This window comes from Periplaneta americana, chromosome 13, assembly GCF_040183065.1.
Source record: "Periplaneta americana isolate PAMFEO1 chromosome 13, P.americana_PAMFEO1_priV1, whole genome shotgun sequence".
Lineage (NCBI taxonomy): Eukaryota > Metazoa > Arthropoda > Insecta > Blattodea > Blattidae > Periplaneta > Periplaneta americana.
In genome coordinates, this window is record NC_091129.1 from 127,088,958 (window position 1) to 128,213,168 (window position 1,124,211).

General features: G+C 35.3%; 8 protein-coding genes, 1 long non-coding RNA gene and 1 other non-coding gene across 34 annotated transcripts; 9 read left to right on the forward strand and 1 right to left on the reverse strand.

The window, feature by feature from the left end:
- The first annotated feature begins 71,790 nt into the window (after positions 1–71,790).
- Positions 71,791–78,339, forward strand: LOC138711610 (uncharacterized). The gene is made up of 3 exons (XR_011335412.1): positions 71,791–71,994; positions 72,748–72,851; positions 77,548–78,339. It is a non-coding gene; the product is annotated as an uncharacterized lncRNA (long non-coding RNA).
- Positions 78,340–137,719: 59,380 nt separating this feature from the next.
- On the forward strand, positions 137,720–195,071 carry LOC138712410 (F-box/WD repeat-containing protein 9-like). 6 transcript variants are annotated; one of them, XM_069844181.1, is made up of 9 exons: positions 137,720–137,752; positions 173,029–173,115; positions 174,316–174,469; positions 177,191–177,336; positions 182,169–182,398; positions 183,888–184,143; positions 186,958–187,077; positions 188,084–188,242; positions 189,346–195,071. In XM_069844181.1, exons 1-9 carry the CDS (start codon positions 137,735–137,737, stop codon positions 189,439–189,441), a joined length of 1,266 nt encoding a protein of 421 aa, XP_069700282.1. In that variant the 5' UTR covers positions 137,720–137,734; the 3' UTR covers positions 189,442–195,071. The 6 variants fall into 6 exon arrangements, with proteins under 6 accessions (XP_069700282.1, XP_069700285.1, XP_069700281.1 ...); XM_069844184.1 differs by lacking the exon at positions 137,720–137,752 and adding an exon at positions 171,579–172,053; XM_069844180.1 differs by lacking the exon at positions 137,720–137,752 and adding an exon at positions 172,413–172,866.
- A 3,774-nt stretch (positions 195,072–198,845) lies between these two features.
- Positions 198,846–267,480, forward strand: Tnpo (transportin 1). The gene is made up of 20 exons (XM_069844186.1): positions 198,846–198,960; positions 205,468–205,543; positions 206,443–206,699; positions 206,864–206,997; positions 208,337–208,418; positions 208,509–208,631; positions 210,352–210,531; positions 227,394–227,562; positions 228,352–228,504; positions 228,799–228,971; positions 231,342–231,491; positions 232,501–232,662; positions 233,146–233,253; positions 234,215–234,461; positions 237,980–238,078; positions 242,468–242,563; positions 259,739–259,814; positions 263,017–263,191; positions 266,344–266,464; positions 267,348–267,480. Exons 1-19 carry the CDS (start codon positions 198,856–198,858, stop codon positions 266,449–266,451), a joined length of 2,673 nt encoding a protein of 890 aa, XP_069700287.1. The 5' UTR covers positions 198,846–198,855; the 3' UTR covers positions 266,452–266,464; positions 267,348–267,480.
- A 24,293-nt stretch (positions 267,481–291,773) lies between these two features.
- On the forward strand, positions 291,774–887,681 carry LOC138712412 (SLIT-ROBO Rho GTPase-activating protein 1-like). Of its 3 annotated transcripts, XM_069844189.1 has the most exons (16): positions 613,900–614,056; positions 631,992–632,121; positions 812,737–812,920; positions 825,097–825,262; positions 830,364–830,585; positions 832,546–832,674; positions 833,567–833,785; positions 834,902–835,177; positions 838,964–839,258; positions 841,241–841,453; positions 842,888–842,993; positions 843,389–843,607; positions 843,750–843,820; positions 845,194–845,374; positions 847,033–847,261; positions 872,600–887,681. In XM_069844189.1, the coding sequence occupies exons 2-16, from the start codon at positions 632,061–632,063 to the stop codon at positions 873,866–873,868; spliced, it is 3,840 nt and encodes a 1,279-aa protein (XP_069700290.1). In that variant the 5' UTR covers positions 613,900–614,056; positions 631,992–632,060; the 3' UTR covers positions 873,869–887,681. The 3 variants fall into 3 exon arrangements, with proteins under 3 accessions (XP_069700288.1, XP_069700289.1, XP_069700290.1); XM_069844187.1 differs by lacking the exons at positions 613,900–614,056; positions 631,992–632,121 and adding an exon at positions 291,774–292,077; XM_069844188.1 differs by lacking the exons at positions 613,900–614,056; positions 631,992–632,121 and adding an exon at positions 429,871–430,097.
- Positions 631,094–631,166, forward strand: TRNAH-GUG (transfer RNA histidin (anticodon GUG)). The gene has a single exon. It is a non-coding gene; the product is annotated as a tRNA-His (tRNA).
- On the forward strand, positions 739,878–759,907 carry LOC138712634 (uncharacterized). Its single transcript, XM_069844601.1, has 4 exons — positions 739,878–740,244; positions 740,353–741,379; positions 755,873–755,978; positions 759,688–759,907. The coding sequence occupies exons 1-4, from the start codon at positions 740,236–740,238 to the stop codon at positions 759,905–759,907; spliced, it is 1,362 nt and encodes a 453-aa protein (XP_069700702.1). The 5' UTR covers positions 739,878–740,235.
- A 24,854-nt stretch (positions 887,682–912,535) lies between the features above and the next one.
- Nrg (Neuroglian) lies at positions 912,536–988,014 on the forward strand. 4 transcript variants are annotated; one of them, XM_069844192.1, is made up of 23 exons: positions 912,536–912,626; positions 913,166–913,251; positions 927,012–927,141; positions 927,348–927,463; positions 931,350–931,543; positions 931,632–931,771; positions 934,575–934,736; positions 935,026–935,216; positions 937,420–937,695; positions 937,808–937,985; positions 941,863–941,954; positions 943,480–943,761; positions 944,831–945,018; positions 949,840–950,019; positions 952,916–953,150; positions 956,444–956,562; positions 958,932–959,118; positions 962,077–962,518; positions 966,637–966,803; positions 968,997–969,207; positions 973,965–974,068; positions 975,116–975,247; positions 978,806–988,014. In XM_069844192.1, the coding sequence occupies exons 2-22, from the start codon at positions 913,179–913,181 to the stop codon at positions 975,208–975,210; spliced, it is 3,762 nt and encodes a 1,253-aa protein (XP_069700293.1). In that variant the 5' UTR covers positions 912,536–912,626; positions 913,166–913,178; the 3' UTR covers positions 975,211–975,247; positions 978,806–988,014. The 4 variants fall into 4 exon arrangements, with proteins under 4 accessions (XP_069700293.1, XP_069700294.1, XP_069700291.1 ...); XM_069844193.1 differs by having other exon boundaries at positions 975,116–975,243; XM_069844190.1 differs by lacking the exon at positions 975,116–975,247.
- A 5,048-nt stretch (positions 988,015–993,062) lies between these two features.
- On the forward strand, positions 993,063–1,024,164 carry LOC138712417 (protein shifted-like). 2 transcript variants are annotated; one of them, XM_069844210.1, is made up of 9 exons: positions 993,063–993,720; positions 994,114–994,256; positions 994,431–994,528; positions 994,776–994,920; positions 998,533–998,676; positions 1,003,947–1,004,147; positions 1,018,798–1,018,893; positions 1,021,568–1,021,777; positions 1,022,631–1,024,164. In XM_069844210.1, exons 2-9 carry the CDS (start codon positions 994,115–994,117, stop codon positions 1,022,681–1,022,683), a joined length of 1,089 nt encoding a protein of 362 aa, XP_069700311.1. In that variant the 5' UTR covers positions 993,063–993,720; position 994,114; the 3' UTR covers positions 1,022,684–1,024,164. The 2 variants fall into 2 exon arrangements, with proteins under 2 accessions (XP_069700311.1, XP_069700312.1); XM_069844211.1 differs by lacking the exon at positions 993,063–993,720 and adding an exon at positions 993,774–993,844.
- On the reverse strand, positions 1,012,972–1,031,254 carry Coq7 (ubiquinone biosynthesis protein COQ7, mitochondrial). Of its 2 annotated transcripts, none has more exons than XM_069844212.1 (4): positions 1,031,115–1,031,254; positions 1,017,550–1,017,703; positions 1,016,737–1,016,886; positions 1,012,972–1,013,618 (listed from the first exon to the last, which is right to left on the reverse strand). In XM_069844212.1, the coding sequence occupies exons 2-4, from the start codon at positions 1,017,698–1,017,700 to the stop codon at positions 1,013,341–1,013,343; spliced, it is 579 nt and encodes a 192-aa protein (XP_069700313.1). In that variant the 5' UTR covers positions 1,017,701–1,017,703; positions 1,031,115–1,031,254; the 3' UTR covers positions 1,012,972–1,013,340. The 2 variants fall into 2 exon arrangements, with proteins under 2 accessions (XP_069700313.1, XP_069700314.1); XM_069844213.1 differs by lacking the exon at positions 1,031,115–1,031,254 and adding an exon at positions 1,030,674–1,030,735.
- Positions 1,030,798–1,117,383, forward strand: ewg (DNA-binding protein Ewg). Of its 13 annotated transcripts, none has more exons than XM_069844195.1 (12): positions 1,030,798–1,030,863; positions 1,049,061–1,049,177; positions 1,053,303–1,053,396; positions 1,057,642–1,057,864; positions 1,066,182–1,066,306; positions 1,066,676–1,066,792; positions 1,068,930–1,069,238; positions 1,070,332–1,070,730; positions 1,082,405–1,082,545; positions 1,089,464–1,089,632; positions 1,090,695–1,090,807; positions 1,099,454–1,117,383. In XM_069844195.1, the coding sequence occupies exons 4-12, from the start codon at positions 1,057,648–1,057,650 to the stop codon at positions 1,099,709–1,099,711; spliced, it is 1,848 nt and encodes a 615-aa protein (XP_069700296.1). In that variant the 5' UTR covers positions 1,030,798–1,030,863; positions 1,049,061–1,049,177; positions 1,053,303–1,053,396; positions 1,057,642–1,057,647; the 3' UTR covers positions 1,099,712–1,117,383. The 13 variants fall into 13 exon arrangements, with proteins under 13 accessions (XP_069700296.1, XP_069700298.1, XP_069700295.1 ...); XM_069844194.1 differs by lacking the exon at positions 1,030,798–1,030,863 and adding an exon at positions 1,031,105–1,031,239; XM_069844200.1 differs by lacking the exon at positions 1,030,798–1,030,863 and adding an exon at positions 1,031,105–1,031,239 and having other exon boundaries at positions 1,099,475–1,117,383.
- The last annotated feature ends 6,828 nt before the right edge of the window (positions 1,117,384–1,124,211 follow it).

Here is a 1,124,211-nt window from a genome sequence, read left to right on the forward strand (position 1 = left end):
ATCGTATTTTAAACTTTCACGATATTATGAGAGTGGTGTACATTTTTAGTATTAGAAAGTGTGTCGTGAAGATTGTTTCCAACGTTTCGAATCTCCTTTCTGATTTCATCTCAGAGAAAATAGTTATTAGTCGCCACGAACGTTTTCTTATGCAGACGTCACTGAGCTGACTGAATGAGCTACTCTTCATGGGATGGTTGAAGTGGCGCTCTTCAGTCGTTGTTTTCACTAAATGTAAAATAATTGAGTTCCATATCGTTGAAAACAGTTTCTTCCAACAACTGATTTTAATATCCGAAACTTACACCGCTATTTAATCATTGTGAAAGTTTCAAATATTTTAGCTAATATAATTACCGCATTATCAAGAAAATTTGTATTTAACAGTTATCAAACTAAAATCGGACTTCAGGTCTCGTACTCAACGCTGGTCGCTCTGAAAGTAATGTCTCATATTTCTTCAATAGGCTACTACTGCTCTAGATAGGTTAAATTTACGTATGTCATAGCCTAAGTATTTGTTCACTTATTATTTTTACAGATCTTTTTTATCGGTATTCAATATCCATTTTTATTTTATTTTTTTGTTTTGTAATTACATTACCGATTGAATTATTCTCATAGTTTTTTTAGTTGGTTATTTAACGACGCTGTATAAACTACTACGTTATTTAGCGTCGATGAGATTGGTGATAGCGAGATGGTATTTGGCGAGATGAGGCCGAAGATTTGCCATAGATTACCTTGCATTCACATTACGGTTGGGGAAAACCTCGGAAAAAACCCAACCAGGTAATCAGCCCAAGCGGGGATCGAACCCGCGCGCGAACTCAACTTCAGACCGGCAGGCAAGCGCCTTATCCGACTGAGGCACTCCGGTGGCTCCATAGTTAAATATTTTCTTCCTAACAAACTAATTCATCATTTCGAAAAATTTCACAACAATAGCTATAATCTTAGTACTTTGTACTTAGTACTAAGTACTTAGTACTAAGTGTACCTGATATTAATAACTCGTATTACGATGTCTCCCGCAAGTGTTAATTAAAAAACCAAAAAGAACCATTAGAATAACATAATATGAAAAATATGTATAAGACTTAGGCCTGTCATTCGTTCAGAATCGAATGTTTGAAATAATTATACAGGGTGACCATAAGTAATGTCATGAATTTATTTTATTGGGTTATTTTACGTTGCTGTATCAACATCTAGGTTATTTAGCGTCTGAATGAAATAAAGGTGATAATGCCGGTGAAATGAGTCCAGGGTCCAGCACAATGTCATGAATTTGAGGGGGTTATTCTTGGAGATATTACAAACAAAGAAAGTGAAATACAATTTTGATCGTTTTTGCTTCCTTTTCGATATAAAAATTGTTCTGTATGAAACGCTTAATAGCGTGTTTTGGGAAAGTCATTGATTTAATTATTCCGATATGCTCAGTTATTTAAGAGAGCAGTGTATTATGATAATAAATTAATGAAGAAACTTCAGTTTTGTCCTTCAAATATTCAGAAATTTTATCCGAACAAATGTAACTTTTCGTTCTGCAAAGGAATTTTACAATGATACATTTGTTCGGATCAAATTTCTGCACATTTAAAGGGTTAGGTACAGCTTATAGCAGTAAAATTTTGGAAATATTCAACATTTTTTTCCTCCATTACCGTACCTTGTATAATAATGAAAATTAGTATGTGTAAAACACTGTCCTTCTGCTATATGAAAAAAAAAATATTTTTACGATTAAAAAAATTATTTACATTTTTTTTTTCAAAATATAGTTCACTGTGCAGTGAAGAAGCGTTTCCCACATAACTAAAAACTAAACAACATTCTATGATGAAATTTTTTGTGTGTATTTATGCATGTCACATCTACAATATGATGCAAGATCACTTCTCTACCTTTGATAGATTGTCTGATAAAAAAAATGAATTGATTTTAAAAATGGCCAAATATCAGTATTTTCTTCCACCACAAAATAAAAAATATATATTGTTTATTAAGAAATGTAGTTGAAAGAGTATGACATTGTAAACATGAGATTAAGCAATAAAATAAAAGATAGAGAACATAAAAAATTTAACAAGTTTATGAGTTATGAGGGAAACGCTTCATCACTGCACAGTAAACTGCTATCATTTTGAATTTTGAAGAAAAAAATATAAATAATTTTTTTTATCGTAAAAATACTTTTTTCATATAGCAAAAGGACAGTGTTTTACACATACCAATTTTCATTACTGTACAAGATAGAGTAATGGAGGAAAAAATGTTGAATATTTCCAAAAATTTTACTGCTGTAAGCTGTACCTAATCCCTTAAAGGACAAAACTAAAATTCTTTAATAATTCATTATCATAATATACTGCTCTCTTAAATTGACTGAGTATATTGGCAATTAAATCAATGGCTTTCACAAAACACGCTATGAAATGTTTCATATAAACTAATTTTTATCTCGAAAAGGAAGCAAAAACGGCAAAATTGTGTTTCACTTTTTGTTTAAATATTCCAAAGAATAAGGCCTAGAAATTAATGGCATTACTTAAGCTTCATGCTGTATAATTAAACAAATTTATCCTGGTGCGTTAAGCTAATCTCTGGTTCAAATGTTACTGTCAATCTCCTCTTGCATTTTGTTTTACTGCTACAGCTATGCTATCTAGTATGTGTGGAAATGACTGGCAGAATATGATCACAAATTTAGTATTCACATAGGACAGTCAAGATAAGGGGACGTACGGTAGTGTCGCGTCAAAAAATAACGCTGTAAGTAAGAAGATCGCGGGTTCGATTCCCGGTGGAGTCGTCGATTTTGTCCATTGATCCAATTCCTCTGGCCGCACTATGGCCGGAGAGTTTATTCAGTCAGAAATTAGTACCAAGGGCAATTACTTGTGGGAAAATACGGCAGACTATAGGATTGACATTTCTACTGTCTGCACAGGTGGGAGCCTTAACCTCCCACTGTAAAAGGGATGGGGAAAAAACATTCAAGATAAAGAGCAGGAGACATTACTTTCTGAGTGAACTCGTACATTGGAATTATAAACATATTCGTTGCTCCTATTACAATCTAAAGAACTAAAACTGATATAACTACGTCTCTTTTTTAATTGCATTTGAAACGAGTGCTTCAAAACAGAACCGTGACACTTTGTGTGGAGCTGCATTACAGTTAAACTATATAGGGAACTTTCAAATAGTTTTTTTACAACTCTGGGGAGTGACAGAGACGTAAAAAAGAACAAGTTTTGCTAATGAACCTATTCTCGGCAATGCTTGAGTATGAGCTTTAAAGAGTCACGTTATCCTGAAAGGTGGATTTGAAAAGGAGGTCCCATTGCTTGGCCATCACGCTCACCAGACCTTGACTCTTTCTTTTATAATCTTCTGAATCTAAAAATGTACGAAATAGCAGTGAACTACGTGATCACTCGTGAACGAAGAAGATAATTGTCTAATATCCAGTCAAGAAACGATGCTTCTAAGTACATATAGCGCTGTGCTGGAGCGCAGTCGATTAAGGGAATTATTATTAAAACTTATTATGTGTGATATCTACTATCACTTATCAAAGTCTGTACCATACTCAGTTCAATACTTGGTACATTCACAGGATAATTTTGAGATACGCGACAAATTCATTTATTGTAGAATAATCAAGGGAAAAACGAATAAAATAAAATGAAATCCGCATGTCTGGACTACATCCGTATTCGAGATATAAGGCACTAAATTTGATTTCATTAAGTGGTTAATAAATTGCATTGTTTTAAATCATACGAGTTGACCTTTCGAAGACACACTGATAGCAATGAAATAACTTACATAGTAAAATTCAATCGAGGTGAGTTGATGTTTATTCTTTACTCCTTACGTACCAGACCTGGCGAAGAACGCTATGACGGAAATGGTTATAGGCTGTATGAACAAGTTGGATTTTCTAGGACCGGATGAATCCATGCTGTCAGGCTCACGTTAGCCCGTTCTGCGTTTTCTATGCGATAACAGTTCTAGTCCAATCCAATCTAATCCAATGGCAAGTGACGGTCGATCATGCCTCAGACGTCACAGAGCCAGGGTCAAATCCCCTGGGCTCGGAGTCCCGAGTCCGTAAGTTCTATATCAGCTTGGAGACCCGTACTATCCCCAAGACTTCAACCCAAGCTATTTTTAACAATTGCAGATGATAAATGAAGTGAAATAGAGGTGGAATTAAAGAGAGAAACGTGTGTATCCCGAGGAAAATCCTCTTTAACGTCTGCCTTATCCAACATAAATTTATTCTATTATAATGAGGTCAGGGATCGAATTCAAACCTCTTGGACTAAACAAGCACTAGCGCTAAACCACAAACGTGACACAAACTGTTAATACAATCCTCGTCTGTATAGAAGAGTGGCAGCCTAAAATTACTTACGTAACGTAACTGTCAGTGGGAAATAGTCTAGTCAAAATTATTGTCACAACTGATGCATTTATGTAAATAAAAATTAATGAAGGCGAAATTCTATGTCATTACCCACGACAATGATTGTGGAAAGTATGTAAATTCCGATTTTCGCTGCTCACTCCTTCTACTTGTTGCAATACTTCTCAAAGTACCATATACGATGTACAAAGTGGTCAAAAAATGTAACAAATGTAACAAATAATTCGATAATTACTATATGTTCTGTGATGATGGATGAGTGGAACAGAGAAAAATTCTCTCCGGCACCGGGATTTGAACCCGGGTTTTCAGCTCTACGTGCTGACGCTCTATCCACTAAGCCACACCGGATTTCCATCCCGATGTAGGATTGAATCCTCTCAGTTTAAGTTTTACCTCTTGGGTTCTCTCTAGTGGTCTACCCTCATGCACTGCGTCATAGATGCATGACAGTGGCACATGTCCACACATGTGCAGAGGTGCACTCGTTATGAGTGACTAAATGGTCGGGATCCGACGGAATAAGCGCTGTCTTAAATCACGAAGTGATTATTTTTCGCATATCATATATTATTACGATGTACCGAAGTACATATTATTTCCGTGCAGAAATTCTGCGTGAGAGTAGGCCATTAGAGGGAACCCAAGAGTTGGAACATAAACTGAGAGGATTCAATCCGACATCGGGATGGGAATCCGACGTGGCTTAGTGGATAGAGTGTCAGCACGTAGAATTGAAAACCTGGGTTCAAATCCCGGTGCCGGAGACAATTTTTCTCCGTTCCACTCATCCATCATCATATGATGACGCAGAATTTCTGCACTGAAATATCATATGTACTTCGGTACATCGTAACAATATACTGTATGTTCTATTTTTCACCATTGCTTATGGTAAAGGTTGGTCCACAATAAACCGGGAACGGAAACGACAACGAGAACAGAAATATTGTTAAAATAAATGTATTTAAATGTGAGAATTCACAATAAATTAACTTTCAAGTTCCCGTTCCCGAGCTCCGGCATGCTTCTCGTTGATTGTGAATGTGCACATTTAAATACATTTATTTTTAACAAGTCTCGTTCTCGTTGTCGTTTCCGTTCTGGTTTATTGTGGATCAGCCTTAAGGCTGGTTCACAATAAACCGGGAACGGAAACGACAACGAGGACGAGAACGAAAATATTGTTAAAATAAATGTGTTTAAATGTGAGCGCTCACAACAGTTAATTGTGAGCGCTCACAACAGTTAATTGTGAATGCTCACATTTAAATACATTTATTTTAACAATATTTTCGTTCTCGTCCTCGTTGTCGTTTCCGTTCCCGATTAACTGTGAACCAGCCTTTAAGCTCCATAAGCTCGGAAAACCTAGTAACCATAGCATCACTCTGTTCCCTTGTTACATTCTAAAGAAATGCATCAATGTTCTCGCGAAAGTCTTGAAGACTATGTGTAAGAAGTCTGAAAAATTTTACTTTTACATTAATCCCCCAAAAACGCATCACATGCTTATAAGTCAGGACTTAACGCTGGATGCTGAAATTATGTGCATCTAGAAATTAGCCGACTGGGAAACATCTACAACAGTAGGTGTTCATGTTATTAATTAATTCTGTTACCTTTTCTTGGTCCACTCTATATAGTAATTACAATTGTGTGTCAAACTTGAGACCAGATGAGAAGATCCTATGGTTTAGTAAACAAATGCGTTATCGTAGGAAACAATAAGCATTACTTCATTAGTTTTGTACTGTTTCTGTTGGTTTCTAACTTTTCCACACAATTAATGATCTCTTTATCGATACTGATAAATAGAGATTTTTATTCAACTCTTTGTCAGATTCATTTTATATTTCTGTGTTGCATAAGTAATTCATCTTACCAATCCAGTAAACTGTATTAAACTGAATAATACTCCTAAACTGCTTTCCAAAATATATACTGAAATATTTCAAGCAATACTATAGTCCAGAAATGCTTTTTGTCTATTTTATCTACAATATTTGGGAATTTGTCTCATTTCATTATCACCTTGTGCATGTACTCTTCATAGTTTGCGCATTTAAATCCTTCAGACGAATTTTGAGTTTGAATTCAATCGCATTTTTCGATATGTGTAAGTTACTCATTTAGCATTTTTTTTTTTTAAGTTTTCGATCCGTTTTAATAATATCTTATAACTCGGTCGTTTAAAATGCAAAACGTAATAATTACTACACCATTAATATCTTACTTACGTCACGAATCTGATATGTTTAATTCATTCTTTTTCGGTATTTCCAGGAAAATAAAGATCTGAAGTACCAGGATGATCCATGAGGTGAAAATGAAAATGATTAGATCGATAGTATGTGTGAAGAAGATTCGACAGAACAGTAATAACATTAAACACGTGAATTATGTGACTGGCGCTTGTACAAGAGTCTCTCCAAATACTTTTAGTGATATGACGTACTCGTAACCAAGTTATGGTTGACGTTCAGTTGTGTAGGGAAGAAGAGTGACTGCAGAAACTACGATTGTGAAATTGCAATATGTGTGAAATAAACTCTAGTCATAATAATACAAATTTAACAAAATATATCTCTACACTTTCTGTATAAAGTCTTTCTGTTTGTCTCCATGTTGGTTACCATGGTGATCTTGAATGCCGTAGTCTTTTGTCTTGCGGTGTGATCGTTACCTGTTTCGTTTGTAATTTGGCATGGTTAATGTAAATTACTTTGTTTGTTCCCAAGAAACTGTAAATATGTGCAATACTATTATGGTAACAATAGCAAGTGATATGTTCGTAGAATTGTTTTTCATTCAGGAATCCGATTGCTGAAATAATGATCACTATTAAGCTTCATATTGTGTTGTCTATAACATTCATATTCAGTACAGTTCTGAGGTAAATTCTTTTGGTATATACTTCAAATATTATATCAGTCGTTTGATAAACGATTGCACTTTTTGAGGGGAGTATCAGCAGTGTGTTTCTATGGCGATCAAATGCCGTCATGTGGAGGAGTGGGTTAGTTCCAGATAGGTCCGTTGGCCGAAACTTCCACACATTGTTAATGCTGTGCTCCGTAGAAATAGTAGAGTTAAATCAAATGATAAATGAAATCAAAGAGGGGTGGCACCATAATGCGTGCATTTTAATGGCAGGCAGATTATTTAATTCTTGCCCCCATGTTAATTTGAAAGACCAGTGCACTCATTTAGCCAAGTAACGAGCTGCGAAGCCGTTAGTCCTGATTCATTTTCGAATTAACTGTTACTCTTTGCTTTAATTAACTTTTGATAGGCCTATAGAGAAGGAAATCTGTAATTTTGATATGGCTAAACTAAAATCAAGCTTGTGCAGAATAGTCCGCCCTTCTAATGCAATGTTATAATTATGAAAGGAATTACTGTAATGTTTATAATTTTGAATATAATTTATATTCGTATTGTGAGCAACTGCAAGAACCCGGATAGGGTTGACCGCTCGGCAGACAACAAGATTGGCGCTGAACAGCAAAGCCCTGAGAAGAAAGAACCCAATGGAGAATGTAAACGATGTTAATTTAGAAAAAGTTGTTAAAGAAAGTGGACGAAAAATTTTTGAAGGAAGGAATTGGGTCCATGCATTTCTTTTAGGTCTCATCTCGACATTTGTCAGCGCCCGAGGAAAATCACGGAAACAAAGGGCAGGATGAGTTATCGTACTGACAAATAAGCTTATTAGCTTGTAGTGTGACTGTTAAAATTTAGAGGAAAACCATCATTCCACATCTACGAGGCATTTACATCATTTAGAAAGGCAATTTACAATTAAGACAGGAAGATCCTTTCATGCAAGATATAATGAACATATTAAAGCTATAACCAAACCCTACATCACATCAAATTACGCAGAACACATTATCAGCAATAATCATGACTACAATAATATAGAAACAGATATAGAAATTTTACACATCACACCAAAAAGTTCACAGTTAAACATCTTAGAACAATACGAAATATATAAACATAAGATAACATTTCCACAACATATACTTAATATACAATTACAGTTCAATACCCACACATTATTCGATGTCATGATACGTCATAACACACAAACAACCAGCCCCGACCATAAGAGCAACACACCCCCACCCCTACAACTGACGAATGCACATCGCAGAATTCAAGATCACCAATAGTTCAGGAGACACTGATGAAGACGTAACTTCACGTCGAAACGGGCCGTCTGTCCAAGGTATATACCTTTTTTAAAACTTTTAACACTTTTTAACGTGTGGCTAAACAATTTTATGTTTTTAACAAACAAAGTGTTAACTTGAACCATAATCAATGAATTTACAATTGCTATTTAATTAATTCCGAAGATTGGTTATGAAACAGAAGAATTACAAAATTAATCACGAAATATATTTATGACTGGCCACTATGTGGTCCGTAATCCAGTGATATTATAGCATCACTTGGTTAAAAGGGAATCATTAATGCCTCGCTTGACAATGACATTTCATGTTTGCACGTTTATGGAGATTTTCGATCTTTTATTCAATATGGGTTTGTAATTGCCTAAATTTGATATTTGATTGTTTACATTGTTATGTTATATTTTTATACTGAGTGATTTACATAAAACTAACACATTTCTTCCTTTTTTCTTTCTTTCGTTTTCTTTCTTTCTTTCTTTCTTTCTTTCTTTCTTTCTTTCTTTCTTTCTTTCTTTCTTTCTTTCTTTCTTCCTTCCTTTCTCTAGCCACAATTTATTATACCTCAAATGTATAGTATCTTTGGAAGATTACTAACCTCTATAGCAAACGTTGAAAATTCTTTATTTATTCGGCTGGAAATTCACTTAATGACCAGTTTTTAACGTCAAATTAATCACGAGTTCTGATTCGCTGTCACGAGATGCGCAGATGTTTGTTCTTTATTCCTTGTTTTCGACATTTTGTTTTAGTCACTGAAAATGCAGTACACATTAAATCAACGGCTCTTCCTTGTGAAACAATACTGATTATGAATTCAATTACAGCTACTCAAAGGGCATACCAGAGAGAATTTTTTGTTCGTAATCGCCCCTAAAGAAACACAATGCTGGGACTGGTAAACAAATTGGAAACAACTGGATCTCTAAAAGAATAATAATTTTGATGACAATAAATATACAGAATAAAGAATAAACATCTGCGCATCTCGTGACAGGGAATCAAAACTCCTTAATTTGACGTTAAACCCTGGTCATTAAGTGAATTTCCAGCCGAATAAATGAAGAATTTTCAACATTTGCTATAGAGGTTAGTAATCTTCCAAAGATACTCTACATTTGAGGTATAACAAATTGCGGCTAGCATCATTCATTTTGAAAGAAAGAAAGATATGTGCTAGTTCTATATAAATCACTCTAGTTATATCCGAAATGCAAATATTACATTTGCACAAGTATTACATTACAGCAGAACAGAAGTATCTGCGAGCTCTGAGCTGACGATATAAAGGAATGCTCTCAAGCCGGGAGCTCGATTCCTCATGTGATGCTGCTACACATATTCATGAAAATTTTTTGGCAGCTTTTAACTTCCTTTTAGTTAGCTTAAGTCTTTTCGAAGTATAGTATGTTAACAACTCTTACCTTCCTTGATGGCATATTTTTACAAGTATTGCATACTGAAAAGTATTTCAATAAGGGCAAATTCCAAAAAAATAAATAAATAAAAGACTCGCCATTGAATAAGTCCAATTTAACATGTTCAACTGAACTCAACCCCGAAACTATAAAACAAATCAGATAAGTGAAGCAACAGACATTACAGAGTTGAAACAAAAAAGAAGACTGCAGGGTGAAAGAAAGTGTATGATATAGAATTAATTAATTAGGCCTAATAGATATTTTACTATAAGAATAAATTAGGCCTAAAATGAATGGTTGAAAATTTAATCTTAGATATATGTGTTAGAGCAGCTAAAAGAAGTGTGAGCCAATCTAGACAGTAATCGGACGACTTCAGGATGAAACAGACAAGTACAGAATTATGACCGTAGTTTCAATATGGTATAAATAGGCCTATCATAATGTAAGCATATCCCACCTCCCTCAAATCCATTTTAATATTATCCTCCCACCTACGTCTCGGCCTCCCTAAAGGTATTTTTCCCTCCGGTCTTCCAACTAACACTCTATATGCATTTCTGGATTCACCCATACGTGCTACATGATCTGCCCATCTCAAACGTCAGGATTTAATGTTTCTAATTATGTCAGGTGAAGAATACAATGCGTGCAGTTCTGCGCTGTGTAACTTTCTCCATCCCTCTTAGCCCCAGATATTTTCCTAAGCATCTTATTCTCAAACACCCTTAACCTCTGTTCCTCTCTTAAAATGAAAGTCTAAGTTTCACAACCATACAGAACAACCATCGTCTACTCACAGTAGTTACAATAAGTCAATAGCAGATATGTTCACCGCGAGCAATTCTAGTCTTTAAACGAGGTGCAACAGTGACGTAGGATTTCAGAATCGCATGCAGACACACGCTTAAAAGATATTCTACGTCACTATCGCACCTCGTTTAAAGGTTAGAAATGCCTGCGCTGAACATACTGTACCTGTAATAGGCCTATAGGAAGAAAAGCAACATAGCACAGTTGTGACTTATTCAGACAAAAGTGTTGAAATTGAAATAGTCATAAAATAAAACGAACCGTTTATATTATAGGATAGCCTACCTATCTTTCTACCTATTCGTCCTTCCATCCACCCATCTATCTAATAGGGATATCTAATGCGAAGTTTTACCGCTAGATGGCAGAAGCGTTCCATGCGGCGCAACATGTTGTAGGGCTATGTTATGTCATATGCTACAGTTGATTACGTTTTCCCTCTTGTTGGTTTTCTGTGCGTGTCAAAATTATATTTACAATTATTTTGTATAACCTAGTATAATTTAATATAATTCAGTATTTTCTTACCTCATAATTTAATTTCATTTACAATAAATAATAGCATAAGCCTAAACCTGTATAATATTGAGCGATTCCCCGAGATGGGTGGGGAAATCTGCAGTATGCAGAATATAGATACGAATACATTGAATGTTCATGAACCTAAACGAGAACTTTGAGAACGAGATGCACGAATAAAAAAATTGGAACTATGTCGAAGGTGAATATTGCCCTGTTTAATCATTAGTATTTAAGAACTGCACGCTAAAAACAGAATATGGTTTTTATAGGGAAGGGACTATCGAGATTGAATTCCTTGTATTTTGTTCTGTAGTTGCAGAAAGATCAAATGCAATTTTTAATAGGATGATATAATATGATCGCAGTAGTTTCACGATTAGTCGTGCGTTTTGTAGGTTAAGGACATGCAGTTTTGAATACTATGGAGGATGATTTTGAAAATTTGAAGTTAAAACATGGTTTTAATAATTAGGGTACAGTACATTAAAAACAATATTCACGAAATGGATTTCACTACGGATGGTCCTGGATAATAAACATCCCAGTTTATAGAGAGTTTACTGCAGGCGTGAACTTCGGTGACTCCCACAACTACTGCATATAGCCTAATCTAAGCTAACATAGCTCACTGTCGAGGTTGCATATGTTTTTATTAATTTTTCTTTTTCCTCTTCCAAAATGAAACTGTAATCAACAATTCCTTACCTACTTGAAGTAGTTACTTTTGTTTAATAGCACTTTCGAGGCGCAATTTAATTACTTATATTTTTTTAAGGTTTAAAGCATATATTCAGAATATTTCGGGACCTGATTAAAGACAAAAACCTTTCCCTGGTTTTTACATATAGAAACATAACAAAAATTTCCCATTTTTAGTTGTTTTTAAGAGTATTTAATATACTAATACACTACGTTTATCCTCAATGTTTGTATACCGAAAAACATATGCACACGCAAAGCGCATCCCTCAAAGTACACGTGCGCTATCTGTTGGTGCTAGTTCAGGATATCCCTATTGCTTGAACGCACGGCATCTTGCTCGTTTCCCATTCCCAGTGTAACTTACAACAAGTTGCACATTTCTCTCAACTCGGCTTTCACGTTAACAATGGCCGTGCGCAATCACAAATTGCGCTGATTATTTTGTTTGGCTTTGCGAGTGAAGAGGTTGATTAACATGTGTTGGATTCTGATACGTGTGCGAAATGAATCCAAACAAAGCTTCCTACTGCCTCAGGAAATCGATACCAAAGAAAGGGCTTCAGTCGACGAGACGGAATCAAATTAATGTGATCTGCTTGGCTGGAAGTGGTTGATTCAAGCATGGGCGAATTAACACGGTTAATTTTGAACGATCTGATTTTCATCCATCCAGCTAAATTCGTCTCATGGCAAACATCAGACCTGTTTTTACAAGAGGAAATGGCATTACCAAAGCATCCTTAACAGTCGAACCTCACGTGTAAGTTAATTATAGTGGGTTGTGGGGCACTGCGAATATCGAAATTGGAACTATAGGCCTACATAGAAAATCTCGACGTTTTATTTCGCCTTCATGAGATTGTTCTAACTAGATTATTCCCCACGTCATTTTTCGAAGAGACAAATTAATGGAAACAAATATTGTCCCATTTAAATACAGTACAGGGACATCATTTTATTTTTACTAACATTTTTAATATTAACTTGCCTATACCTCTGGATCAACGCCGTTTGCTACCCCATTCCACGACTGGAGTTCGATGATACTGGCGTAATATACAAACAAATCACTTTACTAGGTATAGGAGGGAAGAAAAGTAGTTCATCCATTTACGTAAACTAGGAAATACTGCGCATTTGAGTTTGATTATTTTCATTAGGTTTTTGTTTAATTAAAATACAGTACAGTATTAACAATGAGTGTTTTTACTCACGAACTGAGCTGTCCATGTGGACGTATTCATTATGCAGTGTATATTATACTGTCTACAGCACATTAGCGTACAATATAAAGAATGAAGTTAAATTGAAAAATAATCATAATATGGATATTTAAACACATTTTTTAAAATGATGGCCCTTCATTTCGATACAGGTTTCAGTTCTGATGTGCATATTATCGCACTATAGACTATTGTACCTAATCCCAATTACCAGTTTCGTTCTTCGTACCGGTAACTCATGTTGAAATAATTCTGTATCTACTCTATAAAAGAGAACTTTACGTACTGTAAATTCAATCTTCACTTCTGCCCAATCTGGAAAGATAAAATTACTCGGACATACTATCTACTGTCCGTCCAAGTGGTTATATCGTAGGGTCGTAGAAAGGGAGGAAATCACGTGACAGTTAATTACTTAACGAGGCCCTTTTATTTAAGTTATTTTAAGTAGTTGTATAATATTACGTAGACGTCCAATTCCTAACAGAAATTAATGTTCTCAGAAAAGAGCTAAGACAGCCCAGCCACTAGCTGGCGAATAAAAGCTCGTGGGGGAAACCGGGATACGACGTAGGCAAATGGACGACAGTACCTGTGCGAAAATGATTCAATATTGAAAGCTCTTTAGTCACTGGAAAACGCGAACATATTTTTGGAACGTACTGTTTATTATGACCGTAAGGCTACTATGACTGTATATGCGGTCTTGGATATGTGTGGAGGACGGTTGAATTTCATTAGTAGAAGGGGTGGGAGTGAAGTACATTCAAAAACTCAGATAAAATAAGAAATGAAGTAAAAATAAAATGATGTCCCTGCAGTAGTAAATGAAAATAATTCTGGCAGTGGTGTACAGGTCTATAGGCTAACGATGGAATGCATCTTTGCCGTTACGCGGAAATTACAATCCAGAGTTCTAATAGCCTATTTTTTTTTACAGATTTTTATTTTTTTTTTTTTTCAATATGTTGTCTTAGATGAACTCTCTATCATGTTCAAGTCACTTCAATTGAGAATTTTTTCAATATGTTGTCTTAGATGAATTCTCTTTCATGCAACCCCATAGACAATAATTACTCTTCGATTTGGTACCCTTCTGTTCGGAAAGCGTCATTCATATTCAGCGACGGCACGCAAGGAACTTCCATCGCACAGACCATAAACATACACAATTTCGGCGTATTCTGTAGTTGCAAATTTATAAGGTATCTTGAAAAACACTTCCGATAACTGTACCTGTATAACTACTGTAATGTAGGTAGCTGACTGAACTGCTGTGAACTGGTAAGTGATAGTGTATTTGTGTTATGTGCTGGTTCTGTATCATTATATCAGACAAGGGCAGGCTATTGGACATTTGTAATACCCCACCACCCCGTTTGTTTCTCTTATCTACATCGCTCACAATGCAGATTCCAATGTTACATCATTCATTGCGATCGGTGACCTTATCTCACATCTCACGTCAGCAGCATAGTATGGTAACATCTGATTCACATTGGGGCGAGAAGTTATACAAAAAGAAATGCATCTAGCTCTGCCATCGTTCGAAAACGGACCTATGTTCATATGAACTTTTTAACTCAAAATGGCCTAAGATATCGTATCCTAAATTTTTTACCTTTCCTCGTGAATCATCCTGTATATGATATGCCCAAAGTTCAGCAATTGCAAATCAGACGATTAACTTGAAGGACAACATAGCTGGAATCTAATTAATTTTGTCCCACTCAAAAGGTTAATGTCGACAACACTTTGATACTGAAGCTATGAACTCGCTATATTCTTCCACAAATGATTCACTTCATCATTCGTAAACATTCTTGAGCGAATACACTCGCGATAACAGCTCAGAGAGTGTTTTGTTTTCAGTATACTCGCAGTGCTAATCACTACAGTTGATATAAGACATGGCACCGGTATATCAACTCAATTCGCAGAAGAGCGGTAAACGTAAACATCTGTCGGCTCGTGATGAGAAACAATGATATTACACATGGTTTGTTGACATATAAGTAGATGACAGTGAAATTGATTTGTAGACGACTTGGAAATCTACAGACAGGAAACGGAGTCCCACAATCGCCAAGAATCATACGAACACAAAAATCACAGTGACAAAATCGCTATTATCTCAGTGATTTTTCCGGAGCTGTGACGGCAAAACGCTGTCACACCCCACCTCTATAAAGGACTACAACCCGGGGTGGGTTTTGGCCTCCTTAACAACAGCCTTCCATCTTACTCTGTCCTTCACCATGTTAGTCCATCCTCTCACTCCCATAATTTCAAGATCTTTGGATACCCCATCTATCCACCTTAACTTTGGTCTACCCTTTTTTCCTCCTGTTATTATAGTCTACCCTTTAACATTTTAATAGGAGTGCGTGTTTTAGGCATCCTGTTTATATGTCCTAGCCATCTCAGTCTTTGAGCTTTCATAAATTTTACAACATCTTGACCTCCTATCAGGTTAAGAAGTTCATTGTTGGAGCGTATCCTTCATCCTTGATGATCATTGACTGGGCCAAAGATTCTACGCAGAATCTTCCGTTCAAAACTTCTTAAGGAGTTCTCTTCTTTCTTTGTAAATGTCATTCTCTGAACCAAAGGTAACTACAGGACGAACTAATGTTTTATAAACTTTAATCTTTGTCATCCTCGATAACAACTGATTTTTAAACAGTGGAAGATTAGCGTAATAAGCCCGATTTCCAGCCTGTATTCTGTCGTTGACACAACCACTCACATCACAGTTATTATTAATAATAACTCCAAGATATCTGAATTGGGATACACCTTCAAATGTATACTCCTGGAATATACAACAGATTGCTCAACCTTATAGGCTTTGACGAAAACAATTTTTATCAATTTTACTATGCTGCCATCTAGTTACTGCACGTTACATTTCTCATTTGAATTGCATGGAGCACCTGTACTTCCATCTAGCGGTCGTTCCCAATTGACGGCGGCGATCCTGGTGGTTGTTCTCTTCCACATGTTACCGTTTTTAACATGGGGATTGCCAATCTGTTATATATGTGTTCTGAAATTAGTGATAACGTTTTATATGGATCACACTCTATTTCTGTAAAGTACGGCCCTGCTGCCATGATGAAAATGTTGGAAACCTCAAGGCAGAAGAGGACAACTTGTAAACAAGAACGGAACAGTACAGGCAACATGTATTTTCAAAACAATGTACGAAGTGTAGTGTTCTTAAGAAATGTGAACATTCCAAAATTGTGAAAACAGCTTATTTTCTTACTCAGAGAGAAGACTGACAGCTAGAGTGGTAAACGAATCTGTTCTTCCATGCAGTAGCTTGATATAGCTGGTGAATCAGTGAAACAGCAGTAATGTCACGGCCCCTTGAAACCCTCCCCTTCGAGTGGACGGACTAATCGGATCAAAGCCAATAAACTAGCGGGATCCGCCCCTAATTGTTTGTGACGTGAATGCGACTTCCCATTGCTGATTGTCGTTTGTTTCTATCTATCCAACATGCGGCCCTGTTTAGTTGAGCGCTTCTCCACCAGTGGACCGCGAATCACAGGCCGCGTTGCTCCGATTTGTAATGATATATTAAATATTACTTTAATCTGCCCATCTGATTAATTTTTCTCCTCTTTTACTTTCGTTTTCATTCACACTTACAAATGTACTTAAAATAAGGAAATTGGCCTACATATACACTTAACACAAATAAAATAAACCCGTCACGTGATAGCAGAATCTAACAGTCGACTTCTAGCCTCACATTCACGTACCTCAGCAAAGGCGAACGATCATCCAGCTAGTACGGGGGTACTAGCATGATGATTCCGCCCAGCCGTTATAGCTGACTTGCGAAACTCAAATTCATTTCGATACTGAGTGGACACCGGTCACATACACTGGCCGAAATTTTATGAGAAAAATTTCTTTCCTCATGAAGACTGGAACCAGCACTCGTTTCGTAACACTGGCCTGAAGCATGACGCTTTAGACCACGCAATAGGGCGCGAAACACATACACACTTGCAGGTACAAATAAAATATGAATTGAGACTGAGACTATCTTATGGATAGATAGATAGATAGATAGATAGATAGATAGATAGATAGATAGATAGATAGATAGATAGATAGATAGATAGATAGATAGATAGATGGATGGATGGATGGATGGATGGATGGATGGATGGATGGATGGATGGATGGATGGATGGATGGATGGATGGATGGATGGATGGATGGATGGATGGATGGATGGATGGATGGATGGATGGATGGATGGATGGATGGATGGATGGATGGATAGATAGATAGATAGATAGATAGATAGATAGATAGATAGATAGATAGATAGATAGATAGATAGATAGATAGATAGATAGATAGATAGATAGATAGATAGATAGATAGATAGATAGATAGATAGATAGATAGATAGATAGATAGATAGATAGATCTCGAAATTTCTGTACACCCGTTATCCCTCTAGTTGGGTGGACGAGAAGGCCTTGCGGCCTTAACTCTGCTAGAATAAATAAAACATTATTATTATTATTATTATTATTATTATTATTATTATTATACTTACTTACTTACTTATTTACAAATGGCTTTTAAGGAACCCGAAGGTTCATTGCCGCCCTCACATAAGCCCGCCATCGGTCCCTATCTTATTATTATTATTATTATTATTATTATTATTATTATTATTATTATTATTATTATTATTATTAACAAAACATTATTTTACACACGATTCTTATAATTATATACATGCAAACCTTCACATGTACGTCAGTATGTATCCTACATAGTCCTATAGGCCTATATTATAATGTGAAGCTACTCAGTATCATAATAAAACCGGGTGGAAAGCTGAAGTGTCAAATATGGAAGTTTTAGGAATGTAAATGAAAAATAAGTCCGCCGTTGTGGCTATGTGGATAGCGTGTTCGCTTTCCAATCGAGCGGTCCGTGCTTCGACTCCCAGTGAGAGTATTGGAAGAGATGTATCTTCCGTCCACGGGACTGGGTGTATGTCTCTTGTCATGTGCTGTCTTGTATTGTCTCAGCGATAGTACTGCACCATGCTGCCCACAGGACCAGCGAGCCTGCAATGTTTGTGTCTGTCAAGTGTTGGTCCATAGCTATGTTCTCTCCCCTACACAGATTGTAAGTTTGTAGGAAAGAAAGAGATTAGATAGGAGAAAAGTAAATGAAAATAGAATATTAAAGATGAAATAGAGAAAATAGAAATAACATTCACTGATCATAAATCAGACATAACATATTTTTTACTTAATATATTGGAGAAGAAAATACTTGGCTTTGAAAGAAGAAGGCCGAAAAGATATTAGCCTAAACGTCTTAACTTGAGAGACATTGGAGTTTGCTTGACGAGACAGTATTTAGCTGAGCAATGGAACACAAAGGGTCCCTTTGCGGTGTAACTGGCGGAACATATTGAGACTGTAAACAGTTTTGCACTGTATTCTCCAACAGACCATTTTAAGAACACGTACCTTATTTCTTAGGCATCTATCCTTGTCATGGTTTGGCAGCCTATACTGTAGGTACCTTTCCAGGTTATTTTTAACCTTAGTTCACGTTGACAATACAAATATAAATGATACTCGGGAGGAAATTAAACACAGAATAAATATGGGAAATGCCTGTTATTATTCCGTTGAGAAGCTTTTATCATCCAGTCTGCTATCAAAAAATGTGAAAGTTAGAATTTATAAAACAGTTATATTACCGGTTGTTCTGTATGGTTGTGAAACGTGGACTCTTACTTTGAGAGAAGAACAGAGATTAAGTGTGTTTGAAAATAAGGTGCTTAGGAAAATATTTGGGGCTAAGAGGGATGAAGTTACAGGAGAATGGAGAAAGTTACACAACACAGAACTACACGCATTGTATTCTTCACGTGACATAATTAGGAACATTAAATCCAGACGTTTGAGATGAGCAGGACATGTAGCACGTATGGGCGAATGCAGAAACGCATGTAGAGTGTTAGTTGGGAGGCCGGAGGGAAAAAGACCTTTAGGGAGGCCGAGACGTAGATGGGAAGATAATATTAAAATGGATTTGAGGGAGGTGGATATGATGATAGAGAATGGATTAATCTTGCTCAGGATAGGGACCAATGGCGGGCTTATGTGAGGGCGGCAATGAACCTCCGGGTTCCTTAAAAGCCAGTAAGTAAGTAAGTAATTCACTTTGACAGAAGCTCCGCGACATTGTATCAACATGACACCTAGTCTCTGCCTAAGACAAAATAGGTTATTTCATTGACAACAGAAAAGCGTCAATGCGCAAGATATGATTCAAACCCACATCAGTGACTTTCACGAAACATTAAATCTACGTGCCTTTGCTACAAAAACTCTACTAAAAGAAAGTACGTCTATCTTTTTTTTTTTATTTCACTGCAAAAGGAGACGAGTACTCCTTTCTTTACCGCCTTGTAAGCCTTCTTGTGTTCGTTAGAAATCTTCTACAGAACTTGTTTTGATATTTGGTGTAATATGCGGACATTCTCGACGTCAGAATGGCTGAGAACGCAGTCTTTCCCGCGAACACAAACAAGTAGTCCGCCCTTGACGGACGTGTCGGGGAAGATTAATAGGAGCACGGCTTGCCTGTCTTAACCTAACCCAATTACAAGGAGGGACCCACAAAGCAGTAATCACCCTCCCGAGTCTCCTCACTTCGATTTCCTGTCCCATCACATTTGACACGGTTCGTCACACACGGCAGAATTATGCAGACTTGAACCCTAGGAGATCGCCATACGAATATGGTACAGCAGTGTGGTGGTGAGTATGATGATTGTGATGGTGGTTGTCGCAGTGCTGGTATGATGATTATGATGGAATTCCAGTGTGGTTGTATGTCCTGACTGTGGTTGTAGACGTTGTGGTGCGATGGTTGTAATGAAGATTGCTATGATACTAATTGCTGGTTGCGTTAGTGGATAGGCCTATATTAGTGCTCCCATGATGGTGGGTAATGGAGATTGAAATGTGGTAATATAGTGCTGTGACTACGGTTGTAGCGATGCTGGTATGAATGCTATGTCGGGGGCTGCGCTCGGTCGTGGGTTCGAGTCCTGCTTGCTCTGATTACCTGGTTGAGCTTTTCCGGAGATTTTCCCAAACTGTAAGACAATGCCAGTCAGCCTAATCATTAACGAATTCTTGGTCTCTTACTTACTTACTTACTTACAAATGGTTCATTGCCGCCCTCACATAAGCCCGCCATTGGTCCCTATCCTGTTCAAGATCCAGTCTCTATCATCATATCCCACCTCCCTCAAATCCATTTTAATATTATCCTCTCATCTAAGTCTCGGTCTCCCCAAAGGTCTTTTTCCCTCCGGTCTCGCAACTAACACTCTATATGCGTTTCTGCATTCGCCCAAACGTGCTACATGCCCTGCCCATCTCAAACGTCTGGATTTAATGTTCCTAATTATGTCAGGTGAAGAATATAATGCGTGCAGTTTTGCGTTGTGTAACTTTCTCCATTCTCCTGTAACTTCATCCCTCTTAGCCCCAAATATTTTCCTAAGAACCTTATTCTCAAACACCCTTAATCTCTGTTCCTCTCTCAGAGTGAGAGTCCAAGTTTCACAACCATACAGAACAACCGGTTATATAACTGTTTTATGAATTCTAACTTTCCGATTTTTTGACAGCAGACTAGATGACAAAAGCTTCTCAACCGAATAATAACAGGCATTTCCCATATTTATTCCGTGTTTAATTTCCTCCCGAGTGTCATTTATATTTGTTACTGTTGCTCCAAGATATTTGAATTTTTCCACCTCTTCGAAGGATAAATCTCCAATTTTTATGTTTACATTTCGTACAATATTCTGGTCACGAGGCATAATCATATACTTTGTCTTTTCGGGATTCACTTCCAAACCTATCGCTTTACTTGCTTCAAGTAAAATTTCCGTGTTTTCCCTAATCGTTTGTGGATTTTCTCCTAACATATTCACGTCATCCGCATAGACAAGAAGCTGATGTAACCCGTTTAATTCCAAACCCTGTCTGTTATCTTGAACTTTCCTAATGGCATATTCTAAAGCGAAGTTAAAGAGTAAAGGTGATAGTGCATCTCCTTGCTTTAGCCTGCAGAGAATATGAAAAGCATCAGATAGAGAATTCTTGGTCTCATCTTGTAAAATATAATTACACTATCATCAATTCCATTGACGCTAAATAACCGAGTAGCTGATGCAGCGTCGTTAAATAACCGACAAAAAATTATAGTTGTGATGGAGATTTCAATGTGGTAATATAATGTCTGTGACGATGGTTGTAACTGTGCTGGTATAATGGTTGTGGTGGGAATTTCATTGTAGTGATATTACATTTGTGACGGTAGTTGTAGTGGTCCTGAGATGAGCCTAGGCAAATTTTTTTATTAGGTTATTTTACGACGCTTTATCAACAGCTTAGGTTATTTAGCGTCTGAATGAGATGAAGGTGATAATGCCGGTGAAATGATTCCGGGGTCCAGCACCGAAAGTTACCCAGCATTTGCTCATATTGGGTTGAGGGAAAACCCCGGAAAAAACCTCAACCAGGTAACTTGCCCCGACCGGGAATCGAACCCGGGCCACCTGGTTTCGCGGCCAGACGCGCTAACCGTTACTCCACAGGTGTGGACCTTAGGCAAGAAGCAGTTTTTTTATATACCGTATATAAACATGGTAAGCATTTCAAAGTTACATTTAATAAAACCAAAGAGATGAAACTGTATTGAATGCAGACAGGCTCTATGGATCACTGTTTTCCTGTTGTTAACTCTCGTCTATATAGGCCAGCCTTGGGAAGTATGGTATCATTTTTACTATCAAAATGGCCCTGAAATTTAATTAATTTGTCTCGCTTCTAAGTTTCTTCTGGAAAAGGTTGCGAATTTAATTATTGAACATACAAGAATTATCGGAGATTCAATAAAAATTCAGATTTCGTCGCATTTCTCGTTAGAAACCCAGCGGCGCATGATATTATTTTTTGTTTATGTTTCTTTGTTTCTTGATTACATTTTACATTACAAAGCCATTTTCAAGATAGTTTGCACGAGTAAGAAACAAGTGAATCCAGATTACAGCAAGACAGTTGAAGCGCGAAAAAGCGGCAAAGATATTAGAGAGTCAATGACCCGGATATAATTTGAAGATTTGGGTTGTCTCTCGGATAAAGAAAGGGAAGCTAAACCATTAAATGTGTGTTTGTGTATGTGTGGTTTTGTACTTGAAGGCGTGTGCCTGTGTGAGTGAATGAATAAAAAGAGAGAGAGGGAAAAATTGTAGCCCAAGACGCATGTCGCGAGAACATCCAGCGACTTACTTAATGTACCATAACGCCAGCGTACTCTGCACGCCCTTAGCAGCCCTTGACATTTAAAATCGTCTTCTTTGAGGGACTCCAAATAGGGGATGTTTTCTTATTTGATAGTAGTAGTAGTAGTAGTAGTAGTAGTAGTAGTAGTAGTAGTAGTAGTAGTAGTAGTAGTAGTAGTAGTAGTAGCAGCAGCAGCAGCAGTAGCAGCAGTGGTAATAGTAGTAGCAATATTTTATTTAACTTTCTTACAACTGCAGAGCTTGTTCATCGTCAAAATTCAGCATGGACGAGAATTTTGCCTAGAGCCTTCTATGAATAGAGATGTCATGTTACAGTATGTTCTGGAAAACTGGGTATTTTTTTTAATAACATAAGAAAATCATCTCGGCCGGATTGCTGAATCAGCTGAAAAATTCCTGATTATGTTAAATATCTTTAAAAATAGCTCAAATTTAGTAGAATAAAAGTGTTATTTAAAAAATACCACACGGTAGATTTATGAGAGTTTCCTTAAAATAAAACTAGAATTTTATTATATTTCAAAGATATACAAGGTGGTGCATAAGTAGGTATACAGTAATGCAATATAGTTTATGGATCACAATAGGAAGGCAAAAAATAGGAAATATAGGAGAATGCTGGATTTGCAGGGAAAGACCTGCCATTTGGCAGAACATTCTTTAAGTAGGCCTAAGTACAAATCAGGATTACAATCGATAATGGTTAGATCAGGCTGTTAAATTGATGTCGATTGATATCATGTAACTACAAGTGATGTCCACCGTTGTGGCTGAGGGGTTAGCGAGTCTAACTCCGAACCCAGCGGGCCCGGGTTCGATCCCCGGTCGGGACGAGTTGCCTGGGTGAGGTTTTTCCCTCACTGGATGAATATCAGGTAACTTCATCAGGCGATTGGAACCCCACTCATCATCCTTCCCTATCATCCTTTCATTCATCATCCCGTTATTTCTTTTGGTTTTCAGATCACTCTACAGGCGGCCCTCCGAAGCTGCTGGCTCTCTCGACCTGCTTCCGTGGATTGTATTCATGTGATGATGGATAGCTTCTGCAACGGAACCCGGGGCATACTTTCTCGAGGGAGGACTTCCGCCTCGGACCGTTAAGGGAGCCTTGGGGGGTTGCCGAAGCAGGAGTGGTACATGGACTCTGTTGGCTGTAGGCACCGGTCGTTAAGGAGATCAAGTGGTTAGGTCGGTGCGCGTAGAGGATCGGTGGGCACGCAACTCATCCCATATCGGGGGTGTACAATAGACCTCAGGTCGTAGTGCGTGGGATGTTCCCTCCCTCCCTCCCTCCCTTCTAACAAGAAAAAAAACTACAAGTGATATGCAATCCTCATTTGTAATATTTAATAAAACTATATTATATTACTGTATACCTACTTATGAACCCCTCCTCCGTATTGCAAGATTTTTATATAACTGAAACAATCTAGATTGTATGGTATACTATAATTATACCTCATGCTACGATGACGTAAACCGATTTATTTTCCTAAGATTCCGTGGCGCGACAGCCCATGAAGTGCCAAGGCGGACCAGCCGGCTGTTGGCCTTGCGTCCACATGCTCAGTAGAGATGAATTATCATCCAACCAGAACGGAGGTATTGTGTAGTCAGTACGATGATCCCCCCAGCTTGTTATAGCTGGTTTTCGTAACCAGATTTCGCTAATTCGCTACCTGTCTTAGCTCTCCAAATTCATCACGATGCTGGGTTGGCACCGGTCCCATACACTGCCCGAAATTTCATGAGAAAATTTCCGTGAGGATTCGAACCAGCTCGCATTCCATAACGCGGATCTAGACATGATACCTTAGACCACGACGCTGAGGCGCTGAACTTTCTAAGGTTATGACCAGGGAACGGATTTATATGGACTAAAAATATATGAAATATGTAAATATATATGTAGTTATTTTTACCAAAATATGGAATTAAATATGGATTTTTACCAAAATATGGAATTAAATATGGACTTAAAATTATAAAAAAAATGACTATGTACGTTAAATATTGGTACATTTTAATCAAACTAAACAAAAAATATAATGGACGTACCTTATCTTCCAATGTAGTTTCAACAAAACACAATTTTTATTGTCTGTTACCATAACAATAGGTTACAAACATTTCTTTCAAGTGCTGAAAAGTGAATCTTCTTCTATTGTCTCTGAGGATAGATTTATACTGACTAAAAGAGCGTTCGACGTCACAAGAAGTAACTGGTACATAATTCAATTTCACAATGTCTGCTGGGGATAAGTCCAAGTTAATCTTCACTGTTGATTCACCACTCATCACAGCAACAACCTTTTGTAGTTCTTCATATCCAGGGTTTTTTGAAAGTACAGTGTCCACCTTAGCTCTTACTGCATCTGCAACTTTACCTCTACCACGATTCAGTTGTTCCACAGTACTATTTATAATTTCAAAACTTTCAGATAGTGAAAGGTGCCTATTTTGGAGACTGTTGAGCGTTTTTATGATGCATGAAAATGTATGCTGAATGTGAGCTAAGTCATTCTTCACACTTATGTCACAGGTAACTGTTTTCGCAGTATCAATTGAGACTGCATCTTCAGAGTCCAATGCAAGGAGAACATTGTTAATAGAGTCTATATGTTCGGCATAATATTCAACTGCTTCTAGCCATGTACCCCATCTAGTTAAAATTGGCTTTGGTGGCAATGGAATTTCAGGGTACATTTCTTTCAACACGTTAACTCTACTGGGAGCTTTGAGAAATACTTTTTTCACTGATGAAATCAACAAATCTACTTTAGGGAAATTGTCTCTGACCACTTCTGCCACACGATGAAATGCATGCGCCACACAAGTAAAATGAGTCAACTTAGGATATACAACAGATAATGCTTGTCCAGCTTTGACCATATAAGGGGCAGCATCGCTAATAAAGAATAACACATTATCGTACATAATACCCTTTGGCCACAGGATACCCATAGCTTCGTTGAACAGTTTAACTATAGTTTTGTTATTGCACTTTTCTAGAACATCACAATGTAAAAGAATTCGTTCAGAATATTGTTCACTTAACAAACCGATAACTACATTACCAACAAGTCTACCTTCTTTGTCGGGAGTCTCATCAATGGAAACCCAAATTGAACTATCTTTAATTTCATCTCTTATCTTCTGTATTGTCTCATCGTAGATGGATGGAGCATACGTCTTCCTAAGTGTTGACTCATCCGGGATTGTATGTTGAGTATATTTTTCAAGGAATTCCCTGAAGACCTTATTCTTTAGTTTGTAGAGAGGAATATCAGCAGAGATGAGAGAACGGCACAGGTCGATGTTAAACTCAGATCTTACATTCGATGTTGTTGGTTGTGTTAAAAACAATTGTCTCTGCTTGGAATTTAGTTGTTTGTTGGCCTGATGTTTACTAGTTGTAATGTGTTGTTGCACCAGGAACTTTTGTGTAGATGATACTGCACACTGACACAAATTACAAAATAATATTTTATTGTCAGTTGATAAACCATCTTCTTTAAATTCTGAAATGTAACTTGTTAGTTTTGATTTTAAATTGACTGAATGACGTACTTTTGGCATATTTACCGTCTTTATAGTATGATTTACAAAACTGAACCTATGTGTACTCTGACTGGCATTTAACTGTTGAGCTGCACAACTGAAGTCTGTTAAAAATTTTAAATTAAATTAATACAGTTTTGTAACTTACTTTCCCATTGTTGATAGGACTGCTAATTTTCAAATAACTCTGATGTTAAAGGGATTACTGAACATGTGTTTAAATCTCTATTGTTGAAATGTATTTTTAAAAGTTAATGGAATTTTGTTTTGTTTTATTGTTAAACCTAATATAATATGGACTGTTTTATATGAAATATGGAAAATATATGGAAATTAACGAAAATATGTACTAAACTCTAAAATATGGAAAAATATGGAAAATAAAAGTAGGATTTTTCAACCCTACACATTGTGAAACATAAAGATAATGCAAAATATAAATTATATTAGCTTTATAAGTAAATATGTATTTACATATAAATCCTTTCCCTGGTTATGACAATGCAAACATGTAATGTGTGTTCCATGAATTCTCAGTAGACAGAAGAAAGACATATGCTCTCAGAACAATTACATAGTTTCTGTATAATGTGAGACATTTCAGCTTATTAGCCTCAGAAAATGATGAGCAAATATCTAGACTCTTTCTCATACCAATTGCACATTTTCCTCTGATCTGTAGCTCTTTTCAGCTGTGTCTTGCGTTGTGCCATTATGGGTCACTTTCTACAACTGTAAAGAAAACATCCTATAAGTTTCATGACAATACATTTTATATACAATATTTATTAACGATTTCCAGTAGAGAGTTACTTTCCGCCCACCTTGTAGTGTGTAATTTGTTTACAATTGAATTCTTCTTCCTTTAATAAAATTCGTAGCATCTTAGGAACGATCATATCTCCCTCATATAGTCCTACATTACAGATTCATTATTTGTCCCGGGTTTCTTCATTCAGGTCATGGCAACCCTATCTGTGAGGAACAAGCTACTTACATTATGTGTCTTAAAACTACGACACGGAACCTGCAACTTTACTTTGGTCCCAGGGAAAGTCATGCTAAGATTTTTAATTCCCTTTGAAGTCTATTGCTCTAGGCCGGGTTTTAACTTGCGGACCTTGACTCCAGGGTAATCGCATGACCTCCAATGACGACTTATTTGCTGGTGCTGCAATCTTCATTCAAACCTGGATATTTTCTAGACGTGACATTCTTTGCGGACACACAGTGGGACAGTGATGTGGACCCAACACGACAGCCAGGTTAGTTTGTATTTTAATATTACGTTCATTCAAGGCTCTTGTGGCAGTCATTTTTCATTGTGACCTATTCAATTAACTTACAAGCGGAAACAACATACTGTTACGTTTTGTGGGCTCACGCATGTGGTGAGTTCTGTATTGGTTATCATTTTAAAACTTCATATCCAATCAAGTCACTCTTTATTTTTGTCTTATTATAATTAGTAGCTTTACTCTTTGGATTCAAGATGTATAAGGAAGCGCATTACGTCCGAACGGGCATTAGGGATTTATAACATTCACTCGGACCGATAAAGTTTGCCATGGTTACAGGCTATTGCAAGAGAGTAATGTTTTCAATTTACACAACTTCTGAAATTGAGTTTGTTAATAACAAACTCCCTAGTTACCATTTCATTAGTAACTTCATTGTTGACTGCGTATATAAAATTGACAAACCTTCATCAGATTAAAGTGATATATTAATATTTATTTATGCTCGACCATGCCGAAATGTAGTAATTATACACCTGATAGCAGGTGTCCTGTAATGCATGTCATTAAAGTACACCTATTCATTAAAGTTCAGGTTTTCGATTATTCTCGGATATGCAATCGAAAGACGAGGGAAACGTCACGGAGGCTGGAAATCCAATACTGTCGCAGAAGGTTATGTTCTGTTACTATAACAATTAGCGTTAATTGTAAATAATATTCAAATAAATTCAATTTGTCATCTCGTTTTTCAATTCTAAATCAATTTCCAGGTTATATCAAAATTAGTTCATATTACATTGCATCAAGGACAATGACATTATTGTTCCTCGGAAAAAATCAATACTTTCGCGTCTGCGCACTTCTCACAATTCAAGAGCTATGAACAAGGTCACTTCCGATCTTGTCAGATACAAATAAAATGTATACTTCTGAATAATTTAAAGTTAGAAATATGGTCGAGCATAAAAAGTCGTATGAAACTTGCCTATAATGGTAATTAAGACGCTCGTACGAAAATTATGAAACTCGCTTGCGCTCGTTTCATAAACAAACATACTTGCGTCTTAATTACTATCATTATAGGCTCGTTGCATAATGTACTATTCTTTTACTAGTAAAGAAGTAAGACATAAATTATTGCATCCAACTCGGAAATTATTAATATCGTAATTAATACAACTCCGCAACTTACAAAACCTGCAAATCTGTTGTCCTCAGTGTTTAATTATCAACATAATATCCTTGATACATAAATAACATAAATACATTTTTCCAGCTTAAATTTCCCAACATTTAACAGTAATACATTTATAAAAAAAATAATGATAGACAATTTAAGCCTATAAAATCCCTGAAATTTCGTCAAAAGTTCTTAACGATTTCATAATTGCCAGCGTCGTATGAGCTTTCCTATTTGTATGAGCGGTAAGCGAGGTGATTCCAATCGTTCCGGCATTAAATCTAAAGGAAGAAGTTGATTCGGATATTCTAGATCAGGGGTCGTCAGCATAGAGCACGCTGGGGCTAGTCTCTCTTACCCGCAGAAAACGCAGTGCACTAGGGTGCACTCAGTAGCTGCTAGCGGGTATGCTCTCTATCTCTGCCTGTTGCACGACAGTGCACACGGGACAGCACCGCGTACCCTTTGCACATTTCAGCGAGTGCTGACGACCACTGTTCTAGATACTGCACATTTACAGTGGAAGTAGCTACATTAATTTATAGCTATTACAGCATGTGTCGATTATTTTCACGTTGTCTACACGCCTTTACACGTTTTTGGTATTTCATTTTTTTTTTCATTTCATTTATTATATTCCATAGATTTTACATTAGCAATGAAGCTTTAAGATGTGGAACAAGTCAACATTTTACAAAATTACAATTACAATTAGGCTACAACTTTTACAAATTTTTTTAAAATTTTTACAATTTTACAGTTTTGCAATTTTCTGTAATTTTTTTTACAATTGTTTTACAATATTTTGGCGAGATGTAGTGAGATGAGATGAGGCCCGAGGATTCGCCAAAAGATTACCTGGCATTCGCCTTATGGTTGCGGAAAACCTCGGAAAAAACCCTACCAGGTAATCAGACCAAAGGAGGTGAAATGAAGGGAGTCCGAGGACTCGCTATAGACCATCCGGCATCAGTCCCACTGCTGGGAAAAACCTCGGAAGGAACTAATCAATGAGACCAAACGGGAGATCAAACCCAAGCCCGAGCGCAGCTCCGGATCAGCAGGCTAGCGAGTCTGCAGTATATTTTTGTTTTACCGGTTCACCATTTTTTTATTTGAATTATTATCTTGTTTTCTTCTCTTGCGATAGTCACACATGTAGCCTACTCTGCCTGCGACTTTTTGCTTCCATAACAGACCAACTTTGAAAATTCTTGTAAAAGTTATCAATTTTATCCTTCACATAAAGACTACATAGATAAAAAATGGATTCTTCCACATTTTTTAATTTCTACCTAAACTCCCTTATGTAAGACTAGTTATCTGCACGGTCAACTGTTATCTTATAAACGTATGGCATCATCATTTGAAGAGTATACGGAAAAATTAGATGTCAATATCTAATTCAATAGATTACTACAGATATTAGTATTGTTCTTAACAAAAACTAGTAAAAAGAGAATTATCATCACGGATACAGTCATCCTTGCCTTCATTTTCAGTAGGAATAGCAATAAATTTTGCAGTAGGCCTATTATACTGAATTAGATCATTATCTCACCCTTAAAAGATCTGTGACATCCATTGCTTTTCCCCTTTACTCTTAATTTCCTTTCAAATACTTTTAATTTGGGAACTGCAATCTATCGACTGATGCAATAACGAAAGCGATGATGCTGTCCCTATAATCAACATTAGAAACATAACCTTACAAGAAAGGAAGAGACATCAGATGTTGACAATTCCATAACATTCTCTTCATTTGATCCTCCAGTTTCAAGTTAAAATACTGAATTATGTTGTAGAAAATCTCGAGATAAATAATTTCTCATTACCGTCTTTGTCTATAAAAAGTGTCTTGGATCTGTGAAGAAAAAGTTTGATCTTCGCAGAGAGATGCCAACACTTCAGTCATTTGAATAATGGTGCCAAATTTACTTTTAACCAAGTCCTGAAGTCTAGCTCTTCGTAACGAATCCATTCAATAGGTTTTTATTTCCTTTTACTGAACTTGGAGCTGATACATAACTTCGAAACTTTTAATGTTTCTGCAGCTATGATATGGTGCAAAAATCTCGCATCATATTGATCACCGTGAAAACATAAAATATTAAAATTTAGAATCCATAGTTTCAATAGATGTCAAGCAGACCGCAATAAAAACTACATTTTAGACTATAGTAACTACCGAGGGAATTTCATTTTAAGATTGTTTATTACTTTACGTTGCGTTACTGGGTGTATTGCCGTGGACCGAGCAGGTTACAAGCTAAGTTCTGCATTCAGTAAAATTACCTCCCATTTCCTCACAAACATGCAGAAAGCAGTTGCAACCCTCGGCTCAAAACGAGTAAAGTTTTAAAGATGAAGACAATGTTATATTCGAATCGGTGAGCGTAAATCTAGAAGTTGGAAAATATAATTTACAATCTATCTGCTGTGAGAGTTTATATTTCAGTTAACTGCTTTTTCACGGCTCGTTTTATTTACGATGATAAAATTGTTATATTTTATATGGCGTAAGTTTATTCTTCGGTGTTTGTGTGCAATATTACGTCATAAAGAGGATGTAGGGCGCGTTCTGGCGTGAACTGTAATTGCTCGGGATTGCAGATCCCATCATAACGAGAGTAGAAATACGCTGGTTATTGGATATTACGACCAATTTAAGACGGATCTGTAAGCACCGTGGAAACGTGAGTTGTCAAGAACTTTTCATTTAATAGACGAGCAGTAGTGTGAGATGGTTCAATAAAATTTAATAAGGACTCAGAAACGTTGGTGGTTAGGGGTGAAGAACTTTTTGTCTTTTGCAAGTTCGTTCAGGGCATTTATTTACACTTTGAATTAATTAATCTTACTGTTTTAATCCACTATTACTTTTTAAATTGTATTTATACTCGGTAATTTGGTAATAACAGGTTGATGCATAACTTCATACCATTTTCAATGGCAATAAGGCCTTTGAAAGAAATTTGTTCGAGATTTGTCATCTGCCATTTGAAGGTTATAGTATTCTGTTAATGAATACGTCTTGAATTTGTTCAATTTTAAGAAGGCCTGTAATAATTATGGACCAAAAAAATAGTGTCAAGTAAAATAAACCATGACATTTCCGACATACCGATATCCCTTTTGTTTGAATTTAACCGAGGATTTTGAAAGTCTGAGTTTCAAACAATAAGATAGTAATGCACACTGTATATTTTGTGGGAGTCTTTTTTTATATCAGTGGAGAAGTTTGGATAATATGTATTCAGTGTGAATTGTAAGCCCATGAAGAGTGTGCAGAATATGAATCATATCTATAAATTTTTATTTTTGTGAATAATGTTATTTTTAATGGTTTTGTCATGGATATTCCTTATATCCCTCCCTATTCCATAAATTCATCCTTTTTTCTGTCTTTAGTCTTTTAAAAATTTTGTTTATTGTACGCATCATGTGTTTTCAATATTTATGATGTACTCAAACCTAATAAATGTACTATGCATTACCACAAAATACTGTCTTTTTATACGAATATTTTAGGCGATAGGATTAAAAAACAAAATGGTATTCCATACGCACAATATACTTAACTGTATTTCAATCGGTAATTATGTATGGAATTATAGGACGAGGTAACTTATTTAAAATCAATTTTAATCCATTTTATTTATTACAGAAGAAAATAATTAAAATATGTCTTCATAAACCTATTGATTTTTCATCTCAAAAATTGTTTTTAGATTTTAATGTTCTTAAAATGAGACAAATTAATTACATTGTATTAATAAAATTCATACATAAAAATCTAAATAATTCGAATTGTATTCTCATAGTTATAAAACAAAAGGTATGAATTTTTTTAAGATTGTTTGAACCAAAATGCAACACTGCTACAGTATTTAATCATAGTAGTAATTTAGGCCCAAGAATATAAAGGCCTAACAAATTTATATTTAAATATCCTGATCTTGCCAATTCTAATAGTTCTAGTATTAAATTTAAAAAGTTATGTATGGATTTTATAAAAATTGAAAAATTGTAAATTTAAATTTATATATTCTTATTGCGTAGTAGACATAAGACAAATTGTATTATATAGTTCTTAATTTAAATTCAGGAATCCGCCCCTGAGCACGAGTTCTACTCTTTCAGGGGCGAGCTAAAGTTTTTCTGTATATGTTATATTTTATGTTACAGTTATTAGCAAAACAAATAAATAAATAAATAAATAAGTAAATAAATAAATAAATAAATAAGTAAGTAAGTAAATAAATAAAAAGTAAGTAAATAAGTAAATAAATAAAAAGTAAGTAAATAAGTAAATAAATAAATAAATAAGCAAATAAGTAAATAAATAAATAAATAAGTAAATAAGTAAATAAATATGTAAATAAGTAAATAAATAAATAAGTAAATAAATGATTAAATAAATAAATAAGTAAATAAATAAATAAATAAGTAAATAAATACGTAAGTAAATAAATAAGTAAATAAGTAAATAAATAAGTAGTAAATAAATAAATAAATAAATAAAGTATCCCCCTCCTTTCTTCTACTATTTTACCTCCTACACACTCATTTTCTAAGAATACTAAAATGTTTGCTAACCATTAAATCTGCTAATAGCAAATGCAGGGATGTAATTTCCACTCTAATACTAAAATTAACTGAAAGACATAATTACTTAATAAGAGAAACATGTGCACGTGTCGCAGAATAAACAAATAGTCGCTATGTTTCGCCTCGTATTTCTCAATTTGGTAACATCTCGTAAGCAACGCTCCTAAATACGCCACTTTTAACGAATGATTGAGGATTCACGACCTTCATTTGTTGCATTACGACATAGTCTGTACTGTAGTCATGGCAACATCTTTAATTCAATAGTGTGCCCGGGCGTTTAGCTGGTGCAGTAACCAGTGTTGGAGAGCGGGGGATAGCTGTTGGTTAGCTCGTCCGATAGGGGATCAATTCCGATAATTGTCTGCTCTTCCTCGCGCAACTCTTCCATCTGCTGATCGGCTCCATTAAGCTGAGCTTCCAGGCTACTTTTATGTCGGGCATACAAGCCAACGCTGTAATGCTCTTTACGAATGAAAGTCCTAGCAGCAATCGTTGCTCTCTAACAGCGAGCAAGCTTTGTCATACAAAAGCGTTAATCGAAGTTAAAGTTAGCAGCGGTCAGCGGTTCGAATTTTCCCTCTAAATGAAATCTACACTTAATTATCTTGTGCAATTCATTCGAGAATTGAACTCTATATCCCGTCCATATCAGTCATACAAATTTAGTGGGACTCCTTGCTTCTGTGGTCTTTATGGAGGAAGATCATCGTTGAGGAAAACACATGACAGATGCAATATGAAATGCACATACGCCTATCATTGTGGAGGAATCATACAACTCCACTTTTCTGTTCAAAATTTTAACTCAAGCCCTCTACATTTGTAGCCAGAAAAGCTAGCAATATAACTATCGGAGACTAAAATTGTCCTACGTGACTTTTGTGTATTCTATTACAACAACAACAACAATAATAATAATAATAATAATAATAATAATAACTAATAATAATAATAATAATAACAATTTCAAAAAGGCGTATGACTCGATTAGGAGAGAAGTATTATATGATATTCTTATTGAATTTGGTATTCCCAAGAAACTAGTTCGATTAATTAAAATGTGTCTCAGTGAAACGTACAGCAGAGTCCGTATAGGCCAATTTCTATCTGATGCTTTCCCAATTCACTGCGGGCTAAAGCAAGGAGATGCACTATCACCTTTACTTTTTAACTTCGCACTAGAATATGCCATTAGGAAAGTTCAGGATAACAGACAGGGTTTGGAATTGAACGGGTTACATCAGCTCCTTGTCTATGAGGATGGCGTGAATATGTTAGGAGAGAATCCACAAACGATTAGGGAAAACACGGAAATTTTACTTGAAGCAAGTAAAGCGATAGGTTTGGAAGTAAATCCCGAAAAGACAAAGTATATGATTATGTCTCCTGACCATAATATTGTACGAAATGGAAACATAAAAATTGGAGATTTATCTTTCGAAGAGGTGGAAAAATTCAAATATCTTGGAGCAACAGTAACAAATATAAATGATATTCGGGAGGAAATTAAACGCAGAATAAATATGGGAAATGCCTGTTATTATTCGGTTGAGAAGCTTTTGTCATCTAGTCTGCTGTCAAAAAATCTGAAAGTTAGAATTTATAAAACAGTTATATTACCGGTTGTTCTGTATGGTTGTGAAACGTGGACTCTTACTTTGAGAGAAGAACAGAGATTAAGGGTGTTTGAGAATAAGGTTCTTAGGAAAATATTTGGGGCTAAGAGGGATGAAGTTACAGGAGAATGGAGAAAGTTACACAACGCAGAACTGCACGCATTGTATTCTTCACCTGACATAATTAGGAACATTAAATCTAGACGTTTGAGATGGGCAGGGCATGTAGCACGTATGGGCGAATCCAGAAATGCATATAGAGTGTTAGTTGGGAGGCCGGTGGGAAAAAAACCTTTGGCGAGGCCGAGACGTAGATGGGAGGATAATATTAAAATGGATTTGAGGGAGATGGGATATGATGATAAAGAGTGGATTAATCTTGCACAGGATAAGGACCGATGACGGGCTTATGTGAGGGCGGCAATGAACCTGCGGGTTCCTTAAAAGCCATTTGTAAGTAGTAATAATAATAATAATAATAATAATAATAATAATAATAATAATAATCATAATAATAATAATAAATAAAATTTAAAATACCGATGATGTAAATTGTAAATAATTTTAATAATAACCCCCTTTTGAGAAAATCCTGCGTAAGCCACTGTCAATAATATTTATAAATGAAATTGTTCATTTATAATAAATAAGTAAATAAATAAATAAAATACTTGATTGATATACCTTGCTGTTAACTATAGAGAAAGATACATGACCAATTGTCATATCAATGTATCTGTCTGTGGAGGAAAATGAAGAAAGTGGAAGGATGAAGTCACATGCCCCAGTATTCAGTTCTGAGTCCTGAATCTCCTGAGACACGTGTTGTACAGTTAATATAAGAAACTTGTCCCATTAGGATACGCGTCATGTAAGAGGAAGACTTGCATCAAAGGGAAGTTATAAACGTTCAATTAGGGAAGAAGGTATCAGACAAATTATTTAAATTGCATCATCACGGAATAAAGAGCGTAGCCATTAATAGGAAACGCTGCAGAGTAGGTGAATGAATTGGAGAGAGAGAGAGGGGAGGGGGTTTATACCCTTTTTCAGTCAATTTCATTCCATTAGTCGGCGATTATGCTGGGCAGCGGAGTGTTGGCTGTGGGTGGGGGGAGTGAAGACCGTTGTCTGTGGGGTGAGATTCTCTCTGAGGAGAAATTTATCGCGAGTTGTTCCGGGTAATTGGAAGTGCTTGGCACTATTGAGTGGCAATCTGAAGCGTGCTACGCTGCTTGGAAACCAACGGTCAGTCCCAGTCTTGACCTGCAGAAAAAAAAATCGAGTTTTCAAACATTGCTCTATTTCCTACTTAAAGGGTTAGATACAGCTTGCAGCAGTAAAATTTTTGGAAATATTCAACTTTTTTTTCCTCCATTACTGTATCTTGTACAATAATGAAAATTGTTAAGTGTAAAAACACTGCTACATGAAAAAAAATTTTTACTATTAATTTTTTTTCAAACTTCAAAATGGTGGCAGTTTACTGTGCAGTGATGAAGCGTTTCCCTCATAACTCATAAACTTGTTAACTTTTTCATGTTCTCTCTCTTTTATTTTATTGTTGAAAGTCATGTTTACAATATCATGCTCTTTCAACTACATTTCTTAATAAATATATATTTTTTTTATTTTGTGTTAGAAGAAAATACTGATATTTGACCATTTTTAAATGAATTTATTTTTTATCAAACAATCTATAAAAGGTAAAGAAGTGATCTTGCATCATATTGTAAATATGACATGCATAAGTACACATAAAAAATTTCAGTACAGAATGTTGGATAGTTTTTTGAGTTATGTGGGAAACGCTTCATCACTGCACAGTGAAAAGAATAAAATTTTGAAAAAAAAAATGTAAATAGACTTTTTAAATTGTAAAAATATTGTTTTATATAGCAGAAGGACAGTGTTTTACACATACTAATTTTCATCGTTGTACAAGATACAGTAATGGAGGAAAAAAATTTTAAATATTTCCAAATTTTACTGCTGTAAGCTGTACCTAATCCCTTAATATAAAACGAAATGGAACTTATAAGTTACACAAATGCCACAGCAGTGGATTTAAATCCATATAGAACTTAGATTTAAGCATGGATTTAAGAGAAGAAAAGCCACAGAACCTAGACGCCACCCTATTTTGAATTTCCTCTTGGTTTTTTTAATTGGTTATTTTACGACAATTTGTCAACTGTTGTGGTTATCTAGCTTCTGAATGAGATGAAGGTGATTTTTTAGTTGGTTATTTAACGACACTATATCAACTACGAGGTTATTTATGATATCTTTCAAATCCAAGTTAGAAAATTATCTTATGACGACTTGCCAAACTAACTTACTATTATGACAAGTGTTGTATTGCATGTTTCCACGTATTCACATTTTTTTATGTTCTAGTGATATTTAACTTATTTTGTCTTTTTGTTTTCATATTTCCCGATAATGGTATATCTATAATGTGATAACTTGAGCTATATAGGCTATAATCATAATTTTCCTTACTGTGTGTACCTAAAAATATTGTATTCATTGTATGCTTTGAACTCACTGTTTTATTACTATTATTATTATTATTATTATTATTATTATTATTACTATTATCATTATCATTATCATTATTATTATTATTATTATTATTATTATTATTATTATTATTATTATTACTATTATCAATAATTGTTATTGACATTTACATAACGTTTTTTATTAACCATAGAATATAAATGTTTCACTTTAAAATCAGAATATTTTCTTTGTTTATGTATCTAATCATTTATATTTGTCCAATAAATGGAGTAGTTCTTAAGACTTTTGTATCAAGCACTTCTAAGTAAGTTACCTTTTCGCATTGGACTTAAAATGTGATACAACATGTGAAATTTAGGCGCACCGGTAGCTGAACGGCTAAAGTGTTTGCTTTCTACACTGGTAACCCAGGTTCGAATACCAGTGGGTCCAAGTGTAATTTTTGGTGGGAAAGACGTTGCTGGGTGGTAGGTTTTCGCAGAGTACTTACGTTTTCCATACTAGCATTCCACCTTTCATTCATTAATTGTTATCATCGCCTCCTTTGGTGCACCGAATGCGAGGCTCCCGTACAAAAAAGTATAGTTTCGGCGCGTCACTCCTAGGACGGATCGCTTGGGTGAATGACGCGAAGTCAAATACATATCGTCGTTGTTCCTGCAATAACTTTTATGTGACATATTTATCGATTTTCAGACTTTTGCTTTATTAAGTAACTTAAATAGTGATACAGCAAATAATAAAATCTCCTGTATGAATTATATTTCTTTGTTTCGAAAAAGTAAGAATTCACAATCTCCTATCTACGACTGCTATAGGTTGAATAAATGTGTTTTCTCTTCCTACTGAAAAACGTCCTCCCTAATTTACAATTTAAATAAAAAAAACATATGGATCAAAATAAGGAAACTGTATTAATATGAATGGTATCTAAACAGTGGGAAATTTAGGTTTACTTGCATGAATCATCAATATTTCCGATATTGGAGTGGACAGAACCCTCGTGAACTTCATGAAAAAACCTCTACATAATGATCGTGTTACTGTATGGTGCGTGGTTGCAAGAGTCGGGATACTTGGTCCTTACTTTTTTGAAGAGGATGGTGCTACTGTGACAGTGAACTCTCAGCGGTAATCTTCTATGATCAACAATTTTTTGGCATCAAGACTCAATGCGCTGCAGATTGACCAGGTATGGTTTCAGCAGAACGGAGCCACCTCTCACACAGCTCAGATTTCTCTCCAAGTCTTGAGACAGATGTTTCCCGGACGCTTACTTTCTTCACGTGGCGACGCCCCCTGGCCAGCACGATCACCAACCCTTGCACCCTGCGATTTTTTTCTATGGGGACAACTTAAGGCTGAGGTGTTCAAACATCGGCCGAAAGCTTTGCCAGACCTAAGAAATGTAATATAGGAAAAAATTGGCCTTATCATCAATAATTAGAGTGATGCAGAATTTCCGAAGTCGCATTCAACAATACATTGATAGTGAAGGACACCACTTGAGAGACACGTTTTTCAAAAAATGAAAAATTCCCCACTGTTAAGATACCATTCATATTAATAAAGTTTCCTATTCAATTCATGTTGTTTGGCGCATGTCATTTGATATCGCTATGGCAACGCATGTAAATCTAAATTTCCCACTGTTTAGATACCATTCATATTAATACAGTTTTCTTATTTTGATCCATCTGTTTTTTATTTAAACTTTAAATTAGGGAGGATGTTTTGCCGCATCTTTTATTTTGCACATAGGAGTTATTGCAGGGACAACGACGATATGCAAATTATGTAGCAAACACTCCACAGGAAACTGAGCAACGTATCTAATGAAAATAAAATGACATATGTACAAGTTCAAGATAGGTAAAAGCTGGGTAAAAATATGCACCAGCGCCTGCCTGCGGAATACAAAGCGTATAATCAGCTTGAGAGATCGGGGAGAAAGGTTCACTGCCCCCAACTGGCATTTTAAGAAAAAGAGATTAAATGTATTTTAAGAAGTTCGTTTGGTGCCTACATCGCTATGCCATGCGAACTTTTTTTTTTTTTTGGATTATCCCTCGATTCCACACACTTTACCACAGAAGTCAGAGCTTCGTGGCAAACAGACGAAGAGGAAAGAGATGCTGAAGTGCTATTCCTATTTGTATTGAATTTCCTCCCGTTCCCTTAGCAGCGTCACTAGTGCTAAATGGAACACATCTCCTTTTATTGTTATTGTGGATGTAGCGAATAGAGGTTTATATATATCTGTACATTTCCTCTAAACCTGTCTTCCTGTTTTTATTTACAAAAAACGAATAAATAATAAATAAAAGAAAGAGAATGGAAGAAATGAGTACTTAAACGCTGCGCGGGATCGAATGGGCGTTACTATTTAGATAATGAATTGGAACATAAAGTTCGGATAGATCAGAAATACGGATTACTGACGCCGGTAACATTCCAAGTGCAATAAACAGTCTTCAACTGTTTTGCCGTAATAAAGGAAGACGTGTAGGCCTACCAAGACTTTGCTTTGTTTTTCGGACATCAGAAATCGCATCTATGACTAAGTTTCATTTCAGTAATATATAGGGCTAGTTTCATAAAGCATTGTTAAAATAACGCTAACAACATGTTAACATGTCTATTTATGACCAATAAAAATAGAACAAGTACTGTTCAAATTGTCCACCATTGATTTTTATACACACCTTACATCTTAGCCTATACAAAGGATGCCAAAGAGACTTCAAATGCTCACCAAGGCGAAAGGAACGCATACAAAATATTAATATGTGTAATTTTATCGTAGATCAAGCATTATGTAACAGTACTCAATTTTAAATTCAAATACAAATTTATACAAATAATTTTATTAGCCTAATTAATTTAGCCATATCTGTACTTTCCATACGCACTGCTTTGCTGGTCGAGACTTCAATTATTAAATTTCCATAAGTCTTAACTAGGGCTCGGAAGTTGATGAAATATCATTTTTTTTTCTGAGACATCACAGAGAATGCATAATGCTATACAAACTCGTTTCACTTCAACACGAACCAAGATTCCTGCAAGACTCCTGTATTTCAGTGCCAAATAGCTATTACAATAGTGATTGTTTGTGGTAATATTGAATTTCTTTAACTTTTTCTTAACAAAAGATCAAAGATTCTCGATTGGGTTCACATCAGAACTGTTGTCTGGCCAATGAATTGTTTTTGTGTGGGAATCCTAAAGAAATTTTGAAATCTTCATGAGCACCATCTTGGATCAATAAATCAGTCTCTTAATATGGCAGGAGCGTTGTCTGTCACAGTAACTGAAACAGTAGTAGAATCAGTGTTGTGAGCATTACGTGCTCATTTACAAAACTACGGAATGATAAACTTTAAAAAAAAAATTGAAAAATAATACGTATGTTTAATCTAATAATTTGTCCACATCTATAGATGAGTTCGTCGTATATGCTCTGTCACTCTTGAATGGCCAGAAAACATTACTTGTATGTACGAAGTCGGCGATAACCTTTCCAGGGTGAGGAACGACCCCACGAAATTTTTGACAGCTATACGCCAATGGGCGACTCCCGCAAAATGAGCAGTCGGCGAACCCAAGCTCGCTGATTATGCTCATATCTCCAAACAGTGCAGTGTTAAATCGTATGAACGAAAAAGCCAATCTATAAGATCTCGACGACCAATCCAACTTTTGTCAGGTTTACTACGCAGCAATCCAGTTGTTATATAAGGAGTCATGTCATAATTTCCATTTGAATTTCATTAGCGACTGTACTGCCATTTCGTGTTCGTTTACGGCGGTTGTTCTCTTCAGAGTGCAAACGATTTTAACATAGCGATGACCTATGATACATATATGATCTAGGGCAGGCCTGCACAAGGTTTGTGCTCTCCGAGCCGGCTCACAGCTCAAGAGCGGAATGCAGGTATTAGCTGCGCTCTGTATAAGGGTGGACTGAAAGAAGGGGTGATCTCGTACAAAATGTACACAAATGGAAGTACTGTTACGAGTGTTCATGAAATGAATTCCCGTTCAGTGTTTGCAAAACTATCTTGGACTATTATTGATTAATAAAGAAATATTTATTTTACAGAAATAATATAAATCCTATAGCTACTTAAATGTACAATATCATTTTGTTATATTTTTATTTATCAGTACATCAAAACGAGGTTTTATGCTGTTGGCAGTTGAAAGGAACAGTAGCCTACTGATCGTAATGAAACATCAGTTACAGATGTTCGATGTCTGCCTTTATTAAAGTTGATTATAGAAAACAGTTGCTCACAAATATAAATGTTGAGCCAAACATAGCAATCATTTTCACAGACAGCCTGTGTAGTCGTGGATATTATTGCTAATGTTTAGTCTTGTAAAACTCAACCAGGCTAGTAGTATTATTCAAACGATCTTTAGCCCTTAGGTCACATTGAAGATCAGTAAGTTCGAGCTGTAAATCGTTAAATGTTATGTTCCGTCTTTTAGATTCCTCCATACTGTACTGTAGCAGTAGGTAAGCAACGTGAAACAGTTACTGGGAATAGGCCTACACACTGCACTCCAATAGATAGCTGAGTGGTCGTTTCCCTCTCCTCTACCTACAGCAAGTCTATGTCATTCTGACGTATCTTCCTCTCCGTTTCGGCGAGCGGTAAACACCGCTCTCCCGCTCCGAAGGAGCGCGCGCGCTCGTTGAGCGTTGTTTGTGCAGGTATGATCTAGGGAGACACCACTGATGTAGGACGTACAACTCAAACTTACTCAACAAACTAAGCGTTTTAAGAAGTCATTTAATGACATACCGCTTTTCTAAATAGTCATCCCATTTTATTTATATTTTTGTCAGTTGACTTCCCACGAAGTGATACGGAATTTGATCTCCGGCAGTTTCTTCGAGATTTGTGATGAACAGAACTGTTGTGGTTGAAGTTTACTTCGAAAAAGTTGAATTCCCCTGCCACTCTCATTCTACCTTTGCTTCAATACTGCCATAACATTCCCTGGATAGCCCATTTACTATAAACACAGATGTGCAATTTTATGTCTTCACATATGGATCGTTACGATTCCCCTTTGATTATCCAGACCGCTACAGTGCCCTTCCTATGCACAATCATCCACGCAGGCTTACCAATATTATTTCCACCCACATAAAACCCTCTTACAAACCGTACGTAAAATCGTGGAAAACAATCACAGCTAATTTTTCCTGACTCATCCCCCTTTCTACCCTTAACCAACCACCAAGCAGGAGCTAGCAAATGATATACAGTTAGTTGTTTAGAAATAGGGGAAGGGCATATTCTATTAGATAAAAAAATCATTGGATTCTGTTTTAACGGCACTTTAATTCAATCTTAGATAATCCAAAATTCATGACACCCATAATCCTGTCTCGCCGTATGATATATCGGCGGTACTACAGATTGCAGGCCGCTCTCGCCCCCTCCTCCGTGCAAAACTGTCACATCGGCACCATCCAGCTCTGCAGGAGGTACTGCGCACTGCACGACAGTCGTCTGTGTGAAGGCTCCGATATTTGTGTAACGACACTGTTTTAATATCCGAGCCAGTGTGAATAGAAGTCCGCTATTGCCTAATTGTAAATATATCTGAAATATTTGTGTGTCTCCGCTTCAGGTTACTTGTGATATTTTTGATCATGCGAAGTGTATTTATTTAAAACAGCTTATTTTCTTTATTATTTATTTATTTATTTATTTATTTATTTATTTATTTATTTATTTATTTATTTATTTATTTATTTATTTATTTAACCTGTTGGAGATTAGGCCATCAGACCTTCTCTTCCCTCTACCAGGGGATTACAACTACAATATTAAGAATACAATTACAGCAGCTGCATCTGCTGTTACAATTAAACGCAATAAGTATCTCGATCTTCTGGATAGATATAATTTTGTCGTTTTCGCCGTAGAATCTATGGGCCCATGGTGTTCCGAGGCGAAGTTGTTAACTTCTGATATCGGCAAGTATTTATCAGCACTTAACGGTGACTCTCGCTCTACGGCTTTCCTTCGCCAAAGAATTACTATTGCCATTCAACGAGGGAACGCTATAAGTGTTATGGGGACTTTTTCACAATCCAAATCGTTGGAAGAAATATTTTATTTCGTGTAGAGCTGTAGAGAAAATTTCGCATCCTTTAGTTTTGTTGCTAATTTCTCGTAATATAGTATATTAAAAACATATTCAGGTATCACATCCTCGAGAAATCTATGAGCAATGCATAAACGACCATAAATGATCTGCTGAATCATTACTGTGCCCCATTCTCACGCGTCCCTAAGTTTGTTCTTTACAGTTGTTTGTAACATTACAGCGACACTACAGGTTGTCAGTGTCTTGTGTTTATTATTAGGAACACTGGGGTGAAAATTGTTTATGATATAGTGCTTCAAATCACTTTGAAATAGTGATCGATAAGGTAATAGAAGGTCAGAAAACAGACAACTAGCACTGTAACTTTTCAATATTCTAATGTATATGTACTTATATTTATTGTCATAATAATTGTAAAATAAATTTGCATTTTCATATCATATATAATATCATATTACAATTATAATTACAATTAATATTAAATTTACAAATACAATAAAATTCAAAGTACTAAAAGATTAACTGATTAATAAAAGCTAGACAGTTTATTGTAAAAAGTTTATTGTAAAAGTTAAGAAGAGAGAAACATTTTTTTTTAATTAATTAAGTAAAAATTAAACCTACTCTACGCAGTAAGAAAATGTTTAATAAGTTTGCTTTTGAACGCTACTAAATTCCGACAGTCTCTGATGTCACTGGGTAGGGTATTCCACAAGCGCGAGAGCGAGATTGTGTATGATGATGAATACGATGATGTCTTATGTGTTGGTATGGCTAGTATACGGCTACTTTGTGTGCGTGTGAAGAGATTATGATATGATGACAGGTAACTGAAACGGGAACTTGACAAGTGCTTCCACTATAGCTTACTTGTTATACAGTGGACTCTTTTTGATCCTGAGTAATTACCACTTAAACCGAGCGAGTTGCCTCAGATGGTAGCGTTTGAGACTCGTATATTTGGGAGGTCCCGGGTTCAAACTCCGTGGCCGACCAATCTGTCTAGGGTTTTTCATTGTTTCCCTCAATCACAAAGGCAAATGCTGGTTTAGAAATTTGCATGCCAGGATTTATTACCGCCTCAATGACCAATATCATAAACAATAAAAATCTACAATCAGTCACATGAACACAGAGCCATCTACAGCACATAATAGAAACAGAACTCAACAGTGATAACGGCCTACTGTTAGTCGCATCCCTCTTAAAGTCAAAGTTTTATTATACACTTGTCTGATCCGTTCATATATGTTATATGCCTGTGAAATTTGGTCAAATACTCATATACGTCATATTAAAAGACTGGATGGAATACAAAGATCAGTATGTAGGACAATCACGGAAGCAGACTATATCAGTAACTCTCAACTATATGAGTCACTAAATATGATGTTATTTGGTGATTATATTCAAAATGCCAGAACCAAATTTATAAAATCTGTAAGAACACATCCAAATCTATTGCTCAATAGTTTAGTAATTTCTCGTGTTTAATGATTGAGTGATTTCTTGTAAAACACTTGACTCTTGGTGAAAGTGTTTGAATGTAAATTGTATTTTTATACTGAATCATGTACAATATTGCATACACATCTTGCAAAAGACATGGGTCCATTTGGCGACCTGGTACTTAAATATATATTTCTGGGGGAAAAACGGCCTACTAGTATACCCACAGATTCTAAACACGTGATATGACCAGCGTATAAATAATTATACAGTATGGACACTTCGCGTCGGTACCTTTGATGTAGCAGGACTGATTTAAATGACCTTCAAATCAGTTTGAGCGTGAGATTCTGATTTCTCCCAGGAGTTGGCACTGACATCACATCAGCTAGCAGTCGACACAGCGGAAATATAACTCATACAATTAACACATCTAGGTACATTATGTACTCCAGTAAAATAAATTGGACCGATGAAATAATAAATCCGTCATTAATTGTAATGTCTAGACTCTAGAGTTCCTTTATAATGAGAGTTGAGACATTGACCCCATCAACAATTAAAATATGTAATGATTTGATAACGCTGAAAATGGAAAAACAAGACTTCTGTGAGAAGTAAAAACCATATACCTATATTATATTGTATAGCAATATTAAACGATTTTGATACATAATTTTATAATGTATTATATTATTTTATAACATAATTTATTATTTATAAAATATAAGAAATTATTATTACAACTAGTTTGTCACTCAGAAATAAGGAAAAAATGTTAACTTGAATTTATTTGAAGCAAAGCATTACTGGGTTATGCAATGAGGTAGGCGATGTTTGGATCCTGTTTCTCAACTCTTATACTCAATTATTATCTTAGAGTGTGCTCGATTATACTAACCTCTAGCGCTTGAAAGTGGAACTAAACGCCGGCGCACAGAGAAACAAAACAGGAAAATTCGCTCAGTGTTCATTCTTTGTAATCCCTATTCGCTGATATGACCACTGTTGTTAAAAGCGTGTATAAATAAACTTAAAAAAATAGCACTTAATCATCTGCTCAGAAGACGATTAACAGAAGACTACATTTCAACTAAGTAATATTTTAAAAACTTATACTCTTAATATGAAGCAAACTAAATTTTTAGCTTTTAAAGGGCCACATACCTTACGAGCCAAAACAAAAAGTGCCCGCACTCATGAATAGTGAATATTTTCTAAGTTCACTTCGGATCATGGTGATGTTACATTTGTAGAAGCAGTTTCGAAACTATGGAGTTACTCGATATCTGCGTCTTGTAGAGCAGCGATAGAGAGCTCTCTTAATGATTCAAAGGTTGTGAGTTTGAGTTTTGCTCAAGTTATCATTTTATTTTGTTATCGTTCGTTAGCTATATAAATAATATTCAAGTTATCATTTATACTCTGTTCTCGTTCTTTAGCGTTATAAATAATATTCTAGTTATAATTTTATTTTGTTATCCTTCTTTAGCGATATAAATAATATTCAAGTTATTTGTATTCTGTTAACGTTCTTTAGTGATATAAATAATATTCAAGTTATCATTTATATTTCGTTATCGTTCTTTAGCGAGATAAGTAAAATAAATTTAATGTTACATTTGAAACAATATAGTTACATAATACTAGTGTTAGTTCTTTCTTCTTATATTATTACATTATACACAATAAAATGAAAAGGAATCACGAGGATTTGAACCTGGGACGTTAACATCTAAACTCCAACATTCTTCCAACTGAGCTACGAGGTCATAAGTAAAAAAACATATGCGGAAAAATTGGCCCAATCCCCTTCCAAGACGTCCTCATGATTTGTGGAAACTCGTCCAGGATGCCTGGAATGCCGAGGCTGAGAACTGAAAAGTCTAGTCGATTCCATGTCCACTCGACTGCAAGATGTGATCGAGATGGGAGGAAGATGGACTAAATATTGAATCGTGGGTTTTTTTTTTTTAATTGTTTGAATTTTCTAAATGAGACGCCAGTAAGTTTGTTTTGTTTATGTCACAAAATATATTTTTGTTGAAAATATAATCTTTCTTTCCGTTTGGAGCAATAATGCCATAATAAATAATAATTCTAAAGTCATGGCATAATACATTCATGAACCTGGTGTTAATTACTAAAAGAGTCATAAAAGAGACAAGAGCAATTATATTTTCTGTCTCTCTCTCTTAAGAACAAAAAAATTAATAAAATGCACTAGGCTATGTTTGAACGCACGACCTCACGAATACCAGCCCGAAACGCTACAACAGTAAGACGGGAAATACTTTAATTATAACTGTAGATATCAGGCAACGTGGTCCAACATGCAACATCGTCTGTCTCCGAATTGTAGCGGAGATACCCGAAGGGAACTTTGTTTCCAGAGAGCGGCCACTTTTTTTTTTTTTTTTTTTTTGCAGCTGTACATACATTAGGAGATATGCAACAAATAAGAAATAAGAACTGTACATCGTCCCCTTTTAGGTATAATACAAATTTAGTGACTGAAGAAGAAGTAGGTACTGTACTTACGGATTTCGATTAAAATAACAGATTTGTTATTACAATCCTAGGCACCATGAAGACTTGGCCCACCCAGACTTAGATGGGAAGAACGAACGCAAATATGGAGAAGGGATAGTTTATGAGAGTCTAATCTTTGATGATTTACAACGACGATAATGATGACGGTGATCCGCCGGCGTGGTATGGGAGTAACGACTCTCGTACTTCGTGACTGCTCTTGGGCGTGGGTTCGAATCCCGTGCTAGCTGGTTTGATTGCTCGGACTTTTCCCCAACTGTAAGATGAATGTTAAGTATCGCCTGACATTTTCTCGGTTTCATTTCGCCAAAACACAAACTTGCAAGCATCAATCCCATCTGTGTCCAATAAACGCGCAGTTGATATAGCGTTGATAAATAACCGATTTAAAAGAAAATGATAAAATTATGACCCGTTGAATTCTACCATGGCAGACGAAACTTTACATGCCAGAAGAATATGGATTGGAAGACGCCCGAGAAATAGAAGGAAATAGCAGTTCCAATAGTCATTATTTTATCTCAGATAGGGTAGACGAAAAACAATTTTGAAAGGGCAGAAGAAAAAGAAATGTTATGCAGATTCATTCATAGAAGCTAGTCCTTGTGCCGCTGCTGCAGGGAGTTAGGCGGGGGTGTGGGATCGGGAACATATAACATGTAGCACCACGAGCAGCCGCTCTGATTCATGGGAATTGCTCGCCTTCTGTTGCTGTGTCCAAGTGACTGTGAAACAAGCTGTGAGACAACCATACAGAAGAAGAATCGAAGACAGTTCACAGCTAACTTTAACTTACCCATCTGTAAACGCGACAGCAGAATTCTACTCTCAATAAATTTTAGATGTGTTCGAAAAGTGAAATTAAAATCTTAAATTTTACAATAATGGTAAGGTCGTTCTCGATGGTCGAATGTTTATTGAATTTTCTCGTTATACGTAACAGAGGTCCAAACCTGTCAGAAGATGGTGGATTTGGAAATAATATGTTACTTATACAAATGGTGAGTTGGAATTTTCATTGCCACGGTCCGTTTCCCTTCCTCTTCCCTGTATAAAAAGAATTTAGATTTGATATCATATCATTCATCTTTGTCATCTAATTTCATAGGCATATTCAGGCCATGACGTAGGTCTTCGTCCGCTTGCAAGAGGGGCGTTCTCTTCGAAACCGTCCAAACATTCCGCAATAACTCTGCCAGGATTCATTCCTTAAGAACACTTTCAAGGGTGCTTCGACACCTTGGAAGGGCCGTCGGAATGGATCCTGTGCTGTTTGGTCACCTTGGCGGTATGAAGTTAGAGCGTGGGGTCAGGGTACCCATTGGGTGAGCGATGAGGGGTCTCATGCGGCCGGTGGGCTGGTTCACCTCATCCTCATTCATCCCATAATTCGGGGTGCACAATAGGCCTCAGTCTGGCCGACGTGCTGAAGGGTCGTCCCTAACGCGTCCCTAGCCACCGTTCCCTAACTCTAACCCTAACCTTGGAAATAATACAGAGTGATTATAAAGTCTAGATCCGTTTTATAGAAATAATGGACATGCGGGCATGAAATCGACATGGGGTTATCTTGATGGTAGGTACATAAGAAATTCATCGTAACCCAAAATGTCCGCCATCCATTTCATAGCATTGTCCCCACCTTTCACCCGTAGCCCTGAAGACAATCGTCAGCATGTTGCCTGTAATCGCTGCACATTCTTCACGAATACGATTCCTCAGGTTCTTTAGATCTCGTACCTTCGTTTTGCACACTTTTGCCTTGATAAACCCCCAGGCGAAAAAGTCTAACGGCGTCAGGTCATGTGAACGTGATGGCCATGCTCGTGATGAACATCTGCCAATCCGTTAGGAAAGCGCTGGTTGAGGTACGCTTTAACAGTTAACGCAAAACACGGGAGTGTTGCGTCGTGCTGAAAGACAACACTGTCAACAATGCCATCCTGCTCTAGCTGTGGTCCCAGAAAGTCTGTCAGCATGTCTAGGTAAGCGTTGTCTGTAATGGTACCTTCTGCGAACATGAAAGGACAGTAAACAGTGGCTTTTGTAAGCCCAAGCCACACATTCACTTTTGGATGGTCCCTTTGCCATTCATAGATGCCGTGTAGTAGCTCGTTACCCCATATGCGACAGTTGTCTTTATTCACTTTACCACAAATGTGGAATGTGGCCTCTTTACTAAACAGGATATGTTGGAAAAAGTTTTTGTTGTTCACATCCTCCATTAAGTCACAACACATTGCCCTACGAGCTGCATAATCTTCTACGTCTAGTTTGTGTAACACCTGAATGTGATAAGCACGCTTCTTCAATGTAAACCTCAAAATCTTCAATACAGTTGCTCTGGACACATCTAGCTCGTTACTTAAACGACGAGTCGATGCTTGAGGACTTCTTTCGATGGCTTCTCGGATCTATTCAACAGTCTCCTCGGGCTCGGAAGGTCGACAGGAACGTGGAGCATCGGCGACATTACCTGTCTTCTGAAATTTGTTGACCAGGAGTCTGATATTTGCTCGTGTTGGCGCCGGTTTGTGGAATTTACGCCTAAACTCCTCTTGCACCTGCGCATTAGTTAAACGGTGCAATCGGCACCGACAACAGCCACCCGTTCTTCAATAGTCAACGTAATAGTATATTAGCCTGAAACGAAAACCAAATTCCAACGTTAACTCGAAATGGATCGAGACTTTATAATCACTCTGAATAAATCATTAAAATATCTCTCCCGCTCCAATGCTTCATGGTATAAGCCTATATAGTATGTGTATCTGATGTGTTTAATAAACTCATGAAAAAACGCTAGGAACTTATGCACCAACTCAATAATTTCAACTTCGTAGCCCTCTGACTATGACTGTGGCGTCCACTCATTCAGTTCTGCTTTTGTTCCTTCATTCCATTCCTACACGGAGTTGTGTGACAATATCGACCCTCTTTCGTTAGCTCCGTAGCGTGAAGTCAATATAACATTACTAAAATAAATGAAGGGCCATTTTTACAATTCTTTTCCGGTCAGTGGAATGACATTTTATTTGACCACATTAATTTTTCACAAGTCAAATTTACGTCAATATAAGATAGGCCATAAAAAAGGAGCGAGAACTAGAGCCTTTATAGTAACGTATGGGATGACATTACAGCGTGTGAGGGGGATTCCGATATACCGTGTCTACAAATTGACTTGTGTGGCGGTGCGTCCCTCCTCTTTTGATATACTTGTGGTGGGTGAACAGAGTAACTCATGAAATCTATGTTAAAACTCATCGAATAATAGTGCGCGTTCTTTTCACTTTATAGCACAATCAAAGTATGAGTAGTATACGCCGAAAATGGTTCTTTTTCACTGCAAATCAAATATTAAACTTTCTTTTTTATTATCAAATACATTTAAGGCACTCATCTTCGTTAACTTCACTATACAGGGTAATTCAGGAGGAGCTTATTTCTGAGACATTCTGAGCAAAAATTGTCATATAGGCTAAACATGTGTCCTGTTCTTAATATATTCAGAGTTACACTAATTTGAAGTTGTTTAAAAAATACATTTTTTATTTAGTTTTAAGAGTAAAAGAATGTTACAAATAGATAATGAACTATTCAGAAGTGTATTTTCTTTAATTGGCTAGTATTATGACGATGAAAGAGTAATGGAACGGAGAAAAATTCTCTCCGGCGCCGGGATTTGAACCCGGGTTTTCAGCTCTACGTGCTGATGCTTTATCCACTAAGCCACACCGGATACCACCCCGGCGTCGGACAGAATTGTCTCAGATTAAGCTCCAACTCTTGGGTTCCCTCTAGTGGCCGCCCTCTGCACTACGTCATAGATGTCTATGAACGTAGGACCGAAGTCCACACATGTGCTGAGGTGCACTCGTTATGAGTGACTAGTTGGCCGGGATCCGGGTTCAAATCCCGGCGCCGGAGAGAATTTTTCTCCGTTCCATTACTCTTTCATCGTATGATGACGCAGAATATCTGCATGGAAATATCATATATACTTCGGTACATTAAAATAATATATATGATATGCGTAAATCACTCGTGATTTAAGACGGCGCTTATTCCGTCGGATCCCGGCCAACTAGTCACTCATAAAGAGTGCACCTCAGCACATCTGTGGACTTCAGTCCTTCGTTCATAGACATCTATGACATAGTGCAGAGGGCGGCCACTAGAGGGAACCCAAGAGTTGGAGCTTAATCTGAGACAATTCTGTCCGAGGGCGGCCACTAGAGGGATATTGACGGCCGGGGTGGTATCCGGTGTGGCTTAGTGGATAAAGCATCAGTACGTAGAGCTGAAAACCCGGGTTCAAATCCCGGCGCCGGAGAGAATTTTTCTCCGTTCCATTACTCTTTCATCGTATGATGACGCAGAATATCTGCATGGAAATATCATATGTACTTCGGCACATTAAAATAATATATAGTATTATGACGCTAAAAATGTGTTGTTAATTCCTTAGTTGCTTTGTACAGAATTTTTTCCCCAATTTTTAACTAAAAATTACACTCTTATCACGACAATTATTGTTACAGATCGCACGACTTCTATCAATTTGATTCCTTACAGTTCAATTTTGCATCCTAATGTACAGTTTTAAAGGTCTTAAATAGTTTACAAGAATGACGTGATTTGTAACAATCGAAGGGTCCAGAGCCATAGCGGGCCAAGCACCATTTATTAAAAACGGAGAAAGCAAGAATTAAAGTTAATTAAATACCATAATTTAATGAAGATTAACATATCATTTAATTTTTATGTGCATACTTTATCTTACTTGCTATATGTTTCGTTAAATTATGGTAATCACTTAATTTTAACTCTTGTTTTCTCCGATTTTAATAAATGGCGCTTGGCCCACTATGGCTCTGAACCCTTCAATTACTGTGATAAATGCGTAAGAAAATGTGATTTTGTGGTTAAAAATAGAAAGAAAAAATTCTGTACGAAGCAACTAAGGAATTGACAACACATTTTTAGCGTCATAATACTAGCCAATTAAAGAACTTATACTTCTGAATAGTTTATTCTCTAATTGCAATGTTTTTTACCTTTTAAAACTAAAGAAAAAAGGTATTTTTAACAACTTCAAATTGGTGTAACTCTGAAAATACTGAGAATAGTACCCATTTTTAAATGACATTCTTTGCTCAAAATTTCTTCTGGAATATGCTCTTTAAGTGGCAGTAACTCGTGAGTCACCTGTATGACATACACGTGTAATTTTTGAGCTCCTTAGCTTCTTAATTCGACAAAGTTAATAGGAACATACTTGGAAATTAATATCTGAAAGAGACATTTCAGAACATCTGATTAGAGCGGTTCAAGGCCCTTACATAGAAAATAAAGTTATAACTAGGGACTGTCCCAGGGCGTACGGAGATAAAGTTAGTTGTTCATATACTATATTGGCGTGACGTCATTATTTGGTACGTGGCACAGGTACTACCAACACTCATATCTTACTGCAGTTGACGTACTATTCATGATTCAAAATTAGACCTCGAAGACTTTTGAAATTGCATTCTACTGATAAAGATTGATACTACGATGCCTTCCCTACAATTTAATTAATTAATTAATTAATTTATTTATTTATTTATTTCACTTATTTTTACTGGTTAAATAGCAAATACAATGGAGTAGTAGTAAGTAGTTGTAGTTAATAGTAATAATAATAATAATAATAATAATAATAATAATAATAATAATAATAATGGAGAAGTTTAATATAATAAAATATACATTTAGTCGAATGTGGAACTATTAAGCAACTCTTAAATATACTCGTCCTGAAACAAAATTTTAAAGAGAGGCCTATCTCCCTACGATTCTGATTGTTGGGCCCTAAAAACCAATAATTCAAGTATAAGCTGTGGATTCCATGACCTTACTTCACTGAACAATAAATGAAAACATTTAATACAAATTTAAAATCTTCAAATAAATGGAAACTTTGCCAAATATAGGTATAAGTGGTACTGCTTTTTAACCCGAATGAACGAAAATCGAGTACCTAAACGTTCAGTGAAATAGTAGAGAAAATAAACGTTAGATACCTACAGTACAGAGTATTTTCAGCGAACTATTTTAAATTTGATATCACTAATTTATTAACGTCTCACTTTGAGGGAGGAACAGAGATTAAGGTAGTTTGAGAGTAAGGTGCTTAGGAAAATATTTGGTGCTAAGATGGATTAAGTTACAGGAGGATGAAGAGAGTTACACAACGCATAACTGCACGCATTTCAGTACGTTTTTGTAGAAGATTTTTATGCCAGACTGTATATTATAGGCTTTTTCAGTAACATGAAGAACCGCAGTTGTACTGTAACGGTGGTGATAGATATGTACGAGGGTTGTAAATAAAGTAGTAGCAATATATACAGTACGAACATGTTATTGAACTCACATGGAAAATACATTTACATCCCTTCAAGATAATCATCAGCGTATTCCTGTATGTTTTGCCAAATCCGTGGTAACCGTTGAATGCCGTTAGCGAGGTTGTTTCTGTTGATCTCTCTGATGGACTGCCTTACTGCATGACGCACTGAAGCAATATCTGAAAATCCCTTGCCTCTAAGTGGTTCGTGGAACTTTCCGAATTGTGTAGGAGCAATGGATGTGAAAAACATAAATTTGCAGCTCCAATCAACAGTGGAACTGAATATTTTAATTATAAGGGTTTCTTCAGTATTGTCTTTTTGCAGTAATCGACGCAAGTTACAACTTCACATACGCAAGTGTAGGATGCCAGGGAAGAATAACGGATGGTGGCGTATTCAATGAGACGAAATTCAAGAAATGACTAGAAGTTAACAAAATGAATCTTCCACCAGCCTGCGCCCTTCCAGGGAGAACTGCTGCTACTCCGTTTGTTTTTCTTGCGGATGATGCATTCTCTTTATCCTGTAACATTATGAAACCATTTCGTGGAGTGCAACACAAAGGATCCAAGAACAGGATTTTTAACTATCGATTAAGTAGAGGACGTAGAGTTGCAGAAAACGCTTTCGAATGTAATCTTCATCTTACGATGTTTGGGTGACGTATATACGTCCGTTGATGTGACATATTAATGAATTAAATACAAATTTTTCTTTCATACCATGGCATGATTGTGACTATAATAGTATTTAATTCATAAACGCTTTCGGGTTAATATCGTCTGTCTTTCGAGTACTTCGAAAGCCAATGTTAATGGAACCGAACACAGCAACAAAAGTAACACTAACAATACTTTATTTGTACAATTTCCTCAGAAAGAGTTCGTCAAAGGCCATTTACAATCCGACTGGAACATTTCACACTAAATAAATGTTTGACTACTGGTGAAACTCTTCCGGGAGTATGGAGACAAGAAAATTCAAGTTCGCAAGGATTCATTAATATTCCCAGGATGCCTCGAAGAAGTACAGTGGATGCACAGACAGTGAGAAATGAATTTAAAGAGTACTTTATTTCTCCTGAAGGGAAGTTTCACATGATAAAACAGCCTATACTGTGTTAGAAAACTAGTGAAATTTGAATATAATTATACATACCTCTGTGTCTGTAACTCCTCTTGGTTTATTTCTGTCTTTCAGGAACAGCATACTATCGTAACAGAACCATTTGCTTTCATAGCAGGTATCAATATCGGAACCCGAAATGGCTTAGAAAATGTTTTATTTTTCTCTCAATTTCTTCTTTGCCAACACCGAAAGAGAATGAGTTCTATACGGGCATCGTGTCGTTTATTACGGTCTTTATATTCACAATCCCATAAAACAGGACGACTGCGATATAGATCAATCAAGTAACTTGTTCGTTCGACCACTCCATAGCGCAAACATGCTCACACTCACTGATTCATATTGCCGCCACGCGGCACGGGTCGGCACGTCCTCACTAGAGCCCGGACGAGAAGTTATGGCACCGGCGCGAGGGACGCATTTTAGTTCGTTTGTTTGGACTCGCCCTCACACTCAACTGGAGGGGTGTTGGGTTAGTTGGTTTCTAGCATTCCGAGTGTTCAGATCGTTCTGCTACTACCGCTATTGCTAATACTGAAAACATTGTCCTTCTGAGCGCCCTCATTATGGCATTGTCTAAGGTGTGAAATCATAGAGTAGTTCATACTCAAGGACATGAAATAGCATACAATGTATGGAAATTCATGTCCGAAGAGGCTGTAAACGGAATACCAATTCCATTGAAAAGCGTGTGTGCAAGAGTACTGGCTGCCACTGGTATTTCAAAGCGAACCTTGGCAAGAATCAGGAAAGAAGGGAAAAATATTGAGGCAGGAACAGCAGATCTTTCTCCAGTCCGGAAAAATCACAGCCGAAGAAGAAGATTGTTGCAGCGGTAGACAGGTTTGAATAGGAAGTCCTAAGAAGACTCCTCTGTAATTTCTACGCTACGCATAAGCAGAGGCCGACTCTGCAATCGCTTCTTCCAAAAATGGATATCAGTGTATGATTATGTGAAGAAAGTAGAGAACAATTACATTGAAAGTGAGCACGTGATGGACAGTATTTTTTAAAACATTTCCATAAACTTAGGGACATCTGATTCCAGCACAGATCAGTCGTCTGATTCGGACGGAGAATAAGAATATAAAGATGGAATAGCGGGCGTAATTCCATTAGGTACCTTCGGACTCTTGAGTAGGAAAGTGGTGATACTAAGGTAAGACGAATGTTTTTAGAAAGAGATGAAACGGATATGCCAGCCGCTCTGAGCTTGAGAACCGTAATCCAAACAACCCCCACTCCTCTACCCTGCTGGCCGGCAATTTAAAACTTCGCGCATGTTGGTGCCATAACATCTCGTCCCAGCTCTATCAGCGTATACCGGTCCGGTGGCATCAATGACGTCACGTTGCAGCGAAATAAGGAACAAAACTGCTGGAAGGATCGATGGTTGTCATGGCGACTGTACAAGTTGTTGTCTGTGCTATGCTAGCAAAATTTTTCGAAATTTCCCTACTGCCATCTCGTTCAAAGAAAAGAGATCATAAACAACTTATTTCTTGAACCGGTAGTAGTAACTGGTCCGTTGACAAGTTCGCTCATAAGCCATTAATATATTGTTTTTACGTTGTGCTCATTACAAACAATACAGCAGAACTAAAGCAGAACACACCGCCATGACACAACAGATTCGTCTGCTAATTCCCGCCCTATACAAGAACCAATCAGATTCACTGATGGCGGCTGATGGAGATTGCCACCATCTCTGCAAGCTGATGGCAACGGTGGAGCATCAATGACGTCATCGGTGGAATTCGGGACACCGTGATGCCATCGGATTGCTCACCGGTGAGAATCGGAATACGCTCTATGCAATTCGGCTCGGCTTCCTTTCATGGAGACCGACATCCGTCGGTTTGAATTCGGCAAGCCGCTCGGCACAAATCTGCCAGTCGGCACAGGCCGAACGATACGTCCATACCTATTTCATATTGCCGAGCGGCCTTTAGGTACGAATGCCCTCAAGCGGAACCCTTCTGTAGCGAGTCTTTTTCATTAAAGATAAGTTATGAACTTAGCTAAGTTGTGGCGAGGTAGACGACTACTTTATTCAACTCACCTCTGTACTTGGTAAATGTCTTTGATTGCCACGGGCTGAGCTTCCAGCTAAATGTAGTTTAATTTAGAATCGCTCGATCCATTCTTTCATTAAGGTGCATTCTTGTACATAATTCATGTGAATTGCAACCTTGACCACAATTTTGTACTATAATTTTATTATTGTTTATTGCTTATAAAATATATTTTGATGCCAACTATAACCCTAATATACCTCAGGGTGAAATAGGGCTTGTTAAATTGGATAATAAAAAAAAATTAGAATCGCTGCGGTGTGCACAAAGTAAGTTGCTCCAAGCAGCAACGTCGATCTATGGGAAGATGTCGCCCCTTTTATTACCAAGTTACATACAACTGCACAAAGACGAAAGTGTGCGTGTATGACGAAGACGACGATCAATAAAAGTAATTCAAGAAATTAATAATAACAATGTAGGTCTAGCATATAATGTAAGGAAAGGCTCATCACAATCAATGGAATCTGCAAAAGTTTTAAGAAGAGCATGCTGCCTCTGGCCTACATTATTCAATATATACAGGGTGTCTGATTTTTTTATATTGTAATAAATTTAATTAAACACAATAATGGAACATGGAACTCACCAAGGATGATAAATAAAACTGGCATGATGAAGGTATTGAAGGAGAGGAGACTGTGCCTCATCTCGCCAAATACCATCTCGCTATCACCAATCCCATAGACGCTAAATTACCTCGTAGTTAATACAGCGTCGTTAAATAACCAAGTAAAAAAATACATAGTCTAATAATAATAATAATAATAATAATAATAATAGCTTTATTTTCCCTGGCAGAGTTAAGGCCATCAGGCTTTCTATTCCACTCAACCAGGATCAAATCACATACAGAAAAACCACATACATACATACATACATACATACATACATATATATATAAATGGATCAATCAGTAACATGAAAAAGAGAGTGAATCAGAAAAATGATGTTAATAAAACAGGAAACAAAATAATATTGGGAAACCGTCATTAACGATATTTTAAATGGAGATTACAGTCCATTTCTAGAATTCCAGGTATGTTAGTATTTTTATTATGAAGCAGTTTTATATATATATATATATATATATATATATATATATATATATATATATCTGTAATTATTAATTATAATAAACAATAAAATCGAACATTATAATTTGATAGCCATTCATATTTTTGTACATCATGTTTTTTATGAAGAACAAATACATGTTTAACCATTCTGCAGTCAATTTTATGAGGTATTAAAGGCTTTTGAAATTTTTTAAATCCATATATTCACATCTTTTTGTATATGTTTCAATGAGGCACTACATCGTTAGTGAATACTGTCTTTGTTTAATTAACTTTAAACTGAACATAAATCAACAAAATAATAATATTCAGAACTGAGCCTACTACAAAACAATCAAAACAACATAAAAACAAACTTATAAAAATGAAAGTATGCTAGGTTCTATTCTTACCAAACATGAGTATATATTCTGTGCAAGATGATACCTGAGCATATTCTACTATGCTTCCAAGTTATGAGTATGTAATCTAAAATGAGTAGGTACTCAAATGTTTTTATTCTTACCAACAAGAGTATTTACTAAAAAAAAGTCCAGTATATACTACCCATACTTTAATTCTTATAACACAAGTAATTGATGAAACATCTTATGAACCAGAATGTTCCACAGCAATAACTATAATCATTCACGGTTCGAATCTCTGAAACTCGTGACAGTAAAAGTGAATGATAGCGATAGAATAATTTAATATAAGATATTTCAGCAAGCAGTATACGTCGACATGGTCCAGCTCCATGCGGGTTGTCATTGATTTCGTATGTCTTAGGGACTATTTGGTATATCATAATCCGAACCAACGTTTTTCATGGTCTACCAGGTTGTGACGTTCTCATGGTAGTGTCGCTAGAAATGTTATACTAAAAAATCTTTAAATAAATGAATAAATTGTGTTAAAATTGTACATTGTCTGTTCTTTACAGGTACCTTCTTATTATTTATTTATTACTACTACAGAACATGTGTTCCAATTACAGTAGGATATATGATTATAACTATAACTAGCATGCTACTAGAAGTTAACATATCGTGAAACTATTGCTGTATATATATGCATATATATATTTCTTTGTAACAAAAGATACACATTTAAATATTGAAGCATGATAAAGTACGAATCAGCTCTAATAATTCTTAACAGTACTTAAATCATTGACATCAAGTAATGCTTTACATAACTTTTGTGCGAGATCGTGCTATTTGCTTGGTTTCCGCACAAAACCAATCCGCGGAAAGTCTCAAATTCCACATTCAGTATTCCCAACCTAACACACATAACAATTTCCCTCTTCTTACCGCTTAAGTGACATATTGATTTTACTGTTTTAGGCAAAGACGTTTCATAGTTTAACCTAGACTCACTACGAGCGCTGTTCCTCGACCAAAAATTGAACACTTTCGCAAGAGAGCCATGTGACTACAATATGTTTACATCACAATTCCGCTTAATTTGAAACAACATAGAAGGTTATTCAGTATTATTGAATGTGTTAGGTGTAAGTGCGTATTAATTTAATCAATAATGTGTGTATATAGTGTTTATATAGTTTAAATGAATCGTTCTCCTGTGATATACGTGAAATCACAGTGTAGGCCTACTATTGTGCTACATATGAGGCCTATACATATAGTCTTTATATAGTATTTTAATCATGTTATAAGTGAAAACATCGTGTGCTCTTGTGCTGCATACAACTGTACAAATAGTGTTCTTTTATCATTTATTTTCATCGTACTCCTATATAAATTCCGTAAGTGGAATCATGGTGCATAGTTGTGCTGCATACAACTGTACGAATCAACGTAAGAAGGATTCGGAAATTTCATTTCACAAGTAAGTTAGTTACATATATTGTATTAGGATATTGTAAAATGACTGAGAACATTAGTACATATTTATTGTGTTAATAGAAGAGAATGTTTAATAGGAGTAAGCGCAAACTTTCTTTTTAGGTTTCCATTGCAAAAGCCTGAGCTTCTCAGTAAATGGTTATCTGCTGTTAAACGCGATAAATTTATACCATCAATTCACCACAGGCTTTGTTCAGTTCATTTCATAGAATCTTGTTTCTGGAAGACTAATGGTAATAAGTTACTGAAACCTGACGCAGATCCATCAGTTTTTAATTTTCCAGCCCATCTCACAAAGTAATCATAAAATAAGTTTAAAAGACCATAGCCTAGTTAGATTTTTGACCTTTAAAATAATGTTTTTTTATGTTCATTTATTTGTAACTTATATCTGAAGTACGGTACTGAAAGTTACTTATAACATAGATCCATGTCTATATTTTGCAAATCATAATTAAAATGCTCATAAGTTAATGTTTTTATGTGTTGGAACCAGTATGTCCACATTCAGAATTCTTACCACTTCTAAAATTTATTTCAGATTGAACAACCACCCCGTAGAGTATTAAAGAGATCATTAGAATCAGATAAACATGAAACAAATGAAGAAAGTAACAGTGGTACTATTTTAATAAATACTGATCAGGTCGTAACAGAGCACAACTATGCTCTTAACTATGCTCTTAGTCCCAGAAAAAAATGTAAATTAATGGAAAAAAAGCTGGAAAGAAAGAATGAACAAATTGAAAATTTAAGATTTCTAAATTCCACATACAGAAAGAAAACTCACAAACAAGAGGGTTCAGTCAACAAATTGAAAGTAGTAGTAAAAGAATTGAAAGAAAAAATCTTGCCACTGAGCACACACTATCAGTCATGCAGGATAATTTTTCGGATGTGATGTTAGATATCATTTCTAGAGCAGCTGGTGAACAGAAGGGTGAATATTCTGATATACTTAAGAAGTTCACCATAACAATGCACTTTTATTCACCAGCTGCATATGAATATCTCAGGCAGAATCTAAATAATTCTTTACCACATGTCAATACCTTACGCCAGCCGTGGCGAAAAGGCCATAGTGCACCGAGCCACTGTGTAAGCTGCAACGTGCATAGCACGTATGGAGGGAGACGGACAACCGAAGGGGAAGTTAATGTTTAGGACGTGTAACGAAGAAAGAAATGAACAAGAAAACATAGGACACATTATCACAACCTAAAATTAACTGTCTTCAGAATGTCTCTGCGACAAAGTTTCAAAATCAGGAATTATGTCACTTACTGCCAATCGTAGTTGATCACGAAGGTATTTGTCTGTCAGTCGTGATCTAAATTTGATTTTTACTATTTTCATTGTTGAAAATAATTTTTCACAAACGTAAGTTACAGTGAACATGGCTTCAACAGAGCAAGCGAAAGAACGAAGCTTCAAATATTTATTTTTTTCCAAAGATTTGAAAAGTTCAATATCTCTCAAGTCCTTACATCTAGCTTTCATTTAACGTCACATTGTAAATCTGTGAGTTTAAATTGAAAATCTAACCGCATTATTCGTACATCTGCTGTAAAAGAATCGACGTACAGAGATGATAATAATAATAATAATAATAATAATAATAATAATAATAATAATAATAATAATAATAATAATAATAATAATAATAACAATAATAATAACACTTAACCTTTTAATGTTTCATCAGTAACATGTAGTAACTTATAATGCCGTTTTATGTTATACAACCCTTTTCCTAGTAATATTTGTGAACAAATCATACATTTAATATTTTCATCATATTGTAAGCAAAAGAATGCATCCTCCCATCCTACTTGAAACTTTCGTTTTTTTATAGAGGTACATGGTTTCGAGAGAGATATTGCGACGATACGCCACTCGCAGGTCAGAGACAAATACAAATAGAACGGAGTTTGACTCCAGTGAGTGAGAGGGTGGGGGTTGTAGGTAGGAAGCGAGAGAAAAGCACTGCGAGCCACAATGTGCTCGTGAGTCGCATTTTCGCCGCGGCTGCCTTACGCACATAGTACAATACAGTAAGAGGGGATTCTGGTTTTACTCAGGAAGCTTTCCTTGCATTAGACCGATAGAGGAACGTGCTAAGCTTTCTTCTCATCAAATATGGGTTATTCTCATGTTTGATGAGATGTCAATTAAAAAGTGCATTGAATGGAATGGTAAGGAATTTGTTTTTTATGGTATAGTAATAAATCTTAGTGTCTTTTGTGGTTGCGTTCTATCAGCCTTACTTTTCGTCCGCTATTTTTCACGACCGCAAGATGCACACAATGTGCAAGATTAAGTTAATGTTCTCACTCGGTTATTGAAATATACTTCAGGAAGCCCATCCTACGGATATGATGAATTATGTGAATATAAATCAGTGGCGTAGCATGAAATTTTGAGCAGGGGACGCTAACTCAAGTTGTCTTTCATGCAATATGAGAAAACGTATTACAAATATACAGTCTTAAAATAAATAGTACTCAATGTCAAGTCAGCAGTCGAAGATTGGTTGAAACCTCGTAAGTAACACCAATAAGGCATGACCTCAAATGATACGTAGTAAAATATGATTTCACGGTTTACACATATCTCTAACAAATAGACACGTATACGTATAACATTAGCTCACTCCCTGTCATACTTTGAGAAATCACAATATTAGTATCATTACGTAAGTATGCGTCTGTCTTTTGGTTCTGCCCTTCATTGACAGCAAGGTAATCGGTCATTTCTTTTTTTAAATCACACTTTTGTTCGTAAGTCAGTCTTGATAATACAATTATCCTAAAAAATTCAATTAAACTAGTGTCAGGAACTGTTATTTCGCTCATTATTTATTATATCAGCCACAATGCACACTAACACTTCAACTGAACACAACTAACGAAAGGGATATAACTCGGAAACTACTTATTTTCAATGTCAAAGCTAGCTTCTTGCAAGCCTTGCGACCAGTGTAGTTTAATTACAAAGGGACGGAAAATCTGCGGGGTGGGTTACACAGAAGAATGAGTGTAAGAAACCAGTCTGCTTGGAAGCTGGTGTGTGCAGGCTTCTTCTTTACTGCTGCATCACAAATCATCCTGGGCTGCCGCATCACAATATTTAACGCGTAAATATAAAATCTATTAAAATTAATAAATAATTTTGTTCATAAACTGCAGGTTTGTTATGAAATTATTATTAACTGGGGAAGCTGAGCTTTTTAGCTTACATTGACGCTACGCCACTGATATAAATACCCCCAAGTCACAAAGACGACGAAGATTATTGACTGACAGATGCATCATTAATATCTTTGATTATTTGATGTTATACCACAAGAATGCAGGTAATTACGTTTTACTATTTATATTTGTCTTTATCCTTGTTACTCTTAGGCTCATGTTTGGTTGTTTTTATGTTGTATAGTAATAAATCTTAGTTTGTTTTACGATTGCGTTCTATCAACATTGCTTTCCGTCCGCCTCAAGATGGCGGCGAGCGATCGCTTCAATTTGGGTCGCATCTTCTGCGCAGCCGGCAGTGGTATTAGGCTTTTAACATATTATTTTTAGAGACGTTCAATATAGTAATAATTATAAATTGGAAACTTACCACTGCAATTTCACCTAAATTGCACTGTTAATTGTTGTTTTTAAATATTTGCAAAAATTAAGTAAATTCTACAACTCCACTAAAGTTACTGCATTCGTGATTCAAGTAACATTAAGGAAGCCGTGAAAAAATCAACAAGATTCCAGACTCATCATAGACTGGGGGAAAAAAAAATACAGACGTATAGTAAACACAGAAAACATTTTAAAGCAACAATGTTGAAGATAGATATTTTTGTTTTGCAAATTTGCCGTCATTGAACAGAAACCAAGATGGAGATTTCGTTGCAACTAATTAGAAATTCCTCTTTCAGGTATGTAATGAACGATCTTCGCACAAAATAATGTACGATACACGAGCGGTATGTTTTCTTTCAATTCTCGGAAATTAAAAAAGCTCAAGTACGTTTCGCTTTTTCAAACTTTTCCTCGAACATGAAAACTTCAACATATCGCTCTTGTAACGCATATTACTATTTCGTGTACATATTATATGATAATGAAAAATCTAAATCCTGTTTATTTGATAGATGATTGTATGTTCGAAGCATTAATAAATGTGGAGACATTTTATGAGATTGCGTTTTTGATGTCTGATCCGTCCCTGTCACTATTGTCTAATAGATATTTCAGAGCTCTCCCGTTTCGAATAATAATAATAATAATTATTATTATTATTATTATTATGATTATTATTATAACAATAATCATCATTATCAAATATTTACCTGAAATTTGTGTCATATAAATTGCTCTGAATTCTGTAGCCTACCACTAACATGTACAGTATATTTTGGATAAAATAGGGTTACATATATCATTGAAATATCAGTAGTCCCTACTTTCAAATGGCTTTTAAGGAACATATTGAAAAGTGATGAAGTGTTTATAGTCTTATTATACATATTCAATTAATAAAACAATTATTAAGGCTACTTTTTGAATAGACTACAGAATATGATCTTGTAGTATTTTTACGTGAACGTTAGGACGCTGTATTACTTAAAGTAAAAATCAAGGAATATATTGTTACATAGATTATAAAAGTAGGCCTAAACCTATCTGCAATATTTCTGTGGCCGGGAGGAAAAAGGTCTTAAGTAAAAATTTTATACTTTTCAGGAGAGCAGTAGAAAGACTGAAATTGGTGTCAATTATAGAGTTTTTCTAATTAAGAGGTTTTTCCTGGATATTATTTGTTTATATTTCTTCTAAAATAGGTAATGTTGCTCATTTAACAACTTACTTGATTATTTCCAAAATTAGCCGCACTTAAGCCCTTTTAAGACTAGAATCCAAACTGAGTAGAAGAGACTATTTAAACATAAGACTTTTTACATGTCAAAATAAATTAGAAAAATAAATTATCAGGAATGCAAAATGGGTCCTAAACAATTACAGGACTGTTTACCTGGTGCTTGAAGTTTTAAAAGGAAAAGCCATCCGTATGTGATAAAATGGCTAGCATACAAGTTAGACCTTTTTAATAGGGAAGCATGGAAAGTAAACATGTGATGGTCTGTAAGGAATAAAGTATTAAAAATTCTTAAGTCCTTTATTCTGTGTGTGCTCGATCTAACTTCTGATATTCTCTACGCCTACTTATATAACCCCAAAAGGTTTTACTTTCATATCAATAAAGCATTAATCTTATAATTAGTAACAAATACATCATGGCATTCACTATAAAAATATTTCATTTTTAATGGTAATAATGTCATATCCAATACACGGACAGCTGTACTCAGAAAATTACACACCAGAGAATCTTCTTCTTAAACCGGAAGTAGAAAAAACTAGTAGGTAATGGTAATACCACAGTCTAATACATATTAGACTGTGGTTTTACCATTATTGAGTTCTTAGTATATGGTTATCCCCACATACCAAGTTTCATGTCACTGAACCACATGCCTCAAAAGTTATTTAGTTGGTGCGGGACTTTTAACTAACTCTGTATATAAGATTAATTCGTACACATTTTGGAAACTTTATTTTCAAATTCCTATCATCGACCAGTTCTGTTTTCTCCATCGTTCGAATAGTCTTTCATCATAAATGAAAAAAAAAAATGTATCGGAGCTGACGAGACGTCTGGTCCCACCAGGGTTGTGATATTAGCTCAAACTCAAAGGAAAGCGCTCTTTGTGTAATTTGGTTGACCAAATCGGACTTGGCTTAGCTAAATCCAACACACGAGCCTCGACTAACAATCCAATCTCTTAATCACTACCCTGTGTATTAAGTAGTGTCGGTAACTTCTTAATACAAGCGGCAGACCGCTCCGTGCATGTGTGCTGCACAACTCGCGTTTATATAGTAATATTAGGCTACGCGTAACATTCGGAAGAGATAAAAATTGTGCACGTGTTGCAAATTTTTTGTTACATACACAGCATTTTCCTTTCATATGTAGCCTAACTTACATATTTTTCTACCAAATGAGACCTATTTAAATGATCTAACCGTATGTAGCTGAGTCATTTCATGTCAAGTCAACAAATTGGCTGTGGCGCACCTTTTTCGGATACTGGCCAAAATTGTTCCAGTTGTTGATTGATATTGACTATGAGTACAGGCGAAGTATTTTGTGCAAAGTTCTATTCATTTATTTTATATGCACGTGTTTGTACAGTACTTTATCCCTCGATATTGGTGTGTGCCAATTCGGAAAAAAATCCATAACTTACAAATGAATGGAAATTTCTCTGTCAAAGTTAGTGACAATATATTAGAGAACATTTTGTACCATTTAGTGACACAGTAGTACAAAATAATTTGTATTATAATGGAAATAAAATAAAATATATAAAAAATGGGTCAATACTTTTATGTTGTATTGAAGATAAAGGCAAGGTGAAATAATAACGAAATGTTAGTAGTAAAAACATTCAAGCATTCTGTATACACGGTAAAATTTTGAATTTGTATTTCCGCTCCCTTCCGTCTGGGCACGTGAGTACGTACATGCATGCTCAAACCTGCTCGGAGTTCGGAGCGTAACTAAGCACGTCTTGGAGGTGACGACACTCCACTGTCAGTCTCGGGATAACCAAACTACAGTATCTGCCATACCTGTTGTGTACAATAACGTTCAATTTCAGATATAATACATCAAACATGTGTCGGAATTAAGCGGTATCATCAGTAAATCTATCATTTGAGGAACTGTTGGGTTATAGGTAAGTGAATTAAAACTGTGCGCCGTTATTTATAGTCGTGCATACATTACAGTAGCTTGACGTTAAGACATTTCTATTTCAGTGTATTTCACGGGTGACGGTAGAAGTAGGATAGATAGTGCCCAAGAAAATGGAGTCTTGTTCTGTAGGACAACATTGACGGATGATAGTTGTCACAAACTAACATATACCCAATCTAATGCCTTGTTGGACGTGAAAACCTTGCCTGATGAAGATAGGCAATTAATGTGGTGCAGACTGAGAAAACCGAAGGACTAGAGACTATTTGTTATCATCATATGAAGATATACTGGAGTGACAAATATACACATGTCTTTGGACGAAAATGTTGTGATCCATATAGAAGATATAAGACGGTAATTAAGAAGGGTTTACGACAGGTAACAGAAGACCTCGTTGACAGAAAGAAAAAATTCTCTCTTATACCTGGCCAGTGTATATGTACAAATTGCTATACAAGATTACAAAATAATAGTGATGATCCAGATGAATTAATGGACGATTTTCAGTACCGCCAAACGAAGAGCGAGAGTCAATAAATTCATCATTTTCTTAAGTAGGAATATCACTCTTTAAGCAGAGGAAGCTCAACAATGAACAAAAATTTGCTCTTGGGAAGAGAAAGTTAGCACAAGCTTCATCAGCTATCTAAGGTAGATTGGAAAAAAAAAAAAAAAAAAAAAAAAAAACCTTCAGGTTACATTGGATTCGAGTTCAAAAAAATCAGAAAAAGATTTGGTTGCTCTTGGTAGGGACTATAAGGACCTTCTTGACTGTATTATAAGTTCCATACAAACGCCATTGACAGTTCAAGAGAAAATAAAACTAGTTTCAGTTGTGCCACGAAGCTGGTCATTAAAGAAAGTAGCTGAGGAATTTGGAGTATCAGAGTGTATTGTAAGAAAGGCGAAATCATGTGGTTTGTTCTTTGACATCACAAAGAAGACTGGCCATCCCGTGCCTGAGAACGTTAAGACAGCAGTAGCTGAATTTTATGAAGATGTTGATTACAGTCGCGTATGTCCTGGGAAAAAGGACTTCGTGTCTATAAAAAAGACTACAGCAGATTCTATTGTACGAGAGGTGCAAAAGCGTTTAATATTGTGTAACTTGAAAGAATTGTACACATTATTCTGCGAGAAAAACCCCTCACTTTCTATTGGGTTTTCAAAATTTGCCGAGTTGCGTCCAAAACACTGCATACTGGCAGTTAAAAAGGAACACATACAGTATGCGTGTGTGCAGTACACCAAAATGTAAAGTTTAAAGTATATACTGATAACTATCAGTGGAATGGATGAAAAAACTCTTCTTCAAATGATGGCTTGTTCTACACAAAATGAACCCTTATCAGTGTGTGAAAAATGTCCTGGCCCTGGAAAAACACATGAATTCTTACTGGAAAGTGAGGAAAGCATGCAGGACGTTGAATATTAGTAGTAGGTGACAGTAGACCGATCTACATTGAAAACACTTGTTGCACCATTTGAAGAATGTTCGTCGAAGACCTCATTGATAAGATATGGGTAATTTATCGTCCTCATGGCTTCACTGCTCATAATCAGGCCCAATATTTGAAGCAGTGCAAGGAAACACGAATGTGTAGTACTAGTTGATTTTTCCGAAAATTATATATTCATAGATCAAGATGTGGTTCAAGGCTACCACTGGACAAATGACCGGGTGACTCTCCACCCAGTAGTTATTTATATGCACCAGGATGAAAAACTAACTATTCCCAAGCCCGTTTCTCTATGTATGTTTGATGCATGTAACCAGTACTTTTTTACAATTTCCAGAAAGTTTTAATTCAACGCCTCAAAACATTAGACGAGAATATGAAGAAAATTTCTTACTTTAGTGAGGGAGCCGCATCTCAGTATAAAAACAGGAAGAATTTTGTTAATTTATTTCATCATAAAAATTATTTTGGAATAGATGCAGAATGGAATTTTTTGCCACAAGCCATGGGAAAACTCTTGTGATGCTATGGTGAAACAACGAAAAGACTAGCAACAAAAGCCAACTTTTAGAGTCCATATGGACCAAATTTTGACAGTCAGAAATCTATACAAATTTTCAAATGAACATAATACTGACGTGAAATATTTTTATGTCAATAAAGAAGACATTTGTCTCAAGGAAGTGGAACGATTTAATAATTCTGTACGAATTTCTGGTACAAGAGCAAACTACTCATATGTACCATTAGATAACAGACATTTGATAGTTTCCAAAGTTTTATTGCCATGTAAATTCCTTGGTATACCTAGAATAAAATAGGCATGAAGTACAATAAGGAAGTAAGCTTAAATATGCAATAAAAATGTAATGGATCAGAGTCGGTAAAATTCATTGTCAACTATGCATGTCAATGATAAAAATGTTGTATCTCTTCCAAGAATGGAAAATGCAAGACAGTTTTATTTGTACTGAAAGTACAGATAATGATTAGGCCTAATCTTCTGTAAAAATTGCATAATGTTTTCCTTGTGCCCTTTTACACAATAAATTTAAGAAAATATACTTGAAAAAATACCTTTTATTTTCATTTCAGCCAAGGTCAAACAGTAGATCAAGATGTCTCGCATGTCAGAATGAGGCACTATAACTGGAAGAAGTTTCGTGAATTTCCCTGCAGTAACCTATCTGTAATTAATTTTTTTCCTTTCAGACAGAGCGCCAAAAATATGTACATCCCCGCATACTCAATTGAACCTTTCTCGAAAACTACTATCGCACAGAACAAAATACTGTGTTTCCCTTCTTATGTTACATCAATAATTGTTCAGACTAAGTTTCACTCAAATCTGGAACTTGACCGCCACAGGTTCTCGGCGAAATTTGTTGATTTGAGATGGAATGACTCGTCTCCAAATAAAAGAGAGATCGCTTTCTCAAATTTGATTTACCAATATTGAAATTAATTAGCTGTAGAATATCAGGGTTGTCTGTTAAACCATTTATGGTTTTGAGCAAATACATTTGTTGTGCTGTTATCCTGCGATTAGTGAGAGATGGCACATTAAATTCAACAAGCATGGATTCATAAGATTGGAATATGTTGTAATATGAATGTTTATTCATATATAGGAGATTTTATTCTGTACTCTCTCTAGAATGACCGAGTGCGAGTGATAGTGAGGATTCCAAACTATAGATGCGTAGGCCTACTCTAATTTACTTCGTATTAACTATTGTATTATATTTTAAGACAGTTTCAACATTCCTGAAATCTTTTGAGTTTCAGTTTGAAGGCTCTATTCGAAATTGTTTTTATATGTGTTAAAAAAAGAATAGGTCATGAGAAATTATCACTCCTAAATCATTTACTGAAGTGATTATTGATAATTTTGTGTTATTTATGCTGTACGTGTAATTAATTTGAGGGATTGGAGATAATTTACCATATTAAGAAATGACATGAGATGAGCAAATGATTCGATAAAACACTTCTAATGAAAAACGTGACTATAAGAAATATAAATTTGTGAAAATTACTTTTGCGGTTGTGTAAGTACAGTTGGAGAGATCAGATCTGTCGCACATGTACAAGAACGGCTAGAGATGAAGAAAAACAGTGCTATTAAAAATTCCCTGTCCTGATGTCATAGTCAAATCTTACCTCTCCAAGCTATACGGCGACTTAATACCTTCGAGTTTGCCTCTTAGTCCGCAGAGACTGATATACTGTAGTTACTATTTGGCCCATTGGAAAAAAAGATTGCCGACCCCTGCTGTAGACTGTAGGGCTATCTTATTGCTACAGGGGACTAAATTTGCAACGCTGTAAATAGCAAGGTGGTGTTCCATTGAAGTCCTATAAGTATAAGTCTATGTATGTCCGTAGTACCACAGTCTAATACATACAGTCTCGCAACTTCAATAATTTTTTTGCCAACATTCGCGACACTAGCGCCCAAGCGGCAGGCAAGGCACTGGTCATAGGGTTGATACAGCCAGCACGTGCTTTAAAGGGATGCGAGATGTTATAATAACGTTTTAATCATGCGTCGGAATAAAGGCAATGTGTGCAATGACGAAAATTGCAGTAACAACAAGTTTAAATCTCCGAATTTGTCGTTCTTCAGATTCCCTAAAGACCAAGAGAAAATCATAACTCAGTCATAACCTATAACCCACGTTGTAGGTAGCCTACGTATTGTGTTCTATAAAACATTTATTACTTATCGGTTACCTATTTGTATGTCAGGAAGGACAGTTTAAATAAAAACAAAGTAAATACCTGTTACAGTATATTATTTTTTTTTGCAGAGATCATATGTGTAAATGTGTAATCATTCCGATTTTGGATAACATATCTACAGTTTTTAATGCAAGTAATTCCATAATTTTTGTATTCGTGTTTTTTATTTATATTTTTCAAAAGTTGAATGTTATATAGCATTCAAGTAGGTATCATGGTGTTAATTTTGCAAGAATGCATGGAGTATAGTAATCCTTTTGCAAAATATTCACTTCTTGAATAAATCCAGACTGTGTCGATAAATTTCTGATGTGTTGGTGTAGATTCATGTGGCGGACGTATTAAGTTCTCAAGAAATAAAAGAGCTTTTTTAAATTTAATATAAAAAGGAATATTTTCTGTAATAATTTGCATGACTATTATTGGTGTTGATTTTACATTCCCAGTGATTAATTACTACATTTCGGCTTGGTCGAGCATAAAATGGATATTATATAGCAACTAAATATGAAAATACATACTGCACAACCTATATGCATGGATTGCACAACCAATCAATGTATATAGGCCTCTGTCATGCAAGATCATTTCCCATGCAATCTACAGCAAATTAAATTCTTTCTTTCAGGGTCCACAACAATAGCATACATGGCATGTTACAATGCTGATTCCAATGAGTGGTACGATGCATCACCCATGAACTTAAATCGCAGTGCATTAAATGCTTGTGTGTACTCTTATCTCTCCAAAGCAGTGGCTGCTCGTGCCTTTCTTGGATGGGTGTTCACAAAAAAAAATATTGGTAATGAACACACTGATATAGGCTATTCTCGTATAGGTGAGTCACACGTCAGAGATAAACGAGTTCTAAAATGCATGTACCAAATCTACGCATATACACCAAAATTAAAACCATTAAACAAGAGTAGAGTAAAATTAATTCATAGGACCCACCTTCACTGCTGTTGTTGAAGATCTAGATTTATTTGTAGAGAAACTCCATGCGCCTAGTTTTGAGAGATGCAAATTTATCAATAACTCTAATGAGGTTAACAAGTTTTTTTTTTCCACGGCCAAATTAGCCAATGTACATAATCGCTCTTATGTCATTGTGCTAGGAGGAATATTTTAATCCTCTCTTAATTTAACACCCTCACAACTTTACACACGTATGTTACTTACTTTGCTGAACAAAATACAACAGAATCAGCACCCGCGCATAATGGTATTTTGAAAAGAAACAGTAAAGAGAGAAAACGAGGAAAGAGGGAGAAAGGAACAGGATGCCAGACTCAAGTGAGATGGAGCATCTCTCTCTCTCTTTCACTAGCACGTTAAGACTTCTGCGAGCCAGAGCTATTGTAACCATTGTAACAAACCAGAAAATATTCTCGCCTGAGGCTATTCCACCCTGCCACGGAAAAATTGTGCGAACTGCTGTCAATCTGTCCAATGCAGATTTAAAGACACATGACACACGAACGGGACATTCTCTCGAGACGAAATATGTAGGAACGTCATTACACATTGGAAAGTAATAGATGTAATAATATTAATACAGTAATATGTACGATTATTGTTGGTTTTTAAGGTGTTCACGTGCTCCTGTGCTCATATAGAGGAACCGCCACTGCTCCAAAGTACAAGAAATAGGGCAGGGAGCATCAAGTGATACCGCCAATCATTGATACAAAGGTATATTTTCCTCATTATGTCTTCAATTTCTTCTGTGTCATCCTGTATATTCTATTACATTGCAAATGTACAATCTTAGTGAAGTATTATCACCGCGCTCTCATGGTTAACATGTCGGTATCATACAATAACGTGCGGTGTGCTTTTAAAACATAATTTTGTCGACCGATTGTTGCTCTGTAGGTTTCACTCTCAGCGTCACGTTGTCACGTCTACTTCCTCGATAAGAATAAGCACTAGTTTGTTATATTGTTAAATGGCTTTTATTATTATAATTATTATTATAATTATTATTATTTCATATACGAGTACGTTGGCATTCTTAACTCTTAATAATAACTGTTTTATAATAATTTTAATCACATAGGCCTACCTTAATGTTCGTCCTCAGCACAAGACATTGCAACCTCGGTTTTAGTCCACGTGGATTAGACAAGTAGGTGTCATTTAATAATGGAAGCAGCTTATTGGTTGCAATATTGAAATTGAGGCGAGTGATTGGAGTGGCGACATAAGCAATTGAAAACAATAATACAATTAAATTTCAAAGACCTGCCGAATGTTAACCATGAGAGCGCGGCGATAATAACATGGACTCTAGGAATCCATCCCTTAATTTTGGTTATTACATTGGTTTGATTGTTATTTTACCTGATGTTTTAGTTTTTAGGATTATACAACAACAACTACTACTACTACAGAGTGAGTCAAACCTAAGTTACGGGCATTCTTACCAAGCACTGTGTTCAGTTTTCCTGGTTTGTTATTTTCCGTCATCCCAGTGCAGGACACAATGCATGGTTTTTCCTTGTTTGCACTCAGTCGATGACACAACTCTGCCAGCCCTTTGCATTCACATTCTCTATTAGTAAGATGTCTGAACTGTATTGAGGAAGATGTATTTTTTTCCATCATAGTTGGATACATGGCACAACAACGTATACTTATTGCAACATATCTACTGAAGTAGAAGTCGTATAAGTTGTGTTTATGCAAGTTTCTGCGGCGTTTTTCAAGGCTACACAACCACTGAAACAGTGTGTTAATTTATTAAATTAGTGACAAGAAACAGGTTCCATTCTCAGTAAGAAGAAACGTTATATGAAATGTAAACATAACTAGTAAGAATAATTTTAAAGGGAAAAATTGTTCTGGGATCGGAACATGAAACCACAATTTAAAGTCACACAGTATTAATGGTTTCTTCCGAGGTTTTCCCCAGCCATGGTCTATGGCGAGTCCTCGGCATCAACCCCTTTGATTTGATTACCTGGTTGGGTTTTTCCGAGGTTTTCCCCATTCAAAAGGCAAATGCCGGGTAATCTTTTGGCAAATACTCGGACCTCACCTCATCTCACTACATCTCGCCAAAATACTGTAAAAAATTGCACAAAATTGTAAAAATTGTAGAAAATTACTAAATTGTAAAACTGTAAAAATTTGTAAAAATTGTAATTGTAATATTGTACAATTTTGACTTGTTCCACATCTTAAAGCTTCATTGCTCATGTAAGATCTATGGAATAAAATAAATGAATGAATAGTATGTACTCTATGTTGGGTCTTTCAGATCTGTCAACCCACTTGAGGTATGTGGACATAAAGGGAAGCAGTGGTCCGGTATCTGGTGTAGTTCCTGGATAGCTCAGTGACAGAGCATTGGTGCACTTAGTCAAAGGTCCCGGGTTCGACACCTGGTCTGGAACAATTTTTCCCTTTAAAATTATTCAAATCAGCTTTACAGGAAGCTAAACCTGGAAGCCAGATTCACATAACTAGTAAGAACTTTTCTTCAGTAGATACATTTCAAAAATAAATTCGGTGTCGCACTGGGTATTGTGTGATTAAAAATACGCGTTTCTCAATACAGTTCAAACAACTTCCTACTGGTAACAGAGATTGATACAGTAGAACCTCAATTATCCGACACCCTATTAACCGATTGACGGATTAATTATTTTTTTTTTGCTACAGAAACATATGAAGTACTACTGTACGTTATAGTAGTACGTATTTTTTTTCCCTAGAGAGTGTTATTACAAGCCTTTACACTTCCCATTTTGGTCTACTGTTCGAGTTGTCATACTGTACAACTTCTATATAAAATGTATTCCATGAGTGTCATAGGAAAACGTTTGTGATAAGTATCGAAAAATGCATAATATAATTGAGTGATTTGGGGAAAGAGAAACTGTGGCTCATCTCGCATCAGAATACGAGACTGATGTTACAACTGTGCGCGATTTAATACAAATTAATGATAAAGTGTATAGAGTATGTAAATCTACAACATGAGATCTCTACAATTCCTATCTTTCCGCTTACAGCCATTACAAGGAGTTTCCTTGTCCCTTAAAAACTTGTCCTTGACAACCGAACCCAAATTAGTGAACTTCTGATCCACTACCTAGCGTGTTAAACCCAAGATTACGGAGAAAGTTACGAAATTTCAAGTATTATTCACTTACTTAGTCACTTTTCTCGATTTAAATGATGATAATACACATTGGCTACTTCATAGTAGTCGTGTAATATTCAATGAGGTAGGCGAGACCTCATATATAATGAATATGTGATGTATTAACTGTTGGCAGTTGTCACAAAATGAGATTGAATATGACCATAAAGCAGTGGCGGCTCCTGCATATTTCTTAAGAGGAGGAAAGAAATTATCAGCACTAAATTACACCTTCTTGAATGAAACATGCTACAAATTAGCCTACATGCATACATGTAAGACCAGGTAGTGTTGGGGTTGGCCTTCTCTTCTGTACAGTAATAATCTTTTCTTGTAAACTGAGTTTCCTAAATTGTCCAAAATGTATTATGATTTCACTTCCATTCATTGTTGAATAATTGCGCAAATTAACAATTACAAGGAAATTCACAACCTCGTAGCATTTTTCGAGCACACTACAGCATCACACGTGTTGGAAGAGACTAGCTACTAACTCGTAATCGGAACCGTTTTACGGAAATGGAAATGGGAATGGGAAATAATCTGAGGAAAGCGAGAACACTGCACCCACCCACGTGGTCTGTGTTGCCGCATGTACATTTTACAAGTTCAGTATCACATACTTTTGAAGAATGCCAGTTCTTGTAAAGTCATACTATCATTATTGTTCAAAGCTGCGGTGGCCGATTAATTTTTTATGATAAAAATGATGTAGTTTGGAGTACCTACTTTCAGTTTCAAATATATTTGTACAAAACTGACAACTTGGCGGTAACTTAGGTTTGACTTGCTAGGAATGAATGACTATGGCTTAACTCACTAGACATTCAGCTTTCAGAAAAACTTATGTTTAAATCTTATGCAATATCTGTAATCATTTTGGTGTCAAAAATCAATTTTATCCATGACCATAACAAAAAACATGCCTTTACTAAATACTTTTGCGTTTCTAAAGTAGGCTTTTATTCAACATTACTTTATTCCACTAGTGAGATAAAGACTTTACCTCACAGTTCATTAGTGTTTTCCTAGTACCCGGGCACGCACGTATACTTTTCCATTCAACTTATTGCTCAAGAAGTTAATATATTAGTTACTAGATGTCAGTAAAACGTTGGCGAGATCAATTTTAATGGAGGCGGAACAGGCCGAAAGGTCTAAACCTTGAAGAAGAAGAAGAAGAAGAAGAAGAAGAAGAAGAAGAAGAAGAAGAAGAAGAAGAAGAAGAAGAAGAAGAAGATGATGATGATGATAATGATGATGTCACTACCTCTACTTCTTTATTACCATTTCTTAAAATATATACATACACTCAATCTCCTTCTCTTTTCTCTATCTACTACGTCGTAATTTGTGCATTGCATCCATTATCTAATATGTATTTTTTTTTTCAGTTTTGTAATAATTTACCTTTTTGGAATTGCATCCATATCTAATATGTATTTTTTTTTTTAGTTTTGTAATAATTTACCTTTTGGAATGCGAGGAGACTTGAACCTTGAACCTGCGAAGTTGGGTTTATAGGATTTAATAACTTTAATATTAATAACAACACGCGTTAGCCAACTGAGGTAAACAGACACGATGATTATTTAAGTTCTGATATTCCTCTTAAGTTTACAGAAGTAAAATGTGAAATTATTTTAACCACATTAGTCCCGTGAACACTTCTAAATAATTCTTGAAACTTCAAAAAGACGAAAATACACGTTTAAAATGAAAAAAAAAAAAAATATTAAAATTATATAATTAATTATAATTTGTTATTTATCTAACACCTTAGATACCATTCTTCACTAATCATGGCCTCCTACATAATGACCTACCTACTACACGTATCGATTCTAAAATCCATGCCATGATATGTGATTATATGAGGACTTATTTTCAACATATTCTCTTTTATAAAACATAATTTTTCGTTATGGTCATGGATAAAATTACGTATGGTACTTGTGAGCGTGATCTTTATTGTACTCGTGTAATTTAAGCACTCAGCTGACGCCTCGTGCTTAAATCTTTCCACTCGCGCAATAAAGATGCACTTACCCCACAAGTACCATAAATAACTATTATATAAGGCATTGGTAGCAATATTATGTGAGTAGTAGTGGACTGCTAAGAAGTCACAGATTTCCGAAAAAAAATTCAATCACATAATACAGTAAGATACAGTTCAATGTCTTCATCATTTCTGTCTTCAATTAAGAAGTACTGATTCAAAATTTTATCTTTCAGGTTTTGAAGGATCAAATTTTCAAGAAATAAGCTGAAAAGAACAAAAAGAATGGCAAACAAAACTGAAGAGAAATTACTGATTTTCTGAAAACCAGTTTTAAAATCTAGTGTAACGATTAGATCACATATAATTTATCTAATTTTATAATAATAATAATAATAATAATAATAATAATAATAATAATAATAATAATAATAATGATTTATTTTAGCTGGCAGAGTTAAGGCCGCAAGGCCTTCTCTTCCACTCAACCAGCAAAAAGTGTATATACATATGCATGAACTTACAAAGAATTCAACAATTTGATTTAGATGAGAGTTACATGTATACAAGAGTTAATGAGTTAATTTTCGAGAAGATTTCAAAAGATTTGTATTTACTTTCGCTGAAATGTTAGACGTATGTGGTGTGGTGTCCTTCAGGAGTGAATTCCTCACCGTGTCTGTTTTGTTTTATTTTATAATTATCGATTTGTCAAGATTGTGATTATGACGTTTTATCGTTTGCATTTTAATTATATTTTTGGCATGCCGTATTTTAAAAGAGTATAAAAGTAAGAGATGTATTGAAATGTTGCAGTTTTTTAAGTACTGTTGTCCGTCCTTTTTGTAAATAGTGTGTAGAAATGTACCGGCAATTTTTCTAATGGCATAGTTAGATTTGTTTTAAAGCCAATTTTTCCTTTATGAAATTATTTACCATCGTGAAAGATGCTGGAGCGAAACAAAATCATATTTTTTAAACTGTTTTATTGGAGGATGGAAAATTGTATTTTATTAAATTCTTAGTAAAAATTGTCCTTTCTTTTTATTAATTTCTAATACAGGGTTGTTTGTTGGGTCTTGAGCTCTGGCTTTTGGTTGTGCAATGGACACAGCCATTGCAAAGAGAAGGGGAAGAAATTTGTTACTTGTGTCTCAATAGCGAACCAGTTAAGACCATAATGTATTCGCAATTTAAAAACATCGGTCAAGTATAATCACAGTTTCAGAATGGATGAGTAGGGCTCCAGTAAAACCAGTGAAGCAAGGAAAATAATTTTTAAGGTAAGAAAATAACTTAAGAATACAGTAGCACGTTTCCAAATCATGTAGTAGGGGAGTAGTGGGTACAGTGAGACACAAAATATTAAGACATAGCTATGTATGCAAGTGAAATTTCAAGTATTTTTAAAATCAAGTGCAACAGAAATATATATTAAAACATGGAGTACAATAATACATAAGCAGAAATGTTAATAGATAAAGGACTTAATATACAATGCGTGTTTGTAAAAAAAAATGCAAATGTCTCACTGTTCCCATTCAGGAGGGTGAAACACCAGTGTCTATTAACGGACATTGAAATGATTTCAAAAGAAAAGAAAGCTTGCTGTCTCTTTATCTTGCCATGTTCTGTAGACTTGTTTAGAATCATTTTGAAGTCTGACTTCGAAACCATTGAAACATCTGGAATATTTGGAAAAGTGATTTTTCCATGACTTTTCAAACTTTTGCTAAAAATAAAATGAATTTTTGGTGACAACAAAGCTTATAATTATAAGAATTTAATTTAATTCTTTATTATTTTAAATATTTTTTTAAATTTTGTGAATAATTTTTTATTTAAGAAACCATTAAAATGTAATGTATCCATTATTTTAAGCTATAGTTCCTAAATTGGTTACTAGTATTTATTTATTTATTTATTTATTTATTTATTTATTTATTTATTTATTTATTTATTTATTTATTTATTTATTTATTTATTCTGGTGTAGTTAAGGTCATCAGGCCTTCTCTTCCACAACACCAGGAATACAAATACAATAATATAGAAAAACAGAGAAAAAAATACACTATATACAAAATAAAGCTACACAAAAAATAAAGAGAGAGAGAAAAAAAACACTATAAACAAAGTAAAGCCACACAAAAATATACACAGGTTGCAGTCACACAAACTTTAAATGAGTGATTAAGTATCATAATTGATTGCATCCTAATTAACTAACATAAACAAGAAACTTACAATTTTAATCTAGATTAGAAAAGAAAAAGAAACACACAAATCAATACTTCTAGCAATACCTAAAAACATTAACTAAGACAAAATTTTCCAATTTAATTTTGAATTGTGATAAAGTCCGTGACATCATTAGGTAACGAATTCCAGAGGCGAGGTATTTCTACAGTATAGGAAGATGAGTATAAAGACGTTCTATGATGAGGGATAGAAAGAAGTGCTTGATGTCGGTTTCGAAGAGTTGTAAGAAATTGAAAGCGCGATAACAGGTAATTCGGAGTAGAAGTTTGCATGATTCTAAACAGAAGAGACAGTGAATGTATTGTTCTTCGTTCCTTCAGACGCACCCATGAAAGTAACTGGAGGGAAGGTGTTATATGGTCAAATTTACGAGTATTGCAGATGAATCGTATGCACACATTATGAACACGTTGTAGTCTCTCAGCTAAGAGTGAACTTACATTAGTTAGCAAGGAATCGCAATAATCAAAATGGGGCATTACAAGCGTCTGAATAAGATTCTTTTTTAGACTAAGTGGTAGAAATTCTTTCATATGGAACAAGGAGTGAAGTTGAGAAAATATTTTTTTGCAAATGTGTGTTACCTGAGTGTTCCAATTTAGATCGCTATCCATAAAAATGCCAAGATTTTTAACGGTTTCACTGTATTTAACAATAATCACATTCAATATTATATGTGGTATAGTAGTACTATCAAGAGTGCTTCGTAGACGATTATGTCCCATTACGATTACTTGCGATTTCTCTGGATTTAACCTTAATCCAAATTTGTGCGCTCACAGTGAAATCGAATTCAAGTCTTCGTTTATTTTGTTTACTGCGTCACTAGTCTCGTCGTGGTGGAAATGCAAATAAATTTGCAAGTCATCAGAATACATATGGTATCTGCAGTGTTTTATCATATTTTAATCACGTCATTAATATAAATCATGAAGAGTAAAGGTCCGAGAACTGATCCTTGTTGAATTCCAAATTTCACGACACACCATTTTATTTATTTATTTATTTATTTAATCCACTCAACAATGTAATTACAGAGGAGATAAAATGAAAATAACAGTAGTAATACATATAATAAGGGTATTTAAATTTAAACAGTTGCAATCCAATACTACTCAACAAAAGATATTAAGCAAATATTACATGTAAATCTCGGTTTTGAAGAATAATCGCATGCAATGACACATTGTTGACGTTCGCGAAGGTAGGATTCAAACCAAGTAACAGAACTTTCAGAAAGATTCAGACGTCTTAATTTACATAATAGAAGGTCCGTGTCAACTGTATCAAATGCCTTACTGAAGTCAAGTAATGTCAGTAATGTTAATTTTCGTTCATCCGTGGCTTCACGTATATCCTCATTCACTTTTAGTAGTGCTGTAGTCGTACTATGTCCATTTCTGAACCCGGATTGGTATTCGTCCATTAAGGCATGTTCGGTTAGATAGTTCATTAATTGTTTGTGAACAATACGTTCCAGAGCTTTTGATAGGGCAGGTAGGATACTAATTGGACGGAAATCATTTGCACATAATGGGGTTTTAATTTTGGGGACTGGACGGATAAAGGCTTTCTTCCAGAGGTTCGGGTAGGTAGAAGTTATGAGTGAGGCGTTGAATATATGCGTTAATGTCGGCAGTATTATGTCCAGTATTTTCTTCAATAATATTATACTAATATTATCCCCACCTTCAGCTTTAGAAGTAATACGTTTTATTGCCGCTCTTACTTCAGTTTCTGTGACATTTGTGAAGTAAAATACTGTATTTCTCTATTCTGAATTGGAGTCATTTGTAATTCGTTAACTGTCTGCTGTTTGTCGACCGTATCCAAGGTTATTGACTGTACAGTTGCAAAATGGTCATTTAGTTCGTCAAGAGAAACTGGCATACTGTCTACCTGAGTCCTGGGATTTCCTAAACCAATTGTCCGTAAGTTTCTCCACAGTTTGGAAGGGTCAGCTCCCCCCTTCAAGATATTATGAAAATGTCTCAGTTTTGCGTTTCTAATGGCTTGAGTAGTTCTGTTACGTAAGAGTTTATAATAATTATAAGAGATTTCTGTCTTGTCATGTTTAAACGTTTTGTATGCAGTGTTTCTGTCCATAATCATACTACGTATGTCAACAGTCATCCATGCTGCTGGTGTCCTTTTTACGCGTTTAGATTTGAGAGGAGCATGCTTGTCATATAAATTTATAATGTACTCATTTAGTTTATCAACTTTCTCGTCAACAGTATATAAGGTCCAAATTGAGTCCCAGGGAATCTTTATTGCGTCTTCAAGTAGTTGGGTTTCATCAACACGCTTCAAGTCACGGTACCTTATGAGTTTAGACGTGGGCTTGGGACACTTCAAAGAATACACTAAGTAAATAATATCATGGCACGAAATTCCCGAAGCCGCACATTGTCCATGTTTTTGTACTTTGTCTGCATTCTTCGTAATAATTAAGTCTAATAGGGATTCGGAAGATTGGGTATGGTGGGTGGGTTGAAGGGGAAGGACTGCTAGATCAAGAGCCTGGAACATGGTCAATAGATGTCTAGTGTAGTTCGAATCAGGGGCTAACAAATTTGTGTTAAGGTCACCCATTATTAAGACGTGTTCATAATCTGTGATGAATTCCATCAACGATCTCTCGATCTCTGCAATATCGTTAATCTTCGGGGGTTGGTAAATTACACAAATAAGACATTTCTGAAAGCTTGTCGAGACTTGTACAAATAACATTTCAGGTTTTCCGGCATACTCGCCAGGAGATGTGTGTATTATTCTGGGATTGAGATCAGATCTAACATATCCAGCAACGCCGCCCCCTTGTTTATTTAAACGATCATTTCTTAATAGCGTGTAACCATCTAGGTGTAATGTTGCTGAGGATAACGCAGGCTTTAGCCAAGATTCAGAGATGAGAACAGCATGCAAATTCTGATTCGAGAATATGGATTGAATTTCGTCAAAGTGTGCAACCAAATTCTGAGCGTTAATATGGGCTACGTGAAGGGATGAAGAGTTCTTGGAAAATGCTGTTGTTAAAACGTTGAATGCTTCTGGGTGAGAGAGAGGGTTCTGGTCAGCAGGTATAGAGGAATGGGGTGAGTAAAGGTAATTGTACAATGTTCTGTCAGAGACAACCAGATTATTACTGTCAAGAATCAGGGTATCTAATTTAAAAGAAAAAAAAAATGTTATATAATAGTAATATACGTTACAAGAGCGGTATGTTGACGTTTTCATGGTCGAGGAAAAGATTGAAAAAGCGAAACGTAGTTGAGCTTTTTTAATTTCCGAGAACATGAAAACAAACATACCGCTCGTGTATCGTACATTATTTTGCGTGAAGATCGTTTATTACATACCTGAAAGAGGAATTTCTAATTAGCTGCAATGGAATCTCCATGTTGGTTTCTGTTTAATGACGGCAACTTCGGAACACCAAAATATCTTTCTTCAACATTGTTGCTATAAAATGTTTTCTGTGTTTACTATACTCCAGCAGGCCGTGATATACGTCTGTCTTTTTTTTCCCCCAGTCTATAAATGCGAACTTAAAACAAACGGTAAGGTTATGTAATGATTTATTTTTCATTTTAATATTTTAACAATATTATTTATATAACATATTGCAGTAATAACATCGGCATCTGGAATCTTGTTGATTTTTTCACGGCTTCCTTAATGTTACTTGTATCAGGAATGCAATAAGTTTCGTGGAGTAGCAGATTTTACTTAATTTTTGCAAATATTTAAAAACAATAATTAACATTGCAATTTAAGTGAAATTGCAGTGGTAAGTTTCCAATTGATAATTATTACTATGTTAAACGTCTCTAAAATAATATGTTAAAAGCCTAAAGCAGTAAAATGAATGTCGCGCTTAAGCGGTAAGAAGAGGGAAATTGTTATGTGTGTTACGTTGGGAATACTGAATGTGGTATTTCACACTTACCGCGTATTGGTTCTGTGCGGAAAACAAGCAAATACGCACGATCTCGCACAAAAATATTAAGTTGCTACAAGTAAAGATTTCCTATTAATTAATAGCTCAGCTATAATTAAGTTGAAATAAATAAAGATGAATAAACACTACTGCCACTAACAGGTATTAATAAGTAGTTTAGACTTCAGTAATTTAGAATATCATATAACTTAGAAGAGGACAAAAAATATAAATTATTATTAATATTAATTATTAAATATTAAAAATGAAAGTAACTAAGAAATAAGTAGTGTCAATGGGGTTATGATATAATGAAAATAGTAAACCAAAAGTACAGTACGAATAACAATACTACTAATAGAATAAACTAAAATATTAATGGTTAGCTATAAAGTAATGACTAATCGTATCGCTTATGACCCTAGCTCCATTACATTATTTAGTCTTTTCTTTACATTGCCCTCCTTAACAATAACAGAACCATCTAATGTCCAAACATTAGTCACACCGTATTTACTAATAGCTTCACGCAACAGTTTGTCTGGTACTGATGAGATCCTCCCTCACAGTTATTTGACTGCCTTTCAATAGTAATATACGTTACAAGAGCGGTATGTTGACGTTTTCATGGTCGAGGAAAAGATTGAAAAAGCGAAACGTAGTTGAGCTTTTTTAATTTCCGAGAACATGAAAACAAACATACCGCTCGTGTATTGTACATTATTTTGTGCGAAGATCGTTTATTACATACATGAAAGACGAATTTCTAATTAGTTGCAATGAAATCTCCATGTTGGTTTCTGTTTAATGACGCCAACTTTCGAACACCAAAATATCTTTCTTTAACATTGTTGCTGTAAAATGTTTTCTGTGTTTACTATACTCCAGCCGGCCGTGATTTACGTCTGTCTTTTTTTTCTCCCAGTCTATAAATGCGAACTTAAAACAAACGGTAAGCTTATGTAATGATTTGTTTTTCATTTCAATATTTTAACAATATTATTTATATAATATATTGCAGTAATAACATCGGCATCTGGAATCTCGTTGATTTTTTCACGGCTTCCTTAATGTTACTTGTATCAGGAATGCAATAAGTTTCGTGGAGTAGTAGACTTTACTTAATTTTTGCAAATATTTAAAAACAATAAATAACATTGCAATTTAGGTGAAATTGCAGTGGTAAGTTTCCAATTGATAATTATTACTATGTTAAACGTCTCTAAAAATAATATGTTAAAAGCCTAAAGCAGTAAAATGAATGTCGCGCTTAAGCGGTAAGAAGAGGGAAATTGTTATGTGTGTTACGTTGGGAATACTGAATGTGGTATTTCACACTTACCGCGTATTGGTTCTGTGCGGAAAGCAAGCAAATACGCACGATCTCGCACAAAAGTCTTTTATTGCGGAAGACCTCACTTCTCTTTCTATAGGAAACAAATTTCACGATGATGGCCCTGGGACGATCATCCGTCTTTTTCCCCACACGGTGGCTCCTGTCTGTCACTGACCTGCAGAGATACAGCTGTTTTCTCTGCCACCTGGATGGCAATGACATCAGTGTCTTCATTTTCTACCTCCGGGACACCAAATATGCGGAGACACTGTCGTCGTTGATATTGTTCCATATAGTCTATCCTGCACTCGAGATGCCAAATCTTCTTATCCCGGTCGTCCAGTGCAAGTTTCAGCTCGTTCACTACGCCCCTACTTCCCTCTAGCGCCGTGCTGAGCTCCGCTACTGCTGCAGTCACCGATTCTTGTATTAAGTTGGCAAAAGTTGCCAACATGGTGGTGTCTTGAAGCGTCTGCTGCACTACACGTTTCACAACATCCTCAATCTCATCCTTAATTTCCTCTTTCGGGCTCATGTTACAACTTTATACACGATAATGTCAAGAAGATGATTGACTTATTACTTGCACACTATTAGCTACTTACACTACGAAAACAACTGGCTTGGTCACGAGCACGTCTATAGTCTGGATCAGCTTACTTCATACCCTAAGGGTGAAATCTAACCATTTTTCCCCCATTACTACATATAATAATAATAAGAGAGAAATGCGCACGAGTGTGCATTGTTAGAGATGCTAGTAAATATCACTTTTTCCTATCTCAGTTATTGATTTGTCTGCCCTCTGACACGTCAGTATGTGATATTGCCGACATAGTTCACCACATAATTTGCACATTCTGGGGAAATTCCACAGATAGTAACAATATATTTCTATTACAAAAAAGAGTAATTAGAATAATAGTAGGTGCCAAATCTAGGGAATCGTGTAGGACTATTTTCAAAAAACTACAAATAATGCCCATGGCTTGTCAGTATATCTTTTCATTAATAGTCTTCCTCGTATGTAATCGTGAAAACTTTGTAACTAATTCAACAGTTCATAGCATAAATACACGTAAAAAAATGACTTTCATACTCCATCGGCAAGTCTATCGTGCTATCAAAAAGGAGTGCGTTATATGGCAGTAAAAATTTTTAATAGCCTCCCTATCGATATAAAAAATGAAACTCAGAACATAAAATTATTTAGGGCCAAATTAAAGAAGTACCTAATTTCTCACGCCTTCTATTCTGTAGGTGAATTCATGACATTCAATAACACTTCATGAAATTGATACTAAAACTATGTGTTGTACTAGTAGACTATATTGTAAATCTCATCTATATATATTTCATCTAGACTGCGACTATGAATTAAGATTTTATAATAGTATTAAGTTTTTTGACTTGTTCCATATTCTAGCTGTAAGCATGTATGAATACCATGGAATGTTAATAAATACAATACAATACACACGTAATCTCCGTCAGCAGTATGGAACCCTGATCTGATGCACAGTCTGTGGTGGTAGCCATGAATTGATAGTCTCGTCACCACATGTCGCAACGGTTCGTTTGGTCCCATCCAGTTCCTGTCTATCACGGCTCCGGTGCTGTAGAACCCGTCCGGAATCTGGCGTCTTTTCTCGTCTCTTTCCATTAGAAGCTGCTCGTAGCCTCTGGTAGATGGCAGTAAGTAGTCCATTCTACCGAGCCCCTACCACGCCGTAGCGGAGAAGTGAGAAATATGTTCCCAAACTGAAGCAGCAGAAAGCCGCCATTTGTTAGGTAGAAAAGGCGCGGGATTTCGAAACCGCTATTTGAATACGTGTTGTATTGTGTATCCGAAAGCTGAATGTCTTTGTTTAAAGGAACAATGCTTCCTTTGCGATACCTTTAATACCCTGTCTCTACTGTCAGCAGAGTTGCTAGTTTTTCTGCGAGGGAAGTCGGGATATCTAAAGCTAACCTAAGACAGTGTTCACGTGCTTTCTAATGTAATAGGCCTATTCGCCTCCGTGAGAAACACAAAAATACGAAGGACACACAGTACAGTGAACACTACAATATTTTTTTTCTTTTACTAACCGCGAATAGCCTATGTTTTAACAATTTGCTAATAAATTAATTTTGGAACCGGTACCGCAACAGTTTCACTATCTGACGATGAATCTATGTTTAAACATAGTTCACTAACCTATAAAACTCAGCAATTGTATGTCTCTGTTATTAGTGTAAAGTACGATATCAAAACGCTTTCTTACCAATCAACGCACTTGAAATACACCATGTTTACTAATTGCGAGGACAGCGACTAGAGACCGAAACGGAATAATCAACAATGCGGTAGAACTAGAAGAAGTGTTATTTTGCGAGTTTAGTTGCCTTACGGCAATCAGCTGGGCTACCTCATAGACTTACTAAATATCCGCAGGTTGTCTCTGTGTTTACAATGTTACCATTTGAGTCAATATATAAATAAAAATATCGGATAATAGGAAATACAGACTAATTTGTTTAAATATGTTCAAGGCTAATATCTGTAAAATCGGGATTTTTGTCAATCCCGACTCCCTTTAATCGTGACTCAACCAGGAAATTGGGAGAATCCCGCCTAAATTGGGATACCGACAACCCTGGCCGTCAGATATAGGTACTGTGTTCAGACTTGCATCATTCTCATAGGAACTCTGAATGTGAACATTCATAACCACGGTTAATAAAAGAATTAATATGTCAAACTTTTAATTCAATCTGTAGGTTAAACTGCTGTATGAAGTCAAAAAAGTAGTAGCAGCAGTAGCAGGAATAGTAGTAGTAGTAGTAGTAGTAGTAGTAGTAGTAGTAGTAGTAGTAATAGCAGTAGCAGCAGCAATAGCATAAGAAAATGTTTAATTAATTCGTAACTAAGACAGGAATTACTTTCAATCAGTTATAGGCCTATTAAAAAAATATATTTTTATAATTTATGCAGTTTCTGTATGTTTAAGTTCGGTGAATAATTTTATTATTCATGTATGCACTGAAACAACAGCTGTTTGAAGAAAATGAATAATATGGAGTGAATGAAGGACAATAACAGTGTCTAATAACGTAGTTCGAAATGAGTTGAACACACTGAATGATTCAATGTAGGGTAGAAATTCTCTCTGCGGATTGCACCTATCCACTTTCGGTTAAGGGAATCTTTACTCTGAGGAAACTTGAAGCATAAAGAGTCACATGGCAAGTACAATAGTTTGTCTTCTGTAACATAATATGGAGAAAAAATCGTCGTAGAAATTAAGGATTAACTAACCAGTGAAATATAACATTCCTTCTTTCTTTGTCGTTACATTCGTGTGTATTGCTGCAATAAAAAGCACAACATGAAAGAACCATACTTATTCAGCTCCAACAAACAAATGGCCGCTCGTCGACTGTTCAATTTGGGAACCAACGAGTTAGAAAGAGAAGACTATAGAGTGGCCATGTTGTCCTGTACAGCGCTCTTTGCGGTGCCACCGCGAAACACGGCAGATCTGAGCTAAGCGCCCACCTTTGTAAAAATTCGTCTGCTTACAATGTTGTATAACGGAGGTAAGAAGTACAAAAAAAGGAAGAAAAAACATGCCTGTTGTGTGTGCTGCATATAACTGCAATGTCAAAAGGAAAAAGATAACTGATATATCATATTTCATGTAAATTTTATGAAGTTAAGTCCATAGTTTTGTTAATTAGCAGCATTTTTTTTCATGTATAAATATGTAACAACGCCCGGCATAAACAAAATAAATGGTTCACTGGTAATGTACTTAAACTAAATACGGATAAAACCAACACAATTCCGTTTCAGACCCAGTGAAAAACAAATAGCAATACAATATTAAAACTATTTCGACACCGGCAACCTTTATTTCTGCTCCTTCTGTCCTTACTGCTTATACAAGAAGACGATGAGCTGTAGCTTATAAGAAGTAGGCCTATTTCGAAGACAAACGATTAATCAAATAAATGGTTCACTAGTAATAAAGTTAAACTGAATACGGATAAAACCGCTACAATTCCGTTTCAAACCTAGTAATAGCAATCAAATATTAAAATTGTATTTCGACACTCGCATCCAAAATAACGCAAAACTTTGGGGTAGGTCGTATTGTTGTTAGTAACTTGACTGGAAGGACATGAAAGAACATAATTGAGCACCCACGTGCAATAATGGGGTAAGTATGAATATATTTCGTAACTACTTACCCCATTATTGTACGTGGGTGCTCAATTATACACTAATAATTATCTGTGGTGCCACAGCCCTTGAAAGGCTCAGACAGACCAGCCGGCTGTTGGCCTCTCGTTCACATTTCGATAATAATTATACTTTACTGTAACAAAAAAAATTGAAGGCATGTTTTGTCATGTTTCACCCACGTTACAAGTTGGAGGTAAAGGTTGTTTACTACAGATAGGGCCTACTTTCATTCTATATATTATGGCATAGTATATAGTTTTGCAACGTGTAGAGACTGGGAAAACAATTTAATAAAATCATCCGAATCATACTCGTTCATTTTATAGGCAATCTTGCAGGTCGCATTTAAAAGAACCTAGGAATATTAACATTTTCTTCAGTATATTTGCTAGGACTTCTTGTCATACTACATGACAATTTTGCTTAGGTTATTCTTTTAAGCATTCCTTCTAGGAATAGCTCAAGTGCTTTAAATTTGGCGTACATAAGTTTAGATTAAGTTCCTAGCACGTATTTGACGAAATACTAGGTTTTTCCACTTCAGTTTAACTGATTTATGCAAACGAAATTAAGACAGCTGACTATTCTAATGTCAGTTATCACCACGCCCACTTTGTTTTGGGCGCATAAGTTCATTACCGACGGTCGTTCAATTTTCTTCAAACATGGCGGCGCAATGACCACTCTATATCTTTCTCTTTCTAACTCTTTGTTGGGAACATTACACTAGCGCCAGTGAGCGGTCTAGCGGTTATTTAGTAAGTCTATGCATTCTACTTACTGCCATCTACCAGCGGCTACCACTACATATGCTAGTGGATTATGGTGATTTTCTAGTTTGAAGGTTGGATTTTCTTTTGCCAACTTCGTTTCGAATTTTGATACTGAGAAATTCTACAACTGGTAGTGATTTTGTAACTGTTATGTTGGCAACAGGAACAGCTGTTGTCCGTAATGGAAATTATGAAAATTCAAATTGTTCTAGATTTCTGAAAGCTCGTGAAATTCGAACATAATTAATTAATTAATATCAGAATTATATTAATACATAATAGTTATTTTGTGTGTTGTGTTGTGGTTATAATTCAAGATTATAGTGAGTTAAGTAAAAATAAATATAACATGTGGTGTGATCCATGCACTTGGGTGATCGATAGAAAATGCACATGGAGACAGAACTAAAATAGCAAAATTATTAGGAGTAAGTAAGTAAGTATTCTTAAACATACTATTTAATGTGGCATTCGGTTTTCGGATTTTGTATTAATCCATTCACTTGATGAAAGAAAGTACATTTTTACGTTACGTCTCGTGAATCGTAAACTGTTTAGTCAAAGCAATGAATTTCATGTTGTCAGACAAAATAGATTTTAATATTAGATCATATTAATCTACTAGTTTCCAACATAATGTGCGAGAGGTCCAGGTGTAAATTATAGGCCCACTCTTTCACAAATTATTGAACCAATTAGAAGATACTTCCCAACATAAAGATGAGATGTAGTTTAGCAAGACATCGATATTGTTATTATTATTATTATTATTATTATTATTATTATTATTATTATATATGTAATTGTGATTTTACTCTCTTTGGTGATATCTGGTATTAGTTGGCAACACTGAAGAGACTGCCAAATTAGCCTTTTAGGAACTGCTCTTACGTGATCCTCATTATAACTACTATCCGCCATTACTACTGCCATGTTCATTTTTTATGTTAGTTACTGGTAAATGTAATATAATTACAATTTGTTTTTGCAAATCATTGGTAAATGGGAACAGTGAGACGTATCAGTGAACCCTTCAATGGCATGTCTCACTGTTCCCTTTACGCATAGTTCGCTTAAAAATGACGACATCACTTCAAAATCAAAACATGAAAGACGAAACTTTGCAAAACATAACGTCAAATACCATAGTATTAGGTAACAAAACATCCATATTTCTATTTAATTTGTATATCCAATATAACCTTCATTAAAAACAAGCCAAAATTTCACTTCTAGAGTGAAAAATTACGAATTATTTTTTCATCACTCACCTTTATAACTAGAATCAAATCGAGTATGAAAATACTGTTACTTTACTCATGCAATATACAACTACACTGTTACAAACACTTCAACATCAAAATTTACCATCTAATAAAATATGTCTCACTGTTCTCCCTGTCTCATTGTACCCACTTCTCCTCTACAGTATTATAATTCAACTCTCTGCCTACAGGAAGAGCATTATCTAAGACAAGTCAGCTGACTCCAGCTTTCCTCTTTGTGCAAGTTATAGCTCAAGTCTAACCAAATGACCTATGCTTATAAACCTGCATTAATTTAGTTGCTTATTGTTATGTGATGGTAATAGTGACTTGGGAGACAGGATTTATATTTTCCGCAATTCTATGCAGGTGCTTGGCCAAACAGTCATGGCCTGTTGCCAATCTAAATGCAGCTACTATCATGTTTTTGTTTAGTCAACTGTCCGAAGATAGGTTGTACCTCATAAATGACACCAGTAAGGCATCACTCATGAGGTAACTAAGCCAGGAAAGAATGGATAAGGAAATGATGATAATGGTGGTGATGATGATGATAATAATAATAATAATAATAATAATAATAATAATAATAATAATAATAATAATAGTAATAATACCAGGTGGCCCGGGTTCGATTCCCGGTCGGGGCAATTTACCTGGTTGAGTTTTTTCTGGGGTTTTCCCTCAACCCAAAATGAGCAAATGCTGGGTAATTTTCGGTGCTGGACCCCGGACTCATTTCACCGGCATTATCACCTTCATCTCATTCATTATTTAAAAAAAATATATAAAATAATAATAGACTAATAATAATAATAATAATAATAATAATAATAATAATAATAATAATAATAAATTAATAAGACGACAATTATTGGGTGGGTTCAGGCCCCACGGGCCCATATAAGTTGGGGCCACTGTCCAAAGCCTAGTCATGAAGAATATCACTTCGAAACTAATCAGCCAGGTAAAATTCCTCATATTAACACAGTAAACAAGTTACAAAGTTAATCAGTGATTATACAACTGTTAAAAGTGTGTATAGAACAATGAAGAATATAGAATAATTTATATAAATAAACACTCTTTATTAATACACTAAATAACAAACATTAAATGCTTACTTAAAACATCAAATACAATAAAGAGTATGAAGTAGAATCAATACTGTAAAATGAGGTGAATAGGGATGTAGGGGATGAATAGGGACGAAGTTTTATTATTTTTTGTTTCTTTGTGTCAAAGATGAAATATAATAATAAGAGTGTTTATGTTTTCATTCATAATGAGTGAACAAATAAACACTATTATTATTATTATTATTATTATTATTATTATTATTATTATTATTATATTTACTATTCAACACAAAGAAATAAAAAATAATAAAACTTCGTCCCTATTCACCCCCTGCATCGCTATTCATCCCATTTTATGGTATTTTAAAATGAAGTGTCTTTTACAAAAATAATAGCCCCACATATGCTTCTTCAGTAGGGGAAAGAAGCCTGTGTCCAGAGTTGCCGTTGAATACTTTTTAATTGAACTTGATTTAAAGTTACATACATAATTAATTCTCTTGGAAATGAGATGGATGGTAGAAGGAATCATCAACTAACAGCAGTCGCTGTTTAAACATGCTATCTTTTGTTGTTTAATTGTAAAAGACGCCTCAATTTTTATCCTTGTGCATACTCACCAAAATAGAAGCAACACCTTATATGATCAGTAGTCATCCACATAAAACATTCTATTTACTAATTCCATTGGAAAATATCTAATGTTCACAAATTTGTACTTATATTTATTAGTAATTACCTCACAGGATCCAGTTGAGGAGAAGAGAGATAATTATTTCAATGAAAGACGGGAAGCAAGTCGTACACTTAGGAATAATAAGAGAGGTTACTTGAAGGAAAAACTGAATGAGGTAGAAACAAATAGTAAGAATAAAAACATTCGAGATTTATATAAGGGTATAAAAGAATTTAAGAACGGATATCAGTCAAGGGTAAACGTGATCAAGGATGAGAATGGTGACTTGCTTGCAGACTCTCCATCAATCCTAAACAGATGGAAAAACTGTTTTGCGCAACTACTAAATGTACATAGGCCAAATAGAAATGATCGGGACGAAATTGAAATACAAACTGCTGAGCCATTTATACCCGAACCCACGCTTTCAGAAATCGAAATTGCGATAGAAAATCTGAAAAAGTACAAGTCTCCAGGTATCGATCAAATTCCAGCAGAATTAATACAAGAGGGTGGAAGTGCATTATATAGCGAAATTTATAAACTTGTACTTGCTATTTGGGAAAAAGAAATTGTACCAGAACAATGGAAGGAGTCCATAATTGTACCTATTTTTAAAAAGGGGGACAAAACAAACTGTGGTAACTTTCGAGGAATATCACTTTTGTTGACGTCGTACAAAATTTTGTCCAATATTCTTTTGAGAAGATTAACTCCGTACGTAGATGAAATTATTGGGGATCATCAGTGCGGTTTTCGGCGTAATAGATCGACTATTGATCAGATTTTTTGTATTCGACAGATAATGGAGAAAAAATGGGAGTATAAGGGTACAGTACATCAGTTATTCATAGATTTCAAAAAGGCTTATGACTCGGTTAAGAGGGAAGTATTATATGATATTCTTATTGAATTTGGTATTCCCAAGAAACTAGTTCGATTAATTAAAATGTGTCTCAGTGAAACATACAGCAGAGTCCGTATAGGTCAGTTTCTATCTGATGCTTTTCTAATTCACTGCGGTCTAAAGCAGGGAGATGCACTATCACCTTTACTTTTTAACTTCGCTCTAGAATATGCCATTAGGAAAGTTCAGGATAACAGGCAGGGTTTGGAATTGAACGGGTTACATCAGCTTCTTGTCTATGCGGTTGACGTGAATATGTTAGGAGAAAATACACAAACGATTAGGGAAAACACGGAAATTTTACTTGAAGCAAGTAAAGCGATCGGTTTGGAAGTAAATCCCGAAAAGACAAAGTATATGATTATGTCTCGTGACCATAATATTGTACGAAATGGAAATATAAAAATTGGAGATTTATCCTTCGAAGAGGTGGAAAAATTAAAATGTCTTGGAGCAACAGTAACAAATATAAATGACACTCGGGAGGAAATTAAACGCAGAATAAATATGGGAAATGCGTGTTATTATTCGGTTGAGAAGCTCTTATCATCCAGTCTTCTGTCAAAAAATCTGAAAGTTAGAATTTATAAAACAGTTATATTACCGGTTCTTCTGTATGGTTGTGAAACTTGGACTCTCACTCTGAGAGAGGAACATAGGTTCAGGGTGTTTGAGAATAAGGTGCTTAGGAAAATATTTGGGGCTAAGCGGGATGAAGTTACAGGAGAATGGAGAAAGTTACACAACACAGAACTGCACGCATTGTATTCTTCACCTGACATAATTAGGAACATTAAATCCAGACGTTTGAGATGGGCAGGGCATGTAGCACGTATGGGCGAATCCAGAAATGCATATAGAGTGTTAGTTGGGAGACCGGAGGGAAAAAGACCTTTAGGGAGGCCGAGACGTAGATGGGAGGATAATATTAAAATGGATTTGAGGGAGGTGGGGTATGATGATAGAGACTGGATTAATCTTGCACTGGATAGGGACCGATGGCAGGCTTATGTGAGGGCGGCAATGAACCTTCGGGTTCCTTAAAAGCCATTTGTAAGTAAGTAAGTAAGTAAGTAAGTAAGTAAGTAATTACCTCAACCCATTCCCTGTAATAGTGTATCAAAAGTTTTATAACAAGTTATATTATTAAGGAGTTAAGTACAATTGCAATAAAAAGAAGTATTTGTATGTAGTAGTTTCTATACTTACGCATCATGAACAGGGAACGGATTTCTAGGTGCTAAAAAGAGAGATTTAGGACTTCATAAAATCCCATTTAGAACTTTTAGGAGTTTATATAAATTTAGTACAGTACCGGTAGCTAATATAATATTGTAATTTTAGTAAATATCCCATTTTAGGTGGAATTTATGTACAAAGAACTGGTGCTGACAATGAGTATTATGAAAACTCAAATTCTATCAGTGAAAGAGATTGATTGGTGATTGTTCAGTTTCATTTCGCATAACAGGGCATGCATTGACGTGAAAACTAATTTGTAAGCTCTCGCCTAATCTGAACAACCCACCATCCCTTTTATGCTAGGATGGAATTTTCCAAACGAATTTCGGTTCCATGAAATTACGTAAAATAGGCCTATTCTTTCTTCCCCTTCTAAGACCAATATGGAACGAACATGCCAGATCAGAATTTGTCTGCAATAGAATTTTTGTTACCTTTAAATAGCATTTTTGTAGTTTTTTTTTGGGTATTTTTGCATTTTTAGTAGCGGTTTTTCTATTGTCAATATACGCAAATACTAAAATGACACTTTTTAGACACAAACATGGTTTTCAGGCATTTAAAGAACTTTATGGTTCATTTAGGCATTTTAGGTAGGTACTACTACAGAATTTTAATGGAGGGATCCTGTGTACATGAAACATAGAGATATCTGAATAACATAGTCTAGGGCATAGTAAACAAAATAGGTACAGAACTAGAAATTCGTTCTCTAATCATGAACCCCCGAAAGTTACCCAGCCATAGACGAAAATAGAAAAAAAAATTAAGGAAATCAAGCCGAAACTAAGGTAAAATACCATAATAGTTTCAATTAACACAGGAAAGTTGTTTATATAATCAAGATATAAAGAAAAACGTATTAGGTGCTAAAAGAAGAAACTACTACTGTCTTGACTTGTAGAAAAGCCAAGTTTTGGGATTTTCTATTGTAATCTTGTCAGTTATCTCCTGTAATATTCCTTTCGTCAACATTTGTGGTAAGACAGTCTTGAGGATATGTGAATAGCCATGGCCACCAAACTGAATCTGTAAAATATAAGTTGGATTAAATTACAGAAAAAACGAACATATGCCGGTAGCCTACAGTAAAACTTCTTCTAACATGTCACACTTAAACTTTCTTTTTCTCGACAAAATTCCTATACTTTTCATGTCAATTTATTTCGATTATACGTGTTTTAAACTTATATACTCATATTTAAACCCCAATAGATATGAAATATCATTTATACATTCTAAATTAATTTTCCTCGAAATTAGGTTTGCCATGAAAATGTAAGAACGCGAAAATACAATACATGTTCATTATTAAGACGCAGCCCACTTTCGAATTCGTGGAAATTCGAAGCTGCCCATGCTTTCTCTCACCAATCTTGGGTCCTTTAATGATGCTGTTACCCATCTTGAATCTTCCGTACACTACTTTTAACACTTATATATAAATAATTGATTAAATGGCAAACTTACTAATGTTAATTATATAAGCATGTGTGGCTTACAGCTGTTTCGGTGTATACTTTACACCATTATCAGAACCTACTAGATCTCGGCGTCATCTCGCAGAACATACACACTATTTGACTCCACTTTTCAACATGCAAATGCACCCTTACAACAGGCAGCGATGTCGAGATGGCACCGAGATCTAGTAGGCTCTGATGATGGTGTACAGTATACACCGAAACAGCTGTGAGCCACACGCGCTTATATAATTAACACTAGTACGTTTGCATTTAATCAATCATTGATGCTGTTACTTTTAGAAACAGTGAAACATATCGTAACACACCATGATGTAAGTTAACTGAACAAATTATGGAACAGTTATCATATTTGAAGGGGTTATTTATTCCTTAGGAGCAAATAATCCAAAATAACTGACTTTTTGTAAAATAATCACGTGTTATTACATGAAGAATACACAGGAAGAACAAGGTAAGTTGCTATCGTAAAATTTTCTGGATTGGAGTTTTAAATGTAATATATCTGCTAAGCAGCTAAGATTTCTTAGATAATCTTACCTTCTTCAAGAATATGTGTTATAAATTTGAGTACTGTATTATACAGAGTGTCCCAAATGTCTGGAACCATAGGCCAAATCTCTGAAATGCTGTTTCTTTTTCTTTATAGGTACTTTTGAAGCCAGAGTTACGTCATTAAGTAAAGAGGAATGACATCAAGTGATGCTATTTGTTGGTAGCTGCTGATGTGTAATCGGCGCTTAAATTCCAGGCCATATTTCCTGTGACTGCAGCTACCAACAAACAGGATCACTTGAATGCGTCCCTCTTTACCAAAAAACATCACTTAGGCTTCAAAAGTACCTGAAAAGAAGAAGAAACAGCATTTCAGAGATTTGGCCTATGGTTCCAAACTTATGGGACACTCTGTAGATTCATAAATGGCTTAACTGTGAAGTTATAAACTTCTCTTGTGAAAATTTTACTAAATTGACTTAACTTGTTCTCCGCATATAGTTTTCAAATGTTATTAAATGTCATTTCAGTTGTACGTTTTTCTCACTCATACGATTTTTTTCTTCAAACTCCCTCCATAAAAACGTCTAAATGAAGTTTTATTATAGGCTATACATTAATGAAGAAGATATGAAATATATTTTATGTAAATACAGATTATGTTACTGAACAAAGACTAGAGAAGAGTAAAAACAAGTTCCGTATTTTTTTTTCAGTTAAAAATATTGGTGTTATTATTTCTAAGAGCATGTGTTTGTGTGTATTTTTAATTTAAATTTCTTGTACGATTGCACTCACCAATCTATGTTTGATATGGATGTCATGAGCCACGAATATTTTGTCTTCCTTGCCTGCCTCAATGAGACTAGAAATTTTATCTATTCTTTGTGCATCAGAAGGCATGTCTAGGGGAGAGTCGGGTAGTATCGGACATCGGGTAATATCGGACAGTGAGTTTCTTTCATCTACCACACGATGATAGTACCTGATTGACATGGTTACGTTTCTGTGATGTCGCATAGAGAAACGTAACCATGTCATTCAGGTACTACCATATGGTGGTAGATGAAAGAAACGCACTGTCCGATACTACCCGATGTCCGATACTACCCGACTCTCCCCTATAGTAAGGTGCATTTGATATAATGAACATTAAATTCCAAATAAATCAAACTGACAGTAGGTTCCCAAATTTGAGAATTCCAGCAAATCCTCATTTTTGGTTAATGTTCCTGAAAAAAAAAGATCATTATAAATTAAAATCAGCAAAAAAATTGATAGAACTGGTGATAGCGAGAAAGTATTTGGTGAGGTGAGTCCAAAGGCTGACAATGGTGTTGGGGAAAAATGAATAAATGGTTAAAAACAATTGAATATCGGTTAAAAATGAATACAGAAAAAGTGGTGACTATGCAAGTTGCAAGAAATAGATCTATAAACATGATTAGGAACATTAAATCCAGACATTTGAGATCGGCAGGGCATGTAGAACGTATGAGTGAATCCAGAAATGCATATATAGAGCGTTAGTTGGGAGGCCAAATGGAAAAATACCTTTGGGGAGGCCGAGACGTAGATGGAAGGATACTATTAAAATGGATTTGAGAGAGGTCGGATATGATGGTAGAGACTGGATTAATCTTGCTCAGGACAGGAGCTGATGGCGATCTTATGTGTAGGTGGCAATGAACTAAGTAAGTACTTATTTACACTAAATTCTTTTCCCTGGCACTTGTTCTAGCTATTTAAGGACGAGTATTATTACCTCAACTAGTGGTTCGTTTGTGAACCTGGTCGCTCATCCTCTGATCATGCACAGTGCCTCCTTTCTGGGACTTCGAAAATATCTGTGCGCCATCAATTAATTATTTCTAAGATTGTACATATTTCTCACTTTCATATTACATATAATTCGGATGGTGGTGATGTATGTATGTATGTATGTATGTATGTATGTATGTATGTATTTATTAACACTTCAATTGGGTATACACCCGGTGGCAGTGATATATAATATACAAAAATACCATTATACGTAATTCTACCTTAATTACAGCAATAAAATAAAAATAAAGTAAAATAAACCTAAATTTATTTCTAACTATAAATAAATAGATGCAATAAACCTAGGACTATAAATAAAAGCAAAAGTAAACCTAACTTATAAGTACTTCTATTTTACCCAACTATTACCAATTTAAGCAATTAAGTTACATGTCACCTTAATTAATTACGAATCAACTTAATTAAATATCATCTTAATTAATTACATATCACATTAATTTATTTACATATCAACTAAATTACATATCATCTTAATTAATTACATATCAACTTAATAAATTACATGACACAACTTAGATATTTACACTGCATCTACAATATATTACACATATGATGATGATGAAGATGATGATGATGATGATGATGATGACGACGACGACGACCTGACCACAGTATAAAGAAGATCTTTATACTGTGACCTGACATGATTCACTTTACAGTTGGAGAAAACTTCGGTTGCCTCAAAACTTGAATTAAAATCTTTTATCAAAGCTAGGTAAACAAGTAGCTGATAAAGTGTCGTTAATAACCAAAGAAAAAAATTATTTTTACAAGATACTGAGATACTATTTTCTAATAAATAGTTAAATTGGACGCTAATTAATATCATAAAGGAGCCACTGGCGTAGCTCAGTCGGCTGAGGCGCTTGCCGGAGTTGCGTTCAGACATGGGTTTTTATTCCCGTTTGGGCTGATTACCTGGATGGATATTTTTCGAGGTTTTCCTCAACTGTAAGGCGAATGTCAGATAATCTACGGCGAATCCTCGGCCTCATCTCACCAAATTAATTAATTAATATCTCAATTAATATCACTCAATAAAATAATTGTATTCCATGGATACCATCCCATTGTGGAATCCTGGGAAACGAGAATGCAGATGCATTAGCAAAGAAGGGCAGCACTGCTGGCGTTCGCCGTGTTACGTTTTTGCCGCTATAATAATCGAAAATATACAATATATAATCGAGGTTACTATGGAATACTCGGGGCGGGGGTCAATGTAGAGTATCCACCGCCCAATGAACGAATATTGGTTAAAGGAGCGTTGAGCAACTTCCGCCGATTTTGGATTAGGCACCGACGCGGTCAGGTTAGATTAGGTTAGGTTAGGTTAGGTTAGTTTAGGTTTTTATTATCCCGTCAAGATGTTTAGGATTAGTGTAAAACTGGCCTATGTCTCCTATAGTGGGCGGGACATAAGTAACATTCACCATCAATTTAAATACATATTCCTAATAGCTATTACTTTCGTTTTACCTTTTCAACGACTTACCTGTCAAGTTTGATAGTCAACAGAGCAGAAAAAGCAATAACCTAGCACCAGCTGCATCTACTCCCCTCCATCACTCTCCCTCGCCATGGTTGATGGTAAGTCCACAGTATGTCAACATGACATCGAAGACTGCCATTATTTGATACTTAGGCCGTGTCTCAAAGCTACATTTTCAGCTGAAGTGAACTAGATTGTTGACTAAATAGCCGGATGTGACGTCAAAAGTTATGATCCAAAGCTACATAGTGCATAGCAATCAAGTCCGTAGTAGCTAGTAAATGAAAATGCTTGCTTGATTGATGACTTGTTCACTAAACAAACATTGATAGCTCATCAGCAATTGGGATTATGAAATCTGAAAAAAGCTTTGGAAATGAAATAATGTAAATATAATGTAGAATAACACGTTAACTTTGAACACTGACATTGTTAGTACCTTCTGTACAATGTTTTAAACATTATTGTAATATATTAAGCCCTTATCTTTTCCACATAATTCGTAATGAAACCACAGTCTGCTATATATTAGATTAGATTAGATTAGATTTATTTATTTAACCTGGTAGAGATAAGGCCGTCAGGCCTTCTCTGCCCCTCTACCAGGGGATTACAACTATAACATGAACAATAAGATTACAATTAATATTAAATTTACAATTACAATTACAATAAAAATTAAAGTACGACAAGAATACCTGATTAATGAAAGCTAGACATTTTATCATAGAAGTTAAGAACAAAGAATATTTTTGTATTTACTAAATTACAAATTAAACCTACAATAACAAAATTCTATAGTGATATACAGTCGCGAAGCTCAATATGTAGTAAAAATGCAAACATGGGTAGTTGCCCACCACTAGGATCGCTACTATCTCCTCATCTTCGCAGATTTCTCTCCTAGCAGCCGACAAAATATGTTACACTTTCGTTGTCGTGTTCTTTTGGAAAAATTAACACCTTCCTTCCATTATTGAAATATTAAATGCATAAAGTTAATTTATTATTTTAATGAAGTATATTAAATTCCACCATAAACTCGAAGATACCTGCAAGAAATAAATTAATATAATTTTTGTTTGTGCAAAACGAACTAAAATTTACTATAATAGCTTCACTCATTCAAGATTATAGCGATAATTAACTATGAAACCAATAAATATTAATTTGTATTTCTCTTTACAACAATAATAATGGAAATATGAATTAATGGAGTAACTTACGTGTACCGGTACTTGTAGTGTAGACTTACGTCGTTAACAAAGTCGGATGAGGTTAAGCAATAATAATCACATCAGAATTGGAAATAAAACGTGATCAATAAATTTTATTATAACAGACTTTTTCTACGTCTCTAGTAAAGCAACAAATAAAAATAACAACAAAATTAACAGCTATAATTAAAAACATTCCTTTGAAGAAAAAAGTAGGCCTAAGCAATAATAATCCCACCAGAATTGAAAATAAAACGTGATCAATAAATGTCATTAAAACAAACTTAATTTTTCTACGTCTTTAGTAAAATAACACATAAAAATAATAACAAAATTAATAGCTACAATTAAAAATATATCCTCTGAAAAAAAAAAGTAGATCTAACCTTTATTTCTCTGGAAATTTAGAAGCCTAAGTGACAGAACTTTAACCGGTATCTAATGTCCTTTCGGTTAGACTGAAACATTTCATTGTGAAATTTAAGAATATAATGTATTCTAACAGTCACAAAGAACTTCAAATTAAGTTTTGTTTCTGCACAGCATTCTTGTGGAAACCCAGGAATCTTTCTGAATCTTTCGGAAATCGGAAAAGGGATAACTCTGGCCTCTTTCTCTTACTGTTGCTACAATTTATAGCACTACAAACATCTCCTCCTTGTCCCATATTATTATTCCAATTATTATATTTTAGCCATTAACATTTTCATTATAACCAATAACGAACATTTCACAAGCATCAATGTGAAATACGCAACGAGCTAGCACTCGATAGAAATACGACACAGTCCAAAGTCGACCATGGACAGTCTATTGTTTATAGTTGCTAACCGCTTGGAGCGCTTTATCACGAGATTTGCAAAAAAAACACCTCAAGCTTCGCGACTGTATATAGTAGACTGTGATGAAACTGCATTAGGACACTGCCTTCTTAATTCAGTGCTGCACCGTGATGTCATGCAGGGTTGCCAGATAAAGGAATCGAAACCGTCGTACTAACTTATGAAAATTGTCGTACTTCAGCATAAAATTGTCGTACATTTCTCAACTTCCTAATGCATTTCTAGTCCACAGCTGTGTACCTAGTAATGGTTAGCATGTCTAACTGTGAACGAGTGGGCCGGCGTTCAAACCCTGGATGAGACGAGTTATCTGGTTGACGTTGTTTCCAGGTTTTCCCTCAATCCATTAAGAGCAAATGTGGGTAATTTTCGGCGCTGGAGTCATTTCGCTGGCACTATCACCTTCATGCCATTACGCAATTGATAAAAATCTCAAAATAAACCTATATATAACCTATTTGTCGAACAAACAAGGAAGTTAATACAATTAAACTCGTATTATTTTGTTATAACCGCGCCGTATAAGTGAAATCTAGAGCTCAAGATGACAAATTATGATTTGCATGGCAAGCATAGTTACCAGATCGATTTCAAAGCATTTCCCCCCATCCTTAAAAGCATGTTTCTTTCGAATTTAGTCCAGGACATAATAACTGAAGAAAACTTGTCTTAAGGGAGGAATTAACCATCAATTTTATTTTAATTATAAAGCAACATTATAAGTTCTCAATTATTTTTTCCTTCAGTGAAACAGTCGTACAAAATTGCTTACGACTTACAGTGTGGTCGTACCTCGTACAATTAGTCAAAATAGTCGTATGCGTACGACTATAGTCGTACGTATGGCAACCCTGATGTCATGCTTTTTAGAAAAATAGTCTATGAAGAAGGCCATGTTTCAAGCCTACATTTCCAAAGCTCCATAGTGTGTAGTTTATAAGTCACCTAGTTGCTAGTCACTAGTGTGTAGTATGGACTTGAGCTTTGAGACACAGCCTTAGCTTACAAGGTCGCGAAATATATATAATACATAATATTAGAGTTCAGCGATGATTTATTTTAAGAATTTGAGCTACGACCGTAGTTATGAGAGTTTAAAACAATTTATTATGCGACTGTTTCCCACGAAACGTGACAAATTCAGTTAAAACCATGAAATAATTTGAGACGCTCTATCGAGTGGAGACACCTAGTGGAGAACAAATGAATTTAATGAAGCGTCATCTATATAGGAGACTATAAAAATAAACTACGTTTCCCCTGACTTTCTACATTAAAAAAACAAACGCATAAATTCTACTCCACTACAAGAGAAAATGATAATTATTTGATTTATTACCTTTGAAAATTACAACCCTACACTGTATTGTCGTCATAGAACACCAAAATCCATTTTAATTGAGTAGTTGTGATAATTCACTTCACTGTGAATTATCGCACTTTGATTCTCAGCAAGTATCGGTACCAACGAGTTAGAAGCGAGATTAGGTAGTCCGTGGTAGAAATGCACGTTAATGTCATCGAAGGTTATTTGAAGCTTGTGGCAACGATGTACTAGCGTATCGGACGGTTACAAGCTGGATCTCTGAATTTCGTACGGGTCGGAAAGAGACGGACATTTCTGAGAGACAATCCATCTTTCATATTGCATGATAATGCTCGTTGTCATGTCGCAGAAGCAGTTGCTGAATTGCTACAGAGATGGGATTGGGAAGTATTGGAACATCCTCCGTATTCTCCTGACATGAGTCCTTGTGATTACAACTTGTTTCCACGGCTGAAAGAACCACTTAGAGGCAAGGGGTTTTCAGATATTGCTTCAGTGTTTCATCTAGTAGGGCAGTCCATCAGAGAGATCAACAGAAATAACCTCGCTAAGGGCACTTAACGGTTACCACGGATTTGGCAAAACATACAGGAATACGCTGATGATTATCTTGAAGGGATGTAAACGTATTTTCCATGTAAGTCCAATAATATGTTCGTACTGTATATATTGCTACTACTTTATTTACAACCCTCGTATATATCTATCACCACCGTTACAGTACAACTGCGGTTCTTCATGTTACTGAAAAAGCCTATAATATACAGTCTGGCATAAAAATCTTCTACAAAAACGTACTGAAATGCGTGCAGTTATGCGTTGTGTAACTCTCTTTATTGTCTTGTAACTTCATCCTCTTAGCACCAAATATTTTCCTAAGCACCTTACTCTCAAACACCCTTAATCTCTGTTCCTCTCTCAAAGTGAGACGTTAATAAATTAGTGATATCAAATTTAAAATAGTTCGCTGAAAATACTCAGTCTGTACTGTAGGTAGTCTAACGTTTATTTTCTCTACTATTTCACTGAACGTTTAGGTACTCGATTTTCGTTCATTCGGGTTAAAAAGCAGTACCACTTATACCTATATTTGGCAATGTTTCCATTTATTTGAAGCTTTTAAATTTGTATTAAATGTTTTCATTTATTGTTCGGTTAAGTAAGGTCATGGAATCCACAGCAAAAATCTCACTTCTTATACTTGAATTATTGGTCTTTTTTTAGGGGCCAACAATCAGAATCGTAGGGAGATAGGCCTTTCTTTAAAATTTTGTTTCAGGACGAGTATATTTAAGAGTTGCTTAATAGTTCCACATTCGACTAAATGTATATATTTATTCTATTAAACTTCTCCATTATTATTATTATTATTATTATTATTATTATTATTATTACTATTAACTACTACTACTACTACTACTACTACTACTACTACTACTACTACTACTACTACTACTACTACTACTACTACCACTATTACTACTACTCCATTGTTTTCTGTACTTATGTTGTTAATATTTGCTATTTAACCAGTAAAAATAAATAAATAAATAAATAAATGAATAAATAAATAAATAAATAAATAATTTAAATTGTAGGGAAGGTCATCGTAGTATCAATCTTTATCAGTAGAATGCATTTCCAACAGTCTGTGAGGTCTAGTTTTGAATCATGAATAGAACGTCAACTGCAGTAAGATATAAGCACAGTCTAATAGATAGTCATGCAACTCATACGTATAAAATATGCCAACATTTGACAGCTGGCCCGACAGTAGCCCTCTAGCGGCAGGCAAGTTAAAAGTGTGCACACGACATGATAACACATCAGAAAATGGGTTTTGCGTCATTTATTTTATATTTTTATGCTATACAATAAGTGTATATGGTTCTTATTAATTCTACGTTAGAATCCTGGAAGAATTTCACACGCAGTTAATCTGCAAGCTTCAGAAGCTGGGAATAAACGTAATTCTTTCTGCTCCTTACAACTGAATCATGGCCCTGATCACGTATCATGGTTTGAAACAATATAATTGTTCGTGCGTGGTCGGTTAATTCAATTCATTCCTAAATATATTTATGAATCATTGGAACTTTGTATTTCATGTGAGAAGAGTAAAAATTGGTAGCTTCAAAATTGTAGGGCATATCTCGTAGGGTACATCGCGTGGTGAACTCCTCTCCCTATTTCCTGAGAAATTAACGATTTTGCATACCGCAAATTGGGGTAAACTCGGCCGCTGAGGTAAACTTGAAAATAAAGAAAAGGGGAGGATTTAAACATTAATATGAAGTTCATTATTTTTCGATTTCTTAAGAACCGGTATTTCCTTTATTATTTTGAGTCGCAAATAGTGCTGATGTATGGTTTAAATTTTTATGGCAAGTTTACCGCATTTTACATTACAGTTCCAGTTTTCACACATAATGGCTAATTTTAACTTATCCTACCTATATAATATGTAATTTACGTGCACTTACTGTTAATATGACGTAGGTGAGAACAAATACATGAACACACAATTTTGTTGAAAAAATTGTAACTTCAATTAACTCAGAAAGTGTAGGCCTAATTTTATTTTCAGAGCAGAAGTGGTGTAAGTCAAAAATGGGTAATGAGGGGTTAAAGTAAACATTCTGTAAAATACAGCGCAAAGTGCAGTTAATATTGAATTTATTTAAACTATTAATAGTCAGTGAATAGCACAAAGGATATATCAATTGCTACTTTGCGCTGTATTTTTACAGAATTTTTACTTTAAACCTCATTACCTGATTAAAGTACACCTATTCATTATAATTCAGTTGTTCAGCCAATGAGAAATCTCCATTGTACTGATTGTACCATTATAAAACCGCAAGTATCGATTATTCTCGGATATGCAATCGAAAGACAATTAGCGAAAAGTCACGGAGTGTGCAAAATCCAACACTGTTTCAGAAGGTTATGTTCTGTTACTATAATAATTAGCGTTAATTGTAAATAATATTCAAATAAATTCAATTTGTCATCTCGTTTTTCAATTCTAAATCAATTTCCAAGTTATATCAAGCCTAATGTTCATGTTATTCTCTAGATTATATCAAGGTCAATGACATTCGTGTTTCGGAAAAAATCAATACTTTCGCGTCTGCGCACATCTCACAATTCAGGTCAGTTCCGCTCCTCACTTACATAACCATAACATGAATACTTATGAATAATTTCAAGTTAGAAATATGGTCGAGCATAAAAAGTCGTATGAAACTTGCCTATAATGGTAATTAAGACGCTCGTATGAAAATTATGAAACTCGCTTGCGCTCGTTTCATAAACAAACATACTCGCGTCTTAATTACTACCATTATAGTCTCGTTGCATAATGTACCTACTATTATCACACAGACGCAAGCAAACTAGGACACACATACACATATTTCTATTTGGCCTATGTATATTTAGTACTTGCATAGTTTTTCCATCTGTTCAGGATTGAATAAGAGTCTGCAAGCAAATCACCATTTTCATCCTTAATCACGTTTATCCTTGCCTGATATTTTTTCTTAAATTCCTTTATGCCCTTATATAAATCTCTAATGTTTTTATTCTTACTATTTGTTTCTACCTCATTCAGTTTTTCCTTCAAGTAATCTCTCTTTTTTTCCTAAGTATACAACTTGCTTCTTGTCTTTCATTAGAATAATTATCTCTATTCACCTCAACTGGATCCTGTAAGAATTTCAGTTTTGCCTGTTTCCTTCTTTCTACTAGCATGGAACAATCATCAAACCATGGTTTCTTTTTCTTAGTTTCATGATAACCTATGCTCTGTTCAGCTGCAATTTTGATATTATCTCTAATATTTTCCCACACAGTATTAACATGTAACTTCTCTCCAACTTCGTCGGAACTTCCTAAAGTGGCAAACCTATTTGAAATTTCAACTTAATGTTGCTTCCTCGTCTTTTAATTTCGGAATATTGAATCTCGTAATTTTAACTTGTTGCTCTACTTGCTTGGCTACTAATAGTCTTTCTCTTAATTCTCCAATTACCAAATAATGGTCAGAATTACAGTCTGCCCTCCTGAAGTTTGGAATGTCTGCTATACTAGTATGTCTTCGTTGATCTATCAAGATGTGATCTACTTGGTTGTGTGTCAATCAGTGGCGGTCGGTTCATTGAAGCGAGGGAAGCTGAGCTTCCCTCCTCACCATGCACTTTTATGTGCACAATAGTATAATAATTGTAATCTATTAAAAACTGCAAAAGATTCTGTTGTTGAACGATTATGCTTTTGCGCTCGCTAAATCGCGCTCGATCCGCCGTACATGAAGTGTGCTGCTTGTGCCTTTATCCCAGCCTGCCGGCTGCCGCGCTTGCGCATTTGAGTAACTTGTGACAGTTGAGTGAACCCTCTACTCTCTTCCTCCGACGAGTTTAGTGCTGGGACCTGAGGTATTCTTGCCATCGGTGCGGGGCAGGTAGACTCTTTTGTTGCTACAGCCAAGCCGAGCCGAGCGGAGTGGGAAGTATTAATCGTCCAAAAACATGAAGTCTTCAGTTTGTAGTAGTGTGTGAATATTTCAATACATATTGTTTACCTAGGCCTATATGGTTTTGTTATTAATATATTAAATATATTGTTGCAGTTTTTGCTCAAACATCTCCCTGATGTTAGCTATGTTAATATTATATGAATTACTCATAGTAAATAAATAAATAAGTAAATAAATAAATAAATAATAAATAAGTAAATAATAAATAAGTAAATAAATAAATAACAATAAATAAATAAAAATAAGTAAATAATAAATAAATAAATAATATTTTCTATAATACTTTCCTTCTCTGAACACGTAAGTACGAATGGCTGTATCTCTATCTCGCCAAAAATGCGGTAGAAAACTAATAGGCATACTGCTCTCGTAAATTGGGCGCATGTTTTCAGTATGATTGTACTTCCTTCCAGACTGCCGGTGTCACTGTTTCCTCCCACTCCACTACCGCGCTACACTATTCGGAACCACATTCCTCTCAGCACTAAACTCCTCAGAGGATGACAGTGTTTTATTTGTCTATGGTGAAGCTACGTCAGGTTGAGATTCCGTATGATTTCGAGAGAAAGTTAAATATTGTGTATTTTTATGCGTTTCTTCCTAATTGGTGTGGGTTATTGAGTTGTGCAGTATGTTATTATGAATTGTAGATTGAATTGCAAAGTATATATTCCACCGATATTACTGTTATTTTGTTTTAAGTCCAAATAGTCTTCCATAATGAATGATTCACCTAGCACCTCAACTGCAAGTGATATGCGTGAAGCTATTCCTAACACGGGTTCCGTTCTTCCCGAGCATCCTTCGGAAACCTCCGGCGGTAGTCGTGATGAGGCAGATGACGTGAGTGTCTCTGCTGTTTCTTCAGCGAGTTCAAGTGCATGTTGCATTATTGATAGCTTAAGAAAAGTGTCGTTCGGATCACATAATGTTGAAGATGATAAACTAATAATTATAAATGGTAGGCCTATGCCGAAAATTGATGATTTGAAGACAAAGACGAAATCATGTTTCAAACATTTTAGAGCAGATGTTTATTATGATAAATTTAAATGGCTCACTGCTTGTGCAGATTCAAAGAAATTGTATTGCTGGCCATGTTTAATATTTAATACAGAGTCCACACCTGTGGAGTAACGGTCAGCGCGTCTGGCTGCGAAACCAGGTGGCCCGGGTTCGATTCCCGGTTGGGGCAAGTTACCTGGTTGAGGTTTTTTCCGGGGTTTTCCCTCAACCCAACACGAGCAAATGCTGGATAACTTTCGGTGCTGGACCCCGGACTCATTTCACTGGCATTATCACCTTCATATCATTCAGACGCTAAATAACCAGAGATGTTGATACAGCGTCGTAAAATAACCCAATAAAATTTAAAAAAAAAATTAATACAGACAAAAACGTTTGGAACTCTCAGGGATTTTCGGACATAAGCAATTTCCATACATCTGCACATCGCCATGAGATAACCCAAAGTCATTTTATTTCTATGATGAAACTTAAAACATTTGGGTTAACAAGAATTGATTTACAGATAGACGATCAATTGAGAGCTGACGTTTTAAGACACAAAGCCTTAGTGAGGCATAACAGAGAAATTCTTGCACGCCTAATTACAGTAACATGCTTCTTAGGAAAGAACGAATTGTCATTTAGGGCTCACGATGGATCAAAAGAATCGTGTAATAGAGGGAATTATGTTGATTGTTTGAATCTATTAAGTGAATATGATGAAAAATTGGCGCAACATATGAAAACCTCTATTTTTACAGGGCTGTCCAAACACACACAAAATGATTTGATAAATGCGATTGGAGAAGTTTTAATTAAACACATTAAATCAGAAATTAAAATTTCCCCTTTTATAGCAAGTATGCTGGACGAATCTACAGATATTGCATGCAAGTCACAACTAAGTACAGTTGTGCGCTATGTGACAGAATGTGGTAAAATCCAAGAAAGATTTTTAGGATTTACCGACGTCAGTGCAGACAGAACAGCAGAAGGGCTTGCTAAGATAATTTTCAAATATATTGATGAATATAATATCGGCAGTAAACTAATAGGGCAAACATACGATGGAGCGGCAGTTTTTGCAGGACATGTTAGGGGACTACAAGCAAAAGTAAAAGAAAAATATTCGGAAGCAAAGTTCGTGCACTGTTACGCCCATAGATTAAATCTTGTATTGTCGCAGGCAATGTGTGCAATCAAGGTTTGCAAAATATTTTTTCAAACGATCTCAGGATTTTCATCCTTCTTTTCTAAGTCAAGTAGAAGGACCAATGCCTTGGATGAAGAAGTAAAGAAAAAATTCCCAAAGGTAGCCCCAACCAGATGGAATTACAATTCTCGACTAGTTCATACCATATATGACAACAAGGAGGCCCTTAAAGATTTCTTCACTCACATTCGAGAAAATCCTGATAATTGGGATCAAGAAATATTCAATACCGCCCCCGGATTTCTGTCAGAACTAAATGATTTCAACTTTGATTTCATGCTATTAGTATTTGCACAGTTATTTCCATTTACAGACACATTATTCAACATTCTGTAGAAGAAATCCTTAGATATTGCTTACTGCTCATCAAAGGTGCAGCAAATAAAGGAATTAGTGAGAAATCAGAGAGATAAATTCAACGCACTTTGGGAACAAATTAAATCGAATGAAGAGCCACTCAAAAAAAAGAGCCCGCTCGTCTGCAACTGATGATGATCGCGACGTTTATAGACGCCTCTACTATGAAACTATTGATAACATTTCTGAACAAATGGAAAGTCGTTTTCTGGACCTAGAGGCATTATCTTTTTTTGGGCTCTTGGATGTAAGCAAACTCATCGCCAAATATTTCCTGAAAGAGCTTTCACTAGTTTGAAAGATGCCTAGCCCAGGCATTTTGAGTTTTCTCGCTTAAGAAGTGAACTGACTGCAATATTTAATATAGATGATTATGCAACCAAATCTGTCAGTGATCTCTTGAAATTTTTGAAGCAATTCCAATTAGACAGTGATACATTCCCGGAAGTTTATAAACTGTGCACACTTATTTCAACGCTTCCTGCTACTAGTGCTTCTGTAGAGAGATCATTTTCGGCAATGAAAAGGATCAAAACATACTGCAGGAATACTCAGAGGCAGGAACGACTGTCGGCACTTGGACTGATGTCGATTGAAAAGGAGCTTCTGGTGTCCTTGAAACAGACTTCAAACCTCATTGACAATGTAATAGACATTTTTGCCAAGAAAGGAAGGAGAATGGACCTTATATACAAAAAAGCAATAGAGGTGAGATTTTTGTTTTGCTAGCATGAAAATAATGTTGTAAATTGTTATATTAATGAATTTCTGCTCATAATTATAAAGTAAAAACGAATTTTGTTATTTACTAGTATTTTGATAGTATTGGAAAGATGTGAAGCAATTTACTCATCACTTGTCCGATAATTGTCTCATTTCGATACCTGTGATGTTTTTCTTCTCAAAACTGTGAATTATTGAATATAGGCGCTACACCAACATTTGCTTAAAGCAGTGGTTTCCAAACTTTTTGAAGCCGCGATCCATTTTTGGGCGATTTCAGTTTGCGATCCTCGTACCCTCACTACAGTACCAGTTCTTGACTCCATTTCAAAAATAGAAATCCCAGTAAAATTTGAACAACTGTAATAAAATTTTACACAAAACCAGTAGATAAGTTTCTACCAGAAGTACAATTTTAAGCAACATTTTCTTGCGTATTTTCCGAAAAAAAAAAACTCAAAACAATCACGACAGTCACGGATGGATACTAAATCCGTTGCGTTCAACTGGGTGTAATTCTAAAAAAAGAAAAAAATGTAGGATAAATATGATGGGATGTTGAAACTATAGCCTTTTTCGCAGAGCTTGACTAGTTTTGCATGAAAAGAATATCTCGAGCTTGCAAAAGAAGCTCTTATATTTTTGATAACATTTGCAACACCTCATAATTCATAGCAATTAAGTTTTTCGTCTATGATTGCCATCAAAACAAAAGCGAGAAACCTCAAATTTGAAAATGACGTCACTGTGTGTATCCAATACATAATCCAGATTTTGAGAGGCTACGTTCTGAAAAACAGGCACAGTTATCGAATTAATTATTTTTACTTTATTATTGTTGAGACTTTTTAAATGTTTATATTCAAAGTTGTTTAGGTTTATAAATGCAAAATAATTGTATGTTAATAAGGCGTTCTTTTTATTTTATAAATCATCTTGCGAGCCCCATCACTCTTTACACGACCTCCACTTTGGGAACCACTGGTGTGGAGGTCACCTTCTGTTTCTTAAAACAATGCCTTCTTAGTAACTTCCCTAGGTTCCACAGTCACCGACAGCCATTGGTGGGATGCAACGAGTTAGATGCAATATTACAACCGTTGCTTACGAGATTTCTCGTAAGCAACGATTACAACATACGAGTATTTCTCAGTTCTCCGCTACGGCGTGGTAGGGGCTCGGTTCCAACAAGCTTTTGACACGGGTTCGGAACGGTCAGAAATATTCCGCGGATCGAGGCATGTACTGATGAGTACGGACATGCGCAATGCGCATACGGTAAGCGTGCGTTTTTTTTAAAGCGCTCCATGCCTTTGCTGCAGCAAAATGAGGGTCGAAAAAAAACGTAAGTAGGTCAACTGACTGCAAAATGGTGGACAATTAATATTGGCTTCTATTTCTGCCGTAATAAATTTAACCCTAAAAGAACCAAACATGTTAAATAATTTCGACTTCCATGATAATGACATGGAATTATTATTACTCGACGATTTTGACAATAATAAACGTTGCAAAAGACCAAAACACACATTCCGCCATGATGGATCGTGCAGCAAACTCGTAAAGCGAAGAGCGTATTCCGAATCTCACCGGTGAGCAATCCGATGACATCACGGTGTTCCGAATTCCACCGATGACGTCATTGATGCTCCACCGGTGTCGCACCGGTGTCATCAACTTGCAGAGGTGGTGGCAGTCTCCATCAGCCGCCATCAGTGAATCTGATTGGTTCTTGTATAGGGCGGGAATTAGCAGATGAATAACATCGTGCACTGTTGTGTCATGGCGGTGTGTTCTGCTTTACTTCTGCTGTATTGTTTGTAATGAGCACAACGTAAAAACAATATGTTAATGGCTTATGAGCGAACATGTCAACGGACCAGTTATTACTACTGGTTCAAGAAATAAATTGTTTATGCTATCTTTTCTTTGAACGAGATGGGAGTACGAAAATTTCGCAAAATTTTGCTAGCGTAGCCAGACAACAACTTGTACAGTCGCCATGACAGCATCGATCCTTCCAGCAGTTTTGTTCCTCATTTCGCTGCAACGTGACGTCATTGATGCCACCGGACCGGTGAGATTCAGAATACGCTTGAAGTTTTGATTTGCTGCACGCGTGCTACAGCGCTGCTGCAGCGACGGTGAAGCAAATGTAATAAAAGAACGGTCTTGCAGCAACGCTTTACGTCTTGCTTTAAAAAAAAAACGATTATTTATACCAACGTCGACTGAAGAAAATCGATTGTTAACATCTTGTTTCTTTCACATAACGTTGAGGTTAAGGTACATTATTATATATATATATATATATATATATATATATATATATATATATATATATATATATATATATATATATAGGTATAATCACTGCCATCGTGATCTAATACAGGCCGTAAGGCAGACCACGTGACTCGCTTAACAGCTGATCGCGAAAGGCGGTCTTTCAACCATATGAATTAGTTGCAGTGCATGAAGAATAACATATATTTCTCTGAAATGCAGTGTAATTGCGTCAGTAAAATTTTAAACAGTGATTGTGAGACGCTTGAGACACAATTTACTTGCAATTTAAGGTATAATATTATTTTTGGTGTGAAAATTACGTTGTTGCAGGCAAAGTTCGTATGTGTAATACCTGCCTTTATTTCGATTAAATATTGCGCCCTTATGTGGTTAAGTGAAATTTTGGTCTTATAAACAGTAGGCTAAATATGTGTAATAATATATACGTGAAAGTGAAACATTGACTGGCATGTAAAGTAAGTTGTGATTAGGCCTAAGTGCAGCGTTACCAATGTTACTCTTGTCTAATCCATTATTGTTAGTTTACCGTATTTGTCTTATTAAATTTAAATTATTGCTCCCGTTTTATTTGTGAATAACCTACATTATACGAGTAAATAATACGACGTTTGATAATATACACAATTTGGACTAAAAACGAGATACATATAGTATATTACGAAAAATTATACCCTATAGTTTCCATTACTGTTACAGTATCTAGAATTGTAATTAGTTGAAATAAAGCACTCAATGTTCATTACGAAATTCTTGCACATTCATTTATGCACGTTTCAACAATTTCCAGTTGCATCGCACGCATATTTTAATGAGTTGAAGTTATAGGTTATGTTTATTCTATCAGTACTTGCCTTATTTCCATATTCGCAATTATGCATTATAATTAAGCATAACGCTACGTATAACTCATAAATGCAATTTGTCTACACTTCAATTGTATTTATTCGTTTCATACGGTACTCCAGTCTGAAGTCTGATTAGTGTAATATGTTACTAGGGTTAAACTAGCGCTGAGGTAGTTCCCTTCGTATTCATACATCTTGCATATACAAATTAGTTCGGTTCGTTCAGGATTTTAATATGCCTTGCTTATAGGATCAAATGCATCTCCACAAAAAATAAATTCAACTGTTTTCAGTTCAGAAATTACCGGAACTATACCTCAGCGCTACTAAGTAATATAACGTATGTACATTTCATAGGAGGGACTGTGGTGAATTTTCTGCCTATAAGTAAGGACGGTAACCGTGTTCTGAAGTTTACCCTAAAAAATATATTCTTCTTTCTTAAATCTCAAAACCGTTTTCGTTCTCAACTTAAGCCTAATATGTTGACGCAGATAGGTTATGTTAACATGGTAAATTCTCTTCACATAAAAATAACACAGTTTTATTTATTATTCCTGCCACATTATGCAACACATAAATGGAACTTATGCACATATTACATTGAATAAAAATTTAATTGTATTATTTATTTGTTCCCTACTATACTGGGTTGTAATGAATTGTATTTATCTAACCTACCAGATTAACACATAACTGTACATACACTAATTTCATAGGAGGGACTGTGGTAAATTTTGTACCTACAAGTAAGGAAGGTAGATGTGCTAAATTAAAATCACAATAAAAATAATTCTTCTTTATTAAATCTCAAAATAGCTTCCATTCCAAACTTAAAATGTTGATGCAACCAGGTTATGTTACCATGTAAAACTCCGTTCATATTAAAATAACACAGCTTTATAATTATTTCTGCAACATATTATGCGATAAGAACTGTGAAGGGGTCTTATACACACATTACACTAAATAAAATTGAGCGCCGACACGCATTAAAGTAATATATTTCACTCAGCTCCGTATACTCAAATAGAAAAGCCCGACTCATCGAGTGACGTCACTCAACCTGCATTACGGCCTGGTCTAGATCACGATGGCAGTGGTATAATCCAATAAACTGTTGCCAAGGCGAACTGTCATGGCGGACGCGCGCAAGGCTACTACGTAAATCAAATTAAGCATGTATGCATGGGAGCCAACACTACACTCCTTAGCGATAGCGATGAGAGAAAAGCTGCCATCATGTATTTGAAAAGGTAATAAGTTGTAACTGTATTAAATCGTGGACGTAGTTTACAGACAGAACACCAGAGTCGCAATGTCACTATGCTTTCAGCTCAAGATACCCGTACGGCAAAGAACTGTACACCAAACAAATTATTACCCGGGTTCGAAACCCGAATAAATGCAATTCCAAAAAAATATGTATGAGTATGACAGATATGCAAATTGTTGCAAAAACAGATCATATAATCCCCAATGACAGGAAAAGAAATACACTGAGAGCACATAGAGTGGACTGAGAGGACAGAGAATGGACTGAAAGAACAGAGCGTAGACTGAGAGGACATAAAGTGGACTAAGAATTCAGACAGGGGAATATGAGTACAGAGAGTGTACTGGTTTGACTGTGAGTGAACTGAGAGGACAGAGAGTGGACTGAGTGGACTGAGAGGACAGAGAGAGGACTCCAAGCTCAGAGAGGGGACTCAGTGGGCAAAAAATGGACTCAGAGGACAGAGAGTGGACTGAGAGGAACCACATTGGACTAAGATGAGAGAGAGTGGACGGAGAAGAAAGAGTAGACTGACAGGACATAGAGTGGACTCAGAGGACATAGAGTAGAGTGACAATTCAGAGAGTGAACAGGTGGGACTCTGAGCGGACAGAGAAGAACCAGATAGGACTGAGAGGAGAGAGAGAGTGGGCTCAGAGCACATAGAGTGGACTAAGAGCACATAGAGTGGACTGAGAGGACATAAAGTGGACTGAGAGCATATAGAGTGGATTTAGAGCACATAGAGTGGACTGAGAGGACATAGAATGGATTGAGAGGACATAGAGTGGACTAAGAGGACATAGAGAGGACTGAGAGGACAGAGAGTGGACTGAAAGGATATAGAATGGACTAAGAGTACATGGAGTGGCCTGAGACAACATTGAGTGGACTGAGAGAACATAGAGTGGACTCAGATGACAGAGAATGGACTGAGAGCTCATAGAATAGACAGAGAACAGAAAGTGGACTGAGAGCACATAGAGTGGACTGAGAGGACATAGAGTGGACTTAGAGCACATAGAGTGGACTAAGAGGACATAGAGTGGACTAAGAATTCAGACAGTGGATTAGCAGTACAGACAGTGCACTGGGAGAACAGAGAGAGGCTTGGTTGGACTGTGAGTGGACTGAGAGAACCAGATAGGACAGAGATGAGAGTCGACTGAGAGGACACAGAGTGGACTGAGAGCACATACAGTAGACTGAGAGGACAGAGAGTGGACTGAGAGGACATAGAGCGGACTTAGAGCACATATATAGGACTGAGAGGACAAAGAGTGGACTTAGAGCATATAGAGTGGACTTAGAGCACATAGAGTTGACTGAGAGGACATAGTGTGGACTGAGAGCACATAGAGTGGACTGAGAGAACAGAGAGTGGACTAAGAGCACTTAGAGTGTACTGAGAGGACATAGAGTGGACTTAGAGCACATAGTGTGGACAGAGAGGACATAGAGTGGACTAAGAGAACAGAGAGTAGACTTAGAGCACATAGAGTGGACTGAGAGGACAGAGAGTGGACTTAGAGCACATAGAGTGGACTGAGAGAACAGAGAGTGGACTGAAAAGATATAGAGTGTACAAAGACGACATGGAGTGGACTGAGAGTACATAGAGTGGACTGAGAGGAGAAAGAATGGAATGAGAGGATATAGAGTGATCTGAAAGGACAGATTGTGGACTGACTCATTGAGGGCAATCTTTCTAAACATAATGTTCCATGTCCACGTATTAGCAGGCCATAGTTAGTATACTCTCAAGACATTATTCCGCAAATTCAATCCGTGTAAACTTATGAATGACAGGTACAGCCGGTACAAGTATGAAGAAAATGCTAAAAAAAAAATTGTAGAATTTGTAAATATAAATCCCGTTACTGGAATGGTAACAGGCCGTACTTTGAAGTAAAGAATACCTTTCCTAAATCATGTCTTGTGTAAACATTGGATAATAGTATGGCTATTAACGAGATAGTATTCTAAAAAATGCAGAAATTGTCCTCTCAGTCCACTCTATGTCCTCTCAGTCCACTCCCTGTCTTCTCAGTCCACTCTATGTCCTCTTAGTCCACTCCGTCTTCTCAGTCCACTCTATGTCCTCTCAGTCCACTCTATGTCCCTTAGACCACTCAATCCACTCTCTGTTCTCTCAGTCCTCTCTATGTCCTCTTAGTCCACTCTATATCCTTTCAGCCCACTCTATGTGCTCTCAGTCCACTCTCTGTTCTGTCAGTCAACTCTCTGTCCCCTAAGTCCACTCTATGTCCTCTCAGAACACTCTATGTCCTCTCAGTCCACTCTGTCCTCTCAGTCCACTCTCTGTCCTCTCAGTCCACTCTCTGTCGTCTAAGTCCACTCTATGTGCTCTAAGTCCACTCTATGTCCTCTCAGTTCACTCCGTCTTCTCAGTCCATTCTATGTCCACTCAGTCCACGCCCTGTCTTCTCAGTCCACTCAGTGTCCTCTTAGTTTACTCCCTGTCCTCTCAGTCCACTCTATGGCCTCTCATTCCAATCTATGTCCTCTCACTCCACTCCCTGTCTTCTCAGTCGACTCTATGTCCTCTCAGTCCACTCCCTGTCTTCTCAGTCCACTCTATATCCTCTTAGTCCACTCCCTGTCTTCTCAGTCCACTCTATGTCCTCTCAGTCTACTTCGTGTCTTCTCAGTCCACTCTATGTCCTCTCAGTCCACTCCCTGTCTTCTCATTCCACTCTATGTCCTCTCAGTCCACTCCCTGTCTTCTCAATCCACACTATGTCCCCTTATTACACTCCCAGTCCTCTCACTCCTCTCACTGTATTTTCAGTCCACTATATGTCCTCTCACTTTACTCTGTGTCCTCTCAGTCCACTCCCAGTCTTCTCAGTCCACTCTATATCCTCTGAGTCCACCTCCTGTATTCTCGGTCCACTCTATGTCCTCTCAGTTCACTCCATGACTTCTCAGTCCACTCTATGTACTCTCAGTCCAATCTATGTCCTCTCAGACCACTCCCTGTCTTCTCAGTCCAAGCAATGTGCTCTCAGTCCACTCTATGCCCTCTCAGTCCACTCTATGTTCTTAGTCCACACCCTGTCTTCTCAGTCCATTCTATGACCTGTCATCCACTCTATGTCCTCTCAGTCCACTCCCTGTGTTCTCAGTCCACTCCATGTACTCTCAGTCCACTCCATGTACTCTCAGTCCACTCCCAGTCTTCTCAGTCCACGCTATGTCCTCTCAGTCCACTCCCTGACTTCTCAGTCCACTCTTTGTCCTCTTAGTCCACTCTGTCTTCTCAGTCCACTCTATGTCCCTTCAGTCGACTCTGTCCTCCCAGTCCACTCCCTGTCTTCTCAGTCCACTCTATGTCTCCACTCTATGTCCTCTCAATCCACTCCCTGTCTTCCCAGTCCACTCTATGTCCTATTAGTCCACTCCCTAATCTCTCTGTCCACTCTGTGTCCTCTCAGTCCACTCCCTGTCTTCTCAGGACACTCCATGTCTTCTCAGTCCACTCCCTGTCTTCTCAGTCCACTCTATGTCCTCTCAGTCAACTCTATGTCCTCTCAGTCCACTCCGTCTTCTCAGTCCACTCTATGTCCTCTCAGTCCACGCCCTGTCTTCTCAGTCTACTCAATGTTCTCTTAGTTTACTCCCTTCCTCTCAGTCCACTCTATGTCGTGTCAGTCCAGTCTATGTCCTCTCTGTCCAATCCCTGTCTTCTCAGTCGACTCTATGTCCTCTCAGTCCACTCCCTGTTTTCTCAGTCTACTCTATGTCCTCTCAGTCCACTCCCTGTCTTCTCAGTCCACTCTATGTCCTCTTAGTCCACTCCCTGTCTTCTCAGTCCACTCTATGTCCTCTCAGATCACTCCCTGTCTTCTCAGTCCACTCTATGTCCTCTCAGTCCACTCCCTGTCTTCTCAGTCCACTCTATGTCCTCTCAGTCCACTCTATGTCCTCTGAGTTCACTCCCTGTTTTCTCAGTCCACTCTATGTCCTCTCAGTCCTCGCCCTGTGTTCTCAGTCCAATCTATGTCCTCTCAGTCCACTCTATGTCCTCTCAGTCCACTCTATGTTTTCTCAGTCCACTCCCTGTCTTCTCAGTCCACTCTATGTCCTCTGAGTCCACTCCATGTCCTCTCAGTCCACTCCCCGTCTTCTCAGTCCACTCTAAGTCCTCTCAGTCCACTCAATGTCCTCTCAGTTTACTCCCTGACCTCTCAGCCCACTCTACGTCCATTCAGTCCACTCTATGTCCTCTCAGTCCACGCCCTGAATTCTCAGTCCACTCTATGTCCTCTGAGTCCACTCTCTGTCTTCTCAGTCCACTCTATGTGTTCTCAGTCCACTCTGTGTCCTCTCAGTCCACCCTATGTCCTCTCAGTCCACTCGCTGTCTTCTCAGCCCACTCTATGCCCTCTTAGTCCACTCCCTGTCTTCTCAGTCCACTCTATGTCCTCTTAGTCCACTCCCTGTCTTCTCAGTCCAATCTATGTCCCCTCAATCCACTCTATGTCCTCTCATTCCACTCCCTGTCTTCTCAGTCCACTCCCTGTCTTCTCAGTCCACTCTCTGTCCTATCAGTTCACTCTCTGTCTTCTGAGTCCACTCTGTTCTCTCAGTCCACTCCCTGTCTTCTCAGTCCACTCTATGTCCTCTGAGTCCACTCCCTTTCTTCTCAGTCCACTCTATGTTCTCTCAGTCCACTCCCTGTGTTCTCAGTCCGATCTATGTCCTCTCAGTGCACTCTATGTCCCCTCAGGCCACTCCCTGTTTTCTCAGTCCACTCTATGTCTTCTCCGTCCACTGCCTGTCTTCTCAGTCCACTCTATGTCCTATCAGTCCACTCTATGTCCTCTCAGTCTACTCCCTGTCTTCTCAGTCCACTCTAAATCCTCTCAGTCCACTCCCTGTTTTCTCAGTCCACTCAATGTCCTCTTAGTCTACTCCCTGACCTCTCAGTCCACTCTATGTCCTCTCAGTCCACTCTATGTCCTGTCAGTCCACGCCCTGTCTTCTCAGTCCACTCTATGTCCACTGAGTCATCTCCCTGTCTTCTCACTTCACTCCGTGTCCTCTCAGTCCACTCTATGTCCTCTCAGTGAACTTCCTGTCTTCTCAGTCCGCTCTATGTCCTATCAGTCCACTCCCTGTCTTCTGAGTCCACTCTTTGTCTTCTCAGTCCACTCCCTGTTCTCTCAGTCCACTCTGTGTCCTTTCAGTCCACTCCCTGTCTTCTCATTCCACTCTATGTCCTCTGAGTCCACTTCCTGTCTTCTCAATCCACTCTATGTCCTTTTAGTCCACTCCCTGTCCTCTCAGTCCACGCTATGTCCTCTCAGTCCACTCTATGTCCTCTCAGTTCACTCCCTGTTCTCTCAGTCCACTCTGTGTCCTCTCAGTCCACTCCCTGTCTTCTCAGTCCACTCTATGTCCTCTCAGTCCACTCTCTGTCCTCTCAGTCCATTCTCTGTCCTCTCAGTCCATTCTCTGTCCTCTCAGTCTACTCTCTGTCGTCTAAGTCCACTCTATGTGCTCTAACTCCACTCAATGTCCTCTCAGTCTACTCTCTGTGCTCTCTGTCCAATCTGGGTGCTTTAAGTCCATTCTATGTCCTCTCAGTCCACTCTCTGTGCTCTCAGTCTACTCTCTGTAATCTAAGTCCAATCTATGTCCTCTCAGTCCACTCTATGTGCTCTTTGTCCACTCTCTGTCCTCTCAGTCCACTCTATGTGCTCTCAGTCCATTCTGTCATCTCAGTCCACTCTATGTGCTCTCAGCCCACTCTATGTACTCTCAGTCCACTCCATGTCCTCATAGTGCACTCTATATCCTTTCAGTCCACTCTCTGTTCTCTCAGTTCACTCTTTGTGCTCGAAGTCCACTCTCTGTCCTCTCAGTCCACTCTATGTTCTCTAAATCCACTCTCTGTCCTCTCAGTCCACTCTATGTGCTCTAAGTCCACTCTATGTCTTCTCAGTTCACTCTATGTGCTCTCAGTCCACTCTCTGTTCTCTCAGTCCACTCTATGTTCTCTAAATCCACTCTCTGTCCTCTCAGTCCACTCTATGTCCTCTCAGTCCACTCTCTGTTCTCTCAGTCCACTCTCTGTCCTCTCGGTCCACTCTATGTCCGCTTAGTCCACTCTATGTCGTCTCAGTCCACTCTATGTCCTCTTAGTCCACTCTGTGTTCTCTCAGTCCACTCTATGTGCTCTAAATCCACTTTATGTGCTCTCAGTCCACTCTATGTCCTCTGAGTCAACTCTATGTTCTCAAAGTCGACTCTATGTGCTCTAAGTCCACTCTTTGTCCTCTCAGTCCTCTCCATGTGCTCTACGTCCGCTCTATGTCCTCTCAGTCCACTCTCTGTCCTCTCAGTCAACTGTATGTGCTCTCAGTCCACTCTGTGTCCTCTCAGTCGACTCTCTCTCATCTCTGTCCTATCTGGTTCTCTCAGTCCACTCACAGTCCAACCAGGCCTCTCTCTGTTCTCCCAGTCCACTGTCTGTACTGATATTTCACTGTCTGAATTCTTAGTCCACTCTATGTCCTCTTAGTCCACTCTATTTGCTCTCAGTCCACTCACTGTTCTCTCAGTCTATTGTATGAGCTCTCAGTTCATTCTCTGTCATCTGAGTCCACTCTATGTTCTCTCGGTCCACTCAATGTTGTCTCAGTCCACTCCATGTACTCTTAGTCCATTCTATATCCTTTCAGTCCACTCTCTGTCCTCTCAGTCGTCTCTATGTCCTCTTAGTCCACTCTATGTCCTCTCGGTCCACTCTATGTCCTCTTAGTCCACTCTATGTCCTCTCAGTCCACTCTATGTGCTCTAAATTCACTCTATATGCTCTCAGTCCACTCTATGTCCTCTCATTCCACTCTATGTCCTCTTAGTCCACTCTATGTCCTCTCGGTCCACTCTATGTCCTCTTAGTCCACTCTATGTCCTCTCGGTCCACTCTATGTCCTCTCGGTCCACTCTATGTCCTCTTAGTCCATTCTATATCCTTTCAGTCCACTCTCTGTCCTCTCAGTCGTCTCTATGTCCTCTTAGTCCACTCTATGTCCTCTCGGTCCACTCTATGTCCTCTTAGTCCACTCTATGTCCTCTCAGTCCACTCTATGTGCTCTAAATTCACTCTATATGCTCTCAGTCCACTCTATGTCCTCTCATTCCACTCTATGTCCTCTTAGTCCACTCTATGTCCTCTCGGTCCACTCTATGTCCTCTTAGTCCACTCTATGTCCTCTCGGTCCACTCTATGTCCTCTCGGTCCACTCTATGTCCTCTTAGTCCATTCTATATCCTTTCAGTCCACTCTCTGTCCTCTCAGTCGTCTCTATGTCCTCTTAGTCCACTCTATGTCCTCTCGGTCCACTCTATGTCCTCTTAGTCCACTCTATGTCCTCTCAGTCCACTCTATGTGCTCTAAATTCACTCTATATGCTCTCAGTCCACTCTATGTCCTCACATTACACTCTATGTGCTCTTAGTCCACTCTATGTGCTCTGAGCCCACTCTCTCTCTCTCCTCTCAGTCCTATCTGGTTCTTTTCTGTCCGCTCACAGTCCTACCAGTTCACTCTCTTAATTGTCACTCTACACTATGTCCTCTGAGTCCACTCTATGTCCTGTCAGTCTTCTCTATATGCTCTCAGTCCACTCTATGTGCTCTTAGTCCACTCTATGTGCTCTGAGCCTACTCTCTCTCTCCTCTCATTCCTATCTGGTTCTTCTCTGTCCGCTCACAGTCCCACCAGTTCACTCTCTGAATTTTCTCTCTACTCTATATCCTCTCAGTCCACTCTATGTCCTGTCAGTCTACTCTTTCTTCTCCGTCCACTCTCTCTCTCATCTTAGTCCAATGTGGTTCCTCTCAGTCCACTCTATGTGCTCTCAGTGTATTTCTTTTCCTGTCATTGGGGATTATATGATCTTGTTTTGCAACAATTTGCATATCTGTCATACTCATACATATTTTTTTGGAATTGCATTTATTCGGGTTTCGAACCCGGGTAATAATTTGTTTGTTGTACAGTTCTTTGCCGTACGAGTATCTTGAGCTGAAAGCATAGTGACATTGCGACTCTGGTGTTCTGTCTGTAAACTACGTCCACGATTAAATACAGTTACAACTTATTACCACAGTCTAAGACATACAGTCACGAAACTTCAACACTTTTTCTGCCAACATTCGCGACACTAGCGCCCAAGCGGCAGGCAAGGCACTGGCCATAGTCTCGTTCAGCCAGCACGTGCTTTAAAGGGATGCGAGATGTTATAATAACGTTTTAATCATACATCGGAATAAAGGCAATGTGTGGAATGACGAAAATTGCAGTAACAACAAGTTTAAATCTCCGAATTTGTCGTTCTTCAGATTCCCTAAAGACCATGAGAAAATCATAACTCAGGAATAACCAATAATCCACGTTGTAGGTAGCCTACGTATTGTGTTCTATAAAACATTATTATTACTTATCAGTTACCTATTTGTATGTCAGGAAGGAGAGTTTAAATAAAAACAAAGTAAATACCTGTTACAGTATATTATTTTTTTTTGTAGAAATCATATGTGTAAATGTGTAACCATTCCGATTTTGGATAATGTATCTACAGTTTTTAATGCAAGTAATTCCATACTTTTTGTATTCGTGTTTTTTTTCTATATATTTTTCAAAAGTTGAACGTTATATTGCATTCAAGTAGGGATCATGGTGTTAATTTTTCAAGAATTCATGGAGTATTGTAATCCTTTTGCAAAATATTCACTTCTTGAATAAATCCAGACTGTGTCGATAGATTTCTGATGTGTTGGTGTAGATTCATGTGGCAGACGTATTAAGTTCTCAAGAGCATTTTTAAATTTAATATAAAAAGCAATCTTTTCTGTAATAATTTGCATGACTGCTATTGGTGTTGATTTTACATTCCCAGTGATTATTTGAGCTGTTCAGAGCAGAAGTGGTGTAAGTCAAAATTAGGTAATGAGATTTAAAGTAAATATTCTGTAAAATACAGCGCAAAGTAGCAATTAATATATCCTTCGTGCTATTCACTGACTACTAATAGTTTAAATAAATTCAATATTAACTGCTACTTTGCGCTGTATTTTAAAGAATGTTTACTTTAACCCTCATTACCCATTTTGACTTACATCACTTCTGCTCTGAAAATAAAATTAGGCCTACATTTTCTGAGTTAATTGAAGTCACAATTTTTTCAACAAAATTGTGTGTTCATTTATTTGTTTTCACCTACGTCATATTAACAGTAAGGGCATGTAAATTACGTATTATATAGATAGGATAAGTTAAAATTAGGCATTATGTGTGAAAACTGGAAATGTAATGTAAAATGCGGTAAACTTGCCATAAACATTTAAACCATAATATCAGCACTATTTGTCACTCAAAATAATAAAGGAAATACCGGTTCTTAAGAAATGAAAAATAATAAACTTCATAAATCAATGTCTGTCATATTAAGGTTTAAATCTTCCCCTTTTTTATTTTCAAGTTTACCTCAGCGGCCGAGTTTACCCCAATTTGCGGTATGGAAAATAGTTAATTTCTCAGGAAATAGGGAGAGGAGTTCACCACGCAATGTATACTACAATTTTGAAGCTACTAATTTTGACTCTTCTCACAGGAAATATAGAGTTCTAATGATTCATAAATATATTCAGGAATGAATTTAATTAACCATCCACGTACGAACAATTATATTATTTCAAACCATGATACGTTCCATGATTCAGTTGTAAGGAGCAGAAAGAATTACGTTTATTCTCAGCTTCTGAAACTTGTACATTAACTGCGTGTGAAATTCTTCTAGGATTCTAAATTAAAATTAATAAGAATCATATACACTTACTGTATAGCATAAAAATATAAAACAAATTACGCAAAACCCGTTTTCTGATATGTTATCATATGTCGTGTGCACACTTTTAACTTGCCTGCCGCTAGAGGGCTACTGTCGCGCCAGCTGTCAAATGTTGGCATATTTTATACGTATGAGTTGCGTGACTGTATGTCTTAGACTGTGTTATTACCTTTTCAAATACATGATGGCAGCTTTTCTCTCATCGCTATCGCTAAGGAGTGTAGTGTTGGCTCTCATGCATACATGCTTAATTTGATTTACGTAGTAGCCTTGCGCGCGTCCGCCGTGACAGTTCACCTTGGCAACAGTTTATTGGATTATACTTAAATTTAAACAGTTACAATCCAATACTAAACGACAGATATTAAGCAAATAATACATGTAAATCTCGGTTAACAAAAACAAAAGTATTTACAGTATGAAGAAAACATGAAATGCAAATAACTAGTCACAGATTAGTAACAATAATACAACAACTGATGAGGGGCTAGACCTACGTTAAGTCAGAATTAGGAGCGAGTTCGTAATGATAATTGATATGAAATAATTTAAGAAGGAAGACCAAATATACAATATGCAAACCAGTTAAGACCTATTAATTAGTAAAATACTTATGGAGTGTTTTGAATGCTACCAGTATTTATTTCTCTCAAGAGTGTGGTTCTATCCTGAAAGATGTCAATATTGCTCAGTTTATTATAGAAGGAACAGATTCTAAGAAGTGGAGAGTACTTATAATAACATGTCCTAGCATAGTTTAAATTAAATGTTTTACTGGTCCTACAGTTCTCTCTTGGTACATGTATTGCTATCCTGGACAGTAGATGACTATTTACAGAACTTGTTAATAAATTATGGAGGCATTTTATATCAATATTATTTCTTCTGTGTTGCAAACTTTCAAAATTAAAGAGAGACAAAAGAGATGAGCACGAGATATTACTTTCATTATTCCAGGAGGGATAGTAACCAAATGATTTAAGAAACAAAAATCTGATGAATCTTTTTTGAACACTCTCAATTTTGTTAATATATTTAATTTGATAGGGGTTCCATACAGTACTGCAATATTCAAGTTTTGATCTAACTAGTGAAAAAAATAGAATTTTTAAACTATCTTGAGAGGAGAATTTTGTGGTATGTCTATAGATACATCCTAGAAGTTTCAGCGACTGAGACACAAGTTCAAGTATATGGCTGGAAAAATCCATATTATAAGTGAATACTATGCCTAAATCTTTTACCTTGTCAGTCATTTCCAGGAATTCCCCACCCATTGAGTATCTGTAAGCAAAATAAGTTTTTTTCCTAGTATATATCATATAATGACATTTATTTAATTTGAAATACAGTTTATTCTTCAGTGACCACTCGTATAACTCATTTAGATCTCTCTGAAGCAAGTGACAGTCATTAGCTGTAGGACAAGATTTAATAATTTTGACATCATCAGCATACATTAAACATAGTGAGTTTGATATCGAGTTCGGTAGGTCATTTATAAATAATAAAAATAAAAGTGGACCCAGATGTAGAAATGTATTGCGAAGGAACTTAGTGAAGTATTGAAAAAGAAAATTACAGACAACAATTGCGAAAACAGATGGAGAGTTCTGGATAGAAACTACAAGAAATATGTGGATGGGAAAATTTCAACAGGAAATGAGAGAAAGTTCTTTGCATATGCAGAAGAAATGGATGAACTATACGGACAGAAAAGGAATATACGGCCAGAAGTATTGTTATCGTCAGAAACAGTAGTGCCATTGGAAGAAGAATTAGCAGAAACACCAGAAGTAGCGACCGTAGAGAACAATACTGGGCGGGGCCACATGACAGCTAGGAAGAAAAGGAAGAGTAGTGTTGTGGAACAAATGAGGATTGATAGACTAGAATACCAAAGGAAGCGACTTGAACAAGAAGAAAGGAAAATTGCGTTGTTGGAAAGGCAATTGCTGAATGACAGTGTGGCCCAGAACGATGAATAACGTCTTCTCTGTTTCTTAGCTACCTGTTGATGAAAGGGATATATTTTAAAGTCAATTTGGTTTTTCTATAGCATGCAACACTGAAGTTTCTAACTTTAAATTTTTTCAATTCTTTGCAATTTTTTTTGCTATTTTCTGATACTGTTTCAAGTAAACTGACGTTGAATTCTTCACATTCCAAACTACTTTCCCTCTTTTTCCCATTTTTTTAGTTAAAACCTCCAGTGTCACGTGCCGTAGGAAACCTTCTGCTTTGTGAATGTGCAATTGAAGGGTGTAATCCCAAAAGTCGCCCAATAGATTGAGCCATTTTTATGATTTATAGATAATATGATTATATTTGAGACCTCATCATATTTTAAGCGTGTTTCTTCCAGTCATTGTCCTGTAGTTTGTGTTATTGTGCATGTTGCTTGAAAACTCGCTGAGACCAGTGGATTACATAAACAAGCCCAATCCTTCCTTAAAAATTTACTTACCGTGTTTTGGGATCACACTCTTCAATTAATAAAAAAAATAGGGTACCTATTAATGAAGTTAAGTTTCCATTTTGCATTTGTATATAGGCCTATTTCTTAAGGGTTTTTGTAATGTTAAAAGTTTAATTGTGGTAAACAGAGTCACAATTCTCCCAGGGGTGATATCTAATTCAATATATTACTGCAAAATTTATTGCTGTTCATAATGAAAAAATAGGAAAGGTTGACTGTATCCGTGGTGATAATTCTCCTTTACCAATTTTGATTCAACGTGAAGCACATAAATTTTGTAATAATATACTGAATTTGATAATAGGCCTATCACCCTTAAGAGAATTGTGACTTTGATTGTTTGATTGTTATTTAGGATAGTGATGTTCTTGTTCCTTGTTGTTGTTTTTTTTTTTTTTTTTTTGCATAAGTTAGTCACTTTTGTATGTATTTCTTTATTTTTTGTTATTTGCCTTTGTTGTTCACTGTTTACTTTGTGTTGCAGTTGACGAGTAACTTCATGGGCTTGAGACCACGGAATTTAACATTAATTTCGAAAAAAAAAAATTGTGATAAGTAGGCTATATAACATTTAGCATTTTATCGCTAATTACTTTTCAAATAATCGTAATACTTTCGTATAAGTTGGAAGCAATTTTTACGTGAATTAAAGCATAGTACAAGTGATATTATTTTCTTTCATTCTGCGCCTACGGTCACTAACATTTAAATTATACAGTGAGAAAAACCTTTCTGCGTCAACAGATCCATAAGGAACCCAGACACATTTCAGTACAGCAGATGTTAATTCAGGGTAATTCAACATGAGAGCTCGTAATGCCTCAATCACGACAACTTTAACATTGGAAGTGTTGGATGATTGTTCATAAGTATTTATTTCAAAGTAACAAATGTTACACTGCCATGAGTACTACTATTTATTTCAAAGTAACAAATGCTACACTGCCATGAGTACTTTTTATATGCTTGAGGTAACATTATCGTAATCATTCCTGTGAGTAACATTCATCTGTACAATATTTGCTGGGTTGAATAATTCATTTAGGCCGGTATTCATAGTCGAGATAAGTCTTACTTATATATAAGTCGAACTTAAATCGTGTCTCAATTGCAGATTTCGGTCCAAATAAGTCATACTTATTATAAGTCGTGATTATTTTATAAGCTTTACTTTACAAAGTCTGACTTCATGAAGTCGAACTTATTGCAATTCATAGTGACTCAAGTGCGACTTATGTTATGAAATAAGTTGAACTTTATCAAGTCAAGGGAACCTCTGACTTATGTCAGTTTTAACCTAAAAATGAATAACGTTTATAAAGAACTGGCCAAAGAAGTTATTGAAATGTAGGAAATTTGCACCCAAAAGCGTTACTTGCGAAACATCACGGGTCACTTTCAATTTTATAATGATCTTGAATTCAAAAGGAGGTTTGGTTTTTGCAAAAGGTTTTGGAATCAGTACTTTTGAAAGTGGAAAGAACTCTTGCAAAACCGAGATAGCGAGGTTTGCCAGTTCTTCTAATTACTATTTCTTGTTCGCTTGAGATTTTATGCCATGGAAAATTTTGAAATAAATGTAATGATTTTAAAATATAGCCATAACCGTAGTCTATAAGTATATGAGGTATTTGTCGGCCTAGGTAGCGTAGTTGGAATAGCGCTGGCCTTCTGTGCTCGAGGTTGCGGGTTCGATCCCGGCCTAGGTCGATGGCATTTAAGTGTGTTTAAATGCGACTGGTTCATGTCAGTAGATTTACTAGCATGTAAAAGAACTGCGGGACAAAATTCCGGTGACGCTGCAGTTGCAAGCGTCGTTAAATAAACCATAATTTAATTTATATGAGGTATTCAATATGTTGGTGAGGTTAGGTTTCTTTAATATTCATGAAATTTCAGTATTAGTAAGATTAAACACCTTTATCCAGTCAATTTAAATTAAAATATTATGTGTTAATAAAATGAATTTAAAACAAAGCCTTCTTGCTGTCATACTTACAATTGGCTTTAAGAAAATGCAGAAGTTCATTGCCGCCCTCACATAAGCCTGACATCGATCCTTATCCTGAGCAAGATTAATCCAGTCCCTAGCATCATATCCCAAACTCCCTCAAATCCATTTTAATATTATCCTCCCAACTAGGTCTTTTCCCCCCAGATCTCCCAACTAACACTCTATACGCATTTCTGCTTTCCATACATGTTACATGCCCTGCCCAAGCGACGCTGATATAACCTCTGCAGTTGCGAGCGTTGTTAACTAAACCATAATTTAAATATTTTTAATTTTTCTCTTTTTATGAATAAAGAATCCTGTTCCAAATTGGTGTTAGGCCATTCTCATCTAACCCCCTGTACTCCCAGAAAGTCTATTCTATATCTAGCTAGTTCTTTTGCTACTAATGTCCTGTTCTGTAAAGACTGGTGCCATTCCAAATACCAAATCTCATAATCTTATTCCTTTGCCAAAGAATCGATCCCATTTCGAGGCTTATGTTGGGGTTTCGTAACAAGCTCTTTTTTATTGTAATGGGTTGTTAGTCCTTCGCCCAACCCTCAAACTGGAGGACCACCCCTTATCAGCTGTCCACGACTGCTTATTCAATATATTTGCAGCTACCCTTCCCGGTGATTCATTGCTTCAAACGAGTGTAGAGCTCAAATTGTCAAATGTAAGCAGTTATGGAAATATTGGCTTGATACTTTAAAATTTATAGATACAATAGAGCCGACAAAAGGACGGGAATTAATGTAGTGGAAAGAATGTTTGAGGTAAGGCAGGTAAGATTTCCTTATCTGTTGGTTGGTTTAAAAAACAAACTCGACAATGTCTCAAATATAATTTATTGTTGCCTGTGCAGTGCTTGACAATTCGAGTTCGGAGAAAATGACAACTTACCAGTAGATGATCCAAACGTACCTAATGGCTCTTCCATATGAATCTGTGCCTGTTGCATCATCTGCACAGCAATCTTCGGTTTGGCTTTCAGAGAGAACTGATTAACATAGTGTTTAGGAGGCATGATGATAAAATGTAAATGAATTTCACAATTAGTTTTAATGTACTTCACTGAAGCAAAATATTTATTCTTTTATGTGATTTACCAAAAACATTTAAAATTTAGATGATTTGTAATATCAACAATGAATACTATGAAGTTTTAAACAATAACCGATTGAAGTAATTTATCTGGATTTCATTATGGACAAGTGGTATTTGTTTGTGAGCTTCCGATCTCAATTGCATTATTGACCTGTAAAAATAATAATAAATTCACTCTGTTCCTTCAAAACTACATTCCTGCACTTTCTTGTGTGATCCGCTTATGCTGCTGGAGTATCTTCGCTGTTTGAGCTGGACGGCCAGCAGTAGAGGGGGATACGTCATCGGAAGGATTTGGTGCAATACGTGCTCCCTCTATTTCCTCTGCAAACACAACTGCAAAGTAAAAAATATGTACACTATGTCAACTAGCTAATTATGTTGTGTAGAATTTATTCTTCCTAATTCTATCACTTGTTAGGTATAATTACCTATTACGGACTCGCTTCATGTAAATAAATATGATTTGATAATTTTCTTTATTAACAAATAATAGCTAATAAGTAAGAAACAAATTACATGTTCAAGAAAGAATGTCGAATGTAATACTGCTTACCTTCTAGTTCACTCGCAATCCTATCGGAGTCAACCGCTTCCGGAACTTGGACCATTGTGAGAGGGATTTACTAGAAGACCACCTCGTGTAGCCATCACTGTCTGCCGTTCATTGGTCAAAACATTCCGTTGGTGGCATTTGATGTTCGTCCATAGCTTATCCGTAGTTGTTTTCCAAATCGCTGTAATTATTATAACCAAATTACAATAAAATTTCGCATAAACGAACTTCATAATTTCTTTCTTTATGTTATAATATACACTTTTCAAAGAAAATATTGTATTAAGCTTATTTACATGTTCCACAATATGTATCAACGAATTGAATTCTTCTGCAATCATCTGTCTTCAAACAACTGCGTCGATCTTCTTATTCTCTACAATCTTTGAATATTTTAGAATAATCTCCTTCAATACAATCATCTTTCTGTACATAACTGAAATATTTTCTTTTCTTCTTTCGGTACATTACATCAATCATTTTATTGTGTCGTACAGAGGCTATGCATACAAATTTAGAGATAAAAGAAAATCGACTGTCTGATTTACATTGTCGTGACAATGGCCTTGCAATTTCTCATACCAATAAGTTCGACTTATTTGTATACACATAAGTTACACTTATTGAATGAAACTTAACAAAGTACGACTTATTAGCCGACTATGAATACCGTAATCATATAAGTTCAGATTTTCCAATATAACTTAACAAAGTCATACTTATTGAAAAAATAAGTCACCGACTATGAATACTATTGATACTACTGTCTTCGCGCTACAAGTTGGCGTGGGGAGTAGATAGGCAGGACGGGGGAACTTTGCGCTACACTCTGACCTGAAAACTTCCTCCACATACTTGGCTACAAGGGAACGGAGTCAGACATAAAAGATTCCGCATCTTCGGTGCTGTCGCTATGACTATCATTATCACATTTTTAAACATTTCTGGAGTATGATCTCTCCATGATAATCGTCTGTTCCACTCGTGTATATTAATTCGAATCTCTCAACAAAGCCATTAGCCCCACCGCCCCCATCCTGATGAACAACAATGAGTGTTCTGGACACATTTACGGTAGTCAAAACTCCCGTAACATTTTTATCGTGCCAGAACTTGGGAAACGTTAAATTGGTAGGCATATCTATCCGCATTTCGTCCAGATACAAAATCGGTTTTTCCACTTTCCTAAGCTTTCTTATTTGCTGTAGATATCTTCACGTATTCTAATTTACAGTGTTTTCCTCAATTTTTTTTTGCTGCACATTTCTTCCACCTGAAATCCTTTTTCTTCAGTATTCGTCTTAATGTTGTCTTTCATTTCAAATAAATTTTCTCTTGTAAAAGAGTAGACGTTTGTTGCAGCTTGGTATAATTTTTTTACTTGTTATTTAACGACACTGTAATAACTACTAGCTTCTTCAGTGTCGATTGAATTGATGATGGCGAGATGGTATTTGGCGAAATGAAACCAAGGATTCGCCATAGATTACCTGACATTCGCCTTCCGCTTGGTAAAACCTCGGAAAAAACCCAACCAGGTAGTCAGCGCAAACGGGAATCGAACTCACTCCCGAGCACAACTGCAGATCAGCATGCAAACACGCTACCTCCTGAGCTATGCCGGTGGCCCTCTTTCTTTTTCAAATAAAAATTCTCAATTATATCTTTTTTGTCAATCTCCCGTCGAAGTCATCTACATTTGCGTTTCGGTAGTCTGGACGTTTACATTTTTTTTTCTCCCTCAGGTGTCGACAACGCACTTTCTTCTGTGCAGTCTTTTATTTCATTCCTTATACGCTGTATTGTTCTTATGGATAGATTAGAGTACTTTTCTACCTTTGCTGTAGGTTTCGTAAGAGGAATGCAAAGGCACTGTTGTTCTTTTTCTTCATCACAGAATTATTTTGCAGTTCTAATAATATTCCTTTCTTCGCTATAGATTGTCAATCCTTGTTTCCTCTTTGTCGACATATTTACAAAAACAAAAAACTGCTATAAACCTAAATAACAGTATACAATAACATAAATTCTATTAACTATGTTATTATCAACACTATTAACACGAAAAGCAAAGGATAACTAAAGCAATACAAGATTTGTGGTATACTGAAAACAATTGTCTTGTTGAAACTAATAAAACACTACAGTAAAAACCCCACTATCATTTTCACAAAGTCGCTAAGACTCATAGACACGTGCAGTAGATGTTTGTGAAACAGGAATATTGCAGTGAACAGCGCGGTGAGCATGCGCAACTGTTTCCCCTCTGCCCCGTCTAAGTACTTCAGCCGCCTTCTCCTGGCGTGACAGCAGTACTTTGGTTACTGAATATTTCAACAATTGCCCAGTAATTGAAAACGAAGGAAGAACTTATCCAGTGCAGGAATATTTTCTTGAAGACTGTGTGCAGATGCTGGACTTCATGCCACTATATAACTGTCGAAATAAGGAGGAGGACGATAGTGAAGAAGATGAAAATCTGAACAAGGTAGTGTCTGAGCAGTATTCAGTAAAAACACGAAATGCAATAGCTCAGCTGAGTGAGAAAGTTGTCAGTTTTGAGCTGATAGAAGAGTTGCTGAAGTACATAAAATCACTGAACATTGCAGGTGCAATCCTGGTTTTCATACCAGGACGGCATCTTATCTTTGCACTGATGCAGCACCTTCAACAGTATCCATTTTTTAGGAAGGCTACATTTTTGTCCCACTTCATTCACAATTATTACTAGAAGATCAATGCCGTGTATTTGAGCCAGTGCCAGAAGGCGTAACAAAGATCATCCTGTGCACAAATATAGCAGAAACGTCTATCACAATTAATGATGTGGTGTTTGTGATAGATAGCTGTAAAGTCAATAATGTGACAAATGCAACTGTTTGGGCTTCGAAAACCAATCTCGAGCAACGAAAGGGCCGTGCAGGCCGAGTCAGGATTGGTTTCTGCTTCTACTTACTGAGCAGAGCACGTTGCGAGTGCCTAGATGAGCACATGACGCCAGAAATGTTTTGTACACCCCTTCATGAGTTAGCTCTCTCCATTAAGCTTCTGCGTCTTGGAACAATAGAACAGTTCCTTAGTAAAGCAATCCAACCGCCACCTATAGATGCCATTGTAGAAGCAGAGAGCTTGCTCAAAGAAATGAAATGTTTGGATAAAGACCGTGAACTTACTCCTCTGGGTCGTATATTAGCAAAACTGCCGATAGAACCAAGATTAGGCAAAATGATGATACTTGGCTGCATTTTCTTTTGTGGTGAGTCATTGGCAACAATGGTTGCCAACAGCTCGACATTCCCAGGAGTGTTTACAACAGGAATGTGCAACAAAGTATTGACCTATCAACAGAAGAGGTGAAGGAGAAAAGAAACTGGCCACTCTACCCCAGTATCTCCTGGCTTAGTTGCCTCATTAGTGATGCCTTATCAGTGTCACTTATAAATCCCAAGCTGTCTTCAGACAGTTGACTAAACATAACAAAATGTACCGTTCTACTTACTTCTTCTGTTTCACTAATAGAGCCACTATCACAGTATTAGGGAATTGTTTTCAATCCACTTCTTGTGCTTGGCTGTGCAGCGGCACAAACTGCTTCACCACCTCCTACCACACAGTCCTTGGTTTGCAAAGTCCTGAGTTATATCTCTAGAACAAATAAAAAAATTGGCTGAAAGTTGTATTCATTATTTTGTGTTTAATAAAGATTATATCAAAAGAAGTAGTATTTCTACTTACTTTTTCTTCTTCTTCCCAAATAGTTCCACTATCACATCATAAACGGATTGCCTCGGATATATTTCTTGTACTTATCCCTATACCAGATAGGCTGTAGACCTCGTTTCTTATCTGGTCCCATTGTCTATTCTCTGCTGTTCTTCATATCAACTTAATTTCCACCATATTGACTTTACTGATAGCATTCTTTGTTGCTGTCTGTCTCTTATTATCTTGGTCTCTTTATCTACCTCTTCTCTACCAAATAAGCATTGACTCAAGGCATAGCAGTCATTGGTGGTCTTCTGTGCTCACTTGCATGCCTCTCCTTGTATAGTCGTGTCGCTGTAGTTCTTGGGGGTAAAGGAACGTGATAGTTTGTACAGTTGGGGTACTTAAAACATTTTCATTTGTAACTCTTTCAGTTAGTTCTAAATTATATTTCATTTCTGGAATCTCCAAAAGTGATTGTGGATGTAAAGGTTTTTCTGGTATGGAGTAAGGGTTGTAATTGTCTCTCATTTCATTTACATATTGTAGCAAGCCATTTTGTATTTTCAGTTGCTTGTTGTAGCTTCTGTAACCTGCCCAATATTTGCTTGAAGATAATCTTATTAATTTTTCATACTTGATTAGGGCAAAATCTGTTAATTTCTTTTCTAATTGAGCAGTTGTTTGTGATAATTTTAAGGGCTATAATGGGGGTGGATTTTACAGTTCCTGTTATACACATGGCCTGTTCTGCACCTCTTAGGCCTGTGTTTTGGCTGTTATTAAGTGCTTCACATCCATATGAAGAGTTTGCGGGAAAAATGATGAATGTCACATTTCTGTTAAGGATTAGACAATGATCTAATTGAGTCTATAACTGCAAGGTGTAGTGCTGTTTCTATAGAAAATAAAGGAAAGGATTACTGTATTCGTGGTGATAATTCTCCTTTTTACCATTAGATAATGATCTAATTGAGTCTATAACTGCAAGGTGTAGTGCTGTTTCTATAGAAAATAAAGGAAAGGATTACTGTATTCGTGGTGATAATTCTCCTTTTTACCATTTTCATAAGAACAACATTAAATTTCGTAGTGATCCATTGAATTAGATAATGATATCAACCTTAACTGTGACATTCATCGTTTGAAGCTACCACTAATATGACCTTCATAAGCCACTCTCAAGTTGACTGAACTTATATTCTAGTTTCACCAATTTCAGTGGCAAAAACACACAAAACCATTATGTATTATTTTGAAAGAGCTGCGAGGGCAGCACATGAGCTGGCTAAACCCTACGCAGTCATACTAAATTGCAATAGTACCGGTAGTCACCCCATCCACTACTGCTACCACGCATTATTTTAGGAGGAGAAGGACCGCTGTTACCCAACATGTGGCCACAAGGTGCATGACGAGTGCTGAAGCCGTTTGATGACTTTAATCAGTTTCTTGTATTGTTCAGACATCTCTGTTACAGACTCGCCGTTTGATGACTTTAATCAGTTTCTTGTATTGTTCAGATATCTCTGTTACAGACTCGCCGTTTGATGACTTTAATCAGTTTCTTGTATTGTTCAGACATCTCTGTTACAGACTCGCCGTTTGATGACTTTAATCAGTTTCTTGTCCTGTTCAGACATCTCTGTTACAGACTCTGGTTCAGCGTACATTGCTGACTAGCTACATATTACAATAATCAGACTTCAGATGTATAGAAACGATTGTTCTTCCTCTGACACATATCATCAAGTGAGAGGTACTGCCTGAAAATAGATAATATACATATCAGTCAGAACCTCAATCAGAGGTAATCTGTTAAACACAAATATGTACAACTTTCAGTCATTTTTTTATTTGTTCCAAAGGCCTGGCTCGTGACATCGGAGAGTGGAATGATACTGATAATGGTGAGAGGAATTGAGAGAACCCCAAGAAAACCCCCTTGTGCCTGTTTTGTCCACCACAAATTCCTGCATCATCTAGATGGAGATTAAACCCAGGTTACCATGATGGAAGGCAGAGATGTAAGTTGCAATTTTTAATAATAGAAATATGTACAAAAATTCCTCGGTTAAAAAACAAGGTTGAATCTAGGTACTGGAGTAAAGTGTATCTAGTAACAAAGTGAATTGAGTATAAATTTCAATAAAAAGTGGTTCTATTTTTAAAGAATACAACACAACTACAAGAACACAAAAAATACATCACACTAACATACGAAAACAAAAACACAAGATTGCAACCTCATTCCAGAAATTAAATTACAACATCGCATACAGAACAAATAATACTCTACAAAAACATCTCAACACACAAACAACACAAACAAATACAACCACACAGGCTTATACAAACTCAAATGTAACACCTGCAACAACTTGTGCATAGGACAGACAGGCAGATAATTTCAAACACGTTACAAAGAACATATCACAGCCATAACAAAATTACAAAACACTTCCACATATGCAGAACACATCACAAATGCTAACCACACATACAGAGACATCAACACAGACATGGAAATTCTACATATCCAACCAAAAAGCCAGAAACTAAAAACACTAGAACAATACGAAATATACAAACACACAAAAACACATCCAAATGAAATTCTCAACACACAATTCAATTTCAGAACACACACACACTCTTCGACTCCACATTACACTACATAAACACCCCCCCCCCCCCCACAGGAAACAAAACAAAAGGCGCCAAGACCAGTAACAACCAGTTCTGATTATGGCCAATAGCAGCCCGAAACATATTAACAAGGTAACATAAAATTTAACCAGCAGCGGATTTTCAGGGGAAGCAAGGGAGGCCGTGCCTCTCCTAATATTTTACCAGAACACAATATGGCAGTAATAATTTCAGCTGAATTAAGATCACAGACAAGTTACAGCAAAGGACGAACATTTTTCCTCTTATATTAATTTTACTATTCGACTAAGATGTAAGTTACCGGTACGTAAAGTCGACCACATTCAGTTGGTGATGGCCGCTAACTATACTGTAGATAGTACAAATAATTCGTACTGAAAAATAACAGATAGCGCTGTAACCTGTATAGTCGACATCTAGAAGCCTGCAGTGTCTATGGGAGAACGGGAGAGAGGAGTCGGCTACATGACGCTACTCCCCGGTAACCATGACAACAGCAGTTCAACCAATAAGATAGCTGGTTAGAAGAGTGTTTAAACTTGACTAGAACGCGCGAGGGGAGCCGATTTGGAGACGTCCTACCCACCGCTGACAACTGTACTGCTTATAGTCACGACTGGTTTCGGCTGTATTGGGAAGTTCTCTCTCTTTCTCTCTTCGTAGTTTTAGAAAATTGAGTCACGTGGTGTTAGTTTTCTCTCCCTGTGTAAAAGTTTTCATTTATGTTGTTAGATTTCCTCTTGTTTGCGGGTGTTCTTGTTATTTTATTCTTTTGTGTTACGAGATGTATTTACTTATACAGTATTTTAAATATATCGAGAGTTTAGAAACAAATGCAGATTTGTCTTAAGCTTCTTCTAGTAGCAGTTATTCAGTATGTTGTGACCTACTTGATCGGTTTGTGAAGAAAGAGGAACGTCCACTTAAAGTGCTGTAAAATTAGACTGTGTAATAGTAATGAGCAAGACCCGGATTCTTAGGTTCGAATCAATTTTGTTGCTATCTCGTTACTCTCGAAATATTGCTTTTCTTGTTTGTTTTATGTAGCAAAGAGTAGCATTCTTAAATTCATTGTGACCTAAAAAGACCTAATTCGTAGGTTAGGACTTAGAGTGTCCCAAAGAGAGAAAATCTTTACGAAGCCGTTGTAATAATATTAACAGTATATTGTTTATTTTTATTTTTTTCCCCGTAAAATCATATAAATTCCTAAACATAAGATTTAAAATCCTAAAACATAAATTGGAAAACCTAATTTTAATTTCTTAAAACCTATAAATTCTGTGCTTGGTAATGAGATGCATCACAGGCCTTATATTTTTATATTCTCATCATTCACGTCTTGGCCTCCTCAACTTTCAAAGCCACCGTCCGCTACTGAATTTAACACGTGAAAGACACATAATACGTTTTCCAAAGTGATATAGTGTTAAAAGTTGTGTAATCAAGATGAAAAATAAAATTCATTCAGAGTCATAAATAAATAAGTAATGGAGAATATTAAACGAAATAGAAATGCCAAGTATGCTGTCCTAACAGATATCCTGCGAATGATAATATCAATGTGTACTTTTTGTCTTCTTGAAAAGTAGAACCTTCAGTTAGTTATCTAAAGATAATTTCCTCAGAAAATAAAGTAAAGTTTCGGAATTCACTGTTAAAAACATGTGAGATGTTTTTATTTAAGTAATATCACCTTGATTTGAGGATGGCATGTTAGTGAAAAATAATGAAATCGACATGCTGCACAGTAAGATTAAAGAAGTTATTACAAGACTTCAGCTCATAATGCTGATGTTAGAATTTTCACTTTCACTCTTTATGTCTTCATAAAGTGTCCTGTCTTCGTTAATACCATCAGCATTGCTTAAACCATGTTTCTGGAATTATATAACCACAATTTAATTTTTCACCGATTGCTAAGACATCTTCATCTACTTAAAAATTTATAAATTGTTGGTCTCTTTGAGCTAGCTACCACAATCATCTCTCACAAAAGTAGGAAGTGCTGGTTTTCTCTAAAAATAGTGAGTAACACCATCAATCTTCATGTTACATATTTTTTTCTAACAGGGTAGTAGTTTTGGTGGATGTGCTGCTTTCTGCTGAATATTTGTTTTCAGTAGTTTGATTACATGATGTCAACTACATGCGAATTTGCCAGTAGTTGTAATATCATAACTAGGGCCAGGATTTGTATGAAAATGCATACATTTACTGGCTAGTTGAAAGTCCTGCAGAAACATTTTATGCATCTTTTGAATGACTGTGATGATAAATATGCAAAGTTAATCATGCATATTTTTGCATATTTCAGGCATTCCTGCATATAATAGACTTTGTGCGTGTATTGTAGCATGTTTACAGGATTTTGTCCCATAAACCTCCAAATTTGCATATTTTGTAAAAAAAATTAGATTCTGAATTTTTATTAGCACAATATTTTTTGGTTAACTGTACTTGATGGCTGGACATTCTTTACATGTGAAGGATAGCTATGGAAAAACCAAAACAACCTGCTTTTATTGCATTAAACTACTGCACAACAAGAAGCATTTCCAAACACCCCTACCTACCTGATTCCAACACCCATTATCTCTGTTTCACTTATTTTCAGTTGGTGCACCAGCAGTTCAAGTGTCAAGTCATAGCCCTCTCTAGTCATGGCCTGGCCCACACTACGTGGCAACGTCGGACAGCACGTTAGTTGCCGTCCTATCCTGCTGCATAGCTGTTAAATGCGAGAAAAGCAGTAGGCTACATCGTTTTTCTATTTCAAAGGAAAAGTAATTACTTCCTGAATCTTTAGTGAGTTCACTAAACATTATGCGATTCACCTTATTATCAGTTATGACACACATTGTTTTCCAATCCACATGTATTTGTTGTAAGATATCTTTACATATTTCTGCTGAATCTGGCCCTGTAAGTTGTTTCACCGCAACAAGTCTTATCAATTTTCACTTTTTTTAAATTACCAAAATGCAGCAAATTAAACAATTTTCCAGTACAACACTTTTCGCGAGATCATCTGTTTTATTTGCAGCGATCCCAAACAATCGTCCATTTTTGTAGCCTACAGTTCCTTTTACTCGAATTTGATACACGTGAATCTTCACAATATTTTCACTCTCTGAATACTGCCTAACATGTTTCAAGAACTGTCTATTCTCAGATTTTGAAGGAGGAGATACTTTAAAGTTTAAACAATGAGGAAAATTTTCTTAGATAGGCTATCGAGGGTGCGGTAATGACAAGATGAAGTTCAGTCTAATCATATCCTAACACTTGGCATTCTGGATATAAATTAAAAAAGAGTTTATAATTATTGAGGATACATCGTACTGTCGCCCTGAGTGGCGCAGTCAGAATAGTGCTGGCCTTATGTGCCCGAGGTTGCGAGTTCGATCCCGGCCCAGGTAGATGGTATTTAAATGTGCTTAAATACGACAGGCTTATGTCACTAGACTTGCTGGCATGTTAAAGAAATCCTGCTGGACAAAATTCTGGCGATGCTGATATAACCTCGGCAGTTGCGAGCGTCGTTAAATAAAACTTAATTTAATTTACATCGTACTTAGGTTTTTCGTAAATATTATATCAAACTTATAACATAAAAGATCAAACTTTTTAAGCTGATTTCATCACAGTTCTCATCGTTTTCAACAACAATTTCAAACTTTGTAGCAAGGCAGTAATTTGAGATACAACAGTGCTTTTGTTATTTGTATCTGGTGAAACGCAACAATCACAAAAATCTATTAGAGATGGAAACTGACTTCATTCTGTGAGCAAAGAATTTCTACAGCTATTAGCAAGTTAAAGGCTCTCCATACTAAAACTTCATTCGATAGACGTTCACCATTCATGTGCATTTCCACACTAAAATCCCTGTTTATTCTAATGCTAACAGTTATTTTAGGAGCATTAGTTACATCTAGTTCATACACTGTTCAACAAGATTCGTTTTTAAATAGTGACCCATCTTTTTTAGATAGTTTCTTTGATACATTATCCAAAAAATAGGAAAACGCTACACACGGTTTTCCTTGTCTGCCTCTCTCTTTTCATCCTCATTTCGGTTTTTAAGGCGATTGTCAATTTCTTCTCTCCTCTGTTATGGATTTTTCCATTTGGTTCCACTCACACTGCTTAGATATGAAGGAAAATTTGGAAACACATTCGGAATTGGATGATCGTGTTTACGAAAATTCGTTTTTTCGTCCTTGTCGGTGTATTTCTCTACAAAGTTCAAGTCACTTTTCCTGAAAATGTTCCTTTCATACCACAGATCTGTTGGTTGGTGACCAGTCTGCACATGGAACCCAACGAATACATTTACTGCATAGTTTGGGATCTCTAGGAAACCGGAAACTACAATATTATCCTTCTGCTTTTATTGTTTTATCGTAGTTACGAGGGGGCTCCAGGAAATAACGACCGTTTGCGCATACCCGCCGCGCAGCTGACTCCCCTTCCTTGTTTGAAGGTCAACTGGCTTCCTTAACATGTGTTCTCATAATGTTGTGAGTTCTGGTTGCAACAAGTCGCCATTGTGCATTTTGTGTTACTTCAAAATGAACGACGTGATTGATAATCCCGCCGACTGTGAGGTGAGGAGTGTGATTCGATTTTTGAATGCCCGACATTTGAAACCTGTAGAAATTTACCGGCAATTGAAAGAAGTGTATGGTGATACTGTAATGAATGAAAGAAATGTGAGAAAATGATGCGAAATGTTCAACAATGGGCGAACAAATGTCCACGATGAAACTCGACTCGGACGCCCATCACTCATCACAGAAGACCTGAAGACTGAAGTGAACGATAGAATCTTGCAAGACAGGCGCACATCACTCGACGAATTGCTGAAAGACTTTCTGGGTGGTACGCGTTTTGGAAGTGATGAAGAGTTGAAGAAGACAGTGAACACCTGGCTTAATGAACTGGCGGCAGAGGAGTATAACACGGGAATTCTAAAGCTAGTGAACAGATACGACAAATGTTTAAATGTAGGTGGTGATTAGAGTCGGGCAAACAGCCTCTTACTCCCGCTCGTCTCGTAGGCGAGACTGGCTGGCCGATAACGCCAGTTCCGAGAATCGTATTCTCGAGATTGGCACTCTCGGGAACGAGGAATACCGGGTCCCGGCCTGTTATCGCACGGCCGACTTATCATTACGAAATGCGTACATTGACTGCCGACTTAATTGCCGCTCATCACTGAAATTCGTGACTCTTTCTGAAAAATATTAATGTTCATGAAGTAATTTAAGAAGACACAGCAGTGTGGTATGCAATAATACAGCACATTATGATTGTCGACATTCTTACAGAAGTCACACTATTTTAATGAACTATTTATTGCCTTTCTGGAGAAGCAAAATAATGCAGCACTTTCAGCCGTTACCTAATCCTAAGCTAGTCTAAAACAATAACAAGTTATGGTTGGAGCTATGATATACTTTCTCGCTATCAGCATTTCGTTGACATTGCATATTTAATCATTCGATAGTGTTTTGTATACGCTATAGTAATGGATAACACACGACTGTATTATTATATTGCGCGTTCACATCTGGATGTTTCGTTGTTATGCAACGGCATCTTCATCAGCATGGGTAATTATTGTGCTGTGTAAGGACGAAATAAAATAATTAATAGTTATTTATATTATTATAAAGGACCAAAGACTCTGACAAAAGATATTTTTGTTTCCCAACTGATAAAATGCTGCATGTGAAATGGAAACACTTTTGCAAGAGGAAGGACAGAATTACGAAACAGAGTAGATCCTTTCACAAATTGATCATAATTACTTACAAATGCATTTTAAGGAACCCGGAGGTTCATTGCCGCTCTCACATAAGCCCGCCATCGGTCTCTATCCTGAGCAAGATTAATTCAGTCTCTACCATCATATCCATTTTTATATTATCTTCCCATCTACGTCTCTGCCTCTCCAAACGTCCTTTCCCTCCGGCCATCCAACTAACACTCTATATCCATTTCTGGATTCGCCCATACATGCTAGATGTTCTGCCCATTTCAAACCTCTGAATTTAATATTCCTAATTATGTCAGGTGATAGTACAATGCGTGCAGTTCTGCGTTGTGCAACTTCCTCCATTCTCCATCCCTCTTAGCCCCAAATATCTTCTTAAGAATCTTATTCTCGAACACCCTTAACCTCTGTTCCTCAAAGTGAGAGTCCAAATTTCACAACCATACAGAACAACCGGTAATGTAACTGTTTTATAAATTCTAACTTTCAAGTTTTTTGAGAGCAGGCTGGGTGACAAAAGCTTCTCAACCGAATAATAACAGGCATTTCCCCTCATATTTATTCTGCGTTTCCTCCTAATTGTCATTTATATTTGCTTTATCATAACAACAGAGAATAAAAGAGGGTTATTATTATTATTATTATTAAATTAGTTACTTTACGACGCTTTATCAACTGCTATAGCTATCTAGCGTCTGAATGAGATGATAATGCCAGCGAAATGAGTCCAGGGTCCAGCGCCGAAAGTTACCCAGCATTTGCTCTCAATGGGTTGAGGCGAGAAACCTCAGCCAGGTAAAGGCTGGTTCACAATAAACCGGGAACGGAAACGACAACGAGAAATAATCTATACTAATAATAAATCTGTAAGCGAAATTTTTCTGGTAATTTTCGCTTTTCCAAAAATAATTGGTGTTAACATATATAATTAATTAATCATCCTGAAACCGAAAATCGCTTTTTTGAAATTTTTGTTTGTATGTCTGTCTGTCTGTCTGGATGTTTGTTACCTTTTCACGCGATAATGGCTGAACGGATTTCGATGAAAATTGGAACATAAATTAAGTTCGTTGTAACTTAGATTTTAGGCTATATTCAAAATACTTTATTTAAAAGGGGGGGGGGGTTATAAGGGGGCCTGAATTAAATAAACCGAAATATCTCGCTTATTATTGATTTTTGTGAAAAATGTTACATAACAAACATTTCTTTAAAAACGATTTCCGATAAGTTTTATTCCAGGCAAAATTTTGATAGGACTGATATTTAAGTCTGTCTGTCTGTCTGGATGTTTATCTTTTCAGGCGATAATGGCTGAACGGATTTCAGTGAAAATTGGAATATAAATTAAGTTCGTTGTAACTTAGATTTTAGGCTACGTGGCATTCAAAATACTTTATTTAAAAGGGCGGTTGTAAGGGGGCCTGAATTAAATAAACCGAAATATCTCGCTTATTATTGATTTTTGTGAAAAATGTTACATAACAGAAGGTTCTTCAAAAATGATTGTCGATAAGTTTTATTCCAGGCAAAATTTTGATAGGTCTGATATTTAAGGATATAAAAGAGTTTTAAAATAACAATACAATACATTTTCACCGCCGCCTCAGATTATAGCGTCGTTGTTCCGTAGCTGCTATGTGCAAACTATTAAATTTTTTAGTAGGAAGAAAAACAAATTTATTCGTTCTATGGCAGTAGTGCATAGGAGATCGTGAATTCTTACATTTTTACACAATCAACTCTATTAATTTGGAGTGATTTATTAAAGGATGCATTCAAGACTAATTTAGAAAAATGTTAAACGAGTTTTATTTGCACCAAATGAATGGTCTCTGGACCAAAATGATAGCATTTTAATTATTTAAATACAATTTAAATTAAGTAACATATTAAACGATTTATTCTTCTATCAAACACGAATGTTCCCTGGACCCAATGTTCTATTTTAATTATGTAATTACTTTATATTTATTTCTAACGAGTGCAGCGGAGCACACGGGTACGGCTAGTGTTAAAATAAATGTATTTAAATGTGAACATTCACAATTAACGAGAAGATTGCCGGAGCCCGGAAACGGGAACGTGAAAGTTAATTGTGAATGCTCACATTTAAATGTATTTATTTTAACAATATTTCCGTTATCGTTGTCGTTTCCGTTCTCGGTTTATTGTGAACCAGTCTTAACTTGTCCCAACCAAGATTCGAACCGGAAGCCGATCGTTTCACAGTCAGGTGTGCCAACCGTTACTCTACAGCGATTATTATTATTATTATTATTATTATTATTATTATTATTATTAGTATTATTATTATCATCATTATATCATTATTATTATTAGTATTACTGTTATCATCATTATCATAATCATTAGGATGATTAAGATTATGATTATCAGGATTATTATGATGGTTATTATTTATTACTGTCTTGTAAGTTATCATTAGGTACAAGTATTAGAAATCTGATTAATTCTTAATTTGTTATTCTTCGTTCCTATAACATAGGATAATTATTGTAAATCATATAGGCCTATATAATTTTATATTGTAACATGGTTAGAATACAATAATGATTGTTCTGTAACAATAATTTATAACGTGCACACCAATAGAAAGTGTAGTTTTCTATAGTATAGGCTGGTTCACAATAAACCGGAACGGAAACGAGAACGGAAATAATGTTAAAATAAATGTACAGTATTTAAATGTGAGCATTCAGAATAGTTAATTGTGAATGCTTACCTTTAAATACATTTATTTTAAAAATATTTCCGTTCTAGTTCTCGTTGCCGTTTCCGTTCTCGGTTTATTGTGAACCAGCTTTTAATATTTTCATGTTTCATATCATTGTGTTACAAACAATTTTTTTATTTAGTTGCTATAAAAGATAGCCTAATTACTATAAAGTGTAAACCATCTTGGACTATATAGCCTCATTTTCAACCACCTTTATTAAAATACCAATTAATACTATCCGTACAATAACGAGTTTTCATGCATTGAAGGGTTCCGTACAAATTTTACGGAACAAACGTTTGAGTCATGAGTCCTGCGCTAACAGGTTAACTCGCCGTTATTCGAGAACCAGTAAAAATTTTGAGTGGCCATCACTTTTAAAAGTAATTTCCATCCTTTCTCAACATTTCTCTCGCTTTGACCCCCCATCTAACGTGAAAAACAAAAAAGTTTTCAGCCTACAAAGGTGAAGTTGCAAATGTCTATTCTGAACACATCAATCTCCATCGAAGTTAATATTTTTTTTCTCACTTTCCAAAAAATATTTTCAGTTCGATTTTTTTCCTATGTTTTCCTTAGACATTGAGCTATCAATCCAAAAAATTACAGCGCGATTGATCAAGTATTATAGGAGCTACGACATGATATATATTTAAAGAACCGGGAAATGTATAAGCCAATGCTTCCTATAGGAGCGCGGCCCGAGCGATATCGCTTGCTTATCAGTACTACAGTCCCGTCTAGACCTCCGAGACTGTCGGGAGTGATCTAGTATCGGTAATCTCGGGACTAAGAGAATCTCGTGTTCTCTATCAATGAGTCATTTGGCTACATTCGGTACCCGCGCACTAAGCGAGACTGTGGAGATTACGCAACCGAGAACGAGCGATAATATGAGGCAGTCTGCCCGACTCTAGTGGTGATTATGTAGAGAAGTAAAGGAAGCTTCAGTTATGTAACAGACATTGTTTTTTCAAATAAATATATATTTTTTAATTATAACAACAAAACGGTCGTTATCTCCTGGATCCCCCTCGTACTTAAGCAGCTCGGCACTACACATACCTACATCTATCTGGCATGGTTATGAAAAATTTATGTTATCACAGACATCATAACAACGGAAATATAGGCTCAAATGCACAAGTGAGGAGAGTGTCTTACACTGAAACACATGGTACATTGCTGAGCTGATAGGACAGGCTGCGGCATTGCCACACTTACCAGGACCAGGCCATGACTAGAGAGGGCTATGGTCAAGTGCGTGATTTTGTTGTATTTTGTGTGCATTTCGTGTGAATGCATTCGTTCATGATGCCTCCGCAAAATTATTGAAAGTAGTATAATCCCTGAGAGAACACATTTTCCACACGCAAGAGCCCATTGGTGAGACTATCAAAATAAAACTAGATATGGTGCTATCAAAAAACCATGGTTACAGCACTGTGCTCAAAACTGAAGGTCTTGTACACTAAAATTTTGCAAAATTAGCCTCATGTGACATTGAACGTTCATTTTCAGCATTAAAAATATCCTTTTAGATAAGAGTAAAAATATAACAACAGAGAACTTTGAAAAGTTGTTAGTTATGTTTTGCTATCAGAAAAATTAAGGTAAATGAAGGTTTTTTCTTTGCTGCGGAAAAAAGTACAGTAGCCTATGTGGTGCTATACCTTATATTAGTACCTATTCCTTTCTAGAGTCTGTTATTATAAGCCTTTATCCTTATAATTTACTACTGCCGGTAATAGGAACAATTACCGATAGGCCTACTTGAAGATGTTTTTCCAAAATTGTAAAATAGTCACTACCTGCTTTCAAAGAAATGGTCCCAAGAACTTCCGCAAAATTTAGAGCAAACCCCTGCAGCATTCAGTCTTTGTTGTACTGTTCGTGTGCCTGTATTTCATAATTCCTATGCAAAATATCTTCCACAGGTGTCAGAAATGTTTTTCTAAGTATCGAAATAAGAATACAAATAATTGATCAGTTCGGGAAAAGAGGAACTGCAACACATCTCGCATCAGAATACGAGATTGGCGTTACAAATATGCGCGATTTAATTAAGAACAAGGATAAAGTGTATGAAGTCTGTAAATCTACAACAGGAAACCTCTATTATTTCTATCTTTCTGCAAAGAATCAACGCAAGGAATTTACCTGTCCCTTATAAACCCATTGTTGACAACCGTACCGGTACTTAGAGTGAACTTCTGATTCACTATGTAGCATGTTAAACACAAGACCACGGAGGAAATTATGAAACTGTGTTATTCGCTTAATTTATGAAAATATTTTATGATACGGATTATCCGATTTTCCGATTAACCGTTCAGTCCATCCCCTTCATTACCACGGATAATAGAGGTTCTACTGTATTTCTTTTTCTCCTCTTACCTTTTATTATGTTAATATTAATAAAATGTTTACCTTGTCGTAGGTAAATGTGTTTGGAACGACTGATATTTGTGTGTAGATTTTAGCAAAATGATAAAATTACTCTACTGACCTCTTCACCTGGGGTCTTGCAATCTTGTGCACTGGCTTGGAGCTGCAGGCAGGCGAGGAATGGAACATACCAGCCGAGCGACATGCCTGTGTCTGAACCACTGCTCGCTGTTCCGTGAGAGTTGAACGAGTGGCAGCCACTCAAGCTGTACGTACTAAGACACCAACACAGTCTCTACCATCACCACCATCGTGTACTAATACAGTATGTAGATACTGTGTACTGTAGTGCGATTGTTTTCCGAGAGAGGCAAGAGCTCGCTATTTCTCCCTTCAGTCTTCTCTCATCTCTGCCTAACATCGGAAAGCTGTATTTCGAATTCGTAAATTAAAAATATATTGGCATACTGTATACACATCTCTATGTTATACGGTAGTTGGGCCAACAATGATAATAGAGTTATCGACATTGTACATGGCACCACAGCTTAGCATCCAGTGGTTCCCAAAGTGTGGGTAGTGACCCCCGGGGAGGGGTCATGTGAAAGAGTTGGGAGAGATCACGATATCATTTGAAAAAAAAAAAAAAGGCCTTATTAATATAAATGTTTTATATTTAGAAACATGCATATATACTGTTCAAAATGATTTACCTTTCACTTTTTACAGGCTTTCCACTTTACAGCAGTTTGCCTTTAATCCCTGTTTTCCAGAAATTCTTCCTCCCATTGTCCTTCTTCCAAACCCCTCTTCATCATTGCTGTTCTTATTCCTTCATACCAAATCTTCCGAGCACTTTCACGCTTCCTCCTACCAGGAGCATCCCAACTGATGGTACATTTGGGCCATCTCTCCTCCAAAATTCGCTGCACATGTTCATACTGTTGAAGTATCTTTTCTATACTCTGTCATGCATTCATCTGAATCGTTGAACATAAAAATAAAAATAATGTCAGCAGTTATAAGGTAAAAAATAATTAATATGGTAAATTTGCTGGTTTTTGAAGAAGTATCTTCTCACTCTGTATCCGATACACACATTGATATCATTTACAAGTTCAAAGAAATTTCTCGCATTTGTTTTGATGACAATCATAGACGAAAAACTTATTTTGCATAAATATGAGATTGCAAATACTACGAAAAATGTAAGAGCTTCTTCTTTTGATCCAAAACTGGTTGACGCTCTGCGGAAAAAAAGTATGGTATAGTTTCAACAGTGGGAATATATTTCAACGAGTCTTTCCTTAATATTATCTGGAATTTCAGCCAGTTGAAAGCAACTGTCTAAGAACGGATTCAGTATTCATATCTGACTCATAATTATTTTTGAGTTTCTTCCGAAAAATGTTCGATAAGCTGTTGTTTAAAATTGTGGGAACTTACATGTCTGCAAAAACAAACTCAGTATTTGTCGTATCATAAGGAAGGCCTACGTAGCTATATGTTTCTTGAGTTCTTTAAAGCACTGGAATGAATCGAATTTATTTTTGTGATGTCGATTAGAAACCAAGTTTTCTTATAAATCCGTCCATTTCATCCCTGGCTGTTATTATGTTAACATCTTGGCCTTGCAAACTACTATTCAAAGTGTTTTAAGTGTTTGAAAAGTATTTCAGCAAGGAAGGCCAATCTAAGAAGCCAAAGGGAATTGGAAAATAGGTTATGGACCTGACGAACTGAAAGACAAACGTTACACTAGAGGACTAATGTACATTGTAAACAAAGCCTTGAATTACCATTTAGGGCATCATAGCTAAACTGACCGCAAGAAACCAGGGATGTACAGTTTTAGAAACAATTGATGGCGCATAAATATTTTCGAAGTCTCAGAAAGGAGACACTGCGCATGATCAGAGGACGAGCGACTAGATTCAAAAGCGAACCACATATCGAGATAACATTCGTTGTGTTTCGTTGTATATCGTCCCTATGTAGCTAGAACGACTGCCAGCGAAAAGAATTCAGCGTAAAATATATGCCGTGCAGTAAAGATTATAAATAAAACAAAAGAAAGAAGAAAGAAAAACAATTTCGAGGAATGCGTGACAGCCAAATGAAACATGTGACCGACTGCATGAGAAGCAGGTGTTCTCTTCGTGATAGAAATGGTCTGTATGAAGCAATACAATACTCAGGACTTACTTAAATCATGAAATTAGACATTAACTTGATTCAGTTTAAATTAATGAGACGCATTTTGCATTAGTTGTGGAAATAAAGCATCATGTTATGTCCTGTCACTTATAAATGAAGTAATGGAGTATGAATAAGCTATATAGGCTTATATATATATATATATATATATATATACAAAGGCTACACATTTTTCTTGTCCACATCTTTGGAGTAACGGTTAGCGCGTCTGGTCGCAAAACCAGGTGGCCCGGGTTCGATTTCCGGTAGGGGCAAGTTACCTGGTTGAGGTTTTTTCCAGGGTTTTCTCTCAACCCAAAATGAGCAAATGCTGGGTAACTTTCGGTGCTGGACTCCGGACTCATTTCACCGGCATTATCACCTTCATCTCATTCAGACGCTAAATAACCTAAGCTGTTAGTAAAGCGTCGTAAAATAACCTACTAAAATAAAAAAATACACATTTCTCCAAGTCGAGCTAAATATTAACCCCCAGATGTTGGGTAGGTTATAAATTGTTCCATTTTTTTTTTAATTGAATTCAGACAGATAACATATATAAAAATTAGTGACGTCATTTAAACAAATTAAAATCCCCACCTGACCGCAAAATGAACCTGTTCTCCCGACGTCGCAAAGTACTTCAGTTTTCCCAAGTTTCTACAACACCTTAAAAAATGGCATTATGAATTTCATACTTGAAGTGTCAACAACACTCATGCCAGATATATTTATTTTGTTTCTCCTGAAAATTTTTGTTTTTGGGCTATGGTTGTTTCTCCTCCTCCCCCCCCTCCAAAAACCCTTCAATTACAGGCGTAATAACACTCCATTAAGAAAGAAATTACAGTAAATCTAATCAAGTAGCTTATGTATACGGTACATATTTTTCACAGTAATACAGAAACAATATTTTCTTTATTAAAACAAAATATAAGAATAAAATCATTAACCTTTTGGAATTAAAATAAACATGTTTGTTTCAAGAAAGTGTGATATGTTAACATTAACACACCAAATAAACTTTATTGCGATAATTTCTAGGTGTATCCAAACCAAAATAAATGTTGTCGGGTCCTTTATTTCCATTCAGTCATGGTTAAATGTCGATTGAAATAACACAACTACTTGAAATAATTACCATATCGCCACGACGAGCACGAAGCCCAAGTGTCGGAATTCAATAGATGCAGAAAAATTGAACTCTCTTCACAGGGAGAGAATTCAATCCAGACGCAATTTCATCTCTGGGAACAGACAAGAAATAAACTGTTCGTGACGTTCATGTGTTGGAACTGGGACGATATTCACCACGGCTGGGTGGTCTATTTGTGCATGAGGCTAAGTTTTCAGCACGAGAGCGTGATTAGAAGTTTCTTACCTTGTTGAGTTATTTACCTCTAGGGACAAGTGATCAATATATCTGGCTGTGGAATTAATTTTCCGCGTTGAGACAAATTACGAAACTGAGGCTTAGGATGCTTTATCAATAAGCCTAACTGGAATATTATCGTGTTCTTATTTTGTAACAAGAAATCGCACCACGGAAAGCTTGTGCGTGAATTTTGGAAGATAGGTCGATATACACATCAGCTTTTGTCACTGAAGTTGATACCCTGTTCTACAGTTTCAATGGTGTCACAGTATATCCTCAACATGGTAAGGATCTGCGCTGTAGACTTAGCACTACCAGCAAACATTTAGAATATTGGAAAAAGGCTGCTCCTATGGTCAGAAACTGGGAATTTTTCAACGAGGAAACCAAACGTCGCCTCTCTCCACCACCTTCTCAAGATGGCTGGATCACAAGTATAAATGGTATCCAGCATATTTGGAAGAGGGTGAGTGAGAAGGAGAAGTTTGAATATCTCGAAACTCGAAGTCTGAATCAGGATCCCCTAGAAAACACATTTGGAGCTATTCGTTTGCACTGCGGTGCTAATGATAACCCAACTGTGGGGCAATTTGTAAATGTCCTAATGACTTGCATTTAGAGGCCTGCGTGGCAGTAATTGTGAGCAGGATGATGATAGCACTCTTTTGGACAATTTAAACTCCTTTCTAACTGAACCTGATGCTTCAGTCCCTGATCCATCTAGAAGTCAGGACATTGAGACAGCCACCTTCGAAATTCCAGATTATATCATTCACAATATACAGCAAGAGGTAGATGCTGCTGTAGAGAATAATAATGTGGGAATTTTTCCGGTGTCGTATGTCAGTGGCTTCATTGCCAAGAGGCTCCTTGGTTGGGAATGTGATGCATGCAAGCATTGTCTTGTATCTGAGGAGTTGTTACCATGCCATACATCCATATTTTTTAAAGAACACAGAGCTGGACAACAGTCTCTCGTCTACCCTTATGTTAAGTTGGTAAAGACTGTTGGATTTTGTGCAGTTCTTTTAGAGAATTGGATGAATGATCATGATTACTCAGATAGGATTGAAAGATGTATCACATCTGTTATCAGGGAGGCTACTGACTTTGAATGGATCAGGACCACTGGTTGTTCTCTTCACTACGAACAAATAGTCAATGGCATTGTGACAGGAGTCACAAAAATATCTATTCGTTGGTGGTGCAAGAAAAAAAACCAGTCTGAGACTAAAGTAGGGCAGATGTCGAAGAAAAAAGTCCAGAATCTGCAGCATAGGTAGGAATGAAAGTATTACCACTTCATTTATCATGTGAGGAGTAGCCTAGACTTTCAATGAACAGTATGCTCATTAACCGTGTAATCAACTGCAGGTCCTTAGTGCCAAAGCTAGGTTTCCTCAGGGTTGTTCGATTCCCTTGCCATCATTCCACTATTGCTTATCATCGTTAGTTAATTGGATGTAAGTGAATGTGAAGATTAGTTTGTGGATAAGTCCTGATTAACCTGTGTAGTTGAGTCTGTGAGAAACTAAAGTCAACAATGAATGAAATTCTGGCAAGTTATAAATGAAGCTAGAGATGTAAATGTACAAAATAAACAGCCAATCAAGGAGTTAAAAAACGATAAGGGTGAAATATTAAATTGCAGAAAAGAGATTGCAAACGAATTTAATAATTATTTTTCAGAGATAGGACACAAAGTTACTTCTAACATTAATAAGTCAAATTTTAAGTCTTCTCTACAAAATGAGACACAAGATGAACATTTAGCTTCCTCCATGTTTCTTTTCCCTGTAACTGAAGATGAAATTATTATTTTGGTTAAGAAGTTAAAAAATAATGTTGCTCCTGGTATAGATGGAATTAAGAATAATACTTTCAAAATTATTATCAAATATATATTAAAACCCATGGTTCATACTTTTAACTTATGTTTTGTGCAAGGTATATTCCCAGATGTTTTGAAATGTGCCATAGTAATTCCAATATACAAATCTGGAGATAAAAATAATTTAAATAACTATAGACCTATATCTTTACTTCCAACATTTTCCAAATTGCTTGAAAAATGTTTAAAGAATAGATTAATAAATTATTTAGAAAAACATAAAATCCTCTCTAAAAATCAGTTTGGTTTCCGCAATAATATTTCTACTGATGATGCTCTTATTAATGTTACTGGAAAAATTATCAATGAACTAGATATCGGAAACAAATGTTTGGGTATTTTCTTGGATCTACGGAAAGCTTTTGACACTATCAATCATAATTTACTTTTGGACAAACTACATACTATTGGAGTTAGAGGTATAGTTTTAAAATTATTCCAATCATATTTTAGTAACAGAAGGCAAATGACCAAAATTGAAGATCAATTTAGTGAATACAAATATATTGATATAGGTGTACCGCAAGGAACAATTTTGGGACCTATTTTATTTCTAATATATGTTAATGATCTGCTAAATATAAATTTATAAAAATTTAATGGATCTATATATTCATATGCGGATGATACAGTAGTTATTTTCAGTGGTTTTTCTTGGCAGGAAGCATATAGAAATGCTAATATAGGTGCTGACATTGTTAAAAAATGGCTTAATTCCAACTTCCTTTCTTTAAATATATCTAAATCAACTTTAGTTCCTTTTTCGTTAACAGCTGCCAGTGTTCAAAATTTAAAATTTAGCGATAAATATAGACTAATAATACACAGTGAAAATTGTTTAGATCCCAAAAGTTGTAAATGTCCACCTTTGAAAGAAGCCACGTATGTCAAATATCTGGGTATCATTATTGATCAGAATTTAAAATGGCCTCATCACATTACTTATCTTTGTAAGACGCTTTGTAAAACAATTTATAAATTCGTTAATCTTCGATGCTACTTACCTATTAGAGTTCTACGAAATGTTTATTTGGCCATTATTCAATCTATCATTCAATATGGTATAATTGTTTGGGGTGGAAGTACAAAAATTAATCTTAGTCCGTTAAATTTATTACAAAAACGAATAATTAAAATTTGTTTGAAGAAACGTTTCGATTATCCAACTAAATTAATTTATTCTGAATTTAATGTATTTAATATTGAACAAATTTATAAGTATACGCTGTTAAAATTTTATCATAAAAATCGTAATAAGTTTGTATTACAGACACACAATTATGACACAAGACGAAATATTAATTCAACATTAGTAGAACCTAAATGTCTCACATCTGCTGGTCTAAAGCATAGCATAAATTTTGGCCCTCGGTTGTACAATGCTTTAACTAAATTACACCCAGAACTTCTAACATGTAACCCACTAACATATAACAAGAAAATTAGAAACGTGTTAATATCTTAAATTTGATTAAATAAATTTATAGCCTATGTGTATGAATTAATCAACCTATATTATATTTGTATTCTATAATTTTGAAATACATATTAATCCTACTTTTCACGTGCGATGTTATTCTTCTCTAGTGTTAATATTATATTATATACTTAATTCCATTGCCGCTCTAATTATATTTTAGTTCCTATTTTATTTTACTTATTTATTTATATTATTATTTTTTATTTTTTTATTTTAATATTATATCTGAACTGCGACCGAGCACGAGCGCTGCTCATTCGGTCTCAAATTTTGTTAATACTACTGTATCTTCTTTTTATATTGCTTGTATTATTTTATTTGTATTTCTCTTTGTTTGTTTTTGTAATTATATTTCTTTATTCTGTATTCTGTATATTTGAATTGAGTCATTAGAGATGGCCATAAGTAATAGTTGTGAGTATAAATGCAAATGCTTGATGGCACCAGTCAACATAGGGTCTAGGAATCCGTTGTGGTGTGAATGAAGGTTTACACTTACTTCGGCCCTAAGAGGCATGGTCACTGGTCCTGCACACCGTTGTGGCACGAGTGAGGTTCGTACTAACTTCGGGCGCTAGGTGGCCTTTGGCCCAACATGGGAACTTTGCTGCCAATCTTTCTCTACCATTCCACCACCAATATCTTTCGACTATGCTATATGGCCATCCATATGACGTCTTATACAATTGGACAAAAAGAGCAGTGTTGCTTCTCTGAGCGAGTCTTCAAAGATTGAATTTACAACTTTTGCTTTATAGTATCACGTCCACATCGAACTCCTTACTTTTGCAAAACTTGAAGGTTAAGATAAGTGGTATTATTTTCGTACAGGCCTTCATTCCAGTTGAGATCAGTTCGCACAGCTCTGAATTGTGTTACAATTGAATAGTCGCCCAGAATAAGGTTGTAATCAGGACATGAAATTCTTAAAAATACTGTACTGTACATACTTTTAATTTTTGAGAGCAAGATTGAAAATCAGACATGTGTGCTGATTTTAATACGAGTACAAGCATTACACATAGTGCATCATTAACAACCATTATTCACGAAAAAGTCAACTTATGAGAAATGAGGGCTACAATGTTATTCTGGGTGACTATTTAATTTACTGACATACTGTTAGCAGTATTTTTTGTATGAATCTTGGTATGGGTACATTTACTTTCTGTCTGTAAGTTAAATAACTTACCTCGAAACTTATTTGTATGTTGAGAATCACATATATTTCACTTTATTAAAAACCCATTAAGTGATTAAATATGTAAATAGATTTGATACCTTTCTTTATATGTTTTATAAAAACAGGACACTAGATTTTACAATTTCATTAAACAATATTTCTATGCTGTTACTGCTGTATATATATTATCTATGTTACTTCACTGCTTTTACTGTAGAACTTCTGTTATGTATAATTTTCATCATATTTCTATTTTTCTTCATTTAATCTACATACGAGGCCTGTCTAAAAAGTATCCGACCTTTAGCCAGAAAAAATATTTCAAATATCTGACGGGGTTGGGACCCTAATCCCCTTCAAAGTAGGCCCCTTGTGCTTGCACACACTTAGCCCACCGATCCTTCCACTGCCGGAAACACCTCTGGAAGTCTTCCTTTGGAATGATGTTCAGCTCCGTCGTCGCGTTCCGCATTATCTCTTCTCTACTCTCAAAACGGGATCCTTTCAGTGGTGTCTTCACTTTTGGAAACAACCAGAAGTCGCAAGGAGCCAGGTCTGGAGAGTAGGGAGGTTGGCGAACGGTTGTAATTCCATGTTTGGCCAAGAAAGTGTGGATCAATTGGGATGAATGTGCGGGGGCGTTGTCGTGATGCAAGTGCCAGTTGTTCGCCGTCCACATGTCTGGTCTTTTACGCCGAACTGCATCACGGAGTCGCCGGAGAACATCGTGATAGTACTCCTTTGTCACCGTTTGTCCTTCCGGTGCGTATTCGTGATGCACAATTCCACGGACATCAAAGAAAACAGTCAGCATCACCTTGATTTTGCTTCGCACCTACCACACTTTCTTCGGCCTTGGAGACTCAGGATGCTTCCATTGCGACGACTGTCTTTTTGTTTCTGGGTCGTACCCGTACACCCATGACTCATCTCCAGAAACCCAGGATCAGTGTTGGCGGTGTCCAGAAGGTCCTGTGCAACGTCACGACGGAGGTCTTTTTGTTCTGTGGACAACAACTTGGGCACGAATTTCGCAGCCACTCAGTTCATGTTCAAATCATCACGCAAAATTGCATGTGCAGAATCTTTACTCACTCCAACCTCTTCGGCAATCTCCCGCACGGTCAAACGACGATCTGTCATCACCAAATTTCGCACCCTCTCAACAACAGCTGCACTCCGAGCAGTTTGGGACCTGCCACAACGCTGCTCACGCTCCGCTGATGTGCGGCCATCTTTGAATCGGTTGAACCACTCCTTAATTTGTGTTACACCCATCGCATCTTCCCCAAAAACCTGATGAATCTTACGAATTGTTTGACTTTGAGAATCACCAGGCTTTTGACAAAATTTGATGCAGTATCTTTGCTCAATTCGTTCAGTCATCTTGCGAGAAAACTAAATCCGACAAACACTTAGAACAGCACCTTACTTGGCGACCACCAGCCAGGGACTAGCACAAGCGAATGTGGTGAAAAAATTCAAGCATGCGCATTACGGTTCCTCCTTCCACCATGCACAGTGGAGCCGCCTTAGAATCACTACTTTGCGCGGGAAAATTAAAGGTCGGATACTTTTTAGACAGGCCTCGTATATTTTGTGAAGTAATAAGTATTACAGAGTGTATATGTATTTTGTCTTAATTGTACAACATGCCATATCATTTTCCTTAACATAAGGGTGGATTGGAAAGTAACGCACAATAATTAAAGAAAAACATTTAATAGGTAAACGAAAATAAAAAAAATGCACAAATGAACTCATCTTTTAGCTACTTTTCTACATAGGCGCCAACTTTCTCAACATATTTCTCCCATCGTGGTACCAGTTTCAGTATACTCTGTTCATAGAAGTCCATTCTGTTGGAGTATAGCCATCTGCGGACAGTAAATTGCACTTCTGCATCGGTTGCAAAGCGATGGCCAGCCAGAAATTTCTTCATGGGACGAAACAGATGAATGTCTGATGGTACAAGGCCTGAACTGTATGGTGGATGCTGGAGCACCTCCCAACCAAATATGTTGATTTTCTCAAGAACTGAAGCCACAACATGAGGGCAAGCATTATCATGAAGAAGTTTTACATCGTCAGCATTAATGTTACGGCGTTTATCACGAAGGGAACGATGCTACTTTACAGCATTTGTTTGTAGGCAGCATTCACAGTGGTCCTGTGTTTAGCAAAGTCCACCAACAAAGCACCATGCATATCCCAGAACACTGTCACAAGCACTTTCTTAGCAGATAGCATCACTTTGAATTTTTTTCATTACTGGGGAAGCAGCATGTTTCCACTCCATAGAGGCCTGCTTTGTTTCAGGCATATAGTGGTATGCCCAACAGTGACAATTCCTTTCAGAAAGTCATGCCCTTTTGAAGCGTAACACCTTAAGTAGTCCAAGCATGTCATCATTCACTGGCCCTTGTTCTTAGGCACCCAGTGGGCACTAACTTATGAAATTTCAATGTGTCATGCACGATATCATACACCGCACCATATGAAATGAATTGCTGAGAAAAGGTTCGCAGTTGGATCCGCCGGTTGTTCAAAATTGATGCCTCAATGCCTGTGACATTTCAACATTTCACTGGGTTGCAGCTGTTCCCGGCCACCTGGAATGTGGCGAATCACACAGGTTCTCGCGGCCGTCTATGAAGAATGAGCACTACCTGAAGATGTTGCTACGGTCCATACAGTCTTCCTGAACATGCCACACATGTCCCTATGAATTTCACACAGGTTATGTCCTTTAGCCCACAAAAATCTCACAACACTTCACTGCTCTTCACAAGTTGACAACAGTAACATGCGCGCCATCTTTGTTGCGTAGTTCATCTTCTCTTGCTAGAGCTGCACATGCAAAACAAATTGTGTCTGTAGCGAAACCTTCAAACAATATCTCGGTGAAATGTCAACATCCCAGCTGCAATACCAATGCAGAAAAAAATTATTGTGTGTTACTTTCCACTCTACCTTGTATATATAATTGTAAGAAAATACCAATTCATACATAGGTAAATCAATTTTCTAGCAATGTAATCCCTAATTGAACTGTGTAATCGACAATGTACTGTGTATTTCTGATATTAATAGAAGTATGTAAACGTAAAAGAATCACTACAGAGCTTACATAGTGTGCAGATGCTGTGATCCACATTTTAAGTATGTTCTATTCAAAAATGGCTCTATTAGTGCATGAATAAAGTGGCTTTTAAAAGCCAGACGAATGCATAATAATAGTAATAATGATCACTGAGAGTTGTTCCTTATTATTTTGATAATTTAGTAATAATACCTGTACAATATATTTTGTGTTCTTTGTGCTTCTTCCACATTCTTTTATGTTACTTTACAAATAAATATTTCTGGAACAGTATTGTGTCTATTGTATTCATTTGTAATTACGCTTGCTCAGATTGATACATATTGTGCTGTAGAGGAGGAGTCGACTTTGTGTAATATGAGGGTAGTATGGATCTGTGGAGGGAGATGAGTGAAATTTTGGTTAAATTTCGAGAAAAATACAATTTGCAGAATTAAAATTATCCGTGACTTTTCATTTTTATGCGGGGCAAAGTTTATAATCAACATCTTCCTCAAAATTCATGGTTTACTTTAGTGTCACAATTACAAACAGATTTTTGTGATGGTAGTCATTCTCGCATTTTACTTTTATTCCATTTTCTGATTCAAATAATACAGGCTTCAACAGATTTCATGCTAAAATGTTCACACTTTTACAGCATTCTGACAAGTATGGTTAACAACACTGCTGAGATTTCTTTGGGTAAAGTAAATATTTTCAAAATTAATGAGTCAAATATATAGTCAGACACAAAAATTGAATTAAAGATTTTTAACTCGCTGCATTCTGATCACCCATATATTCGAAATTCAAATTATGGATCTGCTGTTAAATTATAGACTTGTGCATGTCAATTTTTTGTCAGACCAGTAACTTCTATTTTGTGGGAATAGATATGTTTTAAAATAGGTGGAAATAAAATAATAATTAACTCTAAACTTTCCAACTGGTACTGATGGAACTTCGGGACATTAATACTAATAACAAGAGGTTCCTGTATACAGAAATTAAGTCGCTAGCTTAAAAATGTAGAAGAAGGAAATTTAAATCCCTAAAGGTTCCTTTCCATTCCTTCCCAAACTGAAATACCAAGCTGAGAACTATTGATTATTGTTACAGGCAGGTGGACTGGGAAAGGAGGATAAAATTATAATCAAAATGCAATATAAATAGTGCTGTAGCCTACATTGTTGTGATTTTTTTTTTCAAAGGTACCTCTGCCTTTTACAAGGTATATATGCAATATTGTATATTATACTTACTTACTTACAAATGGCTTTTAAGGAACCCGAAGGTTCATTGCCGCCCTCACATAAGCCCGCCATCAGTCCCTATCCTGTGCAAGATTAATCCAGTCTCTATCATCATATCCCACCTCCCTCAAATCCATTTTAATATTATCCTCCCATCTATGTCTCGGCCTCCCCAAAGGTCTTTTTCCCTCCGGTCTCCCAACGAACACTCTATATGCATTTCTTGATTCCCCCATACGTGCTACATGCCCTGCCCATCTCAAACGTCTGGATTTAATGTTCCTAATTATGTCAGGTGAAGAATACAATGCGTGCAGTTCTGCGTTGTGTAACTTACTCCATTCTCCTGTAACTTCATCCCGCTTAGCTCCAGATATTTTCCTAAGCACCTTATTCTCAAACACCCTTAACCTATGTTCCTCTCTCAGAGTGAGAGTCCAAGTTTCACAACCATACAGAACAACCGGTAATATAACTGTTTTATAAATTCTAACTTTCAGATTTTTTGACAGCAGACTAGATGATAAAAGCTTCTCAACCGAATAATAACACGCATTTCCCATATTTATTCTGCGTTTAATTTCCTCCCGAGTATCATTTATATTTGTTACTGTTGCTCCAAGATATTTGAATTTTTCCACCCCTTCGAAGGATAAATCTCCAATTTTTATATTTCCATTTCGTACAATATTCTGGTCACGAGACATAATCATATACTTAGTCTTTTCGGGATTTACTTCCAAACCGATCACTTTACTTGCTTCAAGTAAAATTTCCGTGTTTTCCCTAATCGTTTGTGGATTTTCTCCTAACATATTCACGTCATCCGCATAGACAAGAAGCTGATGTAACCCGTTCAATTCCAAACCCTACAAAATTAAAAACAATAAAATTTGCATTCAAACATTTTCACCATAAGAGAAGTGTTTTAAAAAAAATAATTCATTCTGTACTAGTAAATAGAATGGGCTGGTATAGTAGGGAACGTAGTTACCGACAGCGGAAGAGGTGGGCGATAAAACTGTTCCTGATTTTGTTTACACAAGACTATAGATGGCTCTACGGTCGTCCTGGCAACCCAAAGAGTTTGTAATATGTAACTAGAGACACCAACGGCGCTAGTTTCGCGTACAAAATTGAATTGCTGTTCGGCCGCCATTAAAGGGAGTTGATGCTTCGCCAGGAGTGCAAGCAGTTCATGCTTATTGAGGAGTACGAATAAATATAAGTACACTTGAAGGGAAATAATAAGAAAATGGTGAAATACTGCGCCGCAAATAATTGTTCGAACATAGCTACTATTGTAGGATGCTCAGGAAAGCATTCATATCTTAATATTTGGAAGAATGTTCCAAATGCAATTCCTCCTTTGAATGTGTTTACAGAATGTCGGAATATTTCTTGGATAAAGTTTTTCCAGAAACAAATTAATCAGGTTTATAAGGTTGGTTTCAACAATGTCTGTAACGGTTAGGTGCCATCATATTACAGTGGATTATAATAGCAGAGTGCATAAGAAAATCCTCAGACTATATCTGTCTAAAACTGTTTTGTTTCACAATAAATGAATTAATCATGTAATTTCCGTATTGTACAGTATGTACTTCTAGTTTTTGGTTATATTAAATGCAAAGAAATTAGTGAAAATATAGCTGATGGCCTAGCTAGGCCTATTATTACCACTACTACTAGGTCTACTATGACTACTACTACTAGGCCTACTATTACCACTACTACTAGGTCTATTATTACCACTACTACTAACTAGGTCTCACTACTACTAGGCCTACTATTACCACTACTACTAGGCCTATTATTACCACTACTACTAGGCCTATTATTACCACTACTACTAGGCCTATTATTAACACTACTACTAGGCCTACTATTACCACTAATACTAGGCCTACTATTACCACTACTACTAGGCCTACTATTACCACTACTACTAGGCCTACTATTACCACTACTCCTAGGCCTACTACCGCTACTAATTGTATTAAAAAGTCTGTACTGACCTCTAACTTGGTGGTCATCAACTACACAATGAATAGATTGTTTTATGATAAAATTTATTCTCATTATATTTTAAATCTGTTTCCAGAATTTTTATGATCTCATATTTCACCACTAAATATTTTCTAAGCACCATATCCCTTCCTCTTCCTTTGCATGAAAGGACTGAAATATAGATCATTTTAAATATTACAGTAAATATCCATTATTATGTCCTTAAAACAATACTAGTAATACTGAAAATTAATGCTGACATTGCCATTATTCACTATTTCACATACTTATCTCGAGTGTTTATGGGTGATTTAATTTATTTTTTAGAATATCGCCAAAGATGAATCATTATAATACTTTAATAAAGATAGCGCTCCTCTGCCATTCATGTTTATTTCATCACGACTCATCCTTTGTAAAATATGTTTAAAACAGTGTCTATCACCAGGCTACATCAATGTATTGTGGTACTGTTTTCGAATTTTGCGCCGCAAACACTCCCTTTAATGGTGGATGCTAGCCGATTCAATTTGTGACATTTTTCTTGCCTGCCACTCACGGGTATGTGTCTCTAGCAAAGAGTTTGTAATATACAACTAGAGACACCAACGGCGCTAGTTTCGCGTACAAAATTGAACCGCTGTTTGGCCGCCATTAAAGGGAGTTGGTGCTTCGCCGGGAGTGCGAGCAGTTCACGTTTATTGAGGAGTACGAATAAATATAAGTACACTTGAAGGGAAATAATAACAAAATGGTGAAATATTGCGCCGCAAATAATTGTTCGAACATAGCTACTATTGTAGGATGCTCAGGAAAGCATGCATATCTTAATATTTGAAAGAATGTTCCAAATCCAGTTCCTCCTTTGAATGTGTTTACAGAATGTCGGAATATTTCTTGGATAAAGTTTTTCCAAAAACACATTAATCAGGTTTATAAGGTTGGTTTCAACAATGTCTGTAAGGGTTAGGTGCCATCATATTACAGTGGATTATAATAGCAGAGTGCATAAGAAAATCCTCAGACTATATCTGTCTAAACTGTTTTCTTTCAAATTAATGAATTAATCATGTAATTTCCGTATTGTACAGTATGTACTTCTAGTTTTTGGTTGTATTAAATGCAAAGAAATTAGTGAAAATATAGCTGATGGCCTAGTTAGGCCTATTATTACCACTACTACTAGGTCTACTATGACTACTACTACTACTAGGCCTACTATTACCACTACTACTAACTAGGTCTATTATTACCACTACTACCAACTAGGTCTCACTACTACTAGGCCTACTAATACCACCAAAACTAGGCCTACTATTACCACTACTACTAGGCCTATTATTACCATTACTACTAGGCCTACCATTACCACAAAAACTAGGCCTACTATTACCACTAATACTAGGCCTACTATTACCACTACTACTAGGCCTATTATTACTACTACTACTAGGTTTACTATTACCACTACTAGGCCTACTATTGCCATTACTACTAGACCTGCTATTACCACTACTACTGGGCCTACTATTACCCCTACTACTAGGTATATTACCACTACTAGGCCTACTATTGCCATTACTACTAGACCTGCTATTACCACTACTACTAGGCCTACTATTACCACTACTACTGGGCCTACTATTACCACTGCTACTAGGCCTACTATTACCCCTACTACTAGGTATATTACCACAACGACTAGACCTATTATTACTACTACTACTAGGCCTACTAGCCACAAAAACTAGACCTACTATTACCACTACTACTAGTTCTACTATTAACACTACTACTAGGCCTACTAATAAGTTACTATCGAAACTAGGCCTCCTATTACCATTACTACTAGGCCTATTACCACTACTACTAGGTCTATTATTACCACTACTACTAGGCCTACTATTAACACTACTACTAGGCCTACTATTACCACTACTCCTAGGCCTACTATTACCACTACTCCTAGACCTACTATTACCGCTACTAATTGTATTAAAAAGTCTGTACTGACCTCTAACTTGGTGGTCATCAACTACACAATGAATAGATTGTTTTATGATAAAATTTATTCTTATTATATTTTAAATCTGTTTCCAGAATTTTTATGATCTCATATTCCACCACTAAATATTTTGTAAGCACCATATACCTTCCTCTTCCTTTGCATGAAAGGACTGAAATATAGATTATTTTAAATATTACAGTAAATATCCATTAGTATGTCCTTAAAACAATACTAGTAATACTGAAAATTAATGCTGATATTGCCATTATTCAATATTTCACATAATTGTCCCGAGTGTATATGGGTGATATCGCCAAAGATGAACCATTATAATACTTTAATAAATATAGCGATCCTCTCCCATTCATGTTTATTTCATCACGATTCATCATTTGTAAAATATGTTTAAAACAGTGTCTATCACCAGGCTACATCAATGTATTGTGGTACTGTTTTCGAATTTCGCGCCGCAAACACTCCCTTTAATGGCGGATGCTAGCCGATTCAATTTGTGACATTTTTCTTGCCTGCCACTCACGGGTATGTGTCTCTAGTAAGTATTACAAACTCTTTGTGGCAACCTTATCAGCGTATTCCGCGCCGGTCCGGTGGCATCAATGACGTCACGTTGCAGCGAAATAAGGAACAAAACTGCTGGAAGGATCGATGGCTGTCATGGCGACTGTACATGTTGTTGTCAAGTCCCCACACTGCCAGCTGCGCAGAAGATACGACTGGACCAACGAGTTAGATACTATAGAGAGGCTAAAGACCTCTGATAAGCGCTCCCTGCGGATGCCAACAGTACTATGGATCGTTCCCTAAAAAACATGGCGGTCTATAGTACCGCCAGCCTCCGGAAGGAATGCTTATCAAAGGTACACTGTAACGAGTTGGTACATGTATTATATTTTTCAGATACATCAATATTTAATTTAAACATTTCGCTATAGGTTTTGTAAAAAGCTGATTTATAAATGAAAAAGTAATAATTTAGACTTTAAAATTTCCAAAAATGTCTCATTCCCTTGGATTTAAATGAAATGTACCGTAAATCATAATATTCGTTGCTGGATAATTAAACCCTCTCAATACAGGTACCATTGCCGCAGAGAATTATAAGATAAGACGGACTGAGCATAAGCGAAATATCTGTATTAATAAGTTTGTACCATCAAGAGTTTAGTATTTATTGTGTTTATAGGGCCTACTCCAATTTTCTTTTTATTAATGCGTACCGGTAGGGCTCTTTTTGTTAACAAAGAGGAAAGTTAGCACTTGCATCACACACAATTTGTCATTATTGTTCAAAATAATCTAAGAACAGTTTTATTCTGCAAAAGCCTCTGCCTAGTTGCGAGACACGTGTGAGATCAATGTTTGTTTCAAATTATATTAGACTACACGATGTCTCCATCACGCGAAAAGAAGTGTAGCTAGCTGTGGCTCCTGTTGTTTCTGATAACAATGTTAATCGTAAGTATCTTATCGTTTCAATAAATGTGGTGAGTTATGATCATGAGTAACTTTCTATTAGTGTCATTCTTTAATTATTATGTTGCATGCTAAGAGGTTATTTGTAGTTTTAATAATTTCAGTTTTCAAAAGTTCTCTGTGTTAATTCCAATTTCAAATGAATTTTTCTCAATAACTTAATTACTAGATATTTTTTTAAATTTTCGCCACTACCTTTCCTATATTTTACTCCTATTAGTTACATACGTCATCTCTCTTGAAATCACCTGGTGAGCACTGAATTACATAATTTCATATTACGTTAGATTAGCTGTAAGGTCATTAAATTTGTGACGAAGTCAAAAAATTATTTATTTTTCTTCTGCCGATTAAATTCATCCGTCTTTAGATGCTTTGCTTTGGTTGCATCGAATATAGCTTGTCATTTAATATCTGGGCTATATTTAGTGAAACTAATAAAACATAGGCCTACAGCTGTTATAAAACGTAAAGTTTTGTGTGTATTTTACTTTTTACTTATTAACATAGTCTTAATTTGTAACTCAAATCACAATAATACTAACTTCATCACAGTCATTTCCTACAACATCCGAGCCACGCCCCTTTGTTTTGACTAACCGAAACATGGCGGACCAATGTTCAATTGTCTTCAACTTTCTGAGGTCTTTGTCCTCTCTATAGTATCTAACTCGTTGGACTGGACCCAAATTGAAGCGATCGCTCGCCGCCATCTTGAGGCGGACGGAAAGCAATGCTGATAGGACGCAATTGTAAAACAAACTGACAACATTAGATCCCATTCGATTGTACAAAATAAAGTATTACGTGTAATTCATAACAGCGGGTGGTACACAAGAAACGAAGAGATACATCAAGATCTAAAAGTGGAAAGTATCCTAGTTATCATTAGGAGATTCGCTGAAACATTTTATAAACAGGCACATTCCCACCAAAACGTGTATGTATCAAAACTAGGAACTTATAACCCTCAGTCTACACAAGACATCGTACACCTTTGTTCCTCTTCTCATAGTTATCTGTCAAATTTATTTTCTCGCTGTTCATCCTGGTTATGACGGGAGTGCAGCATCATAAATGAACCACCTCTCAGCAATAAGTAAAAGTAATTAGGAACAGTCGGGAGATCACCCAAGATTTCGATACTGTATCCAAAAGTTGACGAATTTAAAAAAAAATTTAAAACAAACTAAGATTTATTACTATACAACATAAAAACAACCAAACATGAGCCTAAGAGTAACAAGGATAAAGACAAATATAAATAGTAAAACGTAATTACCTGCATTCTTGTGGTATAACATCAAATAATCAAAGATATTAATCCTGCAACTGTCAGTCAATAATCGTCGTCGTCTTTGTGACTTGGGGGTATTTATATTTACATAATTCATCATATCCGTAGGATGGGCTTCCTGAAATATATTTCAATAACCGAGTGAGAACATTAACTTAATCTTGCACATTGTGTGCAGCTTGCGGTTGTGAAAAATAGCGGACGAAAAGTAATGCTGATAGAACGCAAACGCAAAAGACACTAAGATTTATTACTACACTATAAAAAACAACCAAATATAAGCTAAAAGAGTAACAAGGATAAAAACAAATATAGACAGTGAAACGTAATCACCTGCATACCTATAGTAGTCTACAACAGCAAATAATTGGAGAAACTGGAACTGTCAGTCAGTAATCGTCATCTTTGTGAACAAATATTAAGCTGTTATGCTAAAACTGTCAATTAAAAATTCTTGTCTTCGTGATTAGGCCTATTCATATTTACACATTTCATCAAATCTGTACCGATGGAGTTCCTGAAATATTTAATTCATAGAGTTAGGACATTAACTTAATCTTCCACACTCCGTGCATTTTGCTTAGACCTAATAATAAATATTTCAATAAACAAGGAAATGCATCAACTGTTATTATTAAATCGAATATGTGCAGGAATGTCAAAATATTGTAACTAGGCCATATCTAGATAGTATGAAAATACTTAACCAGATTTATTTTGCACTCACTTATTGATTCATAAATAAAATTGATTGAGAGAGATACTGTCTATCTTCTTGTGCAAAGCAATACTGGTGGTGAATTGATGGTATAAATTTATCGCGTTTAACAGCAGATAACCATTTACTGAGAAGCTCAGGCTTTTGCAATGGAAACCTAAAAAGAAAGTTTGCGCTTACTCCTATAAAACATTCTCTTCTATTAACATAATAACTATGTACTAATGTTCTCAGTCATTTTACAATATCCTAATACAATATATGTAACTAACTTACTTGTGAAAAGAAATTTCCGAATCCTTCTTACGTCGATTCGTACAGTTGTATGCGGCACAACTATGCACCATGATTCCACTTACGGAATTTATATAGGAGTACAATGAAAATAAATTATAAAAGAACACTATTTGTACAGTTGTATGCAGCACAAGCGCATACGATGGTTTCACTTATAACAAAGAAATATGATTAAAATACTATTTGTATAGGCCTCATATGTAGCACAATATTAAGCCTACACTGTGATTTCACGTATATCACAGGAGAACGATTCATTTAAGCTATATAAACGCTATATACACACACACTATTGATTAAATTAATACGCACCTATTCCAAACACATTCAATAATATTGAATAACCTTCTATGTTATTTTAAATTAGGCGGAGTCGTGATGTAAACATATTGTAGTCACATGATACTCACCCTCAAGATGGAGATGCGCGAAAGTGTTCAATTTTTGGTCGAGGAACAGCGCTCGTAGTGAGTCTAGGTTAAACTATAAAACGTCTTTGGTTGTTGTCTGTACTACGCTAGCAAAATTTTGCGAAATTTTCGTACTCCCATCTCGTTCAAAGAAAAGATAGCATAAACAATTTATTTCTTGAACCGGTAGTAATAACGGGCCCGTTGACTTGTTCGCTCATAAGCCATTAACATATTGTTTTTACGTTGTGCTCATTACAAACAATACAGCAGAATTAAAGCAGAACACACCGCCATGACACAAACAGTGCACGATGTTATTCGTCTCCTAATTCCCGCCCTATACAAGAACCAATCAGATTCACTGATGGCGGCTGATGGAGACTGCCACCACCTCTGCAAGTTGTAGTGATGGGCGAAGTTGTTCTTTTCCCGGAACAGTTCCGACTGTTCCGGTTCCGAAAAAATACTGTTCCAAATAACAGTTCCGAAATAACAGTCACCAGTGGTGATGAGTCGGAGTCGTTGAGTCGTTCAAACGAACGGTACAGTACCCTCCCTCTTTACCATGCTGCTCACACTGGAGCACTCATAGGCATGACATAGTACACATTCTTATCTATAGATGGCACTGCAATGCACATTCGAATCGATTTTGGAAAATTGCTGTGCATGCGGACAGAACTCAAAAGCTTAATGTTAGTAATTAAACAGCTGTTGACTACAAGGACAGAATACAACACTTTGTTTTCGTACATAAAGTTATAAAGACATGGTAGCCAACTAAAAAAAATAACATAACATTTAAAACATATGGTATGTAATGTCTCTTCTCTCTATTACATAATAAAAAAAACAAATCATTAATTTTTATTTTTACTTTTCTTAATGCAGTTATAATAATAATAATAATAATAATAATAATAATAATAATAATAATAATAATAATAATAATAATAATAATAATAAATATTACAATTTCATAAATAAAAAATATATATATTGGCAGTACTGAAACCTGGAAACCCCGCAGTGGGTTAGTAAAATGTTGGAATCGCATCTTTACCAAAGTGTAATTTAAACTTCGCATTAAACCTCGCTCTCCAAATCAGTACTTATATGGGTAGTTTCCAACAAATAATGCTACAACATTTTTGTCGTTCTTTGATATCAGAGAAGATAGCACAAAAACTTGTGCTTGTCAGACTTAACCTCAACAAACGACAAACAGACATTGTAACTAAAGCACTCATTACCATTTACGACTTTAACCTTTGTATAGAATCAGCTGATCAATGAATTAATAATAGTATGCGTACTTTATGACTTTGTAGAATGTTTATAAAACAGAATTAGTCAACTAATGGTGAAATAAACCATAAAGCGGGAATGAATATTACAGATTATTAAATACTTACTATAACATTACAGATGATTGGCCAGTCTTACAAATGTTGATATTAAAGTTCGCGCCACCGCAAGGATTTCAATTTCCATGCGCCCCCCTCCAACCACGTGAGAGTTTCAAGTACCAACTTCATCCAACGAAGTTCCAAGTATAACATAAAGAACAACGAGAACAGTGTAACTGCAGCTGTCGGTTCATCGGAACAAGCTCCGACGTTCCGACTGTTATCTCGGAGTCGGAACATACCTTGTGCAACGCGGTACTGCGAGCCCGCAACAGCTGGGCAAGTGAGCAGCTCGGAGTCGGAACACTGTTATTTCGGAACAGGAGGTCCCGACCTACTGTTCATTTTTGCAACAGTTCCGAGAGTCGGAACATACCCTGTGCAACGCGGTACTGCGAGCCCGCAACAGCTGGGCAAGTGAGCAGCTCGGAGTCGGAACACTGTTATTTCGGAACAGGAGGTTCCGACCTACTGTTCATTTTTGCAACAGTTCCGAGACCGGAACAGTTCCAAAATAACTGTTGTGTTATTTTTTACCCATCTCTAGCAAGTTGGGCACCGGTGCGACACCGGTGGAGCATCAATGACGTCATCGGTGGAATTCGGAACACCGTGATGCCATTGGATTGCTTACCGGTGAGATTCGGAATACGCTCTATGTTGGCATCGTTTTAGCATTGAGCTGCAGATCATCATCCACAGGGATTAGGCCTTTCGACCTGTTCCGTCCTCTCAAAGAAATTGTTCTCTCCATCTCTTCGTAGGCCTTCCTCTCTCTCTCTTGCCTTTGGGTTTGTACTCTAGAATCTTTTTAGGAATACGGTATTCTGGCATTCTTTGTACGTGTTCATAATATTTTTCTTGGTATTCTTTTATCTTATTATTTAAGTTGAATAAAATAAAAGAACACCAAGAAAAATATTATGAACACGTGCAGCTACAGATCTTTCTGTTATTTGTCTATGACCAAGAGTGAACGGTAATACTACACTTAGCCGACAGAAAGCGCTACATATAGGACGTTGCTGGACAACTTGCGTCGGCTTGTGGACGACAAATCTGCTAAGTGTAAATGGTGACGCTACGCTTGATGTTGCGCGGCAAATAGCAAGTGTAAATAGGGACCTATTGATCCGACGAAGCTGGATGATTACGGAAGAAAATTTGAACCGATCTTGTTAATTTAGAAGTTATCGGGGTGAATGTTACTTATGTCCCGCCCACTATAGGAGACGTAGGCCAGTTTTACACTAATCCTAAACATCTTGACGGGATAATAAAAACCTAACGTAAGTGTGTCGGTGTCTATTCCAAAATCGGCGGAAGTTGCTCAGCGCTCCCTTAACCAATATTCGTTCAGTGGGCGGTGGATATTCTACATTGACCTAAATGTCATACGTACCGGTAGCAAATTAAAATTTGACCTTCATGGGGCTTTTGCAGTACAAAGTAATGATGATGATATATTCTTTTAGAAAAAAATGCTAATAGTTATAGAATCTATTTTTCCAAGAATAAATATAAACTACTTATTTTTACACGAAATCATACGCTTTATTCATCAAAGCAGAATTATTATCACTTTTTCTAACATTGGTTTTTTTTTTTCAGAGCAACTCTGCAATGTGCGATTTTCCAATGACTGGAGATAGTGATGCAAGTGTAGAAAAATGGTCTTTAGAAAACATTCCAGTAGAGGTATAGTGTCCTTAAAATTAACTGTATTGTTATTTTTAGCTGTGAAGATGTTTTATAACAAACTATATTGTGCTGATAAAGTCAGTTATATAGGAGAAAGTGGTGATGAAAAAGAAAAACACGACGTTTCAAAGATTGGATCAATCTTCAGGTGATCAAAACATGGGATGAGAATGGGTTCCTACTCGTTGGAATCGTTACAAACAGCTAGTATACATTACTGACTTAACGACCAACAAAATCTTTGGAATTCGCGAAGTAGAGGGGCAAAGGAACAAAGATGTCATGATGGTTTCAAGGCAGAATAATGTGAATTAAAGTCACATAGTAAGAAAACAAAGAAAATAGAATGGGATTTTATGAAGTAGCTTCCACATTGCTTCTGAAATACACTGACGAATATTCCAAGATCAGTTGCTTTACTTATGTTTCAAATAGCTTTGCCACAGAAATTTGAGAAGGCTTGAGAAAATAGGAAGTTTACAGTTTATTAAGTAAGAATAAGACTTACTCATCATGTTAGGAAATCTAAAAGACAGTAATGGAAAATCACATCAATCATCCAGATAGAGTTTGTGTATGATAGGAATTTTAAAAGGCGAGAAGTGTGTAAGAAAATAGAGATCAGCACTTAGAGTAAGCCTATCGTCTCTAATCTGGGTTAATTTTATATTTTTATTGTAAAAATGTTAGTTGGTACGTGAACACATAATTTCTCACTAAGTTATGTCATTGATTCTACATGCTGCTCAATTATACTAAGCACATTTCGACCTGGCGGATCAAGGTCACGTTCAAATGTACAAACCACACACGAGTCACTGAATTGAAAACTATGAACTGAAGCACTGGTAATCCCAGCTATCCCAATTGACTTTAGTTGAGGAGAATGGTCCAGGAATGGGATAAGCACATGTGACAAATGCAGTCCATTGCTTGACCTTGATCTGCCAGTTCTAAATGCGCTGACAATAGCCATGATTGTAGCCTACTTTATGCACACATAAGAAAGTCATGTGTATGAATTTTGTTGAAACTTTCATTTTTGCATAAAGAAAATATTTTGTCTTTAAACAATAGTTTGTTGTAAAGTATATATCTTCTTGTAAAGTGATTACACTTTACAAAACTTAAATGAAGTGAATGCTTGTTAATCAAACCTGACTTACAACAACCATAATGAAACGTGTTGTATTTCAGATTTTTCTTCACATCTGTTCATATTTGGACGCACGATTTATTACACATTCATTAAGTGTTGTATGTAAACGTTTTCATGAAATATTGTCTGATGCAGCAATATGGAAATCACGTATTACAAAACGTTGGGGCAGCGTATATCCTCCAATACCAGGTATGAACAATGAGATGTGTATGTTTACAATAGTAGAAGAGATCGTGAGTAAAATTGATCATGTTAACAATATTATATATAATAAATTTTAAGTTGTATATACATGATCATATTTCTTTGCATATGACTTATTACAGTCTTTCTTCACCTTTTAAAGAGGATCTTTCAAGGAATCTCTTTCCCTAGATGTGATATCAGATAATGGGTAAAAGTCTAGAATCCGTATAATGAATGACTTGGCCGTTGTTACGAGAATAGAGGATGTATACAAAGTTTGCGACAAAAGTAATTTAAAGTTTGGTTAAAAAATGGCTCTAACCATATCACCCCTCTTTTTTTCTCTCGCCTAGTCCTCTCTTCTCTCACCCTATTCTTCACGTATTTCTCTTTCTTTTGTTCTCTCTTTTCCCTATCTTCTATGTTATCGTATACACGTGTGGAATAATGGCTAGCGCATGTAGCCACAAAACCAGGTGACCTGGATTCGATTCCCGTTTGAGGCAAGTTACCAGGTTGAGGTTTTTTCCGGGGTTTTCCCTCAACCTAATATGAGCAAATGCTGGTTAATTTTAGGTGCTAGACCCCGGACTCATTTCACCGGCATTATCATCTTCATCTCATTCAGATGCTAAATAACTTGAAATGTTGAGTGAGTCGTAAAATAACCTACTACTAGATGCTCTGTGTTGTCTTATCTCTATATTATAGTCACTTTCATTATCACATTGTAATTGTACTTTCTATTAAAGCCATTACCATTCAAACAATCAACACTGTCAGTACTCATATGCCACAAAGCCACAGAGAAATTGAAGAAATCACAATAAAATATACACTATCACCTGTCTTATATTACTTTACAGATGACATAGGAAGTTAAAGTGACATGTTAGGTTATTATTGGTTAAAAATGATGAACTAGACCTAAGTTAAGTGGAGTGGGAAAAAGTCAGTTAAAAACAAGATAGCCAGAACATAATAAAATACATGTCACGCAATATACTAACATAAAATGCCGACGGCCAGCATGAGTTGTGACAATTATAGAAAAGACGTAAGGGGTTATTGATGCATATCAAGGTTACTGAGTTGTGTCAGCATAATAGAAATGTAGTGAAGTGGTTGCAAGACTCGAGTCTTACAGAAAAATCCCATCCCTCATATCTGATGATCAATCTATCCCACCCCATCACATTCTCCCTCAAAATAATGTTAGCTAAGCTAGCCTATTTTTTTCTACAGGAGATAGTATGCCTTTACCAAATCCTCTAAACCTGTCACTCAACTCAGGGATAAGCTAAACTATGATGACCTAATCTTTTTTTACAAGAGATGGCTATGTCTTCACCAAACCCTCTAATAACTATCCCCTCAACAAACCCTTCAACTTTGTCACTGAACTACTAACTAAATTAAGCGAATCTAATCTAATCATTCATACAAAAAATAAATGTGATGCAATGTTACTAGGTACTGAAGATGAATGAAGATTGGAGATAGGAATGTCCTCAATTTTGTATGCTTCACTGACGAAGCAAGTAGTACTGTTTAACAGATACAACTGTAGAATCTGAGGAAATCAGCTGTCTCACCAAATCATACAGAAAAATACAACCAAAAACATAGTTCGATGCAGTTTCATCTAACCCAAACCCTCTAATACTGTCACTGAACTCTGGCTGTCACAAAAATCGGTCTACCTGACAATTCATAATCATAAAATTCTAGTATCCTTGCCAACAGTATTATTTGATCATTACAGAAAGCACCAGTATACTTATTATTTCATCCAACGGTCCTCTTCCGCATAGAATGCAACATATCACTTGCATACATCAATCATATTAGCCCTGAAACCCAGTGAACACCCTCAGAACATGGATTCCTAGTATGCACAATCAATAGATGACAGCAAAGCAGAGAAGACTGTATGGACATGTGCTGTGTGCAACTACAGGTGAGTGCGTGCAATAATGGTTCAAGTCTTTATACGGATTCTAGATTTTAAATTCTTTTAATGTGCTGGAATCAGTTTTTCTTTCTGTTTATTGTATACAGTCTCTCATTGAAATTAATTCTGCAATTGCATCATTTTTTTTTTTTTTTCCAGTCGAGTAAGACGTAATCTGCACTTAAGTATTTAATTTCACCTGAAGTAAGTCTCTGTATACATTATAATCAACCAGGATTACTGGCGTTCTTTCTACTACAACTTGATTAAAGGCTTTTTGTAATCAGTGATGCAGGTATTTTTGTGTGTTGAAATCCTTTGTACTGTACTGTTTACTCAGTAATATCAATGAGAACTATCCATCAGCACAGACCTGCTTGAGAGTATCAATTCAATTTTTCACTAAAATGTCATTGTAATACGTAACTATCTTTTTACTTTTGAGAATACATATGCATTAGTAACTTTGAATCTTTACGATTACCCCCTTTAAAATTTGAATAACCATATTTTTGTCTATTTTCTGGTAGATTTGTCCATTTCAGTACTCTGTTTGGAAAAATCATATCTTGACAGAGCAGTTTTTAGTGGAGATGTTGCAGCATTGTAATCTCTGGTCTCAGCCATCTCATTTCATGGAACTTACTCCATTGTGTCAGAAGAGGCACGTATGATTTTATGTAGGAAGAGGAGAGTAGTATATTCATTGTTGAACTTTTAGAAGAAATAGATGCAACAAAAAGTTGATCTGTTGTAATTATTTTTAACAGTTGATAGCGATGATTTCAACTGGAGACTAGCCTGTGTATGTATTGAAGACCAATATGAGTTTTGGCAAAGGAAGGATGCGAATATGAGGTCAATATTAAGAAATGACATACATTATGCATCTGTAGATGCTATACATTTAATGGATGTAAGTATCAAGAGTCAGTTTCCTTTAATGGTGCACAACTTTAGTTTTACCTAACATTGCAATCTTTCTTGGACATTTCTTTATAACACTTAAGCAAAATGTTTTGAAGACAGTCAAGACATTTACACTTACACTTTTCTTTACTTTCTACCATATCTTGCCTGCCGATCTGGAGCTGCATTCGAGCATGGGTTCGATTCCCACTTGGGGTGATTACCTGGTTGGGTTTTTCCGAGTTTTTCCCATCCTAAGGCGAATGTCAGGTAATCTATGGCAAATTCTCTGCCTCATCTTGCCAAATACCAATTCGCTATCACCAATTCAGTTGATGCTAAATAACCTAGTAGTTTATACAGCATCATTAAATAACCAACTGCTATTCTCAAGCATAAAAATGTGCATTGTAGATGTGTATTGTTTTTTCTTTCCTTATCACTAGTAACAGTTTACTTCATATGACGGTTTGTGACTTTTTTTGCCGAAAAATCAATGTTGTGAAGATGTTACAAGTTTTCTTGTTATGTGTTGTATGTATTTTTCAACAGTGCACTTGTCTCTTGTTACCAGTGAGTGATACTCTGTTTGTAGTTTATTTTCGAACTGTCCTACAAGACGATAAGGATATAATAATTTACTGTGTACCTGGATAAGAAGATACACTTTTTTTTTATTTCATACAAAATACATTTTGATATAATTCCAAAAATGGGGCAACTTCATATTGAAATGGCACCAGACAAGAACTGGATTACCACAAAAATCAGTAACCAGATCATTACTATTCAATATCCTGATCTGTGACTTGCTAAACGAATTCAAACAAATAACACCAAAATATGTTTATTTGCAGATGACAAACTAATATGGAAACAGGGGATAAAAAAAAGAAACATACGCTACAAGCAAATAAAGAAAAAATGAAATTACAACAAACAAAAAAAAAAACTAGAAAATTTGACAAACAAAAAACAGCACACAGATACGTAATGATAAAGACTTAAATGTATCCATGCACAGAGAAACAATACAAGAAAGCTATCCCACAACATACTTGGAATATCATTAGACCATGTGTAAAATGTTACCCAGAAAGCTAGTGAGAAAACAAGAACACTAAAGAGACTGGTAGGAGCCAAATGGACGGAACTGTAGACCTATTAAACAGGATATACATTTGATGAAAGAGTAATGGAACGGAGAAAAATTCCCTCCGGTGCCAGGATTTGAACCCGGGTTTTCAGCTCTACATGCTGATGCTTTATCCACTAAGCCACACCGGATACAACCCCGACGTCAGACGGAATTGTCTCTGATTGAGTTCCAACTCTTGGGTTCCCTCTAGTGGCCGCCCTCTGCACTACGTCATAGATGTCTATGAACATAGGACCGAAGTCCACACATGTGCTGAGGTGTATCCGGTGTGGCTTAGTGGATAAAGCATCAGCACGTAGAGCTGAAAACCCGGGTTCAAATCCCGGCGCCGGAGGGAATTTTTCTCCGTTCCATTACTCTTTCATCGTATGATGATGCAGAATATCTGCATGGAAATATCATATGTACTTCGGTACATTGAAATAATATAGGATATACATTGCTTACATAAAACCGAACTTACTGTACAGTAGAGAAATATTAGCCACAATCAACAATATTCTGAAACTCAAATTAGGAACAACACAAAATAGCGCATTAGGAATAATAACTGGCGCTCTAAAATCTGCCTTTATAGTGACTATGGAAGCAGTAACTAATTATTCACCAATAATAAGAAAACTAGACAACAAAGCTCTAATCTTAGCTACAAAATTGAGAAGCAATCCTAATGAAAGTAAAATAAAATACTTACTGGATTTAAACAACATACAGAGAAAATGGTGTATGACCCATAAGAAAAAGTAGGAGCGTGGTCATTAACAAACCCCCTACAATACTGATAAATATAAAACTACATACATCTACTGCAACTAATAAATTAGCAAATTTAGTGATCCACCAGAACTTCAGAGATAAGTAGCATTGCTGAGTTTGGAAAAAAGGTACCCACAAAACTAATGACTAAAAATATTTACAGATGGCTCTGTACAAAGTTACAAACAACATGCAGGCACAGGGAGTATACTGCCAATTTATTCTTCTCATAGTACATACCATAATGCTAATAACTTTGATGGAGAAATGACTGTAATTGAAACAGCCCTCAAGAACCTATAATAATATAGCAAACAGAAACTGATTCCAAAATTGTCATAGAGGCTATCTGCAACTACCATACCAATACTACGTAGTATAAGAACACAGATGAAGCTTCTAAAACCAAAACCACAACAAACTGTGCTACAGTGGATCCCTGTCCATGTAGGTATTGCGGGAAATTAATTGGCAGATATGCTTGTCAAAAAAGGATCAACAATACTTAACATATCTGAACATAGCCCTCTTGGTTTTTTATCAGACAGTACATCTCACTTGACGATATGCGTCAGAGGAAGAACAATTGTTTGTATGCATCTGAAGTCTGACTAGTGTAATATATAGCTAGTCAGCGATGTATGCAATGGAGAGGGAAAGGAACTGGCCACCATACTCCATTATCTCCTGGCCTAGTTGCTTCATAAGTGATGCCTTATTGGTGTCACTTGTGAGGTTCAAATCTGTCTTCAGACAGTTGACTAAACAACAACAAAATAAACAATACTTAACAAACCTCACAGGAATCTAACAACTAAAATCAGGATATAAACTACGAGGCCAAGAAAATCGCAATTGCTAAATTCTGTCCCTTCAAAGCCATGACTACCTGCCAGAAAATCTTCATAGAATAAGAATTGTAAAAGCACAACAAACTTTGAACAGGAAGTGGTAGGAAATGTATCCTAATATTCAACTGCAGACATGCATTTTGAATAGGCTATGCCAAGAAAATTGCAGTGCTGAATTCTGTCCCTTCATGGACCATGACTACCTGCCAGAACATCTCCATAGGATAGGAATCATAGAAGACCCAAGATGTGTAGTGTTAATGAGTACTCAAAAACACCACCTAACCTGCCATAAACTGGACAGAAGAAAACAATCCACTGAGAAGCATTAGGACTGTACTGGGAAGCAAGCTAGTTAAACCTCATCACCATTGGACAATAACAATAATAATTCCAAGAGTAAGGTATTTGACTTAATTTATGAATTTGAACAGTTTAAGTAGATGTGCGCGCTTAATTTAATGCAAATTTCCATGAGATAGCTCTTCACATACTATAACAGTTTGTAATATTATCTTCCTATTTCCAAAAGCTGGTATTTAAAAAAGTTAGAAATATTAAAAGATGTTGGTTTTTGGTTTTGTATAATGAGTTTCTGATTATATCAGATACTTGCTCCTCAGCCAACAGTAGATACTGTGAAAGTAAACTGTTGAAGAAAATATGTTTTGTAATTTCTTTGTGGCGAGGAAGCAATTCTGACCCTGTAGTTGTAAAAAGTGAAACATTTACAAAGAAACAGAATTTTTGTAAGAAGTTTTCGATCAAATGCATAATTATGTAAATAATTACTAGAGAACTCTCTGTAAACAGTTTTAGAGAGAAACATTGTACCATTTCATTTATCACTTTATCTTGTATAAAAAAGACAACAATAATAACCTCCCCTCCCCGGAATAAGGGTCTAAGTATGAAGGGAAACAATGTGCCATATACCCTTTCAGCCACTTTAGAGTAAATCGCCATTTCCTGTAATTTTTCTTTCATCAAATAGTCATGACAGTCTTTTCAGCAAATATGAATATACTGGTATTTCATGTGCATCATTTCCAGTTCACTTGACTTGTTCATTCTGGATATGAACAAAATCCAGTCAATATTTGAGATAAATCACTATACATAGATACAGACAATATGTTTGTTGCAATGTAATTTGAGGGATCCTTAAAACTTGTATTTCCGTGAAAATCTCGAAATTTATTTTTTAGAGTACCACACACATAATGTGAAAGTATGTACAATTTCCATTAGGAAAACGAAAATTTTATCTTCTTATTTGAATGCTCAGTAAATAATTTCATTTCAATATATCTTGTAAATGATCAATTTTATTTTTACATAAGTTGTATTACCATAGTACCACAGTCTACTATATACAGTCACGAAGCTTGAGTTTTGAGGGTGCTAGAAACAATAGACTGTGACGGTTCTATTTTGCATTGCCTGTAATGAGGCGATATTAGCGATCCTAGTGGTGAGCAACTATGTAATATTTGCATTTTTACTACGTATTGAGCTTCGCGACTGTATGCAATAGACTGTGATAGTACATCATTTTTTTTTAAATCCAATGCCACCTGGTTGTCATTGACATTTCTGATCTCTCCTGGCAATGGCTTATTTGTAACCCACTTCTGAGGTTGGGGTGCCTGGAAGACGGAGTTACGCTGCCCCGATGACAGATGATGATATGATTATGAATTGCCAGGAGAGATCTTAAACCTAAGCCTAACCTAATTTCCAGACCATGGACGAACACAGGAACATTACCCTTTAAGGAAAAATTACTTGTTCTAACCGGGAATCGAACCTGGGACCTTATAAACTATAGTCAGAAGCTCTGACCACTAGCCCACGAGGCTGGTCACCATAGTACATCGTCTGTGGTTCATACTACTCACATAACGTGTTATTGAGTCACAGACTGCTTTACTGAATGTCTTTGGATAATGAGATGTATAACTTTTCATTCTTATGAACTTGTGTTCATGAGCGTGTATGTATACTTGCAAATTCTAGGTTGTCATCTTCCTTCATTAGGGATGGTTGAAACATAATGATTCTTTGTTTTAGTCTGGACTGGTATGTGTGTCAGGCTCAAGGGACCGGAGTATTGTGGTATGGGATCTTACGAAAGCACACAGTGGTGGTACAGATATATCATACCACATAACAGCAGATGCTCACAAAGGCTGGATTTGGAAATTGGCATCTTGTGGTGAAACAATATATTCGTGTTCTTGGGACACAACCATTAAGTCATGGAAACTCATGCCTAATCTGCAGCCACTCTCTGTTTTTCAGTAAGTGTTATCAATCAAATGAGCTGTGATGTATTCAAAACATTTTTTTTTTCATTTCATTGACTGTATTCCTTAGATCTTATATTAGCATTGTAGGAGTAGTCTTGAGATATGGAACAATTCAGAACTTATACAAAATTATGCAATACATAGCACGCAATTAATTCAGTTTACAAGCATAAACAATAAATTCATCAGATGAGTGGAAGGTATAAGTATGCAGAAATTTTGTTAATTATGTTCTAAACCTTTTTTCTTGCTCTTCAAAACTTTAAGAAAATGGACAATGCATTGAAGATCGAAATACACGAATAATGAACTCCTTTTTTTATAATAGTTGAGACTAGCTTTGATTAGTTATAAATATATCTTTATTTTTTAATGTAAAACATTATCAGGAAAAGAATGTACTCACAAGGTAAGGTCAATTTTTTTAAATTTTGGAAAAAATGACGTCCTTTTATGCACATTAGTCATCCATAACAGCTTTTGCTTGTAAATTTGGAATAGACAACCCTATGCATTGTGTAATGTGCTAGTGAGTGAGTGAGTTTGATGAAATTATGTAAAAAGGAATTCGTGGTTTACATATCCTGGACTAATAGTACAGCAGTATGATACTTCATATAAAATATTTATGTCCGCCGAGTTAGCTCTGTAGTAGCGTGTCTGCCTCCAGACTAGCCAGCCTGGATTTGATTCCTGGCGGGGATTGTAAAATTTGTACCTCGGGACTAGGAGAGAAGGCAGTGCACAACTTCTAATTACTAAATTGTGTACCAGTATGCGTGGGTTAATCCCAAATCTCTCTGCAGTGCATATGAGGAGAAGGCATATATCACTGTTGATAGCGATTAGTCTGTCAGAGGGGGACATCAAGCCTAGCGGCCCCCTTGGTGCTATTCGATAGGAGTAGGCTACATGACAGCACTGGATTTCGCCTTCTCTCTTTCCCACCTTCATCATCATCCTCACCTATTCTCTACACTACACTTCCACGAACACTTACACATACACTCATCCTAGTACAACATATAACTCTTCACATCATGCATAACATGGCCTGCCGAAGTGGTGTGCAACTTGAAAATGCGGAACCCGAATCACATAAGTGAAGTGGGTAGGCATTAGACATAGATAAAATATTTATGGGCACATTTGTAATTTCTCGTATTAAAAATATGAGTTAGACCTATATATCCAGGTAACTTCCAAAATAGTACAATAATTTTTATAATCTGCAGTGTATTAATTTTTCTTTACTCACAGTTTTCGTTGCAGAGGAAGTTACAGTTTTCTGTAATTGCTTTTAACCAAGCCAGAATTAATAAAACTGGAAAAAATAACAATTGTCTTTTCATATTTATATTTATGTATTCATTCTGTGGAGAGCTGGTATGTCTCATTGTTTTCTGATAGAAAATTTAATTAGTTGGAAATAGATGCTCTCTGTACATAGATGATATTAGATTGCGATTTTCTACAACAGATGTCGGACTGCAGCTCTGTCACTTGTCTGCACAGCAAACCTCGTGGCAGCTGGAACATTCTTAAAGTCTGTGATGCTATTTGATACCAGAGTTGGAGAGTGTCAGATTAGTTCCTATACAGCACATCGACGTGCTGTTCTTGCATTGTCAATGAGTGGTAACTTCATTGTATCTGCAAGTGAAGACCAAACATTGGCTGTGTGGGACCAGAGGGCAGGCAAAGTTCTCAAGCAATTGAAATTATATGAAAACAATGTAAGTATTATGTACGTGAATTTTAAAACCCTTTTTAATTTTAGTATGCATATGCAATTCCCTTGATAATCATCATTTTTGTGTATGTTATTTTAAATAAAACAAAAACAAGATTGATGCACCAAGAATTCAACAGAGGCTCTTCAAAATAATGATAAATTATAAACTAAGAGGGTACCAGTACTAAGATGTTTGACACCCTCTAACTACATGGTAGTGTGAAATCAAGTGTGTCATTTCTTTATGATCCAGTAATGTATATTAGACCTCTCTGTAGATTGAAAACTCAAAAAAGTTTCATATCCATTGTTCAAGAATTAAAACAGAAAATCAATATCCCGAATTTAAAAGAAAACCTACAAATTAAACCAAACCCTTTAACTCTATTAAATATGGAATATAATCTAAATTTAACAGAAGAAATACTGAAATCAGAAGTAAACACTGAAATACTAAAACAATTGTCTTTAGAGACAATTAATATTAGATACCCTCCACAAAACTGGCTTCATTTATACACTGACGGATCCTTGATCTCCAGAGAACAAGGTGCCGGTGCAGGTGTTACGTGCTGTCTCTTCTCACTTTATAGATCTCTTGGGTATGGAACAACAAGTTTTGATGAAGAAATCATTGCAATAAGTGAAAGTCTCAGGAATCTTCTATGCCACATCAGTAAATTTAAAAATGCAGGTATATTGTCAGACTCCAAAGCAGCTATTCTATCAATAGTCTCTAAACACACACCTTCATCTCAAACAGCAGAAATAACTAAAATGCTCTCTCAATTAATATCACTCAATAAAAGAATTGTATTCCAATGGATACCATCCCATTGTGGAATCCTGGGAAACGAGAATGCGGATGCTTTAGCAAAGAAGGGCAGCACTGCTACTTACAGACCTGTTACTAAATCTACGTATTACTCTGTGAAAAGATTTATTAAATCTACATACTTAGACTTCAACAAACAAAATTTGATAACACAATCCCATGGGAAAAAATGGAACTCTCTGCATCAATATCCACAGTTAATTCCCGATTTACCACGAAAATCGTCTGTAGCTGCATTTAGATTGGCAACAGGCCATGATTGTTTGGCCAAACACCTGCATAGAATTGGAATATATCAGTCCCCTAACTGCCCATTGTGCAACTCAAACCAAGAAATGGATTCGGAACACCTCAAAATCTGTGCTTCAGTGGCTGGTCATGATAATATCTTTGAAAAATATTGGAGTGCAAGAGGTCAAATGACTTTATTGTCAAACGCCTGGCATTAGAAAACAACAACAACATATTAGACCTCTGCATTTCCTTGAAAATTGTCGACCATGCTCGCTGATCAGTTCTTGGTTGTGAAGAAGGCAACCAGGAAATGATAACGCTCGAGTACATGCAGTCGAGAATTTTAAACAGACCGGTTGAAATATTTACTCGGTCGGTCGAGAGCTCTGGAGGTTATTGCACTACAATTACATTGCCTTTTAATGCATGATACCCAAAATAGCCTACCAAAGAAGGTTGCCATTTTGTTTTTACTTCATATAACACGAAAATTAGGAAGTATTTGAACATTTAAACAAAAAAACATAATTTTTAAATAACACGATTATTTAAATGAAATAATGCTTTATATTATCACTAATGTTATTCAGCATCCATCTTGTCGAAATCATATCAGTAAAGAAAATGTTTAATGTAGCTTATTAAATATGTGATTGCATAAAAAGAACAAAGATTTTGTGATGCATCTCAGACTTCTTCCAAAGAAGAAATAATCTATTTCAGTCACAGTATTAATACAAATAAACCAAATCTACATGTTCAGTTTGCTTAACATTTTTACAGTAATGTATATTAAGAGATGCTTAATTGCAGACAGTGGTTGACATTGTTGCTCCTTATGATAAGGTGGATGCAGATTCTATTATTCCACATTCAACGACCATATCAAGAAATATCAAGGATGCAGCAAACAAAATTCGTGCTGAAGTTATTCCAAAATTAAAAGAATCAATGGACAAATCGTCATTTGGTTTTAAAATTAATTTTTTTTTTTTTCAATCTTATCAAGAATTCGCTCCTCTTTAATGTATTTACTTTTGTCCTGTGCCATTACAAATATAACACTGTTACAAAATATTATAAGTTAACTGTTCCGTTCAACTAGAGGAGAAAGACAGTAACATATTTTTTTATCTTATTTTTAGTGCTGCTTATACTTTATATTAATATTCCTATAGACGACCTAGTTTGTTAAAATTTTATTTTATTGTTTTACTAGTGTATTATTATTATTATTATTATTATTATTATTATTATTATTATTATTATTATTATTTAAATATTTCATTGTAATTTTTATTCAATCTGTTAGCCTGTATACATACTAGAATCACTAATCAGGTGACAAGACATCAGGCAGTTTAACATTTCCATAGCGCATACTGTAAACACATCGATCGAGACAGTTTTCAGTCTTTCTCTTAGAGTGACCAGGGCACTGGTCGGCTATGATGCTTCATCAGGTGTTTTACTTTCTGCAGAGTCAGGACACGTGGCAGCCAGCCTGCTGCTTATACTACAGAGAGAGGAACTGATTGTGTGTATATCATGACTCTTGGTCAGTCGTTCTCAGTGAAATGCAGAGCTCTAATGTATATCCAACCATTCTCCAGAGAAATTCCATTTTTGTTTGTAATGGAAAATGATTTGTCAATGTTTGCATTGTTTATTTTAAGTTGAAGATATTAATCACGAATATGCAATATGTAGTGTATTAATCTTGTTGTTGATGTATTGTTTTTAAAGGAAGAAGAAAATGCTTTCCCCATGTGTGTGTCATTCAACAATGACCTCCTGTATGTTGGTGATACAAAAGGTCGTTTGCATCTTCTGAATCCTGTTCATGGGCATTTTAATATAGTCGAGGTAGGTAGTATTTTTCTGCTACAGCTTTCATAAATGAGCTTTTCCTGGAAGGTATTCTATATAGAACCATGCCCTACAATAATTGTGTTGTAAATAAGAAATGGTAGCATGAACTCGTCTCGAAGTAAATATGAAATACAGAATGCTTTATGCCAAGTCATTCCATACAAGTTCAAACACTATGTGGCAGCCATTCTACGACAATAGGCGAAATAAAATGGTGTACTGTTCGGAAGGACGTGTATGTAAACCTATTTTGTTACTGGCTCTCATTTCTCACAACGCAATGGCAGTAGCATGTAAGAGCATGTTAGCTGTTAATTTTAAAAGCAATTTTGTTGAGAGTTAATGAGTATAACCGAAATCCTAAAAGAAAGATTGATGTTCATATGTGTATAAGTTTTATTTCTAGAACTAATTGTCGTCATAACAGACTTAAAATGATTTAATTATTATTTCTATAACCATCACAGTTTTGTGGAACGAATTAATGACCATAAAATCGAACCTGCACTATACAATATTTCAGAAAGAAAATTTTTGCAATTTCTGTTAACACATTATGGAATTTATTGATGGGAGTCTGCGGATGCAACGGAAAAATGAAGTGAAATCGAATAGTCACAAGCGAAAATACCTTAAAATGTCTGTTAAGTTTAAAATTGAAAAGAAAAAATTTAATTGAAACTGTTAAAAATTCAATAAAACCAAAATACAGAAAATTTCTGCAAGATCCAAATATAATTCCTGATTATCACAGAAGATTAGCAGTTACAAAATTAGACTTGTTACTGAACATTACTCTTTTGCAAAACATTTATATAGATTAGGAATTTTAATTTCTCCAAATTGTGTGGTACTTAATTAATTGAAAGAAATGGATGCAGAAAATATTAGGGCTTGTAAAGTTCTAGCAACTAGTGAATATTTTGTAAAGCAGTATTAGAAATGACCTAATGTCACAGACCAGAACTACTGAATAATAGTTGACTATGTTTATTTTCAGTCTTACGAAGTTGGACACACAGCAAAATTAACATGTGTCCAGCATGGAATGGGTAGCATCCTTACAAGTTCAACTGATGGCACTGTTCGAATATCAACACCCACACAGCGACCAGAAAACATAGCCGTCGTCAGTTCTCAGGGAGGGGAAGTTACAGGAGTAAGTAAATATCCAATACTTGTCCTAGTGGCTCCTCTGCCGATGGATCTGAGGTTCATAGGTTCAAATATGGTTGAAGGTGATGAATTTTTATAGCTCGATAAAAATTCTTGGCATAATTTCCTTTGGAAGAGAAGTAAAGCTGGAGGTCCCAGGTTGTAGATTTACTACACATAAAGTAATCCTGTTTCTGAATCAGAGAATTGTAGGCAATGTTGCTGGAAATTTTCTCGTCTAGGATTTCTGCTTTGCAGACGAATGTCCTGTGAGACTGAAGGATTTAATACCATATTTGGAGACCATGTGAGCTGGTTCCTGCCATAATTGTAGTAGTACTGAAGATTTCCACAAGGCCGTTAACATTTGTGAAAAGGGATGGGATTGGTTTTCAGCATTAGATACGTTGCTTTAGAAGAAGTTGGTACAGTGGACATATTACGGCTGAAATGTTCAAGGTTAATGTAACCCATCTGTAGATGAAGTGCAGAGAATGTGCCACAGTTCGTATTGAAAATTGAATGAGAACATTCGATATTGAAATGGAAAAAAAGAGTCTCATGAGAAACAAATAGTAACCGTAGTAATGTTACTTTGTACCTGTCATTGTTTTAATTAATTATTATAATGTTCAGGCTTATTTTAAAATATGTTCTATTACCAAAGGGCAATATGCAGTGACATAGGCAGAGGGGCTCACTGGACTGAAGTCCCCCTATTTGTCAATAAATATTTTAAAATTATGTTATATTAAAAAGCATGAAGAAACTATCCATCATTGGCTTTGAGAGTTCGAGACTGAAAGAAAAAAGTCTTCCTTGATATGAGTTGAAGTGAAAGTGGTTATCTGTCTGTCTTTCTATCTATCTACCCACCTATCTACGTATTTAATTATTTACTTATATGTTTTTGTATTTATTTACGTACTTATTTATTTCTTTATTTATTTACCTTTTTTTTATTAATTTTTTCGTTTGTTCGTTTTTTTTTTTTAATTCATTCATTCTTGAATATCTCTAGACAAAATTTATTTCATTCTCTTGTTTACAAATCCTACAATTCATGTGTGTGTGTGTATAATAATTTTAACTGTTTATTAATTCCAGTTTGACTATAAGAACAATGTTCTAGCAGTCGGAGGTACAGACAACGCAGTGGAAGTTTGGCTACCGTGTTATAAATCTGTGGAAGAGGAAATGTGATCACATTGGGCAACTTTTGACATACATGTTGGTACTGGTGTATGAATGTGTGAAATTCCTTCCTTTGTTTACAGCAGCATGTTAAACGTTATTTTAATTAATATTTGTTAAAAATGATAAGAGATATTTGGTGATTTGTAGTTCTCGTGACGTTTTTTTACTTCCTTTTCCATCTTGAAGTATTTCACATCATCTCATCTTGCAGTACTAGTTATAAATGGTAATGTCTTTGTTGAAGAATAACATCAGTCACAATTGTTTCCAACTTCGACATTGGTATGTGTTGGAGGTATAGTAAAATCCCTCGTAACTGGTACCCAAATAACCGGTAATACCAAAACAACGGCACTTCTGGTTGGGCCAAAACAAAATTTTGAATCTGCCACATTGTCACAATCTGAGCCGTCAGTTTTGCCACATTAGAAAGTTCACACGAACTTTAATTTTCAGTGAATATTCAAATCTAAAATTAATGTATTATTTGTATTGTGTGATGTGTTTAATAAAGAAAATCCACACAGTTTTTATGTTTATTTAGTTATGTTTGGGCCGTCAGTGTTGCCACATTAGGAATTCACACAAACTTTAAATATTCGAACCTGGAATTAGTGTATTATTTGTGTTGTGCGATGAGTTTTAATAAGGAAAATCCACACACAGTTCTTATGTTTATTCAGTTATGAGCAAGTGATAGAGAAATAAAGTTCACATGGCTGCAGGTTCAACATTTGGCACCATGAAATACGAACTTTTTTTTTTTTGTATCGATATTTATTCAATTATCTGGCAAAATCTAGTATCTGGAACTAGCCTGGTCCCTTTGGTGCCGGATAAGAGGGATTCTACTGAAGCATATTACAGGCTTGTAGTGTAGCATGTGACAGCAGGTTGTTGCCAAATTGTATGGAGAGTTTAATTACGTCAGTTACCTACATTCCAGACAGATGCTGTTGTAAAGAAAGTAAATTGAATAAAAAATTAACGAATTTAATTCAAAGATTATTGTTATAAAAGAGCAAATTAATCATTTGAAGAGTATCAGTGGTTATTTTTTTTACATAGTTGGCAACAGCTTTCCTAATTCAACAGTAACAAAATAACTTGTTCTCATAAATTGAGAAAAGTATTTTTGTAATAAGAATAAAATGTAAGTACAGAGTATGAATTATATAAGATGGTATCTTTATATATTTTTTGCATTAATTTTAATTCTCACAATAAAAATATATTTTCAGAAAGTATTTTAATTTCTGTCACCAGTGAAGTTTATCGTAATTGCTGCATAAAATTACTGATGCAATTTATTAACGTATTTACGGTGAGATCTTCTCCAGCTCTGACTTACATAACAAAGAGAAGTATAATTAATTAGTTTGTACCTTCTTCCACTTTACCTTGGTCTGATGTTTTTTATAATCTTAACTTAAAATAGAAAACACATCAGAACATTTGTATAAAAATTGTAAAAAGTATGGTTTTATTATAAATAACGTCATATTTTCGAACTGATTGTGTCAATTCCTTCACTTTGAGTTGGATCGTTTGATCTGTAGTTATAAGTGTAAAAGCGAAACATTTTATCAAAGTTTCTTCCTCTAATGTTTACACTTAACATTGTACATGAAAATAGATTGAAAACTCTGTTGCACTAAACATATTTTATGATATAATTTTATACGTATGATGGTGATTACGAATATTGTATTGCAGATTCTAAATTATACCTGACAGTTTTTGTCAGACATTCACGAAAACCTGATATGAATTGGTAGTATCATTAGTAGTTCTGATATTAAATAGCAGTATTGAAAGTGATGATATAATGCTCAAGCACCACTACTATTAGTAGATTTGTTTTATGTTCTGTTTTAATCAGAGTTGCCAGATATTTCAGATTATAGTAAGAGACAGAGACATGAATACATCTCTTGATGTGTAAGTAACCTAAATTATTCAATGTAAAATAAATTTATATTGGTTAATGGGTTTTTAATTAACTAAATTCCATTTCACATAATTATTTGCAATACCAAACTTAAAATGTATATTGTATTTGCCACTTTCAGGTACCGTTCACAAGATATTATTTCATTTAATATGGTTAAAAAAATCTTTACAAGATATAATAGAAAAGTGATTAAAACCAACAAATCAGTTAATTAAATCAGATGAACACTTGTATTTTGTATCTGTCAACTTCAGAGCCATTTGTGGAGTCGGAATTGTGGCATTTGATTTCAGTCATGGAGTGAAAGCCAGAGTCTTAATAATAATCATTTTTATTTATTTATTCTGCCGAAGTTAAGGCCATCAGGCCTTCTCTTCCACTTAGCCAGTCTTGAGGTGAGAGTCTTGAAGTTGAGTTTGAGTCGGTAAAAGGGATTGATTTTAACTTCAACCTTGATCTTGGACCTCGGACTCATTTCGCCATCATTAATACACATATCATACAATAGCCCGGGTTAAATTCACAATGTGGCATGCTGTACTTGTACAACAGCATGGCCGTTTGGCTACCCAATCATTCACAGAGTAGGAGTAGTAAGCAAAATAAGCCTCATTCTGCAGTGCAAGCCTCTAGGTCCCTCCTCCGTGCAAGAGAAAAAAAAAAGGACCTCTCACCTAGGCAAAATTCTGCGTACACCACTGATGCACTCCAGGTGTTGACAGTAATATGTAGGGAAAAAAAAAAATCCCCTCATAATGTACACAAATTTTCAATTGCTACCTGTGGTAATACAACTAGTTTTTGCTTTTTTGTATTCAATTTTAGTTATACTGTGCTACATTTTTTATTAATTTCGTATGTTACACACTTTACATTATTATGGCTTGTAAGTGTTCGATATATCGATGCTCTCTAAGTCGTAAAATCGATTATTTTCAATATTACTTAAATATCCGATGTCGAAACCAGCTGTGATTATCACTTGGGATATACCTACTTATGATTTTTTCCTCGCTTATAATATGCAACCTGAATTTTTTATAAAAAGAATTACGAAAAAAAAGTGCTTCTGTTACTCGAGTAAATACGGTAATTATTATTTTCAACGTGGAAGACCTGTATGCAGAGATTAATTTTATAGTACTATGAAGTTTAAGTGATCAGATGTAAGAAATGAGTGTTCTGTTAACTTGGTAAAGGTTGAACTACTAGTATTTCTCAACTTCAATTAGTCATGCAGAAAATTCATCTTGGAAAATAAAAATAAAACAATTAATTCGGACTGCCAAATTATCTGTTAAATATGAGTGATGTCACCAATGGTTAATGTTTTCCTAGGTATTAGTGTTTTTATTACACTTATACTGGAAATATATATGTAGGCCTGACATAAAGGTTCTGTAAATGTGTTTTATAATGTTAAATTTCTAAAATAGAGTTAAGAATGACAATGATCTTACATCTCAAACAATTAAGCAATCAGTTATAATTATGCTACTAAATCCCTGGAAAGTTCCTTACATACATCTTTCTTATTTTTTGTGAAAATCTTCCTTCACCGTCTCCTCCCCTAAAATAAATCTGGCAACCCTGGATCACAGTATCAGTTCATTCCTTATAAGTTTATAACAGCAGTCCGGTTTTCCCATTGTCTCACTATGTGTATGCGTATGTACATACACAGACGAGTAAAATTGGTATGTCTTTTTGTCATTAATTATGATTTATCATGTTTAATCAATATTTTAATAAGCATGTTCGGTTTTTGTTGAATATCAAAAACTTATCGTATGTAATTCAACTGCCTTTTTGAAATCGATAATTGAACATAAATTTTAGTTACAACATAATTCATATAATTATCTATTATTAATATTACATCACTATTTCCTCATTTTAATGTGGTAGATAATTTGTTGAAGTCAGTATTGGAGAAGAATGTAGTGATTTTATGGTTTACTGCGCAGATAACAGAAATTCTGTATTCAAAATACTATATAACGAGTGCTTGGCTGCAGAATAATTGTTAATTTCATGACAACGATCCCTCCTAGTACTGGATTTTGCTTTTAATGTGAAAGGTGAAAAATAGCAAATCTTAATAGTTTGTGGTGCTACATATGAAATAATGAACTGTATTTTTTTAATCCAATGTAATTATAATATCAAATAGCCTTTTTATGTTGCAAATTTGTGTTCTAGTTAACTATGTTTAAGTTTATTTACTCTATTGTAAACAGTCTATACATTGCACTAAGATTAAGATGAATTACCTGTGTTTTTAGTGACGTATGTGTTGCAAGATCTTTCATTGTCCTCCTCCTACTTAACTGTTTTTCAGAAATTATCATTTAGTTTAGGACGTATATTTAAATATTACTTATTGTTAGAGCACTATAAAAAATGCATTTCTTAATGATGTACAACCCATACGCCTCTGCTGTAATGTCGAATATATAAAACTACACATTTTCAAACATGATGCCAGTAACTAATGAAGAGAATATTACATGATAAGTAAAATCATGAATTGAGTTTTGAATATGAACTACCTCCTCATCTAAGCCTTCACATCTGTTATCTCATATCCGAAAAATCAGTTAACTGCCAAGGAATTAATTTTATTAAAATCAGTTGTAACTGTTATTACTCTATTGATAGATTAATTTATTTCAAAGTACGCATAAGAACTAAGATTAAAAAAATCTCAGGAAAATTCGCAGCAATAATATAATAAAAATATTTTTACCATTACTTGCATCTCTTATTAGTCATATGTCTAGTAAAAGTATCGAGCAACTTCCATATTTCAGTTTAAAAAGTTAGACATTTCTAATAATTCAGATTATTATACATGTGGTTGGAATCTGTTATCCAGCTATTTGACAATGAAGCTATCTGACATCTTGCAACCCAACAATGATGACCATTATTAGTGACCATTATTAGTAGCCAACCATTAGTAGAGTCTTTTTACAAAACATATTTTGATAAAGTCGAAATATCAATATTATGTAATTTCTTGGTAAGGAAGTCATACCAAGTGAGAAATCTAAATATTGCCAAAGCAGATTTTTGATGTTCTTATGAAATAGTTTATTATAAATATACCAAACTCATTCTTAATTGTGATTGAAATATACTTTAAATAAGGTGCACTGTAACACGAAATTTATGTTTGTTACTAAAACATTGAATAATGCTAATGTAACTTAACAAGGTATGTTAAAAGCCAAAAATATGATTGTAATATAATAGGTGTAAAGGGAATGTGTAATGAGGAAAGGTGCAATACAATGAAATTATTCATTTGAAATGTTAAGTGTAGGCCTACAGTGTAAAGAAATTATTTCAGTACTTCTAAAGTCGTGTATTGGTTTTAAAATTGCAAAGTTTTTAAGACACATAAAGAAATATGGAAACGACTATGGGACTTCTTTGGTGCTATTGAAGGATGAGGAAATATCATATGGAAGAAAATTCTACTATAGTAACCATGCAAAAATGTTCTGCTCTTAAGTTTCATAAACTTACGGATATGTCAAGTTTAAAGCATTTCAATATGGAATTGTTGCTTTTGCTTTTGTTTAATGTGCTCTTAAAAAGTATTAATTACATTTGCTAATTTATTTTTATTTATAACTGTTTTTACAATATTTCTTTAATAAATTTCTTGGATATATTTTAAGGTGTCTTTATTCATACTGGTTTCAGAAGGGAACTAAACCAAGTTACTTTGTTGCGACGAAAACTGTGGACAGTCTAATGAGACATCCTAGTTGCGGCGCTGCCTTTACTCATATTTAAAATTTTTTACTGATGAACTGTAATATTAATTGATTGCAAAATTTCTCCTTTAATGCTTCCTTGTATGTTAAAGAGAGGAAGTTTGGATATGAATTGTGATGATGAATCATGTAACAATATTATTTTACTTCATCATCACATAAACTTCACATCACTTCAGGGCATAAACCTACTGGCCCATTCTGCCACCAGGGTTCAACTGATCTCTCCAACATTTCCTTGGCCTCACGAAATATGTTAGTATTTTGTTCTTTCACTGTTTGTTAAATTTCACTGCTTGTGTACAGAGGTGTGAAAATTATTAGAATAATCTTAATTTTAAAGGTTTTTTAATAGTTCCTTCACAAATATTCATTGAATTGATGAATATTGGTATATAATATTACTATACTGATGTAGGATATATTTACTACTAACAATGCCGGAAAGCATTGTTGTACATTGGTATTTTTCTTATTTTACAATTGTTATGGGAATTCAGAAATTATTATATTATGTTGGCGGAATTGGAAACATCAAAAATTAATTAAGAAATGCTTTAAACAAATTGTTGTTTGCGTTTACATTGTTGTGAAGGTTCAAATGAACGTATACACCTGTTTTGTGCATATAATTTTTTATGTTTCCAATTCCGCTAACATAATATAATAATTTCTGAATTCCCATAACAATTGTAAAATAAGAAAAATACCAATGTACAACAATACTTTCCGGCATTGTTAGTAGTAAATATATCCTACATCAGTATAGTAATATATACCAATATTCATCAATTCAATGAATATTTGTGAAGGAACTATTAAAAAACCTTTAAAATTAAGATTATTCTAATAATTTTCACACCTCTGTACTTTGTGACCTGGTAGAGTGTAAGAGAAGGCCTTATAGTCTTAACTCTGCCAGCATAAATAATAATAATAATAATAATAATAATAATAATAATAATAATAAAATAATCAGAATCAGCTACAGCAGTTGGAGCGATCCTCATGCTAGCCTCACAATACCCCCATACTGATTGGGTAATCGATCATCTCTGCTGAGCTATATGGATGAGGCTAGTAGTCGGCCATGGTGTTCTAGGAGCTGTTACACTGTAGAGGTCGCCAGCATGGCTCAAGGATTAGCAAGTTCGATAAGTGTTCTGAGGCTGGTCGTGACTTCGAATCCTACTTGGGCTGATTACTGAGTTCGTTTTTTTTTTTCTTCAAGGTCCTCTCCCCCCCCCCCCAACATTGAAGTTGTCAGGTAATAATCCCACAGAAAATCTTCAGAATCATCTCGCTATCACCAATTCCACCAACACTAGGTAACTGTGCAGTCCAGGGCTCGAAATAGTTTGTGAATTTCAGGAATATTCAGATTCATTTTAATTTGGTATTAATTAGTTGTAATGTTTAATACATTTTTCAATTAAACACGAATTAAATTATTAAAACTACTGACAATGTCAAGTTGGTACTATCAGTACAGTAGTATTGCAGGTACTGCTTTATTGTATTACAGCATTCGTGTAAGCTCTCGCTAATTTATAATAGGCCTACTCTTGCGACATCTTTCATATGCTTGATTCTGCATTGAATATCGTTAAGATTCTGAACAATGGCGCGGCATTAATGAAATTAAAAAAGGACCAGAACTCGGCAACACTTTATCACTCCATATCAAGATATGATCAGATGCCATAGGCCACTGCTAGGCAGTGAGTCGAATTTTTAATTGTTTCCCATAACCCATTTTGCTTCTTGCCTCCCAGTAAAGAGAACTCAAATTTCTGCACTCCAGTGCTTCTTTCTTCAGTTTAGTGCATTGAAGCAGATGTTCTTCGTTCATTGATGATCCTGATATGCTGCACAATGGACATTCTTCTGTGTTGTAAATTCCAATCTTGCAAAGATGCTATACAAGGCAGTCATTTCCTGTATTCAACCTGAAAATTGCTACGGCTTCCTTTCTGGATTTTAAGCTACAGTATATGTCTTCCAAAGTTTATTTATTTTTGCCCATTTTTTCCCCTTGTGATTCCTGATTATATTTATGAAGTATTTCTTCTTCTAGTTAAGTTTTAATTTTGATACCTAATGTGTGAGTACTCAGTTTTATTTTGTCTATGTAATGTGCCCTTTTTTGCTAGTTCATCAACAATGTCATTACCATTTATGCCATCATGTGATGGTATTATAGGTGGAGGGTGGGACAAGCGAACAGGCCCATTGTACTGCCTCTAGAATGTAATTTTTACGTGGGTAAGAAATTTCCGATAAATTTTATCGGAAGCCCTGTAATTCAGGGACCGGGTTCTTTTACGAACTGTGTATTCAAAGGAAGCAGGTACTAAGGTACTACTGCCATCGACCAAGTTCGAACCACCGAACTTCCGAGTCCTGTGGTAAGCATTGTATAATAACTACTAAAGTACTGCGTAAGACGACCTTGACGTCTTTGCTGATGTGAATGTCAATATTTATGGAAATATCAAAGTGAATCAGCAGCCGAACTGAATACAACGTGTGTAGATTCAATAAATAAGGTACCGTTAAACAAGAGAAAAGATCACGTTCGTACTAAATCAACCTCGAAGGAGTCGCGCCACGTGACCGTCAACTGCAACGTGTGAGGTCGAAATAGACCAAATGCCAGAACAAAAATCGAACTCTGGCTACAGAAAAGTATTTTATTGATCTAGGTATTTAAAACGATGAACATTTTTTTCTGTAAATGTAGAACTTCCCATTTCATCAGATTATTATAATTATGCTGCTTCTAGAAAAGAACAGAACGCCCAGGTGATTCTGCATAAAAAAAATTAATTTGTCAATCACTTCAAACGCTCAAAGCAACTGTTTTTTCTAAAAATGCTCCATCATTTTGGTGTACTGTTCCAAAAGTATATGCACATACATTCTTTTCTTTAAATGAAAAGCGATTTTATTTTATAGTTTAATTATGGCATATAGGCTCATAACGAAAACGGTTGATCCAATGTAATTTTCAGGAAGAAAAACATTGAAAAAAGCGGTTTTCTTGTAGATCAGTTATTACATATTATATTGGCTATTCCAGTTCAAATACCATCATATTTTCTGAAGGTTAGTTGTATTGATTTGATAATAGTCTACAAACGAACGAATCTGAAAAGATAACAATTGTTTAAGAAAAAAATATAAATTAGGTCATACCAATTGGTAAATTCAATAACATGGGAATGGCCGGCTAACGATTACAAACTGCATTTATTATGAACTTAAAGAAATTCAAATACTTTTGATACTGCATTGAATATATTGAAATTATCAAAAGTGTTGATGCATTATAGTTTCTGTGTAATGCGAATTATTTCAAAACTATTTCACATTTGGAGAGTTAAATTTGGCATAATTGTTCATACCCGCCACCCGATCAATGTTCTCATTGCTTACATTTGGCAACGTAGCGGAACGAGTAATGTAGAATCAAGTCGTATGTTTATTTGGAACAATAACGATAAAATATGAAATAAATATTTAACTACAAATACATTATAACAAATATTTACATATGTAGTTATATATAGTGCAATTTATTGGAATAAGGTATATTTTAATAAGGAAATAAATGTTATAGGACTCGGAATGACCTCTCGTTACTTCCGTTTTTCAGGTGTACGAGGGCAGGCAATAATGAAAATGGCGTGGCAACCTCAAGAGGAAGGTTTAAGACAAATACTGAAACTTCTAAAAGAGTCGCAGTCTCCAGATACAGCAACACAAAGAGCTGTTCAACAAGTATCCTTTGCACTACTTATATTAACTGTACCGTTTTTTAGAAGGTAAAAATTGTTTATAATAGTAAATACACTTGGTCTAAGATTGGATGTTACTGACATCCTTCCTGTTATGAAATGTATCTTAAAATAGTACTGTGGTTAATTCAGTATTCACATTGTTTATTATAAATGTGTAGTTATTTGTTGTTTAATTTGTGAGGGAGTTCTTGCCATGTATTACACTGAAGTTCTTAAACATTTTTTAAAAATTTGACTAAATAAAAAATATGTTGGCGAGTAGATTGATACCGGTAGGCAATAAATATACGAAATATTTCAAACTAATATTGATTTTATGCTCATTCTTAACGGTTTTTAGTATTGAGTGAATAAAAATTAAGCTACGAACTCCGTTATTCAGCATAAATACCTTTATCGTACGCCAAGAAAAGTTATTTGCATATCTAAAGTATGTTCTTTCCCATAATTCTTGATGGAATGAGAATTTATTTTGTTCATTATGGGGCGTTTTGAGCATATACAGTACTTTTAAAAACTCTTGACATTACAATTATTCACAAAAACTTAATTTCGTATATAGATATAAATTAAATATTACCGGTAGGCTAGTTATTATAGTCATTGTCTGGGAATGGTAAACTTTAGTGGTCCCGGTAGTTATACACTTTATTTTGTCGGTTTTGCTTTAAGTAGTATAGAAAATTCTGTTGATTGTTCTTTGATCCATTGCACAAATCTAAGAAATAATATAGGCTATTTTCATTGTAGGCCTAGTTAATTAAATTGTCATAGACCAAAAATATTAGGCAGCAGAGCAGTGGTAAGCATTAGGACATCTAAGATTTATGTTCCTTTTAAATTTGACACCTATAGTTTTCAACTCCCAGGCCACATGCATCCCTTCAGAATTCTTTTTCTTATTATTTAAGAGTTCAGAATGGGTAAATAATCAGATTTTTAGCATCCAAAAATCTCAGATTAGCTTTTCACAGGGTTATATAGAATTAGGTGCATACAGGACTTCAAAAATGTTATGGTGGTTCATCAGTTGGGAAAAAATTTCACTAGTCAGTATGGTCGAATTACAGGAGCGCAATAAGAAATCACAATCTTTTTCACTTGAGTACAAATTTTCACTCGTCACACACACTCAAATGAGTGCTTTTTAAAAGCCCTGGGCGGGTGGGGGGGGGGTGTGCGTGTGCGCGCTGATCATACGATACTTCTATTCTGGTTGTATGATCGTTCACCTCTGCTTCGGCATATGAATGTGGGACCAGCAGCCGGCTTGTTGGTCTGGGCCCTTCCAGGGCTGTGGTGCCATAGATTATTATTGGATTATTATTACATATATACATAAATGTTCTTCCCATGGGTAGGTCTTTCACTGCAAATCCAGCATTCTCTACTCCTATTTTCTGACTTCCTCTTAGTCTCCTCATATGATCCACATATATCTTAATGTCGTCTATTATCTGATATCTTCTTCTGCCCCGAATTCTTCTCCTGTTCACCATTCCTTATATATATATATATATATATATATATATATATATATATATATATATAATTTTTATTGAACACTTTTTTTTAAATATTACTATGATGTACTGAAGTACATGTGATAAGGGTAAGTAATCACTTCGTGATTCAAGATGGCGCCTTGTTCTGCCGGACCCCGGTCACTTAGTCCCTCGTAATGAATGCACCTCTGTACATAGTGTTGGACATTGTGCCACTGTCACGTATTCTGTGACTCAGTACATGAGGGTAGGCCACCAAAAGGGGAACAGAGAGGTAGAACTTAAACTGAGAAGGATTCCATCTGGCATCGAAATTTGAATCTGGTGTGGCTTAGTGGATAGAGTGTCAGCATGTAGAGCTGAAAATCCGGGTTCGAATCCCGGTGCTGGATAGAATTTTTCTCTGTTCTACCCATTCTTCGCTTTTTTTTTTTTTTTTAAGGTAATGAAAACTAGGCCTATTAAATATTTATCGAATAGACTAATTCTGGAAGAACTGAATAGCTGTAGGGGAACTTATCCCCACTCTCACTGCTTCTCACATGGCAGCTGCTCTATCTGACTACTGTCTCTCTCTACCCCTTGCCCCGGAAGCTCACTCTCTAGCCTTCCTATAACAAACTTACGCCCCGCAAAATTCGATATGCATTCGATACTCACGTGGTAAAATTACACCTATTAACTAGCTTAATTCTGCTTAAATTAAATGTGTAATCGACACTCATGTGGAAAAAATTACATATACTGTATTAACTAGCTAATATCCACAAAAGTTAGGTGTGTATTCATCAGCCTTCACTTTGTAACAATTACATTAATAACAAATTTAAAATGACCGTACTTAGCACAACACAACATTCACCTGTGAAATTAACATTATTGGAGACCCAAACTCACTTCCGTCACTCGTAGATGTTATCTCCCCATTGATATAAATAGATTAATTTTTTCCCTTTTCAGCATATGTCATTGTGGTCTTGTGGTCTAAAGCATTACTCGTTACCCACAGTGTGTGTTCGGTAGGCAACTTCAACAGATCAAATCCCACCATAAATGAAGAAAATAGGAGAAAAAGAGTGAGATGGAGTGTGGAAGAGAGAGAGTGGAAAGAAGAAGAGAGATACAGAACGGAATTCTAGTTTTGCTTTCTAGATGGAGTTTTCAGTTCCACTTTTGTCAGCTAGGTGTAAACTAACTCTAAACCCTTATAACATCCATATGAATCATTTATTAGTTCTTGAATGACAAAACATTTTCCTGTAAATTAAGTATAAAAGTCAACCAATTTTATCAAACTTTTAGAAAAGAAACTGCAAGACGAAATATGTGCAGAGATTTTCGGGAGTATGCTCTCTTCCTTCATTAAACTATGCTTGAAATTTAGAATATTTTTATATTTGTCCACTTAAATCTACACATCCTTATTTAAATAATTTAATTAAGTAGTAAGTATGAAATAAAAACACTGGGTTACAAATACTAGATTAGTTATTGTCAATCTAAGTCTCGTATTTTGTTCACCAGAATGTAAAACAAAATAAAATGGAAGTTCTTGATTATTAACATGTGAATAAAATGGGGTTCCAACCATTGGGTCTGGAAAGTATTTATATATAGGGTGAACAATAAGTAAGAAATATTGCTCATAACTTCTTAAATTTTAATTTTACAAAAAAAAAGTTTTATACAAAAGCTGTTGGAGATCAACCATACAATATGATACCAGTGTTTGAAAGAAGTTGTTTATTCAGGCATAATGGGGTGCAAGGGTGCCTGCAGGGTACCCCCTGTGGTAGTGGTAGCAATAACGAATATTTCCTGTTGAAACATACAGATAGGCTATGTCTGTGATTTAACAAACCTAACGAGAGACTTAAGGAAAAATGATCACATGGTAGTAACTGATGGCACAAATGACATTGGTCAATATAGTCCCACACAACTGACTCTGAATAGACTAGTCACCAAGCTACACTTCATCTCAGGTAAGACTAACGTAATAATCAACCTCTTCAGTACAGTACGATATTCTTATCTTAATGGCCATATTAAGGTGCGTACACACTTAGCGAACGAACAACAAACAAATGATGAAGCAAAACTTCGTTGTTCGTTTGCTGTTTTGAGCAACGTTCAAATCATCAGCAAATTGTCAGAAAACATTCACGTTCGCTGATTATCTGCAATAAAGGCAGACAGAAATATAACTATAGCAAGCGCAGCCGTTGTTATTATAGGCAGTTTAACAAAGAGAAAGTTAAAAACCGAAAGGCGATGGTGGCAGACGCCACTCTACGAAAGTCACAATGAATATAGAGGCACTGACTTGCTTCACAATTTACGTCGACTGGAATCGGGACAATTTCACAACTTCTGTCGCATTTCAGAAACAGACTTCGAAATATTACTCTGCAAAATAAGGCCAAAAATTTCCAAGAAAGAGACAGGCTGGCGAGAAGCAATGCCTATTCAGGAAAGACTAGCATTAACACTTTGATATCTCGCTACAGGAAATTCGTATACAAGTTTAATGTATTTATTCAAAGTGTCGAAACAGCTAATTACCAGAATTGTTCCAGAAGTATGTACAGCTACAATTGAGGAACTGGGAGATTTTATTAAGGTACAACTGCAAGACGGGAAAGTTTCAGTACACGGATACCTCACTGACAATAATTATCTTAAAATACTAAAAAGAGAGATTTGTCTGTGTCGAATGTGCATCATGCTTATGAAAAGGCACTTTTCAGTGCCAATAATTTATTTTGTGACCACAAGGTTGGAACTTTGTTTTTCTGGGCGTGAATTTGTCCAAAAGGAATGACATATGTTTATACGCGAACCAAGTTGACTCGTACACTTCATCATTCCCCATTCCAGATCTTTTTGTGGACTTCTGTCTTTCCCTCCGGAATGATGTCAGTAGGGACTCAATTTTCTTTTTGACTTCTGGTCCCTACAATAAACAACAAACATGTATCCACTGAAAATAAATAAACAAAAATAATTTTCAAATTTTGCACGTATTTGACTCGCCTATCTTGCAGCTGAACATCTTTCCAATAGCTTCCCAAACATCATGTTTTCTTACTTTATTGTGGTAAGTAGGATGCTTGGGATTCCATAAAGTTTCCTGCTACCTTTATGCATTAATAAGATTTATAACAGCGTCTTCCGTCCACTCCAGTTTCGACATCCTGTTGGTGAAATTGAACTAAGCGCTGCGTTCTGTTACTAACTACCAACTAGTGGCAAATCCCGTCCACAACAAATACCAACTTCTTTTGATGTACCAACAAGCGACTGATCACTTCTGAAGGCAAATCAAATGATCGGTTTGCCTTTGCTGCGACATACACACACATAACGATTTCAATCAGCGAATGCAATTGTTTGTCGTTCGTTGTTCATTTGCTAAGTGTGTACGCACCTTTAGACTTACAACAATGTAATGGCAAACAGCTAGTCGTACTATCCAGATGAACCATAAACCCAAACTCTGCTGCGGCATCTGTACACTAGACATGGCCTACACCTGAATAGACAAGGAAAATCTCGTCTATGTGAACAAGTTTGTGAATACATAACTCGCACACAATAACAGATAGCACACCAGAAACCTAAGCAAACAAATCTTTACTCATGGTTGGTCAAGTCCACACCTAGTATGTTTAATGATTCTAATACATTCAAATCAATACATCAAACTTTTCTTGATGGGTGCCTAGTGTATTAAACAATAGTTATTCCCTTCTGCGTCATGCACTATTACGTCAGCAGCTTTCGAAATAAAATTTCACAATTAGAAACCTATTTGAATGAATTATCATATTGACAACTTGTACATTAGCGAGCATCATGTAAAGAATCAACTTCTGGATTTAATTTGTACAGATAATTATAAATTAATCACTTCCTGTTGTCATTCACATTTCGAACAATATTTATTTCACAGTATCATCCTGCACACCCATTCCTCTAGTCTCACAATTTTCTATAAACAAAGGCTCATTGATCATTTAATAGAATAAAACCATTGTAAACTAATGCACTCATTTCAAGAAACGGAACATATTAAAAAGCTGAACCATATACAAATATTTTAAAATAGGGCAGTTTATAAGATTTCATTAATGCAATAAATGAAATTTCTCTTGTTTATTTGTAAACTTCGTCTTCAAAAACTTTATGGTGTCCTCTACATCATTACATATTTATTGCTGGGGGAGATTCTCAAACAAGCAAATTTTATAAACAAAAGTAGCAGTGCTAAATAACACAGTAGTTGATACAGTATCATTAAATAACCAAGTAAAAAACGCAGAAATATGCTATAAAATCGTAATTGAGTTGATAGCTTGAATGGAAAATCGTAAATTTTATTTTTGTATATGAATTGTGTGTGTCGTGAACTGTGACCAATTTTTGTGTCATTCTTTTTTTTTATTATTTTATTATACTTTTTTTTTTCATTAACATTTTCGTCTGGATGTTTCAGCAGCTAAATATTAGTTATTGAATGAGTCCGCCAATTGTTTGTTTGGATACAAGAATGTATAGAAATAATAATTCTGGCCACTATTACCCATCTCCTTCACACACACAAAAAAATTTTAATAAGAGTAAATTAAGCTTTGCCAAATGTTTCTAAGAAACGCTGTTAACATAATTATGTTACATTGAGAAATGGAAGTATTAGCAATGAGGTGCAGTAAAACTATTGAGAAGTATAATTAAAAAATTAAATTCGGTATTTCTTAAAGTGCATAAATCAAATATGTGAACTTAGTATTGGTGGTAAGAGGGGAAAAGGTCGACTGACCATGTATAAAGATGATGGGAGTAGAGGCTGAGAAATTTGGCTCCTAATACTTCGAGAAAGTGAATAGCTTGTAGCTATTTTTCTAATGTCTAGCAAATGATGTGAAATGCAAAGGATTTTCACTAAAAGTCGCCTGAGTTATTCCTTAATGTGATAACAGAAACTGGAAGAACTGAATAAGTTCCCAGACTTTAACAACTACCTGATATTTGTGTTGACAAAACTTACAACAGAAGGTGAGTGATCTTTTCTTTTTGGTTTTATGTTTTTAATCTGCTAGAAGAAAACATATTACATATTACATATTAGGTTCTTTTAAAGTTCAAGATTTCATTTTCAGATATGTTATATTTCATGACTTTAATGAAGTGAACTTACAGCTTAGACTAATTTAGAAGATGGTACAGGATTGAATATAAGAATTAGAATTTAAATTCTTAAACTGCTTTCACACAGTTTTAAAACTGTAAAATGAAATCCAATTTCCTATTAATATTTCAATTAATTTGATCAGATTTTAGTTCCTATTTGTCAGATATTGCTTATCTGATTTAAGGGAATTTTCGTCACTTCATGATTCACTTTCTCAGTATCAGTTATGTGAAGAACCTGCAATTTTTATTAGATATTCAGAAGTATTTTTTTAATGTATAGAAATTACGAAATAAAAGATTTTTAGTAAAATACTGCAAGTTAAAAACAAATTTTTTTATTCATAATATTTTTTTCTTTCAAAATAGTAGGTATCAGAGGAAACCTTTTTGTTAAAATTGAAAATAGTAAAGTTGTTGTTTTCTAATGCCAGGCGTTTGACAATAAAGTAAAGTAAATAAAACAGTAAAGTAGTAAAGTACATGTGGTAAAATATTGCATTATTTCTGTGGTTGATAGAAGCTGAGAAAATAGGTTATAATAAATAACTTAACATTACAGGAATAGAGCATTCCAAACTGCTTAAATTCATTACTCAAACTGCATTTAAGTAGATATAAATGCGATTGATATAATATGACATTGCATGAAATAAATATTGCGAAATATGAGCATCATATTATGAAGGATAACTCCTTAGAGTAGGATTGTCATTTTAGCTGGACAAATGGGATGTTATACAGTGAAGTCTATATTGTTGCAGATGAGCCTACAAGGTCATTGAGTGGACTGATTCTAAAAAATAACGTAAAGGCACATTTCCATAAGTTCCTTCCAGTGGTGACCGAGTTCATTAAACAGGAATGTCTATCTGCTGTTGGTGATCCTTCCCCATTAATCAGAGCGACTGTTGGAATACTTATCACAACTATTGCCTCTAAGGGGGAACTGACAACATGGCCAGAACTACTTCCTGCACTTTGCAATATGTTGGATTCTCAAGACTACAATGTCTGCGAGGTGAGTTACTGTTATTACAGCTCACAATGAACTATTTAACTCCAGTTAATTGATTGCCGATGTAAAATTTCTGACAATTTTGTTGCATTCTTATCTGAAGTGCATCGCAGTATGTTAAGTTGCAATTATTCGAGAATTGTGTCTGATAAATCCTTGGATTGCAGGGTTCCTTCGGAGCACTCCAGAAGATTTGCGAGGACTCTGCAGAACTGTTAGATAGTGATGCATTAAATCGTCCACTTAATGTTCTCATCCCTAAGTTCCTGCAGTTCTTCAGACATACTAGCCCAAAAATCAGGTAGGTGTACCATCATATGACCACTGTCTATTAAGATATTTGCAATAAAAAATGGATAAAGTAACTCTCTAAATATGAACTTTGTAATATTAATAAATGTCAGTTTAATTCTCGGTTTTTGGTACTATCCATTCACTAGACAGGACTATCTACCCAACTGTAACCATAAAAAATTCAGTTGTCTTGCCTTCTTTTATTTTTTACTTCGAGAATGAAGCATATGAAACCTAAGATTGCATATGATTAAGAAACATCAATAAAGTAAGAGCCAAAATTTGTAAAAAAATTTCTAGGAATACCGGAGAATGCTTCTAACCTGGCAGCCTTACTAGAGATGGGAACCAATTCGAGTCTGGGAATTATTTTAGAAAGAAAAATCAAATATTTAGGTAATATTCTGTTTAGGAATGATTCAGCAATTATGAAAACATGTATCTTTTGTATGGAAGCTGGTAATTGGAAATCGAATTGGCTGAAAGAGCTAGAAAGAGAAATAAACAGATTAGGTCTAAATTGACTATGAAGAGAACTAGGGTCTATAAGCACGAAAACTATTGGAAGAATAGTAAAAGAGAGGGCAAACGAAATTTCGAGGCAAGATATTTTTAGTAATATTAAAGATCTAGGATCACTAAAATACTATAGGGAGGTTAAACAATTTTGAGAACAGGAAGAATATATTAGACTAAATTCAAGGGAAGAGAGAACAGGAATGGCATGATGGAGATTAGGTATCTGGAGACTCAAGAATAAGAGAGGGAACGTAGAGAAGGATAAATGTTCTTTATGTGGACTAGTGGAAGACGCAATGCATATTGCGTTAAAGTGTCAGGCAATGAATGATTTGAGAAATGGTTGGGTGGATAAAAAAATTTCTACCAATAAACGCTATAGTAGCTTATAAAAAAATGAATGGTCCCCTAAATGCCAGCAATCTGCATAAATTAGGAAAATTTCTTTTTGGAGTTAAAATTAGATGGGAAGAGAAAGTCAAAGCTCTAACGGATATGGAATTATAAATGTTGAGTAGTCGAACATGATAGGAAACTACGAAAAGTAGTCAGTGAAGTTAACAGAATAATTTTTAAGAGATTGAGTATAGAAATGAAAAAGTTAAAGTAAGAGTTTTAAATATAAGAGCTATACTTATTATTAGTTTGTTGTTATTATTGTGGTGAATTGAGGATACTTATAGGTCCAATATGTATTAGTTTTTGTAATATATGGTGGATTAAGAACTGGAACACATCTAATCCGCCATGACATGAACAAAGATTGATGAAATTTGAATTTGAGTTCATTATTTTCATAACACTTGGTTTAATTCATGCTTTCACAGATCCCATGCAATTGCTTGTGTGAACCAGTTCATCATTAGCAGGACTCAGGCCCTAATGATTCATATCGATTCTTTCTTAGAGGTACTGTATAAATTTTCACTGACAAAGCTTAGTTGTAACTATTGGTTGTTTAATGTGATTATACTGAAATTCCATTATTCTGAATTGTAGAATCTCTTTCATCTTGCCACCGATGATGACCCCGAAGTGCGAAAAAATGTGTGTCGTGCTCTAGTGATGCTTTTAGAAGTGAGAATGGACAGACTCATTCCTCATATGCATAATATTATCGAGGTAAGTTGATCCATTATCGATTATAGTCATTTGTACTTAATAAAACTATATTCTACAGTGTTTCTGTGTACCTACTTATGCACTACGTTGTCTGCTAAATAATATTATAATTAATTAATAAAAACACATTACACACTTAAACTTCTTCCTACAACTGTGTTTATTACCTAGCCGTGGCAACATAAAATAAATTGAAGTCTTAAATTTTGAACGCAATAAAAAATTCAGGTGTCACATAAAAAAATTTATGTGCCATGGCGACCTGGCACTCGGGATTTGTCCAGCCTTGCTTATTGCAGTACAATTTGTTTGTATTTTCTGGATGTACAACAGTGCAGAAATATAGGCTATGTCAAAGTGAATTTTTACTTTCTGTTACTAATAAAAAGAATGCTATAGCTCAGTGGTCATCAGCACTCGTTGAAATGGATAAAGGATGAGTGTATTGCAGCTGCATGCGGTGATGACGTTTTTGGGGAAGCAATTTCGTGGAAACACTATGTAGGCAACAGGCATCGAAGCCCAGTCGAACGATGGCATACATACAGGCACCATTTCCTTTCACATCACGCTACTGTACGCCACTGGTATATCGTAATATGCACTGTCATGGAGAAGGGAAAGGCAGAAACCATACCCACCAGCAGCCATGGATGCATGCTAGTGCAATGTCTTATCCGTGGGTAAGAGGAGACGCTAGCCCTAGGATGCACTGTGCTGATGACCACTGTTGTAGCCATTCATTGAAATTATAATATTTATTAAAAAATAACATTCATTTTTAGACTCAAAGTGAATAATTTTATTTCCAAATGTACTGTAAGTGTAATTATAAAGAATATTATGTTTATTCTTTTGCATTTGTTTAGTTCCAGAAAATGTGCCGTAGTTTTAAGGCAATTATTGTTGTTATTATTATTATTATTATTATTATTATTATTATTACTATTACTATTATTATCGCCTTAATCTGAGTAATTCAGCATCCAGTTGCTGGTCTCATTACCAAATTCACAGCAATATACTCCACTGATAGATAGATAGATAGATAGATAGATAGATAGATAGATAGATAGATAGATAGATAGATAGATAGATAGATAGATAGATAGATAGATAGATAGATAGATAGATAGATAGATAGATAGATAGATAGATAGACAGACAGACAGACAGACAGACAGACAGACAGACAGACAGACACTGAAATCACCATATATAAACTACTTTGTTTCTTTTGATGTTCGAATTGAATTTTTTTGTGAAATGTAATGTACAAAATTTCATTTTGAAATCTGCATTTTATGTGATATTTGTTCAGTTATATCACATTATGAACGATAAAATTATTTTCTTATTCAGTCACTGAGTGTGAATACAGTGTTCTGTTGAAAACATTTTTTTATAATTTTAGTTCTTGTTAAAAATGTTGAGTTATGTTTTATTTTTGTTAATAATGCATATAGAGTGTTAGTTGGGAGACCGGAGGGAAAAAGACCTTTAGGGAGGCCGAGACGTAGATGGGAGGATAATATTAAAATGGATTTGAGGGAGGTGGGATATGATGATAGAGACTGGATTAATCTTGCACAGGATAGGGACCGATGGCGGGCTTATGTGAGGGTGGCAATGAACCTTCGGGTTCCTTAAAAGCCATTTGTAAGTAAGTAAGTAATAATGATGTAATAAAGGATTCATAATGTGCTTCTTATTGTTACAGTACATGTTAATGCGAACTCAGGACCCAGATGAGGGTGTTGCTTTGGAAGCTTGTGAGTTTTGGCTTTCACTAGCAGACCAGCCTATATGCAAAGAAGCATTGTCTCCACATCTAACAAGACTTGTCCCAATTCTAGTTCGAGGAATGAAGTACTCTGAAATAGATGTTATTTTGCTCAAGGTAAGTTTTTTGAAAGAATGTAAACTATTTATGACTTCTTTAGAATAAAAAGGGAAAATTAGTTCTTTCAGGTGATATGAATTGTACTATGAAGACATGCAAGGTAGTGGAGGTAGATTTTCATGCTTTCTTATCCTTAGAATGAGATGGAGATGTTTGGTTATGATACCGTCTTCTCTCCCCCCTCCCCCTCTCCCTTTTTCGTACTAATCGCTTTATGGAAGGCTTTGTAGCCTTATTTGTTAAGGAAACTACAGTAGTAAAAAGTTTTAATTCTATGTGGGATTGAACCAGAATCACTCCACCTCATGGTCAGTCTCTACACCATTATAACATTCTACATTATTTCTATGGCAACTATATCAAGTTACGCTTACAATTTATCTGCAGAACTAGTTAGTCCTAAGTTACCAATATTCTTACTGAACTGCGAAATTGCTGTGTAGCCAGTATTGTATTGAATTTTCCCGACCTAGTATTTTCTTTAAGCTTAGCACAGGAAACACAATGAATGGTTTTCTGTACCGATTTTTGTACTACACTGGCAACAGAATTCTGCTGACACTTTACGTTGTGAATTTGTCAGCTGTCTGAACTGTATAGAGAAATATGCATTTTAATCAGAGTTAGATATACAGTACAGAAACACATTTTCCTTATTGAAACATATTTACCAAAGAAACCATACAAATTGTGCTTACGCAGTTTGAAACACTTTCCAAAGGCTATATTACTGTCGACATGGTGTGTTGTTAAATTATTTACTAAGTGACGAGAATCAAGTGTTTTCTGCAGATCTGGGCAATATTTGAAATACATGTATTTAAAATATTTGAAATACATTTGTATTTTTCATTTTGTAACTTGAAAGAATTTTTGAAAATACTTAGTTGTTATTTAAATATATAAAATTGATGTATTTTGTATTGAAATTAAGATACTTCTCGATTTAGTTTGTCATTTTGGCTACAAAAGGAGTTGAATACAAAATGTGTGTGTAAGATCACCTGAGCAGTTCTTTGCTGCACCTTAGTTCAGATGACAAAGACGATAAAAGCAATTTTTATATTTTTGACTCCTCCACAAGTACAACAGACGTTGAAAAGCAAAAAGAAAAGCAGTTGTCTGCTGTTGAGTTTGAGCTCATAAAAGTTTTCAATGACAAAAGGAAAATCCTCAGCACTCTAGACAATTATCCATTAGTGAAACAAGCCTTTATCAAGTATAATACAGATTTGTGTTCCTCTGCGCCTTTAGAAAGACTGATTTATACAATCACCAGCAAGGGAATTTTTTTTTTCTTATGAACTTTTTGAGAAGTTGACTGTTTGAAGGATACAGTAATTATCAGGTTATGATAATTTAATTGCTGATTGGAAAAAGGAAGAATGTCCAGGTACCCTGTTTGGATTAAATTTCAAGAAATGTTTTAGTGAAAAATATGTTGCGTCATTTATTTTAATAGTCCAGCAGGTATACTTTTTATTTTAATATTTTAGATTTTCAGTAAAAAGCATTATTGTCCCACAGGAACTTCAAACATTTTATTTTATTTGTTCTAGAACACTGCAGAAATTGTACAATAGTAATACATATCTGATTCATAATTGTCATTGGCCATATTTATTTAAAAAAAAAATATGATGATAGTTTTCATTATTTCAGACGTGAAACATCTAAATCAGAATTTACGGGATTGCTTAGTAGTCACTGAATAATGTTGTTCTGAAGTTTTATGAATTATGATTTGGCACATGGTTAAATACAGCACTAATAAATTGTAATTGAAATATTTGAGCTCTGAAACTAGATGTTCATATTTCTTGATATATTTTATCGAGTATTTGTGGTAAATATTTTAAAAGTATTTTGTATTTGTATTGAAAATACTGGGATGTCGGTATTTTGTCCACCCCTGGTTCTCAGTAAGAAGAAATGTTGCCCAAAGCATGCTGTAACTGAACAGACATTTGAAGATGTGTGACGATGGATTTGAGGCTGAAAAAGGACATGTTGTCTGATCACAAGAATTGAACATATTGCAATGTTCTGTGTAAGGGGTTTAAAATATTTCCAAAGTTTCATCTCTATAAGGTTTTGGTGGTTTAAAAATTGAATCCAGGTAATTCAGTAGCATGCATGTTAGAATCAATCCAAAATTAAATTGTTGTTCCAGTGTTTTTTCTTTCTTTCTTTTCTTCCTGCACCAATGTGTACTTTGTGCACGAAGTAGTCCCTTCAGACGAGGCCACTTTCAGAAGCACTGCTAACACGCTGCCACTCGTGAATAATGTATTTAAATGGAGGCCTTCAGATACAGCCATAACTACAGACGCTGTGAGTGGTCGCTTTTGCCGCCCATGGCAGCCACAAAAAGTAGTGCTTCTCGTCGCGATACGTAGAATTAAATGGTAGGTTTCAGACGGGGCCACAGCCAGGCCTTTTAGTGGTGCGTGAGTAGCGCATGCATGGCGCTGTTAACAGACATCTGTTGGGCCACCGATTCCCTACACCTATACCGCACGACAGTATAGAGGCTATGTTACGACAGAGTAATATATAGAATGACAATAATAATAATAATAATAATATGACCATAGACTAGGCAACTAAATAGCCGGACTAGTGCGAATTACGGATATATTATTTATGTAGTAAAATCTCCTTTAGTTTACATTAAAATAAAATAACGCAGCTAAAATAGTGTAAATAAATTAAAGAGATAAAAACACTAGTTGATCTCAGGTTCGAACCTCGGTTCAATTACACTATGGCTTTGACTTTACCATTACACTATAGACACCAATTGTATTGTAGCCTAGTGGTTGAATTACGTGCTATGAATGGTTTCATGTTTGCTGCCTATTTTATTTAATTTTGAATTCTTAAATATTAAATAAAAATATGTTTTATGCCATGTTGTCCCTCATTTACGTAATTTTAAATCAATATTTTTTATCGTCCTGATGTAAATCGTCAAACAAGGTATGAAATAGTCCTCAATTCAGTCTTTCCCAAACTAATTGATGAACCCAGACTCTTCTTCTATTTTTACGTCTATTCTTTCTCCGCCTGAGCAAAGTTGCCAAAAGTGCATCTTCTTCTACGTCCATGTTCACTGGAAGCCTGAAAAATTAAAAAAAAATTTAATTTATAAAGCAGCACCACTAACACACATACGCAGCGCCATTTGAACGCGCGTTTGTAGCACCACTAACTTGCCACTATAGTGGCCTTGTCTGAAGAGACCCATATAGTTAGGCCCATATCTTTTTTACGAAACAATTCGGAACATTATGTGAACAATATGTGAGACTGTTTTCACAATTCTTACGAAGGTAGAAAATAATTGCGCATTTATTTATTTTATTTTATTTCCCCCCCCCCCCCCAGTAAGATTGCATATTCAATGGAAGCCCTGCATGAAATTGTTTACAGCAGAGTAATAAGTAGTAAACTATGACCTCCTCTGTCTCCAGATTTGTTAGTGTGTAACTTTCATATTGGATATTTTCAAACAAAAAAGTGTACAAAATCAACCCACATTTTGTGGATGTTCTTAAGGATGAAATAACATGACTAATACACAATATTAGGGAGGCTGAGCTCCAGCGGGTATTGTAGAACTTCATACATTGCTGCAGCATATGTATAGAGTATAGTAGAGGATATTTTGAGCAACAACTCTGAAATTCATGTAAGAGTCTGTTTTCGTAAATAATTCATTAGTTAGGCGAAAGATCACGTCAGATGAAGTACCGTGAAATGGTAAGAATGTTATCATAGAGAGCTAGCAATCTGCTTGCCATACTGCAGTGTTGAGAGACAGCAGGAGTGCCGGTCCCTTAGGTTTGACTCGCCTTGTACATGTACATAATGGCTAATAAATATTTCTAACAGAATTTCAAGAAAACACACGAGTTAAAATTGATTGTTGGTAATTAATCTTGTTGTAGCTTTGTTCTTTATTTATTTGTAAAGGCAAGATAAAGTAATGAAATTGCATGAACTGAAGATGTGAAGAGAGCTCGTGTTGAGCGTGTCATGGTAATGTTGGGGAATTAGTAATAATGAATTATGCAATGGCTTTTGAATTGAATGAGTTCTTTTCACTAGGGAGTTTCTTTTTATGCATGGGAAATAATTTTTATGTTTTCAATTGTCTCCTTGCCATTCTTATATATCATTAAGAAAAATGAGTGTCATTTCAGCATAATTTCAGTTCACTACCGAAACTTCGAAATAAATCTTTAATTTCCTTTTCTCAAATCGCTTTTTTGTACTTAAATTTCTTCATTCTGACCTTTTCATAAATGTGCAAAAGGACTAATGGCTTCGTTGCCAAACATCTAGGCATTTAAACAACAACATTTTTTTCATACTGTTATTGTCTCTCTAATCAGTGTATCACTGCAGCATTATAGGTTCATAAGAACTTCCATGTTTGTTTGGAGAATATATATTATTCAAAAGAGGAAACCATATTTGAAATTAAGTTGATTAATAAAATGTTATGCTGTTTAGACAGTGAGATAATAATTTCTTTATAAATATTTCATTTTTCAGAACTAGATTATCATGAACCCTTAATAGATACTCAAGTATAAAGTGGATTTTCAGTGTTATTTTCCATTTTTTGTTAACGATTTTGATAAATTGAAATATAAAAGTAGGTTTCAATGCCTATGTTTAATTTAAAGGAATACTAAGGGGAATGAAACTAGTTTGAAGATAAAAATACTAATTTTATTACATTGTGTTAAAATCCGAATAAGAGAAAGAACCTTTATATGTTTCATAAAATACAAAACATAGACAAAATATTGTCATTTTGATAATAAACTGATTTTCTTCTCTGGCAATAATATTTTGTTAACATTTTTCATCCCAGTCAATTTAATGTATTCTGACAGTCAAATTGAGTCACATATTTAGCTTGCATAATAATGTTTCAGACGAGTTCCTTTTTTGCTGAAGAATATTGGTGTAACAGAAATAATTTTTATGTATTTTCATAACTCACTGTAATTTATAAGCAGATTAGAATAATCAGTTTGAAAGATGAAGTTCTTTCTCATGGAATTCTACTTGATTGGACTTACCGTCTTATTTAAGACAAAGAAACCAGTATAATAATCTCAAAACGAGATTTAATTGTGTAAATTAGTACACACTTTTTAAAACATACACTATACGACAGTACAACACTTTACTCCATGTGGAATCGTTTGATGCAAAAGAAATACGTAAAGTAAAATTCATGCCAACATTTAAAGTTCAAGCATAGGCTTGTCATTTAATTGTAAGTCTTCTTCCAGTTGGGAGTAAAACCCTTCTATTCTTACAAGTATATTTTGTTTCAGTTGCTGACGAATTGTCTGTTAGATCTAATATAATACCAAGCTTAAAAGTAGTATTGATTGAACAACTTGAGAAAGTATTGGTTGATAATAACAGTTACATTCATAGTTTTAAATACAACTTCGAAAATAATTCAGTAGCAAACGGCTTGCAACATACAATAAGCTATTATTGATGTTTAGGTGAGGGGTTTGGACTTTTTCCATTGCTGGTTGTCACAATCAAAAATTAAGACACAAGATTGTAACAACCAGCAATGGAAAAAGTCCAAACCCCTCACCTAAACATTAATGATCCACCATTGCTTTCCAACCCCTCATTTAGATCAAGCTATTATTGACTAAGTAATTACAAAGCTGTATTTGAAAATATAATAGATATAAGTCAATTGTATTTATTTCTAACAAGTATAGCAAAGTGTATGGGTATGGCTAGTCTAAATATAAATCTGGTAGATTTAGAAACACTGAAAATTTAAGTTTGCTACTTGTCTTATAGAATTTATTCTCTTTAAGTGAGGTATTTACCAGTTGGACGAGAGGCTATCATTAAAGCTCGAGCTTTGAACACATTTTCACAAGAATTTTAAAAAGTTTCAGTTACAGATATTGGATAATGGCGAGGAAATTACTTCTACTGTTATATGAGACTAGAAAAAGGAAACCCGTTAAAATCTGTATTTCCCTCTAAAATTGAGAAGGTAGGCAACCCTACTGCGAATATACTGTATTTGAAGATTAGATTTAGATTACATAGGAAACATTCCTACATGTGTTGTCTACAAGGCGTAGCACAGATACAGGCAGAGAATGTGTGAAATTTCTGTAAATGTTCTGCTATTAATTATATGGGTGTCTGGAACATAAAATTCACTTCTTATACATTGTGAGAGCCATACCTCTTAGTTTCAATGGTTGGGAATCACTTTTCAAAAGTTTATCAACAATATAATATATAACATCAGATGCAATTTTTAACGGCTTTCTATTTTTTTCTTCTTATTTTTTAATCCAGGGATCAAAGAACTTGAATTGGCAGCAGGTAAGGATGGTAATGTGTAGTAGCTCTGGGTGTATTCCCTCTTCTCTGTGGAAAATGTGAATGTTGGGATCTGTTAGTTAGTTTTGAGATAGCATGGGAAGATGTAGAGTCATGTGTTTCCTGCTTGTGTGAAGTGTTTGCTCTCTTCCCTCTCAACTTTGCCGCAGATCTGTGTTAGTTGTACATTATTATATTTGAAATAAAAGAAATGTAATGTCGAGAACAATAAATCCAAACTGAAGAAAGTAACATTTCCATGTACAACTAATGGCATTTTATATCACAACTTGGCGAAATACGAGTATATTGATATACCATTATAGTAACATTTAATTTTTGGTGGAAATATTTAGAAAGAGTAAAAGTGTAGCTTAAGTTAACATTAAGTTTGATTGTGTGTTATGTTCTTCTCGAGTTACAGACGAATATGTAAAATAAAATAATAATTTCTTTTTTTAATGTTTGCAGTGAGACATGATTAAAGACAAGGAACTTCAAATGTATAATTAATTAATTATATTTACTAAAATTTAAAATCAAATGTAGAATGTTCTCTCATAATGTTAAATGATTCCAGAAAGATTTATTCAGTTGAATGTATCAATAAGTAAAAGTGAATACAAATATGACACTGAAAAATATAATTTGAACTATATGATACCTCTCTTGGTCGTAGACAGAGTATCAAAATTTTCTTGACACAAAATGGAAATTTATTTATAGCATGAAAAAAATATGTTCACTCTGACAAAAATAAAATAAGATACAGTCACATTACGAATTATTGCAGGTAACATTCAATATACCATTTTTCACTATGTCTAGAAGACTAGAAAAATTCGTACTTCAAATAAACTTCCTAAATCGGTTTCACAGTCTGGTTTCAAGTTATGTATGTGAATAATTATAGTTATTTTCTTGTTGTCTGTGACCAAATTTACTTTTTATCTATGTCTGGTTTAAGGTCTGGCTGCATATTAATTTATTTTTGGTGTAAAAGAGTACATATTTCAGCAACATAACATTAATATATACATTTAAGTTTCGTATTGATAAACCTTAAAACTGAACTGAACATACGTACAATAATATAGCCATACATGAATTTAATTTAATAATATAAATTCTGTATTCTGATACAAGCAGCTGTAGTATGCTCACTCGTTAATTTCTCCCTGAAAATTTACTTTATGGATTTTACTAAATTTGGTCGAAACGTATTTATGGATACTCATTTTACAAAGCTAGGATTTTTTTTTCCTCCGGGAAATTAACCTAGAACAGTACCTATTGAACAATCCTATCCAAACACTCATGTACTGTGTGCAGAAGAGGTCCTTGCATAATCAAACAATTTCAGGATCATTTTTTGAAAGCAATATTTCTGTCTTAAAATATTATTACATCTTACAAGTTATTGATGTTTATTACGTTTTAGTAATGTAATGGATGTTAAGTGATGAGAAATCGGTATTGAACTATGGATTTACATGAAATTGTGAAGGCACAATACCACATCCACCATTTTGGAATATTAATACTAGAAAATTCTTTACAGAGAGTATTTTACTTTTCTCTCTCTCTCTCCATGAAATAAATCCAACCATACTAGGAACATCAAATTGTTTCATTGATCAGTTTAAGGTCTCTGCTTGTAAGCAATACAAATATTACACTTCAAGCTTTATAATGTTGATGACAAAGTACAAATGTAAGACATTCGAGGTTTATTGCGATCTTCGGAATTCAAAGCAATATACCAAAATTATTACTTAGGACTGGTTGTCTGTGCTCCCAAGACTGCGAAGATAGCCTATACATGTGAACAATTAATTTCGTAGCCGGAAAGTTGTAGCTGTAGCTATAGGTGAGCACACTCCGACATGCTGGTTAAGGAGATGGTGCTATGTCAGTAAATCAGCAAACCACAAACTATTCATGTAATATGTATTAAATGTAAGCCTTTAAAATGTCATTTACTCACCCAAATTAAGAAGGGAAATTATGACACTGCTTTGTCTTTGTGTTACAATAATTTCTTGCACCTGCTTAGGAAATAACACATCACTTACTGCAGTTTCTTTTGCGAAATGGAGGCTATTTTTAATTTTTACCAGGTTATGTGTATTATTTTTATACATTTTATTTTATCTCTTGAAGTTCTCCAGTGATAAAAGTCAGGTAGAAGGCAGACAGTTTCATTATCTTCTTTCTTAATTTTTGTAATTAATGTTTCACCAGCTTATATTTAATATTATTTTACATTACACCACTATATTACATTACTTACACTGTATTGTCTGCATAAGTACCATGTGGGAGTATATCTGCCGATAAGCAAAGTTGCCATGCTCTCTGACCAGGAGATAATCTGCTGACTCAATATTTGAGATATCTCTGGCAACTTCAAAGAGAAGTAATGTGCAAACGGCATGTAAAACTGTTAGCAAATTTGCACTTTTTATGCACCATAATGTAACTTCTTTTCTGTTACTTGTTAATTAGAAGCCACATTTAGCATGCATTTTAAATTTGCAATAAAATTGATAAATGCATTTTGCATGTAAATTCTGGCCTTGCTCAGGAATTTACTAATTCTGTTGTCAGCATTTTTTTTTACATTCTGGTTTTAAATGGAGTGCAATACAATATAAAAAATTATGTGATAGTGATGAATAACTTTAAAGGTATGAAATTTGAAACTAATGTTTGCATTGTCTGAATAAACCCTTTTCTTAAGCTCTTAAGTCCATAGTAATGTGGTTTTGTAATCTTGGATTGAATAATTTAACAAGATTGATGAGAGAAAATGCCTGATACTTCCATGATATTATACTCCAAATGGGGTATAAATATTTTTAATAGTGTTAATTATGTCTAGTTATTCTTTTAGTGAAATGTATTCGTAAATTCACTATACCCAGGATTATCAGGTTGTGAGTTCCTTTCATCTCTCCCAGTTTGCTGTTCGTGTAAACATTTAATTTTCACAAAAGTTGAAGCAAAATGATAAACTTTATCATTAGTGTAGCATAGTTTTATATTTTTGAGAGTTTATAAACGAAATTTACAAGAAGAGAAATATTATTAAAAATGTAGATACACTTCTGTTATATGTTGGAAAGTAAGAGCAATATTTTTGCCTATTTAATATTAAAATTTTATATTAATGTCAAATAATTAATCTTATGAGACTTCGTTTTGAGATTTATAATTATTCTTACTGATGCACGAGTTTTTCTTAACACCTGATAGTTTATTATAGTTTATTATCTCTCTCCACAGAAAGAACTAGCACTTAAGAACATACAATATTCTGAAGTACTTCATACACAAGCTTGTACTGAAAAATACTGAGCTAAGGCAATTTTGCTAGCTGCATATTCCAGCTGATACAAGGGAAAGTTTACACTGTAACTGTGGAGACAAGTAAACATTTCAGTGAACTCAGGATGATTTGTATATTCTGTTACTCCACTAAATTGTGTTTCATCAATTAAAGAATAAATAATTCTGTGGCGAGATTGAATATTAGAAATGTGTGTGACTTCTATGCAAGATTACTTGAAAAGTCATGGCAATCTGTCTTATCTAGACAAATGTACATTGAAAATTTAAATTATATGAATATGAAAGAACATAATACACTCTTTCTATTGGAGCAAGTAGAGAATGTTCCTTTTAGACACTCAGTTGGAATTTTTTCAATAGTTGAACACTTTAACAGCACATTGGTTACTTTAAGATAAATTACCCTCAAAGTAGATCTAATTTTATTAGTATACTTGGGTGCCAGTAATAATTTCCAGTAACATGGATGTCGTCTTTGCACCAAGCTGATTGCAGATTTTCTCTCATATGTGAAAGGGTTTCCCTTGTACTGGCTGTTTTGCTTGGGATATTGAGTTAATAGCTGCATGGGTTGTCAGGCTAGTATTTTTATTTTTACTCGAGTTCCCCCCTTCTCACTCCTTTAAAATTCGTGTTTCATTTAGAGAGTCATTTAGGTATGAGATTTTGGAACCTCATGACAGAATATTTCAAAATTCCTATTGGAATTCACTGGAAAAAAATTGTCATGATTTTTTAAGTAACCCTCATACAGTATGTCGTCAATGTACATTTGATGGGTTATTTCTGCATGTTGTTTTATAATTTAATCATTCTATGTTCGTAATTGTTACTTTTTACGTGACTATAAAATCTTTCATCATGCGTATTGATTACTTTGTACTCAATGTCAAACACATTTGCTGTTTTTTTTTGTCTATGTGTGCGTCCGAGAGAGAGAGATGGAGGTCTTGCAAATAATTCACCATGATTCATCATTATTAATCTAAAGTTAAGAGGAAAAATACTACACTAAACTTGCAGGTTCAAATTTATAATGGCTACAATGAAAACGCAGGAGACTATTAGAGATTGAAACATTATTTGCTCTATGTGATACACTTAATTTGTAAGAGAAAATAGAAAATACTTCTATAAGTATGTTTAGTTATTTCACTTTTGACCTTCTGTAACGGAGTATCAGGCATCAAAGTGTATTTCTTTTGTCTGATATTAGAGTAGTATAATAAAAGTGAATTAAATTATAATTAGTATATATACTTCATAATTTTGACTTTTAAAATACAGGGCTAGCACAAATGATTTAAGCAATTTCATTGTCGTGTATTATGAAAAATATGAAGCCTACAGTATTAAAACATGTACCAATGAAAAGAGACACTCACCAAGTTTTGAAGCTACAATTGCTTGATGTGCCCTTCTTGTGTCACACAACAAACATTGACACGGTAGTCAAACTCCATCCACACACGCCAGAGCATATCCCGGTCAACACTAGCCACAGCCGCACGGATCCGATTCTTCAGGCATTCAAAATTAACTGGCAAGGATGGTACATAAACTTGATTTTTGACAAATCCCCATAGAAAAAATCACAGGGAATCAGATCAGGCGACCAGGGAGGCCAGTGGATGAGACACCGACCTTGTTGTGTGAAATTCAAGTATGCAATATGTGTACTCTTCTCCTGTCGCTGCCATTTCTCATACCTAGCTGCCTAGCGGTCACACAGTATACTGAGATACTTCTGCGAAACTTAAAACGAAACTTGGAGAGTGTCTCTTTTCATTGGTATATGTTTCAATACTGTAGACTTCATACTTTTCATAATACATGACAATGAAATCGCTTAAATCTTTTGTGCTAGCCCTGTACATATCCACTCTGATGACATCTCGTGGCATTTACCTGAAATTATTAATTTCTACTAAAACCATTTCAAATTGTGATTTTATGCTCTTCAAAGGTGTCACCAATTTTGTTTATGGATGCATACATTGTTACAGTTTTTTTTTTCTGGTATTAAATTCAGGTTGCATAAGAACGAAAGAAGTGCGTCTGTGTTCACAGTAATTATTAGTAGTTGTAGCGAGAAGAGAGAGAATTTTTTTCAAAGTTTCTTTTAACAATATTAGCCTTGTTACTTGTATACATATTAATATGGTATAATTTATTATACATTTTATTTGAAAATTGGTACAGAACATTTCAGTAATATTGACGTGTCTGTTTTGAAGAGGAAGGTTTCTTTTTTTCATAATGAAGTTCAGTAATTGGAGGAAATGCAATGCAAATATCAATAGCACACTAACAGTTATAATTCCACTAGAAGTTCACTTATTTACCTTCATCTAGTTGTCATAGTTTCTCTTGAAAATACATTATATGAAAAATGCAGTTAAAAACAATCGTTACTTAAAAATGTGGTATGTGTTATAAATTATTTTTGATCTCAGTGTGAGGTAGCTAAATAAGCACGAAAGATTGGCTATAATCTTTCAAAATGTTGAATTCATATTGTGACTTGCTTTTCATTGAATCTATATGTTTCTAATAGCGATGTAATATTATTATTGAAGGTAACTTACATGAAGTGTAGGCTACATTAACTCCTTCTGCACACTGTAACAGCATAAGAAACGTGTTATTTTGTACTAAAGGGCGTAAGTTAAAGCAATAGCAACATTATACAGAGAAGTTCTTTACAAGTACCAGTATTCCCCACTTTCATGGCAACTCTTTCCTATAGCAGCAAACAGGCTTTAAATTGTAACTAGCTTGAAATGATGACAGTTTGCCTCGCAACTGCAGAATATGGTCTTCATGTGAAACATTAAGAATTTCTCTCCCAACATTTTCTTTTAGTTCATTCCACGCTTTGTCTTTAAACTTTTTCCATTAATAAAAATGACGTGTTCAAGTTGGATGATATTGCAGGCCACACGTCATGACTTAATAAGATCTCTAAATAGTTCACTATTTACAGTTGTTGCTTGTAGTACTGATATGTATAAATTATTCATACTACTTTCTTCTTCCATTGGTTCGAAAAAAGGCACAGTCAGTATGAAGGTAATACTACATCTTTCTAATTTCGCTTATTAAAAAGAATTGCTGCCATTCATTATCTGATGCTGATCACAGCCATACTCCGTTATTAAAATACACAGAGGGACGTCCAACATTATTTGGACGCTCAGTGTGAAATTCTCTCCAGCACACTCTTGACAGGTGTTGCTTAATAACGTCTGACAAATTTAATATATCTCATGTCTACAACATTACATACTGTTATACTTTCAGACAACAAAATTTGTCTAACATTTGACTCCAACCAAAAAGAGCGGAAGTGGGTACAAAAAAGAATATTGATTTGGAAACATGTTTTGTAAAGTTCTGTGGTGTTTGTAAAAAATTTACTGAGATATTTTAATACCTGGCCATTTTTCCTGCAATAATGAAGCCACACTAGTTTGGAATAGGATCGTTTATTTTCAGAATATTGAGTCTGTGTTTGATTACTTTTGTTCAAGACAATATATAAATCATATATTTCCAAATAACTGCATTAAAAGAAGCATTATTTGACTATTCTTGTAAATGTATGTAACACAGTATTTTACTTTGGTGAAGAATTGATTTTTAAACATTGACAGCTTGTTTTTAGTGGCCTTGATAATGAACAATTATTTTGACATATCTTCTACTTATGTACTAGTTAATTTACAACAAAGGTATACTTTGTATAGTTAAAATATTATTCAATAACAGTATGTCTCATTAAACATTCACATAATAATAGTACATAAAGACCAGTATATGAATAAAAAGTATTGTGATAACATAAAAGAATCAGTTTCTAGATTTTTGTGGAAATACAAGTTTCCCTTGGCACCAAAAAGTGGTTTTGGGATATGCTGGCTGTGTACACTGGGTTCTCATAAACTATTGGACAGTTCTTGTTCATGTTCAATATTTAAAAGTCAATTTGTCCAGAAATGGTGTACATGAAATACAATAAGGATTTTTTATATCAAAAATATTCAATAGCAAGTTAGTCCCTATCAAATGCAAAGATTTTCTTCGTGATTTTTTGTATTTAGTACTTTTCCAAGAGAACATAATTTTTCAACATCATTATCCAAACAAGTATAAGGCCCAAGGGCTGTTACGGTCTCAGTGAGTCATTCTTGGTCCATCTTTTTTTTTTGGGGGGGGGGGGGGACAACCTAAAGATCTCTTCCCTCGGGGATGGTATTGAAGCATGGCTTTTGGAAGTCTATTCCGATTCATTCGTTAACTTAATTACTATAAACATAATTACTGCATTTCTACTTTGTGTTGTGATTTTCTAAATTCCAAGACCTTGGTCGATATTAGGATGGGTAGCAGGGTGTAGCAGAGAGCACTTCATTGTTCAAGGATTATCATATCTTGCTGTAAACCAACTTGTTATGCGCAAGTGAAGCACTGAAGCAATTTTAACATTAATTTCACTTTTAAACGCTGTTTTTCGCAAATACCAATGTATTATAAATATAATTACAATATACATACAGCTATTTTATGAAATTTAAAGGTCATGTTGAATGTCAGATAAGTTTAATGAGATTATATTAAAATCAAGATTTTTTTATTCAATCACTTATCAGTTATCAATGACAGAAAATTCTGTTACATTGAAAAGTACAATTGGTAAAAGTTATCACGAATATTTTCGACCTGCATAGAGGTCATCTTCAGGCAATATTTTTATCATACAATATTTAAAAACTAGGTGAGTTTTAAATACATTTGAACACTTATAACCATGTGTGCTTGACATAAATTGGTGAGTAACATACATTAAATGACATATAGATTCAATCTTCCATAGATCATTTTGCGATACGAACATTAAAGCACATGCAATGTAATGCCGGGATGAGTGGGCCTCATCGCCAAGAAACCCTCCACGTACATCACCTAAAAACGGCTCATCATGGTGACTCAGACTGAGAATTCTCCACATTTCTTCATAGTTTAACGTCATACTGAGCTGTTTTAATCAACATTTTCTGAACAATCTTAAATGATTGACTACATATTTTAAACACATCATATGTGATTAACATTGTATCACAAATGTGGTCAATGAAGACTTAACCTATACTTCAATTAACATTATGTATGTCACTTCAATATTTATGTCAAGCACACAGGGTTATTATAGTGTTAAATGTATTTTAAACATTCATCTAGCTTTAATTAATGTTTGTTCAATTACAACTGAAGATTTCGCTATACAGGTCGAGAATATTCCATAGTCTTCCAACATCATACTGAACAGTTTTAGTCATAAAACATTGAACAATTTTTTAAACGAATTCAATTGAATTTATTTTTCAAACACATTGCATGTGCTTTAATGTTCGTATCGCAAAATGATCTATGGAAGATTGAATCTATACGTCATTTAATGTATGTTACTCACCAATTTATGTCAAGCACACATGGTTATAAGTGTTCAAATGTATTTAAAACTCACCTAGTTTTTAAATATTGTATGCTAAAAATATCACCTGAAGATGACATCCATGCAGGTCGAAAATATTCGTGATAACTTTTACCAATTGTACTTTTCAATGTAACAGAATTTTCTGTCATTGATAACTGATAAGTGATTGACTGAATAAAAAATCTTGATTTTAATATATTTTATGAAAGTTTGTGCACAATTAATTACTAATTAATACCTATCTACTTCAGTCGTACAATGTATAAATGAAGACAAGTAGTTTATTTTTATGATTATAAAGACTACCTCTTGTGTGCAATCCAGAAAACGAAAGTGCCTATTAAATGATTGCGTTTATGTATGTCTTTTGAATAATATTTGAAGTATTAACTAATAAAGAGGAAATTTGTCATTATGTGGCTTTCATAGTTTTAATCTGTCATAATTTAGGACCTTTCTTAAACGTGAAATCGTTTTGAAAAATGCTTTATAACTAGTGTTCTCAAAATTTAGAATACTGAGGAAAGATTTCATTTGTATTATAAAATGTATCTGAAGTTTCCCCCCCCCCCCTTGTAAAGGTCTGTTTATGTAATAGTTATACACTGTATTAACTTAAAGTTACAAGTTCGCATTTATTTTCGTTAAATATAAATAAATAAATATTTAAACTTAAATAATTGTATGTAATGTGATTATCTCTGAACTGCTAATATAAGTGATTGTGACACAGTATGGAATTAAATGTTTCACTCTCTACTACATCAGCAAGATCGTCATACTCAGACACAATTACATAAAATGTTGCGTGAAATGTATTAAGGGGAAATATACAATTTTTTAACTGCTGTTTATTTTCAAAGCAATATTTGATGCTAAAACAAATCCAGATTGAGATTTTCGAAGCTAAAAAGCAGAAATTGTTAGCAATTAGAAGATTTCGGCTCTGTCCACTTTATCACTTGAACTCTAGAAAAAATTACTCATGTCCAGGATTCCTTAACGGTTTTGTAGACTGACACAATTTTTGTGTTCAAATACAATTACTCGGGATGGAGATTCGATAAAATTTGGTCTTTTCTCTTTGATTTGTAATGAACTTTATTACTGTAGAAGTTGTATTTTTTTCTGCAGAATTTTGGTTTCATGTAATTATTTTTTTTATTCTTAAAAAACATAAATTCGAGACGTTTTATACCACATCTAAGTCTTAAAATGCAGATTCATGTGAATTTATATTTGACATTTTTAGCAATACATTATTACCAAAATATTGAAATAGCATTTTCAAGAAGTGCACACATTTGTCTAATCGTGAAAATAATTTTTGGTAACGAGCACATCAGTTGAAAAATATTTATTGTGGACCATTTTAGATCTGATACAAAGAATTTAGATGTATACTGTATAGGTACTGAAAACTTTGTAACTGTGAAATATAATTAATTGTATAAAAGGGTATGTTGCATTAATTTTGGAAAAACTCTGTTTTTTTTTGTCACACAGAAAATAAAAAGAGAAAGTTTTAAATTAAAAAAAATTCGTTATTGGGATATTTTTCGTCAAATGGAAGATGGAAATTATAATTGCCCCTTGTACATTGGGTTTGCAGGGTGATGTTGAGGAAGATGAGATGATTCCAGATAGAGAAGAAGACATTAGACCACGATTCCACAAGTCGAGAACTCACACAATTAAACATTCTGAAGAAAATGGAGAGGAGGAAGAAGATGAAGATGATGGCATGGACGATGACAGTTCTTTGTCAGATTGGAACCTTCGTAAGTGTTTTTGTATAACAATATTTGGGACCATACATTACATTCTTTGAAGTGTCATTTTTATACCATTTATTCGAAACTTTGAATAAATGAATTGTGGAGTTGATACAGTGAATTCAATTATGCAATTTCTGAAACAAAAGTCTCAAAATCTGGATCAGAACGAAAATATTCCTCAGAAAGAGTTGAGTTAGATAAACAATCTTTACAACTTGACAGCAGTTTCTTGTTTCCAGAAACACTAGACAACAATAATTGCAATAAAAGTTTCTTATTCTTGTTGCGTGAATTACTAAAGAGTTTGTAAAGGTGTATATGGTGCTGGCTTGTGCTTGTTGCCAACACAGCAGCTGTCAGGGACTGTTCTGTTGATGATCCCACTATAATTATCACTTTTTATAGTTGTTGTTTAGTCAAGTGCCCAAAGACAGGTTTGAACCACATAAGTGACACCAATAAGGCATCACTCATGAGGCAACTAAGCCAGGAAATAATGGGGTAGAGTAGCTAGTTTCTTTCCCCATCATTGCCTACTTCGCTGACTAGTAACATATTACATTAATCAGACTTCAGATGTATAGGCCTACAAACAATTATTATTCTTCCTCTGACAGACATCGTCGTGTGAGATGTACTGCTTGAACTTTTTATAGAATGCTTATTTTTTTTATGGTCATGCTACAGAAAATCTACAGTATGTTCTTCATTCAAAATTATTTATTAATTTAATGAGTTACTGTAAAATAATCATGTAGTAATCTGTTGTTATGAACTTCTGTTTATTTAAAGGAAAATGCAGTGCAGCTGCTCTTGATGTACTTGCAAATGTTTTTCGGGAAGAGTTGCTTCCTGTTCTAGTGCCAATTCTGAAAGAAACACTTTTCCATCAAGAATGGGAAATTAAAGAATCAGGAATCTTAGCTCTTGGAGCAATTGCAGAAGGTAAGTCTGTTTTCCAGAGTGATTTTTATTAACACGAAAATAATTTTAAAAAATCGTGTTTATAAATGGGCTAAGTTTTGATCTTGGCTTCGTAATTCTTACTATAATTTGATTAGATCCCCCCTTTTCTCCATTTCTGAATCATAATATAATGTATAATCTCTTGTTAAAAGTGAAGATGTTGCTTTTTGAGTAATGAGTTCATGTCTTTATTTCCTTCCTTTCTCCTGCCAGTCTTCATAAACTGAACATACTCTTGGTTTAAGTATTGAGAATTACAAATTTTTATTTCAGGATGTATGACTGGCATGATTCCACACCTGACAGAATTGATTCCATATCTGATAAACTGCCTGTCTGACAAAAAGGCCTTAGTCAGAGCCATCACATGCTGGACGCTGAGCCGGTACTCTCACTGGGTTGTGAGTCAGCCCCATGACAACTATCTCAAGCCACTAATGACAGAGGTATGGGATCACTTAATAATGAATATGAATTCAGTTACCTGAATGGAAATTTCCCCAAATCCGATTTCATAAATTCTCCCTGAATGACAAATTCCGAAATCATATTGTACTTTATTTTTAAAAGTACCATTGTTCCGTATTCTCTCCACAATCATATTATATTTTTCATTTAACCTCTGCTTTGTATTCTGGATCCTAGTGGTCAGCCGTAGATTTTGGCCAGATGTCCCAAATTGTGGAATTTGTCGTTCTCCGAAAGTTTTATAAAATACATGGAATTTGAAGTATAAAAGTTAGGCTATGTAAGTAAGGTTTTATTGTCCTGCACCATGGCGTCGTGCCTAGGACTTGCGTTACGGAATGCATGCTGGTTCGAGTCCTCATGAGGGAAGAAATTTTCTCATGAAATTTCGGCCAGTGTATGGGACTGGTGCCCACCCAGCATCGTGATGCACTTGGGGAGCTACGATGGGTAGTGGAAATCCGGTTTCACAAACCAGCTATAACGACTGGGGGGATCATTGTGCAAACCACACGATACCTCCATTCTGTTTGGATGATCGCCCACCTCTGGTTCGGCATGTGGATGTGAGGCCAGCAACTGGCTGGTCGATCTTGGCCCTTCATGGGCTGTAGCGCTACGGAAAAGAAAAGAAAAAGAAGTAAGATTTTATTGCGAAAAGAAAGAAAAGTCATATCAGTACATTGTACAATTTTCTCTACTTGCCAGATTTAAGAAGTTCATTCTTTAGCGCATTTGCTGAACTGAGTTCAGGTTGATTACTTGCGATACATTTCAGCCTGGTGTTCAGTCTTTGTAGCCTCTCGATTTAGAGTGTGTGTATGTGGCAACTTCTCAACCCCTTTTAAAACTTGAGAGCTTCTCCATGTCCATTTGCAATAACCCTAGCATGACATTCTTTGTTCTGTATCTGTTGAAAGTCCTGTGCTGTTGGAAAATTTGAGCATCCATGTTCCAAATGTGAAGGTGTGCATAAGAAATAGCCTAGCATCAATCAATCATATCAGTTGTGCATTCGTGGTGGAGTTTCTTTCTTCTTTCTTGGTGCTACAGTTCATTGTGAACCTTGGCCTCTTCCACAATTTTCCGCCAGTTGTCTCGATCCTGTGAAAATGCTTTCCAATTCCTATATCCCATCTTACATATGTCTTCCTCAACTCCATCCAGCCATCTTATTCTTGGTCGTCCACGGCTTCTTTGGCCCACAGGATTTCCATTTAATATCCTTTTAGGAATTTCTACGTCATTCATCCGTGCCACATGCCCAGCCCACCTTAATCTTGCTGCTTTTACTATTCTTCTAATAGGCGGATCTTTATAGGAATACAACTCATTATTATATCGCCTCCTCCATCTTACATTGGCTTCTTGTTTCTCTATAATTCCATTTCCCGTCCATCGTATTTCTTGTAGGGCTATAATACTGGGTTTAATTTCACTATCTGGTCTATTAGCATTTCCAATGCTCCAGGATGGTACAGAGACCTTACGTTCCATGTTCCTATACATATAATTGGATTCCTTCTTTTATTTCTTTGTATTCCATTTGCTTGTCCATTGTTCTTGCCATTTTCATTTCCATTATACAGTCCGGCTTCTATTCGTGATGGTTTCATAACTGTAGGCTTTTTACTGTGATGGGTAGTCGGCCCATCGCCAAACCCCCTGCCCGGAGGACCGGGTAATTTTTGATCAGGGTTATCTTCCCCTAGCCTTTGGAGAACCAACTCCATATGTTACAAGGCAGCAACAGCTGGTTTTGGTCCACCCCGGGTATTTTATTTCCCCGGTCGTGGTGGAGTTTGGGACTTTGTATTCTTTGGGATTTTGGATTCGGGGAAAATTCTTCAGATATTTTGATTCAGACGATTGAATTCACACAGAATTTTCAGTTTGGGTATGTATACATTCGGAGTGTTTGTTTCAAGGGAAGGGGTGAGAATGGAAATGAAAGAGTAATGTGCATGTGTGTGTGTCTTTTTTTAATAGTGAGTTATATATTTCATTAGGTTTTGTTCTCTGTAATTCTTTTCATTGTCATATCGATATAAAAAGTCGAAATACAACGTGTATTAAACTTTAAGTTCAGTGCTGTTGTCATATAAACATATCTAATTACGAGTAATTTATAGTGTGTTACACAATTAGAAATCTTTAAACCAAAACATTTATTTTACATTACAAAATGTGTGCATGCATGCATGCGTGCGTGAGAACAACTTTTCTATGATTGCACCAGAAATACATTATTGTGCTAAGGGCTTCTTCCTAATTTTAGTTTATTAGTACTTCAGTTTCGTCATACTGTTCTAATCAAGTCCGTTTGTTTCTTGTTATCATCATTGCAGTTGTTAAAAAGGGTGCTGGATGGAAACAAGAGAGTTCAAGAGGCCGCGTGTTCAGCTTTTGCAACTCTAGAGGAAGAAGCATGTACAGAACTAGTTCCATATCTGGGTTTCATTCTAGAAACTCTAGTCTTCGCCTTCAGTAAATATCAGGTAAGCTAAATACTGGAAGTGTTACACATTAGATCTGTTATAGCATATATTGGCTCATATAGGAACAATTGGACAGCATGTTCATAGAATGGACCAATCCCTTCTTTTTTTTAATATGATACGAATTTTCATAAACAGTATATCATCTTATGACAATATTAAGGACATGCATTCTGGAAAATGGTGTCAGAAACACTTCATCAGTTGTTGGGAACAGTAGTAATTAACACACAAAGTTAATGTACCAATGTTACAGCTTTTGCAAAATAATTTATAATTTAAATAATCTTTAACAGTTTTTTTTAATCTTGGAAAAAAAAATTACTTGCACAATCTTCCTGTGTGCATGTTTCTCCTTTATTGACTCTATATTAATGCTGTTGCATGAGTTACAGGTTTCGTGACTCATAAAGAGAGTTATTGAAAACAAAAGGGACAGAATTATTACCACTTATGATAGGTGCATTTCTCATAATGATGGTTGAGATAACAGTTATGTTTATGGCAGAGAGGAAAATAGTGACTGTGATGAAAGTGACAACTTTTAAAACATTTGTTAGTAGAGATCACCACAGTGATTATGGAGACTTCTTGTAGAAAATATTGGGGGGGAGATGTTGATTTGAAATTTCACTGATCTGCAGATTTCTATATGTAATGATACTTGTCACTATAAATAAATGCGATGCACACATTGAATATGGATAACAAATAATATATCGAGACCATTCGAGAACAGACAATTACTTGTGAAGTGCTTATATGTGTGTAAAACTAGTTACGAAAATTTCGATAATTTATTTTCTAATACAGTTTTTACATGGATAGTATACGAGACATTATTATAAATTGAGAAATAAGTTTCTTCTTTCCAGTTTTAACATTGAACTTTATTAAAAGTATTAAGATTGTTGAACTACAAGAAACATACTGTAGAATTGTGCAGTATAATTTTGTTAAACTTTCTTTGACATTTGCTTGTTTTTTAGTATTATATTGTTGCTTTCAGCACAAAAATCTGCTAATTCTCTATGATGCTATTGGTACACTGGCAGACTCTGTTGGTCATCATCTCAATAAACCTGACTATATCAACCTCCTAATGCCACCGCTCATTCAGAAATGGAATATTCTAAAGGATGAGGACAAGGACTTGTTTCCACTTCTTGAGGTAAGTTCTAAGACATTTTTTAGTATATAGGGCCCTATATATTCGGTTTGGATTTCGGTTTGATCCCTGATGTGAGGTCTGTATTGACATTGTTTATTTAACAGATTCCTCTTGCCTTTATAATTTCACCATTGCTCCATTTTCATAATATTGTCATTATTGAATAAGATGCTCGTAATTTCAAAGGAATATTAAATAAAAATGTGTAAAATATATATAAATCCCTTTACTGTGTCATTATTTGACGTGTAGGAAAATAATAATTATTTTGTTTCAAATGTGGGTTTTGAAATTTTGAAAAAAAAAAAAAAATTCATTTTCATCATCTTTGGTATAAGAAACTAGCCACTATTAATCTCTTCTGTTTTTTCATTAACAAGAATACTATGGTATTATATGCACAATTCAGCGAGAGAATTGTTAAATGTAGTTTAATGGTTATTCTTATTGAAGTATACATTAGATTTTTAATTTCTTTTATAGTGCCTCTCAAGTGTAGCAACTGCACTACAATCTGGCTTTCTTCCATACTGTGAACCAGTGTATCGGCGGTGCGTTTCTCTTGTTGAGCAGACTCTCAACCAACACATAGTAAGTTTTTCATCGTAATTATTTTTATTTAGAATGTGAATTTTATTTTCGAAATTACATAATTCTTTGTTACATGACACTCCAATAATTGCAACAGATTTGTCATTTCGAGGCTAACTGGTGTAGATATCAAATAGGAATCCTTTCTATAGGGAAAATAATGTCTAAAGTGCAGATTGTTTATTATTGTGAGAAGTTTATACTGAATGTGAAAATTTTATATTATAACATATTGGTAATACATTTTTAAATTAAATATGGCTATGGCAGACTTAACTTCGGTGAAGAATAGAATTAGTTGAATATATGACTGAAACAGTATGAACTTTTGAAAGAAAAAATTAAATTATTACACAATGAACAAGAAAATGTTTTGCTAAAAGATGGATATTCGTTTTAACTCTCATGCTTCGCCAAAAGATGTACGACATGTAATAAATTTAACTAATTTATGTAAGAAATGTAATAAAAAGTAAAATAGGGACTAGATGAACTGTTATATCTATTAGAAGCTATATTAAAATGTCACTATTTTCATTACTATTACAATTCAGAGACAGCACTGTTCTAAGAGACTGTGTATTGAATCATTATACAACCAACTATCTTAAACATAAATAAAGTGCAAAGTATATTCTGGAATTGCAAAGTCAGTTTTAATGTTCTGATTCCATTGTATCGTCAGCAGTTACACATTTCAATGAGGATAGTTTTACAGATATTTGTGTTTGTTACTAGTTCATGATAGTGAAAAACAGCTACTTGCAGTCAAGTTCCTCTTGTTTCTCACTAATGTTACGTTCACTTTGCCTCTCAAAACATTTGAGTTTCGGTATAGTTGTATGTACACATAGGCTATAAATAAAGTGAAATAAAACATATTAATGGTACTTGTTTCTCTAGTACAATTATGCATTGTGCTGAAATGTATATAGAATGTAATTGTTCTGTTTATTATTAGGCGAACACACAAAATCCTGAGCAATTTGAGGCTCCAGACAAAGACTTCATGATTGTGGCCTTGGATCTGCTATCTGGGTTAGCAGAAGGTCTAGATGGTCACATTGAAAAACTTGTGATAAACTCGAACATAATGCAGCTCCTATACCAGTGCATGCAGGATCCCATGCCAGAAGTACGACAGAGTTCCTTTGCACTTCTTGGCGACCTAACAAAGGCATGCTTCCAACATGTTCTGCCTTGTATATGTAAGTACTGTACATTAGTTGTTTGATACATTATATCGTTTATACAGTGCTATTATCACTTGAAAATAACCTGTTTACTTGAATATAAGACTCCCTTGCATATAAGATCTACCTTAATTTTAAAGGGTCAAAAATAAAGCTTTTTCGTAACTTTTTCTGGCTTGTCACGATCCATGGACAACTTTTCTTGTATCTGAATTTCAGATGAACTGATGCCTCATTCCCTCCCCACACACATCTGTATTTAGAGATTCTGCTGTCCGTGATCAATCCACACTTTCTCTTCCCTCTTCCTTCAATTAATTTTACTCATTTTGCAGGACATACTTAACTAAACAACCAAAATGCACTTAAGTTTTTATACTTTTTTGGTGGTTTAAATGTTACTCTTTTTTCTGTTTACATACCTTATAATATTACCTTAATATATATTGCCTTCAATCGAACTTTCTCAGCTAGAAAAGTGAGTTTGTTACAGTTTTGTAAAGGAACAGCTACATTTTAGTAATGTAATTGTGTTAGCCAAAATATCAAGAGTTACAAGTGAACAGATAATAAAATCCTTAGGAACATTTTTAGATTGTAGAAGAAAAGCAAATAAGGGAAATAAACAAGTCAAAAGAAATATAGAATCAATTTAAAAAATTTGTATGTCGGTAATGTAAGTAGGACTACCTAGGTATGTATAAAAATGTATGTTGATAAGTGAATGTGACAGCTAATAACAGGAATTCATTTTAAAATGTAACACACTGCACTCAAATAAATAAATCACATCATTGTAATCCTGTTTACACTGAATACAGAGTGTAACCAAAGTAACAAGAATCAGTAGAACGGAGGAAGGTTATTTCTGGATTACAGTTGATAGGAATAAAAGCAACAACATACTAGCAATATCCTCATAAGAATATATTTCCTATGGATCTTTCTTGTGCATTAGAAATAAAACTGTTTGAGAAAGTTCAGCTAAGCTTAGCAGAATTCTTCGGAAAACATCATACTAGCAGTATCCTCATAAGAATATGTTTCTTATTTGTATTATATTTATTAACATTCCATGGTATTCGTACATTGCTTCACAGCTAGAATATGAAACAAGTCAAAAAGCTTAATTTATAGTCACAGTCTAGTTGAAATATAAACAAAAGAAGTTTACAATATAGTCTACTAGTACAACACAAAGTTTTAGTATCAATTTGATGAAGCGTTGTTGAATGTCATGAATTCACCTACAGAATAGAAGACGTGAGAAATTAGGTACTTGTTTGATTTGGTCCTAAATCTTATGTTTTGAGTTTCATTTTTTATATCCATAGGGAGGCTATTAAAAATTTTTACTGCCATATAAACTCACTCCTTTTTGATAGCATGATAGACTTGCTGATGGAGTATGAAAGTAATTTTTTTGACGCATATTTATGCTGTGAACTGTTGAATTAGTTAAAAAGTTTTCACGATTACATACGAGGAAGATTATTAATGAAAAAATATACTGACAAGCCATGGGCATTATTTGTAGTTTTTTTGTAATAGGAATATATTGTTACTAGCTGTGGAATGTCACCAGAATGTTATTCCAAAACTCATTACCATGTGAAAGTATGCAAAATATATTATTTTTAAGATATTGATATTTACTATCTTTTGCATAGATCTAATAGCAAAACATCTTGAATTTAGTTTGGGGGTAATATGGATCTTTCTTGTGCATTAGAAATAAAACTGTTTGAGAAGGTTCAGCTAAGCTTAGCAAAATTGTTTGGAAGAGAATGCTAGCTCCAGTTGCCTAAGCAGTCTTTTCTTTTATCATGCTTTTCATACTGCTTTTTTTCTTTATTTTGCTTTAATTACTTGTACATGTAATTATTGAAATGGCTAAAAACTGCCTACATCAGAAATGATAACAACCCAAACCCCAAGCAATAGCTTTACCATTGTTACATGTTTCAGATCTTACCATAGTCATCTGAATTTACCCATTTCAGGCTGTGTACATCGTAATTCTTCAGTCTTATTTGTGCTCGTGTACTTTTTAGCTTATTTTCCTTCCTTTTTCCCCCCTCATTGATTCACTGATTAATAGTTTTTACATCTTTTAATGTTTTGTTATGTATACAAAAGTAATTCATGTCTATGTTTGGTAATAGATTGTGATAAGCCAGGAACTTTTTTTCATTTTTACTTGTTGACCCTAAAAATTGTCTCACTGCTGTTCGTTGCTTAACAATGTACAGTGTTACGCACAGAAAATGACATCGCCTGTAGCGTGAATTTATCTCAAATCCACTTTTTGCAGTGCCTTGTTCACACAATTAGGGAAAGAATGTTTATTTTGCGCCTAATTTACCCCTTGAATATATTTTTGTTATAGATTAATTTATAGTACTTGATCCATAAACAGACAGAAAAGTAACAAACAAACAAAACAAAGGAGAAACAGAATGGAGTCTTGCATAAAAAATTCGTTCACTTGTAAATGTGAAACTATAGTTTGACAAATTCAAGTGAAACCCTGTAAAACACGCCAACTTCTGGAATCTCTCTCTTTCTTTCTTCTCTCTTCCTTGCTCCTCGTTATTCAGTCACCAATCAGCACGTAAATACCTGAGAGGGTGTGTGTGGGCATCGCGACCAATAGAAGAACCACTCTCCAGTATTACCACAATAACCGATTCTTCATTTTTGCCTCGAATGTCAGCTAGGAAGGTTCCATTATGCTAATATTGCAGGCAACTAGTCAACCTTTTAATGCTTTTGTTAGCAGGTTTGACAAACTGTGTGTGGTCCTGCAAGTACATAGTGCATAGTGCTCTCTCCTTTCCCCCCGTGCTTTCTCACTTGCTCCTCCCCAAGACAGCCAGCGCTCGCGCAGTAACTCGGTCAGTGTTTCAGTTCGATTTGTCAATCTATAAGCTCTCACGAAATAAGCTGAAGTCTTCCGAAAGGGACCTTGCATAATGACAGCTGGATTATTTTCCTAAGGTGGTACACATACACATACCTGTTACAGTCATTGGCCTGTCACAGAATTACAATGCAATATTTTTCACTCCAGAATAACTGTCATGGTTTGCCTACCAGAAATACAACCTGCCCCTCCACTCACTTTCAGTGTTATGAGCATGGGATAGTAACAGGAATCAGTTGCAGAGAGATGTCACAGGAATTTTTGTTTTAGGCGTTGTTATTTTGTGGTATTAGACTATGAGCAATAAATGTATGAGTGCTCATGCTTCATTTGAAGAAGAAAGGTTTGTGGGCAAAAGGGTCCTGATTATTTCAAATACAATTTGCTCTTGGATGAACCTGAAAAAAAAGTGTTTCCTACTTGTTTTCGAATTATCGTTTAATAAGATGATTCACATTTCAGGCAATACAAGTCGGAAAAGGGAGTCTTATATTCGAGTACGATTATTTTATTTGAAGTCATTGGCATTTGTTTTCTTCTGATGTTATAATATTCAGAATTCTAATAGATACATAGAAAGTATAATCTTATTTTTTCTTATTTCTAGCTGACTTTCTTCCTATACTTGGACAGAATTTAAATCCAGAATTTATATCAGTATGTAATAATGCTACATGGGCCATTGGAGAAATATCTATAAAGTTAGGTAAGTTTGTAGTAACTTACTGACAACGTATTCTATAAAGTTTATAGAGCATGATATTCCTTACTGTTATATGGACTTAGTTTGTTGTTATAGGTGTAAGATTTACATGTCTTCAGATTTTGTGTGTAATTTACATCATATATGAGAATTGATCATTTTGCATGTTTCTACAGACGTGGACAAATTATTAACAAAATTGACGATTTTTATGATAATTCTATATACAAAATTTGACTTTTCAATTTAGACTACAGTTGACAATTTTGCATATTTCTATCATTACAGTAGATAGAAATATGCAAAAATGTCAAATGTAGGCTATTCTAAATTGAAGAGTCAAATTTTGTAAAAAATGTATAATAAAATCTTCAATTTTGCTAATAATTTGTAAATATGCAAAAATGTCAACTGCAGTCTAAAGTGGAGAGTCAAATTTTGTAAAAATATATAATAAAATATCTTCAGTTTTGCTAATAATTGGAAATATCCAAAATGTCACCTGTAGTCCAAATTAAAGAATCTAATTTTGTAAAAATATACAAAAAAAAAATTCCACTTTTGCTAATAATTTGTAAAGATGCGAAAATATCAATTGTAGTCTAAATTGAAGATTGAAATTTTGTAAAAATATACAATACAAATCTTCGATTTTTCTAATGATTTGGAAATACGCAAAGATGTCAACTGTAGTCTAAATTGAAGAATCATAGTTTGTAAAAATATATAATAAAAATCTCCAATTTTGCTAATAATTTGTCCACGTGTGTACTTTGTGATAAATTCATTGGCTCTGTTATATGACAGCTTCATTTTACTTTTGCTTGACTGTTGTTATGGCTTCTCATCCTTTCAAACTCTCTAGTGTAGGCGAATGAAAGCTAAATATTTCTGTTATATTTAAGTTTTAAATGTTACATTACTCCATAATTTAATATGAGGTGAAAGAATTACATATTGTTGGAATGTTGCGTCATGAAATTACTAATTAAATTGAAGAGGATGTACTGATAATTGCCTCATTTGCATAATTTTTCTGCTTTTGAAAAGTAACCAAAGCATATTTTATTACATAACTTGCTCACCAAACTGTTCTGTATTGCATGAACTGAAATTAGAATTTATATTGATTGTGAGTTCATTACAGCCTGGAAGGTTTCATCAGCATTATTACACACGAGATGCAGAGATATGTGGTTATTAGAGTCTACACACAAAAATTTACAAAATGTATTTGCCACTTACATTAAAACAATACAATTTAGAGTAGTTGTTTTCAAAGTGGAGTCCATGGATCCCCAGAGGTCCTTGAAGCTCATTCTGGGGATTTGCAAATTATCTGTATAGGGACATTTTTTCCTTCCTTCAGAAACATTTTAATTTTTTTATGTGGCAGTAATGTTAGAAATGCATTGGCCTTTGTTCTTCTCGGGACAACTTATATATTCGTTCATTTGTTGTCAACAGCCTGTTTGTTACTAAACAGTGTGAGACTGTGAGAAGGATTTTTTGTATCACAATAATGTCACGAGTATATTGGCTGTTGTTGGTACAACTTATAAACTCATTCAGTTATTTTTAATAGCCTTCGTGTATTATTAAAGTTATTAAACAGTATAACACAAGTTTAAACACAATAACCATAAACATTTATAAATTTTATCTATACGGGATCATTGGTTTGAATGTCATCAGAATATGGATGAAAATAAACACAGATTATTTTCTGGTTCGTAATTCTAACAGTATGTGGATGGATATAAATTCCCTTTATCGTCATGGATATGGATATGGAGAAGAATGGAGCATGGAAATGGACAGAGTAAAAAACGAAGCTGTATTGGAAAAAGTGGATGAAGAAAGAATGATGCTGAAATTGATCAGAAAGAAGAAAAGAAATTGTTTGAGTCACTGGTTGAGAAGAAACTGCCTACTGAAGGATGCACTGGAAGGAATGGTGAATGGGAGAAGAGTTTGAGGCAGAAGAAGATATCAGATGATAGACAACATTAAGATATATGGGTCATATGTGGAGACAAAGAGGAAGGCAGAAAATAAGAAAGACTGGATAATGCTGGGTTTGCAGTGAAATACCTGCCCTTGGGCAGAACACTATGAATGAATATCAGCATGGAGTCTTAAGTTCTCACCAAAAAGGAGGAAGATCAGCTTGTTGAGTTATCATGTGACCCTGTTTGGAAAAACATTTAAGTGAATATCACCTTTTTGATTTTTGGCTGAAAGTTCGTGCAGAATATAAAGAACCCTCAGAATGAGCCTTGAAACATTTAATGCCATTTCCACGACTTGAGCAGGCATTTTCTGGTCTTTCCTGCATCAGTACTGTTAAAAAATGGAGTAAATATTGTGGCATACTTGAGATTAAAGATAACTAAAGTTGATCCTTATTATAGACATTTTAAGCACAAAGAAAGCAGTTCCATCATTCTCACTGAAGTAGGGAAACTTGATTTATTTTTCAGTACACGATTGCAACCTATGTATATTTTTGTGTGGCTTTACTTTGTTTATAGTGTAATTTTTCTTTTTATTTCTATTATTGTATTTGTATTTCTGGTGGTGTGGAAGAGAAGGCCTGATGACCTTAATTACACCAGAATAAATAAATAAATATTATATAAAGATTATATTGGAATTTAAAGTATTGTTTTGCTTTACTGTTTTTAAATTCAACTCTGGTGTAACATATTAATGAAGGCCATCTAATTTTTTCAGGACACTGCTATATTATTTACGTTGTAATTCAGAGTTAATTCAGATTTATAAAATATAACAAATATCACTACTCATATTCAGTTAATATTAACACCGAAATCTAACCTACCCATGATTCCACTAATGATTTTGAAGGGGTCGCAAAAATATTGATCTATGGAAAGGGATCCGAGTGTTAATAAGTTTGAGAACCACTGCAAATGTATAATATAGAGATGTTATGATGGATGAAAGCTGAGATTGAAATAAGAGATAATCAGAACAAGAAGCTCCCTTATCATGAACTTCGCACATGCATAACATTTTGACAGTTGTCACGAGAATGTTGCAATATGATCGACGTGGAAATTGCACTCACTGAACTCGAATTTCCCCACCTGTCAACCATAATATAAGTCCAGTAATGCAGTTTTCTGTCTTCTATTTGCCGACATGGTAAATCAGAATATTTCATTGTATTGCGGTGACAAGTCAGAGAAAATTCAATAATGTTTAAAGTGAATTATATTTTAGAACAGCTCAGCCACAAGAAAATAATCAATTTTGAATTAGTTTTATCAGTGATGCCGAACGAAAAATGTACCAGAAGCGTACTGCTTAAGCAGTGGGTTGAAGGACATGCAGCTTTAACAGCTGATGGTATCTTATATTCTTATGTATGTAGCAGAAAACCGACAATAATAGTAATTTGTTTAAAATAAAATAAGTTTATTTTAATAGTGCATATTTTACTATTTTCAGTGCATATATCCTGATTTTAAGTGCATAAGTGCATGCATATTTTTCCATTTTTATTATGCGTCTGTCCAATGCCAAAACCACGAATGTGCAAAATTTCGCATTTTCACCTAAGTGCACTTTGAGCCTGTATGGTATGTAGATTCTTATGCCAAAGTCACATAAGTGTATGATCATTCAATTCCGAGTTATTCACAATTCTTAAAACACTTATGTACTTCCACTTATGTCACTTTGAATATTGAAATGCGTTTATCTCAAAAGTAAGATTTTGCACATTCATGGTTTTGGCATTGGACCGACGTTGAGACTGCCCCCTAATCATCATCATCATCATCATCATCATCATCATCATCATCATCATCATCATCATCTAGTATATCACGCATGTTTTTAAAAATCCACTCACAAGTCTCTGAATTTCTAACACATCATAATATAACATTGTATGCGAAATGTCAGTTTGAAATTGAAGTGTGTGTAGTATTTCGACTGACTTAATCTAATGAAATGTTAAATGCATGTCATTGGAAATCAAATATTTTTCTTATTGCTCTTTTTTGTATTCACAAGGTAAGATACTTTATGTGTAGTTTGCAATGTAGCAACGTTTAATTTTTGACAATTCTTATTTAGTGCAAAAATGCTTACAATTGTGTATTGTAATGTACTGTGGTTTAATTATTTTTTTCACTTTGAAAGAGTGATGCATGGCTTTTATTTAAATGTGAAAGGAAACTTTTGTCATATTGAATCAAATGTTTTTGCACTAAGGTATGTTCCAGTTGTGCCGTAATGATAGAACACCAATGTAGCACAACATGTGAGAAAATGTCTACTGTGTGATATTAAATGTTTCAAATATTGAATTTTCTGCTTATTGTTACCTTGTTAGTTTACAATTGTTTATGCCTCCAGGTCAGGACACAAGACCATATATACCTCTGGTCCTCAGCCAGCTCATAGTAATCATCAATAAACCAAATACGCCAAAGACACTCTTAGAAAATACAGGTATGTGTTACTATTTGAACTAAAAGTATCGTACTGTGAAATGATAATAACAAATTGTTGCACAGTAGAGTAGTAGTTTTCTTTAATATGTAGAGGCTCATTGAAGAGATTGATTCTGTTTTCTTTTGATTAAATTTATGTAAAAGTTCAGAAAAATTAGGTTTTGGTATGTTGGATGTAAATATGCAAAGAAGGAATACAGCTCAAGTCTTGCAGGTAATTTTATTCCTTTTAGTTTATCTACATCCAATTTTAAGTGTAATGAAACATCAACATTTTTTTTGTTCCTGGTTGCATAGATTGGTTTTGTTATCTGCATAATTAAAACTTTGCATATGTAGCTAGATTTCAGCATTCACCAAATGATCTCTGATTTTTTACTTACCCATTCAGTTTACAGGCATCATTTATATCTTAACAATTGCAATGAGTGCTGAATTGTGTGTGCGTGTATCTTTGTATATTTAAAAATTATGCTTACCATATTAACATATCCACTTTATTATATTGCCTTCTTGAATATTACGATGGAAAATAATGGTAATCAGGATTGTTACAAACATTTTAAAGCTCTTACTTAAACTGTTTAATACTATATTTCGAAATGAACATTCTTGAATGTTTTGTCTTGCTTTGCTTAGAATTAAGTAATAATGAATAAAGACAAAAAAATTTGATTTCATGAGAGAGTGCATATAATTCAGATATTAATTAAACAATAACAAGAATCGACAAGTAATTAAGTTGTTTGACTCTGCGTCATTTCGTTTATTCACTTTTTTGTAGAAATTGACAAATTTTCGCAAGATACGTTTTTATGCACGTTTTACTTCACTATGCTTGCCACTGGATCAAAATATTGCAGGTTCAAATTCAGTTGAGGACGATGTATTTTTGGGGAGAGTAAGGAGAGAGGAAGGGAAGGGATGGAATCATATGTGTATCTCCATTGGATGAGGAAGTAAAATTAATGGATTTACAGCATGTAAAAGGTTATTTGTTCGTGAATCGAGAATGCAACTAAAATTCTGTGTCCAAGCCCATCATTACTCTGGTATCAGATCTTGGTGACAGGTATCATCACAACAACGATTTTGGAGACCTCGAGTAGAAAAAAGTGAAAACATGGCAAAAATCTCACTGGTCCACCCACCATTGCCTTGTGTGTAAAGTTACTTTCCAGTATATTTGAGATGCACAAATTGCAAATTGATATCAAACTGAGAGTATTATTGAAATGCATAGTGTCATATTTTGTATACTTTCTCACCTCTTAACATGTAGAAATATTTTAATTTGAACATTTATGCTTCTAATTATTTACATGGGTGTGTGTGTGATTGCATGGAAGGTTTATTTACCAGAATAATCCCCCCCCCCCTCCGCGCTGTTATTTATACTCGCTGTAACATCTCTGGTCATATCATGAGTTAATCTTTTGGTTGAAATCCGAAGGTCTGTGTACTGTAGTTGAGACTGGTTCTATTGCTGTGTACTAGATGGTGTCTGTAGATGGATTACTGATTTGTTACGAATATGATTTTGGTGATGATATTCAGGGATGTTGTGGCCCGAGTTTTCTGGCTTTTGCCTTATGGTTGAGGGAAAACCCTGAAAAACTTCAACCAGGAAATTGAACCCAACCGGAAATCGAACCTGGGCCCTCTGCATAAGAGACCAGCATGCTGGCCCCTACACCACAGAGGTGGTCCAGAATAATTTATTGTGATGTTAAGGAACATCAAAATTATGTTGCAATGTATAATTCCAACCATTGAGACTAACTGTATTTTTTTGTTCCTTTCGAATGTGTACTAGTGCAAATATTTCGATAAAATTGAAGTTTAATTTTTCAATATGGTCGAATTGTTTAATTGAAAACTGTATTATTGATGTAAAATAAGCTAGAGACTTTGAAAGAAAGTATGTCTTCTCAACATCATATTGCTGAAATTTATGCTTCCGAGGAAGGTGGAAACTATATATATTTTGATTACCCAAGGAATCTTTCTCTTTCTGTCTCTCTCTTTTAATTTTGAGTGCTACATATATGCATAAACTCAAAAAGCATTTCATAATGTTTGTATAATTTGTTCCTGTTTATACTCATAAAGATGTATATCTAATGCTCTGAATTTGACAAAGTCATTCTTCTTACCTCCCAATATTTAGAGAGAGGTCTTTAAAACTGATAAAGATATATCCCATATTCAATAAATTTATGCCCTGTAATAATCACATAATTTTAAATCTCCTCTTAAATATAGGAATTAAAATTAATTTTATTGAACTGTTTGGTATGTCTTTCAACGTAAAATTATATGTAAAATATTGTAAAGAATTAATTTGAGGGCAAGGTCATTATTACTCCATACATCTCTGCTTGTGCTTTAAGTTGCGTTATGAATGTACAGTTCCAGTTTCTTTGACTCTTTCTGCACTAGAAATTTTCTGCCTCCCCCCATATACATGTCTGGTGAAGTGATTTTATATAAATGTGTAGTTGGATACAGAACATACTCTGTAAATATACAATAGGAACCAACACTTCAGAATCTCTTGTGACATGAGCACTGGTCCAGATCTTCATGAGAAGAAATTTTCTCATGAGGTTTCAGCTATTGTACGAGTCTGATGCTCTCCCAGTAAAATGGTGAATTTGGGACATTACAGTAGACAGTGAAATCCGATTCTGCAAACCAGCTATAATGGCTGGGGGGATCATGTTAATCACATGATACCCCTATACTGGTTGAATGATCATTCACCTCTTCTGAGGCATGTGGATATGAGGTCAGCTTGGCCATCTGTGGACTCTTGTTTAGAATTATCTGTCAGATGGGAAACACTGTCGAAATACGTAATGAAGTTGTAACAAAACATGTTATTGGTCGTATGTTATGGTATGTAGGACATGTGTAGAGTCTTGCAGTGATGCTTGACTGACTGTGACTCTCATCTAGGATGAAATGCATGTTTCAGTACTCTGTACTCCATTACAATGCTGTCTTTTAATTAACTTGCATTCACGATTTTATTGCAAAGGCTTTAATATCACCATTTGAGCAAAATTTTACCTGCCTGCTAGCTCTTGATGCATGTGTAGTCTTAATTTGATGCTGTACACGAGTAAAACACACAATGTTTCCTTCCACTGTGCTATTTTCTGTAATGTAGTGTGTGGATCAGTAGGTGTGTGTACCCTGTTTATTTAACTTCTAAATTATTACTTGTAAGATCATATAATTTATTTCAGAAAATGTAGCGAGACCCTTACAGAGTATTTGCTTAGATTGGAATTAAGTTAAGACTGTTTACCTGCAGAAATATGATGGTTCTCATTTGACTTTTGGTTAAGTTCCTGTAATATCCTGATTTTATAGTCTTCATTCCTTCTATCATGTTTTGATCTTGAACAGAATTTTCCAAGCATTTTGGTCCACCACTCTGGAGTAATGGTTAGCATGTTTGACCATGAAACAAGCGGGCCCAGTTCAAATCCTGGTTGAGGTTTTTTCCGGGGTTTCCCTCAACCCAATGAGAGCAAATGCTGGTTAACTTTTGGCGTTGGACCATGGACTCATTTTGCTCGCATTATCACCTTCATATTACTCACATGCTAGATAACCATCGCATTTGATGAAGCATCGTAAAATAAACCAATTAAAAAAAACAAGCATTTTGTATATAAAGTGGATGCCAGAAGCCAGAACACATTATAAATAAAGAGCGGAAAAATATGAAAAAAATACTAAGTTTTCTTGAAAAAAATTAATGTATCCAAATGCATTAAGCTTGACATGAAACAGACTTATGTTAGTGTTGTCAACCTCAACACGAACGAGTCTGCTACAAAGTCCCGAAATTCATAAGCTGTACTCAAAACCAGAAAATGTCAAATATGAATGAAATATAAGCTCCTCTCCCTTCCATTTTAAAAATTGGCTTTTCCCAAGCACATTTATCTCATTGCCGACTTGTATTGACACTGTGCAAAACATTGTAACCATTGTGTCAACAGAAATCCGGTCATAAGGAGTGGCACATCTGGAGATGGTGTAGAGAAAGCCCTTATCCTTGAATAATAAAAAGAACTGACAACCAATGCTACATTTTTTAAGTTGAAAGGTAGGAGACCTCTAACAAGGACACTCCAGGTGTAAGCGAATTCGTGAATACAGGAATTGTCAGGTAATAGGCACTATTCATGTAGCAGGAAAATAAAACTGAAAAAAGCAATGCTTTCCATGTCATAAATGAGAGTTGCAGTGTTTGGAATTCAGCCCGTAACCTACATTTTCATTATGTTTTCATGATTTTATTGCGGACATTTTATGGGTATTAATTTTATACAAGAAAGTTCGTACACCTAAAAGTGAGTACTCACAGGTTGTCACTCGATGGAAACTCAGTTTGACTACATCCATTCTGCTAAAAGTTAAGCTACGATAAGCCGACTTTGGCCACGGTTGGCAGCATTTAGATTTCTACAGTATAGTGGGCACTGGCTTTGGTGTTACAATAGGTTGCTCGTGATTTGATAATTTGAACATTGTTGGTTATGATTCATGTTATTAGTCCTTAAAGAAAGTCGAAGCTCATCTCCAAAATTCTTCAGTAGATTAGAAATATACCGAAAGAAGGTTGGTACTGGGAAATGTGAACAAATACGAATATTTTTTCATATTATGAAAATTTTTACGAAATATTTTGAAATATGGAAAGAAAAATATCTCCATTTCGATAATACACAAAAGTTATAACTCCCAATACTCTACGATTAATGGTGTAAAATATGAAATTTCATATTTTTCTGCTTTGTAAAATATACTGTAGCTTAATTCTGCATTGATTGAGTTGATGATAGTAATATCTGTATGTGTGAAAAGGAAATTTTTAATATAGTGCATTATTTTTTGTTTAATGATAAAAGAAAATGTTTATGGACAGTCTCATGAATCAGAATAATATAATTTTTTTAATAAATACTGAGAGAATCGTAGCAGAGATACATGCACACACAATGCAAAGCTTAATTTCTTATTACTACTTATTCAATTAATGTACATAAATATATATAATATGTTTTCATGCTTTATTTAAGCATGAGTAATTTTACTTAATTACTATTTACTATCACTACTATCACAACCACCGTCTACTACTAGTGACTACTAGTGTGACTATGATGACTTGTTCATTATTACTGTTCTTTTCCATAGAGTCTTGTAAATTTTTTTTGTTATGTTTCATCATTCCTGTTGTTTTTCTATATGATTTCTTCTAACTTAAACTCAGGAATTCTGGGAGTGATGCAGTTTTGTGTGAATTAATTTCAATGCTTAACTAATTTTGTACATTTTTAGATATTGTTAAGTTTACACTGTTAGGCTCATGTTGTGCCTCACATGCATACTGCTGCCTTGGAATTTAAATAGTCCGTACTATCATTGTGTGGGAGGTAATCTTGAGGATTTGATTATTTTAAATTTGTTGTATTTAATTTTTTGGGTCCAGAAGGCATAATTTTTTTTATTTCTACAGTCAGTTATATAAGTCACTGGGATTGTAGACTTAAAATTTAGGATTGTAAACTTCAAATTAATCCTGAGTGAAACCACAATGTTCTAGGATTGCTGGAGTAGAATCTCACGCAAGCCAAGGCTTCTTCCAAGTTTCTTTCAAAGTTGCCGATTATGCTATCATTCTTCCATTCTAAATAACTATTTGCATTGCATGTGTACTGGTACTTGTTTATTTTATGATATACAGAAATCCACATCCTTAAACTTTTGTGTATTAGTTAAATATACAGCTTATAATTTGGATTGTAATAGGGCCTGGGACATGTAATTTTAAAATGTTTTATGACTAGCATTCAACAAAATTTAACATATTCTAAAAATAGGATTATGCTTTGAAATATAACTTTTATGTTGCATGCTTGAAAATGAAACGAAATATTATTTCTTGATCTTAAAATTAGTAGACTTGTTCCTGTAGCATTTCTCGATAGAACACCCTGCAGTTAAAATCAGTATTGAATATTAAAAATCTCGCTTCCTCTTTTTTGTTTCTCCATTCCATAGTTCTTCATTTTCCTTGTTTTCTTTTCTTCCTTCCCAAGCTTTCTGTCAGTCTAAATTGCACATATCTTACATATACTTCTGCCAACTTCATGGTGTTTTAAAATTGCGTGTTTAAAAATTTGTAATAAAAAATGTTTATTTGTATTGTTATGCATTTAAAAACCTTGCTGCCTCTCATGTCTGAAATACATGAATGAATTAATTTGAAGTTTAAGAAATTAAGTTGCAATAAAGAAGAGGAGAAATAACCATAATTACAAATCTGCTTGTCCTTATAATAAGATTGTTAGCAGTTGGTGATATCTACATTAATTTTATTTATTAGAGCTAGATGTACCTCTGATTGAGGCCATTTGACATTATGTGTTAGAGCAAGAACAAAATTGTTTGTATACATCTGAAGTCTGGTTAGCGAAATATGTAATTAGTCAGCGATGTATACACTGGGAGGGAAAAGGAACTGGCTGACCTACCCTGTTTATCTCCTGGGATAGTTACCTTATGAGTGATACCTTATTTTTGTCACTTACATGGTTCAGACCTGTCTTCGGACAGTTGACTAAACAAGCTTTTTTTTTTTTTTTTTTTTTTTTAAACTAATGGCGGGTACTTGGCTTACTTCATTCAGCCATATGAAGCCAGTTATGTAGACCAATTTACCGGCAGAATCATTGCCCAGGGTGTATCATAGGAAGGTGATTTTAAAATTATATTAAAATAGTTACTTTCCTCTCAATAATTTACATTTGTTTTGTGAACTACTATTAGAAAATAAATCTTTAAATGCAGACCTGATTACTACATATGTGAAATTATTAGATTTTTTTTTTTTTTAACTGTAGTTGTCATGAATGATTTGCTGATACACTATAGATACAATGGATCAAGAAGTTTTGGTGATATTAATTTTAATATAAGATCGATTGCTTTCGGTAATTGTAAAATCTGTAGCTCAAGACTTCTTAATCTGTGTGAACATACTTATGACGCTATTAGACACTGTATCTGTCATATCATCGTTTGATGACAGTTGTCTCGTTTGACTAGGAGGTAAGAGTATGGGAGGAGTAGTTGAATGCACGAATCTGAGTCCCCTTCCACTTCATCTTAGGAAGTAATCTTGGATTGGAAATTTGTTTAGTTCTGTTCTAATTTCTAAAGTGTAGTACTTAGAATTCATTGAATGTGGCATTAAGTAATCTATAGACTTTGAGACTCAAATCATGCCTGTTATATGAAGTGGGATGGGACCTCCAACAACTCCAATGAATCACAGGTGGTCAGGAGTTGGATTTGGACTCGGCTTATTCTTCTATTTGTTTGTTTTTTGTTCATTTATTTATTTTTGGGGAGGGATTTCCTTGAAACTGCCAAAGTCGGGGGGTCAACCTCTGATATGAGGTCAGGGCGGCCAACTCGACCAAGGGGTGATCTGGTATCATTGGCAGCAGCCATATGGGTGACCTGAGACTGCTTTCGACAGGGTGAGCTAGTTCAGGCGCCATGTGCAGGTTCTCTTCTTCCTCAGGGTTGGGAGGGAGCAGCATAAGGGAGGGAGGCTGTGGCATAAGTGGCATAAGTGTGGAGTATCCAGAGAGTGGCGTACTATTGGGGCCAGATAGTCAGGAGGAGGTATTGTGGAAGGTTGCAGACGTTGGTCTGTTTGTCGCTTGACCTGATTCTGGGTCCTTGTCAGCAGTGAGTGTTGCCCTTTCCTCATGCTTCTTTTTGCAGGAAGGAAATTCAGGAGGAGGTGGCATAGATTGAAAAGTCCTTTTTTGTGTGGGAGATTTACTGTTATGCGTGATAATGGCACCAGCTGCAGCAGGGTGTGGAATGGGGATGCCGGGGAAGAAGTGAGACATTATGGTGAAGATAGATGTTGAGCAACAGAGAATGGGGAGAAAGAGATGGGGTGGAATAGACGAGCTTGAATCGTAGGAAAGGAGAGGGGGGGAGGAAATGGGAGCAGTGGCATAGCAAAGCGAGACTTGCTCGACAGGGAGTGATTTTAGCAGGTAGGAAGTGAAAGACTGGAAGCAGATTGAGGGAGGGTTCCTCGGCTATCGAAGCTCGGCAAACAATAGCACACAATTCGTCGATCGCCAAGAACCATCTTCAGTTATCGACTCTCTGCAGACTTGGCGTGCGATTAGACGACCACTGAAGGAGAGATTTGGGTTGCTCTCTACTAACGAGGTCTGGTGACAATGAATGACCTGCGATTGGCATCCACAGAGACAGAATTCCAGGATATAAGATGAAGTTTCCCTAGGGGATCGAGCAAGACAAAGACAGTGGCAAGATGCTGTCTGTAAAAAATAGCCTGGATGAAAGATGTCGAAGTAGTGGATGAGGGAGATTTGTCCAGAATAATGGAAACAGAGTCGGTAATGCATTTCTGATTGTCCTATCCTGTATTACTTCATCATGTATCTGATAAAAGGTGGAACAAATTTTCATTAAATTGACGTTTGTTACTGCATGTTGTTTTATATTTGATTACTTCGAATACATTCTCTCTTCTGGTTATCTCCTACAACATCTTCCATTTCACACAACAAAAAATTACTGTGTAAATTATCTTCTCAGTATGTGCTGCAAGACAATAAAATTGACAAAAAAAAAGTTCCAACAGTGCATTCCAACAACAGGATATAATAAGTTTTGATAACTTTACATGGAAAGAATATAATATTTACTTTTGATTGAAAAATATACATTCTCAATTAATTTTCAAGGTGATGTATTAGGTTGAGATTGAAGAATCGGTAATAATGTGATACATTACAATGAGGAATAAATAAGGTTGTGATCGACATTGTGTGGGCCAGGTGAACTCACATATCTGGAAGCTTGGAGGACAAAAATAACTCAGAGCCTCCACACATGTGAGTTTGTCTACTTAGTGTCAATCACAGTCTTATTTCTTACCCACTGTACAGGCAGGTAAAACCAAATAAAAAAAATCTCTTTATTTATTTTTTTTTTTTTGAGGTACTAAGTTTTGAAAAAAGTTTCTCATTTATGTATTATTAGTGTAATAAAAAAGATGCATACCATGAAGGTGCATGGGTGGCATGGAGCTCTGTGAGTGGCATTAGAATGAGATGTGGTTGACACCATGCTCTTGATTATCTTTTATCACTGGAAAAGACAGTACTCAATTTGACAGGAGGTTGATTGGACAATTGGAAGTTTTGGCACCACCTAGGATTGAACATAGGACCTTTCAGTCCATAGCATTTTGTCTACCAACTGAACTACCCGTCCACCATTAATACAGTGAGACTTATATTGACTTTCATTTTCGTTTAAGTAGTCTTTGTGTATATCACCCTACAAGCATATTTAGACTTAAGTGAAATTCTATAAAAAGAATACAAATATAACGATAATATAAAATTATTTAAGACAATGATACAATTTAAAAATCAACAAAAAAATGTGTGAATACAGTGTCGAATATGGGATTTCACGCATACATGTAGGCCTTTACATTGTTATCTATATAGCTGTCTGGACTTCCAGTACACAAGCCATGGTTTATACATATTAAATCAAAAAGCTGTCAGCATTTTTTTTTTTTTTGCAGTATATCTATTTTGCCAAGGTTGTGTTAATTTCAGAAAATAATTCATGTAGATATTGTTAACTGCTAACAATTTTGTTGGAACAATTTCAGTCGGAGACATTCTGTTTATAATTTTTTACTGAAGAATGAAGTAACTTTCCTTACTCGAAAGGCATTATCATAGCTCTTTCTGACTACACTCGTCATGACTGTTTGGCCTCCCATCTCAACAGTGTCCATTGTGTAACAGCTGGAATCCATCACGGATAAGGAACACATTCTGATCTGCTGATTTATCATCACAGCTAATAAAATATTACTGGATTCCTAAAAAGGGGGGAAAAAAATAAAGGAAATCCAATTTCGATAACTTTAACCAACAACTACTTTTTTAATTTGAAAAGACATTTACATAGCTAGTATCTTTAAGCCCTAAAATTTCTCTCTGAAACTTTCAATTGGAGACATAATTTTGAAAATAATTTCTCTGACAAAAATATACTTGGAAATGTATTGTCTATAGCATTTAATTTGTATGTCGTACAATCTTATGTAAGACACAAAATAGGAAAAAATCGGAATAACTGACTGCAATAAATTGGCGTTATTTCTCTCTCTCTCTCTCTCTCTGTCCATTATTTTTTTTAGTAAAATAATATGTATCATTCCGAAATGGATTGTAGGAGAAATTGCTGTGCAGAGGCAGATGATGCAGAATACTGCTTGTTGGTATTGGGGATACTGGAAATAAGTATTTTCAACTTTTTTTCATCACTATATTTCTTCTTTTTGTCACTTTTAATTCGAAAGTAAAAAATAAAAATATAGGTCAGTTAAATTTATAATTGAAATAAATTGCTAAGATGAATACTGAAATCTCACAGTTCAGATGTTTTCTTTTCTTATTAAATTAAAGCTAGAATATTCATCCATTTGATGCCTGGTAAGTCTGAATCTGAGCAGAATGGAAGACTGATAGTTGAGTAAAGGTGGAGTGTTTGGATTAAGAGGCAGTGGCGTGAGGATTTTTTTTCCTTGTTTTCACATTTCAGGGCTGTGCATTTGTGCATTTACACCACAGTAGCAACACAGTCTATAAATAGTTCATCTTATATTGTTTTTGCACACTTCAAATATATCATAAGTGTTTGTTTACAGTACAATTTAACACACAAAAAATTGTAACTTTTCTCGTGTGCCTATTTTATTCTTTTCTAGCATATTATGGTTGCTTGGTTCTGTAGATATTTGACAGTAGATGCAAACACTCAGGAGTGAGGGAGCTGCATTGAACATTCTTGTTTCATTCATTAGATATTATGAGTATTTTTTACAAGAAGTTGCTGTTGAAGCTTGTTTCAGTTGCATTTGTTCGCTGATCTTGTTGGATGATATCAATTTATAAGTCAGTTCGAGTTTATTATTATTAGAATGCATATTAATAAGTTAAGTTGATTTGAATTACTTTCATAAATTTATGTTCACATTCATAGCAACTCATTTTTTTCTACATCAATAAAACACAATATAATGTCTAAAAGTAACTATATACTGGTATTAATTTTTATAATTTTTATTAGAATCAGTGGTCAATTTCATTTGCAGCTGTTGTACTCTGTGCAAGGTGGCAGGCTATCTTAGAACATTACTTTGTACAATTTTTTTCTCTTTTCCACTCTGTGTGATCAGGATGTTGATGCTACATTCCCCTGATTGTAATGCACGGCAGTGGTTGAGTTCACATTCCTTGCATCCCGCTAATTCAGAAACTCATTTTGTAAATATTTATTTCCTTTTTTTTATTTATTATTTTTTTTTTTTTTCTTTCTGAATAAGGCCTCATATAGTGAATATTGTTCATAACAGGAAAACAAACTTTTGCTTTGAATTTCCAGTATGTAGTTTAGGAAGAGCTTGACAAGTCCTCGGTAGCTAAGTTGGTTATCATATTTGCCTTTGAGTTTTGGACAATAAAAGTCTGAAAGGACAGCTTTCTCCATAAGGGAAGTTGAACTGGGAGTAAAATTCTCATCATATTGTATTTCTGTAATACATATTTTCACCAGCAGATAACTCTGTCAATTAATCCTTGGTAGAGTTCCTCAATAATAATTGAATATAACAGTTGAGACATAGGATCCAAACATCACCTACCTTGTTCCATAATTCAGTAAGCACTACAACGGCTTTGCTTCTAGTAAATACAAGTTAACAGGCTTTCCTTATTCCTCAGCGATAAGCTAGCTGTAATGATCATTTTTATGTATTATATATAATAAATGTCTTGCGCCGTAGCGTCGTGGTATAAGGCATCTGCCTAGGACTCGCGTTACGGAATGCGCGCTGGTTCGAGTCCTCGTGGGTAAAGAAATTTTCTTATGAAATTTCGACCAGTGTATGGGACTGGTGCCCACCCAGCATCGTGATGCACTTGGGAATCTACGATAGGTTGCGAAATCCGATTGTGAATGCCAGCTATAACGGCTTGGGGGATCATCGTGCTAACCACATGATACCTCCATTCTGGTTGGATGATCGTCCACCTCTGCTTCGGCGTGTGGGCGTGAGGCCAGCAGCCAGCTGGTTGGTCTAGGCCCTTCACGGGCTGAAGCACCACGGATTATATATATATATATATATATAATAAATTATATTATAAAATAATATATATTATAAAATTATGTGTCGAATTTGTTTAATATCTGTATACAATATACAGGTCTATGGTTTTACTTCTCGTAGAATATTAATTTTTCCATTATCATTACGTATGAAGAGTTTGCGGGAAAAACGATGAATGTCACAGTTTTGTTAAGGTTGATGTCATTATCTAATTCAATGGATTACTGCGAAATTTAATGTTGTTCTTATGAAAAATGGTAAAAAGGAGGATTATCATCACGAATACAGTAACCCTTTCCTTTATTTTCTATAGAAACAGCACTACATCTTGCAGTTATAGACTCAATTAGATCATTATGTAATCCTTAATAGAAATGTGACATTCATTGTTTTTCCCGCAAGCTCTTCATATTTTAATTGTTGATAGGATCAGAGTCCATGCAATGTCTCAACTGTCGTTATAAAGGGACTCTATAAAGTCTCGACATTACAGATAATGAGGAATTTATTATTTCATCGACATAATTTATTTTTATTTGAGTACATATGTGTACCTAGATTTATTAATTGTATGTTAATGGAGGTCGTGGTTGGAGGAGGAGTATCCTCATTGTCTTACATTCAGTTGTTATTGAAGGATTCTAACCCCTGATTGTGTCCTTTACTAGTTAAAGATAGGAAAAATGTGAATGCCTTAACTGATACTAGTTCTGAGGTTATGAAATACTGTGAATAAAGTCATGGCTTGACTGCCCCATAAATGTTTCTGATTATTCTGCGAATTTTGTGTAATCATTTAATAATAATGGGACATACACTAAGCAGAAAGTTTTTAATTGTGATTTCATATGAAACTGAACATTAAATACCCTCACTTTTTTGGTGATGTTCAACCTAAACAAATGCATATTTTTACCTTTCATGTATCTTCGAAATTAAGTATTGCTTTGACATCACCATAATTTTTAGGGAGCACAGATAGTCAAACATAAGGTTAGATATGCTGTTTCCTTTTTATGTGTAAAATATTACTTTCGTTTCGTGATATGTTTTTAAAAATATTGAGAGATTACATTTGTTTTGAAAATAGTTTTTGAATGATTGTACTCACCTCTACAGATTATTTGAAGTTTTTTTACATAGTTTTCATTGTAAGCGTATGCATGCATGCATGCACGAGTACACATTCGTCTTGCTTTAAATACAAGTGAAGAACTTATTTTCAAAATGATACACTGAAATTCTAAATGGTTACTTCGCACTTACGGACATGTGATTGGTTGTTACACACTGTGTTGAAGGTAGTAGCTACACCACTTGCCAATATCCTCGGATTTTGTTTGGTTAAACCCCTTTGAAACCACTGTAGTTTTTAATGACTTATAATTAGTTGGAAAGAGTGCTCAGCTCGCAGAGCTGAGAGGTCCCGGTTCGATTCCCGGTGCCCTCATGTACTGTGTCACAGAATATGACACAATGTCCAACATTATGTGCAGAAGTGCACTCATTACGAGTAACTAAGTGGCCGGGGTCCGACGTGATAACTTATGCTTATCATATTACTGTATTATGATGTACCAAGTACATATGATATTTCCGTGCAGGAATTCTGCATTACCGTATTATGGTAACTGATAGGGATTTAATTGGCATCGGAATTTGAATCTGATGTGGCTTAGTGGATAAAGTGTCAGCACGTAGAGCTGAAAACCCAGGTTCGAATCCCAGTGGCGGAGAGAATTTTTCTCCATTCTACCCATTCTTCACCATATGGTAATGCAGAGTTCCTGCACGGAAATATCATATGTATAGTAAGGGTCACATAAGATCAGTTCCCAAACAGCAAATATTGGCGTCTTGTCAGTGTTGCCAACTGTTACCAGATATCACACGATCGTTCGTACTAAATGACTTATTTACTTACCGTACTTTACGCTGGAAGGTTATTCTAAATAATTCAATAATTTGTAGCATGTTTTCGTAGGCAAACTATACGAGAAAGGGATCAACATGTCAAGTATTTTGTCTGGGATTACGAAATTCATTGGTTCGACTAAACAATTGACTCACGAGACCTAACCTAAAAATGTATTTTATTTGACCACATGAAATTATTACTACTAACTCCGAAAACTTACCTGACTATAGTCTTGAATTATAACCACAACGCAACGCATAAAATAACTATTATGTATTAATGTTAATGCTGATATTAATTAATTATTAGTATGTTCAGATTTCACTAGCTTCCAGTAAAAGGCTCAGAAATTAGTAGAATTTTAATTTCATGGAACTCCAGTACCGACAAATATTGTCGATATTTGTCTCAGCTGCCAACATACTAGTTACAAAATCACTACCATTTGTGGTATTTGTCAGTATCGAAATTCGAAACGAAGTTGGCAAAAGAAAATTCAACCTGCAAAGTAGAAAATCACCACAATCCACTAGCATATGTAGTAATGGGGGAAAAATGGTTAGGTTTCACCCTTACGGTATGAAGTAAGCTGATCCTGACTATACTTTGGTACATCATAGTAAAAACTCGTCTAATATTTTCTTCTTCCTAGCCATTCTTTCTTTCTTTTTCTTTTTTCTTCCTTTGTGGTATTAGGGGGAGAGTTTCAACATCAGAATCGGTATTAATGTGTCTGAGCAGAAGTTATAATATACAGTAGAACCTCTATTATCCATGGTAATGAAGAGGATGGACTGAACGGTTAATCGAACAAATCAGTTAATCCATACCATAAAGTAAAAAAAGGTAAAGGTATCCCCGTAACATGCCGTGGAGGCACTTGGGGGGCATGAAGGTAGAGCCCTATGCTTTCCATGACCTCGGCACTAGAATGAGGTGGTGTGGTCGGCACCACGCTCTGATTGCCTTTTACTCCTGGGAAAGACCTGGTACTCAATTTTATAGGAGGCTAAGTGAACCTCGGGGCCGTTCTGAAAGTTTGGCAACGAGAAAAAATCCTGTCACCACCTGGGATCGAACCCCGGACCTTTCAGTCCGTAGCCAGCTGCTCTACCAACTGAGCTACCCAGCCGCCCCAATCCATACCATAAAGTATTTTCATAAATTAAGTGCATAATACATATGGCTTCGTAATTTCTTCCGTGGTCTTGTGTTAACATGCTTTGTAGTAGAACAGAAGTTCAGTACTTCATGTCCAATTGCCAACGATGGGTTTTTAAGGGCAAAGAAATTCCTTATGATGGCTGTTTGTGGAAAGATAGGAATAGTTGAGGTTTTCGTGTTGTAGATTTATATACTTTCACAGGTTATTCCTGTTCTTTTTATTAAATTGCACACAGTTTTAACAACAGTCATATTCTGATACGAAAATGGCCTAAGCCACAGTTTCTCCTGTCTCAAACTGCTCAATTATTTGCGCCTATATATATATCACGTTTTCTTTTGACACCCATGGAAGAATTTTGCATAGAAAAAATGCAGTATGACCACTCTAGCAGTAGAACAATGACTGAATGGTGCACAGGTTTGCAATTATGTGGAGGTTCTTGGAATAATTTCTTTGAAAGCAGTCAGTGACTATTTTACAAGTTGGAGTGACACCCCCTCTGACAAGTAATTGTTTCTCTTGTCAGTAGCTCCAGCATTCCTACTGCATACTGTGTAACTGCCAAGTTTGTAATAACCCTCTCTAGAAAAAAAATAGTACAAACATAATGTACAGTACCGTACTTAATTTCTCTATGCAACAAAGAAGCGAGAGAAAAACAGTCGGATAATCTGCTGATCGGTTAATTGGATAACAGATAATCGGGTTTCTACTGTATATAATATTTATAGTTAATTTTTTTTTTTTTTTTTTTCGTCTAGATTTTATATTAACATTCTGATTTAAATGCTTCTGCAAAACATTTATTACATTTCTGAGAAGTTTTCTGGCTACAAGATTATTACTTTCTCTGAACACAACTATGCAAGCATTAAGAAATGAACAGATATATTTTAAGTTTTGTACAGGTATGTTCTCGGATAAAATTACAGATAATTTAGGGATCTTAATTTAATGAAAATTTTGCTATGTATTTGTGTAATATACTATTGAGTACTTACACTCTTAATTAATATTTTTAGGATTTAAACTGGCTTATTTTCCTTAGTTTTCAACGAATAAAAGCTGCAGTTGTCACTGTACATAAAAGATATATTCAAGAAAAAATAATAGTTTCATTATTTGTGTTTATGAACACAGTGAACACCATAAATTATTATGACCGTATGAAAATGAGACCTGTTTTCCTTGTAAATATATGAGAAAGGCACATAGAAATTATCCAGCATAATTGCAGATAATTGCATATGTAAATTATACATATTGAATATCATACACTCTTCAGCATGCCCGACTCACTTTCGCCATTAATTCTACTGTAGATTCATATCACTAACTTTAAATATCGTTGTGTATATTAGAAGTCTGTACCATTACAACTGATTTTTCTTGATCGTTTTACTGTTATCTTCCCATTTCTATGTTGGTCTACCTGATGACCATATCAGTATTTATTGTGCATGTGTATTGAGGTGAGTCCTGCCAAGCTTCAACAGCAACCCAATTGCAAGTGTGTTTGTGTGTGAACTTTTAATTTTTATAAGTGGCAGAATTATTTGATGGACTAGTCTGATTGTGCAGTAAAGGCAACATAATATAGTTTTTTAATGCAGTTTTTATTGACATGTTTTAACCCCCAACTTATCTAGGATAATCAGATAAAAAAAAGAAAGAAAAACGAAGTATTGCAGTATGTTTTTGCCTGTAACATTGATCATACAATACAAAGAGTTTATGTTTCTGAGTTGTTATTTTTTATGTGTTCTGTTTTTTGATTGGTTTCTTTCTTGCCCGCTCGCTCTAGCCATAACTATTGGCCGGCTAGGTTATGTGTGCCCTCATGACGTCGCCCCTCTGTTACAGCAGTTTGTTCGCCAGTGGTGTGTAACCCCTTTACTTTATATTATTATTATTATCATTATTATAATTACCATTAATGTACTTTACATTTTATACTTAGTTATTTTTACATATACAATCTTTCCCAATTGAAAGAGACTAATCAACCAGATGTGTCCTTTTTCTTCAAAGTGTCTGCTGTTGAATGTTACTTCGCTGCATCATGTAGTAGTTTCAAGATGGGGTAATATTAGTTTTGTTCAGTAATCAGTAAATCTAAATTTAAAAGAGAAATCAACTTGACAAGAAAATTTACAAAAGTAGACTAGGCCAATTTAATATTTCTTTGTGATATTTTACTCTAGTAGTGAACCCATATTGTCGTTATTGTGAAAATTAAATTTGTCTAGTTTAAAGGATTAAGTTTTATTGATGGGCTGAATCATGAATTCATCTTCGCATCATATCGCAATATATCAGGTATATTGTTCTGACATATCAGGAAAAATATATGAAACCTGAGCAAAAACTTGAGAAACCTCTTATTTTCAAAAATGTGTGGATTTTTTTTTTTTAACATGTTCGTTAAATTTCAGAATTTTTATCACCATGTACTTCATGACCAGGAAGTTGTATTTTCTGGTGAAATAAAATGGGTGATTTCGGTGTTAAACTTGGCACTATTTCGATGGATAAGTTTTAAATTAAATGTATTATGTTACGTTTAATATAAAATATTTTGTTAGTTCTTTATTTTTTTCTTACATATGTCACATATCAGCATCACTAAAATATTAACTGAGAATGGTTTCTACATTGTCCCTACGAAGATTTGTGTGACAGTGAGTATTTTCATGTATACAGAAAAGCCCCTCTTACCATACACATTTGATGTAGGGAACCACTGTGCCTGCAAACAATTCACACCATGTTCACTGTGGTCCTCCAACTCTTTGCATCAAAGTATAGCCTTCAGTGCATAACATACTGCAGCAAAGATTGAAGAATGTTCTATGTTACATAAATATTCTTCAATCTTTGTGCAGTCGACTACAGAAACCGGATCCTTTTTCGATAGTGAGCGTACACATTATCCATAGAAAAAATACCGAAATATTGACGCTACCAAGTGATTGACAAAATAAACGGAAATAAAAGTCACAAACATGTTTTTTTTAACAATATTGAATCAAATTTTGGTGCATATTTCGTAGGTTTTGCGATAGAGAGGGTATACTTCGTGGTTATTGACATTTCGCACAATGATCCAAATTTCGCGTTATTTCGCTAGTTTGTTTTATTTAAATGTGGTATTTTAGGTATCTAGATGGTTAAATGTACTAAAAGCAGTTGTTGAAAATTTAGCATCGACTGCTATTACCAAAAAAATAGTCATGACTAATTTGGCAAATGTTTGTGATATTACCAGGATATCTCTCTTTACTGGGGCCAGCAGTTATCCTTGTCTTATTGCATATTTCTCAATGGCTGTTTTGAATATGCATTGCATAAGTCAAGACACGATTTTTTTTTTTTTATTTTTTATTTATTTTTTTTTTTTTCATAGTACATTTCGGTGTAAAATTCTTTTTCACTGTTTATTTACCATATAACACTACTATACTATTATAAAGATTTATGATGAAATTTGTAATTGCTATTATTCCCATTCTATCGAAATAAGATGTATACGTATTTTACAAACCTCTCACCATATTTAAAAGCTGGTAAATGTTCAATGAAAGACTCATACAAGTAGTGCTCATTGTTTTATGATAAGCATAGGGAACTTGGGAGCTGAGACTTTAGAATTCGGTCGTAATTATTTATTATTCGTGAAATCAATAATTATTCTTATGTCTTATTAGACATAATAAATTATCTGCTCCATTATTTAATTTCCTGTTGGTATGATTTCCAAGTAAGAGAGGAATTCAGTTACTGAGGAAAATGGATCTTGTTATCGATATAAATGCAAGTAGATGTTAAGCAGGTGCAACAAAAGATCAACGAAAGTCAGATAAATTTGAGTGTAACACTTCTCTTAAAAGTTAATGTGTCCGGATTTATTTTTTATAATTTTATATTGAAAGACTAGAACTGACATAAGTAGTTACCTGTTGCAGTAGTGTATGATTTTAACTTCCGATTTTATCATTATTTTAAACGTTACATTCTTTCCTTCCTCCTATTCTTTGAACCTGTGTGGTTCACTTTGCTGTATGTTGCGTTAATTTCAACAGCTGATCAATTTGCAGAAAAGGGAACTCATTTGTGATGTTTGTCATTTTGAATGGGAAGATGTATACTGATATGAGATAACCTCTTTTCATTGATTTCAAAGGACCTTTCTTTGAAAGACTTTTCCTGAGTTATCTATAAAATTTATTGATGTTTGGCAAGTTTTTGTGAGTGTACTACAAAGTTGTAGTACATATGTTTACCACCAACCATTTTTCTGAGTTCGTATTTTAATACATGAGATTTTTCCTATATTTTGTGCACATACAGATTCCCTAATTTTATTTCAAAATTTCCTAATATATTAATACTACTACTGTTACTACTACCATATATATTACGTTTTTCAAGCTTTCCTTTTGTTTTTGTAACTCAGTAAAAGCCTTTGTTATAGAATTTTATAAAGATTATGTAGTTTATTTTTAAAGTAAAAGAAGGTCCCTGCATTTTCCCCAGTTTTAAAAGAACTATTAAAGCAATTAAAACCTCTTCTTTGCTTTACCTCTGTCAAGTTCTGTTTTGCTAATACTGTTTACATGTTTTGGCTTTGGTGATGTAGAAACATAGTAGTGAATGTAGTTTTAGTAGTTTCTTTGTTAACACCTTTATATTATGACTTATTGACTATTTGCTAGCTTCTGGCTCACATTAAATTTAAAGTATTTTAAAGTATCACATTCAGAAGTCGAGTCACTAAATTATCGTTTTCAGTCATGAGTAAAACTTACTGTTTTTATATATACATATATAAAGTTAAACATTTTGTGATAAGTTTGTTTTGAAAAACAAGGGATACCGTAGTTAAAACTGTTGGCAACAGATAATGAAATAATCATTCTACATACTAGAAAGTTAGTAAAAAGAACAAAATTGTTTTAATTGTTCTAAACTGTCTTCAGATACATAAAATAATTTTGTTTCAAGTAGAATTATTATTTCTATCTGACAAATTGAAGTGGAAGAGCGAAGAAGACACTTTGTTACCAATGCTTTGTGTTGTAGGTGCACCTCATTGCGCAACATTCGTGACAATGAAGAGAAAGACAGTGCATTCCGCGGCATGTGTCAGATGATTACAGTGAATCCAGCTGGTGTCGTGCAAGATTTCATATTCTTCTGTGATGCTGTTGCATCTTGGATGAATCCGAAGGAGGACTTGAAGGAAATGTTTAACAAGGTACTTTGTAATGACTGAAGTTTGATGTGTCGTAAATCTTAATACAGTAGAACTTGGTTATAGCGACCTCGTTTTGTGCGACACCTCGCCTATAACATCAAATATTCTGTGGTCCCAACTAATTCCCCATAAGACATATGCTTTCCTACCTTGCTTAATACAACAAACGCATATGCGTCTACCTCGCATATAACGTCATTTTCAACCTCAGTTTGGAATAAGATTTTCTAAGAAACAAAGAATCTTAAGAAATATTTTGTTGAAATCTGATCCTGACAAATTCTTTAGTCTCCTTCTGTCATAGACCTCTCGAATGCAGACAGATTCCCCACCCCATTGTAACCTGCCCGAATTCATGCGGTATTAGATCAGTTTCAACAAGAACTTTTCACTAAGTGCACGCATTTTAACGCAGTATGGCCACTAAAAGAAGTGAGTGATGCTTTAGAAGCCATTAAAATTATGAACATGTTCTATGAAGCTAGGGAAGGGAGCAGTGAAATTGCAACTGAAATTATGAACATAGAAATTAATTTAGCCCTAGAAAGTGGGTATTGGGCAAGTAGAAGACAACAGAGTGAAATGACTGATTACTTCACTTCTAAGTAAAATAGTTTGGTGAGTACTGAACAAACTGTTTTAATACAGAATACTGTATTTATAATTGTAGGCCTACATGTATTTTATTATGTTCATTGTAGGCTTAAAAGTCAATACATAAATCTAAAATAAGTCTAATTAAGTTTGTTATTTTTCATTTTCCACCTCACTAGATTGATAATGTGAATCTCGGTTACTACGACGCTCGTTTGTAACAATATAATTTTTAAGGTCCCTTGGATGTCGTTATAACCAAGTTCTACTGTATATTTAAAATATATTTCGCTATTATTATATCTGTCCACATACAGACTGAATAAACTTTCACACAATTTAATTTCCAGTTGTATGATAGTGTTGCCTTTAAGACATAGGCCTATACCAATGTAATATATCCTGTAAGTCAAACTGTCACAGGTGTGTGTTTTACCTTTCATTTATTATACAGTGAAACCTGTTCAAATCAGAACCTGAATAATCCGGAATCCTGTCTATTTCGGAACAATCTATTGGTCCCGGCGAAATTCATGTGTATTATGTGTAATTTTTTCTGAATAAAACGGAAACTGTCCAACGCGGAAACGGAAACTGTCTGCTACTGTTCAAAACGGAAATAATATTTTGGACACACTACTTTAATGTAAACTATATTTTGAAACAGTATGTGCTTTCGAGGAATGTACGAAATACGTAGGCCACTAAGATAAAAACAAGTTTTCTTTGCAAAATTTTCGAGGATATGAGGGTGTGTTGGCCTGGTGGTCATAAATTTTATTACCCTATTGACTAGGCAGACTGGTCCCTTCAAAGATGTTCAATGATTCACTCCTTTATACTGTCGTAGCTGGGTAGAACGCAAGTGTATTAGTGATTTCGTGATAAAAAAAAAAGTTGCGTAAAAATGTTCCACTAGCATTAACTGATGATGTAATGGTTATCGAGGAAAATGAGAAACGAAACGTATGGAAAATAATGTTTAAATTTAGGAATGGAAAACTCGGGTGTAACTGAATACTTTCAGAAATAAAGACCATATCATGAGTGAGTGGCTTGCGGTCAATAATGGTGATATAAAAAGGAAACAGAAAACAACTGATTACATAGAAATAAATGAACTGTTGTAGGAGTGGATTCTTCTTGCCCTTTCAGAGATCATGCCAATTTCTGGACCTATTCTGCAAAGCAAACCTTTGAACTGGCAAAGAAATTAGATAATCCAGAATTCAAGGCTTGTAGGCTCCTAGTCCAATTAAATAATGTGCTGTGATATCCAGTACAGTATTATAGTGTTAGATATTAAATTTAGTGTAATTAATAAACTTTATAGTGCTTAATGAGTGAGTTACGACACAATTTATACAGGAAATGAGATTTTCATCAAGATCATTCACCAATTAAATAAGTGACATGAAGCTGATTTAATGTCAGTAGTGTTAAACGGAATATTTTGTAATTCCTACAATTTGCGGCATGCCATTTTGTTTTTCATTTATACAAATGATAAAATATTTCATTTTAACTTCACACCTGAATAACACGGAAACCTGTTCACAATGGAAAATAAATATGGACCATGTCATTTCCGTCTTGAACAGGTTTCACTGTACATGTTAAAGATAAATTTCAGATTTTCACGACTATTGAGTTGTGAAGGATGATTTCAGGTTTTCATAATGATTGAGTTGTGAAAGATAGTGACTTTATATGGTGAAAGTTTGGAGTATTATACACAACCACGATGAAAAATGTTAGTTCTGGAGGTGTTATGAGACTTGCATAATGCACAGGGTTAAAACTATTTTATTGGTCATTATTAGATGATTACATGCAATATAGCATAAAGACAATTTAAATTGAAAAGTTAATACAAATAGCATAATACACTGGTGGACAAAAAATTTGGGACACTTGAATTTTACTTTGTATTCAATATGTCACCAATACGTTTTAAGTGGTGATTAATTTAATTATACGATTATAAACATAACATAGACCAAAAACGAAAACGAAAATGATTATGGCTTCATATCACCAACAATTACCAACAATAACATCACAATCTAAATTTGAACAAAATTTTGCTTATGCAGAGTGTGATAACAATGAGCTTTATTGTTGGTAATTGTTGGTGTTATGAAGTCATGTTAATTTTCTTTTTTTGTATAGTAAGATTATAATCTTATTAATCACTGTTTAAAACTTATTAGTGACCTATTAAATACATTTACAAAGTAAATTTTTTGTGCGCCATTGTAGCTTGACTTTATACCTTTCGGATTCTTCCAGTGAATTAAAATATTTGATATGATCTTTTACTCTGTTAGGGAATGCAAAACATCTTTCATGAATCATGGGTCTCCAAGAGCACATAGATTTTATATTTTTATTAGTACAGCAATTAATATACTACAGTACTAATAGTTGTTTCAAATAGATGCAGGTTTTCACTTTTGTAAGAATTTTATTTGTTGATAATGATTTTGTACATATTTTTTCTCCTACTGAGAAATACAAACTGTATAATATACATTATATATATATTTCTTTTCCAGATTCTTCATGGTTTCAAGAACCAAGTAGGTGAGGAAAATTGGAAGAGGTTTTCTGATCAATTTCCTCCCCAGCTCAAGGAGCGGTTGGCAGGCATGTATGGTGTCTGAACTACTGATGCAGGTAAAATTATGTTTGTACAGTATCCGCTTTGTACTTTCTGATGGGAATACCAATATGTTGCAAAGATTTGATGTCAGTGTCAAAATACAACACTTCTCATGATTTACAACTGTTCCTCATTGACAGAACCTTTTTTTGGTATGGATAAAAATATCAGTTCTGTGGGCAAGTTAAAAAGGGGAAACAATTCAAAATTTAAGGTTTTGAGATAACTGCATTCATATTGCTGTGAAAAATCCAATTAACTTATAGTATACTGTATGAAACATCATTAGCAGAATTTTGAATCATTTCAGTAATCCTTGAATTTTTCACAGCAGCATGAAACTTTAAAATGCAATTATCTCAAAGCTTTAAATTTTGAGTTTCCCTCTTGCACTGGTTCGTCAATATATCTCATACAAAGTTTTTTCTTTCCAGTGTGTATGAATCAATTTAGGCTGAAAGAATTGTAACTTATTGACATTAACTCTGTAGACTTTCGTGGTGATTATGTTGAGAAGACTATAGAGTATTTCAAATGTGTTCCTGAAGGGTCACATACTCTGTTGTGTATTATGCCTAACACAGTTACTTGGAGTGTCTAGGCATAATGGACCACCAGATTAAAGACCTTGCAGATGTTGCTATATTACTCTGTATGTAGTTCTGAAATATTGGAAAGCTTCAGCACATGGAGTACCCGGAAGTCGTGTTCTGAGGAATCATTATTACTTTGTAAAATTGTATCTTTTTCTGTCATTACACTGTACATTGAGCCAGAACTGTTTAGTTTTAATAATAACAATAGTAGATATTGCGCATTTTTTACGATATTTATATTGAATTTGATTAACTTTTTTTGTATAAAGATTCTGATATACATTGTTTGACTTTTTCGCAGGTAGTTTGGGGACAAGATGCACCCTCTTCTGTGGTCGGGGGTACAACAGGGACCGGGGTGGGTGGGTGAAACCACTTTACAAGAGGAACATCATCAACTGCAACAGTAATCATGGGGATATACTGTTGTCAGCAGTAACAACGGCGGGGCTGGGTGGGGCGGGGTGAGCCTTCGTGCGGGCCGCAACAGTCGAGTCATCAGGGTGGGAGGGAGGGAGGTTCGGGAAGGGAGGGGGAGGATTTAAATAGTCCCCAAATACACGTAAATAGTGTTAACAAGAAATCATAAAATGCACAATCATAGAGTTTAAACTGTTACAAAGGGGATCATAATAGAATGCTTAATACTGTAAACCAAACCAGAAGAAACAGCGTTACGGGGTATTACTTTTCATTGTTTTTCAAAGTTAAAAGATAAAGAAGATGTGAAATGTATTGGGCTATGGTTTTTGCAAGAAGGAGAAAAAACAGAATGAAAATATATTTTGCATAGGTTCTGCTTAACCTTAGCATGAAGAGATGTTTCGGTGTTTATTGCATTGATGAACCTTCATGTACCCAGCAAGCTTCAGTATAAGGAGTTAGTTTTACATCGTCTAAGGAATAAAATACTGTATTTTAAGTTTAGGTTTAAGACACAAATATTTAGGTCCGTAATTTTAAGGTTTTCACTTTAAACATATGCAGAAGAAAGTAATGTAGATGTTATATGAAACAAATTCTTAGCACAGTAAGCCTCCTAGTTGACTTTGAGAAAAAAAATCTTGTTGACTTTTGCACTCTCTTCGATATCACAATGGTTACAAGGGTGATATCGACATGAGGCAACATATGTTTGTTGTTCTATGCGAAAGTAAGGACCCTTGTATCCTAAATTGGATCAGTGTCTTTCGGGAAACTTTGGTTTTCTTGCGTTCTCTATCTGTTTCTTGACCCCTGCATCGTGTTTCTTAGAAGAAGAGAACTGCAGCAGCAGACTTCTGATTCCTAGACCCCCTTCCCAATGTTGTCATCGTGTAGGCAAAATGTAATGGAAATGGAGAAGTGCCTTTTAGAGAGAGGAGAATCCCACCAGAGAAGACAGAGTTCGTACATCAACTCAGTTAGATGCACTTCTATAGTGAAGGCATTCACATCAGCTGCAACTGATGTGAATTGGAAGCGAAACCATCTCCTGACAGAATTTGCTTGTGTGATGTTGAGTATTGTTTTAACCCTCCAAACAAAGTAAAGTGGTTGGAAAAAACATAACTGAGAATGAAGCCTGATTCTTGCGGAGAGTATGCTGTATACTACCTTGCAAATAACGAGATGTTTAAAGTGATTTTCACAAATTTTGTTGCTCAAAATGTAACTGAACATTCTAGGTGGTTACACATACAAGGCTCTCCTTTTCTTGTGTTGTGAGACCCAAGTTTCGTACTTTTAATATATTCATCATTGTGTTCGTGAAGTTCTGAGACTCACTCGGTATAGCATACTCTTAGAACATCATTCCATCATATTATTAGCATTGTGCAAATACCAGTTACTAGTCGGGCTTTCTTTTAGTTTTGTGTTTTTCAACTCTTACTATGGGGAGGGGGATTTGATATAAGCAACAGAAATGATTAAAAATAGCAAAAAACAAACATAAGCATATCAATTCCAGGCTGTAGAGGTGTTCATTGTATGATGAGGAATGTAATGTGTATTATTTGTTTTGTGAGATAGATCCCTGCTATGCAAAATGGCGTTGGGGGATAGCAAAATTCTTTCAAGCTTTTTGCCTGGAACATAGATGCTTAAGACTTGTGAAACACAAAAATCTCCTGTAATATAAATATATTTTGTATGATTTCAAGCATCAGGATTTCTGTATAAAAGAAATATATGTCAGGGAATCGTTTGATATAGTCTGAAAAGCTATCACAGTTGAACTAAAAGGGAACGAAATACTGATGCTTTATATGGGCCACAGTGATGTGGGTTGTGAGTGAAGTGACAATGCATATTTCAGCCTGCATTTTTCTCTCCATCTTTCATATACTCTGTGTCAGAATTTGTGTGGGTTTAAGTAGGTGTGCGTGTGTGAGAGGGTATGTATGGATGTGTGTATGTGCGTGTGTAAGAAGAGGGGGGAGGGGGACAGTGTTCTCTCTCTTTAATTATAACTAGATACTAGATATTACAAGAAATATTGAAATATGCATGAAATTTTTGTATTTTGCTGTCCATATAAATTCAGAGTGCAGTGGAATTTGCTGGTTTTGTTGACAGTGTCTTTCATATTTTCTTCTAAGACTGGAATCCGGTTGCTAACATGATTACTTCTGAGTGATCATGTTCACAGTGTTGTGTTTTGAGTGTGTTCTTTATACAAATACTGCAGGTGAAATATGATACTTTCCTTATCTCATAATTCTGTGTTTGTGTGTGTACGTGTGCATGTATGTAAGTTTGTATATGTACGAATTTATCATAAAACTTAGCAGAATTAGTGTTTATTTATAAAGTAATATTTATGTATATGTATTTTTTGTTACGTGTAAAAAATGAATTTGGGATAATTCTAGTTTACTGTAATGTTTATTTATAAGTATTAGAAACTTATTACGGATATTTTAGTATAGAGAGCTGACAATTTGTTATTAATTTTAAATGCACCTACTTTTATTTTTTTAAGGTTAAGTTCCTTTTTAAATAAACATAGTATACTTTTTGTGCATGATAAAAGTTCTTGCTGGTATAGTTATCACTATTTATTTCAAATTTCTTGGTGTGGAATAATCATAATTGTTCCCGAGTGAAGTCTTGTGGATTTAGACAGGGCACTGCATATCTGATTAACTTTCAGATTTTGTTTGTATGTTAATGTGGAAATTATCTTTCATTCCATTATAACATGGTGACTACATTTACTCTAATTTACTAAATTAAGGATGAAATATTAACAGCCACTCGCACCACTGTGACGAAGTTAATTCCTTTCTGTGCAGACCTTCAAAATTTTCCATCTGCACTTACAAGCTTCTATAATATAACCATATGCTGAAGAGCTGGCTATGTTATATTGATATCTTATTCAGTTAACAATTTTATTTATACTTCACATTCTTGTAGGAAAATACTAAAGCCATATGAAAAATTACGAATATTGAAATTCTTACTCTTATAAGTACTTATCACATCAGACATGGTTTAAGATAAAATCTGTTTCTAAAGACACGCAGAGTTTTGTCTTTTCCTTTGCTTATATTTTAGTTCCGGGAATAGCAATTGTAGATACTGTCTATTATTTTGTATATGGTCTTTCATGTAAATGCATTACAATTTGTTTGTATCATTGTTGACATTATAAAAGTTTGCAGTTGTAATATTGAACAACCGTGTTCAAGAAAAATCACTTGTGATACGTTTTTAACATAGTAAAACTTGCCAGATATTTAGTATTTTGTATTTTATAGTGATTTCATAATAAATTGTTGCAAAATACGAAGTGCATTTCAGGTAGAATAATAATCTACGTTAAAACAGAACTTTTATCATGCCAAAAGAGATATAATACAAACAGTAATAATATTAATAAAAATGATTTTTAGTAGTGAAGGGGTAATCTTAGGTAGCTTTAAGAATCAGGGTATTAATTGCATGGTAATTCATGTAGTTAATAAACATGTGAATAATTACCACAATTGATAGGTGCTGTGAGTTTAGATCTTTTTTTATTATTATTATGTAAATTATAAGACTTGCTAGCTGTGAGCAATCCAGAGACTGGGTAAATCTGTTAGCATATAATTTTGTGTACGTACATTGAAGAATACATGTACTGCACATAACATTTCATTTTTTTTTTATTTATTTATTTATTACTGCATTTATATACGTTTTTACACAGTTTCATAACTGTGGCCTCCAAATTTATGCAATTTTCAAAATCACTTTCATTTCACACATATAATTTAATTGTAATTTTTTTAAAGTGTTGCCTAAACTTTGGATATATTGACCAGATGCCCTCTCTACTGGACATGACCATATTGCTAGTATTTGATTAAATAATAAAAATAATGATAATGTAGATAATTCTTGAACAATCAATATCTGCCTTGATTTCTGCTTGTCTGTTGTCTTAAAAGATTAACATTAACTGTGATAAAAATGTTTTAGTTATGATGCAGTGGTAAAATATGAAAGCCAACAATGTATTGAACATTTTATTTCTCTGAAGAGCATGTTTCAAATAAATTGAACTAGATGAATATCAGGAACTTCATCATTATACTGTCAGTGGCATCAATAATTTATGCTTCTTGCACTGCCTGTATCTAGCTGCACCTGATACTCTTAACATTTAGCAAGCACCTCACAACAAATCCACGAATTTCTGTTTTATCCCAGCCTTCCACATTATGTCTTATTACAGGTTTAATAATAAATCCAGAATTTTTATTTAATTTTAAGAATATGTCTGATACAGGTAGGCTTTTTGGAATAGGCCACAATCCTTTCAAAGCAATTGTAGAATTTATGGCATATGAAACAATTAAATGTAACTGTAAAGGGAATATGATGCAGTTAGTAATGTTTTTCTTTTTATTTTGTCTTTTCTTTTTTCTTATGTTCAATTTTAACCCTTTGAGTGCCAATCATGATTACATCGTGATTTTATCATTTTGCTAGAAGTGTTGGTCACGATCTAACCATGGTATAGCTTCCATTTTTGCTGTAATTCACGATGGCAAAGACCACTGTTGTGTTGTGTTACGAGCATCGAGGAAGGTTCAGTGGGGTGGTTCACTTACATGATTTTTTTTTTTTTTTTTTTTTTTTTTTTTTTTTTTTTTTTTTTTTTTTGCATAATATTACGCAAAGGAGGTCGGCACTATACCTTGACCAAAACTACTTCCGGCTTGACAGTTTACAGAGAAGGGGGAGCAGTGTTGTCATGTTGTCCATCTTTCGTGTAATCGAGCGCGCTGCCGATAGAGTGCAGTAATGAACGTCTGACATGTACACACACATTTCTAACCAGTTTGTTGAACACTAGGCATTAAAATTTGTATACATTATTTTTATTAGTCTATTATTATTATTATTATTATTATTATTATTATTATTATTATTATTATTATAAAGCGTCGAAAGGACTGTAAGCTGTAAAAACAGGTTTAAATATAATACGAAGCCTCTACTTTTATGAACGTCGGTATTCTTTATGTAATATTGTTAGAAAGACATTCAAAAAATTGTAAACTATAAATAGCCTATATTTATGATTAAAAATCTGCACGGCCTTTTTCTTTTCCAATATCGATAACAGTGCTGTTATTAATTTTAACACAAGCAGCAGTTCTCATTACGACTTGCGCCAAAGGTAAAAGAGGACCGCCATTATCTTTTTCCCTCTCAAAATACTCTCTTACATTACACACCATCTCTCACGCTTGACTCTTTAACGGGGCACCTTGTACAACATTCTTTGTTCTCCGCCTGCCTTTCCTTCCTTCCGACATTGCACAAGTCACCTGTTTCGAAATTCTTGCAGAAACTAGAAAACACACACTAACCACACACTCCACCAATGACAATGAAGATAATACGTATAATAAAATTCAGACACAATAATAATTATCGATACACTAAAACAATAATACAAGTAATTAATATTTTTAATTCACACAAAGCACTGGCTAACCAGCGAACTCAGTCATTCTGGGCCGTGATATTCACATTTCATGTGCAACTTGTCAACATAGACACAGCAACACCGTCCCGTTACCATGGTTACGCGTCTCTCGTGATTGATTGATTGATTTGAATGGTTGCCATGGTAACATGCTAAAGGTGCCATATGTCAGGTCGGAAGTTGTTTTGGACAGACCATAAGAGAGTTAATATTAACCCTTCAGATATAATTTTGAGACGAATTCGAAATATTAAGAGCAAGAAAACCCCAGGTTTTCTTCTTCTCCCAGTTGCAGGGCCCTTAACTTGTTATTCACTCTGACTCTACAAGTGAGCTCATGGATGTTGTTGGTGTCAAGAAGTGTAGACCACTTTGTTCGTCAGAAACTATACAGAGCGCACCACAGGCAGTGGGTCCATATTACACTCGTAATGAATAATGATGGTGGAGAATTGTTGAGATGTCACGGGGCAACCAGAATATGCAGAGAAAACCTCTGTGTTGCCAGGACCATGGGCTTACCCAACATAAGTTATAAATTCAGACCAGGATTTGAACCCAGGATCCCTGAGTTATAAGCCCAGTGCTCTAGCACTGAGCCACCGTGACAAAAACGTAAGGTTTTAGGTGTGAAATTTATGTGTCAATAACTTTCTTTAAATTTACACAACACAACAAAAGAATAACATTACTGAGATACAAAAACAATATTTTTCTGAGTTCTAACCATTGTTTTTATAATTAAATATTTACATTCCCTTTTTTCACTTATTTGTTATGCTACATATGTGATAAACTCGACTGTACTTACAGATGGAATATCATTAAAGAAAACCTTTTGAAAGATTGTTTCCCATCTAGGGAATCTTTGCTCTCATATTTTGTACAAAACAATTAAAAACGAGCGCTACTACATAATAAGTTTCATGCAATACAATATCAATTGATGAATTTGCTAATACGACGCCTGTTAAACCTCCAATGGTAAATAGATATACATTCTTACACAGAAGTGGTAAACAAGTAACTGCTATTGTTCATGTTCACGTGTTTATTTTTTCATGGTATAAAATCACAGTAGGTAGTAAAGAGTCAGGATGCAAGCTGATCAGGAACTTTTACATCATAGCAACATTCTAAATTTACATTAGAGGCAATAAGTACTGCCACACTTTGTGCAGGAAGAATGTAATTTTAAGAATAAAGTTGGTCATCAGTCACCTATTTCTGAGGTCAAAAATGCAAGGAGCATGCTCAGTAACAGAAACAGTTTAACATTTTGAATGACATAACGTACATATTTTGTGTATTGAAAATTTTATTTCTTCATTTTCTGTTATTCATTAACTTCTGTATTAGCATATGTTTGCAGAAACTGCAGCTAATTCATTGTAAAAAGTAAATATATACCAGCAAGTTCTAGAGCACAGAGCTCTGACTTGTGAAAAGAAAACGTAATAATGGAGTTAAAAGGAAGTTTATAAGTTGTGAATGAACAAAGTGATGTAGGTATCTGAAAACATTACAGTTTAGTGAATCCCAAAATGATTTATCCCTAAACAATACCTATATTATATTAACTTTGTTTCCGACATTCACAATCTATTCATGGGAACAAGTTTTAAAAGCCAATTTAACTAAACTTTTATAGGTAAAATATTTCATATAGATATATATACACAACGGATTTAGCTCTGTTGTATACCAGTGAGGCTTTCTACACTGACTTTTTTTTTTTTGTGTGTGTGTTTTTTATTCAAACATGATCAGCAGGATATTAAATTGGATGTACATTGTTTTCGTCAAAATTAGAGGCTGTATATAATTCATAAATTTATTCAAAATATTTTATATTTATATTAAATAATTTTGAACTAACTTAAAATTAATATGTTAATATTTATAGTATAGTAAACTCTTTGACTACTGATAATGCAAGTGCAAAGAAAAATATCTCTAGTTAAAACATATTTTGTATTCAATACCAATATTCCATATCTTGAGCAAAAATACACTAGAGCATATATGATGATTGCTTCTGTTTCATGCATCCAAAAAAGTGTTTTTCATTCAATTGACATGTTGTAGATGTTGGAAATAACACAATACTGTCTTGCTAAAGGAAAAGGTCGTATCAGCAAAGTGGTGTATTGCTTAAAGGAAACATTTTGATTCATATTACTAAGCCAGAAAGTTGTAACTGAAATTTAATGTATCTACAAAAATTGCCTGTGTGCTAGAGAAACACACCTCTTAATTCAAAGACACAATTTTTGCATATACGACCTTTTGCTTTAGCAGGGCAGAATAGGATGTTAAAGCTAAATGATCAGGCTTGTTTCATACTGTGATTGAAACATGAAACATAACAGTTGTACCCATGGAGCTTGTAATGTCTGATCTTACAGGAAGAGTAGCATTCTCTCATATAAACGTATAGGAGTAAACATATTACATGTTCCACAAATACAGGGACATCATTTTATTTTTACTAACATTTTTAATATTAATCTGGCTATACCTTTCTATTAACGATTGAAACAGGAAACACTGTTTGCTACCCCTTCCATGACTTTAGTTCGATGATACCAGCGTAAAATACAAACGAATCACTTCACTAGGTATAAGAGGGAAGAAAAGTAGTTCATCCATTTATGTAAACTAGGAAATACCGCAATTTTGAGTTTGATAATTTCCATTAGGTTTTTGTTTAATCAAAATGCAGTACTGTATTAACACTTAGTGTTTTTACTCACGAATTGAGCTATCCATTCGGACGTATTAATTATGCAGTGTATATTGTACTGTTACAACACATTAGCATACAATATAGAGAATGAAGTTAAATTGAAAAATAATCATAATATGGATATTTAAACACATTTTTGAAAATGGTGGCCGTTCATTTCGATACAGGCTTCAGTTCTTTTGTGCATATTATCGCACTATAGACTATTGTACCTAATTCCAATTACCAGTTTCGTCCTTCGTACTAGTAACTCATGTTGAAATAATTCCGTACCTACTCTATAAAAGAATACCTTACATACTGTAAATTCAATCTTCACTTCTGCCTAATCCGAAAAGATAAATTACTCAGAAATGCTATCTACTGTCCGTTCAAGTGGTTTTGTCGCAGGGTCATAGAAAGGGGGGGATCATGTGACAGTTAATTACTTAACGAGGCCCTTTTATTTAAGTTATTTTAAACATTTGTATAATATTACGTAGACGTCCAATTCCTAACAGAAATTGTTTTCAGAAAAGAGCTAAGATAGCCCAGCTACTAAACTTAACAGAGGGGCGAACAGAAGCAGGTGGGGGAAACCAGGATGCGACGTAGGCAAACGGACGACAGTACCTGTACGAAAATATGATTCAATATTGAAAGCTCTTTCGTCACTGGAAAATGCTAACATATTTCTGGAACGTACTATACTCACTAACTCAATACTGCTTATGCGCCCTCAGCTCTGTGTCGTGAACAGTTGGAAGTTTACTAATAGAAGGGGTGGGAGTGAAGTACATACAAAAACTCAGGTACAATAAAAATTGAAGTAAAAATAAAATGATGTCCCTGTATAAGTAAAATTAACGAAAATCATAAATTTTGTACATCTGAGGATATTTGATATCTTTAGGTAAAAGTTTTTACTTTATGCATATTGATTTTGGAAGTCAAAGTGATGAAATCAACTCTTTTCATGCTGCATTGCTTGCATACTGTCAGTAGATAATTGAGAGTTAACTATACTTGTAAATAATTTTAAAATTCAGTATTCAAACACACGTAACTGAATGAGTACATTGACAGTGATTAAATTTTCTGAGGCTTGACTATTCATTTATATTGTGGTAAGCATAAATGCTTGAATTTCACAACATTTTTATTTATTATTTTTTGCCATGGATTATTGTGTATCTTGGAAGTAAAATGCAATACCGGTTCATCAGTACTGTATCCCAAATTTAGTTTTTTACATTGAACGAATGGCTTCATAGTCAACTGGTCTGCATTGGATAACATAAGTTTTCTTTTAATGTTACAAATCACATAGTTCAATTTATTTTCAGACTTGGTTTCTAAATTGTAGTATAATATGATTAATATGGTATATTTAATGGTAAACACAACTCTCTTAGTACAAACTGTACACTTGTTTTCAGTGCACTAAGATATTTATTTAAAACGGGAGGGAGGGGAAGGGGAAAAAAGAGCTTGAGAAACGTAATATAAATACGTTTTTATGTTTACAAATTGAGCATAATAAGTAGCAGTGATATTTGTTATTTGTTGGTACAATTTCAACATTTCTGCCTTGTAACTAAGCAATAGAAGAGTTTTTCTGTAGTAGTAATTTACTTTTCAACAAATCTTAAGTTCCAGAATGTTATAAATTGAAGCTCTTGTTTTCCGACTGAACTTATTTCCTTCTAAATAGTAGCAACTTTCACCATGTTTGGTGCCTTGATTACTTTGTTTTACATTGAGCATGAATCTTCGATATGGGTTGGCCTAAATCAGTGGCTTCTGTATTACTCCATGGAAATCTTTCATCAGAAGTAAACAATTACTTTTTGAATATCATTTCAGATATTTCATGTGAAATTTGAATATGGCTAGTAATTGATGCTAGTGGATTCCATTATTTTTTTTTTTAATTTTAAGGTTTTTAAATTTTATTAGAACTTATCACAAAGGAGGTGACACAAATTGTGACTATAGTAAAAGCCCGATATAGCACAGTTGTTAGGGGACATACTTAACCCTCGCATTATATGGGAAGTGATTATGTGTTAAGGAAATGACAAGTCACATGGAGATGGGTAAAACCGGTAATTTAATGCACTGTAACTTTATATGAATTTAAATAATGTAATACATACTGTAATATAAACTAAACATTCACCTGTTATGCAGTTTATTCCAAAAAATTTGTTATTATATTGTTTTTAGTAATAATAATTTATTTCACTGTTTATAAACTATCGTGATTCTACACTGACTGAAAGAAGTCCATAAGTTTTGTTTACTTACTGGCTTTTAAGGAACCCGGAGGTTCATTGCCGCCCTCACATAAGCCCGCCATTGGTCCCTATCCTGAGCAAGATTAATCCAGTCTCTCTATCATCATATCCCACCTCCCTCAAATCCATTTTAATATCTTCCCATCTACGTCTCGGCCTCCCTAAAGGTCTTTTTCCCTCCGGCCTCCCAACTAACACACTATATGCATTTCTGGATTCGCCCGTACATGCTACATGCCCTGCCCATCTCAAACGTCTGGATTTAATGTTCCTAATTATGTCAGGTGAAGAATACAATGTGTGCAGTTCTGTGTTGTGTAACTTTCTCCATTCTCCTGTAACTTCATCCTTCTTAGCCACAAATATTTTCCTAAGCACATTATTCTCAAACACCCTTAACCTATGTTCTTCTGTCAAAGTGAGAGTCCAAATTTCACAACCATAAAGAACAACCAGTAATATAACTGTTTTATAAATTCTAACTTTCACATTTTTTGATAGCAGACTGGATGATAACCATAAGTTTTGTTTGGCAGACTAAATCACTGCGTTTCTTCTCCACGTATTGTTTTATATTAGCAAGATGGATGAGATGAACACGGTTTGGTTCACTTTGCCTTTAAGCTTTTCACTCACTGAATACGCTTTTCGTTTTTGCGACCTTACTGCACTTAATGTTTAATTAAATTAAGACTCAGAACATGTGACACAAACTAAAACTGAACAACTTAACACTCAGAACATGTGATCCAGACTAAAACACGGTATAGTATAACTTCCAGACTAAAACACGGTATAGTATAACTTTCACATTACAAGATTTGAGAAAACTAAAATTCATGACTTGTTAAGACACAAATTGTTTTCCGCTATCCCTTAGAATGCGGTTTTACAACCCCGAAAAAAAGGTCATTGTCCACTAAGGGCTGTGCATATACCTGCTGATGCAGCACGTTATACTGCAGAAATGCTCTTTACAGTATTATCTTTTACATTTATTTTTTTTTTTTTAAGATTGAGTTCCACAAAATGCATTGTATATATTATGTTTTTTACTGGGGAACATACTTTCACTGCATTAAATACGAATTCACGGTAAATCGAACTGCGCTATATTGGGCTTTTACTGTATTTACAAGCTTGTAAGTGCACGTAGTTCATTCAGAGTACTAATCTGAGAAAGCTTGAAGTGCCATAATCTCTGTAAATGACATACATTTTTAAGATTAAACAGCTTGAGATACCACTATTAAAATCTGCAGTGATAGTGTATTGAAATGTCATCAAATCTGAGTTATTTAGAAACAAAGATACAAGACATACTGTGAAATTTCATCTAAATTTCTGTGGTTATAAAATAATGTTCTGTAAGATGTCACTTTAAATATACATTTCCTGTAATAAAGTTAAACTATTCAGGATGAACACGTCTAATGTAGTCAAAGTACTGTATATTTGTACATGTTTGAAATTGGAATGCAAGTAATATTGTCAACTGACGAGAAGAAATGAAAACTCAGAGATAATGGGTCGACCATTGCAGCTCTTCTCACATTACAGTTTTGGTGTTCTGTGATGTATCTTCAACAGCTGCATATTGTTTCAGATTCTCATAATTTAAACCTATATTGGAAATTTACCTTGTTCTGTGAAATGAGGCGATTAAAATAAATTGAATATACCAATACCAAACAGGAACATTATTTTTATGTTTTTCCACCATTCTCCCATTTATCAAGAAAATATGTTTGTCAAATGTGAAATGCTCAATTTACTTAGTTTTTTTTAAGATATGGGAAGTATGGTTTAAAAATGGTATTGTGTTAAATCACAATAACAAAAGAATGGTGACATAGCTTGAAACTATAGCTTGAATTCTAGAATAAATAAAAGTGAGTCTTTGAAAAAATTCTGGAATATATCTTCGTAGTTCTGCAAATAGTATTTCATGCTCACTGAAACAAATTCATGGAAGATGCACGTTTACTCAGGTTAACATTTTGTTCGTGATATAAATTAAAAATAGTTATGTTATGTAAATTGGTAATATACCAATAATGGATTATACTTTTGTGATGCTTCTCACTTTCTCAGTTATCAAAATCTGTTTAGCCTCTATGGATTAAGGATTGTCTTTAATTGGAGCCTGTCATCTTAAAAATTTCTGGGGGGACACTCACATACACGATATCCATAAGCCATAAATGGTTTAGTATTTTAAATGCATTTTGTGTGTAGTAGAATAAGATGCTGTCACTGTTTGTAGTTTCTTGTATCACTCTTATATTTACTATTTTAAAGCAGATTATACTTAGGCAAATATTTAGAAGTTCCATGGTGTTTGAAGAAGCCATTGACTTTAATAGGAGCTCATCAAATGGTAATTCTAACTTGTTACACCATACCTGACTTTTATTTATGCTCAAAGTAATTTTAATTAGGTAATATTTTATACTGTACGTACCAGGTGCAGGACGTCTATTTCAGGGCTAATGAAGGACAAGAAGTAATTAATCTGAATATTATTTACAAATCAGTTACTCATTTGGACCACACAGCCACATAATGTGAATAGTGCTGTTGATGACAGTGATGATGTACTAACTTCCGGAGTATGCTCCTCCCCTAATATGAACATACAGTATCAAAGCATATCTTGTATAACCGAAGCTACTGCAAAAAACTAAGTTCAGACTGTAGTGCTGAGAGTTACGTCATGTGAAGATACACTAATGACTTTTTAACATGTTATTAAGATATGAACACTGATTACGTGGCAACACTACTTACTTATGGCTTTTAAGGAACCCAGGTTCATTGCCGCCCTCATATAAGCCCACCATCAGTCCCTATTCTGAGCAAGATTAATCCAGTCTCTGCAATGATATCCCACCTCCCTCAAATCCATTTTAATATTATCCTCCCATCTGCGTCTCGGCCTCCCCAAAGGTATTTTTCCCTCCAGCCTCCCAACTAACACTCTATATGCATTCTGGATTTGCCCATATGTGCTACATACTCTGTCCATCTCAAACTTCTGGATTTAATGTTCCTAATTATGTCAGGTGAAGAATACAATGTGTACAGTTCTGCATTGTGTAGCTTCCTCCATTCTCCTGTAACTTCATCCCTCTTAGCCCCAAATATTTTCCTAAGCACTTTATTCTCAAACACCCTTAATCTCTGTTGCTCTCTCAAAGTGAGAGTCCAAGTTTCACACTGTATAGAACAACCAGTAACATAACTGTTTTATAAATTCTAACTTTCAGCTTCTTTGAGAGCAGATTGGATGACAAAAGCTTCTCAACCGAATAATAACAGGCATTTTCCATACTTATTTTGTGTTTAATTTCCTTCCAAGTGTCAGGAAATGTGAAGGGGGGGGGGGTACTTTCTCATTCAAAACTATATGTATGGTCAGCCTACTCTTAACTTTTCGTAATTCACCTCCAATTCTACAAGCGGCTCATAGATACCGCTAGTGCTGAGAAGTGTAGACCACTTAGTTCATTGGAGACTGTCCACCACAGGCAGTGGGTCCACGTTATGGTGATGGAGAATTGTTGGGATGTCGTAGGGAGACCAGAGTACAAAGAGAGACCCCCCTTTGTTGCCTGGACCATGGGCTTGCTCAATGCAAGTTACGAGTTCAGAGTAGAGTGAGATTTGAACCTTGGCTTCCTAGGTTACAAACCCAGCACTCTAGCACTGAGCTACCATGGCGGTTACTATGCAGGTATAAAACAATGTTTTTAGTACACAAAGATATGAGAAGCTTAATTTTAGTATTTTTAGGCCATTCTGCAAGTAGTAAACCATCATCATTGAGATTACTTATCAACACTAAAAACCTCTGTATTCTTGTTTATGAAAATACGTGATTTCATTTGGATATGTGGCCGGTTGGCGGGAATTTGCTTGGCCTTGCGCTGCTTGTAACCAGTTATTTCCCCCTTCACTCTCTGTCTGTGTGCCCGCTAAATCAGTTGAAGCAAAGTCTTAGTGCTGTACAGAAGTTGATACATGTGTCACTTTCAGTGTGTTAGTGCTGTTATAATGCCAAAAAGTCGGTATACTTTAGAACACAGAATCTTTAGGTATGATTCCTATGTGAAAACAAACTCTTGTAGAGAAGTGAGACTGCAATTTATAGACAGATTTCCTGCTGTTCGTGCTCCTCACAGAGAAACGGTCCGTAATCTTGTGAATAGATTTAGGCAAATGGGATCTGTTCTTGATAAGAAACCGAAAGTAAATTGCTGTGTTCTTACAGAGGGAAATCTCGATGAAATCGGGCAGAAGTTAAAACACAGTCCAAGAAAATCTCTGAGAAAACTTATGCAGGAATCAGAAATTTCGCAAATCTCGGCTTGGAATGCCACTAAACTTCCATACAGCACAAAGACTTTGCTTCAACTGATTTAGTGGACACACTGAGAGACAGGAGAGTGAAGGGGAAATCCGGTTACAAGCAGTACAGCACAAGGCCAAGCAAACCCCATCAACCGCCATGCATCCAAATGAAGTCACTGTATATTTCTCTGTTGATTCAGCATCATTAAATAACTGATCAAATTCAGTTGATTGCAGACCTGCGCTGTTTTAGGATGTCTTAATGACATACTTTTCTTTTTCTTTAATGAAATTTTTTATTAATCGCTATATTTATACCAAATTAATTTTGGAATGCAGCTTTTTCGCCAATGTTCTCTTTCTTGAGATTTATGTACCTCTATGATGCTGATAACAATTATGAAGTGCTACTGATGAGGGACATATTAAAGGAAAAGTTCTGGAATGATATTTCAGTGCGTTATGACTTGAAATTAGCTCCTCTTATTGCTAAATTACTATAAGCATCTCTCAACTAGGATTATGATGGCAGCTGAATAGCAATTCATGATATTGTTAGTCATTACTGGTCATCCTGTTAGATTTATTTCATGCCTCTGTTAACTTATTCTATTTTATACTTATGTCATATGTAAATCAAGCTTTCATGCACCTTTGTTAAATGCAGAATTGACATGTTGCTATTACAATCATAACTTTGCAGATAAGAATGTTGCAGTAATTAATAACTTACTGGTTTTTAACATGGGGAAAATCCAACTTCAACAAATGTCTGTGACGCAAATTTAAGAATCTTTAAGTATAATACAGGGTCCGGGAATTAAAGTTTCCCATTTTCAAAATACCATAATTGATTTATTGTTTAAAGAAATCACAAACAGTGGACACTATTGGATACGTTATAGTCTTGGATTGACAGATTATTAACTTTTTTTTTTTTTTTAATTGCATTCTTAAGATGTCACCATTAGCGTTAATACATTGTTGTAGCCATTACACTTTGCAAAGTGTCTGGCGTGACACCAGCAATTTCCTCGCCAATTGCATTTTTGAGGCTTGATATCATGAAGTCTATGAGCATAGACCTTAGTCTTCAGGTACCCCCACAAAAAGAAATCTGGTGCAGTGAGGTCTGGGGATACGGAGGGCCACTGACTCACCGAACCTGGAGAGAAGTCACACATTCAATATTTTCAGATGTCCGCGTGGTTTTCATACGAACATGAGGTTTGTTTTGAACAGATCCGATTTCATGCCACTGGCTCACCCACCGACTGATTATTTTTCGTGATGGTGCATTTCCACGTCGATTATCACTAAATATCCACCGAAACTCGTGCTGCTGCAAAGGTCAACGTTCCATGGGTAATTAAATCCAAGGCCATGCTAGACCCAATCATAATAATCAAAACCTCCCCCCTTAAACGTTGCATGCATAATTACCAACTTAAAATGGGAAACGTTTACTACTGGGCCCTGTAGTACTATTACAAATACAAAAAAGACTTTACTATTTGTGATACAAAACAGATACGGTAGTATTGTGATGTAAAAAAAAAATAATAAAAAAAATATCGTGTATTTTAGTTGGTTTTTCGTGACAAAGATGATACTAATTCACTGTTCACTTAAATAGCTCTTCATTTTTTGTTAGTACCCATGTTATCATTAAAATAATTATAATATACTGTAAGTAACTCGTATATAGTCAACAGTAATCTGAAGAAAGAAAGACCTCTTTGGTGGACCCATTTAGAAAAGCTTTGTAACTGACTAAAAGATTTAAATGTGAATTATGAGGTCAGATTTCTTAGCACAGCATTCATATGAAAAATACGGTTATGATATTAAGATTTGAAGGTTTAGTTACATAAAGATTAATGGAAACTGGCAGTATTTATTACAAATAAATACATCTTAAGTAATACTATCCAATACATGCATGGACCAAAGAAACATATCAGAGCAATATCAATTTTTTTTCTATACTGTCTTTTCTCTAATTAAGTGAATCACATTTACATATTATATGTGATTCAAACAAATAATTTCCACTAAATATTGTTTCAGAGTGGTTAGTGTATGGATTATTCCAGAGCTCTCATAATTTATTTTATGCAACTATAATTTTTACTTATTGGTCTGTTACTTACCTAGTGTCTTCACATTTTGAAAAGAGTGGAATCCGGCACACCCAACATCTTCCATCCCTTAGTCCTAAAATGTTCATACATAGTAAATGTAAGTATATAATTTATTTTGGCATGACGTTTAAACATTACATTCTTTCATAACTAGCAACGGAAAGGTTCGTCATCACTGACATAATAGTACATACATCTTCGTTCAGTCGGCTATCCAAACACAAACACTGTTCTATAATTACGTGTATAAGTGAGTTGGACGCTAGATGAGGCACATGAGTGACAGTGAAAATATACACAAACTCTTGGATTTTTATGGTACGTATTGTATAACTTGTAGTAGAATGTTGTGTTGGAATGCCTGGAGTTCACTTCTGTACCGTGATTTCATGAAAATATTTGTTTTCTGAATAACGTAAATATCAAGCATTTGTGTGACACTTATTAAGAAAAAACATTCATTTCCAACATTTTTGTAAAACTCGATTTTATGGTTAGACATTCAGGAAACAATGTTAAAGTTATTGATTGATGTTTATTTTTAATATTGCAAAATATTTGCTGTTTGACAGTATTGCTTATTACCGAAGGAAGTGAAAGTTTTGTCCAACACATTTGATGTATTTTTGTGTTGAATAATGGGCTTGTCATAATATTTGGTATTTATAGTCCTAGTCAGGTATTTTTTTCAAAGGCAGCTACATAAATAAAATGTATAATCAGTACCAATTGATCATTAAATTGCTTGAACTTTTGTTGAGCGACTTACAACAATTTTGTAATTCTCATTTGTGGGGTTGGTTTTTTATATGACGAAGTACCTTTAGCATTCTTTCTTTTATTAAGATTTCAGAAGTACATGACAATTTTAACGTTATTTCATGTGCGTAAAAATTGTCCAGTTCCTTAATTAAATGAAAAGTATAAAAATTGCCATGATATCTTTGTATTATTTTTCTTGTTACTTTCGAATTTGTCTCTTGTGAAGACTATAGGGTTAAAAATTTTGAGAGTATTGATGGCATATAGTAGGTACCTATTTTGTCAAATGTTAAAGAATTTCCAACATTTTATATGTATTTTTCTATTAACTATTTTTATTTTGTCTATTCATTGAAGCACTGAGCTGAAATGACACTTCATCATTGAAAAAAGATTAAAGCAGAATCAAGTAAATTCGTTGTTGAAAACTATAATTAATTTTCACATGACTACATTTGTTAACACTTCAGCTCAGTAAAATTGGTACCTGCTCATGATTGGAGTCAGACAATGCAGATAAGTGTGGAGTGTCATTTTGGCAGAACTGTCTTGAATGAGGATTAAAATTCTCCTGTCCACTAATAATTGCATAGAACAGCATATATTTAAGATAAACTTTAGCTCACTGAAGAAAACTTTCTATTCAAAGATTCATCTGCAAGGATGCTCAATATGCTGTGCAGGAGTTTCTATTTTGTCATTTTCGTTAGTTCCAGACAGTAGCATAACTTGATGAATTCAAGTGTGATTGTTCTATTTTAAGCAGAAGTGTGTGGTGTATCTATCTAATGCCTACGCACTTCACTTACGTGGTTCGGATTCCGCATATTGTGGATAGATAGTAGGACTGTGATCCACTTTCAATTTGTACAAATTCCTGAAAACTAACAAGACGCATTCATTAACAAATTCCTTGTCTTTGGGTCCTCTTGCGACGTTTTTATTTTCAGAAATAAAGATTTCCAACACAGAATTTACAGAATATGCATAAATACACGAAATGGAAAAATGAAACACAAAGCTTGCAGAATATGTGTCCTCCAGAAGTTCCGACACAATTTTTTTGTCTAATTGAACAGACAACTTTGTGATTAAAGTAAGGTAGTTATAATTTTTTAATATATTGCAATTTGTGTTTGTTACATAGAATGTATATTTGTACGGCATAAACTAGTAGGGTGTTTCAAAGTATGTTTATATTTGTAGTGGTCGAATAATATATACGAAGAGAACGTCTTTGAATCACTGCCACAAATAATATTATGGCAGAAGTGATGTACATTTACATTAATAGTGAAATGTGTTGGTGTATTGCGATTGGGAAAATGGTGAAAATGATTTGACCACTTCAACATGAGAAAATAGCTATATTATTTATGACTGTCCCCATTTCTATTTTATTCATTTTCCTTTCAGAAAACGCAAATTATGTAATTTTTTATGTTAAATTCAACATAATAGATGAATACCACAGGAAATAAATTCAGATCTTTACAATGACTGAAAATACTTTTAAATATCCAAAACAGATCTTTTATCTCACTCTAGAAGTATTTATGAACATAGAAGTGGGGACTTCCATTATTAAAGTACCGTATCTTATAAAAATAAGTTGTAAAAGTTATGATTACAGATAATTATAATAATTACCTTATAAGGTTTCTATGTAATGTATAACATTATGTAGCCTATTTTTTGTATGATATGTCATTTAAGTATATTTTTAGGATACATTATATCACTGGATTTTAAAAGTTTCACTTCGAAACATTTTAATTGTAATCTTGGCATAAACATTTCAGTAATAATGAAATGTAAAATTATATGTGGAATAAGGGAGGAAAAATATGTTTTCTGTAGCCAAATGTTTTTATTTCGCTAAAATTAACAAGTACATTTTTACAATGCACATGCGAGTTCCTGTAGGCTACTAATGATGCTGAATTATGATTGAATGCTGTTCTTTTAAGTACCTGTGCCAACCAGTGATGAAAAAAAATGAATATATAGACATATAATAATATTAGTAATATAGAATTATTTCTAAAAGGCCAGTCTGTGTTCCTCAGTTGTTTGGAGCATATTACGAAGTAAATGGATCCATATAAAGGCTGGATATAATCTATTAATGTCTGCATTTCCTAAATATTAATTTGTTTTAGTTTTTAAAATTGTAATATCATTTAACTATTACTCAAAAGTCAGTTATGCGAGTTTGTAACTTCATTTTGTCAATATTTAGCATTAAAGTCATCTATGTTTATGTGAGTGAATAATGAGGTGTTATCATTTTCATATTTACTTACTTACAAATGGCTTTTAAGGAACCCGAAGGTTCATTGCCGCCCTCACATAAGCCCGCCATCAGTCCCTATCCTGAGCAAGATTAATCCAGTCCCTATCATCATCTCCCACCTCCCTCAAATCCATTTTAATATTATCCCCCCATCTACGTCTCGGCCTCCCCAAAGGTCTTTTTCCCTCCGGTCTCCCAAATAACATTCTATATGCATTCCTGGATTCGCCCATACGTGCTACATGCCGTGCCCATCGCGAACGTCTGGATTTAATGTTCCTAATTATGTCAGGTGAAGAATACAATGCGTGCAGTTCTGTGTTGTGTAACTTTCTCCATTCTCCTGTAACTTCATCCCTCTTAGCCCCAAATATTTTCCTAAGCACCTTATTCTCAAACACCCTTAACCTGTGTTCCTCTCTCAGAGTGAGAGTCCAAGTTTCACAACCATCATTTTCATATACCAACATTAATCTACAGTAAATACTCCCTATCCTTGATTGCCACATTGTAACTTTATTTTTAAGAATAATATGGACTTCTTTAATATTTACTTACACAGGGTGCGTCAGTGAATCAGGTGATTTTGAAACACTGGTTTCTCTTGGATGGCTTTGGGAGGGATGATGCACCTACCACCATCTTTCAGTCTACTCTACTGTGTTCAGTTGCAAAAATGGAGCCATGGACTGGAGCGCAATGTAGAAATATAGCAGCAGTGAGAGATACCATTGAACAGAGTCCATGCTGGTCTTCGCATCACCATTCTGTGTCACTCGGTCTGTCTGAAGTCCGCACTCAATGAATTTTACATAAAGATCATTTCCACTGTACGAAATTGAAATTATTCATGCACTACACTAACTGGACCATAGAAACAGCTCGAGTCCTGCCTGTGACTTGTTTCTCTGGGGACATGTAAAATTCCAAGTTTTCAAAGCTCCAGCACCATACATACTTCAGGAATAAAGTGAACAAAGAGAGATAAATTAAATGAACGTGTGCCATCTCAGTGTCCCACTAAGTTACATGGAATACAGGAATGGAGTTTTCTGTATAACAGTAATGCCACAGTCTAGTATATACAGTCACGAAGCTCAATATGTAGTAAATATGATTACGTAGATAGTTGCTAACCACTAGGATCGCTAATATCGCCTCATTATAGACAGTGTGAAATAGTACTGGCACGCTCACAACTCAAGCTTTGTGACTGTATATACTAGAATGTGGTAATGCTTCAATTGATAATGAAACTTTCCATTGTATTCTGAAGTTCATTCCAGGTGGAGGTTCAGTTACGATATGGTACTGTATTTGTGCAAAAGGAGTAGAAAAACTGTAATATATTTAAAATAATGTAGAAATATTTATGGTGGCGTTAATGGTAAATAAATTGTTATGTATAAAAACCATTGGAAGAAACTAGTTTACTGGTATTTTATTTTCGCTAAATTTTAGAATTCAATTCAATTTATTTGGCCATTAGACATACAGTTTTAGGCTTCGTCAAAATACATTGAAAAACATATAAATACATTTTAAAAAAACACTAATAAAAGAAACAGTAAAATTTAAATAATACAATGAAAACATGAAATAATTTGAAACTTTTAAATAAAAGAAACTAACTAAATTGCAATTAAACTTATTTATTAAAATACAATTTCATACAAATTTGTGTTGAAAAACTCAGCAACAGAATAAAAAGGATTATTTAATAACCAATTGTAAAATCTAGTTTTGAAGCTATTGATTGGTAATTTATAATATTGACTTGGGAGCTTATTATATAATTTCACCCCCATAATTAAAAAGTTTGTGTTGCTCTTGTGTAATCTACAATATGGAATATTAATTTGTTCACTATTTCTAATTTCATGATCATATATACTGGCCACTAATGAGTAATTGTCGATATTTTGTCGACTGTAAAGTACTAAATCATATATATATATATATATATATATATATATATATATATATATACACAGGTACTGGTAGCCTAAGCAAACTGTTCAAGCATTTATGACCATGCCGTGTCGAGCCTCGAAGAAAAGGACGAAAATAGTGAAGATCAGTAAAGATGGCTAGCTTAGATATTACAAAATATGAAGTTAAAATTAATATTTTTCTTTTACCAGCGAATAAAAACTAATATTTTCCTTGGACCAAAAAAAAAATGGCTAAACTAGCACAGAAGTAGTTCCTTATATAAAATAATAAGCCGAGGCATGACAGCCCATGAAGGACCATGACCGACCAGCGGGCTGCTGGCCTCCTGTCCGCATGCCGAAGAGAGGTGGACGAACATCCAATCAGAATGGAGGTATCGTATGGTTAGCACAATGATCCCCACAGCCGTTACAGTTGGTTTTCGTAACCGGATTTCGCTACCTATCGTAGCTCACCAAGTGTGTCATGATGCTGGGTGGGCACCGGTCCCATACACTGGCCAAAATTTCATGAGAAAATTTCTTCCCTCATGAGGACTCGAACCAGCGCGCATTCCGCAACACGAGTCCTAGGCATGATGCCTTAGACAACGACGCCTTGGCGTAGGACAAGTTTCTTTCATACTTCACTAATACACCTTCATTTGTTTTGCAGCTGTTTCTTTAGCCTTACCAACATAATTTAGCGTGACATTTCGAAAGTTTTACGATAGTGTACACTGGAATTCTTTATGCTAGGTTTTGTTGCATCATATTAGGGTAGGATAGAGTAAGTTAGGTTAGATTTGGATAGATAGGTTAGCTTAGAAGATGTCAAAGTTCTTTATCCCGGCGATGTACGAGAAGATTCGAATAATAGCGATTGAGTTCGGGGATTTTTTTAGTGACGTCAGCACCAGTCTGCGTGAAACTAGCACTGAGCGGGAAAATCCGCCATTACACTTCAACAGGACTGACATCACAAAACAAAAAAATAATCAGCCTTTGCCCATCGCTTGAAAATCCATATGCAAGGCATAGCATAAGTGTACACTACTGGGTGTTCAGTTCAAAATGTGTCATGGCTCGCTGTATGTCGTCATGTGGCTATCCGATGAGCCTAGAGAATTCAATCTTCCTACACTTCCGCAGAGGCGTATTACCTAAATGCGAGAGAAGTTGCCTAGCAAGTACGGCGTTCATTCTGAAGATTACTTACCGATACGTACGGTAACGCCAATAGTGGCAAGAATGTGAACTGTTTGAAAACACGTACTGAAGTGAGACGATTACTTACGTATTTGTTGACATTAACTTCGACGGTCAACATGGCACGGAGCATTTGATTTGTGTTGTGGAATGTTGCCGTACGCAATCGATGATAACAAATACCCTGCGTACGACTTGCCCGCGTAAAACACAGTTCGAAAGAGGTTATGGTAGCACACAGACTTTACAGACCGCCATCTGTTGCTACGACGTTCAAGTTATACCGTACACGTTCTCAAGTTCAGATTGAACGCCTTGAATAATAGGCAACTTCTCTGACATAAAAGCTGAAACTCGCTTCAAATCGCTGACTCACAACAGTGACGTCATGACACACTTTGAAATGAACACCCAGTATAAATATAGAATGACATTTTCGTAATGTCACCAAAGTTGTGTTGGTATTACTGAGGAGACAGCTAAAGGCGAGGAAGCGCTAGTTTAGCTGATTTCTTTTTAAATGGAGATGCAGTTGAGCTTATATGCAAGGTGTATAAGTGGAGCACGAAGAGAACTACCTCAGCGCTAGTTTAGCGAAGATGGCTTTTTTTTGTGTGGGGGGGGGGATGCAGTTGATCGTATATGCTAGGCATAACAAAAGCCTACCTAAACTAACCAAACCTAACCTGTCACAGATTCGTATATGCGAGGCACATAAGCGGAGTGCGAAGGGACGTACCTCAGCGCTAGTTTAGCCAAGATTTAATTCAGCATTATTCCTTTATATTGGACAATGAAAAGACAAGTTAATGTACAAATGCACAATCATACCTAACAGAATACAAAAATGACAGCAATTAGAAACGGTTACAAAAATGAAAACAATACACTTATTTTAATTGATATTCCGTCACCTATTGGTAGCCCAACAAACTACAACTAGATGACATCTTGCAACGTGCTGCCATCTGAGCGAAAATTTCAAAGCTATATTTGCAGCTGTTGTCTGTCGCGTTGCTAAGGAAAGAAGACCCACGCACGGCCTTTCAAACAAACACAACACAACACAACAGAAGTGAACGTGGTTAGATTTTGTCTTTTCGTGTTGAAACCGAGGAGTGAGGCCCGCGATGCATGCGTCTGGTTTGACTTTCAAGCATTTGAAGTGACATTTGTGTCATAAAGTCTATGACAGTAGTGTGTGTGGCTATTTTGTGAAACGTGTGCTCCATTTGTTAGTATTCAAGAAATGGATGAAGAAGATGCCGGTGGCGGAATCACAAAATCACCAATCAAACGACTAGGGTCAACGAGGAAGCTACTGATTTTCAATAGTAAGTGGAAATTTAACTTTCGACCGAGTAAAAATTTTCGACAACTGCTTTTTGTTAATGCAGTAATATTACTATATTTACCAACGAAATTTTCCTAAATCTCAAGGTATTGCAACAATGACAGTTGACAACATTATGTAATTCAGTAACAATGTTAAGACAGGTTTTGTGTTCAACAATATTTTAAAATCATTCTTGGTCATAGATATTTATAAAGAAATTATTTTGCTGTTGTCATAAGGCAAACTTGAAGACTTTCCAACGTCCAGTCTCGTTATCGGCAGAAGCAAACAATTTGTTTTGAATGAAGTTCTGCGAATTTGTTTACAGCAGCTGGTGGTTTTTAGCGGAATGTTGAACTCTGTCGTAGGCTTATTATATTTTTCTCTGTGTTGTGAAAGTACGTTGCATTGGAACACAATTGTTACCGTGCTGAAATATATTAAATTTAAATATTTTTGAAAATAATAAAAATATATAAAATTAGCTCGGACGGAACTTGTCACAATTCTAGCGTGTAATTCAAATCGATTATTACGTAATAAATCTTGAAACAGCTGCGCTGGAAGGGCTTGGACATTGTTTTATAAATATCCCTTAGGCGGAAGCAATAAATAATTAATGTTTTTAATTTATCTTTATGTATTTGAAACTAATCAGAATGTAATTCTCGGCGGGAAAAATAGAAATTTATTTTCTTTCCATAAGAATTAAATATGTGTCCTTTATGTTGTGTTTATTGTGTTGTCTTTCTCAGTGGATGACTGTGTCATGTTGACCACATAGTTGTAAGGAATCTTATTCTGTTAAACTGATGAAAAGCCCATAGGTAGGCTATGTGTACAGAACAAGTCAAAGAGGCGTATTATTTGACGGAAAATGAAGAAAATATTGAACTTCGATAGAGTAGGCCTACATGCAGAAACCAATAGATTTTCTGGTTTCATTGATGTAAACGATAAAATTCCCTATAGGAAATTCAAATCACACGAAAACATTGAATCAGTAAATAAATACATAAATAAAATATTATTGATTCATAATGAGCGGGAGCTACGCTTAGTACAGTCTTTAACCCTCATTTTCTCAGTGCAACGGCAAGATGTAGAAAGAGGGTCTAGACCTCAACCCGTCTTAGCCCCTTTCTATTTTGAGTGTGTAGTAATATAAGAGCTCTAGACAGTAGCGTACACTATACATACATATAGCGTCGTACATATGCAGCTGTCGTTGACTGCTGATGCCGCACTTCAATAATACTTTGCTCATTCGTTGTGGCGCGGACTTGGTTAGTTTATATTTAAAAAAAGCCCGAGAGGAATACATTTGATTAATACTACATCTAGTAAGTGTTTTATTTGTATTTCTGTATACGATTAAAAATGTTGTTGAAAAGGACTTAATTCTGAAACACTATTGAACTTCCAGTATGTTACAAGGCTTTTTTTTTTTGCATTGTAACATTTAATAAACACGTGGTAGTTATTGTAAGATAAAAACGTAGTGTCGGCAAATATTTGTAACCAAATATTGGTTTGTATTTTTGAGCCTACGTGTAGTGTCTTTGAAATAATGACAAACCCAGTCGCAATACAATCAGTTTCCTTCGGTTTTCAATAAAAGTAATGGGATTTGATTTATGTAAGTTTCTGGAATAAATAGACCTATTTACTATTGTGTATAGCATTGGCATTTCATAATTGCCCTCTTTTCGTCAAATCATCTTATTGTCTCCGAATATTCTGTAGCTAATTTAAAAAGAAACATCCCCAAGAGGCAAATAACGTTGTCTAGAAATCAGGAGCAGGAGTCTTTTTTCTTCTCGAGGTTTTCCTCAACGGTACATCGAATGTCAATATCCCATAGCGCATCCTCAGACCCATCTCGCCTCGAGGTATCACCAATGCCGTCTGCATTAGGCAGCTGTGCTGTTTATACACTACACTTCTCCTCTCCCCCCAAAATTCCATAAAATAAATTATTGGCACAGAAAAGTGTCTTTCTGTAAGCATGATAATGCGAATTTGACAAACGCAGACAAATCTGCTAATTTTAATATTTTTAAATAATTGTTGGCAGTGAGATAACCGTACATTGAAGTTACACAACGTGATGCACTTCTCGTACATACTGTATGCCAAATTTTGTGCAGATGATCAGAGAACACATGTTAAATGATTGAAAGTTCGTCCCTTTCAGAAATGAGCTATCCCATTTTAGTAAGAGATGTGACCACCTCGAGCACGGATACACTCGTATTCTTGATGGAATTGAATCGAGAAGTCTTCGAATGTCGTTTTAAGGAACTTCTCTCCATGTCTGAAGCACATGTTGTGTCAGTTCTCGAAGATTTGTGGCTGGAGACTGGTATGACAACAAACATCTTCCATGGCATCCCAAACATGCTCAATGGGAGACAAATCAGGGGAACGGGCAGGCCATCTGGGATTCTTATAATCCTTAATTAAGACTTTTCAGTATGTACTCTTGCATTATCATGCTGGAACATGCCATTTGGTATGATGATCATAAAGGATATGACGAGGGTTTACCCTCTGTCCACATACTGGCGGGCAGTCGCTGTTCCATGGACAACAACCAAATCAGTCCTGGTGTCATATGCAATAATTACCCACACCATAATCCCAGGGGTTGGAGAAGTATAGCTGCATCTACACGATTCAATTTTTCATGCGTGTACCCATGCAATCTGGGAAGAACATTGAAAGAATCAAGTTTAAAACGCACTTTCAGTGAAGATGCATGAAGATTTTGTGTCTATATGGTCCGCCGTTTTGAACGTCGTCTTCACTACTTTTATATATATATATATATATATATATATATATATATATATATATATACACACACACACACATATATAATCTTGCATGCATTGCTTGACTGTGTAAAGTTGAAAGGAAAGTTGAACTGTGTAAGTAGATGCACCGTAAGACTAAAAAAATCAGAGGTGAATTTGCCCTCTCACCATTCTTCTACGGATATGCCGCCGTCGATATGACAGCCCAAGACAAAAGCGAGACTCATCACTAAACACCACCGAATGCCGCTCATCGGTCCAGTTTCCTCTTACACTACATCATGCAAGTTTTTGCTGTTTGTGATATGGCGTCAAAGATGCACACCGCATGGAAAGTCGTGATATCAGCCCAGCTTGAAGCAACCTGTTTCCAATGGTTCGTGGCGATACTCTGCCTGCATTACTGTAACTGCTGCTCGGATTTCAACTGTAATCATTCGCCAGAGCCATTCGCACAATCCGAGGATCTTCTCTTGCTGATCTCTCTGGAAGGACCTGTGCCCAGTCTTCAAGCTACATTATTCTCCTGAGTCCATCTCCTCACCATTCGTTCTGCAGTCATTGCACTACAGCCAACTTTCTGGGCTATCAGTCTGTTTGACGCTCTCATGTCCCTCATGCCAATTATGCGTCCCTTCTCAAAATCAGAGAAGTGGCTATAATTTGGTTATGCACGTCGTCTGGGCATGCTGTAATCTTCAGTCTACCTGAAACATCACAGTAATCTTCAATGATCAACATCAACAGCATCATTTGTTCATGCCATCTTTAGCTTGTGTGAATGGCTGATATTACTACTGCAAATATGCTTGCATAAAAGCGAAATTGTAATCAGATCACCTACTTGGCGTAGGAATCACATTTCTTTCTTTTCCACTGTCTTCTACAGTACATTGATCAGTTTTAAGAAAATAATACACGTATTTTCTCATTATATGCTATGCATATTTCGCAACTATTATATTCATCGTGTTACCTTCTTATTAGTTTATTTTCATGAATTGTCATTCAGAAGATACACTTAAATGATATTATCTACTGTGCATTAAAAACACTTTTTTCTTGGCATGTTGCAGAATAGTTATTTATGTAACTAGTACGTGAAACGTATCTTTAGCGGACGAGTATTGATGTTTATTGTCAAGGCGTAATTAGAGTTCGTAACATCATACGAGGCCGCTGAAGGTTTCATGTACTTACTACATACAGTGACTCAAAATGAAACTCGCACAGTGAACTATTAACTAGTATTCAATGCGGTGAAGAATGAATATGTTGATTCACTGAACTGAAATCTGCATTTTCTAATGCCTTCAATATTCTGGATTATATATTAAAAACATTACTTTAATAGAACAACACATTAAAAGTAAACTAAATAATGTATTTGTCTCAGTAGAAATCCAGGATCAAATTAAAACTCGTACATTACACTTATAAAGGAAATAAATGGGCTATTCCATCTCAAGTCGACCGAAATAACTTATAGAGAAAATTGACCTTGCAATTTTTAAATACAATGAAACTTTTTCTGTCCATTGACAATGTGATACAATGCTTTGTGCAAAGTTTGAGACATCAGAACTTCATAGTGTTTAAATTAAAAATATTTAAATTTATCGTATTTTCATAAAAATAGCAACTTTAAATTGTTGTGGCTCCGAAACTCTTTCACCCAATGATCAAAATCATGGTTTATTTTGATGCTGAGAAATTAAAGTTTATATTAACATGTAAACACTTTTTCTTACTTTTTATGGAAATGGATAAATTTAGATTTTTCTTCATTAAGACGCCTTTACCCACGAAAAAAAAATATTTTTAAATAATATGGTTAGATTCCGCATTGAAAGTACAAATAAACACATATTTTTTACTGGTGCACCGTTGATAAGAAAATATTGAAAATATCAAATAAAGAAAATAAATAGTACGTGCATGAACTAACCAGCTGACTGTAGGTAGTCGAGACAGCAAGGCCAGGAGACAAACGAGTGATGTGTCGTCTAGCAGTCATGACTGGGCTAGCTTTATCACAGGTTTTCATAAACACAGGAGTAAAATGACGCCCAATTCTCGCTTATCTTCAGCCCTCGGCCTGTGCATGGGGTACTGCGCCGTTCAAGTCTAGGCGTGTGAAAATAATTTATTTAATACCCTCGAAACTTATTGCCGAGCCACTAAGCAAACACTGCCGAATCCCTCTTAATAATGCAAGGTTTTTTCTCAATATTTTTTACATTTTTACAAATGGGCAAAAAGCCTAAAAGTAAGTAAAATCAAATTATCTGTCTCTCTGTATACAATAAAAATAAAGATTACTTCTTAACATAACCTACTAAATGTCAGCTTCAAAATGAGCTCCCGTTCAATGTTCTACAGTAAATGGTTCCAGAGTTCTGAGCGCTGAAAGAGGCTTGTTTTTATAAAATACGCTAAATTTGTCGCTCAATAGTACGAAAACCGTTTGACTTCCGATAGTATATTTTTGAAAATGCACTCTCCTCAGCACCTTGTATAAATAGGGAAAAAATTAGAGTATTAAAAAATGCGAGGTTTTTTACTGATCGATTTCATATGGAATAGCCCAAATACAGTACACACAATTTGACTATAATTATCGGCATACTACAACATGAAATTGAGTACACACAATGTTAATCCCTCATTTGCACTCAAGTTTTGCTCTCGTGTAGACATGCTTCACTCCGAAGGAGAACTGCTTGATTAAGACTATTATGGGTCGTCAAAAAGGGCAGATTTCTATAGCTGAAAGTGAGGTGATCATACATAAACATCAACATGGCAAGTCTTTTAAGAGAAATCTCCAGGTTAGTGAAAAGATCGCATTCCACTGTGCAGGATGTTATAAGACATTTTGAAGGACGAAAAACGGTAGTAAACAAGCAAAGAAAGCACTCCAGAAAAATCTTTAGTAATAGGGATGAACGTTGGTTACTCAACAAAGTGAGGGCTAATCCAAAGTTATCTGCACCTATTTGACTTTAGAGCAGGACTGGGTAACAACCGCTCTCAGAGCGCTTAGCTTCTCCCGCTACAGTTGCTGTAGCACGGGTATTCATATACCGACTGTTCTGTTTACTGTATGAGTTTGCCAGGCCAGCTTTAGACACTGAAAAGTGTTTAGGGAAGAAATGTAACCCTGAAACAATTAGAAATGTATTGAGAAAAAACAACCACCACGGCCGAGTAACGAGGAAGGAATCGTTCATTAGTGAGGTCAACAGGAGGAGAAGAGTACAGTTTGCTAAGGAGCACATAAGTAAGGATTTTGAATTTTGGAAAACGGTTCTACTCACTTATGAGAGTAAGATAAACCTTTTTGGTTCAGATGGTAGGGTTTATGTGTAGCGTAAGCCGAATACGGAACTCCGAGAAAAAAAATCTAAGATCCTCTATGAAACACGGTGGAGGATCAGTTATGACATGGAGGTGTATGGCTGCTAGTGGTGTCGGTAATTTGGAGTTCATTGAGGATATCATGGACCAGAATATATATTTAAACATTTTAAAAAAGAATATGAAACCCAGGACACAGAAACTATGGATAAATAACAGTTTCAAATTTTATCAGGAAAATGATCCGAAATTTAAGACTCTGAAAGAACGCACTTGGCTTCTTTACAACTGCCTCAAAGTGTTAGAAACCTCACCCTAGTCACGAGACATAAATGTAATAGAACATTTACTGTTTATGGTCTGAATTAAAAGTTAAAATATAGCAGAACTCCATAAAAAACAAACATGAGTTGAAGGAAGCCATATTAAAAGAATGATCGAAGATTCCTGCATCTTATTGTGAAAAAAAAAGTTATGTTTTATTTAACGACGCTCGCAACTGCAGAGGTTATATTATCAGCGTCGCCGGATGTGCCGGAATTTTGTCCCGCAGGAGTTCTTTTACATGCCAGTAAATCTACTGACATGAGCCTGTCGCATTTAAGCAGACTTAAATGCCATCGAACTGGCCCGGGATCGAACCCACAACCTTGGGCATAGAAGGCCAGCGCTATACCAACTCGCCAACCAGATCGACTCTTATTGCGAAAATTTGGTAAAATCTGTCCCAAGAAGATCGCAAGAAGTTATCAATAACGAAGGATTTTCAACAAATATTAATAAATTTAAGACGTAGACTATTTTAACTTTCTACTGAGGTAAAACATTATTATATTTTGTTATAATCAGAGTGTGTACGAGTTTTATTTGAGACAGAAAACGTTCATTTTGCGTCCAGCCATTTATTTTTTTCCAGTATTGCTGCAAGATGTAAATCTTAAATACGTATTGTATAATTGTCATATTGAGAAGTGTTATAAAATGTAAATTTAGTTTAGTTTAAAGACTATTTCTTACTTATTATGGTATATCGTTTGTTAGCTCACTGTATGAGTTTACTTTGAGCCACTGTACAATATTTTTTGATCCTCAGTCCGTAAAGTGGTTTATAAAATTAGTATTAAACTAAAATTTAATCTTATTTTCATTATTTATTCATATTGGCACGCCATGGCCTTCTATTTATTAAAATTTATAAATTCCGATATTAATTTTACAAAGCCGGTCACTTGAATAATGTGAATAATGTGCCCCGCAGATTAACTAGAAACGATCGTCATGGATAAAGTCCTAAGGAATAAATCGAAATATCTGAAAATACAAGTTTTCAAGTGTGAAGTCTTACTTGTACCGGCATAACAATTCATGTCTCTTTACTTCGTATCCTACTGAGAACCCGCCCTCGCCAGGTTCCCTGTCTTTGAATTCATTCAAACGTGTTATAGTTCGTATAGTTATTAAAAGACCGTACCCAGGTGTGGAAATAATAAAAGATTGTACGCACTAAAAGAAATAATAGTCCTCTTGCTTCAAGTGTTATCGCCCAACACAGCGCCTGGACTCATAATATAAGCAACAAGTTTGGCAACGTCTTGTTTGGAGTGTTTCCATGGCAACCCTATTCACCCTACACCCCTCTAACGCTATTGTCACACACCAGACCTTCGAGTAATCAGATGCCGTCTCTAGGTTACAGCATTATAGCTCAAAACATTAATAAAAAATCAAGAGAGAGAGAGAGAGAGAGAGAGAGAGAGTACATGCAATGATGTTATTGGCACTGTTTAATGGGAATGGCAATTTTGACATAGGAAAGTGTAATAATATGCATTTCAATTGTATATAATATACATAGTACAATGTATCGGTAAAACTGTATTTCCTAACCAGAAGCGCTTATCGTGTAGGCCCTTATTTCACCGTATTTCTCCTCCTATTTCTGGTCCGAAATAGAAATTGAACAGTTTCTACGACTGCACACTCTACGAAACGTAGGCTATTTATTTATGCAAATTTTCAATTAGTATGATTGAAACATATATTTTTTTTTTTAATTATCGCGCAGGGGATTACGCCTTTAATTAAAATATGTCTTCATAAATCTATTGATTTTCCATCTCAAAATTTGTTTCTAGACTTTAATGTACTTAACGTAAGACAAATTTATTATATTGTATTAATAAAATTCATACATAAAAATCGAAATAATTTTGAATTGTACTCTCATAGTTATGAAACAAAAGATATGAATTCTTTAAGATTGTTTGAACCAAAATACAACACTGTTACAGCATTTAATCGTAATAGTAATTTAGGCCCAAGAATATACAGTATAACAAATTTATATTTAAATATCCTAATCTTGTCAATTCTAATAGTTCTAGTATTAAATTTAAAAAGTTATGTAAGGATTTTATAAAAATTGAAAAATTGTAAATTAAAATTTATATACTGTAATTGCACAGTAGACATAAGACACATTGTATTGTATAATTATTAATTTCAATTCAGGAATCCGCCCCTGAGCACGAGTTCTACTCTTTCAGGGGCGAGCTAAAGTTTTTCTGTATATATTATATTTTATGTTACAATTATTAGCAACATAATAAATAAATAAATAAATAAATTGAAAATTTCTTAAAAATAGTGCTTGAAAATATCTCACGAATTACATAAGATTAACTAGTCTAATCGACGCAAAAATGTACAGTAGGGGCAAAAATTTAAATTTAAGCTGATTTCAGAGCCTTGTTCACTCCAGAGCACGATAGACTGGTAACTAAGACTTTCGTGGTTCGAATCCTGCCTGGGAAGGAAACTTTTTTTTGTTCCTTATTCAGGTTTATTCCCAATACCTTTCGATTGCTGGTAAAATTCACGTTCTGGGAATAATAAGTTAATTAAGTAGTAAAATATTATTATTATTATTATTATTATTATTATTATTATTATTATTATCATTATTATTATTATTCACTGCTGCGGTGAACGAAATGTTTGGTCACACAACCAACGGACCACGGCCTGATAACCCGAAAAACTTTTCTCCTATTATTATTATTATTATTATTATTATTATTATTATTATTATCATTATTATTATTATTATTATTATTATTATTGTCATGATTTATATGCACCAAGTCTGAAATATGTATAATATAATAAAGCAAGACATATGCAAAAACATGCGGAATCAAAGATTTTGTAGAGTTTGCTATCTTTCTGAAAAACAAAATGTGAATGATGTATCACATAGGTATACTTATGTTTTTTTTATGACATTAACCCGTAAGTGGAGAGGTATTTTTCTAGTCACGTAACTGGTGAGATGGGGATTGCACTTGCCCCAACTTAGAAACTTGTATCGTAGCACTCAGATAATCAAACTGAATTTTTAATTTATATAATCAAGTGCTTCTATTTGTTTTAACTAGGTTTTCTTCAAAATTAGGGAAGCAGGCAGCATAATAAGCAATGAAAAAAAATATATCTCCGCACATCCGACTGGCGCAGGCTTATTTTCTTACAATGGCTGGGGCACTCATAGCCACCACCTCACCAATTACGGGTTAAGGTTCAATATGGTCCCGCGCCGTGGCGTCGTGGTCTAAGGCATCCTGTCTAGGACTCGCGTTACGGAATGCGCGCTGGTTCGAGTCCTCATTGGGAAGACATTTTCTCATGAAATTTCGGCCAGTGTATGAGACCGGTACCCACCCAGCATCATGATGCACTTGGGGAGTTAACGAAATCCGGTTGCGAAATCCGGCTATAACGGCTGGGGAAATCATCGTGCTAACCACACAATACCTCCATTCCAGTTGGATGATCGTCCACCTCTGCTTCGGCATGTGAACGTGAGGCCAGCAGCCGGCTGATCGGTCTAGGACCTTCAAGGGCTGTAGCTCCACGGATTATTATTATTATTATTATTATTATTATTATTATTATTATTATTATTATTATTATTACTATTTAGGTACAATATGTGCACTTTATTCCGTTGTTTACCTTACTTTTTCTGGCTGCAAAAAACAGCCAACAACTTTTCAAGGTTGTTTCTTGTCATTTTTTTTTTATCTACAAGGATATTTTTGAATGCTGAAAGTGATATTCAACATGCCATTAGGTTACTAGGAAAAATTTTTAGTGTAATAATTGTGAGTTTGTAAGATAAGGTTCAAGCCACACTTTCTTGGCACAAGACCTTCTTTACTTTGAGCACATTGCTGCAACCGTGGGTTTTTTATAGCATCATGCCTACTTTTATCTTGAAAGTCTCACCAATGGGCCCTTGTGTGTGAGAAATGTGTTTTGCTAGGGCCTATACTACTTTCAATAATTTTGTACCCGATATCGCGTACGAGCGCACTAACAAAACTCCGCATACAAAATACAACAAAATCACGCACTTGAAACTCGGGCTGCTGGGGCTAATTGAGAATAAATGAACAGAGAAAGGGTGGGTAGGGGTTGTCAGGGTCAGGTAGGTAGGGATGTTTTGAGAATGCTTCTTTTTTGCGCAGTAGTTCACTGTCTTTAATTCCCAACTCAAAGACAACTGGAACAAAAGTAGGGAGTGGTTGTTTTGGCTTTTCCACAGCTATCTTCCATATGCAAGGAATTTTCAGTCATCGAGTACAGTCAACCAAAACATATTATGTGCCGACAACCTAACAATTCTGAATCTTATTTCTCTTTATAATAACATATGCAAATTTTGAGGGTTTATGTAACAAAATTCTAAAAATATGCCACAATATATGCACAATAGTTTATAATATGCAAAACACCTCAAATATGCAAAAATATGCACGGTTAACTTTGCATATTCGTCACTACGGACGTTCAAAACATGTATAAAAATGCTTCTGCATGACTTTCAATTGGACAGTAAAAATATAATTTGCACATTATTGTTATTATTATTATTATTATTATTATTATTATTATTATTATTATTATTATTATTATTATTATTATTATTATTGATAGTAGCAGCAGCAAACTCTTCTCGAGAAATATTACGCGTAACTTGAACATGTCTAATTCATTTGACGCCAGTATTGGAGAGGGTCGGAGAACTTCGTTCAGGGTATTCTTCTTCTATAGCGCGACAGCCCGATGTCGGGTCCTGACCTGCTTCATCAAGCCTTCCCATTCTTCTCTATCTTGTGTTACCCTTTTCCAGTTCATTATGCCAAGAATCTTCTTTGTATCCTCCTCGACTGCATCAATCGACCTACTTCTTGGTTTGTCTACACGTCTCTTGCCGCCAATTGTGCTGTATAGCAGTTTCTTTGAATTTTATTTTATTGGGTTATTTTACGACGCTTTATCAACATCTAGGTTATTTAGCGTCTGAATGAAATGAAGGTGATAATGCCGGTGAAATGAGTCCGGGGTCCAGCACCGAAAGTTACCCAGCATTTGCTCGTATAGGGTTGAGGGAAAACCCCGGAAAAAACCTCAACCAGGTAACTTGCCCTGACCGTGATTCGAATCCGAGCCACCTGGTTTCGCGGCCAGACGCGCTGACCGTTACTCCACAGGTGTGGACTTCTTTGAATTAGGCTACGTTCATTTTCCATTTGTTGGATGTGTTCGGCCCACTGTAGTCTAGCCTACTTAGTTTAATCGCTACAAAGATTGCTGATTCTTTGTGAAATTTTTCTTTTATTGGTCCCCAAATTCGCTTTAGAATCTTTCTTTCAAATGAGTTAACGGCCAATTCTTTTTTCTTGTTGAATATGTAGCCTTGCTCTAATACCTATAGCACAACATAGCTCCAATTACACAGACCTGTAAAATTAAGGGTCATAAAAAATTTTCTAAAAATTTATACTACCTACATTCATAGTTCCTCGGGGTGCTGAATCCAAAACTGAGCTCAGATTTTCTCTATCACGTACCATTTTTTCGCAACATGCATTTGACACTTTTAGCAATGTGAATGTAGCGTTATTGAATTTAATATAGGAAAGTGGTGAAGTGAAACATGTCCTGTGGCAAATATTAAAGATACATTTTACAAAACCTATTATAATAAACAATTCGCATTTAGCCAAATGCTTTATATCGCCTTTTTCTCTTCATGGTGTGAAGTTGCTTTTCCTCTTATGTGAGGTTCAAGAAATGTTCTTTGTGCCAGTGTTTTTGTACTCAAAGACTGCTTCTTGCTCTGCTGTTCCATTCACAGAGAGAGTATGGACACGTAGTATATCCAACCTGCTGATCAAGACGTATGCACAAATCTCTCAGATTTTCACAGGTCATCCAATTATAAAGTTTATTTTATCTTTTTAAGAACAAGTTCAAGACTCTCGTAAGTTTCTTTAAGGTATACAGGATTACCAACAGGTAATGAAGCACACTTTTTGCCATTGTGCAAAAGCACTGATCACTGCCTTCAGACTTCTTTTGGAGGAATAGATGAAAGTCTCGATTCATCCACTTCGTATTGAACATTAAACCAGGAATATCACTGCAGTATACTAAGGCACCCTCTTATGAAAAGTAGGGAGTAAATTCATGTTCTCTACTCCCATACCAATGAAAAATGTTCCTGGTGTCAGCAAATTTATTTATTTTAATCTGAAGCCTAAGAACTCAGCTTTTTGCTTACATAATCCTAAATATCTTTTTAAATCATAGAGTTCAAACTGGTAAACTCTTCGGGACTTCCACGTTCCACATCAAACAGCTTTCTATATTAAGTTTCTTATGCTCATCAACAAGTTAATACAAAATTTTATATTAGAGCACTGGGTTATGGATGCGGCAAAATTACTAGTAGGCTTATACGGGGTGGGCAAAATAAGATTGGCCCGCGGAAAATAAATATGAAATATATGAATTTATATGTATAAGACTGACGCGGAAATGATTCTGACAGTGCAGTAAACCGTGGTCATTTCCAGCATCTTCTGTGATATTCAGTAACAAAGGTCAGTCTTAAACAATCTTATATATATCTTATATATATATATATATATATATATATATATATATATATATATATATATATATATACACACACTGTGTCCGGGACAAAATTTACCAATAAGAAAGTTTAATAACTCGCGTAATAATGGAGATAGGAAAATGAAATTTGCGAAAAATGAAAGAGGGACATTTTAAGTTTTATGTTTGATGTTGGCAACATTTAGTCATTGTTGTTGACATAGCTGTAATTAAAATGGCGTTCACAGTGCAACAAAAAGTTCAATGCTGCTATTGGCTTGCCGAATTCAAGTATCCGAAGATAGTGGAGAGAAGATTTAGACAACAGTGGCCTGAGAAGCAACCACCAGATAGGCACACAATAACAACTTGGCATAGAAAGCTTCTTGAGACCGGTTCTCTTGTAGAGAAAACACCACGCGGGAAGAAAATGACAGAAGCGCAAGTCGACAGAATTCCAACGGAGCCCGTGTATGTAAGTCTGTTCGCCGTGCCAGCAGGGAACTTGCAATTCCAAAGTCAACTATCCACGGTGTTCTGCACAAGAGGTTACGTCTGCATGCATACAAGATTCAATTGGTTCAAAAGTTGAAACCAAACGACTTGCCTGCACGATATGATTTCGCTAGTGACATGCTGTTGAAAATTGATATTGAAAATGGATATCTGCAGAAGGTCGTGTTTAGTGATGAGTCCACCTTCCATGTCTGTGGGATCGTCAACAGGCATAATTGTCGCATCTGGGGATCAGAAAATCCGCATGTAGTGAGGGAATTGGAAAGAGACAGCCCTAAGATTAATGTTTGGTACGGACTTACACATGAAACTGTGATTGTACCGTACTTTGGACATCTGTCGTGTTACAAGAGGTGCACACATAGAAGTTTATTAGTGGTCATTCGAAACTTTGGAAGTCCCTTTGTCAATTCCCGCAAACAGCATTTTCATCCATCAATTATTTGGTGAGTTATTAAACTTTCTTATTGGTAAATTGTGTCCCGGACACCCTGTATATATATATATATATATATATATATATATATATATATATATAAATGTTACAGATTTTCCGGGCCAGTTTTATTTTGCCTACCCTGTATTAACACTGTAAAACAAAATACAGTTTTGTGTAAAAATTGTGCGTGATGTGCCATTTTTGATGTTATTTCTGGCTTCAACACATAAAAATACATAAAGGACAACTTTTTTTTTTCATCGCAGGCCTGTATTATTGTTTTGTATATTTTGGTTTTGATGACCTGGCGTACGTTTTTGAATTTGAATAATGGTGAAAGTGAGAAGTAGGTTTTATTAGCTAAATTTATCCGTCTTTAATTCTCATGCCAATCCTTCCCATTTTTGTGAATTTTCAGATATACGAATTCTCCCACTATTTCTATTGTGTCCCCTTCGTTGCTTACATTGGCAGGTTGTATTTGGGACCTACGTGATTGCATCACATCCAGGGTAGTGTATTAGTATGAAGCATTATTAGTATTTAGTTCATGCGAAATTTAATTAATTATCACACATAGTTATAATATGCAAGAAGTGAATTTAACACAAATACAAATTCAAATGTTCAGAATGACGAACAGTACTCCTGCAGCTTAGATATAGACATCCGTTTCTGACAGCTGTGTCAGGCCTCTTTAACAGCCTCGGGGTTATGATTAACGTACAGGCTAACGACTGTTCTCTCTGTGGGGGTGACAACGGAAGAACTTCTGCTGTTTTACTTCCCTCCCTCCAGTGACATATCGTTTGAAGTCTGACGTCTAATAGAACTAGTGGACCTTCACTTCACTGCCTAGCTCTCTGGCCCACAGCAAAGTAGTTACCATACATGAAATGCTTTATTCTCTTTATTCCGCATTTGGACTCGAACCTTTTTGAAGCTTTTCTGATTATTGTATTGTTTACAAAACTGGTGGTTCAAATGTAATTATGATAGCTTATATAGGGCGCGATAGTGGGATATGACGGTTTTTAGAACCCGGGACACTCAGGACGAATTAAAAGAAAACACATACACTGGAAGTAATCTAGTACAATGCAGTTTATAAATGTCTGATTACTTTTTAAAAACTACATTTCGTAAGTCGCCTCCACGGCAGCGAATACATTCCTGCAATCTGCTATGAAAGTTCTGCATAACTCACCCCAATGAAACAGGTTCGATGGCACTAATTTCGTTCCTTATGTTTTGTTTAATCTGTATGATTGTGCGAGGCTTGTTGCGATACACCCTACTTTTGAGATAACCCCATAGGAAGTAATCAGCTGCAGTCAGGTCAGGAGATCTTGGCGGCCAGGCAATGTCTCCAAATCGTGAAATTATTCATCCTGGAAACATGTTTCGCTGACAGTGCATTGAACCATGAGCAGTATGCGCTGTTATGAATTCCATAGCTTCTTCGTACAGAATTTTTTTTCTTCGATTTTCAACTACAAAATTACATTTTTCTTAAGCATTTATCACAATTGTTACAAATCACGCCACTCTTGTAAATTCTTCAAGACTGTACATTAGGATGCATAATTAAACTGTAAAGAATCAAGTTTCTGAAGTCGTATGATTTGTAACAATTTTTGTGATAAGTACGTAAGAATAATGTAATGTTTAGTTAAAAATTGAAAAATAAAATCTGTACAACGCAATTAACAATACACTTTTAGCTTCAGAACACTAGCCAGTTAAAGAAATGATACTTCTTTCTCTACTTGTAATATTCTTTTACCCTTAAAATCAATGGCGGTGCTCACAAGATCACGTGAACACCTTGTTTCCATTAGTGCACGACTAGTTTCATTATTTAATTTTAAACTTCCCGCATCTTGCATAAACTTCTTATGTAAACTTGGCAATATCCGTTCACGTACAAGCCGTGCTCTTTTTAAGAAGGTTACAGAAATTTCACGCATGCGCGGGAGAAAATTGTCTTTCCCTGGCCGCTTATGACTCGTCAAACACATAAAGCATTAAGTGAACAGTGAATCTATCCTACAGATGTCAGGTGCATCGATGCCTATCGTTTACGTGCTATATCTCGAGGAGGAAATTTAATTATTCTGTATTTTAGCCTGTAGGTGTCAGCATCTCACTGTCGGAACGTTTACTTTATGTGGATGTGTATACAGTGCTGCTACGAGAGTGTAGTTTGTGAATTACTATACTTTAGTGTCGGCATGTAACATAGTTTGGCTTTCAAAAACACGCTGGCTGAAAGTGATGGTGGTATGAATTTAAATATCTGTATGGTGGTGTATATTATTTAAGAATAATATTTACTGGCATGCATTTATAGTTATCAATCTATGCGAATGGGATTACAGTACTGGTATAGGCTATAGTGTATCAGTGTGTTGTGAATCAAAATATATTACTGAACACATGCTTTTGTAAATTGTGTTATGTATTAATTTTTAACAAACGTAAACAATGAACTCTGTTCAAGTAGGCTAATTTTGAAGAGTAAAGAACTGGGTAAACTGGCTTACCAGGAAAAATTCTAGGTTTCATTATTATTATTATTATTATTATTATTATTATTATTATTATTATTATTATTATTATATGTTGTTTTGAATTTATATACGGTTTTTTCGACAGTGAAACATTGGAATCATGACATTTCATATTAGGCTAAAAACGCACGATTTCAAATTCTCTTCGATTTTGGAACACAAAAATTATAAACACACATAATATTTTATCACGAGCCGCCACTGCTTAAAACTAAAGAAAAAAGATATTTTACTAACAACTTCAAATTGGTGTGACTCTGAAAGTATTGAGATTAGTACACACGTTTATATGACTTTTTTTGTTCAGAATGTCTTCAGAAATAAGCTCCGTAAGTGGCGGTAAATCCTCGTGAATCACCCTGTATACACAGATACATATATCATTACTGGCATTAAACAAAACAGACTAGAATGGCTGGGACATGTGGTCAGGATGAAGGAAGATAGAACACCAAAATCTTCTTCGGACGCTAAAATAATTGAATCAGGGAAAAAAGTTGGAAGACGTAAACCGCGCTGGTTTGATGATGTCCAAAATGACATAAAGAAAATTGGGGTTAAGAAGTGGAGGATCGATTTGATTGGAAAGTTGTCATTAGGGAGGCCAAGATTATACCGAGAGGACCGTAGTGAAGAAGAATAATGAAGATTTGTGTCGTGTAATGAATGGTAATGTTACGAAAAAATTAGATTTAAATATAAGTAATTGATTGTATCTTACGCAGTCTTGTGTCATATTCTCACAAAAATTGTTTCAATTTAACGAGACAAAAACGTTACAGATTGAGCAGCAGTGTAAATTAAAAAAAAAATCTTTATGCTCGACCATGCCGAAATGTAGTAGGCTAATTATACACCTGGTAGTAGCCTTTTAATGCACCTCATTAAAGTACACCTATTCATTATAATTCAGTTGTTCAGCCAATGAAAATTCACCATTGTACCATTATGAAACCGCAAGTATAGATTATTCTCGGATATGTAATCGAAAGACAATTAGCGAAAAGTCACGGAAGCTGGAAATCCAATACTGTCGCAGAAGGTTATGTTCTGTTACTATAATAATTAGCGTTAATTGTACATAATATTCAAATAAATTCAATTTGTCATCTCATTTTTCTAAATCAATTTCCAGGTTATATCAAGCCTAATGTTCATGTAATTCTCTAGATTATATCAAGGTCAATGACATTCGTGTTTCGGAAAATATCAATACTTTCGCGTCTGCGCACATCTCACAATTCAGATCAGTTCCACTCCTCACTTACGTAACCATAACATGAATACTTCCGAATAATTTCAAGTTAGAAATATGGTCGTGCATAAAAATTCATATGAAACTTGCCTATAATGGTAATTAAGACGCTCGTATGAAAATTATGAAACTCGCTTGCGCTCGTTTCATAAACAAACATACTCGCGTCGTAATTACTACCATTATAGGCTCGTTGCATAATGTACTATTGACGAATTGTTACGATAATTATGTGAAACACGTTTTGGAAAGAAAAGAAAATAATAATACTTTCTTGAAATTGTGTTTATTTATGTAGATTCATATTAAAACACTGCAGTCTTACTTTTTTGTTTAATTTTTAAATTCATATATCATGTAGAATAACTTTATACTTATACACATTTATGCAAATGCATACCTGCTTCTAATTCTGTGGTTTGACGCCAAATTGTGGTTCTTAGTCCTCTTTCGCTCGGAGCACTTGTATTGAATCTGTGTACCGTGCACGTGACACAACTTGACACACTATCAACATGCGTGTTTGAACTATAAGCCACTGTGCATAAACACTACTTTGTATGCTACCCGTTCTTCACCGGTGTTTCCGGTGGCTCCACAGTGTAATGCGATCTGGAGACAAGTGCTGATAATGCACACATAACTAATCCTATGGACCCTCTCTCATCCGGTGTTTGGGATTAATAAATTCTTCTTCCGACTTCTTTGCTTAGATTGACATTTACTGCTCTTGTCAGGAGATATTTTTAATTCGTCTGAAATGTATCTTTTCGTATCATTTGAAAGGACGTTTAAATAAAACCAATGTGCCTCCAAATTTTATTATTATTTATTTTGTCGAAAGTAACAGTGGATCGGCCGCTCAACGGCTGGAGTATCGACTTTCGGTACAGAATGTCCTAGTTCAGATCGTAGCGAGTTAGAGCGGAAGAGCTTTTCGAATAGGTTTTCTCGGAGTACTCCTATTTTCCTTGTAAATATTTTAGCAATTCAGGCAGGGCATAGTTGCGCCCCACGGTCAGGTAAGATGCAGCAGATAAAAAAGGGTTCCTATTTTGTGGGCATAGTTGCGCCCCGAAAAAATAGATAGAGAAAAAGACGCTACGAAACTCGAGCCTCGTAATCAACCAACCTTATTGATTTCTTATTCGATTTAATATTTAGGCTATTAAAATGAACACCATGAAGTTGGCAGTACTTTATTAACTGTTTTTCTACTGTTTATGCAGCGATTATCGATAGCCTACTGTAAAAATGAACATCATGAAGTTGGCAGTACTTTATTAACTGTTTTTCTACTGTCCATGCAGTGATTATCGATAGCCTACCGTAAAAATGAACACCGTGAAGTTGACAGTACTTTACTGACATATTCAAATAAGTGAGCGGTTGGAATATGGGGCCTTAGCAGTCTTGACATTTTATTAGAGATTTTCACACCGTCTGTGGCGTATAGGAGGTTAATTTAAAATGAATGTTAAGTTTAGTGAAAAGGATAAAGAGCTAACAATTCACAATGGTTCCAAGTTTCAATTTTCGAAACCCTGTACCGTAGGGTTAAGATATCGGTGTACAAACAAAAAATGCAGTTCATTTATTGTGTGTGATGGATAAAAAATGTGTTATTTTAAATAGAAAAATTGATCATATGCTAGGCCTACCTGATTTCAATGCAGCTACCATATAATATTTTTAAGTCATTTATTTATTTTGTGTACTATGTCCATCGGGGCGCAACTATGCCATATCCATTCTGCTAGCTGATTTCTTCGGGGCGCAACTATGCCATGTCCATTCTACTACCTCATTTCATCGGGGCGCAACTATGCCATGTCCATTCTACTACCTGATTTCTTCGGAGCGCAACTATGCCATGCCTAGGCCTCCCGATTGACCGCGGGGCGCAACTGTGCCATACCGAGCAATTCATCATATCATCAAAAGTATCCAAATTGCAACGTATTTACAAACACATGGTAGGAGTTTCATATATGACCCGTCGAAGCTGAAAACAGATTGAGAGATAGAGGGAGAGGGATGGGGGAAAGAGAAAAGAGAGAGAAAGGGAAAGCAAAGAGAGACGATTTCATATTTCGGTATTGCTGTTTAGATTTGCCCTACGGTGTTATTTTCCGTCATCACAAAAAAATTCATAATCATGTATTACGTAGGCCTACATATTCCCTGTCCATATAACCTTAATCTAAAGGTCGCATGGCCCGTATGTTAACTTAATTTTTCATTTATATGATCCGTCGTGTTTATAAACTTTCAGAATCATATACCGAGCCCGTATTTCCCATTGGAGAGACCAGGGCAGTTTCCCCAGGGTAATGTTATGCCAGAGGCATGTTGAGAATTGATTCAGTAATAATTGATCGTTTGTTTATGGTTTACCTCCCTTAGGCATTTTAATTGTATGTTGCAATATAGTACTTGTATAGACCAGTGTTTCTCAACCGCCGAGCTGTGGCGTCATTTACACTGGGCCGCGAGATATTCTCCTGGAATTTGTCATTTTACTTTTCTAAGCATTTTTTCACGAATAAATACTTTGTAATGGAAATATTCCCTATCCAAATTTACCTGAAATAGCAATCAGACTTCTTCTTTGTTTTTCCACCACATATCTCAAAGAATCCCATTATTGGCAATGCAAATTGGTTTAGTCGCCTTTCACTGAAGCATAGCGTCCGAAAAATATGACTCGGGAATATTTATTTATTTAATTATTCCGGTAGAGTTTAGGCCATGAGGCCTTCTCTTTCACACTACTAGAAGTGAAATATAGCCTACATTGATAGTAGTACTTAAATATAAAAATCATTATCGTGCACATTAACGAGCTTACATATGATGAAATATTGATTGAACGTGATACGTAATTAAGTAATTTACAATTCATACTCTAATTCTACTTTATAATAGGCCTAAATGACAATTTATACAAACACAGAATAACCTAAAAAATTCGGCTAACATTCACATCATTTCCATGTAAAAGTGTGTAGGGGAGAAGTGGGTACAGTAAGACAGGGAGAACAGTAAGACATTGTTTATTAGATGGTAAATTTTGATGTTGAGATGTTGGTAACAGTGGAGTTGTATGTTGCGTGAGTAAAGTAACAGTATTTTCATACTCGATTTGATTCTAGTTATAAAGGTGAGTGATGAAAAAATAATTCGTAATTTTTCACTCTAGAAGTAAAATTTTCGCTTGTGTTTAATGAAGGTTATATTGGATATACAAATGAGATATAAATATGAATGGCTTGTTACCTAATACTATGGTATTTGAGAATATGTTTGGCAAAGTTTCGTCTTTCTTGTTTTAATTTTGAAGTGATGGCATCATTTTTGAATTAACTATGCGTAAAGGGAACAGTGAGACATGCCATTGAAGGGTACATTGAGACGTCTCACTGTCCCCATGTACCAATGATTTGCAAAAACAAACTGTAATTATATTACATTTACCAGTAACTAACATTGAAAATGAAGATACTAGTAACCAATTTAGGAACTGTAGCTTAAAATAATGGATACATTACATTTTAATGGTTTCATAAAAAATTATTCACAAAATGTAAGAAAATGTTAAAAATAATAAAGATTTACATTAAATTCTTATAATTATAAGCTTTGTTATCACCAAAAATTCATTTAATTTTTTTGCAAAAGTTTGAAATGTCATGGAAAATTCACTTATCCATATGTTCCAGATGTTTCAATGGTTTCGAAGTCAGACATCAAAATGATTCTAAATAAGCCTACAGATCATGTCAAGATAAAGAGACAGCAAGTTTTTGTTTGTTTTTTTTTTTAATAAATGTAAATTATTTCAATGTCCGTTAATAGACACTGTGATGTCTCACTGTACCCTCCTGAACGGGAACAGTGAGACATTTGCATTTTTTTGACAAACACGTATTGTATATTATGTCCTTCATCTATTAACACTTTTGTTTATGTATTATTATACTCCATGTTTTAATGTCTATTTCTGTTGCACTTGATTTTAAAAATACTTGAATTATCACTTGCATACACATGTCTTAATATTTTATCTCTCACTGTACCCACTACTCCTCTAATTCTTAATTTAAATTGATTAACTGTTCGGCAATCCCTGGCATGACGAGGTAAGGAGTTCCATAGGCGATAAATTAACACCGTGAAAGAGGAGGAATAGAAAGAGGTACGGTATGAGGAATGGATAATAAAGCCTGATGTTGATTCCGTAACGTTGTGAGATGTTCAAAGTGAGTTCTCAGATATTTTGGAGTAGAAGTGAGTAATACGCTAAATAGAACAGATATAGAATGTGCTGTTCTTCGCTCTTTTAGCCGTACCCATAAAATAACTTCAAAAGATGGCTTATATGGTCAAATCTACGAATATTGCAGATGAAGCGGAGACCCACATTATGAACACGTTGTAGTCTTTCAGTTAAATTGACAGACTTATATTTGTCAACAGAGAACCGCAGTAATCAAAATGGAGCATCACTAGCAATTGAACAACGTTTCTTTTTATATATGCGTTTACAGATGAAAGATATCATGTTCATTTTATTTATAATGCATTATTTTACTTTCTCTATACAGCACCAAACTTGATTTCTAAGATCCTTGCTTTGTATTATTCATTTTCAGTTCCAACGGTGTTATAAACTTATAGTATACAAGGAAGTAGGCAGCCAGCATCTTGGAAGTACACACGACAGTAAATCTTTAACTGCACAGAAATTCTTTACAATAGTGCGACATATTTCATGTTATAGTATAATTAATTCTCATGTATAAAATATGATTCTGTAAATATTTTTATTACTAGTTAACATATTTCTATCATAAAAGAATGCCGTACTCTAGCTACCGTTAGATAGTTGCGTAGGACAGAGAGCGTATGAGAAACTGGTCAATCAAAATCTTTGTGTTTCATTCTCGTTGTGGAGTAATAGTAAAAGACACTTATTTGACATTTTAAATTTTAGAATATTGTTTTCTTCTGTAAACAGTGATCTCTTTATGAATTATAAGTTATACTTAGCGTAGGTTTGTGTAACAGATAATGGTGTGCACAATATAGCACGGGTAGCTCAGTTGGTAGAGCAGCTGGCTACGAACTGAAAGGTCCGGGGTTCGATCCCAGGTGGTGACAGGATTTTTCTCGTTGCCAAACTTTCAGAACGACCCCGAGGTTCACTCAACCTCCTATAAAATTGAGTACCGGGTCTTTCCCGGGGGTAAAAGGCGGTCAGAGCGTGGTGCCGACCACACCACCTCATTCCACCACCTCATTCTAGTGCCGAGGTCATGGAAAGCATGGGGCTCTACCTCCATGCCCCCTAAGTGCCTTCATGGCATGTTACGGGGATACCTTTACCTTTTAATACGTCTTGTGATATAGGCCTATCCAGATCAAGCTCATTTTTTCTCTATTTGGAGAAATAGACGTATTGCTTATTTATATTAGAATATCATTTTATATGCACGAATACGTCTGGAAAAATACTTGATAAATATTGGGAGAAAATAATTCACTTTCTGGTTACTTTTGCATATTCTGCGGAAAATTTACGGGCTTCTTAATCCTCCAGTCTACTGTGGAACACAATTTGCTCTTCAGATCGAAAGTTACACAAACAGATTGAAATAATATAACAACGTAACGATTGAAGCACGGTTGGCCTTCACTGCCAATGGTACTAATTACATAGCACTTGCCTATTAGTTTTCGTCCATTGGATGTAAATTAACGTAGAAAACCGTAGCAAAGTTGTTGGAGCTCTTGCTAATTGTAACTCAAAGAAGTTCTATGTTAAATATTGCTGTACTCTTGTCTTAAGTAATTGACGGAAAATACATGACTGTAGAATATCGGAGCTCACGATTTCTGAGCGAAGAGACTTCACTGTAATTCAAGATAGATTCTGTAAAATTTTGGTGACAGTTGTGATGCAGATTTCCAAGTATTTCGTTTCCTCTGGCATTCTGTTTTATTCGGTTATTTATCGACGCTATATCATCTGCGCGGTTATTTAGCGTCAATAGAATTCATGATATGGAGCTGAATTCGAGAATTCCACATGGGATTACAGAACATTTCTCTTATAGTGGCAGAAAAACTCGGAAAGACGCAACCACAAAAAACCAATCGAAGCGGAATTTAATAGTGTTTATTTAACACAAAGGCATGCAATTTTAATCAATTTTTAGACGTAGGCCTAAGTACGTTTTTCTCCGTTTCAAGATCTGTAGTGAAACAAAAAAATATATAATTTCATGTCCGAATGCTAATGTTATTAGTGCTTATAGGTGATTCCATGTTAAGAAAAAAGCATTGGGCATATCAGGCTATTTCATCAAATGATGAGTTGTCATAGAAACGCCTACCTACCACAGAGCTTCTACAGTACTAGGCAAGACGCATAAAAACCAATGTTTTTTTTTTTTTAACCTGGAATCCTCTATAGGCCATGAACCAATGTAACTTGTGTGAGCACGCCCATTGACGTCACTTCTCCTCGCTACGGGCGCCGAAGTTGCGTATAAAATTTGCCGTGTCGAGCGGCTTGTCTCAATAATATCTCGGCATCGAGAGCAGCTACAGACCTGTGCGACCTTTCGTTTGATTTATAATCGCGAGCGCTACAATGCTAATGTGATAATAGACACTTAAGATACCCTTTGAGTGAATAATAGTGAAAAAATTGTTATGAGCTAGTACTAATTTCGGAATGTCGCTTCATATGAAGCGAAAATATGTTGTATACCCTTCTACCGTACTTCTCTTGTAATTTTCTTCCCGAAAATAGTGAAATATTGTACGTGCCGGTGTATCCCTTACACAGCTCAAAGTTTTATATTTCGGAATATGTATGATAAGAATTTTCTTGTGTTAAATCTTAACGTACCTTGTTAACATGTTTCGACCTATTTTCGGTCATCTTCGGAACTGGTCGTTGTTGGTCTTGGCGCCTCTTGATTCCTGTGTGGGTGCGTTCGTAGTGTAGAGTCAAAGAGTGTATGTGTTTTGAAATTGAGTTGTGTGTTGAGAATGTCGTTGGGGCATGTTTTCGTGTGTCTGTATATTTCATATTGTTCCAAGGCCAACAACGACCAGTTCCGAAGTTGACCGAAAATAGGTCGAAACATGTTAACAAGGTACGTTAAGATTTAACACAAGAAATTTCTTATTATACATATTCCGAAGTGATACAGTGTTAAAAGTTATGTAATCAAGATGTATTTTATATTTGTTCTGGAGGCCTGGCTCAGGATCTTGCAGAATGAGGGTGATTGTGGAGTATTGGTGAATTGATTATGATGATGATGATGATGATGATGATGATGATGATAATGGTGAGAGGAAACGGAAGAACCCCGCTTTGTTAACAAATTCCTTCATGACCCAGACGGGGATCGTACCAGAATCGTTACGATGAAAAACAGAGAGGCTAACCACTTGGCCACGGACGAGTCGCAGCAGGATTTGAATCCACTTCCAAGTGCAAGCTTGGAGTACGAGCGCCGCTGTTACCCCTCTAGACTAAGCCTTTTGCCCCCTGCCATTCTCATACTGCCATTGTTTCATTATCACCACATCTACTGCTCAGCTGTAAATGACCTCTTCTTTTTAAAAGAGGTCGTTAAATAAAGAACTGTTGTTAGTGGAGTTTTATTGGGAATAGTATAGTTTCTCTTATATACTCCATAAAAACTTGGGGATCAGAGATATCTACGGAGACGTGACGTTCAGATGTTTAATCTAGTTATGAGAAAGCTGCATTGCCAGCATTTTCTCCTCTTGTCGGCTAGTTTTATAGGATCGTTTGAATTTCAAAGTGTTCTGTTAAATAAGTACGCCTAAATAGTAAATACCACTTTTGCGGAAATTGTTCAAAAAAGATGACTATATTGACTGGGTTGAAATGGAGTTCAGAAAATACAAACATTCTTAGGCCCAATTGTATAAAACTCCCTGACTAAAGATCAATTTTGATCGAAGATCGGAAAGTGAACCGAGTTCAGACACTTCTTCAATTGTATAAAACTTTTCTGCGATCAAATTACCTTGGTTCAAATGCAGTCTAAGTTCACGTGAAAAGGACTTGGCAACATCGCATAAACAGGTGAAGTATGTGATGCACAGGCCATGTTGTACAGGTTTGTTCAGTGTAGCCAATTTAGCGACTTTAACTCTTTTTCGACGACAATTTCTTTTAACTTTTATATTGCTTAAATAGGGATTTAGTGACCTCATAGTGACAAAATTTAATATTTCTTTGTTGATAATAAGAAATCTAGCGACTTTCCAACTACTTTTTGGCGACTTTCCGTACACTCTGTTGGAGACACTGGTTTGTGTTGTCCATTGTAAATAATGGCGGACAATAAGAAGAAGATTGACCGTTCTCCAAATTGTTATGTTATGGTGTTTGATACTGCTAAACATAATAAAGCTTTTTAAAACGACAATTTTCGTTTAATAATACAGTTAATTGAAAATTTATGAATGTACCTATCATATCCATGAATAATTAATGGTTGTTATAAACATAATATAATTACAGGTTATGTTATTTGATACTGCTGAACACGATAAAGCCTTATAAAATATAAGAATGTTTGTATATTAAGGCAAGAAATTGAAAAAATGTATATACAAATGTATCTACTATATATATTCATAATAATGATTATTCTTTTTGCACAATCTGCCACTCGTATACTTCAAACAGAAAAGAAATAACTAAACTTGGATCATCTAACTTTATCGGAAAAATTTCTTCAGTCAAAGTTGACTTTAGTTTAAGACAAATTAATCTCAGATTAGACTTTATACAACACAAAATTCCAAGTTCAGCTAGAACGAGGATCAATTTAACCTCTGATCTAAGATTAAATGGTTTATACAATCGGCCCTTATTGTTTTCGCCATTTTAAGCTGGTGAAATAAGAGTAACCGAGTTACATTCTTAAGGCTACAATTCATAGCAACCACCTTGCGAATGATACTAGCGGTGCCTAAAATTGATCTCTGTGACGTGTTCATATCTGGTGCTCAGAAATGGTGGAAAGACGTTTAGTGAAACTATTTGTGTATCATTTCATAGAGTGCCAGTGACAACTGGCATAATGGTAGTCTGTACGTTCCACATTGATTATATTTCTATTTTGAGATCCATTCATTTCAGCAGTATTGTAGCTTCCTTCAATATTACATTTCTATCAGCTGAGATAGCTGCGTCAATAAAAGAACTTTCGAATGACGCTACACGTACCCAACAGACAGTATTACCTTCTGCTTTAACACGAATGTGTTGTCAGTGTTGTCCAGACATTTAAAGAGCCTCTTAAAGAGTACGAGAAATTACACTTTTTATCCTGACATTACTGTTGTAAAGACAAGTCAGTTAACTTCCACAGTATTATGTAGTTTAGTCAATGTATTGGATATTTTGGTTGTTTTCAGATTAAATAAGGCCTATTGTGTTTGGTTTTTTTTTTTTTTGTAAATTTGAGATAATCTTATTGTTAATTTTGTTAAGTATTTGTTTTATCATCTAGTCTGCTGTCAAAAAAGCTGAAAATTAGAGTTATATTACCGGTTGTTCTGTATGGTTGTGAAACTTGGACTCTCACTTTGAGAGAGGAACAGATATTAAGGTTGTTTGGGAATAAGGTTATTAGGAAAATATTTGGGGCTAAGAGGAATGAAGTTACAAGAGAATGGAGAAAGTTACACAACACAGAACTGCACTGACATAATTATGAAAATTAAATGCAGACGTTTGAGATGGGCAGGGCATATAGCACGTATGGGCGAATCCAGAAATGCATAGTGTGTGTTAGTTAGGCCGGATGGAAAAAGACCTTTGGAGAGACCGAGACGTAGATGGGAGGATAATATTCAAATGGATTTGAGAGAGGTGGGATATGATGATAGAGACTGGATTAATCTTGCACAAGATAGGGACGGATGGCGGACTTATTTGAGGGCGGCAATGAACCTCCGGGTTCCTTAAAAGCCGTAAGTGAGTAAGTATTTGTCTGTTATGCCCAACTATTTGTTCTGTGAATTATTATTATTATTATTATTATTATTATTATTATTATTATTATTATTATTATTATTATTATTATTATTATTATTATTATGTCAACTGTCCGAAGACAGGTCTTACATCTTAACCTCGTAAGTGATACCACTCATGAGGCAACTAGGCCAGGAGATACCAATTCCTTTCCTCCTCCATTGCATACATCGCCGATTAGCTACATATTACACTAATGAGACTTCAGATGTATGTAAATAACTGTTTTTCCTCTAATACATATCAAGTGAGGTGTACTGCCTGATAATAATTACGTAGAATGATGTACTGTACATATCAGCCAGAATCTTAATCAGAATTATTGTTATTATTATTATTATTATTATTATTATTATTATTATTATTATTATTATTATTATTCGTTCTTTTATGACAAAACTCGTTTGTTAACTTTATTTAAATACATGCCACAGTAATGGCGGCTGGGTAGCTCAGTTGGTAGAGCAGCTAGACTGGAAGGTCCGGGGTTCGATCCCAGATGGTGACAGGATTTTTTCTCGTTGCCAAACTTTCAGAACTTTCACTCAGCCTTCTATAAAATTGAGTACCGGATCTTTCCCGGGGGTAAAAGGCGGACAGAGCGTGGTACTGACCACACCACCTCATTCTAGTGCCGAGGTCATGGAAAGCATGGGGCTCTACCTCCATGCCCCCAAAGTGCCTTCATGGCATGTTACGGGGATACCTTTACCTTTTACCTTTTACATGCCACAGTAATATCACAGTCTAGTATATACAGTCACGAAGCTTGAGTTGTGAGGGTGCTAGGAACAATAGACTGCCAGTACCATTTCGCATTGTCTGTGTTGAGGCAGTATTAGCGATCCTAGTAGTTAGCAACTATCTATGGATGCATATTTACTACGCATTGAGCTTCATGACAGTATATACTAGACTGTGGTAATATTGTTGTCTGACTGCTTTTTTCTTGTACATCCATTTAAATACTTCGGCGTTGAGTTCTTCCCTCGTCACTCTAGTGTTTAGGATTCTGTGATGTGTACATCTTGCTTTTTCTCCATCTTCAGTTTCTTCATCCCATCCGTCATCATATTGCATTCGAGTAACAGTATCATTCCTTTATAAAATTAACTTCTTTTTTTTCCATTCTTCGCCTCTCTTTCCCGTTTCATTTATTTCTGTTTTTCATTCAACGGTACTCCGTTTCAGAGAGTATTGCAAGTCAGACTTTCCACAAAGCAGGTTTCATTTACAGTATTTAAAAATTAATTCGTCTTTTGTCTCATTTCGGCTTGCACAGGGAAACGTTTTCATTAAAATGTCATCTGTTTTCTTTCTGAGATTTGTTTCTAAGTTGAGAGAAAATTTCAATTTGTTTTTACCCTATATATGTTACTGTCAATGTCAAATTTAGACTTTAGGGGACGTATTCATAGACATTTTTAGCGCGGGTTTCCGGTGGATGCTCAGCGTTTTTCGTATTCATAAACCAGTGTTAGCGATAGGATATGATTTGAATTCTGTACAAGTAACCTGTGGATAGCCGGGGCTAGCTTAGTACGCTCGTAGCGCGTGCTGCGAAATATCTATGAATACCACCCTAGTAGGCTACTGTGAAAATGTAGATTTAGAAAATAAATTGTGTTCTTGTAATTTTTCTTGAAATGTACAGCTGCACATTTTCTTTATTTCACCCCATGAAGACTATTAAACAAAGAATATTTGAAGTTTACGTTTGTGTTATGAGCCAGCCAATCGAAAAGGTGCTGCGTGATGGTATAGTGAAGTTTTGATAATTTTGTATCATTCATGCAGACACAATATCCTATGAAATACTTCTTGATATGACGACGATCATGAGGACGGTGATGAAGGCAATGTTGATTATGATGGTGATATCGAGAACTATCTACGAATTGTGTTCTTAGAATAATAGTTCGTAGTTTATATTGTATCATAGTCGTCACTGTTATTGTCATTATCTTCTATGAATTGTTTGGTTTTTGCCCGGGATTTATCGCTAAACTTTTTGTTATTTGGTCAGCCTCTTAAGATAACATAGCACAAGAAAGAGAGTAAAAGTGAAGTCAATTAATATAAATTGCTTATGGAGGCCTAAGTGCTCTGCTACTCCATCACAACGTTTGGAATGACTTTCGGTAGGAGAACGAAGGAGCGGAAACTGGATAGTGTGCCGATATTCCATTAACATGATCTAGGCCTACTCACTGGAATCCCCCATGAATGGTGGTTCGAAATGTGCAAAATAAGTCACACAGTTTTCGTGCTCGTTTTGTCTGAAGTTGAGCTTCACTCTGCTCATATTACAAATGGTGTGTTGGGTGAATATAGACGATGTGTCATAGCTATAATATAATGTTGTATTTACTGAAATTATGTGTGCGTAATTATGATTATAGTACGCTAGTTAACGTCATCAGTTCGTACTTTCTTACGAGTGTGATATTGGGGTTTTATGTAAATAAACATTTTTAACGCAGTTTTTTTGTGTTTTGTGGTCGTGTCTATACAGCCTTTCCATTTCAACTGTTAAGACTAAATTAAAATTGAAAGCTTGCAACTTAAATGATTAATAAATAAGACTAAAATAACACTGTACTATAGTTCTGTATCTTTGCACAAAAATAATGCAGAATGGCGATTTATTCGAAACAAAATTACTTCTACATATTGTCCAAATTGATTTCTTACTTACGTAATAGCAATTATTTGAACTTGATAGATTGTATGTAGCAAACATTTTTCCTCCATATCATCGTGAAATGTGCATTTTTACTTTTGCTCCCACGAGACAACGGACAAAGCAAATATTAGACTACTGATAATAGTTATTTTGTAAAGGATGATTTCTGAATATAAGTTAGAGGACATTCAGAAAGGCACTCATAGATATTTCTTTTCATGCACTTCTTTATCGTCTCTACAACATGGTCTGTACTTGAACTTTTGTTTGGTCTAGCACCGGATGGACAGACGATGAGACCTCTCCACCTAGAAAGTAATTACAGTAAACTGACAAGGAGAGGATACGCTTTTGAAGTGATCGTTTTTTTAATGGTTTTTCGGATCGAAGTTAATAATAAAAATAGAAATGACAACTTATACAACGATTGAAGATTGTCAAGTTACTTGCAGTGAACCTTGGTCTTTTTCCGCCTTTTCAGACAAATAGCTACGATAATTCAAGTCCACACCTGTGGAGTAACGGCTAGCGCGTCTGGCCGCGAAACCAGGTTCGATTCCCGGTCGGGGCAAGTTACCTGGTTGAGGTTTTTTCCGGGGTTTTCCCTCAACCCAATATGAGCAAATGCTGGGTAACTTTCGGTGCTGGACCCCCGACTCATTTCACTGGCGTTATCACCTTTATTTCATTCAGACGCTAAATAACCTGAGCTGTTGATAAAGCATCGTAAAATAACTTACTAAAAAAATAATTCAACACTTAAGATGCGAGGTTTGTTATGGAAAATGCTCTGAGCTAAAACCTATAAATGAACCTATTGTGAGTCAAATGTATTTTTTTCCGCTCTCAAATATATATTAATAGTAATCACTGGACCATCCACGTAGCCAATTGCAGTTTTAATTATAGTGTTTATATTTTTTATAAATTTTGTTTCATATATTAAAGTTCATTTTAGAACTATATTTTTATAGATGTTGAATATATAATATTATATAAAAAAAAACAACAATTCCAAGATAAAAGTGTGCAGTTCATAACTTCTATTGCAGTAGTTTTTAACATCTCCATTGTAATTTAATAGTTTTTTTATTTCAACTGAGATATTAGAGTTTTTTCAATGTTTTGCTTAAATATCAAAATTATAAATATGATATACAGTTCCAGAAAAAAAAATGGCCCGCCTGATATTAATAACTTCCAGATACAACGGATTGCACTTGTGCAGTAAACAAAAGCGCCTGTAGGCTATATATGCTATTTGTGGATAGTCGTGCGAAACTTGTTGCCTACATACAGGTGGACTTCCATCAAGACTGAGACCATTTTTTTTTTCTTTAACTGTACATTGACTGAACGAGACTGAATATAGATTTTAGAGAACGCATCGTATTGCTTAAATATCAAAATTATAAATATGATATACAGTTCCAGAAAAAAAAATGGCCTGCCTGATATTAATAACTTCCAGATACAACGGATTGCGCTTGTGCAGTAAACAAAAGCGCCTGTAGTCTATATATGCTATTTGTGGATAGTCGTGCGAAACTTGTTGCCTACATACAGGTGGACTTCCATCAAGACTGAGACCATTTTTTTTCTTTAACTGTACATTGACTGAACGAGACTGAATATAGATTTTAGAGAACGCATCGTATTGCTTAAATATCAAAATTATAAGTATTATGTACAGTAGTGGCAAAAAAACCGGACCGATCCTTGTAGCTGATTTCAGAGCCTTGTTCGCTCCAGAGCACGATAGACTGGTAACTAAGACTTTCGTGGTTCGAATCTTGCCTGGGAAGGAAACTTTTTTTTGTTCCGTATTCAAATTTATTCCCAATACTTTTCGATTGCAGTGATATTTTACTACTTAATTAACCCATTATTCCCAGAACATGAATTTTACCAGCAATCGAAAAGTATTGGGAATAAATTTGAATAAGGAACAGAAAAAAGTTTCCTTTCCAGGCAGGATTCGAACCACGAAAATCTTAGTTACCATTCTATCGTGCTCTGGAGTGAACAAGGCTCTGAAATCAGCTACAAGGGTCGGTCCGGTTTTTTTTGCCACTACTGTACAGTTCCAGGAAAAAAAATGGCCCGTCTAATTTTACTAAGTTCCAGATACAACGGATTGGGCATATGCAGTAAACAAGAGCGCCTGCATACCTATGCTACTTGTGGACAGTCGTGCGAAACTTGTTGCCTACATACAGGTGGACTCCCATCAAGACTCGGGCCATTTTTTTTTTTTTCTGGCTGAACAAGATTAAGTTAAATATGAATTGTGATATAGATTTTAGAGAACGCGTCATATTGCTTAAATATCAAAATTATAAATATTATGTAATAATAATTTATTTATTTAAATAAATATTATGTACAGTTCCAGAAAAAAATGGCCGCTTAATGTTACATTTTAGTTAAGAAGGTCTTATACTGTATTAACGAGGTTGTATGAACAATTTCGTAATTATCTATTTGTTGAAGATCGCTTTTTTTTTTCTAGGTATCGATTTCCTTATTTATTTTTAATAGGATAGCCTATAGAAATTCAGTTGAGTAGATTATTATCTCGTCATAGCTGCGTTCTGCCAGACTCAGGCAAGCGAATAAAAATATTCAGTGGCAGTCTGAATCAGAACAAAAATATTGATCAATTGAAGAAGGGCGCGGTTTATGTGTGGTATGCGTCGTGTTCACTCCCTCGTCGTTACGGGAAACCCCTCTGCAAGGGAAGCGACTCTACATGTGATGGCGGTGCAGCACACCGCGTTAATTAATTAAATTCCATCGCCGACTCTGTTGTTTTGCCATTTTAAGAGAGCATCGCGAACCACCTCGGCATTCAGGAGATTCGACGTTCCGTCCCGTATGACAGCCTGACAAGCACTTTATCGATTTTCTTCAATTCCTTTACTAAACGCTGTGATAATAGCCTAAGTGTCAACAAAGAACCTTATCGATTTATTTTGCCTCTCTGTGTTCATTCACATTCAGTTACTTCAACAGTCTTCTTCAGTGCTGAATAGTATCTAAAAGATATCTTCAAATTCCTAGTAAATAGACTTCAAATATGTACAGTATATAATAGTTTCCCTTGCATGTTATGATTTATTACCATAGAAACAAATAAGAGACCTAATACAAGTTATATGCTGATAATATGGCCAACGAATCACTATTTGTAGTTGTCTAGTTTAAATTCAAAATACTTACTCGTGAGAAATGAATGACACAACGTGTCTAATCCTTGAAGATTAATGATAAATATTGAACTTTTGTCTTGTCTTCTTTGCAAGGATTGAATACTTCGTCCCGTGTCGTCCTAACTTTTGTAGGTATTTTGAATCAATGCTAGATATATCAATGTGGCGGACTCTCTCATATGTGATCAGCATTGCTGACTGTAACAGCTTAAAACAGCATAGAACAAACTAAAGACAAGGGACACGTACTTTGCCTAGAATGGAAGCCGAATCTATTGGATTTGTTGCCGGATGTACGACTCGAGTCAGTCTTCAGACGTACAAAATACAGAAGTTGAAATCAAAAATCAAAATTATAAAACGCTTTAGATTCATTCTGAGGGGAAGTTACGGATTTTGTTAACCGGCACAACAGAAATTTCGACTTATATGACAAGTATGTTGTAGAATTATATGTCACATAAAAGAACACGTTTTGTTGAACATGAACTGGCCAGATAGTAAGTTTCGATCCCACATTGATAAGTTTTTCTAGCTCTTTTAAGTCGCTACAGAAAATTTTCGGGTTGTGGGTTGCCTTAAAATAAGATACAATCCTTCTTTTGAAATTATAATTTTTGGCCAGTTAGTCATAATACTCATAAATTCATCTCTGTTCAGTCGCCTGTTCTAGCTACCTGTAATAATAATAATAATAATAATAATAATAATAATAATAATAATAATAATAATAATAATAATAATAATAAAAGGTATTGAACCTCTTTAACTACAGAGACTGTGCAGAGTAGATGAGGTATTATGGCTCTAATACAGCGATAGTGGAATATTGCCCGCACGTCCATTTTAAGAAGCCCGAGTTGATTTCAAAGAAAAAGAAATACCATTGAAAACATTTTCGACACCATTACCCATGTAACGTGACTTTTGTACTTCCAAATCTACAACTGGGAATTGTATAAGACAAATTCTTAGGATCATTGCGTATTGATATCTTTTTTATGTACACTTATAAAAAATCTCAAAATACGAAGAATAAAAAGCATTGTTAATGCTGTCCTTATTTGATAGCACTTATTTTTGTGGACAGCTATTCAGTCGAATGAAGCATGTGAGTTCAAGAACAACAAGAATCACAGATCCGCACTTGGAAGGATGTCTGCGAATCGCAACAACCGATATAAAACCGAACACAGAGAAATTAGTTTTAAAAAATGTCAACTCTTACATTAGTAGACTCCGTTAAAACAGTTTTAAGATTTTGAGTGTGATTAGCATAGGTAGGAAGTTCGTACCAAAACAGTAGATTTCAGTTAAGTATACAGCGAGGAGTATAGATGTCACCTGCGCCTCGCCCGGCTACCGCTCGCTACAGACCATACATAATATGTTCACATAAACAACGCATAGTGGCATTCTGTGGAGCTGTGTAGAGTTGTGAATAGTTTGAACAATATTGTTCATTTATATTAATATTTTAGGGTCTGAACAAAGTGAGCTATTTTGTCATTATTGTATTATTTATGTAATGTTAATATTATGCATGATTTCGAAAAGTAAACTCATCTGTTATTAAATAATTATGCAAACAGGAGTGTGTAACACGTTTATTTTTCCCGGATTATTCTTCGTTAAATGTTGACGTCTCGTGCTGCTATACATTCGGTTGCGTCACAATCCAAGTTCAACAACGGAATTACGATACGAACTTCATAGCTGTCATTACAATAGAAATTTAAAATTTTCTTGATAACAATTATAGTTTTAATATTATGTGCCACATACGAGATACACTATTAGATTCACAAAGTAGTTGTTCACCTGTTGATAGTAAGAAATACTTTATCATATTTCAGATTTGTTCCAGTAACTTCTTGTGACGTAGTACGAACATTTTCAGAGTACAAATACCGGTATTGTTTTTCTTTTTTTCTGAACATAAAAGGAGTATTTCTTTTGAAAATATTCATTCTTATTTGTTATAACGAGGCTAGAATCACAATTGTATAGGCTACTTTATATGTTATTTTTATATGTATGAGTAAATTATTTTAGGTTGGGAATTACGAAGTTTATAATTATAAATTATTGTTTTCTTATATTATTCGCTTATTATTTTCTTTTTCTAAGGCCGTGGACGATTGGCGCACATGTTTGGTTACCACCCGGTTGTACGTGTTTGTCGTTCTGGTTCACTAACATCGAGAGTTGTGTTAATACTTTTCATTCGGTAGAGATATAGTCCAATGTCACACAACTTAACTGTTTTGGTACCAACTTCCTAGCTCTGATGATTAGCAGGCCTAGGCCTAATGTTTTTGAAAAACTGAGTGTGAGTAACTGTTAAAGAGTTACCGTACGTGTGTTTTAAACATTTTATCTGTATTCATTATTTATGTGTTTTAAGCTACGAAATCATACTCCTATACTATATTAGTTAATTATTATGATTTATGGAGAGTGGAGCCCGCGACAAGGTCTTCAGTGGGCTCAATGGTCTAAGGCAGTGATGTCAGAGCAAGCGCATTTTTCTGACCTTGACGTCGCGTCGTGCGCGGGCATCAAGCGCTAGGTATGGAAGGAGACAGGATTATGTATATGAATAAGCAGCCTGTTGGATTAAGAAAACAGTGGTGTGCAAACTTCAAATGGAACGTCAAATGTTATGTCGTTATTTTTATATGGCTTCTTTCTGTTTGAAATTATCTATATTGTCTGTAAAACAACAGTACTAACACAAATTTCTTAATATTGTTTTGTGTTTTAAACGTTAATAACATAATAAAGAGTTAAGAAGGAATATTCACATAAATTCCATAGTAGTACAACTATACTGTACTAAGTGGATGAAACACATCATTCATAAAGCAAGTGATATCCCAAAGAGATTGAGTATGACATGATAAATTGGAATTGATATTGATGGTATTTTCAGCCTTATAAAAGTAATCAATAAACTAATCAAAACAATATTATAGTACAAAGCAAAGTTACTTAGGTATATATTTTTAACTGTAACTAATATTACGTAACAAAATTCTTATTGCATTATGCTTTTAAAGTGATATTGGTGCGCAACTTCCTATCATCAGAATATTAAATTATTTTCTCGAATTCTGCTGAAGTTATAGAACTGACGTTTTACAAACACATGGGCACATATCTTTTGTTTATGATGCAACAGTAGTTGCTTTGTTAATTAATTTTCTTACAAACATTTTCCATGCAAATATTTTCAAAATTTTTCAATAGACTATCTTCAGTAATACGTATTTACGATATATTAGATTTACGAAAACATGTTTCAGTACCTGTAAGGCTACTAATTAAACATATCTGAAAATTTCACTTTTCTGTAAAAAAAAATTGAGAAAATATTCCTTTTAAATAAAAGAGCAAACTTGTGAAAAACGAGCTTTAAAATTAAAACTTTCATTCTTATAACGCAATTATAGCTACTTCTCAGACAAATCTAAAAATTAACATGGATACAGTTTTAATAAGTTCCCTTCCCTTCATTCATTGTATCAGTGCTGGTCATCCCTGTATATAGCTCGACCAAGCAGCATATACTGTACTACCTCTTTCATCTGTCTCTTTTATTTTCGCTGTAAAGCGCTCAGGCTCTCCTGAGCTCTAAAGCGCGCGCTTGCTCCTATGGGCATCTTTTGACATGACTGGCCTACGGTTAATAAAATGTTGAAAACACCCTGTGTAAACCAAGACATTAGACATGTAGTGAAAGTAATTTGACGTAGTAATCGAAACGTCCTGTAATTAAGACAACACAGAGTGACACTCCTATCCCGTTGAGGTCATCACAATGCCTGCGTATGGACAGAATTTGAGTCCAGATCTATCTTCACATCCTCTTACCCATTTCGCACGCATCGTGTAACTTATAATTGAATAGTATACCAGTTGTGAGAATTCATTTGGATTTAAATTTCCATCTTCCGTAGCGTTTTCTTGTCGTTTCCGAGGATGTCTTTTATAAATATTGCTCTAGGAAGTGTTCTTTATGAAATTTCATCGCCAGGTTTCGATTAATCTTATGAAAGTTTACCGAGCTCCTGTTCTCGCCCTTCCCATGAATAAAAACAGAGAGATGGATAAAATACGGCCTGTTTTGTTGAAGAAGGGTGGGAAAGAGACATCCCTTCGTACTCTTATTTCCTTCCACAAGGGAAACGACTTAATGGAATTGTCAGTCAGTTCGCCTGTTCTAATAATACCCGACCTACGCAGAAATCCTAACCAAATTCCCGGATAGTTAGAAGAGGTGGAGTTTCACTCTGCTTTCCTACTCAAAATCGTTTCAGTTCAAAGAGACAGAATGCAGACATTTCGTGGGAATCGGTAATTAATAACACTGATTATTGTAATAGTAATAATAATAATAATAATACTTACAAATGGCTTTTAAGGAACCCGCAGGTTCATTCCCGCCCTCACAGAAGCCCGCCATCGGTCCCTATCCTGTGAAAGATTAATCCAGTCTTTGTCATCATATCCCATCTCCCTCATATCCAGTTTAATATTATACTCCCATCTACGTCTCGGCCTCCCCAAAGGCCTTTCTCCTTCTGGTCTCCCAACTAACACTCTATATGCATTTCTGGATTCACCTATTCGTGCTACATGCCCTGCCCATCTCAAACGTCTGGATTTAATGTTCCTAATTATGTCAGGTGAAGAATACAATGCGTGCAGTTCTGCGTTGTGTAACTTTCTCCATTCTCCTGTAACTTCATCCTTCTTAGCTCCAAATAAATAAATAAATAATAATAATAATAATAGTGTAGGATATTATTACAGAATTACAGTAATAATGACATCAACCACGTACATTTATAAATTTATTATTTGCTTTATCAACTATTCGGTTATCTAGCGTCGATGATTGGTGGTAGCGAAATGATATTTTGGCAAAATGAATTAGATAATCGCCGTGAGATTACCTTGCATTCGTCTTACAGTTGGAAAAATCTCTTAAGAAAACAACAAGATAACCAGTCCAAGTGACATTCAAAACCCTGGCCGAGCCCAGTGACGGGGCACGAGATCGCCAGCTGACCCTAGATCACGCCAATTATTGCTAGTGCATTTCTAAAAGAAGTCTAACAGTTATTAGCAACGTTTTCCAGCAGTGTACAGATACGGAAATAAAATTTGAAGCTTCCTTGTTGTGTTCCGCTTACAAGACACTGCGCATGTGCGGTAAACAAGATCCCCTGTATATATGCTACTTGTGGACAGTCCTGCGAAGTTGTTGCCTACATACAGATGGACTCCCATCAAGACTCGCTCCAAATCTTAATTCTATATTTGTACAAAGCAGGGTTTAAGCCACAGTCGCATTTGTCGCATTTTGCTACTCGACTTCTAAAAATGCAACAAACTTTGAATGTAAATGTGCAAAATGCGACAACCACATTGGACTTCAGAAACGAAGATGGTAATGGAGAAAATGAAATCAGAGATGTGTTTGAACTAATCTGAATTTAAATGAAATGCTAATGGCATTGGCAATGTTCAAAAATATATTGAGCAATAGATGTTCAGGGATAGATTTCAAAGAGTTGGTTCAATTCATGTAAGTTAGGTGAACAATTTCTTCTAATTTATTTAGACAATTCCAACGCATATTGTAAATTATGAGCGAGAATTTAGTTGCGTGAATCTTGTAAAAACTGGAATTAAAAACTGCCTTTCAGTAAAAAGAGCTAACACTCTGCTAAGAAATCTTAAAGGGCCTACTCGTAAAGAATTTCAATGTTTAGAGTGCCCATAAAATAACGTATTTTAATGTGATGTAAATTCAGCAGTAATTGATTCTAAATATACCTACGTGTAATGGTTTACTTACATAAGTAATCTAGAGTGTAGTAAGATGGATTGAAAGTAATAACATTCCAAGAAACAAATCACATAACCTTTTTGTTTCTGCATACTTTATTAATTTTATCTTTCTGTACAACTATTTATAATATTGCACAAACTTTTCGCAATTTGCACAAATATAATTTTGCATGTGTGTATTTTTGCGACAATTATTTATTTCCTAGCTTAAACCCTGGTACTTGCCATATGTAAACAATTTTTATTGCAATAATATGAAGCAGTATACCTAAATGTTAATTTTATATGTAATACATAGTTCGATGTACGATGTAAATCACGATCACAAAGCAATTTTTATCCCACAGCAGTTCGCATAATTGTATAGGCCTAAGTGCGGGTCTTTTAGATTTAACTTAGGGCGCAGGGTGGGCGTAGCGCGCTTAGTGGGATTACTGGAGCTGAGATTACTGTGTTCAACTTAAAAAGATTGGCAGTTCACTTGTCGAATTATGCACATCTGACTTCGACCTTGGCCAGTATCCGTCTTCTGAGGAAGTATAGGAGGTAATGTATAATCGCAAATTACATATGCCTACTCGGTACAGAACCTAATGTGTAATATGAGTTACATATTACGACACAGTGTTGGAGATTTGAAATAAGTGAATAATAAATGATGTCGAACTTTTAGAAACACTAGAACACGTCCAGAGTAAATATGTAAGAGTAACAATGGTAGATTACAGCTCCATGCATGATGTAGTTAATTTTTATCTTCAATGCAACCTCATCAACGAATTAACACTAACTTTTACTATAACCTCAGTCTTCACTGGAAGTCACAAGCACAGACCAAACATAATAGTAGATAATAAATGAAACAAGAATAATTCTGTAGTTTCTGCGTACAGAACTACCCAAAACATGGATTAACTTGTTACTACAAAATATCTAACTATACATTCAGAAAGTAATACTGAGCATTAAAAAAAACTGGCGGTTTTGAGAGTGATGTAACACTGTGAAATTTAAATTTAAGTTAATGTTTTTATTACTTAGAAACTCATATTGAATGCAAGTAGAAAGTGTAACGAATAAATAAGGGCTGATGAAAAACTAAATGGCGAGAGTCCGACAAAATAGGGATTTCCAACAATTCTAAGTCTGCATGAATTGATGTCAGAATGTCTGCCTGCCTTCTATGACAAAGTTTGACATTGGCCATTTGGGAAGTTTCATTTTAATATTAGTAACTATATTCCATTGTACGTAGGATACCAGCATTGTGACTCAGCAAATGACGCAAATTAATATAAAAATGCAATAGCTATGTACTGTATATGTAAGTACACTATCTACCAAAAAGTAATTGGGCACTATTTTTACCACTTTAGAACCTCGTGGTACCACCTCTTGTTGCTGTAACAGCAGCCACCCTGTCAGGCATACTCTCCACTAGTTTGTGTAGGATATCCACTGGAAAGCGTCGCCATTCCTCTTGCAACATGGCGCTCAGTTGGACAATGGAAGTTGGCCCCATGTTTCGGCGGCTACTATGAAGTGGTATGCAGATAATAATGTTCTCCTGTTGGACTGGCCTGCACGGAGTCCTGATCTCAATCCCATTGAGCACCTTTGGTACGAATTGGACCTGCGATTGAGATCTCGGGAGTTGCGGCCAACTTCCATTGTCCAACTGATTGCCATGTTGTAAAAGGAATGGAGACACATTCCAGTGGATATCCTACACAAACTAGTGGAGAGCATGCCTGACAGGGTGGCTGCTGTTATAGCAACAAGAGGTGGTACAACGAGGTTCTAAAGGGGCAAAAACAGTGCCCAATTTACTTTTTGGTAGATAGTGTATATACAGTATATGAAATCACACAGAACGCCTGTAGCGATTTTATTTTATTTTCACAGATCTACATAGTATATAATATTCCTAGTTCACGCTGCGCATGTGGATTGTTTGCCAGAAAATAAAAGTGGAGTTATTTTATCTGGCTATGAGCAACTACAAGAAATAGCCTATAACAAAAATCGCCGTCATCATCGATGTCATTGCTACCGTTCGACATCGTTACTGTCATCTATTTCGACTTCATTATCGTTGTCATCCTCACATCTTATTTATCTGCATAATCATCATCATCATCATCATCAACAACAATCTATCACACCGTCCTCATTAAAATTTCAGACATTAAGATACAGCAGTAATTTTAGGTTATGTGATCAGCATGGGAAAATCCCTTCATAAAATAACATAAGAAAGATTCAAAACAAGAGACTAACGTCCAGCCACTATGAAAGGAAAATATAGGTACTCGTATAGCCTATGTTTACTGTCGGGTATGTACTGTATAGTTCCCAATACAACGTCAATTGTATACATAAATTATTGTCATATATTTTAACAAGAGAGAGGAGAGACAGACAACTCATTTTTGTGTTGGTTGTCAGGAAGTTACAAATGTTCAGAATGACCACCACCGCCAATGATTTATTGACGACGACATGCAAAAGAAGACACACGTATTGTATTATTTGTGCGGGAATAGTGACACAACCAATTTTTTTATACGACATTGCGTTAAGTTGCATTTTACTCACTTTTATCTGTGTGTAAAGTGAGCCTTTAAAACACTAGTGCGTTAAATAAGTAAGTAATCACTTTAGGCACTGCTATTCAGTTTACGCACTGCCAAAAAAATGTAATATTCAATTTACTGTACAAATTTCATTCAGTGAGAAATTAATGCATTACCTCAATCTTTCATTACTTAAATATTACATGTAAGAAAAAGTATTTAACATTTATGTCTACAGCTTAGCCCTTGTTATTCTGAAGTTACATGTAGCCAGTACTCATTGTAACAAGATTTATCATCCAACTGTTCTTTTCACAAACTTTACACTCATGCCAAAAAGAGACCCTTTACGAACTTGTCTCATAAATAAATACTAATTTCGCGTCTCAAGACCTGCAATATTGTTGCTTTCTTGGCGTATGCAGTTTTCTTCAGTCCCCTGCAAGTGAAAGTCCATTGGTATTAAGTCAGGAGTTTGAGGTGGATATTTTACGCTTTTTTTTCTATCTATTTTTTGGGATAGTTACATCGAAAATATTTCTCACATCAATATGGTAATGTGGTGGTACACCATCCCTCAGAAAATAACGCTCTTCATCCAAAAACATGTCATTAACGAGATTATTCCTGATGCATTAACTGTTAATCTTTCGTCACATGTGGATTTCCGTTGGTTTATGTTCAGAGTTACGTCTATTAACGCAGTCACTAAGTTTCAACAGTGGCTTCATTTGACAACAACAACAACAAAAAATAATAAATCTTGAACGACTTGCCTTCCTTCACACAGTACTGGAATGTACGGCTTCCATTTCTGACTTCGCAAAATGCGATGAGCATTGGATCTACATCTACATACACCAGTAGCGCAAGAACGTAGCCTTAACAGACTTTTTCTGTGATAGTGTGAATTTTTGTAACACTGTTGCAGCACTCACTATTCGTTGACGTTCTTATTCATCCGCTCCGTCCCTTGTTCACATTTTGCACTGTTCTATCAGTCTCAAACTTATCACGCAATCTTGCAATTGTTACCTATTCGTGTTGGTGTTGTTCCAAATTCCGTTCAACTTCTGTGAATCTCGGTCACATTCTCTGTTTTCCATAACACTTAAGAATCCCTCAAACGATAATTTCGCCATTTTCATTTGCATTATTATTGGTACATTATGGCCGAGTATGCTGCTACTAAACAAAAAATGCTCAGGTATCGCACCATTGTTTAGTTTTCTAGCATTAGGGCCTATTTGTTATCACTCTGTAAAGTTATCTGTTACAATAAAATAAAGTGAAAATTTATCATTTATTTTACTTACGTTGATCCATTCGACAGATAATGGAGAAAAAATGGGAGTATAAGGGTACAGTGCATCAGTTATTCATAGATTTCAAAAAGGCATATGACTCGGTTAAGAGAGAAGTTTTATATGATATTCTTATTGAATTTGGTATTCCCAAGAAACTAGTTCGATTAATTAAAATGTGTCTCAGTGAAACGTACAGCAGAGTCCGTATAGGCCAGTTTCGGTCAGATGCGTTTCCAATTCACTGCGGGCTAAAGCAAGGAGATGCACAGAGATGGTTTGGAATTGAACGGGTTACATCAGCTGCTTGTCTATGCGGATGACGTGAATATGTTATGAGAAAATCCACAAACGATTAGGGAAAATAGGGGAATTTTACTTGAAGCAAGTAAAGAAATAGGTTTGGAAGTAAATCCCGAAAAGACAAAGTATATGATTATGTCTCGTGAAGAGATATTGTACGAAATGGAAATATAAAAATTGGAAATTTATCCTTTGAAGAGGAGGAAAAATTCAAATACATTGGAGTAACAGTAACAAATATAAATTATACTCGGGAGGAAATTAAACACAGAATAAATATGGGAAATGTCTGTTATTATTCGGTTGAGAAGCTTTTATCATCCAGTCTGTTGTCAAAAAATGTGAAAGTTAGAATTTATAAAACAGTTATATTACCGATTGTTCTTTATGGTTGTGAAACTTGGACTCTCATTTTGAGAGAGGAACATAAGTTAAAGGTGTTTGAGAATAAGGTTCTTAGGAAAATATTTGGGGCTAAAAGGGATGAAGTTACAGGAGAATGGAGAAAGTTACACAACGCAGAATTGCACGCATTGTATTTTCACCTGACATAATTAGGAACATTAAATCCAGACGTTTGAGACGGGCAGGGCATGTAGCACGTATGGGCGAATCTAGAAATGCATATAGAGTGTTAGTTGGGAGGCCGGAGGGAAAAAAGACCTTTGGGGAGGCCGAGACGTAGATGGGAAGATAATAGTAAAATGGATTTGAGGGAGGTGGGATATGATGATAGAGACTGGATTAATCTTGCTCAGGATAGTGACCAATGGCGGGCTTATGTGAGGGCGGCAATGAACCTCCGGGTTCCTTAAAAGCCAGTAAGTAAGTAAGATCCATTAATTCCTTTGGTCTAGCGCCGTGCTAATTATACGACCACATAGTCTCATGCAAAGGACGAAGAGCCAGTTCTTAAAAGTGCGTGATGATAAATAAAATCTATGAGCTGAGAATTATAACCTAGTCCCATGCAAGTCATATCTAGTTAAAATCAGATAAGAGCGAACACTCCCTGTTAACAGACCATACATAAAACATCGGTTAAGATGCTTAATCAAATAGATATGACTTGTTACATTTCTTATATCCCATATGCGTGCAGATATAGGATTAGTAATTAATTATGGATTTACATGCACGAGCGCGAAAAGCAGTACGACAACGCAGAGAGTAATTGTGTGTCCAGAAATTAATTAATTTCAGCAACTATATTATGCATACATCCATCAGCACTTGATGGTATCTGTTGCGGTACAAAGTCACCACAGCGACGAGGAGACGCAGTGCATTCTTATTAATTGCAGTAGCTATATTGTAACAGCATGCTACACTAGTCGCAAACCACTATCGCTACTTTCGCTGTTTCCCGTTTCCCGTTCTCCGTTCGTGGTCTGAGCACCAAGATTCGAGATGGAAGGGGAAGGGTGCAGATCCCGAGCAAAGTCAAGTTGTTTTTAACCACAACTTTTATTTATTCTGAAGTTCCGTATTAAAACGCTTGGAGTCTTTCATCATCTTCATCATCATCCTTTACGAATTAGGCCTCTGTAGACCTGTTTCGGCCCCATCTAGCAGTCGTCTAAAAGGTCTTCCTGGTCGACGATGTCCTTTAGGTTTATACTGCATCATAATTTTTGGGATTCTTCAATTTTCCATTCTTCTTACATGATCTAGCCAATTGAATTTGCACCTGCTGACTTTTCTTTCTACTGACTCTACTTCTAATTGTTCCAAAATTTCTTCATTCCTTTTTCGGTCTAAAAGAGTCTATTCTGCTGTCCTCCTTAAAAATTTAATTTCCGTTGCTTTGATTCTGTTCATGTCTTTTTTCTTTAATGTCCAAATCTCGCTTCCGTATAAAAGGGAGGGTAATGCTAGTGTATTATATATTTTTATTCTTGTAGATTTTTGTACTAATTTAGCTTTTAATGTATTGTTTATTATTCCTAGAGTCTTTCCTATGATCAAAATGGCCGCAGCATGATGCTATAGGGATTTTTATGAATACACAAAAGCCCTGTCGCTGTCTCGATTAGTTTTCATAGCCTTTATATAGGTATTGTTTATTTTATCTTTACGTTATTTACATTTTAAATCTTTCGATAGGTTATTGAACTAGGGTTCGGATTTTTAAGTCCTAAAAATCGGGAAAATATTTATTTTTCATATGCTAAAATCGGGAAAATATGTGACAAAAAAGGAAAAATATTTAATTATGTTTTCATTATTTTATGTGAATATAAACAATATGCAGTACTCACCAGTATAAATTTTGCTATCTCGCGAACTACTTAAGAATTACAGCACACAATGGGATTCATCCTCAAGTTGCCCATCACAAATGACTGACTGTTATCTCGGAACACTGCCATGTACTGGGAAAAAGAGCGCTCTGCCATTGAGAAACAATATGCACTCCCTAGAGACATGCTTATGATTGGAAACGAAAGCAGAGATGTTTATGAAATTGCAGTTGCTTCCTAAATTAGCGTTATGATATTTTACAGTACACTCTTAAATGACACATCATTGTTTATGTGTGTTAGTTATAGTAGGCCTATAATTTTTAGCAGCGACAGCTCTTACCGCTTGTGGTGAGAGAGCAGACTGCAGTTTCACAGGTCCACAGATAGACAATTCCGAGAAACAGTTGCTAGCTATCACATGTAAACAACTACACTGAACATTCGGGTGATGATTAGTCAGAAATGGGGCTTTTGTCGAAAATTATTTAATGAAAACTTAATTTTTGTGTTTTATGTGAATATTTCATAGTATCTGTTTACAGTACAAAAAAAATTCAAAATACTGTGTTTCTGTGTGAAATGAAATTTAAAATATATGCTCAGGTGGCCTTGTCCGAAACTTAAGACACAATTACGAGTTTCTATTACAGTCCAAATAAAATATTTATTTACATAAGAATCCTAACCCTAATTATAACCATTAGTTGGTTTATGCCCGACGTCCTGTACCATATGAAGAGTTTCATTGGGTGCGTATGTTTACTGTTTAAGACGGAATTCATTATTCCTTTATGATAGTATAATAGGCAAACCATGTTTTATATAATGTATGGATGCGAGGCAAAAAGTTTAATTTGAATTGTAAGTTATCTATTTTAATGCGAAAGTGAGCTGTTTCTGAAAACTGTTATCGTTTACGCGATGAACGTAAAATAGTGGCTTTTGATATTTATTATTGGTCGTTTAACCTCCCCTGTTATAGGTCTTAAATACTCATGCCAATCCGGGGGGGGGGGGCAATTATATGAACGCACACACTAGTCGACGCATTTGTGGTCCTGAATTCTTCTAATATAATAGGCTATTTATAAATAAGAATTAAACTACCTCTTAATTTTCGACGTTATGTAGTTCAACAAAATTACTCATTCATTTCATTCACAGTTTTCTGCCCAAGGACAGGTCTTTCACTGCAAACTCAGCATTGTCTAATCTTTCCTATTTTTTGCCTTCCTCTTAGTCTCCGCATAAGATTCATATATCTTAATGTCTTCTTTCATCTGATATCTTCTTCTGACTTTTTTTTCCGTTCACCATTTCTTCCAGTGCATCCTTCAGTAGACAGTTTCTTTCTGATCAGTTTCAGCATCATTCTTTCTTCACCTACTCTTTCTGCATGTAAATTTTCCTGATTCACGTAGATGGGGATTTGTCTCAATCATTAATTAGATGATGGATCTGGTACGAACACATGAATTAAGCGCATCTTCTCGTGAGACGAAATTAAGCAACCATGCATTAACGGAAATTTCACGAGGCAAACATTTAAAGAGCAAAGCATATAGAAACGTGTGCAATAGACAGTACGTAAACAGGACATTAAAAAGAAAATTAGAAACTTAAACCTTTCTTTTAAATTAAAAAGAAAGCTGCAACCAACACAGTAGAATTCATCATAGACACTACAGAAATGTTGATTAAGATAGATTAATAAAATAGGACTGTATCTTACCAATATTTTAACGTAGTATTGATAGTAATTTTCTTTTGTGGTTTGGTCATATGCTCGAATGTAGGGAGGACCGAAAATCACAATTTATGGAAGCAAGGCCGCAAGGTACACGAATACGAGGACATCCAAGGGTTACTTATGGAGATTGCATAGAAGAGCGTGGGAGAAAGGCGTCAAAGAGCAGAGCGGAGCGTAAATGGTTTGCACTACATAGAAGGACGTGGAAAACTTCTACCGAGAATCTCCCAGCGCTCTAAAAGTCATATGAAGAAGAAGAAGAAGAAAGTAATTTTAAAATGACGTTTTAGGAATTTTACGTTAAATTTGGCAATAATACAGTTCTGATTATAGGTGGAATGATTAGTAGCGGAGATATTTTTTATGAGGTAAATTTTGCCTGTATCTTTTTCATTCATGGACAAAAATCATGTAGGCCTAGGCCAGCGATGTCAGACAGGGACTAAACGGAGCGGAGCGCTCCACTAGACTGGTTGCGCGCTCCGGTGTTTCCACAGACATAAGCAAGTTCAAGCTCCGATCTAGCTCCACAACCGGTATTGGAGCTTACAACTCTGACACTACTGGCCTAGGCCTATATAGCACATATCTACGATACGCGACTTTTTCTTGTGAAAAGCTATGCTAAGTCTTTCTTAGGAACAGAATCGTGTTTGACAAAGTTCTTTTCTTGTGTAGAGAAGGCAAAGGGAGAAGTAATAGTAGAAACGACCCACGCATGGAAATTGTGGCCAATTTCAGACCAGGCAGAGGGGAGGAAAAGCGCGTGCGTCATTAACTGCTTGCGTTAAGTAATAATGCACGAGTTTGCACAGACTGTCGATATCTGACGCATGATGGTCAACCCTCAAGTACTAGGCCCGGAATAGAAGTCACATCACTGCTCCAGTGCGTTATAGTAACGTCGAAATGTTCTGGCATAAAGCACTTCTACTAGTGGGACATGCGTGGATCAGAAAACAAAGGAACAATCAAGGGAGTGGCGGAAACTAGAAGATGGTATCTCATCTTCCTTCTATCATAAGGAATTACTCCTTGATCTGTGAAGATTATTAAGAGATTTTGGGATTTTCATGGAATTATCTTCATAAATTCGTATAATCGTATGATTCAAAGCTGGTCCTCAGTCCATAAGAAGGGTTCGAATTATTTTTTAACAGCGGGGGTTCGGAGACGGTATCTTTCCCGGGATCAAAGCTTATTCTTGACTCGTGGGGCCATAATTATTTTCATAATAATATTGTTGTTTGTTTTAGTCAACTGTCCGAAGACAGGTTTTAACCTCATGAGTGACACCAACAAGGCATCACTCGTGAGGCAACTAAGTCAGAAGATAATGTGGTAGAGTGGCAGTTCCTTTCCCTCTCCACTGCATATACATCGCTGAAAAATAACGTCTTACACTAATCAGACGTCAGATGTAGACAAACAATATTATTCTTCCTCTGACACACATTGTCAAGTGAGATGTATTGACTGATAATAGATGTAATCAGTGCTGTCATACGGGGCCATACATCGTATGGGAACCATTTTTTTAATTAATCGTATGGGGAAGAGAAAATTTTGTCTGTATGGGGCCATACGGCATATGAGTGCCTAAGTTTTGTACGCGGAGATCTGTACAGATTTTAGATCATCTCTTGCTGTTCCTAATGTATTTTGTTTGATGTTAATAAACAAAAATTGTCCACCTCTGCACCACTGGAATCCAGAATTATATAAAATAATGGTTGAAAAACAAGAAGTGTTGCAAATACACACTCCAAGAATTATAGACAAGTGTGCATCTACGGTGGTGCTACATGGTGTATTCTTTAAATCAAACTCAAACTTGTTGCGCAATTAAAATGTAAAGAAAACCATTTCTTTACTTCTTTAATATTAAAAAAATCATTAAATGACAGTCTGAGAGATACAGAGAGGAGAGTAAAATATATTTCAATGGAGAAAACAAGGGATAGGGCGTATGGCCAAGAAAAGAATTACCATGGCAGCACTGGATGTAATGTACATTCTTTGACACGGAAAATGATCGTTCTCCTGTAGCGTGAATTTGTCAGTGTCGTTCGGGTTCACGCGAGATTCATAAGGGGAAATATTATGCATCGAGGTCCGAGGATGAAATCAAGTCGTAGCAGCGACGTATCTGTATGTAACGAAACGACATATTCCCTACGAAGCATTTATGGCTTAGCGATAGAGCTCTTTTTTCTCGTTACAAAAACCGAACTTCGGATCTCTCAATGTAAAACGCACGCGTGTAAACACAGCACACACGATGATTCCCGAGTTATTCCGAGGTGGGACTTGGTCTCTGAACAGCGACCAATTTCCGTGTCAAAGGGTGTAGCCTATGGTACATATTAGCCAAGACCTCTATCAGAGGTACGTAATAATATATCTGTTAGTAATTTCCTTCAATGTACAATAAAAGACGCTCTACACGCTCTGGTGGGAATATTTTGAATGTAGTCGAATGAGAAGACTTTCAACTGCAAATCACACCAAAGTAATTGCGTGTAGGAGGGAAAGACGCATTAAAATCTGTTATGCTAAAATGCATAGGGATGAAACGTGAGATTTTAAAGAAACGCCTTTTTTTTTTAGACAGACTTGAAAATTATAGGGTTACATTAGTAAATTCCACTACCTAGTTATTTGTTGTAGAAAAATATGCTAATATGACATTATTTATTTTATTTTGTCACTACATTGTAAAGATTGCATGTAAGGTAGAACATTACCTTGAAGTAGATGAGAAGAGAATCCGACACAGAGTATGTTGGGACCACCGTATATTTTTTCTGTTGAAAGCAAGACCTCCTTTTCCAGATGAATTTACGGTGCTGTGTTTGGTTCATTCATATGCGTGTCCACGTATTGTCACGGCGCAGTATTATCAGTGTGGACATTGCAATCACTGTTAACGCTGAATAGGTAAGCGAGGCAAACACATTTCTTTTATGTGCGCTCTGTACGTTGGTCCGTATTGAACTATTTCCACTGTCACTTTGCACTCCTGTCATATGTTTCCAAATAATTATGAAACCTTCGTTCTAGTCCTGAATTAATAATTTTATAACTTATAGTCTTACCTCTTAGCGTTATTTTTGTCATATGCAAAACGTAGCTTCAGACAGCCACGGAAAACACAGGACATGGGACGCAGCAGTTCGCCATGAGATGAATTTCAAATTTTGTCTCAGTTCTTTGTTGCGTTTTCATATTTGGCTGTTTGAAGTATCGTGAATTGAAGATAAGGGAAATCTTTCATTTTTTTTGCAGGTTTCAGAAAAAGAAAACTAGCCTTGTAAATATGATTATTCTTGTGTGTCAGTGTGTGCTGCCTCCTGGGTGGATTTTTTTATAGTTTATGGGCCATTCGTGCTTTAGTGTGTGTGTGTGTGTGTATGTGTATGTGTGTGTATGTATGTATGTATCGTCGTTGTTCCTGCAATAACTCCTATGTGGAAAATATGAAATTTTTCAGTAGGAAGAAAAACACATTCATTCTTCTGTGGCAGTAGTGCATAGGAGATCGTGAATTCTTACATTTTCGAAAGCAAGAAATATAATTACATATAGGAAATTTTATTTGCTGTATCACTATTTAAATTATTTAATAGAGCAAAATTCTGAAAATCGATAAATATGTCACATAGGAGTTATTGCCGGAACAGCGACGGTATGTATGTATGTATGTATGTATGTATGTATGTATGTATGTATGTATGTATGTATGTATGTATGTATGTATGTATGTATGTATGTAGGCTATGTATGTATGTATGTATATGCTTTTTCATACATTAATGTAAGCATAGGCCTGCTACACACATTTAAGCCCAAATATTCCGTTTCACTTACTAGTCAGAGTCTAGAATTTATAGATCATTCGTTTCTCGTGAAATCAAACGCTCACATGCGTCGTAGCGTATGGTAAGAACAAATGTAAACTTTTCGTTCTGAAAAAGAATTCTAAAATGTTACATTTGTTTTGATCAAATTTCTGTATATTTAAAGGACAAAACTGAAATTCTTTCAATAATTTATTATCAAATTGTAGCCTACTATTCTCTGAAATTGACTGAACATATTAGGAATTAAAACAATGGCTTTCGCAAAACACGCTATGAAATGTTTAATATAAAAGAAAATTATCTCGGAAAGGGACGCAAAAATGAGCAAAATTGTATTAAGTTTTTTTTAATACCGTATCTCAAACAATAAACCCCCTGAGATTAATGACTTACGGTTTACCCTGTTATAAGAACTAACCACACACAAGGCCTAACTGTAATGGATTGAAAACTTTTTGGAATGTTGCATTAAAAACAACGGCTTGTACCTAATAATTGTAGAGAGTAATTGAATTATCTTCCTTGAATCGCTTCCTTGTCACGTGACATACAATACTGGGTCTTCAGTTCAAAGTGTGTCATGGCTCGCTGTATGCCGTCATGTGGCTAGTCGATGAGCCTAGAGAATTCAATCTTCCTACACATCCGCATAGGTGTATTACTTATGTGCCAGAGAAGTTGCCTGGCAATTACGGCGTTCATTCAGAAGAGTACTTACTGATACGTACGGTAACGCCGGTAGTGGCAGGAATGTGAACTGTTTCGAAACATGTACTGAGGTGAGTTTTTTTCTTACTGTCGGGATGTGTGGAGAGAGTTAAGACGATTACCTACGTATTTGTTGACATTAACTTGGACGGTCAACATGGACACGGAGCATTTGATTTGTGTTGTGGAATGTTTCCGTACGCAACCGATGATAACAAATACCCTGCGTATGACTTGCCCGCGCAAAACACAGTTCGAAAGAGGTTATGGTAGCACACAGACCGTACAGACCGCCATCTGTTGCTACGACGTTCAAGTTATACCGTACACGTTCTCAAGTTCAGATTGAACGCCGTGATTAATAGGCAACTTCTCTGACATAAAAGCTGAAACTCGCTTCAAATCGCTGACTCATCAACAGTGACGTCATGACACACTTTGAAATTAACACCCAGTATAAAATCGTACAGTCAACGCGCTGCGTAAATTGAGTGAATACGATGTAATCTAGGTTGGGGGCTACTACATTTTTCGTAATATATTCTTCAAGTTTTAATTTCGTAACATTACAGTTAGTATGAACAGCAAACGAGATATTTATTAGTTTCTAAATATCCCCGTTGTTCACGTCTGAAATGGGATCATTCTTTATAATAGCATTTACTGTATTGTGGGTACTTGCATCTACATATAATTTGGCCGTCCGATTCGAAATTTATGCACCTCAATGCCGATTGTGTAAAACATATCGAATCTTTAGAGCTCCGGAATTATTGGACATAGTGTTTATGCATAAATAATGGTCAAAAGTAGAAGAGAAAATCAATACATTTCTTCAGGTTTTTTCCATGGTAATATATTAACTACTATGGTCTAAAATAGAACAGTCTGGGCATTGAGTTCACCTTCACGTGTGTCGTTTTACAACCTGACAGAAGTTATAGCCTACTTAATATATTGTAATTTCCTTAGATTATGTTATCGTCATATCGCGGGAATAGACAAGATGGCGCTACCATACCGGTACTTAGGCATAGTGTCAAGTCTTCTGCTATGTTAAACCTAAAAATAGATTCCTTTGGTGTTAGTAGAAAATGATGAACTGGGTAGATGTGCATACTGTTCCCAATAACGAAGTTATTAGCTGAGAATATGGCAAGCGTGCCCGTTTTCACCGCTCTTTTTTTGTCGACATTATAAGATTTCGGTTAGTGGGAGCAGTCTTTGTATTTGGACAAACAAACTTGACGAGGACGCAATGAGGTTTTTTCAATACATGCTGTATGCACAAAATGTATATGAAATATGTTCTGTTTACATTATTAAGAATGCATCTGTGGCACTTATGACGTAATTGAAAAAAAACATTTTTATAGATTATTAAAAATTAGTCGTGCATTAAATATCAGTACGGAATAATTTACAATTTATTATTTTAATTACAATTATATACTATACTATGAGAAATAAAAAGGTGGTGATTACAAATAATATAATTTACTCCTCAGAGGACCAAATGTATATACCCTTATGTATCTCGTGCGGGGCAAAGGCTAATTGGGATTTTCCGGTCTCTGATCGTGTCAGAAATCCTAATAGAACTGATATTTAACCCTTTCTATGAATTTCGGTGAAGTCCGGAGGGCCTAATTAGTTAAATCCACTCTCCTCATCTTCACGCTGGGGCCCCCTGCGTTCTTTTAAGTGGTGTGTGGAAAGCAACGGGAAGCTACCGCATTTATCTTTCCCAAGAAACTGCAACGTGGCATAATGAGTCTTTCCACGCTAAAAGATTCCGGATGAACTAAGGAAGAGACTAGTAAAGTTCTTTGTGTGGAGTGTGACATTGTGTGGAGCAGGAACATGGACATTACGACGAAGTGAAGAGAAGCGACTAGAAGCATTTGAAATGTGGATATGGAAAAGGATAGAGCGTGTGAAATGGACAAATAGAGTAAGAAATGAAGCTGTGTTGGAAAAAGTGGATGAAGAAAGAATGATGCTGAAACTGATCAGAAAGAGAAAAAGGAATTGGTTGGGTCACTGGCTGAGACGAAACTGCCTATTGAAGGATGCACTGTAAGGAATGGTGAACGGGAAAAGAGTCTGGGGCAGAAGAAGATATCAGATGATAGACGATATTAAGATATATGGATCATATGCGGAGACTAAGAGGAAGACAGAAAAAAGGAAAGATTGAAGAATGCTGGGTTTACAGTGAAATACCTGCCATCTGGCAGAACACTATATATGTATGTAAAAAATTAAATTGTAGTTTATTTAATGACGCTCACAACTGCCGAGGTTATATCAGCGTCGCCGATGTGCCGGAATTTTGTCCTGCAGGAGTTCTTTTACATGCCACTAAATCTAGTGACATGAGCCTGTCACATTTTAAGCACACTTAAATGCCATCGACCTGGGCCGGGATCGAACCCACAACCTCGGGCATAGAAGGCCAGCGCTATACAACTGAGCCAACCAGGCCGTGTGTATGTATGTATGTATGTAGCTATATCTCGTGGCCTGCAAATGGCACGCGGGCCACAGTTTCTGCATCCCTGGTATTAACGAACCTACCGTCTTAGGGCTTACCAAGAAGCGTGACGTTTAAATTTGTGGGAGAGGAAAAGGATTTGAAGCTTAGTGTCAGATTTATATTGAATTTGTTAGAAGATGAAGGATTTTTAACCATCACATCGGTCAAACAGCTGTAGTGTATATCCAATCTTTCCTCGACTACTCTGCAGCCTCAACCAGTCCCATCCGTCTGCACGGATACATATTATGTTGAGGTTCAGACTTTTAGTTGAATTCCCACAGATCCAACGCGACGTCTGTCATCGTCTGTTGGACCGTCTTTCATAAACCTAGATTCGAAAGCACGTCAAGCCGTCGAATTTGAAGCATAGCAGAAGCAGTTTTACAAGTTGCGCGGCCAAGGATTTCTTCTCGGGGAGATGAAGGTACAGTGGTACAACAGCTGCAACAACACACGAGTTTGTTGCAAGGACGCGTGTTTGTGGAAAGGTGCTGTGGCGTGCGGGCTCACGGAGGCGTCAACAGTCCGCCAGATACAATAATAATGTCCTAACGTAGGCCGGCAGCATATTGCATTTGGACATTCTCTTTCGGTCAGGATTGTTTTGTCTTGGACCGTTCGATGTGACGGTAATTGCACGCATTCTTATGCGGCTGCAGCATACTGCATACATTCCGAGACAAAACCGTCCTCTCCGAGACAATATGTACGATGCAGTATACTGCCGGCTTTAGAGAAATTGGATCTCGCTATCCAACCTGTTCTTGGTTGTCTTAGGTTCTTAAATTTATGTATGTGTGTCCGGCTTCACAGCGAGAAGGGTCGCCTTCCGGATCCTAGTTGCCATCTTCTTCTGTCCTCCCAATCACCATCTTGTAACTCTCTCTGTGACATAGCGTTATTAACTCCTTTAATCCATGTATCTCACGGTCACCCTCTTCTTCTTCTCCCATTTGGAACCCATTTCAAGATAGTTTTCGGCAGTCTTTCGTTTTCCATCCGCTGAACATGTCCGTACCAAATTAACTGTCTTCTTTGTATTTCTTCGATGACTGTTTTCTCTTTATGCACAAGTCTTCTAATATCCTCGTTCTTAACCCTATCTAGTCTTGACTTCATGGCTGATCTTCTCAGGAAATCCATTTCAGTAGATAAAAGCTTATTTTCCATACGCTCAGGTATCTGCCAAACTTCATATCCATAGAGTAATGTGCTTTTAACTATGGATTCATATATCATCATTTTTGTTTTTGTCCTAATGTTCTTCTGCCATAGAATAGAATTTAGTGTTCCTGTAACTTTCCCGGCGTTAATTATTCTTGAATTTATCACATTTTCATATCTTCCTGTATTATCAAATTTTGCTCCTATATATGTGAATTCATTACATGATTTTATTGTTATATTATTACTCAAATTCAGATTTTTACTTATACCCCCTATACACAAATATTCGATTTTATCCCAGTTTATTGTCAAACCCCATTTTGTGTATTCCTCGTGTAATTTTCTCATCATGTATTCTATATCTTCCTCCTCTTGGGCAATTACCACCTGATCATAAGCATAGAGGAGTGTAAACAGCATTTTATCATCTTCTACAGGTATTCCCATATTTCTGCATTTTCTTCGCCATGTAGTCAAAGCAGTATCCAAATATATATTAAACAACAATGGTGACATATTACATCCTTGTCATAGTCCTTTATTAACTTTAAAATTTTCACTAAGATCTGAGCCTTGCTTAATCCTGGATTGTGCATTATTATTAAATTTATTCACGTTATAATTTAATGCGGAGACAAAGAGGAAGGCAGATAATAGGGAAGACTGAAGAATGCTGGATTTGCAGTGAAAGACCTGCTCTTGGAGAGAACACTATGAATGAATGAATAATTTAATAGGTACCGGTATATTTGTTTCGTTAACAGTTTGCCTTCCGCTTACTGAATAGAATCCCGTTCCTGTTGCTGTCAGCGTTCGTGAAACGAAACTTACTACAGAGTCTTATTTGAAATTTATACTCTCTTAATAATTAATAATATTAATTTTGATAAATAATACAGTAACAATTTCATTAATAAATAAATAGTATTCATTTTAAAGTGGTATTTGATTTTCGGAGTTCCTACGAATCATAATCTGTTGTCAAAGCCAATGAATTTCTTGGTGCCAGACAAAATACATTTTAATAATAATAATAATAATAATAATAATAATAATAATAATAATAATGGCTTTATTTAACCTGGCAGAGTTAAGGCCGTAAGGCCTTCTCTTACACTCAACCAGGATTTTAATATTGGATGAATGAATCAATCAATCATACTTACGTGCAAATGGCTTTTAAGGAACTCCCGAGGTTCATTATCACCCTCAAATAAGCCCGCCATCGGTCCCTATCCTGAGCAAGATTAATCCAGTGCTTACCATCATATCCAACCTCCCTCAAATCGATTTTAATATTATTCTCCCATCTACGCCTTGGCCTCTCCAAAAGGTATTTTCCCCTCAGGTCTTCAAACTAACACTGTATATGCATTTCTAGATTCACGCATACATGTGACATGCTCTCTCCATCTCAAACGTCTGAATTTAATGTTTCTAATTATGTTAGGTGAAGAATACAATGTGTACATTTCTGCGTTGTGTAACTTTCTCCATTCTCCTGTAACTTATCTCTAATCAATCATGAACAAATAAATAATTATTATTTCCGTACATAACATTGTGATCTTACCTGCTTTGGTGGTATTTGGTAATAGTTGGTGACATTGAAAAGATGGCGATATTAGCTTTTTAGGAACTAATCTTACTTGAACCCCACTATAATCGCGTACAAATAAATATCAATATACAGTAGTGTTCTTTTGGAATCAACGATTTTGATTATAAGCCTATTGTTTGGGATGAAAGTTAATGAGTAGCAAGTGGGCCTATATAACAAAGAAATTTAATACAACGCTCAAAGGTTGCCGAATTATTGGCAATAAAAGTTGCGATCTGCCGTTTTTTTATTTCATGTACCTGTTTATCTTCCTCACACTTGTGTCGGGTAGACGTGATAACGCAATGACAAAACGTCAGACTAGTTATGGAAAGATCCTGAATTCGAAACTCCTTTAATTTTTTCATTCTTTGCCGTGTTTTTGTAGATTTACGATTATCTCTGTTGACTTATTTCTGGATGTCTTTTTCGTATGTTTAAAATAATACAGGAACAGAGTATTGTTCATTCCTTACTGCAGTATTCTAACTCGAACGACTATGTCAACGCTATTCGCTTATCGGAAATCACCAAACTTTCACTTCTGCTTGTGGAAAATTATCACCACTATGTGAATGACAATGATGGCGTATTCACTTTCGCTCTTTATGATAAAACAAACTCGAAAGTAGTCGCTTTCTAGTACTACAGCTACCGTACTTCTCTAAACAGAGGAAAATAAGTAACTGAAGATTGCAGTGACTATAGCTGTCTTCTTTTCATGAGATAGAAAAATGCCTTTGACTGTAAACTTAGAATGAAGGTAATGTTATATTATGTGGGTGAAACATCATGAGCAGGCTTCGAGACTTTGGACCCGATACAATAAGTTTACTGCGCGTGCACCATAGGTTGTTGACTCGCTGCAGGTAGATAGAGATGTGTTCAGGTAACAACGTTGCTGTTTAGAGTAGAGTACTGTAGTATGGGGGAACACACACATATGTACATTCTGAAAGTAAATATACATTACACAATGACAATGTGAAAAGAATGTGAAAAGCATTTATTCTCTTGTCTTTTATAAGCATTTATGTTTAATTATACACGGTGTTAGTGGTGGAAATAAGCATGTAGTAATGTTAATTTTTTCATTTATCCTATTGGTCGTCTTTAGGAAGTGCAGCTACAGTACCGAATTGCAATGTACTACGAGATACATTCTCATTGTCTCAAACGTAAATCTTTTTCGGTTATCTGCCAAAGTTTGTACTGTAGAAAGCTGCGCTCTACGTCGCATGACGTGATAGAAGCAAAACGAAAAAACCTAACATCATTGCAGTCTGTAAGAGACAGTCCTTTATTCTCGGGTGGCTTTATGTCCTCTAATTTGCTGCTTATGTTACACAATGTTCCATATCCGTTATTTTTACATAAATTGATTTCCACTTCTGTTTTACACGTTCAGTAATCGGTGTACTTGATGTCTCATTAATTCTCTGCATCATTTTCTAAATTAATTTGAGGGCTTCCGGCGTCTCTTGGTCTGACTTTTCTAACCGCGTAATAGTTTCAGACACAGTTTGTATGAAAACCAAATTATTCGTTAGAACCTTCAAATCCAGAGCGTTTTCCTTTGCGTATTTGTTGGCATTCATTCTACAGTTCCCCCACCCACTGTACGCTTTACCAATATACTCAGTACGCCGTTATGTGGATTTCCCACTGAACTGCTCTATTGGGTCCGAAGTCTCGAAGCCTGATCATGACATTAGTCTCAAAAAGAGATCATTCTATTTTTTCTGGCCAAAGTAGAGTTACAGGTGGTGTTTCATGTGACTGAGAGGCATTAAATTCGACATCGGAACTGGAATTCGGTGTGGCTCAGTTGCTAAAGCGTTAACACGTAGAGCTGAAAACCCGGGTTCGAGTCCCGATGTCAGAAAGAATTTTTCTCCCTTTTACCCATTCTTCACCATCTGAAATGTGATTTTTAAGAAAATAACTGGATGTTATATACTCTTGTGAATCAAATACATAACAGGACAGTAATGAAATAAAATATTTTAAACCCACAAAACGAAAACTTCTGAACGTAACTTTTAGGCTAAGAAGATATGTTACAGTTGGAAACTGAAGAATCACTAAATAGACGTCGCAATATAAACCAGTAGAAACTCGAGATTTTGCCCGGAAAAAAGTGCCAGGATTTATGATATCGGAATTGACTGCAAAGAAAGAAACCATGAAATGTGGAGGGGGAGAAAAAGAAGAAACTTTACTTTCTTCTGTCATCCAATGGTTGCTCCATTGGGACTTTATCATCATTAAGGCTATTATGAGTAATTAAACAAAGTTTCATCTCAAATAGCTGCATATGGAAAAAGGAAACCAGCAGCACGCCACTGAACGGACGACAGCGATGCCGCGGTTCAGTTGGTCACGTGGTTTTTCTGCTCCCTCATGCTGGTTCATTAGTTAGTCCCCACCCCACCACCTGCTTCAGACTGACAGAATTATCCAAGAAGGAAGACCCTTCTTCCTTCACCACCGCCACCCCAGAGGATCGATCTACACAACCGTCCACCCTAGCTGCTGCTCTCTTCAGAACACGTGGCAATAAACGGCCATGATTTGAGTGCTCCGACGACGACTGGAGCTTTGGTCACCATGCCTCCTCATCGGATGGCTCTCGGTTTAACACCATATCTCTCTGCCGTATGAAGCAGAGGTCTGATTCTTATCTCTTTTAGTATCCCTCCAGTGCCTCTATCCGCGTCACTTTTCTTCTTCAAGCATTGGACTCCTGACCCGTTTGGATTGCTTATTCTGTTTTTTCTAGAGCTTTTAGGTTGTCCCAGACCTTTTCTCCTGTGATCGGAAATGCATGACGTGCTTAGTAACTCGATGTCCATTTGTCGTTGTGTGGTAATTGGAATGATATTCATTATCATTTTCAAGCAGTTGTTTTAATTAATAGATCACTTTTTACTGTTCCATTATTTTAATGTGGTCCTTCCTCTCGGGTTACCCAACCTAAACTTAACGCAAATCTAAAATCAGGTGCTTGAATTAGCTCCTGAATTAGCTGTTGTTTTGTACAATTTTTGTATAAATTTCAATTTGATTGTATAGTAGTTACTGTACTCTGATTGAGGTTCTGGCTGATATATACATCTACTATATTATTCCATCCCATCGCACCTCCTCATACTTATCCTCTTTCACAATAGCCCTGCCAAGACTCTGGAATTCGCTACCTACTAGCATCAGGGACTGTCGAAATAAAATTGAATTCAAACGGAAACTTACTAGGCACTTGGTCAGTAATTGAGACTCGTTCAGACATGGTTTCTTGTAAATAGTTCTCTTAATCTATCACAAAATATTTCAATATCCGGTAAGTTCATCACTATAGAATTTTGTTATTCTAGGTTTAATTTGTAATTCAGTAAGTACAAAAATATTCTTTGTTCTTAACTTCTATGATAAATTGTCTAGCTTTCATTAATCAGGTAATCTTGTCGTACTTTAATTTTTATTGTAATTGTAATTGTAAATTTAATATTAATTGTAATTTTATTCTTCATATTATAGTTGTAATCCCCTGGTAGAGGGGCAGAGAAGGCCTCATGGCCTTATCTCTACCAGATTAAATAAATAAATACTACTAATACTAAATATTATCAGGCAGTACATCTCACTTGACGATATGTGTCAGAGGAAGAACAATAAATTGTTTATATACATCTGAAGACTGATTAGTGTAACGTAGCTAATCGACGAAATAAAGTTGTTCATTATTCTTGTAGAAGAAGAAGAAGAAGAAGAAGAAGAAGAAGAAGAAGAAGAAGAAGAAGAAGGGTTAATTCCTCCAAAACTCCGATTTGTATGCGATTCTGAATATTGCGATGGAACATTTATAAAGAAGCACACTATTGCTTCCCGCTCATTCGAGTTATGGTATAATAAAATTTCATCATAACTATAATCATCAGCATCAAAGATTAGGGCCCTTTCCTCTTTCCGTCTCCATTCGTGTTGTAATTATGAACTAACGCTATTCATTCACAATGAACGTGACGTGGAAAGGAAATAAAATGTACGATATATACATCAATTTTTCACGAAAATGTATCTTGTTCTCACTCTGTCACAAATACAGCCATCATGAAGGTAAGATTCAGTTACATTCCTTCGCTTTTGAAGAATAACTTCTTCTCTTCGTGGGCCAGAACATGTTTGGTGGCGACGATAATCTGTTTGTTCAGTAGGTATGTGTGACTGAAATACCAAATTACCTGTACGCCTACTGATAAGGTTACAAAGTTCGCTGTGTCCTGTAATACAGTCTTACTTTCTTAGCAGTAGGATCCCCGCACCTTTTAACACTCACTGGAAGTTACTTGTCTTCAACATTATTTTGCCTCTGACTGAGGTTCTGGCTGATGTAGCCTATATCTATTATCAGTAGGGACCGGATTTTTATGTAATTACATATTATATTCCTTTCAACCTAACCGTATATAAATAACAAATCTATGCGAATCTTGTAATTACCATTAATATAATAAAATTTGATACTACATATTTTTACATTTTTACCCCACATTACATATTATGGCTTGGTATTACATAAATCTACATATTTAGGGGTTTTAATCAATTTTACTTCTTTAAAAGGAAAAAGAAAACTTCTGCTGGGGAAGTTTACAATTTGAAATAAACAGATTTAAAAAGCCTTTTTATCTATCCGAGAAAGGATATATTTCGGGACGAAACATAACATCTTAGTTCCAGGAAGTAAAAGAGGCACTCACCCCTTACCGCCCAATGTAAATATGAGTGAACAAAAGGCAACAAAGCACCAGAAACAGTAGAAGTCGTCAGGAAGAAAAGAAAATTAAAAATTGTGCCAGACTACAAATATCTAGGCTTAACAATACAAACCAGCGCAGATATTGATATTAAATATTTTAATGATTTTACATATTTTGATACATATTCAGCTTATTTTTCTTACATAAATATGTACATATTTCACACCTTGATATTACATAAAAATCCGGTCCCTAATTATCAGACAGTACATCTTACTTGACGATATGTATCAGAGAAAGAACAATTTATTTGTATGCATCTGAAGACTGATTAGTGTAAAATATAGCTAATCGGTGATGTATGCAATGGACGGGGGAAAGGAACTGCCACCCTACTCCATTATCTCCTGGCGTAGTTGTCTCATAAGTGGTGCCTTGTTGGTATCACTTGTAAGGTTCAGACCTGTCTTCGGACAGTTCATTAAACCACAACGTCTCTTTTCAATGGGGCAGTGTTAATTTAGAACAAATCACTTGTTTAGAACTCTCACGTTCGATACGGAACAGCGTCAGAATCACTAGAAAAATGTTCTGGTGTTGAAGGTTTTTTTTCTACTTTTTCCTTCGTTTGACATTGATTGATTAATGATACATTAATTCATCCATCCGTCGATTTCAGACGCTGTTCAGTACGGGTTCTATATTTACATAATTGAAACCTTGCCCCGAATAGGGATCTAAGCCCCCACAGTGATCGAAAAAGTGTTGTTAGTGGAATAGGAATCTATGATAGTTTCTCTATCATATGGGGACATCTGTCGGTAACTATGGAAACTACATCGGGTTGAAATTCCAAAGCCAAAATTCGTTTGTTGTGGAAGACGAATCTAGCTCCAGGTAGTTTTTCTTAAATTTCTCAAAAGAATAGAATTGAAGCTTAGATCCGTATTCGGGGCAAGGCTTCAATTGTGTCTTATACTAGGTAACTTCTTATTCGTGCCCAGAAACGTTTTTCTAGCTATACAGACTTCGTTAAAATATGGAATTTATTAAACAATTCGCTTAAAAGAGAGAAAGAGATACAGTATTTTGGTTCTGGATGTCGAGTAATTATCATTTTGTGCTGTTTTTGCATAAGGATTTCAGATAAACAGAATTATCCGCGTACAAATTCTGATATTACATGTACGACTTGCTTCGCTGAGTAGAATGTGGAGGTTAAAAGAAGAGACTGTACACTGGCAGACTGACAGACATGTCAAAAATCACTTTTCGTTATCAGTAATACATACGTTTCCATGAAAATTGATTTTTTTTCGGCATCACAATACTTCTCTATTCCTCCATAATGAGGTATATAAAAGGAAGACGTATTTAGAATGAAGTGCACTGTCATAATATGAAATGAACTTGATTCTCGTTGTATACATCGCACAATATGAATCCCCCTCATGTCCCGGCGCACAGTAGGAGGCAAGGAGCCCAGACGAGGAAGGGGCAGATTTTTGTCTCGCCTGGACGACCACACATTACCCGACCACGCAGGCGCAGTAATATGTTGGGACCGTCTGTATCTTGCGCGGAAGGTAAAAGAGAGCACGTGCGTTGGTTTGCGATCGAATTTGTATTGTGTTTCTATCCTGTAACCCTGTAAGCATCCTGAGTGCCGATTCTGCCCTACTATGCATTCCAAAAATTGTCGGTAGGAACTTTATCGCTATGGGCCGTATTCATAGACATTCTTAGCGCGGGCTTCCGGTGGATGATCAGCGAACTAACGTTTTTCGTAATCATAAACCAGTGTTAGCGATAAGATATGATATGAATCCTGTACAAGTAACCAGTCGATAGTCGGGGCTAGTTTAGCACGCTCGTAACGCGGGCTAGCGAAATGTCTATGAATAGCACCCTATCTTTATCTGTTCAGAAAAATGTTTTTTATTGTGTCATTACTTTCATGTCATATATCCAGAATATTTCCTTTGCTGTGGTACAATTATTTACGTCCCTAACTATAAATCCATGGCTTGACTAATATAGCTGGAATGTTTATGTCATGTCATATAGCAAAATATGTATGTAAATATGTAGTAAATACAGTGAAATATGTAGTTGAATATGTAAATTTTATCAAATATCTACTGTAATATTATACTACCACAAACGCCACCTTCAAGGACTGGATATTTGACCCATATCGTCGAGACTATTCAGAAACATTTGATCAGTAAAGGGAACTTGGTTATGTAGATAGCTGGATAAAAGGCTACCGCTTAAAACGAAGGCATACAAGACAAGGGACATAAAACCCGGCTCCGCTGGATTTGCAACTAAAAGCTGCAGAGTAAGCCACAACGAAGTGCCCCGTGTACTGAATAAACATTTAAAAATTACTAATTATCTACAACGACCCGAGGGTTAAGACAAGGATGCCCTTTGTCACCGCTTTATTTAATTTGTATCTTGACGAGGCTGTCCGAAAATTGCAAAATATCAAATAGGAGATTTAACCCTAAGTACATTAGGTTATTATTCGCTGACGACCAGTATATTCTGTAAAATTCAGAAGACATTGTTTACAAGGAGCTATTATTATCAATATGTTAAATTAACAAATGAATGTAACTTAAAAATTAGCTTTACAAAAACGAAATTACTCTAATTTAAAGATAGACAACCTTTAAGGGGACACACTATTTAGTTTTTCCCAATTTTTTTTCTTTCTTTATTTTAAATATGATGCCAAAAAAAAACTACTGTCTCTTGAGAAATGCTGTAGTGAAGATTTCATTGCGATATGTTTATTCTGAGTTAAAAATTCAGTTTATCCCTTATAAGTGGTTATTATAGGTCAGAATGCATATTAAACTTTAGACTGATTTTACCGAAAATTAGGGATTTTACATTTTAACCCATTACAAATAAGATCTGAGGCCGGAGGGAAAAAGACCTTTGGGGAGGCCGAGACGTAGATGGGAAGATAATATGAGGGAGGTGGGATATGATGGTAAAGACTGGATTAATCTTGCTCAGGATAGGGACCAATGGCGGGCTTATGTGAGGGCGGCAATGAACCTCCGGGTTCCTTAAAAGCCAGTAAGTAAGTAAGTAACAAATAAGATCTAAATGGCTACACCTAAAGTAACAAAACGTTGCACATATAATCACAACAGGTCTGTGCATTTATTTACTCATATGATTGTTATTAAGATGGCTGTGATTTTTTATGTCGGGCAGTGAAGTTGAAAAACCAAAAAATAAAACAAATGTTGAAAGTTAAAATTTTTACTAATGAAGTATAAAAAAAACCAGTCCATCATTTCATGATAGGGAATCATAGCTGCATTTTAAGCTTTTAGGAAATGCATTATCTTTATGTGAGGCTCAGATAAATGTTTTCTTCTTCTTCTTCCTTTCAAGTACTAGGCCATTGGCCTGTTATGATCTCACAGTTGAATTTTCAATCCAGCGCAACTTTGGACGACCGAGAGATCTCTTCCCGTTTGGACGATAGTGGAGCATGACTTTTGAGATGCTATCTCTACGTATGCGATGCAGATGATTTATTCAATTGTTCCGATAATGTTTTACGTGATTAATTACAGGTTCTAGTTGCAATTCTTCCATTACATCTTCATTGCGTTTGAGATCCCATTTCGTATATCCCGCTGTATATATCATAAATTTGATTTCATTGGCCGTTATTCTGCTTTCGTCTTTCTTCCTCAATGTCCATGTCTCACTGCCGTAACAAAGTTCAGGTCCCGCCAAGGTCTTGTATAGGCGAATTCTAGTATGACTTTGTACTAGGGAAGGTTTCATAATGTTGTCAATTATTCCCATTGTTTTGGTGTATTTAGAAATTTTCTGTGAAATGTCTACCTCATCGAAAAAAAAATGTTTACTAAAAATAGGCTATAAATTATTTTTAAATAAAAAAAAAAAACAATTTTTTTTCTACGCACATTTTTCATAATAAAAGTTTGGAAGAGGAATGATGCACATGTATTTTAGCAATACCTAATGGAGTAAAATTTTCAACAAGACTCGTAGGAATTTGTAGAAATTACAAAAACTCGGTAGCTACCTTAAGAGCTAAAATAGAAATTAATGGTCAGATTTTAGAACAAGTGTATCAGGTTGTCATATCTTTTATGATGAAACAAGGCACCCGGAAATCTTACACCTTGTAGGGAGAGTAAACAGAACACTTTTAAGAAACCAAGAAAAGAAACGGTTCTTAAATTCTGCAGAATACTTGATCTTCCAGTCCTATTATATGAAACTGAGAATTGTACATTGACAATATTGCACAGAAATATAATTGAGGTGGCAGAAATGAAATTGTTAAGACCCTTCGCATGCTGCTTAGTGAGAGATCGTAAATGTAATGAAGATATAAGGACAAAACTTGGAGAAATATTGGACACTTGAAGAAGGAATTGGTATGATCACCTAATTAGAATGGAGCCAAATAGAATTCCAATTCAAACGTATCGCTACGACCCATAAGACAGAAGAAATGATGACCAATCGAAAGAAAGATGGGTCGACCAAAAATAGAGCTGCAGTAGGACCCAATTCTTACAGTTTATGATGATGACTAATTACATGTCGTTACATGCAAAATAATTGAGTGATGAATTTAGTAGGGCTGGATAAAAAGTAATGGCAACAGTTCGATATTCGTGACATGGCTTTATTCACAGAGGTACAACATTTACGTACCTTCTATATAGACGCCCCCCTTATTTATTACCTTTTACCAAATGTTTGGAAGGCGTCGTACACCATCAGCGCGTCCATCTTTGTTGATGTTCCGTATTGACCGCCCTATAGCACGGATAAGGTCATCTTTGGTATTGTGCCGGGTTCCTCGCAGTGGTTCTTTCACTTTGGTGAAAACATCGTAATCGCATGGACTCATATCGGGTGAGTACGGTGGATGTTCCAGAATCTCCCATTGCCAGCGGCGCAAGAGGTCCTTAACAGCAGCAGCGGTGTGACTCCTTGCATTATCATGAAGAATGATGGGATTCTGTACCACCAAGTGTCGTCGTTTTTTCCTGAGGGCTGGACGAAGGTGGTGCTGCAGGAACCTGCAGTAGTAGTCCGCGTTTGCCGTCTGCCTTGGTACAGTGTCGTCATCTTCCCTTTGGTACCGATCCAACAAGGCCTGTGCGACTGCATAGCGGTGCCATTGTTAAACCTTGGAAATTTCATAGAATATCCAACGCCCTGTAATTTTTCGGTAACCCAGAAAGTGTTTTGCAGAATGTGGAGCACAGTTTTGTGACATACTCAGACTTCCGCTGCTAACTCACGCGCAGTCCATCGGCGATCAGCATCCAACAAGGAAGCAAGGAGTTGAACTGTGTTGTCCTCCACGCGAAGTCGTCCTGTACGGAGGTTGTCCTGAACGGCATCCCTGCCTTCCCGGAACGCTTTAACCCATCGTGCCACTGTGCGATATGGCAACGCTGCATCGGCACATGTTTCACGCAGTCCCTGAAAACATTCTTGTGCACTACGACCTCGTGTCACTTCAATTCTGATCCAGGAACGTTGCTCTAGTTTTGTAAACGTGATCTTAGGGCGCTCGCACTATCCCTATGAAAGTCAACGTTCTACATACTGCAGTAGATTGACAGAGTACTGTCGCCGCTGGCTGCACTAACTCATCTAACAGTCCTTGTTCATGTCCACACAGCTGGCAACTCTCGAACGCACCATCGTCACGTGACAGCAGTGTTGCCATAACTTTTTATCCAACCTATGTATATGATATGTTGAGAGAAGTAAGAGATGTGAATTGTTTGACGCAATATCGTACTTGTACTTTATATTGTTCTTTACTTTCTGTCTGGAAACTAATTTGACGCCTTTACACACTTACACCAACAGCGTGAATCCCATTAAAGGAAACTGACTAATTTTAAAATGTTAAAAAGTTTCAGCCTCAAATTATTTCAAAATTTTCTTTCCCCTGTTCAAATTATTACTATATCCTTACTAACCTCAGAGAAGGATCGTGTGTGACAGAAATCTGGCGCTGACAAGACAAAGACAAATGGGGAAAAGGAATGGGAAGTGATGTAACTTGTAAGAGGTAGGCCTATATACGCGAATTCGTGCATAGTCCTTGCTTAACTTCCTGCTTCTCCTTTGTTTGTTGGTAACTGTGTCAACTTAAAACCCAGAGACCGACAACTCTACTCACTTCTATTGTCGTGGTCTCACGGAAGAAACTAAGGATGATTCTGAAGGCGGGAAAGTGAATTAACTACATAACAATTTTGTTGCCAGGATAGTTGTAGATTGATCTAGAAATAATTAACCGATTCATATCTTGTTACCCAAAAATTATCGAAGAATAATAAACGAAATTGACAACTCCGAAAAATTGACTCTGTAAAACTTATTGTAATAGAACATTGAAAGGGATCAGTAATCTGTTTCCGAGGTAGGTTCCTGGTTCTTCATGATTATAAGACACAAACTAAGGGATTCAAGAGCATAAAAAGAGCGGAAAAATTGTAAAAGGGCTATTACCGTAAGTAAGGTTGTCCATCACCAGACTAAGGGAACAAAACGTCGCATCCTTATTAAGTCAAATGGCCGGCACGTGCTTGGGCTGTTTGGTCAGAACTAGGGACAGACGGCGGTGCCGTGCCGTAACCTTGGAAACCAAACAGTCGAAATGAACTGATTGGTTAAAACTCCTTCCACCTTTCATTCCGTGTTGTCTCTTTAATCACAATCTTCTTTCGAATTCACTGTAGCTAAAATGTTTTATATTTAACTATTGCATAAAGACAGCAAACGTATAATCGTCCGGAAAGTACGTACTTATTAGGGGCGTAGTGCAGAAATGTAACATGGGGTTCATGGATAGGAGAGGAAAGGATAATATTTTAAATACAAACAAAATTAATTATCAAATACAACTAAATACATAATAATATGTTAAGCCAAACATTTATCATTATGTTTTCCGCTTGGATGGAATGGTGACGTTTCGGCCTATGCAAACTCCGGTTCGACTCTCGAGATATGGAAATTTCTCTGTCCAACAAGAATTGGGCGTATCTCTTGTCTTGTGGCCATGCGCCATGCTAACAACTTGACTAGGGAGTCCTACACTTTTTAAATAATGCTGATTCATAATATTCTCGGAGAGTTAAGCTGAAACGAGCCAAAGAACCTAATCTTTACAGGCAGATAGCAATTATGAGACTTTAAATGGCGTCTAATTATATTTATCTTAATATTTTACAGTCATATTCCATTCACATTTCATTAAACATTTTATGGTTAGATATAGATGACATTAAGGTTTATAGATAGTTTTTCACATCATGCATTTTGGTAGCTTAATACCTGTACATCAATTTTATTTAGCTTGATGAGACTCAGTACCGATACTTTTGTTGGACATTTTGCTAGTGTTTTAATCTCACATACAGTTCTCTACTGCTAGTAAGTTTTTGCTTATTAATTTATGTCGAGACTCTGAGCTATAAAGCGCCCGGAAGGATGTCTGCTTGAAAATATCCCGCGATCTCATCTTCGATCCCAGTGTATAACTTTCAATAAGAGAACATTCCGGTAAGAAAGTGCCAACCCACATTTTTTTTACACTTTTGATATAACAAATAAATGATGATAAAAATAATCCTCATTTGACTGTCTATTTATTATGAATATTTCAATAAGTGAACAGCATTTAAAAACAAGTAGTTGCTACAAATAGGCCTACTTTCGCCTTATCCGGCATCATCAGATATCATAAGAAATTAAATATGAATGAATGTAAAAGTAGTAAGTGCACCAAATAGGCCTATTAAGTCGCGTCATAAAAACCTACTAACTAGGGCTGGGGACGGAGCGGTTCGGTTCGGAGCAGTTATTGTGACGTCATTACTCGGTTGAACCGTGTACAGTACCGAGTACAAATTTGTGGCGGCAGGTTTAAAATTTATATAGATTTAGTCGATTTTAGAACGTACTTTGAAAGTGAAACCAAGCGTGTTTTAAAAGCGATGTAGTAAAGCGCTTTCGCTTTGCCAATTGACGAGGAAAAAGTGCTTCTCTTCATTGCAAAATGGCGGTTGCAAATTTCATTTGCGTGATTACAACTTTTTGCGGAGTTATTTTATATGAAAGGCCTATTTAACTTTCAGTATTGTTATATATGACAGACGAAATAAAATTGATAAAATAATTTATAATACTAACAGCTAATAAATTAACATGTGAGATAAACGTTAAACGCTGCAGCTAAGTAAAAAAGAAGATAGAAAGAAACGGGCTCCATGAAGCGTTGCCGAAAACTCTTAAAAACACACACACAGAATTATTTACTATTACGGAAAGTGGGTAAAATAATCAATAAAACATGGAATCTTAAACTGAAGAACATAATGTTTATTTATTTTATAACATTACTAGCCTTCAATACAACCATGTTCTCTTTGGTGAAGAGTAATATTATTGATAAATTAAAGTAATTAGGTAACATAATTCGTAGAAATAAATACAAATAAAATGATGACTGATGACGTAACACAAATCCAATAAACACAAATAGAAAAAATATATAATGCACTTCCTTTTTTAACATACTTTAATATTAATCAAACATTCTAATATGATGATAATAGTAATATAAATAATAATAATAATAATAATAATAATATTATTATTATTATTATTATTATTATTATTATTATTATTATTTACAGTAATATGTTCAGACTGTCAGTGTTCATTAGGCCCACTTGACAGGTCATATAATAGGATGAACTCCTCTTCAATATTAGAGGCCTTTCAACCCGCCTTGGGGATAAGGAAATAATTTGACCTGCAGCAGAAAATATTTAAATACAACAGTACCTACGTTGTTGTCTGCTAGAATTAAGTAAAACACGTGAACTCTGTTCGAACGTTTGAACTGACCGGTAACGGCTACGGTTAACCGAGTAACTTCGGTGCTCCGCTGCCAAGCACATAAACCGATAGAACCGAGTAACTCAACTGTTCTAGTCGCTGCGTCTCCAGCTCTACTACTGACCGTACTGTATCAGCATCTAACTTGATCTTCATGAAAATTGAACCTGTCTGAAGCATGAATGCCTTTAGATCTGTATGGTCGACTGTTTTTTTTTATTTGATTATACGTTACGATCCTACATCACCTGAGTTCCACCGTGCAGCTAAGTCATGTCGAAGGATTATGTAGATGTGAGAGTTAACCTTGAGAGCATTAGAAGAACTCTAGCTAGAGAGGCACGAAAATTAGCTAGAATTGGCAAAAATATTTTTGGTTGAATTTTAATTAAAATTCGTAGAAATATCTTTAGGTGGAATACGATAATAACACATTCTTTAGAACTGATCACCATCAAAGAGAAAACGGGGTTTTAAACATTTGCGGGTATTTTTAACTCTTTGCTATCATTGTTTATTGTATGCTTAAGTGAGCACTTTCATGGTGTTAGTGCTAAAGCTGAGTATGCTCGCGGAATATAATAATAGTTCTTGAGCGAGTGTTGATCGATAGTATAGCGAACTTCATAAAGTGGATGTAACAACTGCTTTCCACAGACCACTCGACACGGGTTGGTAATACGTCGAAACTATGTCACATTTATTGCAATACTATAATTTCCTATTTTAAGAAATATGGAACGATAATCAAAATAGTCTTGTACATTGCTTTTGTTAATAAGGAAATTCATAATCCTGACGAAATTATTTATTGTTACGGAAGTAATTTATATACCTACCAAGATTATCCTTACCGCCGTCGATTTTGCTTTTTTGTACGGTAATACGCGTTGGAATTGCAAAATGTGAAACAATTTGAAACGAATAAGCACTTAGGCCTATTACTGCTATAGCATTGGTCTTAAACTTTTTTTTTTTTCACAGCAGGCCAAATCAAAATCAAGCTGACTGCATATCTTTTATGGAAAATACCAAGAAAGTGTTTAAAATGGTCTTTAATAGAAAGCATTATAAAAATAATTTGCAAAGTGTTAAAATTATTTTCTGTTTCTTGGGTAATTCAATTAGGCTAGTGAGAAAGGAGTAATTAATACTAATATTCGTATATCAAGAAGAGATCGGTCATCGGCGTAGCTCAGTCGGCTGAAGCGCTTGCCTGCCGATCCGGAGTTGCGCTCGGGCGTGTGTTCGATTCCCTCTTGGGCTGATTACGTGGTTGGGTTTTTTCCGAGGTTTTCCCTAACCGTAAGGCAAATGTCAGGGAATCTATGGCGAATTCTCGGTTTCATCTCGCCAAATACCATCTCGCTATCACCATCACATCAACACTAAGTAACCTAGTAATTGATACAGCGTCGTTAAATAACCAATTAAAAATAAAAAGAAGAGATCATTATGGGATATACCTACATTATCTATGTTATAAATTCGGAAGGGCTGAAAAGTAAATTTGCAGGGCTGCGGATTGAATACCACTTGTTTGAAAATATTAACTTTGGACTATGTAGGCATATATATATATATATATATATATATATATATATATATATATATATATATATATTTAATATATTCTTTGACCAATAATTGAAATATAAATATATAGCTTCATTAGTGTAGGCTTTATACAGAGTGATTTATATAAAACTGACACATTTCTTTCATTAATTGTTTCAAAACGAATTGTGCTAGCGACAACTTATTATACCTAAAATGTAGAGGAATTTTGGGAGATCATTTACCTCTATAGCAAATGTTGAAAATGTCCTCCATCCTGCATAAGGCACAACTCAACACGTCGTTCCATGTTACTGGCCACTCGTTGGAGGACTCTGTTGTCAACAGCTTGAATCTCCTGTGTGATGTTGTGCTTCAGATCGTCCAATGTCTGAGGACGTGTGGCGTAAACCCTGTCTTTTAAGTAACCCCATAGAAAGAAGTCCGGCGTTGTCAAATCCGGAGATCTCGGTGGCCACAGGTTCCTGGAAATTATTCGGTCGTCACATAACCGGATAAATGGAACCATGCTTCATCTGTGAACCATGGGATGGACAATATGGCAGGATTTTGCACAATTAACGTCTGAAACCAACGACAATAATTCAATCTTTTATCCTTATCTGATTCCTGTAGCTGATGAACAACCGTAACCCTATATGGCTTTAGGCTCTCTGACACATTGAGTAGGTGTACCCTGTCTCCTGCGACAAACTTCTTAATGATTTTTTGGGTGACTGCTCCAGTCGTGCTCTTACGTCAACAACAACCGTGGGAAGCCTAGATGAACGATGCTTGCCCTTTTCACTCACCAGAGATCCAGTTGTTTCCAATTTGTTTACCAGTCCCAGTATTGTGTTTCTTTTGGAAGGATTGCGAACACCAAATTCTCTCTGGTATGCCCTTTGAGTAGCTGTAATTGAATTCGTAATCCAGTATTGCTTCACAAGGAAGAGTCGTTGATTTAATGCGTACTGCATTTTCACGTTGACACAAAATGTCGAAAACAGCTGCCAACAATAGAAATAAAACATAAACAACTGTGCATCTAGTGCTGCCAACAATAGGAATAAAACATAAACATCTGCGCTTCTAGTGACAAGGAATCGAAACTCCAGAACATTCTGCTTAATTTGGTGCTAAAATTGGGTCAGTGCTGCCAACAATAGGAATAAAACATAAACAGCTGCGCATCTAGTGACAAGGAATCGAAACTCCAGAACATTCTGCTTAATTTGGTGCTAAAATTGGGTCATTGAATGAATTTCCAACGGAATAATTAAAGAAAGAAATGTGTCAGTTCTATATAAATCACTCTGTATATATATATTCGTTTTATAGATAATAATACAGATATTTTGCTATTTCTTTATGAGGCATCTGAAAACGAGCGAATACAACAGTATACATTCAGATCTGAGCAGGAATGGCCAAATAAACTTGATATATAGTTGTCCATTGTTCAGATTTACACTCGTCTGCACTGTTTGCTACCTTCATCCGTTTATAATTATTTCTGTACCCAAGAGAAAAACTGCTTCGCTTCAGCCGTAATGCAGTATGTGACCTGATACCGCAAGCAAATTCTCACTTGGTCTACGTGAATGTCTTACCCCATTAGTGGCCTCAAATTCGAGAAACCACATCCATTAAGTGGAGAAAGTTATAACATCTATCAGATACCTTATAATACTAATAATGATTTTTGAACCGCCACTGGATCGGTCAGAAGACCCTTTCCTCTCGGCCAAGGTCTCTTGAGAGAGTTTATCCTAGTAACTGGTTCCCTGCGGGCGCTGAGGAATAGATAAGTGTTGTGTGCTTTTTGTCCAAGAAAATGAGTCCATAGCGTGTGTAGTTTTCCTAGTATTTACTTAGGCGTAGACCTGTAGACTGGAGTTTTAACTGGTAGATCCTCATCTTCAGCTTCATCCGAGAAAACGAGTTAGTGAGTGTGTTGTAATTGTAATTTAATAACACACTGTAGTGTCACAGGAACTTGAATGTTTTTGTTTGATGGCTGAAGCGAATCTCTCTTCTTCTGATGTTATCCATTACATTTGACCAGTAGAGAGGAAATTACTACCTTTTTGTTTGAATGTGCTGTTATACTAGTTTTGGAATTAATTTCAGTTGTAAGAAGTAAAATATCAATATCGCATGCTGTTTTCATTACTTCAACCAATGTTTCTCAAATTTTAGTACCTGTAGCCCTTTAAAATCCCAGGAATACCGGCGTATTCAGTCTTAAGGCAAAGAAAATTTCGAGAAAGATATATACGTATATACTTATGGAAATATTTATTTATTATTTTATTAAGTTACAAACATATAAAATATTTGTTCCTGAAGTTGTATTTTAAATACCGTATGTTTCATTATACGTACCAAACATACTAACTCTAGAAAATAAAATGAAATTTAAACTTTGAATAGTACTTAATTAGAACAATGACAGTGTTTCTACTTTTAATATATATACTAAAAACAATTTAAATTCTGAGTAATAAAAAGTTTAATGAAATAAATTAAATTGTTTCTGTCTTCAATATACACAGGACTTGCATTCGGGAGATCCCGGGTTCAAATCCTGGTTTTTATTGGTTCCCTCGGCCATGAATTAACTAGTAATCTAGACATTTCAATGTAAATGCCTGTTTGATTCCCATTTGCACTATATGTTTCGTAAGGTACCAATGTCTACTGATTTTAGACTATTATAGCACTGTGCATACGTCTGCTGATATGGCCAATAGATGGCATGGGAGTAAGCGGACTGACTGATAGATGACAGTAATCCAGTGTATCAACAACAATGTAGCGCTCCAGACAGGCAGTCGACAATCGCAAAACGACCTTGCAGTTAAAGCGGCTGTGAAACGTATGATTAAAGAAAGAGGTTTATGAGGCGAATTAAAGGCTTCTGTATCTAGTCTATAATCAGTATATATTTTAACGACGTTGTATCAACTACTTGGTTATTTAGCACCGATGAGAATGGGGATAACGAGATCGTATTTGGCGAGATGAGGCCGAGAATTCGCCATAGATTACATGGAATTCGCCTTATGGTTGGCGAAAACCTCGAAAAAATCCAACCAGGTAATCAGGCCAAGCAGGAATCGAACCCGCGCCCGAGTGCTACTCTGGATCGGCAGGCATGCGCCTCAGCCGATTGAGCTACAATCAGTATAAAATATAAAAATGTTTAATGAGACAAATTAAATTGTTTCTATATATAATATGGGCCTACATATGGGCTACTTGTAGTAGAAGAAGTTAACGTGGTACGCATGTCACTCATTCGGAGTCCAATGATGGGATCGGATATAGGGTAAAGGTTGGTAAATGGTGATACGAGTAAGACTGTGATAGTTCTTATTGAGAATTTATTACAATTTTACTGAGTGAGAGAAGGGCCAGTTTTTTTTTTTTTTTTGCAGAAATGTCCGCGAACATTTCCGTAATACGTTGACAAAAAAACTGATCTTCCTCTCGCTCAGTAAAATCGTAATAAATTCTCAAAGAACTATCACAATATTACCCATATCACAATATTACCAATCTTTACCCTATTAGGTCTCCGACAGATTTTGTAAGTATTGAGATTGTAGGGTGGTTTGGTTTCCCTTCACGTTGCGATACAACTATTTAGCAATAATCATATTATATGACTTCATCAAACGACTTCTGTAATATAAATGAACGAGTGAATGAATAATTAATGATATCGGAAACAGTTTTCGTTAGTTACAGCTGTTGCGATTTTAACATTAGGTAATCCCTTGGAGAGAACTGAAAATGTATCTCCTCTTGTTCGGGTTTGTTTTAAATAGTATCCGTTCGCGCCGTACTTATACAAGCAGGATATTACGCAAATTGTCTATGTTGGCGCGAGTTCATGCGGAAGTGGAGAGCGAAAGAAAGATGACTATGATGATGCGACAGGCAGTACACAATTTTTTTCTTACCTGGTCCAACTGTGGCTCAGTCAATTACCGACTAATCATTATAAGGACTAAGGTTCGATCTCGCATAGATTTTGTAATATACAGAGTGATTCATAAAGTTTTCCCCCATTTTATGGAGGTGATTCCTGAGGTTATTTTAAACAAAAAATGTAAATACATTTATGGGGTCACATTACGGAGTTACGGCAATTTGAAAACGGCAGAAAACACTTTTATTTCAGGATTTCACTAACAAAATACCAATAATAATTAAAATACAAACAATTGATTGTTTTTGTATTAGTCTCTTTCATTTAGAGTGGATTTAAACCACAATTTCCAATTCTCAAGGCAATGGTCCGTACGGGTGTGAACCGCACGTGTAGCATTTTGCAGCTTCACACGTTTCTTCCTTATTGTCGCCGCGGCATCCAGAATGCGTTGAAGCAACTCTTCGCGTGTTTGTACCTTAACTTGATACACGATGTCTTTCACCCACCCCCACATACAGTAATCTAAGGGTGCATGTAGTTATGGCAACAAACATGTCTAACGCTCCATTCACTATGACGCGTTTCGAAAATGCGTTGTAATTCCGTAGTTATGAATGTGATCCCATTCATTTATTTACATTTTTCGTTCCAAATAACCTCAGGAATCACCTCCATAAACCGCGGAGAACTTCGTGGACCACTCTGTATGTGATTGATAAATGATTGAGCGTAGGTTCTCTGTGAGTATATCAGTTTTCTTTACAATTCTTATTCGAATATTTACCCATCATTGCCCTATCATTATGATTGTCATCGCAGTCATATGTTATAAATTGTAACTAACACCTGTGATCTTAAAAGAACCTTAATAAAGAATTGCTACTGCTTAACTCCCACTGGTGGTACTCCAAATTTTGTATACTGCACGAGTAATATCAATAAATTAATATACACAGTACGAGTAATTTGCCATATTTTATATAGAATGGTATCGCTAACGAAACTAGACTGAGTATGAAGTTAATATTAGAGTTGCAACAAATTTGTAATTGGAACCAAGAGCTTTTATTCCAAGTCAGTTATTAAATAAATTCCTGTCTTGTGACAACGTAGTTACTTAATTTCCTAAATCTAAATAGCCTGTTTAGCTCTCAGAAATTATCTTTCTATGTGTTCTTGCACTTAAGTCTCGTCGTCCTACCACTGTTTATTTAAAGATGCGTTTGGACTTTGGTTAAATACATAGGCTACGCTATGCAATAGTACATCTACAGCAAATGTTCTTCCTATTGCAGTTTGTTGTTATTGCATCTTTGTTCTATCAAGTGTGGAACAAAACTAGTGTTTTATGAAAAGAAATAAGCTCAAAGTGTTTATTTGCATTCAGGAGAACCCTACCACTACGAAAATAGAAATTCTTCCTACCCCTCCGAGCGAGAGGTGACTTTGGAGCCAAGGTGGCAAAGAAAAGCACATTCATGTAAGTAAGCGAATATGATTGAATGATGATACTTCGCATAGTATGAGTTAAAGTTGGGAAGAAGCCGATTTTCATCGCCGTTGCCATCGTCATAATCATTATCATCAACTTCAGTGTGGGCGTTTTGACCCCTTACACCTCGGAAAGAGAGAAGTCTGTTTTCTAGTAGTAAAATATCTACGCTTTTACGCAAATATTTCTGAACGAACGAAAATTTCTAGACGAATCAAAATGCATTGTCTTACCACGTACGTATAAATATAGCCTAGTGCTTCTACAGTCTCCTAATGAGAATATATAAATATCCTCCTTTACCTCCGGAAGTGTGGGTGCAGTAAAAAGTGACGAAGCTTCCCAAGCACGTATTCTGTCACAGAATACGTCGTAGAAGGAAAGTACACCAATTTTGTGAGTGAGGTGATACGTAGCTTAGTAAGTTGATTTCTGCCCGTTCGGTTTTCCATACTTAAGGATATTTTTGCAACCACTACTTTGAACAATCGCAACTTTTTTGTTGAATTGCTTTACACATAGGCTACATACTCTTCTTTTTTGACACTATAGCCCTTGAGGAGCCATGATCTAAGTCCATTACTTACAGTAGCACGATTTCAAACGATGACCAGTGGCGTTTGTAAACTGTTGAAACGTGTTATTATTATATGATTACTATTTAACATTGTCCTTTCGGTAGCTTAGTGCTATAACGCAGGCTTATCTTTTCGCGAATTCCAGTTCTAACTTCAGTGATAATTATTGTTCTAGTGAGTCCCGCACTGTAACGTCGTGATCTAAAGCATCCTGCCCAGGACTCACGCTACGGAATGCGTGCTGGCTCGAGTCCTCAAGGGAAGGAATTTTCTCATTACATTTCGTTCAGTGTATGAGACCGGTGTCCACCCGGTATCGTGACGAATTTAGAGAGCTACGATAGATAGCGAAACTCGATTACGGAAACCAGCTATAACGATTGAGAGATATCGTGCAGTTAACAAAAATGTCTACAGTCTCACTTTCTGACTTAATCAGTTATTTGGTTATTTCTCTGTTTTCTGTTGCTTACAATATTTTTATCCGTTTTCGTTTCACCTCCTCTTGTTGTAGGACTTACACACTAATGCATATAGGGGAGGGGGCGATTCTACGGGCCAAACACACTAGACACCGACACATATGTGGGCCTCCTCTAGCCTGGGGTCTCCAGAGTATAGAGGTCTCTACAGAGACATATACAGGACAGCATTAATGGAGGACATCCATCCATGCCTAAGGCGGGATTCGAACCCATGAACCTTCGGACCGCGCCGCCTAATGGGATGCGCCCAGTGCTGTCATGGTAATTCTTCTCTTGGCCATACGCTCCAACCCTTGTTTTCTCCCTTGAAATACATTTTACTCTCCTCCCTCTATCTCTCCGACTGTCATTTAATGATTTTTTAATATTAAAGAAGAAGTAAAGAAATTGTTTTGCTTTACATTTTAATTGTATAACAAGTTTGACTTAAAGAATACACCATGTAGCACCACCCTAGATGCACACTCTTGTCTCGATGAATTTTGAAGTTTGTATTTGCAGCACTTCTTGTTTTTCAACCATTATTTTATATAATTCTGGATTCCAGTGCTGCAGAGGTGGACAATTTTTGTTTATGAACATCAAACAAAATACATTAGGAACAGCAAGAGATGATCTAAAATCTGTACAGATCTCCACGTACAAAACTCAGGCACACATATGCCGTATGGCTCCATAAAGACGAAATTGTCTTTTCCCCATACGATTAATTAAAAAAATGGTAGGTTCCCATACAATATATGGCCCCGTATGACCTCCATGACAGCACTGGATGCACCTTAGACCGTGTAGGCAACCGACCTGGCACGATGCTTAAAACGAGAAATTTTTTCTGTAGTTATTAAGTTTGATTGTGTGAATGTGATATTCTAAACACGTGAACGTGCTGAAGCATAATGCGCATCACACCTTGCACCGTGTGAGGCGAGTTGTTACTATTTGAACAGTGCAGTGTTTATCATATTTCATCCTGCGCAGTTGGCGTGTATTTTGAGCAACTGTTACAGGTACATCCACTGACATCATTTCGCCTTTCCCATAGTGATGACATCAGAAGCGGGTGGAATTCGAAGGAGTGTTCACTAAATATGTTATTTGTATAATTATTTGCCAGCAGTCAATGGAAATGCTAGTTACACTTCAGGCTGAACTCAGGATGTGTAAGTAATTTTGGTTGCTGTTAATCGAACACCCGATTCTCAAGACGGAGATTCGGATTTAAATCCTGATTAGTTCAAGTGAAGCTTGTTTGAGATGTGGAATATGGGCTATTGCGACAAATTTTGTTAAATACTCATGTTTTTTTTGCCATTTTTACCAGTTCTTTGTAATTGCTTCGTTACCACCACCTCAGGAGGAGGTATTCGACCTTGATAGAGAAGTTATTACTGTCTGTTACTATTAACTGAGTGAGCAAATTTTCTCCCGACCGGAAAGTGGAAGCTCTGGATATCGGCGGTCACGCTTCCACGCTTCGGTTACAGAGAGAGAACAATATCAGTAATTCGACCAACCACGAACTACTAATATAAAATAAGAGTATTAACTAGTATAACCGTCATTTACTTACTCAAATTTTGAAAGAGATCCTGTAACTATGTGCATTCTTGTTGCAATTATGTCGTTTGTTGTTGTTGTTGTTGTTGTTGTTTTCTAATGCCAGGCGTTTGACAATAAAGTCATTTTACCTCTTGCACTCCAATATTTTTCAAAGATATTATCATGGTCAGCCACTGAGGCACAGATTTTGAGGTGTTCCGAATCCATTTCTTGGTTTGAGTTGCACAATGGGCAGTTAGAGGACTGATATATTCCAGTTCTGTGCAGGTGTTTGGCCAAACAATCATGACCTATTGCCAATCTAAATGCAGCTACAGACGATTTTCGTGATAAATCGGGAATTAACTGGAGTGAAAATGGCAAGTTGTAGCCGAATTAAGTGAACACCTTATTTTAACGCTTTGGTGGCTACTTCATTCACACACAACCCCCAGAATGTCTGGAGGACTACGCCTGCTGTTGGTCGACGGGTCCACTGGACCTAGCTGGGATATCTTGTTGATCACCAGCTTTCCCTCCTTAAGCCACTGGAGGACGATTTTAGTACCATAGCAGGTCAGCACTAGGAACAGAAAAGTAGAAAGAGGAGGAAGGAAAGTGAAATGAACTCCTAGGCCTCGAATGCTCTAATGCCGTCGGGGTCGAAGAAAGTAAGAGTTCAGTCAGAGGACTGGATAGGAAAGGGTAAAGAGGGAATTAGGTATTGAATAGAGGAAAATTATACCAAATTCAGTCGTTAACTCATCAAGCTGACCAATGCTAATTGATGAGTAGCTCCTCCCTTTAATTCAGCTACATATTGACTATGTTCAGATATGTTGCAATTATTGACTCCTGCTTAAGAAGTGACGAATTGCGTACTATTTGGCGACGGAATTATCAGTAGGAATGTGTGGCCTCCTCGATTCCCCGACTTAGAGCCCAATGATTTTTAATGTGAAAAGTTTATTCGCTTAACATTCGAGACATCTGGTTAAACTGTCTGTTAATATGGTGCGTCATTGCAGCAGTATTTAACGCAGTATGAGTTTGTATTAACAAAATAATAATTAATACCAACCACAACCGATTAATTTTAATCGACTCGATTATTCGATTAAATATTTTTTATTGATTAATCTTACAACAGAAATTGATCGATTAGATTAATCGATTAAATCCCACAACACTACTTTTACTTTCCTTTCGGAAGAATCCAAGCTAAGATGTTATAACATCTTTTAAAATCTACCGTCCTGGTCTGGGTTTAAAGCCATAAAATTCGGATGGAAGCTAACACTTGACCACCGAGTTCGACAATGTGATGTTAAGGAAAGAAACTTCTATTCCCGATCCACTCCGATTGCTTTCAAAACTAATATTTTGGTACATACATCTTGATTACACAACTTTTAACACTGTATCACTTCGGAATATGTATGATAAGAACTTTCTTGTGTTAAATTTTAACGTAACTTGTTAACATGTTTCGACCTATTTTCGGTCATCTTCGGAACTGGTCGTTGTTGGTCTTGGCGCCTCTTGTTTCCTGTGTGGGTGCGTTCGTAGTGTAGAGTCAAAGAGTGTATGTGTTTTGAAATTGAGTTGTGTGTTGAGAATATCGTTGGGGTGTGTTTTCGTGTATCTGTATATTTCATATTGTTCTAGTGTGTTGAGTTTCTGGCTTTTTGGTTGGATGTGCAGTATTTCCACAAATGCCAACCACACCTACAGAGACATCAACACAGACATGGAAATACTGCACATCCAACCAAAAAGCCAGAAACTCAACACACTAGAACAATATGAAATATACAAACACACGAAAACACACCCCAACGATATTCTCAACACACAACTCAATTTCAAAACACATACACTCTTTGACTCTACACTACGAACGCACCCACACAGGAAACAAGAGGCGCCAAGACCAACAACGACCAGTTCCGAAGATGACCGAAAATAGGTCGAAACATGTTAACAAGTTACGTTAAAATTTAACACAAGAAAGTTCTTATCATACATATTCCGAAGTAATATTTTGGGATGATTAAAAATAACTAACATGCTTACTTAATGTGGAGTTGATTGTCATTAGGTAGCCTACTGATAAATGACCTTAATTTTAGGAGCAAATGGGAATAGTGCAAATTTAATCCATTTAAACATACAGTTTTATAACTTGAGTCGAAGAAAATGTAATGTAAAAAGTAGTAGACTAAGACGCCGGTTTAACTATATAAAATCTCGCAGCATTTGCCACCAATAAATTTCAAGTTTACGTTTCTAAAAATAGGAGCGCTCACAGCCAGCGTTCTAATTCCTTTTGTTTTTACATATACAGTAGGCCTATATGAAAAGCGGACAGTACTTTTTCTTGTTTCCAGTCTTTGATATCTTTCCTTCCATGTAACCCGCCCGCGCTCTTGTACTCGATGTGTGTTGTCAGCGAACGTTACCTTGACAACATTGTGTTTTGTTTTCGCTTTCCGTGGAGCTCCCCGTCTCCTTCAGGAGGTCAGTACCGTTAGTTAACATAATGTATTATTATGCCAATTGTATCCCTCCTCCCCTCCCTCTCTCTCTCTGTCTATTTCTTTCTTCGCGCCTTGCAGATCTTTCCATACATCAAACAAGCCAGTCCGTAATTATACAGAGTAATCTGGTGTCTTCTCCATAAAACTAAATCGCTTTGAAAGAAAACTTCTCATCCACAGCAGTCTTTCGACACAATACTGGTTTCTTATATTATGATGATATTAGTGTCCAGATGTCAGGATCGCTCAATGTATTTTTTTTTCAGCATATGTACGAATAATGCGGTTAGATCTTCAATTTAAACTCACAGATTTACAATGTGATGTTAAATTAAAGCTAGATGTAAGGACTTGACAAATGTTGAACTTTTCAAATTTTTGCCAAAAAAATAAATATCCGAAGCTTCTTTCTTTCTATTGCTCTGTTGAAGCCATGTTCGCTACAACTTACTTTTATGAAATTTATTTTCAACAATGAAAATAGTGAAAATCAAATTTAGATCACGACTGACAGACAAATACCTTCATGATCAACTACGACCGGCAGTAAGTGACATAATTCCTGATTTTGAAACTGTCGCACAGGCATTCTGAAGACAGTTAATTTTAGGTTGTGATAATGTGTCCTATGTTTTCTTGTTCATTTCTTTCTTCGTTACACGTACTGAACATTAGTTTGTAACCTTATACTGTATAAAATTATATTTAAGTGCTTGACGTAAGGAAAATGGAAATTCGTTAATAAGTTAGACAGTTGCTACACTTCCCCTTCGGGTGTCCGCCTGCCTCCATAGGTGTTATGCACGTTGCAGGTTACGCAGTGGCTCGGCTCACGATCACATTTTCGCCATGGCTGTATTAGAGTACTTTATTTCTTCTAATCTTTAAACACTTTCTTCTGTTTTTATCACCTCCATGCCATTTGTTTCTTTGTTTACCAACATTCCAAACTGCAAATTCTTTACGGCACTACTATAAAACATGCTTTGCGATTGTCATTTGTTTCCCGCATAGTCGACTGAAAATGGCGACTCCGTTGAAACGTTTTGGTGAAGCTAACATTAGTGAAATAGAATTTTAGTAAGTTAATTCATGTTTTATTGCATTAGAATACTTTATTTCTTCTTCTAATCTTTATATACTTTCTTCTAATCGTGTAATAGTTAATGAAATCCCACTCGAGTTTTCATTTTCTCTAGATAAATCAAAACCTCTAGTGAGATTACTGTTGATAAAATATTTTGGCTACAAGGAAAATTAAAGGAATTGCAGATTGTTCGAACATTATTATTATTATTATTATTATTATTATTATTATTATTATTATTATTATTATCATCTTATTTCATTTGCAAACACTATACATTCACAAGTTACGTAAATCTCTACTGATGCGGTTAGCATGATTCAAGACACACTTAAAACAACAGGCGACAAATAGGATGCGTCTCAGAATAGTGTCCAATAAAAGAAAAATTAATAGCAAGCAAAATAGGCCTGTTTATTATAACGAGAGGGGAAAATCGCACATCTGATCCTTTGGAAGGAAGACAAATAGGCCTATCTACTTTCCTACAGAGAATTTCATCTCTGTCTTTGTAGCTGGGACCATTAACACTTGAACTACAGTTGAGGATTTTAAGAGAATTTGGTTAAAGAGTTGTGAATTGTGTTGTTTACGATACTTCTACTGATAAATTTCTTTTGCACTGCATTTTCACATATTTCACTAATTTGTGTTGCACGATTCGAAGTCAATTCTGTTAGAGTATACGAAACAGAACTGTAGGTATCGCATGTCTTCCAAAAATAAATAAACCTTTCCAAGCAGGAGACGCATACATAGCTATCAGGCTGTGATGTGCGCAACTGCTGATAGCGGAGAGGTGTAGCGATACATCAACAGCAGAACATGCAGTGGCCGGCCAACTTGACGAGGAGCGAGTCGCACACGCATCGTGTGGGTTGCACGTAGTGTGCGGGCATTTGTCCAAGTGCTGTGGCACTGGCCACGCGAGCAGTCGTGTTCCTCTCTAAGGAGGTCTCTTAAAACACAAACTCCAGTACAGTTATTTTATGTGGTGGGCGCGGGATTGAGCCGTTCAGTACGCTAAGGGAAGTAATAGGGACCTGCGGCTTGCATATACCGGACAATACAAAGAACTAAAGTCATTGTTACGAAGAAAATTTTCTGAAATAAAAATAACATAACATTGTGTGGGCGACCAACTTAAAAAAACATTGTGTGTGATACAACGTGACTTATATACCGTTTAACCCATGTATATTTTGTTCTCGTATCAAATAGCAAGTCAGTTTTTGAAGTTGGAAATTTATTTATTTATTTATTTATTTATTTATTTATTTATTTGTTTATCTTATTGCTAGTAAGTTTGAAATGAATACAAGTTAATACAATGTAAGATAAACTAGCCCACTCCTGAATGAGTAAGACTCGTGCTCAGGAGGGGATTCCAATACAGTACTAAGTCACTGTGGCAGTTCAGAAGGAACTGTGACATGAGTAGATTCCAGATAGTGTAACACGTTATACTCTTACTCTTATGGTAAATTAAAAAGTGTTTAATATGTTTAAAACCAAACTATAAATCCAATACAAATTAGTTTATTTTTTTTATTAATTTGGAGAGGATTCGTGGTTAAAATAACATTAGAATAAAATTTGTTTAATAATCTGGGACTTTGACTCATGCTATGATAAAAAGCCGCATTGGTTTTACATTTAGGTTCAGGCAAACGCAGAAAATTCGTATTTTTAGTTCTATATTTATGTCTATACCTTTCAAAGTTATTAAGATTTCTGTGAAAATATTTTAATAAAATAAAATAATAAATTTGTTTAATGTTGAAAACTTTGAAATGTTTAAACAACAGTTCAGTTGAGTAATCTTTCTGCTTTTTTTAAACAAATTTTTAATACTTTTGTGTTGAGCAAGCCCATAATTCAGCCCATACACAGTGGTTTTCTCCGGGTACTCCGGTTCCCCTTTGACATCCCAACAATTCTCCGTCATAATTCCTTACGAGAGTATTGGGGATTCACCATCTGTGGTGCCCTCTGCATAGTCTTTGACGAACTACTCTTCTCGGCTCTAGCGAAAACTATGAGCCGGTTCGTAGAGTCGGGCAAATAAGTTTAGAACCTTCCAATAGAGTTACTTCGTTGGTCGTCTTTGTGTCCATCAGAATTTAATGGAATGCAAGCTGTGTTATCCTTAATTTTCCGTTCTGTTACTTTGTTAGTACACGTTTGTCTATTTCTTACACCATTAGTATTTGCAGCTCTTAGATATATATATATATATATATATATATATATATATATATATATATATATATTTATTTTATACAATTATTTTCCTCTGTTTGAAGACTTCATTTTTTTTTTACAAACCAGGTTTCGCTGCCATAGATGAGCTTATTCAGTTGTGTGAATCTAAACGAGTGGGATTTCTATTCATTCTCCTTCCCCACTTGAGTGTGGATTCTATCTTCTAAAAGTCATGTCCTCCTGCTCTCGCATGTTCAGCAATGGCAAATGCCCGAACCATTATCTTTTAATCTCGTATTGTTATTTGTATGTTGTTTTCGGTGGATCCTATGCCATCAACTTCTACTAAAATCAGCTCACTCGTCTGAGGCGCTCGCCTGCCGATCCGGAGTCGGTATGGCATAGTTGCGCCCCGCGGTCAATTGGGAGGCCTAGGCTTGGCATAGTTGCGCCCCGAAGAAATCAGGTAGCAGAATGGACATGGCATAGTTGCGCCCCGATGGGCACAGTACACACGAAAGTGATTGTCATAAAATAAATAAATTACTTAATAGTACATTATGCAACGAGCCTATAATGAAGGTAATTAAGAAGCGAGTATGGATATTTATGAAACGAGTGCAAGCGAGTTTCATAATTTTCATACTCGCTTCTTAATTACCATTATAGGCGAGTTTCATACGACTTTTTATGCTCGACCATATTTCTAACTTGATATTCTTATTTTTTTTTTGTATCTGACCTTGGCCAATGTCCCGTATGTTGTGAGATGTGCGCAGACGCGAAAGTATTGATTTTTTCCGAGGAACAGATGTTCACATTGACCTTGCTAGGCCGTAAGAACCTACAGAGATAACATTGAAATTAAATTAGACATTGAAAAACGAGATGACAAATTGAATTTATTTGAATATTATTTACAATTAACGCTAATTATTATAGTAACAGAACATAACCTTCTGCGACAGTATTGGATTTCCAGCCTCCGTGACTTTTCGCTAATTCTCTTTCGATTGCATATCCGAGAATAATCGATACTTGCGGTTTTATAACGGTAGAAAGCTGACCTGTCATTGGCTGAACAGTTGTAACCTGAGTCGTCCTTGGCTGAAAGACCTGACCTTTAATGAGTAGGTGTACTTTAATGACATGCATTAAAGGTCTGCTACCAGGTGTATAATTACTACATTTCGGCATGGTCGAGCATAAAAATATTATAGTGGTAGCTTCATTGAAATCAGGTAGGCCTAGCATATGATCAATTTTGCTATTTAAAATAACCCTTTTTTATCGATCACACACAATAAATGACCTGCATTTTTTTGTTTGTACAGCGATATCTTAACCCTACGGTAGCCTACAGGATTTCTAAAATTGAAACTTAGAACCATTATGAATTATTAATTCTTTACCCTTTTCACTAAACTTAAAATTCATTTTAAATTAATCTCACTATACTCCACAGACGGTGTGAAAATCACTAATAAAATGTCAAGACAGCTAAGGTCCCATATTCCAACGGCTCACTCATTTGAATATGTCAGTTAATAAAGTACTGGCAACTTCATGGTGTTCATTTTAACGGTAGGCTATCGATAATCAATGCATGAAGATAGAAAAACAGTTAATAATGTACTGCCAACTTCATGTTGTTCATTTTAACGGTACCATAATGAATATTAAATCGATAAGAAATCAATAAGGTTGGTTGATTACGAGGCTCAAGTTTCCGTAATGTCTTTTTCTCTACCCATTTCATCGGGCGCAACTATGCCATGCCCCTTTCGCTACCTGATGAGAACGGGGCGCAACTATGCCCACAAAACAGGGGCCCTTTTTTATCTGCTGCATCTTACCCGACCGTGGGGCGCAACTATGCCCTGCCCTCCGGAGTTGCGTTCGGGTGTGGGTTCGATTCCGCTTGGGCTGATTACCTGACTGTGTTTTTTTCCGAGGTTTTTCCCAACCGTAAGGCGAATTTTAGGTAATCTGTGGCGAATTCTCGGCCTCATCTCACTATCATCAATGCGATCGACGTTAAATAACTTAGTAGTTGATACAGCGTCGTTAAATAACCAACTAAAAACCTGCTAAAGTATTTTATGTTTTCCTTTGGAGATTTTCTAGAACGTATAATAGTTCAGGTTGAATTATAACGTGGATAGTTTTCCATTTGGCTCGGAAAGTGAGCAAGTTTTAAGCATAAAGCATTACACACATGCAACTATTTCAAAAGCGATCTCGGATTGCATTGAATTTGCTGAATGTTATTTCGGATCCACTCGACTATTTGCAATGCGTTTACAGAAGAGTCACTTTGAATGACCGCCAGATGAAACTGTCACACGTTTGTATAGGGACAGGTACGTATGTGCCTACGTATGATACAGTATAAAGAGAATTCCGTCCGTGCCTCAGTTCATGAAGACAATGTGACCGCCGTCCTTGATCGTGCTGTCAGATAATAACCACGCCTGCTGGTAATACGGCTTGGCTGTGTTATTTTTCATGCACAGTCTGGTACCATAGTTCGGAGAAATATTTAAATGCCTAATGCTTCTTCATCTGATTTATCACCACATGTCAAACAAATTAAGACGGCTCACGTGTGAAAAGTTACATTGACTGGGTGGTGGTAGCTAGTTATTAACTGCAACAGAACACTGCCCGAATAATCAAGTGGGCTCTTCAAGTGAACACTTCAAGGCCACTTTAGGAAAGTGTAGATATCCTTAATACGAGAACCTCTTGTAGTATTTTTTGTAGAGTTGCTTTGTTAAGCTTAATATTCTGTTTATGAGCGATTAGACAACGTGTATAATGAGATGAGCAAGCTTTAGTTCTGGCATGGTTTCTTTTCGAGAGGTCCGGTGCTCTCTCCCCGATATCGACTATCATTAGATCTGATGTTTACGGATATACTTCCCAGGGGGATAGGGGATTAAGAATGATACTAATACGTACTGCGTTTCTAGAAAGGATAAAGTCAGGGTTCCTCTATAGTATGTTTATGGAACCTGTAATAACCATATAATTCGCTGTCTTGGCTTAAGGATTCGATTCCCGGTGTAGTCAGTAGATGATATTTGTCCCTTGTATTCTGTCATGTGTTGTCTCAGTAATGGTCCTAAAACATGTTGAGACTAGAGAGCCCGCAATATATACCGTGTCCCAAAAGTCCAGTAACACTTTTCCTAATTTATTATTGTTATGCGTGTTATTATTCGGTTGAGAAGCTCTTATCATCCAGTCTGCTGTCCAAAAATCTGAAAGTTAGAATTTATAAAACAGTTATATTACCGGTTGTTCTGTATGGTTGTGAAACTTGGACTCTCACTCTGAGAGAGGAACATAGGTTAAGGGTGTTTGAGAATAAGGTGCTTAGGAAAATATTTGGGGCTAAGCGGGATGGAGTTACAGGAGAATGGAGAAAGTTACACAACACAGAACTGCACGCATTGTATTCTTCACCTGACATAATTAGGAACATTAAATCCAGACGTTTGAGATGGGCAGGGCATGTAGCACGTATGGGCGAATCCAGAAATGCATATAGAGTGTTAGTTGGGAGACCGGAGGGAAAAAGACCTTTAGGGAGGCCGAGACGTAGATGGGAGGATAATATTAAAATGGATTTGAGGGAGGTGGGGTATGATGATAGAGACTGGATTAATCTTGCACAGGATAGGGACCGCTGGCGGGCTTATGTGAGGGCGGCAATGAACCTTCGGGTTCCTTAAAAGCCATTTGTAAGTTAGTAAGTATTATTATTATTTATTATTATTATTATTAGTTGGGAGGCCGGAGGGAAAAAGACCTTTGAGGAGACCGAAACGTAGATGGGAGGATAATATTAAAATGGATTTGAGGGAGGTGGGATATGATGATAGAGACTGGATTAATCTTGCGCAGGATAGGGACCGATGGCGGTTTTATGTGAGGGCGGGTTCCTTAAAAGCCATTTGTAAGTAAGTATTACTCAAAAACTACAAACGATACAGCTTTCATATGTATGTCATATTAAAGAGAAAGTCATTAGTTCACCCATTCGCCGCATTTGGTTTTCTTTGTAAAGATGGCGATTTCTGGTGCAGAGCGACCGTTCTGTGTGTTCGTATTCGACAAAAATAAGAGTGCTACAGATGAGCAAAGGGAATTCAGGATTAAGTACGGCAAACAAGCTCAAAGCAGGAAGTAATTTATGCCGGGCACAAGAAATTTGTAGATATTGGTTCCTTGTGTCCTGAAAAAAAATGGGTGAATTCTCCTGTAAATTTTGCTTCGTATGACTCTGTTCATTCTTTCTCTGTACCCTTTATATGTAAAAGACCTTGTGTATGTGCCACCCGTATCACAAAATCTAGACGATACCCGAATCACGCAAGAGAAGTGGGTAGGCATTAGATATACACACACTTAAGCAAAGGATTCGAGAAGCTGCCAACAGTAACAGAGGATATATCGCGAAGAGTATGGGAAGACTGATTACCGTGTGAACATCTGTCGAGTTACACGTGGTTCTCATATGGAATCATTGTGAAATCCAAACATTGACAACAAACCACTTGACTTCCTCTTTAATATGACATTCATATTACAGCTGTATCTTTTGCAGTTTATGCATAATAAATTAAGAAAAGTGTTATCGGACTTTCGGGACACTGTGTATAACTGTCTAGTGTTGACCCAAGGATATATCCTCCCATACACTGCATTGGCTTATATAAAGCGGTATCATAGGAGAATGTGAAACAAGACAAAAAATAAGAAAATAAAGAAATAATGATATCGCCGGCTGCGATGTACGTAATGGATAATGTGCGCAGCTGTAAAGTTGTTTTGGGTTTGAATCCCGGAAGCTGTTGCTGTTGTGATGTCCTCTGTTATCTTAGTTAGAGGCCTAGTGTCGTGCTTGTACCACATAACATGAGTCCAGCCATGCACCTAATGTCAAAGGTGCTCAAAATGGATTAAAGATTTCTGACGGAAGTACGAAAAACCCTTGTTGCATGCGTCGGAACAAGAGAATTACAAGCAAAATTTATTTCTCGCCCACACAGTTCATGCTTCTCGAACAGATAGTTACATGCTGCAGGACTGTGAGACTACTAAAAATACGGTTCTATGAGACTGCAGATAGTTTATCTTGCATGCGATTCAGTATCTGTAGTAAAAGATAAATATAGAATCCTAGCATTGTTGTAAGGACACAGAGTTATGTTAACTGCAGAAAAACACTTTTGGGCTTTCCACAGTTTGTTGAGAGTTGAGATAATATATCCAAAGTTTCGGAATTACTTGCAAGTTCCATCATCAGGGTAATAGAACTCAGTGCCGAAAGGACACTTACTTTTAGTTTCCATTATGTATGGCTAATCGAAATAATGGACTCAACAGAGCAGGCGACCTTTCAGGTCATAAACTCACAGAACAATTAACAAGTCTCTGTACATTGGAGATCAGTCTCTACTTCTATGAAGTCGAACTCTGGTCCTCTACATTTGCAGTCGGGTGGGTTATTGCTTGATCCATATCGTGGAGCGTTGAGTTAAATTTATATAAACGGAATAATAAATAAAGCATTTTATGAATTCATAAAACAGATGCATGCAAGGTCGCCACATTATTGATTCTGTCTCATGTTAAGAAATTGAAATGTTACTAAAACCTATGTGCATACTCGTACACTATTATGTATTTTGTATATAAATTGTATCAATGTACGCCATCTATATTTGGAAACTTGCTTCTGTTGATGGTGAAGTTTAAATAAAATAACTTTATAAGACATCTCATATGGATGACTAAAATATCTTTACCTAAATATTATCCATAGTAAGATGATTGGTGTTATGCTAAGAATTCACATATTGTATGTCTGAGCTGGATCGTCTGCAGCAGAAATGGGGTAAAAGGCTCTCTGTCATCACGTACAGTAAACTTCTTATGAGGAGTAGCTACTCCTTATATAAACTTACATCTCTATGTCGAACATATTCTCTTGGGAGCAGTAAAGAATTCAGTACTTTTATATGCGCAATATCCATCTTGTTCACCCATCTTTCGTAGATTATTGATATCCCTTTTGGCTTAATATGGACTCCTTTCGTCCGTTAATTTTTTTATATATTTTCGCTCAAACTTCTTGTCTGTTACAAGTACTAAAATTTACCTGTGGAGAGGTAGGCATACTATGTCTCTAAATGATGAAAGACTTACTTTCTATAATATAAATCGAGAATTGTTTAAACTTCATTAGAAATTGATGCGAAATTGAAAGCAACAAGCCGAAGTTAAAAATAAAACAAATGAAAATGTTATATGATCACAAATTTAATTTTGAATCACACACAGGTTATGAAATCAGACATGCATGATGATGATGATAATAATAATAATAATAATAATAATAATAATAATAATAATAATGTCTTACAACGGCGTATTTGACAAAGTGAACATAATCTGAGAGTTAATATTGTGATTAATTCTATAGAACTTAACTTATCGAACTTTCCATAGATATATGAATTGTAAAATAATCTGGGAGGCCCAATATGAATTTGTGAATTACTATGATTGTTAGCAAAATATAATTTCAGATTTTTAATTTAGGTGTTAATTTTGTGCTTAGAAATTTTAATCACTGTGAAAATACTTATTTTGGAATTTGGAAAGGGATCATTGGTGATGAATGTGCGATGTTAATGGACGACCGGACGTCATACAATAGCTAAGACGGAGCTTCACCCTGTAGAAAGCCATTGTCGATGTCCTAACATCTGTGAGATTATGTTGTCAGTTTTACCTATGTCTGACTCGCTTTAAATGTTTGCAAAAAAAAAAAAAAACAAACAAACAAACAAAACAAAACAGAATACGAGCTTAGAAGTATGCTCGAACTGGTGATATGGCCCTCTTTAAGAATTATATAATAATATTGGAAGTCTGCTGTATACATTTTAGTAGACGTATGAAATAATGTTTTGGAATTTACTCCATGTAAAAGAAAAGTTGCTTATATTAAAGAAATTTTAACGCAAACTTCATTTAACGTGTCAAGTGAAATTAATAGTGTTGCTCTCTGAAGGCCTTGCGCTCATACCTGGACAGTTGGGTGGTTATGGAACAACGTTGTATATTAAACCTTCAGCTAGCAGGAAGTTCTCTATTCCGCCTACTTTCCTTGCATATTTAACATATAACATTGCGATATAAGCCTAGCTCTTTATTGATATCTAAGTATTGAAAATTATATTTGATGGCTGACGAAAAGTCATTCCATTAAGAAGTAACTTGGCAAATTTTAAATAATATATATATTTTTTAATATTAATTATGATATTTTTATATATTTAGAGCCTCAGTGTATACTACTTGTATTTCAACATGCGAAATCTGAAAATGTTCATCGACCAACACTAGCATCTTTACTGTTTGAGGATGTGAGAACCGATGTGAAAATATTTATATTATTGCTCAGATGCACTCTACAAAGTTCACCAGTGCTTATCATATTTACATACATTTAATTGTAAAGAAGATTTTAAGTTTTGTCGTAATGTTCTTAAATAAGATTTTGATTTCTCCATCGTTTCGTAACCATTTAAGGTTCCACCGTAAGTATCGTATCGCTCGGAGAGAAAAAAAATTTTTCTACTGTTTTCAATTTGTTATTCTTACAACTGAGCGCGCGTTGAAAGTGTCGTTTATTTAGTGTAGACACTCATCCTGACAAAACAAATGTAAATTGAACACCTAGCATAATAGTGTAAAATGACGGTGTCAGAATTGTAGTGTATAACACCGAAAAAAGCTGCACACTAGCCATACCAACACATAAGACATCATCGTATTCATCATCATACACAATCTCGCTCTCGCGCTAGTGGAATACCCTACCCAGTGACATCAGAGACTGTCGGAATTTAGTAGCGTTCAAAAGCAAGCTTACTAAGCATTTTCTTACTGCGTAGAGTAGGTTTAATTTTTACATAATCAATAAAAGAAGTGCTTTTAGTACTTTGACTTTTATTGTATTTGTAAATTTAATATTAATTGTAATTATAATTGTAATTGTATTCTTAATATTGTAGCTGTAATCCCCTGGTATAGGGGAAGAGAAGGCATGATGGTCTTATCTCTACCAGGTTAAATAAATAAATAAATAAATAAATAAATAAATAAATAAATAAATAAAACTAACTTGTATGTGGGATAAAAAATCGCTTTAAGCTGCCAGACTTATGCAAATGCTACAGCACAGCCAACTAAACATAAGATAAATAAAACTTTCTTCTGTTTGGCACTTCAGTTCTAATGCAATAAAATATCATGCCACTGATCATATGAGTAGTTTAATATCAAAGACGGACATTTGTCATCTCCATAGTTTTGATCTAGAGATAATTTTTTAATTCACAGTGTTCTTTGTAATATTTAGCACAATTTATTTCATAAATGTAGTGTTAGAGTTTGCATATGGTTTCACTATAACTGGAAAGAGTATGGAAAATTGTATAAAAAACCACAGCTATCTAAATTTCGATTGAGGTCAGATGTCCGTCTTTGATACTAAGCTACTCATATTATCATGATTTTATCTTGATTTTAATCTTGGTCAACACCAACAAACATTATATGAGTAGGAAGGAGAAGCTATAGAAAACACTGCCCTCGCGACACACCTCACTTCTTCATAAAGTAAGTGATTATCACAGTATAGTATATACAGTTTTAATTAGAATTGTGGACTAAATATTGAGTTTCTGTAAAAGGATTGGTTGCAAAATATTGACGCAAAACATACATCCTTTGAAATGGAAGGGTCTGGTGGTGGTGGTGGTGGTGGTGGTGGTGGTGGTGGTGGTGGTGGTGGTATCGATGGTGGTGATGATGATGACGACGACGATGACGATGATGATAACGATGATGATATGCGGTGGCTGTGACAGCATTTTAATTTTCACAAGAGACTCTATTTCCTTCTCCATTTTTTAATTTTTACAAGACGAATAATATTGTACAGTCTATAGGTTCCAAAAATCATTCTCTGAGAGATGTAAATATAACTCTTGGCAGGGTCGTTGTTATCGTAGTAAATATTTGTTTGTACCAGCTCGAAGCATGTAAAAACTGCCTCTCTTCAGGCCATGTGGCAAGAGCAAATAGACAACTATTGTTGGTGAAATTCTTCCACTCCATGTAGAACAATATTAAAGCATGTTGTCTCTAAACACCTCCTATTTCCTCTGCCATTCTTTCACTGTTCTTCAACATTTACTGAATATGGATTTTATAGAAAAGAATGGGAAACTACTGTACCACATCGTTTTCCTGTGAGAACAAATCAGAGGGTTTTCGACGACTTAGTCTTGAGATATGGTATAATGGTTTAATAGTATGACTTTGAATTTGCTAACAGGAAATGACTGTGCAAAGTGTTTATCGAGGAAATTTAATAGATTAAATTTCATATTCACAAGATGCAATTTCACCATATCTGGTGAAACATACGAAATTGTGAGATAGTTTAAGAAAAAACAAACAAGTGGGAACCTACTTTTTCGTATTTTGTAAAAGTACACGGAAGAAATTTTTGAGAGATAGGCTACAATTGTGTGGGACTCAAAATACTGAATTTTCTAAATGGCATGAAATAACGCGAATTTTGGACAAAGCTTGAATCTTCATAAAATTTCGACTTTTGTAGCAAAAAATTAATCTTAATAACGTGAAATGTGCTTAACGACTTCAACTAGCTGGAATAAAATTTAAATTTTCATATTTTGATAGCTTTTCACTTTTGACATAGACTGTACTGTAAATTTTCTAGTTGTATAGTGTTGTTGTATAACCTGAATTCCACTTGACTAGAGTGTTGTCAGAAACTTTAGATAGGCCAACTTCGCTTCTCTGCCGCATTATATTGATATTCAGTAGAAAGTCTTTGGAATAACTTTAACAATGCAAGCAATTATAAAAACGATAATAAATAGCCGTTATTCCAATACAAACACTAAAATAAATGACTATATCATATAAACGCAGCACAACATCACCGAAAGCATTTAAAAATAATATACAAACCTTAAACTGTGTTTACCAAACAATAAAAAAATGTGAAAAAACAGGCTCCTAACAACCATAAGACTTAAGTCTCGAATTTTTATCTAAAATGGTACATAGTGAGACAAGTTGCCAACAGATTCGCAGCCCCAAATTCCCTTGCAAAGGCGTGCGATCGCGTACACCTACCTTTTAATTTTATTGTTTTGTCATCCTATTTGTCCTTCTTTCATTGTTATTAAAAACTGGATTTTACGTGTATAACATTTAGCGGGATATACAAAAGTGATGTTACTTGACAATGTACTATGTGTACATAATTTTATATGCATGTTACTGTGAATTTTATATACATATTTTCTTTATTTTATCTCCTTATTTACCGACTTAAAAGTCAATGCGGTGCATGGGAGGATATATCTCTGGATCAACACTAGATCCTCACTTTTCGGGCTCTCTGACCGTGTTGTCAGCACTATGCAAGGTTGCCACGGGGACGTCACAGGACAAGTCCCTTTGAATTGAAATATCCACTCATGCTGGTAATCGAACCACGTACTGCTTGGTTGAGAGCCACAGCGGCAAACTAAATGCTTATTTTGATGGAAAATATTTTGTACGCATACAAGAGTGCCATACCTTTATACTCGCTTCAACATCTCTGATTATATCGCGAGTTAATCATTTGGGTGAAATCCGAAGGTCGTGTACTTCTGTTGAGACTGGTTCTATTGTTGTGAACTAGATGAGGTCTGTAATGTATTATTGATTTGTCGTGAATATGATTTTTGGTGATGAATGAGGCCGGTGATATTCAGGAATTTCCTGGTATTTGCCTTACGGTAGAGAGAAAACCCTGAGAAACCTAAACCAGGAAATTCAACCCGACCGGGAATCGAACCCGGGCTCTCTGCGTAAGAGATCAGCATTGCCACAGAGGTGGTCTGTTCGTTTTTGTATTCTGAAAGACGTTTGTAATGTTTTCACTATATTAATCATCCTTCAGTCATAGACATAGATCAGGGGTATTGATCCGAGGGCGGGAATTCTGCTTAGTCTGATTATCCGGCTGGTTTTATTCGAGATTTTCTCTAGCTGTAGAACGAATTTCAGGTATCCTCGATCTTATACCCTCTCACTATCAACAACTCCAACGACGCTAGGTAACTTCGTTGTTGATAGAGCGTCGGTAAATAAATTTAAGAAACGGACGCCGAAATTCCATCGAATAAAATATCGGAATGACATTCATTACATGCTGCAACGACAGAGAATAAAGTAAATAAATGGGCAAAATAAATACTTTTTAAGTTCACAGTCATTTGTTTGGAGTAGCCAGACATAAAGAGCCCAATAGGGTAGGTGACCCCTCTGGTCATACCTATCTGTCCTAATGAAGAGACCTGTTATTATTAATACATCCGCCTGCCATAACAGATGACCATATAGGTCCGGAAAATAATTGCATAGACAGAAAATACGCAATTTAGGAAGTTAGAAATTTAAACATTATATAAATGATTATGTAAAATGCCTATGGATTTCTTTAAGATATTGAAAGAAATATTTGTGCGAGATCGTGCGTATTTGCTTGGTTTCCGCACAAAACCAATCCGCGGAAAGTCCAAAATTCCACATTCAGTATTCCCAACCTAACACACATAACAATTTCTCTCTTCTTACCGCTTAAGTGACATATTGATTTTACTGCTTTAGGCTTTTAACATATTATTTTTAGAGACGTTCAATATAGTAATAATCATAAATTGGAAACTTACCACTGCAATTTCACCTAAATTGCACTGTTAATTATTGTTTTTAAATATTTGCAAAAATTAAGTAAACTCTACAACTCCACTAAAGTTACTGCATTCGTGATGCAAGTAACATTAAGGAAGCCGTGAAAAAATCAACAAGATTCCAGACTCATCATAGACTGGGGGAAAAAAAGACAGACGTATATCATGGCCTGCTGGAGTATAGTAAACACAGAAAACATTTTAAAGCAACAATGTTGAAGATAGATATTTTTGTTTTGCAAATTTGCTGTCATTGAAACCAAGATGGAGATTTCATTGCAACTAATTAGAAATTCCTTTTTCAGGTATGTAATAAACGATCTTCGCACAAAATAATGTACGATACACGAGCGGTATGTTTTCTTTCAATTCTCGGAAATTAAAAGAGCTCAACTACGTTTCGCTTTTTCAAACTTTTCCTCGAACATGAAAACTTCAACATACCGCTCTTGTAACGCATATTAGCCTACTATTTTAATATCTTGGGATGACATAATATCATATTGCTTCAAAATGTCAGTAGTATATTTATACGCCGATCCGCGGGCACCAAAAAGCAAACCCCTCACCTCCCGAAATGTTGGAACTATTAAGTTCCAGGATACTGTGGAATATCTATAATATTGTATTTGAAATCGACATCAAGCATATAATATTATATAAACCACAATTGCATAATTAGCAGTTTCGTACATATTTACACACATATCTAGACTTACATTACGAGAATATATCAGTATTCCTTCGTTGCTATCTTCGTTTTACTATACATCGTTTTCATTGCACGGTAATGTGACGCTCTGCACTATCGGAAGCGACAGGAATGTCGATTCCAGCAGCCTGTAACACAGCCTCTTCACACCAGATGGCAGAGGAGTATGCAAGTTGCGCTCTTCATTGAGATCATTGTTAACTGCTCCGGTACCCCATTGATCAATTTATGCCGCCCCTTGTCTTGAGAGGTTATTTTACTATACAGCTCTGCCATGGTGTAATGTTGCAGCTTTTGTTGTGATGTACTCTTTTGTTATACACAGTATTTGTTTTTGAGATACGATTACGTTTATCATAAACAAGCATTACAGTGTCATTGTATGAGTTTCAACTTCTCGTTACACAAAATAAAGGGAGCATATTTGTGATGCTGGGATAATCAATATTGAGATTTTGACGACAGAGATACGCGTTTTCAGCGCCTCGTATGACATTATCTGTCTTTGCGTGCTTATAATTTCGTTTGATATGCTGTTAGTTTTAGTTTCTATTCCGGTTCAGTACTTGCCCATTTATTCAGAAATATGGCGTATCAAACTGTGTAATTTTGGTCTAAAAATAAAGGCAATTTACTTAGAGAAGTGCAACATAAACTATATGGTACCCAACGATGAATAGAATCACTCGCAATTGATTGTAACTAATCTACTCGTATGGCCGATCGATATTATTCCTCCTTTGTACCAGAAATATATTTGTTATATTTCACGTACGGAATATTGATTTATTATACAGTGAGGATTTGGCTGTTTTGCTGTTAGATTCTACAAAAGACTGTTGCCGAATTATAGAATATTTCTTCTTATATTAATTTTACGTAGAAAATGTTATCGAATTCTATTGTGTAGGCCTGACAGCTTCGTTCTTGCATCTTTCATAGCGTTTATTGCTCAATTATATAGAGTACGCTTCAGTGGCGTAGCGTCAATGTAAGCTAAAAAGCTCAGCTTCCCCAGTTAATAATAATTTCATAATAAACCTGCAGTCTATGGACAAAATTATTTATTAATTTTAATAGAATTTATATTTACGCGTTAAATAATGTGATGCGGCAGCTCAGGATGATTTGTGATGCAGCAGTAAACAAGAAGCCTGCACACACCAGCTTCCAAGCAGACTGGTTTCTTCTGTGTAATCCACCCCGCAGATTTTCCATCCTTTTCTAACTTAACTATCCTGGTCGCAAGGGTAGCAAAAAGCTAGCTTTGGCATTGAAAATAAGTAGTTTCCGAGTTATCCCTTTTCGTCAGTTGTGTTCAGTTGAAGTGTTAGTGTGCATTGTGGCTGATATAATAAGTAATTAGTGAAATAACAGTTCCTGACACCAATTTACTTGAATATTTTTAGGACAATTGTATTATCAAGACTGACTTACGAACAAAAGTGTGATCTAAAAAAGAAATGACCGACTTCCTTGCTGTCGGTGAAGGACACAACCAAAAGACAGATGCATACTTACGTGATAATACTAATACTGTATCTATTGACCGTTAATATTGTGGTTTCTCTAAGTATGACAGGGAGTTAGCTAATGTTATACGTATACGTGTCTATTTGTTAGAGATATGTGTAAACCGTGAAATCATATTTTACTACGTACCATTTGAGGTCATGCCTTATTGATGTTACTTACGAGGTTCCAACCAACCTTCGACTGCTGACTTGACATTGACTGCTATTTATTTTAAGAATATATTTTTTAATATGTTTCTCATATTGCATGAAAGACAACTTGAATTAGCTTCCCCTGCTTAAGATTTCATGCTACGCCATTGGTACGCTTACTTTATTGTCATACTTTGCATAGAAAAAAATTGCTAAATTGCACAGTGTACGCCTGTTTTTTTTTTTTTTAATTCTATTTAAGAAAAAGTTTCCTAACAATAGGATAGGTTCAACCTTTTCATTCTTGTTAGCGATCTAATAAATATTGTCGAATTACATAGTGTAGACCTAACTGATTTGTTCTTACATTATACATCGGAAATGTTACTATACAGTGTAGGCTTAGGCCTAAGTATTTTGTTCTTATATTTTACTAAGGATATTATATAGTTAGCCTTGTCAGAATCGTTCCTACATTTTAAATAGGAAATATTCTCGATTTGTACTGTATAGGTCTACATTTTTTCATTATTTTCTCGTACAAAATAATGAGCACAAAATTATTAGAATCTATGTACCCTACTTTTCTTTCCAAGTGTTTAGTCCGAAGCATTACGCCTAATTTTCAACAAAAATATGCTTCAGATCAAAACCTCTTCAGATATACGATCAGGAGTGAAAATGTAAACATCAACTTCTAAGTCCACACCTGTGGAGTAACGGTTACCGCGTCTGGCCGCGAAACCAGGTGGCCCGGGTTCGATTCCCGGTCGGGGAAAATTACCTGGTTGAGGTTTTTTCCGGGGTTTTCCCTTAAGCCAATATGAGCAAATGCTGGGTAACTTTCGGTGCTGGACCCCGGACTCATTCCACCGGCATTATCACCTTCATCTCATTCAGACGCTAAATAATCTAAGATGTTGATAAAAGCGTCGTAAAATAACCTACTAAAATAAAAAAATAATTGAATTCGATCACATATCGTCAACCCAGACAGCAAAGGTATTTGGTTGTGACTTGCAGTTCTCTTCGGTATTTGCAAATTTCTTTTGACACAAATATCTGGTAGGCTGACACTACTATAAATGATATATCTCGTATATAGAGAAATATGTCCGTAGGCCTACTAGGCCTATTCTCATGCCACCTTTTACTTACTTTTCAGATATTCGACTTACCACCATGAACTTGAGGAGAAAGGTTCCCAAGAAGCCATTTCCTTGGAATGAATCATTTCAGAGTTATATAACCAGAAAATAAAGCCGTTCCTAACCAGTGTGCGTACCCTGGAGGCCTGGTAGGGTTTCTAAATGGGGTGAAGGTTTAATGTCGCGTTTGAACCCCTTATCCTTGGGAAAGCACCATTAGTATTCGTTTAATATAAGGATGAGAGGATTTTAGAGATGTAATTGAGATGTGGTTGCAGAGAATAACATCATTGCCCCTGCTCGATAAAAGCTCGTTGTGAGTCCCATTTTACCGACTGAGCTGACATCATTTACATTATTTTAGTAACTGTCGTATTTGAAATGTATGCTATCACTTATTATGAAGAGTTGGAGCATCTTATTCATTCCGTTGTCTCTAAGGGGCACATTTCACGTCCCTCCCTTCCATACTCGAGAACTATTCACATTAAGCAATAGTAGAAAGAACCTGCTAGAGAGAACAAAATACTGTATTAGTAGAAAATACGTCTCACAAATACTTCGTCACAAATCTCACAGAATTTGCGGGTTTCATCATTTTTCCAAGAGTCTTATCATTCATAGATCAACGGCCGTTTTTGGCAGGTGGAAAAATAGTATAATAGCACACTAGATAGTCTGCGAGCCTAAGCTCAGTGTACACAATATACAGATCTTTTACAGCGCTGTGTTTATTAGTCATGGCTAAACTAGACTTATTCTGTAATATTTTCTAACTGTCGATTAAATTATTCGAAAAATTTAATTCAGTTTTAATTTTTTTATTCTGACTTTCAAAACCAATGAATTCATTTCATTGTTTCCAGAACGTTGAACAGTATGATAATTTTGAATATACTAACTTTTATTGTGGTTTTTATTCGATAGTGTTTATTACAGAACAGACTCCCTTCTGTGCGAAATGTCAACGCTGTAGGTGTACGAATGATTGTAGATCATGGAAGAATATTTGAGTGCGGCCAGCGTAAACGGTAAATCCTTTCTAAAAGAATCTGCTTCAAAACACAGACAAATTTATCAAATTTTCCATAAATTCATTTCGAAGTATAGTGTTTAAAAATATTTAAAATATTTAGAATTAGCCTACTCCAACGTAATAGCAGCCTATTGTTTGCTAGAATGATCCTGTAGTATGAAATGTATTGTTAATGTTGTATTATTACTTATTATTATTATTATTATTATTATTATTATTATTATTATTATTATTATTATTATTATTATTATTATTCAGAAGTCAGAACGCTTAAAACCGCTTATGCTTTGTTAAAAAATAAAATATAGACCTACATGCAATAGAATTACTTTCATTTACAAATTAATTGGGTTTATTCGTATAAAAGCTATTAAAATTATTGTAAAGTTTGACCGCCATTTGTTATCCTATCATTAACAATTCCGGAGCTACTGGGTTGTAATCCCGCTTGAGCTGATTGTAGCTACTTTTTCCGAGGTTTCTTCCAACTGTAAAGGAATTTCCAGGTAATTCCATGGCGAATCTTCGAGACTTGTCTTGCTTTCGCCTTAATCCACCAACTCTTAGATAGTCTCACGGCGTTACAGCGTCGTTAAACAACCGATTAAAAACAGCTTCCACTTGAGTTCTAAATTTTCTTTGGTTCTTGCAAAATACTCTGTTTGTAGTAGCATTAAAAAAAGACCATTTGTATCACCAGAAATCAAATCATTATTAAGAGGAATTATTACCGAAATAAAAAATGAAGCAAACCTACAAAAAATATCTTTTGGAAGTAAATTGCCAAAGGAAAGAAATGTAAATCAAACAAATGAAAACAAGTATCGTGATATAAAACCACATTCTCTTATGATTTAAATTCTGTTTTCACTTCATATAGGCCTACCTATACCTTATTTTTATCAAGGTATTAGTAATTACTTTAAAAGTGTCGGGTCTTTTGAATAATTGCTTTGCTGTGAACTGACCGGTTTTCGAAAGCGATAGCTCATATCTTGGCGTTACATTTTCTAGGAAAGACAGCCGTATCGCGCACTATCTACATGTCCTCTCTGACATTTTAGTGCAACTGAAAGTATTGCGTATATACATAAATAACAAACACGCATCGCGGAGCGTGAAGTAAGCGCGTTGCATTTTAGATATCAACTCTCTCCATAGTATGACACAAGACTTGACATATCGGCAGTGTGTCTGATTTGTGATGTATCGTCAATTACACCAGAAATTAATAGCCATATCCCCCCCTCTTCATTTGTGATAAACCTATTGTATCATGGAATGGCTTGTGAAATTCATGAAACATTGTTAATATGTTTAATTTTACTTAACATAAAACCGATTAATTATTATCAGGGAAAGGATTTATATGTAAATACATATTTACTTATAAAGCTAATATAATTTATATTTTGCATTATCTTTATGTTTCACAATGTGTAGGGTTGAAAAATCCTACTTTTATTTTCCATATTTTTCCATATTTTAGAGTTTAGTACATATTTTCGTTAATTTCCATATATTTTCCATATTTCATATAAAACAGTCCATATTATATTAGGTTTAACAATAAAACAAAACAAAATTCCATTAACTTTTAAAAATACATTTCAACAATAGAGATTTAAACACATGTTCAGTAATCCCTTTAACATCAGAGTTATTTGAAAATTAGCAGTCCTATCAACAATGGGAAAGTAAGTTACAAAACTGTATTAATTTAATTTAAAATTTTTAACAGACTTCAGTTGTGCAGCTCAACAGTTAAATGCCAGTCAGAGTACACATAGGTTCAGTTTTGTAAATCATACTATAAAGACGGTAAATATGCCAAAAGTACGTCATTCAGTCAATTTAAAATCAAAACTAACAAGTTACATTTCAGAATTTAAAGAAGATGGTTTATCAACTGACAATAAAATATTATTTTGTAATTTGTGTCAGTGTGCAGTATCATCTACACAAAAGTTCCTGGTGCAACAACACATTACAACTAGTAAACATCAGGCCAACAAACAACTAAATTCCAAGCAGAGACAATTGTTTTTAACACAACCAACAACATCGAATGTAAGATCTGAGTTTAACATCGACCTGTGCCGTTCTCTCATCTCTGCTGATATTCCTCTCTACAAACTAAAGAATAAGGTCTTCAGGGAATTCCTTGAAAAATATACTCAACATACAATCCCGGATGAGTCAACACTTAGGAAGACGTATGCTCCATCCATCTACGATGAGACAATACAGAAGATAAGAGATGAAATTAAAGATAGTTCAATTTGGGTTTCCATTGATGAGACTCCCGACAAAGAAGGTAGACTTGTTGGTAATGTAGTTATCGGTTTGTTAAGTGAACAATATTCTGAACGAATTCTTTTACATTGTGATGTTCTAGAAAAGTGCAATAACAAAACTATAGTTAAACTGTTCAACGAAGCTATGGGTATCCTGTGGCCAAAGGGTATTATGTACGATAATGTGTTATTCTTTATTAGCGATGCTGCCCCTTATATGGTCAAAGCTGGACAAGCATTATCTGTTGTATATCCTAAATTGACTCATTTTACTTGTGTGGCGCATGCATTTCATCGTGTGGCAGAAGTGGTCAGAGACAATTTCCCTAAAGTAGATTTGTTGATTTCATCAGTGAAAAAAGTATTTCTCAAAGCTCCCAGTAGAGTTAACGTGTTGAAAGAAATGTACCCTGAAATTCCATTGCCACCAAAGCCAATTTTAACTAGATGGGGTACATGGCTAGAAGCAGTTGAATATTATGCCGAACATATAGACTCTATTAACAATGTTCTCCTTGCATTGGACTCTGAAGATGCAGTCTCAATTGATACTGCGAAAACAGTTACCTGTGACATAAGTGTGAAGAATGACTTAGCTCACATTCAGCATACATTTTCATGCATCATAAAAACGCTCAAAAGTCTCCAAAATAGGCACCTTTCACTATCTGAAAGTTTTGAAATTATAAATAGTACTGTGGAACAACTGAATCGTGGTAGAGGTAAAGTTGCAGATGCAGTAAGAGCTAAGGTGGACACTGTACTTTCAAAAAACCCTGGATATGAAGAACTACAAAAGGTTGTTGCTGTGATGAGTGGTGAATCAACAGTGAAGATTAACTTGGACTTATCCCCAGCAGACATTGTGAAATTGAATTATGTACCAGTTACTTCTTGTGACGTCGAACGCTCTTTTAGTCAGTATAAATCTATCCTCAGAGACAATAGAAGAAGATTCACTTTTCAGCACTTAGAAAGAAATGTTTGTAACCTATTGTTATGGTAACAGACAATAAAAATTGTGTTTTGTTGAAACTACATTGGAAGATAAGGTACGTCCATTATATTTTTTGTTTAGTTTGATTAAAATGTACCAATATTTAACGTACATAGTCATTTTTTTATAATTTTAAGTCCATATTTAATTCCATATTTTGGTAAAAATCCATATTTAATTCCATATTTTGGTAAAAATAACTACATATATATTTACATATTTCATATATTTTTAGTCCATATAAATCCGTTCCCTGATTATTATTGTCCTGGTTTCTATCAGTTTATGTGTGCAGTTGTGTATGCATAGTGTATGCCAGACAGGCAGACATGTGACGTTTATTTTAAGCACCCCTAGATAGTACTAGCGAGGATTGGGTTTCCTGATCAACTTCAACTGCAGCCAGAGCAACAATTTACATGGAGAGCCCCCGTTATCTTAGTCGTCTCTCCATCGACTTGCTGCTGCTCACGGAAGCCATGATACACGCTAGACAGGAGGGTAGGACGACTCCGCTGAAAAATACATGACTAAGCCCACCATATGCAAATATCTCCAATTACATGGACTACCGGGACGATGTGGGGTCTTTCCGTATAAAGTACTGTTTCGGGCGGATAACGTTTTCTAAATGGAATATTTTTTTACCACTATTAAACTCAGAATCGGATTCTTTTCCAAATCCGATCCAATGACCACGTGACCACTATAGAGTGTAGACACACTGCCAACAAGTTACGTTTACTCAACACCCTCTTTGTCACTTTCAGTTATTAAAGAGTCCTCTGAAGTTAAGTATTTAGGCATAATTTTCGATAATCATTTAAAATGGAACTAACACATTAATTACCTTTGTAATAAATTACGTAAAATAGTATATTATTTTGTTTTATTGAGGAATTACTTGTCAATAAGTTTATTACGCACAATATATTTAAGTTTATTTCAATCGGTAATTATGTATGGATTTATAGGATGGGGGTAGCTCATTTAAATCCAATTTTAATCCACTTTATTTATTACAGAAGAAAATAATTAAAATATGTCTTCATAAACCTATTGATTTTCCATCTCAAAATTTGTTTTCAGACTTTAATATACTTAACGTAAGACAAATTTATTATATCGTTTAATAAAATTCATACATAAAAATCGAAATAATTTTGAATCGTATTCTCATAGTTATGAAACAAAAGGTATGAATTCTTTAAGATTGTTTGAACCAAAATGCAACACTGTTACAGTATTTAATCATAGTAGTAATTTAGGCCCAAGAATATATAACAAATTTATATTTAAATATCCTAATCTTGTCAATTCTAATAGTTATAGTATTAAATTTAAAAAGTTATGTATGGATTTTATAAAAATTGAAAAATTGTAAATTTAAATTTATATATTCTAATTGCATAGTAGACATAAGACAAATTGTATTGTATACTTATTAATTTCAATTCAGGAATCCGCCCCTGAGCACGAGTTCTACTCTTTCAGGGGCGAGCTAAAGTTTTTTCTATATATATAATATATGTTATGTTATAATTATTAGCAAAATAAATAAATAAATAAATAGTTTTTTTATTACAGAGGAAGTGCCCGAAAGCTAGCACTATAGCTCCTATGCCATACCTCTCCTTTCCAATAATAAGTATTTTGTCTATAGGTTTTTCTGTTTTGGCTTTTTTTTCATTTTCATTTTGAAAAGGTGGTGTAGACCGATAAGCAATTAAATAAAGTGAATATAGGTTATTTAAAGCGTTATTATTTATATGTGCTGGTATGGTAATTCATGTCATAAGGGATTCTCAAGATATTCGTTTTACAGGTAATTTGTCCTTTTTAAATACCTTTAACTTCAACATATTTATGTATAAGAATGATGATGTAATCCGAACGGTCACACTCCTGTGGATATCGTGATCCTACTCTTTGTTCCCATCTCTCGATTCAGCTCGCATATCTTTACGGTTTCGAAAGAGTCCCACTACAATGCCGTCCACTGCTCGAAAGAGTACGGCAATCTCAAGCTGATGTCATATGTATGCCTACTCCAGTCATAGTACTACATCATACCGCTACCATTTTGAGTAATAGTAATGCAATGATGGTAATGATTATATTGAATTTAATAATGGCAGTGGAGTGATGTAGAGAAACGGGAGAACACCGAGAAAAACCCTCAGGAACCTTTGCCACCATTCGAACTAGGGTCTGCAGTCATCTCTTGATTGTAGAGAAAGTATTGTTAATGCTACAAAAACTATATATGGACATCTGGAGAAAGAATTAAGGAAGAGACTAGTAGAGTGCTTTGTGTGGAGTGTAGCATTGTATGGGGAGAAACATGGACATTATGACGAAGTGAAGAAAAGCGAATAGAAGAATTTGAAATATGGATTTGGAGAAAACTGGAGCGTGTGAAATAGACAGAGTAAGAAACGAAGCTGTGTTGGAAAGAGTGGATGAAGAAAGAATTATGCTGAAACTGATCAAAAAGAGGAAAAGGAATTGACTGAGTCACTGGTTGAGAAGAAACTCCCTACTGAAGGATGCACTGGAAGGAATGGTGAACGGGAGAAAAGTTCGGGGCAGAAGATATCAGATGATAGGCGACATTAAGATATGTGGATTATATGCGAAGACAAAGAGGAAGGCAGAAAATAGTAAAGACTGGAGAATGCTGGGTTTGCAGTGAAAGACCTGTCCTTGAACAGAACACTTGGAATGAATATATATATATATATATATATATATATATATATATATATATATATATATATATAAATATATATAAGACCTGTCCTTGAACAGAACACTTGGAATGAATATATATATATATATATATATATATATATATATAGTGCTCGGGAAAAGTGGCACAAGTCAAAAATGTTAATTTTACAGGAGAAGGAAAAAAAACTGTCTTCACACTGCTTTATGTCGATTTGATTTCCTTCTGTATGAATTATTGTAATGGGAGAAATACTTATGCTCTTTTTCCCAAGCGAGCAGATGTTCCGTAAGTTGTCAATAAATTAATAAAAAATGTTTGTGGAAGCTGACTTATGCCACTTTTCCCAAGCACTGCAGATATACACCTATACCTATATAATTTCCGAAATTCACATTTTTTTTTTTATTATTCATACCTAAACAATTCTTTTTGTTTTTCTTTCTGAAAGGTTTCTTTGTGATTTTTTTTATTTATGTACGGTCAGTGGTCTAATTAAATATTGGACTGACTTTAGTAATATTTTTATTAATATTCGTTGGCTGGAGAGTATGCGTATGGTATGGTGTTTTAATGAATAGACTGCTAGGATTCATCTTGAAATTACATAACATTTGCCTTACAGTTGGAGAAGACCTCAGAGAAAGCCAACCATGTAATCAGTCCAATTGAGATTCAAATCAAACCCGATAGCAAACTCAGAATACGAGCCCCACTCGCTATTCCTAGTCCAGTTCAGTTGTCTGATCAACTTTGTCCCATCAGTGTTAATGAGAATATACTTACGACGTGTGGTAAATTTTATAAAAATTAAAGATGTTATTACAGAGTAACAATTGAATGCCTCAACATTAGCGAATGGAGCCACATTTAAAATAATATTATATATTGCTGTAATCTGTATACCAACTGAATGTTGGGACGCTTAAGAACCGGTGGGAAGAACAATATATATTCAACTAGGCTATGTAGAACCGAATTTCGTGTGTTTGGAGTTTGGAGTAATGAAGCTGATGGCGTTTATAATGACTGACCTATTTAGAAAAGTAAATCTGTTAAAGTCGGTCAGTTTTCCTTATATTTGTCATAAATATTGTACCATAACAATTTTATATTCAAACGGAAGAATATGATGTAAATTACAGTGGATTTCATGCATGCATTAGCTGTCTTTATACGTTAACTGTTATTAAAACTCGCTTAATTTGAAATGGTGAATATATTATTTCTAAGGTGGATGTCATATACAGATTCATTGTACGTAGAATAATAAAACCGTGTATGAGGATAGTCATTAACAATATAAAAATATGTTATTATCTTGTTGTTTAGTCACCTGTCCAAAGACTAGTTTGAACCTCATAAGTTAACACCAATAAGGCATCACTCATGAGGCAACTAAGCCAGGAGATAATGGGGTAGAGTGGCCAGTGCCTTTCCCCCTCCAATGCATACATCGCCGATTAGCTACATATTCTACTAATCAGACTTCAGATGCATACAAACAATTTGTTCTTCCTCTGACACATATCGTCAAGTGAGATGTACTGCCTGATAATGGATACACATATTAACCAGAACCCCAATCAGAGGTAATCATCTTGTTATGATTCTTAAAACAAAATTTGTAAAGTTTAATCTTCAGATTATTCATTGTATAACGTTTAGATATAACTTACAAAATATAAGACGGCTGTTCATAGGAACATCAGCATAATTTCGTAACATATGGGCAAATTTTATTGTGTAATTTATGATGAGAACGTATGGTTTACCGTTCAAGGAAAAGTCACAAACAATTAGAAATAATGTGGAGCGGAATTATAGTTTTAAAACAGTATTGAAATTCTAGTGTTATTCATTTGTTGTGTAACTATTCCCTTTCCCGTTCTCTCCGAAGCTATCAGAACAACTAACGACTTAAGCTTGTACCTTGTTTTGGATAGAAGGAAGAGAGAGTTTTCTTCAGGTTAAAGATATTGGAGAGTGAACTTGACCGTTCACCTTCACCTATGCCAAGGTCACTCAATAGCAGTTTGACCTCTACCTTCATAACCTCTATTATACCTTGCGAAGCTGAGAGCTTATTTTACTTCGAACCCTTCGCTCAGAACAAAGTACCAAACCGCCGTGAATGGGCGATAACTTCTTCTTCACAGATGCTATGCAGAATAGTATAAACTGAGATGTTTCAGGCGCCGCGGCTGTCGTTGTGAATGGATCTATCAGATCTGTTTCTTGCGTTTCCATAGCAACGCTGCTAACGTCATTGCCATGGTGCTGTAGACAAGTCCTCTCAACTGCTCCAGATGCAAGCCTTAGTTCAATCGATTCAAACTTCTTTGTCGTACACAGTTCGCTTCTGCGTGTTACAATATTCCTTTTAGAGATTAGTAGTCTTTTCGCTTCTATGAAAAAAAAAAAAAAAAGGTCGATTCTATCCAAGTATTAATGTAACTATGACTCAGGTAGGTCTGGGTTCGATGTCTGCCAAGCGCTACTTTCGTCTCTTCCATCTGCAAGTATCTCATGTTATTCCTTTGCTTTCTCAAAAATTTACCTAAACCGGGCGACTAAAACAAACAAACAAACAAACAAATACACAAAACGAAATGTTGATTTATTGGTACAGACCTAGAGAAAAAAATGAGCTCCCTAATTTTAGTAAGTTCCAGATACAATCCATTGCGCATGTGCAGTAAACAAGAACGCCTAAATGTATGCTACTTGTGGACAGTTTTGCGAAGCTTCTTGCCTGCATTTAGGAGGACTGCTACTAAGACTGCCTGCATTTTATTTTTGTCTCTGTACATCAGGGATGTCAAAACGCCTGCACTGTGTGCTCTCAAGACTGCACAACATTTTCTTAAGAGCGATAATGGACGGAGTTACGCAATAAGAGACCAAGCGCCAAAAAACCTGTTTCGAGATATTGGCCATTGAAATAAATCTGTTTTTTTTTTATAAAACATTTTATGCAAGAAGTATTATAACATTCATAAAAGGTAAAGGTATCCCCGTAACATGCCATGAAGGCACTTGGGGGGCATGGAGGTAGAGCCCCATGCTTTCCATGACCTCGGCACTAGAATGAGGTGGTGTGGTCGGCACCACGCTCTGACCGCCTTTTATCCCCGGGAAAGACCCGGTACTCAATTTTATAAGAGGCTGAGTGAACCTCGGGGTCGTTCTGAAAGTTTGACAAAGAGAAAAAATCCTGTCACCACCGGATCGAACCCCGGACCTTTCAGTCGTAGCCAGCTGCTCTACCAACTGAGCTACCCGGCCGCCATTATAACATCCATACTATTACAAAAAATAGCACAAATAATACCAAAAAAGGGTAACCGATTTTTCATAAGAGACCAGCAGCTGAATTAATATTTCAAGGCAAAATAAATAAATGAATTTTATGCAATAAACGATTTTTTTCTTATAAATAGCAGCAAAATTTAGATATCGCATTCTTGATTTCTTTCCGAGTTAAATTAGCTTGCCATCAACAGATTTGTGCTCATATCTCACTTTTTTTTTTTTTCAAATTGTCGCTTGGTATATTATTGCGTAACTCCAATTGTCCTTTATCTTGGTGAAAAGTGAATCTTGTTGAATTTCTATTGCTGGTAGTATGAGCACGTAATCCAGGTGCTTTGATATCCCTGCTGTGCATGATTTAATGGTCCAAGGTTTCACATATTCTTGTGTACGCTGATGATGGTAGAGGTGGTAGTGATGGAGATGAGAAGACTGTGTAGTATCATTAATGCATGGAACCGAAATTCATCATCACATTCAGCTACCAGGGTTCGAATCTATCATGAATATAGGAACTTACACTGGACATCACAAATAGTAGCACGACGACTATCATGAGTTCGATGTCCGATGTTATAAATCCCTCTTCTACAAAAACGATCTATTCCTTATTTTCGGTTTCCACTTTGATTCCTCAGAGTTGACTATTGATCACGTAAACAAGTAACATCGCTAATTTCATTGCCACATAATTTAAATATTTAAAGATTTTACATATTATTTATGCCGGTAGTGGTGATTACAAAAGTTGGTCGTTAATTCGTAGAACTAAGTAATACTTAGGCTTATACTATTTGAGCGGGATCACGGACCAATTGACTACGCTAATATTCGTTGTGTAGCTAGATTTTGAAGTAGGCAATCCCGCTCGTTCCTAGACCAGCACCCTTCGCGCTTCACCAGCCGAAATCGGGGAATGATGGGATGGAGCTTGTACGAATTGATGCTGATGCCTAACGTGTAAAAACGGGAGAACCGTATGCGATCTTGTCCACTACAATGAAAAATCTCAGACCTAACCAGAATTCGAACCCGGACTTTCTGATATATACCGCTCAGCTACCGCAGGCATACCTACTTACAACCAATGTTCAGTTATTACTTTAATCTTTTGAAGTTTTTGAACTCTCTAGCCCTTTTTGTTCGCACTCGTAAAGATTGTGAATCTATAGGCCTATTAGTTATTAAAATGTTTGCACTCCTGATCATATGGTCACCATTGTCATCATTTAAGGCAGTACAGCAAGAATGCACGACAAACAGTACACATCCAATCTGTTTGCGAAAGGGAAGTTTTTGCTTCTTTCTTAAATAGCAGTCCCAATTCCTTAATTTTATAGTTATCATAGTAGAGGGCTTAGAATAGTTTTATATATCCCATTTTATTTTTCATGGGAAAGTTGTAATATGTCCGTTATCATGATAACTTAACCCTAGAATACTAACGATATTCTGTACCCGTGCATACTAATCATGAGTAAAATTTACTCATATATTTTTCAATCACCACTAAAATCTTAAGAGAGTATTTTATGATTACCTTCATGTTTCTTTTATGTGGATAAGAAATTTGAGCATGATATATTGTGTGGATTAAGATTCAAGCATCAATTTATGCAGTATTTACTTAATTGCTGAAGCACATTATCTCTGTAAATTTGAACATGAAATTCAGAAAGAAGAATATTACAATGGATATTCAAAGTAATTAGGGCTGTCGAGTAAAGTGAAATCTTGCGAAGTGAGTAAAATTTACTCATGGATAGTGTTCTAGGGTTAAGACCTCCCCGGAAAAAGGATGTAACATCAAATTAATGAAATATCATCTTAGGTAGAAAAAGTAATTTTTAAGTATTCATTTATAACAGTAAATTATTGCATCCGATAACTGAATAAACTTGTATCCATGATTAGTCAAATGGTTTTGTTAGTAAATATAGGCCTAATATGAACCTGAAATTATTTTCATTTCTCCTGGAACATGTATTATGGATTTGTTAGTTACACCGTTATTCTGAGGAGGTCTTCAATTATAATATTACTCAGGATCATGATCATTGTCATTATTTTTCATTTTTCTCTTTTCCTTTATGCTGTGATTAAATAGATACCAGTGAATAATAGAGGAATGATGGTCCAGCAATAAGTTATTCCCGAGAGAATCTATCAAAAACATCTTCGTTCTTTAAATTTCTCTCTCGACTCGCCAAATTTCTTTACCCTCTCCCCTCAAAAGACAGACTTTCGGGCCGAAAGAAATTGCATTAGTTACTCAGTGCCAGCAGAAATAAGGAATAGGCGTATTCGATTAATATGTTAATAATTTATAGCAAGCATGTGGAAATCTATTGCTATAGGAGCTCTTAACTTAATGCATTATGTACCATGAACTAATTTTTTTTTTTTGACGCAGGGTTTTAGTATTTATCGGTGTTAATATTCAATTACAGGGTCTTTTACCAAGTAGTGTAATGCACAGTCAAGTAGTCACAGTTGAGTTTCGCTTTGAAATGCCTTTTTAGGGAGATATTCGTCCATGTATGCAACCTTCAAATAAATCCCTCAGAGAGTGTACGGATGAATGGGCAAGCTGGTCTGCACCCACCCGCTACTTCAGCTAAACGTCTCGAAATCACGCACGATGGCACGAATTTTAAACTTGACGTAACCTTCACTCTTTCTCCTTTCGAACATTGTACCACAACTTTATTCTGTAATCAAATAAATACGTTTCTATAAACGTTTAAATAAAAAATTGTACGCATTCATGATTCATTATCTGTATTATTCAGTTTGTAGGCCTATCTTGTTTTACTTTACACATTTCTACTTGGTAGGCTTAGCTATGCCGTCACTTCGTTATTCTTCAAGTGTGACAGAAAATTGTTGTTATGGAATTGTGTATTTTCTATATGATATTTTTATATAAAATCTCAGTAGATGATGGTAGAAGTACTGTGGCAATCTGATTTCTACCTCCGGATTTTCATTAATGAAGGATTCTGTTATGTGATTGTTTATTCATATTTATGATAATCAAGACGCTAAGATGACACAAAAAGCTTTTTAGAATTTCATGAATTTGTATTAGGCCTAACTATTCGACTCTTGTCCACCTGATAACGAAAAGGAGCTTTCTGTGTCCATGTATTCTTCAATTATAACTCTACACATAACTGTCATGATTTGACTTCAGAACACCCTCTAAACAAATAAAATCTTAAAAGTGGCTATGGAATCAATTTGACTCTAGTAAACGGCAGAAATTGCGACAAAATGTTAGTTACAGCTTTGGAATTAAAGAGTCTCATGCTCCCATTTGTTTCTAAATGCATCCAACCTCTCTGGTTTCATAATGTCTCTTACGTAGCTTGTAAGAAATTTTAGACCTAAAAACGTTTTTCGTGATTTTCCACAAAGTTATGGGAAAGGACAAGGATAGCTCTGAAAATAAGCTCCTCAAATATACATTGTGCATATTCCACAATTTCTAAAGGCCCTCTTTGCTTTTAGATCGGCGCTTGCAGAAAGAAGTGTAGCGTGATATATTTTCTGAAAAACTTTTTGAAGCTTAATCTACGTAATTCTGTGTATATATATATATATATATATATAATTATATATATATATAATTTCTTTGGTATGTTCGCTCTCTTCCCTCCCCTTTATATGGTAGCTATTAGCTTACGACCATTTTAGTCTTTTCCCTTTAAAATATTCTACAGTTCCTTCTATGGAATAGCGAGACGCGGAGTGAGACAAGTGACCAACAGGCTTGGAGGTCACATATTCATTTTTTCTCAGCTCTGATTTCCCTTGCAAGGATTCGTTTTCGCGTACCTTTAAATGTTTATTCTCAAATTTCTCTCTCATTCATTCATTGGAGGCCCTTCGGCATTTTTGCATTTTTTTTATTTAAAGCACAATTATTTTATTTGCATTAAAAAGATGCATTAAGAAACTATTATATACATAAAACAGAAATACAAATTAAGGAATTTACCCCCGTATGAGCAAACGCTTGTGGTCGAGAGTAAACTGACCTGTAGATAAGCAGAAATTAGAGGCGTTGTAGCTATGCTGTTTTAAAAAAAGAAACCGTGGCGCTTTCTTGAGGCCATGAGGTTGCGAGATGCTGCCACTCTCTCTCTCTCTCTATCTCTCTCTCTCTCTCTCTGCAGGCACTAAGTCACGTGTGTCGGCAGGAAATGACATCGAGGATGTATAAATTATTATGTCGAATCTGTTATCCAGCCTGCCTAATCACATGACTGAAGTGATAGCTTATTTACATGTCAGGAGGGTATATACTGTTTGCGTGCTGGAAGTGGCCCATACAACTAAATTTATTAGTCGCGTGTTAGACCAAACAATCTTTAGAGACATAAACGTCCTGCGAGAAGTATTAACCTAATGTCGTTGTAGGTGGGTTTACGATGAAAGAAATAGTATTACATAGAGGTACAGCCAGTATGTGTTAAGGGCGGAGAGCAGTGAACTTATATCACAAGGACGTCACCAGGATTTTAATCAGGAGAAGGGGAGCTCACTTTGAAACAGGGGAGAGAGGAGGGCTGAAAATGCGAAATGAGTCACGCTTTGTTAGGGAGCTTGGGGAGCGATTTTCAAGAGCCTCATTGCTAAGTAACTTGTATACAATTTAATTTGAATGCAGGAAGCGAGAGAGATATTTGGAGAGATTGTGGGTTCTATAGACTCTAATATACAGATTTGTGTAGTAAAGTAAAAATACAATCAGAAGGAAGCGTTTTCTTGCTATCTCATGCAATACCAAATCATGTCATTGAGTGTTTTCCTAAGAATTCCGTATTCTTCAAATTGTATGGACAAGAATTAATTTAATATTACATAATATTGTGAAGCTGATTTATAATTTCAAATTTTAAATGTGTATCAATTTTTGTTTTCATTTATATGTTAATTTTATTACATTACATACTATTTGGAAATAGGTTCTATATACTATGTACTATTATGCAGTACCGCGGATGTAATAAGAAACACCATAAGCCAAAACAACTCCACCAGAATTTATATATATGCAGATTATATGGTATTAGCCTCCGGCAAGCCAGAAGACGTACAGGCATGCCTACATAATCTGCAAAAGTGGGCCGAGACAAATGCACTCCTCATCGACCAAGAAAAAAGCGCGCAGATGATATTCAGAAAACGTGGCCGAGTATCAGAGAAAGACATAATGCAGATTGGAGACGGGAGGTCACAAGTCGTTAACTCGTACAAGTACCTTGGGGTGACTTTCCAAACTTCTGGAACAAAGTTCAACATGCACATGAAACAAAAGGCGATCTCTGCAATTAGAGCAATGAATAACGTAAACCACATACAGTCACTCACCCTTGACACGGCGATGAAAATATTTAAGGCAAAAATAGTCCCCATACTGATGTATGGAATACATATAATATGGGAGCGCCTGAAAAATAGAGACCTCAAAAACTGGGAAGACGTCAAGGCAACCTACTTAAAGAAGGTGCTCGGTGTGTCGAAATACACACCGTCCAGACTCACATACCTGCTAACCAGAGAACCCTACCTGATCGAAGACCTGCGACACTCGCTGCTGCTGCCAACTACGGAGGCCTACGAGAATCTACTAATCGAGATCCTGCAGAAGAGGAAGGAAGTAGAAGGGGAATTTTACACCACCAGTGCCATGACCGACAGAAGCTGGGAAGGAGCAAATCAGCAAATGAGGAACGTTGTTACCAGACTGGCGGTACACGGATTCCACCATAAAGTGTGCGGCATAGATAGGTTCCATAAAGTGTCTGAAAAATGCATATGCAAACTGTGTGGTGAAAAATGTGGCAAATACCACGTTCTGAACTGCAAGAAGAATGCCAAAACCGTGACTGAACTCAGTATAGACTAACTACTCTGCACACTTGTGTGCATTTCCTATTATTATTATTATTATTATTATTATTATTATTATTATTATTATTATTATTATTATTATTATTATTATTATTATTATTATTATTATGCAGTATTCCATATACGTAATATATATTTTTGCACTATAGTAAGTTTATCATCGTTTAGCAAACGGCTGTCACGATTGGAAGTTGATTTTACTGAATTCAGAGTTGCCAAGCTAGATAATTATGTTGACATATTACAAATAACTGCTCTAGAGTTGTAATGAAAACCATTGCATATAAAATTCATACATAAAAGGCAGTGTTAATTAATATACATTGTACGAAACAAATGACTGCATTTGAAATTTACTGAACTTTGCTCAAACAATTCACACTTCACTTAACAAAAAGAAATAAAATTATTCCAATTGAACACGAAATATTACAAGTACCTGAATCATTTTTACTTCTTCACATTGAAGTTGATGGTGAAGTTTGTACATTAGCCAGACTGCTAATCTTCAGTCAGCTGTTAATAGTGTAAAGTACGTACTGTTTATTAAGATTTTTAAAAATATTATTTTCAAAATACATTAACATGCAAAAAATACTGTGCAATACGCGTTTGTGAAGTACATTACAAAATCTCGGAAATTGAAAAACGAGCAGAATGTTTGTGAAGTGCATTACAAAATCTTAGAAATTGAAAAATGAGCAGAACGTTTGTCAAGTGCATTACAAAATCTCAGAAATTGAAAAACGAGCAGAATGTTTGTGAAGTGCATTATAAAATCTCAGAAATTGAAAAACGAGCAGAACGTTTGTGAAGTGCATTACAAAATCTCAGAAATTGAAAAACGAGCAGAACGTTTGTGAAGTGCATTACAAAATCTCAGAAACTGAAAAATGAGCAGAACGTTTGTGAAGTGCATTACAAAATCTCAGAAATTGAAAAACGAGCAGAACGTTTGTGAAGTGCATTACAAAATCTCAGAAATTGAAAAACGAGCAGAACGTTTGTGAAGTGCATTACAAAATCTCAGAAACTGAAAAATGAGCAGAACGTTTGTCAAGTGCATTACAAAATCTCAGAAATTGAAAAACGAGCAGAGCGTTTGTGAAGTGCTTTACAAAATCTCAGAAACTGAAAAATGAGCAGAACGTTTGTGAAGTGCATTACAGAATCTCAGAAATTGAAAAACGAGCAGAACGTTTGTGAAGTGCATTACAAAATCTCAGAAACTGAAAAATGAGCAGAACGTTTGTGAAGTGCATTACAAAATCTCAGAAATCGAAAAACGAGCAGAACGTTTGTGAAGTGCTTTACAAAATCTCAGAAACTGAAAAATGAGCAGAACGTTTGTGAAGTGCATTACAAAATCTCAGAAATTGAAAAACGAGCAGAACGTTTGTGAAGTGCATTACAAAATCTCAGAAATCGAAAAACGAGCAGAACGTTTGTGAAGTGCTTTACAAAATCTCAGAAACTGAAAAACGAGCAGAACGTTTGTGAAGTGCTTTACAAAATCTCAGAAACTGAAAAATGAGCAGAACGTTTGTGAAGTGCATTACAAATCTCAGAAATTGAAAAACGATCAAAACGTTTGCGAAGTGCATTACAAAATCTCAGAAACTGAAAAATGAGCAGAACGTTTGTCAAGTGCATTACAAAATCTCAGAAATTGAAAAACGAGCAGAGCGTTTGTGAAGTGCTTTACAAAATCTCAGAAACTGAAAAATGAGCAGAACGTTTGTGAAGTGCATTACAGAATCTCAGAAATTGAAAAACGAGCAGAACGTTTGTGAAGTGCATTACAAAATCTCAGAAACTGAAAAATGAGCAGAACGTTTCTGAAGTGCATTACAAAATCTCAGAAATCGAAAAACGAGCAGAACGTTTGTGAAGTGCTTTACAAAATCTCAGAAACTGAAAAATGAGCAGAACGTTTGTGAAGTGCATTACAAAATCTCAGAAATTGAAAAACGAGCAGAGCGTTTGTGAAGTGCTTTACAAAATCTCAGAAACTGAAAAATGAGCAGAACGTTTGTGAAGTGCATTACAGAATCTCAGAAATCGAAAAACGAGCAGAACGTTTGTGAAGTGCATTACAAAATCTCAGAAACTGAAAAATGAGCAGAACGTTTGTGAAGTGCATTACAAAATCTCAGAAATCGAAAAACGAGCAGAACGTTTGTGAAGTGCTTTACAAAATCTCAGAAACTGAAAAATGAGCAGAACGTTTGTGAAGTGCTTTACAAAATCTCAGAAACTGAAAAATGAGCAGGACGTTTGTGAAGTGCATTACAAAATCTCAGAAATCGAAAAACGAGCAGAACGTTTGTGAAGTGCTTTACAAAATCTCAGAAACTGAAAAACGAGCAGAACGTTTGTGAAGTGCTTTACAAAATCTCAGAAACTGAAAAATGAGCAGAACGTTTGTGAAGTGCATTACAAAATCTCAGAAATTGAAAAACGAGCAAAACGTTTGCGAAGTGCATTACAAAATCTCAGAAACTGAAAAATGAGCAGAACGTTTGTGAAGTGCATTACAGAATCTCAGAAATTGAAAAACGAGCAGAACGTTTGCGAAGTGCATTACAAAATCTCAGAAACTGAAAAATGAGCAGAACGTTTGTGAAGTGCATTACAAAATCTCAGAAATCGAAAAACGAGCAGAGCGTTTGTGAAGTGCTTTACAAAATCTCAGAAACTGAAAAATGAGCAGAACGTTTGTGAAGTGCATTACAAAATCTCAGAAATTGAAAAACGAGCAGAACGTTTGTGAAGTGCTTTACAAAATCTCAGAAACTGAAAAACGAGCAGAACGTTTGTGAAGTGCATTACAAAATCTCAGAAATTGAAAAACGAGCAGAACGTTTGTGAAGTGCATTACAAAATCTCAGAAATTGAAAAACGAGCAGAACGTTTGTGAAGTGCATTACAAAATCTCAGAAATTGAAAAACGAGCAGAACGTTTGTGAAGTGCATTACAAAATCTCAGAAATTGAAAAACGAGCAGAACGTTTGTGAAGTGCATTACAAAATCTCAGAAATTGAAAAACGAGCAGAACGTTTTTGAAGTGCATTACAAAATCTCAGAAATTGAAAAACGAGCAGAACGTTTGTGAAGTGCATTACAAAATCTCAGAAATTGAAAAACGAGCAGAACGTTTTTGAAGTGCATTACAAAATCTCAGAAATTGAAAAACGAGCAGAACGTTTGTGAAGTGCATTACAAAATCTCAGAAATTGAAAAACGAGCAGAACGTTTTTGAAGTGCATTACAAAATCTCAGAAATTGAAAAACGAGCAGAACGTTTGTGAAGTGCATTACAAAATCTCAGAAATTGAAAAACGAGCAGAACGTTTGTGAAGTGCATTACAAAATCTCAGAAATTGAAAAACGAGCAGAACGTTTGTGAAGCGCATTACAAAATCTCAGAAACTGAAAAACGAGCAGAGCGTTTGTGAAGTGCATTACAAAATCTCAGAAATTGACAAACTCGCTCTGCTCGTTTTTCAAACTCTTCCTCGATTTTGTAAAAAGCACTTCCCAAACTTGTATCGTAATATATACTATTACGATATTAGTATCGTAACGTTTCATATTACAATACGAGATTGAAATGTTGTCAAACGAAGCCGCAGGCCCAGTTTCATAACCAGTCGAGTATTATAATATGAAGTTACGATAAGTATAACGTACAACGTTTTATCCACTTCGATAAAAATTATTTTTAAAATAAAGTAATTGTATTATTTTTATTAGCTTTGAACATATCTTATGTGGAGAGGCGATTGTATTATTATTAGTTTCTTCCTCCGAGAGGCGATTTATGTTTGTTTCGTTAGTTTTAAACGCGATAGTTTTTTTTGTTTATAACAGAAGAACAACAGTACCAGGAAAAAGAAACAAACAATGTTCAAATGAGTTCAAACCAGGATTTAAATATTGAAACGCTGCAAATTCTGTAATTGAATGTCATATTTCGTCGGTGAAATTAGTGACAGTAAGATGTTATCTTGGAAAGATGAACCCGAGAATTCTCATGTCATTACCTGACATTCACCTTACAGTTGGTAAAAATTCGTAAAACTCAACAGGGTAATCAGCCTAAGAGGGATTCGAACAAACGCCCGAGAGCAGCGGCATGCAGGTTATCTTTATGCATGGAGTCTCGCAGCAGATTTGATATGACGGCGGTTCTCACCCGACGAGATACATGTCACAGTCTTCTGCTACACTCTACTCTTTGACGATGCCATGTATTTTAATGAACTTGCTTTCACAATCGCAAATCCAACAGTTTGGCAATATTCTATCTACCCGCTAATCTTCAGCGCACGCATATTCTTTATTTGTTGTACTCTAATAGAACACTTAATGTTTCTTTTCCTGTGCTGATTGTTACACCAGATTTATGCTTTGTATCACTGAATCAATTTCAGGAACGAAAGAAATATCGTTCAGGACGTTGGAGTGATATAGCTACCGAAGCTTCATTGATTAAACTACATTATCCAATATTTGACTCGTGTAAAATTGCGAATACCGGTATGGAGTACTGAATTTTCTATGCTCATGGGTGAATGATAAAAGAAACCTTATTTTCACTATCGTTCGCTCTTTCTTTCTCTCCTTATTTTACATATCCTGATACCCTCCATAACGTCTAGAGCTTCTGGTATGGTATTTTCTGAACATTGTCTCTTAATTCTCTTACCCTGATAATGGCGCAAATATATTGTGTCACCCGTATGAAACGTTCTGGTCGCGTCAGGGGGTTGCGCGCGCATCTAGCGAGAAGGAAAGCGCGGGGAAACGGAAACTCGAGCTTCGGTAGGAGCTATAGCGCGGTAAGAAGCGAGGGGAGGAAAACTTCGGTTGACGGCGCGGAGCGGGGAGAGCAAAGGAAGCGTCGAGACGCGGATCTCTCTCGAAGATTCTGTAAGCCACGCGAATCGAAAGTCCGAGAACATGTGGTTTAATAAATAAAAGCGCGAGTCTTCGGAAGTCAGTCTCCAGTCAGCCTTCAAGTCTTGGACAGCAGCGAGCAAGGTGGACCTGAGTTCGACGTGCAGTGAACTTGAGTGAGTCTGTAACTGTGGCAGTATCCAGGTGAGGGCGACGCGTCTAGAAGACTTGAGTTCGATGTGCAGTGAACTTGAACAGTGAGCTAGAAGAACTAGCCAAAGCAAGCGAATTGTGAACTGAGAACCGACAGTTTTGTTCTGCACTTACTGTTCTGTGAACATTAATTGAAATTAGGAGTACATTGTTGTTCTTCTCAATAATACACGTGTATTGTCATTGTCGTCGTGTCGAGTGCAATACGACTATTGTGTTGCTGTGTTGAGTGGAATACCCATTGGTCCACACCTGTGGAGTAACGGTCAGCGCGTCTGGCTGCGAAACCAGGTGGCCCGGGTTCGAATCCCGGTCGGGGCAAGTTACCTGGTTGAGGTTTTTTCCGGAGTTTTCCCTCAACCCAATACGAGCAAATGCTGGGTAACTTTCGGTGTTGGACCCCGGACTCATTTCACCGGCATTATCACCTTCATATCATTCAGACGATAAATAACTTAGATGTTGATACAGCGTCGTAAAATAACCCAATAAAATAAAAAAATACCCATTGTTGTAGGGTGAATTATTAAGAAATAAAAGTCACAATATCAAGAATATGATTGTGAGACTAATATAGCTAATTGTTTTTGACAAAAATAGAAATGTCTGTTTTGTATATTTAGGCTTACATTTGCGAAAATAAATAACATTCCAATGACTAGACCTATAAATCAAGCGTCTCGCCACAAGAAATGGCCTCTACAATTTTAAGCATTAATTATAAGAACCTGAAACACTCGCAGAAGTGAAACCTGCACCATTAATAAAAGCAGTCCTCATAATATATATCCGCGAAAGAAGCTCATCTATAATTTTTCCAACCGGGTACGCCAGCCTAGATAACGGCAAATCGGTAGCAGGAAGAATGAAATATTTTGCAGTAAATTCAGACTTGAAGCTTTTAAGGCTGTAATTAGTTTCGTATGGTGAACATGTTGACAATTACATAGAAACATCTGTAGTTTCTAGAATATCGGTAACAATTTTGAATAGTGCATGTACTCGGCTAGGAGATGAAGTGCTTTCAGGTGCGTTTGTGTGTGTACGCGCACATGCTTAGTGTGATAGTAAAGAAACAAGACCGAAATCCCTGCATACTTATGCGTATGGTGCAGGCAAATAGAGTTCCCATGTTTTTGATTTTCCACATAAGAAGGACGGAATGTAGTTGACATGTATTTCCAGGACAAATACGATTCTTAAATTCTGTTTGAAGGTGAATGTTCCCCGATCCGATCTGAAAGATTCAGCCAAGTGGCACGTCAAGCATGAAATTCGTAATACAGTGTGCTGAAATGATATTACAGTTGAAGGCGAATACTTGCTTGTAAACAGTGGTAATGAAATCATCATCATTGTCCTTGCAGGTATTAGGCCTAGTGGCCTGTTACGGTCTCCGTCCATCTTTTCAGGGGGCGTCCCAAAGATCGTCTTTCATGTGGTATATAGCGGAGAATTTGTCTTGGGAGTCTGGAACGGTCCATTCTATTGACATGGTGGTTGAGATGTTCATAAATAGGTGCAATTTTCAATTCTTTTGTAATTAGTTCATTCTTTTTGTGGTCAAGCAAGCTGTAGCCGGCAGTCCTTAGAAATCTCATTTCCGCAGTTGTTAGGCGTTGAACATCTGAGTTTCGGACAGTCCAGGCCTCACTACCATACATGAGGACAGGTCTTGCTAGAACTTTATATGCTTTTAACCTGGTATGTTTTTGGGTTGTCGTGGTTGTGAAAACATGGTTGATGGTTCGTAAGGCTCCATTAAAATGTTGAATATTTTCAGATATATCAGTAACAGGTAAATATGTCAAATTATAACCTAAATATTTAAATGAGTTTACCTGTTCTAACGTATGGGTTCCAATGCAAATTTTACTCTTAACTGGTTGTGTACCTTGGAACGCCATAATTTTTGTTTTGTTTGGGGAAATTTTCATACTGAAATTTTGTGCTATTATATTCAGGTAATGCATTGAGTATTGCAGCTCGTCTTCATTTGTAGCAAAAAGAACCTGATCGTCTGCATATAATAATGTATCTAGAGTACAATTTCGGAAGAGCGGGATGTTTCCATGAATTGTTAGTCGCCAATGTCTGATGATGGAGTTGTGGTAATGAAATAATGTTGTAAATTGGTAGAATGTTGAGAAAGAAAGCGAGAGCATCTTGAAAGGATTTCCCCAATACTTATCTAGAGGGAAAAGAATGGACCCGTGACGAGTGCAATACGTAATTACAGCTTACTGCGAAACTAGATGTATAAACGTAGTGTTAAATTAATAACGCGTACAATCAACATAGTATTCATATTGGTATACTCACTGCAGAGTACTCCTCAAATTGTGTATGGTACAATACTACTAAAAATTGCATTTTAACGGTTTGTACTTGAACGATAGAACGTAGCCGCGTCCACGCATGATTCGGCGACATAGTGGCATTGTGTTGCACTAGAAACAAAGCAGTCCTAGACCGCAGATTCATTACTTTGTTTGCAGCACACTACCATCATTCTTCACTAAAAATTTCACTCGAAAGTCGTAGGGGTTTATACCTTGATCTATTAGATAGTAAGCTAATAATTAAGACTTTCGACTAATAGTATGTCAACAAATTATAATAGTTATAAGAAAACTAAGAGGGGACAATAAGAAAGCGTACTGTACCGAGATGTCATAAAGCACCGACTAATAGTATGTCAACAAATTATAGTAGTTATAAGAAAACTAAGAGGGGACAATAAGAAAGCGTACTGTACCGAGATGTCATAAAGCACCGACTAATAGTATGTCAACAAATTATAGTAGTTATAAGAAAACTAAGAGGGGACAATAAGAAAGCGTACTGTACCGAGATGTCATAAAGCACCGACTAATAGCATGTCAACAAATTATAGTAGTTATAAGAAAACTAAGAGGGGACAATAAGAAAGCGTACTGTACCGAGATGTCATAAAGCACCGACTAATAGTATGTCAACAAATTATAGTAGTTATAAGAAAACTAAGAGGGGACAATAAGAAAGCGTACTGTACCGAGATGTCATAAAGCACCGACTAATAGTATGTCAACAAATTATAGTAGTTATAAGAAAACTAAGAGGGGACAATAAGAAAGCGTACTGTACCGAGATGTCATAAAGCACCGACTAATAGTATGTCAACAAATTATAGTAGTTATAAGAAAACTAAGAGGGGACAATAAGAAAGCGTACTGTACCGAGATGTCATAAAGCACCGACTAATAGTATGTCAACAAATTATAGTAGTTATAAGAAAACTAAGAGGGGACAATAAGAAAGCGTACTGTACCGAAATGTCATAAAGCACTGTATCGTTATACAGAGCGAACCGTAAGTAATGTCACTAATTTCGGGGAGTTATTCTTTGAGGTATTTCAAACAAAAAAGTTTAATACATTTTTGCTCGTTTTTCCTTCCTTTTGGAGACTATTACACTTTTATTACGTCATACTACTGACCAATAACACGGTACGGAACGACGTGTTTCAACCAATCATAGCTGCTTATCCTACAATTTTTATCACCTCCCTAGCATTTGTTTTTATAACCTCCCTAACATTTTTTCTTTGTCTGCCAACATTATATCTTCAATAAAATTGTACCTTTTAAAATGATTCATGTTTATTTCATCATCCGTAATTAAAACTTTTCTATTATTTATCTTGTTTATATTATTTAGGTTATGTTATAGCTTCTGCTGTATGAAATTATGGGTGGTCACATATCAGAGATTGTTTAATATACAGTACATTGATAATTGAAGTTGAATGCAGCTGTTGTAATAAAAATGAAACTGAATCAACAAAGCCTTCTTGACTGGTAATCGTCCATAGAGTTCAATGAAAATTGTATAGTTGGCACAACTGGAAACAAGAGAACACGAATCTTAACACACTACTGCCATGTAGCGAAATATTTGTAATAATGAGATGGTACAATAATACATTTGAAGACAGTTTAGTATTTTCGTAAATCAATATTTTATTGCATTGGAGTACTTTATTTATTATAATCTTTATATACTTTCTTCTAATGGTGTAATATTCAATTAAATCCTACTCGAGTTTTGATTTTCTCTAGAGAAATTAAAACCTTTAGTGAGATTACTTTAGATAAAAATGGTTTTATATGAAACATTCCATAGTGTTTTGGGAAATCCATTGATTTAATTACCAATATGTTCAGTCAATTTAAGAGAGCATTGTATTATGATAATAAAATATTGAGAGAATTTTAGTTTTATCCTTTAAATGTGTAGAAATTTGATCACAACAAATTAGCCTAATATTGTAAAATTCCTTTACAGAACGGAAAGTTACATTTGTTCGGGTGTAATTTCTGCGCATTTAAAGGACAAAACTAAAATTATTTCAATCATTTATCATAATACACTGCTCTCTTAAATTGACTGAGCATCCTGGGAATTAAATCAATGGCTTTCCAAAAACATGCTATGAAATGTTTCATATGAAACAATTTTTATCTCGAAAAGGAAGCAAACACGAGCAAAATTATATTAAACTGTATTGTTTGAAATATCTCAAAGAATGACCCCTGAAATTAACTACATTATTTACGATTCATCCTGTATACGGTTGTGACGCTTCGACGATAACTACAATAAGTTACAAGTTGCAGATATGCTATTTTAGGGCAGTTAAGGGCTGCAGGAAATAGATAAAATTAAATGAAGTTGTAACAAAAGGAAGTAAAAAGATTGGAGCTAGAAGAGATAATAATTATTAGTTAAGTCACTGCTTCTGTGATTGATATGAAATAGACAAGTTCCATATTTCAGCGTTATCTCTAAACTAGTCACTCGCCAAGAGAGAATTCGGGTGATAGGGAATTGAGAGATTATTATTGCCAAAAAAAAAAGTTCTTAACATATTGATTTCTAAGCATGAAATTAAGTAAATTCGAGCATATGTTGATATAGAAGAAATTTTGAGCGATATTTTTTTTATGTGTTTGCATTTTCGTCAGAAATAGACTTTTGGGTAGCCTATTACATCTTGTTCTAGAACTCAACATTTTCAACTTTTTGGAACTACATACAGGTTGCATCCCATCATCAGGGCAAAATAGGTATTAGCAGAGATTAGCAGAGGTGTCGTCTACCCTAGTCATATAGGGGAGAGTCGGGTAGTATCGGACATCGGGTAGTATCGGACAGTGCGTTTCTTTCAACTACCACCATATGGTAGTACCTGAATGACATGGTTACGTTTCTCTATGCGACATCACAGAAACGTAACCATGTCAATCAGGTGCTATCATCGTGTGGTAGATGAAAGAAACTCACTGTCCGATATTACCCGATGTCCGATAGTACCCGACTCTCCCCTAGGCCTAAGTGTTTTACTGTGATGACGATATTTAAAAAAAGAGAGAGAGAGAGACTCTGCTTGCCTACGTCGTGGAAATTAAATCTCAACTCACAGTTGAAAAACATGATACTTTGAAGAAAAGATTTAATTAACATTGCTCTGTAAAATATGTTATGCTAGGGTATTTATTTATTTATTTATTTATTTATTTATTTATTTATTTATTTATTTATTTATTTATTTATTTATTTATTTATTTATTTATTTAACCTGGTAGGGATAAGGCCATCTACCAGGGGATTACAACTACAATATTAAAAATACTTACTTACTTACTGGCTTTTAAGGAACCCGGAGGTTCATTGCCGCCCTCACATAAGCCCGCCATCGGTCCCTATCCTGAGCAAGATTAATCCATTCTCTATCATCATATCCCACCTCCCTCAAATCCATTTTTATATTATCTTCCCATCTACGTCTCGGCCTCCCTAGAGGTCTTTTTCCCTTCGGCCTCCCAACTAACACTCTATATGCATTTCTGGATTCCCCCATACAATATTAAAAATACAATTACAATTATAATTACAATTAATATTAAATTTACAAATACAATAAAAATCAAAGTACTAAAAGATTAACTGATTAATAAAAGCTAGACAGTTTATTGTAAAAGTTAAGAAGAAGATAGAACGAAGCTGTGAGATAGAGTTTCTCCACCAACATGTAGGCACGTCATGGCATCGAAATCCGAGTCTCCCGTGTACACAGTGATCACCTTATCACGGACCTTGCTCAGTTGACACAATCGCAAGCGTGTTGCACTATAAGGCGAAGGTCGCTCACTGTCTAGCAGTAATTTTCATAATTATAGGGTATAGTGCTCATGCCACTATACAGTAGATTGGCATGATACATGGCGTATGCGTGTCTAAAGAGAGTATGGGCTAACTTTGCACGGAAATGATTTCGTTAGTCTTTTATACTTTTTAAGAGCTGTGAATAACATTCAAGCGGCGATTACATTATTTCTCGATAAGCGATAGTTTATCCGATGTAAATGTATTACATTGGGTAACCGGCATGTAACGTGTTGAATATTTGCTAACAGTCGCCGAGTTGGCTTTGTGGTAGCGTGTCTGCCTCCAGACTAGCCGGCCCGGGTTCGATTTCCGGCGGGGTCAGGAATTTTCGTGTGAAATTCTATCTTGGGACTAGAAGAGGTGGCAGTGCACAATTTCTGATCACTAGATTGTCCACCAATATACCTGGTTAAATTTCAAATCTCTCCGCAGTGCATATGAAGAGAATGCGTATGTCACTGTTTATAGTGATTCGTCCGTCGGATGGGGACGTTAAGCCTGGCGGTCCCTTTGGTGCTATTCGACAGGAGTAGGCTACGTGCCGACACCGGATTTCCTCTTCTTCCTTCCTCACCATCATCATCCTCACCCATTCTCTACACTACACTTACACTCACCCTAGAACACGACATAACTCTGCACAGATACCCATCCTGCCCACTAAGTGGTGTGAAAAGTGATAATGGGTCACAATCCTACCATCTATCCGCAGTATGCGGAACCCGAATCACGCAAGGGAAGTGGGTAGGCATTAGTTACACACATACTGTCATCCTCTGAGGAGTTTAGTGCTGAGAGGAATGTGGTTCCGACTAGTCTAGCGAGGTACTGGAGTGGGAGGAAACAGTGACAGCGGCAGTCTGGAAGGAAGTACAATCATACTGAAAACATTCGCCCAATTTACGAGAGCAGTATGCCTATTAGTTTTATAACGTATTTTTGGCGAGATAGAGATACAACCATTCGTACTTGAGTGTTCAGAGAAGGAAAGTATTGTAGAAAATTTTATTCATTTATTTATTTATTTATTTATTTATTTATTTATTTATTTATTTATTTATTTATTTATTTATTCTGGTGCAGTTAAGGCCATCACACCACCAGAAATACAAATACAGTAAAATAAATAAAAAGAAAAATCATAATACAACTACAATAATATAAATGAAAAGAAGAATTATACTATACAATTTAGTGATTAGTAGAATTGAATTAAATTTGTAAAGTAATCAATTTAAATATACTGAACTGCTGAACTCACTTGAGAAGTAAAACTACTTGATTTGTATTTTAAGATATCACTAACAAACGATTTTCGTATGACATTATAGGAATCTGTTTTTCACGATACCAATCACACATATTCTAAAATTCCAATAGAATAAAACCAAAAACTTTTCCACAGCATGTTTCCTTAAAAATGACTTGTAACGATGAAATATTTAATATGAGTAATTCATATAATATTAACATAGCTAACATCAGGGAAATGTTTGAGCAAAAATTGCAACAATATATTTAATACATTAATAACAAAACCATATAGCCCTAGGTAAACAATATGTATATGAAATATTCACACACTACTACAAACTGAAGACTGCATATTTTTGGACGATTAATACTTCCCACTCCGCTCGGCTCGGCTTGGCTGTAGCAACAAAAGAATCTACCTGCAACCCCCCGCACCGATAGCAAGAATACCTCAGGTCCCAGCGCTAAACTCGTCGGAGGAAGACAGTATTTGCTAACAAAACTTCTTTCCTAGAATAAAACAATGTTCATACAGTAAAACCACAGTCAAGTATATACAGTCACGAAGCTCAATACGTAGTAAATATGCATCCATAGATAGTTGCTAACCACTAGGATCGCTACTATCGCCTCATTACAGACAATGCGAAATAGTACCTGCACAGTGTATTGTTCCTTGCACCCTCATACACTCAACCTTCGTGACTGTATATACTAGACTGTGGTTATAAAACCTCATTTCGGCAGTCACTTGCGACCTCGATCAGCTGTCAGACAATTCTTATAGATACACCTCTACAACTGTTTGACCTTCCAATTAACTTTCTATTTTGGAGCAACACGGCTGTAAATATAGACACATAGAATATTACTGGGTACTTGTTATAAGATATATGCAAAATTAATAACAAGAAGATTAAATAAAATTACAGAAGTATTGTTAAAAAACGAACAGCATGGATTCCGGAAAGGAAGATCAACAACAGATTGTATCTTCACCATAAACCAGGTAATTGAAAAAATAAGAAAATATAACTTAGAAACACACTTATTATTCATCGATTATGAGAAGGCTTTTGATAGAGTGAATAGATCAAAATTATGGAAAATAATGGAGAAAAGAGGATACCCACAACATCTGATAAGAACATTACGTAGCATGTATCTTAATACCAATATTTGCATTGACAAAGGGAAAGGTACAGGTAAATTAACAACAGAAATTAATGGAGGTGTTAGAAAAGGGTGCCCACTATCACCCACTTTATTTAATATATATCTTAACGAAGCCATTGATGACTGGCTGAATATTTTAAACTGTGATTTTATCTTAGATGAAACACCTGTAAATTGCCTACTTTTTACAGACGACCAAGTGGTGATTGCTGATACAGAATACAACCTCCAGAGTGCAGCTTATAAACTGAGTCAAATAACCAAAGGCTATAATTTAAAAATATCACACACTAAAACAAAAACAATGGCTTTCATAGGGACCCAGCATAAAAGGTCGAAAATAGTTATTGACTCCAAAATTATTGAGCAAGTTAGTAATTTTAAATATTTAGGATGCAACATTTCTTATATGGAAAAAAGAGATATGGAAGAAAAGATGCATGGATTTCAAGGTATATGTGAAACAAGTAGACGGAGCTTAGGAAAAAGAATAACGAAAGAAACACAGTTAAAACTCTACAAAACAGTAGCCCTTCCAGTACTACTTTACGGAGCAGAGACATGGACCTTAACAGAAAGAGACAAAAGACGACTAGAAGGCTCAGAAATGAGATTCCTAAGATCAGTGGCGGGATATTCATTATTACAACACAAGAGGAATGAAGATATCAGAAAAGAATTAGGGATAGAGGGAATAACACAAAAGTTAACAAATCAACGAAATAGGTGGATGGAACATCTAGAAAGGATGGAGGATCACCGAATTCCCAAGAAAGCTTTCCAGTATGCTCCAAGAGGAAGGAGAAATGTTGGTCGTCCTAGGTTTCGTTGGAGAGAACAATTCTAATGGGGACGGAACGGGCCTACCGGCTCAACCCGTGATGATGATGATGATGATGATGATGATGATGATGATGATGATGATGAATATTTGTCTTCGGGAATCTTGCAAGATAGGCTTAGCGTTTCATACCACTCTCTTAGAGAAGTGCGATAGAAATAGAGAATTATGATAATCTTATATATTTAAGTAGCGTGCAACAGATCTGCGTTAGAACTGCTGGAAGAAGACGGAGCAGGAAGCGAAAGAGAAAGAGTCTGGAATGTACGTTAGTGAAAGTGAACGCTGTTATGAGAAAGTGTAAATTGCACGATTTTGTATGTCAGGGTCAAGGTTATTGCTCTACAATTCATGTCGATCTGTATGTACTAGCCTACTGATATTAAACCTAACTTGTTTGTCGTTGAACTAGAAATATCACGTTTTTATCGTGTTCATAAAAACATATATTTTATTACAGGATGCATTTCCTTCACAAATGGGAATTATCGCACTTAAATGCGTGTGCATACAGATATAGATTATAAATTAACAATAGAGCTTCCTGAGTTAATTTTGTTTAGCATGTTTCTATAATGCTGCTTTAGTTCTTAAAAATCGTGCTCATATTTACCTTATTATATAAAATATAAAGATGGAAGTATTGCAATGTTGCAAAAGGTAAGTTTCGATTTTCACAAGAATACGTTATTTTAGCATTGCTATTGCCGAAAAAAGTCGTTTTTTGATATGCCATCTATTTTTTCGTCCGTCAGTTTGTTTCCCTCAACTATTGAATTTTGTTCACATTCAAGATCTACGACCCAACAGAATAGGCGACCCTTCGGTTGTGGTACTAGACCTTATTACCGTGATGATGGAATCTGCATGTAGTTCCGGAATGTTGGAGGTGCTAAGTCCAATTTAACGATGTAAATGCTTACTTCTGAATTATTGGATATCCTTAAATAGTGTTTCATTGTGAATAGCCTAATATTAAGCATTTTAATAACAGTTGTCTGAAAAATATTCAAAATACTGACGTAACTATTAGAGTGTGTTTGATTCTACAGAAGATTTCAACATTTATTTTACTCACATTCAGCATAAGAAAGGTATATTGGTGCTGTAGAAGTCACTCAATACGTTTCTGGCCTACCATGTTTCACCATACCTCTAAATAATTGCACGAAATTTTGTAAATTTTGTTACATACCTTATTTCCGGAAAAGTTCGTGGTCCAGGTAACACAGGGGTTTTCTCCGGAAGCTCCGGTTCCCTGTGGAATCCCAAAAAATCTCCATCGTCTCATATATCATCATATCATATCATATCATATCATATCATATCATATCATATCATATTATATCATATCATATCATATCATATCATATCATATCATATCATATCATATCATATCATATCATATCATATCACCTCATCCCATCCCATCCCATCCCATCCCATCCCATCCCATCCCATCCCATCCCATCACGGGTGTAGCGTAGACCAGCCTCCTATGGCTAGCAAAAAAAAAAAAATGTGACAAGTTTATCCTTTAGGTATGGACATGAATTTTTGTTGCAGGTGTTATTCAGAAAAGAAAAGAGTTTATTCTCAAATATGTTGTCATCAGCACAATAATTTTTCAAATTCTTCAGACAAATTTGAATAAATGGTACACAGAGATCATTTGGCAATGTTTAATGTAAAGTTTCACATTTAGCCGTTTTTGTTCCTGTCGCCTACTTATTGAAACAATTTGTAAGGTGTCTCTTCTGTAGACTCTTACGGAATTCGTCAGATTAAAGCTTTCGTCAAGGAACTGCTTGGTAGTTGTTACGTAATATGTGATTGAGAAAAGATGTGCGGTTTGTATTTAAATTTGTATTAAATTTTACGAGTTTATATTTTAGCCATTAAATTACCATGATAATGAACTTAATGTTATAGAATTATAAAATAAAATCTTGGGTATCTAATAAATTTCGGACACATTAGGGAACAAATTAGCCAATGGTCGTCCTCCTTCTCTTCATCATAATTCATAATCATTGTCACACGACAGGCTAATTGGCTATTTCTACTATGTTGTCTAAGATATTGTCCAGAAACTTATCTTAGGAATTATATTTCTTCAGTTTCAGTTACTACTCTGTTATCTTTTCCATTCAGTTTTCAGGTCCGTAATTAAAATAAAGTAGAAATTAATTTACTCTCAGAAGTAAATAAAATGAAAGTATTATTATAACATGGACAGCAATTGCTTTATCAAATTGAATGATTGTATGCTTTCATACGATAGTTCTTAAGAGTCAGTTATATTTCACAATTCGACTCACATATGCAGCTTGTAAAATAGACATTTTCATATTCTTGGTACCACATATGCGTTTATATCGCAGTTACTGCTTACATATCATTTCCATATTTTACTGTTTTCCATTTCAATTTTATTTAATCTCGAACTCTCTAATTAAAATACAATTATTCTTAATTGTATTAATTGCGAAAAACTGAATGCTATAATATAATACAATTTTTAGTAGTATGGAATTTATAAAAAAAAAATCTTTATCCGACAAAAAATAAATAATTATTGTATATTATTGGTTAAGGGAATTCAGTGTCATTCAGAAATACAACTGCTGACTTTTTAAATTCTGAACTTTCTGTTCAACGGTAAAATTAATTGAATTGCTCTTCCATATGTAATTAAAGTTGATTTATTGAGACGTAGAGAAACTCGATTGACAGTTGCCAGTTTTATTGCTGAAGAAATTTTAATTTTAACGGTTCATCAACTAAAGCGAGTGAGTTTTATTTTGTGTGCAAAGGTAAAACAATGAGAAGTAAATACTGTATTATTGTCAGAATGATAATATCCAATTCTCTATACAATAGGTTCTATTTAAAAATAGGCTTAAGGACTTTACTAATAGACGGTAATTATACACAGTATTTAAAGGGTGTAAATGATATTTTGTTATTGAAGTGTTGTATCAGTGAAGAATTATATTGTGTCAGTGAAGTGTGTTGTGTAAGTGAAACGTGTTCCTGTAAGTGAAGCTTTATAGTTTATAGTGGCAGTACAAAGTATTTGAACAGTGAAATGTTTTTGAAGTGTTAGTGAAATCAGGATAGAATCAGTGAAGTGTGTCGTAGTTTCAGTGCAGTGAGTGAGTTGACAGCGAAATGGGTGTAATGTTGAAAGGTACTTGTGCAGATATGAACATTTCATACTCGTGGGTTTTAGTTCGAACTTAGGTTTAAGATAGAAATTAGAATTATTTTAAATGTTATTTTAAGTGATCGTGCTTCATTTAATTTAGGATATTCACTGTTGTTATTACTATTATTATTATTATTATTATTATTATTATTATTATTATAAATTATTGTTAGTATTAATTATTAGTATTATTATTAATTGTATTTTTAATTAATACGTTTATTATTGAATAATTTCAAGGGAAAAATTGTTCCGGGGCAGGGTATCGATCCCGGGACCTCTGGTTGAACGTACCAGCGCTCTACCACTGAGCTACCCGGGAACTCCACCCTACGCCGTCTCAACTTTTCCCTTTATATCCACACAACTCGCGTGGGCTGACGAAACGCCAGAGACCCACAACGAGTGCACACAATCTCTGTGTGACTTGAAATTGTGGTTTTCTGTTAACGTACACAGTGACGTATATATTTTGCAAATCAAATCTTTCAGGTAAGGCTCCCTGTAAAGCAGATTTGAATAATTTCAAGGGAAAAATTGTTCCGGGATCGATACCCGGCCCCGGAACAATTTTTCCCTTGAAATTATTCAAATCTGCTTTACAGGGAGCCTTACCTGAAAGATTTGATTTGCAAGTTTATTATTGTCATTATTGAGTGTAATTAGTTACCACTGCCACCGGGTATATACCCATTGCAGTGTGAATAAATACATACATATATTGAAAAATAATTTCCTTCTCTGAACACAAATCGACAACTCACGAAAAAAAAAAATTTAATGAAATATAAAATTGATCTCATAGCGAGGCTCTTTTAGTTTGGAATAGGATATTACTCCATGAAATATGCGTTATTGACAAAAAAAAACTGACTGTCCTCCAACCCAGTCTGCGTATTGAATAGGACAGACTACTCCCTCCCAGAATCTTCCGTGGTTCGTTAAATGGTGCGACATTTTGTGCCGGCATGGCAACGTATCTCTTCTGCGTGAGTTCTTTCGGTCAATATCCAGACTGCGAGTGCGAAAATAAGAAATCCACCAGAGCTCTATCGCGCGGCATGGCAGAGATGCGCATAAATTTGTGGGCAGTAGTTTGCATGACAGCGATTGTTACAGTAACGACATTAATTTCAATGTGAGGTCCAGCTACACAGCATCCACAACAGCTGGGACGAGATATTGAAGCCGAGAGGTGGGGGGGAAGCGAAAGTAACCGAAGTTAGCCGAGAGTTCATGGTCGAGGCCCTGCCAGGGATATCCGAGATGACGATGGTGATGGGCGAAGGGAGGTGAGGGTGAATGCAACCCCGGAGCTGGCTTGGAGCAGTAGTCCGTCTCCAGCTTCTGTGTCGGGGTCCAGTGAGTGCTGTGTTCTGTGTCACTCCACGAAAATGTGATAGCTATTTGAACCACTACAGATCACTTACACAAATAAAAATAACAGGCTAGGATAAGCCATGTTCCAGTGCATCATCCAACAGAGAAATGGTTGGATTCGAAACAGCCCAGAGTTGAAGGATGTATTTCCAGGTGAGTGTCGTCTTACGTTTTAAAAAACTGATTTTCTATGTATGACATGAATCATGTTTAAATATTTTATATCAATCACATTAATAATTTGTGCTATCTATAGTCCAGTCAGTGTGGCGCCGGTATTTTAGTTGGAGTGGAATATAGGAAGATCGTGGCCTATTTTACGGCCTTATTTGGCTTCTGATCACCCTAATATGCATTTTTTTTAATTACAGGGCCTATTTCCGTGAATGATATTAATTCAGAGTTGGTGGGGGAAGAGATTGTAAAATCATAACAGACTAGAATCGCTTCATTGAAACACATGCGTGCAATGGGTTTATTAAAACTAGTAGGAATTATATTCCCGTGGTAGGAGAACCTCTCGTGACGTGTGTAATTCTGGATAATGGCTAGGCGGTGTTGTTGAGATATGAATGTTAGTGTAATTTTATTCTTTATAATAGGTCATAACTACAGGGGCCACACCCCGTAAAAATATCAGACTCAACAGACGGGTTCTACAACCCCCCAGACAGCATCGCTACTCCCCCTCCGTCTATTTCATCCCCTCAGCACGTCTGGGTTGCGTGTACTTCGCCTTTCGTCAATATTGAGTAGATGAAGTTATGACGAATACTACAAGTTGCACGATATTTAAATGTTTCTTAAAAGTGCCTCGTTGTGTTGTGTTCTTGAATGAAAGGGAGGTGTATGCCAAAAATAGACCAGAGAACTGCTATTATTCCTGTGCCGTCACACCTCTAGAGCTGACAGATAAAGCACGTGCATCATTCTGCGCCATTGTTACCAATTTTAATCATGTTGTGACAACGTATGACAATGTATCTCTTAGCATATCTCATGGCGTTTTAGTAACATGCTGTTTATTCTCGTTCCATATGTGTGAAAGATGTTTCTGTTAATCTTGATATATCCTGTAATAGCTTATTCACTTGATACGTAGCTTCTCACCAAATGGGTTTAGTGCGGTTCTTGGCAGTTCATGTGTGAGATTTGTAATGAACAAAATGATTGTAAGGCAGGTTTCCTCGGAGTACTTCAGTTTGTTCTGCCATTCTCATTCAAGATTTGAAGGGTTCAGAGCCATAGTGTGCCAAGCGCCATTTATTAAAAACGGAGAAAGCAAGGGTTAAAGTTAAGTGAATGTCATATTTTAATGAAGTTTGACATATCATTTAGTTTTAATGTGTATACTTCATATTGCTTGCTATATGTTTCCATTGAATTATGGTAATAACTTCATTTTAACCCTTGTTCTCTATTGTCGGTATTAATGTTTCGACAACTCTGAACGGTCTTTGCAATTTATGTCTTGTGTAGTGTAATAATGAATTATCTTAAATAATATTAACCCAGTTTTTACCCGATAAAAATTTTTATTATTATTATCACCATAATCGTCACTGCGATCATCTTCATAGTTTAGGCTCTTTGGTTGTTCCTATCATAGTTTTTTTTTAGCGATTTTAGTGTTTCTAATTCTCTCGTTTGTAGTGGTTGGAACATATTTCATTTAATAGATATTATCCATTATTTCCAGATATTGATTCTGTTTCTTCTCATATTTCATTATTTGTTCATTAATGGACACAAATAATTCTTAGACATATCTTTACAGATAACAAATTATATATTTTTTTAGCTTTGTTTAATATTAAAATTTATAAGTTTCATTATTCGACATTCACTTCCTTTAAAGAATGGATATGGCTCTGATTTTGTGAAATTTCAGTTGTTTGTTTTTGGTACATTCGTTGCTAGCAATCAACGTTATTATCAGTGTCTATATTGACATTAATATTCTATTAATAACGTATTGCTGTTTTTATCTTTATGTGTAATTATAAAATTTCACTTTTATTACTTAAAGCTGCTACTGGAATGACATTATCGCCATACTAGAATAGAACAAGAAGAAGAGAGTAAAAGAGCTGATTGATGGAGCACATTTTACACAGCCCTGAAACCGGAAAAGAGTTTCTTAGAATGCCATCTGCATAGCCAAATACTGCATACTGGTCTGGATCTCGAGATCCCAGCACTTTGCATTTATGAATATTGTTATAGTCTTCTGGCTTCGAACAAAATATATATTACAGCATTTCGGGACTGTTAAATGTTTCATAAGATTTTAATCACATATATTAAATAATGTTAATACTTCCGAAAGAACAAGTATATGAGAACATAAATAATTATGTTGAATTTTTTCAGTCAGCATGTGAAAGAAGTGGTTTTAAGCAAAGATTTCTTGTAACTCAGAGCTTGTGACGTTTCTGCTTTCAGTGATATCATAAGCGATACATAGGCAATCCTATAATCTTTGTTCAGTTTCTTTATTGTTGCCACATTATATGATGATGATATTTTTATTATAATGACCATGATGGTGATTATAATAATTGTTGGATAATGCTTATACAATTTTCTTGAAACAAGAACTACGTGTCAAAGAAATACATTGCTTCTAGAACAAAGTTACGAGCTATTAAAATGTGGCAGGAGATTCGAGGACATCTCTATGATTGCGTGTAATGTCTGTACAGGAATTAGGATAAATAAACACAGTTTGTTATAAGATTTAAGTCTGTCTAATGAACGTTATGAAATAAGTTACAAATATTAGTCAGTCCTGCAATAATGATGATTTTGACAATTTTTTTTTTGTTTAGTCCAGGGGATCATCTTTTTTCTGAGACATCACAGACAATGCAGAATGCAATATAAACTCGTTTCACTTCAACATGAACTAGTATAACCTACTTTTATTTTGCATTTTTCGGTCATTTATTATCTATGGGTCTTTTTTAGGAAATATTCTACTTTTTGTAGCATTTTTGCCCTTTCCTGCTCTTGAACGGACTTTTTTTTCACGGTGTAGTCGTCTATATTCGAGAACATACTGCAGATTGTTTATGCAATTCGACTGCATCATGCAGAAATTTTCCTTATGAGTGCATTGATTCTTTATCACGTGTGTTACGTGGTTCCCCCAATTCAGCTCAATAGAACAAATATTGCAGCCGCAATGTCCGCAAGTGACGACTTAAAAATGCCGAAAGTAAAGCAACCGATGATTCTTCAAACCCGAGACCCTACGAATAGCGATGATTCTTTACTGCAGTGCTGAATAAGAGGTAGCCTATGTTTGGGAATTTCAGTTCCTACTAGTATTTAAATGTGCATTGGCGTGATTTCAGAGATATTCAATAATAATAATAATAATAATAATAATAATAATAATAATAATAATAATAATTTGGCATTCATTTTACCTAACAGAGTCAAGATCTTGAGGTCTGCTTTTCCATTCAACCAGGTCTACAATTAAATTAATAATAATAATAATAATAATAATAATAATAATTGTTGTTATTATTGTCATTGTTAGTAAATGACTTACCTTAATGAATTTTTAAACATGAAACAGACATGGACGAAAATGATGTCCAGTGAGTTCTTTGAAAGTTCCTCTTCTACCAGTACTCTAATATCTCTGTCAGTTTAATTTAATGTAAATTGCATATGTAGTTGATAAAGACAATTAAACAAGCACACTGCTCCGCCTATTTAGTAGAATGTGAGTCTAAAGAAAGCAGCAAAATATCACAACGCGGTCTGTTGTTGTGAAGAGAATCCAGGCTCCCTCCATACCGGTAAGGCATCATGTCACAAACACGTTCACGACCGAGTATTTCTGACAAAGTAAATATTATTCAACGTCTTGAAAACGACGGAAATATTAAGGATATTGCTGGAAAGTTTCAGATAATATTTTTTTCTTTCTTCCTTTCTTGCTTTATTTATTTATTTATTTATTTATTTATTTATTTATTTATTTATTTATTTATTAACTCCTTATTTCTTTATTCATTCTTTCCTATTCCTTTCTTTTTTCGTTCGTTTCTTTCTTTCTCCTTTATTTATTTGTGTACGTATTTATTATTGTATTTTATAAATTGATATAAATATATTCTAGGAAATAAAATTAATTTGTATTAACGTTGTATCAGATTAACTTTTATAATGAATTAACAACTCTTAGATACCATTCCCGTATGATCGATTTTTTTACTGTCCATAATATTCATTGACTTTCATGCTCTTCCTAAACATGATGCTTGCCGTTTGCAGGGGACTTGCTCCGCGTGTTACATCTAAGTAGGTAAACATTGACTATCTCTCCTATATCGACGGAGCAGTGTAACAAGAACGAGTGCTCAAAGAATAATGTTCTGCAATCTGAAAATCTACATGTTAACCAAATAAATGTCCAACAGTTGCCTAAGTTATCACTTAGAACAGTTTTTATAAAACTAACTAGATACATAATATTTCCGACCCGGATCTAAAAATAAAATCACAGCGTAGATTGTTTCCTTGTAGCCTCTACAGTACATGAAGATGATTTTACAAGATCATCACTATCATTATAATTATGCAACTCTACTGGATCGATAAATGGTAATTTCATTAAAAGTCAATAGATTTAATGTTCTCATTATGAAACATATCGAAGACATATTTTATAAGGTGGGTGAAACATGATTTCAATGTAGCGCAATATCTCAAATGCATACATGTAATGAAATATCTTTAATTACCAATACTGAATAAATATTTTAAGCAATTTTGTATTCGGAAAAAAAGCTTAATACGATGGCTGCTGTATGAAACTTAACATATATCTATAGGTTATTACTTGACAAAAATAATAATCGTTTATACAAATGATATGAGGACTATTTTCATTCCCCAGTGGAAAAGGTCTTCGGAGTTTAGTTCTATATAGGCTATTGTCGTTGATTTTATGAAATATATGTGACTTTACAGAAAGTAATTTTTCAGAAGGAAGAAGAAATTAATTAAAAATCAATGGACCTACATAAGAATATGAAGTAATTCGGTAGAAAATGTTGGTGAATATGATGAACATAAATGATATCATCGAAGATCAGTGTAGGCCTATTGATTTTTAATTAATTGATTCTTCCTCCTGAAAAATTATTTATTTTCTGTAAAGTTACAAAGGAGATTTCATAAAATCAACGACGATATATAAAACTAAACTCCGAAGACCTTTTGACAGATATAGAGAATTATATGATTTGCAGGCATGTATTCTTTTAGAGACCGTAAATACAGAACCATACGCATCTTAAGCGTAAAGTTTCTTTATGGTACAATGTTTTTATATCCTTTCTAGTCAGCCGAGTTTAGGGGAGTTAAAGGTCACACTTGTCACAGTCGACTGCTGCCCTTCAAACTCACTGATGCTAGAACGAGAACGTATTTTAATGATTCTCTTCATTTACATATTGTTTAAACTACTGTCAAACTAAGGTGCAAACATAAAATAACATTTTAATAGAGTCTGTTATTTTTAAACCAAATTTGAAGAATGTTGTTGTGAGTCCTCACTTGGTATTTGGAAATTATCGAACTAAATATCTATTTTTCAGTCGTTCCGGTATTAGTAGCAGGACATTTTTATTTTAAGTTTGACAAAATGGCTTTTGGAATGAGCATTATTCGTTTGTTCTGAGAAAAATAGCTGCAGAGTCTCAAATTCAGAAGGAAAATGTTACTAAAATTTTCAACTATTGAACCAATACATATATGACATTCACTGATATTGAAATAACATCACAGCGAATCTTCAGCATTACTTTACTTTGATTTTGAAGACCTCTTTGAACTGTTTGGAACTGATTAGTTTTGGTAAACTGGGAGCCTGTAATTTTATTGAAGAATAAAAAAGAATTGTGGGAAGAGTAATAGGCCTACACCACTACGAGCAGAAGTACATTACTTTCAATATTCTATCATCGTCGTTGTCATCGTCATCATTTACATTATGAATTTTATCCAAGCCCGTTCCGTATTTTGAACAAATACTAGTCAAATGCTGCGCGTCTCCGTGCTCCTTTGGTTAACATAGTGCAATGGGATTTTCATTTTTTATTTCTTCTTTAGTTAGTTTGTATAGTGATGATTATGCAGGAGGTGATATCAGTGTTAATCGTTTTATTTTATTAGTTATTATATTTGTTATATATCTGTTCTCTGTCGCTTTAATTAACGGAAAACAAATAGAAGACGAGACATACACATAAATTTTCTCTGAATAAACGGAGGAATCTTCACTTCCTTATCGGGAATCGAAAGCGGTTCCTTTAAATTTGTGCCGATCCATACTAAGAGAGAAATTAATATCCAAGATTCCTGAAAAACTACCAACGCATATTAGAATGTGATGCATACATGTCAGTTATAAAAAAAATGCAGTATTTTTTTGGTTAAAACGTAGATCCGCTTCTTGGATTGCGTTGTGGGCACACAGTCGTATGTACTTAAAACTCTGTTCTTTGAGATTTAGTGTAAGCTAACACTATGTAGAGCGGGTAGTAATTTTATTAGATTTAATGACTCAAATTCACGTTTGATTAATTTACAGAAAGGAATAAATTTTACATCTTGGTTACACAACTTTTAACACTGTATCACTTCTTCGGAATATGTATGATGAGACTTTCCTGTGTTTAACTTCAACGTACCTCGTCAAGACCAACAACCACCAGTTCTGAGGATGACCCATAAATAGGTCGAAACATGTAAACGAGGTACGTTGAAGTTTAACACAGGAAAGTCTCATAATACATATTCCGAAATAAATTGTACCTGAACTTTGAGATTTTTAACTGAGTGTGCATTTTGAAATGTCGTGTAAGCTAATTATATAAACAGTTTTGCTCCTTCAAAAATCTCTATCCCCAGTATCTTTTTCAGTAAGATCTTCTCTTCTAGTCATGCTCCTTCTGACGCATTGTTCTCTTGATTTTTATATTTTTCTTCTTCCCTCCGCAATCCACGCCAGCATTATCTTCAGTATCCTTCTATTTTCCATCCTCTTCATGTGTGTACCTTCAGTTGTATTTTATATAATATATACTATTGCATGACTTGAAATCATTTTTATCTTCGTAATAGCATAGTTTTAAGAACAAAAGAAAAAGACTGTTTCTGATAATTTCATATAGTACTGCTAAAAATTTAAAATTTGCTTCTCCACAGTACATTTTTGTCACTTTTCAGAGGAACGTCCTTTGTCACCAAGCAATTGAACATTTTCTTTGATTAAGGCAGTATAACATCTGTAATACCGCTGAAAAGCGGTCTGAAATTCGACAACGATATATTTAATAAATTCTGGTGAACTATTATGTTGCACGTATATACCATTGGGTAAAAATAGCTAAAATATCTGGATAATAAATGAGATTCCTCAGCATCAGGATATAGGGGGAACCCTGAAGAAGAATGGTTGAAGAAGAGTGCAAAAATGCGTTTCTCTTTCAATCCTGCAGAGTGTACGAGGGTGCGAGGGCGGATGTGATGTATTTATCGTTTTACGATGGGTTTATACAACGTAGATGGTGACAGTGATGTGCCGTGAGGGAGGGTGTGAATGTGGTCGAACCGAGTGGGGTCTGCCACTTCAATATGGCAGACTTCAGTACACATTTTGTTTTTATTTCAAGTGACGATTTTACATTCGACATTTTCTTCAGCCCCATGCGTATTCTATGAAAATATTACGTACTGCTCAAAAATAAAACAAGTGCCGTAGAATTGGTACTTTTCTTTTATGTGCACATAGAAACTTATTATGACGATAACTTCTTCACATTTTCCTTCGTAGTGAACTTTATATGACGGCATTCTTTACCCTTTGACCAGAGATCGGTCTGAATTCATGACACTTGAAGAACTTCAGTGACGTAGAGTTTGAGTGACAAAAGGCTATTACACTGTGTATCTCAAAACCATATACAGAGGACGGATATCCATGCATGTTTTCGACAGAATTGTTACACGTGATTGTATTCTGAAATTCACCTAAATGTATAAAGTTACGTAGGCCTATACGTTATATACTTCACACTAGTGGCATACGCAGAATTTTCTCAAAGGTCATTATTTTTTTACAATTTACGTTATCGGTATTTTAAATGTTGCATAGCCTATTATTATTATTACTTACTTACTTACAAATGGCTTTTAAGGAACCCGAAGGTTCATTGCCGCCCTCACATAAGCCCGCCAGCAGTCCCTATCCTGTGCAAGATTAATCCAGTCTCTATCATCATACCCCACCTCCCTCAAATCCATTTTAATATTATCCTCCCATCTACGTCTCGGCCTCCCTAGAGGTCTTTTTCCCTCCGGTATCCCAACTAACACTCTATATGCATTTCTGGATTCGCCCATACGTGCTACATGCCCTGCCCATCTCAAACGTCTCGATTTTATGTTCCTAATTATGTCAGGTGAAGAATACAATGCGTGCAGTTCTGTGTTGTGTAACTTTGTCCATTCTCCTGTAACTTCATCCCGCTTAGCCCCAAATATTTTCCTAAGCACCTTATTCTCAAACACCCTGAACCTATGTTCCTCTCTCAGAGTGAGAGTCCAAGTTTCACAACCATACAGAAGAACCGGTAATATAACTGTTTTATAAATTCTAACTTTCAGACTTTTTGACAGAAGACTGGATGATAAGAGCTTCTTAACCGAATAATAATAATAATAATAATAATTATTATTATTATTATTATTATTATTATTATTATTATTATTGTTATTATTATTATTATTATTATTATTATTATTATTATTATTATTATTATTATTATTATTATTATAAATATGAACTCGCAAATGCACAAAACGTTAAACGAATGTTTAACAGTAAAATCAGAACTCAAACTAACGAACGAGTTTAAAATCGACAATGCACAATATTTAACATTTGCACTGTAGAACTGTCAAAACAACCTTTTCAATATGTTTCACAACAAGTTAAATTTCATATTGTCTCGGTTTCATTTTATGACAAGGTCGCTACTAGGCAGTAGATCTCTCTGTAATAAAGACTGCATTGTTATAATTCGAACGTGCCGCAGCACAAAGCACAGGGATTATATTAAAGGATGGATAGAAGGTCTATGCCTTATACCGATGTACATTTTGTTACTCTGACAGTGGAAAATTAGAGAAGGGAAAACGATTATGGATAAAAATTCATCCAAATCTAAATATGTTTTTTTTTAGTTCAAGGGGGGAGGGGTTCAAACCCGGTAACCCTCATCTTGCGTACGCCCCTGCTTCACACTTGAAACAAACTGCTCACTTTCCGCATAAAAATATTCAGAATGTCGGGACTGTGTATAATAATTATGATCACAAGTTCCTTCCGTAAGATGAAATTAAGACAAATTTGAACGTATTACCAGTACAAAATTGTAAATTTCCACAAAAAATAATGTTGTAAGAGGAATTTCTTCAATGTTTCGGAATTGTACATCATCACCATCACTATTACTGTCATCATAGAAGCCCAACACACATATCGTCATGTAATCCATCTAAAAACATGAAGTATTCATTTAATCTCATTATTCAAAATCCATTATGCTTGCACATATGAGATCATGATGATGAATCTTGTGGTGTGATACTACTACTACTACTGCTACTACTACTACTACTACTACTACTACTACTACTACTACTACTACTACTACTACTACTACCACCACCCACCGGCGTGGATGAGACTGTAGACGCGTTTGTCTAGAGCTGCACTTGGGCGTGAGTTCGATTCCCGCTTGGGCTGATTACCTGGTTTGGTTTTCCCCGACATTTTCCCCAGCCGTAAGGCGGATGTCAGGTAATCTGAACCAATCCTCTGTCTCATCTCGCCATTTCGCTATCCCCAATTTCATCGACGCTAAATAACCTAATATTTGATACAGCGTCTTTACATAAGCAAAAAGAAAAAACTAATACTACTTTATAAAGTGCTTGATTTAGACTAGGCTATATATGATTTTTTTCTCGATCTTACATTTTATAGGCATGCAGTGGAACTTAAATGACCAGAGGACCAAAGGAGGCAGTGTTTCCGCCTATAACAATATTATGACACTGATAACGGACAGTTATTCATCCAGATTGTGTAATACAAGCCTATTTCCGTGGCCTCAATGCTATAGCTGTGTCTTAGCTTTTGCATGTAACACGACTCTGTTATCAAGTTGAATAAGTTTCTCAATATATTGCAGTAGGCCTATGTATTATATTGAAAAGAAACTTATGTAACTTAGTTATACTTCGTTCCATATTGTCTGATAGGCGACGTAAACATTGCCCGCAGCGGGAGGGAGAAGTAGCTACATTTACTATTCAACCAATGGCAGAGGTCTCATTCCAAGCTTGTCTTGAAGTTGGGTGAAGAGAGAACGCTTCAGAATTGCCCAACTGCAAGATAATCTTGGAATGAGACCTCTGCCATTGGTTCAATAACAATGATCCTTTTCTCTCTCTCTGCTGACAATGTTTACGTCGCCTGTCAGACATTATGTTACGAAGTATAGATATGTATTATCAATGTTCTAGTGCACCTATTAATTATAACTACAGTATAGGCCTACTCGGTGCATTTCGAACTGGGGTATCAAAGTCACGTACAAACGTAAAACCACGCACGAGTCACTGAACTGAAGCACTGGTAATACCGGCTGTCACAGCTGACTTTAGTTGAGGAGAATGGTCCAGGAATGGGGTAAGCACACGTGGCAAATGCAGTCCACTGCTTACCTTTGAGCCGCCAGTTCGAAATGTGCTGACAGTAGTCTAGTTGCTATCATCGTGTGTTATCTTATGAGCTTTGAGATCCAGACTCGTATCCCTGAGGTAGCAGTTATGATGTACAGTAGGTGTCTGTGATTTTAGACTCTCCAAACATGTGCTGGGACATTATCTTGCAATACATTATAGTCTCTTCTTTTCAACTTTATGTCTATGGACCAATTCGCAACCATCATGTCGTCCTCGTTGGACGTGGGTTCTGAAGTTCGCTGCTTCAAACACTGCAGACGGCGATAAAGAGAAGTAAATTGTAGGTCCCATATTGTAGATTCACGGCTCGTCAAAAGAGCTCTGTTCTGATAGTGTGTTCCAGGCAAAATTGTCGACAATTTCTCGCTCACGTTGAATTTCGACGCTGAATAACCTCTGCAGTTGAAAACGTCGTTAAATTAAATAGCACTATTGCAGTCTCAGTGAAGCTGAACAACTCAGACGCTGAGAACTTCATTGTATGAAACCGATAAAATTTCTGCAGATTCCTTAGGACGTAGTTACCAGAAGCTCACAGTTTTTAGATAGCATTTCTGCGGTTGCTGTTAGTTGCGTTTTTCAGTATTTCGTCTGAAGTTCCATTACCTTCTTGGTGAAAAGTAACAGAATTTGTGGTAATGTTTTGTCAGTTCTTACATATTAGAATGGATGAACATTACTTGCACCATCGAGCAGAATAACCTCGAAACAATGTTGCCTCCACACATTCTTCAGCTGTGATTAGTGGAAAAGAGCAAAATGATATAATACAGCTAAAGTTCTTGTTAAGAGGTCTTCAGTTTATCATGATAGCTTCTAAATGTTTGTTTCCCTTTTCTTTTTCTTTAGAAAAATGATAAAAGATGTAGAAATATTTTCTATTATTGATGTTATCCTCGGGGCTTTTGCGATTATCATGCTGTCCGTTATATCTGAGAGTCGCGGGTTTGAACCAGGTCGAGAGCGATATAATTCTTAGCGTGGCTTGCTCGTGGCGGAAGTAAAGGTGCATGAGTACCATGGTGATGAGTACAGTGCCGTAAATTCGCGACACGTGAAATAATTCCGTCTGTGATTGAGGATTCAGGTAAAATTCGTCGGCCATTTTTTGCTCATGTTGAATTTAGACGCTACAGTTAAAAGCGTCATTAAATAAAATATAAGTTTTTTTTCAATCAATAAATTCTGCAGGCTTAGCTTTGTCTCGTCAACCATGTTTCTCTTTCCTCTGCTACTCTTTTGAATTCCTTGTAGTTGTTGCGCTTAACTCTATTGAGCATTCTTTGATGTATTTTCACCTCTCCGATATATTAAGGGATTAGGTACAGCTTGCAGCAGTAAAATTTTGGAAATATTCAACATTTTTTTCCTTCGTTACTGTATCTTGTACAATAATAAAAATTAATGTGTAAAACACTGTCCTTCTGCTATATGAAATATATATAGGCCTATATATATATATATATATATATATATATATATATATTTTTTTCAAAATTCAGTTCACTGTGCAGTGATGAAGCGTTTCCCACATAACTCAAAAACTATCCAACATTCTGTGATGGAAATATTTTGTGTATATTTATGCATGTTATATCTACAACTTGGTGCAAGATCACTTCTCTACCTTTGATAGATTGTCTGATAAAAAAAAATTCATTTAAAAAAATGGTCAAATATGAGTATTCTGACACAAAATAAAAAAAAATATTTATTAAGGAACGTAGTTGAAAGAGCATGGCATTGTAAACATGAGTTTGAGAAATAAAATAAAAGAGAGAGAATATGGAAAAGTTAACAAGTTTGTGAGTTATGAGGGAAACGCTTCATCACTGCACAGTAAACTGCCACCACTTTGAATTTTGAAAAAAAAATATATATATTTCATATAGCAGAAGGACAGTGTTTTATACATACCAATTTTCATTACTGTACAAGATACAGTAATGGAGGAAAAAAATGTTGAATATTTCCAACAATTTTACTGTTGTAAGTTGTACCTAGCCTTTTAACTGAAAATATGTTATGCTCGATAGTATGGCCGATGAATAATGATAGTATTAACATACTGTAGTGTCAGGCCTTTTTGGCCGGTGGCTTTAATTGTCTGTAACAGAAAGTCGGCCACTGGCATAGCTCAGTCGGCTGAGGCGCTTGCCTGCCGATCCGGAATTGCGCTTGGTTCGATTCCCGCTTGCGCTGATTACCTATTTGGGCTTTTTCCGACGTTTTTCCCAACAGTAAGGCGAATGTCAAGTAATCTATGGTGAATTCTCGGTCTCATCTCGCAAAATACCATCTCGCTGTAACCAATTTCATTGTCGCAAAATAACCTAGTAGTTAATACAGCGTCGTTAAATAATCAAGTAAAAACACAAAAAGGCTATAATAAACACGTGACCAGCGGAACAGCAATATGACTTATTCATTTTTTTTTCAGTATGTTTAGTTGCCTCTTGTAATATAAAGCAAGCTTAGGCTTCATCAATAAAAAATGATTACTGCTGTACTTGCCCTTTTCAAGTGTAGGTGAGGTGCTTTACTGAGCTTCATCATATTCTGTTTCTTGGTAAAGCTCTCTCCAGATACTTTTTTAATTCGTTCCTTCCTTTACCTCCGTTTTGTTTTCCTCTCTCTGACCCTGCGGATTTCAGCAGAATATTTGTTTTTGTTCCCTTCATCTTGTTTGCTTTCTTTATCCCTTTTTCTTTACTGTGTATTGCCAAACCATTCCACTTCCTGTGTTTTGTTTGAGTTACAACTGGTTCGTCATTTGCGCGACTCAACGGTGTTATGTACCATTGGCCCAAATGATTTGAAAAATTCTTAAGCTTCCCTGCAGAAAGCATTAAGAACACGGTAACTAATCATTATAGAAGTAACTTTTTCTTATTTCGCATTTGTACAGAAAGAACGTCTTGATATGAAGTTTAGCGCTATTTGCTTTCATATTGATTTATGAAATGTCGTAACTTCGCTCTCTGTATGTGAACTTAATTATAAATTATGCTCCCAAGATAGACAAAGACAATTGCAATGTGCCCTGTATAGTTGTACGTCTCTAATTTAATTTACGTATTTACCTTAAGTTTATTTATAATCTCGATCAGGGTGACGTTCATAGTTTTCATAGAGTTGCCCTCGATGCACCATGAGAGAACCCTATTGTGATTATATCGGAGAAATGATGGAAATCATGACCATTACTTTACCTTGGAAAGAACAATGCTCAAACTGATCAGGAAGAGAAAAAAAAACTGGCCGGTCTTTCACTGCAAACCTAGTATTATCAAATCTTCTCTATTTCCCTCCTTCCTTTTAATTTCCACATACTATCTCCATATATCTTAATGTTTTCTATCTGTTATTTCCTCCCGTTTATCATTACTTCCAATGCATCCTTCAGTAGGCAATTTCTTCTTAGCCAATCACCGGAGAATACAAGGTGGGATGTCGGTATGAGAAACGTGTCTCTGTTGGCATAACGGCAAATCACAACATTGTGGAGAAATTTGTTTGAGGCAGGGATGTTTTTTTTTTCATTCGTTGCTTTTTCCCAATTTAACTTCAAATCTGGAAACCCAGCTTCAATATTAAGATTTTTTAAATTTCAGCTGTTTATGTTTAAAATAAATAAAAGTACCACTTTTCTGTATATCATGAAATTCACTATCCTTAATTTGTTGTTTACTCAACCGCCCGAAGACAGGTCTGAACTTCACAAGTGAGATCAAGAAGGCACTACTTATGAGGCAACTAGGCCAAGAGGTAATACGGTAGGGTGGCGAGTTCCTTTCCCCCTATTCTTAGTTTATCTGTGTTTAATTTCATGTTACTTCATAAAATGTTGGAATTACATAGGCCTACGTAAGATTTATTTTCGTAGTGCCAGTTCAGTGAATTATAAAACCATATAATAGTTTTAGGCTGTCATTAAATTTTATTTCTTGTACACCTTAGGACAAAGGTGCGATAATTGACTTCAGTGCGTTGTTTTAACTGTCATGACATGAGTCATGACTTAGTATATCCGCCACTAGAATCTAGTGTGGTCGTTAGTGGATAGATTATTTTGTAATGAATTTTAGTCAGTCTTTTTTTTAGACAGAAAGAGAGGTGGGGGAATGGTAGCTGCAAGAAGGTTAAGCCAGCGCTACTTGTTACTCTTGACAGCTGTCCTGATAATGTTTCACCTGCTGTTGAAATCCGTGTTGCCTCTACGGGAATCTTTTCTTCGGAAGCACGAGGCAGAATGACGATGTGTCAGATCCATGTTTTTTCTCTACCTGTTGTTCTAATAGCAAAGCTCTGAAATTCGTACTCACACTGGCATCATATCTATCCTATGAATTATATGTAGGGTAAATATTGGTATTATTGTGATATTAATAATATTATGGTAGATCTTTTTGAAAATTTTTACAATTTTACTGAGCGAGAGAAGGGCCGGTTTTGTGCAGAAACTTGTCCACGAACATTCCCTTAATCGCTGTTCTTCAGTTGGTTTCCCATGTTCAAATATCAACAAAGCGAGTAGGTTCCAAGGCTGTGTGGGAAGGCATGTTAATCGATCATGTAGCAGCGTAGTGACAATGTCCAAATATCAACAACGGGGATGAGGTAGTTGTTATTGCCTATAACACCACTTATATTCGATCATGACCTGTGGTTTTATATACGTTAAAATATAAATACCGGTCATAAGTTTCAGTGATTACCAGAGTAGTGGCGTAGGAGTACAGGACAGCCGTATTGCACTTAGTGAGAATTTCACTATGCTATGCTCGTTGAAAAGAGGAAGGAACTCTTAGTGGTGAATGATCGGTTTTCAGAAAACATTATCTGGTGGTGTGCAAATATATATTTGTCTTTAAAGAGGATGTAAGTGTTTCGTGAAACTTTCTGATTCTGATATTATAATGGAATGCAACGTCGAACATAACCACGACACTTGTGATATTGCAACTTCAAATAAAATTATGAAGTTTTTCGACGCAGCGTGTCCGCCAAGCACAAAACATTTTAAACCTATCTACCTACTACCGCAGACAGTAGTTGACAGTCCTAAGTTTGTATAAAATTGGAAAGGAAATGTTTTCTGGCTTAATCTAGTGCGGGAACCAATTGCAGTACATAGATGAAATCAACCTGGAACCAATTCGGATATAGCTCTGGGACAATCTGGGAACCGATTCACAGATTTGGGGACCATTTCCAGTACGCCCCCCTTAATACGTTGACGCAAAAAAACGATCTTCCTCTCGCTCAGTAAAATTGTAAAAAAATTCTCAAAAGCTATCATAATATTATTAGTATCACAATATTACCAACCTTTACCTTATAGACACATTATTTTATAATCTGACAAAAAAAGTGTCTTTGGTCACAAAACGTTTTCATTTTGATTTCTCCGTGATTCTAAGCTGTCTCTGGTGTGACAAGTCGAAGCTTGAAATTGGGGCATTTTTTAACTTTAAAACTTCACTAGTTTCAAGATTGATTATCAAGTTTTGACATTCAGGAATTAAAAGGAAAAGTGAGAAAGTAATCCAATCCATGATTAGCACTTTGTGTCGTGTTGTTTCTTTCATAGGAAAAGAAAAATATGAATTTTTTACTTACTTACTTACTTACAAATGGCTTTTAAGGAACCCGGAGGTTCATTGCCGCCCTCACATAAGCCCGCCATCGGTCCCTATCCTGTGCAAGATTAATCCAGTCTCTATCATCACTCCCCACCTCCCTCAAATCCATTTTAATATTATCCTCCCATCTACGTCTCGGCCTCCCTAAAGGTCTTTTTCCCTCCGGTCTCCCAACTAACACTCTATATGCATTTCTGGATTCGCCCATACGTGCTACATGCCCTGCCCATCTCAAACGTCTGGATTTAATGTTCCTAATTATGTTAGGTGAAGAATACAATGCGTGCAGTTCTGTGTTGTGTAACTTTCTCCATTCTCCTGTAACTTCATCCCGCTTAGCCCCAAGTATTTTCCTAAGCACCTTATTCTCAAACACCCTTAACCTATGTTCCTCTCTCAGAGTGAGAGTCCAAGTTTCACAACCATACAGAAGAACCGGTAATATAACTGTTTTATAAATTCTAACTTTCAGATTTTTGGACAGCAGACTGGATGATAAGAGCTTCTCAACCGAATAATAACACGCATTTCCCATATTTATTCTGCGTTTAATTTCCTCCCGAGTGTCATTTATATTTGTTACTGTTGCTCCAAGATATTTTTTACTTGAGTTTAAATAAAGCACATAAGTAATTCAAAGTTAAAATACTAAAATATAGTGAGTGAAAATATGGAAGTTATAATAGTTCTAATTATAGTTCGTCTTTCTAATTTCAGTGGTGTGTTCGTTCATGCTCTCATTGAGCCTTTCAGTTGCTGGTCTCGTGACAGTGTTTGCCCGCCGCATGAAACAAAACAAGTCGACACAAGACAAGCGTTTCATGGCCTGTCCTATTGAGAGGGAAATAAAACAATGAACTCGCTCGCATCATTGTGTTTTAGTTACGTGTACTACCACTGAACCATGGGGATATAAAAACTGTCAACCGGTGACAATACATCACTCCGCGAGGTTGTATACTGGTGTATAATATAGGGATATGGAAATTTCTGAATTATTAACTCCAGCAGAAGAAGATCGCACTATGATGTATTGGTTACTACGCCTGCCTTATATTCCGTGCTATCCGTCAGCTATCCTGACTGATTTTTCGTAGTCAGTAAAGTTTCTCCAGGCGAATGCGGAGATGTACGTCTTACGTAAGACTGCGACCAGCTTCCTTCTTAATCCTGAAATCCTTTATCGCATAGTGTCATATGCCAGTGATGTCAAAGCAAGCGAATTTCTCTGACCTTGACGTGCGCGGGCAGCAAGCGCTAAGTATGGAAAGAGGAAGGGTTGTGTATATGAATAAGCAACCTGTTTGATTAAGAAAACAGTGGTGCACAAACTTCAAATGGAACGTGAAGTTTTATGTTGTTATTTTATATGGCTTCTTTCTGTTTAATATTATCTATATTGTCTGTAAAACAAAAGTACTAACACTGATTTCTTAATATTGCACTTGTGTTTTAAATCTTAATAACATAATAGAGAGTTAAGAAGGAATATTCACTTAAATTCCATAGTAGTATAATATTATACTGAATTAGGTGGATGAAACACATCATTCATAAAGAAAGTGATATTCCAAAGAAAGAGATTGAGAATGACATAAGTTGGAATTTATATTGATGGTATCTTTAGCCTTACAAAAGTAATCAATAATTTAATCAAAACAATATTACAGTATAAAGCAAAGTTACCTAGGTACTGTGTCTGTTTTAAGTGTAACTAATATTACATAACAAAATTCTTATCGTATTATGCTTTTAAGGTGATATTTGTGAGCAACTTCCTATCATCAGAATATTAAATGATTTTCTCGAAAAGCTAAAGCTATAGAGCTGACATTTTTACAACACATGGGCACGTATCTTTTGCTTATGATGTAACAGTAGTTGCTTTGTTAATTCATTTCCTTACAAACAATTTCCATGCGAATATTTTCAAAATTTTCAATACACTATCTTCAGTAATACGTATATACGGTATATTAGATTTACGAAAACTTTCTGTAAGGCTACTAAATAAATAGGCCTATACCTGAAAATTTTACTTTTCTATACGAAAAGTTGAAAAAATATTTCTTTTGAATAAAAAAAATCAAACTTGTGAAAAATTAGCATTAAAATTAAAACTTACATTCTTATAATGCACTTATACTTCTCAGGCAAATCTAAAAATTAACATGGATACAGTTTTAATAAGTTCTCTTCCCTTTATCTATTGAATCAGTGCTGGCCATCCCTGAATACAGCTCGACCAAGCGGCATATACCACCTCTTTCGTCTGTCTCTTTCCTTTCCTCTGTAAAGCGCACAGGCTCTCATGGGCTCTAAAGCGCGCGCTTGCTCCTGTGGGCATCAATTGACATGTCTGTCATAGCCATCCAGCAATCCTCCGCGATAGACCTGCCATCTGTTTAGGAAGTATTGCAACTGATTTAATGTTCTTTCCTCTGTAGACAGGCGAGAGAGGTTGTAATACTTTGGAGCATGAGTGGCCACCACTTGCAAGTGGAAACCCACAAAAAATTAGAATTAAGAGAGCATGTGTGACTGAAAGAGCTTATACTTTAGCAATAATTCCGGCTTCAATTGACCCTGAAGATGTTCTGAAACAGAGACAGAGACAATGCCAATATTGTTCTCCTGTGAAGCTGAAGTCACAGCTACGTGTTCAGCTGATTCGAGTTCGATTCCCGGCAAGAAAATTTACTTCCTTCCCAAAGAGTCTATCTGTATTTTTCCTGGATTGTCACGTGTTGTGTTGGGCAGTGACCTTGCCCCGTGTTAACCACATGGCTAGTATTGGCTCAGACACACATGGAACGTGAGTGGAAAGGGGAAAAGGGTCTTTTCCTTGAATTTTAATGTCTCAGAGTACGGTATGTGTCACTACCTGTCGATGTTATCAAAGACTGCATTGTAACTAAATATCCAGACACACATGGTTGGCCAGGGAAAATACAACTGACTCAACCCCTTCTGTATTTACGTTACCCCTCATGAAGCAATTATGTTTCTGCGTGAATAACGACCATTACTGTGCACACTGCGAAAGTAACTCCAACGAGAAAATTACCGATTATCCTCCATGCATTTACACCAGAATGATCTTTACTTGGTTGTCGTTATATGGGGAGGGTCAGAGGTAGGCCAACACAGTAAGGAACTTGCAGAAGTACAACTCAAATTTCGAGCTCACTTATAAGCTATATTTGTTGCCATGTGCGTCTCACATGTTATGCAGATCGTTTGTCCGTTAATGAGAGCGTTCCGATATTTACAAGTGAGCTTACATATAATAATTTCAAGGAAAGATTGTTACGGGGCCGTGTATCGATCCCGGGACCTCTAGTTGAACGTACCAGCGCTCTATCGACTGAGCTACCCAGGAACTCCACCTTGCACCGTCTCAATTTTTCCTCTTATATCCACACAACTCGAGTGGGCTGACAAGACGTCAGAGACCCACATCGAGTGCACACAAACTGTGTGGCTTGGAATTGTGGTTTACTCTTAACGTACCTACAGTAACGTGGAGCGCTGGTACGTTCAACCAGAGGTCCGGGATCGATACCCGACCCCATAACAATTTTTCCTTGAAATTATTCAAGTCTGCTTTACAGGGAGCTTTACTTGGAAACTAGATTTGCATGAGCTTACGTATAATTCTGCAGTGCTTGAGAAAAGTGACATAAGTCAGTTTCCACAAACCTTTTTTGATAATTTATTGACAACTTACACTGGTTTATGTCGATTTGATTTTTTTCTGTATGAATTATTGTAATTGGAGAAATACTTATGTATTTTTTTCCAAGCTAGCAGATGTTCCGTAAGTTGTCAATAAATTATCAAAAAAGGTTTGTGGAATCTGACTTATGTCACTTTTCCCAAGCACTGCAGAATTGTTCGTCGAGAAACATAATATTAGCACAGTCTACTATATACAGTCACGAAGCTTGAGTTTTGAGGGTGCTAGAAACAATAGACTGTGACGGTACTATTTTGCATTGCCTGTAATGAGGCGATATTAGCGATCCTAGTGGTGAGCAAGTATCTAATGTTTGCATATTTACTACGTATTGAGCTTCGCGACTGTATATACTAGACTGTGATATTAGCTAGAATACCAAGCTCTTCGTTTACAAGCGGGTCAGTTCACCAATTAAGCTAAAATGATGCAAGATTTTTAAATCATTGCATGAACTCATAGATTGAGGGAATAGTTATATGAGCTTCAAGATCATAGATCACTTGTCTCACTTAGGAATTTACCGTTCCTTTGGGGGGGGGGGGAGGGAATCTAAGAGCAAAAGAGCCAAGTCATTAAAACACATTAGCGAAAAGTTTTTGCTTATCATTAAGCTATACTAGTCCACAAGATACAGTTTCCTCAGTCACTCACATTCTCGGTCGTTTATCATCTTTTGCTGTCAACGAAAAACGAATCCACAACTTATATATATATATATATGTGTGTGTGTGTATATATATATATATATGTGTGTATATATATATATATATATATATATATATAGTCTACACGTATTAGGCACGAATCAAACTGTGTTTTTTCGGAAGGGTGATTTTCTGTCACAGGATTCAAATTAACGACCTAGCCATATTAAGTGAACGAAAATTCGTGTAAGCAAAGTTTAAGCATCAAGCACTGTAACTATGAGCGATGTTTGTTTGATTTTCAAAAATCCATAAACGTATTCATATACAAGATAAAAATTAGTGTATTTAAATTACAAATAATTTGATATTATTTTAAAGATATATAAGATGAAAAAGTTTCTTAGAATAAGTATTTATAGGTTCTACTCCTTTTTCTTTTTTCTCTTTGAAAGAATTATATACTCGAAAGTATAATATTGTAAGAATAATAACTACTCCTGATCCTCCATTTTTTATAAGAAAAAAAACTTTTTTCGTGTCAAAGGATATGCTTTAGAAAATCATATTCCTCTTTTACAACCAAAAACATCTTTTGGATCCTTCTTTCTTGAGAAATTTTACGATGTGGAAAGTGGATATACAAATTGTTGTTTCTTTTCCAATTTTACCTAGAGAAATTTGGTCTTACCCAAAAATGGGAACTATTAATTTACATGCCTCACTTCTTCCTCAAGAGGAGCCGCACCTATTATCAATGGAGATAAAAAAAAACTGGATTAACTACTTTTTTATAAACATAAAATTTACTCTGGCACACGTTAAAAGTGTTAAAATTGTTTAAAAAGGTATTTACCTTCGACAGACGGCCCGTTTCGACGCTATTTGTCGTCGTCTTCAGTGTCTCTTGAACCACTGCTGATTTTGGCTCTGCGATGTGCAGTTGTCGATGGTAGGGGTGGGGGTGTGTTGTTCCTATGGTGGGGGTTGGCTGTCTGTATGCTATGACGTATTATGATGTCAAACAATGTGTGCGTATTGAACTGTAGTTGCGTATTAAGTATGTAATGTGGGTGTGCTATTGTATTCTTATATATTTCGTATTGTTCTAGGATATTTAACTGTAAACTTTTTGGTGTGATGTGTTATATTGTTTTATTTCTAATCAAGTAGATTCTGGAAATATTCTTTTGCATATGTTACTGACTTGCACTTCCCTTTCATAATTGTCATAGACTATATTATCTTATTGCTGTTATTTTTTAGATTTTATAATTTGGTATGAAATCATCTGATCAGACTCAAGTAGTACAGAGTCATTAAAATATATAGCTGCCGCATATTGCTGCATATGCGTCCTGGGGAAATTACACAGCCCTGGTCCCTAGTCGCGTTACTCGTTTTTCCTACTCTACTCTCCTTGACATTGAAATCCGTAACGTAACAGACAAACGTTTCTGAGTCTTTTTCAAGAAATGCAACTAAGTTACTGAAGTAAAGATCATACAAGTATACACATGTTTATGTTTTGTGAGAAGGTGTTTCTGTTCAGGCTTTCTGTTCAGAGTGCTTTGCTGCAATATTGGTTTCATGAGTTCAGTTCACAGTGGTGAAATTTGTCCGCAGCACCTTTTCTTCACAGACGAATCTTGGTTTCTCCTAAAAAAAGCGCGTTAAGTCACAAAATTGTCGGTATTGGTCTTACGAAAAACCTGTAATTTTACATGACATCCCATTATGTTCAGAAAATTGTTATGTGATGTAAGATAAGTACAAGAAGAATAGTAGGTGCAATATTTTGTCATGAGACAGAAAATGCGGGTCGATATCAAACACTAATCTTAACGCCATTTTTTTTTTCCAGAAGTTAACAGAAGAGTAAAAATTTTATGGTTAGTTTCAGCAGGACTCTGCGACCGCACATATGGCTCAAGAATCATTACGTAAACTAAGTGAGGTGTTCCACCCGTGGTCAGTTTGTGAATTAATACAATCTCAGATGAAGAAAAGCTAGATTTATTCATTGCCATAACAAACCAAGTCCATAACTCATTTGTTACTCCACAGAGGGCTGCATTTCCTATAGAAGGAAAGGTTGCTAAGCGTGAGCCAGGAACTTTGACTCAATTTCTCAAAACTATTCCAGAAGGACTTGGTCCACTCTGGTTGTGAACCCCTCATGTAACTATAGCAGTTGAAAATAACCAATTGAAAAAAAGCACTGAATCTGAATTTATTCAAACTTTTTATAATCATTACTATAACCACAATCATATCATCGCCATTGTTACCATCATCATCATCACCATCATCATCATCAATACTACATCTCTATAGTATAATTTTGTGAACAGAGTAAAAAAAACCTGCAATGGGCTTAAATATTGTAGTGGTTGCAATTACAGTCATAATATTCTAATTTATTTTATAAGTGTGAGAATTAACTGAACGCTACGTATTTATACGTGTTCGGATTTCAATTAACGCAGTTATATACTGCTGAAGGGCTCTTTGCGGAAACCCTAAACTTTGTAATCAATGAAATTAGGTTTGTATGCAATGGCAGTATTTGTAGACTTCACTATAAATGTCCTAGTTTTATTGCTATTCAATTTCAGAATTTGAATATCACAGGTTTCACTGTAATTGAAGGTAATGTCTATCTTTCGCCTTTCAGTTGATTTTAGTCCGTACCGTCGGTAATGCTGCTCTATGCAAATTTACCTAGAAAGTCGATATCCTCTTCCTTACTTAATTAACGCGCCTCAAATGCAGGACTTGGTCAACATTTTCAGGACTATAACTCTCCAATGGTTCTCTGTCTCAGTTTAGCAAGTGTAAGTTCTAACGAATCGAGATATAAACCAGAAATTATCCACATAGGTTCTTACGACCTATATCCAGTGGTACAGACTTATTCTTTTTAATTTAATAAAAGATAGCAATCATGCTGTGTTTGTCTGAGAATGAAAGCAATTATATAAGAGAATAAGATTACCTCAATTTCACTTTGATTAATTATTGATTCGCTATTTCACTGCATTAAAATATAACGTTATAATATATGTATGTTCTAAAGCAGTAGTATTCAATCTTTTCTGCTAGCGTACCCCAAAAATATATTTGTACCCCCAAACTACATTGTAATTATATGTATAAGAATTAACAAAAGACTAAGATGTATTTTATTCTTCTGCACAAGCATTTATGAGGAAGCATATTTTCGCAATTATTGTAGGAAAACTTACTGTACTCCAACCACGAGAAAGTCTCCAGGGATTGAGAGGGAGCAGGGTGATGCTGTGAATGAATGTTGATGTCATAAGGTCACACACATGGGTACTCGTATCTCTATTGGCTAAGTCTCACAGCACAAACAGTAACACTGATATACACATTTTTATACTATCCTAGTTACAAAATTAGATCACGGTTAACCTCCTGGTCTTTTAATCCCTCCATACAGGAAATAACATATGCAGGAGAGCGCATGATTTTTTAAACTGACGTTATAACTCTAATATTATCTATCTACTTCGCTCCAGTAGATGACGCAATAGTAAGCACATTCCTTTCACGGTTTATCTCCTGGTTGGAGAACAGTACCTTCAGTGCGTTTTCTCTTTCCACACATTTGCACAAAAAATACATAATTTTGGATTCATAAATGACTGTCTAGATCACATGTATTGCATTCAGTGTGACAAAGAGTTCCCAGGATAATAGCAGTCTTATTGTGGATGATCTAGAGAACGTCTACTGTTGAAAGAGAGACTCACAAGAAAGGTGAACAGCGTAACTCTTGAAGACAAAGAAAATATTACATGAAGTTGGTAGGGCTACTAGAGAAATGTGGTTTCGATCTTAGATGGAGGCAAGGGCGTTCTTAGCTTTGAGAACGGATAGGCTTTTTTTTCCGGTGTAGGAAAACATGGCTGGAGAATGACACTATCAGCTTCATGTGAATAACGGCCACTGAAAAGTCTAAAACTACACCTTTCTTTCCCACATGGGGACATGGCAGATTATTTGCAGCTCTCTATAGGCATATTTGTTAAATTTATATGGAAAAACTGTATTGGTGCGTTTAAAATTAATATTTATGTTTGTATGGTAACCCTGACAGAAGAGTTCCTGGTCTTCCAGTTCGGGGTTATGCGGTAGGCCGGTATCCTGGCAAAATAAAAAATATCTTATCAAACCAGAGGAATGCGTATAATGTATCACTTTTAGGGTGACTGAGACAGAATAAGAAGTCACATCATTAGAGAGGAATTAAAAATTGAGGGAACTGCAAACAGTAAGAACTTACTTACTTACTGGCTTTTAAGGAACCCGGAGGTTCATTGCCGCCCTCACATAAGCCCGCCATTGGTCCCTATCCTGAGCAAGATTAATCCAGTCTCTATCATCATATCCCATCTCCCTCAAATCCATTTTAGTATTATCTTCCCATCTACGTCTCGGCCTCCCCAAAGGTCTTTTCCCCTCTGGCCTCCCAACTAACACTAAACAGTAAGAACTACCAGAGGAAATGATACAGCCATGTACAGGCTACCGAGGTAAGCACTATTTTATAATCATACTGAAGACATGCATACACAACGCTTTCAATAAATTCTTTGGTTTAGCAGTGGGCTAAACCCGGTTCGGAACTGCGGAAGAAGTTTGTAAATTTATTTCTATGTTTATTCTTACATTCGTTTTAAACAAAAAACTACAAGTGCAGCTCTTGTAGGAGTAATAACACTTCAGATAAGCTGTCCAGTAGTCATCCTACGTGTTGCCCTTTGACCTGGCGGACTTTATTCAGGAAAAAGCTGTGACAAATGTGACAATGGATTTAATAATAATATTGTCTATTCATTTTTCTTTTCGAAATGTTCCTTGTATTATTACTTTTCTTAGAGTAGCTACAAATTGCGGAGAACGATAATTAAGTTGGTAATACGCGAACAGAGGTTGCTCAGACGATTGAACAACGGACTACTGGCAGAAAGAACACTTGTTTGATCCGGAGAGAAGATAAGGAACTTTCCTCGTCGCTGTAACTTTTATAATGGCTCTAGGGCTCATTCAATCTTGTACTTATAAGAAGTAACAGAGTTTTCCCCCCTCTCCCGAAAGATAGAGTGACGACCGAATCGTGATGCCGATTATATAGCTTCTTTTAGCGCCGCAGTTTTAAATAATATGGGAATTTTTCTTCCTTGCTGTGCATATTTTCTTACTCGGCATGATGTGAGAATAAGAAATGTCTCGAAAACATTAATTTACATTGGAGACCTTTCATTACTATTTATAATTATTATTTGGAGCTCATATTTTCTGTTATTTTAGAGGAATTAGGTGTCATCATCATCATCTTTATGGCTTGTATGATTATTTGCTCCGTTGAACATTCAGTCTGCGATCTCATGAAATTGGTTTCTTGGGTCAAATAATTTCCTCTTGCATCATCCAGTGGAAATGAGGATAGTATAAATTAATATAAATGATGGAATTCTGCTAAGAAAAGGTTGAAATACTGCTCTAACACTGTCTTTGATAAAAATTCCAACATGTTTCCGACGTGAAAGCCGACACTATCCGTGCGACATGGAGTTGAACTACATAATTGTGTATTCATTATTATTATTATTATTATTATTATTATTATTATTATCATCATCATCATCATCATCAGGAGAGGTTTAAGACTTAGTCTAATTCCAATATTTGTTTAATTCCTGTACCTTTATTATCTTGGTTTTTACGATCTTGTCGTACGTGAGGCCTGTAAGTAATTGTGGGGTAACAGAGCATTGTTTATTTTGACAGTATTTTGAGCGTCTTATCTGTGCATCTTTACTGATAAGGAGAACATTTTTTCTGGGTTAGCGAGCTTGATAATGTTGTTTCGAGTGAAACTTAATGATTTAAGTCGAAAATATGCAAATTAAATTAATACCAAAAGGTTCAGAATCTAGAATCCATAGAGATTTATAAAGACAGAATTACAAATAAAATAATTTAAATCATAAAGCTCCAATTGACAATAACATTCTCATTGATCTGTGCATTGCTTTTCAATTTGACCAGCGTAGTCATAACACGCCGCATTCAGTCGCCTATCCACATCGGCGTCGCATCTCAGCGAATACCAGCTGGTTAGTCGTAAGTATTCATTCTGTACTATGGCCGTTTTCAATTTTAAACACTTTATCAAACTTCAATTTCAACATTGTAATTTTTAGTAACATTATATCAAGAAATTTTTCTCCTTACAGATGACCACTGAAGATAGGACAGCACGTCCTGAAACATGTTTGGTTCAAACATGATTTCCAATGTATGTTTTAATACTGTAATAATTATATTGTCTTTGTATGTTAAATTTTTTAATGAATTGAATGAAAACACTGTCGAATTAAGACTAGGTTTTGAGATATGTTACAAGCATGTCCAGTTTTTAGCAGCGGCCGTTTCAATGTGTCTTTTTTTCCCCCTCTTAATTATGTCAGCTAATCTCGGTGAAATTGAGGGTTGGTGAGTCATTTAGTTTAAATATATTTTCTCCCCTTTCTTTCAGTGCTATTCCACGATTAGACAGTAATTTATCGATGAACGTACCTGTAACCTGTTTAAAATATTACAAGATAATTATTGCTTCTTTCCTCGGGATATCTCCATTACATGTCTCACATCTACCCACTGAGCTATCGCAGTTCTGACGCATATTCTTTTGCTAACAACTCGACAACTTTTGAGGGTTGTATAATTTGGCTTTGCTATATCCAGTACTTCGTTATATACTATCATAAAAACCTGGGACTCGAAAAGAATTCTCCTTATATAAAATTATGTTCGCTATTATTTTTAAATATTTTTAATATTTATTTGACGATTTACACTTGTGAATCATAAAAAGCTTCGGAAGTATAATTATATTTGAGTTGCTTCCAGTTATCAATATTCATTTTTATTTAATTTATGTTTCACTATAAATTTAAATGTTTCTTTGGGTGGAATATTATGAAATTTATAGTCAGATGTGGGTTACCGTTTTATTTTTATGGGCATGCTTCCGAACAGGGGCAGTGGTATTTTCTCTAAGGTTAGAGCCCAGTTTAGGTGTGTGTGTGTGTGTGTGTGTGTGTGTGTGTGTGTGTATTAATCGAAAATTAGGAGCTAGAAAATATTGAGAATAGGACGCATGTTTATATGACATTATTTTTCGATTAATACACACGCACGCACGCACACACACACACACACACACACACACACACACACACACACCTAAACTGGGCTCTAACCTTAGGGGAAATGCCGCTGCCCCTATTCGGAAGCGCGCCCCTAAATTTCCTATATATGATGTACAGGATTGAATTCTTGTATGATTAATTTCTGCTCCTTATACTTCCTTAATATGGCGTACCTTTTAACCGAACGACTAGAACGTCGGCTTTCCATGCAGGTCACCCGGGTTCGAATCATGGCTAGCCCAAATGGAATTTATGGTGGACAAATATGGTGCTTGGTGGTAGTATTTCTCGACGTATTCCGTTTCTCCTACCGGTATTGCACCATTCCTCCATTGATCATTATTACCTTCATTATGCGGAGCTGGGTAAGTCCCATCCTATGGTGCACTTAGGGCAACGCTTTTAGGGGAAAGCTTTAATAATAATAATAATAATAATAATAATAATAATAATAATAATAATAATAATAATATAATTTATTTATTCAGGCCTTCTCTTCCACTTAGCCAGAAACAAAAGAAGCTGATACAATTTTACTAATATTTAAAGCTTTGGTCATTGACGCAATAAATACCCACCATTAAAGAGCGTTTGTTTAATCTTGTTCGGCCGAAGTAACAGACCATTCGACAGCCCAGTTCAAAAGGGAAACAACTCAAAATTTAAAGTTTTGAGAAACCTGAATTTTAAAGCTTCACGTTGCTGTGAAAAATCCAATTACACACTCTAATTTAAAAGTTATAGCACATTTAAGTTATATTTTATTTATTTATTTCATCATTTTTTTGTTCACGTCATGGCGCATTAGATGCGTTCCACTTCCTAACCCGCCATCACCCTCTATATAATTATTACAAAAAAAAATAATGTATAGGCCTATGAAAATCTATAAGTATGTGTTTACTCTTTGTTATTATTATGGATATAATTCAGAATAATTATAGCAGTAATAGCCTATATGTCGTTTGCTAATCTATTATTCTTTATTTTCCTAACTTTTTTATATAATTCACCATCAGCATCTATTAACAATAATAATATACTAATAATAAAAATAAAATATACCATATTTATATATAAGAAAATCATTAACAGAATGTGAAGTAATTTCAGCGATCCTTTGATTTTTTACAGCAACATGAAGCTTTAAAATGCAATTATCTCAAAACTTTGCATTTTGATTTGTTTCCCTTTAGAATTGGCCGCCGATATATGAAGCTAAGTTAAGCCGATATGCTATTGACGAATGGCAGAGAGCCTTTGCACATCGTGGGCCGGTTAAAATAAAACTGACGTTGACATAATTGAATTATAGCAGGCAGACATTAAGACCATGAGAAAAGTTGCTGTCTAGTTTATCGACGACGAAATCTATCATCTGGCGTTGACAATCGAATCTCTGCCTCTGCAAAGAAAGTACACTTGCTGGACTGTAATGTCGTTGTCAGTTCTATTTTAGCTTCAAACGAAGCCTAAGAGTTTCTTTTTAAGTTTCTAGTTCTAGATATATAGTCTGTGAGAGGATGTGTGTTTCAAATTTATTTGCGATGTCATAAAGACACATAGAAGACGACTACGACTATTTTCTTCGCGAAATACTCTGGAGGTAAGTTATGATTATTTTAGCGTGGGACGTATGAAAAATTCATGCAAGGCTGCGTGCAGCATCGTACATAGTCTCGAAGCGCCTCATGCATGGTTATTGTCTTATCGAGGTCTAGGGTATACTGGGCGCTGCTGCGAAGTCGAGTCGTAACGGTGAAAATTGAAATTTCCTGTCTCACCAGCTGCGAATTTGCAGCGTGCTATTAACAAAGAATTACTTCGATATGATACGTGACTAACTATGCGCGTAAATCATACCAGCACTTCGAGTAACCTTGTCCGTCTCGTGCTACATTATATAATTTATCATCAATTTCCATTAGTTTAAACATACAGGGTATGTCTTATAACAATCTTAACAGAGGGCTATTTTATTGAATGTATTCTTAATAAAGAAGGGTAAGCGATTTACTATATTCACAAGAATATGACAGTTATTTACAAATGTATACGCTATCTATGTATGTACCGGGTGTGTAATAATAGATTTCTATTCATGCCCCTGTGTACAAGGATTAATATTATTAGTATTATTGTTAATAATTATTAATTATTATTGTTACTAGTTATTTATAGATTTCAAAAAGGCATATGACTCTGTTAAGAGAGAAGTTTTATATGATATTTTTATTGAATTTGGTATTCCCAAGAAACTAGTTCGATTAATTAAAATGTGTCTCAGTGAAACAGCAGAGTCCGTATAAGTCAGTTTCTGCCATATGCGTTTCCAATTCACTGCGGGCTAAAGCAAGGAGATGCACAATCACCTTTACTTTTTAACTTTGCTCTTCTAGAGTATGCCCAGAGCGGGTATGCCATTAGGAAAGTCCAGAGTAACAGAGAGGGCTTGGAATTGAATGGGTTACATCAGCTGCTTGTCTATGGGGATGACGTGAATATGTTAGGAGGAAATCCACAAACGATTATGGAAAGTACGGGAATTTTACTTGAAGCAAGTAAAGAAGTAGGTTTGGAAGTAAATCCCGAAAAGACAAAGTATATGATTATGTCTCATGACGACAATATTGTACGAAATGGAAATATAAAAATTCGAAATCTATCCTTTGAAGAGGTGGAAAAATTCAAATACCTGGGAGCTACAGTAACAAATATAGCTAAATGACACTCGGGAGGAAATTAAACACATAATAAATATGGGAAATGCGTGTTATTATTCGGTTGAGAAGCTTTTATCATCCAATCTGTTGTCAAAAAATCTGAAAGTTAGAATTTATAAAACAGTTATATTACCGGTTGTTCTTCATGGTTGTGAAACTTGACTCTCACTTTGAGAGAGGAACATAGGTTAAGGGTGTTTGAGAATAAGGTGCTTAAGAAAATATTTGGGGCTAAGAGGGATGAAGTTACAGGAGAATGGAGAAAGTTACACAACACAGAACTGCATGCATTGTGTTCTTCACCTGACATAATTAGGAACATTAAATTCAGACGTTTGAGATGGGCAGGGCATGTAGCACGTATGGACGAATCCAGAAATGCATATAGAGTGTTAGTTGGGAGGCCGGAGGGGAAAAGACCTTTGGGGAGGCCGAGATGCAGGTCGGAGGATAATATTAAAATGGATTTGAGGGAGGTGGAATATGATGGCAGAGACTGGATTAATCTTGCACAGGATAGGACCGATGACGGGCTTATGTGAGGGCGGCAATGAACCTGCAAGTTCCTTAAAAAGCCATTTGTAAATAATTCCGCGGTTACTTGTTTGAGACATTCACCGTAAGAGTCCAGTGTTTACATGCGAAGTAGTGCAGTGCAGTAGTTTCCCGTTGGTTTCTGAACGAATTATAAGAATGATTAAGGAGTATGGTGGAACTGTGGAATGGTGGTAGGGGAAGCAGAAGTCTCTCAAAGCATCTTGCCACAATATAGTTTTTGCCCAACACAAATTCCTCATCGATTTCAAAACCCTGTTCTTCAGCGTAATAAGACGATGTTTCAAAATGCGTGCGATTGTTGCTTATCATATGATTGTGTACAAGTCTCCGTAGCCTATAAGCAGTCATCGCCGTGTCTTCCTCTCACTTTTTGGTTTTAATTTTAATGGTTGTATTTATCGGTACTCGGTATTTCGTCAATTATGCAAAGTAACTACAATAACTATATCGGAGACGTTTTAAAAATTAGTTTGTAGTAATGGCAGAGCACTCCCAACGAATGTCATGAAATTTTGTGTTAATATTATGTATGTATGTATGTATGTATTTATGTATGTATGTATGTATGTATGTATGTATGTATTCACACTGCAATGGGTATATGCCCGGTGGCAGTGGTAACTAATTACACTCAATAATGACAATAGTAAACTTATTAATTAAAAATACAATTAATAATAATACTAATAATTAATACTAACAATAATTTATAATAATAATAATATAATAATAATAATAACAGGGAATATCCTGAATTAAATGAAGCACGATCACTTAAAATAACATTTAAAATAAATCTAATTTCTATCTTAAACCTAAGTTCGAACTAAAACCCACGAGTATGATATGTTCATATCTGCAAAAGTACCTCTCAACACTACACTCATTTCGCTGTCAACTCACTCACTGCACTGGAACTACGACACATTTCACTGATTCTATCCTGATTTCACTAACACTTCAAAAACATTTCACTGTTCAAATACTTTGCACTGCCACTATAAACTATAAAGCTTCACTGACAGGAACACGTTTCACTGATACAACACTTCAATAATAAAATATCATTTACACCCTTTAATTCTGTGTATAATTACCGTCTATTAGTAAAGTCCTTAAGCCTATTTTTAAATGTATTTTTGGTTGTTGGTAAAGCCTTTAGTAAGTCTGCAGGTAAAGCATTCCAGTCCCTGGTTTATGAGAAATGGACTTGATCAGTAGGCCTATGTCTTACTCCGATGAATTTTATTAAGAGTCGTGAAATATCTGTTAACGAATATTCAGTATCTAAAATTTTGGAATAGGTCTATTTTGATATGTTTTTCAATATTAATATAAATTTGTAATCGTCTTGTGTAATTTATTTCCACAATTGGATTTCTGATGTACAATGTAGACACATATAAATGATGAAATTGGTGTTCCTTTATTACAGCCTACAATCTCATATATTTAAAAAAAAAGTCTGTTTTCGTTCTCGTGATTTAGTCTGATGCTTGTAAATACAACGAAATCCTTTCTTAGCTGCATTGGATTGATGCGTTAACATATTGTTTTGCAGATGTGGCTATTTTGTGCTTAACTGCCATCTGGTGAACTCTGTAGCCATATAGTTGGACAATGCACGACAGTAAAACATGTTGTTCTCTTTATTCCTGTAATTGACAATAATTTCAGAATGCAGGAGGGTCGGTGTAGGGAGATCCTTGATAACTTGAACATTCTACTTTCCCCTCTAATGAAACCATGTTGTGCATGGTCACCTCTTTCGTATTAATGCACTTCCAGTTTCACTTTCCTTCGTTCCCTCTTTCAAGCTCAGCAAATTTAGTATCGAGCGACAGAAAATTGAATCCTATGGGTAACATAACGAAATCTGTAAAATAGGTGCAGTAATGCAAATGAGAAAAAATATTCCCTGGACGGCAAATGTATTGCGTTATGTTTCATGAACAGTTTCCTTAATATGTGTCAGGATATTTCAACATTTAAAAGAGAAATACGTAGACTCTGCGAAGGTTTAGGTTCAAACCTGTTGTATTCCTGTATTGTCTCTTACTGCTAAAATTACAATTTCTTATTACATTTTGATGAACAAAATATGATAAGGTTATACATAGGATCTAGAATAACTAACCTGGGGAATGTAACCTTAAAATGTTTTCATCAAATATTTGTGACCTAAAGGCGATTTTACGGATCTGGCTTTCACGTATTCTCGTCTTACAGGGCCGTATTCATAGACATTTTTAGCGCGGGTTTCCGGTGGATGATCAGCGTTTTTCGTATTCATAAACCAGTGTTAGCGATAGGATATGATCTGAATTCTGTACAAGTAACCAGTGGATAGCCGGGGATAGCTTAGTACGCTCGTAGCGCGTGCTGCGAAATGTCTATGAATAGTACTCATAGCGACTATATATTCTAAGATATCTCAGGCTTAGAATTTTGCTGTTGTAATAGCTATTCATCAAATTGAATAATTTCTCCTCACACAGTTTTTACACTTACGAAATTAGATCTGTATCAACACGTTCTTCAGTAATACTCATATTCAGGGGTAGGTATTTATGGAGATTAATTTTATCGTTTGTGTTTTTTTAATATGGGTGTCGGCGGAGATTGTTGGAGACTGATTTGTACTCTTGGCGGAGATTAATGGAAATTTTGGAAAATACGTTTATTTTGGTATTGGAATATTAACTCAGTATTGTATTGTATTGTATTGTATTTATTAACATTCCATGGTATTCATACATGCTTACAGCTAGAATATGGAACAAGTAAAAAAACTTAATACTATTATAAAATCTTAATTTATAGTCACAGTCTAGATGAAATATATACAGACGAGATTTACAATATAGTCTACTAGTACAACACATAGTTTTAGTATCAATTTCATGAAGTGTTATTGAATGTCATGAATTCACCTACAGAATAGAAGGCGTGAGAAATTGGGTACTTCTTTAACTTGGCCCTAAATAATTTTATGTTTTGAGTTTCATTTTTTATATCGATAGGGAGGCTATTAAAAATTGTTACTGCCATATAACGCACTCCTTTTTGATAGCACGATAGACTTGCCGATGGGGTATGAAAGTCATTTTTTGACGTGTATTTATGCTATGAACTGTTGAATTAGTTACAAAGTTTTCACGATTACATACGAGGAAGACTATTAATGAAAATATATACTGACAAGCCATGGGCATTATTTGTAGTTTTTTGAAAATAGTCCTACACGACTCCCTAGATTTCGCACCTACTATTATTCTAATTACTCTTTTTTGTAATAGAAATATATTGTTATTATCTGTGGAATTTCCCCAGAATATTATTCCAAAACTCATTACCGAGTGGAAGTATGCGAAGTATGAATATTACTTTACAAATAATTAACATTAAAGGTTCGTTGGATTCTGGTAAAAGTGCGGTATGCCCAATGGACAGTATTTGTTGGATTGAGACTGTACTTAACAAACATTCATTAAAAACGAAAAAAAAAAAACTTACAGCCCTCAAATTAACACTTTCAAATTATAAGTAAAATGTTTAATTCTCCGTCTTTTGAGTTCACTAATGTAGACTAATCAGATCATCTGGAATACCATTTAACGTAGCCTACTTGGATATATAACAAATTCAAGTGAAAAAAAAAACTCAGAATATGAAATTCGCTATAAAACGACTCAATAGTAATAATATTCGCGAATGTGTTCATATTTCGCTATTAGAACTCTACTTCGCGACTTGTCGAGATTGTTTTATCCGCATATTATTATTAATAATCAGAATCACTTAATCACTTAATTCGTAAAGATTAGTAAAAATCTATTGTGTATCTATTATGTCGTGTTTTCGCGATCTCCATAAATACCCGGTCCTGCTCATATTTGTCTTAAGTTCACTTAATAAATTATCATTTAATATGAAAAAATTATTTTGTGGTACTTTCACAAACAAGGATATTACATAGTCTGTTTTCATATTCGGGAACTATCCTAAAAGTAGATTGTTATTTTATATTCCTAACTCAACGAAATAATTATGGGAGTATTGATTAAATTCTTGACGTATATACTAGTATATATATGCGGTGTCGATGAATATTTGATTTGACTACCATCGAGGAACATGCTTTCTCAATCCAGAGAAAGACGATATATTTAATTTGCATGGAAATGAGATTCTCGGAATTGAAAACAAGCCAAATCCTTCCGTTTTTAATTTATTTTTAATTACGTAAACCTACCCCTGACAGCTCAATTCAGGGAATCAAACAGTGAGTGTTGCATTTTTATGAACCAAGCAGTGCACGGGAAGTTGATATGGAGTAAGCTTATTTATTTTAATACAGGAGAGTGTAGGTATATAAGGTTTCTTTGACACTTTCATGGAAATTTGCTTCTCTGTTTGTAAAGATTTTATCTCTTAGTGCTGAAATAATTTTACAATCCAACTTTGCAAGAGAAGATAAAAATAAAAGAAGTGATGGGCATGAAAGTAGACTCCATGCGTTCGAAGTCTCGGCACTAGAAATGGGGTGGTGATCCGGAGCTGTATTCGGGCGTGATTAAGATTCCCACTTCGCCTGACTGTACTGTTTTCGCTGTAAGAAAAATCCTAATGTAAACACAAGCACGTGGCTGTCATACCCGTGATTGGCTCACAGTCGAAACACACGACGCAGGAAAATATAGTCCGTATTTGGAAACTATCATCTTGTATTATTTGAAAATAAAAATTGAATTATAATTGTTAAATACAATGAAACATATAACTTCACTCATATGTAAAACGATATGTAAAAGAAAAGCTACTTTTATATTTTGTTATGTACTATGACCGCGGATGAATACCAACACTAATACCGAGGTAGTCTGTTCTTGTAACAAGCTGGCGTCACTTGAACTCGTTGTTGTTCACGTAAGCACGTGGTACTGAAGTATAGCTTGTGCATCCTCGGAGTGTGTGGTTATTAAACATTAGAGTGGAAACTCTCTCAAAAGCGGAGAAAAACAAATAGTCTTAAATGTATATAATAAGTTATGTGAAAGTTATGTGAGTTTTAATAATTAGAGTAATTATAAAGTAAATGTTTCCTGAACAAACGAATGCATAGTAGTGAGCTTAGGCCTACTTGACGAGTAACGGGAAATGTTTAACATGAAACAGAATGTACAACAGTAGGCGGGAACATGTACTGAGAATCTGTGGCGCCAAACAGCGGCCAATGAAGCCTCACTTCAGTCACGTGCTATTGTTTATATTAGGATTTTTCTTACAGCGAAAAGATTATACCTGGTTGGGTGTTTTGAGAGATTTTCCCAATTGTAAAGCGAATGTCAGGCAATAGCATAGCGAATCCTCGGTCTCACATCTCGCTATCACCAATTACACTGACGCTAAATATTATATGGTCCGTCCCAGGAATCTGTAGAGTGACTTGGCGCATATGGGGGGCGGAGTCTATCTGTGCCGGAGTGTATTGCGGCCAGCATCAGCTCGAGGCCGCAAAGGGGTAAGATGCTCGTGGTAGAGTGTTCAGATAGAAATGATTCCCTCCCTGCAAGCGATTGGTAGCTTCGTTCAACCGATGCCTCCCCCCCAGAGCGGTCATTGGCCATAGCCCTCCCCCGTATCACTTGCGCAGAGGTCTTATTTCATTTTTATACTCTACAGATTCCTGGGACAGACCATAGTACTATAATTGATATAACGTCGTTAAATAGCCAAATGAAGAAGAAAGAGATATTATAGTCAGCACTACACTTCGACCGCCTTTTTACTTTAAGGAATAACCCGATACTCAATGTACCGTAAACTGGGGTTCCTTTGAACACAGAGGAAACTTTGAACATTTTTTCAGAAAATCATATTTAGGTTTCTACATGCTGCACTTGTTATAGATGGAGGTAAATTAGCATAAAAATCATTCTCTTACCAAATTTACCTCCATCTGTAACGTGCAGCATGTAGAAACCTAAATATGATTTTCTGAAAAAATGTTCAAAGTTTCCTCTGTGTTCAAAGTAACCCCAGTTTATGGTAACAGGAGCCTGAGTGGAATCCAGGGCATTGCAGTCCGTAGTCAATTGCCCTATCAACTGTACTATTCGGCCGCATTGAAAGACATAGGGCCTACTAAGAAAAACAATTTCTTACATACAATTAATCAGTTGTGCCAACTATGGAATTTTCATTGAACTCTGTGGACGGTTACTAGTCAAGAAGACTTTGTTGATTCAGTTTCATTTTTATTAAAACAGTTGCATTCCACTTCAATTATCCGGATCCTAGTAATCACCGTCACTTGACAGATGATTGTCAATAAAACTTGGTATTAAACAGTCTCTGATACGTGACTATCCATAATATCATATAGCAGAAGCTATAACATAACCTAAATAATATAAACAAGTGTTAGAAAAATTTTAATTAGGGATGATGAAATAAGCAAGAAAACTTTTAATTAAAAGAATGATGAAATAAAAAATAAACATGAATAATTTTAAAAGGAACAATTAGTGAAAGTACAATTTTCAAATGTTTAATGTTTTATTAGTGGTTGGTGGTTCAGTTGATGTTATATTGGACCTGTGCGTAAAAGAAATGGTATATTCCTCAACTTATTCAGGATTTCCGAATGGTGCTCTGCATTTATTTGTAAATAGGGTTTTAGGGAAGATGCATAGCTATGATCAGTGATCTTTATTAATTCTTGTTCTTGAATGTCATTGCGAGTCATATTTGAAACTGCTGTGCATCGACTGGAGTGGTTTGTAATTTTCTCTTTTTTGACGTCCAGACCAGTGCAGTTTGAAATGTTGGCAAACAAAGAAACAAATGCTAGGGTAGTGATAAAAACAAACAAATGCTAGGGGGGGGGGCGATAAAATTAAACAAATGCTAGGGACGCGATAAAATTGTGCGATAAGCAGCCATGATTGGCTGAAAGACGTCGTTTCATACCGTTTTATTGGTCAAAAGTAGTATGACGTAGTAAAAGTGTAATAGTCAATATAAAGCGATATTTTTCAGTCTTTTCACCATGTCATCTATGTAGAAACATCCAATGTTTCGGAACTATTTATTTTCTCTATATTTATGTAAAGCAAGGAAAGAAGAATAAACTTTCTGTTGTGTAACATTTATTAGAGAGTCTATCTGCTATAACATTTTTATGCGTAAAATCTTCGCTCTTTAGCCTTTCCCTTTTGAAGTGTAATAAATCATTCCATATAATGTCTTATAGTGTCTTTATTTAATTACATTTTTAATTGAAATGGATTCAAAACTCAGATGTGATATGATTAAAATACTCGAGTGAATTGTAAACTTGCCTTCATAGTCGATTTATACACCACAAATCTGCATCTGTTAAAATGGAAACGTGTAACAAACTACAGTTCAGCTCGATATTTGGAGGTACTTGTACTGTACACGCTGTTTTTGTTTAAACTTACATTACATTCTTTGCTTAGCTACAACGAAACTCGAATTATTCGATCCCAAAACGAAGTCCACCGCACGGCTGATCTCAGTTCAGTAGAAGTGGTCTGTACCTTGGATTCCCATCATGCTTAATTGTCTTAAATTCTGGGAGCAACATGACTAGACGGAGAAAGCTTCTACAAGGGAAGCAATAAATATTTCCTTAATCCGATACGGATCAAGTGAGGTTTATTTTAAAGACGGCAGAAAAAGCCCTCTCGTGTTCGATTTTAATTTGCATTCTGTTTAGCATTACTAGTAAATGAATGCGTGTCCAAAGCCTGAAGTAGATTAGAATGAGACAGGATGGATTTTTAACGAAATGAATTACTTAAAAGGACGTTACCATTGTTACTACGGGAAAGCTACTAATATAAAACTGGTGGGATAAACGGATCTATTTTATATCGTATACTCTTTTTGATACAGTGTTTTGATTAATAACTGTTAATTACTTTAACTAAATTCACTCAAATTTTTATAAGCGTTTGAGGGGTTGTGCCTTGTAGGCACCTGTTAAGTGGAATATATAGTTTAGTCTAGCCAAGAACTGGAGTATTTACGCCATCCTCGAACTATTTGTTAATCAGCTAACTTCGCATAATTTGTTTTATTTATTAACACACGTTAAGCGTTTCCCTCTAAACTTTTCTGCGTAAAACGTTTTCGATTGTTGTTGTTTAGTCAACTGTCCGAAGACAGGTCTTAACCTCACAAGATATACCAAGAAGACACCACTTATGAGGCAACTATGCCAGGAGATAAGAAGTAGGGTGGCCATTTACTTTCCCTCTCCATTGCATACATCGCCGACACATTACACTAGTCAGACTTCAGATGCATACAAACAATTGTTCCTCCTCTGACACATATCGTCAAGTGAGATGTAGGCCTACTGCTTGATAAATAATAGATGTACATATCAGCCAGAACCTCAATCAGAGAATAGTTTTCGATTAGAGGCCTACATTTCCACTAAGAATTATTTATGTTTGCCATATATTTGGGTTCATGTCTGTATTCTTATTGTTTATTATGAAGAATAAATCGAAATATGGAAATAATATTTCTATCATATACGCGATAAAAATTGCAGTTCTATGTGTTTTCCTTTTATGTTTCTAATAACATCATAATTCCTTGTCAAAAATTATTATTTTCCATTTTTTCTTCTTACGGAAAAAGAACCCCAAGCCTAGTACTGCAGTCTCTAACGGGCTTATTGTGCCTTCTCATTCCTTTAGCTGGGAGCGATTTTGAAGTCCGAAGGGTCGCCTTATTTGTAAATATCACAATTCAATTGCCTGGTGCCATCTGTCGATTCAGTGATGTAGGCGTAATTGTCCTTTCACCCCTCGAAAGCTTAATACACCTACTCATGACCGAGTGCACTATTGTTGATCAAAACTTTACCGCGGTTAAGTTCGCATTTTACCCTGTTTATCCTCAGTATCCGGTGTATCAATCACGGTCAAAATTGGAAATAGGCTATATAACGTTGTTTCATCAAGCAATCATGAGGATGAAGAAACATCGGTTCAAATAACCTAGTACCTGAAGATAGATATGATGATGATGATGATGATGATGATGATGATGATGATGATGATGATGATGATGATGGTGGTGGTGGTGGTGTGTGGTGATGCTTCAGATGAATTTAAGAGCAGTCGTAATTGCCACGTGATTATTATTATTATTATTATTATTATTATTATTATTATTATTATTATTATTATGTAATCGTCACTTAATTTTGCTGCTTTCTAGATTTCATTGAGACTATAATTCTTGTAAAATGGCTGTGACATGATATGAGACAAAAATAAGTAGTGTATTTTTTTTATTATCGATTAATTATAACAGCAAACCCACTTAAATTATATGATCTTGTCTTTCATTTTATCTAAGCAATGTGTTTCTTTGTTCTAGGTAAGTAACGGACTTTCCTTCACCTCCTGCCTTTCTGAGCCATCTAGCTGTGTCTTGAACGTCACTCGGCAACCGTTTCCATGGTTACCAGTAAGTCGGAGCTTGAAAATCGAAACGACTCTGGACCTCAGGGAAGCTAGCTTGTGGGAAGTGCCGAATGGGCTGTCGGCGAATATTCCTGCAGAGACCATTGTAAATACTGTAGTAATCTTAGTCCAACATTTATAACACCACAAATTGCAAATACCTCCAGATTCATGTCTCGTCACACTTCGGGATAGATAGTTTGAACATAGTAGCTCTGTTTTCATTTCTAATGCCGAGATGATTTGATCTTTTAGAAATGTATAAAACGACCCTTATTTCTGTCTAAGGATTTCTATCCAATTAGATTAGTAGTTGTAGTAGTCACAATGATATCTAAAATAGACTAAACATTTGAAAAGTCACATTTTCTGAAATACTTTAATTTTTTAAGTGTTTGCTTTCATTTGATATATTATCTATATAGTACCGTAGCTAGAGTATTTAAATAGTATTATGCGTTACAAGAGCGGTATGTTGAAGTTTTCATGTTCGAGGAAAAGTTTGAAAAAGCGAAACGTAGTTGAGCTTTTTTAATTTCCGAGAATTGAAAGAAAACATACCGCTCGTGTATCGTACATTATTTTGTGCGAAGATCGTTTATTACATACCTGAAAGAGGAATTTCTAATTAGTTGCAATGATATCTCCATCTTGGTTTCTGTTCAATGACGGCAAATTTGCAAAACAAAAGTATCTATCTTCAACATTGCTGCTTTAAAATGTTTTCTGTGTTTACTATACTCCAGCAGGCCGTGATATACGCCTGTCTTTTTTTTTCCCCCCAGTCTATGATGAGTCTGGAATCTTGTTGATTTTTTCACGGCTTCCTTAATGTTACTTGCATCACGAATGCAGTAACTTTAGTGGAGTTGTAGAGTTTACTTAATTTTTGCATATATTTAAAAACAGTAATTAACAGTGCAGTTTAGGTGAAATTGCAGTGGTAAGTTTCCAATTTATAATTATTACTATATTGAGCGTCTCTAAAGCAGTACAATCAATATGTCACTTAAGCGGTAAGAAGAGGGAAATTGTTATGTGTGTTAGGTTGGGAATACTGAATGTGGAATTTTAGACTTTCCGCGGATTGGCTTTGTGCGGAAACCAAGCAAATACGCACGATCTCGCACAAAATAATTTTACATAATCTTTCAGCAGCGGTAATGGGCGTAGTTGACTTGAATTTGTCAATCTTGTAGCGTATATGAAATACATTTTCTTTCTAAAAGAGCTTTACGCTTTCCATTTTGCCCGAAGATCGATGAAAGATAATATTTTGATATTTTCACGGAACATTCCATAGCCTAATATTATATTGTTTGTCGCATATTGCAAGAAAAGTCATCTTCAAAGAATGCATAATTTAGGAAGTTTTTCTTTTTTTCAAGTTGCATGTAGAAGAAGAAATTTTCGTATCAACAGTTCAACTTTGTTTCAGCGAGACGGTGCAACAGTACGTACTGCAGCCATTTCTATGAAATTTGTTTGGGAATCATGCCCTATCGAGAAATGGAGACATTTCCTGGCCTGCACGATCCCCCGATTTAAGTGCATGTGATTTCTTTTTATGGGGGTATTTAAAAAATAAGGCATACGCAAACAAACCGCGAAATATTGAACAACTCAAGACGGCAATTCGTGGAGAAATTTCAACATCATAGTCGAAATGTTGCAAAGTGTAATGAGAAACTTCAAAGAGCGATTACAAGAATGTATGAATGTTGAAGAATGTCATTTTGAAGAAATAGTGGTTACATGCAAATGGCATACTATGTTCTATATTTTCATATAATAAAAGTTAATTTAACACAATATCTAATGTTTCATTCCACTATTTAAAAATATTTCGTTTCTTTGGCCCATCCTGGATATAAGGATGTATTTCTTCTTTTGCACATATTATTTGTTGTTGATTTCAGTATTTGAAGTAAGGTAATGTAATCAAGTTGTCATTGTTAGAAGAGGATTTCGTTAAAAAATATGAAATTCAGAATATGAATCTATAAGACAATTACATCATTTTATATCCTTTGACACAGATGTTCACCCTCCAAAGATATATTTATGTAGAAGGGGAGACAACCCTCAGTATCTTCAGTCTGTGAAGCGTTCAGACTTTTCCCAACTTTTCTGTTTTCTATTAAAGGGAACAAATCCTGATAAGAAATGACAAAGGCAGCAATAAGAAACTCTCTTTATGTAAAAACACACGTTTTTGTAAAGATACTAGCCGGTTGTATGTAATTGATTGAACGATTGAATTTTTCATTATTATATTTAGACAGTTTATTCGTCCGTACCATAAGAGAAACGTGAGATAGGCTATATTATTACTTAGTTTATACAGTCGTGTACTCAGTATGGGTTCTTGATATAAAAACTCTTAATATTTTAGGAGAAAAATTCGCTCCGGCGCTGGGGATCGAACCCGGGTCCTTGGCTCTACGTACCAAGCGCTCTGACCACTGAGCTACGCCGAATTCAATCCACAGCACCGGATCGAATTCTCCTCCTTCGATGTTTACCTTTGTGGCTCCCTAAAGGTCTTTTCCCCTCCGACCTCCCAACTAATACTCTGTATTAGACAACGCGGCAGAAGCCCTGAAGCTTATCCACACACCATAATACTCTGTATGCATTTCTGGATTCGCCCATACGTGCTACATGCCCTGTACATCTCAAACGTCTGGATTTAATGTTCCTAATTATGTCAGGTGAAGAATACAATGCGTGCAGTTCTGCGTTGTGTCACTTAATCCATTCTCCTGTAATTTTATCCCTTTTAGCCCCAAATATTTTCCTAAGAACCTTATTCTCAAACACCCTTAATCTCTGTTCATCTCTTAAAGTGAGAGTCCAAGTTTCACAACCATACAGAACAACCGGTAATATAACTGTTTTATAAATTCTAATTTTCAGATTTTTTGACAGCAGACTAGATGACAAAAGCTTCTCAACCGAATAATAACAGGCATTTCCCATATTTATTCTGCGTTTAATTGTGTGTCATTTATATTTGTTACTGTTGCTCCGAGATATTTTAATTTTTCCACCTCTTCGAAGGATAACTCTCCAATTTTTATATTTCCAGTTCGTAGAATATTCTGGTCACGAGACATAATCATATACTGTACTTTGTTTTTTCGGGATTTACTTCCAAGCCTATCGCTTTATTTGCTTCAAGTAAAATTTCCGTGTTTTCCCTAATCGTTTGTGGATTTTCTCCTAACATAATCACGTCATCCGCATAGACAAGAAGCTGATGTAACCCGTTCAATTCCAAACCCTCTCTCTTATCCTGAACTTTCCTAAGGGCATATTCTAGAGCGAAGTTAAAAAGTAAAGGTGATAGTGCATCTCCTTGCTTTAGCCCGCAGTGAATTGGAAAAGCGACAGACAGAAGCTGGTCTATACGGATTCTGCTGTAAGTTTCATTGAGACACATTTTAATTAATCGACATTTCCAAAAGATAAAAAGTTAAGACATTATTATACGGTCTATTGTTGTCTATAAAATGTACAGGAAATAACTAAAATCATGGTTATTGACACCATTAGAACAACGGACCTAACATGCACGATTCATAAAATTATCGTTCACTTTGAGGTAAAGTGAAGGCACGACACAGTGTTTTCTACTTCCTGAGAAATATGCTATTTTGGAAATGACCCGTTTTGTTCGCAACTTCCACAATTGTATGTATGCATCTGAGGTCTGATTAGTGTAATATGTAGCTAATCGGCGATGTATGCAATGGAGGAGGAAAGGAACTGGCCACCCTACCCCATTATCTCTTGTCCTAGTTGCCTCATAAGTGGTGCCTTGTTGGTATCAGACGGTCTTCGAACAGTTGACTAAACAACATAGATTTTCTTATATTTCATATTTTGATATTACATTTATAGGATTTTTAAATTTTACATATTATGATTAAATTCATTTCTCACGACGAAACTCATGGCTCGGTACATGAGTGAAATTACATTATACAGTATAATTTTTCGTTACTGTTTGGTAGTAAAAAAGTAAAACGTGTGATAGTTATGGAGTTATTCCCAGACCCACTTCATAAAAATATCTAAATATAGCTTTCCGTATAATAATGTTTTAATTTTTATAAAAACTAATACTGTAATCTCGATTAGGTTTTCAGGTTTTCACTGCGTATATATTTGTTATATTCAGAGCCTAAAATTCTCATTATTTTACATGATTGCTTTTCGGGAATAACAATTAATTCTAACGTGTAAAAAATTCAATTTACACTGGTCGACATAAAGCTTTCCATTCCTCGTCCAACGATACAAGTGCGTCTTCAAATAGGCCTACAGGACAAGAGGAAATTTAATTTAGTTGTAACGCATTCATAGGTACTTGTGGTGACAAGAATTTACATCTAAATTCAGTAGTATGGATTAAGCGCAAGACCAGTTCCCAGGATTCTCAATCATTGTCGGGCCTTTGTAACGCAGAAACTCACATCTCAGTGAGGAAATGTAATTATTCTCCTGTTACTAGGATATTTATAGATGTACAGTATCGGTTTAAAATAAACGTAACCTACTGCATTTGTAAATTATCAGAACAATATTGCCGTGTTTTAGTAATCGCAATTAAACAATAGACATGCATGCTTAATGTGCGTACATTGTACACGTATATACATAGTAAATGTATGCATGTGTACATAGCTTATATACATACAGACATACCGGGCTTTCATTTCAAAACTTCCCAGTTTGAATAACTATTTATTTCAATTATATTTAATTTAAACAAAAACATAGTAAATTTAGATATTGAGGGGAAGTTTGAGACCAGTGTTAATTGCATTTTAGGTTTCACCCCCACCCTTTTGAAATTTCAGATGACACCCCTATATTTTGATACTTAAATCTAAAAGCGTATGCGGTGAGTTATTCACTTCATTTGTTCTCTCATCTTTTGTTTTATATCGTCACCAGCTTACACTTTATGTGGTTATTTGATTAATAATAATAATCCGTGGCGCTACAGCCCGTGAAGGGCCTAGACCGACCAGCCGGCTGCTGGCCTCACGCCCACATGCCGAAGCAGAGGTGGACGATCATCCAACCAGAATGGAGGTATCGTGTGGTTAGCACGATGATCCCCCCAGCCGTTATAGCTGGTATTCGCAACCGGATTTCGCTACCTATCGTAGCTCCCCAAGTGCATCACAATGCTGGGTGGGCACCGGTCCCATACACTGGCCGAAATTTCGTGAGAAAATTTCTTCCCCCATGAGGACTCGAACCAGCGCGCATTCCGTAACGCGAGTCCTAGGCGGGATGCCTTAGACCGCGACGCCACGGCGCGGGACGGTTATTTGATTACATGCACAAAAAATAATCAATATTACAGGAATTATGTGTGAAGAGAGAGATTTTTAGTACTTACTTAGGCTTTTAAGGAAACCGGAGGTTCCTTGCCGCCCGCACATAAACCCGCCATCGGTCCTTAACCTGAGCAAGATTAATCCAGTCTCTACCATCATATCTCACCTTCCTCAAATCCATTTTATTATTATCCTTCCATCTACGTTGTTTTTTAGTAAGCACCTAAAATGATTTCTATTATTTGATATTTGTTTAATATGTGGTGGCCAAGAGTTGAATATTTTAACACCTGCATACAATACGATTACCGGTTTTTTTTTCTCACTATTTTCGAGGACAGATATCGATATATGAAAAAACTACCTTTAACATTTCTGTTAGTTTGCTATTTACTTATAGGTCTTTTGTTTTACACACTTTAAAGAATTAAAATATCCATTCTATTTACTACACATTAAAAATGTCTATCGTACTTAAATACTTTAAACTGCTAGTATTTTCAGAAGAATGGATCCCAAGCGCTGTTCATTTGGTCCTCAAATTTTGTTAATATTATTGTATCCTCCTTTTATATTGATTGTATTATTTTATTTCTATTTCTGTTGTAATTATATTCTGTATTCTGTATATTTAAATAATTAAATAAAAAAAAACATCCAATTTCGCAGCAAATTCCTGACAGGTCATATTGAAGTTGATTAAGAATGCAAGAATGGCTCGAACAGTTTCTAAACTCATTCTGGATCGCCACAACATTTTCATAGAAGGAAAACCTTTTCTTCGCTGAACATTATTTTCAGAAAAATGCGGAGATATTTCGATCAACTTCTGGAATTGCAGATAGAAAATCACTTCCTAGGAGAAAATTAAAAAAAAAAAAATTGAATTCCATTTTGAACGAAAAGTAGCATTTTTTATTCCACTTTATATTTTCTCTGAAGTCACATATTTCTTCAAGCAAGAAATTTCATAAAATAAATTATTTCATCTATATTAGAAGAAAAATAATGGAATGTCAGCTCAAATTTCTCTCTTTCTGGAGGACATCTCACCAATATAGTACATTCCACAGGTATGAATGAATACCAAAGGCACAGTGATATTCAGCAGCATTTTCATAAAATTAAAATAAAATCCGGGGATATCTGGGGACAGATTATTAAATTCGGGGACATTCCGGGACGAATTTTGTTTGGGAACAAAGAGCAAAATTCGGGGACTGTCCCCGGGAAACTGGAACGTCTGGTAACCTTAGCATACAGAACACTCTTTTGAAAACTGGCCAGATTAGCAATTGGTCATTGCGGCGCAAGATGAGCTCTTAGAATAACGCAGGATAAAGACAAGAAAATGTTCTGATACCAAGTCCTATTGATATATACACACAGTAGAACTTGGTTATAAAGACATCCAAGGGACCTTGAAAATTATGTTGTTATAAACGAGTGTCGTAGTAACCGAGATTCAAATTATCAGTGTAGGGTGAGGTGGAAAATGAAAAATAATAAACATAATTAGGCTTATTTTAGATCTATGTATTCACTTTTAAGCATACCATGAACGCAATAAAATACACGTACAATTATAAATACAGTATTCTGTATTAAAACAGTTTGTTCATTACTCACCAAACTTATTTACTGAGGAGTGAAGTAATCAGTCATTTTACTCTGTTGTCTCCTACTTGTCCAATATACACTTTCTAAATTAAATTCTATGTTCATTATTTCAGTTGCAATTTCACTGCTCCTTCTCCTAGCTTCATACTCCCTCTTCATAGAAATGTTCACAATTCTAATGGCTTCTAAAGTGATATGTCTTATGGGGAATTAGTTGGGACGACAGAATATTTGACGTTATAGGCGAGGTGTCGCAAAAAAGAGGTCGCTATAACCAAGTTCTACTGTGTATATATATATATATATATATATATATATATATATATATATATATATATATATATATATATATATATGTATATGTATATAGAAATGAATATTTTGTTTCCTCTGGTACAGCGGACTGTCTGTGACTGGCAAGAAATCAAGCCTGGTGCAGTATACATTAGGTAACAGGTGGTGACTGTAGGTGTTACAGTGTAATCTAGTATGTATTTTCTTGTCAAAAGTTTGACAAATATTTGACTGAATAAACTTGTTTAATCTCCATGTTTGAAACTACCCAGGTATACTAATTCAAACATGCCAGATATACACTAGAGAGATAAGAAAGTCGGCATGTGAAGGTGAAAAAAATGTAATAAAAAGCATTTATACTGGAGTCGCGTTATTTTGACGGCACCAGACTGCGTGACTTGCTCCGGTTCAGTTTCCTTTGCTCTCTACTCGGGGTTGAAGCGAAGACCAAGATTAATATCGCGCGCGGTCGCTCCGGTCATTATTCAGGTGTAGTGGCTTGGAAGATGAAAGCATCCAGCGAGGGCCGAGAGATTATGTTCCCGAGTTAGCGATAACTTCACCAACCCTCATCATTTTTAACAATGGACGGAGGGAGAAGGTGTTTGGAACTAACCCCATCTTTACGTTATTATCGCATTGGATATTCAGAGTGGCTATTGTAAGTTAAGGGTGGAGGTGAATGAATGCATTTCGAGATGTTAGAAAACTTAAAAAGCTTTCTTACTTTGTTAGAGGGGAAAAATAAATGCTTGTTGTATTTTTATCTTTGACCTCAATGTCCTTGAGGACTTCTTCTTTAAATAGAAATAATATAAGGTAGTGCTCACGGATTACTGCACGTATATGTGTGACAAAAAGCTTCAGATATAACCTGAGGAAGACTATTCAATTGTGAGAAGATGGATTTCAGCTATAAATCTCCGTTCTATGGCAACTGTAATCTCTTTGAAAGCCGAAAATTCTTATAAAGCGGTGGGTGATGAAAATACTATGTTAACACTTTATTCTCGTACTACAATTAATTAAGGTACAACTATCAAATGTCCTTATGAGTTCTCATGATTTGAATGTGAGAAAATTCAGCATTAAATACAGGGCATTTACAAATGATTCATCAGGTTTTAAGCGGCAGCATAAAGAAAAATATAACACTTAGAATAATGTATGGTAATCAAAATAAACAAAAAGTATCCAATATATTATTACGATGTACCGAAGTACATAATTCGTCATGTGAATGCAAGAACTAGGTAACTCGAAATTTGCGTTTTTTAGAACATAGCAAAAATCGCACAGAATGTAATGCAAGAACTAGGTAACTGATCGAACGATACCAGCGACATCTGTTTTCCAATGTAACAAATAGGTAAACGAAAACAAGACATATTCCTTAGTGTAATAAATAAGTAAATATGCAATATCTAAAAATAGGAAAAATTGAGTTACCTAGTTTTTGCATTCAGGTTACGATATATTTCCGTGCAGAAATTCTGCGTCATCATATGGTGAAAGATGAGTAGAACGGAGGAAAATTCTTTCCGGCACTGGGATTTGAACCCGGGTTTTCAGCTCTACGTGTTGACGCTCTATCCACTAAGCCACACCGGATTCCCATCCCGATGTCTGTATGAATCCTCTCAGTTTAAGTTTCACCTCTTGGGTTCCCTCTAGTGGCCTATCCTCACACTAGTGGCACAATGTCCACACATGTGCAGAGGTGCACTCGTTATGAGTGACTAAGTGGCCGGGATCCGACGGAGCAAGCGCCGTCTTAAATCACTAAGTGATTATTTTTCGCACTGTTCAAGTTTCGGACACACCTTCACAAGTGTTCGTTGTGGCTTCCTCTCGTTACACGACACACATCGATGCGATATTGAAGTTCATCCCCATACGCGCAGTAACATATCACTGGTAATGGTCGTAAATGCATCTGTAATGCGATCCTTGAGCTCCACAAAAGTTTCTGGTAGTATTGGCAAGTACACTATGTCTTTTACACATCCCCAGAGAAAAAAATCACAGACCGTTAGGTCGGGGTATCTAGGAGACCACTGTAACAACGCTAATTCATCTACAGCGCATCGCCCAATCCAACGGCGAGGGAGTTCTGTGTTCAGATAGCGACGCACTTCAGTGTGCCAATGTCGTAGCAGGAATATCAGTTCTACGTACTTGTCGCCGTTATCCTTAAGGAACACTCCCTTGTACTCAGTTCTGAGTCCAGCTCATGGCCATACTGCAGCTGAAAGGATTAGGCCAATTGAAAAAAAAAATTCATGGCCCCATAAGAAATCAAACTCGCGACCTTTTGGCTTTGTACTTTACTTAGCTCCGTAACGCTACGCTGCCACGTTCTCTTCTTAAAACAGGTGATGTAATACTATATATAGAATAATCCAATTTCTTGATTATTTGTGAATTTACTTTGTAAAAATGTGAAAGAATTCGAGCAGACGTCCGTTGGAAACTGTTTCAAATTTTTATTGCAAAATGTTAAAAGTGTATACTTGTTCAAATAAAAAGTGACAACTGAAAGTGTTTAGGAAGTAATGTACGTATATATGTTAGACTTCTCGTAATATTTCAAGCGCGACAGCGTTCGCCAAAGCAGAGCTACCAGGAAAATGGAGAGACAGCGACGGGTGTGTTTGTTTGGATTCTTCCTTTAATATTTCAAGGCGTCTGGGCGCAAAGAATGGCTTTAGACTGAATTGTGTTTTATCCTTGGGGACTTGAACGTTACAATTCATAGATTAGATCGAATTTTTGCAAGAGCTTGGGGGAAGTAGTCTTCCCTTTGCCACTTCAGGAAAATGTGTTAAAATTCTGACGAACTCTGGCGCTATAGCATTAAAGTAAGCATAGCATAAGAGTGTGAATGCTTTGAATAGAACACTTCAGATTATGTTGAGATATGTAAGAATGTGGGAATTTGATTAGTTGTAACTACTCATTTTAACTAAATGATTCGGTACAGTACGGTATTAGGGAAAGAATCTTTCCAGTCGAAACTTCTCATAATATACGCTCTGTAAAACGTGTTAAAAATGCATTCGCAAGCTTCGTCCCAAATAATCGGAATCTCGCACTCTCAAATTATAAATGTATATATCTCTAAAAAATATTTGTATGTGGAGTGTTTTATTTAAAACGTTTTGATAGCCTATTCTAAAAATAAAGAACATGTTACTGGAATACAATTCTAATAACAGTTAACTCAATTAACTTCGTACAGTTATTGCCTGCGAGCGTATGACCTTTTTATCCGTGAATAGAAAAATTTCCATTTTAATATTAATACCCTCTGAATGGCGTTATATTCATGCCACGGTAGTGGACTGCTTACACTCTCACGGTAAAATCATTTGCTCTGAGTGAACTATTGGAACATGTGTCTAAAATGATTATCATCGCATCTACATATTTAATTTAACTTCTAGTGATGTAATTACCTAATGGTATCTTTATGTGGGATTTTATTTCAACAACAAACAATAACTGATTAATAGGTAGCTAGTTTAGAAGTGATTTTGGCGATGATAATGAAGTAACAATGATGCAGCAATGACAGGAAGTAACTTAGTTTTTCATTTAGTTTTTCATATCCGTGGTTTGTTAGTTGTGTAAATTACTAAGAATATACAGGTCAAATATTGACAATGGGATGGTGATTGATAATAATGACAGCGAGAGCGATGGTGACACGACGACGGCAGTGATGATGATGATGATGACGATGATAATGATAATGGAACAGTTGTCAATTATGGTATGAAAATAAAGGTGACGACGAGGACAATGACGACGGGAATGATGATGATGATGAGGAGGAGGAGAAGGAGGAAGAGGAAGAGAGGGAATAGGACTGTAGTGTCGAAGATATACAGTATCATTATTTAGTTAAAAGAGGAGCGACCCTCGCAAAAATCTAAAAATTAGTGTGGGATTTAATCGATTAAGCGATCAAAAATATTTAATCGAATAATCGAGTCGATTAAAATTAATCGGTTGTAGTTGATATTAATTATTTTGTTAATACAAACTCATACTAAAAATTCCGACAATATTTCTCTCTCGGAAATTGCTTATTTAAAAGCACAATAATACTGTTATTTTTTAACTGTAAACCGGGTAGCGTAGAGAAAATCTTTGCACAAGCACTTCAGAAAGAGATGGAGATATGAGGACACTGATCTAGTCTACCTCTAGTGAAAGTTCAAACACAGTACTAAACCTTTATTAAGTTTTATGGTTTTCCAAGAAAATTTCTATCTTGTTGTCTGCTCATCTTCCTAGCATATGAAATACTTTTCTGGGATTCGTCCCTGTCATCCCTTATAAAGTAGCCATTTCTACACTGTGTGAAAGTGAGAGCGTAACTACCTTCTTCTCTTTCTAAAATCTGGTAATTGGGATTGCAATAGGAGCCAGTCTTCTGTTTCGACCGCTGTACTTTTGCAGGAGTTGCAGTTTTTGTACTGAGTTTGTATATGAAGGTTGTGTGTTTAGTTTGATAAAGAAAAAAAAAATCAGTTTTCTGTGGTTTGTAAAAAGTGTAAACTCCAATAGGCTATGTCATAAGAGAATTTGAAAGGTAAACTCGGTGAAACGTTTGGATTTAAAGTGAACGATCGTGGAGAAGTGCTTGACAGAAAAAAGTTTTTTCGTGTTTAGTGTTGCAGGAAACATTGTTACTAAACACAGAGCGGCACGTAATTCGGAGTATGTGAATGCACTCACATGTTTAAAATTATGTATAAAGCAGTATTGACTAGGCGAGTCTTCATACCTTTTGTTATTTATGTTTGTCTAAAAAATTCCCGGAGAAATTGACACAATAAATTATAAGCCTCATAATAAATATGTCAGTAAGTAATTAAAATAGTTTTTTTTTTTTTTTTTTTTTTGCAATAACGACACATATAGAGATATACAACATTTAATACTTATGCTTATCACCGAACGCAAGTTAAATTTAACAATACCGGTAATTGTGTATTACAGTTAAAACATTTTTTGAACTCGATCAAATCTCGATTAATCGATTAAATTCAAATAGTTAATCGATAAAATATTTTGATCGATCAACAGCACTACTAAAAATATGTTTTTAATAATGTAATTTACTCGTGGTTATTAAGATTAATCGGAAAAGTTTCGAAATTTTACTCTGTCAATTCGGTAATGACAGTCAACATATTTGGTATGTTGATATCGGTACATATTTTTCAGATATATACGTTTTGCTAGAATCCCCGATTCCAACGCTGTAGTACTCCTTGTGTAACAGAGCTGGGAGGCATGGTTTGTATGGAGATCGGTTGTGTTTTGTTTTCACGAAGACTGACAGACATCTCTATGCCAAAGCACGTCTTACCAACTCCAAGATTTGAAATCTAGTAGACTAACTTACATTAAAAAACCGTTCAAGGAGAAAACAAAAACTGAACCCGCAGCCATGAAGCAGTCTCTCTGATCTTTCATTCATTCTACGATGGATCATTAACTGACTTTTTAGCAGAAAGAGTGTAACGAGATTAAGGAGTATTTGTTTATTGTCACAAATGGTAACTCTTAAACGAAAATTATAAATTGACAAATAATAATGCAATGTGGTCACTATTCAGCAGTGTTCATGAATTTAAATTCTTAAAATATAATTAAAATACAATAAATAATTAAAACAGTTACATGAACACATTTCATGAAGTTTTCTTTAATTAGACATGTTTCGGGGTTCCTGTTCCCCATCATCAGCAATAAATTAACAGTGACTGTAATATAATTACTTAAAATTAATGATTGCGAAAATGTCTTAATAACATATCTTATTAGTTACAATTATACTGACTATTACACTCTTACTACGTCATACTACTTTTGACCAATAAAACGGTACGAAAGGACGTATTTCAACCAATCATGGCTGCTTATCGCACAATTTTATCGCGTCCCTAGCATTTGTTTAATTTTATCGCGTCCCTAGCATTTGTTTAATTTTATCGCGTCCCTAGCATTTGTTTCTTTGTTTGCCAACATTTGAAACTGCTCTGGTCTGGACGTCAAAAATATATATAATTACAAACCACTCCAGTCGATGCACAGCAGTTTAAAATATGACTCGCATTGGCATTCAAGAACAAGAATTAATAAAAATCACTGATCATACCTATGCATCTTCTGAAATCCGATTTACAAATAAATGAAGAGCACCATTCGGAAATCCTGAACAAGTTGAATACACCATGTAGGCCTAAATCAACGAGTTCCACTTCTATTACGCACACGTCCAATATAACATCAATTGAACCACCAACCACATTCAAATTTGAAAATTGTACATTCAATAATTATTCCTTTTAAAATTATTCATTCGGAAATCCTGAATAAGTTGAATACACCATGTAGGCTTAAATCAACGAGTCCACTTCTATTATGCACACGTCCAATATAACATCAATTGAACCACCAACCACATTCAAATTTGAAAATTGTACATTCAATAATTATTCCTTTTAAAATTATTCATGTTTATTTTTTATGTCATCGTCGTTAAATAAAACTTTTCTAACACTTGTGTATATTAGTTAGGTTATGTTATAGCTTCTGCTATATGATATTATGGATAGTCACGTATCAGAGATTGTTTAATATTAAGATTTGTTGAAAATCATCTATCAAGTGACGTTGATTACTGGGATTCGGATAATTGAAGTGGAATGCAACTGTCTTAATAAAAATGAAAATGAAACTGAATCAACAAAGCCTTCTTGACTAGTAACAGGCCACAGAGTTCAATGATGATTCCATAGTTGGCACAACTGATACCGGTAACAAGAAAACATCATTATAAAACACTACTGCCATCTAGCGTAATGTTGAGATGGTACAATAATACATTTGAAGACAGTTGTATTTTCGTAAGCCAATTAATATTTTATTGTACACTTTGTTACTTCTAATCTTTATATAGCCTACTTTCTTCTAATCGTGTAATAGTCAATTAAATCCCACTCGAGTTTTGATTTTCTCTAGATAAATCAAAACCTCTAGTGAGATTACTGTTGATAAAAATTTCAATGTTGTTTTTGCTATACAAATAATTAACATTTCTCATCTTATTAACATATTATGACTTTATCGTAAGTACAGTGATAACCCCATGAGTCCTGAGTTTTTTTTTTTTGTTTTATTGTTAAAGTTCAATCAATTCTACACTTCAAAAAGTCATTGAAATGACCAAAAATAACGAAAAAATTCTGTAGGTTACAGTTAGAGCACAAATGCAGATATATTATACTATACTTCGGGTGTATGCACATACATCTTGTATCGTAGTTTGTTTACCCTTAAAATATAACGTTTACTGTGTACTTACTTCGAAAGCATATCCTACGGTGCCTTGGCGTTGAGTTGCTGTTCACCATTTTCATTTACAAGTAGTTGAAACACGCATTGCAATGATTGAATAGATCTTCTTGTGCTTCCTGTAAGTCTCAAGAGGTGTCAGGAGCTTGACAAACACGGAAAAGAAGTGATCGATAACGAGTATAGTATACTATACTCCAGAACCCAGAAAGATACGACTGTCTGAAGAAGAATGGGCAATGATACAATTTGATTTGACTCACCGGATCGATGATCAGATGTTGTGTTGCCCATTCTTCTTTAGACAATCTTACTCGTATACGATGAATTCATAATATGTTAATAAGATGAGAAATTTTAAATTATTTTTATAGCAACTTTTAACAATTTTAGCTGAAAACAATATTGTAATTTTTATCACGTTTAATTGTAACTAATAAAATATTCATGTTCACTAAGACACTTTTGCAATAATTAATTTTAAGTAATTCTATTACAGTCATTGTTATTCACTGATATGGGGAAGAAGTAACCTCGAAACATGTCTAATTAAAGAAGCCTTCATGAAATGTGTTCATACAACTATTTTTAATTATATATTTATCTTAATTATAGTTTAAGAATGGAAAATTATAAAATTTCAGCCAGAGATCACTGGCATACGTTACCATAAGAAGTGGCAATTATCCCATCCAGCGAGATTTTAGTGCATGATGAACTCGTTGCGGATATTCTTCTAGCAGTCATTAAATGTAATGAGAAATAATTTTACTGTTCTAACTACCCACTTACGAAAATAATAAGGGAAGAAAAGAATAAGTAAATAAATATACAGGCCCCATAATCCTGAGCAATTTACAGGTGATATCGCACTTCCAGTAAAATAGTGTCGCGAATCAAAGATGTTTATTTATAAAGATACGTTATTTCCTAGTAAAATACTGTTTTAAAATATTTTAATAAATAGGTACCAAAACCTTTGATAATTTACTTTTTTATTATTAGAATTTCATACCTCCAACCAGTAAAACAGTGTTGGAAAAAGTTATCTGTGATTTTCGACATACGACAATATTTTACTGGGAGTGCGATACCATGTTCCCATTTATAACCTTCTCCAATTTTAGAAGCACGAGCCGCAACTGAAGAAAGGCAATTATTCTTTTCTCTGAACGTTTAATAAATAACTTACCCCGTAGCTGCTGTATCTACCATGAATCTCATCGAGATCTAGTCTACATATCCATCTCCATAACTAGTCCCAATTTATGTTATTTCTAATGTTTTAGAGTGGTGGGCTTTTATTGAATTTTGTCAGTCTAAAAGTGTCGCGCTTACCAACCATAAGGACCCATAGAGGTTAGCAGAGTTGATCTCCCGCGCTTTAAAATATTGGCATTACTCTCAACACTCCTTTTACACTCATTTGATGAATATGAGTGGTCATAAAGCTATTCGAAAAGTTGCGGCGAAGAGTGAAAGCCGCCGGAAATTCGCTGTGTCGACTGAGCTATCTCTGCTCCATGTAAGTTTAGAAGCAAGATTAATTTGAGCTTAGATAAGCTGAGTGACGCAATTCTGGAATAATCGAGTTACAGAAAAGTTTCATTTTAACTGGGTTACCGCGTGCGCCATGTTTTTACGCCAATATGCTGATATAATTTTGAGTTAATCTCACTGACGTGAAAGTGAGATTTGACACAGCTAAAATTAAACAGTATAAAGTATTGGGGTCTGTAAAATGGAATAGCAGTATTACACAAATAAATAAATATCGTTTAATGCATTAGCTCAGTTCCGCACATAATAACTGGCTGAAAAATAAATTCGAGCTGTTATCATTATTACCTTCATCTGTCCTCTTATAGCAGATGTTAAAAGTGGTGTAATAGTATTTGTAGACGGTAAAATAGTGTAAATTCCGTGTACAATATGAGATCGATCGGTATTTATAGAAAAATTAGGTATGATAGCATTCACACATTTCAAAGTAGTGCCAGTGACTCATATTTTACACGGCTTCCCGAATAGATGATTCTGAAAATAAACGAAAAGATGAGACCAGCTAATACCCCCTCGTGTTCATGACACGACTGTTCTAATTTGCGGTTATTTAGCGTTGCAAATGAAGACAGAAATACTGATATTCAATGTAGGCTTAAATGCCATCTGTTTTTGGATTGCCCTCTCACTAAACTATTGGATGGATTTTGTTGCGTGTTTGTAGAGAGATATTAAATACTGTAATGTTAAAAAAAAAAAAGAAATGAAAATTTAACTTTTAATGTACTTACAATAATAGTTGTTGTAAGATCAAAATAACGAAAACAAATGGCAATGCAATTTTAAAAAATGCTTATCTTTAATGTCTCTGAAAACGACCAATTTCCGTGTCAAAGGGTGTACTTCAACAATATTGAATAAATTGTTCATATTCAATACTCAAGAGTCAGCATTATGTAAACCTTTATAGGTCTTGTGAAAAGTGAAGTCAACATGTTTATCTTCGAACCAGTATTTTTTTTTAACACACCCGTAATAAATGCTATTTTGAGAAAGTTTAGGTCACTGTGTATTTTAGTGAACCAAGTTCCTTACTAAAATGCCTTGTTTTACATGTGTGTATGTATGTACAGAGTGCAATCAATATATTTCCGAACTGCGCGTGTATTTATTGCACCATTAAACATGTAAGCGCGTGTCACTGAAGATCATTGTTTCCATGCCTGTTGAATCAGTCTGTCAAACAGCGTCAGATTGTCTTTAAGAATTGAGCTTCTACATGTGATTTTGTGCAAACATGTCAACGACCTTTTGCGATTTTTCCTGGAATCTCTCCATATACGCGTTATGGCTATTCTTCTTCTCTGCCTTTCAAGTGATGTATTTAGTATAGATTGCAGGCGTTTCCCTGCTTCTACTCGTAGGTAACTTCTCAGTTTTCTAAACCCTGCGTATTGCCTACGTTCAGGGCAGTCTGGAAACATTCGTTGATCTACTATTCTCCAACCAGGAGATCAACTGTGAAAAGAATGTGCTTACTATTGCGTTATCTATTGGAACGAAGTAGATAGACGATATTACCGTTATAACGTCAGTTTAAAAACCATGCGCTCTCCGCCATATGTTATTTCCTGTATGGAGAGATTAAAAGACCAGGAGATTAACCGTGATCTAATTTTGTAACTAGGGTAGCATCAATATGTGTGATCAATGTTATGGTTTGTGGTGTGAGAACTAGCCAATAGAGATAAGAGTACCCACGTGTGTGACCTTATGACATCTTATGACATCAACAGTCATTCACAGCATTATCCCGCTTCGTCTCAGTCCCCGAAGACTTTCTCGTGGTTGGAGTACAGTATGTATGTATGTACTGTCCGTTACTCAGGAGAAGACGAGCGGAAAGAATGTGACCTTCTTGACTATCGCTGCTGATTATTATAAACATCGCTCAGATAAGCATCCCAGTAGCCAGATTATTACTCGTGCAGGAAACATGAGTAACAATGCGTATGGAAATTAAAGCTAAGTTGAACAGAAGGAGACCTAATGTTTTCGCTTACTGCAGTACAAACATTGCACTTGCTGTCGTACGTTATCTGTTCACATCCTTTCCTCCTCAGTCCGCTCTCGTCTTCTCCTGAGTCACCGACAGTAGGTGGACCTCGACCTGAATAGTACAGGGGACATATACTGACAAAAAATAATAGGCCTATAATTTTGACGTGGGAGAAAAACGGCAGAAAATCTTTGCTTGAAGATCTTTCTTTCGAGGCAGGACCTTATTACATCTAGGACACATGTTCCGTGACTTTGTTTGCCTTCGGTCGGATTTGAACCTGTCAGTGTCGATCTAATGAAAGCATGGCTGATAATTTTACTGTATGAAGAATGTCTTACAGTAGTTCAATTGTTAATGTGTTTGTAAACTTATCTTTTAATTCGCATCTCAAATGTAACACTATGACATACTTAGAAATGTCTTCATTTTAACACTTTGTTCACAACACAGTCGGAGTGTAATCTACATCAAACACGGTTATAAATCTGTGCGTAGAAGGAAGCAGTGAAACACAGTCCAGGGCGTGGCTGCTACGAGATTGTGTTTTGATGTTACGTTGGTAATAGCTCCCGTCTACTCCAACGCGCAGCGGTTTTTATTTCAGAGAATGTGTTTCTGCAGAGTCTGTCAGGAAAGAGAGGGCATCTGCCTTCTATATAAATATTCCAGAATAGAATAAAAAAGTTGGAATTTCCGCCAATATGTATACCGGTCCATTCTGTATCCACATTTGAAATACTTAGGGCAGTGATACACGGTTCTCTGTTTTAACTTAGTGACATCAGAGTTTATGAATTGTGAAGAAAGATAAATAAAAAAAAATAAAAGCAACTAGACAAAAGGACTATAATAAAAAATCTGTTCAACCTGTTTGTTCACTACACATCTGATCGAAATGGATCAAGGCTCTGTTTAGATAGACACCGTGAGATTTGTGGTGAATATTGTGGCTGTGAGCAGAATTTGTCCGCGTGCCTGGTTTTAAAAATCTCATCCGCCATTCCTTCGTTAATGACGTCATGTCACCGTCTTCGAATTAACTTCGTGATTTAAGGAAATTAACATCATTTGCTAGAGCAGTGGTATTGAATCAATGGTACTAGTACTAGGGGGTACGCGGGTTTGTCTCAAGGGATACGCATCCCATTGACTAGGTATGTAAAAAATGCTAACATTTATTTTATTATACTCGTTTATAACTATTTCAGTTTACATAATATTATTGTCTTCTACAATATCAATTCTTGTTTTTCCTTGCTTCAGTAAAATTTCACATAATTCATTACTAATCTTATTATTATTACATCAGTAACTGTATGTATAACAGTAATAATAATAATAATAATAATAATAATAATAATAATAATAATAATAAATTATACATGTAATATTAATCAATCTTTTGTCAATTCTTATATAATTCCAATGCAGTTTGGGGGCATGCAGGTAAAAAAAAATATATTTTGGCGGTACGCTAGCAGAAAAGATTGAATACCACTGCGCTAGAGAATATAAGACTTTTGCTCTTCTAATGAATTAAACGGTTTAGTCACCGGCGTAGCTCAGTCGGCTAAGGCGCTTCCCTGCCGATCCGGAGTTGCGTTCGGGCGAGGGTTCGATTCCCGCTTGGACTGATTACCTGGTTGGGGATTTTCCGAAGTTTTCCCCAACCATACGGCAAATGTCAGGTAATCTATGGCGAATCCTCGGCCTCATCTGGCCAAATATCATCTCGCTGTCACCAATCTCATCGACGCCAAATAACCTTGTAGTTGATACAGCGTCGTTAAATAACCAAGTAAAAAATTAAACGGTTATCACTTTGGTGAGTTAAGCGGTCGAGATTTTTATTTTATTCTTTAATTTTATTTAAAAACTCTTACACTGAGGTTTAGGGGGAAAGGAGCTAGCCACCCTACCCCATTATTTCCTGGCTTAGTTGTCTTATGAGTGATGGCCTATTGGTGTCACTTATGAGGTTCAAACCTGTCTTCGAACAGTTTACTAAACAACAACGTACTGAGGTTTATACAGTTTTGGTGAAACAGGTATTTATTTATGTATATAAAGAGCATTATACATGGTGTCAGCTGGGATATATGTATAAATATTTTGAGAGATAATCGTGTTTAGCATACTGAACCACATTATGTGAAGAATTTCTGGATCTTCGAAGTTATTTTTAGACATGAAAACAGACTATGTTTTTAGGTTCGTTAATACTTCCAGGCGATTAGTTTTCTCTATGAGCGCCTGACTACACTCTGTTTCTGGAATCTGTAAAGTAAGTTGACGGATTTGATTGGAGCCGATAACAAGGGAATGGACGGAGCATATTAGTGCGGGAGTGTATTGCGGGCTGCATCGGCTGTTAAGGAGTAAGATGCGAGTGGCAGAAGGTCTTAGACGCTCGTCTTCAAGCAATTCTTTCCCCCAGAGCGGTCATTGGACTGACCCCCTCCACCCACCAAGGCGTACACTATTTACTGCAGGCGGGAATACTGGTGGAGGGGAGCATGACGTCAGAGGTCCGCCCGGTCTTGAGACGGCATGATATAAGTCAGTGTTAACAGTGGACTTCCCATTGTTAAAATGCCATGTCCCGGGTTGCAAAAGTAATTATACCTTGAAAGGTGCTGTTAGTGAATATGTGACGTGTTTTACTATTCCCAAAGACAAAACATTACGTAACAAGTGGGTGAGAAATATTCCAAGAAAAGACTGGACTCCTTCAGTTACAAGTGTCAGGTGTATTAAACATTTTGAATCGGGCTGGATTGAACGCGTTGTTTCATACCTGGATTCAAAAGTTATGCAAAGGATGTTTATGTATGATAGGCCAAGACTGAAAATTGACTCAAGTCCTACAAATTTTGAAGGATTGGTAAGGATTTTCTTCACTCCAGTCATAGTTATTACGGTTATTGAAAATATCAACAATGATGAAACAGGTGTCATCTGTGAACATTACAAACTAATAAATTCGATACAGTAGTACAGCGCTGGTTAATCCATCGACAGAACTGAAATCTGATTGCGAAATTATTTGGCCCCATTGCTTGCACCCGTAGAAAGTAATAGGGGTGTAATTGCTGCCCCCTCAGTACTCGACACACAATAGGATCCCTCTATCATATTTTTTTTATTTTATTTATTTTTTATTTTTTTAAATCCACCACCAACAGAAGCATGCTTCCAATTACAGGTGGCTTACACAGATGTATACACAAAATACATAATACATAATATCATGGGGAAGTTGAATGGTCCACGTTACCTGAGATGATTGTGTTATTGTTTTTCAAGCTACCGCCATCAGACGTCGACGCAATAGGCTGTTTGTTGTGAAAACCAAAGCAGTTCACAAGTACGTTCCTCAAACGATTGTTCAAGCTCTCGTGCCTTCTAAAATAGGAGTTTCCAACCATTGGTTCCTATCTCAAAATACTCAGTTCACACTCCTCTATCATCTGTATTATTTTGACCCAAGAAGTTTCAAACATTCTGCATAGCTGCCCGCCTGTATCACCATGTACAGTACTTAGCTAGTTTTACAAACTTTCCCTAGTCTTCTCACACACAAAGTGACTACACTTCTGAAGTTATTTAAGAGGCACTTTCACTAAAGTTTTTCAAAAATCAATTGTCATATTCTCTGATTATTAAGATCCTAATTTTTTGCGTTTTTATATTATTGAAACCTCGGTTTCACCTTTCATATTAGTTAGCAAGAGAAACTTTTATCCAAATTCATAAATTGAACATGTAAGCTTGCCATTGTTTATATTATAAATCCGTTTTCTGTACACGATTAGCTATATTTTCAATTTTCAGAGAGTAATTTGTTTCTGTTATTTCTCAGCACACTATCGTATTTAAAGAAGTCCTTTGTATTACTTAATAAAGGAAATATCATTGATGTTGCTGCTGTTGATCCTCATCAGTAAATCATCTGTAAACTATTCCCTCTGTATGGCTGCACACACACGTCTGTTATCTCCGCAAACCGAGGATTCTATTGAAGAAGCTTCTCTGTCTTAGAAGCAACTGGCTATGCTGTAACCATTTTTGAAACACAATATTGATGCAACGGCTATAACGATCCAACTCGCAAGTGTTTTTGGGTTATTTTACGACGCTGTATCAACATCTAGGTTATTTAGCGTCTGAATGATATGAAGGTGATAATGCCGGTGAAATGAGTCCGGGGTCCAGCACCGAAAGTTACCCAGCATTTGCTCGTATTGGGTTGAGGGAAAACCCCGGAAAAAACCTCAACCAGGTAACTTGCCCCGACCGGGATTCGAACCCTGGCCACCTGGTTTCACAGCCAGACGCGCTGACCGTTACTCCACAGGTGTGGACCGCAAGTGTTAATAGCATTTCAAACGTTAAATGAAATGCTGTGAAAATTACTGCGTAACAGTGTACTTCTCTACTGTTACTTTTCTTTTGGAATCTTTGTCAACATGTAAAAAATATGCAAACGGCACACAATGGACAGGGACATCATTTTATTTTTACTAACATTTTTAATATTAACCTGTCTATACCTTTAGAGAACCGGAAACACCGCTTGCTCCCCCCTCCAAGACTGGAGTTCGATGCTACTGGCGTAAAACACAAATCACTCTACTAGGTATAGGTAAAAGGTAAAGGTATCCCCGTAACGTGCCATGAAGGCACTTGGGGGGGCATGGAGGTAGAGCCCCATGCTTTCCATGACCTCGGCAATAGAATGAGGTGGTGTGGTCGGCACCACGCTCTGACCGCCTTTTACCCCCGGGAAGGACCCGGTACTCAATTTTATAGGAGGCTGAGTGAACCTCGGGGCCGTTCTGAAAGTTTGGCAACGAGAAAAAATCCTGTCACCACTTGGGATCGAACCCCGGACCTTCCAGTCCGTAGCCAACTGAGCTACCCGGCCGCGGATGGAAGAAAAGTAGTTCATCCATGTACTTAAACTAGGAAATATCGCGATTTTGAGTTTGATAATTTTCATTAGGTTTTTCTTTAATCAAAGTACAGTACTGTATTAAGAATAAGTGTTTTTACTCACGAAGTGAGTTATCCATGCGAACGTATTCATTATGCAGTGTATATTATACTGTCTACAGCACATTAGCGTACAATATAGAGAAAGAAGTTAAATTGAAAAATAATCATAATATGAATATTTAAACACAATTTTGAAAATGGTGGCCGTTCATTTCGATACAGGCTTCAGTTCTTTTGTGCATATTATCGCACTATAGACTATTGCATCTAATTCCAATTGCCAGTTTCGTCCTTCGTACTAGTAACTCATGTTGAAATAATTCTGTACCTACTCTACGTACTGTGAATTCAATCTTCACTTCTGCCCGACCCGAAAATATAAAATTATTCAGACATGCTATCTACTGTCCGTCCAAGTGGTTATGCCGCAGGATTGTAGAAAGGGAGGAAATCACGTGACAGTTAATTACTTAACGAGGCCCTTTTATTTAAGTTAAATTAAACAGCTGTATATTATTTCGTAAACGTCCAATACCTAAGAGAAATTAATGTTTTCAGAAAAGAGCTAAGACAGCCCAGCTTTTACAGAGGGGCGAGCAGAAGCAGGTGGGGGAAATCGGGATGCGACGTAGGCAAACGGACAGTACCTGTGCGAAAATATGATTCAATATTGAAAGCTCTTTCGTCACTGGAAAACGCGAACATATTTCTGGAACGTACTATACTCAGTAACTCAGTACTGCTTACTAACTGCGGTCTTGGTTCTGTGTGGAGTTGGAACTTCCTTAGTAGAAGGGGTGGGAGTGAAGTACATTAAAAAACTCAGGTACAATAAAAATTGAAGTAAAAATAAAATGATGTCCCTGTACAAACCCATTACTTTATTTTACGTATAAGGGTTTATGATTTAAAGTATTCTATGAAGATCCAAATTTTGCTACGAATAATGAATTTTGAAAACTTCTTTTTCTTAACTGAAGTCGAAAAAAATTTGATGGTTATTTGAGGCGTGTAGTTGCAAAATCAGATACATCATTTTGTTTTTCCGAAAATTAGTTAATGTTACATTTCATATCTTCATAAGATTCTACAACTGCTATAGCACTGTTATGCTCCAAAGCCAGATACCTACATCACATGGATTTGTATGATGAAAGAATAGTATTGGTTGCAAATCCTTGGTCCCTTGCAAACGTTTTTCCTTCATACTGAAAAATTATGTTTTAGTGATTGTATTGTATTGTAGTGTATTTATTAACATTCCATGGTATTCATACATGCTTACAGCTAGAATATGGAACAAGTCAAAAAACTTAATACTATTATAAAATCTTAATTTATAGTCACAGTCTAGATGAAATATATACAGACGAGATTTACAATATAGTCTACTAGTACAACACATAGTTTTAGTATCAATTTCATGAAGTGTTATTGAATGTCATGAATTCACCTACAGAATAGAAGGCGTGAGAAATTAGGTACTTCTTTAATTTGGCCCTAAATAATTTTATGTTTTGAGTTTCATTTTTTATATCGATAGGGAGGCTATTAAAAATTTTTACTGTCATATAACGCACTCCTTTTTGACAGCACGATAGACTTGCCGATGGAGTATGAAAGTCATTTTTTTGACGTGTATTTATGCTATGAACTGTTGAATTAGTTGCAAAGTTTTCACGATTACATACGAGGAAGACTATTAATGAAAAGATATACTGACAAGCCATGGGCATTATTTGTAGTTTTTTGAAAATAGTCCTACACGACTCCCTAGATTTCGCACCTACTATTATTCTAATTACTCTTTTTTGTAATAGAAATATATTGTTACTATCTGTGGAATTTCCCCAGAATATTATTCCAAAACTCATTACCGAGTGGAAGTATGCAAAGTATATTGTTTTTAAGGTATTGATATTTACTATCTTTTGCATAGATCTAATAGCAAAACAAGCTGAATTTAGTTTGGGGGTAATTTCTTTAATATGATTTTTCCAATTTAACACATTATCGATTTTTAAGCCAAGAAATTTGGTTGTTGTTGTTTCTAATAGGGATCTATTGTTAATTATTGCGCTAGAAATTTGCGACGTTGAATTTGGACAGGATTTAAATTGAATTATGTTAGTTTTGTTACAATTTAATACTAATTTATTGACTGAGAACCAGTCACATATTTTGAAGAGAATTTCCTCTGTTGAAGATTGGAATGTGTTGGAGTTATTGGCTGTAATTACTATACTTGTGTCATCTGCAAATAATATGGGATGACCTACATCTTTTATAAGGGGGGCAAGATCATTTATAAACAGTGATGTATCTGATTTTGCAACTAAACGCCTCAATTAATAGTATGAACATTTTAACAGTTTTATGTTGAATATGATTAACACATTTGGCTACACTGAACATGAACTTAAAACTATGTTGAAATTTTAGAAAAACTAAGCAAGGAAAAACCACCATTGTAACTCAGTCGGTTGCGACACTTGCCTGCCGATACGGAGTTGCGCTTGGGCAAGGGTTCGTTCGCGCTTGGGCTGATTAACTGGTTGGTTTTTTTTTTACGAGATCTTCCTCAACCATAAGGCGAATGTCAGGTATTCTATGGCGAATCCTCGGTCTCATCTCTCCAGATATCACCCCACAATCTCCATCGACGCTAAATAATCTAGTTCTTGATCCAGCGTCGTAAAATAACGGGCTAAAAAAAAGCAAGGAAAAAATATGTTTAACCTAGATATCTGGGTCCTTGTTTTCACAATTTCCCTGGTAAATAATAATGATTGCAACTGCTTGCATATATATACGACGTCGGCAGATACAGAGAGTTGCGAGCTCCGCCATCGTTCTGGGGTTCACTGTAATCACAGAGGAAAACCACAGAATCTTATGTTGGGGTTCATTACTGGAGTGTCTAGCTATGAAACAGAAGCTAGCTTCAGATGGGTGTTAATCACCTTTCCGCTAAACACAGTGTTAATTGGGTGGCGTTGTGATCAAACTGTGGAGAAGAAACGGCAGCCAGCCACTGTGCATCGAACCGTGTGCTACCCCTGAACAAGACACGTCTGAGCCGGCTGGGCTGTAAAATCAATACAGGCTACTGCGTAGACAACACAATAGCCACTGCGTTTCGCGGGGCCCACTCACTCCTGTTGACATGGTTACGTTTTGGGCAGTAGTCCAGTGTTTTGTTATTCCTCAGAGCACCAGTAATACCAGCGTTTTCATTAAAATCCCAGATTTCAATAACTTCCGTAGCTTAATTAAATAATATTTTGTATATTTGTGTAAAATTACATTTTTGAGGCGCACATTGAAAAACTGAATGCATCAAATCGAATGTGATGTTTCAGAATGTAGACATAAAATGTAATCAGTATCCAGATAACATTTACTTTCATATTGTAGGCCTACATTTTTGTGCAGCAATTTTCGAAATACATAATTATATAATACTTTGTTGCCAGTGTTATATTGCATTAATTGAAAAGTGTGATCAGCGAATAGGAATTATAAAGAATGGACACTGAGCGAATTTTCCTGTGTTTTGTTTCTCTGTGCGCCAGCGGCTAGTTCCACTTTCAAGCGCTAGAGGTAGTGTAATCGAGCATACGCTAAGATAATAATTGAGAATAGAATTAAGGCACAGGATCCAAACATCGCCTACCTTATTGCATAATCCAGTAACGCTTTGCTTCAAATAAATTCAAGTTAACAGCTTTTCCTTATTTCTCAGTGACAAACTAGTTGTAATAATAATATTTTATATTTCAGATATCATAAATTATATTATAAAATAATATAATACATTATAAAATTAAGTATCGAATTCGTTTAATATTTGTATATAATATAATATAGGTATATGGTTTTACTTCTCGTAAGAGTTTTGTTTTTCCATTTTCAGCGCTATCAAATCATTATATATTTTAATTGTTGTTGGGGTCAAGTCTGAACTCTCATTATAAAGGAACTCTAGGGTCTAGACATTAAGTTAATGAAGGATTTATTATTTTATGGATCCAATTTATTTTATTTGAGTACATAATGTACCTAGATGTATTAATTGTATGTGTTATATTTCCGCTGTGTCGACTGCTAGCTGGTGTGATGTCAGCGCCAACTCTAGGGAGAAAGCAGAATCTGACGCTCTAGCTGGCTTGAAGGTCATTGAAATCAGTCCGGCTACATCAAAGGTACCGACGCGAAGTGTCCATTCTTTATAATCCCTATTCGCTGGTGTGATCCCAAAACTCACTCAGTCCATTTGGTTGTTTTTATAATTTATACATATAATTGAAGAGTGCACTGCAAGAATGATGGATGTCACTTTCTTGTCGAAAATGAACCAAGACTGTCAATGCATATCTTAAGACATATAGAATGTACATACAGAGTTATATGGCATTAACACTGATAGTCATTGTCCAGTAATGATCGGAAAATCACAGTTAAGCTTTGAGCGCTAAGCATTTCAAACTTTCAATTGCTTCTCCTGCAAAATGTATTCCAAATTACATCCATCATTCTTGCAGTGGACTCTTCATATATGATTATGTTTGTTTGAGCCCTCTGTCATATTTTAAGCTTATTTTCTTCCAAAACAACACCAATTCTTGTCTAAAAGTTTGTATTATTGTGCATGTCACTTGAAAACTCGCTCAGTCCGTAGACCGGTGGATAAAATAACTAGTCCAGACCTTTCATAAAAATGGTCTTCGCGTTTTACGATCACACTCTTCAATTTTACCCACACCATCAGTCAAAAGACGTACTTATATGAAATCATTCATCTTGTACCCAAATAAGGTGAACTTGCTTCTTCCCATTACATACAACATGATGCTGAAAACTTGTTTGCAAAAAAATGAAATAAATAAATGAATAAAGTAAATGTCAGAAATGATATTTTGGAGTGCCACTTTACTGTCTGCAATTTTTGCAATAAGACAGAAAAAGATTCGTAACCAGGGTTCTTAAAAATTCTCAAGCATTATGTCTGTGGAGGCTGCTAATCTTTAAAATGAACAGTATGGTGTATCGATCGTCTTAGTTTCTGGATTTATGTTTGCCTAATTTTTTGTCTAATGATTTTGTACTAAGTCACTCATTGCTCGTTTCGAAGTATACAACCTATTCCATAACCCACTATCTTACGTGCAGCGGGGCATGTACTCGTACAAAAATTATGGCAAACCATACAGTAACACTTTCGGCAATATCTACCACAAGATTTATGATAGCCATACATAAATTTTAACATTGAATCTTGAAAGAGTGCTGAATTGAATGGCTTATAGTTCACTTAATTTAGATTATCCATTTGTTCTTTACAATTTATTTAAATTGCTGCAACAAATCTAAAATATACTTAAACATAATATCACATAGGTACATTTTCCTGGTAAACTAATGGCATTCATCCTACATTTTTTTCAGATTCTACATACTGGCTTATGATGGTGAAACTCAGTTTTTATTTTTGTAATTTTAAAATTATGTGAGTTTCATAATTTTATTACATGATGTGAAAATTATTTTTATCAAACTCTAATTTTTTTCAAAATATCACAAAATTCACGGATCTTTTTGAAATTAAGTAACAAGTGACTTTCATACAGCTGTATGTATATGTAAGATCTAATAAAAATTTAGGGCCAATAGCTTCATTAGTTTACCAGGAAATTGTACTTATGTGATATTACGTTTCAGCATATTTTCGATTTGTTGCAACAATTAAACAAATTGTTTAGGACAAGTGACTAATCTAAATTACGTGAACTGTATGTCATTCAATTCATCTTTCTTTCGAAACGCACTGGTAAAATTTATGTAAGGGTATCATAAATATTGTGGTAGATATTGTCAAAAGTACCGGTGCATGTTCTGCCATAATTTTTATATGCCCGCTGTCCTTAATCATTAAGATTTTTTTACTGCGCATCAGATTGTTTCCACGTGTTCTAATATCCTTACACATGTCTAGATGGTCTGAGAAAGTGGTATCTCAGCTAGAATTAAGTGTAGATAAAAAGAGAAAAAAAAGTATGCTTCTTTGAAATAAGAGGGTGAGTGATGACCGTCTTTAGAAATTCGTCAGAAACAAGTGCCTTAAAAAGAAAGAAAGCCGAGGGTGCCAGAAAGCCATTGAATGGGAATTGGACTTCGTCTCCCAAGAACTCCTTCTGATGTGAACAAGCAGGCTTGGCCTGTCATGAAGATGAAGAAGAAATTCAGAAACAATAAGAATTCTGAAGCTTATCTGCACACTTGTCCGATCCCACACATCACCCATGGCGGACGGTTCTCTCACATGTTGTTCCGTCAATCACATCAGAAAAAACGATAATGGTTATTTACTACAGAAAAATCAAACTTGAAACTGCAAGATGGTTTAACATGCATGCGTCATGGATGGATGAGAGCAGTGTTATTACAATATGAAAAAAAAAATGAAAACGAAGAAAAGAATGTCATGAGATATTATTTATTAATAATTTATCGAAATCGTACTTATTAATAATTGTGGATAATATAGTTGTTATTTCTGGCGGCCGGGTACCTCAGTTGGTAGAGCAGCTGGCTACGGACTGGAAGGTCCGGGGTTCGATCCCAGGTGGTGACAGGATTTTTTCTCGTTGCCAAACTTTCAGAACTGCCCCGAGATTCACTCAGCCTCCTATAAAATTGAGTACCGGGTCTTTCCCGGGGGTAAAAGGCGGTCAGAGCGTGGTGCCGACCACACCACCTCATTCTAGTGACGAGGTCGTGGAAAGCATGGGGCTCTACCTCCATGTCCCCCAAGTGCCTTCGTGGCAGGTTACGGGGATACCTTTACCTTTTACGTTTTTACCTTTTATAGTTGTTATTTCTACTATTAATAATTCCTTATTGAACTGATGAGTTCACTTAATTACTCCTGTCATTGTTACCATAGCTCCATTTGCTTCGGTTTATGGTCATGGTCTTTGTTAAATATTTACCTGCTACTTTCATTTTTGTGCAGATTCTTAAGAGATATTTTCCCGTGGTCGCTGGATCTCATTCACAATCATTGCTATAATGATTCTTTATAATTCCGACGTAAACTAAACGTATTCATTGTCAAACACATACTGACATTATTTTACACCTACTCCACCGAGTAAATTTCATAAATTGTGGACTTAATTCAAATAAATAATTTAAAAAAACGGTGATCAGTTTTAGTTCAGCATGCTGGATCTGAAAATTCTCTTGCACGCCGCGACAAAAGAAAGTTGTCTGATACGCATGTCCACCAGAGGCTGTCCACTGGACGAATTTCAATTTTGTATGATAGGGTCATTGTTGACCGATAATCCTATTCGGCGACGGATCATGTCGCATACGAACGGATTGGAACGGATGAGCGTGACTTCATTTCTTTTTATGTGTAGACTACAATACCTTCCACATTCAATTTTATTGTGTTGTATCGAATCGGAACGGATGTATGTGACGGCCTTAAATTTTGCACAATTCTCACGAAGTCTGGTGAACGTAATGACCACGAAAATCGTATGAATCACATAATAACCTCAGTTGTACCTCAGTTACGGTAGCTAATGGCTCATCAAAGCTACCAACGTTCGATTCCCGTCATATCCTTAAGTTTATTGTAGTTAAACCTGTATAGAACGGATTATTTTTTTTTTTTGCTCCCTCATTATGCGGTTGTCTGTGTACAGCGAATGTATCTTCTATAGAATAATTTAGAAGCTACAATTGTTTACTATTTAAACTACCCAGATCAACAAAGGGCCTTCTTAAAGAATTAAAATAAATAAATTGGTGGCGCGACAGATCATGGAGGACCAAGGCCTATCAGCCGACTGCTGCCTCAGGTCCACATGCCTGTGCTGAGATGAACGATTATCCAACCAGTACGGGAGTAGTAAGTGGTTAGTACGATAATGCTCCCTGCCCTTATATCTTGCTTTCAAAATGGGATTTCGCCACTCACTGCATTTCCCCAAATTCATCACGATGCTGGGTGAGCACGGGTTCCATACATTTGTCGTTATTTTATGAGAAAATTTCTTCTGTCACGAGGACTCGAACCAGGACCCATTCCGTATCGCTGATCTAAGGCATGACGCTTTAGTCCACGCGGCTAAGGCGCGGGACTTCCTAAAAGATTAGTGATCACTAATTGTAAACCTCCATTATTAAGTATACGTGATGCTCTAATTAACAGTAAGTTCCTTAGTGCTGGTTATTTGAAGGAAAAAGAAATATGCCTACGGTCTTAATAATAAAAACTCTATATACAGACGTTTAACTGTCTTATACTTATCCAATGAGTAGCTCGTTTATAAGCCGTGTGTAAATTCCTTACTAATAATCACTACATACGTCGTGTATAACAGTATAACTGTTACACAGCTACGTCATAGTTTCGTCATTACTTCGTTACGAAAAGCAATAAAATATCTGAGGTTCTCTATTGCATCTGGTAGAGCGCTCTATTGTGGCGTGTTAAATATCGATAGTACAACTGGCTCTAATCGATTACCTCGCTACATTTTGGTCAAAGAGTACAAGCTACAGCAATATTATTCTAATAATTCTATGATCTTTGGTTTGTTCTTCTGTGGTTACAAGGTAACCATCATCATAAAATGACAGTCGATACAGCTGTTAGAGGGGCGGCCATTTTTTCGCTATATACAACGCTTAAACAAGGGGTTTCGTGTATATAACTACTGCAAAATAATTCTCATTGTATAGTTACAGCCTGTTTATACGTCCATAGCTTATTCACGGTTTATTAGTAGGCTAACGTTTTCTGTCTCAACTCTGCATAAGTCTCGTATAAAAACTATACACGATTTATTAGTAAGACTGCTATAGTACAGTGTCTCATAATAAACTTTGTTCTTTCTTATTCTGCTTTACTTCCGCTTTCTCCCGATTTACACACCACTGCGGCAAGGGGAGAGCGATTCATTTAATCACACAATAAACATATCACAAATGCGGGCCTTCCTGGTCATGGGATCGGGCCACAGTTGGGACATTCACAACACAAAGAATAACACCCAGTCCCTTACACGAAAGTTAAATTTCTTCCATTGCTTACGCCTGGAATCGAACCTCGGACCGCACGTATGGAGGACTTGTAATACACTACTTTTGTTTGTTGTTTAGTCAACTGTCCGAAGACAGGTTTGAACCTCATAAGTAACACCAATAAGGCATCAATCATGAGGCAACTAGGCCAGGAGGTAATGGGGTAGGATGGGCAGTTCCTTTCTCCCTTCAATACAACATTGCCGATTAGCTACATATTCCACTAATCAGACTTAAGATGCATACAAACAATAAATTGTTCTCCTCTGACACATATCGGCAAGTGAGATGTACTGTCTGATAACAGATATACATATCAACCGGAACCTCAATCATACGTGACCCACTACTGTAGGTTACTAATAAATTTCAACGTTATGTCACTTCGAATATATATTTTCATAAATGCAAATTAAACTAGAAATGTATTACCATAATAAATTAATAGCTGTTTTATGTGAATTAGTGCAAAATTAATGAATGATATATATACATAAAAGTAACATTATGAATGATATATATACATAAAAGTAACATTATGAATGAAGTATTTCCTACTGTTTGGTATTATAAAAAGTGTCTTTTGTGTTTTAAGAAGTGAACGAAACTTTTTTTTATTTAGCTGCATTATTGTATAATTATCTTTATGCTCGACTATGCCGAAATGTAGTAATTATACACCTGGTATGCATGTCATTAAAGTACACCTATTCATTAAAGTTTAGGTTTTCGATTATTCTCGGATATGCAATCGAAAGACGAGGGAAACGTCACGGAGGCTGGAAATCCAATACTGTCGCAGAAGGTTATGTTCTGTTACTATAATAATTAGCGTTAATTGTCAATAATATTCAAATAAATTCAATTTGTCATCTCGTTTTTCAATTCTAAATCAATTTCCAGGTTATATAAAAATTAGTTCATGTTATTCTCTACATTACATCAAGGTCAATGACATTATTGTTCCTCGGAAAAAATCAATACTTTCGCGTCTGCGCACAGCTCACAATTTACGAGCTATGAACAAGGTCACTTCCGATCTTCTGTAAGATACAAATAAAATGAATACTTCTGAATAATTTCAAGTTAGAAATATGGTCGAGCATAAAAAGTCGTATGAAACTTACCTATAATGGTAATTAAGACACTCGTATGAAAATTATGAAACTCGCTTGCGCTCGTTTCATAAACAAACATACTCGCGTCTTAATTACTATCATTATAGGCTCGTTGCATAATGTACTATTTTAACTTTAGTTGAAGGAAATGAACTATAAACATAAATGTCGTTGATAATGTAACATGGGAACTGAGTTGTCGCGAAAAGCGTAAAACGTATAATGAAAATTTTCTTAAAAATAGAATAATTTTGAATTCTCTTCTACTCTCATTCCACTGTTGCGCCATCATTGTGAATGATTTCGTCTCTGAATAGTTCCTGTAGATTAAAAAGGACATGAAAGGAACACGTAGAAGTTCCATAGGATATCCCAGGATTATCTAGATAATATTTAAGTGGTTTTGTGGAAAACAGGTTAAAGGTGTTGAGGTGACCCGAGCGTCATGCTGCAATACTGTGTTTATGGAGGTCGTTTCAGACGTTCATTCAATATTTATCGTAACACAGAGCTCATCCATGTTCTCCATCTCGAGTCGATGAAGTCGACATATTTTATCGCCTCGTATCTACGAAACTAAAAGGTTCTAGACGAAATCGTTACTTGCAACACTCTTAACGTAAGTGCCAATTTTTTAAAGAGAGTACGGTATATTTATTATTCAGATTAAATGGAACATTCTTCCATTATTACAACGATTTTGCTAAGTTTATTTTCATGTACTTTGAGTTCTATACTTGCTCATATTTTCTCATAGACACAATCAGCTATAGTGTTCTATCTAAGGGCACGTCTTTCACTGCAAACCCAGCATTCTGCAGTCTTTCATATTTTCTGCCTTCCTCTTAGTCTTCGCATATGGTCCATATATCTTAATGTCGTCTATCATCTGATATCTTCTTCTGTCCCGAACTCTTCTCCCGTTCACCATTCCTTCCAGTGCATTCTTCAGTAGGCAGTTTCTTCTCAGCCAGTGACCCAACCAATTCCTTTTTCTCTTCCTGATCAGTTTCAGCATCATTATTTCTTCATTCACTCTCTACAACACAGCTTCGTTTCTTATTTTGTCTGTCCATTTCACACGATCCATTCTTCTCCATATCCACGTTTCAAATGCTTATAGTCACTTTTCACTTCGTCGTAATGTTCATGTTTCTGTCACACTCCACACAAAGCACTTGACTAGTATCTTCCTTAGTTCACTGGAATTTTTCAGTCGTTAAACTTACAGTTTCAGAGTTATGTTATATAAATCTTTTAAAGCCATCACGGAAGGCAGAAATATTGCACATTCAGAAATTCGAATATTAAAATGTAAAATAGTCTCAAGAATGTAGTGAATTTTTATTATTTTTCTTCTATATATTTAAATTAGCGGTCTGTAGTGTGATTATGAATTCTTAACACCCCAAAGGATACGTTTTGTTTTTCCTTCACTTGTGAAATAACGTACACGAGATGCTATGAGATGTGTATGAGGTACTTTCTTTCTTCATATTAATACTCCAGTCTTTTTCCTTTGGTTCTTTTCCCTTTGTGGCCTTACTCCATGTTCGACATAATTATGTCATCATACAAGGAGCGCACTCATATGGGTGACATGCGGTAGAGCACCCAGTGCGTAGAACTGGGATCCTTGGTTCGATTCCCGGCGCTGGAGCTAATTTTTCTCCGTCAAAATAATCTTTACGTAAAACACATTAAGTCAAAACATTAATTCTGAAAAAAAAAGACATGTATGATGTACATATTGTAGGGTTATATACAGTATAAAATGTTATGTTTTATTTAACGACAATCGCAACTGCAGAGGTTATATCAGCGTCGCCGGTGTGCCGGAATTTTGTCCCGCAGTTACATTCCAGTAAATCTATTGACATGAGCCTGTCGCATTTAAGCACAATTAAATGCCATCGACCTGGCCCGGGATCGAACCCGCAACCTTGGGCATAGAAGGCCAGCGCTATACCAACTCGCCAACCAGGTCGACTATACAATATATACATTTATAATTTGAAAATGAAATACACATAAAGATAAACAACTTACTAAAAATAATATTTACAGGATTCGGTTTTATCAACAACTTTCAAACGCCTTTTCCTCATAAGTAATATTTTTCACTTAATGTGTTTCGCTTGTAAACGGACGTTATGTGTATTATGCGAGACTGTCATAATTTTTGTGTATACTATTATAATACTGTTAATGAATGAATACATTTCACTTTTCAGTGTTTTTACGTGGATGTTAATTCAAGGAGATACTCTGTATCTTCCTGAAATCCTGTGTTGGAGTTACAAAGCATGAAACGCTGACAAAAGCCACACAGAATGCGAGATAGTGTAGTTGTGTCCGTCTGTGTTTCCATCAATTTACTGCTCGCTGATAAGTTCTTAATGATCAAAGTATAATATGAGGTCGGGATAGATTACATTTTCCCGAATGTTCTCCAAGAGCCCTCATTAAAACACACAAGTTAAAGATACCGCCCGATTCGTTTTCACTGGAACAGAAGAGTAACTCGCTAGGGTTAATCGCTTCACAATGTTCAGCAGATCAGGGAACTGGAAATAACGCGATTGGACAATAATCCATCATCCCTTTTATTTTAGTGAACGCCATCGGAGCGGGTGATGCGACAGCACAAAGACTTTGGCCATTTCGGTGCCACTTGACCGATGACAACACCATGTCATTTAAAGAAGCCAATATTGTGAGACATTTAACTAAGCAAGAAGCAGGTTACACAGCGCTCAGGTTTATGAGTAGGCCTATAACATGGATTGCAATTCTGTTGTCTGCCATATTAAGCTGTCGTTTATCATTTTTATTGATTTTAGATCTTCTTTACTTCTACCTTACTTTCTGTGATCTCTAGTAGAGAAAGCTGTTATTTGACTGCATTTCTTGGTATATCCCAGTTTCCCCTACCATGATTATTGTGGTATTGTTGAATTGTATTTTCAACGGCCGGAATTTTAAGATATCTAAAATTGATTTATGCTCGACCATGTCGAAATGTAGTAATTATACACCTGGTAGTAGCCCTTTAATGCACCTCATTAAAGTACACCTATTCATTTAATTCAGTTGTTCAGCCAATGATAAATCACCTTTGTACCGTTATAAACCCGCCAGTATCGATTATTCTCGGATATGCAATCGAAAGACAATTAGCGAAAAGTCACGGAGGCTGGAAATCCAATACTGTCGCAGAAGGTTATGTTCTGTTACTATAATAATTAACGTTAATTGTAAATAATATTCAAATAAATTCAATTTGTTATCTCGTTTTTCAATTCTAAATCAATTTCCAGGTTATATCAATACTAATGTTCTCTAGGTTATATCAAGGTCAATGATATTCGTGCCTCAGAAAAAATCAATACTTTCGCGTCTGCGCACATCTCACAATTCAGGTCAGTTCCATTGGTCACTTACATAACTATAACATGAATACTTATGAATAATTTCAAGTTAGAAATGTGGTCAGCATAAAAAGTCGTATGAAACTTGCCTATAATGGTAATTAAGACGCTCGTATGAAAATTATGAAACTCGCTTGCGCTCGTTTCATAAACAACATACTCGCGTCCTAATTGTTGCCATTATAGGCTCGTTGCATAATGTACTATTATAAAACTTGTAAATAAATTGGCTCATTGTGTCTGAGGTTAATTCATTGTGTTATAGGATTAAGTTTATCAAATAAAGTGTTTATACGTATTTTATTGATAATTATGCTAGTTTTTCACTTGGGGAAATATGTTTCAATAGTAGGTGAAACATTCGTTAGTACCGCACACTTTAAAGCAATGGATTTAATTTCTGTCGTTAGTTTTTTGTTGGGAAATTCGAGATTCAATCCTTTAAACCGACTCTCTTAAGTCTTTTGTATTTTCCCTAATTTTCTCGAGGATAATACCAACATATTTGCTTAAAATTTTGTATGGAGGCTCCTTTGAAATCCCGTTTCTCTTCCCCACTTGTACTTATGTACACCAAACAGGTTTTTACAAATGTAGTACTAAGGTAAAAGGGACTTCAGAAATCCACTTCTCATGAAGGAGTTATCGGAGATAAGTTTAGTGGCAAGGAAATTTTCGTCATTAATCGAAACGTGTTCTATAAATATGAGATTATTAAAAATATGAGATTATTTGCATTTCCTTCATGTACATGTATGAATGTAAATGTATATAATTTTGTATGTAGTGTATACCTATATGGGAGGATAATATTAAAATGGATTTGAGGGAGGTAGAATATGATGATAGAAACTGGATTAATCTTGCACAGGATAGGGACCGATGGCGGGCTTATGTGAGGGCGGCAATAAATCTGCGGGTTCCTTAAAAGCCATTTGTAAGGAAGTAAGTGTATACCTATATTTCTCTGTCGAGTTAATATCTACTATGTAATATATTTTCAGTCAAACAGAGGACAATTAAGTTACATTTTAATTAAATTTCTTTGGCCCTGATGTCATTGAAGGACACCTCAACGTTGCAAGGTTGTTTCCTTACGTGTAAAAACTGGATCTGGTTGAAATTATGATAGGCAGTCACTCTATAGCCTTTTTATTTTATGATTAAAGTAGAAATTGCAATTTCTTCGTATTCCAATAATAATTGTAATACGTGAAAATATTGAATTCCACACTAAACGAGGGCAGTTTAATCCGAATCACATAATGTAAAATAGACTATGCACATTATTTTCAATGTGTAACAGCTTTTTAATTGTTGTTGCTGTTGTTTTGTCAACTGTCCAAAGACAGGTCTGAATCTTACAAGTGATTTACCAAGAAGGCACCACTTATGAAGCAACTGTGTAGGCCATGAGATAATGGGGTAGGGTTTTTTAAATTATATCCCTTAATATAGTGTTGTTCTTGTGAAATTGATGCACGGCTCACCCTTAGTCTAAGATAGTCATTCCATCCTCGAGACCAGCATATAAGTCTGTCCAAACTGCGATAATTACCGTGGAATTTAAAGTGGCGGAATTGGTGTTACAACAGATTTTGACGAGAGACAGGGTGATTCACGAGGAAAGGTGAAAAATTTAGAATGTGAGGCCTGAAGTCATTCTGAGTCAAAAAGTTCATATGAATATGGATCCATTTTCGAACGGTTACGGAGGTATGGCTCTTTGATTTCATAAAAACTTCTGAGATTCCATTGTACTAACTCGCATTTAGAGACAGATAACGGACAAATTTAAAGTTTATATTCACGTATGCATACATACCTAATATTCTAGAGATCGGGCTCGATGTTTGCGTACATTTTCAAAGGTACTTCTTTCTGCTTCAACGCACTGTTGTGCTAGGGCGTGAATCGCGCTCGTCGCTCGGGGGAGTTGCTCGTGGCTGTTCTTTATACGGCATGCAGCATCAAAAATATGGTCGATTAGCGCCTCTTTCATTTCACCTTCCTTTGCTATATCGTCTTTCATCCAACCCCATAAATACTCTTCGATATGGTACCCTTCTGTTCGGAAAGCGTCGTTCATATTCAGCGACGGCACGCAAGGAACTTCCATCGCACAAACCATAAACATACACAATATCGGTGTATTCTCTAGTAGAAAATTTATAAGGCATCTTAAAAAGCACAACTTAACACTTCCGATAACTGTATCTGTATAACTATTGTACTGTAGGTAGCTGACTGAACTGCTGAGAACTGATAGGCCTAAGTGATAGTGTGTATTTGTGTTAAGTGCTGGTTCTGTGTCATTACATCAGACAAGGGCAGCGATTGGACATTTGTAATGCCCCACCACCCGGTTTGTGAGGTGAATGAACGTCTCTTATCTACATCGCTCACAATGTAGATTCCAATGTTACGTCATTCATTGCGATCTGTGACCTTGTCTCACGTCTCACATCAGCAGCATATGGTAACGTCTGATTCATATTGGAGCGAGACGTTTTACCAAAAAAATGCAACTAGCTCCGTCATCATTCGAAAACGGACCTATGTTCATATGAACTTGTTCACTCAAAATGGCCTAAGATATCGTATCCTAAATTTTTAACCTTTCCTGGTGAATTACCCTGTATATCCTCTTCCATATTTAAAACAATTCACCAATCACATTCATCCAGATATTGCCATAAGATGTACCTTGCCGGTACTGTGATGAGCAGACGGCGGATTTTCGGTCCCGATACTGAACGTTAGGTGTAAATCAATTGCAGGGAGCTCATTGAACCATTGCTACGCTCTCTCCATACGCCAAGGAACGAGATGTCTTCTCGCTGTGTAGAGACCGAAAATCCGCTGTCTGGTGCTGAGTCCATAGATCTGATGATCAAAGCATATGCAGTAGATAATAATCATGAGAGGTACTGATGAATTTAACCTAATGATCCTAGGAATATAATATGAGATGTTACGCTTTTGCTGTGATTTTTGAGAAGAATTTCGGGTTTCCAATCCTACTTAATATCTCCGATATTTCGAAACTTCTTGAAGGTTTCATTATCGGTGTCGAATTGCCCAGTAAGAATAGGACAACAGAAAGGAAAAACAATGGTAGAGATGAAGAGAATTTGTAGAGACCGGGAAAAATGGATGAAATGGACGGAGAGAGGCGAGCCCGACGCTTAGCAGCAGAAGGGACTGAAGAAGAAGAGAAGAAGAATTGCCCAGTATCTTTCAAATCGCCTGATCTGTTGGATCCATTATGACTGGCAAACCCAAGCAACTGGACACAGGCTCCCAACTCCCGAGAGTTTGACAAAAAAACAAACTTTCAGAAACACAGAAAGGTGATCTGTTAAAACAAATTTCTGGATGTGAACCCACATCGGCCGATACCAGACTGACGTGCTATATAATGTTAAAAAAATCCACACCAAGAATTGAGACTGTGTGCACATGCTTTGGCATGTTTGCGCTCTTTAATTGCGCGCTCAGTGAGTCGTTAGTGTTTTTCCACTTGTCGTCGTTGTAGTTGTCCTACGTGTTATTGTCGATGTAGAGAAACTGTTTTTCACAGACGATGAATTCTTTCAAACATTCTTCGTGCTGGACGTCATCCGTTGGGCAATGGTATATTTTGCAATCGTTTCACTTCATGTAGTGAATTTTCTTCAGCTACGTCATACACAAATTGTATATCTCTGAGCTATGAAAAAGTGTATGACTCCATTTGATAGGTAGCAAGTTAAACGAAAAACAGTCACTCAGAAAGACGAACTATGGCATTCAGTTCGGTACTTAAGTCATAGAGATAAACAACGCCGCGGCTTGTACATAAAAATAATCAATTCCGAAACATACGTGGTAACAAATATGAACCGTATGTAGGCTACTGATTTACTGCCATCTGCAGAGCAACAATTATCGGTTCATACTATAAATTAAGTTAAACATTTACTATTGTTACAACAAAGTTGCCATAGAAATTCAAATATACATCTATACTAATAATAAATCTGTAGCCGACATTTTTCTGGTAATTTTCGATTTTCCAAAAATAATTGGTCCTAACATATATAATTGACCACCCTGAAACCGAAAATCGCTTTTTTGAAATTTTTGTTTGTATGTATGTCTGTCTGTCTGTCAGTATGTTTTTTACTTTTTCACGCGATAATGGCTGAACGGATGTCGATGAAAATTGGAATATAAATTAAGTTCGTTGTAACTTAGATTATAGGCTATATGGCATTCAAAATACATTATTTAAAAGGGGAGGTTATAAGGGGGCCTGAAATAAATAAATCGAAATATCTCGCTTATTATTGATTTTTATAAAAAATGTTACATAACAAAAATTTCTTTAAAAATAATTTCCGATAAGTTTTATTCTTTGAAAAATTTTGATAGGACTGATATTTAATGAGATAAATGAGTTTTAAAATTAAAATAACTGCCATCTAAGGCCGTGTAATGAATTAAAAAACAAATGATTTCGCCTATAAGGGGCCTTGGACAGCAACAATCGAAAGCTATGAAAGATAGCCTACAGATAATGTTTCTGCGTTTCTATGAAGTAATATCGGAAGCTAAATTAACCGATTTGTATAATTAATTATTAATTCACCATTGGAAAGTGTAGTTTCTCTAGATGGACATAATGCTATAATGTTATCACAGTAACTTGTGAGTGAATCGAGGACAGGTAAGATTAAAATAGATTCTTATGCACAGAAAACTTGATAGGCTATTCTGTATATTCGTTTCCTGCATTTCCTAAACTAATTTTTATGACCAAATGAGTGGTCTCTGGATCAAAATGATCGCATTTTAATTTTTTAATTAAATTTAAATTAAGTAACATATTAAACGATTTATCCTTCTATCAAACACGAATGTTCCCGGGATCAAATGTCCTATTTTAATTATATAATTACTTTATATTTATTTCTAACGGGTGCAGCGGAGCGCACGGGTACGGCTAGTATATTATAAGATCATTTCGTCTAAAAAAAAAAGCATTAGTTTTAGAGCCTTGCTTAGTGCATTGTATAAGCTATATGTTAGTTAGGCGTGTCTATGGCAACTGATCATTTGATGGAATAGCCCCATATGCTCAATGCTTTTTTCTTAACGTGAAATCCTCTGTAGCCAATTTCCAATATATCATATACCGGTACTTAAATTAGACATTCCTCTATTTATTCAAATTAGGAAAATATTTGGGGTTAAGAGGGATGAAGTTACAGGAGAATGGAGAAAGTTACAGAAAACAGAACTGCACGCTTTGTATTCTTCACCTGACATAATTAGGAACATTAAATCCAGACGTTTGAGATGGGCTGGGCATGTAGCACGTATGGGCGAATCCAGAAATGCATATAGAGTGTTAGTTGGGAGGCCGGAGGGAAAAAGACCTTCAGGGAGGCCGAGACGTAGATGGGAAGATAATATTAAAATGGATTTGAGGGAGGTGGAATATGATAGAGAATGGATTAATCTTGCTCAGGATAGGGACCAATGGCGGGGTTATGTGAGGGCGGCAATGAACCTCCGGGTTCCTTAAAAGCCAGTAAGTAAGTATTTTCGTATTTCGTATTTTGACCCGTGCTGTACCTCGTGGACAAAATTGTCATAAATAGGAGCTTGAGAGCTCTCGCATCAAATTGTTTGAGCTAGCCGGGCATAACGGCCTTAGAAAATACAACCTTGATGATGGAATCGTACAAATAGTTTCAGAACGTCCGAATTAAGTCACAACACTTGCTTGGAAACCCATTACAGGTAATTTTTCCTGGGCATAGTAATACGTAGCGCACTTAATTCTATACGTGTGTCCACACCTGGTTATTGTTTATTGTTTATTGTTAATAAAATAACATTGACAGAAATACAATGTGGAGTAAGGGTCAGCGCGTCTGGCCGCGAAACCAGGTGGCCCGGGTTCGAATCCCGGTCGGGGCAAGTTACTTGGTTGAGGTTTTTTCCGGGGTTTTCCCTCAACCCAATACAAGCAAATGCTGGGTAGCTTTCGGTGCTGGACCTCGGACTCATTTCACCGGCATTATCACCTTCATTTCATTCAGACGCTTAATAACCTAGATGTTGAGACAGCGTCGTAAAATAACCCAATGCAATCTATACGTGTATCTGTATGAGAATGTTTCTATGTATTCAGTTTCTAAATTCTACCACTGGATTCTAATTCCTTTAATACTAGATGTTATCTTGAACTGAATACGAGAGAAATAGAAATATAATTATTTCAATTCATCGAGAGTACGTGAAACCAAATTGCGAGTCTATAGTTAAACTGTTTGCATTGTGTGATAATTGACTCCTCAGGACTTCAGTGTGCTGATTGCAGGATCAGTTGGATGCTATTTTAGCAGGCCGTGAAATTACACTGAATGTGTACTGCAGCTATTTTAGCTCATCCCTGCGGCGATCTAAGTTCGCCTAGAGCGACACAGTTCCGAATAGCTTCTTTTTATTACTACTTATTAATGCGAAGTTGTTTGCACTGCTTGCATCGTTTTTGTAAGTTAATCTTGATAAACATGTGTAGCTGAATGAGGGTTCTTATACCAGACGTTTGTAAGAATTGACAGATCCGTTGCTAGCACACTACGTCATTTTCTTTGGGATAATTATAATTTCTCAAGTATGATGATATAGAGTAAAATTGTTGTGTGTAATATTTAGTAGATAATGACCAAATTAAAATTAACCTGGTACAAGCAGAGCGACACTATTCTTGTTGGAGATATCCTGAGCAGGTATTATTTTTTTTTGTAACTAATGATTTAAAGAAAATTTTATGAATGATTAAAATGATCAATAAGCTGTTGTTTGTTATGAATTATGTTATATAGTCGAAAGAAGAGAGGAAAATATGTTTGGAGGGTTGGGAATTAAATATCACCGCATACAAAATTTCTTAGGTTTACCTTGGAGGGTGAGCATTTCGAGGTGATCACTTCTATATATGTGATTTCCATATACTTGATCTGATTTTCACTAAATTAAGTGAACAAGGAACAATGAATGGCTTCAATCTTATGAGGGGCTTTCACATTGTTTGTGTTCACAAGAGGACTTTTGGGTACTCCACTGTGTGCTGCAACTTAACATCTCCGCAATTTCGGAACCACGTACAGGTTCTACGTTCAGGACGAACAGTACGAACTGGAGGCTCACGCACTCTTTTTGGCCTGATGTGCCTGGCTACTCCTAAAACTGGCTCAGTTTTTTTTGGTAGTTAGGAATAACTGTAAGTATTCCAGACATTTTTGGAGATGTTACAGTTGATATGGAAGAATTGCGTTTGAAATAAATTTATATACCAGAGTCAAAAAAGAACCGAACTTTGCCTACCGCTGCCGTGCCATTTAGGCAACTTCTCTGCTTTGCCTTTGTGGCAGGTAGTATATGTACACAGGTGCGTATGACATACTGTTCAGAGGGAATAGCTGATCAGTTGTGACTTACATAGCGTACCCAGCCAGTTAGTGCAGCTGATAGCTTGATAAGGTGAAGACGTTCCGGTGCTTTTTCAAGAGCACTAATCTGTCGGAGTTGTAAAAAAGCAGAGAGTGAACATTAAATTATGTTAAACTTCACATTTACTCTGTTACGCCAAACGTATAACGAGGAAGCAATATCATGTACTAATGTGAGTTATATTTTAGTTCGTTATTTTACGACGCTTTATCAACATCTGAGAGATGAAGGTGATAATGCTGATGAAATGAGTCCGGGGTCCAGCACCTAAAGTTACTCAGCATTTGCTCATACTTGGGTTGAGGGAAAACCCCAGAAAAAACCTCAACCAGCTAACTTGCCCCAACCGGGAATCGAACCCGGGCCATCTGGTTTCGCGGCCAGACGCGCTAACCGTTACTCCACAGGTGTGAACTGTACTCATGTGATTTTCGCGTTTCAGAGGTATGTGAGACCTCATTAAAAAAATAATCTTTTGTCTTTTGTTGTGTCAAATCTTTTATCTTCAGAGTGGTGCGGAACTCTCGGTATTTGTTGCGTGTTGAAGAACAATAAATCTGATAGTAATTTAATTGCTCAATTTGAAGGTAGAGTTTTGGTGTCATGTTATAAATTCTTGAGAATATAACATCTCCTAAAATATGCCAAGTATTAAGTGTGGGAAAGGCTTAATGTTGAAGTTGATGTTGTACTACTAGGTTCAAAAAGTTCCCGGAATTTTACTACCATTTTTCGTATTAATATATAACAAGGGATATTATACATTTGTTTTGTTGGTAACATTCATGATGTCATTTCCTTAAAGTTTGTTGATAATGGCAATTATTGGTTTTGAGTTGTAGGCAATTGTTTATCATAGTGTTTCGTTTGTTCGTCGCATTTTGTAATTATGTCCACAGAGCAAAGTACAAACATCAAGTTCTGTGTTTTGCTGGGGACATGATCAGTATGGCTGATGAAGATGGTGATTTCTTAAACAAAATGAAACTGGTGCTACTTGTACGACCTAGTCCCTAAACGACAGTCATCTGAGTGGAAATCGAAAACATCTCCTCGGAAGCAAAAATTTCCTAAGGACACTTCCAAAGGCAAAGTTATTTTAAATGTTATGTTTTATTTAACGACGCTCGCAACTACAGAGGTTATATCAGCATCGCCGGATGTGCCGGAATTTTGTCCCGCAGGAGTTCTTTTTCATGCCAGTAAATCTACTGACATGAGCCTGTCGCATTTAAGCACACTTAAAGCAAAGTTATGTTGGAAGTTTTCTTCGACTCTCAGGGTCTCATGCACCATGAGTTCATTCCAGAAGGTCGTACTGTAACGAAAGAATTGTACGTAGAAACCCTCCGTCGCCTCTGGGACGCAGTGAGAAGGAAACGTCCAGAAAAGTGGGTAGAAAACAACTGGTTCCTTATGCATGACAATGCACCTGCTCATCGCGCAATTATTGTAAAGAATTTTCTTGCCAGGCACAACATAACTGCTTTGGATCACCCACCATACTCTCCTGATCTCTCACCACCTGATTACTTTCTGTTTCCCCGTCTGAAAAGTCATCTGAAATGACGGAGATTCAATGCTGAAGAGGTTATCGCAAACGCGACGAGAGCACTAAGACGGGTTTCACAAAATGGCTTCCAGGCCTGCTTCCAGGAACTCTACACGCGTTGGCAAAAGTGTGTTGTTGCGGAAGGCAACTATTTTGAAGGGAATGCTGTAGAATAGTGTTTAAGGTACGTTGTTTCTATGATGCTAGCAAATTCCGGGAACTTTTTGAACCTAGTATGTAGAAGTTATTTTTATTATCTACCGTTCCTTGTGTGCGCATGCATGCATGCACACATACATACATACATACATACATACATACATACATACATACATACATACATATGTACGTACATACATACATACGTATGTACGTACTGTACATACTTATTCAGTTTTGTGTGTAAACTTGTAGTGTACTTTGTAAATTTGTAGTATTTTGTGTCACGCAGTTTTACTTCTGATTGAGTGTTAGAGAAGCCCGTATGGCCTTAACTCTGCCAGGTTAAATAAACCATTATTATTATTATTATTATTATTATTATTATTATTATATTATTCATACATACATATATACATACATATTTGGATGATATTCTCATGTGGCTTGCTTTTTTTTATTTAACACTATGCCACATTTACAATCTGTCTAGAATAGACAATAAGTAAATGTTATAAAAAAAATATGACATAAGAATATGATATGAGTGAAGATGTTATCCCATAACAACACTCCAAAAGAAAAATAACAATAGGTCAATGTAAGGTCAAGAGCATTGGTCCTTTTAAGCCTTCTTATTGTTTGACTGTTATTCAGCAAATTTAATGTATAATTATTGGGATGTTAATTTAATCGGTGCAGGTAGTATTTACTGAACTTAGAGATTTCTTCTTTCACAATTGAAATGTTTAGGTCATGATGAATGACATAGACTACCATCGCGACGCTGATATAACCTCTGCAGTTGCGAGCATCGTTAAATAAAACATAACATTTTTTTAGACTACCATGGTGCAGTGACAATGGAACATAAAGTTTCAGACTGACACCTCTGCAGTATTTGAATGTTTGAGTTGCTAGCGGTTCCCCAGAGTTGGATGCCGTATGTCCAGATTAGTTTTTAGTATGACTTTATGTCCACACCTGTGGAGTAACGGCTAGCGCGTCTGGCCGCGAAACCAGGTGGCCCGGATTCGAACCCCAGTCGGGGAAAGTTACCTGGTTGAAGTTTTTCCCGGGGTTTTCCCTCAACCCAATATGAGCACACGCTGGGTAACTATCGGTGTTGGACCTCGGACTCATTTCACCGGCATTATCACTTACACTTCATCCAGACGCTAAATAACCTGAGATGTCGATACAGCGTCGTAAAATAACCTACTAAAAATAAGATGACTTTATAAACAAGAAATTTATTTTCTAATGACAGTTTCAGTTAGGTCCCAATAACCAATAGATTTTTTATGTTTTCAAATTTAATTTTTTGCGTCTAGTTTCAATATATTTACGCCATGTTGATCGGCGATCTAAATGCATACCTAACTTTTTAACATCTTCTGCTTAAGGAAGTTCTTTGTTGTAAAGTGTTACAGGAGGGCAGTTTTCAGTTCTGGTTCCGAAAGTAACATGAACTTATTTGTTTTGACTCGCTTGTATTCTCCATTTAGTTAGCCAGTCTTCTGCTTCTAACTTAGCATATAAGTTTATGCATATATTTGTGTGTGCATATGGTTTTTAAAACGTAGGAGTGGTATTCTGTGTCGCAAGTGGTTTCTTTAAGAATTTAAAGTTGTTATATAAGAAACGATAAAGTGGTAAGAAGAAACGTCTCACGAATAAAAAACACTAGGAGAAGCTTAAGACTCTCTTCCGCTGATCTGCAGGATGTGAGCTGCCATATGACTGGCCATGACTCTTTTCTTTCTCAAATGTTTTGCGTTTTAAATGTACGTACACACAAGATCAAGATACAGAAGCAACTAGGGGCAAATCAGGAGGCCGTGACTTGTATGTGAACTTCCGGTCAGTCCGGTTCTTCCGGACATTTAAGCTGGTCTTCTTTTTACCACCCGTACAAGATACGAAGTCTATTATTTCTACTTCTTAATGGCCCTCAGTGCATTTCATTATCTCTCCTTTTATGGAAGGTCACTTAGAAAGTAAAGTCCATAGAATGTAAAAGGAAAAATACTTTCTTAGGTTTTCAGTGTTGTTCCATTCCAGTTTGACAAGTTAGACCAGGTTATGGCAGGAACATAATGCACATAGCAGACATTATATAGATATGTGTAGAATACTTTGTCACTTCAGTCATAAGAAAGTTATTCCTGAAGTCTGTATTGCATTTGGTATCCTGGCTATGAAATATTTTTAACAATTTCTTTATTACACACAGGCCCAGTTTCACCAACCTGTGTTAAATATTTAACATGTCGTTAAGGCAGTTTAACACTAAACTTAACAGTAGAGATGTTTCATCAACTGTTGTTACTGCTAACATTATGCTAAATCCACTGTTAAATTAACACAGTCTATTCCCACAGTTAAATCCTTAACATCCTGTTACAGCGTGAATCATGGCTGCCAGGGAACATGTTACAAACTGATTCAAACCACCCGTAACAATCATTTATTTCGGAAACTAGTGCATTAAAATTTTCGAGAAAAAATATTTATTACTAAACCACATGTGAACTTTCACTTGAGCTTAATTTCATCAATCAGCTCTAACAGGAAGTAGGGTCAGTGGCGTATCACTTTAAAATTTCAAATGGGAGTCTGGATGAAATAAGATATCATTTAATAGAGCTCTTCAAAACAAACAGCTTTCATAGGAAACATTTTTTACCAATTCCTACTTAAAAACGAAATCAGTTATACATACAATGCTATAAATGTACATTATTTCTCTTTAAGCTTTCCTCGAAAACGCAATAAGAATAAACGTTTCAGCAGTTCTGTTCAGCTTCTAACTGAAAAGTAACACATTCCCGCGAAAGGGAGTATCAGTGCGTAGTAATTTGTAAGATTTCCGCCAGATTACAACACGTCTCAGGTCGTATATCACACACTATTTCATATTTGTACTCCTACTTCATATTTGTAACACTTCCTCTATTACTAGTGGCGGGATTAGTGTGGAAATAAAGATAGTGGTAGCAGCAGAAGTAGTGGTTGTGATGCTAGTAATATTGATATCATATACGTACTGTAATGGTGGTAGCAACGATGGTAATAGTGGTTGTTGTGATAGTAGCAATAGTATGTTGCAATGTTCCTTTTAAGCTCCACAGTCTATTCAGAGATTAGGAAATTGTAATCGGATTACGTACAATCGGGCTATTCCATATGAAATCGATCAGTAAAAAAACCTCGCATTTTTTTAATACTCTAATGTTTCCCTATTTATACAAGGTGCTGAGGAGAGTGCATTTTCAAAAATATACTATCGAAAATCAAACGGTTTTCGTACTATTGAGCGACAAAGTTAGCGTATTTAAAAAAAAAAAAAAACTAAAAAAAAAAAAAACAAACAAACAAACAAATCTCTTTCAGCGCTCAGAACTCTGGAACCATTTACTGCAGACCATTGAACGGGAGATCATTTCTAAGCTGACATTTGGTAGGTTATGATAAGAAGTAATACTTATTTTTATTGCATACAGAGAGACAGATAATCTTATTTTACTTACTTTTGGCTTTTTGCCCATTTGTAAAAATGTAAAAAATATTGAGAAAAAAACCTTGCATTATTAAGAGGGATTCGGCATTGTTTGCTTAGTGGCTCGGCATTACGTTTCGAGGGTATTAAATAAATTATTTTCACACGCCTAGACTTGAAAGGCGCAACACAGCAAGCACTGGCCGAGAGATGAAGATAAGCGAACTTTGGGCGTCATTTTACTCCTGTGTTTATGAAAACTTGTGATAAAGCTAGCCCAGCTATGCGCTACTAGACGAAACATCACGTGTGTATGTCTCCTGGCCTTGTTGTCTCGACTACCTACAGTCAGCTGGTTAGTTCACGCGCGTACTATTTATTTTCTTTATTTGATATTTTCAATACTTTCTTATCAACGGTGCACCAGTAAAAAATATGTGTTTATTTGTGTTTTCAATGCGGAATTTAACCATATATTTTAAAAATATTTTTTCGTGGTCAAAGGCATCTTAATGAAGAAAAATGTAAATTTCTCCATTTCCATAAAAAGTAAGAAAAACTGTTTACATGTCAATATAAACTATAATTTCTCAGCATCAAAATAAACCATGATTTTGATCATTGGGTGAAAGGGTTTCGGAGCCACAACAGTTTAAAGTTGCTAATTTTATGAAAATACGATAAATTAAAATATTTTTAATTTAAACACTATGAAGTTCTGATGCCTCAAACTTTGCACAAAGCATTGTATCACAGTTGTCAACGGAAAGAAAAAGTTTCATTGTATTTAAAAATTGCAAGGTCAATTTTCTCTATATTTCGGTCGATTTGAGATGGAATAGCCCAATCGTGAAATGAGAATGGCCTGGCAAAACGAAGTACTTGGAGAACTTTGTTTCATTGGCACCAGAGAGTAAAGGAGGAATTCAGGTATATTACATTGTGATGATACGAAATATTAGAATGTTGGATGTCTGTGGGGAAGATTTTATTTACTTTAATTGCTCTCAACACGCGTGAGGGTGATACTGTAGCACTGACAGTGTTAAAGCACCATAAAATCTTACTTAATGGGTTTTAGAGACCATTAAATACGTTCCCATCAGTATTTTATGGACTACGAAGTGATGATGAACCCCAGCATAGACGTGTAGTGTGCATATCAGGTCGGGTCAGACCCATGGCACCCCCGCCCCCAGTCACTTTGTTGAAACATTACTTCTGACGTTAAGCGAGGGTGAGTCTATCCATGAAGAAGATGATGACACATGTGGAGAAGAAAGTAGAATTTTTTCACCCTATTTCCTTCGCAAAGAAACAAATTTGTCTCAAAACTGTTTCAACTTGAGTTTTGTATCCTGAAAAATATATATTTCCGTTGTCATGTTGTTACTACAACAGGAGTCATTCAACGACATAAGTCGTCAAAATTATAAGTTTCTTTATTTTTGACAAGATAAAATTATATGAAAACAATATTTCTGACTTTATTGGAGATAAATCGAAATGTATAGTCTTTTGTATACTTAAAAAATCCTTTACTTAGCCCTATTCTGTTCAATGTGATTATGGACGAAATAATAAAGGAAACTAAGGCAGGAACTAGGGGCTACAGATTAGGAAATAAAGACATTAAAATAATATGTTATGCTGATGATGTGATCCTTTTAGCAGAAAACGAAGACAACCTACAGAGATTGCTATATAAATTTCAAATAACAGCAGAACGATTTAATATACTGATATCGGAAAATAAAACAAAATCACGGACTATCTCAAGGGAACCACTCAGATGTAAACTTGCAGTATATGATAAACCCGTAGAATAAGTAATGAGTTTCAGTTACTTAGGAACAAAAATAACAAGCAATAAAAATTTGGAGGAAGGAGTAAGAGAACAGAATACTAAAGCAAACATAATATCACGATATTTAAGAGATGTAATTTGGAAAAATAAATACATGAACATAGGAAACAAGATCAGAATATATAAAACGTGTATAAGGCCAGTATTAACATATGCAACGGAAACTCACAAAATAAAACCTGCAAAAATGATGACAACAACACAAATGAGGACATTACGAAGTATTGCTGGCATTACGTTATATAACAGACAGACGAATGATGAGATTAAAGAAAAATGTGGAGTGCGGGATGTGACAAAATGGATCAAGACTAGAAGAAAAGGATAGCGGGACCATGTAGGCTATTAAGGATGACGGAAGACCGACTCCTGAAAATCACAATGAAAGGAAAGTTGGACACCCAAGGCCTTTGGGATGATCCCCTAAACGGTGGAAGGAAAGTTGGATTAAGACAGCAAAGTTGGAAAATACAGCATTTATCCTAAAACACGAGGAAGAAGAAGAAGAAGAAGAAGAAGAAGAAGAAGAAGAAGAAGAAGAAGAAAAAGAAAAATCCTTTAACTGTGTACAATTGTGAACATATCTCCAATTTTGTATTTTAAGAAATTGTTTTGCAGTGAATGTTTTTCAAATACGAGTAATGGAAAACTGTATTTTTTGTAATAATAATAATAATAATAATAATAATAATAATAATATTGTTTATTGCCAGAAAAATACAATGCAAAGACATTGTAAATTAACAAAATTCTGGCACTGCCCTGAAAGAGAGTATTCTCGTGCTCATGGGAGGAAAACTGTAATCATATAGTGATATTTAATGCGTAGTTAGTGGGTAATCTAACCTTATGCAAAACATTTTATTTTTACTGATACTTGCATATACTGTAACATCTAATCGAAGATGATGAAAATGTGGTTTTAACTATTACTTCTATTAATCACTTTTCCATGTTCATTTGGCCATCGTTTTCTATGTCGTCGACTAGTTTTTTACTGCTTTCCACGGATCAAAATATTGAACCTCATTTTTATATTGTATATAATAATTCTTTATTTGACATCTATTTTAACATAATTACACACTATGCTATTCATAGGTGATGAGATAATGGTATAATATTCTTATAAACAAACTTCTCATGGGGGCAGATAAAAAGTTAGTTTTTTCACCTTGTTAATAATATCAAAAAAGTGCTTATACAAATTTTGGCCACTCGAGCGCAATTCCGAGGGCCGTAAAAAGTTCTTCTGGGGCCGTTTACAGAAAGAAAACACAATTTCATGGAAATATATAGTCGAACAAATACAGCAGTTGTTGAGCCATTTTGCAACATATTCCCCACAGGAATTGAGATATTTGTCATGCCGCTGGGTGAACTTTGTCTCCCTATGTCGTAGAAGTCTGCCGCCTGGAATCGGAGTGTCACAGCCGTTTACACCTCTCTGTTGATCTCGTGATATGACAAATGCCTCAATTCCGTTGAGGAATATGTTCAAAATACATAACGCAACAATTGCTATATCTGTTTCAATAAATTTTTCCATTGAAATTGTGTTTTCTTTCTGTAAACGGCCCCAGGAAAACTTATTTTTACGGCCCTCGTAATTGCGCTCGAGTGACCAAAATTTGCATAAGCACTTGTTTTGACATTAACATATTTGTCTGCCTCCATGAGAATGTGTCAAATAGCAAAATGAAAAACGTATAATCGAGCTTCCCTTAGTGTTACTGAAGAACTGGAAATTTATTGGCTTTTTTGAACTACGGTGACAATCCTGTTAAGATGTTGCAGTGAGTTGTGTGCAAGTCCTCAGAGATTCTTGCGGTGAAGCTCTTCCAGTCTGCAATATTCAGATCGTGCTCAGAGCCACCGTTTTTGTTAGTGGTCACATTAGAGGACGTGCCTCATTTGCAATGCTTGTGCGGTCATGTTTGACTTTCGGATGGTAGTTCATCGTCCCTCAAAACTTGAACCATGTCAAATTTGTTTCCCCGACAAACCCAAGAGAACAAGTGCGGAATGACAACGCGTAATTCCAGTCGTGCCTCTTGCGATGTCGTCATGTTCACTCAATCACCAAATAGTTGAAAAGGAAACCGAATTCCAAAGACAGATGTAAAGCAACTTACAAATAAGGTTCACTGACCGACATAAATGGATAACCTTGCACATGGTTTCCCATACTCAAATACCTCTTGCGAAATAACGAGAGAACTGCCGTCAACCCTTCTGTTCCAGTTATCACATGGTTATGTCACGGGAGGGGAAGTTGCACGAATGTGGAGTGGGGAATTTCTAGCAAGTATGCGTTTATGTAGAAGAGCGTACGAGGTTTGATGCATATTTAATTACAAATTGAAATTTTTCATAGGCCTATATCAATACTGAAATCTTCCGTTAAACTAAAAAGCCGATTCTTAATATCCGTTACTTAATATTTATACTTTGTCCAGTTGTGAGTTCATTTCCTTATAAAATTTTAGAAATTCTGAGCTTGCATTTTCTGATAATATTTGTGGTCGTTCACGTACACATACCCTTAAGGCAATAATTTTTGTAATTTGGCATTTTCAGGTTTGGTACATGCACGTGATCGAGCTGATGTAATAGCGTATCTACATGAGATGAGTCAAGACGATACTGCAACTGCGGTTGTACAAGGAATTAATTATTAATTCTTGCACGCACGCTACTGTGAAATATAGGAATGTTGTTCATATTACCACTCTAAATATTAAAACTTTAAATCCGACAATAAATAAATAAATAAATAAATAAAAAAGACGATAATATTTTGTGATTTTAATTATACTAATTCTTACTGGTAATAATTGCATTACCTAATATCAGCTGGTCTTGATAAAAGGCTGGACGTCTGAGTAAGCAATAATGGACCGAAATTGAAGGGGTATAAAATTCATATTGATAGTGAAAGCGTAGTTCTACTTATGGAGCGATCATAGTTTTTTCTGATTTTTTCGTATAAATCCAAATTATATTTGTATCTGGAATCAGTATTTATGTATCTTTCAGTAAGATTCTTCGGGGAAAAATTACATGGAGAGTAATCCCTGAAGGTGGCGCTGACCAATACTTTACTAGTACTCCAAATCCCTTGCCCTGCTTATCACAGATAGGAATTTAAGTAAATATTTGTATCTTTTATTTACAAAATTTGTGTACTATTCTTCCATTTTAAAGCAAATTGGATTTTCGTTGTTCACGACTGCAAGAGTTGCACTTTGAAGGAATTCTAAATTAAGAAGCGTTGTTGTGTTTACATCTGATAAAATGCACGGTCTTGGCTGTCGCGAGGGTTTGCTTTGAAAGCAGACTTTCCATGCAAAGGTCAAGGGCGGCTTAATTAACGTAAGAACACTCCACCTTCTCTTTTTCACATTTCTTTCGTCTCTATATTTCATGTTACACTTACAAAGTTCCAGAACAATCCTGACCTCTGGTAGAGAATATTGCATTACGAAATTAATGCTGAGTTGTGTGACAGTGTTATTTTATTTCAGTCTGAAGTATAGAAATTAACAGATATGAGGATTTGAATTCTTTTATGTTTTTTTATTATGTCTAACGATTAATGTCATATCTTCATCATCGGAGATTTTTCATTAATGAGGACGTATCTCGATCATATTCACAAGCCGTGAAAAGTATACAGAAAGTGTTGTGGAGTTTTAACCACATTGATTTCAGTTCGAGTTTTTATATCAGTATTTTCGGTATCACGCTTCTTAATATTAAATGCCCTCGCTATGTAATAATAATAATAATAATAATAATAATAATAACCGATTAATTTTAATCGACTCGATTATTCGATTAAATATTTTTGATCGATTAATCTTACAGCAGAAATTGGTCGATTAATCGATTAAATCCCACAACACTAATAATGATAATAATAATAATAATAATAATAATAATAATAATAATAATAATAATAATAACTTCAGAGTTTTAATCGTCCAACCTGTGTCATTTCTTAGAGTAGACAAGGGTTAACTTCTGGAGTTACGGAGCTGGAAGGGATCATCTTGTAAGTATTGCGGTCTAAGTAAGCTTGTTGTACACCCCTGTGTAATGAATTCCGTTTCATTTTGTGCACCTGGTCCATCAGCTGGTTTCTCCACCCTCTGAATCACGCATAACGCGTTCCTCTCCAGCCTTCTAGGTCCATAATACCATTCCCTGACGATGATCTTCCGTAGCGTATAGTTAGTTCTCTTGAGTCGTCAGTACCCAATAGAGACAGTATTTCAATTCTCAAAATTTTCTAGCTGTCTAGAACCGTCACCACTGCCATGTATCTTCCCTTGGATATAGCCTAAGTATGCCACGAGTATATCAGTATCCCGACAGTCGGACGAGCCAGCAACATAAGGAAATGTAGTGTCTTTTTCAATGATTGGTTTTGCTGCACTTTATCAATTGAAGGGTTCAGAACCATAGTGGGCCAAGCGCCATTTACTAAAACCGTAGAAAACGAGGGTTAAATTAAAGTTATTACCATAATTCAATGGAAACATATAGCAAGTAATATAAAGTATACACATGCAAACTAAATGACATGTCAATCTTCATTAAATTATGGTATTCACTTAACTTTAACCCTTTCTTTCTTCGCTTGGCCCACTATGGCTCTGAACCCTTCAATTGCGATGGTTACCTAGCGTCTGAATGAAATGAAGGTGATAACGCCAGCGAAATGAGTCCAGGGTCCAGCACCGAAAGTTACTCTGCGTTAAAGTGGTTCACAATAAACCGGGAATGGATACGACGAGAACGAAAACGGAAATATTTTTAAAATAAATGTATTTAACATTATTTCCGTTATCATTTCTGATCCCGTTTATTGTGAACCAGCCTTTACTCTTAATGGGTTGAGAGATAATGACTGGAGATTGTGGAGAAAGTTGGTGTGAATAGAATGATGAGAGAAATATGATCATTACCAGGGAAAGGATTTATATGTAAATACATATTTACTTATAAAGCTAATATAATTTATATTTTGCATTATCTTTATGTTTCACAATGTGTAGGGTTGAAAAATCCTACTTTTATTTTCCATATTTTTCCATATTTTAGAGTTTAGTACATATTTTCGTTAATTTCCATATATTTTCCATATTTCATATAAAACAGTCCATATTATATTAGGTTTAACAATAAAACAAAACAAAATTCCATTAACTTTTAAAAATACATTTCAACAATAGAGATTTAAACACATGTTCAGTAATCCCTTTAACATCAGAGTTATTTGAAAATTAGCAGTCCTATCAACAATGGGAAAGTAAGTTACAAAACTGTATTAATTTAATTTAAAATTTTTAACAGACTTCAGTTGTGCAGCTCAACAGTTAAATGCCAGTCAGAGTACACATAGGTTCAGTTTTGTAAATCATACTATAAAGACGGTAAATATGCCAAAAGTACGTCATTCAGTCAATTTAAAATCAAAACTAACAAGTTACATTTCAGAATTTAAAGAAGATGGTTTATCAACTGACAATAAAATATTATTTTGTAATTTGTGTCAGTGTGCAGTATCATCTACACAAAAGTTCCTGGTGCAACAACACATTACAACTAGTAAACATCAGGCCAACAAACAACTAAATTCCAAGCAGAGACAATTGTTTTTAACACAACCAACAACATCGAATGTAAGATCTGAGTTTAACATCGACCTGTGCCGTTCTCTCATCTCTGCTGATATTCCTCTCTACAAACTAAAGAATAAGGTCTTCAGGGAATTCCTTGAAAAATATACTCAACATACAATCCCGGATGAGTCAACACTTAGGAAGACGTATGCTCCATCCATCTACGATGAGACAATACAGAAGATAAGAGATGAAATTAAAGATAGTTCAATTTGGGTTTCCATTGATGAGACTCCCGACAAAGAAGGTAGACTTGTTGGTAATGTAGTTATCGGTTTGTTAAGTGAACAATATTCTGAACGAATTCTTTTACATTGTGATGTTCTAGAAAAGTGCAATAACAAAACTATAGTTAAACTGTTCAACGAAGCTATGGGTATCCTGTGGCCAAAGGGTATTATGTACGATAATGTGTTATTCTTTATTAGCGATGCTGCCCCTTATATGGTCAAAGCTGGACAAGCATTATCTGTTGTATATCCTAAATTGACTCATTTTACTTGTGTGGCGCATGCATTTCATCGTGTGGCAGAAGTGGTCAGAGACAATTTCCCTAAAGTAGATTTGTTGATTTCATCAGTGAAAAAAGTATTTCTCAAAGCTCCCAGTAGAGTTAACGTGTTGAAAGAAATGTACCCTGAAATTCCATTGCCACCAAAGCCAATTTTAACTAGATGGGGTACATGGCTAGAAGCAGTTGAATATTATGCTAACATATAGACTCTATTAACAATGTTCTCCTTGCATTGGACTCTGAAGATGCAGTCTCAATTGATACTGCGAAAACAGTTACCTGTGACATAAGTGTGAAGAATGACTTAGCTCACATTCAGCATACATTTTCATGCATCATAAAAACGCTCAAAAGTCTCCAAAATAGGCACCTTTCACTATCTGAAAGTTTTGAAATTATAAATAGTACTGTGGAACAACTGAATCGTGGTAGAGGTAAAGTTGCAGATGCAGTAAGAGCTAAGGTGGACACTGTACTTTCAAAAAACCCTAGATATGAAGAACTACAAAAGGTTGTTGCTGTGATGAGTGGTGAATCAACAGTGAAGATTAACTTGGACTTATCCCCAGCAGACATTGTGAAATTGAATTATGTACCAGTTACTTCTTGTGACGTCGAACGCTCTTTTAGTCAGTATAAATCTATCCTCAGAGACAATAGAAGAAGATTCACTTTTCAGCACTTGAAAGAAATGTTTGTAACCTATTGTTATGGTAACAGACAATAAAAATTGTGTTTTGTTGAAACTACATTGGAAGATAAGGTACGTCCATTATATTTTTTGTTTAGTTTGATTAAAATGTACCAATATTTAACGTACATAGTCATTTTTTTATAATTTTAAGTCCATATTTAATTCCATATTTTGGTAAAAATCCATATTTAATTCCATATTTTGGTAAAAATAACTACATATATATTTACATATTTCATATATTTTTAGTCCATATAAATCCGTTCCCTGATCATTACTTTTATTAACAAACAGTGAATACACTAATGTAAACAACTCAATAAGTAATACTGGAAGCAACAATATAACAGAATGTAGACTAAAAGTAATTGATGCCCTTTCATTCTTGAATAATAATATTGAATTGACAAACTAGCTTCAGTTGCAATAACGGTACAAACAAGATTAAAATGTACGAACATAAAACTAACTAGAATCTGAGAGTAAGTGGAAAAGTAACGTGAATAGTTTAGAATTTCAAAAAGAGACCGAAAGAAAATCCTAATAAGGTTATAGTGTTATTTAGTATTCTCTCAGGTGTAGTTTAACGAAGACTTCTACTTTGAATAAGATCTCAGATTTTAGTCAGACTACTGTACTGCCTTAATCACTAAGAAAGCGGAGGAAACCGCTAGTGAAGGAAGGGGAAAGAGGGGAGACAAAGAACTGGAGATGGAATATAAGTAAAGGAAGGGACAAAACCTAGAGTTCCTTAACACAAAGAAAAAAGTGTGTGTTGGATTATTTTGATATATACGTAGCCCAGTTTTCAAAATCTGTTGAACATAACGTTCGTAATGACTAGAGACGAGAATTTCATGTACAATAAAATCCCAAAATATGCATGCATTCATGCACTATCAAACTATGAAACATGCAGGATCAAGCGAAATAGTACATTATGCAACGAGCCTATAATGAAGGTAATTAAGAAGTGAGTATGGATATTTATGAAACGAGCGCAAGCGAGTTTCATAATTTTCATACGAGCTTCTTAATTACCATTATAGGCGAGATTCATACGACTTTTTATGCTCGACCATACTTCTAACTTGATATTATTAATTTTAATTGTATCTGACCTTCAGCAATGTTCCGTATGTTGTGAGATGTGCGCAGACGTGAAAGTATTGATTTTTTCCGAGGAACAGATATCCACATTGACCTTGCTAGGCCATAAGAACCTACAGAGATAACATTGAAATTAAATTATACATTGAAAAACGAGATGACAAATTGAATTTATTTGAATATTATTTACAATTAACGCTAATTATTATAGTAACAGAACATAACCTTCTGCGACAGTATTGGATTTCCAGCCTCCGTGACTTTTCGCTAATTCTCTTTCGATTGCATATCCGAGAATAATCGATACTTGCGGTTTTATAACGGTAGAAAGCTGACCTGTCATTGGCTGAACAGTTGTAACCTGAGTCGTCATTGGCTGAAAGACCTGACCTTTAATGAGTAGGTGTACTTTAATGACATGCATTAAACGTCTGCTACTAAGTGTATAATTACTACGTTTCGGCATGGTCGAGCATAAAATACATTAAAACATGCATTTTTATTCCAATTTTCTTATTTCACTTCACTTTTTTTTTTTTTTTTTTTTTTTTTGCACAGTTAACAATTAACAGCATTTCTAAATTGGTTTCTGCGAGATTCCTGCGCTTGTCAGTCAATAAGTTTTTGTAGGCAGAGAATGACCCCTTTACATCGCTAGAAGTTATGGGTGCAAACTTGAATGAACCTTTTTCTGTTACTTAGTTTTTTTTTTCTTTTCGTCTTTAAATCCTGATTCCTGAAGCTAAAATGAGGGCCAAAAAAATCGAGAAACTGAGGTGTCCACTCAAAACATTAAAACATGCATTTAAACTGAATATAATGTATATTATATGCATGATTATGCTCAAAATTGCTTAAATATGTATTGTGCATGTTTTTATCCCCAAAAAGGCCAAAACATGCAAATATGCACGAAAAAAGTACACATATTTGGAACCGGAAATTAATGAAATGGATAAGTACTAAGTTTGAGCTATGTTTTATGTTCCTATAAAGACATGCATTTGCATGGAATTCTCGTCTCTAGTAATGACTACTGTTGAAAATATTCGAGGAATAAATGTATGTATTGTTATAAACCTTGCCTAAAATTTCAGTTCCAGAATTTATCTACGCACGTAAATTTCGACCAAAGAAAGCAATAGAATATAAGTTACATACATGTTAGTAACTTTGATTATATTTCGTGGTTTATGTCATGTCGTGATTTAATGAAACACTTAAAAATGTAACCCAGTTCTGTTCATTGACCTAAAATACGTTTCTATTAAGAGTATTTCAAAATATTACACGTGAAACTTATAGATGCCACAAAATGCACACTTGTAGTTTCAAAGTGCCTTTTTCGTGTACCTATTTCAGAATGGTACAATGCACCAACTCTAACAGTAACCTATTTGCTTTTCTTTGACAATAATTGACATCACGTGAATAGTGGGTAGGAACTGTTTTCGCTGTAATCATACTGCAGGGTATACAGCTATTCTGCTCACGAGAGTTTCACGTTCCCCTGAGGGAGTAACCTGAAAGAGTGAAGCAGGCAGGCAACCTGTCTAGGAGAAAAGAAACACCCCAGTCCTTCAGTTGTGGGGATTCAAAGTGGGGTCAGCTTCTTATACCGTACTACAACTTGCGAGGTTAACTTTTGACATTGATGTTGCATAGTGGCAAAAATGGACAAAGTTAGAAACATGGAAATAAGGAATGAGTTGAGAATTGATGAGATTGTTGCAATTATGAGGATAAAGAGATTATTGATATGCAGGACGATAAGCCAAAGATGCATAGAATAGAATGGAATGTTTTATTTTCGCTGGCAGAGTTAAAGTCATAAGGCCTTCTCTTCCACTCAACCAGCCTTAATCAATACAATACTTACATATTTAAAGTATAAATATTTACAATACACTAAAGATTCTCCAGCAATATTCTTCGGTTAAATTTTAACGACTAGTTCATTCATTCATTCATTCATTTATTTATTCATTCATTCATTCATTCATTCATTGTTCTGCCCAAGGGCAGGTCTTTCACTGCAAACTCAGCTTTCTCCAATCTTTTCTTTTTTCTGCCTTCCTCTTTGTTTCCTCATATGATTCATATATCTTAATGTCACCTATCATCTGATATCTTCTTCTGCCCCCAACTCTTCTCCCGTTCACCATTCCTTCCAGTTATCCTTCAGTAGGCAGTTTCTCCTCAGCCAGTGACCCAACCAATTCCTTTTCCTCTTCCTGATCAGTTTCAGCATCATTCTTTCTTCATCCACTCTTCCCAACACAGCTTCATTTCTTATTCTGTCTGTCCAATTCACACCTTCCATTCTTCTCCAAACCCACATTTCAAATGCTTCTATTCGCCTCTCTTCACTTCGTCGTATTGTCCAGGTTTCTGCTCCAATCAGTGCCATACTCCATACAAAGCACTTCATTAGTCTCTTTCTTAGTTCTTTTTCATAGGTCCGCAGAAGAGGCTTCTTTTTCTATTAAAAGCTTCATTGGCCATTGCTATCCTCCTTTTGACTTCCTGACAGCAGCTCATGTTACTGCTTACAGTACACCCCAAGTATTTGAAGCTGTCGACTTGCTCTACTGCCTCATTTAGAATTCTTAAGTTTACCTTCTTCCTTTTTCTTCCTATGACCCTGGTCTTCGTCTTATTTGCATTTATCTTCTTTTTCCTAGCAGCTGTCATTTAGCTCCAGTAGCATATCCCTTAGTATCATCTCCTCTTCTACTATTAACCATTATCATCAGAAAATCTTATATACTTTATTCTTCTTCCTCCTACTATTACTCCTCCCATGTTCTGAAAACTGTTGTTTTCTAAATCCTCCAAGTAGATGTTGAACAGAGTAGGTGATAAAGGACATCCTTGACGTACTCCACTCCCTATTATTTCACTTCCTTCTGACATTTCTTCTCTTATCCTGACTTTGACTCTTTGTTTCATATAAAGATTACAATGTTTATTTAATTTGAGATAAAGCTTATACGAAAAAGTAATAACTTAATTTATGAGATAATGTATTTCAATTCAGTCTATACGCAATATGTAAAGAATTATAATTAAGTTGATATAGGTAGTTGCTTAAATGATGAGAATTAATGTAATAGTAGTTTACTAGAACTGCGGACATAGACTTCATCCAATGGAAGAGATATTCCTGAAATGAGACACAAGAATCTAGAAGATGCGAGGAGCAACGCAAACTGTAGTGAAACTTGCTGTAAAATGCATTTTATAACAAAACTGTTGAGTAATTTATATTCTGGCGCATTATTCGAGAATCGTACATCTAGATTCTAGACGGCACAACGCGATTTCTCTCAATTCCGCATGGTCTGTAAAACTGTGTGCCGAAGTCTGTTCGGTGGTGTGCCAGCTTGTATGACAATCGACAAGAGAGGCTGACCATGTGATTATTTTCAAGGTGAACCGATACAAAGTAATTTCGCGTGACCCACGTTTCCGCCTCGTCATGCAAAGGATACAGAGTGGTTTGTGCTTTTAGAGTTGCATTATTTCGAAATTACAATTGTTTGCAAGCGAACATGCCACGTTTGAAGCCCACATTACGAGGATCCCCAGACTAACTTTTGTTTTCTTCTTAGTTTTTTTTTTTTTTTTTTTTTTTTTTTTTTTTTTTTTTTTTTTTGCATTGTAAATTCTAAGCAAGTTTCAACATTCTGGTCTCGATCTTGCCTCCACTGTACCAATTGATAAAATTCGCAGTGTCGCAAATCCAGACATAGACATGTTCTGTACATAAAAATTCGAGTACTTTAACCGCAAAAGACTAAATATTGCCAATATTTCCCTTAGAATTGTACACTTATATTATTGTATACTTATTTACAGTATTTACTTTCTTACCTTGTTTTTTTATTTATTGATACAATTTGTCCTATTGCTACAAGTAATAAAGGTCTCCGATTGTCTATAAAACAACGAGAGCCGAGTATATTTGTATATTTGTCCACTTACATGCCTATCAGTGATTCTGTCTATCCATCTACTCCTACATACGAGTTTCTTCCCACCACTCACGTACTCAGCCATCCATCGGAAGAGTCGTCATGGTTGCCATATCAAAATCCCACTTTTCTAGAGTGAACAATTAGTTGCGCATAATGGACCATAGTACTTGGACACACACTAGTACCCTTTAGCGCTAGTGTTGAATAAATCAAACCAACAACAAATTTGAAAGCAACTGCAGTACGGCATTGGTTTACTTTTATACCTCAAAGTCCAAATGATATGTCTTTATCGATTAATTATGAGTGACTGAATTATATATAATCACTTATCAGTAATGATACATATCGTCGTTGTTCCGGCAATAACTTCTATGTGACATATTAATCTATTTTCAGATTTTTGTTCTATTAAATAACTTAAATAGTGATACAGCAAATAATAAATTCTCCTATATTTAATTGTGTTTCTTTCTTTCGAAAATGTAAGATTTCACAATCTCCTATGCACTACTGCCATAATAGAACGAATGTGTTTTCTCTTCCTACTGAAAAATTTCATATTTTGCACGTAGGAGTCATTGCAGAAACAACGACGATGTAACTTGTTATTAATTGTCATTGAATTTTGATTATCGATGACATTCAAAAAAGAAACGTTGGCGATAAGAATATATATCTGTAATAAAGGACGATAATGACTATCACATATCTTGCATCCCATACTTCAAGTTCACATCTCATCTATAGCATCGATACTGAGAACAAACCTCTCCTGTCCATCCGTCCTTCTATCTATAAATCTATGGAGCCAACGCTTTATCCATCTGTGTGTGTGTGTGTGTGTGTGTGTGTGTGTGTGTGTGTGTGTGTGTGTGTGTGTGTGTGTATATATATATATATATATATATATATATATATACACACATTTCTTTACTTGGTTATTCAACGACGCTGTATCAACTATGAGTTTATTTAGCGTTTGTGGGATTGGTGATTGCGAGATATTTGTCGAGTCGAGGCCGAGAATTCGCCATAGATTACCTGACATTTGCCTTAGTGTTGGGGGGAAAACCTCGGAAAGAAACCTAACCAAGTAATCAGCCCAAACGAGAATCGAACCCGCGCCCGAGCGCAACTCCGGGTTGGCAGGCAAGTGCTTTAGCCGACTGAGCTACGCCTGTGGCTATCTGTATCTTTATATTCTTCATCTTGTACAGTTTCAGTTGCTAGAAATTTGAACTCGCTACCGAGTGATGTAAGGGGTTGTTGGACAATAACTTCATTTAGGTCAAAATTACATAAATTCTTACTTAACAAATTAATTGCTGATTAATATCTATTGTATATAATGAAACTAATATCTGTCCATTCTTATTATTATCATTAATTTCTCTAAATAGATTTACAAAACCTCTAATGGCAATTACATTAATAATCTCATTATAGAAATATATTTTAGATTTATATATATTTTTTTCTCCCTGTAACGTAGTTCTAGTAAGCTTATATTAAATTAATTTACATCATTTTACTAGCTATCTCAAATCTCAAATTAATTATAATTGATTGAATTAAATTAGCTCATAAATTAAGTTACTACTTTACCTTATAGGTTTATCTAAATTTAAATAAATATGTAGTCTACTAGTCGCTAAAACGTAACTGAAGAATATTGCTGGAGAACCTTTTAAGTGCAGTGTAAATATTCGTAATTTAAATATGTATTGTATTGATTAAGGCTGGTTGAGTGGAAGAGAAGGCCTTATGGCTTTAACTCTGCCAGCGAAAATAAAACATTATTATTATATTGTAGGACTAAAATATCTACAAAAAAAAACTGAAGCAGTGACTGTTTAGACACCCAGTAGGCCTATGGTAGACAGAAAAATAACTAACGCAACCAGAACAATAAAATAGGTGAATACTCTCAAGTATAATATTGACTGTAAAATAGATTATGTAAAACATATTATAAGAATAAGTAAGAACTTAGACGTAGAACATGCACAGCACACATTACAGATGACAGATGTCTAAAAAATAAGACACCAAATAATCGGAGTTAAAATAAATTGTATGAAATATTGGCATGCTGAGTTTTAACTTGCGAAATTGGGATTTGTTGGGCCGAACGTCTCATACCATAACGTGGACGGTGGTGATGATTGTAGTGATGCTTATCATTATGAACTGTAGGCCTAGATGTTCTATGCTAAGTTCCACGATTATGTTTGTAGACCTATATTTACATTGGCGTTAAGAATGAAACGAAACGAAAAAATGTTTCAACCCGATGCGGTTTTTCCTGCATCTTGAAGCTTACTGTGAGAGATGTAAATGGAGCCGTAATAATTCTTCTTGGGCCGGGAGCGTGTCTTGTAGCCCGGAGCTGCATTTCCTGCTGCCTTGGCTTGTTGCATTATTGGCAAGGCTTCCGAGAACACTGCAGTGGAATAATATATGGGCCCCTAAGACTGTCACAACATTTAGAATTAGCAGCCCGTCCGGTTTGAAGTTTAGCAGCGCATAGTTCGAAAAACCGTGTTTTATGCCTCAGTGAAGCGTTGACCCTATTTCGAATCTAATAATTACAACTATAAAATTGGAGAAATGAAGATTTTAAGTTGGATGCCATGTGACTTTGTGACAGGATTTATCTGTAGGTCAGAATGCTTTTCAGCACTTAGAAACAAAAGTCTATTCCAGTCATAATAATTGGAAACAGTCACAAGTAATTACTGTACTTCCTCACAATGCTACCAACTTATCTACAATTGTTAATCACTCATTTGAATCCGTTACATCAACATCAAAAAATTCACGATTTAGGCTCCATAACTTTTACCCATTCACTAGTCATCGTTTTGTAGATATTGAGTCGCTTCGTTTTCAAAACTTATATTTTCATTCTAGTTTTGAATATTCACTTTTTTTAACTTACATACTTACGACTTTTAAGGAACCCAGAGGTTCATTGCCGCCCTCACATAAGCCCGCCATTGGTCCCTATCCTGAGCAAGATAAACCCAGTCTCTACCATCATATCCCACCTCACTCAAATCCATTTTTATATTATCCTCCCATTATACGTCTCTGTATGCTCAAAGGTCTTTTTCCGTCCGGCCTCCCAACTAACACTCTATATGCATTTCTGAATTCGCCCGTACGTGCTACACGCCCTGCCCATCTCAAAAGTTTGGATTTAATGTTCCTAATTATGTCAGGTGAATACAATGCATGCAGTTCTGCGTTTTGTAACTTTCTCCATTCTCCTGTAACTTCATCCCTCTTAGCCCCAAATATTTTTCTAAACACCTTATTCTCAAACACCCTTAACCTATGTTCCTCTCTCAAAGTGAGAGTCCAAATTTCATAACCGTACAGAACAGCCGGTAATATAACTGTTTATAAATTCTAACTTTCAGATTTTTTCAGAGAAAACTGGATGACAAAAGCTTATCAACCGAATAATAACAGGCGTTTGTCATATTTATTCTGCGTTTAAATTCCTCCCGAGTGTCATTTATATTTGTTACTGTTGCTCCAAGATATTTGAATTTTTCCACCTCTTCAAAGGATAAATTTCCAATTTTTATATTTCCATTTCGTACAATATTCTAGTCACGAGACATAGTCATATACTTTCTCTTTTCTGATTTACTTCCAAACCTATCCCTTTATTTGATTTAAGTAAAATTTCCGTGTTTTCCCTAATAGTTTGTGGATTTTCTCCTAACATTTAGAGTTAGCAGCCCGTCATCCCCATAGACAAGCAGCTGATGTAACCCGTTCAATTACAAACCCACTGTTATTCTGGACTTTTCTAATGGCATAGCCTACTCTAGAGCAAAGTTAAAAAGTAAAGGTGATAGTGCATATCCTTGCTTTAGTCCGCAGTGAACTGGAAAAGCATCCGACAATAACTGACGTACACAGACTCTGCTGTATGTTTCACATACTGTAAATGTGCGAACAAATTTAGTTTATAGTTACAATTCAATATGCTATAGCCGCTCTGAAAATAATCACTGCAGCCAGGATATATTTTACAAATGCCTTAGCTTAGGCCAACTTTCATTGAACATAAACAGAAGGAAGTTCAATGCAGTAAGATCAGGAATATACTACGGTATGTTGTTTGGGGTAATACAGTGCACCGAAACTTTGTTTTACATTTTCATATACTCAAAATATTCCTCTTTCCTCTAATTGAATTCGTGTAATCGGTACTCATAATATTTTCAGTCTCTTCACATACTCATCTACATTTATTCCACTCTCTTATTCCAGGACATTTGCAAGATTAAAGTCTTCCGGTCACCGTGGTGCAAGGGCGATCCTATCTTGATTATTATCTTTTCAAAACTAATTCCTGTATCACTCTCACATCACGGTACTGTGTTATAAATTATAAATTATATGTTCTCAAATTTTCTTCGAAATTCAAATTTTCTCCAAGGAGTGTATGTCACGGTACTGTGTTATAAATTTTATTTTTATGTAAGCCACACTTTTAATAAATTACCAGCAATTTCAAACATGTCACCATTTTAAACTTATTCAGTACATTGAATCTCTATTGTTCTATAGCTGTCAATATAAGAAATGTGTTTCGTTACGTCATTATTCAAAACTTGCAGATCTCGAATATGAGACTTCTAGCTAAACTGGCAACACTGTGATCAGGCCATAGACAATGACGTGGGGTGCTCTGCAAAAAGAGCATTAGGACTCGACGACTTCACTCTGAAACATTACCAAAATGCAAATTTACTCGTAAAACCCCTCCACATCAGATGGTAGATAGTTCTCTTTTCAACAGCAGAGGAGACGGAAGGGAATTCCGCATCGTTATGGAAGCTTATCTAAGTCATAAGTGTGCTATCCCTGCAGGCGTAAAAAATTCCCGCAACTACATAATCACAAAAACATCCTCCCCTACTTCCTTCACAAGTCGAATTCCAAGCCTGGCTTACATCAGATCTTACAAACATGTTTCATCTACCATTACTTTCCTGGATCACAAAGTCTAGTGCTGCATCTGAAACGCATCTTTGTCTTGAAGTATACGGATTCTCTGCGATGCTTCTCTAGTGAAAGGTTTCAGGAAATTACATGCATTTGGTTCTGTGAAATATTATTCTGGATTAGTTAATGCTCGGTGGCAATGTAACATAAAGAGCCGAAAATGTCAGATACCACACACTCATCTAAGATTAAAATGACGAAATGCATTCTGTTATTGTAACCAGTTTTGTTTAGGGGTTAGGTACAGCTTACAGCAGTAAAATTTTGGAAATATTCAACATTTTTTTCCTTCATTACTGTCTTTTGCTATACGAAAAAAATATTTTTACGATTTAAAAAAATATTTACTTTTTTTTTTTTTTTTTTCAAAATTCAGTTCACGTTTGGTTTTGTATTACGTTTGGTTTATTTGGCTATAGTTGAATCTGTTATCCAATACGATATAACTGGATGGGGAGGCATTACAAAAACTGCTATTTTTCCTCTAATTATGTTGCAAAAACGTATAATCAAAATTTGTTTGAAAAGGCGACTGGATTATCCAACAAATTTGATCCATTCCGAATTGAATGTTTTTAGAATTGACCAAATTTATAAATACTCTTTAATGAAATTCTATCATAAAAATAGAATGAAATTTGTAGCTCAGCCACATGCTCATAATACAAGACGAAATGAAATTCTTAAATTAGTTGAACCTAAATATTTCACATCTGCTGCTTTACTACGCAGTACAAATTATGGTCCACGTCTGTATAATTCGATAATAAAACTTCATCCAGAATTGACTACTTTAAGCAATGAAAGTTTCAGATCCAGAATTAAAAAATTTATATGACAGACTTCCCTGTATATATATATATATATATATTGTAAAACAAGTTTATTTCTATCCTAAGTGTATTTTTCTATTTTATCTTGGTTACTGTATCAACATGACCTGCACTAATTATACTACTAATAATAATTTAATATTAATCCACCAATCTCAACATCGTCTCTTTTTTCACTCAGTTATTACTAGTATTATTATTTACTAATTTTATTATCATCTTTATGTGACCTTTTTTCTTAAGTCTTTTGTCTACAAAGTATGTATATCTATGTAACGGAACTGTCCCCGAACACGAGCTTTGCTCTTTCGGGGTATTTTAATGTAACGTTTTTATGTATATGTTATTATTAAATAAAATCTAAATCTAAACTTAAAAAAAAAAAAACTGTGCAGTGACGAAGCGTTTCCCACATAACTCAAAAACTATCCAACATTCTGTGATGAAATTTTTTGTGTGTATTTATGCATGTCATATCTACAATATGATGCAAGATCACTTCTCTACTTTTGATAGATTGTCTGATAAAAATAAATTCATTTTAAAAAATGGTCAAATATCGGTATTTTCTTCTAACACAAAACAGAAAAAAATATATTGTTTATTAAGGAATGTAGTTGAAAGAGCATGATATTGTAAACATGGAGTTATCACTGCACAGTAAACGGCCACCATTTTTGAGTTTGAAAAAAAAAATTTTTTTTTAATCGTAAAAATATTTTTTATATAGCAGAAGGACAGTGTTTTACACATACAAATTTTCATTATTGTACAAGATAGAGTAATTGAGGAAAAAAACTGTTGAATATTTTCAAAAATTTTACTGCTGTAAGCTGTACCTAACCCCTTAAACATATAGATTACCTTTCAGAAACAATGAAGAGTTCCGTAGAGATGGAGCAAGCAAAGGAAGAGCTTTTAATATACATACACACAAATGATAGCTCTAATGAAATGTATCGAGAGACCTAGCCAATAGAAAATGAAGTCACGAGTAAGGGTACGGACAGAGGGCAGGCCGATTCTGAAAACCGGCGCGTGTTGTATCGGCCACCGTGAAGGTGGCAGGTGGTGGTCAGGGTGGAGGCGGTTGCTGAAATTAATTTTAGAAGTAGTATCGGTCATTCGTTGTCTGTACATGAAATCAACCCTAGTGGGGACAGCAAAGGGATGCTGACTAGCAGATGAAGGACAGGGAGGAATCCGACCTCCACTTCAGTCGTTTTGTGCTTCTCGATACATATCGGTGTTCGAAGTGAGATCTCTTTGATTTTAAACTCACTACATCTAAGCCTGAGTTTATTCATTGCTCTAATTATGAGTATATCTGTAAGTGATCGTTGCTAATTTCACCTGATATTCGTAAGAGCGTGTGAGATTTTGTCACATATCGAAATTAAATGTATCTTTATGTTAGGATATTTCTTAAAATAATGTAACGCCATTTCATATCATGGAACGGTGTACAGAGCGGTGAATGTAGTGCAGAGGTACCAACGGAGTAGTACAGACGTTATCGAGCTGGACTCGTTCTCAGAGGCTGCTCTCGGATGTGGCCGCGTGGGTTCGATTCCCTGTTCAATATTTCTTCCATTAACCGGAGATGAAATTTCAACAATGTGTTTTCGGCGGCTGTTTTGTTCAGAGTTGTTTTGAGGATAAAGAATGCGTGCGTTTTGCTATTTCATGGAGGAATAAAGAATGAAGATTTAATTTAGCGTAAATGTCCATAACCTTTCTGCAAGTATATTAAAATCATAATAAGATACGTTCAGTGGTCCTAATGTTTAGCTGTCTTTGTGCGAGCGAGGATATAGGGAAACAAAATGTCACCCTTTGGATGTCTTAGAAGTTGCAGCGCTGGGCTTGAGAAGAATCTTTCTTTTGACGATCAAAAATTTAATTGTGCTTAACTTTCGACTGTTCTCACCAGAACTCTCTTCTACTGACCGCATTTGTTTCAGAAACTAAAATACGTGTTAAGGGATCGATATTCTCGTTTGCGTTAAGGCTGGTTCACGATAAACGGAGGACGTAAACGGCAACGAGAACGGTAATATTGTTAAAATAAACTTTTTAAAATTTCCGTTCTCGTTCTCCTTCTCGTTGTCGTTTCCATTCTCGGTTTATTGTGAACCAGCCTTTACAGGGAAATTGAACAGTCTCAGATAGGATATTCCTGGAGGGCATAAAATGTTCCAGGATCTGGTAAATACGTAAGTAAAAGAAAATAAGTAATTTTATAATTAATTGCCGTTGGTGTATTTATTTATTGATACCTTTCAATATTTTCGTTTGAAAAGATTTCAGATCGATATTGCGTTTTATTTCTGAATCACATCTCTTTCTTTACTGTGTATGAACCTTGGTCCCCGGCATGGAAAACTAAAATTGCTGAATATTTTAATTGATTAGTAATAAGAAAGCTGAAGTCTCTTTGAATTTTTTAAATAGATTTTTTTTTCATAAATTGACTATAATTTATAAATAAGGGGCGAGTTGTCAAAAAACACACAACGCTTTAGAGAAAGTCCATGGATGTGTAACTGCGTTTGATCACGAAGTGCAGCTATGTGAATGATTCATGTAGTGAATTTTTACATTTCATTACATAGGCCCTACGTATGAATATCCATTCAAAAGCACCTTGCAGAATATGAATTCCAAAGCACAGATGTGTGCGTTTCTATCTCGCTTGTAATCGTGCGCGCGTGCGTAAATTTGAGTATGGTTCAGGAGAGTAGCGATTTTTTGAAGTCTGTGTCTGTGTATGACAGCAAATTATTTCTCTATTGTTTATCGATTTGTATTTGGTGGAAAATTACTATGGAGTAATCCTTTGTTTATAAATGGGGATCGGACGAAAATAAAAAGTCCAGTCAAGTGGTTTTGACGTATAATTATGTCGTGTATTTTTCTTCTTCAGCTTCCATAAGTTCTTAAGCGTTTTAGAATATAATGTGAGGTATATAACTCGTTCAGCATACGCTGTTTATTTTACGAATTTTACAACTTTTTTTTTCTAAATTCCATACACAAGTTGCATAAATTCATTTGTGCGAGATCGTGCGTATTTGCTTGGTTTCCCCAAAAAACCAATCCGCGGAAAGTCTAAAATTCCACATTCAGTATTCCCAACCTAGCACACATAACAATTTCCCTCTTCTTACCGCTTAAGTGACATATTGATTTTACTGCTTTAGGCTTTTAACATATTATTTTTAGAGACGTTCAATATAGTAATAATTATAAATTGGAAACTTACCCCTGCAATTTCACCTAAATTGTACTGTTAATTATTGTTTTTAAATATTTGCAAAAATGAAGTAAACTCTACAACTCCACTAAAGTTACTGCATTCGTGATGCAAGTAACATTAAGGAAGCCGTGAAAAAATCAACAAGATTCCATAGACTGGGGGGGGGGGGGGAAGACAGACGTATATCACAGACGATGGAGTATAGTAAACACAGAAAACATTTTAAAGCAAAAACGTTGAAGATAGATATTTTTGTTTTGCAAATTTTCCGTCATTGAACAGAAACCAAGATGGAGATTTCATTGCAACTAATTAGAAATTCCTCTTTCAGGTATGTAATAAATGATCTTAACACAAAATAATGTACGATACACGAGCGGTATGTTTTCTTTCAATTCTCGGAAATTAAAAAAGCTCTACTACGTTTCGCTTTTTCAAACTTTTCCTCGAACATGAAAACTTCAACATACCGCTCTTGTAACGCATATTATTATTATGCACTACAAAAATGTTATGAATTCGTAATACACTATAACCTCGCTGATCCGAATTAATAGCTACCTGAACCTGTTCGGATTATCCGAAATAATACTTCCCGATATAGTACTTTACGTTCATATTCCCTCCTTATACCGCTTATCATTTCTATTTTAATGTAGCATTCTGTAGTCGTTATTGAAGCCGGAAAGTGCAGATTCGTTTCACGATGGGGTCATAGACTTTTCCATTGATCTAATCCTTCCAGCCGCACTATGGTCTTGGGGTCTACCCAGCGCAGCGTCTAACAGAAGTGAGTACATAACACAAGTTATAAATCGGGGTACACCGGGGATCGAACCCGGGACCACACGATTAAATTTCAAAATATATTTGTAGTATTACGTTGTTTTCTATTTATACTCTGTGTAAAAAAGGAAGCAAATAAATGTGTTTGTCTGAAATATTGCAACAACTTTGGGCCTCATAAATAAATATCGAATTAAAAATATATCTAAGAATTTATAAAACAGTTATATTACCGGTTGTTCTTTATGGTTGTGAAACTTGGACTCTCACTTTGAGAGAGGAACATAGATTAAGGGTGTTTGAGAATAAGGTCCTTAGGAAAATATTTGGAGCTAAGAGGGATGAAGTTACAGGAGAATGGAGAAAGTTACACAACACAGAACTACACGCATTGTATTCTTCACCTGACATAATTACGAACATTAAATCCAGACGTTTGAGATGGGCAGGGCATGTAGCACGTATGGGCGAATCCAGAAATGCATATAGAATGTTAGTTGGGAGGCCGGACGGAAAAAGACCTTTGGGGAGGCCGAGACGTAGATGGGAAGATAATATTAAAATGAACTTGTGGGAGGTGAGATATGATGATAGAGACTGGATTAATCTTGCTCAGGATAGGGACCAATGGGAGGCTTATATGAGGAGGACAATGAACCTCCGGGTTCCTTAAAAGCCAGTAAGTAAGTATGTATGTGTGTTTAAACTGGAGTGGATAATTTTAATTCCTTATCGTATTCTAAATTACAAGCATGATGGAAGACAGTAGTTAAAAATAAATAAAATACTTCAGTGAGGGTGTAACAGGCTACTAAGGTCTAATATTTTGTATTAGAAAAATAAAAAAAAAAACTTTTTACCAGTACATATTGTTTCTAAGACAAACTAATTTCTGATACAGCATAGAGTATTCTAAAACTTTTAATTGCTTTCCTTTTTTACCTTTCACGACAATATGAAGAGTTTGTGAAGTTCCAAAAAATAATACTGTATTTATATATTTTAAGCATTTGAGCGTGGTTTGGTGTTTTGCTCCTTCAATTTTAATCTTCCACATTAGACTGACAAGTTGCGGCACTCCCGTGAAGTGTCAGAACTATGTCGGGCCCCTGTGGTTGTAAAACAATACAAAATATCACAATGAAAACAGACAAGTTTACTTGCACTGTTGAAGTTCATGAGAATGTTTATGTACGTATCTATTGAAACATAATCATCATCATCATCATCCTTCACGAATTCGGCCTCTGTAGACCTGTTTCGGCCCCATCTAGCAGTCATCTTAAAGGTCTTCCTGGTCGACGATGTCCTCTAGGTTTATACTGCATCATCATTTTTGGGATTCTTGAATTTTCCATTCTTCTTACATGATCTAACCAATTGAATTTGTATCTGCTGATTTTTTCTTCTACTGACTCTACTTCTAATTGTTCTAAAATTTCTTCATTCCTTTTTCGGTATAAAAGAGTATATCCTGCTGTCCTCCTGAAAAATTTCATTTCCGTTGCTTTGATTCTGTTCATGTCTTTACATTTCTTTATGAACATATTAATACTTTTCAAAACAGCAAGTAATTTGAAATAGTCCTACATTTAAATGACAGAAAAATGTTGTTTTCAGCAGCGATGAACGTGAATACTAATGCCCTAAGGATTTAAAAGCTACTGTCGTAAACTCGGATGCTGCCCCTTTATAAAGTGATATCTTATGTTGTCTGATTTGCAGGCCTGGTGTCTTGGGGATCCTACGTCTGTGAAGCCCAACCTTATTTGAGTCTAGCGTAGGTTAAATTATTCCAAAAAAATAAGCTGAGGATAAACCAAGTTATCATTATGAATGTCATGGATGAATGTAGATCTTCTTCTCCAAACAAGAATTAGACCCGTTCCGCTCTCAAGAGAGATCATTATCCCACCTTCCTTTTAGGTCTACTAATATTTCTGTTTCCTTGAGTTCGATAATTCAGTAAAACCTTTGGAAGTCTGATCTGTGCCATTCGCCTGATATGTTCAACTTAATCTTTCTTTTGCAAATCAAGCTTTCAGGTATAACTCCCTGTAAAGCTGATTAACCAAAGGTCCCGGGTTCGACACCCGGCCCCGGAACAATTTTTCCCTCGAAATTATTCGAATCAACTTTACAGGGAGTTATACCTGAAAGCTTGATTTTCATAATACACGTCACTGTTCGTTAACAGAAATCCACAATTTAAGTCACAAAGAGTTAGTGTGCACTCAATGTTGGTTGCCCTGACGGTTGTCAGCCCACTTTGAGGTCTGTGGATATAGAGGGAAAAATTGGATCGGTTTCTGGTAGAGTTCCCGGGTAGGTCAGTTGGTAGAGCGTTGGTACGTTTAACCAAAGATCCCGGGTTCGATACCCGGCCCCGGAACAATTTTTCCCTCGAAATTATTCTAATCTTTCTTTTGTGTTTCAATACTTTCATTTTATGGAGTTATATAATTTTAATTGTTTTTTGTTAGTACTTTTATGGTCATGAAGAGCAAAACCAGCCACTGACCTAAGGAATCTCATGTCTGCAGATTCTCTTTTCCTCTTGTCGTATCTGTTAATTTTTGTTCATTTTTCACAGATATTATTCAACATAGACACTACAGTTAGGCTACTTTATAAAATGTCACTTGTTTTTCTTTTAAAGTTTTGTTTCTTAGTATTCTCCTTCTTGTTTCACACATTTGTCTAAATCTGTTTATAAGTTTGCAATTCATATTTGAGAGAATCATATAAATCAATTTATAATTTTAATAAGTACAGTAATCAATTATAAACCAGTCATATGATTTATCATAACAAATGTAATACTAGAGTAGTTTACAGTACATACATTTATTGTGTATACATTTTCGCCTTTGTGGCATCTTCAGACATAGGGTGATACGATATCAAGTAAGATTTAAAAACTGCATAAATGTACACTGGAACATACAAAATATATGATGAAGTTATATATGCTATCTAAAATGTGTTGTATTATGTAGTTACAAATTAATCACAAGTAAGTTCATAGAGTTCATAGTCAAATTGCATAAAATACATATATAAAACACTGAGTTCTGTTTGTTTAAATTAATTATAAAAATGATTGCTGTGTGTAGCCTACATAGCCTACAGTTCAGTAGAATTCTTTTCAGGCTACACTTAGACGGAAACGCAATGAGATTTCCGTGAGTACAGAGCAGGGTTTAAGCTAGAAAATAAATAATTGTCGCAAAAATGCACAAATCAAAAATTATATTTGTGTAACTTGCGAAAATCTTGTGCAATATTATAGGCTAAATAATAGTATACAGAAAGATAAAATTAATAAAGTATGCAGAAATAAAAAGTTACGTAATTTGTTTCTTGGAGTTGTATTACTTTCAATCCATCTTACCACACTCTAGATATAACTTACTTATGTAGACCTAAGTAAATCATTAGACGTAAGTATGTTTAGAATCAATTTCTGCTGAATTTACATCACATTAAAGTACGTTATTTTATGGGTAATATAAACATTGAAATTCTTTACGATAAATTCAAGATTTATTGTTAGCAGAGTACTAACTCATTTTACTGAAAGGCGGTTTCTAATTCCAGTTTTTACGAGAATCATGTAACTAAATCCTCGGTCAAAATTTACAGTATGCGATGGAATTATATAAATCAATTATAAGAAATTGAAAGGTTCAGAACCATAGTGGGCCCAAGCGCCATTTACTAAAACCGTAGAAAACAAGGGTTAAAATGAAGTTATTACCATAATGCAATGGAAACATACAGCAAGTAGGCCTACTATAAAGTATATACATTGAAACTAAATGATATGTCAATCTTGGTTAAACTATGGTATTCACTTAACTTTAACCCTTAATTTCTCCGTTTTTAATAAATGGCGCTTGACCCCTATGTTGTTCAATTGTTCACTTAAGTTGCATGAATTGCACCAACTCTTTGTAGTCCATTCCTGAACATCTATTCCTCAATACTTTTCGAACATCACCCTTCCATTAGAATTTCATTGAAATTCATATTCTCCAGAAATGATTAGTTCATTCACATCTCAGATTTCATGTTCTCTATTATAATCTTCGTTTCTGAAGTCCAATGTGGTTGTTGCATTTTTGCACATTTACATTGATTGATGAGTGTCCTCAAGCAGTGCCTACATGACAATCTGTAATCTCTGTAATCACAACCTGTTTAAACCTTCGTAATTATTTGTTGCTCAATACAGACGCACGCGAGAAGGGACGAACACGGTGTGCAGTGGTAGGCTTCTTAGCCTGCCGCGTCCTGTGTACCCTTGAGTCTTTTCTGTCACCCTCTTTGGTCTCCCCATCTGCCGTCTTTCTGTTTCAGTCTCCCTCACTTCGTCCCCTCGCGTTGACCTTTATAACAGGACAAGTGGGCTCGGAAACTTAACACCTTCCAGCTTGAACAAAAGGAGACGAGTCTGACCTCGCAAGGGATGGTTTGACGTTGAATTTTGTATTACAACGAAATGGTTATTTTCGATATTTTTTCCTTCTTTGCGGAAAAGATAAAATTTTAATGCGATATTCATAAGATGATTGAATACTGAGATATTTATAAAAGAAGCACTGATGTAACAAGAGTGATACGGTAAACTTAAATTCTCGGAGAAAACGAGCTTTGTCCAACAAAAGAAGAAATGGCAGTTGTCATATCTGTCATACCATGGCGCTACAGCCCGTGAAGGGCCTAGACCGACCAGCCTCACGCCCACATGCCGAAGCAGAGGTGGACGATCATCCAACCAGAATGGAGGTATCGTGTGGTTAGCACGACGATCCCCCCAGCCGTTATAGCTGGCATTCGCAACCGGATTTCGTTACCTATCGTAGCTCCCCAAGTCCATCACGATGCTGGGTGGGCACCGCTCCCATACATTGGCCGAAATTTCATGAGAAAATTTCTTCCCTCATGAGGACTCGAACCAGCGCGCATTCCGTAACGCGAGTGCTAGACAGGATGCCTTAGACCGCGACGCCACGGCGCGGGACCATATCTGGTTTAGTGGTTATAAATAAGTATTAGACCATTGAATCGGAGTTTCGACAACTTGCCTATCATACCGTATGAATTAAAATTGGCATAATTATTTTTCTGGAGTTAATAATAATAAACAAAAAATTATTGAATTTCATGTAATTATTACTTGCTTATATAACGGATTATGTAGCTATTTAATGTTTATGCTCGACCATGCCGAAATGTAGTAATTATACACTGGTAGCAGCCCTTTAATGGACCTCATTAAAGTACACCTATTCATTAAAGTTCAGGTGTTCCACCAATCAGAAAACACCATTGTAGCAATATGAAAACGCAATTATCGATTATTCTCGGATATGCAATCGAAAGACAACTAGCGAAACATCACGGAGGCTGGAAATCCAATACTGTCGCAGAAGGTTATGTTGTGTTACTATAATAATTAGCGTTAATTGTAAATAATATTCAAATAAATTCAATTTGTCATCTCGTTTTTCAATGTTTAAATCAATTTCAAGGTTATATCAAGATTAATGTTTATTTTACTCTCTAGATTATATCAAGGTCAATGGCATTTGTTTCTCGGAAAAAATCAATACTTTCGCGTCTGCGCACATCTCACAATTTAGAAGGTCAGTTCCGCTCCTCACTTCGATAACCATAACATGAATACTTATGAATAATTTCAAGTTAGAAATATGGTCGAGCATAAAAAGTCGTATAAAACTTGCCTATAATGGTAATTAAGACGCTCGTATGAAAATTATGAAACTCACTTGCGCTCGTTTCATAAACATACTCACGTCTTAATTACTACCATTATAGGCTCGTTGCATAATGTACAGGGACATCATTTTATTTTTACTAACATTTTTAATATTAACCTGGCTATACCTTTAGAGAACCGGAAACACCATTCGCTACCCCCTTCCACTACTGGAGTTCGATGATACTGGCGTAAAACACAAACAAATCACTTTAATAGGTATAGGAGGGAAGAAAAGAACTTCATCTCTTTACGTAAACTAGGAAATATCGCGATTTTGAGTTCGATAATTTTCATTAGGTTTTTGTTTAATCAAAATGCAGTACTGTATTAACAATAAGTGTTTTTACTCACGAACTGAGTTATCCATGCGAACGTATTCATTATGCAGTGTATATTATACTGTCTACAGCACATTAGCGTACAATATAGAGAATGAAGTTAAATTGAAAAATAATCATAATATGGATATTTAAACACATTTTTTGAAAATGGTGGCCGTTCATTTCGATACAGGCTTCAGTTCTTTTATGCATATTATCGCACTATAGACTATTGCATCTAATTCCAATTGCCAGTTTTGTCTTCCGTACTAGTACCTCATGTTGAAATATTTCTGTGCCTACTCTATAAACGAGTACTTTATGTACTGTAAATTCAATCTTCACTTCTGCCCGACCTGCACAGATAAAATTACTCAGACATGCTGTCTACTGTCCGTCCAAGTGGTTATGCCGCAAGATCGTAGAAAGGTGGGAAATCACGTGACAGTTAATTACTTAACGAGGCCCTTTTATTTAAGTTATTTTAAACAGTTGTATAATATTACGTAAATGTCCAATTCCTAACAGAAATTAATGTTTCCAGAAAAGAGCTAAGACAGCCCTACTTTTACAGAGGGGCGTGCAGAAGCAGGTGGGGAAAATCGGGATGCGACGTGGCAAACGGACAGTACCTGTGCGAAAATATGATTCAATATTGAAAGTTCTTTCGTCACTGGAAAACGCGAACATATTTCTGGAACGTACTATACTCACTAACTCAGTGCTGTTTACTATATGTGGCCTTACTTCCGTCTGGAGAACAGTTGAAACTTCATTAGTAGAAGGGGTGGGAGTGAAGTACATTCAAAAACTCAGATACAATAAAAATTGAAGTAAAAATAAAATGATGTCCCTGTACTATTTTACCATAGCCAGCATATGTATGTGTGATCTATCTAATATTCCCTCTTTAGAGGACGGAACGAACTGGGAGTATCCTCGCACGCAGGCCGCACTACCCTGGATGAAATGGTGTGCATGCCTTAAGGCCTCCCGCGCTACAGATCCCACGAGTTCCACGGTGCGTAGCGCTACCACCAACAACGAATGACCACATATTCACGGAGTCCAAGTTCGGCTGCGGCCAGCCGACTCTACATCGGTGCAAGCCCGAAATCTAGTAAAGAAGCGGAGTTTATGAAAGAGGGGGAGTGTAATATTATGACGAAATGAACCAGACGTCCAACGCCGAAAGCCACCCGCAATTCTGCTTTATTTTTTTTAGTGAAAATCTCGGAAAAAATCACAACCAAGATTTCAACCCGAGCCCGCTCGTCAAACATGCTAACCGTTACTCCACAGCGGTGGATGAATGTGTAATACTTCGTAATTCAGCTCTCAACTGAATATGTTTGTAATATTTCAGGTCTCTGAGCTCTGAATATTTTTTTGACTGACTATACATATTGGATCTTACTTTTAATCGCAGATGTAATCTAAATTTATATTTCTTGAGTCTCTAAAATACTTCTGATATAACGTTAAAAAGTTATATTGTTTAAGAACGTCGCATTAGGATTTCGCCTTTAACCATTCATACATGGACAAGAAGCGGTTTCATTTCAGTGAGGCTAACATCTAAAAGCAAATATTAATATAGGCTAATACGCACATTTTGTGCTTACGTCACAAGTACAGGAAATATGCATAAATTATCCTAAACCGTCCCAATCCCTCCAGTACACAAACGCCAGGAATAGAAGCATAATCGGCTCATTGTCAGACTTGATGGCGGAGGCCGTTGACTATACTCTGACCCGAACTCTGGTCATTAGATTAAGTGCAGCATAACAAGGTGATACAACATGCATGCGGCTGTGAGGATTTCAAGTAAAGTAATTAGCACATAAGGTGTACAACGTGTAAATTAAAGATAGGAGATATTTCACATGTCTCAACGGGTATAACATTGTAGTGCACAATTAATTAATGTTTCTGTGGAGAATTAATCCCTTGTGTAGACCAGAAAAGTTGGCTAGATGGATATCGTACCCAATGGAAGAGATGAGTATTCCTCCACGGGAGTGGGTGTTTGCCCTTTTCATGTTCTGTCTTCTGTTGTCTCAGTGGCGGTTCTGTGCCTTGCTCATCGTACAGAGATGTCCAAAATGTGTGTCTGTCTAACGTTTGTCCTGAGATACATCCTCCGCAACACCCCAGTGGACTGTAAGTCGGAATCAAATCTGCGATTGAAATACGATAAAGGATGAAGAAGGAAAAAAAAAAAAGTTTAAAAATGTAAAGACTCGTCTATTTTTATTAAACGACGCTTTATTTCATAAAGGATATTCACAGTCAATATAGGTTACTTTTCATTACACACAAGGCTTGCTGATTCAAATACATACATACGGGCTATTCCATATGAAATCGATCAGTAAAAAACCTCGCATTTTTTGTACTCTAATTTTTTCCCTATTTATACAAGGTGCTGAGGAGAGTGCATTTGCAAAAATATACTAGTCAAACGGTTTTCGTATTGTTGAGCGACAAATTTAGCGTATTTTAGAAAAACAAGCCTCTTTCAGCGCTCAGAACTCTGGAACCATTTACTGCAGAACATTGAACGAGAGCTCATTTTGAAGCTGACATTTGGTAGGTTATGATAAGAAGTAATCCTTATTTTTATTGTATCCAGAGAGAGACAGATAATCTGATTTTACTTACTTTTAGGCTTTTTGCCCATTTGTAAAAAACGTAAAAAAATATTGAGAAAAAACCTTGCATTATTAAGAGGGATTCGGCATTGTTTGCTTAGTGTCAGGCAATAAGTTTCGAGGGTATGAAATAAATTATATTCACACGCCTAGACTTGAAAGTCGCAACACGCAAGCACTGGCCGAGAGATGAAGATAAGCGAACTTTGGGCGTCATTTTACTCCTGTGTTTATGAAAACCTGTGATAAAGCTAGCCCAGCTGTGCGCTACTAGACGAAACATCACGTGTTTATGTCTCCTGGCCTTGCTTGCCTAGACTAGCTCCCGCCTCACAGTCAGCTGGTTAGCTCACGCGCGTAGCCCTACTATTTATTTTCTTTATTGATTTTTCAATACTTTCTTATTAACGTTGCACCAGTAAAAAATACGTGTTTATTTGTACTTTCAATGCGGAATCTAACCATATATTTTAAAAATATTTTTTCGTGGACAAAGGTGTCTTAATTAAGAAAAATCCAAATTTCTCCATTTCCATAAAAAGTAAGAAAAACTGTTTACATGTCAATATAAACTTTAACTTTTCAGCATCAAAATAAACCATGATTTTGATCATTGGGTGAAAGGGTTTCGGAGCCATAACGGTTTAAAGTTGCTAATTTTATGAAAATACGATAAATTAAAATATTTTTAATTTAAACACTATGAAGTTCTGATGCCTCAAACTTTGCACAAAGCATTGTATCATAGTTGTCTACGGACAGAAAAAGTTTCATTGTATTTAAAAATTGCAAGGTCAATTTTCTCTATATTTCGGTCGATTTGAGATGGAATAGCCCATACATACATACATACATACATACATACATACATACATACATACATACATACATACATACATACATACATACATACATACATACATATTATGTAATATAAAATGTAATATAAAATGTATTGTAGAGGACAAAACAATAACTCATTAATTATCTAGATTACACATTAGAGAGCTGCACAATTGGGCTTACAACCGGTTTTCATTCGATCGGTCAGAGAGCATCCATCGAGATAGAGCATCCGACCGAATGTTCAAATTTCAACCGGTTGCCCCTGATGTTTTGCAGGCTAGAGAGAACACCGACATTTTCTGAGTACACAAACAGAGTAATAATTGAAGGAAATTTACCATGTGTAATTTAAAAAATGTATTTGTTTAATATAGGCTTACAATTTATTGGATTCTTTATTACACTTATCTTCATAATATAGATGAACAAATGGACACCGGTAACAACAAAGGAAATAAGTATAATGCATAATATGAAATCCGGTATGTAAAGAAATACAAGGCTAGAATAAATCACAGTTACTTACTAAATAGAAGAGAAAATAAGTACGTACATTCTAGTGTAACGTTTAAACTTTAAACTCGAAGTGCATACCTCTGAAACAGTAATTGTTAATATCTTTTTATTACTCTCAGAAGATGCATTATTTCATTAATAATGTTTTGCTCTTGACGATAGAAACTGTAATATCTGAATGAATGAATGAATGAATGAATGAACCAATCAGTGAATCACTGAATCAGTCAATAAATCAATGAGTCGGATGGATGAATGGATGGCTGGTTCGATGGATGATTGATTTATTGTAGTGAGAGAAGAATTATAAATTAAATAACAGGCCTACACGATGATAAACGCATCCTTGCAAGGGCTCTTGGAACTCTTACATGGCTCAATGTGATCTGCCTTTGCCGTCCAGCCACAAAGAGTGAGAAACAACTACAATGTAGAATATTCGTTAAACCGAACCTGAGACACTCCGCGAAACGGAAGAGCTTTGCATACTGACTACAGCGCCAGGCATTCAATAGCAATATATAATTTCTGTTTTTCGTAACCGGTTGTGCACGACTCTATTACACTTGATAATTTATTTTCTCTTGTGTTATAAAGGGGTTGTGAAGAATGGTTATTAAAAATAATGTCGGTATCAAATGCAAGATTTCCCTCGGCGATAGCTTCATCCTAAGAGAATTACTGGTGCACTGTGAGAAAGCTGCAGGCGAAATATAGTGCATCCGATGCGATTCCCAGCGGCATAATGACCAAGATGAAGTTATGGCAGGATGATAATACACACGCTAGCGACACCGGCGCTATGAGAATTCGATTCTGACCAGACGAAATAGATTTTTCTCTTCAATAAGATATTTTGAGCGGCTTTGGGACTCACTCAGCTGGAGTGCTAATGTTAATGTTAATTGAATAGATTGCTATTGAAAGATCACATGTCCACTTTTTTGACAAATTGAGTTATGACCACCATCATATTCTTCTTAGTGTAGTGCATCGTTTGCTGAAGAAAAGGAACAACTATATGCACTCTACCAAATGTTACAGTGTAAAGAAGTATCCGTTTAGTACTGAAAGGGCACGTGTCCAGGACATGTGACCTATCAATAACAAACTCTCTTCTTCTCCCATCATTCTTTGCATGATGTATAATACAGTATAAAACCTCATGATTCCATTCTTTGTTATAACAGTTAAACATAGCGAGTAGTTGAATCATTAGGGAAAGCAGTGCCTGAAAGATCAGAAAATATACCCTCAAATTTCACAGTATTCAATTATGGTTTTTGATGCTAAGTTCCCGGGCACAGTGGTCGCATATGAATAGGATTATATGTACGATCGTATATTGATGGAGTAATGACATACACATTCAAGTTACTGCTTAGAACCAATGCGATGTATCCTAATGACTTGAAACTATATTCTGAAAGTAAAGCATATTATGGAAAAGTACAGGGACATCATTTTATTTTTACTTCAATTTTTATTGTACCTGAGTTTTTTAATGTACTTCACTCCCACCCCCTCTACTAGTAAACTTCACCACACAGAGCCAAGGCCGCGTATGCAGTACTGAGTGAGTATAGTACGTTCCAGAAATATGTTCGCGTTTTCCAGTGACGAAAGAGTTTTCAATATTGAATCATATTTTCGCACAGGTACTGTCGTCCGTTTGCCTACGTCGCATCCCGGTTTCCCCCACCTGCTTCTGTTCGCCCCTCTGTAAAGTCTAGTAGTTGGGCTGTCTTAGCTCTTTTCTGAAAACATTAATTTCTGTTAGGAATTGGACGTCTACGTAATATTATACAACTGTTTAAAACAACTTAAATAAAAGGGCCTCGTTAAGTAATTAACTGTCACGTGATCCCACCCCTTTCTACGACCCTGCGACATAACCACTTGGACGGACAATAGATAGCATTTCTGAGTAATTTTATCTTTTCGGATCGGGCAGAAGTGAAGATTAAATTTACAGTACGTAAAGTACTCTTTTATAGAGTAGGTACAGAATTATTTCAATATGAGTTACTAGTACGAAGGACGAAACTGGTAATTGGAATTAGGTACAATAGTCTATAGTGCAGTAATATGCACAAAAGAACTGAAGCCTGTATCGAAATGAACGGCCACCATTTTAAAAATGTGTTTAAATATCCATATTATGATTATTTTTCAATTTAACTTCCTTCTCTGTATTGTACTCTAATGTGTTGTAACAGTACAATATACACTGCATAATGAATACGTCCGAATAGATAGCTCAGTTCGTGAGTAAAAACACTTATTGTTAATACAGTACTGTATTTGGATTAAACAAAACCTAATGAAAATTATCGAACTCGAAATCGTGATATTTCCTAGTTTACGTAAATGGATGAACTACTTTTCTTCCCTCCTATACCTAGTAAAGTGATCTGTTTGCATTTTACGCCAGTATCATCGAATTCCAGTCTTGGAAGGGGGAGCAAGCGGTGTTTCCGGCTCTAGACCTTTAATTCAAAGATATAGCCAGGTTAATATTAAAAATGTTAGTAAAAATAAAATGATGTCCCTGTACAAATAAATAAGGAGAAAGTTGAAGATGTCAGCAAAGCTATGCAGTATGTACTTCCTGAATATCTTAAATTTTATGAAGAAATTCTCCAGTAGTCGACAGAAGAAAGAAACAATAAAGATGACTGAAAACTTCAGAGGAAGTGTTTGATGAAGAAACTTAAAAGTTCTTATGATTTTAAATTGCTTTATTTCAGAAAAAAGAGATATTGCCTTAGCAAAATAATGTTCTTAAAGTTATATTCTTAAGTATGTGTTACTCAATAATAGTTAAGACACATTTAAGAACTTAAAAATTTATTTCATTATATTTTACTTACTGTTTATTATTAAAAGGGCACAAGTCTATCATAAATATGATTTTTTACAATTAAGTTTTAGTGATGCTACCATTAGTTTATGCATGTAAATGTAACTTTACACCTCTGCCGTCGAATAAAAAATATCTGATTACACTACAAAGTACCATTTGCAAAATAAACAATTTTTTGCTTCTCCTATAAAACTGACGAATGTGGACATGTGACTTCAAAAATAATCGATTCAATTAATGTATAGTATTACGAGTGATTACCAAGTTTAGTAGTTTACAGTCCTCGTTGCTGGGATCATGATCCATAAATTACGAATAGTTACGTAGCCTACCTAGTTATTTCTCATTTTGAGAAGTTGGCCTGCGTGAACCAGCTTTATAATTTTTGTGGGAAAAAAAAGTGAATGACCAGCCATGTAATGCTAGATGAGGTCGTCAGCTACCTGGCCTGCGTACTTTTGAAGGTCGTACAGGCGCGCTATTCATATGGTGCGGCCAGATGCATTGAAGCGGGAAGTGACTTTTTTAAATCCTGCAGTAAACGTGGTTAAGCAGAACAAACTTTACCAGATACAAACTCACCGTTGATAAAGCTATGATTATTCTGTCATGCTCTGTGAAACAAAATAATGGCAGATGTTTTTAGTTTAAAACGTACAAAAATACTATTGTGAAGCTTCTGAGAAAAATTCTCAGACATTTATAACCTAAGCCCATACTTTTCAGTTAATGAAGTAATGCTTTTACACTTCTGTTGTTATTTCGTATTTTTTCCCATAGTTTGAGTAATAAAATTATTACTTAGTATTTAGACATTGATGGTTGTTAAGAATCGTAAACATGAATCTTTTACTTCAAATCACACCAACATTAACCTTCGTCAGTGCTAGTACAGCTTTAACTTTGCTTGGACGCTACAGTTCGTGAGTTCGAATTTCACTTAGCACATGAATATTCCGTTGCAGTACAAGCCGAAAGGTCGGGGGTTTGATTCTCGAAAGTGTGATGGATTTTCAACATTGATTGTACACTCTAAGAAAAATGTGTACCGGGGTGTTTCTATGTGCATAAGAATGCTCTATGTCTCGCTCAATAAACACCTAATTCACTATCGGCTGTTAAAAAAACATGTTTTTTTTTGTGGCCAAAGACAAGTAAAGGTTACTTACTGTTCTACAATAGGTCATGCTGGTAACCATTCTATGAGTACAAAGTTGTACTTATGCTTTGGAGGTTTAATTTGGTATGAGAACAGAAACCTGACAAGTAAGCCTAATGAAGTGCCGAAATGTTATCGGGTAAGGGAGTGAAGCTTGTCTGCCAGTCTTGCAGTGTGAGCGGTTTGCCCTACAGGAAGTTGAAATCGTTGCACTGCCCGTATGAAAATTGGGTACATCCTCTCTGCCTGATTTTATATTCCACCGAGTAACTGCTCGTTTATAGGGACTGCCTTATACCTTTGTATGTTACGCACAGCCTACTTTACGCAGTGATAGCGAAGTAGACGGAACACGTCCCAAAATATTTTTATGCTCGACCATGCCGAAATGTAGTAATTATACACCTGGTAGCAGACCTTTAATGCATGTCATTAAAGTACACCTACTTATTATAGGTCAGGTCTTTCAGCCAATGACGACTCAGGTTACAACTGTTCAGCCAATGACAGGTCAGCTTTCTACCGTTATAAAACCGCAAGTATCGATTATTCTCGGATATGCAATCGAAAGAGAATTAGCGAAAAGTCACGGAGACTGGAAATCCAATACTGTCGCAGAAGGTTATGTTCTGTTACTATAATAATTAGCCTTAATTGTAAATAATATTCAAATAAATTCAATTTGTCATCTCGTTTTTCAATGTATAATTTAATTTCAGTGTTATCTCTGTAGGTCCTTATGGCCTTGCAAGGTCAATGTGGACATCTGTTCCTCGGAAAAAATCAATACTTTCGCGTCTGCGCACATCTCACAACATACGGGACATTGCTAAAAAATTAATAATATCAAGTTAGAAATATGGTCGAGCATAAAAAGTCGTATGAAACTTGCCTATAATGGTAATTAAGAAGTTCGTATGAAAATTATGAAACTCGCTTGCGCTCGTTTCATAAATATCCATACTCACTTCTTAATTACCTTCATTATAGGCTCGTTGCATAATGTACTATTAAATATTAAATTTAAAGTTTATTTGAGAGATTCCTTGCGAATTATAATTGTATTTGTTTATTTATTATTTATATTATTGTAGCACAGTGTACAGCAAAAAATTAATTTTTATATCTTCTGCAGGACTGTAAATTTTTATGCTTTACCCATTGTATCTTGGGAAGTTATCACTTTTGAGTGCATTTCACATAGGCAGCAATTTTTTTTTGTTCATTTAATGAAGGATAACAAATAATTGAATACAAGCCAAAGGAAAGAAGAAGTTTAGGCTGTCCAAAGAAACGCTGCATAGACCAGCTTATAGAGGCGTAACAGGCGATAAGCCTAAATACTTGAAGATAAGAAGAAGGAGGATACTTCCATTAAACTAAAGAAGTTACCACATGTGACAGAATAGTGATTATATAGAATGAACAGTAAGTAATATCATTAATTTCAGGATATTATTCCATGAGATATTTCGAACAAAAACATTTAATATAAATTTACTCGTTTTAGCAATTTTATTCCCAATATTCTCAGTCAATTTAAGAGAACAGTGTATTATGATAATAAATAATTGAAAGAATTTTAGTTTTGTCCTTTAAATATGCAATAATTTATTCCGAATAAATGTAACATTTAAAATGCTTTTTCAGAATGAAAAATTATATTTGTACGGATCCAGTTCTGCATATTTAAAAGACAAACTAAAATTCTTTCAATCATTCATTATCATAATACTCTTAAATTGACTGAACATATTGGGAATTAAATCAGTGATTTTCCCAAAACACGCTATGAAATGTTTCATATAAAACAATTTTAATTTCGAAAAGGGAGGATAAACAAGCAAAATTGTGTTAAACTTTTTTGTTTGAAATACTCAAAAAATAACCCCCTTAATTAATGACATTACTTACGATTCACTCTGTATAATTCTGACAGTTGCAGTGCAATACCTTAACAGCGACGTAGCGCTGAAAAGGAAATTAACAGGCTTGTACGCTAAGTCCTATTACTCAACTTACTGCTTTTAGAGAACCAGGAGGTTTATTGCCGTCCTCACTTAAGCCCGCCATCGGTCCCTATCCTGAGCAAGATTAATCCAGTCTCTACCATCATATCCCACTTTTCTCAAATCCATTTTAATATTATCCTCCCTTCTACGTCTAGGACTCCCCAAAAGGATGTAATGTTCCTAATTATGCAGGAACATAATACAGTATGTGCAGGTCTGCGTTGTGTAACTTTCTCCAGTCTCCTGTAAGCTCATCCCTCTTAGCCCCAAATATTTCCTAAGCACCTTATTCTCAAACTCACTTAACCTCTGCTTCTCTCTTAAAATGAGGGTCCAAGTTTCACAACCATACAAAACAACCGGTAATATAACTGTTTTATAAATTCTAACTTTCAGCTTTTTTTTTTTCAGCAGACTGGATGACAAAAGCTTCTCAACCGAATAATAACAGACATTTCCCACATTTATTTTGCGTTTAATTTCCTCCTATTACTCAAAGCGAAGGAAAATAATATTTATTTAGAATTTGACGATATTCTCAGAGGACGTCTCGATTTTCATCAGGATTTCAATAGTCATTCAGTAAGGAGCTTCTAGATGTTGGTGACTTTTCTCTAATGACACGACGTAAACACAAAGAAATCTACCAAAATGTTTATTTAGCTAAAGGGATGCTCTGATAGAATCAAGGCTTTGATTCCCTCCGCCCTCGTGCAGAAGGAATCAGGAGAAATCTGATTGTTATTCAGAAGACTGTTTGCACTGCGCAGTGTATTTACATTAATTTCACTTACATTAGTCTCCCGTAGCAAATTCTACGCGGAGCTTCGGCAGGCGCTTGCGTTCTAATGACAGAGCGGAACGATCTGACTGACGGCCGCCTGGGGTGGCATCACACACCTGTGCATAACATTAAGATTGACTCTCATTCCATCGTAAAGCTGTGCATTAAATAGTAAAATAATTAATACAGCTTACACAAGTTTTCAGAAGACGCTTAAAGTTTGACCTTGAACAAACTACGCATTTTGGTAACCGAAATTGATTGTGTGCGTGTGTGTGTGTATGTCTGTGTGTGTGTTTTTTTTTTTTTTATTTAATTCATTTATTTAACAGCATGTCCCATTACATTGTTGTAATATTACATGCTTGAATCTTTCTTAAAAACAATATTATTTAGAATGAATACAGTGAGCTGTATAATACAATATTTTTAAACAAGAAGGCGCGTAAGTGCATTAATTATATTAGAACATTATTCCTTATGGATTACTAAAATTTGTGCTTTCATCAAACAATATTACTTAAGATTAATTCAATGTGTTATACAATCATATTTGTAGAACACGAAGACACGTAAGTGCATTAATTATGTTACGTCTAAAACATTATTCCTTGTGGATTATCAAAATTTATCCTTTCATCAAAACAATATTACTAAAATTAATACAATATGTTCCACAGTCAACATTTTAAAACACGAAGACACGTAAGTGCATTAATTATACTACGTCTATAACATTATTCCTTATTGATTATCAAATTTATCCTTTCATGAAAACAATATTACATATTAATGCAATATGTTTCACAATAACATTTTTAAACACGAAGACACGTAAGTGCATTAATTATACTACGTCTAACACATTATTCCTTATGGATTATCACAATTTAGCCTTTCATCAAAACAATATTAATAAGATTAATACAATATGTTACACAATCAAAGTTTTTAGACACGTAAGTGCACTAATTATACTAGTCTATAACATTATTCCTTATGGATTATCAAAGTGTGTGCGTGCGTGCGTGCGTGCGTGTGTGTGTGATTTTGGATCCAAGATTTGCATGTTCAAACCCGTTCGAGGGCGTTTAATTTTGAAGGGCAATAAAATGCTTAGCGTGAATTTTCTAGGAGGAAAATGTAACTGTAAGATTCTTTTTCTGTTAGAAATATTTTTAGTAGGTTATTTTACGACACTTTATCAACATCTTAGGTTATTTAGCGTCTGAATGAGATGAAGGTGATAATGCCGGTGAAATGAGTCCGGGGTCCAGCACCGAAAGTTACCCAGCATTTACTCATATTGGGTTGAGGGGAAATCCCGGATAAACCTCAACTAGGTAACTTTCTCGGACCGGGAATCGAACCCGGACCACTTGGTTTCGCGGTGAGACGCGTTAGTCGTTCCTCCACAGGTGTGGACTGTTAGAAATATGGAGTGCAGAATATTTAACAAATTGTAAATCCATTTCGTTTTTTGAAAGATTGTAGTTCTAACGAAATCTCACTAAAGTGATAATGCAAGAGAAAGAAGCATGCACAGAGCCTCGCAAATAGAAAAAAAATATTAGTATAAATTATTATATTGCTAATATACAATTAACTCTTCAATTTCTATTTGTGTAAAGTTAATTGCATGCTCCCATTTATAAATCGTACAATTTATAAATAAAATGAAACTTGTAACTTTTTTAAATAAGAAAAAAAATCTATTGTGTGCAATCCATAAAACGAAAGCTTATCTTATTTGTTTGCAGTGAATTATCATGTTATTTTTAATAATAAAATAAAATTATTATGAATGATAAAATGTTACTATTGTCTGATGAAATAAGAAATGAAGCTGTACTAGAAAGCATGGGTGGAGAAAGAAAAATGCTGAAACTAACAAGAAGAGAAAAAGAAATTGGCTGTGTCATTGACTAAGAAGAAACTGTCTGCTGAAGGATGCATTGAAAGGAATGGTGAACGGGAGAGGAGTTCGAGGCAGAAGAAGATATCAGATTATAAACGACATTAAGATGAATGGATCGTATGCGCGACTAAGAGGAAGGTGGAAAAGAGGGAAGATTAGAGAATGCTGGGTTTGCAATGAAAGATCTGCCATAGGGCAGAAAACTGCCAGTGAACGAATATTGTTTGCAACTTAAGGAACTTAATTTTTTATATACTCGTATGACTTACAATAAGGAAGAATGTATCCTCAACGTTACACTAATTTTATTTTAGTATATAATAATAATAATAATAATAATAATAATAATAATAATAATAATAATAATAATGACAATGATGTATTACATTTCATAGTCAATGTATTGCCTTTAACCACTTCCCTGATTAACCCGAGTTAACTCGGGTTGCTAACTTGTGTCAAAATTTATTAACCCGAGTTAACTCGTTTTGAGTCCCATTTTCGCTGCTAAGGATTATATCCCGAATATATACGTTTCCATTCTTTCATTAATCTTTTCCTCACTGGATGACTACAGAAGTTAGTGATATTGCTATATCTGGTGGTGTTTTTTGTACTTCTTCCTTGCGAGTAGAATTCTATGCTCATGTATCATTCACACACAGTAGTGAGTAGATGCTAGTTAGTTTTGGCGGTTTCTGTTTGTGTTTAGTGTTTTTTGTGCTGTTTTGTGTAAATATGGATCAAGTTAGTGATTCCGAAACTTTTGATCAGGAATATATTCCTGTAGAAGATTAGGAAATGAAACATCGGTATCAGAAGACGAAGTCAGAGACCAACAAACAAATTCAAATCAGTTGATGTCGCGTCTTTTCGACAGTGGTTTGAATAGAAGACATCTGGCACCATTTCTTCTGCACCTCCGAGGCCCCCATTCCCTGAAATTTTAACATTGTTTCTGATAACGATAATTATCAATTTTTAAAATGATTCTTTAATAATAACCTCATCAAATTATATTCGAGGAGACGATTCGGCATGCTAATAAGTGTTCACAGAATGCTGAAAATAATTCGTGGCGGCCTACTACAGACTTTGAAATACGTGTACTTTTGGGCATAGTGATAATAATAATAATCCGTGGCGCTACAGCCCATGAAGGGCCTAGACCGACCAGCCGGCTGCTGGCCTCACGCCCACATGCCGAAGCAGAGGTGGACGATCATCCAACCAGAAATGGAGGTATCGTGTGGTTAGCACGATGATCCCCCCCCAGCCGTTATAGCTGGTATTCGCAACCGGATTTCGCTACCTATCGTAGCTCGCCAAGTGCATCACGATGCTGGGTGGACACCGGTCCCATACACTGGCCGAAATTTCATGAGAAAATTTCTTCCCCCATGAGGACTCGAACCAGCGCGCATTTCGTAACGCGAGTCCTAGGCGGGATGCCTTAGACCGCGACGCCACGGCGCGGGACTGGGCATAGTGATACTGCAGAACATTATTCACAAACCTGAAGAACAGATGTACTGGTACAAATATTCAATGACTGCTTCCCAAAACGCTCTCATATAGGAGAGCAGATACTACTGTCCGGAATGCAATGTGCCACTGTGTGTAATACCCGGCTTTCGAGTCTATCACACGACAAGCAACATTTAACGCCTTGATAACAGCACTGGTATTGTACCTCATAAATTAATCCATAAAAAAACATAAGTTGGTAAATAGTTCAGGAGAAAATCAAAGTGGGACAACTACCAGAGCTGGAATCAAGGTGCACTAGATAACTCGGGATAATAATTCAGGTATGAATGTATGTCTATTTCATAGTGATTTTTAGGTATGTAAAAAATTAGTGATGTACAGTGATTCTGCAATATTAAATGACCTCTTTACAAAAATAAAAAATACGACACTTTTTTTCACAAGACTGGTAAAATATATAGTAAGGGAAGAAGTTAAATAGTACAGTCTAGTGATAAACATTGTGTTCTTATCGTTTACTTTGCAACTTGGCGTGCAATTAGTTTTGTTTTTCATATCTTGCTTTTGACATCTGTATGTTCAGCAACTGAATCTGCAGTTATAATATATAGGCGTGAAAGAACTGAACCACCTAAGACAAATTCCTTCCTACCGCAACTTTTTCTAGCGTTAGAAATGATCTTCGTTCCGTGAACCGAAAGCAGTCACACCGTTTTGGCGCTCAGTTCCGGATGGTTTTGAGCAATCAATTTGTCATCTTTGTTGCTGTCGACAAATATTTACAGTTATATACGAGAAGGGTATCGCACTGCATGCGCTCCGAGCACCCGGAACCGACCTTGCCGACTGCAACGCCCGACCTCAGTAGCTTGCGACATCGCGGTGAGACATTCACTTAAATCTTATATAATGAAGAATCACAATTTTTAAAACCCGAGGAATATGAATAATAATTCAGAGGAAAATCAGACAATTCTTTTGCTTTATTCGTAGTCACCCGCTTAAAGTCCCCTGCCATGTTACTGTATAATAATAATAATAATAATAATAATAATAATAATAATAATAATAATAATAATAATAATAATAATAATAATGGCTTTATTTAACCTGACAGAGTTAAGGCCGTAAGACCTTCTCTTACACTCAACCAGGATTAAAACTTGCTTACATAGTTGAACATAAAACTGGATCGGAATTAAGTAATTACATACTGATACAATTTAGGTACATAATGAGATCTAAAGAGGTAGTTACATAAAAATTTACCTCATAAAATAAAAATAAACATAGTGCAATACATATTAATGTTGTTAGAATCAAATACGAATCACATAAAAACAGAAGCCGATAATTCAATAAAAAAATGTACACAGTAAAAATAAAAATAAACACATTAGTATACATATTAGTATTAGATTACAATTAAGTAGGATTTACATAATTAAACCAGAAACCGACAATTGAATAAAATGTACACAAAAATAGATTAATAATAAAAAAAGATGTAGTAACATAATATTTCTCTGATTGTATATACAGTTTTCTGTACAGTGTGTGTATTTCGAACTACGAGAATAAATCTGTTCAAAAAATGCTTTGAAAATGAAATTTGTCTCTAGTCCCTAAATGGTGTGACACATGAAGACGAAATGCGTCCCATTGATTGTCAGAACTGTATCACAAATCTTCAGTCCTTCCATGAAGTCAAGAATTATGTCTGTATATACTTTCTGGTTCATTTCCTAGAAGGCCTGACTAAGATTTTCATTCTTCGTCCTAATGTATTACAGGCTGTTTCTTCTGCCAAATCACACTTTCGTCACATGGCTTATTTATTATACATCACAATAATGTGTGAACGCTACTTAAGGTGACCGTGTCCCGTAAGCAATCTTAACACTTACCACATTATTGTGGGTGCTTTGACTTGTCCAGTGGCTGTTTTCCTCAATGAAGTGCTGAAGATTCCAGTCTGCCTTCTGCCGTAGGCCTGTTATGATTATCATCATCCTTCACGCATTAGGTGTCCCTCCTGCCAATCGGTCTGTAATTCATAAATCGATGTGATAACCTGGCCTGTTACATTCTTATTTCGTCTTGAATATCTGCATTCCTTTTATGATCTGTTCTTCTTCAGTATTTCTTAGAAACCTCATTTTATTTGACACGAGTATAGTTTTGTCCTTTCCATTAAAAATCCAAATTTAGTAGCCATACAATAACTTCGGTACAGACATTACTTTATGAAACTTCAGGACAGTACCTGTAATTCATGTTCACAAATATTAATATCATACGCAGAAAGCACCGAAAATATATTCCATTGGATATTTTGGACATTTTCTTACGAGACCAGTTCTATAATTCTGCGATGAATTTTCTGCAACATAGAAATTGTAATTATACGCAGAATTGGCACTGACCTCCTTTTTCTTCAGGGATAACACATGGAAATTCGAGAAATTTGTATAGCGTAAATAAACTTTTTATAGGAGATGTGTACTGTTTTGAAACATTTCACTGAAATCTTCCGATGAAATCTGAAAACAATTCTGATAAAGAAAGACTCTATAGGATATACTTATCACCTCTTCGTCCATAATCACGGAATATATACTACATACACATACACACACTAGAAAAATAAAAAAAAAAAGTGTAATTATTACCCTATTCAAATATACTGATATGTAGAAGGTCTTTAGTTTTTTGGAACACTGCTTAAGATTTTGTATGATTCTTATAAAGACAGAGATGCTTACAGCGTAGCAATAACACTTAATAAGGATATGAAAACACTTCCGATGTTTATTACATCACACTTCTTGCGCAGCCTCAAAAGATTCTTGAATGCATTACATCACGCACTATCACCCTACTGGCGATTGTCTTTAGTTATTCAAATTGCTTTCGTTGTCGGTCGAAGAAATCAACATTGTCATTTATTTCTTTACAAACCTGTCTGAATGCTCCAAAACTTGTTAAGTTGAAGAAGAATTTCTACAGTTATCAAATTTTTCAAAATCAGATTTAATTGCATTTGAGTTGCTTAACTTTTAATTGGATAAACTAAGCAAGATATGATTTTTTTTTTCAGTTGATTAAGTTATTAATAAGACTCGGAAGTTTCAATTGCGAAGTATTTGCTATTATGTTTCACATTCCAGAGTGAAAGTCTGAGATTATTTTAGGACCTAAAACACCTAACTTAGTAGTTGAGAAATAAAACATATCTTAAATTCAGTATCTGGAACCAATGATACACAATCTGTCAATTAATTTATATTTTCCCTCCCCTTGTACGGAGGAGGGATCAGAAGACTTGCACTGCAGCCTGAAGCTTATTGTTCTTACTACTCCTATTCTGTGAATGATTGGGTAGTCGAACGGCCGCGCTCTTGTATAAGTACAGCACGCCGCACTGTGAACTTAACCCGAGTTATTGTATGGATGATGACATGTGAATTAATGTTTTTTTTTTTTTAACAATTTATTGATCGATCAGCGCATTTAGCGCTATACAGATCATTTCTAAAAATTATAAATACAATATATGACACTGAATTGAGGGCAGCCTAGATTGGGCTCCTCAATGAACAAAAATAATTGTTAATAAGTAATTGTTTACATAGGTTGGTGTGATGATAAATTTTTATTGTAATATGAGGTCCATTGGAAGTCGGCTCTTGAATCTGGTGGGAAATGTGGACTTCTTTCCGAGAGAGTAATGGACGGCGCCTGGAACATTTTCTAGGTTGTCATAGAACTTCTTAGCTTGTGAATGAATAAACTGATTGTGTCAATACCAGTTTCTCTGTGTAGTTGGCTGTTACGGACAAACCAAGGAGAATTGAGTGAAATTCGTAGGACTTTATTTTGAAATGACTGGATGTGTTTAATTTCACTTATTGCAGCTCCTCCCCAGACATGACAGGCATAAAGCAGTAGAGGTAGTAATAGAGATGTGTAAAGTAGCATGCAATTTTATAGCTTTAGAGATGATTTCTTGTTGAGGACCGGATATAATTTAGCGAGTCTTGAGTAGGCCAATTTAAGTTTGTTGTTGATGTGATGTTTCCATGACAGACGGCGATCTAAGTGCACTCCAAGATATTTTACAGCTTCATCCTTTGGTTTCCACGGTATCACGTTGGTTGAAAGATTTATGCATGGAGGATTAGCAGGACGACACAAAGTAAATATCATTGCTTCGCATTTATTGTAGTTCAGTGCTGAATTAATGTTGGCGAAATGAGTCCGAAGCCCAGCGCCGAAAGTTACCCAGCAATTCTGCTTCAATTGGTTGAGGGAAAACCCCGGAAAAAACCTCAACCAGGACACTTATCTCAACCAGGGTTTTAACCCGGACCCGCTCGGTTCACGGTCAGACGCGCTAACCGTTACTCCACAGCTGTCGACATATTTAACCCTTAAATTGGCAAAGCTTCATTTCTCACACTAGTTTATTACACCGTGTCGGACTGTAAAGAAAACAACTATCGCAATGTCATATTGTATATGTTGTACAATATAATAGTATTGTGAAATTTTAATTTTTCTACCAATTTTTTTCTATTATTCTATTAAAATTATAGCATACAGCCTATTAACCGGTTGTATCCTGTAGGATACTTTGCGAATATAAGGGTTAAGAGAAGAATGAATGCAAGAATCAAATTAGTTCTTCGGTTTTAACTACATTTTAACTGAATAAAGTGGTAGTGATGGTAATAACAGCAATAGTAGTATCTCATTTAACGAGTCTTTCAACTGCAGAGTTTATTTAGCATCGAAATTCAATATGGCGAGAAATGTCCGACAAATTTTCCTTGGAGCCCTTTATCAGAAGCAAGATTCTTTTTTGCGTGCAGTAAATCTTCGACGCGGGACACACAGCTTTACTTTTCTCCCGGAGAATTCCATGCTAATGATGCCGGATTTGAGCCCGCGAACCTCAGATTCAGCAGCTGGCAAGATAATAACGTGGCCATCGAGGACGAGAAGGATGAGAAAATGTGAAATAGTAATATTGATTCGAATGCTGCACTTGATTAACAGAGAAGTATGTACAGTCTCACTAAACAAGTGATGAACGATCGGTATGAGTGATGTGATGTAATGCATTTGGATGTTTTCAGGCAGCGGAAGAAATGTGATGTAATAAACATCGGAAGTGGTTTCAAATCCTTTAAGTGTTTTAAGCATAATTCTGTGCTACAAGCTTAATTTTCTTTCTAAGAATCATTCAAAATCCTTAGCGGTATTCCAAAAACCTACGAAATTCTGAGAAGAAAATGAAACCAAATTGAGTTTTTTATCGTAAAAATTCTGGAATTTAGTTGTTAAAAACAGTTTAATAATGGAGTTTCCATGGTACTGTATATTACTGACTATACCGTCATTCTTTACCATTGCATAATGCACAAGGAAACTCCTGCTTCTTATTATCGGTAAGACACCATTTCCATAAATTGTACATGGTTGCCGTCAAACTAACGAGCAGAGCGTGGTTTTCCACGCCGGAGATCCAACTTCGTGATGGGGACGTGTTTCTTTGGAATATTCCCACCATACCTTTACTGAAAATCGCCCTTGTTATTGGTCCAAGAAGCCGTGGGACAACGACGACATTCTATCAAGTATCTACCAGACAAATTCTGTCATATTCATCTACGAGATGTTCTACGAAATGCAGCTGAAGGGGACAACTTGTTATTGGATCCGATTTTCGCTAGTTCCAATCAGTCCGAGAGCGATGTAGTATATTTAATGGCGATAAAAATCCTTCGCATATCTTCCTTCGGAAGACAAGTAAATCTGGGGTGTGTCCATGTCGTGGATTTACTACGCGTAAAAGGAACCTCTAGTAGATGCAGGACTCCAGACAAAATTTGTCGGTCATTTACAGATAGCGCAATGAGCTCATATCAGTAACAAAGTGCGTGTGAGCCTATGCCACCCGTAATATATGTTATGATGCAGTATGAGGATGTGTTCATTATGGATTGTATATTATATCGTCTACAGCACATTAGCGTAAAATATAGGGAGTCAATTTAAATTGAAAAATAATCCTAATATGGATATTTAAACACATTTTTGAAGATGGTCGCCGTTCATTTCGATACAGGCTTCAGTTCTTTTGTGCACATTATCGCACTATAGACTATTGCACCTAATTCCAATTACCAGTTTCGTCCTTGGTACTAATAATATAATAATTCTGCACCTACTCTATAAAAGAGTACCTTACGTACTGTAATTTCAATCGTCACTTCTGCCTGATCCGAAAAGATAAAATTACTCAGACATGCTACCTATTGTCCGTCCAAGTGGTTATGTCGCAGGGTCGTAGAAAAGGGGGAAATTACGTGACAGTTAATTCCTTAATGAGGCCCTTTTTTAAGTTATTTTAAACAATTGTATAATATTACGTAGACGTCCAATTCCTAACAGAAATCAATATTTTCAGAAAAGAGATAAGGCAGCCCAAACACTAGCCTTTACAGAGGGGCGAGCAGAAGCGGGTGGGGGAAACCGGGATGCGACGTAGGGAAACGGACGACAGTACCTGTGCGAAAATATGATTCAATATTAAAAGCTCTTTCGTCACTAGAAAACGCGAACATATTTCTGGAACGTACTATACTCACTAACTCAGTACTGTTTACTATGACCGTAAGGCGACTTTGACTGCATATGCTGCTTTAGTTCTGTGTGGAGGAAGTTCACAAGTAGAAGGGATGAGAGTGAAGTACATTCAAAACCTCGGGTACAATATAAATTGAAGTAAAAATAAAATGGTGTCCCTGTATTTACACTCACGTAATACTCAGTTATACACTTAGCTCTAAGTTTGTATTAGTTTTTACTTGTTTTTGCTCATGTTTATGTTACATTCGAAGTCGATTTTTGCCAAGTTCGAGTGACATAAATATAATAAGAAATTATTTTTATTCTATAACTGATTAACTATTTTAAGCTAACTACGCATTTCATATAACATATGTTTAGACATGTTTTCAAAAATTTCACCAGGACAAAAAGACTTATTCGTCTCCGTATCCAAACGAGCATGGGAGCACCGACTGATGCATAGGGGTGGTGGTGGTGATAGGAGATTGGGTCTAGTTGTTTGGCATAAATAACCCAACAAAGTAACCGATCCATCAGGTCTGGTATTATAATATTACTCTGATGATGGAATCTGTAAGTAATTCCGAAGCGTTGGCAGATACTAACAAGCAAACATCTTAATGGGGGCGGATAAAAAAAGCTATTTTTTTTCTTCCACCATGTTAATAATGCCAAAAGAAGTGCTTATATAAATTTTGGCCACTCGACCGCAATTACGAGGCCGTCCAGAAAATTTTTTTCTCTGGGACCATTTACAGACAAATAGTAGGCCTACAAATGCATGGAAAGATTTATTGAAACAGATACAGCAATTGTTGCGCTATTTGTCAACATATCCCCCCACTGGAATTGAGAAATTTGTCATACCATGGGATCAATTTTTGTATCCTTGTGTCCTAGAAGTCAGCCGCATGGGATGGGAACCAGCGTTTGATAGTCGTCTGCACCTCTCTGTCGATCCCATGATATGACGAATATGTCTCAGTTCCGGTGGGGAATATGTTGAAAAATAGCTCAATAATTGCTATGTCTGTTCCAATGAAATTGTGTTTTCTTTCTGTTAAACTGCCCCCAGCGAATTTATTTTTTTACGGCCCTCGTAATTGCGGTCGAGTGGCCAACATTTGTATAAGCACTACTTTTGACATTATTAACACGATGAAAAATAACTTTTTTATCTGCCTCCATCAGAATGTTTGCTTGTAAGCCAAAATACACCGTGTAAAATCCAAAACTGCTCTTTTAAACAGATGCTTATTTTTCGTTTTGTATACTTTATTTAACTATAGAGACTGTTCAGAAACAATGGTTGAAGGTATATTAATGTAATTTAAAATGGTATGAGAAACCAAAATATTTGCCCAAAGCTGCTTTGAACATAAACTTAAAGTCCTAGCATGAGTCGAGGTTTTGGTGAGATCATGTTAAAGATTCTGTCATTGCACTCCAGCTGCCCTGAGGCCTCGATCGCAATTCGTTTGTCAGTTTTTGCAAAGGCACGTCAGCATGATAAAGTAGCAGACTGCTCTGCGTAGGAGTGCCCAACTTCATCTTAGGCGCCAGCAGATGCCTTTTTACCCACTTCATTCAATCGTATTGCGTCATATCTATAAGTATGGAGTAAGCTATCAGTTCGAAGAACTTCAGCAGACCGAGAAATATATTTCACTACAATAAAACTGCTCCGTAGTGAAAGGAACGGAGCTAACTTCGACATGCGTCTTCTTCAGATTACCCTTCAACTGTAGTTGACAACAAAGATTCTGAATGGGGCGCTTTCAGCGATCTCAATCGCACACCTTGTATGAATGGAGAACGACACAGAATATTTACCGTTTCAAAATGAAAATTGTGTCAGTCATAGCCTTTTCCTACAGATGTAAAATGCTTGCTGTCTAAATGGATTCATACTACAATAATTATATAGACTGAGCCTACCATTTTTAAGGTACGCAACAGCTTGCAACCTGACCGCGCACGGAAAAGAGCCATCGGAACTCCCGCGAAACATTCGGAATAACAACCGATACATAATAAGTTGAAGATGACTTTTTATTGATAACAATAGTACTAACCCATTTCATAGCAGTTCAATATATTCTCTGCTTGTAATTGGATATAAATGGAGCCTTCCTAAAAAGTTGCTATTTATACAAATACACAAGGTTCGTTCATTCATTCATTCATTCATTCATTCATTCATTCATAGTTTCTTGCCCAAGGACAAGTCTTTCACTGCAAACTCAGCATTCTCCAGTCTTTCCTATATTCTGCCCTCCTCTTCGTCTCTGCATATGGTCCATATATCTTCTACTTCGAACTCATCTCGTGTTCACCATTCCTTCCAGTGCATCCTTCAGTAGGCAGCTCCTTCTCAACCAGTGATCCAACCAATTCCTTTTTCTCTTCCTGATCAGTTTCAGCATCATTCTTTCTTCACCCACTCTTTCCAACACAGCTTCATTTCTTTTCTCTTCTCTCCATTTCACACGCTCCATTCTTCTCCATATCCACATTTCAAATGTGTCTAGTCGCTTCTCTTCACTTTGTCGTAATGTCCATGTTCTTGTCCCATAAAATGTCACACTCCATATTAAGCACTTCACTAGTTTCTTCCTTAGTTCTTTTTCCAGAGGTCCGCAGAAGATGCTCCTTTTTCTATTAAAAGCTTCGTTTGCCATTGCTATCCTCTTTTGACTTCCTGGCGACAGCTCATACACTGTTTATAGTACACCCCAAATATTTGAAGCTGTCCATTTGCTATACTGCCTCATTTATAACTTGCATGTTTATCTTCTTTATCTTCCTTCCGATAACTATGGTCTTCGTCTTCTTTAATAGATATTTTTTGTTCTTAAGTTTTTATGAAACATTTTGTTCTTTAACGTTTCTTATAGATAAAAATCATATCGGGTGACATCGGGAAAAATATTTCCAATTTAATCTTACCCCTTTTCTGCTAGCACCTGATGTACCGTTTTCGTTGTGTCTAAAATAGTGTGTTTTATGTTGTTTATTTGTAATCATGCGTATTGTGATCTATTGGCAATGTCGATGTTGGAATGTTCTGTGAAATATTTTTCTTGTAGTCTATAACATTTAAGTACAGATACGGAAATAAAATTTAGAGCTCCCTTATTGTAGGCTATAAGTTTCGCTTTCAACACACTACGCAAGAACCCATGTATAGATCTATTTGCTACTTGTGGACAATCGTGCGAAATTGTTGCCGACATACAGGAGGACTCCCATCAAGAGACTCTCCAAATTTTAGTTTCGCATCTGTACATAAAGATCGTACATAGGTCTAACCGTTATTCTGATTTGTAAGATATTCTCGGTGTGATCATGGTCACCAATTTTTTTGTACCAAAATGACTCAATTTTTTTTCAGCGGAACTTGAAGGGGACGTGACTTAACAATTCGCCGATCCAGATATGATTTGTTGTTGAGAGGTTGTCGCTATGCATCCTGGTTTTACCTAGCATTCCTTTATGGTTTTCTGCAAACCCAGCAGTCTATGATCTTCCCTATTTTCCGCCTTGCTCTTAGTCTCCGCATACGATCCATATATCTTAATCTTGCCTATCGTCCATCATTGTGGAGTAACGATCAGCATGCCAGAACGTGAAATGAGGGGGCCTGGGTTCAAATTCTGGTTGGGACAAGTTACCTGGTGAGGTTTTTCCCGGAGTTTTCCCTCAACCCATTAAGAGCAAATGTTGGGTAACTTTCGGCGTTGGACCCCGGACTCATTTCGCTGGCATACTCACCTTCATCTCATTCAGACGCTAGATAATCATAGCATTTGATAAAGTGTCGTAGAATAACCAATTAAAAAATGTTGGCTATTATCTGATATCTTCATTTCGTCCAGTGTATTCTTCATTAGGCAGTTTCTTCTTAGCTAGTGACCTAGCAAATTTATTTTTCTCTTCCTGATCAGTTTCAGCGTTATTCTTTCTTTACCCAGTCTTTCTAGCACAGCTTCATTAGCAGCGTTTACACTATGTTCATAATGTTAGACTTAGCAACCTGTATGAAAACCTGATGATAAGCTTTTAACGTGGGACCAGCATGACGTTGATCCTCCAACTGTGTAAGAACACGGAACTTAACACTGGCAACGGTTAGACATCTTTATCTTATTAGGAATTATTTCCCACAGTTGTGTTTTCCACGAAAATTACAGTTGCGTGCCGTAGCCTTTTTTTTCTTTTTTCAGTTATTTGACAATGCTTTATGGACTATTGGGTTATTTACTGTTGATGGAATTGGTGATAGCTTGATGGTATTTGACGAGATGAGTCCGAGGATTCGTCATGGTATTATCCGATATTTGTCGTAAAGTTGGAGAAAATCTCGAAAAATTCAACCAGGTATAAAGTCCAATTGGTATTCGAACCTACGTCAGATCGCAACCTCGGATCTGTAGGCAAAGGTGTTACCGTCTGAACTACGCCGTCTTAACTCTTGCTAATGGTTATAGCAAGTTACAGCATTAATCTATATACAATTTTTGCATTGAAGTGTTGGAAAATGTATAATTGAACTGAAGAAGTTGATTCTTTATTCGAATGAGCTGTACAGTCTATTCCGTAATTCCTCGTAGTTCATGTTTTTAATTACCGTCTACTCTTTGAGCGGTACTTCTTTCTTGTTAATTTTAATTTTTTTTTTTCATTATTTTATCTATTATTTTTTTCCCTTCCTGTAAAATTATTTCTTCGCTCTTTGTGACCTACTTCCAACGTACAATAAACATTCATGCCATAACCGAGACTCAAACTCACGACGGTGGCTTCCACGAAGAGTCAAAGGTAGGCTAAACTTTAGCCGTCGCTTACAATACGGCCGTCCTAACTTCTGCCCTGACTTATCCATTGATACGTCGAAAGTAATTAATGTCTTTAGAAGACAAGAGGAAACTTTGAGAGTATCGGTGTTCTGATTAGCGTCTTGCTGTGTTCGTACAATGCAGTCTGTTCTCGCGTCTAACCATTGTGCCTTTGAATCTATTGTTCAAGTTATTCCACCTCATCATTGATAGGACTGTAGTACGGTACATTGTTTCATAATCTGAGAAGTAAAACTTACATTTTCTCCTTTTAAGATCGCTCTTTACGTAGCCAACTAATTGTTTCAAGTACCAAATAGTGACATTTCACGGTTGCCCACTGAAAATCACATTTTTTTTTAGGTATCACACACTCTCAGTTTACATGTAGGCTACATGATCCTGTCAGAATCTGGAGATTCCCAGTTACAGTGAACCTAATTGTTGTTGAACTTTTATATACATGTAAATTAAGTAATAATGGTAATAATCAAAGTAATGATAATGATAATAATAATAATAATAATAATAATAAACTTAAATTTAAATTATGTACTTCTTAACGACGCTTGCAACTGCCGAGTTTATGTCAGTGTCGTCGGTGTGCCGGAATTTTGTCCCGTAGGAATTCTTTTACATGCTAGAAATCTACTGACATGTCGCATTTAAGCACACTTAAATACCATTTAAGCATACTTAAATACCATCGATCTGGGCCGGGATGGAAGCCGCAACCTCGGACACAGAAGGCCAACACTACCGACTGTGCCACCCAGGCCGAATAATAATAATAATAATAATAATAATAATAATAATAATAATAATAATAATTGATATTGATATTTTATTGATATCTGGGCGACAGCCATTGGCCAATAAAAGTCCAGCACAGTGATACAATTTAATACAGTAAAATGAACAACTATGATACAAATTAAATACTTGAGTTAACAACAAAATAAAGAACATAGATTACAATAATTAATTTACAAGAATTAATACTAAAAATATTAGGGAAAGGAGTTGATTCTTACTATGAATTTGTGTATAAGGATTATGCAAATAATATTAGCAAAGACATTACCATATTCTAATACTTCTATACATTGAATGGATCGAAATCGCCTACATGTAAGTTAGCATTTTTAATATATCTGGAGACCGGCGAGGAAGATTTAGAATTTCTAATATAGAAGAGTTTGTGATGTCTCATGTCCCTCATAGGAGTACGAAGGCTGACACTGTTTAAGAAGGATTGACAATATTGTCACCTTTAAGGACCTTACATAAGAATAAGTAATCGAGATCATGACGTCTGGCATACAGGCTTCGACATTTAAAGTGCTCGCATTTTTATCATAGTTATACCCAGAGTTATTAGGCAGGAATCTGTACGAACATAATGAATAATGATGATGATGATGATAATAATAATAATAATAATAATAATAATAATAATAATATAATCAAAGAAACTGCGAGAATTATAGTAGTTTCCCCCGTATTTCAGGATGTCCCTCCCCGGAGATTTCAGACTTTTTAAACTATAAATATAATATAAACAATATTATATTTCAATGTGATGTGAGTTTTCAGTAACTAAAATATATTCTGTTGTGTCGATTTTCAGGTAGTAGTTTTCTTCTTCTTTTATGTAGGGGACGTTAGGAAAAGCTAGTTGACGACATAATTTGCATAGCTAAGTCTGCAGGCGCGTCTTGATTGGTTGAAATTTAAGCCATCTGAATTTTGAGTCTTGATCAGTTTTATTTAGCAAATATAATAAACTTATTTACTAATAAGGTATAGCGTAGGCTATACAGTAAGTATACTGTCAATGTATGATGGGGAAGCAACAGATATTGTTTATTTTTCTTAAAAAGAAAAGACATGTTGAGAAGTCAATGGAAAATGTATCCGTGACATTTAAAGAAGAATTTTCTCAATTGGCTTTAAGTGATAGTGATCTGTAACCGGTGACTCCAATGTGTTACCCCCGTCTCGTGCTGTTAGTGGCGAGTCAGTGAATAAAATGTTTGATAGTTGTATTGCAATAATACATAGTGATCTGTAACCGGTGACTCCAATGTGTTACCTCCGTCTCGTGCTGTTAGTAGCGAGTCTGTGAATAAAATGTTTGATAGTTGTATTGCAATAATACATAGTGATCTGTAACCGGTGACTCCAATGTGTTACCTCCGTCTCGTGCTGTTAGTGGCGAGTCAGTGAATAAAATGTTTGATAGTTGTATTGCAATAATACATAGTGATCTGTAACCGGTGACTCCAATGTGTTACCTCCGTCTCGTGCTGTTAGTGGCGAGTCAGTGAATAAAATGTTTGATAGTTGTATTGCAATAATACATAGTGATCTGTAACAGGTGACTCCAATGTGTTACCTCCGTCTCGTGCTGTTAGTGGCGAGTCAGTGAATAAAATGTTTGATAGTTGTATTGCAATAATACATAGTGATCTGTAACCGGTGACTCCAATGTGTTACCTCCGTCTCGTGCTGTTAGTGGCGAGTCAGTGAATAAAATGTTTGATAGTTGTATTGCAATAATACATAGTGATCTGTAACCGGTGACTCCAATGTGTTACCTCCGTTTCGTGCTGTTAGTGGCGAGTCAGTGAATAAAATGTTTGATAGTTGTATTGCAATAATACATAGTGATCTGTAACCGGTGACTCCAATGTGTTACCTCCGTTTCGTGCTGTTAGTGGCGAGTCAGTGAATAAAATGTTTGATAGTTGTATTGCAATAATACATAGTGATCTGTAACAGGTGACTCCAATGTGTTACCTCCGTCTCGTGCTGTTAGTGGCGAGTCAGTGAATAAAATGTTTGATAGTTGTATTGCAATAATACATAGTGATCTGTAACCGGTGACTCCAATGTGTTACCCCCGTCTCGTGCTGTTAGTGGCGAGTCAGTGAATAAAATGTTTGATAGTTGTATTGCAATAATACATAGTGATCTGTAACCGGTGACTCCAATGTGTTACCTCCGTCTCGTGCTGTTAGTGGCGAGTCAGTGAATAAAATGTTTGATAGTTGTATTGCAATAATACATAGTGATCTGTAACCGGTGACTCCAATGTGTTACCTCCGTTTCGTGCTGTTAGTGGCGAGTCAGTGAATAAAATGTTTGATAGTTGTATTGCAATAATACATAGTGATCTGTAACCGGTGACTCCAATGTGTTACCTCCGTTTCGTGCTGTTAGTGGCGAGTCAGTGAATAAAATGTTTGATAGTTGTATTGCAATAATACATAGTGATCTGTAACCGGTGACTCCAATGTGTTACCTCCGTCTCGTGCTGTTAGTGGCGAGTCAGTGAATAAAATGTTTGATAGTTGTATTGCAATAATACATAGTGATCTGTAACCGGTGACTCCAATGTGTTACCTCCGTTTCGTGCTGTTAGTGGCGAGTCAGTGAATAAAATGTTTGATAGTTGTATTGCAATAATACATAGTGATCTGTAACCGGTGACTCCAGTGTGTTACCTCCGTCTCGTGCTGTTAGTGGCGAGTCAGTGAATAAAATGTTTGATAGTTGTATTGCAATAATACATAGTGATCTGTAACCGGTGACTCCAATGTGTTACCTCCGTCTCGTGCTGTTAGTGGCGAGTCAGTGAATGAAATGTTTGATAGTTGTATTGCAATAATACATAGTGATCTGTAACCGGTGACTCCAATGTGTTACCTCCGTCTCGTGCTGTTAGTGGCGAGTCAGTGAATAAAATGTTTGATAGTTGTATTGCAATAATACATAGTGATCTGTAACCGGTGACTCCAATGTGTTATCTCCGTTTCGTGCTGTTAGTGGCGAGTCAGTGAATAAAATGTTTGATAGTTGTATTGCAATAATACATAGTGATCTGCAACCGGTGACTCCAATGTGTTACCTCCGTCTCGTGCTGTTAGTGGCGAGTCAGTGAATAAAATGTTTGATAGTTGTATTGCAATAATACATAGTGATCTGTAACCGGTGACTCCAGTGTGTTACCTCCGTCTCGTGCTGTTAGTGGCGAGTCAGTGAGTAAAATGTTTGATAGTTGTATTGCAATAATACATAGTGATCTGTAACCGGTGACTCCAATGTGTTACCTCCGTTTCGTGCTGTTAGTGGCGAGTCAGTGAATAAAATGTTTGATAGTTGTATTGCAATAATACATAGTGATCTGTAACCGGTGACTCCAGTGTGTTACCTCCGTCTCGTGCTGTTAGTGGCGAGTCAGTGAATAAAATGTTTGATAGTTGTATTGCAATAATACATAGTGATCTGTAACCGGTGACTCCAGTGTGTTACCTCCGTCTCGTGCTGTTAGTGGCGAGTCAGTGAATAAAATGTTTGATAGTTGTATTGCAATAATACATAGTGATCTGTAACCGGTGACTCCAATGTGTTACCTCCGTTTCGTGCTGTTAGTGGCGAGTCAGTGAATAAAATGTTTGATAGTTGTATTGCAATAATACATAGTGATCTGTAACCGGTGACTCCAGTGTGTTACCTCCGTCTCGTGCTGTTAGTGGCGAGTCAGTGAATAAAATGTTTGATAGTTGTATTGCAATAATACATAGTGGGCGAGTCAGTGAATAAAATGTTTGATAGTTGTATTGCAATAATACTCGGAATGTTGAATTTTGTGAACTGTGTGAAATACATTTAAAAATGACCTCGATTTTTTTTTAGAAAGAGGTGAAGTATTCATAACAATGTGTTTTGAAAACCTTAGAAAAGCTACTGAAAGACTCATTCGTATAATTTAATCGTTGAATAATTTACTACTTGTACTAAATTTAGACAGTTTATGTAAGAAAGAACATTTAACACCGGCTTTATGTGACAATTGTACGCAGAAGGATAGTTCATATTCACCATGTTTTATCTAACAATATTAATATTATTAAGTTAATATCTGTATTAACGTTTCGTATTATTTAAAACAAATATAAATAAATGAAAGATCTATATCTTTAATTGACCCTTTTCTTCTATCTTCCCTTTTATATAGACTGGCTCTCCCCTCTTGTATAGTATAAATTCCCGCCCCCCTCGCGAAGGAAAAGATCTGAATTCAATACTGTTTTATAAGAACCAGAATGCTCTACAATATTATAGAAACTACATCGAAAAATTAACTTTAGCGATATGCATCACAAAAGTTATCGGACCACTATGCCAATGAAACTACCAAGGAAACTATCACAAAAGTTGATTGAATACTTTTTTCGAAAACTGCACAGAAAGGAACAAAATGCCAAAGAGCTATCTTGTTTGTCTTACTTTAATTATTCAGCACTGTAAATAAATTCATGAGGTTTCATCCTGCCGTTATATTACATTTTTTTTTTGTCAGCATGACATAGTTCACAAATTCTGAGAGTTACGCGCTGTGATTTTTGTGTATGTGTGGAATTGAATGTCATGCGGCCATACAAGGGAAGGCTTCCCAGCACATGACACCCCAGTAGTACTGCATTCATAGCAGTATATCAGGAATTTTGGACACAGGATCGGAGAGGCTATCAAACATGATTAAATAATATCAGTGTATGTATAGCACTGCTTTATAACAGTAGAAATGCATTTTATTAGCTTACAAATGAAGATAAAAGTGCATGCCATTATGTATCGTATATAATTCAGGGATATTTCAAATTTAATACACTTTTCCGAGAAATTGAGGCTTTGCAGATCATTCATTCTCTTTCTAAACATTCGTAAAATATTTCACTATTATTATGAATCACGCTGTGTTTGTTGCAAATGCATTTGTGAATTATGCAAAAATCGCTGTGAATGAAGATTGTACCGTCCGATCTGAGTGTTCGAACTTTCCGTTTTCAAGTGCCACATGGGATGCTGGGATGCATGCCGATAGTTCAGTAACCTCCGGCATGAAAGTGCTTGTCGCTGTGTTGTCATACCGTGACACGATTGGGAAATAGCGCACCTTGACAAGGACGGATTTCTTAGTGGCGAATTTCTCCATCGTCGTAAAACAAGTCAACAAGTCCTGCTCTCAACTTACTCCAAATAAAGCCGACGTATTGAACTCTCACTTACATTACACAGCGTTTCTCGACGATGAGTTTGCCGGAAGCCACAGCAAGGACTGTAGCTATTACCTAAACCAGAAACGCAGAGAAAATATCCGTAATAATACAAAATAGAAGACAGTAGATCTTGTTTTAATTTTACAGACATCAGTACAATATATTGAAGCTGTCTAAAGTATACGTTCATTCTCGCCAACATCATCATGAAGGAAGGGCTTTCCTAACTTTAAAAAGACTCATATTAATCCCACAGTTGCTTTAGTAGAACTATATATCGTGCAAGTGAAACGGATTCAACACGATAGTGGATAACGTACCTCTATCCTATATATATATATATATATATATATATATATATATATATATATATATATATAAAGACTTACGATATGTTTTTAACAAGACAGTGCAATTCTGCCTAACATAAATGAGGACAAGTGATATGAATTTAACAAGACACTGGATCTCTATAAGATAAACCACGACAAGTGTTATGATAGATTTCTGTCCAACATACATCAGACAAGTGAGTTCAACAAAATACTAGATCTCTATCTAACATACATAGGATAAGCGACATAGATTCAACAGGAAAGTGTATCTCTGTCATTAATCAATACAAGCGACGTGGGTTCAACAGGACAATGTATCTCTACCTGTCAGTAATTAGACAAGCGATGTGGGTTCAAGAGAACAGTGTATTTCTGACACTAATCAAGACAAGCGATAGGGTTCAACAAGACTTGTCAATAATCAAGACAAACTATTTGGTTCGACAGGACAATATATATCTTACATTAATCAAGACAAGTGATATAGTTTGAACAAGGCATAGACCTCTATCCAACATACTTAAGACAAGCGATATTGGTTCAACAGAACAGTGTATCTCTGACAATCAAGAAAAGATATATGGGTTCAACAGGATCTCTTAACAAACATAAATCAAGATATGAGATATAGATTCAACAGAGCATTGAATATCTACCTAACATAGTATTTCACGACAAGTGATATGAGTTCAACATACCTTTGACATAAATAAAGACAAGTGACATGAATTCAATAAGAAGAAGGTTCTCTACCAAATATAGAAAAGATATGGCATTGACAATGAACAAACATTCATGCCCCGAAAGATAGTTATTGGAACTCACGTTCATGGCTTTCACGAGCGCCAAAACTTCTCAGCTGCACCATAGTCACTGCGTACTCCACGATTCATGATAATACGGTATGATTTAGGATCGAAGGTGGAAGAAACCCACGCGCACTTAGGTCATTGATACGGTACCATTGTACTTATCCAAATTTCGAAGTGGGCGAAGAATGTTCGACAAATTATATGTAGAGCCTTCTGTCAGGGACAGGTTTTTTACGTGCCTGAGTCTCCGACACGGGACTCCTAGTTTTACTTCCCTTCCGAAGAAAGCCATGCTAAACATTTTTCACGCCCTTGGTCAGTTTGAACGCGTCAACTTCAGATCCATTAGACCACCTGAATCGTTTATTTTCTCAGTTTATTTTGCTGTTTGTTATCCACAGTATAAATTTATCTTTGTAAGCTAATGATAAAAGTAGACGTCCCGTATTAAAAACACATCAGTAGGAAATCCCTCTTCGCGAATGATTGGGTGGGATAAGCTTGTGATGGTAATTAAGTGTAATTGGTGTTAAATCTGTGGTACATAACGTTACATACGTGGACGTTATCGTATCGAAAATTTAATCGAAGTAGTCAGCGTACTAACGGGATCTGTCACTCGCGACAGTGACTGTCCGATGTTCACACATGCAAGGCAGTTTATTACACTACAACAGTGACGTATAAAAACTATCGGAACATTCGAGTACGCAAAGCGATCGAACTATCATGCCATTAAGGTGATATACTTTATCATCAGTTTCATACCTTTTGTAACACTGTCACTCAAACTTGTGTGCACCCATCACTCAAATTCGTATGCACTTAAATGAAATAATTATTATTATGATGTACCGAAGTACGTATGATATTTCCGTGCAGGAATCCTGCGTTACCACATGATGAAGGATGGGTAGAACAGAGAAAAATTCTCTCCGGCACCGGGATCTGAACCCGGATTTTCAGCTCTAAGTGCTGACGCTTTATCCACTAAACGACACCGGATTCCAGTTCCGATGCCGGATTGAATCCTCTCGGTTTAAGTTATATCTCCAAGTTTCCCTTTGCTTGCCTACCCTCATGTACTGTCACAGAATATGTGACAGTGGCACAATGTCCACCGCACTATGTCCGTTAGACCCCGGCCACTTAAGGCTGGTTCACAATAAACCGGGAACGAGAACCAGAGGACAGGAATATGACAATTTTTTATTCACAATAAACCGACGACTATGCATATCGATATGCATGTCAATAACGATATGTAAAGTCGATATTACGCATTCTGATGTTATTTGTGTATAATTGACCAATGGCGTTCTCTCATGAGTACAAGACAGCCAACATAAACACAGGTTAACCAACTTCGAAATTTCAACTGAAACATTTCATTAGGTACGGTACTATAAATATGCCTATGCATCTTTATTATCATAACCTATTTTAAGTCTACCATAACGTAAAATAATTAGAGAAGAAACATTTGTAATAGAACAAAAATGAACATAACAGTAGTTATTGAATTGAAGCATGAATATGCAGTGTGTAATAAAATCAATACAGTAATAAAATATGATTTACTTACGATCGGTGTTCAAAGATGCAGTTATTGAAAGCCACGTATTCTCCTTCATTTTCTCATCTTTATACGAGACGCGCCGCTTATCGTAAACGCGAGGATTTTCCTCAACACTCAATGTTAGAATCTCATCAAATAAAACTTGCTCCATGATGCACAGCACAGAACAAAATAATGCATAGGTTATGTCACGGTCTTCTTGCTACAAAATATACGACGACAAAATAGCTTTTAGATGGCAATAGATTGCTCTAGTGGGCTGTGATCGGAAACGTGAACGCCAAAGTTGAAACTTGGGCAACTCTCCGTTCCCGATCCTGGGCTCCGGCAAGCTTTTCGTTAATTGTGAATGCTCACATTTAAATGTACACATTTTAACAATTTTACCGTTTTCGTTTTCGTTTCGATTCTCGTTTCCGGTTTATTGTGAACCAGCCTTTAGTCACTCGTAATGAGTGAACCATTAGGCATAGCAACATGCGAGAAAATATAATCTGTACTGGAGAAAAATATTGTTGGGTAGATTTCATCTCGACATAGAGTTCGCAGGAATGGATCATATACGTTGGAGATAAGGTGACGCTTGTTCTGATCACGTACAATACGCACAGCTGTGCTATGTTTTCCGCATCATGGAATTTTCTTTCGTATTTTTCTTACAATTCATCCATCCGCTGTCCTCAGAACCAAACTAGACAAGGAGGAATTGAGTGCAGTTGAGTGGAACTGCGATAGGTTCAGACGGAGGTAACACAATGGTGGAAGAAGATTGAGTCGTATCCGAAATACAATCACAGAATCTGGCAGGAATCGAAACTCCAATTCCATGCTGGTAAGTGATAACTTACTCCCTTTCCCTCTTTCTTGTTTTTTCATCCGCTTTGTTTCTCATTTCTTCTTCTCGCTTTCTTTCTTTTCTCTTTATATCCTTCTTTCCTTTCATAACGTTTTCCCTTTGCTATTATATCCTTCGCCTCATAGCCACTCATACTATGTGTAATGTAGTATGAACGTGACAATACAAAACCATGGATTACAGAAAGAACTTGTAAGCTGGTTAGACTCTATGGGCCATATTCATAATCATTCTTAGTGCGGGCTTCCGGTGGATGATAACGTTTTTCGTATTTATAAACCGGTTTTAGCGATATGATATGATATGATATGATATGATATGATATGATATGATATGATATGATATGATATGATATGATATGAATCCTGTACAAGTAATCAGTCGATAGCCGGGGCTAGTTTAGCACGCTCGTAGCTCTGGCTAGCGAAATGTCTATGCATAGCACCAATGTTATATATATTATTTTATTGTACCGAAGTACATATGATATTTCCATGCAGATAGAGGGAACCCAAGAGTTGGAACTTAAAAATGAGACGATTCTGTCCGACGCCGGGGTGGAATCCGGTGTGGCTTAGTGGATAAAGCGTCAGCACGTGGAGCTGAAAACCCGGGTACAAATCCCGGCGCCGGAGAGAATTTTTCTCCGTTCCATTACTCTTTCATCGTACCAATGTTATGTTTTTCATTTGACAGAAGACAAATATCGCAGGACAAAACTCGGTATCATTATCATCATAGGCTCTAAAACTCGTTACTTAGTCTTGGCCTCCTCCAGAAGCTCGAATGTAACTATTTTCCAGTTCCTCTTCATAAAGTTCCTGGAATTGTTGTTTGCTTCTGGTTCTATTTTTAACACATACACATAATTGGGATTTCATCTTCCGCTATTCTCAGCCCACATCAGTTTGATAGTTTTGTGGACTTCATAATATCCACATCTTTGGAGAGCGAGTATAGTTCTGGATTGTACGTAACATAACTATCCGCCATACAACTTTATTACATATTGGGTCATAAACTTTTCTCCGAATCTTGCGAATGTCTCGATGCATTTTTCGTTCTTTTTGGTTATAGTCTAGTCTATGTTTCCGCTACATATGTTACATCTGACATTATTAATATTTTATAGGGACTGTATTTCGTGCATCTTGATAATATAAAGTTAGTGTCGCATTTTTTCACAAATTTCGGTCCGATTACCTAGATTTGAACCTTGCTCTGCAGCATGGCATATCGATTCAATAAAATTGAGGGGTTGACTGGAAGAAGGGCGTAATTCAAATTACGGCGTTTATCCGATGAAATCGTGCAATCTTACATTCGCTTTTATGTTACAGATTTCTTAGGATGCGAAGCATAATGAAGACATTTTATTAAAGTTCGTTTCTTAGTATAGATCTGCATGCGTGTTCAAATTCTTACTGACAGTACAATTGAGGAACTTGTTTCGAAAATCTTCTAATTCTTTTCAGCATGTCACGCAGGAAATGAGAATTGAAGAGTTGTTATGGTAGAGTGGAAGTGGAATTCCCGTTGGGTTAACTGAAGGCTTCAGCATATATGCGAGTTTAGGAATTTCTTTATTTACGATATTTTTAAACAGGCTATGCGGATACGACATAATACGACAAAGCATGGAAAAACAATGAAATAATAATTGTTAGAGAAGTCGAAAGAAGAAAATTCTCTTCATCGACTTTCCTATCATTATTATTCCAGAATCTGCTGGCGTCCGGAGAATCTATCAGTTAAAGCTATTATCTTCATCTCTGCATTGTAGCCTCCTGGAATCTTTTAAGATGTGAAAGAGAGAATGATGTGTGGAAAGCAACGTGAAGCTACAGCATTTATCTTTCTCAAGAAAAAAATACAAATAGACCAAGACCATGATTATCGGAAGAAACGTAAGTTAAATGCGCAAATCCGAAGTCAGGCAGTAGGACAAGTGGACATCTTCAAATAAAGGCTGGTTCACAATAAACCGGAAACAAGAATCGGAACGAAAACGATAAAATTGTTAAAATGTGTACATTTAAATGTGAGCATTCACAATTAACGAAAAGCTTGTCGGAGCCCAGGATCGGGAACGGAGAGTTGCCCAAGTTTCAACTTTGGCGCTCACGTTTCCGATCACAGCCCACTAGAACATTATATTGGCATCTAAAAGCTATTTTGTCGTCGTATATTTTGTAGCAAGAAGACCGTGACATAACCTATGCATTATTTTGTTCTGTGCTGTGCATCATGGAGCAAGATTTATTTGATGAGATTCTAATATTGAGTGTTGAGGAAAATCCTTACGTTTACGATAAGCGGCGCGCCTCGTATAAAGATGAGAAAATGAAGGAGAATACGTGGCTTTCAATAGCTGCGTCTTTGAACACCGATTGTAAGTGAATCATATTTTATTACTGTACTGGTTATATTACACACTACATATCCATGCTTCAATTCAATAAGTACTGTTGTGTTCATTTTTGTTCTATTACAAATGTTTCTTCTCTCATTATTTTACGTTATGGTAGACTTAAAATAGGTTGTGATAATGAAGATGCATAGGCATATTTATAGTACCGTACCTAATGAAATGTTTCAGATGAAATTTCGAAGTTGGTTAACCTGTGTTTATGTTGGTGCCTTGTACTCATGAGAGAACGCCATTGGTCAATTATACACAAATAACATCAGAATGAGTAATATCGACTTTACATATCGTTATTGACATGCATATCGATATGCCTAGTCGTCTACGTTCTCGGTTTATTGTGAATAAAAAAATTTCATATTCACGTCCTCTGCTTCTCGTTTTCATTCTGGTTCTCGTTCCCGGTTTATTGTGAACCAGCCTTTATTTAGGTGTACTAGAGTTGAAGAAACATGAACTGGTGCTAGGAAGTCAGAAGGAGGCTAATAATGGCAAAGGAAACTTTGATAGAGAAAGGAACATCTTCTGCGGATATCGGAAAAGAGAAATAATGAAGAGGTTAGTGAAGTGCTTTGTGCGCAGTGTGGCAGAAGCATGGATATTAAGACAAAAGAAAATGAAAAGCATTTGAAATCTGGATATGGGGAGGAATGGAGTGTGTGAAATAGACAGAATAAGAACTGAAGCTGTACTAGAAAGAGAAGATGAAGAGAGAATAGTGCTGAAACTGATCAGGAAGAGAAAAGAAATTAGCTGGGCCACTGGCTAAGAAGAAACTGCCTACTGAAGGATGCACTGGAAGGAATGGTGAACGGGAGAAGAGTTCAGGGCAGAAGAAGATATTAGATGATAGACAACATTAAAATATGTGGATAATATGCGGAGACGAAGAAGGAAGGCTTAAAATAGGAAAGATTGGAGAGTTCCGGATTTGCAGTGAAAGACCTGCTCTTGGGCAAAGAAACTATGAATTAATTAAAATCTGCTGGCAGAGGCTTTGACCTAAGATCGAAAATTCCTAATATAAAAACACGTAATATAGAAAGAGCATTAGATTTGTATACAAACATGTAACTCGTTAAAAACAATTTTGCACTTTCAGAATAGAAGTTTCTCTAATGCAAATATGAACTGTTTTACTTGATTTTACACACGCACAGATTGTATGTATAAATATATAAAGGATGTTTTAATAGTTACAAAAGTCCATTCTATATGAACCCTATGTTTCTTTCCAGTGTTTTTACAAGATAGTAAATCGTACGTTGTCGAACCCGTTTCTTTTATTTACCTAAAAATATTCGTATTTGTAGTTATGAATATAGTTCATAGGTACACATTTTAATGTTGTAAGAATGTGGCAAAAGCAATGGTGAAATTTTCAGCTGATATTTGGCTTTTTGTTTTCTTTGCTAATGAAACTTAAAAATTACAAAGTTTCGAATGTTAATACTACCTTAATTTTCAGGTGACAGAGAGGTGAGAAAGTTAGCCTACTCATTGGAGTCCTTACGTGGATTCATTTAGGCATTTGTGACGACACTAGTGGATAGAATAGTGTTTTCTTTCTTTTTTACGAGAAGACAATGTGCATATCGTACAACTTTATGATTTTATACCTTAAGCAATGGAAAAAATTCCAAGCCAAACGACTTCTGAGATAATTTCGTACATAATCAATTATATACTGCGACGAATGAAGTTTAATAAGTTTATGAACGTCCTGAATTCTTAATAGCGTTGTAGTCACTCATTCTTATTATAGAGTTATTAAGGAAATAGACAATAATTACATAATTACTTTTGAAGAACTGGCAATCAAGAAGTAGGTGTTCTTTAATCGCGCTATATCCTTGGCTCTGTAAACACGTAGGAGTCGAATAGTAATTATTAAACCTTCACGCATTTGTGTTGTAAATCATTAATGTGTAGAGCAGAGGCGGGCAAAATGTAAGGCGCAATTGATGCAGCCTGCATGACAACAAAATGTTAAGGTGGGGAGAATAAGAAATACATTACTGATAGAGATGAACAACGAGCGAGAATGTAAGACTAACAGCGCCCGCAAAGCCGAAAACCCTCACGACAGTATTGACTGTTTGTAAGCAAACGTTCAAGACATCGGGACTTCGGGAATGATCAACTCTAGAACGTCAAGCAGCCTTGAATCGTCACAGTTGTTTATACCGGACTGAACTTCTATCTGTTTTGGCAATTGTTATATATGTATAAACAGTCAAGTAGCCTATTTGAAATATCATCTCTACGTTTCAGTGTAGTAATCCGTTCCCCAGTCTTTATTTAATTACTAGGGCCTTATTAAAAGATTAGGATTTTTTTTGTGATCAAGTATACAATCTCAAGTAAAAAAAAAATACTTTATTTAACGCTATGTTTTATGCTTCTTAGAAATTCAAATTTATTTGAGATATTTTTTTATTTAGATAACCATAGGTAATATCTGATAGTCTAATAGAACCAGAACATTTTGATAACTGTAATACTGTTTTATTTTTAATTTTTTTTTGTATCATTTAGACATCTACAATATTATCTATATCAATTATGTATGTTATTCAAAGTTACGACATCTTTCCACATCGACCAAATGCTATTTCGAGAATGATGAGCGAGACTCAGAGCGCACGAGAGTTACGAGACGAGATTCGAAAGACAAGTGCAACGAATACAGCGATCGAGAGCGGCAGTTAGATATGTTCATCTCTAGTCTTTATGTTCAGGTACAAAAGGAGTAGATCAATATTATCGTTAGAAGCCTTTACAAATCTAAAACTCACTTCACTGTAACGGTTCTGCAGACTAGGATATTCCTCTCTCCTTGTTTTATCTGAAGTCTTATAAATCCAATCTTAGAAACGCCGTATCTCTCTGTTTCGGCATCAATGGAAAAAGTTCTATTCCAGTCTGTTTGAATAATCCGCTATTGCTTCTTCCCACACTTAAAATAAACTGCAACAACATTTTACAAAAGTTCATTTCCATGTATGGCAAGTAACTATATACAGGGTGTATCTAAATTGGTGTCAAATATTTCGGGGACCTGTTCTTAACATCAAAACAATTTAAAAAGTTAATAAGAACATGGGTCTGAAAACCATTCGTTAGGGCGTTATTAAAGTATTTGTCCCTTCATTGACCGCTGATTGTTTGATGGTTTTTTTTTTTTGTTTGTATTTTGTAAAGCAAAGAAATCAGAAGAAAATGTATTCTATGAGTGAACAGAGCGAAATGATTTGCATCATTTAATTGATGATGTGCTTCTGGACGTCATCCAACGAATGTGTTTTAACACGATGCTGCTCCAGCTCATTTCAGTTCGTAATTTTTTAATGATCGATTTCCCCAAAGATGTATTGGTCGAAGGGGATTCATTGCATGGCCTGCTCGATCGCCTGATTTGAATCCAATGGATTTCTTCGTCTGGGGACATTTAAAGTCTCTGGTTTATGCGACTCCTGTACTTAATGTTGATATTCTGAGAGCGTATCCAAATGGATTTCACGAAATACGAAACACTCCAGGAATTTTCAACAGAGTACGCCAGAGCATGTAACGCAGGTTTAGGGGATACATCGAATCAGGAGGAAGCCACTTCGAGCAATTTTTGTAACATTAAATTTTGTCTTGTAACTCTGAAATACATTATTTTGAGACCAATGTTCATATGAACCTTTTGTAATGTTTTTGTGTTACGTACATATCCCCGAAATATTTGACACCAATTTAGATACACCCTGTAGAATACATAAATTTAATTCGTCCAGTAGCTGGAAGGGTGCTGTGAAAGTAATTTAAATACCTTCTTTTGTTTTCGTTCGCTTTTACTGTGAGCAATTAGGATGAGCGTAAGTTGCATGATTTGCAATTTTAAAATTAAAGCGTTTTTATGACATGTTGATTTTTCATAAATGAGTCCCTCTATGACTAACTTCATTAGCTGTCAGAGACGATAGCGCTTGGGCCATTAGATGGGGCATTCCCATACTCATGAATGGCGAAGTAGGATACCATTTTGTGAAATTGTCATGTTCTCTTACAAGAGCAGAATAAGTATACTTTCATTACACTATTTAGTACGACAGTCTCTACTATAAAGGGACACCTGAAACAAATTAGACATCATTTCAGCTTGTTATTTATTTTATACTGCAAGTTGCAGATGGTGAAACTGTCTGCCACTTTCTTCTCCCTAGGTTTTAAACTATCATAATGAGAAAGCAACATTTTCTAGGTTACGATGAGCTGCAACATGCTTAACATCTTTAACACTTTACTCTGAAATGAATCGGTCACGCTATCAAGATTTCCTAATCGGTCTCGTTTTGTTGGTCTTAATAAGTGATTCTTAATTTGTTATGAACTGATTGTTGTCTGCGATTGTAATCTTAGATTGGCAAACACCCCAAAATATAATACGAAATGTAAGCTGTTTTAAAGAGAGGCCGCATCTTAAATAGATACCTCTCTATCTGAACAAGGTTCATTTCTTGGGATGACGTAGTGATGCTGAAATTACACGGAAATCTTGTTTTTACTTGACAGTGATGATGATGATAATAATAATAATATAATGATAATAATAATAATAATAATAACAATAACAATTTTCAATTTCCGTAATAGCGTAAAGAAACTGTGGTAGAGCCGGTTGGAGCGTCAGTTTCATACATGAGTGCAAATTGAATTTACGATTGACAGCAGGTTACCGGCGTAGCTCAGTCGGCTGAGGCGCTTGCCTGCTGATTTGGAGTTGCTCTCGGGTGCGGGTTTGATTCCAGCTTGGGCTGATTACCTTGTTGGGTTTTTTCCGAGATTTTCGCCAACCGTAAGGCAAATGTCAGGTAATCTATGGCAAATCCTCGCCCTCATCTCGCCAAATACCATTTCAGTATCACCAATCCCATCGACGCTAAATAACCTAGTGGTTGATACAGTGGCGTTAAATAATCAATTTAAAAAATGATTGACAACATGGTGTTGAGACTCTCCTTAACCCTATTATTTACAAACACTCGGGCTATGGGAAATCCTCTGTTCAGTTTGTCCGAGTCCAAGCAGAAATTGTGATGGACGAAGGTTGAGACAGCGTTTTTTTCCGGCCGACAACACACGCATCAGACATGCTTGTATGGTCGACGTACACTGCGTCATTATCGATCCATAACCTCTTGCATAGTTTTATTCATATAACTTTTATTAATATAATAACATGCACACTTTTATATGTCTTATTTCATAATGAATAGACGTAGACCTACTAACCTGTGTGATTGGAGTTCAAAGTAGTGTCCCTCTTCATTCGGTATCCGGTATGATTATTTTCTTCTATCTTCCTGTAATTCATAGTGGCCCTTAACATTTCTGCATTCAATACCTCCATTATTCTCATTTATCATTGCTTGTTATCCCTGTCTATACCGTTCTGTGTGTTGTACATCTTAATTGATACTTAAATTAGTAATATTACTTAATACATAATAAATCCCCTGTTCTTTGCCTTCACATCATCTCAACTATTATAGTTTCTCCCTTATCACCTGCATTATTATATTGTCTTACTTAAGTCTTCAGTTATGTTCGTTCTTTTACTAACCGTTTTTTCATTCATATTCTCTCTAGTTCACTTTCATATTTATCTTTTATATTTTAGTTCACCTCTCCAAGTACATTTCTGTCCTCATCTACTAAGTCATTGTTATCATCACTATTCACGTATGCATTTTATCTAATCCTTCTTTAGCCTTCCCGACGTCGTTTTATGAAATTGTTGTTATTCACACCCTAAAGAAATCCTATAAAGTAGAGTATACAAGAATAAACTCCCCCCCCCCCCACACTATTGACGAACTTAAAGAGAGCACAAGAGGAACTGCAAACTTTATGGAAATACGTAGAACTTCATCGGAAATCGAACCCGCGATCTTTCGGCTTGTAGCGCAATGCCTTCCGCGCACCCGACATTTCATAGGGTAAATATCTATATCCTACACTATCGTTTAACTTCTGTGAGAAATTTCACCCTCTGGATGCAGAAATCTAGTAGTATGCTAAAGCAGATAGAAGAGAAAATTTTTGTTAGGTCTACTCGCCTAGGTAATGAGGAAAGATGCGGGATCACGGAGAGTCGCGTTAAGCAAGATTTTAAGCTACCGAACTTTTAAAAGCAGTTTTGTTTTACACCTCATATTAACATATAATTATTTTGTATTCATTTTTTCTTCGGAATACGTATAAGAACTTTCTTGTGTTAAATTTTAACGTATCTTGTTAACATGTTTCGACCTATTTTCGGTCATCTTCGGAACTGGTCGTTGTTGGTCTTGGCGCCTCTTGTTTCCGGTGTGGGTGCGTTCGTAGTGTAGAGTCAAAGAGTGTATGTGCTTTGAAATTGAGTTGTGTGGTGAGAATATCGTTGGGGTGTGTTTTCGTGTGTCTGTATATTTCGTAATGTTCTAGTGTGTTGAGTTTCTGGCTTTTTGGTTGGATGTGCAGTATTTCCATGTCTGTGTTGATGTCTCTGTAGGTGTGGTTGGCATTTGTGATGTGTTCTGCATATGTGGAGGTGTTTTGTAATTTTGTTATGGCTGTGATGTGTTCTTTGTAACGTGTTTGAAATGATCTGCCTGTCTGTCCTATGTAGAAGTTGTTGCAAGTGTTACATTTGAGTTGTATACGCCTGTGTGGTTGTATTTGTGTTGTTTGTGTGTTTGTGTGTATTTTCCTTTTATAGTATAGTATATACAAACGTGTACGACTTTTCAAGGATGATTTCTACCTGAAAAAAAATATATATATAATATAATATAATATAATAATAATAATAATAATAATAATAATAATAATAATAATAATGATTTATTTATAATACATTATCACCTCGTGAGGATTCTGAATCTGCACATTAGACTTTCAGAAATAATGCCACACTTTGCTTTCTTGGTTGTATTTGAATGAAGATTTGGTAAGACTCAAGCAGTGGAAACAATTATACAAAAGGAACTTTCCTTCTTCCACCATAAGTTGTTTTTGAATCCGCCAAGTTTCTGAGTTGACACTTCGGCAGATGTACACGTGTATTCTGTCCCCCTCTTTTAGATGTAAAAACAGGCTTCCAGTCCCGAAAGTGGCTTACTTGACAGGAAAAAAATGTGCAATGTACGCTTAAAACATGTGTATTTCCACATGGTCCTATTAGTCTTCTTATCAAGTGAAGCTAATTCATTTCGTGCGTGTTCCCTGCAGTGTAACTTGTCGCTCTGCATTGTTAGTGGAAAAGCTATTTCAGTCGTGTTTGCCTAATTTCACTTTTTTGTCGGATTAAATAACAATTTATGTAAAGCTCGAAAACAGATTTAGTAGGCCTACAGGTGAAATTGATTCAGCTATTTGTCGGTATGTTAAATATGTTCTGATTGCCTGAATATAATCATATTGCTATAGCAGAACGAAGGCTTTCCGTGTCAAATCCTGTGAAGTTCAAATTTAATCTGTAGTAAAGATGGATGGATTGGCCACGTTTCCACGAAATACTCTCTTTGCCATTTAGAATTTTTTGGTAATTCAGTTGTCATTCTCACTTAGGTCTATCATATTCGCACTGAAAAAAAATCTTGACTTTCTTACTGCAAACATTTCAGAGAGGAAGCAAACTAACAAAGATTCACATCAAATAAAATTGTCATTTAAGCTGGTTTGATTATTCATATGTCAATGAAGGTAAGAGAGACTTGTGAATGGTGAGAGAACATTTTTATTCATTATTAAACACCATTAATAGAATAATTTTACGGTGTTTTAATAAAGAGTGCATTCAAACTCTGCTAAAAATTGTATATTTTAGTAACTACGCGTATTTGCGAATCATTCTACGCAGTGCAGATGGAACTACATTCTGTTTTTTCATATCGACATTTATTTCTTGTGTTGCTGTGATTACATCCCATATGTTATGTCGCAATCCGTGACCATTATGCGTCAGCATCCTGTAAGTTATAATGCGCATCATTATTGACTATTCTGCTTAGGAACAAAAGAACTGTCTGTTCAACAAGATCTTATTTACAAAGTTTTAAAGGAAGGAAGTAATATAAGAAACGATTAGGTTCAATTCTGACGCTGTCGTGGGTTTAATTTCGTGTAAAGCATGATTGCCTATTGTCAGTGATGTCCCGTTTTTACCCGGCCACATGCAGACTCTATGGCGTGAGAGCCTATCCGTGTGTCCTAATATTAGGCCAGAAAAGCCTTAATGTGACGTTCAGGCGAACTGTGACCTTTAATAGAGGAAACAGTGCTGTCTTGTCATGCAAAAAGTGTTTTTCTAGAGTAAAATTATTTGTATTCTTAAATATGAAGAGTCCACTGCAAGAATGATGGATGTCATTTAGAATACATTTTGCAGGAGAAGCAATTGAAAGTTTGAAATGCTTAGCGCTCAAAGCTTAACTGTGATTTTCCAATCATTACTGGACAATGACTATCAGTGTTAATGCCATATAATTCTGTATGTACATTCTATATGTCTTAAGCTATGTATGCATTGACAGTCTTGGTTCATTTTCGACAAGAAAGTGACATCCATCATTCTTGCAGTGGACTCTTCATATACTTCTAATAATTAAGTAGTTATAGTTCTATACCAAAATAGTAGATTCTAGCAAAATATTTATTAACTGTAACTTGTATTGTGTAATTATTTAGTCAGCAAGCATTTTTGTAGTCTATTTTATATTTGAATTGAGTCAAGAATATTTTAATCGGAGGAATGAGTATGATGTTTACTAGAGATTTTTCTAATTTGCTGGTGTAAGAGGTAATATAGCCTACAGTCTCAAAGCATCTTGAATTAGGCTGTTTGAAAATAACACTGTTTGTTATTCTAGTCAGGATATACACACCTATAGGTTGACATGCCACATTCATATTCATATTCATATTCTTTATTTGCCTGAAGGTACAAGAATACAAGAGGTCTCGTCAATGTGATAATATAAAAAACAATATGTCAATATTTAAAATATTAAAAGAGTAAAAAATAATAAAATTTAACTAAACTACTACATCATTTTCAAAAAATGCATTCATATTATAAAAGGGATTATTTTGTAGCCACTCTTAATCTGAAATTTAAATTGTGTTTCGTTAAGTGCCATAATATTTGTAGGTATCTTATTATATACTTTTATTGCAGTAATTACATAGCTTCATTGTGTTTTTTGCAACCTGACATCTGGTACATTTAATTGATCATTATTTCTTGTTTCATGGGATGCAGATCTATATACAGTACTTGTATAATTAGTAATATTCTTGTTTACATACATTAAAAGTTCAAAAATATATAGATTGTAGACTGTCATAATCTTTTCATTTTTGAAAAGAGATCTACATGATAGTCTGGATGGTGACATTGTTATAATACGAACTGCCTTTTTCTGCAGTAACAGAATGTTTGGAACGTCAGAACTATTTCCATAGGCCTATAAAATTAATCCATATCTAATAACATTTTCAAATAGTGCACAGTAAACTTGTTTTAAATAATGTTTGGGAATCTTGTACATGATACTCCTCAAGAGATAAATTACCCTAGAAATTCTTTTACATACATAACTAACATGGCTATTCCACCTTAGTTTAGGATCCAAATACATACCCAGCATCTTTACAGATTTATTTATCACATACAATTCAAATTTCTTACAGGATTTCCATAAACATCGTTGAACCATAATCATGTAAAATTGCTAAAACAATTTTATTATTATTAACATAATCATTATCATCATATCATTGCCGTCGCATTGTAGATTGTATTGGATTAGTTCTTAATATGAATGGTTGCAAACTTCAAAATCGCGGCTTCGTTTCTGGTCAAAAAATCACGAGAAGTTTGAGATAGGGTCTAGGCACAGAATATAATTAAATCCCTGTTGAATAGCAGTGGAGTTAACTTTCTGACGATAAGACAGGAAACATCGGCCTTTTGCAACATTATAAGTACTGACTTGTTATGATTTTTCCACCCAAAGTGGGTTGAAAGAAAGTGGTTGTGCACAAATTCATTTCACAGAACTCTGTGTAAGACGTTCTTATTAGTTTGTACGTGAAGTGTGTAATGAAGTAATAATGAAACACTTGGTGATTATAATAAATTTTTGTTTTATTTTTCTTGTTACAGGTAAGTGCCAGCATCCTTTACTGCACTGTGGTTGAGTGGAGTGTGTTAAGAGCGCAAACTGCTACGAGCCTTGGCGCAGGTAGGCGCATTCCTACTGTAGTTGAGGTCATAGAATCTACGCAAGATATTAGCAAACTATATTTTGCGGTAGGAAATTAGGTATTTATTGATTTCATAGTCCATCAGTTCATTTTAAAGCTCAAGTTAATTCTCATTGTAATTGTACTTCATATTTCACATAGATAATTACTTGCTTTACTATACATACATATATTGTTTTGTACGTAATTAAATGTCTCTTTTTTTTTTTTTTCCTCCCCCTCATTTTATGAAGAGAAAAGTAAATGCTGCGGTTATCTGATTTTATCAAATTCTGATATTTTATTTTATTTTATTTTTTTGGGTTGTTTTACGACGCTGTATCAACATCTAAGTTTTTAGCGTCTGAATGAAATGAAGGTGATAATGCCGGTGAAATGATTCCGGGTTCCAGCACCGAAAGTTACCCCGCATTTGCTCATATTGGGTTGAGGGAAAACCCCGGAAAAATCTCAACCAGGTAACTTGCCCCGACCGGGATTCGAACCCGGGCCACCTGGTTTCGCGGCCAGACGCGCTGACCGTTACTCCATAGGTGTGGACTCAATTTCTGATATTCATTGCTTCAGATACAAAGAAAAATATTATTTTTGTCATGCCAACTTTCTGTGTGCAGTGGTTTTCCTCGGAATTGTTGATCAAATTTTGTCTATATTAATTCATCCACATCCGAAAGAATTAACTACAAACTTCTCACCAAAAGGACTAATTCTGCAATTGCGATAAATTCAGCAAATTCCTGTGGGCATTCTCATAATACTTCAGATCATTTGCTGTTTACGATTAGACGTAGTTTCGATGCCAATGTGGCTTAAAAAGAACGTTAAGTAAAGAATTGTAATACCTACTTACATTACAGTGTTGCATTTAGTATTTTGCGAAAGAGAGAATTTTTTAAAGAAAGAAGGAGAGCATTGTGCGCAAGAAGTTCTAGTTTCGCTAACTTCTGTAAGAAAACAAAGTTTTTTTTTTTCTGAAGAATTTCGACAATATCCATATTTAAAAGTATTTTACATGTTGATTACACAACTTTTAACACTATATCACTTCGGAATATGTATTATATATCTTTCGCGTGTTAAATATTACAGCACCAGTACCAGGAAACACAAATAAAAGGCGCCAAGACCAGAACCAACCAGTTCTGAAGATGGCCAATAACAGGCTGAAGCTAGTTAACCAGGTACTGTAATATTTAACACGCGAAAGATATATAATACATACTCCTAAAAGAATGTATTCAATTTTCTGTTTGCGTCTTGAAAGTAAAAATTACAATAGTGATTTAAGTCTTTATAAATTAATTTAATTTGCGATATGATATATTGAATAAAATTTAAGTTCTGCACGTTGTACGATTTTTCTTCGAACATTTTCCACGTTTTCCTGGAATTGACTTCCGACAGAGAATAGTGTCGTGTGCTACCTTGGTCCGTTTAACTTTCAAGTCAGGATAACCGACACTTGGGATAGAACACCGGTCCTCATGATATCATGCTCAATATGTCGTATGATTTTTCTATGATCAATAATGTAATGAGCCCAGCGCCGTACCTTCGTGGTCTAAGGCAATTGCCTGAACTCATGTTAAGGAATGAGCGCCAGAGTATGGGATCGATGCTCACCCAGCATTGTGATGAATTTGGGGAGCTACGATAGTTATCGAAATCCGGTTTCGAAAACCAACTATAACGGCAGGGGGGGGGGGGAATCATCGTGCTGACCATACCTCACTCCCTTTCTGATTGGATGATCTTCATCTCTGCTCTGACATGTGGGCGTGAGATCAGCAATCGGTTGGTAGGCCTTGGACTTTCATGGGCTGTCGCACGGCGGAGTATAATAATGTAATTGTTATTTTTCTCTCTGAAGTGATTTAGTTCATAGAGCGGCTCTAGTATACGAGTCAATTTATAAAGAAATGTTGCAATTTTACTCAAAAGTGAAAGAATTCAGTTGCAGATCTTAGAGCACAACTGAATATTGAGTGTAATTCAATTCATATTTCCGTACACATAGTCTATGTTGTAAGGTACAGTGGAGTCTCTCCGTTGGAAACTTCTGTTATAGAATCTTTTAATTTGGAAAAGCTACCTGACTCCGCCCACTACAGGAAGACCACTCAATACGTTATTCATAAGACGATCGCTTTGCTCATGCTCGACGTTGACATCAGAAGATACAGTAAAGAAGAAGAAAGAAATTTATTTTAACTTAAACATAAATATACAAACTTAAATAAGAATTATTTTAGCATCTAAGTATATACACATACAAATATAGGGAGAAGATTTTTTAATAACACATACAAATATAAAAATAAATAATTACAGTGATAACTCCTCTAAATAAAATAATTGTTTTAACGTTAACGACAAAAATATTCTATAAGTCATTTAGACTGATACCATTTCATAATAATAAGCTTACATTTAATCAGACAAAAAATAACTTGTGAGGAATCTGCTCCGTGGTCCCTCCAACGCCTAAAGACAAATATGTACAGTGTTTGTACTCACCCTGCTGCTTACACTACTTCCTCTGTCTGCCAGTCACTGAGATTATCGCTCAGCAGTGGTTGCATCGCCTTAGGGGCGGACACATAAGACCAATATTGTAGTACACAGTATGTACAAATGCATAAAATTACCTTTGATTGGCTTTCATGGATTATTTTAAACAATCACTAAGTTTCAAAATTAATGAGATGATGATGCGGCTTTATACAGGGTGTGTCGGGAGGAATGTAAAATACTTAAGGATAATGTAGTTTGAGTTAACCTACATTGATTTAATCTAATATACCTATGTCCGAAGTCTAATGATTAGGGAGTAATTAAGGGGAGAAATACTGGAACGTCTTGCGGTTCCGTGTACTATACTTGACGTGTTACACCAGATTTTTAGCACTGGCAGCATCTGAGCATTGCAACGCCAACGCAACACTCACAACTGAATACCGGTACACGTTCACTTGATATTTAATTCGTGTATTCGCATAGTGAATATGCAGATATTCTTTCTGTTTATGGATTTTGTGATGACAATGCATTGGCGCTGTTAAGAAATACAGACGTCGCGTCGTTTTCCCAATCGAAGTGTTTCATCTAGCTGTGTGATTTCCATTGTTTACTGGATGTTATCTGAAACTGGCAAGCTACTAACGTTTCATTTAAGTCGGAAAGAGAACCGGTATCAGTATCTGATATGAATTTACATTTCATGGAATCCATAAGAAGGACAACCTTAGTAATTTGTCTTGTGTAATCGTTTTATTTTCTTACTGAGTTTGCACTTAATTGTGAAATAAACTTATTGATACAAGACAAGATGCAGCATTTTCAATAATGTATCATATCACAATGTTCTAAAACATTGAATTACGTCTGTAATACGTCTATAATGCCTCTCTTTATTTAAAAGTTCGTCCATCAAAACTTCGAACCCGTTTCATTTCGGACATAAGTGTATTAGGTTAAATCGCTGTAGATTAATCCAAACTACATTATCGTGAAGTATTTTATATTATTCATGATACGCCCTGTATATCAATTTGAGAGATCGAGAATGCGGGGGAAACCAACGTAGTTGGAGAAATAAACCTTAGAACTTCTTTGTTCGCAATAAATCTGGTAGGTTCTGTCTGGGACCGAGCCTCTACCTCTTCTTTATTAAGAAACTTTCTGTTTAATGAGTACTGATTTCTAGATCATATCTTACTTTTACGACCTTAAACCGCGGTTGATCCTGAGAGGACAATATTGCTGTATTACGCAGTCTGTAGATCTTTACCTGAATAAACTACACGTGGAAACCGAAACTCAATATTCTGCGAGCGTTTCATCATGGCAGCTGGAATTCGATGTGACCTTTTGCAGGTGGTGGGATATCCGACATCAATTATTCGTCACTCCTCCCTTCCATCTCCCCGGAGAGTTTCGCTCTCAGTCACTTTGTAAAATCGACATCAGTAAATAAATTGAACACTAAAACGTTCTCTCTCTCACCTGCATGATTCAATGTAAAGCTGAAAGAGTCGAGCCGTAATACTCCGAGTTCTATCATTCGCTTTCGGTTCTAATGTGCGTGAGTGCGGTGTCGTGTAACGGCTTTGCAGAAACTTGTGGTTTCCAGTTGGAAAAATACAAGAGTTTGTGGCGAATTCGTTATTGCTTCATAATATAGTGAACAATGGACTTCAATATACCGTACCGACTGTTCGTTTATAATAATTGTTATAGATCTGACGACGGGAACATTCAAAGCGCTCATTGCTTGCAAGTATATGATTTTGGTGCTAGTGATTTTGGTAAATTATAACTGAGGGTGACTAGAATTTTGCTGTGAGTAGTGGTCTCATTACTCGTGTCTTAAAAGAACGGAATTAAGCATTCCTGATTCTTCAAGCAGCTTATAATCCCAGGATTTATGATGCTGATCAGTCGCATATGAAGGGCTCAGGCGTAAAACGTGGTAACTGACATTTCGGTCAAAAATGAGATATTTTGCGTATAATATGGTATCTTAGATTTTTAGATAGCAGACTGGATGATAAAAGCTTCTCAGCCGAATAATAACAGGCATTCCCCATATTTATTCTGTATTTAATTTCCTCCCGAGTGTCATTTATATTTGTTACTGTTGCTCCAAGGTATTTGAATTTTTCCACCTCTTCAAAGGATAAATTTCCAATTTTTATATTTTCAGTTTGTACAATATTCTCGTCACGAGACATAATCATATACTTTGTCTTTTCGGGATTTACTTCCAAACATATCGCTTTACTTTCTTCAAGTAAAAATCCCGCATTTTCCCTAATCGTTTGTGGATTTTCTCCTAACATATTCACGTCATCCGCATAGACAAGAAACTGATGTAACCCGTTTAATTCCAAACCCTCTCTGTTATCCTGGACTTTCCTAATGGCATAATCTAGAGAAAAGTTAAAAAGTAAAAGTGATAGATAGTGCATCTCCTTGCTTTAGTCCACAGTGAATTGGAAACGCATCTGACAAAAACTGGCCTATACGGACTCTGCTGTACGTTTCACTGAGACACGTTTTAATTAATCGAACTAATTTCTTAGGAATATCAAATTCAATAAGAATATTAAATAAAACTTCTCTCTTAACCGAGTCATATGCCTTTTTGAAATCTATGAATAACTGATGCACTGTACCCGTATACTCCCATTTTTTCTCCATTACTGTATCTGTCGAATACAAAATATCTGATCAATAGTTGATCTATTACGCCTAAAATTACACCGATGATCCCCAATAATTTCATCTACATATGGAGTTAAACTTCTCAAAAGAATATTGGACAAAATTTTGTACGACGTCTATATTTCTAAGTTGAAGACAATTATGTTAATAAGGTGCGATTGGTTGTTAGTCATTTCGCGACCACTCTTGGCTCTCAACACTGTTCTATGGCATGAAGCACCATCTTGCATGAATATGCAGCATTATCATGAAACCAGTCTCTTATCTGTAGCAGGAGACTAGTCTGTTACAAGAATTGAAACAGTAGTAGGATCAGTGTTGTGAACATTAGTACTCATTTACAAAACTAGTCTATACAATGATGAACTTAAAAAAAAAAAAAGATCTATTAATGTAATGATCTGTTCACGGCTGCACATTGCTTCACACTGGTGACAGTATCATACGTAGCATCACGGGTGCCTATGACTTGAATAGCATTGCCACATCATATGCCTCAATGCGTCCGTCGAATCACGATCGTTGTAATTGTCGTTTTAACAAGAACACAAACACTGCTTAATAGTTACATAGTGTGAACAACTACAGTATTGTAAATGCAATTTCCAGCCCCCTGCATTTAAGCCTGCACCCTATTATCCGAATGATAAACTCTGGCTTTCCACACAGCAGACACTGTATATAGTTACGTTTAATTCGCAATTTCTCATATTTCGTTACTTATTTATTTCTGTCGGGATGAAATCTATGTTGCATGATCGAAGGCCTTTTTGATATTACAAAATTTATAGATAAAAACTTACCTATAAATTAAACCGCCACTGGGATATACCGATTTGCAGCGTACAAGCTGTGCAAACAGAAAGATGGACAAGTGGCATGATCATTCGTACAATGTTGTCAAGTTGTGGCGATACATGTAAAACCAGTTAAGTTCTGTTTTCTATAACGCAGATAAAGCCATTTTTTCCAGATGAACGTAACAAAAATGTAAAATAGCAAAGTATTAAAAGAAAACAATATAATTCTAAATTAAGGCACTAATTAGGAAGTCATTACAGTAACAGTAGGCAACTATAATAAGTAAAACAAACACTTAATTTTTTTTCTAAAGGCTCTGTTATCCAGTGGGCCTTGGCCTACTTCCAAAATTCTCGAAACACAACATTAGTCATATAAACGGCGAGACTCCCGTGACATGAAGCGAGCATGACGCCGCTCCTTTGCATGGGACAACAGACAAACATCCAAGACCTAGTTGGAATTTGAACCACGATCATACCCTTCTTGCAGCGTCTTACAAGCAAACATTCTCATGGAGGCAGATAAAAAAGATAATTTTTTTCTTTCATCATATTAATAATGTCAAAACAAGTGCTTACACTAATTTTGGCCACTCGAACGCAATAAGTTTCCCTGGGGTCGTTTACAGAAAGAAAACACAATTTCGATGGAAAGATTTATTGAAACAGATACAGCAACTCTTGAGTTATTTTTCAACATATTCCCCACTGAAATTGAGACATTTGTCTTACCGTGGGACCAACAGAGGGTGCAGACGGCTGTCACACACTGGTTCCGATCCCAGGCGGCAGACTTCTATGATACAGGGATACAAAAGTTGATCCCACGGCATAACAGGTGTCTCAATTCCGGTGGGGAATATGTTGAAAAATGGCTCAGCAATTGCTGTATCTCTTCCAATACGTCTTTCCATAAAATTGTGTTTTCTTTCTCTAAACGACCCAAGGGAAACTTATTTTTTATTTCCCTCGTAATTGCGTTCGAGTGGCCAAAATTTGTAAGCACTTATTTCGACATTATTAACATCGTGGAAGAAAAAAAATAACTTCTTTATCTGCCCAAATGAGATGTTTGCTTGTTAGACGCATGCCCTATTCGCTGCGTCTACCACTATCGGAACAATTTATTTATACCGTTTACAGAAAATTAAAATTAAAAACCTCGAGACCTGTACTAAAGTACAGTGTACAAACCCTTGATTTCTAAATAAGTTCTACTTCAATTTCTTCAGATGGTACATTGTATTTAGGTTTGTGGAATGGAAATAACTGAAGAAAGCGTATATATATTTACGCTTAGCCTACCACAAATCTAGCAGATTCTATCAGAGTTTGAACTTAAAACGAGTCAGCTGACAATGAGATAGCTTTGTCTCAAAACTAAAGAGGAATTTGCCCTCCAGTCTTTTCTTCACCATAAATCTCAGTCACGACTATTGTAAAGAACGATGGACAAACATACAGGATTAATGTGTAACGTGAGAAGAGCAATTCAACGGTAGAAGAAGATTTCTCAACGGTCTGTGTATAATCTGACTGGCGACAGAATGAGTCAAAACGCTGTATATTTTTGAATCTAAAATTTCTCTTCCATGACGTTTACTGGCTGGGATCCAACTGGATTTGACTGTCTTGCTCCCCTGCTACTTCTGCTAATAGTACCAAACGACTCTTTAATGGGAAGAATTAATTTTTTCTGAGTCCCAAGTCCAGTGATTCATGCTTGTCGCGGAATCCTACTATCGGGTAACATGATCAGTTTGAATCACTCGTTATCTCTGTTGACGTTCCGCGACAATGTGTCTAGATATTCACGGCTTTTGCTAGGATGTGGTTAGTTGTACCATTTCCTAGAAAAAATAAATGGCGGCCGCGTATTAATTTACGAGGATAATGCATATAAAATGATCATTTTTAGATTCAAATGACTGACGTCAGAATTAATCATATGAACCGTTCAGAGCAAAAGCGGTGTAAGTCAAAATTGGGTAATGAGGTTTAAAGTAAAAATTCTGTAAAATACAGCGCAAAGTAGCAATTAATATTCCTCCGTGCTATCCACTGACTATTAATAGTTTAAATAAATTGAATATTAATTGCTACTTTGCACTGTATTTTACAGAATGTTTACTTTAACCCTCATTACCCATTCTTGAATTACACCACTTCTGCTCTGAACGGCTAATATGTAGGGCAATAAGGAAATAAGTGCTATATTTTGACAAGTGATAATATCAATACTGGTCTGCATCTTTTTTCAAACTGTAGCGATTTGTACAAACAGGGTGGAAGGTAACTTTTTACAATCCTTCTGGAATATATCTCAAATTATGACAAACAAGAAAGTCTAATAGTAATAATATGTTCTCAGAAGGGCGGTTTAAAAAAAAAAAGATCTTTTGTATCTTGAAATTATGATTAAGTTTTTCATGGAACTACTCAAAATTGGATTTTATCTTATGTAGGATGATAAAGTAAGCTATGTATGGCCATGTTACAGTAGTATTTGCATGGACAATAACACAGACTTCGAATAAATCGCGTGAATAATCGTGTACACATTGCATGGAAACAGGGCAGTGACAGGCTGGCAACACTGTTTCTTACGTACGCAAACCATGTGGCCGAGCTAGGTGTACGGAGCGGACGATACGCTTACATTCACTTCGTCATTAGTTGCAGGCTACGTGCAGTTTGAAGCAGTTGAAAGACAACGAGATGCCACAGTTTTCTAATCGTGAGTATCTGGACATTCACTCTACTGTATTACTACGTGTTTATTCGTACTAAATTTAGTGCTGAAAGTTTCATCATAGATAACTAATAACATAGTTCATATAATTAACATGTTACGATTACATAAATTTTGATTTGACTGCATTCTCAACAGATGTTTTTGTTTACAAAACGGTATGTGTGTACATCCTCTCAAACCCCCTGTCAAGTATATGATTGGAGCGGCATTCAGTAGGATATGCTGTTATGCAATGATCTCGCAGGGTAAACACTGCTACTGTCTACAACGTTGCAACATTGCAACATTCGTTTTCCGGAAATATTACAAAAACTATTGGTCGTATGAAAAAATATTATTTGACAAAACGTTCCCAAATGATATGATCTGTTATGTGTGTGAAGGATTGTAAAAGGTTACTTTCCACTCTGTATATTCTACAGTATTTCGAGCAAGCATGTTTTTAGAAGAAATACACTATGAGGTTCAAACCTGTCTTCGGAGAGCTGACTATCTTCTTTCGAAGTACGACATGCACCATCAGTTGTCATAAAAATATTTCTATACCTTATAGCTCTACTGTTAAAATTTAGGTGTCTATTTTGGCGAAAACTTAAGTTGTAACACTCAAATTACAAATATTACAAACAAAACTGTTCTCTGTTTTCCACTTCCTAACCAACATAAAACATCTTCTCCCTATTTCCCTGAAAAAATCCTCATCCAGACTTTATAATGCCGTTATTAGATTATTGCGATGTTCTATTAATTGATATAACTTCAAAATTAGCCTAAAGGTACAGCGTGTCCATAATATGTGCGTTACATTTATATGACATTCGGAAATATGATCATATTTCGCCATACTTCGAACAGCTGTCGTGGCTCTGATTTGAGAAACGCAGAAAACCACATTCACTCTCGCTTCTGTAACAAATCATGCACACTTCTTGTCCATCTTACCTGTCATGTCGGTTTCAGAATCTCTCATCTCTTCACAGCTTTGGCACCGGGTCTCAACAAGAAACTATTATTTTTATACCTAAGCATAGAACATGCCGTTATCCTCAATCATTCACAATTTACACCTCTCGAATCTGGAATCTTCTTCCTGCCGATATTAGAACTTGTCGGACGCTATCGTGTTTTCAAAACTAAATGCACAATTACCTAATTCAACAGGCATAGTAAATTACATTCGCTCTTAAATGTAATGCTCATAAGGAATATTTAATAATTTGAGTTTTTTTCAGACAAGTTTACTGAATTGATTTTCTCGTAATATGTTGAACGGTGATCATATTTAAATACCTAAATAATTGTATTTTTACTTCATAAATGATAGTCTTAAATAAGTCATTATCTTCACATATCTTTCTGGGAGTTAGGCCGCTGTTGACCTGTTCCGATCTCAAATCATGTGTCGAGGAGTCTCTTCAATGGTTTTCCTTGGTTTCTTGTGCCCGATGCGATGTAATTTTTAAGAATCTAGACAATCTCTTAGACAAGCATGTCCATTGGCTTTAAGGTGGCAACCCCACCACTGGACTTACTCTGCTTTGGGATCTTAACCCATTCAGAGGATATTTTAATTACTGGTAGATTTCAAAATAAGAAGCCGAGCGGAAATGAGATACTATATGAGAAAAACATTAGGTTATAACTTGGATAATTTTAGGCCTAAAACAAATACAGGATTTCATTGTATTGTCATATAAGTTATAGCGATGTACCGAAGTATATTTATGATATTTCCATGCAGGAATTCTGCGTTATCATATGATGAAGGATCGGTGGAGCGGAGAAAAATTCTCTCCGGCACCGGAATTCGAACCCGGCTTTTCAGCTCTACGTGCTGACATTCTATCCACTAAGCTACACCGGATTCCAATTCCGATGCCGGATTAAATCCTCTCAGTTTAAGCACCACCGTTTAGTTTCCCTTTAGTGGCCAACCCTCATGCACTGTGTCACAGATGTGTGACAGTGGCACAATGTCCAACACACTAATGTGCAGAGGTGCACTCATTACGAGTGACAGAGTGGCCGGGATCCGACGGAATGAGCGCCGTCTTAAATCAGTGATTATATACGCATATCATATTATTATTGCGATGTACCGAAGTACATATGATATTTCCATGTAGTAATTCTGGGTTATCATTGATGAAGAATCGGTGGGGCGGAGGAAAATTCTCTCCGGCATCGGGATTCGAACCCGAGTTTTCAGCTCTACGCGCTGACGCTCTATTCACTAATCCACACCGGATTCCAATTCTGATGCCGGATTGAATCCTCTCAGTTTAAGCTCCACCGTTTAGTTTCCCTTTAGCGGCCTTTATGGGAATCGAACGTGAGTCTACTGCATTTGTATCCAAATTCGCTGCTTTTTTCCCCTTTATACAGAGGCGGTGCCCGCAGCCGAGGCTCATTGTGCCTTACTATTACTTTTGTGTGTGAATGGTTGCTCCGAATGATCGCTTTCTTGTAGATATCGTGACTCAGCTATGTGGTTTCATCTGTTGATTCGGAACAGCTTCACTGATCCACCGTAATTTTGCTTAAACCGTTTAAACATAAATTTGGTCCACGGTAAAATATTAATTTTTATTCCATTTGTATTGTAGTTTTGAGCCAGGATAAATAGGCCTACTGGTCTTTCATGAAAAAACTCGTATTTTATTCACTGATTTATAAGTACCACCGTGGCTCACTGGAGGATAGCCATCTAGGCTCAGGGTCCGTTGAAGTCCCGTAGAGCGTCCTTTCATCTCCGAGAGAGTACTGCCCCTCACATTGATACAATCTGCACGCCTGTCACAATACTACAACCAGCTGCACCACTTTGAGTAGGTACTATTGAATTTATGATTGAATAGAGGGTGGCTATGGAATGATGGAAACGGAAGAACCTCGAGAAAAATCTTCAGGAACATTGACTTTGTCCACCACAAATACAGCTCCGCCAGCGCCGGGATTTGCACAGGGTGCGCACTTATCGGAAATCAGTGTTCTGCCAAGGCAGTTCAGATACGCTCTTTAGTCTAGTATTACGATTTACATAGTGTAGTTCTGGTAAATGAAATGCATATAGAGTGTTAGTTGGGAGGCCGGAGGGAAAAAGACCTTTAGGGAGGCCGAGACGTAGATGGGAAGATAATATTAAAATGGATTTGAGGGAGGTGAGATATGATGATAGAGACTGGATTAATCTTGCTCAGGATAGGGACCAATGGCGGGCTTATGTGAGGGCGGCAATGAACCTCCGGGTTCCTTAAAAGCCAGTAAGTAAGTTAGTTCTGGTAAATACCTCTGATTGAGGTTCTGGCTGATACGTACTTCTGTTATCAGGCGGTACATCTCACTTGACGATATATGTCAGAGGAAGATCAATAAAATTATTTGTGTACATCCGAAGTCTGATTAGTACAATATGTTACTATTAAAAAGAATAGTCAGCGATATATGCAATGAAGGGGGAAAGGGACTGGCCACCCTCCACCATTCTCTCTTGGCCTAGTTGCCTTATACGTAGTGCCATGTTGGTATCACTGTCTTCGGGCAGTTGACTAAACAACTCTGGTAAAGAATAAAAGACTGTAGCAGGGGCGTATTTTGCGGACTACCGGGGCTACCGGCGGTAGCCCAAGGAAATTACAAAAGAAAAAGTTTATAATATAACATAATGTAATAATTTTGTATTATTAGTTTTACCATAGTAATTAAAATTAAAGTAATTGTTAGATTTATATGCGCTCTCTGCTCTCGAAAAGAAACAAGTTGTCAAGGCGGCATCGCTGGAGAAACCGCTTGCTACGTGAGGTAGCCTGTGACCGTTTCGCTCATGCTGTCCTGTCGCACAACTGCCCGTCCCCCCCGCTCCCTTATGTTTCCATCGTGCACTGTAGGCGGGCGAGTTGCCGCTCTCATGATCGGTTTCTTCGCAGGCGCGAAGCAGCAATAGCTTAGTACGCTAGCAATTGAATTTGTTTGTGTTCTTGCAGTGCATTATTTTAAATCTGTGATTTGTTCGAGTGTCTAAGAGTTATATTAATTGTGAATTATTAAGTTTTTAATTTCCCAATTAAGTGATATTGTGAAAAATATGGCAGAACAAGTTTCTGGAGAGGTTTGTGTTGAAAATGGCTGTGTAATAGAAGGTTTATTAAAAGTGCCTGTTAACCGTCGTACATAACAACGAGAAAGTTGAAATTGTGAAAATGGAAAGACACGCCATTTCACTTCAACATCATATGGTAAGTGGAATTGGTTGTGTGGTACTTCTAAACTGTCTAAAGTATTTTGCTGGCCATGTTTGTTATTTAGCCGCGAAACTAATGTGTGGTCAAAAGAGGGGTTTTCTAATATGAACTCCCTTCGAACGGCAAATCAAAAGCTCATATTTGTAGTAGCATGAACTTTGCAAACTTTGGGAAGACAAGAATTGATTTACAGCTAGATAAGCGAAAAGCTCTACACATCAACCAACACAATGATCTTGTGAAAAAAAAAAAAAAATCGGGAGATTTTACTGCATCTTATTAACGCAGTCTGCTTTCTAGGAAAACAAGAATTGGCTTTTCGGGGTCATAACGAGAGTGTGGAATCAGACAATATAGGAAATTATATTGAATATATAAGTTCCTTAAGTGAATTTGACCATTTACTGGCCAATCATCTTGAGAGTTCAACAGTATTTCGTGGTACTTCTCTCGCAATTCAGAATGACTTAATATTTGCTATAAGTGGGGTTATGATAAAGAACATAAAACCTTTTGTGGCCATTGTTGTTGATGAAACAAGTTACTGCTCTAATCAGAGTCAATTGTCCACTGTTTTAAGATACGTCGACAGTACTGCCAATGTTCAAGAATGGTTTATAGGATTCACAAATGTCAGTTCGGACAAAACTGCTGCTGCTTTGTTTCAGCATGTGGAAGGTGTTATAGCAGAATACAGTGTCGGCAATAAGTTAATTGCACAGACATACGATGGTGCTTCAGTTATGGCGGGAAATATTAATGGCTTAAAAACGAAAGTTCAAGAAAAGTATCCTCAAGCACTATTTGTCCATTGTTACAGCCATGTTCTCAATTTAGTTTTGCAACAAACTACTTCATCCATTGCAGAATGCCGCATTTTTTTCAAAACACTGTCGGGTTTAGCTGCATTTTTCTCATCATCTCCTAAAAGATCAGAAAACTCAAGGAATTTATGAACAAGAAACTCCCAAATGTAGCACCAACTAGATTGAATTTACATCTCGGCTTGTAAATACAGTAAAGGAATACAGAGAAAAACGGACTGCTTTCTTTAAAAATATCATTTGTAATGACTCTGAAGAAAATTGGGATGATGCTGTAAATGTGCAAGCTCAAGGATATTTGAATTTTTTCACACAGTTTCAGAATATATTTCTTCTTGAAGTCTATGCTAGAGTGTTCGCACATACAGATGTGCTCTACAATATTCTTCACACAAAAAGTCTAGACATAGCATACTACTTGCAAGAGGTATCAAAGTTAAAAAAAAAATACTATATCCGAGTTCAGACGTAGTGGGTTTCCGTCCATATGGAGTAATATGGAAAATGAAAATTCTTCAGTCAATACAATGGAACCACCATTAAAGCGAAGAAAAGGAGATGATGAATTGAAATACAGGCAGCTGTACTACAGCATACTAGATCGTATGCACATGGAGATTACTGACAGATTATCTGATTATGGAAAGCTTCAGTTCACACATCTTCTAGATTCTCAAAAATTTTCTGCTTATAGAGAAAACTTCTCGAATGAGGCACTAAACAAATTATTTCAGTCCTATAACAGTCACTTTGATCAAGTACGTTTGAAAAATGAATTAAGTGTAATATATTCAGCAGAAGTCTTTGATTTTTCGAACAAACCTATCCATGAAATATTATCTGCCATATATGAAAACCAGCTGAACCAAGTTATTCCTGAAGTCCTTAAATTGGCAACATTAATTGTGACAATACCAGCTACGTCAGCATCGGTAGAAAGAACATTTTCTGCGTTGAAGAGAATAAAATCCTACTGTAGAGCAACTCATACACAAGAACGTTTATCCGGCTTGGCACTGATGTCCATTGAAAAGTCATTTCTACAAAAACTTTGCAAGTGGCCCGACTGTAATTTCAAGGACGAAGTCATCAACGTATTTTCGTCCCAATCAAGATGTCTGGAATTCACATAAATATGTAAGGAATTTTATTATAGGGATTTTAAAATATATTTTGTGTAATAATAGGGTCAGTGGTAGCCCAAACCCTTTAACCAGTATACGCCACTGTAGACTACAGAGTAAAAAAGTGTGTTCCACTTCTTTGTTCTTTTTTAGATGGGAAATAAGATTTTGTTTTGTTTTGTTTTTGCATATTCAGATGACAGATTATAAACTTGTCATATTTTACGAAGGAAAAAAAACTACACAGATTCCTACCTACTCTGCTGTAGCGTACAGTTCTATTATGCCGCACTGAACACGCAGTTAGCACTTGTTTTGTTTGGTTTGGATGTCAAGTAACTACAAGAAGTACAAGAACAAACAATATAAATTCCAGGATAAACTTTCTTAGCCGTGGCTGTAAGGTGCCTGTAGTGGGGGAAGATTACTGACGTCGGGGAAGGAAATGCTAGCGGTCGCCCACTTCCTATTTGCTGACGTTTTTCTGTGGTAATAACTGAAGCCAGCCGGCCGTCAGTACACCATTAGAACGAGTGGAGTCTGCGTCTCTATAGCAACCGAACAAAAACCTGGCGACAGTGTTGTGTTATTCGCGTGTTTTATGGCCCAGTGTTTTCGTAATATTGCTCCGCATACTTTTATGTATAGTTCTGTTGTGAAGGTTTGTGTTTTTTTACAACTGTTTTGTAACACACCATTGCATATTATTTATTTTCGAAACAAAAGTGCTAGTAAACTAGTTGCAGTTTTCTACTTTGTATTCTTATTGTAATCACGAGAGGAAAAAGCAGCAGGATCAGTGGGTGTTTGTGGTTTGTCGTGTTGACAGAACTTTTACACATATCTTTCGAGATTATCGATATTATTGGTACGAGAAAGTTAAAAAATTTATTTTGTAATGAAAGCTACAAAAATTTGTAAATCCTTGAAACTGCGTAAACAGTCATAACACAATGAAGTACAATTTTCAAAAATAAAATGCACAACTGGGAATTAAGTGAAACAATTCTTGTTGTTTTAATTATCGAGTTATTTGAGACAAAATAATATCTACTTCTAACGGAATTTTGAATGTTTAACAGTAGTATTAGAATCAAGATTGTTGTTTTGTTGTTTAGTCAACTGTCCGAAAACAAGTTTGAACCTCATAAGTGACGTCCATGAGGCATCACATATAAGGCAATTAAGCCAGGAGATTATGGGGTAGGGTGACCATTTCCGTTCCCCCAGAATCAAGATTGACTATAAATATTAGAGATTTCATAATGTAGATATTTCTCTTCTGTATCTGTTTCAATGATCTATTTCTAAAAGTGTTTTTCGTCCTAAAATTTCCAAAACAGTCAGTAGTAGTAGTGTATTAGTAGTATTAAAGTTTTATTTCTATTGACATTGGTCCTTACGGTAGTGTTTAGTGCAGATAATAGTGGCAACTGATGGTGGAGTGGTGATAATAGCGATGTTTTATTAATAATTCGGTAATTTTAAAGATACGATGGAAAGGTATGATGTCATGGAAGAGAGAGGGACCAATGTCTTATTTAAGTTTCTTTATGGGTTAGATGAGTTAAATGAGGGGATAGCTAAGTGACATTAAGCCGAGGTATGTGACAAGGTTAGTGGGTTAGTTGAGGGGATTACTTAAGTGATTTGAGGCCGAGGAATTGTATGGCATCATACCGTTCTATCATATCTTTAAAACCCTAAATTAAATGAATTCATTCACACATTCATCTTACAAGAGCAGTGTTAGTAAATATCGCAGTTGTAACATTAGGAGTTTGAGAAAACTGTTACACAACAAAAATAATAATAATAATAATAATAATAATAATAATAATAATAATGATAATGGCTTTATTTAACCTGGCAGAGTTAAGGCCGTAAGGCCTTCTCTTACACTAAACAAGGATTAAAACTTGCTTACATAGTTGAACATAAAACTGGATGTAATGTACTGTAAGTTCAGAATTTAGTGTAAAGTAATGGAAATGTGCGCAGGTTGTTATTAAACATTTCCATATGTCGTAATTTAATTAGAAGTAGACCCATAATCCCTTTCGGTACCACAAGCCGATTCGATCCATTGTGTTAGTTAGGTTGAAGTGAATGTGTTGAGCTCCATCATTATGTAACGTATCAGGTGGTAGTTCAGTAGTGGTGCCAAGTGGACTAGACAGTATAACAAGATTCACACCGCTATGTCTGCTTGTTTTAGCATTTTAAGGAAATGGATTCAACACTTAATGCTAAAGTAATTGATTTCCCAAGGCACACGAGAATTCGTGACTGATAGGAAATGAAAACTTGCATTCAGATGTTGCATAAAACTGGCTTCTGAATACATAGACATTGGCGTATGCTAAATAGCTACACCGTAAACTTAAATATTTACTTATCCGCTTAAAAACATACAACGTGAGAAGAGTTTCCAAATATACAGTTTGCACAAAATAGGCTACTAAATGTTTTCGTGAACCGATACCGACATAGTTGGCTTTTTGTTATTCAATACGCAGAACGGATATTTATCTAAACATAGGTAATTCGAGCGTTCATTTAATACCCTGGCGGTGACAAAGAGGGCGCTTTCCTTTGAAGAGGTAAGATTGATTATGTCGCTCTGATTACAAGAAACGGTAACATATGTCTACCAGTGATGCATTAACAGTTATGATTGACGTTCTCATATCTACTCCACGTGGAGTAAAAACCAGTGTCATATCTAGAGTTGATTGATGACGAAAAAGATTAGTGATTTTAATTGTAATTTAAAGTTATGTTATAGCTTAAAGTGTATCCACTGTGTATGGTGGTGTTAGAAATCAATGTACGGCATAGATGTTGATGGCGGTATAAAAATAATTGTAACCAGGAATAATCTTTGGAACGAAAATATGACAACATAGCTGACATTACAACTATTGATTTGTCCAAAAAAGATATATGTAACACATAGCCATCCGCCTGGGTATTAATTGGACGCTAGGATTATAAATGATTAGTAATGAAGGATGTTTGTTTTTGTTATTGCTTTACTTTTTTTATCCTCTCTCTATTGATATATTTTCATCGTTTTGAATTATACTGCATAATTTACAAACAAAAAGAAAAGCAGTGCCTAAAGTTTTATTTTCAGATCCTTTATGTTAATAAAAAATTAAAAACAAAAAGAAAAAAAGAAAACGGCTGTCCAAAGAAATTGTGCTCCTTCCTCACAAACATTTATTAGATTCCTTTTTCCTCTTCAATTATTTTTATGAATGTTGAAATTCTATACTTTAAACACAGTAGACCTACTAATTTTATTACATGTCATCACAAAGATGGAAATATCAGTCAATAGTAGCCTACTTCTTAAAGCTTGTTGAAAACATAATCACTATTTCAATAATAAGTGAATTAAGAGAATTATTTTTTCATGTAAAAATGTTTTGTCTCCACACCCTAAAATTATATATATATATATATATATATATATATATATATATATATAGGCCCGAACCCCCTAGCACCCGCCCCCCTGTTTGAGTAGTGTCCGTTTCGCTCTATGAGCGGCCTTGTAAAGAACCTCTAACAAAGGCACTATCTAGTGAGAAAAGGCTACTTTTTGTTCCAGACATATTGTTTAAATTTGAAAATTTATTTAGTTTTTCCTTATCAGATTAAAAAAAAAAATATTGCTATAGTAAATTATAGATTTAGTATTATCACAAGGGACTTCATTTTCTTTCAAATTTGTGAGTGCCTTCGTTTCATATCAATAGTTACTTAAACAATGCATATCTGAAAATACGTAACCTTCAATGCGGAAATAATAAATACATTATTCTTGCTGTTCTAGTAACTAGGTTGTTTTACACAAAGTGTAGGCCCCAGAAATAGTAGATAGATTTAAATGAGATGTATTTACGATAATTAAGTTATTTTAATGATAGTGATATAGGTTTTAGCATAATTCATTGTATCACTAATTATTTTAATTATTAATTGCTATTTTATTAAAACATACGGCATAGACCTCGAATATTGTGTTACTTGTTTCTTAATCACAAAAAAAATCCAATAACAATACACATTTGTAATGCAGATTCTCCTTAAATGGTGAACTTAATTTTTGCGATACATCCTCAAATAGGATGCAATTTTCTACATTCTAAGTAAGACATTGAACCGTAACAATTTGAACGTAAAACGTGCAGCCTTCCTTCATTCTCGAGTAGAGGAAAACCTGTTTCAAAGACATACAGTAGAGCGTGCGTGTGCAGGGACAGTTTTTGTAGGTGACTTGCTTTCATTATGCTGTACAGCTGGCTGTGGGTGCCGAAGGTGAAGACTACCACAGCATCCGGTAAAGCTGTGAAGAATCAACATGTAGACTGTGGCGAACTCGCTGAACCATGTAGACTAGTTCGTAAAATAGGAAGACGATTGATTGTGTATTGTGATACTGTCAAATTTGTACGCGTGTAACCTCCAAAGAAATTTATAAATAACTCTGAGGCATTTTGCGAAGAATTTGCGCCTTTCGAGATCCGGTTGTTGGCATTTATAGCTTCCACGACGTCCTTACGGTTCTGTTTAAAGTATAATTGACACACATAAAATTGATCGAGATCAAATTATTTGTGTGGGCTTGTATTTCTGTAATATTTCTTAGATCTTGACTCAAATTTGCATGTAGACCTACTGTCTTTATGCAAACATTAAGTTAATCAAGGTACGTTGGAGTAACTATGTAGTTCTTCATCGACTTGTATTTCGGAGAATGTATATATATAGTGAACAATAAGTATGGAATATTGTTAATAACTTCTTAAATTTTAATTTTACAAAAAAGAAAGTTTTATACAAAAACTGTTGGATAGGATGGCCTATAAACCATACAATATGATAACAGTGTTCGAAAAAAATTATTCAGGCATATAGGGTGTGATACTTACTTACTGGCTTTTAAGGAACCCGGAGGCTCCTTGCCGCCCTCACATAAGCCCGCCATTGGCCCCTTTCCTGAGCAAGATTAATCCAGTCTACCATCATATCCCACCTCCCTCAAATCCATTTTAATATTATCCTCTCATCTACGTCTCGGCCTCCACAAAGGTCTTTTTCCCTCCGGTCTCCCAACTAACACTCTATATGCATTTCTGAATTCCCCCATAAGTGCTACATGCCCTGCCCATCTCAAACGTCTGGATTTAATGTTCCTAATTATGTCAGGTGAAGAATACAATGCTTGCAGCTCTGCGTTGTGTAACTTTCTCCAATCTCCTGTAATTTCATCCCTCTTAGCCCCAAATATTTTCCTAAGAACCTTATTCTCAAACACCCTTAATCTCTGTTCCTCTCTCAAAGTGAGAGTCCAAGTTTCACAGCTATACAGAACAACCGGTAATATAACAGTTTTATAAATTCTAACTTTCAGATTTTTTGACAGCAGACTAGATGACAAAAGCTTCTCAACCGAATAATAACAGGCATTTCCCATATTTATTCTGCGTTTAATTTCCTCCCGAGTGTCTATATTTGTTACTGTTGCTCCCAGGTATTTGAATTTTTCCACCTCTTCAAAGGATAGGCTTAATCTCCAATTTTTATAGTTCTATTTCGTACAATATTCTGGTCACGAGACATAATCATATACTTAGTCTTTTCGGGATTTACTGTAGGGTGTGATAGTAAACTTTACTCTTTAAATGGCACTCTATATTAAAATTTACATATTCCGAATCTCCATTAAATTGTACGTATGATTGTGTAGAAATTTTACTCATTCACTCGTTCCATATCTTTTAACTATATATTAAACTTGTTTCGTGGACTTCAAACTTGAGATAAATAAGTATGTAAAATCATGTTTAATAGGCCATACAAGTAAACAAAACATTATGACTAACCAAACTATACCACAGATGCTCAAAATGAGAACCATTTACAGCCAAACAATGTCCCAATCTGTGACACAGTCCATTGTAGATAATGTGAGATGGAACAGATCTGTCGTGTAACTGTGAGAAAGACCACAGTCTAGTATATACAGTCACGAAGCTCAATACGTTGTAAATATGCAAACATTAGATAGTTGCTCACAACTAGGATCGCTAATATCGCCTCATTACAGGCAATGCAAAATAGTACCGGCACAGTCTATTGTTTCTAGCACCCTCAAAACTCAAGCTTCGTGACTGTATATAGTAGACTGTGGAAAGACGATGGACTGTTTCCTCCCTTCTCCCACTTACTCTTTGTCTCAAAAGTTGGCTGGCTCCCTTCCCAAAAATCTGACGACCTATGCGGCCGCACAATTTTACTCGTACTATGTAAATATAACCGTACTTAAAACTTAATGAAACATTCGTCTGAGGTCCATTTGGTTCATTAAGCAAATACAAAGGCCGTGGCCTCAAAAAATAAAGGTTAGAAATAACATTAAACGTTATTCACGTTGCAAGAAGCCAAGGCTAGACGTCGAAACAGCCTTTCAGATCATAGCGGTGCGACACAGCACTGAACTTGCTTCTCCGTTCCATATTTGCGCCGACAATAGCCATCCCTTTCTCTGAGCTGAAACCTCCTTTCCTCCGTCAGCTGTTTCACTCGTGATGTTGGTTGCATTTCCTCTTCCTTCTGCTCTCTTACTCGTTGCTGCTCTTGATCAGAATCTTACTCGTCAGACCAACTCTGTGAGAGTTGGCGTCTTTACCAGTTCACAGCCTGTAGCTAAAATTGATTGTATATCGGCTTTCGATAAACCGTCTGTTAATACGTACTGTAGTATGAGAGATTTCTGTCACAGTCTAGTATATACAGTCGCGAAGCTTGGAGTGATTTTTTGCATTTCTCGCGATAGTTGCTAGCCGCTTGGAGCGCTGTGTGTACTAGGAATAATAGACTGTGTCACTGCCATCGTGATCTAATACAGGCCGTAAGGCTGACCATGTAACTCGCTTAACCCGATCACGAAGGGCGGCATTTCAACCATATAAATTATTTGGAATGCATAACAAGTAACATATTTATTCTAAAATGTTGTGTAATTGCATTAATAAAATTTAAAACAATGATTAGGAGACACTTCAAACCTAATTTCTTGCGAGTTAAGGTGTAATATTATTTTTGGTGTGAAAATTACGTTGTTCGTATGTGTAATAGACCTACCTGCCTTTATTTCGATTAAATATTGCGAAATTATTGTACATTCATTTATGCACGATTCAATAATTTTCAGTTGCACCACACGAATATTTAGATATGTTGAAATTATAGGTTATGTTTACTGTCCCAGTTGCCCCTTTCTGTCTAATTTTAGTGTCTCCAATGCCCTGCCATTCATATGGAAATATTATAGGTTATGTTTACTATATCTTATACTCCTAAATTCGCAATTATACATTATAATTAAGCATAATGTCATGTATGATACTCCGCACATTCAATTTGTCTGTATTTTAATACTACAATTGAGTATTGAATTATTGTATTTATCTACTACCTAAGAGACGAAGTAACAATCGTATGTAACTTACACTAATTACGTTTCTACAGCCGAGGTCACTCAGCAATTAGAAATTATTTTTTTACTACCTTTGGCACAATCATTGGAATCCTCCTTATTCCCTAAAAAGTCATGTTTCTGCAACCAAGGTCAGTCAGTTACAGAGTTAACTTAGTTTTTGCAACGCCACAATCATTAACATCTTTCATAGGCCTATTGCTTGAGTTTAATCAGCTAATGGCATTCATTTTTCACAAGAGCGCGATCGTTGGGATCTTCCATATTCTTTGAGAAGTTATGTTTCTGCAGTCATAGATCATCGGATAATAAAAATGTATTTTCACAGCGAACGGTCTTTGAGGTTTTCTTTAATCCTTGAGAAGTTATACAGTATTTCTGCAGGCGAGGTTAATCAGCTAGTAGAATTGGTTTTTCACAACGGCAAAATCATTACTTTCTTCCATATCCGTTAAGGATGTATGTTTCTGCAGGCGAGTTTAGTCAGTAAATAGAATTGAATTTTCACAAAGGACAATCATTGGGATTTTCGATGTTTCCCGTGAAGCTACTGTATGTTTCTGCAGTCATAGGTCAGTCTTGTAACGACTTTCTATCAAAGAGACTGTTGTGAGATTAGATTTTGACATTTTCTTTGTCATTTACAGTATATTGTACAAAGCTATATTCCAGATTTTCTTCTGGTTTCCTAATCCTATTATCTCACTATTACCCCATTAGACTATCGGAATATCATCTCTTCATAGTCCCGTACTTGAAAAGACACGTGAAATAAAAAACGAAAAAGAAATAGATTACTCTCTTTTGCTGTACGCAGTTCTCTTCGATAATCGGTTCTGTAAGGATTTGTATAGACGCTATGTACATTTTCACTTTCATCCCAGTGCATACATCAGAGTTTGTGGAATAAAAAGTATATTGTGAGAGCAGAAAGTAATGAAGAACAGGAAGCCACCCAACGGCTACACTGAAGTTTAATACATTCTTTTAACGTCGCTTTAATCTAAAAAGCTATTGTAAACTTTCAGACGTTACGTCTTATTCATTGTTCTAAACGAACTTGATGAACTCTAATTTCATTGCGTTAAACTAATTTAAAAGAACTTCAGTTAATAGCGTTCGCTTCAATGTGAACGTCTTGCTGGGCAACGCTCAGTGGCTTTGTGTACTTATATATCCCGAACTCGTCAAGTGATAGGCCATAAGCCACGTCATGTTTATCATTGTTTAAACGGACCCTTCAAATACCGGATAAGGATGAAATGGGGAGGAACGACAAAACTTAAGCTAATTTTAATTAGTTGACGTTTAATAACTTTGTTTTCAAATTTATGCTGAGCTAATAACACTCGGTATTATTAAAATCGCTTTCTGAAAGTCGATATCTAGCTATGTGCTTGCATTACAATTTGATGGAAGTAGGCTATTTCAAAGTCACCCATATTCGAAATCTAAATTATGTAGCTCTCTTTAAAGTTGTCCTCCTCTGTAGGTTAGCTACTGAGTTCAGATCCGACCGATAACTTTTGAAAGGTGATAAATCCTTATCATCTCTTCTGGAGAGAAGTAAAACTGTGGGTTCCATGTCGTGGACTTACGGCTCTTAAAATAAGCTTCTATTCAGAGCTCCAAGCAAAGACGTCTGCCATTTATCGTTCATGTTGAGTTTCGATGCTGAATAACATCTTCAGTTGAAAGCGCTACTACTACTACTACTACTACTACTACTACTACTACTACTACTACTACTACTACTACTACTACTACTACTACTACTACTACTGCTGCTGCTGCTGCTGCTGCTGCTACCACTACCTTCTACTACTACTACTACTACTACTACTACTACTGCTGCTGCTACCACTACCTTCTACTACTACTGCTGCTGCTGCTACCACTACCTTCTACTACTACTGCTGCTGCTGCTACCACTACCTTCTACTACTACTACTACTACTGCTGCTGCTGCTACCACTACCTTCTACTACTTCTACTACTACTACTACTACTACTACTACTACTACTACCTTCCACTATTACCTACTACTACTGCTACTATCTTCTACTATTACCTACTACTGCTACTACCTTCTACTATCACCTACTAACTACTATTACTACTACCACATTCTCCTATTACCTACTAGTACTACTACTACTACTACTACTACTACCACCACTACCACATTCTACTATTACCTACTAATACTACTACCTACTACTACTACTACTACTACTACTACCACCACCACATTCTACTATTACCTACTAAATACTACTACTACTACTACTACTACTACTACTACTACCACCACCACCACCACCAGCATTACCACCACCACCACATTCTCCTATTACCTACTACTACTACTACTACTACTACTACTACTACTACTACATTCTACTATTACCTACTAACTACTACTACCTTCTACTATTGCCTACTAACTATTACTACTATTACCACTACCACATTATACTATTACTTACTACCACTACCACCACCATCACTACCACTACCCCTACAACATTCTATTATTACCTACTAACAACTACTACTATTACCTCCTAACTACTACTTCTACTACTACTACTTTCTACTATTACCTACTACTACAACTACTACTACTGCTGCTACTACCTACTAACTACTATAACTACTACCACCACATTCTCTTATTACCTACTACTACTACTACTACTACTACTACTACTACTACTACTACTACCACTACCACTACCACATTCTACTATTACCTACTAACTACTACTACCACCTTGTACCATTACCTACTAACTACTGCTGTTGCTGCTACTACTACTACTACTACTACTACTACTACTACTACTACTACTACTGCTACTGCTACTGGTGCAGTTGATACTCTGTAGAATTTTATTAACTAATAACACTTTTAAAATAAAGAAAATAGACGAGGCAAAACAAATTATGGAGATCAATGATTAATTTTATGAAAATATCTATCAATAATCTGGAATGGGATCTTCGTTACGTGATGTCGAATATCCAACTAGGTAATGCGTACGATTTAATACTCAACAGAAATGTAATATAAATGGTAATTAGGCCTATATCCTATGGTAGGGATATTCCTTAAATGGGCGTTTTTACTTGTAATTAATAGGCCTACAAGTGAAAGCGACTCAATTACATAAGATGTCTTGGTTTGACATTACGTGTATACACAAATCGAAAATGCAAAACATTGTTGTCTCTAATTTGGCGTCATGTCTGCAAATATATTATAGCTACATAAGCAATTTCACTGCGCGTGTGCTATCTGTATGCGCCATTGTTACATGGCATTTCCGTTTTGGACATCGCACGTAGCTGAATCTTTAAACGAAGGACCAGGTTAAATTTCAGTGCATGTACGGACATTATTATTAATGTTGTTATTGAGAATGTGATCGTTTTATGACTTAGAAAATAGATACTAATCCTTTCACTCTATTGTGAACGTGATTGAAATATAGAGAATTAATGTGACTAATTAGACGTGTCTCAAATATAAGCCTAGTAAAGTGATTTATTTGTCTGATTTAGCTTTTGCTTATTGGGAGTGCCAACCAAAAGTGTACTATTATCTTCCAAATGAAATTATTATTATTATTATTATTATTATTATTATTATTATTATTATTACTGAGGAGTGGTTCAAATATACAGGGTGATTCTGTTTTGTTACAAACTTCCAGCGATGCTAGAGATCATTATGAACAACTTTCGCAAAGGTATCCGTGTCTAAAACTGTTTCTTTTGGTAATTGCAGAACATGATGTTTGTGCTAACAGGTCTAAGTAACTTTGGAAGGTCATGGTCTGGTGATTTTTATAAACTTTACAAAGTTCATACGAATAGGTACAGAACTTTGTCTATAGCGTACATTAAAATAGTTATCTGGTATCGATCTCATAGCCATTGCACTAAAACTTCACCTTAGTTTATATGCAGCTGTCCTTCTTGTAGGACTTTATGCTTATTTGGGTTAAGCATTACATAAGACAATAATTTTGATTTATGTAATTTCATGTTACTACGCAAAGATTCACATTAAGAAGTCGGTCTGGGTAACGTAATCCGTATAGCGCTGGCCTTCTGTGCTCGAGGTTGCGGGTTCGATCACGGCCCAGGTCAATGGCATTTAAGTGTGTTTAAATGCGACAGGCTTATCTCAGTAGAACGTCATTAAATAAACCACAATTTAAATTTCACATTAAGAAAACTTGGCTAATAAGCATTTCGTTTATGGAAACTCAAGAAAATCTGCAAGGCTTTATAAGGCAAAAAGTGCCATTTATGCTGTCAATTAGCCCACACCATGTGTATAAGAATTCACCAACGTTTGCGGGACAGGGAGTCTATAACCAAACTACAGAAAGATGGTCTTGGGTTATATGTAAGTTAGCGATAGGTCATTCGTTATCTCGTGAAATCAAATGGTTGAGTGCGCCGTAGCTATAATCCCGTCGCTCTAATTTCCGGCAGCCAATCGCGTTGCAGGTCGGCTACATTTAAACGTGTGCGTCTTGTGAGTCGCTGAGGAAGACGTTATTCATTTCTTAAGGCTCGATAAATACTTAATATAATCGCCCGCCATTTTGGCTCTTTCGTTGGCATTCGCAGAAAGCACACGAAGACGTTATTTGCCGCTCAATTATTTGCTGAATTACAGTGCGTTTGATTTATTATCATAGGAGCTACGACATGATAATGTTTAACAGTGTGGCAAATAGATTCCTCGTATGGTAGCTCGGCAACGAAAGAACAAAAATGGCGAACGATATTACCTACCTAGACTTTATAGAGCCTTCACTTCCTAAGACGTAAGCAAAGAGGAGGAGTCACGCCGGGAATAACAGCGTCGCGACTATAGTAAGAACCTTATGGTGGGGGTAAGTGAGCTCGCTTTCTACGAGTAGAAACTTACCGAGGGAGGGAAGCTTCTCAGTCCACATTCTTCTTCCCCTGACGCGCGGGCAGGTTTCACGAGATACCGAAGGCCTATACACTGACTACACATCAAGGCTTGTAACTACCACATGAAACTTTTCCGAACATGGGTTACTGTGTGAAAATTGTTCATATTGACCACGTTTATCACCTCTGAAAGTCTGGAATGAAGTCGCAGAATTATCTGGTAGATAAAAGATTCATTCTTTTTATGTTAGTGGTTGAATTAGAGGAAAATGGTGAAACTTTTTACTGTGTTTGGAAATATGGTTGAAATATATTTTTGTGGCTTTAGAAAACGCAAGAAAAAAACTTAATCTTAAGAAGACCTAACTTTTCCGCGATAAACATAGACTGTTCCTGCTGCTTTATAAAATAAGTTTTATCATATCCTATTCGGAATGTAGTCACGTTCACTAGTTAATATTAGACACCGTTGGGAACCAAACCCAGCTCTGAGCTGTATAACGATTTAAATATAGGCCTAAATGTTTTTTTTTTCATTTAGTGTTTAACAACTATGGTAATAGAAACTGTACACGACTTAAGTTGTCTCGTACCTACGTGTATGTAAGTTGCTTCAGGATACAATTTATTTATTTTTGTGGCCAACTGCATCTAATAAATTTTTGACAATTTTAGAACCGTTATCTGGCTTCGCATCGAGTGGAATAGCGAATTGAAGCACCTTACCTAACACCGTTACTATGTTTAGAAATCCTTATAATCTGATATTGCTGAAAGTCAATTTCCTCTTATGTTTTCAAGACAAACTTACAAATTATGAAGCAGTTGTTGGTTTTTGAGCCTGATGATATGTAGGGTTTTGAAAATATCAGAATACTACTGCAATTGCTAAAATATCATTAAAAGTGAATACTGTATTACACATGCGCTGTTTAGCCATTAAGGCGACTCAGCTGATGGGGTAATAATGTGACGTAAGTGCCGATAACTTACTGAATTTATGTGCCTTATACCCGTTCTAAAATTATGAATGAATGTCTCTGTTCTAACCCTCAGCTAAGCGAATTCTTACCAACATCGGTCTTCTGTCCTAATGCTTGATATACAGTGGATAACAGTTATATTTGTACACCTGTATTTAATATTTAAAACGACGTTCTTTCTGCAGAAATAAATTTTGTATTCTTCTGTTTTATGTTGCATTATAAATTATTTACATACTTAACAATAATAACATATAGAAATAATTTTTCAAATACTTTAACATAACTTCCTCTATTTAAACAAAAACACAGCCTTTTCCCTGCAACATTCTTATTTGCACAGTTACAAAAATAAATTATAAATGTTTCTTTGTTTTTATATTTATGGCACAGACGGGAAGTTCTAATACTTTGTTGAATAGCCCCTAGACTTCTATACAGCTCTGCACCTTCTTTGCATTGACTGTACAAGCCTAAGACAAGTGGCAGGTTTAATTTCTTCCCACGTCTTCAAAATAACTTCCTTTAGATCTTCTTTAGATGTTACTTTACATTTACGAACTCTTCTCTTGAGAATTGGCCATAGATGCTCAATAGGATTAAGGTCCGCGGATTGGGCAGGTGTTCTAAGCTGTTTAGGGACATTTCAGATGAGCCACAGTTTGTTAATTTCTGCTGTATGCTTGGGGTCGTTATCTTGTTGAAACATGTAAGATGCTGATAGTCCCATTTTTTCCACACTTTGACATTATTTTTTAAAATGTTCAAATAACCCCATTTGTTCAAGTTGTCATCAATGAAATGAATCGTACCCACTCCTTTTGATGACATACACCCCCACAATTTAATTGATCCACCTCCGTGCTTGACTGTTGGTAAAGTATTCTCCACATTATCGGCCGTATTGGCTTTCCTCCACACCGTCTGTATTCCATCAGATCCAAATAGATTTATTTTAGTCTCATCAGACCAAATCACAGTATTCCAGAAGGTTTGAGGTTTATCCTGGTGCTCTTTAGCAAATGCCAGTCTTGCTGCACGATTCTTTTTTACTTACATATGGCCTTTTTTCTTCGGATTCTGCCGCGATACCCATGCTGCCAAAGTACTCGTCCAACGGTCTGACTGGATACCTTCTTACACGATGCTTGTTGCAACATCTGCACAATTTCTGGTGCAGTTACACGTGGGTTCACTTTAACTTTGTTAACAATGAAACGTTTTTCTCTCTCATTCAGGAACGATTCTCTACTTCTTCTCGGAATATTCTTAATCGAACCATTATATTTGAACTTATTTACTATATAACTTACTGTTGAGTGAGGTTTTTTTTCACAATATTACCAATTTTCTTGAGTGAATAGCCCCTCAAAGCAAGACTGATTATCGTATGTTTAAGTTCTGTGCTTAGCTCCTTCCCTTTCTTCATGTTGGACACGACTGATATAATACATAACAGACAACATCGCAACTCCCCCACCCCAATAGGTACGGAAAAGCAGTTAACCATCTATGCACACAGTAAATGTAACGTATCTTTGTAAAGTGTATAAATAAGAGTGTTGCATGATATGTTGCCTTATTGTGATGCATTTACTTCCCACTGTTTATAAATAACACTGTCATCATTTTGTTACATTGTACCTGTTTAGTATAAGGATTTTAATAATATATTTAAATATTTTAAAGTTTAAATCAATTTATAAGACAAACCAAGTTATTTCTTTACAAAATTTGAGTCTGTACAAATATAATTGTTATCCACTGTATATTCAGGGAACATGTAGACAATCTGACATGCCCCTGGACGTCGCTGACCGGTGATCGGAGAAATGCTACGTAGTATGCATAGAAAGGAGAGATGTTGACGGAATGATATCGATGCCTCTGTTGAGGAAACCCTGAGAAAAATTGCACTGCATATGGCACGATGGTTTTTTCAACAGTAATCTCACTAGACGTTTTGATTTATCTAGAGAAAATCAAAACTCGAGTGGGATTTAATTGACTATTACACGATTAGAAGAAAGTATATAAAGATTAGAAGTAACGAAGTACGCCAATACAATAAAATATTAATTGACTTACGAAAATACAACTGTCTTCAAATGTATTATTGTACCATCTCAACATTACAAATATTACGCTAGATGCATGCTAGATGGCAGTAGTGAGCAATGCCTTCTCGTCGAGAAGTTCTCGATCTATTATACACGATGGCAATGTTACTAGTCAAGAAGGCTTTGTTGATTCAGTTTCATTTTTATTAAAATGCAACATTCCACTTCAATTATCCGAATCCCAGTAATCAACGTCACTTGACAGATGATTTTCAATAAATCTTAATATTAAACAATCTCTGATACGTGACTATCCATAATATTATATAGCAGAAGCTATAACATAACCTAACTAATATACACAAGTGTTAGAAAAGTTTTAATTAACGACGATGACATAAAAAATAAACATGAATAATTTTAAAAGGGATAATTATTGAATGTACAATTTTCAAATTTGAATGTGGTTGGTGGTTCAATTGATGTTATATTGGACGTGTGCGTAATAGAAGTGGAACTCGTTGATTTAGGCCTACATGGTGTATTCAACTTATTCAGGATTTCCGAATGGTGCTCTTCATTTATTTGTAAATCGGATTTCAGAAGATGCATAGGTATGATCAGTGATTTTTATTAATTCTTGTTCTTGAATGCCAATGCGAGTCATATTTGAAACTGCTGTGCATCGACTGGAGTGGTTTGTAATTATATATATATTTTTTACGTCCAGACCAGCGCAGTTTCAAATGTTGGCAAACAAAGAAACAAATGCTAGGGACGCGATAAAATTAAACAAATACTAGGGACGCGATAAAATTGTGCGATAAGCACCCATGATTGGTTGAAATACGTCCTTTCGTACCGTTTTATTGGTCAAAAGTAGTATGACGTAGTAAGAGTGTAATAGTCAATGAAAAATCTCAGAGCCCACCGAACTGTCTGCGTGACAGGCTGACGGTCTAGACCACGCAGTCACCGCAGAGTTTGTCAGTATAGGCTGCATTCTCGCACGCGTGTAGACAGTGCGTGCTGTTGTTAATTTCTCATTTATGTCCGCTTCATACTCACCGTCCCTTCTTGATCCGGTCTAAATAATACAAACCAATTAAATAAGCTTTCTTCTTCCGGATATCTTGGCTGTTTCAGACGCTGGTAACAGATTTTAATAGGAATTAGGACTTTAATTAGTTAATTGTCGTGTAGACTTTTACTAAATAATGTTACGGTACCGTAACTTTCACAATTATTTCCGATTTTGTGGTGAAGTAGAGGAGCTGTTATTAGTAAACCAGAGATAGTCCTAGAGATATAATTTCAACGTTTCCTTACATTACAAATCCCATACCGTCTTGTCGGAACTCGACCCCGAACCTCCGAAGTGAAAAGCTGAAACTCATACCATTTTCCTAACGATAGGGCTACGTGACATAGTGATATAGATTTTTATGTTATTTTAATAATATGTATAGATCTGCTTGTTTTAAAAATATACTATCCGAGCTGAAACACAATTTCAGACTTCTTTGAGAAAAAAAACACCCTGTTTCATGATGTGCTGTAGGCCCTATATTTGTATTATGATGATTTGGTATTCTTTAGTTGACCAATTCGTACTTTAATACATACTTACAGTAGTTAAACCTAGCGATAGTAGGCAAAGGAACTCATTATTTTTGGATTTCAAAATTGTATGAAAAATGTAAGATCTTAAAATGTTGATTGGGCAATTATAATGCAAACTAAATATTATCTTTCTTATTGTCATTACCTAGTATTTAAATGTGCGAACATTTAGTTTCTAGAAAACACATGTAAATAAAGTCAACTCATCTAGATCGGATGACATCATTTGAACATACTGTAAAACGACAAGTATACAGGCAATACTCGTAGAGGTGTCTACACATCATGTCTGAACAATAGAAGTTCGGTTATTTGTGTCACTAAAAAAACAGTGAAAAAATTAGGCATAATTGCAACAACTGTAGATGAAGTTTTATTGTACAAAATTAAACAAGTTAAAATTTATATAGATTTATTAATTTGTTATACAGAATAATAACTGTAATATTGACAATTAATATAGCCTATTATGGCAGTTGACATTGGACATATACGTCAACATATATGCTTAACTTGGAGTCAGGCCACAAAGGGAAACATTGAAGGAGGAAGGTTCGGTCCGGTGCTGTGGATTGAATTCGGCGTAGCTCAGTGGTCAGAGCGCTTGGTACGTGGAACCAAGGACCCGGGTTCGATCCCTGGCGCCGGAGCGAATTTTTATCCTCAAATATTAAGTTAAAATTTGTTAAAAATTGGATGGATGTGAAAAAATTATGCTTCAAAGATTTTATAAGGATATTCATGAATATGTTCTATCAAAACACAGCATATTAGTAAATACGGAGTATACCGTAACACAATAATAATAATAATAATAATAATAATAATAATAATAATACACAAAATTTTAAATGCCAATCATGAAAATTGTAAACAATTTTAATAATAAACCACCCTTGACGAAATTCTGCATGCGCCACTAGTGCGGCTTAAGTAATTTATTTTTTTGTGAGAATGATATTGAATCCAGTAGAAATGGAGGAATGACGAGCAGGGAAAATTGTTGTAGACATAACTCTTGTTACCCCCAGCTTGTTTATAATGAATTTCAGTTGGGTTCGTCGAAATTAGATGCTTTGTTTCCGACATAGAAAAATAAAAGCGCATTAGTCCTGCTAACGCTGAAACATTGAAACACAGATCATCATTGTTAACATTTTAGATTATTTTGGGAGGAGAGATAAGTTACTTAATGATCTACATTTACTTATTTTAATTCCTGCGGAAGACAGTACCTCGGAAGTTGGAGGCTATCCACATTGCAGATTTTATTAAACTTTTATTAGGGTCTAAGCCTCATTGTTATGTAGTGTAATAATAACTGAAGTACCGGTACTGTAATTATTGGAGAATCGGCGGAGCTCAGTCGTGTATATGTGAACGGTGCGAAGCCGAAGTGCCAACATCGGTGTTGGGTTTGGACCCACGGTCCTCCAAATGCATGACGTGTCAGTGATACATGGTTATTTCCACAGCTGTAGTGTGTGTTGTATGTGTGTGATGTGTCAACGTCGACGGTGTAGCCTGTAAGTGGATCGTGTCGCATGGCGCTTGCCATCATGGTCGCGTTTGGATCAAGTGGAGGATCTGACGAGAGGAGTAAAGGTAATGGAATGCATTTATTATTCTCTAATTGTTCATTTCTTACTATCTGTGTTTCTTTTCTTACCTATTTTGACAAAAAAGGGACTTACATTTTTAGATCTTCCTTATCTTTTCGTATGGCCTAATGAAGGGGTGAGAATGATAATAGTCGTATGCCACACAGACAGAATTTTACAGGAAGGCATTTTGAAGCTTTAGAGTCCAATGCTACTATACTGTTTTCGCTGTAAGAAAAATCCTGATGTAAACATAAGCACGTTGCTGTCATACCTGTGATTGGCTCCCAGTCGAAACATTCACATGACGCAGGAAAAATATAGTTCGTATTTGGAAACCATGATCTTGTATTATATGAATTTAAAAAATTGATTCTAGTTGCTAAATATGATGAAACATGTAACTTCACTCATATGTAAAACGCTATGTAAAAGAAAAGCTACATTTATATTTTGTTATCTACTATGAACGCGGATGAATTCAAACAGTAATACCGAGGTAGTCTGTTCTTGTAACAAGCTGGCGTCACTTGAGCTCGTAGTTGTTCACATAAGCTCGTTGTACTGAAGTATGGCTTCTGCATCCTCGGCGTGCGTGGTTAATAATCATAAGAGTGGAAACCCTTTCAAAAGCGGAGAAAAACAAATAGTCTTAAATGTATATAATAAGTTCAGTGAGTTGAATCCAACGTTATCTATGCAGAGCAAGTCAATCAGACAGCATGTTCCAGCTGGAAGGGATAACTGATGCTGTTGTGGACCGTCTCGTCATAAATCCTGCCGACGATAGTTCTGACGACTCCGATTTGGAAGGTATAACTCCTTTGTCCAGCAGCGATTGACCTTACACCTAAGTTTAAAATAATTTAATTACAGTAATTATAAAGTAAATGTTTCCTAAGCAAACGAATGCATAGTAGTGAGGTTAGACCTACATGATCAGTAACGGGAAATGTTTAACATGAAACAGAATGTACAACAGTAGGCGGGAACATGTGCTGAGAATCTATGGCGCCAAACAGTGGCCAATGAAGCCTCACTTCAGTCACGTGCTATTGTTTACATTAGGATTTTTCTTACAGCGAAAAGATTATAGGTGCGGTATCATAATTTCTTCGGCCTATATTTGCGTCATTTGTTGAGTAATTTCTATAATATTGTACTGTAGCTTCTTCATGTGTATGAGAAATGAATTCGCACAAAAAACCATTTTTGTTAAAAGTGTGGCTTTGGACAACAGAGAGGGTTTGGAATTGAACGGGTTATATCAGCTGCTTGTATACGCGGATGACGTGAATATGTTCGGAAAAAATCCACAAACGATTAGGGAAAACACGGGAATTTTACTGCAAGCAAGTAAAGATATAGGTTTGGAAGTAAATCCCGAAAAGACAAAGTATATGATTGTCTCGTGACGAGAATATTGTACGAAATGGAAATATAAAAATTGGAAATTTATCTTTCGAAGTGGTGGAGAAGTTCAAATATCTTGGAGCAACAGTAACAAATATAAATGATACTCGGGAGGAAATTAAACACACAATAAATAGGGGAAATGCCTGTTACTATTCGGTTGAGAAGCTTTTATCATCCAGTCTGCTGTCAACAACTTTGAAAGTTAGAATTTATAAAACAGATATATTACCAGTCTTTCTGTATGATTGTGAAGCTTGCACTCTCACTTTGAGAGAGGAACACAGGTTAAGTGTGTTTGAGAATAAGGTGCTTAGGAAAATATTTGGGGTTAAGAGGGATGAAGTTACAGGAGAATGGAGAAAGTTACACAACACAAAACTGCATGCATTGTATTCTTCACCCGCCATAATAAGGAACATTAAATCCAGACGTTTGAGATGGGCAGGGCATGTAGTACGTATGGGCGAATCCAGAAATGCATATAGAGTGTTAGTTGGGAGGCTGGAGGGAAAAAGACCTTTAGGGAGGCCGAGACGTAGGTGGGAAGATAATATTAAAATGGATTTGAGGGAGGTGGGATATGATGATAGAGAATGGATTAATCTAGCTCAGGATAGGGACCAATGGCGGGCTTGTGTGAGGACGGCAATGAACCTCCGGGTTCCTTAAAAAAAGCCAGTAAGTAAGTAAGTAAGTAAGTGTGACTTTGGACTGTCTCATTCTCACCCCTTCAAATATTTAAGTTCACTGTGCTATGCACATATAAAACTAAAATTTGACAAATTCTATCTGAATTGTATCATTTACGTTTAAGTAATGTTATTGGACCCATTTTACTAAGGCATAGTTGAGAGGATAATATTAAAATAGATTTGAGGAAGGTGGGATATGATGATAGGGACTGGATTAATCTTGCTCAGGATAGGAACCGATGGCGGGCTTATGTGAGGGCGGCAATGAACCCCCGGGTTCTCTAAAAGCCATTGGTAAGTAAGTAATGCGATAAACTGTGTTGCTGTGGAAACATGGTACAAACTCCATGTTGTAAGTTCGCGACGTGCCTATCCAGGATACAAACGTTGATATTGCTGGAAAAGACGCAAGGCTAAACGAGTTTAATATGTCCAATAGAAAAAAATAATACGGTTTATATTTTGTAGATGTATGCCTACAGCTCGCAGGGAATGTTGCTTTTGTTTTTACCTCGTTTGATAAGGAGAGAGAACAGTTTTAGATGGATATTTGTGATGTAAAACGAATTATGCACAATGAGGTCAAATTAAACAACGCTCATAAGTTGCCGAATTACTGGCAGCGAAAGTTCCGACTTGCTAATTAATTTACCTACGTTTTTACGAACTGATAATGGACGTCCAGAGTTCAAGACTCGTCTTTACTTTCAAAAACTTTTGAGTGGTGTATGCTTGACTTTCGTGGTATTTCTTTTGATCAAAAACAGGGCAGCAACCGATAACGTTTTACATAGTCACCGATGCGCTTTGACGGTGTCTGCATGTGCCATTGTCCAGATTCTTCTTCAGTATGCATTTCCTGTTCCTTAGAGTGGCTATTATGTCATCTTGAATATCCAACATAAATTCTGTTGTTGAGGATTTAGGGAGTTCTAATAATCATGCATTCATAGGCTACTGTTCAACTCTATTTTTTATTCATTGTATTATGATTTCCATATAAACGTTCGTCTCCCCAGACTTCTTTCAGGTGTTACCGAATGTTACTGTGCATCATAAATGCCATCTGTGATATTCTGGTTATATACATATATGAAAGAACACTATTTTTTTTTATTTGTCTCCATTTTGCTCACGCAAACCTTTAAAAAGATTCTAGCTTCGAAAGCTCGAATCTTCGTGTTTTTTTTCATAATTCCAATATTTCGAATCTTAAAACTTTGTAAAGATTTAACTCCATTGTTATCCGGTTGTGATTTATAAATAGAGGCGTGCACATTACATACATAACTATAGGAATGAAATTTCGGGAAGGGAGGCACTACGACCCAGCACTGCGACTTTTCAAGATCTATTGCGATAACTCTCAAGGTAGGCGCATTTTCAAACCCACACTGGCTGACTACACTAAGATTTGCTGTGTATCCAGGTTTCAAGCAGGCAACTCCATTCCTCCCTAGGCCAGCCCCCTCCGTGCGTCGTCAGCCGGCGTTCGGGGAATGCTATGGTATGACGACGTAAAGGAGAAATGTTGACGGAATGATATAGACGCCTAATATAGGGAAACGGGAGAGCCCCGACAAAAACCCCAATTGCGACCTTGTACGCCACAAGTGTCACTATGAATTGAAAAATACCAGGCCTTGAACGGGACTCGAACCTGGATCGTCTGCGTGACAGGCTGACGGACTTACTACTCAGCCACACACAATCCTAGAGATTTTCTCAAATTCACCGTCACTTTTTCTTCTGTATACAGTACTTTATTGGTTCGTGGCCATATAAAAAACATTTATGCGACTATTACTACTTTATAAAATGTCAACTGATTTATCTCTGCTGTTTCGTTTTTGAGGATATATTAATTAATGACATCACACATACAAAATATTAACATTTATGTCATTTTTTTATTTATTTAATTGGGTTACTTTACGACGCTGTATCAACATCTAGGTTATTTAGCGTCTGAATGATATGAAGGTGATAATGCCGGTGAAATGAGTGCGGGGTCCAGCACCGAAAGTTACCCAGCATTTGCTCGTATTGGGTTGAGGGAAAACTCCGGAAAAAACCTCAACCAGGTAACTTGCCCCGACCGGGATTCGAACCCGGGCCACCTGGTTTCGCGGCCAGACGCGCTGACCGTTACTCCAGGTGTGGACTATGTAATTTATTTTGCAAATCTTTATTATAAGATTTATAACAACGTAAGTAATTGAAAATTGACTTCTTCTTGAACGTTTTGATCGATTATTTTCTTGGTAACTTTCCTGAAAGATAATTTACTTTGGGTAGTATACAGAATAATTAAAAAACAAATTGTATTTCATAGTTGTTTGATATGATTATGTACCAGTTTGCATTTCGCGTTTTGCGCTTACAAAAATGAAGTTATTTCGTCTGTGATAAGTATATTAAAATAAAATTATAAAAATATCATTTGCAAATAGTGACGCGGAACTTTGCAGTTATTTATCGTTAATAGTCTGAATGCGTGCCAGATTAAAACTTTTGCATGTAGCATAAAAACTATTGTTATGCCCGCATCATTCACTGTGTAGACAGGTGTAATTCTTGTTTTGTCAAAGTATTTTCAGTAACCTCCCACCTTCCTCCTCATCGCGCCATATGCTGGCGATTTGCCAAGCCTGCACCTTCTTGAACCAATGTTGTTAGCAGTTTTCCCAATTGACACAAGTTTGTTTCCTGATAAATAATTTGAACGTAAGAATTAAGAAAAAAAAAATTGCAAATGAGATTCCAATACCGACATCGTTCACTTGATATATCGATAATGAAACTTAAGTTTCACATTTCATCGATAATCAATCATTGCGTATACAGTACATGTCACTCGTTGCATAATATGAAGTGGGTTTTGAACATAATTCTTTATAATGATAGTCATTTGTCATTAACACTCGTATAGCGTTACTGAAGACTTTCCGACGAAGATCATTATATCTTCCAATATGAGGGTCGTATCAAAAGTGGTGAGTCTATTAATATCACAGTCAAAAAATTAGGTCCTCAAGAACACGCTCTTCATCTCGTTTTCAGTGATAACACCTTCTCATTTACGTATTTCCCTGGCTTTTTCAAGGGTTCAAAAATGTCATGAGTAGAATTGGCATCGTGCTCTCAGAGTAACAGTGTACTATCCTCTGTAGGCCTACGTTTTGTTATCTTGAAATGATAATCTGTATTTTAATGTTAGGCTATAAAAGCAACCAACCAACCCTTCGTGAATCTGAAATCTTATTACCATCTGCTTGATTGCATAAAGTTTAAGATGCGAGATCACCACTTTAAAATCAACAACGTTATCCAGTATGTTGTATGTTACTGTCTGAATGATACCAGAAGACGGAATTCTTATTTAAGGCTATTTTTAACTCCTGGAAGAAAAATAAAAAAAGTATTTTCATTGGTTATTTCACGCAGACGAAAAGATGATAAAATCTATGTTACTCTTAGTTTGAATGTGAGAACAATTGCTCATGAATTTTGAGACACCATTCAAATTGGACAGCTTCTTTAATATATTTCTTCTGGTAAATAGTAGATCAATAAAACTTACTAGCTTAAAGTAAGCTTTATATTTCACACATTTCTCAGCACAAATCAGCACAAATCAAGCGGACGCGAGATTTATTCCTTCCCGCCAGGAAATTAGAGATTTTTTTTTTTTGCCTACAAAATGATATAGTATGTATGCATGACTGAAATTCCAACACTTTGTGTGTTAAAAGCATTGGTTTGAAATTATCAAAGAAATGACAGCACGAGATAAAAGATTCACTTCTTGAGGATTTTCTTATTGTGATGATGGCGTGGTAATGATTATGATGATAACGGCGATAAGAGGACTATGATAATTTAATATAATATGTAACGTTATTAGTTATTTTTTATGTTTCATGTGTATGCAAATATCTCAAATGACCTCCTTAGTGACTCTGCGATTGTCACACTTGACCAGATGTGCGTGAAGGTTACCGGTTGGTTATTACTGGGAATAGGTTACGAGCAGCAAGCAAACCACCTGCTTTCTTCGTGTTCGTTCACAATTTGTGTGGCTGCAGGAACTGGAACAATAAAGTGAAGATACTTAAAACTGTTATAGGCCTACTCCTTATTATCGTACTGTTAAGATTTCTTTATTAAGATAGTTCATAGATTCTGCCATCCAGCCCTTTCCAGTACCGATCATAATTCGTCACTGTTCGTGCTACGCAAATGTAAATGAGAAATTTTCAGTGCCCACAATTTTGAGTATTTTATTTAAATATTTGTTTCAAAGATGTTACGGATGGTTAAGTGAAAGAAACTAATATACCTAATAATAATTAACAATAGTATTAAAGAGATCCTTAGGAAGAGAATGCGGTCATGAAAACGTGATCTATTCTAGTATTGGGGGTGATCAGTGCGACACAGTAGCCTTTATCTATTGCGCTTACCTTCCAGCTAGACATATTCACAACCCACAACAGCGGACTACTCTAAGGTACGCTGAGTATCTGGTTTTCAAGCAGGAAACCCCTTCACCAGCCCCCTCTGTGCGTTGCCAGCTACGGATTAATGTATATGCCTAACGTGGGGAAATGGGGAGAACTGTGAGAATTGTGACCCGGCCCCGAAGCAATTTTTCCCTTGAACTTATTCAAGTCTGCTTCACAGGGAGCTATAGGCCTACCTGAAAGCCAGATTTGCATAATATATACGTCACTGTAAGTACGTTAACAGAAAACCACAATTCAAGTTACACAGAGTTTGTGTGGTGCACTCAAAGTTGGGTTTCTGGCGTCTTCTCAGCCCACTTGAGGTGTGTGATATAAAGGGAAAAATTGAGACGGTGTCGGGTGCAGTTCTTGGATAGCTCATTCGGTAGAGCATTTGCGCGCTCACAAGCAAACATTCTGATAGGGGCAGTTAAAAAAGTTAATTTTTTTTCTTCCACCATGTTAATAATGTCAAAAGAAGAGCTTATACAAATTTTGGCCACTCGACCGCAATTACGAGGCCGTCCAGAAAGTGATTTTCCATGGGGCTGTTTACAGAAAAAATGCACAATTGTATGGAAAGATTTATTGAAACAGATACAGCAATTGTTGCGCTATTTGTCAACATATCCCCCACTGGAATTGAGACATTTGTCATACCATGGAATCGATTTTTGTATCCTTGTGTCGTGGAAGTCAGCCGCCTGGGATCGGAACCAGCGTTTGACAGCCGTATGCACCTCTCTGTCGATCCCATGATATGACAAATGTCTCATTTCCGGTGGGGAATATGTTGAAAAATAGCTCAACAATTGCTTTTGTCTTTTCCAATAATTTTTTCTAGTGAAATCGTGTTCCCTTTCTGTTAACGGTCCCGGGCAAATTTATTTTTATGGCCTTCGTAATTGCGGTCGATTAGCCAAAATTTGTATAAGCACTTTTGACATTATTAACATAGTACAAGAAAAAAGTTCAACTTTTTTATCTGTCCCCATCAGAATGTTTGCTTGTCAGCTAAAGATCCCGGGATCGATACCTGGCCCCGGAACAATTTTTTCCTTGAAATTATTCAACTCTGCTTCCAGGGAGCTATACCTGAAAACCAGATTTACATAATGTAGGCCTACTGTATATTTAACCACTGTTGATGAAACCTGGTATAAGTGTAGCAGATTTCATTCATCTTATTGTATCCGGTTTTCAGTAGTAGGCCTACCAGTATATTCTATCCTTCTCCTTAATTAGAAATCGTCGTAGTATAAAGAAATGTTTCAAAATTTGTGCCATTGTTCTGTTCCGTCATCACTCTTACGAAGATTTCTAACGAACATACTAAACATTTCGGACCATATTCATAGACATTCTTAGCGTGGGCTTCCGGTGGATGATCAGCGAACTAAAGTTTTTCGTATTCATAAACCAATGTTAGCGATATGATATGATATGAATGCTGTAGAAGTAATCAGTCGATAGCCGGGGCTAGTTTAGCACGCTCGTAGCTCGAGCTAATGAAATGTCTATGCATAGTACCCTTAATGATCACGAGGCCAACACGGCGTAGAACCACCGTTTAAGTTTAAGGCAATAGAGGATAAACACAAGATACGGAACATGGCGTCCAGTCCTGTGAAAGCGAGGTCATCTCCTTAGAACCTTAGTCCGCCTGTAAGTAAGTTAGCAACAGAGGAGCGAGCAGTAGATAGTAATCGGTGAAGTTGACACTTTTTGGGAGGATTCAATAAAAATCTGAGCTATTCATAATAAAATTTCAAATCTCGTCATCAAATAAACGTCCAGGCTCCTCCGTTATATCGTACTGCTGTTCGACCTCCTTAGGACTGCATCAAAAGTGTTACTCGGCGCAAAGGTCAGTGCAATCCCGGCGAAACTTACAGAAGTACATCTGTGAGTTCCACTGCGTCAACAAAAACCTGTACAATCACGTTCACTCTCGGTTGACCTGTTCTGTCAGTAATGGATAGCAAAGACTGAGAGACTCGTTTACGAATAATGCCATGTTGTAAATAACATGAGCGGATTGGTAATTCAAGAGGAAAAAAATATTTTAACAAATAGTGTCAGTAGATCGACTGTCTGTAAAATACAGTATGATATGAGAGTCATCTTGGAGAAAGTGAGGTGGGTAATACAAGGTACTCTCGAAAAGTAGGCAGGTCACCTGCTAGTATGTTTGTGTTGGACGAAATATATGAATGTATTAATCGAAGAAAATTTTAAGAATATTATGAAAGTCCTTGAGAAATTTCCACATTGCGTAGGTTCCATAAACTTTTGGTAGAAGCTGTAGGTACTATGCATTACTCCTAGTCGGAGACACTTGAGATAAAATTGTAGAAATTTAAAATACCGCAGTTGAAAAAAGAACATAAAGTTAGTCAGTAGAAATCTCACAGGATCTGCAAGCTGTTTGAAGTAAAATGTGAGAAACGATTCATGTGCGACAAGATCTTCATATAAAATCTGGGAAATTCATACGAATGAAATTAGATTATTTTCACGAATTCACTCGAAGTTTGTTGTTTCAATTTCTGTACACCTAAATTATGCACATTGTAGAGTAAGCAGTTTTGGTACTGTCTCTGTACCTATTTATTACTTCCTCTGGATATCATAGACTGAGTTACAATGACACTTATGGCGCATAGTTGTAAATTTGAAATGGAATTCGAAAGTTCTATTTATTATTTCTACACCGTGCATTAAAGTTAGATTGGTTTGGCACAGTACGAAACTCTTTCAAAATAAATGAAGCGATATGCCGTTCATATGTAGTTACATACAGCGAACAATGTATTTAGAATTTCCACGAACTTCACATAAAATGAAACCCCAGTTCGTTGTATTTCATAGCCACAGAAACTCGTATTACATACTTCACGTTGATATTAAACAGTACAGATAGGATGCACATTTAATGTTGTCGGTGATGTAATGGTTATCGTACTTGCCCATAGACCCGGTCCAGGGCCATAAGTTTTTAAACCGCTAGCCCCGTGCAATAGATTTACTGATTGTGAAAGATAATTTTGCTCTCGAATAAAAGCAAAATTTTACGTTCAGGCCCTCCATTATTTCGTAGCTTTTGATAACAGACGCTAACATAATGATTGTGTAGGCCTCTGATGGAAAAGGAGTAGGAACATGTTTCAAAATCTCACTGGTTCATTGCCTTGGCAATGCAAACATATTTGTATAACGTGAATGAATTGGAAATTTCTGTCAATTAGCCTATTTCAACTTGTGTAGAGAAAGTCGGAATCCTAGATTTGACACTGATGTTTATCAGCCGTTTACTCTCGCCAAAATTCACTTACTATAGTTATTAATCTTCCTTGTCTTCCTATTTAGGGCTAGTGAATTACGTGTTACAGGAATCCAATACTGGAAATGTGACTCAACTAGGCTAGGCTACACTAGTTAGGTCAATAGTTTTGCTGCTGCTAAGCTAATCCTGCCAGTGAGTCGCATGCTACCACTTCAATCACAGACAATAATAATTAAAGATGGGCGACTTCTACTACACATTCATGTAGTTTTTACAAACCGTAAAAACATGCATTGTAGCCTATACGAAATAAAAGTATGCGTGTTCGCCATAATTTCCTGAACGGCTATAGTATCTACCCATTCAGCTTTCTTAGCAAACATTTTCGTGGTATAAGGCACCCAGAGCTTGACGTCTCATTCGAGTAGCGCTGTTACGAAACTAAGCAGGCCTACCGGAATGTTCAACATTTCTGCTCTCAGGATCCTTCATGGACTCTTCATGAAATATGTTTTATTTTAAAAGACCCGGGTATCTAGAAAATTGTAGAGTAGGTATATAAAAATAATATAGCAGTAATTAACAAATTTGAAGTGAGGTGTAAATTAAACGATCATAAAATATAAGGCGTTTAATTTTTCAGCATTTTAAATTTGAGGGGTTCGGAAGTAAAATATGGTAAGTTAAGTGCGTTGAAGTTATTAGGTGTGTAAACATTAATACATGTAACAGTTTGTATAGTTACCAGGAAAGTAAAATCTGTATACTTCTGCCATCTGTTGAGATGTTGGAAAACTATTTACTGCATTAGACGCAGAATGTCAGATACCATTTTATGCGCTCCATATCTCAATTTTGACCAATTGTGACCAAAATGTTTACGTCCGAGCCCCTCATTTTACTTCTGCACATATAAATGAAACAAAATGTAGACCTAAATAGGTGTACTGTAGCTTGGTTCTTCCGATGATTTATGATAGCTAAGCCATTGTTAACGCCTTCAATTTCATATTAATTCATCTTTTCACCATATCTTAACCATCGTAACGCCATCAATCTCATAATTATGAAATTATCCAGACTCGTTAATCACGAGTAGTTCTTCTGGCATAGTCACTTATTAACTGACGGCTAGAACGTCGAAGAGCCGGGTTTAAGCCCAGAGAACCCAAGTGTAATTTTGGTAGACAGAAATCGATGTTGGAGAATGTTTTCCTGTCTGCTATTCCACCTTTTCTTTATAATTAATAATGATAAACTTCATTATCTGAAAATTGCTGTATTCTATCACGATCTCACGATAAGAGTCTCTTTGGGACTCGTTCCATGGAGAAAGGAACAGTTGAATATCTGATAATTGGCATTGACTCGTGACAGATATGGCACGATAAAAATTTGTTTCACAGTTGAATGACTAATATTGGCACTGGCTCCTGATATTTGCTATATGTTACGGTGATAAAGATTTATGCAAATATAGTTTGGCTCCTATTCGATATTAACACAGAACTTCTGTTTTTTTCAATTCTAATTAGAATTGAAAGTGTCTGTAAATTCATTTTGTGCGAGATCGTGCGTATTTGCTTGGTTTCCGCACAAAATCAATCCGCGGAAAGTCTAAAACTCCACATTCAGTATTCCCAACCTAACACACATAACAATTCCCCCCTTCTTACCGTTTAAGTGACATATTGATTTTACTGCTTTAGGCTTTTAACATATTATTTTTAGAGACGTTCAATATAGTAATAATTATAAATTGGAAACTTACCACTGCAATTTCACCTAAATTGCACTGTTAATTATTGTTTTTAAATATTTACAAAAATTAAGTAAACTCTACAACTCCACTAAAGTTACTGCATTCGTGATGCAAGTAACATTAAGGAAGCCGTGAAAAAATCAACAAGATTCCAGACTCATCATAGAGTGGGGGGGGGGGAAGACAGACGTATATCACGGCCTGCTGGAGTATAAGTTAGTCAACACAGAAAACATTTTAAAGCAACAATATTGAAGATAGCTATTTTTGTTTTGCAAATTGGCCGTCATTGAACAGAAACCAAGATGGAGATTTCATTGCAACTAATTAGAAATTCCTCTTTCAGGTATGTAATAAACGATCTTCGCACAAAATAATGTACGATACACGAGCGGTATGTTTTCTTTCAATTCTCGGAAATTAAAAAAGCTCAACTACGTTTCGCTTTTTTAAACTTTTCCTCGAACATGAAAACTTCATCATACCGCTCTTGTAACGCATATTACTATTGTGTTTTACATAAATATAATAGAAGTCCATGCTTCAGATATTATTAGGTAATACTTTTCCTACTACGACTAAAACTTTTTATTTTCACAATGGCATATTGTTTGTCCCTTTTGTTTCACACACACATTATTTTAATAATTTATAGCACTTTGTTGAATCTTTAATGTCTAACTTTTTCCCATGTATGGCTTGTACACACCTGTTATGATGTGAGACATGTAAAAAGGTTTGTTTATGACTTTGTGAAATATCACAGTGTAGTATTAATGTAGTATGTGTGACCTTAGACAGTATTTTGTAACTTTTCGATAAAATTTAGAAGGTGACAAATTAAAATCACGTCAACTATAATCACAGCAGCGAAATATTATCTTCCATTATTCATAGATATGAACATCCTCTGTAACTGTGTATGTATTAATGTTGCCAGATACGTACATTTGAATCCTCTCTTTCACATTCTAGAAATTTCCGTGTAGTTTTTTGCTCCAAATTAAAATTTATAGTCGAAATGTTTCCTCTCTCGCCCGTAAATGTAATAAAACTAGAAAAACCATGTTCTTCAATGTTTAACACTTTGTCCTTACAAACTCAAATCTCGGCTATCTTATCCATCTTAAACGGTTTCTGAATTACTTGCAATTTGTACGGTTTTAAATATAGTTTCTAAAGATCCTTGTGGACAATAGATTTCGGATTATGCACTTCTACGGGTTACAGATTTTCTTGAACACCGCTGGATTGCTATCCGAACTCGTTCAACGACTCCTTTTAAAATGCTCACCGTCCCTTCGGATTTCTTCTTCTATACTCAATTTCTGTTAAATTCTTGCTTTTCAGGTTCGTATTAATTGTATTCCTGAATTCATGTTAGATCTCTACAACATATCAAATTTTGCATACTTCCTAAGTTATTATTATTATTATTATTATTATTATTATTATTATTATTATTATTATTATTATTATCCAAATATTGAAACCCTATTTTACTTTTGGTATATTAGGGTTGTACAGGGACATCATTTTATTTTTATTAACATTTCTAATATTAACCTGGCTATACCTTTGGATCAACGATTAAGAACCGGAAACACAGTTTGCTACACCCTTCCACGACTGGAGTTCGATGATACTAGCGTAAAATACAAACAAATCACTTTACTAGGTATAGGAGGGAAGAAGAGTAGTTCATCCATATACGTAAACTGGGAAATATCGCGATTTTGAGTTTGATAATTTTCATTAGGTTTTTGTTTAATAAAAATACAGTACAGTATTAACAATAAGTGTTTTTACTCACGAACTGAGCTTTCCATGCGAACGTATTCATTATGCAGTGTATATTATACTGTCTACACCACATTGGCGTACAATATAGAGAATGAAGTTAAATTGAAAAATAATCATAATATCCACATTTTTTAAAATGGTGGCCGTTCATTTCGATAGAGACTTCAGTTCTTTTTTGCATATTATCGCACTATAGACTATTGTACGTAATTCCAATTAACAGATTCGTACTTCGTATCAGTAACTCATGTTGAAATAATTCTGTACCTACTCTATAAAAGAGACCTTACGTACTGTAAATTCAATCTTCACTTATGCCCGATCCGAAAAGATAAAATTACTCAGACATGCTATCTATTGTCCGTCCAAGTGGTTACGTCGCAGTGTCGTAGAAAGGGAGGAAATCACGTGACAGTTAATTACTTAACGAGGCCCTTTTATTTAAGTTATTTTAAACACTTGTATAATATTACGTAGACGTCCAATTCCTAACAGAAATTAATGTTCTCAGAAAAGAGCTAAGACAGCCCAGCCACTAGCATTTACAGAGAGGTGAATAGAAGCAGATGAGGGAAACTGGGATGCGACGTAGGCAAATGGAAAATGATGCAGTATTGAAAGCTCTTTCGTTACTGGAAAACGCGAACATATTTTTGGAACGTACTGTTTACTATGATCGTAAGGTTACTATGACTGTATATGCGGTCTTGGATCTCTGTGTGGAGGACGGTTGAGCTTTATTAGTAGAAGGGGTGAGAGTGAAGTACATTCAAAAACTCAGGTACAATAAAAATTGAAGTAAAAATAAAATGATGTCCCTGTAGTTTGTTACATGTGAAATACATTATGTAGAGATAATACACAATTTTAAAGAAATAGTAGTAGGCATGAGTCATAGTTACAATATAAATACAATAATTAATAGACAGTAAACAATACTAAATACGTTATGCAATAATTACATTCAGTTAAAACAAAATTAAATAAAATTAGAAATTATAATCGAAGGTGTAGAGAAATTGCAAAAATATTACATAAATACTTCCTAAGTTCCCGAGGAATATTGTCGTACAAACAAACGAAAAATGATATTTTGAACATTTTGTAAAAACATAGTCCTAGAGATAGATGTCCGCCACGAGTTCCACTTGGCTTCGTCTGGATTTGAATCCGGTATCTGTTGTGAAAAGCCAGCACATTATTCATTCGACTAACGGCGCAGCTCTATTGTGCCAGTATGTAATACAACTGACAATAATAGTCTACTGTTATCTTCAACTATACACAACGGGTTTTCTGACGTGTGAGGATGATAGTGCACATAATTCATCATTATGTTGATTTTATCGCAGCATACAAATGTTGTATTTATTTTCCGCACTTATCTTGCTGTATGAAATTTTATTACAAGAGCAGTACATTAATGATCCGTTATAATTAGAAGGTTAAGCCATTTGATAACCCCGGAGCTCATTCATTAATATCCACTTACATGTGAAAGCGTCGGAGATGTATTACTATCTGCGGGTCATCGCATTCACATACGGCGGCATTTGTAGTGGAAACAGAACGGATTTCCGTTATTTGTGGATGTGATCGTGGATGTCGGCGCCAGTGCGGTACATCATAGCGGCCAAGATTCTGTTTATCTCAGAAATGTCTTTGATGAACTAGTCTCAATTGCAGAGACGCTCCCAACACGCGTTCATGTACAGGATGCAAACGATGTAAGATGTACAGTTTGTGTAGCGTAATCTACTGAAAAAAAGGGTTTGATAAAGTTTTATAGCCAGTGATTTGACCATTTATTTCATATGAATTGATCTTTGGGCAACAGCAACAGACGTTGAACCTTGAGGAGTTACACACTGCTGAAAGTCGTCTTGATGAAGTTGAAGCATTGCCCCCGCGACAAATCTCGCCTCTCCTTAAATTAAGTGAATATCATAAGTAGGGCTGGTTTTTTTATGACCTAAAAATCTCCAAAATATGCAGTATAAAGTATGCATTTATGACCTAAAATTCCAGAAATATGCACTATAACATAAAAAGATGACCTAACAATATTATAATTAGATAATTATTTCAGTTGTAAAATAAATTAGTAAACCAATTTATGATAGTGAACTATTTATTTAAATATAAAATGCACATGAGAAGCAAGCTAAAGTATGGAATTTGATATTGTATTATATTTTTTCATTTTATTAAAATGTTATCAGTAGTTGACGTATGCTATGTTTTTTTTTTCGCATGCTTCTTTTAGTTCAGTTAGGAGTCCTGAGTTGCAATGTACAATGAATACCTTATACTTCGAAAAACTTCTTTCTACTTCAGCTGACACAAGAGGAGCATATTTAAAATCGGCAATATCATTTGAATCTAATTCTGGGTCATTAAGAGAGAAATTTTCACATGACAAAATCATTGAAATAGAACACAATGTATGATACCCTTTGTTTTTTTTTCTAACATCTTTTACATTTTCTTTGACACTTCTTGCCCCACTTTATCACAAACAACATCAAAATTATTCACAGTTTTTTTTACTAGTTCTATCTGCTTCACTAGTGGCACTTCTGATTGCTCCGAAGCAGTTATAGCAGCAGGATGAAACCCAAAATTGGATTTGATATATGAAAGTTCTTAATTACATATACCGTACTTTTAATTTTGTCACCCTTTCTTACACCCTAAATCGATATTAGCCGTTTACTGTAAGAGAATACTTCGAAGGAGTCCTTACCTAGGTATATGAATGTGTCGAAGGACTCTGAAAAATGAATGCGGGATGAGGGTTCTGGTACATTGAATGTACATTTTTTTATATTTGTATTAACTTTTATATTTCTTGTATGCATATGCATATATATTGAACTACACCCGAACACGAGCTTGATATCAAATTTAAAACTATAGTTTTACGGTCCTCACGAGGAAAGAAATTATCTCGTGTCTGAGATTGACAAGTAAAAGAACTTTGTTCCCCTGTCCCTTTGTAAAGGACTTGTTTCAAATCGCAAGATAAAAGAGGAAATATTCAATTTCCTCTATTTATCCTGTGAATAATTTGACTGGATCTTTTCGTTTAGACGAGGTTTTATTATTATTATTATTATTATTATTATTATTATTATTATTATTATTATTATTATTGTGGTGACTAACATCAAGACTGAGACAATAGTAAGATTTTAGGAAAGAAACTCTTTTGAGTGAGAAGTTGAAGAATACTTTGGAAACGTCAACAGAACTAGAATACGATTCGAACTAAAGACATCCAGCCTGCTGAAGAACAGGGTGGTGTAGTAGCCTACTCTGTGGTTTTCTCCTCTTGGTATACGTAGCTATATGAAGGAAGTCATGATTGTTACTGTCATTATTAAACGAAAGTTAAGAGGGAAAGGGAAGCTTATGACCTTAATTTTCGCGTGAAACCTCTCACCGTTACTTCACCCTAAAAATAGTGCTAACAGTTTCTAACACCAGTTGGCGCTCACTCATCGTATATCGCTTGACGCAGTTCCATCTTGTCCGCTAATCGAGTTAACAGAAGTTTTCATTCGCTTCAGGCCAATGATGCCCAGCTCTGTACAGCATCAACTTGTACGAATTAATTTCACGCTCGACAGCAATAACAAGACCACACTTCAACAAAGGGAAGAGATATTAGCGGCCGTAAGCATTATACCCATATCGTTTTCACATTCTCACGCACAGAATAGAAAACAAGATAAGGACTTGTATAATTTTACGTTGCAGCCTGAGATGCATTTCCATTTCACTTAACTTCAGCATTGCTTATAACGTGTATATATACAGGGTGATTCACGAGGATTTACCGTCCTTTATGGAGCTTATTTCCGGAGACATTTTGAGCGAAAAATGTCATATAAACATGGATCCTATTCTTAATATTTACAGAATTAAGTTTCGTTATTGGAACGCATTGCTGTGAACGCGTGATCTTGGTCAGCGTGCAGACAGCAGCCAGCGCGAGCGCTACGGAAATCAAAGATTTATGCAGTTACGTATAGTGACGAGTGCCGTTCACAAGCGTGCGGCCAAGTGTACTCAAGCGGACGGCGACATTTTTTCAAATGTGTTGTAAACTTCCCAAGACTGTAAATTAGGATGCAAAATTGAACTGCAAATAATTAAGTTGGTGGAAGTGGTGTGATTTGTAATAATTGTGATAAATGCTTAAGAATAATGTAATTTTCTAGTTGAAAATAGAAAAAGATTTCTGTACGAAGCAACCAAGGAGTTCACAGCACACTTCAGATTCATAATACTTGCCAATTAAAGAAATGATACTTCTGAATGGTTCATTCTTTATTTGTATTATTCTTTTACCTTCAAACTAAAGGAAAAACGTATTTTACAAACAACTTTAAATTAGTGTAACTCTGAAAATATATACTAAATATTGAGAATAGAAACTATGTTTATATGACATTTTTTGCTCAAAATGTCTTCAGAAATAATCTCCGTAAAGGAGGTAAATCCTCTTTAACCATCCTGTATATATGTTTGTTTGTTTATTTATTTATATATTTATTTATTTCACCACTTTTGTTTTTAATTCCTAAAATATAATGTTTTTAGGATTGATAGTACAGTAGTCTAATATTTACTATTCGAGTAAATATGAACGTCATTGCCAATGACCTGCCGTCCAACACAAGCTAACACCACCACAATAGAGAGACAAGAGAGTAACCTGATTTGTAAAAAGAATATCACCACAGTTGCAATGTAGGTACGTGGCGGATCGAAGTAAATAATGAAAGTCTACCGTCATTTCCAAAAAAAAAAACATTTGACTCACAGATATCACTTTTTTTTTAGGAAAACCATAAAAGTTAGCGGACAATTATTTTAATACACATTTTTGTTGGGTAATTTATGCTCTGTCACCAGTTTTTTTTTTTTTTTTTTTTTTTGCAGTTTATCGTTTACACTCTGTATAGTGAAGCCAGATAGCAAGCGAAAGAATCTAAGGTCGTTCGCGCGCTATTTCGTATGCATCCATGCCTTACCGTTCCTTTTACAAATTTAGTCTTCACAATGGCTCAGTTGGTATACTTTGTGGCTACCTACCTGGCAAAGATTATCGTCATTGTGTAAAGACTTTGTGTGTGTGTGTGTGTGTGTGTGCGCGTGTGTGCGTGCGCGCGCGCGTGCGTGCGTGCGTGCGTGCGTGGGTGTGTGTGTGTCCTATAAAAGTGATCACCATAAGCCTTTCCAGCCATACAGATTTCATTGTGAGTGAGTGAAGAGAAAAAGCAAAGAACAAGGAGAAGCAGGAAGATAGCGATGACAACAGAAAGTTGTAGAAATGGGACAAAATAAGTTTAATTTCGCTTGAAATGAGAGGACAAGTTCTGCTTTTCAAACATAGGCATTCTAAGTAATAACTTAGATTATCGGTTTGCGAAATATTATCTAGGTACTTTAATATTATTGTTCATCATTGCTTAATATACATGAAAACCCATTTGTATATTATTTTGCAATAACTAGCTTCCCGAGAGAAAACTTATACCGGTACTGGTACTTTTTCGATCAGTGCTTCTTAGAGCTATTAGAAACTTTTTTTTCGCTGTTTTTTTACATGTCTGAGACATATATTTAGACTAATAGCTATGTTCAGCAGGAATTGAGTCAAAATTAACTAAAATAAAATCTATACATATATATTTTAATACTGGTTAGTAATGAAAGCATTTCAAAAGAGACTTAAAAATATTGGGTCTTTGACTTTATGCTTATTTTTCACGTGTAGTTGTTTATAATTTCCGGCCATGGTTTACGCAAAGGGAAGGATGCAGCTCAAAGGCTGTGTGGAAGTTATGGTAGTGAATCAGAATTTTCGAGATGAATGTTTGGCTGTCGTCGGTGGGAATTCTGTGTTTCTTCAGACGGAAGACAGATTCGGTTGGCCTCGCAGTACGAGATTCCTTTCATATGTTGCCTGAAAATATGCTATACCTTGAAGTCCAGATATTAACCCAAACTAGTACTTCTCAACAGCATTCTACTTGTTTTTCTTCTGTCCTTTACTCAGAGTACTAGCCTGTTCAAGTAAGTAGAGAATTGAACCATCTTATATCTTCTTCAGTTTCTTCTTTATCGTGAGTAAGAGCGAAATTAAAAATAATCAAGTGTAATATGTTACTAGTCAGTGATGTATGCAATGGAAGGGTAAAGAAACTGGCCATTCTACCTAATTATCTCCTGGGTTAGTTGCCTCATGAGTGATGCCTTATTGATGTCATGAGGTACAGCCCTGTCTTCGGACAGTTGACTAAACGACAACAGGTGTAATCAGGTCACATAATTCTTATGTCAAGTATCTTGGACTTATGTGACGTATTTTATTATAAATAAATAAATAAATAAATAAATAAATAAATAAATAAATAAAGTTTCCAAGTAGCTACAGTAAGTTATTAATTTTCTACTGGCCACCAACGTAGCTCAGACAGTAGAAAGTTTGCCTGCTGAGCCGGAGTTAAGCTCGAGCGTGGATTCGATTCCCCCTTGGGTTTGATTACTAGGTTGGATTTTCCCGAGGTTTGCCCAGCTATAAAGTGAATGTCAGATAATCCGTTGCTGAATCCTCGCCTCATCTTGCCAGATAACATTTCGCTATCAGCACTTTCATCGGCGTTAAATAATCTAGTCGTTGATAAGCTTATAGCTTTCGTTAAATAATGCACAGAAAAATTCCTCTTATCATTCACTGAAAATTATCAAGAACGATGAGTAGGCCTATACATTGTTAAAAATATTATATACTATATCACACTTCAATTTCGTTTCTACATCACACAGTAATACAAAAAAAAAAAAACGGTGGTTTCAATTCATTATGCAAAATTGCAAACATTTTATCAGATGACAAGTGCTATTGTTAGAAACTTGATGTAGAAATGAAATTGGTGATGTGAAATATTTTACATATGCGTCCTTGGTTTGTCAATGTTGAACGTAGTTTTTTCGCACACAAGGTTATACTAACCGACACTCGGCGGTCATTTTCATTTGAAACTTTGAAAATGAATATTCTTGTTTATTGCAGCAGGAACCGAAACTAAGCGAACGACATGCAAAAAAAAGTAAAGTACGAAATTGATGCGATAAATAAATTAATGTAACAGTTAAATATAGGAAAAAAAAAAAAAAAAAAAAGCAAAATTGTACGCCATAATACGTTTTCGGCATTCTAAAACTGTAATGCAGAACTAAAAAAAAAAGACAAAAAAAAATCTTTTCAGATTTACATTTTACCACATTTGTGACAATTTAAGTATGATTTCCAACATTTATTCTCAACCTCACCAGCATTTTAGACCTTTCCGATATTAACCCTTATATACAATGATTGTATTGTCTTGATTTTATAACGCGCAATAATCGTACTTATATAAAACACGGAATGTGCTTGCTTAGGCGTGTGTCGAATTCGCTTCCGCTGCCTGTACTTGAAACAACGACTACATTCTGACTGGCGTCTTATGTTCACCTCACACTAATACAAATATACCGATGTCACGGCCCTAATTATATCATACTTCATACAAGATTATGATATAAGATGTTATGTACTGAGATCCGAAATATAGTATAATAGCCTATACCTGCATTTGTGTCCTAACTGTAATCTGCAGAATTTTTTCAACATTTTTCTTTATGCCAGTGACTTTTTTTTTTTTTTGGAAGTGTAGAATTATATTGAACTTTAAAAGAATAAAACAATAAATGTCTCAGGATTAAGGAGGATATTTTTGGTTATAATTAACTTAAGTAGTTTAAAATTTAAAAAAAAAAAAGCTCATTTACCACAGATGTAAGAGAAAATCAGAGATCCGGTGCTTAATAAAAAGAGGTTAAATTTTGGTTTTAATTGCAATTTTAAAACATAAGAATATATCTCGTAATCAAAGGACAAGACGTAAAATACATCGGATTAAAATTTAGAAAGCATTAGCAATATGATATTCACTATTGTATTTCTATTTGAGTGGAGGGATATATGTGCCCATATAAAGCTCAAAAATGCATTCACTACAGTTTTCTCTTTTATTTTATAGCAACAGATTAAAATAAGCTTATTTTTATTTGTAACTGTAATTCCGTGAAATGAGATACCCCATTCATGCAAACTGACATCAGATTGCAGCTGTGCTGACTGAGGGGCCGAAACCACAGAGCTGGTTAAATGCGGTCTCCGCTGTTACCACTTGGGAGGAGGAGATGCATGTCCAGCGCCTCGCGCTTTACATTGATTGATTGCATTATTTGAGTGGAGAGGCCTGTGACCGGCCGACATTCTGCCAATACTCTCGATCAAAAACGCCGAGACGTTACCCACGGATGGTTAACGCTTGTATTTACAGCGATAAGCTTTCAGGATGAGAAAGTCTGTTGATCCTTTGTGTTCTTTAATTGGAAACGTTCGAAGCATCAATATGAAGCCGTTTCTCGTACAAATGACCTAGAGATATCAATTCATGGTTCGAAGAGCATGGAAATTTTCTATTTAGTTCATGTAGGCCTACTCCTTATACTAGATTGAAATAATAGCACAACTGAAATGAGTAGGCCTAATATTTTCAGCCAAAATTTATTCTTCAGAATTCTCCAACTCAAAATCTAATTTCATGATCTTACAATCTGTTTTTTTATCATGGATTATCAAAAAAAAGTGCTGGAGAAAGTTTTGCAATTTCGTGTCAATAGGTACAGTATATATTATTTTAATGTACCGAAGTACATATGATATTTACATGCAGATATTCTGCGTCATCATACGATGAAAGATGTGTATCCGGTGTGGCTTAGTGGATAAAGCGTCAGCACGTATAGCTGAAATCCCGGTGCCGGAGAGAATTTTTCTCTGCTCCATTACTCTTTCATCGTATGATGACGCAGAATATCTGCATGGAAATATCATATGTACTTCGGTACATTAAAATAATATATATGATATGCGTAAATCACTTCGTGATTTAAGACGGCGCTTATTCCGTCGGATCCCGGCCAACTAGTCACTCATAAGTTCATAACGAGTGCACCTCAGCACATATGTGGACTTCAGTCCTACGTTCATAGACATCTATGACGTAGTGCAGAGGGCGGCCACTAGAGGGAACCCAAGAGTTGGAACTTAATCTGAGACGATTCTGTCCGATGCCGGGGTGAGTATCCGGTGTAGCTTAGTGGATAAAGCATCAGAACGTAGAGCTGAAAACCCGGGTTCAAATCCCGGTGCCGGAGAGAATTTTTCTCTGTTCCATTACTCTTTCATCGTAATAGGTACAGTAGTTCATTTTCTAACCGAAACGTATTAGGTCTGATGTTAGTGTTCGGCTGAACTTTTTACGTAAGATGTTCACACAATAAAGTTAAATCAGGTTTTGTATAAACTGTTTCACACAACCGTTCCGTATAGACAGGTAGCCAATATGAAATAGCGTAGGCCTATGTCATAATTTCAGAGAAAAATTCTATAGACAAACGACATGTCAAATTTTACTTTATTTGATATCACAGATCTGTAAAATTTTATTTAGGCCTAATTGACAATTCCTAAATTCTATTTTTATTGGCATTATACTGTTCTCCTTTGTTTCGTATAACGAGAAGAAGAATTATTGTGTAATATTCCGTGTAGTGTTATTATCTGAGGAAAATTATTCACAGCGAGTATTTTTTGGGTGGGAGCTTTCACTTAACGAGGGAGAAATAAAGAATTATAGAACTATAAGGAAGATGACAATTGAAAATGTTTCACATTGTATTTCTCATTTTTTTGACACGTAAGCTACTACAAATTTAAGTTAGCAATTATTTAAAGCGTCTGCCAGAAACTGTTAAATCCACGCCTAAGTGTCATGGTAAGTGAGCATAAAACGAGCGTGCACTCAAATTGTGCATTATTATCTATGGGCGTTATGCTAGGGAACCGTTAGGTGTATTTTCGTAGGCTGTACACAGCCATTGCACATTTTTACTCTTTATGCTCCTTTCAAATCACTTCCCGCAATGGGAAGTCGTTATTAAGTAACTTATAGTATCATTATTCAATTTTTAAATGTTTTTCATTGATCTACTATGTTGTACTGCACTTTTAATAGTAGACTTGTTTTAAAGCAACTATAATTTAGTAGGTATTTGGGTAAAAGAGTTTGTGAAACTAATAGTAATTTTAATATATTTTTTAATGTCTTCTGTAACAGAGTGCTCCTGATTTTTTAAGGTATTTCTCTCTTTAACTTAGAAACGTAGAAACAGCTTTCCTTCTTACTTTAATGTTGAAATTAGTACTGTATTAAAGTTAACTGCTACTACTATAGAGCTATATTATAAACCCAATATCTTTTCATGCTTAAACTCACCTTTAATGATATCATGCGACACTTCCACTTTTCTGTTTTCAGCTATTCGTTTCTTGTGCTATTTCTACAATTAATTTGGAAATAACTTGTAAGTATAAAATAATATTTCTGCCGTAATACAATGTGTTCCATAACTTCAAGATAGACTGAGTACATAAAAAATAACTCAAAGTTATACCACAAATTCATTTAATCCTACTCAGATAATTACAAATTGGCTTTCAATCTCAATATCTGTAGAATGTCTCGAGAATCATAAATATTTTTTATTGTTTTATTCGTGATAATATCTTAAGATCCGTAGGGTTGGAACCTTGTACATATTTCGTTTTTTTTTTTTTCGTGAGGAATTTTAACTAGTAGGCCTATTGACACGTAGGCCTATTGCTACAGTAACACAGATGAAACGCAAGAAAAGGAAATATATGTACCTTTTATGAAAAATTTGAGGTAATCCCTACTCTCCTGACCGACAGACTATCTTAATTTCTAAGCTTCAGTACGGACGATCTCATATCCGGTCAGCTGATGCTATTCTCTTGGAAAATGTTCCCGTGTTGTAGGATTTACTCATCTACTGAGAAAATCTATTTACAAAGTATTCTCTTCCTTGTGAACTGAACTTCTATGAAACAATACGCCGAATAGGGAAAATGTCCGGAAAGAGACCCTGATGAATTTTTATAAAGTAATGGCATTCCTGCGTTGTTATTACAGCGAAAATTGGCCCTATCAAAAGATTAAGAAAGTTAAATTGAAGGAGGCAAAATGAAGTTATTGGATAGTAGCTGAAGGAGCTATAGACCTACTCTCTTAGATAAAGAAAAGAATGAATATGGGACTACAAGAGTCGAATAAAATTAAATATTGAAAATATTTTTTTGTATGACGCAACAGCTTATGAAGGACCAAGCCCGACCTGCCGGCTGCTGGCTTCACGTCCACATGCCTCAGCAGAGTGGAACGATCATCCAACCAGAACGGAGGTATCGTGCGGTCAGCACGATGATCCCCCCAGTCTTACACGTGGTTTTCGTAACTGAATTTAGCTACCTACCGTGTCTCCCAAATTGATCACGATGCCGGGTGTACATCTGTCCCATAAACCAGCGGTGGCGAAAATGCGATTCACGAGCACATTGTGGCTCGCAATGATATCTTCTATCGCCCACAACCCCCACCCTCTTACTCACTGGAGTCAAACTCCGTTCCATTTGTATTTGTCTCTGATCTGCGAGTGGCATATCGTCGCAATGTCTCTCTCGAATACATGTACATCTACAAAAACGAAAGTTTCAAGTAGGATGAAAGGACGCATTTTTTTGTGCCAATATGAATGAGAATATTAAATGTATGATTTGTTCACAAGTATTACGAGAAAACGGTGGTTATTATTATTATTATTATTATTATTATTATTATTATTATTATTATTATTTCTGTACATCGATCCTTTTTCAGCAGATGTACGAATAATGCGGTTAGATCTTCAATTTAAACTCACAGATTTACAATGTGATGTTAAATGAAAGCTAGATGTAAGGACTTGACAAATGTTGAACTTTTCAAATCTTTGCCAAAAATAAATATCCGAAGCTTCGTTCTTTCGCTTTCTATTTTGAAACCATGTTCGCTACAACTTACGTTTTTGAAAAATTATTTTCAACAATGAAAATAGTAAAAACCAAATTTAGATCACGACTGACAGACAAATACCTTCGTGATCAACTACGACTGGCAGTAAATGACATCATTCCTGAAACTGTCGCAGAGACATTCTGAAGTCAGTTAATTGGGTTGTGATAATGTGTCCTATGTTTCATTCTTCATTTCTTTCTTCATTACACGTACTAAACATTAGTTTGTAGCCTTGTACTGTATAAAATTGTATTTAAGTGCTTGACGTAAGGAAAATGAAAATCCGTTAATAAGTCAGACAGTTGCTTCACTTTCCCTTCGGGTGTCCGCCTCCTTCCATAGGTGCTATGCCACGACTACCATACACTAGCATTTCGTAACGAGAGTCCTAGGTATGATGCCTTAGACCACGTCGCTACAGCGCCGGACTTGAAAATATTATGAAGCAATATTATGAAGGTCATGAAGCAATATTAAAAGAATTGGAAGCATCATATTGATAGAATGCACTACTCATGTTGCAACAGGAACCAATCCAAAAGGGAGAAGATCACTACAGTCGAGCCGTTCTTATTTCCGGCGTGGCCACGCCTTCTCGACTTTTGGCGCGACGAAGGTAGGCAATAGCGGTGTTGCTAAATCTCTGTCAAGCCAATAGTGAACGGACGCAGTTCTAATAGCTGGTTGTCGAACAATCAGTCGGTATTGTTGTTATCGCTGAGTTTTCAGCATCACAATGCCGCGGAGGAGTCGGAAGACCATCAATTCGCAAAGCAGTGAAATGATTCTTAGCGTTAGAGATTATTTCGAAAATGAACGTAAAATAAGAGTAGATCATTGCCTTCAATGCAAGTGGTGCAATGAACAGCTGATGCGTGTGATGTGAACAAGTTCACGGTTTCTCAAATAACGACAGAGAAGTACGGACAATCCGGCAAAGAAGAAAATAAACTGAGAACTATGGCGGCGGCAGGTACTAACAATGATTGTAGCGATCCAGGCGTAGCACCTCTAAATTGAACAAAACCGTTAGGCAAGGTTCTTCGTGTAATTTTTTTTATGTAGCAATGACTTATCATGACAAAATTTGAATACTAACATATTTTACTTAATTTGCAGGTTGTGTGGTTTTAGTTATTCATTCACATAAAAAATGTTTATTTATTATATTTTACAGCTTTCTCCCATTTTAGTAATTTCTAATATTGTTTCTGTATTTACGAAAATCGTTACTTCAAATGGTCGGAAAAACCAAATATAGCACAACATGGTAAGTCTTCTGTGTCCTGGGATGCTAGGATCAACAATAACAATAATATATAATATTATGTATTCATATATTACTAATTATTTATCGTAGGAAATAATTTTTCGTTCGATGTTTAAGACTAGACATGTGCTAAAACTTCGCTAAGAGTACAAGGATAGACTTGACAACGCAGTAACATCCACCGTGAGCGGGAAGCGGTATGTCGTCTGCATAACCTTGACGACAACCACTGCCAGTGAAGCAGCGTGTCAGCTGACCAGAAGCTGTCGTGTGATTTGCTGCCGGAAATAAGAACGGCTCGACTGTAGGAAGACCAATGAAAAAATAGCGGTGTCAGTTTTAGAGGAGACGGAACAGATCAAAAGATCTAAATCTCGATGATGATGATGATGATGATGATGATGATGATGATGATGATTAATACAGACTGTAGCACAGACTGACTACTCTTTATAACATTTTACAATGAACACAAATCAGACAGACTAAACTTTTGCCATCCAGAGAGCCTGAAACACATGGCAACATCAACCGCCTGAAGCGGAGTCTTCCCAAAACTCGTAATTGCAGTAGAAAAGTTACAACAGAAATAAGAACGTCGCTACTACGCTGCTTAATCACAGCGTCGTAATGTGTCAATTTATATTAGGCGTGTAATAAGGCATTAGGTAGCAGGCTGTATAATATTCTACGAAGAGATTAATAATTATTGTGCACGCATGCACTCTTCCTCGAGCTTCGCTGTGTAGCAGCATCCACGCACCTGGAGCATTGCTCTATCTGGCTGCCATGACGCTGCTCACAAGGGCGTGGCGCGATCCTGTTATAATGGGCTGCATGCCCTAGAGACTCCTGTAATTACTCTCTTTTATAAACGTTATATTCATAGAGCCATCCGGAGTAACACTTTCGACACTTCACAGCCTACAAATCTACGGAAACCCTGAGAGTAAATCGATGAGGAAAGTTGAGGTTCCGATCAAATGGAAGACCAACAACTTTTCTTTCCGCCGCGAAATTCTAGACCGCCCCGATCCTATCGAACAGGGAAGAGAAAGTTCTCTCTCTACATGCGAGGGTTAAGAATGCATGTTCTTTAACACCGACTCCCCGGAGGGTTACGTCACGGTACATAGTCACATGGGAGGGCTGTACCACTCGTATTGTTTTCACATTCACAATATCTGTTGTCTTAAACTTATGTTCTACTTATTTAGTATCGTATGTATGTATTGTATACACGTATGTATTTTCTGTGATATGTGTGTGTATTTAAGCCATTCGAATTGATGGGCAAGAAGGTAGAAAATTTCTCCGATTCTGGTTTTTTTTTTTTCGCCAACTTCATTTCTGTGTCTATTCCCAGCCGAGAAAGAAAATATTGTAAGTTGTGTTTTTTTTTTTTTTTTTTTTAATTCACTGGTGAAGTTTCTGCTAGTCATTAGGTAAGCTACAACGAATTGTTGTGATGCCACAAAATCGTAACACCATCACTATGGTACCGGTACTAAACCCCTCGATGGCTGAGTGGTCAGACCTCTGGCTTGTCACACAGGCGGCCCGGGTTCGAGTCCCGGTCAAGTCTGGGATTTTTCATTGAAAAATGCATAGTGGCACTTGTGGCGGACAAGGTTGCAGTTTTTTCGGGGTTCTCCCGTTTTTCCCCATCTACATCCTTCCGTCACCATTTCTCCATTATTCCATAGCATTCCCCGATTTCTGGCTGACGACGCACGGAGAGGGCTGGACTAGGGACGAGTGGGGTTGCCTGCTCGAAACCTGGGTACGCAACGAACCTTAGTGTAGTCAGCCGGTGTGGGTTTGGGAATGCGCGTGGCTTGAGAGCGCAATAGATCTTAACAGGTCGCAGTGCTGGGCCATAGTATTCCGCTTCCTTTAATTCCAATTCGAAAAAAAAAATTGTACCGATACCACAGTAACTAAAAGGGAAGTTAAACATCGTAATATTCATTCATCCATAGTTTTCTGCCCAAGGACAGGTAATTCACTGCAAACCCAGCATTCCCCAATCTTTCTCATCTTCTGCCTTCCCCTTAGTCTCCGCATATGACCCATATAATTGTCTTAATGTCGTCTAGGCCTATCTTCTGATATCTTCTTCTGCCCCGGACTTTTCTCCCGTTCACCATTCCTTGCAGTTCATTTTTCAGTAGGCAGTTTCTTCTCAGCCAGTGATCCAGCCAATTCCTTTTTCTCTTTCTAATGAGTTTCAGCTTTGTATGTACTACTTTCGTGTATGTATGTTCGCGTAAAGGCTTATGTGTGTAAGTTTATGTATAATGTGTTATAAATAAACACATATACTAAATATATAAACAGTTTTGCTTGCGAAATTAAATTAACCTCTTATCGTGATAGTATACAGGGTGGAAGGATGTATTACATCAATTCACAGAGCTAATAGATGAAGTCAGTGCGAACAAGTTTTGTTAAGTAAGTTTTTTGATAAGTCCAATAGTTTGAGAGTACGAAATACAATGCGTTGCAACGCTGTAACGCTCCTTGAGGTCATTGCTCCGCATTGCGGGTGCGTAATCATCCACTCCGTAAGACTTGTGAGAGGAGAATGTAAACAAAAACGTCTCAAGAAATGTTACAGCGTTACAACGCGTTACATTTCGTTACAAGTCGAAATGTACTGAAACAATAGGATTAAAAATAACACATTAGTTTAATTAAAACAATTCGTGAATATTTTTTATATTTTTTATTTTGGCACATGTCATACTAACTTCTAATTTCATGGATACTTCAAAATTAATTAAGTACTCTATTACAAAACGATCTTTTTGTCTCTTCGAACAATATAACAACATCCTGTGTATCGTCAAAACATATTTTTTGGAATAATGGGCTTTCTTTGTTTCTTAATTTATTTTCGTAATATCCGGATCAAGATAATCAAGTCGCAAAACAGTTTTTAATTTTGTATCCTTTATGTTTGCTCCAGTCTTGGCTTCATACACTTTACTGTAGAGAAGAACTTTTTACAAGCATATGTACTACCAAACATGGACAGTACATAGGCTGCAAATTTACGTAGTGTTGTTTTAAAACATGTTTTCTGCACACCACGCGTTTCTTGCATATTATACATTGGGCACTTCCCCATTCTGCATTCCTAAAAGGGAATGTCATCCCTTGGTCGGGGTTAAAACGGTTTGAAGATTTACGCTTCTCTCCTTCCGTGTACAAGGGATGACAAAGCGCCTGCATTATGAGCTCATACTACAAGCAATACAAATCGAACAAGGTTCACTTTTTAGCAAAATAAAGTACAATGATCGTTCTTAAGGAAATGTTGTGCGGGTTCTTGAAAGCACGCAGTGTAGGCGCTTTGACATCCCTAGTCAGGTGTGCTTGGTATCAGAGGAGCGCGTACGAGCGAGTGACAGTCTACTACTGACTCCTATGTGTAACTTGCTCATACGCGCGCCTATTGCCGTTCCTGATTTAAATTAATATAATAAGATAATTTTCTTTTGTACAATATCTGTGACTCTGTTCCTTTAATTATTTATTTAATAGCATGATGATTAATAACTGATAAATTGTTGAGTGTAATGTAGTTTAGATATAGTTATGTATAATCTGAATTAACCATAACTTTGGGGGTACAGGCATGAGTGAAAACGTGACTATAGGGGTACTGCAAGAAAAAAGGTTGAATACCACTGATCTACACCACGTGTTCTCCAACCAGGAGATAGACCGTGAAAGGAATGTGCTTATTATTGTGTCATCTATTGGAGCGAAGTAGATAGATAATATTAGTTATAACGTCAGTTTAAAAATCATGCGCTCTCCTGCATATGTTATTTCCTGTATGGAGTGATTAAAAGACCAGGAAATTAACCGTGATCTAATTTTGTAACTAGTGTAGTATAAATATGTGTGTATCAGTGTTATCGTTTGTCCTTTGAGAGATAGCCAATAGAGATACGAGTACCCACGTGTGACCTTATGACATCTTACATCAACATTCATTCACAGCATCACCCCGCTCCGTCTCATTCCCTGGAGACTTTCTCGTGGTTGGAGTACAGTATCCACTGCAGAGGCGAGGGTGATAGTACTCTCGGTACGGGGTGTAAATATGACAAATGTAGTGTCTCGCAGCCAGCTGTTACCACAAGGTTTGGGGTTCGAAATAATTCAAACATGGCACGGGCTCCACTTGTGTCTACCCTAGGTTTAAACGTCCGATTTAACTTCATGGTTCTGGTTTTACACGAAATTGAATGAATATGAAAATGGCTTTTGGTTTTTACAGTTGCAGTTGCTGCAATGTGATCTGAACTAGAATATACGCTTCAACTCGATTATGTGCAGTGTGTAGTGTTGTAGTGTTTCGTATAATTTAGCTCCTCCCTTTGCATCAGCAGTTGAAAACCTCCCCCTCACTGATGTGGGTGTCGCAGTAACAACGCAGGGCTTGGCTGATACACACAGGTGGCGTTTGTGGCTTTGCCTGTTTTCGACGGTGCTTCCCAGCTCCACTTGATGTATCACCGACCTCCACACGCATACAAACAGCGATTCTGCATTCCTCGGATTGTCTATGTAAATTCCTGAAAATTCATTGCTATCAGCGCACTATTAGCCGCAAAGTTAAGCATCCGCTTTCCACGCCGAGAGACCCGGGTTAATATCCTGGTGAATACAGGTGAAATTTATAGTTGACTATTACACTTTTACTACGTCACACTACTTTTGACCAATAAAACGGTACGAAAGGACGTCTTTCAACCAATCATGGCTGCTTATCGTACAATTTTATCGCGCCCCTAGCATTTGTTTAATTTTATCGCGTCCCTAGCATTTGTTTATTTTTATCACTACCCTAGCATTTGTTTCTTTGTTTGCCAACATTTCAAACTGCACTGGTCTGGACGTCAAAAAACAGAAATTACCACTCCAGTCGATGCAAAACACTTTCAAATATGACTCGCATTGGCATTCAAGAACAAGAATTAATAAAAATCACTGGTCATATATGAAGAGCACCATTCGGAAATCCTGAATAAGTTGAGGGATACACCATGTACATCAACGAGTTCACTTCTTTTACGCACACGTCCAATATAACATCAACTGAACCACCAACCACTAAAACATTCAAATTTGAAAATTGTACTTTCAATAATAATTGTTTCTTTTAAAATTATTCATGTTTATTTTTTATTTCATCATCGTTAATTAAAACGTTTCTTGTTTATTTCATCATCCCTAATTAAAACTTTTCTAACACTTGTTTATATTATTTAGGTTATGTTTGTTATAGCTTCTGCTATATGGTATTATGGATAGTCACGTATCAGAGATTGTTTAATACTAAGATTTATTGAAAATCATCTGTCAAGTGACGTTGATTACTGGGATCCGGATGATTGAAGTGGAATGCAAATGTTTTAATAAAAGTGAAACTGAATCAATAAAACCTTCTTGACTAGTAACCGTCCACAGAGTTCAATGAAGATTCCATAGTTGGCACAACTGATAACAAGAAAACATAATCATAAAACACTACTGCCATCTAGCGTAATGTTGAGATAGTACAGTAATAGGCCTACATTTGAAGACAGTTGTATTTTCGTAAGCCAATTAATATTTTATTGTATTGGAGTACTTTGTTACTTCTAATCTTTATATACTTTCTTCTAATCGTGCAATAGTCAATTAAATCCCACTCGCGTTTTGATTTTCTCTAGATAAATCAAAATCCCTAGTGAGATTACTGTTGATAAATGTAATGTTTGGACAATTTTTCTCCAGTACTCTCTTTTTCCTGGCCATCATTTTGCCATCTTATCATCATAGTCTTATCATCGCCCCATATAGCGTCGGCCTTACTCAGGCGTACATGTCAGGGGCTTCATATCTTACATGGCATGCACTTGAGCTGAAAATAGATTGTGAGGAAAACAGTGATAATGACTGTGGAACGGTGCACGTGATTATCCGTGGTGGGTGGAAGAAGTCCACGCTGACATAGACCTTGTGGTGTTATCTTCCAAAGTTGATGTGACGAGAAATGGCAGGGCAAAATATTTTTTAGTTCTCCATCAGATTAATTTTACTTGACGTAAATGTACGTCAAGAAACCTCCAACTTTACTTCCAACCTAATGAAACCATGGTGTTAAAAATCTATCGCTCTCGGCCATGTCTGAATCCGTTAATCTCGGGTCCAGTGCCGAGTAAGATAACCAAAAACGTCGAGGTGGTGGTGGTGGTGTTGATAATAATGACGACGTTCATGGTGTTCATGAGAGGGTGTGGATAAGCCTATTGGTGGTGGTGACTGTTTGAAATTATTGTTCTAATTTTAAATGGATCCATAACTCAACCAATGCTGTCATGGGGATCATAAGGAACCATGAGGCATATGAGAACCTAAATTTTTTTAATGCAGTGTATGGGAAAGAGATGCCTAGGACTCGCATTACTGAATGCGCGCTGGTTCGAGTCCTCATGGGGGAAGAAATTTTCTCATGAAATTTTGGCCAGTGTATGGGACCAGTGCCCACCCAGCATCGTGATGCACTTGGGGAGCTACGATAGTTAGCGAAATCCGGTTGCGAATACCAGCTATAACGGCTGGGGGGATCATCGTGCTAACCACACGATACCTCCATTCTGGTTGGATGATCGTCCACCTCTGCTTCGGCATGTGGGCGTGAGGCCAGCAGCCGGCTGGTCGGTCTAGGCCCTTCACGGCCTGTAACGCCACGAATTATTATTATTGTTATTGCTATTATTATTATTATTATTATTATTATTATTATTATTGGAAAGAGAAAATTTTGCTCATACGGAGTGTGGGTGGCTAAGTTTTGTACACGCAGATCTATACTGATCTTAGATCATTTCTTGCTGTTCCTGATATAACTTCTCGTAGGAACATATTTTTGGAAAATGCGATAAAATCGAATCAGGGATATAAACAAGTTAAAAGAAATGTAAAATAAATGTTAAAATGTGTGTATGTAGTGTAAGTAGAATTATTTACCTATGCATTATATAGACCTATAAAATTGTATGTTGATAAGTGAGTGATGTATGACTGGAGGTCAATGCTGTCATTCAACATTGTAACGCACTGTAACCAAATAAATAATAGAAAATATTTCTTCTTTGATGTTCATAAACATAAACGGTTCACCTTTACAACATTGGAATACGGAACGATAGGGTAAAGGTTGGTAACGTTGTGATACTAATGATTTATGATAGTTCTTTTTGAGAATTTTTTACAATTTTACTGGGCGAGAGGGAGCTCGGTTTTTTGCGTCAACGTATTAAGGGAATGTTCGTGGACAAGTTTCTGCACAAAACCGGCCTTCTGTCGCTCAGTAAAATTGTAAAAAATTCTCAAAAAGTACTATCATAATATTATTAGTATAACAATATTACCAACCTTTACCCTATGCAAAAGAATGGTTGAAAAACACCGAAGTGTTGCAGATATACGCTCCAGAATTCATCAAGGCAAGCGTGTATCTACTGTGAGAGTTTCATGGGAACTTCTTTAAATATAGTTTGTTTTACAATTAAAGGATAAAGAAAAACTAATTTCTCTACATCTTCCACTGAAGCCACTGAACGGTGTGATCAAATTGCAACGTTGTAGCCAGAAAGGGTGGTGAGGGTAGTTCACCTTAGCAGACAGGTCTGAGTTCGTTGACTTCTTGCATCTGTATTACGAGAAGAAAGAGGAGTATGTTAGCGGCGTTGTTCCCAGACCGCTGAAACTTCCAATTTAATTTTATAATTAACTGTGCATTTAATCACAAAACGTAATACAGGTTTTCTATTCATTTAAGTGTACCCTATCGTCCTTTTAAATCTGCAGGGTTATTTCACTTCCACCCTTTATATCCACGGTAACTTTAAAGAGAACTGTCGATCTAGTTGACGAATTGGTATAGCGCTGGCCTTCTATGCCCAAGGTTGCGGGTTCGATCCTGGCATTTAAGTGTGCTTAAATGCGACAGGCTCATGTCAGTAGATTTACTGGCATGTAAAAGAACTCCTGCGGGACAAAATTCCGGCACATCCGGCGACGCTGATATAACCTCTGCAGTTGCGAGCGTCGTTAAATAATAAAAAAAAACATAACAAACAGAACTTCGCGGTGACTACATGGTTTAGACCATCAGCTTCTCACGCAGACAGTTCAGGTTCGAATACCGATCAGATTTCGGAATGAAAAATCCATAGTGACTCCTGTGGCGCACGAGGTCGCAGATGGATTTGTTTTTCTCCCGGTTTCCAGAGTGTAGACATTAACATCATTCCGTCCGTATTCTTCAGCATTTCTCCGATCACCAGTCGGCGATGTACTGTCTCGTCTCATTACTGTCAACACATCATTAAATTCTGTGTCACATGATTAACTCAACTCAATTACTAATAATTTAATGGCGTGTCTTACTGACGACTGACTTATGTAACTAATCTTACATTTAGTCTCAGTTGATGTTTGGAGAGAATATATTTGTAGATCTGTACCATATTGTCAGCATTTCATCCTCGCCTTCCCCATCTCCCAAAAAACAACAGCTCTACAAATAGATGAGCACGTTTATTACTTCCCTTGTCTCCGACAGGAAGCCAGCACACCCTGGCTGAAAATACACAGATTGTGTGGATGTGCGCGTCCAGTTCGCATCTGGGTGGAACTGGAAGGAATTGGCTGCGGCTGCGGCTGTCATGCAGGACATTGTGCCGATGTCACATGGATGTTATCTACTATCTGGGATGGGTTTGACTGGACAGAATATACCAGACGAGGGTGGACTGAATCCCCTCCCACAGGAAGGGTGGACGTATAGCCTATCTGCCATTACATGAAACAATGAATTGTTACAATACATCTAAGTCGCGCCTCATTTCAATTTTTTCATTGATTTGTGTGCGTGCGTGTATGTGTGATTTTTACATCGTTTCTCATTCACCGTTATTGCTCTTTAGAATGTTACATTTTAACGCTACTGTCTGTGATAACTGATAAGTAGACTTCGAAGTTCAGGTCGCAGTCCAAGAGATACAGGTTAACTGATTAGTAGACTTCGAAATTCAGGTCTCCAGTCGAAGAGATACAGGTTAACTGATAAGTAGACTTCGAAATTCAGGTCCCAGTCGAAGAGATACAGGTTAACTGATAAGTAGACTTCGAAGTTCTGGTCCCAGTCGAAGAGATACAGGTTAACTGATAAGTAGACTTCGAAGTTCTGGTCCCAGTCGAAGAGATACAGGTTAACTGATAAGTAGACTTCGAAGTTCTGGTCCCAGTCGAAGAGATACAGGTTAACTGATAAGTAGACTTCGAAGTTCAGGTCTCCAGTCGAAGAGATACAGGTTAACTGATAAGTAGACTTCGAAGTTCAGGTCCCAGTCGAAGAGATACAGGTTAACTGATAAGTAGACTTCGAAGTTCAGGTCGCAGTCGAAGAGATAGGCTACAGGTTAACTGATAAGTAGACTTCGAAGTTCAGGTCTCCAGTCGAAGAGATACAGGTTAACTGATAAGTAGACTTCGAAGTTCAGGTCCCAGTCGAAGAGATACAGATTAACTGATAAGTAGACTTCGAAGTTCTGGTCCCAGTCGAAGAGATACAGGTTAACTGATAAGTAGACTTCGAAGTTCAGGTCCCAGTCGAAGAGATACAGGTTAACTGATAAATAGACTTCGAAGTTCTGGTCACAGTCGAAGAGATACAGGTTAACTGATAAGTAGACTTCGAAGTCCTGGTCCCAGTCGAAGAGATACAGGTTAACTGATAAGTAGACTTCGAAGTTCAGGTCTCCAGTCGAAGAGATACAGGTTAACTGATAAGTAGACTTCGAAGTTCTGGTCCCAGTCGAAGAGATACAGGTTAACTGATAAGTAGACTTCGAAGTTCTGGTCCCAGTCGAAGAGATACAGGTTAACTGATAATTAGACTTCGAAGTTCAGGTCCCAGTCGAAGAGTTACAGGTTAACTGATAAGTAGACTTCGAAGTTCAGGTCCCAGTCGGAGAGATACAGGTTAACTGATAGCAGACTATTGGGCTGGGGTGGGGGACAGGCTAGCGTTTCTTTACTGTACTCCGACCAGGAGAAAGTCTCAGGGGAATGAGACGCAGTGGGGTTAAGCTGTGAATGAATGTTGATGTCATAAGGCCACACACGTGGGTACATGCATCTCCATTGGCTAACTCACAAAGCACAAACGATAACACTGATACACACATATTTATACTACCCTAGTTACAAAATTAGATCACTGTTAATTTTCTGGTCTTTTAATCCCTCCATACAGGAAATAACATATGCAGGAGAGCGCATGTGTTTTAAACTGACGTTATAACGGTAGTATTATCTATCTACTTCGCTCCAATAGATGCCGCAATAGTAAGCACATTCCTTTCACGGTTAATCTTCTGGTTGGAGAATTTTTCATCTGTCGTAACTATCCACTGCGCTGTCTGTCTACGACTGGCTGGGAGTTTCGTAGGTACTGGCACTGTAGCTGGGACAGTCTGGACAACATGAAGGCATTGCGATATCTATAACAAGTCAACTGAAACAAATTGTTAAATATAAATTATTAAATTCTTCCTACAAGAAAAACCTTACAAGTAGAAATAAATATATCTTATTTGGAAAGGCAAAAGGCATCACAACTGCTGGCAAAAATTACAGCCTTAATTATTATTGACTAAACATTTATAATGACATGATCTTGAAGTACCGGTATCTGTATTAAAAATTATAACGTATAAATCCAAATTAGAAATAGGAGATATTTAGAATACGTAATTTAAATTAGCATAAATATATTGCATTTAACATGCTGTATATTTTAAATAAATAGGCCTATCTTGTAAATTTGTGATACCGGTACTTCATTTTAATTCATTTGATTCTCAGTTTACTCTATTTTGTTATCAAGTTAACCTACAAAACTTTAATTCCGGCTTCTTGCTAATAAATTCTTACTAAATACAATTCTTGAATTTTTTCATTTTAAGTATATTATTATTTTCGTTTCTTCGTAGTATAGGTTCTGCTGTCTCCCGAACACGAATTTTAATCATAAGGGGGTTATATTTATATTAAACAGAACATATTATTTTGTAATGTTTATGTACATTAGAACCGCCACAGTGGTCATGATTATGACCGAATGGGTGAATATTATATTACTACACTCTGTAAACTTCTAACAAAAACGTTGGTTGTAACTATAAATTGTATACACTCGGTGACCAAAAAGCGAGCTATTTTAATGTGTAACTTAATACAGGGTGTTAAAAAAAGTATGCAATATTTTAGGATGTGATAATATGCATCAAAACAAGAAAAAAATTCTAATAAACATCGGTCCTACGACACATACTTTCTGAGGGGGTGTTCAACGTGATGTCCATTTATGGCAATGCATTTTTCTACCCTACAATACAGCAGGCTACCAGATAATCATACCGTAGTTGACACCCTTGGCATGGAATACTGATATGTCGCAAGGAATACTGAAAAGAAATGTTTGTTGTGGGTTCAGCAGAGATGGGTTGTGAATTTTCGTAATCAGCATGTGTGGGCTGATGAAAATTCCCATGTACTTGAAGAAATAGGCATCAGTATCGATTTTCAATCAACGTATGGGCAGGCGTTCTTGGCGATAGATTAAGGGGCATACGTGCTACCACAGAGATTAACTGGGGCTCGTTATCAAGACTTTCTAATTAATGCATTGCCTACCGTGCTGGAGTATCCCATGTCAGCAAAGACTACAAATATGGTTCATGCATGATGGCACACCAGCACATTTTTTCCGCAATGAGCATTAACACCTGATGCTGACATTTCAGGACCGCTCGATTGATTGGGGATGCCCCACACCTTGGCCTGCCCGTTCCTCAAATCTAAACCCCCTATACTCTTGGTTATCAAGAACAACCAGGTCAATTTCAAAGAATGTGTGATTCCTTACGCCGAAGGGCAGAGGAATGCATTGGCCATGAGTGGACGTCACATTAAGCACTTCCTATAAACAAGTGTTCAGATCTCAGAAAGTATGTGTTGTAGGACCCATGTTATTAGACTTTTTTTTTCTTGTTTTGATGCGTACTAGCACCTTATAAAATATTGGATACTTTTTTTAACGCCCTGTATAGGTATACGTTATTTTTATAAGGACCTGGAAGGTAATATGATGCAACAGTATTCAATAAGATTTTAGAAAAGTGGTTTATTGCACAATATCGCTTGAGACAACAGTAAGTATATTTGAATGATGTAGACTTTATATTTTTCCAGATATTAATAAACTATATTGAAATTTAAGTAGTCCAAACTTGTTTCTTTTGTCACTGAGTGTCAGGCGACAGAAGCAGAAGTGTTAAAGGATATTTCTGCACACAATACATGTAACCATGAGTTAATTGAATATCACTCCCAACGTTTACAGCGAAAATTATTAAAGTGACTAATATATACTTGTCGGAAACACGGAAATAAATTCTAAGGAATAAAGTGTTTCTGTTCGTCAGAGGCGTGAAGAGGTGTTGTTCTAGGCCTATGTCGAATATTAATTGTTACTAAACAGGATAAATCTAGATTTAAAATTGTTGCATCAGTATGGCTTACAAACGAGCGACTTGGCATGAATACTAAGCGACATCTTGAATTATTCCCACGGGAGTTATTTCTGACATCAGAAATAACTTCAGAGGGGAAATGTCAAGTTCGGAAACTTTTAATATCTCCCACTCTAGAAAGGAAAAGTTTTTGCTCAGAGTGCATACAAAGTAATCTGCCAACCTGTGCTTTTATACTTGATTACAGAAATTTAAGAGGAAGTTTCGAGTTTCTTGGTGTGCGAAATATAAGTTACAGTATTTCTAATGAGAAAATGTTTATGCGGAACTGTGAGTGTAGGTTTCATTTTGTAATAGCGAACTTAACTCGTAGAGAAAGGTGGGGTTCTAAGGTCCAGGAATTTAGACGTAGGTGTTTGAAGGTGTTGCTGAATTTAAATAAGAATGCAGGCTTGCCTTTATTCACAACTTATATTTTTTATTGTCATCATTGCAAATATCAAAATGGTAACTAGGTTTTATTTTATGCGTCTTATGACTTACGTTTCTATCTTCGTACTTTCCTTTCGCACTGACGCCGCTATAGAATCTTCAAAAAGTTCATATTTGTATGGTTTTTAAATAGATGCCGGGAAAACCTGCAAAAAGAAATATGAATTGTGCGTAACGAAGTGAAATCAAAGCACTGCTAGTAGTTCTAACATCACTCTTTCCCGTAGGTCTACTTGCAATTAAGTAGCCCAGTGATTCTCAAAGTGGGGTCCGTGGAACCTCGGGATCCCCTAAGCTCATTCTGGAGGTACGCGATAATTCTGGATAGAGAAATCTTTTTCTTAATTCAGAACGATTTTGATATAGCCCTGTAAGTTTTTATTTTTTTATTTTTCTTCTTTCAGAAGTATTTTAATTAATTTATTTATATGGCAATAATGTCTCAATAGCATTGGTTGTAATTGGTATAACTTTTTAATTCGTTCAATTGTTATCGGCAGCCTTATTCTGTTATTGCACTGTGTTAACTTGATGATTTTTTGTGTGGTGAATAATTGAAGGCCATTGACCGTTGTTGATACAACTTATAAATTCGTTCGACATTAATTCAACATATTTTGTCTATAGTTGATCGTTGGCTTAAACTCATCATAATATCAAGATGAACTCAGAGATTATTTTCCTGTTCCTAATGCTAACAATATGTGCATTCAAAATCCCTTTATCAGTATGGATACTCATAATCTCACGGAAAAGGAGGAAGACCTGATTGTTTGGTTATTGTGTAACACTGCTTGGAAAAACTTTTAAGGATTGTCCTCTTTTTTTTTTTTTATTTTTGGCTGGAAGTTCATGCAGAACATAAAGAACTCTCAGAACGAACCTTAAAACATTTACTGACAGTGTCATCCACAACTTGTGTGAGCTAGCGTTTTCTACTCTTTCGTGTATCAAAACTGTTAAAAGAAACAGAGTAAATGCAGCGTCAGGTTTGAGATTAAAGATCATCGATTAAAAAAAACAGTTTCATCATTCTCATTGAAGTAATTAAACTTTCGAAAATATACTTGATTGCTTTTTCAGTATAAGAATATTATGAAATGAAAATATTGAAAGTAGAGTATTGTTTTGCTTTACTATATTTAATATCAACTGTGCTGTGATATATCAATGAAGGCTTACTTTTTTCAGGGAAATATTATATTTATTATCTACATTGCGTTTAATTCAAATATACAATCAAAATTGATTCAGTTTTTGAAAATATAGCAAATATATATCACTACTCATATTCACTTAATATGTATTAACCCCATCATTCCATTGACAACTTTGAAGGGATCCGCGAAAATACTGATCTATGGAAAGGGTGTTCGTAGTCCAAATGAGTTTGAGAACCACTAAAGTAAGCTATATGTGCTTAGACAATGTGGAAGGTCTTCAGTGATAATTCTTTTAAGGTATTCATGACCCCTTAAATGACTGTTTTTGTAAAAAGTTAGTTTTTTTTCAGTTTTCGTATTTTCTGATTGTTATTTCTACTTTACAAATATATAGGCCTAGTTAATAGCCTATATGATGACTAACAACCCATCACCGTAAAAAACAGCTTGTTACGAATCCTTCAAATAAGCCTCGGAATGGGACTGATTCTCTGGCATGACCACAGCAAAGACACAGAACTGCACGCATTGTATTCTTCACCTGACATAATTAAATCCAGACGTTTGAGATGGGCAGGGCATGTAGCACATATGGGCGAATCCAGAAATGCATATAGAGTGTTAGTTGGGAGGCCAGAGGGAAAAAGACGGTCTAAGGAGGCCGAGACGTAGATGGGAAGATAATATTAAAATGGATTTAAGGGAGGTGGGATATGATGATAGAGAATGGATTAATCTTGCACAGGTTAGGGACCGATGGCGGGCTTATGTGAGGGCGGCAATGAACCTCCGGGTTCCTTAAAAGCCAGTAAGTAAGTATAGCCTATATGATATCTTGCTTCAATTTTCCATTACTAGCATTATTATAACAGGAAGTAGTAATGCTCTTTATCTATGCAAAGTTTGTTTCTCGTTTTTTAATTTATTGATTTTTATGCAGTTGTTAAATTTCAAAAAATAATAACACACATCAAACAGCATCTTAAATCACTGTGTCATATATCAAATTAAAGAAAATTAAATACTCTGTGTTCTGAATCAAAGAAAATTTAGAAAACTGCATAACCAAACTTTTTGTGAAATTAATAAATATTTTTAAAAATTCACCCTCGCTAAAAGAAGAAGAAGAAGAAGAAGAAGAAAATTCAAATTTCAAAATGTAACTTATAGTATATAACTTTCTGAGATTCCAAACATTCAACACATACTGAGGAATGTTCTGAATCAAAGAAAATCAGTTTAAAATAATTCATTAAGAAGTTAGAATTAAAAAAATGTAAATTCATTTTATAAAATAATTTTTTGTGCTGTTTGCCTAATATTGTTTATTAATTTCCTCTCACAAAACACTTATTGAAAAGGATTGGTCAATAGCTGAAGATTTTTATTTAAAAGGGTTATGAATACCTTAAGGGACGAATCCTTAACATAATATTAGGCCTAGATCCTTCTCACATAAGCCAGCACTCATTTCCAGTTGCTGAGCAGTCTCTAGAGGTAGTTTAATAATAAATATAGGGCCTATGGAGTTTCGTAATAATAATAATAATAATAATAATAATAATAATAATAATAATAATAATAATCTCTCTTCTCGCAAGTCTCCTATATCTCCCGTTCGTTTGTGAAAGTTAGAATACTAACTTTGACAATTTTTGTAATTAATGGATGAAGTTATTTACTTACCTCTTAAATATCTTAATATCCGCGAGTCTGTGCAGAGAGATAAGGGCCGCCCTAGACTGGAACTCTTCTTCGTGCATACGTGCTTAAAATTCAGTCAAAATAACCTAAATGTTATACAATTAAGCGAACCACCCACAGGCACTTCCTTTCTGATCCCCATAATTCTCGTGATAATATAGTGTTGGTAGCAGATGTTAATTTGGAAGCCTGGCACTATATTACCGGATGTAGGAAAACTGTGGCAGCCGGCCGGCATCGTGGGTCGTGGAGCTGATAACCCGCAGCGAGTGTGTAGGCCGCCCCGGGGGAGCCTTATCAGTGTGGGCGGGAGGGGGTTAGCTACAGTGTGTTCAGTCGCATTCAGAGATCGCTGACATTGGGAATTGTTTTCCACTATAGCTGGGAAAGCAAAACATGAACTATAACCTTGATATGCGCATAGGATAACGTTTGTTCTCTCTTCCAGTCACTGGTCCACGTCTCGCATTCTGAGTTATGATTAACGCACTAACGCATTAATCTTCATCCCCGCCATATTTTGCAGTTCTGAAAAAACAGTTCCCATCCCTATACCGTTAATCCATGTGCACACAACTTACTTAGAAAGTGATGGTTTACAATATGTAGCGTATATTGCAATTTCCACGCTATTATTGATAAAGTATAAATGTGGTGTGCTCTCTTTTTGTATCAGTTCCTCACTCCCTCTTTCTGCCGATTGCAGTGTGAAAATATTGACAGGTAGCTGTTTTGTTGGTAATGACATCTGAGCTAAATTCACACAAATACAAATTAATGAGCGCGTGTTATGATTTGACAGTATTGTCCTAAACTGTAAGTCTGAATTCAGTCGAAGTATAGGTTTACTTGCATCGATTAGATCTTTAAAGGCCTTATCTCTGACCCATGGACCAATATTATTACCTCTATGCTGAAGTGATGAATAAGCTAAAAATTTGTCCTAATAGCAATTTTATCAAATCATGCAATAAAACGAATAATTGTTATGGAGAAATGTAGCTATTACTTTTGAAAGAATTGCTCCTTATATATATATATATATATATATATATATATATATATATATATAATAAAAAGACAGATACTGTATGTTTTCATTGCATAGTCAGAACGGACATGTGAATCGAAATAAAAGCAACCTTCACTGCAGAATTAATTATATAACCTTTAAGCTAAAATAGGAATAATAAAACACAATTAATGACGGAAAAAACTCTCCATGCTTAATGCTTCGTGTCCAGAATTCGAGGATTTGGTCGATTTCGGATTCGTCATTCTCTGTAGCCGTAAGTTCTTCCAATGTAACGAAATAGATCACCGTTACTTACCTATTATGTAATACTTTCACTGTGTCAAACACTTTGCGAGATCTTGGTTTGTGGCAGTGTCATGGATTTAGAAATATCGAAGCTTATAACCTATTGGCTTACCATCTCTCCCTCTCCCTTACGCCATATAGGTCTGTAAGTTGGTACCATAGGGAAGTAAAATAGATAAATAAAGGGAAGAAAGATTGACTTATTCGCCAGGGAAGCAAACGATGGAGAGAATCAGGCTCCATTACCGAGAACTGTTCTTCAGTACTCTTATTAAGCCTTGGTTTTTCTGAACCGACGCGACGCATGCTACGTGCGAGATGCGAGGCCCGCCTCTCACAAATCCGGACTACACGAGAGACAGTGAGTGGTTTCTATAACTGCGAGATGCGAGGTCTGCGTACCTGCAGCCATAGAAACCACTCACTGTCTCTCGTGTAGTCCGGATTTGTGTGAGGCCCGGCCTCGCACATCGCATGTGTCGGTTCAGAAAAACCAAGGCTTTAGGTAACGAATCCAACAGATAGGTTCCGCATTCTTCCGATAGTTATCTCCGAGACTTCGATGTTTCTGAATTTACGGCATTCTGCAGAGCGCTATTGTTTGTAAGTTATTTCATATTCACACCAAATAATCTGATTTAATCAAACGTAATGTGACATAAGCGATCCGTGGTTCAACTCTCAGTGTGATCATTGGAACAATTATCTATCCACGGAACTGGGTGTTTGTCCCTTTTTATTGTTGTCTATATTATTAACGATTGTCCTATGCCGTGCTGACCACATGGCTATAGAGGCTCGTAATGGGTGCCTGTTTAGCCCAATATTGGTCCGAAGATGTACTGTACATTCCCCTATCGCACTGTATTGTAGTTAGCATCAGAGGAGGAAGTGAAACATGATCAAGAAATAAAGAAAGAAAGTACCGGTGAAATCTTATTAAAACTCGACTTCTTTTTCTTTTCCTTCTCCTCCTATTCATCATCTTACTCAGTTTCTTCATAACGTAATGCCTACGTCTTGTCTTGTCCACGTCTTCTGAATTCCTCTTTCTCATTCGGAACGTCGCCGTGTGTACAAACCGCCTTCTCGTCATACGAGATATGTACTCTTATATTATGTATTGTGTCAGTTCCCTTCTCCCATACTCTTTGGATGTCATACTGCCAACAAGTTTTCCTTGGTCTCCTCTTCAGTGTATGTTTTCGTAACAGATTTCCTTAGGGTCTTCATTTTTTCGTACTTTGCAACATCTGCTTGGAATCCATTCGTCCTCTCTTGGTTTTGCACCACATGTTAAACGTCGGTCGGTCCGGTCACAGCTGTATGTTTTTCTTTTTTTACTTTGCAGTCCTTTATAATAGGTATTTAGTGTTCCTTATTGTGTTATTTAACGACATGTCTCAAAAGAAACGGACTTAGCTCAGTGGTTAGAGCCCAGTGTGTAGAAATGGGGGTCCTAGGTTCGATCCCTGGCGCCAGAGCGAATTTTTCTCCATTAATAACCAATGGTACCTGAGTTAGTTTTTCTCAACGTTTTCCTAAACTGTAAGGCCATTTTCAGGTAATCGTATGGCGAATCCTAGGGATCATCACTTCAGAATATCATCTGGCAATCTCAAATTTCAGCTACCGGCGTAGCTCAGTCGTCTAAGGCATTTGTCTGCTGATCCGGAATTGCGCTCAGGTGTGGGTTCGATTGACACTGGGAGTATTTACCTGGTTGGGTTTTTTCCGAGGTTTTCCCCAACCCTGAGGCAATTTATGGCGAATCCTCGGCTTCATCTCGCCATTCCAATCGACACTAAATAACATAGTAGTTGATACAGCGTCGTTAAATAATCAACTAAGAAATTTCCAATTTCATGAATGCTAGTTAACAGCTCTGTTGATACAGCGCTGATAAAACTAAATCTAGACGTGCACATGCAATAATTCCGGAAAACACGACACTTGTATCTACCTAGGACAACAAAGAGTAGTCTAGTAGTAACATTAGTAACGGACGACAATATCCTTGGCGGGATTCGAACCCGCGACCATGATTCTACGAAACGTGTATAAAGCTGTGAAACCAGTCATGATGTACATTTCAGAGCCATAATTTCAATACCAATACAGTAATATGAAACTCTTTTTTTGTCGGTCTGTGCCCGGGGTTACGGGTTCAACCCCGACCCAGGTCGTTGGATTTAAGTGTGCTTAAATGAGACAAGCTTATGTCGGTAAATTTACTGGCATGTAAAAGAACTCCTGCGGTACAAAATTCTGGCACACGGGCGACGCTGATATAACCTCGGCAGTTGCGAGCGTTGTTAAATAATAGTACATTATGCAATGAGCCTATAATGATAGTAATTAAGACGCAAATATGTTTGTTTATGAAACGAGCGCAAGCGAGTTTCATAATTTTCATACGAGCATCTTAATTACGATTATAGGCAAGTTTCATACGACTTTTTATGTTCGACCATATTTCTAACTTGAAATTATTCAGAAATATTCATTATATTTGTATCTGACAGAAGATCGGAAGTGACCTTGTTCATAGCTCGAAATTGTGAGATGTGCGCAGACGCGAAAGTATTGATTTTTTCCGAGGAACAATAATGTCATTGACCTTGATGTAATGCAGAGAATGTATAACCTGGAAATTGATTTAGAATTGAAAAACGAGATGACAAATTGAATTTATTTGAATATTATTTACAATGAACGCTAATTATAATAGTAACAGAACGTAACCTTCTGCGACAGTATTGGATTTCCAGCCTCCGTGACGTTTCCCTCGTCTTTCGATTGCATATCCGAGAATAATCGAAAACCTGAACTTCAATGACATGCATTAAAGGACTGCTACCAGGTGTATAATTACTACATTTCGGCATGGTCGAGCATAAAACATAATTTAATTTAATGAAACTCTTTTGAGTTGTATGTGAAACTAGGCCTACATTGTATAGGCTGTATTAGTCATAAATCCAGTGGATACCTTGGTATAAGGTCTGAAATTTGTACACAAAATGTTTAATGTGTGACGAAGTGCTTCGAATTAATTTATAGGCCTAAATTTTCATTGAACAAGTAGATACTTCATAAACTATTAGTTTAAAGAGCCTAAGGCACAAAAGGTCCTAAACTTTATAAGCACCATCATTAAATTATGTGGAGGAAGTTCCGTAATGGCTGCATAGTCCCATAGTAGTCCCCTTTGTTTCGGAATTAATTACGTTGGTAGAATGAATTTGTTCATTTAAACCCAAAAGAACTTTTTAAGGGAAAATCATGCCAGAACATTCAGATATGTTACAAACTTCATGCAGATTTTCTGGGGAGTAAAGTTCATGCGTGTATTTTAAGCTCCCATTGTGGAAAGGATATGACCTGAATGACCTAAGTGGGAGTGGTCTCCAGAGTAACATCCTCTTGGAGCAGAGAGTACGGACTGCCTCCGTCGAGTATTATCTTGTCTGAGAACTTATGCATAAAGGGGAATTCTCCCTGGGGAAGAGGGGTCATCATGTGCTTAGCTGAGGTTGGCTGCCCGGGTCATAGTCGGCTTAAGGGGTGGAAAAGAAGATCCGAAATTTCTCGCGCCTTGCGCTTTATATTTGGGTTACATAACGTATTAATGAATTGTAGTGCGAGACTTTTAGATGTTTTGCACCGTGTCATACACGCAGAAATAGTGAGCGTTTTGATCGACTTCATCAACAGGAAAACAGAGTGAAGCCTGTATGTTGGATCCGTTACCAACAGCCTCTCTATAGAATGGAATGAAATTTACGGGAGGCAGCACGTATGGGCGAATCCAGAAATGCATATAAAGTATTAGTTGGGAAGCCGGAGGGAATAAGACTTTTGGGGATGCCGAGACGTAGATGGGAAGATAATATTGAAATGGATTTGAGGGAGGTGGGATATGATGGTAGGGACTGGATTAATCTTGCTCAGGATAGGAACCGATGGCAGGCTTATGTGAGGGCGACAATGAACTTCCGAATTCCTTAAAAGCCATAAGTAAGTAAGCAAACACTGTGACCTGTTAACCCTAAAGCTAGACGCATTCCCAAACGCACACCGACTGACTACACTAAGGTTCGCTGCGTACCCAGGTTTCGAGCAGGCAACCCCCCTCCTCCCTAGGCGAGCACCCTCCGTGCGTCGCCAACCGGTGATCGGGAAATGCTATGGAATGATGACGAAATGAAAAATGGTTGCGGAATATGTAGATGCCTAATATGGGGAAAAACGGGAGAACTGCAACTTTGTCCGTCACTATGGATTTTTCGATGAAAAATCGCAGCCTGATCGGAACTCGAACCCGGGCCGTATGTGTGACATGCTGGAGGTCTAGCCACTCGGCCACCGCAGAGGTATATGTATTCACGCACCTGTGTGTGCATAGACTGAGTAAAATGACAGGCATACAGATTGCGAGGCTAGAATATTTCTAAATCGAAGAATTAAAATCGCGCATGCCAGCTTCAAAGGAGTCTGTTCGCAACACTTCTGCAAGTTGCGGCCATATAACGTGTCCGTTTGCTGACTTAATAAAGCATTAGCGTGAAAGATATGAGAATCGGGATGCAGTATGTGCGAAAGATTTCTTTATAATTAAACTCCATTGTTACTTTGCAGTATTAATTAATTTTTTTTTTCAAAATCGTTTTTCGAAAATGAAAAAAACGAACGCCACATCTTTAGAATGATAAAAACAATGAACGTTACAGCACGTCACTAAGTGGATGTATAGCTACACTGGAAGACAGTGTAAAGACTCGGGATCGAGTCCTGGCAGGATCTTTTTTCGTATTTAATATGTCCATTAACCTAATTCAATGGCATTTTTAGGTGTTTATTGAGTCTCTTTCTCAATATGTCCAATATCCAATAAGCTATTACGGTAATGCGCAAGGAATCGCACGAGTTATAGCGCACATAGCTACCGTTCGCGTCCGTCCGAGTGGTTATGTTGCATCCTGGTTTTCCCCACTCGTTTCTGTTGGCACCTCTGTAAAGTTCTATTGTGAGGCTATTAGGGTCTTTCCTGAAAATATATGCTGTACAGAATTGGAGGTATACGTAATATTATAGAAATGTTTAAAATAATTTAAAGAAAAGAGCTCAGTTAAGTAAGTAACTGTAACGTGATTTCCCTCGTTTTGATGACCCTGCGACATAACCACTCGGGCGGACAATATAGCGTATGTATTTAATTTATTTGTTTACTTAGATATTTAGCTACTTAAAATTAAATTACATTTTATTTAACGACGCTCACAACAACCGAGATTATCAGCGTGCCAGAATTTTGTCCTGTAGAAGTTATTTTACATGCCAATAAATCTATTGATTAGACTGTCACAATTAAAGTACACTTAAATATCTTCGACCTGGATCGAGATCGAACCCGCAACCTCGGGCACAGAAGGCCAGCACTCTACCGACGCGCCACCCAGGCCGACTTAGTTACATAGTTATTTGCTTATGTATTTATGTCTTTATTTGTTCATTTATTTATTTTTTTGTTTACCTATTTGTTTATCCAGGGAGGTATTTATCTTAGATGACATTTTAGATATAGCGTATCAAATACATTTTTTCTACATACAAAAACATAAAGACTGCTCAAGAGAGCCTCATTGAAGACAGACTTAAAAAAGGAAAAACTCTTCCTCTGTGAAATTCTAATTCACGCTCGCACGCGCGCGCACACATATACTGTTCTCCAACCAGGAGATCAACCGTGAAAGGAATGTGCTTACTATTGCGTCATATATTGGATCGAAGTAGATAGATATATTATCGTTATAACGTCAGTTTAAAAACCATGCGCTCTCTTGCATATGCTATTTCCTATATGGAGGGATTAAAAGACAGGAGATTAACAGTGATCTAATTTTGTAACTAGGTTAGTATAAATATGTGTGTAACATTGTTATTGTTTGTGCTTTGAGAGCGAGCCAATAGAGATACGAGTACCCACGTGTGTGACCTTATGACATCTTATGACATCAACATTCATTCACAGCATTACCCCGCTCCGTTTCATTCCGCAAAGACTTTGTCGTGGTTGGAGCACAGTACACACACACACATACAAACACACACACACACACACACACACACACACACAAAAGGTATAATTTAACAACTTCACGCTTCTCCATGGAGCTAATATATACAGTAAATGTATTTTGCATCGGTGATGAAATTACTTACAGCTGGAAATTAAGCAAACTTGAACTATCGTCATCTGACATACAAATTGCTGTGGCTCATGTGAACCGCGTGTTTGGACTAGAAATTTCAACCCAGGCAATTTTTTGTCCCGGTACGTACAATGTTAAAGAGAGGCGGAGCTATTGTAAGAAGAGTCTCCATTCGTCAACTTTCAGAATCGCCTGTTTACATCCCTAGTAGTGAGTGAAAGGGGCGGAATCGAATTGCCAGCGGGCTGTTATTGATAGGATGACACGGAAGGCAGGATAATCTCACACGCACTTTAGCCAGTGATAAGAGCCCATTGTGCTACCTACAAATTTCCGCATGGGGAAAAATGGCAGACAGACTTCACCTGAAGTCCTCTATCATCAACTTGATACTTCTACCTGCCGTAATTCTACGATACAGACCATCAAGCTTTAGTCATAGGACAAAGGTAGGATTAGCGATTCCTAGACAATAAGCTGTACTGTAAATCCAGGCAACGCGTGACGACCTTACCTCACTCCACTGTAGAAGGGTTGAAATTTTGCTCTCACTGTTATTTCTAATCCTCCACCGTCAAAGGATTGCCTTTTGTTCTCAAAAACATTTCCATTATAACGGATAGCATCGAAACAACGGAAAATTTTATTAAAAGGGGACTGACGTTATGTCCAGAGCATAAATGAAGGTAAGATTTCGATGGCTTTCAAAGTCCATCAACCCTCTCCCAGTTTCCATTAAGTGATCCGGGAAATTCCAAGGCTGAGTACGCAGTCACACCATAACAGCCTTTGTCATTTCTACTTGATCAGTCTGTTTCTAGTGTTCCAACAGTGAATGTACTGTATAGAAATGTCGAAGTGTAAAATGTTTTCTTTGGAAGATAAGGCGAATATTATAAGTGACATCGAACGTGGATTTTCGCAAGCGGACGTGGGTCGACAGCATAGTTTAAATAAACCAACTGTGAGTAACAGTATACAGTGTAATCCATTAACAAAAATGAAATATTTTATTTTCTTGGTCACAATTTCATTCATTTCTGTCATTTAAGGTTAGGGGAGAGACAGGATATAGTGAACCTCGGATATACTGAATGAAATATGCGAGTCCGCAGAAGTTCACTATATATGGAGTTGATTGTACTTAAATTTCTGGTATTTTCTGAAGAATGGATTATTTTAAGCAGGTCTTCTCTGGATTTCTAATTTTGCAGCAATTTTTTGACGTCATATTGAAGTTGGTTAAGATAGCAAGCATGGCTTGAACAGTTTCTAAACTAATTCTGGATTTCTGGAATGTCCACATCGTGTTAATTGAACGAAAAACTCTCCACTGAAGCATTATTTCCAGGAGACACAAAAATAGTTCAATCTACTTCTGGAGTTGTAGACAGGGGAATCATTTTGTCAGAGAAAAATTTAAAAATTTCATTCCATTTTGGGCAAACTTAGCATTTTCTTGATTCCAGTTTGCTATATTCTCTGAAATCATACACTACATTTCTTCAAACAAGAAATTTCATAATAGTACATTATGCAACGAGACTATAATGGTAGTAATTAAGACGCGAGCATGTTTATGAAACGAGAGCAATCAAGTTTAATAATTTTCATACGAGCGTCTTAATTACCATTATAGGCAAGTTTCATACGACTTTTTATGCTCGACCATATTTCTAACTTGAAATTATTCATAAGTATTCATGTTATTCTTATCTGACTGGGGAGCGGAATTGACCTTGCCCAATATCTCGTAAATTGTGAGATGTGCGCAGACGCGAAAGTATTGATTTTTTCCGAGAAACAAATGTCATTGACCTTGATATAATCTAGAGAGTAAAATGAACATTAATCTTGATATAACCTTGAAATTGATTTAGACATTGAAAAACGAGATGACAAATTGAATTTATTTGAATATTATTTACAATTAACGCTAATTATTATAGTAACAGAACATAACCTTCTGCGACAGTATTGGATTTCCAGCCTCCGTGACGTTTCGCTAGTTGTCTTTCGATTGCATATCCGAGAATAATCGATACTTGCGCTTTCATATTGCTACAGTGGTGTTTTCTGATTGATGGAACACCTGAACTTTAATGAATAGGTGTACTTTAATGAGGTCCATTAAAGGGCTGCTACCAGGTGTATAATTACTACATTTCGGCATGGTCGAGCATAAAATAAATTATTTATACAAGGCAAGTCGATATAACGTATATTTTAAGAAAAATGATAGACTTTCTCTTCAAATTTGTCTCTTTCTGGAGGATCTTAGCAATATATATTTCACAAATATAGTATTTTCATAAAATTATAATAATTAACACTGAAAATTCGGGGACATTCTGCGACAAATTTTGTTCGAGAACAAAAACAACATTCGGGGATTATCCCGGGAAGCTGGGACGCCTGGTAACCTTAATTTAAAGAAGCTGTTAAGTCGACGTGGCTGGTCGCATAACTTATATTATGTGAATTTCTCGTGTTAACGTTTCGTTTTCCGCCGGACTTCTTACTTAACTTTCACAAGTCTCACTTCCCTTATCAAGTATGAAAAGTAGGTTGGAAGATAAATGCCTTGTGAGCTTTTAAGCGGGGTGAAACAGTCCTTCGACAAATGGTGCCCTATCTTTATGTAGCTCGTAGATTGTTTGCGTCGTCGTCAAGCGAGTTTTGCGGCTGTGACTCATTCGTACATGTCATCAGGTTTTATACCAGTTGTGCCACGACAAGTGAAGCTACTCTATGTTTCTGTTCTCATATTTCTGCGGTATCTGTCTCGATTCTGCCTTTTGTTCATACGATCAATAGTAAAGTGGTAACATACATGGCTACAAATACAGCGACCCAGGTTCAATTCCTAAAAGAGAAATTCTTGAGTTACGAACGTGGGCTAATGATTGTCGTCAAATAGAATTTATTTTATGTTCTTAATATACTGTATATTTTACCCATTTACGTAATAGAAAATTGTTTCCTGCTGTATTCTCTGATCGGTTCTAGAGTCGTGCCTACTCGAAAAAGCAAATAAATTTGATTCCTAAACATCAAATTGTCTCGTTTATTTATTTTTGGTTCTTCACATTCATTATTACGTGTTGCTAGGCCAAGTTACCAAGTTATGATATTTGCAATCACTGCTGTTATGCTAATAATTTGATTATGCGGTCACTATTCGACGTTCTTCCTGTAGATCATCATCACAACACATTAAACACTGGTTGTATCCCAAAGACGTAGGATGTAATGAAAATGATAATAGAATAATAATTTGCAGAGGACATATTAATAGTATTGTGTGTAATTTTAAGTCCACACCTGTGGAGTAACAGTCAGCGCGTCTGGCTGCGAAACCAGGTGGCCCGGGTTCGAATCCCGGTCGGGGCAAATTACCTGGTTGAGGTTTTTCCGGGGTTTTCCCTCAACCCAATACGAGCAAATGCTGGGTAACTTTCGGTGCTGGACCCCGGACTCATTTCACCGGCATCATCACCTTCATATCATTCAGACGCTAAATAACCTAATGTTGATACAGCGTCGTAAAATAACTCAATAAAATAAAAAAAAAATGTAATTTTAATGCTATAAATTACAACAAACGCTTTTTAACCACGAGCCGCCACTGTGAACAGAGATCTCCTTTAATTATCATCGTATTCAATTAGAATATCGCTGTTTGTACTAACCGTCGTTCGTTATTCAATACCGTTTCATTCTATTATACTACCATCGAAGTTCTACCAATTGTCGTTTTCGCCAGCTCACCGGTACATTTCTCCAGGATGACTTAACATGTTCACAGTTTTGAGCATCTAGTTACGTCATGTCCGAATTTTCGTTTCGAAAGTCAATTGCGCTTGTTACGTAGACATCATGTAATGTGATAGACGTTAATTATTGTTGAAGTCTGTAAATAAATGTGGCGTCCCATTGGTTTATTGAATTTTACAGTGAGTTGTTAAGGTTTTCTGATAAGTTTCTGTAATTTGCGTATTGAATGGAATAGTTTTTTATTAAAGTAAATCAGTATAGGCCTAATAGTGTTAAGAGATTACATTTCTTGTAATACTTACAGGCCTATTTATAACCTAAAAAGAACATAATTATGTACCTATATTTTATTTCCGGAACGGATTGTCGCTGTGACATGGGTTTTAATTACCCGGTTATCATTATAGTCGTTTCAATGACCGTCACAGCTTTGTGGAACGGATTAACAAAAATAATCCAAGCTCCACTGTAATATGATTGATTCAAAGTCTTTACAAGAATGAGAGCTGAACGAACGAAAGGGTTAGAATCCCCGTGGGTTGGTAGTTGTCATAGCGATGGCGGCTCGTTATCAATAACACCATTAGCTTATCTTTCTACGCCAGAGGCAGAATGCAATTCATCTGAATAAAGATGGTGTTCAGGCAGGTTTTCTAGAGGTACTCCCGATACTTGTATCGTCATTCTGTCACTTCATAATTCATAATCATCCCTAACATTGCTGAAAAAAAGAGAATTATTGCATTATATCACATTCCTACGATAGGCCTACAAATTCCTTGGGACATATGACCACCGAGAATTCCTACACTTCATAACATGTTGAGGATAGATTTCCTTCATGAAAAGCTAATTTTAATAGAATCTTAGTCTGCCAGACCATGATAATCCATAGTTCATTTTAACCTTATTCATTGTTCTTTTGGTCTTCTCTTTCTTCTTCTCCTTCTACTTATCAAAAATTGTCTTTGAAATTATCTAATTTGACACACTCTATTTATATACTTTATTTAGTTATTCTATTTATTTATTTACTTTATTTAGTTATTCTATTTATTTATTTACTTTATTTATTTATTCTATTTATTTATTTATGTATTTATTTATATAATCTAGCGGAGTTAAGGCCATGAGGCCTTCTCTACCACGCCACCAGAATAAAATTGTAAAAAAAAAAAATAATAATAATAACATGCAGAGCGTAGAACTAAATAAACAAATCATATTACAAATACACATAAAAACACAAATACAAAAATACTAAACGAGGGGAGGACAAAATATAAGTACAAAGATAAAATCACAATAGGTACAAAAAAAGCACCAATCTAATATATTAACTGCCCAATATATGTCGTGATTAAACGAAATGACTAAACATCTAAAAAAAATAAGTAACTCGTTGTAGAAATTTCAAGAGGAAACAAAAGAGTAACAATTTCGAAACATTTACAATAAAGTTAGAATATTTAGTTTACTGCCTTGCATTCTACGCGGTAAGAACATGCTACTAAGTTTGTTTCTGAATACTGTTAAATTCCAACAGTCTCTGATGTCACTGGGTAGGGTATTCCACAAGCACGATAGCAAGATAGTGAATGATTATGACTATTTTGATGTTTTATTTGTTGGCTAGTAGCTATGCTGTATTTTAGTGCCGATACTATTTTAATTTTCTTGTGTTATTTGAGTAACAGAATAATAATAATAATAATAATAATAATAATAATAATAATAATAAAATAAAGAAATTGAGGCTGATGGCTATTTATAAGAAAAATAATTATTATACGTAGATACTTGTAGAATGGAATTCGCCGTGGGCGAAGTTAGCAAATCATGATGAAGTTATATAAGTTCACTGTCAGCAGGAGATGTAACTTGTACTTGGAAGTACTGTACAACGGGTGATAGTCATGCTCAATGACTTCATTTGCCACGCTTTCTGTGTAACTGGCGAGCATGCGCTGAATGCGTAAGATTTTTACATCAAACTCTTCGCTGTATCGCAAACTTCTTTCCGGAATGATGAAAAGGCATGGAGAGGATATAATGCTTTTACATTTGTGACTTCCCTTTCACAGAAAATTTTAACTCTGTGCAGGATGAGTTGCTGCAGAAATCAGTTTCAAGATGTTCAAGAAACTCATACTCTGCACATCTGACACATATAATTTTTTTTAACCAATAATCAGGTTATTTTCATCTCCATTATTTACAAATCATTTCTCAGTTTATCCAGGGAGTATAGGCTACACTTGTTAGAAATTAACTTTTCAAGATTTCCAAAAAGAATTGACATTTTCAGCATTTTTGATGCATAAGAAATTTATGTCCAACGCATATACCTTCTTGTAATTTTCCATATCCATTATTTATGCGTCTGTTTTTAATTTATCCCAGCGTGTACACATACAAATGTTACGTAATTTATTTATTCGATATTTTGAAGAGCATTACAATTTTTTAGCATCTTTTGTGCATAAAAACAATTTTTTATGTTTTTACTGTGTTTTGAAAAAAGCATTAAATAGACTTCTTAATATTGATAAGTTAAGAGTTTAAATATGGGCAGAAGATAAACATCTGAAGGCTTTCAAAATTACATAATAGCATAAACAAACATTTTATTAAAACAAGTCAATTTCAGTTTTACTCCAGGTATATTGTGCTTTATTAGGGAATGCAACATTCTATTTTGACGTTGTCCTTCACAGGAAATTGACACGCGATCATCAATACTGCAACTAACCCTGGACTTTCCACTGACTGTTACTCACTTACAGAAGGGTTTGTTTCGTGAGATAGGTACCGTATCCCCCTCCATTCTACTTATCAGAACTTATTTCTGTATGGGGAGCGAGCTGTATTTACTTATAGGGTAATGGATTCGGCAAGGGGTAGCAAAGGCACTAGAATGTCTTTAATATTAGAGACTGGCGTAATTAAAAGATACATTTTGCTTGTGTCTCAGGATATTTAAGGTCAGAATCAAATGTCAGTTGCGATCTTGTTAAAATTTGTATTTGATTTGAATGTGTCATTTGCATGATTGCCATATTAAAAAATCATCGTGGTCTCAATCTCGGACGTTGTCTTCGTCGTAATCTAAATTCTGAAATATTGTAGCTTAATGTATAGATTCTACGGTTACTTTTCTGCGAAACGTCCCCATATGACGTGTAGAAATGTGACACGATGCTGTTTTTGTCTCGATCGTTCATGAGCGAATATGAAATTACGAAGTAGTGAAATAATGGCAAAAGAAACCTGCTAGATCAGCGGTGAGCAATCCGCGGCCCGCCACTATATTTGCTGCGGCCCGAGAGTAAAGTTTAAAACTTAAAATTAATATATATATATATATATATATATATATAATATATATATATATATATATATATATATATATATATATATATATATATATTGAACAGACTTGTATTATTAATTGCTATACATACAGTAATCACTAATTAGTAAGACATTTAAGTATATTTATTATTGGTGGATGTCTGCGGCCTTCCAACAGAACATCTTTTTTAAATATTGGCCCACAGTATTCATAAGGTTGAGCACCCCTGTGTTACACTAATTTCAGTTTTGACTCTTCGGGCTTTGTACACGGGTCCATTGGTGTGAAAGTCGCTGCGAGCAGTCCTTTCCTTCACTATTGTTTTGTTTTCAACGCAAGCGGTATCAGTTTTTTTTTAGTTTCGTATTTAACGACGCTGTATCAACTATTCGGTAATTTAGCGTCGATGGGATTGGTGATAGCAGGATGGTATTTTGCGGAATGAGGTCGAGGATTCGCCAGAGATTACCTGACATTCGTCTTTTGGGAAAAATCTCAGAAAAAACCCAACCAGGTTATCAGCCCAAACGGGAATCGAACTCACGTCCGAGCGCAGCTCCGGGTCGGCACGCAAGCGCCTCAGCTGACTGAGCTATGCCGGTAGCACGATATCAGATACTGTATAAAGCTGTCACTGTGTGCCGAAAGATTCTTATTTTGATTGGCTAATGGGAAGATGATGATAAGGTGAAGAATTGAAGAAATGATGCCGGTGGAAATGGAGTACTTCTGAAGTACCTGTTCTAGTACCGTTTTTGTCACTACACATTCTACTTGCAGTCATCATGACTTTTAAACATGGTCTTCTGAGTGGAGTATCGACAATCTAATCCTTCGGCTTATGTTGCTTCTATGAATAATTGAGTAATTTAATTTCTTGCATTAGAAGATAGGGAATCGGTGCACAGGGCTGTCATAGCTTGGAGCGTTCTTTTACAAGATTCGTCCTGTACTGTTCGTGCGATATGCAGAGAAGGCTTTTCCGTCGCTGGGATTAGAGGAGACAGGATGCAGTATAGGGGCAAACCGTCGGCGCGGCGGTATAAAAACAATATCAGAAGGGTGATTACTTCGGCAGCCACAGAGCTCATGACTCACTTGTCAGAGGATGAGTGCTCCGTGCAACAACTACTGCAGAGCCACACACAGGGAAAAACAGTGTTAACTCTTTCTGTTTGGGTTGGTTTCACTTCAAAAAGTCCACACCTGTGGAGTAACGGTTAGCGCGTCTAGCCGCGAAACCAGGAGGCCCGGGTTCGATTCCTGGTCGGGACAAGTTACCTGGTTGAGGTTTTTTCCGGGGTTTTCCCTCAACCCAATATGAGGAAATGCTGGGTAACTTTCGGTGTTGGACCCCGGACTCATTTCACTGGCATTATCACCTTAATCTCATTCAGACGCTAAATAACCTAAGCTGTTGATAAAGCGTCGTAAAATAACCTACTAAAATAAAAAAATCACTTCAAAATAATTCTTTTTAGGTGAAAACTGATAAGTCATGTGTTACGTGCGCATGACTATTTTCTATGTTCTTGCTTCAGTTTTAATCAGAATTAGTACCTAGATGTCTAATTCTACTCAGTTTGATTATTAAATTTTTAAAGCAAGACATGCTGTAGGAGAAATTACCAATCTCTGGAAACTTGTGTCTATTGTTATAATAGTACAGTGCTCAAAGAAATTGTTGCTTAGGCCTATTGCTCTATTACAAAATTATGAAGAAATATGCAAATGTATTTATATATTTTAAAATATTGGATATATCTTCGTAAGTTTACAATAAATTAATATGCAACAATTTTTTAGCAAAAAAAAATTAGGCTGTAGACTATATTCAATACTTCATAAATTTGGAATTAAGTAATATTGTATGTAATAATGTCTTCGAGCATTATATAAAAACTCGAGAGGAAATTAAACGCAGAATAAATATGAGAAATGCCTGTTATTATTCGGATGAGAAACTTTTATCATCTACTCTACTCTACTCTCGGAAAATCTCAAAGTTAGGTTTTATGAAACAGTTATTTTACCTGTTGTTCTGTGTGGTTGTGAAACTTGAACATTCACTTTGAGAGAGGAACAGAGGTTAAGGGTGTTCGAGAATAAGGTACTTAGGAAAATATTTGGGGCTAAGAGGGATGAAGTTACAGGAAAATGGAGAAAGTTACACAACGCAGAACTGCATGCATTTTATTTTCACCTAACATAATGAAGAACATTAAAACCAGACGTTTGAATTGGGCAGGGCATGTAGCACGTACGGGCGAATACAGAAATGCATATAGTGTGTTAGTTGGAAGGACGGAGGGAAAAAGATTCTCTGAGGAGGCCGAGACGTAGATGGAAGGATAATATTAAAATGTATTTGAGGGAGGTGGGATAAGATGGTAGAGACTGGATTAATCTTGCTCAGGATAGGGACCAATGGCGGGCTTATGTGAGGGCGGCAATGAACCTCCGGGTTCCTTAAAAGCCATAAGTAGGTAGGTAAATAAGTAGGTACTATATAAAAACAGAAATTGTATTTTCTATAGTTTTCTCTAATCTAAGTCGACCTGTTGGCGAGTTGGTATAGCGCTGGCCTTCTATGCCCAAGGTTGCGGTTCGATCCCGGGCCAGGGATGCTTAAATGCGACAGGCTCATGTCAGTAGATTTACTGGCGTGTAAAAGAACTCCTGCGGGACAAAATTTCGGCACATCCGGCAACGCTGATATAACCTCTGCAGTTGCGAGCGTCGTTAAATAAAACATTATTAACATCTCTAATCTAAATGAAATTTTGTGAAATCTTGTACGGTCATGTTGTGATACCAAAGCAATAATATAAACACAGATTATGTTTAACCCTTGCCAGAGAAATGTTTACATGTACTGTATGCACTAATGTGATATACACTAATATGACTGACGCAGTTATTGTAGTCTATGTGGTATCAGCCATTTTAGCTAAATGTAGTTGTAAGGAAACTTAAATTTAATTAGACTATTAGCTACTATCATAGTTCGCCAAACAACTTTTAAGATTAGTATCTAGACTGCTTCTATACCATTTAGCTTTTTTTATTTCTTTACTTCCTTTATAGTCCTATTTGTTTATTTCCTGCTCCTTTTTTCATCTTCCTGTCTTCGTTCTTTTCTTCCTGTATTTATTTGCTCATTTCTACGAGACAGCTGCGTACATTCCCACATTCTATCCCAGAGAGCGTGTAAAATGATAGAGGTTATATGTTGTCTTTGCGTTACTCCACAAGTGAATTTATATTCAAACGCTTGTACGATCATCGATCGATTTCTGTGATCTTTCGTATTCGCCAGGTGATTGTTGTTTTTTTCATTTCACCGATGCTGTACCAGGCTCTCTGTTTTAAATGTTAGGAGATTGAACGCTAAATAACTCTTTCCCTATCACCGTTCCATAAATTTTATGTAAGTTATTTTTTTCTCTTGAAACATTGAAATGCTGCTGAAATCATACCAACAAGTAAATTTCATAAACTCGCATAGAAAGACTAGAGATGTATTCATCTATGCACTATTACATAAATTACATTCCTAGAAATTTGATCCTTGTAGGTGTAGTCAGTTACTTAACGACGTTGTATCAACTACTAGGTTACTTAGCGTCAATGTAATTTGTGATAGCGAAATGGTATTCGCCGAGATAAGGCTGAGGATTCGCCATGTGATTGTCTGACATTTGCGTTTTAGTTCGGAAAAACCTCGGAAAAAACCCAACCAGTTAATCGGCTTAAGCGGGAATCGGACCAACGCAACGCCCGAGCGCATCTCCTGAATCCATGTAGATCAGACGTAGATTTATCTTCTCGGTTCTCTAGTAGTCAAAACGTGCTTGTCTTTGAGAATCCATTGTCGCGGATCAGATCTGAACTTGTGCTTAATTTTTAAGAGGTTATAACATTTCTTAGCATAGTTTCCTTCGGAAGAGAAGTAAAGCTCGAAATCTTGTAGATTTCCTGAGTGAGAGGGCTTTAGACGTAACTTGCCAGATATTTCTTCTGTGCGTCAAAATTGAACTCTGCAAATAACAAATGGGTCAATATTGGAGGTCGTAGTTTCGGACGGCTTTGCCTCATCCTCTTTGTAAGCGATCATCCATTTATTTTCATGACCTGGAGTCAACAAGACGTCAGACCTTTACCTGGGATGACACTGATATATTGACAACGTTTAAACATGCATGCTTTAGGCGAGATTCGAACCTACTTTTGGTTTGGTTACTTTAAATCTTCGCGCCTTAGCTAGTGCATACACTTGACTGGCTAGATTCGAGGCGTGTCCAGAAAGTAAGTTTCCCTGGGACAGTTAACAGAAAGAAAGTACAATTTCATGGAAAGATTTATTAGAATAGATACATTATAATTATTAGACTATTATTGTTGAGCTATTTTTCAACACATTCCCCATCGAAATTGAGACATTTGTCATACCATGGGATCAACAGAGAGGTGCAGATGGCTGTCACACAGTGATTCCGATTTCAGAAGGCATCCTTCTACGACACAAGGATAAAAAAGTTGATCCCACAGTATGGCAAATGTCTCAATTCCGGTGGTAATATGTTGAAAAATAGCTCAACAAATATTGCTGTATATGTTCCAATAAATGTTTACATAAATTGTTTTCTTTCTGTAAACGTCCCTAGGGAAGCTGACTTTCTGGACGGCCCTCGTATATTTTCTGTAGATAAAATAGGGCCTTCTTCACGAATATTAGATCAGTAAAGTAAAAGTAAAGATATCTCTATTATAAGCCATGTCGGTACAGAGGGTAGCGGGAGGTTAAGGATCTCATTTTTCCTAGGCAATAGGCAGTCGTGGCAGTAGGGATATCAGTCCTGCGTGCTTGCCACCTTTACCCCTAAAGACTATCCCTGGTATTGATTTTTGTCGGAGGCTCAGTAAACTCGAGAGTAATATTGAACCGGAAAGATTAGATAAACAGAGAAAATCCATTACCCATCAGGAATCGAACCCGCGAACTTTCGGCTTGCAGTAGAAAACCGTAACCGCGACTTTATATTAATAATAGTCTGTTTAATGAACAAATGAATGAATCTGATTAGCGTCTCAGAATTCTTGTACTCATGTTCATCAGTAGTATCTTATTTGTACCGATAAATTTGTACTCCGTCATTCTTGTATGTACATCTGTGTTGTGCTGCGTCTGTGACTCAAGCACTGGCGCTCTGGTTTTCCATCCGGGCAGCCCGAGTTCGATCCCCGGCCAGGTCGTGATGAAATTTGTTGTAGACAGAGCAAACGTTGCAGACGGGTTTGCTAGAGACACTCCAGTTTTCTTCTATTATTCAACAAATACATTCCACCTTCCCTTTATTTCATCTGTCATCTGTAATAGTAAAACATAGGCTGAGTGAAGTCTTGGAGGTAATCCCTTAACACATACATATACAGTGTATATAACAGATTAGCCATCCCCATATTAAAAACGGTAATTTGTGGAAGATAACCACCAGAATCGCCACTGTCGATTGGTAACGACCGCTAGATGGAAGTACAGTTCCTCCATGCAATTCAAATGAAGTTATAAAGTGACTTCTTCTGCTGTCGCTAGATGGCTGCATAGTGAAATTGAAATTCAAACTTCATAAGGCTGATCAATCTGTTAATGTGTGATCTAGGGTGTAATACGTGTTTCCAATAGCGATAGAGGAAGGGCTTGGAGTTTATGGCACTGGGGTTATCAGGTACTAGTTCGAGGATGGAACCTGACTCTTGTCAGAAATCAGGCAGGATGGCTCTCCTGTCAGCATAGGAATCCGCGAATTCCACCCGATCCACCCACGTGTCGGAATTGATGAATGCAAGGTGCGGTCCTTGAAAAGCCAAGCCAAAGATCTATGTTATATCCTATTATACTTGTATCTATCCCTTTTGCTATAGAACGCATGACTCCTAGCCTAGTTCCTGTACAATTTTGCGATTTAATTTAAGACCCAATAAAACGTATTTTGTGCTACGGTAAAATATTCAATCATATAAACAAAGATTAGATGCGTGTCCCTTGCAATGATTTGTTATCTTAAACGATGTCCTTGCACCATGCTGACCAAATCAGCAAATAGTTCCTCCATTATCTCATGTCTAAATGTTGCATTTATTGAATGAAAATTAACGATGTACAATCTTAGAAAAAAAGCTTTGTTGTACAGATACTTTATAAGTCCCAGAAAGGAGGCAGTGCGCATGATCAGAGGATGAGCGACCTGGTTCACAAGAGGAGGACTGGTTGAGGTAATAAAATTCGTTTTGTTGTGTGTCTGATCATGTGCACTGCCTGCTTTCTGGGACTTACAAAGTATCTGTTCGACAAAACTTTTTTCAAAGATTGTACAGTAAAGTAACCTTTCGAATATTGCCAGAATCCAAAATAGACTACGCTTATACAGAGTAGGCAAAATAAAACTGGCCTGGAAAATCTTACATATATATATATATATATATATATATATATATATATATATATATATATATATATAAATAGTTATAAGACTGTTTAAGACTGACCTTTGTTAATGAACATCACAGAAGATGCATCGAAATCACGGTTTCCTGTATTGTCAGTGTCATTTCCGCGTAGGTCTTATACATATAAATTTATATATTTTATATATATTTTCCGCGGGCCAGTTTTATTTTGCCCACTCCGTACTTGTATAGCGTATGTTGATTATTAACAGGCTTCGAGACTTTGGACCCGATACAATAAGTTTACTGTGCTTGTACTATAGGTTGTTGACTCGCTGCAGGTAGTGAAAGGTAGAGATGTGTTGAGGTAACAACGTTGCTATTTAGAATAGATTACGGTAGTATGGGGAAACGCACACATATGGACATTCTGAAAGTAAATATACATTACACAATGATCATGTCAAAAGAATGTGAAAAGCATTTATTCTCCTGTCTTTTATAAGCCTTTGTGTTTAATTATACACAGTGTTAATGGTGGAAATAAACATGTAGGAATTTTAATTTATTCATTTATCTTATTGGTCGTGTTTAGGAAGTGTAGTTACAGTACCGAATTACAATGTACTACAAGATACATTTTCATTGTCTCAAACGTAAATCTTTTTCAGTTGTCTACCAAACACAGTTTGTACTGTGAAAAGATGCGCTCTACGTCGCATGACTTTATAGGAGCAAAACGGAAAAACCTTACATCGTTGCAGTCTCTAAGAGACAGTCCTTCATTCTCGGGTGACTCAATGTCCACTAATTTGCTGTTTATATTAGGACACAATGCTCCATGTCCGTTATTTTTACATAAAATTGATTTCCACTTCTGTTTCACACGTTCAGTAACCGGTGTACTTGGTGCCTCATTAATTCTCTGTGTCATTTCCTCAACTAATTTGAGGGCTTCCGGCATCTATGCTCTGACTTTTCTACCCGTGTAATAGTTTCAGACACAGTTTGAAAATAGGTTTGTATGAAAACCAAATTATTCATCAGAACCCTCAAATTCAGAGCGTTTTTCTTTGCGTATTTGTTGTCATTCATTCTACAGTACCCCCACCCACTGTACGCTTTACCACTATACTCAGTACGCCGTTATGCGGATATCCCACTGAACTGCTCTATTGGGTCCGAAGTCTCGAAGCCTAATTATTAATTATGAAGATTAAAAACACAAGTTACTAACAAGCCTCTGTAAAGGAAACTAAGAGTAAGCTGTAAGTTAATCCCTTGCTGCATTGTATGTACCAATTGCAGGACATGTGGAGGGAAAAGTGCACAGTAGTCCCTTCACTGCCTGAATTATGCATACATACCCATACATCTTCACCCCAGGTGCGGTCCAAACATTTGTGATGGAAATCACGGACATGCCGCTGTCTATGTGGTTACGCTCCAACACCTCGTAAAGCTTTGTTGGATGCCTTTTTTTATTTCGTTTGATATGCATTACTTAGAATAGGCCTGCATGATTGACATTAATGGGGGTGAGCTGGCACGAGTGTATACTGTACATTAACATGCCATCAGTCTCCTTGCTTAAGAATAAAGTTTGCTATATTTTATTTCCTAAAGATTTTTGGGAGTTACATACTTTTTTAATAGGCATATAGGCCTATTATTTACGAAAATAGCACTAACTATTGCTAAAAATGTTTGTATAGACTAGTAATTTTTTTGATACTCTGGACTGTGGCTGTTGTTTTTCTTGATGAACGGCTTGTAAACAGATAACACAGACATTGGATTGCAAATAGCCTATTTATTACATATTTTTAAAAGTTAATACGCTATTTAGAATAGTTGGATTCTGAATGTCCGGAGAATTGGAGGTCTTGAGAGAAAACGTGTTTTAACACGTCTCAAAGTATCTGCTGATAGTATAACCTTGGAAAAAATAGTCTGATCAGTCTTATTATTTGAGACAACCTATTTAAACAGCGTACTTATTGAACGTATGTAAACAGAAGTTACAGGAGTTTTTTGAGACAAACTATTTAAACAGCATACTTATTGAACGTTTGTAAACAGAAGTTACAGGAGTTAAGACAAGCTATTTAAACAGCATAGATTACTTACTGAAACGTATATAAACGGAAATTAGAGGAGTTATTTGAGACAACCTATTGAACATATGTAAATAGACGTTACAGGGATTTTTTGAGAGTCTATTTAAACAGCGTACTTATTGAACTTGTATAAACAGAAGTTACAGGAGTTATTTGAGACAACCTATTTAGACAATGTAGGTCTACTTATTGAATGTATGTAAACAGAAGTTACAGGAGTTGAGTCAAGCTATTTAAACAGCATAAATTACTTACTGAAACGTTACAGGAGTTATTTGAGACAAGCTATTTAAACAGCATACTCATTGAAACGTATGTAAACAGAAGTTACAGGAGTTGAGTCAAGCTATTTAAACAGCATAAACTACTTACTGAAACGTTACAGGAGTTATTTGAGACAAGCTATTTAAACAGCATACTCATTGAAATTTATGTAAACAGAAGTTACAGGAGTTGAGTCAAGCTATTTAAACAGCATAGACTACTTACTGAAGCGTATGTAAACAGAAGTTACAGGTGTTATTTGAGACAAACTATTTAAACAACGTATTTACTGAAACTTATGTAAACAGAAGTTACAGGAGTTACTTGAGACAAGCTATTTAAACAGCATACTCATTGAAACGTATGTAAATAGAAGTTACAGGAGTTGAAACAAGCTATTTAAACAGCATAGACTACTTACTGGAACGTGTATAAACAGAAGTTACAAGAGTTATTTGAGATACGCTAGGATTTAAACACGACATTCTCGCAAGGAAAACCGATGTTACAGCCAGGTTTGTCAGATGTCCTGGCTTTCTCAGGATTTTAATAGTGTGTCCTGTGTCCTGGATTGAGTTATATTTGTTCCGGAATGTAAAAAAATAAATAAATAAATAAAAATTCATTATTAACTTTTTCAAAACCCTGTCCAACTCAGTAAGCACTGAGCATGCGCGGTGTGTTATAACTGGGACTTGGAAAATTCAGATGGCCCAAATTTTATTTCTGAATCTGTGCAACAAGTGCAGGTGAAATAACGCCTATTTGTTTTTTCCCTTGCTCTTATATTTTTATTTTTTTTTTGTATTTTATTGGGTTATTTTACGACTCTTTCTCAACAACTCAGGTTATTTAGCGTCTGAATGAAATGAAGATGATATTGCCGTGAAATGAGTCTGGGGTCCAGCACCGAAAGTTACCCAGCATTTGCTCGTATTGGGATGAGGGAAAACCCCGGAAAAAACCTCAACCAGGTGACTTGCCCCGACCGGGATTCGAACCCGGGCCACCTGGTTTCGCGGGCCAGACGCGCTGACCGTTACTCCACAGGTGTGAACTATATTTTTCATGTATGTCACGTATTTTACGGTATGTTGTTTTATGAATGGTAGTACTATGAAACCGCCTGTCAGTTTAGACTATACGCACGTCTTTCAATATCATTACTCCAGCATAAATAGTTAATGGCGAAATTCGAACGTAGTACAGTATAAAATAAATCATGAATGTAATCCCATGTCCTAATGTAAAAAGATGATTGTGTTTGGATACACGATAAATTATATGATAACCTGTTAACATCATGAAGACTTTTATGGTAAGTTTGGACAGTAGACAATCCCCACAAGCTTAGAACTCCGCGTAACTAGCGAGGCGTTCAAAAAGAAATCAAAACGTCTGGAAGTATTAACTAACCTAAAACATGGTATTTTTCATGTATAACGTCAAAGATTGAGGAATTTGTTATATAATGTGGTTCAGTGTATGTAATATTAAGATTATTAATTATAACCCAAATTGCACTATTGATTCTAGAATCAGCATAGCTATTATTCAATCATATGTGTTTGCAGTATTAAGAACATTATATTCCAGAAAAGTAAGTTAATGACAAGACACGCAAATCACCCATTACCCGATTACTTCTAAAAATATTTGCACGTATACCCCTCCCACTCTGTATAGTGAGCAAAACTTCGATTTACCGCCACCCGTCATTACTGCTCTTAGCTTGTGTGCTCGTAAAGTCAGGAACGTTGACGTTTTGTTGTTCTGTAAGTGTAGAGGCATATTATATTATATGACCCATTGTTATTTCACAACTAATTGTGTTTTTTCATTTGTTGCAGGTAAGTTGAACTTCTTAACAACACTCTCTTCAGCTCGTAAGTATGAAATTTATGTGAGCACGGTTCTGCCAGAGTTCAAATTTATAGAATAATGTAGTTAGTGGAACACCAGCAGTCTTCATCGTAAAATAAGTACATGGGGCGTCTACGGGAATAATCGTAAGAGAAGGGAATGTCTTCTACGATTCTGAGAGTTAACTTGATTGGCTGAATGCAACTGAATCGCACAATGCCCTGTTTATAACTGGAATTAAAACGGAAGTGTATAATATCAAATGGCATGCAAGGCAGTTGCTGAGTCTATAGCCTCCCTGTTAATGTTGGTGGAGTTTCCGAGATTTTATAACCATGTCTAGATTAAGTATAGACCTAGGCATAGCGTTGCGAAGTCACCGGAAATTAATTGTGGAAAGTGTTTATGACTATTTTGTATATGACGGTTTAACGTATATGCTACTATGAGTGTAAGGGTTGATATTCCTATATAGGCCTACGTTCAAGCAGGGACTCTCACTCACTGTACGCGTGTAATTAATGTGACATACTGTACGGCCTACTGAGGACAATCAGTATGACCGACACTCATGTAATATTTTTCGAGCCATTTTAGTACTTTTACACCAAGTTTTTTTTTTTTTTTTTTTTTTTTTTTTTTTTTTTTTTTTTTTTTACTGCTGGCACAATTTTCTGCTTCATTTTTTCCAAGCCTCTTAGTCCTGCCAGCATCGTGATGCACTTGGGGAGCTACGATAGATAGCGAAATCCGGTTGCGAAAGCCAGCTATAATGGCTGGGGGGATCATCATGCTAACTACACAATATCTCCATTCTGGTTGGATGATCGTTCACCTCTGCTTCGGCATGTGAACGTGAGGCCAGCAGTCGGCTGGTCGGTCTGGGCCCTTCAAGGGCTGTGGCGCCACGGATTAGGCCTATTATAATTTTTTTATTACTATTAGTTTTATTATTATTGGTCCTGCTAATCACTATCTTGCATCTTGAAGGCTTCTTTCTTCCATGGCATCACTCCATTGCTTCTTGGATCTTCCTTCCATTCTTGCGTTTGCCTGGAGGAATCCAGTTCCAAATCCTCTCTGGCCGTCGATGTAGAAATCCGTTATAATGAATACCAAGCCACATATTATATTACAATAGAAATAGAATCACAACAGTAGTCCACGGCTTATTAATGATATACCCAAAGATTTTACACACACGAATTGTTATGACTTAGATGTTAAAGCGTGTATAAATAAACTCAAATAATAGCTTAGTAATTTATACCATAAGAGAGTAAAATTAAATTTTAACCACGAATGGAAATGTTATTACCCGAGACGAAGCCGAGGGTGAAAATTTCCTCCAGCGCATAAAATCGGTTTACTGTCGTGTGCTATACAGTATTTTATCCATTAATGGTAGGCCTATCTAAATTTAATTTTAAATTATAGGCCTTTTCTTTGTAATGTGTTGTTCGTGAAAAAAGTTCTAAATGAATAAATTAATATATGAATTTTACAGCTGCTAATGTATTGGTTGTCATTGGAAAATGATTTAGAACATTTAATTCACTGCTGTGATTTGAAAAAATTGAATCCACTGCTATGATTTTTTAAATTTTAATCCACTGCTGTGATTTAAAAAAAATATTAATTCACTGCTGTAATTTAAAAAAAATGTAATCCACTCCTATGATTAAAAAATAATTCACTGTTGTGATTTAAAAAAAATAATCCACTGCTGTGATTTTAAAGAATTTAATTCACTGTTGTGATTTTTTAAAAATAATTCACTGCTGTGATTTAATAGTACATTATGCAACGAGCCTATAATGATAGTAATTAAGACGTGAGTATGTTTGTTTATGAAACGAGCGCAAGCGAGTTTCATAATTTTCATACGAGCGTCTTAATTACCATTATAGGCAAGTTTCATACGACTTTTTATGCTCGACCATATTTCTAACTTGAAATTATTCAGAAGTATTCATTTTATTCGTATCTGACCCAAGAGCGGAAGTGACTTTGTGCATAGCTCGTAAATTGTGAGATGTGCGCAGACGCGGAAGTATTGATTTTTTCCGAGGAACAGTAATGTAATTGACCTTGATATAACCTAGAGAATAATATGAACTAATTTTGATATAACCTGGAAATTGATTTAGAATTGAAAAACGAGATGACAAATTGAATTTTTTTGAATATTATTTACAATTAACGCTAATTATTATAGTAACAGAACATAACCTTCTGCGACAGTATTGGATTTCCAGCTTCCGTGAGTTTCCCTTTTCTTTCGATTGCATATTCGAGAATAATCGAAAACCTGGACTTTAATGAATAGTTGTACTTTAATGACATGCATTAAAGTACTGTTATCAGGTGTATAATTACTACATTTCGGCATGGTCGAGCATAAAAGAATGTAGTCCACTGCTCTGGTTAAAAAAATAATTCACTGTTGTGTTTTAAAAAAACTTAATCCACTGCTATGATTTTAAAGAATTTAATTCATGCTGTGTTTTTAAAAATTTAATCCACTGCTGTGATTTAAAAAAAAATAATTCACTGCTGTGATTTAAAAAATACACTGCTGTGATTAAAAAATTGATCCTTTGCTGTGATTTAAAAAAAAAATTAATTCACTGCTGGGATTTAAAAAAATAATCCACTGCTGTAATTTAAAAAAAAACTTAATCGACTGCTGTATTTAGAAAAATACAGTGCTGTGATTTAAAAAAAGTTGATTCACTGCTGTGATTTAAAAACTTTGATTCACTGCTGTGATTAAAAAAAATTAATCCACTGCTGTGATTTAAAAAAAAATTAATCCACTGCTGTGATTTAAAAAAAAATCACTGCTGTAATTTAAAAAAAAATTAATCGACTGCTGTGATTAAAAAAATACATTGTTATGATTTAAAAAAAGTTGATTCACTGCTGTGATTTAAACAATTTAATTCATTGCTAAATTTAAAATAAAATTTAATTCACTGCTATAATTTCAACAAATTTAATCGACTTGCTGTGATTAAAAAAATACTGCTGTGATTTAAAAAAAGTTGATTCACTGCTGTGATTTAAAAAATTTAATTCATTGCTAAATTAAAAAAAAAATAATTCATGCTGTGATTTAAAAAAAGTTGATTCACTGCTGTGATTTTAAAAATTTAATTCAATGCTGTGTTTAAAAAAAATCCACTGCCGTGATTTAAAAAAAATACACTGCTGTGATTAAAAAAATAATTCACTGTTGCAATGTAACAAAATTCCACTGCTGTAATTTAAAAAAAATTAATTACCTGCTGTGATTTAAAAGATAATTAATCCAGCCTGTGATTTAAAAAAAATGTAATCCACTGCTGTGATTTAAAAAAAATAACCCACTGCTGTGATTTAAAAAAAAATCTAATGCATTGCTGTGATTTAAAAAATTTTAATCCATTGCTGTGAATAAAGCTAAGGACGGTAAAACAAAGACCAGTTTAGATACCAGTCATGAATAAAATATATTAAAACCTTCATCATTAATTATTTCGCTCATTTTTGGTATTAAATTACATTGATGCTGCTCAGAAATCTTGGAGCAAATAATAAGTTAATACCAATTGCAATAACCGACGTATATAAGAGGAGGAAATTTTACCAATAAAATTATAATTTAAAGAAAAAAGAATCTACAGAAATCTCTTCTGATCTACAGACAACTTTTTTAGTGATTTTTAGTGAAGTCGATAGTTTAAAACTATAATTTCTGTTCTAAAATACGTATTACTTTAGTCTGAAGTCTTAATTTTTTAACGTGTGTAATCAGTTATTGTGGTGATGACAATAATAATGAGAATGGAGGTGTGTAAACATTGTAGGCATATCTCATATGCGATGCAATTTCAATGCATAAGTGACGTGACAGTTTGACATAAATCCTGGTCGGAGAGAGAAGTAGCCCTCCGATCACTGTACATAAACCTATCACTAATATGAAACAGGTACAATCCTTCATTGACTCTACTGCTGCTTGCTAAATTAGAACACAGCATCACTGCCGGCATTATCACTCGTGTTGGAAACCGTTTTGCAACGGTGAAATTTTGAAAACATGTGCAATTAATATGTGTAAATGGATATGTAACATTATTTGCATCCAAACTATAGTAGCCTATTATAGGAAAAGATCTGCTCGAAATCGTTCCCATACTTATGCTAACTCATTATATTTTAAACATTATCGTTATTTAATAACGTAAGTAACTTTACTTACTCATGAGAAGGTGTGTGTTCTTGATTCGACTTTTTTTTTTTTATTTTACCATGCCATACATGTATAGCCCTACTCATAGAATAGAGCAGCGTTTTTCAACCTTCTTCAACATGCGGCACACTAATATGATCTAAACACGTGGTTCCCGACCAGGGAGAGATTTTGAGGGTTTTAGAAAGGAATGACAACAAAATACAAATAAATTATATATGTCTATGTATATATTATGCATTAATATATAAAATAAACTATTTTCAGTTTTATGTGCATTTTCTTTTAATCGACATAAGGGGGGATTATAGTAAGATGAATAATAAAAGGGAGCATGGGGTAAATAACGTAGAGAAAAGAAACAAAAAAAGGTGTCAGTTGGAGGACCCGAATAGCCTAACACTCTACAAAGTAATGATTCGCAGTATTATCACATAAGGAAGTGAAACATGGACAATTCCTATAGAAGGAAAGAGAAATGATTGATCCTTTCGAGAGAAAAATCCTGAGGGAAGTGTTTTGGTCCGGTGTGTTCAAAATGGAATCTGGAGAATCAGATACAACCGTGAATTACCGTACACCGTGCTCGGAATGAGGGGCGGGTGTACCAACAGGAGGGAGGGAAATGCCAGTGTCGTACAAATTGCGATTTCTTCCAACTTAAGGGACAGTAACAACAGTGGCGCATTGATTATAACAGTGAACTGAGTAAATTATAGAATAAACATGACATTTCATGAGTACAATGATTATATATCATTAGACGACCTAATAGAAATTATTTGCAAACATATTCTTTGAGTACAGTATTTATAGGGCTATTGCTTATGAAATAAACTATTTTCATTACAAACTTATAATAAGTTAGACTTACAGCGTGGTCCAACCTTCTTGAACTGAAATTCAAACATGCTCTGTAATGGAAAGTGTGAGCCGTTAAATAAATTTAAGAAGCCAATGCATACTGTCAGAAATCAAGAACCTTCTGAAATTATTTTGTAGATTGGTTTCTCTTTATTCCAAAAATGGAAGATGTCAGACGAGCGTTCACTTAATTTCATATAATAAAAGAGTGACTCAGACTTCAATAATGCAGAAAAATCAACTCATTAAAACCTGTCGCCTAATGAAAAATTAATAATAATGATATAATAATAATAACAATAGTAAATATTTTCATTAATTACTAGTACTCAATTTATATTTGCCCAGCATGAGCAACACCTCTTGCTAGTGGTGGACAAAGAGGAACAGGTACAGGTTGAACAATACAACATTCACTATTGGAAAGAGATATTGCACATGCGGACAAATATATGTTGAGTATTATTAACTCATCTCATATATATAACTATTATGGCGGCCGGGTAGCTCAGTTGGTAGAGCAGCTGGCTACGGACTGAAAGGTCCGGGGTTCGATGGTGGCAGGATTTTTTTCTCGTTGCCAAACTTTCAGAATGGCCCCGAGGTTCATTCAGCTTCCTATAAAATTGAGTACCGGGTCTTTCCCGGGGGTAAAAGGCGGTCAGAGCGTGATGCCGACCACACCACCTCATTCTAGTGCCGAGGTCATGGAAAGCATGGGGCTGTACCTCCATGCCCCCCAAGTGCCTTCATGGCATGTTACGGGAATATCTTTACCTTTTTTACCTTTATTATTATTATTATTATTATTATTATTATTATTATTATTATTATTATTATTATTATTATTTTGTAGCACTTTATCATCATACAGACAACCAGTGTGTTTGAACTTCAAAAAAATTAATGAAGCAATAGTCTGGACACATGCGTCAGTTTTGCTCTCATAGGTGGATTTCCCCGTGCTGAGTAGTCACGTGATGGGGAGGGTCTCAGATGACTAGGCCGACGACTTGTTCTGGCGTCTACTTGGGACGTCGATTCTGAGTCATTCATTTCCCTTGGTGAGGAGCACAAAGAAAGGGAGAGGGTAGCGTCTGTGTTTTTCACTTGGTCAGATCCCTTACTCTTATCCTGAACATCTCTTGGCCCATTTATCTTAAGAGGCCATTTCGTAGTGCCGTTTATTGTTATTGGGAAAACTACCATACATTCTCGAAATACGAACGTTACAACCAATACCAATAATAAAACAGCTGTATATTTAATGCTTAACGTTCTTTGGTAACGGAAGCAATTTCTTCTTACGAACACAGTGTCATATTAAAACCCATGCCCAAGGCTTACTGAATTATAGATGGTAGTAGTTAGGGACGAAGGATGGGATTTAGCCCACGCACATTGAGGTCGCCGATAAGGGCTATTATGCTACTTTCAAATTTGGACGTGAACGAGAAATGGCTGGAAAACTTCCTTGGAGCACTCTTATCAAGAGAAGGGTTCCTTTTTGACATAAATCTACGACGTGGGACGCCCAACTTTACTTCCAATAGAAGCTTTGCTAAGGATTTTATCGTCCGTAAAAGTAAATCTGGTTTTACACCGATACCAAGACAACTGCCAACGTCTAGCAAGGATCCCTTGAGCAGTCTTGAATTGCAGAGCAGCAGGAGAAAGATCACTAGGACGCCCTGTGAAGGAAAATTTCTTTTGGGACTATTACTTGTTAGAAAGATATTATTATTATTACTATTATTATTATTATCTTGCCAAATATTGTTAGTAATAGTCCACCCTTAGAAATTGATAGCTTGTCTAGATACTGATGAACGGAAGACATTTTGGCAAGTTTGTATCATTCTGACAGACATTTCTCAATATGATTCATCGTATGAATGTTTTTTTTATCTTCTTTCAGTTAATAAATCAGCCATGGTAAAGTACATACCAAATACAGGATGTTAAGGGGTTAGGTATTGCTTACAGCAGTAAAAGTTTTGGAAATATTTAACATTTTTTTCCTCCATTACTGTATTTTGTACAATAATGAAAATTGGTATGTGTAAAACACTGTCCTTCTGTTACCGTGCAGTGATGAAGCGTTTCCCTCATAACTCATAAACTTGTTAACTTTTTCATGTTCTTTCTCTCTTTTATTTTATTGCTGAAACTCATGTTTATAATATCATGCTTTTTCAACTATATTCCTTAATAAATAAAATTTGTTTTATTTTGTGTTAGAAGAAAATACTGATATTTGACCATTTTTTTAAATGAATTTATTTTTTATTAATCTATCAAAGGTAAAGAAGTGCTCTTCCATCATATTGTATATATGGCATACATAAATACACAAAAAATATTTCATCATAGAATGTTGGATAGTTTTTGAGTTATGTGGGAAAAGTTTCATCACTGCACAGTGAACGGAATTTTGAAAAAAAAAAAGTAAATAATTTTTTTAATCGTAAAAGTATATTTTTTTTCATATAGCAGAAGGACAGTGTTTTACACTTACTAATTTTCATTATTGTACAAAATAAAGTAATGGAGGGAAAAAATGTTTAATATTTCCAAAATTTTACTTGCTTTAAGATACCTAACCCCTTAAGTGATTCTCGATTTGTGATTTTATATCGTAATCTGTCAAAACTATAGGCTATACCAAATACGATAAAGATATATTATATCTTTGCCGTAACCTTATAAAATAAAATAACTCGGATCGGAATGCAGGCGATGTAAAGGAAATTAATCCACTGAGATCAAATCATAGGGATGGAATGTAATTTAAGTTAGGGGGGGGCACGGATGGCCCAGCACTGCGACCTGTTGAGATCTATTGCGCTAACCCTCGATATGGAATGAGTTGCATGCCACAGATCCCCTACGCGCACCAACCCAACCACATGACTCCCTAACGACCGGTCCCTACAGCGAACAGAAATCGATATACCATTCCTGCTTCTGCAACTTCCCCCAAGGCTCCCCTGTCGGTCCGAGGCGAAACTCCTCCCCCGAGTAGGTCCGCTTCGGGTGCTCGTTGCATAAGTCATCCAACGTCGTTTAACTACATTCCACGGAGGCCGGTCGAGAGAGTCAGTAGTTCCGGGAGGCCGCCTGTAGAGTGATCTGAAAAACCAGAAACGGGATGATGAGGAAAGGATGATGGGGCAGGAAAGGAAGAAATATTATTGTAGTTTTTTCTGTGAGTTTATATGAATAAAACGTGGCAATAGTTCTGACCGTGTGAGATCTTAGAATTTAAGAAGTAGTAAAATATTCACGTTACATATTGTTGAAATTATTGATTTAAAAAAATCTTTAAAAAACACTGAAAACTTGTCTACATGGTCTAAAAGAATCTCGAATAAAGAACTAATAAACTAGGCCACAAATAGTTAAACCTTTCCTATCCGTAGGCCTATTGTTTAACATTAACCACAGTTGTTAATTTTAACTTGGCATTTCTCTTCCTGGAGATGGAACCAGAACGGTTTTCCGGTGTAGATAAGCAAGAACTTCGTAACATATAGCCGTAGTGAAAGCTTGAAATATCATATTTTGTTACAATTTTATTTCCTACTTCACCGTTACCCTGTATTATCTTGTTTTAACAAGGAAAGTGAAATTTAAATCGCTTGGGTTAACTTTTGGAATGTTACATAGCCTACGCAACAGTCGCTGAAGTGGAGCGAATGCCCAGCTTGTTCCGTAAATACGAGTTCAAGCAGCGTACTAATTTTTTAATAGCTGAAAAGGCGTCTTAATTTGAGAGAATAGCATGTATACTTTCGTAATCAGGCCTGTAAAATATAGGTCATATTTCAGGCAATAAAGAAACTGTGTTATCCTTTTGAGTATCGCTGTGTCTATTTTTACGCAAAATGTTTCGAACTGAAAGAAAAGCTATTTACTGGAAGTATATAAAATATATTTCGAGATATTGGAGGAAGGGAAGAACAAAATAATATGGCATTATTAAATTTGTAATAAGAAACAAAACCTTGAAAATTACTTGACATATTATGATTATACTAATAGATTATGATAATCACGGTCATAGCTGTGGTGATAGTATAATAATAATAATAATAATTATTATTATTATTATTATTATTATTATTATTATTATTATTATTTATTTTTACACATAGTATCGTCATCATTTTGTGAACTATAATATTATTAGATAACATTGGCAGAAACATATTTTAAAAATTAACTGCTTAATGTAGAAACGCTGATTACATAATAGCAGTAATGTTAGAGAAGAAATTAATTCCGGTATACAAAAGACAAATAAATGTTTTACATTAAAGGAAGAGGAAGTTAATTTTAAAAAATTGCATTTATGTAGGGCTAAGCTCTACGTACAGTTGATTTATGTTATGATTATGGGATATGTGCACATTGTACACTCACAAAAATTTATGAGAACAAATTAACATTTTTTAAAAGAAGATATTGGGAGTAATTCACTATGTAGCCATTTTGGAATGCAGGAAACTACATAACGAAGAAGTCCACGATGTAATCATGAAGACTATCCGAATTATGCTTGTTTTAAGAACTTGTGGAGCTTTCTGCATAGCTCATGTTTTACGTTAAAGAAAGAGGAAGTTAATTTAAAAAAAAGGCATTTATGTAGGGCTAAGTTCTACATACGGCTGATTTATGTTATGCTTGTGGGATACGTGCATATTGTGCACTCACAAAAAGTGATGAGAACAAATTAACAATTTTTTGAAGAACGTTTTTAAATAAGATATTGGGAATAATTCACTATGTAGCCATTTTCGAATTATGCGTGTTTTAAGAACTTCTGGATCTTCCTGCATAGCTCAGGCGGTAGCGCGTTTGCCTGCGGATCCGGAGTTGTGCTCGGGCGCAGTCTCATCTCGCTATCAAAAATTCCATTGACGCTAAATGATCTAGCAGTTGATTCAGCGTCATTACATAACCAAATAAGAAAAAGCTTTTGAAAAAGGAGAGTTAAAAGAGCATTTAAAGAATATCGTAGGGGAGAAACCGCTGGGAAGACCTAGGCTGAGATATTGGGAAGTTTAAAGAATCATTTATGTCAAATGTTTAGACATGATAACTAGGCAATTACTCGTATTTGTTAGGGCAGAGTGCAGTGGTATTACATTGTCGACAACTTTCATAGCGTATAAGGCTTAATGATGATAATGATCATAATAATAATAATAATAATAATACTTACTGGCTTTTAAGGAACCCGGAGGTTCATTGCCGCCCTCACATAAGCCCGCCATCGGTCCCTGTCCTGAGCTAGATTAATCCATTCTCTATCATCATATCCCACCTCCCTCAAATCCATTTTAATATTATATTCCCACATACGTCTCGGCCTCCCTAAAGGTCTTTTTCCCTCCGGCCTCCCAACTAACACTCTATATGCATTTCTGGATTCGCCCATACGTGCTACATGCCCTGCCCATCTCAAACGTGTGGATTTAATGTTCCTAATTATGTCAGGTGAAGAATACAATGCGTGCAGTTCTGTGTTGTGCAACTTTCTCCATTCTCCTGTAACTTCATCCCTCTTAGCCCCAAATATTTTCCTAAGCACCTTATTCTCAAACACCCTTAATCTCTGTTCCTCTCTCAAAGTGAGAGTCCCAAGTTTCACAACCATAAAGAACAACCGGTAATATAACTGTTTTATAAATTCTAACTTTCAGGTTTTTTTTTTTTATAGCAGACTGGATGATAAAAGCTTCTCAACCGAATAATAACAGGCATTTCCCATATTTATTGTGTGTTTAATTTTCTCCCGAGTATCATTTATATTTGTTACTGTTGCTCCAAGATATTTTGAACTTCTCCACCTCTTCAAAAGATGAATTTCCAATTTTTATATTTCCATTTCGTACAATATTCTTGTCACGAGACATAATCATATACTTTGTCTTTTCGGGATTTACTTCCAAACCTATCTCTTTACTTGCTTCCAGTAAAATTCCCGTGTTTTCCTTAATCGTTTATGGGTTTTCTCCTAACGTATTCACGTCATCCGCATAGACAAGCAGCTAATAATAATAATAATAATAATAATAATAATAATAATAATAATAATAATTTCTTAGCTTGAATTCAGCATATTCGCATTCAATTTTCGGGAGAAAAGTGGAAACTTATATTCTCCTTTCAAGTACTGGGTATGTGTTCTCGCGTTGTATTTGTCCTGTGCTTGTCTTGAGTAGTGTTCTTGCACCGTCCTCACCACATAGCCAGGAATTTCCCCATTATTTAATGTCTCAATTTTGGTTCTAGACACACTCCTAAATTATTAAGAAACTGGCTTTAGGACGAAAGAAAAAAGAAAGTAAATTTAACACGTGGCGATGTCCTAGGAATGAGATAGTGACAGTTTTTTTAAGTCTCGTTTAACGATGCTTTAAGAACTAGTAGGCTATTTAGCGTCGATGGAAATGATGGCAGCGAAATGAGGCCGAGGATTCGCCATAGTTTACCTAACATTCGTCTTACATTTTGGAAACACTTCGGAAAAACCCAAACCAGGTAATCAGCCCAAGCAGGAATCGAACCCGCGCCCAGACGCAGCCCCGGATCAGCAATCGGTGGCTGGTGACAGGTCTGAACCCGAAACTTCTTTTATGTTAAATCTCCGACATGATACGAATAGCCTGTTCTAGAAGGAATGAAATGTGATGCGTCGTGAGTTGAACATCTTTGTATGGTCTACGATTTTCTATTTGTTTTAAATCCGATGTAAGTAGTTGTAAATGTGAGACTTGCTTTTCCGTTTGATATAGAACTGTTGCCGTTACTTGATTTGTGAACAAATTTCAATAGAAGTATGATTTTCTCCAATATTTATTTTTCATGTCGGCGGCCATGGCATTGATCAAAATAGGATGGCTTGGGAAAAATTACAGAGTATTCGTTGTACCTACATTACAAAATTCTCATCTGTACAATGCTCCTTCTGTTAGTTTGGCGTCCGTTGCCACACGTGATACTTAGTAATGGCTTTAATTAGGATCAGCACGGCGATTGAGCAGATTAGTTTACACATTCCCTAATTTTCCCTGGAGGCACATCAGACAGCGACGCTTCAAGTATTAATCGACCTCAGGGGACTGCGCTGTGATTGTTCTAAATATATTAGCAGGAGGAAACCAATAGTACTTTTTTTACTATTACAAAAGAAGTGACTCGTACTCTAGATTACATAGACGCGCTGGCAGGACATTCGAAACTACTTGAAATCTAAAATTTGGTGGCAATGGGAAGGAGAATGGTCTGCACAAGAGGGAAACAGATTACGAAATATAAAGAATACTGTTAGAGTTTGGGATTCGTCTACAAGAGCGTCGCGACACGAGGAGGTTTTACTCACCCGGTTGAGGATTGGCCATTGTCATCTGACACACGGCCATCTCCTACGTGGCGAACCTCAGCCGGAGTGCGATATGTGCCATGTTCCACTTACGGTGGAACACGTTTTATTGCGTTGCAGGAAATATGACCATGCACGGAGGCAATATGGAATTCGGCCGACATTACGTGACGCTCTTGGAAATGATTTTAATTGTGCAAATGCAGTTCTGAGATTTTTATCAAATACAGGTTTGGATAAGGTGATTTAGTTTTTTATTGATCCGTTTTTACTCATCTTCCGGACCCTTTACATCCGGAGGTTACATTTGTTGTTTTATATTTGATTTTACATTGTTGACACTTCGGACTTTATACATCCGAATATTTTATAAAATTTTATGGTTTTAAAATATGATTGACAAGTTATCCTCGGTGGCCTTAGTTTTATTGTTTTATTTGTTCGTCTTGAATACCACCTAGTGTGGTAGAATTGCTCACTTTTATGATTCTGTAGAAATCACCTTATGTATACTGCATTTGTGTGCCTCGTTTTATCGTGACAACGCTTTTTAGTTCTTTTAGCACTCTGATTATTATATTATTTATGTATTTGTTACATTAAGAATTTTAGATAAGGGCGCAAATAGCCATAGTAGCTGACGCGCCCTTCTTAAACCCTACTACTACTACTAGACGCGCTTATTTTTTTACGTATGACATGTAAATATTCGTATGATATAGGGAAACCTGCCCCACACTCACTTTATTTGTTGGTACTAATCTCGAGGAATCTTACAATAATTAGAAGGAATCAATTCCGTTATTGAGTAGCCTTTAGGTTATCTTGCAAGGCAAGGATAATCTTTTGGGATCGTCGATGTTGATGCTGCTGCTTCGACTAATAAAAATGAACTATGTCAGACGAAGTAGGCCTATAGCTAGACCAAATTATACAGCACTCATGGGATGGTATATTATTGGCAGCGAAAGTTGCGATCTCTAGTCCTTTTTAGTTAATTTACTTACCTTCTTCAGTTGTCAGTCAGTTACCTGCTGTAGACCAATACGTAGTCATGAGAATGAAAATGTAGATGTACCGAGTTCGCGACACGTTTAGACTAATTTTTCTTTCTCTGTTATCACATTTTAATAAGTGTTTATAATATTATCGATTTTATTTTCTTTATAGACGTTTCTCGTATATTTAAAATTATTTTGTGTTATTGTGAAAAAAATTATGTCAACATGAATTATTTATGAGATATCGAAAGTTTTACTGGATGTTGGTATGACAACTGACATTAAGCGAAGAAGCTAGCACATTCAGTTTTATTTATGTGACTATTGCGTTTATATGACGTCATTCCATTTTCGGCCAATGAAGTGTAGGCCCAATGAAATTTTGAATTCCAACCAATCACAGTCATACATCTCCATAATTTCTGCAGCTCGATTTATCACTATCAATTTATCGCATGATCGTTCTTTTGTTTAGTCAGTGTCGCCAGTTTCCACGTAAATCGATGAGCATGAATCCATTGTACTAATTGAAGTGCGAAATCTTACTTCCACATCTACATCTTCATCTTCTAATTCCATGTCCCTTGTATCTAAAGAAAATGACACTCCTTCATAACAATTGTTCATTTAATTAATATATTAATCAGGTTATTTGTAATTTAAATTAAATTATGATTTCGGCAGATAATGAAAACGTATTTCTGTTATAATAACAAGAGAAAAGCACAGTACATGTAATTAACATTTTTGAACCTGTATTTCGTTTTTTTTTTTTCAATTGACATTGCTGAATAACATCCAATTTCTTCATTGCAGTAATCGTTATTCATCTATTTCGACTTCACAATGTCTGAATAGGTTAAGTATTCATAAATATATAATTATTAAGATTTTGTGAGCGAATTTTAGGGATATATTATTTAATTTTTTTTTAATTTTATTCACGAAATAGTCCTAATAAATGTCACTCATGGATTTATCGGCAAATCGCAGACCTCTTGTGACATTACTATAGATAAAATCAACTCGAAAGTAGTCGCTAATACATAGGCCTATTTTTATTCGCAAGGAAGTAAATATTAAAATCGTTGGGTTAGCGACCATATATTAAATTTACATTAGGTGAATGCAATGATCTCTTCTAATAAACTAATATTTACATAATAACTTTTATATTTTAACGTACCTTGTTAACATGTTTCGACCTATTTTGGGTCATCTTCAGAACTGGACCCAAAATAGGTCGAAACATGTTAACAAGGTACGTTAAAATATAACACAAGAAAGTTGTTATCATGCATATTCCGAAGTGATACAGTGTTAAAAGTTGTGTAATCAAGATGAATAACTTTTAAATTAAAAACAACCCATTTTGACAAAAATTAATAAACGTACGGAGAATGAAAGGGGCAAAATTCCGGAAATAATTCTCAAATACAGGCCACAGCGCACAAGAAAACAAGGGCGTTCCCTGAACAGTAGAAATTCTGTGTAACAGGCTGAAACGGATCACACGGCGCAATTCCATGATAGCTTGATGGTGCTGACGATGATTGTTTACGAGATTTCCTAAGCTCTCTATTTATTTCATGCTTGTTTCCTCTTCGAACAAGAATATTACTTCCAAATAAGTCGAGACAACCTCGTTCAGATTCCACAGCCAAGACTAGATGTCAGTCATCAACATCATACCATCTCATTTACGCCTTATAATTCAGTTGCTGAAAACTACAGTCCAGCCCAGGACTGAGGAACATGTCATTTTTAAAACATGTGTGGTGCTATCGCTGTCACAGTTTGGGTGGTCCAACACGGTCATCAGCCATGAACCGCCTGTATCTGCTTTTTGATAACTGATATCAAAGTGATTTACGATCTTACTGAGAAACTAAACATTTGCCTCAAGAGTAGACACTCTAGCAGACATGCCCAGTAGGTCTAGCCTTCAATCGACATTATGACAAAACAAGAAAATCAAATGAGTTTTAGGAGCATATTAGAGTAGAGTATATATGAGATTTTTTAAGTATCTGCACAAGATTGTCAAATACAGAAACACCGGAGTTACAAACAACAATGTCTGTGAAATTTTTAAATTTGCCTAATTTTGATTATTTTGTGTTCAGGTCAATCTATAGGCCTTTTGTATCATGGACATGGTTTCAGCGTATTACCATAATCACAAATATCAAATACCTGAACTGTAGAGTCTGCAGGTCATATTCGAACCTATGTCCATGAGGTTGCAACATCAAGCCTGCGCCTTAACCACAGGCGACATTTTCACCGTCTTTCATAAAGACGGCTCGTGCCTCCTCTTTAGAACTGCCGCTTCAAACTGGAATCTATTAATGGCATAATGGGGAAATGCAGCCCCAGATATATGGGAGCAAATCTTACAATTTCAAAGCGTCCTTATATTTGTGTTGCTAGGAAGGTTTAAAGCTTTCGTCTCACTTGATGTAGTTGAAAGTAAACTGTGAGATCCTCGGCGGATATCTGTGCGCCACTGCTCCCTGCTCGGATTGAGTCTTTTGATGCTCACCGCGAGATTCGTAGCTTGTTTTCTTAATACGCAGGAGACGTGGCAGACAGCTGCAGTTGTCATGGTGACTGACGTTCATTCTCTTGTCATAACCGAGACGCGGAGCAGTAGCAGTGGCTCCCTTAATATAAGCACCGGGCGTCTCCCCCGCCCAACTTTGAGACGGAGCGGAAGTTTCGTATACCCAAGTAATATCTCGGGGCTGGCCCGCAGGGCTAGACTGTTTGAATAGCGTCTATAATATTCATTTCAGGGGTGCTGTGCTATGCTTATTTCATAATGTAACATCCCTCAAGAAGTGTAGCAAGTTTGGAATTGCACACATTTACATTGTAACTCAGGCGGATGATTCTTGCATTCTTCTTCGAAATCTTGTTTTGCAATAACTTCTCCCATGTAGGCCTAATAAGAATAGCTACAAATTCTTTATCAAAAAGACGGCTGTATATTTATTTAATATGGCACAAAAATTCATTATTCAACGAGACAGTGTGTGCTGGTTTTATTTGTATTCAGAAAGACAAGAGCTGGAAGTTCTTCTTGTATATTCTTATCCTTTCTCTTCGTTCTACAAACATCTTAATATTTATCACTGCACTTGAAGAGTATAATTAAGAATTGGCCACGAAATCCCGTGAAGGGCAGGGGACTCCCGACTATGCAGGGTGGCTTATCAAGCAGTTCCCGGTTAGCCGCTCCGGGAATGTTGGTCGCTTTCGTAATGTAATAGTTTGGGATGCTGTCCGGGTTAACACTGAAGAGTCCACTGTTCACTAGTCACTGTTTGGGCCATATTCATAGACATTCTTAGCCCGGGCTTCCGGTGGATGATCAGCGAACTAACGTTTTTCGTATTCTTAAACCAGTGTTGGCTATATGATATAATATGAATCCTGTACAAGTAATCAGTCGATAGCCGGGGCTAGTTTAGCACGCTCGTAGCTCGAGCTAATGAAATGTCTATGCATAGCACCCCTGGTGATTAGTTTCCATTGTTGTCGATCTCATAGATGGCCGAATCTTGATCTAAGTTCGTCTGCCCACCTTGTCTTCTGTCTTCCAGGGTTGCGTTTGCCAATTCTTGTGTCCGATGTCGTGAGGATGTATGTCCACCGGTTTTCGTTGAATCGCATCACGTGTCCTGCCCATTTCTTCTTCAGCTTGTCGAAGAGTATAAAGTGTAACACAAATTGAACCGTAGAGATCAGAATAGCTCAGTTGGAAAAGCAGATATTTTAATTGCTATTTGTCTATTTGTGCTTTAATTTTGTTTCAGTTTTTAAAACTACTGTTGTCGTTATTTCGATTTATCTTTATTTTAGTGGCTTGTGATGCTACAGAAAATCGATTTTAATTTTTTCAGCTTCCGTGATACCGAAAAATCGGATATGCCACCTGTCTGTAGAGAGATTTCTCCTAAACTGCTCATCGGTTTTTCTTCGAATTAAGTGTGTACAAGTCAATTGACCCGGGAAAGTTACATATGAAATATAATCTCTAGTTAAACTTTGTTTCTTTATTTGAATTCGAAAACACAATGGCTCTTCACTTAAAAAATCGCCATGATGATTTTCTTCGCAGTTTTACGTATAATAACGAATGTCATCATCATCATCATTATCATCATCATCATCGTCCTTGCAGGTATTAGGCCTAGTGGCCTGTTACGGTCTCCGTTCATCTTTTCAGGGGGCGTCCCAAAGATCGTCTTCCATGTGGTATATAGCGGAGAATTTGTCTTGGGAGTCTGGAACGGTCCATTCTATTGACATGGTTAATCCATTTTTGTCTATAGTGGTTGATATGTTCATAAATAGGTGTGATTTTCAATTATTTTGTAATTAGTTCATTCCTTTTGTGGTCAAGCGAATGTAAACTGACGAATTAAGACGATGAGTAGTTCGTTGCGACTGAAGTACTGTTTGCTAAGAGAAATTAATTATTCCACATGTATACAAGGTGAACCTTAAGTAATGTAATTAATTTCAGGGAGTTATTCTTTGAGATACTTCAAACAAAAAGGTTTAATACAATTTTCCTCGTTTTTGCTTCCTTATAGAGATAAAAATTGTTCTATATGAAACATTTCATAGTGTGTTTTGGGAAAGCCATTGATTTGAATTCCCAGTAAGTGGTATTGTGATCTTCACAAAGACAGTAGCCCTAATTGAGATTAGAGCTACTTTGCCTACTCTCCAGGGGCTCAGACAGTTGTAGCAAGTCAATCAAGATACGAGAGACCGCTGTTCAAGTTAAGAGGACATGCCATGTGTGAATGAGTGGTTGCATGAAACGTGCCCTACTTACAGAAGTGCCATGTTCGCGGGTTTCACCGTTGCACTATGTCACAGAAGGAGAGCATACAGAGATGAAAGCTTGCGATTAGGATGGGTGCATCTCTTCTCTTACGTCAGGCTACACTAATGAGACATTGATCTTGGTATTTCTTTTCATTCGCCGGGACAGCTCAAGTGGTAAAGTGACGGACGCGACGGATCGATTACGTCTGGGTATAACTTCTCCCCTCCACCCCGCGCCGGGTGGCGCTTGGATCCAGCGCAGCGGTCTGTTATGAAATGTATCCCAGCCCTCTGCTTCAAGATAGGCGATCTCGAACGTGAAACTGGTACATTCACCTCTATAGTGGCGTGCAAGGAAGAGCAACTGCAGCGTACGGAAGAAATTTACTGAAGTGGCATGAGTAATGTTCTCAAGAATGCTGGCATGTATTACAAATAAATATATGAATGATAACTTTCTTGTGTCTCCTTGAGACCAAATACAGCGCGTGATAAACACTTCACATTTCATGAGATAAACGTCCCAAAGGAAGCAGAATCCGGGAACATCAAAGGAAAGGTGATACTGTTTTGTACGTAAAGCTGTTGAGAAGAAACAGGAGAAGAATAAGAAAAGAAGAAACGTAAGAAGATTATTATATCCATGACAAAATAACAGACTGATGCTAAGTGATGCATAAGTTCATAGCGTTTTTGTTTTTCATAGCAGTAGGGCTATCGTATTGAGATTGTACGATACAGTAGCTTCCCTCCAGCTAATTCCAATTTTATTCCCTATCAGAAGCATCTTGTTCTGTCGAACCTCAGTAATATTTACTTCGTCTGACATTTCAGCCATTTCTTTGGAAATTCTCTTTCTTCTATGACCTACTTATTTACTTACAAATAGATTTTAAGGAATCCGGAGGTTCATTGCCACCCTCACATAAGCCCGTCATTGATCCCTATCCTGACTAGATTAATCCAGTCCTTACGATCATATTCCACCTCCCTCATACTTGTTTTTATACCATCCTTTCATCTACGTCTCGGCATCTCTAAAGGTCTTTTTTCCCCCCAGGTGTTATTATCTATGCATTTCTAGATTCACTCATACTTGCTACATGCTCTGCTCGTCTCAAACGTCTGGATTTAATGTTCTTAATTATGTTAGGTGAAGAATACAATGCGTGCAGTTCTTCTTTGTGTAACTTTCTCCATTTTCCTGGAGTTTCATCTCTCTTGGCCCCAAATATTCTCCTAAGAACCTTATTTTCGAACACTCTTAACTTTTGTTCCTCTCTCAAAGTGAGAGTACAAGTTTCACAACCATACAGAACAACCGGTAATATAACTGTTTTATAAATTTTATCTTTCAGTTTTTTAGGCTTACCTTCTACTTGGCATTCTAAATTATTATCCTCGGATTTGAACTTACAGTTGCCCATACGATTTTAATCTTTGTCTTCTTTCACTTCATGACATCTTCGTTTTAATGATATCTCGTGTAATAAAAAAATAATATGGATTAATAATTTACTTGATTTTCTGATTGATCTTCCCAAAATCAAATTTTTACTATTACCACTAGGCCTACTACTACTACTACTACTACTACTACTACTACTACTACTACTACTACCACCACCACTACTACCACCACCACCACCATCACTACCACTACCACTACCACCACCACCACCACAACTACTACTACCACCATTTCTGCTGCTGCTTGTCTTGTCGAGGAAGGATTCAGTCATATCATATAGTCTACACCTGTGGAGTAACGGCTAGCGCGTCTGGCCGCGAAACCAGGTGGCCCGGGTTCGATTCCCGGTCGGGAGGTTTTGGTTTTTTCCGGGGTTTTCCTCAACCCAGTATGAGCAAATGCTGGGTAACTTTCGATGCTGGACCCCGGACTCATTTCACCGTCATTATCACCTTCATATCATTTAGACGCTAAATAACTTGAGATGTTGATACAGCGTCGTAAAATAACCTACTAAAAATATATAGCCTACACGATGATTGTTCAAGTCTGAGATTATCTGGTGGCCTTCTTGAATCCGATGTTGACAGGTGAGGCGTTCCGCCTCAGCCTTGACACCCAGGTCTCAACCCCAGACGAGTACGTGATAAGTTTCAGGTCCCGGAACCCTAAACCTTTTCTGTATTTACATCGGAAACGCGTATTACCCTTAAGAATTCACGCCAGCCTAGTTTTAACTATCACAGATGATGGATGAAATAAGAAAATGGTGGAAAGTGTTGGTGGAATGATAGGGGGAAACGGGAGCGAGTGCCCCGAGAAAAACCTCTCCAATGCTGCTTTGTTCACACAAATTCCATCGCGACCTGATCGGTGATCGAACCCAGTAAGGCTTGAAAGGAAGGCCACAGAAGTGGCTACGGCTGCTGCTGCTGCTGCTGCTGCTGCTGCTACATCGTTGTTTTTAGTTTACAAAAATGTAACACCTATATGGATGAACCTTACCGTATACACATTGTGCTGAAATTCTGAAATTGAAGTTTAATACCGTCAATTTTCTGTAATTATTGATCACGTCCCATGTGCCTCCAGTATATTTGGTTGCCAGCTGCGTGCGTTTAGAAAGAAATTTTGTGTTTCAATTTTATATTAATAAAACCTGAAGTATATAATTATAGTCCTTCACAAAGAGAAAAGTGATAATATAATGAAATTGCAGAAGATTGCTTCATAATGGAACGCGCAGAGTCGGGGAAGGAATTTAATTGTGAGGCTATATGATTGTATGTGAGGATATATGAGCATTTTTCATACATAGCACACATAGTCTTTGAAGAAGAAAAAGGACCGTAATGTTTCAGTGGGCGTGTTTTGAATTCCTGATGGTGTTTATAAGGACCGCTTAGAGGCTGCTGTTAGTCGAGAGGATAGGGAATAGCATTTCATATCGGACATCCGCATTCAAATACCGGCAAGTCCGAACAGAATTTGTGATGAACAAATATTGAAATGAGACAAGGTTTTCTTTTCGCTATACCTACTCCCGACATATTTCATTACAATTCAAAATCATTTTTATCTGTGCAAATGTATCTACAATTCGGGCTGTGCCTGAATAAAACAGCTTTCCGTCACCATTTCTAATCCTCTGCACGCCATAATTTAGTAACTGTGATAAAAATTACAGTTTTGAAGTGGATAGAATATGTGACAGTACAATGAAGATAATTAATTTAGCTACACAAGAAGTTAAACTACCACGTACTGATTCTATTTCTGTGGTAAACGTATAAATAAATCTCTATGAACACGGGTCCAAATGTAGTTCATACAGTTATTATTTATAGTTTTAATTCTCATTTTGCACATTACATCACTAGGTTAGGTTAGATCACGGTGGCTACTGGCGGGTTAGGACGACCCTTTGCACGTCGGCCATACTGAGATCTATTGTGCACCCCGAATTGTATGGGATGAATGAGGATGAGGGTGTACCAGCCCACCGGCCGCATGTGACCCCTCACCCGCTGATTCTTCCCCGCTCTAAGTTCATACCGCCAAGGTGACCAAGCAGCACAGGATCCATTCCAACGGCCCTTCCAAGGTGTCGAAGCGCTCTTGGAAGTGCTCTTAAGGAATGAATCCTGGCAGAGAGATATTGCGGAAGGCTGGGAACCCAGGAACGGTTGGGGAGAGGACGTTCCCTCCCGTAAGCGAATGAAGACATGAGTCTTGACCTGAATATGGCTATTGAATGAGATGAGAAAGATGAATGATATGGTATGAAATCTAAATTGTTTTTCTATACGGGAGAGGAAGGGAAAATGTACCGTGCCAATGAAAATTCCAACCCGGCATTTGCCTAAGTAGCTGTGGGAGACCACGGGAAAACCACAGTCAGTTTGGTCGGTCCGGGAATCGAACCACTGACCTCCCGTTACATCACTATGAACCTTCTGCGGTGGATGAGTGGTCAGAGCTTCAGCCTGTCACGCAGGCGCTCCGGGTTCGATTCCCGGCCAGGTGACTTGTCACAGTTTCTCAGACTTCTCCCGTTTTTCCCCATATTAGGCATTTACATCATTCCGTCACAATTTCTCCATTTCATTATCATTCCGTAGCATTCCCCGATCGCCGGCTGGCGACGCTCGGAGAGTGCTGGCCTAGGAAAGAGTGGGGTTGCCTGCTCGAAACTTGGGTACATAGAGAACCTTAGTGTGATCAGCCTGTGTGAGTTTGGAAATGCGTCACTAGAGGGTTAGCGCAATAGATCTAAACAGGTCGCAATGCTGGGCCATGGTGCTCCCCCGCCATAAATTCCATTCCATTCCATACATCACTACGAACGTAACGTCTACACAGTCTTATCAAACTTAGCTTGATCGCACATTTGTAATGCAAAGTGTGGGCGTCAGTGTAGGCCTATCTTTGAAGGTTATCTAGAACATGTTGTTAAACACGTAGTAAGTGCATTGAAGAAGGAAATGTAGTTTCTTTAAAAGTTCTGTAAGTACAATTTTGAGAAAGAGAACGAATTCTACTAGGTAGAAAGATGCTTTCCATGAAGTAAATTATTATTATTATTATTATTATTATTATTATTATTATTATTATTATTATTTACATGAAATAGCAGTTCTTTTCTCGGACCAAGATTCACAAAAATATTGTTGGCCATTATTTAGTGTAATTTAATTAAATAGTTCTTTTGCACGTATTTTTCTGGAACTTTATAAATGTTCATTTCATGGCTAACAAAATTACTATTAAGAATAAAATTGTTATATACCTTGTATTTTTAAGTTACATTAATATTAATATAACATTTTTATTCGAATAACCCGAACAGTAAGTTCCATAAATGCGGGTATAATTTCAGGTTTCGCTGTAGGTCTACTGTCTGCTTCACAGGGAGCTTTACCTGAAAGCTAGATTTGCATTATGTATGCAATTGTTCATCTTAGTTGTATATTGGTTCCGTAGCATATTGCTGGGACAGAGGAATGTGTATCATCCGTTTGTGATCAATGACGTTTCCAATCTGTCTCCTCGTTTTCTTTATTCCTCGCACACTCAACATTTCGAAAGCATGCAGCAGTTATGGCGGGCCCGTAGTTTCCTGTTGGTCAGCCCTGGTATATCCTGTCACGTGCGAGTTAGCAGCAGACTAGGTGGAATTGGATCTGTAGATATTGCCAACCACACATCCGACCTGAACAAAGTTCTAAACGAACGTGTTGTTATCTGCGTTCTCACGCATTCCTCAGAGGAACAATAATACCTTCCTTGTACCGTATCGTCCTCCTGGTGTAGGCCTAGCTACTGTATTTCAGGCTATAAATATTGATGAAACAAGTTGTCTTTCGGTTTGTGGCGCAGCGCATTGGGTTTATACTCCGACCACCTTTCCATGTCGAAAATAAAAATTTTACTGATGGAATGAGACAGTGCTGCAAGCAGATTTTTTGAGAGTACTTCCACTGACTATCATCAACTGTACAACTGTAAGAATCATGCTTCTTAACTATTTCTTTACGGTCTTACTAATAAAAAACTTTTTACATACTTTTAAGAGCCTTATACAGTAAATAGTTCGTTTATAAGTCTTGTGTAAATTCCGGAGTAATATAATCACCAGGGAAAGGATTTATATGTAAATACATATTTACTTATAAAGCTAATATAATTTATATTTTGCATTATCTTTATGTTTCACAATGTGTAGGGTTGAAAAATCCTACTTTTATTTTCCATATTTTTCCATATTTTAGAGTTTAGTACATATTTTCGTTAATTTCCATATATTTTCCATATTTCATATAAAACAGTCCATATTATATTAGGTTTAACAATAAAACAAAACAAAATTCCATTAACTTTTAAAAATACATTTCAACAATAGAGATTTAAACACATGTTCAGTAATCCCTTTAACATCAGAGTTATTTGAAAATTAGCAGTCCTATCAACAATGGGAAAGTAAGTTACAAAACTGTATTAATTTAATTTAAAATTTTTAACAGACTTCAGTTGTGCAGCTCAACAGTTAAATGCCAGTCAGAGTACACATAGGTTCAGTTTTGTAAATCATACTATAAAGACGGTAAATATGCCAGAAGTACGTCATTCAGTCAATTTAAAATCAAAACTAACAAGTTACATTTCAGAATTTAAAGAAGATGGTTTATCAACTGACAATAAAATATTATTTTGTAATTTGTGTCAATGTGCAGTATCATCTACACAAAAGTTCCTGGTGCAACAACACATTACAACTAGTAAACATCAGGCCAACAAACAACTAAATTCCAAGCAGAGACAATTGTTTTTAACACAACCAACAACATCGAATGTAAGATCTGAGTTTAACATCGACCTGTGCCGTTCTCTCATCTCTGCTGATATTCCTCTCTACAAACTAAAGAATAAGGTCTTCAGGGAATTCCTTGAAAAATATACTCAACATACAATCCCGGATGAGTCAACACTTAGGAAGACGTATGCTCCATCCATCTACGATGAGACAATACAGAAGATAAGAGATGAAATTAAAGATAGTTCAATTTGGGTTTCCATTGATGAGACTCCCGACAAAGAAGGTAGACTTGTTGGTAATGTAGTTATCGGTTTGTTAAGTGAACAATATTCTGAACGAATTCTTTTACATTGTGATGTTCTAGAAAAGTGCAATAACAAAACTATAGTTAAACTGTTCAACGAAGCTATGGGTATCCTGTGGCCAAAGGGTATTATGTACGATAATGTGTTATTCTTTATTAGCGATGCTGCCCCTTATATGGTCAAAGCTGGACAAGCATTATCTGTTGTATATCCTAAATTGACTCATTTTACTTGTGTGGCGCATGCATTTCATCGTGTGGCAGAAGTGGTCAGAGACAATTTCCCTAAAGTAGATTTGTTGATTTCATCAGTGAAAAAAGTATTTCTCAAAGCTCCCAGTAGAGTTAACGTGTTGAAAGAAATGTACCCTGAAATTCCATTGCCACCAAAGCCAATTTTAACTAGATGGGGTACATGGCTAGAAGCAGTTGAATATTATGCCGAACATATAGACTCTATTAACAATGTTCTCCTTGCATTGGACTCTGAAGATGCAGTCTCAATTGATACTGCGAAAACAGTTACCTGTGACATAAGTGTGAAGAATGACTTAGCTCACATTCAGCATACATTTTCATGCATCATAAAAACGCTCAAAAGTCTCCAAAATAGGCACCTTTCACTATCTGAAAGTTTTGAAATTATAAATAGTACTGTGGAACAACTGAATCGTGGTAGAGGTAAAGTTGCAGATGCAGTAAGAGCTAAGGTGGACACTGTACTTTCAAAAAACCCTGGATATGAAGAACTACAAAAGGTTGTTGCTGTGATGAGTGGTGAATCAACAGTGAAGATTAACTTGGACTTATCCCCAGCAGACATTGTGAAATTGAATTATGTACCAGTTACTTCTTGTGACGTCGAACGCTCTTTTAGTCAGTATAAATCTATCCTCAGAGACAATAGAAGAAGATTCACTTTTCAGCACTTGAAAGAAATGTTTGTAACCTATTGTTATGGTAACAGACAATAAAAATTGTGTTTTGTTGAAACTACATTGGAAGATAAGGTACGTCCATTATATTTTTTGTTTAGTTTGATTAAAATGTACCAATATTTAACGTACATAGTCATTTTTGTATAATTTTAAGTCCATATTTAATTCCATATTTTGGTAAAAATCCATATTTAATTCCATATTTTGGTAAAAATAACTACATATATATTTACATATTTCATATATTTTTAGTCCATATAAATCCGTTCCCTGATAATCACTATAGCCTATACGTCGTGTATAACAATACAACTGTTACAGAACTGCGTCATAGTTTTGTATTTGATTACGAAATGTAACAGGATAACTGAGATTCTTTGTTGCATCCGATAGTCTGCCCTTGTATGTCGATAGTACAATTGGACCTGATAGATTACAACGACATACTTTGATCAGAGAGTACAGCTACAGCATATTATTGTAATTATTTTGTGTTTTTTGTTCTGTTGATCTGTGGTCACAAGGCGATCAACATCATTAAACGACCGAGCGAGTTGGCTCAGACGGTAGCGTTTGAGACTCGCATTCGAGAGATCCCGGGTTCAAACCCCGCGGCCGACCAATCTGACTGAGATTTTTCATGGTTTCTCTCAGTCACAAAAAAAGGCAAATGCCGGCTTGGAAATTATATGCCATGACTCATCACAGTCTCAATCGCCAATATCATAAACTTTAACCAAAATCTAAAATCATCTACAACACACAATAGAAACAGGAACTCGACAATAGGCCTACCCAATGATCCTAAACACGCGATATGACCACAGATGGTAAAGCATGGATAAATAAATTTATTTGTATAGTTACACACTGCTTAAACATCCATCGCTTATGCATGGTTTATTAGTAATGTTCTCTGTCCCAACTCTCCACAAGTCTCGTATAAAAGTTATATACGGTTTATTAGTAAGACCGTATGGCTTTAGAGTTACAAATATAATAGAATAGAAATATTAACCACCCACTTACCTTGGTCGGTTAAGACGCTGGCTTGGCGATCCTGAGTTGCACTCGAGTGTGGGTTCGATCCCCGCTTGGATGATTACCTGGTTGGGTTTTTCCCGAGGTTTTCCCCAACCATAAGGCGAATATCAGGTAATCTCGCCAAAATACCATCTCGCTATCGCCAATTCCATCAACGCTAAGTACCGTAGTAGTTGATACAGCGTCGTTAAACAATCAAGTAAAAAATAAAATATAAATACGGTACTGTACTTTTGTCTTTCCCTGCTCTGCCACTCTTTTTTTGTCTTACTCAGATAATAATAATAATAATAATAATAATAATAATAATAATAAAATCATCCTATTTTAGTCGATCTTTTCACATTTGTGCAAGGTATTCATAACGCTTAATTATGTATTACTTTTTCATCTTTGCATACTTTCTCATATCTACTGAAAAGTCTTATTTCTTATCATTTATTATACGTAGGTCTACTTAATTCTGTCTTTGGAAGTATAAGGTTATTAAAATGTAAGTTCCCATTTCGAAATGGTAATAAGTTTAAGTTCTTACATTCCAAAAAAATGAAAACACCAATTTGTTCGTAAAGAAATGGGATTTTTATTAAAACACGGAAAAATTAAATATGACCACCACCGTGTTGTTCAATAAGAAATAGTCTTTCTTTTATGCTCTAAATGGCATTAGTTAGCACATTCCTAGGAATGTTTTCAATGACATCCGATATTGACTGTCATTTTCTCATGTGTAGTAGGTCTACTAAGAAATACCTTTTCTTTCAGATAATCCCGTAACCAGTAGTCAGCTGGAATTATGTCTGGTGACCTAGAAGGTCAACTGTTCGGAAAATGCCTACTAATTACACGATCACCAAATGTGTTGGGCAATAGTGTTTTTACATTATTGTGTATATGAGGTGGAGCGCCGTCTTATATGAAAACAATGTTTTCGGCTTCATGATTCTGGAACGTTGGTATTGCAAAGTCTTACAACATTATTTGGAAATATCGCTGCTCGGTTACCGTCACTGTTTTGTTTGTCCATTTTCAATTTCTTCACAGAAATATGATCCTATTATGAAATATGATGTAAAACCACACCAGATAGTAACCTTGGTATCATGTAAAGGTAAAACCATTGTAAAAATGATTAAAATTACTCTCGTACTGCTGTTTGTATTATGAACAAAAATTGTTTATATAAGCGTGGCGCAGTTACCATAGCAACGAAACACGCATCGATAAAAGGAACCCAAACCTTCTAAACGGTAATGGTATCTATATGAAACAAAACTGCTGATATGTACAGAAGAGTCCACACCTGTGAGTAACGGTCAGCGCGTCTGGCCGCGAAACCAGGTGGCCCGGGTTCGAATCCCGGTCGAGGAAAGTTACCTGGTTGAGGTTTTTTCCGGGGTTTTCCCTAAACCCAATATGAGAAAATGCTGGGTAACTTTCGGTGCTGGACCCCGGACTCATTTCACCGGCATTATCGCCTTCATTTCATTCAGACGCTAAATAACCTAGATGTTGATACAGCGTCGTAAAATAGTCCAATAAAATAAAATGTACAGAAGATACAGCTGTACTTGCTTTTGAATAACTTTATACTTCTCTTCTGGTGGGTGCTATGGTACAATTCTCTGTAGTCTTAAAAGAAATCCATCCTTTGTGGCCGAGTTTGAACCAAATGTGATTTGTCTGCATGTGTCATCTTTCAAAATATCTATCAGATATAATATGCATAAGACAATAAAGGATTGATATTGACAACAACAAACGTCATACTGCAGTTGAGAATCGAACTCATCGCATGCCATGTGGACAGTGTCAAGGTTGTGTACATCACTGCCGTTTGCTTTTGTCGTGTTTAATCTAGCAGTTAAGTACCACACTTCCATTGACAGTGGTGACAGCATTCACTGCAACAATCAATACACATCACATATCCATCACGCTAGACAAAGAATAATGAGCATTGTAGTGAGTGATGTACCGAATCAACTGAGTCTCTTCTTCGCTCTGCTGTTCCCTTTCTTCTTATGCATTGTGGAAACCGTCTTTTGAGTTGATGAGTTTATTAATGTTCGTCTACTGTAATTTGCCGCGTGTTTACTGATGATTAGGACCAGATGTTTATGACCTAAAATTTTTCAAGAAATTATCTATAATATTCTCCCATAAAATTCTTTTAAAATGATATAAAACAGTAAAAAATGATCTAATGAAAATTATTAATTTAGGACTCTGTAAAGTTCATACTTACAAATTCCAGAAGCTAAGCTTAAAGGTTGAGACCCTGGAAAACCTGGTTCCTAACATCAAAACAGAGGCGTATGCTTCAAACCTGCCAACGCAGTATGGAAAGAAAAATCCTGCAACTTTCTCTGAGGAACAAAGTAAGGAACGAGGATCTACGCAACCGTACCGGCATGAAAGACGTCCTAAACACCGCAGAAAGGCTGAAGTGGAAATGGGGAGGGCACGTGGTAAGGATGGACCACAGACGATGGACGCACAGACTGACATTGTGGGATCCCAGGATCGGCAGAAGAAGAGTGGGACGCCAGACAACTAGATGGGACGATTTCTTCAAGAAGAAGGCAGGACCACATTGGACGAGCAGTACAAGAGACAGACAGCTATGGAGAAATCTAGAAGCCACCGTCCTCAGTGTGTAGTGTGGTGCGAATCTTATATAGTGTTTGTGTACATAGATCACTCCTTAGGATCGGCTCACCTAACGAGTGAAGTCTACTGAGCCAAGCCCTGTCAATCAGGAGGCCCTTGCCCTTACGGGATCTAGCAGGCTAAATTTATTTTTTATTTATTTAATTAATAATGGTCTAAATATTACTTTATAAGTAACTGTATTGTAAAACGAACTTAGCTATTGGAATTAAGGCAGGTGTATCAAACAAGGCCCACCTAAAGTTTGGGACCATCTAAGTTTTTAATGGTTAAATATGGGAATTCGTTATTTTCTGTGTTCACAGTTGAGTTAATATTCTTTTCGAAAAAAAAATGTTCTAAATGTATATTAATAAGATTTTGGCCGTGGTAATTATTTCAAAATTAGTTGTCATGTGGGCCTTATTGAAAGCATATGTTCTAAGTAAGGCCCAGGACTGTTTTCATCGTTGTTGATTACATGGGTGTTTGGATTCTTCACTGTAATGACATCATCAGGATTATCAACTTCTGCCTCTTCGTCGGATGACAGGTCTGGTACATCTGCATTTTAACTTGAGTTTTCTTTAATATATCGCAGATTCAGGAATAGCTAAGGAAAAATTCCTGTTCCTCAAACCTTGCAATCAGATTACCTGGAGCCATTGCTCTGAGCCAAGCAAATGAAAACAGTTCACCAAATATTGAACGTGTAATCTTTCTGACCTTCATACACCAAACAAGGCCCACCCGGGCCTTAATAGAGACCTGCAGTTTTTCTTCAGTCTCTTGCTCACTACTCCCTCGTCACCAATTATATCTTAAATCTAATTATATTATCTTCAAAAGGAATAAAACAGCTTGCGAAAAATGTGTAATACGTGAAATATTACTTACAGATGGTTGCGGAAATACGTAAAAACTTCACTTTCCATAATTAGCCAGACAAACAACTCAAACACAGCAACATACAATGGCGGTGACCAGTTACAACTGATATGTGATACTAGCACTGTTAAGTGCGCAATAGTAGAGAATTCGTTCAATTTGTTATCTACCAGATATCGCATATACTTTTAGCACGAGAAGGGGTGAGCCTTATTAAGAGCTGGGCCTTGTTTGATACACCTACCTTTCTATAAGGTCCCTGAGCCAAATAACGCCATGTATACCTTTAATGCCACCCTATTAATTTTTGTTAACGACACAAGTTTTCGGTAGTGCACTACTGTAGCCTGCATTCGCTTGCAATCTAGTGATGAAATGAGTTACTAGCTGTCCGCTGACATATACGAGTGGCATTATATTCCATCATTTTTCTGTTGTGTGTTGATAGTGAATGGCTGTTCTTATATCAAGGTAAGAGGCAATATTTTATTTTGTGTGTTGAGCAAATAATAAATATATTAAATTATATATTTTCGTAATCCTTAAACATTCTTCTATGTATAGAAAGTATTTGCTATCTATAAAATTTGAAAATATTAGAGAAACAGGCATGTCATGTTATCAAGTACTCAGTAGCGCTTTAACGCCATGTGGCGTTAAAGGTCTACAGACAAAATTGTAGGTTATGTTAGTACTAAGGCTGACAATACAGCATCAATGTCAAAACATCAGAAAAATCACTCTTTCAACTTACAAATGTTCAGAATGTGCAGTGATGATATTGGTTCAATTGATTATCGAACTCTTAATTTTTTTTTATTTTACATAACTTAATTTTTTTGTTTTACTTATTGGAAAACATTCGTATTAAACTAAGGTAAATGCTTTTGTGTTTAATAACTTTCTACTGTGTCACATTGTTTCTTTTTTTAAAGTAAGGAGTCACTGGAAAACATATTTTCCTAATCCATTTGGTGTTTCAGTTTCAGATCAAGATCCTTTCATTAGTATTGAGTGATTTTGTATCTTTTATTAACAGAAACTCAAATTTAGTCGCTTAGTTCAATTTGTGTTGCTTAGGAAAAATAATTCATTAACAATTATAAGTGTGTAGGTTACTAGAAAATAGGTGGCGTTAATTGGACAACCTGTTCCTAATAACGCCAGTTTACAAAATTTTCCTATTTCAGCTCTAATTCTTGTTTGGTATATAATATATCCATTTTTCATTGTGCTATTTTGTGAAGATAAGATTGCAGTTCCTATTTCATAATTTTCGTGTTTGTACATAACTTATTTCTAGAGCAAAAGTGACTGAAATGTTAAGGTGGCGTTATTTGGTACGTGTACCTTATTATTTACTGAAATAATAATTATCACTAGGTTACATATTAAAATAATATGAAAAAATTAATAACTAAACATACCTCAGCATTGCAATACACCACCATAGACATCCTCAAGCTGTCAAAAGAGAAAGATCGTCGGTTTTCAGCTAACACTGCTTCGTACTTGGAGAAACTTTTTTATACTTCTACAGAATATGATGTAATTGGAGAATATTTGGAAAACACTGTCACTGGCTGTTAAATTCTCTTCAAAAATGTCAATTCTGTAACCTTCTCCTGACAAGATACTTGCTATTTGGCACACTATCTTATACCCTTTATTTGTATCCAATCATCATCATTCTTAGCTCGACAACCCATCATGGATCCTGGCTGCCCATAGGAGCTTCCGCCATTCATCCCTATTTCTAGCAATACTCATCCAGTTTTTAACTCCAATAGTTCTGGCATCCTCCCTGATGCCATCCTCCCATCTGACCTTTGGTCTACTTCCCCCTGGTTCATATCGGAGGACTCTGATGGCTGGTCTCGAGTCCTCTAATCTCATTACTTGACCAGCCCTTCTCAGGCGTCCCATTTTTATAAATGATGTTATGTTGGGTTCATATAATTCATAATTATACCGGGCTCTCCGTTCATTATCTACATTGACTGGCCCAAAGATCGACCTTAAAACCTTGCGTTCAAAAATGTTTAATCTATTTATATCCTTTTCTGTCAATGTCCAGGCTTCTGAGGCAAAAGTAAGGACTGGTCTTATCAAGGTTTCATATATCCTAATTTTACTTTGGGGGGGTTAATATTTTAGATCTAATATGTCTCACGAGACCATAGTAGCATCTATTAGCGAGGAAGATCCTTTTACCAATTTCAAGGCTCATGTCGTCATCCTGGCTAACTATAGAGCCAAAATAACTAAAATTAGTTACTCGATTTTTATCCAATACTGTACATAATTTATCTTCTGTCTCACTGTGTTCCCAATCTCATCTTTTACATGTATCAGTGTTCCCGACTAGGTCTATTGATTTGTCCTGTATCATGCATGTTTTTCTAGGGGGTTATGGTTTCTGACAATGCAAGCCAATTTATCTTCCATTTGAATATTAGAAAACAGGTCCTGTGCACTCCAAATTGCCTTAGCATCTGTCCTATGAAAGCTATTCACTATTTATCTCACTATCTGAAAATTGTCACAATAGTATAGGCATATAGTAACCACGTACCCCAGTCAATAGTACTTCAATTATAAAACAATATGTAAAAATGAATATTTAACCACAGACAACATAAAATTGGCCTATAAAAATCTGTAAATTGAAGAAAATAACTCGGAACTACATCTAAATGTTAAAAAATGACTTTAATCTTGAAAACATTAAAAAATGCATTTTGGTGACCTATAAATCCCCATAGATCTAACATATTTCTTGGAAAATGCACTTCATTACCACTATACATCGTCTACGACTACTAGAAAAAATATGACTTTTGTTTAAAATCCGGGCCGTACTGATGATGGAGCCCAAACATTGGATGTTTCTTCATCTATTACACAGCGCTAAACCTAACATTTTTGCACCAAGTTGAACATTCTTAAATCAGACATGTTACTTTTTTTTTGTCTATGTTTCGATTTCATAACACTTGTAACTCTTTATTTTCATAACAATTTCTTCAACTTTAACTTCATTTACTGCTAATAAGACCTGATCATCTACAAATAGAATGTCATTAAAATAGTTCCGTTTGTTTATATCAAAGTATTTTCAAGAGAAGTTCCTCCTATACGTCCCGTTTCAAGCTCATTAAATTAAGGATTGTGAAGGAGATCAAAACTTTGAAGTACATTTTCCAGCCCATTAAAGTTTCCTCAACAGAAATAAGTTCTTACCCGTATTATTTTCAAAGAACTTCACCTTTGTCTCAACCTTTAAGTTTTGTTATGCGTTGTCCATTCATTTCAACAGGAAACCGAAAATTTTCAGCTATCTCGATTGAAGCATCCGGAGAATAAAGCCATGCTGTTTTCGACGACTTCAGATTTCTCACAGAGATTTTCTGTACACGCCGGGACAGTCTTTACTTTTTCTTTCTTTGAAGTTTTCCATTGTTTTCATATGCTGGTCTTTTGATTTTGTTGCTTTGTACGATTTTCCATTGCTGACTTGTCGCGGCATATTTTTGCATTTTAAATTATGTGTGAAGACAACCGTTCCGAAATTGCAAATTTACCGGGTTTCTACACGAAAGATCTGGGCTTAGATTTCGGTAAGTCCGGAATGGAACTTATAATAGACAAAAGAAAGTAGAATAATTATTCTGATATATTGGTGTACTCCCGTTTTCATTCTGATTATGAAAATATTTCACTATAATGGTCATCTGGAGAAAGAAGCTAGAATTTGACTTCCAGCAAATCCTGTTAGATTTTTATTTTTAAGAATGTATTATGGGAGATTTTGAGAAGTTCATCTAGATTTTAAATAAAATTAAATATATAACTTAATTACAATTAATTAGTAGCCTGCTATTGAAAAAAATCAGCATACCTATAACCTTGGATGGAATTTATGAGTGCGGATAATCTAGAACACACAAGCAAACATTCTGATGGGTGCAGATAAAACAGTTAAATTTTTTTTGTTCCACCATGTTAATAATGTCAAAACAAGTGCTTGCTTATAAATTTTGGCCACTCGATCGCAATTTTATTACGAGGCCGTCCAGAAAGTGATTTTCTCTGGGGTCGTTTACAGAAAGAAAGCAAAATTGCATGGAAAAATTTATTGAAACAGATACAGCAATTGTTGCGCTATTTGTCATCATATCCCCCACTGGAATTGAGAATCTGTCATACTATGGGATCAATTTTTGTATTGTGTCGTAGAAGTCAACCGCCTCAGACCGGAACTAGCATTTGACAGTCTACAACTCTGTTGATTCAGTGGTGTATAAATGTCTCGGTTCCGGTGGGGAATATGCTTAAAAATAGCTCAACAATTACTGTGTCTATTCCAATAAAATTTTCCAATGAAATTGTGTTTTCTTTCTGTTAACGGCCCCTGATGAACTTATTTTTTACGGCCCTTGTAATTGCGGTTGACTGGCCAAAATTTGTATAAGAACTTCTTTTGTCATTAACATGATAAAAAGAAAAATAATTAACTTTTTTATCTGCCCCGATCAGAATGTTTGCTTGTGACCCGACGTGGAGCAATGGGATAATGAATAAGTTAGAGAAACGTAAGTCTGAAAACTACCCCCACAACCATTCTTTTATATTTCATTATAATATTTTATTTCATTGATTATAGTTCACGTTAACACTTTGTTAAAAACATAAAATTATTTATGCTCGACAATGCCGAAATGTAGTAATTATACACCTGGTAGCAGACCTTTAATGCATGTCATTAAAGTACACCTACTCATTAAAGGTCAGGTCTTTCAGCCAATGACGACTCAGGTTACAACTGTTCAGCCAATGACAGGTCAGCTTTCTACCGTTTTTAAAACCGCAAGTATCGATTATTCTCGGATATGCAATCGAAAGAGAATTAGCGAAAAGTCACGGAGGCTGGAAATCCAATACTGTCGCAGAAGGTTATGTTCTGTTACTATAATAATTAGCGTTAATTGTAAATAATATTCAAATAAATTCAATTTGTCATCTCGTTTTTCAATGTCGAATTCAATAATCAAGGTTATAATATTATAATATTATCAAGTTTAACGGGACTACGTCAAGGTCAATGACATTATTGTTCCTCGGAAAAAATCAATACTTTCGCGTCTGCGCACATCTCACAATTCACGACCTAGAACAAGGTCACTTCCGATCTTGTCAAATACAAATAAAATGTATACATCTGAATACCGGTAATTTCAAGTTAGAAATATGGTCGAGCATAAAAAGTCGTATGAAACTCGCCTATAATGCTAATTAAGAAGCTCGTATGAAAATTATGAAACTCGCTTGCGCTCGTATCATAAATATCCATACTCGATTCTTAATTACTATCATTATAGGCTCGTTGCATAATGTACTATTAGTCGCACGTTAAAAAGTGTTAAAAAAAGTATATACCTTGGACAGACGGCCCGTTTCGACGTGATGTTACGTCTTCATCAGTGTCTCCTGAACTACAACGGGCCGTCTGTACAAGGTATATACCTTTTTTTAAAATTTTAACACTTTTTAACGTGTGACTAAACAGTTTTATGTTTTTAATTTATTTCTCGATGTACATCAGAAAATATACAGTACGTTTGTGATCATTTTAATGGGAGGATTTCCATTGTAGCAGTAAAAAGTTTGAATTTTATTAATAGGAATATATATCTTCTATTCACGATATTTGTAGGAAACTATACGACTGTTCTACAAAACAATGTAAAAGAAAGTAATGGTCTAAAAGCCTCTATATTAATGGCGCAGTATTTCCTATCGCAACAAATAGCCTCGGAGATCATAAGCAAGCAAGCTATTGTAGTGTTCGCCGCCCACACAGTCCCGAATTAGTAACGCCTATGTGAAAGTTCTTTATGGAGTCTTGCTTTGTAAACCGTGAAGTAACATCACCTTGTGCGGTGTATTTTTAGGAACAGCGGCTGTTTACGTGCCGTGTTAACGTGTCTGCTGATAAAAGCAGACTACAGTATGTACGGTGTGCAAGTCCTACGGCAGTACACCATCAGCTGTATTCATATCAGTTGGTAACGGTGTCATCCTTTGTGAAAGTGCTGTTCAAAAATATCCTACAGGAAGAATGAAATCTAACTTTCAGATTAATCTGTTACAGGATCATACAACATATACATATCATTGTCGTTGTTATAAAAACGAAAGCAACACACAATTTGAAAATATGCATCTTTATCATTGTAATAAATTACTGCGAAATAATATACAATATAATTTTGAAGAGGAAAGCATAATTAATTGACAAATTAAACATACATCTAGTTGCTCTACTAATATACACACATAATATATATGGTAAAGTTGCTTAATTCCGTGATACTCCTATTCCGTGATATGTGTTTTTCACTGAATGTCACGGGATTGGGTATCTTGCTAGTAAGTTTACCGATGTCTCAAAAGTAGGCGAGAGGTGCATTCTTTCGAGAAAGATGTCTGGCGCTATGGTCGAACGGCAAAGCTTTGAGTGACATTCAAGTTAAAAAAAGTATCACGGGATTAGGGGTATCACGGAAATAGGCAACTTTACCCTATACACGTATGTATCTATCTATCTGTCTGTCTATCCATCCATCCATCCATCCATCCATCCATCTATCTATCTATCTATCTATCTATCTATCTATCTATCTATCTATCTATCTATCTATCTATCTATCTATCTATCTATCTATCTATCTATCTATCTCTGTCTGTCTGTCTGTCTGTCTCTGTCTATGTCTATCTATCACTGTCTATCTAGCTATCTATCTATTTATCTATCTATCTCTGTATATGTCTGTCTATCTCTGTCTGTCTGTCTGTCTGTCTATCTATCTATCTATCTATCTATCTCTGTCTGTCTGTCTATAATATCAGTTGTTAGTAAACATCCAAATTATATACCCTACCGATAACCACCAATGTGAATTTCAATTAATGGCATAGCCATGTCATCCACAATAGTTATCTCAAAAACAGTATCATTACGCAACCATCTTCATCAACATTATTATTGTACTACAGCTTGTTTTGCTATATAACTTCCACACTTAAAGCTCTATATCAAGATCAAAATCGAATTACTATTAATTGGGTTTCCGAATGTTCCCGTCTCGCACAGCTGCATTACTGAAATTTCAGATGGCGTTTTTTTATTTTGGTATGGTAATAAACGCATTCATCGATATTATCATATCTCTGATTTTTATGTTAAAATATGCATCATCTGCATGGGAAGAACATCGCATCAGCTTCTTTCCACTCCGTTGACCAACATCGAGTAGGTACGAAAGTATTCCGCGAACCGTTCACCCGGTCTAACGAATTCCATAGACGTTTGAAGGTTCGTGCTCCACTGAGTTATGTCGAAGAGCAACGGAATATTTTAAATTCCTCCCACGTTAGTACAGCCAGCTTCGACAGACCAAACTATTGAAGGAATTTAGCTGCAAAATATCTTACGGAATCAAAACGATTCACCCATAAAAAGATTTCCAACACAAGCTTGAGGTCAGAAAGAATGTTCGCAGAGATCCATAGCCCGAGTAGGCTGGAGACCGGCGGCATAGTGCCTGCCAGTCTGTTCGCACGGATGAGTAAACCGTACCACAATGGTAATCAACCCACGTCTCGACAAAGTAGTTCGTAGTGATTGTGATGAGATTGGCGATAAAAATAAGCGGTCTGCGGTATTTAGAATATTTCATTTTCCTTTACAATTCTCTGTTCACTGTTGCACCATTATTTATTTATTTATTTATTTATTTATTTATTTATTTATTTTGCTAATAATTGTAACATAATAGTACATTATGCAACGAGCCTATAATGATAGTAATTAAGAAGCGAGTATGGATGTTTATGAAACGAGCGCAAGCGAGTTTCATAATTTTCATACGAGCTTCTTAATTACCATTATAGGCGAGTTTCATAAGACTTTTTATGCTCGACCATATTTCTAACTTGAAATTATTCAGATGTATACATTTTATTTGTATATGACAAGATCAGAAGTGACCTTGTTCTAGGTCGTGAATTGTGAGATGTGCGCAGACACGAGAGTATTGATTTTTTCCGAGGAACAATAATGTCATTGACCTTGATGTAATCACGTTAAACTTGATATAACCTTGATTATTGAATTCGACATTGAAAAACGAGATGGCAAATTGAATTTATTTGAATATTATTTACAATTAACGCTAATTATTATAGTAACAGAACATAACCTTCTGCGACAGTATTGGATTTCCAGCCTCCGTGACTTTTCGCTAATTCTCTTTCGATTGCATATCCGAGAATAATCGATACTTGCGGTTTTATAACGGTACAAAGCTGACTTGTCATTGGCTGAACACCTGTAAGCTGAGTTGTCATTGGCTGATCACCCGTACTTTAATGAGTAGGTGTACTTTAATGACATGTATTAAAAGGCTGCTGCCAGGTGTATAATTACTACATTTAGGCATGGTCGAGCATAAAATATAATATATACAGAAAAACTTTAGCTCGCCCCTGAAAGAGTAGAACTCGTGCTCGGGGCGGATTCCTAAATTGAAATTAATAAGTATATAATACAATTTGTCTCATGTCTATTATGCAATTAGAATATAGAACTACTAGAATTGACAAGATTAGGATATTTAAATATAAATTTGTTATATATTCTTGGGCCTAAATTACTACTATGATTAAATACTGTAGCAGTGTTGCATTTTGGTTCGAAGAATCTTAAAGAATTCATATCTTTTGTTTCATGACTATGAGAATACAATTCAAAATTATTTCGATTCTTATGTATGAATTTTATTAACACAATATAATAAATTTGTCTTATGTTAAGAATATTAAAGTCTAAAAACAATTTTTGAGATGGAAAATCAATAGGTTTATGAAGACATATTTTAATTATTTTCTTCTGTAATAAATAAAGTGGATTAAAATTGGATTTAAATGAGCTACCCCATCCTATAATTCCATACATAATTACCGATTGAAATAAAGTTAAGTATATTGTGCGTAATAAACTTATTGGTAAGTAATTCCTAGGGAAAGGATTTATATGTAAATACATATTTACTTATAAAGCTAATATAATTTATATTTTGCATTATCTTTATGTTTCACAATGTGTAGGGTTGAAAAATCCTACTTTTATTTTCCATATTTTTCCATATTTTAGAGTTTAGTACATATTTTCGTTAATTTCCATATATTTTCCATATTTCATATAAAACAGTCCATATTATATTAGGTTTAACAATAAAACAAAACAAAATTCCATTAACTTTTAAAAATACATTTCAACAATAGAGATTTAAACACATGTTCAGTAATCCCTTTAACATCAGAGTTATTTGAAAATTAGCAGTCCTATCAACAATGGGAAAGTAAGTTACAAAACTGTATTAATTTAATTTAAAATTTTTAACAGACTTCAGTTGTGCAGCTCAACAGTTAAATGCCAGTCAGAGTACACATAGGTTCAGTTTTGTAAATCATACTATAAAGACGGTAAATATGCCAAAAGTACGTCATTCAGTCAATTTAAAATCAAAACTAACAAGTTACATTTCAGAATTTAAAGAAGATGGTTTATCAACTGACAATAAAATATTATTTTGTAATTTGTGTCAGTGTGCAGTATCATCTACACAAAAGTTCCTGGTGCAACAACACATTACAACTAGTAAACATCAGGCCAACAAACAACTAAATTCCAAGCAGAGACAATTGTTTTTAACACAACCAACAACATCGAATGTAAGATCTGAGTTTAACATCGACCTGTGCCGTTCTCTCATCTCTGCTGATATTCCTCTCTACAAACTAAAGAATAAGGTCTTCAGGGAATTCCTTGAAAAATATACTCAACATACAATCCCGGATGAGTCAACACTTAGGAAGACGTATGCTCCATCCATCTACGATGAGACAATACAGAAGATAAGAGATGAAATTAAAGATAGTTCAATTTGGGTTTCCATTGATGAGACTCCCGACAAAGAAGGTAGACTTGTTGGTAATGTAGTTATCGGTTTGTTAAGTGAACAATATTCTGAACGAATTCTTTTACATTGTGATGTTCTAGAAAAGTGCAATAACAAAACTATAGTTAAACTGTTCAACGAAGCTATGGGTATCCTGTGGCCAAAGGGTATTATGTACGATAATGTGTTATTCTTTATTAGCGATGCTGCCCCTTATATGGTCAAAGCTGGACAAGCATTATCTGTTGTATATCCTAAATTGACTCATTTTACTTGTGTGGCGCATGCATTTCATCGTGTGGCAGAAGTGGTCAGAGACAATTTCCCTAAAGTAGATTTGTTGATTTCATCAGTGAAAAAAGTATTTCTCAAAGCTCCCAGTAGAGTTAACGTGTTGAAAGAAATGTACCCTGAAATTCCATTGCCACCAAAGCCAATTTTAACTAGATGGGGTACATGGCTAGAAGCAGTTGAATATTATGCCGAACATATAGACTCTATTAACAATGTTCTCCTTGCATTGGACTCTGAAGATGCAGTCTCAATTGATACTGCGAAAACAGTTACCTGTGACATAAGTGTGAAGAATGACTTAGCTCACATTCAGCATACATTTTCATGCATCATAAAAACGCTCAAAAGTCTCCAAAATAGGCACCTTTCACTATCTGAAAGTTTTGAAATTATAAATAGTACTGTGGAACAACTGAATCGTGGTAGAGGTAAAGTTGCAGATGCAGTAAGAGCTAAGGTGGACACTGTACTTTCAAAAAACCCTGGATATGAAGAACTACAAAAGGTTGTTGCTGTGATGAGTGGTGAATCAACAGTGAAGATTAACTTGGACTTATCCCCAGCAGACATTGTGAAATTGAATTATGTACCAGTTACTTCTTGTGACGTCGAACGCTCTTTTAGTCAGTATAAATCTATCCTCAGAGACAATAGAAGAAGATTCACTTTTCAGCACTTGAAAGAAATGTTTGTAACCTATTGTTATGGTAACAGACAATAAAAATTGTGTTTTGTTGAAACTACATTGGAAGATAAGGTACGTCCATTATATTTTTTGTTTAGTTTGATTAAAATGTACCAATATTTAACGTACATAGTCATTTTTTTATAATTTTAAGTCCATATTTAATTCCATATTTTGGTAAAAATCCATATTTAATTCCATATTTTGGTAAAAATAACTACATATATATTTACATATTTCATATATTTTTAGTCCATATAAATCCGTTCCCTGTTTATTACTAAGGTAATTAATGTGTTGGTTCCATTTTAAATGATTATTGAAAATTATGCCTAAATACTTAACTTCAGAAGACTCCTTAATAATCGGACATTTACACTGTATAAGACAACAATCAGAATTATGTAATTTAATACTTAATATAGGGATGTAGGAGGTTTGTTACATTTTTCATATAATGAGAATGGATTAATTATGGTTTTAATAATTATTGCTGTGTATCACCTCGTTTGCGAGTAGTCTGTGTAATTAAAAAAATCTTTAAATTAAGGGAACACTATGGTGAAATAATGGTGAAAAAATTAAGACAACTCTCTTAAAAATTTATTGTGACTCTTTATTTAGACCAATTCTGTGCATAAAGGGGAAGGAAAAAGAAAAACAGATACCCGTGCCCAGGTCTTTTCCGCTTCACCGCTTTAGAAACGAACACATAGTAAATCACTGTGCATCAGTAGTGGATTTTAGGCGACCAGCGAGAGCCAAAAGTTAAGGTGCAAACCTTATACAATCCGTCACTCAACAATGCTTGCCTTCAGGACTACTCGTATCGGTCCGATACATAATTGTCTCAGCCGGGAAATGTGATATGGAGAGTTAAGGGATAATCTGCAGTACCTCAATTGAGGTATATTAACGCCCAGGCCCAAAAAATGGTATGTTTTATTTAACGACGCTCGCAACTGCAGAGGTTATATCAGCGTCGCCGGATGTGCCGGAATTTTGTCCCGCAGGAGTTCTTTTACATGCCAGTAAATCTACTGGCATGACCCTGTCGCATTTAAGCACACTTAAATGCCATCGACCTGGCCCGGGATTGAACCCGCAATCTTGGGCATAGAAGGCCAGCACTACACCAACTCGCCAACCAGCTCGACCCTAGGCCCGATTTTGACTGAGCTCAAAAAAAAGTAATTAATTTATATTCCCTTGACTGTTTTCAAGCTTTTGACCTAATATGAACTAAAAGTTTTGAAAACTTTGTCGCAAGGATTGTTTTTAGTGACATCAGTATAAATATATTAAAAAATATAATTTCAAAACTATTAGCCCCAAACTATTGGCACCAAATTTTGTACAGATGATACTATTGTAGACATGTTTATATAGTTTAAAATTCATAAATTTTGTATGGAAATTATATAAGTTTTTAAAACTCACATAAGTGTCCCCTTTAATAATTACAGTTGTGCCACTCCATATAAAAACAGAATAAAATACAAAAAAAACTACATTTATAATAGTAAGGAAATTTCGCAACATTCGTCGTACATCTTACAATTTTAAAAATAAATTTAAATTTGATCTCAGTTCGATTTTTTGACGGGCATATTGTCGTCCTTGTTGGCGTAGAGGTTACCACGTTTGTCACTGGCCGAAAGCGATGAATTTTTTAGAGCGGTAAAAATCCTTAACATTGTTTCTTTCGTCATTAAACTAAAGTTGATAGGTCCGTGTCGTGAAGTTAAGGCATATTAAAGAATCCTCTCACAGAATAAGAGGGCTTTAGGTAAAATTTATTGGTAATTTGTCTCGTGTAAAAATTCAGTAAAATAGGCTAATGAATTAATTATTTATTACATAAGAAATGAGCAGATACCCTGTGGTAATAATTGTAGACTCCAGTAGTACAAAGGTGAAAAAGTGCTGGAAGACTTCGTCTAGCTGTGTTTAATTTACTGAAATAAAAGCATAAAGAAAAGAAAATAACAGTACTTGATGATTACCTAAATTGTGTCTTCATATTTTTTCCGTTATAACATGAGTCGCAGATAAAATTAATATTGAAACGATTAAGAATTCATATTTGTTCCGTTATAACATGATTTGCACATAAAATTAATATTGAAACGATTAAGAATTCATGATTGCCTTGGGATTCATTTACTAGGTATGTGTACGTACTTCATATTATATAAGGTAGATTGGGATACGTGATCCATAGTTTTACACCTCGAGATACTTATCATATAAACTTTAAAAAAATCCTATCTTGTTTAAATTGGGATGGTTTTAATATTGTTTTATAACCTCCGTAAATAACCTACTACGGGTATTTCAAATTATTCCTTCACCCGTGAAAAATCATAACACGTGCTAACTTTCCAATTTTTTCTTTCCAGTACCTCGGTGGCCCAGATCCGCAGAATTTTGGGGTAACTAGGCCAATCCCATACTTTGTATGTGTATTTGTATTTGATTTTTTTACTGGGTAACTTGGTCACATCTTGTTATTTAATCAATTTCTCCATCTTCCGTAATTCTAGAATAATACTGCCAGAAGAATAGCAACATTATTACTTCTCGCAAATTTGTAAATCATGTTTCAGTTTCAGATCTTGAAATGGACAAGTTTTGACAATACAAAAGAAATAAATTTCCCCGTGTGCACAGTAAATATTTTATGATAGAGTTGTTTGGCTGGTCCACCTACCCCAACTTACTTTTTCACTTTATATTTTTAAAGTTAAATTTAAATTATCTCTTTTGTAACATAAACTGGAATAACCTTTAAAAATGGACACAATGTTTAATGTGAGTCACGTGGAATGATGCGGTTGTAATGCAATACAAAATGGTTAAATTGACGTTTTCAGTGCCCTTTGATGTGTCTACAGTTCAAACAGTTCAAATTATTCGCACATCCAATTTCAGATAACTCTATTGTCTATCTACGCCAGTGTAGAGAACCTGAAAATTCAGGAACGGGAAATAACATTTGTTGATCAGACACTGAAAATTACCGAAATGGAGTGACAGTTCTGCATATTGAGGAAAACTGTTAAGTGACTTATTGGCATTTACTTTCTGTAGTACGTGAGTTGGATTAGATTTGACATGAAGACGAAGTATTAGAATTATTACTTTGGTACTGCGAAAGAAATTTTGACAAACAAACTGTGAAAAAATGTTCGTTCTAGAGCATAGTTTTCTCTGAATAGTGAATTTAACGCTTTTCTCATCCTAATAATCACTGTCTTATAAACAATTTCCAAATTTTTGCCTATCATTTTAAATTTGTCTGAAGACAAATTGTCCGATTTTTTAACTGAATACTATATACTGCATTCAAATATATCTGACCTTCAATTTTTTGTATCATGTAAGCAAACTTTCTAACCACGGGATAAGTCAGAATCAAAGATATGACAAATTGACAAACTTCGAAATAGTGCCGCTAGTTCTGAATAGGTGACCCTGTTATTTTCGGCCGGGTGAGAAAGGATTTGTGAAAATGTTAATGTAGGTTAAGTATAAATTATCCTCATAATTGACAGTATCAGCGTTTTCCCGCTTAATCAAATGTTAATGCTCCACGAGCTCTTAAAGTATCATGTGAATAATGTAATAATGTGTGCGAAACGTTTCTTTAAGCGGCTTTATTTTCACACTGTTTTACAACTCGTAGCAACTTCGGAATAGTACCAACCGACCTCGGCACAACGGCGAAAAAAATTCTGCTACGCTCTCTCAAATATCCCCGGTGTCTGTTGTACGACAAGGCATATAGCTAGGATTGTGGCAACCAGTTCCTCGTCATTTTCACTGAGGTTTCGTAACTTAGGGTTTTTATGTGGCTATAAAGAAAATATTCAGCGAAGTCTGGTGATCGCGGTGGCCCACGGTGGGACCTCTTTGTCCAATTCAACGTTGGAGCATATTTGGAGCTAAGAGGGATAAAGTTACTGGAGAATGGAGAAAGTTACACAACGCAGAACTGCACGCATTATATTCTTCATCTGACATAATTAGAAATATTAAATCCAAACGTTTGAGGTGGGCAGGTCATGTAGCACGTATGGGCGAATCCAGAAATGCATATAGAGTGGTAGTTGGTAGGTCGGAGGGAAAAATGCTTTTGGGGAGGCCGAGACATAGATGGGAGGATAATATTAAAATGGATTTGAAGGAGGTGGGATATGATGATAGAGACAGGATTAATATTTTCTCAGGATAGGGACCAATGGCGGGCTTATGTGAGGGCGGCAATGAACCTCCGGGTTTCTTAAAAGCAGTAAGTAAGTAAGTAATCTGAAATATTTGATATACTACAGGGTTATATTTACCTCTTTTTTTATCACTTTAGATTCCGTATTGAGAAAATACGATTTTAAAATCAACATCAAAGAAAAAGAGGACGGACTTGTTGAAGAGTTGAACTTATTTAAAAGTGATGGAGATCAGAACATTCATCAGTATAAAAATAATTGAGAATTGAAATTCGGTATCATGTGGTGCGCTGTGCCCTATTATTAAATAATTAATTGGCCTCTTGGGTCGTGTTATTCCATCATGGGGAATGCTATATTTTTATATACTGTTAGATTTAAAAATCACCAAATGAACTTCAGATGAGCTCAAAAGACGGACACTACTTCTCTTTACCAAGTGTTTTACCTGTAATTATTTCCTGCCTAAATGTCTTTTTGCTCCTACCACAAGACCAATATATGGTAATAGATGAATCCTCAATATTTTCAACGAGAGTCGAGTCGAGTAGAGAACTCTGATTTCTTAAAACCCGCGTGTTTCTATTACTGCAGTCTCCACTAAAAATTACATACGGTGAAATTGTGTTTGACTTTTATTCATGTGGCCCGCAGATAAATTACAGTTTGGTTATGAAAGAAATGAATTAGAGTCAATTCCAATTCAATTTAGATCTTAAGTGACGTGTCTTATAAAGCTGGACACGCGAAACAGCTTGCACACTTAGTGACGTGTGCTCCAGACGCGCATCAACAGGCTTCAATGGCATATTATTATGGTGAGCATCACTCTGTAGAGTCGAGATTTTTGCACTTGAATTCAATTGAGAGTGATGAAAAATATCATAATACAACTTGTTTCGGAAGGGAAATGAAGCCAGGCGAGTATATTGGGGATATGGATGATATATATATATTTTTTTTTTTTCTATTTCCGGCCGGAGGCCATTTTCCGAAAGATTTCTGTTTTTCCGGTTTCAGTTTTTCTATTTTCTGCTTACTAAACTAACACAAACACAACACCCATGCCCGAGGGGGACTCGAACCCACAACCCTTCTGACCAAGCCGTAAAATCATTAGGTGCCTCTACGGCTTGCGCCACCCGGGTCGGCAGATTAAAAACTGGATTTGATTTGTTTCATGATGGTAAATTTATTATTGACTCGTGCAAGTTAAAAAAATAGGTACTTGCATAAAATTCTAATATATGTATATATAACTTACGTAATTATATTCATTTAAATTATAAATTACATTCAGAATTGTTATTCTTTGTTAGCAATATGTAACTGATCTCTCTGTACTGCAGAAAGGCGTATCAGATGTATAAAGATGAAAAATTGTGGTCTTACAAAGTATGAGCTATTAGGTAATATAATAATAATAATAATAATAATAATAATAATAATAATAATAATAATAATACAACTGAAAGTATGAATATTCACAGATTCGTTTCAAAGAATGCGGCAGAGAAAATTTTGTTATTCCTAGCAGGGATAAGCTCTAAATGAGAAGAAGGGTAATATTTTTTGCAGTGCCTTACTGATTGTAACCTGCAAGGGAAAAGCAAAATATCCGTTAATGTTATAAGTTATACTGTATATGTTTTTTAATTAATATAAAGTAATGTAATTAATGTAAATAATATTCGAGACTAAGATAAGCTATTCCGTCGTAAAAGAAAACTCGCTTACGTCTTGCATTACAGATGCTATGTTCGATTCAAGTTTGTCGAGTATGGAGAAGTTCGATATTCGCCGATGTTCGTTTTACAGAAAGAGGGCTGAAGTGTCTGTTCCACTTTGTTTAAAAAATATTCAGTTCTTCACTTCAATCCTTTCATTTTTCAACAGCTCAAGGATTTTAGCACAGATCTTGAATTTAGTTTTTCTTATGAAATAAGACGAAGTTTGTAATGTTTTGGTTGCCACAATGTTAGAACATTTCATAACGCTATTTTTTTACTTGGCTATTTAACTACGCTGTATCAACTACTAGGCTATTTAGCATCGATGAAATTGATGATAGCGAGATAGTATCTGGCGAGATGAGGTATAGGATTCGCCATAGATTACTTGACTTTCGTATTACGGTTGGGGAAAACCTCGGAAAAACACAACTAGGTTATCAGTCTAAGCGAGAATCGAAGCCATGCCAGAGTATAACCCCGATCAGCAAGCAAACGCGCTAGCGTCCGAGCTACGCTGGTGGCCGACACTAGTTTGCATCTCTGTTGCTTTTCAGTATACTACCCTTCAACATGAAATAAGCGAAGTCAGAAATGTGTCATCAAAACAATGTAAAAATAGACCTACACCGCAAATGCCTATATAGGCTAAACCATCTTCTTTCATAAAGAAGCTAAGTTCCTGATTGTGTTAGGTGAAGAATACAATGCGTGCAGTTCTGCTTTGTGTAATTTTCTCCATTCTCCTGGAACTTTATTCCTCTTAGCCCTAAATATTTTCCTAAGTACCTTATTCTCGAACACCTTTAACTTCTGTTCCTCTCTCAAAGTGAGAATCCAAGCTTCACGACCATGCAGAACAACCGGTAATAAGATATGACTGTTCTATAAATTCTAACTTTTGAATTGAATTGCATTGAATTGGATTGAAAATGGAGAGAGCTATGACAGCCATAGCACTTCAACCTGAAAAATCTATTGCGCTTCCCCGTCATAATATCCTATCAGTTCAATAATGTTAATTAAATTTTTTTTGAAGGACGTTTGGATAACAAAAGCTTCTCAACCGAATAATAACAGGCATTTCCCAAATTTATTCTGCGTTTAATTTCCTCCAGAATGTCACTTATATTTGTTACTGTTGCTCCAAGACATTTAAATTTTTACACTTCTTCAAAGGATAAATTTCCAATTTTTATATTTCCATTTCGTACTGTGTTCTGGTTACGACACATAATCATATAGTTTGTCTTTTCGGGATTTACTTCCAAACCTTTCTCTTTATTTGTTTCAAGTAAAATTTCTGTGTAAGCTTAATGTTTAGTTATTGAAATATAAATTACAATAAATACTTTTATGCTCGACCATGCCAAAATGTAGTAATTATACACCTGGTAGCAGCCCTTTAATGGACCTCATTAAAGTACACCTATTCATTAAAGTTCAGGTGTTCCACCAATCAGAAAACACCATTGTAGTGATATGAAAGCGCAAGTATCGATTTTCTCGGATATGCAATCGAAAGACAACTAGCGAAACGTCACGGAGGCTGGAAATCCAATACTGTCGCAGAAGGATATGTTCTGTTACTATAATAATTAGCGTTAATTGTAAATATTATTCAAATAAATTCAATTTGTCATCTCGTTTTTCAATGTCTAAATCAATTTCAAGGTTATATCAAGATTAATGTTTATTTTACTCTCTAGATTATATCAAGGTCAATGACATTTGTTTCGCGGAAAAAATCAATACTTTCGCGTCTGCGCACATCTCGCAATTTACGAGATATTGTACAAGGTCAGTTCCGCTCCCCAGTCAGATAAGAATAACAAGAATACTTATGAATAATTTCAAGTTAAAAATATGATCGAGCATAAAAAGTCGTATGAAAATTGCCTATAATGGTAGTTAAGACGCTCGTATGAAAATTATGAAACGAGCGCAAGCGCTCGTTTCATAAACATACTCGCGTCTTAATTACTACCATTATAGGCTCGTTGCATAATACATGAATAGTAACAAACCAAAGAAATAACTTCAATTCACATTACTGTTTTATCATAGTCACTTGAAACACATTCACATTCAACGTGCCTCATTCGTCATTTTGAGATGTAACAGAGGTAGCCTATATTGTCTCACTCACGGATGGAATTCGTTCAGTTGTCCTGTCACGGAACAACCTGCTTTACGTCCCTTATGGATCTCTAATGACAAGTTTGGCAGTAATTCGACCACCGAGATGTAAAGGCTTGTGAAACAGTACGTGTCAAGTTTCGTGCTGGATTCATGCGAACTTCCAGACAACAGTATGAACACATGACGAGGAGGAAATGTGTTTTCCGCATATACACAATGTGCATGAACGCGTTAAAAAATAAGTTACTTTCTGTGTTGAATACTACATCGCAACTTATTTAACTCACTGTGTCTGGGACATCAGCAATCAGAACGCAGCCGAGTATCCGGGAAAATGTCTGCCTCTCCTTGTGTCACCGCCATCCGACCGCGGCAACAGGAAATCAAAAGTGATAGGTGCTGATGTGGAATTCTATTCTAGCAGAGAGTAAAATCGTTTTCACTCTTTTCGACGTGAGTTTCCATTCTGATTCGAAATAGAAGCGGAGTGCGCGAGATTTTACGTGCCACTCAATTTCCAGCGCTGTTGAATGGCAGCACACAGCCAGATGTCATAGTCACTACGTCATTATTTCTCAACCTGGTGTAACGGTACCCTCAGAAATACTGCACGTGGAAAAACATGACATTTTCACCGAAATTTTTAGTTATGTCCGTATAGAATCTGGCTGGGCGGAAGAGAAGGCCTGCGGGCGTTAGTTCTACCAGATTTAATAATAATAATAATAATAATAATAATAATAATAATAATAATAATAATAATAATAATTATTATTATTATTATTATTATTATTATTATTATTATTATTATTATTATTATTAACCGAGCGGGCTAGCGGCGTGGTAGAGGGCTGGCCTTGCATTCGGGAGGTTCGGGGTTCGATCCCAGGGGCTGGCAATCCTAATTAAGGTTTTCCATGGTTTCCTCAGTTATTTCCAGGCAAATACCGGGATTGTATCTCTTGAAAGTCCGGCCATGGACGGGGATCCTTCCCTTGATCCTTTCATATGTGTGAGTGAATGCTGTGTAATGTCTTAAATGTTTGTGTTGTATCGGAGGTGGCCCTGGCATTCGCAGTTGGTCGAGGTGGCGGAGCTAGTGTGAAAGCGGTAAGCGAATTTCAACGGGAGGAATTTCTTAAAGATCTACCATCAAAGCGTACAATATTTGGGCTCTTTATCAGTAAATTCAGGGAACTGGCTCAGTTTTCTGTCAACGAAAAGGAAGATGTGGGAGGAGAAAAACAGCTATAAATAGTACACGAAAAAAAAATAGCTATACATAATGCAATAACATGGATATGATGTTTGAAAAAAATTGAATTCTCTTAAGGCATACATCGACTCTTAGGATAAAAAATCCACAGTTTTTCCTTACTGTGTTTCAAACTTTGGTGACATGATTCTTGGGAATAAAGTAATATAATTCAAACTTGAAAATTGATTTGAGAGCCCAAAGAATTTTTTTTATTAATAAAATTTTAGACCGACCGAACTCCATTAAAAATTGACCTACGATAAAACTTTTTTCGCCAAAATGATCCCCTACATACGGAGAACGTTACTTACTAAAATTATTTATTTATCTTGACCCATTTAAACGATATGCCACATTATATAAGCACTTTAGAAAAAAAAATATATATATAATATACTATATATTTTTTAGGGATAAAGCAATTATAATCGATTGAAAATGATAATTTTAGTTTACAACACAGCCATATGTTTAAGCTTTAATTTGGTACCACAATGATGTCTTTTGCACAATTGGAAGTCTGCTTTTTGTCAGTTGGAAGGGTAATAAATGTCGGAAAATATGAAATAGGAGAAAACTCACACTGAAGATGGCGTAAGGTATAGAAAATATAGTGCGCTTATATTATATATGCCCAAATAGTTATTAAATTATTGCGATAATGGATACAAATTATATATTTTCGAAAACTAGAAGAAATGAGTTTTCAGATGAGGCAAAAACATTATTTACCGACATTTTGTAGAAATCTAACATTTCTAGAATCGATGTATAACTTAAGAATAGTCAGCACGAATAGCCAAGGAATTAAATCTGAAGAGAACGTCATCCTATAAGATTCGGTGCGGAAAGAAAGACGGCAAAACGCTGAACAAAATATGTCAGTTAACGGTGCTGAACACGGGAGCGCTGCAAAAAAGCCGATTGAAACTGAAGTAGGGATATTGATTAGCTACTAAATTAATGACGACAATTCCGATTTCGCAAACAATCCAGACAAATGACGACAGTAGATGTGCAGAGCCATATAGATAGAATCCGTATTTACATGAATCTCAATTTGAACTAAATTCCCATCTACATGGACGAGACTACTGTTGACAATTTGTAAAAATAATATTTAAAAACGTTTTCGGCGTAATAGATCGATTATTGATCAGATTTTTTTGTATTCGACAGATAATGGAGAAAAAATGGGAGTATAAGGGTACAGTACATCAGTTATTCATAGATTTCAAAAAGGCATATGACTCGTTTAAGAGGGAAGTATTATATGATATTCTTATTGAATTTGGTATTCCCAAGAAACTAGTTCGATTAATTAAAATGTGTCTCAGTGAAACATACAGCAGAGTCCGTATAGGTCAGTTTCTATCTGATGCTTTTCCAATTCACTGCGGGCTAAAGCAGGGAGATGCACTATCACCTTTACTTTTTAACTTCGCTCTAGAATATGCCATTAGGAAAGTTCAGGATAACAGGCAGGGTTTGGAATTGAACGGTTTACATCAGCTTCCTGTCTATGCAGATGACGTGAATATGTTAGGAGAAAATACACAAACGATTAGGGAAAACACGGAAATTTTACTGGAAGCAAGTAAAGCGATCGGTTTGGAAGTAAATCCCGAAAAGACAAAGTATATGATTATGTCTCGTGACCAGAATATTGTACGAAATGGAATTATAAAAATTGGAGATTTATCCTTCGAAGAGGCGGAAAAATTCAAATATCTTGGAGCAACAGTAACAAATATAAATGCCACTCGGGAGGAAATTAAACGCAGAATAAATATGGGAAATGCCTGTTATTATTCGGTTGAGAAGCTCTTATCATCCAGCCTACTGTCCAAAAATCTGAAAGTTAGAATTTATAAAACAGTTATATTACCGGTTGTTCTGTATGGTTGTGAAACTTGGACTCTCACTCTGAAAGAGGAACATAGTTTAAGGGTGTTTGAGAATAAGGTGCTTAGGAAAATATTTGGGGCTAAGCGGGATGAAGTTACAGGAGAATGGAGAAAGTTACACAACACAGAACTGCACGCATTGTATTCTTCACCTGACATAATTAGGAACTTAAAATCTAGACGTTTGAGACGGACAGGGCATGTAGCACGTATGGGCGAATCCAGAAATGCATATACAGTGTTAGTTGGGAGACCGGAGGGAAAAAGACCCTTAGGGAGGCCGAGACGTAGATGGGAGGATAATATTAAAATGGATTTGAGGGAGGTGGGGTATGATGATAGAGACTGGATTAATCTTGCACAGGATAGGGACCGATGGCGGGCTTATGTGAGGGCGGCAATGAACCTTCGGGTTCCTTAAAAGCCATTTGTAAGTAAGTAAGTAATATTTAAAAAATGTTTTATTTGCAATCACTGGTGTGACAAGATGTAGGCTATTATATGTTGCGGACGTACTTCCGGGAGAGCCTCTCATGTTTTTTATTTCTTTACTTACTTTGCAGATCTTACAGTGTGTGCAGTTTGAGTAAAAGTTCTGACATTAGCTAATTAATAGTTTCCTTATAAGTGTGCTTAGTAGTAGGTTATTCCTCTCTTATGTGTTCTAATAGTTTACATCTACTGTTTTTATTACCGGCACTTTACCATTAAATGGAGTATAAAGAGAAATAATGTGATGCTGCAAAGAACTCGTTTTCGAGATTTTCGCGAAACACGTTTTTAACCTCTCTGGTATCTAAAAAAAAATCATTGGTCTTAAACATACCGTCTGTGTGTCTGTCTGATTCCTTGTCTATGTACGTAAAGCGATTTCTTCAAAAAATCGGACGAATTTTGTTCATATTCAGTGTCTACGAGTCAATTTCTCTAGGACTATAAACAAGATTTAACATAGATAAACATTTAATAAAAAAGCTCTTATTTCAAATAAAAAGCAGACCGATTTTATTAGGTTTTTTAATTTGATAGATTAAGGGCATATGTACGTGAACGACCACAAATATTATCAGAAAATGCAGGCTCTAAATTTCTAAAATTTTATAAGAAAATGAACTCACAATTGGACAAAAATTACAAGGTACCACGACAAGACTTATTAGAACTTAAATATCTGATAAAAGTATAAAAAAAGGTTACTAATAATATTTTTCAAACCAGTTTTATCAATGTATGAAAATAAAACAAAAAAATTCTGCAGTTACATTATTTGGTAATAAACACTTCTTTCTGAAAAGTAGACTACTCTCTGACATGTAGGGTTGTTTATTGTAATACAGTTAGTTTTTTATTTGTCCTATATAAAATATATTAAAATTTACATAATGTTTTTGTGACCTAATTTTTCTATTTTCAAAGAAATGGGCATTATTGTAGTCTACCTTTTGCATAAATGCATGTTTATTTTATTTTATTTGGTTATTTTACGACGCTGTATCAACATATAGGTTATTTAGCGTCTGAATGAAATGAAGGTGATAATGCCGGTGAAATGAGTCCGGGGTCCAGCACCGAAAGTTACCCAGCATTTGCTCGTATTGGGTTGAGGGAAAACCCCGGAAAAAACGTCAACCAGGTAACTTGCCGCGACCGGGATTCGAACCCGGGCCACCTGGTTTCGCGGCCAGACGCGCTGACAGTTACTCCATAGGAAATGCATGTTAAATCAGTGTACAAAATTTCAGAATTCTATCTCTAATGGTTGTGGAGTTATGAAATAATATATGTGAAAATATTGAAATTTTCGAAAATTTAATATAAAGTAAAAAGTGAATTCTAAAAAAGTATTATTAGTAACCTTTTATACTTTTATCAGATATTTAAGTTCTAATAAGTCTTGTTGTGGTACCTTGTAATTTTTGTCCAATTGTGAGTTCATTTCCTTATAAAATTTTAGAAATTTAGAGCTTGCATTTTCTGATAGTATTTGTGGTCGTTCACGTAAATATACCCTTAAACTGGTGTCTTTAAAGAACTAGAAGTTTGTGAATATTAATCAAAATCGTAACATTGATAACAATAAGAAGGTTCGAAAACAATTTACTGTGATACTTATTTTATTCAAACTAACAACACCCTAAGATTCAAAGGAAGGGATGACATGAAAATGTTCCAAATACAGTACAACTTCGATTAACCTGCCTAGTTAGATAACATTTCTAGAATATTATATAGAATGTAAACGATTTAAGCTGCCAATCTAGACTGAGGGCACAGAACAGTCCACTGAACAAGACAGTGCAATAATGTTTTGTTCTAATTGTGACGGCTTGCTCACAAAAATAAAATTGTTTTGCAAGTTCTACAGCTCTGTGAAAGTTGAATAATAGCAGGTTGGAATATGCCAGTTAAGTAAGGCCACGTGCATGAAGTATTAGCCTGTAGGACCGACAGCATTAAACAACTGATACCTGCGAGTGAGTCACTTGCAATTAGGTGACAAATATAGATGGGAATGGTGAATTTTCTGTTCATAATCACGTGGCTATTGTGAAAGTCTCATATTTGTTCGTACTCCCCTACGAGTTTGAATGAAACAGACCAGAGGACTCAGTTTTTGACAGTAGACGACGATGATACGGATTCCTGCTAATTGAAAGTGCCTATTAATATGTAATTTACACAAATTTAAGTCCCGCTTGTAGTAGAGTTTTGCAAATCTGCACTCTTTTGAGTAGTCGCTGTTTTAGTGCACTACCATTTTGCATTTTGTAAGATGCTGCCGTGCTATATTCGTAATTCGAATTGCAAAGATAACGTTCTCTGGCTGTAACTAAATCATGCATGCCACATTACGCCCGTTTCGTGTTGTTTGTGGGAAGACCTTTAACTTCTTGTGGGGACGTTTAATTAGTTGCCGTGCAGGGAGCGTTGAGATCAATATCCACAGCCTCGTGGGACGCCCTGCCATGGAGCCGCGTGTGGTTCTCAACCTGTGGTTCAAGCGTCACTACTGTGTGTGCGTGCGTGCGTGCGTGCGTGCGCGCTTAAGAGAGGGAGACAGAAAGAGAGAGGGAATGAAAGAGAGAAATAGTCCATTTTATTTTTATATGCGTGTTATTGTGCATGTGCAGTTATGGTGGTATTTATTTATTTATTCATTCGATAACACTAAGTGATATTGACACTAAAACTTATGATACTAATACTGATGATATTGTATTTATCCTATCGAATTGGCATGTTACATCTCTGTAAAACAATAATAATCGTCAGTCGCCATCGAAGCACATGGACATCAACGAACAGAAGTCTTCTTCCGTTGCAAGGCCATTGATTTGTGACAGAGGAAGCATGCTCCAATTTCAGCTAAACTGTGATTATAGGCAGGACCATACTTATTGAGGGTAAGCAATAGTATGCGCCGTATATCCGCTGCTTATTCTCCAGGAGTTCACATTTTAAAAGCCAGCTTTATTTTTTAGTAAAATTAAAACAACCCAGTAAGACCAACTACTTTTTGTACACATCACTTATTTGCGTTGTCATTGTCGTCGCGGAGAAGTAAATGATGCGTGCATTGTTTATATCAATCATTGTTCGTAGTTTTTTTTTCTACAATCGCCCTCGGTAACGCAGTTGATATAGCGCTGGCCTTCTATGCTCGAGGTTGCCGGTTCGATTCCGGCCGAGGTCGATGGCATTTAAGTATGTTTAAATGCGACAGGCTCATGTCAATAGTTTTACTGGCATGTAAAAAGACTCTTGCGGGACAAAACTTCCGCTCACCGGCGACGCTGATATAACCTCTGCAGTTGCGAGCGTCGTTAAATAAACCTTATTTATTTATTTTGTTTATTTATTTATTTATTTATTTATTTATTTATTTATACATTTATTATCGACGTCGCAATAATAGAAAAAAGTACAATCACCTGAGTTTTATTATTATTATTATTATTATTATTATTATTATTATTATTATTATTATTATTTTGAATGATTTTTTACATAGTCTTTCAAAGTGATTGGCTTTCATGTCAGCAAATTTCATGTTATATAAACTGTTATTCTCTTACATTCTATACTTATGTTTACGACTTTTTGGTTTATGACGTTTATATAGAAAAATGAGGAATATACGAGTATATTATACAGAGACTAATAGTAAACGTTGTTTTGGTTTTCTTATAATTTTGTAATATTTATTATACATCATGATTAGGCCTACACAACTTTTAAGACTATATCACTTCGGAATATGTATTATATAGCTTTCGCTATAATATTTAACACGCGAAAACTATATAATACAATTTCCGAAATAGTTATTAATTCTCTCGTGTATAATAGGTCTTATTATCTTAACACACTACGACTGAAAAGAACTGATAATGTAAAATCGCACTCATATGTTACTAAGGTAAGTAACCGGTTACAGAAGAATGCGCTTCCTCCTCGGATCGCGCTCTACCGGTTACAGAAGAATGCGCTTCCTCCTCGGATCGCGCTCTACCGGTTACAGAAGAATGCGCTTCCTCTTCGGATCGCGATCTACTGTCTCGACATCCTCTGTATTTATCTGCCGTCGCTGTCCGTGGGTTGTTGCCGCGTGCGGTCTTAATAGTGTTTATTGTTTGAGATGAAGGAAAGTTCAATATTTGCAATGTGATTAAAATCAAGCTACTAAAACTGCTGACCTGTTCATTTGTTTGTTTGCTTGGTCGTTTACCTGCCTCTTTAGTCTCCCCTGTACCAATCGGAGAGTAAAAGTGACCCAAGACTGCTTTTCTTTTGCCGTTCGGAAAGTTACTAATAAAGGATGAAAACAAATGGCTTCTTTATTTAACTTTAAAGAAACTGTATATGGAGCCACTATTGTTTATTTGGGAGAATGGCTGGCTATAATATCGAAGGTTACATGTTTGGTTCCGAGTGGAGAAAATGAGTTTTCTGTTAGTTACAAAAATTATATTAGTGAACAGTTAGCTTTCTATTAAGAAAATTATTATTAATTATTTTGTCTGGATATAATAGGCCTATCTGGAGATGTAGTTAATCGGCGATGTATGCATGGAGGGGGAAAGGAACTGGCCACCCTACCCCAGTATCTCCTGGCCTAGTTGCCTCATAAATGGTGCCATGTTGGTATTACTTGTGAGGTTCAGACCTGTCTTCAGACAGTTGACTCAACAACAACAATGTCTGGAGCTTCTGAAGTTGTGAAAGCATTAATGCTACTATATAGGCTACTTAGGTTTTCCAACTCTCTCCTGTTTTCTGGAATCTCCTTCATCTTATTTAATTGCATTCAATATCCTCCATATTTTCTAGGTTTATCCTGTATTCTTTATAAAATAATTACTGGATATTATTATTATTGATTTATCATCTGCGATGCTTATCTTACGTCTGAATGAAATTGAAGTTGATAATACCAGCGAAATGAGTCCAGAGTCCAGCGCCGAAAGTAACTTAGTATTTTTCCTTTTACTGGCTTCACGAAAAACCCCGGAAAAAACCTTAATCTGGTAATTTGTCCCAACCAGGATTTGAACTCGTGCCTGCTCGCTTCACGGTCAGACATGCTAACAGTTAATCCACAGCGGTGTACTACTACTTCATTTCATTACTGTTCATTGTACTTTCATCTCATGTTTCTCCGAAATCAAATTGTACTTTATTTTTAAATTTATCATTGTTCTGTATTCTCTCCGCAAATCATATTGTATTTTATTTTTAAGTTAACCTCTGCTTTGTATTCTGGATCCTAGTGATCAGCCGTAGATGTCATCCAGATGTCCCAAATTGTGGAATTAGTACGAGGCGCATCCAGAAAGTAAGTTTCCCGATTTTTTTCCCTTGAAAGTAAATGTAATTAGCCGTGTCAATTACGCATGCGTAACAGATCTATGACGTATCAATCATATGCCAGCCGGACAGGTCCCGCCTGGTGCCAATAGAGTGGCAGCAGTGGTCCGAAATGGAAGCTCTTATTACTTCTCCCGCCGCCTGCGAGGTTCGGTCGCTGATAAAGTTCTTTAATGCACAAAGCATTGCGCCAATTGAAATTCATCGGCAGCTCTGTCAGGTCTATGGGCCAAATATCATGAGTAAGCAGATGGTGCGTCGCTGGTGTAGGTAGTTTTCCGAAGGTCGTCAAAGTGTCCATGATGAAGAGCGCAGTGGGCGACCGTCCCTCATCAATGATGATCGTGTTGAGCTGGTGCGGCAATGCATCATGGAGAACCGTCGCTTCACGATTACGGAGCTGAGCAGCCATTTTCCGCAGATATCGCGATCCTTGTTGCATGAGATTGTCACTAAGCACCTGCTGTTCAAAAAAGTGTGTGCCAGGTGGGTGCCGAAAAACCTGACACCCGAACACAAAATGCAACGTTTAGGAGCAGCACTGACATTTCTGCAACGGTATCACGATGACGGCGACGAGTTCCTCGACAGGATCGTCACGGGCGATGAAACTTGGATTTCGCACTTCACCCCGGAAACCAAGCAGCAGTCAATGCATTGGCGGCATAGTGGATCTCCAGTCAGGACGAAATTCAAACAGACGCTGTCGGTACGGAAAGTGATGTGCACGGTGTTCTGGGACAGGAAGGGCATTCTGCTCATTAACTTCCTTCCAAGAGGTAAAACAGTGAACGCTGACCGTTACTCTGAAACACTGCGAAAATTGCGATGTGCCATTCAAAACAAGAGGCGTGGAATGCTTACTGCAGGTGTTGTGCTCGTCCACATACGGCTCGGCGCACAGCAGCTGTTTTGACGGAATTTGGCTTGGAGTTGCTTGATCACCCACCCTACAGTCCTGATCTTGCTCCCAGCGATTTTCACATTTTCTTGCACCTCAAGAAATTCCTGTCCTCCGGTGAGCGTTTTGGCAACGACGAAGAGCTGAAGAAGTCTGTCACACGCTGGTTCCATTCACAGGCAGCATAGTTCTACTACAGAGGGATACAAAAGTTGATCCCATGATACGACAAGTGTCTCAATTCTGATGGTGGCTATGTTGAAAAATAGCTGAAACATTGCTGTATCTGTTGCCAATAAATGTTTTCCTGAAAGTGTGTGTTCTTTTTTTTTAAATAGGGAAACTTACTTTCTGGATGCGCCTCGTACTACTACTACTACTACTACTACTGCTGCTGCTGCTGCTGCTGCTGCTGTTGTTGTTGTTGTTGTTGTTGTTGTTGTTGTTGTTGTTGTTGTTGTTGTTGTTGTTGTTGTTGTTGTTGTTGCTGCTGTTGCTGCTGCTGTTGTTGTTGTTGTTAGCAGCATTATCTTTGAGGTTCCGTTAGCTACAGAATGTGATTTTTTTTTTGTTTCTCTGTGAATGTTAAATTTGTTAATCATCAATAAGCCGATTAATTTAAATTACATTTCATGAGTGAAAGTTACAAAATTCTGAATCATTGAAAGACTTGTCGGTGACAGTTCGTACTGTGTTTTGACCCCCGCTGTTGTATAATAATACAGACCTCCGTGCGGGCTGCGGGTATTGTAAATTGAGTGTCTATTGATGAAGCGTGTCGTTAAACAAGAACGCCAAAAGTTCGCAGTTCGATATCGCTCCGCTAGCGAATGGATGGGACGTCGCTTTTCTACCTCGTTCAATTTTTCCTTAAAGTAATTTCTCTTTTTGTTCCTAATTGTACAACTTGCATCCCGTCTTTCATTGGAATAATTACACTGAACAACAAATGTTTACTTTTTGTCTTGCTCCGAAATAAAAATAGGTGAATATTACTAATATGTATGCCCTAAATCTGAATTTAAAATTGTCCCATCACGTATCATTTTAATTTTTTTTGTGACAACTTATTTGTTTTTAATTTTTCGCTGCTACTTATAAATTTACAACACACTAGGGATTCAAAATTCTTCATAATACTTGAAAAATGTGTACTGGATACAAAAATGTTGTAACATAGTTTAAAACACAACAAAAATAATAATATTTCATGCATATAATGAGAAAAATCTCGAAATTTGAACTTACTTAAAAAAATTTCTGGATGACTTCTGTTTATAACTAGACCCGGGACTGTATTTTGAAAGGAACCAACAATAGTCTGCAAGCATGCTGGATGATGATCTTCCTTTATATCGTCTTTCCATTTCAGATATTTCTTGATGAAATCTGTCCCCATGCTCGTCGTTTACCGCTCCAAAGTTAGGAGGAAAGAAATCCAAATGAGAATGGAAAAAGTGTATTTTGAGAATTCAATCTACTTTTATCTATAAATATATTATCAATGGCAGTACTACTTCCAGCTTGTGTTCTGGTTGGAAAACTTACTGTGTGATCAAGATTATAAGTTTCAAGAAGTGAGTTTAATTTTCTTTTACGTGTGCTTTCTGATAGATAATCTATGTTTATGTTACCACAGATTACAAATTCTGTATGTGGTTTATAAAGTCTTTTCAATAATGAATCTAAGTTAGTTGTAAATTTCTTATAATCTCCCATTGGCGCCCTATAAACACATAAGATAATTAAATTTGATATCTCATAACCAATTTGTATAAATGAATGATTGAATGAATGAATGAATGAATGAATGAATGAATGAATGAATGAATGAATGAATGAATGAATGAATGAAGTGTATTTTGAGAGACATATTGCACTCCATTTTGTCATATGGACTTAACATGATTTCCACAACAAGTTCTGTGTAGTTCTCTGCCCTAGAATTTCCAAGGAAATTTGAACAAACGTCTTTAAAAGCGCGCCTTGCCATTCTTTCTGTAACGGAAAGTTTTTCCTCAAACAAAGGGTCAGCCATAACTTTGTGAATTTGTGGACCGATGAAAATGCGCTCTTTTAATTTTCCTTCACTCAAACTGGTAAACTTTTCCTTTAAATACTGAAAACTACACCCTTGTTTATTCATTGCATAGACCTCACTTTGAACTCTTATGAAATTTACTTAATAGAAGGGACCAATATCTGTTCACTTATTAGAAACACAAAAAACATAAATAAGTCCTAAACTCATGAAATACATTAGCTTTTGGTTTGGTTTATACCCCAACCTGCACCAGATGTTTCCTGAGGGAGCGCTTATCGAAAAGTGAAATCATGGTATATCTTAAAAACATTACGTGATACGAAGAAAAGAGATGCATTTTCGGATTCAGCGCACATCAGACCATAAGGGACACATTGTTTTAAGTCGGAGCAAAATTCTTGTTGTTCAGTGTTATTGTCTGTATTCGCCTGAACTGGAGCCTGTAAGAATTTCAATTATTGTTTTCTTCTTTCTAGTATCATGAAACATGGTTTCAAATGCTAGCATGATGGAAATAGTCACTACTAATGTAACACACTTCTTGTAACGTTATTCACACAACCACGGGTGTAAACTAATCATTTGTCCTGTATAAATAACATAGGCCTATACAGAGTATACAGCACTTCTTATACGATAATTGAATTGTGAGATAGTTAAAATGCAGAACATCGCTGCGCGGTTACCAGTAGACCCTGCACTATAGCGTCGTCTCTAACGTAAATTTCACTACCACTTACGGGGTTAGGTATAGCTTACAGCAGTAATTTTTTTGGAAATATTCAACATTTTTTTTCTCCATTATTGTATCTTGTACAATAATGAAAATTGGTATGTGTAAAACACTATCCTTCTGCTATATGAAAAAAAATATTTTTACGGTTTAAAAAAATATATTTAATTTTTTTTCAAAATTCAAAGTTCACTGTGCAGTGTTGAAGTGTTTCCCTCATAACTCGTAAACTTGTTAACTTTTTCATGTTATCTCTCTTTTATTTCATTGCTGAAACTCATGTTTACAATATCACGCTCTTTCAACTACATTCCTTAAAAAATATTTTTTTTTTTTATTTTGTGTTAGATACTTGACCACTTTTTAAAATGAATTTATTTTTTATCAGACAATCTATCAAAGGTAGAGAAGTGATTTTGCATCATATTGTAGATATGACATGCATAAATACACACAAAAAATTTCATCACAGAATGTTGGATACTTTTTCAGTTATGAGGGAAACGCTTCATGACTGGACAGTGAACTTTGAATTTTGAAAGAAATATAAATATTTTTTTAATCATAAATATATGTTTATCATATAGCAGAAGGACAGTGTTTTACATATACTAATTTGCATTATTGTACAAGATACAGTAATGGAGGAAAAAAATGTTGAATATTTCCAAAATTTTACTCCTTTAAACTGTACCTAAACCCTTAAAGAAAATTAATCACAGTGTATTCTGTAAAGAAGTCACCGGACTGAAGCTGCTTTCAATCATTTTCAAATACGTTGTAGACAAGAATTGTGTTGGATGTCAGATTTTCTTTAAATAGTCGTACTGCCACTTACCACGTCAATTCACTATTCATCTCGTTAACACCGTACCATCATCAGAGTGTGGTATTGCCAGCTGACACTGTAATTTATCTTTGTGCGAGATCGTGCGTATTTGCTTGTTTTCCGCACAGAACCAATACGCGGTAAGTGTGAAATACCACATTCAGTATTCCCAACGTAACACACGTAATAACAATTTCCCTCTTCTTACCGCTTAAGCGCGACATTCATTTTACTGTTTTAGGCTTTTAACATATTATTTTTAGATACGTTTAACATAGTAATAATTATAAATTGGAAACTTACCACTGCAATTTCACCTAAATTGCAATGTTAATTATTGTTTTCTAAATATTTGCAAAAATTAAGTAAAGTCTACTACTCTACGAAATTTATTGCATTCCTGATACAAGTAACATTAAGGAAGCCGTGAAAAAATCAACAAGATTCCAGATGCGGATGTTATTACTGCAATATGTTATATAAATAATATTGTTAAAATATTAAAATGAAAAATAAATCATTACATAACCTTACCGTTTGTTTTAAGTTCGCATTTATAGACTGGGGGGGGGGGGGAAGACAGACTTATATCACGGCCTGCTGGAGTATAGTAAACACAGAAAACATTTTATAGCAGCAATGTTGAAGAAAGATATTTTGGTTTTCCGAAGTTGCCGTCATTAAACAGAAACCAACATGGAGATTTCATTGCAACTAATTGGAAATTCGTCTTTCAGGTATGTAATAAACGATCTTCGCGCAAAATAATGTACGATACACGAGCGGTGTGTTTGTTTTCATGTTCTCGGAAATTAAAAAAGCTCAACTACGTTTCGCTTTTTCAATCTTTTCCTCGACCATGAAAACGTCAACATACCGCTCTTGTAACGTATATTACTATCCCGACACATAGTTTAAGCTGAATTTTTCCTTAACAATAGTGTGTTTTGAACACTCCAGTGACGAAATTAGAAATGGTTTTATAGGTCGAGATCTTATCTTTGTGTTAACTTAAACAAGGGTTTTGATAAAGCTTATTTTGAAATCCATAGCATCTCTTACGGAAATTCAGTAGTAAACATGTTTGTACAACATCAACAGTCTCCCACGATCACGCCTTTTACACTCCTTTATTTGTTTGCGAACAGCGAGGAAGAGAAGTGTTTGTTCCATTCTGCAAATTAAGCCGTAATTCCCATAACCTAACGCATCTTTCACTGTAATTTATGTCTTATTATGACGCGTGGGAGATCCGTGGGCAGAATGCGACCGATTAGGAGTCAGAGTGAGAATTAGAAGGATGGAGAATAAAACCATTCTGACAAATGAAAACAAAAGCTACTGCAGACAATGGAGAGCTGCAATAAAACACTGAGTCGGTGTAATTTTCACTGGAATGGCTAAAAAAAAGTGTAAACTAGTACCATTGTCAGAGAAGAATGAATGGCGATTTTTAAGGTGGATCTTCAAATACTAATATTTCAATTAATATGTTTATTATTGACGAGGGATACTGTACACGTTAATGCTTGCAACATGACTTGAAGATTAAAGTTAACATTTAGTGTTTATAAATGATCTTGCCCCCCTAATAAAAGATGTAGGTCATCCCATATTATTTGCAGATGACACAAGTATAGTAATTACAGCCAATAACTCCAACACATTCCAATCTTCAACAGAGGAAATTCTCTTCAAAATATGAGACTGGTTCTCAGACAATAAATTAGTATTAAATTGTAACAAAACTAACATAATTCAATTTAATTCCTGTCCAAATTCAACGTCGCAAATTTCTAGCGCAATAATTAATAATAGATCCCTATTAGAAACAACAACAACCAAATTTCTTGGCTTAAAAATCTATAGGCCTAATGTGTTAAATTGGAAAAATCATATTAAAGAAATTACCCCCAAACTAAATTCAGCTTGTTTTGCTATTAGATCTATGCAAAAGATAGTAAATATCAATACCTTAAAAACAATATACTTTGCATACTTCCACTCGGTAATGAGTTTTGGAATAATATTCTGGGAAAATTCCACAGATAGTAACAATATATTTCTATTACAAAAAATAGTAATTAGAATAATAGTAGGTGCCAAATCTAGGGAATCGTGTAGGACTATTTTAAAAAACTACAAATAATGTTCATGGCTTGTCAGTATATCTTTTCATTAATAATTTTCCTCGTATGTAATCGTGAAAACTTTGTAACTAATTCAACAGTTCATAGCATAAATAGGCCTACACGTAAAAAAAAATGACTTTCATACTCCATCGGCAAGTCTATCGTGCTATCAAAAAGGAGTGCGTTATATGGCAGTAAAAATTTTTAATAGCCTCCCTATCGATATAAAAAATGAAACTCAAAACATAAAATTATTTAGGGCCAAATTAAAGAAGTACCTAATTTCTCACGCCTTCTATTCTGTAGATGAATTCATGACATTCAATAACACTTCATGAAATTGATACTAAAACTTTGTGTTGTACTAATAGACTATATTGTAAATCTCGTCTGTATATATTTCATCTAGACTGCGACTATAAATTAAGATTTTATAAGAATATTAAGTTTTATGACTTGTTCCATATTCTAGCTGTAAGCATGTATGAATACCATGGAATGTTAATAAATACAATACAATACAATGCGTGCACACGTAGAAATATGTTCAGTATTAAACAGAGATTGTTTGATAAAATCTTTTTTGTAACTTACCATTTCATGGATTCGAATAAAGATTTTGCTTCATTGAGTTCCTTGACTGTTTGCTGTTAATTTTTCGAGGACAAATAGAGGAAGAGAAGGAGCTAAAATATGTGTGTGCTTATGTCTTATTAATATAAGTGTGAAGAGTATAGTTTATTAGGGTAAAGGTTGGTAAATCGTGATGTGAGTAATATCGTGATACCACAGTCACGAAGCTCAATACGTAGTAAATATGCATCCATAGATAGTTGCTAACCACTAGGATCGCTACTATCGCCTCATTACAGACAATGCGAAATAGTACCGGCACAGTCTATTGTTCCTAGCACCCTCACAACTCAAGTTTCGTGGCTGTATATATTAGACTGTGGTGATGCTATGTTTGAGAGTTTACCACGGTTTTACTGAACGAGAGAAGGACCGGTTTTGTGCATCAACGTGTCGAGAAACAATCTCTTAATACTTTGACGCAAAAAAATCGGCCTTTTTCTCGCTCAGTAAAATTGTGACACATTATCAAAAAGACTATCACGATATTACTAATGTTTACTCTATATTTTGTTTAAAATTTGAAGAGATATTTTGAATTTAATAACTCTAAGAATGCCAGAACATGAGTTTTTACTTACTATTTGACAAAAAGTCTCACCGATAGCACTGAAAGATACCCAGAAGTAGAACACTGACGATTAACCTGTATAAATGGAATGAGTTAGGTCTAAACGCAGTGTAGGCTTACTCCAGTGTTGGAAATAAAACTGTTTTAATGTGACTTACCAAACTATTTAACAGTCTAATTTCACCTAAAAAATTTATTGAAGGTGGAGCAGCCATATTAAAAGATCTCAATAAAAATCATCATATAGTCATTCTAGGTATAAATCCCATTAAACTCTTATTAATTAATAATCTTAGTCTGCCTAAACGCTCATAAGAAATATTAGCCAAACAAAATAAACCAGTATTACAGTTGCAAAGTTGTTCTGTAGCGTGTAATTGATCCGTTATGAATAGGGCCAGGAAGTTCATGCATTTGCACAGATTTTTCTATTGGCTGCAATTAATTGCTGATTAATTATCTTCACGAATCAACATTTAAGCTTACCAAACCAAATTTTATATTGCATATATTTGCATATTTGGGCATTTATTATATATAAATGCATAATATTTCATGATATTTATAATATTGATCATATGTTTGCGTTTAAGCTCATTGAAGCTGATTTTATGTCACATTAAAATGCATAGTTTGGATTTTTTAAATAAACGTATCATATTTTATTATGTAAAACTGGTATTCAGTGAAATTATTGTAATTATTTTTACCAGAAAAATATTGAAAGTTTCGCGGCACATCTAGCGAATCTCATGGGCACAGTAGTGTGCCGCTCTCAACAATGAATGTACGAGTAAGTTTAATCTCGTATATTTTTACCTATATAATGTTATTACATTTATTGCTTATTATTATGTTATTATTTATTACTTTTTTATTAGTGATATTAAGAAATATACAATTTTATTAAGTTCTTTTAGTGATAAAATTGTTAATAATGTAATTAGGAGTATGAATTTTACAATATCTTTGATTGTAAAATATGGATGAAATGGAATGTTATCAATATCTATTTCTATTTAAACCAGAAGGGTTATTGTGTATTTATTGGCATATTTTAAGGTTTTTAAAGGTATACTTACATGCATATTTAGTAGGTTTTTAGGGCATTAATTTCCTGGCCCTAGTTATGAATTTGTCATGTCATTGTTTCCGTCTTCCCCCCCCCAAGCCGTGGAAAAGTTCGTATTTTGGCTATCCGTCCTTTGATTTTTGTGTGGTGGGTTGGAAATTTTACATGAAACCTGCCTAAAGCAAAATAAGATAATTCAGAATGAGCAAGATAGGACACACAATGTGTTAAAAAAAATTATAAAGCTAGGGGGAAGAGTGATCGGAGAAAATCGCAATGAGAAAGTTAGGAAAAGCATGGTGCTCAGAAATAATTTAATGAGAAAGGTAGGAAAAGTTACGCTAAAGATAGCAGAAATAAAGCGCTCGAAAAGTAATGGGATTGAAAATTGTATAATAAACTAAGTTCTCGGAGAAAATTGGAATGATAAGGGCAAAGGAAAATGAGATTTAAAAAATGAAAACATTGTGGTCGGAGAAAAGGCAGAGAAAGTAAGGTGCACTGCCGGAGAAAATAGGATATAAAGGCAGTGTAAAGAAAGCTTTTGTCCCTTCTAATTTGGTTTTATTCGAGAAAAGTATTCGAAGAATATCTGCACCGGAAATTTAATGGAAACTGCCAGTTATTGACCCGGATTCTTTTGACGAGAAGCCGTCGTCTGACGTAGGTCTGGACCCCGTGGTGCAGCACTCAGATGTATAACGCAGTGTTTACTCACCAAACTGAACATTGGTTTTATCTTCACAAATATTTGAGTAGAGCAACAGACACGTCTTGTTTGTACAACAGAGTTATTCAACACACATTTTGCATGTTACGAGTATCTTCTTCATATAATTTCCGCTTCTTGTGTTGCGTGAAGGCTTCCAGAATAACAATAGGACAGGCGCTTCCTGAGCGTTTGTCGAGGCTTCCGAAACCTCACGGCGCGCGTGTCGATGCTAACGACCACGCTCAAGCTAATGGAGCATCATTCAGTTTACATGCGTAGCGCACACTTAGGCCTATATCGATTTCTCCATTTCCACAGATGCACACAACTGTTGAAGGTACATTTGGCATTGCGTGGTGTTCACAGTCTTGGGTTCGAACTATTAAGTGTGTGTTTCCACATTTTGTCTTACAAGGAGAGGACATGCTCTGTATATCACCGAATGGCATAAGATTGTGTGAGATGAAAGTACAAGACGCACTGTTTAAAGTCATACCTGGTATGGGTAGCCAATAACCCCTCGTTTTGGAAATATTGGCTATTGTTTGTGACATACTTCCGTTAGGTGCTCAATAGCGAAGTATTAGACTGTGTAACAGCGTAGCCCATATGGTTGGATGCTGAGTTGTTATCCAGGCAACCTGAGTTTGAATCTTAACTGGTCCTATATTTTTTTCTTTTAATAATGATTAATATTCTGATCACAGTTATCTATTTACATACCTATATCATATTTCTCAATGTATTGAATTCTTCATCATGCTTTAAACAAATTACTAATTACCTAACATTGTATTGTAAAGGATAAACAATGAAATATTGCTCACGTAGGAAGGTAAGACGTGTCACTGGTGTCTGTTCTATTTCTGTAGCAGCTATTCCATTTCATTTTGTACCCGATTCATTATGATGCCATAAAACACACAAAACATATATATTCCTGCACCATGCACAGCAAATGAAGGAAGGTTGTCCACAGTCACACACATTTTTCCGCACTTCTGCTGCGAAACAGATAGCCTTCACATTCACAAACACTTCTCGTTAATCAATTTTGATGCATACAACGCATATTTCAACATGGCTTTGAATATAGGAACTGACAACTGAAAGTGAATTAAAATAATAATAATAATAATAATAATAATAATAATATCATCAAGCTTTAAAAAATGAGAAAGCATTAGGATTTGAACTCGGGTTGCCTGGATGACAACTCAGCATCCAACCACATGAGCTACGCCGTTACACAGTCTCATGCTTCGCTATTAGGCACCTAACGGAAGTATGTCATAAACAATAGCCAATATTTCCAAAACGAGGGGTCATTGGCCACCCATACCAGGTATGACTTTAAACAGTGTGTCTTGTACTTTCATGTCACAAAATCTGATTTAATTCGGTGATATACAGAACGTGTCCTCTCCTTGATAGTGTGCCATGTTCTCTAGAATTCCATTCATTTTAATTGTACAGGCGTCTTACTATACTCACATCTGTGCAGGCGATCTACGTCATTGCTTGAGCTGTTATTAGGGGAGCGACTGGTGTGATACTATTTATTCCAAATAAATTATACACAAACTTGAATCTTTAGATATGACTTGTATATCATTGGCTAACGGATGTGTTGGCTTTACGATGAATGAATAATTAGGTTTACGTAATGCGCATGCGCAAAATATGTTTGTCTCTTTCCTTTATTTTCCACGTCCTCGTCACTCTGATCGTCTTCAGAGTAGAAACAGAGTTTAGTGAGCGAAGTGCTATTAGCATTATCTAGAGACAGCTGTCGCAATAGATTTGAGTTCAAACGATATTTTCAAGTATCTGTGACAACTGTGACTGTGACACACAAATATCTGTGATTTCCATCGATGATTTTGCCACTTCGATAAATATACGGATGAAATATTCAAGAACAGGGAAATATTATACGATTTCTCTTATCTGTATGATGAATACTGCATACTTTTATTTACTACCTTCACAAATAATATCTACAAGAAATATATGTGGTTTACATTGAATAATCCAGTAACTAAGTAACGTATACGTTCCATTAACAGTAAATACCAATTGATTTATGGGGTGCCAAACGTTAAACACTTGTACCATGAGGTTATGTTGTAAATCTTATACTTTTACTACGTCATACTATTTTTGACCAATAAAACAGTAGCTACGAAAGGACGTCTTTCAACCAATCATGGCTGCTTATCGCACAATTTTATCACTTCCCTAGCATTTGTTTATTTTTATCAATTCACTAGCATTTATTTCCTTGTTTGCCAACATTTCAAACTGTAAATTCTTTACGGTACTATAAAACATGCTTTGCGATCGTCTTTTGTTTTTCGCATAAATAGTCGACTGAAAATGGTGAAACTAACATTAGTAAAATATAAATATAGTAAGTCAGCTAATATTTTAATCTATTAGAGTACTTTATTTTTTCTAATCTTTATATATTTCTTTCTAATCCTGTAATAGTCAATTAAATCCCACTCGAGGTTTGATTTTCTCAAGATAAATCAAAACCTCTAGTGAGATTACTGTTGATATATTTGAAATGATGTTGGGTATGGGAAAGTTGAGGTTATGTGATTACTTCCCAGTCGTAAAAGTTACATTGATCACAAGTCATAGAAATATCAGTTAGTGAGTACTGAATATTCAGTGACAAAATCTCAGACTTTTAGTCTACTTGTCAGCCATCTGCCTCACAGTAAATAGAAACTCACAACAAACCTAGTAAGTTAGGCGCGTGTACGAGACCGATGAAGAGTTTCAAGGAAACAGCATGCAGTAGTCCTACAATAATCTTTAGCAGTCAAATTCCCGTAATAATTACGTTTCGAATAAAAGCAAGGTCTGCATATTGCTGCGGTATCCAATAAAGTATATTTATTTCCATAGTGACGTAATCTCCTGTGAGATCGTCTTACTCTTGATATCAATTGCATAAGTTATCGTCAAAGAGTCGGGAATTCTAGCTGTGCCTCGAGGATTCTTAGGATAAAAACTTCTTTCTGAAGGAAAATAAAGCCAGGCGAGCCATGCAATGCATTTACAAGACTTAAAATGCCTATGAAAGAAGAGAAAGTAAACATGCATGAAGGAAGATCAAAAAGAAAAGCAAAGGAAAAAAGAAGAAAGAGTAAAGTTGATAGATGGAGGAAAAAAAATAAAGGAAATGATGTGATATATAGGTTGAGTCGTAAGTAATGTCATTTTATTTCAAGGGGTTATTCTTGAAGATATTTCAAATAACGCTTAATGCAATTTTGCTCGTTTTTACTTCCTTTTCGAGATAAAAATTGTTTTATATGAAAGATTTCATAGCGTGTTTTGAGAAAGCCATTGATGTGATTTCCATATATATAAGAGTGCACTGTATTATGATAATAAATGATTGAAAGAATTTTAGCTTTGTCCTTTAAATGTGCAGAAATTTGATCCGAACAAATGTAACAATGTAAAATTCCTTTGCAGAACAAAAAGTTACATTTGTTCGGATCAAATTTCTGCACATTTAAAGGACAAAACTAAAATTCTTTCAATAATGTATTACCATAATACATTGCTCTCTTAAATTGAGCATATGGGGAAAATTAAATCAGTGGCTTTCCCAAAACACTCTGTGAAATATTTTAAATGTTTAATGTGAAACAATTTTTATCTCGAAAAGGAAAAAAAAATGAGTGAAATTATATTAAACATTTTTTTTTAAATATCTCAAAGAATAATCCCCTGAAATTAATGACATTACTTACGGTTCACTCTGTATAGAAAAGTAATAGGCCTAAAGGTTGAAAGAAAAAATGTTATACTTCTTTCATAGGTTTACCTTCCGTTATTTTTTAGCGCCAAACGGACATATGATGGACTCACAACCATGACGTAAGGAGAAATTTGAGATCACGACCGTGGCTTCGATATGCTTTAAAGGATGCAACTTAACGGCCGCATGCACGGCTACTATGTTAAAACTATCGTGAAACAACAAATCCAAAGCTACCGTGAATGTTTAATACACTTGAAAATATGCAGCATTATAAATTTAAATATAAATAATGTATCAACATTCTTCGTTTGCATTCATTGGACGAGGTCTGTATTATTAGTCACACAAATGTCTTATTTATTATTTCCTTCAACTGAGATTTATTTTGAGATATTTGAGAGGGTATGAAAAAATCTTATTACTTGTCTTATAGATGTTCAATTTATCGAAGTAGTCATAAAATTTAGGGATTAGGCCCACTGATTTTTCCCAACTGCAAATAAAACTGCTTGTGCTACCTAACAGAAAGTTTCACACACAAACAACAAATACTACACCCAAACAGAAGGATTGCCAATGGTACCACCCATATATAGCATACTAGCAGAGATATTTTTACACAACATAGAACAAACATACATACTCAACAATGAACACAACAAATATGCAGACAGCATAATATACTGGCACAGATACATAGACGACATAATCATACTATACAAAGGAAACAAAAGACAAATACACAAACTACACCAATATATAAACAAATTACACCCAAAACTTCAATACACACTGGAACTTGAAAACAACAACTCCATAAATTTCCTAGATATCACCATAACAAAAATTGACAACAAACACACCTACAAAATATACAGAAAACCAACCACCACCACCACACACATACACAACACATCTAACCACCCCATACAACACAAACATGCTGCATTCAGGACAATGGTACACAGATTACTCAACATACCCATGAGCCAAGAACACTACAATGAAGAAGTGAACACAATCAAATACATGCACAAGAAAATGGTTACAATCCAAACATAATAGACAACATCATAAGAAAGACAAAACAAAAACTTAACAAACAGAAAAACACGCAAAACACAACACAAACACAAGAACACAAGAAATACGTCACACTAACATATGAAAACAAAAGCACACATAAGCTCGCATCTTCATTCAGAAAGCAGAAGTACAACATACAGAAAAGAAAACACACTACAAAGACATCTCAACACACAAGAACACAAACAAATAAATACGACCACACAGGTGTATACAAACTCACATGTAATAGTTGCGACAAGTTCTAAATTGGACAGACAGGCAGATCATTCCAAACACGTTACAAAGAACACATTAAAGCAATGACCAGAGGACACAATACATCTACATACGCCGATCACATAACCAATGCTAACCATACATACAATAACATAAATGCGGACATGGAAATCCTGCACATACAACCCAAGAACCAAAAACTCAACACACTAGAACAATACGAAATATACAAACACACTAAAACACACCCAGATCAAATTCTCAACACACAGATCAATTTCAGTACACACACACTATTTGACTCCACTTTTCAACAATCAAACGCACCCACACAACAGGCAGAGAAGTTCGAGATGACGCCGGGATCTAGTAGGCTCTGAGGATGGTGTGATGAAGCACCGAAACAGCTGTAAGCCGCACAGACTAACATAATTAACACGAGTAAGTCCGCTAGTTAATCAATTACTTATATTCAAGTGTAAAAGTAGTGTACGCAAGATTCAAGATGCAGTATCTTCTTTTCCAATGTAAACTGAATCAGATCATTTTAAGTCAAATAAATCTATTTTAGCCCCACATGTGTTACTATTTAACATTTTCATTCCCTTTGTAAACTTTGCAGTAGATCTAAAAACGTAAAGGAACGACAGATGCATTCTGTCTTGTAAGGGAGGTGCTGCGAGTCCTCAGGCAGTTTCTTCCTGTGTAGCGTTGCAGACAGGTCTTGAGGAATCGTGTTGCAGAAGATGATCTATTTTCCTCGGGGGTTCTGTTGATGGGCGGTGCCGATGGTTGACAGAACAGGTCCAGATGGAGAAGGCTCTATTACACTGCTGAAAGGAAGGAACCTACTCTTGCATGCAAAAAGGCTATATATAATTAGCGATACTTCTTGCAGTGGTATTGTCTGACGTGAGAAACGGCACTGCACATCACATACGTGCCCTACCCATGCTCAGTCAATCGCAACTTACATTATTATAGCTAAAGGTCAAGCTTCGTTCCCCAACGCTTGTGGGGCAGATTTTCTTGTGGCACTTCGGTCATACTTTTACCATAGCTCCATTAATTTTCTTATCTCGCTGGTGTAGTATGGTGTCCTTGGTACAGAAGCTGGCAACAGTAGGGATTACTCTGTTGCAACAGCATTTTCACGTGTCCTTTTTCTGAGTTCATTCTTTGAACGAGATGAAAATGAGAGAGAATTCCTGTCAAAAGGAATAGAAAATGCCGAGATGTTTCTGTTGTGTCGTAACACTGCATTAACGGAATTGCATTGCTGAGGAAAATTAAATAATTCGAAAGTTTCGAATGAAACTTGCTCCACTGGCTCTTGTCACCACAAGTTTACGCTGATTGTCACCTAGACAAGCATTCCATACTCACATCAGACACTACACTAAGGTTCGCGGTATATCTTTGTTTCGAGCAAACAACTCCAATGTCCTCAGACCAGCCCTTTCCATGCATCGTCAACCGCCGATCGGTGAATATTATGGAATTATAATGGCATAGAGATTGGATGAAATGATGTTGATACTATCGTGGGGAAACGGAGGAACCCCGAGAAAAATATCAAATACGACCTTGCACGCCACAAATGTCACTTACTTATTTACTTACTTACTTACTTACTTACTTACTTACTTACTTACTTACTTACTTACTTACTTACTGGCTTTTAAGGAACCCGGAGGTTCATTGCCGCCCTCACATAAGCCCGCCATTGGTCCCTATCCTGAGCAAGATTAATCCAGTCTCTACCATCATATCCCACCTCCCTCAAATCCATTTTAATATTATCTTCCCACCTACGTCTCGGCCTCCCCAAAGGTTTTTTTTTCCCTCCGGCCTCCCAACTAACACTCTATATGCATTTCTGGATTCGCCCATACGTGCTACATGTCCTGCCCATCTCAAACGTCTGGATTTTATGTTCCTAATTATGTCAGGTGAAGTATACAATGCGTGTAACTTTCTCATTCTCCTGTAACTTCATCCCTCTTACCCCCAAATATTTTCCTAAGAACCTTATTCTCAAACACCCTTAATCTCTGTTCCTCTCTCAAAGTGAGAGTCCAAGTTTCACAACCATACAGAACAACCGGTAATATAACTGTTTTATAAATTCTAACTTTCAGATTTTTTGACAGAAGACTAGATGACAAAAGCTTCTCAACCGAATAATAACACGCATTTCCCATGCGTTTAATTTCCTCCCGAGTGTCATTTATATTTGTTACTGTTGCTCCAAGATATTTGAACTTTTCCACCTCTTCGAAGGATATATCTCCAATTTTTATAGTGAGTTTTTAAATAAAAAAACAGACCTGACAGGAAGTCGAAATCGGACCGTCTGCGTGACAAGCCGAAGGTCTAGACCAGCGGTCATCAGCATACTGCACTCAGCGTCTATTACCCGCAGGTCTCTTACAGCACCAGCGTGCACACTTGGCTGCTGGCGGGTATGCTGTCTCTCTATCCCTTCTGCACGACGGGGCATATTTTGTTGTACTCCTTGCACTCTACCCGTTTCAGGGAGTGCTAACGACCACTAAGCCACTCGCTCATTGTGAAAAGGAAATTAATTCCCTTTCTGAGAATCGAACTCTTGTCTGCTGGATTTGCATTTAGAAACATTAGTGCTAGAGCCAAAGGGAACTCTGTATAATAGTAAATGCCAACTTTTATTGATGAGGCTGAGAACGATGAAGTCTGCACTCTAATGTTGCTTTCTTGTGCTAAATTTAGACAGGGGCGTGCTGACCTAAAAATACTCCATCGAGACGAGCCTAGTTCAATGGCGCGCTGGTCTGCCGGGAATTACTATGCATTCATAAATCCAAGTCATTGATCTAGTCAGCGCTGGCGCAGACCTCAGTTTGTTCACTTGCCCATAGAGCTGCCCGCATCACATGTGCAATGCAGTTGGTTCGGGAAGTAACTCCCTCATGCTTCATTGAAGTTGATTTCTAGATCGAAGGTGGGGCAGATGATGCGTGTATGGAGAAAGTAATTCACCTGCTAGTGTAGGCTGCAGTTCGATGTACAGTTATAATGCACGGGATTCTAATGTAAAAAGAACTCATTGACTACATTGATTCAAAATACGTAAGTGAATGAATACAACTACGATTTCAGACCTTCACCATGTTCAACGTGGTGTGAAATACGTTGGCCGTTGGCCGTTAGCATAATTTTATAGATGCAGAAAACATCAAACCTTTCGTCCCTGACTTCCCCAATGATAGAGCCGATACGTAGCTCCGAAACGTTGAATGTTTCTGTATCTATGACAAGATAAACGGAAGACCTGAAGATCTCACATTACTCTTCTATGATATATTTTTAAATTTATATTTATTCTTCATCACAGCATTAAATAGTGTCTAGATAAGACTACGGACAAACATAAGGAATTCCAGCTCACAAAAGTTGCGTATAGCAGCCGTGGCGAAGAAGAGTTCGTGCGCCGAGCCACTGTATAACCTGCAACGTGCATAGCACCTATGGAGGGAGGCGGACACCTGAAGGGGAAATGAAGCAACTGTCTGACTCAGTAATGGATTTTCATTTTCCTTACGTCCAGCATTTAAATATAATTTTATACAGTACAAGGCTACAAACTAATGTTTCGTACGAACAACGAAAAGAGAAATGTACAAGAAAAGATAGGCCACATTATCACGACCTGAAATTAACTGTCTTCAGAATGTCTCTGCGTCAGAGTTTCAAAGTCAGGAATTAAGTCATTTACTGCCAGACGTAGTTGATCACGAAGGTGTTTGTCTGTCAGTCGTGATCTACATTTGGTTTACACTATTTTCATTATTGAAAATAGTTTTTCACAAACGTAAGTTGTAGCGAACAGAGCAAGCGAAAGAACGAAGCTTCAGATACTTATTTTTTGACAAAGATTTGAAAAGTTCAACATCTGTCAAGTCCTTACATCTAGCTTTCATTGCAACATCACATTGTAAATCTATGAGTTCAAATTGAAGAGCTAACCGCATCATTCGTACATCTGCTGAAAAAGGGTCGACGTACAGAGATATGTCATGCTCTAAATTTCTTAAATCATGAAATCTGTGTTCCACAAAATTCTTGTGTAAGAATGTTCAGCATCTCAATGTAATTATGTAATTTATGGGGAGCAATATTTGGAAGAGACTGTAAACATGGAAAATAATGGAGTATTCTCACCACATTTGCAGCAAAAAAAATGCGTCCTCCCATCCTACTTGAAACTTTCGTTTTTGTAGATGTACAGTACATGTATTGGAGAGAGACATTGCGATGATACGCCACTCGCAGATCAGCGGCAAATACAAATGGAACGGAGTTTGACTCCAGTGAGTGAGAGGGTGGGGGTTGTGGGGGGTAGAAATGCACAGCTATCCTTGCGAGCCACAATGTGCTCGTGAGTCGCATTTTCGCCGCGGCTGACGTATAGTATTAAATTTATGTACAAAATTATGTTATATACAGTGTATACAGTGTACTTTGTGACCTGGTAGAGTGTAAGAGAAGGCCCTATGGCCTTAACTCTGCCAGTATAAATAAAGAATTATTATTATTATATTATTATTATTATTATTATTATGTTGATATAAAATATTAAAATCCTTTCAGTGGGACAGTGTGAACGAAGTGAGACAAATGGCCTTTAGGCTAGGAGCTCACATAAAGGTTAAGATCAGTCCCAAGCGATTCTTATCATGTACCTTATGAATGTATCTCCTCCATTTTCCCCATTTGTTCATTCGTTCTTCAAGTATTACCAGTTAGTTTCTCTGCCAATAACTAATAAAACTATAATTTTTTCCAAATCTCATTAGAGGAGGGGGGAGGATTTCAGATTGCGTCATGGATAGCATTCCGTTGAGTGCCTCTTGTGTGACACGAGGGGCAGCTCTGAAATTTTGAATGATTTTTTAATATCTGGTTCTCCTCAACAAATAGAGCAACTTTTGTGTGTGAATATCAGTCTTCGAGCACTTCAAAATAAAATTTCGTGAATAAAACGAAACTTATCTTGGAAAACACTTATGTCGAATAAATTCAGATTGATTTCACCATAACAAGTAATGAACCATTGAGACAAGACTAGCAGCAAAAACATCCACTTAATGAAATTATGAAGTTTAAAGAGGAATGAAATGTTTTTATCATGTTCACAGTTTTATGATGTTATGATTTAAACGCAACACAGCAGTGCAGCCACAATTTTATATCATTATTATGTATTAAATTTTCATATCTGTACATTAATTTTAGATTGTTAATTACCATAAGTCAATTTTAAATAGTTATTATTTTCATTATTAAAAAGGTTGTGATTAATCATTCGTTCCACAATAAGAGACAAAATGTACAAGATATTGTATGTAAAAAAGCCCGATGATGCCCGAAGGGCGAAAACGTTTGCTTAATTTTTAATTTTTATACTTGTATAGTACACAATGATCACTTACATGGGTAAGTGTCATTGACTTTTTATATTTGTGATATGTCAATTAGATGAATTAATTAAATTATATTATATTACATTACATTATATTATATTATATTATATTGTATTATATATTATATTATATTGTATTATATTATTATATTATATTGTATTATATTATTATATTATATTGTATTATATTATTATATTATATTATATTATTATATTATATTGTATTATATTATTATATTATATTGTATTATATTATTATATTATATTGTATTATATTATTATATTATATTGTATTATATTATTATATTATATTGTATTATATTATTATATTGTATTATATTATATTATATTATATTATATTATATTATATTATATTATATTATATTATATTATATTATATTATATTATATTATATTATATTATATTATATTGACTATCTGAACATTTCAACATGGTTTCTAAGAGAATAAATTCTTGCTAAAAACAAAAGATGTCGCGTTATTTTGTAAACTTACAATATTGACCTGGAAGGCTTGAGACTTAAAAATGTTTGCTTTCATTAGCTGAAAATTCGCATTTTGCGAATCCGTAGTCTGCGAAAACTATGTCTCTGGTTACTAAGGATTATTTACACACCATATGGCTAAACGCGTCACTGAACTTCCCCAGATGTGACATCAGAGGCGTTTCAGAGAGTAGCGAAAGTTAAGAATATGTAGCCTATACGTATTTATATTTATATCCTATAGGGCCATCGGCATACCTAGTCTAAATGTTAGCAAGTTTGACTCTTGCTCCATGATTACATTTGGACATAGGTTAGAATCTCACTAGGGGAGATTAGCTAGCGGGGATTTTTCCGTGTTTTTTTCCCCAACTGTAAAATTATGGTTGTTTGGACTCAACTAGTTAAAATTCCATCTCCATATAATTAATTGCATCGACGCTAGATAAACTCTTAGAGCCGTATTCTTAGACATTCTTAGCCCGGGCTTCCGGTGGATGATCAGCGAACTAACGTTTTTCGTATTCATAAACCAGTGTTAGCGATATGATATGATATATGATATGATATGATATATGATATGATATGATATATGATATGATATGATATGATATGATATGATATGATATGATATGATATATGATATGATATGATATGATATGATATGATATGATATGATATGATATGATATGATATGAATCATGTACAAATAACCAGTCGATAGCCGCGGCTAGTTTAGCACGCTCGTAGCGCGGGCTAGCGAAATGTCTATGAATAGCACCCTAAGTTTATACACAGTCTATAAACAATTAATTTAAAACAATTTTATATCGATATTGGAATCGTAAGTAATATCATTAATTTCATGGGGTTATTCTTAGGGATATTTGAAACAAAAAAAAGTCTAATACAATTTTGCTCATTTTTGCTTCATTTTCGAGATAAAAATTGTTTCATATGAAACATTTCATAGCCTACTTTGGGAGAGCCATTGATTTAATTCCCAGTATGCTCAGTCAGTTTAAGACAACAGTGTATTATGATATTAAATGAAGGAAATAATTTTAGTTTTGCCCTTTAAATGTGCGGAAATTTGATCCCAACAAATGTAACTTTTGATTCTGAAAAGGAATTTTAAAGTGTCATATTTGTTCAGACCAAATTTCTGCATATTTAAGCCACAAAACTAAAATTCTTTCAATCATTTATTATCATAATACACTGTTCTCTTAAATTGACGGAGTGTATTGGGAATTAATTCAGCAGCTTTCACATAAGACAGTTTTTATCTCGAAAAGGAAGCAAAAACGAGAAAAATTGTATTAGACTTTTTTGTTTGAAATATCTCAAAGAATAACCCTTTAAAATTAATGGCATTATTTACGGTTCACTCTGTATATTTTTAGGCTCCCACTCCATATAACTGGTCGGAAGGGCTTGAAAACTAAGAAGATACTCTGAGTCATCTTGAAATAGCTACAGAAGGCCTGCACAAGGTTTGCGCTCTCCGAGCCGGCTCACAGCTCACGAGCGGAATGTAGATATTAGCTGCGCTCTGTATAGGGTGGCCTAGAAGAAGGGTTGATCTCGTACAAAATATACCCAAAAGGAAGTACTATTACGAGTGCTTATGAAATGAATTCCCGTTCAGTGTTTGCAAAACCATCTTGGACTATTATTAATTAATAAAGAAATATTTATTTTACAGAAGTAATAGAAATTCTATAGCTACTTAAATGTACAATATCATTTTGTTATATTTTTATTTATCAGTACATCAAAACGGGGTTTTATGCTGTTGGCAGCTGAAAGGAACAGTAGCCTAATGATCATAATGAAATATCAGTTACAGATGTTCGATATCTGCCTTTATTAAAGTTAATTATAGAAAACAGTTGCTCACAAATATAAATCTTGAGCCAAACATAGCAATCATTTTCACAGCCAGCCTGTGTAGTCGTGGATATTATTGCTAATGTTTAGTCTTGTAAAACTCAACCAGGCTAGTAGTATTATTCAAACGATCTTTAGCTCTTAGGTCACATTGAAGATCAATAAGTTCGAGCTGTAAATCGTTAAATGTTACGTTCCGTCTTTTAGATTCCTCCATACTGTACTGTAGCAGTAGGTAAGCAACGTGAAACAGTTACTGAGAATAGGCCTACACACTACACTCCACTAGATAACTGAGTGGTCGTTTCCCTCTCCTCTACCTATAGCAAGTTTATGTCATTCTGACGTATCTTCCTAAACTATAAAACGTCTTTGATCTTTCTCTCCGTTTCGGCGAGCGGTAAGCGCTCGTTGAGCGCTGTTTGTGCAGGCCTGAGCTACAGGATCACATGCAAGCCTATAAGTACTGGATGATATTTTCATTTTTGAATGACTATTGGAAGTATTAAGTTGGTTCTAGTTTTCCAACATTGTGAACCAGCATTTTAACAGTTTCTATAAATCATTTGCGGTTATGGTTTTTAAATGGCCATCGAACCATTGGCTGATTAGTGGAACAAAAGTTTAAATGGATCAGGAAATGGAGGTGTGAGAGTAGAGCATCGCGGTGGCTGCTTCATTGTTTGGCTGGGATAATGACAAATCCGGTGTGAGCCCATACATAGAGACGGTGTAATCGGATGCTGTTATTTATTATTCCATTGGAAAGCTGAAAATAGTAATATTTTAACTTTACGGGAAATAATTTTTAATATTACAGTAAAACTGTTCGTCTGGATTATAGATGTTTCATTTTTGCGCTTCCTCAAAATGAAATATAACATTATGAATTGTTAAAAGACTAACTGTGTCAGATTTCCCTTAATACGCATTAATTTTAATTAACTTGAATTATATTATTATTCAAATATTCAAAATAAACTCGAAAGAAATATTAATACTATGAAAAATGTTTGTTCCGTCAAATCATGGAATGAGTATAGGTTATTGATTTAAATGTGAAAACATAAGATTTGAAGAGTCCACTGCAAGAATGATGGATGTCACTTTCTTGTCGAAAATGAACCAAGACTGTCAATGCATAGCTTAAGACATATAGAATGTACATAGAGAGTTGTATGGCATTAACACTGATAGTCATTGTCCAGTAATGATCGGAAAATCACAGTTAAGCTTTGAGCGCTAAGCATTTCAAGCTTTCAATTGCTTCTCCTGCAAAATGTATTCCAAATGACATCCATCATTCTTGCAGTGGACTCTTCATTTGTAATCCTTCGTTCACTTGTATTTTGAATTCGATCAGTCCACGAAGCTCTGAATGTTTCAAAACTTAAGTTAGTCGAAAGCCATTAGCAAATAAATGTCACAGGCCCATGCGTTGTGAATGAATCTGCATAACAATTTTCAGCTCTCAAGTAGGCTAAATAGAGCTTAAATATAATTTCTCAGACAGAGCTGTGCTGGAACGTTGCCCGCCGCTTTTCAATATTGGATTAAGGAGATATAAACGCCCACTTTTGTCCCGATTTCGACTCCTGCTAGCTTGGATATATTCCAGCATATAGAATTTTCTGCTCCCCGTTCTTGTTTCTATTCAGTACTTAGGTCGGCGAACCATCGTAACTATACCGCTGCGCAAGTATAGTCCGCATTCCACGAAGAGATCCGAGCAAGGAATGGGAGTTGTTTTCCCACTCTTATAACCAATCCCCGACACGTCTGGCCATTGACTGAGCCTTGCTTGTCCCAGCCGGCCAATGACACCACCCCTATCCACCTGCTCCTTCAAGAACGCTGAGTTACTGGCTTACCCTCTCCTTTTACCCCGCAAGGACCATACTCCCCTCGCAGGGATCCTTTCATGAAATTTTCGTGTTTTAAGAGTCCATTGTGCCATCAGAACAGACGAAAAGTGAATGTCCATAGCGACGGTAGTGACATTATTTCTTATTTATTTGTACTTATGGGTTATTCCATCTCAAATCGACCGAAATACAGAGAAAATTGACCTTGAATTTTTAAATACAATGAAACTTTTTCTGTCCGTTGACAACTGTGATACAATGCTTTGTGCAAAGTTTGAGGCATCTGAACTTCATAGTGTTTAAATTTAAAATATTTAAATTTATCGTATTTTCATAAAATTGGCAACTTTAAACTGTTGTGGCTCCGAAACCCTTTCACCCAATGATCAAAATCATGGTTTATTTTGATGCTGAGAAATTAAAGTTTATATTGACATGTAAACAGTTTTTCTTAATTTTTATTGAAATGGAGAAATTTAGATTTTTCTTCATTAAGACGTCTTTGCCCACGAAAAAATATTTTTAAAATATATGGTTAGATTCCGCATTGAAAGTACAAATAAACATATTTTTTACTGGTGCACCGTTGATAAAGTATTGAAAATATCAAATAAAGAAAATAAATAGTACGCGCGTGAAGTAACCAGCTAACTGTGAGGCGGGATTTAGCCGAGACAAGCAAGCCAGGAGACAAACACGTGATTTTTCGTCTAGTAGCGCATAGCTGGGCTAGCTTTATCACAAGTTTTCATAAACGCAGGAGTAAAATGACGCCCAAAGCTCTCTTATCTTCAGCTCTCGGCCAGTGCGTGCGGTACTGCACCATTCAAGTCCAGGCGTGTGAAAATAATTTATTTAATACCCTCGAAACTTATTGCCGAGCCACTAAGCAAACAATGCCGAATCCGTCTTAATAATGCAAGGTTTTTTCTCATTTTTTTTTTTTTTTTTGTTTTTACATTTTTACAAATTGGCAAATAGCCTAAAAGTAGCCTAAGTAAAATCAGATTATCTGTCTCTCTGTATACAATAAAAATAAGGATTACTTCTTAACATAACCTACGAAATGTCAGCTTCAAAATGAGCTCCCGTTCAATGTTCTGCAGTAAATGGTTCCAGAGTTCTGAGCGCTGAAAGAGGCTTGTTCTTATAAAATACGCTAAATTTGTCGCTCAATAGTACGAAAACCGTTTGACTTTCGATAGTATATTTTTGAAAATGCACTGTCCTCAGCACCTTGTATAAATAGGGAAAAAATTAAGTACAAAAAATGCGAGGTTTTTTACTGATCGACTTCATATGGAATAGCCCATATGGAATTAATATATATGAAATATAAGCTTAATTAATAATTATCTTAAACAAAACAAACTTATAAATAACCAAACAGTAATTCTAGTTGTTACGGATATTGCATTTTTACTATTTTCAAACTTTATATTAGGCCTATATTGAAAGTGAAATGACTTGTGTAAGAATGCTTCAGGGAAATATGAGTATTATTAATATTTTACCAGAAAGATAATACGCACCTAACGCTCGTAACCAGTACTCGCATATTCATTCAGATTAAGTCATCGTGTATAAAATATATTTTATCCTTACACTCTCAGGCATAGCAAGTTGAATAAAAATATTAACGGAGATTCTCACGACGAGATTTTAGTTCATCTTTGAGTATCTCAGTGCGCAAACATTTTCTTCATTGCAGAACATCTCGGTAAGCAGTTTCACACATGCGTTCCCTTCTACTTGCCTGACTTGCTAATATCAAATTCCACTACCTTGAACATTGCATTAGGTCGAAGTCCACTACCTCTACACAAGACTTGTCCAAGCTCCTGAGGTAGGCTGTGTATGCAAGATTTGTATGAACGTGCTCTAGATTGTTCTATTACATACATTTATATAAACACTAGCCGTACCCTTGCGCTCCGCTGCACCTGTTAGAAATAAATATAAAGTAATTACATAATTAAAATAGGACGTTTGATCCAGGGAACATTCCTGTTTGACAGAAGGATAAATCGTTTATTATGTTACTTAATTTAAATTGTATTTAAATAATTAAAATGCTTTCATTTTGGTCAGAGAGCAATCATTTGGTGCAATGACAATTCCTTTAACATGTTTCTTAATTGCTATTACATGCAACCATAGTTTAATGAAGATTGACATACCATTTAGTTTTAATGTGTATATTTTATATTACTTGCTATATGTTTCAAAAGTTACTATAATAACATTGTAGAATTATGTCCATCTAGAGAAACTATAATTTCCAATGATGAAATAATAATTAAACAATTAATTAGCTTCCGATACTACTTCATACAAACACAGAAACATTTTCTGTAGACTATGTTTAATAGCTTTCGATTGTTGTTGTCCAAGGCCCCTTATAGACGAAGTCATTTGTTTTTATTTTAGTACAGCGCCTTAGATGGCGTTGTTATTGTAATTTTAAAACTCATTTATCTCATTAAATATCAGTCCTATCAAAATTTTGTATAGACTAAAAGTATCGGAAATTATTTTTAAAGAAACTTTTGTTATGTAATATTTTTCATGAAAATTAATAATAAGGGAGATATTTCGATTTGTTTAATTCAAGACCCCTTATAACCCCCCTTTTAAATAAAGTATTTTGAATGCCATATAGCCTAAATTCTAAGTTACAACGAACTTAATTTATATTCGAATTTTCATATAAATCGGTTCAGCCATTATCGCGTGAAAAGGTAACAAACTTCTAGACAGACAGACAAAAATTAAAAAAAAGCGATTTTCGGTTTCAGGATGATTAATTATACATGTTAACACCAATTATTTTTTGGAAAATCGAAAATTACCAGAAAAATTTTGGCTACAGATTTATTATTAGTACCCTATATATGTAAACTGAAAGTTTACACTTGTTCGTGATGAATTTAAATTAACGTGTAAACCGCGACAATGTTTAACCCTTTACCAGGCCATTTTTTTGTAGTCTTATAAAAAAAAGTTAAACTTTTAGTAAGTATGTTAAGAAAATTGTGGTCTTAAAGTCATGATATTTTTAAAGAAATTTTATTTTGACACATAGAGCCAAAAATTTTGGTGGGAATAGTTCTCCGTCATCTCCTCGTGCTCATCTTCAGTACACTCAGATCCCTACTGGTGCTAGATTGCGTTACACTCGAGATATTAGATCCCTTCACACTCGTTGAACTAAATTCCTCCTCTGCCTCTTCATCAGTCATTCTCCGAATCTTCGAGATCACTCGAAAGTGGATAAAATAATTCAAGAACTTCTTCAGGAGTGTATTTCTTGGCTTGCTTATATTTGTTGGATATTATTATCTGAAAATAATACGAAAGAATTTGTGGTACAGGAAAGTAAAGATTTTAACCCTAACCTCATAACTTGACTATAACAAAGTGTAATTTTACTTAACAGAATAATTATATGAAGGGCTGAAGTTTTGTATAATTCACCCAAGCGTAACGCAACACAATATAATGCTTTTATAATAAAAATACCTAATGAATACTGATAAAATAAGGTATAACGCATTTTCGCACTTTCCATGCACTAATAATCACACTCTCAACTGGCTTTTCAATTCACAGTAATGATATTTTGTGACCTGTACCGATTTATCTATTTTTCACCGAGTTCTAACAGTCGCTGCTAGAAGTCCGACGCTACTAGAAATGGTAAGACGTTTTCCCGCGGACATAGTAAAATAATTAATTTGGTGGGAAATATGCTTCCCACCACTTGGTAAAGGGTTAAATGTGACGTGTACCGTGTCAGCACGTATGGGCGAATCCAGAACTGCATATAGAGTGTTACTTGGGAGGCCGGAGGGAAAAACACCTTTGGGGAGGCCGAGACGTAGATGGGAGGATAATATTAAAATGGATTTGAGGGAGGTGGGATATGATGATAGAGACTGGATTAATCTTACACAGGATAGGGACCGATAGCGGTGTTACGTGAGGCAATGAGCCTTAGAAGCCATTTGTAAATACGTATTATTATTATTATTATTATTGTTATTATTATTATTATTATTATTATTATTATTATTATTATTATTATTATTATTATTATTATTATTATTATTATTATTATCGTCGTCGTCAAGTAGATGTCGTATTAAATTGTAGTGGTTGCCATTTCCTAGTTGTTGCCATAGGCTACTTGTACACGTCACAGTCACTCATGGTTTTCATAATTTTATTGTCTAAGGTACCAAGTTTCTGTTGTAAAACTTTCTTTTCTCGTTGTATTTGTAACTGACTTTTTTGGTGACAGTGTAGTTGATGTTACCGTCGTGATAGCATTGTTTTATCGTCACAACAGATAGTACAGTAATAATAATATTTATTTATTATTTATATTTATATATATTTATTTATTTATATATTTATGTATTTATATTTATATATATATTTATTTATGTTTATTTATTTATATTTATATATATTTATTCATTTATATATATATATATATATATATATATATTTAGTTATATATTTATGTATTTATATATAATTTATTTATACATGTTTATTTATTTAATTATTTATTTTATTTATTTATTTATTCTGGTAGAGCTAAGGCCAGCAGGCCTTCCCTTCCGCCAAGCCAGACTCTAATACTATCGCCATACCGTTGTCATAATAAATATCGTCATAATCCTCATCATCTAATAATTATCAACCCGATCTACGTAGCCATAATTGTCATGGCCGCAGTCAACAGTTTGAACATTTTTGTCGTCGTCGCAGCCAACGTCGCCACAACTATCGTCGTAGTTGTAGTTATCGTCGCCGTAACTGTCATCGCAGTTTATGTCAACTTGGCCGCAATTGTTGCAGTCGCCTTCTATATGTTACCCTAACTCTTAACGCAGTTGCTATCAATAAAATTGTCGTCATGGCACATTCAAAGACAATGAGAAATAAGGCACTGGAGTTTTCATATCTCTCAATAACAGTTTAATGAAAATACATTTCAATAGGATGACTAAAATTGTTTATTCTTAATATAAGATGTCTTGAAACCTTCGTTACTATGAAATGTATTTAAATATAATATTTTTATTTGTTACTTATCGTTGCTTTTATTTAATATTACTTAAAGGTTTCTGCTTACTTGTAACGAATATTTTATCACAGTCTAGTATATACAGTCGCGAAGCTCAATACGTAGTAAATATGCAAACATTAGATAGTTGCTCACCACTAGGATCGCTAATATCGCGCTCATTACAGGCAATGCAAAATAGTACCGTCACAGTCTGTTGTTTCTAGCACCCTCAAAACTCAAGCTTCGTGACTGTATATAGTAGACTGTGATTTTATGCTACTTGACTAATGATAAAAACTCGTGTGTGACGCTGCTATTCCGTATGGAATTCCTTCAAGTGGTGGTATATATTACGTTCCTCATTTATAGTTAGTGTGCAACGGGCAGTTAATTGCATAGTTGCGCAACACATTTTAGAATGTAAAGTCTTCACTTAATTTTCTACTTGACCTACATGAAGAAGTGGAAATGTACGGAGAACTAAATAATTATGTAGAAAACAGTGTTGAACATACACAGACAAGTGAATTAGAGAGACAATTCGTGTACAAATTAAGGAGATTTTACCATTTGAAAGAATTGCTACGAAATGCGGCAGGTGTCCGGTTTGGAAGGGAAACCGCCTTGGCTTTCCACTTTGCCTCCTCTTTCACTGTCTGCATCCTTTTGATCTTTGTGTAACGGTTTGATTTCACAGACGATTTCGCCCCCTACTTTCGTGTCATGTTACATGTTCAGTTGAAGAAAGAGTATCTTCACGAGATAATCTGTCTTCCTGTCCGTGTTTTCTTCTTTGTATTGTAGAGACTATTTCTCCCATGTACCAATTCACCAAGATCGCTTCGCTTTCGTGAATTTATCAACATACTGAAATTATATTCTAATATTATCTGTGATAATCTCGGCACCGTCTTCAAGTATTGTGAAATATTGCATATTTAAACATATCGTTATAAACTTTTAAGTCTTCCTCTCTGATCTAGGTCCAAACCGGTCGAGGACAATGGATTTTGAGGATAATAAAAATCCTTAGCATAACATCCTTTAACAGGGAAGTCGGGTTCCCTTATCGCAGATTCAGGGCATGTGAAAGAAACAGAAGAAACTTCCTGTCGATTTTTTTCTCGTATCAAAATTTATGACATCCTCTCCTCTCATGATCCGTAATCTCACCAAAGCTGAATTACTGCTGCAGTTGAGAGCAGTGTTAATAAAACAGCGGCCACCACGATCTACGAGCAACTCTCGATTGTTCAGCTTTGAACAGTGATTTTTAAAATCATAGCGTAATTTATATACTGTAATGATCATAGACCGGAAATTTGGCAGAATGCCTTTTTAAATGTGTAAAATCTATCTTCATTTTGAAAGGAAATCTGTACGAATTATACCTTTGTGATTGAAACGTTGAAGTTTTATGTTGCCCTTTTCCGCCCTTTTTAATTTAAATGCCTAATTTACAAAATATATGCTTTTTTTGCTTTTATTTGATTATTTATCTATTATTTATTAATTTATTATTAAAAATTGCCTATAGGTATATTTTAATTTATTTCTATACCCACTACAATGAAAGTGACATCACCGAATGTATATTATTGTCTTTCAGTCAGTTCATATTCTCTTTGCAATAATGAGTCCTGCCATGCAAAAATGTATAACAGTAAGCAGCGTTTTATTTATTTATTTTTTTTTATAATTATCGCTTGTGTTTATTTGACAAGGCAACAATGAGTGCGGGTCTAACGTTATTTTAACGGTTATTTTTCTTTCACTTTTCATTGCGACGTTGTTGTAGCTAGCTAAATATTTCATATCGCAACATATCAATACAACCAAATGCACTTTCCAAGGCTACTGGGGAGAAGATTTCTTTGCTTCCAACAGTAATTGCAACATCGAGTCGAACTTGTGTAAAGCTTTTCTTGCTGCTGCCGAAATCCCTTTGTGGAAAGTGCAAGGTTGTGGGTCTAGTGCAAGGGTTTTGTAATCGCTTCTTATTGCGTCTTTTAGCTATTTATAATGCCTTTTTGCCTGCCTATTTTAGCTATTTATGATGCCTTTTTGCCTGCCTATTTTAATGATTCATAATCCCTAAACTTCCGGTCTCTGGTAATTACTGTTCGTTCACAGATGTTTTAGCCATTGGGAAGGGGATAGTATCTGTACAGGTTGGAGCCAGTGAAACGTATCGGTACGCGACAGTTGTAAGAAACTAAGCGATATTGCAACACTTTATTTGAAGAAGAGGCTATTCAGTATTCTGTTCTTCGCATATGAGATGAAACTAAATTTTGTGCTGGGATGAGTTGAAGTGTAAACTTGCAAGACCATAGCTGCGGCAGGAGTAATGTGCTTAACGTTGTAGAAAAGAGTTGCGGTAAATATAGCGAAATATTTCAAGTCAAGAAGAAATTGTTCTTAAAACAAAAGAACAGACCTACGTAGAATCTATTAATTTAGTCGTCACCTAATTCGAAGGAAAGTGTATGAAATCTTTCCGACTGTAGACAAAATTTTTGCCGCTGTTCGCAGCAAAACTGTAAGTACTTAAGAGTTCACATACTACAGAACCACTGAACCACAGTGATCCTGTCGCAGCTATGGGTTTTGCAAGTAGATTGTAACATTGTGCTCCTCCCTCAAAATATTTATACACTTTTTTTAATGATTTTAGCTGACTGTGTATGTATGGGTTAACCACGTCCAATTGGTGACACACAACGTTCATTTTCATCAGCATTATCAATATTTCAAGACATAGATTCCAGAGGACGCCACATGATAATGACCGGTTTACAGTTTAATCTAAGGTTACCCAATTTTTTTCACAATTTCTGGGGACAGATATCGGTATACAGAGTGATTACGGAGCTATTTTCGAAGACATTCTAAGCAAAAAAAAGTCATATAAACTTTTGTCCTAATCTCAATATTTTCAGAATTACACTAATTTGAAGTTGTTTGTAAAATACCAATATTCTCGAGTTTTAATAGTAAAAGAATATTACAGATCAAGAATGAACTATTCAGGAGTATCATTTCTTTAATTAACTAGTATTCTGAAGCATAAAAATATGTTGTGAATTCCTTAGTTGCTTCGTACAGAAGCGTATATCCCTGTCGCACCTCAAACAGAAATATGGAGAGGCTGTTAAGGCTGCAAAACTCTGAACTGTACAGTAAATGCTTTCGTTTGTACTGAAGCACAAAGCGCAGTAAATGCTTCCGCTTTGTGCTTCAGTACAAGTTATAGTCCAACTTTAAAAAAAGACTGAAATCCCATATTGGCAGAACATTTGGTTAAGATGTTCGAAACACACAGTCTAACAATGTGTTATGTCTCCAAGGTCTTTATTGAATTCATAAATCAGGTCTAGTAAATAGTTTTTCAAAGTTAAAATCTTTGTACTTCAAGACAGATTGAAACAAGTGACTTCAGTCCTTTTTAGATAATCTTTCTTTTCTCTCACTATAAATTGCCTTTTTGAACCGAAATTCTCCAGCTCAATACGGACCAGAATAAGAATCAAGAGAACCAAGATTGATAAATGACAACTGATCCAAGAGGTAGGCTCTCCTTTTCCTGCCTTCCGTAATCGCTTCGAAATGTTGCATTATAAAACTATGCAAAAAAAAATCTAGCACAATCATTTTGTGAAAGTTTATACTTCTTGACCGGAATTAGTAATGTGTTTCTCACAACCTTAAAAAAAAAAACTTGTTTTGTTATTACTAAAGTACGCAGAAAATATCTACTTTCAGGTAGTAATTTTTGACAACACTCCTATCAAAATCACAGTTGCTAACACAGTTGAATAACATTTTGACCCAGCTGTTTAAATAAAACACCGTAATATCTTGTAACATGCACAAGTGCGGATATTTCTTGAAATAGAATATTCCCTCTCTTCCCTTTTCTGTAAAAACAATTTCGACTTACAATAAATGTATTATGTTGTGTCGAAGTACATATGACATTTCTGTGCAGATATTCTGCGTCATCATATGATGAAAGATTAGTGGAACGGAAAACAATTCTCTCCGGCACCGGGATTTGAACCTGGGTTTTCAGCTCTACGTGCTGACGCTCTATCCACTAAGACACTGGATTCCCATCCCGAGGTCGGATCGAATCCTCTCAGTTTAAGTTCCACCTCTTGGGTTCCCTCTAGTGGCCTACCATCATCCACTGCGTCATAGATGTATGACAGTGGCACAATGTCCACACATGTGCAGGGGTGCACTCGTTATGAGTGGCCAGAATCCGACGGAATAAGCGCCGTCTTAAATCATTAAGTAATTAGTTTTCGCATATATATTATTATGATGTATCACATATGATATTTCCGTGCAGATATTCTGCGTCATCATATATGATGAAAGATGAGTGAAACGGAGAAAAATTCTTATATAATCACTTAGTGATTTAAGACGGCGCTTATTCCGTCGGATCCCGGCCACTTTGTCACTCATAACGAGTGCACCTCTGCACATATGTGGACTTCTGCCACTGTCATACATCTATGACTCAGTGCATGAGGGTAGGCTACTAGAGGGAACCCAAGAGGTGGAACTTAAACTGAGAAGATTCGATCCGACAGCGGGATGTAAATCCGGTGTGGCTTAGTGGATAGAGCGTCAGCACGTAGAGTGAAAACCCGGATTCAAATCCCGGTACTGGAGAGAATTTTTCTCCGTTCCACTCATCTTTCATCTTACAATAAATGGTTGAAACACCTATATCTACAAACAGACTCACTTGTTTAATGTTTCAAATCTTATTGGCAGAATGTGAAGACGCACAATCTATAGCAATGTGTGCGGTGTCCCCGAAGTTTTTGTTACGTTTCGACTTGAGCTCACTTACTGATCTCGTTGCTCCACCACGATGATAGTGTGTGAAGAAAGATTAATTACTTAGAAGGGTCATCGTGGCAACCTTTGCAGAGGGAGAGTGGGAGTGAATGACTCATCCTCATTGAGCTCAATTATTTGGAAGACGAGGACATGCAGTTCTGTCTGTCGCCAAATTGCTCACCACCCCTCGCATCTTTTTCTTCGCTTAAAGCTACAACACTGAGCTAATACGTTATAATGGTCGACTGCTTGCTAATCATTTCCCACCTCCAAATACAAATTCCTGATGCATTTCAGTCGTATTCATATCCCTGCGAGGTATCTGCAAATTCGGTCCGTCTGTTTGTCCATATGCAATAAAGGAAATAGGTATCGAGTTGCCTTTGGGGATTGCTGTGCTTGCTTCCCTTCCATTATAACCCTCCAGTAAGTAGTGAATTTATGTTTGTGGGGAAGGAGAAAACACGTAAGCGAAAGGAGAAAAGATAACCAGCTGCAAAAAATATCCAGAATATTCTTACATATAGCAAGAAAGCTCCCCTCTGGAAGCAGACACCCTAAGCTGCTGGGAAAATGCCAAATTCCAAAAATGTACAGTTAATACAATTTTGTGGGAGTAAGTACGACTTTAAATTGGCCTTTTCCTCTATTTCAGATTTATTCCTTTTCATCTTTACCAACAACCAAAAATGTATTTAAAAGTAGGCATAAGGACTTTACTAATAGACGGTAGTATATAATACACACTATTTAAAGAGTGTAATTGATATTTTGTTATTTGAATGTTGTATCAGTGAAGAAGTGTGTTGTGTCAGTGAAGTGTGGTGTGTAAGTGAAGTGTGTTTCTGTCAGTGAAGTTTTATAGTTTATAGTGGCAGTGCAAAGTATTTGATCAGTGAAATGTTTTTGAAGTGTTATTGAAATCAGGATAGAATCAGTGAAATGTGTCGTAGTTCCAGTGCAGTGAGTGAGTTGTCAGCGAAATGTTAATGCTGTAAGGTGCTTGTGCAGGAATGAACATATCATATTCGTGGGTTTTAATTCAAACTTAGGGTTAAGATACAAATTAGATTTACTTTAAATGTTATTTTAAGTGATCGTGCTTCATTTAATTTAGGATGCTCCCTATTATTATTATTATTATTATTATTATTATTATTATTATTATTATTATTATTATTATTATTATTATTATTATTTTCAATTTTGTTTATTATTGTCATTATTGAGTGTAATTAGTTATCACGGCCACCGGGTATATACCCATTTGCAATGTGAATAAATACATACACATCTTTAACTTCACCGTAACAACCAGCTGTAGTTCACAAGGAAATCACTGTTTCGGCTGATAATGATGGAAAGCGAATACAATAATAATTAAATAATATCCCCTACGGAAAGACATCATATTAAGGAAAGAAGCAATACTTCTGTTAATTGAAACATATGGAAAATATGCTCATAAATAAACTGAAGTTGTAATTTAAAAGCAGAATAACAGCAAAGAAAGAAATTGATATATTAAACGGTTCTCGAAGTCGAGACGTTTCATTACTAAGTATCACGCCTATGCATGAGTTATGGAGGCTGAGTGGCAAAATTGAGAGAAATCGAAGTACATTAAATGAAAACATGGTATACCGGAGCTTTCGCTTCCAGTAACTCAACTCCAGCATTGCTTAATTTCCTTTGCTGTACAGTATTTCGTTTTATACTCGTATCATTAACTTTATTCGAACAGCATCATGAAAATCTGTGATCTTATACACGCCTTGTCCTTTCCTTCTCAGTGAATGGGATTCCGCTCGCCACAGATTCTTTGAAATTAATACTTAGGCTAACACAGAGACAAAAATTCTTTATTTTCCTCTTCATTTTATTCTAAGACTGTTCCATCATCTCAGCGTCTCTGTATTTTAAAGCGTCCATTAAATAAGTACCCAAACACACTTCTCCGAATAATACACGGATTCCAAGCGTTGTAACGAATTTAAGTGATTACCATTTGCTTTGTTTATTGGTGATATGAATGATCTACTTGTCCTAATATTACGAGAGATAATTTAAATAATAGATGTCAACGCTATATCTAAGAGTTTTCCTCGAATTGCTTCCTCTGTGGAATATCCTGAAAGTTTCGTAGGAAGCTGACAGGATGAAGTACTGTAGTTTTCCGTTGTTTACACCGGAGAGAGTGATGATTATAAATTATGAGAATTTTGTGGAATGATGACCTTGAGTACCTCAAGAAAACATGTAACATCTCCAACACCGTGAAATTTAGTTTATCAAAAAGCGGGAAACGAAGTAAAGAATAAAATGCTGAACCCTTTAAATTTAAAAAGAATACGTATGCAACCTGTAGAAGTGAATTTTATACTTTCATACATAATCCCACAGAATGAAATAAGAATGGACAGGACACATTCTGATATTTTTCCATCTCAAATTTCATACATTTCACTTTGATTAGGCAGGATTTGAACTCCAATCTCTGTTCTGAAAAATGGACACTTTAGACATTTTCAATATGAATTATAGTTATTCAGAAATTTCGATACTCCGAGAATGCTTATCCTCAAAATGTTCTTTGTCCATCTTGTACTTTAAATGTACTTGCGTAAGGATTATATTTAGATATACTGGTCCTATATGATTTAGACCATAGACCTTATTCATATTTTTATGCACTTTTTTTTTCTTAAATGGATTGTATTTAATTTGTTTCTGACTTCCCTCATTTACGATTTCCTGACGTGGAAAGTCAACACTAGTCGTTCTGCTAATGTTGTACATCATTGGATGGTAAATGGATGCACAAAATCCTCTTAACAGTAGCAGTCATCAGTTCTCGGATGCCATAAACACCCCACAGAAATACTTAATTTATAAAAATATGTAATCAAACAGAAGCAGGTTGCTGTGGACAAGTAAGTTTTGTGTTAAAGTAACTATAAATGAAAACATTGTAGTTCAAATGTCTTTTTCTACGATAGTGCATGAAGTTGCATTTTACTCATTGTTATCAGTGTGTAAAGCGAGCTTTTAAAACACTAGTGCGTAAAAAAGTACAGGTTCTGACAAAAGTTTAAGGACACTCCTTCGAAAGAGATATTGCTCTCCTGTCCTTAGACTATACTTACGTGAAATCCCCTGATATTTATAAAAGGACCAAATGCCTGTGAAAAATGAAATTTTTTTACTGCAGACCCAATCACTTCAAAGTGTAGATTATAGGTATAACAATTTTCCTGTTACGAAAACTTACTGAAAAATTGCATTTTTGTAGGAAAAAAATTAATTACTCCAGAATGGATGTATTTAGATCAATGAATTTAGGTATAGAGTTAGATATTATCTCTAGTCATTCTTCCACATCCCAATAATCTACCACTTCACAACCACACTCCCGAATTTCGATCCATTTTCACTTTTTCTCAAGGAAGAAATCTAACCTTTCCACATTTGTAGTAAACTCCACAACTGCTTACTAAAATTGAAAGAATAAGCTGATTGACCAGTATTAACAACTCCCAATATTATGATGTAAGTGACAGTGGTGGTCCCAGGCCAATTTGCTGCGAATTTCAAACTCAAGGGAATTTTAGAAAATGGCAATTTTTCCTAAAGAAAATAAAGAACAAATCTGAATTTTAATGCGTGAACGAGGTGTCACAATTTGTTTGAACAAAAATTAATATTGCACAAGAAACCTTTCACATATTTCTAACTTTATCCCAAAATTCATTGATCTAAATACATTCATACTGGAGTAATTATTTTTTTTTCATACAAAAAAATGTAATTTTTCAATAAGTTTTCATAGCAGAAAAATTGTTATATAATCCGCAGTTTTAAAGATGGAGAGATCGGGTTTGCAGTAAAAAAAAACTTCATTTTTTCACAGGAATATGGTCCCTGTATAAACATTAGAGGGTTTCACATAAATATAAGGACAGGAGTGTAACATCTCTTTCGAAAGGGTGTCCTTAAACTTCTGGTAAAATCTGTAAGTAATCACTTTACGAACTGCTAGGGAAAATGCAATATTCGTTGTTCAGACTCCATTCGATAAGAAATTAATGCATTATCTCGGTCTTTCATGAAATAAATATTACACCTAACATAAATAAATAACAAATTTGATATCCATATTTACATTTTGGCCCGTATTATTCTAAAGATACTGTGACAGCGACGTGAGATTCGAACTCACGACCAGCGTCCCGCAAGAGAGAAGATCGCGCGGAGCACTTTGGGACGGCGCGCGGCGAGAGAGTGGAGAGGGAGTTTGCGCGCGCATCTTCTGCTTGCCTAGAGAGGCCGAGAAATCCGTCGAAGTGGAAGACTCGCGAATTTGAACTTTCGAGGCTACGTCGCTGTGGTTATAAATTACGGTCTCGAAGGAACGACAGCAGTTTTCAGTTGATTAGTCAGCCAGTCAGTGAGAAAGCCAGAGCAAGCAAGCCAGTCTTGTGTGCCGGAGTTCGACTCGAGTGTGCGTCCGCAACTGCGTCAGCATCCGAAGGCCCGAGTTCGAGTGCAGTGGACCGCAGTTGGAGGGACCTGACGAGTGCAGTGGACCGCAGTTGGAGGGACCTGAGTTCGAGTGCAGTGGACCGCAGTTGGAGGGACCTGAGTTCGAGTGCAGTGGACCGCAGTTGGAGGGACCTGAGTTCGAGTGCAGTGGACCGCAGTTGGAGGGACCTGAGTTCGAGTACAGTGAACTGTCTCTGAAGGTCTGTGGTTCGAGATACTGTGAACTCGAGTGACTGAGCTAGAAGAGCTGTGAACTGAGAACTGATAGTTCTGATTTGTAAATAGTGCTTTGTAAATATTAGTTAAGATTAACAGTTCATTGTTGTTCGTAATAGTCCAAGTAAATTGTCATTGCCGTCAGTGGAGTGCTATAACGAATACTGTGTTGAGTGAAAATTCTCTTGTTGACGAGAGCGTTTAAGGTGAATTGTAGAAAGAAATTATTGTTGTGACGAATAAATTACATTGTTGTTACTAATAAAATTACAATACATTTGTAGTACTCATTGCAACAAAACATTTTTTTTAAATTTAACACTTATGCCACATTTACAATCTGTGTACAATAGACAATAAGTAAATATTATAAAAGAATATGACATGAGTGGAGAGCTTATCCCATGACAACACTCCAAAAGAAAAATAACAATGTTTCAAATAGCTGTAGTAGAAATGAATGGAAGGTCAAGAACATTGGTCCTTTTAAGTCTTCTTATTGTTTGACTATTATCCAGCAAATTTAATGCATAATGGTTGTGATGTTGATTTAATCGGTGCAGATATTTTTTACTGAACGAACAACAACAAAACATAGCATTCAGCTTTTCCTAAATGCTTTGTTGATTATATTACCGGTTTAGACGACCATGAAATCGTGGTCATGAATAAAACAGGTTGTAATTCCATGGATACTTATTTCTTATTGGTTCTGAGTTTAGACGGCCGTGAAATGGTGATCATATAACCTCTTCAACTTGAAATACATATTTGTTTAATGTAAATTTGTGCTATCGTAGAAGAACATTGTATGATACACATTCGTAAAGTTATCTTTTTGGCCCTCGTGTGTTTGTGAAACTCGACTTCGCTTCGTTTCACGAACTTTAAACTCGTGCCAAAAAAAGAACTTTTACGAACTTGTATCATTAATAACTTTTTTTAACTAAGAATACTTTTTATTTTCGTCACAACTCCTCACATTTGAGCGGTTATTTTTTCCACTGCTTTGCTCTGTTTTCTGTAGTGTTCATAATTTTGCTTGTGATCATTGTCTTTGTTTTTCTCATAATTCTTATCTCCTTTCAAAGGTTTAATTCGTTGCATCTTGTGATAATCATTAATTCATGATTATGATGATCACAAGTAGCGGGACTCTCAGAACATGTGGTGTGCATTGCACAAGGCACTTGAGACAAGATAGAGCTTTCTCAAAACAAAAGACACATACCTAGTTCATATAGAAAAGAGAGATTTCCAATTTTGTCTAGTGGAAAATGAACCCATGTTCGTTAAATTTGTAGTTGGAAGCGACATCGCCTTTACCACAGCGAATGAGGGTTTTGCTATGCAACAAAAGGCGAAACTTTTTCCACATCGCCTCCTTGTGACGCTGCTCAGCATCACCACCGTTAGCAAAACATTGCATTGCTGTAAATGAAATCATTCACACATACAGCACAATCAAGTCACTGTGGTAATCAGTTGTCGACCCTTGCTACGAGCAGCCCAGAAGCGCTGCAAGCTTCAGCTGACAATGCATTGTAAAGCGTTAAAAACGTTAACGAGCCATGCTATTCGGTGGTGTGTCTCGGTATATGGACAAAGCTACTTGGAAGCTAAAGTCGAAATGAACATCAGATTCATGTGCATTGTACAGTAATCAGATCTGATCTGCCATATAAGCTTACAAAATTTACCCACTACTTCAATTTCAGTATTAGTGAAGGAGTTGGCAACAAGGGATGTTCTAATCGGGCGAGCAGGTTGAAGTGAGTGTCAGTTCTGTTGAGATGTGTGAAGCGATGTTCATTACTTGAGGTTTTGAAACTGTGTTCATTATTTTTACGTTAAAATAAGAGTATCCAAAAAATTGTGTCCGTTAGAAGATTTTAGTTACGCTGTTTTTGTTGTGATCGTGTTCTTTATTATTCTTATAAATAAACGCATACAGTCTCATTTTGCTCTATACAGAGTGTTTCTGAATTGATTAAAGTTGCAACACTTGCTACCAAGCTGACAATATCTAATAGATGTTTCATTATGTTCTTTCATTAATAACTTAAAAACTAAAGGTTTTCGGACATTATGTTTATATGAACTTTTTTTCTTGTTTTGGTGTGAGGAACATGTCCCCAAGGTTTGTCAAAGTATTTCTGAAACACACTGTATATAGCTTCCCTCTAACGCTCGGTGTGACAAGTCCTGTCTGTTTGTACACTTCAGCTGTATCATCAGAAATAAAGCAACAGATAGTTTTATCTTTTAAACTATATTTTATTTTTGGTCGATGTCCAATTTCTTCTGATATGAAATGATAATTCTTAAAACAGTTTATGTAATTAACATGTTTATTGATTTCGTTAGTGACAATTTTTCATAACATGAAATGTTATCCTCTGAATTTCACTGCCTTTATTGTTATTGTTTGTTTTTTTTTTTGCGGTTATAGTTAGTATCTATTATATTAGTTGTTTTTTAATATACTAGGGCAGCGTTTCTCAAACTATGGTCCGCGGACCACCTGTGGTCCTCGAGGTCTGCCCTTGTGGTCCTTCAAAAAAGACAAGAAAAAATAAAATTCAAACGAAATGCATATCCCACTATAGCTGAAAGTCTCAGAGTTTGGAAATGACACATGGCAATCTCCTTTCACTTTTTCTCCCAGTACTAATATTTTATGAAATTTATTACCCTACCCGTCTACACACTTCCCACTCTACTCTCAGCAACAAAAGAGAGATTTAAAGCACTATGAACTATGAATGTGGCGTTTCCCTCCACATCTGGCGCCGAGCCTGTAACCCAGCCAGGAACCATCCAAATTCATAACAGAAGACCGAACCTTTTGATGTATTGATGACTTTAATAGTTTTGCCGACACCTAGTCTGCACATTGAAAGGGCACGTAACTGTACGTCGTACACCAATAATAGAACGTGCCAAATTTCATCTTTACTAGTTGAAAATTGGGCATGTTTCTGCACTAATTTTTTTATTTGTTTTTCCAGATGACGATATAAGAAATTTTAGACTCTGCCTATTTTAAAATCCAACAGGTTTACCTTTTACACTTACGTGTTTCGTCTCTAAGTGCCGTTTCAGTTTCGCGGGTTTCATACACTTTGTAACAAACAACGCACCGAGGTTTTGGTTCACTCTCATTGCCACACCAGTAAATCCAAGTTCCAAATAACTCTTGTCATATTTACGAAAGTATTTTTTCTTTGAATAGCTACCACTAGGACTAGATATTTCTTTAATGGCACTATAATCACTGATATTAATATATTTCTTCACACACAGCTTCTGAACTATTAGCACTGCCTAAATGAAGCATATCATCATGTTCCTTTCTTTTCAAAGATCCAGATCGAAGCCAGTTTTCCATTATTTATAATGGGCACTATTTAATAGAGACATGGACAACTACTAGCGTGTACCACATAAGAAGGATTTCAAACAACTAACTGCTAACAGGCAAGCGATGAATCAACAACGCACAGAATTTGTTATACTTGTGATTGGCTACAAAAATACAATTAGAAAAGTATTATAATTAATTAATTCTACTGTAAAATATAAGTATACTGGTATTAAAATATGCTACAAAAATGATAAATTTGCTTTCGAAGGGAACAAGAGTAAGGTGGTCCGCGGAACTGTTCTGACTTAAAAAAGTGGTCCCCACGTCAAAAAAGTTTGAGAAACGCTGTACTAGGGCATTCAAAAAGTAATGACAACATAGTTACTGTTTCTCACTAAATTCATTTAGGTTACTTTTGGTGTTACATACTTGAAATATAGTCCTTTGCCATGTCAACAGTACATTGACATATCCTTGGAAGACGGCGGACTCCATCTGCAGCATCATTTCTGGATCTCCCTTTCACAGATCGATCTAAAGCTGCTCGGATGCGAACTCTTGATAGAAAGCGAATGCCCCGCTTCCACCCATCTTGCATTAGTTCGGTATGGTAGGACTTCTCTCCCACAAGCTTCTTGTAATGCCGTAAAGCACTAGGTTGCATTTTTTCCTCTTGCAACTTGTATTTTTATGAAGCATCTTTGTTCATACCTATTGAACATTTTTAGGCCGGTATTAATGCAAATTAGAAACAGTCCCTATATTCACAAAGTATGATTAATACTTAAAAGATTTTAATATTCCGCATTTATGCAACAGTCTTTTCTCTATTACATACTAAAAGATTCCGATGCTCCCCGCTAGGAGCGCTAAATTACAGCCATTACTTATTGAATGTCGTAGTAAATATAGCTAGGATTTGTGCAAAGTATCTTCTGCATCTGTTATTATTATCAAGCAGAGATCATTTTTAGCACATACGACAAACACTAGAATTTGGCTAAACTATTCCACAAACAAAAACTGCAACATTATATCCTTTCACCGTAGTGACACTAAATCGCAGAGCGAGTAGCAGCAGGTTTAACTTTTTTGTACGGGCGACCACGGTCCATTTTATTGAGGCAGATGCTCTTAAAATCCGTGTCGGCCGTACGTGCCACATAGTAGACAGGTGCACATAGTTCCACCTCTTCAATTAATTCCCCAACTCTTTTTTTTTTATTTCATAGATTTTAATACAATACCTGCGTTAGTAGATAGGTACACCAACCGGTTCGACCTTCGACTGTTTTTGGCAAGGAGCCATTATGATTGTTTTCTTCCCCGCATGGTCTGGTAATCGTGACTTTTGTCTCGTGTTGGTCGGTTTGTTTGTTGCAAGTAGCGTACCAAACAGACTGTCTCCTCACGCCGTGTTTCTCGCTCCACGCGTCTCGGATATTACACATCTAAAAATTCCTGCTAACGTTCTCCAACTATTTTTACATTTACAAAGAATTAATATATTATTGCTGTATTTAAATTACAAAAGAATTAAAGATAAGTAATGGGAAGAGTAAGGAATTTTAGGTAGTAATAAAACCCAAGGCACAGTTCCAGGCCCTATTCTATTTTTAATATATATTAATGACTTATTAAAAATTGACTTACAACAATACAATGGTGTTCACTATTCTTATGCAGATGACACAGTTTTACTTTTTGGTGGAAAAACCTGGTATGATGCATATAATAATTCAAATAATGGACTTAAATTAATAAAAAAATGGATTGACATAAATTTTCTTTCTATCAACGAAAATAAAACCATAATTATTCCATTCTCATTATCTGAAAAATGTAACAAACCTCCTACATCTACATTAAGTATTAAATTACATAATTCTGATTGTTGTCTTAAACAGTGTAAATGTCCGATTATTAAGGAGTCTTCTGAAGTTAAGTATTTAGGCATAATTTTCAATAATCATTTAAAATGGAACCAACACATTAATTACCTTTGTAATAAATTACGTAAAATAGTATATTATTTTGTTTTATTGAGGAATTACTTGTCAATAAGTTTATTACGTACAATATATTTAACTTTATTTCAATCGGTAATTATGTATAGAATTATAGGATGGGGTAGCTCATTTAAATCCAATTTTAATCCACTTTATTTATTACAGAAGAAAATAATTAAAATATGTCTTCATAAACCTATTGATTTTCCATCTCAAAATTTGTTTCTAGACTTTAATGTATTTAACGTAAGGCAAATTTATTATATTGTATTAATAAAATTCATACATAAAAATCGAAATAATTTTGAATTGTATTCTCATAGTTCTGAAACAAAAGGTATGAATTCTTTAAGATTGTTTGAACCAAAATGCAACACTGTTACGGTATTTAATCATAGTAGTAATTTAGGCCCAAGAATATATAACAAATTTATATTTAAATACCCTAATCTTGTGAATTCTAATAGTTCTAGTATTAAATTTAAAAAGTTATGTATGGATTTTATAAAAATTGAAAAATTGTAAATTTAAATTTATATACTATAATTGCACAGTAGACATAAGACAAATTGTATTGTATAATTATTAATTTCAATTTAGGAATCCACCCCTGAGCACGAGTTCTACCCTTTCAGGGGCGAGCTAAAGTTTTTTCTGTATATATTATATTTTATGTTACAATTATTAGCAAAATAATAAATAAATATTTAAATAAAGGAATATTACTGTATTACAGTGTTATTGAAACGAGAATTACGCCTTAGTCAGGAGATGTTATCGTTAATTCTAAAATCTCTTCATTTGGTTTTGGCGAATATAAGCATTGTATGTTATAAAATAAAATAATTTATAATGGTTCCGTCAGTTGTTTATCTTTAATATATAAATAAGTCAAAACATGACCTAATTATACAAACTCAAAATAGGACCCCGGTGGGGGTGAGGACAAACGTTTTCACCATAAATGACATCTTCATATCCTTTGTTAGGCTTTAAACACTAAACGAACACCTTAGCATATCTGATTATCTTGGAAATACACACATACATGCAGGTACTGCACATTGAAAACACTGACATAATAATATATACAAACTAGTGCCGTATACAATTGTATAGGGAATTAATGTAACCTAAATCAGTCAAATATTTTTAATTTTAAGGGCCACGGACACTGGCCTAAATTGAGTTTTATTTTAAATGTTCCTATCCGAAGCGTATTGAAATGGAAAAACAATGGCGGCTGACTAGCTGATTGCGCTACTCTGGACATTCACGGACTCTGCTGTATACATACTTCTAGCGATATTATGAGATCAGAGTACTATGGATTAGGGTTTGATCCGTAGTCTGTTAGGAATAATTCTCGTATGTCACACATAGAGATTGTGACTACTCTTGACGTCTTCGTGAGATAATATTGTAGACTTTTACACTTTGTACCAATTAGGGTAAACCTTGATAATTTCGTGGCAGTGGTTATTTCGTGATATTTTGTCCTAACTCTTTCGTAGCTACTTCACAAAGTGTAGCTGTATGTTTCTGGAAACCGGACAACATATGCAATCTCTTGGCGGAAATTTGAATCTCGTAAGACCACTGGTTAGTTCACGAAAGAGCCAGGAAAAAATATCACGAAATAACCACTGCCACGAAATTACTAAGGTTTACCTAACATTATAAAGTAAACTTTTCCGGTTAACTTCTTTCTGACGTTGGTTCAGCAAGATGCTGAACTTCATCACACTACAAGAAGAGTGAACATCGAAATGCAGTGACACTGTACTATGTAATATCTACTGCAGAATTATGATTAACTTGTAACCGCATATTATGTATTCCTTACAGAATAGCAGTATTTCACTGTGAATAAAACTGTAACGCTTCTAGCTACGAGATTATCGGATTCTAGTTTGAATTCTGACAGAGATATGGAAATTTAACCTCCATAACGACTGTTCTTTGGTGTCTTTAAGTAGTCACTTTGACTATGTGGCCAGGGTAGTTTGCTACTTGAAAAGTCGGGATTGAAAGACCAGACAGCCTAATGTTTAAGGTTAAATTATTATTATTATTATTATTATTATTATTATTATTATTATTATTATTATTATTTCATCTTTGTTAACTTTAGTTCTTGCTGTATCCCGCTTTCTGATGCATTACCTCTAGCTCTCTTCCCCCAACTTGATGACAGTACGTAGACCATAAGACAGAATAGTGAGTAGAAGTAATAATTTACCATTCGATGAGGCAACTTTTCAGAGTGGTATTTTAAATCAAATACTACCAATTCCTTAAAAACAAGTAATGAATATCTTATCCTGAACATTAAACCATATTTAATAACCAGTTCCATAAGTGTTGTAGCTCTGAACGTTAATAAAACCAGTTTCAGACTTCGAAATGGCTTCCAAAAGAACAGCTGGTCGCTTGGCCAACTTTTCGCTAAAGTGGGCATCTTTTTATTTGCGATCGAAGTGTTTTTTTGTAATGTAATTATAAGAAATAGGGAATAAGGTTTTAAGTAGCTGTGCAGCTGTATTACGAAGTCAGCACTTGTGTGTGATTTTTTAACATTTGATAAAAATTGTTTAGAACTCCTTGCACTGTCTCTTACTTCATTTCTAAATGTCATGACTCAGATGTACAAACAGACAGCATTTATTGTTCTGACAGTGTTAGCGATTTTCTATTAAATTTGGTGCGTTATTTGCGTAAAATATGCATAGAGTTTATTTTTAAGTATTCTTTGCAGTGGTGATATACGAAACTGTTACGTTATAGAAAGAAATGCTTCAGCTTCAAAATATGATTCCAGTGTTCTTCACCTTCTTTATACAGGCTTGTTAAATTTGTTTAAACATCATACATAGTTTTCCTTGGACCTGATACAGTGTGATATATTCCAATCCAATTATATGGGCTCGGCACTACGCGAGATCTCCAGTGAAAAAGTTCAGCTTTTTCGCTTTCCATAAATAAATAGTTCTAGGATATAATATTCACAAAGAATATAATTTCGTGCATTAGATTATAATCCATTGCTATTGCTTCCAGGGTTACTTCTTAATCGTTACGTATATGACAGTCAAAACTCGTGGGATTTTCTATGAATAATTGTCAAACAGTTCATTAAACAATCTAATACTGTAGTTGTCCGTTGGGGCCAATTGGTGGCTAGGAATTCCGCGGACAGTGCTCGGTTCCCGGCATGGAAAATTTAGATTTATCATCTCTCCACAAGAGCTGTTTGCATGTCCCTCGTGTATTAAGCGGTGTACATGTAAATTTGGTGTGTCCGATGTTGATATACAATTCTCATGAGAACAATGTGCCAAAGGGAACATCCGTTCAGGAACATTGATGGTGACGGTCTGCTTAAGGTGATGAAATGCAGTTACATGTGACTAGTTTGAACATACATGATAATTTATGCTGTTAAGTTCGAAGATTCACAGAATATAATATGAAGAAAACTAATGATTTAAATCGTGTATCAAGAACTTATTTCCCAAGTTTGCAGAGAGTCTCTTTTTTATGAAGTAATTATTTTTTTCGTATTATACAGGATGGAAGGGAACATATTACATTAATTCACACTCACCCCCACTGCGGAGCATTGCTACTCTTTGCAGCGTTGCAACATGTTACATTTGGGATCCTCAGAACTATTGGACGTATCAAAAAATTTATTTGACAAAACTTGTTGGGATTGACTTGATTTATTACCTATGTGAATTAATGTAGGCCTAATAGGTTCCCTTCCACTCTGTATATTGTGTGCTTTTGTCCAATTTGTCCGTTTTAACTACAACAGTATGATGTGCTGTAGTTTTTCCAATTCTTATAGAATTATTGTACGTGTTATAAGATGCTAGGGATATGATTCTCAGTTTTTCAAGATATCATAGTAGGCCTATTACGAGGAACTTCAAATGTTGTCACCAGAGACCGGAACTTTGGCAGAATGCCTTTTTAATTGTGTTAAATCTATCTTCATTTCGAAAGTAAATCTGTACGAATTAGCCTATGCCTTTATGATTGAAACGTCACAGTTTTATGTTGCCCTTTTCTGCCTTTTTAAATATAAATGCCTAATTTACAAAATAAATGCTTTTTTTGCCTTTATTTGATTATTTATCTATTATTTATTAATTTATTATTAAAATTGCCTACAGGTATATTTTAGTTTTTTTCTATAACCGCTACAATGAAAGTGACTTCACCGAATATATATTATTGTTTTTCAGTCAGTTCATATTATCTTTGCAACAATGAGTGCTGCCGTGCAAAAATGTATAACACTAAGCGTTTTAGTTATCGCTTGTGTTTATTTGACAAGGCAGCAATGAGTGCGGGTCTAACGTTATTTTTAACGGTTATTTTTCTTTCAGTTTTCATTGCGACGTTGTTGTAGCTAGCTAAATAATTCATATCGCAACATATCAGTATAACAAAACACAAAAATGCACTTTTCAAGGCTACTGGGAAGAAGATTTCTTTGCTTCCAACAGTAATTGCAACATCGAGTCGAAAATCTCAATTTGCATTTGACTTATGTAAAGCTTTTCTTGCTGCCGAAATCCCTTTGTGGAAAGTGTAAGGTTGAGGGTCTAGTGCAAGGGTTTTGTAATTGCCTTTTATTGCGTATTTTAGCTATTTATAATGCCTTTTTTGCCTGCCTATTTTAGCTATTTATGATGCCTTTTTGCCTGCCTATTTTAATGATTCATAATGCCTATACTTCCGGTCTCTGATTATCATATACCATTGGTGATGGTGCCGGATACCCAAATTACGTCTTAGAACAAACATGGTGTCGATAACAGATTTTCTGAGAGTATTTACGTTTCTACTTTCTACCATCCCTCCATTTTCCCCAACTCAACAGTATCGAAAACTACAGCAACGCACTCTTTTCCGAGGATTGCGGCTGTAAATTATGTACATTGGAACAAAGAGAGATACATGAATTTGGCAGCAACATCTGAAGAGAACACTACAGTAGTTCTATCATATTAAAAGATGACGCACAGAACATGGATGAGAATGCAAAATAAATTGTTGCTACTTTAGGCGACAAAAGAAGCGAAACGAAAGCAAAACTTCTTATTCATGTCACTAGCTCCATCTGTAGCTTTCTGCACTCTGTCAACGAAGGGCATAGTAATATTATTGTCTGTTTACTGCTGAAAGAAATTATAAATGGAGAAATACTTTATGGCTTCCTATGAAAAACTTAACGCCTGCTCTATTCACATTCTATGGCGAAATTTAATAAATTGTATTGCTTTAATAATTTATGCACAGATGCCTTGGTTTGTGAACATAGTATTACCAGCGATGTACGCAGCATTTTAGCCGGTCAGTGACTGAATAACTCAGCTTAGCCAAATGACACATGCACGGATTGACTTTTTAATTTGACGAGCAAAGAAGTTATATCCATCAGTGGCGTAGCATGAAATTTTGAGCAGGGGAAGCTAATTCAAGTTGTCTTTCGTGCAATATGATAAAACGTATTACAAAAATATAGTCTTAAAATAAATAGTAGTCAATGTCAAGTCAGCAGTTTAAGATTGGTTGAAACCTCGTAAGTAACACCAATAAGGCATGACCTCAAATGGTACGTAGTAAAATATGAGTTCACGGTTTACACATATATCTAACAAATAGACACTATACGTATAATATTAGCTATTTCCCTGTCATAGAGAGATCACAATATTAACGGTCAATAGAGATATAGTATTAGTATCATTACATAAGTATGCATCTGTCTTTTGGTTGTGTCCTTCATTGACAGCAAGGGAGTCGGTCATTTGTTCGTATATAAGTCAGTCTTGATAATAGAATTGTCCTAAAAAATTCAAGTAAATTGGTGTCAGGAACTGTTATTTCACCCATTATTTATTATATCAGCCACAATGCACACTAACTCTTCAACTGAACACAACTCACGAAAAGGGATAACTCGGAAACTACTTATTTTCAATGTCAAAGCTAGCTTCTTGCGAGCCTTGCGGTCAGGATAGTTAAGTTAGAAAGGGATGGAAAATCTGCGGGGTGGGTTACACAGAAGAATGGAAACTGGTGTGTGCAGGCTTCGTTTACTGCTGCATCACAAATCATCCTGACCTGCCGCGTCACAATATTTAACGCGTAAATATAAATTCTATTAAGATTAATAAATAATTTTGTCCATAGACTGCAGGTTTATTATGAAATTATTATTAACTGGGGAAACTGAGCTTTTTAGCTTTCATTGACGCTACGCCACTGATATCCATACGTTTAAGATTTTTAAATCTATTGTATAGAAACATAGGCATATGAAATATTAGCCTGTGGAAGTTTATAACTTTACACTAAACAGATTTCGGTTGAGATAAATGATATGCGACGACGTAGTTTCAAATCTCCTTCGAGGAGGCTATATCAAGGTGAATTAATGTCCCTAGATAAACTAAAACGTGTAATTGGACGGCGGGGAGGCAAATCAAGTATAGGGTCAGGTGAAGACTTGGGCTGCTTGTTTGCATGAAATTAATGCGCTCCATCTGCGACACGTCTCACAAATCTCGTTTCATTTTTTGTTGTATGTCGCATCATTACGACCTCAGCTGCTAGTCGCGGCGGGCACGTGACGACAAGTTGCGATACTCTCTGGTCCTTAATTGATGCAAGACGTAAGGCTGTGGGCTGCAGCCACAGATCAGGATAACGCTGACTCGTATATTCGGTGACTTTAAGACTAATTTATATTAATTGTGATTATCCTTTTCATAAATTCTCTTTGTCATTGTGTGAAAAAAAGTCCAGTTAAGTGGCATTGCATAGTAGAGTAATGACCACATAGGCCTACATTTGGTAACAGTATTTTGTATTGACCGGAAGTACGGGTTAAGTCCTTATGACTCCGAGCGGAATTTGTATTCGGACAGGTTATCACTGCGACAAAACTTCAGAGCGTTAAATTAATTTGGTATTCTCTTTAGTTTGTAATACATGTGTTCCGCACATGGGCAGGTCTTTCATTGCAAACCCAGCATTCTACAATCTTTTCTATTTTCTGCCTTCCTTTTAGTCTCCGCATATGATCCACATATCTTAATGTCGTCTATCATCTGATATCTTCTTCTGCTCCAAACTCTTCTCCCGTTCACCATTCCTTCCAGTACATCCTTCAGTAAGCAGTTTCTTCTCAGCCATTGACCCAACAAATTCCTTTTTCTCTTTCTGATCAGTTTCAGCATCATTCTTTCTTCATTCACTCTTTCCAGGACAACTTCATTTCTTATTCTGTCTGTCCATTTCACACGCTCCATTCTTCTCCATATCCACATTTCAGATGCTTTCTAGTCGCTTCTCTTCACTTCGTCGTAATGTCCATGTTTCTGCACCATGCGATGCCACACCACGCAAAACACTTCACTAGTCTCTTCCTTAGTTCTTTTCCCAGAGATCCGCAGAAGATATTGCTTTTTCTATTAAAAACTTCCTTTGTCATTGCTATCCTCCTTTTGACTTCCTGGCTGCAGCTCATGTTACTGCTTATAGTAGACCTACATCCCAAGTAGGCCTATTTGAAGCTATTCACTTGCTCTACTGCCTCATTTATAATTCGCAAGTTTACCTTCTTTATTTTTCTTGCGATAACCATGGTCTTCGTCTTGTTTGCATTTATCTTCATACCATACTGCTCACAGCTGTTATATAGCTCCAGTAGCATATCCCGTAGTATCGTCTCCTCTTCTGCTAACAACACTATATCAGCAAATCTTATGCACTTTATTCTTCTTTCGCCTACTTTTATCTCTTCCATGTTCTGAAAATAGTTCTTCACCAAATCCTCGAAGTAGATGTTGAACAGGGCATACTTGTACTCCTCTCCCTATTTCACTTCCTTCATACATTTCTTCTCCTATCCTGATTAGTTTGTTTCTATTCCCTTACGGTACCGCACTTGCCACTTTAAAATTACAATGTTTTTGAGGTGTTGATTTTTCATCACTGAGTTCAATCTTTCAGACTTTTGATTCGAATCGCGACTCCAGCGAACTCCTAATAAAATTCTTACCTCCAAGTTAACCAATTGAAGTACAGGCTTGAATCTGGAGGGAACACAAAGTTAAGTAAGACAAGTAAGTCCGTGGCCCAACTGTTCATGAACCCATCTCGGCATCTTGTACTCGTATTTTTACTTTAGGAGAACCACATCTCTGAGACCTAGCCATTTGGTTAGGTCTGTTCCATTTACAGTAACATATGGAACACTTAAAATCTTCCTTTAAGAATTTTTTCTAGGTAGATCACGGAGCATACAAGCGAAAGAGACGAGGATTGTACGAAGGAGGAAACTCTGAATTCGCTTGTTTCTTTTTATTCAATAAGTAGCTCTAGATCAGGCCTGCACAAACAGCGCTCAACGAGCGCGTGCGCTCCTTCGGAGCGGGAGAGCGGTGTTTACCGCTCGCCGAAACGGAGAAGAAGATACGTCAGAATGACATAGACTTGCGATAGGTAGAGGATAGGGAAACGACCACTCAGTTATCTGGTGGAGTGCAGTGTGTAGGCCTATTCTCAGTAACTGTTTCACGTTGCTTACCTACTGCTACAGTACAGTATGGAGGAATCTAAAAGACGGAACATAACGTTTAACATTTAACGATTCACAGCTCGAACTTCTTGATCTTCAATGTGACCTAAGAGCTAAAGATCGTTTGAATAATACTACTAGCCTGGTTGAGTTTTACAAGACTAAACATTAGCAATAATATCCACTACTACACAGGCTGGCTGTGAAAATGATTGCTATGTTTGGCTCAACATTAATTGTATTTGTGAGCAACTGTTTTCTATAATCAACTTTAATAAAGGCAGACCTCGAACATCTGTAACCGATGTTTCATTACGATCAGTAGACTACTGTTCCTTTCAGCTGCCAACAGCATAAAACCTCGTTTTCAAGTACTGATAAATACAAATATAACAAAATGATATTGTGCATTTAAGTAGCTATAGAATTTCTATTATTTCTGTAAAATAAATATTTCTTTATCAATTAATAATAATCCAAGATAGTTTTGCAAACACTGAACGGGAATTCATTTCATAAGCACTCGTAATAGTACTTCCTTTTGTGTCTATTTTGTACGAGATCACCCCTTCTTCCAGTCCACCCTTTTACAGAGCGCAGCTAATATCTACATTCCGCTCATGAGCTGTGAGCCGGCTCGGAGAGCGCAAACCTTGTGCAGGCCTGCTCTAGATGAAACTGTGACACTTTTTCTCCCCTGCTTGATTTAAATAGAATATTAGTATTAAAACCTCGTATTGATTGCTGGTAATGAGGAGCGTGCGGCTGCTAAAGGTGTGCATCTGTTTGTCCGCAGATATCCGCGTGCAGTTGAACGAGCAGCTGCGATGTCTGGACGTGCGGATGGAGTCGCAGGTGGCCCTGGTGGGCGAGCTGCAGGATTACTTCCGGCGCCGTGCGGAGGTGGAGCTGGACTACAGCAAGAACCTGGATAAACTCGCCAAGAGCCTCCAGCTGCGGCACAAGGAGCAGAAGCAGAAGTCAGTGACCAGTATACTGTCTATACCTTACAAGCGTTTTGTTCCTTGCATGACAAAATGTAGTCCTGTAAATGGCGTAATCGCCTATTACTGTGTACAGGGTGGAAGTGAAATAGCTTGCAGATTTTCAGAGCAAATAGCCCATGTTTTTTTATGTCTTGTGACAAGAATATTTTATTTATTTATTTATTTATTTATTTATTTATTTATTTATTTATTTATTTATTTATTTATTTATTCTGGTGTAGTTAAGACCATCAGGCCTTCTCTTTTTTTTTATTATCCAATTTAATAAACCCTATTTCACCCTGAGGTATATTAAGGTTATAGTTGGTATCAAAATACATATTTTATAAGCAATAAACAATAATAAAATTATAATACAAAATTGTGGTCAAGGTTACAATTCACATGAATTATGTACAAGAATGCACCTTAATGAAAGAATGGATCGTTTCATAAAGCCTCAAGGCATGTCTCTATATTTATATCTAATGGTTATAGGAAGATATATATATATATATATATATATATATATATATATATATATATATATATATATATATAATAGCTATTAAACATGTTATTTTAGAAGCAATAAATAGCTATACTAAGAGATGGCTTAAAATTTACGAATTAAATACATTGTTCAGTAACAACAATTGGCAATAATCAGGTATTACAAGAAATGGCTCAAAATTAGAAATCAAATGCCTAATTAAAATTAAAATTAAAACCAATAGTACAATATTATAGTATGCGAAATTGAAGACTTACAGTTTCATTATAGTTGATTAGAACTAATACGATTTCCCCCCCCCCCCGGAATAATTTAACATTTTACAGTTTCACGAATATTCTATTCATAAGGACATGAAATACTTATATGATTTGGAGTTGGTAAGTATATTGGTTAACGGTTTGGTAAATGTATAATTTAAAGTGTTCAGTAACAACTGAAGCTCGTATCTTTCACGGCAAAAGACTGGACAATCATATAATACATGTTTGACATCTTGAGATTCCTCCCCACAAATGCAAGTTGCATCGTCTTTAATATGGAATCTATTTAAGTATTCCCCGAATTTTCCATGCCTAGTCAAAAACTGTGTCAGTACGAAATTTGGCGCTATTACTTTACATTTATTACGATAATAGACCGTTGGAAAATACAGCTCTTTTGTAAGACTTCCCTTATCACTATTGACCCATCTTTCGTTCCATTCTTGCATATAATGTTCTTTGGCTACTTTTTTATATATGATATCGGACATATATTGTACGACAGTGGCACATCAGATTTGGCTGCCATCTTTGCCAATTCATCGGCTCTCTCATTTCCAACTATCCCAGTATGCCCTCTGACCCAACTTATACAAATATGGACGGCACTTTTCATTATTAAAATTCTTATCTTCCACAACACCAGGAATACAAATACAATAATATAGAAAAACAGAGAAAAACACTATATACAAAATAAAGCTACGCAAAAAATAAAGAGAGAGAGAGAGAAAAAACACTATAAACACCGAACTATTCTCCCGTTCACCATTTCTTCCATAGCATCCTTCAGTAGGCAGTTTCTTCGTAGCCAATGACCCAACCAATTACTTTTTCTCTTCCTGAACAGTTTCAGTATCATTCTTTCTTCACCCACTCTTTCCAACATAGCTTCATTTCTTATTTTGTCTGTCCATTTCACACGCTTCATCCTTCTCCATATCCCCATTTCAAATGCTTTAATCACTTCACTTCGTCGTAATGTCCATGTTTCTGATCCATGCAATGTCACACTTCACACAAAGCACTAGTGTCTTCCTTAGTTCTTTTTCCAGAGGTATGCAGAAGATGCTCCTTTTTCTATTAAAAGTTTCCTTTGCCATTGCTATCCTCCTTTTGACTTGTTGGCAGCAGCTCATGTTACTGCTTATAGTATACCTCAAATATTTGAAGCTGTCCACTTGTTCTAGTGCCTCATTTAGTATTCGCACGTTTACCTTCTTTACTTTACTTCCAACTACCATGGTCTTCGTCTTGTTTGCATTTATTTTCATCCCATACCGCTCAAAGCTGTCATTTAGCTCCAGTAGCATATCCGTAGATAATCGTAATTCTAGTGCATGAAAACAACTTTTGTCTCAATGAGAATGATCCTTGTTAAGATCACCGTCTGACCAGATGGGACATTCGTGACTTCAATCTCGTGTTAGAGTTCCCAGTGCATGCCATTGTGCGTTGTTAGGAGTGTAACTGTATCAGTCCCTCAGACTACAAAGCAATTGATGGAGCTCGATAAATATAGAACACCGTGCAGTATTCTGAAATATTCTTTGATATACTGATCCCCTTTGACTTCCTTCAGAGAACATTCAGTCCATCGGTGATGCTATTTCCGCTTTGTATTCACCGGTAGAAACTGACGGAACAATGCACATCTGATGTAACAGTTCACCTTTCCGTCATTCTACACATTTTCTACTTCCTTCTATTTCTGTCTTTTGTTGTCCTCGTTACTATTCATTCATCTTTGTCGTCATTGTTATAATCTATCATCGTAATGCTTGAAGTGTTCTTCGATATCCAGAGTCTCGTACATTTTTTATTGTACTGGGTTATTTTACGACGGTGTATCAACATCTAGGTTATTTAGCGTCTGAATGATATGAAGGTGATAATGCCGGTGAAATGAGTCCGGGGTGCAGCACCGAAAGTTATCCAGCATTTGCTCGTATTGGGTTGAGGAAAAACCCCGGAAAAAAACCTCAACCAGGTAACTTGCCCCGACCGGGATTCGAACCCGGGCCACCTGGTTTCGCGGCCAAGTCTCGTACATTTCAAGTTTATTCCTAAGGGTCGAACTGTCAGTAAGGAAACTATGTTGCAATTCTTCGGCGTCTTCGTGATGCAGTTCGACGAAGAAGACCCAACTTCTGGCAAGGACAGAATCGAGTTCTCCTTCATGACATGCCCCAGAACATCGGTCGCTCTTGGTGAGCGAATTCCTCGCACAACACAAAATACCTGTCCATCCACAGCCACCATATTCTCCAGATCTTGCTCCAACAGATTTTTACCCATTTCCAAACATCAAATCGTTATCATTTATCATTGTCATCGTCATTCGTCATGTATTATTTTTATATCATCGTAATTTTTCATTACCATACTTATTAACCTTTGTCATCATCAGTTGTCATTGTCGTAGTTCATTATGATTACCATCGTAATTTGTAATTGCCATAGTTATTCATCATTACCATCGTCATTTGTCATAGCTATAAGTATTCGTAGCCTATTTGTCATCGTCATTTGTCATTGCGGTGTTGTGTAAATGTCATCTGCAACAAAGGTATCTACACATGTTCGCACTGAGTCTATTCGCCTAGACCAGCGTTGTCAGACAGCCTAAACGGAGCGAAGCGCTCCACAATGCCTCGTTGCGTGCTCCGGTGCTTCCACAGACATAAGCAAGTTCACGCTCCGACTGCACTCTCTAAGCTCCACAACCGGTTTTGGAGCTTACAACTCTGACACTACTGGCCTAGACAGTAGGTCACATACCACACGGACAAGGTAGAGAAGTTGCCTGTAGAGCGTGGCGTTGCCACTCGAAATTCCGGTACTTTCTGACTCTATTAGTATAGGAATTCTGCAGGCAGAAACTCCTCAGTGTTGAAGTAAAGTTTAGTAAAGATTCTCAGAATGCGTCCTAGATCTGTAGTGTGGGAACTGTACGAGTGTCATGATCCAACGCATAATTTCTTAGGATATAAATCTTTAACTCTGCTGTTTCATTTCTAATTAAATGAAATTGAAGATGAATTCATATAATTTAAGCAAAAATGTTCTTTTTCCTGTAGAAACTCTTAATGTACAATCATTCTGGTAACTTCTGTATCTTTACGTGTTCCAGAAAAATATATTTCTAATAAGGGAACGCCAATATAGAAAAATATCTCCGATTTTTTAAGAGAATACAAATTCTTTCTACACGTCTAGAACTTCCAGTTAAATATCAATTTAATATCTTAAATATACGCCCAAATTACCATTTACTTCAATTATAACACTCATAACCAGCATACAGCCCTATTTCAGTATCCTATAAAGGTATTTCTTTCATTGTTATATTATTCTGTAAACCTTAATTTAAAAAAGTATTTCGACTTCTATACATGCATTCAAGTTTCTTTCTTATAAATACTACCAATTTTAAGACTATTTCTACTGTAGAATATCCTATTTTCGTTTTCTGCCAAAACTACAGGACCAATATTCTACAAGGTCACAACTCTAACATACATCGTCGTCCGATAGTGTATTTTTAGTAGATTATTTTACGACGCTGTATCAACATCTCAGGTTATTTAGCGTGTGAACGAAGGTGATAATGCTGTTGAAATGAGTCCGAGGTCCAGCACCAATAATTACCCAGCATTTGCTAATATTGGGTTGAGGGAAAGCCCCGGAAAAAAAACCTCAAGCAGATAACTTGTCCCGACCGGTAGTCGAATTCGGGCCACCTGGTTTTGCGGCCAGACGCTCTAACCGTTACTCCACAGGTGTGGACCCGGTAGTCGGGTAGCGTATGAACCTACAATTTGTGAATGACGTATAAAATATTATCATGTGCACCGTAAGACCTGACATAAGTCGGATAAAAAAAGCCAATAAGCATAATGAATAGGGTTGTGAAAAAGAGTTCATACTGTGAAGTAAGTACCTTCTGTTCCCATAGCTGATCTCTAACTTAAACTCCTCTAAAATGCTGTCTTAAGATTCTTTTAAAGATGATGTAACTTACTTGCTGCGATTTTGTTTGAAACTGCTTCATAAAATATAAAAAACAACGAACCAACAATAAAAATAAAATTAAAATTAAAACCAAGAAGAAGAAGAAGAAATTGAAAGTAACACGCCAACTTTTAGTGTATGCCATAGCCTACTTTGCTTCAAAATTGTAATCATAAATAGTATTATTCCTCTTGTCACTCCCAACCATCAAAATTAATAATATAACCGGTGTTCATATAATTAACAGTATAGAAAGTTAATTGTATGCGAAATGGTTTCGGAATCATCTTCAGATATTGCCTATTAACACGTTATTTTTTTTTCTATTACGCTTATGGTAAATGAATTTATACATTTCTGGAAAAAGATAATCTATAAGGCAGAATTTATTATTCCCTTGTGTAGAATGATAGACGAACATAGTGACTTGCCGAATTAGATTTTGTTTTAAGTCTTGCCTGAAATACTCTATTTCAGAGACAGAATTATTTACCATGCCGTAAATATATTTTATGGACCATTGACTATATTTTTAATTTTAAAATACGTCGTTTTCTGCTGTGTTTAATCTGAGGAATTTGGAATTAATAACAACCACTCTGTCACACATTATGACTGATAGTTTTATAATTTTAATAATGTTGAGATTTTTTTAGGAATTTGTCCTTCATTCCTTTTCTGTCTCCAATACACTGTAAGTTTATACTTACCATTCCGAAATTAACATTCACATAAACGAACCAGCTTTCACAACGAAATTACTTCATTATGTTCCAGTATAACAGGAAAATACTGACTGTTACTATTCAACAGATCGTTTATTGTTTAAATTTTAGGACTGTTTGTTGTTTAGTCAACTGTCCGAAGACAGGTCTGTACTGTACCCCACAAGTGACACCAACAAGACATCACTTATGAGACATCTATATCAGGAGATAATGGGGTAGGGTGACCCGTTCCTTCCCGCCTCCATTGCATACATCGCTGACTAATTACATATTACACTAATCAGACTTCAGGTGCATACAAACTATTGTTCGTCGTCTGACACATACCGTCAAGTGAGATTTACTGCTTGGTAATAGATGTACATATCAGCCAAAACCTCAATCAAAGGTGACGTTTTTGTTTGGTCAATACATTATACCAAAGATCATTTCTCTTTCTACACTGACTAAATTTATGTCAGATTTCCTCAGTGATATTTATTTTCTGGTCGACTTGGGTATCGTAGTCGGTATTGCGCTGGCCTTCTGTGCTCGAGGTTGCGGGTTCGATTCCGGCCCAGGTCGATGGCATTTAAGTGTGTTTAAGTGCGACAGGCTCATGTCAATATATTTACTGGCATGTAAAAGAACTCCTGCGGGACAAAATTCTGCCACGCCGGCACAGCCTCGGCAGTTGCGAGTGTCATTAAATAAGCCATAATTTAATAATTTTTCTTTTTCTGAAATACTTGTCATTTTTAGAAAATTTGGCCTCTGTAAAAGTTGTCAATTTATGTAGACCTACTTTATCACACAATATAGTTAATAGCCTAATTCTGTGCCTTGAATTGCTTGTTTTAGTTTCGTTACTGTTTCAAAGAACATTTCAGTTTCTATTTTCACATTTTTCTAAATATAAAGTAAGATGATTCTGCTAAAATTCGACTATAATAAATCGACTATGATTATGGCGACGGCGATGATATTGATGATTTAACGGCGATGATGACGATGTAGATGTTGAATGAGATGACGGCAGCGATGATGGTGATGGTGATGATGATGATGATGATGATGATGATGATGATGATGATGATGATGATGATTATGTAAATCATTTTCGTATTATAGAATATACAGACATTTAATGACAATATCTGACAACTTCATAAACCTCTTAATTGTCTACTATATAAACGGAAGTAGAGGTCATTACACCTCTGCCATTACTTGCAACATTGTTCAGGTGTCTCATACGCCAATGTGTGGTACTTTAATGCATGGAGTGACTGTTATTCATTAATAAAGGCTGACGACCTAGTGAGTGTTCCCCACTGGTAGCGAATATACATTACATCTGGCTAATGAACAGCAACGATATTCGAAACTTGTAGTTAGTGTATTTGGCTATGTTATAATTAATTCAGAAGTCCTGGATTGTCAACTACTTCAAAAATAGCGATAAAGACGTTAATACACAATCGAAGAAGAGCATTAGTTGTGGTGGTGGTAGTATCTTATTTAACCACGCTTCCAAATACACGGATTATTCAGCATGGGGATTCCACATGGGCGAAAAATGACAGACAAATTTTGCCTAGAGCCTATATAATAATAATAATAATAATAATAATTATTATTATTATTATTATTATTATTGTTATTTATTTATTTATTTATTTACTAATATTTATTATGCTGTACAACAGCCTGAGGCCAATAATAATAATAATAATATTATTATTATTATTATTATTATTATTATTATTATTATTATTATTATTATTATTATTATTATTATTATTATTAAGCAGCAATCAACTGCAATAGACAAAGTAATCAGAACATATAATTACATTCATTCATAGTTTTCTGCCTAAGGGCAGGTTTTTCACTACAAACCCAGCATTCCCCTATCTTTCCTATTTTCTGCTTTCCTCTTAGACTTCACATATCATTCATGTATCTTAATGTTGTCTATCATCTGATATCTTCTTCTACCCCGAACTTTTTTCCTGTTCACCATTCCTTCTACTGAAATTGTCAATGGGCAGTTACTTCTCAGACAGTGACCCAGCCAATTCCTTTTTCTCTTCCAGATCAGTTTCAGCATTATTCTTCTTTTTTTTTCGTCCACTCTTTCTAGCACAGCATCGTTTCTTATTATGTCTGTCCATTCAACACTCTCCATTCATTTCAAATGCTAATAATAGTTTCTCTTCACTTCGTGAATTGTGAAGGGAAGAAAAATTCGTGGCAGAATAAATCAGGTGATAGACAGTACTGAGATATATGGTTCGTGTGCCCTGCCAAGACTCTGGAATTCGCTACCTGCTAGCATCAGGGACTTTCGAAATAAAATTGAATTCAAACGCAAACTGACTAGGCACTTGGTCAGTAATTGGTTTCTTGTAAATAGTTTCCTTAATCTATCACAAAATATTTCAATATCCAATAATTTCATCACTATACAATTTTGTTATTCTAGGTTTAATTTGTAATTCAGTAAATATAAAATATTCTTTGTTTTTCTATAATAAATTACCTAGCTTTAATTAGTCAGGTAATCTTTTCGTACTTTGATTTTTATTGTAATTGTAATTGTAAATTTAATATTAATTGTAGTTTTATTTGTAATTGTAAGTGTAAATTTAATACTAATTGTAATTTTATTCTTCATATTAGTTGGAATCTCCTGGTAAAGGGGATGAGAAGGCCTGACGGCCTTATCTCTACCAGGTTAAATAAATAAATACTAAATACTACTAAAGAGTAAGAGGAAGGCGGAAAATAGAAAAGATAGGAGAATGCTGGGTGTGCAGTGAAAGACCTGACCTTGGGCAGAAAACTGTAAATGAATGAGTAATGTTTTAGTTAATGAATGTATGTATGTATGTATGTATGTATGTATGTATGTATGTATGTATGTATGTATGTATGTATGTATGTATCCAATGCCTACTCACTCCACTTTACGTGTTTCGGGTTCGGATAGATGGCAGGACTGTGACCCATTTAAAGTTAGTTGAATAATGAATTGAATGAATTTCATTGCGATCGCATCTCAGTAAATTGTTATGGAAATAATGCAGTGTCCTATCTTCTGTGTGATGAAGCATTGTGTAGCGTACGAAATCCAGGCGCGAGTTGGACAGTAAAGAAGTGTCAATCAGCTAAAGTTGGCGTGCATTCAATTGCTGTCAGATCGCTAATAATTGTATGATTAGACGACCTTGTTTATTCTTTAATCAACTGTTCAGTACTAATTACTGCCACCAGCAGCTGTGTGGTGGGTATAAAAAGAAGAAGGGAGACTGGTTGCGTCAGTGATCGTCATTTATAACATCTTTCTTTTGTCCCGTTCTGGCGGCGTGTTTTCATAATACAATGCTCATTGTCTAGAAGTGTCTCTTCATTGTCTCCTCCGTTGCTTCCCATCTTCTTTGACTCGATACAGCACTCTTTCTTCACCCTTTTCTTTCTGATAGCACAGGCTACATGACTTGACTGTTTTTTACGGTTCTTTTCGCTTTTAATAAGGTCCTGACTTGGCACTGCTTGGGAAACCGAGAGATAAACGGACCACCTGTTTCAAAAGTTGGCTTCTAAATTGATTTAAATAGAATTGTGCGAGAAAGGTTTAAGCAAGGCTGAGAGAAGCAGGTCTGAAGTGGAATTAGTGTCAATCTTTGTCTTTTCCACTTCAACTATACATCAGATATAGACATAATTATATATTACGAGTTTCTCTGTTATGTGGTCAGCACGGCACAGGGTCGCCGCGAAGGCAATAGAGAACCACATACAAGGAGAAAACATCAAATCCTGTGGATAAAAGATAAATCTTTTTCATTACCCACACCGGGCAGGAATCGGACCACGGACCGCTTGAATGGGAATCACGTACGCTGTTCAGTGGACCAAAGCGTCTTTATACAGTTTTTAATATTTTTATTACGAGAGACCACATTTTCCATCTTATTAGTAAACATTGTAGACCCTATATATATTTTATGCTCGACCATGCCGAAATGTAGTAATTATACACCTGGTAGCAGTCTTTTAATGCATGTCATTAAAGTACACCTATTCATTAAAGTTCAGGTTTTCGATTATTCTCGGTTATGCAATCGAAAGACGAGGGAAACGTTACGGAGGCTGGAAATCCAGTACTGTAGCAGAAGGTTATGTTCTGTTACTATAATGATTAGCGTTAATTGTAAATAATATTCAAATAAATTCAATTAGTCATCTCGTTTTTCAATTCTAAATCAATTTCCAGGTTATATCAAAATTAGTTCATGTTATTCTCTAGATTATATCAAGCTCAATTACATTATTGTTCCTCGGAAAAAATCAATAATTTCGCATCTGCGCACATCTCAGAATTTACGAGCTATGCACAAGGTCACTTCCGCTCTTCAGTTAGATACGAATAAAATGAATACTTCTGAATAATTTCAAGTTAGAAATATGGTCGAGCATAAAAAGTCGTATGAAGCTTGCCTATAATGGTAATTAAGACGCTCGTATGAAAATTATGAATCTCGCTTGCGCTCCTTTCATAAACAAACATACTCGCGTCTTAATTACTATCATTATAGGCTCGTTGCATAATGTACTATTCATTTACTCATAGCTTTCTGTCCAAGGTCTTTCATTTCAAACCCAGCATTCTCCAATCTTTTATATTTTCTATTTTCCTCTTAGTCTCCATATATGATCCATATAATTTTAATGTCGTCTATCATCTGATATCTTCTTCTTCTCCTCCGAACTTTTCTCCCGTTCATCATTCCTTCAGTAGGCAGTTTCTTCAGCCAGTGACCCAACCAATTCCGTTTCCTCTTCCTGATTAGTTTCAGCATCATTCTTGCTTCACACGCTCCGTTCTTCTCCATATTCACGTTTCAAATGCTTCTAGTCACTTCTCTCCACTTTGTCGTATTGTCCAAGTTTCTGTATCATACAGTGCCACACTTCATACAAAGCACTTCACTAGTCTCTTCCTTAGTTCTTTTTCCAGATGTCCGCAGAATATCCTCTTTTGTTATAAGTAGACCTCGGATTTTAGGTAAAAACCTATTTTGTTCCTCATGATATATACAAAAGAAAAGTTGTATGTATACGAATTATGGAAATATATGTTCGAAAATGGTGGTCCTATACAACCTAAAAATACCTAATTTCACGTTAGAAACTATTTTTACCTAATTTTACATTTTCCAATTTCTACAGTTGGTAATATGGAAACGCTGTGTAATTCTGTATGCCAGCCGTGCCTTGACAACAATCGCATCTAGTAATCTACACTGATGCAGCCCCGTACATGATTGCTGCCGTTAAATTACTTAAAGTATTTTACCCTGCCTTGCTCCATATTACTTGACTTGCCCATGCCATGAATCGCGTAGCTGAGACGATACGGCTTGAATATCCACAAGTGAATAAGCTGGTTTCCACAATTAAAAAGGTTTTTATTAAAGCACCTACGAGGATTCAATTATTTCGAGAGCAACTTCCCAATGTGCCACTTCCACCAGAACCTATTCTTACCCGATGGGGAACATGGTTACAGGCCGTGGAATATTACAGCAAGCATTTGGAGGACATTAAGAACTTTGTTTTGAAACTGGGGGAGGATGCAGTGAGCATTACTTCAGCTAAAAAACTTCTGCAGGACCCAACAATTGCCCGGGATATTGCATTGATCAGATCACGTTATGTATTTCTGGTCCCCATTATTAATACTCTAGAGTCTTCAGGCAAACCGGTCTACACTCAACTGGGATTGATAGAAGAGGTGACAGAAAAAATCAACTTGGTTCCTGGTTATGTTGGTGAAAAAGTTTCTGAAAAACTCAAATCAGTGCTTCAAAAAAAACCAGGACTGACAGTTCTCCGCACAGTTGCTGACATCTTGGCTGGCAAAACACCTGAACATGAATGTGCTGTTCCCTTGCATCTAATACCAACATTTAAATATGCTCTGGTGTCATCAGTTGATGTGGAACGCTCATTTTCGGCATATAAGATGGTGTTATCTGAGAAGCAACGCAGTTTTTCAATGGAAAACTTAGAAAAGGTGTTAGTTGTTTACTCTGGCTCTAATTATGGACATGTACAATGAAATAATGCCAATGGCTAATTTGTAATGGGAAATTAAATAATGTCATTTTTTGTTCACCTAGTTTTGTAATTTTAGGTACCTAATTTAAGATTTTTAGGACCTAAAAGTCCGAGGTCTAGTTATAAGCTTCCATGCCATTACATACTACTACTACTACTACTACTACTACTACTACTACTACTACTACCACTACACCTACCACTACCACTACCACTACCGCTACCACTACCACCACCACCACCACCACCACCACCACCACCATCATCATCACTACTGCCTCACAATTTAGAATTTGGTCAGTCATAAGTAAATTGATGTCTACTTTTGATATACAATCCTCTTAATGAGAATGGAAATAATATGGTGATAATGGTGGTGGCGGCAGAGATGGTGAAGTTGTTCGTTGTTCGTTGTTGTTGTTGATGCTTGATTAAACTGGTTGATTGTAATTTTAATGCTACGACATTTAATGTATTAATGCTGTGTTTACAACACGTGAAAGTAGCCCAGTTTTGGACATGGTATTATTTTTCTTATTTCAGAAGGGAGCAATGGCCACTCTTCTCCAGTTACTCTTGCTGGCAACAGCTGGTAGCACAGACAAGAAACCTAAGCAAGGATCATGCTGCATTAAGCGAAGTCTACTCGACCCATCTTGTCAGCAGGCTAGCACAAGTGATGGAAGATGTACAGAGGATATACCGACGGGTACGTAGAAAATAAGTAGAGCAATACGAAATACCAGTGCAGTACCACCGTTGGTCACTACTGTACTACCAGCTTTGACTTGTTTTAGTCAACTTCCGAAGACAGGTTTGGACTTTGAAAGAACATCTATTCTAAATTTTTTGATGAAGAAAATATGTATTACACTACCTCCAAAAATTACACGACTAAAAACCTTGTGTAACTGGTCCACAAACACATTTAAGATCATTCAGTATTTTATGTTCGAAATCATCACATCATTGTAATGATTATATACAAGGCTCCTCTTCTTCGTCATCCTTTTCTTGTTTTGTCCCTCTTCCCAGTTCATCTTTTCAGTGGCAGTAACTAATCATTTTAACCAACTAAAATTAGTCGGAAATTTCCACAGCTAACGACGTCATCCAGACCTCCAATTATAAATGAAATTGTGGTGTCGTCATCATGACTTAATTATCTATCCTGTTAGCCATTAGTTTCTGATGTTCGTAGATAAAATGTTGCTTTGAAGTGGCCTATTACACTCCTTAATTATTCGTGTACAAAGGTAAATTTGCTGTTTTCTCATATATTTACTGCTTTCATATTGATGTTCTTAAAAGGAATTATTGCCATACTCGATTAAATTAACGGAAACTCTCGATACACAAATTTACTAAAATTGAAGCTCTCTTTTGTCTCTCCCGGATAATACAAGTTTTGTTTTGATGGTAATTATCAGTTTAGGTGATATTTAAAAAACTATTCATTTCATTCGAACTTGATTTAAAAAAATCGCACATCTGTAAATCAGCAGAACATAACTGTCTGAAATTAATTTTATTCAATTAGGTATCTCATACGTCTATTTGATGTCACTCACAGATACGATTATTTTGATCTCCCTTTCAGAAACTAGCTTTCAGATTCCTTCTGCAGTATGTCATAATTATGTTTGTTTCTGAACTTGTATACAGTTTTAATTGTGACATTAAATGTGCCTCTCAAGGTCAGGGACATCACTTTAAAGAGAGAAATTGCAGGCTTGGACTGCACACTGACGTCATCATTAAATTTAATCCTATTAAGAGAAACAAACGAAGTTACTTCAGAAGTTTACTTTGCTTATTATTATTATTATTATTATTATTATTATTATTATTATTATTATTATTATTATTATTATTATTATTATTAGTTCAGAAAAGTACAATCCAAAGAAATTGTAAATTTACAAAATTCTAGCACTCCTCTGAAATAGTTCTCGTGCTCAGGGAAGGATTGATATATTGTAATAAATTTACATGCAAAAATTACAATAAAATAACATCTAAAAATTAATAATTACTCCTAACAAATTGATTACATACATTTTTAAATTTCAAACTGTTGGAGGTAAATAGATGTGGATATTTATTTATGAATTTGTTATAGATTCTAGGGTCGATATTAGTACTATGGTTGAAAGCAATGCTTGTTAAACATTTGGGTTCAAACAAACGGATTGTATCCATGCCTTTGGTTTTATGTTTGTAAGTACAGTACAGTATATGATCTGAAATATGTGTGGTTTTTATGTATAAAATTTAATAATGATATCAATTTGACTTCAAATTCTAAAAACAATTTTTCGGTAGGATAATAAATACGTTTGTTTAGACATATTTTAATTATTCTTTTTCGTAATAAATCTAGTCGATTAAGGTTAGTTTTATAAGTACTACTCCATGATATTGCATTTATAGTAACTTATTAAATTGTACTAACTTATTAAATTGCACTTACACACACAATAACTGAAAAGACAATATGAAAGATAATTTGTGTCAACTTTTAACATCCTTAAACTGTGAATTTTATATAAAACGTGTGATGCAATACAGAACAAAAATAATTCCGCATTGTTGAATACATGGACATTACGACGAACTGAAGAGAAGCGAATAGAAGCATTTGAAATGAGAATATGGAGAAGAATGGAGCATGTGAAATGGACAGACAGAGAAAGAAACGAAGCTATTTTGGAAAGAGTGGATAAGGAAAGAATAATGCTGAAAGAGGAAAAGGAATTGGCTGGTTCACTGGTTGAGAAGAAACTGCTTACTGAAGGATGTACTGGAAGGAATGGTGAACGGGAGAAGAGTTCGGGGCAGAAGAAGATATCAGATGATAGACGACATTAAGATATATGGTTCATATGAGGTGACAAAGAGGAAGGCAGAAGATAGGAAAGACTGGGGAATGCTAAGTTTGCAGTGAAAGACCTGTCCTTGGGCAGAACACTATGAATGAATGAATTGTTGAATATCAAAATTTCTCATTTATTTTCTGAGAAATGTTAGTCTTTTCTGGAAATGGATACCTTAGTTAATTTTATTTAAATATTCTCCATAAATTCCTTTAAGGTTAATTTATTCATACAATTCACGTATATTTTACAAGACGTCTTCCAACAATTTATTTCATGCTCTCCAACTATACAGCCTCGGATTTAATATTGCATCGTTAAAAGCAGTTGTTTTACTTACCCTTACATTTGCAGAGACCAATTTCTGTATCGGTACATTATTTCATTACCACATACTTTTCAATCTCTCGAATCTGCAAGGGATATCTAACAAAGCAGCTCTGTACCTGAATATCGTGTATGGTACATAAATTCTTATTAAGTATTAGCCCTCAGCCAGTAACTGCTATGTTTTATAGACTCCATTAAGCCTACATTTAAATGTCCTTGTGTTGAGTGTCATTAAAGGTTCAACTTAACATTGTTTTTGTAAGTCAGCTGGCTTTTGCATGCGCATAGCAGGAAACTACATTGTTTTGATTACAGAGATGCGTGTTTATGATGTTACGGAAAGCAACGGTGAAATACATTCACATAGCTGGATAACTGTTGTTCAATGTACATTAAGACTCATATCAAAGCGTAATTTTACGATTTAGCCATGGTGATGTTTTTCGTCTAATGTATTTTCTTACAGAGCCGTGAATTTTAATACATATGATAATTTCTTTAGGCGAAGGTAATGTTTTTTTATGCTTGCCTAAAAAAACTTGTTTAATATTACCGTCATATTCAAAAGGCCATCGACCCTCAGGTGATGGTGCTTTTCACCTCCCACTAAAATTGAGACTACCTGTAGTTGTTATATGAGGATATACCCATTATTGTTTCTACACAGTCTCGTTGAATAACTAACAAAAAAAAAAAAAAAACTGGTAGTAGCTGAGAAAAAAAGTAGAAAAAGAAAAACTCTTTAATGAAGTATTGATAGAATTTTAACTTGAAATTAATGTTCACGCTGAAAGAACCATGTTGTTTGCTAACTTAAAAGATGTTTGGTTTTATAAAAAAAAAACATAAAATCGTTGCGATTATTAAAGTTTGAGTACATGTACACCATAGTGTGCTTAATTTTCAGATCGATACTGTAACTATTTCAAGATGATAAACGTCATTTGTTTTGATTTCATTGTAGCCATCGTCGTCGTCCCTGCAATAACTCCTATGTCAGATATCGATTTTCAGATTTTTGCTCTATTAAATAAATTAAATAGTGATGCAGTAAATAATGCAATCTACTATATATAACTTAATTATATTTCTTTCTTTCGAAAATGTAAGAATTCACGATCTCCTATGCACTACTGCCATGGAATGAATAAATTTGTTTTTCTTCCTACTAAAAAATTTAATATTTTGCACATAGAAGTTACGGAACAACGACACTATAATCTGAGGCGGCAGTGGAAATGTATTGTATTGTTATTTTAAAACTCTTTTATATCCTTAAATATCAGTTCTATCAAAATCTTGCCTGGAATAAAACTTGTCGGAAATCATTTTTAAAGAAACTTTTGTTATGTAATATTTTTCACAAAAATCAATAATAAGCGAGATATTTCTTTTTATTTAATTCAGGCCCCCTTATAACTCCCCCTTTTAAATAAAGTATTTTCAATGCTATATAGCCTAAAATCTAAGTTACAACGAACTTAATTTATGTTCCAATTTTCATCGAAATCCTTTCAGCCATTATCGCTTGAAAAGGTAAAAAACATCCAGACAGACAGACATACATACAAACAAAAATTTCAAAAAAGCGATTTTCGGTTTCAGGATGATTAATTATACATGTTAACACCAATTATTTTTGGAAAAGCGAAAATTACCAGAAAAATTTCGCTTACAGATTTATTATTAGTATAGATAACTGATTTCTGACATGTTTGAATAATTTTACTTATAGTTTTGGATGCATGTAGTTTCGATACATGTTGATTATTAGAAAATATTACATGTTGTCATAAAAAAATTCACATGACAAAAAGAGTCTGGTATTACTTAAATTGAACATACTTTCTCATTGTAGATAATATTACTCAGAAATTAAAATAGTCAATAAATGCTTATCCTATCTCTGTCCCATAACAACAGAATTGTAATCTTCCTTTCCTTAGATTTGTGCAAGAACTATTGACAAAATTTAATCGTTTTCATTCATTGGATGGAGCAGTCTCAGAATATATGGCTTTCGTCACCGTGAGTGGTGTAATCTTTTTAAATCCCACTAACTAACTTTACTTGGAAATAGAGAGGTAGAAAGAGATAATGTTTCGTTCAAATAATTTTATAATTGAGCTATCAAAATAGATGAAAGTAAGAGAGAAAGAAAGAGCGAGATGTTCTATTCCAGTGATGTAAACTGCCAAACCATATATTTCTGTATGGCACTGGTTGTAGAAGCGCCAGAAACAATTCTTCTGCAGCTCCCATTCATGAAAGTTTACTATTGACTCTGTTATCAAAAATTTTATCTTGTTATCAGTTTCATATTTTTTCTCTTTCACATATTACATCGTAATGATCTGGTTGTGGTAGGTATTTTCAGTTAGAGGGAGGGGGAGCTTTTTCTTTCTCCAATAGTTGTGATTGCTAGTAATTTCCTCTTTCCTCTAAAAATATTATTACAAAATTTGATTTTAGTGAAAACTGACGTAATAAAACAGACAGGAATAGATTCTGAATTGCGTAAAAAGAAATCGTAAATAAAAAGAATTATTTTCTGGTAACTTGATTGCATTGCTGTCAATTATAATAGACTTGCTTTGTTTTCAGTGTCGTGAAATTGGGTATGAGACCCACGAGGAGATTCTGCGAGTGCTTCATGAACTCCATACGACAATGAAGACTTACCATAGTTACCAAGGAGAGTACCGACAGGCAGAAACCAAGCTCAGGGTTGCTGAGAATCAGAGGCTCAAGCTGGAGCAGAGTATTCCCCGGGAGAAGCTGGATCGTTCCAAAAAGTACCGCCTCATAGAGAAAGAGGTTCAGAAAGTGAGTTCTGGATTTATTCTTTGTTTAATAAATTTGTCTCTGACAAAAGTAATGTAACATGGTCAATCCTACAGGGCTGGGCAGTATTTGAAATACATTTGTATTTTGTAATTTGCAAGGATTTTAGGAAGTATTTTGTATTTAAATACATAAAATTGATGTATTTTGTATTTCAAATACTCAAAATAATTTCTTCTTCTTCTTCTTGTCCTTCAAGTTTTGGATTTGGATTTGAAGAATGAACTTTTGTCTTATTTGCCTACCCATTTCAGATGTGCTAGCCATACACTTAGTTTTCTTGCCACAACTGATTTCCTTAATGCCATAAAGAAATCTCCAACAGCATCAAGGATCCATCACCCAACACTTGCTAAGCGTTCAGCATTATAGAATGCGTCTAGGAGACCCAAATCCTCAGAAATTACATCAGATGTCTTGAAATATTCATTAGAGTTTCCTTGCCCAACTCGATGGAATTCTCTTTATGGCTCAAACTCTCAAATATTGCAATTCAAACATGATATTTATGTGAAAAACTGGGATTGCCAACCTTCAAAGATGTTGAGTTTGAGAAGAATAGTGTGCAGTTCTGAAACCCATTGCCGTAGCCCTTGATTTAATGCAAAATGAGAAGCTGTGCTATTACGGCCAACTTCTATTCACATTAATTTCCCTCAAAAACAGATTACATATTATGTTATCTAGTAATCTATGCATCTATTCCAAGTAACTCCAATCCTAATGAGTTCGCTTTCAAGATGTAAAGCAATGTTTGATCTGACCCTAGAAGCAAATTGAGCTATTTTGGCAGCTTGCTTCCACCCATCATTTAAGATGAGATGGCTGCCTGACACTGCCTCACCAAATGATAAAAAGAGGATACAGAATATGTGTGTGAAATCAGCTGAGCAGTTCATGCTACACCTTTGGTCAGTTCAGATGATGAAAACAATGTTTATGTTTTCAACTCAAGTATAACAGACTGAAAAGCAAAAAGAAAAGAACTTGTCTATTGCGGGGTATGAGCTCATAGAATTCTTCAATGGCAAAGGGACAACCCTGTGCTCTGTAGAGAATTATCCAACAGTGAAACAAGCTTTTATAAATATAATACAAGTTTATGTTCCTCTGCGCCTGTAAAAAGACTGTTTTGTTTTGCAAGATTTATTCATTCACAAGCAAGGGGATCCTTACCTGATGAACTTTTTGAGAAACTTGTTTTTTTGATAGGGAGCAGTAATTATTCATATGTAGCACAATTTCATTGTTGACTGGGAAAAGGAAGAATGTTCAGTTATAGTGTTTATATAAAACTTTGAGATAAAAATAATTTTAATGCTAATATAATATTTTAGATTTTCGGTAATATTCTTATTTCTTTATATATTGTGTCGAATATTTTAAATACAAATGTATTTTGAGTATTTGAAATACAAATGTATTTTGGTTAATTTTTTTGAAAGTATTTTGTATTTGTATTTGAAATACTTGGTTGTCAGTATTTTGCCCAGCCCTGCCAATCCATAAATTAATTTAGAGAAAACACAGTGTTCTTTAAGTTTCACCTAGATTATCTGGTTTTGTTGAGACATAGATTAATTTTGTTAATTAAGATGATGATTTAAAAATTCTGGAAAAATCATTAATTTCTTGAATGAAAATCTATCAGATCCGTATTCAGATGACTTGTAATTTTAAATATGAAGTGGGAATCATTCTCAATAAATATAACAACAAATTTGTGTGCAAGATAGTTGATACTTCATTCACTACATACAGAAACATTTTCGTCCTCTTGCGTTGCAATAATATACACATAGCTGACAATTGTAATGATTAGATGGTTACATTTTTGCATCATGTGTTGTGATTGTCGAAATATTGTTTAGTACTGAAAGACGTTTTTAACATTTCCTCGCATTGTCTTATATGTGTTTTTTTATTATCATTATTATTTCAGCGCAAAAATAAGTATAATGATGCCAAATTGAAGGCCCTGAAGGCTCGGAATGAATATGTTCTGTGTCTGGAAGCTGCCAACACAACCATCCACAAATATTTTGTTGATGATCTCTCTGATCTCATTGACGTAAGTATATTGTAAATATTTTAACATTTCAATTTAATTTTTCATGCAGCATCATAACATTTCACTCACTTACATACGCATGCTTGCTGGAATGTTCCCTCTGCCAGAATTGCACCAATTTTTCCCATCATTATTTTATTATCAATATAACTAATGAAATGCCTGGCATTGCTGACCAGTATAGAAATATTTATCTTTCAATATAGACGTATATATCGTGACATTTAATTAAATTCAAAACGTCCAAAATGTTTAGTTGACAGAAGTCATAAATCAAATTTTCAAACCCTTCCTAGTAAAACAATATATAAGATCAAATATTTAGAGGACACTACTAAGGTGGATATTATTTTGTGTGCAAAAATGAGGTCTGTACAATTCAGGGACAGAAATGATATTCATGAAGAAAATCAACTGCAGTTTATACTTTGTTTACCATAAAATGAAAAAGAAAATCATAAACAAATTCAAAGTTAAATCAATTTTTAAATTAATACAAAATGATCGAATATTAAAAAAAAAGAAACTAAACAGAGTCGCAAAACAAGTTGACTCTAAATTACAAATTCAAATTGAAACATGACCATAAACACTGTTATAAAGATGAATAGAAACACCAAAGGTCTCAATTACTAAATACATGAAAGATAAGCATGATAATGACGATGATAACTGATGACTTACTTCTTGATTTTACCGTGTACCTTCAGTCCTGTCGAGAAACTGGTAATAAGTTACATTCTATTGTATAGATATAAGTAGCCTACATCAGTTTACTTGTAATCTAAATGTATATCTGATAAATCTAGAATAAGCTACATGTTTTTCTTTATTTCAATACTTTTTAAAACGATATTAAGTTTCTGAAGAAAGGTGGTAAATTTTTTTGCAGTGTATGGACTTCGGATTCCACAACTGTATGTCCCGAGCTTTACTGATGCATGTGTCCGCTGAAGAGGGACGTCTGAGATCAACACAAGCAGGACTGGATCAGATGTCGAATTGCATAAGTAGTCTGGATTCACGGCTTGACAAACAAAGGTTCCTAGAGTCCAATCACACAGCATTCATGATTCCCAAGAAGTTTGAATTTCAAGGACAGCGAGACGAGGTATGGTAACTGGATTAAAAAAAAAAATAGATTTCTGTCATGTAAATATTTTCTTGTCAAGTTTCTGTGTTTGCTTCTGATCATAATAAAAGCAAAGTTACTACAGTAGAATTCCTCTTAACTGGCATCGATGGGACCAAGCAAGTTCTGGATACGAGATTTTGCAGCATAATTGAATAAGAATTTTAACAAATTACCTGTTCGTATTTTATGATGCCAATCTGTTGGTATTAGCCATGATGCTATCTATCACATGAATGAAACTTTTATGCGCTATAGGAACAGAGAATTTTACACTTTCCTATTTAGACTCATTCAACACCCCCTCGAAACAAGCGAGTTCAAGTGGTAAATTTAAAGACATCATCTCTGCGCATTTTTGCAACGCTCAAGGGACAACTTACCGATGCTACCCAATCTACCCAGGAACATAACAGGGTTTTCTATCTATGTTTTCACATGTGAACAGTGTAAAGAGTAAACACATTATGCGGCATGTTTGATCACTAAAACCACTCATATCTTTGTCCGATTTCCCTTTCACACGAATGATTTTTTTTTTTTTTTTGGCCTAGCCAAAAGTGCCATTGTTTTGATATTGCCGGTTATTTGAGTGCCAGATACAAGGGATTTTACTGTACATAAGAAATAATGTAATGTAAATTGAAGATACTTCATCATTGTGAATATCACTTGACAGATGTGAAATAATTAGTATTTAAAGAAAATTGTGTTACAAATTTTGGACATATTGCTAGAATATTTTAGCATTTGGTAAGAAATTCAAATTTTTCGTGTTGAAAATCAATTCTGTATCAAATGAATTAATAGATATTAAATTATAGCATACTGAAGCCGTAGTATCTATGCACCTACATAATATTGGTAATGAGAGATGCGACGTTGCCACAGTGACCACTATACAATAGCTGATGAGTGCTTTACACCATTTTTAATGCCTGAAAATTTTATTATTGGATCTTTAAATAGTAATTCTTTGATATTGTTGGATATTTCACAAGTCAGAGTCTTGTACTGTGATCAACGATACTTCCATTATTATTTACGCAATATTGCACTGTCATATTTAATTGGTACTGATTATGTGTGCTATAGGGACCAGAACCAGAGTTGCAGAAGACATTACGAGATGAACTAGAAGCACGATTGGCTCAGTTGCAAAACCGAGTAACTACTCTTCGAACAGAGTCTGAAGAGGTGTGGAAGACGCTGGAAACAGCTGAGACAACACTTCTTGATATGCTGAATGCGAAGGACTACGATTGTAGTGGCTATTTTGGCGAGACAGCCTTACCTGCGCACAAACCTCCTGAGACAGTATCCATAAAACTGAGAGCAGATAGACAGGAAACAGAGGAATTTTATCTCACAGTAAGTTTAGTTGAAGTTTTGACTTTAAAATGTTGTGATTGTTTTCCATTGTCTTTTGTTGTCAATTCTCTTTGTTTCCCAGCACAATACGACAAACAGAGTGATTCACAGAGTTATATTGCACTATATAGCTATTCTAAGTAGAAAATTTCATACGAACATGGCTCAGATTCCGAATAGTTATGTAGCTGTTTTATGTTTTGAGAAGTACATTACTGTGAACCAGACAGCTCGTTTTTCCGTACCTTGTTCCATTCTACATAGCAAGATCGTATATAAGGGTACTGTATAATTAGCTGTGTATGTTTGAAAGTCATATGCATGTAACCAGGTGCACTTCAGCAGGAATTGATACTGGTATATTTATTTTACTCTATGAAATATACTAGGGGTACTCATATTGCAGTGGCTGTTGTTTTTTTATACCATATGAAAGAAAACAGTACAGCTTCAAGAAAAAATATGTTCGCCATTCTATGTTCTAAGCACATACAGTATATAAAAAAGTACTTTTGCAAGAAGTTGTTTTGATGTATTTGTGATCCGTTGCGCGAAAAGGGACCTAAAGTCGTGAAAGGAAATTTTACAGGAGAACAAAATAACGAATTTGCGGTGTAAAAACTGCATTTCTATGTTTTCACATCTTGCGCTATCTGTAGGCTTTTTTTTTACATACTAAACTAGGACATAGTTTTACACAGTGCTTCTTAAATATAGCTCGCGCAAGAAACGATTACCGAAAAGCAATGGTGGCGTTGCTGTCTGTTTTGACGTGTGTAAGTAGGCACGCCGAGGGGGTAGAGGTGTGAGCCGATGGAAGTACTGTCGCTTCCAAGAAGATTAACAAATGAGGACATCGCTATGGAAATAAAGAACGTAGCAAGAGAAAAATTCGAAGCTAATTAAACGCGCAACATATGTTTACGAATGAAATAATAATACCGTGCCATAAAAGACACGTATTCACATGCAATGGAGCAAACTAAAGTCGTAATGTAACTATCACAACGCAAGACGATCCTATCGATGTCGTTTCTCTTCCGACTGTACTCTTGAATATCATTGAAGCTATCTCGTGACCTTTCCTGTCGCCCGCTCTTCCTTATCGCAGTGTTTGATTCGCATTCCTTCCGTCGATAATCCGTACTTGTGAGACCTATACACTATACCTAAATCTTTCTTTTAGTTGCTAAGAAAACAAATGTAAACTTTCATTTGCATTTTTCTCGAAAAGTACATAATGTAATATCAATATTCAATAAGTAATATATCAAAAACTATAGCACCTAGAACCATGATTTTTTTTAATGCTCAGTATTTCATCCTCTTTGGGGGGGGGGGGGGGATATCCGACTTTAGGTCCCATTTCCTGCAACTAGTCACATTTTCGTTCATAGTTAATACAACAATCATTACCATGACTTTTTTATTCTTAAAATTTAATTGTTATTGAGTATCAGAATTACATTAATTTTTTCTGCTTAAAATGGCTTTGAAAATAATTTGATCAAGTGTTCTGCACTGAAAGAGAGTGCCTATGTTTATAGTCCTGTTGTCCTTGCATACATTTGCTTGTTGTTACAAAGATAATCAGCATACATATGCTTGTTGTTACAAAGATATTGAATAAGCCAAACAATTTTCCTTCTGTTGTCTTACTCTGGACAGTACATTTCAGCAATGCAACATGGAGGCTCAGAAATAACGTTATAGTGAGTCTATGTAAAGCCTGAACATGCAATGCTTTTCAACTGATGACCATGTACGCCATTAGACTAAAGCTTCGTGTGATGTGGGTGATAAAAATAATTTGCATGATTTTTTTCAGAAATGAAGTGAAAGTAGGAGTCCCATTTCATACATTTTTAACTAGTATAAAAACTCTGTTTCTGAATAAGTGAGTTACAGCCAACTTTTACTAGTTGTTTCTTGTCCAAGACAAAATTCAGCTGTGCTAACCATCATTTATCATTTTATCGTAAGGAGTAATAAATTCTGCCTTGCAAATGTCCCATGTCAGTTCCATTGTGCTAGTTCTAGCATAATTCCAGAAAGATCCTAGTTAATATTACTAGTGAATCTGCCAGCAATAAATGCAAACTGAAGTGGAAATTCAGTATTGTTGCCCATGATATCTCGAAAAACAGTTTCGTTTCAGCAGATATATCTGCACAGCAGTGATACTGAAGCAATCATTTTTTTGAAACTTGAAACTACACACTGAGCAGAAATATGCAGACTGGAGGCTTGTAAGAGGCTTCGTAAAACAATTTATAAATTCGTTAATCTTCGATGCTACTTACCCATTAAAGTTCTACGAAATGTTTATTTGGCCATTATTCAGTCTATCATTCAATATGGTATAATTGTTTGGGGTGGAAGTACACAAATTAATCTTAGTCCTAAATTTACTACAAAAACGATTAATTAAAATTTGTTTGAAGAAACGTTTCAATTATCCAACTAAATTAATTTATTCTGAATTTAATGTATTTAATATTGAACAAATTTATAAGTATACGCTGTTAAAATTTTATCATAAAAATCGTAATAAGTTTGTATTACAGACACATAATTATGACACAAGACGAAATATTAATTCAACATTAGTAGAACCTAAATGTCTCACATCTGCTGATCTAAAGCATAGCGTTAATTTTGGCCCTCGGTTGTACAATGCTTTAGCTAAATTACACCCAGAACTTCGAACATGTAACTCACTAACATATAACAAGAAAATTAGAAACTTATTAATATTTTCAGTTTGATTAAATAAATTTATAGCCTATGTGTATGAATTAATCAACCTATATTATATTTGTATTCTATAATTTTGAAAAAAAAAAAAATATATATATATCATCATCATCATCATCATCATCCTTCACGAATTAGGCCTCTGTAGACCTGTTTCGGCCCCATCTAGCAGTCTTCTTAAAGGTCTTCCTGGTCGACAATGTCCTCTAGGTTTATACTGCATCATAATTTTTGGGATTCTTGAATTTTCCATTCTTCTTACATGATCTAGCCAATTGAAAATATATATATATATATATATATATATATATATATATATATATATATATAAAAATTGTCCTACTTTTCACGTGCGATATTATTCTTCTCTAGTGTTAATATTATATCATATAATTCCATTGCCACTGAATTTTAAATTTTAGTTCCTATTTTATTTATTTTTTTATTACTTTCTGTATTTCTCTTATATTAATATTGTATTATATAATTTCTGTAACTGTAATTTTAATTTTATTTCCTATTTTATTTTATTTTATATTCTCTTATAGGCCTATTAATATTATATCTGAACTGCGACCGAACACGAGCGCTGCTCATTCGGTCTCAAATTTTGTTTATACTACTGTATCTCCTTTTTTATATTGATTGTATTATTTTATTTCTATTTCTCTTGTTTGTAATTATATTCTTTATTCTGTATATTTAAATTTAAATAAATAAATATTTAAATTTAAATAAATTTAAATAAATGGAGTTACAAACAAATATTCTCTCTGGTCATAATGTGAAAAACCTTGTGGAAATCAGTGCATTAATTCAAGTTTCGTTATTTTATGTTGTATCTTGAACAAATTGATACGTGGAATTATATTAACCTGTCCTTGATCTGGATATATTTAACAATGAGCAATGCTTGCGAAGTGAAATGTAGCTAACTTTCTAAAAGATCATATTATATTCACTACATTAACTCATAATAGAAATATTACAATGCTTGAAGTGAGGACTGCATTTTCTTATTCACTTTAGAAGTTTCGCGAGTATATCCTTGGTACGAGCCGCATTGCTCGATTAGATGCAAAGCACGAACATATCCGTCAGACACTGCTAGACGCTGCTGGTGACTCTCCGACATCGCTCAAAGGACTTCAGCAGCGACACACTGGCCAGACTGCGAAACCGCCTCGACGTAAGCGGATAGGTCGTCTCCAAATGAATGGACAGCCCAAGCTGTTTGGTGGGAGCTTGGAGGAGTATTTGGAGACAACTAACCAAGAAATACCTCTCATCATGAAGAGCTGTATCAGAGTCATTAACTTGTATGGTGAGTGGTTTTAGTACCGGTAGCTCTTCAATTTGCTCATTTTATATTTTCATCTGCATATTAAAGCATTGCTTATATTTATAATAGTTAAATGATACATAATGGACTGAAGATCCTAATGTAATACTGTAACAATCTGTTGAACATCAATTACTGTCAGCTGATGGCTTCATTGCTAAAATAGCTAAGCATGGATAACAACATCAGTTACTGTATTATCATTTCTAATTTATTCATTCTTCTACAATTTTTTCAGCAACTAAGTAGAAGGAATACAATTAACACACACTGTTATAAGTTTGCAGAAATATAGTTCTAATCATTTTGGATAAGTAATGTAAAAAATTGATTTAATATCTAGCATTATCAGTGGCATTTGCATTGTATATTTAAAGCAATACTCTTGGATAATTTTGCCTTTAATATTATATTCAGATAATTAATTTATAATAGCTTGTGTATTTAAGGAAATGAAGCATAATGAGTGAGCATCATCTTGTAATTAAGTTTTAGAGCTTATCTTGTCATATTTTTATGGTAAAACTTAACCTAACATTTTAATTTTGTTGAATTCCCTATTTTATATAATGGTGCACTTAGTGGAACAAGCTAGTGTGTCTACTTTCTGTTCTGGAGACCTGAGTTCAATTCTTAGCGAGTCCAAATTGAATTTGTGTGGACAAAGATGGTATTTTCAGTAAGTTTATTACGTTTCTCTTAACATCATCATCATCATCATCATCATCATCATAAGTAGCTACTGGTACTTACTTGCAATTGGATTAATAAAGTTACATTATTATTCGTCTTTTCTCGTCTGATTTTATCCATACCATAGAAACTCACTGGAATGTCTGAAATTAAATAAAGAAACTCTGATATCCAACACAAATGTATATCTGCAGAAAGACATTGTTTAAATATGAGGTGTCCATAGATATCTTTCGTTATTATAAACAGGCATAGCATCACGTCGGTAGTTTATACATGTCAGATTGGTGTCACCAGAAAGAAAAACTCAAACATTTTCGTACTTGCCTTACTCACATTTAATGTGTGCCCCTCATGTTGCATGACAAACAACAGTACGATATTCCCACTCTCGTCACATGTGCTTCAGCATATCCACTGTGATGGACTCAATGACAGCTGTGATACGAATCGCATTGTTGAAGATTCTGAGGCAGAGGGGTTACATAGAAGTTGTCTTTCATGTAACCTCACAAAAAGAAGTCGCAGACAGTCAAGTCTGGGAACCTCAGTGGCCACTTACAGAAGACGTTATCTCTGTCTCCAGCTCGCCCAATCCACCTCCCTGCCAGTTGTTCTTTCACTAAAAATGATTCTAGACAGCAGGTCTTTCTCATTGCTCCATTAATGCCAGTAAACGTTTGCAGAAAGTGAGTCCTTTTGGAGGGTCATCCAGTTCGCACTTATGAGCTAATTGTAATTTGTAAAGGTGGAACTTGAAACAGGTACGTCGGATTGTGCAGATTATTTCTGCACACATTCCACAACTTCAGCATTGACAAGCCATCTCCCTGAATGACCTTTCCTCTGATTGAGCACATATGCATCCTCTGTAAGAAAATCTCTGTACCACTTCACAATTCTTTTGTCAGTGGGTGTCTAAAGATGATATTGTCATCTGAAGGCATACTGCACTGTCACAACACTCTGTGTTCTAGCATATTCCATGGCACGTCAACTTTGTTGCTGTGGGTTCGACATTTTGCTACAAATGAACATCGTAGCAAAAAAAAAAAAACATTAACAATAGATTGTGGTGCCATCTGTTGATCCTCACTGTAATTAGGCTGCGATTCTTAACAGGAATTCTTTGAACTGTTCTTTCTTCTGACATAAATATACATACACTATAGATAGTTCATTATAAATTTTTCCTGTTTGTAATAATGAACAATATCTGTGGACGTACTGTAATATGATTAAAACCATTTTACTTTGTTTCTCTCTTTCAGGACTCCACCATCAGGGTATCTTCAGGGTATCAGGTTCTCAGGTTGAGATCAATAATTTCCGAGAGTCATTTGAACGCGGTGAAGATCCACTGGCAGATGTGACTGATGCATCAGATATCAATTCTGTGGCAGGTGTCCTCAAATTGTATTTGCGTGAACTGCGAGAGCCACTCTTTCCTATTATTTACTTCGAACATTTCATGGAATTAGCACGTAAGTTTGTACTTAAATATCGAATTTTCGTTATTTTGCAGCTAGTTCGCAATAATTCAGTTAAAATGAAGAATTTAGGTTTATTAAAACTGTTAAATTGATTCATGTTTTAATTTATTAAAATTCTCTCAATTTTAGCTTTAAGTAATTTATTGTTTGTATCTAGGTGGTGTGCTTGTGAAAAATCAATCATATGTCGATCAATACTGTTTGCTTCCATCGGTAATATATTTGCACAATAATTTAAGAAATGACACACACAAAGAAAAATACCTAGTAGCCCATCTTAAATAAACTTTGCTTACTCGAATGTCTCCCCAAATTAAAAATGGGTTAACTAATCTTATCCACAACAGATACTGGCAGCTGACTCAGTTGGTAGAGCAATTGGCTAATGTAGTGGTGAAATTTTTCTCATTGCCAAACTTCCATACAGATCTGGAGTCCATTCAGCCTCCAATCAAATCGAGTACTGGCTCTTTTCCCTGTAAAAAAGACAGTTGAAGAGTGGTGGTAACTGCACCACCTAGTATCAAGGTCGTGAAAGCATGGAGCTTTATAACCATGTCCCTCATGACATCTATCTAAAGGGAATACAGATACATACTTGGTAAATGTCTCGAAATAATACATGCTAAATATTTATCACTTAGTCCTATAGCTTATCAGGAAATGATTGGATGTTGTAAAATGTATTCATTCAGTTGAGTCTTTAAAAGTTTTAGACACATACTGACGTAGTATTAGCATCAAGACTCAAATTCGGGTCTCGGGTATTTTAGTCATATTGTTACACTTACACCACAAGGCAATTCTGCTGAAAGAGTTTCACATTAATAACTTATTTCTGGAAAGTAGTATTGCTGACTTACATTCGTAATCTTCTTAGCGGAGCCTTAGAAATATTTCAGCTTCAATAGAACCCACTTTGGGTAGTGGTCAGCACGTCTGACTGCGAAACTGGCAGGACAGGAATCAAATCCTGGTTGAGACAAGTTGCCTGGTCACGGTTTTTTCAGTGTTTTCCTTCAACCCATTAAGAGCAAATACTGAGTAACTTTCGGCGTCAGATTCTGGGTTCATTTCACCGTCATTTTCACCTTCACCTTCATCTTAAACTATTCTGCACAAATAAGAAGAGAGAGAGCCCTTAATTATTTTTCTAATTGTAGGACTACTGTATTATATTTATGTAACATAAAGATTTAATTAATAGTTAATAGGAGTGGAAGTGTCGCATGATTGCTATTCATAGTTAGTTTTATTTTCAGAAAAAAGTGATTACAATTAGAAGAACTGTGAATGTCGGTCAAATTAGAATATTGGTTAGATATCGATATGAAATTAATTTTTATTGTGTGGGATGTATAAATTTTATTACACTTGGTACATTAGATAAACAGTTAATAGAAAGGATGTATTCTCTTCTTTCAGAATTAGAGTCAAAACACGACTTCGTAGTAAAGATGAAAGATCTAGTCCAGAGTCTTCCAAGATGTGTAGTCATAGTGATGAGATATCTCTTTGCCTTCCTAAATCAGTAAGTATTTCATGTCAACAATTTATTGTTTAAATGTTAAGTTGTTCATCAGGTGTTCAATATGAAAGTTATTCATTTCTGTCAGTAGAATCAAGACTGTTTTCGACAAAAGTATTATTTCAGAAATTACTTTCCAATACTTCAGTTCATACTGGCAATCTTAGGGTCTTCTTAAATAATAAACTAGAGCCTTCAAAGAAAGCATATATATATATATGCCAGATTTCCACCAACATGATTCTGAATTGTGAAAAAAAATCACCGTTAAATCAGGACCAGTCCATCTCCTCACCAAAAGCAAGACTTCATTTTAAATACGATTTGTCTTGAATAAAATAAAATCCTGACATGGGGATTAATTTATCTATGTTTCTAGATTTCCATTTCTATTTCAGTTTGTCAGAGTTCAGTGATGAAAACATGATGGATCCATACAATTTGGCCATCTGTTTTGGTCCAACTCTTGTCCCAGTGCCAGAAGATAAGGACCAAGTCCAATACCAGAACCAGGTGAATGAGCTCATCAAAAATATTATCCTCTTCAATGAAGAGATCTTTCCTGCTGATGGTGGTCTGCTCTATGAGAAGTACATTAGCCGGGAACCAGATGAAAAGTGAGTGTCATACTTCCATTATAGATTATTACACTATTGTATTTAATATGTAGTAGATACAAACACTTTTTGTAACAAATACACGTAAAATATCCCTGAACGTCTACCAGCTAGTACTGTAACGAGTTTCTGTATGTTACAGTGATGTTGGGGATTCTCCATCTGATCATGTACAAGAAGACATGGACTCTGAAGTATATCCATCAGAAGATGGTAAGTAAACTCAATGATGACAAGTATCAATAATCAGTATCATATAATTATTATCACTATGTATAAAGTTATTTAATTAAAGAACACCAGTTTCAACAAAGTGGAATTTGATTTTGAAGCAGGTTTATGAGGCACTTCCATTTTTCCTTCAACTACTTTACCATTCTCTTAACCTGTCGTAATCTATATCATCAGTTCAGTAAATAGTAAGGTGCGTGAAGGTGATATGGCCACCTTAATTTGAATTCATTTTTTCATGATTGTGATATTCCCTAAATAAAAAGTTCGTGTGTTTGCATGAACTTTGATTCTTTGTGCATACAGAGAAAAATAATCTAAGACTTTTCTTTGTTTTTTACATTTTGAAAAATCTTACATTATGCAGATAATATGCCCATATGAAGGTAATATGGCCAGAAGAAAGAAAATTCATTATTTTGAAAAGAAAAACATTTAATGGCGATTAAAGAAGTTTGAATTGAAAATATAGTTCTTGGCATCAAAAAAATATTCCCACAAATAATTTGTGACTAGGTCTATGAAACATTGCAATTTGGAAAAAAAAAATGACAAAGTTAACAAACGAAATGGAAAATATATATACAGTGTGTGTGTGTCTATATATATATATATATATATATATATATATATATATATATATATATATATATATATAAATGGGTGTATGTGTGATAAAATACAAGACAAACTTACCAACAGCAATATTATAACACTGTCTTAATCTGTTGTGACAAATCAAATAAAGAAGACCTGTGGAAGCAGTTTTGCTATTATCCACTAATGTCGCTGATTATGTACACTTCCTAACACATGGTTCAACATACTGATACTAAATTTTGGTTATCATATCAGTTAGCTATAGAAGAGTAATGCGGCCATATTATCTACATTGGCCATATTTGCATCACATACCTTAGTAAAGTACTGAACAGCATCATTTTCTGATGTATCAATTCAATTCAAGTTGTTGTTGTTGTTGCTGCTGCTGCTGCTGCTGCTGCTGTTGTTGTTGTTCTTATTCTTATTCTTTTTATTATTCTTATTCTTCTCAGTATAGGTCTGCTTGCCCTGGACCTCAGTTTTCTTCTGCCTCACAATAAAAATGAATTAAGCAAGTTGTTGATTTATGAATCTCTAGCTGTTTTTTCCTGTGGAACAGAACAGTAGAACAACCACTATTATTTCGTTATGTTCAAAATACATATGAGGACAGGTTTCCATTGTATTTTCTCTGCATATCTTAACTTACTGTTAGGGCATTTTTATGTATGTATTAGTTTATAAATTTTTAATATGTATTAGTTTAGAGATTTTTACTGTGATTGTTAAAGACGTGGCTTAAATTTTAACAGAGTCCGAGTGCCTAGAAGCTACAGCACAATTTGACTTCATGGCTCGCTCAGAAAGGGAACTCAGTTTCAAGAAGGGTGACAATGTCGTCCTGTTCTCACAAGTATCCAATGACTGGTGGAGAGGAAGCGTTAATGGTCATGAAGGGCTTATACCTGACAAATACATAATGCTCAAAATGAAGTGAGTAGGATTCTTTTAGTTAATCTTGATAACAATTCTGCATGCCTCTTTCTAGAGCCAGTAATTGTAATGCTTTACAGTTATTATTAATATAATTAATACTTCTGAATGCATGATATTTCTTGCCAATGTATATCTATTGTAATTATTTTTCTAGGGTATAAAATGTTATACAAATTTCAGTTAACCAGTGATGAAGTTGTTTGGAAGACTGCCATGAAAAGAAATTCATGAACTTTTCTTGTAGTACAAATGATTCATTGTAGTCAAGTCATATGTTTCACATGGTCCTTATATTGCAATAAGCTTCATAGAGGGCCATGCCAATTAATTACATATAAATTATTCATAAACCACTGTATGTTCAGAGTAAAAATAAGATGCTAACCATTTATAGGAGCAATTCCAATCGTAAAATATTTCACATTAAGAAAATTGAATCGAAATTATTATAATAGTAAGACATTGTTTCTGAAATTTATATCCATATATGGTTTCTAATAATTTTAAAGATAAACTAGTATTGGCATAATAATTATTAAACACGTGGCTTAAAACTCAAAGTTAAAATAGTACATTATGCAACGAGCCTATAATGGTAGTAATTAAGACGAGAGGATGTTTATGAAACGAGCACAAGCGAGTTTCATAATTTTCATACGAGCGTCTTAATTACCATTATAGGCAAGTTTCATACGACTTTTTATGCTCGACCATATTTCTAACTTGAAATTATTCATAATTATTCATGTTATTGTTATGTGAGTGAGTGCAATAGTCTACCTCATGAATTGTGAGGTGTGCGCAGATGCGAAAGTATTGATTTTTTCCGGGAAACAAATGTCGACGACCTTGATATAATCTAGAGAGTAAGATAAACATTAGTCTTGGTATAACCTTGAAATTGAATTCGACATTGAAAAACGAGATGACAAATTGAATTTATTTGAATATTATTTACAATTAACGCTAATTATTATAGTAACAGAACATAACCTTCTGCGACAGTATTGGATTTCCAGCCTCCGTGACATTTCGATAGTTGTCTTTCGATTGCATATCCGAGAATAATCGAAAACCTGAACTTTAATGAATAGGTGTACTTTAATAACATGCATTAAAGGACTGCTACCAGGTGTATAATTAGTACATTTCGGCATGGTCTAGCATAAAGTTATAAATACTTACTGCATTAAGATATTGATATTCACTTTCATTTCCATGCTTTCACAGTGTTGTAAAATAACTATTCTTTATATTTTAGCCCACCTGTATATTTATTTCAGCTGTATTTTAATATATAATACTACATAAAATAACTGTTTAATTTTCTGTAATCTATAGCCTTTTTTTAAGAACAGCTTTTTAATTTTAAGACCTTAAGACAATGAATAAAAATGCTTATATGGTAACAGTGGCGTATACTGGTTAAAGGGTTTGGGCTACCGCTGACCCTATTATTACACAAAATATATCTAACAATTACTTTAATTTTAATTACTATGGTAAAACTAATAATACAAAATTATTACATTATGTTATATTATAAACTTTTTCTTTTGTAATTTCCTTGGGCTACCACCGGTAGCCCGCAAAATACGCCCCTGTATGGTAATAGTAATAAAGTGTTTGCTGACAAGAATAATGTGATGTTCCAGAGATGAAGATCGTGATAAGCATGAATTGCTCAAATCAAGTTCTTCAGAGGAATCAATGCGGAGACGAGCATCAAGTTCCAATGATTCAGTACTTTCATCTGGAACCTCAGTGTCCACGCACAATTCTCCCCTTACTGGAATTGCATCAGCCACGTGGCCTGACCCAGAACTGACACGCCGCAGTGTGATCGCTGAACCCACGCCACTCATCACACTTCCCACACAAGAGGTACTGGAGACGACCGTCTAGCCCCGCATTCATTAGTACTCTAAGGCTGTGCTGGTGGTGGCATACACACACAGGAACTGTGTTCACATTACATAATGAGTAATGACTGATCTTCAAGACAAGTTATTAAATCATTTTTTATCATCCAATGTTGGTTTCTGTAGGATGGTACAGGAAATATATGAATGGAGAAATTAGCAATACAATTTTACAAAATTATCTTCAAAGCTCTGTCTGTATCATTGTGTTCTGCTTAATTAGAAGTTAATCATAGAATTACTTCATATGTAGTGAAAATTAATCTAATAGCACCACATTTCTTAATCTTAATATTTTAGCTTGCGAATTTTCTTGTTACCATCTACTTGCACATTTTGGTTATTGTCGGTTAAATAAATATTCAAATATTAAGTTTCGAAGTATAGACCTATATTTGTTAGTTTGCAGCTAACACCTGTTATAATAGGAATAAATTACATTTAAACCATATAAACTGCCACGTACATTAACTTGTTCAAAAAAATTGTTGAAAATATTAGTACAAAACATAGTTCTTATTTTGGGTACAATCCAAAAAACTAAATATTGATATGCATCTTACTTCACGAAATTAGTACGACTTTACTTAAGTTGGAGATATTTCCCATATTTACATGATATAAATAAGGAAGAGTCTTCTAGAAAACTAATCACCTTGGAAGCGTGAAGTTTCATACTATTACATTTATGAGTAGGACATTATAAAGTAATCTACGAGTATATATAGAAAAAAAGATTCGTCTCCTAACCTACCTCCCACATCAACTTAATACCCAGTTGTGAAGGTCAGTGTTCTAAAGTAGTTTCATCTTAATACGTTTGAGTATAAAAATACTATATTCCGAATGTTCAAAATTCTGTATTACTTTCTTTGTTACCCTCATCTTAAGCAAATAGGTGTTCTGAAATATGTAGGGAAGGGATTTTACATATGCTGTTTTGAATATTTTGCGTTGCTATCTTGAAACTTGCAGAAAGTTTCAGAAAGTACAAATTAAGTACTAAGTTTTCTAAAATTGCCTGGGATTCAGTTCAGATTGTCATTATGCTCGGCACACTTGTTAACGAGAAGAATATGTGATACATTGCCAACTATGGTAATGCAGTAGTAGACACTAATTCTATGGGAAACTTCTGTGTTGGAAAATTTATTGCAAATTACATCATGCTTTTATAGGACTTCCTTTTCTGTAAATTACTTAACAAAGTCATTAAGTCTTGTGTTTATCATGTAAATATTATATACTGCGTTTGGTACTCATAATTCTTACTGAAAATGTTTGTGCTTTTATTCTTCTCATGAAGCAAAATAACAATACTTTGTTTGTAGTACAGGTGGTTTAATGTGGTTCGTAATCCCCTTTTGGAACATTTTAATCTTCTGTTATCTTATTTGACATTAAATAAACTAGATAATCCCATTAAATAAATTACATATGAATATCTTCTAACTTGCAGTGCAATGCCTTAATCATGACGTTACCAAATGCATCTCTCTCTTTTAATGCTGTTTAATTTTATAAAATACGTTTTAAAATTAGTTAACAAAATAGTAATCTGCTTGCATAGGAAACTGTTACGATGTAAATTTAAGAAGTGCGCTTTTCTACTTAAAAAAATATGTGTGATTACAGTATCGTGAGCTTTGAAATAAGTGTTCAATATTAGTCTTTCCAAGGAAAGGAGAAGGAGAAGTGATAAATGACAGCATTCATATTATATTCTGTCTGTGTATGCACCATCAGCACGGTAATTGTCGCTGTCATTATTATTATTATTTGTCTTAAGTATTAATATTGTGGGGCAGTAATGCTGCCATGTTGCCTGCTTGCCTGCCTGCCATTATTTACACAAATAGTATTATACAGTGCAATGCTCCTGCTTCGATATGCTTGGAATATAAGATGTTGTGTCTTCAGATTTTCCATATTTCAAATGCTATAGTAGACGTGTTTGACAGCTGATATATGAGGTTTAGAGATTTTTCTGTTTGTTAAAGACAAACTGAAGATTTTGTAGTATAGTATATAGTAGTAGTTGCAGCATGAATAGTTGGCATTTACATTGTCAAGAACATTCCACTGCCAGTCTCAGCTTCAATTATCTACAGTAATCTCACTAGAGGTTTTGATTTATCTAGAGAAAATCAAAATTCGAGTGGGATTTAATTGACTATTACACGATTAGGAGAAACTATATAAAGATTAGAAGAAATAAAATACTCTAATACAATAAAATATTAATTGACTGACTGAAATTCTATTTCACTTATGTTAGCTCCACGAAAACGTTTGAATGGAGCCGTCATTTTCAGTCGACTGTCTATGCTCGACACACATGTTAACAATGACGATCGCAAAGCATGTTTTATAGTACCCTCTTTTTTATCTTCTCAGATAGTACCGTAAAGAATTTGCAGTTTGAAATGTTTGCAAACAAAGAAACAAATGATAGAAAGGTGATAAAAAGTATATAAAGATTAGAAAAAATAAAGTACCCTAATACAATAAAATAGATATTAATTGACTAACTAAAATTCTATTTCACTAATGTTACCTTCACCAAAATGTTTGAATGGAGCTGCCAATTTCAGTCAACTATCTATGCAGGAAACAAATTACGATCGCAAAGCTTGTTTTATAGTACTGTAAAGAATTTGAAGTTTGAAATGTTGGCAAACAAAGAAACAAATGCTAGAGTACTAGTAGCAATAAAAACAAACAAATGCTAAGGAAGCGATAAAATTAAACAAATGCTACGGAAGCGATAAAATTGTGTGATAACTAGCCATGATTGGCTGAAAGACGTCCTTTCGTACCGTTTTATTCATCAAAAGTAGTTTGACGTAGTAAAAGTGTAATAATCATAATAATGTAGATTTTAAAAATAAATTGCCCACATATAACAAAATGATTTTCAAGTTACATTGAGTATTTTCAAAATAGGATTATGATAACTCTAGTCAGAATAATTAAGACTTTCTTTTCTAAAAAAAAATCTGTATTTATATTTTACATTTAAATACACTTTTGTACAACTAAGAATGTAAATTGTTGTCATCTTAAAGAAATATTTATGTTAAAACCTATGTTCTATAATTTATCAACCTAATCATTTCTTAAAAAATGAGGGCTTTTGACCATTTTAACCTTATTCTTGTGGAATTACGGACCAAAATTAATAGGACTCCCTGGTCATATAGGCAATATGGTGTAAGATCACCACTTCCTGTCAGGAATTGAACTCGGACCTGCATAGGTGGAAATGCCACTACTGAAGCCATAGCAGAGGACTTCATTTATTTATATCGAAACAAAATTGTGCGCGTGAGAACGAAATGGGTCAGAAAGGGTGAGTTTTGAAGACAATGAAGATGATTGTCATAATAATGAACACCAAATATAACTGTGTTTCTTTCTTTAAATTCGTAACTAGCAAAAAGTGCATTATTACAGTGTTTTACTACTTAAGAGCTCAGATTAGAGTAACAGTTCATAAATTACAGTGCCATAGTTGGGCCAGTACGCTGTACTGTCTAAAATAAAAACTCGCTATTACCATACCAGAAAAAAAATATAGACTCGAAAATATATTAATTATATTTAAATAAACTTGAATAGACTTTTAAATGGAGGATGTTAGCTATTTGAAAAACATTTTGATTTTTATATATTGCATAAAAGTAGCGGCTGGCAGCTCATATCCTTTGTGTCAATGATTGCCCATTCATTGTTTTATCGAAAACCATGCTCTGGCACGTCAGGAGTAGTTGTGATTTGTTAATTTCAAGCTTGCATACCGCCGTCGTATTCTTATAAGTAATTAACACTAACTTCATTGCATGGCACCTCAAGAAATCTGCTACACTGATTCGCTAATTTCAAAACTTGCGTAAATGCATTCACATAACACTAATTTTATGATGTTGCGCCTCAAGAATTCTGCTACACTGATTCACTAATTTTAAAATTCGCTCAGGTGTAATGCTAGCAGTTTGCTAGAGGAGGGAAATATTGCTACTTTTCGTGCATTCATAAATCTTGAATCCAGTTACATATGAGAGATTCTATTCCAGTTTCAACTGAAGAATATGAATGAGCATTACTGAAATGAACGATATCTACACTAAGATATAAAGTTAATCAGTGACATTTAAATGAATTGAGATACAGACAAATTTATTGTAAAATGCCATTGCTTGTTGTCATAAAATAAATTAATTTTGAATATACTTTTTGAAGCAATTAGCTATAAATTCTTTTCAAGAAGCTGTAAAATTCTGTTTTTCTACATGATGTACGAGGTATCGGGAACTGTCTTCTAGAAGTTTAGTTTCAAATTCTTAGATTTATTCTAGAAAATGGCCGTAATTATCCAGCATTACCAGTTCTTTTTATTTATTTATTTATTAATATTTGAAGTTGTTACAATTTTTATTTTCACTGTGCATTTAGGACGGTTTCAGCTCGTGGTTTTAAATTGGGGTGCTGTAAATGAGTACATAATATCACCTGTAATTCGTCTGGGGTCTCAAGAATTGTATATTTATTTATTATTTTGTGAGTTCAATGAAATCAAGCTACATCTGAAAAAACCATTAATTGCTGATCTACCTGACTGTCGACAATATATTGCACTAAATAACCAATTATTGCAAAACTGCATCCTAGGATTGTTATCTGTTTCGGCAATAATAGTGCGGTAGGAATTCATATGGAGGGCTTTAGTTGCTTTCCTAGATGAAGTTTTGGAAACTCCACTTTGCTGAGCTAAGTGTTTTAATGATTTCCAGGGGGATTGTTTCAGCATAGCACTAGTGTCGTGTAGTTTCTCCTCAGTGGACACTCTTTTAAGAACTCTTTATGTTTTTTGTTCAAAAGTGACCAGTTTTGTACATTTTTTCTTAACAAGTTGCTGAATAGTAGATTTGTGAAGTACTGAAACATCAGGATTTTTTTCATACATTTTGCTGGACACTTTTTAATTGATCTTTTCCTTATATAATAATTTTGAATGAACACATGATGTTCTAGAGAGTATTCAGCCATTACTGTGAACAATAAATGCAACACAACACTTTAACATGCACAACCGAAACAAGGATTCAGATGTTACTGGGGACTGATATAACACACTCACATGTGCGAACGAAACATGGGTTCACATGTTACTGAGGACTGATACATTGGCAAATGCCACTTACGTAAATATTACGTAACCATTAATAACCAAATGCCACTTAGTTTCCTTACAACAGGCACTCCCCATTACCATCATAATAAGCCAACGGAACACTACTGCATGGGACCAGTCTGCATAGGAACACCCTGTATACTGAAAAATACAGAAAATAATTTTTTTATGACTCATTAGTTCATGCAACGCATGAATATATCAACTTTCATTATTTGTGAAAGGGATTTTATAGCTTTTGGAGCTGACATAATGTGCCGCAAATGGCAAGAGCTTCTTATAAAAGAAGCTTTAACTGATGTTCATTTCTCTATCTACACTAGAATTGCTGCTTCACTGAGAACCAGTACAAAACAGTTAGTCATCCATCTAGCGGAGTAATAAGACTTCATTGTGCTCGCTATAGTAGCACTGCCAGTTCATCCTATTCTGAGGTTGATTAAGTAATACTTCGGAGTCAATATCTAGGAATTTCCGTTAGTTATTTGACCCATAAGACGTTTCTCACCCCGAAAGTAATAGCGTTTTTGAGATGTAATTCAGAGTTTCATTTCTTCGAGATCCTTTCTGAAATTATATGACCTGATGTAGAGTACAGTAGGATTACTAGCAGGTGTCAAGTAGCCTACAGTAAAATGATTGCAAATGAAGAAATTATTTACAAAATACTACTTGACTTAAACATCTTATATTCTAAGAAATAAATATGTATAAATATACACCTGAATTACAGTATATGAATGCAGTATACTTGTGGGAATGAACAACATTGAAATGTGTTTTGATTATTATGAACATTAATCTATGTATGTCTTAATTTTCGTGGACGAATATTGCCTGCGTAATAAAATTATTCAGATTGATTGTTTCAATAAATCTATGCAGATCGATTTACAAAATAGAAGAATGTTGAGAAAGAATGATAGGCACTTTTTTATAGTACATCGATATAGTATGTACCGAATTTCAGTTCTTCATAAAACTGCATTATACAAACCAAATATTTCATTTTAAAATGTTGCTGCATTCAATATGAAGTGTAATTCAGTGTGTATATTAGAGAGTTCTTGTATGTATTTCAATGCTCAGCTGTTTCAATTTGTTGTGCATGAATTTTAGCATGAATTGTATTTCACTTAGTTTAAGGTGGGGGGGAGGCACTGATCACTGTGTGTTGTGTGTGGAGGTGTGTCCAAGTTTTGCACATGATGTCACGAGGAAGAATTGACTGGTGGTTCATATTGGTTGAAGAACCCAGATGAGGAAGAAAGCGTTATATTAAGCTCGGTGTAAATACTTTCAAGAACATAATTTCAACCATATCATAAACACAAACATATGCATAAAATGGACATTAATGATGCCATGTCTTAGACTGTATAAAGTGATAACATGCAGAACTATGTTCGATTTAAATTTTATTATTTTTTTCTTCCCCACAGTTATTTTCAGAATTTTCCAAGAATTTCAAAATGATTGAGTAACTCCTTAATTGACTTTGAAGTTAGTGGCCGGTATCTCTCTTTTATTTTGAGTTTTCGAATATATTCAGTATGTTCACGTTTCTTTTACATTACTTGAATATTAGTATTGCGTTGCATTTGACTTGGCATAACTTCATAATATACTAATGTCAACGTCATATTCTTTGTTCATTCCATGTTTTAAATTTTAATATAGTGACAGTTTTTCCAAATTCCGAATATATATAGTGTGTTTTGACATAATTGTGGTAATTTTACATGGTATAAAAGTACATTTTAATAAAATACAGTATTTTTTTTTTTATTTATTTTCTATCAGTGGTACTAACTAGGAACAGAAAAAGAGCCAATGAGTGATTCTGAGCACACTCCATCGTACTTAGACTCCCGTATTTTGAATTTTATTAAATACTAATTTTATATTTTGTTCATATATTACTCGTCATATGCATTTCCCGAACCTGTAGTTACCAGCAAGAGTCCTTATTTCGCCACTTCTTACTGTAAGAAACATGGATGATAGTACTCTTTATTGATGATAAGATACAGTAATTTTTTGTTGCTTTCTGCAGTAGGAAATTATGACTAGTTACAGAGAAACGATGAAATTGACACAAGATCCAGAAATAAACTTCAGTACCAGTATCTTTTTATTTTTCCTCACTTTATATCTCATAGGCATTCGAATCCATTTCTTCATTGTGGAAAGTAGTTTACCTAACGGTATTTGTATGAAATGGAATATTTCAAACAAATATTATGGTAATTATAACATTATTCTGCTTTGAAATGTAGAGTACGTAGAGTAAGACCAAGGATTGAATGAGCGCAGAATATGCTGGATGGATCAATACAGTTTCAAAGTCTATTACAGTATTTCTTGCATTTCTTACGGAAGTAGAGTTTTTTTTTTTTTAGCTTAAAGTGATAGTGTTATAATGAAATGGTGTAGTATAATTTTGAATTGTGTTAATCTGAGTTAACTTTTTTTTTTATTATTGAGGACAAGTGATATTTTATTATGTATATGATATTTTTTCACTTCTGAGAAGTAAAGGATTTGTTGAAAAAAACTATCTTAATGTTGATAAAGTTAATTTGTAAGATAATGAGTATCTAAACCGAAAAATAATATTTATTTTGATGTATTATAATTAAAACATCTGTGGAGGGACTGTATTATAGTTTGTGTCTGCAATTTTTATAATACCAAGTGAATAGTGCCTACTGGTACTTCATTTGTTTTAGGGATACATAAGTAGTTTTATCTTTATCTCAGAATAACTGTGATCACAATAAGTGAGACTAACACGATGAAAATGTAATTATTGTAATGTTACATGGATATGGTTTATTGTCTCTCAACATATTCTGTCCTGCTGATCCTTCATTCCTGTATACGGGCCAGCATTCCCTTTCATTACACTACTTACATAATTTATACAGTACATGACCAATATCTGCTCTTCTGCTCTTTTATTCATTATCTATGTCCTTTGATGTTCATTCATTTCATTTATTTACTTATCATCTTCCATATCTTCTATATTTCATACATATTATTTACTATTAAACTACCATTTTCCAGAGGCGTAGCATGAAGCTAACTCAAGTTATCTTTCATGTATGAGGAAACGTATTGCAAAAATATAGTCTTAAAATATCTAGTAGTCCATGTCAAGTCAACAGTCCGAAGATTGATTGGAACCCCATAAGTAACACCAATAAGGCATCACTCAAATGGTAGTAAAATATGATATATCTCTAAGAAATGGACACATACGGTACGTGTAATTTAACATTAGCTCACTCCCTGTCATATTTAGAAAAACCACAATATTAACGGACAATAGATAGTGTTGGTAAAATTACATCAATCAACGTTAAAAGCCACCGGCGTAGCTTTGTCGGCTAAGGCGCTTGCCTGCCGATCCAGAGTTGCGTTTGGGCGCGGGTTCGATTCCCGCTTGGGCTGATTACCTGGTTGGGTTTCTTCCGAGGTTTTCCCCAAACGTAAGGCAAATGTAAGGTAATCTATGGCGAATCCTCGACCTCATCTCGCCAAATACCATCTTGCTATCACCAATCCCATCGACGCTAAATAACCTCGTAGTTGATACAGCGTCGTTAAATAACCAAGTAAAAAAAATCAACGTTAAAATCTTTATCAGAAAATTATTTTTGACTACATAAATTAGTGTCAGGAACTGTTATTGCACTCATTATTTATTATATCAGCCACAGTGCACACTAACACTTCAACTGAACACAACTCGCGAAAGGGATAAACTCGGAAGCTAATTCTTTCCAATGCTAAAGCTAGCTTCTTGCGAGCCTTGCAACCAGGGTAGTTTAGTTAGAAAGGGATGGAAAATCTGCGGGGTACGTTACATAGAAGAATATGTGAAAGAAACGAGTCTGTGGAGGGGATTGTAAGCTGGTGTGTGCAGGCTTCATGTTTACTGCTGCATCACAAATTATCCTGGGCTGCCGCATCACAACATTTAAGGCGTACATATAAATTGTATTAAAGTTAATAAATAACTTTGTTCATAAACTGCAGTTTATTATGGAGTTATTAACTGGGGAAGCTGAGCTTTCAAGCTTACATTGACACTACGCCAGTGCCATTTTCTACGATTTTTTTTATCTCCTATCCATTTCGTTCACCATTTAATTCTTTCTCTACTATTCCTATCATTTACAATTGCCCACTCTTCTCTGTTTTACTCTTATGATATAATTCAATTTATTCTCTTGTTTCCCTGTCCTCCCGTGAAATTTCCTCTTTTTTCTTCATTGCTTCCTACTCCTTGCTAACATACATCTTGGCTCACCGTACTATTTAACTTATTAATATTACACACTATTCTTTACCTTTACATTATGAGTTCAATCATGTTTTCTCAAACCCTCAGTAAATAAATAAAAACAAAACCGAGTGCTTCAAACTATGAATGCGTGTGCAGGGTAATTTAGATTTCAGAACTGGCTATTTTTTATGTTCAATTTTCTCTCTCCTCGTCTATCCATTTCCTCTAATGTTCTAACCTTCTTGCTACCACTGAGACTGGATCCTGCAGGCGCCCTTTCTTTACATTATTTGTAAACATTATATTCTTCTCACATTTACTCACTCACCACACTCCATCGATTTTTTTTGCTATTTTCTCTCCACTAACACATCATTTTCTTAAATTATATACTAGTATTGGCCTCCCTCTGTTACTACACATTTGCTGCTCACTATCTGATCGATTCTCACTGTCTATATTTTCCCTTCTTGTCAACACCCTTCCTTTTTTCCCCGTATCTTCGTCTTTGGACACATCTTTCCTCCTCAGCTGATGACCTATATCTTCTTGGTCTTGCCTGCTGATGCCAAAGAAATTTACGCTATTTCTCTGACTTCTTTGATTCACTTCTCTTCTAACATGTCCTTAGGACGACGTCATCATTGATCTCACCCAAGTATCTATTCCATTCTTCCTTGCTCTGTTCCTGACGTCACTCCCTCTATCCCGTGGCTAACGAGAAAGACAGGCTATGACACGAATTGGAGTCTTGTGGTTATCATGGTCTAGTCATGGCCATCTTGACAATCGCCTAATATAAATATATGTTCAAAGTTCTAAAAACCAAAGGAATTGCTATATTAAACTCATGTTAACGTGCATTTATATATAAACTTCTTCAATGTTGGCCATGTTACGACTAAGAATGTGATGTCGTACCGTAGCCTGTCTTTCTTGTTAGCCACGCTCTATCCTCTCCCAGTGTAGGCAGTCTTCACGAGGTTTTTATCCTCGCACCTGAAACATATATTGTAATGTTATAAAGCTACTTCATTTTCTCTAAAGAAAAATTTCTGAAGTAACTCGTCATTGTCGTCATCATCACCATCATATCATAATTCCGATTTTCGCTGTTCCATTTGAAGGAACATTATAGAATTTTGAAGAAGAAAGCCGAAAATGGACGTAACTTAATAGTTACCACATGATGGGGGACCAAGCAAGACAGAACAGCAGTAAGACAGGATCGCTAAAGAAGCCTGGGCAGCAAGTGGAGAGAGTGGGTGCTGTAGTTCTTGCAAGGGAAGGGATCTGAGTCCTTGCACTGTGTGAATGACATTTGAGTAAACTCGCTCTAGAGTACCGAAGGCTGCATGAGAAAGCTATGTCTCAGATTTCGGAAAGCTTTAATTTGAAAAATGCCAAAATTTGCGTGGGGGGCTGTAGGTCCGTGGCCCATTTCGTTTAGGGATCATTCCTACATTTATTTTAGTTCCTTAAGAAAAACTCGGCAAATTACAGGCAGGATGAGTTGTCTTCATCATCATCATCATCACCTCTTTCTTCCCTTAGTTACACAATTATGAATTCATCATTGCAATCAGGAAACTTTGAGACATAATCATCCACTAACACATAATCCCCAGTGGCTAGCATACTTCACCAGAGCGTCCTTAGGATGATCATGTGACTCTTCCTCACCATCACAACTTTCACAAAGGCCTACCTCAACGAGTTATGCTTTCCTCCAACAGTTCACAATGTTTCAGTCTTTATCAGACGAATTCCACCAACTTAAATATGTTATTAAATGAAGACTTAGTCCTAATAAATATTCTGAACGCCAAAAGCCACTTTTTTACCGTGGTAAGTTTTACATTTTCTGATTTAGAGTTCAAATATATTTATTTTATTGAGCAATCTACACTCATCAAATACTGTAGTTCATCAGTATTTGTAGAGTCTCACAACTTTTTTGACAGCCTTCGCACTCTTTTTTATCTCCAGCCATCCTCTTTCACATTCTAAATTTATCCATACAGAAAAATCTGTGTTAAATTGTAACACAATTTTGTGTTTATATTGCAAATTCACAATAGGAAGAAAGAAGTGTGTATTTAGTGAAAAATTGCAAGATGAGTACAAATTTTTAAAACCAAATGACACTACTATAAAAAAAATTATGACCATGTGCAGAGCACAAAGTATAAAGGAGCTCATGAAGATGAAAGAGATATTGAGGAGCACAGATTTCGTGCAAAACATATTGATTTTAAACACGGATCATATGGATGTTAACAAATATGTACAGGTATGCCATGCACCTTTTACTTTTGGTTATGCAAACAGAAGTCACTTTATAAAACGGGAGGTTATATGATATACATACATACAGTGCGACCAACGTCAAAATGAAAATAAATTTACTGCTATCGATGTTTTTTGTCGAAACCTGATTCCAAATGGTGAACTGTCGAAGCACTATTAAAGGGAATAATATATTTATATTGTTCTCATTCTCAAAACTCGACAATTATCCATCCCGGACATCACCCAGGACAGCACAAGAAATCCAAGACTGTGCAGGTAATCCCAAATGTATGGTAAGCGTATCGATGTTGGTCTTTCCATTTTCCTCTTAGCATTTGCGATAATTTTTTTATGAGTTGGTTGCGACACTTAAGATTCTTGATGACAATGACGATGATGATAATGATTCCCATGTCGAGAAGTTGAAGGATAGAAGGGCAATTAAGTGGAAAGTAGCACAACTCAACATTCTTCAGTTTTAAAACGTTGCTTTGAGCACTGCAATTGTCCACCAACACTACACTCTCTTTATTTTTCCTCCCCATCTGCTTTTCCGAACACTGTTCGTCATGCAAGCCCTGCTGTTAGCCTTGTAATGAACTGAAATATTATAATGTAAATAATGTATAATCCAATTTATCACTCATACTTTCTCTCGATTTATTTGCATAATTAATCATCATTTATACTCTTTATAAAATGTAATTTGTCTTGTAGCCTAAACAATTAGTTGACAACAGTTTTAAAACTTTCAGCAGGCTTTAATCGTTGCTAAATTGGAAAAATTGTATTTTAATGTGTGGAAATTGAGTGAATAATCCTCATTTTACGTACATTATTTACATTATAATAGATAGAAAATAAGTTAATAATCAACTTTAATTCTCTGAGTTGAGGGATTTCTATAGTTACTGGAACATTAGATTCAAGTATCGTAAATATATCTAGAAAGATGAAAAGAACAATTAATATTTCAGAATAAAAATCACAAGGAAAAGAGATATTTTAATTGGACCATTTATTAAATTTCCGTTTGTACTGTAATGATAATTTATACATCCTTATCGTTTTCTTACTCAGTCATCTTTATACACTATTTATTCATCTGCATTTCCAATAGCACTACTTTGGAAAGTAATCAGTGTATGTAACAATTTACTTAAGATAGGCACAGATTGAAATGAGGTGGTTTAACACCTACAATTTGATAACAATATGCTCTTTTAAATGGAGCAATATGCCACAAGGTGGTCTTAGATTTTCACTTCTCAATTTCAGTTTCTTCAGTGTTGCATAATTATGATGGTTAGAGTTAAGCTTGTTTAATTATTAATACAATTCTAATTTTCATATTCTAACTTTTGTCATTAATATTTATGTCGACTATTTATCTACTTTCCTGCAACATCAAAACTCGAAAATGTTGTATATGAGAAAAGATCAGCGACATCATTATAACTTGCAGGAGCCCTAAATTTTTGACATTTTTTAATTTAACTTTTTTTAATTAATCACTTTCTTGTACTCTAAAACCAATATGCCTTTATGATATAAGAAAGAGGAGACTTGAAGTTTCTTTATTCTGTTAATGAGTCGAGGGATCCCATGAAAAGGACTCTGGGAATGAGGAGCCAGAATTTTCCATACGCTGCTGTAAAAGATGCATGTATCTTTACTTACTTTCTCTTACATTTATTTCGCATTTCACCATTTAACGCAATAAAGTATTTTTTCTAATATACAGCTTCAGTTAATTAAATCTTAAATGTCATGGGGAAGAGTTAAAATAAAACTTTTTAACGAAATTCACTCGGGTATAATTAATATGTTCACGTCCATATCGTATTCTAAGATGAATTGTATCATTGTTAAAATGCATAGCTCGTGATTATTAATAGTAAAATATTTGATAATGAAGAACTTCTTGCTCAATATTGCGGAATTTCTCTTCTTCATTGAAATATAACTGCATATATGTCAAGTTTTCGGAGTCCAAAAGGGGGAGATAATCTTATGTTTCAACAAATTAAATAAAACAAAAGATCCGTTGTCCATTTTATCTATATGGCTGTGTTTGTACTTTCGCAAAAAAATAATGTGTTAGTTTTTAAAAGTGTAAGGTCCTTGTTAACAGGATATTTTGTAAATGAAAGCTCGTTTGTTTGACTAGGTCGATACTTCACAGCTGTGATCTGCACCAATGGACTGTACCCCCTCTACCTAAGGTAGTCACCATTGATTGATATCAGGGAGATTGTTTAATGTTTGGTGTTAAGTGTGCGCACGCACCACGTTTTCATAGATGAAATTTAGATTGTTGTGAACAGTAAGAAATGCAATCTAATCATACTTGGCTTTAATTGGAAATCTTATCCTGCTTAACTGAAGTATCTATTGACAACCAGTTGTTAGCATGATTAATTCGTTACAAAAAAACTTGAAGTTACTAAGTCTGTCCATCAGTTTTATGTTGAGTCGTTGAAATATGTTCTGTGATTGGGAATCTCTTTCTTTTCTTTTTTGTTCAATTAATATAACTAAGTTTTAAATGAATGAAAAATTAATGGTACATACTGTAGAGGATGATAATATTAGATCTAATCTAATATAGTATATGATGTGCTAAATAAATATGCCCGTTATGTAAAACCAATAATTGTAATGATTTTGGTGATTTTTTTTAAATACTTTACACACTTCTGTATTGCTGTATTTATTTAGAACTTTGCAGATGTTAGTTTACATTCAACTTTATTATAAAAGCACGTTCGTGTGAAGAAAATAATTATTTAGATGTGTGAAATAGCATTTGCAAATACTCTAGTAACATACTTCCATTTCTTTATAGGCTACTTCTCTTTACTCATTACAACTGTCTACCCATCTGGGTTCTGCTAATATGTGCATCACAAAAAAACTTAATAGTTTCCAGTCCATAATACAGGAGTATAAGTTATATGATTTAATTCTTTGGTTAACATCTTTTTCGTAACACACCATTCCAGTATTTAATTTTTATAGTAATTTAGTGAATACTGTTAAAGCCTTTTACAGTGGATAGATATTATTGTAGATATTTAGATGAGTTAATATTTGGATAGTGTACCATTCCATATAAATGGAATACAGTACAAATATAGCACATTACAGATTAAACATAGAAACCAAAGTCATGTGATATTATCCTGATGGAATTGTTGGTGATCAGACTTCTCAGATAGGATCGTAACAAAACTCATTGAATAGTTAGTAAAAGCTAACAGTTGTATACTGGAAGAATACTCAGTGCACTATAGAAGGAGCATAAACAATAACTATTTTTAAGTCCTCCGAATTAATTGTGAGACAGTACTTTAGTATTTCTTTCTGTTATATAACATGTATATGAGAATACAATACCCAGTCTATTATATCAAATAAAATTATGTCAACAATCAACAATTTATTAGTTCATCAGTAAAAATACATGATCATATCGTACTGAAGTGGATGGTATTCTTGTGTATAATAAGTATTGTAAGTGTAAAGCCATATTTATAAATGGAAACGGATATTGTTTTCCATACATACATAGTACCGGTGAAAATATCTGACTAAATTCACAGGAATTGCTCTGCATGCTGTTGTCTTATATTCTTATTTAAATTTATAGTGTGCATACATTATTATATACTCCGCATATAATAATAATAACCCATTGCCTTATGCTGGGAATTTCTGAATTCCATGTTTGGTGATGTAAAATCCATATATTCATGCAAATAAATAGACTTACGGTACTATTTCTCATGAGCCTTACCCACATGATGTTAGGAATTATTAGTTCTAATACAAAGATTTCTTTAGCAGAGAGCATGAAACAATTTAATTCCAGTACTGTATACAGTAAGTTAAGCTGGAAAATTTTGTGAAATTGCTGTATACACAATTTTATCAAAGTCAAAGTATTTGGAGCCAAATTATTTGATGCACATGTCATGAAATAACACAGCTGATGATTATATTTTGCAAATAATCTTAACTTTTTCTATCCGAATGTTATTTTATGATCTGCGTCTTGTGTTAGATGTAAATATTAGAATTAGGTAGTCAGGGCATTTAATATTCATTCTGTTCTGATAGCAGAGATATTTTACATGTCTCTGTCAGAAAAGGGTTAATACACAAACATTCCGATTTTTATGGCAAGTTTATAATACTTAAAATTGCATATTTTGTGTGATAAGTAGGCACATATCAGTAAATATAAAATAACGGATTTAAAACTAAATGTAAGATCACTGTATCATAATTATACTTAGGGGTTAGTCATGCAAATTTTTGTAAAAATAAATTAAACAAATTCTGCACTGTGTAATATAAAGTTATCATACGAATTTATAACTGAAAAACATAACAGTGACTTCATATGGCACTTATGTCGTAAGTCAGTGTTATATTGATCGTTTTAATATATTAGCTAATTAGGTACTCATTGCAATACCAAATTCACTCTCTTTAACACTATCTTGAGCAGATTAGTTCAGTAGAAGTATTCGAATTCTGTCTTATTAGGCGCACTTTAGTTTTGCCCTCTCATTTGTATGTCTCTTGCCTTCTCATTAATTTTTTCTTGCATCTGACTTAGTATTTTTGTACATTTTCTGTAGTTCCCTGCTTCAGTATGTTTTATGTGTTATGTAGCATTGAGAAAAGCATTTTATAAATTGTGAGTGAGTTAAACTTGTCGTAAGCAGTAGACAAAATCTACTTTAAAGAAGTAGGAGATGAAATTTTATAATTTCAGCAATGGAACATTCTGTTCTGTAGGTGCAGTAAATTGGGACCAAATATTTTTATTATTATTTTTTTTTTTAACTTACACATAGCCATAAAATTGGCTAACATTTCACTTAGCAAAATAAACTAAAGAAAATGGGCCTTGTAAAATTGTATTTAACTATTGTTATTTTGTGAAGGGTATACATTTAGAATGTGCACGTATTTGTTACTTTGTGATTTTTACATTAGGTATTTGATTACTTTAGTGCTTGCAATTTTGGATGAATGCTTTTGAAGGTATTTGAATGCATATTTGTGGAATGCTAATGTTGGTGTAGTTATTGTCTGTATTTTGTGTTGTATAATGAATGTTGTATAAATTTACTGAGCACACTTCGTTTTATGTTTTTATTGATTTTGAAAGTTTACTGAACACAATGCAACTTGATTGAGATATGTTTTATATGTTAAGAAATAAAAGTTTTAAATATAATTTGCACAAAATTGTACAAATATGCCAGTAACTAATATTTTGAATGCTCAATGTATGTTTAGTTTGTATGATGTTTGTGTTCATTGAATAAATCTTACAAGTGTTCAGTAAGAAATAGAATATGTCTGTGTTTTTCAATTGAGGCAGTAACCTTTTCACTTTTATATAAAATTTGAAAATTAAAAGTTCGTACATTCCTTACACAGCTGCTTAAATAAAACTTTTCTATAAGTTAGTGTTTAACACTAACACTGCATATGCTGTTTTCGCTCCACTGCATGCAATGTATCGATAATTTGTGCGATATATGATTGTAATTAATACGTTATTAATCTAAATAATTTTCCAATCGTATCTCTTACATAACAGCTTTCTTGCTTGAAAAAGAGAAGTTACATGAATAATTTATATAACAGTATTCAAAAATAAAAATTCACTTGATAATCTGTATATGGTACCAGTATACACAGACTTCCTATTTAATGGTTACATGCTTATTTTCCGGTTACACCAACTGGAGTTGTCAAAAATCCGTTGGTAGTAGAAATTTTAAACAAAATTATTATCTACATTAGGCGTCACTTAATGCAGTTCTGACAATATAGTGTTCGCATGCAATTTAAGTTACTTTAGTCCCACTTGTTTTATTATATTTTTGTACATGAAGTAGGATTTATAACATTGTACAGATACTTACCATATTAGTATGTAATCTGTGCAACACCAGTGACTTGAAATGAATTAGAATGTAGTACAGGGTTGCCCTGGCTGATAAGTTATTTCAGTTGACTGTAATTGTTGTCTGTATTAATTCACAAGAAATGTACAGTTTAAAAAACAAATACGTCAAATTGTTCTTAAGTTTCGTATTTCTGGATTTAGATTTGATAAAATTATTTCGATTTTATTACGGTAATTAAATCGTGGTGCCCAAATTGTACAATTATCCATCAAATGTATTTTAAAATACTGTACATTGAAAACAATATATTTTAGGGTCTTTGCCATCCTATACTATAGATATAGAGAGATCCAATGTTTCAGAGCTATTTACTGGCACCATTAACAGGGAAGGCAGGAAAATGGGTACTTACCTGTTGGATTCGTTACCAAGAGCTATATTCAGAATGAATCTAACTCCCTTTCCTTGTCTTCCCTAATGATGAAATCAATACATACCTCAGAAACATTGGATGTTCTATATTATGACATGGTGTGAAGACCTTGAAATCTTGCAGTATGTTGAACACCATGTCGTTGTTTAGTCAACTGTCCTAAGACAGGTTTGAACCTCATAAGTGACACCAATAAGGAATCATTCATGAGACAACTAAACCAGAATATAATGGGGTAGGGTGGCCAGTTCCTTTCCTCTTCCTTGCATACATCACTGATTAGTAACATATTACACTAATCAGACTTCAGATGTATACAAATAGTTGTTCTTCCTCTGACACATATCATCAAGTGAGATGTACTGCCTGATAATTAATGTACGGTACATACCAGCCAAAATCTCAATCAGAGATCATACTCGGTACAGCAGTTCATTGAATATGCTACTACACCTTTAAAACAATTTTATATGTGAATGCTGAGAATACTATTATTTCGGTGTAGGAATAGAATGTACAAGAGTTTTCCATACTTCCAGTTTCCCTTATCCTTCATGTAATTCTTAAATATGAGTATAGAAGTTTCGTATTCGTATTTCCTATATGAAAGCTGCAAAAAGAAATCGCCAACAAATGATAAGTTCATAAAATCTGATAATAGAGTACATGCACACAATGATCCTGTTGTCAGTAGTTTGAAATTCTGTAGTCTTGAGACCCATAATTTATTAGAAATATTTCTATCCATGTAGAAGTATAATTAGTCATATTTTGCATTTTTACCATTTACAGTACAATTTTTTTATATAATATACAATTTGTACAAAATAATATAGAAAATATAAATTTCAATTTATTTTGAGTTTTCAAGGAAATTCTTCTGACAGTTAGAAGCAATATAAAAAAGATTTTGATTTATTGTACTTACATATTTCACTTTATTTATGTTTAGTTCTCTGATATAATAAATACTACACTACCATCCGACCATATGATGTAACAGAGTGAATCGAAAATCAAAATTTAATACCGATTTATCAATATTTTCCTGGTGTAAGATCTCAATTCATGTAACTGGTTGGAGTTTCATTATAGGCACTGTGATGACCCTGCAGTTATCATGACATGAAAAATAATCTTGTCGCTTTTGGGTCCTAAAAATACCTACTTCCAAGATAAGGCCATAATAAAAAAATAATAGGTACATATTGTTGAGACAAAATCTGAAAATTATTGCAAAATGGATAATGTTTCTAATGTCATGCTTAAAATTAATAGAAATGAAATACATTTTCTCTGCACATAGCTGAAGATAACTTGTATTTTATGGATAATTTCAAGCCAGTTTTCGTTTAAAAAAACAATATATCCAGGCTTTAACTTATCAGTGGCCAAATATGTACTGGTTAGTTTATTCTATTTTGGTAGATTTTATTATGAAGTACCATTGTCCTTGGTAATTCCACTGTAGCTGTCAAGTCTTAATCCATCATCTGGAAGTTATACAGCCAGTCACCACAGCCTTCAACCAAATACTAGAGAGGTGAGTTCTTTTGGAAATACAGTTTACCCACTGAATTAACGAACTGGATGTACTGCAATTTTTAGAAAGGCAGATATCAGATATAAGATAGCATACATCCTCCTTTCCAATAAATAATTTATTCATCTTTACTTCGAAATCAGTGATGAATTGGAACACTTTCTTTTAATTCTTCTTGAATACTGCTGGAATATAAATATGTATTTAAAATAAAATTGTTACCAGGTACTTAAAGTAATATCAAATTTCTGTAAAATTTGTAATTCATTATCAATAAAAATTCTGTCCTCATAATTGATTCTTTGGGACTAATGTGATTTAATAAAATACATAAACAGGTAAACAACTTTAATCGAGTACTGGTACTAACTAACTAACTAATGCCAAAGAACCACTCTCTTGGTATCAGAGATGATGAAAGATGTATTTCGGCGAAAAATCTTGTTGAATGTCAAAATAAGTCTCTGTATTTTTATTTTTATTTTTATTTATTATTATATTGTTATTATTATTTTTTATTATTATTATTATTATTATTATTATTATTATTATTATTATTGTTCACAATGATGCAAGAAGAAAGAAATGACGTGTAGGTTTATTTTAAAATGTAGATAAGGTTTTTTGATTAGGTACGTAATTTAAAGATAGGCTACAGTTTCATTTATGCTTTTATTCTTACTCCATTTGGAGTTTGAGAATACAATTAAAGTTCCCACTTAAATGGATGCCAAGTCACTTCAGCAGTAGACCTATGGTGGGTCTGCCATCTTATAGCAAAAACCGAGAAATATAGAATATATTGGACACAGCATGTACTATAGATGAACAACAGGTTACGAACAATTCTATGCTATACAGCAGCTGGAAGGAGACATTTGAGAGGATCTCTGAAAAGATGAGCAGACCAATAAATTATTGATAAAAGTTTGGAGTTGGAATGGATCCAGAAGGAACCAATCCTTGACGACAACGACGACGACGATGATGATGATGATGATGATGATAATGATAATGATAATGATAATGACAATTGCAGGAAGCAAATGCTGTCACATTAAGAATGATTATAGTTAAATTGAAATGAACTTTTAAATGATAAATGTGGTAGACACTAGTGTCGTGCATTACAGGTGCTGTATTTGGTTCAAGTTTGTCGAGTATGGCAAAGTTCGATATTCGCCGATGTTCGCTCTGCAGAAAGAGGCCTCTTCGTGTTTGCTACACCTTGTTATAAAAATATTCGCTGCCCATCACTCATGCTTTAACCGCTTAAGAATTTTAGCTCTATCTTGCTATTAGTTTTTCGTATGAAATAAGACAAAGTTTTTAATGTCTTGGTTTGCCTCTCTAGTGTTCGAACATTGCAGGACACTAGTACACACACCAGATTTCGTATTACTGCTGAATGTATTCCTACTAGCAATAATTTTTTCAAGAACCCTATATACAATATATTTCAAAATTGATATTGATGGTTTAATAGGAGAAAATTGGGATCAGAATGTCAATTTTCGAATATTGGGGGTTGAGGCGCCACCCATACTGGAGGCTCTATTGCGATGCAGGGGTACAGGAAATATGCCTTATCTGTTGCAGGTGCCGCTTTTTCTGTATTTATTAGAAGAATTTCTCTCCAGAGAATCGATTTTGACGAAATTCCAGAATTTTCCGTGGTCTTCTAGGCTAACCATCATGAGTTGAGGGGAGCCCTTGGTGTTGTAGATAGAGTTTGAGGTCCCCCACGCCATGTTATTGTCTGCACCTATGCAGTTCCCTTCCAATGGGAAATATTGGGTACAGATGTTAGCAGGGGGGAAGTCTTGCTAATTTTTGGGTGGAGATTAACTTTTGTCTGGGATCTAATTGTTGTGAATTACTCTGCCCCCAGTATGTCGAGAGGAATTCAGAGATGCCAATAATGCCTCTCTGTGACCCTAGTTGCCCAGATATTGACGGTTTAAGAGGAGACAGTTGGAGTCAGAATATCCATCTTCGAATATTGGGGTGTTGAAAAAATATTATGGTTTATTTGACGACGTTCGCAGCTGCTGAGGTTATATCAACATTGCTGGTGTGCCGGAATTTTGTCCCGCAGGAGTTCTTTTACATACCAGTAAATCTACTGGCATGAACCTGTCGCATTTAAATACACTTAAGGTGTCAACCATACTGGAGAGACTATTGCAACAGGGGTACAGGAAGTATGCCAGATTCGTTGCAGGAAGTTCGGGTTAGAAGAAATATCAGATGGTAGACAACATTAAGATACATGATTCGTTTGCAGAGACTAAGAGGAAGGCAGAAAATAGGAAAGATTGGAGAATGCTTGAGTTTGCAGTGAAAGACCTGCCACTGAGCAAATATATATGAGCTCTAATGTAACAATAATCAGATGTTAGTAAAAGATAAAAGCGAAGGATTTCTTTTTTTGCCCTCATTTTCAGAATGGTAGCCTACTTTTATTATTATGCTAATGAGTGAGTACCTACTTTCATTGCTTTGAATGAAAAGAATAGGCAAGGAATGATGCTAACTCCACTCCTAATGTATTGTAGTTGTAGAAGCTTATTCTTTGCTTACTATACTTGCGTCTTCATAGCATATATGCAACATCTTTACCTGCGTACCTACATACATACCGGTACCCTACATACATAAATAGATATATACATTACATACAAACATTATATTCACGCAGACACACACACACATTTACTAAAACGTTGACCCTGAAAATAAAATCTATTTCAAGGACCTGTTTACCATTCAGTTTCAGGTATGCTGAAACATAAGCATATTGTTTTCTCCTCCTTTTTCTACTTTCCTTGTTACATTGTCCACCATAATAATTCATATTTGCACTGGTATTAGTGTGTGTAATTTATTGCTTTTTTAAAGGGATTATCTCTCTCCTGCTTTCTCTTTTCCTTTCCTCTTTACACGATCCCTATCTCTTGTTCCCCTCCTCCTCTCATTCCATCTCTTTCTTTTTCTTTTTGTATCAATAAAGAGCATTTCATATTTTTACAAAATAAAATAAAAAAGACAAAAAAAAAGCTACATAATATGAATTTTAATAAAATATAACGCTCAAAATATGTAACTTACCTCTACAGTATGTAATTTTACTTCTTACTGATACCGGTATATTATTTTTTAGAAATAGGGCCTACATAGCAAATGTCCAAAGATTGAGAATTTGTAGCCTTGCGAAAAATAACTATTGAATAAATTCTGGTGGTGGTTAATAATAATAATGATAATAATAATAATAATAATAATAATAATAATAATAATAATAATATCTCCTGTAAATATACATATTCACAATTCATTTTTAAGACAATGCAGTGAAGGATTTTTATTATTCCTGTCTAGAATAAACAGTGAATGAGCAGAGGAGAGAAGACTTTTGGCAGTAGGGAGGAAAATAATTCGATCTTCGCTTCTTTCTCCTACAAATTGGTTCCATTTTTTTGTATAACTCCTACAAATTTACATCATGGTATTTCATTCACTTTGAAGGTTCACTGCCTTTCAACATTTTGTGTTTATTATCTTCAATGCTGCTAATGTAGTGCATTTTCTGAAGATTTTAGTAGCATTATACATTGCGCCTGCTTTATGTCCTTCCTGCTAACCGGTGTTTTCTCTACCTGCTTCTGCACTACTACCCTCCATCATGCAACCCACAAGATAGTCACTCATTACTTTTAATTTGCTGTAATATTAAAGTAAAAGTCAATTCATTAATGCATAGTTTCATTTAAAAAAACATTATTCACGAAGTGTCGCATCTTTATGGTTTCTTGGGTCAAAACAAACATGTCACCTTCTTGTACTGTTATTGTCCTCTACACTTCTCGTCTCTAAACGTTTAACAAAATTATGCACTGCAGAATGACCCAAAAACTTTTAAAATTTTCTGCAAACCAACTTTACACGTTTCGAGCAGAATTAATGAGTACATTAGAAACATAAACACTCTTTGTTATATAGTAAACAGAAAAAACATTCATTCCAATTCTGCTCTCACCACAAAAGAAATTCTTGTTTATTCTGTCTACCAAATGCAGAAGTAATTTAATTCTCTTTCATATGGACTGGGTGAATCAAATTGTCTTGTGTATGTCCTGCATTAACTTAGTTATTTCACACTTTTATCTTATCCAGCGTACACAGTGTGAGGCATATAAGGGAAACTCGTAACACAGCTCTGGTAATAAGTGTTTCTTGACAGAAAATAAAATGAAATAGGTGCACTGTAGTTTGCTAAATAGGTTAAATTAGTAAGATAACTCGAAAATTATTACGAGAATGAAGGCATGAGAGGCAGTAGAAGGTATATTAACAGATAAAATTACTGGAAAATGAACCATAAATCTAAAATATAAAATACAATTAAAGCTCAACACTAATAATGCAAACGCAGTTAGGCTAAATTAATGCCATGGCTATTTTTGTCTATGTTTACTTCTATTCAATCACAAAAATAAGAAACAAACTTTATTATAATACTCATATAAAGTAAGATATGCACATTGAAATGTGAATAAAATTAAGGAGCTCATATAAATTTACAATTAAAACTCAACACTAATAATGCAAATGCAGTTAAATTAATGCCATGACTATTTTTGTCTATGTTTACTTCTATACAATCACAAATTAAAAACAAACTTCATTATAATAATCATATAAAGTAAGATATGCACGTTGAAATGTGAATAAAATTGAGGAGCCCAGTCAGATAAGGGGATAAGCCACAATTAAGGTAATTACAAAAATTGGAATGTTCTACCACCTGTGCTCATAAATCCCAGATTTTACAATTTGATTTATACCATTCGAATAATATGTTGTAATAGAGTTTAATCTGAAGATATTATTTTTTCACATTCCAATGAGAGAAGGAAATATTCTACATATCGAGATTTGTGGCTTGCCCCCTCCTGCGAGTGGACCTCCCAATTCTAAACACTTCAGTTAATAACAATATTAGGAGTATTATCAATATTCTTAATAGTGAAATAGGACAGTTTATATTAAATATACCCACATCTCACCACAGTGTATCTTTAGGTAAATTCCCATTGGATACCTTCAAATGGCATTCAATAAAAGAGAATAATACCAGAAGGTGAAATTAGAGATATATCTAGCTTTGAGAAATACTTATTGTTGTCCACGCCTGTGGAGTAACGGTTAGCACGTCTAGCCGCGAAACCAGGTGGCCCGGGTTCGATTCCCGGTCGGGACAAGTTACCTGGTTGAGGTTTTTTCCGGGGTTTTCTCTCAACCCAATATGAGCAAATGCTGGGTAACTTTCGGTGTTGGACCCCGGACTCATTTCACCGGCATTATCACCTTCATCTCATTCAGACACTAAATAACCAAAGCTGTTGATAAAGCGTCGTAAAATAACCTAACTACTTATTGTTTCTTTAAGACATAAGAATAATTTTTGTATTTTATTAATTTTTCTCCTAGAGTACAATACTGGTAACTGTTCATGTTTATTTCGTCACTAATGTAAATAATATGGTATATTGTATGTTGAGATTGAGTACGTGGTGTTCTATGTTGTGAATGTGTGTTTCAGGGTGATACTTCCCCTTCTCCTCGCCTGGCTCTCAGACGTATCACCACCAGTAGCTCCAGCACAGAATCTGTGCCATCCGGATTACATCATAAGACTGATGAGACTCTTCCTGCTTCAAGAATCATTGCTGGAGGCAGCGTCATGGGGGCAGTGGAGGCCGCTCTCAACACTGCCCAAATACTGGCAACTGCTGCACTGCAGGCAGAGGCAGAGGGGAAGGAAGCAGAGGATGACAGATTGTCTGTTTTCCTCGACTCTCTGCCTGCAGACAGTTCCAAAGAGGCTGATGAGGATGGGTCCCGTCCCACAACGCCAGTCAGCTTGTTAGCGGATAGTGATGGAGGAGACACTTCAAAGGTGAAAGACAATGGAACAAATGGCAAAAAGACTCACTGGAAGAGCCAGAGTGTGGGAGAGGTAGTGGATGTGCGGCACTCGAGTGCAGGGGAGGAAGAGACTGGGGAGAGTGTCACCTTCAGTCACAACCGAGAGCTGTGGCAGCGCAGAGCAGCGTCACAAACGCAGATAGAATCTTCAAAGTCAATTGTGAAGAATTTCCGATCTAATCAAGAATTCTGGGAGATGCGCCAGAAGCATACTCCAGACTTGGTCATGGATCTCCCACTTCTCGGTTCATCTAGTCCTAAAGAAGCCGGAGGGGGTAAGAAGTCGCTGTCTGCCGTATCCTTATCTTCGTTGTCATCGTCATCGTCATCTGGAGAGGAGGAAAACTCGACTGTAGAGACTGGTGTGAGTCCAACAGGACCGGAAAGTCCAGATATGACGACGGCGGCAGAACGCTTTGCCAAACAGAACCAGTGCACGCTCAAAAAAAACACCAAAGCCTCCCACGGAGCCTCTATCGATGCTCAGACGCAGACCATGAAGGCTGCCACAAAGCGATCTAAATTTGCAGCCTCGTCAGCAGTCGCTGCCACAGAAACAATGCCTAACAACGACACGCAGATTCCTGCCGATGTTATAAAGACAAGTGACAACGACACTGGTGACGTCAAGAACCAGTCGACTGAATCTGAATTGGTGCCGATACGAAGTCCTGGACCTCAGCGAACTACACCAAAGATTGGAGGGAAGTTTGTTCAAAGTGGATCACTGTTGCAGGTGGGTGCTGTGTCATCCTTCAAACCTCAGGTGAAGGTAAAGCCTCAGATCTTGCGTAAACCAGTCTTACCTGTCCCCCACCCCCATCACACACAACCCTCACCGGAGCTCACGCGCAAGGAGAAAGCACAAGAACAGATGAACTGAAGGACGTCAGTGCTTCAACTCTTGTAATGTTTCAATTATTTTATAAGACTGATTTTATTTAGCACGTGTTGGAAGTGTCTTTTTAGAAAAGTTGTATTATGAATAAAAACAAGAGTGTGTTTTTGAATTTAAGTGATAAAACTGTAATTTTGTATGAGCTATATGATACCCCTTCATGTATCTTGAGAGTGTTCCTTTCGATAAAAATTATATAAGATGTCTTGAAACTGTTTCTTTTAATGTGATAAAGACTTTTATATTGATAGGCCTACTGTATTATCAGTCATTATTACTATTCTGTGTAACGTTTTTGTTTGTATGTTCCTTTGTTGAAAAAAATGTTTCCAGATGTTGGCTGCATGTAAGAATTTTTTATATAAAAAGGCAGAGAGCTAAAGAAAAATTTATGGATGAGTACAGGGAACTATTTCACAATTCATTTTAATACATGGTAGTTGTTGAAAATAATTGTTCAAATAAATATTGACACAGGAGTGTAGCATGTGATAACTAATATTTGAACAATGTACTTTTTTCAGTAGGTACTACATATTTTCTTGTTTAATTAAATTTAATATTGAACTGTTGCTTTCAACTTTTAATGTACTCTTATGTATCAACTTCATTGATTCTTGAAATTGCAATCAAATAATGTATTTACTATGATTAAAATTATTACTTTTTTGCAATCTGCGTGTACTGTGGCCAAATCCATAAAATTAATTCGCCTTGTTCAATACAACATTGTACAATAACAGTAAGCACAGAATACTATTATCAAACAGAAAACAAATGCTCCCATTTACTTTTTTCCCTGGAATATTCACATTTAATTTCTTCTTAAGTGTGAATTATATTTACAAATATGATACAAGTTCTTTTTTATTAAAGGAGGTGTGAGAAATTTTGTCTTCAAAAGTTTATGTCCGTAATTAAATAATCTATTGCAAAACATCTTATTCCAGTTTTATAAATAACATGTTTATTATCAACAAAGATATTGAATATGTTTTAATGTAATTTAATTTGGAGCTGATGTAATTTGTTCTGCAAATTTTTTAGTTTTGCAGAAGTCATAATCTTGATACTGAGTTGGTATATATGTGTATGAAGTATGAAGTATTATGTTGGCGAAAAATATTTAATATTTTAAGAATGCTAGTATGTGCATATATATCTGTGCCTGAGTGGTCTGAGGATTTTTTGTGTCATCTACAGTAGGTACCATACCTTCCAACATCCTGAAATACCACAAACAATGGAATTTAAGTGTCATAAATGCTTCAGAGAAATGATGTTTTAGCACAATATGAAGACAACTACATGCTAAAATTTTATTGTAGTTATTAGCAAGTACCAAACAGCTTAATACAGTTCACTTCGATAACAGATCTGGTTGTTATTGCCATAGCATGGTCCAGTTGCATTGTATTCAAAGGAAAATATCCTATGTCATTCAAAGACATGGAAGTTATGATGGAGAGATAAATTTCTTGTCTCTATTTATAGGCAGTTCCATGCACATCCAATTTGAAACCAGTTGCTCTTTTGACTGAACTATCTTGGTTCCTAAGTACAAGGTGATATGCATAAAATGCATTTGTTTCGAATACCTTATGCAGTTCAATTTAATAGGCGACAAATTAGTGACTAACAAAGTTTGTGTATATACTCAGTAATATGTGCCATGGAAAATATTAGTTTGATTGCTACTCTTTCAAGTGTCCATTAAAGAAAATATAGCACTATAGTTATTTAAATTTTACAATTTAATAACAGGTATTCAAAGATAATTTTATATATCATTATTACAGTAGAATAATTCACTTTCTATACTTACAAGGTGGAAATAAAACAAATGCGCCAACAAGATACTTCTTACCTGTAACAATTGTGAAACGATTTTAAAAACTGTGTGGAATTATATATATATTATATTAAATGGTTTATTTAACCTGGCAGACTTAAGACCATACGGTCTTCTGTAACATTTAATCATTTCTACCCCTTAGAAATTATATCAAAGAGGTAAATGATTGTAAATTTTTATAACCATGTTTTTGGTGTCTCCATATTCTGTGAGCTTGACAGTTCACAAGTACGCAATGGTAACGTCAGAGCGACTGTTTAGATTGCATTGTCATTTAATATATTTCAAAGGATCAGTTCTCACTATGCATTTATATCTTTACTCTATCTGATATTTATTGTCACGTTTTTTACTCGAACATGAAAGCATAATGCAATTTTTGTTGTGTTATTTATGCTGTTACTTGTTGTGTTATCCCCTAATGAATAATATGAATCCGGCATTTAGATATGCTATTGTATGAAAATCCATCATATCGTGTTTTACATACATTTACTTCGTAATATTTATTTCTGAAATAATAATATCACTCAACTATCTTGACATTACATAATGATATGCTACTTTTTGTTTCCTAATTCTATATTCTCTCATTGGATTATATACCTGTATATTATTGTCATATAATACTGCAAAAATTGATTGTGAAATATTTCTCTCTTTAACATACACATTTTCAAAATCATGTTAAACCATAAAATGGAAATTTCTGTATCTAGGCTATTGCTAGTTTCGTTAAAAAATTACATTCAGGACAGAATTGACAGGAAAAAAAAAAAGAAAAGAACACGATACATCAAAAAACTTTAACCATTTGATATAGAGAACCTTTGCATTGGTGACTGACTATCATACCGAGATTCAGCTGAACTTCAACAATACTTTCGAAATAGATTGTAAATTAGATTACTTAAAACCATTTTTCTTATTTAAAAGCTAATACTTTACTATGAATCTATCTTTATGTCTGTACTAATGAAATTTTTCACAAGGTTCACTGTGTTAACATTTTTGTTTAAATTAATACTGTATCTAATTCGAATCAATGAAATGCATACATTTTGTTTTTTTATCATACCAAGTCGAGAGAAGGTACTGTTTAGTACTGTAATTAATTTATTGTTACCGGTACTGAAAATAATTGCAAAATATAATAAAACAACTCGAAATTATAAAGCAAAAAAGCAGAGAAGGGACAATAATGTATTTTTATTATAGTACAGTACGGGCATAAATTATATTCACGGTTGCCAAAAACATCTGATCTCATTAGTCTAAGCTTCTCTGTTACGTTTACTGAACGTGAAATATTAGGCCTATCATTCTTAATCAGAATTAACCGGTCAAAGAGTAAATGTAAACTACCGGTACATAAAATTAGTCGAGAAAATTAGACCTAAACAGAACTTCTTTATTAAATATTATAATTTCGAAGTTGAAATTCTTTGTGCACATTGGTAAAAATTTCAGTTACTAAAAAATTGTTCATTTTTAAGTTTTTGTTAAGAAAGCAAATTAAACTTGTCTTAGGATTATTTATTTTCATAATATTCAACCAAATGTAGTATTTTCTCTTTTTCACATAATTTATGTTAATCAGAGAGAGGTCCTCATCATTCATACTTAAATGAAGAATGCCACTTACAAAGCATATTCTTCAAGAAAAAAATTCAGCTTTAAGAAATTACAATGACAATAAAATGAATTACCATAATCATCCACAAGTTTAACAGGAATCATTTCCTAGTTACGATATAATTCAAAACATTTTAAAATAGTTATGACATGAAAATAATCTACTTACCGAAAACTGTTATATATTTTTTGTCATTTGCATACAATGTTAAATTTGTGATGTACCGGTATCAGTATTTCATGATCAGGTACTAGTATTTATTTTATAGTTTTATCCTTTAACTTTTGAAGATAATATATTTGAGATAATATTCACAGTTCTAAGATATGTGTCTGGTCCAATTACCTATTTTCCATGAAATTAAGATGAACTGTTATATCTGTGTGTATGTCATTGGCTGTAACATAGCCGACTTATTTTATAATGATAAATCATCTTCCAATAAATTATAACCTGTTTTTTACGATTGAAAAGATAATGTTATATACTACCTACAGTACCTATTATTTTGAGTAGATGCTTGAAATGATGACTATCTGCTTCCATTCATGGTTTGAGCCTTCAGAAAATGTTCCTCGCAGACCAGTGAAGTTCTTCACGTGAAATTTAAAAATATATTCACTTCTGGGCTTCATCACGTTGAACTTTTCTGCATTCCCACCTGTTGTGCTAAACGGTGTAATGAACTTCGACGACTATTTCATTTAACTTTCAAGAAATACTTACGTTGTTCGGAGTAGTCAAGACCGAACAGGTCATACTAATTTGCCCTGCTCATTGAGCCTGCTTGTAATTCCGAAATGTTGAACATATTCTTTGTCTCGATGAAATACCCAAAATTCTACTTCTGAACACAGTCACCATGAAAGCCTAAAAAGTTTGTAAAGAACTTTCCTGTAACGAAGACACAATCGGTATCTTTAAAGGCACTGGAAAGAAATTATGAAATTGTATGTAGTGAGAACCTGAGAATTTGTAATATGTAAATATACGCTAAAATTCTGAAAATCAATGTGTGTTGCTCCTTAGTAATATGGTTCTGTACATGCAAGATAATACATGATGAAGGGGATCTTCAATATATGATCGTAAGACATCAGTTTCATTTCTAGTAGTATGATGGTTCTAAAGAGTGTCAAAAAAGTTCTTCACCATAGACTAGTCCACAGTAAGAGTTCAATATGTTTTCTGTCCTGTTCAACATAGGTTTGTACACGCATTCTCAAGTTGAACACATGGGGAACACAGTGTGCTGCTGTCACATGACATTTATTTTAGTAGGTTATTTTACGACGCTTTATCAACATCTTAGGTTATTTAGCATCTGAATGAGATGAAGATGATAATGACGATGAAATGAGTCCGGGGTCCAGCACCGAAAGTTACCCAGCATTTGCTCATATTGGGTTGATGGAAAATCCTGGGAAAAACCTCAACCAGGTAACTTGTCCCGACTGGGAATCAAACCTGGGCCACCTGGTTCTGTGGCCAGCTGCGCTAACCATTACTCCACAAGTGTGGACACACATGGCATTTATCCTCGACCCTGGTGCAGAGGTGGGACACATCGTGAAGTTCACGCTGTATACCTGGGACTTCAAATCTCCAAAATGCAAAGTCCAATGGATCCAAATCCGGTGACCATAGGGCCCATTCAGCAGGTCCTCTGCGACCAATCCAGTGTCACAGAAATGTGTCATCCAGTCAGTCTTGCACACGTGTGGCATAGTGCAGTGAAGCACCATCTTGCATGAACGATGCAGAATGCTCTCCAATGATGTCCAGTGTAGGCATCAGCCTATCTCCAGCATTTCCAGGTAATTTCCGCCATTCACATTTCCTTCGAAAAAATACAGAGCATTGATACAATCCTTCCAGATGCCACACCACATAATGTGCAGAACCCTGCTGTGTAGAGGGATCGTATGAATGGGGGTTCTCCTGTGACCAGTAGCGCAGATTCTGTTTGTTGACTTTCTCTGTCATGTAAAAATGTGCCTTGTCGGAAAATATGCAGGATAGGAAGACTGCTCCTCATCAATCCTATCCAGAACCAACCACACATTTCCACCCTGTGATCAGGATGATCTGATGAATGTTACAGAAATTGCAGCTTGAATGGGTGGAATTCTTCCTTTTTCAGGATATTGTGAACTGTGGAACGTTCAGTTCCTGACAGGTTTGCCAGATTGACTTCTTTGGACTGCGTAGAATTGGCAATCACAGTTTCCTGAACCTCTCTGTCAGTGCGTGGACTTTCCAATCAGGGTAAATCCGCAACAAAACACTTATCTTTGATTTCTTAGGTAATGCTGTGGGATACTGGTTGTCGTTCAGGATGACGTCGATTAAACTCTTGCTAACGTCTTAGTGTGAATAACCTTCATGCCAACATAGCAGTAGTAATTCCACACGTTCCTCATACGAAAGCATCATTCACTGCAGCAAAGCAACCATTTGGCCTATGGTGCGGGACTTTTTGGATGCTCTGTACTTAGTGTATTCATGGTATTTTTATCACATAATCTGTATCTTTACTAATTGTAAAAGAAATCAAGTTTTACTTCAGATTTACAAGTCCTGTCGTTCCTATGTGCACATAAAATGAGAGTTGTTGATTTAAGGTATTATAATATGTGAAAGCAACATCTAAACATCAATATATATCTATACTATGAAATAAGAACTAATACATGTGGAGTGAGATAGATGTTTATCTGAGTGTCATATAGCTTAAAATTTGAGTTTTTGATTCGGTCTTGTTAAGTTTATTGGCAAAGTGTCCTTTTGAATGTATTAAGAAAAATGTTAGAACTAAAGTTTCGTTCATCAGACAGTAAATCCGTCAGATAATCTGAAATTTCCAGCTGAAAGTCATTAAAAGTATGGGAAAAAAGTGTGACAGGTGCTGTTTTAAAAATAATAAAGAAAGGGTATGAAAGTTTATTATGGAATACATTTTATAAAATTTTGTAACACTTGCATTCAGCTCCATGCAACAATATATTTCAGGCAAACATATCAACGGCTGCATTCAGCTGGGACAGCGCTAATTCAGCTATTCATTTTTGCTGAGTTACAGCAGCTGTAAGTTCCTGAATGACCATTGCAAAATGTCTGCTGTGTTTACAAAGAAACATGCTGCTATTGTTCCGCCTACTCTGGAATATATGATACCATTGGTTGTTGCCTACCCCCTCCACTTTCGCTGGCAAGCAGCAAAAAAAATTTTGCTACGAAAAATGGCGCCTACTATTTCAGCGCTGTCGGCCAGCAAGGCATTCAATGCTGTTGCTATTTCAACGCTACCTCAGCGCTGTCCCGGCTGAACGCAGCCAATGACTATGACTTAGAAGTTTGAATACTTCAATTATTTTGTAAATCTCTTCAGTAAGACTTTTCGTTTGTATCCCTTGAGTTTGTATGCCACGTAAATCTTGAACTCTTAACAATGTAGGAAATGCTCCCTCAACATAGACACAGGCTATATTACTACTGGTAATATTAATACAGTTACGCAATTGACTGTTTTATTTTAAGTCTAGTTAAGCATAGGTAGGCCCTAATAATACTATAGAGAGAGAGAAGGCGAGTTGTTCATCTGTAGTTCACTCAGCTGATGTTTCTTACTAAAGAAACTGGAGTTTGATTCCCAGAATTCTGTAAAATTTATGTTGGTCAAAAATAAACTCTCTCCCAATATCAGTATGGCAGTACCAGTACTTTAATCTTCCTTGCTATTTTCATTCCATGATGCTCCAATATCGGCAAATTACCAATGAAGTTTTCAGAAGTTTATCGTTTGTCCTCCTACATGTTCCGATGTTGAATTCTTCGTATTTTCATTTTGCTTATTGTTAGACATGAGAAAGACTCAAGGTGAACAGTGGCAACTCTAGGAAAAATATTTATGATAGGTTTGCCTCAAACATAAAAATACTCATATATCTTCATCCATTTTATACCGATACTTAATGTGTAACAAACAGCATAATATTTATAGGGCTACTTAAAATAATAAATAAATCAAAAGTTACAGGAAGATACCTGCATCTTTTAACGAAGTGTGATTTGCTTTTGTTCATACCTTATTAATAGATGCAATGAGGTGTATAAAGAAATATAATCAATTTACTATAAATATGTTACATTGTTAAAACTTAATATCATTATATATTAAAAGTATTTATTTCAGTCACTGACTTCACAGCATATGTTTAAGGTGTTAAACCTTTGCATTACATGTTTAAAAGACATATGACATATGAACATATAATCCAAAGGTTTAACACCTTAAACATATGCTGTGAAGTCAGTGACTGAAATAAATACTTTTAATATACAATACAGACTTCTCTGAAAACTATAAAAATGAATTGCAAAATATTAATATCATTAGGTAATTATTGTTAAACAGCCTCTTGCAGTTGGTAACTATCAAACTGATTTCTCAACAAAAAATTTTCGGATGATCATGTGACTTCTTCATGATCGATTGTAAAAGTTATACATACCAGTATACATTCATATAGTAATAGAACTTTCTAAAATTATTAGTTTATGTTATTTAAAATAATTATGGTATTTATTAAGAAATTTTAAAAAAATTATTACGTACCGGTATTGTTATGTATTTGTTTGTACACATGTCACTCTATTCGAGAGGAGTATTACAATATAAGAATTTAATTTGACGTGACTTCTGTTTTTGTGTACTTATTTTCAAAAATGTTTGTTTTTAATTAGGCGACAAGTATAAAGCTTATTTCAAATTTTTTGTTGGATCCGAGTCCTTCCACTAAAATTGCTTTCAGGCAGGGCTGCCATGATGTGGGATGAGCACAATGCCAAGCCTACTCTCAGGACATCACACTGATGACAGACAGGATTCGACTCATGACTATGGCTGCTGTATAGTTTGCTGTCTACTTTCCAGAAGCTATATAATGTTCGTTTGGTAGGTGAGGGGGAGAGTTTTATGGACAGTGAAAGAAAGGTTCCTGAGTAATTCTATAAAAGTCTATGAAGTCTTGTGAAGTTCTGGAAATTCATTGACGAATCTTCTTTCGTGATATCTATCAACTCATAATTTACAGCAAATGTTATGATTCATGTCTCTAGCCCACATTTCAACTTCAAGTGTACTTATTTAGCATCACTTGTTAGCTACTGTTCCATGATTAAAGAACACTATTCTGCTTCTCTTTCCTCCCAGAGGAAGCAACAAACACCCACGTCAATTTGCATGTTCAATGATGACAAAGTAAAATGTGAGTTACCAGTACTTCACTAATATATAAATAATGCATTATGTTGGCAATTGGCATGTCTGCTGTTATTACAGTAATGACCTAATGCAGTGCTTAAAATTGGAAGAATAGCAACTGAATTTATATTTTACTGAAAGGTTTATGTTCTATTTCAAATTTCTAAAATGTTACGCTGGGCTAACAATATCAAAATGGACACTTTGCCACTGTTCCAGTTCCTCATCTGTTTTATGTTATTTAAAAGACAAAGTAATAATAGTGATTATTCTCATTCAGTTTCTAAATATTTTTCATATTAAACACTGATTTCTCTATGTCTTTCCCTACCAGTCTGCAATTATAGTGGCCACAAATAGTAGTTCTTTTAATTCAATTTAATTTAACAAGTGTACAATTCCATGAATTAGATATAATTCAACTGACTAGCAGTATCTCTTACTATATTAATTTATGTTGAAAACTCTTTACTTTCCCTCATTACAATATGCAGGTAGATGAAAATATACGAATTTTTATCACACTTCCTGTAAACTTCTTTGTAATTGAATGGAATTATAGATGGTTAATGTGGGCAAGTTAAATGTACACTATATGAATTTAACCGAAGAAGAAAGATATTAAACGTTAAATAATTTTTGACTGAAATTCATAACTTAAAAGTGAATATGAGATTTATATAAATAACAAAAATAAGTATAATTTCAATGTCGCTCATTAAACTTCATTTCAAAATCATATCTCATGGCTAAAGATACACTGCATTTCGCACGTGACAGAGAAATACAGTCGACTTTCGATTATTCGTATTAAATAGAATGCAGCATTTCATCTGCAATCGGATTTGAACTCTCTTATTTCAAGTTTTGCTATAAAGATACCAGTAGTGATTTTCTAATCCCTCTCTCTTTCTTATGTTTTGATTTTAGCAGTGACTTATTTGTTGTTTCATACGGGTATGTGAAAAGTTTCGTTATTTGCTTATATATTTCTTTTGAATTTGGTTTATTATTTTTTCTTTGTTGTCCTAGTTCAGCTGTTTATACTTATATAATGTACGTAATGAGGTAATGTAGGTTGATTATCTAATTCTAATTATGTATTGTTGTTTATGTTCATTGGGATTTGGATTTCTATTTCTATTTAACAGGAGTAGTATTAGCAAATTCATCAATAAATTGCACTACAGTAATATAATAACTTGATGAATCAAAATGGTCAACAACCACATTATTTTTCTTTCGTATTTTGTATACCGGCACTGGATTGCAAATTGCCGTTATCCAAGTATAAGTTAGTTAGTAAGGTGTGTTTACATTGTAGAAGCACAGCCCTGTAATTCATTAATAAATTATGAGTAAGTCTATCTTTCTTTGACATAATGACAACTATTTTTTTCTATATACGGTACAATTTTAACACTTAATATGATCACTGTTTAACTTTGTAACTTCTTTACTGTGTTAATATGAGGAATTTTACCCGACTGATTAGACTTCGGACAATGAAGAATATCACTTCGAAACTAGTTAGCCAGGTAAAATTCCTCCTATTAACATAGTAAAGAAGTTACAAAGTTAAACAGTAACTATTATTTCCTGGCCATAGTTATTTTTCACATAGGGCTTGCAACTTCTGTACTTTGTTCCTTTCTCTAATTAGTAATTGGAAAATATTTGCTGAGAATTTACAAGAAAAAGGTTATAAGCAGTACAATATAGCTTGAAGTCTAAGAAAATGATAGTCAATGGGAAATCAATTTAAAGTATACTAATTTAAAAAAGATAAAATGAGCATCAGTCAATGGGTTAATTATTTCAGTTATGATAGAAATTATAATTAATACTGGTAATTTATTAGTTATTTTAAAATATTCATGATTAACGTATAAAGTGATTAATCTGCATACGGATAATCAAGAGTTGACTGTATTAGTCTTACTAGGCCAGTGTTTATACTTAAGTTGCCAAATGTGAAATTGTTACATGTGATGTGAATTTTATATAATAATAATGTGTATCTTCTATTAAAACTCTTCTCTATTCGAATTCAAGATAAAACTCTTATAGAGCTGTCATTATAAAGAAAGCGAAGGTCAAATAAATAGGCACATTATTAAAGTCATGGTACATACTGTAATACCGATTAAATGTTATTGTATACCGGTAACACACTACCTACTACACTTTTGTATTATGGACTGCATTGTTTGTGCCTATTTTTCACATATTCTTGAAATATATAATTAAAAACTAGGAACTACTGTTACACAAAATACCTATATGCCTAATAAACATTAGGTGAGAAGCATAAGCAAGACCAGTTGAGTGGTCAGTGTGCATATGAAATATAATAATAAATATATTATAGAAATAGATTGTAAACATTATAGTTTATCTTGATCAGCTGTCTGAAATGAAACGTCTTCATCTGGCTACCTCTTATACCATTTCAAGTGACGTATATTTGAATATACACATGTGTAGGTATGTCACGTAATACCAATGTTTCATCAGTATGAAAATCAATATTTGTTTTGAATTTCTGGTTCACATATACAAATATGACATGGATTTCATTAAATGCTGATGAATTAATATAATTACTTTGTGTTTTACCATATTCAGTGATTTTTATAATGTAGAAATGAAGTTTAATTATTAAAATGCAATATACAAATCACTCATGACCTCATTGCATCTCTCTTATGAATTCACCACGCCTCATTATGTTTCCTTTTTTTTAACAATAAGAATCGTTAAATGCACATACATTCGTGAAGAAAACATTTGAGAGACTGTACAACTACACTAAGTAAAATACCATGACATGGATAGACCTATTATGCAAGACATAAAAGAAATTTCATTTCCCGTCAATTTGGATTTCAAATATAAAATACTCAGATTCCAATTACGATAGAGATACAATGAATTATGTATTCCAAGAATAAGGTACCGGTAATAATGTAAAGCCAGATATAAATCAAATTAGAAATTTCTTCTTTATTAAGTTGCAGAAATTCGTAAAATATAGCTCATTTATGCAGAATAGCACGAGAAATTTTAGGAGAAAAAGGCATATGAGACTATAGAACAACTGTCAGGAGATCTAACACAACTTAGACTAGATTTATCTGGAGATTCGACAGCTTAGACCATATTTTATTTGCCACTTGTAGCATAATCACAATGTACAGTATTCGCCTACTTCAGGTATTGTTAAATAGCTCAGCTACTTATTTCGTGCATCCCTAAACAAAAATTGTTTAAAAATCCATTAAGAAATAAAACGAAAATTAACTCGCTATCAATTGAAATTTTAGTACCTTACTTGACACTTTCACTGTCACATATTTAAAAATCTTTTCATCGCATATGAGTGTCTTGGGTCGTTCAATGTAAATTTTGTCTTACTTTAGACGTGGACAGAAATTTTTATTCCTGTTGCAACAATCCGTTTTGAAGCCAACGGACTTCTATCCAGAAACAATTAGAGCTGAAATCTGATCACTTATCTCTTACTGATAAATTATTATGTTGTACCCTTTTGTGTTGTGGTCTACACACTTTATCAATTTTAGTGTGTTATTGTATATTGTTTGGTAATGTTAAAAATGTTGCTTTTGAAGACATGATTTCTCATTCCACGTCTACGTAAAAATAGCTTTGATTTAAAAAAGAGTTTCAATCACTTAAAAGGGCATGCTGATTGAAGCATGGTTTTTCTGTTCATGAACAATATCCTAAGCAAAGTTGTGCTCACTGTACACTGTTAAACAATTCTTTCAGGGATTGGCCAGGTGCACATATGGGGAACAGTTTCCAACAAATTTAAATCATGTCTGTTCATTACTAATTAAATCAGAAGACATTTGCTTCCAATTCACAATAAAATATATTGTATGCCTTACAGGATATTAGTCAATGTTCTTGAGATGGTCCATTGTAGTCAGTAAAGTATACTTGTCTATGCTTTATGTATTTAGGTAAATGAAAAATCAGATATACTAGCTTTACATGTTTGAGAAACAGAATGTATTAGTTTTATATTTGAATCGGTTATTGTTGAAAGGAACTAAGTCCACTTTTTAAAGTTTTGAGATAATCGAAAAAAACTGATTTGTGAATAATCTATCGCAGATTAAACCAAAATATATTGTACACATGAAATATATGTGTACAATATATTTTGGTTTAATCTTCGATAGATTATCACAAAACAGTTTTTTTCAATTATCTCAAAACTTTAAAAAGTGGACTTAGTTCCTTTCAACAATAACCGATTCATGTGATAAATCTTTTCTTTTTCTTTTTTTTGCATGCAGATTACTATGACAAATAATGAAGCAATGTCCGTTGTGTCCTAGAGGAAGATGCTTGTTGTGGTGGCTGTTATTTTCATCAGTAATTCAGTCTTGTTTATCATAACATAATTCTCTTTACTGAATTTGGCATTATTTAAAAGCACATAACTCAGTGTACAGATATCAAGTATACTGGAAACTATCAAAGTAATTTTTAAATGTATTTGTCATAAACAACATATACGTATTTTATATTATTATATTTCAATGAACGACTTTTCGGGGGAATTGATTGGGAGGAAGGGGGGAAAAATAATAACACCAAATTTGATGTTTATTGGGTAGACTGGAGTTTTTGAGACTGAGGTATACTAATGGAGTGTAGTGTTTAATTAATGGAAGATAATAGAAAAATACATATGTGATCTCCTTGTAATCCAAGGAAATTGCTTCCAGTTTTTCAGTATTATTCAATGAAGATATCAAGCTTCATTCTAATTATGAGAATTTTTCCAAAATGTTTTGAAAGAGCATGTTTTATTGTAGTGTGCTGGCAGCTACTCCTGTGGGCATTTATACTCATGTACTTTTAATTTAGTTTTAATTTACACTAGACTTGTGTACAGCCTGCAGTGTAGTCATTACCATTGTCATAATAAATTATTGAAATTATTTTTCGCTGTAAGAATACAATGGTTTGACCAATTTAATAGAAGTCGTATTTTCAAAACTCATTTCTTTTGTAAGATTTTCTCATTTTATGCAGTTCGATATACATTTTATCCTATATCCTCCCGAATAGTAATTATAATTAACACATTCAACACCATATTAAAAATAGTTTTCCTCAGATTAAACAATCTGTATCTATAATATTTGTCTTTTACTATCATTTAGTGTCTTTGATATGTTTTGGGCAGATTCTGTAATGAATGGCATTGGATGTGTTAAATAAGATACAAGTACAGTAATTATTTTTATTAGCGTTATGAACAAGCATGGAAAGACACTTTATAGTATACGTAGACACTTCCTACAGTAGGAAAGGATTCTTCAGTTTTAAAAAGAAAATAAACCCTCAACTGAAAGAATATTCATGTATGTAACTAATGTACACCTTTGTATCTCCTTGAAGACTGTACCGCTTCTCTGAATAATTTTTCAGATTGAGAAAAAATATATATATGATGCTGTAATTTTCACTTTTAATTATAGTGCTGTTTATAATTGGTTAATGTAACATAAAATCGTGTTTTTTGTATACTATGTCTTCCCAAATACAAAGTATGAGCCTATTCAAAAGTTAGTTCACTTCTGAAATTATTGAAACCATGTTAAAAATAAAAAACACCTCATTCATAAAAAAGAATAGAGTTTGTTTATGCAAAACCAGGTTAATATAAACTAACATTCATAGTAATGCACTATATACCTGTATATGACCACTGTTTTCTTATTTACTTTGGAATGAAGACTGATTGCCAAACCCACACCTCAAATTATTTGAATTTCTAAATCTTCTCAGAACATTGGAAAATTATTTGTTGTTTTCCTAATAACATTAAATATTAATTCGCGCCTGCAGAAATTAAAATAAAAATGTTCTAATTCGAGGAATACATTTGCCTCCCCAAAAAGGCAATACCCTACTCAATACTCCTAACTGGAATACTGTACACCTTGTTGCTTTTCTAAATAAACGTTGCCACAATAACTGAAAAGGAAAATTCAAATAAGCGCCATAACATTAAATCCCATAATTTTGTTAAGGAAATTGTATTTTTATATTTATTTCAGCTTAACTTTTAATAAAGTTTCAGCGATTTTATAAGTGTCCTAACTTCTGAATACCTACCAGTAATTATATAAATATAATTACAGGAATGTACAAGAGCAAATAGAATTTCTATTCCGAAAGAAGAATAGCTATACAAGTACCTACTTTGATTGAAAGCATCTTGCTACAAAATGAAATAGCTCTGATTACTATCTTGTTATATGAAGTATGAAAACAAGGTATATTTTAATGTTGCAAAATATCTACTTCAAAATTTCAACAAAAATGCATATTTTTACCATTCCTGGTCCCGTTTTTTTAACACTAATTTCTTTTAACCATTGATTTTAAACCTGGAGTCCATGAAGCAAATCTAAATATTTCAATATTCATATAACGAAAATTGTGAAAAGCTCTTTTCATGAACAATTTAATCTTAACAATAATACCTCCTAATTATTACAGCCGCAATTTAATGATTAAACATAGATGTTTTTTGCCATTACCGTATACAATTTTTTTTTTTAATAATATCTTGCATTTTTGGTAATCCACATTCTAAATAGGAGACTTAGTTCTGTCTTTTTGTTGTTATATGCTACACTAAAATCTCGAGTAGAACTTTCAGCTTTTTAAGTTTTATTTTCATAGTGTTAATTTTTTAATATGGCCAGGTGGTTGAAACGAAAGATAGGCGATAATCCCAGGATAATGTTGCTGAATAGCTCTGTGAACAAGCTCTTCTGCAAAAATAATAATTAGTAATCATCATCTTATTCTACCTCTGATTGAGGTTCTGGCTGATATGTATATCTATTATCAGGCAGTACATCTCACTTGATATGCATCAGAGGAAGAACAATTTCAGCTTCCTCTTCTTCCTCTTCTTCAGCAAGATTCAGAATGGAAGAACAATTGTTTGTATGCATCTGAAGTCTGATTAGTGGAATATGTAGCTAATTGGCGATGTATGCCTTGGAGGCGGAAAGGAACTGGCCACCCTACCCCATTATCTCCTGGCCTAGTTGCCTCATGAGTGATGCCTTATTCGTGTTACTTATGAGGTTCAAACCTGTCTTCGGACAGTTGACTAAACAATAAAACATCTTATTTTCAAATGAAACTCTTTGTACCGGTACTTGAGAAAGGCGGTGATGAGAAATCACCGTGTTTTCTTGTAAATACTATTAACTATTCAAGTACATAAAACTAGGCTATTCAAGTTGCAGTAACACCTTGAGACTAAACATACTGAAGTGATTAATAAACCCATTGAATACTTTAAAAATATAAATATAGAGCTTCATTGGTTGCAGGAACTATTATAATTAAGAACCTTAGGCCTATTTGTGATACAGGAAAATGTAAAGGTTGTTCGCATATTTTACGAAGTAATCCTTCTGATCCTCAGAGAAAGTCAATCCTATACTATTGGTAAAGATTATAAAATTCTTCTTGCTACAAAAGCGGTAACACAAATGCCAATGAACTGCCCTTAATACTGCGTCCTCCTTTTATAATGCCATAGGACATATAGAAACTTTACTCTCACGGTGCACCTGTCCGAACACGCCGAAGTTCAAGATGTTTTTCGGGCATTGCTTGTGTGCAGTTCAACTCTGCCTGTACGAAATACTGAAGGGATTACTCATTCGTGTGTAATGTTGTGCAAAGTATTGTATTATTCTAATTGTTTGAGAACATTGAAGAAATCACTCATTCGTGCATAGGTTAGTGCAAGCCATTGTGTTTTTTTGTTTCTAGTTGTTTGAGAACACTGAAGGGATTACTCATTTGTGCGTAGTGTAGTGTAAGCTATTGTGATTTTTATAATAGTTTGAGAATTGTGGATAGACTATTGATATGCAATGAGTTTTTATTTTTCTTTTTTCTAAGCTGTAAGGTGCCATAAGAAGTAGAATAAAATATCCGACAAGTAATTAAAAGAACATTCTGCAAGAAAAGAATAGTCGAACAACCTTCAGAGATGTCAGAAATGTATTGAAGCAGAAGGTGGACACTTTGAATATCTTCTGTGACGCAGGTAAGATGCACTTTTATTCATTTGTAAATTGTTTATAAACATTTTCTCCGCTCAACAGGCTTTAGAAACTACTGTTGGATTATACGAGTATATTATACCTTATGATTGACAACGAAAGTGAGTTCACGGGAAATTGTTACAGTTGCTATGACAACAAATCACGGCCAGTTCTGAGTTGTGACGTTATAGCGTCGTTGTCAATTCATCTTATAAGCAAAGCCACACTTGTTCGTGCATTTGTATTTCTTATGCTGTGTGGCTTGTGCGTGCAAATTCCCGGCTAACTTAAACGAGTTTGTTGTGTTTTGTTATGTAATAATCAGGGAACGGATTTATATGGACTAAAAATATATGAAATATGTAAATATATATGTAGTTATTTTTACCAAAATATGGAATTAAATATGGATTTTTACCAAAATATGGAATTAAATATGGACTTAAAATTATAAAAAAAATGACTATGTACGTTAAATATTGGTACATTTTAATCAAACTAAACAAAAAATATAATGGACGTACCTTATCTTCCAATGTAGTTTCAACAAAACACAATTTTTATTGTCTGTTACCATAACAATAGGTTACAAACATTTCTTTCAAGTGCTGAAAAGTGAATCTTCTTCTATTGTCTCTGAGGATAGATTTATACTGACTAAAAGAGCGTTCGACGTCACAAGAAGTAACTGGTACATAATTCAATTTCACAATGTCTGCTGGGGATAAGTCCAAGTTAATCTTCACTGTTGATTCACCACTCATCACAGCAACAACCTTTTGTAGTTCTTCATATCCAGGGTTTTTTGAAAGTACAGTGTCCACCTTAGCTCTTACTGCATCTGCAACTTTACCTCTACCACGATTCAGTTGTTCCACAGTACTATTTATAATTTCAAAACTTTCAGATAGTGAAAGGTGCCTATTTTGGAGACTTTTGAGCGTTTTTATGATGCATGAAAATGTATGCTGAATGTGAGCTAAGTCATTCTTCACACTTATGTCACAGGTAACTGTTTTCGCAGTATCAATTGAGACTGCATCTTCAGAGTCCAATGCAAGGAGAACATTGTTAATAGAGTCTATATGTTCGGCATAATATTCAACTGCTTCTAGCCATGTACCCCATCTAGTTAAAATTGGCTTTGGTGGCAATGGAATTTCAGGGTACATTTCTTTCAACACGTTAACTCTACTGGGAGCTTTGAGAAATACTTTTTTCACTGATGAAATCAACAAATCTACTTTAGGGAAATTGTCTCTGACCACTTCTGCCACACGATGAAATGCATGCGCCACACAAGTAAAATGAGTCAATTTAGGATATACAACAGATAATGCTTGTCCAGCTTTGACCATATAAGGGGCAGCATCGCTAATAAAGAATAACACATTATCGTACATAATACCCTTTGGCCACAGGATACCCATAGCTTCGTTGAACAGTTTAACTATAGTTTTGTTATTGCACTTTTCTAGAACATCACAATGTAAAAGAATTCGTTCAGAATATTGTTCACTTAACAAACCGATAACTACATTACCAACAAGTCTACCTTCTTTGTCGGGAGTCTCATCAATGGAAACCCAAATTGAACTATCTTTAATTTCATCTCTTATCTTCTGTATTGTCTCATCGTAGATGGATGGAGCATACGTCTTCCTAAGTGTTGACTCATCCGGGATTGTATGTTGAGTATATTTTTCAAGGAATTCCCTGAAGACCTTATTCTTTAGTTTGTAGAGAGGAATATCAGCAGAGATGAGAGAACGGCACAGGTCGATGTTAAACTCAGATCTTACATTCGATGTTGTTGGTTGTGTTAAAAACAATTGTCTCTGCTTGGAATTTAGTTGTTTGTTGGCCTGATGTTTACTAGTTGTAATGTGTTGTTGCACCAGGAACTTTTGTGTAGATGATACTGCACACTGACACAAATTACAAAATAATATTTTATTGTCAGTTGATAAACCATCTTCTTTAAATTCTGAAATGTAACTTGTTAGTTTTGATTTTAAATTGACTGAATGACGTACTTTTGGCATATTTACCGTCTTTATAGTATGATTTACAAAACTGAACCTATGTGTACTCTGACTGGCATTTAACTGTTGAGCTGCACAACTGAAGTCAGTTAAAAATTTTAAATTAAATTAATACAGTTTTGTAACTTACTTTCCCATTGTTGATAGGACTGCTAATTTTCAAATAACTCTGATGTTAAAGGGATTACTGAACATGTGTTTAAATCTCTATTGTTGAAATGTATTTTTAAAAGTTAATGGAATTTTGTTTTGTTTTATTGTTAAACCTAATATAATATGGACTGTTTTATATGAAATATGGAAAATATATGGAAATTAACGAAAATATGTACTAAACTCTAAAATATGGAAAAATATGGAAAATAAAAGTAGGATTTTTCAACCCTACACATTGTGAAACATAAAGATAATGCAAAATATAAATTATATTAGCTTTATAAGTAAATATGTATTTACATATAAATCCTTTCCCTGGTAATAATGTAACATACCTAATTATGACAAAGAAGCTTCCAATGTAGGAATTATTACAATAATACAGTGAGTTGGAATTGCATTAATTGTTTCAACAGATATAAATTTTGTTCTCACGGCATGAAGTTTGTTTAATTTCGAGACAAATCGTGCGCTCATCAATGAAATGTATGGCAACATTTCTCTTAGGACTCATCAGCTGGCGATCACAAAATATTTTTAATCCAACTATATTCATATTAATTTATCGCGTCCAACTGATCACATACCGTACTGGTATATGATATGAGACGTGTCAAATGTACCACATTATTGCTGAAATAACTGCTTATTTACGCGGATGATATGGCTCTTGTATCGCCACATAAAATCTTCGAAGAGCCTGGAATGCTCTGACAGAACGAGCAGACAGAAATCATTTTATATGCATAAATGAAAGGAACACAGTCCCTCCCTTTTTTTGTTTAAAGTTAGAGCAGACTTGCAACAGAGGACTCAGTCACTTGAAATTGCCAACTCCTTCAAGTAACTCACCTACTTAGGGATCACTCTACAGCCAACAACAACGTCATATCGCATTCTTATACAGGACAGAGCTGCAGCCCCAATAAAGGCTATATTCGAAATAAAGAACATCACTATGCTGCCATTGAGCACTGCAATGGTACTCTTTTACTGCAAAATTGTCTCTATAATCAGTTACGGTCTAGAATTAATTTGGGATGAACTCAGCTTCAAAGACTTCGCCATTATTGAGAAAGTAAAAGCATGATTCTTGAAACTCGCTCTTGGTAGGCTATCTCGAAATTTACATCATTCAGACTGGCTTACGAATTGGCCATAAAGACTTCTTCATTCTTGAATACGCTCTTTTTCTTCTGAATTCTAGCGCTATACTCTGGTTTCCTGTTATAGCGTGGTGTATTCATGATTGTATCGAAAAGGGGGTGTGTTCTGAAATTCAATTGAGTGTTGTGGATGTGTTTTGTGCCTCTATAAACTTCGTATTGTTCTATACTTGTTTTTTTTTTTTTTTTTTTAAGATTGGACATGACAGGAGCGTTGCAATCGGAAAAACAACTGAATGCCACATAGCTTGGTAGGCCTGTTGCTATGGTAACAACGGTTAAGTTGTCAAACTCCCACATGGCGAGTGCTTAATAGCTCTCTTGGCGACATTTATTGTGCACATAATGTTAGCATTGGTACGTTTCGTCTTTGATTCTCTGTCGATTTTTGTATTGTTTTCTTACCTTCGCGTCAATTGTCAATAAATGTTTTAACGTCAGCCATCTTAACGACAATTGTTACCTTCCATCAGCTGGCAGCGTGGTAGTCCAGATTGGCAACATGGCACTGTAGTTCCAAGCTCGAGCGCTAAACTGTCATGTCCCATCTTTAAAAAAAAAACGTATAGAATCTAGAGTATCGAGTTTATGTTTTTTTTATTGAATATATCGTATTTCACGCCAGTGTCTATGTTGCTGTAGTTGTGGTTAGAGTTTGTGATGTGTTTTGCGTAGGTTGAATTGTAGTTGGTTTGGTTATGCTCTGATATGTTCCTTTTAACGTGTTTGAAAAGATCTTCCAGTCCCTTCATTGTATAAATCATTACAGATATACAAACTATCATGCAATAGCTGTAATGCTACCCGAGTCACCTATTGGACTTAGAAAATCATCGCATAATCCTCTACTACGACACACAATGGGCCAAATGTGCCTTAAGTGTACGAACCCGTCCTGGATCCAAACCTCGTAAAGCCAGCCAGACAGCCGAGGACCTGTCCCGGGTCCAGTCCTCGTAAAACCAAGTCAAACCGTATTTGGAGCATAATCACTTGTGCTGTGACAACTTAAACCGCAAAACAGTGTCAAATAATCTTAAAATGACATTGAGAGAAGTACATTACTTCGTGAAAAACCAGTGACAGTGATGCTAAAAGAAATTTCTTAATACCCGGGCGAAAAGCGCATATTTCATCATTACGTCCATGATCCAGTTTACACCATCTTGATGGGACTTTTAGGCAATCGTGGTGCGGTTTATCGAAGCCCTAACGTATGACGTGTGTAGTTTTTGTCTCTTCGTTTTAAAAATTTATGACCTGCAGAAAGCTGTGCGATCGCTGATTTTTTTCGTTCCGGGATTAGACTATTGTGAAATACTGTTGTAGGCATAGACAAATAAATAGGCCTATATGCGTACAGTTTCGAGAATTTGTAAGGAAAGAAAGAACACGGTGCAAAATAGAAACATATAGGCATTCAGGTCTTGCCGGAAAGTGTAAGCTAGCAATGATAGATGAATTTTCTAAATAATAATGTGTATTCTGTTGAACATATACGCCTATTTTCAGTTCATATAAAGTGCTGCCTAATTTGTCACAAACGTGATCGATATAGTAACAGTGATAAGAATGTTGAGACCAATTAATTGAGCAAAAACAATTCTGTCTTATACAGAGACATCATTTTATTTTTGCTAGCATTTCTAATATTAACCTGGCTATACCTTTGCTACCCCTTCCACGACTGGAGTTCGATGATACTGGAGTAAAATATAAACAAATCACTTTACTAGGTATAGGAGGGAAGAAAAGTAGTTCATCCATTTACGTAAACTAGGAAATATCGCGATTTTGAGTTTGATAATTTTTATTGGGTTTTTGTTTAATCAAAATACAGTACTGTATTAAAACAATAAGTATTTTTACTCACGAACTGAGCTATTCATGCGGACGTATTCATTATGCAGTGTATATTATACTGTCTACAGCACATTAGCGTACAATTTAGAGAATGAAGTTAAATTGAAAAATAATCGTAATATGAATATTTAAACACATTTTTGAAAATGGTGGCCGTTCATTTCGATACAGGCTTCAGTTCTTTTGTGCATATTATCGCACTATAGACTATTGTACCTAATTCCAATTAGCAGTTTCGTCCTTCGTACGAGTAACTCATGTGGAAATAATTCTGCACCTAATCTATAAAAGATTACCTGACGTACTGTAAATTCAATCTTCACTTCTGCCCGATTCGAAAAGATAAAATTACTTAGACATGCTATCTACTTTCCATCCAAGTAGTTACGTCGCAGGGTCGTAGAAAGGAAGGAGGTCCTTTTATTTATTTTAAACAGTTGTATAATATTACGTAGACGCCCATTTCCTAACAGAAATTAATGTTTTCAGAAAAGAGCTAAGACAGCCCAGCCACTAGTCTTTACAGAGAGGCGAGCAGAAGTAGGTGGGGAAAATCGGTATGCGACGTAGGCAAACGGACGACAGTACCTGTACGAAAATATGATTCAATATTGAAAACTCTTTCGTCACTGAAAAACGCGAATATATTTATGGAACGTACTATACTCTCTAACTCAGTACTGTTTAGTATGACCGTGAGGCGGCCTTGGTTCTGTGTGGAGGACGATTGGAAGTTTGCTAGTAGAAGGGGTGGGAGTGAAGTACATTAAAAAACTCAGGTACAATAAAAATTGAAGTAAAAATAAAATGATGTCCCTGTAGATCTAATTCAGTTGAATAGAGACCCTGCATCAGTATCAGGGTAAGAATAGAATAAAACTTAATTCAGTGACATACTCGTATTTTGTTATGTATACAGGGTGATTCAGGACCTCTGCGACAAACTCTGGGGATCGATAGGTCTCGCAATGAGGATTATTTTTCGTGAAACAACCAATGTTCTCCGATACCTCGTTTAGGAGCTACGCGACGTCGGAAAAAAGACAGGTTTTAGTGACATTAAGAAATTATGAAATGAATTATTTTTCAAGTATATGTTTGCTGACAAGTTACCGGTCTACTCTGAACCTGATTAGTGATTATATTCATTACACCGTCGTAGCCGTGAATATCGAACTCTGTCGAACATTACTGGTCTGTTTCGAATTTGATCAAAAGAATCGAATATTCGCATAGTCAGTTCCTCTCTAGTGTTAGTTAATTCGAGTGATGTACACTTCACATGTCCCCAAAGAAAAAAAAAACGTTTAGGGGCGTGAAGTCGGGTGGTCACGCAACAGGTCCCGCTATCCCTATCCTCGTAGATGTTGTTCAGATGTGCTCGTAAAACCAGACTGAAGTGCGTTGGGACGTAATGTTGGAATCACTGTTCCCGCCAACGAGCTAGAAGTAGAATACTTCTACTTCTACTTCTAGCTCGTTGGTTCCCGCACGTCATGAACGGTACCTACATCATCCATGAGCAGAGTAAAGGCTGGTTCACAATAAACCAGGATCGGAAACGAGAACGAGAACGGAAATATTGTTAAAATAAATGTATTTAAATGTGAGCATTCACAATTAACTACTCTGAATGTTCACATTTAATTACATTTATTTTAACATTATTTCCGTTCTCGTTTTCGTTATCGTTTCCGTTCCCGGTTTATTGTGAACCAGCCTTAAGCGTGTTCCAACGGGCACTCCATTCAAATGGGGCACTTGTAACCTGTCTGTAAGAGTACTTGAAGAAATAAGTGAATAATTCATTCCATAATTAATTGCAAATGTCACTAAAACCTGTTTTTTTTTTTTCGATGTCTCTTAACTCCTAAACGAGGCATCGGAGAACATGGATCGTTCCAGGAAAAATTATCCTCAATGCAAGATCTATCGATTCCCGGAGTTTGTCGCAGAGGTTTGTCGACTATTTATGTGCAAAAATTTACACGCTTGTACCGTACGGGAAGTAAGCCTACCACAACATCGCGCTAAGCTTCTATCGGTCATGCACCATCGAATGAAGCGCCTTAATACTATAGACACAACTATTTTTATTTTTCCTCAATCTTATCTATGTCACACATCCCGTAGGCTATGTGAAGATTGTTTATGTGATTCAATTTCCTTTTCATGGATTGTCAGTTATACAGGCTATCTCGAAACTCCGTCCGTTTCGTTAAGTTATACTGTAGTATACAGCGCATGCATTATGTCCAGACACTCCCCCACTCTTCCTACAGAGCTGCGCACGAGATCGGATGAATCTACTTACGAATTATAGGGGAATGGGTTAGTTTTTGCCTTGAACTCGGTAGACACACACCCGACCTTTCCTTCTACTCCGACCCCCTCTACAGAAACGTTGTTCCGGTACTGCACATCGCGAGTGTCTTGACAAAATGCATGAGCTGTATTCGTCTCGCATGACTCATGTGTCAAGTTGGATGCATTTTGAAAGCGTTTAAGGGGTGGTAAACGCTATATTCAATTAAAGTCTATTTTTTTTATGTTTACTGTAATATTTTCGTCATATGTTCTGCTGTTAGTGGACGCTACAGTTGATGGTCATTGTCTGCTATTAGCCTAGATCAAGATAATTAGGGTGGATCTTGTACGGAATTGAAACTGCATTTTGTGGTCTGTCCAGCCAATTATGTCGTTCCGAATTACGACTCCAGTGTTTGTGAAGGTACTTTCATCTGACCAAAGTACTTGCGTAATGAAATCAAACTGTTCGAGAAATCGTACTGTGTCATCACAATAGACTATCTGGTCCGAAAAGCATTTCCTCCCAAATACTGTACAAGCTGAAGTTTGTAAGGATGTTACTTACTCTAGCCTATTTCCTTAAGGGATTCGATGAATGGATGTCTTAGGCCGGTATTCGTAGTCGAGATAAGTCATACTTATTGAACAAATAAGTCACTGACTATGAATACCGGCCTTAGATTCCTAGGTTTGCCGCTAATGCTAACGTGAGGGTTTTCCCTAAATAGAGCCAGACGATCTTCTTCGTACTTCGTGTAAGCTATTAGTTTCTGTATTATACGAAGCGCTCTTAAGACAGAAATTATGTATTTTTTTCCGCTACTTCTATACTTTATATTCGAATGGAACTATCTGTACTGTTCTAGACTATTCTAAGATTACCGGACGTCCCCGTTTCCTGAAGATAGTTCCTTAATTTTGTTTTTGTCCCCGAAATGTCCTCGAATTTATTGGTTTGTCCCCAGATGTCCCCGGGTTTTAAGTGATAATTGTTATAATTTTATGAAAATGCTGTTGAATATCTCAGTGCTTGGGGTATTCATTCACAAGATAAAATATCTGTGAAATGTATATTGCTGACATCTCCTACAGAAAGAGAAAAATTTGAAGAGATAGTTAATTATTTTTCTTCCAATGGACTTGACCTGGATGAAATAATTTATTTTGTGAAATTTTTTGCTTGAATAAATATGTGGTTTCAGAGAAAGTAGTAAAATGTAATGAAGAAAATGCTAATCTTTGCTCAAAATGGCAGTGACATTTTTAAAACTGTATCTAAGAAAATGATTTTCTATGGACAACTCCAGAAGTTGATTGAAGTATCTCCGTGTCTTCCTGGTCAGTGAAGAGAATTTTTTCTTCAATGAACATGCAGAGATCTCAAAAACTCAGAATGAGTTTAGAAGCTGTTAGAGCCATGCTTTCTACCTCAACCATCTTCTGAAAAATACTGGCAGTTAAGAAGAACTAATATTTTTAGTGCATAAATAGAATGAGCATTTTAATTATTTACGGTTTGTAAAAACAATAAAAGTGCATTACAAACTAACTGAAATGTTAAAAGTAGCTTTTTCATATATTGTTATCTGTTCCCGAAAATTGTGAAAAAAATCTGGTAACCTTAGACTAGATAGAAGATAGTATGCTTCGTGATATAATAGGTTTTATACATTTTATATGTTTAAAATGTATTTGTTTGAAGTGGAATCGAACAGGGGACCACTCTGGTTAATGTCAGTTGCACTAACCATTCATACAGAATGACAGCTGCTAAAGTAAAGTTAAATCTTATGCTTGAAGATAATCTCGATAGTTAATGCGCCTAAATAATGTTAATAAAAAACTAGGAATAACGATAATAATAAATACTAATACTAAATAATAATAATAATAATAATAATAATAATAATAATAATAATAATAATGTTAGATTAAAACACAAGCATAGAAAGTAACAAAACGAAATTTTGTAAAATAAATACTGTTCTCTTAAACGTTCACAGTCTACAAAATAAAAGGGAGCAAATTTAAGATGTACAGATACACCTATATGTACGAAATAACTGAAGCATGTAGGCCTGCACAGTATAATAGTTAAGTACTAAAAGTCGTTAAACCAGCAGCTTTAGATCCATTCCTCGTGGCGTGGTTTGGGTTGCCTATTCCAATTATGTGAAAGGCGTTTCGGGAACAACCTGTATATAGACACCAAGTAGGCTATTATCTCTGATCACACCCATCCTTCCGTTTTAGTCATGTGTATGTTTGTTGATATAAGATGGATAAATAATGGCAATTCTTGCAATTTCCTCTTAAGATAGGTTTAGCCTTATATTCTAAAATGAAATTCGTGTTATAAAAAGCAACTAATTTTCTGAATATCGGTACATGACTTTAAAGAAGCGTGGCTAGAACGTTTGTGTGGTTTGTTGAGTTTTGTACTTATAGCCCTCTTGGTTCAAACCTGGCTGAAGCTCAGAAAATCATTAGCATTCCTTCGTCTGGGATAGGAGTAAAGCTATATGCCCCATGTCGCAGATTTACGACAAGTAAAAAAACAAGAAAGAAAGGAAGAAAGAAAGAAAAGACTGTCCACAACATATGCACCAGGCAATATATCGATCGTCTGGTTCAAAAGTGCGACAACTCAAAAAAACAAGTTTTGAGATACAGTATCTTCAGTTGAAAGTTTCAAACACATCACCTAGAAAGGAGCAGAGTTCTGGTTCATAACCACGAAAATTAGAAATGAGTCAGTATTCAGGACGAGTTTATCACAATCTTCCAGTTCATTATTAATACATTTCGAATTGTAGTAATAATGAATTAATAAAGTCCATAGTTATAATTACTTCTAAAGCAGTTTATTTCGTTTTTTTTCTTTTTGGTTGTAAATATAACTTCTCTCAATACTGAATCGGAAAGAGCTCCGAAAGGGGCTTTCAGTAGTATAAATAACTAAAAAATGGAAATTTTTGAGTTGTCGCACTTTTGAACTGGACGATCGATATATCGACCATTTCAACGCCGAATAACCTCTGCAATTTAATGCGTTGTTAAATAACATATTGCTATTAATTATATATATAGAGCGATTCTTTTTTTAATTAATCGGTATGTCATTAAACTCCAACGATGCATTCCAGGTATGTCATTAAATTCCAACGATGCATTCCAGAACTACCGGTACAAAGTCTATTAATTATATTATTCTGTTCAGAGTCGTTTTAAAGTAAGGGCTAGCTACAGTTGCCATGGTCTCGACAAATAAGTATTGTTCCGATTTTTATGTAGAACTATGTCTTATTCCTCATTAGGTATGGAAGGTAACTTGGGAATTGAGCGTCACGTAAAAATTCAACCATCTCCCTTGCCTTAGACCACGGCGCTGGACGCTCCACCTATCTAGTGTGTGCTTTCATGAGTTTTTTGCTCTCGTATATGCCTAACTTTGTCATTTTTACTATTGAAGAAAAGACTAAACATGACTCATTGCTTGCCTTCTTGGTGAAAGAAGAGTTTATTTTTCTCGGAAGACTAAAAGCGTGGGATACACCATTCTACCACCAAGCCCTTCAATTCTCTCACTTCCACCATGCAAATAACACCCTCCAATCATTTTTTTTTTTTTAGGTCTTCCTCTTTTTCATCCTCGTTGAAATCCATTGCAAAGTCTACACCTGTGGAGTAACGGTCAGTGCGTCTGGCCGCGAAACCAGGTGGCCCGGGTTCGAATCCCGGTCGGGGCAAGTTACCTGGTTGAGGTTTTTTTCCAGGGGTTTTCCTCAACCCAATACGAGCAAATGCTGGGTAACTTTCGGTGCTGGATCCCGGACTCATTTCACCGGCACTATCACCTTCATTTCATTCAGACGCTAAATAACCTAGATGTTGATACAGCGTCGTAAAATCCCATTACAAAATCCTCTTCGATAACCTATTTGTATCCATTCTTTCCACCGAATACCGGTATATGGAAATATGTAAAAATGTGATTCGTTTCTCATGTGTTCCCTTCTCCTTGCATAATGTTCGTACTACATTTAGAGATCACTCTATGTAACATTTTGTCCCGATCTTGCTAATTAGAATAAGCGCATCAGTCGCAGTGGACCTCATCCATAGGGGCGATCCTAGGAGAAGCAAGGATAGTCCAGCATACTGGTCCTTAAAAAAATTACCAATGCCACCCTGAATGATAAGTTGAATTAATCATTAATATATTTGTTTACATATTCTCTCTTTAATCATTCTACTTAGATATGTAATATTGAAAATATTTATACATACATAATACAGTACACATTGTTGTTTCATGTAAATTATTTGTCGAACCCTGTAATTAAATGAATATAACAATTAAGTCGTCTTTTCTACAACCTTTGTTTCCAAGCTTTGTTCCATTATCGACCGTCAGTTAAAAGCAAGAGTACCAAAAAGAAGTGTATGAACTACGTGTTCGTAATAAATTGTCGACCGCATTGCACCAAACCACGTTAATATTAACTAAGAAAATGAATGAATGAATGAATGAATGAATGAATGAATGAATGAATGAAAGTCCACCGCTGTAGAGTAACAGCGAGTCTGAAGTGACAGTAAAAGGAGCGGGCCCGGGTTCAAGTCCTGGTTGGGTTTTTCCCGGATTTTCCCTCAACCAATTGAAGTAGAATTGTTGGGTAACTTTCGGCGTTGGACCTCGGACTCATTTCGTCATCATTAATTCACGTATCATCATCATCATCCATACCACAGCTCGGGTTAAGTTCACAGTGCGGCGTGCTGTACTTGTACAAGAGCGCTACCCAATCATTCCCAGAATAGGAATGGTAAGCACAATAAGCCTCAGGCTGCAGTGCAAACCTTCGAGTCCCTTATATGTATGTATGTATGTATGTATGTATGTATGTATGTATGTATGTATGTATGTATGTTAATTGTCATCAAATTTTCACATTTTGTACATCATCCAATTAACTAAGGAAATAATGAACCGCAATACCTTAGAAATTAAAACTAGGATTAATATATATGCTTGAATTTAACGAATTTAGTCATTTCCGGATTTTGAAAATGAAACAAACTTCTGAGTCTTTTTTTTTTTTTTTTTTTAAGGATTTACGTATTTGTAGTCGCCTGACTGCATGGTCTTATGGCGAACACTTTAAGATTCTTAAAATTTAAATAATATAATATAAGAGCTAGCGTTTCTCACTGTGTTTGGTAGCTCTGATGAGATATTCAGCAGTTTTCTCCAGTTGTGATGAGTACTGCATTATTTTGTGACCGACTCTCGTGATAAAAAACTTCATACCGTAGACTTCCGAAACGGAAAATCCATATTGATACTTGGGGTAGACAAGATCGTAGCAGGGGTTTTTCTCGGAGTTGTCCCGTCCCTCCACGTTAGGCATCAACATCAGTCCGTCTGATCTCCATTCCATTTCATTCCATACAGCATTCCCCGATCGGCTGGCAACGACGCACGTAGGGGGTTGGTCTATGGGAGAACGTAATTGCCTGTTAGAAACTGGATACTCAGCGAACCTTAGTGTAGTCAGCTGTTGTGGGTTGGGAATGCGTCTAGCTCGAAAGTAAGCGAAATAGATCTACAACAGCTGTCGTCACCCTGGGGCTAGCGTCTCTTACCCTCGGAGAACACACTGCACCATGGTACACTCGTAGTTGCTAGCGGGTATGCTCTCTACCTCTTCCTGCTGCACGACGGGGCACACGGGACGGCTCCGCTTACCCTTTGCACATTTCAGCGAGTGCTGACGACCACTGATCTACAAGATCGGAATGCTTGACCGTAATGATTCCCCAGTAGTAAAATAAGATAGTAGTGAGAATTCAGTATTCTAATGTTAGTGGGTTGTGACATTCTGCGAGAATATGCGTTTTTAGAACGATAATGCAAATTTATGAATGGAAAAGTGTAAATAAATGTTATAATGATGTTTTCTTACACAAGTAAAAGAATAGGTTTCATCGATTCACTCTCGTTCTAAAGAAAAACAGTGGAAACTAAATACTGACGTGAACCCAACACGTAACAGTGTAGACTCTTCTACACTAACAAGGTGAAATGCAAATTGGATTAAAGTACGATATATATTGTAATTATGAGTATTGTAATACTGATGTGGGCCCAACACGTAACAGTGTAGACTCTACACTAACAAGATGAAATGCAAATTGGATTGGAGTAGGATATATATTGTAATTATGTGTGTGATAATGAAACAAACTTAAATAAGTTAAGTGATGAAAGTGAAAATAGTACAACAAAAGCATTGGCAAAGTGTCCTGGACCAAATTACTTATCGCAGGTGCAATATAAAATCCCAAATAACCAACCTAAGGTAGTTATCCAAGTATTAAGTTTAAAAATATGTGGAGACATTAACGTCTAAATTTCCCTGGCTTGAATTATAGTACACCAGAAAACTGGGTGTAGTGTTTTCCTTACAGACCGTTTTAAAACTGATTCGTCCATTCTCTTGTAGCCTAATACTTATTTGAAAGGAGTATTAAGTTTCAAATTTCGAGAAAGTTTTGCATCGATACTTTTTCAGTTTCCGTGTTACGCGCTGTATTTAAAATCTTACTCTCATCAATGTTAGGAGAGTCTGAATCAGATGCGTCATATGCATTGAGTCTTCTTAAACGTCTTTGATTGAGTAGTCTAATTAGTGTTGCCAACCCTCCCGTATTTCCCGAGATCTTCCGTATTTGCCCTTAATTTTTAAGTCTCCCGGCTCCGTATTTTTCTTCTCTTCCAGCATTTTGCTCCCTTATTTATGCATAATGTAAAAATCTTTGTTCTTTTTTTTTGTAGGTTATTTTACGACGCTTTGTCAACAGCTTAGGTTATTTAGCGTCTGAATGAAATGAAGGTGATAATGCTGGTGAAATGAGTCCAGGGTCCAGCACCGTAAGTGATCCAGCATTTGCTCATATTGGGTTGAGGCAAACCCCGGTAAAAACCTCAACCAGGTAACTTGCCCCGATCGGGAATCGAACCCAGGCCACCTGACTTCGCGGCCAGACGCGCTAGCCTTTACTCCACAGGTGTGGACCATCTTTGTTCTAAAAAGTTGATTTTGCCGTGCATGATGGTGATTTATATAATGAATTAATTTTGTTTGTTTTTTTTTTTTTTTAAGAGATGCATTAAAATGTGTAGTCTTTGTAGAAGGTAATGCTTGCCAGAAATGGGTTTTAGTGCTCATCCATTTAAAATCAAATCATGTTAATGTTATAAATTTGGAAAAACTGGTTAGTTTTGTTCTAAGCATACCAAGTAGTAATGCTCGTACATAAAGAGTGTTTCTTCTGATAGACAGTAATTGGACAGATGTTCGAAACAGGAGCACGACACATCTAATCAAATCAGAACTGTAAACTGCAGTCGACTTCAACTATTACGCGAAACAAAATTTGTCTCAAAATGCTCTTAATTTAAGTCTAGCTGCCAAAGTATAAAGTTGTTTCTTAGTAACCGAACTTAATGATTTGCCAATAAATTTTCTATGTGAAATTTTGTCGAATCCTTAGTCTCTCGTATTTTCTTTTAAAAAAGTTGGCAACCCTAAGGCTAATACATGTAGTTAATGAGCTTCATGCCTAGTTTGCCCGCATCGTCTGTAGCGACCCTGGCCTGATCGTGGTTGACAATGCAGACGTTGCAAAGTGTTTTTCTCTTGGTACTTCCGTCCTTTCATTCCACAACCCCCTCATTTCATGTCTTCTGCAATAGTTAAAAATAGACTTGGGTGAGGTCTTGAGGATAGTAATAGGGATTTCCGATGCTGCTACAGGAAGGACTTGGAGTTCCGGATTCTGAGGTTTTTCAGTTTATCACATATTCGTCTGAGGATGGGGGTCTGGCTTTGTCAGAGTTGAGGACAACATACTGTCAGCATTGAATCACGAATATCACCTAATAGACCATCTGTCGGACTGGAACAATGATCGCATATAGAGTGCACAATGGGCCAACGTAAGCCTAAGATAGTGGATCAATTATGAGCCCGACCCTCTTAAAGCCAGGCAGACAAGTTTGCCCCAGTCATAATCTCTAGGTTTGTTTGCATACCGCAGCTCCTGTTGATCCTCAGCTAATAAACATAGGCCCTATATTTCCCTACAAAGCACATTTGAATCTCTATTTTTCACACAATTTTTGTTGTATTAAGTAAATCTGAATTTGAAACTATTGGTGATGTCATTGCAACAATTCTCCTTCCTTCCTTAATTAATTAATTCATTCATTCATTCATTCATAATAAATAAATAAAATAAATAAATAAATAAAGTAATGAACGAACGAATGAACGAATGAATGAATGAACGAACGAACGAATGAATGAATGAATGAATGAATGAATGAATGAATGAATGAATGAATGAATGAAGTGGTTGGGTCACTGGCTGAGAAGGAACTGCCTACTGAAGGTGTACTGGAAGAAATGGTGAACAGAAAAGAGTTCGGAGTGGAAGAAGATAGATGATAGACAATATTAAAATATATTAATCAATAATCATATGCGGAGACTAAGAGGAAGGCAGAAAATAGGAAAGATTGGAGAATGTTGAGTTTGCAGTGAAAGACTTTCCATTTGTCAGAAAACTGTATGTTTACTGTTTATGTATACACAAATTAAAATTAAGAACTTCAGGCCACCGGCGTAGCTCAAGCGGTAGCGCGTTTGCAGCTGATCCGGAGTTGCGCTTGGGAGTGAGTTCGATTTCCGCTGAGCTGATTACTGGTTGAGTTTTTTCCGAAGTTTTCCCAAATATAAGGCCAATAACGGGTAGTCTATGGCGAATACTGGGCCTCATCTCGCCAAATACTAATCTCGCTACCACTAGTTCCATAGCTAAATAAAACTTCAATTTCTGAATTGCCTACACAAGGCATTCTTTACGGCAGTGGTCGACAAAGATTACGTCACATAAAATGCAGCCCCCAATGCATAGCAAAGGGGAAGTGAGGAAGGGAGGATATCCAAACTGCTTAACTTTGAATGAACAAGTGATGGCTGAGGGGAGGGAGATCATACCTTACCCCTACGCCCTGCTTGTGTATTAAGGGTTTGACTAGCGAGTCAAGAAATATGCCAACCACTGTTCTCGGAGTATATTGGATATAGACTAAGTCTATATAATGACTTTTTCACCTATTTACATAAAGTAACTATTTGTAGACTATATGGTAAATAATAATGTCTAATATTTTTCTATTTATGAAAAGCGGTATTTAAAAGTGACATGCACATTAAAATATATAGGGTGATTCAAAAGTCTCGTGACACAAACTCCGTTATTAGTGCAGGTAGAGAAAAATGTACAGAGATTAAAGTTGTTGGAAATATGTAGTTTTCAATCTAATGTGCTTGCATTTTCAACGCAGAATACACCGTTGAAGCTGTACACAAGTACGACACACCCTACAATCCCAGTGCTGCCAAATTAGTGACTTTTCTGCTAGTTCTAACGGATTTTAGATACGTATTATTTAACGGAGTAAAATAGTCGACATGCAGAGATTAGCGATTATTTATCTTCTCACAGTGCAAAGAAACATTTTTTTAGTTTGATAACATAAGAATTCAAAGGAACTTCATTCTTGCCTGGCGGTTTTCCCTGAACTTATATTGGGAACACTGCTAATTATCGTCATAATTTCGTTGTTTACCGAGTACACTATGGTGATTGTTATAACGTAAAAAGGAAGAAACAACAGGACATTTTTCGTTCTCGTTGTACTAGTGTACAATTTCAACGGTGCATTCCATATTGTAAAGCACGTTTGATTTAAAACTAGATATAGCCGACAATTTTCCCCTTTTTCCATTTCTCACTGTCTGCACTAATAACTGAGTTTGTCTATGTTGCCGGACTTTTAAATCATTCTGTATTTTCGGTAGACTTTGCTGTACTTCTGTCACTTTTATCTGATAAATAATGACAAGGGTTGCTAACCCTGTAACAATGAGTCGCTCTTCACTAAGATTGGGATTAAGGCTTACCTTTCTCGGCCTGGAGACTGTTGATATTAGAATATTCGCAAAAAAAATAAATAATTTTACAATAATTAATTTCTCTAAAACATAGGGGTTTGGGGGAATTACTGCCCAGCTTATATTATTTATTTGTTTATCGCAAGAAACAAAATAAACAAAAAATCATTTGAGCAGATTTTGAGATAATTCTTTTTTGTGTTGATTTCAAATGAAGTGCCATTCATTTTTAATTCAAATCGTTCTATTATATGTACATACTTCCAGATAAATTTACTCAGACACTGACTATAAAGAAAATCGTTGTACACGTACGGGCAGATATACAGACAAACAGGATGGACAAAATAATTTTTTTCAGTGTCACTGATGTTGAAAAAGTGTTTTTCCGCGAAAATCTCAAACTCGATTTTTTTTTTTTTTGCAGCTCCACAATAATTTTTCTAGTGACGAAAACTCATGGGACATCACTGTGTGATCATTGACGATGATAAAGATATCAATCAAATACAGATCTGACCAACTATTGCAAATCAAGTCCGTATCCCGCGACAATTAGTTTTGTTTGTGATCATCTCATCAAATTATCTCACGATGCAACAAATTCCGAATGTAGAGAATTCTGCTTTCACATCGTTATGTCACTTACTGTATGTCTCATTTAGATTCCCCCCCCCCCCGTATCTGCTGGCTTCTCTGTAAAGGCTAGTGGCTGGGGTGTTAGACTCTTTCCTGAAAATATTTGCTGTTCGGTATTGGAAGTCTACGTAATATTATGCAACTGTTTAAAATAACTTATAGGAAAAGGATCCTGTAAAGTAATCGACTTTCCCCGTTTCGCCGGTCCTGCGACATAACCACTACAGTCTTACCAGGACGAATATTCTTACACACTGTCTTCATCTGGGTAGCAACTCCCGAATAGCATTCTTCCGCTATGGAAGCAACATCAGAACAAACGCCTACACAATATTTGAAGTCCGACCCACGTTTATTAACAACGTAATTGCTTGTTTTTTTTTTTTTTTTTTTTTTTTTTTTTTTTTTTTTTTTTTTTTTTTTTTTTTGGGTAGTGAAGAAAAAGGTCTCGAAATTCCTGTCGTGTTCTAGTGTAATAATATTACACCACCAGAATTGCCACATTCACAGCGCCACTACACTTGTAGACATGCAAAGAGAAAGTACCTGAGCCATCCGCGTAGCTTGCGACTCGCGCTCCGAGGCTGTACTTGGACGTGAGTTCGAATCCCGTATGGGCTAATTATCTAGTTTGGTTTTTCCCTAGGCTTTCCCCAACTGTATGATGAATGTCAGATAATTTCATGGGAGCCACCAGCGCAGTTTGGTCTGCTGAGACGCTCAGGCGTGGGTTCGATTTCTGGTTGGGTTTTTTCCGAGGTTTTCCCCAACCGTAAGGCTAATGTCAGATAATCTATGGCGAATCATCGGCCTCATCTCACCGAATACTATCTCGCTATCACAAATCCCATTGACGCTAAATAACCCAGTAGTTGATACAACGTCATTAAATAACCAACTAAAAAAATACATGAGCCATGTGGAATCACTTGGGGTGTGTTATAAGTAGTCACATGAGCTGCTGCCAGGGAGTAAAAAGGAGCATAGCAATGACAAAGGAAGCTTTTAATAGAAGAAGGAGCATATTTTACGTACCTTTGGAAAAAGAAGTAAGGAAGAGACTAGTGAAGCGCTTAGTATGAAGTGTGGCATTGCATGAGGCAGAAACATGGACATTAGACCTACGACAAAGTGAAGAGAAACGACTGGAAGCATTTGAAATATGGACAGGCCTATGGAGAAGAATTAAACTTGTATAATAGAATAAGAAATGAAGCTGTGCAAGAAAGAGTGGGTGAAGAAAGAATAATGCTGAAACTGATCAGAAAGAAAGAAAGAAAGAAAGAAAGAAAGAAAGAAAGAAAGAAAGAAATTGCTGGATCACTGGCTGAGAAGAAACTGTCTACTGAAGATGCACTGAAAGGAATGCTGTACGGGAAAAAAGTTCGGGGCAGAAGAAGATATCAGATGATAGACGACATTAATATATTATATGGATTGTATGCGGAGACTAAGAGGAAGGCGGAAAATAGGGAAGATTGTAGAATGCTGGGTTTGCAGTGATAGACCTGCCCATGGGCAGAAACTATAAATGAATGAATGGGGAATCTTTGGACTTTGGTAGGCCTATCTCGCCAAACACCATATTAGTGTCATCAAAAATTCCGCAGACGCTAAATAACCTTGTAGCGCCATTAAATAACCGATTAAAAAAAAGATACTACTGCAGATTTTGTAATTTAAGGCTGTTATGTGATATGAGGTTATCCTCCATAATCGAAAGCCATGATGTCATTTGATATCGGCCACTCAGCACTTTAAGACAATGTTTTACAGCAACGTTTCTCGCACTTTTTGAAAATAAGGATCCTCTCTTTCAGGGGACTATTAGAATTTTGTGTATTTATAATAATATATATTTTTTTACAATTCAGTTACTTTAAAGAAATTCAAAATTTCTGCTTATCACCTACAACCATTGATTTGTTGTAATATTCTTCTCAAAATCAGTTATAAGTCGTTGTATAAATGCTTAGAGTCATTATCTATTTCATTAAATTTTCATCCATCTTAAAGCAGTATAATAACTTAAAAAAAATAATAATAATTGCATACATACATACATACATACATACATACATACATACATAGTCACGAATACGTATCCAATGACAGTTGAACTTTAGTTACTAGCCACTAGGATCGCTACTATCGCACAGTCTATTGTTCCTAGTACTCTCAGTTGCTAATCGCGAGAAATGATTAAAATCACCTCAAACTTCGTGACTATATGTACTAGACTGTGGTGAGACCGGTCAATAAACTACTCAGCAGAACGCAATACTATGAACAACTACTACTCTCAATAAAGTATATCCGTTATAAGTGAAATAGTGATTATTTTACTTGTTGCGTGAAAGTATAATTAGATGTCATTTGTACTACACGGTTTATTTTAACTCAGCAAACAAGCACTTCATGGTTCGCGGACCAATGGATAAGCGGAAATGCGGGTTGGCATAGGGAGACAATGACCTCCGAAAGTCTGAAGTTAATTTACTTTAGTTCATATAAGTGAACATTTAAGCTTATGCGGTGTTAATTTTAGCTCATTTTGTATCACTCATTAACAAAACAACCCTTTATTAGCAACACATTAAACTGAACATGGGCCTATATCAGAATTAAATGTGATTTTTCCGTCATCGTTCGAAGTCAATATAATATAGGCCTATGCAACTCTCTATGCTGCCGTATTTATTGCTTCTCCTTTTTTTCTTCTCTCTCTTGTACGGAGGAGGGACCCGAAGGCTTGCTTCTCCCTTAAAAATAAAACATGAACTTAATACCTGGCCCCCTAATGCTTAATTCAGTCCTACAACCTAACGTCGTGTTCATTCAACATTTCACATATTTGTGTGTTAAATGTTCAACCAACATTAACCAGAGCTTTTGCTTAATACTTTAAATTTTAAAAGTAAAAAAAGAAAAAATAAATTAATTTAAAGGAAGTTAGACGCCAGATAGAAGACGTGTGTGTGGGTTACATTATCTGAGTTAGTCATATTTCACAGTCATAATTCCAAGATCCTTTATGGTATGAATCAAAAGAACACAAAGGAAATGAGACTGAAGAGCAATGGATATTATTGGCATTGTGTGCGTGCAGCAACTACTAATCATTGTTGGAAGACATAAGACCTAGACGACCCAGAAACCAGATGAAAGACGCAGGAAGTCAGTTTGTAGTTAAAGATATTAGGCCTACATTGACAGCTGTTTTGTTCCTCTCTGGAGATTAATTATACATGTTCCACTTACAATTAATATGCATGAAACATTTGTAAGGAAAGCACTTTGGAATACATTTCTCCGATTTTTTAAATTTTATTAAAGAAACAAATTCGAAATTGAAAATTGAGTAGCCTCCACCTTTACCAATGTCGTCAAATGTGTTACTCTTATGCAAAGTGAATTAAAACTCTATTGTGTATTTTACTCTTCTCTAATTAGTAAAAACCTCTTAAATGAAAATATACTTCCTATTATTAGTGCTACTACATATTTAGCAAAAATAATAATGAACAGTAGTTGTAACCAACACCCTTGTGTAAAGTGTTCTCTTTTGTAAGTATTGTAGCTATATTGATCCACGTAGTAATCACGTGACATATCTTGGAGGTTTTCCTATTGTACGGAATAAAATGCGATAGGTAAATATTAAGTGTCATTGACTTAATTGGGGTAATGTATTCTTTAATATTGTAACTTATGTATTGGGTAAATATTTATGATAACATTTCTGCCACTACTAGAACCTACGTGTATTTTTGTTAATGCGGTATCACATACAATTGATCGATTGGACTACACCCGACTAGCGGCAATGTACTGAACAAGCCTGCGTACTGGCATCGTATAATAACACTTGTTATATTTGTATTTTATCTCATTTATAAAAGGTCTGCAGCTGTAGTAGGGCTGATTACTTCTGAACAATGCAGTGTATATCGAGCTTAAGAATCTTAGAAAGGATGTTCATACAGTATTAACAGTGTGTTATATTAGTGGGTGTTGTCAGGTCCATTCCTTAGCCTCGGGGAAATTCAGGGTAAATTAGATCATCATCTTTCCTGTCACCGATGACTCAATATACTTTATATGTTATTTTAACCGACACACTGGTGGACAGTAGCAGTGTATCACTGCCTTTTCGTTTATAGAGATGTTAGTTTAATATACACTGTTCCAGGAAACGTATCAACATGGGGCAAGCATCGGTTTTGACTGTGCAACTCGTTTTGGTGGCAGCCTGTTTTTCACAAGCAACTGCTCTGAGTAAGTTATGTTTATTCAGTTTTAGTTTTAAAAAAAGTGGCTTCTATAAATATTAAGGTTAAGTAACACAAAGAAGAAACTGTTGTAAATTCTAGTCGTAAGTAATGCATCTACCTGTCATGTGTCCTTTGTATCTTGTCTTGCAGTAGGCTAAATACCTCTCATATTGGTGTTACGTACATATTTTATTGAATTTGTAAACATTTATTACATGAATGTTACGATCTGCGTTTAGCGGGAGATTGTCAAAATAACTGTAAATGTCTTAATATGGAGAGTGGATGGATGTAGGCTATGACAGTTTAGGCTTGAATATTGAACATAGTAATATTGAAGACCGGTACCAAAATACTTGGTTTGAAATATATATTTCGTGTATTTCTCGAACTTTGTTGTTTTTAGGTCAATTAATAAATAATCTCCTACATGAATTGTAGTAAGGCGGGTTATGTCTACATCATTTTATTAGTGAGCCTACAGTTTAAGTTAATTAAGAAACTTGACTATTTGTTACTAGGTTTAATTGGTTGTCATTGCTTATTGGTACGTGTAACTAATTTCCCTAAATATGCATTGTTGAACTTGTTAAATTGTGATGTGTGTACCTATAAGGCGATATTTATTGATTATAAAACACATTCTGCTTTTGGTTTTTTATGAAATTGGTAGGCCTATTTGAAAACCTTCTGATTATTTTGGAATGTAGGCTTTCTGATTATTATTCATAATATGGAAACGCTTAGAAAAAGTGAGCGGAAAATGATCGTAGTTTAGATTTATTATATTTATGTACGGTACTTACGGATATCAGCCGATGAAGTAATTTTGTAGAAAAGAAAGAAGAAATGCAAGAACACTTCAATAGTGAATTTCTTAATTTTATACTCACCTACAGAATGTAGGTATACGGTAACTTACTGGACATTCAGTATGAATTGAGCACATGTTTTCAAATTTCAGCTCTATGTAGAATAAATAAATTGTTAGGAAGTTTACTATGACAATCGCGTGCTATTCGTATTAAATATGAAATAGGAAATTAACTTGTAGGCTTGTCTGTTCAACTGGTAGTGCAATCTAGATTTTAAATGGGAATGTAAACATTCCGTGTCTCCTGGGAATGTGAGCATTGCATGTCTCAAATATACTAGCTATTTAACTTGGCTGGACAATTCCGAGGTAACATGTTGGCTTTACGACGAAGAAGTTTATTCTGGCACCTAAAATGTTCAATTTGGTTGCTAAAATTCCATTCTGATGTTAATGAAATATAATACTGTACGCAGTTTCTTATATCACTTATAAAAGCAGTGTGGCATTCATGAATGTGTTTTAATATAACATTACCACAATAAAGTACAGATGTATTTACATCCCTGGGTTATAGTCATACGTATCGTATATGAAAAAAAAAATTGAGTGCCGACGCCAATTTCACACGAAAAATGCATCGAAAGTTGCTGTGAAAGTGACGGCTTGCATGCAGGCAGAATCGCTCAAGCGAGGTGGAAGGCGTAGAAAGCAGGGAGAGGAAACATGCATCTCATTTCCTTGCGTTTGCATACTGATTCACAGAGAAAAGGCTATTTTTCAGCCTAAACTAACCTAACCTAACCTGTCAGTGATTCGACCAAGGTGAGTTTTCTTAAGGTTGAATCAGTATCAGGTTAGGTTAGAATTTTTGTGTGCATTGGAAGAAAGAGCACATTCGTAGACAATTGAAGAGTCCACTGCAAGAATGATGGATGTCACTTTCTTGTCGAAAATGAACCAAGACTGTCAATGCTTAGCTTAAGACATATAGAATGTACATACAGAGTTATATGGCATTAACACTGATAGTCATTGTCCAGTAATGATCGGAAAATCACAGTTAAGTTTGAGCGCTAAGCATTTCAAACTTTCAATTGCTTTTCCTGCAAAATGCATTCCAAATGACATTCATCATTCTTGCAGTGGACTCTTCAATTGTGAATATATGCAAAGCATAGAAAAAGCCTAAACTAATCTGTCACTGATTCTCCTTACGAAAACTCGTTTTTTCTATGTGATCGGTAAGGAAACTCACGGAAATGAGACATATGTGCTGCTGCCAACTATCTCCACCTCAACGGAGTGATCCCTCCTGCCCGCATCTCTCCACCAGTCCTCACCTTCACAGTAACTTTCGAGCCTTGTTTTGGGTGTGAAATTTTCGTGGGCACACTATTTTTTTTCTTCACTATATCTGTGACTCCTCTAAGACCCAAGAATGTAAATACATTTGTACCTTAATGTGTGAATGATTTTGTTTGTAAATAATATTAAGGAGTTCTCTCCTGCAGCTGAAGTATTTAATGCTCGTTGCTTCAAATTGTTCATACCCATGTTTAATTTCTGGCAGCTTATTTATTTTGCTGCGAGTGTATGTCCTCTGTATTGTGTTGTCCAAAGCAATGACTTTATGCCATGTTGACTACATATATCATGATTATTATACTCCATCCACTTAGAGAACAAGTCATTACCATGAAGACATTTACAAATCCCTGTAATGGGATAGGCCAGCTCAAGGTCCTCCATCGCTCTTACTTCCTCTGTCCCTCCTGCATGAGAACTGCCAGAGTCGTTCTCTGATTGTATATCCTAATGGTTCATTCTCGCAAGGAGGCGGTCTAAATATATATAAAAAAAAAACATTTCTTTAAGTAAATTATTATGGTGATTAAGAAGTCAATTTCTCAACTTAGTTGAAAATATATATGCGTGAAATATCAGCATTTTCATTGCACCTTACTTGATATCCTATTGCAGATATTACAATATAACAATTTTCCTTTTGATTCTTTTTCCTTCTTATGTAATAAGATAGTAGGGACTATACCTCAAGGATTTGGTGGCTGGGACATAGCTTTCATGCCATAAAGTTACTTTAACAAAAATAGATGGCAAAAGAACAATTGGACAACCTAACATTAGATGATTGGATAGTGTCGAACCATGTCATAAAGTTATTTTAACAAAGATAGATGACTAAAGAACAGTTGGACAGCCTAACAATAGATCAGGTCTGGGCACTGTTAACTCAATTGAAGCATTGCAGATTTCCCCTTAACTCCCCACTCCAACTTCTCTAGCTGAGACGAGTACACAGGAAGTAAGTATTGCTTGGTGACAGATTGTATAAGACTTTTACTTTCGGCTCTTGCTGGTCACCTGAAATTCATCACTGATGCACAGTGGCTACTGTGTGCTTGTTTATGTAAGCAAAAAGGACGTGGGCAGGGGTTTCTGAATTCCATTTCACTTTCTCGTTGTGCCCAGGGCTGCATTAGATGGTTGGATAGTGTCGAACCATGTCATAAAGTTATTTTAACAAAGATGGATGGCAAAAGAACAATTGGACAGGCTAACATTAGGTGGTCGGATAGTGTTGAACAAGGTTTGAAAGTACAATATACTCTCGACTATCCTGCCTCTGTACTATTCGGCCTACCTACTTAAAAAATAGTAATAATAATAATAATTCTCCATGATAAAATTAGGAATAATTTATTGCACAACTGTATTTTGCCAAGATGTTGCAAGTGGGCTTCAGCTGCAATCCTCCTCCGTGCTGTGTGCATGAAACAAGTTGAAACATACAAAGTGCTGATTTCCGCGCCCTGCTACTTGTTCTTTGCTTCGTCAGTTGTGTATCGATGTCCACAAGTGCGAAGTACGTTTGCCACTATTCCTGGTAAATTATTGTTTGGTGCGCTTTGTTGTTTTTTATTAAACATTACAAAATGGGTGATAAACTAAAAGTGACTATGGAGAAGAAACTACGCACTATAAAATGACTAGACACTGGGGCAATGGCAAAAAATATTGCTTTGGAGTTAGGCGTCGGGAAAAGTACAGTTGGAGACTGGAAGAAAAATCGAGTAAAAATTGAAAAGTGGTGTGCTGTCCAAGCTAGTGTGGAGGTGGAATGAAAGTAAGAAAAACGATGCTGAAAGGTAAACATGAAGAAGTTAAGGAAACTTTTTTTTGTGGCATGAACACTTAAGAGGAAAAGGCTTGCCTTTACTGGGCCGATATTGCAGGAAAAAGCTACTGCCTTTAGGCTCTGGACAGACCTTTGAATGGATTAGCATTTCCTCCAATCCTGATGGAACAGCTGTACCACCATGACTTGGTCCCAAGAGCCTTGTTTGTTCAGAAACGGGTTGTACCACGTGAAGGTGTGGATGGAATTTAGATAGGAGAGGTTATAGATAAATTGCACTTCACTGTCCTTCTGCAACCTCAGGATCACTTTAGATACTGTAATTTGAAATGCCCTATCATATGACATGGTAAACATATGGAAGTGACATTTCGTGTTAGGTGACATCAGTGATGGATTTAACTGAAGAATGTGACTGGACTGTAACTGGCAGAATCATTACACTTGCAGGCATTTGGCTTCTGTTCAATTCTAGGTATTACATTTTTGTTTACTGTTTATTGTGTAGTGACGATAGTGAAGTATGTGAAGTAATATAAAATAACTACAAAATTTATATAAAGTGTATGTGTGTCCGTGCATGTAAAATACATTGTGTTTCAAAATTATGATAACACATTCATGTTTACTATTAAGTAAGTATTAATGAAAGGCTAACATGGTACACATCATTTGATAGTCAAACTTCCAAAGTTTCAAGTTCTAATTTTTTGGAAAAAGTATTATTTCTGTTGCTATGGGAGACATTGTTAAAAATGACAACTCCACAATATAAAACGTTTGCTTTCTTCATCTTTTGAAAACGAATTCAGTAACAATGATACAAATGTTATTTCGTAGACATTTCCGAATTGACCATTATCCAATTGTTTTATTGGATGTGCTACTGTCACTAAGCTGGATTATTGCCTTTAGCCTCCCAGGTCATCAGACTTCATACCTTGTGACTTCTTGCTTTGGAGGTATGTAAAAGATGCAGTTTATGTGCCATCTCTATCCCAAGACCTTGGACAAGTAAGACGTTGGATCATTGCTATGATTACATCCATAAAGAGGGATTTATTGGAGAGAGTGATAAGATTTTGACTATTGTATTGATGTAAAGTCTTTGACAAAAAAAATGACTGACTGCCATACACTAAGTCACAAAAAAAATGACTGACTGCCATACACTAAGTCCTCTTCGAAGACTTCGTTTGATTCTGTGAGAGCTCAGGTTTACACGTGAAGTGTTATGAACAATCTATAACGAAGATAGAGTCAAGGAGTAAATTAGGTGCAAAATAAGCATCCTTTCCCTAGTCGTGTGAACCAGGTGCTACCCGAAGTGGACTTAGACAAATTCATGCTGTAGGAGAGTGATCATTTTTTGTGTCTATATGCTGTGTAACAAGGGGTTCTTATGTTGAGTGTTTATGTGTCAATAAAAACTTTGTGAGTTTCTTAAACAAATTATATGCACCAAATTATTGTATCATTAATACTATTTACTTAATAATAGTCATATGAAAGTGTTACCATAATTTTGAAACACATGTATTATTTGGTCAACATATGGTAATTGTTGAAAGTTTAATCCAAATTAGTCTCTTATTCAGAAATAAATCTGTATGGATATACATAAAATTCAGGATCGTAAGAAAATGATCTGTTACCTAATTAGTTTACAGTGGATTCCTTCTGATTGTGATATAAAGGGAAATGAAATGGTAGATTCTCTGGCTATAAAGAGCACTGAAATTTTACAACCATCTAATAACAGACTTCCATTTTATTCTATAAAACAATCGAAAGTAAATTAAGATCCATCCAAAAACAAATTTTGGATGGAGAAGATAATGAAACCTTTTGACAAACTCCAAGATAATCCCCCAAGGGCCACGTAAATCTCCTGTTGCAATGTTCAAGTTGATAATGGGATAGGAATTTCCCATACATCCACCTGTGTATTGTGTGATGCAAATGAAGAGATGAACATGAAACCACATCAAAAGATGTACAGCATTGCTACAAGAAGATTACATCATACAGTACCTATATGAGTGCAAGATGGTGAATAACTTCATTATCAAGTACCTAGGCATTGGACCAACAGCAACAGCATTTATATTTTTTAACAAGTTACGTATTTTAATAAAAGTTATATGTAAATATTTATTTTCTTCACATTACATAGATTGTTTCACTTTGAAGATATTTAACTATTATTTTCAGAAGTCCAAGACAGGTATTGCAATTTTACGTATAGAAGTAACTTAAATTTTGTGTAACATTTTTTATCGGTAGTTTACAAAAAGTTCAAAAGAAACAGGCAAACATTTCACATCTTTTCAAAACAAACAGAAGCTGTTTGTGTTTCGGGTGTAGAGATGTTATCGTTCAGAACTAATTTGTGGTTCATTCATACGACAGGGTTCTGGTAACAAAGTATAGCATTATTCTGCATCGAAATAGACTTATAAACTTTCAAGCTTGAGTATTGTTTACTTCCATCTTTCATCTAAGCGTCTGCATCTGTGAGTGGCGTACTGAAACTGTAGTTCTTTTAGCAATCCATAGGCATTGACCTTGGTGTACCATGGGAGGCAAACTACATAGCACCTTATGATGATGATGATGATGATGATGATGATGATTAATGTAGCAGTAGTGGAACGCTAGTAAGGGAAATGGGAGTACTCTGTGTAAACCCACCAAGCACTCTCTTTGTCCATCGAGTTGAATCTGCTAGAGAACCTGGATTATGGGTATGGAAAACCGAACCTCTAGCTGTTTGGCTAATGGTGTGTTAATTATGTAGGCTAGGCTTTTTGTAGCAAATGATACACTGCTCAAAAAAATTAGAGGAACCCAAGTTTGAACATATGTATCGTTCCATTAGTTGGGGTTAGAGTGATATATCCCCCCCCCCCCCCAGAAAATTCAAACCTTCATTTAACAACAATGTACGTCGTGTTTATATTTCAAAAAGGCATATGACTCTGTTAAGAGAGAAGTTTTATATGATATTCTTATTGAATTTGGTATTCCCAAGAAACCAGTTCGATTAATTAAAATGTGTCTCAGTGAAATGTACAGCAGAGTTCGTATAGGTCAGTTTCTGTCAGATGCATTTCCAATTCACTGTGGGCTTAGGGCCTAAGCAAGGAGATGCACTATCACCTTTACTTTTTAACTTTGCTCTAGAGTATGCCATTAGGAAAGTCCAAGATAACAGAGGGGGTTTGGAATTGAACGGTTACATCAGCTGCTTGTCTATGTGGATGACGTGAATATGTTAGGAGAAAATCCACAAAAGATTAGGGAAAACACGGGAATTTTACTGGAAGCAAGTAAAGAGATAGGTTTGGAAGTAAATCCCGAAAAGACAAAGTATATGATTATGTCTCGTGACGAGAATATTGTACGAAATGGAAATATAAAAATTGGAAATTTATCTTTTGAAGAGGTGGAGAAGTTAAAATATCTTGGAACAACAGTAACAAATATAAATGATATTCAGGAGGAAATTAAACTCAGAATAAATATGGGAAATGCCTGTTATTATTCAGTTGAGAAGCTTTTATCATCCAATCTGCTGTCAGAAAGTCTGAAAGTTAGAATTTATAAAACAGTTATATTACCGGTTGTTCTTTATGGTTGTGAAACTTGGACTCTCACTTTGAGAGAGGAACATAGGTTAAGGGTGTTTGAGAATAAGGTGTTTAGGAAAATATTTGGGGCTAAGAGGGATGAAGTTACAGGAGAATGGAGAAAGTTGCACAACACAGAACTGCATGCATTGTATTCTTCACCTGTCATAATTAGGAACATTAAATCCAGACGTTTGAGATGGGCAGGCATGTATGGGCGAATTCAGAAATGCATATAGAGTGTTAGTTGGGAGGCTTTAGGGAAAAAGACCTTTAGGGAGGCCGAGACATAGATGGGAAGATAATATTTGAGGGAGGTGGGATATGATGATAGAGAATGGATTAATCTAGCTCAGGATAGGGACCGGTGGCGGGCTTATGTGAGGGCGGCAATGAATCTTCGGGTTCCTTAAAAGCCAGTAAGTAAGTAAGTACGTCGTGTTTATTTCTAATTGAATACATGATGGATGCTGTAAGCAGATGTTAAACACATTGTTCAAAACCAAAGTGGAAACTCCTTCCATTAATTTCACATTTACGCATAAGGAAACACTTCAGTATCTGACATGACTTCCATGTGCCTGAGGGCTATAGGATGGTATCAGATTTGTTTATCTAGCATTATCCCATAAATGCTCAATGAAACTAATGTGCGGACTCATAGGAGATCAGTCCATTGTTCAAATTTGGAGTTTCTGTAGAGTGGCCATGAGGACTCTGCTGTATGCATTCTTGCATTGTCTTGCTGAAAAACAAAACGGGCCCCATTCCGACTGCTGTGAGTGTAACATGATTTAGTACAATCTCAGCAATGTACCTGACAGCACTAAGTCGGTTTCTAATAACCACAAGGTCCGTTAGGTTATCTACACCCCACACCATGACTTACCCACTGCCAATCTGTCCATTTCCTGAACTAATGCTTCTGTACAAGTCTCACTATGGTGACGATACACATGCAGACGTCCATCACACTGTGTTAAATGAAAGAGAGATTCATCTGTAAACAGCACTTGCACCAGTGACGAAGCTACCTTTTCTGGATTCCTGAATAAGTCTTAGTCGATCTCCCTTGAGACACATTAATTGCAGAACTTTATGAAATCTTCATGATCTTAGTCCTACTTCTCTAAGTCTGTTTCTTATTGACTCATTGCTGACATTTGCACCAGTTGCCACCCTCAGATCATTTCTATGGTCCTGAGCAGTAGCATTGCACTGCCGAAGAGCACGATTGGTCTTCTCTAGCCAATGTTATACATTTTAGACCCTGATCTGGTGTCCTAGTGTACATACCTGATTCAATGAATCGTTTTCATGCCCTAACAACAATAACAACAATAGATTTAGTCACATTAAGCTCTCCAGTATATGGGACCAGTGCCCACCTAGCATTGTGATGCACTTGGGGAGCTACAATAGGTAGCGAAATTCAGTTATGAAAGCCAGCTATAATGGCTGGGGGGATCATAGTGCTAATCACACGATACCTCCATTCTGGTTGGATTATCGTCCATCTCTGCTCCTGCATGTGGGCGTGAGGCCAGCAGCCTCATGAAAGCATTATCAATGTTTCTTACTTGTCCTATCCAACTTCTGAAAGCACGCAATTGACATAGTCACGAACTTACTAGTGATGATGGGGAGGTTTCTCCATCATGCTGGTACAGGTAATCATTAGAATCTTCATTAAATTGTGGCATTAATTACAATAAAATTGGAGCATGTTGAGATAAGATATAGGATATACCAGTGACTGTGGCCTCCATTAAAAAAAAAAAAGTTGTACAATCAGTGATGTAACGTGGCACAAAAGATGTTCAACTTTGGTGAGCCACACTGATGTTCAGTGATAGTGTATGGATTGTCACTATTCCAAATTAGGCAATTTTGACAATTCACCTTTCCACTCAAGTGGAATGTTCTCTCATTGCAGAATATGAGATGTTCCATAAACTCATCTTCTTTCCCAAACTCTTCAAAACTACAGGTGAAGTGATACCTTCTTCATTGGGGTCTGGGTCTGTTAAGTGCATTGAAAATTGAGGCTTCATTCAGTTAGTTTTTTTTTTTTAAGTGAAGATACAAGGTTCCCCTTGCTTTGACTTTCTACTTCTTAACATTGTTCTTAGAATACTGAAAAATTGTTGTGGCTCTGGTTCAAATCCTGGTTGAGATAAGCTACCTAGTTTAGAGTTTTTCCGGGATTTTCCCTCAACCCATCACAAGCAAATCTAAGTAATTTCGGCACTGGACCCTGGGCTCACTTCACTGGCATTATCACCGTCATATCATTCATATGTTAGATAATCATGGCAGTTACTGAAGTATCATAAAATAACCCACTAAAAATAAGTAAATAAAAAAGAAAAATAAAGGATTTCATTGCAAAGTGTTGATGAGTAATTACTGGTAATTCTAAATAACTGTTCTGCTGATAGTAGACTTTATAATCAATTAGTTGAATTTATTTTTTGTGTTAGAAATGAAATTTGTCTATTAGATCTTACACTTTCTCTTATAATAAAGAGAAATATTGAAATTCTGATGAATGAATTAATATGGTTCCATAGTTAAAAAAAAAAACAAAACAGTTTTAGTCACACAAAAAAGTGGAGTTAGGTTCTGAATGCTGTATATATGACGGTGGAAATTAATGCCAATGTCGATTACAAATATTGGAAAGAATAACTAAATATTGCATGTATATAAATAGAAGAGAACTAGAAACTATTATGTTTTGCACACTTCAGTCTCAGTGAGCACATACCACATACTCTTTCTTCAGTTTGAAAAGGACGAAGTTGTTTAAACAGGTTTGAATAGCTCTGAAACCTTAATTATTGGGTTGATACAAAAGTTCGTAGTGGTTTTTCGCTGTGACAAACGTTTTTGTGATGAAGAGAAGACAAATTCATCAGTAAGATATTCTCATACATCAACTATGACTCTCTGCCAATGCTGGGGTAGTTTTTCGATTCTGTGTGTGAAGAAATCTGCTGGTTTGGAGTTAAAGAAGTCATCTAGTTAAGTTTGTAAAGCATTTTCATTATCAAAAAAGTTCCCTTGAAGATTGTTGGCTAGAGAACAGAAAACGTGGAAATCTGTAGGCACAAGATCGGGAGAATACGGAGGATGTGGAATCACCTCCCAACCAAGGTCCTGCATAGCTGTTTTCTTTATGTTAGCGGAGTGTGGGTGTGCATTATCATGTTGCAGCAGCACTTGATGCAGTCTTCCGAGTCGTTTTTCTTCAATTGCGGTTGCAAGGCATCTGAGTTGACAATAAATGACAGCAGTTATGGTTACATTCGTGTGAAGCAGTTAGTAGTACATGACACCTTCTTTATTCTACCAGATGCATAACATCATCTTCTGTCGATGGATGCTAACCTTTATGTTGTTTGTTGAAATGGCAGAACCATTTTCTTGCAGTGCTTTCTCTGATGACATTCTCCCCATACACAGCACATGTTTCGAGCCTCCTCCATTGTCTTTGCTGCTCTATTATTAACTCGAATAGAAGTGTTTGCTTTTTTCCACTTGACACTGCAGCTTCTTTAGCCTATAAATAGCACAGACTTTCTTCAAATCCGCAAAATTCAAGGTATATTTACTGGCACAACAGTCCAAATAACAAATGACAAACAATCTCCTAACAACACAATGTTATGACGAACAAAAGCACTACGAATTTATGCATCAACCTAATAGTTTAGAAGTTTATTTCTTTTAGCAAATTCATGATACCGAACATTTGACACCTTTTGAGGCTTAAATAAATCACATTGATAGGTTACATAGGTAATTATTGCTGCTTTTAGCATGTCAAGTCTTCAGTTAGGGTTTCCACCATAGGCGTCCCCCCCCCTCCCCCAAAGATGAAAGGATCATGATCTGTTTAATGATATTAAAGAGAATGTAATTCGAACTAAAATTAGGAAGGTAATTTGCCCAATAAACATGAATTACAGATGAAAAAAGTCTTGCAAAATTATGCGATAATGCAGTATTTAAAAATATCGTGCGAGGACTTTTTAGCATTGACGATTGTTGAATAGTTTCTTACAAAATAGTACATAAAAAGATTAACTGAAAATAAAAGGTGAAATGTTTGTGGTTGAACCAAATATGTAAAATGCAGATCATAATAAAAACATATCAGAATAAATTATTTTATTACAACCATCTTTCTGCCTTACATTGGTTCGAAATCCGTATAAAATTTCTACAGAATTTACTGTATATGCAAAGAGTGAAAATACCAATATTTAACATTAAGTTCATATGGATGTTAGGTTATTGGATTCATAGTCTACGAAACTATTTTAAAATACTCTCCTGTTAATAAAATTATTTTGTCATAGTATATAGCATGTGAACAAAACTTCGCTGTAACACAGCTTGATTCTTTTAATAGCAGCTTGCACAAACACAATAAATGTACTCTACAGTTTTTTTTCATTCACTTAATGCACACTAGTAAATAAAGGATGCATGCAATTGTACGAATGTGTTGATTAATAAAAAAAATTTTTTTCGTACTTAATTGGCACAAAATTGTATTAAAACAGACACGTTTCTAGAAGAATAAATATTTCTAAGGATTCTGTTCGCCATCTTTATATAAAACCCAAAATACAACTAACACAACTAGTCTTGAATAATCTAAGAAAAAGAGTATTACTTTTGATGGATTTATGCAACATTACGAAATCAAGTAAAGTCTTAGTATTTCATAACTGAGAAATGAATAATGATCGAAGTGTTTTCGTTTCATTTTAGCACATGTTTTACTCAATGCATGCTCCAGGTCATGGACTCATTTCACTGTTACGAGATTTCGGAGTCTTGTGAAGTAGGCCAGAGAACTCTCTCAACAAGGAGTATTCACTCAAGTACACATGGTGCCATTTATAACTTTAGCACCTATCTGAATGTCTGAGATCATAATGACCTTTTGGACTTAATAACAGCACTCCTTTTGTGAATTAATTTCATTAATTTTATGTTCAGTTGTCTCTCCAGACATATTAATTGCATTGACATTCAAATGACTTATTTTTTCTTGATTTTGACAAACTAATTTTTTTAAGAAATCTTTTAGATAACGATAAATAGATAGATTTTTGGCCACACTCTTTCCTCAAGTTAAATATTTATTTTAATTTACTTTTTTCTTTATACTTAGAAACATTTATTCTTCTAGAAATGTGTATGTTTAAATACAGTTTTATGCCAATTAAGTCATAACCAGAAGTTTCTTTACTGTCACATCACTAGTTCTGGCATGATTTATTGTGGTCAGCAGTCCTAAATTAAAAATAATATATATTTAACACGAATAATAGCCTCTTCAATAACTACACATCATAAAAATTACAGCAATCAGCATCCACTTCAGTATAACACACTCATTTTACAATAAGACATGAACTGCTGTTAGCAGGAAGAAGGTGATTAAGGACATTTTATGTTACACAACAATGAGGTACTTTCAATAACGAGTATTCAGCATACATCACTTCACAATAAGCACAAAGCTACCACTTCAAACGTGACAGTCAGTGGACTGAGCCCATATTCTTGCTTAATCATTAGTATTTAGAAATTGCAGGTTGTTTAATAATTTGGCCATGGTGCTTGTCTGCATGGGGGGGGGGGGGAATTTGTGTGTGTGTGTTTTTTTAATTCTTTCAGTAATTATTTATTATCAATACACTGCTCTCTTAAATTGACTGAGCATATTCGGAATTAAATCAATGGCTTTCCCAAAACATGTTATGAAATGTTTCATATAAAACACTTTTTATCTTGGAAAGGAAGCAAAAACGAGCAAAATTGTATGAAACTTTTTCGTTTGAAACATCTCAAAGAATAACCGCCTGAAATTACTTGCATTACTGACAGTTCACTCTGTATACATACAGTGAAATATACAAAATGCAAATTTATGCAGGCAAAAAAATATTAATGACAGCTCTTAATAAACAATACTGAGCTAATAAAAGATTGGGTTTATAAAAATAAATTATTACAATGAGTATTCATTATTTAACCAAGTAATCAGTTATAACATTTTCAAATTCACAGATGTTGTAAATTTGATTAAGAGAAGTTGATTTATCTTCTTTGAAAATGCTCTGTTCTGTCAACAGTTCAATCTCCACCTCGAATTGTAAAGCAGCCTCCAACGGATGAACTCTTGTTCCAAGTTGCACAGCAGCAGACTGAGAATGACAAACCTTTCATCATAGAGTGTGAAGCTGAAGGAGAGCCAGCCCCAAAGTGAGTAAGATTATTTGGAAAATGATGTAAGATAAAGAAGGCATAATATACCACCATAATTATCCAAAAGTAATAAATCTTACATACTCTATATTCTGACCAGAGATTACCATTTCCCTTGTAACCAAGTTATACTTGCTTTAGCTTGAATAAAATTGTTTTTCACTATATGGCGTTACACTAATTACCTTTCTTACAATTTTAAGGTATCGCTGGATAAAGAATGGAAAGCATTTTGATTGGCAAGCATATGATGATCGAATCTCACAACAGCCAGGTCGTGGCTCACTTGTTATTTCGTCTCCTCGAGACGAAGATTTAGGTAAGAGTGGTTTTGTATTTAATTTATTTGTGTAGTGTAGGTATTTATCGGTATTTATTTATTATTTCTATTGTAAAATTGCAGTTTATATAGAAATTTGACCGTGTAATTAGTCTTTATGTACATTTTGTACATAAAGACATTGTGGAGTTTTAAGATTACATAATGCAATGAAACAGGATTGATATGTGAAATAGTCACTATAATCTGTCCCAATCAACCTTATATGCTCTTAAAAATTGGAGATAGGTCGATTTACGTATGTCTAATTAATACGCATCTCCAATAAATAGTTCTCAGTTAATCATACTGTTTTTGTTATATGTTGTTGTTATATAAAGACGAGAATATTACAGCAAAATGACGTGAAGTCTTTACATGCTTTTAATTAATTAATTTATTTATTTATGGTATACGAAATATTATTAGAAACTTAGGCCTATTTAAAGCAATTTTAATAAATGTACATTATTGGTTGAGATTGTGATCGTGTAGGTGCAGCACTGTACATGAATTCAATAGAATACCTAACTCAAAAAAAAAGTTACAGGATTGTCATATGATTAAGTGATCACGATGCATCCTATAGTTGCGTCACTCTTATTTCCAGCAGCCAATCATATTGCAGGTCGGCTATGTTTAAACCTGCGAGTCTTGTCATTCGCTGCTAATAACGTTATGCTCTACATAAGGCTCGATAAATGAAGCGTCGGCTGGAACAACGTTGTAAGTTACAAAATTTTCATTCGGCGTGTTTCCGTGTTGTATGTCATGTTACCTTGCTATACCCTTTGGCTTGCAACTGTCCATCAATGCAGTACGTGAAATTTGCCCACTCAAAAGTTTGCTACCCTATAAGAACAACGTTGTACATGTACACATTTTTGCAGCTCCTGTAAATTTTACTAAATGTAACTTATAATGTTGTTCCAGCCGATTCTTCAAATAATGAATATAATCGCTCGCCATTTCATTTCTTTCGCTAAAAGAAAGCATATGAGGACGCTATTTGCTGCACCATTAAACATTATCATATCGTAGCTCCTATGAGAGTTGATTTATTATTATAGGAGCTACGACATGATAATGTTTAATGGTGCAGCAAATAGATTCCTCGTCTGGTAGCTCGGCAACGAAAGAACAAAAATGGCGAACAATAATACCTATCTAGACTTTATATAGCCTTCACTTTCTAAGGCATAAGCAAAGAGGAGGAGTCACGCCTGAAATAATGGTGATGCGACTATAGATGGTAGATGTTTTGATTGCACTGCACAATAGAGTTATTCATATTGTTCTTGAGCTCGACTCTCCCTTGTGGAATGTAATCAGTATTCTTTGTCGTCATGGAACAAGTAATGGACCATCAATTAATGTGACCAGACATAGAGGAAATGAGCCTTTGAAAAGTAAAAATTATAATTTTATATTGTTTTTGGGAACTGAGTGAGAAGAATCTGGAGTTAAGTGTAAAATATATTCAAAAAGAAACGGGTGATCTTGAAGTGGCTTGTAGTAGTGCATAGTGAAAGAATGGAGTACGAAATTGTGTTGTAACAACACCAGGTAAGATATGACATGTCTGTCTGACACAATAGTTGAGAGTCTTTGTATTCTTATTATTTCTAACAACAGCTCCAGTGGTGAGAAAAAGATCGGAGGAGGAGATTCCTTATCAGGTAGACCTGAGATTTTAAGGCACTAAAATTTTATGTTCAGGCACCGAATGGATCTCTAAATATAAAAGATAGGCTCGTAAAATAATATAACTAATCCAATCACGCTACAGTTCATTCCAGTTTTTGCCTCCATGCTGTTTTATTTTGCTCGGCCAGTTTCCACTTTCTAATATGAAGCAGGCTGGTAGCATCTTCCTTTATTCCATCTTCCCATCTTCTTTTAGGCTTACCAGCTTTTCAGATTCCAAAAATATTTGCTCTTGATGTTTTCGTCATCATACATGTCCTGCCCACTGAAGCCGTTTAAGTTTTATATCTCAGGAATCTTCTATGCCACATCAATAAATTTAAGAATGCAGTTATATTGTCAGACTCCAAAGCAGCTATTCTGTCAATAGTCTCTAAACACACACCTTCATCTCAAACAGCAGAAATAACTAAAATGCTCTCTCAATTAATATCACTCAATAAAAGAATTGTATTCCAATGGATACCATCCCATTATGGAATCCTGGGAAACGAGAATGCGGATGCTTTAGCAAAGAAGGGCAGCACTGCTACTTACAGACCTGTTACTAAATCTACGTATTACTCTGTGAAAAGATTTATTAAATCTACATACTTAGACTTCAACAAACAAAATTTGAAAAAATGGAACTCTCTGCATCAAAATCCACAGTTAATTCCCGATTTACCACGAAAATCGTCTGTAGCTGCATTTAGATTGGCAACAGGCCATGATTGTTTGGCCAAACACCTGCATAGAATTGGAATATATCAGTCCCCTAACTGCCCATTGTGCAACTCAAACCAAGAAATGGATTCGGAACACCTCAAAATCTGTGCTTCAGTGGCTGGCAATGATAATATCTTTGAAAAGTATTGCAGTGCAAGAGGTCAAATGACTTTATTGTCAAACGCCTGGCGTTAGAAAACAACAACAATTCAGTATTGTAATGTATCCTCCATTGACAGTTGGCATTTACTGGGCCAAATATTTTTCTCAGTATTTTCCGCTCAAATCTGAGTAGAATTTCCTTTAACTCTTTAGTGAGGCACCATGTTTCATATCCATAGAAGAGGACTGTTCTTACTAATATCTAGTAAAGCCTTAGTTTGACTGAGGTATAAACATCTTTACTTTTAATTAATTTATATATGAATACAGTAGTATGATTTATTCGCTGATGTTAGTCTCCTATGAATTTCAGTTTTAAAACATTGTTATTAGTAATGCATCCGACCAACTCAAAGCCATCACTTCAAATCTGCTTTCGTAACAACGCAGTTTCTTTCTGGACATGGAAAATTTGGAACTTACTTCGACAGATTCAACATTCCAGCAGACATCGATTCTACATGCTCCTGCCGCGAAGACCTTCACAATGTGAAACATCTTCTATTTGACTGTCCTATTATTGAAGCAAAGAGATTTCAAATAAAGACACATCTTCTGGACTGCAACACCGAATACAGGACTCCACTATGTGAAGTGATCAAAAAACTTTGTTGCTACAGACAATTTATAGACTTGCTAAACTTTATCTTTAAAAGACTGTACATATATATTTCGCCATTATCTGTGTAAAAATAAGTAGTATAGATAAGTAGTATACCGTATAACAAAACTAAAACCCTAGCATACCGCTTGGTGAATTAGGGTTCTTTTCCACGGATATTTAATAATAATATTAGTAATGCACGAGCCTAGATAGATAAAATGTTTTCCTTTGTTTTTTAAATTTGTATGTAGATATTATATTACTGAGGATAATGATAATCTACTAGGTTTATACTATAGCCATGATTTAACTCAAAACTTAGAGAATTTATGCATTCAAATGTATTTAATGTGCTTTCTAGTTGGGAATAGACTAATTGGAAAGTTTTTGAGATGTCTAATATTTGGTTAATGTTTTTAGGATAGATATAATATTACACTTCCTCAATACGTATTTTAGAACTGTGGTGGGGTCCATGTTGTTTGCTTTGCCTCTCTGATGTGAATTCTAGTACAGTTTCATCACTGTAGGAATTAACAACATAAAGCAGATCAAGAGACTTGATTTTATTTTAATTTTGAAAGAGCCTTCCATAAATAAATGGGGCCACTTCACGACAACTGATCAGGGAAGTTTTGTTTACATTTAATATTGAAATACTGCGTTTTAAATTAAATTTTGGGATGTGTGTTTGTTTGCTTATAGGACAATATCAGTGTTTTGCTGAAAATGAGTGGGGGACAGCTACTTCAAATTCTGTCTTCGTCCGTAAGGCTGAATTGAACTCTTTCAAGGATGGTCTTCCCGTTACAGTGGAAGCTCAAGAAGGTTATCCTTTCAAACTCACTTGTCAACCTCCAGATGGTTGGCCCAAGCCCAATGTCTATTGGCTTATCCAGGTGTGTTATTGTGAATGATCATGAATTTTAGTGCATACAAAGAGTAATCAAAGTCTAATGTGTCTTCATACATATTTTTTTAATTCAGAACACTGATGGTGGAATAAAAAGCATAAATAACTCTCGAATGACTCTTGATCCTGAGGGTAACTTATGGTTCTCCAATGTAACGAGACATGATGCTAGTGAGGACTTCGCATATGCTTGTGCTGCCACTTCTGTGTTCCGGTAAGTATTGATGTAAAATATTGTTAAATGGAAAGTAAGAGCAGTAAATGTAATTACATGTGTTTTCAGTTCCCTGAATTTTTCAGATCGGTTTTTATCACTTCATATTTTCATTTACAGCCATTGTCTAATTTCTGAAATTGAACTTTTTGTCCTCATAACTTATGTGAAGATTGACATATGACGAACTTCATTTTCTTTTTGTACTTAATGTACTAATTAATATAAATGACACTCAGGAGGAAATTAAACGCAGAATAAATATGGGAAATGCGTGTTATTATTCGGTTGAGAAGCTTTTATCATCCAGTCTGCTGTCCAAAAATCTGAAAGTTAGAATTTATAAAACAGTTATATTACCGGTTGTTCTGTATGGTTGTGAAACTTGGACTCTCACTCTGAGAGAGGAACATAGGTTAAGGGTTGAAACAGAGCTTCCGGGCTAAGATGCCGTGGTCTACTGGTGCTGACGTTACCAGACGTTTCGTCTACTTCTACGGCAGACATCTTCAGTGGTTAGGTATCCTCGGTCGAAGTCTTCTGCTCGGGATACCTGTAGCAACTGTCAGCACCAGTAGACCACGGCATCTTAGCCCGGAAGCTCTGTTTCAACTAGACACCGGCCGTGAAAGCCTGCATGCTAAGATAGGTTAAGGGTGTTTGAGAATAAGGTGCTTAGGAAAATATTTGGGGCTAAGAGGGATGAAGTTACAGGAGAATGGAGAATTACACAACACAGAACTGCACGCATTGTATTCTTCACCTGACATAATTAGGAACTTAAAATCCAGACGTTTGAGATGGGCAGGGCATGTAGCACGTATGGGTGAATCCAGAAGTGCATATAGAGTGTTAGTTGGGAGACCGGAGGGAAAAAGACCTTTAGGGAGGCCGAGACGTAGATGGGAGGATAATATTAAAATGGATTTGAGGGAGGTGGGGTATGATGATAGAGACTGGATTAATCTTGCACAGGATAGGGACCAATGGCGGGCTTATGTGAGGGCGGCAATGAACCTTCGGTTCCTTAAAAGCCATTTGTAAGTAAGTAAGTAACTTAATGTCTATTTATCAAAAGGAGCCATAAAAACAAGTGCACAAGTGAACTTCACTAGGTTGTGAGTTGTGCCAGCAGGATGAAAGGCCAATTTCTGATACAAGCCAGGAGAAACTTTATATTCATTCCCTGTAAGTGGAGAGTAATTGAAACTGGGTAGCTTAAGATCTTGCCATCTAAATGACATAATGTAATACCATATTTTCCCAAATACTCAGCGCACATTTTTCCTAAATATGCAAGTAAAAAATACGGGTGTGCAGCTTATTTGAATTGAAGATTTTCCTCCTGTGCAATTCCGAAAGTGGTAGCTCATGCCATGTCTTCCTGCACAGGGATTTCAATTGTTAACATTGTTAAATGGATTAGCAGTACATGTGTCAGAATCTAGTTCAGCTGTAATAAGTGTATAGTTTGTGTGTCTTATATTTTCAATATTCTGAAAATGGGTACCACTGAAGGTATGAGATTGCGATCCTTTATTTGCAGCAAAGAACTTGAAATTATCAAAGATACAGAGGAACATGCAAACCATATAGTATCATAAAAAATAATAGTAGTTAATTTACTGACGCATGCTATTACTGTTGCACAGTGGCGGCTCGTGGGTATTTAATTCAGGGAGCTGCATACAAAAATAAACCATGCAACTTATCTTATTTAAAGATTAGTTCCATGCGCCTTGTCTTGTAGGTTGCAAACTTTTGAATCATCTTGTTATTAAAATCCGATATGTCGTTTAACATAGTCTTTACAATGGAAAACATAGCTAATGCGGTCAGTCTATCTTCTCTCATCGTATTTCTAAGTTAGGATTTTACTCTCTTCAAACATGAAATGCAACATTCTGCTTCGTAAGTTGTCATTGGCATGATGATAGCTATGCGTAGTAGTTCCACAACTTCTGGAAATGAGGCCTGCAAGTTCTCAGATAGAAGAAATTGCAAGATCTTGACTGCGTCACTGATATTTCTGAATTCTTGTCTCTGATACAACACAGTGAGTTCCGTTTTTAGTTTGTCTTTATCGAACATTGGGAAAAGCTTCACACATACATTCAGGTCATTTTCAGGAAATGAGATTTGTAGCATTCAAATTTTTCTTGACACAGAATAGAAGATAATATCAAATTATCTATGAACTCTTTCCATTATGAGATTCGCACTTAATTTCACATTTCTCCTGAATTGTTAAGGTACTGAACTGAATAGACTGTAAATATTGTACAGAATTAAACATTGTTGCACTTGATATAGTCACAACATTAAAGAAAATGTATTTAAAACTCCGCGCTACTGACAAACTGCTGCAAACTCTGGATTCACGGCAAGGGGTCTGCAGGGGGAGGGGCAAAACTAACGCGCAAAGCATCCGAGACGAGACTGGCAGCTCCAGGGGAGGAAGTGGCTTCACTAATCCGTCCTTGTCTCTCGTTTCGCTCTGGCAGCACCAGGGGAGGAAGTGACTTCACTAACGATTGCGTGCATGTCAATGAGAGCGAAATTAAAAAAAAAAATTCGAGCCGCTAGATAGAGGCTGTATAATAAATATATTTCACAACATAAAACGAGACAAGAGCCACAAATGTTGGGGGTGCTGCAGCTCCGCAGCCCCCCTTCGAAAGCCGCCCCTGCTGTTGCATAAAGTTCATATTTATAGTAAAAATGAAACTCTAGAATTCGTCATGCTTCAGTTTTATGACTTCAAGAACATAATGCAATGCACCTTTTTCCTCTCTCTCTCTAGGAATGAATACAAAGTTGGAAATCGTGTGCTGCTGAATGTAATACCAACTGGAGTATCTGCATCTCAGAATAGACACGAACCTGTTCAGCAATATGTGACTAGAAAGAATGAAGTAGCTCTTCGAGGCAAGAAAGTGGAGTTGTATTGCATATTCGGTGGAACGTAAGTACTTCTTTAAAATAATAAGAATTAATATGAGATTTACGTACACATACTTTTGCACTTTGCATGCCACTGACTTTGTCATTTCACTTTATTTTGTGTTCTATAAGTCTGATCTCATACCATGTACATTGTTTCATTCATATTGATTTTCGTTAACATGATTTCATTTCTGTCAGTCCTAAAATCATAGTGTCCTTTCATTTCAGTTACTGTATATAATAAATAGTTCATTGTGATATAAAATATTTCACTGTGTAGTAGATCTAATGTGTAATTGAATTTTCAGACCATTACCACAAACTGTTTGGAATAAAGATGGTCGACCAATACTTTCTTCAGATCGGGTGACACAAAACAATTATGGCAAGAGTCTTGTCATTAAGCATGCAGCATTTGAAGATGAAGGATCTTATACATGCGATGCTAGCAATGGAGTTGGGTCTGCCAAATCTTACTCTATCAACTTACAAATATTGGGTATGTTCATACATATTTTTGGGATTTATACCCCTAAGACTTTTATTCTTGTAACTGACGAAATACCTCAGTGCTGTTCAAGAAATAAGTACATACTGATCTGCATGTATGGCATCTTCGTCCTCTTTTTCCTCTTCTGCTTCTTTTTTTTTTCTGCTCCGTTTCCTTTCACAAAGATCTACATCAGCACCTTAATTTTTGTTCTCTAAATATTTCGGTGTCCCATGGATGACATTGAAGTGAGAATTTTCGTTGTCATTATTTGTGTAGGAAAGATTTAGCTAGCTCCTGAATAATAATGAAATATAATTTAGTAAATGTAATAAGAAAACTGTTTCCCTGCCATCTGCACTAAAGGTACGATCACACGTCGCTACTTTCGCAGCGCTGCAGTACAAAAAACTGCGCAACTCTTGTACTGCGACGTGTGAACAACGGTGCAACCCGAAAAGTAGCGGCTGCCGAACCTGCTGCCCGCTACTTTTCCATGCTGCGCGCAACTTAAAAGTAGCGACGTGTGAACAGGGTTCTCAGGGTTGCAGCCCGCAGCATTTTTGATATCGGTTTTGTTGAAACTTTTGCTGCGGTTGCAACCAGTGTTACCACCCAAATGTGTCAATGATACTTTTATTGTTTGGATATATTTTAATGTTAAATGTGATGAAAATAAATTATTTGTAACAGTTATTAAATACACAACACAGTCTGAGCATAATTGGTGACGATATAATTTATTTTTTAAATTTCCCGTAGCGTAGTTCCAAATAGGAGGGTTGCCAACATTGATTACGTGAATGTACTGTTGGTTATCATTTAAGTATATAGGCGTTTTTAAAAGCTTTATATTAAAAATAATGTCAATTTCTGAATACTAGATACGACAGAAAAGCAAATAGTAGATAAGGAAGCTTTCGCATGAGTTTCTTAATAATGCGAACATAACCACAAAATGTATATTGAGAAGTCAACACGGAGATGGGAACCTGCAGCATGACTGCAGCTGCAAAAGTAGCGCCTTGCGTGTGAACAGACTCGCAACCTCCAGTTGCAACTTTTGCAGCACTCGGGTTGCGCAGCATGAAAAGTAGTGTGCAGCGCACTGCTTTTGGCTTACGTGTGAACACGACACGTAACTTTTGCAGCTGCAGTACAAAAGTAGCGCTGCAAAAGTAGTGACGTGTGACCATACCTTAAGACATTGCCAGGACTACTATCCTGTCTCCTCTCTCTTACTACTTATATTTTAACAAAATATGTATTATTAAAGATATTTTTATTAATTTGTCCTACAGAATAATATCTGTAATATTGACAATTAATATTAGAGGAGAAAAATTCGCTCTGGCGCTGGGGATCGAACCCGAATCCTTGGTTCTACGTACCAAGCACTCTGACCACTGAGCTACGCCGAATTCAATCCACAGCACCGGACCGAACCTTCCTCCTTGAATGTTTCCCTTTTGGCCTGACTCCAAGTTAGGCATATATATTGATGTATATGTCCAATGTCAATTGTGGATTGAATTCGGCGTAGCTCAGTGGTCAGAGTGCTTGTTACGTAGAACCAGGACCCGAGTTCGATCCCCGGCGCCGGAGCGAATTTTTCTCCTCAAATATTAATTGAAAATATGTATTGTCTAGTCAAATGCGAGACGTTTCAAAATTCAGAGAGATGTAGGCAATACATGAAGTTTCTGAAGTATAAGATGGCTAGATCCAGTTTTCATATAGCCTTGTTCAAAATCCTTTTTGCAACGATTTTAGTATTTCATATCTATATAGTAAATTGTATGACTTGAGGCTTTCCCGGCGTTTGATATAGAATAACTCTTCTCGGGTTTTCAGGCAGGTGAGTTGGAGATTAGCTTCCAAGCTTTCGACGGCTAGCTCTGCCATCTTCTTCGTCGAAAGTTTGGAAGCTAATCTCCAACTCACCTGGCTGAGAACCCGAGAAGAGTTATTCTATATAGTAAATTCATTGATATTTATTTCACAATAATTATTGTCATATTGATTGGGCATTTGTGTCTATCATGGGCTCTTCGATCACTTAATTACCTCGAAGTGTAGTGATTGTTTTGACTTTATCTCGAGTGCACTACCTTATTCTGCCTAATAAGTGTCATCACTTTAGAAACGTAATTCTTTGCATTGTCATGCTAGCATGTGAACTCAAACTATGTTTTTGTTTTATGTTCTTTAGCTGCACCATACTTCACTGAAGAACCTGAGATTATCAATGCTGCAGAAGATGAGACTGTGGAATTTCGATGTAAAGCTTCTGGTGTACCTGAACCTCAAATCAAATGGATTCATAATGGTCGACCTATTGGGGAGGCTCCTCCTAATATTCGACGTAAGGTGGCTCCAAACAGTATTGTTATTGAGAGGCTGCAGAAAAATGATACTGGCAATTATGGTTGTAACGCAACCAACAGTCTTGGATATGTCTACAGGGATGTATATGTGAATGTGCTCGGTAGGTATATTGGGTTTTATTTAGTATAAATCATCCTAGAATAAAATTATATTTAGAATTTGTAGAAAAGAATTAAACAATTACTATAGTAAGTTTTTTCTCTTGCTGTTAGCTTTGCCTCCTGAGATCACTGATCCTCCCCGTAATGAGGCATCCGTTGATGGACGGACGGTAACTATGACCTGTCGTGTGTTTGGTGCACCAAAACCTAAAGTGAAGTGGCTTCATGGTGGTACAGAGCTTACTGGAGGACGCTACTCAGTTCTTGAAAATGGAGATCTTGAAATAAGGTGTGTTGATATTAAATTTATACCATATTAATCTTGATAAATATAGAGTTAACATTAATTACAGAAAAATGCCAAGACTAACTTTGCAAAGGATTCGTCATGAAAATATGAAAATTCATTTTATAAAATTATGTCTATATATATCACATTTTCAGATGGGAATGAATGGAGAATTCTAGTGAAAGGATATATTTCCCACTGAACGTAATTTTTACATAAATGAAAAAGAGGATTGTTAACTTCTCTCAAAATGTTGTTAACTAAATAATGCTGAGTTCGTGGCAGTAAAACCATGAACACTCTTCTTTTTTTTTTTTTTTTTTTACTCTCTGTTCTATGTCTAATAATGAAGATAACAGCATATTCAACCTTCGAAACTAACTTCTCCACTAGACATATATTTTACAAAAATGGAACTAGTTCAAAAATAAGTCCTCCTGAAAAATAATTGTTTTACCCTACAAAACTATACGCAAAAATTTACATTTGAGCAACCAGTGTGATGCTAGTATACTAGTCGTCATATGACGGGCATTTTTTGTGCACGTAATTTCATTTTGCACCAATCAAAAAATTTTTATCTGTCATGAATAAGTTTATTATTATGCAGGTGAGACATGAGTGGTGTCTGGCAATTTTTGCTTATGTAATGTGAGCACAAATGGAATAATGGAATACCAATACAGTAAAACCTCGTTAATCCGGACTAATTGGGGGGATAAGTTGACCGGTTTAATGAAAGTCTGGATTAACTGAAATAACCTAAAAGAACATTAGAAAATGCATTAAAACTCCATCTATAGCAACAAAACAGGTTTACTATTGTGTATTTAAAAGCCATAGGCCTAGGTACACTATGCAGTAAAATGTAAAGCAATATACATACAATGCAGTACATACTTATACTTTAAACCTTTGTTTGTGTAATGGATAATAATATTTGTTTGTACAGTTTAATTACCTTAATGCAAACTTGATGTATTTTCTTTATTTTTAATACTATAGGTGTAATATTGTAATTATTGTAATTCCATAGTTCTAATGCATAAAAGTGAATCTTAAAGCAAGGTTCTTTAAATTTTCCAAACTCATTGTTCTTTTGCCTGTCCAGATTAAGTAAAGTGCGGCTTATCAAGCAGAGGCGGCTCCTCAGGGCAGGCAGGGTAGGCTAAGCCTACCTCAACACATTTAGAAAAACCTAAAAGTGGATATTTATTAACTACCCCAACACATTTGGAAAACCTTACATAATTATATACTCTTGTCTAGGTTCTTAGAAATTCTTCAATTAACTATGAATGGGATTTTTTGAGGGTTAGTTGGACGTTGCTTACTGCTGGCAGTTCGATTTATGCGACAAGAATACACTGGACAGATCACAATGCGTCAGAAGGTAGGCAGAAGCGAAGTTAGCCGACCTTCCACGTAACTTCAAAGCTGACCCTGGAGTAAGCATTAAAAGAGATCGCTATTCTAAATGCTTTCTTAGCGCATGCGTTCTATGCTTAAGCCAGCGCGCTTGAATTCTGCCTGCCCTAACGAGAACCCACGAGCATTATCGAACACCTACGATTTGCGAAATTTCTGTTTGAAAGTTTCACGAGTTGGAACGTAGATTGTTACGAGTAGTATAACAGTTTTTAAACAGTGTGTTTTTAAAAGATGTTTTTTTAAACAGTGTATTTTAGAAAATGTAATTTTTGCAAGTACGTACTGTATATTAATGTTACGTATATCTGGTGATTTATAGTTAATGTAAGTGATAACAATATTATATTATGACTGATATAATAAGTAAACTGTTACGTTGTCCGTTTTCGCGTCGTAATGACATTGAAAAGAGAAGTATTTTGGACAATGGACGACCCACTCCTGTATTAAGCTCTATTGTTGATAAAGTCAGTGCTAAAGGTGCAAGAAAATTTAATCCTTCATGGTATGAAACACTATGAAATGGAAATATAAAAATTGGAGATTTATCTTTCGAACAGGTGGAAAAATTCAAATATCTTGGAGCAACAGTAACAAATATAAATGATACTCGGGAGGAAATTAAACACAGAATAAATATGGGAAATGCCTGTTATTATTCGATTGAGAAGCTTTTGTCATCTAGTCTGCTGTCAAAAAATCTGAAAGTTAGAATTTATAAAACAGTTATATTACCGGTTGTTCTGTATGGTAGTGAAACTTGGACTCTCACTTTGAGAGAGGAACATTAAGGGTGTTTCAGAATAAGGTTCTTAGGAAAATATTTGGGGCTAAGAGGGATGAAGTTACAGGAGAATGAAGAAAGTTACATAACGCAGAACTGCACGCATTGTATTTTCACCTGACATAATTAGGAACATTAAATCCAGACGTTTGAAATGGGCAGGGCATGTAGCACGTATGGGCGAATCCAGAAATGCATATAGTGTGTTAGTTGGGAGGCCGGAGGAAAAAAGACATTTGGGGAGGTCGAGACGTAGATGGGAGGTTAATATTAAAATGGATTTTAGGGAGGTGGGATATGGGAGACTGGATTAACCTTGCACAGTGTAGGGACCGATGGCGGGCTTACGTGAGGGCGGCAATGAACCTGCGGATTCTTTAAAAGCCATTTGTAAGTAAGTAAGTATGGTATGAAACACATAAATGGCTAACAGGAAGTGAAGTTAAAGCTAAGCTGTAGGTGGTCACGTTTGTTATTGTAATCTAAAGAAGGTACTTGGAATCATATCATATTTGTAACTCGGTAAGTCTAAAGAGACTTGAAATGAATTTGAATCCAATTTCGGAAATGTTGTCTGAACAACAAGGGTTGCAAGACAACAGTATAACAATAAACTAGAAAAAAACCGACAAATTATGAGGCGGCTCATTGATGTAACAGTATTGTTATGTAAGCAAGGGTTAAGTTTTCGGGGGGCATGATGAAAGCGAGCTGTCATTGAATCGCGGGAATTACATAAAAATGTTCTGTAAATTTTGCCTACCCTGGACATTTGACTACGAGCCGCCACTGTTATCAAGTCCAGATTAACGAGGGTTTACTGTACTTTGGTTCATTGTTTTCTAATAGTAATTTAATTCGTCACTGATTTGTATGATAAATGTTTCCAAATTAAAGTGAATTAATGTCCACTGATGTACAGGTGTATTTCATTATGGTAACTTGGATTTAGGAAAACGTCTATGATACGGTTTTGCATTAAGTGATACATTGAAACATATTTTCATTATATGAGAATCTCGTAGTGCATGTCTCGAATATGTCAAAGTCTTCAAATAATAACAATTTCATTTATAAAATTAATTAAATTTCGGAAGAGGCTCAAGAATTGTCCGGGATATTATGTTACAAAGACTTTTTGAATAGGGACCACAGGCTTTTCAGTTATTAATCATTTGCAAAACCTGTTTCAAAATTATTTTATAGTTTTCATTAATGTACATAAGGTGAGTGCAGAAGATCCATTATTTGCTCTTCATCTGTGGAACTAGCTTGTGCATTAGAGCAATTGTTTTTGTTCATACGTAATATTTATTTTCTCTGGATCTGGAAATAATAATAATAATAACAACAGTAATAGCAATAATTCTGTTCTTTAAATTTGTGTTTAGTCCAAATAGCTCTTCTTCAAATATTAAGCTATTATATGCGTAAGTTCTCTCTTGGCAAGATGGGAGAATCAATGAAGGGCAAGTTATAATATATTCCAGAGAAAACAGGTTTGCATCAAGATTTGCCTATCATAAATTCTGTTTATTGTACTTCGAAATCGAAACTATACAACTAGAACAGAATACATACATACTAGTTTTATTAAGGAAAGGCTTTTTATATTTTTACACTGTTCAAAATGTGATGTTAGTATTTTTTTTTTTCTTCCAGAGAGGTTACATTTTTGGACGCTGGTAATTACACTTGTTATGCAGAAAACAAGTTTGGAAAAACTAGAGAATCAGGCAGTTTGACAGTGAAAGGTGAGTGAAGCAGTCATTTAATAAGTACAGGTGGCTACTGGTGTAGTTCAGACAGCAGGTGTGTTTGCTTGTTGTTCCAGGCTATGCTCAGACATGGGTTCAGTTCCTGGTTGGGCTGATTAATTTTTTTTCCGAAGTTTTCAATTACCTCGGGTGTAAGGTGAATGTCAAGTTATCTGAAGAATCCTCGACCTCATCTTGCCAAATACAATTTCTCCATCACCAATTTCATTGATGTTAAATAACCTGTAAAAGTGGATATAGTGTTGTTAAATAACTTAAAAACAAAAAAAGTAGAAGTATTATACATGCATACCATGAAATCACATTAGATGTGCAGTGTGTTAAAGATTCTATACTTTCTTTTGCTAAAGCTAAAAGTTGTTAGTGCAATGTCGTATGTAGCAACTTCGTCCCAAGTAAAGAGTCAAAACCGCTTGTAAGAAGAGCTGCAAGAGCTTTATTCATAGGGTCTATAGCCATATAGGTGTTGTACAAAGCGAGGGATCATTTATCTCCTTGGAATTGAACTCTGACTATTCCATTTGTTTTTGAGCTAGCAATGAATATGTTAGCATTAATGAGTGCTAATATCTGTGTAATATATTTTGAAATAAGATTTGGTAGTTAGGTTTATTAACATTTGTCAACTGTACACCATTTTTTGTGTATGGAGGTCAAAGCAACTAAGGTGGTAGAACTTTAATGACGACAAGCGAGATTAATTTTAATACTGTTGATAAAATTGTGCAATATTTTATCGTCACATCATTGAAAATTTAACTTAATTTACAGAGTTAAAAATTAAAATATCTTTTGTTCATTTAATAAAAAAAATATAAAAAAATTGAAAATATGATGATGATTATGATAATAGTGGATGAAAAAAGTGTATTATCCTGAGAATATTTGGGAGAGAATTTGCTTGCAGTTTTGGTTAGATTGGTATTATCAGTTTATTTTTCCACAAAATAGTTTTAAACAACTTCATTGAATCACATTGCACATATCAGTATTGGTTTGTTTCTTATGTGAAAAAATCAACATGTTACCACTTCTTCTACCAAAGATCCCCATAACCTTTATCATAGTGTTATGTTATCGAGAGTTGAGAATGAAGTAACAGCAGGTCAGGGTATAGAATTTTGCTTTTATTCATTTGTAAATGGGTCTTTTTACAGAATTTTAAAAACTACTTTTTACATTTGAGGTCCAGAAGAAATTCAAGTAATCTGCCTGCGTGAAAATTGTAGTGAACAGATGCCTACAGTTTCCTTGTCATTCACCTATAATTTCTTCATAATTAACATTGTTCCAGTCATTGGTTACTGTGAGAGTTAGGAAATCATTGCATTGCATAATTTCCTAAGAGACCAGTTCTATAAATTTCTACAAGAAGTGCCTCATATACATAAGCATAAAGCATTCCTACAGTTGTCACCTCATTGATGTCTGTTTCATCAAATACAGGACTCTTCTGTCAGTCATTTACAGTAATTAACTTTAAAATATTTTTTTGTTTCAGAACATACTAGAATCACGGATGAACCGGAAGATTATGAGGTAGCTGCAGGCAGTACAGCAACTTTCAGATGTAATGCTGTTAGTGACTCATCTTTGCCTCTTATCATCGAGTGGTTGAATAATGGTCAACAAATAGATTTTGAGTCAGAGCCAAGATTTGTACGATCTTCAGACTATTCACTTACTATCACCAAAACAACAGAATTAGATTCAGGCGTTTACACTTGTGTAGCTCGCACAGATCTTGATGAAGCTACTGCCCAAGCTACTCTCATTGTTCAAGGTAGGAATGTTTTTTCCATCAAAAGCTCTATACTATTGATATACAATGAAACTTAGAAGTTGTACAAATGTGTTAATTTATCCTGTATGTGTATTTACTTCAAAAGTATAGATTTTTAAATGTTCATCGAATTATTTACAAAATGACATACCATAAAAAAATTCTCAAGCTAATGTAGACACTTTATTTATAAGAATTGTAGGTATTGATGGTAACAGATAAGAGATCCGTTACTTATACAGAAGGTAAGTAAAAGTGTGCTGTGTCATTACAGATGGATTAAACTACTTAGAAATTTATATTGTGTAAAGTTGAATTAACAGAGGAAACAATGTTGCAAAGTGGTATTAACTGCAACATGTCTCTTGTTTCTCTGCTTCAGAGAAAATAAGCAAAAATTATGATATGGAAATTTCATATAATAAAACCGAAGTGTTTATATGTAAAGGAAATGAGCAAAATATGTTCCATTAACAAATTATTAGAAAGAGTGAATAATTTTAACTACTTTGGATATTCCTTATCATTTACACATGACCTTGACATACAAAATAAAATTCCCTAGAAATTCGTTAAAACAATGTACCTAGAAAAAACTTTGGACTCGAATCTCACTTGGAAAAACCATATAAAGGAATTAACTTCTAAACCAGAAGATTCCAGCTTCTGAAGAGGCTAACTGGAGTGAAATGGGACAGCTCACGACAAAAATCCTTCATTCATTCTATTCCAGAGCAGCAGTGCTAATGACATCAACAGAGTGTAACATCAATAAACTAGATACAGATACCGTAACATAATGATTGTTTTATATAGGTGATTTTCATTTTCTAGTAAAATTACAGTTGATATGCTTAACATAATAAATCTGAAATTATGGATTGTATGTCAAATTCTCTAGAGAAGAGTCGGAAAACAGAATTTTGGTTAAGTAATTTAGAAGGTAGATAATTTAAAATTATTCTTACTGCATGATTGATTTATTTAAAGAAACGTGGTTGGTTCATCAATTTACAAGTGTTGTACAGATCCTGGATTATTAATGTAAAATGCTTTTTGTTTGCTACAGATGTTCCTAACCCTCCAAAATTAAAGAGTATTAACTGCAACAAACGTGATGCTTCACTGCATTGGGAACCAATGGGTGATAATCGTGCACCTATTTTACGCTATACTATCCAGTACAACACTAGCTTCACTCCAGACACCTGGGAAGTTGCATATGATTCTGTTCCAGCCACTGATATGACATACACTGTAAGTAAACTGCAGAGAGGAAGGAAATAAGTGAGAAGGGTGGAAGGAGAGAGAGTTATACTTCTGACATAAAAATAAATTTGTAACTAATTTTTTTTTTATGAAATCTAGTTGTGGCATAGGATAGGTATAAAATTTGTAATTGAGGCAGTAGCCAGAAAAAAGGGCTCCTAAGCAAAAGTCATGTTTCGAGAAAATAATGATTGAAAGATTTATTTTGATGTACTAAGGTTGGATAAAAAGTAATGGCAACAGTTCGATATTTTTGACATGGCTTTATTCACAGGGGTACAACATTTACGTACCTTCTATATAGTCGCCCCCCTTATTTATTGCCTTTTGCCAAATGTTTGGAAGGGGTTGTACACCATTAGCGCGTCCATGTTTGTTGATGTTCCGTATTGACTGCCCTAAAGCACGGATAAGTTCATCTCTGGTATTGTACCGGGTCCCTTGCAGTGGTTCTTTCACTTTGGTGAAAAGATCGTAATCGCATGGATCATATCGGGTGAGTACGGTGGATGTTCCAGTAGTCCGCGTTTTCCATCTGCCTTGGAGGTACGGCATGGTGCAATGTTACCCCATCAATGTCATACGTCACAATGAACATCAACTTCACAGCACTTTGTGTAGGGTGCACTTTCTTCGGACGAGAAGAACCTGGATGCTTCCATTCATTTGATTGACGTTTCAAGTTTGGTTGGTTCATATGAGCGAGCCCAGGTTTCGTCCATAGCGACGATTTGTCCAAGAAAGTCGTCATCTTTCCTTTGGTACCGGTCCAACAAGCCCTGTGCAACTGAATAGCGGTGCCATTAATTGTTAAACCTCGGTAACCCAGAATGTCTTGCAGAGTGTGGAGCACAGTTTTGTGGCATACTCAGACTTCCGCTGCTAACTCAAGCGCAGTCCATTGGCGATCAGTATCCAACAGGGAAGCAAGGAGTTGAACTGTGTTGTCCTCCACGCGGGGTCGTCCTGTACGGAGGTTGTCCTGAACGGCATCCCTGCCTTCCCAGAACGCTTTAACCCATCGTGCCACTGTGCGATATGGCAACGCTGCATCGACATATGCTTCATGCAGTCCCTGAAAACATTCTTGTGTACTACGACCTCGTGTCACTTCAATTTTGATCCAGGAACATTACTCTAGTTTTGTAAACGTGGTCTTAGGGCGCTCGCACTATCCCTATGAAAGTAAACATTCTACACACTGCAGTAGATTGACAGAGTACTGTCGCCGTTGGCTGCACTAACCCATCTAACAGTCCTTGTTCATGTCCACACAGCTGGCAACTCTCGAACGCACCATCGTCACGTGACAGCAGTGTTGCCATTACTTTTTATCCAACCTATGTAATTGCGATTTGAATGCACTTTTATCAAAATAAAATTTGCATACTGTTACAATAATATTTGTCTACAAGTTTTTGTTTAATCCTTCCGACTTTAATAGTGTTACATATTATTAGTGTTATTAATCTTGTTGACTCTAGTAGTTGTTGCTGGTGCAACAATAACGAAGAAGATTTGGAGCATATCCTCTTAAACTGCCCTGTCACAAACATCCATAGAACTAATCTAAAATCTGTAATCCCTGTAACCTTGGACAATTCTCTCCAATATATACTGAATAAATCTCATCTGTGGATTGTGGCTGCTGAAATATACAACCAGCATCGTGCTTTTTACCCATCATTTGTAAGAAGAAGAAATTCATAGTGAAACATAGTATAATACTGTGATGAGAAAGAGGAATAAATATTGTATATTACTACTGTCACTGAAAAAACTAACCAGGAGCAATACTTATTCACTACAGTGAAACTGCTAGTGGTTCATTGTTCCATTATGATCAGAGTCACTATCATCTCTAAGATTAACTATTACAGACTGCATATGAGCTGCTATAATATATATTCTTTCCAAGATAAATTGACACTGGTCATTTATTTTCCTTTATTTTATTTCCAGTGTCTCCAAACTATTATGTATAAACATTGATTCTAGTAATATAATTAAGCTTTCATTTCATAAGATAATTTTTTAGTAGTCAGATACTTTCCGATCACAAAAGTAAAATGAGACAGAATAACTTCCAGCAAGAAGAAGATAAATTTTTGGGATCACCAGTTTTGACAATAGTATCATTTCAGTTGACTTAAAACGAAGTATAGCACACCCAAATTACACAATACTCAAAGGTTGTCAAGTTATTAGCAGGGAAAGTTGTGGTTGGTTGCTTTTTCAGTTAAAGTCTCTGTCTAACGATAGCTGTGTTTCGAATTATTGATGTAAGATGCTTATTATTGTGTTTCTCGTATATTTAAAATAAAAGAGGAAAATAGTTACAGCTTTTTTGCTTAATGCGGTGCCATACTGTGAGTGATATCTCAGCATTATCCTTACTTTTTGTTTTATATCAGTTCAGTTCAGCCTAGACTAGTGGAAAAGAGTAATTGTCTTAGGCTGGTATTCATAGTCGACACTTTATATCACCACTTTGGAAAGTGACACTTTTGACGAAAGTGGCTCTTTCATATTAGTGATATTCATAGAAGATTGAAGAAGTGCACTTTACAAAGAGTTACTTTACGTCAGCAAAGTGTAGAGTTACAATTTGGTTGGTAACAGAAGTCCCACAATGCCTTTCAAAACAAGTGAACAAACAATAACAAATTAATATGAACCCACAGATTATAATGCTTGTAATTTGAGTTGGGAGCCTAATTTATTGCAAGAGAAAGAAAATATATATTTAAACTTGTTTTATTTCAGTTTCTAGTTTTCGCTGCCGATAGTTTAGATTATTTCAGTCAGTTCAGATATATAATATTTTATTAAATAGGTAGTGGTACTGCTGGTGAAATTAGGTTATGTTTTGTACAGTACATAGCTGATCCATTGATTTATATTGTTAAGTTAGGTTTTGTATGTATGAGTTCCACTGATTTATATAGTTAGGTTAGATTTTGTACCTACATATATTCTATTGGTTTGTGTAATTAACTAGTTAGGTTAAGTTGGACTGAGTAGGTTAAGTTTTGTGTATCCTATTTCATTTATATCGTTAGGTTAGTTTTTTTACGTACCTGCTTCATTGATATACCGTTTTATTCCCTTCATTTTCATTTTTGTCTTTTTCGTGAAGTCAAAAGAATGAAATAAACACATTAGGCCTATTATTATTATTATTATTACTATTATCTCTCTCTCTCTCTCTCTCTCTCTCTCTCTCGTTTCCATTGTTGGCTGCTCTTTAGGAATATTTTTAATGCACATTCTTCTACATTGCAAAACAAATTAGGCCTAATGGTATGAGATCTCTTTTATGGTGAGGTTATGACTGCACATGAACTAGAGACAGTATGTAAGCAAAAGCAGCCATATCATATGTATTGCTTACCGGCATGAAAATATATATTATCGAAATAATGATTATATGAATATCGAGATAAATCTCATCTCAAAATACAGGTAGTCAACAAAAATGAAAATCGTTTTATACCCAATATAATTACGAATCTGCTTAGAAAGCAGGCACGTGAGATCTCGCAATACTAATTTAAGATGGTTATGCCTACATTAGATTGAAGTTAGTTTCATATTATTTAAGTTAAAAAATTCGTTTCCGTAATAAAAAATAGGTCATATAGGAATATCTACCTACATATCACTTCATCGAATTGAGGTTATAAATATACGAATGTTACTACAGAAATACCTGAACTATAATATTATAGATATTAATGTACGGTACATATCTATAGCATAGAATTTTAATGCAGTCAATAACTATTATTGTAGGCACTGGCAAACCTCCATTATTCGTTTTTATCAACTGGTCATCGAAAAGATGAGCAATCTCAATAACAGTTTTTTTATCAAATCGGAACCGTTTTTTTAATTCTATATCATTATAAAATTCCATGGAATTGTCTTTAGGCCTGTCCCTAATGTAGCGCTTTCGTACATTGTCCACTAATTGTGCCATTTCTTCCGCATGTTCTAATAAATAATTTGACAACTTCCAAGGCGTCCGCCATTTTTCTACAAAGTGACACTTTCGGCTCAAAGTGTGGTCGGAAGTACACTTTCATCCAAAGTGATCCTTTGCACCAAAGTGTCGACTGTGCAACGGAAAAGTGATACTTTGCGTCTTCCAAAGGACACTTCAATCGAAAGTGTCGACTATGAATACCAGCATTAGTTGTGAAGTACTCGACATTGGAAATTAATATTAAATCTGTCTCAAATAATTTTAGATATTTGTATTTGTATGCACTTACCTTTCTTCTGAAGTTTTCTTTTTTAAATTTGTTTCTGTTTTTAACTTAATTACTTCTTGCAAACTTAAAAAAATAAGAGGAAAATCATTGGGACAAATTTTGAGTAAAATTGTTGAGTATTTTATAAGAGCTCAACATAATTATCTTTGTACCGATGGATTGGACATAATTTGATTTCATGGTTATTCCATTGATATGGTATGATAAATATAAAATTCAACATATTATTTTGTTAATGGAATTGGAAGAAATGGACACTATCTTATTGTAATATAAAGTCTATCTTGTTGTAATATCTTCATGCCTTAAGATGTTCTTGAATGGTAGTGTATCTGAGCTACTCTAAATTAATTCATACATATAAGTTGGTGGGACACAAATGAGTTTTTTATAAGACCAGTTTATTTTTAGAAATGAGTAGCCAAGAACTCTCTTAAGCAAGAATTACAGAAATGTAATTATAATTGTAGGAAAGCTAGGAATTACGAAACTGTTTAAATATGATACTGAAGATTTTCTTTGTGTGTTGCAGGTGGCAATGAGTCCATGGGCTAATTATACCTTCCGAGTTATAGCCTGGAACAAAATTGGACTTTCACATCCTTCAGAGCACTCTGCTGTTTGCACAACACAACCTGATGTACCTTACAAAAATCCAGATAATGTGGAAGGGAAAGGCACTGAGCCAAACAACATTGTTATCAGCTGGACGGTTAGGACATACTGTGTTTCTTAACTGAAAAGTTCATTCACGTAGACATGAAACTCATTTATCCTTCACCTTAAAGCTGTTGTTCCATTGTGGTGATCATTGCATAAGTCTTGTCACACTTCAGTTAGCACACTTTACGTGAAGATACGTTGCAGATTAAAATGCTGAAAGTTAAACCAAATACCATATTTACGCGATTATGATATTCACTTTTTTTTTTTGAGAGAGAGAGAGAGAGAGACATCTTGAAAACTAGGATGTGTATTATATTCGCACACACACACACACACACACACACACACACACACACACACACAGACTCAAATTTATATTAATACTCCATTTATGCTACGAGATATGGTGGAAAACTGCTGACAGAAATGACCATTACTGGTCCTTGTTTTCCCGACTATTGTGCACTTTTCATTCATAATTTCTTGTACATTTTCGGCAACATATATTGTAGTAAATGAATATTATTTTTAACTATGGCAATGACTTAATGACGTTTTTTCTTCTATATTGAGACATTATGCATACAACTTTTAGCAATTATGTGTTTTTAAATAAACAAAAATTTACCAACAGTAAAATTACTGATGAAAGAATGGCATGATGTTAGTCATTGTCAATCAGTGTTCTGATATCAACCCAGACCTGTTGACTGAAACTTCCAGTTCTGATACTGCAAGTGAGAATGAATGTGATGTATAGCTAAATGTAAGCGTGCTTTCTTAACGTGTCTTGATAATACAGGGTGGCACACGAAATGTCATACCATTTAATTATCTCATTAAAATTTTTATATTCTAGTTTCGATGTTTCTAACTGCGCTAGTGGATGCCGAAATTCATGGAAAATCCGATAGGTAACATCACAATTCGGATGTAACCATAGCTATGAGCACAAACATCAATTTGTGAATGGCGGCCAATGGGCGATTGACTGTTGAACACAAGATGAAAGTTGTTCTGCTTTTCGCCGAAACGAAGAGTGTTGTGAGGACTCAGAGACGTTTTTGTGCTCACTTTAATACAAGGTGGGTTCCTAGCAAGCAGGTGATTTAGAGATTGTCCCAACAGTTTGAAACTAACGGTTCTGTGTTGGAAAAAAAGAGGCAATGACCCATTAGTGTCCTTACGCCTGAAAACATGACTTGAAGTCCCTCTAAATCAACAAGGAGGGCTTCTGCCGAGTTGGGAATCGGTCGTCGGTCAGTGCAAAGGATCATGCATTCAGATCTTCAATTGTATCCCTACAAAATTACCGTTCTGCATAAACTTGCGGAGAGAGGTAAGGAGCGGAGGCTACAATTTGTGTTGTGGGCTGTGCTCCACAACATGGTTTACAGACGAGGCCTACTTTCATGTGAACGGTGTTGTGAATAAACAAAACGTTCGATTCTGGACGAGGGAACCTCCTCGCATACTTCATGAAAAAGAAATGTTTGGGGCAAAAATTTCTGTATGGGCCACAATTTCGAGCCACGGAATCACCGGTCCAATTTTATTCGATGAAACTGTCAACCAAGTTCGATACAAAACCATGTTGGAAAGCAATTTTATCCCCACCTCATGGCAAAATTCTGGATTACCTGCACGAGATGTTTGATCTTCGTGTGATGTCATATCGGTTTCCTGAACGACATGGGTGCGGCAAAATGTGGCCGCCTCATACCCTGGACATTAATCCGTGTGATTTCTTTTTATGGGGATTTCTAAAGGAGACCAGAAAATGTGGTGCAGCTCAGAGCCCTTCTAGTAGGGTTGTGCCGTGTGCTATCTGAAGACTTGTGTCGAAAAGTGGTGATGAATGTAAGGGTTTGTTTGCAAGAGGTTGTGAGGCAAAACGGAGGTAATATGGCACATGTTCTGCATTAGAGATAAAATTTCAAATCCTAATTATTAATTCTGTATAATTTTGTAAAGCTTTAATACAAATCAATACGTGTTATGTGTAAAATAAATGGTATGACATTTTGTGTGCCACCCTGTATAATTTTAATCTTGAATGGTTTTAGCACAGGCACATATATTCGAGTAAATATGGTATATATAGTAAATTGAAAAAGAGAGTTTCAGAATATGGTGACAATGTGTTTACTCTTAAGAATAATAAACTACTCTGCAAATTTTGCAACTGTAAAATGTGAGGTCATAAGACTCATTCTTGAGTCTCACTGTTTAGTGTCATATGCACATGAATGAACACACAAGTGCTTATATAATATTGGAAGACAAAAAGTTACAGCAAGGCTCCACTGAGTCAAGTGATAACAATGCATTCCTTTCAAGGAAAATTGTCATACATTATTTTTGTAAATATTCCTTCCAGCAAATTAAAAATAAAAAAGCTCCGTGCATTTTTAGAAAAATACACAAGAAGAAATATTTTAGGTGAAATTTCTGACACTGCAGAAACTGAATATCCGAAATATTTGTTAAAATGCATATAAGAAGTTGTGTAGTTATAAATTTGCACATTTCACATAAACTATAAATGCATTCATGATCATTCTGTCGTATGTGCCTTCACGTAAATAATGGTGCATTTTAATTTATATCTTATACTGAATAATAAGTGACTTGAAACAAGAAATTGACAAGAAAATGCTTTATTTAATGTCCCTTTTAAACTATAGAAGTTAGTGAGACATACGAAAGAATTGTGTAACTATAATGGTAATGGAATGGCAGAATGAAAATAATACTGCAATCTTTCCTGCAGCAATTTTTGTGCCTCAAATCGGACAAAATTTGCAGTATTTCCAGTGTCTTCATGGGATATATTTATTATGGATAAGTCTCTTTATATTGCATTAAAGTGTAACTTCAAATTATTTTTTAATTTAGATTCTGTATTAAGTTTTATGAATGTGATGTGTTTTATGCTTTAGCCTATGCCAGAGATCGAACACAATGCTCCAAACTTTATGTATCGTGTCTACTGGAGACGAGATATTCCGGGTGAAGAATGGAGTACAGCTGATATACATAACTGGGAAGAAACTAAACTAGTTGTACCAGATCAGCCAACATTCCAGCAATATCGTATCAAGGTTGTTGCCATGAACGAGAAAGGAGAAGCAAATGTTGCTGCCAATGAAGAGATTGGACACTCTGGCGAGGATGGTAAAACATATTTCATAAAATTTGTTGTGCATTTTGTGTACTGTAATTAAACATTGAAAATTATCAAACAAAATTATCAGAATATGTAAAATATATCGTAAAGTCAATAAGTTTGTGTCATAACTAGTAGACTGGTTTTTGAATTTAAATTATTTGAGCTAATTGTAGGGTTAAGAAACTGTGTAGTTACCATACATACTAGTGTCGTGGGTTCATATCCATAATGAGGGTGATGGCCTTTTAAGGAACGACAGTATTCTTAGAATGGTTTTGGAAAGTACTGGTATAGCAAAGGAAAGTAAGGCAAAGCAAAGTCAATATTTAGATGGCAAGTTTAATTGAAATTTACCATTTACTTGTCATCAGGCATAAGCCAATACTAAGCTTAGAGTGCCTCTATAAAAACAAATGTGGCAGGCAGATTCGTTTTCTGTTTGTTATGCCATGTTTTATAAATATTTCCTAGTCAAAAAGGTATTGTGTAGTCATAAAAGTGTGGTTTTTTTATTCAGGTGTGATTTTCTCATAACGTATTAAAAGTTCTTTAATCAAAGCAGTAGTTTATTAGATGTAAGAAGCAATAAGCTAAGGCGCTTGCCTGCCAGTCTGAAGTTGGACTTGGGTGCAGGTTCGATCCCCGCTTGGGCTGATTACCTGGTTGGGTTTTTTCAGAGGTTTTCCCCAACTGTAAGGTGAATGCCAGGTAATCTATGGCGAATCCTCGGCCTCATCTCGCCAAATGCTATCTCGCTATCACCAATCTCGACTCTAAATAACCTAGTAGTTGATACAGCGTCGTTAAATAACCGACTAAAACAAAAAAAGCAATAAGCTGAGCTATTTTTGTTTTGTTTTGCTTTTTTGTGGGTGGGGGGGGGGGGGTGGAGTTTGCATCGATGCTGATATCTCAATATCTCATGAAATATTGTTTTCACTATGTCTCGTAAGTTAGATTGAAAGGTGTTTTTGCCTTTCAAATTACATAAGTAAGGCCGGGTCCACACAGAATCAGACGCGATGCGGCATGGCACAATGCTATGTTTTGCTTTACAATGCCTTACGACAGTTTAAAACTGTCTGTTTGCGACAACTCATTTGCTGGCTATGTGGTTTTGGAAAGCTGGCCTAGGCTAGAAAATGACGTCAATGAAAGAGGATTGTCTACATGAAAATACCTATTGTATTTGGTTATTATTTCCTAAGGACGCTTAATACACCTAAAAATCTATATGATTGAAAGAGTCTTTAAAATTAAATATTACTAATGCAGTGCACAAACGTCATTTTCTATGTTTATGACTACTTCACGACTCACATTAAAGAAAAATAATATATTAAATCAATAATGAGTGATAGTATAGAGCAGAGAAGTAGACCTACTACAAATTATTATTATTATTATTATTATTATTATTATTATTATCAATATTATTATTCACGTGGTCTTTCATCTCATTTGCAATTTCTCACATATTTTTAGAAACCACATTATTGTCGTGATATTGTTTCAAAGATTTTGCAGAACATATATTTCCTGTACTAAAAAAATTAATTTATCCGCATCAAACTCCATTATGAATAATTTGTCCGCATCCAGCTCCATTATGAATAATGTGCACTACACAACAATATAGTATTCGTATATAGTGAAAGCGTGCAATCATAGCCACTACTAATGCATGCACAGTACATAGCAGCTATCAGACTGTCTCCTCACGACGAACTTCAAGCAGTCATTCGATGTTGTCTCTCTGTGTCTTCTTGTTCTGCTCGCAACTTTCGTGCCGCATCTGATTCTGTGTGCACCACATAATAAGAAATCAATGGGAGACAAGTACTGTGACACAAAATGTTCTGTCGTGCCGCAACGCATCTGTTTGTGTGTGCACCTGGCCTAAGTGTTCTGTATTATGCTTTATTTGTTACTGTTTACATGAAATGTTTACATAGTATAATGCTATTTTAGTCATTGTCAGAATAGTGAATTATTAAGCAAAGACATTTTTAAGTCACTGAAGAACAGACTGGATTCCGAAAAGGAAGATCATGTTGTGACAGCTATTTCACCATGAAGATTTTAATTGAAAAGCACAGAGAATTTAATATTCCAACCCACTTGGCTTTTATTGATTTCATAAAAGCATTTGATAGTGTTGATAGAAATAAACTTTTAGAGATTTTACGCTATGATAATGTGCCAAACCAAATCATTCTCTCCATTTATAATTTATATCAACAAAATGAAATTGCCATAAGAACTGAATGTGGAACTACTAGCTGGACTTCCATAAACCAAGGTGTTAGACAAAGGTGCGGTCTTTCCCCTCTGTTGTTTATTATATATATGAACCATATTTTATACATTTGGAGGCAAAGTCATCACGCTGGAATTCAAATTAATCGAAACACAGTTCTCGATACACTAATGTTTACCGACGATCAGGTTATTATCGCTAAAACAGAGGATGCTTTACAAAGAGCCATTTATAATTTGCAAATAATCGCCTCAGATTTCAATATGGAAATCTCAAAAGAGAAAACAAAAGTCATGGCATTTTCGTGAGAGAATCCAATTCCAAGTAAGATCATGATAAATAATACTTTAATTGAACGTGTTAATTCCTTTAACTATTTAGGTTATAACCTCTCTTACATCGCTGATGAAGATATGTCGAACAAAATATCTAAATTTATAAAAATCAATGGCGTCATTAACACCGTCTTCAAATCATCCCATGTTCAGAAACATACAAGGCTAAAGGTATATAAAACACTAGCTCGACCGGTCCTCACTTACGGTAGCGAGGCATGGACAATCAGAAAAGCTGATGAGCAAAGGCTGACGACAGCTGAAATGAGGTTCATGAGACGAACAGCGGGATGCTCTTTGCTGGAACACCGTAAAAATGTGGACATATTGCAGGAACTAAAAATGGATCCTATAATTAATTTTGTTCAACAATATCGACTTCATTGGAAAAAATATGTCGAAAGGATGGATCACACTAGATGGCCTAAACAGATTCTTACTTATGTACCAAGAGGAAAGAGGAAATTGGGAAGACCACGAAAGCGCTGGCATGAGACCGTAACATCCTGTAGGGTCTAATACGTGACGGATATGATGATGATGATATTTTTAAGTACTGTTTCCATTAATTAATTACATTGTATGTTTTGTATTTCTGTATGTTGTAATACTGATAATAATTATTTTATGCTTCCATGCATATTTGTTCTCACTTCTTTCCAACGTAGTTATTGCTTCAGTTCTGTAAAATTCATTGTTATAGTGCCAACTGACGCCCCTGGTAACTTCACAGTAGTTGAAGTGGAAGGCAGTACAACTGCACTGCTGAGCTGGGATCCTGTTTCTCCAGAGTCAGTACGTGGGCATTTCAAAGGATACAAGGTTTGTTGACACTAATATTCGCCAAAGATAACAAGGAATCACAAGAAACAAACTGTTTTTGTCACATGAGTAATATTTTATGATCTCTGTTGTTATTTTTATGGAGACTTTAAATATAAACTGATTTCTCCAATCGCCCAATTATATTTGTAAATTCGTCAAGTTTTGTATTTTCGTACACCATTGTAATATCTTGGTGGAAATGTTTTCCATGCTCATCACCAGCTATACATATTTTTATAAAATTTCAGGTATTAATCTAATGTATTATGAGAGACACACACAATATTAAACCCTTCTATAATTCTGAATGTAAATGTACAAATACTGATTTTGTGATTTGTGAAAATGTTCTATTGAAATGAAAAAATGCCAGTGTGTTGTCAGGATTTTTCATGAGACTTAATATAGTTACAGGATCAATCCAACATTAAAATCTTAACTGCATAATTGGCAGGGCTTGAAAAAAGCACTTTTCTGCTCATCTGTGACAAATGAAAATTTTTACTTGAATGAAAAAAATTCCGATTCTTTAATTGCACTTCTGCTGACTAATGGAATGTTTGCCTGAATGGTGAGCCACCATAAAATTTTTAAATCCCTGATAATTGGTATATTAGTAAGCACAGAAACATGCACATTACAGTAGCGTGCAAATTAATCCGAACAACGTAATTACTTATGCAAAAACACTCAAACGGGATAAAAAAAGGATCTAAGACATATCTCAGTAATCTATGTGGCCTCCCTGGTTCCTAATAACAGCTCTGAGACGATTTGACATGGATTCCACTAATTTCCCACAAATATTCTTCATTTCTTCATCGCGAAACCATACACCAATGAGGGCAGAAATCATCTTCTCCTTTGTAGAACAGTTCATTTTTTGCATTCTTCTTTTGCAAATTGAACACAAGTTCTCAATGGGGTTGATGTCGGGTGAGTTGCCTGGCCAGGGGAGTACCTGAATATTCTTCTTGTTGAATTCTGTAGTTTTTCGAGACATATGGCATGGTGCCAGGTCTTGTTGGAACACACCTCTGCCATCCAGAAATGATTTTTGTAGCTGGGGTACGATTCTGGTTTCCAATAAGTGAATATATTTGTCAGAATTCATCATTCCCTTGATAGGTATTAATGCTCCAGGCCCCTCATGTGTAAAACAACCCCAAAACATTACTTTAGGGGGGTATTTGGGTGCTTGTTCGAGATGAGCTGCTGTTACTTTTTCGGATCCTTTCCGTACGTAAGAAACACGGTGGCCGTGGACCTCGAAATGAGACTCATCGGAAAAAAGTACATTCTTCCAGTCATTCACTGTCCAGTGTTGATGTAATTTTGCCCACATTAAGCGGTTTTTTGCACATAACAGGGGTTAGCAGTTGCTTCTTAATAGGCTTACGAGCCCTTCGTCCAGCTTCCAAAAGCGTACGCTGCACTGTTGTGATGTGAATATTCGCCCCAGTGCGTGGTAGCCGTTAACTCGCGGGTTAAGTCGACAGCAGTTAGTCTAGGATTGAATTTACTTTTCCTGACAATTAAACGATCATATGCAGGTGAAGTCTTCCTTTTCCGGCCACAGTTTCCTTTTTTCTGGGGTGTGATGGATCCAGTCTCCCTGTATCGTTTTATGATTGAATTAACAGTAGCCAAACCGATGTGACATTCTGCAGCAATTTGCCTCTGTGTCATAGAAGAATGCTCTGCTAATGTTATAATTTTAGACCGTTTTCGTGGAGTTGTATCCATTTGTGAAGACGACAGAATGTACACGGGATTGCAATATTAAGTCTTCAACACAACTGAAATGCTTATAAGTACAAAACGACAGGCAAAATGTCACATATTATAAAAAAAAATAATGACAGACCTTCAACAATGGAATTACACGTACTACAGATGTCAATTAAAGCAGTATGGGCAGCTGTGAGGCCAACAATGACAGAAAATGTAAAAATATGTCTTGTTCGGATTAATTTGCACGCTACTGTATGTTCGTAACTTCATTTTGATCTTGTGTACTTTAGTTCTGTCTGTGAAATGTAATATAGGTTTCATGAAAATAAATTAATAAGTGAAAATAAACAGAGATCTGTTTCAGTTTGTATTTTATACCCAAAAATACATAAAAACCAAAATAGAATCAAAATGACAAATGACTTGCTGACTAGTGTGAATATTCTTGTTATATATAATGAATTTTTATATAGGATACAAAAGGTAGAACTAGTAATTAAAACCAAATTGTATGTTATGTTTAGAAACCTTGAACTGATAAATTCCTTGTTCTATTGGTTGTAATAGGTAATCTTTTATTATATGGGACGAATTGTGATGAATACTAAAATTTATATTTTCAATTGTGCTAGATTCAAATATGGACTGATAAAGAGGGAGAAGATGGTTATCGAGAAATTGATGTAAAAGGAGAAAAAACGAACACTATGGTCACAAAGTTCATACCACACAGCAAAAACCATGCCCGCGTCCTTGTGTACAATAGCAGATTTAATGGACCATATAGTAATGAGGTCAGCTTTGACACACCTGAAGGGGGTGAGTAAAATTACAATTACTAATTACAGTACCAGTTAGCTTGCTGTTGGAATCAAAATTAATTGACATGTTGTAACACTTGAATTTGCGATTTCTTTGCAAATATCTTACATCAGTGAACTGTTGTAGGGTCATTCCACAGTAAGTGGTCCTGTGACTAACACTGTATTTTATTATTGTTTACTCAGTAAATAATAATATTGCATTGAGCTAATATGAAATTAGTAGCAGATTTTGAGCTGGATAAAACTAAAAAAAAAAAACAGGGCATGAATATATTTATTAGTTTTAGATACATAACATTCTGAATGTCCTGTGACTAACGAAACTTACTGTGGAATGACCCTGTACTGTAATCCAAAGTTGAGTTACAGTTTAAATAGGTTTGTCTATAAATATAAAAACAATACCATATTATTAATCCTCGCATTATGAATTGATAGAATTATCTGTAGATCTTTTTAATAATTCTCAGTGTGATACATTTATCAACTCTTGTAAAACTTTGCCAAGACCTTGCTTCATACAAAACAATACTGTATGGAATACTGACACCATTTTTATTATGATTTTATGAAGACAGAAAATTTTTTAACACATGGTTAAAATATTCTTTAAGAAAGATAGAATTTATATGTGAAATTAAATGCATTCTAATGTTTCAATTCTGTCGATGAATTTTTACTGTACATAGCAAAATTAATGTGTACAGAATTTGTATCTAATACTAAAGTTTTAACAGTAAAGCTGAGCCACAGGCATAGCTTAGACTGTAGTTCATTTGCCTACTGATCTGGGGCTGTGGATGGGCATGGATTTAATTCCTTGGGCAGATTACCTGGTGGTTGGGTTTTTCCGAGATTTTTACTCAACCATAAGACACAAGTCAAGTAATTTATGGCAAATCTTCAGACTTGTTTAGTCAAACACCATCTTGCTACTACAAATTCCATTTATGGTAAATAACCTAGTAGTTGATGATGAATCCTTAAATAACCATATAATACATATTGCATTCATTCTTTGATGTGTGACTACATCGTCTAACTTTCAAATCTCTAGGCGTGTGGATCCTCCCTTAAGCCAGAGAAAATGTATCTTAAGGTATGGTCACATGTCACTACTTTTGCAGCGCTGCAGTACAAAATACTGTGAAACTCTTGTACTGCAACATGTGAATAATGGCGCAACTCGGAAAGTAGCAGCTGCCGACCCAGCTGTCTAGAACTTTTTCATGCTGTGCACAGCTTAAAATTGGTGATGTGTGAACAAGGTTCTCAGGGTTGCAGTCACAGCACTTTTTAAATCGGTTTTGTTGAAACTTCTGCAGCGATTGCGAACAGTGTTACCACCCAAATGTGCCAATGATACTTTGTATTGTTTGGATATATTTTAATGTTTGATGTGATGAAAATAAATGATTTGTAACAGTTATTAAATGTACAACGCAGTCAGAGTATATTTGCTGATTAAGAGGTTATCCAGGAAGTAAGTTTCAGTTGCGTTCAGAGATGGCATGACTAGTTGAACGGGAATGTGCATGCGTAGCAGTAGAGAGGGGGTATGTGAGAATAATGCAGTGCAGTTTCAGTCTTGTGACGGCAGTAGTTATTGCATAGTCTAGGAGAAAATGGCTACACTGTCTCCCACCAACTGCAAGATTCGTGCAGTTATCCGATTTCTGCATGCTCAGAAGCAATCTTCAGCAGAGCAGCTGACAGATGAACACAAAACGAAACGTCTGGCCACAGCATTGACATTCCTCCAGCGGTATGCAGAGAAAGGTGACGAGTTTCTCGACAATGTTGTCACTGGGGATGAAACATGGGTATGCCACAATAGGAACAAAACAACAATCCATGCATTGGCGGCGTAGTGGTTCATCTGTGAGGACCAAATTCAAACAGACAATCTGTCAAAAAAATCATGTCCACTGTCTTCTGGGATCGACATGGTGTTCTCACGTGCGAGTTTTTACTGCAAGAGGAGACTGTTAATCCTGAGCGGTATTATCAGATATTGCGAAATCTGAGGAGGGCGATCCAGAACAAGAGACGTGGAATGCTGACGAGGTATTATGCTTTTGCACGATAATGTATGAATCCATACAGCCAACGCCACATGGAATCTGTTTCTTCAGTTTGGATGAGATATCTTTGACCATCCACGCTACAGTCTCGACCTCGTGCCAAGTGACTTCCATCTCTTCCATCTCATGAAGTGCTTTCTGGCAGGAAAATGTTTCCACAATGACGCTGAGATACAGACGACATGACTTCATGGCTCCAGACGTTGGTGGCAGACTTCTATAACATAGGCATACAAACGTTGGTGCACCAGTACGATAAGTGCCTCAGTAATGGTGGTGACTATATTGAGAAGTTGCCAGTGCTTCTCTGTAAATAGTGCAATACATATTTCTTACTTATTGATGTTTTTGTTTTCTTCGTCAGCCATTGAAACTTCCTGGATGAACGTCGTATATAATCAATTTTTTTCATTTTCTCTAGCGTAGTTTCAAACAGAAGGGTTCCCAACATTGCTTATGAGAATATGCAGTTTGTTATCATGAAGAATATAGAATAAAAATGTCTAATTATGGTACCTTTCTTTGTGAACATATTAAGCTTCTCATTGCTGCGAATCCTGCAGTGGCCTAAAATGGATTGTAATTTTACATTTCCTCCAGTTTTCTTTTGATTTTCTTCTTATTATTTTTTTCTTTATATTATTATAATATATTTTTATTTTATATTATTTAATTTTATTTTTATTTTATTTTGTTATATTATTATTATTATTATTATTATTATTATTATTATTATTATCATCATCATTATCATTATTATTGTTGTTGTTGTTTTTTAATCTTACGATATGATCCTCTCATCTGGTGAGTAGGCTTTGATTACAGCAGTATGCAATATTAAATCAGCATATTTTTGTGTTTTGTTCCAGTTCCTGGTACTGTACAGCTCTTTGAAGCATTTCCTCTGGGATCATCTGCCCTGTATTTAGTGTGGAAGCGTCCTGAACAACCAAATGGCATTCTTACTGGCTACAGAATTTACTTTCAGACTGTTAAGGGAACTAAAGTTGAGAATGTATTGGAAAGATTTCCACGTATTACAGATCCCAATCAGACCCGTGCAAAACTAGCAGGACTTGAACCAGGAACCAAATATAGGATTCATATAAAGGCCACCACAGGTGCAGGAGAAGGAGAAGCATATTTCATTGAGCAGCGAACACGGTCAAAAGGATCTGTTACTGTTGCTCCTGACAAACCTAGATTCACGTGGACAAAACTTGCTTCAGAAGAAGGTTATGCTAGAGTCAAAGTCGTGTGGCTTCCTAACATTGAAGGCATGCTGGGTTCCCATTTCTTTGTTAAGTACAGGTAAGTCATTGCTAAAACTAATTGCAGTCTAATGTACTGTGATAATATCAGATATGTTCCTGAATTCTCAATATGGATTTATTTCAAACGTGTGTACTAACCGTTGCTTACGAGATTACACAAGCTGGCGCATAGCACGATCGAGAGTAGGTATCTGTGAGTCATGACAATTTCTGCCGCTAGGTTCACCTCGCTGCCCTAAGAAATGATGAATAGTACCATTACAAAGCATTGTGTCTCGTGAAAATAGTTCGATTAATTGTGCATTACTGATTGAGTACGAATATTATAAATATGCCAAGCATATTACAATGTTATTTGAAGTTTGTTCAGCTAAGTTTTATTCGAAAATTGCATGTTATCCGTCACAATTCTAATTACTTTAAATCCAATATCTTCCACTACTTTTAGGGCTTCCATAGTCAATTTTGCCAACTCATCTCCGGTTAAATTGTGTGTAAAATAAAATGACACTGGTATTCTGTACTTTGTAGACAGACCCTTGAACAGAATGCACAGCAATTTATTGGCCAGCTTATTTTCAATCCCAATAGCATTTTTCTCAGTGTCTGTCATTCCTATCAACATATCCAAATTTCTGTCATACATCAATTTCGGTTTAATACTCATTTCGTCAATAATGAGAGATCCAACTTTTTCATTTTCATGCTCCAAGGACTTTTCCTCTGCAATTAGCCTTTATCAAAGAGGTGACACCTGTTTCTCCTTTTGAGTGACCAATATAAGTTTTTAATGTCTTTTGATGGGTTAAGTGTAAAATACCCAAGTTTCTTAGTAATCTATAGCCGGTAGATGACCTGTTAGATAGCAGTATGCAGATTTTCAGTGTGTTTTCATGAAATTTACACTTTTGTTTTCCGAAAGCCTGAATTTGTTCAGTCAAAAAGCTTGCTTTCAAACTACCTTCTTTAGCAGCTTCTTTTATTTTGGTAAGTTGCTTTTCAATTCCTTGTTCTTCCTTCTCGTTTTGTTTCTGTAAACTCCAGAGCTTGCTTTTTAAATTACATATTGTCTGTCTTAGTTTTCCAATAAGCTGATTTTGTTTCCGAATTGTCCCAGTAATTTTTTTACGTTGTAATGTAATGGCTTTGGGAATTTTTTTACTTTCAATTGAGCACTGTGTGGCTATAGTTTTTTTATGTGCTTCATAGATTTCTTCAATTGAAACATTTGCTTCGTTGAAAGCTGATGTACTATGTTCAACATTGGGTTTATTTTTCTTGGCAGGATGGATGTTATTCACCACTTCTGTTATCCTTCTTTTGTTGCGTCTACTTATGTTTGAAACATTTTGTTTATGTTTTGGAAAATCATCAAAGACGGATGGTACCACATTAGGAAGCAAACGTTTTAATGTTGTGCTAATGCTAAAATCAGCTTCTTTGAAATGTCTGCTGCAGACACCGATTTCTTGTTTGGCGTCCAAAGAGTCCTTGGTTTGTCCCCTTCGCGAGAAATGGCTACACACCACTTCTTTCTTAGTCTTTCATCTTGTGGAAAACAATGAAACGAAAGATCACATTCTTTATTCTGGTTCGATTTGCACAATGGCACACAGCAGTAAACCATTTCAATCACACAAATTACAGGCTAACTTCCTAATTGAATAAATGCTAATTCAAAATATATTTACACGCACTAAAATACTACAGTGTTTACTATTACTATGCTCAATAGATTAATCAGTAGGCCTATAGAAATGTTTTCACCACTGCAAGAAAACATCGCGCAATAATTATACTTCTCAGTTATTGTGACGTTCGTATTTTTTTTAAAAAGAGAGGGAAAAGTTAGATCTTCTTGCAAATGCTTAATTATGAATTCAAGGAAATTAAAGATAATGCAGTACCTTAATTAGTTGCAATGTCTTATTTAATAACAATATTAATATTAGGTGAAAAGGGTAGGCTATAGTGCGTACATGTAAGATGTCAAGTTAATTTATTTCCGGAAATGTTTGGTGTATGAACTGAAGTACAGAGCAGACAGCCCCTCAGTTTATATGTAATATGTTTTAATATCAAGATTGACAGTCTTTTATTGTAATATAATTGAGGAGTAGAAGTTTGGAAATTACGTCTATTGTCCATAAAATATTGTACGAAGCATTTAATAAGCAATGGCGAGTCCTTTAAATGTCCCAAATGTCAATGTCATTTAAGTGCTCTGCTATGAATATTTAGGGCAGAACAGCACTCCGAGCGGCGGAATTGGCATTACGAGGGAACCACTTCAGACTCGTTTTTCAAGCGCTATGCACCAGCTTGTGTAATCTCGTAAGCAACGGTACTAACAATAACAACAATTTCTTGCTGCTCTAGTGGTTACAGTTTTTTTCATTACAATAAATGTTTGCAAGATGAAACTGATTGAGGGCAATTTATTTTAATGGCGTTCAAATGCTTATTGCTTTCTTTGGAAGGAAAGTAATCCTAAAAGGACCTTATTGTAGATTTATGGAATGTAAATTATTGTCCCTGAATGAGAGAACTATGGATGAAATTAACTGATTATTTCTCGCCTATCAACATATAACTGTAGGGTAATGAATTCATACATCCCAGTGCCCCTAACTCTTAAATGGAATTACACCACCAGACTGGCCTATTTGTGGAGCCACTAATAATCAACCAATGGATCTAATGTATTTCATTTCTCGTAGATTAAAATTTATTGCAAGATTTACAGTATGGATACTTCACTATCAGATACTGAACTGTAATTTGTAGTTTTAGAAGGTATCTCGTGCCTTATACAGGGTTTTTCAATAATAACACATAATTGCAATTAAAATTGAATGAGAGGATTTTGAACAAAAAGGGCAGACTTGTCAAACATTGTATTTACTTGTGTTACTGTGTATCATTGAACAGTTTAGGTACTGTACTACTGGTGCATATTTTTAAGAAAACATTTTTGTGATTTAACAAGATTTAATTTGACTGTAGTACAATATACAGGGTTAGTTAAAAGTCCCGCACCACCTAAATAACTTTTGAAGCATATGGTTCAGTGACATGAAACTTGGTATGTGAGGATAACCATATACTAAGAACTCAATAATGGTATTAACGAGTTTTTTCTACTTCCGGTTTAACCGGAAGTAACTCCAACTCTCTTATTTTAAATGGAACACCCAATATATTTTTTTTATTTTTGAATAGTGCTCATTAAGAGCTTTTCAAAAAGTACCCACACTCGATACTTCTGTACAAATTCAGTGTTGCTAAGTCAAGAAAACAGAAAAGTGTATCGAATATTAAAATAATAAAATACTTCTTCCTTAACAAAAACAAAACAAAGCTAGCTCACCTTCTAAATTATGTGTTCAAATTGGTAGCCCTCAGCTGCTTTACAATGTGTCACTCGATCGTAGAAACCATTTAAGGAATGATTTAACCAGGCTTTAGGAATATCTTGCAACACTTCCATTTTTATTTAGCAACACTGAATTTGTACAGAAGTATCAAGTGTGGGTACTTTTTGAAAAGCTCTTAATGAGCTTTATTCAAAAATAAAAAAATATATTGGGTGTTCCATTTAAAATAAGAGAGTTGGAGTTACTTCCGGTTAAACCGGAAGTAGAAAAAACTCGGTAATACCATTATTGAGTTCTTGGCATATGGTTATCCTCACATACCAAGTTTCATATCACTGAACCATATGCTTCAAAAGTTATTTAGGTGGTGTGTTTATTGTTTTAATATTCGATACACTTTTCTGTTTTCTTGACTTAGCAACACTGAATTTGTACAGAAATATCGAGTGTTGGTACTTTTTGAAAAGCTCTTAATGAGCACTATTCAAAAATAAAAAAATATATTGGGTGTTCCATTTAAAATAAGAGAGTTGGAGTAGAAAAAACTCTGTAATACCAATATTGAGTTCTTAGTGTATGGTTATCCTCACATACCAAGTTTCATGTCACTGAATCTTATGCTTCAAAAGTTATTTAGGTGGTGCGGGACTTTTAACTAACCCTGTATATTGAATTTTAATTGTTTTCAGCAGACTGTAAATTGAACTTTATTGCAGTCTATGTGAAGTATCAGAAAAGCAGATGTAACCTGTAATATGTTAAAATGCTTCTGTTCTAGGAAAAAGGGTGAAACCATGTTCACAGAGACTGATGCAGAATTGAATGAAGACTTTATCATTGTGCGGGGTTTGATGCCTGGTGAGCTGTATGAATTCAGTGTTGTTGCTGTTGATGGAGAACATATGACTGAGAGTGAAATTGAGGAAGTCGAAATCTCTAGTATGGGTGAGTCAGCTGATTTTATTAGTATGGGCTATTTCTTTGTCATTAGCCTTATTATAATCTCAGTACGGAATGAAAATGTTTTCAGGCTTCATTACATTAGAATGCGAGCTATACCCATAAATTTGCATTCCATTTCTTTGAAACTCAATAAAATTATTCATCAATCTCAAATATCCTCTGTCGGAATTCTCTGTTCAATCTTCTTACATAAGGATAGGGCACCCAGACATCCTGGTTTAGCCAGGGCAAGTCCGAATTTCTAACATCTGTCTCCCCCCGAAAGAGTATGTCCAGGATGCCAAATGTTTCAGTTTTTCTACAAAATATAAGATAATATTGTTTATGCTATTTCAAAATTTCTCGTTATTATTATTATTTTATCAGCAATAATTGATATTCAAGGAGAATTAATTTTGTCCTCTCCAACAGTCTGTGAAAATATTTTTGTATGAGTACAAGTAGCATGAGTACATGTTCTTACTATTTCCAATGTTGATCATTATGATTCTGTTTTGCTTTTATAACTGGAATTTGCAGTTGAAGCTCGGCTACATTTGAACATAGCATCTTGTTTTAGTTTTATTGAATTTGAATGTTAATTGTTGTTCAGTGAACACTAGTCCACATGTAGAAAGTGTAGTTTTTTTTCTTTTAGTGTAGTTTAGTAGTTCTCAGTTTATTATCATGCCCAAAGTAACGTGTAATTTTTCAAACAATTCATCCTTATCCATACTTAAAAAGAATTCGACCAAATTAACTCAAAAGTAGAGTGTACTATATGCAGATCAGATGTAGCATCAGCCACGGAGATCAGCTTCCAGCCTCATTTTCTGATACGAAGTTAACAATCTAGAAGGCTGTTTCTTTGTTTTGCTTGTATGCACATTGATAGTGGTGATAGCTTCAGGCATCTCATAGGTCGCTATTTCAATTTGTGACTTATTTACTGACTTTCCCTCATATTTTCAGTTTTCTTTTTCTTATTCAAAAGTTCCATTGTTTTGGAACTGCAAGTTATTTGGGTGTCAGATACAAAGAATTCTATTATATATAGTTTTTGTATTACGAGCAGAAGTAGAAGAGAAAACTCCATTTGTAACAAATGGGGATGATTTATCAGTTTGGCATCATGTTGGTGAAATGAAAAAAATTACTGGATTAATAGATAACTGACTGATTACAACACTGAATATACTAAAAAAATGAAACTCTTAGATTATATGTAATTTACCGTACATGAATGTTAACTTAATTGAATGATGAGCTGCTGCCAAGAAGTCAAAAGGAGAATAGCAATGGCAAAGGAAGCTTTTAATAGAAGAAGGAGTATCTTCTACGGACGTCTAGAGAAAGAACTGAGGAAGAGACTAGTGAAGTGCTTTGTGTGGGGCAGAAACATGGACATTACGACAAAGTGAAGAAAAGTGAGCAGAATCATTTGAAATGTGGATATGGAGAAGGATGGAGCATGTGAAATGGACAGACAGAATAAGAAATGAAGCTGTGTTGGAAAGAGTGAATGAAGAAAGAATGATGCTGAAACTGATCAGAAAGAGGAAAAGAAGTAACTGCCTTCTGCAGGATGCACTGGAAGAAATGGTGAACGGGAGAAGAGTTCGGAACAGAAGAAGATAATCAGATGATAGACAGCATTATGATATATGAATCATATATGAGGAGACAAAGAGGTAGGCAGAAAATAGAAAAGACTGGAGAATGCTTGGTTTGCAGTGAAAGACCTGCCCTTGGGCAGAACACAATGAATATATATATATATATATATATATATATATATATATATATAAAATATATAAAATATTTTCTTTATATTTTAAATTATCGTGCTTTGCAGTTATAATGCAAAATTGTCGATAATTAATCTGAGGGTATAACATAATGATTGTCAGAGTGAAATTTTGTCGATTTCTTGAATTACCTTGTTAAAAAAAGTGATAACTGTACGGAGTTGACAGTTTGGTATTTGCACTGGAATATGGAGAGTCATGAATTGTGATGCCTAGGAAAATGAGAATATCGTTCATGCTACACTTTTATTTTTGTGTATCATACATTTCAAATTACTCCCATTATTATGTGTACTTCTGTTTGCAGAGTGGAGAGTTGCTGTTGTAGCTATAGAACTAATTATTTATGAACAGTGATGTGCATTGTGTTTTGTTTTCTTGTGAGCAGATAGCATCATCATCAAACCGAAAGAGAATGTAGCCACAGCAGGATGGTTTATAGGCATGATGCTAGCCATTGCGTTTTTACTGCTGGTGTTGATAATTGTATGCATCATCAAACGTAATAGAGGTGGCAAATATGCCGTCCATGAACGAGAGGCAGCACATGGGCGTACAGACTACCCAGAAGAACCAGGGTTTCATGAATACTCACAACCGTAAGTACGCAGTAATAAGCTTTTCTAAAATATTGTTGTTGTTAACTGAGGGGCTTAGAACAAAAAGCAGGTAAGTGACGGAAACCTAGTTTTGAGGAAATTACAGTTAAGTTCTACATGCAATGAAATATTATACACTAGTTTGGTGAAATGATGCCCATATAGCAGCACTGCACAGTGTGATCACTTACCTGATTTTATCCCAAAGAAACATCCTTTTGGACTATCACAACACGCACTTACCTCATTTTTTTTAATAATGTCACTTATCTGCTTTTTGTTCTAAGCCCCTCAACTAATACCGTACTGAATTCTTGGGATTAAAGCCATTAACTTTCTTGCTTTCCAGTATAGAAGAGTGATGTAGCAAAAAATATTTCAGATGTCTTCGAACAGTTGACTAAACAACAACAAAAATGTATAAGCTTTCAAAATTATTAATTTGGCGTGCTTTTTATTCCTTTACCCTACCCCTTGCTCGTAATCTTAGGGTGAAGTATGATGCAAGGTAAGAAACAAAATTACTGTGTTAGCCATATTAATGTTGTTGTTGTTTACTAATGCTGAATTTCTGGCAATGAAATCATTAATTCTCACGCTCTCCAGTATTTTTCACTCAAGGACGTCAAGTTGATAGTGGCTGGGTAAAGCCATATTAATGTAATGGTATATATAAGGAAATAGTGTATTATTAATGTCGAATTTTCTTCTCCATATTCTACATACTTCCAGATATATTTTGTTAAAATAGACAGACATTTAAAGGTGTGGGAAAAATAGTTCAACTAAAGAATGTACAACCCAAACTAACCATAAATAGGAAATTAATATTTCATAACATGTTATCTGCCCAACTATTCATTTGTGGGTTGAAAGAAGTTTTGGTTCTCCATGACAGCAGTTTCTAGACTGACACTGTACAGTCCATTAGAGGGTCTGCCTCTTCGAAGCCTCTGGACAAGCTTTCAAATGGGATTTTCTCCATTTTAGATGTAACAGTTATATTGGGTCGTCAGAGCCTTATTAATGATAACTAGGGACTGGGTGTTAGGTTTTTAAAAAGACCATTTTAGGTTTTTGGATGGCCAACACCTTCCTAGGACTTATGAATCCAAATATCTTGGAGTTATTTTCGATAGTAAGTTAACATGGAGCAACCATTTGAAATACATTTCTGAAAAAGCTCGTAAAAGATTCTCCCTTCTAAAAAGACTAGCAGGAAAGAAATGGGGATGCTCTAGGAATACTTTGAACACTACATACAAAATGTTTATACAGCCAGTGCTGACATACTGTGGAGAAATTTTAATTACTTCACCTTTCATAAACGAAATAGAATATGTTCAAAACCAAGCTCTCAGACTCATTACTGGTGGAATCAAAACAACTCCAATAGATTCTATGAGATTCCTCACTAATATTAACAGCATCAAAATGACAATAGAAGAAAAAGCACTGATTCAATATGAAAAACTTATTAGATTACCAGGAAACAATTGGCATTCATACAGTCCTCTCTGTAGATTGAAAACTCAAAAAAGTTTCATGTCCATTGTTCAAGAATTAAAATAGAAAATCAACGTCCCGAATTTAAAAGAAAACCTACAAATTAAACCAAACCCTTTAACTCTATTAAATATGGAATATAATCTAAATTTAACAGAAGAAATACTAAAATCAGAAGTAAACACTGAAATACTAAAACAATTGTCTTTAGAGACAATTAATATTAGGTACCATCCACAAAACTGGCTTCATTTATACACTGACGGATCCTTGATCTCCAAAGAACAAGGTGCCGATGCAGGTATTACGTGCTGTCTCTTCTCACTTTATAGATCTCTTGGGTATGGAACAAAAAGTTTTGATGGAGAAATCATTGCAATAAGTGAAAGTCTCAGGAATCTTTTATGCCACATCAACAAATTTAAAAATGCAGTTATATTGTCAGACTCCAAAGCAGCTATTCTATCAATAGTCTCTAAACACACACCATCATCTCAAACAGCAGAAATAACTAAAATGCTCTCTCAATTAATATCACTCAATAAAAGAATTGTATTCCAATGGATACCATCCCATTGTGGAATCCTGGGAAACGAGAATGTGGATGCTTTAGCATAGAAGGGCAGCACTGCTACTTACAGACGTGTTACTGAATCTACATATTACTCTGTGAAGAGATTTATTAAATCTACATACTTAGATTTCAACAAACAAAATTTGATAACACAATCTCAAGGGAAAAAGTGGAACTCTCTGCATCAAAATCCACAGTTAATTCCCGATTTACCACGAAAATCGTCTGTAGCTGCATTTAGATTGGCAACAGGCCATGATTGTTTGGCCAAACACCTGCATAGAATTGGAATATATCAGTCCCCTAACTGCCCATTGTGCAACTCAAACCAAGAAATGGATTCGGAACACCTCAAAATCTGTGCTTCAGTGGCTAGTCATGATAATATCTTTGAAAAATATTGGAGTGCAAGAGGTCAAATGACTTTGTCAAATGCCTGGCATTAGAAAACAACAACAACAGGTTTTTGGAATAGGTGAAATAATTTTTCTTAGGTTTTATTCCCAACCTGTGAAAAGGGGTCGCAATAACTATCCGATCATTAAAAAACGACAGTTATTCTTATTTATTAAGGCAACATGGACCACGAAACTGACATTTTTAGGAACCAAACTATTTATCAAAATTTATAAGATTCGAAAATTTTGTTCCTTTTCCTTTAACATTATTTGTAGTTTGAATAAATTGTTGTGACAATTAACATTTTATCTAATATAATTTGTCTTGATATAACTACATAAATTTCAATTTTCAATAGATAAAAGGTACAGTACACACACAACTTTTTAATTAAATTTGTTCAAACTTGATCAAGAATTATTTTAAAAAGTAACAAACAAAACAACATTATTTACTGGTACTGTTCCTAGTTGCAATATATGACCAAATACTTCTCAAGATTCTCGACTGAGAAATTTTTTCTATTGTCTCTCAAAATACATTTGAAGGACGAAAAGGTTCTTTTGACAGCATATGACGTCATAGGTGCAAATTTCATCGCTGCCTTGCAGCAGGTACCCGCGGTAACTACAATTCAAACTTTCCCCCTGGAGAAGGAGCACTTATTTTTTCAAACCCTGGATTCCTCTAAAATATTCTCTTCAGTTTTAATGTGTCAGCTTCACCCACGGGTCCTGGTACTTGTTTTTGTAGAAGCAAGTCAATGACACCAATTGCATCTTTCAGTTGTAGCAACGAAGATTCCAAGTGCTCAATATATTTTGGAAGGTCACTGAAATGTGCCTTTATATTGCATTTATTTATTTATAGGTTATTATTGTATATTATAATCACTGCCACTGGGTATATACCCAATTGTAGTGTTAATACATACATACATGCATACATAATTCAGAAGTATTGGATAGTAAGAGTAAGAGCATTAATGGCTTCATTGCTGGATGCAGGATATTGAGTGACAGGAACTTTCTTTGTAAAATTTAAATTTGTTAATGGACTTCCTGAAACTAGAGTTTTCGCAGTCCTAATTGAACATTCCTCCTTGTAAGTAAAATCATTGATAATTTTTACAATCTTGTGGTATTCTGCACAATATAATACAGATTCTCTAACCAGTTCCCCCATCGAGTTTATATATGTTCATTTTCCGTAAATTTAATTACTTTATTAGGGGCTTTTAGAAATTTTTTTCACATTAGTTACGAAAGCTGTATGCATATTTCTTTATTTTTGTCATAAACTGCACATTTCGCTTATGATTTTGCTCTACAATGTAATGTGTTTTAGTCCCGTCGCTCTAATTTCCGGCAGCCAATCGCGTTGCAGGTAGGCTACATTTAAACATGTGCGTCTTGTGATTCGCTTATGAAGACGTTCTTCATTTCTTAAGGCTCGATAAATACTTAATATAATCTTTTGTTGGTGTTTGCAGAAAGCACACGAAGACGTTATTTGCTGCTCAATTATTTGCTGAATTACAGTGCGTTTGATTTATTATCATAGGTGCTACGACATGAAAATGTTTAACGGTGTGGCAAATAGATTCCTCGTATGGTAGCTCGGCAACGAAAGAACAAAAATGGCGAACGATACTACCTACCTAGACTTTAAAGAGCCTTCACTTCCTATGACGTAAGCAAAGAGGAGGAGTCATGCCGGGAATAACAGCGTCGCGACTATAGATAAAAATTATGGTAATAAAACAGTCTGTAAAATTGCCAAAAAGCTGTCTTCTGAGAAAGTGGAAATAGAAATTAACTGAAGAGATATACTGTTTGTGTTTCGGTGATGGCATGTAGTAAAAAAAAACAACTTTCTCCCTGTATGAAACACTTTGCACTGATAGCTGTAAAAATTTCACGTAATTTCCCTTGTCGACTGCAATATGAATAAGATAGGTTTTGTCACAAAACAGAGTTTATTCGGTTTTAATTTGTTTGTTTTTTTATATAGTATATAACACTGATTTTTGTGCATATTTGCGTGCATCTTTGACTGTTTGTCTTTGCATGCAAATCTAGGCTCAAATAAAATTCCATAAACTCCTTGCGGGACAAACTTACTATGGATTTGAATCTTCCTCTTATTATCTTTCATTATTTAATGGATTCAAGGAAAGAGTCTGTACTTTGTTGATTTATGTAGTGAAACAGTACACAATTTCTATTGGACATTAAAAGATTGTTCTATTGAACTTGGAATTTAATTTTTTTTTTAGGTTGGATAATAAATCTCATGGTCGAGGATCGATGAGTAGCGATCCTAAAGCAGCACCAGAAAGTGACACTGATTCTATGGCAGAATATGGTGATGGAGATACAGGTCAGAAAGTGTTCATTTTCTCTCTGTTGTGCTTCTTTCTACTCCCTTTTATTTGAAAGTTATACAATGCTAAGTTAATTTTTAGTTTCATATTTAATTTAATTCCCACTAAAAGAGAACAAAGAGTGTCGAAATGTTTTGGATGAATTAATTATTTTTAAATTATCGGATTTTTCAGCATTGACATTTATAATCTTGTCTTAGAATTGACAGAAATTTGATTAAATGTTGTTTTGAAAGTGAAAAGTATTAGCATTAGCATTCAGATGTTATTGGAGCCTTTTAAATTGTAAAGGATCTGCAAAGTCATTGAGAAATTTTTGTTATTATAGAAAAACAAGTGACTTGTGTTCAGCATCCATCATTGGTGCTGAATGCATACAAAGATTGCATCTAATCATATCTACGTGTTGAGTCCTTCAGCATTTTTACTGTACAACTATTTAACAATAAAATTGTCATTCTTTTATTTTTCTTAGTTATTGCTAAATCATTAAGCCAGTCTCTTGCAGAGATATTTCTGTTTATGGTTGATTATACAGTCTGAATAAGACACATACGTAAGAATGTGAATTAGAGAATTTTTAATTTATGTGAACACCATATTTCTCACGAAAATGTATATAAAGTAGTTTATTGCTACAAACTTCCCGTATTAAAGGAGAAGGACAAAGTGTTACAAAACGATTAAATTTAGTGAATGTGAAATGTTAATTTACAAACTAAAATATGGGTTTTTACAAGTATTTAATGACTAGAACTGGTTACTATATGTTAAAAATACAGTTCGTAGTTTTTACAAAAATGATGACAAATTACACTCATTCACTTCATTAATTTTGACTCTCTTTGTAATTTTATCCTTCCATATTGTCTTTAATTTAACCATTTTAGTGTTTATCTGAAAATAATAGTTTGTTCCTATTTGTATCCATTTCCACATTTATATGCACCTTCCAAATGCTTTTTTACATTGTGTTTTTGTTTGTATTTTATTAACTTTTGTTTATTTCTTTCTTTTGGCCTGTTGGTGTTGCACTTATACAGAAGGCATGAATGAAGATGGTTCATTTATTGGCCAGTATGGCCGCCAGCAGAGGAAAGGAGAAACTAGCTCAGGAGGCTTTGCCACTCTTGTGTAGTGAATGGGTGACTGAGTAATCGGAAAGTATGATGTAGGTATGAAGTCTTATTTTATCTCTAGAATTGTACTTGACGAATGCAGTACAGTTGTAGAAAATAGCTTTTTCCTCTTGAAATGGTGATGCATCACCTAGGTATTGTACAATCTGATAGTAATATAGACCTATTTGTGAATAGGGTGAGTTTATTTTAAGAAAAGGAATAAAGATATTTTAACAAGATATGATTTCATTCACAGTCTGGCGCACACAAATAAATATTAACTCTTTACTAATATAAATTGTCCTCGGCTAACATGTTACAACCACTTGTAGTTCACGATCATTCCATTAATCCTATTACATCATTTACAGACAGTTAAATACAATCTTAATGGTTTCAGCTTTACTCATTACTAGAAGAGCACACTGTTGCATGAGTATTGTGTTTTTGTGTAGATTTCCAACCACGTGTTGATTATGATCTTGTATACGAAAATTTTAGTATGATTTTCGTAGTGTTATTTCTTGTGAAAATATCCAGCAAGAGGAAAGGTGATTATTGTAAGGATGGGGGGGGGGGCGATAAGAGACATTTTATTTAGGAAAGCAAATGCAAATAATATAGCAGCATGAAAACAAAGCTTGTTTGATATAGCAAGTGACTTAGGTCTTTTACAGTGCAGGTATCAGCCATTTTGAAAGGTAAATGTCTGACCATTATGCCATAAAAATATATTTTGAGAGAAGTTTCTCCATGTACAGTGTACTGAGGACAATACTGTTTTATTAAAATGACTAGCCGTACCCGTGCGCTCCGCTGCACCCGTTAGAAATAAATATAAAGTAATTACATAATTAAAATAGGACATTTGATCCATGGAACATTCGTGTTTCATATAAGGATAAATCGTTTAATATGTTACTTAATTTAAATTGTATTTGCATAATTAAAATGCCATCATTTTGATCCAGAGACACCCATTTGGTCATAAAAATTATTTTAGGAAATACAGGAAACGAATGAACAGAATAGCCTATCAAGTTTTCTGTGCATAAGAAGCTATTTTAATCTTACCTGTCCTCGATTCACTCAGAAGTTGCTGTAATAACATTATAGCATTATGTCCATCTAGAGAAACTACACTTTCCAATGGTGAATTAATAATTAATAATACAAATCGGTTAATTTATCTTCCGATATTACTTCATACAAACACAGAAACATTATCTGTAGGCTATTTTTCATAGCTTTCGATTGTTGCTGTGCAAGGCCCCTTACAGACGAAGTCATTTGTTTTTTAATTCATTACACGGCCTTAGATGGCAGTTATTTTAATTTTAAAACTCATTTATCTCATTAAATATCAGTCCTATCAAAATTTTTCAAGGAATAAAACTTATCGGAAATTATTTTTAAAGAGACTTTTGTTATGTAACATTTTTCACAAAAATCAATAATAAGCGAGATATTTCGATTTATTTAATTCAGGCCCCCTTATAAACCCCCCTTTTAAGTAATGTATTTTGAATGTCATATAGCCTAAAATCTAAATTACAACGAACTTAATGTATATTCCAATTTTCATAGAAATCCGTCAGCCATTATCGCGTGAAAAGGTAACAAACAGACAGACAGACAGACATACAAACAAAAATGTCAAAAAAGCGGTTTTCGGTTTCAGGGTGATTAATTATATATGTTAGGACCAATTATTTTTGGAAAATCGAAAATTACCAGAAAAATTTCGGCTACAGATTTATTATTAGTATAGATACTGAAATTCTCTTTTTTCTTAATTTTGGAAAGAAATAGTTTCTACTAATGACTGTCAGAAAGCAATGATTGCTATCTCTCTGCTTGTACTTCACCTGTGGATACATCCACAAACAGAACATGCTAAATACAGTGAAGTCTCGATTATCATTATCATAATGACTAATTGAGTAATTTAAATCTATATTATAGTGATTATTACACTTTTACTAAGTCATACTGAATTGAATTGAATTGAATTTAAAAGGGAGAGGTCTCTAACAGCTCCCTAGCACTGCGACCTGAAAGATCTATTGCGCATCCACGTCATAATATCTCATCAGTCCAATAGTTTGATGTTCTTAATGAACTATGGACTGGGATAGTTGATAGCTCATCAAGCTTTGGAAAATGTTTTCCAAAGATGAGAGCTCTTTGATGGGGAGTGCATTGCACAATAGATGAGCTACAGACTCATCTCCCTGTGAACAACGGGTACAGGCTGGGTTGATATTATGTTCTATCCTGTACAAGTTCTTGAGGGCACAGTGTCCTGTAAGGAATTCGACTACCCAGCGGAGCTGTTTCTTGCTTAATTTTAACAAGTTACTTGACCTGCTTTTACTGTGTCATACTACTTTGGACCAATAAAATGTATGGAACGACTTGTTTCAACCAATCATGGCTGCTTGTCCTACAATTTTTATCTTCTCCCTAGCATTTGTTAGTTTTTATCACCTCCCTAGCATTTGTTTCTTTGTTTACCGACATTGTATTTTCAATAATTGTACCTCTTAAAATGATTCATGTTTATTTCATCATCCTTAATTAAAACTTTTCTATAATTTATCTTGTTTATATTATTTAGATTATACAGCTTCTGCTATACGACATTATGGATAGTCACGTACATATCAGAGATTGTTTAACATATATTGATAAATGAAGTGGGATGCAACTGTCTTAATAAAAATGAAACTGAATCAACAAAGCCTTCTTGACTAGTAATCGTCCATAGCATTCAATGAAGATTGTATAGTTGGCACAACTGGTAATGAGAGAACAGCTCATCATAACACACTACTGCCATCTAGCAGAATATTTCTAATGATGAGATGGTACAATAATACATTTGAAGAAAGTTTGGTATTTTCGTAAGTCAATTAATATTTTATTGTATTAAAGTACTGTATTTCTTCTAATCGTGTAATAGTCAATTAAATCCCACTCGAGTTTTGATTTTCTTTAAATAAATAGAAACCTCTAATGACATTACAATAGATAATTCATTTCGATGATAAAACTAACCACATATAAACATACTGGATTTCTTTTAGGTTATATCTTTGACGAGATTTATGTATTGCGAGGAATGATAATTCCTAATATCACGTTGATTGAATTCAATCAGAAATTAAATTCAGTCGCATATTTCAGTGGTAATTACTTCACGTTCACCATAATGTTATCACGAGCTTTAATTAGTTTCATTCTTCCAGTACTGCAGATTTTGCCATGTATCTATCATTGAGTGATAGCAAAAGCAGAACTGGGGGAAAAAAATGCATAAGGAAACAAATTTGTTTAATAGACCCAATTTAGTATCCATGTGTCATTGACATTTAATGTTAATGTAGTTGAAGTGATTTGTTGTGCAGATGTAGCAGTAGTTGCATCGAAAATGGGCATATTCGTCAAGAATTCGTGTTCATTTGTTGTCCAGTTGACATTTTTATTGAATGTTTCGTGCAGTATATCATTGTTCCTTAATTTTCATACATATTTATATAGAAATGTACAAATCATATGCATAAAAAATTATTTCTGTATGTTTGAACTGTTAAACTTGTTTGGTTTCAGGTCGATTTACAGAGGATGGCTCATTCATTGGACAGTATGGTCCTGGAAATAAGCGGAGAACTGAAGAACAGCAGTCACCTTCAGCTATTGCCACCTATGTGTAGTGGAGTTATTTAACTAACCTCACATTTGTCAAAGGACTGAGTGAACAATCATTGCAGGGAAATTGAACAGAAACACTTTCCCACAAGATGCCGCCACTGAAGGGTGCCATGCAACAGGGCACAAATGCATCAGCAATGTATGCATTAGTATTTATTGTTAGAAAATCAAAACTTTGCATTGATGGGAGGACAGGTACTGCCAGGACTTTTAACGTGTTACTACAGATTGTGATAGGCATCAAGTAATAGGGGAAGAGCCGGGCCAAATGGCGTAAGGGACCAGAGAAGGGCACAAGTATCCGCATTTTATCAGAGAGGTTTGTTAATGGATGATCGTAGTATTCTCCATCCGTGGAATTTATATGTGAACAGTTACTTCCCTAATCCCATCTGTGGTCTCTTAAATTGTTTAACTAGGTTTCCACGTGCTCTCCTATTTTTTGATATGTCTTCATATACAGCTTCTCTTCCTTTTATACTTATCAAATAATCGTTCTTTTCAATATGGCAGTATAGTTATCAAAACCAAATGCTTCCCAGTTAGGTAGTAATTATGGATGGAATGTCTTGTCTGGATTATCCATTTTTGCAACCCTAATTAACTACCTATGTTGATGGAGGTAGTATGAAAGTGTTAGAATTGCAGCTCTCTAAAGCCATTTCTCTGTTCCTAATGTTGGTAGTAAAAGTTATTTTTGTAAGGCAACAGAGTTGGAAATACGAATATCTAAAATGCAACGATTGAGTAGAGAATTTAAAGTAATGACAGTTTTTTTTCCAGACTCTTCAAAAATGTTTTTAAATTACACTTGTGTATTATATTTTTATTCTCTACTCTCAACATGCACAGTTCTAGTTTAGGATATATAATCGTAGATGATGCTGGTTTTAATAATATGGATAAATTTCGATCTGCAAATTTGTATACTTATCTAGTCTCGTTTTGCATGCAATGTAATCTCTTTCGTATTACTGTCAACACTTCCTTTAATTCCATTGATCATCAGAGTGGTAACACACACAATACTACCATCATGAACTACTTATCTTTCACTATCTTTGCCTTCTTTCCTTCTCTTGCCCCTACGCCTGAAAGGCAGATATGCATTCAAGAGATAATTCTAAATATATTGGATGTAATTTCAGAGATTCTCCTACATAGTTCCAATGTTTATAAATTCATCAGATAAACATGATGCACTACATTTCTTTTCTTCATATAGAAGTGATGCTTAGCTTTAATTACTCAATAAATCTGTTAGCAGAGATAGATTTTATTGAAGTAAAAGTGAATTGAATCTCAAAAATGATTTTATAATTATGTTACAGCTTAGCTAGATCGTATTCCATCAATTTTTATTTTATGGAAAATATTACAGACTGCCATTCAGAATCTCGTTTCAGGTTCTAGTAATTTTAGCAATGTTTTTTTTTTTTTAATCAATCTTATTTTATTATTAACATTATTATAATGCATTCAGCTTACTTTTTCATAATATTTTCATTTATTCCTTGTGGCTCATAAAAATGACATTACGTTTACCTTCATGAATTCCAGGCAGAAATGTTTAATCCCTATTGTAGGACTATATTGGGACGCCCAAAGCAAAATGGAGTAAAACAACAACACAACATGTTTTCATCTCTGTTTGCAAAGACCTTTATAATATATTAACTTCTTGCAAAAGTTTGTCACTAACATAGAGCATGCAAAGGAAAATCTTAGTATTTTAAATAATGCTAGTTGTAATGTACCCACCATGACGGTCACTAATGTTACCTGAATTTTATCACATTTGTTAACTTCATAGTTCTGCTTATCCAAGAGTTTAAAATAAGAACATTCTTTCTTCAGAGTTGTAAAATTTGAAATGCATGAATAATAATCACATAATGCATTATGATAGAGATTTGAAAATGAAATGATAAATTCATTCTCATTATGGTATTGTGCCTTAATTGAGTTTAATCTTACATTTAAAGTACAAACAAATTGATTTTGCTAGTTTATACTTAATATTTAGTTAATTTAGGAAGAGTGAAAATATTATTTAGAATTCGATGAGTGGGTGTACAACTTCTAGGCATGATGACATGACTGTTTACAGACTTCTATGGGCAGGAAAGTTTTGAGCTATGACTATAATAATCACAATTTAACTCGTATTGAAGTTTGAAATTTAGTCTTTTGTACCAAAGAGAGAAAGAAATTGTACAAATTGCGCGAGATATTTGGATAAACAAGTTACAACTGTGCGACTTCCTGTATAGGAAAAGGATGTTGCCTCCTCAAGATACCTAGATCTTTACACAGGGCTTTCATGAATGTGAATTATATATAGACATCGATTAAGAAATCAAAATTTCTAGCATTTCAATTTCTTCTCACTGTTTCAAAGTTACTGAATTTCTTTGTGTTTAATCTGCACACCATGTAACTGAAATTTCGTTGTGCAGCAATTATTCGGTAACTTGTAATAGAATAGATATACTGTTATTTGGTGTTGAATCTCTATGCTTATGCCAGAAATAAAAATGGCTGTGATGATCTGCAATACAAACACTTATCCATGCTATATCCACTCGAAAAAAGGTTCCTGTAATAGTTGTTTTGATGTGTTGTGTGTTGCTTGGCATCCCATATGTAGCGTTCGATTTTTATTGCTTGGTATTTTGTTGAAAATTGTTTCTGCTAGCAACTGATGGGTCATTGACCTTACAGATATTATAAAGCACATGTTGAACAATGTTCTGAGCTTGTTTTGTTGGTTGTAATATAATGGACCCCTCACATAACTACGATGGTGTAGTAAACAACATCCAATTACCTTTGTCTAAGCAATGTTTTTACTGTTTGGGGTTTACACTATTATCAATCAAAATGTTAATTGTTCTGTTACTACAAGGTTCTTTTTTGTTTGGTGGCTTAGATAAGGTGGCTTGTAATTTTATGTCGTTAAAAACTGTCATATTTTTTTTAATAATTCGCTTCTTTTTTACCTTGTTGAAATAAGCAGCAGTAAGGTGGCAAGGTATAAGTACCGAACATAATCATGCAGGACCAAAATGAAGTTACATCTACAATAGTGTTAGGACCGGAAGGGGAGAACAGTTACATGTTTCTCAGTGGATGGAAATGTATACATATGTGTTGGTGTGATTTTTCTTGTTGCGTTTTGGCGTGAACAGGAAAAGAACTGGTGGTGCTTATATTAAAATGAAAACATGGTATATGGTGAATGGCTTTTGTGATGTGTACATTTAAACTTTTTTTGGGGTGAACGTTTCAACTATTGAGAATTATGGGTGACATTTAAAAATGCTTATAATTGTAAAGTATTCCATTGTCACATCTTCACATATTAAGAGCACAGTAGGAATTAGTCGTTAGAGATTAGAATATCGTAGTTGACACGTTAGATGAAATATATATATACACAAATGAAGTTTTTTGTAAGCCTTACACATCCTGCACTGCCTCCCTTGCTCTATTATATTATAAAAGTATAATTTTTCTTGTTATTGTACAGTAAAATATAATCTGTATATGAGAAAAAGCAAGTTGTATGAGTGGGCAGGAAGAACGATAGAAATGCTATATATCATGCTAATGTTTCATATTTTTTCAAAGAAATGTGACCAATAATTTTTAATGTGCATTTCATTGATGTAGGCAGCTTTAGATCATTTACGCCTTAATTGTATTGCTTGTTAATGTCTTAAGAAAGAAAGGACTGTGGACTCCCCATCCCATAGTAGTGTCGAGTTAAAAGAAAAGGTATTTTTATGTAACTATTTTACAAACCTTACACGACTCAAAATCTTTACAAGAAATAGGCTTTTACAGAGGAGGTGAAAAAGAAAATTCCGTGTACATAAAAACTTGTAATGTGTAGATAAGTGTAGAATGACAAATTTGTGTTTGCTGGCCAGCACAATGGTCTATTCAAATCACCATTACATGTCTGAAACAATGCACAGCTAAAGTTCTAGCAGATGACTTGTAGTGAAAGAAACGTTTCTTGGTACCTAAACCTGACATCACTTAGCTGTGCACATATTTCACTCCCCAGTTTCTTAAAGTGCTCACAGGTGTTAAAAGAAAAGTGTTCCAACCTCCCAGCACTTCCCTCCTACAGTAGAAAGCCCCTTCCAATTCGTGTGTTTATGTGAGAGACTGGGCATGAAGCCACTCAATGCATCACATACTGGTACTGAAATGCCATCCAAAGGTGAATCGAAAGAAGTGTTAAAACGTGGTTGTGTGTTGTTGACACACTCCTTTGAGGGGTGTTTGTGGTCCCTGCTTATTGCTGCAATATGTGTTACTGCTGATTCTCAATGTATTTTATGATGAAACGAAGGCAGCTGAGAAACAATCTCGTATTTAATCTCATTATTCCATACGTTTTTGGCGGTTAATCAGGAATCTAGAGTTGTTGAGTAATGGTATCATTAAGAAAACATGACACGTTACATTTTAGGATATTTCTACTTATTTTATGTATCTATTATCATTTGCCGGTTTGAATTCAGAGAGAAATTATCCTCTAAAACATTTCCATGATCTATAGCATTGCGATGTTGACACTAAGTGTTAACCAAATACAGGTCTACAATTTTAATTGGTTACAAATTTACATACTATAGTAGATCACTATGTATATTGTGTAACCTCATGCACTCACCACTGTTTTTTCAGCGTTCTTTGGTAAAGTAAATCATGTAAAGATAAAACGCTTTTTATATTTCGTGTTGTTAAATTACACATTTCCATTATAATTCTCTTAGCACAAGTGCCTTAGATAAGGCATTGTTGTACTATGTGAGTAAGGCATAATTGTACTCGTCTAAAAATACATTGTGCACCTATTTATTATTGTCTGTATAAGCAGTCTGTTCAAGCAGTGCACAGTGTTGTCTCGAATTCTATTGTCTTACTTAGTATGGTATTAAGTATGAGATTGATTTACAAGAGTTAAGATCTGAAGAGAGGGAAAGTATGATTTCCCATTGTGAAAGATGCCTGTATTTTTTTTATTATCTTGTATTTTTGTATGCTTGCAGCTAATTTTGAGATTGCAGTCTTATTTTTTTAAAAATGATGTAGTTGAAAACATTTCTTAGTGACTGCACGTAAATAGAGTTTATTTGTATAATTTATCTTCAGAACTTTAAAGAAAAGTTGCACAACTAAATTTTGTGGAACAAAAATTATAGTGTGCATTTTGTAAGCATTTTCATGTATCACATTTCGTATTTCTCTGATAGAGATATGATTTGATACTTTTCATTAACATCAAGATCTTTATGAAATCATTATTTTGTATCTGTATAGTTCATTGCATTTTGAACAAGGTATAATCTTTCTTTCAATATGTACAGATTAACTTTGTCATTTAGAACACTGTGTTCACTTCTTTTTCATGTGATATCTGTTCATCTGATATTCATATACTTACATAATACTGTATTTGAATATCAAGAGATACATAATATGATTATGTGTATATTACATCAGGGCCAGTGATGGATTTTATTTTATTAATATGGAAACAGCTTGTAGATAGAACTTTTGTACATGCGAGTTTCGCGCTGTAAATTATTTTCAGATTGTACAGGGGTTGCAGATGTGCATAGACTTTACATCTTTTAAGTGGACCAAAATGTGCAAATAAGCATACAACAATTAAATGGCAGAGATTTTAAAGATAATGTACCTTGACACGTACGAGTTTGTACTTCTTGAATTGTTTTTGCATTAATGGCAAATGTAGTCTTGAGTGGATGTTACTAATGCAGCAGTTACTATGCACCATGGAAAAAATTAGGAAATTATCCAACAGGATAAGCATACTTCTATGAAGGGTGGGAGTAAATACTAGTTGCAACTGCTGAAAATAGTGCCTTCAGCTCTTGACTTTCTTGGACTAACAACGAACTTTGAAATTTCGTTTAATTTTTAAACATAAATCCAAAGTACGGTAATATAAATATAATTGTATATGTGCATCAGCATCGCACTGCTGATTTAGCATTATTTATCTAGATGACTATGTATGTACTTCTGTTTTTGCATGACTGCGTGTGTGTATGTGTGTTTTTTTTTTCTTGCTTGCAGCTGTGGGTGATTTAAAGAAATGGAATAAATGTGGATTATAATTGTACTGTCCATCTGGCCGAGTAGTTATGTCACATCTCGGTTTCCCCTATCCGTTTCTGCTGGCCTCTCTGTAAAGCTCTGTGACTGGACTGTCTCAGCTATTTCTTAAACATATTTGCTCTTTGGTATTGGACTCCTATGTAATATGTTGTTGTTTTCTAATGCCAGGCGTTTGACAATAAAGTCATTTGACCTCTTGCACTCCAATATTTTCAAAGATATTATCATGACCAGACTCCTATGTAATATACAACTGTTTAAAATAACTTAAAGAAAAGGGCCCTGTTAAGTAAGTAACTGTCATGTGATTCCCTTATTTTGATGACTCTGCGACATAACCACTCACAAGGGAAGGGTTTCGGCTCGAACAGGAATTTTTGGTTAAAAATTTGTACAGAGACTTGCCTCACAATGGTAATGAAGTCAGTAAAAGCAGTCATTTGTGTAACTCTCCGTTTGGTTGGTATTGGTCAATACACTTCTTTAAAAATGTGCATGAGGAGTCTCCATAAAATGCATGAAAAAGCATGGAGTAGAGCAATAAGCACAACACCTGAACAATCTTCTGAATCACACTCCATTGTTACAAAATAAAATGCCACCTGAATTACATTTTTGAAGTCCGAGACTTGTTCAGGATTCACGTAACGAGCTGACTGCCAGGAGTATTGAAGCATAGGGCGCTACACTGGAGCAGACAACTGGTTATGAATAACAGAGTGCATTTTCATTATAAACACTCGATTTCCCAAGTTAAATTCTGGATTTTCAGCAAGAGTCCTTACGCAGTCTGTTATCGTCCGAGCATATATTTTGTATTGTCTAAGGAAATAGATATCCAGAGGCTGGATATATTTAGTTTTTTTTTAGGTGGAATGATCATACATTCCATGTCCTAGCCTTGGAATGATTCATTTATTAAGGTCGTCTCCTTGTGCGCATCCAATGACTCTCACAACAGTGTACATTTTTGATTAGCTGCAATATTTTCGGACAGAATGTTGGAGAAAAATGTTCTTAAATGTGATTTGACATTTTACCAGTCGCACTAGCCTAGAAAGGTTAGGCTAGGTTTACAGGTAAGGTGTCCCATCCCCTTAACTTGTGCAGTGCTCTCCCCACCCCTCAACTTGTACAGTGCTCTAACAGACAAACCACACATTACACAAACGAATGCATTTGGGAGCTTTACAGAGATGTAAAGATGGGCCTGTATACAAATTTTGGATACGAAATTCCTGTTCGAGCCGAAACCCTTCCCTTGTCAGAAGGACAGTATAGTTCACCTGTATAACTGAAGGACACAAACTTGAAGACATTATTTTCATCAGTTAACAGTACATATTTTATCATTTTAACCTAATTACATATAAAATTTCATTGTAAATGTCACGTAACTTGACTGGTAAATTAAGAACTTAACTAATTCATTTGTAGAAGATGCATAAGGGGTAGACAGATTTAAATTCTAAATATTTCTTGTGATCAGTTCAGAGATTATTGGCTGATTTATAGACATTTGTAAATGCTGCAACAGAAAATGCCGTTAGGCCAACAGAATGATTACGCATTTCACTTCATTGGCAATTGATGGAAGTGTCAGATTTATTTCATATATATTTTATAAGTATGGAAACTTAAAATATATAAAATACAGTAATTATATAACTGAGAGAATGTTTTAAAAACATTGCTATGTGTGATACAGTGCAGTCTCTTAAGTCAAGCTTTAAGTAATATAGAATTAAAAAAAAAGCTGGATTAATTAATCAGCTTCAAAAGGTAGTTCAGTTTTTATCAAAATGTATTATAGTTCATAACTCGAAGTATTTTACATTTGTAATAAGTGTTTATAACTAAGACGTAAAAGATTAAATTTGAATATGTCTATTAAATGAAAATAAAAATTTAATGGTATGCAAAATATTATTTCTTATTTTTTTTAATTAGTGGGCGATAATAAAAATTCCCACAATCGTGATATCAGAGTACATTTTTGTGTTTCATAAACAAAGTAACCAATATTATAATGGTGTATTCAATTTGGATGCTGTTAGTTCATTCACTATTGTAAGGTGTAAAAATTTCAGGTAATGGCAGAGTGACTTAAAATGACATATCTGTTAATATACCTAATTTATGAATGTGTACTGTTGGGGTTACTACTTGTATTTATTCATTTGATTTGGTTAATGCACCTGTTACTTACGTCAAGACACAGTTTAGCTATTCACAGTATTCAGATGAACACAGCATAAAGTAGGAAACGTATTTGTGAAATTTTTTAATGAGCCTAGTAGAAAATGCAACCTCTGAGCAATGTTTTGTTTATCTTTTTATTAGTTAATAGTTATTATATTATAAGTTATGCTTTCATTTTTTAGTTAGCGCAAAGTTTTTGCACTGGCCCTGAATGTTAATCCAGCATTGCTTGGTATCTGGAAGAGTTTTAAATATGCCATGGACTTTAAAACTGTTCCAAAAGGAGGTATACATAAATGGTTTGATAGATGCCTTGATGTATTAATAGTAACACATGAAATAGAATCAAAAGCAGTGCTTTCTGAGAAAGCACCATAGATATCATTAGTCCTGAGTAGATGGAATTTATTTTATTTTTTACAGTGAATATTTAAGTTTTTTTATTATAATGATTTGTATGTGTCTGTGATGCAGTTTGCATCTGTCCATTTTCTTTTCGTTGCTAGGCAACATGGAGAATAATAATGCATTCCTTGATCTTGCAGTACTGCTCCAGTGTAGTGACTCTGCTAACTTTAGTGCAGTTTTAAGTTTGATCTGTCAGGTAGTAGCTTTTACAAAATTCCAAGTTGACTTAATGATCCCATCCCATGTATTAAAAAAGAATTTTTTGTATCTGTATTATATTTTTTATGTTTACAGCCGAAGAAAAAGGAATAAATGATAAATATTGTAAAGAATCAAGAGATAATCCATAAAGTTCCTTGTGTTACAACACCTCTGAAATTTCAGTGAGAATACCTAATTTCCTCTAAATACAATGTTGCCTTTGGAGAAGGACAAGCCAGAGCTCAATCAGCCAACATTCTGTCACCGAAGACACCAGGATTCGATCCCTTACAGATTTTTTTTTTTTTTAATGAAATTGAACATATCACACATTTGTCTCGTATACTTTGTTTTCCTTGTTATTCACGTTGCATTAGTATATTATTATTATTGTACTGATCCTGAATCATCACTTTTATTTAGATATTCTTTTTCTTAACTGTATATCTTTCTATAGAAAATATTATATCTTCAATTACAAGAAAACTTTGAAAAATTATCTTAATACAATCTTAAAACTGCAAGCCACTATTAGATTTACAACAAACTCTCTATTAATTATTTGCGCACGGATTACTCGGTTTGTGGGTTATTTGTGCAAGGCTTTTTTTTTTTTACTTCCATGAAGGTTTTAGAAAGATTAACGATAAGAAATTTTGCATTTGTGTGAACTGAGCTCGCACAACTAGCAGTGCATGTGTCATAAACAGCAACTATCAACACACAGCTATAGTATAAACACAGTACAGTACATACTAGATAAGCGAACCAAACTGGAAAAACTTATGAAAGCTAAATCTAACAGCATACTGTACAGTAATTTTACTGCAGTAATATATTTAGTACTGTAATTAAAAGCAATAGAATATCAATGGTATCGTACTTTGAGTGTATAATTTGTTAGCGTTAGAGCAACAAAGAATGTTTTGTCTTTCTAATTACGATTTAGTTAACTTTTATTGTGGGGTTTTTGTCGAATGTTGGCAACAGTTATTTTAAAATTAAACTGACGCGGTTATTATAGATCATTACAGTACAGTATTGAGATTTCAACTGATGTGATTAGGTGGTAAAGTGATCAATATTGTGATAATTGTGGCACCTACCGATACAGTGACTGAGAAATGTAAAAAAAGTGATTCTAACACTGAAAGAAAAGTTAGTATTGATAGAAAGGTTTGAGAGAGGTAAATCAGTAAAGAAACTAGTGAGTGATTATGGCATTGGTGTGCAAACGGTTAGACACATTAAAAAAAAAAAATAAAGAAAACCCTATCGAATTTGCATGGAACTGGCAGTGTAGCTGGTTCTTCGAAGTGTAAATCAATGGAAAAAATCTACATACGAAATTTTGGATACTGCACTCTTATGATGATTCCATCAGAAACATTCGGAAGAAATTCCAGTATCTGGTGTAATTGTACTAAAAAGCAAAGTTCTTTAATAAAGAATTAGGACTAGTAGGTTCCTTCAGTGCGTCATCTGGTTGGTTTACCAGGTTCGAGCAAAGTTACAGAATACGAGAAATTGTGGAGCAGGGTGAATGTTTAAGTGCCAATGCTTCTGCAGCAACTGAATTTCGACAGGATTTCAAGGAATACATAACAAATCAAAATTCGTGTTTAGACCAGATTTATAACATGGACGAAACCAGTTTATATTGGAAATGTTTGCCATCCCATACTCTTCTGCATGAAACTGAACAACTTGTACCTGGTCATAAGTCTTCTGAAGAAAGAATCACTGTGATGAGTTGTGCAAATGCAAGGGAAACCATAAATTGAAATTGTTGGTGGTAGGGAAAGCTAAAAAGTGTCTGCATTTTACAGGAAATGAGAAACAAAATCTCCCAATTCACTACTACAGTTAGAGAGCTGTTTGGATGGATCGGGAAATATTCAGAAACTGGTTTCGAGAAAAATTTGTACCAGAAGTGACTGCATTCCTTAAAAGTATAAGCTTGTCAGCAAAAACAGTCTTATAATTAGACAATGCACCCTCACATCCTGGCGAGGACGAACTGATTTCTAGCGATGGTGGAATTTGTGTAAAGATTCTGTTCCCAAATGTGACAGCTATCTTACGCTTATGGATCAGGGGGTCATTGCTACAATGAAGCAGATTTATCAATGCAATCTTGTGCAAACTTTAACAGAGGGAGATGAGAACTTACTAGTTTTTTGGAAAATACATTCTATTGGATGCTGTTTTGTTAATTTCAAAATCATGGACGGAGATTAGGTCCCTTACTATATTACGGTCATGGTGAAAACTGCTGCCAGAAATAGAAGAAACTAATTTTCAAGGATTCCCAGAGCAAAGTGATGCTTCATCAGATATTGTAAACTTGGTTACAAATGTACAAAGCTTCGGTAATGTAAACAAGGAAAATGTGGAAGATTGGCTAAACGTAAATGCATGTGAATTGGACTTCAAGGTATTGAGTGATGAAGAGATAATCAGGGCAGCGACTGGCGAAGCAAGTGAGAAGAGTGGGGGAGAGGAAGAGGAAATACCAGAAGAAACATGTGAATCATAGTGTGACTCTTCATTGTGTTGATACTTGCTTGACTCTATATAGGACAATGGGATTATGATTACACAGATGTCATTGCCATTCGGAATATTCATTCCATTATAAGAAAACCTTTAAATGCATCTAAAAGACAAAGAAACATTACTGATTACTTTCATCCAGAAAACAAACTAAAAGTTCTGCGGCAGCAGTGACAGTTCCAGGGGATTACCAGTGCAGTAAGTTCAATGATTAAACTGCAGCCTGATATTTTTATTCTGACGATATACGCCTACTTACACGTTTATGATTTTCTTATGCTGAACTATTATTGTGGTAAATCAATAAACATTTCTGATAATTCGTGTTTTTTATTTATTCCTGCCTTTTGTCCGGTGATTAGCACGAATAATCGAGAGTTTGCCATATGATTGTTTAGGTTTCGTGTCAGGATAGTTTTAGAGGATTTGGCTCCTCCCCAAGAATTGTGTATAGAAAGAGGGAACTACATCTGAAAAAAAAAAAATAATAGAGTAACCGATCAGAAGTTTTTTAGACGTGTATGCATGCAGTGCGGAGTTCTTTTTTAATCCCTAACCAAATACCTGTTTTTTTTAATGTTTTCATTAATGAATGTGCACAGTAGATTTTTTTTTCCTTTCTGATTAAGACATTGGGTGGTGTTTGAACACATTTTGAAAATCGAGGAGCTTGCAACCAGCAGAAAACCTTAAGAAGTATACAAAGTAGCAAATCAGTTGTATCTCGAAACGACCATACAGTTTGCATGTTGCGTATATTTGCATAAAACTAACATTTTAAATATAGTAGATTTGTGTGTGTGTGTGGGTTTTTTTTTTTTTTAATATAAATTTTAATGGCATAGCAATAAACATAGAGTAAGGGATAGAATGTGGCAAAGAGTGTGTTATAAACCATTCAATGCCTATATTACTTTTCTTTCCAAAACATGAATAAACACTTGCCTATCACAAACAGGTCCATAGAAGAAAACAGCGGGGTTGCCAGATTTTAGGTTTACCAAGGAGGGACATCCTTTTTCCATCATACCTAAAACTTACATTCATTCTTTGAGAGTGATATGAGTATGGAAAAAGTTGATATGTCATGATTTAACAAAAAAAAAAAAAAGAGAGAGAGAGAGAGAGCAAAAACTATTCCTTTATATAAAGTTAAAAAACTAATATGGTTATCAAAATTGCCATTTTAATAAAAACATTCTAGAATTTGCTTCCTCTTTGAAGTGTTAACAGAAGTCGCTATAAGATTTGGGAATAATTGAGACTGTGATAGTAGACCCATAAAACTGCTCATTCCTAAGATTCATAAAGCTTTTTCTCAAATAATGTAATACAGAAAATAGCTCTACAATTAGGCAGTTTTCTGACTGCTGTTTTAAATTTGCTTGCTGAAGCAATCCTTCCAACATTTACAAGAAATCCTAGGTAGCATTAAGCAAGTTTATCTTAAAAAAATGTCTGAAGAGTATTTCAATTGGATTCTCTTGTGATAGAAAAATATGACTACAGCTCCAAAATTCCTTAGCAGCCTTTCAATTTCTGGAACCAAAGATAACCATCTTGTGGGCACATTTCAGTCCATTCAATATTAAGCCACTCAAAAAAACTTTTTCATAAGGTATTTTTCTTGTTAGTTTTTGTACTAAACTCAATATATCCATGATGTAATTACAAAACACTTTATTTTGTATTTAAAAGCATTACAGCCATGTCTGACAGTTGTTGATCAAATGTTATGGACAACCAATAGTATGTAACTATTATTAGATAATGGCAAAATTATATAGGTGATGTTAATTTTCTAAAGATGGAACATTTTGGGTCCTGCCTCAATTTGAAGTGGGACACGGGATTTTTATGTGAAAATTGGGACATGTCCCACCAAATCGGACATCTGGCAACCCTGACACACTAATGTTATAATTTGTATTATGGTTTGATGTTTCAAATTTATTCAATTGCGGTTTTTTTCGCTCGGCAGTGTAACCTATTTGGGACACTAGAAAAAAGAAAATAAAACTAAAAACTTTAGTACTATAGAACGTTTAAAAGCGGTTTTTTATATCTACTGCAAAGTGAATAATAAAACATGTAAGCACATCAGTAGTAGCCTAAATATTGGAGGGGGGGGGGGTAGGTCCTACTCATCCCCCCAGTAACTGCGCCCCTGATTTAATCAAATATGTTTGGGAGTTGCACTAGTGTGTGTTAAAAAAAAAAGCTTTTCTTAGTTTCTTGATTGTGTACCTAAGCAGGGACCGCTAAATTTTACCATTGCCAGTTTGGCTTTTTATGTCGTAATTCATTTTGCGCATTTTACAGGCAGAGTAAAAATAAGTACAAGTCAAGTGATATTTTGACTATGAAAAAACCAGGCGTTGTGATAGCTTTACAAAACTGAGAAAAATGTCTAGTACAAGAGCCCTTAGATTTTGCCATTTCTTAATTAATTAAACCTCTTAATGTCTTTCTTGTATCATAAAACTAAAATTGATATAAACCAGATAGACCTTGAAATTTAAATTACTGCATTCACAGTTCTGCCAATCCTACAAGACAGGTACACAATGTTTTGTTATTGGGTTGGCGACACTTATCTATTGCATTTAATATCCACACTATCAAATCCGGCGTTCATATTCGGACACTTTTTACGTGCACGTAACTTTTTTTTCTTTTTGTAAATATTGCCTTCTTAAGTGTGGGATAAGTACAAGAACAACACTATATTAAATTCAAGTGTAATTATAACATACTTTCACAACTCAAGTTGCTTTCCTTCGTGATTAATAGTTGAATAATATGTATAGAGAAGGGCGAAGAAAAAAAAGAAGTGAGGAAGAATGATGGAAAATGCAGAACTTTCTACAATAAGAGTGAAAAAGAAAACTAAATAAGTTTCGTTTATATCACTACTACTAGCATATACATTTGTCTGTGATATACAATAACACAATGCAAAAAATATTTCCTTATTCTTCTCAGGTATTAAGAAAAACCTGTTCCAAGAGCAGACGATGTATACCATTATGACATATGACGTCACGCCTACAACGTCAACGGGTGTTTGTACGAGACAGCGCTTTGGCTGGTTGCCCATCGTAATCCGAGACCGAGAGGCGACCCGAGACAATACAAAATGCCCATTCAATGACAGTAGTAGTTTTGTGTCGATTGTTTGACATTCTATAAAATATCATAAACATGTTTATTTTACTCAGTTGATTGTGGGAAACGCGTTGATGCATCTTTACTATTGACATTATTTTAAAGGTAATAGGGTAAGTATCATTTTGCCCCTCAAGCTTCTCTGAAGCATGTTTAGTCTAGCAGTCGAGGTCAACAGGGTCCTCGTGTAAACACACCGCCGAAATCACCTGTGCACGCATGTTATTTAATCCCAAGGTAATAAACAAATGTTCGGAACGTGATTAGCCGAAATATATCAGCATTACTTTTTTAATGTAAATTTCAATAACATTTCTATCAATTATAACTGTAAAAGAGAACTAAAGAAAACAAATGGCTTATAAATTTGCGACACACCTGTTTCTTCCTTCGCATCCACTGTTGCCGTGGTAACGAATTTAAAAATATTTTCCTATTGGCGGAGAAAAGGCATGGTGGACTTGCGCATCAAGTGCTGTTTCAGTGGTTATTTTCTTTTGTTTCAGTATGCATTTACCAAACGTTTTAAAGCGAACAGATATGTGGAAAACATTATTATTATTCCTGTTGTCAGTTTTGGTTAAAAGCGCGCCAAGAAATGGAGATCTCTACATGTGGATTGATGAACAACAAGTTAAAATGTTTAGCGGTGAGTATGCTCTTTATTCTGTTGTACAAACAACCAATCGTGTTAATATTCTGACATCGTAAACCAATAACAGCAGAAGAATGACAATTCCTCAAAATATGGCGCGATTTATGAACTATTGTTATTTCATTTCATGTCATCTATAAATGACTTCAGCGTCATGTTTTTTTCTAGGTTTCTCAATGGAAATTTATGCCATAATGGATGGACATGTTTTGCCATACATATTGGATCCAAACTTCGAAAAATATCTTCCTATCATTCCTTCAGAGGTAAGTAATTTGGGGCGCGCTTCCGTACAGGGGCAGTGGCATTTCCTCCAAGGTTAGAGCCCAGTTTAGGTGTGTGTATTATTGAGAATATGACATTTTTCCGATTAATACATACACGCCTAAACTGGACTCTAACCTTGTTCTATTTTTGTGTAATGCACTCATAATGTGCGAGTTGTATTTTATAAATTGCATTTGTGTTTTGCATTACAATTATGAAGATGAAAATGATAACTTTTTTTAACAGGTAGGTTATGTAAATTTCACTTGGAAGTCGGGAGTTAAGAAATACTATTACAACTTCGATAGGCTTCAATCTTTTGATGAAACAATTTTGGAACCACCCGTAATTTCCATCAAGACAAAGGGCCGTGTGCCACGGAGACCTAAAGGTATGTTAAATAATTTAGTTTTTAAACTATGGTGAGGTTATATGATGTAGGTACAGCAGTAGTCAAAGTTCAGTGTTTGTGCTGGAGTAATCCTCCCAACTTGCTAACACGTGCTACAGTGAATTCACGGTGTGAAATTGCTAATATCAAAACAAAAATTAATGTTAACACTCGTAAAATCATGAAATTAGAAATAATTTTAATAATTATAAACAGTAACCTTGATCATAGCAAGTATCCGAATTGCTGCCCTTTTATATACAGTGTATACAGACATTCTTGACATTCTTAAATAGAAATCTGTGCAATATCTGACCTTACAGATCTTATATTCTTATTTCCATTGTTGTGAGCTATTTAAATAGACATTTTTAGGCTAATTTTCTAGTTCAGTACCAATCTCACCAAGTCTCTCCTCGATGAGCACATATCTTTTCCTGCTTGATTTTTTGTTATATAGAGGTAGTGTTTCAGAACGTTTTTATATAAATCTTGTAATATACCGGTAGTCTTATTTGGAGCATGAACACTCACGTATTCTGTGGAAAAAGTCTCCTCAACTTTCTCACAGATTCTGTTTTAACATATATATAATAATAATAGTATATATTTAAATATAATAATAATAATAGTAGGTGCCAAATCTAGGGAATCTTGTAGGACTATTTTCAAAAAACTACAAATAATGCCCATGGCTTGTCAGTATATCTTTTCATTAATAGTCTTCCTCGTATGTAATCGTGAAAACTTTGTAACTAATTCAACAGTTCATAGCATAAATACACGTCAAAGAAATGACTTTCATACTCCATCGGAGTCTATCGTGCTATCAAAAAGGAGTGTGTTATATGGCAGTAAAAATTTTTAATAGCCTCCCTATCGATATAAAAAATGAAACTCAAAACATAAGATTATTTAAGGCCAAATTAAAGAAGTACCTAATTTCTCATGCTTTCTATTCTGTAAGTGAATTCATGATATTCAATAACACTTCATGAAATTGATACTAAAACTATGTGTTGTACTAGTAGACTATATTGTAAACCTCGTCTGTATATATATTTCATCTAGACTGTGACTATAAATTAAGACTTTATAATAGTATTAAGTTTTTTGACTTGTTCCATATTCTAGCTGTAAAGCAATGTATGAATACCATGGAATGTTAATAAATACAATACAATACAATATATTAGGTAGTGTATTTCTAACTTGCCATAAGTAATTAATCAAAAGATATAGGTCTACATATACCATACGACAGGAAATTTTAATGCATGCAGAAACAAGACATATAATACATGACAATAAAAAAGAAACTTACAAAAGCAGTGTCATTTTTAATAACCATTTTCTCATAAACAGATTTTTGCCACTTACCTGCTTTTGCTCTCAGTGGTTCAATTATTTCGCCATCAGAATTACATTTCCCCTCTTTCATCATCATCATCTCTATTTCTTTTTTCCATTGAGCTCATGGTAACTCGTGGGACCAGGGTTGAGGGACCACGGTGAGGCCTACTCAGAAAGGTACAAGGATCATGTAGACTGTAGGAGAGTTTGGAGGCGGCATGCAGGGGGATCTGTAACATGCGGGGCCTTAGGGCTTGCACACCATTCCATCCCAGGCAGTACAATGAACCCACCCGAGCAGCCTGCATGTGAGGACAGTCTCAGTCCATGTCCTTCCCTTAAGGGGGACTAATAGATAATTTATATTAAATTTTTACTCCTGTAAGTGGTTATGTAGGCAGGGCTCAGTGCACTGCTTTGCCCGGGGGCATTTAATGCTGTTAAGACTGAAAATATGCATTTTTGTAATAACATTGAAGTCGATTTTAGCAGTATGAGAGTATTTTTCTTTCAACTTCTTATTGCATTCTTGCAAATATACAGGGTGTTTAAAAATATGGGGCATAATTTCAGGTATGTATTTCCCACATGTAGACAATCAAAATAGTTCATTACAACATGTGTTCGGAAATGCTTTATTTCCTAGTTATGGCCTTCACAACATTGAAATTCACTGGAACGTTTTTCTTTCCGCAGGTCGTTGCCGTCAAAGGAGACATTAAGAGGGCACTCTGACAGTTCATTCCGAGGCGAAGGTTACATTCAGTGTTGTGTAGGCGTTAGATGTAGACATGTATTCAAATCAAGAGCTGGCAGAGATACACTTCATGTACGGTAAGGCGGACGGCATTGCTGTGCTGGCTCGTCGTTTGTACCAGGTGAGGTACCCACAGCGACAATGTCCAGATCGGAATACATTTGTACGTCTCCATTAGGCCTACCGTCTGTGCGAGTATGGAAAATTTAACTCTCCTGGTTTGGGAACGGGACGACCAAGATCTACAACTCCAGAAGTACAGAAGGAGATTCTGGAGGCTGTGAACATGACTCCTTCCATCAGCACACGAAGGGTAGCATTGCAAGTCATTGTTCCTCATACGACTGTCTGGAGACTGTTGAAAGAGTATCAATTGTATCCTTATCATTTGCAACGTGTACAGGCCCTGTCACCAGCAGATTACCCTGCACGAGTTAGGTTCTGTCAGTGGTTCTTGCAGCAGTGTGGTGTAAATCCGAAGTTTCCTGCCTTAGTATTATTTACAGATGAAGCACAGTTCACACGAGATGGCATAACAAATTTCCACAATCAGCATGTATGGGCATATGAAAACCCACATGCAACTGTTCCATCTCATCACCAGGTGCGGTTCTCCCTCAACATGTGGGCCGGTATCATTGGTGATCGATTAGTTGGACCCTATGTACTTGTAAACAGACTTATGGGGCAGGCGTACACAAACTTCTTGGAAAACACCATACCTCATGTTTTAGAAGACACTCCACTGATCAGTCGTCAACACATTCACCTCTTGCATGATGGCGCTCCTGCACACTTCAGTCGTACGGCTCGCCGGTACTTGGATCGAAGGTTTCCTGATCAGTGGATAGGTAGAGGTGGCCCAATTGCTTGGCCTCCATGCTCACCTGATCTGAACCCTCTTGATTTCTACTTGTGGGCCATTTAAAATCATTGGTTTATTCGCCTCCGGTGCCTGATTTGGAATCCCTTCGGAATCGAATTGTGGCATGTTCTGAGGACATACGCAATACTCCTGGAGTTTGGGATTGTGTTCGCAGGTCAATGAGACATCGATGTGAGGTCTGTATTCAAGCAGGAGGTGGACATTTTGAACATCTTCTGTAATGATAACGACCTGCGGAAAGAAAATCTTTCCGGTGAATTTCAATGTTGTGAAGGCCATAACTCGGAAATGAAGCATTTCCGGACACATGTTGTAATGAACTATTTTGATTGTCTACATGTGGGAAATACATACCTGAAATTATGCCCCGTATTTTTTAAACACCCTGTATAGGTAAAGATAATGTATTTTGTTCATGATTGTGTATCAATGGCTTGTACAAAAAAACTTTTATTATAATATCATTATATTGTACTATATTATGTAAAAAACACAGTGTTTCGGAGGTGATTTCTTTCTGCTAATGTAGGTACACAGTTGACACATAGGTGAACACAACTTTTGTTTAAAGTTTTCTTTCTCACTGATTCTTTTATGTACAATTATTTTTGTGCAGTATTTAGTGTGTTTCTGCCATGTTCTGGAAACAATTCGGGCATTGCATCGTTTGGCATTGGACTGCTGATTGAAAGCCGAAAGGGAAAACCTCTACCAGGCACACCATTGAGACTAAGACTGAGGAAGGAATGCGCACAGAGAGGTAAGACATAATGTATGAATCTCTTTTAGGTATCGGTATGTGGTGTTGACGGTAATGAACAACTTCTTGTTGAGTGTTTTAATGCTCTTTATTCTTTCGTCCTTTACTTTATGTTACAAAATCATTTTCAGTGGTCTACTTTAAAAATTGCCTTCTATTCAGTTACTAAGTGGCTGATGCTATTCTCACTAGATTGGGGTTGGTTGTGAACTAAAGCTCGACTGAGTAAAATCCTTCCATTAGTCACGTCCTTGTTTTAGCAGGAGATGAGAGAAATTATATATATATATATATATATATCTTTGATACCGAAAATGTGATTTCTGGAAAGCAGGGGATGAGAGAAATTATATTCCTGATATATATATATATATATATATATATATATATATATATATATATATATATATATATATATATACAGTGAAACCTGTTCAAGACGGAAGTGACATGGTCCTAATTTTTTTTCCGTTGTGGACAGGTTTCCGCATTATTCAGGTGCGACATTAAAATGGAATATTTTGTCATTCATATACATGAAAAACAAAATGGCATGCCGCAAACTGCAAGAAGTACAAAATATTCCATTTAACACTCATCACATTAAATCAGCTTCCTGTCGCTTATTCCGTTGGTCAATCATTTTGATTAAAATCTCATTTTCTGTATAAATATTATCGTAACTCACTCATTAGTCATTAAACATTACTAAAGTTTACTAATCTCATTCTATTTAATATCTAACACTATACTCTAATACTGTACTGCATATCACTGCACATTATTAATTAATTGGACTAGGAGCCATCTATTAGAAGCCTTGAATTCTGGTTTATTTCATTTCTTTCCCAGTTCAATAGCTTGCTTTGCAGAATAGATCCAGAAATTGGCATCTTCTTTGAAAGGTCATGAAGAACCCACTCCTACAACAGTTCATTTATTTTCACATAAACAGTTGCTTTCTGGTTCCTTTTGTGTCACCAATATTGGCTGCACGCCACTCACTCATTATGATCTTTATTTTTTAAAGTGTCACACCTGAGTTTTCCACAACTGTACTTCAGTATTATTTCACATAGACTTTGTTTCTAATTTTCCTTTATCTCGATAACTTTTACTTCATCACTTAATGTTAATGCTACATTTTATGCAACTTTTTTTTTTACCCAGAAATCACTACACTTGCGCTCTGTTTAGCTACGACAGTATACGGGTGTGAAGCATTGAAAATCTTTGAAGGGACTCGTCTGCCTAGTCAACAGGGTAATAAAATTTATGACCGACAGGCCAACACACCCTCGTACCCTCTAGAATTTTGCAAAGAAAACTTGTTTTTATCTTAGTGACCTACATATTTCGTATTTTCCTTGAAATTACACGCTGTTTCAAAATATAGTTACAAAATATAGTGTGTGTCCAAAATATTGTTTCCGTTTTGAACAGTAGCAGACAGTTTCCGTTTCCGCGTTGGACAGTTTCCGTTTTATTCAGGAAAAATTACACATAATACATACAATTTCGCCGGGACCAATAAATTGTTCCAAAATGGACAGGATTCCGGATTATTCAGGTTCCGATTTGAACAGGTTTCACTGTGTGTGTATATATATATATATATATATATATATATATATATATATATATATTATATTCTGAACTACATGAATGGAATATATCAAATTTGATGACACTCAATTTGAGCAAAAGTAACTACCAAATATTTTCACTCGGGGAAAAAAGAAAGAGAATTCAATATCCAATACAATGGCCAACACCTTCCTAGGACTTATGAATCGAAATATCTTGGAGTTATTTTCAATAGTAAGTTAACATGGAGCAACCATTTGAAATACATTTCTGAAAAAGCTCGTAAAAGATTCTCCCTTCTAAAAAGACTAGCAGGAAAGAAGTGGGGATGCTCTAGGAATACTTTGAACACTACATACAAAATGTTTATACAGCCAGTGCTGACATACTGCGGAGAAATTTTAATTACTTCACCTTTCATAAACGACATAGAATATGTTCAAAACCAAGCTCTCAGACTCATTACTGGTGGAATCAAAATAACTCCAATAGATTCTATGAGATTCCTCACTAATATTAACAACATCAAAATGACAATAGAAGAACAAGCACTGTTTCAATATGAAAAACTATCAGATTACCAGGAAACAATTGGCATTCATACAGTCCTCTCTGTAGATTGAAAACTCAAAAAAGTTTCATATCCATTGTTCAAGAATTAGAACAGAAAATAAATATCCCGAATTTAAAAGAAAACTTACAAATTAAACCAAACCCTTTAACTCTATTAAATATAGAATATAATCTAAATTTAACAGAAGAAATACTGAAATCAGAAGTAAACACTGAAATACTGAAACAATTGTCTTTAGAGACAATTAATATTAGGTACCCTCCACAAAACTGGCTTCATTTATACACTGACGGATCCTTGATCTCCAGAGAACAAGGTGCCGGTGCAGGTGTTACGTGCTGTCTCTTCTCACTTTATAGATCTCTTGGATATGGAACAACAAGTTTTGATGGTGAAATCATTGCAATAAGTGAAAGTCTCAGGAATCTTCTATGCCACATCAATAAATTTAGGAATGCAGTTATATTGTCAGACTCCAAAGCAGCTATTCTATCAATCGTCTCTAAACACACACCTTCATCTCAAACAGCAGAAATAACTAAAATGCTCTCTCAATTAATATCACTCAATAAAAGAATTGTATTCCATTGGATACCATCCCATTATGGAATCCTGGGAAACGAGAATGCGGATGCTTTAGCAAAGAAGGGCAGCCTGCTCCTTACAGACCTGTTACTAAATCTACATATTACTCTATGAAAAGATTTATTAAATCTACATACTTAGACTTCAGCAAACAAAATTTGATAACACAATCCCAGGGGAAAAAATGGAACTCTCTGCATCAAAATCCACAGTTAATTCCCGATTTACCACGAAAATCGTCTGTAGCTGCATTTAGATTGGCAACAGGCCATGATTGTTTGGCCAAATACCTGCATAGAATTGGAATATATCAGTCCCCTAACTGCCCATTGTGCAACTCAAACCAAGAAATGGATTCGGAACACCTCAAAATCTGTGCTTCAGTGGCGGGCCATGATAATATCTTTGAAAAATATTGGAGTGCAAGAGGTCAAATGACTTTATTGTCAAACGCCTGGCATGAGAAAACAGCAACAACAACATATTTCTGAAATAAGGGCGTCCAGAAGGCAGATTTAATTTTTCTCGTGTAATGATAATACAAGATCGTTTTCCAAGTTGATCAGTTTGTTTATGAGTAATTATTTTTATGAATGGATAAGGGATAACCAGCACATCACACAACTCCTACCCTGGAAGACCAGATTCAGTAAAAAAAAAAAAAAAAACAGTTCCTTCACGTGGAAATGTCATGTGGATAATATGCAAGAAACCAAGCTAACAAAACAAATGCTTAATTGCAGACCAAAAGGAAATAGAGATTTAAGAAGACAAGGAAGAGATAGCCCAACCAATGACCTGGAACAGGTTCATAACGATGTATGGATGATGATGATAATAATAATAATAATAATAATAATCATCATCATCATCAACAATACGATTTGGGCCCATTGGCCCGTTTTGTCTCCATAGCAATATTAAAATTGGTCTTTCCAGCGTTTTCTAGGGCGTCCGATAATAATAATAATAATAATGATAAAATACCACCTTGACAGGAGAACAAATTATTTTAAATTATTGTTTATTTAACGACACTCACAACTGCAGAAGTTACATCAGCATCACCGGTGTGCCAGAATTTTGTCCCGCAGGAGTTCTTTTACATGCCAGTAAATCTACTGACATGAGCCTGTTGCATATATAAACACACTTAAATGGCATCAACCTGGGCCGGGATCGAACCCGCAACCTCGAGCACAGAAGGCCATTGCTATACCGACTATGCTACCCAGGTTGACTTGATAGATTATAAAGTTAAAACTGTAGACAGTTTTACCTATATAGGCTTGCTAGTGAAGATAAATAATGATTGCTCTGAAGAAATTGAAAAAAAAAACATATATTTCAAACCAACATACGTTATTATAGACTCTGAAAACAACACAGAAATCATATTTTGTAACAATTAAAAGTAAAATTAAATTACACAATACATTGTCCATTCTTATATATGAAGAGTACTTGAGAAAAAACAATCAAAGTCACAATGCTTATAAGGGTGATATCACCTATTTTTTTTTCTCTTTGTACAGAGGAGAGGTCCGAGGCTAGCGCCAGAGTCTCAAATGGACTTAATGTGCCTTACCATTCCTTCAATTAGGAATGTTTATTGAAGTCCGAAAAACCACTATCTTTGTAGTTAACACGACACAGCTATATGGTGTGCCACTGTCGATTCAGCCATGTAGGGTTAAGTTTCAATGAAGTCTCTCTAGAGTGCCCTTTCACTCCTCTGAAAGTGCACTATGCTTCCTAAGACTGATGCCAATGTATGCCACCATAATACTACATAATGCTGACATTGTCCTGGTTAGTGCTGTTATAATGATGATAATGAATATTGAAATGGAGAGTAACTGCGAAATGATATAAACAGGAGAACTCAAAAAAAAAAAAATAATAAACCTTAAGGAATCTTCACTTTGTCTACAATAATACGACTTCGCTATCACCAGGGTACGAATTCAGTTTCGCAGTCATCATAAGAATATTGCAATTAAAATTATATTTTTGATTTTAGAGAATAGTGCATTTAAAATATTAATTTTGATTAATTTTGGGGTTTGAAGAAAAGATTAATATCTTTGTCAAAGTCCACACCTGTGGAGTAACGGTCAGCGCATCTGGCCGCGAAACCAGGTGGCCCAGGTTCGAATCCTGGTCGAGGCAAGTTACCTGGTTGAGGTTTTTTCCGGGCTTTTCCCTCAACCCAATACGAGCAAATGCTGGGTAACTTTGGGTGCTGAACCCTGGACTCATTTCACCGGCATTATCACCTTCATTTCATTTAGACGCTAAATAACCTAGTTGTTGATACAGCGTCATAAAATAACCCAATTAAAAAAAAAATCTTTGTCAACTGAGCTACCAAAGCAGCATGCTCATCTCTTAATGCTAGGTTAAATAAACGGAGCTTAGCCTTCCTCTATAAGCCGTCATAACAAGTAAATGGTCATTGAAATTTTTTTTTTTAAGATGACATGCTTTTAGAACGTGTTTAATGTTTATTCTTTGTATATAGGTCCAGATCCAGAGTGTGATAAGAAATGTGCCAATGGAGGTTGGTGTAATTATGAGAAGATATGTCAGTGTCCTGAAGGCTACATGGGACAATACTGCAAGACTGCCTTGTGCTATCCTCAGTGCATGAATGGAGGAAGCTGCACTGCTCCTGGAGTCTGTAGTTGTCCAATTGGATTTCAAGGAAGACACTGTGAAGGAGGTGAGTAGCAAATTTTTAATATAGGCGTTGTCTGTATCTTCAACAGTAATTTTATATAATACTGGAATGCTAGTTTGCTTAGGGAAGAGAATTTTCTATACATTTCAAATTACTAAGGTCTTTAATTTGTGTCATACCGGAATATAAAAACAACACTTGATAAAATCAATTAAGAAATAGTGTGTAATGGGATTCAAAATCTAGCTAAAAATTGGAATGAAAATAGTAATTTATTTGACTATTACACTTTTACTACGTCACACTACTTTTGACCAATAAAACGGTGCGAAAGGTCGTCTTTCAACCAATCATGGCTGCTTATCGCACAATTTTATCGCGTCCCTAGCATTTGTTTAATTTTATCGCGTCCCTAGCATTTGTTTATTTTTATCACTACCCTAGCATTTGTTTCTTTGTTTGCCAACATTTCAAACTGCACTGGTCTGGAAGTCAAAAACCGAAAATTACAAACCACTCCAGTCGATGCACAGCACTTTCAAATATGACTCGCATTGGCATTCAAGAACAAGAAATAATAAAGATCACTGGTCACAGCTATGCATCTTCCCTGAAACCCTATTTACAAATAAATGAAGAGCACCATTCGCAAATCCTGAATAAGTTGAGGGATACACCATGTACATCAACAAGTTCACTTCTTTTACGCACTTGTCCAATATAACATCAACTGAACCACCAACCACTAAAACATTCAAATTTGAAAATTGTACTTTCAATAATTTTCTTTTAACCCTTTTGAGTCCCATGTTGGGTGACATCCGCCACTGCAATATCCATGTTGCAGTCCCATGGCGGGCAGCATCCGACACATTTCTCGCGCAGACTGACTGTGGTATTTAAATCCGACCGCAAAGGGTTAAAATTATTCATGTTTATTTTTTATTTCATCATCGTTAATTAAAATGTTTCTTGTTTCTTTCATCATCCCTAATTAAAACTTTTCTAACACTCGTTTATATTATTTAGGTTATGTTATAGCTTCTGCTATATGATATTATGAATAGTCACATATCAGAAATTGTTTAATACTAAGATTTATTGAAAATCATCTGTCAAGTGACGTTGATTACTGGGATCGGGATAATTGAAGTGGTATGCAACTGTTTTAATAAAAATGAAACTGAATCAACGAAGCCTTGTTGACCAGTAACCTTCCACAGAGTTCAATGAAGATTCCATAGTTGGCACAACTGATATCAAGACAAGAGCTAATAATAACACCACTACTGCCATCTACTAGCGTAATATTTATAATGTTGAGATGGTACAAATTTGAAGACAGTTTTGTATTTTCGTAAGTCAATATTTTATTGTACTGGAGTACTTCGTTACTTCTAATCTTTATATACTTTCTTCTAATCGTGTAATAGTTAAATCCCACTCGAGTTTTGATTTTCTCTAGATAAATCAAAACCTCTAGTGAGATTACTGTTGATAATTTCGTCTTCATCATATCATAACTGCTGTAAATAATACAGAATGGAGGTGAAATAAATGCAGATTTTCCGAGTGAATAGCTCATGTTGTATGTAACAAAAAAGTGTAATACCATATTGGTGGAAAGTTCATAGTTTTCTGAGAAAAAAAATATTTTTTTCCCAAATGTTTAACACCCTCTTATTCGATAACTATTGCGAGTAGAATCGTGATTTTTGTTCATATCGATAGAAAATTTAATAAAGAATCATTTATCCCTTTGGCATATTTCAATAGTGTGGACGGTTTTCGTGTAAATTTAATTTAAAAACCACTAATTAATTTCACTGAACAATATGAACAGATTGCAACATTGTAGTCAGAGAGAGAGGTTCATAAAAGAAGATAGACCTCTTACATATATATTACAAAAAGAAAAAGCACTGCATTAACAACGATGTTGCCGGACTGCTGAAACTTCCAACTTAATTTTCTAATTAATCATGCATTTAATCACAAAACGTAACATAGGTTTTCTGTTCATTTAAGTGTACCACATTGTCCCTTTCAATCTGCAAGATTACAGTATTTCACTTCCACCATGTTTGTATAATAATTTTTCTTCTCATTATCATTATAGTCGTATTCGCCACCCTAATCTTATCCCTGCTTGTTTTCCTACTTCATTTTTAAAATTCTTTCTTTTTATTTTTCTTCTTATCTTCCTACGCAATACACACAGTACCTCTTTTTTCTTGGAATGTTTCACTTCAATTTTAGGTAAATATTATTTAAGGTACATTTTTGAACTCCAGAGAACAAGGTGCCGGTGCAGGTGTTACGTGCTGTCTCTTCTCAATTTATAGATCTCTTGGATATGGAACAACAAGTTTTGATGATGAAATCATTGCAATAAGTGAATGTCTCAGGAATCTTCTATGCCACATCAGTAAATTTAGGAATGCAGTTATATTGTCAGACTCCAAAGCAGCTATTCTATCAATCGTCTCTAAACACACACCTTCATCTCAAACAGCAGAAATAACTAAAATGCTCTCTCAATTAATATCACTCAATAAAAGAATTGTATTCCAATGGATACCATCCCATTGTGGAATCCTGGGAAACGAGAATGTGGATGCTTTAGCAAAGAAGGGAAGCACTGCTGCTTACAGACCTGTTACTAAATCTACGTATTACTTTGTGAAGAGATTTATTAAATCTACATACTTAGACTTCAACGAACAAAATTTGATAACTCAATCCCAAGGGAAAAAAATGGAACTCTCTGCATCAAAATCCACAGTTAATTCCCGATTTACCACGAAAATCGTCTGTAGCTGCATTTAGATTGGCAATAGGCCATGATTGTTTGGCCAATGGAATAGAATTGCATAGAATTGGAATGTATCAGTCCCCTAACTGCCCATTGTGCATCTCAAACCAAGAAATGGATTCGGAACACCTCAGAATCTGTGCTTCAGTGGCTGGTAATGATAATATCTTTGAAAAATATTGGAGTGCAAGAGGTCAAATGACTTTATTGTCAAACGCCTGGCATTAGAAAACAACAACAACATTTTTTAACTCTTACACTAGTATTTGATTTTCGTTATTGTAATATGTCAATGAGTTACTGTACAGTTCTGATGTGTGTATATTTTTATGTATGCTAAAGAGTAAGGACAGTCAGCGTAAGGGCCAGACTTTGAATAAGTTACAGTGAAAACAACCGACCTTGTTCTTCTTATAAGGAAGCATTCGAATTGATTTGTAGACACATGAAAGTGTTAGAAAATTAGTACTGGGTGAGGCAAATAATTATTTGCTAAATAGGCGTCGATGATCATCACAAAAAACGATCACTGAAACTGAATGCTTATAATGGTTATTTTAAATTTCGTAACAAATTTAACCGTTTATGAAAAAATGTTGAACATTAATAATAATAATAATAATAATAATAATAATAATAATAATAATTTGTAAGCTGATGTTAGGCAAAAATACACTGTTAATTTCGTATTATTATTTTTGCTTGGTAATATTTATGATATTTTGATGATATTTGATATTATTTGGACTCTCACTTTGAGAGAGGAACAGAGATTAAGAGTGTTTGAGAATAATGTTCTTAGGAAAATATTTAGGGCTAAGAGGGATGAAGTTACAGGAGAATGGAGAAAGTTACACAACGCAGAGCTGCACGCATTGTATATTTCACCTGACATAATTAGGAACATAAAATCCAGACGTTTGAGATGGGCAGGACATGTAGCACGTATGGGCGAATCCAGAAGTGCATATAGAGTGTTAGTTGGGAGGCCGGAGGGAAAAAGACCTTTGGGGAGGCCGAGACGTAGATGGGAAGATAATATTAAAATGGATTTGAGGGAGGTGGGATATGATAGAGAATGGATTAATCTTGCTCAGGATAGGGACCAATGGCGGGCTTATGTGAGGGCGGCAATGAACTTACGGGTTCCTTAAAAACCAGTAAGTAAGTAAGTAATATTAATGATGACCATTACTGTTCGATCACAATAGTTCATTTATTTGAACTGAACTGAAAAAAAAAATGTGGATCATAGACAAAGAAGTGGAGTTACCTTCGCATCATGTGTGGAATTTCACCGATCTAAAATATAGAAGGAGAGAAAGGGATGGATATTGTGATATGTGTCACTAACATGGTCATTGTGACTCTCTCTGTGGATTCGAAATAACCATTTTTGGCTTATGTCCTAGTTACTTAAAGCCTTGTTCCTCTTTTAAACGAATTAATTACTTCTTTCAGTGAGGGAAATCTCTCTTAGAATTATTTGGAGGTGCAAGGCCTGAGGCCCTGTATTATTATTTTAATGGTGGGGCGACACTCCTGCCATAATTTGTGGGGAAGAAAGTGCCTTCCCCCACCAAAGTTGGCGCATATGTTTGCTATGGGATTGCTTCACATTTACTTTGCAGTTTGGGGAGAACCTCCCAAGAAGCTCAACCCACGCCCAAATGCAGCCCCAGATCACAAGTCTTGCTAACCCACCTCTAGACTATGTCAGTGGTCACAGATTTTTTCAGATGTAATAAATAGAATATTCATTAATAACGTTAGTTCTGACTGATCGAAAAGAGAGCTGCAGTTCTGAAACTAAAGTTGAAGAGTCCGAATATGGAAAGTGACATAATATGTTTCTTGTATTAATGTGGAATATCTCAGTGTCAGGACATCCCAGTTACTAACTTCCATCTGACACTACTAGTGGAAGAAAATGGTTCTCTGCTGCCAATTTCTTGTGTACAATAATGGTGAGAAAGGTGTACTATTAGAAAGACTACTTCCAGTGTTAATATTATTAAAAAATACTTACCACTACAGGTTAGCTGAAAATGCGTTCCCTTTTACTTAAGGGTATATGTACGTCAAAGACCACAAATATTATCAGAAAATGCAGGCTCTAAATTTCTAAAATTTTATAAGAAAATGAACTCACAATTGGACAAAAATTACAAGATATCACAACAAGACTTATTAGAACTTAAATATCTGATAGAAGTATAAAGAAGGTCACTAATAATATTTTTCAAACCAGTTTTATCAAAGTATGAAAAAAAAAAAAATTCTGCAGTTACATAATTTGGTAACCATAACATTGTTATGGCCTCTGTGACATCTTTATTATTTTTCCTGCATGTAATAAACACTTATTTCTGAAAAGTAGACTACTCTCAGACATGTAGAGGTGTTATTTTAATACAATTAATTTTTTATTTGTCCTATATAAAATATATTAAAATTTACATAATGTTTCGTGACCTAATTTTTCTATTTTCAAAGAAATGGGCATTATTGTAGTCTATCTTTTGCATAAATGCATGTTAAATCAGTGTACAAAATTTCAGAATTCTATCTCTAATGGTTGTGGGTGGAGTTATGAAATAATGTGTAAAAATTTTCAAATTTGGAAAATTTAATTTAAAGTAAAAAGTGAATTGTAAAAAAATATTATTAGTAACCTTTTTTATACTTTTATCAGATATTTAAGTTCTAATAAGTCTTGCTGTGGTACCTTGTAATTGTTGTCCAATTGTGAGTTCATTTCCTTATCAAATTTTGGAAATTTAGGGCCTGCATTTTCTGATAGCATTTGTGGTCGTTCACGTACATATTTGTCTCACATCATTTTAATAAATTTTGCGAATCGACCTGGTTGGCAAGTTGGTATAGCGCTGGCCTTCTATGCCCAAGGTTGCGGGTTCGATCCCGGGCCAGGTCGATGGCATTTAAGTGTGCTTAAATGCGACAGGCTCATGTCAGTAGATTTACTGGCATGTAAAAGAACTCCTGCGGAACAAAATTCCGGCACATCCGGCGACGCTGATATAACCTCTGCAGTTGCGAGCGTCGTTAAATAAAACATAACATAACATAAATTTTGCGATACTTACCCTGTAGTCTGCCTCAGTAATTCTGTAGACAGATATCGTTTTATAGGGCTTAAATTGTAGAAGTTCGGTTTATCTCCATGCTGTTGGCCTTAGAAATCCCAGCTTGTTGCGCACATTCACCAAGTTTGACCTACACTTAGCCACTGTGTGGCACGGGCATGGGTTTGAAGACTGTTTGGACTGCTTATCTGGTTGGGTTTTTCCCAAGTATAAGATGAATGTCAGTAGTCTCATTTCGCAATCATCAATTTCATCAACACTAAATAGGTACTCAGTTGACATAGCCTTGTTAAATAACTGATTGCAGCGACATAAATTCCGATCATAGTGTTGACCTTAAATTCTCATTTTTATCAAATAGTTTTACCAGATATGAGTGTACTCAGCAATCCGTTATTTGGCTCGTACAAGTCACATTTGTGCTGGCAAATGTTTTAAAGTGGGAAGTGAAGTTCCTTGAAATCTACTGTTATTGTCTCACACAGGGATAATGTACTTCAAATACAAACATGCAATTAATAAAGTTCTGATAATTTTTATGCTATCCTTCGAAGAGGTGGAAAAATTCAAATATCTTGGAGCAACAGTAACAAATATAAATGACACTCGGGAGGAAATTAAACGCAGAATAAATATGGGAAATGTCTGTTATTATTCGGTTGAGAAGCTTTTGTCATCTAGTCTGCTGTCAAAAAATCTGAAAGTCAGAATTTATAAAACAGTTATATTACCGGTTGTAACCAATAGCGGGCTTATGTGAGGGCAGCAATGAACCTAGGGGTTCCTTAAAAGCCAGTAAGTAAGTATTACCGGTTGTTCTGTATGGCTGTAAAACTTGGACTCTCACTTTGAGAGAGGAACAGAGATTGAGGGTTTTTGAGAATAAGGTTCTTAGGAAAATATTTGAGGCTAAGAGGGATGAAGTTACAGGAGAATGGAGAAAGTTACACAACGCAGAGCTGCATGCATTGCATCCTTCACCTGACATAATTAGGAACATTAAATCCAGACGTTTGAGATGGGCAGGGCATGTAGCACGTATGGGCGAATCCAGAAATGCATATAGAGTGTTAGTTGGGAGGCCAGAGGGGAAAAGACCTTTGGGGAGGCCGAGACGTAGATGGGAGGATAATATTAAAATGGATTTGTGGGAGGTGGGATATGATGGTAGAGACTGGATTAATCTTGCTCAGGATAGGGACCAGTGGCAGGCTTATGTGAGGGCGGCAATGAACCTCCGGGTTCCTTAAAAGCCAGTAAGTATATGTAATACAATATTTATAAAAGTCCTTGTTCAGACTAAAATACTGTGCTACTTAAAAAAAATCCATAATTCGGACAATTGACTAAGCAGGAACAACAACATTCTGTGTTGTAAACACACACTTGTTATTTAATGAAATACTGTAGTACTCTGCAAGCATTTGTTCTCACCCCTGCGGTGGCTGAGTGATCACGTGATCAGGCCTTCATCCTGTCACGTAAGCAGTTGGGTTTGAGTCCCGGTCAGGCCTGGGATTTTCATCGAAAAATCTATAGTGACACTTGTGGTGGATAAGGTCGAAGTTGGGGGTTTTCTCGGGGTTCTCTCGTTTCCCCATGTTAGGCATCTACATCATTCATTAACATCTCTCCATTTCATCATCATCCCATAGCATTCCCTGAACGCATGTAGTTAGCTGGTGTGGGTTTGAATGCTTTGAGGGGGGTTTGGAATGCAATAGCTCTTGAAAGGTCGCAGTGCTGGTTCATAATGCCCTCTCCCACCATTCCAAGCATTTGTTCTGGTATTTTGTATGTCTCTGTTTTGTTCTCTTTCCCATGCTAAGATTGAAATTGTTGTAACACTATACTCAGACCCATGTTTGCATGAAGTATTTTATTCAAAATCATCTCAAGGGCAAAATCCTTGAATGTGGGTCTAATTTTGTGAACCTCCCTGCATATACACATACACAATGCACCCATTTTATTTCCTTTCTACCAAGTGGCACTTAATCCTGCAGCTTTTCATGAGTTTTCTTTAAATGCCTCATACTGTGTATGCTGTCTAAAGTCAAAGTCTATGTTAACAATAAAATAACACATGACAAACACAAGATAATTCGACTTAACCAGTCTCTATGGAAGGTAGTCAAGTTTTCTGCTGGTTCAGAGTATGTAAGAGCGAGAAATTCTTTTGTGGTGATTGTAAGATTGGAATAGTTGTTTCTCAGTTTTCTGTACAAACAGCAAATGTTTATGTTTCTCTTATACTCACTAACTCTGCAGACAAGTTCAGAGAAGGTTTGCAAGGAATTTTTTAGGTGTTTAAGTTCTTAATAGTCCTACAATGCATAATCTTCTTAGAAAATGGAGAAATAGTAGAAGTTTCTAAAACAAAAAACGTAACAGGAGTTTCGACCTATGAAACCCTAAATCATATAGCACTTCATGTAGAACGTTTTTAAATAAAGCTAGGCCTATAGATTGTATTTTTAATTTTAATCTAATAACAATTAGTAGTAATGATGAGCAACTGTCTTGCAAGCCATATGACGAAAGCTGGTAGGTAGTGCAGTTTCAGACAGTGAAAGTGCCACTTAGTGGTAAGAAAATAAAGTGCGCAATGTATAAACAATTTGTACTTCGATCATTCCTAGAATGTATTTATTTTTTATTTTAGTAGGTTATTTTATGACGCTTTATCAACATCTTAGGTTATTTAGCATCTGAGTGAGATGAAGGTGATAATGCCGGTGAAATGAGTCTGGAGTCCAACGCCGAAAGTTACCTAGCATTTGCTCATATTGGGTTGAGGGAAAACCCGGAAAAAACCTCAACCAGGTAACTTGCCCCGACCGGGAATCGAACCCGGGCCACCTGGTTTCGCGGCTAGACGTGCTAACCGTTACTCCAAAGGTGTGGACTTCATAGAATGTATTCTGATAAGGAACTCCAATAATGAAATAGAAATAAAATTATTTATTCAGTTACAACACCACCATATTACATAATGCAGGATATAAAAATATCTACGTGATACACTCTGGTTTACACTGTTTTATTTGTTGAATTAAATACGTATGATCTTTAATACAAATTGTTACATATTTATCAATTTTTATATACTAAACTTCTAATAACATGATAAAGCCAAATTAATACTCTGTGCGAAAAATAGTTGCACAAGTAAGTTTTATGCCTATAATGCCACTGAAGAACTACGTGGTTTACACTTCTTGGCTCCAGCAATATCTGTGAGTCACGCTCGTAGAATTGGAGCGAATAATGGCAAGTTAAGGACCCTGCCATTGCACAAAAAATATATTTTTCAAATAACTTTTGATATAGCAATTGCTGCTTTACAGCCTAGTTTAATGCTTTCACTTAGTATCTTGTAGAATGGAGCACTTTCTGCACCATGGTCAATTCCAGTATCGTGATGTTCCTGTTCATCATCACGGAATTTCTGAATAACTTGCAATAACTCCTTGTTAGCCTCTGGGTCAGACATTAGTGTTCGAAGCTGATCATTGTAGTGATCTACGATGACTGATTCAACTGCGACAGTACAAGCCATGGCAGCTTTTGTACCAAGCAGAGCAGTGCCTATCAAAACAAAAAAAGAAAGGGGATGAGATAGGTAAGTTTCAAGGATTAATTTTTCCTTAACAAAATAGTGCATAGTTCAAGTCACTTGAGACATACTCATAAATAGTAAAATACATTTAAAAAAATAATTGCTTTATAGCAGCATTTCTTAGAACACTGCATATGAAAAAAATATATTCTTTATGTCGTCATGTACGTAAAATGAATTTAAATGACTAACTGTATTCACTTATTTTTGACACTAATTTTCTTGACATGTTATTTTTCATTAGAAATGTTGACAATTTTGATAAATATTTGAGGCGTTGCAAATATTAGGGGAGAACTCACAAAATATAAGTTTCAAGATTCTTTGTCGAGTTCATCCCTAACATTCACAGCACCTAATTTCTCTCGTCCTCAAACAGCATATACATTTATATCAACAGTGTACTCATATGCAATTGCAATATTGGAGATAAGGTTCTCGCAACAAGCTTGTATTGGGAAGCAAAAGAGAAACTGAAGGAGAGAGGAAACTTGCTCCAAAACGTTACTTACGAATTTCACTGGTAGAATATAATACAGAAGTTGGTTACAATTATTTCTATAAATTATATACAATTAACAATAGGAAACATTACATAAAGTACAAGGTTTTTCAGAAGTCAGAGGTTTTATAATCTATACTAATAATAAATCTGTAGCCAAAATTTTTCTCGTAATTTTCGATTTTCCAAAAATAATTGGTGTTAACATGTATAATTAACCATCCTGAAATCGAAAATCGCCTTTTTTTTTTAATTTTTGTTTATATGTCTGTCTGTATGTTTGTTACCTTTTCACGCGATAATGGCTGAACCGATTTATATGAAAATTGGAATATAAATTAAGTTCGTTGTAACTTGGATTTTAGGCTATATGGCATTGAAAATATTTTATTTAAAAGGGGGGTTATAAGGGGGCCTGAATTAAATAAATCGAAATATCTCGCTTATTATTGATTTTCATGAAAAATATTACATACCAAAGTTTCTTTAAAAATAATTTCCGATAAGTTTTATTCTATACAAAATTTTGATAGGACTGATATTTAGTGAGATAAATGAGTTTTAAAATTACAATAACAATGCCATCTAAGGTGCTGTACTGAAATAAAAACAAATGATTTCGTCTATAAGGGGCCTTGGAGAACAACAATCGAAAGCTATTAAACATAGCCTAAGAGAATGTTTCTGTGTTTGTATGAAGTAATATCGGAAGCTAATCAATTGTTTAATTATTATTTCACCATTGGAAGGTGTAGTTTCTCTAGATGGACATAATTCTACAATGTTATCACAGTAACTTCTGAAACAAGTAATATAAAGTATACACATTAAAACTAAAATATGATATGTCAATCTTCATTAAACTATGGTTGCATGTAATAACAATTAAGAAACATGTTAAAGGAATTGTCATTGCACCAAATGATTGCTCTCTGGACCAAAATGATCGCATTTTAATTATTTAAATACAATTTAAATTAGGTAATATATTAAACGATTTATCCTTCTATCAAACACGAATGTTCTCTGGATCAAACGTCCTATTTTAATTATGTAATTACTTTATATTTATTTCTAACAGGTGCAGCGGAGCGCACCGGTACGGCTAGTGTATTAATATTTTCGTTAACTATCAAGCTATTCGAAAATGCCTGCATGCATACAAAAAATGGGATTTATTAAAAGTATGATATTTATCATAAATGTTGTGTTTGTCATCCTTTTCTAGTACAGGTGCTAGCCTCTAGTGATTGTTGTAAATAGTAGCTTTGAGTACGTGTACTGGACCAGCTGCTGCATTTTGCAGCAAATAACTTACTACTAAAAATTCAGAAGGTTAATATCTGGCGACATTCAGGCTGAGTTACACGAAACTCTTCTAATCATACAAACACAAAAATGTTAATTAAAATTAATTTTACAGGTTCAGACACGTGGGAAGGTGCACCACCATCCTTCATGGATATGTTTTCAATGTTTTGATCTTGTAAAACAGCCCTGGGAATAAAGGAAAAGAGAAAAGGAAAGAAGGAGACACCCCCGCCCATGTCCTTTTCGCTTACTCCACTTTAGAAACAAACACAGTCAGGGAGTGTGCATCAGTGGTGGATTTTAGGCGACTAGCGAGAGCCGAAAGCTTTGATGCCTGCCTTTTACAATCCTTCATTCGGCAATGCTTGCCTACCTGTGTACTCGTATTGGTCTGGAACATAATTGTCTCTGAAGGTGGGATGGGGAGTTAAGGAGTAATCTGTAATGACTCAATCAAGTTAATAACGCCCAGGCATGTTGTAAAACAATATTACATATTCACGAAGTATATTCAGGTAACATCCAGTAACTGTAACTGTGTTTGATATTTTGTCTTCAATCTCTTATAAAATTCAAGGCCCTGTCATAAAACGAGATTTGAAGTTGGCAAAAGAGCAACTTTTAAAATGTTCGCAGAAATTAAACCATTTCTTTTCACAAGCAAAATTTGATGAAACTTTATTCCAACAGAATTAAATTTATATTAAATGCTTTTAAAGTTAGAACGACAACTGAATATTTACATAAAAATCCATTTCTTCTATAAAGAAACAATGTTATATATTTTCAAGGTTATTAAAAAATTAGCGAAGATGTAAGGAATTTAAATTATCTCTTTCAATGCAATAACTACCCATATACAGTACTTTCTAATTAAAGGTATTTTACATGTGTTTATATCTGACGAAGTTTTCATAAAAATGCCAATTTACCAATTTTTTTTCTGATATTGATGTTATAATAGCATGATGATTTTTAGAGTAATTATGAGAATAAAAGCTACGAAGAATAAAACAACAGTACTGTTAACACTCGATATCTCTTTGTGTCCGTGGAAGTGCAATACTAAGGGTATCATCAACTCATTTGTTTTTCCCTTTCCTTGTTTTTTTTCTTTAACTTCGACATTATGCTTGTAATGTAAATAATACACAGTGAATTCGTTTGTTTACTCTTGTTTTTCTTAATCACGAGTTGTATAATAATATATTTTATAAGGTAAACTCGGAATGCATACACTTTGCATATTTTATAATGGTAGATTATTAACAGACCTGCACCGACCATAAAGCCGGCAATGTTCCATATTGGGACTAATGCTGTTGGCCGTACTCGGTATTTGTTGATCAGTTCTTCAAACTTTCTCTTGTGCTCTTTTTCCTGGTCCCACATATGCTGAATCAGAGGGCCTACACTCGTGTTCCCTGCAAATAAGAACATTATCAGTGAAGCAATTGTTTTCTTTTTCTGTAAAGAAAAGAGAGGTATTACAAAATAGTGTATTCTTTTTTCAAGTAGAGTTTACTGAATACTTTCTGTTGTAATATGAATAAACTACTTTTCTATAGATATTTCATTATGCATTCCACTGCAGATAATATAAGTTTTACTAACATGATAGGAAGCTGAGTTAGCAAATGATAAGGACTATGGACGGAAATGTCATAATCATGAACCTATCTGAAAGTCCTTAGAAAGACAACTCAGTCACTTGAATCCTACATATCTAGTATAGTGTCACTTTTTTTTTTTTAAGTAATCATCCGTGAATAACTTTGCAGATGAAATAAAATTTACTGAAATGGTCACTTCCAACTAGTAGAACTGATTTTCTTTCTTATGAGGCCCATGTAAATATGCCATCATTTCAGAGTGATCTTGACAGTTGGTGTTGCTACTGTATAACTTCCATAGCTCGTTTGAAACAATATAAAGACTAATAGGAAACACGCTTCAAATACCCACATCCTTTAAGAGACAGAGGAGAGAGAGAGAGCGACGCTTAGAATTGAGATTCCATGCTGCTGAATTGATAGATACATATGCTACCACGTAATTTTACATGAGCCAAAATTGAAACTGCATACCAAGCACGGCCATTTGTCCAGCATATATCCGATCAGCCCCTAACTCTCCTGCATGGTCTACTCTTATGATGCTGTCAACTTGAGAATTTCTGCTGAGGAACCTCAACCCAACTTGAGATGGGGGAGCTTTAGTCAACAGCACTCGATACATGACCTGTTAACAAAAGAATGGTTGTAAATTAAACATCAAAATAGAAATAGTACTTTATATTTTATTTCCCTCATATGACAATGCAGGCAAAGATAAAGCCATTTTTGCTACAAGCTGAACATCATGCCAAATTTATTGTTCAAATTTGTGAAAACGTTTTATTTATATTTTTAAGTAAATCCATACTTCATTGTGCGTTTATGTTTTTATAATAAAAAGAATTAATTTTTAAGAATATGTACACACTCTTTAACACCATTTTTACATATATCATTAGTCGCATAGCTGTACTGTTGACTTTTCACTCAGACACTCTTTCCAAGTGTATTTGTAGTGAACAAAAGTGATATTTGGGCAGATTTTCTGGGAATATTCTTGTCTTCTCCGCCATCATCCACTATCATTCATAAAAGGAAAAGGAAGTTGACAGGAAATATCTAACATGGTGACGTGGTGATCATTGACAAACACAATGATTACCCCTTAATGGGAAAACTCATCTTCTTTGTCTTTAATTGTAACATAACATGTAGCATCAGTGCCCTAATCAGAATACTGCTATAGCATTTGACACTGGGTTTCTTCCAAAACATATTGTCCCTCCTCTGGCAAACTAGCGAAAGTGACAAATTAGCGACCCTGCACTTAAGGTCTATATTGCACTATTAAATAGTGCAATATTGATCTTAAGTGCAGGGTCGCTTATTTTTCACTTTCGCTAGTTTGCCAGAGGAGGGACGAATATGTAACATAAAGCAAGTTGCCTCAGAATTTAATATTTCCCTGTTAGAACCTTTTAACGGGTGTACTCTTGTACAAAATATTTATTTCTGCACCATTTCTGAAAGCTGTAGTTCGAATTTTAATTTTATTTGATGATGAAGATGGAGTTTGTGTATGCTTTAATTTAAATTTTGACGAACATTGTCACAGTGAGTAATAACTAATTAAAAATTCCCTATGTTTTACATATTTGAAGTAGTTGTTTCCACGTATAATCTTGAGATTTCCTTTTTATACATTAGTAACAGTGGAATTACTTCTGTATCGTTGTATCAGTTCTTAACATGTTAATGTATATTCTACGATTTTTTCAGGAATATGTGCTGAAAAATGTCTGAATGGAGGAAAATGTATACAAAAAGATACATGTGAATGCCCTAAAGGATATTATGGGCTACGTTGTGAGTTTTGTAAGTATGTAATTTATCTAATAGTACTTTTCTATGCATCTCATTTCTAATTTAATGTAACTGTTTATAAAATAATGCTTTCTGGCTTCCTGCTCCTCTTGTATGATAATGAGAATTCTCTTTTACTTTATTTTTCATTGATGTAAAGAAATAAAGTAGAGTAAAAAAATGGATATGGGTATACCATGTTGCATACACTCATCTATGTGTGTGTCATAAAGTGCATAAGATTTGCTGATATTATGCTGTTGTTAGCAGAAGAGGAGATGATACTAAGGGATATGTTACTGGAACTAAATGACAGCTGTGAGCAGTATGGGATGAAGATAAATGCAAACAAGACGAAGACCATGGGTGTCGGAAAAAAAAATGAAGAAGGTAAACGTGCAAATTAGAAATAATTCGGTGGAACAAATGGACAGCTTCAAATACTTGGGGTGTACTATAAGTAGTAACATGAACTGTTGCCAGGAAGTCAAAAGGAAGGATAGCAATGGCAAAAAAAGCTTTTAATAGAACAAAAAGCATCTTCCATAACATGCGGTTCATGATAGAAAGAACTTGGCTGTGAGATCAAACTGCGCGTATGCGGACTTAGTTAATAAAAACCTAAACTAACCAAACCTAACCTTCGTATATGCAAGATGTGTAATTGGAGTACGAAGGGAACTTCTTGATTTGATCTGGAATGTGCACGCGAAAATAAATCCAGGTAAGGGTCATGCTAGCACTACACGAGAAGTATGCGCATATGCAGTTTGATTCCACAGCCAAGTTTCTTCCTATCATGGGCCCCTCCTCTTCTGCGGATCTCTGGAAAAAGAACTAAGGAAGAGCCTAGTGAATTATTTCGTGTGGAGAGTGGCATTTTATGAGGCAGAAACATGGACATTATGACGAAGTGAAGAGAAGAGAAGCGACTAGAAGCATTTGAAATATGGATATGGTGAAGAATGGAGTGTGTGAAATGGACAGTCAGAATAAGAAATGAAGCTGTGCTAGAAAGAGTGGGCGAAGAAAAAATAACACTGAAACGATCGGGAAGAGAAATAGCAATTGGCTGGGTTATGGCTAAGAAGAAACTGCCTACTGAAGGATGGACTGGAAGCAATGAGAGAAAAGTTTGGGGCAGAAGAAGATATCAGATGAAAGGCAACATTAAAATACATGGTTTGTATGCAGAGACTAAGAGGAAGGCAGAAAATAGGAAAGATTGGAGAATGCTGGGTTTGCAGTGAAAGACCTGCCCTTAAGGAGAAAACAATGAATGAATGTACATGCGTGAAAGTAATTCCGCACTTTGAACATTTATTTTGTTTCTGCATTTTTCACAACTTTCACTTGAAGTTTTTTTATTGTAGTAATACCAGTAAGACTTCATGCTTCATCTCCACTGAATATCATTAGTAATAATAGTGAAGGGATTTCTTTGTATTGCTGCTAAACACCATCAATATTTGGTGTACAAACAATTCTTATATTTTCTGATAATTTTTACATCTTTTTGTGACAAAATTAATAGGTTATTTTACATTTCACTTTTAATTTATGTTCGAAAACTAAAGAAAATATTTGAATGATATGTAATAAAACAACAGAATCAAAATTATGTCCATATCAAAGCCACTTCAAAATGGCTTGCTTAATTCTATTAATTTAGGCTATGTGGACTTTGGTGGTAGGTGTATTTTCCTGTTGATCTGAATTTGCGCTTGGGCATGGATTCGATTTCTCCTTGGGCTAATTACCTGGGTGAAGAGTTTCTTAAGAGGTTTTTCCGAACGGTAAGGCTAATGTCAGGTAATCCATGGCGAATTATCAGCATCGTTAAATAACTGAGTAGAAAAAATAACTCATTTTCGATGCCATCTTACATCTGTTGTACATGGTATCACCATTGCTACCTGCAATTGTTAATTTTATTATTTTAACTAAATATATTTAATTGGTTTGTATCTTTATATCTCAATCTGTTTCTTGTAAGCTCCAATAAAGACCTTAGAAGTATCATTTCAACTCCATTTTATATAATATGAGATGGGTAGGATATGTAGCACATATGGATGAATCCAGAAATGTGTATAGTGTGCTAGTTGGGAGACTTGAGAAGAAAAGACCTTTGGGGAGGCCGAGACATAGATGGGAGGATAATATTAAAATGGATTTGAGGTAGGTGGGATATGCTAGGAAATGGATTAATCTTGCTCAAGATAGGGACTGATGGCAGGCTTGTGTGAGGGCGGCAGTGAACCTCCAGGTTCTCTAAAAGCCATATTTTTTAAGCAAGGTATAATATGTTTCCATTTCTATCATTGCACAAATTTAATTTCCATACAACGCACATTCATTGCATCATAAATTTTAATTTCGTTTTTCTTACATATATGAGTATACTGTTGTATTATAAATACAACACACAAGATTTCCTTTACTTTTTTTTTGTAGTGTCTATTCATTATATGATTTAATGACGTGATCATTTACATATAATATTCTTTACAAAAGTAGCTGTGTTCCAATTGTTGTCACTATCTAGTACTGCCAACAGTTTATTGAGAGCTGAATAATTAAGGATAACTGACATTGAATACAAAATTATGTAAATCAAGCGAACTCTATGTCTTACACGTGTAATTATATTGTGCTTGTTATAATTATAACGTATTTCTTTTAGCGAAGTGTATAATTCCATGTCTGAATGGCGGACGCTGTCGAGGAGTGAACAAGTGTCGATGTCCAGCAGGTTTTAAGGGAGATCACTGTGAGATAGGGAGGCGTGTTCCCCAACGAAGTCCATGTACCAAACCTTGTCGTCATGGAACATGCAGGCCTGATAATACCTGTCTCTGTGATCCTGGGTGGTTTGGTCGATTGTGTCATCAGAGTAAGTTCTTGACGTTAGTTGTTTTTAAACTTAAGAATATGTATTATATGTCTTTCTCGTGTTAAATTTTACCGTACCTGGTTAACATGTTTCAACCTGTTATGGGCCATCTTCAGAACTGGTTGGTGCTGGTCTTGGCGCTTTTGTTTGTGTTTCCTGTGGGGGTGTGTTTGTGTAGTGTAATGTGGAGTCAAAGAGTGTGTGTGTTCTGAAATTTTGTTGTGTGTTGAGAATTTCATTTGAATGTGTTTTTGTGTGTCTATATATTTCGTATTGTTCTAGTGTGTTTAGTTTCTGGCTTTTTGGTTGAATATGTAGCATTTCCATGTCTGTGTTTATGTCTCTGTAGGTGTGGTTAGTATTTTTGATGTGTTCTGCATATGTGAAAGTGTTTTGTAGTTTTGTTAGGGCTGTGATGTGTTCTTTGTAATGTGTTTGAAATGATCTGCCTGTCTGTCCTATGTAGAAGTTGCAGGTGTTGCATTTGAGTTTGTATACATCTGTGTGGTTGTATTTGTTTGTTTGTGTGTTGAGATGCTTTTGTAGAGTATTATTTGTTCTGTATACGATGTTGTAGGCTAATTTAATTTCTTGAATGAGGTTGCAATCTTGTGTGTGTTTTTGTTTTCGTATGTTAGTGTGATGTATTTTTTGTGTTCTTGTGTTTGTGTTGTATTCTTATGCCTTTTGTGATTATGTTTTGTCTTTATTATGTTGTCTATTATGTTAAGGTTGTATCCGTTTTCTTCTGCTATGTATTTGATTGTAGACTGCCTATAGTAAATGTAATTGGTATATTATCTATATATTGTCATACTCGTATTTTACATAGATTGCATTTCCATATTTTCAGAAGTTCCACAAATCCGCAACAGAAGCAGGGTCCGACGTCAGTGGTCAGTCTGAATACACTTAACAGTTAAACAACAATGCAGACTGACAAAATGACTGACATTGAGTTTATTCTGAGCAACAAATAGAATCTATTTCATCCGGTACTCCTGCTATGGAGAATGTCTTCTACAAATAGCATTCATACATCAGGAGTATTGTTTTATAATCTAGCTGTAATCTTATGACATGGCCGTAGGTGACACTTCGAGTAAGAAAGATTGAAGCTTGACAGTACAATGCAACTTTGTATGTTACATAACAGAGAACTTGATTATTAAAATGGATCAGTTCCGTGTTTTATTATATTTTAAGATAAACATTGTAGTGTAGGCCTGTATTTGAAATGCCATATTTTTCTACCTAATAAATAATCAAGTTCTTACATTTAATGTTTCTCGTTAGATTGCAGCAGTTTTATAAACACAGAAAAACTGCAATTTAATTTTGATCTCCTGGGGTGATCATCATCATCATCTCATATCTTAGGCTATGCAGTCTATAATATTGTATACAGTAAACAACAAGAAGATGTTTCGTTATTGTTTATACATAGAGAGCCGTGAAATTCGTGACATGCAAAACGCGAATTGTTTATCATTTCACCAATTGTTTGTACCATTTCCTATACTTCTTCTCATAGCCCGAAAGAACGCAATTTTGAATCACGAAAAACGCGAATTCGTATAATAAACTTAAAAAGCATAATACAAGTTTTTAAACAAATTACAGCAATACTTATTGTTTATTCTCGAAATGTTAGTAATAATAATAATAATAATAATAATAATAATAATAATAATGTATTTTTAAGTAATATTTCATAATTTCAGTCTTGTTTTTTTTTTTGTTTTGTTTTTTTTTTTATGGCATATTTCCTTCTGCCATTTTGTCGACAAAGTAATGCAGCCATGTATTAAAATCTATATACATTTTTAAATGGCAACTCAAACCAAGAAATGGATTCGGAACACCTCAAAATCTGTGCTTCACTGGCTGACCATGACAATATCTTTGAAAAAAATTGAAGTGCAAGAGGTCAAATGACTTTATTGTCAAATGCATGGCATTAGAAAACAACAACAACATTTTTAAAGGTTAAGGGTATTCCTTGTAAAGAGCATACTAGAATGAGGTGGACACCATGCTCCGAACACCTTTTTATCCTCTTGAGAAAGATCCGAGGCTAAGTGAACCTCAGGACTGTTCTGGAAGTTTTGTCAATGAGAAAATCCTGTCACTACCGCATGTGTGTGTAGGAGAGACAAAGAGAAATAGATCATATATTCAATGTAGCTCAGTTGGTAGGGTAACTGGCTACAGACTGGAAGATCCAGGGTTCAATTTTCTTTGGTCATAAGGTTACTGTCAGATTATAGTAAGCTTTTTTTTTAATGATACAGTAATTTTATATCTTATTTACTTCTGTAATTGCCTCCTCTACATATCCCTCATCTGATTCATTAGGAGGAAATAAATATTTTTGCACTTTTTAATTATCTGTTGTTTTATTATCATTGTTCGTACATCCCTTTACAACTTAACATCCTGTTTATCATGGATATATATCTCGTGGTATATCTTCACTGGTGACTTCAATGGACATTAGACTTAAAGTAAAAACAGATGCTTGTATACGACAAACTACAGTTATTGAGCACACACTTCATCTGATGAAATTTGTGTTGCAGCTACAGTATAGCAATCAGTGTAATTCCTGCATCGTACATACCAACCACTTTCAATTTAATGGTCACTATTGCTGAAGATATGCTGCTTACTGTTTTGTTTACTTTGATCCCATTACTGTCTTCCATTTTGGTTTCCATTTATTAAATTGCAGATTGATTCCTCTCCTAATTTTAACATAGGCGTCTGATAAAGAGGGTAGCCTATTCCTTGTTTGCTCTACCATCTTTCTTAGTATGCTGTTTTTTCTTACTAGTACTATGTACAGACTCAGAAACAAAATTTGAGCCACCTGAATTTTTCAAGTTCCAGTTATAACATACTGCATATGCTCAGTGATTTTAGAAAATTCAGGTGGCCCAAATTTTGTTTCTGGGTCTGTACGATTTAGGATTTGATTTCTAATCTGAAAATTAGTTAAAAAATGTAAGATCTTATTGATCTACCAATCAAACTGTGACATGAATTATTTAAAAAATGAGCCAACATGAGTTACTGCAAGCGTTCAGACTAAAAGTCGAGGTTAAACAATCATGTGTAGCTCTACAACCATCAGGATAAGATAATTTGTATAAACAAAAGCCGCCCTAAATAAGGGTTCGATAGATCGGCCTACTAATCAATTCATAAAGAATAATAAGTAAACAAAACAATTTTGTGACACTTGGAAAGAAAAAAAAAACATTAAGGTAAGAAAACGTAGGAAATCATTTACAATAAAAATTTTGTTGGGTACAAATGATTACTAATTATAGCTAAGGATGATTTTAACACGTGAGATCCTATGGCATCAATCGTTGCATCAGAAATTTTATATTGTTTAAGTTGATTTAAAGTTTCACGTGGGATCGTGCCACGGGCACCGAACATGAGCCCAAAAATTGTCCAATGTGTAATGTGATATTGTGCTCCAAGATGCTGACAACAAGGCTCATAGATGACTTGTTTTTCACGACACACCTCTTGTGGCTGTTGCTCATGCATCTCAAAACGGATTGTGGGATCAAGAATGACACCCTTATCCTTCTGCCGATCAATTATGATGATATCAGACCGTCTAGTAGAGCCATCAGAAGATACGCAACCAACCTCCTCATAAACCTCATAGGAAGCATTCTGACGGATTGAAGCTGTGATGAGAGAACGAACCGTAATATGTCTGTTGATTCGGAGCAATTCTCCATGATGGCAGAACCCAAGATGTGAGGAAGCGTTTCTTGCTCGTCGCATCTTCTGCAACGGGTTGAGTCAAGAGTTCTACCAGGGAGAGTATGTACAGGTATTGTATTACAGTTCATCTTATGGCTTGCGTCCACTGACTGCTCGAAAGTCCCTTTTTGATTGAGATCCACGAATTACCTTTCTTCCAGTGAGAATAGAAAACAACTCCCAAACCTTTACTTTTCAATTTGCTCCATTGATGAAAAGAATCTTCACGCAATGCTTTTCTTAGTTTTTGAGAAGAAATACGTTCAGAGCAATCGAAGGTAATTGGTAATTGTTTGATGCAATGTTCAATTTCGTTTGGAAGATTTCGAGTGGCTGCTACATGAGGGTTGTCAACGTGTAAAAGTCTTTGACAAATATTTAAGTGCTGAAGGTAAGCTTCCCACTGGGCTTTAAATACTCCTAAACCTCGCAATCTTCTTGGTGCATACAACATAGCATCTGGGGTGTCAGTAGGAATGTTAATTATTTCCTTAACAGCTCTGCGAATTAATTTGTCAATATCAGATAGAAATTTCACTTTAAGATCTTTTAAAGGAGCACATTGGAAGGGGTAAACCAACTGAGGCCAGATATATTGATTTAATATATTTATCTTTTGGTCAGGCATGAGTAAGGGTGAAGTGACCAGCTGATTAAGATTTTTTGTCAGTTTTTCAATTAGTTGCACCCCATTAAATTTTATTTCATCATTAAAAGTAATGCCAAGATATCTTATAACTTCATCCGATTTGATGCAAGATATTTCTTGTCCATCGATCAAGATGAGGGAATCAGAGCAGAGACATCCTTTACGTAGGTGTATAACATTACTTTTATGCGGGTTTACTTCAAGACCAATTCTAGCTAAGGAATTCATAGTCAGCGATGTTGAATATTGAGCGGCAGATTTATTTTTACACAATAATACTAGATCATCCGCAAATGCAAGAATGGAAAGATTATTTAATTGAGGTGATATATTGTATCCATATTCTCCAGAGATATTACTTTCGCTTAATTCCTTCATCACGAAGTCAATGACAACATTGAATAGAACTGGTGAGAGTGGAGCCCTCTGTGCAACTCCTTGCTTGATCATTATAGGGGCTGTCTTTGTAGTTTTATTAATAGTGATAGTAGTAGAATTTCCTATTAAAAGCGATGTTATAAGCGTCTTGAGTTTTGGAGGTATAGGCATAGCATTGAGGGTTTGTTCAATGTGTTGATGAGAGACATGATCAAACGCCTTAGAGATGTCCAGAAAAACTACACAACAATCCTTTTTATTAACTTTTGAATCCTTAAGGCATCCATTAACAATAGAGGAATTTAGGAAAACACCTGGACCAGACATAAAACCTCGTTGATTAAGATTTAAATCAAGATAAGATCGTAACTTGATATCTAATACACGGTCAATAATTCTGCGTAGAACAGAATAGATCGTAATTGGACGCCAGTTCTTAAGAATATCTGGATCGCCATCCTTATAAATCAGAATTGTGCGTGCACGTCGAAGGCAGGGCGGAACATGTCCCCAACGGAGCATATATGTGGCAATCAATGAAAGATTTATATAAACGAAGCTCTTTAATGACCTTCATTCTGACTCCATCTTCACCTGGTGCAGTGTCAACCTTGATACCCTTACATGCAAATGCAATTCTTCAGGGGTGATGATAATATTGTCAGGATCTGAATAATTGGATACCGAAGATGACTGATAGTTATCAAGTGTGCAATTGTTGGCAACAGCATATAAATTGTTATAATATTCGTATACCGAAGAAACGGGTAACTTACATTGCATAGGACCTTTAGAGGATAATACATGCTGCACAACTTTCCGACGTTGGAAGTAATAATTAAATTGTGCTAAATCATAAGCGTATTTGTTCTTCCTTCTCTCAGAATTCTTCTTACTTCTATTTTTAGGATTGCTTGACTGTTTATAAGTAATACCATCTGGATTATTTTTCCTAGCTTGCCGTTTTTTGTAATAAGTTGTTGCAGGATGTTGGGGCCCTTTACATTGAGATACTGATTGTTTTAAGGTAGTGACAATATTTTTCAACACATTTATCAAAGACGGCATTGTCTGAGACATCTAAACAAGCTAAGGTGTTGAATTGTGTATCCCAATACTGAAGATCAAAATTATCATGTAGGGAATCAGACGTAGAAGATGTAGAAGAAACAGGCTGAGACGACGAATTTGTGAATTCATTGTTGAGTACAGGATCATTATATGACTGATTGAGAATGTTTCCACGTACTTCAGACGTTGAAGATGCAGAAGGAACGGGCTGAGACGAAGAATTTGTGAATTCATTGTTGAGTACAGGATCATTATATGAGTGATTGATGATATTTCTATGTACTTCAGGATGGGCACGTACAATATGACGGTTAACGCTTTTAAAAAGACGGCCACATATTTCACATTTACGTAAATTCTTAGGTGATACATTTTTATCTGAATTTTGAGTATTAAGAGTAGTTTCTTCATTAGAAACAGCTTGGGATAAAGAGTCGTTATTATGACATCGATTGATGTGAATATGAATTCCTCTGGTTGTGAACTGTTTATGACAGATTTTACAATTTACGAAGGATTTTGTATTGTCATACTATTTGAAGTTGTGGGAGTATCGTCCATAATTACGCAAAACCATCACAAATTTCAGCAAAAGACATAAGATATTAAAATGAGGTCGATCAATAAGTCTTAAAAAAAAAAAAATATATATATATATATATATATACATACACAATAGTTTGTTTACCTAAATTAGAAACACGTAAAAAAAAAAAACTTAAATATTCACTAGAAATTGATAATATCTTCAAAAGTCGTAAGAAATATAACAGAAATTGAACTCTTGCATAACACAGTTGTCCACAAGAAAAAAAACAAAGAAGTGATCTGCTATGAAATGAATAGGAATCTAACAGATGGAAAACTAGGAGATGGGAAGACGCCTTCAAGAACAGACGAAGAAGTAACATTTAATTATGATGAAAAAGGTCTTTATTACCTAAATCATGTTGTTGAAGATTGATGATACTAAAGTTATAACCAATAAACTAGTTTCTAAACACTCGCACAATTTTAGAAGCAGGGCACCAATTTCAAGATGCTCAGTGCTTCAATATGAGATATAAAAATAGAGACATTAGTAACATGTGCGAACCTTTGGGAAAGTAAGGACTGGTTGACCATTAACAGAAACAAAGAAATAAAATAAATGATTTACATTTTCTTTTTTGTTCATTTGAATTGATTAGGATGCCGATATTTTAAATCTAAGATTTGAACGGCTATCATTTCGATGATATAATATATCTAAGTATTACAACATTATTTATTTCCCTACGTAATCAACTAATCACTATGGCAATTGAGACATTTATCATATTAGTTCCTTGTACAATATCAATTAATTCATGAACTACTATATTTGCTATATTAACTGTAATATGGTTAATAGCGAAGTAATTAATTCAGTCTATTGTATTAATAATAATAATAATAATAATAATAATAATAATAATAATAATAATAAATGTTTAATATCTTTGGTTTGATGTTAATTGTGCATAAGTACAATTTTTAAGTGTTTGTTCATCAACGAATTCGTGGTAGAATGATTATGATATTTATTTGTCTATGGTTATGATAGTAGTTCACTAAATAGAAGGTCCTAGGATCGAATCCCGGCATATTCGAAGGTAGGTCATATATTCCAATTTAATATAAAGTAGTTAGTAGAATAAAGTAGATACAGGGAGAAAGAAGTGCAGAAAAAATATTTGAGGAAGGGAGTGCAGTGGGGTGGTGTAGGATGAGAGAAAGAAAAACTGGGGTATCGGGGGTGTTGGGGCGACTGCCCCCAATGAAACTAATATTTTGAAGTATTACCATTGTATGTGACATATATTGTGTAATCGATCTCCTATTGGTCCGGAAGAGGAGCACTGATTCTTGGATTTTACCCAATTTTGTTACTTTTATAAAATAAAGGCCCTTTAATTTTTTAGTAAAAGTTATTTCATGTGCATTATCATCGGTTGGAATAATATGCAAAATATTTAAGAGGTAGATGACATGCAAAAAACACTTTTTCAGTATCAGGAATACTAAAAACATGGATTTTCATGAAAATCTCAGAATCGATCTTTCGGCATCATTAACAATTTTTTTTAATGTTTTTTGAGTATGTATTTATCAGTTTTGTTCACATTGTCGCTTTTAGATTCCCTAAAAGCCACCTGGTCCATTGACCCTTCTGAAGCCCTGTTCCTTTAATTTCTTCGTAGATTCCTTTTTCCACGATTTTATGGATATAAAATCAACTTATTGCAAAGTATATTATGCTGAAACCACTATTCATGCCTACATCTCGCCAAAATGTAAAAAAATGTAAAAAAAAAATTGTAGAAAATTACTAAATTGTAAAACTATAAAAATTTGTAAAAATTGTAATTGTAATATTGTAAAATGTTGACATGTTCCACATCTTAAAGCTTCATTGCTCATGTAAGATCTATGGAATAAAATAAATGAATGAATGAAGAATGAATGAATGCCTCATTGGAAGTCGGATAATGTCATAATGATGATAATAATACCGGTGGTAATAATAATAATAATAATAATAATAATAATAATAATAATAATAATGTAAAACAGAGTGAATAGGAATGCTGGGGTGAATAGGATGAATTTTTACTGTTTTTATTTTATTTCTTAGTGTGAAAGAGTACGTAATAATAAGAGTAGTAGGCCTATTTATTGGTTCACTTGTTACGAATGAAAACATAAATAGGCATACTCTTATACTGTTTACTCTTTGACACTAAGAAATAAAGAAATAGTAAAAATTCATTTCAATTCACCCCATGATACGGTAATAATAATAATAATAATAATAATAATAATAATAATAATAATAATAATAATAATAATAATAATAATAATAATATCTATCTTTAATAATTTGATATATAGTTGCATTCTTTTTTGTTACTGTTGTGATTTAATGTATCTAATTTTAACACAAAATAATATATCAGTTGTTTTTATAATATACTTAAGTAGGTATACCGGTATTGCTTTCTATCAAATTTTCCGTTCCGAGACGGGACTAAGTTAAGGATTTGAGAAAGTTATTACTTTCGTTACTAGATGTCAGGAATGTTCGTTTTCTCACCAATCACAAAGCGACTTTTTTTTTTCGTATATATGAAGGAAATGAATCGATGAGTCAGTAAATGTTCACTGATGTGGTATTGAGGTAAGCTTAAGCATATATTAATATATGTAGTGTAATAGTTGTTATGTTGAAGAATTCATTTTCTTACTCAAATACATTTAAAACAAGCCATGAATACAGTAATTTTGCATCGTCTGCTATAGTATCTTCCGCGCAGACTCGGGCAAAATGGCGACCGCGAATATTTTGTTGTGCATTTCCTTGGAAAGTAAGGATTCGATCGATATTCATAGATGTCGGCAGGATTTTTTAGCTAGAAGTGTTTTCCTTACCTGGTGTTCTCGTTGAGTAGTTATAAGGTGAAATAGATGTCCAAAGTGTCAGCAGTGGTCACGATTCTTGTGGAACAACAATCAGAGACATGTTTTCGTGTTGAAATGGCCCTCCCTTCACGCAGGTGCGTACGCAGCCGTAGTCTCTGAATTTTAACTGGGCCTGCTCAGTGTTGTACCGCGCTTTTCTTGCTACCGTCGATTACTTTAAGTATTTTTCTTAAACCGCAATGGTATTTATGCTTCAGTCGACAAGTATCCCACTTGTAAGCTTGTGCAATCTAGGGTCATTTTTGGTATTGGGTTAAATTTGGTGTGGGTAATAAGGGTGGCCATATTCCGATGTCCTTCCTTCACCTATGCACCCTTGGTGTATCCAAACAACCCCAGAAGCACTTCGCTAAGTGTGTTCCCCTGTCTTCGGTATTTGAATAGTTCAAGAGAACAAATTTAACCTTGTGGATCAATTAATTTTGCATAACTGGAGAGGAATTAAAATGTATTTATTGAGATGCACAGGTTGTAACGATCCCATAGTTCCTTGCTAGTGGGAGGTTTCCAAATTATTGATTTTCTGAATGACATCATATGGGGAGATATCGGTAAATTCAATGAACAGCTTCATATCAAATGGATGATACAAAATTAGAGAAATAAAGTTCGTTCAAGCCCAAATCTTAATCCTTTCTATAGAGATGTTAATGCATTGTTTGACAAATGTTAAAAGTTTAATTCTAAAATCGTTGCCTTTAATTACAAGTTCTATAATATGATGGAAATGTATGATCTTTCATTGTTAAATTACTGTAGCTTTTATCAATGTTTAATTGAAATTACTGCAATCATAATTTTGTGTAAGTGGTTTCAACTGCAATAAGTAGTTAAGACCATTTTTACAAAAACATCTGTTTCACTGGAAGACAAATATTTAATTAAACGATTACAGAGTGTACAGCCAAACTCAGAAATGTCAATTTATTTTTATTCCTTTATATCTGACATATAAGCCAGAATAAAACTGAAGTAGGCCTATATACCATTTGAGACCAGTAATATTTAAGTTTTAGGACCTAACTAAATAGGTTCAGAATGGAATAGCTGAAATACACATTATCGGTACCGGTATTAAAGATTTTTACTTACTGTAATTTTAATTATTTACTTTTTATTTTTTCTAGTTACTTAGACCTAAGTTACCTTGTAACGTTTGGTATAACTAACGCTGAGGTAGTTCTGGTAATTTCGGAAATGAAAATCGTTGAATTTATAAGGGAATTTTTGTGGAGTTACAGTTGATTGTATATGCAGGGCATAACAAAAGCCTAAACTAACCAAACCTAACCTGTCACAGATTCGTATGTGCAAGATGTATAAGCTGAGTATGAAGGAAACTACCTCAGCGCTAGTTTAGCCTAACGTTTATATAATAGGCCTCTTATCTGTGAGTGTGAACAAATTCATAGATAGGTCTAAGTGGCTACTCATTCTCATCTTTTTTTTTTACACTAAGTAGTCAAAATGTATAAATTCTGGCATGTACTATTGCAACTACAGAGGCTAATTAGCCATTTTGAACTCTCGTTTTTTTTTTTGTTTTTTTTTTTTTTTTACACTTTAAAATTAAAACTTCGGTTGAAAAGCTTTTATCATCCAGTCTGCTGTCAAAAACTCTGAAAGTTAGAATTTATAAAACAGTTTTATTACCGGTTGTTATTTATGGTTGTGAAACTTGGACTCTCACTTTGAGAGAGGAACATAGGTTAAGGGTGTTTGAGAATAAGGTGCTTAGGAAAATATTTGGGGCTAAAAGGGATGAAGTTACAGGAGAATGGAGAAAGTTACACAACACAGAACTGCACACATTGTATTCTTCACCTAACATAATTAGGAACATTAAATCCAGACGTATGAGATGGGCAGGGCATGTAGCACGTATGGGCGAATCCAGAAATGCATATAGAGTGTTAGTTGGGAGGCCGGAGGGAAAAAGACCTTTAGGGAGACCGAGACATAGATGGGAAGGTAATATTAAAATGGATTTGAGGGAGGTGGGATATGTTGATAGAGAATGGATTAATCTTGCTCAGGATAGGGACCAATGGCGGGCTTATGTGAGGGCAGCAATGAACCTCCGGGTTCCTTAAAAGCCAGTAAGTAAGTAAGGCACTGACAGATTTGAGTCTAGTTATTGTGACAAGATGTGTTGAAACAGGTATTCTACTTCTGAGAAATAAATAAAATTATGCCCTTCCCTCGAAGTACCAGAACCTACATAGCACTACGCACGTAATTCATTTCTTAGAATCAAATGTCTATGTGACACAATAGAGAGTCATTGGTAAAGACTACAAGTGGACTTTTATCATGCTGCTGGATACATTAGGAAGCCTGAATATAGCCTATATAATTATTACAGAAAATATTTAACACTACTGTAACATAATGATCTGTATGTACCGTATGTAGCTATATTGCTCTGCTTTGGTGATGGGATTAGAGAAATGATACTCTTAGGCTTGTTCAGCTTATCAGCAGTGAGTGTTGACAGTTTCTGTAGAATTTGGTCTTGTTCTACCTAACATTTATCTTCTTCAGAAGGAAATGTGAAGATTTTCTCACTTTCATAATTTGTTTCTTACAAATGTAGGCCTGTAGCAAATTTTATAACTTTTCATGTCAACATATTAAGTCACCTGACCCCAAAAAAGAAATCGAGTAGGCCTAGGCCTATGTACTTCTTTTTCTAGCATAGGACACCAAGGCAAAGTCCCCTTGAAGCTAGAAAATTATTTTCATTTCCTGTGAACTCTGATTTTCTGCACTTTGGTTTTGGAAATTTTGAACAGACGTTTGAGATAATCGTGAGTAAGTTTAATGCTGACATTCAGTTATACAGTGTTTTCTTTCACACTGCTGCCAGCGCACATCAGCTCACACACTGGCTATAGTAGCTGGGACTCCCACCAAAACAGTTATAACTTCCCTGCTACTGCTTCACATTCTCATAATTATAGTTACAATTACAATCATAATAAGCATATACCTTATCATAAGAGATGTTGGAAACGGTCCTTCTCCACACACACACATTTCTTGCATCTTCTCAGGAAATTTTCATTCACACTCGAGAGTTCAATTTCCAAAATTGAGTCAATTTCTCGCCTGATGTTTTCTTTTAGTTCTTCCAATGTATGGGGTTTGTTGCATACACTTTATTTTTCAAGTTCTCCCATAGATAAAAATCGCATACAGTTATTTAAATTAAGAGATCGTGTTACTCTTCGCTTTCTACCGCGAATCGGTCCTGTTTCTCTGAATTTGTTCATAAGTCTTCGCACGGTTTCTCTGTGTGGGATAGGTAAACCGGGAAATTGTGTTTCAAATTGCCTTCTAACTTCCCTACAAGAATTTGTCACATAGGCTACGTGTCTTACATAAAAATCCTTTCTGGGAATGTGTAATCGTGTTGAGGCATTGTGGAAAACTGCGCAAGCACTGATAACACTCGTAACATAAAGCAGGTTAAAACTCGTACATTTATATGCATGGAACAGGAACGAAACAAACTAGACAATGGCTTCAATGCGACTGCTGTTTACTCACACAACCTGCTGTTGCCACAAACATGTGCAATTCTTATGCATTGGCAGCGGGAGTCCCAGCTGCTGCTGCCGCATGCGAGCCGCCGTGCCACAGTGTGAAAGAAGAGCACTGTATAATATAGCCTATATGGAGCAATAGCATCTAGGCATTACAGCTTGGATAACCTAAGCTATATATTTAGTCTGTCCTACTGGACGTGTTTCACTCTACATATGGTCCAGTTCATCCTTATTTTCTGTTGTCTGAGGTTCAAAGCATACAAATGTTTATGCTGTGACATCTTTCATGTGCAATGGTTGCAAAGTTTTCAGCATTATTCATTATTTACTAGAAATAGAATTACCAATTATAATAGCTAAAACACTTCAATCTTACATTTGAAAATTTTGTTTTATGTTAAAACGATGCTGATATAAGAAAAAAAGTAACACTAATATTGAGTGATTTACCTACTTCATGCACTGTGACAATGCAGTGAACTTCAGACTCATTACTGGTGGAATCAAAACAATGCCAATAGATTCTATGAGATTCCTCACTAATATTAACAGCATCAAAATGACAATAGAAGAAAAAGCACTGATTCAATATGAAAAACTTATCAGATTACCAGGTAACAATTGGCATTCATACAGTCCTCTTTGTAGATTGAAAACTCAAAAAAGTTTCATATCCATTGTTCAAGAATTAAAACAGAAAATCAATATCCCGAATTTAAAAGAAAACTTACAAATTAAACCAAACCCTTTAACTCTATTAAATATTGAATATAATCTAAATTTGACAGAAGAAATACTGAAATCAGAAGTAAACACTGAAAAGCTGAAACAATTGTCTTTAGAGACAATTAATATTAGGTACCCTCCACAAAACTGGCTTCATTTATACACCGACGGATCCTTGATCTCCAGAGAACAAGGTGCCGGTGCAGGTGTTACGTGCTATCTCTTCTCACTTTATAGATCTCTTGGATATGGAACAACAAGTTTTGATGGTGAAATCATTGCAATAAGTGAATGTCTCAGGAATCTTCTATGCCACATCAATAAATTTAGGAATGCAGTTATATTGTCAGACTCCAAAGCAGCTATTCTATCAATCGTCTCTAAACACACACCTTCATCTCAAACAGCAGAAATAACTAAAATGCTCTCTCAATTATTATCATTCAATAAAAGAATTGTGTTCCAATGGATACCATCCCATTGTGGAATCCTGGGAAACGAGAATGCGGATGCTTTAGCAAAGAAGGGCAGCACTGCTACTTAGACCTGTTACTAAATCTACATATTACTCTGTGAAGAGATTTATTAAATCTACATACTTAGACTTCAACAAACAAAATTTGATAACTCAATCCCAAGGGAAAAAATGGAACTCTCTGCATCAAAATCCACAGTTAATTCCCGATTTACCACGAAAATCGTCTGTAGCTGCATTTAGATTGGCAACAGGCCGTGATTGTTTGACCAAACACCTGCATAGAATTGGAATATATCAGTCCCCTAACTGCCCATTGTGCAACTCAAACCAAGAAATGGATTCGGAACACTTCAAAATCTGTGCTTCAGTGGCTAGTTATGATAATATCTTTGAAAAATATTGGAGTGCAAGAGGTCAAATGACTTTATTGTCAAACGCCTGGCATTAGAAAACAACAACAACAACTTTATGATGTAGCTATGAACTTTTTTCAGTGCACTGGTTCAAGTAAAATATATTAGATCGGTGGACAAATGAACAGGAATTTGAGAAACCCCAATGTCTAGAAAACTAAACTTTTCAGGAGATACGAAAAACATCTCAGGTCCTAGATTTGTGCTCATATTATTTTTTTCTTAACACTTTAGCTAAAATGAATCTTGATTAGAATATGTGGGGTTTCTCTTCATAATATCATGTGTCTACATCACCATTAAATCGAGAAAAATTCGTTCTGGCACCGGGAATCGAACCCGGGATCTCTCAGCTCTGCGCGCTGAGGGCTCTTTCCAACTGAGCTATGCCGGGACACGATCCACGGTGCCGGTCAAACTCCTCTCATTGTACTGTTTTATGGCCTACTACCTGCATTTAAACCTATGTAAGTCAATATGGAGCGCATATTTAAATGACTTTTGTGGCCATATTCAACAACAGTTTGTGATAACTGTAAATATTTAATACATTGAATATTCATTATATGAGGTCTCGCCATCCTCATTGAATATTAACACGACTACTATGAAGTAGTCAATGTGTATTATCCAGTGGCGCTCGTGAACTTGTGGATTGGGGGAGCTGCAGTATATTTTGGTACATACAAATTTCACTTCTTGATATCATTACTAATAAGTATAGCACAAAAATAAATGCACTACATATAGAAAAATCAGAACTTCCTGACTTAGTTGGGAGATGTCTGTGGCATCATTTGCCATAATCGCAAAAAAAAAAAAAAAAAAAAAAAATGATACCATCGATTTCAGTCTGAATTTCAAATCGGCAGACACTCAACATGCAATCTACCAGTTCATCCTGAATTGTTTTAGAATTACCTTTAAATAGTGGCATGTTCCAAATGATTTGTGAGAGACTCGTTTAGATTACTCACGAAATACACCAGCGTTCTTCGAATCGTTTTTTCATCATGTCCCCTAAGGGGAAGTTCATATTGGCCACAAAATTTGATACAATCAATATTTTTAAAAATAATTTCACGATTTTTTCTCATTTCTTGATTATGTTTGCGAATGTTTGTTCTGTTAATTTCACTTAGTTGCGCAGCAATATTAGTTTTTCCTAACATAGCCAATGAAACAACATTTTTCAGGTGAGACTGCGAAGTTTCGTGCTTTTTAATTTTTAGGGGCAAATGTCCTAAATCTGTCACACCACTCCTAGTCTATGCAGTATCATCACCGAAGAGGAGGCAAGGAAAACAAAGTACAGAATTTTTTTTTGTTCACATCCACGTAACCACAAATGCTTAGCGTAAATTTCATTGTTATACTTCCTTACATATATGCACTATTTCGGCTGGATGAAGCTTGAGTAAGATTTAAGTCGGGTAACGGACGACCCTGTAATTTCACTTCATTACATCAATCTTCTCCGCGAGGGAAAGTTGAGAAAAATAAAATTAATATTCTGTAATTCACACACTCTAATGCTTGCACATTTGCACTGGTTAAGTTACGGTACTAAGACGTCACACCAAAGCAACACTCAGATATACTGATGGTCAACAATGTTCTAAAACTGGAAAAGAAGTCTCTTTCGTATTTTACGTGCTGTATCAAAAAGATTCTACTCGTGCAATCATTTTGAGTTCAGGCAAATCCTAAGATTCTACTGGAGACTGGATATATACGTAACAATAAGGCAAAAAAGAATATTAATTTCGTTATATTAACTCGATAAGATTCTACAACAATAAGTATGTGAAGAGAAAATAAAAATGTTGTCATTAAATTTCAAGGGAATAGAGAATCCATTTGACGTAGCATTACAATAGCGACATGGGAGTGGAGGAAAGATCTTCCCTTACGGCCTGGCTCTGCAAGCGACTGCAGCGAAATATGGGTTTTAACAGTGGCAGTTTCCCTCTGCTTCCCTTCACCTCTCTACCCCCTGACCAAGTAAGACACTCTCTATGAGCTGCCCACCCTGTAGATCCCAGGACGACTTTGAATGCAGTGTCAATTCCAATACAGTTGACGCGCAAAAAGATTATGCATAAGATAATAGTACATATTCCCGGCCAGATGAAATATAAAGCAATTTACCAATAAAAGCTGTAACAATTCTTCTACAAATTAAAACAAATATTATTATTATTTTCCTGTCAAAGCAGGGAGTGCTGCAGCTCTGCAGCTCTTATGTACGAGCCTCCCCTGGTATTATCACCAATGAGAGGAGTTTGACCGGCACCGTGGATCGTGTCCCTGCATAGCTCAGTTGGAAAGAGCCCTCAGCACGCAGAGCTGAGAGGTCCCGGGTTCGATTCCCGGTGCCGGAACGAATTTTTCTCGATTTAATGGTGATAATACACATTGACTACTTCATAGTAGTCGTGTTAATATTCAATGAGGATGGCGAGACCAAATATAATGAATATTTAATGTATGAGTCTACATGTTTAGAATACGAAATTATATATAACTCAATTTCGTAAAAAAAATGGGCATGTGGGGTTTCTCAATATTGTGATTCAAATGGGGCATATTGGTTGCAGTATGCAGAGTATATCTTAATTATCTCATAGATCGATAGGTGTCAACACTTACATTAATATAATTAAAACATTTTTTTATTAAGACTTCTCGTTAAGTCACAGTAGGCCTACACCAGAGTTCAGTATTAAAATAAGATAAAATTAATCAGAATCAGGATTGTAAATATATCTTCTCTTCATTTTCGTCCAATGGCTTTCCAGATGAAATGTCTAGTTCATTGTGAATCTAGCATCCCAGTACATTTTATTTAAATCAGTTTCCTGTTGTTTTGTGGTGTTGTGTTTCTTACAGGTAAATATGTTGGCATTCATTTTTTATTCTAGCTGCCTACAAGTGTGCATTCTTCTGATATGAAGAGATTAATTTTATAGAGGTAGGCTGCTAAACAGTCATAGTATAATTTCAATCCAAATGCTGCTCTTGCCTCTTTTTGTGGGTTATGGTTGTTAAGAATCCACTCTTGTTTCTTGGACCACTGCTTGTCTCTGGTTGTGTTCATGGTTGCGTGTTTGTAATTTTGATTAGAAATTAGCATGGAAAAGTCACATAGACAAAGTAACTGAAAAGAAAGACACACATTAAATATGGTGGAGTGTTTAGCAGATGTTACATGTTCAAGATCAGTATTAAGGCTCGTCTCCACTATTAAACATTTAACAGCAACATGTTAAATGTTAAATTGTTTACCATTAACATCCCAACATGTTGACTGAACATGTTAATGTTAATTTCATTTAACACTTGTCCACAATGTTAAACATGTTAAACTTGACTTTTTTTTGCGTAGTCCACCATAAACAGTCTATGAGACTTTAATGTAGATAGTGTCTTATTTTCAAACCTTGGACAATGTTTTGACTTTTGTAATTGCCTCTATTGCTTGTTAGAAGGCCTTGAAAAGGAAGAAAATGAGAATGTGGGTGTGGCAATATGTTAGTAAAAGGCACTATGCAGAAGACATTCTAAACGAGCTTAAAGTTGAAGATTCATTTTGGATTCAAAAACTTGCTGAGAATTCAGAACACGATTTTAATATGGTGCTGAAAAAATATTTCCTGTTACATCAAAGAAAGATACGATTTAAGAGTAGCCATTTCATCTCAATTAAAAAAATTACAGCACGATTGATTGACTATCATAGGACCTACGACATGATAGATGTTAAAGGAGTGGGTAATATCATATAATTATTCTTTCCGAAGTTTTACGAACATTAACATAAATCACCAAATACGATCATTACTGACGTCAACATAGCATTAACATTTAGCGTACGATGAGAGTGCAAAAACTCTCTATTGTATTCTCGAGAACAATTAAATAATATAATTCCAGTTTTATAAAACAGTCGGCCTTCCTTGTTTTGTCTCTGTATTCTTTTGCAGACACGTCTCACAAACAAGGCCTTTCCATCAGTGCATTAATTTTATTCGTCCACTCCATTACTTCGAACAACTTACAGCCAACACCAAGGACCAATGATAGTATAAAAATTATCAAGATACGTGCCACAAAATCGGAAGTTAGTTGTTGCTATGGAAACTGTACGAACTTTGCCGAACTGTACCGACGCTGCATGAGCAAATGAATTGACTTGACATGTTTTCCATTGCTGCTGGAAAACACGCCAACATGTTAAAAGTGTTAACTTCAACATACTCAGTCAACATGTTAAGTCAATTGAGACTTGAAATGTCCATATACATGTTAAATTAAACATGTTATATTTAACATGTTGTTGTTAAATGTTTAATAGTGGAGACGAGGCGCACTTATATTAAACTTCTATTATTATACAGATGTGAAGCATTTATTGTGACACCTACAACACATTTACAAAAACTAGAAACTGTCCAAGATGAAGTTCTTAGAATAATCATTGGAGCTGTAAAATCAACACCAAAACAACCATACAAATTATTACAGAAAATGATCATATTTCATAAGAAATTAAAAAAAAAAATGGTTACTGTATTTTATTGTTTTAGAAATTAATATATCTGTCACATGATAATTACTAGAAAAGCTACGACCAGCATAACAGAAATTTAATAATACAATCTAGATTTGTTTAAGAAGTAATTTTTTTACAAAATAATTATAGTTCACCATCAACACCATGATTCCCACTTTGAATACAATATCTCAGTGTTTGGAAAATATGAAAAAAGAACACAAATACAGAGTAATGCAATTATTAGCATTATATCTAAAATCAGATTGGTCACACATTTACATAAGGATATCTGCAAGAAAATAATATTGCTGAAGTAGGTATTTGTTGTAATTATTGCTTTTACCTTACACTAAGAGAACACTATACACTATGATGGTGAATTAGAATCTGCAATTAATTTACAGAATAAATTCTTTTACCGAAGTAGCCATAGACTATTTTATGATTCAAAATCTGCAATTTTGGGCTATTGTTTCATTAACATCAGAAAATCTTCACTCTACAAAAACAGACAAAAATAGTTGCTTTACAGTGACTACCTTATCTTCTCATTGTGAATTAGAAGGAAATAAAAATGCAGACTGTTTTGGCAAAGAAAGGACCCACAATCCGACTAAGGTTTCATAGTGAGATTTCGTATTATTCAGCAGAATTATTAATAAAAAAATTTATAAACGCGCAATATTAAATAAGAAAGTAGTGGAAATAAATATTGGTGCGAAATTTTAAATAATAAAAGTCTGATTCTTGATTCTCCAAGATCAGCAGTGGCTATCTTCAGACTAGTAACTGGACATGACTGTTTGGCAGCGCATCTCTTCAGAATTGGGATCTCTACATCACCAAAATGTGTTCTCTGCAAATAAGATTCAACTATGAACTTGCAGCACATATTAAACTGCAAAGCTATCGACATTTCAGATAAAAGTGTTAATAACATCACAGACTTTTACTGGCACGTTAGAAAATAAATGGAGAAAGTCCAATGTTTTGATTGATTGATTGATTGATTGATTAATTAATTAATATTTACTGTAATGTCAAATTGAATTCAGATTTCTTCTGTTTGCTTATATTAATGACTTTTGTAATTGTATATTTTTAATTACAAATAGAAAGAGAAGGCAAAAGTTGCAAAATGCGAGTAATGAATTTTTTGACTGGAAACTGTCGAAATATTTTTTTAAGAAATGTCAGTGTCAAATGTCAAATATCCCGATTTTCTCATTTTTTTTCTACTTTTCTCAGCTTCTGAAAATGAACTTTCTGGTGAGTGTGAATATGTTTTTTCTACTGATATTATTGGTCGACCTGGTTGGCGAGTTGGTATAGCGCTGGCCTTCTATGCCCAAGGTTGCGGGTTCGATCCCGGGCCAGGTCGATGGCATTTAAGTGTGCTTAAATGCGACAGGCTCATGTCAGTAGATTTACTAGCATGTAAAAGAACTCATGCGGGACAAAATTCCGGCACATCCGGCGACGCTGATATAACCTCTGCAGTTGCGAGCGTCGTTAAATAAAACATAACATTAAACCTATTGATATTATTAGGAAGTTGGCATTTTTTAAATTCTGTTACTTAACTAGGGGCACATTCAACATTGGCATTTGAACTAAATAAACAGGTCTGCTATTATAAAATACACAGGAGAAATGAGAGATTTTATAATACTCGATTCTAAGTAGTGAGGACCCATACTCCCCCTATACAATGTTTCAGAAACAACAGATTATTAAACACACTGATAACATTGTATAGTCCATACCTGTGGAGTAACGGTTAGCACGTCTGGCCGCGAAACCATGTGGCCCGGGTTCGATTCCCGGTTGGGGCAAGTTACCTGGTTGAGGTTTTTTCCGGGGTTTTCCCTCAACCCAATATGAGCAAATGCTGGATAACTTTCGGTGCTGGACCCAGGGCTCATTTCACCGGCATTATCACCTTCATCTCATTCAGACACTAAACAACCTAAACTGTTGATAAAGTGTCCTAGAATAACCTACTAAAATAAAAAATAAAAACATTGTATAGAGGACAGCTTTACGCTCTTTTGTACCAGGATTGATTTGTTTGAAAGATTGCTACAGAAGAAGAGAGATGGAGAAGAAAGAAGCAGAGGACCACACTTATTACTGCTGCAGTCTTTATTTTCATGAACACCATTTTAATTGCTGTATTACCACACTACATCGCTATTGCCAATATTCACTATTGTTAATATCACCATTATCTCTACTATTACACCACCACCACCACCACCACTGCAGTTATTACTATTGCTGCTGCTACCACAGCCTCATTACAACAGCTATTATTATTACTAGCACAAAATTACTATTACTACTAGAGCCAAGCAGAACAATGGTTATACTTGGTCAAGATTCACTTATCTATCCTTCAAAAGACTTGAGCCCTCTGACCAGTTTCGATTCCTCTTACTTAGTCTACACTACACTACACTAGTCATCTGACTAAGCGTAGATTTCCCTGCTTAAGCAGCACATGCCATAATGTTGTTTCTCCTATCCTAAAGCCTCCTAGTTTTTATAATGAGCAAGACCTTTGTGAATGACTAACTAAATCAAAAGGAAAGAGATTTTGCAAGTATTAAATAATTACATATTTCGCCTCTTGAATATTCATCAATATTTTAGATGTCTGTAACTTGTAACCTATTTCTATAATAATTAAATATATTTATATTACTTTCTTTTTGTTGTTCAGTAGGCAGTATTAATTATAAAGGTGACTGGAGATTTATGATATCTCTTGGATTGTTTGAAATGCCTTCATTTTTTTATATACATAGGTACTGGTACTATAATTTTTAGGTTAGGTAAGAATGGATTTAAAGTTAAATAAATACTACTCAGGAGGGATTTATGCATCCTATCCAATAGTTAGCAAATGGAGCACGATGGTTGGGGTTCATTAGAATGGGGCAAGACAGAAAGTGTGGAAAACCATGGGGCATGACGTTCACTTTATACTTCTGTTTCCATGGTACCACGAGTGATATCATAGTAAATCTTTCATGTCAAAATGTTACAATTTTTCTCTCTTGTACTTGTCAAAACATTCTTACATGTAAATGCTTGTTTTATAACCTTAGAAAAGTCAAATAATTAGTATGTTACTACATACTAGTAACTATAATAGTTTTCCATACACCTATGTGGAAAGCATAATAATATCATGATAATTAAATAATGGTAATGTTAATGTTCTAATAACTTGATTAAAGATAATTACATTAAACGAAACACTCAAAGATGGAAATACACTTTTTTTATAATAAATTTATTCTCCTGAAACATGATGAGAATTGTTCATTGGTTTGAAACTAGAGTTTTAAAGAGCTACATCGGTGGCTAGCAATTTCTTAATAACATGCCAACTTTACTAATAATATTCGCAAGGCGTGCTTGTTCCTGAAATGCATAAGATATGTCATGCAACTTGAGCAATGGCAGATCTTTCTCATGTCTCTTTCACCACTTGAGAAGGTTATTAAAATATAAAGATTTATTTCATCTACTACAGAGGATCTATTATTACTCTCAGTCTTGAAATGGTCTTTCTTTTCGGTTGGCAGTAACAATCCTCTTGAAATTTCTACACTGAAGACAACAACCAAATAATAACAAAACATGCATTTTAGAAGGAATATAAGGTAAAGTGGCCGACACTCAGTGAAGACTGGATCCGAGCATGACATTTGGTCTTGGTCACATTCGGAATAAGATGCATGGCCTGTAGCCTGGTCATCTGGACTGGACTCTTCTCATGTCTTATTTTATGTTTGCATACTTGGCTCTCCAGGACTCGGTTACTATAGTCATCCAGAATGTATATAGAGCAGAAGTAGATGATTTCTAATGTTACCACTGTAACTCGAACTGGTGTGCTACACCAATGAAAAGACAGGTTACATTGATGTATGGCTAGTCAGCTGTTTACTTCTGCTCCGTACACATCTTGGATTGACTATACTACTTTTACTACCACTACTAGTTCTAATACTACAACTTATTAATATCACCACTAGTACCTGTATTACTATGACCATGTTCTTACTATAGTTGTGACGCTGTTATTCCCAGCGTGACTCCTCCTCTTTGCTTACGTCTTAGGAAGTCAAGGCTCTATAAAGTCTAGGTAGGTAGTATCATTTGCCATTTTTGTTCTTTCGTTGCTGAGCTACCAGACGAGGGATCTATTTGCCACACCGTTAAACATTACCATGTCGTAGCGTCTATGATAATAAATCAAACGCACTGTAATTCAGCAAATAATTGAGTGACAAATAATTTCTTTGTGTGCTTTCTGCAAACACCAACGAACGAGCCAAAATGGTGGGCGATTATATTAAGTATTTATCCAGCCTTAGGAAATGCTTAACATCTTCATCAGTGAATCACAAGACGCACACGTTTAAATGTAGCCGACCTGCAACGTGATTGGCTGCCAGAAATTAGAGCGACGGGACTATATCACCACCATCATTATTATCTCCACAATAGTCCCTACTGTTTCCACTGCCACTGCTGCTACCAATACAATATAACTGCCATTGTCAGATTTTCTTTAAATATTTCCGTTTCCACTCTCATTCCATTTCTTATTCGTTGTTGCTGTATTGTCTCAGTGGTTCTGATTGCTGCTATAATTTCAATTACGTAAATTACTTAGTATACATTGCCTTCATTTCTACTTTCCCCTCCAGTACAACCTCATTTGCAAGCATTTGCCTACAGGTCAACAGATGCATCAACTATAGCCCTCTCAATCTTTTAGAAACTGTTCACTCTAGAGTCGTCTCTGACAGAAACAATGCCATGATGATTGAAATATTAGGGAAGAGACCAACTCGAAAAATGCCAAATACTTATTACTCTAGAATTTTAGTGCAGGGTCCATTGTCCAAAGAGAAAGTTGGACAATACTAGCTGGTGTTCATTAAGTTCACACAAATGCATTCTGCTTGATAGTAGTACAGAGTATGTGACAGGGAATAAATGTTCAAAAAAAGAGTACTGTAATAATTCTGTTAGACTTGTTGATGTCAAGTTTCAGATTTCAGTTCTGCGAGTTGCACTGAATAACCTTAAGATGACTGTATTGTATTGTATTGTATTTATGTATATTCTAATGTATTTGTACATCGCTTCACAACTAGAATTTGCAACATGTCAATCAAATCTTAATTATAGTCACAGTCTAGTTGAAATATATACAGAAGAATTCTACAATATACTAGTACAACAGAAGGGCTTAGTATCGATACTTAATACAAGACAGAAATATTCATGAAGTGTTGTTGAATGTCATAAATTCACCCACAGAATAAACGGCGTGAGAAATTAGTACTTCTTTAATTTGGCCTTAAATAATCTTATGTTTTGAGTTTGATTTTTTTATATTCATAGGGAGGCTATTAAAAATTTTTGCTGCCATATAACACACTCCTTTTTGTTAGCACGATAGACTTGCCAATGGAGTATAAAAGTCATTTTTTTAACGAGTATTTATATTATGAACTGTCGCATTAGTTACAATGTTTTCACGATTACACACAAGGAAGTTTATTAATGAAAAAAAATATACTGACAAGACATGGGCATTATTTGTAGTTTTTTTTTTAATAATCCTACACGATTCCCTAGATTTGACACCTACTATTATTCTAATTACTCTTTTTTGTAGTAGGAATATACTGTTAATATCTATAGAATTTTCCCAGAATATTATTTCAAAACTCATTACCTAGTGGAAGTATGCGAAGTATATTGTTTTTAAGGTATTGGCATTTACTAACTCTTGCATAGATCTAATAGCATAACATGTTGAATTTAGTTTGGAGATAATTTTTTAAATATAATTTTTCCAGTTTAACACGTTATCATTTTGTAAGCCAAGAAATTTGGTTGTTGTTATTTTTATTAGGGACCTATTATTAATTATTGCGCTTGAAATTTGAGAGGTTGAATTTGGACGGAATTTAAATTTAATTATATTAGTTTTGTTACAATTTAATACTAATTTATTGGCTGAGAACCAGTCACATATTTTGAGAAGAATTGCCCCTGTTGAAGATTGGAATGTGTTGGAGTTATTGGCTGTAATTATTATACTTTTTGTCATCTACAAATAGTATGGGATGACCTACATCTTTTATTAGGGGGCCAAAATCATTTGTGAACACTAGAAAAAGTAGGGGACCTAATATTGATCCTTGTGAAATTCCATTATTAATAGACCCGATGTCAAGCCAGATTTCATAGTGGTATTGATTTCGATTTTGTTTTTGAGAATGAAGCTATTGTAATGGCAAAATGCCTACACATACTTTTAACATATACAAGGTGAGTAAAAAATATGGAACACTGCTATAGCTTTTTTTATTTTTGATTTTATGAAGGAACTCTATATAGAAAAGGGAGAGGGAAAGGAACTGGCAGCCTTACTTCATTATTTTCTGGCCTAGTTGCCTCATAAGTGGTGTCTTGTTGGTATCACTTGAGAGGTTCAGTCCTGTGTTTGGACAGTTGATTAAACATAGAAGAGGAGATGAAAAAGGAATATTTTAAAGATATTTTCAAATGTGTTTTGTAAATGGCACCATGGATTTGAAAGCTTCACTGTAATTTAATTTCGGTGAACAGTTTTACATGTAGTTACCCTTACCTATATGCTATTATTTCCATTTCTGATAGACTGACCAGACATTCCCGATTTCAGGGGACAGTCCCCAGTTTTGAGTTGCTGTCCCTGGGGAGCAAATGTCCCCAGAAATTAATTTTGTCTCCAGAAGTTTTGATTTTGTTTCAATGACATTTTACACGTGAATATTTAAGTATCGTGATGAAACTGCTGCAATTTATGCACATTTCTGAACAGTTCTCAGTATGAGACAGAAGAACCAGCGAGCACAATTTGAGATAGTCTGCACTCTTTAAGAATAACACAACATCTTTGTCTTCATTCATGTTACGCGGAAGCTTTAGAACTGCTGCAGCATCCATTTTTAAGTAGTTCAGAAAATGAGAAGTTTTGTGACAAACCAACAGGTGAAAATTGGTGTAGTGTTTTTCAACATTTCAAAAAATAAATTCTATTCCATTTGAAAATCTTCTCAAAATAGTGTCATTAATCATGTGTCTTTCAGTCAGTAATTCGTCAGTTGAAAGACTTTTCTCCACAATGAACTCAATCTGGACTGAAGAAAAGTCAAAAATGAAAACTGAAACAGCTTTGTTGCAAGTGAAAACAAACTTTCATTTCTCATATGAAGAACTTAGTGTGAAGCTATATGGGAATGAACAGACCCTTAAAAAGATATATTCTTCAGATCAGTACTTGTAAAATGTATGTGTTGAGTTTAGTGTGTACAATACTATGTGAAAGATTTCGATGCACGCATCAGTACTGAAGCTGAATTCTTAGTGGCCATAATTATGTATAGGAGTTATGTGTGTTTATTCATTTAATTCAAAAAGTTAAGATCCTCTACAAATTTAGTGTGCAAAGTTCTATAATTGTATCTACTGTTATATGTATTTTCCGCAACATTTCAACAGATAATGACTATATAAGTGTTTGTGGTTTTTCTTGAAATTGCCGATGTCTCCTGCTGGACTATAAAAAATCTGTTCAGCCTGTTTCTGAGACTTATTCTGTTTATAATCGCATAGAAACTAGATAACATTTGACACATTACATTCAAGCCTGTTTATCATAAATGCTCATTTTGTAATTTGTTTGAAATATGACTTGCTAGCAAATTTATTTTCAAGGCTTGCAAATGTAAATCTCAAAATTCCGAAACATGAAATGAATTATAAAATTTAATCAAAATCTGGTATAGGCCTACTTAATGTATTTTACGAGAGTAATTGAATTGTGAAACAAATTACTTACCCTTTTACATTAACTAATATCTCGCTAAAAGTTTTTTTTTTTTTTTTTTTTTTTTTCCGTAGGTTCTTATTTTTTCACATTTCTAACCAAACATTAGGTAGATATGTAATGTGATTTTATAACATGGGGTAAGAATGACTGTAGACCTTCAGTAGAGATGTTACAAGACATCTTTATTAATAGATGGGATTTGAACTTTACTTCGAATGAGACTGCATTTGAACATTTGTGTAATGTATTTATTTCAGGCATATACATGGACTACAATACTACAGCAACAGGTCATTCTTAAAATTAATAGACCTGCGGTTTATACACGATCATTGAAGAGGAAATTTACAACATTGAAGCCAGGCTAATTCAAGGTATACACACACCAGTATGTATTGTTATTGTGTAGCTTACTGTAAATGGTGAACTTTCTTCAATATTTTGCAATTCATTTTTATAGTTTTCAAAGAAGTCTGTATTGTATATTAAAAGTATTTTTCATCTTACGATGTTTGGTGACGTATACACGTCCGTTGATGTGACATATTAATGAATTTAAATACTATTATAGTTACAATCATGCCATGGTATGAAAGAAAAATTACACAACCTCGAGCGGGAATCGAACCTGCGACTTCCTGTCGCAGGAAGTCGCAGGTTCGATTCCCGCTCGAGGTTGTGTAATTTTTCTTTCATACTATGGCATGATTGTAACTATAATAGTATTTAAATTCATTAATATGTCACATCAACGGATGTGTATACGTCACCAAACATCGTAAAATGAAGATTACATTTGTAAAGTTTCTTTCAACCCATAAGCAGTGCTGACTAGATCAGATGCTATGGACAGTACTTTATAACAGAGTCGCCAGTATGAAAGGATAATTCCAAGCATTTGGCGTGAGATGAACTCGATAGCTCAGTGGTAGAGCGCCTGACCGGACAACAGGAAGTCGCAGATTCGATTCCCGCTCGAGGTTGTGTAATTTTTCTTTCATACCATGGCATGATTGTGACTATAATAGTATTTAAATTCATTAAAAGTATTTATTTCAGTCACTGACTTCACAGCATATGTTTAAAGTGTTAAACCTTTGCACTACATCTTTAAAAAAATGTATGAACGTTTTCGTTGGACTACGCCAACATCATCAGATACGACGTACATTTCAGCAATATCAATAATCTCTACAAATACAAAACATATTTAGTGGCATGCAAAATAAAACATACTAAAAACCAACATGGTTATGATACGCATTGACATTCTTGTATGACTGGCCTTATTGTCAATTAATTAAAATACACGTGTAAGTTGCAAAATATATATGTTTGCAAGTCTTCACACATGGAATAATGAAGTAACATGATATAAAAGGAATAAAAAATAATAAAATATAAAACTAAGGTAATTATGTATTATGAGTGTGAAGAGTTGCAAATTACAGTATTTAATTACATTTATATTCATATTTCTGTTTCCCAATAGTGCACATAGAGATTATTGATATTGCTGAAATGTACGTCGTATGTGATGATGTTGGCGTAGTCCAACAAAAACGTTCATACGTCTTTTAAACATGTAGTGCAAAGGTTTAACACCTTAAACATATGCTGTGAAGTCAGTGACTGAAATTAATACTTTTAATATAACTTTCTTCAAGTTAAAGTAGGCCTATTATGTGGATCACATTTTGAACACACCATATTTTCCTGTGTATAAGACACTTTCCTGTAAGGAATATCTTCAAAATTAGAACAGAAAACTCTCATTTATTACTTCTGGAACTTCAAAATCACTGTCACTACCAAACCTTTATCCCTCGTTAAAACACTCAATACTAGAAGCTGTAGTGAATTACCTTTATACAGGATGTAAGGTGTTACTGATGCCACTCTCTTTGGGTGATAATAGTCTCATGAATCTTATTCCATGTCATTTTTACCCAATCACACACTTGTGATAGGAGGCTACCTTATTGCTCCTGATACAGCCAGATGATGCACACTACTATCTGTAACCCACTTATTTCACTCTTCCTGCATTTACACTTTGAATGGCTTGTTAAGTGACACATTAAATGGTTGCATCTGTGATGTAATCCTCCTGATACTACAGCTAACTTGGTATTGCTATCACTAAATTTTCGTTTAATTGAGCCATTTTAAAATGATTGGCATTAATCTAACACTAGAAACCTTTTCTTATGGCCTTGTCAATTTATATTTAATTCCACCCTAATAAATTTAACCTTTTTCGTGAATATGCAGGATCACCACTGCTGGTATTTTGTCATTAGACTTTGTTTCACATTTAAAGATTAACAAAGAGGGTTTACTGCCATCTGTCTTATACACCAGAAAATTAGGTACATATGGTGCTGTATAGGCATTTCTGTTGTATTATATTTAAATTTATTACACATTATTAATTATAATGAAAATTGGGATTATAATATTTTAAAATTCATTAAATAAAAGTGATTATGAATTGTTTCCTTGACATTCCAATATTGTTTCTAAAATGAGATGTAATTTAATAGTACATTATGCAATGATTCTATAATGATAGTAATTAAGAAGCGAGTAAGGATGTTTATGAAACGAGCGCAAGCGAGTTTCATATTTTCATACGAGCTTCTTAATTACCATTATAGGCGAGTTTCATACGACTTTTTATGCTCGACCATATTTCTAACTTGAAATTATTCAGATGTATACATTTTATTTGTATCTGACAAGATCGGAAGTGACCTTGTTCTAGGTCGTGAATTGTGAGATGTGCGTAGACGCGAAAGTATTGATTTTTTCCAAGGAATTGATGTAATCCCGTTAAATTGATATAACCTTGATTATTGAATTCGACATTGAAAAACGAGATGACAAATTGAATTTATTTGAATATTATTTACAATTAACGCTAATTATTATAGTAACAGAACATAACCTTCTGCGACAGTATTGGATTTCCAGCCTCCGTGACTTTTCACTAATTCTCTTTCGATTGCATATCCGAGAATAATCGATACTTGCGGTTTTATAACGGTACAAAGCTGACTTGTCATTGGCTGAACACCTGTAAGCTGAGTTGTCATTGGCTGAAAACACCTGTACTTTAATGACGTGCATTAAAGGACTGCTACCAGGTGTATAATTACTACATTTCGGCATGGTCGAGCATAAAGTTAATTTATCTTTTTTAAAGACGTCTGGATTGTGATTTGCAACATATGTCTGTCGGGCATGTCTCTGCAGATGCAAAGAAACAAAAACAATAATAGCCTATATTGACAAATATTTTGATAAGAAATTACAGTAGACTTTCTTTTTAAGGATTTTTCTCAACTCCTTTAAATACAATGATAATGGACAGTGGTTAGAAGACTGAACATAGGATTAAGAACACATTTTAGATAAGTAATTCATAAATATGTGTCCTAATGAATTGTGCTTCAGAAGTAGTCCATTATTTAGATACATAGTTCTTCATGAATTGTAACCCTTCTAAAACACAGAGATTATTCAAAGTTGATTAGATGTTATTGTAATAATGGAACAGCAACTTCCTGAATTGAACATATTAGAGGAATAAGTAATTGATTAACTAGCGGACTTACTCGTGTTAATTATGTAAGTTTGTGCGACTTACAGCTGTTTCGGTGCTTCATTACACCATCCTCAGAGCCTACTAGATCTCGGCGTCATCTCGAACTTTTCTGCCTGTTATGTGGGTGCGTTTGATTGTTGAAAAGTGTATTGAAACACACACAACACACAGATCAATTTCAGTACACACACACTATTTGACTCCACTTTTCAACACCTTTCAACAATAAAACGCACCCACATAACAGGCAGAGAAGTTCGAGATGACGCCGAGATCTAGTAGGCTCTGAGGATGGTGTGATGAAGCACCGAAACAGCTATAAGCCGCACAAACTTACGTAATTAACACGAGTAAGTCCGCTAGTTAATCAATTACTTATATTCAAGTGTTAAAAGTAGTGTACGCAAGATTCAAAATGGAATATCGAGGAAACCGAAATCGAAGTACTTGGACAAAACTTGCTCCATAGCTATTCTATTCACCATAAACTTTACGTTGTTATATAAGGGATCATACTCTGGTCCCTTTGATATGAATTTAAGATAATTGGCTAAGTTGGTGGTTAACAACAATTCTAATAAATAAATACAAAATATTCTAAATCTATGAAAAGTCTAATAAAGCATAATTATTATTAATTATGCACTTTCATGAAAAATATTTCATGTAGTGCACATTACACTAACACCAAAGTAAATTACAAAACACATGAACAATTATTTTGTGAATTCATACTGAAATGTAATAGTAATAGTTGCGAATAATATAATATGCAACAAAAATAAACGTGTAATTTGCATTCTTTGTACACCTTTGTGTTAGGGCAAGAGAATTAGGGAGATTTCGAAAAGATTTGAGATTAAGTTTTTATGGAAATACTCATTTTCAGCAACACCAAATCCGAAAAATGGTTTTTGATATGCCATCTGTCTGACAGTGCCTGGAACCTAACCATTGGCCCAGTTTCATTCATTTTGACACTGGTAGGTACTTGATAATGCAGAATTCTTCCTTAAGTATCAGCTTTTTAGCTCAGGAAAGGAAGTGCTTTAGAATTAAGATTTTAGAAATAAATGAAAATTACTTAAATTAACTACAACAATTTTCTTTAATTTTATTTTGTTATATTAGAGATTATATTGCATGAAAATTGATGAATTCCAAAAAGTCCTTATTTTCAAAATAAAATGTGTTTCGAGGCATATTTTCAATAATAAAAATGGTAGTAATGGTGGTGGTAGTAATAATATTGGTACTACTAATGGCAGTAACAGAAGCAGTGGCCTATTAACAAAAATTAGTGTAAGAAATTTGAAAGCTTTATAGCATTTATCCTAAATTGAGTGAATTGTTAAAAAATTCATTGTTATGCTATTTACCATATAAGTAATACTGTTGCTAATATTCAGATATTCTTTATGCTGACAAAAGATACAAGCATACATTTAACACAAAATAAAATATAGTTTCATTAATAAGTTGTTTTCTTTTTCTTCCTTTTATGTTCATTGTTCATTTTTCTTACTCACTTGTGACTGAGATTAGTTAGTGTCAAGTAACACAGTTGCTGCCTGGGTGGTTGGATCAATTGAGCTTATAATTTTACATTTTTGTGCAACTCAAACCAAGAAATGGATTCGGAACACTTCAAAATCTGTGCTTCAGTGGCTGGTCATGATAATATCTTTGAAAAATATTGGAGTGCAAGAGGTCAAATGACTTTATTGTCAAACGCCTGGCATTAGAAAACAACAACAACATTTTATGGATGACAATTGCTGTTTTTCTGTGTCCCCAACAAGTTACATTATTGAGGTTGACAGAACAAGAGAGTGTCTTTTCCCTCAGATGTTCAAAATGCTTTACATTAAATTTAACTAGTGGCTTGTGCAGCAAATGCTGCAAACTAAGTTCATTAGAAGTCCAAAATCAAATTTTTTCAGATTTATTTTCAATGAAGAATACCAGACATTTTGAAAATTATTTGCTTCCGTAATAATGACACATACTCCCTCTGAATGATGTTTTTTATGTCAAATACTTTTTCTTGAACCTATTCATCTTAAGTTCTTGAGTTTCAATGCGAAAATGCAAGTAACAATGTCAGGACGATGAGTGTGTTTTTCATGTGAGAATAAAGCAGTAGCTATTTCAGATCATTGCGGATTGTAGGTGAGAGTTAAGAAAATATCAGGTTTGATGTAGAAGGCACGTGTGGGGGGGGGGGGGGATGCGTGTATGCGTGCTTTTATATATATATATATATTTTTTTTTTTTTTTTCTGGAAAGCTATTAGTTCTCTAAACTTACAAGAGATGGGTTTTGAAAAATCGGAAAACTTTGTAGGAAAATGAACATCTCACTGAAAACTACTATTTTTCTGCACATCCTTGAATGCCAAGCTTCAAAATGAGGGGTCCTTCATTAAAATCCGTTCGGCTGTTTCCCTGTAATTTCCATTACTAATTCACCTTATATTCACGAGGATTTACCATCCCATATGGAGCTTATTTCCGAAGACAGAAGAGCAAAAAAGTAATATGAACATTTATCCTAATCTCAATATTTCCAGAATTACACTAATTTGAAGTTGTTTGTAAAATACCATTATTCTTGAGTTTTGAGGGTAAACGAATATTACAGATAAAGAATTAACTATTCAGGAGTATTATTTCTTTAATTAGGTAGTATTCTGAAGTTAAAAATGTTTTGTGAATTCCATAGTTGCTTCGTACAGATTTTTTTTTTCGATTTCTAACTACAAAATTACATTTTCTTACGCATTTATCGCAACAATTGTTAACAAATCACGCCACTCGTGTAAATTCTTTAAGATTGTACAGTAGGATGCATAATTAAACTGTAAAGAATCAAGTTCTTAAAGTTGTATGTTTTGTAACAATTTTTGTGATAAGTGCGTAAGAATGATGTCATTTTTAGTTAAAAATTGAAAAACAAAATCTGTACAAAGCAATTAACAACACATTTTTATCTTGATAACACTAGGCAATTAAAGAAATTAGACTTCTGACTAGTTCATTCTCGATTTGTAATATCTTTTTACTCGTAAAACTATAGAAATAAAGTATTTTACTAACAACTTCAAATTAATGTAACTATGAAAATATTGCGATTAGGACAAACATTTACATGAAATTTTTTGCTCAGAATGTCTTCGAAAATGAGCACTGTAAGTGACGGTAAATCCTCGTGAATCAACCTGTATATAGATGTTGTTTTCAGTAAACGAAATTTAGTAACATAATGAACATGTGATAGTAGTAACAACTTTTCTGAATCGTGGTATACATTACAAAAGAATTGTGTGGTGAGAGATTGTTTGTAGCTGGCTTACAAAATGAATATTATCAGGTTCGGTATTTTATATTCTTTTTATGCCTCCTGTCCCAGACACCCCTGAGCAATAGATCTATTAGCTCCTAATAAAAGAACGGTCCTTAGCAGTACTTTGGTATATGTAGTATCTAGTCTTTTTGGGCAAATGTAGAGAGTAGCACCTTGAAAAATAGGTTCTAACCACTTCCTGCCAAATTCTTTCTTGTTCGTCATATCATTCTATTCTAATTTGTATAGAATAAACTTTGCAGTTCGAAGTATCATTAAGTAAAAATGTAGGATAAAATAAAGAATTTTCATTGAAAGTCTGCAGATCGAATGAAAAATATCTGAAAACTAATTGTTTTGAAAATGCAGTGATGAATGAAAGAATGTATGTTTATTTCATGAAGCTCTTATGCTGTACTATCATCTCATACTAGGTTTAATTGTTGTTATGTAAAATATGTGATGTGATTGAAAAGTTTTATACTGGAACTGCCATTGTTTATTTATTTGAGGTTGTGTTTGTCATGGGATTAAAAGAGAAAACTTGTTTTGTCCAGTGGAGAATGGCACCCTGCTGAGTATGAAGTGCTGTTGGTGAATTCTATATGTGTGAAGATTGATGAAAAAATGGAGAAGCGTTCTTGCATCAAATTTTGCTTTAAAATTGGAAATTTGGTTTCGGAAATAAGACAGAGACAATTTCTGCAAATAAGTGTATAAGTAGATCCAACATTCTTGTTTGGTGCAACAAGTTTAGGGATGACTGAGAATCCATTGAATATCATCTCTTCAGTCTGGTATCCTTGCTCTCCACTTCAAAGACGGACAATAACATTGTTAGAGTTTACTTTGACCTTCGATTTACAATTGGAGAGGTGACCACTGAGTTAAATTTGATATTTTATACAGTTCATGTAGTACTAATAGTACCGGTATAATAATTACAGATGCTTCACGTGTCTTCCAGATTAATTCCGAAATTGTTGACAGGTGAACAGAAATAACAGTGCTTTGAAGTGTCCCAATAACTAATGAATCTGACTGAGAATGAACCGGGTTTGTTATATAGGGTCATTAGAGGTGATGAATTGATGAGACATGGATGTATGGGTGTGACCCAGATACTAAAGTGAAGTCTTCATAGTGGAAGGATCTTGGTTTGGCATCACTAAAAGTGAAAAAGACTAGCTAAGTTTTGCTGATTTTTTTTCTTTTCTTTTTCTCGATACTTCTGGTATTATGCACCATGAATATTCTCTGAAGGGACAGCAGACAACCAAGCTCGAGTACTATAAAAGTGTTCTGGAGCGATTGCGAGAAAATGTGAGGTAGAGACCAGCACTGTGGCAAGACAAGAAGTGGATCCTCCATCATGACAACACATCAGCTCATCGTGCATTCTCAAAGGAAAGAGATTTGACACTACAGAAGAGATTCAAGCTAATTCGAGGAAAATTCTTAACACCATAAAGGTGGCGAACTCCCAGAAATACTTCCGAAAGTGGAAACATCATTAGAGTCAGTGTGTTCAGTTACAAGAGGACTACTTTGAAGGAATCTATCATAATAGGCTGTAAGTACTGTCATTTTGAAATTATAGATCCATTCTTAAAACTTTTCAATCCCACCATTTATGTGTGAGAAACAGTACTTTTATTGTTTTATAGATAAAATGCTATTTGAGTGTGCTCTGATTTTATTTGTAATACATTGCACTTTCGTTTATGGCATTGATCCTATGAGCAAAAATACCTTTGGAATAGAATTTTCAAACTACTCTGTCAGTTTTTCCTGGTAAATGTGAATTAATTTAATGTGAGACAGTCTTAATGTTTGTGTAGCATTTTTAGGATAGTTACTGAGTAATTGAAATTTGTTTCTAGGCACTAATGGTCACCATAATGAATACATCTACTGGTGATTCACTGGCGATTGCAGTTGGCACAAGTAGCTCATCAATAAATCACATGGTGTCGTCTGACGATGATGGCTGCCCATCCACGCCAGGGTCAGCTCACTTTGATGCAGGAGGAGACCTCATGGCGGCGGCGATGGGCGATGAAGTGACGGCCCAGCTCGCTGCTGCAGGTTGGCAAAAAGAACATGGTGATTTCACTTTGCTTTGTTTTTGCTTTATTTTATAGGGGTTAGTGTATATTATTGTCACTGTTTTAAGGATTTAATACTAATCCTGTTTTATCCGAATTTCACTGAATTAAGATTTCATCATTACAGTATTTTTCATTATACAAAGAAATTTAGAGTCATTTTGTATGTTTTTGTTTACACAGTTTTGTTTGTTTTTCTTGGGGAGGTCATGAGAGACAACATGAGGAAATAAATGATCTGTGTGCGTTAGGGTCACTGTTAAGGCATTACAAGCCAGAAAGTCGCGAGTTCAATTCCCAATGGATTTTCACCATTGATCTAATCCTTCCAGCTGCACTTTGCCGTGGAGTTTACTCAGCCAAAAGCAACAAGCATGTAGGATTAACATCCCCACTGATTGTCTAGAAAAGATGGGAGTCTTAACATCCTGCTCCCCTGTGGACCTCCGTTGCAATAGGGATATAGGCTAGTCCCCTTTACCTTATCATTTATGAAGGAGGTATGAAAAATGTACCTGAATATGATAAATAAAAACATAAAAAAATCAAAGCATTTATATAAAAAATCAAAGCATTTTTAAACATGCATACAGAGATTATTATTGAATTTAACATTACTAAGAAAGAGTATTATATTAAACAAAATTACGGGATCAGGGGAAAGAAATAATGGTACGTGGAGAAATAAATGAGTAGACATGTTGCTTGTTTAATAGCAGTAGGAAACAAATGCTCACTGTGTTACTCTATATTTCCTCTTCATCTCAAACAGCAGAAATAACTAAAATGCTCTCTCAATTAATATCACTCAATAAAAGAATTGTATTCCAATGGATACCATCCCATTGTGGAATCCTGGGAAACGAGAATGCGGATGCTTTAGTAAAGAAGGGCAGCACTGCTACTTACAGACCTGTTACTAAATCTACGTATTACTCTGTGAAGAGATTTATTAAATCTACATACTTAGACTTCAACAAACAAAATTTGATAACACAATCCCAAGAGAAAAAATGGAACTCTCTGCATCAAAATCCACAGTTAATTCCCGATTTACCACGAAAATCGTCTGTAGCTGCATTTAGATAAGGAACAGGCCATGATTGTTTGGCCAAACACCTGCATAGAATTGGAATATATCAGTCCCCTAACTGCCCATTGTGCAACTCAAACCAAGAAATGAATTCGGAACACCTCAAAATCTGTGCTTCAGTGGCTGGTCATGATAATATCTTTGAAAAATATTGGAGTGCAAGAGGTCAAATGACTTTATTGTCAAACGCCTGGCATTAGAAAACAACAACAACATATTTCCTCTTTGTGGATATGTGCAAGTGGAGTTTTTCTCCCCAGGGGAATACACAAGTTAAATTCTACAAGTGGATGTGCAAAAAGCAAAAGTGTACTAGCATTTGATGTGTTTTATTTGTGTAGAAAATTATTCGCAATAAGGGTCCAATGTTTAATTTTCATTTAACTCGAAAATCATTTTTAGGACTTATCTCCCTTTACCCAAACACCATCGAATTTACCGCAATATTAACACAGTAAAGCAATTGTTACTTATTCAGTAATTTTACATAATTATTCTTGTAAACAATGACGATAAAACAGGTCTAGTATGCAAACATATATCCGAGAAATGTGATACTTGATTGAGCTTTAATAAATCAAACTTCAGTGAATGTGTATTTTGTTGAAAAATTGTAATTAATAAAAAAAATGTGTTTGATTTATTGAAGCTGAACTAGATATTATACATGACCCCATGGTTTCTCCTTGGTTCCATGTTTTGCAGTTAAATTTAACTTTGCTTTGCACAGTTTTATTTTAATTGTTGCACCTCAGAATATTTATTTACATTATAATTATTGTTTTTGAATGCTGTTATGGTTGTGTTATTCATTTTATGGTATTTAATGGTATCTTAAGGTTATTGTGGCATGTTATATGACATAGATTTGTCGTGTATTTTCTTTAATCAGCTAAAGTAATTTAGTCTCTTAATTAGCTCTCCTACGTAATTGTTGTCATGCAGTAGAAGAATTCCAAAGCCAGTAAGTATACCACTCCTTGACAATGTGTAAAAAATTAAAGGCTAGTGAAGTGAAGTAAGCATAATCCACTTAAAATATTATTAGTTTGATATTGAGAAGCAGTACATAGAAAACACTGCAGAAATTCAACATTTGTTTAGAGAGATTATGCCTACGTATGATATTACTTGCATTATCTAGGAACAACAAAAACAATGATTGATTTAGAATTTTTTCTTTCGTGTTGTCCTTAGATTTGTTGATGTAGGATATTTTGTTTCACATATCTTTAGATTTGGTGTAAGTTTGTTTCCAATTTTTATACCAGTACTCTTGCCACAACAAATTTTTTTTATTTTTTATTTTAGTGGAGTTGCTCAAGAACATGTGCTGTGAAAAGTACAAAGATAAGAAGTGAAACCTAGCTTTGGTATATGTTATGTGTAAGAAATATTAATCTTAAATACAGGCGTTTTTCTGAAAGTTATATCTCCTACATTCTTTCACAAATACTACTGGAGGTGAGAAATGAAATCTGCAGTGTCGTAATTCAGGTCTTTATGCGCTTGCTGTTGTTGTCCACAAAACCACCTTCACGTTCTCTACATGTTCTTTCTGCCTGTGGTTATATTCGTACACTCATTATGTTACAAAATAGGAAGCTGCATTTGTCATCCTTCCAACCTCTAGAGTATCGAGCTGTTCTCAACTTAGTGGTTACTGTGCTTGGCATAGGAACTGAGACTGATGGGTACAAAGCTAGTTGAGGATTATAAAATCATTAACATGGTTTTTGTTGGTAGCAAAGTAAAGCTGAATGGCCCATATTGTAGATTTGTGACGTGTAAAAGAATTCTGCCTGTGACTGAGAAGGTCCTAGACAAAATTTACCACTCATTTCTCATCCACTTCAAAACTAAACTTTGGGGGCCGTATTCATAGACATTTTTAGTGCGGGCTTCCTGTGGATGATCAGCGTTTTTTGTATTCATAAACCAGTGTTAGCGATAGGATATGATTTGAATTCTGTACAAGTAACCTGTGGATAGCCGGGGCTAGCTTAGTACGCTCGTAGTGCGTTCTGCGAAATGTCTATGAATAGCACCCTGGATGGTTTAAGTGTACATCAGTTTCTTTTTCATCCTCAACCTGTAATCCAATTATCCAGAATGCCCATAAGAATTGTTCCTTTTAACATTGCATTGCAATGTTGTGTTGTGTTCTTCAAAACTACTTCTGCATCACACACAAGTGCTAATATTAATTGACTGTCAGTTATCCATAAAATACCTGCAGATGTTGAATTTCAAAGATCAAGAATAGTTTTCTGTCATGCATTTATGCTTGTAACTATGTAGTTGTTGGCTAAAAATAATATTCGAAAAAACATATCACTTACTTTAGTTCTATTTCGTATTTTTTTTTTTTTCCAAAACTTAAATTATATTCTCTATTCCTGGAAATTTTGGAATACATACAAAGAATATACGTAGTTCTAGTGAAGGCACTTTACCTAGTCAAGCTGCTAATTTATGATTAGATACATACCGAAAATAAAATCTAGTCGCAGATGAACATTCTTCTTGTAACTTGAAAACTTTAAACGAAATAATTACTTACAATTAATTTTGTTTTTCAGATAAGTGGGTTATATAAATTTGTAAAAATATTCTAGTTTTTCAATCATATGACACCTAGTTTTAATATTCCTTAACACTTATTAATACATTATGTGTTAAAATATATAAAGTAAAATATTTGTACAAAAGTTTTTGCCTTTTGGGGCATCTTTAGGCACTTGATAATGCAATATCTATTTAACTTCAATCATAGTGAATATAGTATTTGTGTTGCATCATTCTATGAAAGTAATGTTATTCCTAATATGTTAATGGTAAGTAAGTAGTGATACAAGTGTTCATCTTATGAGTTTTATGATTACATATGTTTTTGTTTGGTAGTAATATTTTCAATTAATTACATTAGACATGTGTATTTAACAAATTTTAACTATAGTAATGTTAATAGAATAATGATAACTTATTTATACACATGTCTAATGAAATTAATTGAAAATATTACTATCCAACAAAAACATATGTAATCATAAAACTCATGAAAATGAACACATGTATCAATACTTACTTACTGTTAACATATTAGAAATAACATTACTTTCATAGAATGATGTAACACAAATACTATATTCACTATGATTGAAGTTAAATAGATATCGCATTAACAAGTGCCTAAAGATGCCTTAAAAGGCGAAAACATTTGTACAAATATCTTACTTTATATATTTTAACAAGTAATCAATATATTAATAAGTTTTAATATTAAAACTAGATAAGCCATATGATTGAAAAAGTAGAATATTTTTGTAAATTTTAAATAATTATTCATTATAAGACATGTCTCTAAAAATTATCACATTGAATTAATTTAATAACAAATTATGTTTGTGCATGTCCAATGTCTAGACTTTTGTAAAATAACAATAGTCAAAGTTTTACTATATAATAAATGTATATATGACATATGGTCTCACTGCTATCCATTCATAATATGACAAACAACGAGCTGATATTTCTCTTCATTGATCATTTCAGCATAGAATGCACTCACCTTGCTATCACAAAATTTGTGATGTGTAATTTGTAATTTTTAATGTGTGTAACAATGTCATTATTAAGTGAGCAAAATTAAGACATTGTATCTTTCTTATAAAAAGCAGTCTTGTATATCCTTTTGCTATGAATGTTGTGCTTGTTCACACGCCCACTGAAGTAAAAGCTACACTTATTATTAAATACAAATATCATTTCTATGTTTTCTATGCTGCAAATGCTGCAAACATTAAACATTTGTATATAATGTAAAAACTTCAGTTTTTTTTTCTTACACAAATAGTTTCAATACTGTATTTTATTTTGTTTTTGAGAAGAAATTAAATTCTTGAAGTGATTGTGTTTATTTCTAATAGCTATGTATTGTTCATATAGTACAGGGAAGTTCTTTAAAAAGCCACTGAAGTTTACAAAACGTATTCCCCCCCCCCCCCCCCAAATTCTCTTTGTTGGTAATCCAGTCTTACTGGTTTCAGCATCAACAGATGTAGTACTTGTTTAGACCAAACGACTGCAATTGGTGGGTAGTTTTGTAGTCATATAGTAAAATGAGGTATTAGTCTTCAACACCATATTTGAGACAGCAAACAGTGTTCATGGAGAAAGTGCCAGTACTATATATCAGAAAATTCGATAAGTTGTTCCCAGATGAAATGTTGGAAATCCCTTTACTGTCATTGCAAGTTATCTTGAACCTTACATCCCCTAAGTCTGTCTTTGGAACTGCTCGGTACGGCGTGTACTCATCAACGTAACGGCACGGCAAGGATGCCCCTCCCTCGGGTAACGTGACTCTTTTCAGAAAACGTTGGTTCTTTTACCTTATGGCTCTCTACTGTAAAAGAACTTGGTTCAATACATAGTTTTAAGAGGAGAACATAGTTTCGTAGCAAGCTTTAATTAACCTGTAATGAGTAAGTATTTAAATATAATCGTGTGTACACTCCTCTCTCATCCGGGCTGGGGACCAGCAATGGAGGAGTTACTACAGCTACTTCTGTACATAATATAGGCCTGCATGACTTACACCTTCAGCTAATATGTACATATTCTTATAACAATATTTTACAGGCTTATTATTTGAATTTACATTAATTTACAATTATACACAATCCATATCCCTATCATTGCTGCCATCATCGCTTGTTCCAAAATTAATTATTTCGTCAATGGCATCATCCATTCGGAATTATCTTCTTAATCGTAGACTATGTACTACTTTCTGAACACGATAGAATTCTTCGATTGTAACCCGAATAACATGTTGATCGAAGTCGTCCACTTCAACTTTACACAAGTCCTAATTCTGGAATGAAATAATATGTTTAGTAGAACTATAAGAAAATAATAACTTACAATAGTAATTCATTATGTCGTTCACAGTACACACACTGTTGTACATAACTATTATAGCAATAATTTCTAAACATTACATAACTATTCTTTCCCGAGTAGTGTGAGGTTCATTCGGTTGTAATTCAATATTATTCTTAATTCTCTTCACGGAACTAATACTTTTGCCATAGTATTTAGCCGCTCTCTCATATTCCTTAGCAAGAGGTTCCAGCAAATATTTGTTTAATTTTTCCTCCTCACAACGCTTAATTTTATTATATTTGCGATAATTTCTCTTTCTCGGCTATGGGTAACAGCGTTACTTTTTCTCCGCGGTGGTGTGATTTCACCATAATTACTACCCTGTGGTTGCTGCTCCATGTTAACACTACTGGTACGCAGTGAAGGAAATAGCTCTATGTTTCTTGACAAGAGATTATGCTGCGGAGCATGCGCAAACAACTCAGTTGGCTCCACCCGCGTTACGCGCTTCCTTCCCTCTGCCCCTCTGTCCCCGCTCAGAAGGTTCAAGATAACTTGCATTAACAGTACATATTTCAAATGTCAAGAATATGAAAAGTATGTTGAACAGTCAGCATTTACAAGATTATTTGACCCATACCCTTTCAGTAAAAAAAAAATAAAGAAAGAAAATGTTGCCACAATTTTATTGATACCATTTCTTTACCGAATTGATAAAGGAAAAGTAATTTTGCGAAAGTCAGTAATTATAAACTCACCAACAAACATTGCCAATCATTCAGTGGCTACAGTTCATGAGGATCGCAATGTAAATAATGATGTGTGACCCACGTTGTCCTTCGATTGCAACTAATGTAAAACAATAGAATCCCTCTTAACTGGGACCAAAGGGACCAGGTTAGTTCCAGATACGAGATTTTGCCGGATAATTGAATAAATACCTGTATATACAACAAAAAAAAAAGTTGTATTTCATGGTGCCAAATATTGAAACTGCAGCCATGTGAAGCTTATTTCTCTTATCACTTGCTCATAACTGGATAAACATGAAAACTGTGTGGACACATCATACAACACAAATAATACACTAATTCTAGGTTCGAATATTCATTGAAAATGAAAGTTCATGCGAACCTCCTAATGTGGCAACACGGCCTGAGATAACTAAATAAACATAAAAACTGTGAGGATTTTCTTTATCAAAACACATCACACAACACAAATAATACCCTAATTTTAGGTTCGAATATTCACTGAAAATGAAAGTTCGTGCGAACTTTCTAATGTGGCACAACTGATGGCCCATTATTATTATTTTTTTTTTGGTCTAGCCAAAAGTACCGTTGTTTTAGAATTGCCAGTTACGTGGGATTTTACTGTACTTATAATATATTGGATAAGCTTGAGGACAAAGTGTATCTAATAATTCTCATTTCCTATATGAACTTGGAAGAAAATAGCAAGGAAGAAATGTTTAATATGCCACACACAGAACTCCAAAGTTGTGAGATGTAAGATGAGAATACAGACAAACAAGTAATCACTCTGAGCGTCTGCTGCAAATATCAGGTACATTATCTTTATGTATACTCACAAAAGCAGGTTACATTTTACTGGCAGATGTTTCGCTAAAGAGAGCACAGCTGTATGAAAGGTGGCATCTAGTGGTATTTGTAAAGAATTTCCTTGTAGTTTGAAATACTTCAATTTTGAATTCTAAAAATAATAGTTTGTGATATTATTTTGTTTTTCACTGTAAGGTGATGTAGAAATAAATTGTTATATTTCCAGCATTGTTTACATAATATTAATAATGATAATTATCTTTCAGTTGTTATGAAATATGTATTCCTTATATTATATTCGTTCAGTTTGTAATTGAACTATATAAGAAGGTCAGTTATAACACAAAATCCATAGCTGTCTAATATAAAATATATTGTGTAACACTGACGTCAAAAGTTTTTAATCTCAAAGCCTATAGTACAGTTCTTGAAGACATCTTAACCAGTCCATTGTTGTATAAGAGAAAGAATTAATTTCTTGCTTTACCATACATTGTCCAGAAAGTGCAGACAGTTAAGAATTATATAGAGTTAGCTATATGCTTTCTTATAGCATTACTGTAACATAGCAGGCAATAAATTGTTCTATTAGAGCAAGGATACATAAAAACAATAAAAACGTTGATATAAAAGATACATATTCATATGTTATGAACATAATATAGTTAAAAATACTGGATGTAAACGTGACGCTTTGTTTTTTGAGGATATATTCACAGATAGATGTATTGCTATTTTACATTATTTTAATTGTTAATAAAACACAGGACCAGTAGGTGTTGCTGCTGCAGCAGCCATTGTCTCTGCAAAGAAAAGAAAACGCCCTCATTCATTTGAGACCAACCCGTCCATTAGGAAACGTCAGCAAAATAGACTGCTCAGAAAATTAAGAGTAAGTAACATTACTTTGGTTTATGTGCTGTACAATAATTTTTATGGAAAATCATCTTCTTGTGATGAAAATTAGCTCTCTAATGTAATAATTGTTTTTATATGACTTTAAAAATGTTGATAAGTAATTTATCATTATAGTCGTTTTTCTGATCTTAATATGAACAACTAGCACGTGTGAATAATGCCTTTGTATCCTTAATTACAACCACAGTCAATTAAAATATGTTTAATTGAATAATTGAACATTCAGTATTTCTTTGTGCTTTCACTCAACAAGAAGTAAAGATACAGTTTACAGAATGTATCTCTATTTATTATATAGATGAATAAAAGTAATTTAAATTTGACTTTTCCCCCCAAATTTTAGCAAACAATAGACGAATTTGCAACTCGAGTTGGGCAGCAAGCTGTTGTTGTTGTGGCGACACCTGGAAAACCTCAGAACAGTTTTAGAGTATTTGGTGCAAAGCCGTTAGAAGATGTGGTACGTATGAAACATACCACTATAATGAAAGCAGTGATGTATGACACCCTTTAAATTTGAGGAGACTGTTATGACAGTGACACAGAACTTAATATTGCTCTCCTTCACCTCATTTTAATTTTTTAATATTCACTCTTAATTTCCTTTATTTTTAATCACTCTGTTTTTTTATTATTTTCTTCCTGACATTCTAATCTCATGCAACCCGGGTTTTTAGAGGAGAATTGTTAATTTCGCCTTCTTGTTTGAATTTGTAATTTGTTTCCTTAAATTTTGTATTTTAAGTACCAGTAGGTCGAGTTTGGCTGAAATCTTATCTATCCTGCAGTGAAATGTGCACTTACAATTGCATCCATTTTCACTACATCATCATTATCATCATATTCGTGCTCTTCAGTAAGCAACCTGCAAATAAATTTAAAACCTATATTGACCTAGATATACGGGATTATATAGGAAACCCATAGGCATAAACTGACTTGCTTAATCCCTATCAAATCCTTAAGAACCAACGAGAAGTTTCCAAGATACTGTATATGGTTGAGGCTTCATTTAATTCAGAATATGGAGCAGGATATATGAAGTTTCTTCTTTCTTCCCACATTACACATGAAATAATTAGTGGTATCTATGATTTGTAGTACTCTTTTCGAGAAATGTGTACAACAATTAGTCTTTTCGATGCACTGTTGTTTGTTAAGACATGCATAACTTCTTCAGACTGCCAACAATGTTAGAAAGTTAAATTAGTGCCCACACATGTTTCATACAGGAAAAAAAATTGTTTTGCCCTCGTCTGATTTCTTTATATATCTTAAACATTTGTACATCCAATGCATATGCATATGCTGTCTTTCAATTAACACAGATCTATTCAATGCACATTATTTACACTTACAGGCACAACTTGAATTTCGACGCATGTTTAACAAAGAACCACCACATAAATAAATTCATGCCTTTTGTGATAATCATCTGGATGAAGTGCATGTAACAGTTGAAGTTTATAAGGAGCCAGTGAAGACGTTTCTTGAAAGCTCTATGTTGTTTTCGGAAGTCTAATTATCAGTTACATTTACAAACTGATATCTTTGGACTCTGAACAAATACTCTTTGGATGACTTCTGTTTCATCATTTGTCGATGGACTTCCAGTATTTTTTTTCTCCAGTAAGCTTCCACTCTTTTTCAACTGTCCATCCCAATGACGAATATTACTTTCGTGTGTATTTATTTTTATCTGGTACCAATATTACATTCAGAAAATATAATCCTGAAACCTCACCACGACTTTTGGGATACAGTGTAGCATCACAGTTAACATCTAATGTCTGTAGGTACAGTTCACACCTAATCATTGGCTGAACTCTTACACCCACACTGAAGGAGGAGGGTTCGATCTGGTGCTGTGGATTGAATTCGGCGTAGCTCAGTGGTCAGAGCACTTGGTACATAGAACTAAGGACCCGGGTTCGAACCCCGGCACCGGAGCGAATTTTTCTCCTCAAATATTAATTGTCTTACACCCATGATTGCACCATTTTGTATAATAAGATGAAGAGATAGTTGTTGTTGTTGTTTAGTCAATTGTCCGAAGACAGGTTTGAACCTCATAAGTAACACCAATAAGACATCACTCATGAGGCAACTAGGCCAGGAGATAATGGTGTAGGGTGGCCAGTTTCTTTTCCCCCTCCAATGCATACGTCGCCAATTAGCTACATATAAGAAGTAGTATATCTACCAGAATTTAAAAGTGGTAGTTTTTATAGCATATATGTGACACCAATGTGTGCAAGCTTCCGTATATGATCCAACATAGTCTTTGTACTGCTAATCAGAGTCCAGAATCAGCACACAAGAACTGTGTACAAAAACATTACAGGTGTCAATCATATAGTTTTAGTAAAGGTGATGCAAGATTGAAATATACTGAGCAGTAGAATTAAATTCAAGCCTTTCTATAGAAGGACTAGATACTTACTATCCTTCTCTGATTTATAGGGTGCAAAGAATTTTAAAAGCTTAATGCAGAGTGTTATGAAACATACTGGTGTTATATATTTAATGTATAACATTTTTTTCTACTTTGAATGTATTATTAATCTAATTAGGTAATATTTTATATTTAAATATAGATTAAAAACATCCGATCAATGATAATGGAGGAGCTTGAGAGTGCATTGGCACAACAAGCGCCGCCACCTGTACAGGAAGATCCATCACTTTACGAATTACCTCCCCTCATCATTGATGGGATTCCAACCCCTGTGGAAAAGATGACGCAGGCCCAACTTAGAGCTTTTATACCGTTGATGCTCAAGTATTCTACAGGGAGAGGTAAACCTGGATGGGGGAGAGAGTCCACAAGGCCTCCATGGTGGCCTAAAGAATTACCATGGGCAAATGTAAGAATGGATGCTCGGTCCGAGGAGGAGAAGCAGAAGGTAAATAAAAATTGTTGTCAATTCCTTCCACTTAATCTATGTGAACTTCCTAGGTGGTTGGGGTATTTGGTAGATTCCCTCTTTAGTCTTCTAGATAACGAACTTATGTTTGATTTTGAGAAATATTTGCAGATGTGTTTTCCCATTTTCCCCCGGTTTTTTTTTTTTTTTTTTGTGTGTTTTCACACTTTCTATTTGCCAATTTTATTTTTCTTTTTTTTGTATTTTAAGTACATCTTTAACATATCTGATCATTTGGATGAAATAATTTAGCTGTTACACGATGTATTTCAACAAAACTTAGTACGATGCAGTATAAGAAGCTTGACATTGTCATTGCTGAAACATAGATTCGTGCTAAATAGCACAATATGGAAAAAGAAATACAGAAAGCTAAAATAAATACTTTCTGACTTCCAAGTGTCTTGACAGAATGAAATTCTCTTTAGAATAAATGATTATGCAGATGGTTAGCATTTATTACATTATGTCAGTTGCTAAGAGAGCAGCCTGGTCTTACAATAAATTCCAATCCAATAGCAGTGTGATTATGATTGGTGTAGTCGAAAAGTATTTTTGTAAAATAATGTTACAAGAATTCTATTGAAATATTTTAAAATACTTAGTTCTCCAAGAAAACAATTTATTTTGAGGAGAATTTCATAGAAGAAATTATTTTTAATAAGGGGGCATGTAGTAGCATCACAGTTAAGGCACTACATTGTAAGCTGGAAGATCTCAGATTCGATTCCTGATGGGGTCATGATTTTCTCCATTGATTTAATCCTTACGGCCGCACTATGGCTCTGGGGTTTACTCAGCATCTAATAGAAATGAGTACCATGGCTATTTTCTGGAGGTAAATGCAGTGAGCATGTAGAACTGACATCCCTACTGCTATTAATGCAGATTGTCTTACAGGTGGGAGCAAAAAAAAAAAAAAGCAATGAAGTTATACCAAGCAGTTTATTTCCCAAGTAAGATTTTCTTGTAGTCATACGCAATTTTCATATCTTCATTTGTGTCATATTATTAACTTATTCTTGTAGTGCGTCAGTCTGTTTGTTAATGAATATGTATATGTGAAATTCAGTGCCGGAATTTGCAGATCTCATGGACTCATGCACTTCGGCAAATCGTTATAAACTGCTATAAATATCATGGCAGAGAAGACCTTCTCCCAGCTTTTAGTGAAGAGGACGAGAAAGCAAATGCAGCAGCTGGAGCGAATGCTTCAGCACCTGGTGCAAATGGTGGGACTGGAACAGCGGGAGGTGGAAGTGGTGGAGGAGGGCCTAATGGAGGAAGTGGTAGTGGAGGCAGCAGTAGTGGAGCAACTACGGTGGGCACAGTGCTAAAGTTACACGGCCACAAACTTCAGACCGCCACACAGAGCCCTGGTGCAGGTGCAGGCGGCGGCGGAGGGGCAGGAGGCGGTATCGCCACCGCGCAACTTGCCACCGCCTCGCCCATTACTGCCACTACGGCACAGGTTTGCCGATATATGATGCAGTATTGTTGTTTCTTTTTATTTCTTATTTTTTACAAATCCGTGGCATTTTTATGTCTGGTGATGAAATACAGTAGCATGTTACAAACTCGTAAACTTACCGTAATGTATTCCTTTCCAATGTTGAGCACTTTACACTTAATGCATTGGCTTTTCTGGTTTGAACTTGACTTATTTGATACCTATTTTCAACCTGTGCTCCTTTTAGTAGGATGTTGAGAGATATTGCTACATTTATAAAGTTGTGGACCAGTAAGATTTTGAATTTTTATATTCCTACTTTTTTTCTACAGATGTCTCTGTAGGTATGACCTATCTGGGCATAATTTTGTCTATTCATTGCTAGTCTTGAAGGAAAGGATATTTTATATGCAGTATAACTACTGCTTTCGTCTAGTGACATTGCTTTTGCATCTGACAGAAGATACACATGGGATTTTTTTCTGTTAAAATTCCCATTACTCTCAGTTGAATTCAAACCTTAAGTACTGTAATCAAAAAAAAAAAAAAAAAAAAACATTGCAGCCACTGTTAATGTCAACACTTGAATGAAACTCTGTGGGACTAATTATTTATTATTATTATTATTATTATTATTATTATTATTATTATTATTATTATTATTATTATTATTATTATTATTATTATTATTATTTGCTCAAATGTGGATTTTTCTTGAAAGGTGATTTTGACATAGTAATATAAGCTTACATGAGCTGAGAGTAGAAATTAAAACACCTCCAGACCATGTAACTACATTATATTTACATATTCTTAATACTGATTCAAATTTGTTATTAGTAAACACACATAAACGATAAATTTTCACAAAAACACATATTTTTAAGTACTGTAATTAAATTTACAATTTTCATATGCTTTCTATACAATAGCATCTCTACAAGCTTACTTTCAATTGAGACATCGATGCAGACTATCGAATGCAATGTATTGTTGCTAGTGTCACATTGGTGTGATCATGCCTTATACACAAGTAGATTACAAACATTTGGAATGGTCTAAAAGAAAACTTACAAATTAAACCAAACCCTTTAACTCTATTAAATATAGAATATAATCTAAATTTAACAGAAGAAATACTAAAATCAGAAGTAAACACTGAAATACTGAAACAATTGTCTTTAGAGACAATTAATATTAGGTACCCTCCACAAAACTGGCTTCATTTATACACCGACGGATCCTTGATCTCCAGAGAACAAGTTACATGCTGTCTCTTCTCACTTTATAGATCACTTGGATATGGAACAACAAGTTTTGATGGTGAAATCGTTGCAATAAGTGAATGTCTCGGGAATCTTCTATGCCACATCAATAAATTTAGGAATGCAGTTATATTGTCAGACTCCAAAGCAGCTATTCTATCAATCGTCTCTAAACACACACCTTCATCTCAAACAGCAGAAATAACTAAAATGCTCTCTCAATTAATATCACTCAATAATAGAATTGTATTCCAATGGATACCATCCCATTGTGGAATCCTGGGAAACGAGAATGCAGATGCTTTAGCAAAGAAGGGCAGCACTGCTACTTACAGACCTGTTACTAAATCTACGTATTACTCTGTGAAGAGATTTATTAAATCTACATACTTAGACTTCAACAAACAAAATTTGATAACATAATCCCAAGGGAAAAAATGGAACTCTCTGCATCAAAATCCACAGTTAATTCCCGATTTACCACGAAAATCGTCTGTAGCTGCATTTAGATTGGCAACAGGCCATGATTGTTTGGCCAAACACCTGCATAGAATTGGAATATATCAGTCCCCTAACTGCCCATTGTGCAACTCAAACCAAGAAATGGATTCGGAACACCTCAAAATCTGTGCTTCATTGGCTGGTCATGATAACATCTTTGAAAAATATTGGAGTGCAAGAGGTCAAATGACTTTATTGTCAAACGCCTGGCTTTAGAAAACAACAACAACATTTGGAATGGTTTTTTAATTGAGTTAAAAGTGGTTATGTATTGTATTCACAAATCCATTCAAGCGGGATTTTCCTTAAGTGAGTTTCTTAAAAATGAGAATCAATTACATAGAGTGTAGTTCTACCTGGACTTCGGAAATCATTCCTTAAAAATATGAATATTAAAACTAAGTTTTACTGTACATTCCGTACATTGAAGTTTGCGACTTGACAGTAAAGTGAAAGACCACTGACACATATAGGTAACATTCCAGAAGATGGTGTCCTCAGTGATCTAGTGGTTACTGTGCAAGTGTTGTAGTTTTAAATTTGACTGAGAATGATGAACTTTAAGTAAAATACAATTCTAAGCGAGGCTTTCATGAGAAATGGAAATAAAATAGTTGGTTTATTTTTATAAGAAATCCCTTTGTTCTTGAATAAAGGTGAATATAGACAAAATTCCATGTCCATATCTATCATTACCTTTTAGAAACTTTTCGAAAAAGATGTCAACATGACAGCAATTCTAGAGATAACCAATAGAAAAGAATGGAAATATGTTAACTTTATTCAAAGTACAATCACCGATCCACCATTCTGTGTCTGACAATATCTATTGAGATCCTAAATTGAAAATGGGTATCATTTAAGCCAATGCAAACCGAGAAGAGCAAATAAGAAGAGTGTCAAGTAGCTATATGACATTGGAAATAAACCACCACTTCAGGAGATTACAGTGAATAGCATCACTTTGTTAATAATAATCATAACACTTGAAAATATGGCTATAATATTTAATATTTGTTTCATTTAGATAAAAAAATACGCTGCAAGTACACACAAATTAATAAAACTAATGCAAGAAAAATAAGTAATAAACAGTACTTGAATGTACTACTTAACATCCTACATAACATTGGCATTTGGACAGATTTTATTTAATTTAGACATTTTCTCGATTATACAAGGATAAATTCTTGTGCAAATGCATGTGCTCTGTTCAAAAATTTGTGAGTAATGAATGATAGAAGATTGTTCAATATTATATAATTATTCTAACTCCACTGAATCTTACATGACAAGAATTAATTTATAAATGTATTTGGTTTTAAGAAATTTATAATTTTTTCATCTTCACTTCATGGCTTGGGCTTAAGCTCATTCTGACTTCACTGTTAAAATTACTTGTCAGAGTTTCTGACCATCGTTTCCAAAGTCTACCATGATCTCTCCTACCAGCTGGTTCAACAGTTCAATACTAATTTTGGAATGAATACATTTATCAAGCGAGACTCTGGAGTAATTGGACAGGTGACTCACCAAGTCATTTTTACGCGAAATACAGAACCTTTAAAATAATAATAATAATAATAATAATTGGCTGCAAAAGAGTATCTATCAGATACAGGGGGAGAGCCATTAATCCTTCCCATTGAAGGCTTTAAGGAACCAATCTGGACAAACACCTAATGTCCCATCCCTACCTTCCCGTGGTGCATCTGTTAGTAAGCATAATTTTACGAGCTGAACTAAAGGGAGGGGCTACTCATCAATTAGCACTGGTCAGCTTGATGAGTTAATGACTGAATTTGGTATAATTTTCCTCTATTCAATACCTAATTCCCTCTTTACCCTTTCCTATCCAGTCCTCTGACTGGACTCTTACTTTCTTCGACCCCAACGGCATTAGAGCATTCGAGGCCTAGGGGTTCATTTCCCTTTCCTTCCTCCTCTTTCTACTTTTCTGTTCCTAGTGCTGACCTGCTATGGCACTAAAATCGTCCTCCAGTGGCTTAAGGAGGGAAAGCTGGTGATCAACAAGATCTCCCAGCTAGGTTCAATGGACTCGTCGAACCAACAGCAGGTGTGGTCCTCCAGACATTCTGGGGGTTGTGTGTGAATGAAGTAGCCACCAAAACGTTAAAATATGGTGTTCACTTAAATCGGCTACAACTTGCCATTTTCCAGGCCATGATTGTTTGGCCAAACACGTGTATAGAATTGGAATATATCAGTCCCCTAACTGCCCATTGTGCAACTCAAACCAAGAAATGGATTCGGAACACCTCAAAATCTGTGCTTCAGTGGCTGGCCATGATAATATCTTTGAAAAATATTGGAGTGCAAGAGGTCAAATGATTTTATTGTCAAACGCCTGGCATTAGAAAACAACAACAACAACATAATAATAACAAAATTATTAACACCAACAATAGTTTCAGTTTTAATGTAATTGTCAGTGATACACAACATGGATAAGTGATATTGCATCGTGGAGTGCGAGAAGAAACCAGATGGGGGGGAAAACATCAAGAAACGAGTTTACTGCCATTTCCTATTTCAAACTACCTTACTTTATCAATTAAAATAAAACTCACCTTAATGTTTGTTTATTAATGTGCAGTCCTAAACTTTCTCTAAATGCATCTGAAATTCTATCAGAGTTTTTTTTATCCCAGCTCTTTGAACCCGATGATATTCTTTATATCAGCCTCTAAAAAGACTCGTATTTGCGAAATGCTCGTGTAACATTGCTCAAATCTGCCACACTATTATAGTTCCTTGCTCCCTTTTGACATCGATTAGTGAACACAGCCAACAAAAATGCTTTTGGAAAAACTACTGTCTCACAGCCACTTATGCTTCTCATACCATCGAGGTTTAAATTTTCAAGTGAAAGTTTTAGAACTGATACCACAGTCTACTATATACAGTCACGAAGCTTGAGTTTTGAGGGTGCTAGAAACAATAGACTGTGACGATATTATTTTGCATTGCCTGTAATGAGGCGATATTAGCGATCCTAATGGTGAGCAACTATCTAATGTTTGCATATTTACTACGTATTGAGCTTCGCGACTGTATATACTAGACTGTGCTGGTACTTTGTTTACCAGTCTACAGACTTTCTCCAAACAAAGCACTGGTCTTGGTCTTCCAGCATTTTATGTTTGTCGTCGTCTTTCCATAAAGGAAAAGTTATCTGGAGTAAGCAGTATACAATTATCTACTGGATTCATTATAATTCACGAAATAACTATAATATTACGAACAATCACACACATCACACAACAATAATTACAATTATAGTAATATCAAAAACTAACATACAAGACAACATTACAACTGGTGAACTGGCACCAAAAATTGAAATAGCATGCATGCCAACACATTGCACTTCAAACAAGTAAAGAAAACAAAAAAAATCCGAGCATTAATATAATGAGAACAGTACCTGACGCGAAAATGGTGATTAAGTTATGGTTAAGTTGTTGTGGCAACCAACTTACTTCCCCATTCCCCTTCTGGCTGGACGTAGCTCTCTTGGATGTGCTGGGTCTCATCCTCTGAAAACACGTCATAATGTAAGGATGCTGTATAGAATTTATATATCTTCTCACCATTCGTGAGCTGCCACACGGGACAAAGAGTACTTAACCATAGAAATTTTTACAAGTTCATGAAAAAGCATTGTACAGTATAGGTTTCTTAAGCAGCCAAATGTGAGCACAAGAAGATAGGTTTTGAGTAAGTTTTAATGGACGCAGACAATACGCAAATACAAATTATAATTATAAATGATATAATAAATGCATTAACGTTGAAAAAATATATACATTAAAAAAAACACATCAATGGAGAACCACCACTGTTATGTATGTAATTTATTTCCCATGAGAATTCCAATTTTCTCTGTTTCCTTGTATTCTATCTATAACTGAAAATGCATAAAGTTCTTTCCTTATCCTTGTTTATAATAATTGAAGAGTCCACTGCAAGAATGATGGATGTCACTTTCTTGTCGAAAATGAACCAAGACTGTCAATGCATAGCTTACGACATTTAGAATGTACATAGAGAGTTATATGGCATTAACACTGATAGTCATTGTCCAGTAATGATCAGAAAATCACATGTTAAGTTTTGAGCGCTAAGCATTTCAAACTTTCAATTGTTTCTCCTGCAAAATGTATTCCAAATGACATCCATCATTCTTGCAGTGGACTCTTCTATTTTTTACTTATATTGCCAATGAAAGTCTTCAATACATCACACTACTGAATGAATCCATAGCTGATGAACTAAATACAGTAACTAGGTATCAGTAACCAGTCATAATTATACTGGTGAAGAATACTGTAAAATATATTATATTGTTTGAGTAATGAAATCCATGTTAGAGAAGTTGGAAACTTGTAATAATAATAATAATAATAATAATAATAATAATAGTTTTATTTTCCCTTGCAGAGTTAAGGCCATCAGGCCTTCTCTTCCACTCGACCAGGATCAAATCACATACAGAAAAATACATACCAGTATACAAATATTAACTTAAAAAAAAAATAATAATAAATAAAATAAAAAAGAGAGAGATTGAATACATATACACAATCATTATTAACTTAAAAATAATAATAATAAAAAAAATGAATATAATAAAAAAATATTCGTAAAAGATATTTATAGTATTTTCTGCAATGCAGAGAATTGTGTTAACAATTTTTTTCAATTTAATAAGATTATTCCAATGCAATGTTCGTCTTAAACATTAAATCATAGCATAACATGATACCTGTCAAGGTACTTCATCGAAATGTTTAATACTTGCAGGGAGTGCATGTTGCAGTTTACCATTGAGTGTTTTTCTACACATTCACTCTTTCTGAAATGTGCATTACACAAGCTAGTTATACATAGGCGTGCTTTTGATTATCAATATCTTCTTAAATCTTTAAAATAAAAATTGTCCATTTAGTACATACATATATTTAATTTAAATTTACTGGATAAACTGGATAATGAATATTAGAAAGTTAGCATTGTGATGCTGCAAAAAAAAAAAAAAACATTTCGTGAGATGAAAATACATATTTGCAACATGTGTAATGCCAGACAAATTGTTTTTGACATGTTATCTCGTCTATCTGTTCAGCTTGCTGTCTGTCTGGCTGGCCGTTTGTCTATATATCCATCTGTATGTCTGTCTGTATAAAGGCTATTTTCCTGAACGGATTCATATTCAGTATTGAGGCAGATTGCTGTAATAAGTATGCGCATAAAATATTGTAATTAAAAAAAAATGAGCTTATTTGAAAGCTATGAGCAAGATTCACAGTGGCTATTTACTTAGAACACGTTTTAATTGAGGAGGAAAAGTGTCAAATTTAAAACCTTTTCAAACCAAAGGGTTGAGATCCATCAGTTATCTAATGAGATACAGAAAAAAAGTGGCATAAGTACTCACTTTTTTTTTATAGTCTTGGAAGAAAGTTTTGTCGCACAGATACTTTATAAGTTCCAGGAAGAAGGCAGTGTGCATGATCAGACATACAACGAAACAAAACTAATTTTATTACCTCAACTAGGCCTTCTCTTGTGAACCAGATTGCTTGTCCTCTGATCATGCGCACTGCCTTCTTTCTGGAACTTATAAAGTATCTGTACGACAAAACTTTTTTCTAACACTGTACATATTATCTAACCAGGTAATAGAGGTAATTTGTGACTGCAGCTCATCAGATATCAAATTTTTGAACTCAAATTTCTATAAATTGACTACCAAGTACTACATAAGTGCATTGAGAAAGTATGTGTCATTTATGTGGCACCATTCATTAAATATAATGCTATTGTATTTTCCATTACCAGCATATTTCTTAGTATTGAGGCCATGTGTAGTATGATGTGTTGTGGTGGTGTAATTATTTTTTTATTTTTATTTTTTTTTTTTTTAAGTTGAATCGTTTGGGCAAATATCTGGATCAGGGCTGTGCAAAGTCTGGTTTGTGTGTCACTTAAAATGTACAAGGCATAAATATTTTATTTGATTAGTATTTTGTGTAATTGTCATCACTAGTGTATGGCTTTTAAATAGGTGGAAATTGACAGATCTTTTGTCAAACACTTCAAAGACAAATCATTATCTTAAGGTAATAACTATTTCTTAACTAATGATACTGTTGCATTCTTAGATGAAAGGGGGTATGATTGATAGTAATAATTTTGATAAGAGTCTCATGTTACAGTTTGTGGCTTGTAACGTCAGATTTTTGACGAAAAGAATTTGTACAGCCCTATTCTGTATTCTTTTATAGTGCTCTTATATTTATTTATATAACTCAGCCTTGTTATCATCATCCAATATATATAGGGTTCTTTAGAAATCATTTTGTCATTTGTAGTCTGAAACGAGATATTAGATAAAAATGAAAGTACGTGTTGTGCAGGTGTAAAGGCTCACATTTAATTAAAAAAATAAATTCTATTTTGGTGCTATTGGATGATGCAGACAATATTCTATAATGTGAACTTGTTACACATGCACTGTGCATGCCATTTCGAACAACTGGCTGTGTCAATCACATGTAAATTTTTTTCACTCAGAATCTGTTATGTCTAACCATCAGTTAGAGGTAGAGTTACATGTACTCGTCATATTCATACATTAAGTTGAGTGCAAAAATGTGGAGAGCAACGAGGCAAATAACTGTTGCCTGTACATTGAATCAATAAGAATGTAATTGTATGCATTTTTAAATGAAGCAATACAGACAATAAAAGATGAAGAAGATAAAAGATAATTATGTAAATTAAGAAAGAAAGTAAGTTATTTATGGGTGGAATTAAATTACTGCATTTTAACAAATATTAATGATTTTTACAGATATGCCTTAATTTTCATTAAATAATCTTGTCGAAGTTACATCACAAAAAAAAAAAAACTTGAAAATAATCACTGTGTTGTAGATTTTGTAATAATACTTTCCTTTTATCAGATTTTATTTTCATTTTGTGATTCTGGAAACTACTTGCGATTTTTTATTTTATATTCATTCTTAAGAAGTATATTTGAAAGACATTTAATATAAAAAAGAAGTCTTCAAAAGGATTTGCTGTCATTGATATATCTGTAAATCCTTCTTTTATTTAATATCTTGACACTGTGTAGCAAAATTAATAAATTCGTAAGATAGATAACTGGCACTTCGAAGTTTGTATCTTTTGGAGGTAGTGAATGATGATTGTTAACAAATTTTGACTTAGATTTCTTAGCAGTAAGTTGTTTAAAACACAAATAAAGAGCGTCCGGACAGAACTGATCCAGTGTCCATATATGTATGTTTGAAAATTGTTGACAGTATTTATGATAATAGATTCAGACTTTAGTTGTAGAGTATTTTATTTGTCTTTGTGATCTGAGTCAACAGCACTGTACAACTGAAAGCTACCGTATATGTTTTTTATCCTAACAGTTGTGTGCTAGTAGCTATTATTATATTGATTTTGGTTTGCTTTATATTCCTGTTAAGCTATCATTGTCTTTTTTTTGGTTTGTGAATCAGTAAGTAAATTGGTATTTTTATAAACACACTGTCACTTTCACACAGAAGAGGTTCAATGCAATATATATTATATATTTTATTTTGTAAACTCACCAAAAGAAGTGTCTTCATTCATGAAAGCGAAGATGTGATATATCAACCTGGGTAAATTTTCATAGTCTTGACTTTTTTCTGTAACTTACTAGTCTTGAAATTCTATTCTTAGAGGTTATATGTCAGGTAGCATTTAGATTACTACAGACTTGACCTTAACCAGTGATGTTCCATTTTTTATGTTAACCTTTTAAGGTAGGCGCTCACCAGAAAAAATTCTTTGTTGCGTTCAGATTTTTATTATAGTATTACTCACTTGTCCGCATTTCCGAATTAATCATCAAATAGTGTTGTAATTTACCACTAGAGCACATTATTTCATTGTAGTGTTGAACCGAACCTGGAAATAAAATGAATAGCCCAGTAACTTAAACTGTGAAGAACATACCTGGTTAATTTAGTATTTTCCCAATCTTATCCTATATGTTCTTTCTCCATATTACATTGCTATAATTCTAATTTCATAATTATAAAGGTCTTCATACTGTTGGACTGCCAGTAGCTAGCTGGTCAGTCATGGTCCTTCATAGGCTGTCGTGCCTCAGAATCTATAAAACGAAAGTTTGTCTTATTTTGTTGCATTTTGAACGATTTCATTTGTATGTGTCTTTTGAATAATAGTTGAAGAATAGAAATATGAACAACAATATCATTTGCAAAATGACAAAGGAACTGAATTGTTGTGGAACACACAAAATGTCTGATAAGAAAGTATGTGTCAACTTCTTGATTCATTTTTACTTTTGTTGTAACTTGAACTTGTTGCTTACAGATTGTGTTGATAAATCTGCTTTTCATGCAAAAAGAAACTTTAAATGCGTATCTATTGAAGTAGTGTACAAGGCAAACAGTAGAAACATTTTCATAAATAATTTAGATCAACTTTGTAAAGTACTTTGAACTATTGAATATGTTAGTCCTATAGTTTTAAATTTTGGAACTGTGCAGGGTTCTGGTGCTGATGCCAGGTACCTTATCTGAGATGTTTTATTCTCTGCCTGTCTGAAATGTTCTTAGTTAACACACTCAAGAGAATGTAACTACATTATCCCCCCCCCCCCCCCAACCTATTCTTATTCGCCATTCTCTAATCATGTGGTTTTTTAACAATGATTGACAATGTATGTTGAGAATGTCATGTAAGATACTGAATGTTACTGAAAATCAAATTTTTTTTAGAATACGAAACCAGGTAGGTTTGTTATTCAAGGTCATTTCTTATGTAAAGGAAGGAAGAGGAGAATCATTAGAATTACTTTCAAGCAGATCATTTTATGATATCGTGTTTACTGAGTTATTAACGTCAAAGAAAGCAATTCCTCCATATTTGCCAGGACCTAATTCTTGAACTTCTGATCCTTAGTTAGCAGCTGTACCAACTGAGTTATCTTAGTTTTGATCAAACGATATAGTAAAATTGAAGTATTGATGATATATGTAAACATATACAATTAAATTGTTATGGAGATAAATAAAGAGACTATATGGATGTTGCATTATACTTAAGCATAATTTTTCGAATGAGGATTTTTGAAGTACTGGAAATGCGAGAAATTATGTCTGGATTGATTCAGAAACAGATAAATTATAAAGTATGATCATGGTCATGGATGGGCAACTCGCGCTCTCAAACTGTGAACAAACTCAGTCAGGTAGAACGAACTCTGTGCTAGCTGCAGTGTACGACAGCCTTGCAGCACGAGTGGTTGTTGGTTTGCTTGCGTCTACAGTGATTGGCTGCTTGTAACTGCAGCGGGTGCCTCGGTGTGTGCTTTTTTGTGCCAAGGTTTTTAGCGCCTTGGGAGTACGAGTTGCCCACCCATGATCATGGTAATAAAATTAAGAAAATCAGATTTGCAGTTTATGATGACTGTGATACATTGGATGGAAAATAAATGATGTAATTTTGTTTTTAAATAGGTACACGACAGAACAAGGGAAGGGAATAGTTTCTGTAATAAAATTGAAAAAATTTGAGTTCGTAACAGTATTAGGCAGTTTTTTTCTGGTGAAATATTTAATTTATGTATCAATTGAGTCAATTTAAGAAGCTTGTACATAATGTGTTATGATTCAAACATAATATACATTACACTATTTCATTTTTAACATTGGAAATTTAGAAATTCATTGAAAATCTTCAGTGTGAAAGTAAATGATCATGTAAACATGTTTATATTGAAATTTTTTTTAGGTACTTTCATACTTTTCATTGTCTTGATGCTTGGAGTTCTTTTTTTATGAGTGTGTAATATAGTTTTGATAATTGGTTACTAGGTTACAGCCCAATATGCCCCAACTGTACTCCAGACTATCAGTAATCCAGATGGTACAGTGTCAATAATCCAGGTTGATCCCAGCAACCCCATTATCACACTTCCAGATGGCACAACTGCTCAGGTCCAAGGAGTGGCAACTGTAAGTATTTGGATACTACTTGAGCTTTCTTCCCTTAAAATAAACGTTATCATCAGTCAGATACACACTATTCATAAGTGTTCACTACATAAGCTTGTGTTCCCAACTTTTTCCCTTTCTTCATTCAATTTAATGACTGAGAGGGTCATACTCTCCAGCATCTAAAGAGACTGGGACCATTGATATAGAAATGTATTATAAAAGAAAAATACATGGCTTCCCCTAAGAAGGTCGTAAAGATGGATTTCTATTGTCTGCCTGCAGTTTCTGCCTTCTGGTGCAGATGGATCTAAACCTCCACTGGCATTTGAAAATATAAATAATAAATAATATGAAAATTTCTCTGTTATCGAATCTCCTGTCATCCTATCACAAGGTGTAGTGAATTCAGCTTTAAACTTCACAGTTTCCCCACCTCATACATAGAATTCAACACTGCTGACTAGCTGTAATCCAGAAAGGTCTAAAGTGACCTTATCTAAAATCATCCAACTAGCAATAATAATATATATTTTGTGTAACTTTGTGTAAAGCCTTTTCTACTTAAAAAATTTTTATCATATTATATTTCATATAAAATATCTCTTATCTTTTCAATTTTGTACAATTTATTCTACATTACTGTATTGTAGTGACTGATGTGTGTAAAGTATAGAATACTATTCTCATGTGATTGTTAATTTGCTGTGTACAATTGAAAATCCTGCCTCATTTCTGTCGATTTTTGCCTACAAAATGTCACCAAAGAGTTAAAATACTCGCAAAAAAAAAAAAGAGCAGTATATACCAGTATACACGTAAAAAGTTTTGCACCACGAAATATTCTTATAATTACTAAATATAGTTTAATTACTAAATATAGTTCGAATTGGCTTCTGTGATTAATTTGTTTTCTTATTTGTTTCAGTTGTTGTCATTTATTTATTTACTTTGTTGATTAGCAAGAGTGTCAGAAATTTGCAGATGCTACATTTTTTTTTTTTTTTTTTTTTTTTAAGTTTTGCCTTATTTTCAGTCAAATTGCATGCTGTAGGGAGCCTATTTCGCCATTTGAAAGACACAAGGTCATTGTTCTCCGTCAGCAAAGTCTACAGTCAGGGACATCACCGAACAAGTTAGAAGAAGTTATAGTGACGTTGTTTGGACATGTAAAAATATTTGAAGAGACGGAAAATATTGAGGACGGGCAACAAAGTGGTAGCCCTCGATCAACTACAAGGGTTGAAGATTGCTATCTATTGATGTCCTGTACGAACCCAGAAAGAATGCAATGTAACTGCACTGACATCACACAGATAATAAGAAAATAGCCTAACCTCTGCTCGAGATGTCCTTGATAAGCAGCGGCATTAACCCCAGCTCAATGAGGTGATGGTGGGCAAGAAATCGAGAGTTATCTTCAGAGAATTGGTGCCATGTTCTCTTCATAGTCCTTGTGCATGTCTGTGGAAGTGAGTGCAGTGCAATATCTAGATACCATTTTAGAACCTTCGTGCTAATAGATGATAATCCCCGACTTCATTGAGGTTGTGTTGTAAAGAAGGTTGGAATTTCTAGAATGGTGTGGCCCTTTAACTCATCAGTAGGGACATCCAATTTTCCCAAATGTTCCCCCCCCCCCACCCCCCACGAATTTATGATAATTGAGTCGGGGAATTAAAATGTTTATGGGCATGAACGAGATTTGTTTTGTTTATGATTGAAATTTGTCGCAAATTTTGCTCGACTTTACTTCCCATCCCCTTCGCGAATTTGGCAAATTTTTTTTATTAAACGTGATTTTTTTTTTTTTTTTTTTTTTTTTTTAAGAATATCGCTGAATGGTACATTCATTGGTCACAGAATTTCATTATTTTTATTTCGACAATGAAACCTTCAAAATAAGTACGAAAATATGGATTTGTCTTTTATATTTTATCAAGTGGAAAGCAATGGCTGATATGGCTACTCAGCTCTGAAAAATGAATATCTGTGTGTCACTCATATGCAATGCTTAAGTGTGTTACACACTGACACGGTAAGAAGAAATGTGTAAAAAGATATTTACCACATTTTCAACAAAAATATGCAACAAAGACTAAGGAGTAATATATTTTGATAATTCGGCATCCAAGCTGCCTATTTTAGTATGCAAATTGAATGAGTGTTTTATTACAATTTTTTAAAAAGTAATTTCTATGCTTGAATTCAAACTTTTTCTTCATGATTTACATGTGTAAGTACCGACTTTTTTCATGATTTACATATTTAAATAATTTTTATTCACGATTTCCATATTTAAATAACGTCCTTTTTTATGATTTCCATATTTAAATAATGACTTCTTTCCACGAATTACAGTAGTTTTATTTACCGACTTTGATGTATTTTATTCACTGTGTTATGGTGTTCCTACTCACCAGACATGAATCCTATTGAGTAGTTGAAGAGGACTGTTAGTGGGGTGCAGAAGAAGCCCCCTAGATACCTTGGAAGAACTCAAGATGCTGTCATTCAGGAATGAGATAGATTGAACCAAGAAGCTCTTAATAATCTCATAGACAGTATGCCAAAGAGAACACGTGCTTGCTATATCACCATAGGGAGATAACAGGATACTAAATTCATCAGATGAGATGTAAAAGCTCTTTTAAAACACAGAATCCTTACTCGTAAATGGAAGGCAATTTTAATTTTATGTAGTATGTTTTCGTTCATGAAGTCTTTGAATAAATTTTCTGTTGAAGTGACATTTAAAATATTGTATATTCGTATTCTTACAATGAAAGGGGGGGGGGGGGGGAGAGGAACTGGCCACCATATCCTATTGTCTCCTGGCTTAGTTGCCTCATGAGTAATGCCCTATTGGTGTCACTTATGAGGTTTAAACCTGTCTTTGGACAACTGACTAAACAACAGTCATAAATTCTGCAATATGAGGAAAACACTAGTGGTGCAAAACATTTTTTATGTATTTACTGACATACTGTGGTTATGTGTTGAGAGGTAACATTCTGTCATCACTAATATTGGACTGTGGAAAAGTTCAGTTTTTGATTGTGCAAAATTTTCCATTTCTTCGATTAATCTTAACTAAAACTAAATTTAAGAGTATTTGAATTTATAAATAATCTTTGGTTTATTACTAAGAACTGATAAACAAATAAATATGATAAAGTTCATAACGTTTTATCAGAATTTCATAGATAAGTTTCAATAGTGGAAAATTAACAACACAGTTTTATTGAATAAAAGTGATGTCAGATTGTCATTAAAAAAATGTTATACATATATATATTTTTTTTTGCTATTTTAATCCAAATAGATATGAAATTAAAAAGATCACACTATCTTATAATTGTAAGAATAGAATTTTTATATATCAGAATTTCTAATGCTCGTTTATAATTGACGAGGAGTGTTTCAAAAGTTCGTGGCCTAATTATGAAGGCAACATATTACTTCTCAGAATGATCGTCTTTGGAGTCTACTTCTACCAGATCTACAATGCGCTGATTTCATCCAGAGATAAGGTATTGTACCAGGCCTGCAGAAATGCTGTTATTGCCACAGCCATATTATTAACAATGTCACTGAAATGGTTGCTGATTAAGTGAAGATATGGTAGTGATTGGTCTTGCAAAGATGGAGGATGCTGTATAATTTCAGATCCATGTTCGTCCAGTGAGCCAGTGCAATAGCAGACTTCCAGCCAGGAGCATTTTCTTCAGAGTATTTCTTGAATGCCTACATACAAATGCCTCAGAAGATCTGGGTGATATACCCACAGTGATTGTATGTTTTTTCTGGAGGTAATGCAGTAGCAGCACCTCACAACATTCCGAAAAATAATTGCCATCACTCTTTGAACAGAGAGAATCGACTTAACTTGCTCTGAAGTAGGGAATAGGATATTTCCATAGTTCAACTGTCCTTTCGTCTTAATCTAAAAGCAGTGGTTCGATATTTTGGTAACGGTTACAAATCTTGCCAAAAATGTTCTCGTACATTCTTCATTCAAGCTCATATTTTCACGAAATATGATTAAGCTTAGTGCCTACATCTTGTGCGTATTCAAAATCTCACCTTTGAATGAGATTCCAACGTCACTGAATTTTGACTTACAAATCATTCGTCATTATTTCATGCTTAAACATTTTCTATGCCTTCACCTCTTCTTCGTCTTTTATTCTTCCAGTTCCTCATCCTCCTTCACTGTTAATATTTGCCTTAGATTTCTTGTTCTTCTGTGAGCCAACTTTTTTCCGTTGTGCTAGCTTTTCCTCCCTTCCCGATTTTCCAGTGTGTACATTTTCTCTTCCCGGTGGTGGTCATTTAATTAGAGTTCTCAGTACATTTTTCTAACATCCCATTGTGCCTCACCAAGCACCCTTAAAAGCATAAAGTAAATGGTTATATCTGAACACAGATGTAGTGTTGTGCATGAATTGGGTCATCTTCCAAAATTTCAGTTCTGCATTATAATTCTATTAACTGTTCTGTAATCGTGACTCTGGAAAGGCTAACCTTCCCCATATGACAGATTTTAGTGTTCTTGGCAAAGGGATAGAGGCTTAATCTCTGGCAAATCTTGTAGAATGGTGATGGAAAATTTACCTTTGGAGCAGTTGGTTTTGGTTTCTCCTGTCATTATATTGTTCTAACACTGAATGTCTTGTAGTTTAAAATATTCTTTCAGTGAACTATTCACCTACTTACCAACCTGAGGTATGAAATACCTGTACTGTACCCATCTACCTTCAGGGAAAGGATTTCCATTAACATCAGTGCCTCTGGAGAATAACTGTTAAATTTGTATGAAAATTGGAGTTCGACTTTACAAATAATATACATGGAAAACGATTGTTTAATTGCCCAGTTACAAAATTGAAAATCATTCCTTCCAGTTAGTGCACATTATGCTGATATGAATTTTGTAATGAATAGCGAGTTTGTACTCATTGCTGTACCCAAAATTAACTCAGACCTGTAGATTCTTCTTCTTCATATTGCTGGCATGCAACAAGGCAAATGAAAAGGATTCAACAGGTCAAGTATTGATAACTTATCAGTCAACTTCACGAAGTTATAGGACCAAATTGTCATTCAGTCTGTCAGCTAACAGCAAGGAGTCAGAGTTGAATCTCTGATATCCTTTGAGAGATGTAGCAGTTGTTCTCCAAGTACTTCGGTTAACCCTCCTAGAGTAGAACCAATCAGAGTTAATCGCTGGTGGAAGAAGTCATCGTCATCGAATTTTTTAGGTAGAGCACATGATGGTGTTTTAGTGTGCTTTAGTCATGTATAGGGCCTGGATTTTGATGACCTGTAAGTTAAAAATGATCCTGAGTTGAGTATATGCCATTAGTTGGGTGTAAGAATATGTAATGTCTGGTTTACACAGTGCTTTGAAATTCAAAGAGTCATTGCTAAACATAGGGTATTTCAAATGAAAAGAATCATTTCCTGTGTAAACCACATACCACACATTTTGTTACCTGGAGGGAGAGTACTGTAATCTTCCTTTTGTTTACATTTATTGTCAAGGAATTAGTGAATAGATTTTGGAGTGAATGTTCACCAGACTGTAACAAAGTGTCCAGTTAGGCCGGGTGCACACAGAATCACATGCAGCGCAGCTCTTCGCAACACGACGTTTTGCTTTATAGTGTCTGACATTGCCTCACGACAACTGATATGCTGGCTGTGTGAAATTGGAAAACTGGCCTAGGCTATAAAATGGCGTCAATGAATGAGACTGTCTATATCAGAAATTCTATTATATTTGTTTGTTATTTCCTAAGGACGCCTAATATGCCCAAAAATCTATACAATCGAAAGTGTCTTATAATTAAGCACTACTAATGTACTGCACAAACGTCATTTTGTATGTTTATGATTACTTCACCAGCCACAATAATGAAAAATATATTAAATCAGTAATGAGTGATAATATAGAGCAGAGCAGTAGACATATTACAAATAATTATTATTCACCTGGTGCTTTCATCTCATTTGAAATTTCCTTACATTATTTTAATATTTTTTTCAAAGTGGGATTGTACAGAACATATCTTTCCTGTACTAAAACAACTCCTTTATCCACATTAAGCTCCATTCTGAATAATGTGCACTACACAACAATATTATCTGTAAATAGAAGAAACATGTAATCGTGAACATCATAAGAAATCAATGGGAGACAAGTACAAACAGATAAAAGGCTGCGTTACACCATGCTGCATCTGATTCTGTGTGCATCCGGCCCTACAATGGGGATTTTACCTGGGGTAGAAGAAATGTTTGCTGATCTTGAATTATACTATGTTGCAATACTAGCTTTTAGTTCATCAAAATTGGGTCCTGATCATGTGTAAACAGCAAACTTACATGTGGGATGTATAAATACCTAAGGATTATAAACGAGCTATGAACTATTGAGTTGTTTAAAAATATAAACAGCATAAGTAGTAATTTCTCTTGTAGCATTGTCAGCTCATAATTATAATATCACCTTTTCAAGAGAGACAGAAATACGAAAACACTCGGAAATGTTGGAGAAAACAAGGGATTAAATTTAACCCAAGACTAGAGTTACTGTTAAATGCAAACACAAGCAGAAGCGAAATGTGACTTTATAATTTGCACGCGTTCACCACCACCTGCTCAGCAAACATCAGGGATGAACTCTGACTGGCCCTATCTAAATTTCACAACACTTTTGCACCATTCACATCATCATGCCATCTCACTGACGCGCAGTAAACTTTGGCAGTTCCACACTGCTTTTGAATAGAAAAATGTGAAATGAAATGAGAATCACGACAACGTAACACCATCCTATCATATGTAGGCTGCGATCTTTTCATACAACCCTCGTAGTGTCTTAAAGACTTAGTTAAATAAATGATGGTAATGAGGCATCATTTTATAAATCAGATTCACACTGCTCAAGGAGCTGATGGCACACCTACTGTCCATGCTGTACAGGCCCTTGCTGAGGTGGCGACAGCACAGAGCGACGGTCTAGCTGTTGACTTGAACAATGTTACCGAGGCCACACTCAACCAGGACGGGCAACTAATTCTTACAGGGGAGGACGGCCATGGTAAGTTATATAAGCTCAACTTCTCATGATATTTGATGAGCCATTGTTACATTATTTAACTTGTGATTACTGTAGATTTTGATCTTGCTTCTGGCAAGTTACCTTTGATATTCTCAACATTACAGACGTGGACAAATTATTAGCAAAATTGAAGATTTTTATTATACATTTTTACAAAATATGAATCTTCAATTTGGACTACAGTTGATATTTTTGCGTATTTCCAAATTATTAGCAAACTGAAGATTTATATAGTATATTTTTACAAAATATGACTCTTCAATTTAGACTATAATTGTTATTTTTGCATATTTACAAATTATTAGCAAAACTGAAGATTTTTCTTATATATTTTTACAAAATATGAATCTTCAATTTGGACTGCAGTTGATAGTTTGGATATTTCCAAATTACTAGCAAAACTAAAGATTTTTATTATATATTTTTACAAAATCTGACTCTTCAATTTAAACCGGAGTTGACATTTTTGCATATTTACAAATTAATAAGAAACCTGAAGATTTTTATTATATATTTTTACAAAATCTGTCTCCTCAATTTAGACTGGAGTTGACATTTTTACATAATTTGACTCTTCAATATTTACTACAGTTTAAATTTTTGCATATTTCTATCTACTGTAATGATAGAAATATGCAAAATTGTCAACTGTAGTCTAAATTGAAAAGTCAAATTTTATAAACAGAATTATCATAAATATCTTTAATTTTGTTAATAATTTGTCCATGTCTGTATTTTGGAGTTATAGTTCTAGCAAATTCTGTTTTGTACTCCTACCTTTCAGAATATAGATGGACAAGACTTCTTCATAAGTCATTATCATATTCAACGGTTGCCATACATGTCTGTTAAAAAAAAAAAACGTGAAGGAGTTGGAGGATCATGACAAATGAATAACAATGATCCTGCTTCAGTGAATTATATCTGCTTCTGATCTCTTCCTCTCTGTCTTGCTTTTCTGTTTTAAATACTATGAATTATGATATAATTTTCTTTATTTATTTTAAAACAAGTTACATCTTGCTTAATCTCTCTATACAGGGTATCCTGTGTCAGTATCTGGTATGATCACTGTTCCAGTATCTGCATCCATGTATCAAACTGTAGTCGCCAACCTACAACAAATACACACGCAAGGTGACAACACAATACAGGTAAGGAACTGGATTCTACTTTTAATAAATAACTACATACAAGTTGAATACGTATGTCCATTTTTTAATCACTCGTTTATTCTTCCCACTAGCTAGAAATGTAAAATTTCATTATATGATGGTCATTTAAAAACTAATGCGTCACAATTGGTTTATTCTTCAATTCTGATACTGTTGCATCTGTGGCTCAAACACTAGCTTATGGTCTTTCATCCAGTCGGCCCAGGTTCGATTCCTGGTCAGTCATGATGGAATTTGTGGTGAACAAAGACGTTGCAGAGGGTTTTTCTTGGGGAACTTCATTTCCCTCTATCATTCCAACAATGCTCTCCACCATTTCATCTATCATCTGCACTAGTTAAAAATAGGCTGGGATAAAGATTTGGGGGTAGTATTAGTTTCTGATGCTGATATAGGAAGGGTTTAGGGCTTTGGACCCTAGGGTTTATCAGGGTACTCATCTGAGGACGAAACCTGAGTCTGTAGGGCTGAAGCAGGGTGACTCACTTGTCATCGAATTAACAAATGCCACCTAGGCCACTGTCAGACTTGGACAATCATCGCATTTATAGGATGCACAATGGGCCAAAGCAAGTCTAAGTGCAAGAATCCATTCTGGATCCGGCCCTTGGAAAGACAAGTCAGGCCAGTTCTGACACTCTCATAATATGTTTATACGTCCATTAGAAACAAAACATAATTTTTCCATGTGATCCCCATCCCTCTCAACAATCTTATTCGACCTTGGAAGAAAGCCATGTATGCCTACATGGTAAAACTCGAAACTGCGCTTATGAAATGAATCAGTAGCATAGCTCAGACAGTAGACACATTTATATACTGATCTGGAGATGAGCTTATACGTGGGTTCAATACCTGCTTTGCTGTTTACCTGGTTGAGTTTTCTCCAAGGTTTTTCCCCAACTCTAAGGCAAATGTCAGGTAATCACATCTCACCAAATACTATCTCGTTATCACCAATTCCATCAACTCTAAATAACCTAGTAGTTGATACAGCATTGTTTAAAAATAATTTGGCCATGGAATACTTTATATTTCACGATTTTCAAGATTTTCAGACGAAAATCCAAACTTCTGGAAGAAATTTTAGGAGAAATTTTGATACAATGTTACCTAGTAATATTCATATATTACATTTCTTTTGGAGCAAGAGAACAGTCCGTTTTCCTATAATCTTGACTTATGAAATTAGATTGAACACCAGAAATAATTCATAGATGAACGTGAAGGACCTCATAATATGTCAGCTTGAATACCAAACAAGGTAAGTGTTTGCAATACAAATTACATTTTTCCTACTAATTCTTCCTTCTCATTTGTTGTGGTACACTTATGTGAGATGAGTGTGGTCTTTATTGAATAATGTTCATTTCATGATTAATGATGAAGGTTATTTCAGAACAGAATTTTTATTAAAAGTAATATTATTGAAACATGTTTAATTTAATTGGATAAACTCACAGCTCGATCATCATCTCCATATATTTCCATGGAAAAACAAATACAAACATTCTTGTATATGTGGATGTTTGACTGTTTGATGCTATCTACTTTACTCTTTCCTCGAATATTTATGTCTCGAAATTTCGTCAATTACATATGAAGGGTCCAGGGGAAAAACCTGCTAAGTACAAAATTATCAATTTTTTGTTTTGGATGCCATGTAATACCTCAGGCAGTAGAGATTTCTGTGGTTTAATTGTACAGAGTAAAAACTTGATTAAGCCAGAACTATTTGAAGAATGATACCTCACAGACCATAGAATGTAATGGACCTTGAAACTTTTAACTTGATCTCCTGTAAAAACAGTAAAATGTGACTTAGCAGGTTTTTCCCCTGGACCCTTCATATGAAATTGCGTAAAATGTATCTAAGCTTTAGAACATTTTATGTACACAAACTATCTTCCTTACTTCCGCTGTTGTCAATCAGATCGACTCTCTGGCTGCATTATTATTCAGATGCATAATCCCTGACCTAGAAAATGAAGGATTTGATATTAAGGTTAGCCTTTCTTAAAGGCTATTACTGCTTTTGCATGGCAAAAATGAACCTTAAGGTAATGGTCACACTGCATCCATATTTGGCCGATTTTTTACACTGACATACATGGCAGACTCTTTGAGCAACCATGCTGTGCCAAGCTTGTGATCATACTACACATTAAACTGAGATCTCTCCAAAAGTTGCCTTGTAGTCTTTACTAGAAGCAGTAAAAAACAGGTCTCTAATTACATTTTTTACCAAGCTGCAGGAGGTCTAAAAATTAGGTGTAAAGTAAAATTTGTATTAATTTTTTTATTTTCATAATTCTTCCGATACATGGTCAGCAGGTCTTAAGTAACTTTTTTTTTTTTTTTTTTTCAAATTGCCAGTTTGTGATAAGCTATTAAAAGGAAAACTTCAGTTTTTATTTGGCATTATGGACTTCGTCTGGGTGGAATACAGTATCATCACTATTATGATGTACTGGAGAAATGTTATGTTGATCACTTAAGATTTTTATGCCCCTGTATTTAAACTAACAGGTGCCAACACTGTATTAATGAGGAAGCTTGTAAGTTTCATATTTCCAATGTTGGTACATTCTAGAATATGAAAGAATAACATTAACGGGTTATTAAAAGTGTTGGAAGATGCTTTGTCATAGAAAGAAAATGGTTCTTCTAGTAAGAAGCAAGCTCACATTGACAAAGGTATGTAAATGTTTTTAATAGGAGTATTTTCTGTGGATATTTATATTTTTAATATAAAATAGACTATTGATTTGTTCTGTAGATAACAATCAAATTAAAGTCATGATTTTAGTGATTGATATTTATCTAGTACATACAACTGGTTCTGTATGGGTTGTTTTTTTGCTTAATGGTTATTACAATAAAATTTTCTTCGAATTTCACTTGTCATAACAATAACATTACACACATGAAGGCTATTGAATATACTGAATTCCTACAAAATTTAATTTTGTTATAGGTGAATACTGTGATGATAATTAAGTACTGTCATAGTCATCAGTCAAACTGGGAAAAATTGCCAGATATTATATTATTCGAGAAAAACACCTGATGAAATATCACAAAACAGCCCAAGATCTTTACTGTCAGATCTTATGGATTACAATAATGACAGCAATCATGACAAAACGTATACCCCATGATCAGAAATTGAAAGCAGTCTGGAGGAATTAATATATAAGACAAGGAAAAAAAGACACTGTTATAAAAATCTCCCATAATGGTTCCGAAAGTTGAAATTGGGCTTTCTTCTACACGCAATGGCAATGCTGAAGCCACTTCTTTGCAACATCCTTGGGCAAAAGCAATGCTTATAAAATGTTAAAATTAATGGAAAGGAAGTACATACTAGGAAAATGAAACCAATTCCAAATCCAAATTTATTTATTTAATACATTAGGTTTCAGCTACATTAGGCATTGCAGCCCGAAAGAGCAGAAACTTGTGCTCAGATGCATTTCAGTTTAGTTATACAAAATATTTTACGAAATTGAAGAGTGTTCATTCAGTACAATAGCATTAATATGGAGTAAAATAAAAACAGCATGTAATAATATATACAAATATAAGAACTACAAAATTACATGTGTATTAAACTTTAATTTTAAACTCAATTAGCTTAGAAAAGAGAAAACAACTAAATAATTAATTTAATTTGTTTCCTAAATCTACGTGTGTTAAGTGTACTTAGTTCACAGTAAGCTCTAATTAATGCATTATACATACTAGGTTCAAAAAGTTCCCGGAATTTGCTAGCATTATAGAAACAACGTACCTTAAACACTATTCTACACCAATCCCTTCAAAATAGTTGCCTTCCGCAACAACACACTTTTGCCAACGCGTGTAGAGTTCCTGGAAGCAGGCCTGGAAGCCATTTTGTGAAACCCGTCTTAGTGCTCTCGTCGCGTTTGCGATAACCTCTTCAGCATTGAATCTCCGTCCTTTCAGATGACTTTTCAGACGGGGAAACAGAAAGTAATCAGGTGGTGAGAGATCAGGAGAGTATGGTGGGTGATCCAAAGCAGTTATGTTGTGCCTGGCAAGAAAATTCTTTACAATAATTGCGCGATGAGCAGGTGCATTGTCATGCATAAGGAACCAGTTGTTTTCTACCCACTTTTCTGGACGTTTCCTTCTCACTGCGTCCCAGAGGCGACGGAGGGTTTCTACGTACAATTATTTCGTTACAGTACGATCTTCTGGAATGAACTCATGGTGCATGAGACCCTGAGAGTCGAAGAAAACTTCCAACATAACTTTGCTTTAAGTGTGCTTAAATGCGACAGGCTCATGTCAGTAGATTTACTGGCATGTAAAAGAACTCCTGCGGGACAAAATTCCGGCACATCCGGCGATGCTGATATAACCTCTGCAGTTGCGAGCGTCGTTAAATAAAACATAACATTTAAAATAACTTTGCCTTTGGAAGTGTCCCTAGGAAATTTTTGCTTCCGAGGAGATGTTTTCGATTTCCACTCAGATGACTATCGTTTAGGGACTGGGTCGTACAAGTAGCACCAGTTTCATTTTGTTTAAGAATCACCATCTTCATCAGCCATACTGATCATGTCCCCAGCAAAACACAGAACTTGATGTTTGTACTTTGCTCTGTGGACATAATTACAAAATGCGACGAACAAACAAAACACTATGATAAACAATTGCCTACAACTCAAAACCAATAATTGCCATTATCAACAAACTTTAAGGAAATGACATCATGAATGTTACCAACAAAACAAATGTATAATATCCCTTGTTATATATTAATACGAAAAATTGTAGTAAAATTCCGGGAACTTTTTGAACCTAGTAGTATATTCTGGGTCCAAAATTTCTGCTGTGTTTTAAGCCAGCAGTTATATGGCATTTGAGGGTGTTCAGAAAGAAACCATAGTTTTGTCTCGTACAGTATTCATGAAGATCAAATTTAAATTTATTTTGATTTTTATGGAAGTAAATCAACAGTTTGTTTATAAATTTGTACTAGATTTGATACACCAAATTCCTGAAAAATTAATTAGTATGTTATGGTTGTGAAAATTGATATAGAAAAAAATACTTTTTCATAATACTGGGGACTTGGTATTCATGATAAAAGGGTTGCATTTATTGCAAACATGTTACCAATGAAAAAATTAAAATCATTAGACCTAGAAAGAAAAATGGTTAAAAAATTAAAGGAATATTACCCATGATTAGATGGTCAGAGGATACCTGTATGCAAACATTCGTTTTCTCTTCATATTGAATAAACATAAGAAATTTGTTAAACGTGTAATTTAAAATAAAATGCCACTCACTACTGAAATACTCCCCTCCTCCAGTGACAGACGTGGAAAACATACCTTGAAACATAAAAAGAGTGAGGAAGAATTAAATGTAGTGCAATTGTGCAGTTTATTTACTGAAGAGAGGCAGGCTAGGTTAATACAATTAATATAGATAATTAAATAAATACAGATGAATAGAAAATACCAGTATAATAAGATAAGAAAAAAACGTGGTATGTAATAATGTTCAATAAAATTCAGGACCAAATGAGCAGTAAGAACTCATATTCTGTTTTTCCTTGTATGAAATTCATTATATGAGAACCTCAGTCATTTACAGTATGTACTGAAGATTTGTATAGTACGGTTTATGGTCAGGAATTTGCTGAAAAAAAAATTCCTTCTTTCCCATGCCACATAAAGGGTGCGGCAAAGCATCCTCCCTAATTTTAAGTTTAAATAAAAACAGATGGATCAAACTAAGGAAATTGTATTAATATGAATTGTATCTAAACAGTGGGAAATTTAGGTTTACATGCGTTGCTATAGCGATATCAAATGTCATGCACAAAACAACAAGAATTGAATAGGACATTGAATACACGGAATTGACATTCAATTAGTGCAAACTGCAATCTGTAACGAATTCCAACTATGCCGTGGACTGGTGAAGAAAGTGCTTACGCTGTGGTATCGTTTCTGGTAAGTGGTAATTCTGTTGTCGCTGCTCAGATGTTTCCCGGACGCTTAATTTCTTCGCGTAGCGATGTCGCCTGGCCAGCACGATCACCAGACCTTGCACCCTGCAATTTTTATCTATGGGGGCAACTTAAGGCTGAGGTGTTCAAACATCGGCCGAGGACTTTGCCAGACCTATGAAATTCAATACAGGAAGAAATTGGTCTTATTCCTCAAGAAATGCTAGTTAGAGTGATTCAGAATTTCCGAAGTCACATTCAACAATGAATTAATAGTAAAGGATACTACTTGAGAGACACATTATTCAAAAAAATTAAAAATTCCCACTGTTAAGATACCATTCATATTAATAAAGTTTCCTTATTTTGATACATCTGTTTTTTATTTAAACTTAAAATTAGGGAGGATGTTTTGCCGCACCCTTTATAATCAGTTGAGAGACTGGTGAAGATAGTCAGCAGTGCTAGAATACAGTTTGTGGTGGAAACGAGAGATGCTTTTATCAGGTTCACACTGGATACAAGAAAGCAACTCCAATCCTCTGAGAAGAAGACAGATTATTTTTCACGGAGAGAGAGAATAATTATTCTTCTTCCTCCTATCACGTATAAGCCTGGTGACGTGTTATAGTCTCACTCCATCATTTCAGCAGACGCCCCGAAGATCTTGTTCTTAAAGGGAGAGAGAAATGAAAATAAAAATATAATGAACAAACAATAAAAACAAATAGTGGTAGATAGGAGGATGGAATACATTAGCAGTCATCTCCCCGTGCTGAATTCTGCATTGATGAAGCCTGTAACATATCTGTGCCTTATGTTTTACATTCCTGCCATTTCTAGGAACTTAAAAAAAATATTTTTCTTTTAACTGTCAATAACAACAAATTATAGTAGTCTGCATAAAACCAAAACCTGTGAACATGCTTATGATAGAAAAAGAAAATAGAATAATCAAAAAGAACCCTTCTGTGGCTTAGTTAAAAGTGCTTTTAGGAGTTCAAAGTTTTTTTTTGTGTGAAACACTGGCGCCATTGGATGCCCAAATGAGTCTCAAGATTGTATGGGAAAGGAAAGTAATATGTGGCAGGGCTATGAATTTGATTTTTCATATACCTGTATAAGAATAAAGATACAGTGGAGTGTTACTACCTAATTTTATTGAATACAGTTGGTGTACTGGTACTTCATTGATAACTAGCTTCAAATGATGCCACATTGCTATTAATATAATCATAGAGCAAACTATTTAATGGTATTGGAATCAATGATTAACCATTAATAATGATAGTGAATTTATGACTACACATAAAACACATTTTTAATTTCTAAAACTTGCATAAGTGCAGAAAAAATAAAGACAGTAATGAAAGACAGAGATAACTATTGACATTCTGAATAATTGTAAGAAATTTGTAATTTAATAATAATCAGAGTTGAAAGAAGAAGAGTCACAAATCAAAATCTGAAATGAATTGAAACTAAATGGTCTGAATGACATTACACAACAATATAGAAATAGATGGAAACAACATGAAGGAAGAATGGAACCACATCGTCTACCATTTCAGCTCCTCTATTACAAACCAAATGGAAAGATGAGAATAGGACGTCCAATTAAAAGATGGCGAAATGTTTTCTTTTAACTATGAAACCAGAACAGGCATATTATGACTAAGTCATGAAGAAGAAGAAGAAGAAGAAGAAGAAGAAGAAGAAGAAGAAGAAGAAGAAGAAGAATCAAATATTTCGATCACATATAAAGATTGTTTTATTTTTTTAACCAGTTTTATTACTTGTTTATTTGTTATCATTATTATACATACCTACCATATATATTTCACATCATAGATAATCACTGTAATCAATTGCAGTATCACACATTAGATATTTTATGAACTTCCCCTACATAGAGATTGCTTATATGATAAAGAATACTAGGCACACCAGTATGTTGTTACAATATTTGGAATTTAGGTGAAAATGCAAAAATATTTGTGCAAAAAGGGAGGAAAAAAATCAGTTTTCAAAGAAATAACGTTTTTATCAAAGGGTGAAATATTTAAAGAAAATGTTTTACAGAAGAGTGAAAAAGAAGGAAGAAATTAAAGGAATCAGAAGTTCAATAAATGCTGTTGTTATACAAGTGGTTCTTAAGGATTGAAATGGAACCTTTTATGGCCTTAATTGCAGATTTTCTAAAAAATTTGTTGCACAGCCTGAAATGGAGCATTTATGCAGTAAACTGTAGTATGATGCCCCGACCACATAGGGCTCGTCCTATAACCTCAATGTCATCAAGTTCATAACTGCATTTGTAAAAGTTCACAGTGTGGATGTAAATTCCTCTTTTCTCCTTGTGTACTTCTTGTGGTTGGTTAGAATATGTTTCAAACCAGTCTGTGACATCTAAGATGTAACCTTTCTTCTCAGATGGCTTTCTAACAAGCATGTAGCTACATCTACAGTATATATAATTGTATGTTACTGTAAGTAGAAGTTGTGATTAAATTTAATAGGAAGCACGTAATGAAGAGAATTCAAATTTAATTTTCTACAAAATGTTAAGTGTTACAGGTTCTTTGTTCTTCAATTTCTTATATGTAAGCTTCCTTTGCTTTGGCGTATCTTAGGGAGAAGATCGCCTGTTCCAGGTTGTGACACCAATGGTACAAATCCCAAAAGTGGAACCAACGAACGGTTCAGAAACTGTGGACACCATCACTGTAACACCCCAACTGATGGGAACAACGCATCAGGTGGTAGCAATGGGCAACGAGCCACAAGTACTACAAGTACTATCACTCAAGGACGCTGTCCTAGCAAAGTCTGTTGTGACCTCTACTGGAGAAGTGAAAGAAGAGGTTGCCGCTGCCTCTGCGGACCAGTAGGAATGCAAGTTTGTGTGCAAGTGTGTATGTGAGAGAGTAAGCCACATGGCTTAGTGTTTTTTTTTTTTGTGCTGCAAAATGAACGTGTTATTCCGTATGCATAATTCGTGGTCCTTTTTAAAAGGAAATAAATCGGCTTTCTTGTTGGTAATATACATATAACTGAAAAAGATAATTTAAATTATGCATGTCATCTTATATACGTTTACATAAATAGTCTATTGTTTTCAAGAGTACTGCTGACACTGATTAATTTTGGGTGTATTTAATTTTTTTATTCTCATCACTCTTAAATTATTTAAGGTCAGTAATACTTCGACGAAAAGTCCGTAAAATTGGCTTAGTTAAGAATAACCACAATCTCTGAACTGAACCAGAAACTGGAAAAGAAAAGAGAAAATACCATGTGAAAGAAGTGTTCATTCAGTAAGGCAGTATATAGCATGTGTGTGAAAACCAAAAAACTCATCAAATGTAAATATCTCTGATACGAATATTTATTAAATGTCTAAAAGGATTTTGAATAATTCATGTATGTAATAAATCCGCAAAAACATAATTAATTGGTTTTCATGGTAGGCAATTTACATGAAAGTGCATATAATAGTTCCTGTTTCCCAGATGTGACTCATCTGTAAGTATGACTACAGTCACAGATGTTAATGAAGAATGTAAGACTAGCTTAATTGCCAAATGTTAAATAGAAATTTAAAGTAAGTAATTTTATTTTAGATTTAATTTTCATGCCCATTACTGGATTCCTTATCTGTGACACGTCATACTTGAGGATGTGTGACAGACTTTGTAGAGTCAAATTAGTTTTCCTCTAATCTTACAGTTATAATCTTCGCCTTTCAGAACCATGAGAATGATCAGCTTAAGGTTCATAGTTTCTAAATATCCTTATTCTGGTTATACTTCTCAAGAGAGAAGAACATTTGGGTAGGAAATGTGGATCATAGTATACTGTTACCACAGTGTAAGATGCGTCAGAATTTCATTATTGTTCATTTTACTAGCACAATAATATGAGAACATGATAATATGCAACAAGCCAATAAATTAAAAAGGATAAACCCATACTTAGATTCGTTACAAATAATTATCAGATCAGACATTGTGGTTAAGTTTATATTTTTAAATAGCATAGATATGTATGGTATTTTAACCTGCATTATCATTGCACAGTGCCATGGAAATCCTAGACATTCTTTTATTTAACTTATAGTGATAGAAGAATACAAGGTATTTTCAGGTCAAGTCATAATTTTTACTGTGAAGAAACATGATTTATTATTTGTTTTGCAGTTTTAGTGTATAGCATGTGCCAGTCATTCACTTCATGTTTTAACAATTTGTTGGAAGCTGATTATACATTTAGTCCTCGGATTTGTAGTCATTTAAATAGTTCCTAAATGTAACATTTTATAAAGTATGTTGAATATAAAAGAGCTCTTGCTCGAGACATGTCATATGACATACGCTGTGTTTAAAGTCTTGTTATATTTGAGAGGACGGAGTTTCCAGCGAAGTACTATTTACATGTCAAAAATATATTCTAAATATATTCAAAACGGTACAATGGTGTACTTACACATGACACTTTCTATGAAGAATACTCGTGTTTATGTATTTATTTAAATTAATTTCTGAATTAGTTTGAAAGCAAATGAAAAACAGAAAAAAAAAAAACTTTTTTTGTGGATTTAACAACGTAATTGATCCTTCAGTACCATTTCTCTTCTACATACATAACAAGGCCATTGCTCATGACAAGTCACTGGTTGTAAAGTTGTACGTTTCTTCAACATCTCCACAATGTGCCATCTCTGCTTCCTCTCTGCCTTCTGCTTGTATCATATTTAATTACGAAAATTTGTATCATATGAAAATAACAGGAGAGAAGGAAGATACAGTACACGATGAATGTAAAACTATGTTGTCATTACTGTAATAAGTTACTAAAACGGATCTTTTATGGAGTATTCTTTGAGAATGCTGCTTGCTCTTCATCTCGAATAAATGTGTATGACTTATTTACATGTGTATATGCACACACAAAGATTACATAATGGTATGGAGATAGATCTACGATGTGAACAATACCGGTACCACTACTGAACTTCATAAATCCCTGTAGATCTGTAAGATACAAATCATTACTTACTATGAAATCTGTACCTATCTATGTTTAATACATACTGTTGCCATTGAAATTATAGTTGATTTTTGCCTAACATAGACTTAATTGAGATATGTTCCTAGAATACGATCCATTTGGAAGTTACTTCTCTATGTTCATTGTAAAAAAATATCTGAATTCATTTGATATTTAATTTACTTTGCATAAAAGCTTCAAAATTGGTACAGTTACTTGGAAGGTCTCTTTTCATTTTTGAAATTTTTTGTTATTCTTAAATATAATTATACATTTTCAAAATCGGTCCTCAGCATGAAAACATGTTCATTTCATGCTAAGAATGAAAAGTACAGCTTTTCGTATGTAATAGATTATTGATAATACATTTTATGTAATTTTCTGATATTGTATTCGTGATTTTACCTCCATTTTTACGAAATCGAGAGGTGTTTATAGTGATGACACATAATTTCAAGTTAGACGTTTTAAATTTAAATGTATTCAAATTGAAACATTATACTTCTATGCACAGCACTAGTACATGAAGCATTAATAAAAGTAGCTTTATTAACATTCCTACCACTAACAAGTACTATAGATGTTTGGAGGGAAGGAATTACGGGTTTATTAAATCATATGAGTTTTATTTAAATTTCAGTCTTTATTACAAACAGAAAATATTAAGCAAATCTAGTCTTTCAGGTGAAGCTCCCTGTAAAGCAGATTTGAATAATTTCAAGGGAAAAATTGTTCCGGGGCCGGGTATCGATCCCGGGACCTCTGGTTGAACGTACCAGTGCTCTACCACTGAGCTACCTGGGAGCTCCACCTGACACCGTCTCAACTTTTCCCTTTATATCCACACAACTCGCGTGGGCTGACGAAACGCCAGAGACCCACAACGAGTGCACACAATCTCGTGTATATATATATACGTTATATATATATATATATACACGTTACTGTGTACGTTAACAGAAAACCACAATTCCAAGTCACACAGAGATTGTGTGCACTCGTTGTGGGTCTCTGGCGTTTCGTCAGCCCACGCGAGTTGTGTGGATATAAAGGGAAAAGTATATATATATATATATACGTTACTGTGTACGTTAACAGAAAACCACAATTCCAAGTCACACAGAGATTGTGTGCACTCGTTGTGGGTCTCTGGCGTTTCGTCAGCCCATGCGAGTTGTGTGGCTATAAAGGGAAAAGTTGAGATGGTGTCGGGTGGAGTTCCCGGGTAGCTCAGTGGTAGAGCGCTGGTACGTTCAACCAGAGGTCCCGGGATCGATACCCGGCTCCGGAACAATTTTTCCCTTGAAATTATTCAGAAAATATTAAATTATTAATTTGCTTTTCACAAAATGCAGTAGAAGACTTCATTTTATTTTTGTATGTGTTAACAAAATCGAGTAGATTTGAAACTACTATTGCATTAGTTCTTCAGGAAATCAATACTGACATTTAGCATATTCTTCATGAACATCTAAATATCTCTCTTCCCTTTTCAGCTTCTTTCCTGTCTTTCCTATCTCGTCTAGAAGTTGAAGTGGAAAAAGATATGCTGTTGCATGAAGATATTTTTTGTCGTGTAACAAGAATATGCAAAAAAAAAAAAAAATGCTGTATGAAAAAAACATACAGTATGTGGACAGTAGTGACAGTATTAAAATTTGAGGTATCATCTGCCATCTATTTCTCGTTTCAATTACATCTGTAAACTTCGATTACCTACTAATTATTACAAATCTTTATACAAAATAGTGCACTTACTTGTTCTTTCCCTGCCTTTCACCTTACACCTTAAATGAATTCTCTCAAAGTTTATTTTCATTGATTTGATATTGATACTGTTGCAGTATGGTAGCATACAGATTTACTAGTTACATAACAGATATACTTATGGAAGATGGCTAGCTGAATTTTTATATCATGTGAAGTGAGTTGCTGTATCATTTTATATGAAACTGTTGCTTCTGTTTTACTTGATATTGTTTCATCTAGGAAAATCTTTCCAATCTCCATTGAAAATAATGATACGTCGGTGATAACAATTCATATTTTCTTGCAAATCAAGTACTGAATTACCATTTTTGCTGAATCATGCTTGAATAAACATATCAATAGTAATGTTGCTGTTATAAATAAGATTATTTTCCTGAAAGGACATAAGACAAGCTCTGTGTACAGCAATTAATGTTCATTTAATTATTTACACAGTATTTGAAACTTGCTCTAATTGTATACATATACTGGTATGTATGGAATACTGTAAGTCATACATGGGTACAATTTTCAGTTTCGTCATACATGGGTACAATTTTCAGTTTCGTGAGGCACTCGATTTGAAATAGTTCGTTTATTAGGAGAGGAAACTGCAGAGTAGGATGAGAAATATAAACTGCTGTGACCTGCTTCACCTTATCGTAATTGCTAAGGCGGTCAGTGGCAAATTATTAGGAAAGTGCTTGCTTAACGTGACAGCATTAATCATAAATCTCTTTACTATTTCTCCATCATTGAATTGATTTAAATCACAGGCGAGAAATTGCGTAACTAGCCAATAATATTCCATCACGTTTGTCTGCGTTTATTTTCTTGAATATTCTGGCGTTTATCAAGATTACTCAATAGATTTGCACGTTCTCGACCTAAAATAATTTCAGAAAATCATATATCGTTTTCTACGCACATTTGATATTTTTTTTTATAAATTTCTTTTGGAAATAATACGTACAAACAAATTTAATTCCTCGTACCTTTTAAGGTATAATGTCGTATTTAGTATACTATGCAAATGTTAAGATCATAAATTTTCTTTGGAGTAGTACGAAAAATTATCATTTAATTTGTCTTACCTTCTAATTCAGCATGTTCTTTATGACATAAGGAGTAATGTCGTTGTGTATTAAATTTATTAATGCCTAATAGGATTTTCGAGCATAACATGCATCGTATGTTCTCCCCTTCTAAACAGCAAAAAAACTCTTCCTCCCATTTCTCATGAAATAATCATTTTCTAATGCGTACACACTGCTTTGATAATGCCATTATGCCACCACTGATATTGCTTATGAAACTGATATAGAACCTGCCCACACCTAGCAGCTACGTGAGGGAGGAACGGGGACTGTGAAGATGATGTCACTCAGAGTGATAAGCTCTGTGAAGGTCAGTGAGGCACTAATTCTCAAGTGAGGCACGATGCCCATCTATGCTGTAAGTGGAAACATGATATTGTAATTTTTATTCCCAAATATGTGTACTCATCGCATTTAATTTTTATTTTTATATGTCCATCTTCAAAAACTAAATCTTTTGATTGATCACCAATTACCATGTATTTTGTTCTTTCCATGTTCATCTTTAATTCCATGTCTTATATTCTTCCTTCAATTTTCTTGTCATATATTCAGTATTAACTTCTGATTAATGTTCTTGTTGATACATCTATTATCAGGCTGTACATTTCACTTGACAATATTGTGTCAGAGGAAGAACAATAAAATTGTTGCATATAGCCTACCTCGAGTTCGATTAGTGAACTATGCTACTAGTCAGCAATGCTTGCAATGGAGGGGGAAAGGAACTGGCCACCATTCTACATTATCTCTTGGCTCAATTGCCTCATGACAAAGAGCGGTCCAGCTCATCTCGCCATATACTGGATGTAATTCTTCTAAATTGCTTGTTGATTTATATTTGTGAACAAATTTCAGTTACATTATGAACATTGGACAGTCTTTGTTCTTTAAAAACTGACGTATTTCTTAGCAACAGTAAAAATAAATTACGAATTAAGATTATTGATCAGTCTATATTCTGTCATGAGATGTAAAATTTCTGAATTCTTCTGTCATCTAAATTCTAACATTGAAGTGAAAAGAGTTATATTGTACATAACAAACAAAATCATCTTTACCATGCCTCTTATATTACCGAGGCTGTTTAGTAGCTATGAGATATGTCCATTGCTGTGGAGTAATAATTAGCCTTCTTGGTCGTGAAACGAGTGGGCCCGGGTTCAAATCCTAGTTGGGACAAGTTAAGGCTGGTTCACAATAAACCGGAAACGAGAGTCGGAACGAAAACGAAAACGGTAAAATTGTTAAAATGTATACATTTAGATGTGAGCATTAACAATTAACGAAAAGCTTGCTGGAGCCCGAGATCGGGAACAGAGAGTTGGCCAAGTTTCAACTTTGGCGTTCACGTTTCTGATCACAGCCCACTAGATTCATTCTATTGCCATCTAAAAGCTATTTTGTCGTCGTATATTTTGTAGGAAGAAGACCATGACATAACCTATGCATTATTTTGTTCTGTGCTGTGCATCATGGAACAAGTTTTATTCGATGAGATTCTAATATTGAAATCCTCACATTTACAATAAGTGGTGTACCTCATATAAAGATGAGAAAATGAAGGAGAATACGTGGCTTTCAATAGCTGAATCTTTGAACACCGATCGGAAGCGAATCATATTTTATTACTGTATTGATTGTAATACACACTACATATTCACGCTTCAATTCAATAACTACTGTTGTGTTCATTTTTATTCTATTACAAATGTTTCTTCTCTAATTATTTTACGTTATGGTAGACTTAAAATAGGTTGTGATAATAAAGATGCATGGGCATATTTATAGTATACCGTACCTAATGAAATGTTTCAGTTGAAATTTCGAAGTTGGTTAACCTGTGTTTATGTTGGCTGCCTTGTACTCATGAGAGAATGCCATTCGTCAATCATACACAAATAACATCAGAATGCGTAATATCGACTTTACATATCATTATTGACATACATATCGATATGCATAGTCATCTGCGTTCTCGGTTTATTGGGAATCAAACATTTTCATATTCACGTCCTCTGCTTCTCGTTTTCATTCTGGTTCTCGTTCCCGGTTTATTGTGAACCAGCCTTTACCTGGTTAGAGTTTTTCTGAGGTTTTTCCTCAACCACTCGAAGCAGAATTGCTTGGTAACTTTTGACATTGGACCTCGGACTCATTTCGCCGTCATTAGTATCATTTCCATTAACCTTCTCAATAGTTTACAGGTTGAGCAGAAGGGCATGGCGGACGTGGTTCCAGGATCTGCCTATAGGCAGCATCTGTCTGCGGGAGCTGCACATATCCAGCGAAGCCTCAGGGACTTTAATAAGCAGACTGCAAGTGATGGAGGGAATGTAGTTCCCTTGGATAGATGATGCCTTGGTGAGTTGTGGAATCAATGGTGACATGTTCTTCTGATTGAGTTGCAGCAGATTCAGGCACATGAATTGCGAACAGATGCAATCAGTCTAAAGAGGCAGCAGAATAACATCACAGGAAGGCGGAGGATCAGGTCTCCAGTCAGAATTCGATGCTATGGCTGAATCGATACAATGACACCATGCAGTGAATCATACGCTTGAAAGAAGCGATCCTAAAGACTTCAACAATCATTCCAACATAAGGAGGTTGCACAATAAGCCAAAGACTGTGGTGCTTGTCTGCGGGCCCTCCTCCAAAAAGAAAAAAGAAGGCTATGAGATAATGATATGGAGTAAAGGACAGAAGCCGAATGGGAATGGCAAGGGAAACCAAAGCAACTTCTAGCTTTTTGTGTCATCAGTTTCTCTGTTAGATATCAAACTATGGTTCTTTTGGTGAGAGGTCGTTAATTGATTGAAGTGTGTTTGGATCTTTCATAATAGACATGTGACCTTCATGAATATTATGCATTGAATGGAGGGGAGAAAGAATTGATATTCTCTTACGTTGTTAATTTCCACTAAATATGAAATTAGTGCAGTCGAATTTATACACAGGCGAATAAGAGATTATCACAAATTTAATTTTATACCTTATGTGATACTATGTTAAGTAATAATTCTATTCTGCTACCAAAATCTATAAGTAACTCAAAATTGGAAATATGAATTAGACAGGCATATCATTCCAAACACGCTACAAAGAACACATTAAAGCAATAACCAGAGGACACAATACATCTACATATGCCAATCACATAACCAATGCAAACCATACATACAATAACATAAATGCGGACATGGAAATACCACAGTCTACTATATACAGTCGCGAAGCTCAATATGTAGTAAAAATGCAAACATGGGTAGTTGCCCACCACTAGGATCGCTACTATCGCCTCATCATCGTAGATCTCTTTCCTAGCAGCCGACAAAATATGTTACACTTTCGTTGTCGTGTTCTTTTGGAAAAATTAACACCTTCCTTCCATTATTGAAATATTAAATGCATAAAGTTAATTTATTATTTTAATGAAGTATATTAAATTCCACCATAAACTCGAAGATACCTGCAAGAAATAACTTAATATAATTTTTGTTTGTGCAAAACGAACTGAAATTTACTATAATAGCTTCACTCATTCAAGATCATAGCGATAATTAACTATGAAACCAATAAATATTGATTTGCATTTCTCTTTACAACAATAATAATGGAAATATGAATTAATGGAGTAACTTACGTGTACCAGTACTTGTAGTGTAGGCTTACGTAGTTAACAAAGTGGGATGAGGTTAAGCAATAATAATCACACCAGAATTGGAAATAAAACGTGATCAATAAATTTTATTGTAACAGACTTTTTCTACGTCTCTAGTAAAGCAACAAATAAAAATAACAACAAAATTAACAGCTATAATTAAAAACATTCCTTTGAAGAAAAAAGTAGGCCTAAGCAATAATAATCCCACCAGAATTGAAAATAAAACGTGATCAATAAATTTCATTAAATCAAACTTAATTTTTCTACGTCTTTAGTAAAATAACACATAAAAATAATAACAAAATTAATAGCTACAATTAAAAATATATCCTCTGAAAAAAAAAGGAGACCTAACCTTTATTTCTCTGGAAATTTAGCAGCCTAAGTGACAGAACTTTAACCGGTATCTAATGTCTTTTCGGTTAGACTGAAACATTTCATTGTGAAATTTAAGGATATAATTTATTCTAACAGTCACAAAGAACTTCAAATTAACAGTTTTGTTTTTGCACAGCATTCTTGTGGAAACCCAGGAACCTTTCTGAATCTTTCGGAAATCGGAAAAAGGATAACTCTGGCCACTTTCTCTTACTGTTGCTACAATTTATAGCACTACAAACGTCTCCTCCTTGTCCCATATTATTATTCCAATTATTATATTTTAGCCATTAACATTTTCATTATAACCAATAACGAACATTTCACAAGCATCAATGTGAAATACGAGCTAGCACTCAATAGAAATACGACACAGTCCAAAGTCGACCATGGACAGTCTATTGTTTCTAGTTGCTAACCGCTTGGAGCGCTTTATCACGAGATTTGCAAAAAAACACCTCAAGCTTCGCGACTGTATATAATAGACTGTGGAAATACTACACATACAACTCAAGAACGAAAAACTCAACACACTAGAACAATACAAAATATACAAACACACTAAAACACACCCCGATCAAATTCTCAACACAGATCAATTTCAGTACACACACACACTATTTGACTCCACTCTTCAACACTTTCAACAATCAAACACACCCACATAACAGGCAGAGAAGTTCGAGATGACGCCGAGATCTAGTAGGCTCTGAGGATGGTGCGTGAAGCACTGAAACAGCTGTAAGCCGCACAAATTTTCATAATTAACACGAGTAAGTCTGCTAGTTAATCAATTAATTAAAAAAATATATTTAACTATTTTGGAAGCCTCCAGATGGAGAAATATTCATTACTTCAGCAGTTTCGACTAAAGAAAAGAATTTCACTTCCTGAAGTATTTTCTTTTTTTTCATTTATAGTTGAAAAATAAAAAGTAATGGCAGTGCAAATGTACGTGTGAAATGTTAGTTCATTATATTTCGAATACAGTAGAACCTCACTAATTTGGACTAATTGGAGGAAAGTCCAATCTGAATTAGTGAAAATACAAATTATAGAGAATTTACTTAAACAGGAATATTTTGACAATTAAAAATAATAATGGTATTGTATTGTTGCTTAATTACGAACTTATTGTTTAATCATTCTATTTTACAAGTATATGGAACACAAAACATTACTTTAAAAGAAGAATGAGTTCAAAGTTATTTAGCTCAAGTCCATTATTACACAGAAAATACTAGCTTTGGAATTTCAGATTGTGATTTAAAGAAAGAGGTAAGTGTTGTTCGCGCTGCTGTTTTTTCATGTACACTCTTTGACACAGAAAATGGTCACTCTCCTGCAGCGTGAATATGTAAGTGTTGTTCAGGTTAGCACATGATGCACACAGGGAAATATTTAGCATCGAGGTCTGAGGTTGAAATCAAGTCGTAGCAGTGATGTATCTGTATGTCACAAAGCGACATATTGCCTACAAAGTTTTCATGATTTAGCAATAGAGCTTTTTCTTCTTGTTACAAAGACTGGGCTTCGAATCTCTCCAGGTAAAACGCAGCATGTAAACACAACCCAAGCTATTCCAAGGTGGGACTTAATTCATGTCAAAGGGTATACCTCATGACTCATTTCTTTTAAGGCATGTTAAAATTTGTAATACAAGGGGGATCCAGGAAATAACGACCGTTTTGTTGTAATAATTAAAAAAAATATATTTGAAAAAAACAAAGTCTGTTACATAACTGAAGCTTCCTTTACTTCTCTACATAATCACCACCTACATTTAAACATTTGTCATATCTGTTCACTAGCTTTAGAATTCCCGTGTTATACTCCTCTGCCGCCAGTTCATTAAGCCAGGTGTTTACTGTCTTCTTCAACTCTTCATCACTTCCAAAACGCGTACCACCCAGAAAGTCTTTCAGCTTAGTGAAAAGGCGAAAATCGCTAGGAGCAAGGTCTGGACTATAGGGCGGATGATCAAAGATTTCCCAACCGAATTGATCCAGCAATTCTCGAGTTGAAGCAGCAATGTGCGGGCGGGCACAGATTTTGTGGTAGCCAAGATGTTGCGACACAATTTCACCAAGCAAAGAACGAGAAATGTCAGGAAAGGCAATATGCAATTCATTGAGTGATGTGCGCCTGTCTTGCAAGATTCTGTCGTTCACTTTAGTCTTCAGGTCTTCTGTGATGAGTGATGGGCGTCTGGGTCGAGTTTCATCGTGGACATTTGTTCGCCCATTGTTGAACATTTCGCACCATTTTCTCACATTTCTTTCATTCATTACAGTATCACCATACACTTCTTTCAATTGCCGGTAAATTTCTGCAGGTTTCAAATGTCGGGCATTCAAAAATCGAATCACATTCCTCACCTCACAGTCGGCGGGATTATCAATCACGTCGTTCATTTTGAAGTAACACAAAATGCACAATGGCGACTTGTTGCAACCAGTACTCACAACATTATGAGAACACATGTTAAGGAAGCCAGTTGACCTTCAAACAAGGAAGGGGAGTCAGCTGCGCGGCGGGTATGCGCGAATGGTCGTTATTTCCTGGATCCCCTCGTACTTCAGATTACAGTGCAGAAATGAAGTTAATGTTCTAGTATCTAACTTAATCTTATGCTAGTTAATTTGAATTTATCACCACATTTTTCACTCTTTGCAATCACTTCTACCTTCGATGTTTGGAATATTGATCTCCAAGTATCCTGTGTAAAAAAGAAAAGCTGTCTGAATTAGCAAGGTTTCATTGTGTTATGGGTAATAATTTATTTCCTTATTAATTTAGTATGTGTGTCTTCAGCAATCAACAAATTGTTAAAAAGAGACGATCTGGCAAAATCATGAAATGAAAGAAAAAATGAAGTAAATTGAACGAGATGCATTACATAATGGAAAATCTCAAATAACCAAATAGCTCATTTTGAGTCTTATCTTTAATGTGCACTACATATTGTATATGGAAGAACAGTATATTTCGCATTTATACTGAAGCATGAATGTGTAAATGTTAACCTCATTTCCGAAACCATCCCTCCCTTTCAGTCTTGTTTTATTTTCACTTTAATTTTGCTTCATGTGATTGCTGTGCCATAGCATATACTTGTATTGTTAACAACACAGATCAAGAAGACGTGGTACTTTAGGTTGAAGTACAAACCGAATCCTATTACACCTCCTGACCCAACCCCATTCTTCCCATAAGCTGCACCCTGTGCCAAAGACAATATTTTGGAACACATATTTCACAAGTCACACATGCTATATCTTCAGGGATTGAAATTGTAACAAATCAAGTTAATTTTCACCGAAAATAGACTGATTTTGTTATTCTTATTTGTAAATGTTTAATATGTGCAACATTTTAACTTAGTGTAAGGCATTTGTTGCCTGTATGTTAATAGGTATCTAGCCATGTTTGGTTTTTAGACTGTGTTATGATGTGTCCAGTTACTTGGATGTTACATCCATTTTTAAATATTCAACATATTATGTCAAGAGGTTTATGCTAATGACTTCTATTATTATTATTATTATTATTATTATTATTATTATTATTTTATTTGTGGTGTCCAGAATTTGAACCAACAAAAATTCTTGATCTCAGACTTGTATACATATGTACAAATGCATTGTTTGTATGTTACGAAATCAATGCAAAATCCTCTATTTGAATTCTTTAATATGTTCGTGTTTAATTATTGTAGATTAAAAGAACTTTCATTAAAGTCAAATTGACGTATTTGTTCTTCATGTAATTTGACTTCTAAAGAAAGAGTACATGTCTACTTCTATTAGGAAGCATTTACTACTAGCAATACTGTTGCTGTTATTTACTCATTTTTAGCTTTGTAAACTTTACTTTCAATGTGAAACCCATACTTACTTGCTTACTTACTGGCTTTTAAGGAACCCGGAGGTTCATTGCTGCCCTCACATAAGCCCGCCATTGGTCCCTATCCTGAGCAAGAATGTGAAACCCATATGAATCCAAATTATTTTTAATCCCTATTAGTGATGCATAATCCTGATTTGGATGAATTCTTCATTTTGCATGGAGGTGTGCAATACGAATGCATGTGACATTGTTATAAAACAGTTTTCTTTACAAACCTGTTTAAAAATACGTAATATCAATATATTGGTATTAATACAGGGTGATTCAAAAGTGCGGTTGGACAAAGTCCTTTACTAATGCAGATAGCAAAAAATGGAAAAAGAGGGAAGTTGTTGGAAATATGTAGTTTTCAATCTCATGTGCTTGAATTTTCAATGTAGAATACACCGTTGCAGCTGTACACTAGTATGACACCGGCCAGTTCCAATGCTGCCAAATTAGTGACTTTTCTGCTAGTTCTACCAGATTTTAGATACGTATTGTTTGTAGTTGACATGCAGAGTTTAGTAGTTATTTAACTTCTCATAGTGGAAAGAAACATTTTTTTACATTAATAGCATAAGAATTAAAGGGAATTTCATTTTTGTTTGGTACTTTTCCCTGAACTTGTATTGGCAACACTCCTAATTATCATTTTGTAATTTACCCTATATACTGCGTATCTAAAATTCGATATAACTAGCGGAAAAACCATTAATTTGGTAGCATTGAGACTGCCAAATGTGTCATACTAGTGCACAGTCTCAATGACTTACTATACATTGAAAATTCAAGCACATTAGATTGAAAATTACATATTTCCAACAATTTCCCCCTCTTTTCATTTTTCGCTATCTACACTAATAACGGAGTTTGTCTATGTCACCAGATTTTTTAATCATTCTGTATAAATAATGTTGATGCTTTTTTAAGCAACATTATGAAACAAATTAGATTTGGTGATTGTCATATAAGATCGTAATACTTGTCACAGTCTCACTCAAAAAAATGTTAGAAATTAATCAAAGTTACTGTGATTTTCATACAGCTTCATGCAACACATGATGGAATTACTTTGTGTATTACTGTGACAAAGTTTTGTAAACATCTTATCCATTCCATTGATAAACAGTACTGTGGCTTTCCAACTGCGCTGTAGTCTAATGAATTAGACATTGTTTCAATGATCCTACAATATATTTCATTATAGGAGTCACATATAATTGGGCTGTTTGGAAAATGACATGGTGCAGTAGTTTCACATTTACTTTTCTGGATTAATAATGCAGATTTTGATGGTTTTGAAGAAAACGTGAAATTATTGCAGAGGAGAAGAAAGCATGTTGAAGAAACCTATCTGCAGTTGGAATTAAAGGCTGGGTCTCATGAAATGTGAATTACATTACCCATTCGAATGATGTGTCTGGATGAACAGTAATGAAGTTAATTAGATGAGATTAGATTAAATTTGATTGCATTTGACTTCAGATGATATTTCCAACATTTTACACGTTAAATCTTTCGTACACTACTTTTAACATTTGAATATAAATAATTGATTAAATGGCGATGAAAACCAACCACCACCACCACACACATACATAACACATCTAATCACCTCACACAACACAAACATGCTGCATTCAGGACAATGGTACACAGATTACTCAACATACCCATGAGCCAACAACACTACAATGAAGAAGTGAACACAATCAAATACATAGCACAAGAAAATGGTTACAACCCAACATCATAGGGAAGACAAAACAATAACTCAACAAACACAAAAACACACAAAACACAACACAAACACAAGAACACAAGAAATACATCACACTAACATATGAAAACAAAAACACACACAAGATCGAATCCTCACTCAGAAAACAGAAATACAACATAGCATACAGAACAGAAAACACACTACAAAGACATCTCAACACACAAACAAATAAATACAACCACACAGGCGTATACAAACTCACATGCAATAGTTGCGACAGTTTCTACATTGGACAGACAGGCAGATTATTCCAAACTCGATACAAAGAACACATTAAAGCAATAACCAGAGGACACAATACATCTACATATGCCGAACACATAACTAATGCTAACCACACATACAATAACATAAATAGAGACATGGAAATCGTACACTTTCAACCCAAAAACCAAAAACTCAACACAATAGAACAATACGAAATATACAGACACACCAAAACACACCCTGATCAAATTCTCAACACACAGATCAATTTCAGAACACACACACACCACATTTCAACACTTTTCAACAATCGAACGCACCCACACAACAGGCAGCGAAGTTCGAGATGACGCCGAGATCTAGTAGGCTCTGAGGATGGTGTGAAGAAACACCGAAACAGCTGTAAGCCGCACATGTTTACACAATTAACACGAGTGAGATCGCCATTTAATCAATTATTATCAACATTTTATTTTACTATTAATTTCATGTATGGTATTTTCACTTTCTTGCATACCCCTGGATATACATCCAGTTCTGCACCATGCACAAGTTCCCACGATTTTACATTCTCTCTCATTTCAGTGCTAGGATCTTCTACCTTCCTTTTACTATAATTCTAGCTCTGATACCAGAGAACTGTGTAATTACACAGGACTGCAGATACATCTATTTGTAAAGTAGAAAATTCGGTAATGAAGAAGCTGTCAGATGATCTTGCCTGGAGCTTTCTTGCTAAGAAATAGGTGTGTTTTACTGGCTGTGTATCTATGATGAGAAAGTTTCTGCTTTACTTCTCTTCATTAATAATTACTATTGTTAAAAATATTGCCCTTTGCCAGGTTTGTAACTCCTGAACTTCAGATCTAATGGTACCACAGTAACCACTTGACATCAAGGACAATAGAACAATATTGACCACTGATAAAGCGACACACAGAGCCAAATGACCAACAGTATTAGTCCAGTCTCCAGGTTCTGATTTGGGTTTCGTGTCTCTTACTAATAATCGTTACTGTATGAATTAAAATTTATAAATCTTCTACTTTCTGGCACAAGCTTCCTCCTCTACTTCCCCACTTAAAAAAAATGGCTTACTAGTCAAGTGAGCTGGAGAGTTTATGGATGTAGAACTATGTCTGTCAGCAAGGACAGTTCTAGGCGAAATTGGCGAAAGAAATCTTTTGAATTTGTTTCGTTTTTGAATTAATGAATGAGTGTTTTATAGAGTACCGCTATGCTTCCAGATTAAAGATGTGGTTTACAGAGTATACTTACAAATTAGACTTAGGCCTATAGACGAATACAATGTTCTACAGCCACAGAGTCCATGAAGCTCATGTGCATCAGCATTTGCTTGCATCCTCTCAGTCATCTCATACTCCGCAGAAATAATCTTTGGATTTTTTATTCGTCTTGAGATCCCCTTTTCTCCTATTGTTCTCGTTTTCACCTTTACATTCTCTCATCTTTTGAATTTCAAAGCATTTTGAAATTTCACGAATTTTCACGACAACTTTTTGAAAGTTGAGACTCGAATTATCCTGAATCATTTTTTTCTCGCGTTTATTTAGGTGATATCATCACGCTCTTTAGATCAACACTTCAAATGTCTGGATTGGTTGAGATCTCACAGAACTATACACATAAAATGATTGGCAGAATGCAGTTTTCGAAGCATGCTTTGACTCAACCATCTCGCGGCCTTGTGTCATCTGAACCATGGCAACCATTCTTGAAATAATGTGATTGAATTGTATTCACTGCGTTGATGAAATTTAATTTTGTCTGTTCACTTATGTTCTACTCTGAGTTCCTCTTTTTCTACTAAAAAAGAAAATATTTTCATTGTACTTCACTTGAACTTTGAACACATAAACATGGTTGGTCAAAGTTCTAAGTTTCAAACTAGTGGTGGCTAGTCATTAAGGACAACAGGCAGGAGTGTAGTCCTTCCAATTATTATGAGAAAAGTTAAACTAACTGCTTAAGCAAAAATATTCATTAAAAAATAAGAGCACTCCTTAAATTTGTATTTCACATGAATCTCTTGCTAAAGAGAAAAGTGTGTAGGTTATGTCTTGTTTGAAAGTTGCAAGTGATGTCAGAACTACAGATGTGGAGAGACAGTGGACCACAGCCCAATGACAGCCATTGCTCTTAACAATGAGAAATTCTTATATGATTGTCTACATTGTCTAACATTTCAATTGCTGGTATTTTAATAACCATTTACTGGTATGTTAACCTAAATGTTTACATTGTTTAACCGTAAATTGGTTACGAGTAAATACTATAAAATTTGTAATAAAGATCTCTGGTCAATTATATTAATAAAAGACTCTGCCTTCCCAGAAGAAGAAGAAGCAAATCCAGAAAATTATTAATCCTAAAAAGATTTTTATTATAATGGCAGTATACATACTGTACATTAAATTTGTGTATTATTGATTGCCACTGTTTCAAACCACTTTCCAGATCACAGCAGAAGTTAGTGCCACCTGGTAAATGATAATACTCAAATTTCATTGTTTTGGTGCGTGTAAATTTTATTGAAATTTGTATCCATTTTCCTGCTGCCCAAAATATCTGTGTCGGACATTGCTTGTTCTTCTGAAACCAAATTACTGTATACCCATTCTTTATCTTCTGCCACTATTGAATGAATATGAATGTAAGTGAGAATGGACCAAATTCATTGTGTTTTTAATGTTGGAATTTAATAAAGACCATTCTCGTTTTCTTCTGGTATAACGTAAGCTTCAGTAACCTGTCCTGTTCTCAGATACCATCTTATCTATTTCTTGCATATCCTGTGTCTCGGTTGTATATGTACAGTCTTAGAAAAAGGTTTGTCGCACAGATACTTTAGATGTCTCAGAAAGGAGGCAGGACGCATAATCAGACATACAACGAAATAAAACTAATTTTATTACCTGAACTAGTCCTTCACTTGTGAACCAGGTCCTCTGATCAAGCACACTGCCTCCTTTCTGGGACTTATAAAGTATCTGTGCGACAAAACCTTTTCTAAGACTGTACATGTACTGGGTGTTCATTTCAAAGTGTGTTATGACGTCACTGTTGTGAGTCAGCGATTTGAAGCGAGTTTCAGCTTTTATGTCAGAGAAGTTGCCTATTAATCAAGGCGTTCAATCTGAACTAGAGAATGTGTACGGTATAACTTGAATGTCGTAGCAACAGATGGCGGTCTGTAAAGTCTATGTGCTACCATAACCTCTTTCGAACTGTGTTTTGCTCGGGCAAGTCGTACGCAGGGTATTTGTTATCATCGATTGCGTACGGCAACATTCCAGAACACAAATCAAAATGCTCCGTGTCCATGTTGACCGTCCAAGTTAATGTCAACAAATACGTAAGTAATCGTCTTAACCCTCTCCCCATATCCCGACAGTAAGAAAAAAACTCACTTCAGTACATGCTTCCAAACAGTTCACATTCTTGTCACTACTGGCGTTACCGTACGTATCGGTAAGTAATCTTCAGAATGAACGCCGTACTTGCTAGGCAACTTCTCTCGCATTTAGGTAATACACCTCTGCGGAAGTGTAGGAAGATTGAATTCTCGAGGCTCATCGGCTAGCCACATGACGACATACAGTGAGCCATGACACATTTTGAACTGAACACCCAGTATATACAGAATGTCCCAGTTATCTTGCTCACCTAAAATACATTTTTTCCTAGGTGCCACATGAAAAATTGTTTCAAACAAAAGTTGTTTATGTGCAATGGGGAATTAATACACTACCATGGGTATATCTTCCTTTCAACCTTGCTTATTAAAGAGATGCAAGTAATGACTTCGTTTCTTTAACTACCATCATGTACATTTTATTCAATGAAACATTTAACCTCCTCAGGTCTGTTCAAAAATTTATCACAATGTACCATTCTAATAAATAAAACATATTAAGCTGGAGCTGTGTTTTGTATATGTTTAGTATGTATTTTGTAATTTGTAACCTTAAATTTTCTCTTACAAGTTTTCATATCTATAGTCCTCGTATGATTGTAACTATTTCTTTTTATCCTTCTGTTGAAAGTACAGTTTTCACTCCAATAGAGCACAGCTAATTACTTTATAAAATTATCTGGATAATCTTCCTAGTTTTGTTTTTATACAGTTATTTGGATTTTTCTACAAATATATTGGAATTTGTATAATTTATGTTCTGTACCTTCATTGTGATTAAGAAATTTGACATCCTCAACAGTAAAAGATAAAATATTATCTCTTCGTTTATTAGTATTAGTTTTCAGTTGTAATCTTCACTTGTCTCATATAAAAGAAAAGATTGCTCCACATGCTCCTCCAGTGCCAGGTTAGCACTTCATATTCTTATTAATGTTGGGTTTTAGAATGTCACCCAGGCCACAGCACAGTTCGGAACCACTCTAGAAAGAGTATAAGCATAAACGAGAATGGATAAAATTCACTGTGTTGGCGTTTGTAAATGTTGAAATTCAGTTACAGTTGAATTTTGTTACAGCGACCACGATTATTGCGACATCTCGGCAAGAGTCCTTAAAAAGTATGGCTTTTAATATTGTTTTTATGTATAATAAACAAATGTGATTTATTACTTTTATAATGACACACTCTTAATAAGCAGCTCGTTTATAGTGGTATTAACAACAGTATCACTTCTCTCTAAGAATTCATGTTCTATGTACATTAAACCAAGAAGTTTTGCCTCCTAATTTTTTATTTCACAGTGAGTATATTTATTCGAGTAAAACAAAAAGTGATACTTTTTAAAACTTTATTGTTGCTCCATATAATTATTTCTCCACATAGTTTCCCTGGTGACCAAGACATCTTTCCCAACGGGAGACCAGTTTCTCGATACCATCACTGTAAAATATTTCATTTTTATGACAAAACCACAGCCTCACTTCTGTCTGCACTGCATTGTCAGAATCAAGGTATATTCCTCTTAGGTGTTCTTTAAGTTTTGGAAACAGATGAAAATCTGATGGCGCCAGATCAGGACTGTATGGAGAATGATCAAAGACAGTGAAACCAAGACCCGTTGTGCACAAAATTTTCGGAATTCCAGTTCTGTGATTATCACCTGCACATGCTCCTGTGATATGCCACACTTGACTGGTAGCTGCTTCTGTGTTAATGAGCTCATCTACATGATTGTGATCATCATCAGTTGCAGTACATGGCCTTCCACTCTGTCCTTTGTCACACAAGTTGAAAGTCTCACCAAATTCATTACAAACACGAATAGACCAACATCGCACAGTACTGATGTCTACACATTCATCTCCATAAACAGCCTTCATTCTCCCTATGAATGTCAATTGGGGCTACATTTTCTGCCATTAGAAACAATTACAGCATGTTGCTTCAGACGCACCAACATAGTGCTATTACATGCTGCCATGTTTCAGACTATAATTTAGAGCTGTGTAGCATCAGGGATACGAAACTTGCGTCATTGAAGCATTGACAGCTAATACTCCGAAATATGTTAACAATAACACAAAAATTAGGAGACATTACTTTTCAAAACACCCTCTTATAAACGTCATAATATTGCCTAGCACTGATGTAAAAACAGTCATCACAAGTAAATTTTCTCTCTCTGTCTCTCTTTTTTGTGGTGGGGGGAGTCTGCAGGTAGGATTTAATGAATATTAATACAGGGAATCACGTCTCAAATCATACTATATCTTGGATTGAATATGTGAATTTCTAGTGTAACTGTGTCTGTTGTTATATTTGGATACTTTCAAATCGATAGTTTATTTATAGAAACAGTATCTTTTTTTTTTTCACTTTGTATTATATACTCTCCTGTCCCGCGTCGCGATCTAAGGCATCCCGCTTAGGACTCACGTTACGGAATGCGCGCTGGTTCGAATCCTCATGGCGGAAGAAATTTTCTCATGAAATTTTGGCCAGTGTATGGGACCGGTGCCCACCCAGCATTGTGATGCACTTGGGGAGCTACGATAGGTAGTGAAATCCGGTTGCGAATACCAGCTATAATGGCTGGGGGGATCATCATGCTAACCACACGATTCCTCCATTCTGGTTGGATGATCGTCCACCTCTGCTTCGGCATGTGGGCGTGAGGCCAGTAGCCAGCTGGTCGGTCTAGGCCCTTCAAGGGCTGTAGCGCCACGGATTATTATTATTTATTATATACTCTCCTAAGAATTTCAAGACATCTTTTTTATCTTGTGAAAATTTGTAAAGTTATATAGTTTGAATTAATATTAAAATTACATATGCATAGTCTTACCTTCAGTTTTAATATTAAACTTTTTTTTTTTTACTGTCAGTTTTTTCTCAGTTGTAGCTATCATTGAAGTCATGGTTAGAATGATGATATATTCTTTTCTTATGTACATGTAATGTTTTTGAACCAAAGAAATTAATTTCAACTTGCAAATGGTAACAGTGTTACCTTTTATTCTACAATATATGGAGAAAGTAAAAAATGTGTTTTGATTAGGAACAGTGGATTTTTATGGGATTGAAAATTCAGAAAAATGATTTTAAGTGCTTTTGTGTCTGTACAAGCATTGTGTTAGCTCTTAAATTAAAATAATAATAATAATAATTTTCATTTTTGTGAGATAACATTTCACATTTCTGAACTTGTAAACACGCGTTTTTGTTTAAATGGTGGACTTTGTATACCATTTGAGATAAGGAATTGCTTATTGCTCATTATAAAAGAACATCTAATATTTTAATACGGGTTTCTTACTTAAAAATAGATAGTAACATATGTACTGAAGTAATTTATCTCGTATGTTTTCAACTAAAGATTGTAAAGACAAATATCTTCTGTATTTCTTCAAATATGAATAAATGCAAAATAAATTTGCATCCCTTACATGTCATGTGCGTCCTGCAGGACAGGAATTCAATAGGAACTCATGGATTTAACACCGCCTATTGAATCAGGAAAGACACTTGACAGAATGGATAAGCTGTTTTTTTTTTTATGTGGAAAGCCATTTTGTCTCTGCCAAGTTACATATGTAATAGAAATAAACAAATTATTATGATATATCAAAACAATATTTTTTAAATTATAGAAAGAACTGCACTCACAGAAATTATATGACAGAATGATTAAACAAGTTATTACAAATTACATAGAAAACAGACAAAAATTAGATATTTTGACTGTTTATAGGTTGATTTTAAATTTCTTTAAAATCTTGATCAATCAGTTGGTTTTCAGTCCCAAGACTTCACAGGTCATTAGTTTTTCTCCACTATACTTGACTTCATTGATACCAATGTATAATTTGTGTATCTTGTACATATACAGTGGAAGCTCCATTATCCGTGGTAATGAAAGGGGTGGAGTGAACGGTTAATCGAAAAAAATAGGATAATCCGTAACATATAAGTGCATAGATTAATACAGTTTCGTAATTTCCTCCGTGGTCTTCTGTTTTAACATTCTAGATAACAGATCAGACGTTCACTAATTTAAGCCTGATTTTCAGCGACAAAACTCCTAATGACGGTTGTCTGTGAAAAGATAGGAATAGTAGGCCTCCAGGTCTCATGTTATAGATTTACATACTTTATACACTTTATATATATATTTTTTCATTAAATCGTGCACAGTTGTAATTCCTGTTTCGTATTCTGATGCGAGATGAACCACAGTTTCTCTTTTTCCAAACCATTCAATTACTCGTACTTTTTTCGTAGTACAACACGTTTTCTTTTGACGCCTGTAGAAAACATTTTGTATAGAAGTTAGACAGTACGGCCCATTTATGAGTAGACCATACTGTACAAGGGTAAAGGTTTGTAAAGAAAACACTCTAACACTGTACTAATATAATGTGCATACAGTACTTCATATTTTTTCTAAATAAAAAAAAAATAAAGAGCGAGAGAGAAAGTCAGTCGGATAATCCAATAATCGGTTAATAGGGTGACGGATAATAGAGGTTCTACTGTACATCAGTAGTTATATTGCTATATTAGAAAGTTTTTCTTTAAATTCAAATTAAAAGCCTGTTTGTTATGTATGACTACAATGGCGAGTATGATGATGATGATGATGATGATGATAGTAATAATAATAATAATAATAATAGTAATATTTGGGTACGTTAATATAGACAATTTTGGTGACAAAAGAGTGAAAATATTTTGCAAGTCCTTTTATAGTGCTTATTCTTAAAACCTACAAAAATGAAATCGAATAATAGAATGGGACTGTAACAATAAAATCTCTAAAAAGAAAAACGAGAAATAATTTACCACTTTCTCAGTCCTAAACGAAAGGAAATATATTTTTGGCATTCTGAAAAAGAATCAAGAAAGTAGCATACTGTTTCAATCGTATACAATAAAATTGTCAGTATTCTGAGGCCACTGTCATAAAACAGTCAGTCATTCTGCGAACTTAACAATGATTGTTTTCAACTAATGATAAAAACGTTGGAATTTTATATATATATATATATATATATTTAATTACAATTAATTATTTCTCTCTAAGATGGATTGTATATTATTATTAGTCTGACCAAACAATTTGGGTTTGCCTTGAGAGACAGAATAGCTCACAATAAAATTTAAAATGAACAATTAGCCTATATGAACACCTAGTACAATTTAAATTGTGTGTACTCCATAAAGACGCTGGCAAAATATTGCTACAGAAAATTTTATTATGGTGGTGACGATGGCATCTTGAAGTTCTCTTTTCAGTTTGTATTTTCCCCTCTGCTTTACTAAGGTTTTCAAAATGGTGCCTCTCGCTCCAAAGAAGAGACCTGTTCTTTTTAATGAAATTCATAGAATATATTATCACAATGTTATTCCCTTAAGAGGAACGACTTTTATCTTGTCAGAGTAAGTGATATCTTGTATCACGAATTAGTCAGATGTGAATTATTTAGTAGAAACATATGTATAATGTACAGACAGTTAAGCATTAGGAGCTTTTCTTTCGTATTTTAGAAGAATATGAATTTTGAAGTAATTTTTTTACTTCTTAAATAGACTGAGATCAGGTTTTAGGGGTTCTATTTTCTAAACTCTAGAAGATGCTGGTACTTTTAAGATACATACTTAGCAAATTAATTTTTATGGTTTATATATGATTTTGTAAATATTGATAGAAATATATATTTAGGAAGTTTCTGTGAAGTATCAGCCACTTCTTAGTTCACAATTGAAGTCTGTAAAATTAAAGTAAATGGTGATAACAGTATTAAATATTTTTGTACTCGTATGGACTTCATCAAGACTTGCATCACAATAATACTGATGCTGATTTTCTTTTAACATTTTTATTTCTGCAGTTTATGTTTTGGAAGCTTAATTCAATAAACTGTAAGATTTTACAAATTGTAGCTATTAAAAAAAGCCTCGTCCTTGCCTACATAGTGTTGAATTTCGATTGTCATTATATTAGTTTTAAGTTGTGATATTAGCTAAGTAACTATTTAAATAAACTTCAAAAGATTATTTAAAAAGTCAAGCTAATGATGCACTTCTAGTAGGTAATTTAATATGTAATTAAAGCTTATATTCCAGCAGCC

Coding starts and splice junctions, on each gene's coding strand:
- ewg (XM_069844195.1), top strand. CDS start 1,057,648: ATGGTCACCATAATGAATACATCTACTGGTGATTCACTGGCGATTGCA. Junction 1,057,865..1,066,181: donor AGGTTGGCAAAAAGAACATG/GTGATTTCACTT, acceptor AATAAAACACAG/GACCAGTAGGTGTTGCTGCT. Junction 1,090,808..1,099,453: donor AAGGTGACAACACAATACAG/GTAAGGAACTGG, acceptor GGCGTATCTTAG/GGAGAAGATCGCCTGTTCCA.
- Coq7 (XM_069844212.1), bottom strand. CDS start 1,017,700: ATGTATCGAGTGCTGTTGACTAAAGCTCCCCCATCTCAAGTTGGGTTG. Junction 1,016,887..1,017,549: donor TGGACAAATGGCCGTGCTTG/GTATGCAGTTTC, acceptor TCTTATTTGCAG/GGAACACGAGTGTAGGCCCT. Junction 1,013,619..1,016,736: donor CGGCTTTATGGTCGGTGCAG/GTCTGTTAATAA, acceptor TTGTTTTGATAG/GCACTGCTCTGCTTGGTACA.
- LOC138712417 (XM_069844210.1), top strand. CDS start 994,115: ATGCATTTACCAAACGTTTTAAAGCGAACAGATATGTGGAAAACATTA. Junction 994,529..994,775: donor TTCCTATCATTCCTTCAGAG/GTAAGTAATTTG, acceptor TTTTTTTAACAG/GTAGGTTATGTAAATTTCAC. Junction 1,018,894..1,021,567: donor TGGGCTACGTTGTGAGTTTT/GTAAGTATGTAA, acceptor TATTTCTTTTAG/CGAAGTGTATAATTCCATGT.
- Tnpo (XM_069844186.1), top strand. CDS start 198,856: ATGAAAATGGCGTGGCAACCTCAAGAGGAAGGTTTAAGACAAATACTG. Junction 205,544..206,442: donor GACAAAACTTACAACAGAAG/GTGAGTGATCTT, acceptor ATATTGTTGCAG/ATGAGCCTACAAGGTCATTG. Junction 210,532..227,393: donor TAGATGTTATTTTGCTCAAG/GTAAGTTTTTTG, acceptor TTGGGTTTGCAG/GGTGATGTTGAGGAAGATGA.
- LOC138712634 (XM_069844601.1), top strand. Junction 741,380..755,872: donor GCACCTTTCACTATCTGAAA/GTTTTGAAATTA, acceptor GTTGCCGTGCAG/GGAGCGTTGAGATCAATATC. Junction 755,979..759,687: donor TACTGTGTGTGCGTGCGTGC/GTGCGTGCGTGC, acceptor TGCTTACTGCAG/GTGTTGTGCTCGTCCACATA.
- Nrg (XM_069844190.1), top strand. CDS start 913,179: ATGGGGCAAGCATCGGTTTTGACTGTGCAACTCGTTTTGGTGGCAGCC. Junction 935,217..937,419: donor TATCAACTTACAAATATTGG/GTATGTTCATAC, acceptor TATGTTCTTTAG/CTGCACCATACTTCACTGAA. Junction 945,019..949,839: donor CCACTGATATGACATACACT/GTAAGTAAACTG, acceptor TGTGTGTTGCAG/GTGGCAATGAGTCCATGGGC.
- LOC138712412 (XM_069844187.1), top strand. CDS start 291,993: ATGGATGAAGAAGATGCCGGTGGCGGAATCACAAAATCACCAATCAAA. Junction 835,178..838,963: donor CAGAGGAATTTTATCTCACA/GTAAGTTTAGTT, acceptor TATTCACTTTAG/AAGTTTCGCGAGTATATCCT. Junction 841,454..842,887: donor ACATTTCATGGAATTAGCAC/GTAAGTTTGTAC, acceptor CTCTTCTTTCAG/AATTAGAGTCAAAACACGAC.
- LOC138712410 (XM_069844184.1), top strand. CDS start 172,033: ATGCCATTGGATTGCTTACCG. Junction 174,470..177,190: donor CGTATATCCTCCAATACCAG/GTATGAACAATG, acceptor TATTTTTAACAG/TTGATAGCGATGATTTCAAC. Junction 177,337..182,168: donor ATGCTATACATTTAATGGAT/GTAAGTATCAAG, acceptor TCTTTGTTTTAG/TCTGGACTGGTATGTGTGTC.